General features: G+C 39.9%; 6 protein-coding genes, 1 long non-coding RNA gene and 2 pseudogenes across 22 annotated transcripts; 6 read left to right on the forward strand and 3 right to left on the reverse strand.

The window, feature by feature from the left end:
* Positions 1-81,695: 81,695 nt before the first annotated feature.
* On the reverse strand, positions 81,696-629,773 carry ELMO1 (engulfment and cell motility 1). Of its 5 annotated transcripts, XM_037837089.1 has the most exons (23): positions 629,437-629,748; positions 611,862-612,081; positions 535,326-535,476; positions 505,966-506,006; positions 504,887-504,959; positions 471,976-472,026; positions 465,068-465,237; positions 455,938-455,973; positions 444,818-444,917; positions 431,912-432,063; positions 429,561-429,639; positions 424,706-424,756; positions 421,807-421,929; positions 420,344-420,475; positions 363,184-363,288; positions 337,302-337,410; positions 256,570-256,706; positions 125,239-125,402; positions 117,700-117,812; positions 108,686-108,793; positions 101,351-101,433; positions 88,952-89,029; positions 81,696-83,089 (listed from the first exon to the last, which is right to left on the reverse strand). In XM_037837089.1, exons 3-23 carry the CDS (start codon positions 535,401-535,403, stop codon positions 82,889-82,891), a joined length of 2,184 nt encoding a protein of 727 aa, XP_037693017.1. In that variant the 5' UTR covers positions 535,404-535,476; positions 611,862-612,081; positions 629,437-629,748; the 3' UTR covers positions 81,696-82,888. The 5 variants fall into 5 exon arrangements, with proteins under 5 accessions (XP_037693017.1, XP_037693018.1, XP_037693016.1 ...); XM_037837090.1 differs by lacking the exon at positions 611,862-612,081 and having other exon boundaries at positions 629,632-629,773; XM_037837088.1 differs by lacking the exon at positions 611,862-612,081.
* Positions 629,774-783,855: 154,082 nt separating this feature from the next.
* On the forward strand, positions 783,856-804,804 carry LOC119535075. The gene is made up of 4 exons (XR_005217159.1): positions 783,856-783,918; positions 784,783-784,845; positions 786,535-786,686; positions 804,258-804,804. It is a non-coding gene; the product is annotated as an uncharacterized LOC119535075 (long non-coding RNA).
* Positions 804,805-833,974: 29,170 nt separating this feature from the next.
* On the forward strand, positions 833,975-835,200 carry LOC119535466 (annotated as a pseudogene).
* A 7,648-nt stretch (positions 835,201-842,848) lies between these two features.
* Positions 842,849-903,093, forward strand: LOC119534589 (probable G-protein coupled receptor 141). Of its 12 annotated transcripts, XM_037837099.1 has the most exons (10): positions 842,889-842,976; positions 846,813-846,899; positions 847,596-847,754; positions 849,124-849,260; positions 849,355-849,464; positions 865,846-866,063; positions 879,471-879,551; positions 882,293-882,342; positions 898,270-898,410; positions 901,859-903,093. In XM_037837099.1, exon 10 carries the CDS (start codon positions 901,873-901,875, stop codon positions 902,788-902,790), a length of 918 nt encoding a protein of 305 aa, XP_037693027.1. In that variant the 5' UTR covers positions 842,889-842,976; positions 846,813-846,899; positions 847,596-847,754; positions 849,124-849,260; positions 849,355-849,464; positions 865,846-866,063; positions 879,471-879,551; positions 882,293-882,342; positions 898,270-898,410; positions 901,859-901,872; the 3' UTR covers positions 902,791-903,093. The 12 variants fall into 12 exon arrangements, with proteins under 12 accessions (XP_037693023.1, XP_037693025.1, XP_037693027.1 ...); XM_037837094.1 differs by lacking the exon at positions 882,293-882,342; XM_037837095.1 differs by lacking the exons at positions 846,813-846,899; positions 882,293-882,342 and having other exon boundaries at positions 842,849-842,976.
* A 34,291-nt stretch (positions 903,094-937,384) lies between these two features.
* LOC119535111 (probable G-protein coupled receptor 141) lies at positions 937,385-940,747 on the forward strand. The gene is made up of 2 exons (XM_037837609.1): positions 937,385-937,629; positions 939,755-940,747. The coding sequence occupies exon 2, from the start codon at positions 939,792-939,794 to the stop codon at positions 940,677-940,679; it is 888 nt and encodes a 295-aa protein (XP_037693537.1). The 5' UTR covers positions 937,385-937,629; positions 939,755-939,791; the 3' UTR covers positions 940,680-940,747.
* Positions 940,748-985,507: 44,760 nt separating this feature from the next.
* NME8 (NME/NM23 family member 8) lies at positions 985,508-1,054,306 on the forward strand. The gene is made up of 17 exons (XM_037837554.1): positions 985,508-985,645; positions 986,399-986,435; positions 986,514-986,571; positions 986,766-986,872; positions 990,724-990,795; positions 995,374-995,490; positions 998,381-998,447; positions 999,336-999,409; positions 1,002,114-1,002,206; positions 1,003,317-1,003,504; positions 1,010,331-1,010,506; positions 1,033,716-1,033,860; positions 1,034,521-1,034,628; positions 1,037,033-1,037,184; positions 1,049,588-1,049,732; positions 1,051,542-1,051,780; positions 1,054,142-1,054,306. Exons 2-17 carry the CDS (start codon positions 986,403-986,405, stop codon positions 1,054,147-1,054,149), a joined length of 1,782 nt encoding a protein of 593 aa, XP_037693482.1. The 5' UTR covers positions 985,508-985,645; positions 986,399-986,402; the 3' UTR covers positions 1,054,150-1,054,306.
* Positions 1,054,307-1,065,392: 11,086 nt separating this feature from the next.
* Positions 1,065,393-1,075,127, reverse strand: SFRP4 (secreted frizzled related protein 4). The gene is made up of 6 exons (XM_037837555.1): positions 1,074,683-1,075,127; positions 1,073,328-1,073,408; positions 1,073,161-1,073,226; positions 1,070,288-1,070,486; positions 1,067,728-1,067,791; positions 1,065,393-1,065,718 (listed from the first exon to the last, which is right to left on the reverse strand). The coding sequence occupies exons 1-6, from the start codon at positions 1,075,125-1,075,127 to the stop codon at positions 1,065,533-1,065,535; spliced, it is 1,041 nt and encodes a 346-aa protein (XP_037693483.1). The 3' UTR covers positions 1,065,393-1,065,532.
* A 3,691-nt stretch (positions 1,075,128-1,078,818) lies between these two features.
* Positions 1,078,819-1,116,266, forward strand: EPDR1 (ependymin related 1). Its single transcript, XM_037837556.1, is given in 4 exon segments — positions 1,078,819-1,078,867; positions 1,078,870-1,079,449; positions 1,113,892-1,114,100; positions 1,114,629-1,116,266. Coding segments are annotated over 4 exon segments (1,035 nt in total). The 3' UTR covers positions 1,114,826-1,116,266.
* A 28,035-nt stretch (positions 1,116,267-1,144,301) lies between these two features.
* LOC119535467 lies at positions 1,144,302-1,145,986 on the reverse strand (annotated as a pseudogene).
* Between the last annotated feature and the right edge of the window lie 7,447 nt (positions 1,145,987-1,153,433).

A 1,153,433-nucleotide genomic window follows, 5' to 3' on the forward strand; every position in this document is an offset into this window, starting at 1 on the left:
TGTGAGGAGTGAAAAGAATATTTATAGAACTAGCTGGGGGAGAGATGGAGAGCAATCCTCTCTCCTCTTCTCTGCAGTAATATCAGTGAGGTGCAGGGAAGAAGAGTCATGGAGTAGGATGATCAGGCTTGAGTCTGATGGCACAAGCCATGGGGCTGGACAGTCATTACCTTCTGTCACTTCCTGGCAGCTCACTGTCATGTTGATCAGACAGAGGCATGGAGCTGATGCCCCAGGTATATAGAATGGACAGTTGCTTGTCTTATTCTTTGTCTTCATTTTCCCCAAGAGCTTCTTAGGCACCGGTGGGTGACTGGACACCCAAAAGGAGGCAGGATCCTGGTTTTCACGTGGCCACTATCAGGCATGTTACTAACCTAACTGTTCTCCCAGGCACAACTACCTTGGGATAATGAATTTTTCAGGCTCTTGCTGTGCTGTTTTATCTCCATTTTCAAAATGCACAAAGAAAGAGTCCAGAGCCTTCCAGGGAGATTGTGACATCCTTCCGGGAACATGATCCATGGCTGGTGTGAGGAGTATTAAAGGGTAAAGGAACCAGCCATCTGCATTAACTAAGTCTAGCCAAGGAAATTGTTCTCTGTCTGCCGGGATTGACAAATCGATTCATCTATTATGCTGTTCTCTGGGCTTCCTGAGAGCAAGTTCTCAGCTTTTCGGCACAAAACATTTCCCAGTATTGACCTCAAGTAATAGACATAATGTTATCAGTTATCATAAGAGAAAAAAGCCTTTCTCTAACATCGCTTCTCCACAGTAAATTGCTCTTATCTGTGCAGTTTAAAGGGAGAAACCTGCTTCTTTACTTTAAGCATCCTTCATTCGGGGATGCTGTTCCTGTCATTCCTGGCAGGCTACGCAAGTGCACCACTAAAGGACTCTAGTTAACACCACCATCTCCTTTCCAAACGCCTTTTTCCTCTCCCTGCACTCCCTTCGAGGATGTCTGTGTTACTTCTTCTTAGCCTCCACCCCTGCCCTCTTCAAGTCACCACCAAAACCTCCCAGAGCCACGACTGATGATCCATGCTACCGTGGGCAGGGCCAGCTACATAAGGTGTGGGACCCAGTGCAAAATGTAAAGATGGGGCCTCTTGTTTAAAATGCAGGAGAAAAGTGCCATTTTTAAAAGCACTAAAATAGAAAACTTTTCCCTATCCTCCATGGTCTCTCTCTTGCCTTGTCTTGATGATTTTTTTCTTGTTTGCCATGTAATGTTATTTTAAGTAAAGAAAAATTTAAAATGTTACATATTAGCATGAATTTTACCATTCACCTTTATATTGTGTAATGCCAGATTTGAAGGCAAGTGTGAGAGCTTTCAGCTCATATGTGGAATCACCAAAATTGCACAACTCATATTTCATAGCTCATAAGTGCAAATAAATTTCATACTTGCCAGAACAATGGAAATCCTGCACACACATGCACACGCAACCCTCAACTGTTTTTATTTCACTTCTTTATACTCACATATTCTATCTGCTCTGCCTTCCACTTACTGACAGGAAGGACCAAAAGGAAAAAGAACTATGGGGCACCGTATCTTTTCCTTTCCTTCTATGTCATCATTTGCAGTATGTGGTTGGCTACTATAGGGAAGTAACAAGGGTAAGAAAGGATATGATGGGATTCCTTGGTCACTTGTGTTTCTTAGAATGCCATTGTCTTCCTTCTCTGTTTCTGGTTGAAACGGAAATCCTGGCATCTTGGAGCTGACAGCCTCTATTTCCCAATCCCCTCTTCTATCATAGACACAGCATTCTTACATCATATTTGTGTTGAATCTTACTGAGCTCCATGCATCCACCAGAATTCTGTGCTCCTGGGGCAGCACAAACTTGTCATGCAAATAGAGCAGCAAGGAAAGGCAGACATGCATGGTACATGCTTCTCCTTGGCTCATGTGCATGCTCCATTGTCCCATCACTTACAAAGCACAAGTTCAAAGATAAAATTATTGAGAATTTCAAGATGGCAAGAGCAGAACATCAAACCAAGCATGGAGCCTTTCTGAGTTTGACTGTCTGACTGCACTGGTCACTCGCCCACAAAGCCATCTCTGATCATGGGGTAGACCCAGACAGAAATAAGCCAAATCTGACAGCAAGACCTGATTTTTCTTACCAGATTTTGACAACAGGAGTCGGGTAGAGTACAGGTAACTAAATGTTACATTGCTTGGGTATGCATTTTTTTAAATGCAATTTTATTGAGATATATTCACATACCAGATAATCATCTAATGTATACAACCAATGATTCATGGTATCATCATATATAGTTGCGCATTCATCACCAGAATCAATTTTTGAACATTTTCATTACTCCAAAAAAAAAAAAAATTATTAGAATAAAAATAAAAATAAAGAACACCCTAAACATCCCATACCTCTTATCCCCCCTATTATTTATTTATTTTTTGTCTTTTTTTTCTTACTCATCTGTTCATACATTGGATAAAGGGTGCCAGTCACAAGATTTTCACAATTACACATTCATACCTTAAGACCTATATAATAATGCAATCATCTTCAAGAATCAAGGCTACTGGATTGCAGTTCAACAGCTTCAGGTATTTCCTTCCGGTTATTCCAGTACACTAAAAACTACAATGGGATACCTATATAATGCAAAAGAATAACCTCCAAAATGATCTTTCAACTCTATTTGAAATCTCTCAGCCACTGAAACTCTATTTTGTTTCATTTTTCTTCCTCTTTTGGTCCAAGAAGACTTTCTCAATCCCACTATGCCAGGGCCAGGCTCATCCCCAAGGGTCATTTCCCACTTTGCCAGGGAGACTTACACTCCTGGGAGTCATGTCCCACTTTGTGGGGAGGACAGTGAATTTACCTGCAGAGTTGACTTAGAGAAAGAGGCCACATCTGAGCAACAAAAGAGGTTCTCTGGGGGTAACTCTTAGGCACAACTGTAAGTAGGCTTAGCTTCTCCTTTGCAGGAATATGTTTCATAAGGGCAAGCCCCAAGATCGAGGCCTTGGCCTATTAAATTGCTGGTCTACAATGCTTGCAAGAATACCAGGACTTCCCCAAGTGGGAAAGTTTAATATTTCCACATTTTCCCCCAGTCTCTCAAGAGGGCTTTGCAAATACTTTTTTTATTCTCTGCCCAAATTACTCTGGGATGAATCGGGGAATCACAATAACCTATACAAACCAACAAGATCTCCTGGGTGTGCATTTTTAAACTCAGGGTCCTGCAGAGATAATAAAATATGGAGGGTGAAAATCATACACAGTTATCATACCATTAACTTACATGCCATTACATACAACACTCCCTAAAGACCATCAATGGGGTTCTGGTATTAATTTCACCAGAGAACTAGTTAAAGGCCTTAGTCTGGTATTAGCAGGAGAACAGCCTGTTCTGTGATAGATTTTATTTTGCCATTCTTATTCCACAGCAATCTTTCATGCAATGTCCATATGGGACTTTTTTTTTTTTAATTACTTTATTTATCAAGTAAAAAACATTTCCAAACAAAATATAGCAAAGCAATAGGAAAAACAAATATCCTGAAATAATTTCATTCCTTCCAATATACTCCTATCATACAAAAAGAAAATTAATGAAAGAATTATACCTGAGCATTCCCATGTCATTAAGATCACCCTCAATATCTTATTAGATTACTGTTCTAATATGGGACTTTATTCTCACTGTCTGCCTATACATTTGTGCAATGGCCGTGTTTACGTTGTCTTGTTAGTCCAGAGAGTGAATATCTTTTCTGTTTTTTTCAGCTAACAAAACAAAACATTTTTGTGGTTTTTAAAAAATAAAACAATACAGAAAGGTTTGGAGAAGTAATTAGAAGTTCCTATCCAATAATTCCCAAGGGTGACCACTGTCAACATTTTTGTAAGGTCCTTCCTGCCATTTTTCTATTCACATTTGCGTGAGCCCCCACGTACATGGGACAAACCCACCACACACACATATTTTTTTGTTTGTTTGTTCTTTTTTTTTTTTCTTTCCATAATGGTAGCATTCTCCACGTACTTTTAGCAGTTTTTGTTTCATTTCAATATTCTGGCCATTGTTCCTCATAGATTAAGATCTCCCTGCTAAGGCACAGTATTCCAAGGCATGCCTGTCTTACTGTTTATTCATCTAATTATGTTGATAGGTGTGGTGGGTTGAAGCTGTGTGCACCCCAGAAAACCATGTTCTTAAACTTAACCCATTCCTGTGGGTGAGAACCCATTGTAAGTAGGACCTTTGATGAGGCTACTTCAATTAAGGTGTGGCCCACCTCAATCAGGATGGGTCTTAATCCCATTACTAGAGTCCTTTAAAAGCAAATTGAAATTCAGACAGAAAGAAAAAAGAGCCACAGAATAAGCAGCAGAAACTGAACATCAACAGAACCCACAAGAGAATGGGGAGACAAGGACAGACCACCATGTGCCCTGCCATGTGACAAACAAAGGACCAAGGTCTCCAGCAACCAGCCCCAGAACACCACAGTCTTGGGGAGAAAGCATCACCTTGATTTGGACATTTTTCAGCCTCAAAACCACAAGCTAATAAATTCCCATTGTTTAACCTGACCCATTCCATGGCATTTGCTTTGAGCAGCCTAGAAAACTAAACAATAGGTATTTAGGTTGTTTCTGTTTTTACATCCACAGAGCTAAATAAGTGCGTTTCATGAATATCAAAGGAGAAGTTTCTTGTCTCAACTTAGAGGGACCACGGTGCCCAAATTACCCTCATTGGTCACCATGTCACCTGATGGCAAACACCAAGGTCACCTGCCACGCACACACATGGTGCCCCTCCCCTGACCTTGACCTGCTCCAGCACCTTCTCCAGCACAGCCCCCTGCACCAGACTCCAATCTCGTCCACTCCCTCCAGTCTCTTTACCTCTCGTCCATCCTGCAGACAGAGGAATCCTTCTAGAAATAGTTAATCTTGTCTCGCCCCTACTTAAAAATCATTTTTATAAGTAAAATCTGGAAGAGCCATGCTCGGAAGCTTCTGATGGATTCTCATGCCACTGTCTTTCTTTCCACAGTGTCTTTCGGAGTGAGCCCAGTCCATTTCCTATCTGTCACTGCACCGCTGAGGCAAGCAGGATTGCTTTTTGCCTTCATGACTTAGGTTTAGCTTACCAGAGAGCCAAGTTCAGCTCATTATGCTTCCTTCCTCCAGGCCTTGGTTGCATCACTCGAAACACCGTCTCTGTGAGCTAATATTGATTTGAATGGGAACATAAAATGGAATTAATTCTCAGACCGAACTGAGATTCTTTGGGGGAAATATTTTCCTTTTTAGGCCACCTGAGAATCATGTGGAACACACTGTTGACACCAGAAACGACTCTCATTAATTTAAGTAAAAGAGAACAAAAGAAAGAACATAAAGGCAGGAGGCCTGGTAGCTCAATGAATATAGAAAAATGCTGACCCATCGGATATTGGAAAGGGTGGGAGCAGAGCAGCTCCTGAAGGTCTAGTTGGAGGAGCTCAAGGATGGTTAATCTGGGGCAGCGTCACTGAAACGTTTCTACTTGACCAGCCCTCCCTCTGCATCTAAAATTCCCCAAAGATAGAGAGAATTTGTCTAGCTGGGGTTGCAGTTGGGGGCTGTGGGCTTGGCTTTGGGGGTTAGTGGTACATGCTGATTTTGTCATTTCATGAGTAATGGGAGATGTTTTCTTCCCCCAAGGTAAAATGTGATGTTGTCCGCAAATGAAGGGGATTGAGCTGCCAGGCAGGCAAGAGTGGAAGGTGCCTTTTGTCTGTTCCTTGAGATTCTCATGATATACACAAAGGAACTTGCCCCACCCATGTTATTACCCACCCCCTTTCCAGCTCCCTACTGTTGTGATTTTGTTATTTTAATGATAGGAATGTATCAGGGTTGGGGGAGGAGATTTAGATCTCTAACCGATTGAAGATTTTTCCCATTTATGTTCTGATCCATTAATCCCCTCCACTGCGGCAATACTAAGAGCTGAGAAAAGAGTGAGGAATTACAGAGCAAAGCAGGGAATGAAGGGAAGCTTGGGGGGTGGCTCCAGAACAATTTAACTGGTCTGTGTGCACGCCATCTAATTTCTCCTTAGTGTGTGCCATTTCTAGAGCATGTTGTAGACTGATAGACTGCAAAGAGACTACACTTTGGGATCAGATAAACCCAAGCTCAAATGCTTGTTCTGCTGCACAGAGCAACCAGTTGGCTGATCTTAGACCAGGAACTCTTCCTTTTTTGACTGAGTATCTTCATCTGTAAACTAGGGATCATGAAACCCTGGCAAAGGACTAGTTGGAGCATTGGTGAAATAGTGGTTTCAAAGCATATGGTTTTAGCTCAGTTACTAATAGATATTATTGTTACATCATAAATAAATCTAAGTATTTATTTGGATCAATAGAACATGTAACATTCTATTAAGTCTGCATTTCTGTTCTCTTTCCTCCTGAACATTCAGCCAAGCCCTCTCCCCATGCCGAGATTTCTAGGAACCTGTTCTTTAGTTTCTGTCTTGTCATAGTTCTGTTTGGCGCACTCATCCTCTTGCTCCAGCATCCTAAAAGTGTCACTGTCTTCTTCCCAAATGTCACTTGGTTCTAATTCAGGGGTTGTAATTTGTTATCCGCAAGAAGGATTTACAAAAAATTAAAACACCCAGATGGGTTTTCAAAATGTGTCGCAGACCACGGCAGATGAGCCCTGTTGATTTTTGGTTGCTAGAAATGAGTCTCCCTCCAAGTGCCCCCAATTATCTTGGAGAGTTTCTGGGCTCTTGCTTCTATGCTGGCTTCTGCCTGGCCCTGCCACCATGCCACTTCTGCTGTTGCTGACTCCTTGGGCACTGCTACCTTATGCCACTCACCTCAGCTGCTACACCCTCTCTCCTCTCCAGGGTTCCATGTGTCCCCAGGCATGACACAGACCATTTCCCTCAGCCAACTCAAATTGGGCCGTTGCTCTTTCCCACACTTTTCCTAAGTGATCAGAGTTATTGAATGGGATAACATAGAGAATAATTCATAATCATTGTTTAGTTCCAGCCCTGCCAGGAGATACTTACCAAGAGAGAACCTTGCCTAAAATCCTGCTTGGTACTGGTGTCCAGGGAATGGTATATCCCCTAGCACTGAGAACGTCCTGGTGCCAAAACCGAGTTTGTCTCCACCCCAGGCTAAGGCTTGCCCTTGGTCTTTACTTTCTATCCCAGGGTGAAGGATGGTGGGAACACCCATTCCCTTGTGGGAAAATACCACCCCCATGATGGGTGGAAATCCAGCTTCGTAAGGCAATTTCAAAATAGTCAAATATTGCTATATTTCCCACTGTGTTTTTCGGTTTTGCCTAAGGTTATATTGTTACAAAGAATTAAACTAAATGTCCTGAAATATATGAACAGTTCCAGACTATGCAAAGCAAGTAGGGAAAATTCCCTTCTATTTATAGCATTTGTTCTGTTTATTGATCATTGAGCTACTAAGCTATTACTCTTTTTATTCAACATTTGTCTATAGATAATCTTGGGACCGTTTCCAGCATTTGGTTGGTATTTCCCTCAGATAATCCTCAGCTGTCTACATAGATTAAATAACAAATTGATACTCTTCTGAGCTTGATTAGAAACAAAAGGAGGTCTTCACTAGCTCTTTCATTTTCTGATATAAATTCTCTCCTGCTATCTTGCTCCCCCCTCCCTCTTTCTGTACCTCTGCTTTTATTCAACTTCCCTCTTTAAGACATGTCAAGTATTAGCAGTTCATCACTAATATATCAGCTCTTAGGTTTGCATTGTTCTCTGTCTCTCTGTTTCCCCTTCTCCACAATTCATTTTTTTCCTTCATCAACAAATATTTATTGAATGAGGCACTGTTCTAGGTAATTTGGAGGCATCAGGGAGAAAAACAGATGAAGATGTAAGATGCCTTCTTAGGAGGTCTTACTTTCTATGAGTGGGGGGGGGCACCATAATCATCATAAATTGGTAAATTACTCATGGTAGAAGATGACGAGTGCCATGGGAAAAGAAAAAGTAGAGCCGGGTAAAGAGGATGGGGCATGCCAGGGCCTGGGGACATGCTGATATATTAGGGTACTCAGGGTGGGCCTTGAAGAGGAGTGTACTGAACCATCAGACCCACTCTCCACCCTTCCCCTGGCTTTGTGCCCTGGGGAACAACCTCTGTGAGCTGCACCAATGGGCACTCTTGGTCTCTGGCATCCTGTTGGGTTGGGCCAATGTGAGATGCCAGCAGGACATCGGAAGACATTAGTACATTGAAGCCTGGGTATTAAGGCTCCTTCTTTAACAGGCCACAGGTTGGCAGTGGCTGCACTTCTTACTGAAGGTCACAGCTCTGTTGAATGACCTCTCCCCATAGCTAGCATTACAGCTACAGCTATAAGCTACAACTCTGTCTACCCTTGGGTTCCTCTTTATTTTTGCTAACCCCATGAAGCTTCACTGTCCCTTATTGATACCCCTTAATTCTACTCATATCTTTGTGAAATGTTCCTTCATTACACTCTCCAATTACCCCACTGGAATGTACCATCCGTTTCTTGCTGGAACCTTGACTTGCATAGTAATTAGTACCCGGAGGAGTGGCCGCAGGAAAAAAGCCCCTCAAAATGAGATTCTGTGATTAGGTTGCCCATATTTGAGGAGGGCATGGATAACTTCCTTTCTGCGGTGTGGGGAAAGTGTTGTAAGAACCAATATACTTATTAACTGGCAGAATAATCACATGAGTTCCCGGCCCTGTGCAATGTGGATTATATCAATATGAACAGCCAAGTGGAAGCCCCAAAACAATAAACTCAAAGCAATATGGCATCCCTGGAGGAAATGCAAAGATTAATGCCACCATCAGAGGCTTCTGAGATGCCAGGGTGATTAGTCCTCTCACATCTCCATTTCATAGCTGTCTGGCAGGTGCAAAAGCCAGATGGGTCTTGGAGAATAATTGCGGATTGTACCAGACTTAATCAGGTCGTTTACAGCAATCACAGCTGTGGTTTTGTATATGGTTTCCTGACTGGAGCAAATTAATAACCCCTCCTGGCTCCTGGTTTTCAACTATTGACTTTGCAAAGGCTCTCAACAGCAGGTTGGAGGGGGCTGTCAGTCATCCTCTTGCCTTGCCCACAGTGGTGCTTGTTCAGTGAGCCCATGTATAGTGACCAGAGAGGAAAAGATGGAGGCTTCACATGGGCTTCTCAAACCCAAGGCTGATGTGGCAAGAGCCACTACTGACTGCCCAGTCTTCCAAAAACAGAGACCAACTTTGAGTTCCTAATAAAGTGCCATTCCATGGAGGAGCAGGCAGTGATTCAACCTCACAGGAATAGATACATACTGCAGAGACACATTTGCCTTCCTTTCTCAGAATTCTTCTACTATCATTACCATTTGTGAACTTACAGAAGACCTTATCCATTGACATGGTATCCCAAAACAATATTGCATCTATGTAAGGAACTTATTTGGTCATGAAGAAGGTGTGGCAATGGGCTCTTGCCTTTGACATTCACTACTGTCCCCATTGCCCAGAAGCAAATGGCTTGATAGATCATTGGAATGGTCTGATGAATGCAATTCCTTAAAGTGTGGGCCTTGTTCTGGTTTGCTAATGCTGCCAGAATGCAAAACACCAGAGATGGATTGGCTTTTATAAAAGGGGGTTTATTTGGTTACACAGTTGCAGTCATAAGGCCATAAAGTGTCCAAAGTGACACATCAGCAATTGGGTGCCTTCACTGGAGGATGGCCAATGGTGTCCAGAAGACCTCTGTTAGCTGGGAAGGCAGGTGGCTGGCATCTGCTCCAAAGTTCTGGGTTAAAATGGCTTTCTCCCAGGATGTTCCTCTCTAGGCTGCAGTTCCTCAAAAATGTCACTCTCAGTTGCTGTTGGGGTGCTTGTCCTCTCTTAGCTTCTCCAGAGCAAGAGTCTGCTTTCAACAACCATCTTCAAACTGTCTCTCATCTGCTTCTGTGCATGTCTATTCTCTTAACTTCTGTGCATTCTTCAAAGTGTCCCTCTTAGCTGTAGCAAGCTCACTCCTTCTGTCTGAGCTTATATAGTGCTCCCGGAAACTCATCAAGGTCCATGCTGAATGGGCGGGGCCACATCTCCATGGATATTATCCAGTCAAAGTCATCACCCACAGTTGAGTGGGTCACATTTCATGGAAACAACCTAATCTAAATGTTCCAACTTAATCCCCACTAATATGTCTGCCCCACAAGATTGCATCAAAGAATATGGCTTTTTCTGGGGGACATAATACATTCAAACTGGCACAGGCCTTAATACAGAAGCTAATATGTGGTACCATTTTCCCTGTAACCAGAATGCATGAGTCTAGAGACCAAAGGGAATGAGAATGGCTGTAGTAATGTTGGCTTTTATCACCACAATCTCAAACTCTGTGCCTTATGAAGGAATGTTCTACCAGGAAGCAAAGCTATAGTTCAATTAAATTTGAAGCTGAGACTATTCCCAGGCCATTTTTGGTCTCCACTTGCCACTGAACTAACAGGGAAGGAGTGGGTTGTCACTGTACTGGCTGGGGAAATTGATACAGTGAGCCTATCAAGCCAACTTCTGAAGATGATGGAGTAAGTTCACAACCAACTGAAATAAATGTTTAAACAATCAGAAGCCACCAATATATCACAAAAAGAGTTGGTTAAATGTAAGTATACCACAAAGGACTTCTTCTTTGGAGAAACAGAGGATAAAAATCCCAAGAGTTAGTAGTTAATTACTCTTTTCCTTCTCTTCCAAGGGATGTGTCTGCCAAGATGTTCTCCCATTCTGGCAATGTTCCTTTGAAAGTTGCAAATTTTCCATGGCCATCTCTGTAATTTGCTCTGCACATTCTAGATAATCTTTATTCATAGCCACATCAGAGTTTGCTAATTGGCCCATAAACCAAACACCATGCCAGAAACATAGAGGCTTTAGCCAACACTAAAACATTTGTCAAAAACTCTTGTTTGAGGAAGAAGGAAAATTTTCCCCATTGGCAGCAATTTTTACTGCTCTCTATAGTACGTTTTAAACACTATGATTCAGAGATAACACTGTACTGACTTGACATCAGTGAAAATTATCACCAAATCCCTTGGCCTGTCGGGTATTTGTCTGCAGACATGCTGTGATTGAAGTTCAATAGCGTCAAGGTCGTGGGGTCAGGAGTGGTGAAGCAGAATCTGTGAGAAACCAGCAGGGTCTGGTAACTGGGTTGTTGTCCATCACTGGAGGCAGACAGCCTGGCAAGGGAAAGATCTAGTCACCCTTCATCTGAGGCATCCAGGAAATCTGCAAAGCTGCATTAGGAATCAAGAACAAAGGAAATCTGTGATTTGAGTAGCTAGAAGGAGCCTGTGGCTATAGTGGTTTCAGTAGTTGCCTGAGGGCTACTGTCAATTTTAAGCTACATCTACCTGCTCAGCCCTGCCATGCTTGGCCAGATCCTATGACTTTAAATGGGCCTTGCTGATTATGCCTTCACTGTTCACACCTTCTGACAAAAGCAATGTTGCCAGTTGGTGGGAGCTTGGGTTAGGTATGTAAATCTTAACTCTGGCATCTACTAGCTGTGTAACCCAAGGTCATTTCTATAATCTTTCCCAAATTCTCAGTTTTCTCTCAAGAAAAATGGGAGTCTAATACCTACTTGACAAGGTTGTTATGAGGATAAAATAAGAACATGTTTGTAAAGTAGCTTCAGTAGCACCTAGTGCATGACTAGGCTTGCTAAATGGCACAGGTGGTGGTGGTGATGATGATAATGATTGATGAAGGCAGTTTCTCCAGTTCAGAGGACAGACGATTCAAACAGCCTTGGGATTGGCCTCCTTTTGTTGTCTTTCTTTAAAAAACTTTTTCGTTTTGAAATGCTTTCAAGCTTACAGGACAGTTACAAAAATAATACAAACCCAATACAGAGAACTCCAACCTACCCCTATCACCCCAGATGCCCAACCCACTAATTTTAACATTTTACCACATTTGCCAAGTCATTTTATCTATCTATCCGTCAATCTATCAATCCATCTAACTACCTATCCATATATGTTTGTCTATTTATTGATCTGTTTTCTGAACACTTGAGTGGAGGTTGTATACATCATGCACCTTGAACACTTAATACTACAATATACATTTCCTAAGAATTTATGCAACCAACTGAAGTATAGTTATTAAGTTTAAGAAATTTAACAGTATATATTTCAATTTTTTCATAAGTCTCCAAAATGTCCTTTTCCCTCCAATCTTAGATTCTGTCCAGGAACATGTATTACATTTAATTGTTTCTGTCTCTTTAGTTGCTCGTTCATTTTTTTAAATTATAGGACTATATATACAACATAAACTTTCCAATATCAACAACTCCCAACATCCCGTTCAGTGGGATTACTCGTATTTACATTTACACCTTCCTTTACTAAATATTTCCCATCACCCCAAACAGAAATCCTCCACCCATATGCAATAACTTCCCATTACCCCTGCCACTTCCCCACCCCTGGCAACCTGTACTCTAATTTCTGACTTTATGAGATTGACATTCTTTAATGTTTTCTTTGTTGTTACTATGGGGCTTTCATTTAACATCCTAACTTTCTAACGACCTTGTTTGCTTAGATATCAAATAACTTCAATGGTATACACAAACTATGTTCCCATACTCCTCTCCCCACCACCACAACTTTATGTAGTTCTTGTCACAAATACATGTTTATACATTATGAGTCCAAAATCACTGATTTTTCATTATATTTTATGTACTTGTTTTTTTTTAAGTTAAATTCAGTTTTATTGAAATATATTTACATATCATACAGTCATCCATGGTATACAATCAACTGTTCACAGTACCATCATATAGTTGTGCATTCATCACCACAATCTATTTCTGAACATTTTCCTTACATAGAAAGAATCAGAATAAGAATAAAAAATAAAACTAAAAAAGAATACCCAAATCATCCACCCCATCCCACTCTATTTTTCTTTTAGTTTTTGTCCCCATTTTTCTACTCATCCATCCATACACTAGATAAAGGGAGTGTGATCCACAAAGTTTTCACAATCATACTGTCACCCCTTGTAATCTACATTGTTATACAGTTGTCTACAGGAGTCCAGACTACTGGGTTGGAGTCTGATAGTTTCAGATATTTACTTCTAACTATTCCAATACATTAAAACCTAAAGCAGGTTATCTGTATAGCACGTAAGAATGTCCACCAGAGTGACCTCTCAACTCCATTTGAAATCTCTCGGCCACTGAAGTTTTATTTCGTTTTATTTTATTTTTTTTTTTAATCATCATTTTATTGAGATATATTCACATACCACGCAGTCATACAAAACAAATCGTACTTTCGATTGTTTACAGTACCATTACATAGTTGTACATTCATCACCTAAATCAATCCCTGACACCTTCATTAGCACACACACAAAAATAACAAGAATAATAATTAGAGTGAAAAAGAGCAATTGAAGTAAAAAAGAACACTGGGTACCTTTGTCTGTTTGTTTCCTTCCCCCACTTTTCTACACATCTATCCATAAACTAGACAAAGTGGAGTTTGGTCCTTATGGCTCTCCCAATCCCATTGTCACTCCTCATAAGCTACATTTTTATACAACTGTCTTCGAGATTCATGGGTTCTGGGTTGTAGTTTGATAGTTTCAGGTATCCACCACCAGCTACCCCAATTCTTTAGAACCTAAAAAGGGTTGTCTAAAGTGTGCGTAAGAGTGCCCACCAGAGTGATCTCTCGGCTCGTTTTGGAATCTCTCTGCCACTGAAGCTTATTTCATTTCCTTTCACATCCCCCTTTTGGTCAAGAAGATGTTCTCCGTCCCACGATGCCGGGTCTACATTCCTCCCCGGGAGTCATATTCCACGTTGCCAGGGAGATTCACTCCCCTGGGTGTCTGATCCCACGTAGGGGGGAGGGCAGTGATTTCACCTTTCAAGTTGGCTTAGCCAGAGAGAGAGGGCCACATCTGAGCAACAAAGAGGCATTCAGGAGGAGACTCTTAGGCACAAATATAGGGAGGCCTAGCCTCTCCTTTGCAGCAACCGTCTTCCCAAGGGTAAAACTTATGGTAGAGGGCTCAACCCATCAAACCACCAGTCCCCTATGTCTGTGGTCATGTTAGCAACCATGGAGGTGGGGTAGGCGAATACCCCTGCATTCTCCACAGGCTCCTCAAGGGGGCACTACATCTTTTTTTTTTTCCTTGTTTTTCTTTTTTTTTTTTAACTTTCCCTTTTTTTTTAAATCAACTGTATGAAAAAAAAAAGTTAAAAAGAAAACAAACATACAATAAAAGAACATTTCAAAGAGACCATATCGAGGGGGTAAGAAAAAGACAACTAACCTAAGATAACTGCTTAACTTCCAACATGTTCCTACTTTACCCCAAGAAAGTTACATAATATAGCAACATTTCTGTGAACTTGTTCCTACTATATCCATCAGAAATTAACAGACCATAGTCATTTCTGGGCATCCCCAGAACATTAAATAGCTTATCTGTTCTTCTTGGATTATTGTTCCCCCTTCCTTAATTGCTCTCTACTGCTAGTTCCCCTACATTCTACATTATAAACCATTTGTTTTACATTTTTCAAAGTTCACATTAGTGGTAGCATATAATATTTCTCTTTTTGTGCCTGGCTTATTTCGCTCAGCATTATGTCTTCAAGGTTCATCCATGTTGTCATATGTTTCACGAGATCGTTCCTTCTTACTGCCGCGTAGTATTCCATCGTGTGTATATACCACATTTTATTTATCCACTCATCTGTTGAAGGACATTTGGGTTGTTTCCATCTCTTGGCAATTGTGAATAATGCTGCTATGAACATTGGCGTGCAGATATCTGTTCGTGTCACTGCTTTCCGATCTTCCGGGTATATACCGAGAAGTGCAATCGCTGGATAGAATGGTAGCTCTATATCTAGTTTTCTAAGGAACTGCCAGACTGACTTCCAGAGTGGCTGAACCATTATACAGTCCCACCAACAATGAATAAGAGTTCCAATTTCTCCACATCCCCTCCAGCATTTGTAGTTTCCTGTTTGTTTAATGGCAGCCATTCTAACCGGTGTTAGATGGTATCTCATTGTGGTCTTAATTTGCATCTCTCTAATAGCTAGTGAAGCTGAACATTTTTTCATGTGTTTCTTGGCCATTTGTATTTCCTCTTCAGAGAACTGTCTTTTCATATCCTTTGCCCATTTTATAATTGGGCTGTCTGTACTATTGTCATTGAGTTGAAGGATTTCTTTGTATATGCAAGATATCAGTCTTTTGTCAGATACATGGTTTCCAAAAATTTTTTCCCATTGAGTTGGCTGCCTCTTTACCTTTTTGAGAAATTCCTTTGAGGTGCAGAAACTTCTAAGCTTGAGGAGTTCCCATTTATCTATTTTCTCTTTTGTTGCTTGTGCTTTGGGTGTAAAGTCTAGGAAGTGGCCGCCTAATACAAGGTCTTGAAGATGTTTTCCTACATTATCTTCTAGGAGTTTTATGGTACTTTCTTTTATATTGAGATCTTTGGTCCATTTTGAGTTAATTTTTGTGTAGGGGGTGAGGTAGGGGTCCTCTTTCATTCTTTGGATATGGATATCCAACTCTCCCAGCCCCATTTGTTGAAAAGACCATTATGGCTCAGTTCAGTGACTTTGGGGGCCTTATCAAAGATCAGTCGGCCATAGATCTGAGGGTCTATCTCTGAATTCTCAATTCGATTCCATTGATCTATATGTCTATCTTTGTGCCAGTACCATGCTGTTTTGGCAACTGTGGCTTTATAATAAGCTTCAAAGTCAGGGAGTGTAAGTCCTCCCACTTCGTTTTTCTTTTTTAGAGTGTCTTTAGCAATTCGAGGCATCTTCCCTTTCCAAATAAATTTGATAACTAGCTTTTCCAAGTCTGCAAAGTAGGTTGTTGGAATTTTGATTGGGATTGCATTGAATCTGTAGATGAGTTTGGGTAGAATTGACATCTTAATGACATTTAGCCTTCCTATCCATGAACATGGAATATTTTTCCATCTTTTAAGGTCCCTTCAATTTCTTTTAGTAGAGTTATGTAGTTTTCTTTGTATAGGTCTTTGACATCTTTGGTTAAGTTTATTCCTAGGTACTTGATTTTTTTAGTTGCTATTGAAAATGGTATCTTTTTCTTGAGTGTCTCTTCAGTTTGTTCATTTCTAGCATATAGAAACATTACTGACTTATGTGCATTAATCTTGTATCCCGCTACTTTGCTAAATTTGTTTATTAGCTCTAGTAGGTGTATCGTTGATTTCTCAGGGTTTTCTAGATATAAGATCATATCATCTGCAAACAATGACAGTTTTACTTCTTCTTTCCAATTTGGATGCCTTTTATTTCTTTGTCTTGCCAGATTGCCCTGGCTAGCACTTCCAGCACAATGTTGAATAACAGTGGTGACAGCGGGCATCCTTGTCTTGTTCCTGATCTTAGAGGGAAGGCTTTCAGTCTCTCACCATTGAGTACTATGCTGGCTGTGGGTTTTTCATATATGCTCTTTATCATGTTGAGGAAGTTTCCTTCAATTCCTACCTTTTGAAGTGTTTTTATCAAAAAGGGATGTTGGATTTTGTCAAATGCTTTTTCAGCATCTATTGAGATGATCAATTGATTTTTCCCTTTTGACTTGTTAATGTGTTGTAATACATTGATTGTTTTTCTGATGTTGAACCATCCTTGCATGCCTGGAATGAACCCCACTTGGTCATGGTGTATGATTTTTTTAATGTGTCTTTGGATTCGATTTGCAAGTATTTTGTTGAGGATTTTTGCATCTATATTCATTAGGGAGATTGGCCGGTAGTTTTCCTTTTTTGTAGCATCTTTGCCTGATTTTGGTATTAGATTGATGTTAGCTTCATAAAATGAGTTAGGTAGTGTTCCATTTTTTTCAATGTTTTGAAAGAGTTTGAGTAAGATTGGTGTCAGTTCTTTCTGGAAAGTTTGGTAGAATTCCCCTGTGAAGCCATCTGGCCCTGGGCATTTATTTGTGGGAAGATTTTTGATGACTGATTGGATCTCTTTGCTTGTGATGGGTTGGTTGAGGTCTTCTATTTCTTCTCTGGTCAGTCTAGGTTGTTCATATGTTTCCAGGAAATTGTCCATTTCTTCTACATTATCCAGTTTGTTGCCATACAGTTGTTCATAATATCCTCTTATAATTTTTTTAATTTCTTCAGGATCTGCAGTTATGTCACCTTTTTCATTCATTATTTTGTGTATATGGGTCTTCTCTCTTTTTGATTTTGTCAGTCTAGCTAGGGGCTTGTCAATCTTGTTGATCTTCTCAAAGAACCAACTTTTGGTGATATTTATCCTCTCTATTGTTTTTTTGTTCTCTGTGTCATTTATTTCTGCTTTAATCCTTGTTATTTCTTTTCTTGTACTTGGTTTAGGATTGGTTTGCTGTTCATTTTCTAGCTTCTTCAGTTGATCCATTAGTTCTTTGATTTTGGCTCTTTCTTCCTTTTTAATATATGCGTTTAGTGCTATAAATTTCCCCTTAGCACTGCTTTTGCTGCATCCCATAGGTTTTGGTATGTTGTGTTCTCATTTTCATTCGTCTCTATATATTTAGCAATTTCTCTTGCTATTTCTTCTTTAACCCACTGATTGTTTAGGAGTGTGTTGTTTAACCTCCAGGTATTTGTGAATTTTCTAAGTCTCTGATGGTTATTGACTTCTAATTGTATTCCATTGTGGTCAGAGAATGTGCTTTGAATAATTTCAATCTTTTTAAATTTATTGAGGCTTGTTTTATGTCCCAGCATATGATCTATTCTGGATAAAGTTCCGTGAGCACTAGAAAAGTATGTGTATCCTGGTGATTTGGGATGTAATGTCCTGTATATGTCTGTTAAATCTAATTCATTTATCAGATTGTTTAGGTTTTCAATTTCCTTATTGGTCTTCTGTCTGGTTGATCTATCTATAGGAGAGAGTGATGTGTTGAAGTCTCCCACAATTATTGTGGAAACATCAATTGCTTCCTTTAGTTTTGCCAGTGTTTCTCTCATGTATTTTGTGGCACCTTGATTGGGTGCATAGACATTTACGATTGTTATTTCTTCTTGCTGAATTGCCCCTTTTATTAGTATGTAGTGGCCTTCTTTGTCTCTCAAAACATCCCTGCATTTGAAGTCTATTTTATCTGAGATTAATATTGCTACACCTGCTTTCTTTTGGCTGTAGCTTGCATGAAATAGTTTTTTCCATCCTTTCACTTTCAGTTTCTTTGTGTCCCTGTGTCTAAGATGAGTCTCTTGTATGCAACATATTGATGGTTCATTTTTTTTGATCCATTCTGCGAATCTATATCTTTTAATTGGGGAGTTTAATCCATTTACATTCAACGTTAAAACCGTGAAGGCATTTCTTGAATCAGCCATCTTATCCTTTGGTTTATGTTTGCCATATTTTTCCCTCTCTCTATTAATATCCTTTATTGTACCCATACCGAATCTCTTTAGTACTGAACCTTTCTCCAAGTCACTCTGTCCTGTCTTTGTTTCTCTGTCTGTAGGGCTCCCTTTAGTATCTCCAGTAGGGCAGGTCTCTTGTTAGCAAATTCTCTCAGCATTTGTTTGTCTGTGAAAAATTTAAGCTCTCCCTCAAATTTGAAGGAGAGCTTTGCTGGATAAAGTATTCTTGGCTGGAAATTTTTCTCACTCAGAATTTTAAATGTATCGTGCCACTGCCTTCTTGCCTCCATGGTGGCTGCTGAGTAGTCACTTCTTGTCTTATGCTGTTTCCTTTGTATGTGGTGAATTGCTTTTCTCTTGCTGCTTTCAGAACTTGCTCCTTCTCTTCTGTGTTTGACAGTGTGATCAGTATATGTCTCGGAGTGGGTTTATTTGGATTTATTCTATTTGGAGTTCGCTGAGCATTTATGATTTGTGTATTTATGTTGTTTTGAAGATTTGGGAATTTTTCCCCAACAATTTCTTTGAATACTCTTCCTAGACCTTTACCCTTTTCTTCCCCTTTTGGGACACCAATGAGTCTTATATTTGGACGTTTCATATTATCTATCATATCCCTGAGGTCCATTTCGATTTTTTCAATTTTTTTCCCCATTCTTTCTTTTATGCTTTCATTTTCCATTCTGTCATCTTCCAGGTGACTGATTCGTTGTTCAACTTCCTCTAGTCTTGTACTATGAGTGTCCAGAATCTTTTTAATTTGGTCAACAGTTTCTTTAATTTCCATAAGATCATCCATTTTTTTGTTTAGTCTTGCAATGTCTTCTTTATGGTCTTCTAGAGTCTTCTTGATTTCCTTCATATCCCGTACTATGGTCTCATTGTTCATCTTTAGTTCTTTGAGTAGCTGCTCTAGGTGCTGTGTCTCTTCTGGTCTTTTGATTTGGGTGCTTGGGCTTGGGTTATCCATATCGTCTGGTTTTTTCATATGCTTTATAATTTTCTGTTGTTTTTGGCCTCGTGGCATTTGCTGAACTTGATAGGGTTCTTTTAGGGTTTGTAGACCTATTGAAGTCCTTATCTCTAATTTATCAGATCTACAGCTTCGTGGAGTACACTTTCTCTAACTAACCAGCAGGTGGCGTCCACGAACCACCTGTTCTCCACAAGCCAGTTCTCCCCTGTTTAGCCTTTTTGGTGAGTGGGGGAGTGAGTCTTGTGGGGCCCAATTGGTGTACCAAGCTTGCGTGTGTAGTTGGTGTTGCCTGCCCTGTATGTGGGGCGTGTTTCTGGGCAGTCGGGGAGAGGGGGTGGCCCTAACAATCAAATCTCCCTGATGATCCTAGAGTTTTAAAGCTGCTGCAATAGTCTAATCCTTCAGTTCAGTCCTGCCACAGTTTGTCTCTGCCACTGACCCACAAGTCTTTGGTATTGGCGTATGGCTCCTGAGACTTGCAAGTGGGCCTCTCTTCCAGGCTGTGCACCCCAGGTCCTCTGTTGAGGGATGACTGTGCTATGTCACAGGTGAGTGCCGTCCCCCCAGGGCAGTTCTGGGCTGCTGGGCTGTGTAGGGAGGCTCCCAGTCTGCTCAAATGATGGCTGAATGGGGCTTTGTTAATTCACACTGCTCCACCTTCCCAGCTCTGGGACAATCAGCTGAGGTTGCAGGGAAGGCTAATGTCCACGCCCAGTTTTGTGGTGTGTGCCTGTTATTTGAAGCACTTCCGTCACACTGGGTTGTCTGGGGCAGCTCTGGGCTATGGGGCTGGCGATGGGCAGGAGTGTTTCCTGTCCACCAGGATGGTGGCTGTGAGCGGGCACCCCCCTTTTCTTGGGAAGTTGTGGTGTTTAGTGAATTTTCTCAGCCACTGGATTATTGCCTTTTGTCTCAGAGCTCTCTTAGTTCTGCTCTTGACTTGACGTGCCCAAATTGCAATTCTTTGAAGCTTTCTGTATTGGGCTTCTTAGAGTAATTGTTTTAGAAAAGGAAAAAAGGATTAAAAAAAAAAAAAGGGCCCTCCTCAGAGATCTAATGGGTTATTGAAATGCTAATAGACAAAGCAACCAGGGCTATTAAGGAAAGGTCCACAGGGCAGAGAGATCAGCTTTTCTTCGGGATTTGCATATGCGCCTCAAGGCCTGAGCTCCGCCCTTCCCCTTTCTGTGTTCACCAGAACTCCAAAAATCCTCTGCTTTTATTTTGGAGTTTTTCGTGTTATTTTTTTTTTTCTATGCCTGTCTCTTCTCTGCTGGGCTGGCAGCTCTCAGATTCTCTGGTGTCTGGTCTCAGTCTATCTATGGTTGGAGTCTGGATCAGTAGAATGAGTTTCCGAGAAGGGCTACCACTGCAGTTCTCCCTTCTCCTTCCCGGAGCTGGCAGCCCCTCCTCCCATGGGACTGAGCCTGGCAGGGAGGGGCGCGGGTCCCCTGGCCGCAAAAACTTACAGATTTCGCTGATCTCAGCAGTTCGACATTTTCATGAGTGTTGTATGAAGTATGCCCAAAGACAGATTGCTCTGTGGTGTCCAGTCCACGCAGTTCCTGGCTTTTACCTACTTTCCTGGAGGAGTAACTAAAACTTACAGCTCACCAGTCTGCCATCTTGCCCCGCCTCTCGTTTTATTTTGCATGCCCCTTTTGGTCAAGAAGATATTTTCAATCCCACGATGCCAGGTCCAGATTCATCGCCAGGAGTCATATCCTGCATTGCCAAGGGAGATTTACACCTCTGGGAGTCAGGTCCCACGTAAAGGGGAGGGCAGAGAGTTCAACTGCCGAGTTGGATTAGCTAGACAGAGAGAGGCCACATCTCAGCAACAAAAAGGTACTCTAGGGGAGACTGTTAGGCACAAATATAAGTAGGCTTAGCCTCTCCTTTGCAGTAATGAGCTTCATAAGGGCAAGCCCCAAGATAGAGGGCTCGGCATACTATCCCATCAGTCCTCAATATTTGTGAGAACATTAGCAACAACCCAGGTGGGGAAGTCCAACATTTCTGCATCTTCCCTCAGGTCCTCAGGGAGGCCCTGCATATATATTTCTATTCTCAGCCCAAATTACTTTGAGATGTATCACTGTTTCACACTAACCTGTACAAACCTACCACATTTCACTTCCTGTTCAAAGTTCCATGTAATTAAGGTGTTTGAATAAACTGACTGTACAAGTTAAATTATTTAGTGAAATACAGAAAATATAGAAACACAGATCTTGCACCAAATGAACATCTCTTCCCTTGGTCTCACGTGGAAGTTGAGACCAAGATTATCTGCAATTATATGCAAGTTTAGCCTCTTCTTTGCAGTAACGAGCTTCATAAGGGCAAGTCCCATGATAGAGGGCTCAGCACATCAAATCTCCAGTCCTAATGTTTGTGAGAACATCAGCATCAGTCCAGGTGAGGAACTCCAACACTTCCACACTTCCCCCAGATCCTCGGGGGGGCCCTGTAAATATATTCTTATTCTCTGCCCAAATTACTTTGGGATGTGTCACTATTTCACTCTAACCTATACTAACCTACCATATCTCACTTCCTATTCAAAGATCCATGTAATTGTGGTGTTTGAACAAACCGATTGTAGAATTATACTGTTTAGAAAATACAGATCCTGCTTACATACTTGTTTTTAAATCCTGTAGGAAATGAGTGGAGTTATGAACCAAAAATACTATAGTACTGGCTTTTAAATTTACCCTTGTCATAACCCTTACTAAAAATCCTTATTTCTTCATGTGGCTTCAATCTATTGTCTAATGTCCTTTCCTTTCAACCTGCAGAATTCTCTTTAGCATCTCCTGTAGGGCCAGTATACTGGTGACAAACTCTCTTGGCTTTCATTTCTCATTGAATGTCTTACTGCCTCCCTCATTTTTAAAAACACTTTTACCAGGTATAGAATTCTTGGTTCGCAAAATTTTACTTTCATCCCTTTAAATATGTCATCCCCCAGACATCTTGCCACTATGGTTTCTGATGAGAAATTGGCACTTCTTCTTATTGAGGTTCACTCATATGTGACATGTTGCTTCTCTCTTGTGGCGTTCAGAATTCTCTCTTTATCTTTGGAATTCAACAGTTTAATTATAAATATGTTGCTGTATGGGTCTATTTGGGTTTATCTTGTTTGGGTTCATTGAGCATTTTATGTATATATTCATGTCTTTCTTTAAATTGGGGAAGTTTTAAGCCATTCTTTATTTGAATACTCTCTCTGCTCCTTTCTCTCTTTCTTCTCCTTCCAGGACTCCCACAACATGTATATTGGTACACGTGGTGGTGTCCCACAGGTTCCTCAGTCTTTGTACACTTTTCTTCATTCTTTCTTCTTTCTGCTCCTCAGAAAGACAGATTTCAGTTGTCCTATCTTCAGGTTCACTGATTCTTTTTTCTGCCAGCTCCAATATTCTATTTAATCCCTCCAAGGAACCCCTTTATGTTACCTTGGTCCTCAGGTTGGTTCCTTTTCACAATTTCCATTTCTCTATTGATATTCTCTTTGTGTTTATCTATCATTCCTATTTTCTTTAGTTTCTTGTCCATGCTTTCCTTTAGGACTTTTTTTTTTTTTTTTTTTTTTGCCTTTGTCTGGTATGTCTGAGGTTGGGTCCTTGTCATTGATGGTTTTGACTGCTTTAATCTTCTCTTTTGCCTGAGCCATATTTCCTGTTTGTTTGTAAGTTTTATAATCTTTTGTTGAAACCTGTTAAAATATTTTGATATTTTAACATGTTATCACTGGAATTTAGGCTCTGAGGTGTTTATTCCTTAAGCTTCTATCCAGCTAGTGTTATGACAGGGCTTTCCTTGAATGCCAGGAGCTAACAAAAATAAAAAGAAGGAAAGAAAGAAAACACCCATCCCAGTCGTTACAGATTGATCTATGCAAGCGCTCTCCTTCAGAGCGTATCCATACACACAGCCCTAATGTGTAGGGCTGCCCTGATCCTTTCTGTGCATGTTTCTTGTCTTGGGCATGCACAAGTGGCCCTAGGAGTTTCCACATTTACATGTTTCTGAATGTCCCGTCTTCCTTAGGAAACAGTTTCCTCATGGACTCAGGCACTGCACCGTATGCCCTACATCTAGCAATCCTTTGCCCAGGCAGCCACTTGACTGCTTTCCTGCAGTGTTCTGTAGGAGTGCTCTGTCAGCTGCTTTCTGCACACAGAGCAATTTCTGGGACGGCGAGTTCCTCAGGCTAACACCAGACAGATTGGGTCAGACATACTTGCTTCCAATATGTGCATAAGTGTTACTTTGTTCTCTCCAGAACCAGGACCAAGGATTCACCCTGGGAGCACAGGTTGGCTCTGTGCTGAGCTGGTGAGAGGTGAGGAAAGGGCACCATGAGAACCTACCACATTTAAGTAGCTTTTTTCTTGATTTGGCACTCACCTTGTTACTTCAGTCTTTAACTGTTTTCTGGAACTTTGTGAAAGATGTTTCTGCCAGTTCTTGCTGGTTGTACAAAGCTTCTCTGGGAAGATGGAGCTGGGATTGGTCTCCTTTTGATGAATCTTTCAAAAAGTTACAAGAGCTACTAATAGAGCTAAATTAAGAGATTCTAAGTTGGTCAAAATGTGAGGTCTATGTTGATTCATTGGCCTTGAGTGTAATCAAGGCTCTGAGGACTAAAGAACACTTGTATAAGAGGAGAAAAAGATAGAATACAGGGCAAGGATATTCTTAGGGAAATGAGTAAGTTAGAGGACTAGAACAGAAAGGAACCACAAAATGAGAGAGACACTAGGAAGAGAGCCCAAGAGGTATTTTCAATGCCAAGGAAGAAGTGATTTAAAGAGAGATGGTTACTAGAGGAGTCATGCAAAATGAAGTCTGAGAAATTCATTGGATTTGGAAGGAGGAAGGTCTCAGACTCTTCAAATGAGTAGTTTTCAAGAATTGGCAGGCCGTATCAGTCAGGGTTCAATCAGAGGAAAAAATGACCCAATAGGATATCTATGTATAACTTATAAGTGTGAATTGTAAATATTAATATTAATATAGCAATTTATCTTACTATGTATTAAGAGGTTTAATACAAGGAATTGGTATACACAGTTACGGGCTAGCTAAGCAGTTCTGAGTTCTGTAGGACAGATAGGCAGTATGGGAAGGTCAGGAAAGGCTTCAATCCCATGGGCAGGAGCTGAATTTTCTTGTCCTCAGACAGGCAATCAGGAAAGAAGATCCAAGGGAAAAGGAGAGCAGTTGCTGTATAGAGTTCAGGTAGGGTCTAAGCCCTCTTTCAAAGTGCTTCCAACTAATTAGGTCAGGCCCACCTAGGATTACCTCCCTTTTGATTGACTTACGGCAAACTGATTGGGGACTTACACCTGCAAAATCCCTTCACAGCAGTACCTAGGTTAGTGTTTGACTGAATCACTTGGAGACAGTGGTGACGTGTTTCACAAGAGAACATCCATTGTAGCCTGCCCTAACTGGAAACAAACAAGAAAGGGAATTCTGGGGTCTGTAGTTCAGCCTAGCCAAGTTGACAAATCACACAGCTTTCACACGGGCCGAATGGTGGGGCATGAAGATACTGCCTCTGAGAACTTTGGGAATAAAGGGAGAGATGTCTGCAGTTAGAAAAATAGTCATGTAGAAGAAATCTGTGCAAGGGGTAATTCCAAAGGAAAGTAAAAGAATGAAATTGTGGGAGGAGAGGATAAGTAGGCTGTGAGACCAAAATGTTGCCAAGAGAACTCAGTGCTGGGACAGGCAATCTGTCACTTTATTTATTTATTTATTTATTTGCTGGGTATGCCCAATATCCAAGACCTCGACCACTCTTTACAAGGGCCATTTCTCAGAGTTGTGTTTTCAGTAGGCAATCTTGAAGAGATCTCTTAAAAGAGTAGATTTGCTTCCACTTGCTATAAAAGTGGTTACTCCCCCAAATTCAGTATTCCTCTCCTAACAGTACAACCCATTACAAGGCAAGCACCCATGAGGGGTGCTCTATGTCGCTCCCATGGGACTTGGCACAGGAAAGCAACAAAAACCAACATGAACCTCTGGCTGCTGCTTTTGGCATGAGTAATGAAGTCCTTTATCTCTGACCCAAGAATCTCATTTCTTCTGTCAGCATCCATCAAATAGAAGCAGGACAGTTTATTAGCTTATTTGTAGGGTAAAGCCTAGACCCTTCACAATTCTTGACACTCAGGTGAGGAGAAACAAATTTATAGTAACAATTGAAAGCAAAAGACTTTAAATTTTGCAGAAAGTCACCTTTTAAAAATTTAAATAAAGTCTAAAATAGCCTTATTTAAAGAATTGATTGACTGATTCTTACACTCAGGAAAGAAAACTAAACATGTCCTCATCTAAGACCTAAACTCTGTTTCAAGTTTACTAACTGGGCAGTGGGGTAATCTGGTGATATAGCTGTTGAATTGTAAAACCTGGGCTTGAATGGAAGCTCTGAGCCTTTGTTTCTCAAATATGAACTGGGACAGGAATACCTGACTGTTGCAGTGTTGCTTCAAGGATAAAGTGAGATAGTGTGTGTGACACCCCGGGCCTGAGATACAGCACAACACTCACAAATGTTGGTTCTCCTATCCTCTCTCTCTCTCCCCATGCCTACCTTATACACAGCCTCAGAATTGTTTTCTAGCTTTTGCATATGTTTTGCATATAATTGTACTCAAACCAGTGACATTCAGTAGTAAATCTGCCCTTTTAATACTTTATAGAATGTCGCACCATTAATTGATTTCCATATTCCTCTCTCTCGAGTTCAGCTATCTTTCCATCTCCAGTCCGTGCTTGAAGGCATGATCTTTTCAAATGTGCTGTCTTCTGTGTAATAAGTGTCATTTGCATGTACTTAGCATTTTACCAAGAGCTCTCACATTTCTTATCTCAGGTGAGCCTCCCCACAACACTCCACATTGTGTATGGCAGGTGACATCATAGTCCTCTACTCTGCAAACCATTAAAGTGACATGTTAAGAGTGTCCCCCGAGGTCACCATTTGGTATATAGCAGAGCTGGGACATAAATGAGTTCGGATTCCAAGCCTCATTTTCTTCCCATTCTGCCTTATTGCCTACTATATCCACTCCTTTCTTCCTGTCCTGTTTTCCTCCACCTCAGGGCTTAACAGAATTTTTCCAGTGACCCTGTATATAAGCCAGGGCTCTTTTAATTTCAAATGACAGAAATCCCACTCAAAAAAGATTTTTTGACTCAGGTACAGAGAAGGATGAGGGGGTAAGTGGTGTCAGGCACAGCTGGGTCTGAGGGCGCAGTGATATCGTTAGGGTTTTTCCTTCTTTCCATTTCTCAGCTCTGCATCGGTCTGGTTTCTGGCCTAACCCACTGTTCTAGTTTGCTAATGCTGCTGGAATGCAACATACCAGAGATGGACTGGATTTTATAAAAGGGGGTTAATTTGGTTACACAGTTACAGTCTTAAGGCTATAAAGTGTCCATCAACAAAGGGTACCTTCGCTGGAGAAAGGCCATTGGCATTTGGAAAACCTCTATTAGCTGGGAAGGCATGTGGCTGGCATCTCCCAGGTTGCGTTGCAAAATGGTGTTCTCCAAAAGGTCCGCGTCAGCTTCCAACAGCCATTTTCAAAATGTCTGTCTCAGCTCCAGCTAGCTATATAAGGCTCTAATAAACCAATCAAGGCCACACCTCCATGGAAATACTGAACCAATAGGTTCCAGCCTAATCCACACTAATATGTCTGCCCCCACTAGAATGCATTAAAGAATATGGATTCTTCTGGGGGACCTAATATATACAAACTGGCACATCCACTTCCTGCATATATGTTTCCTTTTTGTGGTAGCAAGTATGGAGGACAATGGCTCCTGCAGACAATGCCAGAGCTTGCACTGCAAAAGGAAGAGAGGAAGTCATGCTCTTCATCTCTCTGTATGAAATTAGCTCCATTTTGATCGTGTGCCCACTCATGGGACGAATCACTGTGGACAGGGAGATGGGGCATTGGGTTTTGCCACATCAGCGTCACGCATCTATTCCTCAACTGAAAGGTGGGATTCTGTATCTGGCAGCTCACCAGGATCACCTAATTAGAACAGAAAACAGTTGGAGAAAGGGGACTTCCAACAGCAAAAACAAACCAAACTAAACCAAAACCAAAACCCAAAACTCACAGATGTCAACCAAGCCTTGCTCTCTGGATTGTCATAGGCGACTTGAATTTCAATATTATAAAAGCAATATGTATTTTTCCTGAATTTTCATGAGCTTTTATTCTTTGCAGTGAAGATTATTTCCTAAATTTCATGTAACTTAATTTAATACATGTGAAAGCTTTTTAGTCAAATAAATTAGAACTCAGGAGAAAAGGTGTTTGTTAGACTACACATCTTGATTTGGACTCCAAAAATGTGGTGGTGTAAGTACGGAGAGCAGAGTCCCAGGCAGGTGGGGCATCTGTCGTCCCTCCCCCATGGGGCCCCATTTCTTGGTGGGGAAGCCAACCTGCTTGAGAACTCATTAAATGCATATTTAATGATGGGACATTTATGCAATGCCAAGGAAACTTCGAAGTGACTAAATTTAAAATAGATCTTAATCCCTAAAGCAAGAGAGAAAGAATAGAGAGAAATGAGATACATTCTGTGAGTTAAGAAGACACATTATAAAGAGCTAAAACCAAATATGCCTGCAGGCTTCCTAAGTAGACTTTTATTATAGTTCTTTCTATTGCTTTTTCTTTGTCTCATCCCTTCTCTCCACCCAGATGTACTTGGCAAATGTGTACTAAGTGAAGAGTCAGGCAAATCAGTGAACTGTAGTAGCAATGATCATGCTAATGGTGATATTTAACAAGCTATATGACTATATTATAATCTATATTACTGTAGTATACTATGTGCCAAGCAATTTGCTAAGCTCTTTAATATATAAAACCTAATATAATCCTCATAATCACAGAATGAGTATCATCATTATTTTGACAGGAGACTGAAGTTTAGCAAGATTAAATATCTTGTCCAAGTTCATTGAGTTGATAATACTAGTATTCGTTTTCTCTATCTGCTGTAACAAATTACCAGAAATTTATGGCTTAAAACAACACAAATTTATTATCTTACAGCTTTGGAAGTCAGAAGTCTGGAAAGGGTCTCACTGGGCTAAAATCAAGATGTTGGCGGGGTTGCTTACCCTTCTGGAGGCTCTGGGGGAGAATCTATTGTCTTGCATTTTCTGGCTTCCAGAAGCCGTTTGCATTCCTTGGCTCATGGCATCTTCCTCCATCTTCAAAGACAGCAATGTCAGGCCAAGTCCCTGTGCTGCCACCTCTCTGCTTCTCCCTCTTCTGCCTCCTTCTTCCGTTTATAAGAAACTCTGCAATTACTTTAAGCCCCCTAAAATAATCCAGGACAAGTTCCCTATTTTAAGGTCATTTGATTAGCGACTTTGGTTCCATCTGCACCGTTAATTTCCCTTGCCATTTAACGTAACATATTCACGGGTTCTGGGGATTAGGACATGGACAACTTTGAAGGGGCCCTTATTTTGCTGACCACAATACTATCCTGGTTGCCCTACTCCTAACTCTTCTAGTTTCTCCCTTGCTTTTGATCCTTGGGCTTGGCATTTGAATTTCTAGCTCCAGCTTAATCCCTCAGCATTCTCTATAGATGCTGGTTATAATCTCAGCCTCTGGCTATTTAGGTCCCTGGTACTTCAGTTATGATGACTCAATCCAAGACACATGTATACATATTCATAGATACATGCAAACTTCTTCTAGGGAAGCTTGGAACATCATTTGCATCTTGGACTCTTCACTTAGCACACATTTGATAAGCCCCAACTATATGCCAGAGGTGAAAGGTAGACTCCACCATCATAATGCTCTCAGTCAGAGGGAAGATGCACAGGTGAGCCAGTGATCACAAGATCTTATGATAATGTGTGCAGGATGCTGCTGGGATAGAGAGGAGTGAGTGGGGATGAGCATGCTGGAGAAGGATTCAAATGGGAGCTGACACCTGACTGGGGTCTTAAGGCATGCATAGGAGTTTTTCAGGTACACAAAAAAAGGGGACCGACTATAGACATAGAGGACAGTAAGTGCATCAGTGTGGAGGGGTAAGACCATGTGCAGCATTTGAAGATGCAACTTTCTGGTATGGATGGGACACAGGATCCAATTGGAAAGAGGAGAAGGCAGGTTTTCTGGTTGGGTGAAGGCTAAGGTAGAGCAATAAAGAGATCCCTAAATGCAGTGACCTAAATAAGATAGGGTTTTATTTCTCTCTCACACAGCTCAACTGTCTGGCTGATGTACATGAGGTAGGGGAACTTTGCTGAGTGAGGACCTCTGGGAGCCAGCTTGTGCCTCTGCCTTTGCACAGTTGAGGATGTATCATGGCCATGCCTGTGTTCTAGTTTGACAGAGGAGAAAAGTGAAGAAGTTCAGGGCAAGCAATATCCTTTTAAGGAAGTGTGCCAGTTTGGATGTATTATGTTCCCAAAATGCCATGTTCTTTAATGAAATCTTGTGGGGGCAGACGTATTTATTTTTGATTAGGTTGGAATCTTTGGATTTGGTTGTTTCCATGGAGGTGTGGCCCTGCCCATTCATCATGGGTCTTGATTAGTTTACCAGAGTCCAATAAAAGCTCAAACAGAAGGAGCTCAGTGCTGCTGCAGCCAAGAAAGACATTTTGGAGACAGCCATTGAAAGCAGACTTTTGCTGACACTTTGCTCTGGAGAAGTTGAGAGAGGACAAAACACGCCAAAAGCAACATTTTGAAGAATGCACAGAAGCTGAGAGAGGAGCTGAAACACAACCTGGAATCAGCAGACGCCATTGGCCTTCCTTTGATGACGGTATACTCGTGTTGATCTCTTAATTTGTACATTTTCATGGCCATCAGACTGTAAATTCGTAACCGAATAAATTATAAAAGCCAATCCATTTCTGATATTTTGCATAACGGCTGCATTAGCAAACTTTAAGACACAGATGTCATCACATGGCCACAACTAATCTTATGGGAAATATAGTGGTTAGCTGGACAGCTGCTGAGAATCATGAGATTGGATATGGGGGGAGGGTCACCAAACACTCTGGCACAGCAATAGAGGAAGGCAAGGCTAGATTAGGGGGGCACTGGAGGCCATGTGACAGCATTTAAACTTTGTCCTGAAAGCAATGAGATGTCATTAAGGGGTGACAGATTTAATTTCCAAAATTCAAACTCTGATATAAGCAAGGACAATAGACTGGAGGAAGGCAAGACTAAGAACAAGGGGACAGCTAAAATGCTTTTCACAGTAATCTAGGGAGAAATAATAGGAAATGGAAAGGAGTAAATGGCATTGAGAGCTATTTGGAAAATCAACAGGGCTTGGTGATTGTCTTTCCTGTAGGGATTGGGGTAGAGAGGAGTTAAGGATGATTCTAAAATTTCTGTTGAGAAAAAGAGCAGATGGAGGATCACTCACCAGGATAGCTAATATAAGTCTTGCCTTAGTGATGAGGCATTTAGATTTACTCTTTGGGGCTCAAGAGAATGGTCTCCGCTGAGGGAACAGATATGACTATGCCCAATATGTGAGCGGTAATTGAAACCATGAGAGCGAGATTTCTCAAGGAGAGAGGATCAAGCAAGCAAAGGCCCAGAGACAGAAATTTGTGGAACAGAAACGTTCAAGGAAGCAACACAGACGAAAAGTGTTCCTTGAAGAAAACTGAGAGTGTACTTCAAGAGAAACAGGAGGAAAACCAGGAGACAGCAGTTTGTTGAAGCAGACATAGGAAAGAGTTTTAAAAATGAGGATGTTCTAAATTGTCAAATACTGCAGAGAAGTCAAGTCAAAGAAGGACTGGAATCCATTCATTGGGTTTGGCAATTAGGAGGTCATTGGTGACTTGGTGAGAGGAATTTCCGTGAAGTGTTAAGGTAGAACCAGACTATAAGTGAGTTGAGGATAAGAAAGAGGTTGGAAATTAGAGGTAAGGAATACAGACAATTGTTTTGGTTTGCTGAAGCTGATGAAAAGCAATGTACCAGAAATGAGTTGGCTTTTAAAATGGGGATTTATTAACTTACAAGTTTCCAGTTCTTAGGCCGTGAAAATGTCCAAATCAAAGCATGAACAGGACAATACTGGACTCTGAAGATAGGCTGCCGGCATCCTCAGCTCCTTTGTCACATGGGAAGGCACATGGCGTTTCATTGCTTCTTCTAGCTTCTGGCTTCAGTGACTTTCTCTCTGAGCTTCTGCATGTTTCTCTCTTTTAGTTCTGTCTCTCTTAGCTTTTCTGGTTTTTCTCTCTCAGCTCCTCTGTTTTTTTTCTGTCAACTTCCCTGGGGGTTTTTTTCTGTGTCTTCTCTCTGTCTTTTATCCTCTTATAAAGCACTTCAATAAGAGGATTAAGACCCACCTGGGGCACACCTCAACTGAAATAACCTAATCAAAAGTCCCACCTGCAATAGATCTACTCTCACAGGGAGGGATTAGCTTTAAGATCATGATCTTTTCTGGGGTACATACAGCTTCAAACCATCACAATAATTATCCAAATGTTTGCCTCTAAGTGGAAGAAGACATATAGAGTGGTAGCTCTATTTTTTAACATGTGGGAGAGGCTGAAGAGGGAAGGATTAAAGGTAAATGAAAGAAAGAAAATAATTAATGGAGAAACATGTTTAGAAGGAGGAGCGAATGGAATCCAGAGCCCAAAGGAGGAAATCAATTTCGTGAAAGAAGACAGACTCAGAGCTGTACAATGGAGTGCTTCTCCCTTCAGTTGAGTCTGAGGGAAAACACCAGAGAGTAGATCAAATGTCAGCTTAAAGGAGGAAGATAGTAAACCAAAGGCAGAGATGCCCATTGGCCATTTAAAGGTTTACTCTTGGTTTGGAAAGCCAGGACTATATGCAGGCTATAAATCAGACCCTGAATAGTTAGGCAGTCTTCTGGGATTAGTGGAAGGAAAGATTACAATATCATTTCAGCTAAGTATTAATGGTAAGATGTAATTAATTCACTGCACAACTAGAATGATCTTAGCAGTAAAAACAATGCATTGGGATGATGTCGATTTGTGTCCCTCCATTTCTCTTTTCTTTCCCCCAAGTGTTTCCCCTTGCAGTGGATTCTGTCCTAAATCATCTTAATGATGTGTCCTCTCTTACTCGGGTTTTTCCTCCACCTGTGGCATCCTAATCTGCTTTTCTAGCTCCCTGAGTTCCACTTTGTTGTCCATAGTATTTCCCTCAAGATCTTTGGGCATCTACATCCTAATTTTGTTTTAGTATCTTCACTATATCGTTTGCATTACATCAGTAGTCTGTTAGTTTCAGACTTTGCCTAATGGTATCAAGTTGATTAATATATAATTTTGAAAATGTAAATATGCATACTTGCAACTAAGTGCATCAGAGTTGAAAGAACAAAGAAGCAGTTCATGTTTGGCTAAAGGCTGCAAAACCACACAGTATAACAAGCACTGAGTTTATAAAGATGAATTAGACGTGTTTCCTGCATGCCCAAACAATGCATGTGAATTTCCCAGTACAATACTTGGGTTATCACAGTTACTCAGACACTGATTTTCTTTCTTCCTTCACTCCCTTACCGAAGTCACTATCAAGTGAGTGAGGCAGGAATAATTAAATGCTTAAAAAAGGAGAAGGGAACTTTAGAAATAGGAAACCTCATACACAAAGGAATAGACTCATGAAAAAGCATATAGCATACAAGGAAGGATGAGTAGAAACAAGTTCACATTGTAATATTCCTCAGGATCTTATTAAGAAACACAATTAAATTAAATTTTGGTAACTCACTTTTATTGAAATTGTTTTGTCTTGAGAGACCACCGAATAAGGATCTAGGCTGACAAATTTCACAGCAGAGATCTACATTTTTTTTTTTTCTGCCAGATATACTCTGGATTTCATTCTGCAATATTCTTTCTTGGTTGGTAGCATTTGGAGAGCATGGTCTGGCCTAGGACACCAGGGTTCCAACCTTGGCCCTATTACCAGCTAACCTTGTGACCCCAGTGAAGTTACCAAACCTCTCTGTTCCCCAGTTTCCTCATTCTCATAGAGTTGTTAAGATTAAATAATATAATGATGTGAAGTCCTGTGGCACTTAGTAAGTGCTCAATAGATAGAAGTTGTTGTTACTATTATGATTATTGAATTCCTTTCTAGAATCTGCTTGTGACGTGTAATTAAAACAGTGGAGAGCAGTAATAGGGGTTTCATTTAAATGCTGGGATTTTTCTCTTTCTTTTGCCATCAGGTTTCCCCCTAGCATTATTGGTGTATAATTTACACACAATAAAATCTCCCTATTTTTACTGGACAGTTTAATGAGTTTTAGCAATTGTAGGTGGCTAGGTAACCATCTTCACAATCAAGATATAGACCATTTTAATCACCTTAAAAAAGCTCCCTCATGTCTCTTTGCAGCTGATCCCTTCCTCCAGTCCCAGCTTCAGGTTACCACTCATCCGCTTTCTGATACTATAGTTTTATATTTTGCAGAATTTCACATAAATGGGATCATAGTGCGTGTAGTCTTTAGAGTTCAACATGTTTCATTTCACATAATGCTTTGAGATTTATCCATGATGTTGTGGATATCAACATTCAGTTCCATTTTATTTCTGTGTAGTATTCCATAGGAAGGGTAAAGCACCCTTTATCCATTTACCAATTGATGGACATTTGGGTCATTTCTGGTTTTCGGTTCTTAGGAATAACACTAAAAGGGCATTAGTGTTCGATTGTGGACATATGCTTTTATATTTAGGAGTGGACTCACTGGGTCATTATGGGGGGGGGGGTGTAAATTTAACTTTATAGGACACTGCCGTCCTGTCTTCCAAAGTGGCTGTACTACTGCGTCTTCCCACCAGCAATATATGAGAGTTCTGGTTGCGCCACAGTGTTGTTAAAACTTGGAATTGTCAGTCTCCTTTAATTTTAGTCAATCTGGTGGGTGTGTTGTGGCTTTTATTCACATTTCCCTAATGATTAATGATGCTGAGCATCTTTTCTTGTGGATTTCAGCCATTTGTATATCTTCTTTCATGAAGTGTCTCATTTAAAGTATTTTTTCCATCCTTTTTTAATGGGTAGTTTATCTTATTACTGAATTGCAAGAGGTGTTTTGTTTTGTTTTGTTCTATTTTAAGATATATAGTCTGGATTCGGGCCCTTTGTCAAATATATGTTTTGTAAATATTTTCTCCCAGTCTGTGGCTTCTCTTTTAATTTTCTTAACTGTGTCCTTCAAATGCCAAAGTTTTAAATTTTGATGGTCATTTTTATTGAGTTTTAAATGGATCATGCTTTTTGCGTCCGGTGTAAGAAACCTTTGTCAAACTCAACATCACAAGGATTTTCTCCTAAATTTTCCTATGGAAGTTCTACAGTTTTAGTGATTACATTTTGGTCTTTTATCCTTCTCCAGTTAATTTGAGTGTATGGTGTGAAGTAATGGTCAAGACTAAAGTTTGTTTTTATTTTCTGTACAGCTATCATCGCCAATATTATCCCACTGAGTCTATTTAAGATTGAAAGAAGCATTTTTTCTGGATACCACAGAAAATCCCACAGGGAAGTGAGGAAACACGGGGGCTCACCTCAGCAGTTGCTCACCTCAGGAAGAATTAGGACTCCCTGCAGGACCCTGGAGGAGCTCCACCAGCTTCCTGGCAAACTGCTGCCACTGTTTGCTCCTCTCTCTACCTTTATTGCTGCTTCCATTTACTTTTCTACAGTTGTCTCTACCTCATGGGATCTGCAATTGCATAGCTTCTACTCACTGCCCTCTCTCTGGATGTCCTGCCTTCCTTCACTCATTTATTCCACAAATAAAAGAAATACTGCCACTAGTAATAGGGACCACTTGTATAGCACCTACCATGTTCTCAGTGCTTGGCATAAGTTAATTCATTTACTTTATGGAGTGCCTCCTACATCCCAGACCTGTGCATTTGGGTGTGAGTCTGTGAGGTCAGGGGCCTGGCATTGGCACTTAGTACTTTAATCTCAGTACCTAACACAGTGTTGGGGATATAGAAGGTGCACAATAAAAATATACTTTTGAAATTTATGAGCCTTTGGAAACTCCCACAAGAAAAGTCCTAATTAATTTGATATTCACTCAGGCAAAAGACAGCAGCCTTGCCTGCCTGTGTTTTCACTCAAGCCACTCTGTGAGACTTGGGCCTGCTAAAGATGGTGCCTTTGCCCTGGGGGCAGGTCTCTGACTCACAAACTGTCATCAGGTGAGTGGGGATAAATAGGACACAAAGAAATTAGTTCTATTTAAAATTTCTTAGGAAAGCGCTGTGAAGACGGCAGGAGCTATGCAGCAGAGACACCTGCTGTATGCATGCATGCCCTTCAGACACATTTATAGAATGCATTTTACCTGTCTTAGAAGGTCATTTATATAGAGAATATGTGTGGATATATGAAAGAGGTATAGAAAAGCATGCACATCTTCTTTCATTTTGCTCTTCTGTGTTCATTAGGAAAAAGAAATACTGAATAAAATCTTAACTAATTATCCAAGGTCACCTGGTAGATTTTGCAGTATGTGGGGAGAGGATTCCTGATACAGGGGATAGACCAGCTTCCAACAGTGGCACTGGGTTGGATATATGGGTCCACTCTCTTTAAATATAAGCAGAATCTGTGATCATTGCTTTTTTCTGTGATCACAGTCATACCCAGAGGTAAAGAGGGAAGACTTTTCACTTAAAAAAAAAAAAAAAACACAAAACCAAGTAGTGAAAAATAACCCTGATATTGAAATAGCAATGAAGTATAAGGATAGCTTTTGCAGCATTGTCTAAAGAGGGAAAGCTTGAAAAGAATCTCAATTTCCAACCATGGGGATTTAGGTAAAGAAATAATGGCAAATTCATTCAATAGAATATTCTTCTGCTCTAAAAATGATGCTATGGCTTAGGAATAATATCTTGGAAAGATATTAAAACATATTGTCAAGTGAAAACAGTAAGTTACAAAACATGTACATTTGATTGGATTTTGTCAGCAAATATCCACCTATCATCTATTCACCTAGTTAGTCATCAATCATCATCAATCATCCATCTATTGAACGATATACACCTCACTGCTAAACCTGGTTATTTCAGGATGGAAAGATTAGAGGCCATTTTATGTTTCATTTTCCTTTGGTTATCTTTAGTTCTAAGGTATTTTTCTATATGGAATATTTAGTACTTTTATAACAAGAAAAACTTTATATGTATTGAACTGAAAGAGAGCGAGCAAGTGCCAGCACGCAAGAGAGAACTTAATTGAGAAAGCGGGAGAGAAAAGCGCGTTAATTCAGGGTTGGTGCCGGGGTGGGGGTCGGGGGGAAGCGTGTCTCTGGGATGCCACCAATCTGAGCACTATGCTGACCCTGGTTTTCAACCTCCTAAATGAAGTAATTCAAGCCCTTTTTCCTGATTGATGACTAGTCCTTTGATTATGAATCCATATGACTCAGTCCTCTCACCTAGGACCTACTCACACTTTTGCCCCAGCCCTATTTGGACCCTGATATTGAAATAGCAATAAAGTATAAGGATATCCTTTGCAGCACCTCACCTCCAAAAACCAGGTAGTTATACTATAAAACAATTTTTGCCCTAAGTGAGAAGTTGGGCCATCAATGATGGACTAGACTGCCTCGATCAATTTTATGATTGATTTCAACCGTTTTGCCATATATATACATAGATACATATAGCAAACTTCCAGTGTATGATGGAAGTACAAGCTAATTGTCAGTTGTCATTTATTAATGTTTTTTCCCTGGCATCTAGACCGATTTTCTCAATTACATTACCTGCCTCTAGCTTCTGGCATATAGTATATAAATATGAATGCATATACACACACACACACACACACACACACATATGTATATAATATATATGCCTGTAAATATACTTCTATAAATATATTTATAGAAATATGAGTGTAGATTTTTCTATATTATAACTTAAAACTAATTATTATTCAATAACTGAGATTTTATTATTTGGGGAAATAATTTTTATATTTATAGCTTTATTCCTTACTGTTCCAATACATTCAAAATTACTTTAAAGCTGGTTTTCTAAATCTTTTCATTTATTCACCTATTTTGTTTATTCACTGCATCAGTCAAGATCTTGGTGAAAAACAAAACTTAACTCTTCAGGTTGAACTGAAGTGCTTAATGAAGGGATGATGTAGTGCAAGCTGGGCAGGGTTGAAGGAATCAACAAGAAAGTGGAGACATCCAGGAAGCAGCAACTTGGGAAGCTGTTTCCAGCCCTGGACGTAAAGGGTCAATAGGAGGAAATATGTTCCTGGAGGCCAGTGAGCGCTGGCACTGTGGAGAAGGGTCGCCTGGGGGCACTGTAGTTGTGGAGGTCATAGCCATGCCAGAAGCAAAATGCAGAAGGAGGGAGGGAGGGAGTGGGAAGGGGCTCCCAATGTGGCTTCGCCACTCAGTCTCCCATCGCCTGTAGCAATTAGAAGCCATCCAGCGAGAGAGCCATGGCCTTGCTGACCATAGTGGTTAGGACGGAGAAGGGATGGGGAAGGCAGAAATGAGAATGATCAGTGTTTTCGCTCAACGAATATTCTTTAAATGATTGCTATGTTCCAGATGCTGGACTAAGGGTTCTTGACTCGCTAAGCTTTGTTTGGGGTTTGTAAGTGGATCTGTTGCACATAGCCCCAGAAGCAATCTTTTTTTCTCTTGAATATTATTTCTGTTTACGGCGTCTCAAAAGGGATAGCTCTGTGTGGAATTGACTCGCAGTGACATTCACTACCTTTTGCTTTTGTGCATAATGACACGTTGTGACAAGGAACAAGTATAGAATAGGCAGGACTTCTTATAATTAAGCCTAGGGGTGCAAAACACAGATCATTTTTGGAATTTTACATAAGGGAGTTTTCTAGGCTCTTTGTTGGCATTAGAAAAAAAGTACAAATAAGGACACAAAACATAGGAGACAGGAGGCAGAAACAAAAAGTAAATAACTTAATGAGCTTGTCAAAGGGAAATTCACAAATTGTGCTTCCTGGAGACTTCATGAAAAAGGAGAAGGCAATCAGGTGGGGAGTTCATATTATTTCCTGGCACGTGTTGAATGGAGAAAGGCAAAGGATTATCAAAGAAAAAGCATTCTGATAAAAATTCTAAAGCAGAAATCACAGTTCATGCTTCTTAATTTGGTGCTTCGTAATCCAGTCTGGAGTGTTGAATGAGCTTATATTTCTCTATTCTACCATCTGGCAACTTTGGGGAACATTCCGTGTTTCGTAAGCCTACCCCATACCCTCCTTTCATAGAGGCAAAGCTGAAGAATTTGGAATAGTACAGTGTATCTTATATTGCACAATAGATTAGTACAATATACTACTTTATATGAGCTGATATTTTTAAATGAATATATAAAGCTTGGGAATTAGAATATCTGCTTTCTATCCAGGCTCTGCTACTGGGCAAACTTTGGATGAGTCATTCAATTTCTCGGGGCCTCCATTTCCTCATCTGTAAAATGGGGTTAAAGGGAAGGGATCAATTGGAATACAAAGGGTTAACCTGAGCTTTGGGACATCATTACTTGCATGAAATTTTATAGAAAATTGTATCTCTATGTGTCTGTGTGTTCATGTCAATGAGAGATCAGTAAGTTTCACCAGATTGTCCAAGAGCTTTGTGGCCGTTAAAAAAATTATATAAATCTAAATTGAAACCTATTAAAAAATTTACACTCAAAAATGTAACAATCCCATTAAAATCCTCTTTTGGTTTAGATAGTAATTGTAGAGCTGCTGTTCTTTTCTTGAGCTTCAATCGGTAGTGGTTTTGCCAATTCTAGGTTTAAGCTTCCACTCTCTTCCCGGTTTTAACAATCTATAAAACAACTAAAGTTGAATCTTAACAAGGGGATAAGTCATCAAATATATTAGAAGCATTCCAACTTAAGAGGTCATTTTTATGATGTGAATAAATACTCCTTGTATTACCTGTTTTTAAATATCAGCTTTAATATTTGGTTTCTTACAGCATACAAGGAACTATAGCTTGAAGTATTTGATAGAATTGCAGACTAGAAGATCTTGTAGCAGTTCTATGCAAAAGAACTTTCTGAGTTGATGGAAATGTTCTATGAATCTGTGCTATCTAATGCAGTAACCACTGGCTACAGGTGGCTGTTGAACCCTAGAAATGGGGCTAGTGAGCCTGAAGAACTGAATTTTTATTTAATTTTGATTAATTTAAATTTAAACAGGTACATGTAGCAAGTGACTACCATATCAGACAACACAGCCTTAGGGAATGTCCCTTATAACCTATGCTAAGAGCAAGAAGGCTCATAACAGGGTTTCTTAACAGCAACACTCTGGACATTTAGAACCAGATAGTTCTGGGTGGGAGGTGGGGAGCAGGGGAGCTGTCCTGTGCATTGTAGGGTCTTTAGCAGCATCTCTGACCTCCACCCTCTAGATGCCCTCAGTAATAACACCGTTGCCCCCAGTTGTGACAATGGAGGGCGGAATTACCCCTGGTTGACAAGAATCACTGCTCTCAAGTGAGATCCCATTGAGCTTTTCCTTGAGAACATCCAGCGACCAGGCACCTCATGAGACAGCCCAATTCTGTGCTGGATTCTTGAAATTATTAGTTATTAATAATTATATTATTACTTACTAAATTATATACTATAATTATAATATTACATTATTCCATATATATGGAAAAAATATGTATATATGGAATAACCTAATAACTTCTCACTAGTCTTTGTAGTTGTTGGCAACTCCAATAGACTGTGTTGCTGAGGAAGGTGGAAATGAATGAGCTAGTTGAAATGTGCAAATATTAACACAAAGTAGGAAACACAGTGGTTAAGAGGGTGAGTTCTAGAATTAGAGAGCCTGGGTTCAAATTCTGGCTTTGTCACTAACAAGCTGTGGGATCATTTGCAAGTTACTTCAGTTCTCAATTTCTCAGTTTCCCCATTTGTAAAATAGGAATGGTAACAGGAACTACCTCATATAGGATCAAATAAAATAAAGCCTGTAAAATGCTTGGTTATTTTTATTAGCAACCAGAACAATAACATCCTACTTTCTTGTGGCCCTAGTAGTTGTTAAATATTATATCACATGTGTTCCTTCCAATGATTTTGTAAATATTATTAATCCCATTTGGTAAATGAAAAATGTTGCCGCTCATGTAGTTTAAGTCAAGTGCCCAAGGGTTGGCTTGATGAGCCACGAGGCAAATCCCGTTTGCCCAGCTCCCACTTTACAGTTCTTTTGGTTGTACAAATTGGTCTTTGCCTGATATCTTGATCTTGGCGTTCTATGTCTACAGGGCTTCCATCAGTGTGTTCCAAGTTCGAAGAGCTTGGGGTAGTAACCAGCCACTTATGCAACTGTTGGAAAAGCCGAGGCTGAATAGCTCAGAGAAGCCACCAGCCAAGATCTCGCCTCGAAGCACTAAAGGAGCAGCTTCTCAGGAGCTGGCCAGGGTTGCTAGGATGCTCCCTCCTGCTCACGCGTCTACATGCTACCATGTCTGCTTCTCTTCTGCCTGCCAGATTGCACGTGATCTCACGCACGTGTCTCCCACTGGTGCTCTGGCAACTCGCGGGGAATGGCGTTCTGGGAAAGTGTACCTTTCCTGTTTGCTTCTATGATGCAGAGGAGATTTACACAGGGGGTGTTTGTCATGCCTAGTCCACAACCGAAAACCCAGCACACATCCCAAGGGATGCGAGCAGTCGCCAGCAGGGTGATAGGTGGGAAGGTCCCGGGTCCAAAGTCTCCCTTCAGTGCCTGTGGTTATCAGTGTGCAAATCATTTGGGCAAGGCACTTCACCCTTCAGGCTCCTAGCCAGACAGCCTCACAAAATATCCTAAATAAAATAACGCATGCTAAATGATTCTCACAGTGTCTAGAATACAGTGGATCCTCAGTTACAGTGGTGACTGCAAATCCCAGCAATAAACAGACAAGCGTATTCTGAGGGCTGTTTGCCCCCAGTGCTCTTAAGTATTTAAATACGATCTTTGGGCAGGGATCACTGGTTGCCCCCAATACCCACTCTTCCCTTCTTCCCTAGTGATAGGGACCTGTGACTGCCTGGATGGAGACTGCATTGCCAAGCCTCCTTTGAAGCCAGATACAGCCGCATGACTAAGGTCTCACGTGTGGCGGTGGGGGAGGAGATGCATGCAACTTCCAGGTCTCATCTTTCAGGAGACACAGATCTAGCTCTCCCCTTCGCTCTGCCTTCTTTCTGCTGGCTGGGATGTGTGCATGGTGGTGGGAGTTAGGGCAGCACTTTTGCACAAGGAACTGGCAGCTTGTATTTCAGGCAACACAGCAACCAACCACAAGCAATTGGGCTCCTCGACCCTCTGGGACTGTCAAGTCAGATGGGGACAACTTGGCCTCAGACTATTAGGTACACGAGACAGAAACCTTGGTTGGTGTAGCCGCTGAGGTCTCTTTGCTAAGCAGCTTGTCCTGTATTCTAAGTATATACCACTGGATTCAGAAACTCCTATGTCACTCCTCAATTCTGATATTAAAGCAGCTTTCGGCGAGGGTGGGAAAGCTCACTCGAGACAGATTTCAAGCAGAATGTCCATTATCTCGCCTTGCCAGCTAATTTTATTTTTGAAAGATAGAGCCTGAAAATGGTGGGTGAGCAAATGAAGGGTAAAAGTAGGGAGGGCATCGCGTCAGGCACCGACTCTGAAGGGGCTCGGCTCACCTGCGGCAGAAACGAGTGGCAAGCAGCCAGCTGTGTGGCCCCAGATGACAGGAGGAGTGATAAGAAATGCTTTAAACGCGGAAGCCAGTGACATTTCTTGGCTTTCATGAATACTGCTAGTACTAAAAACAAACAAACCTGATGGGCAGAGCAATGCTTCCCTCAGCTGATGCCTGCTCCATCGCTTGTTTAGCAGAGCAGCGTCGGCTTCTACCAATAATCATAATTTAAAGATTTTAAGTGATAAAAGCATCACACTGAGATATCTGCCTGCCTCTGCTGCAGAACTGGCTTTCCAGACACGAAGAACTGGAAGGTACCTCCACAGTCTTCGGGTCTCTGCTTGCTCATTTACGGTGGCATTTACAGCGCCGTTATCTTGTGGGTTGTATAGATGTCCTTTCTCTAGACTGTTAGCCCTCTATGAATTATTTGCCTTTGCACCTTCTGCTCCAGAATGATCAATAAATATTTAAATGAATGAGTCTAGTTCAACGTCTTCACTTTCCAATGCCTTGTTCAAAGTCAAAATTAATTAATAGTAGGAAAAAAATCTCAGGTTGCTTTTTTTTTTTTTTTTTTTAAAGCAGTGAATTTTACTTTTCCCAGTGCCTGCATGGCTAAGACAGACCTCTTGTTAGGACTCGGGTAACCCAGAACCTTGAAACATTTACACAGAAGCTCACACAACCACATGCACACACAAACACACAAAAATACACATTCAAAAATGCAAACACACACATGTACTTGGATACACATGAATACACAAGCACACAAGCAAACACAAAATGCCCCTAAACACATGAGCTCACATGTAACATGCACAGATTCACACAGACATGTGCAAACATCTGATGGGGTGGGTTTGTATGAAATTCTACCTCAGTTTAGGATGCTACTATGTGTCCCTTATTTAGAAAGCCTTATAGGAAATCCCGACTCCAGCTTTCTTACTGCTCGTACCCTGTAACCCTACCTCATTACACTCCCACCAATGTCTACTGAATTCATCTCAGACATGTCTTGGATATGCCTTTTGCTCTCCTTTCCCATGGCCATGGGCCATTCTTAGTCCTTTACCATCTCTCTCCTGGACACTATCAGTCCTTTCCACCTCAACCCCTCCCTGCCAATGAATTTATCTCCTGAGAAGCTACCAGAATGAGTCATCCAATAAGTGAGTTTGAGCATGGTTCTTCCTCCTTCAAAAGTTATGCGGGCATTCCATTTTCTGCACAATAAACCCAAACACCTTGGAATGGTCCCCAAGGCCTTTCATTGTCAGTTTCTAGCTTTCTGCTTCATTCTGCCGATCTGGTCTCTCCAAAGCTATTTATTTTTCCTGCAAACACCCAGCCACTTCTATAGCTCAGCCTTTCTCACTTCATTCTCTATGCATAAAGCATCCTTCACCTCCTCCTCTGCCTTGCACATTCATTATCCTGCAAATCTTCTTCATATGTCCTCTCTGACTCTATCCCACACTCCCTTCCACTCTTGTAGAATTAGTCACTCCCTCCTCTGTTCTCACACAGCATTTTGCACATACTTCTTTCTCATTTACCGCTATAGTTATTTACTAACTAGTGTCTTTCCCCCACAAGCTTGTGAGCCTTTCTGAGATAGGGGTTACATCTTACTCATATATGAGCCACAAGTTTCTGGGATAGTGCCTGCCACAAATGAGGGTTTTAGAAGATGATGTTTCTTAGTGGAATTTTACTGGGTGGCAGTGTGCGTTAGGGTAAATGGCAGAGTCATTGAAATCCAAGGCTGAGATTTCAATCCAGCAAATTCTGTTTATTTGCTCTGTGACTTGTGGCAATTTATGCAATAGCTCTGTGATAAAAGGAATGAGGACCCTCCCAAGATGTCCATATCCTAATCCTTGGAATCTGTGAATATGTTACATTAAATGGCAAAAGGAAATTAAGGTCACAGGTGGAATTAAGGGTGCTAATCAGCTGACCTTAAAACAGAGAGATTGCCCCAGATTATCCAGATGAGTCCAAAGCAATCACAAGGATCCTTAAAAGGGGAAGATCAAAGCAAAAGGGGAGGTCAGAGTGAGGCATTGTGAGAAGGACTCGTCCCATCACTGCTGGCTTTGAAGATGGAATGGGGCCATGAGGCAAGGAACGTGGGCAGCATCTAGAAAACTGGAACAGGCAAGGAAACAGGTTTTCCCCTAGAGCCTCCAGAAAGAACACAGCTCCACCAGCACCTTCATTTTAACCCAGTGAGACCTATTTTGGACTTCTTACCTCCAAAACTGTAAGAATAAATTTGCTTCATTTTAAGCCACTAAGTTTGAGGTAATTTGTTACAGCAGCAATAGAAAACTAATACAATATGTGAACCTGTCCCCTGCCTGGAAAATGATGACAATAATGGTTCCAGTTACCCGGGGTGGTGTTGAGAACCAAGTGAGCTGATGCTGAAATGCGTTGGTGCGGCGCTTCGCACAGGGTGGATGCTGAATACGGCCCGTAGTCAGGGCAATAGCTGTAGGTGTAGTAACAATCACGTGACCAGATATTGTTGCCATTGAAGGCAGGCAGAAGGGGTCTGATGGGACTTCAAAGGGATGCCCAGGGAGAAGCAATGAGTGGGCAATGGGTGCCAGGGAGTGTGAGAATGAGATTAAGTTTAGCTTTCACACAGGACAGGTGTGCCTGGCAGGGTGGGGCAGTTAAGGAATTGGTAGAAGCTTAAAAAGACAAACTGTAATTCACAGTCAGTCCCCCTGCTTATCCGCCCACTGTCTACTATCCTTGCAGGGTGGAGCCTCGGAATAGAGGTTCTCAAAATAGCCTCATAACTTGTAACCAAACTAGCCCAAACTGGCTCTAAAGAGGCCTGGGCATACCCATTATAGTCAGGGGTGGAGATTTGTTCCAACATTCCTAATGTTGCAAATTTGCCTGCGAAACGTATTTCAAATGTTTCCAATTTGGGCGGGCTGCATGTTTCAAATTTGCGCGGGCTAGTTAGGCTTGTCGAATAGAATGTACTCTCTGAAGTATCCAGCCAATGGAGAAACAGGGGAGGGACTTGCGGTTAGGTTTAGGGAATAAATACTGCTGAATCTATTGTTCTGTGTGCCAATCCCCACATTTTGGTTGGGCCTGTTCTTGCAAGATCGTGAATAAATTCTTTTCTTCTCCACAATTGGGTGAGCGTTTATTCCTTTTTAGGAATAGTGCCTGTTTCTCACAGGAGGGCATGAAGGGTGTTATTGAGGAAGGGGATTCAGAAAGAGGAGGGGCACATCAACAATGAAGACCTCCACCTCTGCCACGGAGAAGCTGTGCTTGCTCAGCGGGGTGGAGAGGGCTGGTCCCACCCCCGGCATCGCATTTAAAACTTGCTAGCTAATCCTGCGCTATTTCAGGATGTTGGTCAGGAAAGCGACCAGGGACAGAGTTGGAATAGGTCTGTTTTCTGAGAGTCTTGATCTCTAGGCCCTTTTCCTTCTGGGCTGGATATTTCCTAAGAGATCCTCTTAGAAGCCTAGCTTTACGGGCACAGTTCAGGCCTTTAGCTAAGAGAAAACTGGCACTGGGGGTGGGAAAATCTGGGTTACAGACCAGGCTGTGCTCCGGACTGGCTGAATGTGGACAAAGCAACTGGTGGGACTATATCAGTAGTTTTCCATCTCTGTTCCCCAGGGGGCACCTCGAGGAGCTAAGCAGGTGTGTTGGGAGAGCTCTGGGGGGCCCGGACTGATGGAATCCTCTGGCTCCTACTCTCAACTTCCATCCCAGCAGCCCCACTTTTGCCTTTTGTATAGATCGGAATTCCACGTAGGCTTTTGTTAGGTGGAGGAGCGCTGATAAATAAGCTTGAAAACCAGAAACAAAGTATTATCTTTGGCCTAAAGTTCACTAACACTTGGCCCAAACACAGTGTGAGCATCAGTTACAGATGAGAAGGGTCAACGGACTCGCCTGAGTGTCTGATTAACCCTCCCTGGTGCCTTATGGAGCCGAAGGGCTGTGGTCAGGGACAATGAGCCGGTGTAGACCACCTCTGCACGTGAGTGACAGTGGCCAAGGCCAGTTCCCCACTTCCCCTTCCACTTGGGAGTGTTGGCAGGTAATCAGGGCCAAGCTTCCCACAGCCCAGCAGCTCTGGGCCTGGGTCCTGCCCTGGGGCACTCCTCCACGGAGAAAGTGAGACCCGCAGCACTCGTTCTCAGTCCTGGTGACACATTAGAAGCACCTGGAGAGTTTTTGTTTTGTTTTATTCTGTTTTGTTTTTTAAATTCAGTTTTATTGAGATATATTCACATACCATACAGTCATCCATGGTGTACAATCACCTGTCCACAGTACCATCATACAGTTGTGCATTCATCACCCCAATCTAGTTTTGAACATTTTCCTTACACCAGAAAGAATAAAAATAAAAATAAAAAAATAAAAGTAAAAAAGAACACCCAAATCATCCCTCTTCTCACCCTATTTTTCATTTAGTTTTTATCCCCATTTTTCTACTCAACCATCCACACACTGGATAAAGGGAGTGTGATCCACAAGGTTTTCAAAATCACACTGTCATCCCATGTAAGCTACATAGCTATACAATTGTTGCAGTTTGATAGTTTCAGGTATTTACTTCTAGCAATTCCAAGACACTGAAACCTAAAAAGGGATATCTATGTAGTGCATAAGAATGCCCACCAGAGTGACCTCTCAACTCCATTTGAAATCTCTTAGCCACTGTTTCATTTCTCTTCTCCCTTTTGGTCAAGAAGGCTTTCTCAATCCTCCGATGCCAGATCCAGATTCATCCCCAGGAGTCATATCCTGCGTTGCCGGCCCCTGGGAGTCAGGTCCCACATAGGGAGTGGGGAGAAAAGAGTTGTCACTTTTATTAACACAGGAGCTCTGTTAACCACCCTTAACCAAATTGGTCAAAGCTCCTTGTCCCCTCTGTAAAATGAATCACTGCATCCAGACTGTTCACCACCAGTACTTGACTCTCTAGTGGGCTCAGTTCCCTCTCTCCACAGCCGAGTGGTGATCTGAAACACATTTATGCCAGGTGTCAATGTTATTGTAACTGTAAAATCTATTTAAATATTTTATAAACCAATGAAATATGACTTGGGAAGAAAAAGTTGAATGTTTTTGAAAGTCTTCATTAAAAAAAATGCTTACAAAACTGCTATTGAATTAGGTGTGGAAGAGACAACTATCAAAGCCTAGAAAAGGATTGTAAAACATTAGGATATTTTTATTGTTATAAAATACATGCAACATAAAATTTATCATATGAATTACATTCAAAATCTTGTGCAAACCATCACAACTGTCTATTTTCAAGCTTTTTCATCACCCAAAACAGAAACTCAGAACGAACTAAGCATTCACACCCAATTCCCACGCCCCCAAGCCCTTGGTAACTTCTAATTTGCTTTCTGCCTCTATGAATTTACCTATATCAGTGAAGTCATACAGTATTTGTCCTTTTGGGTCTGGCTTCTTTCATTTAGCATAATGTTTGCACGGTTTATGCATATATCAGAACCTCATTCCTTTTCTTGGCTAAATAGGATTCCATTGTATGTATATATCACATTTTTTTATCCATTCATTTGTTGATGCACAGTTGAGTTGCTTCAACTTTTTGGCTATGTGAGTAATGCTGCTATGACCATTCAGATACAAGTCCCTGTTTTGTCTCTGTTTCCAATTCTTTGGGGTATATTCCTAAGAGTGGAATTGCTGGGTTATACGGTAATTCTATGCTTTACTGTTTGAAGAACTGCCAAACTGTTTTCCACAGTGACTGCACATTTTACATTCCTACTAACAAAATTTGAGGGATCCAATTTCTCCACATCCTCACCAATACCTGTTATTTTCCATTATTTAATTTTGTTTTCGTTACAGACATCCTCATAGGTGTGAGGTGATGTCTCATTGTGGTTTTGATCTACATTTCCCTAGTAACTCAATGAAGGTTGAGCTTCTTTTCAGGTGCTTATTGTTCATTTGTATATCTCCTTTGGAGTAATGTCTACTCAAGTCCTTTGCCCATTTTTTATTGGGTTCTTTCCTTTTTGTTGTTGGGCTGTCGGAGTTCTTTGTATATTCTGGGTATTAAACCCTTATCAGATATATGATTTCCAAATATTTTCTCCTATTCTGTTGCTTTCTTGATAGTGTCCTTTGCACAAAAGTTTTTAATTTTAATAATTTTATCTATTTCTTCTTTGTTGCCTATGCTTTTTGTGGCATATTTAAGAAACAATTGCAAAATAAAGGTTGTAAAGATTTGCCCTTTTATTTTCTTTGAAGAGTTCAATGGTTTTAGCTCTAATTCAGATCTTTGATCCATTTTGAGTTAAGTTTTGAATATGATATAAGGTGTCTAACTTCATTCTTTTGTATGTGGATATTTAGTTATCCCAGCACCATTTAATGAGACTATTTTTTTCCCCAAGATGGTATTGGTACCCTTGCCAGAAATCAATTGATGAAAGATGACGTCATCATATAATGAGAGGAAGAGATCCAAGCCAAGGAACCATAGGATTGCAGCAGCCAGCCCCAAAACACTACCCAGTCTAGGGAGCAAGGCTTAGCTTCACTTCACTTCTATCTTGAAAACTCACTTTGAATGTGTTGACCATCTTCCTTCTGGCCTTTACTGTTTCTGATGAGAAACTGGCTGCTAAACTTGTTGAGGTTTCCTTGTTCATGGTTATAAAAATAACACCATTGAGATTCCTTGACCGAGATGGTGGTTTAAGACACAACAGGGTGCCACTCCCCCACAGAAGCTTTGAACAACTAGCAAAAACTGACAGAGCCACCTTCCTCAAAACTCCAGAAAAATAGTTAAAGGGTTGCTGTCACTGGGCAAGTACCAAATCAAGAAAATGCAGCTGCTGTGCAAAACTGTTTGGCAGTTCCTCAGAAAGTCAAATATAAAATGACCCTGTGACCCAGAAACCCCTCTTTTAGATACATGCCCAAAAGAATTGAAAGCAAGGACTCAAACAGATATTTGTACACTGAGGTTCACAGCAGCATTATTCACAATTACCAAAAGATGGAGGCAACCCAAGTGTCTATCAACAGATGAATGGATAAACAAAGAATGCATTCATAGATACAATGCAATATTATTCAACAATATAAAGTAATGGAGTTCTGGTAAATGTTGGGTGAAATAAGCCAGACACAAAAGGACAAATTATGTATAATATAATTTACATGAAATAATTAGAATAAGCAAGTTTATAGTCAAACTAGAACACAGGTTGCCAGGGGTCAGGATTGGGGTAGGAAATGAGGAATTAATACTTAATTGATGCAAGGTTTCTGCTTAGATTGATGGAAAAGTTTTGGTAATGGATGGTGGTGATGGTAGCACAACATTGTGAATGTAATTAACACCACTGAATTATATATTAAAATGTGGTTAAAAGGGGGAAATTTTAGGTTTTAAATATGTTACTAGAATAAAATTTTTAAAACCATAGGAATGTACAACATAGTTATCCCTAATGTAAACGGTGGAGTATAGTTAATAGTAGAACTATAAAATACTGTTTCAATTGTAACAATGATACCACACTAATGCAAAGTGTCAATACCAGGGAAAATTGTATGTGAGGGGGTAAAGGGGGTTTTGTATTTTATGCATGATTTTCCTATAAACCTACAACTTCTCTAAACATAAAAATTTAAAATAAGATAAAAAAAAAACAATGACAAAAAATCAATTGGTTGTAGAAGTGAGCATTTATTTCTAAATCACTATGCTTTTGTTTTTATATTACTTCTCAAGGGTTTTTGAGTCCTCATTCCACTTTAAAGAATTTGAAACCACCAATCACAGATAATGTATTATGGGAGTGGTTTATGCGAGAAAGATGTAGCAGCACTCCAATCAGCAACCCCACTCAATGAAAAGGCTCTGCAACCAGATTGGGGAAGAACTATATATTCATATTTTAAATTTATATAAAATATGTGTTAAGTTTGATGATTCCTGGCTTTAGTTGATTACTTTAGTTAACCGGTTCTGATTGTGTCAGGGAAGTTTCTGCTGGACATTAACAGGTCCCTTCATTTTGTTAACTCTTTATTTTTACTTTCTTATGGTTGTTTTTTTTTTTAATTTTTGAAGATGCTGGAGTTGCATGCTTAGTGTAGTGGACATCTCTTGTCTATTCTGCTCAGTGTCCTTTTCTCCAAGAAATTGTTCTTTCCTCCACCCACTATTATTCTAGTGGGCACCAATAATGGGAACCTGCCCCACCTCGAATGGGTGACATAACCTGGCCCACTGAGACATTCTCTCCTGGGGAGTTGAATCTGAAGTGTAGACATTCACGGGAGGATGACAGGTGCAACTGAATCACCCTAATTTCAGCATATTGAGGAAAAGGGCAATGAATTCCTGATGCTAAGTTCCAACTTCCCTTTCTTCCTTTTATTCTGTAACTTACTCCAGTGGAAAATTTGGAATCTTCCAATAGACCATGGAGAGGGATACTTTGAATCAATTCTAGGATCAAATTTTTAGTTTTTTTTTGCAATGAAAGAGACTTAACAGAAACAATTAATTTATTTAAAATTTTTCTTCTTTAATAATAAAAGCAATAAATGCTATGAATTTCCCAAGTGCAGTTTTCATGAGAATGTGGTGTCATTATCATTACTAATTTTCTAAGTTTCTTGTGATTGCACTTTTGCTTTATTCTTTGATCCCAGAGTTACTTAGGAGAAATTGTTTCCCAAACTCAAAAGGTTGAGTTTGAATTTTTCTGTTTATTCTTTTGCTAAAATTTTCTCATTCTATCACAAGCACCCAGCATATTGCTTGGTGAACGACAAGTGCTCATTAAATATTGAATGAATGAATGAATCAGAGACTGTGGCCTGTAGAATTTCTACTCTTCAATTTATTGGTGTATTTTTAGCCCATTTTTATGAAAGTTTGTAAGTGTCTCAGCAAGAATTTAAAAGAATGCATTTTTTTGGTAGGGTAAACAGCTTATGTTTATTTAAACAACTTATGTGTATGTTTCAGAGTCTGAGTCATTATATATTTTTTCTATTTGAGCTCCCAGTTTATAAGAAAGTCATTTAAATTCTTCCATCATGTTTTCAACCTTCCCAAAAGTAAAGATGATTACTTTCTCTAGTTTAGACTTTTCCTCTAGTCTTTTAAAAGCATCGAGGTGGAAGTCAGATATCAAAAGACAGAGCCCAATCAAAGGAAGACAAGGGTAGGCAACATTCAGATATCACCCAAATTGCTTTCATCCCTCTGCTAAGGAGGAAAAATCTCTCTTTTTCTTCTAATTCCATGCAGTCCTCACTGCCAGGTTAGTCCAGCTCCCTTAAATGAAGAATGGACACAAGGAGTTACGTGTGCTGGGCTCTGCCAGGTGGCTAGTTTAAAAGGGGGGTGGTGTTAGAGCCCCTTTAATTATTTCTCCTGGGATGGAGTTAGAACACCTAAGCATAACATCGTATCACAAGGTTATTAGATTTGAAATGCTAAGGAACCAACTTTGTTTGTTTTTCTTTTTGTCTAACAGAAATGTTAAACAACAAGCAAGCATCATTTCCAGACAGGGAGATGCTCAGTGGAGTTTTGCAACCATGACATGGTGACTCTGGGAGGAAATACAGAGCTTGGAAAAGCTGCTAGTTTATTAGTTCCATTTGTTTTCAGAGAGAAGGATGTTTTTCCACATGGCAATACGAAAAAGTCCCCAGCCCATAAAAAAGATTTTCCAGGGATATTTCTACAGCATACATAATTGGCTTTTTCCCCCTATATGACATGTAAAGGTGTTGCCTGTTATATTGCTATTGCAAATTGTACTTTTATCCATTAAATAAGCCTCCTTGTTTTTAATACTTTCACCTTTGATTCTACATTGTCAGATAATGTTACTACTACCACCTTTTCTGAGTGTCTGTATTCACTTGTTATATCTCTGCCCCCTCCCCCATTTCATGTTTAAAAAGTCCTTTTTATATACTCTGAGGACCTTTGTTTTATAATAAGAGAACTTACCCAATTTATATCTATTGTTTGACCTCATTCCTATCATCTCTAGCAATTTGTTTTTTCTCTTTCTGTAGGAATTTATGCTTTTTTACTCTTATTTGTTTGCTCTACTTTGTTTTCTTAAGTAGCCTTGTCAGAATGAAATGTCTTTCTTTTATCAGTTGCCCTGTTTCTAATTTATGAATATCAGTGTCCACCTACATTATTCCTTTAATTGGGTCAATCTTGGTAAATGCATAGGTAATGTATTTTTATTCATCTTTCTTTTTCTTTTTGAAATGTTTTTGATATAGCTTTGACCGTACCTCATAAAAATTTGAGATGCTTTCTAAATTATCCTTAATTGCAGTTTTCATTTCTTCTTTAATTCTGGTGTTATTTTTTTTTTAAGTTTCCAAGTAAAATTTTAAACAACCAGTTGTCATTGATTTGCAGTTTTATTGAATTGTGGTAAAAGATCTGACTAGTATAATGGCTGTTTTGGAATTTACATAGATTAACATCGTAGGATATTAATTTTTGTAAATATACTGTGGATAGTTGCAAGGAATGTGAATTCACTGTAGATAGGTTGGTAGGTAGATAGATTATAGATAGTTAGATGCGTAGATAGATGCATAGATGGATAGGATTTATCTTTAGTTCAACTTTATCTGATATTTTTATTGCCATCCCCACATTCTTTTTTGTTTCCTTCTGCCCAATATATCTTCGTCCTTCTCCCTGTTTTAAACCTTTCACCACCACTTAATTTTAGTTGGGTCTCTGGTAAACCACATTTAGTAAATTCACATTTAGTTGAATTTTTTATTTGACCAAATTTGAAAGTTTTTGTTTTTACTATGGCTATTTAATACCTTCATATTTATTTTGATAACTAATTTCTCTCTTCCTGATTTTGTCATCTTATTTTGTGTCTTAATAAAATTTCCCTCATCTTTCACTTTTATTTTCCTACCTTTTATTAAATCGGCCAAGTTTTCCTAATTTTTCTCTATTTCTTTAGAAATTAAAAATTTGTAATATTGTCCTAATGACAACTTTTACACTAAAACATTGGCAAGGATAATATAATATTTCTTGAAAATCTCCATAAACTATGGGAAAATTAGCACACTTAGGCTTTCTCCTACCTTCTTCCCTTCCTGCCCAACATCTCCCCTTGGGTTTTGTCAAAATACACTGGACTTTCCACATTAATAATAATGTTCTTTTTAAATGATATACATTAGTATTAAAGAATTATTCCTGACATTTGCATTGTTTCATCCCAAGCTAATATCTTAAATCAAAATATTGCCTTATTGTTTAATTTCATATCAAACCTCTGGATTTATGTTCTTGGCTTGAAGCATTTGCCCAAGTTATGTTTATTATGGAAAAGCATGCAGATGCTATGTTTTTTAGTCTTCGCATGTATGAGACTATAATCTGATCTTTTGCACATATCAAATATCATTTTATTGGGTACAAAGCCCTTAGGCCTTGATATTGCCCCCTCAGATGCTTTGGTTAATCTCTGTTTACTTTCGGTATTTTTTAAGAGGTTTGGTGCCAATGGAACTGTTTTTATATCTGGAAGACAACCTGCTTATAATCTCTGATGCATGTAAAATGTTTCTTCTTGTCTTTTGAATTTAAAAATTCTACCACACAGATATGCATTTCTTTTTCGTTATTTCACCTGGTGTTTGGAGACCCTTTTGCTCTGAAAATTTCAGTCTTTTTTTCAAACCAAGAAAATTTTCTTCTATTATTTGTTTAATTATGAGTTTTTTCCTGTTGCTCTGTCCCAGTTCTGGAATTTCTCTTTCATATGAAATGCACACACATATAATCCTCTGGGTCTATTTTTCATCTCTTTAATATTTCTGCTCATTGTACCCTTTCTTTAGAATTTTGCCTAAATTCTGGGAGAATATCATAATCTATTCTTATGATTTCACAAGTGTCTGCCATGTCCAATCTGTTCAATATTGCTACCACTGCCCATTTTTAAAAAGAACAAACTATAGACTTACTTTTTTAATAATACAAATAACAGATTAATCCCATCTTATTGATAGAAATGGAAACAGTTCAAATAAAGTGAAAACTGCCTTCAACATCTCCCTAACTCACTTCCCTTCCCGAAGATCTAAGGTTATATATATCTGTCCATGCCTTTTTATACCCATATACATGTACATAGAGAAATTAATGCTTTTGAATTTTCCACTGTTTACATGGAAACTTTCTATTTATACTGTTTTGCAATTTTCTTTTTTCACTCAACAGTAGGGAGTGGAGGTCCTTCCACGCTGGCTTGGGTCGGGTTTCCTGGGAAACAGAAACTGAGATGGAGATTTGTATGTAGGAGGCTTATTGGCTCTTAAGAATAATACCTGTGGGGGAGCAAAGGGCGCAGGGTTGATTAGAGGGAGTTAAACTGCAATGCAGACCCTACAAAGGCCTCAACCACTAGACTTGTCCAAATCGAGGCAACAGGGCCTTTGTCTCCACATGGACCATAAACTGGAAGCGAATTGCCCCTGAAGAGGAGCCGTGACCTTGGGAAGGCAGCTCCCCTTGGCCAAGGGTAATTTCTGGGGAGGGATACAGCTCTGAGACCCCATGGGCGGCTGGGGAAGTAGTTCCTGGGTCCTGAAGCGGGGGGCGTCTAGATGGGCAAACCCCTTGCCTTGTCTTTTTGTTTTCTGCCAGTCAGTTGTCATAAAATGTCCTGCATTCAGGATTTGCTTTCTTGTGGTGTCAGTTAACTTGTCCATCTTATCCCCCATGCCCACACCCACATTCTCTGTAGGTGGTTAGCTTTAAAGGTTTGATAAGATGCTACGTCACCTTTTTTGGCAAGAATCCATCAGAGGCAGGGCTGTGTGCATCCCAGTGCATCACGGAAGACCACACTCAATGTCTGGACAAAGAGCTCTTAGCGATCTAAGGTGATCAGTGGGTTCACCATCAGCCTGAGCAATCCCTTGAAAGTTCCTATCAACCTTTCCTCTAATGGTCTCATCTGTGTGATGATCATTTTCCAAATCAGCCCATGCATTTAAAAATACACTAGCCAAGTTTTTCACGTTCAAGTCATATTTTCTCTCATCATCTTGATCCCTTTTCAAAGGTACAATGTTCTCTCAAATCCTAAGATGCTTAAAACATATTTTTCAAAGATTTTATTTGTTTGTGGCTGTTGATAGTCTTTTCTGCAGGGAGATATTTTCCTTTCCTTGAACCACTAGAACTTGTCCATATCTGATGATTTTCTTTGTTTGCTTATCTTTAGAGAAGTCTCCTTTTCTCCAGTATGGGTAGTTGTGGTGATTGTGGTAAGACAAAAGAGACTGGCATTCCAGAGGTGGTGGATGGGAGGTGGGGGAACTGCACGCCCTGTACTTCAAAATGCTGTTTGCAGCTGGAGATTTGAGCTTGTTGTGCACCCCAGGATGGCTCTGGCTTCCAGCTCCTTTCTGCAGAGATTATGGGTCTGGTGGGCTCCGGATTTGTTACCTTCCAGACTCTTTCCTATCTTTGTCATGGATACTCGGGAAGGAAGGGAGGTAAATACATGTTCTCCCATAGTCCTTGTCAAGTCTAACATTTCAAACAGGAAAACATTATTCATACAAATGCAACTGCATTTGTGAGCCATAACTATTGCTTTCAGGCCATATAGTATTCCAGTTTGAGTATGTGTAAAAACCTCCAGTGTACAATAAGTTTCCTTGCTAATGTGGCTGCTTAAGACTTTCTTTTAAAATATTTGCTTATTCTTTTTTTTTCTTTTTTCCATTTGTGGGCTTCCCTAGGCCGTTCTCACAACTTTTTGTCTCCTTTATAGCAGTGAACTTGTTCTGTACAATAGAGGTGTACATTATCCCCTTTGTGCATTTTTACTCCCCACTGAACTCCAAAATCCTCAAATGTTCTCACTTTTTTTTCCTTTTCAAAAAACGTGGATTACCTGAAGCAAGAAGTGTCACCTCTCTGTTGACTTTCCCTCATCTTCCCCCTATTGCCTCTGAACAGGCTTTTTTCTATGGCGATTTGCATTGCCTATCTCCAACTACTCCTACTTTGGGTTCTGATTTCATCTAGATGAATGACAAAAACTGTCAATAAGAATAACAAATCCATATTGATGTTTCTATATTTTGAAAACCATTCATAAAAAGAAAATGCAGATTTCACCAAGTGAAGTAAGTTTCCTAATTCACCTCCATCTGTCACTGTGCCAGGGGCTGGGAATTACTTTACTTCGGGTCTTGCTTTCCCTGGGATTAACCCAGCACCCATTTCCTTTCAAACCGGGGACATCTTTACCTCTTCAGAAAGTCCCACAGTAATATTACTGCATGACATAAATACAGTTGGTGGCTGCACGAATCAGGGAATCATGTGACCTACCAGCTTTGTTCCCATACAAAGGCCAGGACTGCAAAAACCCATATGAAGTAGACGTCTCCAGGGAAATCTATTTTGAAAATCATCATGGAAAGCTAGCATGAGAAATGGAAATAACATGGATTTTGGAGTCAAACGTCTTCCTCAAATATTCTAGCCTTGCTGATACCCAGGCCACTCATCTATATAGTGGGAATAACAATATTATCCAGGATGGGTAAGAGAAGAGCCTCAACTAAATATTCACTGCAATCCCGACCCAACAGTTATTTTTAAACTTTTTCATACACAGATAATTTGTTGGAACCACTTTTCTACCTCCCACTGTGAAACCAACAACTATCTTTTTGAGCACTTACTTGGTATCAGGTTCTGTTTTAACAACTTTGCCTGCATTTTTTTTTTTTTTTTTTTTTTTAAATCATCATTTTATTGAGATATATTCACATACCACGCAGTCATACAAAACAAATTGTACTTTCGATTGTTTACAGTACCATTACATAGTTGTACATTCATCACCTAAATCAATCCCTGACACCTTCATTAGCACACACACAAAAATAACAAGAATAATAATTAGAGTGAAAAAGAGCAATTGAAGTAAAAAAGAACACTGGGTACCTTTGTCTGTCTGTTTCCCTCCCCTACTTTTCTACACATCCATCCATAAACTAGACAAAGTGGTGTTTGGTCCTTATGGCTTTCCCAATCCCATTGTCACCCCTCATAAGCTACATTTTTATACAACTGTCTTCGAGATTCATGGGTTCTGGGTTGTAGTTTGATAGTTTCAGGTATCCACCACCAGCTACCCCAATTCTTTAGAACCTAAAAAGGGTTGTCTAAAGTGTGCATAAGAGTGCCCACCAGAGTGACCTCTTGGCTCCTTTGCCTGCATTTTAATGCATTGACCCTAACACTCCTATGAGTTTGTGACTATTATTATCCCTATAGAAATAAGTGAAGACCACCCAATTAAGAACGAACAGAGGCTATTTATTCAGGGCTTGCTATAGCAAGGGACTTGGCTGCAATATCTTGTGTTTGGTAAAAACTCAGGCAGGGAAGTGGGGAAGCTTCATAAAGGGAAGGCTTTGTGCATGCTCTGATTGGGATTTGTTGGCCTGGGAAACAGGAGGCCGGCCAACTAGAAGTGCAGTGTTGTGATGGTTAATTTCTCGGTTCTGGTGTCCAGTTGTTTGGTCAAGCAAGCACTGGCCTGATTGTTACTGTGAGGGTATTTCATAGATGGAAATCATTAGTCGGTTGATTGAGTGAATGACTTATTACATCTACAATCAACAACGGAGATTGCCTTTAGCAATGTGGGAAGTTTCATCCAATTTGTTGGAGGCCTTAAAATGAAAACTGAGGATTTTAGCAGTTATAAAGGAGAATTTCTGCCTTTCCCTCAGCCAAGCCAGCTTTTCCTGGGGGAATTAATCTTTCCTTCTTTGGAGTTTCCAACTTGTTGCCTGCCTTATGGAATTCTAATTTGCCAATCCTTACAATTGCACAAGCCAGTTCCTATAATAAATTTCTAAATATTTATCTGTATATGCATATCCTGTCAGTTCTGTTTCTCTGGAGAACTGACTAGTACAGGTGTCTTATGTAATTTGTTTAGGGAGCATTTGGGTTTTCTCTTTTTGGTCTTGAGTTGGAAGCAGGGGCAAAAAACGGGGGCTGGAAGTTGTTGGTCAACTCCAGACCATTCCTGTCTGGTTGCTACAGAGGTCTTATTGTGGCTTCCTGGGCCATGGCTGGTGTGGGTCAGAGTTCTATTGTTATGTACGGTCTGGCCATTGTCTGTTTGTATATTTAGCCTCGCATCCGTATTTTGCAGCTGAGGAAACTGAAGCACAGAGAGGTTAAGTGCATTATAGCCAGAAGGGGCAGAGTTGGGATTTGGAGCCAAATCACTCTGCTGTACCACAAGTCTACCTCTCAGCTCCTGCCCTTGCCATTTGTGTGACCCAGAGCAAGCTACAAGATAATTAGGAAAAACAAAACAAAACAAAATAAAACAAAAAGCCAACTTCCTCCCAGAGTTTTCATGAGAAGTAAATGAGATCAGAGTTGTAAAGTGCCTGGCATGTAATTAATGGTCTGAATGTGTGATCTTACTTTTGAGACAATGAGAATGCACTTTGTAAATATAGGTTGGTTTTACATTCCCAAATATTTGCTTGTTTATTTTTGACAAGGAGACTGGGGGAGTTTATTTGAAATGTATTTCAGGCAGCTTTTCTCTGAAAAGAGTGTGCAGTTCTGGCTGTACACGCTCCCTACTAATTTTTAATAAAATGTCTAAAAACTTACCCATTTCTTCAAACCCTTTTCATTGAATCTGTCACAGTTTGAAGCCAGTTCTGGTATTCTCCTTACTCTGGCAACCCCCACAGTGGCATCTGCTTTCTATTTGCAAAACCAAACCCACAGACTCTGAACCGGTGTGATTAATTAGAAATTCCCAAAGCAGACTGCACATCTCCTCTCTTCTTCCCCAAACACAACAGTGACTCTTTTTTTTTATCCTTGGAATAACCAGTTCATGTTCCACAAATGAAACCTTTTAGCGGTCACAGTTGGCTTGTTTCAGGCCCACTCAGAGATGATATTTGCTTAACCATGTTCCTGGTTTACTGGAAGGGCTGCCTGAGCTTCTGCAGGGAATGAATGGCCCAAACCAAACTTCTAAGATCCAGTCAAGTGGGACAGATGAAATGCGGGTAGCTTGGATATTCACAAGGAACTTGTGTTGAGCTCAGAGAGACTGAGTATGTGGGGGAATAAAAATATAGGTTGGAGGAAGCCTTGCAACTTACTTAGAGCAGAGGCCTATTGCTGGTTCACTGTATAACATGGCTACAGTGTTTTTTGGGGGGTTGATGAAAACCTTCTGGAATTAGATCATGGTAATGGTTGCACAACATTATGAAAATACTGAAAACCACTGAATTGTGCACTTTAAAAGGGCTAAAATGGTGAATTTTATGTTCTATGAATTTTATCTCAAAAAAGAGAGAGTAGAAAATGACGGTGAAAAACAAGAAAACAGAAGACATGAGATCCAGGAACTGAATTGGCTTTTATAAAGGGGATTTATTAGGTTACAAATTTATCATTTTTACCATTCTAAGGCCATAAAAGTGTCCTAACTAAGGGATCAATAAGAGGTTACCTTCACTCAAGAAAAGCTGACAGAACACCTCTGTCAGCTGGGAAGGCACATGGCTGGTGTCTGCTGGTCCTTCGCTCCTGGGTTCTGGTTCCAAAATGGCTTTCTCCAAAATGTCTCTGGGCTTCTCTCTCTTAACTTCTTCAGCTCCTGTGCATCTGAGCATCTGGGGGTCCTCTCTTAGCTTCCTTCTCCAGGGCAAACTCTGGGTTTCATCTCTTAGCTTAGCATCTCCAAACATCTTTCTGTCTGCATCTCCAAGCATTTGGGTCTGTGTCGGCTCTTAGCTTCTCCTGGTGGCAAACTCTGTATTACATATCTTAGCTTCTCTCCAAAATGTCTCTCTCAGCTGCTCTGAGCTCCTCTCCATGAGCTCTCTTATTGCACTCTAGTGAACTGATCACTGGATGGATGGTGTCACACCTCCAAAGAAACAACCTAATCAAACATCCCACTCTAATCAAAGGCTAATAAGTCCCCTCCCACAAGATTGCATTAAACAACATAGCTTTTGTGGGGGATGTAATCGATTCAAACCAGCACAGAGGGCTAGAGAAACACCGTGCAGACTGTGCCTAGAGGTGGAGAGCAACCAGCTCTGAGGCTCCGAGACAACGTCTGTGAAATGATGGTGCTGAAGGTATTTCTGATGTGTTTGAAAGTACTGAGAGGAGATTTAGAGAACTGGAGAAAGCCTGAGCAAATACAAACAAAACTAAGTAAATTTAAAAATAGGGTAGTTATTAATTTATGTAAAACAAACAATTGTGTGTATTCTCTGTGGTTCAACTGAGAATAGTGTTTATAGAGTTGTAATGTCAACGTTAAATATTGAATTAACCAAATTGTGGATGTAAGTATAACTGAAGTTTGAGGGGAGGAGAAATGTAGTGCGTGTGTGAGTGTGTGTGTGTGCATGAGAGAGAGAGGGAGATAGGGAAGGAGGAAAGGAGGAAAGGAGAGAAAGAAAGATAAAATGGTGGGAGGAAGAGTAAATACAGAGCTAAATCCTTACCTTCCACAGTGGGAAGTTGTTTTATGCTGCCTAATACTGAAAAATCAGGAAGTAGCTCTAAAAGCATGTTACTTAACAATATGCAGGAAAACCATTTAAAAAAATGGTTGCTTCCAGTCTCTTCTCCAAGTTGGTTGATACTAAGTTAGAAATGCATGAGCAGTGTTACTCAGATCCCTGTTCCTAGGGGGATGTTTAATGGGGGCCTCTTAGAGATATGAACTTGACATTTTGGGTGGGGAACAGAGGGTGGCCTTATTTGGTTTTAGTAATAATCCTGGTGGAACTATGAGACTCGATAAACAATATGCATGTATAACTTTAATAAAAGTAAAAACCAAATTACAAATATTATGGCCTTTGGACCTGGCAAAGATCAATGACAGTATCTTCCTTTTCTCTAGTGATTTACGGTTTTATATGGACTCCAAGACTGATCAAGGGAGACAAATTCTTTCTGCATATAGTCATGCAAGTATACTGTGTGTGCATTCACATGTGTGTGTGTTTGTGGCCTTGGTAAGATGTGCTTGGTCACTTACAGTGTTTTGAAAAGAAGGGAGAAACATCCATACATATTAATGTAGACAGGCTTATAAGCAGCAAGAAAGTAAATCATGTGATGTTTATAAAGGAAAATAAGGACCAACCTAAAATAATAGACTTCATTAAAGGAACCATAAGCAGACATTGAGTTTTTAAAAATCTAACTAAACAGTTCTTTTTTAGAATGTACATGCATTGCCTAGAGGAAATAATTGACAATATGGAAATGACTGTGTTTGAGGTTTCTTTTGGCTTTGCATTCATTTCCTATAAATAGGGAAATCTGATCATTATCATTGTTAAAAACAATCTATTATTCATTACAAAATTTATAAACACAATTAACAACAAGCTTTTCTGGAACAAGTCAATAAAAGACGTGCGGAAGGAGGTAAATATTTAAATGCCATCTGATATTTTTAAAAAGAAAATTCGTATTTGAAATGCATAAATTTGGTTAATTAAAAATTAACATCTGTCTTATAAAGATTTCTGTGGTAGCGTACTGTTGGAGATTGTTGTATTCTCCGAGAAACAAGCTTTGTCAAGACGAATTTCTGGAGGGGAAAGTAGCAACCCGATTTTAGCTCCAGAATCTCGAATCTCAATATTTTCTAAGAAATAGCCAGTCCTAGGACCCCTGATCCTGATCCCCAAGGGGGCTTTAGCTGAGACTGCATGGAAAGGACCGTCTAATGAAGATAATCTGAACCCACCCCACTGATGAAAACCACATATGGCTGACACACTGCTGGATGACAAACCACAAAAAAATTGATAATGAACTCTGATATTGTATATAGAGGATATTGCAACCATTCTTAGACCTGGCCCCACTATTGTGTATCACATGTTGCTCTTGACCCATAAAGGGAGCAACCAGTTGTGCTCCCTTGTTCTCAAACTTTATGAAGAAGTCTTAGTATTTGGTTGTGTTTGCTACAAATACTGTTTTTACATTCTGAATCTTTATCAGCTGACTTCTAGGATGGGCACTGCATGCCCCGATGCCCTTGGCTGTGGCAGTGAGATTCTGTGATTCTCTGTTGTGCTGTTACAACCGGAGCTCGCTGCACTGATGATTGTGTGCTCAGCGTACTGTAGCAAGTTGAAGGGTGTTTTAAATTCCTTTTGGAAGGAAAACCACTTCTTGTTTGGAGTTTGTTGTACACCAAGATGCCTCCTAGGCAGCCCCATTGACCATCCCCCAGGAGCTGTGGTCAGGGCGATGCTGTTCAATCATTCCAAACTTGGTATCCTCCAACTTTCAAAGGAGGCTGCACGAGGTAGTTTAACCTGTTATCTCTTCCTTTTTCCAAGCTGGACTACACTAATAAAAGCCGCATACCAAACAGACGAATGCCTAACGGCAGCAGTTGGCAACTTCTCCATGCTGACATGCTCAGGGATGCATCTGTATTTGTCCTGTTCTTCTTTTCCCCCCTCTTTTCATAACAAAGCCTCTTTTACAGTTGAAGAACTATCCTATAATAGTTGCAGAGAGGGGTCCAGGTCCCTCATTCCCTATACCCATTGAGAAAGAAAAACATGTGCAACCCAGATTCATCATTAAATTTAGCGGAAATTAATTTGGAGAAAGAATTTGTTTGGCATTATGCAACGTGATACAGTGTCAGATCCAATCAGCACTGTTGACTTGCTACAAATACCGTGGCCATCGGGGTGAGCTGGAGAAGGCATTATGACCCTTGGACAGAAGCTGGCCTGTGTGCAATCCTTCTATTTCATGTGACAGTGCAATGCCATTGACAATCTGGCTAATTTCTCTTTCTTACCCCCAAGACTCCCCACAGTATAAATTATAATCATGCTCAAAGTGTCACCAGATTGGTAATTGAGAGAACATTTGGCATCTTTGAGAAGAGATCAGATGGGAAGATAAATCTATCAGAACATTGTTCAACTGCCCCTTCCTGGAAAGTTCTATACTCCTTCCTGGACAGGTTACAACTGACTTGAAGTGTGGTTTATATTTAGATGAAAATACAGAGATTAATGAGTCAAAACTAATTCCTTTCATAAATAAGGATGACATACCCTTGGGAAACGAATTAAAGGTACAACAAGGAACAACAGTTGAGCAGCAAACCTGGATCTTTCTTTAGAGAAAGGCTAACAGAGAGAAGCATGCAGGTCTTTGCTAAGTATCAGAAGAGTGCATGCTATGATTTGCTCCTTTGTTCTTATTTCTGTTCAGAACATTTCTTATTTGTTGCGTATCTCTCCTGATTGGAACATGTTGGAGATACATTCACCATTTAGTATGAAGCTGTGTAAGTAATAAACACAATTACAATGACCTTGGGATAGATAAAGATTTCTTAAACAGGATACAAAAAAGTATTAATCATAAAGGAAAAACATTGATAAACTGGACTACATTAAAATTAAACACTTCTGTTCATTCAAATACCCCATTAAAAGAGTGAAAAGGCAAGCCACACTGTGCAAGAAGATATTTTAAACACCTATATTCAATGAAAGATTCAATTTAAAAATATGAAGAATTCCTACAAATTAATTTTAAAAAGGGCAGACAATCCAGTAGAAATATGGAGGACAGCACTGGACAGGCATTAAAAAGAGCACTTCCAAATGGCCAAAATCTATATGAAAATGTATAAAACTTCATTAGTCACTAGGGAAATAATTTAAAACTAAAATACGATACCAGTATTTACTCTCCAGAATGGCTAAAATGAAAAAGACAAATAATACCCTGCATTGGCAAGGATATGAAAAATCATAATGCTCATACACTCCTGATGACAGTGCAGCTTGGTATAATCATTTTGGAAAACTGTTCTGTGGCATCTTTTAAAACTGCACATAGGCCCTGTGAGCTAGCAATTCCACACTTAGGTATATAGTCAATAGAAATATGTATGTATATTCTGCAAGAGACATGGATAAGTACATTGTGATATATGTTCACAAAATGGAAAACCATCCAGCACTGAAAAAGAATCAGCTGCAGTTTTATGCATCAACATGGATGAATCTCATAAATATGAAGTTGAGTGAAAGCAAATAGACACAAAAGATTATACACTGTGTGACTTCATTTGTATAAATTTCAAAACATGCAAAGCTAATCTTCAGAATTAGAAGTCAGAATAGTGGTGAGACTTTGAGGGTAGACAGTGACTGGAGGAGGAAACTTCTGGGATTTTGGTAAGGTTCTGTTTCTTGATCTGGTTGCTCACTTGGTGAGATTTCATAAAAATATACAATTATAATTTTCATAATTTTCTGGATGTATTCCATATAAAATGTTTAATATTAAAATAAAAAGCTTAAAAGCTTTACATTAACCACCCCCCCCACAGATGAATGTACATACAAAATGTGGTATAACCATACAATGGAATGATATTTGGCCATGACTAGGAATGAAGTTCTGATATGTGCTAAAACATGGATGAACTAGGTGGAAGAAACCAGTTGGCAAAGACCACATGTTGTATGATTCCATTTATATGAAATGTCCAGAGTAGGCAAATCCATAGAGACAGAAAGTTGATTAGTGGTTGACAGGAGCTGGAAGGAGGGGAAACAGAGTGACTGCTATGGGCTATGAGGTTTCTTTTTGGAGTGATGAAAAGGTTCTGAAATTAGATCAAGATGATGGTTATACAGCTCAGAATATACTAAAAACTACTGAATTTTACAGTTTAAAAGGATGCATTTTATGATATATGACATATCTCAATTTGAAAAAACAAAACCCCCACAATGTTAGTATATTGTATGCATGGGCCTGCATTTCTATAACTATCAAGAAAATAAATAAAATAAAATTTTGAGGTCTCTGAGAAAACAAAAGCAAAAAGAAGTAAGTATGGATTCTTTAGTTTATTCATCAGCTGACACAGCTTACCTGGACCATCTGAACTATGGATTCCATGTTGGTTTGTCTACTCTGGGTCAAGAATCCTCAACTTTTTTTTAAAATAGAGAATAGCATTGATAATGAAAACTTTGTGACCCACTAGTGAGCAAATGGTTTTAACTATTTCAAACCAAATCAGTGGGATGGGGGGAGTAAAGTTTTATCTACATCAAGGAACATTAAGACCCTGCTGTTTCTAACGATTTATCCTTCATGTACCCATAAACACATGTCTTTCACAGAACATTTGTCTGTAATAGGCCATCTAGAAGGGAAAGTAGATCACTAGTCTAATGAATGGACGTGAATCAAGGTACTTAAAGTTCTTTATACTCTTTGAACTAATAATGCTACTTCTATGACTCTACCCTGAAGACATACTTAGAGACATTTACCCAGATTTAATGTAAAAGGGTTTTCGCTGCAGGGTCATCACAGTGAAACAAAATAATAAGGGGAGAACAGAGAGGGCTGGCGGCAGGGTTTCCAGCACACACGCATGGTTCTGGACAGAGTCTCAGGGAGTCAATCTTCCCCTCACCCTATCTCTTCCCCAGTCTTCTCACCCTGACTCCCACTCCACATGATATGTGGGACGTATAAAGTCAAGCTAGATATGCCCAAGACACTAATCCAGTGGTTCACCAAGACCAAGACTGGGATTGCTGTTTTCTCTGTCTCCTCTGTTTTATTCTCTGTATACCTTCTTTCTATATTTATTCCAATTGCTCCGGGCATGACCCTGGCTAAAATCCCTGGACAGAACACTGATCAGCTTTTGGCCTTGACCAATTCAAATCAGCTGGGAGTAAGGGTTGGATCTGGAAAACGTCTCTAGAAGTGGCATTGGGCTGTGCAAATAAATGTTTAGAAATAGGACAATGAAAGTAGTTGGGGTGTTAAAACAAGGACATCCTCGTTCACTCGCATCAGTGAATTCTCTACCAAAATGTTTGATCTCTGTCTTGTAAACATGCATGGAAGCTAAGGGAGAGGAATGGAAAGGGAGAAAAACTGGGCCAGCTTACCTGTCCTTGATTACCTTCCAATTCTTTGAAGAGGAACATGGCAGGGGCAGAACAGGTGAATTTCCTTTAGTGGTACTCCATGGAATTCTAACTTCTGTCTTAATGTAGCAGGAGACGGTGTCAGTACTGAGAGGCTGTCTTGTAACTTGGTCTACTTTCTATCTTAAACTCAAAAAAAATGATTCAGATAATAGAGGAAAACATCCAAAGGGGTTACATAATATCATTTTAGAAATCATTTGGTTAAAAGTACAATAAAACAATTGTACTCAGACTTCAGGGTAGATGATGACTGGAAAGCATGTTTAAAAGGCAAGGTGTTAATAATAGGGGTATATGGGAACTCGGTATTTTCTGCATGATTTTCCTGTAAACCTACAACTTCTCTAATAAAAAAAAAGATTATATTAAAAATGCAGATGGGGTCCAGGGATGCAAGTTTTCAACAAATAACCAGGATTACTTTGATGCAGATGGTCTGCAGACCAGTCTCCAAAACAGCTCCCAATAAACACAGTCTCCTGGTATTCGTGCCCTGTGATATTGAATAGGTCTGAATTTTGTAACCAATAAAATATTGCAGACATGTCGAAGTGTGACTTCCATGGCTAGGTCCTAAAAATCACTGTAGCTTTTGCCTGGCATGCTTTTGGAGCACTGCTATAAGCCACGTTGATCCCATTAGTCACCCTTTACAAACAGTTACATATTTTGCGTCATGTCTTCTAAGCAACAGGTGATGTTAAGTGACAAGTTAATGTCCAACATTATCAACATAATTTATTTCAATTCCAAAAGTTTACAGTACTAAATGTTAACACATAAGAAGGGGTCTTTTCTGCTTTTAATTACTAGTATGATGGTCATCTGGCTAATGTTAGTATAGTTCTCCTCATAACCCCCAAAAGATTTTATTTTAAAGCCAACTAAGGTGCCAAGATCATCTACATATATAATTTGCTTGTATTTGTGTCCTTTGTTTTAGAATACATTTCTAAAAATCTATATGGAAAAATATAGGGGAAGGAGGGATAGAGCTAGAAGGAAAAAGATGTCTAATCTTTATTTGGGGAGTGGAGTCAGGGAATTGTTTCCAGAACATGTATCCAAAGCCCAGTTCATTGTATTACATGAAGAACAACAACAAAACGGTGGGAGAAATAAACAACTTAAAGTTAGGAATAAATTTTTTTAAATTAAAAGTAGAAAAACTAATAAAAAAATGATTGGGAGACATAGATTAAAAATTTAAGGGCAAATATTTTGAAAACTTAAAAGAATAGAATGATTTCAAACATGAATTAGCAGAAGGATAAAAGTAAGAATAACACAAGTAAAAATTCAAATGGATGGAAATAGAGGTTTAGAAATAAAAAATTAAGGAATCCAAAATAAAACCCAAACCTCAAAAGCAAACAACAAAGATGAAAAACAAATCCACAATTATAAAATGTAAACAACTAAATGGTAGAATGCCAAGAATGAAAACAAGGAAAAAAATAAAAAAAGGAAGCTCTGGCTCTAAATCCCAGAAGTTAAAGTTTCAATAAGAGAACACTTAAATAAGAGTAGACACTTTGGAAGGAGAAAGCACAATTATCGCAAGGAATACAAATCAGAAGGATAAAGTGCACTAAAACGGAAGAAAAAGGTATTTTAAAGTTGAGATATTAAAAACAGTCAATTTCTGTTTGTGGAGGCTGCATCCTCTTCCAGGCGTCAGGCCTTCAGGGAGAGAACTAAAGTCTTCAGACCTGAGCCAGGGACATCAAAGCTGCAGCCTGGCAGCTCTTCCGGAATTTGAAGGCCAAGTCCCCTTTGACTAAATTGACCACACCAATTTTTGTTTGGACTGCAAACAAAAATGCAAAGAAGAAACCACTAGCCTCCTTCCTGTCCTTCCCTTTCCTCCAGCACCAATAATCTTATTTTAAGACCCTGACTTGACATTTCCCTTTAGGTCACCTTCCAATGAGAAGAAATCTGAGTAGACAACTGTATTAGTTAGGGTTCTCTAGGCAAACAGAACCAACAAGAGATATCTGTAAATATAAGATTTTATAAAAGTGTCTCACGCAACTATGGAGATGCATGAGTCCAAATTCCATAGGGCAGGCAGCGAACTGGCAACTCCGATGAATGTGTTTGATGAACTCCTTAGGAGGTGCTGACTAGCAGAAGAAGAAGTGAAGGTCCTCTCTCTTTCTCCCATAAAAGTCTTCAATTGATTGGATTAAATCCAGCTGATTGAATTTTCTCCTTGTGGAAGACACGCCCTTCATTGATATAATCAGTCACAGGAGCAGTCAATTGACTGATGATTTAATAAACCAGCTTTCTGGTTTATCAACCAGTCACAAATGTCCTTGCAGTAATGGTTAGGCCAGTGCTTGCTTGACCGGACACCTGGACACCATCACCTGGCCGAGTTGACACATGAACCTGACCATCACAACGATGGACGGGGATCAGGCATCTGTGCAGGTGATTAGGGAGCATGAGAGGGCAGGGAGGGGCATGGCCAGGAGATCTCCTTTCCTCTCATTCCCTATTTGCTGGAATGCCCCCTGGGTACTCAAACTCCCCATAACCCAAATCAAACCAGCCTTCTTCCCCCAGATCTGTTCCTTCGGCCCCATCCTGTGTTCATTCTGCTTTTAAATGTCTTCATCATCTACCTAACTTATCAAGCAAGCAACCCCAGTGTCACTGCGGACTGCCCCCTCCAGGCGCACCCACATCCAATCAGCCACCAGGTATTGGCCCTTCTATCTCCAAAATGTGTCCTCCCTCTCTGTCCCCTCTGCGCCTTTCAAGCCCACACTATTAGAGAGAGGAGTCTGCAGAGACAAGCAAGAGCCTGAACAGGAAGGGCTTTCCATTCCTTGTTATGGAGTCAGGAATTTATAATGAAGACAATGCTTATAGAGGGATGTTCTATGTCAAGGGCTGAGCTGAGAATATTGAGAGGCAGAGAAAGGATGGTTCGTGTTGGCCGAGGGAGATGTGCAGATTCCAGAATTAACCCCATAGCACTGGGGTTAAGTAGCTGAGGTGGACTGGGCAGCTTCTTTACGGGTCAAAAAGGGCCTGGAGAGACTGTCTGCACAGTTCCCATCTTTCCAACATATGTTTTATTCAAAGAAAGAACAGAAGAGCTGAGAGACGGTGGAAGGCTCTTTGGGGCCACGCAGATTTTTCATAATCTGTGTCAATCCCTCTCCTCCTTGATCCATTCCCAGTGGGGCAGAGGCAGCACGGGGCACATATCCCGGCTATTCTCACAGGAGGATCCAAGTCAAGGAACTGGCAGGACCCAGCCTGAGAGCCTTTTCTCTCACTAATCTGATGTGACACGCAATCTTCTGTTGCTATCTGATTCAGACCGTCTCTTTAGACACCGTGGCATTTCCGGGCTCCGCAGAGAAGTGCAGGGGCTTTACCTCACGTGAAGACATGTTGAGCTTAACACACTGTGAATGGACAGGGTCTCGAGGAGTGGGCTCAGGGATCAGGAGAGGAAGATGCAGCCGCAGAGACTTTTTGCAGCAAATTACTCTGACACAGACACCCCTAGGAACACCACCGCTGCTGGTTTGAAAAGCCGCTTCAAGTGGATGTCGTGCTGATGGTAATAAGATTTAAAATTAGCCTTAACATGCCTTCATCAAAGGAGGCTTAATTGCTGGGCCCAATCGGGACACAAAATGCTCCAGTGACAATTTTGATGACAATGTGTTTCTAAACAATCTGGAGGCTTTCGAAGTGGGTAAAATCTTCTTTGTGGAATCTCTCTGCTTTGATGTCTCTAAAGCCTGACCTCATCCAAGCTCATCTCCTTGTGCTCCAGTTTTTCTGATTTAGAATTTATAAATTTAGAATTTATAAGATTTCCTTGCTCCAGGGTTTAGGAACTATTATTTTTCTGGTTGGCTCCACATTTGTGGGGGAAGGAGCTCTGCTCTTTACCTGCTGGGTGATCTTGGGCAGGTTACTTACCCTCTCTGAGCCTTAATTTTCTCACCTGAAAGGTTTTTGAGAGGATTAAAATACATGAGATATGTGATTTCCATTTTCTTTCCCTTCCCAAATCCGGATATAGGTGCTCCCAGGTCCTAATGTTTCCAGCGACTTTGCTGCTGAAATTGTTTGTGATTTGCAAATAGGATCATTTTGCTTTATGTCGACAGAAAGAGAACAGGTCCCTGTCTCCATCTCCTGCTCCTTGTCTCTAGTTCAGTGGTTTTGACAGGGGCAATTTTGCCTCCCAGGGAACATTTGGCAAATGTCTGGAGACATTTTGGTTGTCAAAACTGGGCAGAGAGGTGCTATCAGTATCTCATGGGCAGAGGTCAGGGATGCTGCTAAATATCCTATAACGCACAGGACAGCCTCCCAAAACAAAGAATTATCCGGCCTCAAATGTCATTAGTACTGAGGTTGAGAGACCTGACCCTTGAGTATTAAATATATTATCATCCATGAGTTCCTTGAAGGTAAAGACTGTGCTTACACTTCTTCCTTTCTTTTAAGGAAGGTTTTATAGAGGGTTGGGGGAAAATACTCAAATGTGATTGTAGTGAGCTCAAATTGCTGAGCGTGTGAGGAAAAGATCTAAACAGACTGACTTGACCCGTATTTCTTTCCTCTGTGCTCTTCAAACTGGGCTCTGTTAACAGTTCTCTGCCATCCTGCATCATCTCACTTCCTTTTGTCTTGAAATACCTCCTTGAACTTTTTCCCATTTGATTTATGGGATTTATAATTTTGGTGTCTTTCTCATCTATTAATATGAGACCTTGAGAAAGAGTCTCATAGATGTAAACGATATCTTGGTAAAGAGTCTCACAGATGTAAAAGATGTAAAAGTCCTGCCAGGGGACTTTTCCAGAGGCCTTGGGGAGTGGCCACATGACACAAGACGCCAAGGGCCTAAAAAGATAAATAAGGTCACTGGATGAGACCCCCCAGGAAACCCATCTAACCTAGGGCAAAGTCTTATGAAGGCTCATTCTCCCAGCCTCGAATCATTATTGGGATGAGTTGTTGATATAAATATACATGTAAATATGTACAGCATACCTTAAAAATATATAATATATATGGAGAAATGACTGGAAGGGAAATACATCAAAATATTGACAATAGTTATCTTCTTCATTAGAGGGCATTGTTTTCTTGTGTAAATGCTTTTGAATTTTCTAAACTTTCTGAGTATTTTATAGATTGAAAAACAATAAACATTACTTGAAAATGAAATTAAGGAGCCATTTTCAACATCTGCCTGAACCTTATAAACGGAGGATTGCTCCCCTTCTGTAAATCGCAACTGAGATGTTGGAAAGCTGCTGCTAGGAGATAAATTGCTCTTCCACCTCCCCAGCTGAGAATGATGTCTCGCTAACAGCTGCTTTGATAATGACTTTATTTGGTGATGGATGAGTTCTTGGTTGCTTTACAGAAGCTGAAGTGACTTGGGCAAATGAAATTGCGTGTACGACTGTTCATTTCTCTTCCCTCCACTCACAGTAGGTGTGGGAAATGGAGGGCCCCAAGAAGGTGCAGGAGGAAGGATGTGAGAGGCTCCTTTTCAGTGGGGCTGTGTCAGCCTTGGGCCCTTTTCTTGGAGAGCAGCATCTTAGCTGGCAAACCTACCAACACAGCGATTCAGACACACAGCAGGCTCAGCGGGAGGCCGGAGGCCCCGCCCCCACCCCTGCCTCTTACTCTCTTCTCTGCTTTGCATGGTGTGGTGAAAGCATTCTTTTGTAATTGTAAAAAGGAACGATGCAAAATCCAGTCTTGAGAAGGAATAGTCTCGCTTCTCAAAGAGCCATTAGTCTGAAGCAGGAGAAATGCTGGGAAGCTGTTAATAGAAAGAATGTTCGATGCTCCTTGTCACAAGGAAGTAAACTGATGACACCTGCTAAAAGAGCGAGTGAAGAGCTCTCTTTTTTATTTGCCCTTGCCTGGAGCACCTCCTCGTAACGTCTGGGCATATGTTTTGAAAGCCAGTCTTCTCAAAGAGCTACCCGGTAGCTTTCCAGGACCACAATTATCTGGACCCAAATGATCCCAAAGAAAATGGGAGGAATGTAAAGAAGTTAACTAAGGGTAAATAGTAAAAAAAGAAATGGGCCCTAAAGACAAGAGCTGGTTGAGCCCAGAATGAATCATGGCTGGTGGAGGATATTGAAAACAGCGAGGCAGTTCTCTTACACTTCATGGCCAGGCTGAGACATGACAGATCCCTGGGAAAAGTAAGGAAGAACTGACCAAGCTGGAGAGAGTTGCTCAGATATGAGGTTGAGTAGGCAAGACATGTTGCTGAGGGACAATGATACGGGTTCAGGACTCCACGCAGGCTGGGATACAGGGCACAGCTCTCAGAGCTTACAGAGAAGGCCAACGTTCCAGAGAGGAGGGATTCCACTAACAAAACCGGGTGGCTTGCTTCTCCCCAACCCAAGAGAGAAATGTGAAATTCCAAACACTGAATAAAACAACAACAACAATATCATAAGTATCAGAGGAGGAATGTCTACCACAAATGGTCCTTTTGAGTCAGTAGAGCCCCTGGAGTCAGAAAAAGCCTGACTCAACCCCTGATTCAACCATTTCCTTACAGTGTGACCTTGGGGAGTGACCTAAATTTGTCTCATCTGTGAAATGGGTAGGAATACCCACCTCTTGGGGGTTTTCTGAGAGTTAACTGATAAAATGCACAGAAAGCGTCTAGCACAATACCTGGCACAAAGTGATCAGTAGCTATTGGTATAAGCTGCGGCCAGAACCATACAGACACCACATGCCTAGTGACCAACAAAGCAAGTTACAGAGACATCACCATCATTCCTGGTGACACAGCCTTGCTCTCATCCTTCGATGGTTCTGCCTGATTCCTGTGTGTCTTCACTTTCAGCTCCAAACCTGCTAGGCAGGCTTGATCCCTGATCCTGGTTTTCCAGGTAAAATCCAGGGACTGGCCCACTTGTTCAACATCCAGCACTACCCTACAGGAGGGTTAGCAGGGAGGTTTGGATAGGGAAGATGCAGCCAAATAGCAATTCATGAGGAATAAAAGATGTGACGGTTTTAATTAAGCATAAGATCCATTTGGTCATCAGCGTGCTTGGGGGGAGGGGCCAAGAATGACCTGATGCTCAAGCTCAAAGGGACCTCAAAGCAGACGTGTGTTTCATTTTTCATCAGAAAGGTCTAGCTATGCTTGCTATAGTGAGCATTTATTGAGACTTTACTATGTGCTAGACCCTGTCCTATGAAACGTATAAGCATGATCTACTATAATCCTTTTAATAGTTGTTTGGAAAGGATTTAAAGGAAAGAGAGGCTCATAACTTACCTGAAGTCCCACAGCCGGCAAGCAAACACTGGAGCTTGAAATTGACACAGGTCTCCAAAGCCTCTATTTGTAAACAACTGTGCAACCATAACATTGCCCAAAAGTTAGTTTTTCCTTCAACAATCAGCAATTCTCAATGTCTGAAACAGTGAATAAAGGTCATTCAGGTCATTAATTTACTGAGCTTGGATTTGAAAAGTCCAAATAAGTTTTCTTCTTTCAAGGGTGAGGCATGCTTGTTACAACTCTCGGAAACACAGACTAGCAATAAATAAGCAAGATAATGATAATCAATTTCCAGAAGTTCATCCAAGCAGAGAAAGCTAGGGGTATATTCTTCTAAATCCCTTTCTTTGCATATATAATATATTCATATACATTTACAAATAATACACTTTTCATAACCTAATTTTCAGTTAATATCTAATTAACAACTTTCCTTTTAATGAAATGCTTCACATAATCTTTAATACCAGCCATAGTATGGTATAAAATCCATAATTTATTTAACTCTGAAGTTTAAAAATTGTATTTTTAAACACTGGAATCCTTTTTTTAAACAAAATCATGCACAGGAACTTAGCATGTAAAATAAATATAACAAATCCACCTAACTCTGTTCAATGAGTAGTACAGTAAGATCAAATTAGAGTCTGTCACACTCTTAAAACTTTGGACACATATTGCCAAATTTTTCCCAGGAAGATTGTGAGGGTTTGTCTCATCAGTCTTTTACTACAACTAAATTAAAAAAAAAAACTTAGACAAAATTGTATCTTCAGATATTAATGAGTTTTTAAAATTATTTGTGATCTTGAATATTTTTCTTTGTTTATCAGATTTTCATAATCCTTTGGGGATTTACCAACTCCTATCTTTAATCCACATTTCCTTGGGGGAATTAATATTTTCTTTTTTATTTTTAAGGCCATTTACATATTAAGATAAAAAGCCTTTTGTCACATAACCATTTGTCAATTCAATGTATTAAATGTTTCTTATTTATTATGCATTTCTTCAGGGTTTTGTGATGGTGAATATGTTTTCATTACTCAACTGGTGATTTATGTTTATATTTTGCTAATTGCCTGTTAGTTTCCTTTTCACACTTTTCTATCAAAGCATCATTCTTTTGTTATTAAATTGATTTAATTTTATTATATTTTTTTCCTTCTATTGAGATGGAAGTTGCATATTTTGCTTCTAGTATTTTCAAATTATTCTCAAGTTTTTGACATGTAGAGTTGATTTAAAGTCTAAAGGTTATCAATATTTCTAACCTTCTGAAAAATAGGTTAATTTACATTATACCTTTCCATTTTACAATATTCTTGTTCTGTATTTTAATTGCATTTTTTTAATACATCTTAGGTTATTATTGTTTTTCACACAGCCATCTCTTCCTCAGATTTGCACACAAAATCATCCATTTTTTCTCACTTTTCTTTTCCATATAAAATCTCTTCAATTGAGGTTCATTTTCCTTCTTCCTGAAGTGTATTCTTTGGTAGTTCTTTTAGAGATGGTCTGTGAGTGACAAATTCCCTCAAACCTTGTTGGAAAATGTTTTTATTTTTTCACTCTTGAGTGAGAGTTTAACTGGCAATAAAATTCTGGTTTATAATTATTTTATATCACGCTATGAAAACATTATCCTATTATCTTCCGACTTTCATTCCAGAGCTTCTCAACGGCTGCAGTGCACACTGGTGTGCCATGGATGGGTCACTGGTGTGTGGTGTTATCAATCCCCTGTTATCAGGGTGTCAGTGCAGGCAGGGTGTGAAGTGGTATCTTGTGGTTTTGATTTGCCTTTCCCTGATGATCAATGACGTTGAGCATCTTTTTATGTACTTATTGGCCATTTGCACATCTTCTTTAGAAAAAGTCTATATAAATCTTTGCTCCTATTTTAATTGGGTTATTTGTTTTTTTTGTTCTTGAGTTGTAGCAGCTCTTTATATATTGTGGATATGAAACCCTTCTCAGATATCATGTTTGCGATGATTTTTCCCCATTTTGTAGGTTGTCTTTTCATTTTATTAAGAGTGTCCTCCGATACACAATTTCTTTTGTTGCTTGTGCTTTTGGTATCATATTTAAGAAATCACTACCAAACTCAAGGTTATGAAGGTTTCCCCTTATGTTTTCTCCTGGGAGTTTTATGGTTTTAGCCCTTACATTTAGGTCCTTGACCCATTTATAATTAATTTCTGTATATGGTATGAGGTAGGGGTCTAACTTCATTTTTTTTTTCTTTTGGGATGTGGATATACAGTTTTTCCAACACCATTTGTTGAGGATACTGTTCTTTCCCCAATTAATGTACATGGTACCTTTGTCAAAAATCAGTTGGCCACAGTCTTATGTCTCTTTTTCTATTTATATTTTAGCTTTGAAAATGCATCCTTTGTCTTTTAGTTTTCTGTCTCTTACAATATTGATCAGGCATCCCATATGGAATTTCTTATGGACTCATAATTTGCTCCTAATAATTTGCGCTGGGAACACAATTGGCTTCCTTTTAACTTCCTGATCAACTGATTGATATACCCAAAGTGAACCAACATTGAGACACTTTTAGCCTAGTTTCCCTGTCTGTTGTCTCATTCTTCTCTAACTAGTCTTTTACTCTGCTGCCAGTGTGAAAGTGAAAACGTGAACTTAAAATGCAAATCTGGTCATGCCATTCACGCAAGTCAAGTGGGCTCCCAGTCGTATAAAAAATGCACTTTTAGCTTCTTGACATGTTGATTGAGGTTCTTCATCCTCTTTCCCAAGTTCATTTCTACTGTTCTCTCTCCCACACACCTGTTTCCTCTTTCTAATGCCTTATGCCATTATATCTTCCTGAAATGACTTTTATCAATTCACTTATCAATTATTTATGGAGTCCAGGTAAGTGCTTGGTACCTGGCTAAATTGTGGCATTAGAATGGTGAAAACAATGGACACAACTTCTCCTTTCATGGAACTCAGAGCTAATGAGGAAGACAGTGAAATAGTTAGGCAATTACATTGCAGGGTGTTAGGGGTTGAATTGTGTTCATGTCCTAACTCCAGGTCCTATGAATGTGGCCTTATTTGAAAAGAGAGTTTTTGAAGATGGTGTTAGTTAAGGTGAGGCCAAACTGGATTAGGGTGGGCCCTAATCCATTATGCCTCATGTCCTTTTAAGAAAAGGAAAGAAGATGCAGAGAGCAGAGGGGATTGCTCCATGTGATGACTGCGGCAGAGAATGCCAAGGATTGCCAGCAAGCCACCACCAGAAGCCAGGGGAGAGGAAGTATGGCCCTGCTGCCATCTTGATTTCAGACGTCTAGCCTCCTAAACTGTGAGACAATAGATTTATGTTGTTTTAAGCAACCAGTTTGTGGTACTTGGTTATGGAAGCCCTAGCAAACTAAGACACAGGGTACATAGAGGCAGGTATGGGAGCACAGAGGAGTTTGACCCAGGGAATGCTTTCAAGAGGAAGTGATAACCAAACTGAGACCCAAAGGACGAGTCAGGATTGAGCCTGGCAAAAATGCACCAGAGGCTTTCTTCTTGTCACCTGATGGATTGTTGCTCATCCTTCCAACTGTCTCTCGGGCCTCCATTCCCCCAGGTGGGAGGCAGTTGCCCTTACCCTGTGCACTGTCTCAGTATTTCATAATTGCAGTCCTTTTATGCATGTATTGCACTGATTGGTTTCTGTTTCCATTCTAGACTGTGAGCACCTTGAGGGCAGAGTCCATGCCTTTATTTGTATACAAATACAAATACTGTGCCTGGTGCATAGTGAGTGCCCATAACAGTTCACTTGAATCCCTTCTGTTGCGCTCCGGCCCCTCTTCTGTGCTCTTCACCAAGCACCAATTCTAGCCCTGGCCCCATTCCAAGCCTTTCTTAACCTCCTTCGCCCATCAGGCCTTCCTTGGTTGTTCTACTCTCACTCTCCTCTTCTGATTCTTCTCTCACTTTGTCCCTAAACTCATTGCAGGTTTCACATGGACCCCTCTCTGGTTCCTGTTTTGCTTTTGTCCCTCAAGGGGCTGCAGGGGCAACACCCTTCATTCTGCAAAATAGACTGAAGCAATAGCACCTGTTAAGAGGCTTCTGCTGAAGGAGACGTGTACTTTTCCTAGCATGCCATCACCAAAATTTGGTGTCTGGGGAAAGAAGTTTTCTTATGTGGGAACATAATATATCCCATTTTGTTTCCTTTTTTTACATTGGCTTCCAGGAAGCCCAGATTTAGATTTAATGTTGAAATGTAGCAACTATCTTATATTACATTTCTGGTAGAATTATCTTTTCTTCACCTGGATTCTGATTATGTTTCTGAATAAAAACAAAAAAACTTAGTTGGAAATTGTTTATTTTACATATATGTTCACTGTCAGAATATAATTATGTTAAAAGGAAAATTTAAAGTATCATAAATAAATGTTTTTCCCGGAATTTACTTTTATTTGTGGTTTTATTGCAAGTTACCTCAAATCTTTATTTCAATAATTAAGATATGTTAAGATTCTTATTTTCCCTTTCTTCCTCTCCCTTTCTTATTTTTCTCCATTTTGTTTTTCTTTTTCCAAAACAGGCTGAACTGTTTAGTAAGCCATGCTAAAGTCCATTCACTCAGAAGTCTGTGGTTTACAAAGGAAAGGAGGGGACCAGAAGGGGAGGGAAAGGAAATGGAGAGGAACGGAAGGAAGGGGGTTACTTACCAAGCACTGACAGTTTCAGCAACCTCATTTACAATCTTCTCAAGTAAAATGATTTCTACTTTCTAAAACAGGCAAGAGGGTCAGAGTAGTTAAATGACTTGCCCAAGATCTTATTTCTTCAATTGGAGAAATCCAGTAAACACATACTGTCTCATTATCTCAACTCATCATCATTTTCTAAAATCTCCTGTTCCTCCTCTCTTCCCAATTTTAGATAAGACTGTTATCTGCTTACTCATCCATTCCAGAAGCTTAAGAGTCATCCCAACATTCTTCTCCTTCCCTCTCACCCAAACCTAATTAGTTCACTGCTTCCAGCAGTGCCTGTTTAATAGCTTTACCCTCCTCCCCATTCCTATTGCTGTTTCCAAAGTCTGGGCTCACCTGGCTCTTGTCAGAGTATTTCACTGTCTCCTTGCTAATATTTCTGCTTCAATTTCTCCCACCCCAATCTTTCCCCTCCATGGTTGTTTTGCCTTTGTGAGATTTCTGAATGGCAAATCCGACCCATCACTCCTCTCAAGTAAAAATCCTTTGCCATTTATATCAGGATTTGTGCCTCATTTCTTCAGTAGTATCATGTACCATTAATTCCCCATATGTGCCCTATATACAAGCCATACTGAATTACCTGCAGACTCTTGCATAGGCACACGTTTTCATGTTTCCATGCCTGTTAGTACTGTTTGCTCTACCCAGAATGATTACCTCTTGCATTACGAACTCCTCTTTCAAGACCTAGCTCAAGTTTCTGCCCCTCTATTGTCTTCCCTTCCCCTATCTTCTAAATTATTGATCACAATCTCCTTTTCTACTACTCTACCTTATATAAACTTATATGCACCATTTACCAGACTGTGTTGCAACTATTTGGTTTTATATTTGACTAAATTACTTGACTGTATTTTCTCTGAGTACAAGGATTTTTTCTGTCTCCTCTGTTTTATTCTCTATATCCCTTCTTTATTTATTTATTCCAATTGCTCTGGGCCTAACCTTCGCTAAAATCCCTGGACAGAACACTGATCAGCTTTTGGCCTTGACCAATTCAAATCAGCTGGGGGGAGGGGCTGCATCTGGAAAACATCTCTAGAAGTGGCATTGGGCTGTGCAAATAAATGTTCGGAAATAGGACAATGAAAGTAGTTGGGATGTTAAAACAAGGACATCCTCGTTCACTCACATCAGCGAATTCTCTACCAAAATGTTTGATCTCTGTCCTATAAACATGAATGGAAGCTAAGGGAGAGGATTTTTTCTTGTTCTTTTTGCATTCCTAGTGATTAGCTCTAAGTATTTAAAAAATCATTGAGTGATTTTTTTATTTCCTTAATGTTAAAGGTTTAGGGTAATTATAAAATAGTTCCATAACAAAACAAAATGGACGAAAGGGATTACATCATTGGGTTTACCAGCTGAGCCTGCTCAGTTCTTTATAGGAGCAGGTATGTAGGAAATGCTCTAGTTGCTAACTAACTGGAAGATGGGTTAGAATGGTCTTGCAAATAGATTCTAGAAACAGTTCAATCTTGTACTTTGTTTGCAATTACCTTTAGGATTCCCTATCCTTAAAAGCAGTCACTGGGATTTTGAGAGGGCCACTAAATTACCCTTCCCCTTATGGTTTGTAAATAGGAATCAGATAGGAATTAAAATAGCAACAGATGTGAATAAAATCATCAGCTTTGTTTCAGATAAACCTGGATTGGAGAATGCAGCTTAGATTTAATAGTAAAGTCAGGCTTCCTGCTTAAACTCTCTCTTGTATTTGGCTGATGTGCCCAGGCTTAGAAAATTGTGGGCAACAAGAAGTGGTAAACTCACCGCAGGGACAAACAGCCTTGGGCAGCCTAGGGAGAGAAAATGAGGAAGCCAGATCTGGGCAGTGGCCCTTCACCATATTGCCACAGAATGAAGGAATATAGAACCATGAAGTCAGACTCTCAGAATCTCACCAGAGGGAGGAGGGTCTAGTGAGAGGTAGGAGAGAATAACCCTTAAGCACCCTGAAAGGGTTAAACTTCCTATTTAATGGACCAAAGCAGGAGGGCCTGAAGAAAGAGAGGATGGTTTTTCCCAGCAAGGTTTTTTTTTTGTTTTTTTTTTTTTTTTTTTTTAACAGTGCAGATCAACCTCTTACACACAGAGTCCTGAGACCTCAGAAATCTTGGACCAGGGATTTCCCCTTTTCATGTTCAGGAGTCTGTAACCCCTAAGTAAAAAATGGTATGATTTTATTTGCTTTCCTTTACTTAACATTTATTACTTCATGATGATGATGGATAGATCAATAAATGCTCCTGACACTAATGGCATATGTGTTAATATCATCAAAGCTTACTGATAAAGGCACCTTCAACTTGACATCTCCGTGTGAGTGCTCAAATGGGAGGAATAAGCACCTGTGAGTTACAGTGGCTTATAAAGAACATTTCCCCTTCAATTTAGAAAAGGTGCTGGACCATGTCATTTCAACCCAGGTAAATCTGTAATTACACATCTTGATGAGAGTCAAGATCAGTGACCTGAATGCATCTAAAGCTTATGCTGTGAGTCCAGAGGGGTTTGTGCCACCCCATGCCTAATTCTGCAGTTTTGGACCTTTCTCACACCCCTTCAAGCCATTGGAGTTGATGATCCAGATGATGCCTCCATTGGAACTAACCTAAAAAAAGATGCTTTGCTGGGCTGTGACCTGTATTTTGTTAATCCACAGTTAGATTTATTTAGTTCAGGCTTAATTTATTTCAGGTCTCTGGGTTTGCATTCTTTTTCACTGCTAAGTGTGCTCCCCAAAGTCATAATGTGTTTTAATTTGATGTGTTTGGTAAATTATATAACGGCAAGAAAGAAAAGAATTAAAGAAAAAGTCATGATAAGGAGGCACTGGTGTAAAATGAATAGATTATATTTTTACATAGTGGATCTAATTTTCTGGATGAGTTGAGATAGTCTTCCTGGAAGGAACATTGTTTACTGATTCTCAGGGCAGACAGTGACCTAGCAATGGCCAAGTGCCTCTGAGGCCAGCGCTTCTCAAACTTAAATGTGCACACGAGTCACCTGATTCTGAGATGGGCCTAAGATTCTGCATTTCTAACAAGAGGCAAGGACCCAAGTGACCAAATCAAAACACTGGCTCCCCAGCTCATCACAATTAATTTTATTCCACAGCATGTTTAAGGGAATGTTATTCTAGGGAAGATGTTTGGGATTAAAATAATTAAAAAAAAACTGCAAAGTATGCACATTTATGTATCTCTTCTTTTCATTAAATATATATCTGTTTGGCAAAAAAAAGTTAGACTCTTTTGTACAAAAACAAAGCAAAAAAAAAAAAAAACCAAAACAAAACTAACACAAAACCCCGAACGCTTGCAAATCGGTAACACTTGTGGTAATTGCAAGGATGTAAACTTGGGTGTCTGGCAGCTCTTCTACCCTGTGGGACCTGTGCTGTAACAGGACCCCAAGGAGCAAGCAACACCCAACCCTTGGACATCAACAGCCTGTCCTGGAGGCATCATTTAGGTTTAGTATATTAGAGATGGAGCATGACTACTGATTTCACCATTTGTGCTTTCAGCTAAGGGACGGGAGGGAAGGAAAAGGAGGCAGGTCTGGGCCTGAGGCAGGGAGAGGAAGCCCAAGACTAGCTAGCGAGGAGGCAAGGCCGGCCACGGTCATGGTGTAGACGTCAGTGAGCATGGAGCCTGCGGACTGTGTGTCTGGGGGGCTGATGCTGGTGAGGACTACGATGAGGTGACTGCCATTCTTGGGACAAAGGAGGCACAGGGCAAAGGTGAGGAGGGAGAAGGGAGGAGGGAGGGGATTAGAAAGCCGATCTCAATTCAAATGGAATTGGTTGTGTGGACTGACACTGGAGGGAAGGGGAAGGAGGAGGTGGTGTTTGGTCTTCTCATCAGGTGGCCAGGCCATTTCATCTGGAGACAGACCCTGGAGCACTCCTCGGTGTCTGGCGGGCAAGCTGTGGGGCAGTCTGGTGCTGCTGGCTTTCAACCTCCAGAAGAGAGGACATCCCTGCTAGGGTTTAGCAGGGAAGGGCCCTTTGGTGGTGGATTTTGCTCTTTTCTCGCAAGTGCACTGCAGCAATGAGAAGTGACCTAAAGCAATGGAGTCTAGAAACAAGTATCAGTGGGGTGAGCAAGGCGCCAGGGAGGGGCAGAAAAATGCCGAGGCTAGAGGTGAGGCCAGAGAAAGTGTGGACCCACAGCTTCCCTTTACCAAGAGGATTCCAAGGCATAAGAGTACGTTCATTCTTCTCTCCTGGGTGAGCTAGATGTTCCAGTTTGGGAAGGGGTGCTTCTGGGCCCAGCCACTTCAGTTACAGTCATAGACGAAGTCATAGTTGCTGGGCTCCTTGGGGATTGGGGGAGGCGCATCGGGGATCTGAATGTTTTCCAGGTCCAGGAGACGGAGCTTGATTTCCATGCTGAGCAGGGTGTCTAAGTCATTTCGTGTCAGTTCACTCATCATGTCTTTCCCCAGCAGCGCATTCAGCCCATCTGTCCAGATGCAGTACTGTGGGAAAAGATATGACGATGCTAATTACAACGACAATGACAATTACAGCAAAAATAGCTAATACTGCATGCTCATCGTGTGCTAGGCTCTGTGCAAAGTGCTTTGCATACATTGTCATTTCCTAGTCACGATAACTCTATAAAGTTGACACTTTGGTTATCACCTCTGCTTTACAGATGAGAGAACGAAGGCACAGAGAAGTTAAGTAACTTGGTAGTAAGTGGCCTGGATGGAATTTAAACCCAGGCTACCTGACTCCTGTGCCTCAGCTCTTCTGTGCAGTAGGGGGCTTTGAGTTCTCCATGATTGTGCTAACATAATTTATAAGGTTCTTCTGGACACTTAGCCCCTGGATATATCTCTAACATCTCACCATTGAGTCTATGATTTGAATGTATTGGTGGGATATATCTCAACACTCCTGACTCAATTTCATGTCATGCTTGTTTCTTTCCTGACTACATTCTGGTCTAGTAGCTAATCTCTGCTTGTCCTATCTGATTCCTAGCATGCAAGAAGACAGCCCAGTTGCATCCTGAAGCCAATGGTAGCTCAGCCTTTGCAATTCTCAGGAAAAGAGACTGGGGAATAGGCTTTTGCTGCCCAATATCTGACAGCCGAAATGACTAAAATTATTGGGTAATCTTCACGGGAGGTGGTTGGCTGCCTGTCTGGGGACTTCTTCGGCCTGGGTTGCCAGTTCCCAGGGTTTCTCTGTTTCAGGTCTCTGGAGTCTGGGCCCTGATGGTATCACCTCTTTTGGAAAGTACTCAACACAGAGTTTGACTCTTCTTCTCTCATAAACCTAATCACAACCTTTGCCTCTCCAGTGGACTAAGAAGTCCTTGAAGGTAGGGACTGTGCCGTGTTTATCTGAAGCCCTGTCTGACTTGTCAGCTTCCCTCTCAGACACCCATGTACTGCCCTGACCTGGTAACAGAGCATGGTACCTGGTGAAAGAGCTACCCCAGGAAACTACCTGCAACTGGATGTTGTGCTCACCCTGTTAGGATGTCGCTTATCCTATAAAGGACCTCTAGGATATCAACTGCGCTGTTCTTCGTGTCTGACTGGTCTTCCTTCTGGTATGAGTTTTAGATTTCCTCCATCTACCACCTCCATCAGGTCAGATTACAATTCTAGACCCTACTTAGCCTGTCTTTTGCACTGTGGTTACCTGGACTGTGCTCCAGAATATGGAGATGTCAATACAAAAATGCTAAGAGATTGGAAGCACTATATAAATCTTAAGTCATAGCAATGTGATGGAAATCTACCCTCATGCACGTTGGTGACACTGCTTTTCAAGTTGAGGAGATGCAAAACAGGTAGTATTATGAGATCCATGTCTTGGTCATATAGCACTGCACAGCAGGGCTTGGGTTCTACCCAGGCTGTGTGATCTCAGCTGAACTGTTTAACCCATTTGTGTTAACCTATCTGGATTATCTGTGTTTAACCTGACTAAATTATGTACCCCAATTTAGACATGTTCTTAATCTTAATCTGTAATCCATGGGTGTGAAACCATTATAAATAGGATCTTTTGAAGATGTTGTTTTTGGTTAAGGTGTGGCTGAACCGAATGAGATTAGGCCTTCATCTGGATTACCGGAGGCCTTTATAAGCAACAGAAATTCAGACATAGTCAGAGAAAGCCACAGGGAGGAGCTAGAAGTTGGAAATCAGCAGGAACCCAGGAGAGAAAGGAGAGGACCAGCCACAGGGGCCATCCAGAAGAGAAAGGAGAGGACATTGCTATGTGACAGAAAAGCCAAGCAACCCCAGTACCAGAATGCTACCAACCCTGGGAGGAAGCAAACCTTCTAGCCTCTGAAATCATGGGACAGTAAATTCCCATTGTATGGTATTTGTCATAGCAGCCTGGCAGACTAAGACACCCTCTCATCATCTGTTTAGTGTTAAAGGAATTCAGAAGTATTAGTGTCCTCTGGAATATCTTAGCCAAACTCTGAACACATCTAAACATCCACTTCCTCATAAATAACCTTAATGAAAATAGATACTTGGTCCTACCTTGGGGATTCCAGTCTTATAGATCTTGGGTCAGAAAACGTCATTTAAAAAACTTCCTAGATAATTCTAATGCACATCATGGTATGGGAACCACAGAACTCTTTCAGTTCTGACAGTGTTTCACTGTAAATCCCTAAACGTTGGGAATACTGTTCTTTGACACAGCCCTTCTAGCCTTGGTTGAGCTTCCTACTACAGATTAATTTAACAAACAAGAATATTTTCATGGTGCTTTTCTTTTGAGAAGCAGCAGGTATTTTATAAGACGCACATCAACCAATAAACAAAACCCTGGAGTACTGAACTGGAATCGGAGGATCAGTCTAAACTCATGTTGTGTTTTATCTTTTTAAAAAAAACAACTCCTAGCTCTGCCCACAAAATGACCTGAATGTAATGAACAATCAAGTCATAATAAGCACACTTAGGACCCCAGATTATGGTCACTAAATACCATTTCTTACAGTAATCAAGGTTCCACAGAGAAAAGGTGGGAAATAGGTAAAATGCACTTGAAACGGCCTGTTATACCAGAAGATGAGAAAGCTACCAAAGATGCTGTGGTCAGGTCAACAGGAAAGGGTTCCTTCCCTCTTGTAGCAGAGAGGAAAATTTGGACACTAATAGTGATAGTTTCTGCAACAGATTAAAACACAAATGTGTTGCAATTCATGACTTCAAAGTGATGACTCAACCCACCCCACCTTTCCAATCTTCATGGTCTCCTTTGGGAGATTATTACTTTGAAAATTGGTAAAGGGAATCAAGGGTTTATCTTGCCTTGATAAGATCACTTTATATATGATGTAACTTTCAAGTAACCAAATGGTTGATGAGGCAAGATTCTCTTCATGGAAGCACCCCTCTAATAAATGAAGAAGGAATGAAAGAATTAGGACATCACCATTTTGCCACCTCTAATAAATGGAAGGATCTAGACAGTAATTATTAATGGCTGCTAACACCCCCCAAAGAGAGACAACCAGACACTATGGATGTACATAACACCACTGCTGCTAAAAAATTGAATCTGTATCTGATCAAGCTTCTGAGTACCAATTTATAGAAAATATAGGGGACAAAGGAATAAGGTATGGTGGACAGAATAATGCAACTGCCTCTTCCCCCACTTAGATGTCTAAATCTTCTCAGGAAACTGTGACTGTGTTAGGTTACATGACAAAGGAGAATTAAAGTGGCAGATCAAATTAAGGTTGTTAATCAATTGGTGTTAACATAGGGAGATTACCCTGGATTATCAGGGTGGGTCCAAAGTGATCACAAGGGTTCTTAAAAGTGGAAGAGGGAGGTAGAAAAGGAGTCAGTGTCAGAGAAGTGAGAGGCAGAGGAGATGTGAATACATATGAGGAGGCTGGAGTGATGCTGTGTGAGAAGGACTCCGCTGGCTTTGAAGACAGAAGAGGCTATGAGTGAAGGAATCAGGACAGCCTCTAGAAGCCCGTAAAGACAAAGAAATGTATTTTCTCCTAGAGCCTCCAGAAGGGAATGCAGGCTTGCAGGTACCTTGATTTCAGCCCAGTGAGACCCAAGTCAGACTTGTAATCTCCAAGACTGTAAGATAATATATTTGTATTGATTTAAGCCACTAAATCTGTGGTAATTCCTTACAGCAGCATCAGTAAACTAATACTCAGATTTGTGATCAGCAAAATCCAGACTATGGGCACTGCTACAAGACAAATAACCTGGTTTCTGCAATAAATAAATTACATGGAATGGCAGTGCTTGGGTGTGCCTGTAAGATAGCAAGAGGAAAAAAGAGGAACCTATAAATTAAAAGAAATTTAAGAAACCTATGAACTAATTGCAACACATGGATCTTATTTGGATTCTGACTTGAACAACAACAACAAAAAAATAGAAAAATAAAAAGGAAAAAAACACAAAAACAAGTGGGACAACTGGAGAAATTTGAAAACTGACTGCCTATGGTGATATTAAAACATTATTAATATTTTAGGTGTGATAATGGATTTGTAGTTATATTTCAAAGTAGAATCTTTATTATTTAGAGATGCATACAGGAATATTCTCAGGTAAAATGGATGATATCCAGGAGTTGCCACAGAATAACTGATGGTAGTGGCTGGATATGTGGGGAAGAGTAAGTGGGGTACAAATGAGACAAGATGGGCCTTGAGTTGATCATGGGTGAAGCTGGGCTGTCGGGATGCTGAGATTCAGCTCCTGCTCCATTTCTTCCTGGCTACACATGGAAAGAATTCCTGGAGAGGGACTGCCAGGGTTTAAATCCCAGCTCTAGCACTTAATAGTTGTATGATCTTGGGCAAGTTCTTAACCTGTCTGTATCTCATTTCCCTCGTTTATAAAATGGGGATAATGCTTGTTTCCCTTCGGGTTATATACAGATTAAGTGAGGTGATGTCCAAAAGGCATTTAATGGTGCCTGGCACAGAGGAAGCCAGGTTCGTTTTAATAATTATTATTATCCAGACTATTGTTGAAGTCTTCAGTTTTGGGAGGCCTCTCCTTCCTCCTCTGACAAATGATGCTATCTGTGATGGAGCCTTCTATTTTATGGCATGATTATGAAAACAAAATGATATGAAAATGGGCTAAAGAAATTAAATGTTCATAAGTATAAGGCATTTTTCTCCTCACTATAAAAGCAGTGTCAGATATGAATAAAAATTTGGCAAAGCATTTATCCTTTTCTAGAACTAATGTACACCAAAGGGGAAGCAGTCTTGCATAGATTTAAATAACATCCACTATTCCACTATTTTAGATAGTTTTCCATACAGCTCTATAGGACTTGAATATGGTGGCCTATGTACAACCACAATTTTATTTAAAAACAGAAACTGTAGGAGACAGTATCTATTTTCAGAAAGATGAAGACCAAGTCTTATTCCTTCTGCAAACTAAATGTCAAGTAACACAGAATTATATTTAAGCACCATTCTAAATGCAGGATTTGTGTTTAATCTCTCCTCTCCCTTTGGGAAGTACACTTTTATTCAAAAACTTCAAACCAGTGAAAACCAGACACTGAATAACTTCTAAATGAGGTGAATCTCCTAGGGGAAATGGTGAACAAAAGTCAAATTTTATCAAAATGCCCCATTATTTTCTAACAGCAGTTTATGCAACCACATACAAAACAAAAATCTGAATGGTATCATCTAAAAATACAACTTCCAAGCATAATGTTGGGTTCTAGTTTACAGGAGAAAAAGTTAAATCAACCATAACTGCTACTTTCTCTTACAAACGCATTTTCCTCGATTTTATGCTAAACATTTTAAATTTAGCTGACAGTGTGCTTCAAGAAGGAGAAACAAATTATACATATAACAAGATGTCAAAAAGGAATAAAAGCATCTCAAAAATAAAGTCCCAACAGCAGAGACAGCCCTGAACCTCTTAAAATAGCTTAAAGAAATTTGGGAGAAAACCGACTTCATCAGATGTTTTAAAGAAGAAACCAAAAACTAAATATTCAACAAAAGCCATAGTTTAACTGGTATCACATCTTCCTCAGGATTAGCAATGACGCCTTAGCTGAGTTTGAGGGATTTGTATAGCACTCCAGCCTGTCCCTCAACTTGCCTTTTTTCTTCACCATGAATATAAGTCAAGCTCATAAGAAACTGACCTGTTATAACTGGTAGTTTTTCAAGAAGTTTCTACTCTATTCCAAGTCAATAAAATGCACCTTTGCTCACGATTTTGAGCTTTTTTGAAAAATGAATTTTGTTTCCAATACTTTCCCTTCTGCTTGTTTTTCTAGAGAAACTGTAACATTCTTTCATAAATTAGCTGCACCAAGACCTTTACCTCATGTTTGTCAGGGGCAATGAAGTTCAGTTGGCAGTTTGAGTCATACAGGATCGAGAAAGCAAGTTCAAGCACCTCCTACAAGAGATGAGAGAAAACATCATCTTTAAGGAATATTGGCACATTCATTTTGCTGTTACAAAAGGCTGGAGATGAAACGTGGAGCAGGAACTACAGCATGTCCAGACACGAAGAGCTGTAACGAGGCTGATCAGAGGAAGAACAACAGTTCTCAAGGTCCCCATGATTCCTTCCCTCCACTTGGGGAAGGACTGCTGCCTGACCTGCCTCATTTAGTTCTCACGACAGCCCATCATGTGGCAAGTATCATCATTCCCCTATTAAGGGGAGGGTCTGCGAGGGGTTAGATGCGTTGTCCAAGGCCACACAGCTCCAAAGCCATGCTACTCTCTGCTCTTCAGCATTTATCTTTTGGGGAAAACATGCAAAGTAAACTCCCTCCCAATTAGTAGCATGAACGGCCTCACTATCTTTGATCAACACACAATAGAGAGACGTCCCCAGATGTTTGAATTTCTAAATATGAAAGCCGAATAGAAAGTAATGAAGCCTCTGAGTGAACCTACTAGGTCATATGCTTGTCTTTGATCTTTGAACTACTATAGAGCAAAGGCTACAGAGAACCTACAGTATATCCTACAGAGGCTGTAGCATGGACTTGAGTGTCAGAACACCTGGGTTCATTTACTGGTAAGTGTCTATTGAATGCAGACTAGGGGCCAAACCCAAACACTAAATGACATCTCTAAAATGTATGTTAAAAAGCACTTCTCCAGTTGTATGCTCCCACCCCCTACTCCCACCCCCCACCAAAAGATATGTCAATCCTAACCCCTGGTATTTGAATTGAATTGAGAATTGAATAGAATTGAATTGAGTGGCCTTGCCACAAGCCACTCAAAAGAATTGAATAGGATTGAGTTGAATAGAATTGAGTGGTGTAGCCACTAGCCAAAGAATGCCTTGGGCCACCAGAAGCTCAAAGAGGCAAAGAAGGATTCTTCCTTAGAAACTTCAGAGAGAGCATGGCCCCGTTGACACCTTGATTTTGGAATTCTGGCCTCTAGAACTGTGAGACAATAAATTTCTGTTGTTTTAAGCCCCCCAGTTTGTGGTGCTTTGGTACAGCAGTCCTAGGAAACAAAGATAAACCTGCTATACCTGGGCACACTGATTATTCTCCTGGCCTGAGCAGTTAGCAGAGAACAACCTTTGGGAGACGCAAGTCATTAGGACATCTCAACACCCTAATGGATCCCAACCAGGAGGGCAAGGGCCCAGTGCTCTGCACTGTCATAACATACATGTCCTAGCCTAGCTTCTCTGTACCTTTATTAGGGACCCCTGATGACAGCCCTTCTCTTCCTGCTGTGATCTGGAAACTGTACAGCTCTGTAACTGCCCATGAACTTTCTTTGTTAGGAGGCAGTTCTCTCCACATCTTTCTCTTCTTTAATACGTGTCAAAGGATTTGGCTTTGGCCAACTTCTCCCAGCAAGAATTTCCCAGAAGGATGGAAGGCACAAAAGAGGAGATAAATGCCTCCAGATTTCCAAATTTCAGATGGGTTACAAGAATTCTTCCAAGGTGAACCCCGAAGGCCCAGCATTAGCTGGATGCCTCTCTTGACACAGTCAACCATCAAGCTATTTCTGGCTTTCATGGGGTTTGTGACTGGCTTGCACCCAGCTGTCCCCTCATTAAAAGGGAGCAACTCTTATTCTGAGCCTAGATCTACCAGTATCTCACACTCCTACGGCCTCCTCACCCTGCCAGAAATAGAAACAAGCGAAGGCAAGAGTGCTGAGTCACAGAATGGGAGCTCTCCGGCAAAAATACCTCTCTCATTATTTTTCACTCTTTTTCTTGTTGGGTCTTCATTCAGGCATTGCCCAGGGAAGACAAATGATGTCAAAGAGGGATCTCAAATAAACAAACAAAAACAACTTTTCCATTAAGTTTGGCATCTGTTTCCATAACCATCTCTCTTGGGTCTTTTAATTGAGAATTATAATTGGTATCATCCTTTTATAAAATCAGTAAGGCAATACATAGCAAGAACCAAGGATCCCACTCCTAGGGGTTATTCCTAAAATAATCCAAAATTATTATCTGTAAGAACATAATATGAGAATATACTAAATATCCTCCCTCATTTGGGTAAACCATTACAGAAATCACAAATTAGCAACCCAGAGAAATATATTCAGCCAGTCATTCAGTATGATAATTATGCAGATATGATCTTAAGTGAAAAAAGCTAGAGAGAAAAACACTATGTACATACTGATCACCATTATGAATGATCCCCACATGTGCACAGAGATGGGAAGTGAAAATAATTATGTTAAAGTGCTGGGATAATGGGTGGTTATTTTTTTCTTTCCAAAAACTTTTTTCAATAAAATGCTCATAAAAATTCATAAATTTTTTTTTCCGATCTGGAGCGTTGATACAACTGATGATTTCTTTACCTGTCTTGGTATCATTCATTAGGATGAAGGATACTCTCTGAGCTCACACTTGGGAGATTGCCTTGGAAGGTGGCGAGTGAAGGGAGAGGACTGGCTTCTCTTCCAAATAACCAATCTGCATGCTGTAGCGCACTGGGTGACCTCAGGAGGCACGTAGGGAAGGCGAAATTCATTAAGGACTTTCCAGGCTGACGCCCAATGACGACTGCTGCTGTGCTTAAGGAAGTCACACGGCTAATTATCCCCTTGCTAAGGACAGCCGGTGTGATGACCACGAGAGCCAGATACATCCCCCTGGCTCGGTGCTGACGTCACTGGAGACCTGTGTGTCATCGTGGTTACCAGCGTGAGTTTCTCTTCTGGAAGGGCAGGAGAGGAAAGGAAGAAAAAGGAGGGGGTAGGCAAACTTCTGGCTTTGTCCTTTTATGGCATTTATCACTCAACACTTGAATGATCAGAGCTGTCACATCCTAGATTCCTAATAAACACAGGCAGGAAATGGGAAATTCGGGAGAATGTCAATTCCATTTTAATTTCACCCAAGTTGGCTGGAAGGGGGGTGGGAGGAATTAATTCTCTGAACTGCATGCCTGTGTTAAAAGGTGCTATCACTTATAATGGGCTTTCTTGATGTCTCCGGCTTGCTGTGTTGGAGTCATCTGTGAAGGTCAGCCCTTTAGCACTTCAGGCAGGGAGGCTGCAGAGCTGGGAGAGAGAGCACCTCCTGGGCTAACACCTCAGAAGCTGCCACCTGTCCACACTGTCCATGAAGGAGAGAGGTGCCCAGCAGGGGAGGAGTGAGCGGTCATGGATCTGGGGCAAAGTCCTCCTCAGGGGCTTCTTGTCATTGACCACAACACTCACTTAAGATGTCTAATGCTCTCGGGCTTTTCTACTCACTACCGAAGGTCTTCTATTCCCTTTGAGTTTAATTCCATGAAAAGCTGTGTCCAGGAGCAGCTTGTCTCTCTCCTCTGTTCCACTGACTCACATGCAGCACCTTGCGGGCCTTTCATGCAGAGGAAGACCCGAGATGGGTTGAGTTTTGGGGAGCGAAGAGACAGGGAGAGCTGCAAATCCCTCAGTATCCTCGGGTCTCTGGCTCTGTTATGGGTTGAGTTGTGCCCCCTAAAAAGGCATGTTCAAGTCCTAACTCCTGGTTCCACGAAGGTGACCTTATTTGGAAATAAGACCTCTACTGAAGATGCGATTAGTTAAGATGAGGCCAAACTGGATTAATGCAATATAACCGGGGCCTTCATAAGAAGAGGGAAATTTGGACAGACAGATGGGGGAGAACACCATGTGATGATGCAGCAGAGATTGAGGGCTTATGGCTATAAGCCAAAGAATGCCAAGGATTGCTGGCAAACCACCACAAGCCAGGGAGAGGCAATGAAGGATTCCTTCCCCAACAGGTTTCAGATGGAGAATGGCCCAAGTGACACCTTGGTTTTCGACTTCAGGCTCCAGAACTGATAGACAGTACATTTCTGTTGTCTTAAGCCATCCAGGTGTGGTATTTTGCTATGGCAGCCCCAGAAAACTAGGACAGACCCCACATTCAACTCTCTGGCCCTGGGACCAGTGATAAGGAGGTCAAGGGGAGCTCAGAGAAATTCTGGGCTTGAATGTCACTCTATTTGGGGACTAACATCTTCCATGGGTCAACTGACGGACTAAATACAAAAAGAGAGTTCTACACTCCATATTTTTAGGATGCAGTGTTGGCTGCCATTCCTTATATTGTTTTGATGTAACTTGTCTCATTTGGGTGTTCTGCCTGCAATTCACTTCAACTATGTTGGCTCCTCACCATCTATCCAGGTCATCTTGAGGGCAAACCATGTTGATTAGAGATACAGGATCACATTCCGTGTGTGAGTGGGTGCTAAATGTGGCCATATTGATAGTAGAAATCATAGCTTTAGCAGATTCCCACTCATCTATATACCCATGAATTTCAATTTCAATTTTTAGAAGACATAAATGATTTACTCTTATAATATATAATAATTGAGGATATTACCTTCCTCATGTAGCAATAACTTGCAGGCCCCAACCTATCCTAGCAGCATTATTGCCAGTGGTTTTCCACCCCATTTTCTTCTCTCCATCCCCACCAATCCTATACTCTTCATTCAATGTTTCCCAATCACTGGAATTCAGTGGGCACTGGAATTCAATGCCCAATCGAACATGCTCTTTCATATGGTGAAAGGCACCTGCCTTTTCACATACTGTTCCTTCCACTAAGAATGTCCTCCTCCTGCTTCTCCACCTGGTCAATTGTTTTCAAGAGCCAGGTCAGCCTCCACTTCCCCCATGTGCCCTTCTCAACTCTCCTAGACAAAACCCCTTCTCCACTTCCTTCCTCTGTGTTTAAATTTACTGGGGCATAGATGACATTGAATTCCAATTGCTTGTTTATGCATAAGTCTTCCCTACTGGACAGGGCTAGGTTGTATTTATCTTTGGATTCCCAGCACCTGGCTCAGGCCTGGCAAAAGGAAGTTGATCCATACATTTATGGAATGAATGAATGATTAATGAAGTAAATATGAAAAAAGGGCTTTTTGGTTAAGGCTAGGGTTTTCAAGCTGATGTTAGAACATCAGCTTCTATTATAATTTGATTCTTATTTAAGTTCAAGAACCACACTGGAAAAATAAAGGCTGGATTCTGGCACATGGTAAGATAGAAACTTCTCTTATGCCCAAATACTCCTTTCTGAATCTGTGGGATCTGCACAGACATTTCCTCTTGTGATTACATGTTGGCTGTTTAAGTATAAGCTCCAAATTCTGTGGAATAATCAAGAACGCCCACTTTAGAAAACACGGCAACAATCAACTTTACTTTATAAATTACAGAGCTTGAATTTAGGATCCTTAATTGTTCAAAATCAAATTCTTCCAATTGTATTTCCATCCACCCTTGACAGTGCTTTCTTTTCAAGTCCTGGTCAGAAATTCTCTTATCTCTCTGTTGCACCAACTTGTTGAACACATCAGATTCTTGGCTCCAGGAAGACAGGGCCATGTCTTCCCTGTTCACCATTTTATGCCCAGAGCTCATCATAGCTCAGGTGCTTCAATGCTGACTGGTGATTGACTATGCACAAATGTCCCTGCAGCAGACACTTCAAAGGAGAGAATCAGCTCCTTTCCTCTTTCCATTCCCAGGACCTTGGACAGTACCCGGCACATTCCCCAGGCGTTGAACAAATAAGAGAACTATCAGTTGATGTTTTACGGTTTTTATTTGGACACTTTGTCAATAAGATTCTAATATTTTTCTATAAACAACATGTCTCCTTTATGGGTATCTCAGGGTGCTTTGCTCACCCGTTAAGGTCCCAGAACTAAGGGTTCTGTTGCAGAAAATGTCAGATGCTGCTCCACTGCTGGAAAAAAAAATACCCGAAGAGCCAGCAACATGCCTTGGTTGCTGCCTGTCTGCTGTGACCCAAAGACCTCCTGTGGACACATTTCATCAGTTCTCTTTGACCTTTTAAGCTGCAGGTCTCCCCTTTCCTACCCAGAAGTCCTTCTCCAAGTTAGGAAGAAATAGGCTTCAGGAATACTGGAAGTGAGGGGAAGGTTGAAGAGGTAAATTTTTAGAACTGTGGCTGTCTGCCTTTCAATGTTTCTGCCTTTTAATGTTTGTCTTGATGAGCCAAGTGTGTGAACTTTCATATACTTTTCATGGATAAGAAAATGAAAGAGCCAGGAAGACAGGCTGAGATACAGCTCTCTCAGCCCTCAAGGCAGATTAGAATCCTGTTTACAGCAGTGTGCCAGCCCTTCTCTCTCTCTCTCTGTCTCTATCTCTGTCTATCTCTATTTTATCTGTATCTCTATTTAATCCATCCATCCATCCATCCATCCATCCTCCATCCATCCATCCATCCAATTTCCTATGAATGAGATGACAATTAAAATAGGTTGAGAAATATCAGTCTACTTTGTTTTGTTAGCCTATTTTAAGAAGAAAGTAGTCTGACATAGGCAGGTCAAATTCACCCACAGAGATCACACTTCCCATTGAGGTCATGGGCTCTACACCTGTTTTGATATTGGTAATGTGTGCCTTCCTCTTTTTTGTTCTTGGTTAGTCTGGTTAGAAGTGTGTTGATTTTATGATCTTTTCAAAGAACCAGCTTTGGTTTTCTCTATTGTTTTCTTATTTTGAATTTCATTGACTTCTATTCTAATTTTTATTATCTTTTCTTCTGCTTACTTTAGTCTTAAATTGCTTTTCTTTCTCTAATTTCCTAAGGGGGAACCTTAAGCTACTGAGTTTAGATCTTTCTTCTTTTCTAATATATGTAGTCAATGCTATAAATTTCCTTCTAAGCACTGCTTTCACTGCATCCCACACGTTTTGATAAGGATACGTTGTATTTTCATTTTCATTTAGTCCAAAATATTCTGTAATTTCTCTTGACATTTCTTTTTTGAACCATGAATTATTTAGAAGGGTGTTGTTTAATTTACAAGTATTTTAGGATTTTCCAGCTATCTTTTTGTTGATTTTGCATTTAATTCCATGTGGTTTAAGAAAATAATTTGTATGAGTGCTATTCTTATGAATTTGTTAAGCTATGTTTAATGGCCCAGAATGTGGCCTTTCTTGGTGAATGTTCCATATGAGCTTGAAAAGAATGTGTACTCTGTTGTTCTTGGATAGATCATTCTATAAATGGCAATTAGACCCAGTTGATTGATGGTCCTGTTCAGGTCATCAATATCCTTACTGATTTTCTGCCTGCTTGATCTATTGATCACTGACACAGGGCTGTTGAAGTCTCCAATATAATAATGGGTTTGTCTATTTCTCCTTTCAGTTCTATCAGTTTCTGCCTCATGTATTCTTATGCTCTCTTGTTAGGTGCATACACATTTACACTGTTATATCTTCTTGGAGAATTGATCCCTTTATCATGATAATTTTCTTTGTTCTGAAGTCTGATTTGTCTGAAATTAACATGCTACTCCAGCTTTCTTTTGGTTATTGTTAACATGGTATGTCTTACTCTATCCTTTTACTTTTAACCTATCTGAGTCTTTATATATTTAAAGTGTGGGTTTTTTTGTAGACAACATATATTTGGGATATCTGGGTCTTGTTTTTCACCCACTCTGACAATCTCTGTCTTTTAATTGGTGTATTTAGACCATTCACATTTAAAGTATTAATGATATAGTTGGATTAATGTCTGCATGTTTGTAACTCTCTTTTTGTTTCACTTGTCTTTGGTTTTTCCCTTTTTCTCCTTTCTTCTGTTTTACTTGAGCATTATTATGTGTGCCAGTTTGAATGTAGTATGTCCCCAAAATGCCATTATCTTTGATGCAATCTTTTGTGGGCAGACATATTAGTGTTGATTAGACTGTAATTCTTTGAAGGTTTCCATGGAGATGCGACCCACCCAATTGTAGGTGATAATTCTGATTAGATAATTTCCATGGAGGTATGGCCCTGCCCATTCAGCATGGGCCTTGATTAGTTTACTAGAGCACTATCTAAGCTCAGACAGAAGGAGCAAGCTTGCTACAGCCAAGAGGGACACTTTGAAGAATGCACAGGAGCTGAGAGAGGAGCTTCGGCTTACAGAGACTTTTTGGCGATGGCCTTTGAAAGCAGACTTTTGCTCTAGAGAAGCTGCAGACTAGAGAGGAACGTCCTGGGAGAAAGCCATTTTGAAACCAGAACTCCGGAACAGATGCCAGCCATGTGTCTTCCCAGCTAACAGAGGTTTTCTGGATGCCATTGGCCATCCTCCAGTGAAGGTACCCAATTGTTGGTGTGTTACCTTGGACACCTTATGGCCTTAAGACTGTAACTTCATAACCAAATAAACCCCCTACATAAAAGCCGATCCATTTCTGGTGGATGGCAGCATTAGCAAACTGGAACATTATGATTCCATTTTATCTCCTCTTTTAATATAAAAATTATATACTTCTTTAAAATTTTTTAGCGGTTGCCCTAGAATTTACAATGTACTTTTTTAACTAGCATAAGCCCACCTTCAAACAATACTATACCATCTCACCTGTAGTGTAGGTACCTTATGACAGGATATCTCAATTCCTACCTCCTGTCCCTTGCAACTTGACTGTCATTCATTTCAATTATCCATATGTTGTAATTACCACATACACTGGATGTAAAGTACTATTACTTTAAACAAGCAGTTGTCTCTTAAATTAACTAGGAATAAAAATTAATCTTACTTTCATTTATTCTTTCTCTGATGCTCTTCCTTTATGTAAATATGAGTTTATGACCTATATAATTTTCCTTCTACCTGAAGAATTGCTTTTTAACATTTCTTACGAGCAAGTCTGCTGGCAATGAATTTCCTCAGTTTTTGTCTGAGAAACTCTTTATTTCTCCTAAACTTCTGAAGGATAATTTTGCTGGATAAGGAATTCCAGATAAAGGTTTTTTTTCCCCCTTTTAACACTTTAAATAGCTCACTTCAGTCTTTCATTCCTTGCATGGTCTGTGGAAAGTCCAATGTAATTCTTTTTCTTGTTCCTCTCTAAGTAAGGTGTCTTTTTTTTTGCATCTGTCATCTCTGGTTGCCTTTGGTTTTCAGCAGTTTGAATGTGATATATCTGGGTGTAGCTATTTTTTTTTCTTGTATTTACCCTATTTGGTGTTTTCTAAGTTTCCTGGATCTGTAGTTTGGTGATCGTCATTAAGTTTGGAAAGTTATCAGCCATTGTTACTTCAATAGTTCTTTTGCTTCATTCTCTTTCTTCTCCTCTGGTGTTCCATTTATGGGTATGTTACACCTTTAGCAATTGTCTCACTGCTCTTGGAAATTATTTTCTGTTTGTTCTTTTTTCCCTTTCCATTCTTTTCCCCTATTTTTCATTTCAGTCTATATGTCTTTGCTTTTCAGTCTATAGTCTATATATCTTTTGATATACCTTCAAGTTCACTGATCCTTTCCTTGACCATGTCAAGTCTACTGATGAGCTTATCAAAAGCATTCTTCATTTCTGTTAGTGTGATTTTGTTATCTAGTATCTCCTTCTTTTCTTAGGTTTTCCATCTCTCTGCTCACATTACCTATCTGTCCCTGCATGTTACCTCTTTTTCCATTAGTGCCTTAACATGTTAATCATAGTTATTTTAAATCCCTTGTCTGAGAATCCTAACATCTGTGTTATATCTGAGTCTGGTTCTGATGATTGCTTTGTTTCTTCAGACTGTTTTTTTCTTGCCTCTTTGGCATGCCTTGTAATTTTTTGTGAAAGCTGGATATAGTATGCCGGATAATAGAAATTGAAGTAAATAGGCCTTTAGTGTGAGGATTTATGTTCCTCTGCTAAGAGTTGAGTTATATTTAATGCTGGGTGTAGCTATGGGTTCCAGAGGTTTCCAATTCCTGTACTGAGCTTGTTTTTATCTCCTCTCTTGATTTTCAGCTTTCCTAAGTCTGCTTCCTCAAAGGGAGTCTGTGTCTTACACCTCTTTCAATTGTAACCAGCTGTTACTATACTCAGTCTTGTTGGTACAGTGGTAAGGTATGGGTGAAGGATAGTGTCATTCAGTATTCCAATTGAATATCAGTCTTTTAGTGGGTCTGTGTCTTCATACTGTGACCTTCACAAATGTTGTTCAGTGATATAGTACCCTTTCCTCCCACCTTCTCCTCCTTCCCTTGGCCGTAAAGTTCTCAATATTTCCTTGATGTCTTGACCTCTGTTGAGTAAATTTTTCCTCCACTAGGTGATGCAAGAAGGCTAGAGGGGGCTGGAGTGGAGGAATCCCTTTCCCCAGTTCAAATAAAGTCTGGAGGACAGGACTTTGTTATGAGGAATGCTCTGGGGTATTTCACAATTACTCTCCCACCCCCACACAACCAGAGCTATGAAGAGATCTGATCTTCACCTTAAGAACCTGGTGCATTTTCTTGAGGTAAAGCCCATGCAAGTGTGGGGGCCCTCATAAGACTGTGGCCCCCAGAAATTTCTTACTGTCACTCTAGTCCTCACTCAGCCTCCATCAGTTCACCAAAATTACCATACAAGTGTTCCTAACAGTTTTCAGATCCAGGTAAGCAGATATTAGCTGGGACTTTCTTGAACCTGAGTCTCCAGATTTCATGATGGTGGTTTGCCCTGTAACCTTCGTTCACTGAAGGGTCTAAGAGAAGTTGTTGATTTTCAATTTGTCCAGCTTTTTCCTGTTATGAAGATAGCAGTGATGACTTACAAGCTTTTTATATGTTGGAGATGAAATTGGAAGCCTCCTCTGTATTAATTTTACATCATTTCCTTGGTCCCTAGTCAGAGGGCTAGAGTCCCTGGGAGGCTTCTGCACTACCAGTTACCCTCTTCCTGGCTGTCTCTGGGTTACAGACTCCTATTGCTGTGGATTTCCCGACACTGCTTCCTGCTAAGCTCCAACTGCATAACCGCGGGGACCTCAGCTGGAGATGAGCAGAGCCAGTGCTCCTGGCTCTGGATTGTGTAGGGAACACCTGATATGTGGAGCATATGGTAATCCTGCTGGTGTTGAAGGCAGCCAGCCCATAGGAGGCAAATTGTGTGGGCTGGGAGAATTGCTACAGCTAAGGATGCTCCTCAGGAATCTGCTGAGCTGTAGAATCCCTGTCTCTCCACATCATGGAGAAGGGCAAAACTGACAGACCCACAAGTGCTGTGAAACAGATGACACACAGGCCTTGGCCTCTTGGGCAAGCCTTTACAGAATTATGTTGTCAGTTAAGTGCAATATATGATAGGTGCTGTGATGGGCTTAAAAAATAAGGAATTCATATGGATTGAGGTGAATTATGTAACTTAAGAAGCAAAGATCTGCTATCATCCTTGCCCCCATCTCCTGAACAGTACTTCCACAGTGTTTCTGTTTTTCCTTAATAGGAAAGGGCCATCCTACAATGACCTGGTTTCCCCTTTGTCTTAGATTTAGTCTTAGAACTTTTACTCTCATTGATCAGTGGGACATGTAAAATGTTTATGCTCCTGTTAGATCCTGACGCTGGAGAACAAGGAAGTGACCTATTGATCTGTGTGATATTTTGGTGCTGAGATGTCTGGAGCATCCAGACCAACCGGGATACGTTTGCCCATGGATGGGCATTAGGTGTTACAAGACACCAAGAGGTATAAACAAAGGATTGGCTCCCTGACGGTTCCTCCAAGGGCAAGTATGTCCAAATTGGGGGGCAAAGATCATTCTTCCATCTCTTCAGGCAAGAGGGAACACGGGCTGATATGGTGATGACCAGTAGGCTAACCAGGAGGGTATGGCAAAAAATATTGCAATGTGAAGTGCGCTTAAGCAGTATTACACCTTTGAGGGAAATTTCCTCCTTTGAGCAGGGTTCAAGATAGTTTATGGTCTGCTTAACATGATGCTGAAGGTTATCAGGCCCTTAAAGTTTTCTAAGATTCTTTGAACCAGCTGGTCTCTGCCTTTCCCAGGCTTCACTGAGACCCTACGGAGGCTACTAAGATGGTGATAAAAGCAGGAGAAAATGAAAGAGATTGGGACGGGAGGTGGGGGAAGGGAGAATATGAACATAAATCAGAGGTTGGGTGAGGCAGGGAGAATGGATGGGGAGGAGTAGAGAAGGCTAGAGAGAAGACTGGATGACAATAGCGAGGGCAATTTCTAGAGTTGGAAGAGAAAGAATGGAAGAGAGGTGGGCATTAGAAAAGTGATCTGTGGGAGAAAGAATAAGACTAAGAGATATAAAAGGAATCAGGAAACAGAGAAAAGGAGAGCTGAGTAAGAGACGTGTGACTGCGTGCACACACACACACACACCCAATACGCACTGCTGGCTGGCTCCACCAAAGTCCCCGACTGCATTGTGCAGACAGAGCTCTTTGAAGTAATATGAAAATCATACCTTGTTTTGTTTAAGGGCACCTTTCTCTTTCATATGAGGGCAGTCCTTTCCCGTCACCACAGCTTTGATATCTGCCACTGGCACTGTAATTCATAAAAGAAAATGAAAGTAACTAAACCATGTGAAAGCTTAGATGTCAATAAAGAAGCAGAACTAAGCAGTGACTCTGCTACCACAATTGCCATTCCCAGAAACCGCTATGAAAAAAGAAAAGCGGTGAAAAGAGGAGAAGGTAAGCAGCATCTTGGGACGAGAATCTGGTTAAAAGCATTGCCAGGGAGGGAGAAAATCTGCATTGATAGGTGAGTTTGGTTCAGTAAAACAATAAGAAAAAAAAAAACAACTAAAAAAATGAAATAGAAATAGAAATAGTGTTAAATGGAAATAGAAGCAGCAGTAGTAATAAAAGTGATAGCGATAGTGGGATGAGCCGCTGTTATGGAAGGCTTCTGCTGCCAGGAGCAATGCCAAGTGCTTTGCATATTTATTGGTGTCTTTTGCCACCGTATCTAAATCCACTTGGTTTCTGAGTTTTGGATAACAAGGGAAAGCAGTCCTATCTCAAAAAATGTATCCGAATCTAAATAGTTCCTGAGTTTTCATTCTCCAAAGTCGCACTGTTTTCCATCTCATTTAATTCTCACGACAGTTCTGTGAGGCAGGTTTTGTTATCCCTATTTTACAGACAAGAAACTGAACTCAATTAAATAAAGGGAATGTTCTCTTCTGATGGGGAAATGGTAGCTGGTATCCATCTAGGAGATTCTGGAAATAACATACTTAGAAAAAATGATGTTATCTCATGTCTTACTCAGTACTTGGAGGATGATAAGGGAAAAAGTAGAAAGGTTTGTGAATTCAAACTTTCTTGTTAAGATTATCTGAGAAAGAAGGCAGTAGGTTGGTTTGAAACTTTAATAAAGCAATGCAAAATCTCCCTGTTTCACTCCAATCCCCAATCCTTTAGCCCAAAAGGAACTGTGATTCCAGGGACCCAAGCAACTGAACCAAAGGTAGGGATTTAGGATCAGTGGGAACTTCAAGTAATCAATTCCTTAGATTCCCTTAATGACAAAGATGAGAGATTTCACAAGTATAAGTTCACTTTTATTACATAATTGGGTTGTGGGGGGTAATTTTAGATGAAGATAAAATTATAGAATATATAAAATACCAGAGCAATACAACAGGAATGCCCCTTAAAAGCTAACATTTTCCGAGTACCTTAAAATGATTAAGAACTTTGTCTAAACCTGTAGTCACTCTTAGAGCTCTCCCTAAGGCTGCAGAAGGGGCTGGTGGTGGCTGTGATGAATGATTTCAAGGGATCTCTGCAGGCTCCCCTGCCACCTATACCCCCAACCCCAACTGCTCTCCATCTTGCAGACCCTGATTGTAAAATCCCTTTGGTAGACGTTGCTTGTGCTCAGTAATATCTGGTTTTCTCTCCTTCCAGGCACACGGAAGACCATAATTCCCAGAAACCTCTGCAGTTAGGTGGGGTCATGTGATCAGTTCTGGCCAATGAAATATGAGAGGAAGTAGCATGTCTCTTTTTAAGGCCAAGGTAGTGAAAACCGCATGTCCTCTTGCTACTCTCTTCCTCTGCTCCAGGAACTGAAGTGGTTGCATATTCCAGATGACAAACTATGGGATGACAAAGTAGCCACTGGCCTGCGTCCCTGAGTGACTGTGTGGAGCAGCTCCCTGCCAACCCATGTGAGCTACGTAACGTGAGTGCGAAACTTTCGTTGTGCTAAGCCACTGAGATTTTTGAGGTTGTTTGTTCCTGCAGCACAGTGTAGCTTATCCTGTACCTGCATCTTCCTGCATGTGGCCCCTGTGATTCCTGAACTTACCTTTGACCCTGGACACTGACTTCAGCTCTCCTCAAATCCATTTTGACAATCAATTGGTCCTGTTCCCCTCCAGTGGTCAATCTAGTTGCCTAATCACCACGCTGGGTGGGGATGGGGGGATGTTTTGATGCTATGAGAAGTTGGTTTACTTTTCATTGGAAAATCTACCATTGATGTGACTTTGTGATATCATTTACATAACAATTTATAAAAACATTATCAAGCTTCAAATGGTGTTTGAGACACAATTGCATTGTAGAGAGTCTTTTGTTCTAAAATATATAACATAACATGTCCGATGAACTAGAAAGAGTGTCTACAATCCATAAAAAAACACTATATAGAATGAGATGAGAGTAATACATAAGGCTGTCATGGGGGCAGACTTTGGAATCTCTAATTGGAAGGCTTCAGGGGGAGGAAAGACACTTTTCCACTGGGCTTTGTGGCAGCACATATTTTATGTGTTTTATATGCACTGTCCCCTGTCAAGGAGACAAGCTGCTATATCACTCACAGCATTACAGCTAAAAAGAAAACACAAAATACTAAAAATACGGTGTGGCTTTTAAAGGTTGTTCTTTGCGTACTTTGTCTTAAGAGATTAGGCACTGGCAGGGTTGAAATGCTGTCCTCTCTATTCAAACGAGTAGAATCAGAAGGTAAGACTCATGCCTTTTGAATCTAAGGAGACAGCAGGGGTCGGGTGAGGGGGCTGGGGAGATGGGGACTGGGGATGGGGTAGGGAAGGGGAGCTCTTGATGACTTCAAAGTCAGGCTGCCGTTTAGATTAGACCCTTCTGTGTGGAACATGATAAAGAACTGGGTGAAGGAAGGTCACAGGTGAAGGAAACACCTCTCCCCACCCCAATTCAGATGCACAGCTTCATTTCTTTCAAGGCTCTTTTTCCATCTGAACTGAATTGACACTCTCTAATTCAATACTCCTATTTTATAGATGGGGAGACTGAGGCCTAAAGAGAGGAAATAAATTATGCAACATCACACGGCTAGTGAGGGACAGAGCTGGGGATCCTCTTTCTTCCACTCCATGCTCCTTGCTGGGCCATGGCTTCTCCCTATGTTTAGAAGCTGCCAATACCCCAAATCACACTGAGCTCAGCCCCAACTGTGGGTATCACTTCACTCATGTTCAGGCACATCTGGTTGCTAACATCAGAGAAAGGGACTTCAGTTGCAAATTAAAAGAAAAATGCTGTTGAAAAAGTACATGGTGCCACTGTGATGAAAAGAGCTTCAGCTTTCATCACTGGCAGCCAAGTCAAGACAGAAACCAGTCCCAGGAAGGAGTTAGTAAGCCGGGAGCACTTGCCGTGTGCACAAATACTGGAAGCTTCTGTGTGTGGAGATTCTGAGGAGGGAAAGGCTGATCCCAATACAGTCCAGGGAAGGATCTGGCCTCTCTACCTTGGCAGGGCAGCCAAGCAGTTCGCAGTGATGGAGAGGCCTGTGCCCGGGATCAGAGAGCCTGGGTTTGAATTTGAGAGCCACCTGGGGGCTGTACTACTTTGGGCTTAATGTCCCTGAGCCTCAGGCTTCCTCTCTGCCGGGTAGAACTATGGTATCATCTATCTCCTAGAGTTGTTGGGAGAATTAGCTCCTCATGCTGGAGCTACATTCACTGTTGGCTTTTAATCTAGGCTGTACAGAGTAAAGGGTGAAAATCTGGGCCACAGAGCCAGCTGGTTGCATTCAGATCTTTGCTCTACTGCTTACCCACCATGCAACCTTGAGCAAGTTACTTAATCATTCTGTACCTCAGTTTCCTTATCTGTAAAGTAGGGACATAAATATCCCTCTCTTCAGATCGTTGCAAGGAGAACTGATGTCAAGCTCTTCGTGCAGTGCCTGGCATTTGTATGCCCTAAATGCTAACTGTTAGTAGGAGTTAATTCTCTCTGGAGATTGAGGGACCTGAATTATTCACTGTGCTTCAATTACCCAAATCACCCACTTTGCCTCACTGTGTTAGCTTGCTCCCTTCGTTTATAGGAACAGGCTTAATCTCCTTATGTGAAGGGATGAGGCTGTGCTTCTCTTCCCCAGTCCCTTTGATGTGGGAGTGAGACGCGCTGGCCTAGATTCTTTCAAAGGGAGGCCCTGATGGGCCTGGAGCAGGGCTGGAAAGCCATGGAGTCCAGCATTTATGGGGGTGGTGACCGGCTGTAAAAACTCTGGTGGGAAGGATGTGGGTGGGATGGGATGGAAGGATTATGTGGATTTTCAAGGACCATATTTCCTGGCAAATGAAAGGAATATGAGAAGAGAGATTTCCTACACATTTAGGGAAGAAGACAGCTTAAGGAGAGACCCTCAATTTTCACTGGCACTAGAGAATTCAATTACACTATTTGAGTCATCAACATCTCAATATTCAGCACAGATTAACTCAAGGGGCAGAAGACAACTTCCCCCTTGGTCTCAAGAGAGGGCAATCATATACGGTGTGGGCAATGGCACGTAACGTTAATTAAACATATGTTGCATTTTTCTAGTGGAATGAGGTTTCTGACTTTACGGGCTCTAAAAGGGTGGCTATTTTGCTCCAAGCAGAATGTAGAATTGGAATTAAATGCAAACCAAGTAACAGGCATGAAATTGGCAAACTTAGTTCCCTAGGCTGGAGTCTTCCATCTCAGGCACATGATAGCTTTACTTTACTTTGTTGCATAAATACACAGCCCCTGAGTGGCATGCATGATACAATCTCACCAACACACTCACACACATGTATACCACCCCCCACCTTCACCCCCACATGCACATGCCTACACTCTCACCCGCACAAGTATGCATTCTTGATTTATTTTGCAATGGATAAACTTAATGGGGTAATTCTTTGGAGCTCTGCAATGTCACTTGGAAGGCTAAAGAAGAAAGGGGCACATTGGAGTCTGGGAGGCACTGGCAGGAGGGACTATATAGCCCTTTCCCAGAATCATCATCACTCTGTGGCCACTTCCAAATGCCATGTAGAGATCTGCAGCTCTGATCTTGCTCTTTTCCTGCAACCACTCTGGCAAACCAGCTCTGCCCTCTGGATTCCCTGGCACCAGATTCCTGGATCCTAACCAGCCATTTTTACCCCTGGGGTCTTGGAGTGAAGGCCTTAGTAGGGTTGGGGACATCAGCTCGTGGGAGGGTCTAGGCAATGCCATGACATAAGGCTCTTGCACCTTTTCTGGTAACAGGGCCATCGGCTTCCTAAGCCACATGACCAGCTAAAATGGGAGCGCTGCGTACAAACTGTGGCAAACCTCCCAATCAAGTGCCAAGCTTTGAGCTGAGAACTGATTCCATCCCTATAGAGGTGGGAACAAATAATAGCCCCAAGGAATGGGAGAGCAGATTTACTGGGCCACATGGGGAAGCAATGAATCAAGGTGTTCTTTTTGTCCAGACTACTTTCCCTATCTCTGGACCAGTTTCAGAATGGGGCTGTGGGGCTTCCTACACAGTTGTTTGTACTAACCAACGATAATCTCACACTTTTCATTTTCCCATAGTACAACAGTGATTCTAAATCATTCACCTATGGGCTGGTCCTGGTTCCTAAGGGACTTTTCATCAGTAAATTGCAAATGGAAGGAAATGAGGATACTGGTATGTTTTCCAGTAAGCTAATTTAATTCAGCAGAAGGGACCATCCATTACTCCAAGATTAGGTCCTTCTTACCTTGTTCATGATCAAGGGACCTTTCTTTTATGAAACAACTGTGATAGTAAATTTTCATTAGATTTCATGTTTTGATATCCTCATTTGCCAAAGTTAAAGTTGGCAACCTTCTATCAGTTCACTTAATTTATTTTTTATCTTTTTTATTTTTTACTTCTGGAATATACTCTTTTCTCCAGCTTAAAAATGGGGCAACCTGGTCTTTGTAGTGTCATTTCATTCAGAAAACATTCTCATCTTCTTCCATAGAACTGCCACATTGGGGAATCACTATGAGGGGTACAGGGCAATACCTAGCATAGCAGGTTTTCAAGCCTGCATCAAAATCCCCTGGAGGGTCCATTAAAACACAGATGGATGGGTCTCCACCCCAGAGTTTCTGGGGTGGGACTTGAGAATTTGCTTTTTAAATACAGTTCTAGGTGATGCTGTTGTTGATTGTTTGGGGACTGTACTTTGAGAACCACTGGCTCTAAATGTTGGGATTTGGAAGCCTTTCTGAGATCTGAAGGGAGGGGTCCTCGTCCTCAGGCAAAAGCCTGGAACTGCCCACCCCGCTTGCTGGGCTCTCTCCCAGGTCCTCCGCCACTGTGAATTTCAGATTTCTTTTTCCCTCATTACAGTCCCAACAATGTGAGCTGGGGAGGCAGTTCTATGGAAGAAGATGAGAATGTTTTCTGAATGAAATGACACTACAAAGACCAGGTTGCCCCATTTTTAAGATGGAGAAAAGAGTATATTCCAGGCTACCTGCCTGTATGTCAGCATGGAGACTGAATGTGCCAGGAAGTTTCCCACTTGAGGGGCTTATTTTTGCCTACAATGGCTCTGAGCTGTAAGAAGCCGTCCAGATTTGACTCTGATGGGCCTGGGGTGACAGGATAAAAAGTGCTAAGACTTCAGGGTAGGGATCTTGTCTAGGACATGCTTACCTAACTCACTGCAGGGTCAATGTGACTTTTAACAGTTATTTTAAAGTGTTCTGATTTGTTTTCTCACTTTTTGATTTCTTTACCCGGGATGTCCTCTGAGGCTATGTTCACTTCATCTCTTCCCAATTAATTCATCCCCTTGCATATTTTAATGTCTCCATAATCCTTTGTTTAATTTGTACCTTAAACACTGTCAACAAACCTGGCACCTGGCTTGGTGTTGGGCTAAAAAAGTCCAGAACATTATTGGCTCCTCAAAAACAGACATGTTAGACAACACATGGAAAAGACAAATAAATACAAATAATATGCACTTCACATAATATTTAGCAAATGAGAAGGTGAAATTGATGATAAACTTTCAAATTATCTGAGTTGCTTCGTTGAAGTAAGTTAGCTGTATTTGGATCTGCCATTAGCTCTGTGTTGTAATTATGTGGTACCCTAAGCTATAATGAGTAAATGTGGTAGGAATCAAACATGCAATTCGTATGAAATTATTTTGGATCATCAGAAAGAAGACAACTGATAGACTCAAATTTCTATCCTTTTGCTTATTGAAAGCATCAGGGTAAGTAATGCCAAAAGGGGACATTTGAACTCCAAGTGCACATCTTTCAGGAAAGATTCTGTGAACATTGTGTATACACATTCCCCTGTTCAGGCCTAAACTCCAAATCCACCAAGATCTTGTGCTTGATGAGAATCCTCAGGCCAAGGCTTAACGCAACAAGATGAGCCATGTCTAAAGGTTTATTTGAGTTGATATTTTTCTGCATGATATTTTGTGGCCAAAAAACAATCACCCACCCCAAACCCAGGCCTCCCCTTTAGGACAGCCACTTACGTTTGTCCTGCAAGGAATCATGGGGCACTTCTCCCTGAGGGCTTTCTTCCAAGTCTCCATAATGTAGGACCTTGTGATTGGGTGAAAGTCGACAATACCAGAACTTGTCTGAGGGGAAAAAACAAACCAAATGCAAGCTTACAAGGTGAATGATTCTGGTTTCCAAAAATATCAACATCCTTATTTCTTATTACCCTTGCCTGGAGGATTAAGCCATTCATTCACTTTTAGGTCTGCTGGAAAGAATGAATTCTGATGCCATGGGCAGTAAGTTCCCCTATGATTTTGGTATTTTGTTAGCACCTGCCTTCCTTGGTATAAATTTGGTCTTTATGATAAAACTATTGGGAAAGTTATTAAATCCTTCAAGCTCAATGGCAATAGGTTTTCAGAGATGACGGTTTCCAGAGGTATTTTGACATTATCTATAATCACTATGGGATATTCCTTATGCATATAGGCCTGATGAAAAGGGGGAAATGTAGAAAGACCAGCTTTCTTGGAACTTTTCTGTTTCCACTTTCCTCTCTGAGATTTTAAGATTGTTGTAATGGTTGTGGGCAAGGCCATATCTCAGCCACCTTGACAAACCAAAACCCCATCTCTGAAGCAAATACACACAAGTCAATCAATGGACGAACTGTTTGGGTGCTGATGGCACTAGCAGGGGGCAGAATTCCGTAGGACATGATGCAAATAATTCAGGGATTTATCCACAGAATGAGGATATTCACCATCAATAACCTCTCTAATTCCTAGACTTTAGTTCTCTGAATAGGCATGATCAAGGTCTTATAAATAACTCCCCCAATTTTACCTTCTTGCTACCTCCCCCTACCCTGGTGAAACAAAATATTATGAACAAGCCTGTGATGTACGGAGAGGGAGGCAAAGACCACATTTTATAAATAAGGAACTTGAATGGTGACAGCAATCTTTGTGTAACTCTCAAAGCTCAGCTTACATGCTGCCTCCTCCAGGAAGCCCTTCTTGATTACTGTAACTGGAGGGATTCTCCCCAAATTCTGAGCTGCTCCAGCATGTTTGAACCACTCACATATTTTGGCCTGGGATAACTGGTGTCCACACAGTAACCACTGTAGTATTCCCCAATGCCTGCCACAGAACCTAGCTGAGCAACCTGCTCTGGTGACTTACAGTGATGACTCCAGGATAGTCATCAGTCCTGACATGGAGGAAAGCGGGGGCTCTCTGATGCTTCGTAATTGCACTGTCCCAGTCCCTTGGCACAGTGCCTGGCACACAGAAATTGCACAGTTGTGCTGGCTAAAGAGGGACTTGATCAAAATACCTTAGGCACAAAACACCTAGGACACATTAGGTATATTATCTGCAGGCCCCTTTGTACTGCCATGCACACTGTGGCTTTGGTCCAGTCACTTCATGATTACACTGAAAAACACAAATGGTTCAGAAACCACTCTGACTCAAAAGCTCTCCATAACATTTGAAAGAAAAGTGTTTTTTTTTCCCCTATCTACAACTGCTTTTACGGCAAAACCATGTTTAGCAACGATTCTTAGAATAGACAATTTTTTTTTTAATGAAAATAAAAGCCACACAATGAACAAACGTCCCAGCTTGATCTACATAAGGAGAGTGCCTCTGTGATTTCCATCTTCCTTGTCTAGAAATAGGGTTTGGGAATTCCCAACATGCACCTTTAAAATGTAGGCAATTCATATGTTTAAAAGAATCTGAACTCTGGTGGAAAAGTTTGAGAGAAAATAAAGTTATTTTTTGATGGTTAGGAAAACATCTGGAATTGCTACATTTTCCAAAGTATGTTGTACGTACACCAAACACAGGTCGATTTTTCTGGGAGAGTACTTCGAAGGTAGGGAACACAAATATTGCCTGAGAATTTCACAGCCATTTTAATTAGGCAAATGTGGAAGTATCCATTTTCCATGAGGAGAGCATGTCTCGGAATTTGACTTGTAATTGGCCATAACTGGTTCTAAAGGAGGAGGCTGCTATGGTGATGAGCGTCGACGGTGCTTCTAATGAAGCCTCTGTGTGCCCAATGTGGCAAGTTGTGGCGGCTCCAACTCCCCCAAACGACCCCTTGTCTCGTCTATACAGCCTGAGATGACCACAAAGGCAGCTGGTGAAATTTACTAAAAAGCTGTCCTTCCCCTGTTACCTTTGAGGCAGGATTTTTGGCTCTGAGAGCAACTGAAGGGTGACAGAAAGCCAGGAAGGGTGTCCATGAAATGTGATGCTGGGAAACTCAGGTCTTATTTGGAGAAAGGTCTTAGACTGAACTTTATAGGAATCCCTCATTTCTCAAGTTGGGATAAGCCCCACGGGTTAGCAGCGGTACTTGAAGCCAAAAGGTCATTATGGTGTAAAGAAAAATTACACTCAATACTTGGAGGGGCAGGCATTAAGAAACTTAATAGTAAATAGTTTAATCCAAACATTTATTATGGAGTAAAATGCACAATTTAGACTCATTGGTAAAGTAAAACCTCAAAGACATTTTGTGGCTCATACTTGCTGCATAAATTAAGTTTATTCATTCAGTGAGTATTAGTGGAGTGGATGTGACAAAAACATCATTAAAATGAAAGGCAGGCGTAAGAATCAAATCCAAGAAGTTCAAGAAAAATGAGTTTGCTCAGTTCTTAATGGCAACTGAGAGAAAGATGGCGAAAACATTTGTTTCCAGATCAAGGGGTTGGGGAAGTGGGCAGGAACAATTCAGCAACTGTGGCAACACTATGGGGAAAATGGGAAGGTGGAAGGTCTCTTGTGTAACATATTCTCACATCATAAACTACTGGAGAACAGTGGCTATTTATCAGGGGTCCACGAGGCAAAATAGCTACCTTCTTTGCAAGGCTATAGTCAACGTTTGTATAAAAGAAACACAGAAGGCCACATGGGACTCTGTCATAAAAATATTTGCTGTATCACTGACAGAATTCCCTCCTGCTGGAAGCTTAATTTCCCTTGGCTTTTACAAAACCACCTTCCCCTGATTTTCCTGCTACCTCTGGCTAATTCTTCTTTTATCCCATATGAGGTTCTCTTTCTCTGTCCATCACTAAAATGGTAGAGAACAAAAAAGGTAAATGCATCACTGATGTAAGTGATGTGGACAACTCCTCCCCATCAAATAGGAAGTCTTGGATGGATGACAAAAGGCTTGAGAAGGTTGCCTTGGCCTATTATCAAATGGGTGGATGCTCGGCTATCTTCCTTAGCTTTGGGAAGGCTTAGAGGCAATGATAACGTGCAGATTTCTGTCTTCAAAGTAGAGCTGCAATAAAAGTGAGCAGTGCCGCAAGCTACAGCCAGCACAGCCCATCCAGCATGTTGGGAGAGACAGTTTCAGAATCAGGCACCAGCAGCTGGATTTCCAGTTTTCTTTTCATGGTAAGAAAAATGTGTAGTTTGCTTTCAAAACCCAGCAGGGAGTCACTAGCTCCTCAATCCCTCTGGGCAATGAATAAGTGAACTGTGTCACTAGAAGCAATTAGCAGGAAGCACTGGGAACATTATCAAAGATTGTTTACTAGCCTTTAAAGACAAAATGGAGTTAAGGTGGAGGGCTTCTGGTTGTGTATGGAGGAGAGTCCATTAATGCCATCTCTTCACCCCCATACTCAGAAACTCAAAATACGGAGACAAATTTGTGCTTCACTTCCCTTTCTTTCTTTGTGTGTGTGTGCATGTGTGCACATGTGTTCATGTGTGCGTGTGCAGAGGATCAGAGGGTAAAGCTGGTTCCAAAGCTCACAAGCCTAGCAAGGTCTCCAGGGCTGATGAAAGCTAACCCTACTGTCACACAGCTAATAACCACTGACAACTATAGTTCTTGCTGTGCTGTCCAATTTATGCTGGATGGAGTGATGAAAACATTCTATACCTGCATTATTCAATACTAAGGAAACATTTCTGGGGGGCTGGGGGCCGGAATGGGGGGGGGTCCCAGCACTCAAGGGATTCACTCCAAGCCACCCTCTGATTGACTCCATTCAGGCTCAACACTGTACCTGGACCTCTTGAAAATCAGCAGACCCCGGGAAGAAGCACAGGCGGGGGGCTGGATTTGGGGTAGGGGGGTTCCTCTCTTCCACCTGGCTTCATGATCAGGAAATACATTTTTAATTTAATTTTAATTAATCTATAGAGCCACAGGTGGCTAGTGGCTCCTATGCTAGACAGTGCAGCCTAGAGCCTTTTGTCATCGTGGAGGCTGAAGGCAGGTTCCCCAGTCTTTAGGGAAGTCGGCAAGCTGAACGATGGCCACCACTGGTGAGCGTGAAATGCTGGTCAGTTAAGGGAGGCACAGGACACAGCAAAAACTGAGTCCTGATCAACTCTGGCATAGCCTCAGGGGGGCAGCCGTATCTTGGATGCAAAGTCCACAGTGGGCAGCTGGTGCTGAAGCAGAAGACCCTGAGATTTCTGTGTTTGGGAGGTTGTACGGTGTTTCCTAAGGTACTTCCTTAGGACACTTCCACTATGATTTCGTATTTTTCCCAAGTCGACCTAAAATGTGCGGTCTTCAGCGTGTTCAGGAGAAGGTCTGCATCCTGTTTCAGGTTGATACTTGCCAACTTACGAAACATGAGGGACCCCAGCAATGTTTCTAAAGGGAAATATCTTCCAGGTGATAAGACCCAAGATTTCTCTGTTGACCCAAGAAAGGGAAACTATAACCACAGATACAGATGAAGGTCATTCTGCCTTTCGACTCTTCTTCATTTTACTGGATGTTCTTCAAAATGAGAGAAGCATGGTTTGATTCAGAATTCTGCTTCCCTGGAGACTGCTTCCCAGAAGATGCCTCCAGAGGCAAACACTGTTTAAAGAGGATTTGGCTTAACCGCAGGCTTTGGCAGCTGACATAGCTGGGTTACAGACTCGGGCCTGTCATTTATCAGCTGTGGGGCTTTGGACAAATTATAAAACTTTAGGGATCCTTGTTCTTCATTATTCAGTAATGGTAATGATTATATGAATAAAACATGTGTAAAGGATTCATCAAGCACCTTTCACAGAGCTGGCTCTCAATAAAATTATTTCCTTCCATTCTTCCAATCAGTGGTAGCACCTCTTGTCCACACGACTGCTCTCTCCACCTTCTGGGGGCAATGATTACATTATTTTGAAAATAAACTGGCTGCTCTTCATTTGAAAATGTTTATTTATTTATTTATACCTGTTTCTTTGTAAACATTAGTTATTATTAGGTTTAATGAAACATTAAGACAGTCTCAATGAAGAATAGAGGAAGAAACAAACTGTTCCCCAAAAGGGTTTATCTGGTCCTTGTGCCTGAATCTCCCATTTGGCTCGGGGGTTTTCTGAGCCAAAAGAGAAATGTAAAGTACGTAGTCTTTGTTGGCAGAAATGCGGAAACATGCAGATCCTCAGCGAAGACAAGGTCTGCCAAGCATTGAATTCCAAAAGGAATTTGTCACGTTAGGGCTTAGAGAAGGGATGATGGTCATGGAACGGATAATGCCCTCAACAAGGAGAAAGTTCCACGCTAGCCTTTCTTGGAATGACTCTCCACTTTTAGCCCTGGGCTTCTGTCAAGGCAATTCAATGCAAGTGACTCTGAGAGATGCTCATCTCTGAAATATGAGAAAACCAGCAGGGAGCCCCTGAGCCTGCAGGTCCTCACAGTGAGCTCAACAACAGAAAACTTCTGGGATTTCATTTTAACTCTCTCCAGCCGAGTCGCAAGGAACAAGGAAGCAAGGCGAGTTCAATGGTGAGGGATTCTGCAAGTAGAACCATAGACCCCGTGAAGGGGGCAGAATGCAATGAAGCAAGTCTGTAGCATCCAAAGCCACTCTACTTCCTGCATCTAAAAATCTATGTTCTGAGGAACCACAAGCTAAAATTAATTATTATTAATGAATGTTTGATAATATGCCATTACTGGCCTAAGGGACATGCATGTATAATTCTATTTAATCTTTATAACTATGTGATGTAGGAACTAACATCACCCTCATTTTATAAATGAGGAAATAGAAACACAGAGATATTGGGTAGGTTGCCTGAGGCTACCCAGCTAGGGAATGGGGAGGAAGGGATCTGAACCCAGCTTGGTGAGTCTTACATGATTTACCGCTTCCCACTTCTAATGTGATCCAATTCCCAGAAGCCCAGGTTTGTAAATGCCTGCATCAGACTATCTAAGTAGCACAGTTGCAAATGAGACAGGTAGAATGAGGAGGCAAGTATCAACTTGGGGGCTTCTAGTCAGACGGTGCAGAAATGGACTCATTTGCCCCTCCACTTTCTACTTCTCTGGGACTGGCAGCTCCTTCGTGTCTCCCCCATAAAATTAATTACTTAAAGCCACACATCCATGTCCTACTGATTGACAAGCTTAAGGGGGGTGTGTATTGGCTCCCGGGTGGGGCACACCTGCTCCTGGCCTGTGATAGCACACGGCAGGCATCTGTCTGTTCCTGACTAGGATCGCAGGTAGAACTGCACCTTTCTCGAAGGGACTCAAAATGATTTATGTCACATTCTCATTAATCCGTGTAAGTCTAAATGAAATGTTTTTGATGGGGTGATAGGAAACTAATTTCAGCACAGTCTGTTTTGAATTCCTATTTTTAAGTACAGAGAGCCAGTCACCAGATTTAAAAATCCATTTACCAAACACCAAAAAGCCTTCCTTTCTGCACTCAGAAGGATGATTTTACATTAAACACAGATGGTCATGCTCCCGAGGGAGCTGAGCTAATACATTTATCATCTAGAAGCTAATATTTTTTTGTTCATTAGGTAATTCATTTTTAGAAAATTGGAAAGATTTATAGACAAGGACTAACACTTCTTTAATAAACAACTGAAATTATTACTTCTAGAAACAGCAATATTCTAGTAGAACCTTCCATGTTAACCTAACAAAGGTTAGTCTCCCAGTGAAATAAACTAGAAAGTTATATTTAGTTCTCTGAATTAAGCTCTGAAGGACTAATTGGACATCAATAGTGGCATTTGGTTGGTAGGTGACTTATTTGTCCACAACACCTTCTCCAACACTTTGGCCCTTTCCCAAAATGTCAAGTAAATACAAATATCTAAAGTCACCTTTATGGGGCAATATATCTTGAATATTTATTTTTCCACTGGTTCTGAAGAGATCGGGGCATACATTTGACTCTTTGGCTAAATGAGCAGAAATCATACAGATCATCTAAATCCCATTTTACAGATGGGAATCTGTGGCCTAGAGAAGTCAGATGTCCTGCCTAAAGATACCCAGTTGATCGATTATAGACTTGAGAAGCCCAGAGCTAACTCTACTGGTTACTAGCTCACTGCTTTTTTTCCTAGACTCTCTTTGGGAATAATAATAGCTATCTTTTGCTGTTGCTTTCTCTGAGCTGCATTCATGATTGCTTTTATTCCTCACAATAACCATAGGCCCCAGCATTATTACCCCCATTTCACATGGGGAAGCTGCCCAAAGTCTCACAGGTAGACGGACAGAGGCGGGATTCTACCCACATCATCTCACACCTGCATCACATCCTCACCGATGTGCCACACCGTCTTCTTGGAACACCATTCAGCCTGACAACGATGCCAAGTTCAAGGAATGCAGTGAAAAAGGAGGGGCCAACTCATCCTTCAATAACTGAACAGGAGGGATGAGTTACCTTTCCCACTGCTCTTCCCAGTGTGAGCCTTTCTCAGCCCAGCTGCCCTTTATTATTCCGCCACTGTTCTCTCCGGGGGCCCAGCTGGAAGCTCACTGTCATGGCTGCGTAGCCCTGGAATAACCCGTGTTTTCATTCATTGAGGAATGTCTGCATTTGGATGTCCCTCAACACAATTTTTAAGGGCTATATTTCAAATGCTTGGAATTTACTGAATATTCTACACAGTTAAATAAATGACCAGTGGGACAGGCTAGGCACAAACGTTGAATGTTTGTCATTAATGATGGGCTCTATGTCTGAGCCGAGTATCCATCATGTTTTGGAAATATCTAGCAAGGTTTCTCGTGAGTCATACAGATATTTGTTCTTAGTACAGCTGCTAATGCTATACTTACTACTACTTTTGTTATTAATTCCTAGCCCTTCCCCAATCTCTTCTGTCTCCACACCTTTATTTTTCAAGATTTTTTGGGGGAAGGGGGTTGTTTCTAGGACAGTATGATATGGGTACTTTGGCTTTGCAATCAGCAGCATGTCAAGAGGGCAAGAAAATAATCAAGGAGCTTTACTTTCCCAGTTAAGAAACAGCTGGAAATGCTTCCCACCTGTTGGAACTGGTCTAACAGCACCATTTTGATGTAACATTTTGGGGTCAGGATTTTCTAGGGCCAATTTAGAAATATGTCCTCGAAGATTATAAAAACAGCTTCTACCTCATCTTCGTTTATTGGATCTTGCCTTAAATAGAATAATTCTGAGAATCAGTGAGGGTGAGTTGAGATGAAGGATCATTTGTGCTGAAAGTCCCAAGATCAAATCCAACGAATGCCAGCTCATCTGGTATCACAGTGAGTTACTAAAAGTAAGGGCCATAGAGCTGCTTGGGTGTGAATCCTTGCACCTCTGTGACCTTGGGCAAGTTACTGTTCCTCCCAGTGCTTCAGTTTCCTCATTTATAATCTGGGGATAATCACAGTACTTACTTTATAGGTTATTATGAGGGTGAAATCCTTAACATCAGTACAATATTGAGAGAAGAGCCTGGAGAGATGGTAAGCTCCCAGTTCATGTCAGCTATTGTGGACACCACCAACCACCACTAGCAGTCTCAGTGCACTGAATAGTGAAGAATGGCTCTTTGGTTCTATGGGACTTTTGATAATTCTGGACTTGGATTCTCTTTGGGTATACATGTGGAATCCAGAACTTACCTGGATTCTTATTCCTGGTCCAAGAACCTTGCTGTGTGGCCACCCTTAGACCAACACCCACACCCTCTTGGTGCTCCATGGACAAGCCACTGCTCACCCTGCCACTGTTGGGAGTGTCTCTATATCATACCTTGTCTCCGCCGGCTGTTGAGTTTCCTAAAGCAGGTCCCTTCCACAAGGCGGTTCAGACGCTGTTGTTTGATCAGCTCTACGATTTCTGGCTGAATCTTCTCCTTTAGTTCCCTGTTAAAGGATAAACACATATTCCACTGCATGCCTTGAGAAACAGTGTTTGGTTGGACAAGCTCACGGGCAGAAAGGACAGGGAAGAGAGAGCTGAATCTTTTCATGAACATCTCAGTACCTTCCAAATCAGTGCTTTAGAGAACCATTAATTAGGTGTCATCAGTCAGGGTTATATGTTATGATAACAGTATAGATTCTCTGACATTTACAGAACATCCACAAAAGCACCAGCCCTTTCAGCAATGTCTTTCCAGACCAAAGATCCTGAGAGATTTCTTCTCTTCTTTTACAAAGTCACTGTCATAAATGATCTATGCAAAAATTCATTCAACTCTGCCAGGTCAGTAAATCCCTAATCACATTTTCTCTCCCAGATATTGCTTCTCTGCAATGAGTCAACTCCTAGGCTACGCTTGTGGTCTGAACAAACAGGAATGTTGGGCAGGAATGCAATGACTGGTCCAGGGCAAACACTGCATTTTGGGCAACCCTTAGGACCATATTTTGCTTTCGAGTCCATCACTCACAAATGGGACAACAACACTGTCCCAGATTCTAGCTCATAGAGATTGGGAAAATGATGGGATAAATTGAAGAATATCTGTATCTCACTTCAGGCTAATATGATGTAATTTAGTTTCAAATGTACTATGCTGCAAAGATACCATAATAGACTGCAATGGTTTTCAAAGTTTTGGTTTTTAGAGTAGAGATTTTTATAATATGAAATTTTACGTAGCCCTCTAGGGCTTGAATCCGGTAAAGCTGAGTTGTTCTAGTTGCAGCTGGACAGGGAGACCCAGAGCACGGCCCTCAAAGCAGGGTAGAAAGTGTTGCCCAAAACAGAAACCCAGAAGTCAGAAGGCTAGAGTTTCAGTCTAGGCAAGTAAGTACCATCTCACATAACTCATCTAAGTCTCAGTTTCCCCATCTATAAAATGGGGATAAGAACCTTTCCTGAGCAACTGCTGCAACTCCCAAGGAGACGTGTGAGCAGAAGTGCTCTGTAAGCACTGGGCAGGAATTCTTGGAATGACTGAACTTCCTTTGATAATATTCTCTCCTTTCTCCAGGCTCAACACTCCATATGTCAAATTACGCTGAAGTCAAGGCTCACATATTTGTCAGCCTCAGGATCTGCAGGCAGCCTGCTCTCACCGTGTTCCATTCTCAGGTGGGGAAAGCACTAGCAGCTGCTGTGATACCTGGGGAACAGGTATTTATCTCATCATTTCCGTCTTACAGATGGGGAAACACCTCACAGAGTTTAAGTGCAGAGCAGAAGTACAGACTAGGGTGTCCCTTGTGCAAGCTGCTTCCATTCACATCAAAAAAAAAAAAAAAATAGGACAAAAAAAGTTAAACAAAAGGATCTGGCCATCTAACAGTGTATTCTAGTATTCCATTAATGCATTACTTAGACTTGAATGGCCTAGAACCTCCTGTCATTTGATGCTGTTCCAGTTGAACATTTTATAAAGCATAATATGGAAATTTGGTCATAACGCAACTTGGTACATTTGGAGAGCCTTTTCTGTACAGGTCTCACAGAGTTTCACCTCAGGCTTTCAGATCACTAAAACTGTTTATCATCAGCATTCAGCTTTTATAAAACGGACTCAGTGGATTAAAGCTTTGATGAACCCTGCTCTGGAGAAGAAGGAGGGAATTGTCCATGAATCACACATGAGGAGGAGAGCGACAGACAGCACCTGAGGATGGAGAAATCACAGGAGAAAGGGTTTTGGAATTTCCTCAATTCTTTGATTATTGATGTCTCTTTTCTAAAATGAATTTTTATTTATAAACACTCTTAAAGCCACCAAGCAAATGAATTCTCTTTAATAATAGCTTTGCTAAGCTGGGGTTGAGTTAGTAAAATGGAGAGTAAGAGATATACAGAAGGACCAAAAAGGAGGAAACAATTTAAAGTTCTTCTGAGTAATTTTAATTGATGCTTTATGACTCTTTAGCATAAGTCTGGGTGTGCGTGGCCACGACCCATTCCATTACGGAACTGTCTTCAGGGGACAGACTATTGGAGTAAGTGACTCTGCTGCAGCAAGAGCTCCCCTTTTTTCTTTTAAACCCCAAAGGATTCTAGAAAAGGAATGGATAATGAAGGATATGGGACAGCTTTTCCTTTCTCTTTCCCTATGAATGGACTCAGTGGCTATAAAATTCACCCATATTACGAAAACATGAGTAATCCCTGCATTACTGTTTCTGTGGGCGAGATTTGACCTCTGGGGCAATCCATGTAATAACAACATGGACTTTAATTGGACTTTGAAATTCTCAGTTTGGGGTCAGTGAAGCCAAGGTCATGGGTTCACAGGCTTTGCTTTTACAAATATTCCTCTAATTTTATCTAGAAGGCTTGTAAATAAATAAAAATGAAGGGGATGAAAGGAGGGAGGATAAAAGAACATATGAAGGGCAATTCAAAATCTAGCACTATTTCCGGAAAACAATTCGAAGTCCGGGTCGCTGCTATAGACAGAAGACAGACAGCACCACTAGACTGATGTGTTTCCTTCCCTGACCTGGGGCTGCCTTACTGTGCTACCATTTGGTGTCCATCTTGAATGGTGTGCAGGGGGTGGGGTGGGGCAAACTTTTTCTGCAAAGGGTCAGATAGTAAATATTTTAGGCTTTGTGGGCCATACAGTGCCTGTCGCAACTACTTAACTCTGCCGTTGTTGTGTGAAAGTAACCATAGACATATGTAAAAAATGAGTGTGGCTGTGTTCCAATAGAATTTTATTTACAAAAACAGGCGGCTGGCTGGATTTGGTCTGTGAGCCATAGTTTGCCGACCCCTAATCTGGAACAGCTCACTGGAAACTTTGGGCTGACTGACACTGTCATTTTGATGGAAACTGATCTGTTTCTGTCTCAATGCTGGAGTGTCTCAGGGCTCAGTTCTTGGTCCTCTTTGATTCTTTATCATACAGACACATGGCTCTGAATATCAACTCTATGCTGACAACTCCCAAATTTCTACGTGCAGTCTAGACCCCTCTGGTGAACTCCAGACTCATTTGCCTTCTACACACCTCCACTTGGATGTCTCATAGACACCTCAAACTTGCCACGTCCAAAGCTGGACTCCTGCTCCCCTTGTCCACACAGCTCCACTCACAGTATTCCCCATCCCAACCCCATCCTTTAGTTCTGGAAAAAATCCTTGAGCTCACTCTTGACTCCTCTCTCTTATACTCAGCATCTAATCGAGCAGGAAATACCACTGCCGTGTATCATAAAACTATACCTTATCTAGATTAGAGAATCTAATGACTTCTCCTTACCTTTTGCCTGGATTATTGAACTAGCCTCCTAACCGACCTCCCTATTTCCAGCCTTGCTTCCTTAGAGTCTATTCCCAATACAGCAGCCAGAGGGATCATTTAAAAACCTAAGTCAGACCATGTCACTCTCTGCTCAAACCCATCCAGAGGGCCTATTATGGCCAATAAGGCCCCATGTAATCAGGGCCCTGCAACTTTCTGGCCTTACCCCTATGGCTCTCCACCTCACCTATTCCATTCCAGGCACACTGGCCTCCTTGCTAGTCATACAATGATAGTGAATGCTATCAGCACATTGTTCAGACCTCAGGGCCTCTAAATTTCTTCTCCCAAATGCCTACATGGCCTGCTCTCTGGAGCCCTCACATATGAGCTCTGTGCTCATATGTCACCACTGTAATTTGAGAGATCTCTTCTAATCTCTATTTAAAAGTGCAAACTCTCCATTTCCCTTATCCTGTTTAATGTTTTCATTGCATGCATTCCCTTTTAGCATGCTATGTAATCAACATATTTACCATGTTTACTTTCTGTGTCTCCCCACTAGAATATAATCACCCCAAGGGCAAGGATTGTGTCTGCTTTCTTCATCGTAAAATCGCCAAACTATAGCAAAGTGCCTGGCATGGTGCAGACCCTGGATAAATATTTGTCAAGTGTTCTGAAGATTGAAAATTATCTAAATGACCAGACTGTCCTTCTGGCTTTGGTTACAAGAAAGCTCTGAGCTAAGCTTGCAGCCCATCTTTAGTGAGGCTGCTGATGTCAGGGTAGGTATCATAGGCTTAAATCTCGCTCTAAGCAGCTAATAATAAGAGTGAGCCTTTCTTTGAGTAGATATTATGGGCCGGGCATGCACTATATACTTTTTATGCTCTAATTTGCTGAATCCTTATAACAACCCAATGGGGTGGACATTTTTAACCTCTTCACTTTTTAGAGATGAATTCTGGAAAAATTCCTCAACCTGATCATCTCACTCATGAATTAAAGTTTGGTTAAGTAAATTGCCTTACTCTGAACCCATTCTGTTGGCTCCCAGAGCTCAGGTTTTATACATTTTATTATTTTGCTTCACTAGTATTTATTCTTGCACCTTCCTTCACCCCTCATCAAGACAGCGTTAACTGACCTAATTTTGAAATATTCAAGCTTTATATATCCATTTACTTGGATAATTGTGTGGCTGGACTTATCTTCCCTGTTAAGTCACGCTAAGTAGAAAATAACAAATATCCCCCTCTGAAATAATTAATCAAGAGCTAAGAAACAAAACAGAGTTTCTTCCACCTGCTGAATGTACATTTTCCTCCCCAAATAATATTTGTTCACTCCGAGCTGACATCGTCCTTCTCAGGAAGCAAAAGGGTTTTAGAAAAATGATGTGTGTGCCTTGAGCTGTCTGCTGCTGAGTGGGGTCTGCTACCCTGCTGTGTGCAGAATGCAGAGATTCCAGGCAAGGTGGGGGGAGTTTCGTGGGGGTGCTGAGGGGCAGGAGAGATGGCCCATAGCCAACTGGGCACCTCACTAGTGGTGAGCCCCAGCCAAGTCGCTTGTTCTTGTCTGCAAAATGACAGCTTAAATCGGATGACCTTAAAGTTTCTTTTTAGCTGTAACATTCTAACATCTTAACTCCAAACCTGAGTTAGTGGCATCCCCCAAGTGCTCTTGGGAAAACATGCACTTCCTCTATCAAGCAGTCTGTGGTTAGTCTCTGCATCCCAACCCCTGCAGCTTTTAAAGCCTGGAACAGAAGAGACCCATTGTTTCTGGTTTATAACTGTCCCTAGCATCTAGGGATTTAAGAGTTGCTCAATCCATGTTACATGAATGCATGAATGAGTGAATTAATGAACTAACACAAACATACATGGTGTATCCCTTAATCTTTTCTTTGATTTGTCCCAGGAGCAATTTTGGCAGCATTTAGGCTCCCATCTGACCCCATAATGAGATCCTATCTAACAGATCATTCTAATAGGAAAAGAGGAGACAAAACGCATCACTGGAAAAGCTCAAGGCTGGCTCACGCCTGCCTCTTTCAAAGGGTGGGATGCTCATCAGACAGGTCCAGGACCTCTCCCTTTCACTGCTGTAGCCTCTGACAACTCTGTGACTTTACCGCAATCATATCAAGAACTCCACTGGGGCCAGGGTGCTTTTAAGTCCATGGCTGAGTGATGATGCAAAAGCTCTCATACTGGAGATTTCCTCTATGTTTATACTGCTTCTCCTTACATAACTGTACAGAGTATAGCTTCTTTTGGTAAAGGGAAATGAAACTTGAGACTGTCAACCATGCAGAACTTTGGGAAGTAAAGTTATAAAGCCAAAGCAGGAGCAAAATGTCCACACTTGACAAGCGGTTAATGTTCTTTCTTGGGACAGAGTCATGCTCAAACATTAATTTAGAATCACTTGGCCTTCAATGAAGTGGTTCCACAAATCTCCTTTTAGGTCTTAAGAATTGTTGCAAAAGCATAACAAAGTCTCCCTGTGTTTCTACATCTGCCAAAAACAGATGCTATGAAATCTAACATTTCACTAACTTGGGCCCTGGGATGAGGTGAGGCACCTCTGTCCCTCCTTGCAGGTGAGAAACTGCACCTCCAGGGAGCCCAGTCATGTATCCAGTGTGCTTTCTGCTCGGTATTTCTGGCTATTGCCTTCTTCTGGCTGAGGACCAATGCAAAATCCCAGCAGTGCCTTTCATAAGAGTTGGCTGGTGCTAGTGCAGTTACAACTTAGGTTTCACAATGATGTAAGCCAAAAACACTTAGGAAGCATTTTCTCTCCCCTGCTGACTAACTTCATCCTGACTAAAGTCTGCAGTCTCTAATGATGCTTTTTAAGATTTAAAAACAAACACACAGTAGATGTTATATCCTGGCTATTGTCTTTTCAGACTTGTGCATGTTTTAACCTCTTCCTGGGCCTGAGCATAGCAAAGGAGTTCTGTTGGGGTGGGATCGGTGGACTCAAGTTCAAGTCTCAGCTCCTCCACTTGCTAGCAAGTTCCTTCAACTCTCTAGATTCTATCCTCATCTTTAAAGGGATGTGAGGAAATGAAATACCATGAGGGGTTGAGGACTTTGCAAACTGCCAAATATTAAAAATGTCAAATATATGAGAGTGAGAAATAGAGAAATGGGCAGGAAAAGAAAGAACCAGAAGCAGAAACAGAGTCAGAGAGAGAGAGGCTTATGATGGGCTCCAGAGTCACACCTATGTTTTAAGTTTGCTTCATATAAATGCTCAATCTTCTGGGGGCAGAATGAGAACAGGGTCAAAATCTTGTACCTATCCCATCCCTATCTCCTCCCCTATAAAATACAAGGGTAACGAAACAGATCTAGCTTTTAGGAAAAAGACCTGGGGAGAGGAACGGGCCAATTGTAAGAGAAGACGGAAAAAATAAAACAAGTCCTCGTGATGGAGGTTCAGAACATTTTAAAGATGGAGATACCTGACATTACGCAACTGTGACAAGTGGCATTTGATGCAAAGTCCTATAAAAAGGAACTGCTGTCTCCCTACTGTAGATCTACTAAATGTTTATAGTCTCATGGGTGATATAAGATCCTTTGATGCCAACCAGAGCCAACTGGGCAGGGAGAAGGCTGCCCTCTCTCTTTTTCTCCAGTTCTCCTCCCTTCCTCCCACTCATTCCCATTCATGGTCCTTATTACAGTGAATCTTCATAGTGCTTTCATCATCAGTAGACCTCATTCTGGCTGGGTCAGAGCATCTGGCCACTCAAAGAACATCCACATAGAAAATAGTTTCACAGGCAAAATAAATTGTCCCAAGCATTGGAAAAGCTGCAATATTTTCTAGCTTCACATCTCTGGGAAATGGGCAGTAACTGGGCCACTTCCTGGTTTAGATGAACTCTGTCAGCACCTGTGCCTACCTCCCACTTAGCCTTGACCCCACTCCTGCTTGGCATCCACAAGTTGCTGCTGAGGCTTCATTAACTGAATTTAGATCTTTTGGAATGTTTTTTGTTGGCCTTCCCTAAAGAGTTTACAATCCAGCCCAGCTGTGTGACAGGTTTTCATTAGAAATGGTAGTCAGAGCCTCTGAGAAGACGGAGGACAGGGGTAACTTACAGAATCGGGCGAGACTGGAAATCTTCCTGGTTCATCCTCTCAGACTGGCGGATTTTCAGGATCTCGGTGTAGCTCAGGTTCTGCAGTTTGCTCTTGAACTGGTCCAGGGAACTAGGCTTGGTTGTAAGTGCTCTCATAACCTGCTCCTTCACCACCTGCATTACCTGTAGATGAAAGGAAGACCATAATTTTCCTGGGGGCTGATCTTTCCCATTCAGAAAACTCTTCCAGAGTTCATGGTTCTCTGCATCCCTAATCCCAATCCCCTATGCAGACACTCTGAGGCCAAACTCTGCACACACTTTTACAAAGAGTAAATTCCCATCACACCTTCTTTCCATTTTCTCTTGCACCACTGGAACAACAAGGAAGGAAATGGGTGGGGGGAGGAAAGCTTGGGGTGGGAGGAGTGTTCCATTTGCTGGATGTATTTTGTGACTGCTGCTAAAGCAACACTGTAAATAATGCAACTCAAGTGTCAGAAATGAAAGAAGGCCAAGTGATAGCTAGAAACCCACATACTAATTATTTTTTTTCCAGGAGAAAATCACTGAGACACAATTAACTGTGGAAGCTCGGTTGGCACCAGTTCAAAGGAATGTGAACGGATACCTACGCACAACCCTCCCAGGTTGTTTTCCCCATGTAGTTCGGCCCTGAGTGTTCGTACAAATTATGCACTTAGAAATGTTTATGTGGTATTGCCTTTTAGAGTGAGGCATTAAAAAAAGACGTTTATTAAATTAGAACAGACATATCCCATTGGGAGCCCCAAGAAAAAAGAAAAATATGGTAATTTGCTGCCACAGTACAAGTCTAGAGAAGAAGACAATTAACCATTGCCTCCACTAATGTGGCTTCATCTTTCTCAGAATATATAAAGCAAGAAACAGCCAGGAAACAAGCAGATGCATCCAAGGGACTCAAGGTAATCTTGCTGTTGCTTTTCTCAATCTCTGTTAGAGATGAGAACAACAATTGTTACCATTTATAAGGTGCCTTCACTGTGCCAGATACTATGGCAGGTGCTTAAATATGTTCTTTTCTCTGTATCTACTCAAATCTATGAAGTAGATATTACCATCATCACTACTCAGGTTTCAAAACATTAAATAACTGGTTCAAAATCATCCAACAGGTTGGCAGGTGGCTAAGTTGGGATTTGAACCCAGGATGTTAAACACTCTGCAATGCTACCACCCATGCCACCATTCTCGGTGTCTCCGGTAACCTAAAAACAGAACGAAACTACATACGCATCTCCGCTATATGCTAGATTTTGTGGCAGGCACTTTGCTATTAATCAACTCATTTAATCTTTCCTCCAGTACAGTAGAGTAGGTGTTATGACCACTATTTTAAAGATCAGGAAACTGAGATTGAGAAAGGATTAATGGCTTTCCCAGGTCACACATATCTAGGTGAATTTGACGATGCCACATTGTCCAGTGTGGTGGATACAGCATAGACTTGATGTGGAACAGTCCTGGGTACCTCTTACCCTTTATTACTATGAATGTGATTCTAGTATACTACTTATACTCGGCTTCTATTCAGTTGTCCATTCACTAACTCACACATAGTAAGTACTCAATAATCTCTCACCATCTAGTTCCACCAAGATACCATTTTCATGACATGTCATTTTCATAGTGGTAACAATTTTATAGCATGGAGAAGATCATAGCAAACCAGGACTTCCAAAGCTGCCTGACTGCCAGAAAATGGCAAAATCTCATGGCTGGAGTAAATATCAGTGAGTCCAAATGTCCTCTGAGCACTTGACATCTCCTTGTACTTGCTGAGCTCTGTTCAGTGGTGGTGCAGATTGCAACAAACCCCGCTCACGTTTCTTTCTCCTAGTATAGGTCTGTCCTCCCAACTGTCCTACCCATATCAGGTCCCACCCAATGATCTTCAGAGATCTAGAGGACACTGGGAAGCTGAAGAAGGAAGTGAATACTCCTTGCCAGTAAAACTGAACTGGCTTTTAGAAAAACCTGAGTGGGGCCATCAGGCCTCAAGGGAACCCATCGGTCCATGAACCCCCAACTCAGGATGCCAGGCACCCTCACTCTGTAGTCACTGGCAAACCATCCCTTGCAGTGCACCATAGTCTGCATCATCGGTGTCCACAGGGATCCCACATCAACCACGTCTTCCTTTAACCAACAGAAAACAGATGATCTGAGGGTAAGATGAGCCCCAGTTGACTGGAAGAAAAAGAAATCTATCTAGCTTCAACAGCTATCAACCCTTGTTTTTCCTTATATGCGTCCAACTTTTAGGAATCCAAGTCCACAGTAAGAATACCTTCTACTAAGTAACACATTTGCATTTTTACAGGGAATTCCTCGGAGGCAGTAGCTAATCAAGTGCACGCACACACAAACACACACACACACACAAAGTATAAAATAAACAAAAACCCAAGGCTAAAAGGAATCTTAAGAAGCTTCAGAAGAAAACGTGGGGGCAGACAGACCTATTCCACTCACACATAGATTTGCTTTATCTAACAGTAGGCACCACTGTTCTCAGAGGACCTGCCCATCACACCTGCCCTGAGAAGAAGTGGTTGCTTGGTATAGCAGTTGTGTAAAGGGAATAAAGGCAGATGGCCTTGGGACCTTGGTCTCATGGGAGAGCCCAAGGCTTGGCTGCTCCCTGTGGTCTAACTCATCCACTCGTTATTAGCTTACCGTAAGTCAGACTGTATTGATGGAATCTACTAACAAATATTTGCTAGTCACAGGGAATTCAAAGATGAGTAAGATATGGTCCTTCCCTTCTGTGAACTGATGGTATAAAAAGAAAGATAGACATGGGCAATGATCTTTATAACAGAAGTGTGGAAATGATGGAGAAGACAGACTGATGGATTTTGTTGGCCGATGGGAAGGCGTTTCAGAGAAGAAGACAATTCATATGGGTTTTGAAGAAAGAACAGGTTTTCACTGGTGTGGGAAGAGATGAATAACCTGGACACCATCACACATTAGTGCCTTTAAACCTGGGCTTCATCTGAATTGGTACCAGTTACGTAAGCATCTTTTCATGCTCCTAGCAAAATGGCATAAAGGAAAATTTCCAGTTGACCTTCTGTTTTTACTCAGGCAAATGGCTAAATTTGGGATGCTTGACAAATTTTGAAAATTGTGACCATCTTCTATCATGCATTATAAATGGTTCAATTTGGTCGAGGCTGAACTATAATGTTTGCTGTTTCATGTGAAAGGCACCGCAGAAACTGCTTTTTTCCCCATTTAGAGAGATCAGATTTGAACCAAGGAGATAATTACTGTCTCCCATGACTATTTGACCTTCTGGTGGGAGGTGGGACATGGGAGAAAGACAAAGATGCAGTGGTTAGAATACTAGATATGCAAGGAACAATTTTTAAATAGAATCAGATTAAAGCTTTGAGAGTTTTGGTGATATAGCCACTCCCTTTATTTTATAGATGAAGAAATAGAAGCTCAGGTGATTTCCCCCTGTGGGGCTACCACAGAGATGACAATCAGCAAACCACATCTTCCTAAACACAATGAATTGTCTAAGAGGTGGGCATGTGATCCAAACTGACCAACCCAGCATCCTTCCCCCAGACTTTGCACTTGAAGATGGAGCTGAAGCATGTTCTTTTTCCCTCAAATTGAGACGTATAAGTCTGTGACCTTTAATATAAGTGTAAGATAATGAGAACAATGCCAATGGAATCAGATAGAAGATAGAAATGTGAGAGAAAGTGTTGGTAAGGTGTAAAACTCTCCTCAACCATAAAGTCAACTCAACCATTACATTTAGTGGTTTGGTTATGCAAATCTTTTTTCTCCTTAAGGTGGCTTGAATGGAGTTCTTATCACTTGCAACCAAAGAGTCCTAGTAAATAAATACACTATAGTTTAAGAGGAGTACCAGCTGTGGGGCTGAGTTTTCCTGGGTGGGAGGAGAAGGAGAGGGAAGCTGGATAGAAAGACCAAAGTGACTTCTTTAAGAGATTACTTTTAAAAAAAAATCACCTTCACTTATATGCTCGTAGTTCCTTTGCATGGGAATAGCAATAATCCCTTATGAGTGTGGGAAGCTCTCCAAGTCCTACTACCTCATGCTTAAAATCCACTGTTAGAGCCTCATTCTTTTAGCTTAAGACTTGGATCCCCATTAGATGCAAGAATCTGTAAGTGGAACAATTCTTTAAATTCCCAATGATCACTTATACTTCAGTTTAAAGAATATATAGAGTCTTTCCTAAGAGCAGACTGCTAGGGAGAAGAGAGACAGATCATGAGCCCCTCCCTTTCCTCCAGTCCCTGGAGAAGGGGTGCAAGCAGTGGGTATAAAGCATAGAAGAAAAGCTGGTGGAGCAAAACACTGGCTTTGCGTACTTCACTTCACAATTCTGCTCGATACTGGCTCCGAAGTTCTGTGGTCTCTTTTCTTTTGTAGCTGTGTGCCAAGGAAATAACCCCCAGGAAATACGTCATTGATTTTTTTAGGAAGACAAACCAGTATATAAATCAAATATTCCTCTGTGCCTTTATAAAGTGGCCTCTACAAGGGTTACAATTAATGACTTTAAGTTTCAGCTAATGCTCCATGTGTGCAATTTAAATCAAGACAAACACAACCACCATCCTTAATTCTGTCCTTCTTGGCAAAGATCAGAAGACCTTTTGCCATTTGTTTGAAAAACCCACAGACGTGTTACAGAGACATCAGCAAATCGATGGAGTTATAACTTCTTAGTTACAGAATGTGCTTTGCTACAGACATCAAAGAAATCATGTTCTTAGAATCTGCATTCACTGTTGGTATTGATCAATTATTCAAGCGATGTCTGAAATGATGTGTTTTGGGAGTCCTCCCAAGTGCATCCTTCTCTGTGATAATGCCATGGTTTACAAACGAAATGGGAGCCATAGGTCTTGCCCCCACAAGATTCTTGTATTTCAACTGGACATAAACTTTTGGCTCCTTGGAAGACTGGGGTTAAAATTGTTACATGTTGATGATCCCTGCACGGAGTTAAGCAAGCTGTAAATCATTGTTGCTAAATTTAAATGTGCTCCTGTGTTTTATTCGAAGATCCACTGTTTCTCCTATTCTGTTCACTTCTCTGATTCTGGCTTTACACCACAATCTTTTATCCACCATCATTCATTCACTCCATTCAACAAATATTTACCAACCACTTACTTAGTACAAGGCACTGTGAAACATTCCACACACTGTGCTAAATGGGCTCATGATCTAAGAAAGTGCATGAGACACCTACGTAGGGGCCTCACCCAAGGTAGGAAGTAATAGCATTGTGGAGCCAGGGACAAGGCATTCATTCCAAAATATTTACTGAGCCCCTCTCAAGTGTTGGCAGCACCAGGAGGGCTTGGGGAGAGTCCAGAAGTGGGCCTGATGAAGCGTGGGGAGGGGGTCATTCTTGGTGGAGGAAACAATGTGAGCAAAGGCTCAGAAGGAGGATAGCACAGCCCTGGGTGGGGACGGGTATATCATGGCCTTGTTTAGTTGGAGAAACAAGGTAGGACGGGGAGGTTGTGGTTGAAAGGCAGGTTGGGGCCAGATGGCCGGCACCTTAGATGGTTAAGAATTTGGGATTTTTTTTCTTTCTGAAACTATTGAGAAGCCACCAGAGGCTTTTGGGGTGTGCGATGGAAATCAGTGTTATGGAGTCCACTGGGACACTATGAAGGAGTTATTATTTCTGCTCCGGTTGGAGTCAGGTGGGGACATCAGGGAAATCTGCATGGTTGAGGCAAAATGTGTGCTGGGACTTGAAGGAGGAACGGGAGTCCTCTGGCAAGGGGGATTCCTGGCAGAGGGATAAATAACAGCAAAGCAGGGGAGGTAGATCATGCATGCCTCAGGCATTTAGGAAAGCTTCTGGGATCTACGTTAGTAGCTCTCACTGGATGCATGAGTATTGGCTGCAGTGTGATTTCTCACCCTATAGCAACTGACACACCCAACTTTGAATCCAGGCTGTCCATTTCCTAGATCCGTGACCTCTCTTCAGGATATCTGACCTCTCTGAGATGGACTTTCATCCTCTGTAAGCTGGAAGTCCTAAGCCTTTATAATGTATCAGGCTGTTGTAAGTGGATAACACCCTTTATGGTACATGGTGGATACTTAAAAAATGTGAGTTCTCCTTCCTGAGCATTACTTTTCTCTTTGTAAAATGGAAATAATAACACTGAATTCACTGAGTTGTTGTGAAAATTTAACAAGGCATTACATGCAAAGTACCTGATATACTGACTGGAACACAGCTGCACTTAGCAAATGTGGATTCCCCTTCCCTCCCAGAAGGGAATTACTTGTGTTAGAGGTTTCTCCTTAAAAATATCCTTGATGGGTTATTGCAGACCACATCTGCATCTCCAGCTTGTTAGAAATGCAAACTCTTGGGGTCCCATCCCAGACCTACTGAATCAGAAATTCAGGCAGTCCCATTTTAACAGCCTTCCAGGTCTTTCTGAGGCACACTCAATTTGAGAACCACTGTTCTCAGCAACATGCAGCACCCTTTCTACAAGGCAGTGAAGGTAGTTATATGTGTATCTTTCTCCCTGGCTAGATTGTAAGCCCCTGGAGGACAGGGACTGTTTCTGATTTGTCTTATGGCCCATCGAGCTTGATGCAATATCTTCCACCCTGTAAGAATGACAGATACGTTCAACACCAAAGATTCGCAGGCTCTCATCTTTCCTCTGTAGAATTTAACAACAGCAAATAAGTCCTCAACAGAATTAACAGACTGCTGATATGGTTTCAAAGTGTACATTTACATAGTGTAAAGCCTTATGTATGTGGTTTTGAGATGGTGTCTTAAGGTTCTAGAGGCCTCTCCTGGCTTCCTTCCAAGGCTACAGGTGAGCAGAGGGCTCAGGAGAAGCTCAATAGCATACACTACAGGACACTGCCACTAAACATGGTCAGTACTCACAAAAAGGTACAATTTACCCCCGATTGGTGGTGCTTCCTTAAACTGATTTATTCTCATATTGAAGAGAAAGGGTTGTCTCAAGGAGGACAGATGCCAACACAGTCTACCTTAAAAATGACACCTGTGGGAGAGTTCTCAATCCTTGGCCTCAGCATGGGACCATTTTTCTTCCCAGGAATATTGCTTCCACAAAACAAAATGAACAAAGATTCACTGTGACCAAAAAACTGGAGGGATTCTGCTCCGGAAAGGGGTCTCGGGTAGGGAAGAGCCAAAAGGCTCATAAGTGGGTAGGATAAGTTCCCAGGGGCCTGAGATCACTTTGGGAGGGGCTGCACCCCAAGTTTAGAATGTGGAGAGAGTGGGATAAAAATCAGTGACTTATGTGGCAGGGATAATTATTGACCCAGAGGCAAGCCCCAGAATTTTTTCCCCCAAAAGTCTTTAAAATCAGGCTAGCTTCTGAAAACTCAAGATTCTTTCACTTTGTAATTTTGCCAGAGTTGGGGAGTGGACTCCATAGGCCAGTCTGTCCAAATGGGGGTTTGTGCTGAGAGGAGCCAAGAGTACGAAGAAAGAAAATAAAGGTGTTCCCTGGGCTCAAGGAACAGAATTTGTTTTCTGTACTTATTTTGGGGACAGCGTGGAATAGATCAGGGTCAACAAACTTCTGTTAAGGACCAGATAGTAAATATTTTCATCTTTGCAGGCCCTGTGGTCACTGCTGCATCTACTCAATCCTGCCGTGGCAGTGCCAAAGCAGCCATAGGGTACACATAAACGAATGGGCATGGCTGTGTTCCAATAAAACTTTATTTACAAAAACCAAGTGGTGGGCCGGATTTGGCCTGTGGGCTTAGTTTGCCAACCCCTGTCAGAGAGGGAAAACACCTGGCGCCTTCAGAGTTAGGCAGCCCTCATTTCCAAGTCCAGCTCCAGCACGCAGTAGCTTCCCTGAACTTCAGTTCCTTTATTGATAAAATGGCAGTAATAATCTTTAGCCAGGATAAGAACATGCAGAGTGTTTGGCCCACTACACTGAACCCATCATTACAATGTTTTCTCTGAACCACAGTTATAAAGACATCCCAAAAGAAAAAAAAATCTTCCTTGAAGCCTGCAAACAACCTGCACAAACCTCACATGTTGCCTTTGGGTGTTTATGGCATGTGCAGGTCAATTCAAGATTATATTTAGGTCACACTGAATAAAAGTGATTCTGACAGATTAAAAAGAATTGTGTTTTTTGTTTTTTTTTTAAAGCAGTATTCCACACTCTTGCTCCAAACGGTTTCAGAGGCTTTGGGAGATACTTTGGTCTGTCCTTGATCCCTTCTGCCGTGCTTCCTGCTGTGGTTTCACCAGTGGAAGCCCCTGGTGAGGTGCCCAGCCCTCCCATGGCCCAGTGGGGTCAGGATTAATGTAAATGAGAGAAAATTTTCTGAAATCACAGCAGGCCAGAAAAACCAGTGTGCAAGCTTTGGCATCTCTTGATTTCATTATGCATTCTAAATTGTACAAGACGTATTTGAAACATTTTGTTCATTAATAAGTACAAAAAAGCTCCTCTGCATTTCACAAAGGACATGGTCTAACATGGCATCAAGTAATAACGAGAATCAGCAAGTCACTTAACTTCTCCCAGTCTCTTTCTTCAGTGTGTTTCTAACTTCCCTCTCAGCTCTAAGCTCCTCTGGGCATCTTTCTGAAGTGGTGGTGATGACCTAATTCAGAACCAAAGCCAGGGCCATACTTGATATTGACAATGAAGTCACTGTAACTATTTCTCTTGGGAGATGGCATTTCAGAACCCAACACATGCTAGGCTTGCTGTACGTCGCATCCAAAGCTAAGATGTTTACCCATGAGCTCAAAGAACAGTTCACTGTACACTGAAATTTTCTATTGATTTCACTCCTCCCAAGTTAGATTTCTGGAATGCAAACTGATGACAACCGAAGACCTTTTCTCTAGGAGCTGTACTATATCTGTACTGTTGGCCACAATGCAACTCTGAGGGTGTTTTCAGTGGATGTTGGAAAATAATAGAACCACTGGGGTACCTGTGTGTTCATAAAAGTCAGGAATTTTGCTCTGGTGGTTGCAGTTTCGAGAAGTGATCCCATGTCGCCTCGACCTTTTGAATCTCCATTCCTTTTGTCCCTTCATGTCAGTCTCACTGTCTCTCCTGCCCCATCACCTTGCCTGGTTTCCCCAACAGCCTTCTGACTCTGATTCTGTCCCTGCATCCCTCTTTTCCACAGCTGGTTTATTTCCAAAATGCAAACCTGATCACATCTTTCACCTGCCTCAAACCTACCATGGCTCAGCCCTGCCTTAGGAAGGAAGACCTGCTTGTCTAAAGAGATGCACATGGGTCCTCGCCATTGGCTTCCACCCCCACTCTAGAACATACCTTCTTTCTTGTTCTTTCCTTATATCCCACCCCTCACATTTATCTAATCTAGCTACACTGAGGTTCTTTCAGGGCCTTGAACTTCACTCCTCTGCCTTCATTTGTGCCCTTCCCTCCATCCAGAGCCCTCTTCCTCCTGACACCTGTTGCTAATACCTGCTCCTTCTTCAAGTCTAGGCTTAAAAGCTACCACCTCTGGGAAGCCTTCCCTGGCCTGCCTTCCTTCCCCCAGAGTCTGGTTTAGTGCCCCCTTTTCTCCTCCATTGCCTCTGGCCACACCATCAAGTGACGAACTGTGTCCTGCTTGTTCACTATTTATGTCCAGAGCCTGCACAGTCCAATCATGTTGGACTTCTTGAGAAACTATTTAATTTGTGACTGGCTAACTCACTGAATAATTAAAAGAAAGGAACTGCTTGTAAAATCAGTAGTTCTCAACTGTTACTGAACAACAAAATTTAAAACGTACCTTTGCCTGGGCCTCACCCCTAGAGATACTGATTCATTTGGTCTGGGATGGGTTCTGGGCACTGGTTCATTTGGTCTGGGATGGGTTCTGGGCACTGGCCATGTTTTATAAAGCTCCGCAGGGGATGCTAATGTGCAGCTGAGGTTGAGGACCCCTGGTGTGATTGACAAGGCCTAGATAAGGTGGTCGGGACAGAAGCTACAATTCCAGGGGAAGGAGAGGAGGGACCTGCACCCCCCCCCCCCAAACTACCCAATTCAACTCACAGATGCCCCCTGGGGGAACTGAATCTTTAACCCATTACAGTCCGCACGTCCACTAAGGCTTGGTCTGCAGATAGTAGCTATGCTGGGGATAGGATTAGTGAGTTCACGGGGGACAGTCTTGGAGGTTGTCTGATTTCCATCAGGAGGGGACCGTACTGCTCTGAGCATGCTCCGCTGGGTCCCTCAGACACCAACGCCCACTTGCCCACTTTCCCTTGGCGGCCTCTCACTGAGGCAGCCACAGCCGCCTGCCGTGCTGGGGGGTCCCAGCTTCACCTGGATCAGGCATGGCTTCGGGATTGGCTTTGGCGAGGGCAGCTGACATCTTCCAAAACAGCCCGCGATTCCTTGGGTGCCCATCAAGGCCAGTGTTCCCAGGCAGTTCCGTGGGCAGGGAAGCAGCCTGTGTGCCAACCCAGAGCAGGCAAGCCTGGCAGCGCAGCATCCAGGTCGGGGCTGGGGAACCCCAGGGAGGGCTATGATGAGAGAGGGTATGAAAGGTGACTTTTCAGACTTACCCTGAGAACAAAACAGATGGCACTGAAGCAGTTGGAAAGGGAACCAGCTGCTCAGCACTGCCATTCCCTCGCTAGAGAACTTTCTCTCGTTTTTAGCTGCTAATGAAATAGGAATCCAAAGGCAGCAGGGAGCGAAGCTCAGAAACCTTCAGTCAGCCTGAGAGTCATAATCCAAACTGCGACCTTAGAGGGCTTCAGTGAGAGCCCCCAAAATAACTCATCGTACAGTGCCTGCCCTCAGAGTTCGGTGCAGGTGCTCACTGGGTGATTTCCTGTGTCAAAGACTTAGACCCACAGCCTGAACCCACAGCCCTGCTCCTCATGAGAAGACATTTTAATTTTAGGTGTAAGCCATCTTTAGAGCCAGGAAAAAATAAAGCTTTCAACCACCAATTCATCTTTAAAATCAATTAGTGCTGGGTTTGTTCAAGAACAACAGATCTGGACGAAACACCTTTCTCGCTTTCTTTGGCATCTGCAGGAAGCCAATTCAAAAGAGGAGACAGAAAAGGTGAGGTTTGGGATCACTGCTTTCTCTTTGCAGCCTGCCCTCAAGGGGAGAGAGATCAAAGAGCAAACAGCTGTGGGACAAATCTTCCTTTCCCTATTAAAACAGGGAGCCAAATTAATAAGGCAATCAGGCTGAATTTGTTGGTTAGCTAATTGAAGGCTCTGGTTGGACTAGAGGAAGCTATTTTTGCCAGTGTCTGACGGAGCCTGCCACAGGCAAAGCCAAGTCGATCCGAATCATATTAGTGGGTGGCATTTAATCCACGGCTTTGAATAAACAACATGTCTAGCAAGTCAGTCAAAACATGTGACCGGGTGTAGCCAAGAGGCGGAAGCAAAGGGGGCTGGTTTCCTTGCAAGGAAACTTTGAAATTTTTTTTTCTCCAATGAAACGGTTACAAAGTTTTAAAAATTAAGCTACTGTTGGTTTTTTGATGCCATTCACCAAACTTAGCCATACTTTGCCAAGCATGGGACTGAAACAAAGTCTTTTGCAAACATTCTTGAAGTTATGAAGAATGACCCAATGTCAGAAGGTGGGTCTCAGTTGTCTGCCAGACTTGTATAGCTACCAGGGGGCTAAGCTCGTGCAGATGTGGCTGCCTGATGGAGGAGACTGACTTTCCTGGGAACCCCCCAACAGCAGAGGAGGAATTTCAAAGAAGAAACTGAGCCTTAAAGGATTTTTCTTGAAGTTACACAATTATGATGCCAAAATATAAGGTGCTAAGAACAATGAAACCTGTTGTCTTTGTTGATGGATAAATGGCATCCACAAATATCCCTTTAAATGTTATGGGGTGTCTCCCAACAAATCTGAGATCTACTCACTGTCCTTTCTTTGCTCAGTCACTGGCAAAGTGTGAAAAAGGAACCTACGATAACTGTCTGCTCACATGCTGCTCAACCCTTGTATGCCTCAACCTCTTCAAATGGTGACATTTTACTAAGATATTTATCTCTGTTCCAGCATCCAATACCAGTTCCACAGATATTTGTGGAGTGAATGAATGAATGAGCTAAAAGAAAGATGGAGTGAGGGATATCAGTAAGCCTGAATAAATCAGCCTCAAACCACTCAAAAATTAGTCACTACTTATAAATAAATAAACTGTCTACTGATCTCACATCAAGGGTAAAATCTGAAGCCCTGCACGTTTGGATCTTATGCCATGTTTTGCATAAGCTGTTAAATGGTGAGAAATGAAACGGGACAATCTGCCCCTCTGGAAAGGAGATCTAATAAACTTTTAGACAGATTACTCAGGCCAGACTGTAAGAAAAACGGGGTGCAAAAAGCCAGGTCCAGCTCCCATGCCAGCTGTCATCAGTTAAGTCTGTCGAACTCAGAGAAGTCTGAATTACTGCTTCAGCACAGCACTGTGGAAGGAGAGTGCAACCAGATGGGAACGACTGATGGAGGCTCCTCAGCAGATTGACCTGGCAGGGGAGAAGGCCTCTGAAGTTTGACTTAAAATTAAGCAGAACCTACTGAGCTAAACTCTGTGTTATATACAGGAAAGGAATGTTCCTGCCTTCTTTCTCCAAATACTTTCACCTTTTTAGTACTCAACAGACTAACGGCATGGTATTTTAAGTGTACCATTCCTTGTTGAGGAATTTTAAACATGATGGTATGCATTTTAATTTCTAAATATATTTAGCTGAATCAGTAACAGAATATCTTAAGAGTAAGTATATTTTGCTTTACTAAATATTATTTAATATGTTGTTTTAGAAGCTTTAGAAGTATATGCATTCCTGTATTCACTCAGTTATGAAGCAGCTCATCTGTTCTAGTCATTGGGTTGGGTACTGACAAAACAAGAAAGAAAAGACCCAAGATCCCCCACGCACCAAACTCAGACAGTAGGGGGTGGGAGGTGTGTAAACAAATCGTAACAGTGGAATTCAGTAAGTACTTTTATGGGTACAGGCTCTCAGTATAATTTGGAGAGCAGGGAAAACAAAGTGACTACTGAGTACACCACTTTTTTTGTGTATATAAATTTATATATAGATAAGTAATATATAAATATATAAATGTATTTCTATTCTTACCCCATTGTTTCAACAATTGCACTTCTCATAGTGTATTAAAATTATTAATTCACTCCTCATCTCCCCAGTAGAAACCTGGGCCTTCTGAAGGTAGAGACTATGCCTCATTTGTCATTTTAACACTAATGGATTTTAAAAGCCATCATACCTGGAGAATTTCGCTTTTAGTCCAGTAAACCGAAGGTCAACTACATTGTATTTCTAAAGCTACATGTTTTATAGAAATGATTTCTGGCGAGCTTCTGTGAAGGCCGAGGACACATCCCTGTGATAGTTTTAAGCAGAGGGAGAGGGTTTATAACGGCAGCAATGATAGATTAACTCTGGTTAACACACTGCTATACCAATGTCCTGCTGTATTTCTCCAGGATGGCTGTAAATTGGGACACCTCATAAATCCCCAGCCTTTTTCTTTTTCATGGCTGGTTATTGCAGTGTCCCAGGGCAGAAGCATTTCCCAACGTAAAGTAATTGTAAGTCATTTATTATCCTTAAAGGGGAGCTTGTCAACCACCACATCCACAGAGCCCAGACAATTAAAATAACCCAGAATGCCCTGATTCTGCAAAATCCTGAGAGTTACTTGGTGGTTTAGAACCAATGAGCCCAAGGAAGGTCTGAAATTGTTCTCCACTCAATACTTCTTCCTTTCTGCTCATTTGGATGAAGCCAGCTGTTCCAACGGCTTTCCAATTCAGTGTGCAGGCAACTGTTAAAGATCAGTGTGGCTTTAGTGAACAGTAGTAGGAGAAAACAAGCATTGGAGTCAGACAGAACTAGGTGTGACTCTTGGCTCGCCTATTATTCATGTGTCCTTGGGCACATTTCTGAGCTTCTCTAGGCCTCAGATTTCCCATCTCTAAACTGGAGATTACAGTGTAGACCTTGCAGTATGGTGTAAGGATTAAAAGAAATAATGTTTGCAAAACAACTTTCTGAGTGCCGGACAGACATGATGGCTAGTTTATCATAATTCACTTAGCGAGAGGTATGTATGCACTTCAACCTGGTTGAGATCAAACTGTGGTCACCCTTACTGGCCAAGACTCTGACCTGTATCTTGCAGGAAGGGGTTGAATATCCAAGATCTCTGAGCAGAAGAATTAAGTGAAAAAGTCAAAGATGAATAAAAAGCCAGGGTAACTGGCAACTATAATGCATCTTTCTTCTGGCATTGCTTCTATGAGGCCAACATTTCCCTTACACCAAAGCCCCATAAAGATACTATAAAAAAAGAAAATTTCAGACCCAAATCCCTTAAGAATATAGAAGCAAAGGTTCCTCCAAATACTAGCAAACCAAATCCAACAGCACATTAAAATAATTATACTCCCTGCTCTAGTGGGATTTATCTCAGGTATGCAAGGGTGGTAATGTAAGAAAATAAATAAATGTAATATACCACATAAATAGAATAAAGGAAAAAAAGGGACATGGCCACTCAATTGATGAAGAAAAAGCATTTGACAAAAACAGCACAAACAGCACCCGTTCCTGATAAAAACACTCAGAAAACCAGGAATAGAATGAAACATCCTTAACAGAATAAAAAGCATACAGGAAAAACCCACAGCTAATATATTAAATGGCAAGAGACTGACATCATCTTCTTAAGATCATGAACAAGACAGAATGCCCACTGTCATCACTGCTATTCAACATTGTACTGGAAGTTCTAGCCAGAGTAATTAGGCAAGAAAAAGAAATAAAAAGCATTTAAATTGGGAAGGAAGAAGTAAAACTTGCCCAATTTGCAGATGATATGACCTTATATAGAGAAAATCCTGAAAAATCCAAAACAAAGCCGTCAGAGCTAATAAACCAATTCAGCAAAATGGCAGGATATAAGACCAACATGCAAAAATCAGTAATGTTTCTATTCAGTATTAATGAACAATTTGAAGGTGAAATCAAGAAAATATTCCATTTACAATAGCAAGTAAAGAAATTAAATATTTAGGAATAAATTTAACCAAAGATATAAAGGACCTAAACATGAAAACTACAAAAGATTGCCAAAAAGAAATCAATGGTGAATTAAATAAATGGAAGGACATTCCATGTTCCTGGATTGGAAGACAAAATATTGTCAAGATATCAATTGTATCCAAATAATTTACAGATATAATGCAATCCCAATCAAAATTCCAATAGCGTTCTTTGCAGAAATGGAAAAGCCAAGCAACAAATTTATATTGAAGGGCAAGGGGTCCCAAACAGCCAAATCCGTCTTGAAAAAGAAGAAAGAATTTGGAGGATTTCACACTTCTCAATTTTAAAACTGACTACAAAGCTACAGTAATCAAAATGGCATGGCACTGGCACAAGGATAGACATATACACAAATAGAATAAAATTGAGACTTCAGAAACAAACCTTCATATCTATTGCTGTGCTGTTTTGAATCTATTACGTACCCCAGAAAATCCATGTTCTTTTAGTCTAGTCTTGTGGGGACAGACCTCTTGTTGGTGGAACCTTTTGATTAGATTGTTTCCCTGGAGATGTGACCCTACCCATTCAAGGTGGGTCTTAATCATCTTTATTGGCATCCTCCATGAGAGGATAAAAGGCAGAAACATTTTGAAGAGAGCTCAGAGATGCTTAGACAGAAACGTCCCAGGAGGAACAGCAGAGAAGCTGAGAGAAACATTTGGAAAGAAGCTAAGATATGTAATCCCAAGTTTGCCCCCAGGAGAAGCTAAGAGAGAAGTAAGCCAGAAGCTCAGAGTCATTTTGGAGAAAACCACTGAAACCAGAAACTAAATCTGGGAGAGAAGGACCAGCAGACATCACTGTGTGACTTCCCATGTAACAGAGGAACTCCAGATGCCATCAGCCTTTCCTCAGAGGGTGTCTACCTCTTGATGCCTTAATTTAGACATTTTTCTGGCCTTAAAATTGTAAATTTGCAACCTAATAAATCTTCATTGAAAAAGCCAATCTATTTCTGGTATATTGCATTTTGGCAGCTTTAGCAAACCAGAAAAGACCCCAGAAAAACAGGTTCTTAAATCTAATCCATTTCTGTGGATAGAAACCCATTGTAAGAAGGATGTTTTCATGAGTTTACTTCAGTTAAGGTGCACGTGGCCCAGCCAAATCAAGATGGATCCATTATAAACGGAATGGATTCAGACATGAAAGAAAGCCACAGGAGGCTAAGAAGCTGAAACCAGAAGGGAAGGGAGAGGCCTGGAGATACCACCATGTGCCTTGCCACATGACAAGCTAAGGACCCCAAGATCACCAGCAGCTAGTCCTAGAATGCTAGTCTTCAGAGAGAAAACATCACCTTGACGACACTTTGATTTGAACTTTCTTTTAGCCTCAAAACTGTTAGCTAATAAATTCCCATGGTTTAAGTTGACCCATTTCATGGTATTTGCTTGAGCCATCTAGGAAACTAAAACAATGTCCAGTTGATTTCTGACAAGAGTGCCAAGTTCTCTCAATGGGTAAAGAATAATCTCTTTGACAAATAGTCCTGGGAAAAAAGAATGAAGGTAACCATAGGCAAAAGAATGAAGGTATACCCCTACCTCATACCATATACAAAAATAAACACAGAATAGATCAAAGACCTAAATAGAAGAACCCAAACTATAAAACTCCTAGAAGAAAACATAGGGAAATATCTTTATTAATTTGTGTTAGGCTTTAGTTTCTTAGACTTTACACCAAAAGCAAGAAAAACAAAAGGAAAAACAGGTAAATGGGACTTCATCAAAATTTAAAAAATTTCTGTACATCAAAGGACTCATAATGAAAATAAAAAGACAATGTACAGAGTGGGAGAAAATATCTGGAAACCACATATCCAGTGTGGGTTTAATATCCAGAATATATTAGAAAATCCTGCAACTCAACAACAAAAAACAAACAACCCAATTAAAAAATGGGCAAAAGACTTGAATTGACGTTTCTCCAAAGAAAACATGCAAATGGCCAATAGGCACATGAAAAGATGCTCAATATCATTAGCCATTAGGGAAACATAAATCAAAACCACAATGAGATTCCATTTCATACCCATGACAATGGCTACTATCAAAAATGGAAAATAAGCATTGAGAGAGGGTATGGAGAAATAGGAACACTTGTTCATTGTTTTGGGGAATGTAAAGTGGTGCAGCTACTGTGGAAAACTGTTTGGCAGTTCCTTTGAAAGCTAACTATATGATTCCCATATTACCTGTCAATCCCACCTCTAGGTATATACCCAAAATAATGGAAAGCAGGGACTTGAATAGATATTTAACACCATGTTCATAGGGGCATTATTCACAATTGCCAAAAAATGGAAGCAACTCAAGTGTCCACCAACAGAGGAATGGATAAACAAAATGTAGTATATACATACAAGTGGAATATTAATCAGACATAAAGAAGAATGTAGTTCTGATATGTGACAATATGGATGAACCTTGAAGACATCATGTTGAGTGAAATAAGCCAGATAGAAAAGGGAAAATATTGTATGATCTCAGTGAGAAGAAATAATTAGAAGAAGCAATCATAGAGTCAGAAACTGGAATACAGGTTACCAGGCACCAAGATGGGAATAGGGAATGGGGGAGTTAATGCTTAAGTGGTACAGTTTCCCTTTGGGGTGATGGAAAAGTTTTGATAATGATTATAGCTCAACACTGCAAATGTAATCAATAGCATAGCATTATATATTTGAACATGGTTAAAATGGGAAATTTTAAGTTGCATCTATGTTACTAGAAGAAAAAAACTGAAATAACCATAGGACTGTACAACACAAACCATGAACCCTAATATAAGCTAAGAACTATAGTTAATAGTATAATTATAATAATAGTGTTTTATCAGTTGTATCAAAGCTACCATATTAACGCAAGGTGTTAATAGGGAAAAGTGTGTGTGTGAGTGGGGTATATAGGAACTCTGCATTATCTGCATTATTTTTCTGTAAACCTACAACTTCTCTAATAAAAAAAAGCAACACAGTGCAACAGGTGAATGAAATGAAAAGGAAAAATAAGAGATGGGAAATACGTCATACAAAATAGATATTATGCAAAGGCTATGTTAAAATTTTTTTCAGCGTAAAATTCATCTGGTAAAGAAAAAGTAAGATTGTAAATGCATGCTCTTTTGTCCTAACTTCCAAAGGAACATCTCAAGATATTTTACTAATACAAGTGTATTTTGTTTCCAGGAGTGACTGGAGAGCAGGTGGGCTCCATAACCAAGTTTATAAATGGTGAGAATGAAAGCACGAAGAAATGATGCAATTGTATAAATAGATCAGTAACATGCGTTAGATGGATCTCAAGGTGTCTACCAAGACCAAAGCATCCTCTACTGGTAGATGTGTCCCTTCCATAGTTAGGATATTCAAAAGTCATACCAGCATTTCTAAATGACTTGCCTTTCTAAGAGCTCACCTTCTGCACTCCAATCAGCCAACTTTCAGCTATTTGTCTTTGGCTAACTGGGTTTCTAAGGTGGCTTTGCAAACTGCTTGCTCCCTGCACCTCATTTATCAATGCCAAAATAAACAGGCTCTAGGCCCAGCTGAGAATACAGTGGCTTGGCTCATCACCTCAACACCTAATGAACCAACATGAGTGATGACTGTTGGGTAAATAGCATGCAGAGAATGCGAGTCAGCTAAATGAGTGTTGCTTTAGACTTTACACCTTGGAAGGCTGTATGACAAATACTGATATCCAAATTGTTTCAGACGTAGTAATTTTCCAATGTGGTGAAGACTGTTGGCATTTATTTAAAGTGTTAAATTGTGAGATGGATGATATTTGGGTCATTTAAGGAGTATATCCAGCAACTTCTGTGATAGTGAATAGGGGTATCAGAGCTGTAATGATCTCCATCCAGAAAAGGAAACCATAGGGAGGGTTTGTCAGCAGCTTTGTTGAAAAGGACATGAGAGGCTCTGAATTACAAGACAAGGTGCCTGCCATGTCCATGTCTTAGGAATCTCTCACGCTTTAGGAAAAAAACATGGCATGCCCACAGAAAATCATTCTGTAAAGGAAGCATATTTAATTATCTCTTACACTAAATGCTACCAGGGATTGGGTAGATCATAGAAGAAAGGTAGCAGAGAGTACCTGGGATCCATCCAAAGGGGTTAAGTTTTGAAATTATCAGACTAATCATATTAGAATTGCTAAGAGACAACCTCTTAGGATGTTCCAGGGTTTATACTGGCCTATAATGGGCAGGGAAAAGAGATAAATGATATTGAGAGAAAACTGGAACACCAGGTAGCAAGTAAATGGGTCACATTCTTTTTCACTCTTTTCTTTGGATATATTTCCTAAGGCATTTTAGCAACATAGAGGAGAAATAGTACGGGCTTTAGAAACAAGGAAATCCTGGACAAGTGAGCCTTACTTTCTTCCTCTGTATAATGCGGGTAATACCTACCTCAAAGCATAATTGGGAGTATTAAACGAGATAATGTAAATGAAAGTACCTAAAACAATCCCTGGCAGTGGTCGGTGCTCAAAAAACATTAGCAGCCCCTTAATGTTGCATCACATTTATGATATGGATCACCTTCACCTTCCATTATAGCTTATTTTGTGTATCTTTGTTAAAATGTGCAAGTTTCTCCAAGTCCAGATTTGTCTGAGGACCGCTCTGTCTCCGCAGCACTTAGCACACTGCTCAGGACGAGTGCAACACATGCTCAATGACGGACGACTCAGCCCATCCGGCAAGGGACTGCACCACCTGCACAATGTGACATCCTGGCACTGCACTGTGTGTAATTTATAAATGCACATTTGCTTTATTCATTAGACTGGTTTTCTCAAGGGAGACCTAGTACATGGCAAGTACTCAACAAATATTAAATGAAGAATACTTTAATAAACTTTTTTATCTCTTTGAGGGTCTCTGTTGATCTGAAGGACAATGTATTGTGTCAGAGGAGAGGAATGTGAACCACAACATTAGGAGGGTGAACCAAACATATGAAAAAGTTGAATTCAGGGACACTTGTACAGAACTTGTGGAAAGAAGTCAAAATAAGGAAGTAAAAAGTGCAGAATGTTTACATTCTTGTGGTAACAAAAGCGAGTTAAGCACACAGAGAAGAGTTCGAGCAACTTGAATGGGGTACAGTGGAGAATGAGGTGTGGTTTCTTGTAATTGCTCTTGCAATGGGATCCCTTACCTTCTGGGTAAGGACAAGAAAGACCACACACAAGCCAGTATCTGGTAACAGAGTCTGAAGGCTCAGGGGAAAGTCTAGGAGGATGTTTGTGGCAAAGAATGAGGTCATGAGGAAAAGATTTTGAGTGATGTGTAGAAGAGTTAAAATGAGCCTGTATGTTACACTTTCTGGGGACTGCAATTGTTTATTGGTCTCCTATTGATTTGTGTTGAAAAATAAATCACATGGTTGCAACTAGACTCCTCCAATCACAAAGTAGTACAGGATCCTCAGCAGTCTCTTAACATATGACTGTCCATCAAGATAGGTGTTTGGAGTTTTAAAATTCTGTGCCCCTTTTTAAAATCCATGTCCCATTCAAAGCAAGCATTATTGACTCGGAAGTCTTTGAACTACCTGAAATTGTGTGTCATGTTTTGTGAACATGGGATGTGTGTTTTTCCACCCCCAGGGAATCTGTTGCTTTCATCAGATTCTCAACATTGGTCATGACAAAGACCCTAAGAAGCACTGATTTAAAGGGCTAGCATGAGAAAAAGAACGATGCAAACTAGAGCAGGGCCAGTATTTCTAGTGTTTCTTTCTAGAAGTGCCCCATAAACACCTCTCACTCAAAAAAAACTGAACTTCACCTCCCCTTAAAGCTGCCCTTCCTAGAACACTCACTATGTGGCTTAATGGGATTATTCGGACCCAAAAGAAAAATGACGTTTTCTTTCTCTTTCTCACCCTCCACTTCTAATCAAGTTGTGTGCATTCCACATTCTAAGTATTTCTCAGCTTTACTCTTTCCTTTCCACCCCTAATTCCTCTGCCTTAAACTGAGCTAATCATCCCTTACCCTAAATTACTTCAATAGTGTCCTAGCTATCTTGCTACTTCTGGTCTCAACCCTCCCAGCCTTTCCCCACAGAGGGAACAGAGAGCCCAGCTCCACACAATTCTAACCCCGTTCCTTGTTGAAAACTCTCTCCTAGATCCAGCTGCTCAACTGCAGGAAGGACAAACTGTAATATGGCAAAAGATTTCTTGCGTCACTGAGCCCCTGCCTGTATCTTCTCGTCTCTGTGCCTGCCATTTTTCTCAGGTCCGATGCTACCTTCTAGAACAATCGGCTACAGGTAATTTCCTCCATTCTCTTGTTTTATAGTGCTGATACCTCTTCCTGAAATGCACTTTCTTTACCAAACTAACTGCTGCTCCTCTTGGCACCACAGCCCTGATATCACTGTATTAAAAGGTTTACTTTAAGTGAACATCTCTCCCAGAGTATTGTTAGATTCTTCAGGCTAAGATACTTCCTATTAATTGCATTTATTCCCAGTACCCGGAATGTTGCCTGGCCTATCAGGAATTTGTGGAGCACTCTTTTTTTTCTGGTTGGGAGATTCTGAAAGCATCATTGAACAGGCACTGAGCTGCCCAAGTCAAGGACTGCAAGGAATGGCTTGGATTAAGGGATGGCTGAAGCTGGCCAACAGTAGCTAACTGCAGGAAGCTGTCTTGAAAGGAAAGAGTGGCAAGAAAAACAGTTCACAAATAAAGGCCCTGACTCTTCAAGTGCAGTATACAAAACCTGGCTTAATTCCAAGACTCCTGCACCACTGACATGCCAGTGGAATGAAAATTTTTCTTACGGATTAGCTCCACAAAGTACAGCATTATTTCTTTGTCAACAGAGCATGTTAGTGGCAAAAAAAAAAAAAAAAAAAAAAAAAGCTAACTACTTGAATGTGCTAGATCTAAGTGATTCTGCTAAATCTTCATGCACACATTTGTTATTCAAAACCAAGGCTCTATCATAACATTTAAGGCTTTTGGCAAAGGGTTTTGTCTATGTGAAAAAAGGTAACGTACCCCATAGAGTAACTGAGGTAAAATCAGCTAATGCATTTGAAAGCACTTCATAAACTGCAAAGTGCTCTACAAATGTACATTTTTCCCCTCCATTGTCTTAGACTGATCAGAAGGATTTGAGTTGACTTATAATTGGTGTGAATTGCAAGATTCCATAAGTTCAGGCTGTGAAACGCACGCAGCTTTCATTTAACAAAGCACAGCTTCTTAAACAATTGATTATAGTGATAAAAGGGTAAATGTAAATATACCTATTTTTAGTAATTGTTCTAGCTTGCTCAGCACACTAGTCATAATACATGCATATCTGAAATTAAAATATTCAACAGGATCATTCATTAGGTTTATTCCTTTGTTTAAAAAATAGAAGGGAGTCTAGTTGGAAGAGTGAAAGCAGAAGGAAGAAGGAACAGAGCAGAAGCAGCCAAAGCTGACGTAACATTCAGTTCCCATTTGAGTCCCAGAGATGCATACACAATGAGGAGAGAAGAGCCTTTCCATCCTGTAAACCTCTTCAGCTTGATGCTTGGGTAGAATTCATGAATGAGGAGAGAAAGCCAAGTAGAAGCAAGAACTTAGAGAGCCAGAAAGCAGGGTTGCTGTCTTCCAATACCATCTGAGGAAAATCCAAAAATAGCATGGGTTTCTGTTGGCAACAGAGGGTATCAAAGCAAGAAAGATGCCAATGGCTGAGTCATGGCAAGTGACCTCATCAATAAGTAGGTTGAACTCAGCTATAAATGACACACAATGCGACTCAATTCAAAAGCAGGAGGTAAAGACTAGAGGGGGAAGGGAAAAGAACCGAAGCATCAGCATGATACCCAACATGAAAAAGAACTACTTACAAAAACTTCCTTCTAAAAATAATAACTGCTTAAATGAAGCTCTGGGAGGATAATTTTTAAATGGTGCAATGCTTATGTGGGGGCATGTGGATGTGGTGGCAAATGCATTGGTTTTTGGAGCTGGAGAGCTCTGAGATCTGAGCTAAGCTTTTCTACTGAAACTTTAGAAGGTACAATGTCCTCACCTTTAAAACGGATACAATAATCCCTCCCTCCCAATGTGGGTGTAGGGTTTAAATGAAATGAGGCACCTCGTATAGTGAGGAGACCATAACAGTTGTTCAATAAATGTGAGAATTCTCTCCTCCCTTCCCCCAACAGACAAGAGGCTTTGCTTAGGCAATTCTTTTGATTTCTCCTCTAATTATTTCAAATCATAACATCTTTGCATGAGCAGGGAGATTAGAGATCATGTAGTTCAGCCTTCTATCCAAGCCGGCAATAATCTCTGGTACACTTCTGGCAGTTGTTAGCTTTCCTGCTAAAACAGGTTCTGTGATACAGAGCTCTAATTGTGAGAAAATTTTACTGCAGCTGTTAAAATATGCCTACCTTACAAGGTTTTATAAACTCAAATAATGTAAAAGTGTTTCTCAAAATGTAAGGCACTATATAAATGTAACATAAGCAGAGAGATTAAAATATATCAGTTTATATTAAGTAGTCTAGTTCTGTAAAGCAGCGCTTCCTAGGCCTTTTTTTTTTTTTTTCCTAAAGCAGTGGAATCCCTTTCCAAATAGATCTGACATGTTACCCAATATATAAAACAAATACAGGCAGTGCTGGTCTGGTTTAAATTGGAGAAGGGTGATGTGCTCAGCCTCTCTAGTTTCTCAACTTCAGCCTCTCTAGTTTCTCAGCTTCTTCCCTGCACTTTTCTTATAGTGCCTATAAGACCCCTAAGCTGTATCCTAGGCTCTTTAGAAAAACACAGCTTGAAAGCCACTCCTCTAAGGAGAGATAGAACTCTGATATCAGCCTCCTACTCTCCGAGGATAAGGCAGAAAAATCACGGAGACAGTGAGCAAGTACTAATTTACAGTGTGTGTTTTTTTTTTTTTTTTTGAGCAAGATGGTTCAATTCGAGCACAAAGACCCTTTAGTTTAATGAATGGTCAAAGTTGTAATTTTACCAGCCTGGTTGTAGTGTAATCTGAGACACTTAGCAAGATTTTTTTTGCGGGGGCAGAAAAGAAAATTCAGTGAGTGGGGATATGCTCTAAAATATGACTGATAGAAAAGCTGTAGATTACAATTTTGGAGAGATTGTACTCAGAGAACATTTTTAGTGAAAATAATGCTTGATTACTTTAAGAAATTATTGCTGAATACCACAGATTTAATTTATGAAATCTACCTATTAATTTCTAATCCTGCCGCTGTTGTTGGGCAATAATACTGGAATCTTATTTCCCTATCCGTAAAAACAGGAACCATAATCCTTATTTTGGGTGGGACATTATTCCATTAAAAAGACCCTAAAATCACTGACCATATGATGAAAAATTGTTGAACTCACCCACATTAAAGAGCCAGGATATTTTTCTAAGAAAAACAAAATAACTGATGAGTTATCAGACAAATTACAAACCTGGAATTAATTTTCCCAGCATCGAAAACTGACAAGGGATTAATACCGAGAAGAAAAAAAAGAAATGGAAAAATGGACAAAGGACATGCAAAGGCAATTCACAGAAAGCAAAGTCCAAATGTGTAAAAAGCATGTAAAATGATGCTCAAACTCCCTAGTAATCCAAGGTATGGAAATTAAAGCAACAGCAAAATGCCACTCTCAGTCATAAGAATGACTGAAATTCAACAGGTGGGTCATACCAAAAGGTTGATGGGGTTGTGGGGATATGAGAACTCTCATGCACTGTTTCCATTCAGGAAAGCAATCTGAAATTAAATATTCCTATATCATATGACCCCAGGATCCAACTCCTGGGCACACATCCCAGAAATAATTCTCAAATACATCTCCAAGCATCACAAACGAGGACATTAGTTGCAGAACGTTTGTGGCAGTGGAGAGCTGGAGGATACATGGGTATCTTATCAACCAGGAAAGCTAAAAGTAAAACGTAGCGAATGCAGGCAATGGAATACTATGCAAATTCGGAAGTACATAAAGCAATGAGGGTAGGTCTGAAAGCATATATTTGAGTGAAAAAATAAGAAACATTCTTACTTTTATAGTATATTTTTACTTTAGAGATTTATCATTTATGTAAATAAAAACATACATACACAAATTAATAATATATACTTTATAAAGAGACGCATATTTAGGTTGTTATCTATGGGAGGTAAGGAATGGGTGTGGGGATCAGGGGTAAAGAGGAGTAATAATGAAATAAGGAGATGGCTTGGCATGGAGTTATAATCATAATAAGCTATGATCTGCGGAATGGGCGAAACTAAACTCTATAACTAAGGGATGATTAATTCTTAAGATATTTTTGAGGTGCTGTGATGTCAAAATGGGACCTATAAGCCAAATTTCCAGGCAATACCGGAGGTGCTCAGCACCTGTTCATTTGCCACATGACTCTCAGTAAATGTAAAAGGGGCAGAGTTTTCCTCCTTCCATTGTTTCTCTAATATTTTATAGATAAGAATAATGTGGGTCTCATGAAAATGAGGTACTAGGTGAAACACTCAAACATGGGTAAAGGTAAGTGGCTCTCAACCTGGCTGCACATCAGATTCACCCAAGAGGATGGCAAAAAATTACAGATAACCAGGCTCCATACTCCCAAGCCCCATGGCAAAGTGGACCATCATCTCTAGGGGTGAAAGGCAATAGGGAGCTGGGCCAGGGTCCTCAGGGCAGAATCGAGAAGAAGCACTGGCACTGTGCCAGAAGGTCCATCCACCACCCTCACAGCCTCTTATGACCTTTGGATCAGGGCTTTTAAAAGCATCAAACAGCTTGGCTAAATAAAGCAGCTCTGACTTGCTCAGAAAGAAATACATTTCAAAAATATAATGACTAGAATATACAGTATGCTACTCCATCTGCTCTTCCAAAATACTGAGTTTTAACAAATAATGTGTAGATAGGTCTATAATGGCTACCCCTCCCACAAAAGAAAGTAGACTTGCTTTAGGGGTAAGGAAAAATATTTTTTTCCTTTAGTTTTCCCTTAGTGAAAGAGCTAATCCATAAGAGCAAGCAAGCAAGCATGTCTTCATTCATGCATTCATTCAGTCTGATCCTGGGCTTAAATAAAGTGCTTTATTCTAAGGATGGCTTAGCTTGCTTACAGTAGCTTAGAGCCCATAACAAAAATAAGTTGTACAAACTCAGTGACTTTCCTACTCCCAGATGTAGATGTAAATGTAGACCTTGGATTAGATGATCTTGAGGGCAGAGAATGTAACTCTCTCTGTTGGATGTCAATACGTGCGCCATGGAATCCAGTATTTGGTTATACTGCCTAGAAAAATCATTCATTTCTATTATATTTGCCATAGCATTGAGCACCACATCAGTCTTTGCCTCTCTAGCACTGTTCTTGAGCCTTGAGTCTTCCTTGACAAATTCTGGAACCAATCTTTTTTGCTAGTGGATGAGACTTGGGCTTGCTCAACAGAAGCAATGCATGAAAAGAGGAAAAACGAGGGCTTTGGAGTCAGACAACCCTGTGTTTGAAACCTGGCTCTGTCACCTACTGGCTGAACCTTGCTCTCTTCATCTGCAAAGTGGGATAATCACATCAACCATGCTGGCTTATTGCGACAATCAGATAATGTACAGTGCCTAGAACAGAGTGGGCACAGAAAACATAGAAGGGTGCTGTTGCTGATACAAGTGTGTGGCTGCAAACCCTGATCTAATTCTCCCATGAGGAGCTCTAGCTCATCTCTCTATGCTCTGTCTATTATGGATGCTTGGCTCATCTACATGAGTGTTTGTAATCCAAAGCATTCATCAGAATGGGAGCTCTCTACAAGCCTCATTGCCAACTTGGCTGTGAGTGGAATTGCCTATCTCATCATTTCTAGCCCCTTCTCCCTGGAGATGTAGCCCCTGTCATCACCAAATTCCAGAAGATGCCTGCAATTAATGTCTTAAATTATGTGGACCATCTAGAACTACAGTGTGTCACTAATGGGAACACTCCACTGGGTGCCAAATGCCGCCACAACCTTTAGCCATCAACAGTGGTCTGCATCAGGGATGCTTTGGTTCTCCCTTTGGGCTTTCTAGACTGGACTTATGTCTAATAGCCTTCCCCTCCAGGGGACAGGAGTCTTCAGCCCAGTAGGCTGGCCTGCAAGGCCCAGCTCTTACCCCTTTCTACCTCAAATAATATACCCCCTTAGCCAAGCTACCTAAGGGCCAACATATAAGCTCTGGACCTACTCAAAAAATATTTGTTGAATAGGAGTCACTGAGTCCATGAAAATGGCTGAGTGAGTGAATGAAAGGAGTTGCTCCTCATTTCTGAATGAGATTTGGATGGATGGGAGGGTTGGACTGCTGCTCGGCAAGGCAACCATCACTTGGCGTTGCCTCTGGTTGGAGATGCTGACCTGATATAGCACTGAAGGATTTATGTTTTCCCATTCAGCTGATTTGTGGATATTAAAAACAAGTGCTACAATGTCCAAGACTATACAGTTCTTTAAAATTTAATCATAGCACGGTTCTCAGTTTTATATTCTAAAAATATAATAAAACTCTCACTCAATATATTAATTTACATATCTACATAATGAAATTCAAAATACAGAATATCAATAGCTCACTCTGGTTTTATGCATGAAAGCTTTTTTAAAAACCTGGCATAAAACATATCCATATGAAATCCCTCCAAAATGACAATTTAAGAATGGAATTTTCCATGCTGTTTTCTACTGCCAATTTAATTTTCTGCTGTTAAATTGACCACCTTGCTTCTCCCAAAACGTCATCTCATTTGAGAAGCCCTTTTTCACTCTATCATGAGCCACTCTATTATCTGTAGAACCAAAGTCTCTATGCTATTTAGAGATGAAGATGCTACTTCTATATAACGTGCGGTTCAGCTGAATGAGGGTGGACCTTAACTTGGTTTACTGGAGTCCTTAATAAGCATAAGAAATTTAGATACACAGAGAAGGCCTGGGGAGAAGCCAGAAGTCAGCAGGAACCCAGAAGAGAAAGGAGAGGACATTGCCATGTGACAGGAAAGCCAAGGAACCTTAAGATTTCCAACCAGCCAGAAAACTTCTGACCCCAGGAAGAAGCAAACCTTCTAGCCTCAGAAACCATGAGCCAGTAAATTCCTATTGTATAAACCAACTATTGTGTGATATTTGTCATAGCAGCCTGGCAGATTAAGACAATTCTCAATGAATCTATGACCTCTTTGACAGCTAAAAGAGGGCCTCTTTCTTATATCTGGCTCAAGTGTCAAGTATAATTATTGGTATTCCCACAGGCATTTAAGAATTGTTTAATGAATTCTCTAGAACCCCTTATTTTCTATACATAAATGTTTCCTAAATGTTCTTCAGTGGAGAAAGGGTTGGATGGATTCATTGCGAAGCCCCCACGATTATGGAAGTCATTTATCTTTTCAAGGTTGTTCCAAGAAAGTTTTCCGGGAAAGGATAATGTCTATTTCTGGGGCATTTGCTGGGCTTCAGGTGTGGGATGGTATCCTTGGGAATGTCAATCATGCCAAGGGATGACAGATTCTTCTGCACATGCCTAGTCAGCACTGCCTAGGTCACTTCCCTTTCTCATGGATATATTCCCAGTTACCTATCCCCACTTTGTCCAAATACCTGGAATGCAATGTATTTTTCTTTTCCAATTTTGGTGTTTCTGTTTCCTTATGGGAATGAGGCAAATTTCAGGCAAACAAAGTATTGTACCTATTTACAGTAAACCAGTTAAAAGCTCCAATAGCAATAAAACCAGTAACAGTAAAAAGGTGGTCAGGTATCCAGTTGTTCAGTTCAACCCAACCAACTTAACATAAATGAGACGAAGCATGTGTGGTGATGCCATTCTTGAAAGCAAACCTACAGATTCATTCTTTCAACCTCCAAACTCACAAAAGTTCATGAGCTTCTATTTATTCTTTTACTTTTTATCTTTTAAAATTTTACCATTTTCCCATTTAAAGTCAGATATCAAAGACTTTAAAAAAAAAAAAAACCCAAAACAACAGATAATTCAGTTTCTTTTATCAGCCTCCTCCACCAGGCACTTTAAGAGACATTTTATTTATTCCTGGCTTTTGGGAAATTTTCAGCCCACAGATTATTTGTCATTTTTCTCATTTGGGTCAATTTGTCATTATAATTAGTTTTATTCTTGGATTTGGGGATCTTTTCCCTCGGAAAGTTAAGAAACCTTTCCAGTCGTGACTTTCAGAGACGGGAAAGAGAAGGAAAACAAGTAAGATGAAAAAAAAAAATGAAACCCTCCATCTTCTAAATGAATTTGACTTAACAATTAACTTGCTGCCATCAGAAGGGTATCAAGGGGAAATGGTGGTCGAGTTCCAGGTAAAAGGAAGTGCTTCTGCTGTAGATGCTATTTGGCTGCCAGCATGAATCAAGGTCTGAAAATCTTCATTTCCTGTTCATCTTCCATGACAGCTTTTTAAAAATTGATGCATGTTAGCCTAAAGCCTCATTCAAATGACATATCTCCTATGCAGAGTGCCCAGAGCCTCTCATTGTACCTCACGACTTTTCCTAAAGGGAGTAGAAACAACCACGACTAAAAGAGGTGAGGAAGATGAATGACAGGAGACTGAGATCAAGAAGGCAACACCCACGGCACGCAGTGACTTCGCTTTCACAGCCCAGTCCCTCTTCTGTGCCCTCTGCCAGGACTTTCCTACAGCCTCCTCCTCCCTCTAATTCCCTGTCCATGACTCCAATACATGCCTGTATTGAGGGCATCTCAAACATCGGATGAGTTGGTTTATCTTCTCACTGAACTGTGAGCTCTTTGGTGGTGGAACTATCTTTTTTCTTTTTTATAGTCCTGAGATGCCAATTGATTAATTAATGAAAAGAAAGAGAGACTAGTCAAATTCATAGGACAAAACAAAACTTATAGAACCCATGAGTTCATTAACTAATGATGAACAAAATTTCTCCTGAAGTTGGACTCACATCTTGCAGGAATACCTTGTATGTCAATATTATGTCTTTATGTCTTTGGGTAAGAAAGTAAAGATAAACAGGAAATTCAATTGCACTTCAGGGAAAATAGTTCTAAGAATGCCATAATAATTGAAAAATATGCAAAGAGAGAAACCATGATAATATGCACAAGGTGGGTTGGCTCCGCAGCAGCAGAGAGCCTGGTATATAGCTTAGAATTGGCCAGGTCTTCCCCAGAAGAAGAGGTTGGGCGAGCACCTTGGAATTATCAAGGTATTTTTTGGAATTCAGAATGTCAGAGAATTGATTTTTTTGTCTTCTTAAAAATGGCAAATTTTAAATTAATTCATTCCTTAAATTCATTCAGCTGTATTTAAGGAATAACTATGTTGTACAAAGTATTGGAAAGTCAAAAAGAAATAAAAACGAATAATTCTAAAGAAAAATGATTTGGGATAATTTGGGTGTTCTTTTTACTTTTATTTTTTATTCTTATTCTTATTCTTTCTGGTGTAAGGAAAATGTTCAAAAATAGATTGGGATGATGAATGCACAACTCTATGAAGGTACTGTGAACAGTTGATTGTACACCATGGATGATAGTATGGTATGTGAATATATCTCAATAAAACTGAATTTAATTTAAAAAAATGAATAATTCAAATATATTGGAGAAAGCCTACAGTATACCATGCAGACAAGGCAGACTGGTAACATCAAAGAGCAGATGTCTGAGTTGGGCCAAGGATGATGGGTACGAATTTCCCAGGCAGAAGGGAAAAAGGGGGTGGAGATTCTAGGAAAGGTGTGAAATGGCGTGGCATGTTTGGGAACCAGAAAATAGTTCTGTATTTCTGGAACACAGATACTGAGGAAACCTGGTGAGGAGGGCAGATCGTAGGAGCCTTACGTGCCAGGCCGAGGAGCTGCAGGTTTAGTGGTAGGTTTAGGAACCTGCAGGAACCACGAAAGGGCTAGAAAGAAGGATTAGTGACATGGTCATGGAAGTTGTGTTTTAGAACAATCACTTTTTTAAATACTACTTGTTCCAGTCAGACTCCACTTCCACATTTAAAATTTAAATTTTAAGTTAAACATTTAGAGCTCAGACTGCTGTCCAGAGGCCCTGGCCTGGACTTCATCGTTTAGCGCGCCTTCCCTTGGAGAAACACGTCCCTGCCTTCTTTGGGAGTATGCTGGGTCCTGGGGTCAAGAGCTTGCAAGTCCTTTGACTGGAGTCTGTGCCCACTCAGTATTCATCACCACCACTTTAAATTATATGTAAGCCCTTTGTAATAAGGGTCCACCCACTGACAAAGCATGTCTTCCCGCTCTCTTCATTCTGTGGCTCCAAATATTGAAGAGGTGGTAAAAGAAAATGAATGCTGTACCAAAAATACAACAAAAAACAGAAGCATAGAGACCCCAGGACTCATATGTTCTTTTGGTGATGCACTAAAAAACACACAAAAACAAAGACAAATGGACACACTGAGTAGAAACATGTTCTCCTGTGGAAACAGCACATTTGGCAAACTTTTACTTAAAGAAAAAAATGCATTTGGTAAATCTAATGCCAACGTTTCACAACAAGAACAGAGCCTGCTACACACACTGTATGTTGTGGGGGTAGGACAAGCACGGAATGCCTTTCATCTGACGGAGGACTTCAGAGAGCTGTGTGGGAACAGCTCATGGGTGTGGGGGTGGCACTGGACAACTGGAGTAAAAGGTCCCAGGGAAGACCAGTGGTCTGAGGGAAGAGCCAACTGAAGAAAAACTGAGTGCAAGGACTGTAGGAAATGCTGCCTCATCTGCCTTCGCTTTGCATTCTGTTGAGGAAGGAAAGTCCATGACTCAATGGTTAGTTTAGCGGTTCTCACCCCAGGGTGATTTTTCGTCATTCTAATCAGAGGTGGGGGTGCTACTGACATCTAGTGAGCAGAGGCCAAGGATGCTGCTAAACATCTCACAGGGCCCAGGGCAGCCTCCCACAACAAAGAATTATCCCGCCCAAATGGCAGGCGAGCCGAGGCGGAGAAACCCTTAACACCTTAGAGAATTTGCCTCGGCCCAGACTTGTCTGCACTATTCTGCTTTCCCTGACTGCACTTGAAGATAACTGCCAGTAGATTAAAGAAAAACACAACACTGTAATGTCTAAAAATAAAACCATTTTGATACTTCAAGGAACAAACAGCACGACTGTTATTTCGTGACTCTCTGAGTGGTGGAACATTTTCAAAGTCTGGGCATAGCAGCCCTGCAGTCTTTGCGTAGCTCTCAGCCCCTCGGACCTCCACTGTGGTGTGCCTCGGCCTGGCCTCTCTGGGCTAAGCTACAGCAGCAAAAGATACGGCCTTCGTTTCTGGAAGGATGCTATTCCCAGCACAACATGGCCAGAAACTTCCAAGGGCCTGAGTGCATCCTGCCCCCTCCAACGATCCCTGGCATTTGGTCCATATGTTGCACCCCACGCAGATCCCCCCTGTTCAATTTTCCTGGACCCCAAATCAGGGCCCGAAAGCCCTGAAAGTGTTCACTTCTTTTCTTTTCACTTTGCCCCAACCCCTCCAACTCTGATTGCAAAGATAGCCCAGGAAATGGATTTTTGAAGGAGCAATTTTTTATAAAGGCAAAAGGTCTGAGGGCCATTAAGAAACCAGAGCCCAGCCCAGCTATTACCTCAGACAAATCACCTCCTCATAATTTTCTTCCAACAAATGTCTGTGAAGGCTGCCAGGCTGCAGCAGAAATTTATTTAATGATAGTCTCTGGAAATTAAACACTCTGAGCAATGGTGATGGATGCATCTCCCCTGCAGCCCTACCCCCCATGTCCTCTTTTTCAACCACAGGCCCAGCAGCTCCTGAAGGACAGAATACAGATGAAGGCCCCGGGGCCAGAGAAATCAATCTTGATTTTACATGTGCTCTGTTCCTTCCCATTTCCCTCTAAGTCTCCTTCATCTTCATTCTTCCATCCTGGAACCCAGTGAGGCACATCTTGGCTACAAACGCGGGGTAATATTTTTACCTTCCTGCCCTCTCCTTCCTGAACGTGTTGCACAAGGAAGATCCCAGCTGCCCAAGGCAAGGAGGGGGAGGGAGGCAAGAACTTCCAGACGGAATCCCCTTCTCACCTGACTCTGCTCTGTAACTCTCAGCACAGTTCCCTGTTGTTGTCAGGACCCCTGTGGACTTGTGGGGGGTAGGGCTGGGAAACGACCATGTCCCGCCCCTTGTTTACAGATGAGGAACAGGCTGGAGCCCTGGAGTGACTCACTCAAGGCCACACATTTAGTGAGTGGCTGGGTTAGGCTCATGACACTGCTCTCACTGGACTCCCATCTCTCTGAAGAGTGTGACTACGAATTTCTAAACCCAGGCAAGCAATTTTTCTTTCTTCTTATGTGGGGTACGGTTAGGGTTAGTGAGTTCTTTTGCATGGGCCCCCAGGGTCCTACAGTGGGGTGGGGGGATTACCCACCCAAGCTAAGGTTGGAGTCTCGGGTCTTTGCCATTTTCAGCTTTGGGCATCCTCAGAATCCTGTAGAACTTGTACCTCACATGGTGGTTTAGCCAGGGGAAGGAGGAAGAAGGGGATGGATGGTAAGGAAACCCAATTCCTCAGTGCCTCAGGCTTGCACTAATGGAGGTTGTGTTCGCCTCTGCTATCGATACACACAAGGAGGTGCACACAGGGACAGTGTGAGCTGACACTGGGGTGTCTCTTCCACACACTAGAGGCCTATCTGTCAGTTCCTAAACTATTATGTTCAAATTCCTATTTGTACTATAATGAAAAAAAAAAAAAGAATTGTAAAGAAAAAAAAAGGTGAACTCGAATGTAAACAGCAGGCTGAAGTTAATACCATAATTGTAATAAAATTGTTTCATGAATTGTATCAAAAGTAACACACTAATGCAAACCGTTAATAATAGGGGAAAACCATATTGTGAGAGGGGAGTATATAGGGACTCTGTACTTTCTAAATGATTTTTTTTTTGGTAAACCTACTACTGCTGTAATAAAAAACAAAAACAAAACCACCACAGGAAAAAAAAATTATTGTTTGAATGAAACCTATGTTCATGAGCGTCCTTTGTTCCCCACCATAAGCGGGGAGGTGATAGGCTTCTCTGGTTGAAGTAGCAGAGTTGAAAGCTTATAGGGTACAAGGGAACCCAGAATTGAGAACTCCCTAGTGTAGGATAACATCCAAAAATGTGTTTTGTTTCTTTTGTAAAATATATCCCCTTCCTCCCGCCCCTTAGTCATTTACCATAACTCTAGGAATCAGATTTGAAGGTACTAGTTCACACTAGGGTATGAACGATTGATAGTGGTCCAAGGACTATCAGCATTCTTAAACAAATTGATTACTTCCAAAGTCATTTCAATTACTGTAACAGGCTCACAGGGAGAGATTTTGGGGTTTAAACTGCAGAAAATAGGTGGCTGTTTTCTCAACCATTCTGGGAAGCCAGACTTGCATTCAATCTTATTAACTCACGCCAGTCAGTCTTTGATTATTCAGAAACCCAAACTGCATCTCTCTGTGCTTTACCATGTTCCTTGGGTGTTGGCAAATCTCTGAAAATCTCAAAAGCTAAATTCAGGAAGAGATGATTGAAAAGTTCCATTTTTTTTTTTTTTTTTTTTTGTTACTTGTTAACCAAGATAAGCTCCTTTGATTCAAGGGAGGATTTAGGATTAACTCCAGGGTTCACAAATGCATTTTTCCACTGCCCCAGAAAATGGTAAGCTGGCTGTCTCTCACCACCTGTACTTCTATCCAAGAACAGGCTTCTTTTAAGACATTCTGAGGCTCCTGCTCCTCCTTTCCTTCAGACTCAACAGGGCTTTGACAGCAATTCTTACCCTTTCCCATCCAATCAATAGTACTTGAACTCATTTGGTGTAGTCAGTCAAAAAGAACCATTTGTAAATCAGGTGTGCAGACGGCAATTAAAGCAGCCTCAGTGACACACAAACCGCATTCTATATTCAAAACGTCGAGTCTCTGATAAGGAGAGTATATTATGTCATCGTTTTTTACCCCCTTCCAGGAAGCACTGATGAGAAAAGCAGCAGGGGCAGCGACACCCTGCAACAAAAAGATACTGTCGGCATCTATTTCAGGTCCTGCTCAGTTCCTACTGCCTAGTTAACAAAACCACCTCCAAAGGGTAGGTCAGGCAGTTTCCACTCCCATTCCCTGTCCAAACTCTAAAGGGCAACACTGGTTCTATCCAAAGAGGCCCTAGGGAATCAAACAACTCATGCCAAGGAGCGGGGGGCTATTCTGTGCTAGATTCAGCGTGGGAGATAGGTTTTCCGAATGGTGAGGGGGCAGCAAAGTGTGATGCCTATAGTGGTGCATACATGCCTGTGTGCATGTACGGTGTGGACAACGGACCACAAACAGCAGTGACCGAGATGGTGGCAGCCCGGCTGTGCAGGCCGTAACACCATCGCATATGGAATGTTCTCTGTGGTCTGCCCCTGAGCTAAGTGAGGGATCTGCCCTGACAGTGGAGATGCTGTTATCTCCACATGATGAAGACAGCGTGGCTGGGAGAAGTTAAGAGTTTTACTCAAGGTCACAGGGCTAGTAAGTAGCAGACCAAACCCAGGATGCACAAGACACCAAAGCATCCACACTCTTTACTCCTGTCCCAAAACTTAGCTCAGTCCAGGCAGCTGCAGACTGGGATGTGGAATCTGCCCAGCTCCCTTCCAGATTTTCCGAGGCTGGTCAGACCACCAGAGTACTGCACTGACTCTTCACCCACACGGACGAAAGAGTAGGTGCTGCCATTTCCTCGTAATTCCATAGGTTCACTCCCCCCCCCCTCCCCCCCCAAATCTAAGAGTTTTTTGTTGGAACACATCTTAAGGAAATAGAGAGAAAATGTCTCATTCTCCACTGGAATTAAAACTCTCATATAACTATCTCTTAATGGGCAAATATACCATGATCTTCAGCATCACCCCTCAAAACTTCATTAAGCACCCTTGATGGTTCTCTAGCCCTGTGCTCAGTGTGGTCCAGCTCCAGATGGCACGTTTCTGGCAGAGTCACTTAGTTTTTGTAGCCACAACTCAAATTTTAATTTCCAACCACACTGATGATGTACAGGCTATAAATTCTGGCTAAAGTATGAATGAAGAAATGTTTGCCACACTTATGATGAGGCCAAGGAGCTTGAATACCAGGCCCAAAGCACCAGGGCCACAACTTCCCACTCAACAAGGGCCTGCCCAAATGACAAGCCAAATCCTGGGGAGGACAAAAACTCTCCATCCTCCAATCTCAGCCTCCAAAATAGCTGGCACTGCCATGCTGCACAATCTTTCTGGGACTGATGATCCAACTGGAGCTTCTTGCTCAAACTTTCTTTCCTCCTGCCACCCAACGGGTCATCCATAACTCTGCTGATTTGATTCTCACCATCAAGCAAAATCAAATCAAATTGGGACACCTGGCTTTCTTCTTTTGCCTCGGATGATGGCGAATCCACCACAGTGGACCTGGGTGTTGGCTTTGATCCTTCCTTTCCTGGTTGCCAGTATTTCACACCACCCACTTTGTCAAGTCCCCCATGTGAGTGGTGCCCTATTTTCCATCAGGTAGTTTCTCCCTCTGTGTGAAACACCTTCTCCCAGTTATCCTCATGGTTTGGTCCCTCGGCTCTTTGAGAAACCCACTCAAATGTTCTTTACTCAGAGAGGAATTCCCTAGCCACCTCTCTACCTGATTCCCTGCTTCATCTTTCTTCCTATCACTTACCACCATCCAACATGCGATTCACGTCTCATTTCTTTATTTACTGTGTGTCCACCCCACTGGGAGGTAACACCATGAAGGCAGGAATGCTACAGTCTTCCAAACCCTAGAACAGTGCTTGGCATAGATGAGGCTCCAGTCAATACTTAACTGAATGAATAAACAATGGTTCAATCAATTGATGCATTTAAAAGATGGTGTACCCCTTTTTAACATGAACAACTTAGAGTGGTCACTACCTAGACATCCCTGGAGATCAGGAAAGTGATCAAACTAGACGAAGGGGTAGCAACAGATGAGAAGGAATTTACCAAGGATTATGAATACTGAATCTTTATATAATTTTCTTTTTTTTAGTTCCTGGGGTATTAGAATAGCTAGAAGGAAAGAATTGAAATGGTGGAACTGTAACCCATAGCATCCTTTGAAATTTGTTCTTTAGCTACTTGTTAAACTGTAATTTGAAAGCTATCACCTTTTTGTATATGTTATATCTCACAATAAGGAAATAACAAAAACTCTGGTACTATAAATCATAACAACTTTGGAAATTTCCAATATAATAACTTATTAAAGCATACTTTGAAAGCTATTACCTTTTTTGTATGTATGTGTGCTGGTTTGGATATATTATGTCCTCCAAAACGCCATTATCTTTGATGCAGTCTTGTGTGGGCAGGAAATGTATTGGTGTTGATTGGGTTGGAGATTTTTGATTGGATGTTTCTGTGGAGATGTGATCACTCAACTGTGGACGAGATCTTTCATTGGATAATTTCCATGGAGGTGTGGCCCTGCCCATTCAGCATGGGCCTTGATGAGTTTACTGGGGCACTATATAAGCTCAGACAGAAGGAGCAAGCTTGCTACAGCCAAGAGGGACACTTTGAAGAATGCACAGGAGCTGAGAGAGGAACTGCAGTTTATAGAGACATTTTGCAGATGGCCGTTGAAAGCAGACTTTTGCTCTGGAGAAGCTACGAGAGGACAAATGCCCCAAGAGCAACTGAGAGTGACATTTTTGAGGAATTGCAGCCTAGAGAGGAACGTCCTTGGATAAAGCTGTTTTGAAACCAGAACTCTGGAGCAGACGCCAGCCACGTGCCTTCCCAGCTAACAGAGGTTTTCCGGACACCATTGGCCATCCTCCAGTGAAGGTACCCGATTGTTGATGTGTTACCTTGGACACTTTATGGCTTAAGATTGTAACTTTGTAACCAAATAAACCCCCTTTATAAAAGTCAATCCATTTCTGGTATTTTGCAATCCAGTGAAGCATTAGCAAATTAGAACAATATATTTCACAATAAGGAAACAACTGAAACTGTGGGACTGTAACCTATAATATTCTTTGGAACTTGTTCTCTAACTACTTGTTAAATTTCATTTGGGAAGTTATCATGTCTATGTATATATGTTATATGCTACAATAAAAGAATAATTAAAAAAAAAGAAGGTGTATCTTAAAGTCATTGTGATGGAACAGTGAGAAAGTAGCTGGCAAGGTGTACTGAAATATTAAATATTAGGGTCTGTGAAGGCCACAGCCATTGTCCTGGCTTTCAAATGCACTTGAAAACACCACTCCTGAGTGAGTCCCCTGGATGTGGGCCAGAGCTTGTCTGGTCAATGAGTTACTCCTAAAGTGGCAACAAGGAGGTTCATCAGCCCGGCACACCCCTTTGGGAGCGATTGAGAAAATGAATAGTCTGCTACTCCATGAGATCTAAGTGGCCTAATGAAATAATGCATCCCCACAAGGGCCTCAATTATGCTTGGGGATTATGTTGCTCATTAGGTAGAACCCCTGCTAGGAGGAGAACTGGTCCACCAAAGCACAGAGAGGTGGGAAACATATCCAGTCACTGAGCAGTCACAGATTCTTACTTATAATTTCAACTCAACTGCTTACCCTGCTGCTTGATTCCTCAGCCACCAGGGGACTCACTCAGGAGTGGCGTTTTCAAGTGCATTTGAAAGCCAGGACAATGGCTGTGGCCTTCACAGGCCCTAATATTTAATATTTCAGTACACCTTGCCAGCTACTTTCTTACTGTTCCATCACAATGACTCTAAGATACACCATCTGGCGAGGGAAGGGCTGCATCTCCTGGGTGTGCCTAGAAATTCTAAGGAGGCTCTTTTGGACCCAAGGAAGTTAATGTTAATAATATCAACAGCAGGCCAATGTTAAGAAATTCAAAAGCTATACTTTGTTTCCAAATTACAGATTCAGTGAATTTTATTCCATAGGCATAAACTGTAATATTTGAGAATGTGTCTTTTTAGAATGAAAAGAGTTGAAAGCCTATCTCTGTGCAAGTCCCCCAAGTTAAAGCTAAAATTCTCTAACTTTTGAAGGTTCACTTCTCTTATGCTGTCATTAAAATTACTTATGCCTTTAATTTGCAGAGTTGCATTTAGTGGGAAGCCTTTCAAGCCGCACGCTGTGCTCTTATTCTCAATTCTGTGCTCTGGGGCATTGCTCCCCACCAGAGTAGCCATAAGTGAAAAACCCCCTAAGATAGGGTAAAATAATCTTCCAAAGAGCATGCTCAGGTACATCACTTTTTAATGATGTGTTTTTAGAAACACCTCGCTGAGTTTTTAAATACACTTGACTCTGCTTTCCTTCCTCAACGAGGAAGTCCATCATTCCCCATGTTATATTTGCAATTTCAGCTGTTTTCCAATCAGGCAAGCCCCCCAAAACAGATCAGAGCATGTTCTCCACGGTAGAAAAAGCATGTTTCCTTGCCTTCTGCACAATGTGGGCATGCTAAAAAATTCAATGGCTTCTTCAAACAGACTCATGTGTGAGGGAAGACTATGGGCACCTTTAGTCTCTTTCTACCTCCACCTCCATCATAGTATTAGTAATTGAAAGGAGTCAGAATGGAACTGAGTTTCTGGCTTTCCTATTGCATTTGATCCATTAGATTCCATTTGGCAGTTGAGGCATTCAGCCTTCAATGACTCAGACTTGAATAAGATGGACACTTTGGCCACTATAATGCTACTGAGCACCATCCTAGCATGGAAAAGATGGATGTAAATTAGGAAAGAAAAGTGCTTCCTTTAGAATATTTTAGGCAGCTTTTTGGGATTCATCCCAGAAGGCCAATGCCTTAGGACAAGTACTAGCTGCTTGAACTGTTATGGGGGTTACTGGAGAACAGGTCTGTCGTGAAGAACTCGTGGCCTTAAATAAAACTCATTTCTCTTCTCAAGGCCTCAGTTTCACAATCTCCCAAATCACAACATTATTATAGACTGTAGAATTCTTGTAGGGATAAATTACAAACATGGAAAACACCCAACAGAATAGGTCCTTAATACGTGTCACCTGAACACAACATCTTTGGCTGTGTAACCTTGGTCACACAGTTTCTTTCATGAAGAGGAAGATGGTGTTACTTATATCACAGAGATCTTTTATGGTCATCTGTATGTATCAAACATTGAGAAAATTTTATGTGCTAGGGACTTACGAGTACATGTGTCTCTTTAAGGGTGTTGTGCTGGTTTGAATGAATTATGTCCCCCAGAAAAGGCCATAATCTTTGATGTAACTTGTGTGGGCAGACATATCAGTGTTGATTAGATTGTAATTTGAGTGTTCCATGGAGATGTGACCCACCCAACTGTAGGTGATAACTTTGATGAGATAATTTCCATGGAGGTGTGGCCCCGCCCATTCAGCATGGATCTTGATTACTGGAGCACTATATAAGATCAGACAGAAGGAGCAAGCCTACTACAGCCAAGAGGGACACTATGAAGAAAGCACAGGAGCTGCAGATAAGAGACAGTTTGAAAACAGCCGTTGAAAGCAGATTCTTGCTCCGGAGAAGCTGAGAGAGGACAAATATCCCAAGTGCAACTAAGAGTGGCATTTTTGAGGAACTGCAGCCTAGAGAGGAACGTCCTTGGAGAAAGCCATTTTGAAACCAGAACTTGGAGCAGACACTGGCCACGTGCCTTCCCAGCTAACAGAGGTTTTCCGGATGCCATCAGCCATCCTCCAGTGAAGGCAGCCGATTGTTGATGCCTTACCTTGGACATTTTGTGGCCTTGGGACTGTGATTGTGTAACCAAATAAACTCCCTTTTATAAAAGCCAATCCATCTCTGGTGTTTTACATTCTGGCAGCATTAGCAAACTAGAACAGGTGTGTATGGGAATCAGAAAGTAGAAGTATTGTTTCAGATAACCAGATACTATATACATAAGAATTTGCTTGGGCCCATGTGTTGAGATGTAACATGACCTCTCTTTACAGGGTTCCCCCTCATTCATTCATTCATAAAGCATCTGTTGTGGGCTTGCTATGAGGCAGCCAAAGAACTACTAAACACAGTTTAATAAGACCTGGCTCCTGTTTGCACACCAGAGAGGGTTCCCACACAATACTTGGCCCATTTAACCTCCATAATCATGATAAGTATTAGTTACCTTCTTTTCCTCCCTCAAGGAACACCCTGATAATTGGGAGACAGAAATGACAATCAATGCAAGGACTAGCTGATAAGTGTTTCATGGATGGAAAAAAACATGTGTGTTAGTTTTGAGGGTGTCTATCTATTTCCAATTGATAAAACTTGAAATACACAGATAAAAATATTGAAAGTCTTTGTAATTTAGAAAAGGGTTGAGTGTAACTTGTTCTTGGCTTGAGGTGGAGGGGAGCAGGTGGAGAATAGTAAGTGAAACAAAGCTGGATGGTTCTAAGGGGTATATGTTTCTGTTCACTGCAGAAAGAGAAGCTGTCTCTCTCCAGTGGGGATAGAGACCCAGGGCCAACCCAAGAGCTGATTTCATTCTTCCTTCTGTGTCTCTAACATTCAATAGTCTCTGGGATGTTTCTAAGATGGGAGGACCTCATGATTCTTTAGCCTGCCAAGTCAGACACCAATAGCCTTTTGTGTACTCTGTTCACTGCTGAGTGCCCAGCACCAAGTTTGGTGCTGGGTATAGAAAGGGCTCAGTAAATGTTTATGGACACTATAGATGAGTGGGAAATGTCTGTACCCCACTCTGTGGGAGCCTCTGGTTGGAGGCAGTCGTTGGAGAAGAGCCTGCCCAAGAATGGTGCTCAAGCCAGGGCTGAGGGGCTTCAATTGGATTGTCCTTGAAAAAACAGAGGATCCATTTCTTCCCTGCTTCTAGAAACTCAGAGAGGTTGAGACTGACAGTGGGATACCAAGGCCCCTACTTCCAAGCAGCTTGGAGCATTTGGGGCTAGAAAATACTGTTTATGCCTCTCCCCCTTATTTGAGAAGACACTCTGACTCTAGGCTGCAGGCTCAGAATGACTGTATTCCAGGCTTATTTAGATATGACTATTCATAATGCCACAAACCTACAGCTAAAAGTTCCCAGGATCATAGAGCAACTATGGCACTTTCAAGAACACTTACCCATTTGGTCTAAGGCACTCCACACAGGAAAAGACCAGGTCATTTCCTAAGGTAGAGATCTGGGAGGGCTCTAGGTCTGAGCTCTTCTCTTGGACCTTGGGGATGGCAAGGTGAATCATAGCTCCTGTCAAACCTCCAAGGTGAGAAATGAGCTGTGCAATCACAATTGTAATAGAAGCAGTGATGCAAGTTTGTCTATTCACACACATTTTAAAAGCTCTGTGGGAAATACTCTCTTAGCTCGGGGTGTGCTGGAGCGAGTGGCATGACAAGATCTTGACAAATACAAGCCCTTGGTTGGGAGGAGAGCAACCCAGGGCCATGCGAATAAAATGAAAGCAAGTATCTTGTGCTTGCAGGGGGCTCCATCTCTGTGGGAAGAAAGCCATTCAATAGGACTCTTCAAGACATGTAAAAAACGGGAGGGTTTGGTGCCTCCAAGTGCTGGGCAGAGAGGGCAGGAGCTGGAGAGGAGAAGACAAGCCCAGGTGAGAGTCCCAGACAGATGGCAGTGGCCTTGTGGTTTCAGGTCTGTGGTTTAATGCACTGTGTTCAAAAGAAGTACAGCGATGCTGAAGAGATGGTGCAGGGCTCCCCACTAGAGCCAAGAAGCAGGACATCAAGCTCCCCACTCCCATATGAATGAGAAAACTCTGCTTTTATCTATATTGCTTACTGCGTTTCCTTGAAGTCTTTCTTCCTAAAGAAAGACTTTGACTGGAAAGATTTGAAATCTGTGGGGCTAGGTTCTTCTGGAAAGATCCCAGTGGCTTTGAGTGGCTACAGGAGTTAGAGCCCACCAGGAATTGATGCCAAGTGGTTGGCTTGAGAGCAAGGTTCTCAGTTCTGGAGAAAATTTGGAGCACCAGACAGGGTACGTTCTTATAGAGATTGGGCCAACATGATAAGGGCAGGAAGGTGGAGGACTGAGGACAACACAGATGAAATCCACATTTTTGGCATCCCCCAAACGAGGCTTATTGTCTGCAAATTTAATTCAGACCATCCCCCAACTAAGACAGTGGGACAAAGGCTGCTGAAGTACTTTCCCAATTGGGTCAGGAATGAGAATGGTCAGAGTACCTCTAGGAAAAGGAGATGAGGGCTGACAACATCTGTATTTGCTTTAGAAACTCTGCTGGGAGGGAAGGGCAAGGGCTTAAGAGCATCTACACTAAGCACGTGCAGGGAGAGTGGCAAACTCTGAAACCAAACCTGATGGGAGGCTCTTCCAAGGGAAACTGGAATCTTCAGGCATGGAGAGAAAAGGCTAAGAGCTATTTACTTATGGGCATTATAAAAATTAGTAATATTGAGATTGTTTCTGCTCTGGATGCCAAGTAATTGAAACGGAAATTAAAACGTGTTTTTGATGATTAGAATATGAAAAAAGAAACAATTAGCATGAAGGTTAGTAAAAGGCAAAACAATTTTTCTCCTTGACAAAATGTCAGATGTTCACAAGAGGAAATGTCCTTGAAAACCTTTTGGAGTTGGCACTCACCTCTGGTAGCACTAGATAAAGCTTCTAATGGCCAAGGGCCAGAGAAATTCTATAAAAAAGTAGTAGTTCAACCAAAGTTAGAGACAAAGACCAAGCCTGTCCCCAAGGGCTGCACATGAGGAAACTTGTTCCTTATTTCTCGTCATTTGAGTGAGATGCCAGGGAGCATGAGAGTTTAAGTTCCTCCACCTCAGAGATGTCCTGTTACTGGCCAACAAGAATTACTAACACCACGGTCTTCACCAATGCAAAATTTTCCTGAAACGTTATTTGGGTATTACTCCATCTTCTATAAGAAAGTAACCAACTGGGTTAAATGCAAAGTGTTGGGTGTGTGAATAGCTCTCTTATTTTGTTGATGTTCTCACTCTAAACTCAGCCTACCTGCTACCTTGGATCAAAGTGCATTAAAGTACAAAAGGGAAGCTAACAATTCCATGGTTTTATGGAGCCTGTCAATTCCAGTGGGAAAGCCTCCCAGCAGGGACACTCCCATAATTTTCTCTCAATAGTCCATGATACCTCAACAGCATTTTTCACTCAAAGAGGCACATCACACTACGAGGCTCCTGTAGCCATTATTAGAAGATATGCAGCCAAAGGTTTGAAGACCAATTTCCTAAGGAGCTGAGACTAGTTAACTACTCCAAAAAAAGCCTAGGAGATGGTTAGAGGAGAATTGGTGATGGCAAGCGACATAAGATAAAGCCAAAGACATTTGGCCTTCAATGTTAAACCGACTTATTAGCTGTGTGATTTTGGAAAATGATTAACTTCCCTAAATATTAGTTATTTCAGTGAACATGCTATGGTGGACATTGTTGGCTGCTGATCTAACAATTGCCTCCTTCTCCTTTCTAAGGGAACCCTAAATTTATTCAGGTATCCATCCATCTTCTGGTAGTCATGAGCCTGATGGTTGCTGAACCCATCCTTTTTCACTGGCAGTATTTGGTTTAGAAATGGGTGTATGCCTAAATTTAAGCCAAGGACACATGAGGAGGGTTGGCTGCTTGCTTCCATCAACGTTCTTGCTCCTTCAGGGCCCATGTCCTCGAGTGACCCCTGTCCCTTTCTTGGTACACTGCAATGTGCAAATGTTGGGTCCAGCACTGTTGCAGCCCCCTCACTGGGAGGAGACCAGGGAACTCATGGAGAAATGGAGCTGCTTTCTGGATTCAGCCAGTCCTGAAGCCTGCATTATTTCTAGCTTCTAGATAAATGAACCAATATATTTCTTTCCTGTTAAGACAAGTAAATTTGGGTTTTCTATTACTTACAAATGAAAGAATAAAAAGTGATAGACCTATTTATTAGTATTTGGGGGAGGATACATTTTTTAAAAAGAAAGAATGTCCTATGCTTAGCACAAGACTAAGTATAGAACAAACACTCAAAATATCATAGTTCCTTTTGCTGTAGCTTCCTTCCAGGCCAATGGCCTCAATCCAATTAGGTGGTTCTCTCAGGGGCTCTTTTTCCATTTTATTCAAGCACAGGATCACCACTGGCATTATAAATGGGAGACTTTGTTTTATCCATTGGCAGTTGCTGAGGATGGAGGGTGCTCGGGGAATTGAAAACAACAAGATTTTAAAAATTCTTAGCATTTATTCAGAAACAATCACTTAGTAGAAAGAAATGAAATGGAAAGCCAGATTTTTAAATCACTGTTTGTTTTTATTATTTAGTACTGTTATCACATGTCCTTCATCTATGGTAGTTTACGCCAGGTTGCCAAAGGACTAAAATTTCCTCTCTAAAATCACCCCAATGTCCCTTATTAAAAGATAAGAACTTTCCCTGCTTAGTTAAAAAAAGACATTAAAATGCAGATGTCATATATAAAAGCAGATAAAAGTGGAAATCCTATAGTTGAAGGAGCCGGGGAGATTCAGACCTACTGCCAATCTCTTTAGTGACTCCTGGCACTTCCCGTGGAACCCCTAGGGTTCCACAGCATTCAGCCTGAGAAACAGTGTCCTGGAAGATGCAATTAACAGGTGCGTTCAAGAGTGCAGTAGGAGGTCTCTTAACTGACAGCCCCATAACTTGAAAGGTTAAGAAACGTTCTCCATTCTTCCTGTACTGACACCCAAGCTAATGCCTCAAGCTGACAATCCAATGTCTAGCTTCCACCGTTTCTGCACCCTAATTTCTTCCACACTGCTTCCACCTTTGAGTTGTGAGATTTAGGAGTTTCTGTTTCCAAACCTGTTTTTGCCAGTTATATATGTATTGTAATTATGTAATTTGGTTGCATATTATGCAAACTGATGAAATGTGAGTATGAAAATAAAGCTCTAAGCTGAATGCTTTTAAAGACTGGGTAAAAGCAAGTTGTGCAAACAAAACCAAATCTCCTGGCAAACCTTGTATGGGTATATCGGCTGTAAAAGTCTGTACTTAGATTGCTTCCCAAGTGTCTTTAAGATCTTATTCTACTTTAAGGAAATAGAAACTGGAAATCATAGATGATAATAGATAAAACTCAATCCACAAACCTAAGAAAATATTTTGGTCCTATATTAAAAAAAAAACTGGTGAATGAATATGCATTTATGTTTTAAGTTAAAATAGTTAAGGTATGTATATATCAAGTTATGAATAACCATTTTCATAGACTTTTAAATTAATTTATCAGCTGTCAGGTCCATCTGTATGTGGTAAGAGGACTTTTTGTGTAGTTGCTTCTTTTCCCATGCTGTGTTCTTGGATGGGCAAATGCTATTTTTCTACCTCAGTTGTCATTGATGGCCACTAGAATGTAAACCACATGAGGAAGGCAGTGTTTGTCTGTTTCGTTCACTGACAGTCATTTTGAAATATTTTAGTGATGCAAAACATCATAGTCATTGCTAATTTAAATAAAATGAATATGTGTTTACCTGCATAATTTTTTAAGGCTATTAAAAAATAGAAAATGATCCATAGATCATCTTGTGGATCTTATTATGTATTTAGATACATCTCTGAAAGGACTTTGCTGATTTCCTGAATCCAGAGAAAGGAATATTTTACCTAATGACTTAGCGACACACCTGCCTGGTCACATCCTATCAAAGACAGAGGTCTGAAACCATCCCTGAGACCTAACCCAGTCAGGCCGAGGGTCTGCCGACACTCAGAAAGGTTCTGTCTGCAAGACATTCATGGTTTACCTTCTGCAAGTAAAACTACAATCCAACTCCACTTTCTGTTTGACTCTCTTCACTTTCCAAGAACTGCAATTTCTGAATATTCTCAGAGGTGACGTGATGAATAAGGCATGGGAGCAGCTCTGGACCGTCCAGAATGCATACAAGGGCCCCCATGCCATTCAGATCACAGATAAACCCTTTCCCTGGGCAGGAGTACCCAGTCTTGGAAAGTCAGATAGAGAAGGAGCGAGCAAGGTGGGCTGCAGCTCACGCCTCTGCTTTTTGCTGCGGAGACCGGGAGCCAGAGGGACCAACTGGCTGGCCCATGGCCCCTGAGAAGTGCCATTTGACTCAAAATGAGAACTCACATCTCCTGTTTCATGCATCTTGCCATGCTGTGTGTCTCTAGCAAAAGCAAACCAGGAAGACTCAAAACAAGTGTGAGTGAGTTCACAGTGTTGTCCCCTCCCCTTACATGTGATGCGTGCCCAGTAAATAGTGGTTGGATTTCCTGGCTCCACAGGTGGCAACAGGACGAATTTCCAGTGTGGAAATCATTAAGACTTTGTAAACGAGAAGAAGATGGAGTGGCATATGTTGCTGGCATCCTCTGAACCCCCATTAACAGCTGGGCAAGTGGGGAGCAAACACACAACCATCTCCCAGTTCTGAGGCTGTTCTCCCTGGAGGGACTTTGTAAATGAGAATCCTGCCTAAATTCACAATTAACCCAAGCCTAATGAGGACTAACAGTCACAGCAAGACAAATCTGGTGAAAGTCACCTCAGAAAGAATAGGCCAAGGAGAGCCTTCCAGGCTCAAACTGTATGAGAAAAAGCAACTGGCTACGGGCCTACAAGTTTTTCTCTTCTGGAGGTGACTGCCTCTTCAGTGGGCCTTAGAGAAGAGTGTACCCCTAGAAGGGTACTGTTTAGTGAGCTGGAGCACAGGCTTGGGGGAAAGACAGCCAGAGTTTGGAATTCTAGTTCCAACACTGGGCAAGTTACTTATAACATCTCAAAGCCTCAGATTCTTATTTGTAAATGGAGGAGGGGGAAGTATTTATCTCAGGGTTTTGCTGAGAATATTAAATAAAATAATGAATGCAAAGTGCCTACCACATAGTAGATGCTCAATAAATATGAGTTTATAATAACAACATGAATAAATAAATAATCTTAGGGAAATATGAGAAACTCTCTCTCCAAGACAACAACTCAAGTGTCTTGCACATGCAAGCTCTCTGCTAGGCATTGTGGGGGTCTAAGAAGCACTCCACAAAAGAGGGTCCTTCATCAGCAGTGGAGATAAGCTATGTACACAATTAGCCCTGTATGAGGTGGAAAATTATAAAAGCACAAGATAGGTACAGATAAAGTGTGATAGGGGTTGGAAGAAAGAAAAGACACTCCCAGCCGGGGCATCTGGAGCAGCTTCATGAGGGAGGTGGTATTGGCCTTTGCCCATGTGTTTTATGAAATATCCTTAACTGGTGAAAAATCAATTCCAAGTCAGTTTCCAATTATACAGCACATTCTTGGGTAACTTCCCTTACTTCTTATCCATATTGGTTCTAGAGAAAATAAATTGATTTCTTTTACATCATCTAAACATGAACATGTAGGAAAAAAGCCTACTGCTCCAATCACCTGCATTAATTATATAGTATATTCAGAAACCCTTTATTTGTGCTTTATATAGTATCTGGTATTTGGCATTTTCTATGACAGGATGTCTTTCTATTAGGCAGAAGGTCGGGATCTGAGGGCAGTCACTTTAGAATTCCTGAGAGCAGCATTTCTCAGAGCATGCTCTGGATTGTATTAGTTCCATGAGATGCTTGATGGGGTAGCGGGGAGAGGAGAAGTGGGAGAAGGAAAGGATTCCATGACGGAAAGTTTGGTGAAACTCCATTTACCTGGAGGCTCACTATGCACATTAAATAAATTCTATTCATCTGATTAAACCTAGGACATCACAAACATATTCGATCATACAAGACCTTACAGCCCTTAGCGTAACACCTATTAGCTTTCTGGTTCCCCTTAGAAATTGTTGCCTGAGTGATTGGCCTGGCATTGTCAAAAGGGTCGCTGGAACAGACCGCCAAACCTAAACCCCTTTAGGCAATGCGGAAACCTAGGAAAGAAGGTCTATGACTTCCAGACTTGTGACAACCTGAGCACATGATCAGAGCACACACTTCCAAAGGATTTAACTAATTTTGTCCATTCAGGAGATACTACATACACTCTACAAAGCACCCTCACATGTTATCTCACATCAATCCTGGGAGGTGGGCCTTATTCCTCTCCTTTTCACAGATGGGAAAACTGAAGCTCAGAGAAGTGAACCAACTGGCCTAAGATTACACCCCTGAGTTGTGGCAGGGCTTAAATTCTGTGTCTTAAGCCTTCCTGGCCACTCAACCTCTGTTTTCCTGGATTTACAACAGTGCTAGGAGCCTAGCAACACCTTAATCTAGTTAGTGTTGGGTGATTCCAGCGAGCAAGAGTTTTGGATGTAGAGGTAAATATTAATCAGTAATTTCCATAAAAACCAGTGGAGCTTACGGTCATCATCTCATCAATAGATACACAGGTATAGATTTTTTTTAAGGTTCAACGGTCCAAAGGGCTCCCTGTTAGGCTGGGTCCCACATCTCCACACCCTGGTTCACAGCCTGGTGGACAATGATCAAAGGGTAGAGATCACAAGTCCCACCTCACTAAGCAGCCCCCTTCCTCCTGCCACATCTAGAAAAACCTCTCCTCTTCTAGAAGGAAGTGCAGCTGTCTGTCACTTCTAAGGCCCTTCAGCTAGATCTCAAAGAAACAAAATGATTTTACTGGAGCATCAGTCAACAGCTCTCAAAATAGAAACATGAAATAATTACAAGTGACAACCCTCCAATTGTGCTTAGGCTCTAAAGCAGCGTTTTCTTTGTCTCAGGAGACAGGTGGGTGCCATCACACTCCGAGGAAGCTTGTGACACGGGAGATTTCAGGAGGGAGATGAAGGGGACATTTTCTTTGATGTAGACCCTGGGTTGTCCTGTTACATGAAACAATGGATTTACACCATGAGGAGCAAATCTGGATAAATGGAATATACCCTCTGCAGACGACTGCCTTCATTCAAAAGGAAGTGCTTTACTTTAATGGTGGGTTAGTTGTGTTTTAGCTTGATGGAATTATAGTATGAGCTCATACTTGGCAGTGCATGAACACTAGGAAATTTTGTAAGCTCTGTGAAAAAAAACACATATGATGAACTACCTTCCTGAGAAAAGAAATGCAGAGCACAGGAAGGCCAAGACTTGTTATTACAGTAACTGATAAGATGCTCCCAGGAAGGAGTAGAAAAGATGTCTGAGCAATCAGAAGGAAAAAAGGCAGCCTCATATTACAGCCTGCTACTAAGAGCTTCTGGAGTTCTCTTACAGGGAAAAATTGTCATGAGCAGCCACCTTCAGGTTATGGGGCGGTGGGCAGGTGTGGGGACAGTGCTCGGTGACACAGACGGCAGGTACCTGAGGAACCTGGATCCCAATCTTAGATGTACTCCCTACAGGTGATGTCCCCTTATTCTCTTCAAGACTCAGTTTCTTCATCTGTTCCAAGGGGGACACCACTGACTATCTGGAGTAGTCAGAAGAGGATTCACATACAAAGGAGAACGAAACAAATTTCCTAAAGTCACTTGGTCGTGCACAGTCATGACCACTTCTTTACTTTGGGTGTGGACTCAAGGATTCTCAACAGCATTTTTTGTTTACTTTTTTTTTTTAATAATTATTTCCAAGTTACGTAGGTGTTTGTAGAAAGTCAGTGTTCCCTTCCCACATTCTTGGTTCAGCTCTGCCCCAGCTAGAGTACTAACAGGTCCCAACACAAGGCTAATCATTGTCCCTTGTAATACGCTCTTCCTATCACTATTCTGGAGTTTCGTTTGAGAACAGATCTTTGTTCAATTATTCAGGTCATCAAATTTAACTCATTGAAACTGCCAATTTCATTGGAGTTTTGGAAGGGCAGGTACTGTTCTGTTCCTGTATCTGTCCCTGGAACCTGGCAAAGGAGCCAGTAGACAACAGCAAACTAAGAAAGTCTGAATGAATGAATGAATGGAGTATTTATCTAAAGTCTCAAATAACTGAAGTGTATTATATGCCTCCAAATATTTCAATTACTCTTATTCAATAAACATGTATATTGCTTTCTTTTTTCAGAATGCTTTGCACTTGTTTTTTCCCCAATAAAAGAATATGCTTTCATGATCACAAAAAAAGACACAAAACCTTAACTCCAACTCTGCACAACAACACTCACCCTTTTCTCTCCTGGGGCCTCAAGTGCTTCCTCCCTGGCTCTGTGTGGAAGCGGGCATGAGGTTCCCTCTTGGTGAGGCAACGTGTACTAGACAAGAGCTGCGCGATCTTTTCAGAAAATGAGCCGTCAAAATGACAGCAAGGTACCCGGTTTCCCAATTAACAAAATGATCAAGAAACTATTCAGAAAAGCATGGGGAGAACGTGAGAGTGAGATAGGGAGGACAAAAGTGCCCAAGGCAGTGGCTCCCTGTCCAGTACCACCCACTACTGCCATAAACACTTAGGGAGCACTTACACACGGTAGTCTGCAGAGCTTTGCACATATTAATGATTTCTTCCTCACAGTAACCTGGTATGCAGAGGTACCCTTCTTATCTCCACTTAAAAATGAGGAAACTTAGGCACAGCAAGGTTTAGTAATTCGTGAAAGATCACTCAGCTAGTAAATGCAGGAGCAGAGATACGAATCTGGACAACACGGCACCAGAGTTCCTGCTTTTCACAGCAACATAATACTGCCTCTTGGAGATGACAGGCCTGAGAGTTAGATTATTACTATCTATATTTTAAAAATGGAGAAACTGAGACTCAAAGATACTCAGTAACTTGACCGAGGTCCAACAGCTCACCTGGAGGAGTGCACGGTCCAACATGAAGTCTTTTTATGCTTTTTGAAGCCCACACTCTTTTTACTAAACCAAGGGGCTTCCCTGTATAATATTTTCTATCCTTCCTGTATGTCTAATGGAAGATGATTCATTATTTTTGATGTTTGACATCTTTCTTGGCTATGCTATTGAATATCAAGCTGTAATTTTACCTTCGAAGAATTTCTCTGTCTCCTGCCCCCCCATATGGAAATTGGATTCTCTGATAAACAGTGCTTGTTGACTCAACTCTACAAATATTAATCTACTTCCTGCTGTGTGCCAGGCACTATATAAAGTGCCTGGGAACACCATACACTGGATGTAGGTCTGCCCGTGAAGCATTCACTGCCCTTATTGCAGACATAGGCCCTTATATATGCAAGGCTTGGGAGGAAAAGCCCAGAGCTCTAACGCACCAGTATTTCTTCTGAACGTGGAATTATAACTGCAAGAGATTACCCCACCCGAAAAGCAAAGAAGGCTGTGGCAAAGGTGATTAATTGCCTTGGAGCAGGAATAAAGGGTCTGGAATACACTCTGTGATCACAGAGCTCAAGGAAATGTACGTGCTATACTTTACAATGATTGCTGACTCCTGTCAGCTTCATTCTACTCTCTTAAATAAGGCTAAAGGAAAAAGCAGACACTCTGCTTTGGATGTAACACTATTATGACTTCATTTTTCACATGCTATTTCTTCCTGCAGTTCTCCACATTTTTTCCCTCCTAATTTGCTATTATGAGTTGTCTAATTGCACAATGTCTATTATTATCATATGATTTCTCAAAGTCTTTGTAAAAGGAGTTGGAGAATAAATAATAAATTTCGATTACTATCGCTATCTTAGGCACTTTCTAGAATCCTTTGGCTCACCTTATATGACTTACACCTCCTCTCCTTCCGAAAGGGTTTGAAGGGGCTTACAATAAAATGCACCAATTAATGATACCACAGAAATAAACAGAAGTGGAAAATAACCATGAAGAAGGGAGGTATGGACATACCCTGAGAGACCCAGCCATAATAATGGGACTTTTAGTCTAGCACTAAGCTTTCTAGGCATCCCTCGAATGATCATTTAGAACTCCATCACTTCAATCAGCTTTATTCCATTTAGGGGCTTTCATGAAAAATAAGAAGGGAAGGCTCTATAATTTTCCAACAGTGGCTCACCACATTTCCTTTGAATCCCTGGATGGAGTGATAAGGCCGCTGGGCAAACGTTCCCAGCGAGCTGACATTGCTGCTGTGAACAGTCCCACCCCACACATATTCCTTTCAACATCAGTGCCCACAGCGTGCCTGAGTACAAAGCTCCATGTTCTGGCCCAGAGTCCCTGAAAGCAATATTTTTAGCAACATGACCACGTGGTTCATAGTCCAAAGTGCCTGTCTCCCTTCACCTGATTTTTCTTTTCACCAGGATCAACTTAAAAGGGGCCAACAACCCTCTCTCTCTAGCTTAGGCACCTTGGCAGGTGATCTCACTGCCCTCCCCCCCTATGTGGGACCTGACTCCCATGGGTGTAAATCTCCCTGGCAACGCAGGATGTGACTCCCGGGGATGAATCTGGAACTGGCATTGTGGGATTGAGAATATCTTCTTGACCAAAAGGGGATGCAAAATGAGACAAAATACTTTCAATGGCTGAGAGATTTCAAATGAATTTGAGAGGTCACTCTGGTGGACATTCTTACGCACTATATAGATATCCCTTTTTAGGTTTTAATGTATTGGAATAGCTAGTAGTAAATACTGGAAACTATCAAACTCCAACCCAGTAGCTTTGACTCTTGAAGACGACTGTATAACAATGTAGCTTACATGGTGTGACTGTGATTGTGAAAACCTTGTGGCTCACACTCCCTCTGTCCAGTGTATGGATGGAGGAGTAGAAAAACGGGGACAAAAATGAAAAGATAAATAGGGTGGGATGGGGGAATGATTTGGAGGTTCTATTTTACTTTTATTTCTTATTCTTACTCTGATTCTTTCTGGTGTAAGGAAAATGTTCAAAAATAGATTGGGGTGATGAATGCACAACTATAAGATGCTACTGTGAACAGTTGATTGTACACCATGGAAGATTAAATGGTATGTGAAAATATTTCAATAATACTGAATTTAATTAAAAAAAAAAAAGACAGGGGCCTGAATCTCTCAGGATCCAATAATTTGCTGTGATTTCCTTTTTCACTGTAAATAAATAATCATTTTCTTACCTAAAAAAAATTAATAAAGGGGGCCAACAAATCCCCATGTCAGACAAACTCCACTCCAACTATAAAACCTGAATAACAGGCAGTTTTAAGAAACCTCTTTGGAATCCTGGGCTGATTACTGACATGAATGATCTCCACCTGTCCCTGCCAAAGGAGGGGGGACATGACCCCCAGTCTGCCAGCACAGCAGAGGCGGCTGGAGCTCGGAACGAGAGCCCCAAAGCTGACAGCTGTGCTTTTTTGCACCAAGCACCCTGGGAAAATCAACGCTTGGGCAGCCCTGCTGCCATCTGTGGAGTTTCTACAGCAGACAGGTTATTTATAGAAACTTATTTGCGAAAAGCCAATATTTACCTGCCGGGGCTGTCAGAATTTACAATTCATCGGTGCTATTAGCCTGCTGTTTCCCTGTCAATAATGGAAATTTCTGTCACCAGGAAGGGAGGCTGGGGGTAGCTCTGAGGATTACATTCTCCTCCTCCCAGTGGATAGGAGAATGGCTGGTATTAACAGTTACAGGGAAAGTGCATCTGTCATCCGAGTGGCCACTGGACTCTCCTGCAATGCTGTGAAGATAAAGTGTTGTCAGGCTGAAAAACTGGAATACTCCCAGTTGCTTCTTTGTGGTTGTAGCTCCAAAATCACCTGTGGTAGCCTGAAGTTGTATGTATCCCAGAAAAGGTCATGTTCTCTTAATCCATTCCTGTGGGTGTAGACCTATTGTGCGTGAGACCTTTAGATTAGGTTCTTTCAATTGAGATGTGACCCACCTAATTCAAAGTGGGCCTTAATCCTCTTACTGGAGTCCTTTATATGAGGGTAATACACATACAGAAGCTAACACATGAAATTAAGAGAAGTTTATAGAAAAATTCCCAGAGAAGTTTAGAGAAAAAGCCAGACAGAGAAGCCAGAAGCTGAAGCAACTAGAGAGACGTCACCTTGTGCCTTGCTATCTGACAGAAGAGTCCAGGCTTGCTGGTAACGGGGTTTCACAGAAGGTATTGTCCTCTAGTTGCCTTAATTGGAACATTCTCATGGTCTTAGAAATGTAAATTTGTAAGCTAATAAATCCTCATTGGTAAAAGCCAGTCCATTTCTGGCAAATTGCATTTCCTCAGCTTTAGCAAACCAAAACATCACTCCTGGCTAAAACTGGAATGCCACTTTCTGCTACAACCTGTGTGTGTGTCTGCATGTATGTTACTCCCTGCCTTCTAAAGGAAGACTGATATATATAATGAGAATGGGGTAGGGGGTGGGGGGTGATTCTCCATGAAAACACACATCTTCCTTCTGAAGTCATCAGGGCCCTTCATTTTTCACTGAAAGCAGCCATCTCTTCTACCTCGCTGGTTATTCTCTTCAGTGTCTTTTGGGAGTTCATTGTCTTCTGCATGTCTCCTCAATGCAGATGCACAGCACCTGGCCCTCTTCATCTTCTCACTCTACAACTACTTCCCGGGTGATCTCATTTATTCAAATGACTCACAATTTTATTTAATGCTTATGACTCCAACTTTGGATCTCCAGCCCATCTCACTCACTTTTGCTCTCCAGAGTCTCTAGCTTTGCACAAGACATTATCTCCATTTGGATGTACCCAAGGCTCTTCACACATCCAGTTCATACACTGAACTCATTCTTTCTCCACCCCTCCTTCAAATGCTGGTCTGCTCTTACTCCTATATTCTTTATCTCAGTTGGAAGTACCAAAATCCACCAAAAATCATCCTCCATTTCTCATTCTCCAGCTCTCTCTTAATTATATCCAGCATGTCATCCAAACTTGTTGATTCTATATCCTAAATATCTAATGACCCTATTTTTGACAACTACCTTGATTCAGGCCCTTATCATCTCCTGCTTAGATCACGCAACAGCCTCCTAAAAACTGCTCTCTTCTCCAGTAATCTCAGTCTTTCCAATCCAAAGGGCCCTCTTTATAAAGCATGAATCTGATTAGGTCTTTCTTTGGCCTTCAATAACCTTGGGACAAAGCTGAAACTCCATAGCAGTTTATACAAGGCCTTCCCTGGGCTGATCCGGCTCACATCTGAAGCCGTGTTTCCTGCTTTTTGCCCTACTCACACTCTGGCCGGTGACCTGGAAGCTTCCTCCTCTCCTCTGGCCTCCACATGGCGGGCTACTCCCTCTGCCTGGTCCCCCTCCCAACCGACTCTTCTCCTGGCCAACTCTCTGTCCCCCTCTGGATATAGCCAAGATATATAAATTAAATAAGAAGGCAAAATTTACAATGGTAGTGGCTTAATGACAGAATATGAGCAAACACTTGTCCATAATAAATGCAGTCAAGTAGGCACGTTGTATTGACTTATTATCCCCAACTTCTATGACAGTTCCTGGCATACAGTAGATGCTTGATAAATGCTGTTTGAATATTTAAGTGGTGAAGAGCATAACTAGAATCAACAGGATCTTGATTTTATACGAAATTCTTACCTTAGAGCAGTTTATAAGCACTTTAGAGGACAAACACTACTTTGACCTCCAATTTGTTTGGTGAGATAGACATAGGGGGATTTGCTTCCTTGTACTGATGGAGAAGGTGAAGATTACTAAGGTGACATGCAGGACTCGAGTTCACATAATTGACTGTAGAAAAAGCCAGTCTAGAACCCAGGCCTCCCTTAAGCTAAGCTCTGGGGCAAGAAGAGTTAGCATTTGGTTAGCATGTCAGCCACGTACTAGGAATTTTACATACATTATCACTTTATCCTTACAAAGGCTCTAAACGAAATAAATAATTTTATTTCCCTTTAATAGATGAGGAAACCAAGGTTCAGAAAATTAAACTGATTGTATAAATTCCCACAGCTATTATCCCTCCTAATGACAATAACATCCTCCTTACCAAGACATACTCCACCACACACTGAGCACTATGGGCCAAGAGTTGTTTGAACCATTTTACATACATTACTTCATTTACTCCTCAACATAACCCTATGATTATTTCCTTCCTATAAATGAGGAAACTGAGACTAAGACTTACTTGCCCATTATCACAGAGACGGTGTAGGAGCTGGGACTTGCACCAGTTCTCACTGTTCCTAAATCCATGATCTTAACCACCAAGATGCAAATTAACATCTTTAGGTCTTCAAACATGTTTCCAACAAGCTTTAGAGCCCCTAGGACATGTTCCCTAAAGAGGGCACTGCTCATTCATTCCTCAAAATTCCCATAATGCTTTGTTTACCCTATTATAAAAGCATTTACATTAATCTACCTTGTATGATGGCGGACTCCACCACTGGACTCTAAACTTGATGAGACTCAGGCGAGAGCTAGAATTACAGGTGGAATTTCACTCTGAATTTCTTTGACATCTCATTCCTCTGATGACAAACTAGCTAACGAGTGCCCTTTCCCCACATGGATGCCCCTACCCACTTCTGGTGGCAGGCATCAGACCATGCTTTCTCAGTCGGTTCACCTCACTTGTTCTGGCCCCAGGCTTCTTAACCTCAGCACTGTTGACATTTTGGGCCAGATAATTCTTTCTTGTAAGGGGGCTGTCCTGTGCACTACAGGATGTTTAGCAGCATCCCTGGCCTCTATTCACTAGATGCCAGTAGTACTCCCCTCTTCCCGTGCCTGAGTGGTGACAATGAAAACTGGACATTGCCAAATGTCCCCTGGGGGCAAATTCCTTCCCCACCTGGTCCCATTTGAGATCCCCCGGCTTAGTCTCATGCCAGTCCAAGAGACAATGTAAACACCTTTCCAAAGCAAATACCCAAACCTCAGGGTTAAGCTGGCTCTGCTGGATCAACCTCTCAGATTCAGGCTATGGCTCTTTGGGTCAGAGTTTCCAAGCTCTCTGTTTTCCCCATACTACCTTACGTCTCTGGTTTTCAGGGTTTAAATCTAGGAGATTCATACACTGGTGGATCCCACTCAGACACTAAACAAGGGACAAAGTACTATGCAAGGTATAACACCAATAAGGTGCCCTGGACAATTAGAGGTGATTGCGTTCTGACTCATTACTCACAGGTGTGAGATATGGAGGTGACATGTCCTACAGTCTTGTGAGCAAGACTCAGGAATTGAGCGCCCACAAGCATCTGTTTATATAACCAGCTCACTTTCTCTGCAGAAGATGCAGAGAGTTTAAAATTCTGCTTTCCTTCCTAGTCCCTCTTAGAGTTCACTCTTCACAGTGGGTGACTGGACAAAGGGCCGCTCACCACTGAGCCACAGCTTTCTCCAATTTCCTCATTTGTTCCTGGCCACTCCTATCTTCTGCTTCCGCCTTTTGGTCCAATCCCCACTGGATTCTAGGACTGTCCGTGCTTCGTGGCTCCTGGCAATAATTTTTCTCCCTTCTTTCTACTCCTTTTCTCTTTCCTAAGGTGTGGATAAAAAGTATGCTCCTCAAAGCAAGGCTGGGAATGGACTCAACCCTTTTCTATCAGGGATGCTGCTCTACATGGGTACATATAGTCATTTAGGTAGTCCACAAACAAGATATGGTGTCCAGGGATATGGGGTTGGGGATCAGTCCAACGGTTCCCCTCTCAGGGGTCTGGGTTGAATACGAAGCATGAATCAAAGCTGAGAATGGGCTCCACACAGCTGTTTAGGGTGGGGATTCCTGCCCAAACAAGTTAGGGGGCTCTGAGTTAAAGGCCAAGGGGGCATGTCCATACCATCCCTGTTCTAGAGAGCATATGGCACCTCCATCCTATCCTCCCAGTTACTCAAGCCACACTGCCAGTCATGATTCTCCTTCTCCCTCCCCATCCACTACCCATATTCCATCCATCAACTGGTTTTTGAGAGCACCTTTCTGAAATTCTCTTGGAATTACTTTCTTGCCCCTATCTACAGTGGTATCACCTGGGTCCAGGCCACCATCAGCTATTCCACTCCAATCAATTCCGGACTTAACAACCAGATAATGTGAAAAAGTAACTCATGTAAATTGCTTACAATGCTTCAGAAGTTTCCCACTTCAATTAGACTAACCACCAAGTCCCTGACCCTGGTCAACAAGAGCCTGCATAATCTAACCTCTGCCCACATCACCAACATCTGCTGTAACTCTCCCCTCATCACTTTGCTCTAGCCAAAGTGGTCTTGATCTCAATTCCTTGAACAAGCCAAATTCTTTCCTGTCTTTGCTGTCCTGTGTCCCTCTGCCTGGAATGTACATCCCTATACACTTCACATGGCTACCTCCTTCCAATTTTGTTGTCACAGCCTAACTTAGTGGCTCTTAAACTTTAGCCTGCATCAGAATCACCTGGAAGGCTTGTCAGACACAGACTTTTCAGCCCAATCCCAGAGTCTCTGATACAGTGAATCTGGGGCAGGGTCTGAGAATTTTCATTTCAAACATGTTTCCAAGTGATGCTGATGGTGTTGGTTCAGGGACCACACTTTGGAACCACTGACTTTCATGCTATTTCTTCAAAGGAGCCTTCCCTGACCTCACTATTCAAAATAAGGTCCACTCACCCCCAAATAGATTTTGTCTGTACCTGCTCTGTGCTTACTTCAGAGAACTTCTTACAACTTGGGAATCATTTTGCCTTGTTTACTATTGTTTTGTTTTGCTTTTGAGTGCCTCCTCTACCAGAATGTAAACTCCATGAGGGAAGGCAGGGCCATGTTGGTTTTGCTTAGGTTATGTCCTCAGCGACCGGTGCAGGATCTGGCACATAGTAGGTGCTCAATAAATATTTGTTGACAGCGTAAGTAAATGAAGGGGGCATTGGAGATTGAACCATGTCCCCCACAAAAGGCATATTCAGGTCCAAACCCCTGGTCCTGGGGGTGTGAACCCATCTGTAAACAGGACCCGTGAAGATGTTATCAGTTAAGGTCACCCAAACTGAATGAGGATGGCCTTAATCCAATATGGCTGAAGTCCTTATAAGCAAAAGAGACTGGACACAGAAAGATAAGTCATGGGGAGCAGCCAGAAGCTGGAAGTCAATGGTACCCAAAAATGAAAGGAGAAGACGCCACCATGTGCATCGCCAGTGACAGAAAAGCTAAGGATTGCTGGCAGCCAGTCCCAGAATGTCACAGTCTTGTAGAGAAAGTGTTGCCTTGCTGATGCCTCGATTTTGGACTTCCCCTAGCTTAAAAATCATGAACCAATAAATTCTCATTGTTTAAGACAACCCATTGCATGATATTTGTTTTAGGAGCCGGGAAACTAAAACAGGGGGCTTAAAGGCCAGAACAAGAGATGCTAAATTCAAATACTGCTAGGGAAGCCTGGAAGTGGATGAGAGAAGCAGCTACTTAGGAACCTGGGAGGAGGGTCTGGGCATCACCAGGATGCCCCAGGGTGGGGCCCGGTGACTGGTGAATAGGTGTGCCACACTGTCTTAAAGATACTAGATGGATGCTAGCTCCCTCTCAGGCTGAGGCCATTCTCTCTGCCTAGGGGCTGCCATTTGGCTCAGTGTAGAACACACATCCTGAGAAGAAGCTCCCAGGGGATCCAAGTGCGTTTGAAAGGATATCAGTCAATGAGGCCATGGAGGCCATCGGAGGCTCCTTAATGAAATGTTCTGCTTGGTAACCTCTTAGTGATCTCTCCCTGTACCTGGGGGGCTAAACACAGCACCTGACCACGGGAGGTGAGAGAGGGATAGATGGAGCCAGTGGTTGAAGTGACGTGGCATTTTAATAAATGCCACGGAGAGCAAGGAGGGTGGGGGACAGATGCAGTGAGAGATGACATTAATAAATCTTATCCAGCTGTGAGGATTTATGTAATTAATGCCCAGTGCAGAGAAACTGTTTGATTAATAAGACAGCACCTCCATATCTCCACTCTGACCTTCCAAGGCTCCCAAATAAAAGGGCTCTTATAAAGGGGCCAGGACATTTTCAAGAAAAGTTCAAAGTAAAAGAAACCGGTCTATGAAAATGAATGGGGCAAGATGGCAGACTGGTGAGCTGTATGTTTTAGTTACTCCTCCAGGAAAGTAGGTAAAAAGCCAGGAACTGCGTGGACTGGACACCACAGAGCAATCTGTCTTTGGGCATACTTCATACAACACTCATGAAAACGTGGAACTGCTGAGATCAGCGAAATCTGTAAGTTTTTGCGGCCAGGGGACCCGCGCCCCTCCCTGCCAGGCTCAGTCCCGGGGGAGGAGGGGCTGTCAGCTCCAGGAAGGAGAAGGGAGAATTGCAGTGGCTGCTCTCATCGGAAACTCATTCTACTGATTCAAACTCCAACCATAGATAGACTGAGGCCAGACACCAGAGACTCTGAGAGCAGCCAGCCCAGCAGAGAGGAGACGGGCATAGAAGGAAAACAACACGAGAAGCTCCAAAGTAAAAGCAGAGGATTTTTGGAGTTCTGGTGAACACAGAAAGGGGAAGGGCGGAGATCAGGCCTTGAGGCGCATATGCAAATCCCGAAGCAAGGCTGATCTCTCTGCCCAGGGCACCTTTCCTTAATGGCCCTGGTTGCTTTGTCTATTAGCATTTCAATAACCCATTAGATCTCTGAGGAGGGCCGTTTGTTTTTTTTTTTTTTTTTTTTTTTTTTTTAAATCCTTTTTGCTTTTTCTAAAACAACTACTCTAAGAAGCTCAATACAGAAAGCTTCAAAGAATTGAAATTTGGGCACGTCAAGTCAAGAGCAGAACTAAGAGAGCTCTGAGACAAAAGGCAATAATCCAGTGGCTGAGAAAATTCACTAAACAACACAACTTCCCAAGAAAAGGGGGGTGTCCGCTCACAGCCACCATCCTGGTGGACAGGAAACACTCCTGCCCATCGCCAGCCCCATAGCCCAGAGCTGCCCCAGACAACCCAGTGTGACGGAAGTGCTTCAAATAACAGGCACACACCACAAAACTGGGCGTGGACATTAGCCTTCCCTGCAACCTCAGCTGAATGTCCCAGAGCTGGGAAGGGGGAGCAGTGTGAATTAACAGAGCCCCATTCAGCCATCATTTGAGCAGACTGGGAGCCTCCCAACACAGCCCAGCAGCCCAGAACTGCCCTGGGGGGACGGCACTCACCTGTGACATAGCACAGTCATCCCTCAACAGAGGACCCGGGGTGCACAGCCTGGAAGAGGGGCCCACTTGCAAGTCTCAGGAGCCATACGCCAATACCAAAGACTTGTGGGTCAGTGGCAGAGACAAACTGTGGCAGGACTGAACTGAAGGATTAGACTATTGCAGTAGCTTTAAAACTCTAGGATCATCAGGGAGATTTGATTGTTAGGGCCACCCCCCCTCCCCGACTGCCCAGAAACACGCCCCACATACAGGGCAGGCAACACCAACTACACACGCAAGCTTGGGACACCAATTGGGCCCCACAAGACTCACTCCCCCACTCACCAAAAAGGCTAAGCAGGGGAGATCTGGCTTGTGGAGAACAGGTGGCTCGTGGACGCCACCTGCTGGTTAGTTAGAGAAAGTGTACTCCACGAAGCTGTAGATCTGATAAATTAGAGATAAGGACTTCAACTGGTCTACAAACCCTAAAAGAACCCTATCAAGGACAGCAAATGCCATGAGGCCAAAAACAACAGAAAATTATAAAGCATATGAAAAAACCAGACGATATGGATAACCCAAGCCCAAGCACCCAAATCAAAAGACCAGAAGAGACACACCTAGAGCAGCTACTCAAAGAACTAAAGATGAACAATGAGACCCTAGTACGGGATATGAAGGAAATCAAGAAGACCCTAGAAGAGCATAAAGAAGACATTGCAAGACTAAATAAAAAAATGGATGATCTTATGGAAATTAAAGAAACTGTTGACCAAATTAAAAAGATTCTGGACACTCATAGTACAAGACTAGAGGAAGTTGAACAACGAATCAGTGACCTGGAAGATGACAGAATGGAAAATGAAAGCATAAAAGAAAGAATGGGGAAAAAAATTGAAAAACTCGAAATGGACCTCAGGGATATGATAGATAATATGAAACGTCCGAATATAAGACTCATTGGTGTCCCAGAAGGGGAAGAAAAGGGTAAAGGTCTAGGAAGAGTATTCAAAGAAATTGTTGGGGAAAACTTCCCAAATCTTCTAAACAACATAAATACACAAATCATAAATGCTCAGCGAACTCCAAATAGAATAAATCCAAAAAAACCCACTCCGAGACATATACTGATCACACTGTCAAACATAGAAGAGAAGGAGCAAGTTCTGAAAGCAGCAAGAGAAAAGCAATTCACCACATACAAAGGAAACAGCATAAGACTAAGTAGTGACTACTCAGCAGCCACCATGGAGGCGAGAAGGCAATGGCACGATATATTTAAAATTCTGAGAGAGAGGAATTTCCAGCCAAGAATACTTTATCCAGCAAAGCTCTCCTTCAAATTTGAGGGAGAGCTTAAATTTTTCACAGACAAAGAAATGCTGAGAGAATTTGCTAACAAGAGACCTGCCCTACTGGAGATACTAAAGGGAGCCCTACAGACAGAGAAACAAAGACAGGACAGAGAGACTTGGAGAAAGGTTCAGTACTAAAGAGATTCGGTATGGGTACAATAAAGGATATTAATAGAGAGAGGGAAAAATATGGCAAACATAATCCAAAGGATAAGATGGCCGATTCAAGAAATGCCTTCACGGTTTTAACGTTGAATGTAAATGGATTAAACTCCCCAATTAAAAGATATAGATTCACAGAATGGATCAAAAAAAATGAACCATCAATATGTTGCATACAAGAGACTCATCTTAGACACAGGGACACAAAGAAACTGAAAGTGAAAGGATGGAAAAAACTATTTCATGCAAGCTACAGCCAAAAGAAAGCAGGTGTAGCAATATTAATCTCAGATAAAATAGACTTCAAATGCAGGGATGTTTTGAGAGACAAAGAAGGCCACTACATACTAATAAAAGGGGCAATTCAGCAAGAAGAAATAACAATCGTAAATGTCTATGCACCCAATCAAGGTGCCACAAAATACATGAGAGAAACATTGGCAAAACTAAAGGAAGCAATTGATGTTTCCACAATAATTGTGGGAGACTTCAACACATCACTCTCTCCTATAGATAGATCAACCAGACAGAAGACCAATAAGGAAATTGAAAACCTAAACAATCTGATAAATGAATTAGATTTAACAGACATCTACAGGACATTACATCCCAAATCACCAGGATACACATACTTTTCTAGTGCTCACGGAACTTTCTCCAGAATAGATCATATGCTGGGACATAAAACAAGCCTCAATAAATTTAAAAAGATTGAAATCATTCAAAGCACATTCTCTGACCACAATGGAATACAATTAGAAGTCAATAACCATCAGAGACTTAGAAAATTCACAAATACCTGGAGGTTAAACAACACACTCCTAAACAATCAGTGGGTTAAAGAAGAAATAGCAAGAGAAATTGCTAAATATATAGAGACGAATGAAAATGAGAACACAACATACCAAAACCTATGGGATGCAGCAAAAGCAGTGCTAAGGGGGAAATTTATAGCACTAAACGCATATATTAAAAAGGAAGAAAGAGCCAAAATCAAAGAACTAATGGATCAACTGAAGAAGCTAGAAAATGAACAGCAAACCAATCCTAAACCAAGTAGAAGAAAAGAAATAACAAGGATTAAAGCAGAAATAAATGACATAGAGAACAAAAAAACAATAGAAAGGATAAATATCACCAAAAGTTGGTTCTTTGAGAAGATCAACAAGATTGACAAGCCCCTAGCTAGACTGACAAAATCAAAAAGAGAGAAGACCCATATAAACAAAATAATGAATGAAAAAGGTGACATAACTGCAGATCCTGAAGAAATTAAAAAAATTATAAGAGGATATTATGAACAACTGTATGGCAACAAACTGGATAATGTAGAAGAAATGGACAATTTCCTGGAAACATATGAATAACCTAGACTGACCAGAGAAGAAATAGAAGACCTCAACCAACCCATCACAAGCAAAGAGATCCAATCAGTCATCAAAAATCTTCCCACAAATAAATGCCCAGGGCCAGATGGCTTCACAGGGGAATTCTACCAAACTTTCCAGAAAGAACTGACACCAATCTTACTCAAACTCTTTCAAAACATTGAAAAAAATGGAACACTACCTAACTCATTTTATGAAGCTAACATCAATCTAATCCCAAAACCAGGCAAAGATGCTACAAAAAAGGAAAACTACCGGCCAATCTCCCTAATGAATATAGATGCAAAAATCCTCAACAAAATACTTGCAAATCGAATCCAAAGACACATTAAAAAAATCATACACCATGACCAAGTGGGGTTCATTCCAGGCATGCAAGGATGGTTCAACATCAGAAAAACAATCAATGTATTACAACACATTAAAAACTCGAAAGGGAAAAATCAATTGATCATCTCAATAGATGCTGAAAAAGCATTTGACAAAATCCAACATCCCTTTTTGATAAAAACACTTCAAAAGGTAGGAATTGAAGGAAACTTCCTCAACATGATAAAGAGCATATATGAAAAACCCACAGCCAGCATAGTACTCAATGGTGAGAGACTGAAAGCCTTCCCTCTAAGATCAGGAACAAGACAAGGATGCCCGCTGTCACCACTGTTATTCAACATTGTGCTGGAAGTGCTAGCCAGGGCAATCCGGCAAGACAAAGAAATAAAAGGCATCCAAATTGGAAAAGAAGAAGTAAAACTGTCATTGTTTGCAGATGATATGATCTTATATCTAGAAAACCCTGAGAAATCAACGATACACCTACTAGAGCTAATAAACAAATTTAGCAAAGTAGCGGGATACAAGATTAATGCACATAAGTCAGTAATGTTTCTATATGCTAGAAATGAACAAACTGAAGAGACACTCAAGAAAAAGATACCATTTTCAATAGCAACTAAAAAAATCAAGTACCTAGGAATCAACTTAACCAAAGATGTAAAAGACCTATACAAAGAAAACTACATAACTCTACTAAAAGAAATAGAAGGGGACCTTAAAAGATGGAAAAATATTCCATGTTCATGGATAGGAAGGCTAAATGTCATTAAGATGTCAATTCTACCCAAACTCATCTACAGATTCAATGCAATCCCAATCAAAATTCCAACAACCTACTTTGCAGACTTGGAAAAGCTAGTTATCAAATTTATTTGGAAAGGGAAGATGCCTCGAATTGCTAAAGACACTCTAAAAAAGAAAAACGAAGTGGGAGGACTTACACTCCCTGACTTTGAAGCTTATTATAAAGCCACAGTTGCCAAGACAGCATGGTACTGGCACAAAGATAGACATATAGATCAATGGAATCGAATTGAGAATTCAGAGATAGACCCTCAGATCTATGGCCGACTGATCTTTGATAAGGCCCCCAAAGTCACCGAACTGAGCCATAATGGTCTTTTCAACAAATGGGGCTGGGAGAGTTGGATATCCATATCCAAAAGAATGAAAGAGGACCCCTACCTCACCCCCTACACAAAAATTAACTCAAAATGGACCAAAGATCTCAATATAAAAGAAAGTACCATAAAACTCCTAGAAGATAATGTAGGAAAACATCTTCAAGACCTTGTATTAGGAGGCCACTTCCTAGACTTTACACCCAAAGCACAAGCAACAAAAGAGAAAATAGATAAATGGGAACTCCTCAAGCTTAGAAGTTTCTGCACCTCAAAGGAATTTCTCAAAAAGGTAAAGAGGCAGCCAACTCAATGGGAAAAAATTTTTGGAAACCATGTATCTGACAAAAGACTGATATCTTGCATATACAAAGAAATCCTACAACTCAATGACAATAGTACAGACAGCCCAATTATAAAATGGGCAAAAGATATGAAAAGACAGTTCTCTGAAGAGGAAATACAAATGACCAAGAAACACATGAAAAAATGTTCAGCTTCACTAGCTATTAGAGAGATGCAAATTAAGACCACAATGAGATACCATCTAACACCGGTTAGAATGGCTGCCATTAAACAAACAGGAAACTACAAATGCTGGAGGGGATGTGGAGAAATTGGAACTCTTATTCATTGTTGGTGGGACTGTATAATGGTTTCAGCCACTCTGGAAGTCAGTCTGGCAGTTCCTTAGAAAACTAGATATAGAGCTACCATTCGATCCAGCGATTGCACTCCTCGGTATATACCCGGAAGATCGGAAAGCAGTGACACGAACAGATATCTGCACGCCCATGTTCATAGCAGCATTATTCACAATTGCCAAGAGATGGAAACAACCCAAATGTCCTTCAACAGATGAGTGGATAAATAAAATGTGGTATATACACACGATGGAATACTACGCGGCAGTAAGAAGGAACGATCTGGTGAAACATATGACAACATGGATGAACCTTGAAGACATAATGCTGAGCGAAATAAGCCAGGCACAAAAAGAGAAATATTATATGCTACCACTAATGTGAACTTTGAAAAATGTAAAACAAATGGTTTATAATGTAGAATGTAGGGGAACTAGCAGTAGAGAGCAATTAAGGAAGGGGGAACAATAATCCAGGAAGAACAGATAAGCTATTTAACGTTCTGGGGATGCCCAGAAATGACTATGGTCTGTTAATTTCTGATGGCTGTAGTAGGAACAAGTTCACTGAAATGTTGCTATATTATGTAACTTTCTTGGGGTAAAGTAGGAACATGTTGGAAGTTAAGCAGTTATCTTAGGTTAGTTGTCTTTTTCTTACTCCCTTGCTATGGTCTCTTTGAAATGCTCTTTTATTGTATGTTTGTTTTCTTTTTAACTTTTTTTTTCATACAGGTGATTTGAAAAAAGAAGGGAAAGTTAAAAAAAAAAAAAAAAAAAAAAAAAAAAGAAAAAAGACAAACAAGGGAAAAAAAAAAAAAAAAAAAAGATGTAGTGCCCCCTTGAGGAGCCTGTGGAGAATGCAGGGGTATTCGCCTACCCCACCTCCATGGTTGCTAACATGACCACAGACATAGGGGACTGGTGGTTTGATGGGTTGAGCCCTCTACCATAAGTTTTACCCTTGGGAAGACGGTTGCTGCAAAGGAGAGGCTAGGCCTCCCTGTATTTGTGCCTAAGAGTCTCCTCCTGAATGCCTCTTTGTTGCTCAGATGTGGCCCTCTCTCTCTGGCTAAGCCAACTTGAAAGGTGAAATCACTGCCCTCCCCCCTACGTGGGATCAGACACCCAGGGAAGTGAATCTCCCTGGCAACGTGGAATATGACTCCCAGGGAGGAATGTAGACCTGGCACCGTGGGACGGAGAACATCTTCTTGACCAAAAGGGGGATGTGAAAGGAAATGAAATAAGCTTCAGTGGCAGAGAGATTCCAAAACGAGCCGAGAGGTCACTCTGGTGGGCACTCTTATGCACACTTTAGACAACCCTTTTTAGGTTCTAAAGAATTGGGGTAGCTGGTGGTGGATACCTGAAACTATCAAACTACAACCCAGAACCCATGAATCTCGAAGACAGTTGTATAAAAATGTAGCTTATGAGGGGTGACAATGGGATTGGGAAAGCCATAAGGACCAAACACCACTTTGTCTAGTTTATGGATGGATGTGTAGAAAAGTAGGGGAAGGAAACAAACAGACAAAGGTACCCAGTGTTCTTTTTTACTTCAATTGCTCTTTTTCACTCTAATTATTATTCTTGTTATTTTTGTGTGTGTGCTAATGAAGGTGTCAGGGATTGATTTAGGTGATGAATGTACAACTATGTAATGGTACTGTAAACAATCGAAAGTACAATTTGTTTTGTATGACTGCGTGGTATGTGAATATATCTCAATAAAATGATGATTAAAAAAAAAAAAAAAAAGAAACAAGTTTAGTCTTATCAACACAAAAAGAAATGTAGAATAAAAATTTTCTCTCTTGGAAAAAAAAAAAAAAAAAAAAAAAAAAAAAAAAAAAAAAAGAAAATGAATGGAGGGAAACTGGGGGTTGTAATGGTGCTTAAAAAAAGAAAAAAAGAAGAAGAAAAAAGCCCAATACTTTCTTTTCCATCACAGAGAGTCAACGGGAGACGTCTATTTACTAAGAGATATTCTACTGGTGTGTGCTCTTGGGGGATAAAGATCGCTTTGTTATCCCCAAAGCATTTATTAGGGAACCCAGAGAAGTGATAAGAATCTAACAACATTTCAATATGAAGGAAAAAACTGCTCTCTCAACATAAAGATGGACAGCACACAAAAGCTCCAAATTAGCCATGTACTATTTTTAAGTCTGCAGCTAAAGTCCAAAAGCCCTGATTATTACAGACTGTTAGACGTGTTTTTTTATGATAACAATATGTTAAATTTAATGTAATTTAATTAGAAATAACAGAGGAGCAAAATTTTAAAAATGAACTCTGATCTTACCATCCACTGAAGACCACTGTCAAAATTTTGGGACATATCTTTTCAGAAAACTTTCTTAGCATGGTTTTAGCATATTGTATACACTGTTTTATGTAACTCTTTTATGTAACAACCTAAATACTTTTATTTCCATATTGATAACTAGGCTTATACATCATCATTTTTAAGGGTCATATAGTTTTCAATTTATTTAATTACTCCCCTATTGTTAAGCATGTAAGTTATTTCCCATTTTAGCTTTTATAATATGGACCCATTGAGGGTCTGGCACAAAGCTTAAGAAGTACATATTTTGAATGTTGCTGAATAAATAACCAGATTGCACTCTTTCCTGCTCTGGTACAGTGTATGGGGTGTGTGTGTGTGTGTCTGTGTGTGTTTGTGCTTTGGTCATTTCACTGAGAATTTTGGAGGTAGGGGAATTAAATGTTTGAACTCAAAATTATCACCTTTACTCAGAAACTAATAGATTTTTTTAAAAAGGAAGCATGTATTCCATTTTTTTGAAATTTTTAAAATTTTATTATCTATTTTTTATTTACACATATCCCACACCCACCAAACGTACACCAATAGACTTTTAATAAAAGTCGAAATGCTTTTTGTTGCTCTTAACTCCATTCCTAGGCCAGTTTTCTGAAGACACGGCTATGGTTTAGCAAAGTACACACACACACACACACACACACACACACACACACACACACACACACACGACCCTGGGAGGAAGAGCTCACCATAGTCTGAATAGAGGACCCCAAGCAGCAGGCTCACCCAGGGCATCAAGCACCATTTCTGATCCAGCTTCACGGTGGTGCTGTGAGGTAGGGATGTTATCCTCAATTATAATGGAGGGAGAAGCTAGGAAAGGTAGGGACTTGTGGATGGTCGCAGAGCCATGAAATACAGAATCAGGGTTTAGGCTAAACACTTGGAGAACCTTCCACTGCATCAGGGATGCCCCTTGAAGCAGTCATGGGTGAGGCAGGGGAAGGAGGAGACTGCCAAATGGAGGGTCAATGTGATGGAAGGAGCAGCGGGGAGCCTGAGGGCCTGAGAAGAGGTTCAACAACAAGCACAGTAGTTGGTTCTTTGATCCTCCACCCCAAATACAACCACAGGACATCAAAAGGGCAAGCCCCCTCTTTATTTAGTGCAAGGTCATGAGGCAAACCTCAACTGCGGTTTTTGCAGGCTCTCAGAGAACCCTCAGAAGGTCAACAAGGGGCATCTGAGCTCTCTCTCAGAAGGTAAGAATCTAAGGTCTTATTAATAAGTCTGTGTGGGGGCGGGGGGTGGAGTACTTTCTGGCCTGGATTTTACCATATGCGTTATTTTTTAAGATGTTTTGGGTTGGTTTCTTTAAAAATGGTCTCCTTGGATCAACTTCTTCACAATCACATGAAATGTCTGTTAAAAATGCAGACCCCGAAACCCTATCACAGTCTCACCAAATTACAAGTTCTGGAGGTGGTTTTCAAGATTTGAGATTTTAGCAGGTGTACCAGCTGAGAAATATTTCTGGACCCCAAAGACTGAGAACCATTCTTTAAGTTTGCCCCAAGACCCATGACCTTGGGGGTTGTAACAAAGCAAAACCAACAAAGTTCAATGAGAAATTAGAATGAAAGCTTTCTCTTATTTGTATAGTGCTTGAAGGCACATAAGGGGGATTGTAGCCCATCGTGTGTGTTATCTCGCAGGCCTCAGAACAACTCACCACACACACACACAGACACACACACACAGACACACACACGGGAAGGAATGAGGCTCCAGGAGATCATTTCACTTTAGTCCCAGGTCACATCGCTTCTAACAGGTCACACTAGGAAGCTAACCCTCTTCTTGACTCAGATGCTCTGATTCTTTTTCTATACCATCTTCTTTCTCTTAATTCTCTCCACCTGACCATATCCCCTGATGAAGCATTCCACTTTCAGGAACAAATTAAAAAATGCAGGTACTTAGAAAAGCAACATAATAAGCAGGTGTAAAGCCTTCATTTAAGAAAACATCCACCAGTTGAATTATGTAGACTCACCACAGGAAAATGGTTCAATTCCATTTTATTTTGGTACAAGAATCCAATTTCTGAATGTCTCTGAGTATATGTTGCAAATAAAAACTGGTGATCTCCATGACATCTTAGAAACACACCTACATATTTTTATTCTTCCTAAATCTGTCAAAAGTAGGATGACTTGAAATCATGCTGGGCTGAATTTAAATTGGGGCCTTTTACAGGTAAGGATCCAGCTCATCACAGGACTTCTTTCTGCCCCTTGCTGCCTCCTCAAGGTCCCAAGGCTACCTTTTTCACATCTCTTCCCTTGGCTCAGGTGCTTTGTCTCCACTTTGAATTCTCTCTTCCACCCTGTTTCTATCCAAAATGTGTGGTCAATTCGTAATCATCTCTCAAACTCCAGTTCCAACATCTTCTGTTCTTGGTAGGTTCCCAGCTCCCTTGCACTCATCTCCAGCCTTTCCCCTTTCCTCCTCCAAGAAGACAAACTGTTTCCAATGCTCTATTAAAGCTCCAATGCCAACTCATCAGGGCCACTGGTTTACAGGTCTACCTCCCCTGTTGGGCTATTCAGAGCTTGAGACAGATCCCTTTCTCACTGTTAAATCTCTATCTCTTAGCCCAGTGTCTAATGCATAATAGGTGCCTGATTCCAATTTATTTATCTCAATATCTGTTCCCTCTCTAAAATCATTCACTTGTCTAAGGTGTTCTTAAGACCATAAACATTTTTATCCGGGAACTGGCCAGAACAAAATCTATAACTCTCTTGAAACTCTGACTTTGCTTTCTCTTTTTTAAAAGAAAATAGTTAAGTCAGACACTTCCAAAACAAGGCCTTGCTCCCTTCTATCCAAGAAGTAATTTTAGACACAAATGCCATCTGATCAATTGATGCGTTACGCCTTTGTAAAGGACAATTCTGAAATTGGCTAGAGCGCATATGGAAAAAATTTTATTTTATTTTATTTTAAGACAATTTTATTTTAAGGCTCAAAAATGTACTGAGGCATACAGAAACACCAATTAGATCAAGCGAGGCCATCTTGTGACAGCCTATAGTGTCAAAGCTTTTAGCAAGTTGTTGGAAAGACTATCATCAAAAATCTGTTTTTTCCTATACAAAAATGATGAACTGGGAAATTTTTCAATGATGACTTTGAAATGGGAAAAAGCAAGAAACCCAAACTTATAATAGGTAAATAATGAGTGGTCTATGGGTTTGATTATAGTGTGGGAAAAAAGTGGCAGGAAATCGTTAGCTGAAGCAAGTATCCATTGCCCTCACACATAAATGAACTCATGGTCTGAGTTTCTGGAGTCCAAAATGTTTAGTGGCAAGAAAAGAAAAATATAATTTCTACCAACTGTGATCTGCCAAAGAGAGAGCCAAAGCTACTTAAGTGCTGTCAGCCTTATTTTTGTGGCAAGGATGGCACCAGCCCTTTTCTAATGTAAATTTGAAGTGTCCTCCAAGAAAACAGCATTTGTTGAAGTGTTCAATCAATCTAGTAATTCTGAAATACATTTGGGCAAAGAATCCAATCACTGGATGATGCTTTTCCAATTTAGAGAAGGTAATGGATGGTAGAAGGAGTACACATCCTGGAAACCTTGAGGTTGCCCTTGACAGGACTGAGGCGAAACCCACAGAGCTGGGCAGCCCCCTCCAGACCACCTGTCCCTGGGCTCCATGGATTCTCATAGTGCCGTGGGCTCCCGGTGCAATTTACACTCTTCTTCCTCCCATCCTTTCCACCTTATCACAAGAGCTGGCAGAGACCAGTCTCAAGAAGAGCTACATTGAGTGCTGAGTATGCCACTCTCTCCAAAAGCCTGTAAGAATCAACACCTCCATGCTTCTCATTCCCGCATACCTCAGTCATGAGCTGAAGCCCAAGACTCTAGCTCATCTCCCATCCCCTGGATTCTCATAGCTCTAGATGCCCACAAGCTCTGTGTACTCCCCAATCTGATTTAAGCTCTTGTCTGTCCCCATCTCCGAACCTTTCCAGGGTGTCCTCTAGAACTCAGGGACTGTCATTACTAAATTCTTCTGTATCTTCTCCAAGCATTTGCTTCTCTTTCTTGCCCTGATGGAAACCAGGCTGACTCCTAGGATCAATGGTAATTCTTTTTCCTCCCCACCTGGTACCATTCTCTTGAAGGTGGGCTAAGTGCCCTTCTTGTCCCTCCCTTACAATGTCCAGCCCACTGTCCTCTCCACTCCCTACCATCCAGCCCCCACCCCCTCCTCAGCTCCTTTGAGGTGCCTGCCATGAGGCTATACAGCCTACCACCCTTCCTTATGTTATTTATTCTCCTCCTGGTGATGTCCACTCTTCATGGAACATTTTCATACCTTTCTTTCTCTTTGCCACCATTCTGTTGTCACTCTTAGTAATTTTAATATCCTCATACACAATACATCCAACATTTAGCCTCTCAGTTCTGTGACTGCCTCAATCCAATAGTCCTGTCTTTTACACCTCCCTAAGTCACTCATGCCATGATCATATCCTAATCCTCATCACTGCCAATATAGAACCATCTCCAAAGTCTCAGGTTTACCACCAGCATTTCATGTTTTTCCAATATACTCTTTCTGGTATCCTTATTCCAATAATCCTTTGATCCCACTGTGGCCTTTGACAATACTGCCTTTTCACTGTCCATCAACCCCTGAAGAGCTTCAGTTTCCTTTTTACCTAGGTTACATTTCATTATAATTACTCCCTTGCATTTATTCTCGCATCTCCAGCACCTATGCCCTCCATCATATTTGCCTAGCAAAACACTAACCTTAGTTAAAGTCTATTTTCTGACTCCGTTGAGATTGCAACTGAACATCTGAGCATGGCTTGAGAAAAGCATGTAAGGGTGCTGTCTGGTCTCATGTTAAATTTATGATTTCCGTTGTTGTTTGGCAGTTCCTTTGTATTTCCCTAGCAGATTCCCTCTGTAGATGACTATGTCACAGCTTCTCCTCTATGCTCATGCTTCCAGTGTCCCTTCCCTCCTCCTCATTATTCAGCAGATAATTCTTCTCATTTTACTAAGAAACTAAAACCAATTACAAGAGAACTTTAATCAGGCAGTGAATTAGAGCCAAAACTGCTCTAATCATGGGCACCAATGACCTCCCTAAGGCCAAATCTGATAGACAATTTACAATCTTCATCTTATAAGAGCATGTGAAACAGGTGATTACTGTTTCTTCCTCAAGAATCTTTCTTCTTGGCATTTACAATACTATACTTTTCATTGCTGTTTGTGTTCTTCTACCTCCCAGCATCTCCTTCACAGTATCCTTTGCTGGATTCTTCTCATCTTTCTGACCCATAAATGATGGAACGACCTAGGTTTTGTTCTTGGATCCCTTCTCTATCTTCACTTCACTCTCTCGGTGACCTGACCTAGTACCACCTATATGTAGACAACTCCCAAATGGTATCTCCAATCCCAACCTCTTCCTTGGACCTCAGATGTTCTTTCCACATCTGTACTTAGTTGTCTATCAGGCATCTCTCATCCAAGTCCAAACTCAATTCTTTCTTCTACTCCCTTTACCTAAATCTGTTCCTCCCTCAGTGTCCCTCATCTCTGTAAATGCTGCCTTCAAAACCTGAAGTCATCCTTCACTCCACTCATTCTCTCTACCACCCCACATTTAATCTATTATATCCTGTCAGCTTTACCTATCATGCAAATTCAGAATTTGACCACTCCTTACTATTTCCAACTTTCCACCTTAGTCTAAGCCACCATCACCCGATGCCTGATCTGCAGCAATGCCTTCTACAACTCTCTCATCCTTTAAAAACATGCTCCTGCATTCAAAATCCACCAACGGTCCCTGTCTTGCTCGAAATAAAAGCCCAAGTCCTCATCATGGCCCACAAGTCCTGTAAGATCTGGCCCCTGGCTAGCTCTCTGAGCAGTCCCCTGTCACTGTCCCCCTTGTTCACTGCCCTTCACTGCCTTGCTGGTTTGAACACCAAACTTGCTCCCACCTCAAGGCTTTTGAGCTTGCCCTTCCTTCTTCCGGAAATGCTCTTCCTTCATAGATTGATAGCTCTCTTCATAGCTCAAGTGTAACCTCCTCAGAGAAACCATCATGAGCATTTTAACTAAAAAAAGCAGCCTCTACCTTTCTGTAGCCCCGTAAAGTAATTTACTTCAATTTTTTTCTATGATGTTACTTGCTGGCATAACATTACCTACCGATCTATGTGTATACAGAATTAACTGTACGAGAAATTTTAAGAAATGACCATTCAACAAACTGAAAATGATATCTTACGAAGGCAGTTTTGAGATTTAGCCAACTAGAAAATATGTTGCTGAAGATAAGTGCTACCTCAAAGTATGCTCACAGATTAGTGCTGGCCCATGGATTCTTTAAGTGTAAAATTAGATAAAGAGCTTGCATCAGAATGCTAATCAACATACTGCTTCCTTCATTGAGAAAGTCTTTACTCTGAAAAAGACATGATCTAAACAGTGTGCTTAGTGACAATTGATTTACATGCTCGTGCCAGCTCCTTATCTTATTGCAGACCAGTTACAAAGGGTTTACTGACCAGTATTCTGAGAAACACTGATTCTTATCTTCTAAGCCTCCTATTTCCCTAGTTCCTTCCCTGGGTTTTTAAAACTATTTTTTTTAAATCTCTCAACATACTTGGAGACAAATAGATGTGCTAAAGATGTGCTTTCCTGATCCCATCACACACATATACGTATGATGTGCACCTTAATGAAAAGTTTGGAATGTATGCATGAGTGATGTGCATCAAGGGTGATAAGAGAAGACAGACATAAAGAAGACAAGATAGATTTTCTATTGAGAATCACATGGCAAAAAACCATCATGCTGCAATGTACATGACATAATAATTTGACAAATCAGGTGGACTGGGAAAAAACAAAAGTGTTCTCTACTCTTATAAGCATCCTTAAGATCACAGATCAACTTTCTCCCTCTCATTATGTCTCCCCAGAGGGATGTGCTCTACAAAATCTTCATCTGTTGACACACATGGCATTTACCCTCTCCCTACAGAGGATACAATGCACACAAAACAGGCAGAAATTCTGCCTTCAAGGAAATTATATTCTAGTGGAGGAAACAAAGAAAAACAACCAGAATTGTTTTAAAATCTCAACTCTGTATCTTTGGGAGTGATATCAGTGACCACACTGGGTGTTCAGATTACATGGCATGAAAACAGGGTGGGTAAGCCCAGCAAACTACTTCAGGATTAATGAGAGATGAGATAAAATAAAACGCTTACTGCAGCATCCTCTTCAGAAACACAAACGTTCTTTTTTACTTAAAAAGTTTACCATTACTCCCAAGCAAACATACAACTGCTCAAAATTCATTTTTTTAATTATAAATACCTTTTCCTCCAAGAAATACAAAGACTTGAATGGCTTTTAAGTAGTTTCCTAAAGAAGCTAAAATTTAAATGTCTTAATTTTAAAAATGTTAAATAGAATTCTTTAATGAGATTTTAACAAGATACTCTCTTTGCCCTTCTGTCCCCAAAGAACACCACCTGTTCCTCTGACCTTTGACACAGGCAGGTAGCATTTGGACAAGCCAGTCACTAATTTAAACTATCTGCTTTGCATTAGCTGAAAGAAAAAAACTCTAGACTCGACAGGAAAATCTTTCAAACTTCAAAAACTGTGTCACTTAATTAAATTAGGCTTCCTAAATAGAATTGATCTTCTAATCCATACTTGTAAATATGCTGCTGCTGCTCTAGGGCAAAATGCTTTTTGAAATTCTTCCTGAAATAACCAGATTGTGCTGAACAATTTTTAAGCCGTGGCTGAGGTCCATTTCCAGCTGTCGCTGCCCTCCTGCTTTAAAGTGGGTTCCAAGGAGTCCCCCCCGGGCTTCCTAAGCGGCCACCTCGGGGCTGGTGAGGGCCCAGGCTGCTTGCACTGGAATCACTGGTTTTTAAAATGCAGATTTTCAGGTCTCAACCCTGGTGACATGATCCAGAAACCACCCTGGAGGCCAAACTGAGGAGTATGGATTTTATCCAGAAAACCCTGTAGAGCCACTGAAAATTTTGAAGCAGAAGCATTGCATCATCAGAATTATTGAAATGAAGTGTGGAAGGATGATCAGAGGGGAAGTCAAACCCAAGAAGAGGAGAGCATTTGGGAAATTCTGTAGGGATTCCAAGTCGGAGGGAGGGAAGCATAAAGATTTGGGATAATGTTTTAGGAGGCAGAACTTAGAGAACTTGGTGACTAATTGGATGTGATAGGTGCTGAGTAAACATAAATAGTCGGAGCTGAAAATGCCTTCTATGCTTTGGCTTGGGTTACTGAATTTAAGGGAATAAATGGGGGTGGAAGAGGGAAGAAAGGAAAACCAGATGAGAAACAACTCCATAAACTTATTATGTGCTTAGAGGTTTCCCCTTCTTCTAGAAAAAGGATAGCTGAGCAGTGTCTGCAGTCAAGACAATGAGAGTTCTCAAATAAAAGTTTTCGGGAATGGTCTGACTCGGTAAGAAACAGGATAGAAACCCCAATTCATTATTCTCTCTGCTCCTACAAACCTATTTTTAGAAAACTAGGAAAGTGAGAAAAGATGTATTTTAAAGGACGTTCATCCAGCATTGTTTGTAATAGTGAGAAATTGGGAACAAACTATGTGTCAACTCAAGAAGATTCATTAAACACATTGTGGGCACATTTATACACTGGAATGCTATGTTACATTTAATAATGAAATCAATGAACTACATGTTTTGATGTAAAAAGAGGTGAGAAAAGATCACAGAACAGTTTAGATGGTGTGGTACCACACACACACAGACACAGAAAAACATCTGAGGACATATAGACCAAAATGTTAACAGTGTTTTCCTTTGTGTGGATGGACTATAGACATTTTTCTTTGCTAATGCCTACACTTTCTAATCCCCACCCATAAACTTGGATTAGATCTATATAAGACATATATTTTTTAATTGGAAGAAAAAAAAACAAACTACCATCAAAGCTTTCATAACAAAATCTGTTTGTCACTTTACACATCTGGTGTCCAAAGCACCTATGTCTCTGATTTGCACTGCAGGAGACTTGCAGCCCAGGCTGCTGCTCCAGAGTCAACTCTGAACTGAGTAAGGGACAGTTCCTATGTCTGAGAGAAGTGACAGAGGAAGAGGGTCTAAGGGGCCCCTCTGCACGTCTGCTGAGTACTACGTGTTAAGTTCTCACATGATGCTGGATTGTGGGAAAGTTGTAATCTGACTGATTACCTTAACTCTTTCCCTTCACCCTAAAATGCAAACTAAAATGCTCCTAAAGTCACACCTTAATGCTACATCTGTGATTGACAGAAAGTTCTACGAAGACCCTTCCTAGATACTCTGAGCACTAATCTTATATTTGTATCTTCTGCCTTGTGTTACAGCTATTTTTGTATGTTTGCTATATACCCTATTAAACTGCAGGCTCCTAGAAGAAAGAATTTATGTCCAATTGAGGTTTGCATTCCTTAGAGTGGCAAAAGTTTGCATATATTAGGTATTCAATACTCAGGAGGAGAATTATTGATGTTCCTTGTATAAGGCCCAATGGAATATGTTCTATTTAGAATTTAGTACTAAAGTTTCTTCCTTTAAGAACTGATATCCTTTATAATTAATTGGATTATAAAATCCATCATTTTTCTTTTTTTTCTCTCCAGCTCTAAGGAAACACATTTTCAATTTTCAATCCCTTTAGCACACCCCACAGTTTTTAAATATATTTACTTCATTCTCCCTCTACATGGTCATGAGCTCTGAATGGACCAATTAATAAGCACCACAGATGTGTTATTAGATGGAACAAAAATGCAAAGATCTTAATCATAAGTAGTTTACTAATAAGTAATTAAGGCAAGATTTAAAACAAAATTTTCAAAAATGAGAAATACAGAATTTCCGATGCTTGGTCACCTGGCTTGCCTATTCCTGCCCTCTTTGCCAGCCACGAGCCCCAGCACATTCTCATCCCAGCTGGGCCCCAGCCACCGGCCCATGGGATGTGCCTCAAACACACCTCCTCAGGGCTTTCAGGAGCTTTCTTGGCCCGAAACACTCTTTCCCAAGCTCTTGGTGTGGCCACTTTTCTCAGCATTCAGCTTTCCTAGAGACATCTTACCAAAACATTAGCTAGAGACCCTATGTGGTGGCCTGGCCACCTCTGATTTCTTTATGGCTCCAGCCACTCCTGTACTCATGCATTGCTTGGTGCCTGGCTGCCTCCCTCTCGGGCTCCTGGAGAACCGGCGCCTTGTCTGTCTTATTCACTGATGTATCCCAGTGCCTAGAAGAGGGCCTGACCCAGTATAGACATTGAATAAATATTTGTTCCATCAAAGAAGGAATGAATAATGAAAGGCATCCCTCTCCCCCCAATCCCCCCCCACCCCCTTGGGTTGTAAAAAAGAAATGTTCTCTCCCCAGAAGACTGACTGTTTTTCAAACTCTTTCTGGAGCTGTCAGAGGTGGCTGCTTAGGGCAGAAGATGGGGTAGCACTGGGAAAAAAAGCTCCTTGGGGAATCTCCAAGATGTCCAACCTTGTTCCCACGAGAAAGTTCCACTTTCATGTGCTTTACATGTAGGGTTCTACTCTGTTTAAAATAAGGGTTCTGCAGCTGAAATACAACATAAAAAACAATGATCAACATAAATGATATGCCCACAAAAGAATCCTTTCTCTAGTTAGCACTGGAAAAGGAAACAAGTTTCTATTAAAAAAAAAAAAAAAAACTAATCCCAATCACTACATGTTGCAGTGCAAAGATGACAGTGAAAGAAGGTTCAGTCGCAACTGAAGCCCACTGAAGCCATCATTCCCTCTGCCTTACACAGCAGATCATTAACATTTCTCGGAAGCAGCACATTTGCCTGTCTGATAAACCATAACTGGAACCAGGCATATCTACCCACATGAGGATACTGGGCTAATAAACACATACTGCTGGATAGAATGCTTATATTTTGGTGACTTAATCCCCCCCCCCATACAGAATGCCTTCAAAGCAAACCTCTGAAGGGAAAAATGAATCCTCTTCATTTATTTTTAAACTCTGCCAAATCATCTCAGGCAGGCAAGAGAAAGGAATAGAGGAAAGTGCTCAGTGTAATAGAGCCATATTTTTCTGCAGCTCCCTCATTAATTTTCAGGACCTCTGACTGCCTTCCTTTCAGAAAGCAACTCCATTCAAATCTTACATTATCTTGCCTCTTTTCAGCCCTTCATTATTGCAGAAGTCATGCTTCGGTGGCATTCTGCCAACATGAGTCTTAATGTCACTTTTATGTGCCCTAACTGCATACCTTGGAAACCATTTGTAAAATGTGAATCAGAGCTGAATCTATGGGTCAGCTTGAAGGTTATTTATATTTGGAATCATTTGCATAGCACTGAATATTAGGACCACAGGTTTTAAAGCGAGGCCCCAGAAAACTCAATCCATACATACTGTTCCCCAGTTAATGCTGTTTCATATGATAAGGACACTCCTATCCAGGGCGGAAGCAGCAATGAAAACTACTGGTCTGTGGTTCCACAACAAGAGGGCTCTTTCCTCTCTCAATCAGTAATGCAGACAAATCTGTTCCCGACAACTTTACATGTAAATGACAAAATGATACATTATTTGGGTAATTTTTGATATTAATATGAAGTCTCCTCTCCCATGCATATTTGATTAATATCGAGTACCATCAACAAATCGAATTAATGTGTCATTTGACAGTCCAGAGGAAGCGGCAAAAAGAGTACAGAAGAAATAATGAAAGAAACTTTTACCATGAAACAAATTACTCTACAAAAGGGACCAGAATAGAATGGGGGCCAGTTTTATTTGTGACCCATTAACCATCCGGAAAACAAGAGAAGCAGCATGTTGATGAGATCAGCAGGCTGTTCCAAATGGAGTGGCTGTCTGGGAACTCTAGAGAGAAAATCTAAGGTATGGAGGATGTTAAGAAATATGAATGCAGAATAATAAAGCAACATTGCCCAAGTATAACTCGCTTGTTTGTAATTCATATTCCCATATATGGATAGGTAGGTAGCATTAGGAATAAAAGTAGCAGCTAGAGTTCTCACAGGTTTTCACTGCAGGAAATTAACACAAACACCTCTGGTCTTAGTTCTTCTTGTGAATTAATATTGAGTTTGTTTACAAGAGTTTCCTTCTTTTTCACATTGCTTCTCTTTTTCTAAAACATACAGGGATGTATAACCTAGGCCAGTAGATCTCAGAATTGTATGTTTTAATCATTGGAGCTGCTTGCTATAAAAGAATTTGTATTTCTTGGCCACACTCCCGAGGAAGAGACCAGCGGCATGTGTTATTAATGAGTGCCCCACTTAGCCTGGCATCAGTTTAGTCAAGGCTTTGGGGATAGGTCATTAGGAGATCTGTGAATTCGCCACTAGGGGGAGTGTTGGCCAAACTTCGTGCTTCTGGCGAAGGGTGGATGCTGATCGCTTCCAGAAGCTTAGACTCAGGAGAGGAGGGAGAGGAAAGAAGTCATTGTCCCTGAGTGGGGAATTCCAAAAGGTGTTATTGGTAGGGATTCAGGTATCTGGCAATGGAGAATGGACTTCTTAGGGATTAATGACAACAAACAAACAAAAAGCCAAAAAAAAAAAAACCCAACAAATAAGTAAATGGGGACACCAAAGACTCAGGTTTTGGAAAGGGAAAGTGTCCTGGCTAATATCCGCCCACTCCACCTCTCACCTACCCCTCTTTCAAAGAAATGGAAAGTATTTGAACCACCCAGTGAAAGTTGGGATTTTGTGGCATCCTCAGTATTGATATATTACATATGCTTTTGAATATGGTTTTCCTGTTAAATATTGTTCTATTCTTTTCATGTTAAAATTTCGCCTTTTATTTTAGTGATTTTATTGTCTAATTATAAAAAGATTACAACCTATTTGAAGAATATTTGGAAGACACCCAAAAAATACAAAGAAGATAAAAATCACTTGTTATTCCTACACTCAAACAACATTGTGGTGTCATCTTTCAGAATTATTTCAAAGTTTATAATTATAGATTTTTTCATAGATTAAATCATTCTACCTGTGTTAGAAACATTAATATCATCAGCACTCTCCCACAACATTAGACTTCCTAAACTCCATAACCCTCAAATACTAAATAGTATCTTCCTCATTTCTGATTTCCTTATGTTAGACTGCTTGATTTGGAATAACAGGATCAAAGGTCATAGATATTTAATATTCTTGATATATATTACCATTTTTTAAGAAGAGTGTTAATGTAAACCTCAATAAGCAAAGTATGAGAAATTGCTTTATTAGTGATTTATATAGTTTCATTCAAAATTTATTCACATGAAGCCTGCGTTTATTTTCTTTGTGCATGCACAAGTGTCTGTTTATGTATTGACAGAGCTTTATCAAGCATATTGGTAAAATGCCTTCAATCATATTCATTAATAATGAATCACCTCTATGCCTGTTTTCATATCATTATAATTTGATTAATTTGTGTTTTCTCTGTATTTTATTTGATAAATGTGTCAATGGTTTATCTGCATCGGTTTATTTACTAGATGTAGTTTTTGGATGTATTATTTATTCTATTATTTCTTTATTTTCTAGTTTATTGTTTTTTCATTAATCTTTCTTTTTGCAATCTTTAAGTTCCTTTGTTATTTTCTAAAGAGTTAAATCCCTGTTCCATTTATTTTCATTCTTTCTATAAAAATAATGATTTAAAAGAATGATTTTTGGGCTATAAATATACCATTTGAAGACAGCTTTGGCTGTGTCCGACAAGTTTGGGACACATGTTTTCATTGTCATCATTTTCTAAATAGCCTCAAATAGTAGTCTGATTTCCTTTTTGATTCAATAATTCTTTAGAATCCTGTTAGTTTTCAGGATTTAGTGAGGTTATTTTGGCAACGTAAGTGATACTTTTTTTATCTTGCACAAATAGTTGAAAAGAAGGCATACCAGTTCATTACATACCTATTAGTCAACACTTATTAATCATATTATTAATAAAGTACTCTATGTATTTGTTTTAAACATAATACAGTAATAATGCAATGATGTTTCATTATTGATGTGTTTTTGTCCATTTTTGCATTTTTAGCTTTTTCTTTATATTTTGATTATATTGATATGCTCTGCATAGAGATTCATGATTACTCTATTTTTATTATGGTTTGAACTTTTTAAGTCATAAAATGACTCTCTTTGCCCCATTTAAAGTTTTTTTTTGGCTCAATTTCTTCCTTGATGTACATATTGCCATTTCTATTTTATTTCCTTTTCTTTTCTTGTAGACTTTTTAAAAAAATAATTTATTTTTGCTTGTTTTGTGAGTACTCTGTGATTGCATATTATTTTTCAAGCCCATCTAAGAGCTTTACCTTTTCACAGGAAGTTTAACTCAGTATTATGGCCACAATGGGTAGTCCTTTTCCCCCTTTATCTCTTTTCTAATTCTATGCTTTCAGTGGTTGTTCTTGGTAGAGTGTGTTTGTTCTTTTTTATTATCATTAATTTTATCTACACACATTCCATATCCACCAAACATATACACCCCTTTCTCCCTACCCCTTCTCCCAGCAACCCTTAATCTACCTTCTGTCTATGGATTTGCTATATAAGTGACATCTATGATATTTGTCCTTACATGTCTTGCTTATTTTATCATGTGCTCTGTTTAAACACACTTGCATAAGCCACTTGTAATTCTGGTTTAGAACGTTTGGGGTGATATTGAGTCTGGGTCTCTTGATTTTTAAAACACTCAACAAGACTTACAATGTGCAACAAAGGATGAGGATCACTGCTTTAAATATTTCCAAAACAAACTCTAAGTTATATTTCTTTAACAATTAAAGTCAAGAGTAAAAATGTTCTCTTTGAGACCTCCTTTATTCGCTTTCCTGTCACTGATACTGTAAGGGGTTTTGTTTTTATTAATGCTTTTTCAAGATGAATACTTTTAAAGAATTCACTTTGATGATTAAATCAACATTATTACAAAAGTCAATGCAGAGTGGTAGTAAAAATATGTACAGAAGAATATCATATTAAAAATAAAACGTCCTCTTCTGGATTCCCTGTCTCATCTGCTAGCATTACTCACTCTTGACATCAGGGGTCGTATACCATACATCATCCTACAATCTTCTTTGTTCAATGACAAATATTTCTTGGCCATCTTTCCATGTCAAATACATATAAATGTACTTCACTTTGAATAATAAATTGACATTATCATAATTTACTTAGCCAGTTGCCACCAGATAGCAGATATGGTGACCTGATTTGGGTGGGAAGTGCAGTGCTAGCCAACGTGGAAATTTTTCCAAAGGTGTTACCTAAAGAACAGAGGCCTAGCCTGTATTCTCCTCGAGGGCTTACTAATCTGTTTTTAATAGCTAATATTTATTTAACGGAATAATATTTACAATATTCTGTTTTTAACTACCTTGTAAGCTTGTCACTGTTTTCTAAGATCCCTGAGAGCAAAAGCTGGACGTCTCCTCTTTGGATTCCTCTCATTTACTAGTAAGTGTCACTTGATAAACACTTTGTTGAATCAATGCATATCAATGACGAGGCAAAAAGACCACACTTCTACTACTCTTCTGACACAATTGCTAAATAGACATTTTCCTGTTTTCTGTTTTCCTGAACACAAGAACAAAGGCAAACAAAACATCGAGCTATTCAAGTACGTGGTTAAAGAAATGTCAGAGCTAGTCCCTCGATCTGGAATTACTCTTCCAGAACTCTGCCCGTGGGAGCAGAAGCAGCAGCTGCCACTCAGAAGGCTGTGGATGCCCAGAGTAAGGCTGCCCGTGTGAGGAGACCCCCAGGATGAGGCCACCTGGCCATCCCTGCCCCCTTCTGCCCAGTGGAGCTGGATGCCAGGACGAGGTCACCATTCCTTCCAGCTGTCACTGCCTGGAGAGGCATTTTCAACTTGAAAGGAGCTTGAAAAGGTGCACGGAGAGGTCTTCTCCGGCAAAGAATGAAAGACCTAAAAATACTGTTTTACCAGATGCTGTCTAAGAGGATATGATAATTATCTAGGAGCACTTAACAGGCCTTAGCACAAAGGTGAGGCACAAACTGTTGAAGGTGCTTTCTGGAAGTGTGAGAAAGTCTTGGCAGGTAGTGGTAATTAAATTAAATTGAGAAAAATTACATTTCAGCTGGGGATCTAGGGAAAACTCCCTTCCAGAGAGGTCTTTTAAACAAGCCAGAAGAATCCCAAGGGATACGCTTAAGTTGTTTAGAGTCGAACTGGGCCAGTTATTTGAGATTCCAGTGGTTCAGAAAAGCAATATTACCAAGAGATCCAAGCCGGCCATTATTTACCCACCGAATTCACTCTTTGAAATGTGTTTGATCAGCTGTGCCTGGCCCTTTGTGACTAGTTGTATTTGTCCAAAGGCTAATTAGCTCGAAGGGTAAAAAGATCAATGAGTTAATCCATAATCTTGAGTGACTGAGGTAATCGAACTGCCAACTGGTGCCAGAGCAGGTCTTTTTTTCCTTTTTTTTTAAGGATTAATAAGGCATGCTAGCTGTTCTTAAATATTAACTTTTCCAAGAACAAGACGGAGTAAAACATGAGAAAAGACAATAAGAGTTTTCTTTTAAAGCCCCCTTCAAACATCTATATGGTAATTTCACAAATAAAACTTCTAGAATTCCAGAGTAGACTGCAGGGGTGTAGTTGCTGGGTGATTCCTGGGTCTGGGGTGGTTTTAGGCAGAGGGTGCTCTTTATGGTTCTCCCTCAAAATGGCCTGATGGACCATACCAGGCAGTGATTTTTTTTTTTTAATTAGCTATAATAAATGTAAAAATCACTGAGCTTTGGAAAGTCCACTAACAGAACCTATATTTTTGAGTGCTTTTAGATTACACCAGGTCAACGCAGCTGGAGCAGGGGACAGGCTCTTGGCAGTTGCCAGTTCAACCTAATAAACCCCAACCTTCCGCCTCCCAGGAAGGCTCTGCTGTTATTGTCTTTTCCCCCTAGTTGGCTGAGAGACCAGTCAAAGTAGGGAGCCCTGAAGAATTTTTCTAACGGTATGACTGAGCCCACACACTGACCATGTCCTCTTAGGGTCCCAAGTTCGCATCAGCTACCCCTTCCTTCTCTGAGAACAGCCCGAGTGAGGTATTCTCAAGGTACCTGACTTGCTCCAGAAGCAACAGGCTCCCTGCCTAACATTAGGATGGTTTGGAACTTTGTAAAACCACATCTGTGATCCTGTCTTCTATGGCAGGGGTCTTCTGACTTCCTATTTTTTCTTTTTTTTAAATCCATGTAGTCCCTCATACATTTTAAGCTGACAGTTGAAATTTTTCATCAAAGTTGAAATAGTTGCGAAATGTATAGTTTTCCACGTATTATAATATGGACATTAAATAAAGCTATTATTTACTTCTTTTAAATGTATCCTTGGAGGTACATACGATCATGATGTGATACTCCAAGTTACTCATTTAAAAATAAATGAATGATCTCTTATATAGCTGGAAATTACACAGTATCATTCTTCTTTTGAATGGGGTTGGCAAACTTATCAGGCAAAAGGCCAAATCTTAAGTATTTTAGGCTTTGCAGGCCATGGAGTTGCTGTTACAACCACTCAACTCTGCTGTTGTAGCACCAAAATAGCCATTGAAAATTGTAACAAATGGGCATGGGTGTGTTTCAATAAAATTTTACTGACAAGAACAAGCAGTGGGCTGGATTTTACTCATGGGCCATTGTTTGCCAAGAACTCAAATTTCCATTCTACTTCCCATTTTTCCTATTCTACTCATACAGAATTGTATTGTAATAGACTTGTGCTTGTGAGTCAACTATTATCCTGTCATCCTTCTCTGAAACAAAAACATATATATACTAAAATCTAATTTAAAAAAACATTTCCTGTGAACAGAAGGCTCTAAATATTAAAACGTTTCTTCTAGATTGTGTTTCACTTTACAATTCTTAGTAGCATAATTGTTAAACTGATTAAAACATAACTATATTACAAATTTTGAAAATATTTAACACACAGAATTATTAAACACGAGAAAATTTCACTGAGACTGCATTTCTAAACGGGATGGAAACCCATTTGTGGCTCCTTGATTAAAGGATTTATCATCTGGACCTTTGGCTGTCAGTGAAGGTTTTTGCACTTGGGGGCAGTGGACCATACTAAGATTTGACAGAAGTGAGAAGAAGTCTTTCTTTTGTCAAGAGGGAAAAGGGTGGTGAGGAAAGGGGAGGTGGGAAAACCACAGGCACCTTCTCAAGCGGATCAATTTGAGTGGATATGTGGAAACTGAGCACCTGAAAATGGACTGCCTTGAAACTAACCATGCCTTCAGGGGAATGAACACCCTGGGGTGAAGCTTACTTTTCTAGAATGTCAGCTGTAAGTCAACATACAGGTGGTGAAGCTGAAATGCAAGCACTAGGCTTGAGTACAGAGAACTTGGGCCCTGGAATCAGACAGACCTGGATGTGAATTTCAGTTCTGTCACTCACCAATCGGCTAATAAGCTAACTCTCTCTGTCTCTGCTTCCTGATCTGTAAATATGAAGTGCCTGGCACACAGAGGGCACCATTCCTATAGCCACCAGTTAAGGGTTTCTGTAACTGACACTGCTTCCATCCTGAAGCAAGGGCAAATGATACCAGGGACAGGAGAGAGACAGATGGGAACCCACAGTTGGTGTGATTAATGTATAGTTCCCTACTGGGCTCATATTTTGGGCTAGGAGATCATTTTTTTTTTTTTTTCAATCAACTGTCATTTATTTGTACCTTTAGGAATACCTCTCCCAGGTTCCATGTAACTGCAACAGGGCTAGATTATCCTAGTTGCAAAGTCATTCTCCCTTGACAATTCTCACAATTTAGAAAACTTTGATAAAGCAGAATCATTTGTTTCACACAGATTTCATCTTACAGATTGCTTTGCAAAACCAGGATCATACCCAGCTCTTGAGTTTGCTTTTAGGGTTCAGTTTTTTCTTAGGTGTTCCATTTTCAACTCTGTGTTAGTGAAACCAAGTAAAGAAGTGGGCTGAGGGGAAGGAATACAGAAGACAAGGGCAGTCATTGGCTAACTTCTCACTAATTACTTGAAAACAACTCTTATGACAGCCCAGTTTTGGAAAGTGGATATTTCTTCTTTGTGTGAAGGGGTATGCAAATGAATTCATTGGTGAAGGCATGAATGAATTAGTGAATATATAAACATGTGTGGTGAGTTGGATGTTTTCCTTTCCACTGCGTCCATATTCTGGGAAATTCCAACTTTGAGGTTAACGATTGCCTGAGAAATAAATCAGTCTTCATACAGGTTAATCCACAGACGTTCATAACTTGTACTCCCAGGGTCTAGAATGGTACCAGATATACGCTAGACATTCAGTAAATATTGGTGTTGAATAAAAAAGAGAGCCAAGGGAAAGTGAACTTTGTCATTAACTGTGGCATATTAGCAACTTAATTAACTTCCCTGAGCCTCACAATCTTCCCCTCTAATACCTGGTGTGGCTAGCTCAGAGTTGGCAAGCATCTGACCTGCATGCTGCTCCTCTACGCTCCCTGCCAGTAGCCCACCGAGCTCAGATGGAAAGCCCCAGGCAGCCACAACCAAAGGATCTTAGTTGTCATGAGATTGAATCTCTTTGACACCCCAAGACTTAGGTTTCTTGAAGATCTAGACTGCTATGGATGGGTTCATTGTAAATGGAAAGCCAGGAATAACAAAGGAATAAGTTACCCTGTTTTAGTCTCCTTCCTTGGCTGCTCAAGCAAATACCGTGCAATGGTTTGGCTTAAACAATAGGAATTTATTTGCTGATGGTTGTTAGGCTAACAGAAAGTTCAAATCAAGCCATCATCAAAGTGATGCTTTCTTCCCAAAGACTGTGGCGTTCTGGCGTTGGCTGCTGGTGATCCTTGGTCCTTAGCTTGTCACAAGGCAAGGCACATGGTGGTGTCTTCTGGTCTCTCCCTTCTCTTCCGGGTTCTGCTGATGTTCAGTTTCTGGCTGCTCCCTTTGTGGCTTTCTCTCTCCCTCTGTCTGAATTTCAATTTGCTTTTAAAGGACTCCAATAATAGGATTAAGATCCATCCTGATTGAGGTGGGTCACACCTTAACTGAAGTAAATCTCATCGAAAGGTCCTACTTACAATGTGTTTATGCCCACAGGAATGGGGTAAGTTGAAGAACATGTTTTTCTGGGGTACACATAGCTCCAAACCACCATACACCCCTTCTCCTCTCGACAGTATTCATGATTCAGGGATCTGATGTTTATGGTGGGGGAAGAGAGCTACTGAGAAGCAGTTGGGTGCCTATATCTAGAAGAGCCAAAAATTTACACATTTTTCAAAGCTGACACTATTCCTTCAAGAAGAAGAGAGACAAAGTTGGAGTCGGATGGCTAAGGTTCAGCTATCCAGAAAGATTCATGGGCCATCTGCAGAGACCACTAATTTCTTAACTTACCAATGTAAAAGTCACCAATTATTTATGGCAGGTCACAGCCTTCCCAAAAGCTGCAAAGCATCTGCCTAGAAGTACAATACATTTGATCTTGACTGGCTTCCAAAATCAAGAAGTACACATCATAGTCCTGGAGAGTCTGGGACTCTGGCACCGGAAAAGTGTTTCCAATTATTCCTCCTCAATAAACAAGGGTGTGCTATTAGGGGATATTTAGATTTGACGTCATAATAGTAATGCCTTATGAAAGGTTCAATCTACAAAGCACTTGGGATATATTAATTCAGTTGATCTTTGAACATTTCTATGAGTCAGGCTGAGCGGATATTATCTACGTTTTATCCATGAGAAAAAAATAGTGACGCTAGAGAGGTAATGTGGAGAGACCTGCATCTCACTTGGAAGCTGAGCTGGGACTCAACTTCAGGCTGTGGGCTCTGCTTGCAATACTCCTTTCTCTTTCGTGGGGCTTCAGCACTGGGAGAGCCATGTGGTTTCTGAGGACTTAGGAGAGGGATCCGGGAAGGGTTCTAGTGCGCCTTGGCCTGGCGCTCTGATGGCCAGTCCAGTTAGAGAACCTTCCATAGCAAAAGAGCTGAACAAGACATTCTACAAGATATGAAAAATGAATGGCTTCTCACTCCTAGGTATAAACCCAAGAGAATTGAAAACAGGGACTCAAACAGATATTTGTACACCAGTGTTCATAACAGTGTTATTCACAATAGCCAAAAGGTGGAAGCAACCCAAGGGCCCATCATAGGTGAATAAACAAAACGTGGTATATCCATACAATGGAATACTGTTCCGCCATACAATGGAATACTGTTCCGCCATAAAAAAGGAATGGCGTGCTGATGCATGCAACAACATGGACGAACCTAGAAAGCATTATGCTAAGTGAAAGAAGCCAGTGGAATCACTGCACGATTCTACTTACATGCACTTGTATGAATGATCAAGAATAACAAATTCATAGAGACAGACAGTAGGTCAGAGGTTACCAGGGGCCGGGAAGAAGGGATTGGGTTATTACTTAACAGGTACAGAGTTTCTATTTGGGGTGGTGAAAAAGTTTTGGTATGGATGGTGGTGATGGCAGCACAGCATTGTAAATGTAATTTACATCACTGAATTGTGCACTTAAAATTGTTAAAATGGCAATTTTTATGTTAACATATAAGTTACTACAATATATATTTTTTATCATTCTACCCCAGGATAATACTACTTTCCCCTTGCATAGCACATTACAGTTTACCACACACTTACACTCACATCATTTATTTCATTTTCATTCTTCAACAGCCCTGCGAGGAATGTATTTTTACTTCCACTTTTACAGATGAGGAAACTAAGGTTTGCAGAGGCTAAGTGGTCCATCACTCATTTTTCTGGAAAATTTAGAGAGAACGGAGGATTCTACAAAGTGGTTCTGCAGAGACATTTAAGCCTGGCTCATAGAATCTAGACTGGGGCTTTTTGCACCTTGAACCCTACCACTCTCTAAAGCTGGAAGGGTGTGGCCCTGCTACCACGATCGTGGACATTAGGAAAGAGTGTTAATGAATTGTACCAACATACTCCCAAAATCTGAGGTTCATATTGAATCTTCAACATTAAGTAGTCTAGAGCAAGGTGGCAGAATCAGTGTTGGTGGCTTTCAAACCAGTTACTGCTTTGATAACACTCTTGTTATACAATAAAGCTGAAATGCAGACTTCATGGTGTTGTGGCCGTTAGACCACCAAGAGTGGGCTCCAGCTTGCCTGTTGGGACTTGGGACCTGGCTGGCCTTGGCTAGAGATGATTTACCCCAAGGGCCCTGACTTTGGCTGCCAGTAGGAAGGCCTGGGTTCCAACAGCTGATGGGTGCTTCTTTCCAGCAAGGCAAATGGATGTTAGAACCACCCCAGATGCTATCTTAAATGTTCAGCTGTAAGCATTCCAAGAGAGTTGGAATGAAACTTTATTTCATTATGCTTCCAGGTCTGGGAATGATGCCAGAGAACTGCTCTCCTTGACAGGTTTCTTGTCACTTAGCTCAAAGGAAAAGAAAAGTGAGCTCCCGAAGTGCCAGGCTGCAGGCCTCCTTGTTGGATTTCAACACTTCTGTGGAACAGCTGAGCAAGAAGATCAGCAGAGAACTGTCACTCCCTTATCACTAGAACCCTGCAAAACTGACTGGTAAGTCCCTGTATGTTTCTTTACAAAGTCTGACACAAGGTACAGAGCTGAGAAAAGGACATAGGAGAGAGATAAGAAATCAGTTTCAGCCATAAACCAATTCTGATGGCTTGGTAGTGGCTAACAGTGCTATGTTAAGAAGGATTCTGAGGCTTTACATGGGTATAGTGGGAAATATTGTTTTGATCACAGAACATGGGCCCTAGATGGTAGATTGCTAGAAGGCTTGAAGTGTATATGGCCTAGGAAATCCTCAAGTACAAACACCTCTTGAACCATGTGGAGATGCTGAGGGGCACCAAGGTTATATAACTTGCAAAATTTAGTTGCTAAACTAGAGACAAACATCCAAGGTCTTAATTTCTAGATTACTTCTTTGGCATCCATACAAATACTTTTCTTGTGCAGGATTTAGAACTTCACAGGTTGCTTGAAATAAGATAGCAAATTAGAGGACTTCAGAATTCTGTGATAATTCAAAGATATGTATTACAATGATATTTCACTTCTCTAAGGCACAGCTATTTCAAGGTATCTTTACACCAATTGGAATCTCAAACCACTTCTTTCCATTCGTGAATGAGAACATCAGTCCTTGGCATGGCCAAATATCAGATATGCAAAGAAAGTCATCTTGTTCTTAAGTTCAACCCCTGCATATGGTTTAATCTACTTGGTCTGTTAGTACTGCATCAATGAAGAAGGGTAAGTCATGCTATGAAAAGAAAGAAGTTGCAAAGAATCTACATAATTTAATCTAACAAGCAGTTGTTGAGTGCTTATGTGTATAAGGCATTCTCCTTGGGAATTCTGTCCAACATGCAGGAAATGGGAATGGTTGGACCCAAAGACATCCCTGTCATTAGAGATGCTATTCAACTATTAGATGCTTGTGCATGGAATTTTTAAAAATTCTCCATCCTTTGTGGAATTTCTAGAAGAACTCTTTGTTAAAGGAAGGTTTAAGGAGACAAAGCTAAGAGTGAGCTTTCTCCTTCTACTTGCCACTTGGGGAGGGGATAAATAGGAAAATATCCGATGTAGAAGGTAAGGATTTTTTGGTTTGTTTTTTGATGTTATTCCTTTCTTCTTTTATTTTTTATTAGAGAATTTGTAGGTTTACAGAAGGATCATGCAGAAAATACAGAATTCCCATACACCAGCCCCTATTTTTAACATTTTGCATTAGTGTGGTTGAAGATAAGGATTTTAAGACCAAATTAATTGAAAGAACTACTCAGTCGATGTTTTCCACATTGCACAGAATTGTATAAGATCACGGTGATTAAATCATTCATTAGCCTTAATTTATAGGTGTTTTCATAAAGAATTTTCTCTTTGCAGCAGAGTTAGCTTCTTCAACTACAATTTCCTTAACTTATGATGAAAATTAAGCCTGTGTTCCCTGAACATCTGAGAAGTGAGGGAGGTGGTCCCATTACACAGTGAGTGACAGGGCCAAAATATTTGGGGACTGAAAAGTGCCACAGATGGAGGAGGGGTGCCTTCCTGCAGGAAATGGCACACCTTGTAATTCCCCCAGGAAAACAGGGTAGTGAAGAACCTGAGAGTTACCTATGCATTGAGTTTGCTCTGAGTGACAGGTAATGGCAAAGTTTGGAAAAGACTAATGTTCTTTTTCTCCATTTGCTACAAGGCTGAGTCCTCCAGGTATGTCACAGAGGTAAAAGAGATAAAGCTCTCAGGGCACGAGGGATGTAGCTGGGGAGTAACGGCATCTGTGTTAGTCAAGTTCTTTGGGCCCCTAGTGCTGCGAGGTCCACGAATGGCCTCTAACCACACATGGCTATCGAACCCCTGTAACAAGTGACCTGTGTGATTTTGCAATTGAATTTTAAATTTTATTAATTTAAATTTAAAAACAGATGCTCAATTCAGCTATTGGAAAACTTTTAAGTACACCTGGAAGAGTTTGGGTATGGAATCTACTTTTTCAACTGTAGATTTTTATGAACTCTAGATACAGATTTTCTATGAAATTTTAGCATTCAAATTGAGATGGGCTGGTAAGTGTGAAATACACATCAGATTTCAAAGACTTAACATGAAAAACAGAATGTAAAGTATCTCAATTTCATAATGTGAAAACAATAAGAACTTGCCATTTCTTGCTGGGTAAACATGGACAAGTTCCTTAAATATTTTGGCAACTTGATTTCCTCATTTATAAAACACAGTACTTAATACTTTTATATATGTTACATAGCATACATTTCATATATTTTATATTATATACTATATATACACTGTAATATGCCAAATTACACATATGGCATATATATTTAAATATACTATAATATATATTATACCATAATATTGTATAAAAATAGTCCTTGTATCGTTATTATGAGAATTAAATGAGTTATTACATATACATAAAAGTGTATGAGTAGTGCTTGGCATGTAATAAATGCTCAAGAAATATTAACTTATTTTGTGATTGATTTTTTTTTCCATCTCCTGGGAGAATGTAGGAATTTTATCACTCAAACTCAATTTATCATTCAAATATTTAATTTCAGTGATTGGGATTCAACATGCTTATGTTCCATTGGACCTATATCCCTGCAACTCTGATATGAACTTGAACATGGAAGGGAATTAATTTTACTTTATCTTTACATTTATCTTTCAACTAGGCTCTGCCTCCTACAAATGCCAGGAGGAGGCAGTGGGGAAGAGGCTTCTCTTTCAGGAATGAACAGAACATTAATTAATCAAGGGCACAATTAATTCGGAGATCTGAAACGGCACTTTCATTTCAATTCTCATAACTCTAGTTTCAACAATCCTCCAAGCTCAGGAGTGAGAAAATCACCATGTTTTTTAGAATCATTTCCAAGATTTCTTCTTTTGAGCCTGAAGTGGGAATGCCCAGGACCTCAGGAATAGGGCAAGCATTGAAGCCATTTGAATAAAGGAGCAGATGATGGACTTCAGGCATAATAAATGCTCGGCTATTCCTCTAGGACAGGGAGCCTCCTTTGCCCTGCAATGATTTGTCATCAAAGTGTTATGTGGTTATGCATAAATGTATTTTCTTGGAGGCGAGGGGGAGGCTCTTTCAAATTCTTAAAGAGCACCATGATCCAAAAATAGGTTAAGAATGACTGTTTTAGATTTTTAAAAATATATTTTAACTGCTTCCATAAAAGGCTGGTTTCTTAGCTCATTCTTGCCAACAGGTGCCAGCACTTCACTCATGTAAACTGACACCAGTGGGGGAGAGAAAGGACCAAGAGAGGATGAAGGGTGGTTCTACTGGGATGACTATCACTTAGTGCACATCTACTAGACACTAGACTGCCTCTAAATTGTGGAGGCCTCCAGGAGCAAGAGGCAGCAGCGAGATGGAACGTGCACACATGTGCCTCCGATCAGGGAACGCCTCAATATATCAGACCATCCTGCACCGCTTGAGATCAGAGGCCAGCCAACCTCTCTAGAAAGACCTTCAGCTAAGGAACAGGTCACTGACCTGGTCTAACAATCAGATTTTCCTCATGCACTGTAACCTAGGCTGTGAAAACTCTGTCCTACTGCAGCACCAGCTCACTTCTTCTGTGGACACAGAATACGGTCTCTCTTGAGAGACAGTCGTCCTGGGGAGTCTTCTACTGGTGAACCCTTCCTAGCTCTTTTGTTGCATCACAGATGCCATTTAGGCCACAACAAATTCTATTCTAGGGCCTTATGAAGACCCCCAACACTCTTCTCTGTCAAAAGAACATTTCCTTTATAAGCGCAAGCCCTAGATGTCTTCTGTAAGACTATTACAAGTGCATTTTTTTCATGAACCAGATGATAATACTTTTTTTTCTCTTTTCCTCTCACTTATTTGAACCCAAGTGGATGGTAAAATAGAAGACACCGAGTCTGCTTATCTCTGTTCCCTGCACAGAATATTGGAAATCACATTTTTTAAAAGCAACATCAAAATAAACAGAGATTCTGGAGAGAGGCTCTTAGCAGAGATGGAAGCCACAAGTTCAGCTCCCACTCTTGATGCCCAAGCTGAAGGCAATACCCTCCTCTCCACGTAAGGACAGGCTGTAACTCTTCTGGAATCCTACACTGTGCTTGGGGTCTGTCTTGCCACATATATTTTTAAGTTGTGGCTAGAAGGGTGCTCAAAAGCAGAGTTTCCCCTTCTCTGTGGTGCCCCTCCATTGCCGGCTTACAGCACTGCCGTCTTATTCTTCCTGATTCTGCCCGATGAAATTGAAAATTTCATCATCAGTGTCAGCAAATTAAACCACAGGGAGCAGAGTAATAGCTCAGAACATCCTTTCCTTGGCAAAGAGCCAATTCTTAAATATAACTTTGTAAACCCTCTCATGTTTTCAGAGACTCAAAAGGATGCCAGAGTCATTTCCTGGCATGGTTTTGACTGCTAAAATCTTTCTGACTGCACTTTAACTCTTCTTTGCAATTAATTCAAAACAGAAGAACATATTTCAATTTGGAGACTGGTTTCATAAAGAAGGAAGGGACACAACCTAGCTCAGATGCACATTTCCCAAGCAGAGAGCAGCAGCGCATGGTAAAGAGATGCTTCTTTCCATGGCTGGGGGTCTGAAGAAGTGTTTGACAGACCATTGTAATAAATTTCTCTCTTCACAATGCAAATACTAGCTCACGGCTCCAAGTCTGCACCTTTCTCTCCCTTCCCAGCAATGCAGAGGGTTGACTCTTGTTAATTTGGTTTTAAAAGCACCTTCTTTTGAAACAGAGCCACATCCAGGGAGATAAAGCAAAACCCCACTCCTCACACTAATCTAGACAAACCAATATTCCAGTATAATAGACAACTATAAATCCAATCATGGCCAAGCCATGCACTCAGCCTTTGAATACAGCCTCCCACACCCACGAGAACCCTGGAATGCACGCTCATGTGCCCGTTCCAATTCATAGTTTTCTCGGCAGACAATAGGACAAAGCTACATTTTAGCTCGGGCTGCTAATACTGGCAGACAGATGTGTAAGACTGAGGTTTACTCACCAAGCTCTTGTAAGTCCATCTTTCCCAACTACAGCTGCTGCTCCTAAGCTGCTGCCTCCACAAAAGGACTTAGCGTTGTCCCCCAGAAGAACAATGTGCTGTAATACCAGTCGATTCCTGAGAAAGCTTGTTCATGAAAAAGGTTTCCAGTTGAGCCATGTGAACAGAGACCCGCCGCACACCTTTGAATGGTATACGCTTCCAGCCCAGGAGAATAAGCATGTAGCTTTGCTTATGTTTATGGAGCCAGAGCCCAGGGGTGCTCCGATTGGCAGGAATAGGGGAAAGCACAGCCAATCAAAGGAAGCCTCCATTCCAGGGAAACTCCTGCTCATTTATTTAGCATCTTCAGAGATCACCAGCTTTTCTAGGAAGAGCTTTTCTCTTTTTGTATCACAAGGGAAAAATATCTTCATTTATAATGTCCTATGTCCTTTCACCACGTATAGCTCCCTCCTTGGCACTCCTCAATACCCCCATATTTTCCTATTAAGAACTTAAAAAAAAAAAAAAAGGCAGGAGAAAAAGAAAACCGGGGATGGGCTGGAGATAGTTCATATGCATTAGCCTCCACCTTGTTGGGAGAAAGGAGGAGAGAGCGCCTGGGCTCAATAATTACTGATTCTGTTGCCATGGAAACAGACTGGCTGCAGCGAGTTGGATTCGTGTAGAACATCTGCTGCCAGAACCATAATCAACTGCAATCTCATCTCTTCCCCTCTCCTTACTTTTATTTGATCGTGAGTTTGTTTTCGCCCTCCTTCTCTTCACATGCAGTGTTTTGTCCAGAAATGTCATGGAACTGCCTCACTTTTCACACACAGCACAGGCACGCCAGGGATGCTCGCAGATGCAGAAATGCATGCCTGCCAGAGTGTATCCCAGCAGGACTGGCACGGGCAGGACCGATACTCTAATTCCTCCTCGCGATGTAAACAAACACAAACAGCCCCTCCCGCGCCTGCACCTGCGGTACAATCTACCATACCTTTTAACCTAAAGAATTAGAAGGGTGTCTTTGAAAATATTTGTTGTCTAACAGCCTTGAAGGCACCCCCCCCCCCAAAAAAAAAAGTTTGCAGCGGCATTGCTCAGAGAACATTGAGGTGGTCCCAAGCAAACATTTAGAATGAAGCGATTAAACCAGGAGACTTGGGGAAGACTTTACAAACATAAGATCTTTAGACATGGCTCCTTCCCTGCATTAGCACCTCAGCAAGGCACCCCGAGCACAGTGGAATCTCCCTGGATTTCCTCATCCGATTTTCATTCTCTCCTAATCCTCCTCCTGTTTGCCTGACCAGATGTAATGCCTGTCCTGGATGTGCTGCCATCTTCCTCCTTACCAGCAGGGGCCGCCACTGAGCAATGAATGGCTTTATGGGCTAGGCAGGCGCTGGATTGGGTGGGCAAGGGAGGGGAGCTGGGAGCGTTGCGGTAATCTCCCACGTGGGTATGGGGAAGTCCTCAATTCTACAGAGAGCAACTGAAAATGATGTGTCAAAGAAGAATATAATTTTCGCTTAAGTTAGAGAGAAAGGAATAATTCTCCACCCCATCATCATCAGTCTTCGCATCATCACAACCTCAAGGGGAAGCTTCTCTTTCCTAAAGGTCCCTGCAAGCCTGGTACCCTCAGCCCACTGACAACACAGACCAGGCTCTGCAGGGGGCTGAGCCTGCCCTTTGCACGTCTCTGGCTCTTGAAACCAAGGTGAAGTATCCAATTACCACACACCTACTCTCTCCAATAAGCAACAGTGACCCTGGACACCCCTTATTCCTGAATGACTCAGTCCATATCTCATTTCCATCCATCTCCAAATGCTCAGCTCCGGGGCATTGTGGTTTGATGTTGGATTTACTCTTTGAGGAATTTGAAACCTGGCTTCCTATTTTGTCTCTTTGTGTCACTGGGACCTTGGGAGGGGCTTCTCACCCAAGTTCTGCCTCCCAGGCACTCAACCTGCTTATTTTCCTGAGCTCTGTGGAGATCACCTTCACCCTCCAGGGACATGGATATTTCACCTTTTCTCTACCACCTTTCTGGAACAACTCCTCTAACTTCTCCTGCCTGTTGTCCTCTGCCATAGGGACGCCTACTCTTTGCCCTCTCATCCCCTTGAGGCTGTTCAAAGCGCCTCACTGTATTATGTAAGAATATGTCATCACAACCAGGACGTCCATCAACCATAATTTAACAATTTATTCAACAAATATTTAATGAGCATCTATATACTACACACTGCACTGTTGATAAAACAAACTAACATGGTTTCTGCTTTACAGTAGATAGACTGTTGTAGGGGAAGCAAAAACTAGTAAAGTATAACTGTGATAAGAGGTTTGAAGGAGCAGCACATGGTTCTGTGAGCACAAAGACAGAGAGACTTGAATCAGCAAGGTCAGGAAAAGTTCTTGGAGGAAGTGATATTTGAACCAAGATACAACAGAATAGTAACAGTTAATGAAGAAAGGTGAGGGTTAGAGTGTTCCAGACATGAGGAATAGCACGTGCAAAGGCCTGAGCTAGCATGGAGCATGGCATCCTTTAAAACTTGTAAGAAGCCAAATGTGGCTTGATTCCAATTAGAGCAACTGGAGATCTAGTGTGCGGTGAGCTTGGAGACACACAGAGGCCAAACCAGCAGGATCATAAAGACCATGTTAAAGATTTTGTTGTTTATCCCACGAGCAATGGCATTCCATTGAAGTATTCTATTAAATGATTCCCATCTCCCGGCACACCAACATAACTCAATATTAACTCAGTATATTGATCTCAACTAGATAATAACAAGATGACAATCTGATTGAGACAGCCTATACCAGGGTATCCATAACTGGTTGGACTGATCTAGCTAGCATTTACTGAGCATTTAATATAATCCATGTACTGTTCTAATCACTTCATCTGGATTAACCAATTTAATCTTCACCATAAACCTATAAAGTAGGTATTATTATTATTATTATCATCCCTATTGGACAGATAAGGAGACTGAGGCAAAAGGAGGTTAAGGAACTTGACCAAGGTTATAAAGATAGTAAGTGGCAGAGCTGGGATCTGAACCAGGTGTTTCTAGCTCCCGTTTCTCTAAGTGTGACCCATTCACTTGTATTAGGAATCATTTGGAGTTCTCATTAAAATGCAGATTCCTGGGGCCCTACCACATCCCTCCTAACTCGGAATCTCGGAGGTGGCATCTAAGAACATATTTCCAAGTGCTCCAGGGGATTCTTAAACACACTGAAGTATGAGAATCGCTGCAAAGAGGTGTTTACATAAAGGAAGAAATGACTGTGTAATAACCCTAAATTAATCTTTAACATATAAAATGGAAAAGGGCATAGCTTTGAGAATGGAGGGTGTCACTACTCCAGACTATCACAAAGGACACCTCTACACCACAACAAACTCGCCTTCCTTTGAAGGACCGTGAACCCCCATTGTATGATGTGACCCACAGTCTAAGCTGACGGTGGGTGTAGAGCTTGGTGTGGGGCTCAGCAGCTACCCTAGTGAGCAGATTTATGAAGAAAGAACACGGATGTCTGTAGAGACCAAATTCACTGGGCAGTTCAAGATGTCATCAGACCTGCCAGCAGTTCACGTATTGCCACGGACACTGTGTGAATTGTCCTCAGATTTTTTCATCAGGTTAATTGTTTCCTAGAAAATTCGTTTTTAAGCAAAATTGCAAAGTAGAAAGAGAATACCTTTTTAGCCTTCAGTCTGATACATGCCCACCCCCACCCCACCCTCTTCTCTTGCCTATTGAAAAGCCAACAAGCAAACTCGGGCTCACCTAGCTAACCATGGTTTTCATTCTGAGAAATAAGCAGCTCCATCTACATTTCCAGAAGAGTCAGTTCACGCAGAGCCTCTGAATAAACCTCCAGACAATTTTTCTATGGAATTCTGTCTAGGAGGTATCGTTACTAAGATCGAAGACTATTTAGCGCTATTAGCTCTATTTAGCTAATTTGGCCATCATTATTGACTATTTCACCCTGTTTGGACTGTACTGATGAAAAGAGTACACTCAGGCTTACAGAACCTCCAAAATATATAAATAAATAAGGAAACCTAGCTTCTTTCAGCTTGTTATTTGAACTACTGCCTGTCACACTCCCAGGAATTAGTACAAAGCTGCTTTGCATACATCTAATGGACTTGTACTCCAGAGGCTCCAAATGTATTTTATGTAGCGTATCATCAAGCTTCTGAACACATTCAGATTTATTTATTACCTACACATAGAAGAAGGGATTCATAGCAGTAAATTTCTGGAAAATTCAGGTTACAAAATTATACTTGGGCATCTGAATAAAAATCAGAAGAAACCTCTCTTCTCATTTCATCCCCACACTGCCGCCTGTGTCCTCTGCTTTGCTTCAGTCTGCTCTGCTGGTACCATTTATTCTGCATTTTCTTGGGGCACAGTCAATCTAATGAAATTTTATTCTTTTCCATAAACACGGTTTATTACAGGTATTATTCCTAAATCTGATGTACTTCATGTACTTTTCAAATATTTTAAAAATAAATTAACAAATCCAAAAAGAATTCTGGTTATATGTCATGTATTTTTGGATCAGAAAATGGAGTGATGGTTGTAGAATAATTGCTAGACTAGCTATCCAAATTTTTTTAATCCTCCTTAGTTTTAACTGAAATGAGCATCATTTATATTAAGCACTTACAAGGGGGCTGGGGGATTCCATTTACTGGGGTATAGAAAGGTGGCATTAAGAGCCAATGAACAGCAATCTGTGTATCCATTTCAACAAGGCATGTATGTCCACTGAGAATGAATGTGATGGTAATGATTCCTTGAGATCATAGCTACACTGCTCCCCAATTTTGTTTGTTTGGTTCATTCTTACGTGTGAGGCCATTAGAGTCAAGTTGAGTTTTCAAGGAAATTCTGAGCGAGTAGCGTGTGTGCTGCAGCAGGTTCACCTCCAACTACAGCTTAGTCCTCTTAAGGCACCCTCCCCTCACTCCCACACGCTGACCTCACCCCCACCCCTGTCTCACAGAACAGCTCCAGGACAGACCAGACCAGGCCATGTCTCCTGATATGGGTTGAACTGTCTTTCCCAAAAGAGACATGTTGAAATCCTAATCTCCACTACCTTAGCATGTGACCTGATTTGGAAATAGTCATTACTGATGGAATTAGGCAAGTTAAAATGAGGTCACAATGGAGTAGGGTGGGAATCCAACATAACTGGTGTCCTTACAAGGAGTGGAGAGGAGACAGAGAGAGAAATGACCATGAGATGACTGAGGCAGAGATTGAGTTATGACACAAGCCAAGGAATGCCAAGGATTGCAGCCATTGCCAGAAGGCAAGAGAGAGGCATAGCACATTTCTTCCCTGTAGACTACAGAGGGAACATGGCCCTTCTAATGCCTTGATTTCAGACTTATAGCCTCCAGAACTGTAAGACAATAAATTTCTATTTTAAGCCATCCAGCGTGTGGTACGTTGTTTGAGAGCCCTCAGACGCTATGCCATCTCTCAAGGCTGTGAGGTCAGAAGGTGGGGCTCACCTCAAATTGGTCAGAGGTATAAAGCTAAGTTGAAATGCTTTATTTCATTTGAGATAGATTGATTTCTCTTAAAGAGATATTTCTCTAGTCATTTGGGCTGCCCAGGATATAGTTATCTCTCTGATGTTTTCACATGGTGCATTTAAGAAAAAATTATCTTGGTAAAACCATAACATAAAATTTTCATTTTAACCATTTTTAAGTGTACAATTCAGTAGCAGTAACTACATTCACAATGTTGCACAACCATCAGAATCAGACACGGTACATTTTAAAACCTGACCAAACTCAATATCTCAAAGAAACATTGCTAGGATAACTTTTATATTTCCTTGGCCCCCACAAGGGAAGATAACCACAATAATATTCCATAGAAAACCCTCCATACACAGACAACTGCTTCTCCTTTCCCCACCATTATTGTGAGATGCTCCTAAATTGAAGGTATAAAATCTGATATTCGGTCATTTATCATTAGGTCCCAGGATGCAGAGCTCTACATACACACCCTCACCGTCTGTGGACGATAAAGCAATGATGGCAGTAAAGGCACACGCAGGGCCTACAGTGTGCCAGACACCCTGGGACAGAGATACCACAAGAGCTCCCATTTTCCAAATGGAGAAACGAAGGCCCAAGGCACTTAAGTGATTTGCCTGTGGTCAATATCTAGTAAATGAAGGAATCAGGATTCAAACTCAGGACTCCGTGGAGCATTATAATCAGTGCACCACACCCTCCTCAGAGCGCTCAGCAGAGAATGGGCTACAGCAGGCGGGAGTTGCTCTGACAGCATCCTAATGCTGAGTTATGGAATACAAGCAGGAACACAAGGAAGTTTATTCCCCTGAATTTGCTAGTTTTGTTTTCCCCATAAAAATGCCTAAAAATACACAAAACCTCAAACATTGATCAAACCAGATCAACAAAATGACAAACTGTCTATAAACTGATTTCTGAACCACAAGTTTTTGTCCTCCTTCCTCCAGAACACCAACCTCTGACCCATGACTGGCATTCACAGTGTTGGAGGGTCAAGGTCTGGAAGTCTATGGGAGTGATGGACTTGACCAAGTGGAATGCACCCACCTGAGAAGAACACAGAGCCTGGGAGCAAGGGCCAATATGATGTATCTCTTATGACTCTGAGTCCCTTCAAAGGGAGTGATGGTGAAGTTCTGAAAGCTTATCATCTTTCCAGCTTAGATTTGCCAAATATATCACGGAAATGCATTCCAGAATCGCAGGCTGATGAAAAACCATGCCAAATTGAAAATGAAAATGCCAAAATTTTCAGCTTAGCCTTGCCAAGTGTGTCCACTGGCAACATGGTGGCAAAATGCAGCTGGGCCAGTGGTAGGATATCCTTTAGAAGGAACTAAATGAGAAACAGCTTCTTCACTATCAGAAAAAGGGAAGCTTCTGGACCATCATCACATCTTTCTTGGTTTACAGATCTAATGAATGATGAAACGTCTCTCAATTCTGAAACACATCAAATTCACATGTAGATAATTCTACCTTTGGAGGAAAAAAAAATAGTTTCTGATATTCTCAATCAGAGGACCAATTTCAGAGCCATTTGGGAGGTTAAATCTGTGGCTCACCATGTTTTATAAATACACCATGTTGGATGCATTTATGTTCTCTGCTCTTTCTGCTTGCAGTCACAGATTCACAGTACTTTGACAGATCATTCTGGTCTCCTGGAACAACAGGAGTTACACAGTGACAGAACAGAGTAAGCCAGGGACAAGGGGAAGAGTGTGTGTGGTGAGTCTTCTGAGCAAGAGGGAAACCAAGAAGATCAATGAAGACGAGTAAGTCTAGTTTTCCAATGTAAGCAGGAAAAAAAGGAAGATGCTAGAGATTTAGGCAGTCAGTTCCAGAGACGTCATGCATTAGTCAAAACCTGAGCTTAGGCAAGGACTGGCACAAAGGAAGCAAATTATTAGTAACCGATGCCTGAACATCTGGGCAGCAAGAATCAGAATCTGGACAAATGGATAGCTAACTATGTGTATTTGTACAGCCAGACTGGTATCTCTACGAAATCAAGGGCTTTGTGAGCAAAGGCTTTGTGTTACCCTTGTAGAGTGTGGGCAGTTCTGAGTCCACATTCTGAGGCTAGTTCCTGGGGGAGAAACATCCATCTCAGAGCCTTTATACATGATGTTCCTTCTGTAGGGCAAACATCCCCGATAGTTACATGGCTCATCCCACACTTCAGTTAAAGCTTGCTCAACAGAGGACTACTCTGACAGCCCTTTCTGAAATAACAGCCCTGTTGTTCTCTATTCCCTTAAGTTTTCTATCACTTGCAACTATCTGACATTATAATCTCACTCCCTCCCTCTCTCTCTCTCTCTCTCTCTCTCTCTCTCTCTCTCTCTTACACGTACGCACACACACAAATCTATCCTCCACAATTGCAAGAATTTTGTTTCGTTCACTGTTGTATCCCCAATGACCAGAACAATGCCTAGAACACAGCTGTTCTCAACAGATAGTTGCTGAAAGACTGAATTGATGATTCTCTAGATCAGTATCTTCAAAGGATATTCTGTATGTTAGAGGGTAGAGGGTGAGGAACCAAGAAGGCAGAACTCTGGGCTTCCACCAGAGCAAGTTCAGCTTTATATGTTGCACTTATTAATACAGACATAGAAGGTTTTATTTAAACATATGGCTTTGTGGTATTGAGGAGAAAAAACACTACTCAAGTTCAAACCTTCATTTTACAAATGAGGAAATAGAACTCAAGAGATGACAACAACATCAGGGCTGAAAGCCAGAGCAAGTGATCCCTGCCCATTCTCAATTCCACTGTGACCTACTGTCTCTGAAATGAGATCCACCCTTGTAGCAACCTTTTATGTTCCTAATATCACATGCTATTGAACAATCTGGATGTAAATGAGAATGTTCTGAGATGTGGAAGGGAGTTTGGGGGGCTTGGAAGGGAGTCCGAGGTTTGCACAGGGCCATACATGGAAACACAAGGTGAGAGCATCCACGGGGTCAGGGAACCACCTTATGGAATTTTAGGGTGAGTCCTATTTAAACCCAGGTGTTTTTACTTTGCCCTGTGGGTAAAGAAGTTGGCTTTATCAGACTCCAGTCAGGTAACAACTGTATGCCCACAGTATCAATGAAGGTCAACAAAAACCCATTACCTTTTTTGGAAAACCAACTCATTGTGTCCCTACTCATGGCAAATCAGCATTGCAGTCCCAAGGACAGGCTCATTGTTCTTAAACCCAGTCCTTCAATATCAGCAGCTTGAAAGCCTGATAACTTCAAGTTATTTTCTGCTATATGTTCAACTAAAAGTGCTTTGACAATTTCCAGGTAAGATGGTGGAGTAGGGAGTTTCAAGACTCAGTTTGCCCTCCAGGGAAGCTGGTAAACAGCCAAAAACTGCCTGAAACAACTATTTGCGGGCTCTGGAGACCAGAAGAACAGTACACCATTCAGGGAAGAGTGGAAGGAAGGGACTGATGACCTGCGGTGAAGAGCTGTGAGTACACTTCTCCACGCTGAGGAGGCTGGTGCCTATCCTCCACTCTTGTGGCAGGCTGCCTTGGGATCCAGTCCCTGACTGGAAATAAAAGTCCTCTTCCCCCAAAACGGGATGGGGGGGAGTGACAGGGGGACATGGCTGAGCACTGATCGTGGCTTTTGATTAGCAAATTTGAAATGCCGGGTCCTGGCTATGAGGGCAGCCACAGTTTCAATCAGCCCAGGACAAAAAGCAGCCAGCGGCCTCTGTTTCAACCCTGCCCTCAAAAGGGGTGGAATTGGGAGTAATTTGGAGACACAGTGCCTTCTTGTGGCTGTAGGGAACAGTTTGCTAAAGGGTGGTTCTTCCCCAAGAAAAGGGAGGGTGCATGGCCCAGCATTGTTCATGGCTTTTGATTAGCGAATTCAGATCACTGGGTCCCAGCTCTGAGCTACAGTTTCTAATCACCCGGACAAAAGTGGCTGGCACTGTTTCAATTCCATCCCTGACAGGGGCAGAGGCGGTTGATACCTAAAGTCACCACCTTAGGACTGTGGGAACAGTTGACTGAAGAGTGCCATCTGCTGGGCAGGCCAGGAGACCACAGATTTGGAGAGCCGTCAAGAAGAAGTTTGGTGTCCTTCTGGATCTCCTTCCCAGGGCACTTTGGAACAGATCTACACCCCCTTTGAGGGTCTCTGGCCCTGTTTTGAATAGCAAATACTGACTTGAGAAAGTCTTTTCTGGGGTGACCCACCTCCAAATCACTGCCTTCCAGGCAAAAGCAGCTAGAGACAATGAAAGAATTGTTAACAAAACTATAGAAGCAAATTAAAAACAAATAAAATAGATCAACATTCCTGGAGAAGGAACAAGGGGAAGGAAGTTTTCTCTTGGGGGTGAAACAATTGCACAACTAGTGCAAACTCAAAAACTGCACTGTATATCCAGAGCAAGAATGAGATGCATAACAGCCAAAAAAAACCTGATCATTCGAACATGAGATATTTTAAAGGCTATAATAAGTTGAACCAAGTGTCAAAGAAGTGCCTTATCACAAAGACAATCAATAAGAAAACCCTAGGCAAGAGAAAGAAAGAACCTCCAGAATAAACTCATCAAGATAATCAGATGCCTATACATCAGCAAAAAAAAAAAAAACACACAAAAAACAAAAAAAACAAAAATTATAAGCCTTACTAAGAAACAGGAAGATATGGTCCAGTCACAAGAATAAATTAAAACTTCACAGGAGTCACTGAATTTGGAACAATTAATTGAAGATGTTAAAAAAAATCCCCTAAATCAATTCAAGGACATGAAGGAAAATATGGCTAAAGAGATAAAGAAGACACTGTGTGAGCCCAAAGAAGAATTTGAAAAGATAAAAAGAAACATAACAGAAATAATGGGAATGAAAGACACAATAGAAGATATTAAAAATACATTAGAAGCATACAACTGCAGATTTGAACAGGCAGAAGAAAACAATCAGTGAGCTAGAAGACAGGACAGTTGAAATCTTACAGGCAGAAGGTCAGATAGAGAAAAGAATGGGAAAATTGAGCAGGGCCTCAGGGATTTGAATGACAGCATGAAGTGCACAAAAATATGCATCATGGATGTCCCAGAAGGAGAAGAGAGGGAAAAGAGGTAGAAAGAATATCAGAGGAAATAATGGCTGAAAATTTCCCAATGTTTACGAAATGTATAAATATACATGTTCAAGAAGCACAACATATTCCAAGCAGAATAAATCCTATAGGCCTACTCAGAGACACATACCGATCAGAATGTCAAATGCCAAAGATAAGGAGAGAATCCTGAAAGCAGCAAGAGAAAAGCAATTTGTCACATACAAAGCAAACACAATAAGGCTAGGCACCAATTTCTTATTTTCCATGGAGGCAAAAAGGGAGTGGTATGACAGTTAAGATATGGAAAGAGAAAAACTGCCAGCAAAAAAAATTCTTTATCAGGCAAAACTGTCCTTCAAAAATGAGGGTGAGTTTGTAATATTCACAGGTAAACAAAAACTAAGAGAGATCGTCAACAAGAGACTTGCCCTACAAGAAATACTAAAGGGACTTCTGGAGGCTGAAATGAAAAGACAGGAGAGAAAGGTTTGGAGGAGAAGGTAGAAAGATTTTCAGTAAGGGTAACTAAAAGGGTAAAAAGAGAAACAAAAATAAGATATGACATATAAAAACCTAAGGATAAAATGATTGAAGTAAGTATTCTGTATACAGTAATATCATTGTGTGTTAATGGATTAAACTCCATTAACGATCAAAAGCACAGACTGGTTGAATGGATTAAAAAAAATATAATTCATCTATATGCTCACTACAAGAAACTGACTTTAGATCCGAGGACACAAATAGGTTGCAAGTGAAAGGTTGGAAAAAGATATTCCACACAAACAGTAGCCAGAAAAGAGTGGGCATAGCTATACTAATATTGGACAAAATAGACTTTAAATGCAAAACTGTTACAATCAACAAAGAAAGACACTATATATTAATAAAAGGGGAATCCATAAAAAAGACATAACAATCATAAATATCTATGCACCTAACCAGGGTACTCCAAAATGTATGAGGCAAACACTGGCAAAACTGAAGGAAGAAACGTCCTGACCATAATCATTGTAGATTTCCCATCACTCTCATCAGTAGCTAGAAAATATAGACAGAGGATCAGTAAAGAAACAGAAAACATGAATAATTTGATAAATGAACTAGACTTAATAGACATATACAGAACATTGTACCCCAAAACAGAAGGATATAAATACTTCTCAAGTGCTCAGGGATCATTTTCCAGGATAGAACACATGTAGGGTCACAAAACAAGCCTCAATAAATTTAAAAAGATAGGAATGATGCAAGGCACTCTCTCTGATCCTAATGGAATGAAGATGGAAAGCCAAGAAATTCACAATTACATGGAGGTTAAACAACACACTCTTAAACAATTGGTGGGTCAAAGAAGAAATTGCAAGAGAAATTAGTAAATATCTGGAGATGAAGAATGAAAATGACAACACAACAAATCAAAACTTATGGGATCCAGTGAAGGCAGTACTGAGTGGGAAATTTATAACCCTAAATACCTACATTAAAAAAAAGAAGAAAGAGCTAAAATCAAAGACCTAACCACATACCTGCAGGAACTAGAAAAAGAACAGTAAACTAATCCCAAAGCAAGCAGAAGGAAATAAATAATAAAAAATTAGAGCAGGAATAAATGAAATTGAGAATGAAAAATCAATAGAGAATCAACAAAACCAAAAGTTGGTTCTTTGATAAGATCAAAAAATCAACAAACTCTTAGCTAGACTGACTAAGAATAAAAGAGAGAAGATGCAAATAAATAAAATCAGAAATGAAAAGGGGGACATTACTACAGACTCCACAAAAATAAAAAGGAACATAAGAGGATACCATGAAAACTGTATGCCAAAACATTAGACAACTTTGATGAAATGGGCAAATTCCTAGAAATACACAAACAATGCACACTGACTTTAGAAGAAATAAAAGACCTCAACAGGCCAATTAAAAGTAAAGAGATTGACTCAGTCACCAAAAACTTCCCAACAAAGGAAAGCCCAGGGCCACATGGCTTCACAGGTGAATTCTACCAATCATTCCAAGAAGAATTACTACCAATCCTGCTCAAACTCTCCCAAAAAATTGAAGAGGAGGGGACACTACCTAACTTATTTTATGATGCAAACATCACCATAATACCAAAGTCGTTAAAGATACTACAAGTAAAGAAAGTTACAGACCAACTTCTCTTATGAATACAGATGCCAAAATACTTGCAAATCAAATTCAACAGCACATTAAAAGAATTATAAACCATAATCAAGTGGGTTTTATCCCAGGTATGCAATGATGGTTCAACACAAGAAAATCAATTATAATAATACAGCACATGAACAAATCGAAGGGGAAAAACCACAATCATCTTAATTGATGCAGAAAAGGCATTTAACAAAATCCAGCATCCTTTCTTGATAAAAACACTTCAAAAGATAGGAACAGAAGGAAGCTTCCTCAACATGATAAAGAGCATATATGAAAAACCTGCAGCTAACATTGCTCAATGGTGGAAGACTGAAAACTTTTCCTCGAACATTGGGAACAAGACACTGTCACCACTATAATTCAATATTGTGCTAGAAGTTCTAGCTAGGCTAGAAAAAGATATAATAGGCATCTAAATTGGAAAGGAAGAAGTAAAACTTTCACTATTTGCAAATGACATGATCCTACATATAGAAAGTCCTGAAAAATCCACACAACAGTCTCTTCAACAAATGGTAGGGGGAATACTGGATATCCATATCCAAAAGAATGAAAGAGGACCCCTACGTCACACCCTATACAAAAATTAACTGAATAGGGATCAAAGACCTAAACACGAGCTAGGATCATAAAACTTCTAGAAGATAACGTAGGGAAGCATCTTCAAGACTTTGTGTTAGGCAATGGTTTCTTAGACTTTATACCCAAAGCACAAGCAATAAAAGAAAAAATAATAAATGGGACCTCCTCAAAATAAAAAAAACTGCTTCAAAGGGCAGCCTATTCAATGGGAGAAAATATTTGGAAACCACATAAGGGTTTAATACCTAGTATATATGAAGAAATCCTACAACTCAACAACAAAAAGACAAACAGCCCAGTTAAAAAAAATGGGCAAAATATTTGAATAGAGATTTTTCTAAAGAGGAAATACAAAAGGCTAAAAAGCACATGAAAAGATGCCCAATATTACTAGCTATTAGGGAAATGCAAATCAAAACCACAATGAGATATCTTTTTACACCTTCTAGAATAGCACTATTGAAAAAACAGAAAATTATAAGAGTTGGAGAGGATGTGGAAAAATAGGAGCCTCATTCACTGTGGGTGGGAATGTAAAATGGTGCAGCTGGTGTGGAAGATAGTTTGGAGGTTCCTCAGGAAGCTAAGGATAGAACTGCCACATGAACTGCCAATCCTGCTACTAGGTATATACCCAGAAGAACTGAAAGCAGGGACGTGAACACGTTTTCACACCGATGTTCATAGTGACATTATTCACAGTTGCCAAAAGATGGAAGCAATGCAAGTGTCCATCAACCAATGGATAAACAAAATGTGGTATATACATATTATGGAATATTATTCAACAGTAAGGATTGAAGTCCTGATGCATGCGACAGGATGGATGAACTTGGAGGACACTATGTTGAGTGAAATAAGCCAGACACAAAAAGACAAATGTTGTATAATCTCACTAATATGATGTAATTATAATAAGCAAACTCATAGATTAAAAATCTAGAATATAGGTTACCAGGAGATAGAATGAGGGTAGAGAATGGGGATCTGATGCTTAATTTGTGCAGAATTTTTAATTAATTGAATGTAAACGTGTGGAGATGCATAGAGGTGATGGTAGTACATTATTCTGAGTGTAATTAACAGTGCTGAATTGTGTGTGTGATTGTGGTTGAAAGGGGAAGTTTACGTTGTATATGTCACCAGAAGGAAAGCGAGAGGATAAAAAACATGGAATTGTAGAACACAGCAAACCTTGATGTGGATGATGACTGGGGTTAGTACAAATATAAGAATGTTCTTTCATGAACTAGAACAAATGTACATCACTATTACAGGGTGTTAACAATAGAGTGGTATAAGAGAAAACATACAAAATGCAAACTATGGACTTTAGTTAACAGTAATATTTTAATATTCTTTCATCGGTTGTATAAAAGGTACCACCCCAGTGTAAAGTGTTATTAACAAGGGGACAAAAGGGGGTATGGGGTTTTGTTTTTGGAGTAATGAAAATGTTCTAAAATTGACTGTGGTGATGAATACACAACTCTGTGAATATACTCCAAGGTATGGATTGTACACGCTGAATGGATTGTATAGTGTGTGAATATATCTCAATAAAACTGCTTTTAAAAAAAGGGAGCTTTGAAATATGAACCATGACCCCTGGGCAAATGATACTCCCACTTTTCACAAAGAAAGAGCTCTGCAACCTAATTTGGGCCAAAATTAAATTTAGGCAAAAATATAATTTTATTTTATTGCTCAGTACTTGCCTGCATCTTTCAGCTAGTAATTGCAGGAGTTAATTTGACAAGATGAATAAAAATTGCCCCCAAGAGGCAATAACCAACCAATTTGCAAGTAAAAATGAACCCCACCCCCCATAGGTCATCCCAAGGCAAATATGAAACGTGGGATCTAAAATGCATTGCCTACAATTCTCTCAACATAGACAAGCATGAGAATCGTGAAGCAAATACTTCAAATAATCACATATGTTCAGCAACGAATAAGTGGTTCTTGCTTATATATTTTTGGAGTCTACTAGATGTTAGTCATCTCAGCTGTTCTGCATATACACTGAAAAATCTATTTCACCAGATAAAGTCCAGTTTAGAAGAAGGGATTGGTCTCCCTTTATTCCACTAATATTCAGGGGTTGCTATATTGTGCTTTCACATATCACCTCACGTTTCTTTCAAGTCCTTGGAACCCATGAATACAGGCTTAGTAACTTGAAAGTAAGCTCTGTTGATTCCATTTTATCTTCACGTATTTCATTATATTTCATGTCTTTTCCCAGCAGTTTCTGCTCTGCTTGAGAACAGAGTATCTGTGTTCTTCTACGTCTGGTGCGCATCTATCTATACGTGAAAACTCTCCATGTTAGAGACCCTCCTCTGTGGAATGACTTCCATATAATGCCTTTACTTTTGCTACTGCATACATCATACTGTTCCATAATTAGCTCTTCCCAGAGCTATCCTCAGTATTGTGAACCCATTAGGGCCAGATTTATCAACACAATGCCAGGGATACCACCTCTAGATGTCTCTGACATTATAGCCAAGAGTACAAAATCTTATTGTAAACCTTTACGTTAAGAGAAGTCAGAAAGCTTTCCGAGTACTTCTCCAACATTCTACCCAACTATCATGGACAAGTTATGAGGAGGCTATCTCTGTAAACATCTCAAGTGATTCATTCCTCCTCCCACCCTATGCTCCCTGGCCTTTGAGGGAAGACGGTGTGCTGGAAAATGCTCCAGAAACCTCCTCCTCCTCCAGAAACCCATATTATAAGTAGTCCAGGTGCTGGGCCCAGCTCCATCCACAGTCTGGCTCATTGTTTTCAAAGATGTCACATCTGCCCAGAACTCACTTCCAGTTAATGAGTCTTCCTCGAATCAAACCTCAGAGGGCTTTGACCTTAGTCCCAATCACCCACAGGCTAAAGATGCTGGGCATTGGTGGAGCTAGCGCAGCTGGCTGAAACCTACATTTTATTGCAAGGAAGAATCAACAAACAGCCCGAATGTATTATAACGTGGGGTGATCGGGATCAAGGAATTCCCTCTGGACCAGCACCACTGATCAGACCACACCTGGAGCGTGGTGTCAGTTCTGTACCCCCATGTTTAATGACTGTAAGAGGATACATGTTCAGTGCAGAAAATATGGACCATTAAAAACAATTTAAAACATCGTAATCATACTATGCGGATGAAACCATTGTTAAAATCATTCAAACCTTCTTAGTTTGTATTTTCAATTAGTTAAGAGATAATTTTGCATCCTGGCTCTCCCTATGCTTGACATACTATAAAGTGTTTTCATGTATTTAAATACTATTCAAAAAAATCATCTGGAATGATCGAAAAATACTCAAACCTATAAATGTCACCATAAATCAATTTATCACATTCATATTGCTGAACAGTTGGGTTCTTTTCTTTTTTTTTTTTTTTTTTTTTGCTGTTATAAATAACAATGAAATGAACATCTCTATTCATCCTATTCTTTTTTCCCCTGAATACAGAGGTCTCAGTGTCTATGATTCTAGATAGCTGCATGGTATTGCATGGCTTTACAAATGGGGTAATCAACTATTGGGGAATTTCCCAACAAGAGTTTTATGCCAAAAGAGTTCTTAAAATTCTACTAAAATGTCAAGATTTCTGCTAGCAGAGAGGTACAAAGCAGCCTATTAGTGTCACCACAGGCACCAGTTCTTCCTTTCCTTTTTGTAGAAGGAGCTATGGACCTTTTACCCCTTAGAAACAGGGGAGGGGAGGGGAGGTAATCAACTTCCCAGCTCAGCCACAGACTGGCTTCGGGTGCAAATGTATTTGCAAGTGGACGTGCTGCCACCACCCCTGGAAAATTCAATTTGCTTTTGTCATCCAGTAGATACCACCTAAACAAAAGCTAAAGGCCTTAAGCAGAAAGAGTAGTCCTTTTCCTTTTCTCCTAGAAATACCTGCAATTTTTTTTTCTGGTATTAAAATAAATTGCCACTGTGAAGAATTACTCCTCTTTCTGTCATGTATTAGCCTCAGAAGGCCCTTCCCTTGTGGACACAATTTATTTTATGGGTTTCAAAGTTTGTTCTAGAATGTGCTTTTTTCTTTGAGAACATCACCAGCTTAGTAAGAAAATTATCAGCTACTTTTTTTTCTCCCTATCAATGGTTGGGTAAAAATTCAATTCAGGTAACACTTGCTGTGAGCTGGGGTTAAAAGCTGGGGTGAATGAGGATTAGCCCAGTGCCCAGGAGTGGAGACTAGGAGAGGGAGTAGATGATCTCAGACCCTGTTTGCAACGAGTGCTTCCAGGCTTCTGCAGCATTGCCTGAAGGCAACTATGAGGGACTGGTATGGTCAGGGTCCTGCTTATTGCAAAGGAAACTGGAAAAAAGAAGTTTCAAACTCAATGTATGACTGAGTGTATTACATGCTACAAGAAAGGCACAAAGAAAGTTTACTTCAGAGGAAGCAATTAATTCTGCTTCCATGGAAGGGCTCCTGGAAGGGCTCAAGCAGGGCCCATGGGCTGGGTCCTTTGAAAGACAGGCAGAATTTCAACAGAAAGGGTGAAGGGTCCTCCCTGCTGAGGGAACAGAGACAAGGACAGAGACTTGGAAGAGCATGACGACCATGGCATGCTCAGGGCGGGACCAATATAGCCAATTATTAATTAGTAGGGGGTAAGCTGAAGGTGTAATAGTTAAAATCGGAAAAGTGGCTTGGGACGGAGTGTGGAGTTTTGTTCTGCTGCAAGGAGAGCCAAAGGTCTCTGAGTAGGAATGTGTTATGAGAAGATCTGTGTTCTAGAGAGACATTTCTGGCAGCTAGGGGAAATAGGAAACGAGGGCAGGCCAAGCCCAGATTCAGAGAGCCCAGTTAGAGGGAGATTACTTAGCACAAGAGACGATGAGAGCAGGAAGCAGGGCATTGTGGAAGGCAGAAGAGTCCTCAGAGAGGGTGGGTCGGTAGGATTTGGGGACCCATTAGGGAGGAGAGGTGAGGAAGCTGGGGTCACAACAAGATTCCAAGTCTCGGAAACAGGGTGGGTTATAACACCACTCCTAGAGTTAGAGAGCACAGCAGCCAGGGTGGGGAGCCATGTACATAACAAATGCAGTTCCGGGCATACTGAGTTGGAGGTGTCTGCGGACCGACCATGAGGATGTGGTTTGGGAGTGCAGGAGATGGCGTGGGGTGGCATCTGTCTGCAACAGGTGATGTCTGAAGATGTGAGACTGTGTGTTTGGGGAGGGTGAGGTAGAGGGAGAGAAAAAAAAAGAAAAGGGCTTTGGGGACAGCCTATGCTTAAGGGGTCAGCGAGAGGTGGCAGTACCGGGATCTGGGAAGCAGATGGGGATGCGAGGCAGAGTTTCAAGGCGGGGAACAGAAGGAGCACTGGGGAGAGGCCTTCAGACTTGACAATCAGGAGGTTACTGTGGACCTAAATAAAGCAATTTCAGTAGGTGGACGTGGGTGAGCATCAGACCACAGCGAGTGGAGGAGGTGGGGAAGTGGAGATGGCATTCTCTCCTGGAAAATTTGGCAGTGCAGGGAAGGACAGAGATTGGATAATAACTTGAAAGATGAACAGGGATGCAAAAATATTTTTTTAAGGAGAGAAGAGATTGTGGTATATTTTTAGGCTGAAAAGAAGAGATTGAGGGGAAAGAGGGAGAATGCAAATAAGCATGAAGGTGTTAGGGATAAAAGATTCATTTTTATAAATTTTTAAATGTCTATCTTCTTCATCAGCACAGAGATTCATAACAATGTGATTTCTTTCCAGTCTTAAATTAGAACAACTCAACAACTCCTTTCCAACCCCACTTGCCTCTTGGAAATCATGTCTTTTGCGGCTAAAGAGGTTTTCAAGTAATCAAAAAACATATAATTGCATTTTAGAGTCATATTTCTCCTCAGCTTAGTTATATTTTTAGTAACCCGTTTTCTGATTAAAAAAGTGTATTGCTAGAAGTGGAACTCTGCCAGTGATAATTATTTAATTTTTTTCCTTAATGTATATAGATGTAAATAGCTATAAATAGCACATCATGTACATGTCTCGTGTGTGTATGTGTGCATGTGTGTGTGAGAGAGTGTACGTGTGGGTATGAATGTATTTCCAAAGCTACAGTAAGACTGTTTGAAGGAGAGAGTGGCCAACAGGGTCAAGTGTTGGAGAGAAAACAAATAGGACATGGATTTTAAAATGCCCATCAGAGATCATTCTTGATTTTGTCAGAACTAGCGGCTTTTGTGGCTAAGAAGGTTTTCAAGTATTAACCATAAATATTAGTGCTTTTTAGAGTCATGTTTCTCTTCTTTTGCTTAGTTATATTTTGGTGTAACAGATAATAAGTGAATGGGAAGTGAGATGAGGTGGTAAATAGAGGCAACTGTTTCAAGAAACCTGGCTTGGGAGGATATGGGGTTGAGAAAGAGTTGTTTACTTGTTCTTTAAAATGTGAGCGATTTGAGTCTGTTTCTTTGCTGGGGAGAAGGTGTCACCGAGAAGAAGAGATTGATGCTATAAAGCCAGAAAGGATAACTGAAAGGACTGAGTATCAGGACAGGTGGAAGGGATGGAATCCAAAGCACAGAACGAGGAAGCTGCTTTAGACACCAAGAGGGCACAGCTTTCACCTGGGAAGGAGGGTGGGGAGAGCAGATGGGAAAGTGCTAGAGTCGTACAGTGACGGAGGCAGAGAGGAGGGGAGCCCGCGTCTCCCTACGCCTCATCTGGAGCAGTGTCTAATGCTTCCTGTCGCTTTCCTCACCACTACTAATAACCAGCCCGTATGCTGTGATTATTCTGTGCCAGGCACAGACTAACCACTTTGCATATACTAGGTTGGACCATACACAATTTCTAATTTTGCAATTCAAAAACGGTTGCCTATTGACCATTTCATATGGTCCAGCCTAATATTGGCCCCTTTACCTTCCACAACAACTATATTAAGATCCATATGTCACAGATGAAGAAATTGAGGCACAGGGGAGTGTAATTAACCTGCCCAAGATCACCCAGCAAGGAAATGATGGATCCAGGGTTTGAACCCCACTCCTTGGGTCCAGAGTCAATGTTCTTACTATTGTATTTTATTGTGACTTGCTGACTTCGAATGATGGCAGGACAATGGTATGTGAAAAAGAAATAGTTGCTGTGAATAACAATCAAATTGACTGCATCAGAAATCAGCAGTAAATGTTTTTAGATAACTACATCAGATTTCACAGAATGCATAATTTTGAAGTCAAACATTTGAAATTGCTGTCTTTGTGGGTCAAAAACAAGTATCAGCAATTTCACATGATTCCTTCTAATACTGTCTTCATGAAATTCATAACTACCCTCCTGATTCCTCCACCATGGAAGGGTGGGGTAGGGGGGTAAAAGACTGAGGCTTCATTTGTGACAGCTTCATATGACCACTGTTTGCCAAATCTGTCTTAAAGTATATGATAATGTGAACATTTATACAAACTACTGGTACCCCACATTCAAAAAATATTGCTGTCTTTTACTCACGGTCTTAATTAACTTGGCACACACCAAGCTAATTCTCATCAATCTGGAAAAATTTTAAAAGAACTGTATATTCCAGACTGACCAGTGTCTGCTTAGCCAAGGACAAAGCTTGGGGGCAAACATCCAGGCTTGCCTGGTGCCCTGACCACAATAAAAACAAACCAAGCAGCTTTTTCTAGCACACTTTAGGGCAACAGCACCTCCAGATATACTCTTTATCACAATGAACTCTGTTAAATAGAACCAGCATCTCCTGGGCATGGTTCCTACCCTTTTCTATTTCTCCTTTAAGAACATGTAGCGGCCAAGAAGCTTTCGGACCGAACTCCATGCTTTGTGATTCACGAAATGGAAATCTGGCATTATATACCAGTGACATTTACTTCTGTGGCAGCTCAAGCGGCAAAAAGCCATATGCCACACACCTCAGCTCCAGCCAAGCCAAGCAAACAGATATGTGAAAGGGAAATAAGAAATCAGGACCAGAAGAGTTCTACGGAGGTGACTGCCTCCAGCATTTAAAACAAGCCATCACTGTAGCAAAAACCAAGTCTTTCTACTCTTAAGATACTTTGGGGGAACGCAATTTTTTCTAATTTGAGAGAACTTTGGGAACGAAAGGTAAAATACAAGAACTTAATGGTGTGTTCACGTTTGCCATTGAATAAGCCTACCAGTCAGGCACAAGTTTCTTAAATGTGCGTCCGTAAGTACCAGTCACCTAAATAGGATGGATGGCTGGAAGCCACATTTGTCTCCTGCATTGGAAGGTCTCTTGGCAGTCATCCCATGAAAGGATATGAGTGGCTATTGACATTATTTTCCCCAATGGCCTGGAAACAAGATTAGATGGGAAATGTAGCACTCCCCAACTGTCCAGGTAGGTGGATTACGCAGGCCTTATAGTGATATATTAAACAAGTGAAGGTGAAAAAGTAAAAATGAAACAGAAGGGTATTTTTTAATTAGAGGCTCCCTGGAAAAGAGAAATTCAATCCTGCAATTATTCAATGTCTTTGAGCCTTTCCACTCACCTTATGTGAAGCTACAGATGTGGGAAAACAATTACTACTGCCACTTTATTAAGAAAATAATGACAAAATCATTTTATAACTCTCTCAAAGTGTTGATATCGAGGAGAGAACTTATAAATGTTTCTCAATAAGGCCTACCTATTGGCATTTTGGGCAAGAAAATTCTTTATTCTGTCCCCCACACTGCAGAACACTTAGGATCTCTGGCCCCCCGGGAACTGAAGAAGAGTGACCACCCCCTATCAAAATGGTGTAAATTAATTACCCTTATTGGACAGGTAGACCAATACCTGTCATTTTAAATGAGTGAATTAAAAATTTCTGGCAATTCACTGATTCAGCAGTCAATCAAAAGTAATTGAGCAGATACTACTTCAAAAAGCATCTGGATATTAAGAAATGAAAGCTATGGTTCTTGCTTCCAGTGATATATTGACTTCATTTAGAAAGACAGATTTGGAGGTAAACTACTCCACAAATGGAGGATATTTGCCAAATGAAATTGTGAATCCCATGCTGCGGGGGCAGAGGCACAGGAACAATTCATTCTCACTGAAAGGGAGATGGTAACTATTTCACTGAAGTGACACTTGTGCAAAATCTTAAAGGATAAGTAGAATTTCAACAAGCAGAAGGTGGGAGACATTCCTGGCAGAGGGAATGGGCGTGAGCAAAAGCCTGAGATAGGAAAGTATTGTGGCACATACAAGGAGTGGTGGGTAGTTCAGGATGCATAAAGCCTACAGCAGGTACAGAGTGAAGATATTGGGACAAAGCAGGGAAAGTCCCTTAGGCTAATTAAAGAGAAATCTGAATTCCATGCTAAGGTGATGAAACTTTATTAGGCAGGCAATGGACAGCCACAGAAGGCTTAAGAACAAGAACTATACGGTGAGATCTATGTTGAAGGAGATGTGGGAAGTGGGAAGGTTTTAAATCGGGTAGATAAATTACTGCAACAGTTGGTGCAACAGCTATCAACAGACTAATGCTGTGTAACAAACTAGCCCGACAATTAAGAAGTTATTCTCATATTCCCAGGTCTGTAGGTGAGTTGAGATGCTCTGTTTCAACCTATTATTCTATTATTATGTGGGCTGACTGAGGCAGCTCTGCTCTTTGTGTTGCACTCGGGACCTGTACTAAAAGGGCAGTGGCTACCCAGTGATTACTTGCCATAATGACAGCAGATGTGCAAGAGCCCAACTCAACCACATAAGCAATAGTTGAGCTTCTGCTCACATCACATCCAATACACTTCACCCACCATGAGGCCACAGCAAGGATGTGGGTATTACTACTACTGCTAAAGGTTGGTGAAGAACTGGGACCAGATTTTGTGTGAGAGAAGATGAAGAACTGAACTAAGGTGATGATGAGAAAGCAAAGGACATGGTAGTGATTGAAAAGACAGGACTTTGGCCACTAATTGGTTTTCACAAGAGGGATGTGTTCTTAAGCTTCAAAACAGAAACTCACTTGCCGTGTAGGCAAGAACCTTCCTATTTTGATCACCTCTGTATTCCCAGTGCCTAGAACAGGGCCCCCCATATTGTAGAGACAGAATAAATATCTGTTGAAAGAATGGACAGGATTTAAAAGAGGTGACTGGTTGGACAGTGACACTCTTAAGATGTGGAACACAGGCAGAAAACTGGGCTGGCCACCTCAAAGAGCCAGTATTGATGAGGCTGTGTTGGGTCTATGATGGAATGAGGCAGTAACACTGAGGGTCTTCTAAAACCCGGCCACTGAGCTATAGATGAAGAAAATAAAAAGGGAGGGTCTGCTCTGAAGAAGTTGACCACTAAGTGGACAATTGCAGGTCTCTGGCATACTTCTAGGGCATGGGTGTTCACAAGGGACAGAGCCAGGGAAGCACAGAAGGGGCACCCAAGTGAGTTGTTGCCAAAGTGATAGCTGCAGGCTTGAGAAGTTTCCTAAGGGGGGTGTTGGCCTGGTTGCAAATGATATTTAAGATGACAGACTGCCTGAATGCCTTCCTCCTGCGGTGTTCCACTGAGGAACTATTATTTTTAATTTTACCAAAACTGCATGGAAAAATATGTACAAACAGCAAAAGAAGGGGGAGAGGCAGAAGAGAGAGAAGAAGAAACTAGCAATTTTGAATTCTCATCTCTCATTTTCAATTTTTAATGTAAATTTTTATCTCTAAAACAATTGCCACAAAAGAAGCAGGAGAAACCATGGTCAAATCTAGCCTTACGTTGGTACCCCCTTCTTGCCTCTCAGCCTACATCCCTTCTTCTGACAGGTCTCACCCAGCAGCTTAGGTCTATTAGGTGGTGACTGAGCGAGACAGACCAATATCTGGTGTTGAAACAGAGAGTTTAGTGTCTGTTTGATAAATTTGATAAAATGCATGTGGATAATCTTGACCCATTGTTGCTCAGAAATAAAAGCACAGTTTTAAAAAATCTGAACAGTCATATACCAAGTAAATTACCAGTTGAAATATGCAACTGAATATATATTTTAACCCCTGACCTCCTAGATCTGGTATTTTTGCAGAGGATTCTTGGGAATCACACTTGGGATCTGTTACTTTCTCTCTGCTAATGGCTTCTGATCCTACCCTCTCACTCTAATACCTTATCTCATCTTATCTAGGGCCCCTCTTTGCCCTCCATCCTCCAACCCACCCCTACACCTGGCACCCCCAGGAGGCGAATGGGAACACCTAAATGACAGCACCCATGTGCCCCTCTGTTCCACATTGGAAGATGCATCCCTTTCTAGAAGTGTGTTCTCAGCCTCCTATTTGACATAATTTACCTTGCCGTAAGAGCATGAAAATGTTCTTTTAAATATAAGAGGACTTGTATTTCATGAGAGATCCCCACCTAATGGTACCCTTCTTGGCTGTCCAACTCTGATTCTCTCTGCCCTTTAATTTAAAATGTCTAAATCTCATTAAGCCTTACTTAAAATGAAGGTAATTCCCTTTTAATTGGACGTACACTAATAAAATGGTTTCTGCGCCATGATGAAATCCCTCACGTAATCCACAATGGAATATACAATTCAGGTCATAGGAACCAGTTAACAACTCATACAGATCCCCCAAAGCGTAGTTAATAAAACGGAAAGAAGTTTCAGAAGTTACTGCATAGAGTTATGTGGAGCAATTAACTTACAGAGTCACCACTACTCTGTAGCTCAGGGACGGTCTGAAATTGAATCACGGGACCGACATATCTCACAGCTGTCTGGTGGAACATATCAATTCTTTTCTTCTCATAATTGGCAAGTCTCAATTTAGCATATGTCACACATGCAAAGAAAGATGCACTGGCTCCAGAAAACTTCAGAAATGAGAACACTATGCCTGACCTTGAACACAGAGGACCCCCCAGATGTCTATTTACTATTGTCAGATTTATTCAAAATTATTCCTGAGAATCCCTCATGGTAAATAAAATTTTTATAAATACTCCTGGTACAGAGAATGTTCAGAAAGCAAAGCATATTGGATTTTTTAGTCAACTAAATGTTAATTTTTAAGCAGTTAACCTTTAAACAAACTTTAAACAGTTTAACCAGTTCTTATGGAAATTTCCTAAACAAGGTCAATCAGTTGCAATTCTTTCTCGATGATACAGGATCCTCATATGGTAGGCTCTGCATTATGATGGCAGGTGCTTGCTCCAGGCCAGCACCGAGCCAAGGCAGTTTCTATGGTTGACACCGTGCAGAGTTCAGTCATCCTAGCGGCGGGTCCTTTTCCTATCATCTCACAGAGGAGGAATCTGTGCACGGCTGAATTGCTTGCACAAGGTCACCTAGCTGGGGGTTGAGGGGTGGGGATCTGGGCTGTTTAATCACCTTTCTGTGCCTCTGGAGATTCCCTCCAGACCCCTGCCTCACCTGCAGTGCATGGTGGGTGGGTGGGAAGGAGTGTCCACTGCCTTCGGGAACCCTTCCTACAGCTTCCTCTCACTTAGGAACTTGTCCCCACCGTGGTCAAAACCCCCTTCTGCAACCAAATTAAAGTTCAATGGATCCTTGCGCAGAAGTGCGAGAAACCTGGATTTATAGATATTTGAACAACTGTCTTGGGAAATCAAAGCAGCTCAATTATACTGCGCAACCAAGTGCAAATTGCTGCCAATTTAGGTTCTGTCTGTTGAGATTAGCACCTCACATTTGTATAGGGCAATTTACAAAGCAAACCTTTGAGAGCCTGAGCCTCGTAGTGACTCTGGGAAATTCTACTATTTTTATTATCATGGCTACTTCCAGTTTACAGATGAGACTGGACTTGGGGCAGAGGTTGAAGGACAAGTTCAAGATTACATTGTTGACAGCTGGGGCTGCACCAGACTCTTGCTGGCTGTCAGCCTTGATTCCTTCTTCCGTGCTACGCATTCTTAAGGGAAATTGGGGAGATGGGGGTGGATATTGGGTCTTGGGGACAAAAAAAAATCTTACTATTTTATGTGTAAAGCACAGATATGCATACATTACACTAACAGATACACAGCATATCTGTGATATTAAAATTTCAAGGGGAGGGTGATTGGGGGAAATAAAAATAGGAAGGTTCCCTATGGGGGTTATAATGAAAAAGAGGTCAAGAAATACTGTTCTTTACCAGGTCCTCCCTGCCTTGGCCAGGCACATGTGACATGTAATTAATACTTTTCTTTCCCCAAAATATACATGCTGGGGTCTATTTAAAAACAAGTGCCCTTTTGCAAAAGTAAGTGTGCAAAGCCGTTCTATTTCTCAGTCTTTTTATGGTCTCCAGATAGCATAATTGATACTGACAAGGAAGGACCACAGGAGACTTTGACTTCTGTCAAACAGAAAGTGTCAAATTCCATGAAAAAGAGTAACACTATCTTAAATGAAGAGCTGCAAAGCAATAATTTAAACACACACACACTAAACCATTTACTACCTATCCAATGGGAAACATCAGTGGAAAAAACAGATCTATTCATATAATGCATTTGCTTCTAGAGGAGGTTCAGTTCGCCACATGCCAAACCTAAAGACTTTTGTGAAGCCTGAGACGCCTTTTGAATAAATACTTATTAACGGCCCAGACAGCTGAAAAATGGATAACCCCGTTGTACGACATTAGGGTCCTTTAAAAGACGTCTCCTCTGCTTAAATATTCACGTTTTGATTAAAACGTACACCTCCTTTATTAGCCACACCAGGCTCAGTTCAGATCAATCACAGCAGCCCGAGATAGAATTCAAATGAAGATAAACAAGGCCGAGTCCTCCCAGGCTTCCCCTGGGCTCCGTGCACAAAGCTTCCTTTCACAACTTGCTCCGAGATATTTTACAGTCACCTGCCTCATGCAGATGAGGAGATTCATGTTTATTCATGGTGAGGGTTACAGACCACCTTTCATTCCCGAGGCCAGCTCCACGAACCAGCAGAGACAGCGTGCCGCCTGCACCGCTCAAGCTGAGCTGACCCAGCGAGGGGGCTCCTGAATATATAATTGCCCCCTGAAAAGGATGCACAGAAAGTCAGTAAGCTGGGAGCAGGGTGAGGAGAGAACGTGTTTCACTTTTTTATTTGTGTGTTTGCAGCCTGGAAGCTTTCGAACCACCCCTTTTCTGTGCCATCCCATAATAATCCATTAAATGTGACTAGCTGGTGGTTATTTTCTGTGGGTGATCTTCTGGGGTGGTGCTTCTCAGAATGTTTCTTTATGCCCTGCCCTCTAGGTCTTCCCAATTGAGACTTTTCTTTCCATTGTGAATGAGGCTCACAGCCTAGCGGGGGCAGCTGCAGCATAGTTGAAAGGGCCTGGGTTCTCCCCGTGCACAGCCGCTGCTATTTTAAGGGCTGGTTCCTGTGATTCCAACACCTCTCATGTGTGCTTTCCTTATTAAGCTGCTGGGGAGAGTTTTAAATTAGTATTTTTACTCAAAGGTGACTCTATTTTTCAACTCATGAGTTTCTTCCATATTGGTGATTTGAAAATGTGGCAATCAATTTGATCTTGGTTTTTAATGCCGATTCTGATAGCGTCTAAGGTAACACTATTGCTATAGATCTGTATTTTTACTACTGTATACTGACAAGGGCTTAGTGGTCACCGCAGATGTATGGGCAAATAGGTATAGCTCACTTGTTGGGGAGGCCTTTATTCTCGCCAGCTGTTAAGTACATGAGACTTGTGGGGCCTGCTGGTTTTTAGTCACATGGAAAAGTAAGGTACTTAATCACCTTGTTCAGAGCGATACTGCCGACATCCACAAAAATTTCAGGTTAGAGCCTATTTCTGCCAAAGTTAAATGGGTTATTAATTCAGTTCAGGACTTAATTTGGGGTTTATAGACAGCTTCACTTTTCTCTTTTAACACAATGGCCAAAAAATTTCTTTTGAAAGAAGCAATTTATTCTTTTTCATAGGCAGGATTTATCTTATTAAATACAAAGGCAAGAAACAAAACACCCCGCTTTACAACTGCATACCACATTTTACTTCCTAAAGCAGTTTTACATTTATTACTTCAACTTAATATCACACCCCCATAGGAGAGCATGATGGGATTCTGATATTCTTGGTATTTGGGTTTTTTTGTTGTTTTTGTTTGTTTGTTTTGAATTTTTAGGCAGGGAGCTCGTGAGTGGCAAAACCAGGATTAGAGCCAGGGCCACTTGACTTACAGACGAGTGGATGTACTACTCCATCAATACATGCAATTCATACTAGGTGGTGGTATTGGTTATGTCTGCCAACTAATGGTCACAGTTCACCTTTAGTGATCAACTCTACCTTTACGAAAATATTCACTGACAGCTTTTGCAGTATATTGGAATTACCTGGGGAGCTTTATAAAACACCAATCCTGGCTCCCGCCCCAAAAGATTCTGCTTTGATTGATCTGTGGTGCAACTGGGCACTGGGAGAGCAGGGTTTCCAAACCTGCCCAAGTGATCCTAATATGCAGCCAGGTGAAAAGCAGTGCTACACACAGACAGACATTTTGATTTGCATCTTTTGTAAGAATTTTTAAAAGTGGAACAGTCAGCCATGCAAGCTTTAAAATGAGATCCCCATACCTAAAATATCCAATCACTTGCATCCTCTTTCCTATCCTGCTCAAAAATGAAGGCTTCAAAGAAATGATTATGGGCCCACTTGCGTGCCGAGGTATCCAGCTGCCATTTAGCTATTCTATAATGCCGATGAAAATGAATAATGCATGCTCTAATATATTGGTAATAAAAGGCAAAAACATAGAATACAAACTCAATGGCCTGAATCAATGGATTATTCTGCTGAGATTGCTATATTGAGAAACTGAAAGAAGGTACTTTTCAGAGCATAAATATTTTAATCACTCACTAATTCTACTTCTTTTATATAAATAAAAAGAAAACATTCCATCTGCTGCTTTTTTAAGTCTGGAGGAGCAGGAAGACAGCTGCTTTTCCTAATACTTGAAGCAGTGGCATTAACTACTGAGAGCTAGAAATCTACAAACTGGGGTCCCTAAGCCAGACAGATTGTAGAAGCCATTCTTGCCTCTGCTGGAATCTAGTTTACTTTGTTGGACAAATCAAAATTTCAAATTGAGAGAAACACTGCTTCTCCAATGATAAGGCAACCAAGGCAGGGGGCTGAGCTCTTCTTACAGACCCTGGGTCTCAGGGTTCACAATTAAACCCTTCTTTTCTGCTTCCATTTAGGTGAGAGCTTGAGATGGTATCCAAGAAAGTTCAGGCAGTATGTTCAGAAGAAATTCTTTCTTGTGTTGGGCTCTTTTAAGATATTTCTGAATTCAAGTTTGGACAATATTAGAGAACAAGAAAAACATGAAATCTACCAGTAACTCCAAACTCGCATTTGTTCCTAAATCCAATCTCTTCAGCTACCAAGTGAATAACAAGAAGAAAAGCAGACTGATTTAAATTTCAGCTCTTCTGTCTTCTCTGGTTTATCATCAGGAAAGCAGAGCAGTGGCTAAAGGGCAGGCAGCAGGAAAACATCAAACAGAGTAATCTTTAAATTGAACTAGTGGGCCCTTCTCTGTTACAGACTGTTAGGCGGAACAGGGGAAAAATAAAGGGACATAATTACATCTGTACTCAAGTAACCACCAACACAACACTGTAAAGTGCTATTATGTCCACCAGCAAAAAGCAAAAACAAAAGAAGCTAATCTTTCCATGCTTCATTATATTTTAAATGACGAATCAAATACACATTGTGATAGGCAGCGTAATGGTCCCCCAATGATGCCCATTTCCTAATCCCCAGAACCCCCAAATATGTTACCTTACCTGGCAAAGAGGAATTTAAGTTGTATTAAGGAATTAAGGAATTAATCAAATGAAATTAAACTAGGGCAATTATCCTGCATTATCCAGGTAGGCCCAGTGTACATACAACAAGCCTTCAAATTGGAAGACTGAGGCAGAAGAGGAGACCGGAGTGATGAGATGTGATCTGAGAAGAACTGGGCCTGCAGGTGCTGGTTTTGAAGATGGAAGAAAAAGAAAAAGAGCCAAAGAATGCAGGTGGCCTCTAGAAGCTGGAAAAGGCAAGGAAACGCATTCTCCCCTGCAATCTCCAGAAAGGAACACAGTCCTGCTGACACGTTGATTGTAGCCTAGTGAGACCCATTTTGGACTTCTGAATTACAGAACTGTGCGATGATAAACTTGTATTATCTAGGCTGCTAAGTTTGTGGCAATTTGTTATAGCAGCAATAAAAAAACTAATACCAACACATGATTTTATACATACATATATATATGTGTGTGCTGGTTTGGATGTATTATGTCCCCCAAAACTCTATGTTCTTTGATGCAATCTTGGTGGGCAGATGTATTAGTGTTGATTAAGTTGGAACCTTTGGATTAGGTTGTTTCCATGGAGATATGACCCACCCAACTGTAGGTGATAACTCGGATTACATAATTTCCATGGAGGTGTGCCCCACCCACCCCCCTATTCAGCATGGGCCTTGATTAGTTTACTAGAGCCCTATATAAGAGCTTAGACAGAAGGAGCTTGGAGAAGCTGTAGGTCGGAGACATTTTGAAGATGGCCATTGAAAGCTGAAATTTTGGAGAATGCCATTTTGAAACGCAACCTGGGAGCCAACAGATGCCAGCCTCGTGCTTTCTGACCTAACAGAGGCTTTCTGGATGCCAATGGCTTTTCTCCAGTGACGGCACCCTACTGTTGATGCCTTACTTTGGACACTTTATCACCTTCAGACTGTAACTTTGTAACCAACTAAATCCCCTTTATAAAGCCAATCCATTTCTGGTATTTTGCAAAATGGCAGCATTAGCAAACCAGAACTATGTATGTATGTGTGTGTGTGTGCTTGTGTGTGTGTGTGTGTGTGTGTGTGTGTATACATAATGACTTTCTAGTTACAAAAATAAGGTATGCATATTACCAAAGAAAGCAAACAGAGAAAAAATATTTAATGCAGAAAATTAAAGTTCCTTATCATTCCCATCCTCCACCCCCCTCTGATATCCAATCCACTCTTGCCAATGGGTATCTGCGCTCGGGGTGGAACTCTCCACTGCTCAGGCCTCCAGCTGCCTGCCCACAGCCATAGACCACTGTCACTACTAAGCAGCACCCACATGACCCCAGGTTTTAGTTTATGATCTGTAGATAATGCAGAAATTGGATACTGGTGTCACAGAAAGAAAGCATACCTGAAAGCTGGCTCTTAGATCTTGCTAAAGAGAGTTTTGTAGACATGTATGTTAATGATAACAAAAAGTTTCAGAATGATCCTTTGTGGGGCTTACTGTCACCTGGCAGCACGTACCTTTGGGCAGGCAGAAAATCATCACTACCAACCTGAGCACACTGCCAAGATGAACCACAGGAACCGGGCCGACAGCCATGCCCACCTCCTGCAGCCTGTTGCCTGAGGCTTCCTTTGCTAACAATGCACTCTCGGGATTTAACTGCAGTGAACTGTAACTTCTATAGGATTTGAGTATTTGAGGGCTCATCCCCTTGAACCAGTCCCCTGCAGGACTTAGGGAATATTCTTCCATGCACCGTACCTGTGCATATGTCAACAGCACTAATAGTTGCATTATTATTATTTACAAGCATGCAGATTTCCCTAATTCAGGAGAGGCAGGCTGAATGAAAGCCTCTCAGAAAGTAGATGGACACCTGATGCCAGAACACATGGCCCAGTGGGGTCTCCTTCTCCTAAAAGAATAGGTGTCCCGAGTATAGCAGAGCCGAAGCCAATGGCTTTTATGCTGCAGGCCATGAAGAGCTGAATCCATCCAGGGGCAAAATACTTATAGCCATCTCATAGATTCTTGATTTAATTCTCCTCCTTTTGGCTTCCTCATCACATGGGCCTCCCTGCTCCTTCCTCCCTCTCTCCCAGAGATGACTTGTCCCTGACATGCAAAGTATCTCATAATCAAGTGACATAGACTTAGGAGGCTGCAGTTATAATCACAAGGATTATACCACCCGGTGATCAATGGGCTGCTTTCCTCTACTTCTGTTCTTGAATCCCATTGCTCCTCAGGCACCACTGCTTGGGCACTGGCAGCTCTAGATTGTAGCTTCAAGATAGGTTCTCTTTGTGGAGGACATTTGTGGGAGCCTATTTCAATGAATTAAATCGACGACCCAAGATGTAAAGTCAAGATCATCAGCATGACTGCGATGGAGCGGCGTCCGGCTGCTATCACTGCAGTCAGACCATTATGGAGACAGTCGGATAACAACCTGACTGAGGCTTGGGGAGGAGCAACATTGCCCTTTCTTAGTTTTCTTTCTTTTCAACCAGTACCGGCTTCAGACACTACAAACCAGAACAGCATGGAAAAGAAGGCTGGGACGTAAATTCCGAGAAAAGGTGACAGGGAGGCAAAGACCAACAAGAACATTAAAGAACTCAGATGTTGTGTTAGGTACCAGGCACCAACCCGTGATGTCCCCGCAGGATGACTGTGAGGCAGACTCTGGGACCCGACACTGTCATCTGCTGAGGTGAGAGTTTAGAAACAGTTACATCCCTCAGCACCAGGTGGTAGGTGTGGATGATGGGGCTGGCCATACACAGAGCCATATTGTAGCAGAAAATTACAGGCAGTAAAGACTGAAATACAGCAGTCCCAATCAGCAATTATTACCAGCCACGCCATTACTGTTAACCAGGCCATGTCTTGTTATTACGATGAAGGTTTTGTATATCTCTAAAAAAGCATGCATGATGTTTCTTCTTGTTTTGAGTTGGTTAACACTCTTCCCTCCACCCATAGAAACATGAAATTCACACATAGAAACGTGAAATTCACACTCCGGTGAGAAATTACAATATAAAAACCAAAGGACACCTCAGTTTAACAAATCAAATGATTACCGTACGCCAAAAAATGCTATATATATACATAATTATTCAATTCCCTGAATGACCTCTTTCATTTTGATAAAAATTCCTTTCGACCCAGGCAAAAGACTATCTCAACACATCCAAAATCCACAAAGAAACAAACCGACCTAGATATAGCACTCTTCCTGATCTCAATCTCTCCTTGTCAGTCATCCAGACATGTGGAGGCAAGGCACATTTCCCAATATACCTTGCAATAATAACAAGGCCTCCCAAACTAATGCCAGTAAAAAAAAAAAGTTCATCCAGACAAGGTTCCCCTAGAAATGGTCTCTGCGGGTGGCTTGGGTTTGGTTAGTGCAAAGGAACAAAGCTGCTCCAGGCACGTCCCTCAAAAAAGAAGAGCATCATGGACACACAGCTTCATTTCTTTATACTTATGTCTGCCTTTCTCCATTCTCAAAACAACCAAAAGATCAGTCTGTCTCATTCTCCCACCTTGTCAACTAACCTCCCACACACAGCCCTCCCTGGATGACACGGGAAGCCCTTTCCTGTCCCTCAGATCTTCCTTACCTTGTTGAAGTCTTCAGAAGTTGCCCTCATTTCCTTCCAGGTCTTGTTCAGGAGCTGGATACAGATGCAGAAAAACTCCTCAAAGGATCTGTCGTGGGTGAAGAACATCGGGTGGAAGTCGTTGCAGGTCTCACTAGCTGGAGGGAAGAGAAGGGAAGTAAAGGAGGATGTTTCTAAAACAATGAAGTGAGAGGACACAGCCAAATGGAGGGCCCCAAAGAGAGCCAATGGGAGGCATCTTTGCTTTCAGTGACAGTGGAGAAAAGGCATTTTGAAAAAAACAGCCAAAGGATAGCCTCCACACAACTTAAGATCAGATGGTCACACCTACTGTTAGGCACATATTTCAACTAAAGGATGTCAGCTCCTAACCCAGCCCAAGATGTGACCCTTACCTCATTGTTCCACGATCCCTGGTGTTGAACACTAGCCCTGCATCTGACTTCTTGACTTTTTAGAGACTATGCCCTCTTAGGCATAGCTCCATCACCCTGAATTTCCCCATTCTTAACCAAATAACTGGCAGAAGATGGACTTTCCTAAATATACAATTAATTGCCAGAGTCTTCTTGACCATTTCTCCAGGGGGTTCTCCCCCCTCTTGTGGCAGTGGTCAGGGGACACCTGAAATCATTAACCATGTGATGCGTTTAACCCTTTGTTCTACATTCCCAGGCACGGTTGGCTGGAGGTCAAAGCAACCAAATGGCTTTGAAGGCCACGACTCATCCCATCCTGGACAAAACCACAAAGTCAGTCAAGGCTGCCTTTGAGCCTCCCCATCCCAGAGCTTCCTTGGGTCAGATCCTGTGCTCGGAACTCGAGGTGTGGCGCCTCTCTCCTCCTTCCAAGACCGGCACCCCAACCCTTCCAGTATTCCCAGCTCTCTGTCAAGCTTACATTTGAATAGTCATTTTACAGACATTATACCTCACTGATCTTTACAATGACTCTGGAAGGGACCCAGAGCTGTCTTATGGGTGAGGACACAGTGGAGCCCAAGGAACCAGGTTTTGTGATTCCCCAAAGCCAGAGCTCTGAGGTTTTTAAAACAAATAATAAGCTGCTACATGCAGCAGAAGTATTTCTATTTTAATTGGAAATTCTTTAAAGACCAGTTAGTCTTCAAGCCCAGAATGGGGGAATTTCAGGATAGAATGAAGGTAAAGGATGGGAGGGAGGTTTATAGTAGAGGCCTCTGTATGTGGGGAGAGCCGGGTGCCTGGCCTGTGGATTCTACATAAAGAAAATCCTCTGATGCAGCCCCACAGCAAGGCGAACTCTGATCAAACCCAAGGGGAACAGGCCACAAGACTGGGCATGACACAAATACTATGCTGACCTCTTCTATCTTCAACCTTTATGAGTACAGTGAATTCCAGACCTGGAATAATTTAAAACAACAACAAAGTGGTGCATGTTTATATAGCTCACCCCTTCTGATGGGTGCAACCCAATCAGAAGATATGTGAATGTTGTTTTCTTCCAGACAATGCAAGGGCCTGGGCTAGCAGCAACGCACAGTCATGTGGAAAGGGTGCAGGACCAGAAAGCAGAAGTTTTGGGTTCAAGTCCAGTCAGACCAATTATGAGCAAGATACTTCACCTTTCTGAGCCCCAACTTTCATAATAAAAAAGAGTAACAGAATCTTCTCGGCCTTCTCCAGAGGCTGAGAGGGTCAGGTGACATGATTGACAGGGAGGTGCTTTGGAAGGTTAAAACTGACACAAATACGAACAGAGGTGGTGGTGGTGATAAGGAATGTTGAACCAGCTTACCCTTTCCAGGAACATGGGCTGTTCTTTCATTTTCCCTCAATCCCTACTCAGTCCTGGTCACATTTCAGAAATTAGGGCAAGAGCTTATAAGCCACCCCAACTCCCAGTGTGTGTTTCTGGAAGAAAGATGACAAATCTGAAGTTCTGACCTGAGACACCAAGCTATTTAAGGAACTTGGAGCATAAACACAGGTGGGTTGTGCTGTTTGCTGCCCTGGGCGATGAGCTGTCAGCTGCACTTTCATAAGCACTGAAGCCAGTGGAATTTACACATCTACAGAAGCACCTTCAAACACCGTTGCCATCTAAGAACTCGTTATTAATCACATTATCACAGTATCTTTTTCTGGCCTAGTGTGATTATATGTGTACTTTATGCCCTAGTTAAAGCCTTGATGGGCCTACTGGAGCTGAGATAGCCAAACAAAACTGAGACCCTCCAGGTCGGCTCTTGCTTGGCTGGAGAGGGAGGGAAGCAAGTGCAATCATAACGGGTGGTATTTATTAGATGCATATTGAGTACACAGTGGTCCACAGGCCTTATCCTCATATTTTGGCTCTTCTCATTTTATATATGATGAAGGTGAAACATGGAGAAACTACACCTTCCACCACAAACTTAAGTGGCTCCAAATGACCATTTGAAACCCACAGTTCAGTTGATCCAGCAAGCAAGTGTCCTACCTTAGTTGACATCAAGAACTTGGGCCATTTCCTTGTGGCTGCTGCTCTGACAATTAATTTCTCCACCCACCCTCCTATATCTCATGCATCCCTCCTTCAACACAAACCATGGTGGTGACCTCCAGGCCAATGGAGTCCACAGAAGTGTCCAGGAAGTACCTGGCGACTGGACCTGGCCATGCGGCAGCAGGGCCAAATCTGGCACCACCACAGCTTCCAGCAACGGGCCAGGCACTGACAGGGGACTCCATCGACATTTTGTTACTTATTTCAACAAGCACACGGGGTGTGTTATTAATTTCTTTCTTTTTTTAAGATAAGAAATGGGAGATTTACAAAGGTTGGGGACTTGCCCTAGGACCCCTGGCTAATAAGTGGTGGAGCTGGGATTCAATCATAGGTTGGCTTGGCTCCAAAGCCCACTGTTTCCCTATGATACTCTATTTCCTTGTCTTATTTTCCAATTACCCCTGAATCCCTCATGCCCCCTCCCCCATCCCAATATACATACAAACCTGAAGTAACTGCTTTTCCACCCATCAGAGATATTTATGAAGGAAAATCCTACAAGTGGCATAATCTTAACTATTAATACTTAAGGTATATTTGGAGCTCCTCTGCTTCTCTTACTACTTGTGGTTCAGGTGGAGTTATACTCAAGTCAACAGGGTTATACCACTCTTCCGAATTGTATTCAGATTCTTTCTGGGTCTGGGAAAAGCTGCACTCTTGACTCAACTCTTCTGGGTCCCCAAGAAACAGTTCCACCAGGGTCCTAGCTTCTACCAAACCTACACTTTCATCTTCTCAAGACAGTCTCTGTGACACATCAAGTTCCTCCAAGTAGTCAGTCATTGTGTAGGAATCACAGTGGGTGATTATATTTGATCTATTTTAAAAAAACCCACAAGTTGAGTTCCATGTTAAGAGAACCTCACTTTTGTTCACGGCAATAATGTGCCACTAAAAACTCTACTTTCTAATCTCCCTTGCAACTAAAAGTGGTCATTTGGCCTAATACCAACCAAGGTACATAAGCAGAAATTGCTGGAGAGTTTCCAGAAAAGGCCTTTAACAGGGGGTGGACTTGGTGAGATTGCCCCTTTTGCTTCTTGCCTTCACCCTTCAATTTCTTCATATTTGTAACACCAGAGTGATGGCCAGAGCACTGGCAGCTATTTTGTCAGCATAAAAATGAGGGCTACACCCTAAAGATGGTAGAGTAGACAGGCAGAAGGAGCCTACATTCCTGATGACACTGTAGAACCACCACACCAACCCCGAACTGTGTACCTATGAACTTCTCTGTACATGCTTTGTTTAACTCACTGTTGTCAGGTTTTCTACTACTCTTAGCCAAATGCAATTATGATTGCTATGCAAACTTAAATACACAGAGCTACACCAGCATTAGCATTAGATAATACATGCTCAAGGTTACAAAAGGTGATAGAACAAGTGAGAATGAGGACACAGGACAGCATAATGCCTATAATTACACTGATCTGCATCAAATATCTAACGCTCCCTAGCATGCCATGTAATGTTGGACAATTAAATTCCCTGAACCTGTTTCCTTATCTGAAAAATACAACTACATAAGGTTTATATGCATTGAATTAGACTGTATGTGAAGTGTGTGGTAAGATGCCTATCATATAGTACAGACTTAGTAAACGGTAGTTATTTTTACCATTATCATAATTAGTAGTTATTTTAACCATCATTGTCAGTACAAATAAGCTTCTTAAAGATGTCACAATTCTACCAGATGAGGAAAGAAGGAGGAATCAGATGAGTGGCCTCTGAGGTCCTATAGCTAACCCATCTCTCTTGTTGGTTAAGTCAAAGACCTATGGAAGTATTCAGAGCCCAAAGCTGAAATTTTACATGCTAACGGCACATGCACCCATTATTGGCAATGGCAAATAGACACTGCCTCCAGCAAAACCAGCATCCAACTCTTTCCACTGCACTGTTATGAAAATAATGTAAATTTTAGAATCAGATGAGCCTTGATCCAAGTTCTCACTAGCTTTGTGATGTTGAGCATCTCTCTCCCTTGGCTCCCTCATCGGCAAGAAGGAAACACTACGAGTTAGTTGCAATGAAGTAAAGTGCCTGACAGAGGCTGGCCCATAATACAGAGAACATCCGTTTAAATTCCCATCATCTCCTTCAAACCTAAAAACAATAACTGACTCTCATAGGCCTTTTGAAGCTGGTGGTGAAACAATTCTTGCTAATGGGCCATTAAAAAAATACTAGAAACAAGGAGACAGTCAACTGGGTTGAGGCCTGCCGCCTGAATTAATGCGTTAGCCTGCAGGCACTCCCCATTTCAACCAGGGAGCAGAAAAGGGAACGTGGTGGAGAGTGGAAGAACAGGAGTCACAAAGCAAGGATAATGGAGAAAGTACTCAATTTTCCCTGTTTTTGGTGTTTTGAATCCACAGGCCTAACTGACTAAAAAAAAAAAACAAACAAAAAAAAACTGTCAAGATAGGCGCTACTCATGATAAGACCACGTTAGCGTCATGACACATTCACTGCAGGAGTGATCTCCAAGATGGACTAACAGTCATGTCTGTGTTCTGTAGTTGCAAGTGGCCAGCATTGGGAAAAACTTCCTTAGAGATATCATGGCGAAGAGAGGTGATGAGCGGAGCTATAATATAAAAATTCTAATCACCAGCATTTGCTGAAAACCATGTGCTGGGCCCTTTTCTAAGAGTTTTCCCTGTTTAACTCTCCTAATCCTCAATAACAATGAAGGTACTATTATATCCCCATTTTACAGATGAGTAAACAGAGGAATAGTGAAGTTAAGCAACTTGGAGTGGAAGGTCCAGGAATCAATCCCAGCATTCGGTCACCAGAATCAGTGTCTTCAGTCACCATGTGAAGGGAATGTCTTTCCTGTCATCCTAAACTTCTTTAAAAGACTTGTCCTTTTACATTGGGGAATGGGCGAAGAGCAAATCAAGAACAACTTGGTCTTCAACATGTTATGCAAGAGACAAGGAAAAGGCTTTTCATGTACTGTGGGATTTATCTCTCCTTGTTTGAAGGATGTTCCTGTGTTAGAGGCAAGGATAAAATACAAAGTATCAATGCGTTATTCCCCTAAAACTTTCAAAATGAAGATATTCAGGATTGAGGATTATCAAGTAGCAAGGACCCATCAGATTATCTGATGATTTTATCCCTTCTTATTTTGTAGATAAGAGTAGCAAGACAGACATAATGGCTCAGCCCAAGACACATGGGGGCAGGGACACTGAAGTCAGACTGCCTGGGTTCAAATCCTGGCCCTGTCACTTACTGGCTGCGTGCCCTGAGGCAAGTCATTGCACCTGTCCATGCCTCAGTTTTCTCATCTGTAAAGTGGGGGCAACAATAGTACAAACTTCACCTGGTTGCTGTGAGGGCGAATAGAACAGTGACTGGAACAGCGTGAGGATAATGCAAGGATGAGCCAACATGCATCAAGCAGATCATGCCCCAGGCCAGCTCACTCATTAGCATGGGCTTCCATTGGCTTGCAGGCATGGCTGAGGTCCTGAGAATGCAGTCCTTCATTCAGAGTTTAAGCAAACAAACAAAAACAGCAAGGACAAGGTTCATCATTGCGTTTTTAAGGAAAACAAAGAGACTAATTGAGAAAAAAGTATTGAATTAGCAGGCAGTGATTTTATAAATGAAATTTAGAAAAAAACTTTCAGTGAGATAAAAATAGGGAGACTTTTTTTAAACACAATTGTTTTTAAGCCCACTATTTTTAACACAATGAGATTCTGCTGTATAAAAAGGAATCAGATAAATTGTCTCTTAAATCTGGAATATTAAGATATTTTCAGGGCTTAGGGTACAAAAATTATATCAATTTGCTGAGAGCTAACTTATTTATAAACAGGCTGGCTTTGAAAGCAACTATAACCTACAGACATATGTGTTAAAAATAAAAATAAGAATGCTCTACACTTAGGTAGCACTTTGTTTTTCAAAGCAGTTTTATTTCAGTTTTGTAGTGGATAATGTGAGGGGAGGGAGGAATTATTATGAGTCTTGGAGAGCAAGGACTGTAGCAGCAGTGGAGTGAACAGGCAATGAAAAAGGGGTCTGGGGAACTGGGTTCCAGCACTGGCCCCGTAGCCTTAGAAAGGACATCTCAGCCCTTTGGGCTCCAGTCTTCTTACCTGCAATTTCTTATCTATAAATGATTTCGAAAGTTCTTGCCAAGTCTAAAATTTTAAGGCTTTGGATTCACACACACACACACACACACACACACACACACACACACACACAGACACAGACACCAGATAATATATCCTTAACACGCTCTTTGTCTCCCAGTAATTACAGAATTTGGAGACCATGCCTGCAATGAACTTTAGTTGTAAACTAACATTTCCTTTATTGATGGTTACACATTTCATGTAGGGGGTTAAGGCATCAAAGTGCCATTTGATAGACAGTAGTATTTACTCTTTTCTTCCATAAGAAAATTGTTAGTTGTTTCACATCCTTTCAACCTATTACTACCATCTAATGCAGGCCATTACATAAGAAAATTACCTGACTAAAGCGAGAATGACAAGATGACACAGGAAAATGTACATAATTTTGGCTCTTTCTTGGGAATTTTCCAGAACATAAATTTTGAGATGCTGAGAAGTTTGTTCCAGGCTTTCTATAAACCTGGTGATGCTAAGAGAAATTCTGAACCCATTTGCAAATGACTACATGAACACAGATTTGTGAGGCACTGGACAAATTCTGAATATTTAATTTCACCAGCAACGGACTATGGGAATGGCGCACTCTGAAAGGGAGGTAAGCTCTGGCCTAACAAAAAGGGCATTTTGCCTTAAAATTAGGAATTACAGGAAAAAAGGGGGAAAATCATTTAAACACAAAATCATTTATTACATGAAAACTTATCCAGAGCAGTTCTAAATCTTACTAATTACCCCAGCATGGAAACTCAAATTAGAGTTATTTATGGTTCAATGGGGTCAGTTTAGATAATATAGTCATGAACTCTCAGACACAATGTGTACTTACACCTCTGCAGAAAATCTTTCCCTTGTGACCTTTGAGTTTTCTATTTTTAGATCTGGTATTCTTTAACAGTTTGATTTGGGAGGGTGGTACTGTGTGGGAAGATGCTAAAAGTTCAGAACCTATTGTAGGTGGGATAGGTGAAAAGAGAGCGAGGGCACAGAATTTCAAGCCCCCCCCCACCCCTCTGCCAATTTTATATATATACATAAATGTATGTACATACATTCAACATATATAAATGTATATATCATCTAATATAGAAGCTACCACCCCTGCTATTTTAGGACAGGGGATCAGAGGCTTTGAACCTTCTCAGCTCTTCCCAGCTCCCGAAGTCTTGTTTAACAGAACTCTGCATATTCTTTTTTATCCTTTATGATGCCTAAAAATAGTATGGAATCTACACAGTAGCTAATCCGATGTTTCATTGTTCACCTTCCTTATGGACCTTTTTAAAAGACATGGAGAGAGAGAGAGAAAAAAAAAAACCAACTAGCATTAGGGCTGAAAGTCACACTTATAGCACCAAAAGCCAGCCAATTCAGCGAGAAGGATCTGAGGCCACATCCCAGGCAAGCAGTGTGTGTTCATAAAAGAGCAGACGTTCAGCAAGCAGTCAGGCTGGCTCGGGTGCAAATCTTGACGTTGCTTTTTAATAGCAATGTGACCTTGCCTGACTTACAATTCCTCTGGATCCCATTTCATCATCATCATTAAAGAAGGAAATTAAAAAAGAAGACAATCTCATCAGGATGCTGTTAGGATTAAATGTAAAGCAATTAATATATTAACTGAGCTAAAATATGCACTCAATAAATGTCCGTTATCAGTTTTAACAGCAAAATGATTATTGCACTTAGCGAAAATGATGTTTGTGAGAACAAAATAAAAACGCATGTGAAGTGCTTAAGCTGCAGACAGCCAATAAATGGCAGCATTTATTAAGAATACTGGGTACTCATTAAACACAGTAAATTTCATAACAGAGGAGCCTTGTCAATTTCACCTTTATATTCCACTGGAATTTGGATGAGTGAGAACTTCTACTTAAAGGTAGTGATTCAATTTCGGGAGTGTATATCCTTTATTTTCCAATTCCCTCAAGAATGATAACAATGATTTAAAAATAGGAATATGTTTGTATCCTCCCTAGCAACCAAAAAAGGGAATCTCCACACTTCAGAATTTCTATATGACGCAGGCAAGACTACATCATTGTCTTGTAGATCATAGTCTTCTACATCACAGTTTTGTATCTCAGCTCCACTGTGAGATAAAAGGGATGAGTTCCCAGCAGACCCCCACTTATATCACCAAAGACAGACCCAAGAGCTGGAGGGAAACGCAACCCTGGTTCAGCTGGCAAGAGGGCAAATTGTGCATATTGCTGAAAAGTGAACCAAATAGCAGATTCTGCACCATCTGGGAATCCTGCAGCAGTCTCCCCTCCAGTACATAGAACAAAAGGACACCAAGGCTGGATGGAAAAGAAAAGAGACTTGGAAGGAAAAAAAAAAACAAAAAACAGATAACAGTATATAAAAATAAAAGGAATTCCAGAGGGCAAACATAATGTCGACAAAGAAGTGACAACCTTGGAAATAAAATAAGAAAACTTCTCCAAGCACAACTAGTAATTGAATCTTGAGAGCCAAACAAATCACAGAGTATCAGGCAAAATAATTTATACTACACAGAGAATAAAATATTTTCCAGAGCCATTGGAAAATCTGTTCATATAATAGGTCAAAGAGGTCAGAAGGCAATTTCAACAAATTAAAAAAACCAGACATTATACATGCCTCTTTATTTGGCCATAAAGTAATGGACCTGGTAATTTCTAATCATTCTTAAAATATAAAAAGCCAACCTTGTAAAATTTTTAAAAATATACTTCTAAGTAAGTTTTCTTTCAGAACGCTATAAGAACTACAAAATGCAAATGCATTAACAAATAGCAACTCATGAAAATTACTGGATGGGGCAAATGCTTTATTCAGAGGAAAATGGGCATCATACTTTTATTAGAGAAAAGAAAGAAAAATCATTGAACTAGCAGCAGAGAGGTTAGAGAACAAAAAATTAAGATAGCAGCAAAAAAAATGGATTAAATGACAAAGTAGTAAGATATTCAAAATATTTCGTATGTACTAAGTATTGAAGATACCTTGATAACATTTTATTTTATGTGGAGTTTTTGAAAATAAAGATGAAGTCGACAATAAAGATAAAGTGGACAAACTGTCTGGGAAAACACAAAATCTTCCCATGAGAAAGAATACTGAACAGATCAATAACCAGGAATACATAAAGATCTCTCAAAACTCAGTAAGGAAACAAAACTCAATAAGAAAACAAAAAACCCAATAAAAATGGGCAAAAGAGCTGAATAGACACTTAACCAAAAAAGATACATAGATGGCAAGTAAGCACCTGAAAAGACGCTTAACATAATCAGGCATTAGGAAAATGCAAATTAAACCCACAATGAACTAACACTACACACATATTAGAATGGCTAAAGTTTTAAACACCAACAATATAAAATATTCGCTAAGACAGAGAGCCACTGGTCCATTCATATGTTAAGCACATTTGTTCCTTTAAGAAGATTCCTGAACCAAGGAGCAGCAGGTACCAGTATCTTAGATGGACATAAACGAGCAGATATAGCAGTCCCTGAGGGTCCTGCTCAAAGTGTGATAAGCCAAAAAAAAAATAATAATAATAATAATAATAATAATAATAAGTGACAATGTTGACCCTACTTGCAAACTCAAAATTCGCCCATTAATAGCAAGTAAGCCGAATGACTTTTGCCAAAGAGTCTTTCTTGAATTTCTGTGTAGATGTCCTCCAGAGTTCTCTGGAGCCACCCAGTAAAGGAAAAGCTAGTCCTGTGTTCAACACAGTGGGGAAATGCCTCCTGGAATCCAGAAGTTCCCCTTTGCTTTTTCCTTCCTACCATTTTTTTCTAGCCTTACAAATTTAACGTGAGTTGAATGACAAGATAAGTTGCATCAATTTGTACCGTAATTAGTACGTTTGATTAATCAGGCTTCTGCTAAAAAGTAGTGTCACTTTCATCTGGAGGGAATGTTGGGGATTTTTGCTACACTAGTACAGAGAGGCTTAAAAGGATTTGGAGATATAAAAGAAAGTAAATTGAGAAAATGTGAGGGATTATCAGCTGCAACTCAGTATATGACAGTTGCATCACCCAAGGACTCTCTCTGTTCTAGGATCTCCAAATACATTTTATGCATCAGTCCTGGAAGATCCAGAGTACACAGGAATTTTTTATCACTGAAAGCCACGGAAAGTGTTTAAAAATTAATTTTATTTACAAACACTCCTTACCTACCAAACATAAATGATATAAAAGTGATACAGTATGTTATTAATAGTGCTGCCTGAGGTTCCAAATTGACTAACTTGTTAGAGGACATTAGGAACAGCTTTCCAAAGGAGAATGCATTGTAGTTAAATTTTACAGGGAATTTCTGCTTCTGGACATGATATATCAAAACTTGTAGAATGCAGTTAAAGCAGTAGAGGGGAATTTCCAACTTTAAAATTCTTATAAAAATGCACATGCAAAAGAAGAAAGGCTGGAAATCAATTCCCTAATTATTCATCTCGAATAAGGAAGAAAAAGACAAGCAAATTAAATCTACCAAATGGAAGGAAAAAAGGAACAGAACTTAAAGAAATTTGAAAACAAACATATAACAGAGGCAATTAACAGAGCTAAAAGTTCTTTGAAAAGACCAATAAAATTGACAATTAGGCAAGACAGATAAAGAAAAAAGGGAAAAGATGCTAATTACCAAGAGCAGAAATAAAACCCAAAATATCACTTCAAGTTCTACAAATGTTAAAAGAGAGAGAGAGAAAAAAAACACAATAAGATATCACTACAATGTATCAGAATATCAAAAATAAAAAGTAGTTCCAATACCAAATACAGGCAAGGATGGGGAGAAAGCAGATACATTGCAGGTGTGAATATAAAATAGTTGTCACTCTGGAAAATAATTTGGCAGTTCCTTATAAAACGAAACATGCACTTGCCATATAATCCAGCAATTGCACTCTTGGGCATTTATCCAAAAGAACAGAAACCAACCTGCATACAAATGTTCACAGCTGCTTTATTCATAATAGCCCTGTGGTAGTTAGGAGCTGTGATGTACCCCAGAAAAGGCCATGTTCTTTTAATCCATTCTTGCAGGTGCAGACCTATTGTGGGTGGGACCTTTTAGTTAGGTTGTTTCAACTGAGATGTGGCCTACCCAATTCAAGATGGGATTTAATACTTCACTGGAGTCCTTTGTGAAAGGATAAAAGGTAGAGACATTTGCAGAGAGCTCAGAGAGAGAGAAATGCCCCAGAGATACTAAGAGAGATCCCATAGATGCCCAGAGAGAAAGCCACTGGAATCAGAAGTTGAAAGCAAGGAAACCTAGGAGCGAAGGACCAGCAGACACTGGTCATGTGCCTTGCTCACTGACATAGGAACCCTGCAAGGCAGCAGCGTTTCTTCAGAGAAGGTATCCTCTTATTGATGCCATAATCTGGACATTTTCACGGCCTTAGAATTATAATTTGTAATTTAATAAATCCCCGTTGTTAAAAGCCAGCCCATTTCTGGTATATTCCATTCCGGCAGCTTTAGCAAACAGAAACAAGCCCCAAACTCAAAACATCCCAATTCTCTTTCAATGGATGAATAGTTTACATGGCTTATGATGAAATTCCAGTAAATTAAGATTTCTGAGAAGATCCAAAGGAGCTGAGCTAAGTGACTCCTGGGAGTTTGGCTGCAATTGAAAAATGGTCTTACTCAGTATTTGTAGTTTTCCTTTGTCCACTGGATAAAACAATGAAGATGTGCAGGAAAAAGGAACCTGGGTCCCTAACACTTCATCTATTGGAAAAATAATCATTTCTGGATCCATTTGCATATCTAAGAAAAGGCTCTTTATTGAATTAAACAGAAAAAAATACGATGAGCAGGAGAAGAATGAATTCTTTGGAAAGAAAAGAGCAAGCCTGTGGTGTTAGCAATGCAAAACTGAATGCAAAACACATTTATCTTGCTAAATATATTTTAGCTGCCTTTTGAGGGTAGTGTTGCTGGAGCCCAGGGAAGGGTACAGTGGAAGATTAGGATAGAGGAAACTTCTAGTTACATGGTTAATAGTCTAAGGCCGGGCAAATGAGATTATATTCAAAAAGAGGTTTCTGCATGCCCTTGTTAAAACTTTCTTTATGAGAAAAAATTATTCTGAGAAGTGGTACATTAAGAGACTGTCACACCGCAAATTTAGCATGGATATAAATAATTGCCTGTCCAACCATGTGAGATGGGCACTGGAGGGTTATGTTGGGATACAGACAGATTAAGAGCAACTGAGATGGGTCTCACTGAAGACCCAGCAAGCACTATGTGCTCATGCAGAGCTGTCAAGCAGCCACAGATTACAGTGTCCCCTCTAAGTAAAAGACACCTTGAACTGGGGCTTGGAGCATTAGCCAGGTCTATGGAGCTGGCAAAAATGGGCCAAAAATAACTCATCCTGAACTGGATTAATGTAAAAGAGGTAAGAAGAAATGACAAGCCAAGGCTTGCTCATTCATATTCTTGTCTTCAATTCTCAGTAAATGACTCCCCTTAAAAACTCAGTGATGACCTATCACCCTTAGGACAAAACACAAACGCTTTAGCAAGTCATTCAGCACTTCTCAACCTGATTCTACTACATCTAACTTTTCTCTACACTGTGACTGAACCCTAAATTCTATAATTGCTACCTCTTTATCAAACAAACCACACAGGATTGTATGTCCACATGGTTAGCTCTTGATTTCCCCTCTGCATGGAGCCTGTTGAGTCATCTTCCAAAGCCCAAAGCCATCACTAAAGTCTTGTGTAACTTCTTCCCTTGACCTTCTCCAATTTTCCCACTGTTGAAATTCATTTCCTTTCCTGGTCATAAGCCTAGGGAAGGCAGGGTTCCTGGTATAGTCATTTCTGCCTTCCTTATGGTTGTCCTATTGCCAGCCCTCCATAGTTCCATGCCTGCACCCCCTCCCTTGGCTTCTTTCCTCTTCATGCCTCCAGCTACATGCTTTCCTTCTAGGTAGTTTTTTTTTTTTTTTTTAATTATGCTTCACTGAACATACTGCTTAGAGAACATACACAACATGGTGCTCCTGCAGTGTCCACTTTGGAAGGCTTTGTGCATATTTTATCCACTGCCTTAAAAGAGTTTACCCTTCAAAATGGCCCCGTACAGTCCTCTTTCTCCCCTTTCTGAAATAGGAGTGTAGGTGTTCTCTTAAAAGAGAACAATGAAGAGCATTAGAAAGGAAGTGAATTTATTATGTACAACAGAAATGAAAAACAAATTTGATTATGTTCCTAAAATGCAGATATGACACTGTCCTTTGTAGATCACCTGCCAGCACTCTGTCCATGGCAAGAGGATTCCCTTTCCCATCCATCCCGCTATCCCTCATTTATCAAGCTCTTGCTCTGGCAGGAGCAACAGGCTTCATGGGGAATAGAGCAGAGAACAAGATAGAGTTGCTTCTTGCCAAGAGCTTTTACTCTAGTGGAAAAGACAGAGAAGTAGATGATCAAATGCTAGGCTGTGTAGGAAGAGCTATGCATGGGGTGCTAAAGAAGCATGTGGGATTTTGGAACTTCTGTTCCAAAGTTGAGTTCTTAGAAACAAGAGGAATGAGCCAAGTGTGGAGGGCAGACTCTAAGATGGCCCCATCATCCCCACCTCCTGGTATTCAAACCCTTGTGTGAGCCCCTCCCTATGAGTATGGGCATGACCTGTGCTCGCTTCTAACCAACAGAAGATGGCAGAGGTGATGGGATGTCACTTCTGTGAGTAGGTTACATAAGTTAGTGACTTGCCCCTTGCTAGCAGAACCTCCCTCTTGCCGACTTTGATGGAGTAAACTTCCCTATGGAGGGGCCTGCATGGCAAGGAACTGAGATAACCTCAGGCCAACAGTCAGCAAGGAACTGAATCCTGCTAACAACCACATGAGCCTGGAAGCAGACCCTTCCCCTTTTAAGTCTTCAGATGAAAATGCCAGTCCTGGATGATACCTTGACTGCAGTCCGTGAGAGACCATGAAGTAGAGGACCCAGAAAACCCATGTCCAGATTCCTGATATACAGAAACTGTGTGATAAGAAATGCATGTTTTTCTAAGCCCCTGGTTATGGTAATTTGTCGAGTAGCAATAGATAGCCAATATACCAGGTGGAGGGCAGTGGAAAGATGGAGGTTGAAAAGTGGAATTAAAGCAAGAGAAGGAGCTTATTAGAAGGCCTCAAAGAGTTTAAGAACATGAACCAAGGATTTAGGGAATAAAAAAGGCAAATCATGCTGGGATAAAAAGCAGAGCATTGTAGGCATTTTATGAGAAATCAGATAACAGACAAGACTAAAGAGGCAAACAAGAACAGAATTATAAACAACGGAACTTTATGCTAAAGGCAAAGAATAACCATTGATGAGAGCACAGCAAGGGAATGATATCAAACCTGAATTTTTAGGAAAAGGAATCTGGGTGTAATAAGGACAGTGGACTGGAAGGAGAAATGGAGTGAGCTCAGAGCTGAGGGAGCCTAGAAGGCTGTTTGGGATACCCGAGAGGAGATGACAGGATCCTGAATAAACCAGCAAGAATAGAAAGCAGGGACTGGCTTCCAGTGACAAGTGACAGGCCTTGGTGAACTACTGGATGACAAATGGAGAAGAGAAATGAGGAAACAAAACAAAGACAGTGAGGAAAGTCAGAAGTTTCTAGTTTGGGATTCTATTGCTAAAATACATCTCCAACTCTACTGTGCTTATTCTAGATTAGACCACAATCTCCTTTGGCCCAGATCCCTGCAACAAATCGCCTTTTACCTGATTTCCCACTAATGCTTCTTTGCCCTCTAAGCCATTGTTCTAGTTTGCTAATGCTGCAGAATGCAAAACACCAGAGATGGACTGGCTTTTATAAAAAGGGGGTTTATTTGGCTACACAGTTACAGTCTTAAGGCCATAAAGTGTCCAAGGTAACACATCAGTAATCGGGTACCTTCACTGGAGGATGGCCAATGGCGTCCGGAAAACCTCTGTTAGCTGGGAAGGCACGTGGCTGGTGTCTGCTCCAGAGTTCTGGTTTCAAAATGGCTTTCTCCCAGGACAGTCCTCTCTAGCAAGCTTGCTCCTCTTCAAAACGTCACTCACAGCTGCACTGAGTTGCCTTTGCCCAACAGCTCATTTATATGGTTCCACTAATCAAGGCCCACCCTAAATGGGTGAGGCCACACCTCCATGGAAATTATCTCATCAGAGTTAACACCTACAGTTGGGTGGGTCACAGCTCCAATGAGACACTCAGAGAAATCTAATCAAAACTGATAACGTCTGCCCACACAAGATTAAATCAAAGATAATGGCATTTGGGGGACATAATACATTCAAACTGGCACAGCCATCCCTGACATAGAATGCAGGGTACTCTTTTGCTAAAACAAACCAGATCACATCACTCCCCTGGTTAAAAATTTTCTTTGGCTGCCCACGCCCTTGGAATAGACTCCAAGCATCCTAACAAGGTCGCAAGGCCGTGCATGACTTGGGCCTTGCCTACCCCTCTACTCTCATTTTGGGTCCTGTTCTGTGTCTGTCACAATGAACATATGGCCTCAAGAATTGCATAATGGTATTCTTGGTTCGTTAACCCTGGGTGATGGAATTAAGGCAGATAACGGGCTATTATGAAAATAATCCACTGATAATCTTGCTTTTATCACCTTCGATTTCTATCAGTAAACCAAAAAGAGGTAAGTCCCTAATATGTGTATCTATCTACAGTTCAGTTCAGCCCCCTTAAAGGATGGAGCATGACAAGGACCACATGGGCAGGTTTGAAAAGAAGCCCATTTCCCCCAAAGCAAACCCTCAAGCATCCTGATAATAATTTAGGAAAAGGTCAAGTTTTACACAGTCACTTGATGGAGAGTTATCAAAAAAAAAAAGGAGAACGAAGGGTAAGACACTAAATATTAGTCCAGTAACAGCTGGCTGGAAAGCTTAAATTATCATCTGAATAAGCCCTTGGGGAATCTGCTTCAGCAAATTACAAGTGGCACTCCTTCCTCAGGCAGGTTACTTATTTAGAATATTGCGATGACCATGTACCAAGAACTGATCAAAGCTCTTTACAAATATTAACTCAGTTAATCTTCATATCAACCCCATGAGGCAGGTACAGATGAGCGAACCAAGGCCCATAGAAGTGAAGCAGCTTTTGCAGGCTCACAGAGCTAAGTAAGGGTAGGCAGAGCCAGGGTTTAAAATCAGTTTGGGTCATGCATCTCTGCTCTTAACTAACCTGTTATTCTGCTGCTCATCAGAGAGGGGCTTCCTTCCATGGAAGATTTTTAAAGCAGAAAGTTAATGCTTTCTACAATTTTTTTTCTGTGATTTGAAAATTCACATTTAATTGAGCTTCTTTCTTCTCTGACCCACTATTCTAACGAAGCTTTGATCTTCCCAATTGAGGTAAGTTGTGGATACAAATTTTTACAGTTGGTAAAATAGCATTGCACTTTCCAGTTTATCTACACCCCACATGTACTACCATAGAAATGTTAACTTTTTAAATGCCTGGGTAAAAAAAGATCGACAATTCATAGTCTCTTAATTTCTGGGAACTTCTAGTTGTTCACTGGCTTAATAGATCCTTATCTTAATAAAGAAATCTTTAATGCAAGCTTAAGATCCTCAAAATTAAGAAAAGCAAACTAATCAGATGAATTTATTTTTTGTCAATTACATAGTGCTTACTGTATACCATCCACTGTCAGTGATTTACAATTATTAAATCATTTAATTCTCATATGAACCTCATGAGACAGGTTCTATTCTTATGCTATTTCACAAGCAAGGAAAGGGAGGCACAGAGAGGCTAAGTGACTTCCCCATGGTCACACAGCCAGAGAGCAGGAGGCAAGGAGCTTGCAGAGTCTGCTGTTAATCAAACACATAGGTAACTAGTGTTACCCCTCTTGCCACAGCCACTATAGAGTAGGAGACCACAGTTTGGCCAGAGTTCACATATTAAAGCTGCTGGGCATCTTTAATCCTGATCGATTGTTTCCATATCTATGTCTGCCCCAAGTGTCTCAGGTTTTAGAATCTCAAATCAACAAACAGCCAATTTTTTTCAGTCCCTTTCATTTAAAACAATTCTGAATTCTTTTTTTAAAAAAAGATTACATAAGGAACTGGATCTCTTTATCTCACAGAACCAAGCTCAAAAAATAGGTTTGAGTGTTTTGGTCATCCCCTCAAAATAAATTTGAGGAGAATGTGGCATATTCACTAGAGTCTGCTCCCAGCATGCAGCACGTTGTCAAGCGTGCATAGCTATCCTGTAAGTGAACCTCGTTTTGCAGTTGATAGAAATTATTTGTATTGTAAAAAAAGCAAATAGGTTTAAACTTTGGCTATTGCTTTAATGAGACTGTTTTTTCATCTTACACAACACGGTAGGCTAATTGGTGCGCAATGGACAAAACACTGGTTCCTTGTTCCTGGGCCATTAGGACTGACGTGTGAATAGATTCTGCCTTAGAAATGTGTGTTTGTGAAGAACCCAGAGTCTTAAATGATGAGTAAAGTTTTTTTTTTACCCTTAATTATCTCCTAAGTTGTTCTTACTGAATGTTTGCAACGTTTTTTTTTCCTTTGGTCTTGCTGACTTCTAGTGATAATTAACCCCTGAAGTCTCTATAAGATCCCTGTAAGAATTTTTGGGTGGTTGTTACCTAATCGCAGAACTTGCCTCCAGATGAATCTGCCCTAAGTCAAATTTCGCAAGGATTACTTAGTCTGCCGGCTTATTGGCTGTTATGCATCTCTTTTCCTTTTTAAACCTTCACCAAGAAGAGGTCATTTTAGATAAGAATCCATCTCAACGTCCACCTTAATAAAAATTTTGACTAAGAATGAGATTAAAAATAAGATGCTTTTAACCTCAGGAGGAAGATGCTGATGAAAATTCTCAAATCTTCCTTCCATATGAAATAAAAGTTAATTGTCTTAGACAATTCTTTCCCATTCCTTGCAGACAGTTTTGCCTTTTTCCTTCCCTTCCCTTCTCTTTTCGTTCAATTTTGTTTTCAATATTTTGAAATTGTTTTCTCCCTCTCCCCTGAAAAGTGCATTCGGGAAGCTGCGTTTTTAACAATTTCCCAATTCTCTAAACGACAGAGAATAATTGTTTTATTACTACCATTCTTTTACATATATAAATGACCCAGGGCATTGTAAATATTCATTGGAAGGCACCATAAGATACCCAATACTATGCCATGTTTCCTGGTGAGAAAGGCATAATATCTAGGAATTCCTTATGAATCCTTCAAAATTATTTGACATTCATTAAGACCTCAGGGGAAAAAAAAATGACAACAGCCCACTGATGCTTGAGAAGAGATACATGGATAACTTTTTCTCTTCCTGATCTCACCAATCTTCCTTATTCTCCTTCATAGACTCTTCATAATTTCTTACTTACTTACTTTTTTTTAACTTGCCCAAAGTTCTGGTTCTCACCCTGCTTTTCTCTCACTCCTAACTCTTGCCCCAGAAGAATACCTCTGGTCCTGCAGCTTCAATGACTGTGCTCACAGCTGGCAAAGCTCTATTTTGAGCCTGGATCTTTCCCCTGAGCCTCAGACAGCCAAATCTTTCCTGGGCATGTCCACCTGGGTGCCCCATAGTCACCCCCAACTCAGAATGGCCAACACTAAACTCCTTATCTCTGTGGAATGTGGTTCCCCATTCCACTCTCTCCTTTGCTCAATCAGCCTTGACTCCTCCCTCAGTAACGCTAATACTTGAATACATCAACTCCTTTCCTTTCCCACTGCCATTGGCCTTGGTTCAGGTGCTCACCATGACTCTCCCAGATTGTGAAATAAGGCTCCAAAAGGTCTCCCAGCCTCACAAGGGATCCATTTTCCTCACAGCTCTCATCATGACCTAACTATAACCATATTTCTCCTCTGCTTAAAATCCTTCAGAAAGTTCCCATAGCCTTACAGATGAAGTCCAAACTCCTTAATATTATTTCAAAACGTGGACCCTGTTTGACCTTGAATGAGTCAGTTTTGTGGTCAGTTTTTGAAGAAGAAAGTTCTAGAATGCATTTGCCAGGGGTAGAGGGAAGAAAACAATTCAAAATATCGACAACAAAATCAAATGGCCAAAAATGAATTAATCTGTGAGCCTTCTAAAGGTTAACATATGTTTTCCCTCTGCCTTCAGTGCCCTTCGTCATCTCACTGCACTTCCTCAGTGGTAACCCCACAGGGCCTTCAAGATCCCAGGTGGTTGCTACCACCTGTAAGGAACCCTTTTGCCCCATGACCTCTAGGCTGACCACTCTGGGTCCCCAGCCAACTCTGGGCCAATTTTCCAATTCTCCGTCTTCATCTGTGTCTCTCTAGAGGAACTCTGAGACCACTGAGGCCTCGGACTATGCTGTCCCTGTTTTGTATGCTCAGTCCTTAACACCAAGCCTTCTGAACAGTGGTCCTCATCCAGTGGGGCGGTTGAAACTTCTTCCTCTCATTACATTGACATATTGCACCTAAACAGTATATTCTTGCCAGTGCCAGTTAATCCCTGAATACCCTTCCCCAATGGGAAAACAAAACACGGCCACAGGAGAGGGCTCCGTGGAGACCACACCCACACATTTTAATGCCTGGGCTAAAATAAGCATGTAAGTGTGTAGGACTCATCATCATCCTGCACCAGGAAATGCGCCCTCCCCTATTTAAAAATATATTTGTTTGGCTGGATTCAGGCTGCTCCTCATTCCAGGCCTGCGTGAGTCCCTGGAGAAGCATCCTATTAGAGGGCACCCCACGGGTGGCTTCCTTTGTATGTTCATGATGACTCAGGGGGTGTGACTCACTCTCATGACAGAAAGAACTAGCTCTCCCTTCCTTTTCATCACCAATGTTTTGCAGGCTTTATTGGCACCTTTTAGAAACATCTGAGGGAGCAAAGGAGAGGAAAACGCAGGGGGCAGCTTGAGAACGGACATGACTTATTTTTAACGAGCAATTCTCTTTACTTAAAGTGCTTTTCATCAGAGCAGCACAGATCCTTTGGAGGCCTGATGTAGAAAATGCTCGTGATACCACTGCTCTGCCCTGTCAATCATTGGGAAATAAGGAAGTCTTGAAGAAGATAAGGACCCTGCTCAATGTCCCTCTGCAGGCTTGACACTTAAGGCTGGTCTCTCAGAGCTGCTGTTGATAGAATGTCTGCTTGATTGACCTTTTCAGTCATGGTGGTGGATTGACTCATGTATCCCTGTTTAGACAGGTTCTTTGTCTTGGTCCATATTCTGATGAGTGTGGACCTGTTGTAAGTAAGATCTCTTCAAGACGCTACTTCAGTTAAGATATGGCCCACCTGAATCAGGTTGGGCTTTAATTCAGATTACCGGAGTCCTTTATAAGCAGAGTGAAAGTCAGACAGAAAAAAAGCCACTGAGAGCAGCCAGAAACTGGAAGTCAACAAACTCCAGAACCCTGGAGAGGTCGCCATGTGCATTCTCATGTGACAGAAAAGGCAAGGACCAAGGATCGCCAGCAGCCAGCCCCAGAGCGCTACAGTCTTTGGGAAGAAAGTATTGCCTTGTGGATGCCTGGATTTTGGACTTCTCTTAGCCTCAAAACTGTAAGCCAAAAAATTCCCATTGTTTAAACCAACCCATTTGTTCTAGCAACTGGGAAATTAAAACAGTTATCATACCCACAGGCTTGGCCAAGGAGAGATACTCCCAGCACCCTAGGAGGTCAATGGTGGACATGAAGCAAAGTGAGAGACAAACCATCACAATCTTCCATATGCCATGCAAGGCAGGTGTGACTTCCCAATGGAAGGAATTTTTAGGCTCCATGATAGTTATAAACAATAAAGGTTAATTCCTTTTTTTCCACCCCAGGAAACAATTATTGAGCACTTACTATATGCACGACATCATGGGAGGTGCCAGAGGGGTGAAGCTGTACCGAAGAGTAACAATGTAAAGTAGAACAAGGTACATATCACCACAGAAGACAGATAATGGGTTATGAAAGGCCAGGGGAAAGGTAGATTTATTTTCTTAGAAGAATTGGCATTTGAATTGGACCTAAAAGGATGGGAAGGATCTAATTCATTGTTCTGAATGTGTTTCTCTTTCAGAATGATTTCCCAGTCAGGCTCATTTCAAATTCCATTTCTATTCAGGCTCCAAATTCCATAATCAATGTCTCCGGGAAGCTAGCTGAATACACGCATAGGAGATACTTCCGTGCACGATTTCATCAGGAATGGGTTTATGATGGCCAACAAAGGAGGCAGAACAGAGATTTGCTAACTCCAGATTGCTCCAATTTCCAGGGGATCCTTGTGCAGTGAGTTCTGCCTCCAGTTTAATAAAAGGTGGATAAAAATACTTGCCACCCACTTACCTCAGAGGCATATTGCAGGGATGGATAATGTTCAGAGTACTTTGAAAATTTAGGAGAAAATACTCCATGAAAACAAAGCTTTGTTATCATGAAGGGTGGGTGAAAATGAAGCAAAAGTAATGTTTAGAACATTTGTTTAGAGGGGAAAACACCAAACAGATACTGAATTGTAGCTTTCAAGAGAGTAGGCATTCCATTTTCAGGGCCCTGGATGTCCCTTTTCAGGAGGTAGGAAGATAACAGTGCAGGGTATATTGAATATGTGATTAAATAAGGCAAATGGCGCGTCTTTGACCACCAGGATTGTTTGACACAAATGCAAAATATAGGAATGGAATTTCAAGGGAGTTTGTCCCATGATCACTGTGGTATCAGGGGCATGGATATCAGAGCTCAAGATAACTGGAGTTGATTTTTAAACAGTGGAGAAGAGCCACATGGGGGACAGTAAGATGAAGACTGTTCAATGCCCAAGCTATTAAAGAGGAAAGGGTGAGAAGCCAAGAGTCTTCAGTGGCCCAGAATAAAAACAATAGAAGATAAAGGAAATGTGTGAACAGTTAGTGAGTAACTCTTTGAATTGTGTTTGGAATGAGAGACAGAACACTGGGTAGAGGAAAGAAATTAGACTGTTAGGTGGCTTAAGTTTTAGTCTCTTCTCTGGTACCCAATAGCTGAATGTTTTGAAGGTGAATTACTTAATTTCTTGCAACCTCAAACAGTTGAGAGAATCAAAGGAGAAAATGTATAAAAAGTACTCTTAAAGATGTCTGGTATCATCTAGATGTCAGGGATTGTCATAATTGACTTAATCCCAGGGGAATGAAGGAAAATTAGTAGAAAGTCCACAAAGGATAGCAATGCACTTTGGTTGCAGAATTTTCTCTTCTTCATAAAGTAGCTGCAAGATCCTGGGGTTGGAAGAAAGCCGGGAGAAAGGATCTAACAACCAAACAGTGATTTAACCAGGGCTTGGAGCCCATGTATTCTGGTTTGCTAATGCTACTGTTATGCAAAATACCAGAAATGGATTGGCTTTTATAAAGGGGGTTTATTATGTTACAAATTTACAGTTCTGTGACCATAAAAGTGTCGAAACTAAGGCATCAACAAGAGGATACCTTCACTGAAGAAAGGCCGATGGTGTCCGGAGCACCTCTGTCAGCTGGGAAGGCACATGGCTGGTGTCTCCTGATCCTGGATTGTGTTTCAGTTCCTCTCTCAGCTCCTGTGTCTGCTGATCCCAGGTTGTGTTTCAGTTCCTCTCTCAGCTCCTGTGTCTGCTGATCCCAGGTTGTGTTTCAGCTCCTCTCTCAGCTCCTGTGGGTCCTTAGCTTATCATCTCCAAATGTCCTTCTATCTGAGACTCCAAGCATCTCTGAGCATCTCTGTCAGCTCCCAGGCATCTCTCCAAAAGGCTCTCTCAGCTGCTCTGAGCTCCTTCAATCTGTGAGCTCTTCTAGGACTCCAGTGATTTAATTAAGACCCATCCTGAATGGGCAGGGTCCACATCTCCATGGAAATAATGTAATCAAAGTCTCGCACATGGTTAATTGAGTCCCATCTCCACGGAAACACTCAAGCGAAGATTAAAGTCTGCTCTCACAAGATTGTATTCAAGAACATGGCTTTTGGAGGCCATAATATATCCAAACTGGCACACTACGTTAGGGAAATATTGCAAAACAAGTGTTTCATCAACCAAACATGGATGAGAAGACAAAAGAGATGCAGATCACTTTGAGAACCTGAGTTTGCAGAAATAACAGGAGAATAAAATGGCCAACATAGATGTGAAGTCAGGCAGAGGAAAAACACTGGAAAAATGCAGAGGAGAATGGACTCAACCAAGTAAGGCTGGAGGTGCCAGTGAGAAATACCAATGGGGTTATTATGGAAGAAAAGGTATATGTCTAATAAAATAACAAAGTGAGTGCTTGAAAGCTAATTGGTGGAATTTTCTGCATCCACTAGTGAAATTCATAGCCAAAGAAGAAGAATAAAGGACAGAACAGAACAGAACAGAACATTCCCTTTTTTTTTAATAAAAAGAAAGAAAATCTGTGATGAAGAAGTTTTAAACTTTCTCAAGGGAATATGTTTGATGTCAATAGCTCCTGTGCATATGTGGGAGAGACACGCATGTTTTTCTGTTATTTTCAAAACACTTTAAAGCTTTTGTTTACTCCAGGTTTACATTTATGTTTGCACTGGCTTCCCCAATTCAGCCAAAACACTCATCAGCCATTCTTTGATTGGGTTCTAGCCAATTCTGTCTACTAACCCTGTGGCACAGGAACCTGTAAAACAAATGAGCTGCTACCTGGGAAGGCACTGCCATTTCCTATTATGAGACATCAGCAAACAGTGCCAGGAACCAGGCCATCAGAACCAGGGCCGAATGGACACAGGCTTGCCTTGCCTCCCTTGGTCAGAGACATGGGGACAGACACAAGTGAGGCAAACTCAATTCTCCAGCAAATTCAGACAGCACAGAAGAGATGGAGGGACTAATGCGAAGTGAGCTGGGGAATAAATAATCTGAAACAACCTATAATACCCTTCACCAGCCTGGCTCCCTCACCCACCCAGAACATAAGTCCTGGCAATCAGCAGAAGCCAAAGTGGGCTGTTTCCTAAGTATATGAAACTAGACAAATGACAATGGGTCATTGGGAACAGCATTCTAGATCTATATCTATATGTATTTATATGTTTCTCTTTGCTTTCGCTTCTTCCTCCCTCCTTTCTCCTTCCTGTTCCCCTCTTCTGCCTCTTCCTCCTCCTTCTCTTCTCTCTCTCCCTCTCCCTCTCTCCTCCTCTTCATTCCTGCTATGTTTTGAGTTTCTCCCGGAGTATTTGTCATATAGAAGATGTTAATTCTTACTAACATGACATGAGACATTTTCCAACAGGGCTTTTTGTTTGGGTGTTTCAAGGTATCCTCTTGTTTTGTGTGAGTTAATGGTACTGAGATGCATTCACACATATACATCAACCTGTGCCTTCAGGATATGGTTAATCTGGGCATTTGATACCCCTAAGAATAATATTAAATAAAAGAATGGTGAGAAATATGGAAAAGTCATCCCAATAAAGACCAACTTCTTTCATTCAACAGAGACTGCCTAAGGATGGCAGTCGAGGGTACAATGACAAATGTTTCCAGAGCTCACGAGCCAGATTTTACCCAGACATGATGTGTGAGAGAACCACCTGCTCTGCTCTGCTCATCTTCCCCCATATCTCTCCAAAATATCATCCTGAGCAATTAAACTATCCTCCATGGCCCTGCATTTTTTTCAACCCAGGGAACCGAGCACAGACTGTCTCCTTGGAAGCCGAACATAAGAACATTGGGCGAGAAGCCCCTTGGCACCAACTGCCGTGGCACCTCCAGCTTTAGGGATATCCCGTGCTTCCTTCACGCATCACTTCCAGCATCTCCCTTGCTCAAGATGATCTTCACTTTTCTGGCTCCAACCTCATGGTGCACAATCAGTGCTCAGCCCCAGCTGCCTCCTGCCCTGGATTCTTGAGGTCATTGACCTGCCTGGGAGGTCATGTCCCCTGGAGCTCCACTTGGTTCCCAAGTCCCCCAGGAACTATTTCTCTTCTTTCAGCAGAAGCCTGGTGGGAACAATGAAGTAAGTATGTGCTTATGACCCAAAGGATGCTCATGGTATTTGGGGATGAACTTTCTGGTTTCCCTTATTTCTTACTATGAGATTTGATGCCTTTTCCTGAATAGTCCAAGGATTATCTACACTTAGATTCTTAGCAGCACTGGCTGGAAATTTAAAAAGTATGGCAAGCCTCTTCATTGCTTAGAGATTTTACCTCTAATATCACTTTTCCAAACTTCTTTTTCTTTAATGGATGAGAAAATGCTCTGTGTGAGGCTTAGTAGAAGTCACTTCCACTATAATTAAATGGTTTAGTCTGCAAGGGCACAGCATGTGTACACACATGCTCACAAAATGGGTGGCCCTTTACATCTTATATTTCTCAAGGTGGAAGACATACAAATCATGACATGCCATGGTCCTAGATAAAATGCGCTGATGTTTTTTCTATAACAGGAGCCACATTTCCTTCATCCTCCTAGAAGCCTCCATGGCATGCTGGCTTTAGTTCACGGCAAAGAGGTGCCACAATTACAGTTTCTACTCTAGGCGGCAGTAAACTTGCAGTGAACTCTTTTCTGCATCCAGCTAGCTTGGGTGGGTGAGGCACTTAGTAAATGGTGTCTTGGTCCCTTCCCCATAAAACTGGGGAAAAAATTGTATCATTCTAGCTTTGAGTAATACTGCCCTAGCTTTGAGGGAAACCAAAACACTGTGAGAGCAGTTTTGACTTTCAAAGTTAAAAAAGTAGCATCAGGAACAAACACTGCATGAGCACAAAGCATCACTCAACATCATCATTAAGGAAATACAAAAGCAGAAACATCCTAACAGTTATTGCACATTCTCTTTACAGGAAAGCTCCTCCTTTCTAGCTTTATTCCAGTTGACTCTGATTCAACCTGTACCTAATTCTTCTTCTCGACTACTGACAATCAGTACTTAGAAGCCACATAGTTTATTTGAATAAATGAACTTTGTGCTTTTACTTGTTTCCTGACATGTATTTATCTCCTCTCTAAATATGATCAACATAATGTTGACTGGAGATAAAATACAGACTCCAATCTAGAATAGTTAGGAAGCGCAAAGACAAAATTTTCATTTTACTTGGAAAAGATGTCAGATTACAGTGTTGTCCAATAGAACTGGCTGTGATATTGGGCCTGTTCTGTATTATAAATATGACTTTAGGGCATTTGAAATATGGCTAGTGTGACTAAGGAACTGAATTTCAAAATTTTATTTTTACTTAAATTTAAATAGCCACACATGGCTCATGGCTAATATATTAGACAGCACAATCATAGAAAGACAGACATTCAGCTTAGATACCTACTACTGGACAAAACCACTCCCAAAGCCCAAAACTAAAGCCAAACAGAAACAATTTGGTATCATCTTCCTCCTCATTACCACCTTTTGTTCAGCACAAAATGGGCAGTGACGCTGCAGAAATGGGTCTTGCATAGCAGGTCTTCCTAAGACCTGTAAAGGATTTTTGTATCATATCATTCGATCACACCATGGACCGAAACAGAAATAAAGACAGCAAGCACGTCAGCCCAAGATCACTTGGGTCTTATTAATATGTGACTGTCATGACATGCAGCTCTCTAAGACTTGCAAATCCCTACTACACCCCATCCCTGTTGCCCAAGATGTGACTCCGTATACAGTCATTCCTAGAACAAAAAAGTCATTCACCAAGGGGAAGTAGTGCATGCTTGTCACACCACATAACCACCTGCGAGCAAATTTCTCCACTAGTGAGAGACGAATAGGACATTGTAGAGCCCGAAGCATCAGCTGAACACATGTGGGTATAAGAAACAGATGCTGTGGCTCTCTCATTCTTGTATCATTAGGGTTATGTATCTCTAAAAACTACTTGGGATTAGGAAGGGGGGGAAATCATAGCAGAGAGTAGAATATAAAATAGGTGATGTCCACATTCCATAGAAGGAAGGAAATAAGGATAAACACTCAGATTACACTGTTGCACTGATTGGCTGTCCCTATAATGTCCTTAGGGGAAAAGAATGATACAAAGATTAATGTTCCTATTTGTCATTTTATAGCCATAAGGCTGAACAGCATGAAGGATGTGTTCATTGTGGGCAGACGATGAGACCCTGAAATCAACAAGGTATATTCTAACAGGAAGGTCTCTGATACGGTGCTGATCTACTGTGGGCTCTGAGCTAGGACGGGAATAGTCGTCTGTATGTTCTTACAGGAAGGCAGAGGGGAAGGTTCCTATTTCAGGGCTAGAGAAGACACACACATTTATAAGCTTTGTCTTTTTTGGTGATATTTTTTTTTTTTAACTCAATTTCTCCCAGAAATTTTCAGCCAGAGAAGGGTGGGGTGACACTGTGTGAAAAGCACTACCAAAGAGACAAAAAGGACAAGCTTTTGACATGTTTAAAATGGATGCAGGTAACGAAAATGAAATCCCAACCCCTGAAATACGGACCAAAAAAAGGAAAGTAAAAAATGTGCATCAAGCCAAGCACAGTGGCAGCCCCGCAGACCCGAACAAACGAGTGAATGCAGCCAAGCCCCATGTTACAACTGGACTGTCTTCCACTCATTTACACCAAAGTGGTCATAGGTTTTCCTGATTTCATTTTCTATCCTGATGTAGCACTTGTAGTTAACTACACTTTTGAAAATAAAGATGCATGACTGATGTTTCACAAGATATGTAATTGTTCTCATGCATTCCTGACGGCTCTATTTTGTTCAAGAGACTTACCCATTCACTGGGGCTTATGGTTTCATATTTCACCTTAGGTTTCATGTAAAGATATATTCAGACCCACTTCGTTTTTAAACATCTTGTTTGTTTTTATGCAGTATTAGAGTAATTACTCAAATATTTCCATATCAGCCCTGATTCTTACTGCTTGGTGCTTATTTCTCTTAGTCACAGTCTGATTTCTTTCTTTCCTGAGTTCATCTGCTGGAGTTGTCAGCCCAGAACAGAGCTATGTGGTCAGCAAGCTGGTGATATCACAGTGGGGGTTTATGTCTTTGGGACGTGTAAGCTGTAATTCCAGGTATTGATTGGAGATATATATGTGAAAAAGATGAAGTTTAAATGCAGAGAGGTCAGTGGAAATCTACTGGAAGAGATACCAAGTGCAGTCTCCAAATCTGAGACATCGGGCCCAGTCTTTGCCCCATGCTTCATACCCAGCCCACCGGCAAGCCCAGAGGAGCTTCTCTGAGAACCTGTCTCTTAAGAGTCTACCTGAATAGGTCCACTCTTCTCCATCCCCAGCAAGACCAGGCTTGATGCAGCCACCGTCATTTCAACCGCCCTCCATCACTAACCTCACCAGCCTCTTAACTAGTTTTCCTGATTCCACCTTTGTCCCAGACCACCTTCTACAATCCATTCTCTCCACATCAGGCAAAGCGACATTTTGAAATAACTTAGAAAATGTTACTTTCCAGCTTCAAGCCACACGCCTATCACACTTAACAATGAAATCTACCTAGATTTTGTCCTGTAAGTCCTAGAAGATCTGACCCCTGCCCATCTCCTCATCTCCATCGTTCTCCCCTTGCCCACTACATCCAGGCCCACTGCCCTTCTTTCTGTCCTAACACACACGAATCTCATTGGCAGCTTTAAAGCCTTTGCACTGGCTCTTGCCTGGGCCTGGAATATTCCTGAACTCCACAGGCTGCTTTCCTCGAGACTTCAGGTCTCAGCTTAAGTGTGACCTCTTCAGAGAGACCCTCCTGGATGACTAACTCTAACACATCCACACACTGTCTATCACTCTGATTCAATTCTATGAACAGCATTTTATATGATATTTTCTCCTTTATATATGTTTTCATTTGTTCATGGTCTATCTCCACCCAATAGACGGAAAGCCCCATAGGAGTGGGGACACTGTGTGTTTATTTCACTGCTGTGCCCACGGTGTTGAGAAGAGTGCCAACTTCTGGAAAGGGCTGAGTCTATAAACCCAGTGACCCCACACTGCCCACCACAGCAGACACCACAAGGCATCTCCTGGGCAATCCTCAGATCCTTCCCACTCACTCCATTGCCTTTCTCGCTTCAAACCACTGCTGAAATGAAGAAGCAACAACAGCAAACAGGAAACAACCAACCAAAGGCCCTGCCTTCTTCTCTCAGCTGATATCCATAAAGGGAGCACAAGTATGAGACTAACTGATCACTTCCCTGCAATGTATTAATAGAACACAGCAGCTTTCTTTCCCCTGCGTCCTGGCATTTTATAAAAGGCTGCCTAGGTAGCTATACTCACCACGGTTCTCAACTCTGGCTGCATATTAGAACCACCTACCTATTAAAAATATCCATGCCACAGAAAACAGAGCAGTGCTTGCTTGCGCCAGGGGGAGGGGCTGGCTGCAAAGGGAGCAAATGGAGTCTTCAGGGGTGATGGAAATGCTCTATATCTTGATTGTGGGGTGGTGGTTACCTGACTGTGCATGTCAAAGCTCATACAACTGTACATGTACAACGGCAAATTCTACTGCATGCAAATGATATCTCACTAACCTGACTACAAAAAAATACTGATGTCTGGGACTGCCCCAGGTGAATGAGGGGAGCCAGAACTTAGATATGACTTAAAAGTTCCCCAGTGATCCTATCAGGATTGAGACAAAGTGTGAGTCTAGAATGCGGGGCCCTAGGGCAATCACTTAAAGGTGGAGGAGACCAGCAAGAAGGAACCAGGCTTAAGGCCAGCTTCTCTGCCAGCTCCAGATAGAGAATTCAGGGGTCCTCGCTTTTCAGGTTTGTGACACACCTTCCTGTCTCTTCAATACAACAATGCTGTCTCCATTACCCAAAGAGTGGCTGATAAAAATGAGAAGTCTTTTCTATGCATTACACAGACTCCAGGTGAGGAGCGGGGGAAATATGGGATGTGCATTTACAAGGAAAAAGTTCCACAACTCACTCATTGTTTAAACAAAGAATTACAGTAAGCAGGTGTTACAATCATTATGGTTTTGTCCCCCCCCCCAATAGGCTATCTTTGGGCCAAGGTGCAAATATTCAGTGAGGCACAGATTGGGAAGAACTCTGGTCCCAGAGACCTCAGTACCTACATCTAACCTCTCTGAGGGTTAAGTGTCCCCAGCAAGGACAGAGTGACTGCCTGCCCTCCTTCTCAGGTCACTGGGAAGGCTCACCACAGCCAACCTACCTGACAGTGAGCTGCAAACTGTACCCCATAAAACAGCGAACATGAACTGCACATACAATGCTAAGCACTTCACATGTGTTACTTATATTAACCATCATGACACTAGGAGGTGCACAATATTATTATCTTCAGTTAAAAATGAGGAAGCTGTGGCTTTCTAATCATCTCCACCTTACAAAATCCAGTAGGACACAGAAGTCCTCATTTTACTCAGCCCATCAGTTGGGTTGGGTGTGGTGGTCACTCTGTTCACCCTGCAGGCAGGACATCATTTCCTCTTGGTTCTCCTCCCACTCTATCCACTCCCTGCTTCACTGGTTGCTCCTCATAGTCTTGGACTCTAAATCTGGAGCTTAGCTTTTGTACCTCTTCGCTTCTCCACCTGTACTCACTTCCTACGTTCTGACATCTCATCCAGTCCTGTGGCTCATCTGAGTCCGCTCTCTGCAGCCAGCTGTGTCTTTTCAAATACCTACCCACCATCTCCATTCAAAGTGTCACAGGCATCTCAACTAAACATCCAAACCTGAATTCTTCATTTCCATCCTCAAACCTTCCCCTCCCCTAGGCTTCCCTACATTAGTAAATGGCCCCAAACCTTAAAACATCTTTACCTTCTCTTTCTCTCAAATCCCACATCCAATCCATCAGCAAATTCTGCTGGCTTTACCTTGAAAATATATTCAGAATCGGATCCCTGGTCTCCACCTCCACTGCTACCCCCTGGTCCAAGCTACATCATCTTATATGGCCTCCTATCTGTTCATCCTTCTCCCAACTGTGCCCACCCCACAGTTCTCTCTGCAAAGAATCCAGAATGATCCTCTTATGATCTAAGTTAAGATTTTGTCACTGCCCTTCACAAATGCCCCAGCTTCACTCAGGGTAAAATCCAAACTCCTTATCTTGGCTTCTCCTAAGTCTCTAATCCCATCAGCTACAGCCCTTGGAGCCCCTAGTCACAGCAGTCTCTTGGCTCTTCCTCCAGCTTGCCATTAAGGTGGTTCCTGGCTCAGGGTCTTGGATTCTACCGTTTCCCAGAGAAATGCACTGCTCACTCCCCAGATATCATCCTATCTCAAAGGCCTCCTCTGGCCACCCAGGCAGTCAAATATGCACCTCACCCTTTGCTGATTTTTCTTAACTTGTATTGCCACATGATATTATGCATTTTCACAAATAGAGAATACACTGGAGAGCAGAATACATGCTATGCTCCATGAGAATGGGCCTTTGTCTCTTCTACCCATTTTGTAACCATTAGCATCTAAATGGGCTGCACTTAGGTGCTCTGTGAATATTTGTTGGGTGAATGGATGAGGCACCCAGTGGTTACATATTCTGCACTAGGTCACACAGCTGACACTAGAGCCTGTGGCCTCACACCCTAGGCTCTACTGCCCTTCAGGTGGATTAGCAAGCAGTAATTATTTGAGTTGTTTGAATATACATCTTTTAAAAAGATGATTTCATAGTTATCTGCATACCTGTCTCCAGGTTCTAAGCTTTCCTTGAGATAAGCAGAGCCTAAATTTAGACACTGATCTTTACTAGCTACATCCTTGAACACTTATACAGGATTACCATTATCATATAATAACCATTTTAATACTCTTATCCACACTATATTCTGGGTCCTTCAACTCTGAAATTTATCCTAGAATTTCAAGTAAAACTCAGCAGTTTATGGTATGGACTTATTCTGGAAAGCTGAGGCTTCAAAATATTCTATGGTACCAAAATGGTTAGAAACGTGTGCAAAAATAAAACCACAAGAATGGAATTAGAGAAATAAGAGTAATATGCATGGATATGGTAACACTGCGGCATTCAATGTACTGTTCTGGGTGACTTTTCAAATTTCCATATTAGGTTTTGCCTATGTTTTGCTTAAAATGACCAGACAGCTGAGCTCTGGGATGGAGGTACTGTTATTCTCCCAGTGTGAGGTTATAAATGCTATTAGCATTATCAATAGAGACTCTTACAAAGAGTAACTTTTAACACAGAGATATGCATAAAGAGACACACGCCACGTCTAGGCCTGAACCATGATGCATCAGGAGTATAAATCAACATATAGCATGATTAAGCATCACTCAGTTCTTCATAGAATCTAGATTTTATCAAACAATCAAAGATGATGGCATTAAAGGATAAAGGTTGAAACTGATTGTGTTTTAAAACTTCAACTTTCATATGAGACCAAGGGAATAGATATCTATTTGGTACAGGATCTAAATTTTCTAAACGGTACAACTCTACAGTCGATTTGTTCAAACACCACAATTGCATGGAACTTTGAATAGGAAGTGGGATACAGTAGGTTAGTATAGGCTGGAGTGAAATAGTGACACATTCTAGAGTAATTTGGGCAGATAATAAAAAATACATTTACAGCCTCCCCCTCCCCAGCCCCGAGGATCTGGGGGAAGGTGCGGATGTGTTGGACATCCTCACCTGGACTGGTGTTGATGTCACAAACATTGGGACTGGCGGTTTGATGTGCTGAGCCCTCGAGCATGGGACTTGCCCTTATGAAGCTCATTACCACAAAGGAGAGTCTAAAGTTGTATATAATGGTGCCTGAGAGTCTCCCCCTGAGTACCTCTTTGTTGCTCAGATGTGGCCCTCTCTCTCTCTAACTGAGCCATCTCGACAGGTGAACTCGCTGCCCTCCCCCCTACGTGGGACCCGACCCCCAGGGGTGTAAATCTCCCTGGCAACGCAGAGTATGACTCCCGGGGATGAATGTGGACCCGGCATCGTGGGACTGAGAGTATCTTCTTGACCAAAAGGGGGATGCAAAATGAGACGAAATAGTTTCAGTGGCTGAGAGATTCCAAATGGAGTCAAGAGGTCACTCTGGTGGACATTCTTATGCACTATATAGATAACACCTCTTAGGCTTTAATGTATTGGAATAGCTAGAAGTAAATACCTGAAACTACGAAACTCCAACCCAGCAGTCTGGACTCCTGAAGACAATTATATAATAGTGTAGATTACAAGGGGTGACAGTGTGATTGTGAAGACCTTGTGAATCACACCCCCTTTATCTAGTGTATGGATGAGTGGAGGAATGGGGATAAAAACTAAAGGACAAACGGGGCGGGATGGGGGGATGATTTGGGTGTTCTTTTTTCGCTTTTATTTTTTATTCTTGTTCTGGTTCTTTCTGATGTAAGGAAAATGTTCAGAGATAGATTGTGGTGATGAACGCATAACTATGTTATCATACTGTGGACAGTGGATTGTATATCATGGATGATTGTATGGTGTGTGAATGTATTTCAATAAAACTGAATTTAATAAAAAAAAAAAGATGATGGCATTAAAATTTAGTGTTCAGGGGTGGGAGTTTATAGCTAAGCTAGGAGAGAGGGCTAGAATGAGCCATGTGGCAATGATTAGAGTTGGAGACATCATTATGAATTCATGTTTAGCTTAATAATAAATACAGATTATTACATACAGAAATATCTATAGTTATGTATACATAAGTAGGTTAGTATACACACATGTACTCCCTGGCTCTGTCAGCTGAGAGGGCTTAGAAGCAATGGCACCTCACTGCAATGAGCACAGCTTATGCCCATATCTTGGTTTCTAACACCATTTTCCAACAAAAGAAACCAGGGCTCCTTGGAGAAATGACCAATTCTAAGGCTGGGCAGGAAGTATACAGATGAACCTGGAGCATTTTGTAGTGCTAGACAGAAAGGAATTATTAAAAAAGCAAAACAACAACAACAAATTATCAATGATTGAAATACGTTAAAGGGACACAGGAGCAAACTGAAAAAGTGTCCCATGGTGAAAATGAGCAATTTAAGCAATAAAATAGAGTAGCATTGGATTATAACCAAAGTTTACAATAAGTATCCGTGAGTCCATGCTGATACAAATAAATGATTGAATAAATAAGCAAATAGAGAAAAAGAGACAAGTCTCATGCAGAAAAATTCTACATCATTTATGTAAATTTTCTGCCCTTAAGGAGGTGGAGCACAAATCTCCCCTCCTTAAGTATGGGCTGTGCATAGTGACTTCCTTCCAAATGGTAAAGTATGCAAAGGGGAGAGAGAATAACTTATACAGTGGAGAAACCTGACACACAACAACTACCTCATCCAGATGATCAAAGTCAACAGTGGTAAGTCATGTTGACAGCAGATAGCCATGATACGCTGTGATGAGAATGGCACTTTACCTCTGTGCTCTTCCTCCCAGAAACCTGTTACCCCAGTCTAATCATGAGAAAAACATCAAACAAATCCCAGTGGAGGGATAGCCCACAAAATCCCTGACCAGTACACTCCTCAAAACCGTGCAGTTCATTTTCATCATGAACAAAGTGAGTCTGAGAAACTGTAACAGCCAAGAGGAGCCTAAGAAGACATGATGACTAAATGTACTATAGAGTCCTGGATGAGATTCTGGGGCAGGAAAAGGACATCAGGTAAAAAGCTAAGAAAAAAGGAATAAAGTATTGACTTTAGTTAATAATTATGGATCCGTATTGGTTCTATAATTGTAACAAATGTACCACACTAATATTAGATTTTAGTAGGGGAGATTGGCTACAGAGTATATGGGAACATGCTGTGCTATCTTTGCAATTTTTTCTGTAAATCTAAAATGATTCTAAAAATAAGGTTTATTAAAAAAATTTTAGTGGTACAAGAAGCTAAGGATTTGCATTGTCTACCTGCTGCCCCAAACTTAGGACATAAGTCTAGTTCAATATAAATACATCTTTCTTTTGACAAAACAGCCCACATTTTTTTCACAAATCGTATCTCAAAAGCTTTTTAAAAAAAGCTTTTTTTTCCCTCACTGCTTTTGCTCAGTAGTGACTTCCCTTTCTTTATCCTATTTTAAATTTTAAAAATACCACTTATTTGAACTTGGGAGGGAGGAAGAGTTATTTATTTATATATGCAAGCCATGCCTCATTCCACAAAGCAATTAAGATAAAAGGAAAATAGTTAAAATAAAATCTTCCTTATCCTAGATTCCCTAAAATAGTCTAGGTTTATGAAATAGTTTCTAACTTATTATAAAAAGCATCTTTTTGTTCAGTACTTCGGAATGAACAGAGCATTTCCCCATATATTATCACACATTATCTTGATGAAAACTACTGTGAGGTTTAGAATGATCCCCATTTATAGATAAGGCAGCAGTGGCTTTAAGAGACAAAATGAACCCTGCAAATTCTCCAGGAAGTCTGTGGCCTTGCCACCACAGTGCTAGTCCCCACACGCACGGCTCTCACAGAGCGCAGCCTTGAGTTAATTAAACCTACAAAAGGATCTTGTCAAATCCTAAACCAATCCTAAATTTATAACCACGCATCCACCTCTACCTACACACACAGCTTCCAGGCTTCCTGAATATAAATAAGCTGAGAGCCAGGTGATCATTTGCTGTTGCCTAAAATATGTATTTTGCTTGTCTCCCTTTAAAATTTTAGAGAATATATATAACTGTCCAGCAATTATGCACGATCCCCACAGACTAATCCAGGGCCAGCCTTCTGTAGAAACTGTTTTCTATATGTATAAATTAATATTTGCTAGAAGTCAGAATCCTCTCACATGACTCTGCCAGACACAACACACATTCTCTGTAAGTATTTTTCCCACAAGGAATCCCAAGATATTAGCACTTTCTAAAGTGAGAGAAAGTGGAGGGGCCCTCTGCTCAGTGACGTGCTTGTTGGGAAATGATGGTGTGTGAGCATCCCTCCCATACGATCCCTCTGGGTTTCGGGCCAGACGAGGAAAGGAAGGTTCCAGTGTGATTGTTCTCACTACAGCAGGATTTGAGGTTTTATGTTTTGTATTATATAATCATCAATGAATCAAATGGGGGAACACGAATGACAAAAACAAAACAAAAGAATCAAGATATGAAGCAAACCAAAGTACAAGGCTAATGCCTACAGTTAACCCCATCAATCTGAAACTCGGGGAGGGATCAAGGGGAAGGAAACATTAAGTACAGCTGAGTCATAATTTGCAGTAGTTCTGTTCTATAAAGTCTCCATGAACCCTGAATTAAAGAATACTGAACCATTGCCCCTAAGGGAAATAGAAGGTTAGGTTCCTAGGAGCCTCTGGTCACAATATTTTTGTTAACTGATCAATCTATGACCTTGTTTTATGTGTGTTTCTGTTTAAAGACACCTTGTTTAATATACACTGTTGACTTACTAACATTGAGAGAAATTCATCACTCACTTTATTCTTAGAAAATAAACAAACAAAAATAAATAAAATAAAAGTACACATATTTGGAAGTTGTCAGGAACAGACGTATTTTGAGCACTCATTCAAAGTCACCATATGATCATCAGAGTGATCCCTACAACAGCCTGGTAATGTTGTCAATGTGCCTTCCCATGCATTAGCTCACTCTGTAATCATGGAGCCACAGTCTTCTGTAAGATTTATAAAAAACAGAGCCTAAACGGTAAGCTTTTGGGTAAAGGTCAGTTGATCCTAAATAACTTGCATTCACTTAAAGGGCTGGGATTGCATTTCAGGATGTGGGCAGCTCTCTCTCTTTCAGAGACAGTGAAAATGGGATGGGAATGGCTATTCTCAAAGAGCCTAATGAATGGGATGTGGTCGGACAGACCCTTTGGGAAAGAAAGAACCTGCTAGCTATTCTTCTTTTTAGCCCTTTAATTTTTTGTAAGTTTGCACAATTTGCTATGATTGAATTTCTCTTATTAGCTTGTTTCTCTGTCCTCCATCTGAATGTCATTTTATAAAATAGGGACCACCATGTTTGTCTTGTTAACATATTAATGCTAAGCACCTACTATATCTATGCCAAGCACCTTGGACACAGAAGGCACTACATACATAGTTACTGAATAACCTGGATAAATAAACGGTGGGGTGGTGAATGGGCATGCTTTCTACTCTCAAGCTCGGCCTGTGTCCTTCTGGGACTCTTGGGCAGAGGGCGCCTTGTTCTGCTCTGTGCTAAGGACTTTCCTCTAACTGCAGCTCCCCCTCCGCCAGCCCACCAGAGAGGATGAGCATCTCCTACCATCCAAAGACCATTCTTTTGCAGAAAGGATTCTGCTGGGGCCCTTCTGTACCAATACAGGCAGTATTTCACACCTTCCTCATCCACGCAATTCAACTTTCCCACTCCAAAGGAAACCAGGAACATATATTAAAAATGCAGAACTGCCCTGCTTTCCTTGAAGAGTTTACAAATTTAATCTGATTTCCAACAATATCTTCGCATAACTAACGTTGCTGAATTTTGTCTCTAGATCAGTCAGAGAAACAGTGAAGAAAGAATGAAAGGCATATTAAAGGAACACAGTAAAATCAAGTGTTTTCTTTAATATAAGTTGGGGGGAGGAAATATATCCTGACATGGGGTGGTCAAATTTTCCCTCACCAGGGCTTCATCTGGGCTCTGAACTTTCTTACTACTACTTTCTGCTCCCACCATCTGTGCCAACCCTTCCCCATTATTGAGAGTTTTCTCAAAGTTAAGCATTCTGGAAGGTGTTTTACATGTATTATGCCACTTACTCTTACAACAACCTTATCTGGATGTGTTCCCATCTCCATTTCAGACTGGAGGACGCTGGAGAGGTATTAGGTAGTTTGCCCAGGGCAACCCAATTATTAACTTCAGAGCAAGGTTGACCCAAACCCAAGTATTGTTTTCAGTCCATGTGCAGTGGAGAATGCCACTTTTTCCTCCTTTTAAAAAAATTAGATTTTCTTTAGAGAGATAACTTCCATACCATAAATCCGCACACTTAAGTGTGCAATTCAATGGTTTTTAGTGTATTTACCGAGTTATGCAAACATCACCATTTAATCTTAGAACATTTCATCACCACAAAAGCAATTCTTACATCCATTAGCAGCCACTCCTCCTTCACTTTTTGTTTTTAAATCTTATTTCCCCAACTTCCATCACTCTAGCCATTAGAAAGTTTTTTTTATTGTCTTTAATACATTTTAAATTTAGAATTACACCAATCAGTTTACACTTGCCTTTCCAAGTGTGGTATTCTCTTGGGAGAATGCCTTATTCCTTTCTATAAGATAACTTGATAGACCAAGAGCTTAGGCCAACAGCCTCATCTGTCACATCCAATCAAGGAATCCAATGAAAGCCACCTTCTGAAGGTTTCCCTCAGGAGAAGATGAATCCATCACAGATTTGGGTAATACGGAGTCTTAAGACTTTCAGGGGCAAATGATATCCTAAGTGTTTAAGAGTCGTCACACTCACTGGCAGAAATAAAAATGTAATTCCCAGTTCTCTTTTTCAGTAGTTCTTTATGTAGCCTTGAAAGAGAAGGTGGAAAAGGAGCCAACAGTTACTGTGTCTGTACTGTAGCCCAAGTACATTACAGCAACTCTATGATTCCTGTTTGATAGAAGAAGTCAAAATCACAGGCTGACTAACTTGAAATGTTTTCATCATGGCCTCATCTGTGTTTTGGTGGAAGAAAGTCAAACATTTGTTGCTGATTTTTAGTTTTCTCCAGCTGCAGAACTACTGGTCACAGAGATGATTCAACCACAGAAGACAGCACATATGAAGGGCTTAGTTTACTCTGTGGAATTCAGGGAAGATGCCCGGCCTTAAATGTGAAATTTCCCATGGGAATACTTTCTTTGACAAGTTTATCTTCCTTCCTCCTTTGGCTAATATATAGTGTTGGTCTGAGCTCTCATGAAACAAAGAATGTGATTATGGTTTTCTTTCAGAGTGGATATAAGTAGCACCAAAACTTTTGGAAGAACTTCAATGCTAAAGAAAGGGAAGATAATGAGAAATAAACCTTTTCTACTTGAGCACACTTGCTTGCGATCTGATAATAAGAGCTTTCAAATGGACACTAGGACACCTTAGCTCTGGGAAACATTTTTCTCAAGAAAGAAAAAGCTTTCAAAGAGAATTAGTCAATAAATAGGCTACTTCTTTACTGACTCATCCCAATTTGGATAATTTTTCTAAGACTAATAGATCTGACCTTGAATTTGACCAGATGTTAAAAGACTGGTTGAAATTATGAAAGGGTATAAATTATTTCACTCTCAAAGTTCCTTCTATAAAATATTATTCATTTGGATGAATTCCAAGGATGAAGGCATCACTTTTTTTATATTTCCTGAATACTTGTTTTTTATTGTTTTTTTATTTTAAAGTGTTTTTTTTCTGTTTCTATCAAATTCACATGTATAATGAAAAATATGTACTAAATGCATAATTGTTCTCTAAATTATTACTAGTGACTACTTTGAATGAATCCTTTCCTCAAGGAATTTTACCTTTAAAATCTGGCTATAAAATTTATGAACCTTAAATGGTTTGTCATCCATGCAGGTTTTTATATATGTTAATTATAATTAAATACCAGAGTTTCTCAGACCTTTCCATCCATGGTGCTTCATGATATTATTTTCTTTCAGAAGCTCTTTTTCCTCTTATTAATTCTGAGGCCTCTGAGATCCTCTCATTTGAGCTCAATCCCAGTGACAATGCTCAAATCATCAGTCAATTTTTCTATGACTGTTGACACTCCATAGTAGAACAGATATATCCTTCCCTGCTAGTCCAGGGACTAGGATCTGCAGAATATCATCTGTAGCATATCACTGCCCACTCTGCACAGCCCAAGTTTATCAAATCTCTGCTTCTGATGTCAAGACTTCTGTCAGTGGGTACTTCTAGTTGGTATGTGGTGCCCTTTACTTGATATTTTCCCATTGCATGCAAAGCCATGGTTAGTTTTGAGAAATTGATATCTCCAACCAACAAGAGCTATGCTTTGTATATAGGAGATAAATCAGAAGAGGAAAGAATAAAATTCCAATTTTTATGTCTGGTCTATCAATGGTCTCATAAAACCCTTAAAACCATCTTCCTCTCCCAAAAAACCCACCTTACCCAATATTTGTTTCATGTCTAAGTCTACTGAGAATCAATGAATATACATCTGAGATGGCTTTAAAAGTGATTAGAAATGTAATTGTTTTATATGTCCAGATAGATCTATGAATGTGTTAATTCACCTACTTTAGCTCCTCATCTGAATCAGGACTCTCTTCCATAACTCATCTTTCTTGAGAGACAAGAGGGAACACTGGGGGTCAAGGCAGGCTGGTACCAGTTGCATTTAAACAAAGACAGGCAGAATCAAAGGAATGTTTGATGTAAGGATGTGATCTATATGGTCTGGCATCATAATATAGAGGCAGATCAGTAAATGAGAAGTGCAATCTGAATTGCTGCAGAGCACAGAGGGGGAAAAGCAAACCTTAGCCTGGGACAAAGCCCGAGAGACTTTGCCCTAATTCAGCACCACGGAGAGCACCAAGCACAGCCAGTATTTGCCCTAGGCTCCCCCAAACCACGGCTATCCAGTCTCCTTCATAAAGAATGCCTGGCAGTAGCATCTGTGGGTTTGTGCAATGCTTGATGTCTTGAGTGTAGGTGTGGCTGAGAGTATGAGAGTGTTAGGCTGACAGATCCAGCTCTCTGTTTTTCTATCCTGGGTCCTTGAAGGCACTATTGTCAGAATATTTTTCTAAGAATCCATATTTTCAGACACAAGAGAGAACTCTTTTTGTTGTTGTTGTTGTTGTTTACGTTGATTAATTTTTTTAAGGTAGTGCATGCACATGATGGAAAGTCAAAAGATGGAAAGGCAACTCTAGCCTGGTCTTGGAAATATCCATGAAAGATTGTCATGTAATTTTGGTCTGAAAAGGAATGGTGCCTCACAACTATGCAGGACACTTTCATATATATATGTCTATATATTTTAATAACTGTTGTCTGATTTCCTAAAACATCCATACCTGCTGCTTTTACTTTACCCTCTAGAGTGATGTACAGTCAGTGAAATATCTTTCCTCTTGACCATCCTTGAAATACTTGAAGGAAGGTAATGTGTCTTTTCTTAACCATCTTTACTCAAGGCTAATCATACGTCATTTCTTCTGCCATTGTTTAAAGATATCATGGCCGCCTTCTGTGTGAGTTCTTATTTGCCAAAGACCTTCTAAATTATGTTTCCCAGAATGACTCACAATATTTCAGGCATGGTTTGAGTCAGGTACATTTATCATGGGACTATTAACTCCCTCCTTGGATCCAGAAATTATATTTCTGTGAGTACAGTCTGAGATTGCACTGGTTTTACTAAACAACCATTTACATCAGGTTTAGATTGATGGTGTAGTCAACTCAAATACTCAGGTCCTTTATCTAGAGTTACTGGGCAAGATCTCATTGTTTTTAACTTCTGCAACTGATTCTTTAAACCTACATGCAGAATTTTATAAAGTTAAATTTAATCTTGATTTTTGTCCTATAGAACATTTAAAATCTTTAATTGTGAAGTACTTCTCTTGGTTTGGGGGTATTTTGAATCTCCTGAGTAGAGTTTGTATACCTTTATTCAGATTATGGATTCAAATCCTGTAAAAGATACAGATAAGGACAGACTCATGCTCCCTCCAAGGAAATGATTTTAAAAAATTCTCAAAATGTGCTTTTGCACAAGAACCTAGATATATTATATTTAGGGTACCTCTCTAATTTATTGTGCTAATACTTATGACAGAAAAGGAAGTGATATTTTGGAAGAAATTTAATTTAGTGAACTCAAAGTGGGTGCTAGGGCTTTTTACTTTGTCCTGTAAACACCAAAAGTTATTACTTTGTCAATAATCCTTTTAAAAATTTTTTCAGAGATATTTTTCAGAATGTACCTTTAAAGATTTGTGAAAATAATAACATTCACTCTTCAGTATCTGCATACACTGATTAGTGGCCTATCATGAAAATGCACCAGAGACTGCCCCTATTTTCAAGGATCTGGGGAGAGTGGGGGATTGGCTATAGGCATAAGCACAGCACTGCAAGGAGGAAAGGGATATGTGCTAGAGCAAGGTCACATGTAAAGTTACAAGGGGAAACTATGCATTGGGTAAAATGTGGTGATACTTGATTAAATTCTTCAAGGAACTCTTATGAGATAATTTGAAACGAAACAACATTTTAGCACTTTGTATAATCCCAGTTCAAGGTAAAGTTATGAATTTGTGTTTATTCAGTTCATGTTCAATGTACCTGGGAATCTGTATAATATGTGTGTATATATATATATATATATATATATATATATATATATATATACACACACACACATATATATAATATTATATTATATTTTAAAAGCTATATAGGATTTTATCCAAGCCCTTGCAAATAGCATGCATGTTTACAGTAATTGTGAGAGAGGCAATGCTAGGTAGCTATCTTCAATTTCTGGCACCTATTCTGTCTTCACTGAAAACCTGCTGAAAAAATTCCAACTTCCATTGGCTGTAAATATGAAACAGACAAGCTTCTTTGATTCAAACACCCTTCCAACCATTCATGAACATATTAGCATATGTATTGCACTTCTTGTCCTAGAGGTAACGCTACAGCTTACAAACAATAGAGCTGAGCACATTCCATCACCCGGGGAACAGATTTCTAAGGGGCTTATCATTTAGGTTCCCCATGATACCCACGTCTCCCCGTCAGCCATGTCAAAAACCAGTTGTGACTCATCCCACAATACAAATACTGAACATTAAAATGAACACGAGAAACTGGCTCCTGTGATCAGTGCATGTATACACAAAGAAAATAAACAGAAACAAAGAGCTGAAACATCTATAGAAAAAACAAACAAACAACAACAACAAAAAACTTGCCCAAACTAGAAGCAACAAAGTGTACTATGAAGAACACAGGTTTAAAGATTTGGGAGAACTCCATCTCTACTACTTATTAGCTGTGTGAATTTGGGTAAGCTGAGTGAGCACCCTCTCTGAACCTCAGTTTCTTCGTCTCTTTGGCAACTGATACCATCAGGAGCCAAACAAAGACTAGTAGGTCCATAATTATGCAGATTTAAGAATTTCAGGTGTGAGTGTAAATCTGCTTAAGCAGTTAAGATGCCTATGACCCAAAGCCCTGCACACTTACTGCCCAGATATTCTCTCAAGGACCAACAAGACATGGTCACTAACTATCCATTTGTGGGATCTGCCTCAATTAGAGCTTATGAGCAGGTATTTAATACGGTGTGTCATTAGCTCCAGCCATCCAGCAGGTGGTATGGCTCATTGATTCTGGCTCCTGTGATTTTGGGGGTGAGAAGCTGTCAGGAGGATCCACATGCTCAGCACATCTGAATTAAGTCTTGTCAGTAATAGGTCCTGGTGTGCTCACAACTGCACATGGTGTCCCACTCTAGGGGGCATCATTATCATTGTAGTCAATGTAAACAGCCCATTCCAGAGTTAGGCAGTGCCCAGACATTCACAGTGGGTTTCCAAAATCTTTCTAAGGGGGCAGTCCTGCTCATAGCCTAGGCTGAATGGACAGCTCTAGATTTTCATGTTACATTCCATGTAACCCATATAGCCCATGGCAGTAACATTTAGCATTGCTCTAATCTTAATTAGGATTCAATTAATCAAAAAAATATTTAGTAAGTATTGGTGCTTGCAGAGCAAAGAAAGAAATGTAAAGCATCATCCTACCTAGAAATAATTTACAATAGCCCTCTCTCCTTTGATAAATTTTCAGGAAGATTTTATTTTTAGTAAATTTTGTTGACTAGTTCTCACACACTGAGAGAAAGGTAATTTATAAACACAAGCTACTTTTATTGACTATAGATCCCTAACCAGTTCTTTGAAAGGTCAGTGTACCCAAGAGGAAAGAAATGCAGTGATTAAAAAGCAACAATAGTTGCAGTTTCTTCTAGGTGACTTTCTTGACAGGGATACCAGGTGGGTTCAGCTTTTCATGCATCACTTCATATAAGATAAATAATTCTGGGAGCATCAACCTTCAGAATTCCTACAACCCCCTCCCACCCCCACACCAACCAAGCAGATCCCCTATGGAACAAGCTTAAACAGATCTATACTCCATTAAAATGTAATGTCTGTGCCTGTCCGAAAAATGAAACCAGGAATTCCTTACCACAAGCTCGGTCTATTTAATCTTGCAATTTTTTAAAAGGAAAGGGATGATGTGGAAAAGGAGAGAAGCATGGCCTGCCCATGTTCGTTCCAAGCAAGCAGATTTGACTGTCCCAGCCTCACCACAGGTTACAGCACCAACGGAGGGACCCCTTCGGACACTTAGAGGAAAGGTGTCCTGGAACTAGCAGAAGGAATCGCCCCCCATCAAAACAGGTGATTCTGTCTTCATGTGGATGTGTATATATGGTTGTGGCAAGGGAGGAGGAGAAACACAATGAGGCACTTAGAGCAAGAACTGAGTTCATTAAGACAGTGAAGCTCAGGGGAGAGCATGGGGGCTTGGGAGTCAGTGTCACACACACATGCACACACACAAACACATTCAATGAGCCTATCTCTCTGTCGATTAGGGAGAACAAGCCTCTTCACCTTTCTGAGTTTCAGGTAAAAAGCTGAGATGGAGGGGAGTGGGTGCCGGCAATTCACCTAGCTTACTGATCTCTGTTTTTGGCCTTTTCAGACCAGAAAGTATTTTCTTTTAAATTGGGGAATTGACATAATACTACCAACTTTGTAATGTGTCAGATGAAAGCATTTTGAAAATCCTCTTAACGTTACCACCAGCACTTAATAAAAGGCAAGGCATATTTAAACCTAAGGAGGGTGGCAGGAGGTAGTTACAGAAAATGTTTGTTCCTCAGTCCCATGAAAGAAAAGATGGATGGCAGCTTCACACTGACACATGAACATGCACAAACAATTACAGGTTATATTATGTCCCTGGCTGCACAGGCCAGCAGGGTCCTCAGTCCAGAGTCCCTTGGATTCCTTTAGCTTTAAGATCCTTTGTCATGCTGACTTGCTTTGGTTCTGTGAGGCTGTTTGCATATAAATGCTAAGTTCTCCTATCTGGGATATATCACTCAAGTCAAAGAAACAGAGGTGCAAACTTTAGAATAGCTCCCACTGGCTCATCACATTTTCATTGTTTATATACAAACATTGTATATATACATTGTTTATATACAAACATTTCATTGTTTATATACAAATTCATTTAAAAATCTGAGAGGTGAGGAGCCATATGCCAGCTGCTTTCTATTTCTACCCTCGAAGGCACTCCCATGCCGTCCCTTTGCTATCCTGCCACCACTGGAGGCTCCTTCATCCCAGCAGAGCATGGATGAAAGCAAAAAAAAGAGCTCCCACCCCCCGCCCCCACAAGCTTTCCTCATTTTGACTGAAGGAACTGATGCAGAATGACATTGTGCATGCAACAAGGGCAAAGAAACAACTTCTGAAGGGTCAGTGAAGGGTTAACTCCTTCAGTCAGAGTGTGAGGGGACTTCTCCTCCAGGTCACCTCAATGTAGGACCTTCTGGGGCTGTAGCCTTGGGGTGTTGAGTATGGTCTGAGGACACCTCTGGAAAACCATCAAAAAGCCTGCATTCACCTGGGGCAGTATCCCTCATCTAGGGCTACTTGGTTTAAGAATTACTCAAAGATTGTGAAATAGTTGGGAAGTCTAGAGTTGGGGGTTCGATTCCACCCATACTCAAAGAAAGATTTTTTTCAGAGATTTCTGGAACCTATGGTGGGGATCTCCAAGTAAGGACAAATGGTGCCTGTGGGGAGGGCTCTGTGCCCCTTGGGCATGTCACCATCCGTGAGGCATTTACTAGCCATGATTTCCCACCAGAGCTTCTCCCCATTGTCAAAGTCTCAGATGAGTGCCTGAAGCTGGAATCTTTTGTGGCTACTTAGATGCTCAATGAACCACCCCGAAACAGCTCCTTTACCTTCTCTCCATTTCATTCTCCATTTTGATGGATTTCCTTAGTGAACCCAGGGCTGGCTAATTCAGATCTGCCCAGGATCCGAATTATATCTGTGGGGGGCTTTCCAGACAGATGCTGTAACCCAACAAGTCCCGATCTCTGTCACAAGTGGTAGATTAAAATTATTTCAACACAGAAGCACAAATTAGCTCTTTGCATATGGAGCACCATAAAAATCAGAAACCTTATCCTTGTTGAAAACTAATATTATGTGTGTCAAACTTTAGTAAATAGCAGCAGAAAATATTTTATGGCCTACTCATTAGCTATTATATTTTCCTCTTTTGTCGTATGACAGAAGCCACTTCTGTGTGTTCACTACTTTTCATTACTAACTGCCATCAATAGCATCTCCAAAATTGACACACTATTATGTTAATCATTGGGAATTATTTCTAACTGGCAAGGAGATTAATCCTTGAACTCCCACTTAAGGAAATGCAGCTTTGAAGTCATGTGAAGGAGGCCCTAGGCAGCACAGTTTAATTCTTCTAGGCAGGTTTCTTTTTTTATTATTGTCCTTTTCCTCTCTCGAGTCTTCCCACATGAGACCCCATGGGACCTGAGCAATAACTGCAACAACGGCTTTCATTTTCTCATCTGTTCCCGATGGCTTCAAATTACCAATCTGAGCTGCAGACGGAGGAAAGGCAAATGAATGGTGAATAAATGACTTGCCCAAGGGAAGGTACAGACCCACACATCCTGCCACCTGTTGACATTTTAGTTTTGACAATAATTGCTTTTAGATGCTTCTGTGATATCATCACAGGATGGGGCTGGAAGCAAGGATAGATACTTTCAAGGAAAGACATGTGTTGAGCACCTCCTATGGATTAGTTCCTCTTTTAAAGGCTTTCATATCTACCATCTCTTAACCTTCACAACAGTCCTGTGAGATAAGCATCACTACCCGCCTTTAAATTTTGATGAAGCCAGCAAGAGGCAAAGTGGGGATTGAACCATCTAATTCTAAATTCTGATGCTGTGAAAGCAACAGAATTGTCTTAGAATGAAGCATAGCTCCTTTTCCTTTGGTTTTAAATGGGCTGACAAAATTCTAGGACACAGAACCAAAATGTAAAATAAACTTCAGATGACAATTCTTTTGAGTTTTCTGCCTATTAATATTAGATCACTGGCTTTACTTATTTATTTTATTTTATTAACAGTATAACTAAGCTGAGCAACTAAAATTTGTCAAAAATTTGTGCCAAAGTTCCAAAGTCATCTGACTCTGGCCCAATTCAGTTGGGAAGGAGGGAAGCATGACTCAGACATAGAAGGATTTTGACCACACGGCCTGCTCAGGTGCAAAGATTCAGATTTCCAAGCACACATCTCAATGACTCCTTTAGTCAATGATTGCCTTTGACTTCCCAAATTTGACCAGTGTTTATATTTTGTTTTTGAAAAGGGGATGCGTGCCATAATAATAGGTTTGTTTTAGCATAAACTGTTTCACCTGCAGTTTTCATTCACTAGCAGAACAGAATATTCAGAGGAACCAGAGAGTTAGAGTTATGGTATTGGGAGTCATGTTATATGGAAATCAAGTAGGATGGAAAAGGGAGTATTTTTGAAAGGCATAAGGGATTAGAAAGGAACAACTTAAATGGTGGTAGAAACTGGTTGGCCTGGGTTCTGGTTTGCTAATGCTGCCATTATGCAAAATATCGGAAATGGATTGGCTTTTATAAAGGGATTTATGCTAGAAATCTACAGTCCTAAGGCCACAAAAGTGTCTAAACTAAGGCATCAACAAGACGATACTTTCATTGAAGAATGGCTGATGGCATTCGGAACACCTCTGTTAGCTGGGAAGGCACGTGCCTGGCATCTGTTGATTCTTTGCTCCTGGGTTCTGGTTTCAAAATGGCTTTCTCCAAAATGTCTCTGGGCTTGTCTCTCTTAGCTTAGCATCTCCTGTACATCTAAGCATCTGGGTTCGTCTCTTAGCTTCTCTAAAGCAAACTCTGATCTAGCATCTCCAAATGTCTCCAAGCATCTCTCAGCATCTCTGTCTGCTCCCAAGTGTCTGGGGCATTTTTTTTCCTTTCTGCTCTCTGTATGAGCTCTCTTTAAAGGACTCCAGTGATCTAATTAAGACCCACCCTAAATGGGTGGGGTCCACACCATGGAAATATCTACAGTTGGGTGAGTCCTATCTCCATGGAAACAACCTAATCAAAAGATGAATGTCTGCCCTCACAAGACTGCATTAAAGAACATGGCTTTGGGGATACATAACATATCCAAACCAGCACAGCCTGTCATCTGCTGTTAAATACCAGGACATAACTGCAGAGAGGTGGCATCCATTCAAAGCACTGGATAGCGCCAAAATATGGATCTCCTTTACAGAAAGGGCATGTTCTAAAGAGAAACTTAATTTCTTTCCCAGTACAGGAATACTAAAAAATGGCAGAAGAAAATGACTAGAGTTGCCCAGAATTCAGTTCCATGGTGGTAGCACTTTTTAACCTAATAGAAAAGGATCACACATCCTTCCTTCCACCCTTCTTTCCTTCCACAATGCTTTCTTGGCCACAGAATATAGAATAAACACTGAGTGAGACTCATGGAGAACAGAGTGATAAATCAGACACTGGTCTTCAAGGAGAGCACGTGAAGATGGTCAATAAATGAACGAGGTCAGTTAGCACTGGGGTTAAGGAATAAACACCAAGCAGTGCCAAAGAGTATGAAATAAGAGGTCAAAATACATTTGTATCACACAACCATTAAGAAGAATGATGCCTTCAGTAGCCGGGCACTGACATGGAATGAACCTAAAAGATGCTGGTTAACTTTCAAGCACTGGGATAGGAAAGGGGTATTTGGTGAGAATGTACTGTCTGATGTATCTCACAACAAGCATGGACTATTCAGACATTTTTTTTTTAAAAGGAGAAAAAGAAACAGAGCACGTGAGATTAAGTCTACATCTTTTGAAAGACCTAATATACTCATGGGATTTTGTGACTCAGACTTTTCAATTCAGTCTCACTCTAAGCAGTTTCCACATTTTAATATTTTTCAATCAGGATTTTATTTTTTAATCCCGAATATTCTGTGACTAATTTCATCCCAAGGGTGCTTAATCTAACAAAATGAAGAGTCACACTGAAAGGAAACTGGTGACACTGGAGGGGAATAAACCCTGGCTGGTGTATATTTCATTCTACGGGGAATGTTCAGCATTCAATCGGCAGCTTCCTCGATGACACAGCAGCATCCTGTAATTACCCCTGAAGGCCATCTGATTTGAAAATAGATTCACCACCATGGGTAATTTACATAATGTTGTACAATTATCCATTAATATGCAAATGTTAGGCTAAAGATTATATGGCCTAGAAATGCAATGCAAGTACTTTTCTGGCAAGCCTATTCTATGTGCATATTGATATCTAACCCAAAGGCCTTTCAGTTTTAGAAAGAAATGACTCATGGTGATTGAGATGAAATGTGAATGAGCCCCAAATTATAAACTTAATGGCAAGTACAGTAAACATTATTCAATTTGGGGCACTAAGCTAGGCACCTGCAGTATGGGGATGAACAACATTTTTCTCTCTTCCTGCGAGGACCTCCATGAGAGTGCCCTGCCAAAACTAGCACCAAAGGTGGGAAGTAATGTTTAGACACAAGCACCCTCTGGACCTGCAATTACCCACTCACCAGGTGAGTATCACAATGCACTAATTGGATAAGTCTGTCTGTGAAATTAAATCCTCCTTCTCTTTTTCCCAACAATAGTCCTTCTAAAAAGGAAAAAAATAAAAGGAAGGAAAGTGGGAAAGAGAAGAAATACCTGTGTCATGGTAATATCACTGTTGATATGTTAATGTACAAAAGCCAGGAAATTAGTTACCATTCCCATAGCAACTGCAACTTGCCTCCTGGACTTGGTGAATTAAGTTATGAAAATTAATCCCACTTAGAGCAGAAGGAAACACTGCCCCTAAGCAAGGGAGATCATAGTTAGATTGAGCTTTGCATTAACTGAGTAGCAAACTCTCCTCAACACAAAGTCCAGGGGGACACAACACTTGTAGGAGCAAGTCACTACAGACTATTTTTTAAGAAGAGAAATGTTGTCTTTGGCACCAACTGACCAGGTGATGGTCCAGTGAGTGAAAGCCCAGGAATTCCAGAAGGATCAAAGAGAGAATAAACAGACATTTTTTCCCTTCATCCCAAGGCATAAGACGCACTTTTAATTCACCCGGTAAAAAAAATGAGGCACGATAAATACAGTGCAACTTACCATTACCCATGATTGGGAATTTTCTTCAAGAGGTTTCATTGGAAGCCCAAGAGGGAAAGGGGGCAGGGATCTGATACTTGCATGATGGTCAAAGTTTCAAGTCTTATGTGATTGTCATTCAAACTGATGATATTCACATCTGGATGAGTCTGATTGAATTACCTGAGGAGGCCTGCAGCTTTTGTTTTAAATCAATAAGCAGCTTTTGGTGAATAACTAAAACTTGACTACCATTAACCCAATTAGGGTTTCTTTATTATGCCATCACTCATTTTCAGATTCAGAAAGGAATCTAAATCTTTAAAAGAGATACTGATAAAAGATACTAAACTCAGCACTAAAACAAAATGTTAAAAAATTATATAAGCCGTGCATATGCCTTCCCTCTCTAATGAATGCAACAAACTTACAAGTCTGGTACAGTAACTTAACAGCAAATGTTGTCTGCTAATATCAGTCAAATCCAAAGGTCATTCATAAAAAGATGTTAAATGACACATTATTTAATAACAAACATTCCAGAACCAGGATCAGAGTCTTTCTCTCCACCACCCTGGACTACTTTTAGGTCCATATGTATGACCCTTGAGCTCATTTCAAGTTCCCCTGCTCCTCTTCCACCCCAGATATCCCTTCCCACAGTCACACCCTGGAAATCAGAATAGCAAGAAAATGCAGAATCACCAGAATCAATAATGCCAACACTTAAGTTTCCAAAGACAACACTGCATCCTGTCTCCTTAACTAGTTCAAGTATTCCTACTGCAGTAGCTCTTCAACCTAGTCAAAACCTTACATCCAATCAGCCCCCTCCACAATCTATTGTTACAATCATGCCTCTTTTCCCCAAATTCCCTGAATTCCTTTGTTCTTCTGATCTTCAACCCCATCCCTCCCCTGCCCTAAGGCTAACCATGGAGGAACCAGCTGATTTCTCTGGTCCTCAACAGAAGCAGATGAAGTATTGGAAGGAATAGGACCTCCCAGAATGATCTCACTACACATTCGTGGTCAAAACCATCAACGGAGCCCTCCGCACTGCCTGGGTATCTTCTCATGTTTTCCTCTAGTCAGTCTGCCCTTCCACCCTCCACAGCAGTTATTCCACACATTCCTAGTTTCCTTAAGTGCCTCCTTCACTCTGTGTGGGTGTTGCTGCATTCTTCATACAGAAAACAAAAGCCACGAGCAGGAACCTGTGTCAGTGACCGGCCCTGCAATCTACAGGGATGCAGTGCAGAGCACAGGGGCCAGGAAGGAGGGTTTGAGCATCAGATCATTGTCTCAAATCCTGACTCCATGGTTTAATAGCTATTGGGCCTTGGGTAAACTACTTCACCTGTCTGTGCTTTGAAACTCTTACCTGTGAAGAGATAACAATGACGCCTGCTCAGCGTTGTGAGTGTTATAGGAGATAAAACAGGTAAAGTGCAGAGAACAGTGTCTGGCACACAAAAGACACTTGGTCATGTCACCTTTAGTCTTGGTTTCTCCTCTCCCATCCTCTTCTCCTTGCAACTTTTTGAAGTGGAGGCTGTACCTTTCCTCCTTTTAAAAGCCAGTCTTCCTCAGACCCCATCTCCTTCCCCATCCTCAGAGACCAGGCTCCATCAGCATCTCCTCTTTCCCCTCTTTTCTGAGTCTCTCCTGTCTCTGCTGGAAGTTGTTTACCTGCATTCAGTGGTGTGCCATTAATGCTTAACAACCAGCTCTTGGTGATGATGCCAGAGGGCTGTGTCTGTTGGTTTCCGTGGTGCAAATACTCCCTGTATGACCCATTTTAAGCTGCCAACTGGCTACTGGCTACCAAACCTTCTTCAAAATTTAACAATTAGCTTTAGCACATCATTGATACATGCTGTACTCCCTCTCATTCTTAAATGAACAAAAGAACCAAAACAACAACAAAAAGAAAAGAGCAAAACAAAACACCTGCCAGGACCCCAGTTTCCTTGCCCCATCCCCCCACCAAGCTTCCACTCTCTCTCTTCACAACCCCTCTTGTCGGCGCCCTGGAAGGAGCCATCTCTCCACCCATGGTGAGCTAATTCTGAGTCTCTCACCCACTCCTCACGCATTCTGCTCCAGCTTCCAGCCTTCCATCTCTGCCTTCCATGGACATCGCTCTTGCTAAGGTTTCCAAAGTCCTCAAGGGCACATTTCGGACCTCTGCTAGCCTGGCTGTTAGCAGCGTTCCCAGGGCATTTGCGGGCTTTCGGTTCTGCCCTTTCTCCTCCAGCCACTCCATGGCCACTGAAACCACCTCCTCCTCCTTCCCCTTCTTCCCCTACTCCAATCCCCGCCTCCTCCCTCAAACGGTGTCCACATTTCTGCATCCTGGGTTCCCAATCTTCCCATTCCAATTTCTCTGGAGACAGTCTTAACCTATCCCATGGCTTCAACACCAACTTATGTGACAAGGACTCCCAACTTATTTCCTATAGCATATAGCTTTCCTCTGTGTTCTCAGATCAGAATACATATCTATTTTGAAAGTGAACACATTCCTATCCTAGGAGACAGGATGAGCAAAACAAGCATAGGAAAATCTCCTGCCTTGAATATCCATAACATTCAGTCTGTTTGGGAAGAGACAACCTGAAAAGGCAGGCTGCCATGCAAGCCAGGAAGAAAGAGTTGGTGCTAAACCTGAGCAAAAGCTCTCGGGAGAAGGCAGAGCTTCTGCCAGGTCTGGGAGGTCCAGTCTTGTTCATGCAAACGTTAATGACTGCATGCAGGGCCCACATCATCTGAATCTAGCATTTAGCAATTTGAGGGCAATGCCACAAACTAGGCCAATTGGAATCTCCCTTGACACCAAGCGCATCTCCAGGAGCAAACGCAAGGTCTTCTGGGTGCCGGGTCCCAGGCTGCAGCAGCTGGGGTAGTACCCAGCACCCAGCACTGATGCCCAAGCCTTCTAGGGTCATTCTCTGAAAAGACATGTGGCTTTGGGTCATCGGCCCTTGGTGCCTCCCAGAGATACTGATACTGAGAAAACTGCTCCCAACCAGTCACGTCAATTTTAGGGAAGAGCAAAATTTATTTTAAAAAATACAGGAACTGGAGGGCAATGTGATTTGCCTTTTACTTGGAGATCCTACATGCACTACCCAGTTAGGGAAAAGTAGTAGATTATAATAACCTGCAAGAAGACTTGTGGCTGATTGGCTACAGATGCCAATAAAAAGGAATAAATTTTCTCTCTGGACAATTTTTAAGGGCAGAAACAATTTTGCACAGGCTGCATTTATGAGACAAACTTTGTCAGAATGTTAAAAGGATCCTATAAAAATCAGCACCTGGGGTATTCTATAGAGACTCATCTATTCATTTTCAGATAAAATTCTTAAATTCACGATACCACTGATTAATGATGGTGGCAGGCAGCCCAAACATTCATCTATAGATATGAGGCTTTAGAATTAAATATTTGGATCATATATGGTACTCAGGTGCCTCATGAATGGAAAACAAAGTTAAAAATCAACATGGCAAAGAACACTTGGTTAACACATATGTACTGAGCTACTACTAGTGAGAAGGTGTGCTGGAGGCTGAAGGTAAGTGATGAGCAAGATGTCTAGACACATACGCATAGAAGTGCAAAGTGCATTAATGCCTATTGGGGTGATACTTATTTTCTTTTATATACTTCATTTTCTATTGTGAATAGGTATTGTTTTCACTATCAAGGGTAAAAAAAAAACCAGAAAGTCTTGTTTAAAGAAAAATAGTCAAAAGAGAATTTCAGAAATGGCTTCAATCTGTTAAAATATTAAAACATTTTTGCTTCTTTCTCTCTAAACTATCTTTATCAACTTTAGAGTCAAAAAATTAACAAACCAGAAATAGGAACTGTTAGAACAGCTTAAAAACCCTTATTAAAACAAAACAAAAAACCCAACAAACAAAAAAAAGGAAGACATTTCCTCTGTTATTAACACTGTGAAGGTTGAGTGTCCTAGAAATGATGGTTACTTGGCTGACAAATATGATCTTGAACATTCTCTGTGGACTGGATTCATTCACATATCTTAGAAGGCTGAGTTTGAAACATGGATTCTAGGCAGGTTATTCTCACTCATAAACAGGAGTCCTAACCTCTGCCTCATGTTATAAGAGTCCCAAATTCAGTATTACAGACGTGCCCAGAACATTTGCATTTGAACCTCAGAAGCAAAATACTGGGCTAAGAGAATGGAGAAGACCAACAGGCCACAGTTTTCCGTGGCCCATGTGCACTGCTCTGGAGCAGAACTGAGTATGGGGCATCTATTCCACTTTGTCATAAATGAAAGTTCATCTCTTCCCCAGGCATGCTTGGAATTAAGGGTGTGGCCAATGTAAGATGGGCTGTGGCATTATGCAGTTCCCTGATGTCTCAGTGAAATGCTGTCCTGTTCCCTCCCTCTCAGGGAAAGTATGTTAGCAGTAAGATGTTAAAGAAACATTCTTGAACGTGCTCTAGGAAAATCATTCACAAGCTCTGGTATTTGACCTATTATTAGTTACAGATTATTTGTGACAATTCCACAGCTGATAGCCTATGTATGTGCCACTCATTGCCAACATTAATTCCCCAGACGCTCCCATGCTTTCTTCCTACTGCAGCTGCCAGTATAACTAGGAGGCCCGCTCCATTCAGGTGGGCAAATTTCCACAGTTATCTGAGTAAAACATAAGCAAGAAAATCAATCTCACAAAAGAACAAAACAGTTAAAATAGAGGTAACTCAAAAAGCAACACAATATTTCAAACTTACAGGAGTGATGGAGTAGGACACTATTTTTGGTATATTTCCTAATGTAATGACACTAAGGAGCATTCAGGCTGGTTTACAGAATGGTGGATGGTGGCACTTACTAAAGAATGGATATATTGAGGGGTTCCTAGAGAAATCCCCTTCAGGAGGTCTGGGCCCCTCAAGCAAATCTTACTTAGTAATGATTTCGCTCCTTGGGTTATCAAACTGTCTCCCAAATTATTTGAAGTTTGGAGATATTAAATATAAAGGCAGCTGATGCAAATTAACTATAAAATAGCAATTTGCACTTAGGTAACAATTCTACATGTAAAATATCAGAGTATGAGAGTGCTAATGATCTCATTTTAAAATGATCAATGGATTACTTGTCCCCAAATACCTGATCTCTCCAGATAGGAGTTGGGACTGTACCCTAACAGTCCCATAAATGCCCCTGTCTCCGCAGCAGCCAGAGACAACAGGACACCTCATCCATATCTCTACTGTCACAGCTACTGGTTCCTTGTTATAGGAACAACCCAGAGTTGTGAGATTCTGTTACCCTTAACTCTTCTCTTTGGCCAAGGGATCCCTCCCCACTCCCCACTCCCTACTGGGTTTAGCTAGGGGAGACAGGAAAGCATACAAAAGCTTCTTTACCCATATCCAACATATCTGCTCTCTGTGGAAAGACTAGCTAACACAGAGGGAAAAGAACCTGTTTCCAGATCCAAATAACTGGAATCAAAAAGTTAATTGTCGATCGGACCTATATAGTAAAATCAACTATCACCCCATCAATTCCCACCTCTCCAACTATGAGATATCATTAAACTCCAGAACCAAAGGAACCCAAAGCAGAAAAGTTCTAGGAGCTGCAAGCATGAAATAAAGAATTTTCTTGGAATAGAAATCCCCCAATTATGCATAAGTGCAGCAAAGAAAAGTGAACTGCTAATAGGGGCTCGATTTTCTATTGCTTCACATATCACATTTCCTAAAATTTTAAATTATTTCATAACAAGCATTTTTAGTTCAATCTCTGAGAATTTTTTTCAAATGAACCCATCTCCAATTTTATACTAAAAGTTAATGAGAAAGTGGGTCTCAGATTTATTAACCAACTTTGCTGGACTGTTCCTACTCTGTTAAAAATTGTGACTTGGAAGAATTATGAAATTTAATTGTGGGTTATATTCCATTTTGCAGCATTTCATCAGCACAGGTTGAATTTTTTCTTTTGTAAAATTAGTCTCATTTCATCCTTTGTAACTTTGAGAATATGAGTTGAGTGCTCATTCTGCACATCTATATCTAAATTCTAGATTGGCTTTTAAATGTGAATTTTATCAATTGTCAGAAGCAACTCTACATGGGATGGTGAGATGGGGAAAAATAAAATTATATTCAGATGAAAATTAAGCTGGCTCCTATCTGGCTAAAATTCAAGCTTAAAATAAATACTATTTCTTTTCTTCCCTTCATTCAATTATACATGGGCACTATTCCTCTAGGGGGCGAGGGGATAGCAACTGAGGTAAAAAAGAGGAGACCACATCCTTTTAAATACTCATTACTTTGTCTTCCCAGCAACATTTTACTGCAGAAGAAGGCATGCTGCTTAAATCCCTTCATTCTGCAGCATCTGATGAACCCATTTAAAGAGGATATGGCAGTCTGAGAAATATTAATATGAAAGTGCAATCTTCTTTAATTCTTTTTCAGCTGTAGGAGAAGGCTAAGACCTAAAAACGTACTTATTTATCCACTCTGTCCATTCACTAAGGAACCACACCCCCTCCTTGACTTCTATGGAAATCTACAACCGCTGTGTGGGCAAGTTTGAGCATACATGTGTGTGCATATGTGACGTTCCAAACATGTGTTTAACGTATCAATTGTGGGTAAATTAGAAATAATGATTAGCAAATGAGATGGGCTTGCCCTCATGCAGTTATTGATGATCCCTTATTTTCTTGAGCAAGTATTTTTCATTTGGTTCCGGCCTTTACTGACTTCCAGCCAGGGATGACGTGATGAATTTCAGCATGGTGGCCATCCCCTTTGCTCTGTCATCAGGGAAGGGGCCCTGGCCCACCCTGTGGAACTACTGTACCTGGACTAAACAAACTGGGATAATCTAGTTGAAAGGAACACTTAAATTCTGCTTTTTCTACTATGACATTCTTTTACATAAGGTTCACTAGTGGGGCACACTCTCATCGAGGAATAGTTGTGTAATCCTAAAAGCTGACTAGATAAGATTACTGGAGGCTTATGGCAATCAGCTTATGTTTAGCTTCACCACTTTTCCCTCATGGTCTTCTGCTGCCTGAGAACTACTGGCCAGGAGTGGCAAAGCAAACTGCCAAGAAGAGATGTTTTGGGGAAATGGAAGTAGTCAATATCTATACAGATAAAGTCTATATCTTTGGGGAGATGGTGGTTAACAGACTGTATACCTTTATATAAACTAAAAAACGGTCACCTGAAATTGTAAATTTTACTGTATTAAATTATACCACAATGAATCTCAAAAACATTATATCGAATAAAAGGTGGCATACTGTGTGATTTCATTTATATGTGCTGAAGGTAGAAGAGAATGACTCACTCATAATCCCCTACCACCTACACACATTACAACCCTCACCCTCCTCACCCTACCCCCAATCTCAGGAAAAAAAAAAAAATTTCTATATTTCCCAAAGCTGGCCTCATGCTACCAACAAGGGAATTCCTAGCAAGGGATTCCGCTCTGCATTTCAGAGTCTTGAGTAGGATTATTATTCAAGAACAAAATCAATTTTGGATGAGTTGTTCTAAATCTCCTAAAGAGAACTCCAGAGAAACCTCTATGATAGCATATATTCAGTTTACAAAAAAAAAAAAGAAAAAGAAAAAGAAAAAAAAGTTATTAAGTCCCCAAATTTAGAAAATTCAGCAACATCAAATTTGGTAACATCTTTTATTTGGCATAATCAAAAAGAAAACCTCATTCTACCATATCTTCTCTACTAATATTAGTCAAAAAGACCTTCAGTCTCCTCAACAGACTAAATGAAACAAGATTCCCTACAGGTATGCCAAGCTTTGTTTGCATTCACAGTTCAAGCATTAAGTTAGACATTACTCTGGAATATAATCCAGCCATTAAAAATAATGAGTTGTGTAATATCACACACACACACACACACATATCATATCTAGGAAGATGTAATGAAAAACATCTAGGAAAACCCAGCAAACAAGGTTACTGCTAGGGCTGAGATTAGAAAAGAAACAAGGTGAAGATAGGAAAGAGCCTTCTCCTTTTCCTTAAAATTTCCACATAATTCGAAGTGCTTTATAAAAAGTATTCTTTTAATAAAATTATTAAATAAAATATTTAAAAATATTAAATATCTCAGATCTTTAAAAATTAAATACCACCCAAACAACCACACAGGTTATGGGCAGCTCAATAAAGGGAAGTGTTCTCCAAGTGGTTGAAATGCCTAAAGAAGGTCACCTCTAAAATTAGGGCTTGGGCCTCCACAGCCTAATTTGCCATTACCCCTGAATGCAAATCTGTGTGTGTGGGTGGGTGCGTGCGTGCATGTGTGTGTGTGTGTGTGTGTATATATATTCTATTTTCTTATTTTTAGAGCAGTCTGAAATATCTAAAACCACCATCCCCAATATGTTCCAAGCTAGAATAGACTCATACTGCTACTATTTTAAAGAATCTACTTTCCTGGTCCCCTATACCTATTTATCACCTGATAAGCAAAAAAAGCCAGGGAGTGAGGAAAGGTCATAGGTTTCACTTATTTAAAAAATATAAGGCATGTGTAATTCTTGTGGGATTAAAATGGAGCCAACCATTTTGATATGCAAAATATAAAAGGCCAATACAAATGGCAAAAATGTTTACCATTATACCAATATTCAAAGCCTAATTATTCACAATAGTCAAAAGGTGCAAGCAACCCAAGCATCCATCAAGGGAAGAACAGAAAAACAAAATGTGGTATATACATACAATGGAGTACTGTTCAGGACTATGAATCTTGAACACATCATGTTATGTGAAAGAGGTGAGACACAGGAGGACAAATACAGTATGACCTCACTGATATGAAGTAACTAAAACAAGCAAAAAGTTTTGGTATAGGATGGAGGTAATGATAGCACGTATTGTGAATGTAATTGATATTACTGAATTGTACACATATAAGTGGTTGAAATGGGGAACTGTGTGTTGTATTTATAATACCAGAATAATTTTTTTAAAGTTTTAATATTTCTAGTAAGACAGCCAAAAATTAGATAACATTTTGCACTTTCAGGTTTTCAAAGAGGTTTCTTAGTTTTGCTTTGTTGTTTTTTGACTACTTAATGTGGTGAAACAGATACTCTCTTATATATGTGAGGTGAACATAAAAATTGAAATAACCTTTCCAGAGGGTACTTTGGCAGTACGTATCCATTAATTTAAACATGTCCAGGCCCAATGACTAGTAACTACACTTACAGGAATTCATCCTAAGTGGAGGAAACAAATGAATGCAAAATTTATCTTCAAGGATAATCATCCCAGAAGTGTTTATAAAAGTAGTAAAAATTTGGAAACAACTTCAATGTACAAAAATAGACATCTGTTACATAAATCATCATATAGTTATATAACGGAATGCTCTCTGGTCATTAAAGAGTATATCCTTGTAGAATATTTTAAGATGTTATTGACATGTGAATTTTGAGGGGAGGCAAAAAAAAGGATTCTGAGCTGTGGAGGCAGTATGATCCCACAGTTTTTACACATGCAAGTATATGCAAACATATGTATATAGGCAGAAAATATGAGGGTAAAAATATAGACGTAGTAGAGGCTAGAAGGAAAAACACCACTATGTCAGTAACAGTTATCTCAGGGTGGCAGACAGTGATTGGCTTTTAATTTTCTTCTTTAAATACTGTTCCCATTTTCTAAAATTTCTAAGTGTTCAACAATGAACATGCACTTAGTTTTCTAAATTTTATTTTTAACGTATTAATTTTATAATCTAAAAATATATTTCAATATGTATGTTATATGGTGCCTGTGCTGGTTTCCTGAGTGTGTGTGTGTGTGTGTGTGTGCGTGTGTGCGCGCGCGCTTTGGTAGACGGTGGCAGAGAAAATCAAGGGCAATTATTAAATAATACCAAACTTCTCCAAAACGTATAATGTAATAAAATAAATTTGGAAATAAAATACATGCTATAAGATATCACTTGTCTAAACGTGGAAAACATCAAAGAATTACTGTGGGAAAATAACCTTATTACTCTTTATTAATTTCATTTCTATAGAAGTCCTCTTTGCAGAAGAGCTTAAAATGATATATGGAGATTTTGTTATATATCTCCAAATAGTTTTATTCTTATGGCTATTGGCTCATAACAGGAAACACAAACAAAAAACTGATGTTAGAATCTAGGTTAAGAAGGAGCATGAAGAAAATTTCAGAATTCACTTTTAGACTACTTTTACCATAACAGTAAAGTTCCAGGCCCTAGAAAAAGGTCTGGGGCATAGTAGATGCTCAATAAATGTGTGTCTAATAATTTTATAAGTTAGGTTCTTGGGAGGGAGAGACAATGATGACAAAAATTACGTCTTCTTTGTCATCACATCTGAGCATTATGGTGGGTATTCAACAGAAGTGCAATGAATGAAAATTAGTCCAGAGGTGTCCGCAAAGGTTTCGTGGAGTGGGGGGCAATAATCTGCAGAAGCTGGACCCAAACATTAGAACAAAAGCAGGAGAGAAAATGCCAAGAAGCAAAGGCACAAACCAGATAGTTGGACTTGTTTCAGGAGCTGCAAGTGGGCTATCTCTACACAAGGTGTGAGTTGGTTTTGGTAGTTAGCTTAGTTTTATTGTATTGTGTGTGTGTGTGTGTGTGTGTGTGTGTGTGTGTGTTTGAGATGTTATTACAAAATAAGGTCAGAAAAGCAGACAGAGGCCAGATTATGGAGACTTTAACGACCTGAAGCAAGAGGGGAGTTTCCACAGATCTCTGCCTGAGTGGGAGTGAATGAATATTCTATGATTTTCTCATTAGTTGGAACCTCCAAATTGCTTTCTTATGGTCCACTTATTCCCATTCCCAATCCCTAGATTGTGTGTGAAGGGAGCTCAGAAGGAAAGAAGGTCGTTTATCATTTAACTACATTTCTGCTAGTTTTAGATACAGGGCTTTTACATTAATGGTGGCTGACAGCTCTTCATTTAGCTATATTTTAAACAGAACATTCTCTTTCAAATAAAACGCTAGTGACATGCTGAAATAAATCAGACATTCAAAAGTTGTTTTAAGGGTCAAGCTTCAGGAACGTGACTCCAAGGTCCTATTGGGCAGCTAACAAAGGACTGGCACCATCCTTTTCTTTAAAGACATGTCTTATAGCTCCCTCTTATGTACACATATGAAACGTCACAGATACAGTTCTCATTTTCTAATATACAGAAGCCCATCCAAGAGAAACAAGCCTGGGAGTTCAGGGCTATCACTAAGAGCCAGAAGCATGACGATGGAGAAGGTAAGAGCAGGAGAAGTTAGTCACACAGGAGATGTCAGTGGGTACAGACATCCTCGCTTGCATCACTGCAAGGCAGACAACTCATCCTTTACGATAAACCCTGACAGGAAATAACACATTTGAATCCAAAAAATGGTAATGCATAACCAGTGTGAAAACAAAACTCTATTGAGTAAGTATCTTCAAGGTGAATTGCCTTATGAACTTTTACAACTGCAACCCATAGTAAGAAATACATTTGGAATTGAACTCAGTACACATGAAGAATGTAAAATCGACATAAAACTTAATAAAACATTTGCCTTAGCTACTTGTGACGCACTCAAACATTTATTTTATTCTACTTTTAAAAACACTATTCAGAAATTCACTGAAGTGATTTCATTACCCCCCTGATGAGTCACTATTTGCAATTACTTCAAGAGAGTAATCCATTTGACTGCCTCCTTACCAGCTTACTTTTTTCCTTATTTCTTGAGATAAAATGCCTATAACCACATTTCATGAGCCATTTAAAATTAGAAATCAAATGAATCGAGGTCACAACTCAAGAGGAATATTCAAAAACAGCAGAAATTAAGGTATTATCTTAACATTGTTGCCTATGATTCTGACTTTTCCTTAGGCCAGGAGCAGCAAAAAAACTTGGGTTCCACTCTCACATAAAGAGAATAAAGATCATGAATCTATTGGTGAGAATCTAGCGGTATGAGGACTCACCTTCTGGTCTCTGATCTCCATTGTGTGCCAGTGACACCTGTGGGCCTGGGGCTACCCCACCAGCCAACAGACCTGCTCACAGCAGGACACAAGGCAAGCCCTCGGCCAGCCAGATTCCCAATGCTGCTACATCAAGATGAGAGTGATAAACAATATCTGCCGAGGACTTACTGTGTGTCAGATACAGGGCTAAGACCCATCCCATTGCCTTCCGTCATCCCACAAGACATTCCTTGTCCTGACTGGGAGTTCAATATGGCCAGCTCAATATGGTAACCACTAGCTGCCCTCAGTGCAGCTTCTCCCAGCTTCTTATTCATGCTGGATTGATAGACAACCTTATGCCAGAATTCTGATGGAACTGATGCTAATTATGAAACAGATGGAGCTGGATGGAGAAAACTTGCAAAGACAAGTATATCTGTAACTTCAATATGGTGTAAGATATGCCTCAATAGGGTGAGTAGAGGGATCAATGGAAGCTGGAGGAAGGATATCCTAGGATGTGTGGAGGCCAGTATGCACGAGAGCCCAGGGTAAAGAGAGAGCACGTTATATTGGGATTTCTGGAGGGTGGAGATGGTGAAAAGAAGTTTGGACCTTGTCCTGAGAGGACTCAGAAGCCAAGAAGTATTAAACAGATCTGATCTTTGTTTTTAAAAAGACCAGGGATTAGACGGATTAGCTATGTGGACCATAAGGTGGTGATCTGAATTAGGGTACAGTGGTGGAGAAAATGCAAGGAAATCAAGAGACATAAGAAATATTTAGGTGCTGCAGTTGACAGGACATGGCTGTTGTCGGGCTGTGGATGTGAGGCTGTGACAAAAGGTGACATCAGTTTCAAAGGGCAGATAATTGGGTGAAGGGTGATGCCAGGGATCAGGGAGTAGCAGCAAGTTTGGGAGGGAAACTGGTGAGTTGCCTTCTGGTTTCTTTTACCTTTTCTATAAAGAAGGAGCCAGGTCTTCTGTTAGAGGCCACTGCTAGGGAGCAAATGGGGTGGGATGTACGAGAAAAGAAGAATGCATCTCTACTCTTTGAGGATAAAGGCAGAGAAATATTTTTTAGGGGCCATGAATACATATAAATATCCTTTGATGCTTTTCTCTTTTATTTTTTGTTTTCTAAGTAATACCTCTTCATTATAGAAAATATTAAAAGTATAAATACGCAAAAGCAGGGCCGACTTACCCATGAAGCAAAGTAGGCACGGTGCCAAGGGCTCACAAAAAGATTTTAATTTCTTTTAAAATTGGAAGGAAAAAAATGGATATATAATTAATATATAACAATGAATCCAGCCTGGATTATATTCATCTTTATACCAGTAGGGTTGTAAAATAAAAATTTTAATATTGTTTTATGGAGGAAGGGGCCTGCAAAGGCAAAAGTGGGGTCTACGAAAATCAAAATGTGGTCCTGGCACAGAAGAATATATCTTGCATCCATATCTGTAAGCCTTAATCATATCTATAATTACCTAGCTACCCAGTATCAAACTTAATCTCTCTCTATATATTTATCTGAAGTCCCACCATCTCAATTAGATTTCTTACCCCATGTCCAATTTCTTGACAGTTCAAAAGCCTCTGTGTTAAACCTTAAATCTAAATTCACATGGACTGCTCAGCAGAGCTCAAATGTTTCAGCCTTTCTAAAGAGAAATTTGCCAAAGGAATAAAAACTTTCAAATTTGAGAACATTTGACACAAAACGTCTACTTCTAAGAATTAATTCTCAGGAGATAATTAGATGGGATTCCGAGGAAGTTCCTCACAGTGCTATTTCTAGCCCTAAAAATGGAAACATCCTAAATATCCAAAAATTAGTCTGGTCAAATTAATTATAGCAGAACCACACAATGAAATACTAAGCAGCCATTAAATAATGATGTCTTTATATTGCTGTGGAAAGACAGTCACAATATGTTAAATGTAAAGAATGGAATATAAAATTGTATCGCTTAATCCAATTTTAATACAATGAAGTGTAGAAAGATACATACCAATCTATTTTGATGATGATAACGGACAATTGTTTATCCATTTATTATTCATCCATTTTATTGTTTTAAAATTTTCTCTACAATGAGCATATATTACTTTGGGATTTAAAAGGAAAACACTGCAAGCACGTACGTTTAATCAAGGATCTATCAGAAGACAGTTAGCTAAGAAAAGTTGTGTACAAAGATGTAGCCACAGACATATATCTTTCTCCTTCATCATTGATTTTTTCCCTCTCTACTGAATCATTTCCATCAGTGTATAAACAGGCTATAATGTCTCCCACCATTAAAAAGTTCTCTCTTGACTGGAACTTCCTGTCCAGTTCCCACATTTCTTTTCTGTTCCTCTGCATAGCAGAACCCTTGTATAGAGTTGACTATACCAGTGTGCCTCAAACTAGCTTGTTTTTAATTTCTAATCTGTTTCATTATAGACAGGACCAGCTTGTTTTTAATTTCTAATCTGTTTCATTATAGACAGACACTCTTGTAACATAAAATAAAAATTAATTACTAGAAAAATGATTATGTGCTTGCCTACATGGCAATGTCACACTGCTACTGAAGTTTCTAAAAGTTTACTCTGTACTATCCCCTTGCAGACCAGTAACAAAGAGTTCCTGGACAGGAAGCAGTCCACAAAGCAAACAGAAGTAGTGCTCATCTATATTTGCTGTCCCAGTGCCTATCCCTTTGCTCTAGCTTGCTCTTAAACCAGCCCATCAGGCCTTCTTCCCCACCACCCCACTGAAACCACTCCAATTCAGGTCACCCCAAATCCTTATGTACCTTGACAATTTGCAGCATTTGATACAGGTGAATCTCCTTCACCTTGGAGTGAAGCTTCTCTTTCTGCCTCCATCATGCTTGGCTCAAAACCTTTCCTAGTTCTTCCTCTTTCCTCCAAGCCCTAAATTTAGGGATGCTTCAGGGCTCAATCCTGCACTCTTCATTGAGAGCATCGTCTCATAGCTTTAAATATCATCTACATGCTGGTGATGCCCAAAGTTACATCTCCATCCTGGAACCATCCCCTGAACTCCAGACTCATATCCAACTAGGAAATCAACATCTCCATTTGGATGTCCCAAAGGCACCTCAAACTTAACATGAATGAAACAGAGCTGCTGATCTTCCATGCCCCTCCATCAGTCTCAATGACAACTCCATGATTCTAGTTGTCTATCCTTGACTCCTCTTTTCCACATGCAATCTATCGGGAAAATAATATTGGCCGTGCCTTTAAAATATATCCAGAATCCAACTACCTTTCAATATATCCAGACAAACATCCTGGTTCAGAATACTGTTATCTCTCAACATACTTATTTAGAAGCCTTCTGTCAAATCCCAACAGAACAGCCAAATAATTCTTTTAAATTATAAGTCACATAATATCACATGTCTGCTCCAACCTTTTAATGGCTTCTCATCTCACTCAGAGTAAAAGCCAAAGTTGTTACAATGGCCTACAAGGTCCTGTAGCATCTGCCCCTGCTCTTTTGCTGCTTGACCTCACCTCCTGTCCCATCCCCACCCCACTCCCGAGGTCCTGCAGAATCTGTCCTTGCCCCCTTAGCTGCTTGATCTCTTTTCCTGCTGCCCACTCCCTGCCCTCTACCCTTCTCTCAGCTCCAGCCACAGTGGCCTCTTTACTCTTCCTTTCTCATGTCGGACTCTCTTGCCGCAGGGCCTTTACCCTGCTGTTCCTTCTTTCTGGAAAACTCTCATCTAGATACTACCTTAGTCCAGTCCCTCACTTCATTCATGTCATTGTTCAATGTCACCTTCCTTCCCAGTTTGATTTCCATTCCATTCCATTTCTCCCCATCTGACCTACTTCTTTACTTGTTTATTGTGTTTTCCTCCAACTTAAATGTAAGCTCCTTAAGGACAGGGATGGTGTCTTTTATTTCCCTGCCACAGTGCCAGTGCTAAAATGCTAAGGGTATTTACTGAGTGAATGTTCCTCCTGGTGCCAACTAGAAAAACAAAAATTTGTAAACAAAGTAAACATCTGTCAGAAGAAGACCTACACTTTCATTAAGTGGAATACTATTTAGACTCATGAAAAAACGGAATGCTATTTGTCTTCTACAAGCTTGAATAAGCTGTAAATGAATTCATTTACTGAAAGGAAAGTGGTTTATAACATATTAAGTGCAAAGACTCAGGTTATAAAATAACATGCATGACATTAGCTCATTTTTGTAATAAAACTGAATAGAAAATGTTGTTGAAGTATATGCATTAAGGTATAAACTACATTAAGTGGCAAACTACTAATCTAAAAAAAAAAATCAAAACAATAAACCCTGTGAGGTCATAAATTTGAGTCTCCTCTGTTGACTTTAACAGATACAGAAAAGCAGCCAGACTAGTTTTGATCTGGGCAGGTCAGGATGGGGAAAATCATATCTTCAGTAGGATTCTCCTGGACTCTAGGAAAAAGCAATTCCTCAAATTGAACAGACATTAAAAGCCGAGGAACCCATGGGAGATGTGTTTCTTGGGGTGGGGAATGAGTATGACTTGCAGAAATTTTAAGGAATCATTTGGATTTAGGCTTATTTCTTCAACTCTCAGGTTTATTTAAACACTCCTGTCTCCAAGTAAAGATGGACCAGCCAGCTGCCTCAGCTCCCAGCCGCATGCTGCCATCACGGAGACACAAGACGCACAGACCCACCCAGAGGAGATGTGGAGGTGAGAAAAGACAGGTAGTGAAATCAGCGAGGCAGGGAACAGTGAAGTGAGAGGAATATTTTTTGCCACTGTCTGTTCTGGCAAAATTAAGGCTTAATTCCTCTCAAAGGATTCTCTCCTGGCAATAAAAGCTGATATTTCAAAGGAGGAAAAATCTCAGAGTGGGAAAAACACATTCAACTCAATTATATGTTCAAATGGTGAGGGGAGTGATGTCTGCGAGGGAGGAAAACAATCCTTCAGGTCCAGGTTGGGAGATTGCCTCGTAATGAGGTCTTTGGGGCATTTGTGTAATTACCTTGCACAGAGCCCAATAACCAATCTGGGTTATATAGCTGTTCTTAATCAAGAACAGATTATGGCAAAGCTCTTGTATAACTAATTTGCTGGTTAGAGTAACCAAATTGGTTATATAAAAATGACTCCACTTAACATAGTAGTGTTGGATTGGTGGCGACCTGGGTAATTGCAGTATTTTACACCAGGGGACACTGATGACCACACGGGAGTAGGGGCTTGTCTAAGGCTGGCTGGTAGTAGAGCCAGAGCCAGAATCCAGATCTTCCAATGCCCACGCCGGAGCTCACCACCCCACAAAGATACCAGTTTAAAATCATGATCCAAATTACCATGGTGGGACGGGTGGGGTGGGGTGGGGTGGGATGGAGCGCAGAGTTTGGGAAGAGATTCCCAAACTTGGAAGGGGTCAGCTGGGCTGTCTATGAATCAACTTGAGAGTTTATATAAACATACTGATTTTGGGATTCCATTGCAGGGATTTATATTTCATAAATACATCCCCAAGTGAATCTGATTCATAGCATCAGCACAATCACTGGTCTAGGTTATACGGTTAGAATACCAAAGAACCAGCAGATTTCTATTTTAAAAAGCAAAATGCAAGTCATTCTCCTTACTCATTCTATGCAAAAAAACAACATGGAAATATGCAATTATAAAGCTCAAAATAGCTCCTTCAGGGGACCAAAAAAAAAGAAAGAAAGAAAAAAGATTCACATGTCTAAAGATGCTTAGGCCACAGCTGCAACCTGTCCTTGTGGCCAAACCCTGGGAAAGCCAAATTTAGGGGAAGACATGTTGTGTCGATTGTTTGCTGGGATCCACGACCGGGCAGGCTTCTCCAGGAGGCACACAGCCAGCTGGCACTGCCTGGAGGGAGCTGCATTTGCTAGCCTGACTTCCTAGCTGGCAGCAGCCACCCCAGAGGAGTGGGATGGGTGCATTTGCTGGGGAAGGAGGAATCTTTTGAGAACCACTGCAGACTGGCCTCTCTGAGTCCTTACTGGAGGCCTGCCCAGACCAGGGCCCTGGCTCTGTGCTAGTCAAACATCTAGCCCTTTCCCGGTAGTGAGAGTGTGGGTAGGAAAGAAAACACAAGCCACAGAGAGCTCTCAGGAGGCAGTTGGGGATATAATAAATTAGGAAGTCACACGGCTGTGTGTTCTGAAACACAAGATTGAAAATAGATAATTTTTTTCCTCTTTGGGGAACATACTGCAGTGTTGATATTTTCTAATGCAAATTTGGACGCAGCGGGCCTTCTCAACCAAATTACCCTGAGGAGGAAGGGGAGGGGAGCTCTTTAACATAAATCATTCTCACTTACTTTAGAAGTAAAAAGGATGCTGTTGACAGGTTTGAGGGTAAAACACAAAGTTCATAAAAATTCAGTGATGCCTGAAGAATATTTTTGGAATTGAACCTGAAGCAAATAGTCATGCAACAAATATTTATTAAATGCAGACTGTATAAAGCAGAATAGTATGGAAGATAAATTCACTATGGGTCTAGTCCTCAAGGAGCTTACACTCTGTAAGGAGGACAGGAGAGTGAAAGAAAAAGAAAGCCATGGTTGATAGGATTGCACAATAGTTAAGTGCAAACAACACAATATTATCCCATAGCAGTTACCAGCATCCAGTGCTTGTGTGACTTTGGGTTCCTTAGCCTTTCCAGGAGTCTCCAATTCTCCATTTATTAGTGGAGATGTTGTAAGTGTGAACTAAGATAATGTGTGCAACCTGTTGGCCTCGGAGAATTGCCAGCTACATAGAAAGCAACTAATAAAGGACAGTAGTCATATTATTTTTTCACCAATTCTTTCCTCTCTTCAAATCAGCAAGTGGTTTCTGATTAAAGCACCAGTGCTCAGGGCTGGGAGACCTGACTGGCATCCACTTCCTAATCTACTCCAGTAACCAGGTTGGCTTTTAGTGTATATCCAAAGGCCCCAGGTTAAAGATGAGAAGTAAAATGCATCTCAGAGCTTTCTGTTGTCTCCACTGCTCCCCCAGACACTGGGGTCTCTGAGGAGGAGCTGTGGCAAGAAGCCACAGTATTTCTGGGAAGTGGGTGAAAGACTTTAGCTGTAGGCACACTTCCCACTTCTTTTTCATTTGTTTGTTATACACACATAACTATAGGTTTGTACTTCAGTGCCATTCAGTGCACGCTAGCATCCTGATTTCTATTGTTTTAATTCCTTTCCTTTAGTGATCTTATGTCATTTTATAATCTATTTGAATCTTCAAGAACTCTGCTTATATTTTCCTTCCAATTTCACGCCACCCTTCCATAGTGATATTCTACCTTGACAACTTAATAGGACTTTTTAGCTTATTGCCTGGTGCACTGGAACCCTTCAACAAAGACAGCTAATTGTTGTTACCACTCTGGAAAACATTAGCTTGTGAGTCCAAGACCCACATTTAGAAGAGATTGGCATCTCCAAGATTAAGGGAATGTTGGGGTTTGAATCATGTTCCCCACAAGATATATTCAGCTCCCCACGCCTGATCCTATGGGTGTGAACCATTTGTAAACAGGACTTTTGAAGATGTTATTAGTTAAGGTGTGCCCAAGCTGAACGAGGATGGATCTTAACCAAAATGGCTGAAGTCCTTAGATGCAAAGGAAATTAGACACGGAAACAGGAGCCTTGGTAGCAGCCAGAAGCTGGAAGTCAACGGAACCAGAAAAGAAAGGAAAAGAACCACCATGTGTATTGCCATGTGACAGAAAAGCCAATGAACCCCAAAGATTGCTGGCCAGAAGATCCCTACCTCAGGAGGAAGCAAGCCTCTAGCCTCTGAAACCATGAACCAATAAATTCCCATTGTTAAGCCAACCCATTGCATGGTATTTAGGAAACTAAAAAGGAAAGAAGGTGGTTGTCTTTTTGTAAAATAGAAAGGAGGTTTCTACATTTCACATTTTTAGAGTGAGACCAGTAACCATAATTCTAGGTTAATTTACAGATGAAGAATGAACACCCATGCCTACTTGGTTGACTAGGACCACGTTACATCTTCTATGTTTTTCTCTTTCATTAATGATGCTTCTCTTTATATAAGGAGCTATGTGTCCTGAAATCCATAGTTCCTCATGTAAGTAATCACTGGGTTTTAGGGAAACCACACTCACCTTCCAGAGAGGAAGGTGGGGTAAGTTTCATCCAAGGAAGGGCCCAGTGAACAACATGCTACCCTGATTTGGGGAGAAATCAGTGAGTAGTGAACCTCTTTTAGACCTCCACCAGCACGCAGAGATTGTGAGCCCAGCTTCAGACACTGCTTCCCCAGTGCTGACCAGATTACCAGTACTTTCCCCCACAGTACTACTGGGGGAACTCCCTGCCAGGCAGGTCTCCCAGCACCTTTTGCTGATATAAAATATTTTATATCAGAGTTGAAGCAGATATAAAATATTTATTTACTTACTTACTTATTTATAGTTTTTATTCAAATTATATTTAAAAAATAATTTACTTTCTCTGGCCATAAAAGCTAACATATGTTTCATATTTTCATAACAATACGTGTATGTGTGTGTGGAGACAGAGAGAGAATAATGAAGCAATTATGGCAAAATGTTAACAACAGATGAACCTGGGCAAAGATATATATGAGTTCTTTGGACATTCTTGCAAAATAAAAGACAGATTTTAAAAAAAAAAAAGTATGTTCATTTACATTTTTTTTCCTTGGTCTTCTTCATCAATTCTTCTTTTCAGCGTCTCAACTCTTTATTCTTCCAAATTAACTCTGGAATCATTCTGTGAAGTTTCCACCCCAAATCCCACTGGTACTTCTGGATGAGATATGAGCCTGTGCACTGATTTGGATTAATTTACATCTTGTTTTAATGTGATTGCTTTTCAACTAAGAAAAAAAAGCAAAGCATTCACTTATTTATTCATTTGAAACTTCTATTGTATATTTCATTAAAGTCTTACAGTTTTCTTCATGTACGAATAAGATGTTTCCTGTTAGAACTATTCTGAAGCAGTTTACATTTTTGTTGCCATTGCTAATGAAATCCCATTTTTTGTTTTTAATTAAGTAATTACTGCTGACATATAGAAAACCTACTGATTTTTGTTGATCAGGTATCTAGCTATTCTCCTAAATTACATCAATTTTAATGGTTTTTCATTTGCTTGCTTCTTTGGAGATATCCAGATAAATAGTCATATTGGCTTCAATTTAAAATATGTTGTTTCTGTTCATGAACTGTACCTCCATTTGTCTGTGTCTTGCAATTTTAGCATCGTATTTTAGTTCTAGGTTTTAGAAGGAAAGCTGCTTGGGTGTCACCATTTTAAGTATGACGCTGGCTTATTTCACAGTCGCTTTTTTAAAAAAAAATCATACTAAGAATGTGTACTATTGCACAGTCTTTCACAAATGGTATTAAAAGTCATCAAGTGCCATTCTAGCATCAACTGAAATTAGCATTTGGGTTTTCCCATTGAGCATAATTGTGTGAGATGGCACACTGATGGGTTTTCTATTGTTGACCTCCTCTTGCTTCCCTGGGACAAATGAACCTTTGAGCCAAATTCAGTGTCCTCCAATAGGAAATACAACAATTTTTACAATATGCATTGAGCATACATTCATAGTCCATTTTTTTCATTTTACTTTTTTTTGTTGTCCTTGTTTTGGGGGAATGGACAAGGAATTAAAGAAAAGAGAATAATTTTTAATAAGTAGAAAGTTTAAAAAAAGAGGCACAGATAAAGTGCTACAGGAGTTCAGAGGAGGGTATGATGTCCTAAAACAGCAGGGTCAGGGGAACAGCCTCCCAAACCTGACATTTGAGGTGAAACCTGAAGGAAAAGAATTTCTTTAAGACAGAAAGAGAAGGCAATGGGAGTGTGTCTCTGTAAACGTCTCTCTCTGTCTTCATTAGAAGGGTGGGTAAATCCATCAGACCCACCTCTCAATCTACAACCGATTTTACAGATGGGGACTAAGGAGAAACGTGGCTAACCATCTTGGCAAAAGCCCTTACTTCAGCCATGCCTATTGCCCAGGGCTTCTGACTCCAAATCTAAGAATTTTACATGATGTCCTGCTGTCTTGTGATAATAATATTATAAAAACTGCTGTCAATTTTATAATTATTCTAAACAACCATCCCCAAATGACTTTTATATACTCTATTCAATGACAATTGTAAGTTTGGTCAAAAGTGAACTTAACTTTCTAAAGCCAGGCTCAGGCCTTGAACATTTATTTTTTTATTTTTCTTTTACACTGAAGGTGGAAGTGGCATATGAAAGTAGAAGTAGAATATGAAAATGCAGGTCATCGCCAAGATCTGAGAGTCATCAGCTTTCCAGTGGGCCTGGGTACAGTTTGTATTAAGGAGGAAAAAGGTCCAGAAGAGATTAATGGTTAAAAGCTGATTTTCTTAGCTTTCTTTAGCCAGAATGTTCTAAGAATGAAAGTGATGGATGGTCCTCTTCAATGTCTGAAAACACCAACGTCCCTGAGTTAAGTGTCTATTTTAATTGCTGCTGCACTGCAAGAGTCCTTTAGAGTGTGCATCTGTGTTATTTTTACTTGCTAAATCAGAAGTGTCTGGGTGATGAATTATACAAGGTACTCTGCTCAGCACCACTGTTGTATTATAATAAATATTGCCACTAAAAAACAAAGGAAAGAAATGGTGAACATTTTTATAGTGTGTGCAGGTTTCTTTCTGTTTTTTAAAAAAAACAGAGAAATAGTTTTTACATTTTAACCTAATTATACATGGTCAAACAGGTGAAGATGGCAAAATTGTTCCAGGGAAATACGAAGGTTTCAATCACAGATGTATGTGCATTCTGCCCTTCAATATACACCTGAGAATAACCCACACAAGAAAGCATAATTGAAGAAGTGAAATATCCATTTTGCTAAGAGGAAAGTAAGGTGGTGGAGCCCTGACATCTTAGTGTTGAAAAAAGAAATACATTATAATCTAACTTCAATGTCCATTTTTCTGCAACCTTTGATATTGTTACATTAGGGAAAAAACAAAAACAAAAAAAAACTAGTGCATTTCCCCAATTCCCAATACAGACAAAATGACAGAGTGCTGTGATCTAACTTCAGTTTGGTATAGTTTTCTGTATCAGAAAGGAAAATGCAGAAAAGACTTTTAAAAGTAAAGGGATGGAATTAAGGGCTTCAACTAACTATTTTTCAACTAACTATTTTTCACATCTTAACAGAACCCTAATTTTCTTCGAACTACCCACCATTCTATAGTCATATACTTCATGGGAGGTTGGCCCCACCTCAGCCCAGGGACATGTAATGGTTTGTCTAACGTCTGGATAGGCTTGTCAATATGATTTGAGTACAGGCACATACCGCAATGCTAGCCAACGAGACATGAGGAAAAGTTTGCTGAAAGGCTTTTGGAATCCTTTCCACATAACTAAAAGAGATCCCCCCCCCACCCCGGAAGAAATGGTCTCTTTGTTCCTGGACTGTGGGATAATAGCAGCCATTGTACTACCAGTCTGAAGACAAATTTGATACACCAAGGACAACAGGAGAGAAAGAAGAAAGAGCCTGAGTCCTTGATATCATCATCAAACAGGCGGGTTAACCAATCATAGGAACAACTAGATTCTGGATCTTTGACATTCAATAAATGTCCTCCTTGAATATGCTATTTTGAGTTGGGATTTTTATTATTTGCAGCTGAAAGCATCCAAAATGAAATGCTGCCAGGGCTAGGGGAATGTTAGTTTGCCTTCCCAAGTCCTGGCCTTGTACATAATCATGTTCACAAGTTCTTATCACTTCCGGAAAACATAATTCAATTCTAGAATTTTATGCCCATGACTGGAACATTTCTAATTGTTATTTAAAATCCTTCTGTTGGTTTCTGCTTCCTGTAAGGTAAATCCCGGACTCCTCTGCATGGCCAATATTTATCATTGGATCCATTCATCCTCTGCCGGCATCGCCTCCATTTGCTTGCTCTCTCAAACCCTATGCTTTTAGCCACATAAAACTAGAATTCCCAGATCTTCATGCTTTTTCATCTGTAGCTCCCACTGCCTGGAATTTTCCACAACCTCCCCCACACCAGCCCCCTCCATGGTTATTCCTCTCCTCATCTTTGTAATTCCGCACATTCAAGTATCTCATCTTCTCGGTCACACCTCCCCAGACTCCCCCTTCATCAGCCCTGCCCAGCTCCTCCTGAACAGAAAGAACCAACCATTACCTCCAAGTGCTGTTCATATGACTTCAATGTAATGTTACAAATGGCAAGATGCTTTATAAATCATTTCTTTATGTGAAGAACTCTCCATCTCCTGCTTGAGGATGGAAGATGTGTTTTAACTCTGTTTCCTCAGTTATTAGCACAGATCCTGACACATAAAGAAGGAACCCTAGAGTTACTGAATGACTGAATGAAAAGACAGAAAAATAAATATTCTAGCTCTATCTGATACTATACTATAACTGGGTAAGGTGCTACATACTCAAAAGATAAGTAACTAACCTAGTTGGACCAGGAGTCAAGTTCTCCTTGCATTCCTCAACAATTTAGTATTTGCTTTGGACATCAGTACTATAATAACAAAAACTACAGCTATTATTTTCTTTCTTTTGTAAAGGTGCTCCCACTACATGGCACTTCCACCCCCCACACGAATGTACCTCTTTTTTGAAGACTTGCTCTTTCCTGTCCCTCAATCTTGTTCTTTTAGCTGGAGATGCCAATCATACAACATAGCCTATAGGGATATGTGACTAAAGCCAGGTCCATATGCATTCTTCCTTGGAATTTTTAACATTGAAAGGAAGGTAAAACAATACCTTGCTCTCAAGAGAACCTCATGGAGAAAGCAGGATCAAAAGAATAATTTTAGTCAACATGTAGAAATTAGAAAAAACAAGAACTGTTTCAAGTCCTTTCCAGCTGTCACTTAAGTGAGTGCAGCAGAGATTATCTTTATTTTATAGAGAAGGAACCAGAAGCTCAGAATAGGGAAGAAACATGCCAAAGGCAGCCAATTAGTAGCTGAGCTATAATTCAAAGCTGAGTCATTCAGAAGCCAGAACCCAGCCATTTCACTTCCCTACCTCTTTCTACACTGTCTTTCTACAGTTAGGCATCCCAAACACCAGTCTGAGTTCAGGGACCCTGGGCCATAAGCAGTAAGTTCAAGTCTGTCTTTCATTCATAAACATGGATGGTATTGATTTTGATTAACTCCTGGCAGTGTCATAGCCTTCAACTAAATAGCCATGATAAAGTGCTCTGGGAATACAAATAGACATTATTTTAGACCATACTATTAGAGATAACATTTGTCTCCTGCAACATCAATTATTGGGAAGCAGAAAAATAATGCTGTTTCAAAAGAAAAAGCAACCCAAAAAACTGTGCATAAATATTTAGTATTGGTAATTTAATTAAACATTAACATGCTTCCTTTAGACACCAAAACATAGTTGGTGTTTCGGAAGTTGGTTTCCTCAAGAAGCCTTAAGTTAAAATCAAAAGATAAATCATTTCTGGAAAATAGAATCTTTCCATTTTTGCATATATCCCCTTTTTCAACTACTGATACTGTTAATTGGTTATTTCTTTGGTCTTAGCACCACTTTAGAGAACTAAAGTGACCATGGTTTCCTAGGTTAATTATAAACACAAATCTGAGAAGTGCTCAGAATCATGAACTTCAGTAATGGAGAAAAGCAGACACCTACAACCCAAAGGAAGATGGATTTGTGTGTGAAACTAATTTTCTTCAGAATAAAACAGATATCTCCTTCAACATAAGGGTGCGTTCAGATTTGTTTTTCATATTAGTAACTTATTTAATATTGCAATATGCAACAGGCAATCCATTAAAAAGCAATTTTCCTCTTACCACAGGGTGTTTTATCATCTGATGTCTAGCATTCAATCACAATGTAGCAGCCCTTTAATATTTTATAAGCAGAAAACAACTCATTTGGGCATGTAGACTTCAGAGACATGAAAATCTTTTGTGAACAATGCAAAATGCCCAGAAAGGCCTTTGTGGATGATGGTGAGCAATAGTTAAAATTTTAAACTTAAAACTACCAAGGCACTGGAAAAACTATGCTTTAGAACAGACAGAAGGCACATTTTAAAAAATATAACAACCAGGAAAACAAGGCCCCATTATCAAACTCAACTTGTTTTTGCACTGGCTGACGTGGAAGATCCTGGGGGCAGGGGCATGTCTGGTTCATCATTGGATCTACCCTGTCCATCAGAAACCCTGGCACATACTGAGTACTCAGGAGACTTTCACTCAACAAATGAATAAATGCATTCATCATCTTAGATGTAGGGAAATGGCATTGTCAGGCCTCAGTTGTCTGAGCCCAGCCCAGCTGCAGAGACAGGACTTGACCAGTTGCTGAGCCAGTATGGCAGATATTACGAGCCTTCTGTCCACCAGCAGGTGGAATCTGGAACAGTCTGCAACCCAAGGATAGCATCTGGGGTACTCCCAGGAAGCCCCAAGGTATTTGCCTTCATCCCTACACTGTGATCTCAGTTCATAAAATGGGGTTCTGTCCCAGGTCCTGGCTTGACTATGAGTTCCTCAAAAGGCCAGAAGGGCTGCTTTATAACAGCCAGAAGCCTGGCCCACCTTTGACTGACATCATGATGACTGACCACTCAGAGCTTGCCCCCTCCATTCCTCTCCACCCAACAGACGTGGCCCTGTTGACACTAAGGCCAGCTCAAGTCAGACCCCAGCCTACCCTGCTTACACACCCTGGAAGTTGTCCTTCTGGACCCTCTCTGGAGGCCAACTTTTCCACCAAGTTAGTCCCCTTGGGTTGAATCTTATCTGTTCCCAGGGGTCTTCTCTCACCCCTAATGCTACATTTTCAACTACTGAGGTCACCTGAGATGAAGCCAAAATGAACACAGCTACAGAAATCATCACTCAAAATACTATCCACCCATCTATTTCTAGATATTCTACTTTGGAAAAAATGGGGGATGTAAGAGCACAGTAAAGTTTCCGAGTCATTTACCTGAGGACATAAAGGTCATGTTTTAGTTTTCCAGGGCTGCTGTGACAAACATTCACTGGATGGCTTAAGACAACAGAAATTTATTGTCTCACAATTCTGGCATCCAGAAGTCCAAAATCGAATTGTCGGCAGGGCTATGTTCCCTCTGAAGTCTGGAGGGTTCTCGCAGCAGCTTGCCAGCATTCTTTAACATCATTTGGCTCATGACTTAACTCAATCTCTGCCTCCATCACATGGCTGTCTTCTTTCTCTCTGTCTGTGTCCAAATATCCTCCCCTTATAAAGACACTTGTCATATTGGATTAGGGCCCACGCCAATCTGGTTTGGATTCAACTAAGAACATCTCCAAAGATTCTGTTTCCATATAGGATCACTTCACATGATCAGAGATTAGGACTTGAACCTAACTTTTAATCCATAATAGGTTGTAGGTGGCAGAGACAGAACCTAGCTCTCTTATTCCCTTACTCCTTTTCTCCTATGCCATATCACTGCTATGTGTTAACTTTTAGCAGCACAGACATAAGGAGAAGAACTGAGAGCCAGGTGTGGTGGTTTAAGTTGTATATAACCTGGAAAACATGTTCTTTAATCTATTCCTGTGGTTGTAAACCTGTTGTAAGTAGAATCTTCTGATGAGACTACTTCAGTTAAGGTGTGACCCACCTCAATCAGGATGGGTCTTAATCCTATTACTGGAGTCCTTTAAAAACCAAAGAATTCAGACATGAGAGAGAGAAAGCCACAGACAGAGTAGCCAGAAGCTAAACATCGGTGAAACCCAGAGATGCTGCCAGGCGCACTGCCATGTGACAGAGGAGCCAAGGATCACCGGCAACCTGCTCCAGAATGCCACAGAGGAGGTGTTGCCTTGATATGGACATTTCTCTGGCCTCAAAAACATGAACAAATAAATTCCCATTGTTTAAGCCGAACCATTTCATGGTATTTGCTTGAGCAGCCTAGGCAACAAAAATACTGGGCGTAGTGTGTCATTGCATAAACGAGTACACCTTCTGCTGCCCTCAAGATGAGGCCCATAGCCAAAGGGAGCTGTCGGAGGAGATGAAAACGGAGGTAGCAAGGAAAGGCAATGCAGGGCAAGAACTCAGACACAAGAAATACCAAGAAATACATGAAATGACTATTCTCTAGTTTCTCCAACTCTGAGACAGTCCTGCAATGCTTCTCAGCAAGTGGTTTTCTGCAATTTCCCCCCATAAATTGAGATAAGCAAGAAGTAGTCATGGTTATCTGACTGAGGAATTCAGTAGGATCTGTTGGCTTCAGGACTTTCACCCTTAAGCTACACAAACAGTAAGCAATAAGGCAGTCAGAAATCTCACCTGTCAGGCTAATGAGGGGGCAGGAAGGAGAACTCACATCTAAATCCAAGTTAAACTGAAATCTTAAAGTTTAGTAATCACTAAACCAGCGTCAAATGATGCAGAAATCTCTCAGATTAGACAACTATTGTTCTAGTATAAAAATGCCCTAATTTAGGCTCCCATCCCCACTGCAAGATGAAAAGGTCTGCTGTGCTTGGTCAACAGACTAAAATTCTTTCATTTTTTCCTTTCTAAGTTCAACATTTTCTAGTTTGTCTCAATAGCACCTGCGGTCACTTTTACGCTGTAAATAAAACATAACCCTCTTTCCAATTTAATCACAGAATTCCTTCCCATTAATCATTTCAGACCATTATTTGAAGCTCTCAAACAGGTGACTGAATATTTATGCTTTCACAATAAAACCAAGGACCCCAATATTTTTCTGGTACAAGCAGTCTTCTCTAGTGCTCATGTTATTAAGCCTATAAGGGAAGATTTACATGTGTTCCTATTCTATAGATATTGGAGAAAGTGGAAGTTGGCAGGCTCCACATTGACTTGATATTGGAGTCTGGATAAATCAGATTTATTTTAGCAGGTTAAAGCCAAATTATGCAAATGAGGAAAAGGCAAGAAGATCATCTTTCCCTTCTTTTTCTGGGTGTCCTCTCCTAAATTCTGCAATACAACTAAGGAAAAGAGAAATACACATATTGCTGAAGTCATTTTTCATCATCAGCTACCCATTTTCTTTAATAATTCTTTCTTAGAGTTAGGATTCCAAACAACTAAAACAGTGGGAACAAAAGCATTCTGTTAAGGTTATTCAATTTTTTTTTTTAATAGAAAAAATTTGTTCTGAAAGGAAGGAAGATGATCTACTGGAAGATTATAAACTGGAATTTTAAAAAAGAAATCCCTAAACAGGATATTAAAATGCAAGCCTGTTTTAATATACATTCATTTTCATAATATTTAAATTTCAGCTACAATACCTTCTAATTTTTCCATTGCCATAGATTTTAATAATGCTTACTCCCACAGCAGTCATGCAGAAATGCATGCACTGGAAACCCGAGCCAAGGAGTGTTCAAACCACTGTGATGGCTACGCGATGCTGGCAGCACCTTGGGGATTCTTTGTGTAGGTCGAGGCACAACCTTGGAAGTTGGATCTCTGGGGAAGCAAGTGTACTTACGCAGCTCGCCCACTTTCAAGATCTCGCACAGCATCTTGGTCAGCTCTATACTGCTGCGGCCAAAAGGACATTCGTGCTTGTCTTCTCGGCTACTGTTCTCAAGCACAATCTGCAGTGGGAAAGGGAACAGGTCAGAAAGGGAATTCAGTTGGCTGAAAATGTCAAGAATGTTGGCTCCACTGTAATAGAGAAATCTACTCCAGATCCCCACACTTAGGCTCTTGGGACGAGGAAAAAAAAAACTGTACTAAAAGTACATGGAACCCTAAAATCCGCATGTTTTCTAAATCTCCAACAACCCTTTTTAACCCTGTAAGAAACTATTTTGCTTGTGTGTTTCCATTTTCAGAGAGATACCTATGGAATGTTTTTTAAAACTGTTCGATAAAGATTTCTCACTTAAATGACAAGACTGTCTTGCACAGCCATCTTCCCTCTTTTGGGAGTAACATCTCTTTTCTGTGCTCCTGCTCCTGCATTTCCCCCATACGTTTCCCTGTTCTTACAAAATCTCGCCCCTGCTGTTGGCTGATTGGCTCACACCAGAGAAGCACATGATAAGCACTGGACCAATCAGAGTCCTTCCCTGAGACGGATCATACCCAGGGGGAAAACCAGCCCAGCTACACTGATGGTACCTGTGGGCTGTGCGTTCAGGAACTGCTTGGACATTGGGCTGCAAAAAAAAAAAAAAAAAAAAAAAAAAAAAAATGGAGCCAACATGAAAAGGAAACCAGAGAATAGAGACAGTGAAAGCCCTGCGAGCATTGGAGTCACTGTTTCCACTAGTTCCTGAAGCACACTTAACTTCTTTGTCCTGCAGCTTAGTCGTTCAGGGATTTCTTTGGAAATCCTTCTGTCTAATAAATGCCCCTCTGTCCCCAAGCTGGTCTGAGATGTTCCTATCACCTACAACTAAGGGAGCTATATTCTACACAAAAGCAAAACCTATTTTAAAGTTACTCAGATTCAAATTCATTTGTCAACAATGGGAAGCCTTGTATCTGAGGAGGCTGCTTGTCTTATACAGGAAGCAGTCTATCCATCTCAGAAGCTGTTTCTGACTTATCCAGTCAGCAGTGTCCATCTCCTCCTCAATAACCCAGAGCACTGTGAATATGTGTCTCCCAACAGCATCTACAACAATGCTGTGCAGTGACTTATTGTTCTGTTTTCCTCCTAGACTATGAATTCCGCAGGGTCAGGGACTGTGTTTTATTCACATAATCAGCAATATTAATTGGGCACCAATTATGTATCAGGAAGAAAGTGAGGCCCTGGTGGTCCAGTGGAGGACAAGACAGACAGGGAACCTGACCTCATGGAGCCTTGCTTCTAATAAAGGGAGACGGACAAAAACATAAGAGATGGTCACAGTTTATGACAAGTGCTGTGAAAAAAAAATTGATTTGCTGAATGATAAAGAATAAGAGGGAGAGCCCGGGGGGCATGGGGCAGTTGAGATAATTCTGTGATCAAGCAAGGTTTTTAGAGAATTGAGAGTTAAAGGATGAGAAAAGGTGTGCCACGACAAGGTCTGGGGTGAAAGGATATTACAGGGAAAGAGACCAAGGGCAGAGCCCCTGAGGAGGGTGAGTTTGGGGGCAGCTGCTGGTCTACAATGTGGCAGGACCTGGTGGTGTGCAGGGCAGCAGCTGGGGTTCCAGGAGCCTGAGGGGGGGACAGACCTGGGCAGAGGGAGCCAGAGGTGGGAGCCTCTGGCCTGAAGGGAGCCAGAGTGCTGTGGATGGATGCCTTTCCAAGACCCTGAGAGGCTAACCAGGAGGGTGAAGCAGGCGAAGGACATGACCAGATTAGTTCTGAAAAGATCTCTGGGCCCAGAGACTGGTTAGTAAGGGGTACGAGAGAAAATGCAGAGAGAATCCAGCTAGGAAGCTTGCATAGCTTTCCTGGGAGAGATGAAGGTAGCTCTGGCTGGGGCCCTATACAGGGAGCTCTTAGCACCTGGTAAGTGCTTTAAAAAGGCAACATAGAGAAGCAGGCAAGGAATGAAGAGGGCAAGGAGCAGAAGACTTTCAGGAAAGAGAGATAAAGGGGAGGCAACCTGGAAGCAGAGAAGAAGAAAGAAGGAGGGAAATATAAAAGGGAATAAGGAAAAAATAACAAATTTTAAAAATTAATTAATTAATTAATTAATTAATGAGACAGGGTTCAAACAGTGAAGTCATGTAAGGGCAGCTCAAATAGAGCAAGATGTTAAAAACTGAAGGAACAGGATTTTAATAAAAACGTGTTCCTACTATTTTCTGCACAAACACCATAGCAATAACACACACACACCTTAGTATATGTAACCATACTGTCTCAAAAGCAGATCAGATATTTCCATACGGAGATGTTCCCTCCAGCATTACCTATTACCTCGCTATAATCAGAACATAAATAGTTTGCATAGTCAATCTCTTCCTCCATTTGATGGAATCACAGGCACTTTTCACATCTTTCATCCTTATCACTTTATCTTCCTCATGATCATCCAAGAAACCCATGAGTCCTCCATCCCCTTTTATAGGACTTTTCAACCGTTTGTGACATATATGCACATAAATAATTATGCGCTGAACATCATGATGTCCTTGAGATATTCAACAAAAATTCTTCCTTATGATCTCTGGGTTGGTTGTTTTCTTCTCTGAGAAAGCTGAACATATAAACTCCTAAGAAACGTCTTCCCCTGCCAGGAAGGCCAAGGCCATTGCTGGGAGAACTTGAAAGGCCCAATCCCTTCTCCTGGTCGCTTCTCGACAATCTGCCTGAACAAGAAGAGTCTCATTAGACTCAAGGAACAAATCCCCCTCTTCCTTTCAAGGGAACCCATTCTGGTTCTAACAGGGACTAGATAGAAAACCAGGAGAGGTGAACAACTAAAGTCCCATCAATCAGTGCACCTTTATTTCTCTTTTAACAATTATGTATCTGAGAAAGCTGTATCAGAGAATAAATCTGAATTTCCTGACGGTGAGAAAAGGAATGGAAAAAACATAGCAAGAAAAAGACAGAACTTAAAGACAAGATAGGAGATAGGTAGTTTTCAGCCAGCCCCCAGCTCCCAGGGAGCACATCTCCTTGCATTTCACATTAACATTTCATTAACATTTCATGAGCGCATCAATATTTAATGATGATGTGATCTGCATACACTGTAGGTAGAATTACTGCAGCCAACAAATGTTCTGGAAACATTTCCAAGGCACAGTTTATTAGCAGGCACTAAATTAAATAGTAATTTAAGTAATCAATATGTAAATAAACTTGCAGAAGCCTTTCAATTTATTATTTAATGCACCATCCATCTTATCCTATTTACCTACATATAGAAAAATAAAACCTCCTTCTTGATGGATTTCTTTCATCAAAGCAGACATCAATGTTTAAAGTTACTTATATAAGTTTTAAGATCAACATTCCTATAGAAATATTTTAGAAAAGACCATGGATATGAATGTCATTAATCAGATGTTACTACAGTGAGAGATAATTGTTTAAATGGACAAGAGCTTTTTTTAAAAAAATTAATAAACTGATAGATCTATGTGCATCTTCAATGTCCTGGTATTGACGATATCCATCTGAGACATTTTGAAAAGCTCCATTTGGAAATAATTTAGTCATATTTTTCTTATTCATTCCCTCCTTACCCTTCACAGTGTAACAGCAAACATACCGGAAGAAACACCAAAATGGATGGGCTACGAAAACCTGCTATTATCACTCATCTTAGAGTATGTTATACACCAAAAGAAGTCGTAACTGTCTGCATGTTTTATTAAATAAAAACAATGTACATTTGTACAATATTAAGTATAAAACACTTTAAAAATACTTTACAGTTTACAAATATATTACATATGCTCTATCACCTCATCCCCAACAAGTCCATAAGGTTGAAGAGGTGACTATTATTATTTTTAGAATACTGGAACAATAGGCAGCAGTAATTTGCTTAGGTCAATACAACTAGCATATATCAATTATTGAATATTGAATTAGGAATTCAATTTTTAAGGTCTTCAATTCCTAAATCTCTTCATAGTTTACAAATTCCCTTCCTACACATATTGTCATGTAAGTCAACAGATTTCATCTAATGAGGCTGAATTTTATCCATTTCCTTGACCTCACTGAAGTGAGTCTCTCAAATCTGGCCCCTCTTAGACAGTGGTATAAGATTCTCTCTCATCTCATTTACCTCCTGAAGGTCATTATGGATTCCTCAAGGTGAGTGACCAGAGCTGCTGAAGTATCCCACAGGTTTTATCTCCTGTGCTTATTCTAGCTCTTCTCCCCCCGTGCAGATCAGGAACACATTTGGCTTGGGTACGATCAATGAGCCCTGAGTACAAAGCCACTCACCTAAGTCCTGCCCCTTCTCTGACTCTCAGGACCATCCCTGCCCTCTTAGGCTCATGGTTGTCCTTGGACACCTTGACACCTGCCTCCACTTTCAGCGGAAGCCCTCCCCACCTGGTACACGTCCAGTCCATTCTGCATCCCCCGGAGCCCAGCCCCGGGTCACAGCTTGAGGCTTCTCCCATCACCTCTCATCTGTGAAAGCTTCTTTTTCACTCTGAACCTTTGTCATGTTGCTCGGCTCTAACCTAGGGTCAGATGAGGCATACCGATCTCACAGGCCACTGAGGAAAATCCCGGGTTCTCTCCAAACAGAAGAGATTGGCTGTTTCCGCCTCAATTCTGACACAAAGCTGTTGTGGGAAGCATTGATAATGTAGATGCCAACCAAAGCTGCCAGTAACTAGAATAAGCTTTCACAAGTTATTCCTCTCTTTGGGAGATGGAGAGAAGGTTTATAAAACCCACTTCAGAGGACCATTGTACACATTAAGTCACATAGCTAAGACAGAGTGCCTAAAAGAGACTCCACAAGGCCAGTGTATATTATCTCTATATTTCCTCCCCCTCTCCCTACTCCTGTGTGGCCTTTAGGCAACATTTCAAGCAACACTTTTATCAGTGGCTAAACCAAAATCATACTGGCAGTGAGACTGGTTCTCCGATGGCAAGTGAAAGGATGCCAGAGGCCTGCCCATTGACTCAACATGAGAGGCACATAGATAAAATGGTGCTGTCACCTCGTCACACCAGAAAGGCAAGAGAGGAAGTCCCAGGGGCCGTATTCAAGAGGGCTCTTTTCCAAGAGTATAAAATTGTGCAAGCCTAAGAATGAGCAAGGACCTGAAGAACATCACTTCATGGCAAATAAAGTCCCCAGACAGTTCTGGCCACCAGAAGACCCCTGTCCTCCGAGCACTTGTGGCCCTCCCAAACCCTGCAAAATCTATCTCCTGGCCCTTTGAAAGGAAATGCCCATCCACTCCTATGTTAAACCGGCAAATAAACAAACAAAGAACCTCATTAGTATCACTGAGGCCTCCCATTCCCCAACACAGGGGTAGTTTCACATCCGGAACAGAACATGGGGCACCCAGAATGAAGCCCCTGCCCTTGACATCACCAAGGTCAGGCTTCTTCCAAGTTCAAAAAGTAAACCCAATTTTCTTTCCTTTCAAAGAGACTTGGGAGCCACAAACGAGTCATTTCTCCTATGCTCACCCCTGGTGCCAGTGATATTGACTGGTCCCAAGAAAGCCAGAGAAAAACATTGGTGGGAACCCTGAGCTGCCCCAGGGGGCTACATAAGGGGTTAAATGTGATCACAAATTCTGGGCAAGTTCATAAAATTAAACAAACATGTCAAAGCCCTACTATGATAATTTTAAATGGACAGAGAAAGAAGAAAGTTAAAATTATAGCAAGTATGCCAAGTAGGAATTAAAAAACAACAAATCAGAATCACAGGGAGTTTGCAATGGAAGGTTGCCAGTCCACCTGATCCAACTCCCCCATTTTACATTATGGGAAGCTAGGCCTCAAAGCAAATAAACCCAAAGGAGAATAGCTTTAAAAAAGCAGGCAAGAGGGCAGAGAAAGAGAAACAGCAGCTTACATTTATCGGATGTGTTTATTTTCCAGGCCCCCTTACAGGTGCTTTGTACTGGTCTGTCTCATTCAATGCCCAAGTATGAAAACACAGGACAGAAGTATACCACGATCCCACTTTACAGGTGGGGAAACTGAGGCCAAGAAATGTTGTGCAATTTGCCCAAGGCTGCATGGTGCAGAAATAAACCCAGCACTGGTTCTTAGGTAGCTCAACCCCAAACTACACACTCTTACCTACTACATTATATCAATTCCTTTAGAAAAAGGAGAAGGTGAGAGAGTAATAAATCTTTGATGGGGAAAGGCTGTGAATGGTAACAGATGAGTGGATAACACTCTTCTTGACTCTACTTCTAACAGGTCTGGTGACATTCTGCTCATTCCCCAACCACAGTTTTTCCTCCTGTAAAAACGGAGGCAGGAACACCTATCTACAAAGGGATGTAAAGATTAAATGGGAAAAATGGAGGTAAAGATATTCTTAGTGTGGGAAACGCTGTAAACACTATGATGGAGATGACTAATGCTACTAATGCTGTAATGATCACATGAGCTCTTGTGCTAGGGTGTGCTTTTCTGAAATATTCTTATAGCTACAGGGCAAGGCTGTTGAAAACAAAACAAAACAAAACAAAAAAACAACAGAAAACAAAACACAATTGCTGTAGAGATTATTAATCTTGTTCTTTGGCCAAGTAATGACTCAGGTAGAATAAATATTATTTCTGACTTAGACGGTTTTCCTGAGGTTTTTTTTAGCATCTCCTTGAACGGTGGTTCTTCCAACTTCAGTGTACATGAGAATCACTTGGAGGGTTTATAAATAGAGATTGCTGGGCTGCTACCCCAGAGTGTGATTCAGTAGGTTTGGGGTAGAACCCAAGAAAAAAAAAGCAAGTAAACCAAACCCTAAGATCTTCTGAGTCAATTGGGGTATCAAAGGAGGGAATGTTAGAGACGGAAAACACACTGTTAAAAAACAGAATAAAAGCACCACACGCTCACCTTCCCTGATCATACCTGGCCACTTAGAAAGCTCCATGGTATGTCCAGAGTTATAGAAGCAGCCCTTAAGGGTATTTGGACAGGGCGAAGGAGTCCAAGCCAAGGTGCTGAGATGGGTTTTCAGCAACCTGGAAGCTTCCAAGCAAAGCATGTGAGCCTAACAGATCGCCAGGGAAAAGAAAATCCAGAGCAGAGTATGCAAAAGCTTAAAGAGCTGTTTCAAAGGGCAAAAGAACAACGCATCACAGGAAAAAGAGAAAAAGAGTGCAGAAGGGGTCAGATGGGTGAAAAAACAAAGGCGAAAAGGCACACAGGGAGTCAATATAAATAACAATCTTGACAAGTGAAAGGAATGGTGTAAAACCCAACTAATGAGGTAAAATTTTTCCAGAATAAAATTAGGCAATTGCACATACAGAGGCATAATAAAGGCCATAAATATAAAATGGCAAGGAATTGACTGGGTAATGGTGTAGTAATTAAAGCCTGGAGGTTCATAATAGACCTCGAATTGAACATTAATCAACCAAAAAGAAACACTCCCTGCACTTTGATACAGTGCAACAAAAGCAGGATCTGTGAAGCACATGTTAGCAAGCACATTCACAGGGCTCTGTTGAAAAGCCTTCCCTCTGGGTATGAGGTCGCTGTGCGGGTAACACACACACACACACACACACACACACACACACACACACACACACAGAGGGAAGGATTGAGCAGCAGCAGTTCATGTGCTAGCGGGCCCAGGGTGGTGGGCACCACTACAGGTCTGGCAACATCTTTCTTGAAAGCAGTGGCTCTCAAACTTGAGCCTGCATTAGAATTCCCTGGAGGACTTGTTAAAACACGCATCGCATTGCATCGCTGCTTCCCCCAACCCCCCGAGTTATGATTAAGTTGTTATCAGGTGGGCCCAATAATTTACATTTCTAGCAAGTTACGGGGTAATGAAAATGCTTCTAGTTCAGGGAGCACACTTTTGAGAACCACTGATTTAAAGTTATGCTACTGGTATACCCCCCATTTCCACTGTTAGTAAACCACCTGTTTTTAAAGACAGGCAAAGTGATAGAGTAGGTGGAAAAAGAAATAAATCTGGTTGTTCTGGGTTTGTTTTATCTGTGACTAACAAAGAATATTAGCAATAAGAGTTAAAGTCTATTGACTGATGACCATGCTCAAACTCTCAAGTGCTTAACTCAGTTCTCATGAGCCATCAAAGGAGGACTACATTATATAGAAGAGGAAATCAAGCCTTGGAAGAGCTTACATACCTTGGCTACTGTCTAGCAGATAAATGTGATGAATCCAGTCATTCAGAATCCACCCACAGACAAGGCTCAAATTTTCTGTTTCCCAGCCTGGGCTTAGGATTGGGACACTCTCAGTGTTGGGTCAGAAATGGCTCGGGATGGCTCAGGATGACAGTTCTAAGGACCTCAAGGACAGCCTGTGAGGGGAGTAAAGGGTAAAGGCCTTCCAAAGAAAGCCCTGTGGCACCCACTCATGGAGAAACCCTTCTCCACTGCATACTGTTTAAATGCAAATCTCATAAGTTTCCTGGCATTTGATTTTGAAAGCTTCTATTTTTTTAGGATTTAACAGATATTTACTCTCCCACTCCTTTTCAGACTTTATTCACAGATAACCCGGAGCTCTTGTTAAAATGCAGATTCTGATTCAGCAGGGATGGGGTTGGGTCGGAGGTCCTGAATTTCCATCAAGAGCCCAAGTGATGCTGATACTCCATATCCAAGAACAATGCTTTGAAGAGTAAGGTACCACCCTTCCCTAAGTCTACCATCTGAATTTTAGCCCCAACCCACATATCCCTTTAATGTATCATTGTTCATTCATTCAACAAATATCTCTCAAACACTTATTATTGTTAAGCAATGTGCTAGATGCTAAGAACACACATATGAACAAAATACCATTTTAGGGCTTAGAATTTATTTGGAAGACACAGGATGGAATTTGTAGGGTGGAGAGATTTTCACTGGATACATACCTCTTTTATGTACTTCTATATGATTAGAATTTCTTTACAAGGAAGCCTTATTTTTAAAATAAGAAAAAAACAACTAAAATAAGAAAAAAAAGCACACCATACAAAGAAAATGCAGTAATAAAGGTGTTTGAGATGCAAAGGGCAGACAGAGAAAGAGTCATCAAGAGGGTGAGCCTTGAGTTCAGTCTGGACGGAAAAGAAATTGATTCCAGACCCTCGGCTGAGGCATCTTTTTAACGTTCCAAACCAGAAGTGAACTATGGAATGTAATAAAGATTAATTACAACCGGGAAAAGGATGCTGAATGAAGGCAGAGAAGCCCCATTGCATCTTGGGCAATCTCAGCAATAAATCACAAGATCATAGGGCAGAATTTTGACTCATTCAGTATCACATTACTGAATACAAATGCCTTTCGTCTCCTTCACAGGAATGCCAAGACACCAAGATGTTTGGCTCCGTCTGACAGTCACTGTTGGATGAAAAAGTAGGCTTGGCATTTCTCAAGCCTGATTTCTTAGTGAGAAATTGTCACTACTGTCTCACCAGTTATTGCTGTCTTAGAGCTACGTTACTCTCCACAGAGAGTGTCTGAAATATATTTGGATATAACTCACTTTACTAAACAAACACATTCCAGGACAGCGAGCGGTAAAATGGATTCCTATAAGTCGGATCACACCTTTTCTTGCTTAGCTCATAGATTTATAAATTCACTCTGGTTTGCGAGAATGGATTGTAGGAGACAGAAAAAATGAGAAGAGAGAGAAATTTTTCATCGTCCACATCTGAACAAGCAATAAATCAGCTGTTTAGAGGTATTTTTCGAATACACATACTAAATTAGCTACAGTGGGAAATCATTTATTGAAACCTTATTAAGAAATTAGGCGATGGGTTGTTTTACTTGAAGTTAAAGGAGGTGAAAGGGAAATCTGTCCTCTATTAAGTCTAGTTCATTAAATGGAATTCATCTCATTATTACTTTTTCAGTGTAAGAATCCCAAATTTTGGCAACTTCTGCTAAAGGAGAGATCTCTCCTCAGACTGGTTCTCCCATAGGGGATGTGGTTTCCTCAGATAGAAATTTCTTCCCGGACTCCTTCCCCCACACTCTCCCCACATTCATGTACCCTCCTCCACCCCCACGTGAACTTTTCTTTCCCTTCAGACCCAATCCAAGTGTCTGTATTTTTCTGCCCCAATTGTGGTGAAGCCCCCAGCTTTATGCCTTACTCACCTATCACTGTCTCACTCAGTAGTTAGTTCCTAAACAAATGAATGGGACGTCCCAGAAACACCACCTCTGGCCTCTGGCTGGGCTGGCAGTGCCCATGAAGGTTTTAATTAGCATCTCTGTCCTTCGTGAGGAATACCAACTTGCCTTGTTTTAGCACCAAAATTTCCATAATTCATTATTTCTATAAATTCACAATCATCTTAAGTAATATATTTCACCTGCAGCTTTTATGAGAAACAATGGCTTATGTGATGCTTCCAGCAACCTTAGTCTCACTATCAGGAGGGGTTCAGGACCCAGAAGTTACTCAGTAGTCTGGGCACATATCCACACAGCATCCAGGCTGCGGAGGGAAACTCCCATAGGAACTATCTGCATCCACTGCACGTGCCTGGAGTGCCCCCAGGGAAGCTGCGGCCACACTGGAGGCCCAACATACAAGCAAATTCTCACTGGGCCAAAGCCCACATTTCAAAAGCTTGTTTAGGGAAACTGCACACTTACCTTCTTTGTGCATTTTGAAAATAAACATTTACAGAGCATTGGAATGTGTGAGAAATGTCCTAAGTTGTATGTTTATGGAAAACACTTGGCAAGTATTTGCTATAAATGCTTCCTGTAAATGCTGTGAGTGAGAACCAGCAGGGAAAATGTATGAGATGAGAGGGAGCCAACTTTGACTGCCAACTTTGCCCCTCATGTCGGCGCCACTCCTCAGCCCCTGGTGACCCATAAACGAGATGCTGGTAATCCATGGTGGGGTGGGGTGTGGGGTGGGGTGTGCTGTCAGAAAAGGGGCCTTCCCTGCTTGGCATCCCATGTTGGAGTACTGAAATAGAGCCCACTCCTGTTTCCTAGGTGACAATTCCCCGACAGGGTTTCCTGCCCCCTTGGCGGTTGGCAGTTCTCATTCCAAGTCCCCTGTTTTGGCCATTAACACTCACCTGCTCTCCTTGGCCTGTCCCTGGCTTGTGTCTCAGTTAACTCAACGGTGCTCTCAGGTGGAAAGTGAAAAATGGGCAACAAGAGACTCAAAAGTGCTCCTTCGGCAATGAGCACCACATTAGAGCAAGAGTAAGGAGGACATTTACTTACTCTATAACTTGAAAAGATCTCTGAAGATATGGATGGAAAGGGGGACAGCGTGTTCCAGGCTAAAGCAATGAATGGTGGTGTTTTTCCCAGGAAGTAACCTTGACCTTTGGAATGAACCATATGATATACGCCTGGGTACCACAGAGCGGCTGGCTCCTCTTGGGTCCCAATCAGCCTACACATTAAATATAAACAGCACAAGTGCTTAAATATTAGGGAGATCAATGATCTTACTGTCTACCAAAAAGACTTTACTTTTTCCTTCTTTAAGAATAAAAGCAGTCACAAATCCCAGTGTGCCTAAGGCTGCCCAGGTGAGGTACCGGCCCACCTGCCCAGGTGAGGTGCCTGGCTGTGTTTGCATGGGTGCCTGGGAGCTATGTCCTATCACTCACATCCTCGACTCCAGGGCCACCACCCTGGTGTCTGCACATTACCCAAGTCTAATGATCCACATCCTCACACAAATAATTTAATCCTTTTATAAAAACTTATTTCCTTAAGGTGCATGTCTAGAAATGGAAATAGGTGAAAAGATCTCAGCATTTTTGCCACTTGAAATGTGCTGTTAAACCATGATCTAAGAAGCTGGTCTCATTTCATACCCCCCAAATTGATGTGGGAAGAGTCCCCTTTAAGACCATTTCACTGGCCCATCTGGGCCTAAGATGAAAAAGGAAAATAGATGAACCCTTGGCCTTCTCCTCAATGGGGAAAGGAAGTGGCCAATGGGGCACTGACCCTCTCGATTAACCCCAAGGCGGAAGGCTTCTCCCAGACCATGAACCACCTGCAGCTGCTTCCCAACCCTCCAGGGCCTCAGGATTCCCTGGCCTGGAGTCAGGCACATGCTTCCATGGCTGGTGGGGAGGCGACGATGGGGGTTGAACTGTAGGCTCCATGGGGAAGAATCCCTAAGTCGAGTGCCTATTGATGGGTTCACAGAAGCTGGCCAGGTACTTTGCTTCTGCCTCCCACTACCACCATACTCCTCTACAAACAGGGGCCCCTCTTCCTGCCCAGAATTGCCTTGCATTGATTCTTCAGCCCTTCCCATGGCAGGTTCCTGGAACTCTTGGGCCAGCTCTGTGTCCTTTCCAGGCTCCTACTAGACAGTCCATCAGCCAACTCCATCACTCATTGGCACTCTGCACTGGCTACACTACTCACCCATCAGGTTAACACCATGTATTCTACATATCTCATACTGCTAGAAGAGCGGATGAGATAATGCATGAGAAAGTAGAAGCACTGAGAGAGGTCAAATAAGTGGTGAGTGTGCTGGAGCAGACTCAACAGTCAATCATTTACCTTTTGGAAATGTTGCAAGCCATAAACCATCGATAGCTTGAAATCAGCCATGGTGGGAGTACTTACACCACAGAAATTGGCAAACAATATGCACTACAAATCAGAATTTGTTTTTCTTTTGAGCTCATTCATTAGCACATCAATGAATTAAGGGTAAAATATTAAAAAGTCAACACTCAGAACTGCCTGAGTCCAATTACAAGTTTGCATTCAGTATGTATTGTAACAATGGACATGTGCTTTAACCTCTCTGAGCCTCAGTGTTCTTATCTGGAAAATGGACACCATTATAGTGTCTCCCTACAGAGTTGTGAGTATTCAATGAGACAATATATGTAAGGTGTTAAGAATAGTGCCTGGCACACTAATTACTCAACACATTTTAGCTTTTCCTTACCATACACAAAGTGAAGCCCCAAGTTCCCAGCTGTCAGTAGAACTGACCCCTCTGCCCAAATAACTAACTAAACTTTGCTCTTTCTAGTCACTTGCTCATATAGAATCCATGTCTGCCCAGGTAGCATACACATATCCTCATGGCTTTAAAACTGAGAATTTACATGAGGTTAACACCATGCAGCTCAGCAGTCAACACACTGTGACCATTTCAGTAGCTCCACCAGCAACTTGACAGGTAGATTCCTTTTGAGGTCAGCTTCAGTTCTGATTCTCTGAGGCATATCATTGATAGTCATAAAGGACTTCAGAGGGGAAAAGAGGAGAAGCTACACTGGTCAGGGATTCAACATAGCAATTCCTTCATCATTCATTTAATGACTAATTTAAATGGCCCAGTGTTAGAGAGTGAGGACACAGGGCCAAATGGACATGGTCCCTGCCAAAATTCATGTTTGAGAGAGAACGATCAAATAATCAGACATATGATCTTATAATTCCAACTGACTAAGTGCTATGAAGGCAGTAACAGGAAAACAAAGCCAATAAAGGAGGCGCCTGACCTACCGTGAGGCCCTGTAGGATGAATGGGAGTCAAGTGGGCCAGGGGGGAGATGAGGAGAAAGGAGGGGTTGGTTGGGTCAGAGGGAACAGCATGTGCAAAGGCCCTGTGGTGCAGGAACAGCACCTTTTGAGAACTGAAAGGTCAGCCAGCCTTGCTTCCCTGATCTTCATAATCACAAGTTTGTAGACAGGAATCTGTGATGTATAGCAGGGTCTCAGATTCTAAAAGCCTGCAGGTATCAGGACCCCTGCTAAAGAACAGCATTCGATAAACCAGCCAGAGGGAATTTAGTTGTTAAGGTTATTTTATCTGTTACTAGAATTCTTTCCATTGCTTTACGAAGTACAAGAAAAATAGTATCTATTACTTATGACTTACACTAAATTTTGGAATCTTGGGTTTTGCCAATGCAGAGGAAAAGTTGATAAAAATGAAGGTCAAAATAAAAATAAAATTACCTGACAATGTCAAACTCTGCTGCTTACACCAGGTGTATTGCACAGTTCCTGAGAGGGAAGCTATTTTTACTGAATACAATGGGACATTTGGGAACATTACCACCTACATTTTATTATACCAACACAAAATGCCTTCTGATTTGGCAGGCAGGTTGTTTAAATACTGGCTGGGCTATGGTCACTTGAATACTTTTTTTTTGTTTTTAAGTCAGCAGTGATTCACTGAAGCATCAGCATATCTGGGGCAAGGCCATTTTAGGGCATACCAATATATCTGCCAATTTGGTTTCCATTCCAGGATGGACCCAGGCCAGATGGACTGATTAAGCCGGGTAGGTTACAGCCTGTTCCAGATGGACACCTATTTCCCCAGCTCGACTGGCAATCCAGTCAGAAGACAGATCACTAGAACTTTCTTGCAACTCACTAGATTCACGCAGTCAGTTAACAAATATGTACTGAGTATTGTGCCCACCACTCCTGTGGGCACTTGGATACAACAGCGACACAACAGACAGTCCCTGCCTCTCATGGAGCTTACACTCTAGTGCAGGGAACCAGGAAATAAACTGAAAAGTGAATATAGCATGTGAAAAAAAGCATGAATACTTCCATATATATTTCCTAAGAACAAGGATGTTCATTTATGCACAAGTATAGTTATCAGCTTCAAGAAATTTAGCATTGATATAAAGCATACAGTCTATGTTCCAATTTTTAAATTTGCCCCATTCATGTCCTTTTGGACATTTTCTCCCCCATTAATAGATCCCAGTCAGGATCATATATGGCATTTAATAGCCATTATCTGTATGCTACTATTTTTAAATGTTTAGAAAACAGACATATAGAAAGATAAGAGAGAGAGCGCAAGCCAACTCGGCAGGTGAACTCACTGCCCTCCCCACTAAGTGGGACCTGACTCCCAGGGGTGTAAATCTCCCTGGCAACACAGGATATGCTCCTGGGGATGAATCTGGACCTGGCATTGTGGGATTGGGAATATCTTCTTGACCAAAAGGGGGACGTGAAATGAAACAAAATAAAGTTTCAGTGACTGAGAGATTCCGAATGGAGTCGAGAGGTCACTCTGGTGGACATTCTTACGCACTATACAGACAACCCTTTTTGGGTTTAATGCATTGGAATAGCTAGAAGTAAACACCTGAAACTATCAAACTGCAACCCAGTAGCCTTGACTCTTGAAGACGATTGTCTAACAATGTAGTTTACAAAGGGTGACAGTGTGATTGTGAAAACCTTGTGGATTGCACTCCCTTTATCCAGTGTATGGATGGATGAGTAGATAAATGGGGACAAAAACTAAATGAAAAATAGGGTGGGATGGGGGGGGATGATTTGGGTGTTTCTTTTTACTTTTATTTTTCATTCTTTTTTTTACTTTTTCTGGTACAAGGAAAATTTTCAAAAAATAGATTGGGGTGATGAATGCACAACTATAAGAACTGTGAACAGTTGATTGTGCACCATGGATGACTATATGATATGTGAATATATCTCAATAAAACTGAATTTAAAAAAAGAGAGAGTGTGCGTGGTTGTGAGAGAGAGGGAGAGAATAAAACGATAGGGCAAATGTGGGAAAATGTTGAAGTCGGTGGATCTGGGTATGTGGATGGGGGTTATTTTGGAGTTCTCTGTACGGGTTTTGTATTATTTTTGCAACTATCCTTTAAGTTTGAAATTATTTCAAAATAAAAAGTGAAAAGAAAAATAGCATTAGGTTTGAAGAAAAACAAAAGAGGTAAGGTGGACAAGGAGCAAGAAAGAAAATTGCTATTTTATATTTATTTGGTGTTGAGGAATGCCTGCTCAGATGGGGATATGTGAGCCTACAGGAAGTGAGGGATCACACCACGTGGCCAACTGGGGAAAGGGATCCAGGGGGAGGAAGCAGCAAGAGAAACATCCGAGGCTGGACTGCAGCTGGTATGATCAAAAATCAACAGGGCAGTCTCTGTGGCTGGAGTGAAGGAGGGCTGGAGGAGAAGGAGGTGATGGTACAGGCAGGCTACTGCAGAGCTCTGTGGGCCACAGAACGACCTCTGGATTCCACTCTCCGTAAGATAGGGAACCACTGCAGAGCAGAGGAGGGGCAGGATCTGACCACATTTTAGAAGGATCACTCTGGTTTCCTGACATTCTGGCTGCTTCAGTGTTGAGAACAGGCAAGGGGAGCAAGGGTATAAGTGCTAAGGAAGCAGGAGGCTATCCCAATACTACAAGAGAGAGACGTTGATGGACTGGATAACCAAAACGGTGGGTAGACAGGGGGAAAGGCTGGGAATATATCTGGAAGACAGACTCAACAGGATTTGCTGATGGAGGTTTGCTGGTGGTAGACTGAGTCCTAACACGATGAACAGGAATACACTGAGCAGAGCTTGTCAGAGTCACTGGGAGGGAGTATCCAGGCAACCCAAATTCAGGGCTGTGACACTTTTAAACAGCAAAGCTCTGAGTAGGTTAAGCCAAGCTTAACCCCTGTGGCAGGTGGATCCTTTCCTAGAATATTTGTGGCAAAATAACAATTGAGTAGAGGAATTTTAAGCTATGGTACAAAACTGCCAGGCACTTTGTAGTTCCGATATTATTTTTATTTATTTATTTTCTCACTAAAAAGCCAAGGAGGCCTTTAACACCTTTCAACTTTATAGCCACACAGAGAGAGGGAATTCCCAGAAACCATTTCCTCTCAAAGGATCAAGCAGAAGTGATCCTAGAACTCCTGCACTGTGATGCGGTATAGCAATTGGGCAGAAAGGAGAAGCAATGGCCTGACCTCAGCCCAGCAGCTACTGAGCTCTGCCCAGCCAAGGCAAGAAATGTATAAAGGGGGATGCTCAATTGAAGTAGGTGACACTCTGAGTGCAGCCTGCCTCCTTTCTCTGGGACCCACAAGTCAGTCCTGTGTTGGGGACCAGGTGTGTTGGTCTAGCACCTAAGACAATGGTGAATGTGGGCCAACTACCTTCTTGGGGCACCTGGAGGCAAAACTCACCCCCCAGCAGACAGCGGCCACCCAGCACACTCCTTCCCCTTATGCTCTGAGCATGTTTACATGCACTGGAGACTGTCTGTCTTTTTATGCATGTTTTATGACACCCAGCTTACCCCCACTGCTGTATCTGTTCCGGGTAGGAAGGGAGTGGAGTCTCTTGCCTATAGCGCACAAAAGGGGGAGCATGTAGACCAAATCCCTGCAGCAGCCAGTGGATTGAGACCCCCTGGCCATGGGGGACTGATGCCCACCATGGAAGCTGACCTTGCTCTCTTCTCTATGTGAGTAAGCATTGTTCCACCCAGTGCCCGTGTGAGCATGTTTTTGTTGGTGACCCCAATACCTGCAAACAATGAAGTGAGTTCAGACCCTAGGACTGCTGTTCAGGTGTCAGGCCTTGCTATGCTCTTTGCTACCCTCCATGCAGGGAGATGTCTCCGGGGAGGTGGTAACAGGTGTCTCTCTCTCTGACCTACAGTTTGGGACAGCGTGCAAGGTGCTGAGTGAGCAATTACAGCAGAAAGGAAGAGAGCTTGTCATGGAACAGGGACTTATTAAATATTTATTGAATAAATATTGATCTTATTTATTCAAGAAGTATTTATTTAACCAATATATTGAGACAAAGCAATGGACAACACAGACTGCTTTTAGAGAACTAGGACTAAGAAAGAATAGAAAGATTCTAACTGGATCTCAGACAGAGATGGCATGTCATTTAGTGTTGGCCAAGGGCTTTGCTGGCACCCCAGTGAGGGTGTCATCAACATGCCCCACAGAGAGGGACCGTCATTCTCAAACTTCCAATTCACTGGCATAAGTTTACAATGCATTCACTGCACAGAGTTCATTATATAGCTTGGTTTCATGTTTTCCCAACCAGTCCATCACTACTTTGAAATACCACTATGGTTTAAAGTAAAAAAGGAAGAGGAAAGAAGGGAGGGAGGGAAAAAGAAAGAAAAAATGGAGGTACTTCTTATATAGGTAAGATAAAAGTCTGAACCTAATACTTAGCTTGGGCTAGTATCAAGATAGAATGGAATAGTTGACTATCAATCAGGTTTTAGAGCTGTTTTGGATTTCGGATACTGCATCCAGTACCAAAAGTACACGGTGGGTTGAATGTGGAGAGCAGAAGGAAGCACACACTGCTCCATCCCCTAGTGCATTAATTTATGTCTAACCTCCCATACCCTCTCTCGGATAATGGGTCTTGGAGATCACGCCCATGCTTAACAATGATCTCATCCAGCAGCTTGAAGCATTCCATTCAAATCCTTGGCTTTGGAAGTCAGAAATTCTGCCTTCTAGCCCAATTAGTAAATCTAATCACACATATTTACATTCTCAAGTGGTCCTAATTGTTTGGCAGTAACAGCTTGGTTATTCACGATCAATGAAATTGATGCCACTATTTTTAAAACATGAAAAACTGTACATAAAAACAAGTCTCCAAGCTGTGGACCTTGGTCAAAGAAAGAATAAAAAGAAAAGTGATGAATAAAGGGTTTCAATGAATTATTGGGCAAAGAATCATTTTTAAAGTCCCAGAAAGGCTGTGCCTTGGGGTCCTTGTTATTTTAAGTTGAACTCGGGCTCCAGATCACCTAGAAGGAAAATGTCACTCAAGTAAAAATGTTCCTTTACGTGAAACTGTGTGTTTAACTGGCAACATATAATTTCATTTAAAAAAATTAGGAGCAATTGCTGCTGAAGCTGTTTCGGGGACAAGGGGAGGGGAGGATCTTTCAGCACTACAGGAACAAAAAAAAAAAAAAAAAAAATGATGTGCCACCAAGCTTTATTCCAATCATTTGCTCCGTAGTTAAGTTTAATTACACATTATACACTGTCCTGTAATTATGTCGCTTGGGAAACTGCCAATTTCCTCCTTGAAATGTTAAAAGTTCTTTAATTTATTTTAAAGACTCAGCATCTCCTCCATCAGCACCCCACCTATTGCATAAGGGGTATTTGAAGCCTGTACCCTTTAAACGCATGCTGAGTGGACAGCGAGGGGTTGATTGCATGGGCTGACCCATACTGCAGAGAGCTGACTGTGTTGGGAGCCCCAGGGCACTGGTCCAGTCTATTTTTTACTTTTATTAGAGAAGTTGTAGGTTTACAGAAAAATAATGCAGAAAATACAGAGCTCCCATATACCACCCTATTTTAGCACCTTGCATTAATGTGGTACATTTGTTACACCAGGTGAAAGAGCATCTTTATAATTGTATTGTTAACTGTAGTCCATGGTTTACAACAGGGTTCACTGCTTGTGTTGCACAGTCCTATGTTCTGTTTTTTATTTTTTTTATTTTTATTCTAGTAACATATATACAACCTAAAATTTTCCGTCTATTTTTAATAAGCTCTGATAACCTTTCTTTCCTTTCAAATCCATAAGAGGAGAAATTGAGAAACATGCCCTTCCCTTTCCCTCTTTCCCCCATTCCTTTGTCTAGTCCCTTTCCCCCAGTCCTAAGAGACCAAAATCCAAGTTCCTCATTCTCAGCAAGCGAATACACACCCCACACAAGATGAGGCACTAGCCCTCCGGAAGTTTACAATCAGAGGCGAAAGACAACGAACCCTGAGCAAATAACTATGAAGCTCCCAGAAGACTGTGCATTAATGAAATATCAATTCATGGGCTGGAAAAAAGAAAAGCAAATAAACTTGTGTGGGCCCCTACTATGTGTTGGCAATGCACTCAGAATTTTCCATATGTCACTGCAGACCATCACTGTCAGTCACCACTAACTCAAGTACCTTCAAGTACAGAGCAGGTAACTAGAATGAGTGAAGCCGCCAGACTAATTACTAAGGAGTGGTGGGGCTTGTGGCTTCTCAGAGAGTGAGGGCATGCTCTGCCAGAAGCAGTCCAAATTCTCTTTCTTTTAAAAGTACTGTGCCAGTTAAACAAAACATATCTGGAAGACTCATTTGAACAGTGGCTGCAATCTCTATAAGAAGCTAGAAACCCTCGAAAGGCACAGAATATGGGCACTGGAAACAGTCTACATGGACTTACATTGAGCTCTGGTGCTTACTTAGCTGTGTGTCCTTGGGCAAGTCACCTAGCCTCTCTGTGTCTAGGTTTCCTCATCTGCGAAATGGAGACAATAACAGTGCTTATCTTATAGACATGTTGTGAAAACTTAATGGTTAGCATAGTTCTTATCTCATAGCAAGCTCCAAATAAGGGTCTGCTATTATAATTAGGTTCAAGTCCTCCGACACAGGAGACAGAAACTGAAAAGAGCCTGACACAGCCCCTGTGTGTCCTTGCTTCTTTCTCCCAGGGCATTTCTCTTCAAGTGTCTGGGAGTCCTCTCTTAGCTTCTCTGGGGCAAACTCTTGGCTTCATCTCTTATTTTAGCATCTCCAAACGTCCTTCTGTTCACATCTCCAAGCATCTCTGTTGGATCTCGAGCTGTCTTACATACTCCAGTGAACTAATCAAGACCCACCCTGAATGGGTGGGGCCACACCTCCATGGAAATAATAATTTAATCAAAAGGTCCTCGCCCACAGTTGGGTGAGTCACATTTCCATGGAAACAATCAAAAGTTTACATCCTAATCAACAGACTAATCAGTCTGCTCTCACAAGACTGCGTTACAGAATATGGCTTTTCTGAGGGACATAATATGTCCAAACCGGCACAGTCATGCCCCAAAATCCAGAAGGAAAAAAGCAATCTTATCAACCCCTCTCACTACACCCCCCAAAGAAACTACTCTCTTCACTTGCTTGCTTTTCTCTTTTTCTTGCATTTAAGAAATAGACCCTGCCTGGTATTATTCTCCACCATGTGGATCATGCAGGGCACTGGCTCGGCACACAGTATGTGCCTGATGATATTTCCTGAATGAATCAGAGAATGAATGATCGTGAACGTTGAAAGAGCATTTTCTTCCTTTAGTTAGATGCTGTTCAGCATCTACGAGGATAGGCTATTTTCATTTTCTGTATTTCTAATCAACATTTTTTTCTCTAAAAAGGTGCAAGTAATAATGGAAACACCTCATTTTGTATGCATGGTTTTTATTTTTGCAAATAAAATAGCTTATCTGATTTCTTTAGGGTCTGAGATTAATTCACAGTACACTTCTGTCTGGCTGTAATAAGAAGAGGGGGGCAGATGACTGACAAGTAGGTTCCACATGCCCCCTTCCCTCCCTCTGCAGATTTCTGAAATACTTCTGAGGATCACTTCTCACATCACCAGTTTTGAAACTAAAGACCACAGCCTTGTAGTGTGATACCTTCACCAGGCTCATTCATTCCTTCAAATGGCATTATTTTAGTATCAATCAAATACTGGTAACATGGTAATATATAGAAAAGAGACAACCTTGGTATTCAGAGGATTTATAACCTAATAAAGATAATGGGATATTGCAAATAAAATTGAATAATAAAATGGGGAGGGCAGGTATAGTCTCTCTCACTTTTAGGGAAAGCTTGCTGACATAAATTCTAGGAATCTTTCTAGACTTAGGAAGCATCTTACTGAAGACAGACACTCGTTCAAGGGTTCTCTGGACTTCTCATGCCCTCACGTCCTTCTTTCTTTGACCCTGTCTCCTTTCCCTCCACGTCAAGAAGGACAGCACTGGTCTGTCCATCCCACTCCAAGCCCAGAGACAGGAGGCTGCAGAACTGGAAAGTGCCTAAGATTTGGAGTTCAAAGTCCTGAGTTCAAATTCCAGTTTTCTCACTCCTGGCTGTTTGACCCAGTGGAACTTTCTGCACCTAAGTCCCAGTTCCTACAGCTATAAAGTGGTGATAACACCAATGCCATAAGGTTTTCCTGAAGACTGAGCTAATCTAGGCAGTCTGTCTTACACAGTGCCTAACCCACACTAGGTATTTATTTTCTCTGATCAAATAGGAGGAAGCTGAAGACAACTATGAAGAATTAATGCATCCTGAAACCGCCCCTCTTTCATTATAGCATTTTTCTTAAGATTCTTTAGTTTTTTTTTTTTTTTTTTTTTTAATCTCCCATTTCCAACTCAGATCTGACCTCATGTATTAGGGAAACCTTTAGTTTTTAGGGGTATTACTTCCTACCTGCGGCTGAATCTTGGCTCTCATGATCACCAGCACAGCTCTTGTACCAAATGAAAACCAAGTCATTTGGGTTTCTCAGTAGCTCCCACTGAATAATTAAAAGCACTGAGAGTTTATGATCTAAGTACAAAGGTCTTATTTCTAATGGAGTCGTTGAGCCTCTTTCTTCCAAGGCAATGAGAACTGCCATTCCAGGGAGGAAAAAGAAAAAAAAAGCAAAACAAACACTAAGCATGCTCACACTGAGCTCTGTACTATTATCCTGTCTCTGAAATGATGACAGCAGGATGGTAGGAATGAGCCAAGCAACTGCCCTGCACCTATCTCCTCCTAGAGAACCTGTCCTGCTCCCGAGCTGGGGAGAATTTGGGGATAGAGCGTCTCCAGAAAAAGTAAAAGCAATTATGCCCAGAGTAAATAAGGCTTAGATGCTGGAAATCAGATTTTACTACATGCACAGTGGGATGCTCAAATTTGCAATTCTCCTCATGCTCTGTGCCCATCCAAGTGTGGGGTAACTCAATTACATCCACTGCTTTCATTAGTACTCAGTTTAAAAAGTTCATTCAAATATTATATGAGAAACCAGGCCGCTCATCAATAAATTTGTGTTGTAAAAATATACCTTTATAACTGTTAAAGGAAAGAAAAAAGGCCATGGTTCTCAGATGATAAAAAAAGAATTGCTCACTAGCAAGAGGCCATCTGAATAAAAACAAAAGAACTGTTTATTCATTTCATTAACAAGAGCTTATTAATATCCACTATGTGCCAGTTATTGCACCAGGGGTTAGGAAGAGAAATGAACCTTGGTGCTTGCTCACAAGGAGTTCACAACCAGTGAGGGGAGACAGCCATAGAACGTTACAGAAATTAGATGATAAATGTGTACAGGTTGTGAAGGGGTCCAGGGAGTTGCCCAGGTAGGAGGCGGGGAAGTCTTCAGAGAGAATATGACCTTTCTCATGAGTGGAGTTCAGACCAGGGAAGGTACGAGAAGGGCATTCAAGCAAAAGGAACAGCGTGAGCTGAGACCCAGCAGTGGGGAGGTGCCGGGCTGGTTGGGGTCTGCCATGGTTTGGATGGATGGAGGCAACGGTGGCAATGGGCAGGATGGAGAAGGGAGAAAGGGAGATGGGTAAATCGAGAGAGAAAGCTATAGAGGTGGGCTGGTAGGCCTGGAGTGGTCCCTGAAGCCTTCTGAACTATACTTTATTTCATAAAGCTCATCCTAGCATTTGGCGTAAGGGTAGGTTCTAAAGGACCAGATTCTAGCAGAGAGACCATTAAGATAAAATTTCAACAATCCAGTTAAACAGATTGGAGGGGATCCATATGAGGAATTTTAAGGAGGTAGACTATAGAGAACTTGATGTCTACATGGGATTGAGCTCTGCTGACCCACCTGGGTGGATGTCTCTAGATGGTGACCCCATTGCAGATTTTTACTTCGTAGTCCATTAACGACCCTGCCATCCACCCAACCGTTCGAGTCAGAAATCTCCCACTTTCTCAGAGAGAGTCCACTTTATTTTAGCTCTCAAATAACTCTCGAATCAAACTGTTTCTCTCCATAGCCCTGCCACTACTCTACTGCGTCTACCATCCTTTCTCTTGTATTTTTGCCTCTCATCTGGATTCCTCACATCAGTTTCCTTGCTTGGGAGTGATCTTTCTAAAATTAACTCTCATCATCTTTGCTTAAAATACTACAGGAGTTCTTCACTGCCTTTAGGATACAATCCAGACAGACACCTGAATATGGTTAACAGGTCCCTAATGAATTGGCTCCCATCTGTCCGTCGGGTCGTGATCATTATTTTGCCATGTTTTAGACATACTAGACTATTTTTGGTTCCCTGATCAAAGCACACACCTTTGGGCCTTTCCTACTTGGTGTGCTCTCCCCCTGTCCTTCTCCTTCCCTTCCTCCCCTGGCTAACTTCCACTATCCAGCAGGTCTTAGTCTAGATGCACTTCCTCCAGGAAGCTGTCAGCAGCCAAGCACGCATCTGTGTTGGTGACTTTCCCCTTCCCCAATCTAAATACATTCCAAGTGACTTGGAAAGTGTCTGCATATTTGTCTCTTCACCCCCTTTCCTCCTTTTCATCTCTAGAGGGTGAACTCCTTGATTCCAGGACCCATGACCAACTTCCTTCTTGTGGAACCCCCATCACCTGGCTCCGTGTGGGGCACTTGAGAGGTACTCAGCAAACATGTGCTGACTGAGTGAGACCAGAAAAGGTCCACAGAGCCCTGGAGCTCATCTGTGTCTGACGGACAGGCAGGGGAAGAGAACCGCGCCCATCACCACCCCCACCCCCCAGGGACTGACAGTAACTGTCAAGGAGGAAAAAACCAAGACAGGCAGTGCTGGCTTCAGGGCAAGAAGGAAGAACTGGTAAATGGCACTGTCTAGTGTCAACAGGAGGTCAAATGAGATGAAGGATGGGGAGAGTTCTCTGGATTTGGCAGGAGAGCAGCTTCTGGGAAATGATGGGCTGGAAGCACTGGTGCTGGAGGTTGAAAGCGAGTGGCAGATGGGTTGGAACACAAGCAAGAAAAATACGGAAAAATATGGCTACGACATGGTTGAAGGAGCATGACAGCTGTGGGCGGAGAGGTGGTTTGCCAGGGGCTCAGAGGAAACATGTATGTGTGTGTTGCAATTCCTTTTAAAAATCTCAACAAAAAATCTGCCTGGCAAAGAAAGTGAATAGTGAGGCTATATTCAGGTACAGAATAAGCATTTACCGGGTGACAGATAAAAACAGAAAATGAACAACTGCATTCAGATAGGAGACTAATCTAGTCAAAAAAGCACACAAATTTTATCAAAATGTGAATTTACAAAAAAAAATTTTTATGTTTCAGAAGAGACCATTCAGCTCACTATCAGAGGTTCATTGGCTGCCTGGGATCATATCACCCTGTCTTCAGTAGACAGGTATTTTCATAGTCACCTCAAAGGTTCCTAGCAGAAAGCTCCAGAATTTACATATTACCCACTAACCCCATCTATTCTTGCAAATAGCTTTAGCTTTCCATCCAATAGTTAATTCCCCAAAGTCACATGGGATGCAGAAAACATCAGGAAAGGGATGCTTTTGAAGAAATAATAATGACATCTGAATTATGGGACTGTTTAACCAATAAAGAAAAGTACATGTAGACAAAGGGCTACACTCTTCTTTTAAGCCCCTATCAGGTATAAAGTTCTGTCAGGTTGCCATGGTATTAATTTCACTTATAGCATTTAGAGAACTCATTGAGATAAATGGGCTTAAAACATTAAATTTCTTTTCATGAGACACATGTTTCTTAGGCAATTAACAATACATTCAGCATCAATAAGCTCTAATCTTAGAAACACTCATCCACAAATGTTAATCATTTAGTGCTACATTCAGTTTCTCCTTGGCTTCTACTTTCTACGCTGAATGCTCCAAGGTTTATAACACAGTGTCTCAAAAATATTAATTTACTTACTATGAGAGCAGATTGCATTCCTAGAAAATATACCATGCAATAAATATTCACACATATAAGCCAAGTCAAACTTTTATGGAAAAACAATTTTCATACGGAAGACCACGTTTCTGCCCAAGGACCTGATCCCAAATCTTTCACATCAATCAACCCTTCATGTAATCAGATCACAAACACAGTACTCAACTCATGATATCTGAAAGGGGCTCCTGTGCTTACCCGGATGTACGCATCCTGATGGTGCTTAGCGAAGTACAGCATGTTGTCCAGGGCTAACATTCCAGGAGGAGTCTGTGTGAAGTCCATTGCTGGGTTGACATGATTCTGTGGTTAAAACAAAAGGTTCGAAAAGGTTCATTCTTCAGCAGATTTCACCAGTCACCAGGGGGCTGGTTTTCCTCCCCAAGGCGGAAGTACCACAAAGTGAGCTCCAAATCATCAGATAAGGATGACATGGGTTCAGCAAAACCAGCTTTTATACCTGGGATTAGAAAACTCTGTTGGAGATTAAAAAATAAATAGAATTATTTGTAGACATGTGACACTGTGGGAAAAAGAAAATGACATAAAAAATTATTTCTGGGGGCTGTGCTGAAGTGGAACCAATAGCATTTGGGGAGAAAGACCTGGGATGAAACCACCTCTGCCATTTAACTTATAGGTTGAAGAAGCCATTTACCTTAACTTTCTCACCTCATTGCGAGGGTTAAATAGGTCACCTATCAACAGGCTTTATGAACTGTCACGGGTTCCACAGTTGGCAGGCCTCTCCAGCACAGATAGGAGATAAAATTCAGATGTCCGCAGGGTCCTGACAGTGGCCTGCTAAGGTCACCACACAGAGCCAGGAAACTCAAGCCGACAGGGAGCATGGGCAGGTCTGACTAGATTCTCCAACCTGCCCGAGACCACTCAGTAAATACCACTGTCTCTTGAAGCTGAGATGCAAATAGCTCTCCACCTTTATCACTGAAAAGCACTGAGAGCCATCCTGAAACTTCAGATCTTAATTGTGAATGAGTTATGTGAAGGCATGTATTTTTTTTTTTCATGTTAACGAGATGAAAAGAAATGTAAAATAGATGTAAAAAAAAAGAGAAAAAGATGTAAATGAAAACTGCTTTTACCTCTTGATCAAGATAATTTGCAGGAAACTAAGTATTTTTGTTTAATAATCATCTAGAATCTCTGTTTTTACAGGGAAATTTTCTTTAACTGCAGTTCTTTCTGATTCAAGTACAAGAAGTTCTTGTTTACATGTTAACATTCAAACGACCTACACTTTCCTGCATTATTCAAGAACCCATCTAAACTCTCTTTCCCATGGTGATTGGAAATTTCATCTACTGGCTAATAAACAATATCTAAAATAATGGGAAAGCAGTGTGGCCTGCTTCTCTCAGTTCTGTTTCAGGAGCACCCCTGTCTATCTCTATAGAGCAGGTTAATCTGTGCAGTGATTTGACTATTTTATTTTAGCATATTATCCTGACTCATTTACTAAAATGTTGGAAAGTTTGAAAAATATTGAAGTACTACTATTAATGATGAGAAACACAGGTCTCATAAAATAAATACAATCATAACAAAAATGAAAATCATTTGGCATGTTAAATGCAGTGCTTAACCTTAATCTGATGTTCACTGGAGTAGGAGGATCAGACTTGTGTTCAATAATTAGTTGGGGGAAAAGAATAAATCATAATGCTGGAAATAAATTTTCAGAGATTTAGTCTAAAAAGTAACTTGTAATTTAAGATTTCATAATGCTTTTAGTTCTTTAGAAATGGATAATGGAACTTCCCCATTACACTTAAGTTTATTATTTTGACTTTGACACATCAGATTTTCATAAACACAAGTAATATGAAAACAGTTAATATTCACCGAGTATTCTGGGGGTGCTTGCACTATTTTGCGATTAACAGGTATTAACCATCCAAGTATCACAGCACCCCTGTGTAGCAGTCACTGTTCTTATTCCCATTTTACTGATGAGGAAGCTGCAGCTGAGACATGTTAAGAAGATTGCTGAGTGTTGGGACAACTGGAAATCAACACTCAAGGGAATGAAGTTGGACTCCTCCCTCATGCCACATGCAAAACTAAACTGGACCAAAGACCCAAATTTAAGAGCTACAATCATAAAACTCTTAAAAGAAATCATAAGGAGAAATATTCATTATCTTGGCTTCGACAGCAAAAGCACAAGCAACAAATTTAAAAACAGATAAACTGGATTTCACCCAAGTATAAAACTTTGTGCATGTCCTTTTGTGCATCAAAGGACATTATCAAGAAAGTAAGTAGACAACCTACAGAATGGGAGAAAACATTTGCAAATTATTTATCTGTTAAGGGTATAGTATCCAGCATATCTATAAAATGCCTACAACTCAACAACCAAAAGACAACTCAATTTAAAATCGGCAAAAGACCAGAATGGACAGTTCTCCAAGGAAGATATACAAATGGCCAATAAGCATTTGAAAAGATGCTCAACATCATTAGTCATCAGGAAAATGCAAATCAAAACCACAGTGAAATACTTCAAATCCACTAGAATGACTATTATTAAAAGAAGAAAATAACAAGTGTTGGTGAGGTTTCGAGGAATTGAAAACCATTCTACACTGCTGGTGGGAATGAAAGATGTTGCAGCTGTATGGAAAGCAGTTTGGTGGTTCCTCAAAAAGTAAAATGTAGAATTACCAAAAGAACTAGCAATTCTACTTCTAGACATGTACCAAAACAGAATCAAAAACAGGTATTTAAACAAGACCTTGTGCATGAATATTCGTTCATGGCAGCACTATTCACAGTAGCCAAAAGATGGAAACAGTCCAAGTGTCCATCATCAACTGATGCATGGATAAACAAAACATAGTAAGGCATACAATGGAATATTATTCAGCTATAGAAAGGAATGAAGTACTGCAGATCCTACAATGTGGCTGAACCTTGGAAACAATATGTTAAGTAAAAGAAACCAGGCACAAAAGGTCACACATAGTATGATTTCATTTATATGAAATACCCAGAATAGGTAAATTCTTAAAGACAGAAAGCTAGAGATGGCAGGAAGCGAAGAAATGGGGAGTGGCTGCTAATGGGTATGGGGTTTTCTTTGGGGGTGATGAAGGTATTTCGGAAGTAGATAGAGGTGATGGCTGCATAACATTGTGAATGTACTAAATACCACTGAATTATACATTTTAACAGAGTAAATTTTATGTTATGTGAATTTTACCTCAATTTAAACATTAAAAATGAATTAAAAATAAAATTAAAAAAGAAGCTTGCCCAGTGCCTCACAACTTAGATCAGGGAACTTCTTGCTTGTATATACGTCTCAAGCTTGAAACCAGAACATGTTTTTAGTCCTACTTTTGCCATTACCCCCATCTCATAAGTCAAATACATTTATTTTGGTACTATTAGCATTTTGACTTTAAATAGCTTGAGAAAAGTTTATTCAAGAAAAATGCAGCCTAATCAACATTCGTAGCTATGCAGCATGGATCAGCCAACAAAGGAGGGTGTGCCAAGGGCAAAAGAGAAAAACATGACATTTATCTCAGACCTATTTCTAGGGTTGGTCTATGAGTCTATTCCAAAAATAAACATACAAAAAGGAAATCAGATGGAAAAAAAAAAATAGTTTCTCTGAATCTGTTCCAACGACTCCCCAGAGCGAACTATAGTGAAGTTAATCAGAAAGAAGGTCCCTGCAGCTCTCCCGTGGTCAGTCTTGTTTGAATTGCTCTCCCAGAATTTCCTAGAAGCATCATCCTTCTACCCATTAGGCCCCTTCTCAGGCACACACTGGGTGCATCAGATAGGGAACTGCTATTTTCAAAAGATCCTTGCAGTTAAGAAATAGCATAATTTATTTGTAGGGACCTTTTAAAGCACCATACAGCTAATTAGCAAATAGTCCCTGAGCTTTTATTTAACAATAAAATAATGACTACTATGTGCCAGGCATTGTGCAAAAACACATCACATATGAAAACTGTTAATTCTCCTAAAAACCTCATGAGGTAGGTACATTACTGTATAACTCTCCTTTGACAGAGAGGGAGACTGAGGCACCGAGAGACTGGTCACTTGCCCAAAGTTTCAGAGTGAGGATGCGGTAAAGGCAGGATTCAAACCCAGAGCACATGGTTTTAACCACGATTTTATCATGTTGATCAACCTGACATTGCTGGGGATTTCACAAAGATGTACAAAGCAAGTCCTCAGTTTTTGAGGTTCTCCTCAGTCAACATTATTCCCTCAGGCAGAGTGGGGTTGTGATCCATCCTTTCTAATAAAAGCTAAAATTTCTTTACCCCTCCCAGACATGATAATAGGCAAAAATCTCTCTCATGTTCAATAAACCATGCCCACTAATTGTCTCCGACAATTAGGCTCTTCCTAAACAAAAGCCAATTAGAAAATTGCCTTTGATTTTCAATGACTTCACCTAAATTGTGAAGCATCACAGCATTCTAGATGGAAATAAATATTTTGTAGTTGTGGGTGATCAATGCTCTTAAGTTGTTTTTCTTTTTTCCTCTTAGAGTCCAGCTATCATTTTCCCAGCCTTTCTCCCTGAAATGATTTCTTTTTCTACGTTGGTTTTAATAACCAGTGAAATACTTTTCAGCCACAGATGCTGATAATGGGAAAAAGTATAAGAACTAAATACTCAAAGACTGTAAAATTTTCTCCACCATGCCAAAAAAAACACTTTGAGAACCCCACAAGGCCAACAGCCCTCCCCCCTTCTTTCTTATTTATGACATGCTCTGGATAAGGATTTATTTTATTTTCTTGTTTTGTATTATTTTTTTCCACCTGTCTTGAAATGGAAGAGGCAAGAGCTTTGATAAATGGCTTGAGATTCCGCTCGTTTACTGCCAAAGCCTGTGTACCCTCTGTGCATCCTTCTGAAATGCCATTGTTAGTTCCTGTAGAAATGTTGCTCAGTGAATCAAATCAGACAGCTCTCAGCCCATTGAAAGAGAGAGGGGCAGCTTCCCTTTTCAAAGCACCAGCGTTTCTCACTTTGGGAAACTGATGATGCCCTAAGTCATTCCATTGCCCAACGTCGACTCAAATCTAGCTTGGGTATGTTAGTTCCTGGGGACATCAGTTTCTCTCTCTGTATCCACATGCCAGTTTTGAGTTGAATTATTTCAATTGCACAGCCAACGGAAGGTTATAAGCTCTAAGAGAGAAGCTCTTTATACCTGTTCTGGGTATATTAAGGTGATTTGAGTGCTGGCGTGGACCTTAAACATAATCCAGGCTTGTTCCCTTAATTTATATATAAGATAACTGAGCCCTGGGTGGAGGGCAGTGGTGCTCAAAACTGCACATGCATTGGAATCATCTGGAGGTTTATTAAATCACCAACTGCCAGGCCCATGCATGTCATAGAATCAGCATCTCTAACAAGTCTCCCAGTAATGCAGATGCTGCTGGTTGGGGACCACACTTTGAGAACCACTGATAGATGGAATGGCTCATCTCAAATAAGGCAGCTAATATCAGAATAAGATGCAGAATCTGTATCCACCCATTCCCACACGCCCACACAGCTTCTACTGCACAAAGCTTCGAAACCACTGGTTCCAAGATACAAACAACATTTTAAATAATACTTGCTGTTTATCTGCTTTGGGCTTAAGCATCCCATCGATAAAACAGACTCCTTTGTTCAGAAGAAGGAATTATAACTTAGAAGCCTCTCACTTCTCCTCCTATTGCTCACATTTCTGACTAAAATAATATTTATTAGCACCTCCACAGGGAAGGCAGGGAGCTCTAATCAGTCAATATTTTCTACTCTTAAACCTTCCTGGATTGAGGAAGCAGTTGCCGACACTAGCCTGAATGATTTTTAAATGATCTGTGTTTTTCAATTACTAATGCCATGCTAGTCCTTCATTAGCGTGGATAATAAAGAGATGATTACAATAATACCTGCCAGATGGCAGACCGTGGGGAAAGCCTTTGAGGGTTTAGGAGTTAATATTTGTGCTCTATGAGTGCTTACATTTGCTGAACAAATACAGCATTAAAAGCAACCTTTAAAACAAATCACATCGAGTAAATACTCATTTAGTCTGCAATACCCTGTTCAAGGATATTTCTCGATGCTGATGGTTTAAAATCATGTTCTTCCCAGGGAGAAGGGGTTTGATGATGACTAGAGAGCTCTGTCAAACTACACATGCCTCCTACCCCTCCCTGCCTCATCCAGGAGAAATGAGTGCGTGGAGTTTCCACAAGCTCCAAGAGCAATGCTTCTCAATCTTGGATGCACCTTAGAATACCCTGGGGAGCTTTGAAAAATCCTCATGTCCAGGTTAAACCCCAAGTCAAGTAAATGAGAGACTCTGTCTAGTTGGGAACCAAGCATCCTGATTTTTAAAGCTCTCCATGTGATTCCAATGTGCAGCCAAGGTTGAGAACCACTTTTCTAAATCAGTGGTTCTCAGACTTGAACATGCATCCGAATCCTTTGGAGGCCTGTTAAAACACAGATTGCTGGGTCCCATCCCCAGAGTTTCTAATTCTGCAGATTTAAGGTGGGTCCCAAGAATTTACATTCATATAAGTTCTCAGGTGATGCTAATGGTCCCTGGACCAGACTCTGTGTCGTAGTTTGCCAGGCCAGCTAGAACAAGGTACCACAAACTGGAAGGCTTAAAACAACAGAAGTTTACCACCTCAGTTCCAGAGGCAAAAAGTCTGAAATCTTTACAGGAGAATCCTTCCTTGCCTCTTCCTTACCTCTGGTGGTTTGTAGGCAAAACTGGGGCTTCAATCTCTGCTTCAGCCATCACATGACCTTATCCCGTGTCCTGCTCCCGTTCTTAGAAGGACATTAGTCATTTTGGATTAAGGGCCTTCCCTACTCCAGTGTGACCTCATTTTAACACGCAAATTCCAGATGTAAAGACCCTATTTACAAATAAAGTCATCATATTCTGAGAAACTGGGGGTTAGGACTTCAGCACATTTTTGCAGGGGACATAATTCAATCCATAACACTTTGAGAACTACTGCTCTAAAGCAACAGTAACTGAAACCAAGAGTATGTTAGGGACCTATACCTACCAGCTGATAGAGCTGGAACCCTTTATTTCCCATACTGGGTGTTTGGTTAGGCAATGACTTTTATTTCAATTGAATATGAGAGCCTTAGGCAGGACATGAAGTCTTGGAGTTGGCATAGGCTCACCACTCTACTGTCTCACTCCTGGCTGCTTCATTCATTCATATAAAGTGGTCCTTGAAAGCACCTGTTCTAGTTTGCTAATGCTGCCTGGATGCAAAACACCAGAAATGGATCGGCTTTTATAAAGGGGGTTTATTTGGTTACAAAGCTTCAGTCTTAAGGCCATAAAGTGCCCAAGGTAAGTCATCAACAATTGGGTACCTTCACTGGAGGATGGCCAATGGTATCTGGAAAACCTCTGTTAGCTGGGAAGACACATGGCTGGCATCTGCTCCAAAGTTCTGGCTTCAAAATGGCTTTCTCCAAGGATGTTCCTTTCTAGGCTGCAGTTCCTCAAAAATGTCACTATTAGTTGCTCTTGGGGTGTTTGTCCTCCCTCAGCTTCTCCAGAGCACAAGTCTGCTTTCAATGGTTGTCTTCAAACTGTCTCTCATCTGCAGTTCCTCTCTCAGCTTCTGTGTATTCTTCAAAGTGTCCCTCTTGGCTGCAACAAGCTTGCTCCTTCTGTCTGAGCTTATATAGTGTTACAGTAAACTAATCAAGGCCCATGCTGAATGGGTGGGACCACACCTCCATGGAAATTATCCAGTAAAAGATCTCACCCACAGTTGAGTGGTCACATCTCCATGGAAATATCCAATCAGAAGTCTCTATCCCAGTCAACACCAATATGTTTCCTGCCCACACAAGACTGCATCAAAGATAATGGCATTTTGGGGAACATAATGCATTCAAACTGGCACAACACCCAACATTGTGATCCCCAATATAGATCAGTGTCTCAAGAGGGAATTCCTAGCAGTGGCCTCTGGCCTTAGTCCCTCTTTGTTAAATCATAATCAATAGTCTGGATAACGACAGATAAGACATTCTGTCAAATCTGACCTAAGACCGAGAGAGAAGGTAAATCCATAGAGGAGCAGAGAAAGAACTGTGGCCAGGTATTGGGTACTGGGGTGCAACATGCCAGGCACTCCAAATGCATGCATTGAGTCCTCCCAACTACCCAATGAGGTGAGTATTATTAAGATGGGAAAAGTTATTCTCTCACCTTACAAAGGTCAGAGAACTTGTGACTTCTGCAAAATCACAGCTAGTAATGTGGCAGAGCTGCCACTCAGTTCTCAATTCTGTAGGTTTTTTTTTTTCCTATTTAGGTTCAAAAGGTCTTGGAGAATAGGAGAATGGGCCTCATTAGCAAGAAGGAATTTAATGGAGAAAAGTAGAGTCCTATTAAAAAGATATAAAAATTCAAGCACAAATCTACAGAATAAGGGAAATCTGGCTTCCAAATAATTCATGAGAGCACAGCTCCTCATCATTAAAATTTGATCCATTTAGATAAAGGACAAAGGATCTGCATGAAAGGAACATTCAGGAAGACACTTAGGGTTCAGGCCAATAGATTGTAAACCGTTTCACCTCCACTCTTTACCTCCCTTGACGGCACATTTTCTTCTCTTAGCCTGGCCTCTTCCAACTCCTCTGCTAGTCCCCTAATTCTATTCACCCACCTCCTACCTCCTGCCTTTAATACTAGCTCTGATTTTTTTTGGCTTAACAATTCCACAACTATTCTTTTGCATAATGCCTCTGGTTCAGTTTAGGTCTGGGACCATCTCCAACTACACACTGTCACTAAAGGGAACTTTCTCTTTAGGGCTGTTCTGCAACCTAGGAGAGTTCATGACTGTTCATAGTAATAAAAAAGAGTTAGAGTCAACATTATGTCCAATATGAGTCCATTTCATGTGGCACCCAGAAAGCTCTGACATATTGGGTTTCATCAACAGGAGTACGATAAACAGAATAGAGGAGGTTGTACTGGAAGGGGCCCTAGTCAGGCTACATCCAGACACAGCACACAGTTCTGGAGGCCACACTCAAGAACAACCTTGACACCCAGGAAATCATGCACAAAGGATGGCCAGGAAGCAGAAATGCCAGAACAGAAAGCCATGTCAGAAAAGTTGGAAGACAAATGCAAGTATTTAGTTCAGGGAAAAACCTGCGTGTGGTGTGGTGGTGGAGATGGGATGGGTCATGGGGATAACCTCTGCTGTCTTCAAGCAGCTGAAGGAGTTTTAATATTATCCTGTGCAGCTTCTGAAAACAGGATTAGCAGAGAAGTTCCTGTCCTTAGAAATACTGAACCAAGGCTGGATGCACATCTCTCAGGTACACTGTAGACATGACTAAAGGAGAGAAGATTGGAGCAAATGATGGCTAGATGCCTTTCACTTCCTGGCACATTCTTTCAACAGATATTGTTGAATGTTTGTTAACGTGCAAAGCACTGTGGGAGACAAAAATGATAAATTACATCTGATGTTGAATTTAAAACAAAAATAGTATCCACCTTCTGGAAGCTTCTATTTCAGAAGTAAGTTAATAGAAGTCTGAACAATGCCTCTTTGAAGAACACAGACACACTCATAAATAACCTCACATGTGCACACAATGGAAGAATCCACATCAAACATTCCAGACTGAAGCACTTCTTCCTTAGTTAAAAAATAATGTGCTTTTAAAAATTACTCTCAAAAAGTCAGAAAAGGCCATCCACTGCTGGGCATACAACTCACGAAAATCTGGGTTGACTCTCATTTCATTATCTTGAAAGCGCAGGGTTGAGACTCAATGAATAAAAGGTTAAACTCGAACATGGCTTATTGGGTATGTTAATTCAACAGTCAATATAAAGAGTTACCCTAAAAACTCAATTAAAAATGCCTTGGGAATAAGTTCCTTTAAAATGAAGCTGGTTATGGTTACAAAAAAGCTTTATGAATAATGAACTAGGGCTGTCAAGGTTTATAAAGATATCTGCAATGTTTCTACTAAGCTGAGCACACACAGGATTCTGAACAATACAAGCATCATGGTTCACACAAGCAACATCTTATTCTTTCTTCCCTTAATTTTTGTACCTCTCCTTGAGAAATTCTTTTTGCTCATGCCCCTTGTTCTCTTTAAAACAGAACATGAACTAGGATCAGTCATGTCCAGGAGTTTTCTCGACTGCCTTTTCCACCCAGGCCCCAGAAAGAGCGCAAGTTTAAGGACCAGCAAAGGATAAGGGGTTGTGTTACCATCACTATGGGGCAGGCCTGGCTAATCAATCACGAAACTGGGTCCCTCTGAGCCCAGCAGGGGCAATCTCAGGTGAGGGACCAGCAAGGCGAGAGAAAGAGGTGAAAGCTCTTTGCTACAGTGGAGCTAGGAGCTGCCCAAGCTGCAGTTGCTAAGCTGGGCTCTCAGGATGCAGATGCATACGTGCTGCACGCCCTGCTTCCTCCAGAACCCAGCACCAACCGGCCCTCACATAGGGCTGCAGCACAGTTGGATATTCCAAAATATAGGGGAAAAGAGCTTTCCATGCAAAGATGTTCTTCAGGGCTTTATTTACCACAGCATAACAGCTTAGAGGTTGATGACAGTGATAGCAACAGCTCTAATCGTGGTAGTAGCAGCTAACACTTACGTAGCGTTTCTTGGGTGCCACGAACTGTTCTAAGCTGGGGGTTAGCAAACTACAGCCTCACTGGGCAAATCTGGCCCACTGCCTGTATTTATATGACTTGCAAGCTAAAAGTGATTTTAATAGTTCAAAGAAAATCAAAAGAAGAAAAATAATTCATGAAGTGAAAAATATACAAAATTCAAATTTCAATGGCCATAAATAAAGTTTTATTTGAACACAGCCACACGCATCACTTTGCTTACTGTCTGTGATTGCTTTGCGTTCAACAGCAGAGTTGAGAAGCTGTGACGGAGACCATACAGCCAGCTAAAATCTTACTGCCTTTGCCAAGCCCTGTTTTAAGCATTTTCCATACAGACATGTATTTAGTTCTCATAACATTATTCATTGAAAAGAAAATCAGCCCTTCCTTAGTCAATTAAAAATATTACTTTAGTAAAAATACTAACAAAGAACTCCTTAATATTTTACTCCCTGCACAATACCAAGACTCCTTTTTAGATGTTCAATGCTTTATTCCCCTGGATAAATATGATTGAATACATCTCGAATGTTTAACAGGGCAAACACTGTACCCTTCAAATGTTATGTTGAAAAGCATGTTATCAGGAGTCACTGTGGCTAGTGACCACAAGGTGCACCTACCCCAGCTAGCTGAGGGCCACTCAGTTTCCCACCTCAGTGTCTGGGGCCCTCTCTCCCCTGCTGCCTGAAGGCAAACCCCAGAGGGGACCCTTTGACACATTCAGATATAAAAGATTGCCTGTAATTTGATGCTTTAGGGATCTGGGTTGTGGCTGGTAAGTATTCTCCTCCTTCTTTTCTTCAGTGCAGCTCTTATAAACGGCAAAGTCTGGCTTTTACATTTGGAGACTGGTTTTCCATGACAGAATAAACACAATTCTTATCCTTCTTTTAAACTTGAAGAAACTGAGGCAGACAGAGTTAAGTATCTTATCACATTCACACAACCAATAAGTAGGGATTGGAACCTAGTAGCAGAGAGTCCATATGCTTTACTACATTAAAAGGGAAATTGGTTAAAATGGAAAATCTACTTGATAGGATACTATGCAGACTTTAAAACTTATGTTCATAGAGTACTAAGTGAGAAGGAGAGGGATATAACATGCATGTTAATTGTATTTTGTATACAGTATAAATACAGTAGACTATATTCTTCATCTATGTGTATTTTTTACAGGGTATTCTCTAGATATTCTGATTACATAAAGTATTCATGTATTATCAATATCAAGACATAGACTTATCACACTTAGGTATCTTTTTAAAAACACATCATTAAACTGGAAGGAAATTTTCCAAAATACTAAAAGCAAATATTTGTGGGGATGAGAAGGTGGACATTTTTTTTCTACCTGTCTATATTTTTCTAAGTTTCTCTAATGAAGATGCATGGATTTTTACTTATCTTTGAACAGGGGTCTGCCCACCATTCTCTAACAAGGAAATAGACTAAGCTTGCAGGAGAACAGGAGAAAGAGTTTGGATTCCTCTCCTGGAGCTCACTCAGGTCCTTGCTGAAGCCCATCCTATACGTGCACGCCCAGCTATGTCTCTCTGTTCCAGAAGCCCTCTCAGCAGATCTCTACCTGCTCAAGTGTGACCGCTGCAGGCAGAGCAGACGTCCCAGATCCTGGGGTTTTTCAGACCATGTGGGGTGAGAAGGATCCATTCAGATGGCAGAGGCCAAGAAGAGGACCTGTCTGGTCCAAATCCCCCAAATCTGGGGCAATCTCAGGTCCTGAGGCCTTTTGGGTTTGGGCAGACCCAGGGTGTTTTTTCAACACCACCCTCCCCCGCCCCGCCAGGGTACAAACCCCTGGGCTTTAAAGCACCCCCAACCTTTTATCCTGATAATTTAAGTAATTACCTCCAGGAGGCTGACAGTTCACACTATACTTCACAGTCTGTCAGGCGATGGTGTGATCATAGCTTCAGGTAAGCAAGTCACCTCACCACCAACAGGACAATCCTGAGCCAACCCCAGGGTGACTGCCCGTAAAAGTCAGGCAAAAGTCAGGCACTTGGACAATACGATCTTGATGGGACTGTTCAGCTCCAAAGTCCACTCACCTGTCAATATTCAAGATTCAACAACCATATTGGATTGAACCATTGAAACTGCCAAAATCTGACCAGTTTCACATTGTTCAGTCTAACAGCAGTTGAGCTAAATAGATTCAGTCACTCCCTATAATTGCAAAAGTTCCTGAAACAAGATAGCCTTCTAGAGAAGCAATGAAAGCAATTCCAGGGAGAATCAGCTGGCGCTAAGGATAAAATGGCCAAAGGGATCACCATAGTTTTGGTTTGAAAATTAATATTGAAATTAACATTCTTAATTAACATTTTAAAATGCATCTAGTGATACCCTCCCTGCTCCCCACCTGGCCCCCAACCCCATAAAAACAGCAAATACTGAAGAAGAATTATCCACTGTCTTGCAGGATCTTGTGAAGATCAGCATAAATGCAGGCAACCTCTGCTTTGTTTTTGTCTGGCCCATACAGATCTGTCCATCTGCAGACAGAGTGACTGCACATTTCTCAGCCCTACGAACAAAGAGCTATTTGAGACCATTACCAACCAAAGAAGCAATAAACCTTGGACGAGAACAAGAATCAGTGTTAGGTGAATAGCATGGAAATGCCAAGTTGTCCCTAACCTTAGAAAATAGATTAAACTGAATAAAAAACTTTCGTTTTTAAAAAATACAAACCCTTGGCCACCCCCATGAACCATACGTGTGCTAAGAAATTTGTCCTGAAGGCCCTCCACGCAGAGGCGGACTGTGATGGTGATGTGATTGGGCCCAGCCACGGAGAGTCTAGTGTGGCCCCAAGCTATCAAGCAAACTACACCTGAATCCTTGTGGAAGGGGTGGGCTTCCTCCCGGAGCCTGTGGTAGAGTCATGCAAGTTCTCACAGCTCATGAACGCTAACAATGATCCCGACTTATTAAGGGGCGAACTTCGTGTGAACCTGAGATACAGGCAAAAGAGCCTCATGTGAGAAGAACTGGGTGAGATGAACAGGCTCTTTTATAAAGCATTTCTTTTTCTGATGTTTGTGAATCTTAACAGTAATAGCCACTTATTCCTAAGTATAGTAGGAAGTGACACAATGTCCCTGATCCCATTTTTGTACACCAATGACCAAAATACATGTATATTACCTACATTTGTATATAGATGTGTGTGTGTGCATGTGTAGATGTGTGTGCTTGTGTATGCCCATGTTTGTGCTTATACAATAGTAAGAACACACCCCAGGTAGTTAACACAGGTTACTGGAAAGAACACGGGGTGTAAAGAAGAGGGGACGCTTCATCTGATGGGGTGAGAGAGGGAGGAATATGTTAAAAGAAAATGAAGAAGAAAGAGAATGATGGAATTTGTGATGTGAGCTTTCACGTAAATATATTACAGTGATCAAATCTCAATCTATTTACAGGAGAGCATGTTCATGATGAATTGAGAAGTACAAAAGCAACTTCTTGTGTAATATATATAAAATGGTTGTATTTGGGTAAAACCACGGTGAAAAAAACAACGGTTCTGTAAGTATCCATCTGAGTTCTATGTGCCAGCACGAACACGAACGTGGAAGGATCCACCAGGCTGGTCAGAAGGTGAGAACAGGGCTGTAGCCAGCAGGGAAACTGGAGCTAACCTCTTAAAGTCTAACATATTCTCTGGTCACTAGTTTACTAACCTCAACCTCTTGTAACTTGATTAATTATAGCTCAGAGAAAAATAACTTTAAAAACACATCTAGGGCTTTAAACTGATAATGTTACTATAAAATATATTTCTAAAGAAAATTTCACTGAAAAGTGCCACAAAAGTTTTTTTGTTTTTTTTTTAAGTATAACAACCTGAAGGGAAGGTTATAGACTGGCTTCCCGATAGGAGAAAGGAGGGAGAGAAAGGGGAGGAGGCTGACATCCCCTGCATCTGTAAAGTCCTATCTCCTTAATAATCACCCCTCCCCAAATACAGATGTTTGAAGAAAATACAGACAAATGTTACTATCTCTTAAATCTGAATGGTAGATACATGAATGTCTTTTATATTCTGTACTTTTTTCTAAGTTTGAAATACTTCCTAATTAGAATTTTAATTGAAAATGGCTACATTTTATGAATTAAAAGCATAATTATGCTTGTATCTGACCAGAGTGAACTCAAATCGATTTAATAACTTCAGGACTTTGCATCTTAAATGTTATGAATAACACAGTGTAAGATCAAAGGTAGTTGTTGCCAAGAATACAAATGGACACCTACACTTGATACTACTTTCATGCTGATTATCTTTTCCCTCGGCTGTGTGCTGGTGTTATAAAGGAGAAGTGAAATATGTTTTCAACGACGAACGAGGTAGCAAAATATTAAAGAGGACCTCGAAGATCAGTTTTCATATTATATTACTTGAAATTCAGTCAACGCCTCGGTTTCTCTTAGATAAGGAATATTAATAGGAACATTTCAATCCTCCACAAATGAAACTTTCTTGAACAGACTCTGTGCATTTACAGGCAGTGTTGTAAAACCATTCTGAACATATTTACATAAAATCCTTCCTCATCTACAGAAGCACATTCTTTCCTCTCCCAGCCACCATTTTCTGGTCAAGGATGTGTTTTTTCCCTTTGGCACCCTGAGGTGAGAGACCTTTTGCTTCTCACACTGTCAGAACGCCCCTGGGGCAGGATGCTCACAAAGTGCCCGGGCTTCATCTGCAAAGCTGGTCCATGCCGCACCTCCCTCCAAGGGACCAATCAAGCAGCAAGTCAGAGGAAGCCCAGAAGGGACCACCCTCAGGAGTTACAGGTGCCCGAGAGAAGGCCTCACCTGAGTCGTGCACCCACCACGTTCCTGTAGTCTCTCCAGAGACTCTACTTCACCCGGAACAGCGGGGCTCATCTCAGAGGGCGAGAAAAGCACTTAGGAGGCAACACGCTGTACTCATGAGCTGTGCAGATTTAGGAGAGAGACCAACTGTGGCTCCAAGGCAATCTCCAAATATTAGCTGATTCTTGGAAAAAAGTGATTTCGCCTCCCTCAACCCGCTTCTTCATTCGTAACACTGAATAGGTGGTACCTTTTCACTGGCCTGCGGTGACGATTAAATGAGGTGATGTATGAAAAGGACTTTGAATAAATCCTAGCACCAGTTAAGTCCCCGGATAAACAGTAGCTGTTAGTTATTAACATCAACGTCTTCGGTCCTTATTCTAGGCCTGGATCCCCTCAGGTTATCAAATGGTCTAAAGTTATTAGACCTCAGATGTCATTAATTTGAAGTTTGGCTTTCTCACTGGCCCCATAGTTCTAATTCCCTAAACCACTTGTAGACCACCCTTATTCCTGCATCTCACACACACTGCACTGAGGGGACCTCGTTCCTGACACTGGAACCTTGTCTCCATCCCCGGGGTTCTGCCAACAGAATCAGACAGCAACTAATTAAACGATCAAAAGTCTACCAAGGTTCTGGGGGATATTCTGGCTTTTCCATCCCCTTGCATTCAAGCACTGAAAATTTTCACTCTCCAACCCAGGTGGTAACTTGTTCTATTTATAAGGATTTCTGGCAAAGAAGATTCAATAGCATTTCTCATTTTTCACTCATTTTTTACATTTAGCAACATTATACCTGACTTCCAGGTGCCAGACTACATACATTAATGTAGTGCTGTACCCTTGACTTTCCTGTCAATTCAAAATTAGTGACCCTAAACCACTAGAAATATGAAATACTTTAATTACTACCTTAGACTCATGGCTGGGTACAACAGGTAAGATGATCAATGCACCAGCAATGTTCAATCAAATACACAGGAAATTTCTCTTCACTGATTTGTGTATTTCACTAATTGTTATTTACCATAGAGCCTTCCATTAAGGCACCTCAAGGTCCTGAAGTAATCGAATACATATTTATCTCAGTTAAAAATGATGTCATCTTCCCCACCAAGTAAGGAAACATTTGTGAATGGATACGTTTGTAGACAGAAGAAGGGGAGGCGGGGCACGGATAAAATGGGATTCAAGAGGAAGCGGGATAGAGAAAGAATAAGTGGGACTGGAGGATAATCTGAACTAAGTAAGTTTAATATATGACATACCCAGTCCTTTCCTTACGAGGTTATTCTAAAGACCCAGACGTGTTTCTAGAGCCTCTAAAAACTGAGGAGCCACCTCAGATTCACTGAAGGGCAAGGGCAGTAATTCTGTAGAACACACATGATTGACAGCTTCAAAAACCCCACTTCTGGTGCTAAAGGGGCCCACACAAACACCTGCCTGGTGGGGTATCCTCCCACCCCAAGGGGGTTCTTCTGAAATGAGTCTCACAATTTTGTACACAAGCCCAGCTCTGGGTCCTGAAGATCTGTCTTCCACCCAAGAAGAATCATTTGTTCATCGAAGTCATCATATGAAGTCTAACTTATGCATAATGACAGCAATCTACTTCTGAATCTAGTAAAGGTGCACTATCATGCTTTCAGGTCACTATGATATGACCAAGCACACTCGGCAATTCACTTACATATATATATGTGTGTGTACACATATATATACACACACACACATAGGACTTGTAGAACTCCATTTCACTGGAGATGTTTAAGTCTTGACAAAGTAAAACTTTCAAAAAGTTTAAAACATGACTCATAAAAATATAAACACATGCCAAAGAGCTATTCAACTCAATAATGAAGGAATGAGCAGAGTTGTAAATCTAGTTCAAAGAACATGTGGGAGAGGAGGTATTTACAGTATTTGGAAAAAAATAATGTGTGTACAAGATTGCTAGGTTAGATATAAAACTGGTTAATGTCCTAAGGAGCATTACATATGTAGGTTAGCTTTTCTCCTGGAGAGCCCTACCATCTAGCTTCCCAGTGTCTGGACTCTTATTAACAGCAAAGTCAAATGAGGGTATGTTCTCCCAGAGAATGAAATAATCCTTGGTCAGGGTTACAACAAAATGCTCCATATGACATTGAAGAGACATACTGCCCAACCTTGGCCTTATTTCCAAGTTTTAAACAATTTTTCTTAACAATGAGGAAGAAACAGCTACAACTTGAGCCAAGTTGGACTGCAAATATAGATATTTTTGTGTTGCTTTCTCCTTTTTCAGTTAGATCATCCTTAAATCAGATTTCTGGATTTCTTATAGTAAAACAAATAGTTGACTCATTAATTTTTTTTAAATTGCCACTTAAATATGCAAACTGAGTCACTTCAGATTTTCTGAAAAAGAAATTTGTTGTCAAATTTGTGACCATGTTAAGGAAGTAGAGGTTCACACTTAAGAATTGAAGCCATTTCAAAATTTCAAAGCTCAGTGCATTTGACTTCCACGTAATGAGCACCAGCAAAGTTCACAAGTTAGAGAGAATTCTCGTTGGAATAATTCTAGAAATTCCAGAAATTCTATTTTAAGTTAACAAGACTCATAGGATTATTGTTACCATATTTCATTGATTCTTAGCTGCACATTTTCTTTATTATTTTAACAGTTCTGAATTTGGGGAGCATTTTACAATCAATGGCATCTTCCAATTACTGTCAGCCAGTTATAAAATAATTTTCACTGCCTGGACATGTGTGATATCAAAACTGTCAACACTACTAAGTGAAATAAGCCAGACCCAGAAGGACAAATATTGTATTATTCCTTTTATATTAAATATCTAGAATAGGCTTATTCATAGAGACAGAAAATAGATTACAGCAGGTGCTTGGGGGAAAGGGAAACAGGCAGTTACTGCTTAATGGGTGCAGAGTTTCTGCTTTGGGTGATGAAAAAAAGTCTTGGATGGTAGTGAGAGATGCCCGACACTGAGAATACAATTAATGCCATTGAATTTATGCACTTAAAACTGGTAAAAATGGGAAATTTTATGTTACTTTTGTGCATGTTACACAATAATTTTTTTAATGCTGGCATCAAATTTACAGAATGGATATGGAATAAAAACCCTAGGACAATCCTGGAGCATCTTTTAACCCACAAGCACCAAATGGTGGTGGGGAGAGGGAAGCAGCATTGGTAAATCAAGAGCTGTTCAGCTATATTCCCTAACCAGCAGAAGTTAAAAGTAAGGCACCAAAGATTTTTAATTCCTTTTTTGGGAGATTATTTCTAAACTGTATCACTGATGTTCTTAATGACACAGAGGGCAAATTGCTTGGAAAAATACAGACACTGATGAGTTGAGTTGAAAGTGATTCAGATGAGCTGGACCCCACTAGATAGAAATATCAGGCGTGCCTTACCTAATTTATTTCACCGATATGTTCTTTTCATGTGTGTGCAGTGTGAAATGACAAACATCTATGTATCATCTAACAGACCTTTTTTTGACCAGTATAGAATTTTAAAAATACCTAAGTAATAGGAAATATTGGGTCACAGTTTAATCAGCAAGATTTTTCTTTGTTAGGCTTACATAAAATGTGGGCTACCAACTGATGGCATCTTAAAGACAATGAAATCCGGGCATACAAACGTGGACAGAGCAGTAAGGAGGTATACGAGACTTCTAGGTAAATGTATGGCAATCTCTTAGTTTATTATTATAACCAGGTCTTCCTTTTTTCTTCCAATACATTTTTAGATGTACAGAAACCAACAAAGCCTATCTGGCCAAAATAGCTACTTACACCCCATCAGTTCCTAAGCACAATCAGATCAAAACCAATGGTTAAAATGAAATAAGCCAAACACAAAAAGGACAAACATTATGTGATCTCACTGATAGGAAATCACTAGAATAGGCAAATTCATAGGGTCAGTAACTAAAATACAGGTTACCAGGGCTGTGATGGGGGTAGGGAATAGGGCATTAATGTTTAATGATGGAAATGTTTTGGTAATAGATGTGGTGATGGTAGCACAACATTGTGGATGTAATTAACAGCACTGAATTGTACATTTGAATGTGGTTAAAAGGGCAAAGTTTAGGTTGTATATATATATGTTACTGCAATAAAAATTTAAAAATCAAACAAACATAGGTCTGTACAACACAAACAGTGAATTCTAATGTAAACCATGGACTCTAGTTAATAGTACATTTATGATAATATTCTTTCGTCAATTGTAACAAATGTACCACACCAATGCAAGTGTTAATAATAGGAGGGTATATGGGAACTTTGTGTTTCCTGCATGACTTTTCTGTAAACCTACTACTACTCGGAAGGAAGGAAGGGAGGAAGAGAAAGAAATTAATTGGTACCAGTATCGACCTCTGGGAAGGGAAAAGAAAAGGTGAATGAAAGGGCTGGGAGGAACACTTCCCTGTATGCCTTTTGTACCTTCTGAATTTTATACTATCATCTGTTCAACATATAAGTAAAGACAAATATTTTAAAAATCAAACTTTGGAAAAAGATGTATTTTCACTGGTTATAAGATACAAACTGTTGGAAAATGATAGAAGCCAGGGGTTAAAGAGCCTCCAGTAGCCATCCCATAAGAAAATTCTCAAAGACAAGGCAAGTTTCTAGGACTTAGAGAGAGTACAATATCTAGAGGAAAAGAAAACTCCCTGTGCGGAGTTTTAATTTTAGATCGCTTCTCCTTCTCTTGTCAACTTCCTTTCTGTTCCTCCTCTCCTTTCAAATTCAACCCTCAGAAAGTCTGTAAAGAGGTTGAGGGTGGAGAGAGAACATCTGTACTTTCATTCAAAAAAAAAAAAAGTCATCTAATACTGAAGTTCTCTTCTGAGCCACTTAATATATTTCAGAAAGGAGATTCACTCTCAATATCTAGGAAATGTTCTCTGAATATTTCATTTAACACAAGAACAGCTAAGTGAGACATTTCAATGTATCCCTCATGTCAGTTCCTCTCTGCACCCTTAACCAAACATTGCAATACCCAAACCAGCTTATAATATTATGCTTCCTCTCCTTCTAGACTTCATCAGTTAAATGTAGAAAAGGTAAGAGTCTGTGTGATACTTCTGGAAACTGAGGCGCTAATCCTCTATCAGGACGTTAGAGTCTACAGCAAATGGTCAAAGGACTTATCCTTGGGCACACCACGGACAAAACCAGAAACAGAACTAAGGTCAAGGCCTCCTAAACGACTCAATCACCACTCAGTTAGTGCATTCACATGCTATACTAGAAGGAAAACTGCCATTGTAGTTACAATGCTGGAACTAAATAAATAGATTCTATGGATGCAAATAACTCATTATTATCATAAATGTACTACCACAAGCTTAATATAGAAAACAGAGGTTTCCATTGGCAATTTTCATTGAATCCAAATTTCCCACCAGTGGTGAAGGGCCCTTACTCATCTCAGCTAGCTCCCAGCAGGCTGGATTTTCTACTTTACAAAGAGTAGAGGGCAGCAGGAAACAGATCCTGAAACAATGGGAAAATGGAGTTGAAACAGAAGCGCAACAGCCTTCTGTTGCAGTAAACAGCTTTCACAAGACTTGGCTTTCCTCTCCAACGAAATGTGAAATAGCATTTCCTGTTATCTTAATTTAATCTGCCTAATAAAATGTCTCAAAGCATTACATGATCTGTAACTTTACAGAATTTAAGGCAAACTCATTTAACTCTTTGAAATTTAGATACACTCTTTGAAATTAGACTTAGTGACTATAATACTCCCACCCCACCTCCAATTCTAAGACCTGGCTGTATGGGCACGTGGGCTGCAGCCCCCCACTTCTTGTACATGGCCCATCACTTGTGAGCCCTGTGTCACCATCTGAAGTTGCAAGAGAAAGGATCACTGAGGAAATTCGGGTCAACTGACAATGGTCCCAATAAGGGAAGGAACTCATGATTTGCCTTCGATCTGTTATTTCAAATCTTCCTTTGATTACAGGAGGCACTAGTTACTAGGGAATTCATTTCGAGTAGTGATGCTAAATTGCAAAAGCTCCAATAGCTCATAGTCCACGCTGATAATGTTGAGTGAACAGTTAAGTAATGAATCCCAAGGGGGTTCTGGATAGCCCAGATTTCCCACCCTAACCACCCCGATCTCCTCCATCTTCATGGTGGCATCTTTCCTCAGAGCGACTCTACGCATAAACCCAAAGTAAAATCCTTCTTTCATCTCAGCCTGCTGAGCTTGAAATTTAGAGGCAAAAGAGGAATGTTTTGCTTGTAAAGGCCTCTTCCATTGGGCTCCTCTTACAACCATCACCCCAAAGCAAAAGCATGCTCCAGATGGGTGTGTTCTGCTGGTCTTCACAAGGTTGAAAAAGACAACCACAAGTGCCCCTACCCCCCAGCAATTCCCGTAATTTCTAATTGACTACATGGCCGTATCCGCTCATCTTCCAGTTACACTAAAGTGATTCTGTTTTGTGTTCTAGATTTAATTCTGAATAATACATCAGTGATCATTGGAAAATTGCTTACCCTTAGCCCTGCTTTCCTCTGCTGCCCTGAAGCTGTCTAAACCACCTCAATAAATGTCTTAATTTATAAATGGAACCTTTATTGGGGTTTCAAACTTCTGCCTTGTACCTTATTCTATCCCAAATTATTCTATGCATCTCAAGCAACTGAGATTGATCCATCTGTGCTTTTTTTTCCTTCTGTGAATGTGCCTGGCAGTCAACTCATTTTTCTGTTAGTCAACATACAGCACAAAACCATGAAAAGGAAAAATTCACCGTGCCACTCTTCAAGGGAAGTAAATTGTATGAACTCTGTATGAATCTCTGTTCAAGGCATGTGGGGTTTGGGGAAATCTATTTAGAAGTCTAGTTTGATCACCAAAATCTGAGCCCCAGAAGCTTTAGCTGGGAAATAAATTAAAGGGTTTTATGATCATTTCTAAACAGCTAACACAGACGTTGTACCTAAAGAGAAAAGGGTCATTTTGCCCCTGGGCTCCTGGACACGCCAGCCTGTAGCTTCAGAACTCATCAGCCATCTGTACTCAGCAGCTGTCTGGGGGATGCATGTCATAATCCAGCTTCAGGCAATTGAGCTTAAATGTCGCTCCTGGCTAGACGTACGGGCACACCCCACACCCGCTAGCTACCTGGGGTGGGACGAACTGCAGGCACCAGGACGTGACAGTGCTCAGTGAACTGCACTCACTTTATGATCTGCGGCCGGCATACTGTTAATTACATGTCAAGGAGAGGTCAAGATCAGGCTCAAATGGAATTCAACTGTCCCACAAAATAAAGTCCAACAGCGACATTTCAGCCTTCACCCTTAAATCACAGCCTAAGATCTAGTTCCTGCAACCTCTCTTTTATCAATAAATCACAAATGCAGTCCCTGAGTCCTGTGGGTTTTCTTACCACACTCCAAATTTAGAACCTATTTTCCCAAAGGACAAGGGGAGGGATTAAAAGTGGCAGAAGCCAACGGGGAAGAGGGTGTCTACAGATGAAGTGGGGCCAGGGGGAGGGGAGAAAAGTAATGTAGAAAAAAAGAGAAGGAATGAAGGGGAAAAAAGAATTGAAAGAAAGGAGAAGAAAACAGCATTTGTAAACACCAGAAAAAAGACAAAGGTAGATTGGGAAAAAAAAAAAAAAGGAAAAAAGAACAAAAGAAAGACGTAGTGAAAGCACAACAAAGGTGAGATGGGCTTTGGATATAAAGTTTGTATCAATTCCAAATGCTGAATATGGGCTTCAGAGCAAGATGTCACCTACTGTCATCATCTCACACAATACAAATTAGTCACTAACCACTGCTCTTTAAATTTGCTCAGCAAATTTTCAAAGAATGCGCTTGGAATGGGGTAACCATGGTAACTCATCACACACAGCCTCACTAGGCTATTGAGCAAATCTCCCACTAAGGATAACTGAAATCAAACAATATTTGAGATGGAAATGTCCCACCCTGGAGTCACACCGAGGATCAGCTTCAAACACTTCTTTATCCCTGCAGGGCCACTTTGCCTTCACCCTTTCCCATGCACAACTCAAAGCGCAATGAATAGCCCATGACGATATTAGAAGGGACAGTGCCTCGATCCCCTATGCTAAAGAATGCAGCCACTTTATTTGCAAGTTAGACTGTAATACAAGAAAACAATTTTAGACAGGAGCAAGAGATTCAGGTTAGAAATAAAAGAAAAACTTTCAAATGATGCTTGGAATGATGTAAAAGATAGCAGGGCAGATTTCTGAAATATTCTTTGGGTATTGTTAATAATATATTGTTATTTACTAGAAATAATTTCAGTATAGAGTACAGGGGACTAGACAAATAAATTTCAAAATGGCCTTTTACAACCCAACAATTTGACAAGCTTGCCAAAGACTTACTGATTGCTATGCTTTCACTGTCATTTCCCAAAAGAACTTCCTCAGAACACCTACAATAATTTCATATAAGAAGCCTGCTTCCACAATAGGCCTCTTTTATCATCAACTCATCCCAGGGCCTTGACAAAGCACCTTCTTATAAGTAACACTGCATTGAAAATAAACACAAAAGGAAAAACAACATACAGCCTAAGAACCAGGACAATCTTCAAACACTTTGATTACCACGCTATCCCAAAGAAATAATTCCAAAGGAAAGAGCAAGCTGTAAGAACAAAGATGCACAATAGAATACTTGTTTATAAACAGCAAAATGCAAAAACCTTCAGTGTTCCACAATTACAAATATGAAAATATATGACAACATATAATTCAATGAAATAAACAGCCACTAAGATGATCATAATGAACAATATGAAACAGTGCTTGTGACATAAGGCTTCAAGTCAAATGTAGAATAATCTCTACTTTAGTATTATCATTATGTAAACATTAGTATTATGGTAAAAAAAAAAAAAAACTAGAAAGAAGTAGCAAAAGAAAAATGGCTGATCCATTGTAACGGGAACATAGAGCAGATTTTTTTTTTATTTCCTTATTACTCTTATGCTGGTGTTTGTGCAATAAACAAAAATTGGAAGAAAACTTAAAAAAAGGAAAAGTGAAAAAAGTTCACAGCTTTAAGAAGAGTATACAACTATGTCAGATAATACTAACATAGACCAATACTGGGTGTACAGCTCAATGTGAAAGCACTGAGATGGTAAGGCAATTAAAAATGTTAAGGAAGAAGTGTAAATGTATATTCCAATGAGGAAAGAGACCTACATAGAAACGGACATTGCTTGTTAAAAAGTAGGTAAATTAGTGGAGGAAAAGTTCTCAATGGAATTGAAATTAAGAGTATCAAGGCATTAGAAAAGACTTCTTTTCAATTAGAAATCCCCAATAATCAGCATGTTCTAGCAGAAGATTGTGGATGAGACAAATCTGAGCTTTCTTTTCTCTGCCCTGTTGGAAAACCCACAAATACGTAGCTTATGAAAGTTCATGACACTCAACTTTGTGGCAATAGCTGCGATACATTCACATATCAAGCAAGAAATATTAGCAGCTAAAAACCTCATATGCACAAGAATGTGCAGAGAAGTGGCATGGGAATAATGCATGTTTCAATAGTTCTCACACTCCAAAGCTAATTAAATTTATTTCCTTTTTTTTTTTTTTCTAATTGGAAGCCTAAATAATTAGTGATATTCAAGTTACAACACAATAGTTTAGAATGCGACTGGGAGCCATAATTAGAATTAAATCTTAGGAAATAAACAAAGGTGACCTTCCTTCTAAAGATTAGCTTTGTAAAACTACTTAAGTATTTGTTTTCCTTTGTTTCATGCTTTATTTCATTTCTCCATTCTATATTCAAGGGGACCATGTTTCTACAAAGTTTTCTAGGTGTGCTATAATTTGAGAAAGCTAGAGGGTGGGAGTTCAGCTTACTGAGTGGTCATGGATTGACTGTGGTGTCATAGAATGATTATAGTATCTGGATGACTCAGGCTCCTTCCTCTTTTTGATTCCCTGTTTAATGCTCATTATGTACTAGACATAGCATACTACACACACACACACACTTTAGAAAGTTCATGAATGAAGGGAAATGAGACAAAATCCACCTCCATGTTACTCCTTGTACTGAGAGGGAGGTTTCTATATTGATTAAAATTAGTTTTCTGAAATAGCCACAGATTCTTTGAACCACACAAATCCCCCTCTCTAAAACTCAAGGGAGTCATTGCTTAGCCTCAGTGGGGATTTAGGTGCTGGGAAACTGACTCAATCACTCCCTTTTCTCTTGAATTATTTGATCCAATGTATAAGTTGCAGATGACTAAAGTAACCCTAAAGGAAATTTCATGGTTTGGCATGTTTCTCCAAGAATCTCTAGGCATTTTACAAAGTGGTACTATCCAAGTTTTTCAGGTAGAATTGAAAAGTTGAAAGTATTTGAGAAAAAGGAAGAAATATTCTGATTTGATATTCTTCCATGAAGATCTCTATGGTATAGAGAAAAGTTAAGGGAGGTCTGAAGACTTTGCTTGAAAAGCCAAGTAATGAATCCAAAATATTCTACTTTTAAAAATATTGTTATCACCATAAAGAGGTATTTAAAATTGCAAAACAGAGGAAGAAAATTAGAAAATTTTAAGTCAACAGAGACATTATGTACTCCCTGATGTGAGTCCATGAATAAAGTACTTCACCTTTATGATATTCTTCCCCTAAAACTATGACCTGAGCCTAATCATGAGAAAACGTCAGATGAACACAAACTGAGGAACATTCTACAAAGTACCTACCCAGAACTTGTTAAAAAGTCTCAAGGTCATTAAAATTAAATAAAGACTGAAAAACTGTCATGGATTAGAGGCAACTAAGGAGCACAACAACAAAGTCCCATGTGGAATCCTGGAAAAGGAAAAGGACATCAATGGAAAAACTGGTGAAATCCCAACAAAAAATTCTGTAGTTTTGTTAATAACAGCACAGCAATATTTAATTCTTAGTTTTGATAAATATAAAATTAAGTAAGATGTTAACATTAGCAGAAACTGGGTAAAGCATATATGGTAATTCTTTGTACTATCTCTGTGACACTTCCGTAAATCTAAAATCATTTCAAAACAAAAAGTTGAAAAGCTAAAGGTAACAGAGAAATGTCTCTTAGTGGGAATAGACTGGGGAGAGGAATTTGTCCATATGGCTTAAAAATAATCTAAGCGAAACCGCATATTTTTTTTTATTTCAACTTAAAAACAAAACAAAAACAAAAACACTTTTAGGAAAAGTTGAGCTATCAAATACATCAGGATAGGGAATGGAGAAGAAAGGATTTGGATAAAGGAGGAGAAAAAGAGTTGAAAAGGCAGAATCATTTCCCTGAGTCTGCTCCTAATATTAGCTGTAAATAATAATAAAATAGTCCTAAGAAATTAGCCATATATCAACACTGATATATTGACATCGTCAATTTGCCTTTTATTCTCAAGGTAATAACACATTTTTCCTTGGTACAGGGAAATTACATTACAGAGGAAATGAAATGATCCATCCTCCCTGGGAAAGGGTGCAGGAGCCCAGGCAGGCAGCCTCAGGGGTTCTGAACCACAGTGGAAGACTGACCTAAGTATCTCAACAATTTACATCTCAAATTGTCACTTTCTCATCCAACAACTGACAAGCGTATGAACATCAGTAAATTCCATTTGGCTCCACAATATCCAAGAACAATGATTTTAACACAGAGCGCTGCACAGCATGATTTTCACTCACTGACATCACGTCGTGGGACCATAAACCTTCCATTAGACGATTCCTGAATCCAAAGTAGTAGCTGCAGATTTTCAGTGATCCCAGGAAAACTAAACCTAGTATTAGTATATCCCACAGGGTTAGGGCATGTTTACAATGTAAAGCTTAAAAAATGCCATCTTTTCACAATTGATGATTTTTGAAGGGTAGCATGAGAAACATTGTTCATATATCTAGCATTTAGAAATCAGGAATCATTTTTCCACAGGAGAAAGAAAGATATAAAATACAATGATAATTTGTATCTAATCATGAAAACCATCAGCCAAACTCAAATTGAGACAATGTACCTAACAACTGGTTCATACTCTTCAAAAATGTCAAGGTCAAATAACACAAAGAAAGGCAGAAGCTGGAGTTTAAAGGACAACAAAGTGGATGGCAATGCAATGTGTGTTGGATACAGGGCTTGAGGGAAAAAAGCTGTAAAGGGCAATTGAAAAAATTTGAATAAGTATGTAGATTAAATAATAGATTGCATCCAAGTTAAATTTTCAAATTTTTATATTGTATGCTTGTAAGAGAATGCCCGTATTAGGAAATAAATGCATACTAAAGTATTTACTGGTACAAAGACACAGTGTTTCCAACATGCTCTCAAAGGGTTCAGGAAAAATGAGAGAGAGAGAGAGAGAGAGAGAGAATCAGCACAAGTTAATGCAAATGAGACAAACCATAAACAGTGAAACTGGCTGAAGGATATGCGGGAGTTCCTTTTACTAGTCTTGTAACTTGTCCCTAAATTTAAAATTATATAAAAATAAAAAAGTTCAAAAATATAATGAGAATCCTAGCAGAGGCTCCTGGATCCATAATTCCCCAGGCCACAGTGGCTCAAACTCAAAATTGGAACAAGCAGGCAGACTTAGACTGTTGGATGGTGAACTATGGACACGGCTCTGCCTTAACAAGGGTCCACTCCTCGCCCTAAGAACACGCCCGGGAGGAACCCTGAGAATGAGGACCCCCACCTTCACCCCTTCCAGGTGGTGCACCCCTGAGGCTACTGGTCCTAGAAGCACAAGTTTTACCACTTTTCTGGCTTACTCCTGATTAACTCTTTGTGTTGTAAGTAATCTGGCTCTACCTGAGTAGCCCCAGGACACCCAGATTATGTCATATTTTAATCTTGCATCAGCCAGAGTTTTGGAGAAAAAGACAAATCTAGTTATGGAAACAAGAGGTCAATTTATACAAAACTGAATTAGAAGGAATATAAAAAGACTGTTATACCCAGGGCATAACACCAAAATCCACACATTCAAATGTATTCAATAAACATTTGTTGAATGAAAGAAAGAAGAAATATATTATAATCTTCAAGTCACAGATGAGAAAATGATGCTCAGAGAGGTTAAATAGTTTGCCTAAAGTCACACAGCCAATAAGTGCCCAGTTAGGGGTTTAAACACAGATCTGCTCACTTGAGAACCTGTTCTTTAATAGTGGGTCTTCAGGAAAATGTTATCTCATGGACGATGGCCCCCAATTACTGCAATGTTTCTTTAAGAAAATAAGGTTTAATTTGTGGTTTAGAAAAACACTGAGCACTAAAGCCCTGACTAGAGGAATGGGTACTCTCAATAGAGGAAAGAACTCTAAACACATGCACCAAATGTTTCAAATGAGTAGACCAACATGTAAGGCAAATTTCCTCCTGCCCATCCCCTCCTCCCCCCCAAAAAAAGCATTAAAAATTCCTTGCATTCACTCTGCCCAAATTAATACTGGATTGTTAGGCTCGGTAGATAAAAGGTCAAAAGTTAAGGGATTTGGGGTGAACTTCAATGACAGCATCACCACTCATTATGATCAAGAACAAAACTATTATGCGATGACACTTCCCCCTGGTGGCGACATGGGGCAATCAGATCAACCCAGGAAAGAAGCGAGTTTCACACCCTCTTGGCAGTTTTGTAAAGTTGGTAAATGCATCGTATACACTGGTGTGCTTTATACACTGGCAAATACGGCAAATGTTCCAAGCGATCATTATAACAATCCCGTATCTATTCACTTGCATTCTGAGGTGCTCCTGAAAGTGAGAGAGAAAAGGGGAAGCCTAGCAGCAATCAGGCCAGAAGGAGGCAGTAAATATAAATGACAATTGCCACACATGTTCATAGTAGGGAAAGGTTGAAAATTGCTACACAGGAAGGTAAACAGACCACTCTCACTCTACAACCAGTTTTTCATTTGCATTCTTTAGTTTTCATAACCTTTTTATTTCAGAGAGATGTAGCATGGTTTAGTGGAAAGAAGGAAAAACCGCAGCAACTTGGGGGTGAGAGTTGGGCAGGTTATTTAATTTCAAAGTATTTTCAGATATAAAATAAGGGGCAAACCATCTATTTCACAAACCAGCTGCAAAGATTAAATGAGGAAAGCATGTCAAACACCCAGAAAAGGACCTCGGATATGATAATATGTATACCAAAAAAAAAAAAAAAAATTAGCTCCTCTTGTCCCCAAAGGCTGGTGAGCTGTAATAAAGGCTCATACCTCTGCTACTCTTACTTTTTCTTTCTTCTAATCCCTAACATATGGAAGTCAGGTTTAAAATGCAATGTCCAAGATGCTTGTGGTAAAAGTGACCTGTGTGTAGGAAAACTATTACGGAATAGTTTTAAAGGGAGACATTTTAGGGAATGGACACCACTAAAACTTCCCAGAAGGACTAAGGAATTGAAGCCACCAAAGAAGAAGAAAATAAAACACGGAAGTGGGGGAGGAGGAGAAGGAGCAGGTCAATTTATAGTGGTCAGTACTTTCCTACTGGCAGTGACTAAATATGTTACACAAAAATAAAACCTGATTAGAAAGAAAAATGGTAAACATTCTGCCAGTGTACTCAGTAAATAATCTTGTTTTAAAAATATGCAATTTCTTGTAAATCACCCTGAAAGCATTTGTAAGAAAGACATGACTCTTACGAGAAAAAGGCAGGAGGGTAACAAGAGGGATTGAGGGAAACCAAAGCTTTATTTATTTACACAGATCACATTCATTGGACTACTATTAAGAAAAGAGATAAGAAAGACCTAGAACTTGACCTCCAATTATTCACACCGCAGCAGAGAGATGAGTCAGGAGATGAATTGGAATTTGCTCTAGTAAAGAGTAACAGTAGAGATCAAGAGACATCCCCCAATTCTCTCCACTTTCTCACTTTATTCCTTATATTCCAGAACTTAATTTTTTCTTCCTCATGGATAAAGAGAAAAAAGTTTAAAAGATGAAAAGATGAATGAAATTGCCCCATCTGCATGTATTCAATTAGCAAAAGTGTAATAAATAAGGGCAAAATATACTTAACATGATGTATAACATTAGCTTACATTTACAGAATATTTACTATGTATCGGGAATTTCATAAATGGCATTTTCAGTTCTAGAACTTTGGTTCTAGAACATTTCTTTCTTATTGTTTCTATTTCTATATTAAATCTTACATCTATTTCTCTATTAAATCTTCTTAAATCTTTGCAGCCTCTGCTAGGATTTTCATTCATTGAAAACCTTTTTGCTTTTTGCTCCCCTCCATTTGAGGAGCATTATCATAGTCATTTAATGCTCCTTTAGAGTTATTTAATATTCCTTATCTGCTAGTTTTGACATCTGCTTCATCTTGGAATTGGATTTGATTGCTTTTCTATTGCCTTAATTCTTCATATATCAAGGAATTTTGGTTATATCCCAAACATTGTGAACGGTAAGTTCCAGAGAGTCAGGATTCTGTTCTTTTTCTTCAAAAAGTGTTGATTCCTTTGTTTTAGCAGATAATTTTTTGGGCTATGATTGAACTGCAAACTCTTTCTTGAGTTGTAGGTCTAGTCTCAATTCAGACTTTTTGTCCATAGCTGAGTTGCTTTGAGCCAGTTCCACGCATGCATGGTTCAGAGGTCAAAGACGTGGATAGACAATTTGGGGACACACTTCTTGTGTCCCTAGGCACCCGTGGTGCAATTCAGACACCTGTCTATATGGGTCCCTATGAATTGCTCTGCACAGTCAAGGCAAAAAAATAAAATAAAATATAGCCTGGGAAATCATCCTTATAGGATAAAAATATGGTGAACCAAGGCTAAAAACATCAGCATGGACTTATTCTGAATCAAATTTAATTCTCTAAAGGCTTTGGTACCAGGCGTGCTTCTTGAGAAACAGAGTCTTAAAAATGGGTTTTTGCAATTGGTTTTCTTCTCTGATTAAATTCAAAGGCATTAATGACTCTATTTCCAGTAATCAAGATGGCATTGACAGTCCATGGCATGAGCTGGCAATAGAGTTACACAAAATGTCACCATTTGATTCTGCTAATCACACACTTATATGAGGTAGGGACCTGGGTGAAAGTGTTTTTGACATCTTAACAGAGTTTTGTGGAGTTAAAAGGTTTAATGATGTTGGCTGGTAGTTCCTAGATATGCTGGATACAGTTACAAAAGAAAGGGGTGAGCTGAAGGCTTCAAATTTGCAACTTAAGCACTGTATGAAAGATGTATAAGTTTCTATGCATGCCCTGAAAGAAAATCTTATTTCCTGTAGCTGCAGATTTGAAATCTCTGAAAACCAGACCCAGAGTTTCCTTGTGCAAGTAGCAGATTTACAACACAAACTAAATTCTCAATTTTGCATATAATCTGCTGTTAAAGGTACTGATTGGAAAGGAATGGGATCCTGGAAATTGGGATGAGGACATATGAGTTGCTAATGATGGCAGTGGGGACAACCCTAGATTCTGCTGAGCCTTTAGTAGATAAACCCGCAATGATTTGCCCTGAGGAAACATCGCCCCACCTCCAGCCTGCCCTGAGGAAACAGCCACCCAATCTCTAGCCTACCCTAAGGAGACAGCTACCTGACCTCCAGTCTGCCCTGAGGAGTCTGCCATCCAACCTCCACCTGAAGAGGTGCCTGCTAAACCCGTAACCACCTCCCTTAAGGAAACAGCCTTCACTCCTCTGCCTGTAGAGATTAATCCAGTTTCACCAGATGAAACTGCAATTGAATGCTCTGAGGCAACTGGCTTGAAAAACACTTCTAATTCTTTTCATGACCCACCTCCACTACCCTTCTTTTTTTCCAGACCTATAACTAAAGTCCCAACAGGCCCCGAAGGGTGAGGTACAAAGTGTGACCCACGAGGAAGTACGTTACACTCCAAAGAACTACATGAGTTTTCCAATTTATATAGACAGAAATCAGGGGAATATGTGTGGAAATGGATATTAAGGGTGAGGAACAACGACAGAAGGAATATAAAGTTGGATCAGGCTGAATTTATTGATATAGGCCCACTAAGCAAAGATTCCAGATTTGGTGTTGTAGCTCCAGGGGCTAGAAAGGGCATTGTTCTAGTTTGCTAATGCTGCTGGAATACAAAACACCAGAAATGGACTGGCTTTTATAAAAGGGGGCTTATTTGGTTACATAGTTACCGTCTTAAGGCCAGAAAGTGTCCAACGTAAGGCATCAACAATGGGTACCGTCACTGGAGGATGGCCAATGGCGTCCGGAAAACCTCTGTTAGCTGGGAAGGCACGTGGCTGGCGTCTGCTCCAAAGTTCTGGTTTCAAAATGGCTTTCTCCCAGGACATTCCTCTCTAGGCTTCAGCTCCTCAAAAATGTCACTCTTAATTGCTCTTGGGGCATTTGTCCTCTCTTAGCTTCTCCAGAGCAAAAGTCTGCTTTCAAAGGCTGTCTCCAAATGTCTCTGTAAGTTGAAGCTCCTCTCTCAGTTCTAGTGCGTTCTTCAAAGTGTCCCTCTTGGTTGTAGCAAGCTCACTTCTTCTGTCTGAGCTTATATAGTGCACCAGTAATTTAATTCAGACCCACTCTGAATGGGTGGGGCAACACCTCCGTGGAAATTAATCCAGCCAAAGGTCTTGTCCATAGTCGATGAGTCACATCTCCATGGAAACACAAAAAGGATTCCAAAATCTAATCAACACTAATATGTCTGCCCACACAAGATTACATCAAAGATAATGACATTTTGGGGGACATAATATCAAACTGGCACAGGCATTAACAGTTTGTTTGGGTGGTTGGCTGAAACGTGGATCTAAAGGTGGGTGACATTACCGGAGATTGAAATGCCAGAACTGCCCTGGTAAAATGTAGAGGAAGGAATTCAAAGGCTTAGAGAGATTGGAATGTTAGAGTGACTTTATCATGGAAGAGTTGCTCACACACCCCATGCCTGGTACCAAAGCTGTGTTAGTCAGGGTTCTCTAGGGAAAACAGAGCAACAGGAGATATCTGTAAATATGAGATTTTATAAAAGTGTCTCATACAACTGTGGGGATGCACAAGTCCAAATTCCGTAGGGAAGGCTGATGAAGGTTTTCGATGAATTCCCCAGAGAACCTGGCTGGCTGAAGTAAAGATTAAAATTCTCTCTTCTGACTGCTGAAGTCATCACTTCTCCTTTTAATGTCCATCATTGTGGAAGACACTCCCCTTAGTTTATTGTAGATATAATCAGCTATAGATGCAATCAACTTACTGACGATTTAAGTCCACAAAATGTTCTCACAGTAGCAGTTAGGCCAGTGCTTGCCTGACTAGACAACTGGGCACCATCACCTGGCCAAGTTGACACATGAACCTAACCATCACAGCAATCAAACTACACCTTATGCTAAATTTGTGGTTAATTTTCCTTTTTAACACAGCAGCAGTCTACCAAAGTTTTAAAATGAAAAGTACCATTTGCATATATTCTAAGAGAGTACCATGGAATTTGGCATTGGACCAAGTATATTTACTAGGGAGGTCTAACTAATATTTATTTAGATGAGAATTTAATATTACTTATTCTTTCCATTTATTACTTGTTAAAACAAAACTGTTTTTGAATGATCCCAAAGTAAATGAATGCTCTTGAATAAATAATAGGTATTGATGTGATATACAAGCTGCAGACAAAGGTCGACTTGTCCACAGGGAGTTGTGGGCACACCAGTCATTTATTCTGCACGTACAGTCTCTTGTTGGAGGAACAGTACTGAGTGTGACCAGAAGGATTACGTAACCCTGGGCACACCTGATTGGGCCAAAGTGGTCATGTGGCTCACGCCGGATGAGAGTTTCCATTTTGAAGTACATTTCTTAGAGACCATCAGTCATCACTGGTTGCAGGATTTGGTACATTACGTGAAGCCAAAGATGAGGCAGTCATTTTATGCCATGTTCATGCTGAAAGAAAGAGAAGAATCTGCAGGAAGGAAGAGTGAAGCAGATGTGCCGAGATGCAAAGCTGCTACTTACACAGTTGGAGGAAGAGGGAGAGACAAGGTGCCCTGGGGCCTGACTGATGGTTTCCGGTCCAGCCTTCATGAGGCCCAGCTGTTCCTCTGCCTCTGGATTTCACTAGGTTCTCCTGCATCCCTTCAGGATTAGTCCTTTTGCTTACCAGCTTAAGGGGGTTTATGAGTTTTTTGTTCGGTTTGATTTGGTTTTTAATTTACTAATCCTTGGTTAAGTAAACTCATGCAGGTGGTTCAAGTTTCAACACTAAATGACAGATGGAAAAAAAAAAACCTCAACGCTGAGGGCTCATGAAGGCTTCCTCACATCAAACCACTCGGGCCAAGAGAGCAGGCCCACCACGTGTGGGGAAAGGGTGAACCTGTGCTTGGAGAGAGCTGGCCTTCCACTCTGTGGTTCCACTCTGTGCTGCCACCCCAGTGTTCTCAGAGGTTGGTACCTATTCCCCAGGGATTGTGGACACTGGCTGCCATCTCAGTTTTCTCAGAGGGTGGAGCCTTAACCCCTGTGTTTGGGGAAAGCATGGCTGCTGCACAAGCATTTGGAAGGATTGGGGCCACCACTCCATCAGGCCCAGAGAACAACACATTGTTCCACAGATGACTCTCAGACCTTGAAATCTAATGGAGTATGCCCTGCAGGGTTTGTGAATTGTTTGGGACCCATGACTCCTGTTTTCCTTCCAACTGGAATGGAAGGGTTTATTCTATGCCTGTCCCTCCTTTGTACACTGGAAGCAGATAACTTGTTCTCCGAGTTTTGCAGGTCAGCAGATGGAGGGGAATTGTGCTCCAAGACAGACCACACCTACAACTGATTTTGATGAGACTCTGTACTTAGCATTGTATCTGCATGACTTAAGGCTTAGGAGATATTGTGATGGAATGAATGTATTTTGTATGTGGAAAGAACATGTCTCATTGGGGTCCAGAGGGTGGGGTGTGGTTGACTGATGCTGTATGTACCCTGAAAAAACATGTCCTTAAATTCAATCCATTCCTGTGGATGTAAACACATTATAAGCAGGACCCTTTGATAGGGCTACTTCAGTTAACGTGTGACCCACTGCAATCAGAATGGGTATTAATCCTCTTACTGGAGTCCCTTGTAAGAGAATGAAATTCAGGCCAAGAGAGAGAAAGCCACAGAAGCAAGAAGCTGAAAGCAACAAAACCCAGAAGGGAAGGGAGAGACCAACACACTCTGCCATGTGCCTTGTCATGTGGCATCTGCCAAGGATTGCCAGCAGTCAGTCTTTGGGAAGAAAGTATAGGCTTGATGACGCCTTGATTTGGACATTTTTCTGGTCTCAAACTGTAAGCTAATACACTCCCACTATTTAAGCCAATCCATTTCATGGTATCTGCTTTCAGCAGCCTAGGAAACTAAAATACTATTCCTCAATGATGCTGATAATTTTTTATGGTACAAATGAATGCTTATTCCATTATCCATTTGGGAGTTCATTAAAAATTAAAGAATTAACAACAGAAAATCCACAACCATATGGATCACTGGTGAATTCTAGCAAACATTTAAAGAAGAATTAATATCAATCAGTCATTCACAAACCCTTCCAAAAGTCAGAAAAGGAAGGGAAAATTTTCCAACTCATTTTTATAAGGCCAAAATTACCCTGATACCCAAACCAGACAGATATCACAAGAAAACCACAGAACAATAGCTCTTATGAATATAGATACAAAATCCTCAACAGAATATTAGCAAATCAAACTCAGCAAAATATAAAATGGATTTTCCACAATGACCAAGAGGGATTTATCCCAGGGCTGCAATCATTGTAATATAACACATCAATAAAATACAGCACAGAACCACATGATCATCTCGATAGATGTAGAAAAGGTATTTGTTAAAATCCAGCACCATTTCATGATGAAAACAGTCAACAAACTTGGAATAGAAGGGAACTTCCTAAACCGGTAAAGGGCATATACAAAAACCCACAGCAAATAACATAATTGATGGTAAAAGACTGAATGCTTTCCCTTTAAGATTAGGGTCAAGACAGGGATGCCTGGTCTAATTACTTCTATTTAACAATGTAATGGAGGTCCTAAACAGGATAATTAAATGAAATAAAAGTCATCTAAATTGGAAAGGAAGAAATAAAACTATCTATTTGCAGAAGACATGATCTTGTATATATAAAATGCTAATGAATCCCCTAAAATACTACTAGAACTAATAAACAAGTTTGGTAATACTTCAGGATACAAGATTTGTATACAAAAATCAACTGTATATCTATATAATAGCAAAGCACTAACCAAAAATGAACTTAAGAAAACAATTCCATTTATAATAGTATCCAAAAATATTACATACTTATTGGTAAATTTGACAAAAGAAGTGAAAAATTTATACTCCAAAAACTACAAAATAACGTTGGAAGAAATTTAAAAAGAACTAAGTACCGGCAATCCCACTTCTCGGTATATACCCAGAAGGTTTGAAAGCAGTGACATGAACAGACATTTGTACACCGATGCTCATAGCAGCATTGTTTACAATCGCCAAGAGATGGAAACAACCCAAGTGTCCTTCAACAGACGAGTGGCTAAACAAAATGTGGTGGATAAAAAAAATGTGGTATATACATACGATGGACTACTAAGCAGCAGTAAGAAGCAACAAGGTCTTGAAACATATGCAACATGGATGAACCCTGAAGATACAATTCTGAGTGAAATAACTCAGACACAAACGGAGAGATACTATATGACACCACTTCTACAAACTCTCTGAACAACGTAAAATCAATGTCTTATAATGTAGAATATTGGGAACCTAGTGATAGACAGTAGCTAGAGAGGGGGAATCATGGTCTAATACGTTCAGATATGTTAATGATGGTGAATTCAAAGGTGTGGTAAGGGATAGGGGTGACAATTGTTTGTTAAAGGGATATTAAGTATCAAAGCTGATTTAAAGGGGACTAGGAATGAAAGGGGTTGTTTAAAGGCATGCTACCCACAGATCAGCACCACAGACAGAGACAGGTGCTTGCATGATATACTTCCAAGGTTTGACACTGGCACAGAGACTTGACAACAGAAGGGTACATGGGAAAAATCTACACATTGCGTACTAAGGACTATAATTAATAGGAATACCATACTCTATAAAAGTTTCACCCACTAAGTTTATTCATCAGAAACTTAAATCCTTCAGAGTGCCCCTATGTCAGCTAAGTCCCAAAACCCAGAGGCAACAGCCTCTTCAAGAACATCAACTAGATATGTCCCCTTTGCTCACAAAGTTGACACCGCTTTTCAATAGGAACAGGTTAGGGTGGTCACTGCCTAGACATCCCTGAAGATCAGGAAAGTGATTAAACTAGAGGAAGGGGTAGCAACAGACAAGATGGAATTTAACAAAGGATTATGAACACTGAATCTTTATATAATTTTCTTTTCCTTAGTTGTTAGGTTATTAGAATAATTAGAAGGAAAAAACTGAAATGGTGGAACTGTAACCCATGGCAGCCCTTGAAATTTGTTATATAGTTACTCGTTAAATTGTAATTTGAAAGCTATACCTTTTTGCATTTATGTTAGATTCCACCATAAGGAAATGACTGAAACTATGGTGCTATAACTCATAATAACTTCAGAAATTTCCTATATATCTACTAGTTAAATCATACTTTGACAGATATTACCTTTTTCTATATATATTATATATCATAATAAGGAAATAACTGAAACTGTGGAATTGTAACCTATAATATTCTTTGAAATTTGCTCTCCAACTACTTGTTAAATTGCACACGGAAAGTTATCAATTTTATGTATATATGTTATATTCTACAATTAAAAATATGATTTAAAAAATACCTAAATAAATGGAATGACATCCTATGAAAATGTATCAGAAACTTAATATTGTTAAGATAGCGATACTCCCCAAACTGATCTGCAGATTCAATGCAATCCCTATCAGAATCCCAGGTGACTTCTCCATAGAAATTAACAAGCTGATTCTAAAATCCATATGGAATTGCAAGGAACCCAGAATAGCCAGACAATCTTGAAAAAGAAAAACAAAGTTATAGGACCCACATGTCACAATTTCAAAACATACTACAAAGCTAAAGTAACCAGGACATAAGGACAGACATATAGACTAATGGAACAGATTTGAGAGTCAAGAAATAAACCCTCACATTTATGTTAAATTGATTTCCAAGAAGGGTGCTAAGGCATTTCAATCGGGAAGGAATAGTCTTTATAACAAATATTTCTCTTACAACTGGATAGCCACATGTAAAAGAATGAAATTGGATCCCTACCTCACACCCTTTACAAAAAATAAATCAAAATAGAGCAAAGACCTAAATGTAAGGATTAAAACTATAGAACTCTTGGAGGGAAATACAGGTGTACATCTTCATGACCTTGCATTAGGTAATGGATTCTTAGTTATGACACCAAAAGCCCAAGAAACAAAAGAAAAAATAGATAAACTGGACATCATCAAAATTAGCAAATTTTTTTTTTTTTTACTTCAAAGGACACTATCAAGAAAGTGAAAAAACAGCCTACAGAATGGGAGAAAAAATGTTGCTAAGGGACGTGTATCTAAAATATATAAAGAATTACTACAACTCAATAATTTAAAAAGACAACCCAATAAAAAATGGGCAAAGGATCTGAATAAATGGTTCTCCAAAGAAGATATTCAAATTACTAATAAATACAGAAAAAGATGCTTAACATCAGTAGCTTCCAGGAAAATTTGAATCAAAACCACACTGAGATGCCACTTCACACCCACTAGGATGGCTATCATCAAAAAGACAGACATTAATTGTCAGCAAGTATGTGGAGAAATTGAAACCTTTATACACTACTCTGCAGCCACTCTGGAAAATTCTGGCAGGGATGATCTAGCAATTCTACTCATGGATAGAAGCCCAAGGGAAATGAAAACATATCGTCATCCAAAAACTTCTATATGAATATTCTTAACATTATTCATAATAGCCAAAAGTGGAAATAATCCAAATGCCTATTAACTGATGAACGGATAAATAAAATGTAGTATATCCATATGACAGAGCATTGTTTGGCAATAAAATGAAATGAAATGCCAACACATGCTACAATATGGATAAATCTTGAAAATATTGTGCTAAGTGAAAGACATCAGACACAAAGAACCATGTATTGTATGATTCCATTTATATATAAGGCTCATCTGATCCCTAACATTTCATTTATATTAAATGTTCTCAATAGACAAGTCCATAGAAACAAGCAAATTAGCGGCTGCCCAGGACTGAGTGGGAGGGTGGTGGAGGGGGGTGGGAGAGACTGTGGGGTGACATCTAAGGGATGTGGAGTTTCTTTATGGAATAATGAAAATATTCTAAAATTAACTGAGGTGATGGTTGCACAACTCTGTAAATATACTAAAAATATTGAACTGTGCACTTTAAATGGGTGTTATGTGAACTATATCTCAACAAAAAAATTAAAGAACTTTCATTTTTGCAAACTTGATAATATTGATGAAATAAAAGTGCCCAAATCACACCATTGTCCTAATAACATATGTGTTTAGTACACTGTATTCAGTAATTTCACTTACTATAAATATTATTATAATCACTATTCTTATATTGGTCACGGACTCAAAAGAAATTCTGGAGGTTTAAAAAATTGTCAGTGTAGGTAAACCATGTTACTCTAAAATACGAGGTTTTCAGTGCAGTGAAACAGGATACTTTGACTATTTCAATTAAAAGAGAGAATACTTTGGCTAATTTTTCTGCAGAACAGGAACTATTAAGCACTTGAACTCACAGTATGTGGAGAGCATATTAAGAAAGCATACATCCATTCCTCAAGGGAACTCCCCAAATATTAAGTTGCTGGAAGTTTCTATCTGTCCTAGTTTTCCTAATCTTCTGTGACAAATATCACATAATAGTTGGCTTAAATAACGGGAATTTATGAGCTCATGGTTTTGAGGTTAGAAGAAATCCAAAACTGAAGCAACAGCAAGGCGATGTTTTCTTCCCAAAGTCTGTAACATTCTGAGGCTGGCTGCCGGTGGTCCTTGGGGTTCCCCAGCTTGGATCTCTGTCTCCTGTCATCACATGGTAATGTCCTTTCCTTTCTTTTCTGGGTTCCTGCTGACTTTTGGCTTTCTCCCCATGATTTTCTCTATATCTGAATTTCTTCTTCTTATAAAGGATTTGGTAATCCAGTTTAAGACCCAATCTCATACAGTTGGGCCATACTTTAACTAAAATAGCATCCTCAACAGGTCCTCTTTACAGTGGATTCATACTCACAGGAACAGGGATTAAGAATAAGAATATGCCTAAATTGGGGTACACAGCTCAGTCTACCACGTTATCTGAGCCAAAAGCGAGGATCTGAGTGACTCAGGTTAGTTAAGGTCAAATGGACTTGCTCAGTCGAATTGTTTCTATTGCTTGGGACAAGTTCAATTCACAGAATTTTGAAATAATAAAGTCATCAAAATATTGTTTCCAATGCAACAATTGTAGCCGTCATTTGCAGGGTGCTTCAGAAATTATAAACTATGTGGACATACACTACCTCATTTGATCTCTAATAATCTTGTAAGAGAGGGGAGTAGAAAATCACCATCATCTCTTAGCAAATAAATTAGCTGAGTCTGAAAACTTAAGGAATTTGACTAAAGCCATTGAGGAAGTGCTAGACACACTAGTTCCCTGAGCCTATGATTCCATGCCTTGACAGGATGTTTTCCCAGAGGGTGAGAACTAGATTACTAGATTAGGGCACTATCCTTAGTTAAATGAGTTTCTACCTCATAATCATTCATATAAATCGGCAAAAATGCCTAACATATACATGGGCCTCTTGATAGGAAGACAGGTTCACAGATCAGGGCAGGAAAATTTTCAAAAATGAATAAATAAGAGCAAGAGAAGACTCTTTGACTCAAGAGTCCACAACCTCTCCTAAGAAAATAATCATAACTGTGGACAAATAGCTACATGCAATATATATTCATTGAATCATTTCCTTAAATATACAAAAAAATATACAGGAAATAAATAATGGTTCAACCACTGGATGAAATGCTACCCAGCCATTGCACATGATGTTGATCAAAGTTTACTGATGACATAGGAAAATGCTTATGGCTCAATGTTAGGCACAAAAATCATGAAAGGAAATCAACCATAGAGTTCAGTATCAACAATGTAAAGAACAGAGTTCACAGAAAACAAAACAGAGGAAACATGCTAAATGGTGGCAGTGTTTGCCTCTGGAAGGTGTGATTATGGGACTTTCACTGTAATTTCTTGTGTGTTTGTTTTGCTTTTTCATAATTTCCCATACTCCCCAAAGTTTCCACAATGGGCATTACTACAATGATTAGGGAAAAAAAAATTGTTAAAAAGTGGAAAGAAAAAGTTAATGATGTAAAAGGTTAAAAAAAAAAAAATCAAACAAAACACAACATTGTAGGTGCTGGTGCAGATCTGGAGATGGAACCTGAAAGGGGGATTTGAAGAATTCAGCCTTTCAATTACCCATCCAGTAGGACTGCCCCGCTTTGTACAACATGCTGAGGATCTCATGAGTGCTTTGCCACTGTCTTCTTGGTTTCTCCAGGAGGAAGGTAAAGCATGCAGGTGAAAAGTAAGGCTCGGGAGGCTAAACGAGCTGAAAGCCCCCTGGGTCAGCCAGAGGGTTACAGTGCACAACCCACAAACCGATGGTTATCCAACCAAGGCCCCTTGCCTCTCTGGGCTTGCGCCAGGGCAAACTTTTTGCTGAAATCTCTTTTAGGATGGAGTGAGTTTTTCTGACATGTGAATAGAATGAAAACACAAACCTGTTACATAAGGAGCAGTGTGTGTGGGGGGGAGGACAGAGCCGCCTACACTCGCCGGTTCAGGGCTGTTCTCTGCAGGCTCCAAGGGCCGTCAGAGAATGAGGAAGAGCCTCGGGTCACTGCTCAGGATGGCTGCCTGGAGGCCCAGGCTGCTCAGAGGGGTGGCCCTGCTTTGCAAGCAGCAGCCTCATGCAGTATAGTCATATCCAGCACTGAGAAGGATGCAGTACTATAAATACAGTGCTGAGTCACAGGGAAACACTAAAAATAGGATGACGAGAATGGCTTTTTATAGCCAGAGTATCAATTTTGTTTCCTAGCGCTTACAAACAATTCACAGTCCCTGTGTACCATCATTTTCTCTCCTGCTGAGAGATGGGCACAAGCATGTACACACATGAACATGCATAAACATATACATCCATCTATTGCACACACTCTGCTCAGAAGAACCCGTCTGGCCTATTCAGCATCGTTCTATAGCAGTTCTATAACTGCTGCGAGGAGTCCTATAGTGTTCCCATGTGTGCACAGAAGAGAAGTCTGAAAGGATATACATCGAAACGTCAATATTTATCTTTATTGGAGGTGGTGGATTTATAAGTAATTTTATTCTTTTTCCTTATTGGCACTTTTTATTTTTCCTAATGAAAATATATGACCTCTATAATAAGAAAAAAGGTATACAATTTATTTTAAGAGAAAACTGCTTAGCAATTCAGAAATCCCTCAGTTTTTTGGTTGATTCACAGTAGATGGCCACTAGGATTTGGCCCCTGCCTCATCTACTCTCCTGATTCTATTTTCTCAAAGATCGCCAAAGTTCTTCCTTCTTTGCTCTTCCTCAACTCTTGAGTTCTTTCCTTAGTCTTCATCTTCTTGTTCCTTCCTGCTATGCCAACTTTGCCTTGTTTTTGTTATAATATTCTCCTTGTTCACCTAATTCCCTTTCCATTTTCTTCACTGGGTTTTTTTTTTTTTTCTCCTACTATTACCTGAAAGCAGGTGTTTTCCAATCTCCACTGCAGGTGACTTCTACCTCCCTTTCTTTGTACACCCTCTCAGCTTTAGAAAACAACTCACCCAAAGTAGCCTCATCAACTCACCCTTCTGTGTCAATAACATCACATTGGTAGCGATCTCACAGAAGGCTCTCTTAAGCCCTGTCCTGAGTTGGAAGTGCTCTAACATAAGGGCTCGAAGTGTGCAGGGGTCCCCGGTCTCCCATATATTGAACGTGAGCCCATATTGAATGCAGGCAATTCATTTATTTCCTATCAGTCACAGTTTTCCAGTTCCTTTTCTTTCAAATAGGACATCAAAAAACTTGCTAGGTTATTTTAAGTCTCAAGCAAATGTTATGTTAGTTATCACTTGTATTTCCAGTGGACTTCTGGAGATCTCCAACTGAAAGTCCCATCAGTAATTCAAACACCCTACATCCAAAAAGGAATTTATCATCTTCTACACAAAGCTGCGTTTTCTATATCCAGAAATGACAATGCTAGCTTCCTGGTCACTCAAACTCTCCAACACTTCCCATATCCAATAGGTTCCCAAAGCCAACTTCCACACCTCTTTCACATTGTTTTCTCCTTTCTATTCCCAAAGTCACTATTTTGAGTTAGGGCCAAGATCACCTCCAGCCTCTTCCAACTTCTGTCACCTTCTTTTTACTACCACCGAAATGAAACACTCAGCTTAAACCACATAATTTCCTAATTTAAAAATGATCAAACATCACCCAAACACCCCTGGGCATGACCATCCATGATCTGGCCTCAAAGGGCCATTTCTCTCACATTCTCTGACTTTCACCTCTCTGCTCAGAACTCAGCTCTTCCTCCTACACAGCTCATTCCTTCCGTTCTCCTTGTCTCTTCTCCAATTCCTGTGTGTCCGGATGTTACCAAAGGCCCATCTCCAATGTCCCCTCCACTATAAAATTTCCTGGATTCCTCAAATGGAGATTCTCTTTATTTGTTTTTGGAATTTCAATGGCACTTTATTCTCCATTTGCATTTTTCTCAAAGTATATATCAACCTCTGTCTGACATTATATAGAAGCAGGAAGGTATGCTTTATAGGTATGAATCATTAATTGATCCATTCATTCAACATACATTTGACAGGCACTTAAAATATGCACATCAAATGCTAGGAATTGTCCTAGGTACCAGGGAAGCAATGGTAAGCAAAACAGACAAGGCCCCATCCCTCTGGGAGGTCATCAGTATAGTATGCAAGTAATAGCAATGTAGGGTGACATGTGCTCAACCAGGGGAAAGATTTGGAGCTGAGGGAGGTTCACTTCCTCTAATTCCTCTAGCCTAAGAAGCATGGTACAATGCATCCACCAGGAAGCATAAACTGAAATGAGAACTGTTGCTCAGAGTAGGAAAAGAGTTCAAGACGAGGGAGCAGCAGACAAGGAGATCCAGAGGGAAGGGAGTTCACAAAACACTAAGCTCCATGAAGGGCTTCACTTTTGCCAGATTCATCTTTGAGAGTAGAGATTTATTTGCATGCTGCTTTAATTACATTAAGTGCTCACAAATATTTGTTGCAAGAAAAAAGTGATCCATTTATTAGTCTCTGTTTTTATTCTAGAAATTGAAAAGGAAATAGGAAACAGTAGAGTATTGATTCTTTTGTCAGATTAAACTTCAACATGTCACTCCACTGCTTCATGATCCATGAATGTCAAGGTCTTCTACAGGTGATCCATGGGGATGCCATCGCTCAGTCATCCACTCAGACCAGACAGCTGAACTCCAGTGTCGCCCTCTTCCATGCCCAGGATAACTATTTTGGACGCTTGCCAGTGCTCCATCCTTTCAATGCACAGTAGTTGCATGATTTTGCAGCACTATACCAAATAAGGGAGAGGTAACCCTTCTCCAACAGCTTTCCTATCTGCAAGGCCTGCTGTGGGTCTTCTCCTAACAGACCTCCCTGTGGTGGCTCCCACCAGACCAGTAGCCAAACTGTCAGGACCTACCCTTCCCATTCGCCATTCCCCAGTGCTCCCAGGGGACAGGGAACGGCTGCAGTGGGGATGTGGGGAGAGTCCCTGCAGGGAGCTGAGAAGGAAAGGTTTTAGGATATGACATCTCAGGCAAACATTTAGAAGGACTGGGGAGTCAAGAGAACCAAAATCAAAATTCCTAACATGAACAATGGGAGGCAGACAATTTAGGCAAATTTCTAGATTTCCTGAAAGAGGGAAAATGGGCATTCAGGGCCCCAATCATCAAAACGCTTGCTTTAGTCTTTATTTTGGCTCTGGAGCAAGGTTCATGAAAGTGCAGTAAAGAGAAAGCAAAACTGTTTGGGAGAAAGGTTGCAAATTAGGAGGAGGTAGTGGGGAGGGGAAAAGAAAACGCAGCAACGAAATGAATGAAATTCAAATAAATGAAAAACACTGAGAGAACAGGCAGAGGTTAAACAAACAGACAATGGGAAACAAGGGCCTCCCTGTTTTACCTGCATTGAATCTACAGGGAATGAGACCTTCCATCTCGCAGCTTTATTTTTCCTTAAATAGCAGGACAGCCCAACCTGGAGGCCGAGATGGAGCTCTGCAGGCAAACAGAAATGATGCCAAACCCTGGTGTTGCTGCTTGCTGGCCCTGAGCATGTGGGGAAATTGTCTAGGATCCTGGAAAACTGGAAGCAGAAGCTGAGCTCTTCAGCTTTCCACTCCCAGACAAGGATGTGTGCCTTGATCAGGTTGGGATTAGTTTGAGAACCAGCAAAGTCAAAGGTCTATAGGGCTGCCTTAAAGAGGAGCAGGTGCAGGGCTGGAGTGGGGACTTCACAAATGGTCCCGTGAACAGGCTGAGTATGAGCAGGCACTGGTGTGGAAAGAATGCAATTATGTTCCCCATCTTGGCAGGTCTCTCTACGGGAGTGGAGAGAGTTCCGGGCATTGTACCTCTTCCTAGGAAGCCTTAGGAGGCCAGAAAAAAGAGTCATGTCAAGATACGCTATGTGAGTTCGCTTCCACTGCATTCTGCACCTCTGCACGTGTGTCCTTGTCCTGCCAAAACACAATAGCTCCTTGGGCAGATTTTTAACTGCTTGAAGCTGAGAAGGCTCACTTTTTAAATCTCTAAAAGAGGAACAATAGTACCTGTGCCTTGAGTCTTGTGGAAATGAGATGAGATCCTGCATGGGAACCATCTGACACGGGGTCGGGAAAGCACTCAAAATGTCACTGCCTCTACGGCCGCTGCAGCTGCTGCTGGCGCTGCTAGTGGGGCTGGCATAAAACCAATGGAAACTCCAAGGGAAACTGTATATCCTCAACATTCTAATTGGTTTGGTAATGTAAATATTTCAAGAGGAGGAGCAAGAATAATAAAACGACAAAGGATTAATAAAGATCCATTATCCTTTCAAGTAAGTTGTCCTGAGCACCTTCTCTGGAGTGGGCTTCACTTCTCATTTGAAAGTTTATAGTGTTTACAGGAGTTCACGGAGAAGATCTACTGCCCCCACTTCTTCCTTCTTCAGAAGCATGCCGAGATGCCTGCACTGGGGCAATTTTTATATAAGCAAGTTATTCTCAAATTGGTTCTCATCCCTTCCCATTGGAAAGGTTTTGACAGTCTTCCTACACATACAAAATGCCATCCACAGAATTAGAATCCCACGCCATTAAGCCGCCTCCTGGTATATAAATTACTTCCTCCCAGACATGAAACAGACATGTCCAGGTCTGGATGTCTGGCTCCCACCTCCTCTCCTGAGGTCACTCGGCACTGAATTCAGAGCACAGTGACAATGGTGAACACTTGGAAAAAGGAAAAGGAAAGAGTATATCAATCACACAATGTCTTGAGAAAAGGTGTAATAATAGAAGGCACTGTAACTTCACAGCCTGTCAAAAGCAGGGTGAACAAAGAGCAGGGTGTCTGTCTAATGGGTCTCTGACTGGACTGTTCCTTCACCCTCCTGCCTGCAACCCAGAACAGCTGGCACAGTTCTCAAGAGTGGCTTTCATGTCATCCTACCAAGGACAAAACCACTTGTCCAGGTAACTGCATCAAAGCATAACAGGAAGAGGTGCTGGATGTTTACAATAATCCATCACAGCTCCCAGAACCCCATAACTGCCCGTCCTAGTCTATACTCTGATCACACATCCTGGACCTAATGCAGTCCAGCCCAAGCCCAAGGAACTCTCAAAGGGTCATCGCTGATGAAGCATTCCAATTAAAACATGCTTCCTGCTGTGGACAGAAAACTTTGATTTATACTGTGGTTTTGAGCCTTCTCCCCATTTGAAAATCTCCACGAGAAAAGAGGCCTATGACAGATTAGACTCATAAGAACGTCACCAGCAGTATGCCTAAATGCTAGCTCCTGAGTAGCAAAAATTTAGAGAGAAAAAAAAAAATCACCTCTTCATTAAAGAGTCTCTCTGAGTGTGTAAAAGTCCTTCCTTGCTAAGTACTCTTTTGAAAATTCTCTGGAATGCACAGATGTTGGGACATATTACCCCACTGGATTTGCTCTGTTTTCAAAGCCACATATTTCTACTCTCTGACCCAAGTAGTTATGGACAAATAGGGCACTGTCCAAGCCATCCACGGTGGCAAAAGCAGACACCAGACTCATTTGGGTCCATTAGATCCAAATGGCAACAGCAATAGTTAGAATTTATTAAAATTTGCTCAATGCCAGGCTTGGTTCTAAGAACCATTAACTCACTAAACTCCAGAACAATCCTAGGTAGGAAGGATCACTATACCCATTTTACAAAAGAAGATACTGAAGCACAGCAAGGCTAGGTAACTTATCCAAGGTCACACAGCTAAGGAACATTGGAGACAGATGCAAAACCAGGCAGTCTGGCTCTGGAGGCTGTGCTCATCAACACTGTGCTATGACTTCTCAGAAAAAACAAACAGTTGCCCTGCTGATATGTCATCATGTCTCCCGCTGGGCAGCGCCTACCCTAGACACACTATGAACAGGGTCCCTTTGTGTTCTGGTCCTCATCCCCTGTGCCTTATCTTTGCGCCTTCTGGATTGTGGCCCTTTGCTCCAAAACCCTATTGTGCAAAGAAAGGATGCCAAGAAAGTGCGTCTGAAACACTAAGAGGTAAGTGACTGATATTGTTTGACTAAGGTGCCACAGCCATGCTTTACAGTGGACCAACTTCTTGGGTTTTAAGCTAAAAAAGGGCAGGAGGAAGTCTTTGGCTGCGATGTGCTGCTTCTAAAGCTGTTCAAATTACCCCCAGAAAAGAAGGCTAAGCGACCCTTTGTCCTGTCAAGCACATCCCAGCTCTCTCTGTCGTTTTAGTTTCTAATACACATACCTTTGTTAGGAGCGCCCCCTAGTGATCAGAAAACAGTCAACTCCTGCAGGAGAATCTGTTTCTACTCATCAATATCCCTCCTCGGGGGCAACCACCAATGGGAGAGATAAGTAGGAAAAGGAGTGGAAAACCAGGGAGAGGGAGAAGCCTGGTTCCTAGTCCAGCTTTCAATAACCATCCCTGAGAAACTTTTCCTAGAGTTAAATTTAATTACATGGAAAAAAACCATGAGAGAACAAAGTCAAGTATTGCTGCAATGATGACGAATCAGTTTTTAAAGATTTTCCTTTAAAATATTTCCTTTAAAATTTTAAAAACATTTTAAAAGTGTAATTATTCACGTGCCTCCCTACTCCCAGAGGAGTAAGGACTGATGTGCTTTTCGCCGTGTTCAGATAGCATCCACAGTAGGTCTGCGTTGGATCTTGGCAGGTTGGTCCTGAAATGCAATTTACTCCCCATCGCCCAGGATTCCTCGCTGCTCCCTCTTCCAGTTACGGTAGGAAGGAGGCTAATAACAAGAACATGTCACATATGTAAAGTCATCAATCAGATGGACATGGCAGCGACAAGACAGGCCCTGCTGCAGAGGACAGGCAGTGCCTGATGGGCAGCTCTTGGCCTCTGAGTGACAAACAGCACCTTCCAGGGCTGCCCCTGCAGGGCACACGACCCAGTTTAGACTGTCCTTCCTCAATCCAGTTTGATGGCAAAATAAAAGGAAGGAGACTAGGAACAGGGGCAGGGGAGGGAGAGCCAGGAGACGTGCACATATTCTAAGTGGAAGCAGGCCTCGGGTATCGATGGGAAGAGCCCAGCATGCAGCGGCCCTGTCCCAATGATCCGCTCTGCTCAGTATCTCAGGCACTTGGGTTCCACGAGAGATCTTTCCGAAGCTAATTTTCCTCATCTGCTGTGCAGCTACAACTTCAAAACAGCTATGGTTTCTATACTTAAAACCAAACGTGAAGACGGTGCATATTGTGTTCTGTATCATTTAGCCCCAAACATCCGAGAAAGATACTGCAGAACCAACCCTCCTGACATGTGAGAACAGGTTATTGGGGGACTTCTCTTCACCTGTAACAAACGAGTCATCTGAGAGGCATCACTCTCACCCACCAAGCAATAAAGTGAGGGGAAAAAAAAAAAAAACTGCCTAGAAGCTTTTGCATAGCTTCATAGACTGCCTGACTTTGACTTTTTCGCCTGTCAAAATCCCCTTGATATTTGTGGGAAGGAGGAAGGGAAAGGCAGAGACAAAAGAAAAAAGTACTCAAGAGACTCCAGTGTTCCCCACTATTAAAACAGAATTCTTTACGCCACTGCGTACCCGGCTGCAGAAGTAGCTGCTTCTCCAAAGTTCCCCAAACAGCTTTGTCTCACTTCCCAATGCGGCTGGTTCACCTTGACTCCAGTTATTACTTCCCTCCATGTTATTATTGCCACACATTTTAATTACGTATATTTTTAACCCCAGAATAAGGCATACCTCGGAGATATTGTGCGCTCTGTTGCAAACCACCGCCACAAAGCGAATATCTGAATAAAGCAAATCACATGAATTTTTTGGTTTCCCAGTGCATATAAAATTATGTTTATAATATCCTGTAGTCTATTAAGTATGAAAAAGCATTATATCTAAGAGAAACAATGTACACACCTTAATTAAAATGTGACACAGAGACACAAAGCGAGCACGTGCTGTTGGAAAAATGACACCAATAGACTTGCTAGCCACAGGGTTGCCACAAACCTTCAATTTGTAAAAAAAAAAAAAAAAAAAAAAGGCAGTATCTGTGAAGCTCAATAAAACAAGGTTTGCCTGTATGTTATTATTACTGTTTTTCAATCCATATTCATTTAGATTTACCATATATTTACTCTTCATAATGTATTCTTTCCATCATTTCCATGTTCACACAAAACATGGGTTATGGGCTTTTATGACCCATTGAAAAGACTTATGGCAGCATAAGGAAAAGACAAATGGGAATGAGAATCAGGAGATGTGGGTACTGCATAAAAGCTCATCTGACACAAATAGAGGGCAAATATTAACTTTCTCAAGACTTAATACAGGGTTGCTAGCGGGGCATCTGAGATTGCTCCTAGTTCCTGGAGGGTCCCGAATGAAGGCTTTGGACACCTCAAAGGAGACCCTGAGGCCCCATCTCTTGGTCTTTCCATCTTCAGACCCTCCAAGGCTGACAAACAGAGCAGTAGGGTAACTGGGACCTAAAGGCTGGTCGCCAGAATTCCCCGGGGCTCCCAGTGAGCCAACAGCTGGGCTTTGGCACCACCTGGTGGCTGTTTCTGCCCAGGCTTCCAGGATGACTGGACTGTCCCGGCTGGCTTAGCCCCGGCTGGAGGTGTCTGTGCCTGGAAATGATTAGGAAAGGGGCCTTACCATCTTATGATGGGAAAGGGGGGTCTGATCAAACTGGACCAGAGCACCATTTCAGGGAGGCAGAGAACGTCAAGTTCCAGTGCCCCTGAGGAATGGGCAACGGGCGGTACACAGAGTGATCTGCCGCGTGTTCACCCAGCTTGAACCAGGACGGTCTCAGCCACTGGTCCCTCCTCACCCACATGGCCCGAGGGGCGTCAGGAGCATGGGATGGCCGCGGTGGGGGGGTGGGACTGGCCAGGGCTTCCCCAAGGGGCACCCGGGCTCAGCTGGAGCCCAAGGTCCCTCCTGAATTCTACATCTAAAATATACAGAATTTCAGTAAATGAGGGTTTTAAGAAACATTTATTTTCCTTTTGCTTCTATAAGCTATTGTACATGGGTCAGGTCTGTAATTTATTTGAAAGAAAAGCCTGTAGTTAGGTCTACTGTCCCAATTATGAAACCATTCATATAGGGAAAAGTGATTCACTTTAAAAAATTCTGCTTTATCCTGTCATTTCCAGAGATGCCTTGCTGCAAAAAGGAGAATATACACCACAAAAATTCGGTAAGTCAAAATTTAGATTCTTTGTTCCCCACAAATGCCTTCTAGATTCTTACTAATGTTGTCTTCATACTCTGAGGGACTGAATCACATTCTCAGTGACACCGTCTTACGATCAAGTTCCACTGGGAAAGGGGTGGAAATGCAAGTCCACTGCAGACTGAGTTCTCCTTTACATAGAACTATTTCAGTGAAAATCTACCAGATTTCAGGGACGTGATGTTTAGGCATAGCCGCAAATTCAAAACAGTTTCTGGTTTTAAAATAAGTGAACCAAATTGCAGTAAGTCATAATACTCTCCACGTGAATTTTTACACTTTCCTGAGCAGTGCTGAATAATTTGCAGATATCTGTTAAGAGTGGGCTTTGTCTTCCCCACTTTATCATAGGGAGGACCTGTGGCTAGGAAGGGGCACGCAGCCTGGGACTCTCCTCTCCAAGGCTCACCTCTGCTTGAAAGCCCCCCACTGACTTCAAACTATATTCCAAATCCCTTGAAATTTTAAATTCTCTATAACTTGTCCTACATTCACAAAGTCAACTTGCCGTCTCTCTCCCCATGCAACATAAGCTTCAGCCAAATTCTCGGGCACACCTCGTGCCTTCGTCTTTAAACTCTGCACTAAGCATTTCCTCATTATCCTCTGGCCAACCTACTCTCACACTCCCCGTGAGTGTCTGTCACAGTGTCAGAGTGACATGTGTCATGTGTCATGTGTCATGTGACAATGTCAGCAGTCATCATTGCATCATACTACCAGCTTCTAAATGCATAGGCGGCTCCCTGTGTCTACTCATTTCATCACACAACACATCTACTGAGAGTGATAACTATTATGCCCATCTAAAGATAAGAAAATGGAGACAAGAAAATGTCCAGTTACTTGCCCCAGTCACGTAGCTTATAAACGGGAAAGTCAGGAATCAACCCTGACAGCCTGAATCTGGAGCCCAAGCTCCGAATCCCAGCAGCATTTGACTAGGAGCCTTCCTTTTGTGGTAGAGGGAGGGGGACAGAGATGAAGAAAGAGACATATGGACATGCAGGTCAGTTCATTTCCTGCCATATGTATTTCAGAAAAAAATAGATATATTAAAAGGACACTACAAACTGCGTATCTAATTATGTATAATTATACATGTGTAACCATGCATAGTCATCTTCTACACCCAAGAAGGTAGGGCGTCCTCTTAAAATCTGAACATGAATCTTAATTCTGAAAAAACATTTTTCCCATTACCCATTACCTTTTTTCAGCCTTCAAATCTTAGTGCTTTTAGTTTTCTTTCAGGACAATCTGAAAATGTTAAGGAAAATGTTTATCAAAACTTTTCATATTAAAGCACATTATATTGTTCAGAAGAGTTTCTTTTAAAAAAATTTATTTTGGCACCAGTTGACTAAAGGAAAAGGAAAAACAAAAAAGGAAAATGCCTTGTCCAATTTTAATATCTGCCTTGATTCAGGAAGGATCAGATAAATGAACCAGAGACATCTCCTTTTTAAATCCTTGTCCAATAGACTGGACAAAGAAAATAAAATTCACAAAGAAAGAAGCTATAAATCAGAGATCAGTGCAGAGACAAGGCATTCTGAAGGGGCTCTGGCTAGTAACACACTTCATAAAGAATGGAAATCATTTGCACAGTTTTGGGGTGTAGTTTGCATACAGGCATCTCCCCTATTTTCAAAATAAGATCATTCTAAAAGCAAGAATTTGCCTTTCTATCGTCTTGACAGATCCATCCACCCTTCCTTAGGAGTTCCAAGAATATTAACTATCATCTCAAACTATCCTGACCCCTCCTACCTCCAGCAGAACTACAAAGGAAGGCCCTTTTTGAAACTAGATCATCCTTAACTCAGAGATTTTAGACGATAAAGCAGCTTTGCTTTGAAATCAGGTGCTTTTCTGTGTTATGACCCCTCATACAAGCCATTTAACTACTTTCTATTGAGACTTTAGGATTACTTTAACAGAAAAATCTGCTCTGTTGCAATGCTGTGCTGAGAACAACTGAGGCCCATCTGCTTTCTCAAAGGTGTGGTGGTTTATTATTCTTTAACAAACTGTTCTACTTGTCTTTTGGAGCAACTGCCCCTTTTATTTGGGAAAACTTAAAAAGTTACCTCGGAGTTCTGTGACGTGTTCTCTCCAAAAAGGAAGGGAAGGAACTAGAAGGAAGCAACATTACATCCTCCCTTGCAGAACCTGTGCTGGTCCCTAAGATAGCATCTCACAAGGCCCTCATGACACCTTGAAATAGAAGTATAGCTGCCCGGTTCCATAGCTGAAGACACTGACACCCAAATGGGTGAAATAACTGGCTCACTGCCCCATGGCTGCAAGGAGGAAAGCTGAGATTGAAACGTAGGCTTGCTTAATTCCCACAACTTGTCATTTAACATCCCCTGGGCATGGAAGTGAAATGAGAAATAACAGTCTTCATCGCATAAACCGAACTTTTCTTCAACGAGATCCCAAAGATCATCCATACCTCAAACTGCCCCACGAAGTTCAGTAAGGGGTTAAGAATCAGGACTATTTCCCTTTTAGAAGCACAGAGAGAATTCTGCTTCAGGCCTGCTTACAGCATCTAGAGCTTTTGCAGCCAGACTCTTCTTAGCCTCTGCCAGCTTTCAGCATTTTTGCAAGATGATCTCTAGATGGGGCAATGAGCATGTGATTCAGTTGACTGAGGCTTGTCTATTTCTGGCTGGCTGGATAGCCAAAAGTGAAAGTATCTCCTTGTCAAAGTTGTTGGATCGTTTCCAGCATTTGACATCACTACTAAACAGCCTTCCCAATTTCTCAATTCTCTGATGCAAGAACGTGGCTTGGAAGAAGTTGCAGGGGAAGGACTAAAATTTTAAACTTAAAAAAGAACCATGGAAAAAATGAAGGAAACCAACACTCCCATTTGGTTATTCTCTGTTTGGGGATTTTGCTTTTTCTAAAATGACTTTTCAAGTCCACGGGGAGGTGAGCCAAAGGCCTTAAAGACACTTAACTTCCAGTTAAAAAATATATATACACCGTTCTTCATAATAAAATACTCATGAAGCAAAACACTCACAAGACTGAGATATAACTAATACCAATTGTGGAAGGAATTATCAGTAGTCTAACTCAGATGGAGATAGATTGAAAAAAATTACCCAGGCTTTGGCACATGGAATATCCTGCTGATTTCACACAAGAACAGAGCCTGAAATATAAAGAGAAGTGCTTCTTAGCTCCCTCTTCCCCATGATACGTACCCTTCCTAGAGACCCAGAGACTATAATAGAATGCCACTCTGAGTCCCACCGAGTGTTCATTTTCCTCTCTCCTCCATCCCTCACACAGCATGGCAGAAAGAAGAAATGACACCTGATGTTCTGGGATTTGACTGCCCCCACTGAAAACCGCTTCAATCTGGGGCAGAAACATATATATGCAAAGAATATATACATTTACTTGTAAAGACATGTAAAGAGACATGCACATATAAGGAACTCTAGTTCTGCATTTTCTAAATAGTTCAAAAGTGCCAGAAATCCAGGTAGTGACAGAGGGACGAAGATGAAATTTCAGGAACACAGGGGTCTTCTAGAACCAGGTTCTCGACCAGGACAGGGTCAGATTCAGTTGGAAGGTTTTTCAAAAGGCACATGCCTTGATGTCTTGGCTGGCATAGAGTGGGAGAGCCTGGGTGATCCTGCAAGCTTCCCAGGTAATTTGGATATGCCTTGCTCACCACACAAAAGTAAAATCTGGAAGGAACTATGGGTAAGGTAGAAAGTAGATTCCATCCATCCTCCCTAAAGCTATATCTGGTGAAGGGACTCTGTTGACACTCAACTAGGTGAGGACAGGGCGTGGCCAACCACGAGGGACCCCTCACCTCATCCATCAGTCACGAAACTTTTGCCAAAATATTTAAAAGGAGATTCAACCAAAAGGTAAGAATGGAATGTCAAAATCAAAAAAGGGATGTCATGGCATAAAAGTAATACATGTGTAAAACAAGTTGCAAAACTGAATACAAATGGGGTGGGATGGGGGGATGATTTGGGTGTTTTTTTTTCACTTTTATTTTTTATTCTTGTTCTGGTTCTTTCTGATGTAAGGAAAATGTTCAGAGACAGATTGTGGTGATGAACACATAACTATGTTATCATACTGTGGACAGTGGATTATATATCATGGATGATTGTATGGTGTGTGAATGTATTTCAATAAAACTGAATTTAATAAAAAAAAAGAAATTAACAAAAAAACAAAACAAAACAAAAAAACAACAACAACAAAAAAACTGAATACAGTGATCAACCATTATTCTTATTAAAAAAGACATTAAAACTAACATTATAAAAACAATAACTTACCAGATTGTTAGATATTTTTTAAGTGGTTAAAAAAAATGATTACTTGGATCCGCTGTTGGTCGAAGTAGTAATTAATCAATGTTTGTGTAAAGCAATTTGGCAATATCAAAAGCCTTAAAAATGCATACCGTAGAAATCAGAGTTTCATGAATTTGCCCTAGGTACGTGGTCATATATGTGTGTGAATTCTGGGCTGCAATAAAAAGGCTTGGTTAAATAAACTGCAGTACTTCCAAATAATGAAAAAACTCCTCTGAAATGAAAAACAATACATGCTTACTCATAGGGAAATATTTTCCAAAAAAATTCCCATGAAAGATAAGGTTCCCAAATAACACATAAAGCATGATATAATTTTTAGCAAAATATGTGTTAATACTAATATTAATATTTTTTCAAGAAAAGAATATTTGAAATTATAAACTAATGCCTGGTGAGTTTCTAATTACTGAAGCCAAAATTGCATTCATGCCAATTATCGTGCAGGTTAAAATGGAAATCCAATTTTACACCTGCAGAATTGAAGATTAGCCCAAGGCCACTCAAAAACGTGGTAGTGATAAAGGCAAGAAAAGAATGCAAGAAGAAACAAAAATGACAGATTATTTTTAGGGCAGTCCAGGTTCTGATTTGCAAACTGAACAAAAAAGCCAAACTAGGAGATGTCTTGTTAGTATTGCTAGCAAGACATAGGTTTTAGGAATATATGAAGTGCATATATCTCAAAGTGATCAAAATTCAGGTTTCTCAAACAGATTTTGATATAAAAATCAACATATGGAAGTGATCCAATCACTAACCCTATAAGATCCATCCCCACCATTGCCATCACACCTTCGATTCAAATAGAACCTTAAGCATCCTGTGAAGTAGATTTAAAGAATTCTAGATGCATTCTGGATTAACCGCCCTTGGTTACACTTAATCAGAACTGCATAAACAAACAGCATTAGTCACCCTTGTGCAAGTTATTCCATTTCACTGCAGCCAGAAGGGATTTTCATGTGATCCTGTGTAAACCAGCTAAACATCTGGAAAATGTGGAAACTATTCTGTGAGGTGCAAGAAGACCACACGCTCAGAGGAGACATCGGTTACGAGCCTGAGGTCAGGCCCGGGGATACTGGAAGGAGAGAGCTTCCTGGGGATGGCTCACTTACAATAAAGCCAAGTTTCTTATAATCCCGTGTGTACATGGACTTGCGCTTCTCCATGCTGCCGCTACTGTTATTAGGCTCCGACTCTGCATCAAAAGCAATTCTTCGAAGTTCAAATATGATGTCCCTCTGAGCCTGAAGCAGTTAGGAAACAAAACAAAAGGGAGGTCTGCTTTTACTGCATGACATTACATACACTCCCTCTTTTCCCCAGTCTAAATGAATCATTGCATTCAGGCAAACGAAAAACAGATAAAAGACAACCAGTGTTCTAAGTTAGCGCTCTGGACACTTCACCGCCTCCTGCCTCTCTCCCTGCTGATCAGCCCTGGATTCCTTCCACAATTAACCTCACAGCCAAGTCATTTGGAGTGCTAATTCCACTTGCCCCATGCAGTTCTAAATGAGAGCCACAAATAAGCTGGAAGGGGTAGGGTTGCAGAAGGCCAAGCTAGAGAATCTAGGAGAAATAACATGGGTTGGAAGCTAAGTGAGAGGTATATATATATATGTATATATATATATATAACCTATATTCAAGTAACAAAGGGATCCCTAGCTCCACTGAGAAGCAACTTCCCAAACACAAAGTGAGTAAAAAATAAGAGGAAGGGTTTTCCTTCAGGGCAGGTTGGTCCATGTTAAGTTGCACTGCTCTCCACACTGGAAGTAGCAAGATGGCAGAATCTCATCTCTGAGACAGCTACCCTTGGCTTTGCCAAAAATGAAGATGCACGTTTCACAGCCTCTCAAAGCCTCCCATGGTTCTTAACCTCATGGCCTCAGGCCATTCATGAAGTGCGTGGCAGTTACACATTTCACATGTGCAGTGCACATCTGCAATCGATCAAGCGCTCACGTGCCAATAATGAGTGCTTTCCTTGTGCCAAAGCTGCGGCGCTGTTTAAGTTGAAAATGTGCTACAGCAAGGCTCCCAGCTGTTTCCTTTCACTCTACTCTTACACAGTAAAGTTCCCCAAAAGCTGTGTGGCTGGAGGTATAACCCTCCACGCACAACAACCCAAATCCTAGCAGAGGACACCAGCAAATAGATGAGCAACACAACACTTAACCCAGAAATCAGGTTCACCTAGGACCCCATCCTTAGCACCGATCACCGGAGAATGGAAAGGACTTTCTCAGGCTATAGAATTACTACCACACAGACACACCAAGTGGCCCCAGATGTCTGGGAACTTGACCCAAAGCCTCTACCATTCAAGGTACCTGGGTCAAGGGCCAAAGTTGTGGCCGAGTGATGTCTTATCCAATAAAGGGAGAGCATGCATGTGTTTGGGGCCTAATGAAAGAATCAATTATTTTATTCTATAATCCTAGATTCACCTAAATTTTATATTCATGTCACCAAGTGCTGAGATGATAACAAAACAATATTATGAGTGGAACAGTCCTGGTTTCAGGACTCTCTCCCTCTAAGCTTTCACTGCCAACTCACGGGCACGCACCTGATCCTGGGGATCCATCTTGGTCATCATTCTGTCCTCCAGGAGGTTAAAGGTGAGCACTTGCAGTACATAGAGCTGGTGCGCCATTTCATTATTGATGGCCCGCTGAGCTCGGATGACATGCTGGGGAGACAAATGACATTGGAAAAAACAAACAGACAACTAAAGTTAACCTCCATCATCAAGCCAAGTAGAACTTCAGAAGTCTTCATGTGGAGGCACAGAAGATGTAGGTTGGGGGAACCACCCTTCAGGGGAAATGTGGGGGCACAGGTAACATAAGAGCTTCCCTTCACATTCCAGGGCCCAAGCAGGTTCCCAATCTATAAGACAGAAACCAGATAATGGAGCTCTACTGTGTGCAGGAGGCAGCAGACTAGGGGAAGGCACTGGAAAGGCACTGGTGATTGCAGCCATCTAAATTAAGATGTCTGGAATGAGAGGGTCTCGGGAAGAACCGTGGAGTTCTAGAATGGAAGCACTCCACACAGCTGTGGAAAAAATGGTGTGTTATATACCATAATCAATTTTGCCATCATCTTACCCTAGGACTGTCTCTGAAAAGGGATCCCACTTCTAAATGGGGAAAAGTCGCAGGAACAACACACAAAAGCCAAGTGTATATCAAATTTGCAGTTAATTCCAAATGGAAACAAGACAGGGCCACCGTCATTACAACGCAGTGAGCGGGTTCAGGTGTTAACGATTAAATGAAAAATAAAATGGCCCTTCCCCATAGAAACAGAACTGAAAAAAAAAGAATAAATATAAAAGGACTGTCAGGAAGACTGGATTCAGAACCTTTGCTCCCACCAGAGCTGGGATCGCTGCCACTAATTCACACCTGGGCCTAACATACATCCTCCTTGGCACAGAGCACAGTTGTGCCTAAATAACGTCAAACAACAAGGTCATGTGGTGAGACAGCAATTCAAACCAGTTATTTCGAATATTGCTGGGCCCAATAATGTCTTGCTGTCTGAAAGAACTTTGCTTTGGCCCTCCGTTGCTATATTCTTTCAAGTGCTTAAACTGGATTCTAAGTGACAGTTCAGTGAATGACGGAGCTGCCCATGATAGGTGTCTGTGCAGGCTTCAAGAAGGAAACAGGCTTACAGTCAGGACTGGAGGAAGGCCCCCTTAGGGTGCTGCCTGGGTGCCCCCCGACCCGGCACACACCTGGACTCCAAACCATTGCCGTGAGCACCTGGCTGCAATAGCTAACAGAAGGAAAGGTGGGGAGAAGAGGGGAGAGTAGACGAAGAGGATGGGGAGGGTAACATATTACAAAGTTGCTGAACCAACACAATGAGGTCTAGGGGGTGGTGCATGGGAAGCGAGGCTATGGGATGAGGTAGGAAAATCAAACTAGAACATTCTGTCCTTCAGTCATCAGAACAGGCTGTTAACCCATAGTCCATACTTAACATCCACAGTGTATGGCTATCTATTTAATTAGCAACCCCAAATATCCACACTCCAAGTTCCTGCCAAAGAGTACCAACCTTGAACTGCCAGGCAGCCAGTTCTCATTTTACAAAGTCCCAGTGACCTTTGAGACAGGATGCCTATCATCAATCCATGCACTGGTTTTTCTGGGCATCCTGATGCTGACTGCCATACCAAGTTAGTATCCAGAATAAGCTACGACCCTATTAATTCAGTATTTCTGACCCTTCATCTCTCCACTCTCCTCCCCTTACACAAATACCTTCACTGAACTACACTTTGACATTGTGGTTTCCACTGTTCTTTGAGAGCCGATATAAAGAATATCCATATTATGAATTATCCTGCATTTCCTACAAAACCATAACTGAACCTAGAATCTGTTAGGATGCTGTACCAAGACCCATTTCAGGTTCCAGTTCCAGGGGGTAAAGTTTGCCATCACTGAACTGGAGCACCTACTTTTACCAAACAAAAAATTACATGTTTCTCTTTATCCTTGACAATTGGGCAGCTTAAAATCAAACTTGATGACAAATTGTAGTCATTCTTATTGGTCTTGGGATCTACAATATTTATTTCCTTTGCCATCATAAGGTTTTTAATTTTTAATGGCCTCATTACATTGGAAAATTTGCAGTGTGTGTCTGTGTGCTTCATTGTAAGCTTGCCACATTCCTCTTTGGAATGAACATGAAGAAATTAATAATTTTTTTTTTTATTTTAAAGCAAGGGAATCAGTCATGCTTGCTTCTTTCAGCCCTTGGTTAAAAATCAAGTAGCAGAAAAGACCTTGGACATCTTGATTTATTTCTGAACATTCAAAAGTTAACACTAAGGGATTCTTCATTTAGGTTTAAGGTTATTTTTGCATTGCTATTCATAAATGGGTGCCACTTATGATTTTCCTTCCTTTCTCTTGCAAAAGGCCAAGGAAAATGATGGCCAAATTTTCAGTTTTATTAAGAGCCAATATAAAGACTGACCATATAATGCAAACACTCCCAGGACCTGCTATTTTTTCAGCTATTTTCCTCATACCGGTGAATTTTTTTTAAGTCATGGAGCACCTGATATCCTTAGATGAGCTTTAAATGCAAATGTTTTTAAACGTTTTTTTTTTTGCAAAGCTAAAACTATGGTGAGTATAATAAACCTGTCCCACTGAGAAAGATTTCCAACTTGTCCTGCCAGAAGGTGTTTCCCTTTACTTTTCCTCTAAAGCAGTTCCAGGGACTTCCGCCACTTACCAGATGAGGCAATTCCTCGTGGGAAAGCCTTATTTATCGCAATTCCAAAAGCACACTTTCTGCTCCTTTATGGTTCCTACTGCTTCACCACAGAAGCAAGTTACAGAACAAATCAAAAACTACAGTCAAAAGAAGGGATAAATAAATACCCCAGGCCATTCCTCTCCAACCCAAAACAGGCACAGCACATTGGTACTCACCGTTAAAATTATGGAGCGCAGTTGCTTCTGGGCCAATATATTCGCCATCTCCTATGGAAGAAAAACACCCACACACAGGCTGAGGTTAGAAAGATACATTTCAGCACAGCCAGCCATGACTTTATCCGGGGGTGTGCCTCTCATCTGTACGTGGGCAGTATTTCTTATGAAATAATGAACTCAAGCAGGGAGTAGTATTCTATTTATTTTTTTGAATGTTCCATTTAGATAACAAAGCCACATTCAAAAGCAAAGGAAGGAATTTGGGCATCTAAACTTCTTTGTTATTTATTTATATTCGTGAAGGAATTTCCTCCTTCCAAAAAAAGGTGAGTGCTGAATACAAAGCCAACACTCCAAATGAAAGCACTAGTTCTCCATCAGAAACGTATAGCAGCTTTTATTAGATGCTATAAGTGCAGAAAGCATTTATGAGGCAACATCTGCCTGCACCAAAGAGAACCCAGTATTAAAGAACCATCACTTTAAAGAGCTACATCATCCGGAAGCAATTTCATCTTAATCTATGGAGAACCAAAATGCTAGCAGTGCATGCCCCAGGATAGGAAAATAGGCTACGAAAGTGGATGAAGTGGGATTTTAGCAAAGGACAACGATATGGGCAGACAGCTAGGCTACAGAGCCCACACTCAGCATTATTAGGCCTCATTTCTGCAAGCTATGCTTTGTACTCTGGCCTGCCTGACTGGCACAGAGGATTTGGGGGGGGATTTTATCAAATGCAATGATCCGCAAACTTCCTTTCTAAGTATTGACAAATAGAGACCAAGGAAAATTCAACATTGAGCACAGTCTTGGTGAAAACATTCAAAAGTAAAAATACTGCTCATATTCAGGAATACATTTGAATTTTGTTGGTTTTTTTTTTTCTTTTTTTCTTTTTTGGCAGGGGGCCTTTTGGTAGTTACTAGCTACTCGTACTGAGCAGAGAAGAAACTAAGCTAAAATTAAGGAACTCAACTATGAGTTCTATTAAAGTTAAAATAAACTTGCAGAAAGCAAGGAGAACCAAAAACACCAGGGGAGGGACACATGGGAGGGACACACAAGCAGGGCTTGGCAGAAGAGGGGAGAGCAGGCAGTGGGGAGAATGGGCTGACTGGATGCTGACAAAGAAAACACAGTGGACTTACAGTCAGAGGACAATCAAGGATGTCCACATTGTTCTCTACATCAACCTAATGGCGTCATGGCCACCACAGAAAGGAAAGGCAAGCAGGAGAGAAGAGGGATGGAAATTCAGAGGAGCTCTATTAGAGGCTGACAGCTCTATTTTAATGCCCTTGCAGACCCACTCAGTTGAAGAGAAGAGTGCGTTCATACTGTAAGGTGGTTCAAAAAGGCCAGATGGCATTAAAGTCGAAATCCAATACGAGGTCTTCTTCCAAGCTCTTGAAAATAAGAAAGCAAGGGCAGTGACACATTCGACACAGATCAAATAGTGATCCAGAAGGAACTCGCCCTTCTTCTGCTTAGATCTTCCTGATCAAAATAGAAAGGTCCACTATTTTTTTTTTTTTTAACTCAACCAATGACAAAAAAAGGCTCCTAAGAATATGCAGTTCTTTTAATTTCTTTTCTTTTCTAAGATGAAGTTGCTACCCAATTGAAACAAACAAAAAAAAAAGAATTAAGAAAAGAAAGGGAAAAAATCCCTGTGCCTGTTTTTGCCTGTTGATTTATGAGATTTTAAAATAAGTTAGAAGGGGAGAAAATTATTTCTAACCTTTATCAGACTGACTGTAATTATTTTCTTACAATATTTATCTTCTTAATAAGACTGTGGGCACCTCAAAGACACAGAGAATGTGTTATTCACCTTTGTATTCCCAGCCCAGAGCACAATGTCTGACACAGAGCAGACAATAAGTGGTTGATAATGGAATGAATGAATATTTTATAACAGCCTCTTAAAGAACAAGAGCTTGATCAGAAAGAAAATAGGAGTCCACATTCACATCATGGAATTTTTTTTGTCCAAAATGAAGGAATTGTTTGAGTATCCACAGGGAATATTTATAACATTAAAATGATATAAAAGTATAAAAAGACATAAATATCAATATACATATAGATATACTGACTTGGAAAGATATCCACAAAATATTGTTTAGTCTAAAAAGCAGTTTGTAAAAAAGTATATATTATAGTATCCTCACATTTGGGGGAAAAAAATGACAAATGTAGGAGAGTATTTTCAGAGAACAAAGCGGGAAGTAGCAACATGAAAGACACTAATTAGTGAGTGACTGCCATGTTCTCTCTGGGAATGCAATTGTAGGAGTCTTTAAATAAAACTTCTTCCTTTCAAAGCTGCATTTTCTGATTTTTCTACTAAATCTTTTAACTAAAAAGTTGTTTGTGAAGAATGCTTATCAAAACCAACAAAACCATAAATATCTGTAGAGAAATTTGGGGGAAAAGGAAATTACACTCCAGCTCCTAGCACGCTGCCGGGCCCAAATTCTCTTGAATGCAAGAGAAAAAAAAAAAAAATTGCTGACTCTCCCTGCCAAGTGAAAAGAGCTGAATGGGATAGTAATTTCCTTCAGTAAAAGCAGAAATAAAGCATAGGTGTTTAAATTCATTCCAAATTCAATTTCTCTTTTGAAAAATGAAGAATTTTGAGAAATTTTTGAAAAATAAAGGAAACCCAGATAATGGAATTCTACAAGTGAGTTTGGCCCCAAAACAGAAAGAGAAAGTGACATAAATAAAAGCTTTTGACTGGAGTGAAATGTATCCAGTGCCCTAAAGTTTAAAAAAAAAACAACTAAGGCTTTAAATCCAATAAAATAAATTTTTAGATTACATTTTCATCTAATTGGAGTAAGAAAATGGGCTTGGTGTCTTTCAGGCTTCAGGGAGTCCTTTACTTGGCAAATAAAAAGAGTGCTGTGGGAGGAGCCTCCTTGTTTGGTGTTTAAAGGAAGAGTATGGATGAGGTCAGATTCTAGTTCTTTACTCCCTTTGAGTCTCAATTTCCTTATTTGTACAATGGAAAGAAAAAGGTCCCCTCCTGATATAAGAATTAAATGAAAATAAATGTAAAACCCAGAACACTGTGCTTGGCTGGTGTAAGGCAGACTCTCCATACGATCATCAGTGGCAGATGGGTAAATTTCCCTATTTCCCAAAAAAATTCAGAACTTCTAATTTTTCCAGAACATATGCACTAACAATGGCAATGTCAAATTTGGGCCAGCTAATGCTTCACTCTTCTAAAAGAGTCCAGACTAAAGTGCAAACTAGCAGCTGTTAATGTAACACACAGCAACCCAGGTGAGATCACCAATTAACTTAATCTTCTACTTTACAGGCCCCCATTCACCTTCAGAAAATAATATCACACACACTTTCCCTCATCATGAACTTGAAATCATTTTTAGGGCTTACTCTCTCAACTCACTGAAAATTAAAACATACACACATTTTCAAAACACTCATTTTGTCTTGAAAAACGACATTCTTTGGTTCATCTTAAATTCAGCACAATTTTAAAAGTCTAAGTTAATGGGCAAGTAACTACCTTCACAATTTTATTTCAAAGACTCAGTTAGCTATACACTTTGTAGATTTTCTGCCAGATTATATACACTCTTTCTTAAGCTGGATTTTTCTTTTAAATGGTAAAATGTTATTAAATGACTCTGTGGGTTTATTATCATTATTATAGCAATATATCAGCAAATTCAGTCATGTCAGTCTCATAATACATAATTAAAATATTTGATCACAGAATCCAAACCTAATGTGATACCGGTATTTCATTACATTTTCATTTTTATCAGTGTCCAGGAGTCAGTACAGATTGTCACCTGTCCCTTGAGGTCACCACTGTCCATGCCAGGTTTGCACATGTCCACAGTGAGAACAGACAGGACCTTTGTTGGTTAGGAGTTATCAAAGGGGCACCCACCCATGATCCTACCTAAAATCTTAAAGGCACCCTTATAAAAAATTACATACATACATACACACATAAGTACATAAATAAAACCAGCCTGGGTGAGACTCCAGGAGGACAGGCAACTCCTGGCTACAGCCAATGCCAAAGTGAACTCACAGGAAACCATAAGGTGACTCCACTTGTTGAGCAAATACAGCTCTTTCCCCACCCCCAGGAATGAGCTAATAATTTTAAATAATTCAAAAACCCTCACATTTAGTCACTGAGGTTTAAAATCCTTGGCAACAAAAAATAAAATAAACTTCTGGACAACATTCAGTGGCGCTCTCCAGAACACTTTCTGACGGTTGAATGAGTTCATATGTCCAACAAGTTTTAAATGAAGTGACCTGTGACCATGGTAACCCAGTTCATGTTATGCTGATGGGAAAACATGAATGAATTTGGGAGGTGTGAGTTCAATGCCAAGACCCTGTGAAATTCTACAACTTCTACAATGGTCTTACTCCTAGTTGAAGAAGAACCAAAAGACCTACTATTGAAGGGTATACAACGTTAGGTTTAATATATGTTTACAATGAATGGGCTCTCTCCTCTGACCACATCCACACAAGAACAGAAGAAATATCGTAAAGCAAAGAGCACCTCTGATACATGAACCGTTACCTCAACCAGGGGCAGCAATCTGCATGTTTTTCCTCCTGTTCTCTCACCTTTCCATTTCACACTGCCCTCGCCAAATCATACACCTCCTGGGTCTCAGTTTTCCTCACCAGGAAGATGTGGACAACATTGCCCTCCCCCAGACAAGATCCAGTAAAATGACAGAAAATCACAGGGGCTTCCAAATGGGCTTCCACAAAGCAGCAACACTTTCATCTTTGTATGTGCACAAAAAACCCAGACAAAAGAAATGCAACGTACCTGCCTCCTCTCATCAGGGGCCTTCAGGAAAAGTGCATTTATCACTGCAATGGTATACGTTTGGATTTCTTGATCGGTCCTGTAAGGACACAGAATAATACAGAAAGTCAGAAAGGGCTACCCGACTCAGACTCAAAATCATCACCACCCCTAAAAACAGGTGACAAAGAAGGGCAGGACCTAGAAAAATGTCATCAGCATGAGAATGTATTTCACCAGGCACGAGTTGACAAACACGATGTCTTATTAATGCTAGTTCAACAGTATATTGCTCACTGAGGGCATCCAGAAAGTACAGACAACCAGCTGAGTCGTCCCCCTTTTTCTTTTATTAGAATTAAGAATGTGAATTCGGGGGATGTACTAATTTACATATGTGTGTGTGTAATTTTCTGTCTGCTGCATAAAGTACATCAGAGAGTTGTCTTGGGTGTACCCACATTTCTGAGCTTATTATAAAGCGAATGGCTTTATCTCCATGGCAATGCTATTACATATTTAAAAAATCTATTTCCAAATAGAAAACATTTTTATAATAAGAGAAACAGGCATTTATATGTATAAGTTTACTCTGCACCAGAAAGAAACCAGAAATTCCAAATGAATTAAATGAACCTCATGAGCTAATTTTCACTGAGGCCATTACCCACAGTGTCTGTAACTTAAATTTTAAATTCTGGTCACCCTCCTGCCTCCACATGAAGGAAATGTCTCATGCACTTTAAGTAGTTATATTATGAACACAACAGTTACCATTTTCAGTATTTTGAGAACTACTGAATGTTCCCTCACACCCCCCAGCTTGCACCACCAACACAAATGGACCAGTCCTGTTTCCTCCTAGGAATGTCAAATTGTGCACTGGGAGACAAGTGGAGGAGCCGTTGGGAGCCAAGAAGTCACGTTAAGTGCCTACGTGCTGGAGAAAAGAAGTGTTCACAAGGCACAGCTACGGAGGGCACTCCTGGTTTCTACAGCATACCCAGTGTCATCCCAATAAGCTCCCTTTCCTATGCAAGCTAGCTCGTGATGTTTGTGGCCACCTGCAACCCAAAATGCTTTAATTCAATAACTGCATTGTACAATAGAGCCCTTCTTAGTTCAATATCTCAGAGGCAATCTCACTAGTTACCTAAGGGTGGAGAGAAGGGAAAAATCCCCAGAGACTGCAGGCTACTGGGGCAGTTATCTTATTCCACCTAATAGCTCAAGCCTGAAGGAAAAAAAAAATCCATATATTACATTATAAAATACAAAAGAAGGTCTCTGTAATCACCTTGAGCCTAGTTAAGAAAGAGTCCAGTGTTTAAAAATGCCTAATTGACCCATGTAAATATTCATTATATCAGAGAAAACACTGTCCTTACATGGTCAATAATCCTATTGAGAACTTAAGAGAATAAACTGTCCTATCATGTCTTTTTAAGAGTAAACACACCAATGCTTACCAACATTCATCAAAACTAAGAGTCTACTAAGGGCCAGGCATGGAGACAATAGTGCCAAGAAGAGACAGGGAACTCATCAAGTGGTGGGGACAAGGGAGAAGAAACTGCTATTTCAGGGTGATGGGGAGTGTGCCAGTTTGAATGTATTATGTCCCCCCAAACGCCATTATCTTTGATGTAATCTTGTGTGGGCAGACCTATTAGTGTTAATTAGATCATAATTCTTGGAGTGTTTCCATGGAGATGTGACCCACCCAACTGTGGGTGATGACTCTGATTGGATAATTTCCATGGAGGGGTTGGCCCGCCCATTGGGTGGGTCTGAATTAAATTACTGGAGCACTATATAAGATCAGACAGAAGGAGCAAGCTGCTACAGCCAAGAGGGACACTTGGAAGAAAGCACAGGAGCTGCACATGAGACAGTTTGAAGATGGCCGTTGAAAGCAGTCTCTTGCTCTGGAGAAGCTGAGAGAGGACAAATATCCCAAGTGCAACTAAGAGTGACATTTTTGAGGAACTACATCCTAGAGAAGAACATCCTGGGAGAAAGCCATTTTGAAACCAGAACTTTGGAGCAGATGCCAGCCATGTGCCTTCCCAGCTAACAGAGGTTTTCCGGACACCATTGGCCATCCTCCAGTGAAGGTACCCGATTACTGATGTGTTACCTAGGACACTTTATGGCCTTAAGACTGTAACTGTGTAACCAAATAAACCCCCTTTATAAAAGCCAATCCATTCCTGGTGTTTTGCCTTCTGGCATCATTAGCAAACTAGAACAGGGGGTTATATGCCATATCAAGATGCTTTCCTGCACATTTCATCAAACCTACACAAAATGTTTCCTGGGGCATATCGTGGCTGTGTCTCTCCCCGCTGGAGGTTAGTGTGCCCACTTACCCTTGAAGATGGGGGATTAGTTGGCCAATAGTGATCTCTTGAGCCACCTTCTGGTAGAGGTCATGGCTATTGAGCACCATCGACTCCAAAATGGCCAAGGACCGCTGCAGGATGGAGATGTCCATGGCTGATTTGTTCACAAAACTTGCTATCTGAAAATCCAAGCGAGACACAATTGACTGCTCGTGGTAAGCAGAGCAGAGACACAGGGAAGGTAGCAAAGAAAGTAAATAGGGAACCAGACACAGAGGATGAAAAGTCTCTGGAATCACAAAAATGGGCCAAAAACGGAGCCCACCATGACTGTTCCTGATCATTACAAAACACTATTTACACCTTAGTTCTATAACTCGATGACAAGCAACTAAAAAAATAGAGAGAGAGACACCCTCAAAGAATTATTCCTTCTGGTTTTCCAGGATTATTCTTCTGAGTTTCAGTTTTCAGGGGCAAATGATTTCAACACATGTATCGTAAGGGTTCCTGGGTTTCTTTGAGACAGTAATTTCAACATACACTAATAGCCATTCCATCTCCATTTATCCACACAATCAATGGCTTTTATGTTCTTATTATATTCCTTACACAAATCATACTTGTCAACACAATTCAACCAGCGACTTTTCAATCACTGGCTACTCTCCTTCTTATTCCTTAGCTAAAAACTTTTTCCCCCATTTTTCCAATTCCTCATGGTAAAATAAATTCTCATCTATCTCTCTCAAATTTAGCAAAGAGGAAAGCATTGAAATTTGCAGTGCTGAAAGTTAAAATAATAGTTTAAGCTCTAAAATAGATCCCCTAAAGAATTAATCACTAAGGCCCAAACATAATAGATCATAAAGTAAGAGGGAAGTTAAAAAAAAAAAAAGAAAGGCCAGAATACTGGATCACAGGAACTTGAACACATGGGTACCATAAAGCTTTTCTTTTAGGGGCCTCATTAAAAGTTATTACCATCTGTTGACAACACACACTAAAAGGCTGTTATTATATCAACATAATGGTTCCTTTTTTAAAAGCTAAATAATTTGGTTCCATCACAAATAGACACTTGCTCTTTTCCTCATTCCCTCTCCATTCATGATAATAAACCAAGTGCACCCATGGCAACTTCCAGTTACCATCCCAATTGCCTCTAGCCCAGTGACTCTCCGGTGGAAGTTGTGGTGGGGATGCAAATACAAATACCCCTCCCTGCTAACTCTGCTTGCCCTCAGGTATGCTGAGACCTCAAGTGATAGGAAAGAAATGAGCTGAAGAAGTAGAGTAACATTATGATTTTACCTTCCAAAAAGCTATTGTTTTACAACTACAGTGCGGTCGCGGTTACTGCTTCTAGGGGGAGGGGCGGCCGGTAGCTGAGCCCTCAGCTCTCGGGGCTGCTTAAAGGGTACCGGCGGCGGGGGCTCTTTCCCGGAGGCGAGGGCGAGGCGGAGGACTTGGCCGGGTCCTCGGCGGGAGGCGTGCAAGGTGAGGAGGGCGGCGATAAGGACAAGACACTCTTCATCCAGTAGGAGTATGCGCCAAAGAGATTTATTCAGGGGTGATTACAGGTTATATAGGCTGGTAAGAAGGGCAGGGCTGGAAAGGAGGTGAAGTAGCCTTAAATGGCAATATTGAAGGGAGAGGGGCTAGGATTGGTTCTGAGAGGACGCAGGAACCGTTGCAGCGGGGCGGGGGTTGTTCTGGCCACGGTGCATGCGCGCTGGCGGTGGCAGGAGTGGCCTTGGCACCAGGGAGTGAGTGGGTAAGATAAGGAAGTGGGGAAAGGGCAGTTGGGAGAAAGGCGGTTTCCTCCGGCAAGCCTCCCCTGCCAGTGGCATTTTGGGTGAGGAGAAGGGAGCTGCCTTGACCTCGCTCCCCAGGCTCGGGGGGGCTGCAGAGGGCACTAACGCCCGTACCTACTACCCTCCCCAGGGGGTGATATCAGGTCCCCTGGCCCAGGCCTGGTAAGCCGAGGTACAAGCTCAGTCACCCGCAATTCCCCTTTCTTTTCTAATTAGAGGAAGAGGCTTTACCGGAGAGGCCCGCTAAGGGTGAGGGAAGGGGGAGGTTAGGGAAAGGAAAAAGGGGTTGACGGTGGCTCAGCGAGGCTGGAGCTCAGTGTTGGTGTGGTGCCCGGGCGCTTGACAATGGCTTCGCTGCAGCGGGCTGGGCGAAGGTGAGGGGTTTAAAGTTCAGGGGTTTAGAGAAGCTGGAACTCGAGGCGAGAGCGATGTTCAGGTGATTGAGAAGGGCCTCGCGGTTGGCGAGTTGACCGGTGGCATTGAGGTCGTGGAGGGTTGGCTGTCATCTTGGAGTGGGGGGCGTCAGAGGTGGCGAGTCGCTGATACTGGATTTGCACGAACGAGGAAAAAATGGCATCCGTTTGTTTCTTTACAAGCTGGACAATTTTGCGGATGAGGCAGGGTCCTAAGATGAGAGCTAGAATAATTATTAATAAGGGACCAAGAAAAGGAAGGATGTATGGGAGAATGGGAGTGAAAAAACTGGACCAATAACTGGTGGCTTCACGATCTCTTTTACGCTTTTCTAGTCCCTCTCGGACTCTTTTCAGGCTGTCCTCGACGAGACCTGTGGAATTGGCATATACACAGCACTCTTCTTCTAGGGCGGCGCAGAGGCCTCCTTCTTTGAGGAGGAGAAGGTCAAGACCTCGGCGGTTTTGGAGCACTACCTCAGAGAGGGAATTGACAGAATTTTTTAGATGGTAAATAGCGTTTTGTAAGTGATGAATGTCTTCGTCAACAGCCGCCCGGAGGTGAGTTAGGGCGGAGCCTTGACTGGCTAGTGCAGCGATTCCGGTGCCAGTGCCGGCAAGACCTAGGAGGGAGGCAATTGTGAGGGCGGTGATGGGCTCTCGCTTTTGCAGAAGGGCAGGAGCTGCAGTTCTTTCCAGACGGAGGAAGAAGTCTTCTTCGCTGTGGTATAAGACCCTAGGGATAAGGACAATTAGGAGGCAAGTTTCTTTATATTCACTGATGATATTCGTGCTGAGACAAGGGGTAAGTCCTGTAGAGGAGCAGAGCCATTGGGAGGAGTTATGAGGAATGAGAAATTTTGCCGAGCTGCTGGGAGATGAGTAGCTGGCACAGGCAGTGAGGTCGGGAGAGTTACTGGAGCGAGGGCGGACGCACTTTCCCGTATAGGAGACTGAATGAAAGGTCAGGGGGACGGCAGAGGTATTCCAATTGCATTCCAAGGGGCTGTTTTCTGTGCTTTCTGAAAAGGAGAGGTTGGAGGCAACGGGCTCGTACAGTGAGGAAGAGGTGGAGAGGCAGAGCCAGCAGGATGAGGTAAAATTGGGGTTGGAGGAGTTTACTGAGGTAAAGGCGGCTTGGATGAGGCTGAGGAGGGGAGAGGAATAACGAGAAGGGGGTAGAGGAAACTGGGGTGGTGGGGTTGGCGATGCGTTGTTTGTAGCTGAGGTGCGGCTGGTTGGAGTTGAGGTGAGGCTGGAGAGCTGTGGAAAAAGGGGGTTAATGACTTTATTGGGACCAATGTTAAAGGGCTTTTTTATAACAGTATTTTTCTTTGGTTGGTTTAAAGCCTCCTTTCTTATTAGAATAAGTGATCCTCGGTCGGTTCCTTTCTCATAGATTCTGAAGCCCCAAGTTTGACCGAGTAACCAGGAGGGATTAGTGGGGAGCTGCACTGTAAGATTAAGATGTGTGCAGGATCCCTTACTTTCTTGGCCGAGCCAGTTAACAGTAGGGAGTTTGCACCCTGTAGGGGCCCACTTTAGGGTAAGGTAATGATTAGGAACTGGAGGCTTCCAATTAGTGGCTAATGTTTCACACCCCCAGTATGCACAGTAGTACTCGTTGGGGGAATTACAGCACGATTTTCCAGGATTTGAGGATGGGCACATGTAATATTGGGCCTGGGGATTACTTACCTTTCAAGCGCAGGTTTCTTCGACTCTGGAGACAAAGGTGGTGAAAGGTTTACTCGGCTCCTGGAAGAGCTTGGTGAATTTATTAGGCCGACAGGCAGAGCAGTTGGCAAATGCTCGTAAGGCGATTCCCCAAAGGATAGGCCAAAAGGTGGCAGGTGCATTAATATAAGCAGACGCATTTAGAAACGCTCCAGTGCCCATATAGGCTTCGGGGGGATGATAGACTCCAAGGGCTGCGTCTTGCTCACTTTGCTTAGCTGCTTCTGCCTGGAAGTGAGCATGCCAGTCAACAAACTGACCGGGGTTAAGAATGGAACGGGCAAGCGAGGCCCAGTCTTGGGGGATGCAATAGTCCATGGCGAGATCCTGCAGTATTTGGGAAGCGTATGGGCTACCTAACCCATCCCCTTTGACGGCCCTGCGAAGCTGCTTGATAGTATCTGAGTCAATGGGATACCAGTCATACGGTTTCTGTGGGGTGGGGGCAAGGTTAAGAGGAAAGCAGCGAAAAGCACGAGAGAAAGGAGGACGCGCTTGCAGAGAGCTTGGCGCGGGAGTGGGGGTAGGGGGAGCATTGCCCCAGGGGTTGCCTTGAGGTGTAGAAGGCAGCCAGGGGTTGTTAGTCGGCAGGGTGGAAGGAGCGGCGGCAGCTGCCGGTAGCGGCTCCGAGGGGGAGCTCGCCGAAGGGGGAGGCGGGAGTGGGAGGCCCCAAGCGTCGCAAGATGGCGGCGCAGTGGGCGTGGCTAAGACACAAGATGGTGGATCAGCCCCGCCCTGTGAAAGGGCGGGGTTCAAGGCATAAGATGACGGACTAGCTCCGCCCTGTGGAAGGGCGGGGTAAAGCGTATGCGGTTTCCGGCCCAGCTTAGGGCTGATGTCATCGCCGGAGCATTTCCTCCCCTCGATGGAAAAAGAAGGAGGAAGTTCGCCATCTTGGCGTGGCACAGTGTTATTTTGCTTTTTGGGAGTCACCTCGAGCGCGTTGTTAATCTGCTCGAGTAAGGACTCCGTGTCCGAGTCATGATTTGAATTAGTATCGCTATCTGAATCTGTTGGCTGGGTCGATAGGGCCTCCTTGGATTTAACGGGGCCTCGATCAGGGGGGAGGGAGCCCTGAAGGCAGGAGCGGATGGTTATCAAAGTGGGGAGCAAGCCGGGAGGGAAGCGCTTGCTCTCATGTTCCATGGCGTTGGTGACTCGATCAATAAGACGATCATAAGTAACAGGGTCCCAAAGATGGCAAGTGGTGAGCCATGGGTTAAAGGGCAGCAGGAGGTCCCAGTATACTTGCAGCTGCCGAACAGACACTTTGTAGCGATGAGTGTCTAGGAGACCCGCTAGAGCACGAACTTGAGGTGCCTGGCACGTAGACAGACGATTACCCATAGCTGAGGGGGGAGGAGGGGGGGTTGTTTACCGAGCAGAGAGAATGAGATAAACCGTGGCCGCAAGGCCGAAGGAGACGGCGAGAGCGGAAAGCAGTGCCCTTTGGCAACGGGAGTAGTCGGGGGGGGGGCGGTTGCAAAGAGGCACACGGCGCCAAATGAGGAAACAAAGATACAAAGAACCACAGCAAAGTAATGGAGGGGAAGAGGGAGAGCGTTAGGAGGAACGGGGGTCATAGAAGTGCGCATACAAAAGGACGAAGAGAGCGTGGGGGAAGGGAGGAGTTCCTACTGGATAAAGAGAGCGTGGGGGAAGGGAGGAGCGGCTTCGGAGCGGTGAACCTCCCACGGCTCCGGAAGCGGCGAAGGAGAGGCGGCCCTTACCTTGCAGGCGAGGAGACGGGAAGCTGGAGAGGCGTCCGGGCGAGCGGGCGACCTGCCGAACTGTTGTGTGGAGACACCTTCCTCACACGGGGCACCAGTTGCGGTCGCGGTTACTGCTTCTAGGGGGAGGGGCGGCCGGTAGCTGAGCCCTCAGCTCTCGGGGCTGCTTAAAGGGTACCGGCGGCGGGGGCTCTTTCCCGGAGGCGAGGGCGAGGCGGAGGACTTGGCCGGGTCCTCGGCGGGAGGCGTGCAAGGTGAGGAGGGCGGCGATAAGGACAAGACACTCTTCATCCAGTAGGAGTATGCGCCAAAGAGATTTATTCAGGGGTGATTACAGGTTATATAGGCTGGTAAGAAGGGCAGGGCTGGAAAGGAGGTGAAGTAGCCTTAAATGGCAATATTGAAGGGAGAGGGGCTAGGATTGGTTCTGAGAGGACGCAGGAACCGTTGCAGCGGGGCGGGGGTTGTTCTGGCCACGGTGCATGCGCGCTGGCGGTGGCAGGAGTGGCCTTGGCACCAGGGAGTGAGTGGGTAAGATAAGGAAGTGGGGAAAGGGCAGTTGGGAGAAAGGCGGTTTCCTCCGGCAAGCCTCCCCTGCCAGTGGCATTTTGGGTGAGGAGAAGGGAGCTGCCTTGACCTCGCTCCCCAGGCTCGGGGGGGCTGCAGAGGGCACTAACGCCCGTACCTACTACCCTCCCCAGGGGGTGATATCAGGTCCCCTGGCCCAGGCCTGGTAAGCCGAGGTACAAGCTCAGTCACCCGCACTACAGGAAAAGCATGAGAATTTTAAGATTCTCGAAAGACCGCTTTAGCTCCTTTCGCAGCTAATAAACTCCTCCAGTGTGTTTACTGTCCCTGCAGAGCTCTTGCCTCACTCACCGCAGCTTGCTCCACTCTCCCAAATCTACTACGCTAAGACCACCGATGAGCTTCTCTGACAAAAAGCCAGTTATCCTCACACCATGTTTATGGTTTAAAATTTTAAGTTATGCCTTTTAAAAATAGAAGATAAATTTCTTCATTTCCCCCTTCCCCTAAACATTTTTTGTTGTCTCAGCACAATTCTTGATGTGGATTAGGAAACTGAAGAATTCATGAGAAAGTTCATTGACAATACTTCTGATTTTCTGTCCATTAATTCCTTCCTCCTGCCAGGTTCCCCTTCTTGACACCATTTATTAAATTTGGATGTGCCTTAAGTCTTAAAACACCAAGTAGTCTCCTACCTGAGAGCCTATCGCTGACATTGTCAAACTCCCTCGGCCCCCAAGTCTGCATCCCTTTTTTTTCACTCATTTGATATTTACTCATTCATTCATTCATTCATTTGAGCAATACATAGCGACTGGGTGCCATACAGCAGGCTGTTGTCTTAGGATCTGGAAATACAAGGATGAGCTAACTTCAAACAGCTTATAGTCTAGCACAGAAAGATAGATGAAAAGGCAATTACTATGAAGTATATTAGGTGCTTATTTTTGGCATACAAAAGGACACCTCCCTGTGGATAAGACAACAAAGCCTAAAATTAAATGGATTGAAAATCAAACTCATTGTCTCCTTACTCTTCCCTGCCCAATGGGCACCCTTTTCCAAGAGGGATGTAATGATTAGTGATTCATATTCTCAGTTTCCTAGTTATTATCCTTGTGGACACATTTGAGGTGTCCCCTCTTAGTACATATTCGGTTACATATGGACACTTGCTCACTGATTCAGTTCATACCTAGGCTTATAAAACAGCATCTTCTTCAGTTTCTTCCTCTAAATTCAAGTTTCCCCTCTAATGGAAATTACCCTATAATTCCATATGATATCCTTTTGACATCTCCCTTCTCAAAAATTTCAATCACAATTCTCAATGCTTGTGATAGGAAGTGTACCTTCTTATAATGGATTTTAAATTTCTCTAGAAATTATTACCTCTCACCTGCCCCCAGTGGGCCTGCTCTATAATGGTAAAAGTTTGTGGTCTTTGCTTAATTCAGACACCTTTATATCCCATATCCATATTCTATTTCCACAGGCTATTATAACATGGTTTCTTTCCCACATAATGATTCTCTTACTTTCATCAAGTATTTCTTAAAACTCATCTCTTCTTATTAATTCACCTCTTCCATGGCATACAGAACCAGTGATTTTAGCAATCCTAAAGTGTGTTACGTATTGAGTGTTCTGTAATAACACACCTGGCTGAGTCCCTGCCTGGCGGAGAACTCACACTCACCTCATCAGAGTTCCAGCTACACTTTGGGAGTAGATACTAGTTGTTGATAAAGCAACTATTTTTCTTGCCTTTATCTGTCAGCGGTTTTAACCAGACATTTAAATGACCCAATATTTTTACTTAAGGAGTAATAATAACCAAGGTATCAGGCCTCATTTAAGCTAACTTAACAACTGTCTTTCTCAAAAAACACTAGAAACGGACTTCTTTTCAGCAGATGTACAAACTGTTATTCCCCATGTCCAGTTTGAAAACTATAGACTTAGTATTGCGATAGAAAGTTACAGATTATCTGGCTAAATTTTAATTTCCCTTTAGCCTTCAAAAGATTAACTGAGACTTCCTTTGCCTTTAAATTTCTCCCAAATCCACTACTGCAGTTTTGGCTGATCCAGGCAAGCCAGCCTAAGTCAATTGACAGTACAGATTTTTGAAAGTAGGGCTGTATCATAAGGAAAAGAGGAGGTAGAAATAATTGTGTATACCACCTCCACAATCTCCTCAGTCATTTAAAAATGTTATCTTAGAGAAAAGAGGGATGTTTGGGTGACCTTTAAGAAGCTAAGGGACATCACAATGGCTGAATCAATGGTACAAACTTTTAAAATCATATAAACTCTTCTAAGAATCACTTAGAATGAGATATTTAAATTCTTCTATATAATCTAAACTGAAAAGAACCATGGACAGCATGCAACTCCACTCCAGGATTTTAAACTATGTGAGTAGAAGCCCATAAATCTCTCAAGATTTTAAGAGGCAAAAATTACCCAGGTCTCTGAACTAAAACTGGCTTAGAACATGGCTTGGTGTTTGTCTACGGCCTGAAAACACTTGTAGAGTGAGCCAGGCCCTCCTGCAGAGATAATGTTTCAAGAGTGTTTGTATGTCATTTTCCTTCCAAGAGAAGGCACTGATGTTATACTTGGCTAGAGGAAAACCAGCTCATAACAGAAAGTTCTTTTTTATTTCCCTCTCTTTCTTCTCCATGTTTTCCTACCCTTTCCCTAAGAAGCCAAGTCTTTTGATAAACAACATTATATACTGGCATTGAAGGGTCCAAATTTCCGGGTATTTATGATAATGTTATTATTAGTTTTTCTAAAATTTGAAAACTAGCATCTAGATCCACACATAACAAAATAGATAAAGTAGCACAGAAGGAGATTGGGGCTGGCAGGGAAAAATATTTCTCCAAAGTGGTATGAATTTGGCATTAATAGGAAGCCAAGTCTAGACCACAGAAACAGGCATCTTTTGTGCACTTCCTAGTTGATTTTTGTTGAGATAAAGCTCCTTTTAAAGACAGTTGCCTGCATACAATTCCAGGGTTGTCAAAGTACTGAATTTGGTCCAGCTAATGAATAAAAAAAGTTAACCTTACAAAAAATATCAATGATCAAGTCATTTTTTGATGATCATTTTTCAAACTCATATAAGGGATTTCTAAGTAGCGAGGCAAAGCAGATATAATGACTGGGAATGAGGAAAGGGAACATATAAAATATACTGCCTTTTAAAGAATATTTAATTTTTTATTTAAACTGCCAAGACTGGTTGTCTTTGTTTCCTTATATTTAATACAATGTTTGTTTTAATTCCAGTAAATGAAAACCATCTCCTTAAGCAGCTAGAAAATTAAGTTACTGTCACTCTCTCTGATCATCTTTCACATCTTGTAAAGAAAGCAAGCTTTGTAATTTCTTTTCCACTCTTCTAGCTATAATTTTACTTGAAATATAATTAAATAAAGTGCCACTTATTCCTTTCCTTCTCTTACTCAGGTTCTACAGTTTTAAAAAAGGCTTCCAAAGCAAATTTCATTCATTCATTTGCAGAAATGCATCAAGGCCTGAGGATGAAATCATTAGGAAAGCGTGCTTCCACCCTCATAGGGCTCATAGTCTAGTGGGAGGGAACGTCAAAGGAACAAAAAAAAATTTACAGAAATGTGATCATTTCTGAACAGGGGCATCTACAAGATGCCTGGAGAACACAGAACAGTAGAAATCACTTAACTTGGCCAGTGAGGTCAAGGAGTGCTTCAAAGGGCAACGAGGCTCCTGTAAATATTCTTTCCACCACTTGAAAGCACAAGTGCATGGCCATGGGGGAAAGAGCCCTGAACCAAGTGGCTGATGATGCCCCCCCCCCACCCCCAGCACGCACTATGTCCTCCTTTCACCCCCTGGAGCTGCTGCACACTGGCCTCCTGCATAGCACTAAGCAGGCTATCTCTTCTGTTCTAGACAGGTCTGCTGTGGGATCAAAAGATATAATGTGGAGAAAAGTAAATATAACGTAAAAGAACGGACTTAGGGCGCTATATTGTTGCTTTTTTATGAAAAGAAAAGGTTTAATAACAGACAAGCAAGGCACGCTGGAAAGTAGGAAAGGTCTGCCATAAATTCAGAATTAAAATTTCTGTAAGTGTAAAAGAAAAAAACGCATAAAACCCAGATATCTTCAACATGGACCTGCCTTTCTAGAACATTCCTTAGAAAGACACAATACAGCAATTTGTCTTCTGCTCTCATAATCTACTGCTTCCATCTCCTACCACTGGCAGAGAAAGGTATTCCATAATGTGCCAGAATTGCCTCAGTTTTCTTGCTTACAATCATTTATTTCCTGTTAGCAATTCATACCTTGTACATGGTTTGTATATGGTGTGTACATGGTTCCCTTTAGTCTTCTCCTTTGGCTTTATGGATTTATGTAAAAAGAGGATTCAAAGGTGTGTCCAGAAGGCCCTGGGTTCCCATTCCACTCTGACCTTACCTAAATACACAACATTGAATGGGACATTTAAGCTGTGGGGCTTCCATCTCCCAACACCCTTGTTTACAGAGTAGGGGATCTCCTTAGGCCCTTCAGTTAAAAAAAAAAAAATCACATAGCAGTATCTCCCCTGAGATACTGATTAACTACAAAGGCAAAAGGAGTAAATTCAGAGTAGAGAAATCCAGCAAACTCCACATCAACCAAGAGATCAAGGTTAACATCACCAGTAATATGGCATATCAACATCACGTGCCCCTGACGTGAAGCACTGAGAAGGGCTGTGCAAAAGTTAACCTTACCCAAAGAAAGGTCTGGCCTTTGCCGTTGGCTCCTGGGAAACAATCTCTAAGCCCTTTGGAATGCCCTGCCTGAGAAGAGTATCCTTATTTCCTTGGAGCCTTGGGTCATGCCAGATAGTCTATGCTAGTATTTTTGGGTCACATGGTATCAGCTCAACCTCCAGAGTCTGGAGATTAAGGTCAGCCACAGGTGTGGCCCACCATGTCCATGTGGCCAAGTCTAAATAAAAACTGTGGACAACAAAGCTTGGGGGGACTTCCCTGGTTGGCAATACTCCATGCGTATTGTCACACATGGTTGTCGAGAGAAGAGAAGTTAACGCTGTCCACTACTCCACTGGGAGAGGACAACTGGAAGCTCCATGTATAGAACTCTACTAGGCTCTGTTTCATGTGCCTCTTCCTTTGGATGATTTTAATCTGTATCATTTCACTGTAACAAACCAAAACTGAGTATATAACAACTTTCAGTGAGTTCTGTGAGTCTGTCTATTAAAGTATCAAACCTGAGGGTGGTTTTGGGGACTTCTGAACTTTGCAGGGCATGTCACTTCTGCAGTATTGGTTAATGCATAACCTTAATTTAATCACAAGGAAATACAGACAAACCCAAATTGAAGGGTATTCTACAAAATAACTGGCCAGTATCTTCAAAAGTGACAAGGTCAGGAAAATCTGAGAAACTGTGACAGATTGGAGATGGCTAAGGAGACTGGACAACTAAATGCAATGCAGGACCCTGGATTGGATACTTAACCAAATAAAAATAGAAATTAGTAGAAAAACTGGTGAAATCAAATAAAGATAACAGTGTTGTACCAATGTTAATTTCTCAGCTTTGATAATTCAACTATCATTTTACAAAATGGTAACACTGGGGGATGCTGAACGATGGATATATGGGAATTCTCTATTATGTTTTGCAACTTTTCCTTAAAGCTACCATTATTTAAAAAAAAAAATGCTCAAAAACCTCATGTGGCTTATTGGATTTTGCTGTGATTTTCCTGCTTCCACACAGAATCACAGGAATTCTATATTTTAGATAACCCTTCCCAAGAAACGGTACTTAAAAATTTATGAATTCCACATACCCCATCATTCCTAACCTAACAGAGAGAAAAAGGCCAATACATTTATAAACCAAAACATGTGTAAAAAGAGAGAAAATAAGTTGAAAAACATAATAAACGGTAGTAATCCATCATTTCAATACTATGTGTAATACAGTCACAAGACCAGGGCTATTTATTTTTTGTGTCTGAAAAATGGAAACAGAATTGTGTGTTTACCGACTTCTCTTTATTGCAACTCAATTCTCTCCTCCTCTCCCCACACCAAGAACGGCTTTGCCCACCACTCCTTTATTAGTTTCCTTCCAAAAGAGCAGCTAATCCTACTGGTTGACACCCATATACTTATTGTGCCACGATTACAAGTAAGCAGGGTCACTCTGCGTTACTAGGCAGGGACCCAGGCACCCCTCCTTCTCTCACATTCCTACTCCAAATCCAGGCATGCAGGACATCAGTATACTTTGCTTCTTTCCCTTTCCCTGAAGAGCAGGTTAGGGGTGGAAGGTTCTGGAAGAAGAGCAGGAACTCTATGTAGGTCTCCAGACCAATCGAGTCCCGTGTAGGGAATCAGCAGAAGCTTGTTTGGTTACTCACAATGTGGCCATTTGAGTCACCTTTGACTATGGGTTTTCATGAGTTCCCTGAGGAGCCCTGTGGGGGCAAAATATGTCATTTTCCCACGGAATCTGAACACTCTGTTCCCCACATATGCAATACTATCAAAACCACACCCACCTTTTAACATAATGAACTAAAGGAAAGAATTAAAAAATATCGCAAAATCAGAGAAAAAAAGTCTATGGCAGAAGGAAGTAATTTAAGCCTGGGAAATCACAATCTGCAGTACCTTCTTAATGAACGCCACCGAAAATGTATCCCACGACACTATGCCATGATCCATCAATTCCACAAACGCTGTCAGGGTGAAGGACAGCATGTCTCCAAAGCTGGAAAACATGGAAGGCACAACAGTTAGGGGCCCAAAAGCTAGGAACAGGAAGGATACAAGTGTGAGAAAACTTTGGAACAACAAATTTAAGCAGAATTCAGAAAGGGTCCTGGGGCAGGGAGCTGGACCACAGACAACATCCTTGCAAACATCCATCAATGGGAAGAAGGCAGGACGGCATCACTGAGTGAGCCAGAGATTCAACGTAAGGCAACCTGGGTTCACATCAACTCTTTTGGGCAATTCACTTAAACTGTCTGAGCTGACAAATGGGGTTTAATATCTATCTAACCACAAGGCTCTTTGTAGAGCACTTAAAATGTGTAGCATAAAAGTACGAAAAGCTTTCCAGCAAATGAAAGTTAGAGCAACTAAGAGAGGGCAATGTACTTCTTTTATTATCCAAAGGTATCCAAGAAGGAAGACTGAAAATCATTTTATTAAGAGCATTAGCATTTTGGAAAGGATCCATGTGGTCTATATAGACCTTTGTCTGTAGACGCACACACACTCCACACAGATACAAATATAGAGATAAGGAAACATATTCATTACACTGGCCGGCATTGTTTCTCTAGCTAATTGGCTTTATGGAATATATATGGAAACAGTCCCTATTTGCTGACCATAGACTTGTTGAGATTCTGAAGGCTGCAGGGTAGGTCCAATGTGTGCTTTAGAAATCCAAATAGATCAGGGGAGGTCAAATAAAAGAACTCTCTTTCTGAAATAGTTCCACCCAGTGGAACAGACAATATCCTGAGTTCTAGTGCTCTCAGAACAACACTATAATACTTAATATCTCTAATAACAGAAACTCCCCTTTATAAGTATTAATAATATTATCGTAATAAATATTAACCTAAATCTCACAAGCTAAGTATACTGAATTTTGCCAATCAAGATTTCTGCTCCGTATGCAAAAAAACATTGATTTATATGCTCAATTTTTAAAAACTAATGTTGTTGAATAGGAAGTGAGATCTGATAAGTTTGACTAGGTTAGCATGAAATAGCGACACATCCCAAAGTAACTTGAGCAGAGAATAAAAATACATATGCAGGGTCCCCCTGAGGAGCTGGGGGAAAATGCAGAGGTGTCGGGCTTCCTCACCTGGATTGTTGCTGATGTTGTCACAAACACTGAGGACTGGTGGTTTGGTGTGCCAAACCCTCTATCTCAGGGCTTGCCCTTATGAAGCTTGTTACTGCCAAGGAGAGGCTTGACCTGCTTGTAACTGTGCCTAAGAGTCTCCCCGAGTAACTCTTGGTTGCTCAGATGTGGCCCTCTCTCTCTAGCTAAGCCAACTCAACAGATGAACTCACTGCACTCCCCCCTACATGGGACCTGACTCCCAGGGGTGTAAATCTCCCTGGCAACGCAAGATATGACTCTGGGGGATGAATCTGGATCCAGCAACGTGGGATTGAGAACATCTTCTTGACCAAAAGGGGGATGCAAAATGAAACGAAATAAAGTTTCACTCACTGTGAGATTTCAAATGGAATCGAGAAGTCACTCTGGTGGGCATTCTTACATACTATACAGATAACCCTTTTTAGGTTTTAATGTAATGGAATAGCTACAAGTAAATACCTGAAACTATCAAACTGCAACCCAGTAGCCTTGACTCTTGAAGACAATTGTATAGCCATGTAGCTTACAAGAGGTGACAGTGTGATTGTGAAAACCTTGTGGATCTCACTCCCTTTATCCAGTGTATGGATGGATGAGCAGAAAAATGGGGAGAAAACCTAAACGAAAAATAGGGTGGGATGTGGGGGATGATTTGGGTGTTCTTTTTTACTTCTATTTTTTTATTCTTATTTTTATTCTTTCTGGTATAAGGAAAATGTTCAAAAAAGAGACTGGGGTGATGAATGCACAACTATATGATGGTACTGTGAACAGTTGATTGTACACCATGGATGACTGAATAGTATGTGAATATATCTCAAAAAAACTGAATTTCAAATTAAAAAACAAAAAATCAATGCTGGCAGTTCAGATTTTTAATCAATAGGCTCACATATGCCAGGATTGCCACTGTACAACCAAAATCTCCTAGCATGTTTAGATTGAATCTTCCCATATCTTTTCAATTAAGAGAATAGAAAACAGGTTCTTTTAAAACAGCTTTGTGACTTCTCTTCTTCCTACAGTTATACTCAGCCCAGCCTCAGAAACGAGCTTTGGAATTCTGCATCACCTCACATCTTGAGATGCTGGAAGGAAGCCCATCCAGGGGAAGCACCTTTGAGGAAAGGTCAGTTATCTAATGCTGCCATTGTCAGAGGGGATGATATGCAATACTGGAAATAAGGTTAAGTGGGAGGGCTGCTGGCATCTGACAGCGAGGGACCCCTCCAGTTCTAACCAGGCAAGTTACTTAAGCACTGCATGCCTCAGTTTCCTCATTTACCAGAAATAGGGATGACAACGCTGATGATGGAGGTGGTAGTCCCTCACTCAGCGGGTTGCTGGGGAGTGAACCGCGCTAACCCGCCTGAAGTCCTCAAGAAGGTAAGTGGCATCCCACAAGCACCATGTGAGTGTTCGCCCTCATCATTAGGCAAAAATGAGGTTTTAAAAAGGGAAACTAAGCTCATGATTTGCAAATGCTTTTGCTTTTATTGTATCAAGGATTCTCTGCTCTTGAGCCAAAAAAAAAAAAAAGAAAAAAAAAATAGTAAGGAAAGCTAAACCCTTCAGCACCAGATAGAAAAACAGCCAGGGACTTATCAAGGCCATATATGGGCAACCCCAATCTTGCAGGTGCCCCCTAGGTGGCATCAGAGCATCAGACCTCGGAAAAACATTTCAAATCGGAAAATTCAAACTTATTCTAAGGTGAAAAAAAAATTAGTTAAAAAGACTGGCAAGAAAAATTCCAGAATGACTCTTTTCTACAGACAATGAGTCATGAGAAAATCAGAACACAGCAAAAGAAAACTGCCCCAGGCAAATAAGAGAGTCAGGTAATAAAAATAATTAGTAAGATTTATTAATTGACTAGCTGGGCATCAGTATTATGCTATTATAGAATAATGTATAATATTAGTAGCAAACATTATTAGCTCATTTTTGTTTCACTTAAAAAGAGGAAGAACAACGACTCATCTAATAACTAACCCAGTTGCGTTTTGCTTATACCTAGCGCGCTAAAAGGCCTCAAATGCTAAAAGGTGCACTACACACAACATTGGAGGACAGCGTCTATGGCTTCCATATAGTGCAAAAACCCATCTCAATGACATAACAGAACAAGCAATGAGAAGGCAGTTGCAAAGGAATATACACACTATTCAAATGCTTCTTTACCTTCCCTGTCGGCTGTTGGAGACTGAGAATGCAGATGGCATCAGTCTTCATTGGCTGCTCTAGAAGCAAAAGATAAATGATATCTATGCTCTCTAACTCTCGAATTACCTGAAGGCAAATTGACTCGGCCCTCTAGCTGTCTGCTCAATGGAATCATAACCTAAATGGCCTTCGTAGAATCTGGGAAAATGTCCCAGCACTACTATGTCTGCAGACTCCTCAGAGGGATTACAAGGACCAGGGAAAAAAGATGGAGGGAAAGAGAAAATATCATTCGGCTTCCAAATCTCTAAGCTGGACTGGGGTCAGGATTTCAATCTCCACGGTTGCTAAGGAGGTGGTGCACCATTTCTGAGGTTGCAGATAGAGCCTTCTGTGCTTTTCGATTATCCGTTGGTCTGAATGATTGATAAATGAGATGAAAGCTTCCATATATCACAGAACACAGAATTGTGTTCTTGGTTCATCTGATAATACACACACACAATTCCTGACAACTGGTTGCTGGGTGGAACAGTAGGTTTCCATGAGGGAGAGTTTTTTCAAAAACTCTTAACAAACCCTGACATCAGTGTTTATTTCCACTCCTAGAGGAGTGATTCTGTTTCCAAATAGGGAAGGCAGAAGGCAAGGTTCTATCTCTGAAATCAATGCTGGGTGCAGAGGATCGAGGCTAGAATTACAAATATAAAGCAACCACATGGCACATGCAGGAGCGTTTTTATTTGTTTGGTCTGTCTGTTTTTCATAAAGTGCTAAGCTAAAGACTACAGTACTGGCTGCCACAAATTAAGCAGACTGCACACTTTACATGCTCGTGGAGAGCCACTGTCAAAGCCAACATTCCATGTGTTCTGCAATGACTCAAATAAATGTGTCTCACCAACTCACTAGAGACCATCTTCCTTCTAACAAAATTCAGCCAATCCCAAAAGAAGCATTTACATTGATGATGCTAATTTTATAAAAGAATAGTGTTTCCGAACATTTTCTTGGGGAAATATTTATTGGCATGCCCAATACAGAGATGGAGGAAAGATGTAAATAAATGCCACTTTTAAAGCATTTGTATTGAATATATCCTTAATAATGAAAGTTAATGGATATAGTTTTGCCCTCCCTTTTGAGTTTTTCCATGTATTTTATATATATATAATTTATATGCACTGCAGTGTATGGATTTCTAAATCACTCGTTAGGCATTCCCCTTTAGCCTTCAGAATCATAGCATGACTTTTTGTCAACAAGCATTCTTTCAGCTCTTTTGTTGAAAACTCAAGCGGGGGTTAATTTCTGGACTCTATCTTCAGTTGCACTGATCTATTTGTCTATCCTCATACCAATACCATACTGTCTTTATAACCAACTTTACAGTAAGTATTTAAAAAACCAGTGAAACCTTCCAACTATGTTGTTTTTTTTCAGGGCTGTTTAGGCTACTCTAGTTGCTATGCACTTCATTTAAATTTCAGGATCAGCTTGTAATTTCTAAAAATCATACAAAAACTGGTTTGGTATTGCACTGAACCTATAGATTAACTTGGGGAGAAATGATAACATAACAATATTGAGTATTCTAACCAATAAAATGGTATATCTCTCCGATTATTTAGGTCTTCCTTAATTTTTCTCAACAATATATGATAATTTTCAGAGATCAGATATTGTACATCTCTTAAATTTATTCATAAGAATATTATGCTCTTTCGATACTTTGTAAATTGAAATTTAAGATTTCATTTTCCAACTTGCTTCTTGTATGTAAAAATACATTGATTTTTATAAATTGACAATGTATCCTGATATTTTCCTAAATTTGATTTTTAGATCCACCTGCTTCTTTGTAGATTCCTCAGGATTTTCTACAGAGACAGTCATGTCTTCTATGAACAGAGATGGCTTTATTTCTTTTCTGATCATTATGCCTTTGATTTCACTCTTGACTTACTGGAATGGCTAAGAACTCAGTACAATGTTGAACAGAAGTGGAGACAGAAAACATATTTGCCTTGTTCCCAATATTTAGGGAAAAATAATTCAGTCTTCTATCATTAAGTATAATAGGTTTATCACAAATGGCCTTTATCAGGTTGAGGAAGTTCCCTTCTATTACTAGGTTGCTGAAAAAAAAATTTATGAATGGATGCTAGATTTTATAAAATGCTTTTTCTGCCTTTATTAAGATTGGTCTGCCAGCTTTTCTTCTTTATTTGCCATATGCTGAATCACATGGATTTTTAAATGTTGAACCATTTCTGGGGCAAATCCTTGATGGTTACAGTGTATTATCCCTTTTTATAAATTGCTGGATACTATTTGTAAATACATTGTTGAAAATTTTCATGCCCTGTTCATTGGGACACTGGTCTCTAATTTTTACTTCTTTTATTGTCAGGTTTTGCTATCAGATATTCTCATAAAATAAGTTGGAAAGTGTTCCCTCCTTCTCTATTTTCTGAAAGCATCTGTGTGTTATTTGTTCTATAAATACACAATAGAATTCACCAGTGAAATAAATTTTCTTTGCATGAAAAATTTTTATAATGAAGTCAATTTCTTTAACAGATATGGGCTATATGGATTTTCTGTTTCATCCTGAGTCAGTTTTAACATATCCGTTTTTAGTCTGTGCCATGGATGCATGGAGTTAGGAAGGCAAGAGTTTTATTAGAGGGGAGAGAGGCAATGCCTGTGAAACATAAAGGGGGCAGAAAGCAGGATAAAGCAAGGAAAGCCTTCAGACTATGAGGCAAACCTGATGTCTGTGAAAGGAAAAGGGGAGAGGAAGCAAATGTAAATCTGACAAAGTCTCAGCCAACCCAGTGAGAAGCTCCAGAGCAAACACTGCACGATAGAGGAGTCCCCATTCAGGCCAAAATGGTCAGGCCTCAATAGCTCTGAAATACCTGACTGGGGCTGCCTTGGCTTGAAATCTGTCATGGATCCTAAAGGCATTGTAGCTGGAAGCTGGCAGCTAACGGCACTCGTCATGGCTGATTAGCAAGTTCTTTCTTGAATGGAGATCAAGGTGCAGTACATTTTCACAGCTAATACATTTGGTAAATTTTGTTTTTCAAGGCTTTCATAAATTTCATCTAGGGTGAATAAAACTGCTCACAACATTCCTTCCTGTTCCTTTTAATGTCAGTATAATCTGCAGTGATATCCCCACTTTTATTTCTGGTATCGATATTTGAGTCTATTTTCTTCTTTTTTACGTAACAAATATTTTCAAATAATTAATTTTGGCTTTAATTTTTTCTATGGTTTGTCTTTTCTATTTTATTGATTGCTATTCACTTCTTTCTACTTACTTAATTTGCATTTCTTTGTGTAGATGCTTAAGGTGGAAATTTAGATCACTGATTTTTGTTAATCGTTCTTCCTTTCTAATATAAGCATTTCAAGCTATAAATTTCCCTGTAAGCAATATTTTAGCTACATCCAAATTTTTGTCTTTTGTATTTTCACTATCATTAAGTTCAAAATGTTCTGTAATTTCAGTTGGGTTTATTCCTTGGTTCCTGGCTAATTTAGAAACACGGGGTTTTTGTTTGGTTTGGTTTTTTTGTTTTGTTTTGTTTTTTAATTTCTAAACACCTGGGGCTTTTCAGTCATTTTATTGATATTGATTTCCAATCGAATTTCCTGTGTTCAAAGAATATGATCTATATCATCATATGATCATTTGAAAATTCTTGAGATTTGTTATGTTCTATTGTGGTGAACATTACACATGCACTTGAAAACAACATGTATTCTGTGGTTGTTGGGTGGGATGCTTTATAAATGTCAATTAAGTCAAGATAATTGATAGTGTTGATCAGATCTTCTATATCCTTAATGATTCTTTGCCCAGTTTTTGTATCAGTTATGAGAAAGTGGTATTAAAAGCTCCAAATGTGTTTATGGATTTGTCTAGTTTTCCCTTTAGCTGGCAGTTTTTGCTTCACGTATTTTGAAGCCTTGTTTGGAGGTGCATACTCAGTCAACAATCTTAGGTCTTCCTGATGAGTTGATCATTTCTCATTATGAATTGTTCCTCTTTATCTCTAATAATAGCTTGTCCTGAAGTTTTATTTTGTCTGAAATTAATATGAGTATTTGCTTTATTAGTAGCAGTATTTGCATGTTATATGTGTTTCCATCTTTTTATTTTTAAACTAAATGTGCCTTTGTATTTAAAGTGGGTTTCCTGTAAAGAGCATATATTTGGGTCATGATTTTCAATTTGGTCTAGTGATCTTTTAATTGGAACGCTTAGTCCCTTTACATTTATTGTAATTATTGATATATTTAGATTTAAATCAACCACTTTGTTATTTGTTTTTTATTCGTCCCAACTCTGTTTTGTTCTCTGTTTACCTTTTCTAACCTTATTTTGGATTACTCAAATGTTTTTAGTAACCTACTTAAATTCCTCTGTTGGCTTTTTAAAATTTTTTAATTACAGAAGTTGTAGATTTACAGAAAAATCATGTAAAAAATAGTATTGCCATATCCCCCCACCACTAGCTTTTCAGTTATGCTTTTTTGCATTAACCTTTTAGTAGTGACTCTATGAACTGTAATATACTTCTTTTAACATATTACTGTTCTCTTGAAGGGAAGATTATAAAATAGGAGCCTTGCAAAAATATAGCTCCTTTTACATCCCCATCCTTTGTGTTCATATTGTCATATATAGCATATCTACATATATTAAAAATCCCATAATACAGTTATAATGTTAGCTTTATATAGTCATATGTCTTTTAAAGCAGTTAGAGAAGCTATAAAATAACTATATCTTATCTTCTATATTTACCAATACATTTACAATTTACACTGCTCTTCTTTCCTGATAGATTACAATTTCTATCTAGTGTCCCTTCAGTCTAAAGAATTTACTTCATATTTCTTGCAATGTATGTCTGCTGACAATTAACAGTCTTAGTTTTCTTTATCTAAAAGTATCTTTCCTTCAGCTTCATTTTCAAAGAAGAGCTTTGCTGAATATAGAATTCTGGGTTGATGTGTGTGTGTGTGTGTGTGTGTGTGTGTATGTGTGTGTGTGTGTGTGTGTGTGTGTTCCTCAGCACTTTTAAGATGTTTTCTACTAGCCTCCACTGTTTCAAATGAGAAGTCAGCTCTCATTTTTATTGTTGTTCCTCTGTACGTTTTAAGTTATTTTTCTCTGGCTGCCTTCAAGGCATTCAATTTATCTTCTGATTTCAGAAGTTTGATTATGATGTGTCAAGGCATGATTTTTTTTTAAATGTATCTTGCTTGTGTTTCACTGAGTTTCTTGGATCTCTAAGTTTATATTTTTCACCAAATTTGGGAACCTTCCTATAATTATTTCCTCAAATATTTTTTTGCTCTATTCTCTCTTTCCTCTCCTTCTGTGTCCCCAGTTACTGTACTTTAGACCACTTGTTATCACCTCATCGGCCAATTACTTGCTATTCATTTTTCTTCAAAATTTTTTCTTCAGATGGGATCATTTATATTGGTATATCTTTAATTTTACTATCTCTTCTACCATCTTCTACTCCATTCAGTGAACTTTTCATTTTATATATTGCATTTTTTAGTCTTATAATTTCCATTTGGTTGTTTTTTTTAGTTTCCATTTTTCTGCTGGGATTTCCCACTTGTGTGTTCACTATGTTGATATTTTTTTCTTTAGTCTTATAACATATTTATAAAAGCTGCTTACAGTCTTTATCTGCAATTAAGTTATTAAGACTGAAACTAGATTGAGGCTTTCTGCCATCTCGTGCTACCTGGATGATGGGGTGCGCTCATGCAAAAAGCAGCAAACACGCAAATTTCATCCAATGCCCATCTGGTCTTTCAAGGACTGCCTTCCCTCTATTTTCCGCCTGCTTTGGATCCCTACCCAGTGCCTTCAAATATTTGTTTTGGGGAGTTTCTGATTTTTTAAACTACTTTATCAAGATTTTATAATTGCTTCCTGTAGGAGACTTAGTCTGATCAGGATACTCTGATATTTGCAGAACCAGACCCTGATCATCGATTTTTGACTATGATTGATAAACGGAAATCATGGCCAGCAGTCAAACTGCCCAGCATCCCTTCATACAGAAAGAACAAAGATTTTGCATGCAAAGCAAATCGATAATTTTTAATAAATTATTTTGGATTCTGAGCCCCAAATTCCCACCCATTAGCAAGTTGTATAAGGTTGATGGAGAAAAAATAGGTTTGATTCCCAGTCCCACCATCTGATTTCAACTTCTGCATCAAGGACGTGATGTTAATTATATTAATCTTGCAGGGTGGATATAAGTGTGGATTAGAGATATTGAAAGTAAACTTTAAGACAGTGCCCAGAACAGATATTATTCTCATAAAATATGGCCTCTACTGTCATTAACAGTTTCTACTGCATTAAAAATACATATCAATAAATTCACGTCAGTGAGATCATTAAACAACTTCATAGAATCAGAAGTTAGAATACAAGTTACCAGGGGCAGGGATGGAATAGGGAATGGGCAGTTAATGCTTAAATTGTATAGAATTTCTATTTGAGGTGATGAAAGAGCTTTGGTAATGGATGGTCAAGACGGTAGCACAGCATTGTGAATGTAATTAACAGCATTGAATTATATATTTGAACAAAGTTAAAACAGGACATTTTAGGTTGCATATATGTTGCTAGAATAAAAATTTAAAAAAAAAATCATAGGACTGTACAACACAAACTGTGAACCCTAGTATAAATTATGGACTACAGTTAACAGTACACTTATAAGAGCATTCTGTCATCATTTGTAATGAATATAAATTAAGAAGCTTTACTCCAGAAACAAATTGCTTTCTACTTTATTAGAATTTAATAAACAGATGAGCTTTTGCAACTAATACTTTTTCTTGGTGTGAGGCGTAGGGAAAGAGGAAATGATTGCGACTAGTATTGTAATGCAGTACCCCACAGGTGATTAGGATTTTCTCTGAGGATCTGACAAGTAAGGTGCACATTTTCAGATGCTGTTCAGTCTTCCTTCTCAAACTAAAATCATCTGCTTAATAGCCTGGCACCTTAGGAATTTGTTCAGCCTACTGTAGAGAGTTGGTTAGAGCCTACAGACTTGTCCTGTGTAGTGGATAAGAAAGGCACTGAGGATGGAAAACTCTAAGAAGGAAGTTCTGAAATCTCCAGGCACAATTACCATGAGATTAATTCACTTAATAGATAGGTGGTTGAGCATTTTCTCAGACTCAAGTAAATACATTTCATTCCATACTTCAATCCTGAATTTTTTTTTTTTAATGCAGATCTCTCTCTTAATGAGCCATTCAAGAAAATCAAAGGCTTTTGACTTTGAACATCACATCAGTCACAAAAAAGAAAGTTTTTATTTAAAGTAATCCATAAAATTATGCCTAGCCTTACTCCAGAAGAAGACAGCAATTTTGATGTGATCATTTAAGTGGTTGCAAATATAAAATACCCTTTCAACCACAAAGCAATTAGAAAGGGAAAATACTTTTTTAAAAGAACCTGTTTTTAAGAACATCAAATAACAGAAAGCAACAATAAAAGGATTCACTTGCTCAAAATATCTAGATGTACAGTTATAGTACAGTTATACCTAAATATACAATTGGCCAGAGGACAGAGTTTAATTATACAGAGAAGAAAGCAGTGTTAAATTATCAATATCGATGGATCACATATTCTTACCAAGGCTTCATGATCTTCTGTAATTTCTGGTATCGTCTGCAAAATTTAAAAACAAGCACGTGAGGAACAAGTTTGAAAGCAATGATATTTACACAGAGAAAATTACCTGAAGGAAACATAGGATTAAACAGAGGACAAATTTAACTGCCAGGAAGTAAGAGAACTTTACCCATTTCAACGCATAATTCAGAGCAGTAAATTGGTGCTCTTTAATGATAAATAATCTAAAGACAAAGATTAACCCACTGTCACCAACCTATAGCATTTAGTTTTGAGTAAAGATAAAAGAACATTCCATTTGGATCAGAATGTGTATATGTTCAAAGGGGGGAATTCCTTTGAAATATTATAAAAATAGGTATAATTTCAATGAAAAAAAAAAAAAAAAAAGAGCCAAAAAGCACCAGAGCAGTTGTTCTTAAGTATATGTTCAACTATGAAGAAATACGTGATTATCTTTCTTTGGTAAAATGTCCACTAATTATATTTTCTCTTTTCCTCAAGTACACCCTTCTCTCTGGAGTGAATTCCTTCTCCTCCTTGTCCAACTGGTTAAGTCCAACTCAAAACTCCCTCATTCTCGGCTCCTCCAAGACGCCTCCTGACCTCTGGCTTCCTGTCCTCAACCAGTCTGAGGGTGGTCCCATGTCTGCACACCACAGGCCCTGTGGGCCATAGTCGCTATAGGACTGAGGGCATCCCATTGTCCTCCTGCTCGTTGAAGGCAGGGGCTTTCTGTATCGCGAGTCACTAGTGCAATGGCAGGCACGTACAAAGTAGATACTCAATAAATGGTTGAGGTATGAGTTCGCTCTTCAGAAGAAGTTTCACATTCTCAACCACAAAAACATAACCACTTATGAAACACAAATGACCACAGGAAGACCAGATCTAGTCCTTGGTAAAAGTAGGGGGCTAAAATGTATATTAAAAAGCTCTTCTTCTTCCCCTCGTCCTCCTTTACTTTCCCTTCTTAAAAAATATTTATTAGCTTCTTTTCTTCCTTCATCAAAAGCCATTGACTAGAGGAAAGAGGTAGGTGGCCTGAGGGAGGGGGCCTGAGCAGAGGTTGGGCCCACTAGCAAGAGCCAAACACTAATCTCCACTAAAGGGAATCAAGAATCCTTGAGAAAATGGCTCATGCTAGGGCTGGGACAAGCAACTAAAAAAGCCTGGGGCAATTTGTTGAGCCAGAAAGTAAGGAAATTCTCAAAGAATGATGGTAGACCTGTCAAAAGGACACAGAAGACAGCTTGAAGGAGGTCCCACTGGCCAATCCAGGACAAAGTGATGCATCAAAAGAAGTAATGATAGTGATAGATTATAACCCACAGAATAAAACAGGAACTTATGAGTCCACACTGCTGTCAAGAGTGGTGCGTTGGTGATAATAAACAACCAAATATCTGGGGAAAAATAAACAAGCCTGGTTTGCACCATTTACCAATTTCTACAGCGTAACCTTACAAATTATCAATTAATTACAAAGGAGGAAAAAAACTACAGTAGAGACACCTGAAAGGGCTATCTCAGTCAAGGAATCAAAGTCAACATCACCAGTTAGCCGACAAAGAGACATGCCACCAATAGGATGCCATGAAAAGAATACAGCCTCTGTGGTATTCCAGCCAAGGACATAACTTGCCCTCATCATGAGAAAACATTGGACAAGCCTATAGAAAAAATGTTTGTGCTTCAAGGGAAAATCAGTTAGTGTCTACAGCACACCCTTCTGGGTTATCAGATTCCCAGTTCACTGTCTTTGAACTATTTTACAACTCTTTGTAAATAACTGATAGGTATGCAAATTCTGTCCTGTCAGGTAGCAAATGAATTAACTTCCTCCCCATCTGTGGAGAAACCTATATTGTCTCCATTTGCACTTCACCTCAACATTCCTCTACCATATAAACTTGTGCTCATTTGATCTTCCTTTGAACCAGTAATAGCATCTGCCTAATTCCCTCATATCTTAGGAGAAAAATAAATTCTTTTATCACGTGTTCATTTTTATGTCTGCATGAGAGTCATGATTTTACCTTTTCCTGTAAAGTACCTTTTAACAAACCCAAATTGGAGGATATTCTACAAAATGGCTGACCTATATAGTCTTCAAAAATGTCAGTCATAAAAGACTAGGAACACTGAGGAATTGTTTCAGATTGAAGGAGACAGGCCAACTGGGTGCAAAGCTGTCTTGCATTAGATTGCTTTAAAGGATGCAGTTGGAACAACCAATGGAACTTGAATGGCGTCTAAAGTAGGAGTAAACAGGTGTTCTCACTTCTAGTCTTGCAACTTTCCTATAAGTTTGAAACGGGCTCAAAATAAAATACTTTGTGTGTGTGTGTGTGTGTGTGTGTGTGTGTGATATAAAGTAGTCAGTGCAAGGTTACAAAATAACTTTCTGGCTGGAGCCAGAAGGCCTTCAAGATTTTATAAGTGTTCCACCTCTCCTGGTAGTCTACGGCCTTGCTGAGATCTCCTTGTCCAGAGTGCAGTTAAGTTTGGAGCTGAGTCACAGGGCTTCTTATTTCTCTGTTTTAATATCCATGCTTTGGCTTCAGATTACTCATAAGCAGAAGAGGAAATTTTGTTGTGATATGTGTCCATTTTCCTAACAGGATTTTAAAAATCTCTCACGCGATACACCCATTTTTCAAAGAAACATGACCAGAAGAGAAAATCGTTCTTGAAAGATTTCTGTTTCAGAGTGGCCTCAGCCCATGGTATGGCATTCTTGTCCACAGAAGATAATCTTTTCTTTAAACAGGCTGTGTGGCCCCCTTCTCATTTCCATTACCAGTGGGACTGACAATGGTGAAGATACAAAGCAAACGGGAGCCAGGAAGGGGCAGATCCTGTTAAAGGAATTTTCTGCCACATAACCCCTTAGAAAGTGCCTGAGGTTTGGCCTCTTTGGTCTTTGTGATGCAAATTTCTGGCAGGGCCCCAGAAAGGCTGTTCAAGTTGGACTTCCCTAAGTTATGCAGAATGCACACTCTAGGAGAGCACACAAAAAGGGAGCTGGGAATACCAGGCAGCCTTCGCAGCTGGGGCAGACGCTGCAAAGGCCACACAGAGCAGCTTCTTTTTGGCTCAGGAGAGCTGCTCGCTCCTCCCTGTGGCCTGGAGGAGGCGATGTGTGTATGGGACACACACCACACACCAGGGAGCTGGACTTGGCTACTAGAAAGTGAGTGGGCTCATCACTTTGGCCTGGCCTGCTCTGGCCTCAGCTGCTTGGCCGACACCTTTCAGAACAGCTGGAGCTCATAAGGGACACCAAGTTCTCTGCAGCATTGGCATGAGTTAGAGCTCATCATCAGTGTCCTTGGAGGTTAACAAAATTACTTTCACCAAAAAAGAAATTCATCTTTTGCGTGAAGACAAAAATTCCAGAAAAGGTCACACATGGTCAAGAACTGTCATAACCATCTTTGTATTTTCCCCACATTTCCCCAGGTTCCTAAAGCAGTGTCAGCAATAGTTCACAGCACTCAAATATATACATTTGATAAGGGAATAATACCAACAAATCTATTCTCAAGCGTGGGTGCCAAGCAGTATCAAAACCAAGACATCTTTTGGGGGTACTTAATTCAAGTCACACCTCCATTATCACAACTCCTAATAAACTGTCACAGCTCCCATTTAGGTCCAGAGAAAATGATTTTAACAATAAAATTTTAAAGTGAAACTCTCCTTGAATTAATATAACAATAACAACAATTTTTATACACATACACATGTTCACACACATATATAGCCATATACAGATACATAGCATCAAATTTCCCCATTTGTATTTAATGTATGACTCAGAGTGGGGGGGGGTTACTAATAAATCTAAATAATTAATATTGTTTGCTTTTTAAGAATTAAATTAAGGGCTTTGCATATCTTTAAAATAGCTTTGGGATTCTTTTCACTGTTCCTACTACGTCTGAATTTTGGAGAAATGATCTCAACCAAGCAAATAAAACAACACCTGTGAATTCTGCAGATTAGTCAGAACTCTTCAAAACCTCACTGCTATTTTTCTTAGGAAAACTAGAAATCCGAAGGAACTATGAGCCCAATATTGAGCAGGGTATTGGGAAACAGACACACTCCAAAATCAACTGGGAGAATACAACTTGGGACATCTCTGCAGGCAACTGGGCTCTTCATATTTTAAAACAGCTTTCACACGTGGATACCGTCTGAATCAGAAATGTTATTCCAACAAAATAATGTAAAATAGTCACAAAGATTTTACCAAAAGAATAGCTCATTAAAGAAGGTTCAAAATGATGAAAAAAAACTTGAATATGTCAACATACAACAATAGGGGAACAGTTAAATATACTGTAGCACATCCTTTAAATTATTATATTGTATATCAAATGTGCCTCAACAAAACTGCAAAAATTAAAAAATATACAGGCAACAAAAATAATATTTAATGACAAGGAAATATAGTTCAGGATAAAAGGAAGATTTTAAAACCATGAATGTTAATCTAATATTCTACTTTTGTAAAGCCCAGGCACGTGTATCTAAAAGGACACACATCAAGATACTAAAAATGGTTTTCTTTGAAAGGGGAGATTATAAATGATTTTTATTTCCTTCTGCTTATTTATGTATTCTTTTTTAAACAATAAATATGATTTTTTTCATAAAGGAAAGAAAGCTTATTTTTAAAAAACTGTCTGACTTCTTTGAACTTTTTCCACTCTTGACTGCCTTGCCCAGGGTGGTACTAACAGCTTACTCAGAGTCTAGCAGTGTGATTTTCCTGTCATACTGCCCAGTGGGAAGGAAACTCTAAGTATTCTGCCCTTTCATTCTTGGAAATGCTCCCCCAGTTCTGCTCTGAGCTATGACTGATTGTTTAACTAAGGTGGGAAGCAAGACAAATTGCACAACTGTCTGTGTGCAGAAAAGTATAGGCAAAAGACAAGGTGCTTTAATCAAAACCCAAAGAGCTATATTATTTAGCACGTTGCATTTAGAGCTGGAGGTACAATTTTTCCCTTTCAAATAAACTAAAATATATCATTGCTGAGAAATATTTTAATACCCTTTATTTCATTTAGTTTTCTGGGAGCAATATGCATTCCTTAATATGCTTTACCTGACCCAATTTCCTTGCTCAAGTTCGGACAATATGTTTCCTCACAACCTAATTTGCTTCCACACCTATGTTTCAAGCAGAAATCAGGAATGGAATTTCAAATTCCACAAGAACAGAAAATTAAATTCAGATTTTAAACCGTGTCCTTTGCCAAAACGATGCTTCTCCATTGCTCCTTTGTTGCTCATTTGTTCCCGTGGCCCCTCCTTGCACCAACCGGAGAGAGAGCTCAAAAAGCTCAGCATTGGGTATGGCAAAAAGGCAAGTAAACCTTGAATCTCATTATAACTAAACGTAAAGAGAAAAATTCCAGCTATGTTTCTTCAGGGTTTCCTAAAAATTTCCGCAGGTCCTGTTTAGGAAAGCCTCTGCTTTCCTCAGCTGGAAGCTCGCCCAGGAACCAGGACTAAATACCTTCCAAATTGCAGGATCTATTTGATTTGTGTGGTTTCTATTCCAAAGGTTTCCTGTTCATTAATTAAAATCTTGCTATACGTGTAATCAAGAAGTCAGATTTTTGTATAAGAAAATGTCCTTCCCTTTTCTTTTTGATTTGCACAAGAAATCTGAAAAACAGGTGTGGATCAAATTGGTAATATCTGATGAGTCATAGGATGTGCCAGTTTGAATGTATTGTGTCCCCCAAATGACATTATCTTTGTGGTCTTGTGTGGGGCAGACGTTTTTGGTGCTGGTTGGATTTGCTTGGAATGTGCCCCACCCAGCTGTGGGAGATGACTCTGATGAGATGTTCCCATGGAGGTGTGGCCCCGCCCATTCAGGGTGGGCCCTGATCAGTGGAGCGATATGAATGAGCTGACTCAAAGAGAGGAAAAGAGAGTGCAGCTGGGAGTGATGTTTTGAAGAGGAGCAAGCTTGCTAGAGAGGAACGTCCTGGGAGAAAGCCGTTTTGAGGCCGGAGCTTTGGAGCAGATGCCAGCTGCCTTCCTAGCTAACAGAGGTTTTCCGGAGGCCATTGGCCATCCTCCGGTGAGGGTACCCGATTGCTGATGTGTTACCTTGGACGCTTTGTGGCCTTAAGACTGTAACTGTGTAGCAGAATAAACCCCCGTTTTATAAAAGCCTATCCATCTCTGGTGTTTTGCATTCTGCAGCATTAGCAAACTAAGACATAGGACAAGTCAAAAGACCCACCAGAAGGAAGGCAGGATGCCGTGTAACCCGTTACTCCTCCTTCCAGCTCCAAAGGGAGACTGACTTCAAACACACACAAAACAGGGAAGGGGACACCAAAGGTGATCCAGAGAGATGGGAAAGTGTAAGAGACAAATGCAAAACACAACTCATCCAAATACTGCTCTTGGGTTCTGATTACCTGCCTAAAACCTGCCTGTATGAAACTGAAATTGGGCTGCCTTACTGTTCATAAATAGTCAAAATGATCATGGTACTTTAAAAAAAAAAAAAAAAGGCAATCAGTTGCTTTGGTTTACATAAAGTACATTCAGTATTGAATTTTTTCACATTTGTGTATGTGCAACATGGAGATATAATTCAGACACGCTATCCCCAATCCTAAATCTGAGGGAAGGTGGTTCTTTTCCACTCCAGCTGATGCACTTGAGATGAGTTACAGAGTGAGGTAACAGCACTAATGAATGGAAAAAAGAAAACAGAATGTTGACAAGCAAATATGTAATGCCAGTTGTTTATTTTATTTTTTTCTTTTCAAGTAAAAGTGTTAGTATCCCTTTGGTGGGAAACTGAAAAACAAAAGCTTCTAGCATGGATTTTTACCCATTATCTAAAAACTTAACTGCTAACCCCTGCAGGCACTGGAGCTTTGCCACAGCCCTAAAACCAACGCCCTCAGGACATGGATGCTTGATTTGGTTGAAGTATTTACACAAGTTTATGCTGAATATTCAAGAGCGCAAACCCCTGGGCATCTGTAGCAGAACCACCAAATCCTAACAGATTGTATTACAGCTGGCTCCAATGCATGGCCCTTGGCATATGGATGGCCAGAACTTACATAAATCAATAAAATTTGTAAGATTTTTACATTCTTATTTTGCATGTTAGTAAACGTCACAGGGAGAAACCAGGGCTCACTGTCCCCCGAGAAGCAGTGAGTGCATGTACCATGGTTCTACCCTGTTTACAATTACATGAAGAAATCCTCTGTTGCTGACTAAGGTATTTATACCCACAACTCATACTCTTCCACTGTTCAACAGAAAACAGGAACAAGAAGAGGCATTACCCTTTTCCATACTACATGTCAGCCTGGGGCTTTTGTCAAAGACAGAACCCTCTTTTATCCAATTCTTTGTATCCCCTAAACTTAACCTTATTCAACTTCCTCTAAGCTTCCTCCAGCCTTTTCAAACCCCTTCTCCAATTTATAGTGATCACTTTGAACTCTGATAAGCCCCAGGGTTTGAGTTTCCTAGTCCCACTCTTAACTGATAGACCCCTAAAACTTCATGAGCAGAGTTTGGTCATTATTTTAAAAAAATAATAAATGATACCTCTCAATAACTGACCCTTTCCAGGTCACCCACAAGCCTGCTTGCCAGTCCTCTTGGTTTTGATTTATTTTTCTACTCAGTCCTAAGATGGTCCCCAATTGTCTATGAGATATGATCCCGTAAGTCCAAACTTCACGGAACATTCACTTTTGACAAATATTCCTGCTACTGTAAAACATCCTCTCTTTGAATGAGAAAAAAAGAATGTTTAATAAGTGCCAAGTGTGGAGGCTAAATAATGTCACGTGTAGGAGGAGGTAGGAAGGAAGGAAGGAAAGGAGGGAGGGAGGAGGGAGGGGGCTGAGATGGTCTCCAGCACACAGTCATCAGTTCATTCTTTGTATTACTAGGTACTGAAGAGAGATTTAAATGGCCCTGGTTTAAACCCCAACTCTCAATGATAGTCACTCTTTTCTAATAAATATGTCTCCCAATTTTTAGGATTATTGATTGAAATATTAATATTTAACTAACCGATTCAATGATTTTATGCTACTAATTTACACATTTTGCTAGACTTTGCTAATAGCACCTGACCATATCTAAATGGTAGTTTCATGTTAACCCAACCCTGGCACCTAGTAGTCAAGGGGGTTATCTCTCCATATACTTAAGAGCTAGACCCCCCTGGCTCCTTACATGCCGTTAAGTACCAAAGCCTTCACTGAGACAGTGAGCTGTCAACCAGAAATGCCCATGCCCTCCTCACTCATGATGAACTCTAACTCCTCCTTCAAAGCCCAGTTCACATGTCACTGCCTCTGTGAAGCTCTCTAAGATTTCATTTGTCCATCTTCTAGATATTTAGATCCCAGGGGGATTGTACAACAATTTAATTCTCCCTATTTAATAGTCTCCATAAATTTTTGGAAGAAAGTCTAGCATTTTCTTTCCCTTTTTTTAAAACACCTTTTTGAAGCATAATTAACCTAACATCTGTTTTAATTTGCCAGCCTCCCACATTTTTGCACACAGTAGGTGCTCAATAAATATTTTGGTCTTTAATTTAATGTAATTGAAGTTATGTATTTAATCATCAAATTGTTATTTAAAAAAATACTTCAGGAAGGATATTTTTGACTGGGTTTAATATTTTGAGACAGGTTAGGTATTTTTTTTTTTTTTTTTTAAGTGAAATCAGGAAAGGGAAAATTTTCTTGGGAACAGGCAAGGGAAAAGAGGGATTTGCTATATTTTATAGAATTACAATTTAAGTGTTGGAAAGGTCCTTAGAGATAATGACCTAATTTTGTTTCCTCATAAATCTGAAATTTTAGGTATTTTATGGATTTCTACTTTGTTTCATAACGGCTGATATTACGGTGGGAGTTGTAGAGTTATTTTAATTACAAACCCACCATCCAGATACTATTTTAAAAGCCATTTTCTTTCCTGACCCTAGCCAAGTTTCAGATCTTTTAAACTAGAAATTACAAGTATGAGGAATGTAACCAATACTCAAAATGCTAGAAAGAATAGGATAGATTTGCAAGTCTGGATAAAAGGTACTTACTCTGTGCCGCTTTCAACCATCTGGGTGAGGAGAGAGATGCCGTCTAGATTTATAAACTCCTGGGCAAATGTGACGTCCCGGGAGAGGCTGGCCAGGTCTTTCAGGGCCTCCAGTTTGGAGTCCATACTCGAAGACTGGATTTTTTCATGGAGATGCTTGGCATTTTGAGCCTTACCAGGGACAAAAGCAAAGAGAAGGGTGTTCACAAATGAAAGCACAAAGGACAAAAACATGAATGTTTCATTGAGAAACTAAGAAATAAGGGCCAAGATGCAAGACTATAGGAATACTATCCAGTGTGCACGTCAATGGTGGGTTACCCACACTCTGACTTCACCTTCATTGCAACATCCGTTAATTTCATAGGATGAATCAGTTGCATTCCATTGATAGGGCCATGGTACTATTTCAAGGAAGGCAAGACCAAGGTCAAATGAAGAGTAAAGCCCCAGAAACTCAACAGTGTGTGGCAAAGAGGAGGTAGCAATGGGGAGAATGTGAATGTTTACTTTTAAAGTGGAATTACTATCTAGATGCCATGAAAACCTATTTGCTTAGTTAAGCAATTATTCAAATTTATACAGCATGCTCACCCATTCAGTCAATACTCTGAGTAATAACTGCCTACATGTAATGTGTGAAAGCTTCACTAGACACCCAAAGAAACTTTCTGTGTTACTGAGTATCTTCTAGCATTACACAACGATGCTTGTAAAATTCAAATTTCTATAAGATGCATTGGCTACTGGGTGTATATCAAACCAGATAATTGGGAAACCACTTTAACAGCTACGCCTTGAGTTAGGTTCTCCTTTTTAAGGCATTTGCACTTGGCTTCTACGTGCAGGACAGAGAGGAATGGAAATATATTGCAGGAGCTGAACTTCTGGATAACAATTTGTAATCTATATGTCTCACTCACCCAGTAAAAGTTTTCATCTCCACCTTTCAGTTGAGACAGGAAGCAAAAAAAAATGAAATATTAAATTTTTCTGCCTGTGTTTCTGCTTAATGGAAAAACTATCAGAACATCTGTTGTAGTTATTATTTAACTCAATATGCAATGGTTGAAGCACTCTGCTTTCTTCCTATTCTTGTTTTCAGTTGCTTTTTCTTATATTTCTCATATATTTCTCATCTATTTTGGAGGAAGGGTAAGATGCGGCATTTTGATTTCAATAGTTAGGTATCTCACCAAAACAGAAACTAAGGAATTGCATGGGTGATTAAGCCTATTGGAGGAGCGCAATCTGAACTAGAACAGGGTTAAGATTACAGAGTGGAGCCAGGGAATCACACAGGTAACCCAGCCAGAGTTCCCTCCCTCCCTTCCTCCCCCCCTCCCCCTTCTCCGTCCTACTGAAGCAGCCCAGAGGAGAGAATGGTGCATTGACAGGGTATTGGATACAATCTTCAGGGACCAGGGCAAGGATGAAACCCAGGCCCCCATTGTTTGGTCACTGATTTCCTGGAGTCTCCCATTTAATTAAAACCCAAACAGGCACTTTGTATCAGAAATTAGGAAAGAGAAAGGAAGAGAACAAGGAAGAAGGAGAAGAACTAGAACCCACCCCCAACTCCGACTTGTTCATTGATTCCCATGTATCTGACTAATCACTCAAACATGAAATGTCCGTGTTTAAAAAAGGCACGTGGAGAGCTGAGTGATAATCTTTTAAAATTGTTCAAAAACATACTACTCTCCAAAATCGTCAAACGGATATGCAACAGTACATAATATTTAACCCAAGTCAATCACTCTGAAAAACTTGAGAACACATTTTTCTCCAAGTAGGAAGTTTGAATTTACCATATTATGATAATAATGAGTAGTCAAAAATAATTCCATGGTCATTATTAATGCTAATTAACAATGTTTGGTGATGTTCATACTAGTAATAAAAACAGCTAACAGTTGCCTAGCACCATTCTAAATACCTTCAGGAAGTAATTCATTTAATCTTCACATTAGTCCTATCAGGTAGGTACTGAAACCACCTTCCACTGAAGTGACCTCTCCCGTACTGGTTTGAAAAATTTTCATTTCTTTTGTTTGAGCTCCCACCCCCTCATGTTTATTCAGAAGAAACTTCCTTCACTGCCAGAAAAGTTACTGCTTCCTTTCCCTTTGCAGCACCTGCTAAGGCCAGTTCTAGCCAGTTCAAGCCACTGGAGCATGAGCAGTGTACCGATTTGTATATATTATGTCCCCCAAAAAACCATGTTCTTTGATGCAATCTTGTGGGGGCAGATGTATTAGTGTTGATTAGGTTGGAACCTTTGGATTAGGCTGTTTCCATGGAGATGTGCCCCACCCAACTGTAGGTGATAACTCTGATTAGATAATTTCCATGGAGGCGTGGCCCCACCCATTCAGTGTGGGCCTTGATTAGTTTACTAGAGCCTTATATAAGAGCTCAGACAGAAGGAGCTTGCTGCTGCAACTTAGAGAGACATTTTGAAGATGTTCATTGAAAGCAGAGTTTTGCTGATGCTTTGGAGGTACTAGCCCAGAGTCTGCCCCAAGATGCTGACACAGAGACATTTTGGAGAACACCATTTTGAAACACAACCTGGGAACAAGCAGACACCAGCCACATGACTTCCCAGCTAACAGAGGCTTTCTGGATGCCAATGGTCTTTCTCCAGTGAAGGTACTCTATTCTTGATGCCTTACCTTGGACACTTTATGGCCTTAAGACTGTAACTGTGTAGCCAAATAAACCCCCTTTATAAAAGCCAATCCATTTCTGATTTTGCATTCTGGCAGCATTAGCAAACTGGAACAAGCAGTCAGGAGAAGCCCTGACCTAAAGTCACCTTTGCCTAATTATAATAGTAAAAATCACTCCCACTGATCATGCTAAGCTGCCATTTTTGAACATGCAATGCATGAAGTAGCATGATTTGGAACTGAGCATGACCCACTTTAGCCTACCCCCTTACCCATGTCAACTAACTCCATCCTTAGCCACTCCCTTAAGCCTGCCTTCCCCAGAGAGTATAAAATCCCAGCTCCCATTTGCTCAGGGAGACTCATCTGAGGCTTGTCTCTGGTCTCCTTGCTGGTTGACTACACAATAAATCCTCTCTCCTTTTGAAATCCTGGTGTGTCAGCATGGAGTTCTGAGCACACTGGGCAAATGAGCCCATTTGGGTGGCAACAGTATCTTTATCATCTTCATTTTTTACAAAGGAAACAGAAGTGTAGAGAAGTTAAGTAACATGCACCAGGTGACAAACTTGAGAGTGCTGGAGCTGACATCCAACCTGGGAAGTTGGAACCTAGAGAACTTGTGCTAAAGCAGTGCATCTCAAATATATGTCTGCATCAGAATTACCTAGACTTCATAAACCACAGGTCCTTGGCTCCCACCCACAGAGATTCCCACAGGCCAGGGATGGAGCCCTGAAATTGTATGTTTAGCCAGCTCCCAGGTGCTGCTGATGCTGTTGGTCCAGAATCTCAGGCTGAGAACCACTGCTCTAAGACGCTAAAGATATGGCATCTCCCAAGGGTGATGGAATGAACAGCCCAACTCCACCCAGCAAGGCTGGCTCTGATTCTCTGTCTTCCAATTACTGTCTCGTCTTCTCCAGCTATGGCCTAGTGAGCCCTTTGCCTCACTAATTATACCAAAAGTCAAAGCTTCTTTCCCTTGTACACTTTTTCAGGAGGAACCTTTCTAAGAAAATAAAGAAAATGAATGCCAATAATTGTGAAAACTAGGTATATGGGAGTTATTATACCATTTTTTTCTACTTTTGTATGTGCTTAAAATTTTACCTAATTAAAAGTTTAAAAATATATAAATGAATTATATATATATATACATATTTTAAAGTGAAGAGAGAGAAGAGACACTTGAAAAGAAGAGACACTTGAAAAGGACAAATGTCCCAAGGAGAGAAGTCATGCTGAAACCCAAGACTGTGAGTGGGATGCTGCTATGGAAACTAAAATCATTTTATGGAGACCATCTCATATTAGCATATCAAAGCATCAGCCTGGAGTCACAGGCAAGCGTTCCTTCCAAGAGCAGTGATAAAGGTTCCTCCAAACTGTGCCAAGCTGCACCATTCAAAGATGCTGCCATGGGCTGAAAAGTTCCTGTGGCATCATCATCCACTTTTCTCCTGCATCCCATCCAGCGCCTGAAAATGACGTGTCCTCTTCTCATGTTGCTGTTCTTATCATTCAGGGCAAACCTTACTCCTTACCCTTGGTGCTATCCTCTAAGGACTCAACCCCTCAAAAAAGGTGGAGTTCCCATGATGTTTGCTTCTGAGTAAATTTTACTATTTCTGTCAAGCAGACTACTGTGACAAGCAGGTGGGAGATGGTGAAATGCTCATGGAACTAAGAGTGAGACCCAGGGGCTACTTCCAGCTCTGTGACTATTAAGTTCTGTGGCCTTGACACACTTCACTTAGCCCCTGTTGGTCTTGAAACCTGCCACTTACCAACCCCTTTTTCCACTGAAATAGCCCCTCCTCTACTGGTTTGAAAAAGTTTACATTTGTTTTGTTTGAGCTCCCACCTCCTCATGTTTATTCAGAAGCAGCTTGCTTCGCTGCAAGAAAAATTACTGTTTCCCTTTGCAGCACCTGCTAAGGAGAGCTCTGACCAGTTTGAGCCATTAAACATGCCAAGCCTCCATTTTAAGACCAAGCTTGATTTGCAACCAAGCATGCTCTGCTAAACCCCACCCCTTAGCCTGCCTTCTCCAAATGGATTCACCCACATCATCTCACCCCACCCTCAGCTACTCCCTTTAACCCACCTTCCCCAGACAGTATAAAACCCCAGACTCCATGTTGTTTGGGAAGACTGATCCAAGGCTTTTCTTCTGGTCTCCTTGCTGGTGGACTAGGCAATAAACCCTTTCTCGTCTCTAAATCCTGGTGACTCGGAATTGGCTTCTGTGTGCATCGGGCAGATGAGCCCACTTGGGCAGCAGTCTCCTTTTCCTCCTCGATACCCAAGGAGCTGTGAGCAGAGCACACATAAGGTTCCTTCCAAATCCCAGAGTCACAAGGTGCTTCTCAGATCAGCAGGAACCCGCACAGCACAGAGGCTAGCCAGAAATAAGTGCCCCGTGGGTGTCAGGCTCTGGTGCAACCTCCATCAAAATATCATGCGCAATGGGTGGGACATTTTTCATGCAATCTTTTCTCAGTTGGAACAGGTAGAGATATATAAACTTTCTACCTTTTCTAGTATCTAAATCATGTGGCTATAAAACTTTTACTATAAAAATAATGTAGCATTAAAACTTTTATTATTAAAGTTTTAGGTTTCTTCAAACAAAACTTACTTTTTTAGAAGTCAGTTATTGCAAGAGATAACATATAATTTTACTTGGTCTATATTCAGACAAATCTTTACAGTTCTGTTTCTGTGCCATGCCCCTTCATCAATAAAGACAGAATCCTCACTCACTGATTCAGCAAGTACTTTGGAAAGCTTACTCAGAACAAATAAAATAAAATAGAGAACTAACCCCTTTCCTTGACTGAGAGAAAGCCTAGATAAAAGGGCTGAGCGTTTCCAATTAGAAGATGAAATTAAAGACAAGGTGTGCTCTTTTCACCCAGCAAGCAACTGAGTAATTTTAGCAGGATAAATAGGAACTACAAGAACTAAATGAAACAATGGTCTCTAAAGGTCAAATTAACATCAATTCATGCTGACTAAAGTAAGACCAATGCTAAGTCAGACAAAAATATCTCAGCTCATCATGTAGTCACTGAAAAACAAGGATAAAATATATTTTCCAACAAGTGGAAAAGAAGGCATCAGAAGGCAGTTCAGCTAACTACAATAATGCAATCTATTGAGCTCATCACTGTGTTTAGGTTCAAGATGTTATTACGGAACATGTTTAGGAGTTTTTAAGCCTCTCTAATGTAATTTTCAACAAGAAGAATTTGTGGTAGTTACAGTACCCACAATTTAATTTTAGCCAGATGCTTTTCCCAATGTTTCATTTATTTTTAGCCAACCACATGGCTTCAGTGAAAACTGAAAATGATAGTTAGACACAGTTTTCATCACATATGCAGCGTGAAAATAGTAACACTTGGTATATTTTGTGCAGATTATTTTTTAGGAAAGTATTAAAGTGCTTTAGTGCATAGTTTAAATATGCTAACGTTACTACCCACAATATCTACAAGCATGTCACAAGGCTGGAGATAAGCAACACAGGCAGCTACAGGGGTCTAAATATACTGTAGCATCTTGTTTAGCTACCTTTATTTAAATGACTAGAAAGTGTTTTATCTAGAATCTGCTGTTTCTGAAACAGTATAAGTGGTAAACATTTCTTAAATTGCATTTTTATGAATTGGCATAATAACTGACCAAAGCTAGAAAATGTCCTCTCTCCCTCTCTCTGTCTCTCTCTCTCTTTCTTTCTCTCTCTCTCTCTCTCTCTCTCTCTCTCACACACACACACACACACACACACACACACACACACATTGACACAGTCTCTGACTTTATAAGGAAGTGATATGCTTTCTTTGGTTTTCTTTGCTTTGTTGTCTGAATTGATTTGGATGGCATTAGGTGAATGTGTGAGCAAATGGGTAAAGCCAAAACCAGTATAGCTGCGTTATCCCATCTCTAACGTAAGAATTGTTTGAAATGATGAACAAAGTCTAATCTTATAGGTTTCACAATCAATTTATCTGCTTTTACCATGGAAACAAGTCTTCCTTTCCTGTAATCGGAAACACAAGGAGGGGCATTCTTGCTAATCCACAATCTGCATGCAAGGATATTCCAGAGACCTTTTATTTTCCCCCAAAGTCACCCTCAAAAATTAATATCCCATAATCAAATACAGTAGAACTGGAGGGCAAAGAGTTTGTTAGAGAACTATAAACCAACACCAACTTACTGGAGATGTGGTTAATCGAAGGATAGTGCCATTTTTTATTTCATTGCGATTCTGGAAAAGAAAAAAACAAGCCTTTGTAAGTCAACAAGTAGAAAGTTAGTGAAGAAGAGAACAATGGAAACTATAATCTAGGAGAGACTCTTTATAATGAGCATTCTTATTATTCAGTTTATTCTCACTTGAGTAGTTTTCAATTATTTGTATAAGGAATTTTAAACTGGGTCCCAGATGAGGTGACTTTATATCAAGTCACAGACAACATTCAGCACAGAGGAAATGAAGATTAACTCAAAGACTAGGCATGTGAGCCCAAGAATAACAAAGAAAAATCATTTTTAAAGGTTGTTAAGGGCATATGGCCCAGCAATTCCACTCCTGCATATATACCCAAAAGAATTGTCAACAGGTGTTCAAACAAAAACTCATAGCAGCACTATTCGTAATAGCCAAAAAGTGGAAAGAACCCAAATGTTCATCAACTGATGAATGGATAAATAAAATATGGCAGATCCATATTATTCAGCCATAAAAGGGAATGAAGTCCTGATACATGCAGCAACATGGACGAAACTTGAAAACATTATGCCAAGTGAAAGGAACCTGACATAAAGGCCACAGACTGTATAATTCCATTTATATGAAATGTCCAGAATAGGCAAATCCATAAGACAGGGAGTAGACCAACAATTTCCAGGGGGTTTCTTTTAGGGATAATGAAAATGTTCTAAAGTTGATTGTAGTGATGGTTGCACAACTCTGTAAACAGACACTGAATTGAACACTTTGATAGGATGAATTTTATAGTATGTGAATTATATCTCAATATAGCCATTTTTTTTAAAAGATTGTTAAGGCATTTGGTTTCTTAGCATGAATAAGCAGATCTCCTATCCATGTGACTCCATTTGGCAAGTCTATTTGAGGTGACTGTCACTGGAGGAAGAATTTCACTGGCAGTTTTATTTTCTGCCACCAGAGAATGCACTGGGCTCAGCTTCTGAGAGTCACCATGGCATCACCCCCGCACACACCTGGAAGCACTAACGCCAGGAGGCTAAAAAACATGTCTTGAAGATCCTCTTCTGCATCACTTAAGACAAGAGACAAGCCACAAGCTTTAATTCACTCAGGATACAAGTATAACAAGGTAATGGGAAAATTTCTCAGGATGAGATGCCAAAGATACAACGAATGCTTGCTCCCGGGGCCAATTCCAATTACATACTGGAAAACTAATTGTGTAAAAGAACTTACCTGAAAAGGGCCCATGCTCCCTTCCCGCAGAAAACCAAATCTGAATGTGCTGGTTTGAATGTATTATGCCCACCAAAACACCATTATCTTTGATGCAATCTTGTGTGGGCAGACATATTAGTGTTGATTAGATTGTAATTCTTTAATTGAGTGTTTCCAAGGAGATGCGACCCACCCAACTGTGGGTGATAACTCTAATTAGATAATTTCCATGGAGGGGTGGCCCACCCATTCAGCACAGAAACTTGATTAGTTTACTAGCGCCCTATATAAGCTCAGACAGAAGGACCGAGCTTGCTGCAGCCAAGAGCGACACTTTGAAGAACACACACTTTAAAGAACGCACAGGAGCTGAGAGAGGAGCTGCATTTTACAGAGACATTTTGGAGACAGCCTTTGAAAGGAGTCTTTTGCTCCTGAGAAGCTAAGAGAGGACAAAACACTCACTCCAAGAGCAACGCTTTGGAGAATGCCATTTTGAAATGCAACCTGGGAGCAAGCAGACACCAGCCATGTGCCTTTCCAGCTAACAGGTTTTCTGGATGCCAATGTCCTTTCTCCAGTGAAGGTACTCTATTGTTGATGCCTTACCTTGGACACTTTATGGACTTAAGACTGTAACTTTGTAACCAAATAAACCCCCTTTATAAAAGCCAGTCCAACTCTGGTATTTTGCAAAAGCGCAGCATTAGCAAACTGGAACACTGAACATTTTACAGAGTGCAGGCAGACCTGAAAGCCTCCCTGGGAGGCCAAAGCATTTCCAAACCAACCAAGAGCACCCCCAGAGCATGGGCCACTTGTTGAGAGAGAGAGCTCCTCATTACTGGAAGTGAGCAAGTTAGGGCTGGATAGCCACTCAGCAGACAGGTTCAGAAATGAGACGGCAAAATGAATTTACACCATCTAAAACATCTCTGTTCAACTTCATTTCTATGAGATGCTATGACTGTATAAAAACTGAGGAGGAAGATAGCAAAGAGAAATTACAGAGGCCTAAGGAAACTGAGGACATAGCACATCACTTCCCTAACCAGGTCCTAAACAAATTGAGAAAAAAAATGGATTTAGAAGATGGAGAACCAAACTACCCATTTTATGAGTGATTATGGAGAACAAGGCTCAGTGTGAGAACCAGAGGACATGTTAACTGAACCTGCAGACAGGGGAGACCTACCCAGATTAAGACCTGAGGCAGGTTCCTTCCCAAGAGGCAAAAGAGGCCCAGTCTACTTTTCCCAAATTTTCTAATCAAGTAGGCAAGGAGACCCTGGGAATACCAAGAGGCCAGGAGGGTTTAGAGATAATTTCTCCTCATGGAAATCCAGTGTTGGCATGAGGCATTCCTAAAAATAGTAATATACTAACATTTCTTGAAAGGCTTTGGACTAAGTCTTTTGTGATATTTTTAATGCTTGTTGAACCATCATAATAACTCTATGCCTATTTTAAAGCTAAGAAACTAAAGTCACTGAGAGGAGAAATTATTTGCCCAGTTTCATGGGGGATGGAAAGAGGAGACAGGAACCCAAGCAATCTGACACCAGAGGCCGGAAAAGGTGAGATGGTCCAGGTCCCACATTTCTCCTTAGAGGGACTAGCTCATCACTTGGTCAACAAACACAAGAGCAAAGGAGTAAAAGTGGTGTTTAAAAGGTTCTGCAGATCCCTAGGGGTTCCACAGTGATGCCCAGGTATGACTGGGATGAAATTAGCAGTTGGCCTCCACGCCCCCACGCTGGCTCCTGCAGTGCACGTGTACCATGAAGGAGACGTGGGTACAGGGGAAGAGTACACGTGGCCAGGCAGTAGGAGGAGGGAGGAAAGAGGGTGTTCATCAAAGGCCTTGAGTGGATGTAACATTCAAGAAGGCCCTCTCAGCCCAAGAAGGATTTCCCAGGAGACAGGAGGAAGCAACACATCTCAAAGCTCTGAGGATAAAAGTACATGACATCCTCATGGAAAAGTTCCGTGAGGTCAGTTAGAACCTAGAAGGCACAAAGAATGGGAAGAAGGACACTGGAAAAGCAGACTGACCTTTAGCCATTTAAAAAGAGGGAGGGACAGGAGTACATGGGGTGAGACTGCGGCTCTGAGTTGGCTGTTAGTAAATGTGTTCTCTCTGGAGCAGCCAGTTTGACAATATGGCAGCCATACCTGTAATTAATGCCTCCGCTTCAAACATAATGAGAATCACTAGGCTCGTGCTTTGGGAACAAGAGTCCTGTGGCCTGCTTCATTAGAAAGGAGTCAAGAAAGGAGGGTTGAGAACAGAAACCATCTACACCGCCCCGTCCCCCAGCTTGGATTTGCATTAGCATGACTTTGTTCTTTCCCTTTGTCTTCATTAGAATGACTTTAACCTTCCAAGAGTCCCCTGCAAAGCCAAATGGTTTGATTGCTCATGACAGGAACTTCCTTAAAGACCCAGCAACTGTTTAATGGAGAACATTTCAGTTTTCACCCTGAGATTCTTTGAATTCCTCCTGGATATTCTCTGCCATTTCCACAGTCCTGGACTATTGTATTGTTACCCATACACACTTTGAAAGATCCACCTTCAATCAAACTTCCAATTCTCAGTAAATTCCATCCTTACCTTCTGTGATGGTCTTCTTCATGTGTCAACCTGGCTAGGCTACACCCCCCAGTTACTCAATCAAACACTACTGCAGGGTTGCTGAGAATGTATCTTATTAGATAGGATTCAAGTCCATGCCAGATAATCTGGATGGGCCTGATTCAATCAGTTTAAGGGCCTTAAAAGCAGAGCTGAAACATCCTTGAAGAGCAAAAACTTTCACCTGTGGACAGCAGTTTTAGCCTGTGTCCCTGAGTTTTCAGTCTGCCCTTCCTGTAGGCCTGCCCTACGCAGATTTCAAATTTAAGTAGTCAACCTTATAATCTCGTAAACCAATTCCTTGCAATAAAAATCTTAATATACATTCCCTACTGGTTCTGATTCTCTGGTTGAAGCCTGACTAGTCCACCTTGTTCCCTCCCTGACACTGCCAAAGCTGTGAGAGCTGGTGTTTCTCCACTACCCCAGGAAGCAATAAACTTGGCTTTGTCTTGACAACAAGTTGGGGAGCTCGCTTTGGACAGGGCCAATCCAGGCAGGATTCATCTGAGGCAGGCTCACCTTCCCCAAGCTGGTCAGTGAACACCACTGAATGACATAGAAACATGTGTCAGGCAGGAAAGAAAATACAGGTGAAAGCCCCTCCCCAAATGGGGAGGTTGTTCTTCAAAGAGGAAGAACTCACGTTGCCAAGAAACTGTGACACGCGTCTCTCTGGGAACCCAGTCTTTACTTCTCCATTTATTATAGGATCTTCAGACCACTTGTTTCAGGACCTCCATGAGTACATATTAAAACACAGATTTCTAGGGCTCCACTCCCTGGTCACCGGATCCAGAGTCTGAGATGCTGCATTTTCACTACGATCCCAAGTAATGCTGATGCACAATCAAGTTTGGGAACCATTGCCGTCTAATTCCTAAGACCAGCCAACACATTTGGAGTAAGAAGCCTGAATTTCAAGGTATTAAGACTAATATATTCTGAGTCTAAGGCAAACAAGATTCATGCCAGCCCCTGAAAATGAAGAGGAGAAAAGAAGCAGAAAGAATATTTCTGCAGAGAAATATCCCAAGAGCACACAATGTACAAGAAGAATGACAAGTGGCCCAGTGAAAGCCAGCTAAAGCCCCACAGTCATATTTACTCATACCACACAGTTCCAGACTGTACTAGCTGCCGACATTCACAGGCTTCTCGATAGGATGTCTTTGTGTTTCCTTACAGAACTAGCTCGTGGACTCAGACTCTGTGTGCACTGGATAATAAGATTCAGCAGGAAAAAAAATGTCACTGTTGTCCCATTTTTCTCCCTGATATTTGTTTTTCTCAATATGCCAACTTTCCACCTCACCAGACAAATGAAGAATTATTCCCTGGTCAAAAATCCAAATTCTCCTTCCCTTCCTGTTATTTCACAAGGACACCAGAAAGTCCAGGAGCACTACGGACCCCAGACATCCAGCCCCTAGAGGCAGGCCAGCTCCAGAGCCCGTCCCCCTGGCTGGGCCTCTCCTCTCCTCTCTCCATCTTTGTCCATCTGGGTCTCTCTCCAGATGTGTGGCCTTTACCTTAGAGGCACTATTAAAAAAATAATGTTATTATTCAGATCCATTATTCAGTCATCACAAAGGATGCTTTTGCATGTGGACCTGATCCTTTTTGTCCTTTGTGTGTCCATTTGCTTGATCTTCAAATACTCAAGCTGAATGAAATAACTGGGGGACAGTTTATGATATGCTGGTTGCTAGGTTACAGAGCAGTGTCTCAGGACTACAGATATGGCCTCAGAGGAGGTACATTAGAAGTACCCTAAAATAAAACCTGAACCCCGCATACCCCAGGCAAAAGCCAGGAACAAAAGGTGGAGAGGTTGGGGTGAGGGAGAAGGGTAAGGAAGAAAAGGTGCAAACTGTTCTAAATGTATATTTCCCATAATGACCACTCTGACTTTCCCCAGGGCTGCCTGCCATCAGGGATGATAGCCCCGCCCCCCTTCATGGCTTTAGCTTTTCATCTCCATACATTCATCGAAAGATTTGTAGTTTGACTTCTTTTCCACTCATGCCCCTAACTGGATTCTATTCCCATTTGTTGGTTGTTGTTTCTTTAATTTAATCATTTTAGTTTTCCCAGCATCCAGATATCTTCTACTCAACTCCCAACACAGAAAGAAGAAAGAACAAGGCAGGTATTAAAAGATATCTGGTACCACATTAAAAAAAAAAAAAAAAAAAAAAAAAAAGATAACTGGTAACTACCTATTTGTGGTCTGTAAACACAGAATATGAAGGTGGAAGGCCTGTTCCACCATGAAAGGCTTGCTCTCCTGCTATCTGTAATAAGATCTGGGTCAAAAGGAGCAGAGAGAAGGGGGGCAGACTCTCCCAGGAGCCCAGAGAGTCAAAAGGGATGTGGTGAGCCTGAGAAGAAGAGGGCAAGGAGGCTGTCTGTCCCCTCCACATTTTAATCCACTTACAGAAGACAGCGATAAAGAACAATATGCTTTTCTGGGTAAGACCATGCTTACTTTCAAGGAGCATTCACTACTAGATGTCCACTACTGCTAAGAAAGAGGCACCCTTTAAAAGAGACCGGGAAGTTGCTTGCTTCCGTAGCCAAATTCCACAAGGCAGGAGTAAGCCTGCACCCACCTGTCGCCTGCCATCCAGTCCCCAGGAACAAATGGTCAGGGTAGAAGCCAATCTATGTCCATGTCCCTCTAAATTTCCTGTGATAAGAATCTACCGACTCCAATTTAAGTTTTCCTAAGTAATGAAAGGTGATTATTCCGAGGTTGCATCTTGTACTCAGCCTTGAAGAAAGGGTAGGCGGTCCCCTTGGGCCAGAGTCTGAGAAAGACACTTCTAGCATTGCAGGCAGGGGGGCTGGGACCAACAGAGGCTTCATGTCAGCATTATGAGGGGTGAGGGCAAGTATTAATCAAATCTCTCTCACTATAGGGAGCTGTGCCAGGATAACCAGTAAGAGGGTGAGGCTGATGGACCCACAGTGGGATGGTGGTCAGGAAAGTACAGTGGAAAGGAAGGAAGGAAACCCCAGATCCAGCCCCAGCCAACTGACTTCCCAGGTGACCTTGGGCTGGTCAACTTGTGTTTCTTCAACAACAGAATGGAGGTAAGGGGCCCAGCTCTAAAGGCTAATTATTTTCTATTTTAGTCTCAACACAATAAACAGACTAAACAAAGAGGAAATATTTAAGGCTTTTGAAAGATTACTGCTATGATGAAGGGGATGTTTTAGGGAAACAAACCTGTCAGCAGCAGTGAATTAGCACGGGAAGAGCATGGAGTTAAGAAGATTAGGGCAAGGTGATGGAGGATTTCAGGAGCACACTATTGTCTCCCATCACTTCAGTACTTGGCACTTTGTAAGTCAGACTGCAAGTGCCAACCACGGAACTACTGGCTCTGAGCATCTCCCATCCTCAAAGATAACAATTCAATAGATGAAGCCGAGATCAGAAAAGCTAGTAAGTACAGGCATACCTCAGAGATACTGTGGGTTCAATTCCAGACCACCACAATAAAGCGAATATCACAGCAAAGCACGTCACACGAGTTTTTATTTCATTGTGCATATAAAAGAATTGTTTATGCTATACTGCAGTCTATTAAGTGTGTAACAGCATATCTTAAGAAAACAATGGACATATTGTAATTTTAAAAATACTTTATTGCTAAAAAATGCCAAGCATCATCTGAGCCTTCAGCAAGTCTTAATCTTTTTGCTGGTGGAGGGTCTTGCCTCGATGTTGATGGCTGCTGACTAATCAGAGTGGTGGGTGCTGAAGGTTGGGGTGGCTGTGGCAATTTCTTAAAATAAGACAACAATTAAATTTGTTGCATTGATTGACTGACTCTTGTTTTCAAGAAAGACTCTCCTGTAACTTATCGTGATGCTGGTTGATAGCATTTTACCCACAGTAGAACTTGTTTCAAAATTGGAATCAATCCTCTAAAAGCCTGTGCTGTTTTATCAGTTAAGTGTATGTAATATTCTAAATCCTCTGTTGTCATTTCAACAGCCTCCACAGCTTCTTCACCGGGAGTAGGTTCCATCTCAAGAAACCACTTTCTTTGTTCATCCGTAAGAAGCAACTTCTCATCCCTTAAAGTTTTATCGTGAAAATGTAGCCATCCAGTCACATCTTCAGGCTATTGCTATTTCCACCACATCTGCAGTTACTTCGTCCACTGAAGTCTCGAACCCCTCAATGTCATCCATGAGACGAGAGTTGGATCGACTTCTTCCAAACTCCTGTTTATGATGATATTTTCATCTCCTCCCAAGTTTCATGAATGTTCGTAATGGCTTCTATAATGCTGAATCATTTCCAGAAGGTTTTCAATTTACTTTGCCCAGATCCCTCAAAAGAATCACTCTCTATGGCAGCTACAGCCTTACGAAATGTAATTCTTAAATAATAAGCTTTGAAAATTGAAATGGCTCCTTGATCCATGGGCAGAATAGACATTGTGTCGACAGGCCTGAAAACAACATTCATCTCATTGTACATCTCTATCAGAGCTCTTGGGTGACCAGGCGCATTGTCAATGAGCAGTAATATTTTGAAAGGAGTCTTTTATTCTGAGCAGTGGGTCTCAACAGTGGGCTTAAAATATTCAGTAAACCATGTTGTAAACAGACGCACTATCATCCAGGCTTTGTTTTTCCATTTATAGAGCACAGGCAGAGTGGGTTCAGCAAAATTCTTAAGGGCCCTAAGATTTTCGGAATGGTAAATGAACATTGGCTTCAACTGAAAGTCACCAGCTACATTAGTCCTTGACAAGGGAGTCAGCCTGTCCTTTGAAGCTTTGAAGCCAGGCATGGACTTCTCTCCAGCTTTGAAAATACTAGATGGCATCTTCTTCCAATAGAAGACTGTTTCACCCACATTGAAAAATCTGTTGTTTCAGTGTAGCCACCTTCATCAAATATCTTAGCTAGGTTTTCTGGATAACTTGCTGCAGCTTCTACATCAGCACTTGCTGCTTCACTTCGTACTTTTATGTTAGGGACATGGCTTTTTTCCTTAAACCTCAAGAACCCATCTCTACTAGTTTTAAACTTTTCTTTTGCAGCATCCTTACCTCTCTCAGCCTTTAAAGAACTGAAGAGAGTTAGGGCTTTGCTCTGGATTAGGCTTTGGCTTAAGGGAATGTTGTAGCTAGTCTGATCTCCTATCCAGACTACTAGAACCTTCTCCATATCAGCAATAAAGCCGTTTCACTCACTTATTTGTGTATTCACTGTAGTAGCACTTTTAATTTCCTTCAAGAACTTTTCCTTTGCTTTCACAACTTGGTTAACTGATGCAAGAGGCCTAGCTTTTGGCCTAGATCAGTTTTGGACATGCAACTCTTCCTTTCACTTGAACAACTTCAAGGCCATTGTAGTGTTATTAATTGCCTAATTCAATATTGTTGTGTCTTAGCAAATAGGGAGGCCTGAGGGGAGGGATGGGGGTACAGCTGGTTGTTGGAGCAGTCGAAGACACTCAACATTGATTAAATTTGCCAAGTTATTTGTGCGTGATTCTTGGAGCCTCAAAACAATTACAATAGTTACATCAAAGATCACTGAAGATCACAGATCACCATAACGTATATAATCATAATGAAAAAGTTTGAAATATTGCAAGAATTACAAAAACCTGACACAGAGACACGAAGTGAGCACATGCTGTTAGAAAAATGGTGCCAATAGACTTGCTCAACTCAAGGTTGCCACAAACCTTCAATTTGTAAAAAATGCAATATCTGCAATGCACAATAAAGGAAAGTGCAATAAAGTGAGGTATGACTATAATAAGTTTTATGATAAAAGTGCATGCATTACTCTCATGCATACCTTGAAGGCAAGTAAATAGGGACCAATTTTTGGTCATTAAGTTTGTAATGCATAACAAAAGCCTTAACATTTCTCAAAATCAAATCCTATAAATTTATCCCTACAGAAATACCAAAGACACAGACAACATACAAAAGAAGATGTCCATTGCAGCATTATATATACCTGAGAATAAAGCTAAGAGCAAATCCAAATATTCCAGTTATTAAGTCATTGTCTCTCAACTTGAAATTCATCTTTCTTGGTCCTGCTTTGTGATCCTGGAGCAGGACCCCGCAAGCATTTCTCCTTTGCCAGGTAGAAAGATTAGACTTCACCAATAGAGGGCACTGTGGCAGAAAGGCACTTCCCTTCCTGATCCGCCATTAGCATTATTCAGTGTGGAAGCCATTACATCATACTCTCCCTAACAGATGCCTCTGCAAAGCAGTTCCACTTGCCCAAGCCTCAGGCCAAAGAGGCTGGACTCAGTTTCTTTACCACAGGCAGGCTGCATGTTCCTGGTGTAGCCATGCCTCTGTTGTAGAGTGTAGGGGTGGCACTGTCCTCTCCTGGTCTTTAGTTCCTAAATTGTCCACTCTTGCACAGACTAGAAGTTACAGCTATTTTTCTGCAACTGCTTCTTCTGGACCCACCAGAGTCCTTTTTACTCCTTCCCTCATTATGAACCAGCTCCTACTAGTTTCCCATTCTTTAAATCAGGTAACTAATAGAAGGTCTTTCCAAATGCCTCCTAATAGGAAGGAAAATGTCAATAAATTATGGTAAAACAGGCTAATGATACACCATATAGCCATTAGAGTGTTGCTATCAAGGAATATTTAATATATAATAATATGAAGACTTGTCACATTGCATTATGAAGTTTAACAAGTAGGTTGCAAAACATTATTGCCGTATGAGTCCAAATTTGTAAAATATAATGCTTGCGTATGCACTGAAAAGATACTGGTGCCCAAGTAGATAAGCATATCAATAATCCTCTTCACTTGCAACATGTAAAAGAAAGAAAGAAAACAGGAAAAATGCCTGATCTTGTGGGTATTTTCCCATCCCAGCTAATGAATGTTGTCTATGTTTCAAGGAGAGAAAGCAGCCTCCCTGGTTGGAGGGACCTATACAAGCTGAGGTGAACCACATCTAATGGACCTTCTCCTGCAGCCTTATTTTCTCATTTATTTAATATAGAGACCTGATGGTCAGCCTCTCCCACTGCCACCAGTTTCAACCCACCTCCCTATCAAATGACATGTGCCAATGTTTAAACCTGGGTTGCAATGGGCAATTTAAAGCCTGTGGTCTCAGAAAGCCACAAACTGCTACAGACAAGAACTGCACTTACAGGAAAGAAGCTTGTACTTGCAAAAAAATAAAAAGGTTTTTAAAAGGCCATTCCAGTGGCACTGACAATGACCACTGAGGCTCCTACTACAGCTAGGAAAACATTGACTCTTTGGCCTCTTCCAGGCAAAATCAATACATATGATGGCCTACAGAGAGGAAATGAGATATAAAGCTTTACAGCAGGAACGATACAGAGCCTGGGTGCTTGGCACAGCACCAGGTATGCAGCAGATGCTTAATAAATACAAGGTAAGTGGAGAAGTGCACGTGCCCATGTCTCTGGGCCTCCCTGCCCTCACTGTTCCGTGAGGATGGTAATACCTACACCACACAGGGTTGTTGATTAAATGAGACTTTGTTCACAAAGTCTCAGTTTAGCATATAACAACAACTTAATACATTATTCATAAAGAAGCAGCAGCTTCGGTACTGGATACCAAAAAGACACGTAAAATCTGCCAAAGAAGTGGGAGAAGAGAATCTCAGGCAAAGGAAATACAAGTCAGATGACTCTGTTCCCCTCCCTAAGACCCTACAGGCAGGGATTCTTTTTTTTTTTTTTTTTTTCCAACCTGGCCTTGGGGGCTTTGGCAGTCTGAGAAAGCCTAAAGATACCTTCTCTGAACAGTGCTTTTAAAAGCATAAAATAAAATACAAAAGTTTACAAAGAAACCAAACAGTTATCAACTAGTGCTTTTAATTATGCCATAGTAATATATATGCTGCTTAATTCATGCAGGTGACAGAAAACTTTTCCCAAAATGAGCCACATAGTAGATATTTCAGGCATCACAGGCCAAAAGATCTCCACTGCAACTGTAATACATAAATGAATGGGTGTGGCTGTGTCCTAATAAAGCTTGATTTACAAAAACAGGTGCCATCCTGGATTTGGCTTGTGGGCTGTAATTTGCCCACCCCTGTCTTAAATAACAAGAGATATTTTAAGTTCTGATAACTACCATAATTTCTAATTAGGTGTAACGCTCATAAATGATATTGTGAGACAGCTGTAATAACAGTAATGAATGGAAATATCGATGATTTCTACTGGTAACAAAAGCAAAGATTCTGTTTATACTGCTGTGTCTTGCTGCCCACATACATGACTGAAGTAATGAAAAAGTCTCATTTTCATAAATTGTAACTCTTCCTGTCCAATTTCCTGGACCCCAGGTTAAAACTTGCTGCTATGGATTTCCATTGTACTTACAAAAAATCTGAATTCCTGCTGTGGTTTAGAAGACTCAGACTGATGTGGCCCCAACCAACCAATACATGCATATCTTAAACCTCCTCCCACCTCCCAACTCCCCATGCTCTTCTCTTTTCGCTCACTAAACACACCAAGTTTTTTCATGCTTCAGGACTTTCGTGCTTGCTCTTCTTTTGTCCTTGCTGTTCTGACTCTTACTCATCCAAGTCTTGGCTCAAATCTCACCTCTTTAGAGAGACATTCCCAGATGCCTTACAGTAATCTTGGCCAAAACCCACAGAGGGACACACAGGCCTTGCAGATGCAGATTGTCCCAGAGCTGCACACAATGACATCAAGGCTCAGAGCCAGACATGAAATTGGGTGACCCACATCCTCATGGCAGAATTACTGCATTGGGGTGTATGTGTGTGTGCATGTGTGTGTGTGTGTGTAAAAGTCTGTTTATGGGCACCCACACGCTTGAGGTAAGAAAGGTCTTAAGCTCCCAATTCTAGAAACCACGCCCACCCCTGCCTGTATCCCTGTTTCATTTTTATCCGGTGATTTGCAAACTTGAACCAAGCCAAGCTGCATTTCTGGCCCATTCCTGAGCCTACGGAATTCTATGCCTGGTCTTAACACACTAAATTAAAATAGCAACATCCACCACATGCTGCCCCAGTAACTTTATCACGCATACCCTGTTTACTTCCTTCATAGCACTTACCACAATCTGAAAATAAATAACTTATTCATCTCTTAAAAATTTCCTGTTGGTCTCCCCACTCACAAGAATGCATGTCCAGGAAAAGTGGGAATCCTCGGGTTGTGTTCATCACTGTTGCACCAGTACCTAGAACAGTGTCTGCTAGGTGAAATGTGTTCAATAAATGCTTCTAAAGTGAATGGAATGGATATTTTAATCATAATACAGACTGGAGCACCAGTCAGAATATGTCTGTGAACTAAAGCTAAATGGTCACTCACGCCTTCAAAGACAGACACATAATCCCTTCCTTCCTCCCACATTGCAAACAAGTCTTAGGCCATCTTTCTTTTTCCTCCCTATTCTATAACCTTTGGTCAATCAATGGATGTTTATTTCATGCACATGTATTATTAAGCTTTTTTTTTTAGGTGAGAATTGAGATACATGGTCTCAGGGTATACCACCAACCCATGTATCCCCAATGAGTCTTGCATGGCAGTGAACCATATTCCACCACTACTGTCCTCCTAAAGCCACAGCACCAGGCAGCCCTAACACCTCAGCACAATTACAGACAGCCCCCGACATCTACAACTGCTGTGCTGTGAGGCCCACAAACAGCCCAAACCATCCCAAGAAATCCATCTGTTCCAGCCCTGAGAGGAAGGGCCCTGGTATGCAAGGAGGCGAGAGAGAGGCCCTGGAAAGCTGGGATCTGGGCTGAGGCCTGGGAGTGAAAGAACCCAATGGCATACATTAAAGAATGGGCTATAACTTGAATCTCACCAGAGGTTCCTTCCTTCTGTATATTTTTTTCCCCTCCTTGCACCAGGAGTGAAATCAGAGCCTAAATCAACTTTTCTGGAGGAGTTAATAGGAATGCTAGGTATAAGAGGAAGGAAGGGATTAAGTAGTCAAAACTTAAAAAGTAATAAAAACTCACACCTCTTTCTCTTTCACTGGAGTACCCATACTACACTCGGACGCTTGGGCCTTATCTCCAGCAGCAGCCTGTCCTGTGGGGGAAGCTAGCCCTACACATGCTGAGTATTAGTAAAATAATGAACAATAAAAAAAATCCCACTATTTCAATTAGAACAGGTCTTTCCTTAAGAGCTGATACAAAGATAATGGCTAGAAAAAAACATTCTTCTATAGAGTTACTCTCTGCCATAAATGTGTCTGTCTAGTCAGAAGAATTAACTAATTAGTACTCAGGGATCTCTACTTGGTGAATTACATGCCTTTTTCACATAAAGTCCCTATAATGAGATTTTTTTTTAACTAATAAAAAGATCTTGCTAAACAAGATGGCATGCCAAGAAACATTAACTGATTTAAAAGTAAAGGCTTTTAGCAAAAGGTGAAGAGTTAGACAAAACTGAGTTCAAGTCCAGGCTGCACAACTCACTAGTTATACAACTATAAACAAGTCACTTAATCTCTCTGACACTTAATTTTTAAAAATATATTTATTTTAAAAGGAGGAAATATGCTGAGAAATAACATCCTAGTTTTTGCAGAAATTAATTAATTTTAGAGTGCCTTGTACCCAGAGAACACTCAGTAAGTGGTGCATAAGAGCTATAAATAATGAAATGCTTACAAACAGGTATCATTTATGATGGATACAGAATTATGAGATGCCTAGGCATAGATTTTACTAAATGTATTTAAGGGAAAGGTTGCAAAGCTTTATTGAAGAACATTAAGGAACATTCCAGCAAATGGAAAGATATATTGTTTTCATGCATAGGATAGCCAATATGCTAAAGAAAGCAATTTTCCCCCCAAATTAGTCCATAAATTCAATTCAATTTAAATCAAAGTCCTAATGGAATTTGACAAGCTGATGCTACAATTCAGGTGGCAGAGTAAAATGCCTTGACTTGGCAGGGCAATTTTGATGATGAAGAAGAAGACAGTGATTCATTTTAGTAGATACCAAGTCTTGTTACTAAGTTGCAATGACCCAAACTGTATGGTAATGAACAAAGTAGTCACAGGGACCCCAACATTCATGAAAACTTGACGCCTGAGAGAGGTGACAATGCAAATCACGGAGGATGAAGGAGAGCAATGGATTGTTCAATAAATGGGGCTAGGACAATTGGCTGTATGCATCAAAAAGATAAAAGTAGATCCCTACCGATGATAACACATATATACACACACTTTCAAAACAGATGAATAACCTATATGAAAATCAAAACTTTCTAAACTTTGAAAGAAAACATGAGATAATATATTTTTAACATATGGATAGAAAAACAACTTCCAAACAAAATACAAAAAGCCCAAATGATAAAGGAAGAAAATGATAAACTGATCAATTAAAATGGTTTACCGACTTCTGTTTGATAATAGATACCATAAAAAAGTTAAAATGCAGCCATGGACTGGATGAAGATATGAAAAAATTCTTCGTGTCCACATCCTATAAATAACTCATAAATTAATGAGAATACCCCCTACGCACACACACTATTGAACAAAAGACTATAGAGTCAGTATGCAAAATAAAAACCTGAATAAACAATAAACAGGAAAATATGCTCAGCCTTAGCAACTAGAGAAATGTAAATTAAAGTTACATTCCATTACACCCCCATCCAAGCAGCTGACATTAACACCCTTACGACCTGAAGCACTGGTAAGGATGTGTGGAACAGGAACTCTCATACCTTGTAGGCGAGAGTATAAACTGATAGAATCACATTGGAAGGCAACTTGGCAATAACTCATAAAGTTGAAGATGGACATACCCTCCAGCCCAGCAGATTTCTACATTTTAATCCACTTTCAAACAGGCTCATGGGAAGACATGTACAGTGATATTCATTACAGTATTATTTGTGACTGTAAAATTGGGGAAACAGGTTAGTTTCTTGTCAGTAGGGAAAAGGATTGATCAACTATGTTTTATTCATGCCATGGAAAGTCATACATAATTCATCTCAAAAATATAACTCTAAGTGAAAAAATTAAATTTTGAAAGGATACATATAGTACGATACCAATAATTTAAATTTTAACATCTATTAACATCTAGATATTTGGGCATATGGGTATCAGTTATATTATTTTCTGTATTTTGTACTTTCCGTTATATTTGAAATAATGCATGATTAAAAATTTTAATTACTATTTAAATGAATTCTGCTTCAACAAAACAATATTACTACTGCAAAGCTTATCTGGCTGAATCAAAAGCAGCGATTGAATTTCTTGCCTCTATGCATTACTTTGTAATGAAAGAACAATTAAAGATAAACATATATTTAAAAACAATGTGCTGACTATAAATTAGCCTTGCACAATCCTGCTCTTCTTTTCTCTGCCAACAGTTACATTCTTAAAACAACCCAAATGCAGTCTTCTTAAAAAGTGCCTATTAGTCAAGCCAGTGGTTTTCAAATAATGGAACCCTTTTGTTCTAGAAAGGGAAACACACACACACACACACACACACACACACACACAGAAAACCTCACATTATGCCCCAGAACCTAAAATAGACAAAGAGGTATTATATTAATATGTTTTATGAGCTTAGGTTTGTAAAATGTGTATTTTATTAAGGTAATCAGCAAGAATAATGAGGCTTTTTACTAACATAAAAATTACTGAATTCTGGTATTATGGATAATCATTACAATAATATAACAAACTTCCACATTCAATCTGGTTTTGTGTTTTTTGTCTTGCTCAGTGTGGAGAATATCCAGATTCATTCCACACTCTATTAGGTTTCTATCACTACATTAAAAATTACCATAAATTTAGCAGCTGAAAACAACACAAATTTATTATCTCCCAGTTTCCATGGGTCAGGAGTCCAGCAAGTTTTGCTGGTCCTCTGGTCAGGATCTCAAAGGGCTGAAATTGGGTGCATCCTCCTTTAGAACTCAGAGTCCTTTTGCAAGTTCATTTAGATTGTTGCAAAATTCATGTCCTTGCAGTTGTATGATGGGATCCCCTTATCCCTGTTTTCCTGCCTGCTGTTGGCCAGGCACTGCTCTCAGCAACCAGAGGTAGCCCTCATGTCCTTGCCATGTGACCTTGTCCACAAGAAGGGAGTTTGCTCCTTCTTTGAGGCCACCAAGAGAGCATCTCTTTAATGATCCACTATGCCAGTCTGGATATATTATATCCTCCACAAAAGCCATGTTCTTTAAGGCAATCTTGTGTGGGCAGACGTGTTAGTGTTGATTAGACTGTAATTCTTTGTTGAGTGTTTCCATGGAGATGTGACCCTTCAACTGTGGGTGAGAACTCTGATTGAATTATTTCCATGGAGGTGTGGCCCTGCCCATTCAGGGTGGGCCTTGATTAGTTGACTGGACTACTTAAGAGAGTTCAAGAGCTGACACAGCTGCTGATGCTGACACTTAGAGATGCTTGGATACATTTGGAGATGCTAGCCCAGAGTTTGCTCCGGAGAAGCTAAGAGAGGAAGCCCAGGTGCTTAGATGCACAGGAGCTGAAAAAGCTAAGAGAGACAAGCCCAGAGACATTTTGGAGAAAGCCATTTTGAAACTAGAACCCAGGAGCAAAGGATCAGCAGATGCCAACCATGTGCCTTCCCAGCTAATGGGTTTTCTGGGCACCATCAACCTCTCTTCAGTGAAGGTATCCTCTTGTTGATGCCTTAGTTTGGAAACTTTTATGGCCCTAGGGCTGTAAATTTGTAACCAAATAAACCCCCTTTATAAAAGCCAATCATTTCTGGTATTTTGCGTAATGGCAGCATTAGCAAACCAGAACATTCACCTCCTTTTTAAAGGGCTCTATCTGATTAGGTCCAGCCTACCGAGGGTAAAACCTCCTTTGATTAACCCCAAAGTCAGCTGATTAGGTACCTTAATTGTATCTGCAAACTTCCTCTTGCCCTATAAAGTAATATAATCCCAGGAGTGATATCCCATCATAGCCACATGTCCCAGCTACGTTCAAGGGGAGGAGAGGGGGTGTTTATACAGGGTGTGGGCACAGGGGATGGGACTCTTGGGGGCTGTCTTAGGTTCCCAGCTACTAAAACGAATACCATAGGGTGGGTTAGCTTAAACTTTGGGAATTTATTGACTCCTGATTTGGGGGCTAGAAGTCCAAAATCCAAGCATCGGCAAGGTGCTGCTTTTTCCCTGAAGACTGTGGCGTTCCGGGGCTGGCTGCCTATGATTCTTGGGTCCTTGGCTTTTCCATCACATGGCAGTGCACACAGCAGCATCTTCTCCTTTCCTTTCTGGTTCCACTGACTTACAGATTCTGCTCCTCCAAGTAGCTTTCTCTGACTCTTATGAATTTCTTCTGCTTATAAAGGACTCCAGTAATCCGGATTAAGACCCACCCTGTTTCAGTTGGCTACACCGTAACTAAAATAATATCTCAAAAGGTCCTATTTACAATGAGTCCACACCCACAGGAATGGGTGAGGATTAAGAACCTGTTTATCTGGGGTTCAAAATTCAACCTACCACAAGGGCCATCTTGGAATTCTGCCAACCACAGACAAGTGCGTAGCTGTCAATGGTAAAGGTTTTAAGAGCTTGCTTTGAAATCTCAGGAGCTGTTCCAGAAGATTGGAAAAGGAGGAATAGGACTTTCTCTTGCAGGTGTGTTTAACTAGCATCTAATCTCAACCCTTGTTCTTAACAAGAAATATTGAAAGTCAGACAGAAAGCACTGAAAACTTGCAGAAACAATTCAAATTAGGTTTTCACCTGTTGTTGGACCATGTATTCATATGATAAAACGTGCTCCCAAGCCAGGAAGCCTGAGCTTCTCTGTCCCTGAGCCCAGCCTCACAGACACAACAGCAGTAAACTTGCTTGGATGATTTTCCTCCAGTGGGTGGATTCAGGCCTGATTTAAAATAAAAATAGTACAACCTTCCCAGACAATAGCACATTTATAAGGAGTGTAAATATATGCACAGGCCCAGGAGGAAATGAAATGCTTCATATTAACATCTGCTCAAGATCAACTTAACCTGGTAGATTCAGTTCATATGTTGTTTGCCGTCGTTGTATTACTATCTATTATTAGAGTTAATGTTGTTTCATTCATGTTCAAATAGTTGGAAATAATATTTTTAAAAGGCACTATAAATCAAATACTTCTGCAATTCCTGAACCACCTCTGAAAGCCACTGCAATGGAACTTTCTTCACAATAATACAAAAGACCTCAGTTCCAGTTTCAAATCTGATACTCGGAAGTGGTGTGGCCTAAAATCCCTAAACCCCCTCTAGGCCCTGAATATTCAATGAGACAACCTGTGGACATCTTGCACCCAAGATGTCCTCCATAAAGGCTGGCTGCATAAGCCTGGGTTACAGTGTGTCTTGAACTCATCGTTCAACTTCTTAAATATTTCGTAAGGAAATAGTTACACAGTAACACAGAGTTAGTTTAAAGAATGAACACTTTAGCATTATTTAAAGAAACAATGCTTTAAAACAGAGAGAGAAAGAAAAATAAAATTTTAAAATCCAAACAAAAAGAACTGATTAAAAAAATTGAGTGGCATTTCTTCAGCCATAAGAAAGGTAGACAAATAAGTGGTAAATAAGACTCACTGTGGGACAACTAGGCACCAAGGCCTTGCATAGAGTTTTGCTGGTGTTATTTCATTTCATCTTTACCACATAATGAAGTAGGCTAAGCATATTAACTAACCTGTTAAAACACCCTATACATTAACTTAAAGTGCAAGTTACGAAACAATATATATACTATGATCTCATTTGCAAAAAGAACTACATGTTCAGACTCAAATACATTTGAAGTGTATATATTAAGATGCCAGTGGTTTTCTATCAGTAGTGGGATTTTGAGTCAGGTGGGAAAATGCTCAGGGGTCTTCTTTTCCTCTCTGTCTCCAAGCGCATATTCTCTTTGTGTAAATTTTTTTTAAAGATAATTTGGATTTTATGTTTGCTTAGGAGCAGTGACTGTTGAAAAAAAGAACGTTTTCAGTAAGTTGCATTAAATTAGTAAAGCAGCACCTCATTATTTTGTTTATATCTAAAAATCTTTATCTAACTACAGTGCTTGCAAGCATAAAGTTACAAGAGAAGGTATCTGAGCTCAGAGGCAGAGAAAGAAAAGTAGATGGACAGAGATAAGGAAGAGGATTTTTTTTAAAAGACGGTTAGTAACCCAATTTATAGGTGATAGTAGGGCAATAGAGGGAGTGGTAGACAAATGAAGTCACAGAAAGAAGGAAAGAAAAAGGTCCAGAAGAGAAAGAAAATGTATGCGTTAGGGAGGCGAGAAAGTATGGGAAAGGAAAAGAAATGCATTTAAAACAAACTAATGGAAGAGGAAGCTATTTCATCCTCTTAATCTCTTAGTGAAATGGAGAGCCATGAAATAAGGTCACAATGAATCACTCTGTAAGTCTTTGTCTTTCTGCCGTTGTTGTAACCCAGGAGAATTGGATGCAGAATGTTCTTCACAGCCCAGGTGAACTTGCCCCATGCTACAACTAGGGACTTGAAAGAACAGCGTTAGCCCACCAGGTCATTTTCAGCTCTTTCTCTTCAGTCTTAGCAGCAAGTACAAGACTATCTTTGAAAAAGGAAGAGTAGTGATTGATTTACATGTGCAGTTGATGGCAACAAAGCACTCGCTTTTATGTTTTAACTTTAATCTTCAGACAGGGTAAAAGGAGGTGAACCAGTTTCCCCCAAAATTGTACTCAAAAGAAGAAGGCATGAATATCAAAGCACCAAATAAAGCCCCTTCTAAACTCCTGTGAATACTTTCTTGGTTTGCACCATTACGGTCCCTTCTCTCTGCTCTAATGAAAGAGAAGCAATTAATCGTTCTTCGCTGTGCTTTCTTGATTAGTGTGGGAATTTGTCAACTTGCAGCTCTACGTTTTAATAATACACACTTTCTTCTATTTATCTATCTGTTTTCTTCCTCTCAGCTTAAAAAGTTGATATCTAATAAAAGTAAAAGACTTTGGATAACTTCCAGAAGATAATAAACAACTTTCCCTGAAAGGGAAGGTGAAGCAATATGGGCGTGGTGGCTTAACAACAAGCCCCAACGTTCTCTGCCACTCCTTCCATGGAGAAGAGGGGTCAATGTCCCCTCGCCTTGAATCTGGGCAGGCTTGTCACTGCTTTTAGCAATAGAATATAGCAGAGGTGGACCTACATAAGCTCTAAGGCTGGGTCATAAAGAACCACGCGGCTTCTGCATGGTTCTCTTGAACACGTGCCCCCTGAAAGTGCTCTCTCAGGACCATCCTACTGAGCCACATGGAAAGGCCACATGGAGGCACTCCAGTTTACCACCCCAGCTGAGCCCAGCCTTTTTGTCTAGCCAGACAAATGCAAGATGAAGCTTCTAAATGACACCAGCCTCCAGCGATTTGAGTCTTCCCAGCGGAGGCCCAGACATGACCCAGCAGAAGCAAGCCATCCCTGCTTTGTCATTTCCAAATCCTTGACCCATACAATCAGTGAATATAATGAAATAGATGTTGTCTTATTACCAAGTTTGGGGTGGTGTGTTATGCTGCAATAGATAACTGGGACATTGGGGAACAGAAATAAATGAGCAGACAATAATTATTACTGTAACTTAACTCTGATCACAGTGCAAAGAGTAGGCAACCTAGTAACCCAGGTTCAGGGGGTTGTCACTGAGTGTCACTGACTGTCACATCCAGAAAACAATTGAAGGCACACTACCTTTCCTGGGTAGAGGCAAGCTGTCCTCCCTCTGCTCTCTCCCCAGCCTTTCTACCTAACTCTCTACCTTTCTTTTATTTCTCCTTTACCTTTTGGTCTTTTTTCCTTCTAACACCTTAAGACTGCCCTTGGGTCCCTGGCTTAATAGGATATTGGGTATGCATTCCTTCATTAAACAAATATTTATTGAGCATTGTGCTAGACCCTGGGATAACAAAGAGGAGAAAATCTGATTTGGTCTTTGATCTTACAGAGTGAAGAATATAATAAAATATTTTTCAAACTGTGGATCATAATCCATTAGTGGCCAAGAAATGAACCTGCTGGATCCTAGCAAACATAAAAAAATAAAACAAAACAAAAGACAATAGGCTAAAAAACAGCTACAACAACAGAAGCACCACAGGTATGAGGGTGAATATTGTTCCATGAAAATTTTATTTCAGCTCTACGTACAAACACACACACCATGTGCATACTATGGCTCCATCTTAAAAGTTTGAGAAACAAAGTTTAATAGCTATTCAGAAGTAAATCAAATTCCTGAAGTATAAAAATCTGAACAAGATTGGGCTTAGAAAACTTGCAATCAAGTTTTAGGCTTTGCAACACATTCTAAGGGTCCCAGAGCCAGTCTCAGAATTTATCATCTCCAGTGATAATGGGTGTTTGTTTTTAATTGATGCCAGTGTTAACTGAAAGGGTGTTGTGTTTTCAGTAAACAAATTCCTGTCTTCAGAGGGAACTCATGTGTGCCTCATTTTGTATCTGAGCACCACACAGTTAAATGTTTCAGAACTTGAGTCAGTCTATTCACTGGCTTAATAGCTGAACCAGAGAACATGGAATTATTATGACCCCTGGCATTTATCTTCGCCTGCAATTTGAGAAGCAGTCATATCTTACCAAACACAAGCTCTGGAGTCCAAGCAAAAAAGTTAGCTGCCTGTGTAATCATCTTGTTATAGCCCCTATCCAACAGTCAGTGGTAAACATTAAATAACATGCCATAAACCCACCAACAGCTGAGTAATTCTGGTGTCAGTCACTGCCCGACTCTTGTGCTCCCTCTCATTTATGTGACTCAAACTGGGACAGTCTTTTTTTCTTTTTCTTCCTCCTGAAATAAATATATACTCTTCCAAGTCCTCACCAGAGGAAAAATACCAAATGATTAAAAATGATAGCTCCCATCCCATTCCCAAACTCTAATTAGAAAATTCTAAACCAACCAAAAATATTTTTAGAGAAGACTTCAGAGGGTCTACTGCTAATTTAGTTTGAGTCACTAAGAGCAAAGGCACCACGATGGAAGGGGGGTGGCCTTGACAGAAAACACAAGGCTGGCCTCATCCCAACGCTGAGGCATGTGCGTGTGTCCAAGTGTGTGTTTTAGTTTTCACAAGGTGGGCATGACAGACTGAGAAAGGGCTGAAAGCCCAAGAGGCACACTTCTCATTCCATCGCGACCAGCATCAGAGGGCCCCGCAGCCCAGGCCTGCTGTGTGGATTTCATCCTGCCCTTAGCTTGGCACTGGCCTTTTGCCTTCAGCTACTGAACTGGGAAAAATCCAATATGTTCCTAAAGTAAACATTAATAATACTAATAGAGGGGAGAGGTGATGTCATCAACATGGTGATATGAACGCTACTGAAAACTCTTCTCCAGACATACGGCAAAAAAAAGGACAAGCCTGAATTGTTTGAAACTCTGGAAGAGGATATAGACTGGAAAAGGACCCTGCCAATGCCGAATTGAAGAAAGAGAAGAAATATCAGTCATCATTTTTTTTTCTTTTTTTCTCTTTTCTTTTATCTCTTCTTCCTCCTTCTTTGTGGAAGAAAGGAAATGTCCCCATATAGGTAGTGGTGGTGAATGCATAACTATGTGATTATACAGGGAACCACTGATTGTTTACTTAGGAGGGAATGTATGGTGTGTGAATAAAGCTAACTATAATGTGCAAACTCTGAGAATTGAGCTGAGAGCATAGGTAATCAGGGGAAGGCTTATGGTAAAGTTTCCTAGATTGTAAGCTCTTACAGCAGTTACATCTATTCCTGAGTTGTAATGGCTATTTCTAAATTATGAGATGCTGAGCTCTTTGCGTATAACCTGCTCAGTCCTTGAAACTTCAGGTGTCTGTGTGCACTTCAGACTCAGAGCCAGAGTCTGGCAGCTATGAATGTCAGCATTATCCCATACAGCAAATGTTAAAGAGTCTGAAAAAAGATCAGACTTCAATTAGAGATAAAAATGAAATGGACGTGATTAGGACTAAGATAAATCAGACAAAAGGATAAATGACAGTATCAACAGGGTTTTAAAACTTCAACGTGTGTGAAACCAAAGAAAGAGATGTTTATTAGGTGCAAAATCTATATTTCTTGGTAGCAGACTATATAATTTAACTTGTATGATCAGTTTGTTCAAACACCGTAATTACATGGAACTTTGAATAGGGAGTGAGATCTTGTTGGTTTGTATAGATTAGTGTGAAACCCCGATACATCCCAGAATAATTTGGGCAGAGAATAAAAATGTATTTGCAAAGCCCCCTTGAGGGATTGGGGGAAAATATGGAAATATCAAACTTCCCCACCTGGGGAATTATTGATATTCTCATAAGCATTGGGAACTACCAATTTAGAAGGACAAGACCTTGATCTTGGGGCTTGCCCTTATGAAGCTTGTTACTGCAAAGGAGAGGCTAAGTCTACTTATAATTGTGCATAAGAGTCACCCCCAGAACCTCTTTTGTTGTTCAGATGTGGCCTTTCTCTCTAAGCCAACTCTACAGGTAAACTCACTGCCCTCCCCCTTACGTGGGACATGACTCCCAGGGGTGTGAAATTCCCTGGCAATGTGGGACATGACTCTCGGGGATGAGCCTTGACCCAGCATCATGTGATTGAGAACATCTTCTTGACCAAAAGGGGGAAGAGAAATGAAACAAGATAAAGTTTCAGTGGCTGAGAGATTTCAAATGGAGTCAGGAAGACATTCTGGAGGTTATTCTTATGCATTATATAGATATCCCTTTTTAGATTTTAGTGTATTGGAATAGCTAGAAGGAATTACCTGAAACTGTTGTACTGCAACCCAGTAGCCTTGATTCTTGAAGAGGACTGTATAACTATGTAGCTTACACTGTGTGACCATGTGACTGTGAAAACCTTGTGGCTCACAGTCCCTTTATACAGTGTATGGACAGATGAGTAGAAAAATGGGAACAAAAAGTAAATGAACAATAGGGAAGGATGCGGGGGTGGGATGTTTTGAGTGTTCTTTTTGATTTTAATTTTTATTCTTATTTTTTGTGTGTGTGGTAATGAAAATGTTCAAAAATTGATTGTGGTGATGGATGCACAACTGTATAATGGTTCTGTGAACAACTGATTGTACACTGTGGATGACTGCATGGTTTGTGAATATATCTCAACAAAATTCAATTTTAAATAATAATAATAATCTTTTAGGTTACTGACTTGGAAAAAATTAAAATGTGGGGTCTGGAGGGTGACCATAAAACACTTCTGGTGCACATGCTGTCAGCACACACGAGATGACATATTTCCAAGCATTATCCTTTTCACCAAAATTCTTGCTCCATCCTCTGCTCTTAGTGGCTTGCTCTCACTGTATGTACCTAGAGTTCTGACTGCAAACAATTGTATTCATTGTGCATTGGTTATTGGAAAATGTGTTACCACAGAGGCGTGTGATCATCTTAAACCTTCTTTCCATCTAATGAAAAAAATGGATTGGGGAGGAAAGTGGAGGGAATATGAACAAGGTTTCTAAGTCATGCCACATGTTTTCCTTTATGGGAATTTTACAGTAGGTATTTAAGCCAAGAATTTTTTCTGCTCCTGTGTGACACTGCTCCCCACCAGCTGACTATCTGATATAAAGAGCTGAGGATGGGTGAGACACACAGACAGTAATGGATCCTGCTCCAGGGTGGAATAAAGTAAAACTCACTTTCTCAGAATTGAAGAATCACATAATTTGGGGTAAATTGCCTCTTACCCACGAACCCTTAGATTTTTGGAAGTTATCATTTGCTCCAAGAGAATTAAAATAACACTATTGAATTTGAAATTGTATTACTGTCTGATGACCTGCATAACTTATTTGTATATTAGAAGGTGCTAGAGGATCCTATTATTTCTTTCCCACCCTCCTCACTGTTGCTGTGCACTAGAGATAAAATCCTACAGCTGATCAAATTCTCATAATAGAAATAGGGCCTCTATTCCAAATGGAGAGTACTTAAATCCATGGGGCTGGGTTTAAATATAATTTTATGAAATCTCATGAATCTTTAAAAAAGTTTTGGTCAACATCCAGCATAGCATAGACATTATATATATATGTGTGCATGCATGTATTTATTTTGGAAAAGATCATTAGTCAGTTGTGGGGAACTGAAAGCCAAGTGAAACTTTTTAAAACTAATTTAGGACTCTAAGAGAAGCATTCCACAATTCCTCCATGGTAAAGAATCTGAATGTGTACGTGCATATCCTGGGGAATGAATTAACCCATCATACACAATTTATTAAGCAACTAATTGTACTTTCTACCTTCCAAAGGAAATTGCATCACATAAAAGCCACAAACCTGGAACACCCCCATATGAAGTTTATGGGGGACACCGCAGGGAGACAACAGAGGTGGAACACAGTTTTGGGTGTAAGGCACTTAGAATCCTGCTGCGGGAAAAAGACAAATCAACACAAATATTTAAACAACAGTTCGAGGCAACCATAAAGGGATGCAAGTCCAGATTAGCTAACACATGAACCTAAGAGACAATTATCTAAAGAGGCAATCACTCCTCCAGCAGCAGAGAGGAGGGATAGAGATTTAGAAAAGGGCTAAATTAAGAAACTCATCTCCAAAATGGGGTTAAGATTACTTTAGGCAAGTAGCCAAGGTTTCCTCCAGCTCAAACAATTTGGGATTGGTAGAGAGAGGAGGGAAAGCACTCTTCTTAAATGGCAGGTATTTTAATGACATGGCTTCCACTTCCTGAAGAAAGGAGGATGGTGTTTGATCTCCTGATCCCCAGGACCTAATCTAGTGCTTGAAACCTAACAGGAGGAGCCAAAGGAGGGTGGGCAGGACTGAATTCCAGGTTAGTGAAACTGCAGGAGGCAGGCAAGGCACCGTCTATTTGAAGGATATCTTGTAAAGCAGCTGACCTAGACTGGACGAGACACACCTTGACTGCCAGGTTAGGATGGAAGTCAGGCTTCATTCTCTCCCAGAAATGGTGGAAACCAATCAGAATGGTGCCTCCAACAAGGCAGCAAACAGAGGGCCCATGCCTACAAGCCAATAAGAATTCACAGTATGGTCTTTTATCAGATGCTGGAATAAGGGAGAAACTTCAGAGGCTGCTCATACTTCTAGTGAGCAGTATTCCTCCAAGTATGATACGAGGACCACCTGTACTTGATAAACATGCCAGTGTTGACATACAGAATCAGAATCTTCAGATTTGAGGCCACAATCTGTATTTAAGTCTGAAAACTGCTGCTTGGGAAGACTAGAAACAACACAGCTTTACTACTAAAAAACAAAGTCTTGCATGACTCTGTGAATATGCTAAAAACCATGTAATGGCACATTCTAAATGGGTGGATAGTATGGTATGTGAATTATATCTTAATAAAGATCTTACAATATAAAGCAAAGAATTTCATATATGTATTTTTTAATGTGCACAGAATCATCCAGCATCACACAAACAGGGTCAAATTATAAACCTAAGTGACTCAAAAATCATATTTGGGGTACTCTTTTTTTAAAGCATGACCTTTATCAATCAGTATTAATCTAGTCTATCACTGACTGAAAACTCTATGGGGACAAGGACTGCGTCTTAATTAACTTTCTTTCCCCGTGCACTCTGATGCCTCAATCCATAGGAAAGTATTACAGATATTTTTTATTTGTATTTTTTCATGAATATAAGTTAGAACATTTTTAGATTCTAAATTAGGACTGCCTGAATCCCAAATAAAGTATGTTCAAAAGACAAGTTAAAATTGAATATAAGTTAATCAGGTAACAAATATTAACATTTCACCAGGCCATGCAAATTGCCATATTTGACAAGAAGACATCACTTTGGAAATAAATAAAATGAGCAGTTTTATTCCACTGCAATATATCATTACTACTCTTAGCGAAGTTGTCAAGGAGTTTAACAGATAGTAAGCTTTTTCAGGGCAGACATTTAAAGAAGACTATTATCTAGCCCCGTTTTCTCTTTGGAATCAAAAGTGCTAGCCAACCTTTGTAATCAGACTGTATGTGTACTTTAAAACACCTCCCATTCTTTTCCTCCCCACAATTAATTGTTTTCTAATGGTTGCTACCACAGATTGACTATTCTTCCAATACAGTAAATTCAAACAAATCTCAGAGGAATCTTTAGTTCAATCATATGCGGTCAATTTCAGCTCAAAACTGTCTCAAGGCTTCCCAATGGTCTTAGGATCAAGTTCAAAATCCTTAACATGGGACCAATCTCCACTCTATTACGTCTCTGAGCCTCAGTTGTATGCTTTGCAAAATGGAGCATATCAGAGCTCATGGGGGTACTGTGAGGATTCAAATAAAATAAACTGACGATACGAAGCACTTAGCAGAGGGCCTGCTACAGAGCAAGTCTCCAACAAATGTTCAGGGCAGTTGTTATCACCCCCCAAAAGACCCCCCAGCTGGCCATTCAGGGTGCCTAAAACTTCCAAGAGGAGTTCTGTCTTGGAATGAGGACGTTTCCTATTTAGGCTCTCAAACTTCAGTCCAGACTGACTCTGCTCCAGGATGCTTTTGTCTCCCCTCTTCTCTTCTATAATTATGTGGTTGCTTCTTCTGCTTCCTCAAAATCTGTGCCCACTTCAATACTTTCTCCCCCACCAGACTGTGAGTTTCATGAAGGTAGGGAATGGAATGCATTCATCTCACTAAGCTCTTTGCAGAGCTCAGTGCTCAAAGCACTAGAGTTGAAATGAATTCAATACAACATTTGAGCCATCTCCTGACCTGGTATCTGCCTGGGGATTCTGGGAACCCAGCACACCTAGGAAGTGGGGATAGCCTCAAAAGGGGTGCCTCTCCAAAGACCCCACTTTCTTTCCAAAGGTTCCTGGAGGAACAAATACCTTTCTGCAATCATGATAAAACCTCCATTACCCACAAGCACACACCCCATGTCCAGTGCTTTCCGGCAAGGGGAGGGTTAAGGGCAACAGGGCAATTTTCCTGTTTGCCTAAAGAGAATGAAATTAGAGCAATAACACTACTTGAATAATTATGCAATCCATACCAAAGGCAAATAAAAATGCACTTTGTTACTCTCTAGTGAGTGGAAGGTCACCTGTTACAGCTTTCTCCAAGTTATCTTCTTAAGGAATAGGGAAGCCAGGGACGGAAGCTGTAAACCAGTACTCACATACTGTAGCTTCCTGTACTTATTTTCTACAGCAATTAACATCCAGTCAGTGATCCTGATCAAACAACATCATAAACAAATTGGGGCCATGGCAGTGGGTAAGGATTTCTCAAAAGTAGCATAGCAAAGCTTTGCAGTCAGACTCATCTGCACCCACGCCTTGGCTTGGTCACTTCTGATCTGTCTGACAAGTTGTTGCTTAATCTTTCTCAGCCTCGCTTTCCTCATCTGGAAATATCTGTGTCATTAGACTGTGATGAGGATAACAAACTAAAACGCTTAGTGTTTCTCTCTCTCTCTCTATCTATATATATACACGCATATATATACATAAAATCATTTTCAAAAAACAAATTCCATTGGAATACTTAAAGTAAAAAACACAATTCACTTTTCACTTTCATCCTTTCTTTTCTCTCTTTCTTTCTCTTTCTCCCTCCCTCCTTCTCCCCTTCCCTCTGATTTTCAGGATATCACCCAGAAACATGAAACATTCTGTGGCATAATTTGAACTTGAGAAAAGAAACTGAATCTTAACTTTCTCCACCCTCTCCCACCTCTGATACCAGAAAAAATGTTCGTTAATGGCTGGGTAAGCAAATGAAAAACTAGGTTTGGATAACCTGAGAAAAGTAAGGGGAGGTGCCTTCCCAAAGATCTTGGAAGAGAATGGCAAACATCCATCAGTCAAGGAAATCTGTTAGCTTGTTAGGCCAGGGCTAGAGAACTTTTTCTGCTTTGAAATTTATGAATGATTTTTATCTATGGCAGAGGGAGGGAGACTTTCGCACATCCAAGTGAAAACCAATAACTAAGAACATGCAGAAGTATCAAAAAAATCCATCACTGGTTACCATGGTAATGCAGATGTTATTTAACAACTCATTGGGCTGTAAGTAACCAAGATGATGTGAAATATGTTATTTCAAAAGTGGAAAAAGTGCTGGAGTCACAGGCTTTTATTTTTAGCAATACTTGCAAGGCACTAGATGGACCAAAGCAGCCGACTGAAGGCAGCCCCGGGTCTGAATCCTGGGGAACCGGATTCACAGCCCCCAGGCCCTGTGCTTTCTGAGCTCTGGTCACATGCGCAGCTGCGCCTAGTAACAGCCGCAGGGGGAAGAGCAAAGACATTTTATTTACAAACAGAGGGCTCTGATTGGGAAGATTAGTCTTCTCATTCCCTAAAGCTTTGATAAAAAATAATCTCCCCTACTGCCCATGAAAGAGGGAAAGGCCCGACAACACACAGTTCCTTTGATAGCCAACCTTAAAAATTTCCTCAGGCAAACCAAGATTTCCCAGAAAATGACTCATATCATGCCCAATAACATAATATTTTCCCCACTGTTCTGAGTAGTTTGAACTTTCTGAGTATGTATTAATTTTAATGAGGAAAAGAGCATAAATGTGTGTATACATACATACATATAAACGTGTGTGTGTATATATATGTATATGTATATATATACACACACAAACACACACACACATATATACATTAATTCCAGAAAACAGCCAGACACTTACACTCCTAAGTCAAACTTTGCACACAACTTCTGTGGACGATGTGGTGCCCTGAACATATTGCTTCAGCCTGCTTAGAAAACAGTCCCCAGGGTAGTGTTTCTCCGAGGGATCCCAGATGTCCCCAATCAGAAACTCCTTGAAAGTCTCTTTAAAATCCAGAATCTTAGGCCATATTCAATGACCAGACCTACTAAATCTGAATTTCTGGGGTTGGGATCTAAAAATCTACATTTCTAAAAAGGCTCTCCCTGTGCTGTTGTGTTCCCTGAGAACCTACCCTAAATAATCTCCAATAATCTGAGTTCTACAGACAATGATGACAGAGGACACAACAGCCACTGGGATATAAGAAAACCCAAACCCAGGCAACCAGGCTTACAAGGATTAATCAAAGCCATGGCTAATCATTCCTCAGAGGCTTTCAAACACTTTGATCATGACCAGGGTAAAAACAGTACAATATACAAATATTACACATGTGTATACATTAACCTAATATCTCACAAACAGCACAGGTAGTATGATCTGACATATTCTACTCTATTACATCCCATTTTTTAAATACTTTGCAACCAACTAAATGAATTTTTACCACCCACTAATGGATAATAACCGAGGTTTGAAAAACCCAGTAGCATTTCAATTGTCCTACAATTGAATCATGTAAAAAATAATATTTACACTTCTTCCACTATGCCCCAGAGAGCAGAAAACAGTCCAGTCTTTTCCAATAATATCACAAATGTTACAATGTTTCAATTACCTTTAAAAGGTGACCCAATTTGAAATGAGACAACCTTGAGTTTAAGGATATCAACAGTGATACATTTAAGATTTTACTTTTATCTTAATCAATAACTGCAAATTGCATAGATGCAATTATAAAGTAAATGAAAAACACTAAGAAAAGCAAATGAAAACAGACAGGAAACTAAGTCTTTGTAGAATGACTCTGTGGAGCAGACGAAATTAATAAACACAGCACATGCCCGGAAATCTAGTCCACTTGTAAACTCCAAGCTTTCTAGCAATCAAGGTGAAGAGGAAAACCTGATCAGTTATAAAATTCCCCAAGTCCTTCCAGGGGAAAAAACAAAGCTTTATTTCTGAGAAGCATTTCCAGGCCTCTGATTATCTTCCCTCTGGGCGGCTCGGAGTGCCCTCACCCGCACAGCAAATGAGTCACCAGTGGAAACAGGGCCCTTGTAACCGCCTCCACCCTCCACCACCACCGATTCACTGATCCATGGATAAACAAGGTCACTCTAGGGACTGTGGATTGGGACAAGGCCTGCAGGACACTGGAGCCTACGGTCACCAGACTCTGCCCTGTCCCAAGGCACGTTGGACTCAGGAGAACAGCACAGACTCCTATGCATTCCAGTGAGTTCTGGATAAAACTGAGCAGAATGCTAAGCCCTTCTAGAAGCGTCCACAAGACAAAGTCATAGATGCACAAAGAAGTGGACTTGCTTCATGATTCTATCGTTTACCAGCCATGAGACATTGGCCAAGCCATTTGACCTCTATGGTTCAGCTTCTTATCTGTTAACTGCTTATATTATATAATATTGCTTATACTGCAGGTGAGTTTAGAGGAAGAAATCAACAAACAGACGTAACGTGCCCAGCCCATTTCCTGGCATGCAGTAGTTGCTGAACAGATGTTAGCTTTCCCTTCCCATATCAGGGATCTTGTAGACATTAATGTTACTACTCCTACAACCACTGTAGTCTTCACAACTCCTTCCTCCAAGCCAACTAAAGACACTAAAAATCACCTAAGATGGAAAGCAGTATTCCCAAAGATCGGAGAACACTCTCAGTGTCTACAAGAACACTGAAAATGTTTCTTGTCATTATTTCAAGTACAAGAGGTTAGAGGTTGCTCTGGGTAAAAAAAAAAAAAAAAACCTGAGAAAGGAGAGCTAAGTTAAGTCATCAAAGTATCAAATGCTTTAACCAAACAATAAGAAAAGAGTTAATTAGTATATTCACTATTAGAAGGCAAATGCTGTTGCTAAAACAGGACCTGGAAACATACTTGGTCTTCACTCTTGAATGGTCTAAATATCACCTTGCTAATACTAATGTAACAGTTGTTTGCTTTGCAGACCTTATTTTCTTGGATGGTAGAGACCTAAAATTTAGACCACATGTCAGGTCCAGAATAGAGGAAACAGCAGTAATGGTTTACTGTCCTTAAATATATGTGTCCCAGATTAAGCTGGCTTACCTTTTCTGTGATATAGAAGTTTGAACTATCAGCATGCTGCAGTGCAAAATATTCATGGTTGGCAAGAGACCACCTTAAAAATACAAACATAAACTGATCAGAAAAATACAAGTGGTCATTTTCCTTTTCATATTTTTACAATGTTAGATGAATTGAACTCCCTTAGATCAAAATTGGGCCAGTCCCAACACATACCACGATGCATTTCCTCAAACAAAATGACAATGGCCCACTTTTGATTACTGTGGGACCAATCATTACATATATGATAATATATTACACATTCCAGGCCTTATTTCATGACTTTTGCTTATCATTAAGCACTTCATCTTCATGAGGGGCAAGGAAGAGATTAAAATAGAAATTGTTACTGTCTCCCCTATGGTGAAGGAGTAGAGCAGAGAAAAGAGAACAAAGGAGATTAATGCAATTCAAATTTTTGAAAATTGGCAAATTTCAACAGTCTCTGTTTTCTGCAATCCCCAATCAATATATTTGCTGCATATTGGAACACTCCAATTAAGTATACTAGGCCTTACATAAATCCGAGGTAACACTCTAATCACAACTCTGCTTTAAAAGTCAAAAAAGTTCATGAAGCTTCCAAATGTGTTTTTTTCTTGAGTTTGTAAAAGCAGCCAAAGCAAAGTAGGAAAGCCATGGGAGTGTGAAGTTCCACACAGCACCACAACCACCCTCTGTCTTCTCTTTTAAATTCCTTTACTTTCCATGGGGGGTCCTGAGTGGCCCCCTCAATTTATACAAGATGAAGTGCACATTTAACCTCAGGAGCCCTTGGACTGCTCCCTGCTGGGAAGATAATGGACCACAACTTTTCAAAATAAATAAAAAACCAACCTCCATGTGCACACAGCAGCTATTTTACACTGTCTGCTCGCTGAGGAACAACTATAAATGGTGGAAAAGGGTGGATAAATCTTATAAAGTAATTCTTGGTGACTTTGGACAGGTCAAGTAGTGACTTACAAATAACATTTTACTATTGCACAGGAAATATTTCATTTGCCTGTCAATTTGTGGCCAGTAGTGTCTTCAGATAAATGCTGAATGGCACTTACCCATCACAGACTTCCTTTATTATTGCAGACAGTGGTTTTTTCTGCAAAATAACAAAAAAAAGGGAAATACTTTCTGTTAGTTTCATGTCATTTATTTTAAAATTTAAAAAAAAAAAAAAGGAAGAGCAGCCTGATGAAAAGGTGTCTAAGCAGGGAAAATTTATAGTTTCTATCCTTATTTGCTATACATAAGTCTTTTATTTTTCTCAAGGTAATAACCACAAACCCATTACCACCAAATTTATTAATAATTTATTACCCTTGTGGTCCTTTTTATCCCATATATAGCATTACTAGTTGAACAAGATGTACGTAAATTGAACTTAGCAGCATTAAAATCAGGATGAAAATAAAGCCTAGCAATGTTAAATCAGAACCTGGATTCCTCAGTGGTAGGACAGTCATCGGGCAAGCAGGAGTTTAGTCACATACAAACAAGCTTGGCTTTGTGATGTTCTTTTATGAGAACGTGCAGCAAATGGAGAATGAGGCAATGCAAAACTGTTGCTACAAAGGGCACAGAATTCTCCCCCAACCATGGCCCCGGTAAATGCCAACCACGCAGCAGCTTGAGCTGGACACACTCCAGCAAAAGGACAGTGACACCAAATGCCTTGGTATCAACTGGAGGGCAGACAACAGCTGTGCTCCGCCAGCCCCGGAGAGAAGGAATGCTGCGAAGAGACAAACAAGTCCACCCAGAGATGTTAAAACTCTGTGCTTTGGATGCTAACAGCCTCTGGCTCCTGGAGTGAGGATTAGTGTTGTCAACCCAAAGAACAAGCCACAGGCAAAAAATGAATGGGAAGAGAGGAAGAAAAATCAAAGTACAGTGTTCCTGGGTTTGTAGACACAACCACGAAGGAGCCTATAAACCTGGTCTATCCCTATTGTTCTCAAGGGCATTGTAGTGTCAGGGAGATTCGGAATCAGGCAGACCAGGTTCAAATCTGGCTCTGTCAATTCATCTGCAGTGCGACCTACAGTTTCCTTAACTTGCCGAGTCTCAACTACTTTATCCGAAAAATGGGGATACGACCTACCCCCTCCTTTGGAGTGTTGTGAGAATTAAAGAATGTTAAATAAAATAAAATAAGGATGGATACGAAGGGCAAAAGACTCAAAAAGTGTTAGGGCCCCAGCTTCTTTATCCTCTCATGTCCAAAAGATCTCCATTTTCAATTAGCATCCTTGCCCTTGGAGACAATGCTGCCCGGTTGTAAATTCTGAACTCTGTTTGCACAGCCCTTTCTAAACCCCAGCTGAATCCCCAACTCAGTCCACTGTGTCCCTCGGAAGAGCTTCCTCCCACTGCAGCTCTAACCCCAACGGCTAAGCCCACCACCGTGTGTTCTTAAGCATGTCTGCCTACCACTGTAGACGCAGTCAAGGCTGGGGCGGGAAAGGCGGGTGTGGAATTGTGGAGGGATGCAAAGATGGTGCATATTCCTGACATCCTGAGTTGGTCTCCTTTAGAATAAGATTAGAAATGGCACTTGGGTTCTTCAGTGTGGTTACACGTTACACATGTCTGAAGCCTTGGCAAAAAACCACCCACTGTCATGACTCCCGTGGGTATAAATCTCCCTGGCAACATGGGACATGACTCCCAAGGATGAGCCTGGCCCTGGCATCATGGGATTGAGAAATCCTCCTTGTCCAAAAGAAGGAAGATAAATGAAACAAAAAGTTTCAGTGGCTAAGAGATTTCAAATTGAGTGGCAAGGTCATTCTGGAGGTTATTTTTATGTGTTATATAGATATTCCATTTTAGTTTCTAGTGTATTAGAATAGCTAGAAGGAAATACCTGAATTTGTTGAACTGTAATCCAGTAGCCTTGATTCTTGATGATGACTGTATAACTGTATAGTTCTGTCATGTGACTGTGTGATTGTGAAAACCTTGTGACTGACATTCCCTTTATCCAGTGTATGGGCAGATGAGTAATAAAATAAAGACTCTATCTATCTGTCTATATGGGGGGGAGGATGTGGGATGTTTTGGGTGTTTGTTTTCTTTTTTTCTTTTTTTTTGGAATAATGGAATGTTCTAAAATTGATTGTGGATGAATGCACACTTATGTGATGATACTGTGAGCCACTGATTGTATACTTTGGATGGATTATATTGTGTGTGAATATATCTCAATAAAACTGCATTAAAAAAGAAAAAAGAAACTGCTCACTGAAAATGGGTCTAGCTGTGAGAAGCAGAGCAAATCTGTTCGCACAACCAAATGACAAAGGAACTTTAGGAACAAAACTTTCCCCAGAAGATGAGGATTTTGCACTTAATAGCTTCCAGAGACTCTTCCAGGATATAGCATATAAGGAAGTCCTATCAGACAGTCTCCCAGCCCCTAATCTTGCTCCTGGCATGCACAAAACTGAAATATAAACAACAGGCCTGGGATTCAGTCTTACATTATCTCAAAACAGTAGATCAGACCAAGTAGCTGTTGCTAGTGAGGTAGGAAAAGGCATTTAAAGTAATTGCTCCCAGAATCAGACTGCTTAGCTGAGGTCTTTTAGAGCAATTGCTTGGATTTTAATTCAGGTCTAATTCACAGATGTGGAATAAAGTAAAAAAAAAAAGACAGAAGTTTATGATGTACTATTATATCTAGCATACTCAGAAGTTGGATATAGAGACAAAAGAGAAAAGATTGAAGACAAACTCTAAACCACAGAGGAAAAGGAATCATGGTTAACTGAACATCCATAATGCAGCCTAACCAATTCAAACAAATGTCATGAAAAGACAAGGCTGATCCCATGGCCCACTCCCTATATCTGTCCTCTCCATTGTTCTATCCATTCCAATAAAACATTAATCTCAACCACCCAAACGCTAATTCTAATCACCTTTTCACAGTTCTCGTCTTCCTTAATCCATCTGCTTTAGTTGACCTTATGGTCAAATATTTGATGCTTTTCCCTTTGTAACCCTCCCTTTCCAGAGCTTCTAGGATATACACAATTTGTCCTTTATTCTGCTGCACTTATAACCAATTCTTCAATAAAATCCAAGAAATCCTTCATAGCTCCTCTTTTACCTCCAGCTTCCTAACTCCAAATGTCTGGTCTTGTCTCTCTTGCTTTTACTTAATAGGTTAATTCCTTGTGGATGGCATTCATGTCATCTTTCATAAGTCTATAGCTCTGGTCCCAAATACGCTCTTGCAAGTCTCTGCAGATTGTTAGATACAGCATTTTAACTCTCAGTCTTCAAACATCTTAGTAAATGTGTCCAAACAAAAGCCACCTCCTTCATCACTCCCTAACCCTCAATCAGCCCTGTGCAGGTTTGGAAATAGTATGACCCTCATAAAAGCCATGTCTTAATCCAATCTTGTGGGATATTTGGACTAGGGTGTTTCCATGAAGATGTGACTCACCCAACTATAGATGAAACATTCTGATTAGATATTTCCATGGAGGTGTGGCCCTGCCCATTCAGGATAGGTCTTAATTAGATCATTGGAGTCCTTTAAGAGGAGCAGGAGCCAACAGGGATGTTTAGAGATGCTTGGAGATGTGGACAGAAGGACGCTTGGAGATGCTAAGCTAAGAGATGAAGTCCAGAGTTTGCCCCAGAGAATCTAAGAGAGGACCCCCAGATGCTTAGAGAGAAACATCCTGTGAGAGACAAGCAAGGATGCACAGGAACTGAGAGAGAGAAGCTAAGAGAGACAGAAACCCAGAGACATTTTGTAGAAAGCCATTTTGAAACCAGAACCTGGGAGCAAAGGACCAGCAGATGCCAGCTATATGCCTTCTCAGCTGACAGAGGTATTCTGGACGCCATCGGCTGTTCTTCAGGGAAGATATTCTCTTGTTGATACCTTAACTTGGGCACTTGCATGGCCTCAGAAATGAAAATTTGTAATCAAATAAACCCACTTAATGCAAGTCAATCCATCTCTGGTATTTTGCAAAAAGGCAGCTTTAGCAAACCGGAACAGATTTTGTTATCAAAGTAGTGGGGTGCTGCTGCTGAGTCTGCAAATACCAAACATGTTAGAACCGCATTTTAAATGGATAAGGGGAAGATTCTGGAAGACTTGTGAGGAGCTTGATAGAAAAGGCTTAGATTACTTTGAAGAGACTGTTAGTAGACATATGGACTCTAAAGATACTTCTGATGAGGCCTTAAAAGGAAATGATGAATGTGTCATTCCCAACTGGAAGAAGGGTGATCCTTGTTTTAAAGTGGCAGAGAATTTGGCAAAATTGAGCCCTAGTGTCAGAAGGAAGACAGAATTTAAAAGAGACAAGCTGGATACTTAGCTGAAGAGCTCCCCAAACTAAGTGTGGAAAATGCAGCCTGGCTTCTCCTTGCAGCTTACAGTAAAATGTGAGAGGAAAGAGATAAGCTGAACTCTCTGGTACAAAAAAACCTGAAGTTGATGGTCTGGAAAACTCTGGGTTCCTAGAAAGTCAAACTGAAACCCCAGAGGCTATAGCCCCACATGAGGATTTAATGAAACCTAGAACCAGCTAGCCATTTCAGTACAAGTCAGAACTGAAGATAGAGTTATTCAGAAAGGATGTGTGGAAAGTCCTATTATCTGACAGTTTTGACCCCTGTAAGCTGCATGCCAAGCCAACAAATTTTTTGACAGAACCATTGCCAGTTTGGACCGGAAGGGACAGAGAAGGGACAAATTGAGAGAAGGATGACTTCAAAGGCAGAACCAAGAAAGCCAAGGTCTGAAGCCAAGAAATCTTGGGCAAGGAGAGCAGAGCAACTCATGCATGTGGAAAGGTTGCGTTTGCCCTGGAGGCAGAGAGCAGGCCTTCTACCTCGATGCTCAGGAAGAGTGCTGCCAACTCCAGGCCTCAGGAAGGGTGGAGCACATTTCCCAGGACTTGGGGAGAGCCTGGCCACTACCCTACTTGTCAGAGAGGGGGAGCATTTGCCCTGGGTATGCAGAGTCCAGGAGACACCCTGATGCTTGAGGAGGGTGGGGCCGAGAAGAAGGTAGTCTCCCCAATGTGTGGATATGCTGGAGCACTCACCCCAGCGTTTGGAGAGAAAAAGGGCTGTCATGTAAGTCTCTGGAAAGGGTGGAACTGCCACTCTCTCAAGTCCCAAGGATAAAAAGTCATTCTATAAATGACTCTCAGATTTTGAAATCTAATGGAGTGTGCCTTGTGGGTTTTTGGAACTGTTTTGGTCCAGTGATGCCTGTTTTCCTTTCAATTTCTCCCTATGGCAATGGAAAAATTTATCCTATGACTGTCCCTCCTTTGCATTTTGGCAGCAGATAACTTTTTCTAAGTTTCACAGGTCCACAGCCAGAGGAGAACTTAGCTTTAGAACAGACTATGCCTGTAACTGATTTTGATAAAACTTGTACTTGTCTATTGTTACTGAAATGATTGAAGCTTTTATGATATTGTGATAGAATGAATGTATTTTTATAAGGAAAAACATGTCTTTTGGGGGTCCAGGAATGCACCAGTTTGGATATATTATGCCCCCAAAAAAGCTATGTTTTAATCCAATCTTGTGGGATATTTGGATTAGGTTGTTTCCATGGAGATGTGACTCACCCAACTATAAGTGAAACATTTTGATTACTTATTTCCATGAAGGTGTGGCCCTGCCCATTCAGAACAGCTCTTAATTAGATCATTGGAGTCCTTTAAGAGGAGCAGGAGCCAATAGGGATATTTAGAGATGCTTGGAGATGTGGACAGAAGAACGCTTGGAGATGCTAAGCTAAGAGACAAAACCCAGAGTTTTCCCAGAGAATGTAAGAGAGGATCCCGAGATACTGAGAGAGAAACTCCCTGGGAGAGACAAGCAAGGATGCACAGGAGCTGAGAGAGAGGAACTGAAACACAACCTGGGAGCAAAGGACAAGCAGACGTCAGCCATGTGCCTTCCCAGATGACAGAGGTGTTCTGGAAGCCATCGGCCGTTCTTCAGGGAAGGGATCCTCTTGTTGATGCCTTAATTTGGGCCTTAGGACTGTAAATTTGTACCAGAAGAAATCCCCTTTATAAAAACAAATCTGTTCCGGTTTGCTAATGCTGCCGTTATGCAAAATACCAGAAATGGGTTGGCTTTTATAAAGGGGATTTATTTGGTTACAAATTCAGTCTGAAAGCCATGAAAATGTCCAAATTAAGGCATCAACAAGAGTATACTTCACCCAAGGAAGGCCAATGGCATCTGGGAAACCTCTGTTAGCTGGGAAGGCACATGGCTGCTGTCTGCTGATCCCAGGCTGTGTTCCAGCTCCCGTGCATCCTTCAAAATGTTGCTCTTGGGGCGTCTGTCCTCTCTTAGCTTCTCTGGAGCAAGTGTCAGCAAAAGTCTGCTTTCAATGGCCATCTCCAAAATGTCCCTCTTGGCTGTAGCCTACGTCAGGGGTCCACAACTCCAAGCAAGTCTAAGCATCAGCGTAGCTTTCAAGGGCCATCTTCAAAATGTGTCTCTCAGCTGCAGCAAGTGTCTGGGCCTGTGTGGCTCTTTTTAAAGTATTCCAGTAACTAAGTCAAGACCCATGTTGAATGGGCAGGGCCACACCTCCATGGAAATAATCTAATCAAATGTATTACTCACAGTTGGGTGGGTCACATCTCTATGGAAACAATCTAATCCAAAGATTACAACCTAGTCAACACTAATACATGCACCCCCATAAGACTCCATCAAAGAACACGGTGTTTTGAGGGGACATAATACATCCAAACCGGCACACAATCCATTTCTGGTATATTGCATAACAGCAGCTTTAGCAAAACAAAACAGACCCCAGCAGCAGCAAGCCCCCTCCAAAGCCCACTCTCCCCACTCCCATTGTGTCACTGTGGCACCACTGCTGCTCAGGGGTCATCATAGCCTTTATTTCTTCACTCCACAAATCTAATTCGTTACCAAGTCACATACACCCTTTCTCTATTATGTCAACATCATTACTTCTCACCTCTTAACAACTCTTCGGAAGACAAACTGAAGATAAATATTTTATTTTAAATTGATAGGTAAGAGTTAAAATGACCTCCCATTCCATCTCCTGCCAGCCAATTAATCTTCCAGAGCACATCTCAGTCCATCAACCTTCAATCTGTTTCCCCAGCTCCAGCTCCCCCTACCCAAGTGCCAGCCCTTCATTAGCAACTCCTTGCCAGAAATTCTCAATCAAATGCTCCACTGGCATATCACATTCAAATTCCTCTCTTCCATTAGTTCCATCAGACCTGCCTACTTTGGTAGTCATTGCAGGCAAGTTTCTGGAAAACTCGTCTTTGCCTTCTCCTTCTTCTTAACCCTGTTCCATGACATTTTCAAGACACCAAGTTGTGTCATTACTTGCTCCACGAGTTCTCAGCACCCCAATCCCATTTCCCTGCATTGTCTCCTCCTCTCCAGCCTCTTTCTCCCCAATCCCCATCGTTGTCACACTATACTTAGAAAAAAACCTTCCATGCAAACTTTGTTCACATCTCATTTTTGCTTCAATATTCTCTAAAAATCCTCCGTGACCATTAAAGTGGAAATCCCTTAGCTTGTTCTCCAAGGGCTTCCATAATCTGGTCTCAAGCAATCAAACATTCTACTAATTCTATACATGTTTCCATGCTTCTGGATTAGTTGATGATTCACAAAAAAAAAAAAAAAAAAAAAAAAAAAAAAAAAAAATTTAAAAAATCCGTATCTATTCTTTTACTTATACCATTTACTCTGTTGAAATGTCCTTCTACCTTTTTTCTCTTCTAACACTGAACTCTTACCTGTCATTTAATATCCAGGTCAAAGCCACCTCCTCCAAGCAGAGATCTCTTATCTCCTCAGCTAGAAGTAATCCCTTAACACATTAAATCATTCCTAAATCCTTTGGCTCATCTTCTGGTTCCCCTGGAGAACAAGGGCATCTTAATTCATCTCTGTTATCTTCCCCAGCCCTCAGGTCTAGTTACCACAGTATATAGGTGCTAATAGAATTTAATAGAAGATAATAAATTTCTGTTGAATATAAAATCCACATATGTACTAGCTTTCTTTTAAAAAACAAAAACAAAGGCATAAATATAAAGCAAACTCCACTGAAGGGTCGCCTGGATTAATGGGCACGTTTCCCACTTTCTACCATGTGAACCACTGCTGGGCGGCTCAAAAGCAGCTGTCGGCAGAAAGCTGTTAGACAGATGAAAGCTGTCACTACTCCCTGCATGGAATCATTCTCGTAGGAGTTATGCCATTCATGGCTTGGAAGAGTATTGAGCAAGACAGCTGACGAAGAATATAATTCAACAGATGACAAAATAGATACTATTCCAATGATCGTTGCCATCAATAAGCAGAGATGCACAGGTGAGGGGTGGAGTTCTGATACACGGATAAGGCCCCAAGTAGAAAATCCTGGTCCACAATCACTGCTTTTCTCACTTCCTCTATGAGGCCCCATCAGTTTGTCGTGAGTTTGCCGCCTGCCCAGCAAATTACAAGCCAAATGTCCGTTCTGGCTATTCAGCCAACATTTGCCCAGAAGTTTACATAATATGTAGCTGTCTATCTGTCCGGTCCTCTCGGAGGACAGTTGACCTGGGCAGCATGTCAGGAGCTTTCTGCAGACCCCCTGAATCATTCACCTTCCATCCCACTGAGAGAAGAGGCCCAGGAGAAAAGAGAATTTGGTCTAGAGAGATGAAAACTGGTTCTTCTCTCTGTAACTACAAAAAAACCCTAAAGGAACTAAAAATAAATCTCTCTACTGAATTTGAATATATCTGGACTTAGAACATTGAGGCAAAATTATTTTAACTGCCTTAGTACTTTTTCTTAACTGATAAAAATCATAACTAAACTCCTTCTTAGACTCAGCAGCGGGTGAGATCTGAAGAGCAGGAATGTTTTTAGGGTTAACGTAGAGGGTTAGACAGTTATCAGATTTGTACATGAAGGGCACCAGGGATCACGTGCCACCAAAACACACTCTTTCCCTCCTTCACTTTAGCAGCAGGGAGATAATCAAGCAGCATATGGAAGCATTTCTTCACTTTATATTATTCTGGGAAATTTTCATTTTTGCAAGAACATTTTTGTTTGTCAAACAAAGTATGTATGCATTTCCATATGAATCTGATTGACAAAGTACCATGTGCCAACAGTTATATTCAAGGAGTAGCTTTCTCTCTCTTTTTAGGACTCATTCCTCCTTTTTTATCTCCTCTTCTCCATGAGTTCCTTTTTTTAAATTAGTCCTTAGGAAAACAGTAAGTCCAGAAAGCAAATTTCCCATACAAAACAATTTTTTACCTAATTTACACAAAATAAGCTAGATTCCTTAAAATGGCCACATTTTCTAGCAGTTCATTTTAAATCTGTATCTCTGGAAATCTCTCTTCTCTCTATATTCCTGCACATGGATGTTGGTCGTTTGCTTTTCTTTCTGTACTGTCTCTCCCTTGCCCTGAAGAAAGTCTGTCTAACAAATTCCTGATTTGAGGTCTCCCACCCTGCCCCCTCTTCTAAGGCTTGGTCCTGCATTTCCAATAACCCAGCATGCTGGTAAGTGGACACCAAGCTGCCCCTTCCAAGGTGCCACTTCATCTACCTCTTTGCTAAACAGGATCCTCCTTCCAGCCTTCCTTTTATCTCTTAAGAAAATCAGTACTCTCCACCCCGGGGCTCATGGTTCCTTTAAGATGAGAAAAGAACCCCCCAGGGAGTCCTGTTTATTTAAGAGGAGGTGGTGAGTCCTGCCTGCCTGAGGCACCATCCCAGGGGACGGCCCAGCTGTGACCTCTCATCAGTGATGCCCGCAGGCAGCCGGAGCTGCTCCACCACCTGCCCTGCCTGTCCGCAAGGCAACTGGCTTTGTGGCTTCACCAGCCTTAAGGTCCACCTCGGAGCTCTCCAGTCTGCTGCTGTCCCCATTCCTGCTTTGACATCAGCCAGTGGCTGCCAGCAGCATCCCCAGCCAGTGTGGCCACATTCCTGTTAGCACCTATGGATTCCCAGGCTGCTGTTCTCCACTCTGACATCTACTGCTCAGGCATATTCCTGCCCTTAACATGGGAATCACCCGGAAAAGAATGTCCAGCATCATCAAAAGTTCACTTCTTCAAAATGTTTTAAATGACATGGGAAAAAAAGGCTTATGAGATGATATTAAGTGATGAGACACCAGAAGAGCACTTAGAATGCTGAATTTTTATTATCTTCTTGCTCTTCTATATCTTCCCTCAACTATGAGCTCTTGAAGGAAATTAGAAAAAGACTTGCTGAGATGCAATCTTGACTTCTGCAGTCTCTGGCCTCGAAACTTTAGGCTTATTACTTTATCCTCTCAATGCTTCCTTTTTCACTTCTGTGAATAAGGATTACAAATAATATCTAGAAAATTAGACTTCATCAAAATTAAAAACATTTGTGCATCAAAGAACATTATCAAGAAAGTGAAAAGACAACCTATAGAATGGGGGAAATATTTGGGTATCAAATATCTGACAAAGGTTTAATATCCAGAATACATAAAGAACTCCTACAACTTAAAACAAAATGCCAAGCAACCCAATTTAAAAAATGGGCTAAGGACTTGAATGGACATTTCTCCAAGAAATTTCATGGCCAATAAGCATATGAAGAGATGTTCAACATCATCAGCCATTAGGGAAAAGCAAATCAAAAAAATCAGAATGAGATACTACTTCACACCCACTAGGATTGCTACTATTTTTTAAAATGGAAAATAGCAGGTGTTGGTAGGGATGTGCAAAAATAGGAACCCTCATGCATTATTGGTGGGAATAAAAACTGGTGCAGCCACTGTGGTTCTTCAAAGTGTAACGTATAGAACTACCATATGACCCAGCAATCCCACTTCCAGGTTTATAGCCGAAAGAACTGAAAGCAAAGACTTGAACACTAATTTGTACACTGTATTTGTACACTAATGTTCAGAGCACTAATGTTCACAACAGCCAAAAGGTGGAAGCTACCCAAAAGTCCATCAACACCTGAAGAGATAAACAAAATGTGGTATATACATACAATGAAATATTACTCTGCTGTAAAAAGGAACAGAGTTCTGATAGTTGCTGCAACATGGATGAACCTTGAAGATATATCATGTTGAGTGAAAAGGTAAGTCAGACACAAAAGGACAAATACTGTATGATTTCACTTATATCCAAATTCACAGAGTCAGAAAGTAGAGTTCAGGTCACCAGGGGCAGGTGCAGGTGGTGGGGTGAGGGGCAGTGAGGATAGGAAGCTTTTGCTTAATGGGTACAAATTTTCTGTTTGGTATGATGGAAATATTTTGGTAATGGATAAGATAGTGATGGTAGCACAACACTGAATCTAATTAATGCTACTGAATTGTATACTTGACAGTGGTTAAAATGGGAACTTTTATGTTGTAAATATGTTACCACAAAATATTTTTTTAAATTACCTAGCATATAGTACTTTCGTGATGATTGAGATAATGTATACAAAATCCTGGTACATAGTAAAGCATTGTATAAATGTTCCCTATTAATATGTTCTTTCAGTTCTTATATCCCCTGTTTGGACACCTCACAGGAACTTTAAAAATAAACCAATGAATGAATATCCAATTCCTCCTTCTTCCTTAAAGTGACGCCAACCCTCAAGCGCTGCACTTGGCATTCGCCTCATCCTGTTCTTTATTCTTCCATGTATTTTCATTTGTTTTGCCAACTAGATTATCCTTCCTCTGAAGGCAGAGGCTGTTTCTGAGACTTTCTGTCCCCGCCCAGGCGCCTGGCTGCTAGGCGTGAACAATGCTTGCAAAGAATGGCTATTGTTTCATTAAGAACACATCTTCTCTTTTCAGACTTTCAGCTTCTTTCCTTTGTTCCTCATCTCTTTCTTACTCTCCAAAGCAGGAGAGCGGCTAAAGATGGAAAACAGCAAGAGGAAGAGAGAGAAGCAATCCCGAGTCACCATGATGGTCCACCCTTCCACATAGACAGTTTTGCACCCCTTTCTTTAACTGCACAGCCATCTTCCACAAAGACTTAAAGATTTTGGTCTTGTCCTTATAAAAAGCCTTACTCCAACACTTTGAAAGTATCTGACAGATGCTTTATTCTGACACTTTGAAGCGGCACGGCACAGCACTTGGGATTTTACGTTGCTTTTATAGATGGAAATTCATTGAACTTATTCTGCACAGCAGTTATGAGTAATTTTGGCCCAGAAAGAAAAGAAACCCAGCTTCCAAATGTCAGAACACCACTGAGAAAGGATAAGCATGTTGACTACGACTCATACAACATAATTTGGAGAAACTTTAATGTACAATAACCCAGTTAGTTCCCAGAGGTGCCCCATGACGCTGGGTCAGTGACACCCCTCATTTCCATAAAAGCTCATGCTTTCTCCAAGGATCCCCATAACTACTCTCCATACTTTCATGCTACATATTTTATTATGGAGGAATCTAACGTGTTCCAAGAGGTGCATGGGCACACTCTGTTTTCCTAATAAAGGCATAAATAATCTGAAAGTTAATGATAAAAGTGCACTTTCCCGAACCCAGAGGAGGCAAATTTAGCTGGTTCTTGGAAGGCAAGTATTATGACAACACTTCCAATGTGAACCACTGATACAAGATTCCACCAATTGTCAGAAATGACAGAGGGATTCACAGCATCTCCAAAGTAGTAAAACCATGCAGAAATTGAAATTGGAAGATGACAAGCTAGGCCACCTTTTTACTGACAAATTATTTGTTTCAAAAATGGTTTACTACAAATGTCTTGTTTCAAGCTTCACAAAACTAATTAAATATTAGATTTCATCAAGGTAAAGGACAATCTTTTCGTTGTAAGGCTCACCGAACTATGTAGATGAGCAAAAAATGCATTAGTGGGTTAGAGACATGCAGATATTCCTTTCTCTTTTAGATATTGTAACCTACTTCTACCCAGTAAAAGCTGTATTTCCTTTCAAGTGGAAGGGAAACTGCAATTTTAGAAAATGACAAAAATATAGAGGTGAACAATGCAAAACCAAAGCACTGCTTATACCAATGATGATCTTTTTGATTCTCTTTGCTAGTCATTGACTATTTTAAAGTGTCCAAAATGTCAATGTTTTGGATGGAAGGAATAATCTCTTCCCTAAATTCCAATATTTTGGACAGCAGCAACAACCAATTTACTAACTCCTATATTGCTCTCAACCTTTCTCAAGGTTTCTACACCATTTATAAGCAAATGTTCTCTTTTATGTGGAAATGAATGACTCCCATTGTGAATTAATTCAGGTCTTTTGGTCTACCTTCGTTCACCCATGTGAAATAATCTACTTATTGGTGTCAAGTTCATATGTGAAAATTTAACTTTATTTATATGCACGGCTTAAAAATAAGTCAGAAAGGCTCAGTAGGATAAATAGAAATTACTTTGACTCTGATGGACAGGAAATTATCAGACCAGGTGAGTAGATATGTGAAAGCCAAAGTAAATGTCAAAGTAATGTTCCGGTCCAATTTAAATGTAGGGTTTTGAAGGTTAATCAGCCACAAAGAAACCAAGACTGGATGGAAAACAGTGGTCAAAAGAATACTGAAAGGAACTGGAGGCAAGGGGAGTATAAAGACATGAGCTCACGTTTTTAATTTAGTAATTTTTTTCTTTTTACTTCTTGTCTCTCTTCTCTGTCATTGGTTTATGTGTTTGTGAATGGATACACTAATGCCAATAAGTCTTTCTCTCTTGAGTAGTAATGGATGTGTTGAGACATCCGCTGGCAGATATTGGAGGGACTTGGGCTTCTGAGTCCACCAGTGACCTGGTGATGGTGGCAACTGATGCAAAACCATAGCCTTGAAGAACAACACAGGCTCTTCTGGATGTGCTTGCACTATGCAAATGAAACTCACAACCTCTACCTTCAACACATCATCAACCCGGACTTTTATCATCTTTCATCACTTGGCCAGTCATCTGATAATAACAATAACAGCCATAGGTATTATTTACTGAGTGCCTACCATCTATCCCCTATAAGATGATATCATGAAGCCTATTTTACAAATGAGTAAATTGTAGAAGAATCTTGAGATGTTAAATAACTTGCTGAAAACCTCACAGAGTATGTAGCAGAGTCAGCAGTCCACCTAGTATAATTTCAGACCCCTTGTTCTTTAGCTCCACCTCAAATTAACACAGTCCTGACCACCACGAACAACAAGCCCAAGTGCCCAATGCCGAAGGAAAGGTTCTGGAACTGTGGATACCTTGATTCCTGGCACCTAGTGAGTTCTTGATAAACGTTATTTAAAGTACAATGTGTTAGTAACACTATGAGAAGAATAGATGATCCTTCCTTATATATAATTCACATGGATTATGATGAAACCAACCCTATGTTGGTTTTGATACCAGCTCTCTGCTCCACCTCCCTTTTCACTTTTGATGCCCAAATCAACACCTCCAGCCCTGACTTTTCTATAGTTTCCTTCTTTCTCAGTCCATTTCAACTGGAATTTGTATCTTTCCATAACCTCAGACACAAATCTTACTCCAAAATGCTCTTTCTCAACTTCCATTTTTATTCAATTACTACTCCTCTGGTTTGCAGGAGAGAAACTTGCGATCAACATTAAGTCCTCCCTATCCTTCATATTGTAGTTTGTTCCTCAGTGCTGCCAATTCAATCTCAGAAGAGATTCTCTAAACCACCCTCTTTATTCTGCCTGTGGGTACAGAGAAGCAATTAAAAGCAAATGACAACTGGACTGCCTAAGGCATTTTTGGTTGAAGGTGCAGAAATGCAAAGGCTTGGCTAAATGGATGTTCACATTGCATATGGAGGAGTTGACAATGTCATGCGCATGAAAGAGAGAGAGAGAGACTGAAAAGGCAAGCCCCAGACAAAAAACACCTACAGCCCCAGAGACAAGTCTTGACCATGTGGACCCAACATTGGTTTTTGACATAATCAGGTGTGCATTTTTAAATAATAAAGCATTACACTGGAGTCTGAGAGACCAATTAGGTGGACCAACTGGCCACTGTATCAAAACCTAAAGGAAATCTGGAAGTAGGCCCACCAATATAATGATGCATGCCCTTTTTTCTAGTAATCTCTTATAAAGTTTTCATGAAGAATGTGAGCTCAACTAAATATCTCTCTACTGGTGTTTTCTACATTGGTAAATGGCCCTGTCATCTGCCTAGTTATTCATGTAAGAAATCTTGGAACCATCCTTGACACCCTGCTCTCCCTTATCACATATAACCAAACATCAATTTCCTGTTGATTTAACCTTCTCATATATCTTGAAGCCACTCACTTCTTGCCATGTCCCCGTCATCATTCTACAACACAGCGTGACTATATCTTGCCTGGGCTACTGCAAGAGCAGTAATATCAGTCCCTCGTATTCCATTTCTACCTCTTACAAAACAATTCTCAAATAACATTCAGAATGACCTTTTAAAAGCACAAGTCATATCATATCAGTCTCCTGCTTAGAAACCTTCCACTTCCCTTTTCTTGGACAGCACATTAAGTCCATGAGCCCCTCATGGCAGAGCCTCTACCAATCCAACCAGATGAATCCAGAGACCCTGTTCTTTCTCACTGCCAAATGTTAATTCAATTCCAGAGGCTGGGAATTGAAGATACCAGCCAGAATCTCTTCAAATATGCTTTTCTACCAGTCATCCCATTATCTATTAGTGGAGATTCCACTTAGACATAGGTTGGAACTTGTTAATATTTCCTTCTTAGAACAGTTCTTTTTTTTTTTTAAATATAGATTACATTTTTTATTACCAGATTTAACAAACATAAAATAAATTTCAACATTTATCCTCAAGACAAGCATAACATGCGGTAAAAGAAAATGATTATGAAAACTGTTGACTGAAGCGTTTATATAGGTATTTATGTAGAGAATCTGTATTACATTCATAACTTTGTGTGGGTCTACAATTGCATCTAAACATAAGTAAAATATCAGTTGCTGCTCTGAAACACTTTTAGAATTACACATTAAATGGCATCATGTGTATCATTCTTTAAATTTTTAATACAGTTTTATTGAGATATATTCACATACCCTAACAATCATCCACAGTGTACAATTATTCACAGTACCATCAAATAATTGTGCATTCATTGCCAGAATCAATTTTTGAACATTTTCCTTACTCCAAAAAAATAAAAATAGAAGTAAAAAAATAACATCTAAAACATTCCATCCTCCCCCATCCCACCCTATTTTTCATTTAGTTTTTGTCTCCATTTTTCTACTCATCTGTCCGTATGTTGGATAAAGAGAGTATGAGCCACAAGTTTTTCACAATCACACTGTCACACTATGTAAGCTACATAGTTATATAATTGTCTTCAAGAATCAAGACTACCAGGCTGTAGTTCGACAGTCTCAGGTATTTCCTTCTAGCTATTTCAATACACTAAAAAGTAAAAAGGGATATCTATACGGCATATAAGAATGCCCTCCAGAGTGACCTCTCGATTCCATCTGAAATCTCTCAGCCAGTGAAACTTTATTTTGTTTCATTTTGCTTCCCCCTTTTGGTCTGGAAGATTTTCTCAATCCCACAATGCCAGGTCCAGGCTTATCCCCAGGAGTCACATCCAACGTTGCCAGGGAGATTTATACCCCTGGGAGTCAGGTCCCATGTAGTGGGGAGGGCAGTGAGTTCACCTGCCACATGGGCTTAGAGAGAGAGAGAGGCCACATCTGAGCAACAAAGAGGTTCTCTGGGGGAGACTCTTATGCACAATTTTAAGTAGGGTTAGCCTCTCCTTTGCAGTAACAAGCTTCAAAAAGGCAAGCCTCAAAATTGAGGGCTCATCCTACTAAATTGTTAGCCCTCAGTGTTTGTCTCAGCACAATTCTTATTTGTATTTTTCATTCCTTTACCTTTTGGGCTGTGTTCTTATTTTCAACCTCTAATTTTCAACCTCTTATTTTCAACCTCTAATTTATCAGTTCTCTCTTTCGCCCCATCTACTCTAGAGTAGATATAAATTGAAAATTGTAAATAAAATAAAAAGTCTTATGTTTTATTTTTTTTTATGTTTCTGTTTCAGCATTTTATATGTTACTTACTGAATGCATATTTTTCATTTCCAAGCTTCCTAACTAGTCTTTTTCATCTACCTATTCTCAATTTATATCTACCTATTTTGTGTTCGTAATCGCCTTTTTGTGTGGGTATTATTCTCTCTTTTTTAAAGTTCTCCCTTTGAGGATATTAAGTTCTCTCTTGCTCTCTGCGTTTCTCCACACCAACCAGAGAGAATTAGGGCTACCCCACACAGTAGTAAAAGGAATCCAATGGGGACAAGTTTTATGATGTATCTGATTGGATAGAAAAGCTGAGTGCGGGAGAGGAGTATAGGAAAACACAGGATTTCAGCCTGAGTAGACTGTATCTATGTTCACACTGTTCACCAAGAAAATGAAAACATGAGGAGGAGTTTGGGATTGGGAGGAACAATCATAACTGTTTTGAATATGTCAAGTTTGAGGTGCAGGGGTCTCTCAACTGGTAAGGCAAATGGGCAGATGGATAGTCATATATATGGGTCAGAATTAAAAAAAGAAGTGACAGCCAGTCATTATGAGCATTATATGGTGATAAAGCTGAGAAATCCAAACTCGTCCCAGAATAATGATTCTTCTATAATCATTTTAAAAATGAATACAGCTCATCACAAAGGCATTCGTTTGACTTTTGACTCTGGATGGCTTTGAAGGAAGGATGTGAATAGGTCTTGAGAAAAGTCAATTCATAAAATGTAATAATATATTTAATCATATGGCAGGGCATGGAAGGGATGTTCTTTCCATCAGGGCCACTCCCTTGCTCTCAGAACTTTCTCATAACTATATTTAACTGGCTGGATCATTAGACAGAAAAAGTACAAACATCACCTATTTCCTTCACTCAGCTGGCATGTGTTGTGAGTTTGCCACGTGCCAGGCACTGTTCCAGGCACTGGGAACAGAGTGGTAACCACACCAGGCTTGGCCCACGCAGAACACGACCTGATTATTATGGTGTTCCAAAGTGGAGACATATAGGACATTACAGGCATAGCTAACAAAAGTCCTCATCTAGTCTGAGGAGTCAGAGAAGGTCTACTCTAAGGATCTTACTTTCATCTGGGATGGGAGAAATAGCAGGAGTTAGAAAGGCAAAGAAGTGAGGTGGGGGGAGGGGGCTTTCTAGTTAAAAGAGAATCACATTTATAAAGGCTTTGAGGTAGGAAGGAGTTTACATTAATGGGCAGTGAAGCTATTCTTATGATAGTGTAATAGGGGAATCATGACATTATGCATCTATCAAAACCCAAAGAACTTAGCACACAAAAAGTGAACTCTAATGTAAACTATGGACTTTGGTTACTAATAACGTCTCAATATTGGTTCATCGATTGCAACAAACGTACCACACTAACGTAAGATGTTAATGGGGAACTTTTTGCATGTGGGGGTGGTGGTGGTGGATGGTATATAGGGGAAAACTCTGTACCTACTGTGCCATTTTTCTGTAAACCTAAAACTGCTCTAAAAATAAAGCTTATCATTGAAAAATAGTGTTGCGTACGACGAGAATCCAGAGAGTAAGCTGGGGAAGTGGGGTCATGGGGAGGCCACAGTGGCTCTAAGCAAGGCTGGTGATATTGGCAAGGGCTGAGGATGGAGAGACCCTAGAAACCATGGCAAGGAAGTCTGGATGTTATTCTAAGTGCAATGGGGGAGCAAGTGAAGAACGCCAAGCTCCAGAGAAGGGATTGAAGGGCAAGTAAGAGCAGTGGCCCTGATGCTACTGAAGTCAACTACTGACAATAAGTAAGAGCAGAGGCTGTGAAGATGAAGAAAGGTGGACAGAATCAAGAACCACTTAGGAGGTAGACAGGATTTGCTATTTGAGGGGCTGTGGGAGATGTGGGTGGGCTGGGATATCAAGCATGATGATGACATCACTGACTGCAGTAGAAAGCCCTGGAGGACACGCTAATACCCGTAATGAAAATCTACCATAAGGAGGCTAGAAAAGCACATATTTTATTTCACTGAGGCTGCTCTCACTTCTTCAGAGTTCTGGGCACATGGCACAGGTCTACATACCCTAGAGATAAGGAACAAGCTGCCTTTATCTAGAACAAGCTGCCTTTTCCTGGGAACTTAGAGTCCTTCCTAATACTGAAGTCTATGTATTTATATACCCCTCTACAAATCACCAATGGAACTAATGGGAAAATGAAGCACAAAGTATGACAAGCACAAAAGGTTCTGGAAATGCATGATGTCTTAGTCATCAAATCTCAAGAAAACATAGTTGATGAAAGGCTCTGCCCTCAGTTGCCCAACCTGCCTTTAGCGACAGTGTCGAGTGTTGGAAAACGGAAGTAGAAAGGAAGACAGTGCCACCCCACCTACCTAGAAAGCTAACCAAAAACTGCAGTCCATTTTCAGAAGGAGAAGCAGGATGCTTGAGTTCAATCTTGCTCAATTAAGCTGAGCTCTCTGTTCAAGGGAAATATATGTTTGCTCTCTTTCTTTTCCAAAGCACGGCAAACACTAAAGAGTTTATGAGGTTATATAGACCCTATCATGTAAGGAGAGAGAGCTAAAACCAGAAAAGGAAGTACCCCAGTCATTTTATTTTAAAGGAAGTTTAAGAAATAGCTGTTACATTTCCAAATCCATTAGTTGCAAAAATCAGATGAGAGATGAATATTTCTTTACCTATATCACTTTACCTTATTATGACAGAACAAAAAGCAATAGTGCAATATCACACAGGCTTTCTCATACCTTTCTTCCTTAGAACAGAAGGAACCCTCGAAGGTACTATGTTTGTACTCTCTATAGATTAAGGAGAAGCAAAGAATTATCAGGACCATTTTGCTGATGGTGAAACGGAGGCACTGCCTTTAGGGACTGGCTGGAAGTTACTGCAAGAACTAGAGTTATCGCCAGCAGATAGTGTCAGAAACTTAGAGGGTCACTTAACTGGGTTTTCCAAATGTAGGTCCAAGAATCAGCATCACCAGGGGAGCCTGATAAGGACAGAAATCCCTAGCCCTTGAACCACCCCTATAAAATAATCCTTTCTGTATTTTCAGTATGTTACATGAATGATTTTGATGCAGAGCCAAGTTTGAGAGCCTCTGATCTAGGCTAATGGTCCTCAACAAGGCACAATTTTGCCCGTCCCCACCCCTTCCACCTGGGGAACATTTGGAAATGTCTGGAGACATTTTTGGTTTTCACAACTGGAGGGAGGGGGTGCTACTGGCTTCTGGAGGGTAGAGCCCAAGGATGCTACTAAACATTCTACAATGCACAGGACAGCCCCCCACAACCAGGAATTATCTGGCTCAATACGGTATAATGCCAAGGTCCAGAAACTCTGATCTAATCCAACCCCTCAGGAATGAACAGCCCAGGTAAATTACATGACTTCTACTTTATGACGTGCAAGATTAGAGTCCAGTTTTCCAGAAACAAAGTCCCATTTTCTTTATCCTATGTGATCTTAAAGACCAACCTGATTCAAAGCTCTTTTCTTGGAAGCTCACTGTCTTTCCAGTGTACCAGGCAGCCAATATTTAAATGTCTTAGGAATTATGGGTTTTCAGCCTAAAGAGCTGACTTTAAGGCATATCAGGGAAAGTTTATATTATTGGTTATAGTCTTGCCTAAAACACAAGACGCTCACTCTATTCTATGCACCAGATTGAAAAATCATAATTTGCTCCTAATGGTTACCATTATTGAGCCAAGTGCTGAGAGATTCATTCACGAAATCCCCACAACACTTGTGAGGAAGGTATGATCATTGTCAGCTCTTCTTTACAAAGCAGTAAACATCAAGTCACAGAACAGGTAAGTGGCAGAAACAGACATTGAATCCCTATGATTCTAACCCCAAAGTCCAGGCTCATAACCACCATTCTGAACTGAATCTCCAGGGGTCCAGCCCCAACCAAATGAGCCTTTCATGGCTCCATCCTGCTTCAGATGCTCCCTTTCTATAATAACTCAGATCACTCACCATCATTTCTCTATTTTCAAGGAAAGGCAAATAGTCTTTGTTTTGATAACACAATGTGTCCCTGGAAGCTACATAATTAGCAAAAGGATCAGGCAAGCCAGCAAGGGTGACTGTCTGCTCAAACCTGGTAGGTTTGGAACCATTGAGCAGGTCCATAAAAGACGGAGATTGTAAAACAGAACTACCCAACAGGAAGGCAGCGTGATTTAGGAGAAGCGGCCTGGGTTTTAGTGTCAAGCAGGGCTAGATTCAAATCAGTACCTTCCTAGCTGCACAACATTAGGCAAATTAGTGAACCTCTGAACAATTATGAAACAGGAATTCTAAAGCCTACTTTTCAAGGCTGTAATAAGGTAATGAAATATTACTTGATGCGCTCTTAACATACTGCCTGGCACACAGAATGTGCTGATTAGATGGCAGTTGCTGCAATGATTATTATTATTATTATTATTATTAATTATATACAGAATGAGCAAAACTTCAAGTGCCAAACACAAAATCCATGAATGTCCTTTAGGCAATTAATGTGCTTTGAAAAGGATTCATGTGAATCAAATTTCTGCACACTGAATTATATCCTAAATATACTACAGAAATATGATAGTTAAGGAAAAACTTCTGTGCATGCTTACCACATGCATCCGTGACTTTTTAAGGGAAATAAAAACCCCCAAAATACAGGACGGAGGGGTGCTATTAAAATATTTGTTTGGGGAATGGAGAATATCGAAGTTTTATTCTTATCTTCACTACTCAGAATTCAAATCTATAATAGACACACAGAAACAGAGGACAGTGTGATGGACCACTGGTTACAAATGTATGTAAAGCACACACTGACCACCAAGAGCTTATAATCTACTTCAAGAGATGGGGTGTATAAGGAAAAATATAAGTAACACTACCTGCAGAATGTATTAACTAAAAAATAAAAGCTACAGGCAAAGAAAATGGCATAAGAAATTAGTAAGGATGTGGAAACAACTGAATTATAACATGATCAAAAGGTTTGAGTACAAAGGAGACTCTCAGGAGTATTGTAGCAAAGGTCAGAATTTGGAGGAATGGAGGACTGGAGAGGAGGCAGGAAGAATTCGAGATGGTATACTGTTAGAAAGAAACAGCAAGAGATGAAAAAGCCTGCAGAGTAGAGGGGATATGCTTCTAAAGGAGCATATACTATAAAGCAAGTGGAAAGTTCATAATTGTATGGCTCATGCACAGATAACTTGGACCTTGGGTAACACAGTGGGAAATCATAGAAGGCTGAGAGTCAAGCTAAAGAATTCAACTCCAGAGTCTCAGGGTCACTGGAAACATTAAGAATCATCCATTGGTTTCCTAAGTTTTTAAATTGCTGTACACTTTCTTCAAACAAAATCTCTCCCAAAAGCATCAAAAAATGAAAACAGATCAACATAAAGCTGCTGTAGTAGGAACCTGGAAGCCCAGTGCATGCATTGCTCTTCCCTGGACCATTTAAGAAGCATCTGCAGAACTAACTTTGAACACCGTGAACTTCTTCTCATCACACTTTCTAGTCTGCATCTTCTGCACAACTGCCTCTCCAAGGGTTTGTCTGATGTACACTTGGAGAACTGACTGAGTTGCCCACCTGCCAAGGCAGCCATGCTAGCTTTTCTCGGGTAGAAGTGAGATCTGTCCCTTGCACAAAAAGGACTGAGCTGTTACACTCGGGGTAATTAGCAACACATCCAATGATCCCTCTGCTACAGGAAATAACTTCAAAAAGTTGATAAAACCTATCAGACCCCCTTGGTTGATGGTTTCAGCAATGAATTGTCCATAATCTCTAAGCAACTGAAGGTTTAAATGAGGGGATAATATATCCATCGAACAGAGAGATGGAACTGGTGGCATCAAGTGCGCCAGGCTGGCGATCAGAGCTGGTGTTAATCAGATAGAGATGCCACATGAGCCCACCAGGAAACATGGAATCTGAGGCAAAGAGTGTGGGTAGAGAACACACAGACCACAGGGCTAAGCATTTACAGATTTAGAAAGGAAGAGGAAGACACGGAATCATGAAGGAAACTTCCAAGTACTAATCAGAGCAGGAGGAATCTCAGTCAGTGAAGATGAACGAAGAGGGGAAAGAGTTCTGAGATAATAGAGCAGTTTTTGTCAAGTGGAACCAAAAGGGCGTGGAATGCCAACACAGAGCAAAGCATGCTTGGTTTAGCAAACAGGAAGTCACTGGAGTCACCAAGGAGGGCACTTCTAGAGAGAGCAAAGTTGCTATTCATTCAATAAGTAGGAAACTTTGGTTTGGCAGCAAATACTGACAACATTTAAATAAGCTTGGAAAGGAAAGACAGAAAATAAATTACATACCAGGAAAAGGGAATTACTAGGTCAACAGGAGGGCTTTCCACAATAGAAAGAGAAAAGCTTACTTACATTTGAAGGCAGAGAAAGAGAAAGGAACAAATGAAGAGGCTACTGATAGGATAGAGCCCGAGATAAGGTGGAAAGGATGGATTAAAAAACAGGTGGAATGGATGCTTGTACGGTATGTGAATATATTTCAATAAAACTGAATTTAAAAAAACCAAACAAGTGGAAAGAACCTTGAAGACATCATGTTGAGTGAAATAAGCCAGACACAGAAAGACAGATGTTGTTATGATTTCACTTATATGAGATAACTAGAATAAGCAAATTCATAGAGACAGAAAATAAACTACAGGTTATCAGGGGTCAGGGCAATATGGAGTCAATGGTTAACTGGTGCAGAGTTCCTTTTTTTGGGGTGACGGAAAAATTTTGGTAATGGATGGTGATGACGGTAGCAAAATATTGTGAATGTAATTAATGCCACCGAATTGTATGCTTGAAGGTGGTTAAAATGGGAAATGCTATGTTGTATATATGTTACTACGTTCAAAAAAAAGCAGAGAAAGTCAAGGAAAAAAAAAAAACAGGTGGAGCAGAAGAGACTGGAGATTGGAATAGGTTGAGATAGCCTTGGAAAGAAAGTGGGACCACCTCTTTTCTGCTGGACAGTGGAAAAGGAAGACAGGAAGGCAGCAAATAAAGGCATTGACAGGTCTGTGGAAGCTGCAAATACAAAAGCAGACAGATTATGAGGCATACAGAGGAGTGGTGGCTTTGTGGACTCTGTAGAAAGCAAGACCTAGGGTCGGGGGAGCGGAAGCAGGTCAGGGGCATGAGATCCTGGAGGTACAAAGAGTGTGTGCAGGGTGCAGAAGAGCTGCTCCCAGAAATGTTGATGATTTGCTAAGATATGGAAGAAAACATCATGGAGGAGTACTAAAGAGCCAGTGAATTTTCCATAGCATGAGTTTGCTACATGTCCAGTTAACATGTTGCTTTATTACCAGGTGATGCCTCCCACACTCACACTCTGATTCTGTCCCTTTCCTGACCATTTAAAGAGTTAGGCATAGGAAGAAGGAGAAAGGGGAGAAACTGTTAAAGATGGAAGGGCAGGTAAAAGAAAAACCAGAGTATCTAATTCTCTAATCTAAATGAAAACCCTGCTCAGAATCACTATAGCAATATTCGCTACCTTATTGAGTAATTACTCTGAGCCAAGCAATATGCTCTGTTCTTTTCACACATTTTCTTTAATCCTCAGGACAACCATACAGGGAGCAATTTATTATCCTGACTTAAGAGGCTAAATGGGCCTCTCACGGGAAGTTGGGGGGTGAGGGATGCAGAGTGCAGGGGGGAAGCTTTAGGATTCATATCCAAGTTTAAATGTCCCCCAGATATGTACTGCATCTATTATGCCACACTGCCTCGCAGCAAATGTCTTTTGTCAAAAGGTTCGCAGTTCTAGGCTCTTGCCTAAGAAATACATGGTGTGATGGTTAATTTTCACGTGTCAACTTGGCTGAGTTATGGTGTCCAGTTGCTTGATCAAGCAAGCGCCGGCCTGATTATTACTGTGACAGTACTTCATAGATGGATTTAAATCATTAGTCAGTTGATTGCATGTATGGGAATTCAACGTAACCTTCATTGGAGTTTCCAACCCAAGGCTTCTCCTGGGGAGTTCAATTTCACTTTCATCGAGTTTCCAACTTGCAGTATGCCCTATGGAATGTGGACTTACCTATCCCCGCAGTCTCTTAGAACACATGTATGTGTATACACACACACACACACACACACACACACACATATGTCCTGTCAGTTCAGTTTCTCTGGAGAAGCCTGACTAATACACACTGCTCACTAAATAGCAAGTTAACAAGAACAGTAGATGCCAGAGTCATTTAGCTTCATGTATACAGACAATCACCATCCTCAGCCTCAAGTGGCTCCCCGAGGTTGAAACTCAGTAACAGACAAATGACGGCTGGAGCAGAAGCCAGGAACTATCTAGCTGATAACTCTTCTGAGAGCTTCATATGATACAGCAAATTTCATTTATACAAAGCGCCAAGGGGCTTTTCCTGCTGAGTGGAAACAGAGAATTGTCTCCTCAAAATTTAGAAAGGAAACCAGACAAGGCCCACATGGGCAGGCATCTCCTTGAACACAGCGGGCACCGTCCAAGGATGGCTGAACAGAATGGAAGCCCAGATGATCGCACTCAGGAAGCCTCTTCCATGGGGCTATTGTATATTAACTCAGTACTGTTCACCGGGCAGTGGAGAAACAGAACCCAAAACAAAGGAATTCACAGTCTAATGAGTATTCTCTAAACTATAGGCTCCCCTGCAGTGCCTTCACCTGGTGCTGATTAAAATATAGATTAAGGGCCATGTCTCTGACCCACAGAATAAAAATCTGTGCATGGGAGTCTGGGAATGTGTGGTTTTCACAAGCTCCCTGGGTCTAAGTCAACAGACAAGGCAACACAATGTGATGAGTGGAAGGATTCTTGAGGTTCCTTGGAGATCCCTGAGCAGCAGCCAGGCTAACCCAACTTCTGAAAATCCTGTTCAGTGGGAGTTTAGCAATCCAGGTTAAAAAGATGCGCAATGGGAGACAGGCAGGCTAAGTGACACTCACTGAAGGTAGATGATTAGGAGAAAACCCAAGTCGTAATCATTGCTCAACACTTCATTGCTTAGTCAAATACATTTCCAATTCTCATGCCAACTTCTGACTAGATCAAGTAACACCGCCAAGCTACAACACTGCCACGAGTCTCATTCCAACTTCAGCAGCTTCAGAGCAATGAGAGCATGGATTTCCAATTCTCTGCCTAAGTCTCCGCATCAGGAGGCCTGCAATTCAGCCAAACGTTTAAAACTTCATATTTTGGAGTAGGAGAGGTCTGGATTTGTGTCCTGGTTCTACTACTGAGTAGTAAATCACTTGACTTCTCTGAACATTAATATGCTCTTCAGTAAAACTGAAATAATCACCCAATAATGGGACAAAGCCACATCGTGTGCCTCCTGATGTGATGCACCCAGAAGGACACGATATCATCTCTATGGTATCGCTGCCAAAAATGCAGAACCTGAATCTAATCACAGTAAACCTCAAACACAAACTGAAGAGCATTCCACAACATAGCTGTCTTATACTCTTCAAAAATGTCAATGTTACGAAAGCAACAAGGGATGGAAGAACGTACCAGATTAAAGAGAGTAAAGAGAAATGACAATGAATATTATGCATGATTAGACTGTGGGGAAAATAGCTTTGAAGGCCCATATTGGGACAACTGATGAAATTTGAATAATGATATAGACTTTGAGTTAGATGACAGTATTGAATCAATGTTAAATTTCTTGATTCTCATAACTGTACTGCAATTATGTAAGAGAATTATTTTGTTCTTAGGAAATACACACTGAGTATTTAGTATTAAAGGGGGATGAGGTCCCCAAGTCACGTTCATACAGTTCAGAAACACTATATTATAAAGAAAATGGAGAAAGCAAATAATAAAGCAAAGGAAGAAAAATATTAATAGTTAGTGAACCTGGATAAAAGGATTTCTTTGTACTATTCTTGCAATTTCTCTGGGCTTGACCTTATATGAAAATACAAAGTTACCCTTCAAAACCATCAAGGCCATGTAAAACAAGAAGCAACTGAGAAAGTGTCACAGATTGGAGGAGACTAAGAAAACTTGACAACTATATACAATGTGAGGTCCTGGACATTAATGGAAAACCTCTTGAAATCCAAATAAAGTTTGTAGCTTAGTTAGTTAGCAATAGTATTATTAATAGCATGCTAACTTCTTAGTTTTGACATGCGTACCATGGTTATGTTATGTTAACATTAGGGGAAACTGGGTGAAGAGTATATGGGAACTCCGTGTGCAGTTTTGCAGCTTTTCTATAGATCTAAAATTATTCCAAAATAAAAAGTTTATAAAGTTTAGCAGTTACTCAATAAGTCAAATATAAGAATCACCATATGACTCAGTAATTCCCCTACTAGGGTATATACCCCAAAACACTGAAAACAGGTTTTCAAACAAAAACTTGTACATGAATATTCTTAGCTGCTCTATTCACAGCAGTCAAAAGGTGGAAACAACCCAAATGTCCATCATCTAATCAATGGATAAACAAATTGTGGCACATCCATATAATGGAATATTCTGCAGCCATAAAGAGAAATGAAGTACTGACACATAGAACAGTATGGATAAAACTTGGAAACATTGTGCTAAGTGAAAGAAACCTGTCACAAAAGACCACAAATTGTATGACTCCGTTTGTATAAAATGTCTAGAATAAACAAATCTATAGAGACCGAAAGCAAACTAGTGGTTGCCAAGGGCTGAGGTAGCAGAGACTAGAAAATAACTGCCTATTGGGTACAGGGTTTCTCTTTGGGGTGATGCAAATGTTTTGGAACTAGACAGTGGTTCCTATGCTATAGGCTTTATGAGAACCACAGTATACATAAGGACTCAACCCTTATTTCCTTAAACCATCCAGGCACAGTGTGGAGCACGAGGCCAGCCCAGGGCTGCTGTGTGCCTGTGAGAGGCAAACACTGTCTTGTTGAAGCTGCTATTCTCTTAGGTTGTGGCCAAACCTAATCCTAACTACATTCAGTCTGCACTAAGTATGTCCAGGCATTTTTATTTTGGAGGTAAACTCAAATACTGTCCTCTCTCAAACAAAACATGAAAAAGGATAAGCAATTGTTTCCTGACTCAAATCTATAGAGAGCTACTGTGCATCTCTACTAGCGTGGGCTGCTTCTAGAATCACACAAAAATTACCTCAGATGCCACAGTTAAAATCACAATGATGCTCTGGGCTGGTGGCACCATTTGTGAAAACAGCCTTAAAAAGTTACCCCGTGTTACATTCAAGCTCAAGCACAACTAATTCTGATTTGACCTTTATAATTTATTTTAATGATTCCTTTGGATTCATACAATGTTGTATAACTCTTGGCAGTGATCTTCAACCAACTAATAAAACCTCACCAGGAAAAAAAATTAATCATGATCATAATACAGTATTTAGAATGTCAATGAGAAGTGACGCTACTATGGTACCTTAATTTTGAAAATGTAGAAAGCCATCTAAAATCTTATACTACAGGCTTTATGAGAACCATAGCGTGTATTAGGACTCAACCCTTATTTCCTTAAATCATTTGCACTAGAATGAATATAGTAAAATGAGGACAAAAATAACCTCCCTGTGATAACCTGTAATCAAATAGTCAACAAGAGTTGTATCATAAGACACTCAGAATCCAAGTTTACCTTTATAGGTAAAACCATTTAAAAAAATCTTTTGATGCATTTTTTCATTCAATAAATTTTTACTGAATATTTATTAATGCCAGACAATATGCTAGATATAGATACACAACGAATTTTACGCTAATAATAAAATCACATTTGGGTAGGATCCAAGGATCCCATCCATACTAATTTCATTATATAGCTATTAATGTTATAACAAAGTACCAATGCACTTGTCGGCCTGTGTGTAAAAAGACAGGGATAAAAGATTCTAAAATTAAGTGTTGTGTTGCCAATGTTAAAACGATTTGCACCTATGCATGAATCACTGAAAGCAGGTCTGCGACAGCCTCCATAGTGTCAACTGTCCACAGTTCAACCCACTTGTCCCTCCCGCCTCCTTCATAGCTTTGGAGACAAACCCTGTTTTGACACAATCCAGGGAGACACTGGAAGCGTATAAAAATCCCATCCATCCCCATGTATGTGGTCAAGAAATCACACTACACTGCAACTATTATTTCACAGATTTTTCAACACAGCCAGAGAGAGTAAGGGAAGAAAAAAGAGCTATCCAAGTTTACGAAAACTCCAGTCTGGAAAGGAAACAGAAAAAAATGCTACCAGTATCACTAACCTGATCAATTTCCATCAGTTTGGGGTAGGCACCCGGCCATTCTATGGCCACCTTGACGATGTCCGCGGGTGGAGGCATGGTAAACCCCAAGAATGTCCAAAGCCGGTGGAACTGGGTATCCTAAGGCGTGGACAAGCGCACGTGTGTATACCTAACGTGGAACGACAAAAAGAGAAAGAAAAGTCGGTCAGTGCAGATGCAGGACGAATTCTGCTTCATCACTTCCTGTTTTCACTAGTGGTTGAGGTTTGAAAAACGGCTCCCAGTCAGTGCCCTGGTGCTGAAGACATCAGGGCACCAAGTGCACAACCAACAGTCGTGCTCTTGAGTTACGAAGCAAGAGGAGGGAAGAGTGCCAAAGCCCTGGAATGAAAGCTGTGAGCAGACACCGCCCTAAGTCAGGACAGCTCGGGCAAGTCCTCGGGGGAAAGCTGTCCCTTACCACCAGGTTCTGCCCCAAATGGTCCCCCAAGTCTGAACGGGCCGGGTTTACTCTCCAAACCAAGGATGCATGTAAACCCCTTGTGCTCAACTGTCTCCGGAAGGACAGATTGCCCAGGAAGTCAGAGTCAGGAAGCAGTGTTTCTTTAAAGTGTTTTCTGTGTCACAAATAGATCTCTGCACTATAGCAACCAGGATATCATGAGGAAGAAGAAATGCCCCAGAAGCTCACAGACAGACACACACACTCCTTCCCCAAGGCCAGTTTACACAATGCACCTTCCAAGGGGAAAAAAATTTGCAGATGTGGATCGTAAGGCATTCAGAACAGACCTTGAATTCTCATTTCAATGCATATGTTGTTTACTCAAAAAATACTACTACTACTAATAATAAAGCTGATCCTCTACTGCCTCTCCCCAAACTAGCCCATTTTGTTTAGGATTAAATTTTTGAAAAACAACAAAGTTGATTTTGAAAGCAGTTTTAGGTTGCAGAAAAATTGCACAGAAAATACAGAGAGTTCCCGTATTTCCCCTCCACACGTACACAAACAGTTTCTCCTACTAACATCTTGCATTAATGTGCTACACTTGTTACAATTGGTGAACCAACACTGATACATTACTGGTAACTAAAATCCATAGTTTACATTAGGGTTCACCCTGTCTATAGGCTTATGGGTTTTGACAATTGAGAGAAGTCAAGTACCAAATATTATGGTATCACGCAGAGTAGTTCACTGCCCTAAAAATGCCCTTCGCTCCACCCCTTCCCCCACCCCCACCTCAACCCTGGCAACCACTGATCTTTTTACCCTCTCCATAGTTTTGCCTTTTCCACAGTGTCATAAAGTTGGAATCATACATACAGTATATATATCCAGCTTGGCTTCTTTCACTAAGCGATATGCATTCGAGATTCCTCCATGATTTTTCATGGCTTGACAGCTCACCTCTTTATATCATTGAATAACATTCCATTGTATGGATGCATCATAGTTTAGCCATTCACGCATGGAAAGGCATCTTGATTGTTTCTAATTTTTGGCAATAATGAATAAAGCTGCTATAAACATTCATGTGCAGGGTTTTGTGTGCATATAAGTTTTCAACTCTTTACACGCAACGTAACCAACAGACTGGATTTTTGCAAGGCTAGCAGGATGAAAAAATATATTTCAATATACTTTTAACTGATATTCCTCACATTACTCCTTACTACTGACATAAAGAGGTAAGTTACATGATCACATCTCTGTGAACTATGCTTTGCCATTTCTCTATTGGGTTCTCGGTCTTTTTAAAAAATTGATCTCTGTAGGAAAATTTAATCAAACACAGCCATTTAGTTCTTTATCCAATGCGTAGACCCTTTCAGCTGAGATCCCAGATCTCGGTGGCAGTTAGATATTAAAAAGACAATGGAGATAGCAAAGCCACACCACCACCAACAGAAGTGTGTGTGTGTGTGTGTGTGTGTATGTGTGTGTGTGTGTATACATCTGCAGCAGAACTGACAAGTAAAGGAAATGAACCAAAACAAAACTGCTGCTCCTTTGACCATGGATGATTATTAAGGAAGCCTGCTGTGTAGCTAATCAGTGCTAACCAGCAAGAGCAAATCCACAAAGCAGTGGTTTAGACACTCATACAACAAATATTTATTGAGCCCCCAGTCAGTGCCCCACCCTGTTCTTGGTGCTGGGGATACAGCAACGAATCTAGAAGCTAGACAGCAGTAAGGGCCATGAGGATAAGGAAAGCAGAGAAAGAGAATCTGAAGCGTGTGCACAGACATGTGTGGTAAGATCGGGGTGCAATTTTAACTAGGGAGATCAGGGAACGCTTCACTGAGGCCTTTGTAAACACTTGTGAGAGGTGAGGAAGGCAGCCACGTGGATGTCTGGAGACAGCCTTCCAGATCAAGGGGGCAGCAAGTGCCAAGGCCCTGAGGCAGGGGTGTGCCTGGTATGTTCTGGATCAGGAAAGGGGCTGAAGCTGTCAAGTCAAGAGAATCAGAGGATGAGTTCCAGAACTGCTGGGTCATGACTTGGTAAGTTCACCCACCCCCTTGCAAACCCCTACACACTCCTACTACACCTACTGGTTTGCGACTTCTAAAGAAGGAAGTTCACATGCCTGTGTACAAATTGGGAATTTTGGCAAACTCTATCAAAAGCCTTAAAAGTAATTCTACTTTGCTAGGACATTATCCTCAAGGAATAATTACTAACTCAACCAAACCATAATGGTGCCCATTGCTGTTTTGTTTATAATTCCCAGAAGTTGAAAACAATTAAATAGCCAACAATAAGGACTTGTTGAATAATTACGGTGTCTCACATGTGCAAATACAAGCAAACAATCTGCACTGGGGGCTTTTTTTATAAGTCTCCACACACTTTTTATTCACTTGAGGATTCTAAGAACAATGTACTGCATCAGGATCATAGCACATGAATTCAGGATCCAAATTCAATTATAAAATGAGAGTCAAGAAAACTGGTTTTAGTATGAAAACAGACTGTGTGACTGTCAGGAAACACTTGACTTCTTTATACTTAATCTCCCTGTTGGCTGAGTAAGTAGGTTCTCCTGCTTTGTACTTTTATTACAGAAATAATTTAAAAGTTAACAGGGAAACTTCTAAAGAGTTTACCTTTCAAATAGGGGAAGTAGCTCTTTCAGGGGAAAAAAAGTCTTCCCAAACTCTCTGAAAATGAGCTTCATTAGTTCTCCTGTCAGGGGCAATTACCACATCCATGCACACAAATCCTCCAAAAGGCCAAAAGTTACTTCCCACCCTGCAATCTTCACAAATAATTTGCCCTCCTTCAAAATGGGTGCAATTAGACCAACTAATCCCAGAAGGATGGGACTGGAGCTAATCTAAAATGAAATATATAGGAGCAGTTTATAAGCTCACAACTAGAAATCCTGGCATGACACGCATCTGCTTTAGCATTCACAGGTGTCCATAAACCCAGCTATGGAACCCAAAACAATGCAACAATTGGCATAAATCTACCAAACATCAACTAGATTCTGTGGCAATTCTATTGCTTGATATAAGCAAGTTCAAGACATCCAGAGTTGCAAATGTGGGGAAAGTGGAAGCACATAAGGCAGGTGCTCTTTGGATTTTGTTATGACAAGAACATTTTAAAAGAGCTGGCTTCCCAAAGTGTGGTTAACACTTTTTAAAGACCCAAACTTCAAAATTGCATATTTTGAAAAAAAAGGGCAAATAATATGCATACTATATACATATAGTATGAAAGAGAAATTCAGTAGCTCCCTCATAGCAAATGTGCTGACCTTTGATAGCACATAAAGTGGTTCAGGAATTCAGAAGAAGAAATTTGAAAATCTTCCGTTCAAGCAGGCAGGGAACGCTTCACGGAGAGGCTGAGATCTTGAGATTTTGTGAAATTAGTTATTTTCTCCTAGGGGCTTTTTCATCATTTCTGAGGCACATGAAAGAACACAATTATATTATATGTACACGATAATATACATATAATTTTTGCCATTTTAACCATTTTTGAAGTGTATAATTCAGTACAATTATGAAAGAACACATTTTAAACTTTGAAGACCTGGCCTGCACATAATATGTTCACTACATAAAGGGGAAGGACAAAGGAAACTACAAGGAGTCACGGTGTGTGCTCATTCCATGAAGAAACACCCCAGCATCCTGAGTTGCAAGTGTGTGGAAAGTGGAAGCACATAATGCAGGTGCTCTTTGGATTCTGTTATGACAAGAACATTTTAAAAGAGCTGGCTTCCCAAAGTGTGGTTAGCACTTTTTTAAAGATCCAAACTTCAAGCCACCCTGAAATTTCTTTTTTACAAACACATTAATACCTAAGCACGGCCCCAGCGAACCCACTATCTAACAGTAGGTAGATGGTAGCATCATAGCCTTCAATGAATCAACTTGCCTGTAATCGTTTTAAAAATTAAATATGTAAAGAGCAGGCATCCAATAAACAGGCTATTCATTTTCTTGAAAAGTTACCCTTGTCTTTGAAGTTTGGGGCCTGGAAGGTGACTAACTATTCAAAACGAAGAACACACAACCTTGGTGTCAAGAGAGTAGATTATAAAAATAAAAGTGCATTTTGAGCACCTTCCTCCTAATTCTACATAAAATAGTCTAGAGTTACACAGAGAGAGGCCATCTGTCCTCCCAGGAACCAAACACCAAGCTTGCTTTCTTCCCCTTTAACTGGTATTTATTTCTCAGAGAATGTTCAAAGAAAACCTGTTGAACAGGTGAGCATACAATAATGCAGCTCTCCCAGGAGTTTCCTGCAGAGAATAGGAGCAGCTCACAAGGCACTATTGTGAGAATAAAGAGGTTAGGGGGCTTCCCGTGGGGAGTTACATACCCAAGCCCAATTAGACCTCATCAGTTTTCCCCACATTAACAAACACTAAGGGACAGGAAGAGAAGAGAAACTCCCCAGGGCAAAGTGAGATGTACAATTTTAGAACAGATAACCCAGTCTGTGTTTTTAATCCGTAGAAGTCCACATTTCATCTACTTGAATTTGCATTTCCAGAAGGGAAGAGTTAGCCCTCCTTTCTGAAGAAATTCAGGGGAGGAAGGTTCTAGCTCAGGCTTTCGCACCCTCAGCACAATTGGCATGTAGAGACAGATTACTGGTTGTTGTGGGGTCTGATCTGTGTGTTTTAGGATATTTAGCAGCATCCCTAGGCTCTAACCACAAGATGCCAAGAGCCCCCCACCACCACCAAGTCTTGATAATCAAACATATCAACAGACATTGCCAATGTCCCCTGAAGGGCAAAATCATTCTGATTGTGATCTTATGAGCTCACAAGTCCTCTGGGTGGATTAATAATAACCATGGCAACCCAACCCTAAACTTGACACCAAGCAAATAAACGGTCTCATCCAGCTCTCCAAGAACTATCAACACAGAGGCCAATTCTTGGTCAAACATAACTGAAATACATCTTAAAATCTTTGGCCCGCAGTTTCCATCTCCCTGTATGCTTTGCTTCCTCCAGCAAAGCACTCAGGGCACTTGGCTCTCTTGTCATTGTCCCACTCCATACGGAGCTGGGGTGGGCATTAAATGCATGGCTGTTGAATGGACAAGTCCCCTCCCAGACCATCATGTTCCTCGAGCTGACAGCAGTAAAACCAACTCTAGTCTGCAGAATTACACAACTAAATACCTTTAATTGCCTAGTAAAGACAGGCTGTGTGGATTTGTGTAGACAGACTGGTATAATAATTTTCATGCAACTTAAAGTTTAAAAAATCACCAAGGAAGAAACCAAAGGGAAGTCTATGTATTGGACTCGACTTCCAACCATTATGCCTTTTAAGGTAACTATCAAATCCCTGGAGGTGACGGGGGAATGGGTGGGATAATTCTAAAATGTTCCTGCTTGCTGGATGGCTTTACTTTATTCCATTTCAAGAGTAAGATTCTATAATTTTAATATACATGTTAAATGACTTTTATAGCCAAGTGAATTAAATGAGATAGAAGGGTCACTTCTTACTTGGGAGTTAGTTTCTAAAAGTCGGCATGTAAATTACATGTGACTCCATAACCCTTGAGCAAGTTGAATTTTTTTTTTTTTTAATCATTCTGAATTATCTTTAGCTTTGGGACATGTTTCCAAGACAACAAAGAGAAACAGTTCTTGATTCCCATCTAGAAGTCTGCCTATCTGCATGCATTGCTTCTTACCTAAAGTCCTACCTGCCCGTGTGTCTGTTTGAATAATTACAGCTCACTTTGGTGTGGGCTTTTACAGATTTGTTACAACCCTACATGTTTTTCCTGACAGCTTCAGACAATTCCCAAATCCTGACCCATCTTTTTCTCTCTGAATTTCCCATAGAATTTTGGATTTTGGCCCCTGCAGTGGCTTGAAACTCCTTTATCTTATTTCTAGTCTTTGTTTTGCACAAGCAAACTACTGGGACAAAAAATATATATACCAAAAACAAAATCGAAATAATAGCAAGGCTATAAGGCTGCTCCTGTAAGAAGCTGTGTGATGGGAAAGCTAACACTCTACCTCTGGTGAACTGTGTCCCTACTGAGTTGCACTGAAAGAGCCTGACAGATGGACCAGGGAGGCCGAAAGGCAGATGGATGTGCGAAAAACACAGAACAGCTGGAGAAACGATTTGCTTCAACTCCTCTGCCCTTCCTTCCTCCCCATGAAAGCTGTCCTCTGCCCCACTGGCAGCCATTATCTACTGGGAATGGAGGATGATTTTATAATAATTATAAGGATGGGGGGAAAGAGACGCTATTCCCATAATTTAAGTGCTGAGTGACCCCTGCTAGAAAAAGAAGTCGGCATTTTCTGTTTGTTTTCTGGCGAGGTAGAAAGGGACAGGGCCTCTGGAAAGGGCAGTCCCCTGAAAACACACTTTCAGCCATTCTCTTGGTGCTGCTCAATCTTTCTTGGGCTCCATGAGTTTTCATTCTTGAGGACATTGCCTTGCATGGCTCACGGTACCTTAGGAAGGCCCTTTGAAAACAGCCTTGGATGACAAGTTTTGTTTTTCTCTTCTTTGTGCTGCATCCTTTTATTCCAAACAGACTGACAGCATCTCAGCGCCCTATGGTCTAGGTTCAAGAATACGGGAAGGGACAGAGGCTGTCCCCTCGACATTATTTGGGATGTTGTGATTATCCAGGCCTTGTTTCCTTTCCCAAGCACATGCCATGGAGGGACAGAAAGTCCTTGTCAGGAGTGACACAGATGAGCAATGACTGTCAGGGAAGAACACGGGGAAGGAGAAGTGGACCCATCCCGCCCCTCCAGAGGAGACGGTCAGGATGGAACAATACATGGTAGGGGCCATTTCAGATTCTCCATCTCTGCCAGCGACCTACGGCCCATTCTGTGGACCGCAGAGTGCTAAGGAGGAAGCTTTAAGGCTTCAGAAGTGGGGAACGCTGCACAAAAGCAAGCATTCAGAAGAACACAAGTGTGCAAGTTTGTATATGTTATGTCCCCCAGAAAAAGCCATTTTCTTTAATGCAATCTTGTGGGGGCAGACGTATTAGTGTTGATTAGGCTGGAACCTTTGGATTAAGGTTGTTTCCATGGAGATGTGACCTACCCAGCTGTAGGTGATAACTCTGATCAGATAATTTCCACAGAGGCATGGCTCCACCCATTCAGCATAAGCCTTGATTAGTTTACTGAAGTCTTATAAAAGCTCAGTCAGAAGGAGCTCAGCAGAGCAACTGAGAGTGACATTTTGAAAAGGAGCTGCAGCTAAGAGAGGACAAAATGTCCCAAGGGCAATATTTTGGAGAACGCCATTTTGAAACAATCTGGGAGCAAGCGGATGCCAGCCACGTGCCTTCCAAGCTAACAAAGGTTCCCCAGACGCCAATGGCCATCCTTGTCTGAAGGTACCCTATGGTAGATGTCTTACCTTGGACACTCTATGGCCTTAAGACTATAACTGTGTAACCAAGTAAACCCCCTTTATAAAAGCCAATCCATCTCTGGTAGTTTGCATCCCGGCAGCATTAGCAAACCAGATCAACAAGCAAAGAAAAGAACCATTCCATCTATGTATATGCTATTGACAAAAGTCACTTATGATAATCTTAGCAATAACTTGGCCCACTTACTTGCCAGGTGGTAAAATGTGCTGCTAGAGACTACTATCTTGCAATATGACGGAAACCTGCAAAGAAAAGGCTTTGCTTCCACAGTCTCGTGAATTGTCATCACGGAGGCTGTAGGACCGTTGCCAGAAGGGGACTGAGGGGCAGGAGCCGAGAGCAGGCCCTGATCTGGGCACTAGAAACACACCTCCTCACTCAATGTTTGCTCAGCTCTGAGTGACAATTATTACTATATGCAGAAAATGAAAGAAGATACTAAATACTAAATGCTCGTGAGTCTAAATAACTTTCCCCAAATACTTATACACTCTTGGGGGTGATAAAGGCCTTTCTAGATGATACCAAAGACAGAACCCATACGGAAAAGGCTGATGATTTGATACAAAGAAACCTAAAACACTTCTGCATTCCAAAAAGCACCACGAAAATTTAAAGACAAATACAAGTATCTGAGAAAATATTTGCAACAAACGTGACCCAATCTAGCAAAAATATCCTTAATAAAGATCTCATAAATTCACAGGGAAAAAAAGTATACATCCTCAAAGAAAAGAAAAAGGGCAAATGCTATATGCAAGCAATCCACAGAGGAGGAAATATACAATCAATCCTCAAAAAAGGTCAACTGTAATAATAAGAGAACTGCAAGATAAATCAGTAAAAACATACCATTTTGCCTATGGTCCTGGCAAGAAAGAATAATTGAGTGGTGAGAATGTAAGCAAAATAATACTCTCATATGTTGTTACTATCAAGAAAAAAAAAGTAAAAAGCAAAAGCTCTTCACCTAAATACAAAGTAGAAAATGCATTTATTTTTAGTCCATAAAATTTAGAGTAATAAATTGGGTCACTGGAATTTCTGTTCTGATACAACCATTAAGCAGAGTTTCTCAATACTATTGGCATTTTGAACTAGACACCCCTTTGTTGTGGGGGACCGTCCCAAGCACTGTAGGATGTTTGGCAACATCACTGGTCTTCACCCACCAGATGCTAGTAGCACCACCCCAAAATGTCTCCAGACTTTGCCTAACGTCCACTGGGGCACAAAATCACCCCCAGTTGCGAATCACAGCACTAGGGTGACTGATTCTAATCTCAATTTTAAAGGAACTCATTAAGTAGACCAATTTTGCAGAGCAGGCATATATAGCCATAAATATAAAACTTTAACTACAAAAGAAGTAAATGAGATAGCCAGACTGAGTTGAAGAAATACAAAATTGTTTTTAAGTTGCTAAAAACCAACAGGAAAAGGAAATCCACATAAAACATGAGCTACCTTATGCCACTTGAGGACAACTTTTACTACTTTTCATTCTAAAAATTTTCCTTCACGCACAGCTATCGTGAACAATATTTTCTCTGATTCTTGTCTGTCCAGCAAGCTTTCTGTCACTCTTGTTCACCTAGCAGGCCCTGTCCAGTGGCTACTATTGAAGGGTGGGCATGTGCCCAGCCCTGGCCAACGACAGTGGCCATCTCCCTGGCAACAGTGATTGGTCCAGGGGCACGCACGTCATCCAAGCAAATCAATTTCTGGGGATTGATCTTTGAGGGCTGGAAGGAAAGCTATCCCTCTGCCAGGGGTTGCTAAGCTGAAGCCAAGTTCCCTCCACCTGGGAAAGGGCTGTCAGCAATAGGAAAGAAAGAGGTGAACACCGAAAAAGCAAAGACTAGCAGGGCTGAGAACCAGAAAAAGAGAGCAGGAGTCAGAAAAATATTGTTTCCAGGTCCTGTTGCCTTTCCTTCAGTCCTCTGAGCTACCCTAGAAATATGAAACAACATGAACCTTGATATATGATCCAATAAATTCCCCTTTTATGCAAAGTGAGTTTGAGTTAAGTTTCTGTCACTTGTAATGGAACAGCTCCTAAACAATACGTCAACCTTACCATATCTGTTCAACACCTTGAGTATTTATCTTGTCATTCCCTTGAGACATGGCTGGCACACAAAGCACAAACGAAGTTACACAACCTAACCTTTCTGGTAAGCTGGAATGACTTTTTATTCCCTTGTTCTAGAGCTCATATACCTCCTGGTCCACATTTCTGATGCAACCCTCAGTGCCTTGGAGCTGCCTCTCCTCTCTAGGACTAATACCAGAAATCATGCATGGATTTCAGGAATTCTTCTTAGTTCAATACTTCCCACACCTTAGTTCTTTCAGATGTTAATAAATGCTATGTAAAAAAAAAAAAAAAAAAGTCAAATAGCTTGGAAAACACTGGAGGGAATTATAGCTAATAATAACTAAAATTATGTGTGGTAGTTTATGTGCTACTTGTTTCATAATAATCTTAGGACGTAGGTACCATTACTAGACCATTTTGCAGACAAAGCAACTGAGATTTAGACTTGCTCAAAGTCTCACATCCACATAGGAGTCCCAGCCTAAACTCAATCCACTGGCTGACTCAGCCCATTTTTTTAAAATTACCACGATACTTAAAAAAAAAAAAAAAAAAATCCCTTTACTGCAGGACTTCTCAGGGCCTTTAGCATACTATATGTACACTGGGGATCCACAATATTTCCCAAATGTATCTGTATAGAAAACTTTTTTTTTTCATGGCACATCTTATTGGGCCATGGCACATACTTTTAGGAAATGATGAGATGATTTGCCTCCTCAGTTTCTCAGGAAAAAAGAATTTCTGAATAGTCTTGGCCAGAATCATAGTGGAAAGTAGCAGAGAAAATTCTTTCCTTCAGTCCCACATTGAATTGTAATCAACCTGCATTAACGAAATTATTCCAGAAAAACAGCCCGAGACAAATTCTTTTGAGTAATTCCTTCCAATTCACACAGGGCAGTAAAATTTCAATTAACTGTAGCTTCTACTCTGCAACCCCTGAGACGGTGAATGGTAAAAGAAATAGAACACTTTTACTGGTGATAATTGAATCTGAACAGCTTACTCCCGACTTTAGAACTATAGATGATGACTCAGGACCTTATAGCACACAAACCTTTCCCAGCCTGGCTCCCGCTAACCTCCAAGCACCACTGCTGTCTCCTGTCCCACCAGCCACACCCGCAATAACCCTGCAGATCAGACACAGCAAACAGGTTTGCCCTTAAGATCGTCCATTTGCAGTGGCTACTGGTCACGTTGTTTAAGGAAAGCAACTTCCCAGGCTCAAGCTGGAATCAGCTATCCCCATGTGCTGTGATCTAGAGAGCAGAGTGACAGCACTCACGACAAATATCTGCCAACTCCTCCAAGGTCCATCAAAAGGCTTCGTCTTTTCCTGAACATGCCACATTCCCACACCTCCCACCTCCTGCCTTTATCATACTGTTCCCTCTGCCTCGAAGGTCCTTTCCTCTAATCTTGGGCCTGCTTCCAAAATTCCTACCTAGATTTCAAATGCCATCTTGTGGGGCAACTTCTCTGAGATTCCCCTGACCCTCCAGCCTCCCATGTTGGAAGTAACTGCCTGTCAGTCCTCCTTACGATGAATGACCTATTAGAGCACTTTCCCATATTTTAGCATATTAGTTTATATGGGTTCCCTGAGAGTAGGGATCTTATCTTATTCATCTCTGACCCTCTAGTCCTGACCTGACCGCATGGCAAACAGCAGCAGCTCAATAAATATTTTTCAGACAAGTGAATGAATGAATGAATGAATGAATCACTCTTTCCTTGAAAGCTGATTCTGGAATTTGGAAAAAAAAAATATGAAGGATTACTCAAGCCAATGACGCCTTTTTTAAAATCTAGAATTCCTTGCACAGAAAACCTTCAGGACCTTCTTCAAGCAGCAGCTACTATTTGCCCCATTGGACAGAAATAGAAACGGAGCTGTTCAGAGAGAAGAACAGAGTCTGTTCCAGATTCATGTTCCTCATGGAGAAATTCTGTCAAAAACAGGATGAGACCTAAGCGGCTGGCTCTCTTTCCTTCATTCAGAACTCTTGTACTTTGGGAATCCGCATGTCAACTGGAAAGTTCATTATTGTACAAACGTATGCACGTTCTGGTGTTTGGGATTTGCTTTTCAAGTTCCTTTTCCGCGGCTGTAATGCCAGTGACTGCTCACCTCCTCCCCATCTCCTCCCAGCTCTCTTCCTCTTGGGAAGCCCTGTCACTCAGTGCTGTGTGCTGACACTCCCAGGGGAGGAGGCAAAGCTTCGACCCAGTTCCCTATCTCAGAACCCAGACTGGAGGCCACAGGATATGTTGGAGCGTTTCCACCATCCTGGACTCCAAACGCAGGCCAAATACTCAAAGTTTCCAAACATGCTGATCAAAAAACAATATGGGAAACTTTTTTCTCCACCTCTTTCCAGCAGCAGCAGGACTCTAAGCGCCACTCTAGGAAATTTGATTGCATCAGGTTACCAGCTGGGGCCTTCTGCAGTGCTGTATTAAGTCTCTACCAGCTTCCACCTGACAGCTCACATGCACAGAATTAGTCGTTCCGAAAGGCAATGCATAATACAGTACATGCCACGCTGCACAGAATGGCATTAGCCTCTGCCATTTGCTCTCTTCTTCCGCCCTTTAGGTTTCATTCCCCAGATGTACAAGTTTGTGAGGAAGCTTGAGGACTTGGGATCAGATATCAGCCCTGTGACTTTGGACAAGTTACATAACAGATCTGACTCTCAAAGAACATCTGTAAAACTGGAGCAACAGCAGTTCCATTCTCATCGGACTGTTGGAAGATTAAATATATGTAAAGCAATTAGAACAGTGTCTGCTATTGGTATTGTTGCTATTATTGTTGTTTGCCAGGCACGGGGTACTTGGATGAGTAAAATTGGGGGAAAAGTCCATCATCTCATCTAGAGAAGCACACAGAGGTTCCACTGCAGGGAATTCTTCTTCCCTGGAGTATCCCAATAGAACTGGACAAACTATTAAGAAAACAGAGGAAATAACTTTGATGTGAGTCTAGAGAAGGTTTAGAGATTTGGATGCATTTTTTTCTAGAATGAGCAGAAGTTTCTAGATGAATGACTGGGTCGGGAGGAGCTGGGAGAGGAGGGTCAGAGGGACTTTCTCTACAAAGGTAGCCACTCACAGAAATTGCTTGAGCAGATACGGTGATGAAACAGAAAAGACCCATTTTCTCTCCTGACACAGACCTAGTTCCCCCAGGAACGTTCTCTGAGTACAGGGAAGTGTTTCAGATTTGGTTTCTTCTGGATTCTTTTCCCCAAAGAGAAGTGGATGTCATCTTGGGTTACGAAGCAGTTTAGAGTCCCTACAGAAGGATCAAAGGGGTGCTCTCTGCATGGCAGGGGACCTGCCCCAAATTCACAACTTCCCTAATTGCATGTCCTCCCACAGTGACATCCCCTCTGGCTCTCTTCCGTCTGAGGGATGGATCCATCAAACCATCCCACTCACTGACTTCTTGGTCTGATTTGCCTCAGAAGCTATGGCTTTCCTGGTACTAAGAGAGCGTGGCCAGTGATCACGCAGCTCTGCGCATGGGATATATGCCTCAGCATGGTTCCAAACATAAGAACCCTGAAATGTTTCTCAGCAAAAGACCCACTTAGAAAACACAAATCTCCCCATTGTCAGGGTTTTAAAAAAATCTCTCTGATGATTAGACACAGCCCCACACTAACCAGTAAAACAAAAACAAAAACCTGTAGACTTTTCCCTAAGATCTCTTTCACTCTAGTCAGTTCTGTCAAACCTCCCTGGATTTTGTGATAGAAATATCTTCAAGTTTTTATCTGAGTTCCCTCACAAGTTTGCTGTAATCTGTCTTCAGATAAAACACTGTTCAGGCACATGCTATCACCACGGACAAATGGCTGCACTTCCGAAAGAAGAGTGTTTCACACAAACAAGATGGCGGTGGATCCAGTGAGCAGGTGGGGGCTACTGATAAAGAAAAGGATTGCTTCCTGTGGGGTCACTCTTCCACAGATGTATGAATGCACCCAGGAATTCCTTACATGTTGATTTTTAAATAAATCCCAGAGATGCTAACTGGCAAGCCACGATACAAATGTAGGAAAAGGTAACCTGCAGCTCTATTCTGAAAGCCAGTATTATAGATTCCATCCTGTGGTTGCCTATCTACTTGCTATCATCCGAAGGACAACATTCTGGATGGATTTTCTTTAAATGCTCATTTTCCCCTTACTTTAGCCTGGGCAGAGCTTCTGGACAACCTGTCTGCACTCACTAAGAAGTGATGAGATTAGGAGCCTGATAAAAGGAAAGCAGATAGAGTCCCAATTCGGTGTTGGAGGACCTTTTGCAATTTTACTTTGGTATCTGCTCTTTCCTCAGTTAATAAGAGGCTGGTCATTTAAAATTCATTTTATCTGAGCTCAGTTCTTGCAAATGGGGGACTGAGCCTGCCAATATCTGCTTTGATAAGGACTCAATAGTGAAAAAAAAACATACAACCATACACAATAACAACAATAATTTTTTTTTAATCTGACTAAATTAGTAGGGGAAACTGTGATAAAAAAATTTTAAAAGGCCACCCTGCATTCTATCATTTTATTATTACTACATACTTTACATTGCCTAGAAATAAAGTCAAGTATTATGAATCTTTGTGGAATGCTTGAGTTCTGCTGACAGGTCTGGTAATGGGGGTGGATTATGGGGCGTAATTATCTGAGGCATGAATTTGATGAGTGAGGTCAAAGAAAACCAGATTCTACCTGGCATCCAAGGATCTTCTCTCGGTTTTTCAAATCAGTGTCAACTACTCCAGCATTATGGAGGCAAGATGGTATAAAACAGAGAACAGGCTTTAGAGTCAGACAGATTTGGATTTCAATGCAAAAGCAGTTGATGTTTTAAGCCAGGGCACAAATTTACCAGATTCACATTTTAATTCTGACTACAGGGAGAGCAGGCTAGAATGGAGCAAGGATGGGTATGTGCAGCTTGATGAGGAAATGGCTGGTGATCACGGCTTGGGCTGGGATGGTGGCACTGGAGATGGGGAAAGAGATGGATTTATGAGCTATTTAAAAAATAAAAATCAACAGGAATTGATGCTGGACTAGATAGAGGGGAAGAGGGAGGAGCTGGAGTCAAGGCTGGCCCAGGATTCTGGCTTACATAACCACATATGTAATCGGGATGGTGATGCCCTTTACTGAGGTAGGACGACTCCAAATAGAAGACTTCAGTCCCCGTCGATTTGGTGACCACTGTCAAATGAACAGGCATGTAGATTCACGTAGAGGAGCTAATGGAAAATTCCAATTCATTTGTTCAAGAGGCACCTGTCTTCTTCCTCTTTTCCTTGTAGGTCCATTTGCTTTACTGCAGGTTACATCTAAAATTCACGGCCATTCCTTTCTTGACAAATTGTAAGACAGACAGCAGATTAAAAGGGTTATAGCCGCAGACCGGATTCTGATCACATGTATTTTAATCCTAGTTTCACTACCTCCTAACCTTTTGACCTTGGGAAAACTGCGCTCCGTGCCTCAATTTACTCAACTGTAAAATGGGGAAAACAGCAGCACAGGTTTCTTACAATAAATAATAAGATAAATGATGAAAGCTAACACTTACATAATTTATGTTCCAGGCATCCTGTTGAACAGTTCACATATCTTGACTCAGTTAATCCTCACGACAGCCCTACGACATTTTAGAAGGTCATAAGCCCCATTCTAAAAAATGAGGAAATGGAGTCACCAAGCGGAAACTAGGCCCTAGACTTGGCTAGTTAGCATCTAGCCGGGCCCAGATGTTCTGTGTTCTGAACCATTACACTAACCTTCCTCTGACCTTAATACACACAAAGCACTTAGAATAGTGCCTGGCACACAGCAAGAGCTGGTGAACAACAGCTCCCACTAGTTAAATGGCTTCTCGGACCAGGAGGGCTCACAAGGAAGAGGAAGGCATTAAAGCGCTTCTCCGTGGCTGGTCACTGTCTCACCTTCCCACCAGCAGTTAAATAACACTGATCATGACTTGGTGAACTTGCTTCTGACTTGACTCTTAGGGAAGGAATCCGTTATGACCTGAGATTTTCAGGCTCAGCACAGACCTAATTCTTGATGCTGGGATGAAACCCGCAATTTGATATTACCTCTGAGAGCTCTGCAGGAAAAATACCCCAAGGCTAGGACTGTAATTTCCCGTGTGGTAAAACAGAGAGCTCTTCAGGACATCTATCTTTTTACCTCTTCACTTAATGAATGGATACACTTTTGTGTGAGCTGAATATATACTCTCCTACGCCCCTAGAGAAAGAACAGGGAGATTCGTTTATAAGCAAATAACATGATTTTATTTCCACTCTCAAGGAACAGACTTAATTGACATCCATCTCTGTCTGAATATAGCTTCAGAACAAGGACTCAAAACTGAGATAATCACTTTTCTGTAGTAGGCGCCTGGCAATTAAAGAGCTTATTATGGCAAAGAACCTAAATAGCAAATCATTTCACTCAGGTATAAGACAGTTCGTAGGGAAGACACACAGCTTAAAGTCAAAGTTTATGAAAGTTGACTGAGCTTTTTGAAAAACAGGCAGCTTTAAAAATTTCTCAGTCTAAAATTAATTTAGCTGGACACTAAAGTATAACGCTCTGAGGCCCCGACAGACACTATGCTACTTTTTTTGAGAAAAATCCAGGATTTGCCTGTGGGTGGTCCTTGAAATCCTCTCATGTGTTATGGGGGCCACCTATTCAAAAGCAGAATCAGATTAGAGTCCTCAAATTTCAAGAAGGTTTCAATGCAAAACCCAGCTCAATGTACTGGTAACATCTGTGTGGCTGCTAGTATCATATTGGATCACTGCCATCTACAAAAATGGTGATTGTGTTTTTTTTTATAATTTTATAATTTTTTATAATTGTACAAACATCTTTAAGGTTTAAGAATGGGAAATTGGTTTAATAACTTAAGGTAAAGCCTATAAGACAGAATAGGCAGTCATTAAAAAAATCACATTTTTAAAAAAATTAATGATACAAGATGATAGTCACAGCATATTTTCATCGATTCATTTATATTCATTAACATTTAAATATTAATAAATATTTATTCCACTACACCCTCACTGTAAAGAAGAGGAGGTAGAATGACTAGAATTCTCATATACTGCTAGTAAATAGGACTAAAGAACAGTTTAGCACTTTCTTATAAAATTAAATATACATTTGCCATATGAAAAAGCAATTCCATTCCTAGGTATTTACCTAAGAAAACTGAAAACATATGCCTACACAAAGATTTGCATGTGAATGATCATAGCAGCTTTATTCACAAGAGCCAAAAACTAGAAACAACTCAGATGTTCATCAAATGACAAATGGATGAACAAATTGTAGAATAACCTCCATATGACGGAATAGTACTCAACAATAATAATAATGAACTACCAATATACACACTAACAAAAATGAATCTCAAATGCATTATGTTAAGTCAGGGGTCAGTAAACTTCTATCTGCTGGCCAAATGCGGCCCTTTGTCTACTGTTTTGTAAATAAAGTTTTATTAGAACCCAGATATACCCAGTCAGTTATATTGTCTGTGACAGATTTCACACTACAGACAGCAGAGTTGAAGAGCTGTGACAAAGACCATATACTCCTCAAGAAAGAAAAAGGTTGCTCATCCCTATGCTAAACAAAAGAAGCCAGACACAAAAGTCCACATACTGTGTGATTCCACTTAAATGAAATTCCAGGAAAGGCAAAATTGCATTGATAGTAAGCATGTCAGTGGTTTTCAGTGACCAAGGGGTGGGGAGAGGGGCTTGACTCAAGAGGGTGACAAGGAAACATTCTGTGGTGATAGAAATGGTCTATATCTTGATTACGGTGGTGGTTACAAGACTGTATATATTTGACAAAACTCACTGAATAAAACTGATTAATCTTATTGTAGCTCATCAAGCTGACCAAAAGGGGAGAGGGATAAATAAATAAAATATATGTATATATAATTTATTTGTTTAGTTAGTTAGTTATCAATTATTACCTGCTGCCAAATATTTTTCTAGTTGCTGGGAATGCAACATTGAACAAAACAAAACAAAAAAATGCCAAGTTTCTACACTCATGAAGTTTACATTCAAGACGAGGTTACAAAGAATAAACCAGCAAGCCTTCAACAGGCACACTGAGTAGGTATAACGAATCTGTGCTTCAATATAAAGAGGAATGACAAATAGTACTTACCTCACAGAGTGGTTATGAGAATTATATAAATTATGTAAAGTTCTTGAAAATACGATTGGTACATAGAAACCTCTGAATAGCTACAGCAATTATGATCATTTTTATTTTGTAAAGTGACTGACAATTATAGACCACACACTCACTGGATGTCTGATTTAAGTTTCCTGTAGACAGTGCCTGAATCTTACAGATCTTTGTATATCCTACAAATCGGTGGCACTAAATAAACACACCTCTTGAAATTTTAATTAAGTCAGGACCACATTCAACCCACAACATTATTTTGCACCTTAGTATTTCCTCAAGAAAGTTAACTAAAAAACACATGGGAACATATTATAATGGAAAAGTACTTTGGTGGCAGTGAAACAGCCAGAGGCATGGTTGTTCCTCTGTTCTGTATCCGATTGGTGAATTTGGCATCAGCACAGTTGAACTTGCCTCCTATTTCATATGTAGTCTTCTCTTGGTCTCCTGAAACTACACTCCAAAAGTTTCCTTCCAGCCAAACCTCTCTATCTCTTCTCAGCTTCTTTGTCTACTCCTCTTCTCTCCAACCTCTACATGTGAAGGATTCCTCAGAGCAGTTGGCAGAGAGAACAGAGATTCCATTTTCCAGACACTTGCAGTTGGTCAGGACCATGTAACCAGCTCCAGTCAATAGAATGCGAGTTAAAATGACATCTAGTCACTTTCAGGCTGAGGCAGTGACAAGCCCACATGTGACTGTCCAGTCTCTCTTTTCACCTCCCTTGTCATGGCAACAAAGAAGGCCACACGTTCCAGATGTGCAGCTGTAAAACAGCAGGGCCTGGCACTAACCCACACTGGACATGCAGCCTAAGCAAGCCCAGATGAGCCACTAGGATCTTAAGCTCATCTGTGCCCTCGGCATAGCCTTGCCTAGCCTGACACAGGGCTCATTCCCAAGTCTGAATCTCTCTCTAGGCACTCTCTCTGGGTCATCTCATAAAAGCCCATAGATACACTTTAAATGTATATCCATTTCCTTCCTTCTGAAACAAAGACTCACAAATCCAACTGACTACTTGACATAGCTCCTTAGTCATCTCACAAGCATCTCAAACTTAGCATATTTGAAGCGAAACTTTTTGCTCCGGCATCTCTTCCTCCTTCAGGTTTCCCCATACTAATAAATGGATTTGTTGTAGACCTTCATGCCAGCATTTCCTATTCTTCTTCCGTGCACACTGGAGGATAGTACTTCTGGCATCCTTGAAGTGCACGGCCACAGCCATATATGCAACTTGCTGTGGCCAATCACATGTGTCACTGAGAGAAGCACTGAAGAGCCAGTGTGTGACTCCCATCTTCTCCGTTCTCTTGCCACAGCAAATTTGGTGGAGGCCTTGTGTTGAAATGTGGGCAGTCTGGATCACTGGGTGTGGAGGACAGCTGCCCCAGAGAGTCACCTGGACCTCAGCAGAATTTGCATGGCCGAGAACTTTGTTGTACTTCCTGAGAATTTGCATTTGTTGTCACCGCAGCATGACTTAACCTATCCTGACCAATATAAGGACCACAGGTGCTCATGTCACACCCCCGGGAGTCTTTCTGAACTCTCCTCCTCCCTTCCCTTCCACTTCCAATCCACCACCAACCCAACCCAACTCTCTTAAATCCATCCCATTTTCCCTGTCTTCACTGACTTTCCCTAGGCTAAACCACCATCTCTCATCTGGGCTCTTGCAACAGCTCTCCTGTTGCTACATCAGGTCCCTCCAATGCATTCAACACATGCCACCAAAGTGGACACCACAAAGATTTTCAAGTAGTTCCTCCTCTGCTTAAATCCTTTCAATGGCTCCCCATTGCACTCAGGCTTAAATCCAGAATCTTTAACACAGTCCACAGGGGCCTGCCTAATCTAACCAGTGCCCACCTGTCCAGACATATCTGCTCTCTTTTTCTGTCATGCATCGCATTTCATTCACACTGGACCTCTTTCAGCTGTTCAAACATACCAAGCCCTTAACATGGAACTTTGTCTCTTCTACTCTCCATTTTTCCTTTCTGCTCCAGCCACCTGGAGTTACCCTAAAACACTTCCTTCTACGTTCATTTCTCACCTTCCCAAGAGTTTTACTTTCTATTATTTCTTACTAAGAGAGGAAAAACAGCTATTGAAAAACCTCAATAGGGTCATGTGCTTGCTTTAGGGTCAGGAGACAAGAGGATAAGTCATGAGACTGAATTCCTAGAATTCATGATACCACAGGATCTAACCACCTGTAGAAGTAGAATGCAAAGGAAGATTCCTTCCATGTCTGGGAATCAGGGAAAGAAATGAAACAGAGTGACAAGAAAACCAAAGAAGCCAGGCAAGGTTTCCCTGGAAAATTATGTCCTAGGAGGGCTCTAACCCACCACCACCCCTCCCACCCCTGCCCCTGTTTTTGACTGATCCCAGAACCTTAAGAATTCCTCACTCAGTTCAGTTCTAACTAAGACCCTTGATATAAAGGAACCCCTTTCTACAGAAGACCAGAGAACACCCCCCACCCCTCCCCACACTCACCCCACTTCTTGGCCACTGTAGAGGTGAAGGCTGATATCCTCCCAGCACACTAACCCGGAACCCTCAATACACTCTCTCTTTAGAAGCAAATTCTCCAAGCATTTTTTTGTCTATGCCTTTGTTAATATAAACAAGACTTCAGGGATACTCAGGAGAGCCTCATACAGCTAAGTGTCTAAGAGTTATTCTGCCAAACACAATATAAAATCTATGAGCAAATGTGGTCGAAGTTTCAGACCAGTGAGAATCTTGAAACACACTTATTCTTAAATTAGGGATCAGCTGAAGAGATTTATTCACACTTGCTCGTTTTTGTTTTCACCTAAGTGCTAACCCAATCAGAGAAAGAGACTTCTTTTCATGTTTATTTATTTGTTTTTAAAACTTTTAGTGTGTCAAGAAAAATTATTCGAGGGCTTTACGAGGTAGCTTTAATGCTTTAATTCTGATCTGCTTCTGTATTTTTTTTCACAATTCTTACCTTTGTAATAAGGTACGAATCGAGTCAAATCAAATTTCTTCTCCCTTCCATTTCACCATATTAAAATTTGGCATGTTTTGCTTGAGAAAGAGAAGCAATCTAGAGTGATTTTGTGGAAACAGCCTATTTTTCAGATGCAAGATATCTCAGGATATTTCCTCCTCAATCGTTATTGATGGTCAAATAATTCAAAAGGGAATCCTATTAAAGATAGGTCAGAAGCACCTTCTTAGAAAAGCTCAGGATATTTTTATAAACTCTTACATGTCTGACACTTGGAAAATGTTGAAGATTATCTCTGGATGATGTCCAAAAATGTCTTTATATTTGACAGTTGCAAACTACTGTCATAACTTGAAAGGTGAGAAATGTGGGTACATTTTTCTAGTGTTGATCAAATAAAAAGCTATTAGCCCCCAAAGGTTTCCATCACAGCCTATATGGAACAGGAAAGCAAACAGAAGTTCTCCTGGTTGCTCCCATCAATTGGAAAACACACCCACCTTTACTGAAATAACTTCTATCAGCCCACCTTTGCACTTGGAGTTTTAAAATTCTAGGTCTTTCAAATTCTGTGATGTGGTCTAAATTCTTACAGTAATGAAAGGCTGTGAGACTTCACAGAGTGAAGAGTACCTGAAATGGTACCTGAAAATAAAAGTTGTCTTGGTGAACACTGATCCATTCCCAAGCTTACTGCAGGGGATTGTGCTGAAGTGTGGTGACATGAGAGAGCTTCAGAGCTCAACAGGGAAGACTCTGTCGCCGAGCTCCCTCTGGTTTCGTGTTGTGCCAACACCAGTGCAGCTGCAGAATAGAGAGGTCGGGGGGGGATCTGCTCAACACTGGCCCCTGGAGAAGTTCTTCTCATTAGAAAAAGCAGAAGAGAAGCTGTCTTCCACTGTGGAACCACCAAAGCACTGTCTGTGAAAGAGGAACTACTCGTCTCAGTTATTATTTCTTCTACCAAAACCTTGGTCTCAGTGATTATAAAAGTTCAAACCCAGCATGAAGACACAGGAAAAAATGTGGCTTCTGAGGTAAAGTGAAGGGCTAAAGCCCTAACCAGCAAATTAATCAATGCAGTCAATCTGAAAATTCTCTTGATTCCTCAACAGTAGTCTCTAGTTCTCTCAATTATTTAAATAATTATTTCAACTCACCCCTTGTCTTTTCCTAGGCAGATTTAGATGTAGCCAAGTATCACCATACACACTATTTTCCTTTTCTCTATTGTTCCAATTGTTTTAAACTTCACAAGTATAGAAATGCAAAACAGTTGATGTTCATTGTATCACCTACTACAGGTCACAGCTATAACACCAAGTCAGAAGAATGTATCTGGGGATGAATCACTGAACTAAGATTTCACTTCAGTCCATCACTTACGGGGACCTTCTCCACCAAGGAGGTTCCCAAGGTCATTAAAATGACCTAGAAGTTGTTTCCAAATTCCACGCAGGAAAAAACATAATAATCAAAGGGGCTAAAGAATGAGACGGAAAATTCAGAAAGAGTACCCTTACTTTTTCATAGCTATGCCATTCTTCTGTAACACCAAGGAAGAAACTATAGCTTTCAACGCAATGTCCAGTATATATTTTTTTCAAAGTTAAAGAATGTTACATGCAACAAAGATAAAAATGTTAATAACTATGTTACATCAGACTTTAGCATTAATTCTTTCTTACATATTGAAACAAAAAAAAACCATATTGCTTCATCCCTGTGAGGTGGGATGGGAAACACCCATCATATAAACTTATTTTACAAAGAGGGGACTGAGGCAGAGAAGGCAAGGCTCAGTTCAAACTCAGAGTCATCCAGTCTCCTTCCACCTAGTGCTTAGAGCAGCAGCATAAACAAGATAAAGTTATGGAATTATTTGTGTGAATCATTTACGCTTGGCTGACTTAGGCGTTTCTATTTAAAGAGAAGAAACTTGAGAATATCCAACCCTCGCCCTAATGAGCTTTGACAATGGAGGTGACTCAAGGCTAGGAAGACGTCTAGCTACACCTCCCTCTCTCATTACTCCTAGTTTCTGCCTAATAGCACCACTGCCCAACTTGGTACAAAGTACCAGCTCAGATTCAGTGACCGCGTTCTCCAAACTCCCCTAAGAGTAAAAGAGAGATTCTTCATTCGTTTAACAAATATGAACAAGGGCCTTCTCTCAGTCAGTCACTGGGCTTGGAGATTCTGAGACAAGAGTGAAATAAACACAGATTGCTACTCTCAAAGAGTTTGCCCTATTTTCATAAATCTTATGAGAAACAGAAGAATTCAAGAGAGCAAAAGAAGAACAAATACATACCAGATACTACCAAAACTCTTTAAACTTACACAGTTTCACCATGTCAAGAAGGATAGGTATGGTGAAGTCTATCTCTTCGGGAGTTCTTTCAAGTCCAACAGTTTCTGGTCCCCATCTACTACTCTCCTCCTTGTTCACTCTCTTCTGGCCACACCAATCTTCTGGAAGTTCCTCAGATACACCACCCTTTGCACCTGCTGCCCCAAGTCTTCCTAAGGCTGACTTGCTCACTGTATTCAGGAATCAGCTCAAATGTCATCTCCTTGGAAAAGCCTTTTCCATGTATCCTACTAAAACTGATATGCACACTCCAGCACATACACATTTTCACTCTCACACCTTCTTCCACTTGTCACTTATCACTTACCTTGCACCCCACGACACATGTAGTTATTTGTTTATTGTCTGCGATTGTGCTCTAGAGTGTCAACTTTATGAGGGAAGGGATGTTGCCTTATTTATCATTATAATTCCAGTCACACAGCATGCACTCAATAAAAATTTGGTGAATGAATAAGCGAATGTGTAAATACACTGATATTCTGGGGAAACCACTTATTTCTTAGACTCTTTACGGAAATTCCTCAGAGTATAATGAAAAGTCACAAGCTACAGATTGATTACTTAAGCATGATGCAAATTAAGTACTACCATGGTGTAGGAGGAAAAATTCGTGGGCATAAAACCTGGGCTTCAGTCATAGTTGTGGAATCAGAATGCTCCAAGCGCCTAACGTGCCCCCAGCCCCCCCAAAAAATAAACCACTTTAAATAACTGAAATGAGATAATCAGATATAAGTATGTAACAAGCATGTGCTACCTGCCCCCAGCACCCCTCTGCCAGCCTCTACTGCACATATCACAATCAATCAGAATTCCTTTCTGCCATGGCCAAACAGGACCTTAGAATCACCATGCAAAATTTAATCATACATGTTTTTTAAAACCTCTGAGCAAATTAGGCAAACTAGGAATAGACGGGAACTTCCTTAATTGGAAAAAAGGTTTCTACAAAAAGCCTCGAGTTCAATTGTGAATCATCACACTTTCTCTTTAAAATAAAAAGCAAGGCATTGATGTCAAATATCACCACGTCTGTTAAATATTGTACTGGAAGTCTCAGACTATGCAAAGAAAAGAAAAATAGAAAACATTATAAGGATTGCGGAAGAAAAGCATTATCTCATTATTCAGAAGGTTATCATTGTTTACTATTAATACTCGTAAGGTATTAATAAGACAGTTTATAAAGGTTTCTGAATTTAAGATCAATAGGTGCAAGTGATTTGTATTTCTTTATACCAGGAATAAAGCAGAAGAAAGAGAACTCCCTTTAATATATAATTTACAATAATAATAAAAATAAGGTACTTAGGAATAGATCAGTCAAAACTGTGCAAGATCTTTCTGTATAAAATAAAGTTTACTGAAAAATATTAAAGAACACCAAAAAAAAATGAAAAGACATACGAAGTTTACAGATGAGAGGACCCAATATTGTAAAGATGTCAACAAGGATATGGAGCAAATATAGAGACCAGAAAAGGACTCATATATATATATGGAAGCTTGATATATATTAATGCTGACACTACAGATCAGTGGGGGAAAATGAACTATTTAATAACCAGTATTGGGACAAAATGGAGAAAAAATGAAATTGAATCCCTACTTCATAATCTACATTAAATGAAGCAATTCCATAGATAAAGTATTCAAATTAATAAAGGCAAATCTTGGAAAAATAAAATATATACAAGAATATCTTTATTACCACAGGATAGGAAGGCTGTCTTAAGCAAGACAAAAATTGCCCAGAACATAAAGAAAGAGACTGATCATTTCATGTACAATAAAGAATTTTGACTCATCAAAAGGTACCTATGTAAGAAAAACTAGAACTATAAGAAAATATAAAAAACATAAGCCACATATTAAGAGATGATATTTGTAATACACATAATCAACAAAGGTTTGTTATATAGAATATATAAAGAACTCCAAAAGGCTTGCTCAGGTATTTCATGAAAAAGGAAACACAGAGGTCAATGAACCTGTGATAAAATGGTCACCCTCATTAGTAAATGCAAAGAAACTCCAATGCAACACCATTTCACACCAAAGAGATTAGAAAATTTGTAGAATCAGACAATTTCAAGTGTTGGCAAGCAAGTAGAGCAGCATTAACTTTCATGTGTTCCTGTTTGAGGATCTAAGTTGGCACAGCCACTTTGTAACAAATTGGCACTACCTTATAATGCACAGCCTAACACAGCATAGCATCTTCTCTCCTGGTTACAACTGGAGAAAGTTTTGGTCCTCTGCACTAGGAGATATGTACAAAAATATTCATAGCATCATTATAATAGCAAGAAACTAGAATCAACTCAACTGAATATCTATTGCCAGAAAAATATATTGTGGGATAGTCATACAATGGAATATACCACAAAGAGTTTATTTTCATGAACTATAGCTATACCCATCAACATGAGTGAACTCAGAAACATAATGTTAAGGTTAAGCAAGTCACAGATAATTCAGTTTTTATAAAGTTCCAAATTATATTGCTTACATGTATGTAAACATTAAAAAAAAAAAGTAATAATAAAATATTCAGGAAAATTACTGGGGTGAGGGATGGCCTGGGAGGGGACAGGGCCTCCAAGGTACTGGGAATATTCTCTCTCTTAATCTGGGTGGAGGATACATGGGTATTCATTCTATTATTCTTTGCTACAAAATACATATATGTTATATATCCTCATTTGCCTATACGGAACACTTTATAAAAAATACAAAATTTCATCTTAAATTATTAAAAATACAAATATTAAGTTTTGGCATTTATTCACCTAGAATATTCACTTATATAAAATACTAAATTCCAGCACAATAAGAAAAAGAATGAGAAGTTCCTATACTGGTAAATAATGGAAGTACATTTAAACCTTCCTGTATATATTTAAGCTAACTATGTCTTAGGGAACCTTCTGTGGTACAGAGGAATCTATGATCAGCTAATGAATGAATCTTTTCTTGAAGTAAAGCATACATTTTCTATTTATATAGCACTTAATAATCTCCAGATTTGAACAGCACAGATTTCTTGCAAAGTCTTCCTGGTTCTCCAAATCACCCGCATGTTTCTCGTTATTTGGCTGAAAACCCCTCCTCTCACTCACCCCTGCATTTAGTCATCACTTCCCTGATGAGCTACCTAGAGCTGAATTTTTTTGGCTTGTCACGTGACTGTTTAGCAGCTCCACTGGGACAATGGGGCTTTTCCTCAAGAGAGAAATGAAAAAGCAACTGAGATGTAGGCACAGTAATACCATCTTTCCGTGCCCCTGTTACTAAAGCTAATTAAAAAAAAAGAAAAAACTGCCAAAGACTAAGATCCTGAAATGACTTAAATTGCTGCAAAACTTTCTGGTAATTTGCATTTAGTCATTCTGTTGACCTTTTTCAGCGAGTACATGATGAACATTCGCTCTGTTCAATTTCAGTTAAAGAAAAAAAAAAGTTCCCAAACTGTCTGATTTATTACCAATCATCTAGTCCTGTCTCCACATTTTAAAAAGGGGGGAACAAACCAAAGAGGTTAAGTGATGAAGCTCCCAAGAGGCAACAAAGAAACACAAGCTCTGGGAGTCAGAGGACCCCGGTGGAACCCAGACTCTATCCCTAACTCGCTGGGTGACCCTGGGCAAATCTCTTCAGCTCCCCCACGCCTCAGTTTCCCCATCTGTAATAGGGGGTGATACTGGCTCCTCAATGAGTTATATGATGATTAAATGATATCAAGTGCTTAGCTGAGTCCCGGGCACATAAACATTTTCAATAAATGATTATTATTTTTATTTCCTAAGGTCCCGAAGCCAAGTAGGTCCAAATAGAATCTTCCATAGATTTCTCTTTTTATCCACCCCTAACCCACATATCTCATTTTTTAAGTTATAGCAATTTAATTAACACTTTTTATAACTTTGAATTCTAATAAACTCTACTTTCCTCGCTGGGGATAAGTGAAATATATGCAAATGTATCTCAAAGTAATAACGCAATAATTCAATAAACAACTATCACTGTTCTTTCTGCCAATTCCTTCAGTCTGGTTTACACATTTAATGGGTATTTTCAGCTGTGTTTCGAGATAAATCCCTCACTCATTAAGGGAGCTGGCAACTGAGGCTTCTCTTCAGCACTTTTTCATAATCATCTTTCTTTCCAACCTGGCACGGAGCAGAAGGGAGCCATGATCATGAGAGGACATCTCTTCCAGTCACACCAGCTCTTAATGATGGTAAACAAAGACAGAACCAACCCCATTCCTGAGGCTCCTGAAGGGAATAGCCTCCTGCTCTTCCCACTAAAGCCCCAGTGCCAGAGAAACCCAGGGCAGGTAGATGGCACTGCCTGAAATCCCACTACACCATCTGCTTTGCAAACCAGGACTTCACAGGGCAGCAGGAGACACAACCAGGTGTGATACTGAAGATGGCAGCTAGGGGAAGTCTGTTTTGGGAAAAGCACACTTATTTACCCAAAAGTCAAATAATTAAATTAGTTCAATATGCAAAAGTGGTTGTATAATAAACTTAGAGTTTTGCGGTTAAATACCTCTTGAATGTTTTGCTTTATTTTTCCATTAAAAGAAGTCCGAGACTAATTTGTTCATGGTACTATTTAGTTTAGCAGTGCTCTTCCTCTAGATGACTCAGCATGTTATAAACATTTAATGGCTGTGCAAACAATTTTTACACACTTTTAGACACCACAACTACCAATTCAAATTCAAACTCTAAATGGAATCCATCCATAATTCCCAGTTCTTTCCTTTCCCTGCTGTCTTGGGAAGCCCTCACTCTGAGCTCCACAAATGTTCAGGCTTAAAGCATCAGCAAAGCAGGAGCACCCAATCAATGAGAAAATAAAACATAATTTGCTATTTAATATTTCTAAAAACATAATGAAGCCATCATCATGGGAAAATGTGCACTCTGTTGGACTTCCTCACACTTACTTTATGATTGTTTCAAATTTTAATTATATATGGGATGTGGGCACCATGCATGAAATCCCCAAATTGCTCATCTGGCCCTGGCCCAAGAGCTCTAGTTTATTATGCACTGAGATTATATTTAAAATAATGAACACCAGTACAGGGTGGGCAATGACTGAGCAGAATGGAAAGTGGCTCTAAAGGGCCAGGATACCACTGGGTCCTGGTTGAACATCAGCTTCATGGATATCCAAGCAGCCCTAGGGAAGGACAGAGGTGGGGGAGGCTGAAGCTTCCCTATTGCTATGCAGCCATTTGGGTTTTCAGCTCTCATTTCTCCACTGTTCAGAATTCATTAATAATTTTTGGAAGTCCTTCTAATAACTTGATATACTATATCCAAAGCATCTCTACTAATAGCCAGTTAGAAAGGCCGTTAGTTAATTAGCAAAAATTACCTATAACTTCTACATAATAATTTTTTGGTCTTCATTCCCATCTCCCTGATTTCTCTAAAATTTTCTCTCTTTGGAAGCATGACAGTGGTCACAGGCAGACATAATCACTTTGTAACAGGGTAACACTCCTCTGGATAAAACTTGATAAATAAATATCAACAAAAGATAAAACTGGTAAATAAATATCAAAGATTTGCTAACCAAAAAGCATGATTCGTGCAGCTGAGAAGAAAGGACTGCGTCAACTCGACTTGACAAGGATGAGGAATGTACCTTTGGTCACAGATCTGCATGGTGCCCACCATTTTTTAATCATTTTCATGTAGCTAAGATCAAAAAGTTGCAAGAAATCTGTGAACCTGTGATTCATAGCATCCCTTAGTCATTCCTTAAAAATCTCTGTGTCCACCCAATGGGCAAGCTACCAGGGAAATGGAATCTACCAGGCCATGCATCTTTCTTGGATTGGACAAAGAAAGTCACTTGAAACAGATCTTCTGGGCTCAGGGATGACTCAACAGAGCGGCCTCACTTAGTTATGCAAATGAGGGGTGAACAAGTACCCTTGTGAGAAAGGCCACCCCTCGCAGTACCCCTTGGCAGGCAGAGCAGATCACTGGGGAGAAGGTGGATAAATCTGCATACGGATAGAAGGAGCTTCCAGAAAGAGAAGGGATCAAGAGCCTCTTCCTTTTGATATTCACCTTAATTAGACCCTCTGATGGACTGGGATTGGAAAGGAAACCAAGGGTCTCAGAGACAGTAGAAAAGTTCAGAAGCATAGCCCAAGCTCAAAGACAAGGTCTGGGGTTTCAACTGGACGGGTTAGTCAAGCTGTGGTTTGGCTGCAGCTGAAAGCTTCTGCAATCCCAGGCGTGGTGGCAGGGGAAGTACACATGCACAGCAGAAGCTGAGCTTAGGACTGGTACTGAAGAGATGCAATATAAAAGCCCAATTCTGGGGCTCTCAATGGTCTACACAAGGATCTGGACGATGCTAGGGTCGTAGCTCTCTCCTGAGGGCATCGGAAAGCAGGCTAGAATCCTCAGACTAAGCAAACTTCAAGTTTGCAGAAAGCAGCAAAATTGAGGAGATGCGGGTGTCAATGGAACTTCCGACTAATTTGTGCAAGTGAGTATTCAGAAAATGATATGAAAAAATGAAAGAACTGTGACCATATCCCCCACAAACACCCACAATCCAAAGAGAGAAAGACATTATTTTAAAAATTCCTATTAATATTTTTTCCTTTCTGAAATGGAACCTCTATTCAAGAATCTAGGAATCATTCCCAACAGCTTTTTTTCCTCAACCTGTACATTCACATTCATCATCCAGACTGACAGATTAAACCTCCTAAGTATCTCTTTTAAATCTCTCTTCCCCTTCTGCCACCAGTATTTCTGCTGGGACATCTGTGATGGCCCAATAACTGGCCCTCTGCAACCACATGACTCTCCTTCCACTCCCAATTCCAGACAATATAAAGAACTTTTAAAATATCATATCACTTTCCTCCTTGGAATCCCTCAATGGATTTCCATTGCTTCTAGTATCCTTATAGGGTCTTAACTTATCACTGTCTTCATTTTCACAACTTTACAGCCACCAAGATCTTCCTACCTTATTCTCCACCTGGAAATGTCTTCTCAAGGCAAACCCAAGTTCATCTTCTGATCTTCATTTTTCAGAGAAACTGTTCCTGCCTCACCTCTCTTTTCCTTCAAAGAACTTATCAAAATGTGTAACAATACATTTGTGTGCTTATTCAATTCTTATCCTTCTTTTCCAATAGACTGTAAACTCCTTGAAGGCAGAGGACATGTTGGTTTGTTTACCACTGGCACCCATTACCCAGTACCCTGCCCCACAGGAGATGGTCAATAAATATTTGTTGAATGTCCCTGAAAGCAGGTATTTTCCTCTCTATGTTACCTATGATAAGAGGACCATATGATGCAGTTTGCTTGGACAGTCCTTCTTTACACATAATGCCCTGGAGTAAATACTGATAATGTTTCAGTTTCACTCTCCTGGACCGTATACTAAGGAGTATAGTCTTCCTACTTAGAAGAAAGCTGAGATTCAGAGATTTTGTTAAAGATCCAAGGTCACACAGCTGCTGTTGAGTGAGGACAGATCCAGATAAGGTCCAACTTCACAGTCTACATCATTTTATTAGAACAGTGTTACCAAGAAAAGAACTGCCCTTTCTAAAACAGGGTACCATTACTCTAGTTAGGTTGGCCATGGTAATCAAAACCCCTGCATTACTAGTTTATCAAAGTTTCAGGAGAAAGTTCAAGAGGCAAAACTCTTCTTCATGGAGTGGACATAAGTCTGTATAGAAGTAGGCAGTAACCTATAATCCTGGATCTGAAAGAGTTAAGCGCAAGAAGTTGCTACTATCTCTTAAGTGTCTAATGGAAAACTCACAAGGTAGCCCCAAGGTACTTATAATAACTAATGGCTGATTTCACAATAGGATGTGTGTGCCTAAGATTAACAAATATGTTAACATAAGAGCGTATCAATGTTTTGGAGACAAAGCTTGAACCCTCCACAGACCAATATACAGGAAGATTTGCCTCTAAACCATGAGAAATCCAACATTTGCCCCTCTTTCAGTTTCACAGAAATGGAGACAATCTTTGACAAGTTTCCAGACCTTGATCATTCTTACCATTCAGGAAATGCTGTCTACTGTAAACTTCTCACTTCTCAGTAAATTTTTATTTCCTCTTATAAAAAATATTCAGTAATAAGGGTGGGGATCCCTCTGCAAGTTTAAGAACAGTATGAATAAACTATTTTAAATTACATATTAGTTTTCTCTATTTCAGAATTCAGTGATTTATGCTTTAAAAAAATACTTCCCACGGGCCCAATTTATTCTAACTGGCTCTTGGCATTTTTCTAAGGATAAAAGATAATGTGTGAAATATTTTTAACTAGTTGGTATAAAGTAAAGGCAGTCTCAAAAATACTTCCTTATGTTAAAAAAATAATAATAAAAAAGGTCTCCTTCCTATTTAGAACCACTAGGGTTCTGAAATTTTGAAGAAAATAAAATGCTCTCTTCTAAACTCAGTTTTAGAGTTCATACTTTGAAATAATTTCAGACTTACATAAACATTCCAAGACAAACATGAAACATGTTAGTCATCCAGATTTCCCAAATATTAACATTTTACCACATTTGCTTTATCTCTTTTTCTTGATTTTTTTTTCTGAACTGTATATAAGTTCTAGTAATGAGGTCCCTTTACCCATAAATATTTCAATGTGTGTTTCTTAAGAACAAGGGCATTACGTAACTATAGTACAATGATCAAAATCAGGAAACTAAAACTGATACAACAGTATTATTGAATCTACAGGGCTTAGTCAAATTTCATCAACTTGCCCAATGATGACCTTTATAGTAAAAGAGAAAAGAATTTGTTTCCCTGGTCCACCGATGCATTTGATTGTCGTGTCTCCTTAGTCTCCTTTAATCAGGGATCGCTCCCCAGCCTTTCTTTGTCTTTCATGACCCTGACATATCCGAAGAGTACAGGGAAATTATTTTGCAGAATATTCTTCCATTTGGGCTCATCTAACGTCTCCTCGCCATAAGATTCAGGTTATGCATTTAGGGCAGATATCACAGAAGTGAAGCTCTGCATCATATCAGGAGGCAAATGTCCCACTGATGGGCATGTTAACTTTGAACACTTGGTTAAGATGGTGGCTGCCTGGCAAGTTGATGAATTTTTACTTGTCATAACTCATTTCCGGTATAAGGTATTTGAGGTGAAAACTCCAAAATGCTTTACAAATGAGTCACTTATATAGTTTGTACTGTCTGCATTTTTTCATTACATTTTTAGAGATTTTATTTGGGGGAGGTCCAAATTTTATTTTTTTCTTAATTTAATTCTATTTAGTTCTTCCTTTTATCACTGTTATAATGTTTCTAGCATTTTTCCTTCTTATCTTACAACACTTGTTACAGGAAAAGTGCCTATGAGTAGATTATTTTAGGCAACATTTTAAATGTTGAAAGTTTTAAGTAAATTTTAAATTACATAGGTTTTTGATAGCTTCTTCTATGTTTTACTTGTGGTATTGAATATATTGCCTGGTTAGTCTATCAAACGCCTACACCTATTTTGGTAACAGACTGAAAACAAATGTGCATGATTGCCATACTAATGTTTGTGCTTAATTACTAGACTCAAACAAGATTAATGAAGTGATACAAATGCAAATAAAAAGTAAAGTCATTAGGAAAGACACAACATTTCTAAACAAGAGTGAGGGAAATAATTTGAGTGCAAAAAAAATTGGAAATTTTCTATTTGGCTATTTGTCAGGAAGACATTGAATTTTAAATCTAGTTGACAAGCTGCTTCTGAACTTTGTCCCCAACAAATTACTTCTTTCATTCTAATCTGTAATAAAACCAGCAAGAGTTGTGCAGAAAAAAAGCCATGAATAAAAAATTTTGCGAAATTCTGGCCACACCCAAATACCATTGTAAATATTGTATCTGAAAATATATAGAATTATTTGAAAATGTGCACAAAATCATACATTCCATACTTTGCTTTTAAATCCTAGGCATATTAAACACTGCTTAGGAATTATTTTAAATGTTTTGATTTAATATTCTACCTGCCGCATATGCATACACCTCTTGTAGTTGCTCCTTGGACGATAACTAAAAGACTTCAGCTTGTAGCTGGTCCCCTGCCTCTACTCTTACCCACCACAGTAGATTCTCCAGAGTGATCCATCATAACCACAAATCAGATCATGTCACTTGCCTGCCCAAAGCATCCCACCACACTTAGAAAAGCATTCAGAGTCCAACTCACGGCCCATAATCCCTTGTGGTCCAAACTCTGGCCCCTCTCTGCACCTCATTTCTAGTCTCTTCCTCCACTCCAGACAAAGCCTTGTCCCTTCCCAGCCTGCCAAGCACACATGGCTGCGCCACTGCCTGGAAGAGACTCTCATTTCCTCTGTAGCACACGCCCTCCTCTCCATGAAGTTCTGTTCACACATGGCCTCCCTGGGGAAGAATGCCCTGGCTCCCTAACAAAAATGGTGCCCTTCCCTCCCTCTACCCTGCTTTATTTCCTTGATGGTACTTCTCAAAATCTGATATCATCTCAGGCATTGGTTGACTTGTTTATTTCCTGGACCCCCAACCAGAAGAAAAGTTTCATGAGAGCATGAATATTTGGTTCACTGTTGCATTCCCAGTGTTTAGAAGAAGACCTGGCACATATTAATACTTAATGACCATTTATTCGATGAACAGAACAACTGAATGAGTGCTGAACTTTCCCCACAGCAAAACACATGCTCATCTGTGCATCCACAGAATTTGGAAGGGTGGCAACTCTATCCTTGCATCAAGAAGTGCTTGTGAGAGCTTTTTAAACTACAAATGCCAGGTCCGACCCCTGGAGACCTTACTTTAGCAGCCATTCCTAGTATGAAGGGCTCCACAGCTGATCTGGCTTCAGAATTCTGATTCTGAATCCTGAATCATGATTCAGAAACCAGGGGCAGGAGGCTGAGCTACCTATTAACTTAAGGTCTAGGACCCTCTTCAGTTTGAGGGCTCCTGGGTAGTATTTCCAATGCTAGTGGGTTTTTTGCTGTCTGCTCTTATGTGGGAATGACCTGACAAATGAAGGAAGTGCCTGCAGCCCACTGTCGTGCAAGCCAGTGACCTCATCCCTGGCCCTGAAAGCCCACTTCCTTAAGGAATAAGCACACGTTTTTAACCAATGTATTTTGCTTGTGAAGAAAGTGTGTGCAAACCAAGAATGCAGGTCTCCTTTGCTTTGGTATCTTCTTTGAAGGCTGCAATTGTTATGAGCTGGAGAGAGGAATAAGGAAAGAGGAATCAAGGGGCAGATTTGGAAAATGGGCATAAGGTAGCACAGGAGATCCTTCCTGCCTACGGAGACTCACTGAGAAAAGGAGGAGGGCACTGGAGAGGTGGGTTGCCTCATGGAAAAGGAACCATGGTGTCCCCTGATGCTCTTCAACGGCTCATCATCCTGACAGCTTACTGAGTGAGACCAGGCCCTACACGCAATGTCTTCATGCAGAGCAGCTCATTGCACCCTCTGAAAGCCTCGCTGGGCAGTCATTATTATCCCTAGCGTATAATTGTGGAAGCTGCAGTACACAGCAGCAAAACTACTTGCTCACAGTCACACCAAGTAAGTGGAAAGTCCAGGGTCAAGCCCAGCTCTGGAGCCTCCCAGGTTGAGTGTTCTTTGTCTTCAACAAGGTATCCGTCATCCCCTGCTGAATTCTGGCTGGTGATTCTCCTGCCCTCCACCACCTCTACACACACCACTTAGCCCCTGCTTCCTTCAGTGGTTCTCAACCCTGAATGCACACTAGAATAACCTAGAAAGTTTTTTATTAAAAAAAAAAAAATGAACTCCATTCCCAGAGATTCTAAATTAATTGGCCTGGGGTGAGACCCAGACCCGGGCACTGGTATTTTTGTAAGCTCCCTAGATGATTCCAGTGTGCAGCTAGAGTTGGAAATCACTGCTCCAGATCAATGGGAAAGAAAGTGAAGGTCCCAGGGGAAACATCACACACTGCATATATAACGAATGACTCCACAGCACAGAAAGGATCAGAGAAGAGCTTGGCTAAGAAGCTTCTGGAGTCAGGGACGTGGTCCTGGTCCATCCCTGAAGGAAGTCTGGGGAACTGAGATCAAGCCAAGGTAGAGCCAAACTTTGAGGCAGTGTTCCCCAAGGGGTGCCCTTTGGAACATACTCCTGTGGGAAACCAGAAACCTATTCCACTCGCGGTCCTGAAAATGTTCAATGCACATTTGTATATTAAAGGCTAGAAAAGTCCTTCAGTAATGCACTCTGCTTGGCTTTGTTTATCCCAATGTTTATCAGATTTATTTGACTCATGGTATCCTTTAAACATCACATCTATTACTAACTTGTGGAATACACTTTTCAAAAGTCTAGCTGTAAAATGAGCTATGATCAGGAGGACAGACGAATAAAGAAAGCCTAATATGAGGATGAAAGCGCCAGCAGAAGAGTGAGCAAACTGATGTGGGGGCTATGGGCAAAGACCCATAGAAACTAAATGCAAAAGATAAATCATCATGATGGAAAACTGCAATTTTTTACAATGTTATAATAAACAACCCTGACTTTGTTCTATGATTTATGTAGCTGATTTTCTGTAAATATTATCATTCACACACCACCACATTTTGAAGAATGACAACATTTCAGACCTCCGAGAAGTTGAGACTGGGGGAAAGGAATATTATAATTTGGGCAAGACATGTGGCTGGGGAGGCCAAATTTCACCACGCCTCCCCACCAATATCAGGCGATTGCTTAGAACTAAACAGAAATCAGAGAAAGCTATCTTGGCCCTTCTTCACCAGCTCATCCATCAGAAATGAATTCAGTGGATGACACAGTATGTTTTTTAAAGAAGAGAACAGGCAAAATACAGCTGCCACCCGTCAAACGCAAAATAAATTTTGAACTTCAAAAAAAAGTTTGGAAAATGATACTTTTTAGAAGCGCACCAAACAATCCAACACACCCAAAGTGCGGCTTCTAAAAATAAAACCGTGGAGTTTACATTGTTTTGAAGCCAGACTTCCTCAAACAGTTCCCTGAACACAAGTACTATTCCACACGCCATTTCAATACTGAAAGGTTTAGGTTTTCAGGTTTTCCTCTTTTGAACAAACTAGACTTTCTTTTTTAAACTTTAATTTATGGAAAGAAATTACAATGCAAAAGCAAAACACTACTTTCCACAGCAGCAAATTAGAGAGGGCTAATTTGTGGGTACGGCTGTGTCCTGTTATCTGTACCTTGTCACTTCAATTTGGCACAATCCAAACCCCACAATTCCTCTCGTTTTACTTCTCCACAATGCAGAATTTTAGCCTTCATGCTGTGTTTCAAAGAGTTCAAAATAAAACCAGTCCACATTAAGCAAGCTAGCCACACAAGACCTTTTCTTCATGTGTGGAAAAAATGACTTTCAAAGTTCAGAAGGAGGTTTGGAAAAAAAAAAAAAAGGCACTACCAGTCCTGGTAATGCTTTTAAAAGTCTCATTTTGAAATGTCGGGATCTTTCTTCCATTATGTTTGCATACATGTAGACAGACGTGTATTTCCTCTAACAGAAGCAATGAAATTACTTGACATCTATACACTTGAATCCATTGCAAAAACATCTCAAGGATTCAGGAGTATCTAAAGAGGTATAAATTGTTAATTTGGAATATACATCTGCCATCCTGCTACCCTCTGGAGCATTAAAAGGCAAGAGTGATAGTTCGGACTCATTCCATAGGGGATATGCTGCTCTTCAGATCCCCAAATCCTGAACTTACAAAAGTGAATCCAGACTTCCTTCAACCAAAGGAAACAGACTGTCAAGACTGTAATGAACCAAATACTTCTTCCTCCACCTATGAGTGTGCATAAAGCACAAAGCACAAGTTCCCAAGGCCTTTTATGAATACCGGTCCTGTGCAACCCTCATTAGAGAGCGGCTGTCTGAAACAAAGCCATTGTAAACAGAAATACCTGTTTCCCACTGCCTCGTGGATGTCACCCAACTTCTGAAATCTCAACACCTTCCCCATCCCACCTGCCTTTCTCACCTCTTGAAATTCAGAGCAGATTCTCCAGCACTTTCAGCGCCCAGGGAGCAAAGCCTTAAGTATGTACACATCACCTGTGCTTCCGTTCTGCAAATCATTTTGTTAGAAATATTACTAATAGGATGCTATATATATAGTCTATCACAGTGGCAAGTTGTAAAAATGCACTATAAACATGGAAATGTAGACCATTTTGAAACCCAAATGGTAATTGGAATTCAGAGCTAGCACCCCACCATAAATCTGTATTTTGCAGCTGTCACTGGAAGCAGAGTTGGCTTCCTGATGGGGGGGGGGGGACCCTGAAGCCCATAATGAAGAGGGTTTTCTTACGCAGCTGTCAGCCTCAAGCCATGTGCATGGAGAGTGATGAGGTTCCCCTCAAGCCCATGTCCCCACAGCAATGAGGATGCCTGACAGAGTCGCAGACAGCAGAACTCTTTCCATCACATAATAAATCTGACCAATGAAGACACAGCTGAGCAGGATACTTCAAGGAAGACACTTCTTGTTAAACCCCTCTTTTTTTTTTTTTTTCTTTTTTCTGACTCCCAGATGCAGGGAGCTCTGGTGGGGGCAGAAGGAAAGTGAAACTCACAGGTCCCTAAGCAGACAGCAGGCCCCACCTGCTTGGAGCAGCACGACGTTTCAGGTGATTCTATTTCTAATCCTTTTCACTTGTCCACAGTGAGTTGGTAACTCATCACAGCAAAAGCTAAATAGATGGCCAAGATGCTAGAGCTGGGATTCATATAGCAGTTTTGCCTTGCTTTGTTTTGTTTGTAAAAGAAAATCACATCTAGGTAAGATAAATAAAGAATTATCACATGACCCAGCCAATTCTACTCCTAGATATACACAAGAAAGAATTGAAAACAGGACTCAAACAGATACTTAAACAGTGATGTTCATAGTTGCATTACTCGCAATATCCAAAAGGTGGAAATCCCATGCGCTCCCCCAACAGATGAATGGTATATCCAAAATGTGACATATCCATACAATGGAATATTATTCAGCCATAAAAGGAATGATGTTCTTATATATGCTACAATAAGGATGAATCTTGGAAACATAAAGCCAAGTAAAACATGCCAGACACAAAAGGACAAACATTGTATGATATCATTTATATGAAAAATCCAGAAGAGGCAAATCTCTGGAGATAGAACACAGATTGGTGGTTGCCAGGAGCTGCGGGAAGGGGGAAATGGGGAGTGACTGCTAATAAGTACAGGGTTTCTTTTCGGGGTGATGAGATTGTTCTGGAACTAAATAGTGGTGATGTTTGCACAACACTGTGAATATGGTCAATGCCACTGAATCTTACACTTCAAAATGGCTTAAAAGGTGAATTTTATCTTTGGTGTTTTTGTCACTACATGCAAGCACACATCTGTTTTTTTGAGACTTGTGGGCACTCCCACCTCACTCTCCATGCTATTGCTCTATCCATCAAGTGCCAAGGGCCATAAGCTCTTCACGAGGTAGCAATTCTAGGTGGGAGGATAACATATGCCATGGAGCACGGATGGCCAGGCCAGGACTCAGCAGCTGACCTGGTGACCGTGTGGACACTGCATCTCCATCCCCAAATGGAACACATGGTGAAATGAGGTGGACGTCCCCTTAGACTCAGTGACAACAGTATGGAAACCAAAGGTCAGGGCATGTTCTCAGAAAGGAGTGGTTATCATGTATAAAGGGACAGCAAAGGATAGAACAAAATCTAAAATTTACACTAAATTGAGAACCGTTGGTTGCATTGGACCAGTGTGGGCCAGCCCATATATAAATTTCCTTTTCTAAATATCAAAGCAAGCATCTAACCTTCCTTTGAAGAAGAAAATAAAATAGGGTTTCTTATGTAAGATAGGACCCATTCCCCTTCCTCACCCAGGGAAAACCCAGGACCTCTTTGCTGTTCTTCAACTACCGGGCCACACAGCACCCTCAACTCTCAGCTGCAGGCACAGACTTTAGGTTTCAGCATCTGTTCACAGATAGGATCTGACACTCAAGAGCCTCAGTGTTAGGGCAAGCCCTCATGCAACACCCACTAGGGAACAAACACATGTTACATAAAGTATCATCCGGGACAAGGGTTCCAGGGCTTTGTACCCAGGGGCCCTAAAGGACCCCAGAGAAGAAATGGCCTTGTGTGCAAGAAATAACAAACTCTCCAGGGGTAGCAGTCTCGTACCTGAGAGCACTCAGGGTGTAGAAAGAGAATTAGCATCTCCACACACACCTACAGCAACCCTGCATGGACTCTGCACCAAGGAAATGAGTGCCTTTGGTTCAGAACAGGGAGGCACACTGTTCTCAAAAGAGAAAAACACCTATTTTAACAAAATCTTTAACAGGTAGTCTGCACCCTAAGAAGAGTTAAAGAACACTAGGGATAATCGAATATTCACTGACCAAGATGGCAAGTTGCCGGTCTAGAATGCAACCTCTGTCTAAACCAAGTTCCCACATGGCCAGTGGTGTCCGAGGTGGTACGAGGTGGGAGGGGCAACGAGGATCTCTGAGGAAGCAAACAAAATGGTATAAGCCTCCAATGACTTACATGATCAACCCGGAAAGAGTCAACACAGAATCAAAGACCTGCAAAGAATGTGCAAGGCTCTAATGTCTGCAGAACTTGATAATGACCTGACTGAGGCTATTATCGTATCTGAAGAAAGAACACATCAGTCACAAGCAGAGAGGTGCTCAATCATGAAAGCAAAGAAAAACCGGAGCCTGGGAGCCCACCCAAGCCCTGTCCAAAAGTGGGGAGCCTCCACATCCCACTGCCAAGTATAATCCCCACCCACCCACCCCTGTGGAGGACAGAGGAATCAGCTCCCCTAGCCAGATGCCTATGGATGACACCCTCAGCTGGGACTCCATGTTTACCAAGCACTTTCCTCATTACAAGTCCAATTCCCTGGCAGTTTGCCTACAGGGAGAAAATCTGCTAGTCAAAGAATGCCAGTGTCCTTGACTATATTTCTCACAGTAAATTATCAGACTGGCATCCCTGGAAGCTTGGCTAATTGCATCTGCCCCATGCAGATAGCAGCACTGCTCTCCTGGAGCTGGCAGTTCTGTCTTCTGAGCCTGTTTTCAGATCTGGACTGAAAGTGTTAATAAGGTCACCTGGTGAAGATGGCTGAAACAGGAGGCACCAGGTTTTTTTTTCCTTTGGCCACACCCTCAGCTTCACCAACCCTTCCTCACCACCACCCCCTTCCTGGGAAGGTCTACCGAGGGCCGACCCCTACATATTCCCATCAGCACATGATACAGAACAAGCACTGCATTTTGCCCTGTCAACTTGTCCATGGCAAAAAGTCCCAGCATATTTACTGACTTTTTTTCTTTTTTTAAAATATTTATTTTGACACAATCTCAAACTTAGAAAAAAATTGCAACTATAGTACAAAAAACCTTCTTTCTTCCTGAACCACTTTGGACGTAGCCTATCAACATGATGACCAACACCAGCTAATGTTTTGGTGTGTATTTCCTACAAACAGTGCCATTCTCAGTGACATGATCAAATGAACACTTGACACATACTACATTTGCCTCCCAGATGCCATTCACATTTCATCAAATGCCCCCAATGTACTTTATTACAAAGGGATCTAATTCAGAATCACACAATGTTTTTAGTTATGTCTCTTTAGTCTCCTTTATTCTAAAACATTTCCTCAGTCTTGTCTTGATTTTTCTGACCTTGACACTTTTGAAGATTACAGGCTAGCTATTTTGTATAATGTCCCTCAATTTGGGTTTGTCTGAAACTTCCTCTGATAAGATTCGGGCTATGTATCTTTGGCAGGAGTATCACTGAAAAGTGTGATTTTGTGTGCTTCTCCTGGGATCCTAGCAGCTGGGGCATAGTCTTGATCTGTCCTGTTACTGAGACTGTTCACCTTTGCACCAGCATGTTTCATATGCTCAGATTCCCACAAGTCCACAAAGACTGGCCTGCCTTCCTGGAGGACGGGCTGAGCTAAGGGAGGGCCTTGGGCTTATCCTGGTCTAGACCTTTTCTTCCTTCCATGCTGTGTGGTAGTTCCTTCTCCTTATAGGGAATTGGGGTCATAACCATGGAGGTTGATTTAGAGATGCCTTTATAGAGATGGGATAAAAATTAGGAAAGGAAAGAAGAGAAATTATGATGTTTCTGTGGACAGAAAGCAGAATATCTTATGTTCTCCTCACACAATTTTTCCAGAGCCAAACAGAGTTAAGTTGCATTAATTTCTTCATGAAGGAAGAGGGCTTCACACACATTTATGGGGAGCCTCACCATTAGGCACGAGTCCACCAACATATATTGGACACTGCCCTGCCCCAAAGAAGAGCACGCTCTTTTGCAGAAATGTCATAAACAGCCACAGTACAGTGTTGAGAAGGCAATGGTTGATCTGGTCTAGGTTGAAAGGGAAGTAGGCCAGCAGAAGGAATAAACTCAGGAGACTGAAAGCAGAGGTAAGATCCCAGGTTGGATTTGGAGCAGAGGTGAGCTACAGGAAAGGAGAGATTGCAGAACCAGGTGGCAGAGGCTGGATCAGAAAGGCCTTGGAAGCTAGACAGGAGTTTGCACCCTCTCCCTGAAGGTAAGGAGAAACACTGAAGGATCTGAAGCCCAGTGGGAAGATCCACCAGGCATTTCAACAACATTCTGAGGAAGCCTCCTACAGACAAGGAAGAGGGGACTAGAAAGAAGGCAACGTACATAAGGATATACAGCAGACAACTGCAGTTGTCCCCCAGAACAACCGTTGAAGAGGGCTTAAATCACTGTGGAACCAATAGAAACCAGATCCCATAGCAACCAAGGTGTAGTAGCCATAGGATTTTGTGGGAGCGTGAGTAGTAGAGGATAGAGTATCGGAAGGGCCCCGAGAGCTTCTGGGTTAATCAGGATCCAGCGTATGAAAAGAGTTGGGGTTGGTAATTTCCAGACAAAACAAAACAAAACCCAATTTCCCAACCTCTTATATTTAGGACCCTAGTTAATTTATACTCATCCAGGTTACCAGAGTGTTTCAGGGACAGAGTTTGCTATTATGGCTACCATGGCTTATTGTGTTTCATCCCTGGCACTTTAATTATATTTGAGTGCCCAGTGTTACCTACTGCGGGGATTACTGTGGGCATAGCTTAACATATTTGACAGCATTACAGAGTATGTGTTGGGCTTTTGTTTGTTTGTTTGTTTGTTTTTAAGACTTGCTCATACTTGCCTCACTGTCATCCACCAATTATGTTCTCCTAGTCATTTCCAGTAATTTTGGAGTGGGGCATCCCATTGTTGACTTCATTTCCTAGCACATCCCTCATATATTGATTTTTTAAGTAAAGTGAGTTATAACCATTTTTTGTTTCTTTTTTTTTTTGAGAACTTTTTGAAATCCTTGAGAAAAAAACAATATAGGGTGTTAAAAACCTTAATGTCCTAAGCTTAGGATGGTAGGTTTACATATTGAAAGATAAAAACTCAATGTTTGCCCAAGGTCCTGAAGCAATCCTTGCTTTCCTCCTCCTCCCCCAACTTTTTGTTGTGTTGTGTTGACATAAAGCAAACACCTCTGCTACTTCTTACTTTTAAACCACTTCTCTACAGACACCCAATAAACAAATTCATGTCTGAGGTAGGGGGACTGGGACTTTCCAAGGTAAATCATTTCAATGCTACAGTGTGTAAGAAACATTTGCATAGACACTTTCCAAGCTTTTTAAAAAATATATGGGGGAAACACAATCATATCATAGTTACATTATAGATAATTTTCAGCAGTTTTTAATTTCTTCATTTTAGTAATCTACATTCTCTAGTACACCTTAAATGAGTTAAATCTATGAAAATACTGAGTCACCCACAGCTGCACTTTGTCACTGCTTTTCTTGATGAGAATCGTGAGCATTTTCATGGTAACTTGGCTAAGTGTAATCACTAGTGGATCTCAATTCATATAAACCTGGACTCACTTTTTCCCTGTCCATTATTAGTTGTTGAGCCTGAATTAAGCCACTTAAATACCTTTGATCCTCAGTTTCTTCCTAAGTACAATGGAGAATATCACCTAAGAGGATTTACATAAAGATTAAATTGAATAATGTATGTGAAAGCTTCAAACAGGATGCCTTTCGTAATGCGATATTCAAAAAGTTAAGAGCATGACTTTCATACAAATATAAAATTAGCATAATAAAGATTTGTTTACTTTAATGAGGAAGCCAGCATGATGATAAAATTGTTTCAATGGATTACAGGAGAAAAGACACATTTACTGGCACTGAAAGAAAAATGCTGAAATACAATTATTAAAATAGATACAAAATTGGTTAATGTCCTACAGGACATTAAAACTGTAACTTTGGGGTTATCTTATCTAAGGGCAAGAGTTAAATGACTATTAAACAAGAATCATTTGCATCACTATCCATTTTCTATAGGTTTTCATCTACCTTTATAGAATTTTAAAATATCCTAATCAGCAGTAAATAGTAAATGAAAGGAAGACAGGTATTCTTAGATCATTCATGGGCAGGACAATGATCCAGTATGATTTGAAAGGACAGGCAGTCATCCTTTTGTGGGTTTCCAAGTTTGGGGCATATTTATTTTTCCCCTTTACACTTGAACATCACAGGTATTCAATGAACGTTAGCCAGAAAATAATGAGTTTGATAATGCTTTAGATGAAATTCTATAGGACTCAGGCAAAGAAGTAATTAGAGGAAAATAAATGACTGCATCATATGTTATGAAGGATTATTAGTCTAAATCTGATAGCTGAACCTGGAGAAGCATACAATAGTATAGAGACCAAATATAGGAATTTTCCTTAAGAAGAAACAAACTGCCTGGAAATATAGAACTAGCAAGAGCCTTAAACTCTGAATAGGATAGAATATCTGAAAAATATAAAGTGAACTGACTTCAGTTAATCTACCCATGTATTAAGACAAGAAACAACATAAAACAACCCCCCCCCAAAAAAAACTCAATACTTTCTCACTTTCTTAATTTCATTTGTCCTTTACCTTTCTATTCCTTTGAATAGCAATACCCAAATGCTCATGATCAAAATAGGAAGATTCAGTTATCAAAAGTTTGTTGGAACATAGAAGGTTTGGGCTTATCTTTGAATCAACTCAATCAGGATCTCCCAAAAGCACAAGTGGAGTGAAAGCCATGGTTATAAAGGCATTCCTAACACAGACCCATTTGGTGGCACATGAACACTAAGAGCCATGCGGATAGCACGTTTTTGAAGAACGAAATGGACTTGAGTCAGGCCAGTGGTTTCCCATCTCAGTTACCCTGACCAGTGGACTCCCTATGGGCAGCCACATAACCTCCCTGAACCTCAATTTTCTCATCAGCCAACAACACCCATGCCCTCAGGACTGCTGTGCGAATTAAATGAGCTTAACATTTGTACGATTTCTAGCACACTCTCTGACACATAATTAGACACCGACTAATTGTGTTCTACCCTTTTCTGACCCCGGGTTTGTTTTTTAGAAATCTGTAAATACATGAAAAAGCAATAAAGAGTTTCTGAACTACATTCTCTGACCTAGAAAGTAAGGAGGTGAATATTTTTTGTCTTTATTTTCCCCTCATAACCTTCAAGACTTTAAAGTTTCTTTAAATGAAAACCCAATCTATATATTTATATAAATGTAAACATTCAAATTAATCAAATTAATTCCACTTTCTTTCTTCTGAAGCTCCATTCACCATCTAATTAAAGAACCAGATTAAGAAAAATCAGATAGGAACCACATAGGGAATGACTTCCCCAACTTTGTTTATTTCTCTGCTTTGTTTGTCTTCATTTTTTATTTACCTCCTGAATCCTGGAAACTTAAACCAAAAGAAAATATTTCTATGCCAGGAAACCAAACGGCTAAAGTTTCCTTCCCTAGGGAAATGCCCAAGAGGGGCTAGGACCATAAGATGTCCCATGTTCTTGTGTGCTGGGGCCATTGTCACATCACGATTTTTTGGTTTCACCTTCACCCATAAATCTCTCTAGGAAAATGAAAAAATAAAAAATAAAAATAAAAAGGATGGCCTTAACTGGGGCACTTAGATTCTTCTTCATACTCGATCCCGACAGATCTGATAAACAAGTCTGCACCCCATGCGTCCCTCCCTCACTTCTGAGGGGTGCCCTATGTGTGAGTCCCATCCCAAGCAGCACCCTAAGTCTTCCTTCAAGGATCCCTGTTCCTGTTCTCTCTCTGGGAAACACCACCCTCAGCTTAAGGATTCGATTTTCCAAGAGGACCACCCCATCTTCTCAGCATCCTCCAACCCAGAACCAACTTTCCACTGTGAGATGTACTGACTTACTAGTGGAAGCCAGTTCAAGCCCAGCTTCATGAATACTTACTTAGCAAAACAAAAAGCAGCACCCCTATACTTATCCTCACCAACACAGCAAGGCAATTGCTTGCCCGATGACCTATCCCCGGCCCCCTCCAGTCAGGATCCCACACTGTGCCTTCTAGCTGGACAAAGACCCTCAGGCTCCAACTGGGTTATGCCAATGCATCCAGGGCCTGCCTCAATCCAAGAGGCACATATAGCTCAGGTTCTGGCCTCTCTTTGATCTTCTCTGCCTTGATGTCATTAGCCTACCCATGCTCTGCTAGGAAATGACAGTGTGTGTTGAGATTATATCTGTCTTAATTTCCAGGCCGCTGTGACAAACACCACAAAATGGGATGGCTTAAGCCACAGGAATTTATTGGCTCACGGTTTCAGAGGCTAGAAGCCTTGTTTTCTCCCTGGTCAGTAGCATTCTGGCTGGCTGGCCGGCAATCATTGGGTTCCTTGGGTTTTCCACTACATGATAATGTCCTCTGCTTTCTCTTTCGAGTCCCCTTGACTTCTGGGTTCCAGCTTCTCCCCATTCTCTCTTTAGAAGGCCTCCAGTAATAGGATTAAGACCCATGGTGATTCATCTGGCCACACCTTAGCTGAAAATCATTTCCTCAAAAGGTCCTGTTTACAATTCATGCATCCCCCAGGGATGGGATTTCGATTAAGAACATGTATCAATCTACCCCAATGTTCCTCATTCATTCAACTCACTCAACAGATGTTTGGGGGTGGGGGTTTCAAGGAGAGGGGAGGGGAGAAATTCTCTCCTGTGACTGGGGGAGGGAGGACAGGTCACTCTGTCCCTTATCAATCTAAATTTCATGTAAAGATTTTCAGCCAATGCAGTGAGTCCTTGCTGGAGCGACCATCAACTTCTCATTCCACCAGGGCCTGAACCCACTGCAGAAAGCCCTGTGAGCAGGTCCCAGAAAATGCTTCCATAACTGCTCCGGTGCTGACCCAATGCAGGTTGATAGGGGGAGCCAAGTATTTGCTAGGCCCTGTGAAAGTGTGTGGGAAAGGAATAAAGTCTGAACTTTTTATCTTTCTATCTTCAGGTAGACATACACTCACGACCCTGTTGGATAATGTGTGATATGGTGCCATCTGTAAGAGGAATAAACTGAGTGGCTCTGTTTGGCAGGGGTTGTAAGAGGGTTGATGGTGGTGGGATTTCACAAATCCACCAAGAAGCCAGAAGCCCTGTTATCTGGAATTACTTTTAGCACCATGACTCCAACATCTTTAGAAAATTTCCACATGTCCTTTCAAGAACCCATTTCCTCTGCCATCCTCAATCCTCGGTTTGCTGCAAAAAAAAAGTGTAAACTACACTCCAGGCATGGCATAAACTCCCAAAAATGATTTAAAATATGCAAATTATCAGGCACAAAAATGCATTCTCAAAATTGATTATTTTCTCTCCCCTGCATTTATGTAAGGAATGTCAATTAATTTCAGAGAGTCAAAGCAATTTGGTGGCAAATATATAAAGTTCTAGAGATACTTTAGCTCCAGCTCTGACACTTCTTAGCTATCTAATAAAGCACAAGTTCCAAACTTCACTGTCCTCCACTACAAAACAGGAAGGACACTTACTTTAGAGGGAGTTATGCATCATAAATGAGATTACACTGGCAAATAGAGAACATCAGATAGCATATGCTCACTTAGTACCTAGCTAGGCCTTTGTCTTGCACCTAGCAGGGTCTGTTTATTAAATACTTCACCAGAAAGACTGGAAAGGCAGCATACCTCCAAGGATCAAGCAGGTAGGAATTAGCAGCTGTCTATCTATCACAGTGTGCTATGTAAACTATGACGTTACTGGAGTTATTTTCAAAAAACATGTCAGCTGCATCCATCCTTAGGAGCACAGGTCCAGTTATGTTTTTTTGTTTGTTTGTTTTTTGTTTTAAACCTATTTTCTATTCTTAAAATTTCAGAAAGTCACATAGGGGCATAAAGTTCAATTACAAGCATTGTTTAAAAGCCTACAACATTTTCCAGCATACGTGAAACACGACATCAAATATAAAATGTCCACTTGAAAAGTTCACAAATTTCAGAGATATAGAAGGGTCATTAGAAAACAAACAAACAAACAAACAACAACTAGACAAGCACTTAGAGAAAACAAACACATTTGTAAATTCCATTTGAAATGACCAGGGAGGACCAAACCTTCCACTTTTAAGGAAAAACACTCAGGCTGCTGATGACCTTATCTTTTACCTCCAGGCCATCTCCTTGTCAAGAAAACACTAAGATTTAAACCACTTTAAAAAGGGCAAAGTCCTCCTTCTTTCGGACAGAGGACAAAACCAATTTTCTTCCAACCTGTGCATAACACAGGCATTTCATAAATTGTTCAGGGCAGAAACCCCAAGGGTTTTGCAAAGGACCTAGAAGAGGACTACTGACTTTGTCTCGCCCTAGACCAAAAGTTTGACTCTTAGAATTGGAAGAGACCTTCACCACCATCTAATCACACTTTGTCATAGCTGCAGAATTATTCTTCAAAGGAAACCTTAGAGGATCCCTAACCTGTAAGAAGGCTGCAAGTGAAGGTGTTCCTGTCAAGTAAGAAGTGACAGGCCACAATCCGGCTCATTCTATACCCATTCACTCTCATCTGAAGGGATGCCTAAGCTCATGTTCAGGAACCTGGGGCTCTATGAAATACAGTTTGAAATTGACTGGAACAGTCCAACCCTCATACCACAGATGAAATGACAACAATGAAGCGAAAGAAGCTACAAGTAGCTCCTGCAATATTCCACAGAATAAACAAGAGAGGCCCGGTTGTGGATGAGAATTCCCTATACAGGAAGGAGTCATTTCTGGGCCTCTATACAGCTAGAATCAATAGGCAACACATTTGGGGCCAATGAGATTTCAGAGGACTTCTAGGAGGGCTTTCACTTTTCTGATAAAAGGGACAGATATGAGAGAAGGGGTGCTGGACGTGATGTCCGGTGCTACCGCAGCCATCTTGAGGTTACGAAGTGCCAAGCAAAAGACAGAAAGCTAACATATTTAGGATTGGGGAGTAGAAGGAGAGAAAGATCTTGGGTTCTTGGTGACATTTTTCAGCTACTTAATGAATCTGAAACCATCTTCCTCCCAACTTCAGGTTAAATTAACAATAAATGCCCTTATGGTAAAAGGCATTGTTTTTAAGTTACCATATCCTACCCGATAGCAAATATTTTCCTAGATTATTTCAGAATCAGTGTGCTACCTTAACCAGCACCTGCATTTTTCCACAAATTATCTCTAATTGTGGAAACGTCTGTTCCTAAACTAACACTGTGGAAAATTTAAAAAGCAAGAGGGGTAAGGGGAAATAATCCTAAAATTATAGTAGCTTTCTTCTCAAATCCATAGAGAAACTAACCCAATTTAAGGTGAGCATGGGAAGATGTGGCCAGAACCTTCTAGCCTCACCCTTCCCTAAACCAGCTCTCCCCACCCATCAGTGTGCCATTATTTCAAATCATATTTGATGCTCTGTTTCCAGCATTGCCTTTTCCCCGCCACTCTCCTCAGCTTTCTAGTGCTATGGTCCCCATATTATTTTTACCTCTGGCAAAGAAAGTATCCTTCAGTCGCTTCTCTGCATTCATGGAAATAACAACCTAATAAATGATAAATTCACAGGCCCACCAGGTTGTTTTCTTAGGGGTTCCCTTAAATCCAGGACATTTTTAGACCACCACCCCCCATCCACAGGGTGCAACCGCAAACCAGTGTTGAGTTGTAACTTCTCTGTGGAAACTTAGTAAGGTTTGTGAAGTCAGAATGAAAAGAAGGAGGTACCTCACACCAGTCCCAAATGGTTCCTGAATCTTTTTTCCATAGTTTTCTTCAGGGTTTGGAAGGCTGGCTTAAAAATTTATTTCCAAATAGACTGAGGTTGTAGCTGGATAAATGTTACTTGATGAAAAAAACAAACTTCCTAATTAAAAAAAAAAAAATTCAGCTATTGCTTGGCTCAAATTTCTTGTCCTCTTTCTCCCCCCCTTCAAAAAAATTTTTTTTGAATAAAATGTAAAGGGCACATGTTTAGGAGTTCTCCTTCAAAGTGTGTACTCTGAAATTTGCTGGAAAAAAGGCATTTGCTGGGCAAACATTCCCTGGAGAGAAGCACCGAGGCCAGATCAGTGAAGCTTAGTCACGTGGGCCACCAGCTGGGGCAGTGAAATTAGGTACCAGAAATCTGAATAGGATTTTATATGAATGAATCATTCCCACAAGTAGGGTGTTTTAATACGTCCAGACGAACCAACAACAAAAATGAATGATTACAAACAATTCCTTCCAAAAGGTCAGACTTTTCCAGAACCCTCAGCCTTTGCACACACTGTTCCCTCTGCCTGGAATGCCCTCCCCTCCCAGCCCATCCCTAGATTCAGGACCCCACTCCCACACTATCTCTGTCCAACATGCTCACATGCATTATTCAGGATATGGAGGGAATGTTCCTCCTTTGGAAAGTATCCAAAATCCCCAAAGTGGTTATTCAATTCTTCCTCTCAGCATTTCTATCTCCTTCTACCTACCTCCTTCCATAGTGACTGTTTGCATATCTTTTCTCCACTAGGCAGTGAGCTCCCACAAACGGCCTCTTCCTTCTAATTCCAGCCACTGTGACCTTGGGCTGCCCACAGTAGGTCATCAATAGATGTCATGAATCACTTAAGAATACATGAATCACTTAAGAAATGCATGAATCACACAAGAATACATGAATCACTTAAGAAATGCAACACATGATTGAACTTCATAGCCATCCTACCTTGTGGTCACTTTTCTAGGCCTCTAAGTCTCTTTCTGCAAGAAATATTTTTCAGCTTGGCAAAATATTAACATACATTACGTGCACCATTTAGCACAAAAATAAGCTCACTAAATTTAACCCTGTGGAAAATTTGCTTATCTGCAGTTATTCTTCCAAAACACAGAGAAACACAAAAGAAAGATTATATTAGGTCTTTTAAGTAAAACAAATACATTTCCATGTGGTGAAATGAATTACACAGACCACTAATGCTATCGTTTAAGGCAATGTTTCCCACATTTCAAATCTCAGGCAACCACAAAGCAATGACACTTGCACTGTTTCCTGGGAACTGAAATCACGTTGGCATGCTTATTGGGACTCAGGGTGCCGGGCGCATTAAAGGGACGGTGGGAGTGGGAAGGTAGGCCTGTTAGCCGTCCTGGCAGTTAAAACACAGACCAGGGGAATCAGAGTCTGGCCAAGCCTCCAGAGAGCTTTACAGAGGAAACGATGTGCCCTGAATTTACTAGGCTTCATGGACAGTGACAGGCTGTCGCCAGAGAGGGTCAACTTCCCTGATCCCAACAGCTGGCCTCTGGGAGGTTGGCCCAAGAGGACTGACCTCCGGAGCATGGGTCCAAAATACACTGAGGAATCAGTCCCAATAAGGGGAATGTCAACATCCTTCTCTTAGCAGTAATTCTCAGGTCCACCGCAGGCTACAGGCAGGAGTCAGGAAACCAAGCTCAAGCTGCAGAGATGAGATACAACCTAGTGTTAGGGATATTTTCAAAAGAAAGATTGAAAGAGTCAGTCTTTCCCTTGTTACATCTTAGGATTCATTCCCTCATTCAGGCACACACCGAGTGCCTAACTTTTCTAGGACCTATGTCAAACATAATGGCTTTAGTAAAAAGCCCTCCTCTCAGAGAGGCTTGTGAAAGTGGTGCAAGGGTTTTTAGTTTCACGGCTGCTAAAGCAAATACCATTGTGAGTTGGCTTAAACAATGGGAATTTATTGGCTCATGGTTTTGAGGTTAGGAGAAGTCCAAAATCAAGGCCTCAGGAAGGCAGTTCTTTCTCCCCAAAGACTGTGGTGTTCCAGGGCTGGCTGTTGGAGATCTTTGGTCCTTGGCCTTAGTGTCACAAGGCAATGCACATGGTGGCATCTTCTTTCTCTCCCAGCTTCTGGCTGCTCCTATGGCTTCCTTTCTGTGTCCAATTTCCTTTACTTATAAGGACATCAGCCATATCTGATTAAGACCCACCCTCCTTCAGTTTGGACTTACCTTAATTAATAACATCTTCAAAGGTCCTATTCATAAATGGGTTCACACCCATAGGACCAGGTGTTGGGATCCAAACATGCCTTTTCCAACAGGGGGACATCTGGTTGTCAAAGCAGTATTACCAAAACCTTTGTTTTTTTTTTTTCCTGCTTCTACATTTCCCACCTTCATCGTAGATGTGAAACATTTCCATTTGATTTCATACTGAATTCAATACAATAAAGCAACGAGGGACACAAAACAATGAGATTAAGAAAATATTCTTAGTCTTGTTTTTGTTTGTTTTAATCTTTCAAGTGTTAAACGTTAACTAGAAGATCCCAAAGGTCCTATCAGGTTTAAAACTTGATGACTCACCAGTAATCAGGAAAATGTAAACTGAAATAACAATAAGAGACCACTTTCACCCTTTACATGGGCAGAGATTCATAAATTCTACAATAACCAGTGTCGGTAAGAATGTGGAGTAAATGGATCTGCAAAGACTGCTGAATGGTGTGTAAATTAATATATCTGTTTGGAGAGCACTTTAGTAATTTATATTAAAGTGGAATAAATTCTGAGGCTTTTATTCAATGTCCAGAATAATCACACTCATGCTCAGGGAGATAAAGGCAAAAATATTCACTGAAGAATTATTTTTTTATGGTGAAACTGCAAACAACTTAAATGGCCATCAATATGTAAATAAAATGTGATACAGCCTTGACCCAAAGAAAGGGATATACTATATTTATAAATACGGTTAAATCTCAAAAACATAATACAGAATGGACAAAGCAAGATAGAGAACAATATCTAAACATCACACTATTTTTATAAATTAGATAATAATACTATATACTTGTGCCGGTTTGAATGTATTATGCCCCCCCCCCCCCCCCAAATGCCATTATCTTTGATGTAATCTTGTGTGGGCAGACCTAGCAGTGTTAATTAGACTGTAATTCTTTAAGTGTTTCCATGGAATGTGCCCCACCCAACTGTGGGTGATGACTCTGATTGGATAATTTCCCTGGAGGTGTTGGCCCACCCATTCAGGGTGGGTCTGAATTAAATTACTGGAACACTATATAAGATCAGACAGAAGGAGCAAGCTGCTACAGCCAAGAGGGACACTTTGAAGAAAGCACAGGAGCTGCAGATAAGAGACAGTTTGAAGATGGCCATTGAAAGCAGGCTCTTGCTCTGGAGAAGCTAAGAGAGGACAAACAACCCAACAGCAACTAAGAGTGACATTTTTGAAGAACTGCAGCCTAGAGAGGAACGTCCTGGGAGAAAGCCATTTTGAAACCAGAACTTTGGAGCAGACGCCAGCCATGTGCCTTCCCAGCTAACAGAGGTTTTCCGGACACCATTGGCCATCCTCCAGTGCAGGTACCCGATTGTGGATGCGTTACCTTGGACACTTTATGGACTTAAGTCTGTAACTGTGTAACCAAATAAACCCCCTTTTATAAAAGCCAATCCATTTCTGGTGTTTTGCATTCTGGCAGCATCAGCAAACTAGAACAATATTGTTCAGGGATGTGTGTGTGTGTGTGTGTGTGTGTCTGTATAAATATGTATAAAATCAGTGGTCCTCAACTGGGGGTGATTTTGCTACCTAGGGAACATTTGGCAATGTCTGGAGACATTTTTGGTAGTCACAACTTGGGGTAGGTGTGTTTCCCTGACATCCAGGGGTAGAAACCAGCGATGCTGCTAAAAATTCCATAATGCACAGCACAGACCCCCACAACAAAGAATTATCTGTCCAAACTGTCAATAGCACTAAGGTTGAGAAACCCTGCTCTAGAACTGATATACAGTTGTTTTTACATTTACACTATTTAACAAAATAATCTGCCACTATCTTTCCTGGGATGCATGTAGCTCATAAGCAGCCACTGGCTGGAGTTTGGGTGCTGTTCTAGCTTGCTAATGCTGCAGAATGCAAAACACCAGAGATGGATTGGCTTTTGTAAAAAGGGGGTTTATTTGGCTACACAGTTACAGTCTTAAGGCCATAAAGTGTCCAAGGTAACACATCAGTAATCGGGTACCTTCACTGGAGGATGGCCAATGGTGTCCGGAAAACCTCTGTTAGCTGGGAAGGCACATGGCTGGCGTCTGCTCCAAAGTTCTGGTTTCAAAATGGCTTTCTCCCAGGATGTTCCTCTCTAGCAAGCTTGCTCCTCTTCAAAACATCACTCACAGCTGCACACCGTACAGTCTCTTTGAGTCAGCACATTTATATGGCTCCACTGATCAAGGCCCACCCTGAATGGGTGGGGCCATGCCTCCATGGAAATACCCCATCAGTTATCATCTACAGTTGGGGGGGGTGCATCTCCATGCAAACAACCTAATCCAACCCAATCCCCACTATTATGTCTGCCCCACAAGATTGCATCAAAGAATATGGCTTTTTCTGGGGGACATAATACATACAAACCGGCACAGGTGCTAAAGAAACAACATGTCATGCTTCCTTTTCCTTTAAAAAAAAAAAAAAAGTCCCCGGAGGCTTCTGACTTTTCTTCCCTTTGAAACCTGAGAGATATAAAATGTTTTCAACATCTTAAATACATGCCTTTTCTGTGCTACAGCGCTTTTGTCAAATACCCTTCACCCCACCTGTGACAGTCTCAAATTCACAGTAACTCTATGCCTGTTCCCACCTCATTTTGTCAATGTCCCTCATTTTTCTAGTTTCTAACTGTGGTATCATTTGCTGGTGAGTGAACACAATTTCATATTTCTTCTGAAAACTGGATTTTAAATGATGTTTTGGTAAATTAAACCACGTTCTAAATGAACTAAGTAGCGCATCACTTAAAAGAACTTGCTAATGAACCTTTTATAAAGTTCTTTATCTTCTAATAATCCCAGCCTAATTCACCTGCTGCATTAAGCACTAATGATGATATATCAGAATCTATAGCAAGGCACAGCCTACCCCAAGTTACTGAATTGTTTTCACTTTATCCAAGTTCCGTTACTTGCACCTTTTTGCATAATCCCTTTGAAACCTTGGAAGCATGTTCTATAGAATTTCCTTATAGCTAGCTTCTAAGAAGAAAAGGGTTGGGTTCCTATCCTAGAAGATGCATGTGCTTGTTCTGATTGACCTGAAACTAGATCCACAAAGGTCAGAGTCAAAGGAAGAACAATCAATAACCCCAAACTAGACTGATTCAGAGAGAAAACTGTATCAAAAATTCCAGATATATTTTTTAAAAATATGTGTCAAACCAATGGTTGCCAAGAATTAGTGTCATGGCAGGGGGCTGGGGGGATGGGACGAGGGGAGCATGAAACTACAAAGGGGTAGCACAGTAGCACGAGGGAGTTTCTTTGCGGTAATGGAACAGTTGTTATCTTGATGGTGGTTGTGGTTACATGGATCGATCTATACATGAGATAAGATTTCATAGAACTGTACATACACAAAAAGAGTGCAGTAAAAACTGGAGACACAATGGCTAAGTAACATACAATTAAAAGAAAAAAAAACTGGTGAAACCAGTTAGATCTATACTCTAGTTCACTGTATGTGACAATATGTCAATTTCCTGATGTCTAATGTACTAGTTATTGACTTGTTACCACTGGGGCAAACTGGTGAAGTGACCACGCTATAGTTTTTTTTTTTTTTTTTTTTTTTGGTACAACTTCTTGTGTCTACAATTGGTTCGAAATAAAAAGTTTAAAACACAAAAATTTTTAAAAATGTCAAGTTTATTCCTAAGTGAAGAACGCTTCGGTAGAGAATAGCAAACACCATATCAAATCACCACCAGGTCTATTAGAGTTTCCTTCAACCCCATGATAACTATATCTTCTGATTCTCCATATTAACAAAACAGCCATCAGGCAGCAAGGGTTAAATAAAATTATACTTATGAAACTGCTTTGAAAGCAATGAAGACGCCGATCAATACAGGTTTAATTCTATTACTCTCCAGGTTACACAACACATATTGAAGTTGAAATCCCCAGGAAGAATGGGGCTGCCTGACTAATTGATTGTGTTTAACTCTCTAAGATATGTTGAGAAAAAATGTCAATGAATATAGACACCCCCTCACCTCTCTGCAATGTATTTCAGTAACATTCTTGTATTGGCAGGAGGTGGAAAAAACATCAGCAGAGCACATGACTTTCACAGAATAATCTGGAGGTTTCAACATTGTTTACAAATCTGGTCAGGACACCAAAAGTCTAAGTGAAAACTCTGCTGCAACAATGAACACAGAGTTCAGCACAAACTCAGCATAATAAACCAATGAGAGAAGGCCTCAGGGAAGCTGACACACACAGGGCTTTCACAAATGAACAGAAGAGAACAACTCTACTTCCCTAAAACCCGCTGGATACCAAAAAGTTCACAGGCTGTGACCTCACTTTGAACCAATGTTGATTTCTAATAAATATCCTCTCTTAACAAGTAACAATCATGAAGATGACTGCCATTTATGAAGCACTATTTTTGCGCTGTTCTATATGCATCATTTCATTTAATCCTTTCTCTTAGCAACCTTAAATGGCAAGTGTCCTGGTTATCTATTGCTGTGTGTGACAAACCAGCCCCAATGGCTTCAAACAACAACAATCATTTATTTTGCTCATGAAACTACCATCTGGGCAGGGTTCTGCAGGCATGGTTTATCTGTGCACTTCCACCAGAGGAAGTCAGCCAAGGCAGCTCAACTGAGGCTTGCTAGAGGATTCACTTTCAACAAGGTTCACTCAGGTGGCTGGAAGTTTGGCACTATATGTCAACCGGGAGCTCAGCAGGGCCTGTGGGCCAGAGCTTCAGTTCTCCCACTAGGGCCTCTGCAGGGGCTGCCTGGGTTCCCTCGCAACATGGTGGCTGAGTTCCAAGAGCAAGCACCTTGAAGCAAGATGGAGGCACAGAACATGTCTACGCATAGCCTTGCAAGTCACAGAGTGTCACTTCTGCTATACTCTCATGATCGAGGCAGCCACAACATTCCACTCATGACCAAAGGACATAAAAGCCTATCACTAGATGGGAGGAGTAGCAACGTGACACTATAAGAAAAGGCTGTGTGATGAGACTCATGGGAATTGGCCATCTTTGGAGAATACAACCTGCCAGAGTAAGTACAATCGATATTCCCATTTTGTCAAAGGGGAAACCAAGTGTTAGAGAGGTAACTAACCGCCTCCAAAGGCAGATCACTATTAACTAACAGCCAGGATCCACATCCAGGTACATCAGAGCCCTTAACTACTACTGACTATTCTGCTTCCCACTTCCTCTACAATTCTCTTTGTAATTACTCCAACTACAAGGGTCTTTACCTTCTTTGCATAGGAAGGGTTTATTTCATGTAAACGACCTGAAAATAAACTTAAACTTCCCTGCAATATAGCTGTTCAGTGACTGACACATAAAAAGCTCTACTAAATTAGATAAGTGTTTTCTTTCCCCTACTAAACTATAAATTCCTTGAAAGGATCAAGTTTAGTAAAAGCTACTATCCACATCAAAATTGATTCAGTTCCTTGCACACAGCAGTTCAATAAATGCTTGTTTGAAATGTACCTATTTGTTTGCATGTCCATCTCTCCAACCTCCCACCAGGCTGTGAGCTCCTAAAAGGCAGGGGCAGGGGCCTGGGTAACCCAGAGCACAGCGAGCTGCTGGCCCACTGCCCAGCCAGCCCCCTCTCCCACCACACAAACCCTACACATTTTTTTTGAGCAAATGAATGAATGAATGAATGAATGAATGCTATATATGGATGAATATGGATTGAATGTGAATCCAGGTTTACACTCACTATCTTCATTCAAACAAGAGAAAAATAATGCAGTCAGGGAAATAGGATCCCATCACTGGGACTGCTGGCCCAGCCCTAAAGGAAGGAAATATGGGTTACATTTTGGTGGAGAAAGAAGAAACAGTGGGTGGCATAGAGGAAGAGGAACAGATAAAGATACAAGGGGAAGAAAACACATATAGCGTTTTCAGCTGAATGAAGGTTAGGAGGCAATGTAAAAGCCACTTAGTCCAAGACTTTTTGTCACCCTCCTGAGTGGTTCGTGGGGTCAGTGCCAAATGCCAAGGACAGGAGGAAGGAAATTCATGTATACCGGATGCCTACGCTGCACAAGGCACTCTGCAAAGTAACATTTTCACAATGAAACAGGGAACAGCTAAAAAGGGAAGTCACTTGGTATTTTACTAGCTGTCAGAAAACCATCTTAAGAAATAATTATGGAACTGTAGCAACTAATTCTACCTTACCAGTCTTCTACATGAGGAATCCCACAAGTACTAATATTGAATTAACAGATGAATCCAAAGAACAGTGTTCTGCTTCCACGTGCACATCTTTGTAAATAAAGTCCCCTTTCCTTCTTTTATCGCCCGAGCACGGGTTTCTTCTAAACTTCCTATACCTACTACAAGACTTCTTTATTTTAAAAAGGTATCACTGCAGGAAGTTATATGTGCTTTCCTTTCCAGGAACAAGTGAATACAGTGTATTGTAGCCGCAATGAAAAGTGGAAAGTAATAGCAGAGAAAAATTAATACCTTTGTGCCTCTAATCCTTCATATTCTTTAAATAAAATCTAATTTTCTTGGCTCTTGCCCTTTGAGTGTGCTAAATTAGAGAGAGGTAATTTTGAGTGTGCTAAATTAGAGAGAGGTAACGTACTCTGCTTTTCCACTTTAGTGAATTAAGGGGTCTCTTTTCATGCACACATTCTACAGAGATGGCATTTTTGTGGGAAAATATCTTAGAAGCATATTGTTATGTTGAGAAAACTAATACTCATATGAGTAATGAACCCATTTTCCTTATCTGGTTCATTAAAATTCCCTCCGTCCATTAAAATTCCCCCCATTACTTTTGGTAATTATCAAAGACATCATGCAAAAGCACACACAATCTCCATTTCTCAGAACTTTGCCTTCCACTCCAGAGTAGTATCATCGTGATGGTTTGAGGTTGCGTGATCATCCATGGCTTTAGTTTTGACACCACAGGGAGGGGCGGCTCACCTCTTTCACTATAACTGCCGCTGTAGGTTTCAGGCCCCAGTATGACTAACGTGTGCTGAATGAATGAGTCAGAAAGGGAAAAATTCTGTCCAAATTAAAGTCCCCTTTCCCTCAGTCTCAGCCAGCTCCCACCTCACCTCCAAAATAAACCTTCTGAAAGAAACAATACTAACCATCCTCACTGCTACAGCTCAACCATGTATTTAAAAGACGGAAAATAATTCTTATTATTAAGATACATTTTGCAGAGCACTTTGAAATCCTTGAGCAGGTAAAAGTTCTTCAAAAGAAAAAAACTGAATTCTTATGGAAAAATCCAGAAGGAACTGGATGGGTCCAAGGAGTGGCTTTCGTGGAGCCCCTGCTGGACAATGAAGGGAGCCTGCCCTCCACCTCCAACACAGCCTGAGCCATTCCTGATCTATTTGATGTAGTAGGCTTCTTCATAAGAAATCTTTTGAATATTGTCTTAGTTTGCCAGAGCTGCTATGATAAATACTACAAAATAGGCTGATTTAAGTAGGAATTTATTGGTTCAGGGTTTTGGAGGCTAGAAGTCCAACATATTGGCAGGGCTGGCTTTCTTCCAGAGTCTTCCAGAGTCTTCCAGATTGCGTTCCATGATCCTCCATCACACGGTGATCTCTCCCTGTGTCTGCTCTCCTGGTTTCTGCCAACTTCTGGCTTCTGCTTCCACCTCCATGTAATCTCCTTTGCGTACAGGACTTCAGCCTTATTGGAGTAAGGCCCTCCCTCATTCAGTTTGGGCACACCCTAACTAATAACATCTTCAAAGTTCCTATTTACAAATGGGTTCACACCCATAGGAACCCAAATTAAGACATCAGCATGTCTTCGTAGTGGATGTGATTCAATCAACCACAAATGCATTACTAATTTTTATTTTAAACAACTAGTTTAATAGACGAAGATACCTAAGACATTATTTCTATCATTGGCCACCAAAGAGCCTAGGCTAGCATGCCAATTAATATGAGTAAACACTGCTTAGAAACGACAACTCAAGGACAATCAATGCAATACGACTACTGTGTTTGCTCCTGTCATTTTCTTCAAGAACGGTGGTGGTTTTGATCTATGTGTACACATTCTTCGACACTCCTTCCTTCAAAAAGTGAATCCTAATTTCCCTCCCCTTGTAGGTGGACTGGCCTTATTGACTCTTTTCTAACCCACAGAGTGCGTGGGAAGGAATGCTATGCGATTTCCAAGGCAAGGTCATAAAAAGGAAACAGCTTCTGCCTGTCTGTATCTTGAGCCTTTTGCTCTAAGGGAAACCAGCCTCCACGTCTTTTTCCCTTTTGCTCTAAGGGAAACCAGCAAGCCAGGGAGAAGCCCACAGCCAGCACCAACTTGCCAGCCAAGCAAACGAGCCACCTTTGGGTGGAGCCTCCAGACCCAGTTACCTTCAGCTGCCTGCAGCCCCAGTCAACCTAATGATGGCAGCCTCAGAAGAGATCCTGAGCCAGACCTACCCAGCCAAGCTGCTCCTGGATCCCTGACTCATGGAAACTATGAGATAACAAATGCTTATTGCTGTTTTAAGCCACTAAGGATATTTTTTATTATTAATTTTTTTATTGTGGTAACATTTATAGCATAAAATTTACAATTTTAATTTTTAAGTGTAAAATTCAGTGGCATTAATTACATTTACAATGCTGTGCTTCCATCGCCACCATCCATTACCAAAATGTTTCATCACCCCCAAAACAGAAACTCTGCACCCATTAAAAGCAGTATCTACCCATTACTCCTGGCAACCCATAATCTCCTTTCTGTTTGAATTTTTTAAGCCACTAAATTTGGGGATAATTTGTTTCACAACAATAAATCACTAATACATGAAGTAACTAACTGATTTTCTTTCTTTTTTTAACTCCTTCACAAAATTTAGGCCCTTAGCCAAATTATATTATTTTTATCGCCTTCTTAACCCTTCTTCTGTTGAAATCCCCTTCCTTTTCCCTTCCCCTCCGACACATGACTTTCCTGCTCTCACCAGCAATCTTTCCCTCCTGTGAACCCCTGTAGCCCATTTTCTGAGGCTCCGTTTGCACTGGATCCTTTGTAGAGCGGTTATTTGTGTGCCTGTCTCATTTCCTGGTCAGACTGCAAGCACCAGGAAGGCTGTGTTTCTGAAGAAAGTCTCGGTCAACTTTGAATGCACACAAAACACCCTGCACACAGACGGCCTTCCGTCGATTAACTGGACAAAAGAAGGAAACACCAGTGGGTGAAGCTTGGCAAATAGGGTAACCACCAAAGGAACCAAGTCATCTGAAGACATTTCTCACTTCTCTGAAGAAATCTCTGGGGCCAAAGTTGAGTGTACATGGGACATGCAAACTACACCCCTTAGTTCTCTTTTTCTTGCTGTCTAAAGCCCCAGCCTGTCATTCAGTAAAACATCCATCAGCACTTTTCTGAGAAAAAGACAAGTAGAAATGTGAAAGTGTAAATGAAGAGAAGTCAATTTAAATGGACTGGGTTATTTTAATATCATAATAATATGTATAAATATGAATTATATAACAATGAATGGGTATAATGTCATTCTGGCATTCATTTTTTTAAGAAAATAAGGATTTCCTTGATGTGAACAGCCAATCCTAATATCTTTTAAGATTTATATGGGAAGATCTGCAGTATGTAGTTGGCACCTCTTAGTATCCTGCTGGAATATTTATCTATGTTTAGGAACTAGAAATATTCACCAAAAATATCTGAGAATAAAAAAAATCTATACCTTACATGTAGAATTATTAAAGCATACAAGATGAAGAAGAGAGGGGTCAGCATCATCACTAATCTAAGTCAGGGGTATTGGGTCACCAGCCACAGTGAAGGTTTGGTGAGTGCCTCTCCGGCATCCATGTTCCCAGTCACTCAGACTTTTGTTCCGTCATTCTCCGGTCACCACCCGCTCACATGCTGTAGGACTCTGCCCCATGCTTAGCAACCAAGTCCAGCCCTGTTTGGCACAGAGAAAGGACAAAAAGAAGCCAAACCCTAAATAATCTTGGGAGTGGCTAAATCAAACTAATTCTACAGCTCACCATGTTGCTAACCTTTTCAGTTATACAAGCCTTTATTTTTTAAGCCAGTGAAGTTGAGTTTTCTGTTGCTTATAATCAAAATCATCCTAACTGCTAAACCGGAAATATCTAAAATGACACATCCCTGGGTGTATTATTGTTAGCCTTACTTTGCCAGAATAAAACGGGAACAAATAAACAAGCAAACACAATGTCAGATACATTTCGAAAATGCTACTACTACATTTTTTTCTCCTCGTGGAAATGTGGAATGCATACAGCATGTATTAAAGACCTCGAAAAATCCCTGAAGTAAATAAACCTCCTTAACTTTTCAAACTATTATCTAACTTGATTTGACCTTGGGGTTATTTTATGACACAAAGCCAAGTAGTATGCTATATTCTGAAACATACTTTGGTTCATGAATTTCATTTTGTTAACAACTGAGTCAATTCTGAGTTATTTGCATATTTACCCTACGGATTTTTCACTTCCATGCTCATCTCTTGCAACCCAGAACACTTTGCTCAGGTTGACCAGAGCAAAACAGATTAAACAAAGGGAATCTGCTGCCCCAAAATGAATGCTACATGAAAATGCAGAGTTCTCTGAATCACTGAAAACTTCTGGATGATATATGCATTTCTCTCCTCAAATGCAAAGATTTGTCTGTATCTGCGATATCAACAGCATAGAGTTTAGGAGCATGGGTTCCAGAATCAGGATCCACCCTTTATAGATGTGTAACCTTGGCAAGTTCATTTCCCCAGGTTCCAGGTCCCTCATCATAAAATGTGAATTATAACAAACAGCATTTAATGCCTAGTATTAATGTGAAGGTTAAAGCATCATCATCACTCTAAAGCACTTAGAACAATGCCTGGCACATAGTGTGTGCAATAAATGTTCACTGCTGTGGTTATAATAATTACTACTGAAAATGAAAGCCCTCTTCCAAAAGATACGGCAGGGTTTCTAGGGAAAAGAACCATGTGAATTAAAGTAATAATAACTCTCAATATAAAGTAAATAGATCCAATTTAAAGTTAAACATTAATTCTTGATCATTTGCTTTGGGATGTGGAAAGAGAGGAATATACTAAAAATAAATAGCACCTCAACAACTCATAAACCAAATAGTTACAGCACATCTTCAACATTTCCTAGAACAAATTTCCCAGAGCATCAATAGACACACATACAAATTAAGTTAAAAATATATTCCAAAATGAAATCTATCACCCTTCTAATTCTCAACATTTCATATGATCAGCGGCACTAAATGAGCATGCAAATTCAAGGCTCTATTTTCAACTGGCTTGCAACAGAAATAAGCGAAACTTCTACAGATAATTCCTTTATTGAGCTTCAATCTAAGGTTAAGCTACATTTTGGCCTTCAGTGTGTAGCACCTATTTCCAAAGTCAGATATGATACTGACTATAAGACAGATGATACAAACTTCACAAAGGTGAAGCAGAGGGGAAAATAGCAGATTGGCATACAGTTAACTCTTAAGTTTTACACTGATGGATTAGATAATAAATGTAAATATTCTCCAAAGCTACAGAATAGGTTTAGCATCTTAGGAATCCCATGCCCATGGAATAATTAAGCCAGCAGAGTAGGGCTCAATTTCACATTGGGATGACTCTACTCCCCAACCTCACTGAACCCTGGAGTGGTCGTGGCCGCCTCACCTGAGCCCTGTAGAATCCCGGCTACAGCGCGTTCCCACAGACTGCAGTGGATTGTGCCTCTGGAGTCGGTCAGTTTGCAATCCACATATCTTACTGGATGGCCGTGCTCAGTCCTGTTTGAAGCCCATCTTCTTGGAAACTTCTTCAAGAGGGTTATTTTGCATTCACTTTAAAAGGAGATTTCAGTCAAGCAAATATTTGAGTAAAATTAATGCTGATACAACCTGGTAAGCAAAATTCATGTGCATATGAGGCCCCTGGGGCCCAGCGCCGGAAGAGTTAACCTTCTGCTCTACCACGGCAGTACTTTGTGTGTGTGTCCCAAAAGAATAATCCATGCCCCAGTCTCTTCCTCAATGTCTATCTGAGCTAGCTTGTGAAACCAAAGCACTAGAAGCGGCCTAAAAGTTAACGTTTAATGAGCACTTTCTAAGAGCCTGCTAAGATCGCAAGCATTATCCCACTGAATCCTCAGGGCAATCCTATGACATGGGTACTATTATTATCTCCACTCTACAGCCAAGGAAACTGAGATGCAAGCAGCTCTATCTTGCTCACAGCTGCATGGATAAAAAGCAGGTGCAGCCAGGACTTGATCAAAGGCATCCCAGGCTCTCACCTGCTACTCTTTTTCCAGCCTAGACTTTCCCCTTAACTGACCCTTCTGTTAGGGAGAAAGCAAAACTTCCATACCACATTTCTTTTCAGGACCTGTGATTGTTACAGGTAGAAAGTGCAACATATTTTGAACTGCTTTTAATCATTTTTTTTTTTTCTGTTGAGGTAAGAGAATTCTACCCCCAAGTACTTTCCAGGTCAGCACCAATCATTCCCTGCTCCCCAACTTCCGCCCCCTATGGCACCCTGCAGCATCCCCATCCTCCTCCATGCAATTAGTAACTTTAAAAACAGGTCCTTGTTTCAAAGAACAGTATCTGGTGACCTGGCCCAGTTCACTGCAATGAGGTAAGGTCCACTGGGAGATTCCAGAAGCTGGAATTGGATCTGCGGGGCCCCTGGGGTGCACAGGGCTTGAGGCAAGGAGAGCCACAAATTCTGTAGCTGGGAGTGAGAGGCACCACGTAGAACTTTTTATCTGGTGAATATCAACACCAGCAAAGAGTCACCTCAAGTAAACTGATCTGCATCTACAGGACTAAACTGGAGTGAAGATATCAGGCAAGGCCATGCGTGGAGATGGGGAAACCAGCAACACACAATATTCCCAGGTACAGGCAGGTAGTCAGAATCAGGGAAGTCTTCATGCAAGTAGTAAAAGGAGGTGCTGGTCACCAGGCCAGGGGCTATGGGCAAGACCTCAGCCTCTGCCGGAAAGAGCCAATAAGGCAGAGGAGGGGGACCAGCTCTCAGGGCATTATTCTGGCAAGAATTCTGGAACAAGACAGAAAAAGCCAGGTATGGAACATGAGTCTTCCTCCACCAGGATAGAGGAGTGTCCAGGGTGACAGGGATCTGTCAGGCCTCCATCCCCCAAATGCAGGAGACCCCAGCATGTGGTCTGCAGGGAGAAGTGCCAGGGTAGCTCAGGAAGGAGGCAGGCTCTGACCTTAAGTTCATTTCCAAATTCATAAGCTGAAATGTGGAAAGCATTTTCTCATAACACAATGCAGTGTCAAGCTGTACTCCAGAACGTCCATGAGAAAACAAGCCAAACTAACACTGTTAAAATACATGTCATTTAAAATCTCAATAGGAAACCAAACTAATTGAGATTAGAGGAGTATTTTTACCTTTGTCACAGTGCTTGGTGAAAAGCAGATTTAATTAGGGGAGCATGGGAAGAAGATAGAGAGTTCTGGGTCTATCCTATTGGAAAATTTTATTAAATCCAAAGTTTTTAGTAGTTGGATGGATTTTTGTTTGTTTGTTTTATCTATTTCCCATTTAAAATGTAAGTTTTTTTCTTTGTTGTCCTTTCAGGGTTATTGTGAAGATTAAATAGGATAATACACATAAACCATATCAGGAAAATATTAGGCAAAGCTAAGGCTACAAAATTTTTACTTACATGGGAGGATTGGTTACATTATTATTTAATCATTATTTAATAAATTGTATAGAATTACAAGATGCAAAATACTACAAAAATGATAAAAATTTGGTCATTTACCATCAAAGATGACCAATACTAACATGTTCATGTAATTTATTTCAGTGCTTTTTAATTTACTCATTATTTACATAATTCAGATAATACTATTTCATATCATGCTGTTTTCACTTTATTATACACGTTTTTCCTTGCATACAACATTTCATTGGTCATTTGTAATTGCTGGGTAATATTCCATTGTTTGGAGATATTAATTCAACCATTTACCTTGTCATTGGACTATGAGAATGATTTTAGCTTTCTGACTATGAATACTGCAGATTCAACATCTCCATACATATATCTTGGCAGAATGAATGATAATTAAAAAAAACAATCAATATTTATTAAGCTCTTACTAAGTATCAGGTACTTTGTAGAGGTACTCACAGGAACTTTACATGCATTATCCTAAATAACCTTGAAACCAACGCTATGGGGTGAGTGCCGTGTTTATGTCCATTTTATAAATGGAGTAAGTTTTAGATTTGGAGAGGCTATGGAACATGGAGTAAGTTGTGGCTTGATTCCTGTCACTTGGGGTCCACTCCCATGCTCTCAGCTTCCTCACATACACTCAGAGGCTGAGAGGCAGGCCACTGAGTCAAAGCAGGGACAAGCCACGGACTCTCAGAATGCAGAACCAATTGCTTCCCAGACAGGCTGGAGGAAGTTTTACCCTGAAGAGCTGTGAGAGGGCAGCTGACCCAGCACATCCTCTCCAATACTAAGTGCTCCGTGGGGTCACAAACCAAGGCTAGTTTTATTAGGTTGCAAGCAGGGGAAAAACACATTTTACATTCAGACATCCAGGGATGAGTATGCATTTACCTTGAAACTAAGGGACCTTAAGCTTCGGGACTTCTCACTTGATGGAGCCTTCCCATGCTCATTTCTAAATAAATATTGTCTTCTGTACCTAATTTAGCATTCTCAGGAGATTAAATTATGTACCCCCTCAAAAGACCTGTGCTTAACTGATTCCTCATTCCTGTGGGTGTGAACCTATTTGCAGATTTGGTCATTCATACTTCTAACCATCCAAAGATGGACATTTTGAAGATGTTATTTTTAGGAAAGGTGTGGCCCAAGTGAATCAGGCTGGGCATTAATCCATATTACTGGAAGCCTTTATAAGAAGAAGAAAGTAGGACACAGTCAGAGAAAGTCATAGGGAGGAAACTGAAGCCAAAAGTCAGAAAAAAACAGTGGATGTCAGTAGATGAGCAGACACAAGCAGAGAGAGAGAGCGAGAGATCACCATGTGACAGGAAGCAGAGATGCAAGCCAAGGAACCCCAAGGACGGTGACACACCAGAACCAGAACTCCAAGAATGCCAAGGACTCCTGGGAGAAAGTATAGCCTTGCCAGCACTTTGATTTTGGCCTTCTATCCCACGAAGCCATGAGACAATAAATGCTTGTTGTTTAAGCCAATCCACTGTGTGGTATTTGCCATAGCTGCATGGCAAACTAAGACAGAGGGATCCCAAATGTGTGTAAGCTTCAGGCCCCACAAAACCTGCCGCCACCCTTGTCTAGGAAGAACATTCAGGGCTGCAGCAGAGATGATGTTATACATCCAATAAATCCGCTGCATTTTCATAGGCACACCACTAACCCACGTCTCTCAGTCTCCCCTGCGTTGGCCGCACCTGTGGTTGAGTTCTGGCCAAGGAAAGACCAGCAGGAGATGGGCAGTCTAGATACTGATGCGTTGGTGACCCCTCTGAAGAGCACTGGACTTTGAAGCAATCAAAAACTAAATCTTATATTAAGTCACTGATATTTTGGGGTCCTTTGTAACAGAAGTTAGCATTAATTACCAGGACTGAAGCAAAGGCTTCAAAGAATTTGCCACATGTCCTGCCCAGTATGATGGCTCTCTTTGGATGCCTGTGTCACAATTGCCTTGCTAACTTGGCATCTTTCTTTCTCTTCCAACCAAACAAGCAAAGATGATTTGCACCAAGTACACACACTTGTGTCTGATGACCTTAAATACACAGAAACCCGCTTCTGTCACGTGGTGTTATGTAAAGCCCAGAAACATAAGCCATGTCTTCCTTTGAAGAGCACACTCTGAGCAGGAGAGGCTAAGTTCCTTAATGAGGAGACAGAAGGAGTGACAAAGTTACATAGTTTCCACCAAACACTTTAGATTCCCGAGTTTTCTGTAAAGGAGCACAGATGTTCCCATCTCTGACAACAGCCAGAAGCTTCTTGCCAACACATCAGAACATTTGAAGAGAAAAACAGATATAAATACCAAATATATGCCAAGTTCCCTCTCAAACAGCTTATTTTTTCTGACTTTATTTCATCCAAACTTGACTCTCTTTCTACCTTGCCCACTACATATTTTCTGATCTCCTGGTGCACACGCATTTCACAATTATTAGCCAGGGGGCCTCAAGTCAGAGTGCACGCTTCCGAAACCTATCCTAGTATACACCCAGTAACCCTCCTCAAGCATTGTATCAAAATATTACAGCAGGTTTGGACCATACTTATTGTTCCCACCCCAAAGGCCATAAATCTTTCTCTGTGAGCATGGGCCTCTAAGATTTCAAAGCTAAGCAGACTCAAGGCTTGAGATCCTTGAATATAATCTAAACTTCTAATCTCCAGGCTGTTTTGAAGCTATCACCTCAAATCAACCCTCGCTTCTTCAGGCTGCTGAAGCTGCAAGAGGAACGGGTGGAAAATTAAAGGCTTTATCAAACCTGGGAACTGCAATGGCTTTTTCTGAATACTCTTCAAACAGGCAGGGATGAAAATAGCCATGTCACAAAAACAGCAGCAGAAGAGGGCTGGCCAGGAGTTAACCACTTCCACTGGACAAACGTGGCCCTCTGTGCTAGGGTTTACACATGCAGTAGGACGTCCCCCCCTCCAAGGAGCTGAAACCAAAAGTGATGAGCAGTGGTGTTTTCTGACCTGAGTGGGACCAGAGAGCCAATCTATACTCCCAAACTGCAGACAAGGGACGCCTCTGTCCCCATACAAGCGATGACCTTTAAAGAATGCAGTTCATGCTCCAATCGCATTGTGCAACTCAGATATTTGTGGCCTAGTCTGGTTATTTCTAATGGTTAGAACATCTGGCTAATAAAATCAAAGCCAATCCCAGCATAAGAAAATAAGCTTTCCTCTATTTAAACACCATAGTCTCAACCTTAGTCCAGCTTGAAACTGTTTCACAAATCAAGCAAACAATATTTATTGATTACCAGTTGCATGCATAGCATAAAGAGAAATAAATTCAACAAGGAAATGAGTCTGCATCATTTATGAAAGTCATTTCCAGCCCAGAATAAGGCTAGTTCTGTCAATTTAGACAAAGAATTTATATCACACTAGGCAAGCATTTGGATGTTGCAGGCTTAATTCGTCAAATATTTTTCCCCCAAAATTGTTGCTTCGCTTTGGCCTGAGGGACCTGGTACAAGTCGACACATCAACAGCAGTAAAACAGAAGCTCACGCAGTTTTCCTGCATCTTTTAGAGGATTTGGCTGTTGGCAGGAATATAAAGCACATTTAGCGAATTTTGTTTAATCTTGAGGCAATTGGCTTTCGTGATTGTATATGCTTTGGTGGATTTTTTTTTCCTTTATTAGAGAAGTTGTGGGTTTACAGAACAATCATGCATAAAATAGAGGATTCCCGTAAACGACCTCACCGCCAACACCTTGCTTTGGTGTGGAACATTTGTTACAATCGATGATAGCACTTTTTTTATAACTGCACTGTTAATTAAAGTCCATGGTTTAACTTAGGGCTCACTGTTTGTGCAGGAAAGTTCCATGGATTTTTAAAAAAATTTTATTCTGTCACCATATAAAAAATCTAACATTTCCCCTTTTAATCATATTCAGATATATATATTTCAGTGCTGTTAACTGCATTCACAATGTTGTGCTACCATCACCACTATCCATTACCAAAACATTTCCATCATTCCAAATAGGAACCCTGTACATTTTAAGCCTTAACTTCCCATTTCCTATACCCACCCCATCCCCAAGTAACCTATATTCTAGGCTCTGACTCTATGAGTTTGATTATTCTAATTGTTTCAAATCAGTGAGATTATACAATATTTGTCCTTTTGTGGCTGGCTTATTTGATGCCTTCAAGGTTCATCCATGTTCATTCTGTTTTATAGCTAAATAATATTCCATTGTATGTTTCTACTACATTTTATTTTTCCATTCATCAGTTGATGGACACTTAAGTTGCTTCCATCTTTTGGCAATTGTGAATAAGGCTGCTATGAACATTGGGGTGCAAATATCCGTTTGAGCCCGTTTTCAATTCTTTGGGGTATATACCTAGTAGTGGAATTGCCAAGTTGTATGGTAGTTCTATACTTAACTCTGAGGAACCGCCAAACTTTCCCACAGCAGCTGGATCATTTTACATTCCTACCAGCAATGAGTGAATGTTCCTAGTTCTCCACATCTTCTCCAACACTTATTTTCATTTTTTTTAAATAGCATCCATCCTAATGGGTGTGAAATGTTATCTCATTGTAATTTTGATGTACATTTCCCTGTTGGCTAATGATGTTGTGTATCTTTTCATGTGCTTTCTGGCTATTTGTATATCTTCTTTGGAAAGATGGCTATTCAAGTGTTTTGCCCATTTTTTAATGGGGTTGTTTGTCTTTTTGTTGTTAAGATCAAGGATTTCTTTATAAATACTGATCATTAGTCCTTTATCAGATATGTGGTTTCCAAATATTTTTCCTCTAATTGTGTAAGGTGTGTTTTTACTTTCATGATACAGTTGTTTGAGAATCAAAAGTTTTTCATTTTGATGAGGTCCCATTTATCTATGTTTTCGTTTGGTGCTTGTACTTTCTGTGTAAAGTCTAAGAAACACTGCCTAACCCAAGGTCCTGCAGATGCCCCCCCTATGATTTCTTAAAGGAGTTTGATAGTTCTGGCTCTTATATTTAGGTCTTTATTCATTTTCAGCTGATTTTTGTGCATGGTGTGAGTCAGGATACTCCTTTTTTATGCAAACGGCCCACCACCATTTGTTGAGAGATTATTCTTTCCCAGTTAAGTGGCCTTTTCCACCTTGTCAAAAATCAGCTGCCATAAATGGAAAGGCTGATTTCTGACCTCTCAATTCTAGTCTATTAGTCTATATGTCTGACCTTGTGCCAGTACCATGCTGTTTTGATTACTGTGGCTTTTTAATAAGTTATAAGATTGGAAAGTGTGAGTCCTCCAACTCCATTCTTCTATTTCAAGATGACTGTAGCCATTTGGGGCCTCTTACCTTTGGTATAAATTTGATGATTGGCTTTTACATTTCTACAAAGAAGGTTGTTCGGATTCTGATTGGAATTGCATTGAATCTATAAATTGCTTTGGATAATACTGACATCCTAATGATATTTAGTATACCAATCCATGAACACTGAATATCCCTCCATTTATTTAGGTCTTTAATTTCTTTTAGCAATGTTTTGCAGTTTTCTTTGTACAAGTCCTTTACATCCTTGGTTAGATTTATTCTTAGACATTTGATTCTTTTAGTTGCTGTGGTAAATACAATTTTTTTTCCTTAATTTCTTGTTCTGATTTTCATTGCTTGTTTATAGAAACACTACTGATTTGGGGATGTTGATCTTGTACCCTACCACTTTGCTGAACTCATTTATCAGCTCTAGCAGCTTTGTTGTGGCTTTTTCAAGATTTTCTGTATATAGGATCATGTCATTTGCAAATAACAAAAGTTTTACTTCTTCCTTTCTAATTTGGATGCCTTTTATTTCTTTTTCTTGCCTAACTGCTTTGGCTAGAACTTCCAGTACAATGTTGAATAACAGTGGTGACAGGAGGCATCCTTGCCTTGTTCCTGTTCTTAGAGGGAAAACTTTCAGTCTTTCATCATTAACTAGGATGTTAGCCATGAGCTTTTCATATATGCGCTTTATCATCTTGAGGAAGATTCCTTCTATTCCTAGTATTTTAAGTGTTTTTATCAAGAAATGGTGCTGGATTTTGTCAAATACCTTTTCTGCATGGATTAAGATGCAGAATTCTAAGTGCCCTTTACCAGGTGCATTTTTAATATTAAAATGCTGCATTTTTAATATTAAAACATCCCTCTCTGAAATTGGTAATAACCTTCCCCTAAACAAAATGATCTGGTTCAAGGATGTATCACATGAGTGCTTCCCAAGGGCTATGCTGGTTGGTAACCTGTGGCTTCATGGGTGGAGAGCCTCTTAAAAGGAAGGCGTGCCCTGTGGAATGCAGAGCAAGGCCCCAGCCACAAGCATTCCGGGTCAGATCATCATTGCTTACATAGCAGAATGGTCTTCTTCCTCAGTCACAGATTCCTTAGGGAAGGAGACACACAAGTACAAAATCATTTGCTCTGTTGACCTTCTTTACCTTTCCTGTGAGTATCAACCATGTGGGCAGCTCAGAATCTCTAGTCCAGGGGACTCACTGACCCTTTGAACCATGCTGACACCAACCATATTTCTTATGCTTGAATCATATGATGCAAAGGAAACCACGCAACCCTCCCTTAGTCCTCTTCAATATTCTTTTGCAGAGATTTAGCATGTCACAGTGCGCTGTAATTCAGAAAACTGCCAGACAGATTGCCCGTGACCCATGGGCAGTTTCCCTTAATCCGAGTCATAAAGCACTGTCTAGTAAGATTCTGTGTCCCACCCCTGTAATACCAGAACAAACAAAATATTCCCTCAAGAAACTATCAATATTAGCAATTTGGATAGGGCCTCAGAAAATCTGGCCCTTCATCAACGTGGCCAAAAGCCTAGGAATCAAAAAACAGATGTGATCTGAAAATTCTAGCCGATGAAAACACTTAGCAATGCTGAGAAGCCTATGGAGATGATTATTTCATAAATAATCTCTCCCTGGATGAGTATGGCCAAGGTCAATGCTGTTCAGAACTGAGCTTCTAAGCCAGGGGGACCAATGAGATCTATTTCAATCTAGAAGCCTCCTGGAACATTTATCTTCCATTTCCCAAGGAATACTACACACTCAAAGCAATTACAATTATTATTATTATTTAAAAAGTGGACCCTTTTGAGACAGAAAGGGAAAGCCCCCAAATCATAAAAAACTCATTCATTTATATTGAGAGTATATGTCCCTGTCCCACACTAGAAGCTGAGAAAATAAAGATGAAAACATCAGGCCCTCTGTCTTGAGAAGATGCAGAAAAAGTGAGGATTTTTCATCTTCATAGATTTGTTGCTATCTAAAATCATTCATGTGTCTTATGTCTTTGTCCACATGTTCACAAGAACACCTGGCACAACAGAGGCACTCGATACATACGTCTGTTGAATGAATGCATGAGTGTATAATACAAGTTCTGCCAACAATTAGATAAGACTTTGGCCAAGTCATCACAAATCTCAGATTTCTCATGTGTAAAATGTGTTGAAAGGAGTAGGTCAGGTCCCAAATGTGTACTCCACAGAATATTGGTTCTGCAAAATATAATAGATGTTAGTGGGGGGAAAGGGAACCTGTGGTTAAATGAGTTTCAAAACTACGAATTGTACAGAAGAGGACAGATTCCTGACTACAGGCTTCTCAGTCTGTAACATGCTAATGCAGAGACAATCTCTCTGGGAAGTGGCACACAGGGTCCCCCACTCCTGGTAAGGCGACTAAACCCTTAATTCTCAAGCATCTCCAGAAAACAAGTGTGTGGGCCCTTAGTGCCTAGCCATTTAGTACACTTTTAAAGTTCTCAATTAATATTTGTTCCTAAGATCCTTCTAATCTCTTAACTACAGGATCCACTCTTCAAGGTCTTCTTTGATGTTAACTCTCATTGACCTAAGAACTCCAGATGTCTTGTCCATCTTTCCATTCAGTTCTGCCTCTGACCTTGGGAAAAGGACAAAGCCTCTCAGAATTCTTAATTTTCTCATCTATGAAATAAGAATAGTAGTTAATTCAAAGGACTGTAGTGAGAACTAAATGAGATGACATATATAAACTCTGCCTCATACTTAGTAAACACTCAATAAAGGTTAGCTGTCCTTGCTACTATTTACAAAAGTAACACAATTGTTTGGATACCAGTCTCAGCGTCACCATTAACCACACTTTGGCAAATCAGTCGCTGTCTAGCTCTCAGTACCTTTGCAAGCAAAACACAAGCTCTGGATTACAATAGTGTTTCCCAAACTCCACCATCTTCCAGCCCTACTAGTTACTTAATATTTTTCTTAAAAAAATTTCAACTTAGTCACATCCTAAGAAGAAAACTGTGAAAGCGTAAGTTTTTTTGTGCTTGTTGTACTTCTCCCAATAGCATTAAAGTGAATAAACAATTATTTAAGTATTTTTTCCAAAGCCAGTGTTAATACCTAACATCTTTAACACTATACTTGGGGAAACATTAACTGAGATTTTCAAGATCCTTCCACTTGGAAAGATTCTATATTTTCTCTCCTGAAAAATCACAAGCAGACCTTCGCAAACACTAATCTGACCCTCTGAAGGAGGTACTGTGATTCAGAATGTCCAGGTGGTTCTTTTAAGAAACAAGATTCAAGTCATTTAATAACTGGATATCAGAGATGACAAAGGACATAGAGCTGACTCTACGACTTCCCCAAGAAAGAATGGCATTTAGAATTTTCTCTCAATTTCAGATATTTTTCTCCATCAAGCATTAAAGGTATACTTATTTGGAACAAATGCTTTGCCCAAATGGACTGGGAGTCATGGATGACTTGTCTACATCAATTTACAGAAGAAAATGGCATCTCTATGACGCACTAGATTAGCCGAGAGGTGGGGAGGCATTTTTTTTTTTTAAGATATGGTTTGGGCTATGATTTTTTTTTTTCCAAATTCTAAAACAAAAACTCACAAAAAGCACCTAACAGAAATGACGGCACCCGGCCAAGAAGAAAGAGCACCTGTTATCCCCAGGGAGAGCACAAGCCGTTCAACTGTGGCACCTCCAGATGAAATAAGGCCCCAGTCACCCCACTCTGGGTTTGAAGCAGCCAATGTTGAAAATGTGTCATGGCTCAGAATGTGCTCTCCTTCATACAACAGAAAAACCAAAACCACTTCGAGGTGGCAAAAAAACAACAACAAAAATACTGCTTTAGACTAGACATAAATAAAATGACCTAGAATGCTACTTTGCAAACATTTTATGGACCCCAAATATCCAACCCTTTCATGAGTAAAAACGAGTATAAGTGAAAGTCTATAAAACAGTTATCCTTGCTTTTAACTGCAATTATTCTAAATCCCCTTTTTAAAGCTGTCACTCATTCATTTCCAGGCTGTAGTAAATTATAGGTAGAGGAGATGGGAGCTGACAGCTAATTTCTTATTGAACGGCAAGCTCTCCCCTCTCTGCTGTGCCCAAGGTCTCTCCTTGATGGCACATGGCACATTTCATGGGCACGAAATCCCTGCTAAAAGGAGCAATAAAGACAACAGTCCATGGTCTTGCAGTTTGGAGGCCTTGGTTACTCCAGCACTGTCCCCCAAGACTTCTTTCTCCTACTGAAAAGGGGGGAAAAAATAAGTTTCCCCCATAAATATTCTGAAGACGTTTTAATCAACAATAAAGTGTGTTTGGGGAGAGGTGTGTGTGTGTGTATGTTAGACAGAGAGAGAGTGTGTGTGTGTGTGTGAGTACTGGGGGAGTATAGGGGATGATGAATTCATTAGAAAAAAATTAATATTCCAAGTATTATGAATATTATTGTAAACCTCATCCTCTTAGGACACCGTCCCTGGGAAAAGAGAATCAGGTCAAAGGCCCAAAGCAGTCCATAAAAATGAAAATATTTTTGAAGCTAAGACAGTAGCTAATAAAAAATCTGAGTGATCATAGCTGGCACCTGGAAAGTGATGCAGCCTGTCCCCAAATATTAAAATTATATGAATACAAAAATAACTCTTAAGAGGAGTTTGCAGAATTCAGGCTAATGGATCTGGTTATGTTGCTCCTTTGCAGTCTTAACTAAATGGAACATTCGGCTGGAGACAGGGCTTGGGCCAAGCCGGATAACAGCAGTGTTCACACTTAGAGCTCTGCCACATCTGTGTCAGCCAAACGACCACCAGGAACCACAGGACGTTTATTTTTCTAACAAATGGTTGTTTTTCAAGTCAATACGTAGCTTCAAGATCAAAACAAACAAATGAAAAGCCATGTTAAAAAGACCCCTAGGAAATATTTTTCACTCTTTATATTTTCAAAAACTCAAAGACTCAACAGATGAAAGAGAAGCAGGAGAGATTAAGGGCTGCTCAGAAGATGAGCGTTTTACTCTTTAATTAACATTCTGTCCTTAATCCAAAAAGCAGAAGTAAAACATACGATGTACAGCACTGACGCATCTCTTATGGGGAAGTGTTACCTTTTTCCCTCAGGCTTTCTGTATCCTCAACAGAATGGGTTTAAATTTAAGATGCAGCCTGGCAGCGAGTGTAGGTAGGTCAGGGATGCAAATAGCGTGGACGGTGCAACCCGGAAGGCTCCCTGCAAGTGGGAGGACAGCCAGGGAGCCAACTTTCCTCTTCTCAGAGCTGCTCCATTCCGTCCAGAGGAGGACTGGGGCACACGTGGCTGGTTGTTTTCTTCAGTTGAGGAAAGGAGGAGGTAGAGAGAGAGGAATGCCAAATAACATGTTAGAGTTAAATGCTATTCAACTCTCCTGAGTTTAAACTGTAGGCATCTAAATTGTCCTCTTCCCCACTCACTTCTCTCGGTGATTTGCATATCCATTCTCAGTGATGGAATAAACGTACCTTTCTAACAGTCATGAATTTGGGAAAGGGGACAGCACAGATTAAGTAACTCAATGGGCAATTCCAAATACATTGAGTGATGTGTCTGAAATATCTCGTTTAGGATCTTTCTAGAAGTGCTAATAGGCAGTGGCAAGAGCTGCTCTTCAATTTCACTGCTCTCCCATCTTGTCATCTTCGATGATCACCTATTGGGCCTCTTCTATGTGCCAGGCAGTGGGCAGAGCACAGAGGATGCAAAGATGGATCTGGTAGCAATCATTACCTCTAGGTGCCTCCCAGGCAGGAGGAGAGATGGAAAAGTAGACAAGTACAAACTGATGAGATTTCTTTTGTTGTACAGAGGCATGAACTAATTCTGCATGGGGGACTAAAGGTTCAGAGTCAAGAAGGCTTCCTGAAGGAGATATTTAAAATGTCATTTGGTTTTAAAGAATGAGAGTGGGAGATACAAGGAGGAAAAGGAAACTAGAAGTTACCCAGGGATTCCCAAAAGAGGTTACGTGTGACAGTTACCTGGGAGTCTGTATAAATACAGATTCTAGGAACCCATCCCACATTCAGTTGAGGCCCCAGATTCTAATTTTTTTAAGTTGCTGAGATGATTCTGAAGCAGTTGACTGTACCATGGGTCTTTGCGGGGAACCACTGATCATGTCTAGCTCCCTCCCTTCCATACAACCCAGCTAAGAAAACTGAGGCCCTCAAGGAGAGTGCAGATTGCTGTCTGCCTCAGACCCGGGACTAAGACCCTGACCCTTTGATCTGCGATCCCAGGCCTTGCCCATTGACCTGACAGAGCTCAACCAGGTAACAGCATCTTCCAGAAGCATGCCTTTAACCAACGGTGCACAGGCCTCCTCTGCAACCACCCACCTCAGTCTGTGACTGAATGGGAGGACTTGCCACACTGCAATACAATTGTGTACACAACTGCCTCCTCCCTCGCTGCAGCTGGCAAAATCACTCCAAGGTATCAGTCTCTCCCTGACATAGAGAGTTTGAAGAATGCATTAATGCAAGACGTCCATAACATGCCTGCAAACAGCACTTCCACAGCACCTGGGGAGTACTAAAAAGGTCACCTGTCCCAGACAGCCCTTATTCTCTCAAACTGAGAAAAATAAGACTTAGGGATCAAACTCTGATTCTGGAAAATGCAGGGAACTTGAAATTTAGCTCTAATGGAAAGAATAGAAAATGTGAACATTTCTTGTAGACATAACCTATCCTAATCAAATGGCATTTTTTTCCCCTACAAAATGTGAAATCAAGGATGCGTTTCAGAGCCATCAGCAAACCTGAAGGATAAAGGAAACTAGTCAAGATCAGCGTGGATCTCTTTTGTGCAAGCTCATTTGTGACTCCTAATTCCATCCCACCCAGCCAACCGATGGCCTTGGCCATGCAATTGTAGACAGAAGACTCAAAACATATGCATCCTTTAACATCTATTGCACACCAGCCAAGGCCAAAGAATTCTGCTGTTCCTTGGCAACATTTTTTCCTTTTATCTTGACAACAGCACATGAGCATTATTTCCATTTATAGAAGAGGAACCGGAAGCTATTAGAGCTTAACAGCTTTGTCCCATGTCACACAGCAAACAGGTGGTGAATCATCTTAACCTGGATCCGTGCAGTCTGGGGACCCTGCCTCTGTCACTCCACCAAGACAGCTGAGAGGTGTCTTGGTCAAGGACCCTGATTCAGCCACTTTTTAGTGTTGGCAAAGCAAGGAGTCATTCACTTATCTTACTAAGGGAGAAAGGGGCTACGGGAAATCTGAAAATGTGATTCCAAAGGCCCAAATATGCTCCACTTCTAGAGAGAACTCAGAACACTATTACGCTGGGGGTTTACTGTGTGCATGTGTGCTGTTTGGCTTAAAAGAAAAGGGCTCGGCTCAGCACTTGAACATCAGGATAAATCATTCCAGCAGTAAAGAGCCAAGATACCTATCAAGTTTCAATTGCTAGCTGAAACCCCTGATAGCTGCTAGAGAAATAATGTGCAATTACAGCCTAGAAACATAAATTATCAAGGCCATGATGCGCTCAGAATGCAATAAATGAAATTTAATAAATGAAATGCGGGTAACCACATTCACAGTCAAGATCCCAGCCCCCAGCGCGTGTCATGAATGCCTGGTCACCCAACCTGAGGAGGAAGCGAGCAAGGAACAGACTCTCCAGATTCAGTGCTGGGCTCAACTGTGGATGAAAGGACAAAGCAGGAAGAAGCTTCAAGATTTAACCCAATAAGTGCTTCTTTTAATGCACCTTAGGTACCTCAGTGACTAGGAGAGAACTATAGGCAGACACATGAGTGATAGATACTTCTGCAGATAGCAATGATAATGGCCAACATGCTGGTTTCCTCCTCTGGAAACCTCCTTCCATCTAGGATAGATTTGGGCACAATGGAATGACAGTCAACAGTAACGGATGCCACCAGAGAATCAGGGCCTCGCAAAGCAAGTGGCCACTTGCGTACCCACATCTGCCATCTGGTCTGGCCCAAGCTCAGATGTTCCTTCAATCACTGTGACCCCAGGCAGGGCCAGTCTTCAGCAAAAGTGGGTACAATGAGAGTAACGCCCCAGGAACCCCCTGAACAGCCCTTACTCAAGGAAGAGGATGCATCTTCAAAGCTCTTCCAAAGGGGCTGTAAAATGGGCAACTTGCTTGCTAGTACTCCCCTCAATAAACATTTGTTGAGCACCTCTTATGGGCTCAGCACTGGAAATATCTGCCTTCACACCAAGGAAAAAGACATGAGTGTGACAAATGCCAGCACAGGGAAGCACTTACTGTGTCTGGGGAAAGCAAGGATTGATCCCCAAGGGGGAACAACTGAGCTGCATCATGTCAACCAGCGGAGAGGAGGGTACAGGCATTCCACCCCCACAGGAAGCCAAGTCCCTAACCTTCCAGCCCACAAATTGCCTGATGCCTTTCCTGTGACTTCTTTTCAGCTTTAAGCTTGCCCTTAATATTCATTTTAACCTGATTTCACGTGAGCAGGAATTCTGGGCTCTTGTGCTCACAAGGGAATAGCTGTGTGCCCCTCTCACAGTCTGAGTCCAAGCAAAATTTTAAGATGGGTGCCAGAAAAGGGGGAGCTAAAGGACATGCCCCCCAAACTAATTCTCCTGGTCTCCTGCATGTCTCTGAAAACCATCCCCGATTTTGGTAGTTAAGGACCAGGGCTCCCTTGTATAACGAACTCAGTCTTCTGCTCTGAGGGCAAAAGAGGTAAATCCAAGGAGAAGCCCAGGATCTCTCGTCCTCAAAAGGCCTGGCTTATCTGCCACCTTCCTCATAAACTCATCCAGGGCTTATATGAAAAAATCCTTATTAAACGGTGGCAAAATGAAAGATAAAACATCAGAGACATAGAGGGAGTGAGCTACAGATCTGAGGAAACAGCTGCATATGAAAAGATTAGGAATAAATTGGAAGTAGCTCACAGGATTTACAATCCATTTCAGAGGGCACTGCAAGAAATCCCTCCAGTATCGGGAGAACAAGTCCAAGTGAAACCCCAGGAAGGCAATAAAGAAGTTCCATCTCCTTCTGGTTGCTTGATAAGGTTTTACCTTGACATCTATCATTCTCTTTTCACTCCTTACCAGTTTTGAGGCCGATGTTTCTCAAAGTGGGTCCAGGACCACTTACCTCAGGATCACCTGAGGGACCAGTTAAGATACAGTTTCCTGGGTCCCTTGTGATTCTTATGCATCTTAAAGTCTGAGAACCACAGAACTAGGCACTTGATCATTCTTAAGTGGTCACAATATCCATGCTAAATCACTCCTTTAAATTCCCTTTAAAATTTCAGAGAGACACTAGTGGCTAAATTGCTTCTTTTAGAAATTGTCAGATTCTAAAAGTAGTAATAGTGCAGTCACGCCATGGTCAAATTTAAGTGATGTAAAATTTACACATTGAGCCAGGAGGAGGTTTTCAAAGCATAAATCTGACCATGTCTCTTCCTTGGGTAAAAACATCTCACTGACTTCCCATTGCTCTTCTGATGAAAGCCCAGATTCCTGGTCCAGCTCATTCCACTCCACCTCCCCACCCCCATGCCCCAAGCACTTCCCCATCCTCCTCCTCACTTCACAAGGCCTTCACATCTGCCAATCCTCCTCACTCTTTCCCAGTAAAATCCTTTGCCCTTTCCAGGCCTCCCTGACTACATCAGTTGCCCTCTTTTTTAGGCCCTCCTGCCATCAGTCTCTTAACCCCATTGCCCTTGGCACACTTTAAATCTTGTATTTATTTAGATGATCCTTTGATTAATGTATGTTCCCTCCACTAGTGAATAAGTAGGCCCAAGAAATCAGTAACAGGTCTATTTTCTTTTTCTAACAAGGGGGCTCATTATTGTCTATATATCACACATGGTACACAGCAGATGCTCAACAAACATTTGTTGAATGAATGAACAAATGAATTAAAGTGTATTTCAAAATCAAACCCCATAGGTCAATTTGCACCCCCAGTAGCATTCACGAATTTAAAATATACTCTGGTCTTCCCTAATGTAACAGCTCTAATGTGTGCCTGGCACCCCAAGAACTAAAGAACTCCAATATTTCCCCTCCCCTGCATACGATCCTAGATGCCATCTTTTGCATTTATCTTGTCAATTGGATGAGCCTAACTCTTCATTATACAATTTCTGGGTTTTGAAAGGAGAGTGAAATTCAACATTAAAACTGCCATTATGCCTTTTTCCTGGGCCTTGCACTGATCTGGTTGGGAAAAAATTACCTTAAAATCTATTCAATGTCTGAAAAATAAGTTTAAATAAAATGGGGGCCTGGGGATTTTCAGGATGACATCTGATATTTCCATACACCTTCTTACATCTTTCATTGTCAGGTCCAGGCACAAATTCCCAGACTGTCTTCATCAGACACTTTCAGATGGTAAAACTGTTCGTAGCATATTTGAAAAGATTCAAAATGGCCCTAAGCAATTTGGCAATAATTACAACACAATCTCTACTACTGTGGAACAATGCCTTACGGGGTACATAAAAGAACCCTCCATTACTGCACTCTTGCCACCTCTGTCCTTGCCAGCCATCCGCCATGGCTCAGGTAACAGTTTGCTGCCCTGACTGTGTTCTTTTACATGCTCCCGGGACAAAGTTCTTACAGCAAGTTGCTCCCCATCCTTCATCAAGTAGCACAACCCTCTCAACGCAACGTTCCAATATAGCGGATTCAACTGAGGCAAAATGAATTTGACAAATTGATGGAAACTTCGCAGCGGAAGAGTACAGCATGATGGCGTGCTGCCGTAAAGAGATTTTGAATCTATGTGACGCTGGGCAACCAGCCTCTCTGACAGCTACGTTTCACTATCTGTAAAATGGTGTGTTGGTTTGCCTCAGTGTTTATAACAAATACCATACAATGAATGGGATGGCTTAGGTATCAGGAATTTACTGGCTCACGGTTTCTTTTTTTTTTTTTTTCCTAATTTAATTTTATTGAGATATATTCACATATCATGCAGTCATACAAAGCATACATTCAATTGTTCACAGTACCATTATATAGTTGCGCATTCATCACCAAAATTAATTTTTGAACATTTTCATTACCACACACACAAAAATAATAATAAAAATTAAAGTGAAAAAGAACAATTAAAGTAAAAAAGAACACTGGGTGCCTTTTTGGTTTTTTTTGCCCCCATTTTTCTACTCATCCATCCAAACACTGGACAAAGGGTAGTGTGATCCACATGGCTTTCCCAATCACATTCTCACCCCTCATAAGCTACATTTTTATACAATCGTCTTCAAGATTCAAGGGTTCTGGTTTGTAGTTTGATAGTTTCAGGTATTTACTGCTAGCTCTTCCAATTCATTAGAACCTAAAAAGGGCTGTCTACATTGTACATACGAATGCCCATCAGAGTGACCTCTTGGCTCCTTCTGGAATCTCTCTGCCACTGAAGCTTATTTCATTTCCTTTCACATCCCCCTTTTGGTCAAGATGTTCTTCATCCCACGATGCCGGGTCCACATTCCTCCCCGGGAGTCATATTCCACATTGCCAGGGAGATTTACTCCCCTGGGTGTCAGATCCCATGTAGCAATGATTTCACCTGCCAAGTTGGCTTAGCTAGAGAGAGAGGGCCACATCTGAGCAACAAAGAGGCATTTGGGAGGAGACTCTTAGGCACAATTATAGGCAGGCTTAGCCTCTCCTTTGCAGCAACAGTCTTCCCAAGTGGCTCACGGTTTTCAGGCTAGAAGAAGTCCAACATCAAGATCTCGATCAGCAAGGCCTGCTTTCTCCTGGAGTCTGTAGTGTTCCAGAGCTAGCTGCTAGCAATCTTTGGGGTTTCTTGGCAGCTTGAAGCTTTGTCTCCTTCACAGGGAGACATCCTCTCCTTTTGTCTGCACTGTGACTTCTGGGTTCTCTTTATCATAGTCGGTTCACACCCACAGGGACACAGATTATGATTAAGAGCATTGTACATTGGGGCACATAATTCAATCTATCATAAATGAGTATTAGTTGGGTTAACATATTTGAAATCATTTTTTAAGTTGACATGTATTTGGTATGAACATAATTCTCCAGTGATTTATTGTAAACCTGTATTTCAGTACATAAATCTTTCATGGGTTTTTAAATGCATATTTGACATTGGATCCTATTTAAAGTTCCACATCAATCCTGATGTACAGGAAAGAGGTATCACTACAAAGTAGATGCTCTAGCAGATGAACAATCCATACTTATTGACCTAGCTGAGAGAAAAGAAAAGTGATTGGGAATTTTATTTTACACTGAAGATAATCTGTGATTTGTCAGGCACTAATCAAGGTTTGCATACGATGATTAGATAAGTGACTTTTCATGACTAGAGTAAGGGGGGCGGGGAAGTAAGTTTGGAGAAGTAGTTCCCATTTGGCATATTTCTCTCTCATACCCACACTTTTAGTGTCTAAAATGAGCTTTAATTTTTTTTTTCCAACTCACTCCTTAAAAGCCATCACTAAATGACTGTTTAATGGGTATAGGAGCTACAGCTTAATGAGCTGGCAAGACTGTGAGCTAGTTGTTTCCTTTCTGAAGGAGCATCAAGTAGAAAAGGCACCCAAACAAACTAGCGATAGCCAGAAAGGGAAGTAGAAATGGAAATAGGTGGCTTCTACCGTGGCCATAAAATAAAATGTCCAAACTGGGACAATTTTATAAGTGAAAGTTGGTACAATTAATGATGCTACATTAACAGAGCCACACTGGGTTTGCACACTCAGGGCGTCCAGGCATCCAGCTTTTATTCTTCGGTTTTTATCTCTGTTTTTTTATCTAAAGAGTAATTTCTAATCTGGTTGATAGTCCAAAGACTGGCTCAGGTTAAGGAAGAAAAATTAACACTTTACTACCACCCACCTGTCAATGAATAGCTCAGTAGGCTTCTACTTACAGGAAGGTTCCAAGTTATTCTAAAAGGTTTACAAAGTATCACTGGAACCACTGAGATTCCTTAACATGCTATATTAGCGTATGAAGCCCAGTTCAGCTGAATTAGATTTTGGCAAGATGCTCTTTTGGTAACTGGGGGTTTTCTTTCAGGGGTCCTATACTCACTGGACAAGTACAAACAGCCCCTGAAAGTTGGAGTCAAGAAAAGGGAAAGCGCCCCCAATCACTAACTTCCATTTTCTCTCCCCAAAGTAAAATAATAACAAAATGAAATAGTGAATCTTGGGTTAGTTCTAACTGAACAGGATATAGAGATGTATCAACAAAAGCTTTTATGAGAGAACCCAAAATTTCTACCACAGTACTGCATAAACTTCATTATGTCAGTTCTTTTAAAACACAATCCATTCTAATTCACCTTGAACTGTATTTCAGCAGTTGATTTCTTCAGCATCCTTGAAGAAAGTAGGTACAGAGCAAACTAACAGTCTAGCCAAGATTTAGGGAAAATTACCTAGGCCACTTAAAAGAAATGAAATCATAAATGCATGTCTTTAAATGATTTTAGCACACTATCTGAATACAAAACTGAATAGAAACTATTGAATTAGTAATAGCATTGATAGTAATAGTACATCCAACCCTAGGTTGATAGTGTACCATAGTTTATAATCATTATTACATTTAATCCTCTCAGCAACTCCAAGAGATAGCTATTTATATTTTCTCCATTTGGAAGACGTGAAAACTGAGACTGAGAAAAATTAACTTACCCCAAGTCACCCAACTGATGTAGTCAGAAAGAGACTTGAACCCTCAATCAACAAAGTCTGTGTTTATTTAGCTATAAACCTCAAAGACTCCTTCTTTTTTCTTATATCCCAAATCCAGTCAGACACCAAGATCTCTGATTCGTTTTCCATCACTGTCTGTACATGAACATCTCTTCAGTCCACAACCCTCCTCTTCTTTGCAGCGGCTCTGGCTCTCACTTGTATCCCAGCTGCAGGTCTCCAGAAGTCGTCTCCATAAAGAAAGTGGGTTGGCCCATTATTCAGACTGGAAAGTGGAAGCTGGGAGATCTGTCTTCTGGTTGCATTTACACAGCAAGCCCACTGCTTTACAAATTTATTCACTATACCAAGATTGTGTGTTTATTTGGGAAGGCCCACAATAGAGGAGCTTACAGCTCCCACCTTTCCTTGGCACCTCCCTCCTGCTGTAACCCCATCTACTCAAACCTCCATATTGCCTTGGGAGTTATATTTCTTCCAGAAATCAGATTGAGTCTTTCCTCGCTTAAAGTCCTTCTTTGGCTTTCCCTTCCACTATAGTCCAAATGCCCAGCTCCCAGCAGAGTTGCCACAAGGCCCCTCTCAGACTTTCCTCCCACCACCCTGATTGTCCTATTTCCTGAACACATCATGTTCTTCCTTTTAATACTCAGCTTTCCAGATCTTTCTCAAAAGTCACTGCATTTGTGCATTCCTTCCTCTGTGATCTGCAAATACAGAAACCCTACTTTTATCCTACTCTGTTATGACTATCTCTTAGTGGGTCTGTCTCTGACACCTTCCCCACCTCCAGGATTCTCATATGGAGTTGGTCTTGTTATGTCCACCCCGTTGCTTTGACAACAGGACATTAAATGCAATCAAAATGGGCTTCTGACTGACAGACTGACTGAATGAATGAAGCATTATGATGGGGTGTAAACCCAGGCAATATTTCAATTTGAAAATATTCATAGGCATTTTAACTGTAAGCTGCACATTTCTTTATAAAATATACTATAATTAATAAATAAACCTTTAGTGCCCTTCTCTCTTATAAATCCAAGCAAATGTTTCTCAAAAACACTCAATTGAAGAATGGGTAGTAATCGAGAAAATAGTTCTAATGAGTCAAATTCATTTCCTGGCAGTGGAGTAAGTCTAGAGATGATGGAAATATCCATTCCTTGATAAAAGTTTTGATTTAATGCGATTTGAACTGACTTTCCATAAAAGTGACAAGCACTAGGGAAAATAGGATTTAGCAGCTAATACAATAGTTTCTTTGCTTCTAAAAGACCTATCATTAGGAGGGCTGCATGAATGTATGTGTATGTGTGTGTGTGTGTGTCTCTCTCTCTCATACGCACACACACACTTATTATTAGTATATTAAAGAATCAGTCCCAGTCCCCAAAACCAAAATTCTTGAGTACTTGGTCACTTCCCACAGAATAGCCCACAGATAGAATAACTAGGGCACAGATTCATTCTAAAAATGCTATAAAAGTGGGAGGGGGGTGCACAGGCTGGGGGTTAGGAGTCAAGTAAAGTAGTCTTGACTTACTGAGTGTTATTGGAATTCACTCGTCATTCAGCCCAAAACATGCAATTCGACCCAAGCCCCTCCACTAACTCTACCTTCCAAGCCACATGCCTTCTGAGAGTCAAGGGGAAGCCAGTTGTGGCTATGGATTTGAATTAAAGAGCCCAAAAACAAGAAAAAAAATTATATTAAAAAGCATTATGCTTCAAAATTAAGGATAATTGCATGTAGCAGTCTGGAAAATATAGCTCATCCAGTACTGCTCATCCACCAGACCCCACAGTGCAAAACACCAGCACTCTAAATGCCATTTCAAACTTATAAAAAAAAAAAAAAAAAAAAAGGCACAAAGGGCGGAAGGAAGGGTGGAGGGTTGCTATGGTGCTATGGGGCTGGTAACTTTTAAGAAGGCTGCTGCCTTGGGGAGACATAGCTAGTACAACCTTGCAATATTTCTACATCACTTAAGCCACTAGATGCTGCTCTGTTCTGCTAAGCATAACAGAGAAGGTAAATAAAAGGTTGACAGCTAATTACATAAGAAAAGAAATGTGGTAAGATTAGGGCAGGAATCTAATGGACAACGTGTGAAAAGACTTTACATATAAGCAGGGCTTTTCAGGGCTTTTCGGCTTCTACCCTGACTTGCTGCTAGCACTGGTCACACTAATGGAATATCAATACCCAATACAACTAGCTGGGGTAGATTTTTAAAGCCAAAGGGGCATTCTACCCAGTTAACTCATTCCTCCACAGACATCTCCTTAATCTTGTGACACGAGCAGCTGAACGAGCCCAGCCCAGTTTTGTTACCCACCCTCCTCATTTCACTTATCTCATTCCTGTTATGTAAAGGCTACAATTAAAGCAGTAACCAGTGATCACAATGCAAAAACCCTGTTAGGAAACCAAGACATAAATGCACCAGGTAGCGTTTTCTCTTGTCATGGGGTAGCAGGAAGAAACATGTGAAATTCAAAGTTGAAACCGGACTGGGTTAGGAAGACAATGTCATATTATAGGAAGGGAAGAAACTAGAAAAGAAACTTGGAGAACAAAAGGAAATAAATGGACAGAAAGGGTGAGACCACCCATCTGTGAATTCCCCATCTTCTAAGCCTGAGCGTCTAAGGAATAAGTAAACAGACAACCAGGGCATTTCTAGAACACCTACATTGGCTGTGAAAAGTTTAGCCTGTCTGAGTGCACACAATTGTTCTTAACCTATTCAAGGAAATATAGCAGGGATTCTCAGCTGGGGAGGGGGGGGCTGGAGGATTTTGTCCCCAAGGGAACAACTGGCAATGTCTGGAAACATCTGTGGTTGTCACAACCGGGTGGTGCTACTGGCAACTAGTGGGTAGAGGCCAGGGACGATGGCAAACATCTTACAGTGCTGCTTCCACAACAAAGAATTAGCTGCCCCAAAATGTCAACAGTGCTGAGGTTGAGATTACCTAAAAGAGAGGGTCGACATAAAATGGACGATTGCTTGCAAGTAGAAAGATAATAGCATCAGAAGCCTCCAAATCACCCAGAGGAGAAACCATCCCAGTAAGAGAACTCCATCTGTGGTTCTCTTAGCTGGTGTTAATCTATGGGGCAGGAAAAGTACCAGAAGTGTGGCTGGCTGAAAAATACTTTGTGTTAAATGTATTTTGCTCCAGTTGGTTCCATGCTTTTGCTTTCCCCATGACTCATCCACAAGGAACAAAGTGTTGGCTAAAGAATATGTATCCATTCTCCTCGGCAAATATTCTCATTAATAATAAATTGCATTCTGATTTATGTCCTTCAGTATCACAGTTGAGCTTAGTTGATGGGCATGCTGTCCCTGGAAGCAGGATCCGCTGACTCTCAAGGCTAAGAAGGTTAACCTTGGAATGAGATATCCAAAAGGGGGCACTGACTCTGAAAAACTCTGCCTTAATGGTAGTGCACACATCCTTGGATGCTATGGTTCCTCAGTGCACATCTTCCTGAAACAAAGTCATCTCTAACACATACAAGAATAAGGAGGCTCCATGGACATTGCTTTAGCATCACTCTACGGGGGGTGGGGGATGGGGGTGGGCGTCCTGGGCCCCAGAGGCTGGCAAGTCCAGGAGAAGCAACAAGAGAAGGAATTAACTAAATTAGGCATCATGGTGCAGGGGAAAAAAGCAGCAGTGAACAAAGAGTCAGAAAATCCAAGTTTAAGGCTTGGATCTACGCTCCAGATACCCCTGCAGCATTTCATTCCTCTAAGCCACACCTGTAAAATGGGATAACAACCCTATGTTGACTAGTATGATGGTTCTCCATTATTTCCAAAACAGGCTTCAGGGAAGAAGGGTGTCTGCACATGGACAAAAGTACCGAATTGATCCTGTGGCTCCAAGCCCACTCAGGCAGTGCTTAATAAGGGCTGAAGTGATCAAGTTCCTTTAAACCACTGCTCCTTATCCAGCAAGTACAACCCACCTAACACACAGCAGCCCTGTATGTGTCAAGGAAGTAACACGTTTTCCAGTGTTTGCTACTGAGGGAAGTTTTGTTCCCTGAACTGTAAGAACTAAAATAGCCAAAACTGTAGCTTCAATTCCTAAAATTGTGGTTCCAATTATAATCGTGCTCGGATTCTGGAAATCAGTGATCGAAGGGGCCTGGAACATTGACTGAGGCTCATCATCTCCTTCTATTTATACATGTGACTAATTTCTCTACTCAGCACTATACCAGGTTGTTGCTGTGGTTAATTCTGTTTGATGAGCTAGCATTCTTTCTCCCACATATATTTCTATGAAATTTCACCCCACCTTAGGCCAGTGACAAGACTCTGCCCAAACTGCACCTCAATTATCTTGTGAAGGGTCAGAAAACATCCTGCTAAGCCACAGGCAGTTAATTTAATCATGGACCATGGTTGTGTTTTGCAGGGCTCAACTCAAGATTAGAAATAAATTCCATGTGTTAGGATTCAGACAACCTAAGTTATCCAGGGAACTGAAACATGCAACCAGTGTGGGCATGGTACATGCAGGGTTGTTTTGCTGGACCTGAACCCATCGTGCTAGGCCTACATGAAGGCTTTCACGGGCCACCAGCATTTCATGGGAGCCACACTCTGTCCTATGGTTGGCTGGCCTTCCTAAATCCTATTTTGTAGGCAGTGCTGAAGTTCTCAGCCTCTGTCTTTCCACTTTAGATATTCAGTCCCAAACCCAGGTCAGCTAAAACACTAATCTAATCACATATCCCAGCAGCCTTGCTGCTACCAGAAGGGATTACTACTGTCTTCGCAAAACTCTGAAAGTAATTAAAATCATGCATCCAGGGAATACTAAGCATAAGATAGGGAAGGAAAAGTTGGGCAGAGTAAATTTCCAAAAACCTCAAAACCTCTAAACGGGAACTTGGCAAGGAAAGTGTATATGCAGTGGATTTTATTCTAAGCAAGGTTAAAGAGTGAATGAAGTGAAAAACCTGCCACTGGGAATTTCACCTCTTCCAAGATGGCAGTATCAGGGCCTAGCACACCGTCAAGATCTATAAACAGCATGTTTAAAAGTTAAGTCAAAGGCTGACACGTTTACTGCATCTGATTCAACATTTGGAAAAGGCATCTCCTGCAGGGCTTTAAACCAAAGCATTTTATACAGGGGGGATGACTAAGTATTTCATAGACTATGATTGTATGAACCATTTTCATCAGAATCCCTGATGAGTTGGTTACAAATGTAGATTCCTGAGGGCCACAGAACCATTATTAAAATGAACATTTTTAAATTCATGACCCAAACTGAACAATACATTTTACATTAAGATTTGGCGTATGTTTTGTGAAATACTCTATTTTCCATTGTACTCTCTTCTATTTCATGTTTTAAACCACTGGTCTGGACCTACAAAATTGAAACCACGATCCACTCCTGGCTTGCAATCCTAAACTTGAAAAACACTAGTCTAGTTGATTAGAAGGAAGCAGAACTGGAGTTATGAAATTAGCAACAAACACTTCAGGCTTTGTGATGCACGTGGCATTTACTAATTCCCCACCCTTTCCATATTCAACAAAATGTCATATAAAACAAACTATCTACTTGGATGATTCCAGGTATTAAAAAGCAGTTTCAGGCTTCAGTTCTGAGCCTTTATGATTTCCACTGTCTTACATCTGAACAGGAAATGTTACCTCCATAGGAATGATCCCCTCCCCCCCAAACCTTCAGCATTACGCAAAATGATAAAGTAAGCAAAGCCTGTGCTCAGTAAAGTGCCTGGCCACGCCCCCAGCCACATCCTCTCAGCAAGGGCTTCAAAGCCCTCCCTTCCCCCTTCTCTCCTCACCCACTCACACCGAACACCCTAAGGGGGAAATTAGTTTTATCTTCAATTTTGTAATTTAATAAATCCATATGACTTAGTAGCATTTACAGAAGCCCCACATCTGTTTTTTCCCCTTCATTTTTCTTCTAGGCATTTCTCATCTCTCTTCTTCCCTGTCTCTGCTCTCTAGTTTCTCTCCTTCCCTTCCTTCCTTCCCTCCTCTTCTCAGCCTTCACTTCCATCTCCTGGAAGAGTGGGATATGACAATGGATGTCTGTACTCTGCTCACAGTAATGCCCTTCTTCCTAGGGGATTATTTCTTTGGCTAAAACAACACACACTTTGAAAAGACCTTCTCCGAGGAAAGTGATGAAACACCAGATCTGGTGGTTATGTGTTATTAATAAAGTGTGTTTGTTTTCAAACAAATTAAATCTCTGTCCATTTCCACAGTCTGAAACTCTAGGGTAAGAGTCTACTCAAGGCAGAAAAGAATCTGAAAGAAGAATGGCTGGGTAGGCAGTTAAGGACAGGGGATATAAAACTCTTGGCTTCCTACTTGCTACTGATGCTGGAATATTTTCCCGGTATATTTCCCTGGTGGGCCTCTCTACAACACAGGCATCTCTCATTGAGTCAGCCAACACATATTTACTGAGCACGTACTATGTGCTGGGGAACCACTCTAGGATTTGGAGATGTAAACAAGATAAGGCTTGTGCCCTCATGTGGTTTCCATTCTAATGGGGGAGATAGACAATAATCAAATAAACACATGAACATATAATTTCAGCGGGTAATAAATGCTAAGAGGAAAAATAAAGTAAGGGGACCAGCATGTACCTGTTTGCTACCTTATATGAAGTAGTTAAGGAAGGGACCCTGAAAAGCTGACATCTGGGCAGAAACCAGACAGAAGCAATGGAGTGAGGCAGCTGGACTTGTGGGGAAAGGCTCCTCAAGTACAAGCACTAGCATGTGCAAAGGCCTTGAGGCAAGAACTGGGTAGAGGAAGGTAAGGAGGTCAGAGTGGCTGCAGTTGACAAGGATGGAGAGATGAGATGGGAATGGTGGTAGGGGATGGGGGGGGGGAATATGGCTATCATCAGGACCACCCAATCCAGCAGCCTTATGACTGCTCCAGGTTCTGAGCTCCCCCAAACTCAGATCTGGGCCTGCCTCCCAGCCTGCCCCGCTCTTGAGTACTATCAAGCGTCTTGTTCTCCAGTTCCCTTCCCTCCTGACACAACCCTCATTGCAGGGTTCCAGCAACTCCAGGCCATTCCCTCACAATTTTACAAGGAGACAACCCATTCATCTGATAAAAAAAAAAAAAAAAATCTGAGTAATAAATGTAGCAGGAAAGAAGGTAACATGCACATTTAACTGCAACTTTGAAAAGACAGGAAATGTACCACGGTAAAGAGCAAAGGTTCAAAAGGTCTGCTATGGGAGAAAAACAAAGTCAGCTATGTGCCAGCAGGTTATCTGGACTCCTAACTTCTTTGGGCCTCAGTCCCCTCATTTGTAAACTGGGGGACAATTATCCTTGAAACAACCTTGGGAAACAGGCATGGAGGTGAGATAATATGAAAAACCATGACCCTAGGAGCACTGATGCCGGGCTTTGCAGGCTAAAAGTGAACAAGAGTGGGATCAGATCCTTCTAGTTTCTAAAGTCACACTCAAAGATCTGGTATATAAATACAGGTCATTAATTACCTCATTTTACAGAAGGTTAAAAAAGCAAAAATAAAACAAAACCTCAGAAATTCTTCCACAGCCCACTCACCCTACCCTCAAGTCACTGGTAGTGCCAAACTGGGAGCGTGGCACTACTCTCTCATGACACAACCCCCTGCCTTAGTTCTCTGAATCTTAACCATAACGAATTCGGTCCGCATCATTCATGGCTACGGTGCTGTGAGGCCCATGGTCCAGCGCGCGGGGCTTCCCAAAATATGCGCGGTGAGTTCAGGAGCTGTCCAGATCCCCCAGAGCCCGGTCACTACCCCGAGTTGCCAAGTCAGACCGCCAACAGCCCCTGCCCCGAGCTGCCAACTTCAAACGGCCCCCGGGAGGGAGAGGGTCATTTGGCCGGGAGTCCCTCGCTCCAGAAACCCCCGTGGCCACACACACACACACACACAATCTCGCCGCCCTGGCGCGCGCCCGCGGCACAGCACAGACTTCCCAACCACAAACACACGCGCGCACCCCCGGGCCGGCTGAGTTTTGTATTTCCTCTTCCTCAAAGCTGCTCGGGCAATCGTGGCCGCCCCTCTCCGCTCGGATCTCAGGGTCCCCAGCACTCCGCTGCCCTCCTCTCCGAAAGAGCGCCTGGTGCGTCCCCTCTCCATTGCTGGGATCTCCCATCGGAGCCCCCCGCCACCTTAACCGGTCTCAGCGGGGACCCCGGCGTGTCCCGGAGAGGCGGGTATTTACTAACAGTCACCCCAGGGCTCACAATTGCCCTAATCGGTACTTCTTTCTTCTCTGGCCCTCCATCCCCTCTAGCCCATCACCGCCCCCTCCCAGCAGCGCGATCGCTGGGGGATTCCCTCCCATCTGCGGGAGAAAACCTCGGAGTCCGAGCTGCCAGCGGTCTCCAGTGCAGCATCATAGCTTTCCGGGTCTCCCGCCCCAAGCCCCCAACCCCGCAATCCCCTGTTCCGAAACCCCCGCGCCAGCCGCACAGCCCTCCGGTGCCCCCCTCCAGCCGGCCCTCCCCGAAAGGTCTCGGCTGGCTCCCGGGCCCAGGGCCCTGCGCTCCACCCCTGGGGCACCCCACCTCCGGATTCCCCTCCATCCCCCCCCCTCCCCACTCCCACTCCAGCCTTCCCCTCTGCCCAGACTTCCTCAACTACCCTGCGCCCCAGCGCGTCCGCAGCTCTTACCCCAGCGGAGCGCGGCAACCACCCGCGCCGGAGCAGCGGCGCCCCCAGGGAGGAAACAAAAGTGTCACCGCGGCGCCTAGAGTCCCCCGGAGCAGGACACCTCCTCCCAGTCCCAGCCTTAACCCCCAGCCCCCTCCCCGGCCACGCTGAGGTCAGTGAGTGCGGGCGCGGCTTCAGCCCAGGAAACTTTACGAACCTGCCCAGGGTCGCAGGAGAGCGGCGGCGGTGGCGAGGGTTCACAGCGATTAGAGCACAGGAGACCCCCACCGAAGGGGGACTGGAGGCTCGGTCACCCAGCTCCGGACCGCGGTGGTATGGGTGGCTCTGCCTCTATCCCGTGCCCATCCTCGCCCTCTCTCGCTCGCTCGCTCGCTGGAGCACACGCACTTACACTCCGGGTCGGTCGGCTACTGCGCCGCCGGCTGCCGCTGCTCTCACTTCCTCTTCCTTCCTCCTGCTGGCCAGAGACACATTTTGCATCTGCAAGGCATCCCGAGATGTGCCGTGAACTCTCCTCCGGAGCGGACGCTGCGGAGTTGCCGCCGCCGCCGCCGCCGCCGCCGCCGCCGCCACCACCCGCACCTGCGCCCGGACGCACGTAGTTGGCGCGTCGCCTGCCGCCCGCGTCCTGATACCTGCCCACTGCACTTTTACTTAAGGAGGTGCCCACGACTTTTTGAAGTCCCCCTACTTAAAAAGAGGAAAATGTCAAAGACTGTGCACGCCTCAGATCTTCTATAAATAATATGCGTGTGGAGTATGACTTCTCCGATGAGCTCACACACTGCGTTTTTGCAGGCACTAATTAACTCCGTCATCCTCATAGCGCCACCTCCGGGAGGCCGAGAGCGCGTGGCATCTTTTTATATGTTTTCATTTTTGGTAACCGGCTCAGGATTTTGCGGGGAAACTTCGGTGAGCCCATTTAAAGCTACGTTAAAAGGGACTGCCGTGTGGGATTGGACGCTATGCCGCTACCCTTGGACAGCGTGGCAAAAATAACAGAATGATTTCCCCTCCACTCCCTAGTCATCCAGGCGTTTACCAACCCTGCAGTTGGAACCACAACGTATATTTCTAATCAATTAAGCCGTGATTCTCTAATTTGGAAAACTTTGCATAAAAGCGAGACATTCTACCCCTAATTTGATACTTAAAATAAATTATTTAATACATGCAACCTACTTGAGTCATGTTCAAAGCAAAAATCAAACAGGTTAACTCCCAGCATAGCTGGCAGGAGGGAAATGACAGTTGTTGGAAGGTGGCATGAGAAACACCTAACCTCTCAGAACTCAGAAATATCTACTTTTGGCTCCACGGGGAAAGGCAAAGGGAGTTGCTATACTTTCCTTTCTAACCGGCTGAGTAGACAAGCTGCAGGTGGGAAAGCATCAGAATCTAAGGTGGAGGGTAAAGCTGAAAGCTCCCCTTTAAGAATTAGCTCCCACCCCACACCCCCAGGAGAATTAAATTTTAACACTATACTGGCTGTCCTATAGCAGCCAAGAGCCCCCTGTGACTGCTTAGCACTTAAAATGTGACTAGTTCTGAAATGTTCAGACCTGGTATGAAAAACAAAATGTAAAATGCCTCATTAATTTTTATATTGGTTACATGCCTAAATAATATTTTAAATATACATATATATATATATATGTATTTACACACATATGTATGTCATATAAATTAAGTTCATTAGTTTTCTTTTTAAATTTTTTTAATGCAGCCACTGGGAAATTTAGAATTACACAAATGGCTCTCATTAGTACCTCACATTATATTTCTATTGAACAGTCCTGAAAAACCCCTTATTATATGCATAAATCCTGGGAGGCAGTGTTAGTAGCAAAAAATACCCGGGTATACATTGTTATAAGCCAATAACTGAAAGCAGGGTGATTCCAGGAAAGTAACTTCTCTATTTCCTCATCTGCCCAATGCAAATGATATAGTACTAACAGTCAACAAGGCAACTATTAAATGAAGTAATTGAATAAGCAGCCAGTAAACGGAGCCTTTATCAAGGATGCTATGGGACACTCGTAGTGATACATATGAATTTGATCCACGACTTTCAAGTTAAAGCATATAAAGGCTTTAACTTAGTGTGGGCATCTTGAGGGCTAAGTTAATGTTAGTTGTCATAATTGCTCCAAGAGTAGAGAGGGAATGCTTTTCCTGTTTGCAGAAAAATTGAACTGAAGTCTACCTCTCTGAAACCTTTGGTCCCAGTTCTGCCCTCTGGAGTCAATATGGAAATATGGAGTAAGTCCCATCCTTCCTCCAAGAGATAAAATTTCAGATCTTTGAAGGCAGCCCACTCATTCTACCTAAACATTCTTTTCTGAGGATTGCACATTCCCAGCTACTCCAACTCCCTTCATGAGATAGGGGTTCGAATCGCTCTCATATGCACCATCTTCCTCTTGAAGAAAGCTTGTCTCTGCCCTTTTTTAGAAAAATAAAATAAAATTAGCTGTCATGGAGATTAATTAGCTAAGTAACCACTAACAAGCACAATTAATACAGCCTTAGGTCCTGTCAGGTTTTTGAGTGTGTGTTTTTTTTTCTTCCAAATATCTCTCATTGTTGATCCAAGTGCAAGAGGAAGACTGGAAATTCCTTCTTGGATTTTACATTAGTCCATGTCTAGGCTTCTGGAGCTGGTCTTTCAGACCAAAGCCCAGCCTGGTGAGGGTTTTCTAAGTCTCTGGATTTCATTCAGGCATCTGCAGATTGAGTAAGAACACAAGGGTGGCAGAGGGCACCCAGGAGAGGGCTGTCTCCCCCCTGGTGGGGATCTACAGTTACTAATAGCCTCGTTAACTATGGCTGAACATCGTTTTTCCATTATATTCACACCTTAGAGGTATTGTCAAGGGGCTGGAGAAATCCACCTTCGCTCTGGGCTCGGCTGGCGAGTGACACAGGAGAGTGGGCAGTGTGGTGTTACCAGGAAAAGGCTCTATCTCGCGACCTGGTTGTCAGGTATAAATCCCAGCATTGCTGTTTATGAGATGGGTTATCCTATGCAACTTAAAGGCATACCTAGTTTTATTGCGCTTCACTTTATTATACTTTGCAGATATTGCATGTTTTGTTTGTTTGTTTGTTTAACAAACTGACGATCTGTGGCAACCCTGCATGAAAAAAAAGTCTGTTGGCACCATTTTTCCAACAGCATGTGCTCATTTAGATTCTCCATGTCACATTTTGGTAATTATTGCAATATTTCAAACTTTTTAATTAAAATCACATCTGTTATGGTGATCTGTGATCCTTAATGTTACTCTTGTAATTGTATGGGAGCACCATGTAAGACAGTGAGTGTAACTGATAAATGTTGTGTTTGTTCTGACTGCTCCATCAACAGGCCATTCCCCATTTCTCTCCCTCTCCTCTGGCATCCCTGGGACACCACAATATTTAAATTAGGCCAATTAATAACCCTACAATGGCCTCTAAATGCTGAAGTTAAAGGAAGAGTCACAAGACTCTCACTTTAAATCAAAAGCTAGAAATGATTAAGCTTAGTGAGGAAGGCTTGTCAAAAGCTGAGAGAGGCTGAAAGCTAGGCCTCCTACACCAAAGAGTTAGCCAAGTTATGAATGAAAAGGAAAAGTTCTTGAAGGAAGTTAAAAGTGCTACTGCAGTGAACAGATGAATGTTAAGAAAGCAAAACAGCCTTACTGCTGATATGGAGGAAGTTTTAGCAGTCTAGATAGACAAGCAAACCAGCCACAATATTCCCTTAAGCAAAAGCCTAATCCAATTGTTGACTAATTTTTTATAAGGACCCCAAATGCACTGCACTGGGACAAAACAGGCTCTTCAATAAATGGGGCTGAGAAAAGTGGATATCCATATCCAAAAGAATGAAAGAGAACCCCTACCTCACACCTATCTAAAAGTTAACTCAAAGTTGATCAAAGATCTCAATATAAGAGACAGCACAATAAAACTCTTAGAAGATAATATAGGGAAACATATTCAAGACTTAGTAGTAGGAGGTGGCTTCTTAGACCTTATACCCAAAGCACAAGCAACAAAAGAAAAAATAGATAAATGGGAACTCCTCAAAATCAAAAACTTCTGCATCTCAAAAAACTTTGTTAAAAAGGTAAAGAGGCAGCCAACTCAACAGGAGGAAATATTTGGAACTATATACCTGATAAGAGACTGATATCCTGCATAAATAAAGAAATCCTACAGATCAAAAACAATAGTGCAAAAGGCAGAATTATAAAATGGGCAAAAGATATGAAAAGGCATTTTCCAAAGAGGAAATACAAATGGCTACAAAACACATGAAAAATGTTCATCTTCACTAGCTATTAGGGAAATGCAGATCAAAACCACAATGAGATACTGCCTCACACAAATAAGAATGGCTCCCGTTAAAGAAACAGGAAACAACAAATGCTGGAGAAGATGTAGAGAAATTGGAACGCTAATTCATGGCTGGTGAGAATGTTTAATAGTACAGCCACTGTGGAAGACAGTTTGATAGCTTCTCAGAAAACTAGATATTGAGTTACCCTACAATCTGGGAATTCCACTTTTCGTTATATACCCAGAAGATCTGAAAGCAGTGACACGAACAGACATTTGTACACTGATGTTCATAGCAGCATTGTTAAAAATTGCCAAGAGATAGAAACAATCCAAGTGTCCTTTAACAGAATAGTGGATAAAAGAAAAAAATGTGGTGTGTACATATGATGGAATACTATGCAGCAAGAAGAAGGAACAAGGTCCTGAAACATGGCAACATGGATGAACCTTGAAGATATAATGCTGAGTGAAATAAGTCAGACACAAAAGGAGAGATATTGTATGTTACCACTACTATGAGCTCTCTGAACAATGTAAAATCAATGTCTTATAAAGTAGAATATGGGGACCTAGAGATAGAAGCTAGTAATGGGAGAATGATAACCTAATATGTTCAGTTATGTTAATGAGGGTGAATTTAAAGGTATGGGAATGGATAGGGGTGATGATTTTTTGTTAATGGGATTATAAGTATCAGAGCTGCATTGAAGGTGAACAGGATTGAAAGGGGTTATTTAAAGGCATGTATCCCACAGATCAGCACTACAAATATAGATAGGTGCTTGCATGATATACTTCTAAGGCATGACACTAGTACAGAGAGTTGACAACAGAGTAGTATATGGGAAAAATCTAAATATTACATACTAGGGACTATATAATTAACAGGAATACCTTACTAATACCACTCAAATACTAAGGACAAATAATTAAGGCCTGAAAAGAGCTATGGGGTGTTTTGGGTCATGAGAACTGTTTAAAATGGAGAGTGATGAGGATTGTACAACTAACTGATGATAATGTGAGATATTGATTGATTATCATGGGTAGAACATACGCTATGTGAAATTAGGAACCCCCTACTTTATAAGTCAAGCCGTTGATCCTGAGGCTTGCTCTTGTGAAACTTATGGTTGTAAAGAGGGGGCTAAGTCCACCTATAATTATGCCTAGAAGTCACCTCCAGAGAACTTCTTTTGTTGCTCAAATGTGGACTCTCTCTTTCTAAGCCAAACTCTGCAAATAAATTCATCACCCTCCCCCCAAAGTGGGACAAGACTCCCCAGGTGAGTCAGCCTCCCTGGTGATGTGGGACAGAGATTCTGGAAATGAGCCTGACCCTGGCATCGAGGAGTTGAGAATGCCTTTTTGACCACAAGGGGGAAAAGAAAGGCAACAAAATAAGGTTTCAGTGGCTAATAGATTTCAAATAGAGTCAACAGGCTGTCCTGAAGTTACTCCTATGCAAGCTTCAGCTAGATATCCCAAATGGCCACAGTACAATAAGCCCAAGTCAACAGTAGTTCCGAAAACCCTAAAGAATACCTGGGTCCCTATCTTAGACTCTATAAAAGTTTCACTCCCTAAGTTTGTTCTTTAGAAACTTAAATCCTCCAGAGAGCTCCTATGCCAGCTAAGTCCCCAAACCAAGAGGCAATAGCTTCTTCAAGAAAAACAACCAGTTGCATCCCTTTTTCCCATAATGTCAACACCCCTTTTCAACATGAACAAGTCAGAGTGGTCGCTGCCTAGATATCTCTGAAGATCAGGAAAGTGATTATATTAGAAGAAGCAACAGCAACAGACAAGTTAGAATTTAACAAAGGATTATGAATATTGAATCTCTATATAATTTTCTTTTCCATAGTTGCTAGGGTATTAGAATAGCTAGAAGGAAATAACTGAAATGGTGAAACTATAACCCATAACATTATTTGAAATGTGCTCTTTAAGCTACTTGTTAAATTGTAATTTGAAATTTATCACCTTTTTGTAAATATGTTATATTTCACAATAAGGAAATAACTGAATTATGGTACCGTAACTCATAACATTCTTGAAAATTTCCTATATAACTACTTGTTAAATCATACTTTGGAAGTTATCACCTCTTTGCATATATATTTCACAATAAGGAAATAACTGAAACTGTGGAACTGTAACCCATAACATTCTTTGAAATTTGCTAACTACTTGTTAAATTGCACTTCTATGTATATATATTATATTCCACAATTTTTAAAAAGCCTAATCCAGAGTAATGCTCTCTCTTCAATTCTGTGAAGGCTGATTGAGATAAGAAGGCTGCAGAAAAAAAGTCTGAAGCTTCCAGAGGTTGGTTCATGAGGTTTAAGGAAAGAAGCCAACTCCCTGACATAAAAGTGCCAGGTGAAGCAGCAAGTGCTGATGTAGAAGCAGCAGCAAGCTATCCAGACATCCTACCTAAGATAATTGACGAAGGTGGCTATACCAAACAACAGATTTTCAATGTAGATGAAACAGCCTTCTATTGGAAGAAGATGCCATCTAAGACTTTCATAGCTAGAGAGGAAAAGTCAATGCTTGGCTTCAAAGTTGATCTCTTGTTCAGGGCTATTGTAGCTGGTGGCTTTCAGTTGAAGCCAATGCTCATTTACCATTCTGAAAATCTTACAGCCCTTAACAGTCATGCTAAATCCACTGTGCCTGTGCTCCATAAATGGAATCACAAAGCCTAGATGACAGCACATCTGTTTACAACATGGTTTACTGAATATTTTAAGCCCACCATTGAGACCTACTGCTCAGAAAAAAAAAATCCTTTCAAAATATGACTGCTCATTGACAATGTGCCTGGTTACCCAAGAGCTCTGATGGAGCTGTACAACATGAATGTTGTTTTCAGGTCTGCTAACACAACATCCATTATGCGGCCCAGGGATCAAGGAGCAATTTTCAAGTCCTATTATTTAAGAAATACATTTTGTAAAGCTATAGCTGCCATAGATAGTGATTCCTCTGATGGATCTTGGCAGAGTAAATTGAAAACCTTCTCTTAAGGATTCACCATCCTGTAAGTCATTAAGAACATTCATGATCCATGGGAGGAGCTCAAAATATTAACATTAACAGGAATTTGGAAAACGTTGGATGACTTTGAGGGGTTCAAGACTTCAGTTGAGGAAGTCACTGCAGATGTGGTGGAAATAGCAAGAGAACCAGAATTAGAAATGGAGCCTGAAGATGTGACTGAATTCATGCAATCTCATGATAAAACTTTAATGGATGAGGAGTTGCTTCTTATGAGTGAGCAAAGAAAGTGGTTTCTTGCGATGGAATCTACTCCTGGTGAAGAAGCTGTGAATATTGTTGAAGTGACACCAAAGGATTTAGAGTGTTACTAAACTTCGTTGTTAACACTGTGGCAGGATTTGAGAAGATTGACTCCAATTTTGAAAGAAGTTCTGAGGATAAAATGCTATCAAACAGCATCGCATGCTACAGAGAAATCTTTCAAGAAAGGAAGAGTCAATTGATGTGGCAAACTTCATTGTTGTCTTACTTTAAGAAATTGCCACAGCTATCCCAACTTTCAGCATGCACCAGCCTGAGCAGTCAACAGCCATCAACATCAAGGCAAGAACTTCCACCATCAAAAAGATTATGACTTGCTGAAGGCTTGGAAGATGGTTAGCATTTTTTTTTAGCAATAAAGTATTTTTTAATTAAAGTATGTATATTTTTCAGACATTATGAATTGCACACTTAGACTATAGTATAGTATAAAGATAACTTTTATATGCACTGCAGTGGGATACCAAAAAATATTTGTGTGACTATCTTTATTGTCATATTCACTTCATTGTGGTGGTCAGGAACTGAAAACACAATATCTCCAAGGTACCTCTTTGAAAGGGTTGAGTGAGGATTAAATGTTACTGCATGTAAAATGCTTAGAACAGGGCCTAGCAAATAAAAATACTCAATATTTGTTAGCAATAGTTATTATCCACAACAGTTTTTTAATCCACAAGTCACATTAACCGGTTCCAAAACTATGGAAACATTTGCTCCCTCTATTCACGTATCAGTTGCCCTCTGCTATAGGGGAGAGAAAGAGCTATTACCACTATTTCTTTTATCTCCTGGCCAGAACCTGGGACATTCAATCATGAGGTCATGTTTTCATAGAGAGGAGGACCATTTGATGGTAAAGGTCAGAATCCAAGTGCTTTCTTTCACTTGTATTTCCAGTAAACTCACCTGGACAGGGCTTGGACTTTAGTGTGGATGGGACAGTCTCATCCATGTCTTGAGTGGCTGGGGAAGTAAATTCAGGATCACCTCTGCCAGCCCACCCATCTTAGTCTCAGGAGATTTAGGAGCAAAAGAGAATGGGGTTGGGATTGTTAGCTAAAGAATCAAAACTCACTTAAGACTCCCTCAAGTCTAAACTGCATTCCCCAACTGCACTTTTAAAAGAGAGCTTTGTGTTATTGATGGATGGAGAGATGTTTAAGGGAGTTGCCCAGATTTTAATACTTTGATACTGCATTTGTCATGTTTTTCTCCTGCTTTGTGTGTAGAGAACTCCAAGATAGGTGGGGTGGATGGTTAGGTTATCAAAATGTCACCGCGAACCCCCAAAATGCAAAATGGCCTGCTATATTTTTAATCAGGGATGACTCCTGTTGACCAATTCTTTCCTTTGTAAGTGCTCATAAATATTCATTTCTAATTCATTAAAAAAAACTTACTGGACTCCAGATGGACTCTGTGCATTTGATAATGCATTTAAAAATTTGCTTCAGGAATCTGCTGAAAATCATCATCAAGTTCCTTGCTTCTATAGCTTGAAGAATCTATTGTCGTCCCCTGACTTTGGATCAAGATTGTGTTGGCTTCCTTCCAGTCTTCAAACATCTCTGAAGGCAGCGAAAAGGGCCTCACACCAAGAAGAGAGAACGAGGTGCTGGCAGAAGGCAGACACTTGCAATTCAGAGCCACCCGAGTCATCCCAGGTATAAATAGTGAGGAGAAGGTCTGCTGAGCAAGGGCATTCATTCACTCAATCATTCATTCACTCAATGTGTGTTCATGGCCCATAGGTGAGCTATTGCTGGAGAAAAGGAGGCTACAGTGGTGGACAAGAGAGCTGTGGGTGCCTCCTCCTGGCACTTACATCCTAGTTAAGAAGATGGATTTCAAATAAATGTAATAACACTTGAGGAATGTTATATTAGCGAAGCACAGAAAGTTGCAGTACCATTTGGAGGCAGAGGATGCTAACATCTGTAAGTCGGGAGAAGCCTCCTAGGGAAGTTTTGCTTGAGTTAAGACCATAAGGGTGAGTGAGCAAGGGCAAAGTGGGGGGGAACAGGGTGGGTTGTGTAATGGAAAGGTTCCAGGGATAAAGAAATTCTGCAGAGATCATAGTGTAGGAGGAACTTTAAATGTCAAATTGTCTGAAGTATGAGGCTATCAAAAGTGAACTAGATCAGTGGGCAAAAACTAAAACGGAAGCCAAAACATGGAAGCCACCGAAAACTTTGATGCAGGAAATTTCCATAGTCAGCTTTGTGGTTTAAAGGTCATTCTGCTGAATAGAGACAGGATTGAAGGAAAACAAAAATGGATATGGGAAGACTGGATAGGGAGTTACTGCAGTAGTCAAGGCAAGAGATGACGGGAACCCTGAGTGACGCTATGAACTGAGGAGCCGGAGAGAACTGGAGAAATTGAAATGTTACATGGGAGGTAGATGGCGTGTGGAACAGGTTCATCCTACTTGGGGAGGCTTATAAACAGGCCATTTCCTTTTGTCTTGCTGCCTTGACCTACCCAAACACAGAATTTGGTTTGCTTGGCCTTCTTGTGGCCTAGTTAATTTTTTGCATGATACCACCCATAGGCCTTTCCCCAAGGCAAGGACAGGTTCAAGATATGACGGCGATGACTCCACTCTTGTGTGACTCCTGATCATCTCTGTGAAACTGTTATTCTGGGTCATCCTCAACATGCCCCATTTCATAGTCATAATGTGACTATTCAGTGGTGAAAGATATCTTTCCTTAGATGTAAACTTTATTCTCTGTACCAGACCTTCTCTGCTCCAGCCATACAACAAGTATCTCTATGGGCTGCCACGTCATCTGTTAATCAAACATATCTTCCTGTTTGAAATTTTTGGTCAGTAGGGCATTTTTCAAGGCTTTTCAGATCTATATCTACTATCTACCACTCATGGCCCAAAGGCCAACAGCCAAATAAATAGCATTGATTAGATAACTCAAGAAATCCCTCCAGTATTACAATAGATACTGACAAGAGGATCAACTCATCACTCTCATCATAGCAAAATTTTGTAGAGTATTTAAATGTTCAGTTTATTTGACATGTCCAGTTCTATTTGAAATTTACAGATATGGAAATCCTAGCTTTACTTCTTAGTAGTCTCATGACCTTAATAGTCACATGAAAATTATGATATTTTCCTCTGAGCCCATAAAGTGGGGATTATGGGGTGATGATACTCTCTCAAACAATGCCTAGCCCATAGTAAATACTCAATAAATGGAGCCAATAGTAATGCTAACTAGTCTGTTCAATTACAGTCAAGGTAGAGGGTCAATATTTTTATTTTATAAACTATATTCTTTAATTTTTATCATTAAAATAATAAAAAATATATTTCCATTGTAAAAAAAAGTATAAAATAATATTAAAATAAAAGTAAAACTCTTCCCACTCCCATTTCTAGTTCTAATCCCTACAGGTTCACACATATTCATTTCTGTTTTTAGTTTTCTTTGGTGATTAATGCCATGCAGTGGTTCTAATTTTTAAACCATTATTTCTTGGTTTAGCGACTTTCAGACAGCTCTATTAACTCCCTTCTAAGAAAGATCTTAAAAACTTTTGCTTTCTTACCCCCTCTTCCAATTCTTCTATTATTTCTTAGATTATATCATCTCATTTTATTTATGGATTTTCTACTACATGGACCTTCTGTTATTGTTCATGTCACTTAATTCTCTCATTCTTTCCATCTCTTTGAACCTTTGTCCTGTCTTCTGGGAGAATCCTCTTGCCCTTTTAGGCCTCTAATTCAGTCTTAGGTCTTTTCTGTTCTAAGCATGTATTTAGTGGTTTTTCTGTTTTCGTTTTTGGTTTGATGACCATAATTTAAATTTCTAAATTCTCTAATCAGCACTTTTCTGTAATCACCTGTAGTGGGTACTGTTCATATCCCCCAGATCTCCCCTACAGGATCAAGGTGCTCAGTCCCCATCCTTTCTCCCATCCCAACATATACCCCCACTGCTGCAAATGTTGGTGACTCATGTCTCAGTAACTTTCTCAGAATTGCCTTCTCTTGACCAAGGCAAGGCAACACTGCAGGGCCATCCCAGCTCCAGAGGTCCCCAGAGGCTCAGCTGAGGCCTTTGTCATGACTGTGTCATAGCTCTACTTCTCCCTCTGACAATCCTGCTTCCCTTACCCCCTCTCAGGTATGAATCCCAAGGGCACCCCCTGGCCAACCTCCTCCATGCAAACCTTAATCTCAGTCTGTTTCCTGGGCAACCTGACCTAAGACATCACCTGTTCTTATTTTATGGATATGACATCCTCTCTTATTGCTGTAAGGATATTAATAATAACTCTTTCAAATTCTTCCTATGCTTGTCCTGCTGACTCTATTTCCTTAGGGGATAGTCTACTCATTGTAAGCCTGATGACACCTTAGTTGTGCACTTCACTTTGCATCTGTGATTCTCTGTTCACCTATCAGTGCCATTTCTATTTTCTGTAGCTTACAGCTGATGATCCTGGGAAAGAGGGAGATGGGCTGCCAGGTGGAGGTGCTGGTAGTTTATATCCTGAGTGTGGTAGCTCCACTCCCTTCAGGAGATTAGAGGATACCTGGAGCCCTGCCTCTCCAGCCCCTGGGCTCACATACACCTCTCTATCTGGATGCAAACCTAAGGCTGTGAGTTGCTTAGTGCAAGGTGGAGGGAGGGTGGTAGTGAGAGCAACTCCACAATTAATCACCCTCCTGAGTGCCATTGGACACCCTCCTGACTTTATGTTTGTTTACACTGGACTCAGAGCTCCCTTGAACCAATTTGCTCCCACTTCTGTTGCAGTGGTTTTCTGTTTGCATTTTGGCCTGTGATTTCCTCCCATTTAAATTTTCTGTATATCTGATCCAGTCTGCTCTCTATCCATCCTGAACTCCATAAAACTTCTGATCACTGATGACACTTTCTTTCTATTTTTTTCTAGTGTGGCTACAGAGTCTTTTTTTTTTTAGGTATCTTTTCTTGCATTTCATAGAATTTGGGGCTGGAGGAGGGGTAGATGTGTATGTTTAAGACACTGTATTTTCCCAACTTAATATTATTTTTATATTTTCAATGCTTATTACATTTATACTCTTCTACCTTCTGTGCTGACACTATAATTAAAGTTTCTTTATATTTCATCTATATGCTGATTTTAAAAACTGAAAAACAAACAGGATTTACAATACTATAGTTATGTAATATTATTCACAGCAAGAGCCAAATAGTATAACTGAACCTCAAAAGAAGGTATATAATTCTTATGTTATTAAACCTGTCATCTTTGAAGAAGAAAACATTAAGAGTCAAGGTCAAATAGATCCTATTTTTTCTGACACTCTGTCAGTTGCCTCCAAATTTTGGTATATTTCAGTTTACTCCATAGAGGGACCATGACTTTGAGTTTTTCCCTCTTTGGCATTTTAAATTGCCAAAACATATGAAAGTCCTCCATGTTGTTAAAAATGGAATTCACTTTATTCTTAAGGACATCCTCCATGGAGTCTTCAGATCTTCTGTCCCAATTTGGCCTGCTCCCCACTGTCTTAGGATTTCTTTTTATTGCCTTCCAGTTATTTCCACTGTTTCTTGGACACCATGCTTTCTTTTTTCTAGGACCCTCTTTTTCCCTAAGGTACATAACCAAATAACTTTTTTTTTCCAGAAAATATAAATGGGAGATAAACTTTTCTGGGACACTGCATTGCATGTCTGAAAATATCTTTGTTTCACATGATAGTTTATCTTCTTATAAATATCAAAGTATTTTTCGTCAGTACTATAAAAGCATTGCTTTCTATAGGCAAGCTGATAAGAAGTCTGAGGCCAAAGTGATCTTGGTCTTTGGTGGGGTGGTCTGCTTTGTCTGTGTGTCTGTGTGTCTGTTTTCATTTCTAGGAGCATTTTGAATCTTTTCTTTATCCTTGCATTCTGAACTCTTTATCAGGATGGAAACGGGTGTGGATATTTTGTCATTGTTCCTGCTTGCCACAATGTAAGCCCTTTCATCCAGGGACTTGTCTCTCTTCTGCTTGGGGAAATCTTTTTCTACATTTTTAAATTTTCACCTCATTTTCTGTATTCTATCTTTTTGGAAGTTCTACTTAAATTGATGTTGGACCTTTTGCAAGAATCTCCATATTTCCTATAGTTCCTCTCATATTTCTTCTTTTGTTTCTTTTTGCTTCTGTGCTTTTCTAGAAAACGTCCTTGATTATATCCGCTGACCTTTGTATTCAATTCTTTTAATATCAGTCATTGTGTTTTTAGTATATCCAATTGTTCTTTTTTTCATAACAGCCCATTCCTCTTTTAAGAATGTAATATCTTCTTAAATATTTTCTGAAATTATAATTAAAGGATTTTTTAAAAAATAAAATTCTCTTCTATTTCCTGCATTATCTGTTAAATCTGGGTTCCATTTTTTTCTGTTTGTTAACCTTGGATCTTATGTCTTGTGGGGATGGTTTTCTTCTATAGTCTAGTGATCCTAGATTGCCAGGATATGATATTTATTGTGAACATAGATGGTGATGTGTGGGTGTTTTCAGCTCTCATGACATTCTATCTCCCCAGCAAACCTCTCCTCTGTGAGGACTTCCTGTGAGCCTATGTCTGTGGAGAGATGATGCAGGAAATTCTCTCTTTAAGGTGCCCACGTACAGGAACAACAGGCATATTCTTGTCCCCTCCCCTCACTGCCCCCGTCCTCTGGAGGCCCAAGCTTTTCTAGACAAACCTAATTTCTTTGCGTAGCTCCTCTCCAATTTTAACTAGGTAGTAAACAGCACTGCTCCTAGTTACCCTCTAAATGCAGATGGGATCCATTGGCCTCGCTGTTCTGTCCTCAGTCTTATAACTAAATTCTTTGATTATTGCTCCATGGTCCATTCTTGCTCCCACTGCCTGCAGGCTCTGACCTGGGAGCCAACATGACTCCTGCCTGGAAAACTTGCTCCCACACCTCAATAGCAGCCTTCTGCTTCTCTGCCAAGTAGAAGCAACCCTCCAGGCTGGTAAACCATCACTAAGACACCATTGGCTTTTGTGTACATAAATTCATCAAAGCTTTGGCCTGTGGGCCTCCCCTTCTGTTATCCTTGTAGTTTCCCCTTTCTTTTCTCTTTACTATTTCAATAGGATTTTTTGTGCAGAAACATGAGTGCTCAGACCACCATCTTCAACCAATCTTCCCTTAATTTTCTGAATCACTTCAATCTAATGCAGCACCCACTTGCTAAGTTGGATGGAGATCCAGCCTTAGTCTACATTATAAGCCCATCAACCCCTCGTGATCATACAAGTGAACTAGGAATGTTTACAGGCGACCCCAAAAGAAATTGCTTTGTCTGTGGCTTCTTGGTGATGAGGGCAGACAGCTCTGCTGGTGTCACCTGCTCCCTCTCAGCCACATTTGGCTATGGAAACCTTTCTTGCTGCTCTCACAACCCCTGGTGCTCAGGCATCCATGCAGCCAGGTCTCCCCCCTCCTCATGGGCAGGACAGCTTACCTAGATTCTGCAAAATGTCAATGTCATGAAGATTAAAAGAGAAAGAAAAAAAAAACAGTAAGACAAAATAAAGAGACCATTCTAGATTAAAAGAGATGAAAGGTATTAATAAGACATAAATAACACGATGAATAAACCTTGATTAGAACCTGATTCTGGTGGGAGGGGGTAGGTACAAGTATATTATTGGGGCAATTGGAGAAATTTAAACATTCTTTGGCTATTCAATGATATTAATGGAACCATTCTTATTTTCTTAGGTATACAAATGGCATTGGGCATATGGAGGAGAATGTCCTGATATAAATCCAACTGGGCAAAATGTTATCAAATCTTGAAACTAGGAAGAGGGTGCACAGGCATTCACTGAAATATTGCTTCAAATTTTCTGTATGTTTGAAATTTTTCAAAATAAAATGTTGGAATCAAAAATTGTGCTTGCTGGAGGGAGCAGTCCTAAGTTATTTTATCAAAAGCCAGCTAATACAGAATACAGGTTACACTGAATTAATATATTGAGGATGGAACATTTATCCCGTAAGATGTTCTCCCTGCACCTTAGAATGTTATCTACTGGCATGAGTTGGTATCTACCAAGTTCTTGTTGAAAGCTACAAGATTATCTGTAGACATTTTTTTACTTGGGACCTTATAAGGGCAACCAAAGGATGAGTTGAAAATGTCTGAACTCACATATTGAGTGAAAACTATACCCACAGAATCGTTTATTTAACTTCTGCTTAATTATATTCTACAAATGCTATATAATGAGGTTCCAGAATTAAACTCCTTTTTTTTTTTATTTCTGTCATTAAGCAATTGGTCTAAGGATCTGTCTAGATTTTCTTCTTTAGTCATCCAGGTTTTAACTTGTCAATGACTTTAACTATGTCCTACTGTTTTAGGTTAAATCCTCTATTCCTGCTATCTAGAACTGTGTTACTATTTACTATTTCTTATCATTTAAAGGGTCCAGTCATGTACTTTTGTAAAATGTCTTACCCTCTGGGGTTTGCCCAATTGTTTCCTCATGGTGTCATTTCACTCATTCCTCAATCCTTTGTATTTCCTGTAACCTGGGAGTTAAGTCTAGATTAAACACCTTTGGCAAGAACACTTCATGATTGATATGGGGAACTTCATGCTATACCACATCAGTATATATATTGTCAATCTGTCCCTTTACTGGTGATGCTAAATTTGAAGACTTGGTAAGGCTGTGACCACCAATTAGATCTCTCCAATGAAAGGTACATTTTTCCTTTACAATTCATCATAAATCTGTGGGATGATCTTAGCACTGTGCAAATATATTATTCCAGAACAATCTTTTACTCAGTGGCTTTGGCATCTTCTAATAAATCTCTCCATTTTCAATTTATTCCAGCTTCCTATTTATTTAAGTTTTCCTCTCACATTTTGAGGCTTAGTAAGCATATCTCACCTCACTCCCACTTCTTAGCACCTGGATTTGGTGTTTAGCCCTACTGACCTTGCTTTGGGTCTCTATTATTTTATCTCTTTCAAATTCTATTCACATCTCCTGTCCTATTGTCTTTGCTCCAGTTTCTCTCTCTACTGTCCCATCAGGGCTGGGGGGATTTGGGCATATAAATTTGGGATTTCATGCTTTCAAGGGCTTATTTCCACCAAGTCATACTATGTATTACATCAGAACTACATACTTTTGGGAGTTGTAAGGTGGGGAAAGGACTCCCAGCAGGCCCTCAGTGGAAAATGTTGTGCCAGTTTGAATGTATTATGTCCCCCTAAATGCCATTATCTTTGATGCAGTCTTGTGTGGGCAGACCTATTAGTGTTGACTAGATTGTAATTCTTTGATTGAGTGCTTCCATGGAGATGTGACCCACTCAACTGTAGGTGATAAAACTCTGATTAGATCATTTCCATGGAGGTGTGGCCCCGCCCATTCAGTGTGGGCCTTGATTAGTTCACTGGGGCTCTATAAAAGCTCAGAGAGAAGGAGAAAGCTTACTACAGTCAAGAGGGACACCTGGAAGAACACACAGGGGCTGAGGGAGTAGCTGCAGCTGAGAGGCACATTTCGAAGATGGCCGTTGGAAGCTGACACTGACGTTTTGGAGAATGCCATTTTGAAATGGCACCTGGGAGCAAGCAGACACCAGCCACGTGCCTTCCAAGCTAACAGTCGTTTTCTGGACACCAATGGCCATCCTTCAGTGAGGTACCTGATTGTTGATGTCTTACCTTGGACACTTTATGGCCTTAAGACTGTAACTTTGTAACCAAATAAAACCCCTTTATAAAAGCTGATCCATTTCTGGTGTTTCGCAAAAAGACAGCATTAGCAAACTGGAACAAATGTCAAACTGTATTTTGTCATGAGAAAGTCCCAAGACAAGACAGGAAAATGTCTAAAATGCTTTCTGCTTGTAGAGGTAACTTCATGTCTTACCAATTAGAGGAATCAGAGACTTAGCAAATGTCCCTGTTATAGACCACTCCTGCAATCTCAAGGCTCTCTCCCTCCCTCTGTTCCTGGACTTTGTTCTCCTGCAGGACCCAAAGAAGGACAGCATGCACAGCTGTTTAAAGATCACAAACTGAGTAAGAGGAATTTTCATTATTACAAATCTGACAGCAAATAGACCAGGCACAGCTCCCTGGCCTCACATTTCTCCACTTGGCTTCCTGCAGTCGGAGGCTTTGCTCAGTTTCTTCCAATTTTTCTCTGTTTTCACCTTTGGGATTAACTATCCTTCTATGCCTTTCTTCCTTGGGCCACAATTGGTCCCACTTTACTCTTTTTTTTCCTATTCTACAAAACGAAACCTATTTTCTCACTCGTTCCTTTTTTTTCTGTGAAAGTAAGGTCCTTCTATTCTGAGCACCACATTATCCCTAGGTTTGTGGTTAAAAATGTTCTCTTTAATCCTAAAATGTCCTCTCATTCTGTATTACAGTCAATTCCCTGCACACGCTTCACTCACCCAGCCCTTGGCAATCACTGATCTGCTTTCTGACAGTATATTAGCTTTGCCTTTTCTAGAAATCCATATAAATGCAATCATAAAGTATATACTCCTCTGTTTTATTTTTTATTTGTTCAGGGAAACAATTTTAAGATTCATCCATGTTGCTGCATATATCAATAGCTCATAATTTTTGCTGCTGAGTAGTATTACTTTGTATGGAGATATATATATTTGTGGTTGGACGTTTGGGTTGTTTCCAGCATGGGGCTATTATGAATAATACAATAAATGCTATAAACATTCATAAACATTCATGTACAATTCCATGCGTGAACATATATCTTCATTTTTCTTGGGTAAATGTCTTTTTCCTGAACTGTGGCCAAGATTACATAGTTGTATTCATTTGTCAAAACTCATCAAAAACATACACTTAAATGGGTATAATCTGTTCTTCCATGGATAATGGCTCAACAAACTGCCTACATCCATATCATGGAATACTACACAGCAATAAAAAGGAATGAACTATCAATACACAATAACAATATAGATGAATTTCCAAGTAATTAAACTGAGTTTAAAAAAAAAACAATCCTAAACGGTCACATGCTGCATTATTCCATTTATGTAATGTTCCTGAAAATGACAAAATCATAGAAAAGGCAAGCAGATTAGCAGTTGCCAGGAGTCTAAGAAGGGTCCTTGTCGTTTTGGTGATGGAATTGCCTCCATGTCTTGACTGCATCAATGTCAATATCCTGGTGTGATATTGGACCATCGTTTTGGCAATGTTACCATTAGAAGGAACTCGGTGAAAGATACAGGGGATCTCTGAATTTTTTTCTTACAACTGGGTGAATCTACAATGATTCCAAAAAAATTTTTAATTTAAAAAATGGGTGCATTTTATTGTATGTAAATTTTGCCTCATTTAAGTTGATTAAACAAACAAGTTCTCCTTTCAGTCTATAGAACTCTCACTCAGTTGCATCCTCCAGAGACCAACCACAGAAGTTCCTGAAACACTCTCCCCTGTTTTTTATCAGGCACATGGCACACTAATTAGATACTCTGAGCCACTTTTACTCTTCACCATTTCCTTACATCCTGGCTAAGAATCACAACCACATCTTCTGGCTTCCCCTCATAAGTCCCCACACACTTTTCAGGGGGGCAGCACGCCAGAGTTCATTTACTAGTTGTTTGGCTTTTCTGCAGTCTTGTATACCTCAGGAACTTTGCTTATCTATTAATTCTATATACATTGAATCTTGGGGGATCTAGGATCCACCTTAATGAAGGCTATTTTCAATTTTCTCAACAATCTCCATGACATAAATTTTATTCTAATATCAGTGTTAGGATTTTGCAATTCTTTGTCAACACCTATATTTTTGACCCCCCAACATGACCTTACCTCTTCTTTTCTTCCCAAAGAAAGAGAGAGGGAGAGAATTAAATATGGAAAATAATTAGAGACAGTGTAGTAATTTTACATAATTGCCAGTTTAAGGCTTTGGACTTGAAGTGACCTTTAAGTCTCAGAAAAAAAAAAAAGTTTGCTGAATACTTGGATAAAATTCTAAGGAACAACATTAGATGCCATGCTAATAGAAAGCATTTATGACCAAGTATAGTAGTTACTCACTAACAAACATGTGAATCCGTTCCTTAATGGGTCTAATATTTAGGGCATAAATGAGGAAGATAACAGGCAAATAGGATTCTCTATTTCTTTGCATGAAGACAAAAACCTTTTGCTTCGATGAGCAAACTTTTTAGATGAACTTAGAAGTGGTATAACTTCTGGAAAATACACTTTCATTTGAATATAAGATCGAGTTAGGCTACATGAATAACCCTAATTATGTTATCTTAAATACTCATAATTAAAGTGAGAGCCTCTTTAATTTACATATCACTTATGAAAATGGGAAAATCTTTGTTACATTGGCGATCAGGATTCCTTATGTATTTCCAAGAGACTAATTATAAAGGGAAAACATTTTAGCATTTTGGGCAGTGGATCATGGAATTCTTTTTGATTAAAATAAAAAATAATCTGCTCTAGACATACATATTTCTGTCTGATAGTCTAACTCTGGATAGGTAAAAAATCAGGTAAAGATTTAGATTTGTGTTCACTTCTTCAAAAATGGAAATAAAGTTATTTTATTATCCCCTTATGTAGTTGAAATGGAAAGTCAGAAAGGTCAAGTGACTTGCCAAATTCACACAGCTATGAATTGGCAGAGTAGGAATGAAAAGCAAATTTCTCAGTCCAGAGCTCGTGGTATTCTGTTACGGCTCAAGTCCCTGCCATGCTCCCTAAAGCAGTTCTCATGGGCACTATTGAGGACTTAAGTTTAAGGCTATCTGATAATTAATTGGATTTGGGGGAAAGTGTCTTGGCAGTCATAGACATGAAACAGAATTGTTAACATTACTGTATATCATAGACCTACAGAATGCCTAATCTGCACTAATTTAAAAATCAGGCACATATTTTTTCGAATGCTACTTGGTCCCAGTGACTGTGTTCTGGCCCCTGCCCTGGTCTACAACCTTCCTTATTAGAAGAAAGGGGAGGAAGTGGACCATTTTATATGGGGAAACTACTTACTTTAAAAAGAAGGTATTGCTTTAGGAACCACCACTTGTGGTGATGGCAGTGGTAGACACAAGTGCTATAGGGATGAGATGACAGATATGGATTGAAGTAAAGGTAGAAGGTACTCTAGATGTATATTGCTTGGTGACTTCTGCTTTCATTTCAATATATTATAAAACCATTTCATGGTTGATAACTACCAATCTACATCATTATACTTAACTCTAAAGTGTTCCATCTTATTAATTATCCTTACACATACATCTTTTAAGAAACTTTTCCTATGATTTCTTTAATAAATTCCTAGGAGGGGAATCATTAGTTCAAAGATAGACACATAATATATGTTGTTACATACATCAATTTGCCCTCCAGGAATGTGTATGAAAACAATAAATTCTCACCTGGTGTCTCTGCTTCTGTTTTCTCTCTCATTTGAATCCTCACTGCACATTCCCAGGCTAATGTTCCCAATAAGCTACTTTATTCATGTCTAAAACTTTAAAGGTTTCCCATTTTCTTACAAATAATTACAAACCCTGTCTAACATACAATGTCTCCCACTCTCAAGCCAGCCTAGCTTTACAGATTTCTCTTTCTCTATTCTATATGATTCCCAGGCTTTGGTCAAATATGCTCACCAACAGGCCTATTTTAAAAAGAAGGGCATGTACTCCCTTAACTTCGGCCCTACACATGCATTCTTTTATTGATTCTTCACTTATCTTTACCTATTTTATCTCTGTCTCTAAGAATGAAATGCCCCCTCTGCCCCATTACATATTTTAATTTAAATATTATTATTTAAACTTAAGTACAAAGAAATTTTAAGTCATATAAGTCAAAACCTAGGAGACCAAGCTGTAGATAAACTGAGGTTCACAGAGCTTAAGTATCTTGTTAAAAAAACAAAGAAAGAAAAGAAAGAAGAAACAAGTCTAGAAGCTATTGCTATAGCCATTTTCATAAATCCAGTAAATAAATGATGTGCTACTATTCTCTCATCCTGTATAGACTACTTTTACTCAGACACTTCCTTAATGAATGTCTTAGAGATATTGTCAGAGACCACTGAGTCAAATATTTCAGATTTAGTGGGAAATGGATGGCATTTCCTAAGTCCCTTTCCCATTTGCATTTTAAAAAATGATCATACTTAATCCTTCCACTCACTTATTCTCAGCTATCAGCAGCAGAATTATTTAAATTACTGCTGAAGATTATTCGACATAAACATTCATCGAGTTACCAAAATTATTGGACAATTGAGAAAGACCATTTTTCTTTAAACAGGGATGACTTAGAGTCCAGTTTATATCCTATGCTGATGATTTCATCTTTCTTGTTTCCAACTCTTGCTTTGCAAAGTTTGGGAATGTGATCTCTGAAGTCAGATACTTGTGTCTCCACCCTGCCTCCACCACTGCTAGCTCTGAGGTCTGGGGAAACTTGTAGCTCTCTAGGACTTGGATTCCTCGACTATAAAAATGGGATTGTTAGAGTACCTTCCTCAGAGGGTTGTTATGAGTATTGAATGCAAGATTATATTTTAATTGCTCACAAAATGCTGGCTATTATTAATTTAGCTATGTTTGTAGGATAGTGCAGAAAATAACAAAAAAAGGAGTGTAACACAAGGCTTCTCCCACATTACGATTTATTATACATATTGCTATTTGGTCAGTTGATTCTTCCTATATTTTGAGTGGACTGGAGAAAGAATTATTAAGCTTTGGACAAAAACTTAATGTCTCACAGGCAGAAAGTGATTTCTCTGTTCTCCGTCTCAGTAAAATTTCTCTCAAGGGTCAACTTCTCTCATCATCTCTCCTTCCTGCTTCCCACCCTCCTCTACAGTCCATTCCAATCAGGCTTCTATTCCCTCCATTTCACCAGAACTGTTTTACGGTGAGCAACAATTTCTGATTCACCAGACCAGAAGGACTCTCTCTGTCCTCGTTCACTCGCCCAGCAGCATTCCACAAGGGGACTGTTTGCTCTTTCTGAGAGACTCTCTGTTTGTTTTCCTCTAAGTCGCACCTACCCACCTTACTGGCCTCTCCTCTCTGGCTCTTGTGCTGGTTGTCCCTCCTCCGTTTGACCTCCAAATGTTCTGCTGCCTCAGAACTTCTCCCAGCTGTCAGTTCCTTCCGAAGTAAATCTCCTCCCCTCCTGTAGCCTTAAATACCATGTAGGTGAGGATAGCCCCAAATTAAATCTCTGAGCCAGACATTTCCCGTGAACTAACATATCCAACCACCCACTTGATTCTTCTGCTTTCAAAATCCCATCCTCCCCAAATCCTATTCCTTCATCTTCAGAGTAAATGTAACCACTACCACTCACAGTATGCCTCATACCAATCCACTTCCTGAGAGATCTTTTAGAAATATAAATGAGATTATGTCACTTCTCTACATGAAACGCTTGAGTGGGAACCCATTGCTAATGGAATTAAATGAAAATTCCTTGCTGACTGCAGGGCCCTGCATTATTCTGTCTCTCCTCTGACTTCTGCTTGTTGATGACTCTCGCCCACTGCTCCAGCCACATGGGCCCTTTTCTCCTCCTCCAACAGAGCCAGCTCCTTCCTTCCTCAGGGCCTCTGTGCACATTCTTCTGGATGCCTGGAAGCCCTTACCCGGCCCTCTGCACAGCTGGCTCCTTCTTGTCCTTTAGACCTTTGCCTTAAGGTCACCTCAAGGAGTTGGTGCCTTGACCACCTCTTGAAAGTAGGCCCTCCCTTACTCCAGGTACATTTTGGTGGATGGAATCATGACTCCCTCAAAGACATGTTCAAGTTCTGATCCCCAGTCTCAGGGTGTGAACTCATTTGTAAATGGGATCTTCGAAGATCCTGTCAAGATGAGGTCAAACTGAATCAGGGAGGATCTTAATCCGGTATGTCTGGAGTTCTTACAAGCAAAAGCGATTTGGACATGGGGATACAAGCCACAGGAAGAGACAGAAGGAGACATTGCCAGCAAACCACTGCAAGAAGGCTGCAGATGTCAGAGAAGGTATGGCCAGCCAATACCTTGACTTTGTACTACTAGATTCAGATTACTAGAAAAGTAATCTGAATCTCTTTAAACAACTATTTTCATATTTACTGAAATTACATAGAGGGTTCTTTTTTCTTTTAAATCTTAGCTCTGGGACTGGGTATGAAGGAGACAGACGTATGCCCTGTAAGCATTGTCATAATGATTGAACAATGTGCTGTGGAAACAAATAGGTGAAGGAAAAACCTCATTGAGGAGGTGACATTTGAATTCAGATGACTATAAATGGGCTGGGTGACAAGGTGGGGAAAGGCTTTTTGGGCCAAGTGAACAGCCTGATCAAAGGCCTGGAAGGATGAAAAAGCCTACCCTGTGCGTTAGGGTTCTCCAGAGAAACAGAGCTGACAGGACATTCATTCATTCATTCATTTATAAGAATTAGTTCACACCACAACAGGGGCTGCCAAGTTTGAATTCCATAGGCAGACCACAAGCTGTAAACTCCAATAAAGGGGATATTGAATTCTCCAGGAAAAGCTGGCCAGCTGAAGTTGAGGCAGAAATTCTCCTTTCTGACTTATGAAATCCTCATTTCTAGCTTTTCAGACCTCCAACTGATGGGATGAGGAGACTTCCCACATTGCTGAGGGCAAACACCTTTGTTGATAGTAGATGCAGTCAGCTGTAGATGTAAACAACTAATTGTAGATGCTAATCCATGTATGAAATATACTCACAGTAGCAATCAGGCCAGTGCTTTCCTGACCAAGCAACTGGACACCATAACCTAGCCACGTTGACACAAGAAACTGACCATTACATCATGTTTAAATTGTTAACTTCAAAAAAGTTTTCAGAAGAAAGTAAAATTAAGGCAGATCCATAGAATTAAAAAAAGTCAGGACATAAAATTAGATTATAGCAAAAAAGTTTTAAATTTAAACAGAAAATGCAATTTCACAACTATGGCTCATTTAAGGTACTGGTAATTAAAATTACATATAGTAACAAACACCACCTGGGTTTTGCAGGTGTGAATAAACTTAAAAAAAAAAAGTATGGAGGGAGGAATAGTTTGTAATGGCTCAAAGATTCAACTAAAGAAACCTGATGACAACAACTATCTGGCAGAGGAATCTCATTTTTATCAATTCATTTCACTTCAATATGACAAACACATATCCATACTCTGGGCTGGTAGACGTAACAGAAAAAGCAGAATCTCAGTTCTCAAAGATACCATAGTCTAATAAGAGACACAGATACATGAATAATTGCCTTTCTAGGATTTAAAAGAACCCTCTATGTAAGCTCAGTAAATGTGCAGATAGTTGTTTAAATAGATTCCGATTACTTTTCTTTTTTACAGCCAACTGAAAATTTGCACTAAGCCCATTTTTTCAAGGAGTGTTTAACTGAATCTGCACATAAGGAGGGCAATTCAGATGGTAAATTTCACAGAGCAAACAAATGTTGATTACTGGGAATTGGTGGAAAATGCCATTGCATTTATTTTCATTATATATGAGAGGTATCACTTTAAAAAAATGTTTATTTATAAGGAATATATGCTTATGTTAGAAAACACTGAAAATTATATAGAAAGTGGATAAATAAATCTTACCATTACATCCATATTTTTAATTGGCATTTTTAAAGCTAAAACTAGGATCATATCATAATATGTTTGCATTTATCTTCAGTAATTTGAAGATAATATTATGAATTTTATTCTATGATTGGTTGCCTTTAATTTTAAAATGCAATCATCTTATATCAAAATTAAGAAAGAAATGGAAACTTCTGGCCTCCCTTTATATAATGTGTGGAATTTAAGATAGACTTTTTCCCACCATAATTATCCCAATTCCTGGGTTTTGTAATATAATTTTAACTTTTTACTAAGATTTTGACAAATTATTCTTTTGTAGTAGGTAGGTTCTTTATCAAAAACTTTTTGAAATTTGGTTTTGGTTTTGTAACTAAATTTTTAACAGGTATTCACACTAAATGGTGTCAGTTGTTCTTAACTTTTTAAAAAGTAAAAAATCTATCTGTAAAATCTATACTCAAGTTCTTTATTTCAGTTGCTCATTGAGATGGAAAATGCCTTTCAAAATTGGGGTAAAAGGCTAAAATATTTTCAGAATCCTTGAAAATCTGAGAATATTTTTAGGTTGACTTCACTTTGCATGAAGACAGTCTTGCATGTGACAAAATTCTATGTTACAATTTTACCCCTTAAAGCTCTGCCAATATTTTGTCTTTATTATTTAGTGTCACAGAGCATAACCTGATCTTTATTGCTTTGCACTTAACCCTCTTTTCTGCTTATAGGCTTCCTTTTTTTTTTTTTTTTTTTTTTCTTTAGTTCTTATAAATTAACTATTTTAGCAGGACAGACTTAGTTTTTCTAGGAATGTTTTGAACTCTTTTGTGAATTCCCCAGTATTTTTGGTAAAGGAAAGTATTCTACATTTATGTTTGATCTTTGCTTCCCTTCGGTCATTCTGTTTTCTTCTTCATGCACACCAAGTAATTACTTGGTAGGCTCTCTATCCTCTGACCTAGACACTTATCTTCTTTCTTATCATTTTTCATTTCTTCATTCTCTTTCTTTATGTCCCTGAAGTGTTTCTTAATCTTGTCCTCCATATGACTGATTTGATTTTCTGATTGCTAATTTTTCTCTTTGTTGAGGATTGAATCATGCTCAGGTCCCAACCCTTGGACCCGTGTGTGTGAATCCATTTGTAATTAGGACTTTTGAAGATGTTATTAATTAAGCTGTGCCCAAACTGAATGAGGGTGGGGCTTAATCCAATAAGGATTAAGTCCTTATAAGCAAAGGAAACTGGACACAGCAAAAGAAGGCACGGAGAGCAGCCGGAAGGTGGAAGTCAACAAAGCCTAGAAGAGAAAGGATAAGACACCACCATATGTATTGCCATGTGATGGAAAACCCAAGGCACTCTGAAGATTGCCAGCCTGTCAGAAAATACTGACCCTAGGAGGACGCAAGTCTTCTAGCCTCTGAAATCATGAACCAATAAATTCCTGTTTCTAAGCCAACCTATTCGATGGTATTTGTTTTAGCAGCCAGGAAAGTAAAACACTGTTTTTTCCTGTAACTGCTGTGATTTTTGGTTTTGCTATTACATTTTTAGTTTTCCTGAATACCTTCCTTATCCAATCCATTTTCCCTTTTCATCTCAGATTCTTCTTTTTCTATTTTTCATGCTTCCTTTTCATGAAACATTGGTCTTCTTCCATCCTGTAGAGATTGACAGTTTTTTAAAAATTGTCTTTGGTTTCTGAAAGAAATCCATTTCAGAGGATTGTTTTTCCTCTGAAGTTTTCAAGACCATGTTTGACATTCTTTACCCTTGTTAATAGTTTTTTCCCTGGGCATATTTTGTTTTTGCTTTCATTTTTGTTTCCTGATCCATCCTAGGGAAGACAGATTATAGGTCCCAGATCTTGAGTTTCAGTAACCAGGGGATACACAATGCAAGAGGAAAGAAAGCTCTTTTCATCTTGTGGCATCCACTGGATGGATCGCTGATTGTGCTTTTTAATCCAATTCCATCAGCCATAGAGTTAGAGAAAAAAATTGTTCCAAACTCCAATAATTGCCTTCTAGAAAATCATAGTTTTTGATGTGTTTGAATGCTCCCCCTTTCACTCACATCTTCATCTGTATTATTTTTATTATTTATTTTGAGGGGTGGGGGGGGCCAAAATTCTGATGTCATTTTTTTTTTTCCTCCATGAAAAAGGTTTCCTGTGGATCGATTTCTCTTAGGCTTTGAACTTTTATTATGTGATAAGAGCTGCTTCTACTGACACAGGAGGTTGGATCTCCATGGTGTGATAGAGGGAAAATCTCCCTGCTCTCATTGGCAGTCCTAAGCTGTCCTTTTCCATCATGTTGGGACAAGTTAATGATCAAAAATAAAGTTTAATGCTTCCTTCTCCAGAAGTTACTTTTCTTAGTACTCAGAGAGGGCAAACCTCCAAGGTGAGGATGAGGAGGGCTCCCTGGTGGTAGAGCAATTTACTGACATTCACTTTGAGTTTTGAATTTAAGGGTAGCCTGACCTTCCAATAACTTGGGTACCACACTGTGATGGCAGTCAGCAGGTGAAATGTTTGCTTTATTAAATAATCTGATCTATGTAAGTGCATTTAATTGGGGGGGGGGATTAAAATTTAGTCTACTACTTCATGTTCATTTTTCAGAGCTGAGGAAGTAAAAACAGAAACCAATTTAGATGTAGAAACAATGGCGATGAGGGCACGGGAGAAAAGCTGAAAGACGAAGATGACACCAGAGCTATCCTTTCACGCCATTGCATTTAAGCCTCTAATCGGTATTTATGATTTTAATGCCCCTTCCTAAAACAAGTACTTCTAGAATCAATCCCAGGAGGGAGGTGAGCATTCTCAGCCCCGTCTGAGAGCTAGATGGAAACAGGTGGTTAGTTCAATGGCACACAGTGGACCCGCCCCATGCCCAGGTGCATTCTAACAACTCGTCCGTGTACAATTGGTTTCCCTAAGGATTTCCCTTCACTGTGTTTTCCACATTCATCTGTTCACCAAATTTCCAACTCTAAACCTTCTGTTCTGACTTTAAACATGGTATTCCTTTTGTTTCCCTTTTTTTCTTTATTTTTGTACAAACTGATTTTTCCCCAGTGCTTAAATTAATGCACAGCTTTAAAAAGTAATTATTTCTTCTCCCTTGTGGTGTCAGCTGGGCTGACAATGGACCCAGCTCTGCTCTGGCAAATGAGCCAGCTTGTTAGCACTGGCTTTCAGGTAGCAGGGAGAAGCCATGGTGCTCATTCTTTGAAGGTCACCAACTAACAAAGTCTTTTTTAGTTTCCTTGCTGTTAAATGGACAACTCCTTCTTCTGACAAGCCCCTGCCATTATTCCTTTAAACTCTTGGTGAGTCTCTTGATAAAATTTCTTTAGGAAATTATCTGTTTACTTACTAATACAGAACTCTATGTCAAAATTCCCTTTAAAAATTAAAGTGCAAATGTGATTAGAAGACAATTGAAATCATGTTGATTTTTTAACTAATTACATACAAACATTCAGACAATGACTGTTGAGTGCCCATTATGTACCAGATACTATTCCAGGCACTGAGCATACACCAGTGTACAAAACAGAATTTCATCCATCATAATTTAAATTTAAGATAAGTTTCACCATATAATTGGGCCAAAAGCTTATGGAAGCAATATTGCAAAATATATATATAAATATAGCTATAAAGTTCTCAACATCTGGTCTTTTCTTTGTAGGTCTGAACTGAAAGCCTGGTTTATTGTATCACTTTGGCCACCCAGGTGGGGTGAGGCAGAGGAACACCTGTCCAAATGATGGCTGGGAGTCAGGGTGGAAAGGTATGGGAAGGTATGTGGCTTTTTCAATCACAAAATGTCATGTTGGCTCCACCAAATCCCATTTCAGCTCTACAAATACTGAATTCCGCTAAAGAATTAGTGTAGTGGCTGTATGCATTCTGATGGGCTACCTGTCAGAGGGGTTCATTGTTCAAGTCCCACAGGCATTTTAGTGAGAAGCTGGGTGAGGCCAACTCAGGGACTCTTAGTTAGATGCCCTATCAATCCAGCAATGGCTCCTTTTGAGACATTTTCAAAAGCCCGTTTCTTCTGCAAACAGGTGAAATTCCATTAATCTTTGAAACCCCCTAATCTAATGCTACATGATGAAAAAAATCTAACTTTATCTCTGACCTAAGGCAGAATAGATTTTCTTTTTTTAAACAGCCAGAAAATCTTGTTGTTATGTGTTTGTGTTGGGAGGATTAGGGAGAAACATGTTTCCTCCAGCAGGGTGTCAAGGCAGTTTTTATCAGCAGCTGGTCGAAAGTGACTGTGCGTGGGAATATATGGGAACCCTTTATTTTCTGCATTATTTTTCTATAACGTACAATGGCTCTAAAAAAAAAAGAAAAACAAAAAACAAAAAAGTAAAAATAAATAAATACATAAAGCATTAAACCCTCATGGTTGGAGGTGGTGATCTTGTCTGACCAAAAGAGTGAGGTCAAGGGTGGGGGCTGGAGCAGGACCTGCTCACTGGAGGTTGGCAGATGTTTGTGTCCTGCCACGCACAGCTAATAGTTGTTGACTGAATAAATGGCCACTTGCTCTCGAGCGTATGCAAAATGTCCTCAGGGGACTCCCAAAAACATTTGGGGGTGAGGGGCCTCTAAAGGAGAAAGGTCTTCTGTAAGCTGATGAGGTTTCCTCTACGAGGGAAATTTGGCCCTTAATGTATCTTTTTACTGCTGGAAAAATTCAGGATGCTTCTGTGAATTAAAACGGTCTAGATCCATAGGTTTCAATACTTTGTTTTAGCCACAGAATCCTTTCTTTCAGCAAAAGTTCCGTGTTTAAAACATGTAGAAGTGGGGCTTCTCTGGTCCCAGCAGAGGTGGAGAGAGGGCCCAGAACCCCTCTTGTCAGTCTCCTTCTCTCCTCAGAACCTCCTTGGCAAGGTTCAAAGACAACTGGTCCAGACATCTAGTCTGGGCTAATTTTCTAGATACTGGGAAAAGGTTGAAATATCATCTCATCTCTGCCCTTACCATATCTAATCTCAGTTAAAACTTGGTCTTTTGATCTCATTCTCTCTGGAGTGATTCAGGGTCCACTGATCTAATCAAATTTCGGAAGATTACTCTTAACCCATGTTCGTGGCCTCATGTAGAAGACAGATTCTAACAAGTTTAAGCTTTAAAGAGATTGAACCCAGTGACAAATGCTATCTTATCTTAGTATGCCATTTGCCACCAATTTCACTTTGGGGCTCCCAATTTTCAAGCTAGAGGTGTAGAATATCAAATTTCTATCTGAGAAAAAAAATCTCACTTTCACTAGACCCCCTCATGAACATGTCACAATATGGTGCATTTAATAATGCATTTGATAATTTATTTCTTTTGATAATTTATTTTCATTTAATTTCATTGAGAGTTTCATTTGATAATTAGTTTGAGCTTCCTAACCAAGTCCAAAAATACTGGAAATTGCCCCTTCCATCCTCCCTCCCTCCCTCCCTTCTTTCCTTCCTTCCTTCCTTCCTTCCTCTCATTTTTTTTTTCTTTTACTGTGGAACAGCTTTATTGAGATACAATTCACAAATGATACAATTCACTCATTTTTGGTGTACAATTCGATGGTTTGCAATCTATTCAGAGCTGTGTAACCATCACTACAGTCAATTTTAGAACATTTTCATCACTTCAAAAAGAAAGTCCATGCTCTTTAGCTATCATCGTCCAATCCCTCATTCCCCAGCCCTAAGCAACCATCAGTCTCTTATGTGTCTCTATAGATTTGCCTATTCTGGACATTTCATGTAAGTGAAATCATAGTGTGTGTGGTCTTTTGTGACTGACTTTTTCATTTAGCATAATGCTTTCTAGGCTTGTCCATGTCATAAGATGTATCAGTACTTCATTTTTTAATGTCCAAATAACAGTCCATTGTATGGATATATCATATTTGTTTTTCCATTTATCTATCGATGGACATTTGGGTTATTTCCACCTTTTGGCTATTATGAAAAATGCTGCCATGAACATTCATATACAGGTTTTTGCGTGGACATACTTTTCATTTCTCTTGGTATATATTAAGGAGGGGGATTGATGGGTCACATGGTCACTCTATGTTTAATTTTTTTTGAGGAATTTCCAGGCTCTTATCCAAAGTGGCTACAATATTTTACATTCCCACCCAGCAGTGTATGTGGGTTCTGATTTCTCCACATCCTTGCCAATATTTGTTATTATCCACCTTTATGATGCTAGCCACCCTAGGGAGTATGAAGTGGTATCTCATTGTGGTTTTGATTTGCATTTCCCTGGTGGCTAATGATGTTGAGCATCTTTTCATGTGCTTATTAGCCATTTGTTTATCTGCTTTGGAGAAATGTCTATTCAATAATTTGATAAAAGTCCCTTATCAGATACATGATTTGCAAATACATTCTCCCATTCTGTGGGTTGTCTTTTCACTTTCTTGATAGTGTCCTTTGAAGCACAAATGTTTTTTAAATTTGATGAAGTCCAATTTATATATTTTTTTCCTTTTGTTGTTTGTGTTTATAGTGTCATAAAGTTTTACCCCTATATTTCCTTCTAAGAGTTTTGCAATATTAGCTCTTACATTTAGATCTTTGATTTTTTTTTTTGTACATGCTTCTTTTCATTATTTCTTTATTCTTTCATTTTTAGGTATTGAGAGCTGCAAGAATCAAATTTGTTTAAGACAGATTGGTTGAATACCATGTGAGAATATTAAGAAACTGGCTACTAGTGTGTTGAAGAGGGGGAACATTTAGACAATGGGGTTAGTTAATTGTGCGTTTGTAAGATATTATTACATAACCTACACATCTAAAGCCTCCTGGCTAAAACTGTGGCCAACCAATATTTAGAATTTCATCCCCACTTCCTCCTTGCAAATAAACACTTCTTCGGTTTGACTTATGAATATTCACACCTTGTTTCCATTCTTGCTATACAAGCCAGTTCAGTGTTGCTTATATAACTCAGCTTTGTTTCCCATTAAAAAAAATCTGCTTTCTCCACAGGCAGACAGTCACGCACACATACACACACACAGGGCTACCTCCTCCCAATATGCTGATGTGTTTGCTGGCACAGATGTCCCCGCAGTTCACCTCTTCTTGTCATTCACCTTCAAGTCATACACACATCCGAGGTTTCTCAGTTATTTTTACAGGGGCTTTTCATCATGGGGACAATCTGAGTGAGAAGAAAAAAATCACAATGGAAGAAAGGCAGGATAACATGCTAGAGTATTTAGTCATTCCTTTGTGTTTCAGTATAAAAATGTTAAGACTTAGCCACAGAGTAAGCATAATGCATAATTATCACATTGGGATGCTAAACACAGACACTGCACTCATTCTGTGCATACAGTGAGATCTGGTTCATGGAAAAATGCAGGTTTTGCATTTTTCTAACAAAATCAGTGAGTGTGGGTGGAAGGAGACTGGCATTCTGATGATTATTTCAGAATACTAATGCCTACCAGAGGCAGTGGCAGCTTGGCCAGTCTCCACTGCGTTATGCCCAAAGAAAAGTGAGGGCTTCCCCTCCCTCTTTAGATGTCTTTAGGGGCAGCAGATCAACAGGTACATTTAATTAACCAATAAGTAATTCTTGTGCACCTTTATGGGAGGAACCATTCTCCAAGTACTCCTGGAGAGCCCAGCAAGCCAGAAAAAGCAAAGCCACGCTCATGAAGTGTTGGAGGACTATTCGGTGTCCAATTACGTGGCCCTGAATATAAGAGCAGAAGGAGTACAGAGGAGGGAGGTCAATGAGCATCGGGGGTTGAGAAGCCTTCCTGGAATGTGGGTTGGGGCTGTTTTGTAGAGAATGAGAAAGACTTTTAGAAACCAAAGGGAAAAAAAGGAGGACATGCCCCATGGGAGGACGGGAGGACAGAAGCTAAGCCTCACAGAGCAGTTGTTTTGGACCAGACATTTGTCAGGGGCCTGGATAGACCTCATTTAGAGCATTTCACAATTCTGAAAGGTGGGTGCAATTGCCACTCCAGAGAGCTTAGTGATTTTTTCATGGTCACATGATTTCTAAGCAGGCACATAGTGTTTGGATCAATAGCTCCATCTTTTCCCCAGCAACACACCCTATCAATGCTATCCTACAGGCATAGAGACTGAGTTATTATCAATTTTCTATGCATAAGTTCTAATGCCACCCTATGGCTCCTTCTGATCTACCAGGCAACACAGAGGTTGGGAATCACTCCTTCAGATCAGTGATTCCCAAACTTGTTGATCATTAGAATCATCTAAAGAGTTAAAAAAAATTTACCTGTTTGTAGACCCCACTTGTTTTAGTTTCCTAGGCTGCTTGAACAAATACCAAGAAATGGGTTAGCTAAACAATGAAAATTTATTCACTCATGGTTTTGAGTCCAGGAAAATGTCCAAATCAAGGCGTCTTCAAGGTGATGCTTTCCCCAGAAGACTGTGGCATTCTGGGCTGACTGCTGTTAATTACTTGGTTCCTCTGTCACATGGAAAGGCACATGGTGGCATCTCCTGATCTCTTCCTTCTCTTCCGGGTTCTGTTTCAGTGTCTTGCTTCCTGTAGCTTTCTCTCTCTCATGTCTGAATTCCCTCTGCTTACAAAGGAGCTTACAAAGGACTCCAGGAATAGGATTGAGATCTGTCCTGTTTGGTCTGGGCCATACAACCTTACGTGAAGTAACCTCATCAAAAGGCCCTACTTATAATGGATTCGCACCCACAGGAGTGGGTTAAATTTAAGAACACATTTTTCTGGGGTATGTACAGCTTCAAACTATCACACCACTCCAGACATAATGAAACAGAATGTCCAGATATTATTATTTCTGATTGTCCAAATCAGTCAAGGTAGTAAGCACCTTGCTTACTACCTTGGATAAAGTAAGCATTAAAAAATAGCTGTCAGTCGAATGAAAAATTAATAAACTACCTATATTGCTTTTGTACCTACTGATTTGATGATTCTGAGCTCCTTGTTGCCTTGAATTATTTATTCTGTATTACAAAATGGCCATTCTTATGTGGAAATGTCTGCTTCTGAGTGAAGAAAATGAGGACTGATGTGCCTTTCCCAGCTAGCAATCCATGAGGAACCCAAAGAGCATTGAGCCCAGGGCTTGCAGAAGGGTAAATATATGTCTTCCGGTGCTCATGGAAGATGCACATGCCAACACTCCTTGCAATCCTGGCTCTCTTTGCATCTTAATCTAAACCACTGGGTTAAAACCAGTCTTGTGGTTTTTCTTTTCCCAGAGTTAACCATCAGCTTTTACCCTCTATACAACTGTTGCCCTATTGAACAGAAGGGTGATTGATAGGCCCTTGCTGATTTTCCTAAACTGATCCAAATCAACTTTGCTGAGTTGTGGAGTGGGTGGAAGATGGAGGTCTTTGTCTTTATTAATTCCATTTGTAATGTGATTTCATGTCAAGTTTTAGATGTGTTTTCAGTTGGACTGCATTAGAACAATTTAAACATTGCTTGATTTGGTTTCAGCTTGAAGAGCTTGATAAAGTGGTCCTGTGATTTTTCCATTACTTTCTTTCTGCACCCAGCCACTTTAGCATTCTACCAGGGTTTCCATGCTGCAGCCTCCCAATCTCATAAAGATAAGCAATTGAGGATACGTGACAACATGATTAGAAACAGTGGAGTTCCCCAAGTTTAAGGGTGCTTCAGTCATAGACATAATTATTAAAGTAATAAAAACAGGAAAAGTCTAGTTGAGATTCACCTCCTCTTAGTATCCAGGGGTTCTGAGGTGATATTTCAACCTTGGTTCATTTTCTTTTCTGCATTTATTATTCCATTATTATAAAATGTCACTTTGCCTATAAAATATTTTGCCTTGCTATCAAGTTTTATTTGGTTCAGCTTTTAAGTCAGGAGCAGTTGTGGCTGAACACGCCATTTTGTGCCAAAGGAATTTTCCAGGCTAGAGTGTTTCTTAGTTTCATAAATACATACACTGTTTTTAAGGTAGTTTGTGAACAAATGTTCATTAAAGAATACATGCTTATGCAAAGACACACAATTGCAATTTGACACCAGTATAACAGGAGCATCCTTTCTCATATAAACTGAACTCTAAAAATTGCTGCTAGAATTGATTCGGTTGGAAGAAAAAAGGCAAACAGTCTACGCCGTTCATGGGACAGTTAGTCAATGAGAAAATAGCAAACTGCTTGAAGTGAAAAGAAAAAAAATTCCTTAAAAGCTTTGACATGCATTATTCTGGTCTGCTCCACTTCCCTACCCACCACTTCAATTTCAATGACCTTTCCTGATCATCCATCTTTCAAAACTGTCATCCAAATTTCCAGCTGCTTCTCTAGCATATAAAACACCAGCCAGCCCAGTGGAAGCTCTAATTGTTGCCCTCTTTTCCTACGGCTTCTTCCTAAATAGAAACTCTTCATTAAATTAATTCTCTCCATACAGTTTCATGAGCAGCAGTCAGTTACCGGGAGTATGTCTTTTCCCTTCATCTTTAAAAGCGGAACAAATAAAAATACTGACTTTATTAGTATGAGAACTAGTTTTTGCAGGGAAAACAAACAAACAAACAATAGGAGGCCTGGTTAATTGATGTATTCAGTATATGTCTCAGTTCATGCTTTCAACAAAATTTATATAACCAGACAATTTTAGTGTTTTTTCTACAATCTACTGGATTGCTTTTATCATAAAACAAGTCCTCTTTATTGCTGATGTTTGCAGGGCATCCCTCAGATGCATAAAAATAGGCATGAATTATTTTTGAAGAAAGCCAACAATACTCATATAAATCCAGTTTTCAAGTGCTTTGTCAATAGAGAAGATAGCTTCCTATTGCCTCCAAGGACATAAGCACGTTTCTGAAAGAACTGTAACTAGTTAATGGATTTTACTTACTTTCAAGGAAAGAGGCTTTACTTTGATGAGGTAAATCCATCGGGGGTGGAATTCCTACAATCTTCACAGCTCTTGAATATGCTGCTTTGACTACCCTTCAGAATATCTCACAATGACCACTGTCAATGTTCAGTAAAGACAACAGATGAGAACCCGTGATTTATGGCGAGTGCTATGCTGATCTGTAGTTAATGGACTGTCTCCATTTCAGGCTTCCTGGTTGTCAACCAACATGCATCATGTGGCATCAGAGATTGGTCATCATGTTTGAATAACTGTACTTTAAGAAGCGATATTACTGTATGTACAAAGGCTAATGCAAAGGAAAGAACCAATGGGGAAAGAGAAAGCCCTATTAGGTCTATTAATGGATTCTGCATTTTTGGTTAATTTACAATAAAATGTAAGGGTTTTTGATGCAGCGTCAGTCAACTTCTCACTTGAAAAGTACTAAGATGTGAGGATTTGGACTTAGAAATCATTTCACTTGGTCATTACCAATACCCAGAACCTAACTTGGTCTTAGAGAGTAAGGACTGATAGATATTAGAAGGAGTGAGGAAATGCAGCATCAGCTGAAGGAAGAAAGAGAAGCTGAAAAGACTTTAATGTCATGAAAAATGCCATGTGCAAAATAATGGGCTCATGGAGATTGCGCAGTGAGCCTGATCCGTATTTACATCATTCCCTAAAATGTTAGACCTTTGGGGAAACAAGAGAAGGCAAGGAAAGTAGAAGACAATGTTTCCCAGTTATCTCAGCCAGGAGAAAATATGGAAACTTTACACTTGAGTTCAAATGCCAAGAGGCATCAGACCTCCCTAATTTATTCACAGACTTTAGGGGAAGTCCCCACTCCCTTGTTTTATGGCCATTTTCAAAGGTGAGTTTTATATTAGGTCCAATTGTCTTGATAAATGTGGAGCTGATGAAAACCTGGTAATTGAATAGATCCCCAGGCTGGTTGCCATCCCCTGAATACAGTCCCAGAGGTCCAAGGGCTTTGGGGCCACTCACTGCTCACCCCATCAGGAAGGACCTCCCTGCTTTCAGAACTTAATTCTGAGCTCTCACTTTAAGGGAGCCTCATTTCCCCTATTTTACAAGAACAATTTCATTCTACCTTCAGTGTGCCTAGGAATCCACTGAGCCTTCCTCACTCCAATTCTCCCTTCAATAGAAGAGACTGTGATTTAACATGGATTTTCATTTCCGCCTCAACAGAACGGTTTCCTGCATGAATCACCTTTATTGTGATTTTTATCCTGGGCCACTTAGCCATGTAATAAATGATCTTTAGAGGCATGAGATAAATCTTCTGCCCCTTTGATTCACCAGCTCCATGCACCATTAAAGTGTCGGCTTATTTAGCAATCTATTTCCAGGGACACTACCATGGCTTTTTGTAGGCCGACGGCAGAAGACGAATGGGCGACTTTGGGGCAGTCTGTGAAATGGCTCATGCGAGAGTTCCTTGTGTTTCCTGCTCCGTCGTCTTTCTTCACAAATTCTGTTAGCAAATGTTCTTCTATTTCCCAATGCATGCCTCATGCATGGCTCAACCTTTCTCCTAATACCGCTTGTACAGGTTTCTCCGAATACTGACTAGGGGACAGATGTCCTTTATTTGGCACAGCATTTCTGATCAGTACAGACCAAAGTGGGTTTTAGGAACTTCCAGGATCAGCTATCTTAACGAAGCTATCCTATTGAGCACTTCGAGTTTTCCACTCCTTTCCCCTGGCCCCTTCCCCTTCCCGAAGAAAGCAAAGATTGCATTTCAGGCAGGTTCCTTCAGAACAAAGCTTTAAGAATGTTTCTTTTGCCTCCATCGGTCTTTCAAGTTGGTGTCTTATTGCAGAAACTGTTCCTAGTTCTTCAAATGGTTTGCATAGAGTAGTTTTTTTGGACGGCCGTGTGAGTATTCCATCCGATGAGGAGGCATCTGACTCTCTGGCGGGCTCGGCTCTGGACGGGCCCTGCTCATCAGAACAGAATGCTTTGCTTGTCCCCCCATTACTCTTCCCTTCCCGGAACCCAGCATTCCTGCGATCTGGCCCTGTCAGTATTTGGCACTGATATGTATCAATAAATTTCCAGAGGCAGCAGCCTGAGGAGCAGGACAGCTAATTCCTTCCTGCCTGCTGAAGTCTCAGGGTCATCCTATCCATCACCTGGTGAGTTTGTCTTGTGCAGGGGGAGTAGTGCTACCAGAGGCAGTTTGAATTCTTCCTCAACAGGTTGGCTTTTGTTTCTGATGAGGCTTTTTGGAGAGAGTCTGACTCTCAGGTAGATGTGGTTGACACCCCAAAGCAGGATTATGGACAAGTTCCATTCCTTGTATGGTAACAAATGCTGCCTGTCTCACGCCTCAGTGCTTCTTCAAATTGATGCTGAATCTCCCTAGAGGAAACTTGATAGGATGTAAGTTATTAAATGCAAAAATCTGAAGTTCATTTCCCTGGTAAGATGAAATTTTGGAAATTAATAAAAAAAAACTTTTATTTTTTCTTTTTGAAATAATTATAGACTCACAAGAAGTTGCAAAAATAGTACAGATGGGTCCTCTGTATCCATGATCCAACTTCCCTGGTAGGTAATACCTTATGTAACTATTGTACATTAACACAACCAGGAAATTGGCAACATTTTTTGTGGCAAGGGAAAATGGGCATCAAAAAGCTTTAGATATACTTAGAATATTTGGAGTTCTGGTCCACTATTTGCTGAAAGGCTGGTTATATATTGGGAACACATGGACACACTGGACTCTGAATGTATCATGAAAAAAAAAGATTCCTTTAAAAACCATTCCAGTCTCTTCCACATAGCAACAGGTTCTTTGCAGAAGATGGTGAGTTCAAGAAGAAGGGCTCTCAAAAATAAGGGACCTTCAAACAATCATATTTACCTAAAATAGGTGTTCTTGGCCAATAGGTTTATTCTTAGCATCTTTTTGTAGATTCTCATTCCCCAGATATTTTGAATATTATATTAGCTGAAGGAAGCTTGGGAAAATGAAAGAGCCAGCCACATTAATAGCCATAGATGTAGAGTGACTAGGTCAAAAATGTGCTGGACATTTATTTATCACATAGGCATTAAGAAATTGGTCCCTAACTCAGAGAGGCCTTGCCCCTTACAGGTAGGTTGATTTTGAGCAAGTTACTTGGTCCCTGTTAGGCTCAGTATTCTTATCCATAATAGCACCTGATGAGTAAATGTCAACTGATCAATAAATTTTAGCCATTGTTATTAATAATTACCTCTGATCAGGGTACACTGGGAAATAATTTCTATTTCAATCAGTTTCTCAGACTAATTTACAATGCTGGTCCAGTAATTTTTGAAATCTCTTCTAGCCTTGCAGTTTGAAAAGTGGGTTGAAGAGAAGGATAATTCATTAGAGTTAGAAAGTCATTTTGTTTTCTATTACAGTTATGTTTTGAAAAAGTAATTTCTCAACACCCCATAGTACATTATAAATCACTGTGTAACTGCCAGGTGATTAACTGTGATATTTGTTGGTAAGTTATTTGCATCGTAAACCTGTCTAAAATTGGATTAAAGAATAGTTGCAGAACGCTAGAGTCTAAAGTTAATATAACCTAGACCCATGTAAACTAGTCTAAAGTTAAAATATAATAAGACTCACAGTTACATGGACAATGATTTCTTCAAAAAACGTAACAGAAGTCACTGGAATTGCTTGTTAACAATTTGTCCAACAATTTGTCCATACATGTAAAGAAACATTGTTTTTAATTTTTTATTTGTTGTAAAAAGTGGATCTATCTGTTACCATGGTTGCCTGCATCTTGTTTATAATTGTAGGTTTTCTTTTCTTGGAAGTTAAAGACTATTTGGTAACCAATAGAAAATCATCCCTTTTCACCATCAGCCCTACATTAGTCGATATTTAATTAATAAATCACTGAAAATTGCATGTAGTTAATTTTAGAATTAGATTTTAGAATGGATTGGAAAAGCTTTGCATTGTCTCCTTAAAACATGTTTATGCTTCTTTTTTAACAGAATATTACACTCCAATTACGCTGGTGCAAATTAATGGAATAAAAAAGTAGTTTATCCCCAGCTTTTATGTGAAAAATTATTAGCAAATAGCATTGGCAAAATGAAAAGAGCCCTAATTGTGGCATCTGGGCAATTCTGTTGCCAGATACTATGAAGCTGTGCAAACAGACAGTGATGTGTTACAGTGATGTAGCACAGAAGACAGCTATCTCTGATTGAAAAGACTTCCTTTTAGAGTTTAAATTTCAAAGTAATGTCTCATGAGTAACTGCCTTTTGGCTTCTTAAACAGAGAACAAATTCTAGTGAATGACAGTGTCAGAAAGTGGGGACTTGTATTGGTGAAACCAGAGCAGAAAACCCAAGACCAAAAACCCAATCCTCAGTTTGAATTCCCATTAACAATGTGGATCTGTACTTTCTTCCCCTTTCTCCCTCACCTTTTTTGGGAGGGTGAGGGGAGACAAAGTTGCTGCCTTGAAATTTCTAGGAATTGTGCTTTCATAGTGCCAGAAATATTAGAAAATATTTGCTTCCTTTTTGACTGTAACAATAGAATCTCAGACAAATAGAAGAAATCCTTGGCTGTCAACAAGACTTTCTGGGTCAAGCAGATTGGTTGATCAATGGGGAAAGGAAATAGTTTTCAGAAGAACAAATCAGACGAAAATTTAATATTTAGCCAAACACTGGATATGGAACTACTTTCTAAGCATAAAATCAATGGAATCAAAGAAAAATATCAATATAGTTGACTGAATAAAAATGAAGAAACTTCATATGTCCAAAGCATCCTAAATACAATTAAATGCCAAGCAAGAACAATATTTAACCACTAATAGACACAAAGGATTAATATTTTTAATATACATGTTTAACTAAAAATGAATAGTCACTAAATGATGGAAGCAGAAAATTCACACAGAAAGAAATATAACTAATAACTGTATCAGCAATGCACATAAAGTTACTAGCACTGAAATAATGAAACTTTAAAACAATGAGATACCCTTTTACTCCTATCAAATTAGCAAAGAATTAAAATACTAGATATACAGTGTACCTCTTAAGGCTGACAAAAATTCATGCAGTATAGCTCTGTAGTTGGACCATCTGAGTCCAAAACCTGGTTGTGTGATTTTGGGAAAGCTACGTAATCTTTTTGTACCTCAGTTTCTCTTCTGTAAAATGGATATAAAATTATAATATTATGGATAGAATTAAATGAGATAACCACACATGAAGCCTGGCACATAAGATCTCAAAAAAAAAATGGTAGCTGATATTGGCTACTACAATCTCATACACTGGTGGGAGAAACTTAGTATTCTACAAACTGTAGTAAAACTGCATGGCAATATGGAAATACTTAGTCAAAAACTTTAAAAAATAGTCAAGTCTTTATTTTTAGGAAATTACTCCATGAAAGTAATCTGATGTGCACAAACATTCATGTATAGAATAAAGAGAGAATATTCTAAATGATCTAAATGTTCAAACCAGAAAACAAACTTAAATTGATTATGGGGCTTCTCTCTAAGGTGACACACAACCTGGTTATTAAAATTATTTTTTAAAGAAGTTTTAATGACATGGAATATGCATAATAAATAACATTTAATTTAAAAAGCAGAATATGAAATTACATGTACACCATCTCTAGTATGTAAACATAAATATAAATTAAAGACATAAATATAGAAAATTATGAAACAGATACACGAACTATTTAAATCTATTATATCTGGGCAGAAAAATTTGGGGCATTTTAAAACATATACCTTTCTGTGTTTATCTTTTTCTGTAGTGAATTTGGACTAACTCTTCCACAATTAAGATAAAATCTGAATTCAGAAAAGACAATTTGGGATGGTGTCTTAGTTTGCCAGGCTTCTATGACAAATACCACATGATAGTTTAGCCTAAACAATAAGAATTTATTTGCTCATGTTTATGAGGCCAGAATAAGTCCAAATTCAAGAGCTCAGTAACACTTGCTTTCTCCCAAAAACCTATAGTGCTCTGGTGCAAGGCATCTTGGGATGTCTTGGCTTGTTTCTTGGCTTTCTCCTCACGTCTGGTCTTCCGCTTTCCTACTGACTTCTGGTTCTCGCTCGTCCCTGTCGCTTTCTCTGACTCTAGCTTCTGGTTTCTTCTCTTTATAAGGCCTCCAGTAACATGGATTAAGACACACCCTGATTCAGTTGGCCACACTTTTAACTAAAAGTAACATCGTCAAAAAATCCTATTTACAATGAGTTCACGCAGACAGGGACGTGGTTTAAAATTAAGAACGTGTTTGTTTACCACAGATGGCATAGTGGAACATATAATTCTCTCCTCATAAACTTTAAAATATGTTTTCAAAGATACATGAGAGAAAACAAGAGCAAAGATATTTGTAAGAGACACAAACTAAAACACAGTTATATTTTGATCTCACTCTTCCTAAAACCTGGTAAACTTACTCTCCACTCACAAGTGCCTTTCTGCTTGTGATGCAGGTCAGTCAATCAATGATGTTTATTGTGGGCCTACTATGTGCCAGCCACTAGGTCAGGCTAGGAATACTGTATTGAACAAAGTAAACAGGGTATTTATTCTATGGAGCTCACAGTCGTATGAGTATTTAATAACTCAAGACAAAAGTCTCAACAAATGAGCTCAGGCCCTCATGTATTCAGAAATTTATAAATATACTGGAGTTCTTCTTCAATTAAAAAATATAAAATGCATGTTTTTCGTTTTTCATCCATTAGAAGGAATGCTTTTTTAATAACCAGAAATAGAAAGCAAGATTTTCCAAAGTGGCTGAGATGCTGCATTGTAGACGTTGGTAGAGGAAATATTTATCATTGGTCTCAGCGAGGGAGTGGATGTTTGAGAACCTTAGTGTTGCCGCAATACTCTAGGTTACAGAGAATTCCATTGTTTGTTCTTGGAAACTGTTGCTTTTGTTCCCCAAATCCCTATCCCTGCTTAAAACAGGAAAGACAAAAAGCTACAGTCCTTGTGTACTGTTCCTCTGTAAAGTACCATTATTCTTTCTTTTGTTAGCATTTCTACCATTTAATGTCCTTGATAAAGATAATTAAACAGTGAAAATAAGGCAAAGAAAACAGATTCATATGAGACCTTTACCCCAAATGGAAGACTGTGTCCCCTTCTCACTGTGCCCCACATTATACACACACACACACACACACTCACACATATATCTAGTGCACATATAATAATGCAGATATACTGTTTTATAATTGAAAACTCTAAAGTGCATTCAGACATTTTTGTTGAGAGCAAATAAAGGTAGTATGCTGTTAATACATGAAAAGTAAAATAATTAAGATTTATATAACTTGAGGGGCCCACAAAGCTTTTCGGTAAATGTTATGATTATCATTACAAGTAAAAACAGATAAGAAAGATTTGTTTGAAATAACAGTTTGACTACCCACGATTCAACCGCCTGCAGTCTCACCTTTTGGGAAAACCATTGAGAGCGTCAAAATAATTAAAATGTTTAGAATAGACTTCCCCAAATCCTGGCATGTGATAATGGAGTAGCCCCTTGCTCCACTGGCCCCACACAAAATGTGGCTGTCATCCTTTCAAGACTCCTGCAGAAAAGAAATACGAGAGGCCTTCCCTACTGCATTGGCATGCTGAAATAGCAATTGAAAGTGAGGGGAAAAATAAGAAAATCCTAAAAATGTAGACACAACAATGCCTGGGTTTGTGTACTGTAGGGGCAAAGAGTCCTTCAGCATCTCAGTAGGCCCTTGAAGACACCACTGCTTTCACACGCTGTAGGAGAAAAACCTTTTCACACTGATTGCTTTAAGTCTTATAGAAACAGTTAAATTTTATTCCATACACTCAGTTGAAGTTAGAGTGGTAGGAAACACATTTCAGACTATTGTATCATTTAAAAATATTTTAAGACAATTGAGTTTAAAGGAACAAGCTTTTGACTCAACAACAAATATATATATATATATATATATATGTGAATATATATATATATATGTGAATATATATACATATATATGAATATATATACTCATTCCAGCGGGTTTTAGAGAGCACACGTACATACACACATGTATGCATACACTTTTCTATATAATAATTAGCTGCATTTAACTTTGTGGTCCAAAAGAAGAAAACAAAAAACTAAAATGCTTTGCTTAAAAAGGACAAAAAAGGAGGTTTGAAAATATCCACAGGGAATAAGCAATACATTTCTTTAAATTCCAGAGATCAATGTAATTACTTTAAAAGCAAGACCAATGTGGTTCAGCTTTTGAATACCTAAATATAAATGCCATCCATTTATACCAGAGGAGATTCATTTTCATTATATTCCATAAAGTACAATTTTCCCATTCTGTAAAGTTCAAACTACTTTCCAAATATTCTATTATTTAAAGGGTTGACTCTGCCACTGAATGTTCTTGGAAAGATAGTGACGCAGCAAAATTCACCTGGAGAAGTTACAGTGAAACCTCTAACCCCTGACTCTCATATAAGCTACAGGAAGCTACAGAAATCTTTCTGAATATCAAGAACTTGTCAACCAATTGAGGTTTCTTACGAGAAGATTTCAAGCAATTCAAATCTAGTTCTCACATTTCGCATAAGAATCAACTTTAATATATGTTAGGAAACAAGATTCAGGGACCCCCACTCCATCCCCACTATTCTGACACAGTAAAGCTGGATGTGGCCTAGGAATCTGCATTTTAACTGAACTCCTGCTAGTCTGCAGCTAACCCTCTGAGAAGCCCCATTTAGAGATACCCCAGGGCTATTTGAACAGGCGTTTCTTTCTTTCTTTTGCTGTCTGTTTTCTTTATCCAACATATCAGAATTCTGATATGATAGTTCCCGCTTTTTAAGTTTAAAACGATCCTCTCCTTTTCCTCTGACCTTGCTAAATCGACTTTATTCATCCCTTCCACAGCTTTCTTGGCCTTGAGAACACCACCTAGAGTGAAGAGAAGTAATTGCAGGTTCTTTTGAAAATGCAAAATAATTTTGAACGTTTCTATAACTGTAGACATATTTGCCAGTCAGACTTTCTGTCCAACATTTGAAGAGATATGGTTCACTTAAAATTTCCCTAAGGCACCTTTAAATCCTAAGCATTTAGCAAAAATATATTTAATCGAATCCTTAAAACTATTTGTTTTGCTGGAACAAATATTTTGTTTAGGGTAAAATTTCTAAAATATTTAGATGGGCATTATTATTTTTATATGATGCATGGACATTTTACAATACATTGGACATTTTACAACACCCTTGAACAGTCAGTATGTCCAGCACAGCTGCTATTTTGTGTATAATAGAGTTATGCCTATTTTGTGGGACTTGGGGCAAAATGCTAAACTTCTGAATTATTACCAAACTTTTCAGTTGAATCTTTGCATTTGTTATGAGATGGTGGTCAGACAGACAATTTGTTCTGTGCTTTGTCAACATTATAACTCCCAGACTCACGTTGGTCCTTCTCCTTAGTGACATCTTCTTGCTGGGTGATGTGCCACATTGTGGTTTTAAAATCAGGCTGCCTTAATAAGGGACTCAGGGAAATTACTGCTTTGGAAGCCTACATGACAAGTAACACCAGGAACAAAGCTGAATTTTATGCTGACTGTGAAGCCACAACCAAATGGATGGTGTAGCATTTCCTTTGCTAAGATTTCATGAATAAGATAGGACAAGCCAAATTCAGTCCTGATTCTACACAGAAATGGAAATCAGGAGTGCATTTTGGTATACCTTCCCTAAACTATGCCTTAATTAAAAAAAAAAAAAAACTTAAATAGAATACACATAATAAATACATTATAAATAAACCCCATGAAATCTAGCAATGGAACCCACCCTTTCCTCCCTGTTATTCATGATGCATCATCATCTCTCAAGTTGTCTTAATTAACTGCTGCTTAGGCATGACTGTTGTCACAGATGAGTGCTATTCAAAACAGTTAGCAATCCATTTACCCATGCCCCAAAAGGAGAAAACATTATTCATTCAATTAGAAGAACTACGTGTGAAAGCAGAACAGAATTCTTATCAGTGGGAAAGGCTAACTGGATGTTCCCCCAGGGGGGTACCATTTGGAACGTGTCCACTGCTTCTGGTGGAGCAAGAGAGTGGCCCTCTCCAATAGGTATTGCCCTTCACCATCTGCCATCTTTGCAAAAGGACCCCATCTGGCAGGTGGTTTCCTAGTCCTGGCAAGAATACTTCACGTGATATTCTCAAAATGTGTATCCACAGAACTCTCCTTACTCCTGATGTTCATAGGTATACTTGAAAAAAAATGGTTTCATGGTCAAATAACTCATTACCATTGTGTTTAACAAAGTCAGCAACTTTTGTGGTGTCAGATATCCCAGACTACTTAACCTCCTTTATCCATGGAACACCCCCCCCCACCTTTTTTTCCCTCATTAATCTGCTCAGTTGGCTAGCGTTGCTAGGAACTTGCTTTGGGAAATGTTGGCTTCTTGGGTTATTTTAAATCAGAAGTACTTTAAGTGCATGCACACATGGGATGTGCATGCATATATCAAACATAAATCTGGAAAAATTGAACAAGTTTTCTGAGGGCTCTATAATTTACTACAAAGGTTACTGTTCATTTGAGAATTTTTTTCTATTTTTTAAAGGAGTTTTATCGAGATAAATTCACATACCATATAATCCATCTAAAGTATACAATCAAAGTCTAGTAAATCAATGCCTTCTATTTTTAACTATCCATTTATAAAACTGAAAAAAAAAAACATTTCATGGTGAAATCTCTAGTTAAGAATTGCTAGGGCAGTGCCTGGTCTATATCAGACCACCGTCTTAAATATTCTGCTTCTGTCTTCCTGGTATCTTACATCCCACAAGCATTAGCTGAGCTTGCTTTAAGGGATACACAGATACCTGCCACATGGTTTCTGCCCACAAGCCCTTAGTTGGATGGGAGTTGAAAGAAACATGCAAAGAGAGATTTTCAACATAGTACAAAGAAGTTTTTGAGCTACAACTACAGAATGCTCTGGGAGACCGCAAGAGTAGAAATTCAATTCATTTATGGGACAGAGTCAGTGGATCATAGAGGAGACCACGTGTGAGCTGAGTATTGAAAGATAAATAGGTGTTAGTAATTCAAAGAACATAGTTGGTGGGGCATATTCCAGGCAAAGGGACAGCAGAAGGTATGGAAGAGCATGTACCAGGGAGGATGTTTTGTTTTATTAGGAAAGAAAAGGGGAAGATGAAAAATGAACTGGTAAGGTAGGGAGGGGCCAGATCATAGTAGGAGTTTGGATACAGTGGCTCTCAAACATCAAGACATATCAGAATCAATCAGAAACTGTGATTCAGTAGGGTTTGGTTGGGCCTGGGGAATCTGTATTGCTGATAAGCCCTTCAAGTGATTTGATGTGGTGTGTCGGCATGAAGGCCTTTGGGAACCATAAAAACCACTGAAGTGTTTTAAATTATCTCTTAAAAAGAAAACCTCATTAGTTAAAAAATACTGTGAAAACTAACACATGCTCATTTCAGGAACAAAATATACAAACAAAGTAAGAGGAGAGCATGTCCCTTCTCATTTATCCCTCAAATCCATTTCCCAAGGGTAGCCAGTCTGTATAATATATACAGTATGTATATAGTATACACACACACACACACACACACACACACATCCACACATGTGCACGCATCCACCCACAAATAATAATAGGTAACATATCATGTGCCTAGCACTATTCTAATTATACTACATATATTAATTCACTTAATTTTCACAACAACCCAGTAAGGATTATTATTACTTCTAATTAATGGATGAGGAAATTGGAGCACAGAGAAGTTTGTTTCCCAAGTGACACAACTAGCAAATGGTGGATCCAGGATTTGAAGCCCCGTGGTCTGCTTTCACTACTCTCTACTTGGTTCTTTATCCCAATTCTGCAAAGGTTTATGGCAGAGCTCTTAAGCTCTAGTGGGCTTTCATTTAGGACTTTTCTGGGAGCTTGAGATTCTCTGATACTCTGAGCAAAGGGAGAAAATTAAAACCTACAACCCCTAGAACGTGCTGTTACAACACTGCTCTTTGGCCCTCATCTCTAGCCCTTCAGTGAATGATGCCTCCCAGAATGCAATGCACTCTAGTTGCTCTGGGTGTTGCAGTGTCTGACTAGATGGAGACAGGAGAGTTCCCTTGGAAGTGGCTAACAATATTCCGGTGTCTCAGAAAAGTAGAAACAAGCATTAGAAAAATGGCTGAGTGGAAAAGTGTCTGAATGAGGAGGTTGAATTTGAGGAAGAATGAAAGATATCTGCTCATATTTTAGAATGGAAGTCTCCATCATTTTCAGAGGCAAAGCACTGATTAGCCACCTGCTATATTTTCAGCTGGTTGACTTTGGAGTTAGAAGAAATTTCTCCCAGATTCTGGTAGTTCTAGTCATTATTATTATTATAATATTATTATTATTATATTATGGCCATCATTTTAAAAGTCTTTCTGTGTATTTTAATGAGAAACAAGAAATGGGCTGCTAGCCAGATGCGATTTTTAACCAATTCTTTGGAAAGTTTGAAACACATAATGAAAATTTGGTGCCATTTATCTCCTTAAAAATGAGCACAGTTAGTTATTTGACAATTTCCACATGAAAAGCATAATTTTAGAAGCTTATTACAAAAGAATCACTGAGCATAGAATACTTTATTCTGATGTTTATATATTCTCTTGGACCTTGTTGCAGCAATTTTGAAGTTAAGTATTAATAGCCACATTGATGGATTGCTTAAGTTTTGTTCCCAGGTGAGGCTGTAAGGTTAGGGAAAATCTTTTTATAAAAAGATAGTTTTTACTTGTGTATGTATGTGCGCACAGGGATGAGGAAGCTGTCTTACGAAATTTTAGTTAAATCAGCAGAAAAATTTCTTGTCCAATGAAAGGTTACCTGATCCCAAACAAACCGTCTCAGCCAATTTCCGGCCATAAACATACCAGAGACTCTAGAATAGAGGCAGAGGTTGACATTTCTGGTTTGAGCTATGAAAATAACAAGGCTCAAACTATTGAGCACTTGATGTTCTGGAAGAACAATCTCATTTTGCAAGGTCAACTTGCTCAAGGACATCCTTAAGTAGCTATTGTTTTAGGTCAGTAAGGTCTCTGGCTCTTACTTGACTCCAGTTTATAAAAACAGATTTTTTTTTTTTGGTAGAACTACAGCATTTCTGTAAGCCATTGCCACTAGTATGCCTAACAGGCATTGTCACTTTGGCATTCCCTATATATTTCTTAAGTCTCCATGTTTAATTATCGTTCCTTTTCTCTATTGTTAAATGAATAAAATGTCAGCTTATTAATAAAATCATACCATCTGAAAATGATTTAAACTAACTTAAGCGAGCCATTGTTTACCAATGATTTTTCATCCTACACAGATCTTATCCACTTTTTAAGAAAACTCCAAATTAGATATTATTATTACAATGCTCATTTTTGTTGTTGTTATCAGAATTAATCTTTTTTAATCATATTTTTAATTGTAGAATATAACATATATACCTAGAAGTGGTCTTTCCAAGTGAAATTTAACAAGTAGAGAACAAATTCCAAAAAATATTACAGGTTACAGTTCCATAGCTTCAGTTATTTCCTTATTGTGAAATATAACACATATACAAAAAAGGTATCTCTTTCAAAGTATGATTTAACAAGTAGTTATATAGGAAATTTCCAAAGTTGTTATGAGTTATAGTACCATAGTTTCAGTTATTTCCTTATTGTGAAATATAACATATAAATACAAAAGTGATAGCTTTGAAATTCCAATTTAACAAGTAGCTGTAGAACAATATCAAAGGACGCTATGTGTTACAGTTCTGCCATTTCAGTTCTTTCCTTCTAGCTGTTCTAATACCCCAGCAACTAAGAAAAAGAAAATTATATAAAGATTCAATATTTGTAATCCTTTGTTAAATTCCACCTTGTCTGTTGCTACACCTTCCTCTAGTTTAATCACTCCCCTGATCTTCAGGGATGTCTAGGCAGTGACCACCCTAACCTGTTCATGTTGAAAAGGGGTGTCAACTTTATGAGAAAAGAGGTGTGACACATCTTGTTGATGTTCTTGAAGAGGCTATTGCCTCTGGGCTTTGGGACTTAGCTGGCTTAGGAGTTCTCAGAAGAATTTAAGTTTCTGAAGAATAAGCTTAGTGAGTAAAACCTTTATAGAGTCTCAGATAGGGATCCGGGTATTCTTTAAGGTTTTGGGGGCTACTGTTGACTTGGGCTTATCATACTGTGGTCATTTGGCATATCTAGGTGAAGCTTGCAGAGGAGTAACCTCCAAGACAGCCTATTGACTCTTATTTGAATTCTCTTAGCCACTGAAACCTTATTTTGTTGCCTTTCTTTTCCCCCTTTTGGTAAAAAAGGCATTATCAATCCCTCCAGACAATGCTCATTTTGCAGGTGAGGAAACCAAGGACCAACATGTGCCAGTCCCTTGTGTGGTGAGACAGCAGGCGAGCAATGTTTCCATGACGTGACCAGAGGTCTTTAAGCTACTCTAGGGCTCTTTCTGCCGTTCCACCAGCTCCATATCTTTTGTCTAGACTGTGCTACAACATTTTTCTCCAGGATTGATAAAGGATTCTTTTGTCTCTGTTTACTCAGTAACAACATAGAAAACATCACTTTATTTTAAAGCATTGTAAATCTGCTTGACAATATTACAACTTTGTTTCATATGTGGGGTGGAGGGTGGGGGGTGCTTGGATGCCATTACCCAGAGCAGATTCTTATCACTTCTGTATATTCAAATCCAGTCTCTTCTATTGACATATTTCATAGTAATTTCTTTAAGTACATGCCTTTGTCATATATGATTATTAAATTAGCCACAATTTATTGAGCATGACCCAGTGCCAGTAACTAAGATGTTTATTTATATTTGATCCCATTAAATTTTCTCAATTCTTTAAGTTAGAAGGCAATACTTTGCATTTTGCAAATGAAAAACTTGAAATTTAAAATAGTTAACTAACTTGCCAAATTTAACAGCTAATTAGCAAATGAGGATGGGAGCCTGGCTTTTATCAAAATGACCAATTTAATGACAATATATGATTCAATATGAGGGGTTCTTCTATAGTACCCCCAATGCATTTGTTGGATCATTAGTTTGCTTCCAGGTTTTATGGCAAAAAAGAACAGAACCTGTTTCATGTAGTTTTTCCCACTATTTGGATTACTTTCTTTGGATAGATTCTCAGTATGTAGTTCTTAAAGTCAAATATTGTGGCTAATTTTATGGTTTGTGTGACATATTACCAAATTGCTTTGCAAAATTGTTTTTCAATTTGTGCTGCAGCCACTGTTGAATCCAAGTTATGCTTTCTTATATACCACCTTTCTCCTACAGCCCTTTTTGAACATTATGGCTATAAAACAAATTGGAGGTATCATTGGAAAGGTTTAAAGAAACACTTGGTAGATAGTTCCCTAATGGCACAGGACTAGAGAAATATGGCAGAAAGGTAAGCACACAGCAGCAATGTATTTAAAAACAAATAGGATGCCCAAATGTCTTTGATAAGATAGTATTATCCTCTCATTTTATCCTTCCTCAATCAGGTTCATATTTGGGCTTTACAGGCCAAAAGAGCAAAATTTTAAAAATGATTTGGAAGAGAGCTGCCCATGAGTCAAGATTCAAAGAGGTGAAATGATTCAGGGGAAGAATCCTTGTATCCTTTGGGTGATGAGAGAAAGGGGCCCAAGTCTTCTGAAAGGAGAAGGCAGTAGAAGAGAACAGGTTTTGAGTCGGACTGGCCTGGCTTTGAACCTCAACTCCTTCACCTATTTCCTATGTGATCTTGGACAAAAACTGAATACCCTTGGTCTCAGTTTCCTAATCTATAACATGGGAAGAATGTCCATTTCAAAGAGTTGTTGGAAGGATTTAATGAGACAATGTGGTCAATTATCCACAAGAGGATGATACTTGGCAAATTCAAGATGGTGGTTTCTCTGGAGGAGGGAGGAAGAAGAAGGGGAAATACAGGGTAGAAAGGGGAGCTACAACTTTAACTGGAATGTTTTGTGTCTTTTGTATATGACTTTTTATGTAAAGGTCTGAAGCAAGTATAACAAAATGTTGACATTTGTTAATTCCGGGGAGGGTGCTAGCTGTATTATTTTCTGTACCTCTGTGTATTTAATTTCATTTTAATTAAAAAAAAAAAAAAGAATGCCTGGCACATAGCCAATATTCAATACAGATTAAGATCCTTTCTCACACCCTTCATCAGAATCCGAAGAGCTTAGGGTCTATTATGATGCATTTAGGCAGGACTCAGGGAAACAAACCCCACCCACTGTCCTTAAACTCCGAGAAGCTGAGCATCTGTCTTCCCTAATGGAATTCAACACTGGACAAGTTCATTTTCTTCTGTGTGGACTGGGTAAACACATGTGTTCCTGCACTGTCTTCTTTAGCTTGACTCCTCCGAGAGAGGCCTGAGACAAGTTGATTTTCTGTGATCTAGATTCCATAACCCGCTCTGTCTTCTGCATGTTATTTTCTGTCATGGAAGACTGTTTACATTTTCATTTTCTGTAGCATGCAACTCCTGCCAATACATGTGTCGCCATGATTTCCATACAGAGGCCTCCTTTCCCCACGATGATGTTTATTTAGTCTATCCAGTTTGTTTAGATTTTCCTCATGGAAATTCTAGATTTGAGGTTACGAAAGTAACTCTGACAGAGCTCCTAAATATGTTGAATTCCACATGAAAGCTGACTTTTGTGAAGCTTATTATAAATGGAACACCACACACAGCAGGGCTACTGAGCTTAGAGATGATACTGGTATATCTTGATCTAGTGACAAATGTTCATGTAACCCATCACAAGTGGTTAATCAAATCAAAGAAGGTTTCCTGCCTGTTGTCTGGTTAGTTAGTTTTTGCATGTGTGTTTGTTTTTAATTTCCTTTCTTCCCATCTCCAATGCCTCCTTCTTTCTCCTCACCACGACTCTTAGTAAGTAAAAGAAGCATTTTGGAGATGGAAATTAATCAATTAAGCCTATCTTGGTAGGCATCCTTTCTATGGAAAAAGGCTCGTTCACACATGCTGGCTCAAATCACAGAAGGTTTTCTGCCTGTTGTTTGGTTATTTAGTTTTTGCATGTGTGTTTGTTTTTAATTTCCTTTCTTCCTATCTCCAATGTCTCCTTCTTTCTCCTCACCTTGACTCTTAGTAAGAAAAGGAAGCATTTTAGGGATGGAAATCAATGAATTCAGCCTATCTTGGGAGGCATCCTTTCTATAGAAAAAGGCTCACTGTTCACACATGCTGACTTTTGTCAGAGTAGTATCCTTCCACTGCCAGAGAAAAAGAAAAGCAGTTTTTTCCTTTCCTCTTTTTCTCTGTTTTCTTTTGGCAGAATTGATGTAAGGGGCTTGTGGCTATTACTCAGGAATATGCACAGAGGAATTTCAGAAAGTTTTAGATGTTATAAAATCACGAGTTAACAGCAGACAGAGGTATTTACAGAAATTAGTCTTTCATATCATTTACCAGAGAGCTTACCATTCCCATTGCAAAGCAGGTAAAATGATCATGGATATTTGGGACTTGAATCATTTTCAGTGCATGAAAAAGTTAAGGCTATCTGCATCCAAATTATTTGAATAAATGGAAGAACAGAATTGCCTGGGCAGATACTGCTGCCGTTGCCATTTTAACCTGATGCCCAGTGGCAGCCAAGGGAGAAGGCAGAGAGAGCTAATGTTCAAACAAAACCTTCCATGCACCCATGCGCCATTAGTGCAGCTTCTAGGCAACTGGGAACTAGAATTCAAAAAACAATCCCCCAACCTCAAGTAAGACAGCCAGAAGTTTGGCTTCCTTTAAGAGAGAAGAGAGAAAACCTTTATCATTAAAACACTGTTCTCTTGCTTGAATATTATTCCCTTTGGGGTTTTAAAAATAATAAAACTGTAATATCCTTTAAAGCCAAAAGGCAATCTCCTCAAAGTAATTATAGTACACCAATGATAACTTGAAAGCATCTTATAGGTAAACAGGGTAAGGAGAAAATCAAGGAAAGGAAACAATATTTCAAAGTTAAAGTTGATGCTAATGGCAAGACTTCTATAGACCTTAGTTATAGAAAGATGGCTCAATTGGGAGAAGGACAACTCCTGAAAAAAATGAATCCCATTTATTTTACAATAATATTTCAATAGGATTTCCCTTGGGACCTAGACAGGCTCTTAGTGTCCTTTTGTGGGAACACCAATAAAATTACTTGTAAAATGTATGAAATCACAATAAAACAAGACAAAAAAAATTAAGTCGGAACTCTGTTTCCACCAGAAAAACAAGCTCCATTGAGCATTTATTTTTATTTGATCACTTAAATTTTGTGATAATTTAACCAGCATACTAAGTCAGAGAGTCATTTATCCTCTGTCTTCTACTGTGGCTGACTTGCAAAGGCTTTCATTGTTTTTTTTAATTAAATTCAGTTTTATTGAAATATCTTCACATACCACACAATCATCCATGGTGTACAATCAGCTGTTCACAGTACCATCATATAGTCATGCATTCATCATCCCAATCTATTTCTGAACATTTTCTTTACATCAGAAAGAATTAGAATAAGAATAAAAAATAAAAGTAAAAAAGAACACCCAAATCATCACCCCCATCCACCCTATTTTTCATTCAGTTTTTGTCCTCATTTTTCTACTCATCCATCCATACACTAGATAAAGGGATTGCTATCCACAAGGTTTTCACAATCACACTGTTACCTCTTGTAAGCTACATTGCTATACAATTGTCTTCAAGAGTCAAGGCTACTGTAAACTATAAATTAGAGTTAGCTGCGATTATTATTGGTATTATCATCACCATTATTATTGAGTTCATCATCCTCTGGGCACTATATCTACTCATCCTACTCTTCATTTTCTCAACAATGTTATTTTTCTATATACTTGGAATGTTTTCTGAAATAATCATCTATATCCTGAGACTAGACTTTCAATGTGATTTTCTCTTTTCCTTTTGATATGTAGAGGTGTTCATTTGCTTATTTATTTCTTGACTCATACATCAAATCATTAATTCAACAATTATCTATTGAGTACCTATTACATACTAATCAGTCTTCCAAAAACCTTGCATACAGCATTAAACCATTAGGTCACATAAGTGTTATGAAGAAAAATAAAGCAGAAAAAGTCTGGAGAGTGACAGGTGACTTTAGTTTAAATAGAGAAATCAGGAAAGATACCTCTATCAAGAAACCAATCTTGACAGTAGAGAGGGACCCAGCCATGTACAAATCTGGAGGAAGATATTTCTAGGCAGAGGGATCAGCAAGTGCAAAGCAGAGGATATTTCATGTGTCCAAAGAATGGCATTCATTCAACAAAGATTTTTAAAGTACTTACTAATTAGTAAATATGTATTATATTCTGAAGATACAAAAATGCAGGTAAATGGAATTGAGAGGTCACTCTGATGGGCATTCTTATATGCTATATAGATAATACTTTCTAGGTTTTAACGCATTGGAATAGCTAGAAATAAATACCTGAAACTATCAAACTACAGTCCAGTAGCCTTGATTCTTGAAGACAATTGTATGGCAATGCAGCTTACAAGGGGTGACAGTGTGATTGTGAAAGTCTTGTGGATCACACTCCCTTTATCCAGTGTATGGATGCATGAGTAGAAAAATGGGGACAAAAACCTAAATGAAAAATAGGGTGGGTGGGAGGGGGGGTGATTTGGGTGTTCTTTTTTAATTTTATTTTTTATTCTTATTTTCACTTTTTCTGGTACAAGGAAAATGTTCAAAAAATAGATTGGGGTGATGAATGCACAACTATATGATGCTATTGTGAACAATTGATGTACACTTTGGATGATTGTATGGTATGTGAATATATCTCAATAAAATTGAATTTAAAAAAATACAGGGAGGGATACAGGCACCAGATGCACTTGGAGAGGTACTCAGGGCCACATAAGGAAGGCCTGATAAGGGCACGGAAGGGTTTTGGTCTTTGTTCTAGTAGCAATGGGAAACTATTGGAAGGGCTTCAGGCAGAGGATTAACATGAAAAGATTTTGATTTTTAACACACAATGGGGGAAGTGACAACATCATCAGGGCCATGTAAACAGCTACTGAAAACCTCTCCCCAGATAGTCAGTGGGAAAAAAAAGTTTTCACTTTTTTAGAACTCTGAAGGAATGTATAGACTGGAAAAGGATCCCACAAATGCTAAGTTAAAGAAAGAGAAAAATATCAGGTAGGAAACTTCCATCTTGGACCAACCGGTCCTGTACGCTCCCCCTCGCTCATTCCCACACACCTCCAGAAGTGCATAGAAGCAGCAGCTGGGATCCCTCCCACTTCCTACTGGGGACACAGACTATAACATCTCTCACAGAAGTGAGGTGGATCCCCACCAGTATCTAGAAACAGAGACCCAAGCCCACAGGGATCCATGGCAAGGCTTAAGCCATGGGGGAGGGTGGAAAACAAAAGGGCAGCAAGGAGGAATTTCCAAAATGGTGGAATAGGGAGTGTATCACAAAATCTTCTCTGAAAACAGCAAGAAGCTGGGTAGAAAATACTCAAATCAACTACTTGGGGACCTGGGGAACAGGGGAAGCAATTTCCAGGCCCAGATCAGTGAGGGATGAAGTCTGAGTAAACATTGACAGAGACTGTGTTTCCAACCCTGGGTCCTGATGCCCAACCTCCACCCTTGAGGAAAATAGCAGTGGGCAGACTGATCCTTGCTTGGGGACTGGCTACAGACTGGGGCACCTTGGGGAATACTCCACCACAAGTAAAGTGGGGGTGGGGAGCACAGCCCCACATTGAGGCAGGTTTTGGCTGGCGAAGTGAAAGCACAGGAACCCACAATTTCAGCCGCACCCAGTCAGATGCTACAAGGGCTCCAGGAGGTAAACAGCTTCTGAAGACTATTAAGTCACTTAACAGCGCCATCTACTAGGCAGGCCGGAAAGTGCAGGGGAACTGCAGGGCTCTTCAGAGTCTCTCCAGACTCTAACCTAGACCGATTGGAGCTGGTCTACACCCCCTGCATGGGAACCCGGCCCTATTTTGGCTGAGAAATACAGATGACCCAACCGTCAAAGCAGTGCCCTAAAACAAACCCTGGTTTTACTGGCCAGTGGAAAGCAGATCACTCCTGGGCTGGCTGCTGGCTCGGAAAGTTGAACCCTTCAGTCGCCCAGCCCAAGGTCTTTCCACATGGGAGCATGGGGAACTCCAGACATACTGTACCCACAGGTGGAGTCTCAGCCAAGTTTCACAGTGCCCACTCCCTTCCCCCAGAGTTGGTGGCTTCCAGTGCACATGGAGAACTGTGGCTTTGCCTGGATTGTTGCCTGTTTGGGTCCTGGACCAATGGGCTACTGCAGTCAAGGAGAGGCAGCGTTGTGGGGCAGAGGTGGCTCAAGAGTGCCATCTTATGGAAAAATAGGGAAAGTGCTCTCTGGAAAACTGCTTTCCTGCCCAGCCCCTTAAGGACTTCTGAAAAGGGCTGCACCACCTGTGTGAGGCCCTGGCCCTGGTTTGGTTGGGAATTTCCAACAAACCAAGTGCCAAAGAAGACATTCAGTGCAAACCCAAGCAACTACAAAATCTTAGACAAGCAAGGGAAATCAGCTTTCCAAATAATCTTAACAAGACTATCAAATGCCAAAAACCAGTAACAAAAAACCACAACAATATCAAGAAGAAAGAAGATATGACCAACCCAAATGATCTAAATAAAAAGCAGGAGGAGACACAGGATTTGGAACAACTAATCAAAGTTGTTCATACAAATCTACTAAATGACTTCAATGAGTTGGTAAAGAGAAAAAGGACATCAAGAAGACATTAGAAGAATATAAAGAAGAATTTCAAAGAATAAATAGAAAAATAGCAGATCAAATTAAAAATATGCTGGAGACACACAGTAGCAGATTTGAAGAGGCAGAAGAAAGAATAAACTATAGGACAGCAACTGAAGTTGAACAGACAAAAGAACAAATGCTGAAGAAGATGGAAAAATTTGAATTGGAGCTCAGAGAAATGATTGATGACACAAAGCATACAAATATAAGAATTATTGATGTCCCAGCAGGAGATGAGAAGACTAAAGGACTAGGAAGATCATTTGAGGAGATTATTAGGGAAAACTTCCCAACCCTTATAAAAGATAAATATACAAATCAAAGAAGCCCAATGAACTCCAAATAGAATAAATCCAAATAGACCCACTCCAAGACACATACTAATCAGACTGTCAAAAGCTGAATAAAAGGAGAGAGTCCTGAAAGCAGCAAGAGAAAAGCAAATCACCACATATAAGGGAAGTCACATAAGACTAAGGGCTAACTACTCATTGGGCATCATGGAGGTGAGAAGGCAGTGGTATGATAAATTTAAAATTCTGAAAAGCAAAAATTGCCTTTTATCCAGTAAAGCTGTCCTTCAGAAGTGAGGGAGAGTTTAAAATTTTCACAAAGAAATGCTGAGAGAACATGTTAACAAGAGACCTGCCCTATAAGAAATACTGAAGGGAGTTCTGTCAGCTGAAAAAAAGACAGAAAAGAGAGGTCTGGAGGAGGGCACAGAATTGAAGTATATTAGTAAGGGTAACTTAATGGATAAAAAGAGAGAGAAAAAAACAGACCTGACAAATGAAAATCTGAGGATAAGATGGCTGTATCAAGAACTGCCTTTACAGTAATAACTTTGAATGTCAATGGATGAAACTCCACAATTAAAAGACACAGATTGGCAGAATGGATTAAAAAATGTGAGCCATCTATGCTGTTTACAAGAAACTCATCTTACACCCAAAGATACAAATAGGTTGAAAGTTAAAGGATGGAAAAAGATATTTACACAAGTAGTAACCTAAGAAAGCTGGGGTAGCTATACTAATATCAGACAAAATAGACTTTAAATATAAAGATGCCATAAGAGACAAGGAAGGACGCTATATATTTAAAAAAGGAACAATTCCTCAAGAAGAAATAACAATCAAAAATGTGTATGCACCCAATCAAGGAGCTCCAAAGTACATGAGGCAAAACACTGGCAAAACTGAAGGGAGCTATAGATGTTTCCACGATAATAGTGACGATTCAACACACCATTCTCTTCTATAGATAGAGCAACCAGAAGAGAATCAATAAGGAAATAGAGAACCTAAACATACCATAAATAAATTAGATCTAACCGACACCTATAGATTGTTGCAGCCCGAAACACCAGGATATACATTCTTCTCAAATGCTCATGGAACATTCTCCAGGATAGATCATATGCTGTGGCATAAAACAAATCTTAAAAAATTTAAAAGGATTGGAATTGTTGAAAGCACTTTCTCTGATGATAACGGAATGAAGATGGAAATCAATAACCACTGAAGAACCAGAACTTTCACAAATATTGAAGGTTAAGCAACTCACTCTTAAACAATCAGTGTGTCAAAGTAGAAACTGCAAAAGAAATCAGTAAATATCTGGAGATGAATGAAAATGAGAATACAGTGTATCAAAACCTATGGGATGCAGTGAACATAGTACTGAGAAGGAAATTTATGGCTCTAAATGCCTACATTAAAAAGAAAGAAAGAGCTAACACCAAAGAGCTAACTGAACAACTGAAGAAACGAGAGAAAGAACATCAAACTAACCCTAAAGAAAGTTGAAGAAAAAGGAATAACAAAGATTAAAGTGGAAATAAATGATTTGGAGAACAACAACAACAAAAAACCACAATAGAGAGAATCAGTAAAACCGAAAGTTGGTTCTTTGAGAAGACCAACAGGATTAACAAGCCCTTAGCTGGGTTGACAAAGTCAAAAAGAGAGAGAAGATGAAAATAAATAAATCAGAAATGAAAGTGGGGGGGGGGGTCATTACCATGGAGCCTGTTCCAGTTTGCTAATGCTGCCATTATGCAAAACACCAGAAATAGATTGGCTTTTATAAGGGGATTTATTAGGCTACAAATTTACAGTTCTAAGGCCATAACAGTGTCCAAACTAAGGTGTCAACAAGAGGATACCCTTACTGAAGGACAGCCGATGACATCCAGAAAATCTGTCAGCTGGGAAAGCATGTGGCTGGCATCTGCTGGTCCTTTGCTCCTGGGTTGTATTTCAAATGGCTTTCTCCAAAATGTTTCTGTGCATCTGTCTTAGCTCCTCTCTCTCAGCTCCTGTTTGTCCTTTCTTTTTTCTCCCAGGGCATTTCTCTCTAAGCATCTGGGTGTCTTCTCTTAGCTTCTCCAGGGCAAACTCTGGACTTCATCTCTTAGCATCTCCAAATTTCCTTCTGTCTGCATCTCCAAGTATCTCTAAGCATCAGCACCTGTGTCAGCTCTTGAGGTCTCTTAGGTACTCCAGTGAACTAATCAAGACCCCACCCTGAATGGGCAGAGTCCACACCTTCATGGAAATAATGTAATCAAAAAGGTTCACCCAATAAGATTGGATTGAAGATTATGGCTCTCCTGGGGTCCATAACAGTTTGAAACCAAAGAAATTAAAAAAAAAAAAAAATCAAGGGGTACTATGAACATCTGTATGCCAGCAAAGTAGCCAATGTAGATAAAATGGACAATTTCCTAGAAACAAATGAACAACCTGTACTTATTTGAGAAGAAATAAAAGACCTCAACAAACCAATCACAAGTAAAGAGATTCAATGACTCATGAAAAAGCTCCCTACAAAGAAAAGCCCAGGACCAGATGGCTTCACTGGGGGATTTTACCAAACATTCCAAGAAGAGCCAACATCATTCCTGCTCAAATTCTTCCAAAAAATTGAAGAAAAGGGAACACTACCTAACTCATTCTATGAAGCAAGCGTCTCTAATACTTTAACCTGAAAAGGGATTACAAGGAGGGAAAACTACAGACCAATCTCTCTAATGAATGTAAATGCAAAAATTCGCAAAATACTTGCAAATCAAATCCAATGGCACATTAAGATAATTATACACCATGATCAAGTGGGGTTTATTCTAGGCATGCAAGGGTGGTTCAACACAAGAAAATCAATCAGTGTAATACAACACATTAACAAATTGAAAGAGAAAAATCACATGATCATCTCGATTGACATGGAAAAGGCATTCGACAAAATTCAGCATCCTTTCTTGATAAACAGTCTTCAAAAGGTAAGAATTGAAGGAAACTTCCTCAATATGATAAAGGGCATATATGAAAAACCCACAGCCAGAGTCGTACTCAATAATGAGAGACTGAAACCCTTTCCCCTAAGATCAGGAACAAAACAAGGATGCCCACTGTCATCACTGTTATTCAACATTGTGCTAGAAGTTCTAACGAGAGCAATTAGGAAAAAAAAAAAAAGAAATAAGTCATCTGAATTGGAAAGGAAGAAGTAAAACTCTCATTATTTGCAGATGACATGATTCTATATTCAGAAAATTCTGAGAAATCTACAACAGAGCTACTTGAGCTAATAAACAAATTCAGCAAAGTGGCGAGATACAAGATTAGCATGCAAAAATCAGTAGTATTTCTATAACTAGTAATGACCTAACTGAGGAGTCAGTTAAGAAAAAAAATTCCATTCACAATAGCAACTAAAAGAGTAAGTATCTCGGGATAAACTTAACCAAGGATGTAAAGGACCTGTACAAAGAAAACTAAATAATATTGCTAAAAGAAATCAAAGAAGACCTAATTAGGTGGGAAGACATTCCATGTTCATGGATGTCAATTCTACCAAAATTGATCTACAGATTCAATGCACTGCCAATCAGAATTCCAACAACATAATTACAGACTTGGAAAAGTAAGTTGTTAAATTTATTTCGAAGGGAATGGGGCGTTGAATAGCCAAAAGCATCCTAAAAAAGAAAAATGAAGTGGGAAGATTTACACGTCCTGACTTTAAAGCTTATTACAAAGCCACAGTGGTCAAAACAGCATGGTATTGGCACAAAGACAGACATATTGATCAATGGACTCATGTTGACGGTTCAGTAATAGACCCTCAAATCTATGGTCAATGGATTTTTTTTTTGCATCTTTTTTTAAAATTCAATTCAATTTTATTGAAATATATTCACATACCATACAATCATCCATGGTGTGCAATCAGCTGTTCACAGTACCATCATATAGTTATGCATTCACCACCACAATGTATTTCTGAACATTTTCCTTACATCAGAAAGAATCAGAATAAGAATAAAAAATGAAAGTAAAAGAGAACATCCAAATTATCCACCCAATCCCACCCTATTTTTCATTTAGTTTGTGTCCCCATTTGTCTACTCATCCATCCTGTTCTAGTTTGCTAATGCTGCCAGAATGCAAAACATCAGAGATGGATTGGCTTTTATAAAAGGGAGTTTGTTTGGTTACACAGTTACAGTCTTAAGTCCATAAAGCGTCCCAGGTAACACATGAGCAATTGGGTACCTTCACTGGAGGATGGCCAATGGTATTCGGAAAACCTCTGTTAGCTGGGAAGGCACATGGCTGGCATTTGCTCCAAAGTCCTGGTTTCAAAATGGCTTTCTCTCAGGACATTCCTCTCTAGGCTGCAGTTCCTCAAAAATGTCACTCTTAGTTGCCTTTGGGGTATTTGTCCTCTCTCATCTTCTCCAGAGCAAGGGTCTGCTTTCAACGGCTGTCTTCAAATTGCAGTTCTTCTCTCAGCTTCTGGCATTCTTCAGAGTGTCCCTCTTGGCTGTAGCAGCTTGCTCCTTCTGTCTGATCTTATATAGCGCTCCAGTAATTTAATTCAGACCCACCCTGAATGGGTGGGCCAACACCTCCATGGAAATTATCCAATCAGAGTCACCACCCACAGTTGGGTGGGGCACATCTCCATGGAAACACTCAAAGAATTGCAATCTAATTAACACTGATAGGTCTGCCCACACAAGATTACATCAAAGATAATGGCATTTGGGGGGACATAATACATTCAAACTGGCACACCTCCATACACTAGATAAAGGGAGTATGATCCACAAGGTTTTCACAATCACACTGTCACCCCTGGTAATCTACATTGTTATACAATCATCTTCAGAAGTCCAGAGTACTGGGTTGGAATTTGGTAGTTTCAGGTATTTACTTCTAGCTATTCCAATACATTAAAACCTAAGAGGTGTTGTCTATATAGTGCATAAGAATGTCCACCAGAGTGACCTCTCAACTCCATTTGAAATCTATCAGTCACTGAAACTTTTGTTTCATTTTGCATCCCCCTTTTGGAAAGACTTTCACTTTTAAGGACAATGACATTTAATTAGGACAGTGAATTAGAGAAGAAGAAAAGAGAATGATCACAAAACGAATATTCAGGGGAAGCATCACCTTGGCTCTCTTCTGCCCTCTGCCGGGTGTTGTGAATACCCTATGTGTACACACACACAGACACACACATGCAAAGTATTCTCCCCCATTTCAATTCTTCCTAGAGGACAATGTTTAGGTTGGTTTGGATTGTGACCAGTAGTTCTATTCTGATTATTCTTGCAGGTAAATATGGTAAGAGTGAGTCAGGTCCTTAACTTCAAAACTCTTGATGAAATATAAAAGAATATATAGGTGATAATGAGGAGAGATAAAACTTGAGGAGTATATCAGAGTGTTTAGACTAGAATATCGTCATGGCTTGGAGTTATGTACCCCAGAAAAAACACATTCTTAATTTTAACCCATTCCTGTGACTGTGAGCCCATTATAAATAGGACCTCTTTAAGATGATATTTTTAGTTAGGATATGGCCAACTGAATCACTTTGGGCTTTAATCCAGATAACTGGAGTCCTTTATAAGAAGAATGAGATGTCAGACATAGAGGGTGAAGCTAGAAGCCATGGAGAGCAGCCAGAAGCTGGAATTCAACAGGAGACACTGCCACCATGTACATTACCATGTGACAGAAAAGCCAAAGAACCCCAAAGATTGCCAGCCCCACAGAAGATACCTACCTGCATCGAGAGCAAGCCTCTGAAACTGTGAGCCAACAGTATCCTGTTGTTACGTCAACCTATCATGTGGTATTTATTTTAGCAGCCAGAAAGGTAAACTGAACATTAAAGAAGAGAAATGGAGTTAACATAAATGAAGTGGTAAAGTAGAAAGATGGGAAGTTTAGCAAATCTTAGCACTATTCTTCTCTGTTACTACTCTATGGTCCTCCTATCTTACCTCTGTTCCCACTGAATGATGATGATGATGAAGAAGAAGGAAAAGGCCTATCATCTTCTAGAACTCACTACATTTCAGGCTCTGTGTTAAGTGTTTTACCTGCCTTATCCCCATTTGGGGAATCCTCACACTCTATTATAATGGCGATTTTAAAGATGAAGAAACAAAAGCACAAAATAAGTAAATTATAAACAAGAACATATAGCTACTATGAGGCAGAGCTCAGTTCAAATCTTGGCCTTTCTGACTTCAAAGTTTCACTGCATCCTTACCTTTAGTTTATCAGTCAATTTCCATCTCTAGTATGGTTAGTCATCATTTTAAGAAATTCTCCCAGGGTAATGAACATACCCCTTGTTTATTGTTCCTCTCATTCACACAGTCGTCCCCTATCAATTAATTTTAGCATAGTTTTTCATTCTCAAGTACCTCCATTATCATCCTTTGTCTGAAACACTATCATTAATGAGTGGCTTGACAGAAACTGCCTCTTGATTCTACACTATTTAGGTATGATCCTCTAAAGGTGCCTAACAGCGTTTTTCACTGACAATTTGTAAAATCGGCAAACAGATTAGTTGAGACAAATTGAAACCACACTATGCTCCTTTTATTAAGCACTGATACAGCCAACAACCAACCAACAAAAATAAAACAAATTAATTGCAGGTGCTTCCAAAGTCAATAAAAACATGTCTTCAGCAGAGTATTGGAGCAGTGGGAAATGGATCCATGGATTGTGCTGCCGCCACCTCGTGCTGCTCTGAAATGCAACTCGCTCGGTGTACCATTCCCAACAGGGCCATTGGACCCTGGGTGTCTGGGTGGACATGCTTTGGTTTTCCTCCCTGCAAGGCTTTGAGTTCAGACTTCAAGTCATGGAGTATTATCTGCTGCATTTCCAACGCTCTAGCTGTTGATGTTCCTCTTTGCTCTTGGCAAGTCTGTGCAATTGCTGGAGAGGTGAAGTTCTTTTCATCCTAGCTGTTTAAAAACAAGCAAACAAAGAGTAACTTTCTCCTTGTTGGTGCTGGCCGTGTTGGGAGCAATTTTATAGCTCTATGAGACTTTGGTAGGAAGAGAAAAAGTTCTGATCTGGAAGACTCACCTCCTACACCTTGCTCCCTGGAAGGCCTTTGCTCTGTGCATGCTTCCCAGGGTAGACCGCTGACATCTCTGCTCCAGCATAGCAGCTGGGCTTAAAATTGTCCATTTGCTGCTTCTTGAGATTTTACCTTGGTGTTTGTTTGACAATTTTATGCCCACTGAATATTATGTTATCTGCTGACATTTATAGTTGAATTGCAATTGCTTAATAGATGCTTAGTGCTGAAGAAACCTTTAGAGGAAAGGACTTCAGTTAACACACTTAAGGCAACAATTCTTGGAACATGGGCGTCTTAGTTCCCTAGGGCTGCAGTAAAAAAGTACCACAAATTGGGTGGCTTTGAATAACAGAAATATATTGTCTCACTGCTCTGGAGGCTGGAAGTCCACAATCAGGAGCTGGCAGGACCGTGCTCCCTCTGAAACCTGCAGGAGAGAAGCCTTCCTTGCCCCCTCTAGCTTCTGACGGTTGCTGACAATCCTTGGCACTCTCTGTCTCAGTTGCCTCAAGGCGTTCTCCCCTCATCTGTTTGTGCCTCCTCACCCCTGCTTATAAAGATACCAGTCACATTGGATTAGGGGCCCATACTATTCAGGTATGAGAATATTTTAACTTAATTAATTCCATGTGAAATGACCCTATTTCCAAATAAGTCACATTCTAAGATATGGGGGTTAGGACCTCAAACATATCTTTTGGAGCAACATAGTTCAACCTGTAAAAATGGTCAGTTCTCATCCTTTTATGTGACAACAAACTGGCTCATAGGAATCAAAGACAAGACATAGAAGCCATTTTTTATTGAAAATTATATGTGTCATGTTCATAGTTCCATTCTTTTTTACTGAGACCAGATAATTTATTATAATTAATATATAATAAATGTACTCTTTATACAAGCCAAGAAGTATCTTTATTTGATCTCGGTAAGGTCTCTACCTCGAGTGGTCTCCCTGGGATGGGGATTGGTTTCTGTAGTTCCTTAGAGAGCCAGCTAAGAGAAAACCCCACCAACCTCTGCTCTGTTGGAGGAGCAGCCCACCACTGGACCGGAACCTGTATCCTTCTAGAACCCAACCTTAACTCCATTTGCACAACTCCTAACCTATTTCAACCAACTTCCTAACTCAATCTTCCGAAATGCAGAGCAAATGCTTCTGGCATCTCACAGAAAAGCCTACAGATCCCAACTCACACTCACTGGCTTCTGGAAAGCTTAAAACCTCTGGCCTTTAGTTTCCTTCCACGTGAAATGAAGACACCAAATATTATCTCTCAGGAAACACCCCTCTAAAGACGGTTCAGTTCACAGTACCGGCTGCTCATGCGGTAAGTAGTGGCTCTCCTTATGCTGTTAGAAGAGGCTGTGGAACTCCAGGTTGGTGCTCTGGCTTTGGGCTCCAAACCTCGTTCTTGTTTTTGTTTATATTTTCAAAAGTGCATGTCACTTGTTCTTTTCTAACCCAATTTGAGGCTGAATAATGGTTTGATTCTCTGGAGATGCTTTAGCTTATAACCACATTTTCAGTTATCATCTGGATGCTTCTGGCTTTCCAGAAAAAAACATGATCTTTAAAAACAGCTGAGATGGTGTCTAAAGCAGCAGCTTTTCACTGCTTGGGTTCCTACTCAGCTCTGCCTTTTAATGGCTGGGTGAGCTTAAAGAAGTCTCTCCTCTGTACTGCAGTTGTGTCATCTGTGAAAATGGGGATAATAACAGCACCTCCTAGGTACATGTGAGGATTTAACAACCAAATGCATGTAAATCACTTGGAACAGCACCTGGCTCAATAATTGAACACTATTATTACTGTTAATGCCCTTTCTTAATACAAAGTTCCAATATTGGACTGAGGTTGTGGTAAGAGATATGGGGGATGCAAAAGGGAGTGATGGGCAGAAAACATGGAGAGTAGAAACGCATTAGGTCCCAGTGAGGGACCGAGTAGACTCTGCCCCATCAGAGGTGATGTGTGCTGTTTTTGGCCTTGGTGGTCCCTCTCCTGGGCCTGATGCATTCAGAAATCACAGCCTGGTTCTCTATTCTCTCTAGTGTCTGCATTGGCTGTAGATGTCCCTTTCAGAACAACAGAGTGACTATCTGGGAACCTTCTTGACCTCAATAATAAAGGATTATTAGAGGGTCTCATGACTACTCTGTGATTCAAGGGTCTGTGAACCAAGTTAAGGGGCCCCTGTCAAACATGTGGCCTTCCAAACAGCACCCCCCACACAAACACACACATTTACTCTGATTCTTCTATCTCATTGAAGAATATTGTATAACCAAGAAAGAGTTTCTAGACACAGCATTCCAACTCCCTGAATCTAGAAAGCGGTGTACATGACTATGCCATTCCCTTTGTCTAGGGTGTCTTATTTAACAACAATAATTCCTAACATCCTCTTCTGTAAAATGGAGATAACAGTTACCCTGTGGGTTGCTTAAAAGATAAAATGCAATTAGATTTGAGAGTGTTTCGTACAGAGGTTGGCTCAACGTAAGAGTCCAATGTGCATTTGTTGCTGCAGAGGGTGAAGATGGTGAAGGCTGTAACTGAGGCTCACACCCAGTGCATGCCCTGAAGCCAGCACACAGACAACCTGATCTAGGGCTTAATACAACACTCGCCAAGGGCACTTTGGGGTGATTTGGAACCTACAGAGTAATTTCACAGACGTTATCTTATTGGTGCCTCAGGACAGCAAAATGAGGAAGACATGGGACAGAATAACATTCAGCCAGCCCTCAGGGTGAGCGCTATAAGACTGGGTAGGCGGGGGCTAAGGAGGCCAGGAGGGTGAGAATTCTACCGGCAGCTTAGTAACATAACCAAGAGTCATGTATAAAAGTTCCTTAGGTGCTAAGCTTTGGGAGGGCCAGGCCCATCTCTCATACCTTGAACACCCCACATTCTACCACCTTGACCCCTTGTTCACTCCACTGAGCTTCACATGGCTGACTCTCAGAACCTGTTGGAGATCTGAACTACCCTGGCTTTGCTAAAGACCAAGACCATTCAAGGGGCTGCCCAGGATTGTTCTTGCAAAAGCCATTCAGAGCAAAGAGAGATTGAATTCTCACTGTGAATCAAGAAAGGTGAAAGACATTCTCTTTGAGAAGGAGTGGAAAATCAACTCAGAAGAATCCAGGCACTTCCCTATTTTAGTTATGTGGCCTTGAGCAACCTCCTGAGCCTCAGTTTCCTCACCTGTAAGATGGAAATAGAATTATTAGAATGGCAGCTATAATTACAGCTGTGTCTCCAAGGACAGGTGGTAATGGGGGTGGAGAGGGAGAAAAAATAGATTTTTTTTTTGCAAAGATATCATAAGCTGGAGAATATTTACATTAATTAAGGACCTGTCTATTCTCTGAAAACCATCTCCTTCTACAATTAAATCTCGGTTATAAATGAAAATTAAAACAAAACAAAAATTAAAAAACCCACTAAACCCATACACTTTCCCCAGGCCCAGCATTCAAGTAATGTGTGCATCTATTGGTTAAAAGCAAACTGAACCCTCCTTGTTAAACTCCTGCCTCTGTGTTCCAAGGGCACCTCCACATCTCTGTAACGTGGCTCATTCCCTAGGAAACCCAGCAGAAACCTATGGGCTTCACATTGCTTGCATCCTCTCCATTTATAACCGACCTAATTTTATCTTCAGAATAAAGATGCACACACCCTGCAGACCTGTGGAGGCTGATCTCTGAGGTGCTCCTCCCGGCCTGAGGCCCAGCCTACCGGGAGCCAATGCTGACCACCCACACACCTGCCTGGGCAGGTGCAACCAGATGGGGGACATTTCATTCTCTTAGCAGTTGTTCTAGAATTCCTCTCAGGGAGAAGGAACTTTGATGAGAAAATATTTTTATGACTTCCACTTCCAGTAGAAACAGTTTCCAGAGTCAGAGGAAGGAGGGGCATGAAAATATTTAATGGAGGGAGAAGGATGGTCTTTGGGGGTGTAACTGAGAAATTAGGATTTAAGGGATGATTATGATTACTGAATCATTATATAGACATTCCTTTTTACTTTCTGGTATATTAGAAAAGACAGAGTGAAATACCTGAAATCTGAACTGTAATCCAGCTGCCTTGATCTCTGATAATGATTGTATAGTCTTTATCTTGTGCCCTGGTGACTGTAAAAACCTTGTGACTAACCTTCACTTGTACCCATTTATCCAGTTTTTCAACTTCAGAGTCTTGTGATCACTAAAGAACAGCCCCTAATGTTTATTAATGAAGGGTCTTAGGTCAATCCAGAACTAACCCCTCAAGTCCAAAGTTATCTTGATAATCGAAGCTGGATCTAGCCAAAATGGGCCTGTCTGACATGTGCATAGCCAAAATGGGCCTGTCTGACATGTGCAGTAGCTTAAAGTTTAACCTACCAGTGACCTATAACTAAATATCACATCCATCATCATCATATGAAGGCCACTATTTTTTTACATACGTTCTGTGACTAAGTATGTAGCCAAACTGTGCATGCTCGACAATTAGATCACTTCTAATTATGTAATCTGGAGCCATTGCACTTATTATCCTAAAACATGCCCATCTTTTGATGCTATAAAACTATCAGAATTACTGCAGTTCATGGAGACAGATTTTGGATGGATAGCCCATCTGTTCTCCTGCTTTGCACCTAGCAATAAAACTCTTTCTTTGAAACCCCCGTGTCTTGGGAATTGGTCATTTGAGTGCATCAGGCAAAAGAATCCACCGCCTTGGTCTGGTAACAGGGGCAAGGGGAGATGAGGAAAAGAGTTGAGGAGGGGGGAGGAAGGCAGCAGAGTGCAGTGGGCTGGACGATGTGACTCTTCCCTTGCATACCTCCATATCTTTAGTAAATTTAATAACTGCTTGCTGGGGTTAGTTTCTTGTGATCTGTTGATTCTTCGTTGTCACCAGGTAAAACCAAGACAGCAAAGGTGGGCAAAGGGGCTGGGAACAGTGAAACTGTTTTGTGTTCCTACAGTGAAACTGTAGGGAGTGTTAGGTGCACAGAAACTTGTAAAATTTGGGAGAGGGCTTTAAACTTTCCCACATTTGGATACTGCTGGGTTCAAGAAAACGTACTTATTTAAGGGGCAGGGACTGACGTCATGGTCTACCATTTTCCCTCTCACTTCCTTGCTGCTCCTCCGTATTGCACCAGGTCACTGCACTAGCTGTTCTCTCCCCTGCAGGACTTGGTCTCTCATTCATGCATCTCCTAGAATCTTTTCCCTGAGAAGTCATCTTCCACTGCCTAAGATAAATTGTACCCACCATGGCTATCTATCAACACACTCCCTTAAAATTTTTTCATAACTCTTATTTGTTATTGTACACTTTCTGGTATAACAGTGACTTTTTAAATATAATCTGAAAATTGTAAGCATTTGGAAATTGTAAAGTAGCCTTAAAATGTAACCTTCAAATCTGGAAGCAGGCTATAATAAGAACTCTCACAAAGGTGCAATATGTAAATGTAAATTCTGCAGCAGTATGTACATGTAAAATCTGCACCCATACCTGAATAAGCTTTAATCTACTGCTCCAAACCCCCCAGATTTGAATAAGCCTTTCGTCCATCTCCCTAGACTGGGAGGCACCTTTCCCAGGTGTCACAGGATGTAAATGTGACACAGCATATATCCTATCCTGAAGGTATGTGCTGGTCTGAATGTATTATGTCCCCCAAATGCCATTATCTTTGATGTAATCTTATGCGGGCAGACCTATCAGTGTTAATTAGATTGTAATTCTTTCAGTGTTTCCATGGAATGTGCCCCACCCACCCTTATTTAAGGGGCAGGGACTTAACTCTTATGAGATAATTTCCATGGAGGCATGGCCCCACCCATTCAGTGGAGCCATATAAATGGGCTGACAAACAGAAGGAACTCAGTGCAGCTGAGAGTGACATTTTGAAGAGGAGCTACAGCCAAGAGGGACACTTTGAAGAATGCACAGGAGCTGCAGATGAGAGACAGTATGAGGACAGCCGTTGAAAACAGACTCTTGCTTCAGAGAAGCTAAGAGAGGATAAACACCCCAAGTGCAACTAAGAGTGACATTTTTGAGGAGCTGAAACCTAGAGAGGAACGTCCTGGGAGAAAGTCATTTTGAAACCAGAACGTTGGAGCAGACACCAGCCACATGCCTTCCCAGATAACAGGTTTTCTGGACACCATTGGCCATCCTCCAGTGAAGGTACCCGATTGCTGATGTGTTACCTTGGACACTTAATGGCCTTAAGACTGTAACTGTGTAACCAAATAAACCCCCTTTTATAAAAGCCAATCCTTCTCTGGTGTTTGGCATTCCGGCAGCATTAGCAAACTAGAACAATGTAGTAGGATAAACTACTGAAATTCTCCAAGCCTCTGTTACCTGCTAACTAACATGATTATCTCTCTTTGTCTCTGATGGGTATAAAAGCCAACTGAAAAATCACTTCAGGGAGTCTGATTTGGGAAATCTTTCCCTGTTCTCCCACTGGCATAAATAAACCCTCTTTTCATCCTCAGCCTGGTTCTGTGTGACTTTTATCATGCAGATAAAAAGATTATCACACAGATTATTCACCAAGGGATGAACCTAGATATGGGAAGTGCCCCTTCCACACTGGGGCCAAGCACTTGCCTGTTGTGTTCACTTCCACATCTCCAGCTCCACGAATGTCACTGGCAGAGAGCAGGCACTCAACGAGGGCACCAGGGAGCATCTGGGTGGCACAGGATCAAAACTAGAGTCCCTCTTCTGGGCAGTTCAGATTCAGCCTACAAAGATTAGTGCCAAACTAATCTTCAGGGCTACTTGCAGACCTTAAAGATTTGGGGGTTATTTTATTGCTTCTCTCATTCTCTCCCCTCCCAACATACTTTCTACTGTTACGTTTTGGGGACTGTATTAGCCCTTTTCCTTCTATCCTCTCTCACACCTATCCCTACAATACGCAAAGAACATTTCATTTTTACTCTTCATGTCACAGACCCCAAACAGTTCCAGAATTTGCTCAGCTGGGTATGTACAGGTTTCAGGTGCCTCCTACCTCCTGGTGAGGAGTTTGGGATTTGGAAGTCCTGATTTCCTAGGTTGCCATAACAAATTATTACAACCTGGGTAGCTTAAAACAACAGAAATTTATTCTCTCACAGTTTTGGAGGCTAGACATCTGAAATCAGGTTGTCAGCAGGGTTGTGTTCTCTCTGAAGGCTCAAGGGGAGAATTCTTCCTTGCCTCTTCCAGCTTTTGGTGGCTCCCACAGTTCTTGGGGTTCCTTGGCTTGCGCCTCTGTCTTCACATGGCTTTCTTTCCTCTGAATCTGTCTCTCTCCAAATCTCCCTGTCCTTATAAGGATACAAAGAACTGGGTTTAGGGTCCACCCGAATCCAGTATGGCCTCATCTGATTTTATCTGCAAAGACCCTATTTCCAAATAAGGACCCACTCTGAGTTTCCAGGTTAACATGAATTTTGGGAGACACCATTCAAACCAATGCAGAAGTGAGCTGCTCTGGATTTTGAATCTGGCTCTTAAATGAGAACTTAGAAAGTTACTTATCATTCTGGGCCTCAATTTCCAAATCTGTGAACATGGGGGCAACATTACTGATGTGGAAGGATGAGTGAGATCCTGCTGGTGTCTGGTGCTGCATGTGGCACAGGTAAGTGCTCAGTGACTGGCACTGTTGTCAGGTAGCCCCCGAGGTGCCCACACTAGCAAGGGTGACATTTAATTCTATCTTCTCAATAAATTTCTTCATAAAACATTGACATTTGCTGGGCATCACTGGGGTTGCTCCAATTGTTCCTCACCACTTCTACATTGTCGCCTTTCTAGCGGGTTTTCACATCAGGATTCATGGTCACTTCTGCTAACTGCAGTCTTGGTTCTGCCCCATGAAGGTGAGTTTCAAGCACAGGTTAGAAGGAATAAGAGAAAGATGAACATCCTAGTTTGGGCAACATGCCTCAGAATTGTCCCACCCAATATAGGGGACATTTGTCCACCAACTCCATCCTCCCCTGCTTGTTAACTGCCCTGCACATCCAGGTTGTAAACCATGTGCAAGGGCATGTTCCTTTATTGCAGAGACAGTCTCAGGCTGAGAAGCAGAAAGAAGGGGGTGCTTGAGATGGGAAGCTGTCAGCATGCAGCAAAGTGTGTACCATGGTTGTCAGTGAACTTGGGTGGGCAAAGGGGCTATGGATTGGTGCCTTGTGAAAGGTTTGGTTCCCAGGAAGCAGATTCCAACACAGAAATTACTGTGCAGGAAGAAAGCAGGAAAGGGCAGAGGGAGAAGCTCATCAGCAATGCTGTCTCAGTGAAGATCTCAGCTGACCCCCAGGGAGCTTTGAATCAGGGGTGGCTCCTCAGAGTTGTCCTATTTTGGGGCAGAGAGGCTGGGTCTTTATATCCCCATATGGACCAGTAGGTTTGGGCTGCCTGGGCAAGGAGGATCCCTTCAGTCAAGGCAATTCTCCAAGAGGGCCGAGAGCTGAGGCTTTAAGCCAGTAGTACTACCACTGGCGGGGAATAGCTCCTCATTCCTGGAAGGAGATCTGGGCAGCACATCACTACTGTTGACTACAGACATCAACAGCATCTGCCTTACACAGTTCGGAAGCAAGCAGTGGAGGCAGAGAAAGCTATTAGGCCACTGCAGGAGCCCTAGGTCCAGGGCCTTCCCTAAGGGCCTTGAAGACTGTGCACACACCAGCTTGCATGACCCAGGTCAGTTAAGGTTTAATCTCTCCTCCTTATAAAAGTAGCCTCCTGCCTTAAATGTAACCTATAGCTTACCTCCTTCCTGAACTTCCCAAGCAATCCTTCCCTAAGTCACAAGAGCCCCATTCCCACACTTATGCTCTCATACCCATTGGAATGTCTTTTTCTCAAGCCCCTATAACTGGCTTGACCAGTCCCCCCAAAGCATGAAATATGTTTACACTGAGCTCTGAATCAGCTGCCATTCAGAACAGCTTCACCAACTTCCCGTTCTATTCTGTAAGTAGCCCCAGAATAAAAGCCCATGTCTCAAACTCTGCCTAGCGTTTTCTTTGGCCTCTCGGTTGCAAAAGACCCCCCTGGCCCCTGACAGCCCCAAAGCCAAAAACTCTGATTGTTCATCTGGGCTTGAGCACAGCAGTTGAGAGCTTGCACTTACTCAAGACAAGAAGATGATCAAAGCCCCATCCCCACCTCAACTCTAAAATATGACATACTCACCCTTCTAGGACTCTCAAAATTATTTAGCTCCACCATTTGGTGTTAGTAACAGCTCCAGCTTGTCCTAATCCATTGTCTGTAGTGGTGGTGGTGACCATGGCAAAAAAAAAAAAAAAAGAGTCTCTAAAGTGAGGGCAGCAATGGGCTGAACAAATCCATTATAAGATGCCTAGTTTGGGGCTGACCTCCAACAAACGTACTGCCTGTTGGCCACTGGGAGAGGAACTGGAGGTAAGATCAGGAGTAGATGTGTGAGTGCAAGGAGATGATTACTAGTTTCTCCTGATGAGACTGAAGACAACAGAGAAGATAGTACTTCATGGGCTTGTGGGGAACGTTGAAGAATCTCAAAGTGACTGATGTGTTTATCAGTTGCTTGGTGGTGATTAAAAACCCACACTCCCCTGGAATTCTTCCCTGGCTCCCCCAAAATCCATACTGGACTAATATAAGTTGGTGATAATCTTTGGGCATTTTTCTGTTGGCCGGTGAAAACCTTCTTTTGTCTATACAAATAGTTGCAGTGCTGGTAAAGGTATTTCTGGGTCCCAAGCATTGAGGAGCCCCATTGCTTATGAATCACTTTATTAGCATTACACATGTGCCTTCTCTTCTGTCTGCCCAGGGCTCATTTGCAGTTTTACATCACATTAATGGGTTTCCTGCCTATTTTTTTTGTGCACTCTGCTGCAAAGGTTGCCATGATTCCTGAGCCAGAAAAAGCAGTTGACAAATCGACTAAGGTAAGGTACCTCCCACGCTGAAAACTATTTGTGAAGTGGAAGCTCACTCTCACAGTTTGTGATTCATTCAATGATGCTGTGACCAAAATTCTGTGCCACAGGTCAGCAGAGGACATGCTGGGAAAAAATGGGAGAGAACTTGCTCTTTATAACATCATTTGCTTGGGGAGGTGGAAGTGGGGGTATCCCGGGGTGAGTATAACTTTGTGCTTGTCTCAGGAGCGCAGGGTGGACTTAATAAAATGATGAACTTTTTTCTTTTTAACTTTATTTGGAAATAAACTCAAACTTACAGGAACAGTTGCAAAAACAATACAGAGGCGGGGCAAGATGGCAGACTGGTGAGCTGTATGTTTTAGTTACTCCTCCAGGAAAGTAGGTAGAAATCCAGGAACTGCGTGGACTGGACACCACAGAGCAATCTGTCTTTCGGCATACTTCATACAACACTCATGAAAATGTCGAACTGCTGAGATCAGCGAAATCTGTAAGTTTTTGCGGCCAGGGGACCCGCGCCCCTCCCTGCCAGGCTCAGTCCCATGGGAGGAGGGGCTGTCAGCTCCGGGAAGGAGAAGGGAGAACTGCAGTGGCAGCCCTTATCGGAAACTCATTCTACTGATCCAAACTCCAACCATAGATAGACTGAGACCAGACGCCAGAGAATCTGAGAGCAGCCAGCCCAGCAGAGAGGAAACAGGCATAGAAAAAAAAAACAACAAGAAAAACTCCAAAATAAAAGCAGAGGATTTTTGGAGTTCTGGTGAACACAGAAAGGGGAAGGGCGGAGCTCAGGCCTTGAGGTGCATATGCACATCCCGAAGAAAAGCTGATCTCTCTGCCCTGTGGACCTTTCCTTAATGGCCCTGGTTGCTTTGTCTATTAGCATTTCAATAACCCATTAGATCTCTGAGGAGGACCTTTTTTTTTTTTTTTTTTTTTATTCTTTTTTCTTTTTCTAAAACAATTACTCTAAGAAGCCCAATACAGAAAGCTTCAAAGACTTTCAATTTGGGCACGTCAAGTCAAGAGCAGAACTAAGAGAGCTCTGAGACAAAAGGCAATTATGCAGTGGCTGAGAAAATTCACTAAAAACCACAACTTCCCAAGAAAAGGGGGGTGTCCGCTCACAGCCACCATCCTGGTGGACAGGACACACTCCTGCCCATCGCCAGCCCCATAGCCCAGAGCTGCCCTAGACAACCCAGTGTGACGGAAGTGCTTCAAATAACAGGCACACACCACAAAACTGGGCGTGGACATTAGCCTTCCCTGCAACCTCAGCTGATTGTCCCAGAGTTGGGAAGGTGGAGCAGTGTGAATTAACAAAGCCCCATAGAGCCATCATTTGAGCAGACTGGGAGCCTCCCTACACAGCCCAGCAGCCCACAACTGCCCTGGGGGGACGGCACTCACCTGTGACATAGCACAGTCATCCCTCAACAGAGGACCCGGGGTGCACAGCCTGGAAGAGGGGCCCACTTGAAGTCTCAGAAGCCATACGCCAATATCAAGGACTTGTGGGTCACTGGCAGAGACAAACTGTGGCAGGACTGAACTGAAGGATTAGACTATTGCAGCAGCTTTAAAACTCTAGGATCACCAGGGAGATTTGATTGTTAGAGCCACCCCCCCTCCCCGACTGCCCAGAAACACGCCCCACATACAGGGCAGGCAACACCAACTACACACGCAAGCTTGGTACATCAATTGGACCCCACAAGACTCACTCCCCCACTCACCAAAAAGGCTAAGCAGGGGAGAACTGGCTTGTGGAGAACAGGTGGCTCATGGACGCCACCTGCTGGTTAGTTAGAGAAAGTGTACTCCACAAAGCTGTAGATCTGATAAATTAGAGATAAGGACTTCAATTGGTCTACACATCCTAAAAGAATCCTATCAAGTTCAGCAAATGCCACGAGGCCAAAAACAACAGAAAATTATAAAGCATATGAAAAAACCAGACGATATGGATAACCCAAGCCCAAGCACCCAAATCAAAAAACCAGAAGAGACACAGCACCTAGAGCAGCTACTCAAAGAACTAAAGATGAACAATGAGACCATAGTATGGGATACAAAGGAAATCAAGAAGACTCTAGAAGAGCCTAAAGAAGACATTGCAAGACTAAATAAAAAAATGGATGATCTTATGGAAATTAAAGAAACTGTTGACCAAATTAAAAAGATTCTGGACACTCATAGTACAAGAATAGAGGAAGTTGAACAACGAATCAGTGACCTGGAAGATGACAGAATGGAAAATGAAAGCATAAAAGAAAGAATGGGGAAAAAAATTGAAAAAATCGAAATGGACCTCAGGGATATGATAGATAATATTAAACGACCAAATATAAGACTCATTGGTGTCCCAGAAGGGGAAGAAAAGGGTAAAGGTCTAGGAAGAGTATTCAAAGAAATTGTTGGGGAAAACTTCCCAAATCTTCTAAACAACATAAATACACAAATCATAAATGCTCAGCGAACTCCAAATAGAATAAATCCAAATAAACCCACTCCGAGACATATACTGATCACACTGTCAAACACAGAAGAGAAGGAGCAAGTTCTGAAAGCAGCAAGAGAAAAGCAATCCACCACATACAAAGGAAACAGCATAAGACTAAGTAGTGACTACTCAGCAGCCACCATGGAGGCAAGAAGGCAGTGGCACGATATATTTAAAATTCTGAGTGAGAAAAATTTCCAGCCAAGAATACTTTATCCAGCAAAGCTCTCCTTCAAATTTGAGGGAGAGCTTACATTTTTCACAGACAAACAAATGCTGAGAGAATTTGCTAACAAGAGACCTGCCCTACTGGAGGTACTAAAGGGAGCCCTACAGACAGAGAAACAAAGAAAGGACAGAGAGACTTGGAGAAAGGTTCAGTACTAAAGAGATTCGGTATGGGTACAATAAAGGATATTAATAGAGAGAGGGAAAAATATGACAAACATAAACCAAAGGATAAGATGGCCAATTCAAGAAATGCCTTCACGGTTATAACGTTGAATGTAAATGGATTAAACTCCCCAATTAAAAGATATAGATTCGCAGAATGGATCAAAAAAAATGAACCATCAATATGTTGCATACAAGAGACTCATCTTAGACACAGGGACACAAAGAAACTGAAAGTGAAAGGATGGAAAAAAATATTTCATGCAAGCTACAGCCAAAAGAAAGCAGGTGCAGCAATATTAATCTCAGATAAAATAGACTTTAAATGCAGGGATGTTTTGAGAGACAAAGAAGGCCACTACATACTAATAAAAGGGGCAATTCAGCAAGAAGAAATAACAATCGTAAATGTCTATGCACCCAATCAAGGTGCCACAAAATACATGAGAGAAACACTGGCAAAACTAAAGGAAGCAATTGATGTTTCCACAATAATTGTGGGAGACTTCAACACATCACTCTCTCCTATAGATAGATCAACCAGACAGAAGACCAATAAGGAAACTGAAAACCTAAACAATCTGATAAATGAATTAGATTTAACAGACATATACAGGACATTACATCCCAAATCACCAGGATACACATACTTTTCTAGTGCTCACGGAACTTTCTCCAGAATAGATCATATGCTGGGACATAAAACAAGCCTCAATAAATTTAAAAAGATTGAAATTATTCAAAGCACATTCTCTGACCACAATGGAATACAATTAGAAGTCAATAACCATCAGAGACTTAGAAAATTCACAAATACCTGGAGGTTAAACAACACACTCCTAAACAATCAGTGGGTTAAAGAAGAAATAGCAAGAGAAATTGCTAAATATATAGAGACGAATGAAAATGAGAACACAACATACCAAAACCTATGGGATGCAGCAAAAGCAGTGCTAAGGGGGAAATTTATAGCACTAAACGCATATATTAAAAAGGAAGAAAGACCCAAAATCAAAGAACTAATGGATCAACTGAAGAAGCTAGAAAATGAACAGCAAACCAATCCTAAACCAAGTACAAGAAAAGAAATAACAAGGATTAAAGCAGAAATAAATGACATAGAGAACAAAAAAACAATAGAGAGGATAAATATCACCAAAAGTTGGTTCTTTGAGAAGATCAACAAGATTGACAAGCCCCTAGCTAGACTGACAAAATCAAAAAGAGAGAAGACCCATATGAACAAAATAATGAATGAAAAAGGTGACATAACTGCAGATCCTGAAGAAATTAAAAAAATTATAAGAGGATATTATGAACAACTGTATGGCAACAAACTGGACAATGTAGAAGGAATGGACAATTTCCTGGAAACATATGAACAACCTAGACTGACCAGAGAAGAAATAGAAGACCTCAACCAACCCATCACAAGCAAAGAGATCCAATCGGTCATCAAAAATCTTCCCACAAATAAATGCCCAGGGCCAGATGGCTTCACAGGGGAATTCTACCAAACTTTCCAGAAAGAACTGACACCAATCTTACTCAAACTCTTTCAAAACATTGAAGAAAATGGAACACTACCTAACTCATTTTATGAAGCTAACATCAATCTAATACCAAAACCAGGCAAAGATGCTACAAAAAAGGAAAACTACCGGCTAATCTCCCTAATGAATATAGATGCAAAAATCCTCAACAAAATACTTGCAATTCGAATCCAAAGACACATTAAAAAAATCATACACCATGACCAAGTGGGGTTCATTCCAGGCATGCAAGGATGGTTCAACATAAGAAAAACAATCAATGTACTACAACACATTAAAAACGTGAAAGGGAAAAATCAATTGATCATCTCAATAGATGCTGAAAAAGCATTTGACAAAATCCAACATCCCTTTTTGATAAAAACACTTCAAAAGGTAGGAATTGAAGGAAACTTCCTCAACATGATAAAGAGCATATATGAAAAACCCACAGCCAGCATAGTACTCAATGGTGAGAGACTGAAAGCCTTCCCTCTAAGATCAGGAACAAGACAAGGATGCCCGCTGTCACCACTGTTATTCAACATTGTGCTGGAAGTGCTAGCCAGGGCAATCCGACAAGATAAAGAAATAAAAGGCATCCAAATTGGAAAAGAAGAAGTAAAACTGTCATTGTTTGCAGATGATATGATCTTATATCTAGAAAACCCTGAGAAATCGACGATACAACTACTAGACCTAATAAACAAATTTAGCAAAGTAGCGGGATACAAGATTAATGCACATAAGTCAGTAATGTTTCTATATGCTAGAAATGAACAAACTGAAGAGACACTCAAGAAAAAGATACCATTTTCAATAGCAACTAAAAAAATCAAGTACCTAGGAATAAACTTAACCAAAGATGTAAAAGACCTATACAAAGAAAACTACATAACTCTACTAAAAGAAATAGAAGGGGACCTTAAAAGATGGAAAAATATTCCATGTTCATGGATAGGAAGGCTAAATGTCATTAAGATGTCAATTCTACCCAAACTCATCTACAGATTCAATGCAATCCCAATCAAAATTCCAACAACCTACTTTGCAGACTTGGAAAAGCTAGTTACCAAATTTATTTGGAAAGGGAAGATGCCTCGAATTGCTAAAGACACTCTAAAAAAGAAAAACGAAGTGGGAGGACTTACACTCCCTGACCTTGAAGCTTATTATAAAGCCACAGTTGCCAAAACAGCATGGTACTGGCACAAAGATAGACATATAGATCAATGGAATCGAATTGAGAATTCAGAGATAGACCCTCAGATCTATGGCCGACTGATCTTTGATAAGGCCCCCAAAGTCACTGAACTGAGCCATAATGGTCTTTTCAACAAATGGGGCTGGGAGAGTTGGATATCCATATCCAAAAGAATGAAAGAGGACCCCTACCTCACCCCCTACACAAAAATTAACTCAAAATGGACCAAAGATCTCAATATAAAAGAAAGTACCATAAAACTCCTAGAAGATAATGTAGGAAAACATCTTCAAGACCTTGTATTAGGCGGCCACTTCCTAGACTTTACACCCAAAGCACAAGCAACAAAAGAGAAAATAGATAAATGGGAACTCCTCAAGCTTAGAAGTTTCTGCACCTCAAAGGAATTTCTCAAAAAGGTAAAGAGGCAGCCAACTCAATGGGAAAAAATTTTTGGAAACCATGTATCTGACAAAAGACTGATATCTTGCATATACAAAGAAATCCTACAACTCAATGACAATAGTACAGACACCCCAATTATAAAATGGGCAAAAGATATGAAAAGACAGTTCTCTGAAGAGGAAATACAAATGGCCAAGAAACACATGAAAAAATGTTCAGCTTCACTAGCTATTAGAGAGATGCAAATTAAAACCACAATGAGATACCATCTAACACCGGTTAGAATGGCTGCCATTAAACAAACAGGAAACTACAAATGCCGGAGGGGATGTGGAGAAATTGGAACTCTTATTCATTGTTGGTGGGACTGTATAATGGTTCAGCCACTCTGGAAGTCAGTCTGGCAGTTCGTTAGAAAACTAGATATAGAGCTACCATTCGATCCAGCGATTGCACTTCTCGGTATATACCCGGAAGATCGGAAAGCAGTGACACGAACAGATATCTGCACGCCAATGTTCACAGCAGCATTATTCACAATTGCCAAAAGATGGAAACAACCCAAATGTCCTTCAACAGATGAGTGGATAAATAAAATGTGGTATATACACACGATGGAATACTACACGGCAGTAAGAAGGAACGATCTTGTGAAACATATGACAACATGGATGAACCTTGAAGACATAATGCTGAGCGAAATAAGCCAGGCACAAAAAGAGAAATATTATATGCTACCACTAATGTGAACTTTGGAAAATGTAAAACAAATGGTTTATAATGTAGAATGTAGGGGAACTAGCAGTAGAGAGCAATTAAGGAAGGGGGAACAATAATCCAAGAAGAACAGATAAGCTATTTAACGTTCTGGGGATGCCCAGAAATGACTATGGTCTGTTAATTTCTGATGGATATAGTAGGAACAAGTTCACAGAAATGTTGCTATATTATGTAACTTTCTTGGGGTAAAGTAGGAACATGTTGGAAGTTAAGCAGTTATCTTAGGTTAGTTGCCTTTTTCTTACTCCCTTGTTATGGTCTCTTTGAAATGTTCTTTTATTGTATGTTTGTTTTCTTTTTAACTTTTTTTTTCATACAGTTGATTTAAAAAAGAAGGGAAAGTTAAAAAAAAAAAAAAAGAAAGAAAAACAAGGAAAAAAAAAAAAAAGATGTAGTGCCCCCTTGAGGAGCCTGTGGAGAATGCAGGGGTATTCGCCTACCCCACCTCCATGGTTGCTAACATGACCACAGACATAGGGGACTGGTGGTTTGATGGGTTGAGCCCTCTACCATAAGTTTTACCCTTGGGAAGATGGTTGCTGCAAAGGAGAGGCTAGGCCTCCCTATATTTGTGCCTAAGAGTCTCCTCCTGAATGCCTCTTTGTTGCTCAGATGTGGCCCTCTCTCTCTGGCTAAGCCAACTTGAAAGGTGAAATCACTGCCCTCCCTCCTACGTGGGATCAGACACCCAGGGGAGTGAATCTCCCTGGCAACGTAGAATATGACTCCCGGGGAGGAATGTAGACCCGGCATCGTGGGACGGAGAACATCTTCTTGACCAAAAGGGGGATGTGAAAGGAAATGAAATAAGCTTCAGTGGCAGAGAGATTCCAAAAGGAGTCGAGAGGTCACTCTGGTGGGCACTCTTACGCACACTTTAGACAACCCTTTTTAGGTTCTAAAGAATTGGGGTAGCTGGTGGTGGATACCTGAAACTATCAAACTACAACCCAGAACCCATGAATCTCGAAGACAGATGTATAAAAATGTAGCTTATGAGGGGTGACAATGGGATTGGGAAAGCCATAAGGACCACACTCCACTTTGTCTAGTTTATGGATGGATGAGTAGAAAAATAGGGGAAGGAAACAAACAGACAAAGGTACCCAGTGTTCTTTTTTTACTTCAATTGCTCTTTTTCACTCTAATTATTATTCTTGTTATTTTTGTGTGTGTGCTAATGAAGGTGTCAGTGATTGATTTAGGTGATGAATGTACAACTATGTAATGGTACTGTAAACAATCGAAAGTACGATTTGTTTTGTATGACTGCGTGGTATGTGAATATATCTCAATAAAATGATGATTAAAAAAAAAAAAACAATACAAACCGCATACACGGAACTCCAGCATACCCCAACGCCCCTCCCCCGATACCCCGAGCCACCAACTTTAATATCCTGTCACACCACCATTTCTTTCTTTCCCTCCCTCCCTATCTATCATCCATCATCTATTGCTCTGTCCTCTGAACATATGAGAGCAAGCTACACACATCCTTGAGCAAACAATATAATTCACATATACATTTCCCATGAACAAGAACATTCTTTTATGCAATCTCATTAAGCACAGCTAAGAAGTTCAAGAAATTCAACATTGATACAAAGCTTGCATTCTGTATTTCCTTTTTTTTTTCTTATGTCCCAACTGTGTCCCTTTGAGCCTCCTCTCCTCCATCCTCAGATCCCATCCAGGATCATCCTTGGCATTTAATTGTCATCTATTTAGACTGTCTTTTTTTCAATGTGGAAACATATATACAGCCTAAATCTTCCCATTCCAAGCCCTCCCTAACCTTCCATTAGTGAGATTAATCACATATAGAATGTTGCAATGCTATCACCTTCCCACCATCCACTACTAGAAATTTCCCTTCACCACAAACAGAAACCCTACACTCATTTCTTAACTCCCCATTGCCCCTTCCCCCACTTCTCATAACCCATACTCTACTTCTCATCTCTATGGTCATATTCTCTGATACTTTCTTTGTGTTTACCATGGGGCTTAAATTTAACATCTTAAATCTATAACAATCTTGTTTTTCTTTGATACCAACTTAACTTCAATAGGACACATAAACTATGTTCCTACACTCCTCCATTCCCACACCTTTATGTAGTTCTTGTCAAAAATTACATTTTACATTGAGTCCAAAACCACTGATTTATCGTTACAGTTTATGTATTTTAGATCCTGTAGGAAGTAAATAGTGGAGTTACAAATCAAAAATACAGTAGTATTGGTATTTATATTTACCATTTGATCTTTACTGGAAAACTTTATTTCTTCATATAGTTTCAGTCAATTGTTTAGTGTCCCTTCCTTTCAGCCTGCTCAACTCCCTTTAGCATTTCTTATAGGACTGCTCTACTGGTGATGAAGTCCCTCAGCATTTGATAATCTGGGAATGTTTCATTTCCCCCTCATTTTTACCCTCTAGGTGTTTGTGAATTCTCCAAGTCTCTGATAGTTATTGACTTCTATTTGCATTCCATTGTGGTCAGAGAATGTGCTTTGAACAAACTCAGTTTTTTTTTTTTTTTTTTTTTTTTTTTTTAATTTATTGAGGCTTGTTTTATGTCCCAGCATACAGTCCATTCTGGAGAAAGATCCGTGATCACTTGAGAAGAATGTGTGTCCCGGTGACCTGGGATGTAATGTTCTCTATATTTCTGTTAAATGTCTCTATATCTCTCTCTCCTTTCTTTTGTTTCTCTGCCAGTAGGGCTCCCTTTAGTATCTGAAGTAGCGCAGGTCTTTTGTTAGCAAAATGCCTCAGCATTTGTTTGTCTGTGAAAAATTTAAGCTCTCCCTCAAATTTGAAGGAGAGTTTTGCTGGATAAAGTATTCTTGGTTGGAAATTTTTCTCTCTCAGAATTTTAAATATGTCATGCCACTGCCTTCTCACCTCCATGGTGGCCGCTGAGCAGTCACTACTTAGTCTTATGCTGTTTCCTTGTATATGGTGAATTGCTTTTCTCTTACTGCTTTCAGAACTTGCTCCTTCTCTTCAGTATTTGATAGTCTGATCAGAATATGTCTTGGAGTGGGTTTATTTGGATTTATTCTATTTGGAGTTAGCTGGGCATTTATGCTTTGTGTATTTATATTGTGTAGAAGGTTTGGGAAGTTTTCTCCAACAATTTCTTTGAATACTCTTTCTAGACCTTTACTCTTCTCTTCCCCTTCTGGGACACCCATGAGTCTTAAATTTGGGCATTTTATTTTATCTTTCATATCCCTGAGATCCATTTCGATTTTTTTCCCCATTCTTTCTTTTGTTCTTTCATTTTCCATTCTGTGGTCCTCGAGGACACCGAGTCATTGTTCAACTTCCTCTAATCTTGTATTATGAGTATCCAGAGTCTTTTTAATTTGGTCAACAGTTTCTTTTATTTCCATAAGATCTTCTATTTTTTAATTTACTCTTGCAATTTCTTCTTTATGCTCTTCTAGGGTCTTCTTCATGTCCTTCTATCCTGTGCCATGCTCTTGTTGTATGTTTTTAGTTCTTTGATTAACTGCACCAAGTACTGTGTCTCCTCTGAGCTTTTGATTTGGGTGTTTGGGTTTGGGTTCTCCACATCATCTGGTTTTATCATATGCTTTAAGATTGTCTGTTGTTTTTGGCCTCTTGGCATTTGTTTTACTTGATAGGGTTCTTTCAGGTTATAAAAAATACCAATCTCTAATTTGTCAGATCTACAGCTTGGTGGCGTACACTTTCTCTAACTAACCAGCAGATGGCATCTGTGAGTCACCTATTCCCCTCAAGTCAGTTCTCCCCAACTTTGTCTTTGTGGTGTGTGGGGATCTGATTCTTGTGGGGTTCAGTTGGTGCACTAAGTTTGGGTGTGTTGTTGGTGCTGTCCGCCATGAATGTGGGGCATGTGTCTGGGTGGTTAGGGAGGCAGGGCAGCTTTAATAATCAAACCTCCCAGGTGTTTCCGGAGATTTAAGGATGTTGCAAGAGTCTAAGCCTTCATTTCAGTCTTGCTACAGATTGTCTCTGCCGCTGACCCAAAAGTCCTTGGTATTGGCTGTAGGGTCCCTGGGATTTCCAAGTGGGTCCCCCTTCTCAGCTGTGCTCTTCCAGGACCTTCGTTTCAGAATGCAGACTCCCGGTTTCACCAAATGCATGGTCCCTGTGGATTTAGCAGAGCTTGTCCAGCTGGTGCATCATTAGAACTGGTGTTCTGGGTCACTTTCTGGTTATTATCTAGTATTTTTCACAGAGGTGTTTTTTTGCCCTGTCTTACCTAGCTTCCATCTTAGGTTCCTCCGAAATGATGAACTTTTGGTAGCTTTGGGTATGGCCTTAGGGTTCCACGATTAAAATTCTTAGTCTTAGAGGAAGGGCCAAGGTCATTCCAACCCCTGAGAAGTGAGAAGGAGAGAGAGTGAATTTTGTTCTATAGGTGGTTTAACTTTATGGCCAAGCATAGAAAGTAACTAATCACAGGTTGGGTTTTTGCTATCAGGTACTCAGAGATATTAAAGTCATTTTCATAGTTCATTATTAATTTAGCAGATGATTGAGTCCATTCTGGATGTGTAGGTTTAGGGTAGACAAAGACAAAATGTTTGCAGTATAAAAAGGTGTATAAATGAGTGTTTATGCAAATGTCCCCTGGCTCATTCTTTAGAGACTTGCTCCATAGTCCCCAAGAGAGGGGCTTCAAGGGAACTAGAACACTGGAATCCTCATAAGCAGCTGCGTCTACTCCTATCAGAGTATTACAAGTAATTTTGGAAGTGTAGGGATAGGAACTGGAGATGGAAGCCACATGAAGCAAGTTCTCACAGTCTTTGTGATCTCATACAACTTTGTCTTCTCAAAGTGCAGTTCACCTACATTGAATTATTTCAATGCTACCAGGAGGGTGGGGGGTTCCCCACCAGAGACACAGAAACAGACACCTAGAATGTGAAAGTGGAGGCTCCTCTCCACCTTTTTTGAGCCTTCCTATTTTCCTGAGCTTGTAGTGTCTATGGCCTTAGGAATCCCCGCCCTCCTGGCCATTTATAGTAATCTGAATGTCACCTCTACTCCCTAAGAAATATAATTTGCTCCCTTCCCAGGTGCTCTATTGTAAGTCTCAAAGCTGGTGTTCCTTTGCCCCAGGCTGCTTTGACTTAATTGTTTCTTATACTGCTTTAGCTGTCTGCAAACTGCTCCTGCCTGCAGGGTAAGTGGAAAGATGAGCCAGAGACCAGTGTTCTGGTTCAGTCTTTCAGGCTGCCACCCGATAGACTGGCAGTGATATAAAGGCACACCTGTATGCATGTAGAGGTTACTCTGCTACTTCTGTCAGAGGGCCAGGGGCCAACAACTGGAGCACAGGCCAGCTCCACACTGAGCAGGGGGAGGGGGTAAGAGAGGGGCCAGCAGAGGCAACACAAGTTCCTCCCACTGTTTCTTTTTTTAAGTTGCATTTTCTTGATTCAGTACTTGTTTGGTTGCTGCAACCCTTTAACTGTTTTCCAGAATTTTGAAGAAGATGGTTCTGCCAGTTTTTGCTAGTTGCTCAAAGATTCTGTATGGGAACAGGACCATGGAGCATTTTATGCTGCCATCTTGGTCAATTTGAAATATATATGGATATTAAGCTCTTACTAGATATATATGATTTGCTACTATTTTCACTTTCTTGATAATGTCCTTTGGCACCCAAAAGTTTTTAATTTTGATAGTATAATTTATTGCTATGTTGCTTATGCTTTTGGTGTCATACATTAAAAATTTGTTGCCAAATTCAAGGTCATGAAGATTTTTCTCTATGTTTTCTTTTAAGAGTTTTATGATTTTAGCTCTAATATTTGGTTCCTGGTTTCCTTGAGTTAGTTTCTGTATATAGTGTGAGGGAAGTAATGACTTTTTGTTTCCTATTTCTTCCATTTTTATACATCCACATCTATCTACCTATTTATCTAACATCTCTCATCTCTCATCTTTCTATCTCTCATCTATCTATCACTCATCTGTCTATCATCTATACATTATCTATCAGTCATCAATGTATTTATGTATCTATATCTATCTGTCTATCTAGGAAATGACTCAGCATGCAAGTTCATCTTTTACACAAGGAACAAAGTTTACTGGACAATAGTAAAATAGCTATTGCTTGTGAAACATGTCTTTAATTTGAGCCACATAAAATCAGGATTGCTGATAATTCACCCAGAGCAGAATATGAGCTGACTGAGAAGATGAAAATAATTAGTGAGGTTTCAGTAATAAGCAATAGTTTTAACTTATTAAAGAAAAAACATAACTTGCTTTACATTAGACATAGATGCACTCATGCAGTTAACGTTTATTGCTGTTAACAAACAATTAATGTACAAAATACTCTGTCCATTAAGTTAGCTTAGCAAGATCTCAATTTGGAACACTTTGTTGATTATTTGTTTGAGTAACTCTATGTACTTGAGTAGAGTCCAATATTATTAAGTGAAAATGAACTAGAGAAGACAGGCTATTCTTAGAAATGAGAATTAAATCAGACTCTAGCCTTTGTTAACAGAAAGTGGAGAAAGATAGTCATAGGAAGCCAGGAAATCACACCATTTGGCCTCCAGGGGAGGCATAAGGCTCTTCTGTATCCCAACCCAGGGCAGAAGAATTCTAATGTGAATGGATTGAGGACAAGGATGTTTATTAAGTCAGAGCACTCCAGAGAATCTGGAGAAACAAGGAAAGAGGCTTTGATTCCCTATTGGAATAGGAAGTTTGCCTTTTTCCTCTTTGCAAATTCACCTTCCTCTTTCCTAGGACTAGTTCTGAAAAGGGGTGAGGGGCTACTTCTCCTTCCAAGCTGCCTTCTACTCCACTCCTGCTTCCAGAGCCTCTTGGCCTAGATTTCCCCTCTTTTCCCTCTCTTCCCTAAGTTCCCTTGGCATGTTTTTCCTTGGACTGGCCTTCCCTGGCCATTTGAATGGAAATAATTAGAGGGCCGGGATATGAGTCTGGGCCTAAAGGAAATGTATTGTGGAAGCATCTCTGCCAGCTTTGCCTCTAAGTCTCAGGGTTGCTGAGTTTTAGCAACAGAGTAATTGAGGCTACATTAAGAGTCCCACGTTGGGGCCTGGGTGCAAAGACCCAGTAACAAGGTGAGACTTTGCCGAGTTTTCTGCTGTGTTTGTTGGTCTATGCTGTATCAGTCATCTATTGCTGCATAACAGATTTCCCCCGAACTTAGTGGTTTAAAGCAATAATAAACATTTATTCTCTCACAAAGTTTCTGTATTGAAGATGTTGCTTCCAAGCTCCAAGCATCTCAAGCTGGAAGGCACCTTGGAGCAACGAGTAGTATCTCTCTGTTGACAGCAATGGTCTGTGACTTGAAAAAGCAATAAAGTTGTGCCCTTTTAGGATGAAGATTTCTAGGTTCATTTCTTGTAACAGCTGGATTTACTGACTATTATAGAATATCTTCTACACGGACTTAAGGGAAGAATGTAGGATATGTGTACATTAATTATGTAATTTTTTATATATTAGCATGGAAAACTTTTGGAAAAATATGGATTGCAATGTTAGTGACAAATTGGGGACACTTTTTTACTTCTTTTTAATATACAAAAATACAGAATTTATTAAACTTTTCACATTTAATAGAGCATGGTTTCAAACTGCATCTAAAGTGCTAACAAAGCTTCAGCAATCAAGAATGGCAGCCTGTTATTTTCTAAAAATCAAAACATGTCGCTTTTAAAGCTTGTTTTTTTGTAAGACATGTTGGGGGTGTTTTCCAAAATTTCTAATGTTTGTCATAAAATATAATTTTTATTATCTTCAAAAAGCAAAATACACATTTTTTAATAGAAAGGAATTCATACATCTGTTCTTATTTTTAACACAATTTTTAGGTTTTGTTTTGTTTTTTTAACTTTTTGTTATTTTCTCTCCCCTGAATGACTTATTTTCTTCAACTTTTTGACATCCAATGATAAAGATACAGCAGATTCCCTACCCAAAAAATGCTAAATTTCAAGCTCTTCTCTTTACCCATTAAATTGGCTTATATTCTTCCACACAGTAGGAATTGGAAATTGAAGTTGTCATAATAAAAGTGAATTAAAATTAAATCAGAAGGCTGCTGCAACAGGGACTTCTGCAGTATTGCTTGCACAGGAGGAAGGCAGAATTCCACAGGAAGGTAGGGAAAAGCAGCTCAGATATGAGAAATAGCTTTTTGTTCAGCCTTGGTTCTGCTCTTGCATTTTGTAATTCCTTTTGTTTTTCCTGGTTCCATATTTTCTTATTACATCTTTTCTTTCATCGCGACATCTTCTGTCCTTGTGATTCCTTTGACCTGTTGTCACTAGGTCATGCCCTCCATGTCTTTTTGAAGACACCAAGCCAATGTCTTCTAAAATTTTCCTTCTTTCCTTTTTCCTTCCACTCCTTCCACTTCCTTCCATCCTTCAAACTTTTTTCCTCCCTCCCTCCCCTTCTCTTCCTTCCTTCCTTCCTTCTTCCATCCCTCCATCCCTTCCTCCTTTTCTCCCCACACCTCTGTTTCTTTCTCTCTTGTTGAAAACCATTTTTAGATTTATGCTTTTCTGAATTTTCAAAAAACATCTCATGCTTTTAATTTGTTTGCTTGTCTGTTTCCTCATATTTGAATAGGAAAAGATCTTTCTAGGCTAACAGATGATATGTTTGGCCTAGAAAGTATAAAAAAGATTCAAAGAGAAATAAGAAAAGTTTCACTGTCCAAGCCAACTACCTCAACATGCATCAAGACATTCTAATCACAATAACAAATACTAAATTCACAGCAGAGGTCCACATAGAGTATTCTGGGGGTACAGGAAAGGATAGCTGAGAAAAGAAGGATAAATTTGATCTGAGTCGCAATTCACTGAGTAGAGTAGAAGAGAAAACAGTATGTGCAAAGCTGTGGCAATGAAGAAAGCCTGAGATTAGTGTGGACTAATGAGAGTGTAGGGTGATGCCCAAGGACAGGAGATGAAGACGGAGGGATTAGGCAGAGGGCCATCATGAAGAGATGCTTAGGCAGTGCTAATGATTGGAAGTTGTACTTTGAGGGCAAAAGAGGAACCACTGTGGCGTTCAAATAGGAGGAGGACATCAAGAGTTCTGCATTTTGAAAAGCTCATAGTGGTGCAGTGTGGAGAGACATATCAAAGAAGTTGGGACTGGATACTGGGTGATTTTATACAGTCTCTGGAGGATTCCTGAGGATTCATGTTCATGGGACAAGATGCTTTCAATTTCCAGAAATAGACCCAAACAAAGATAGTCAGCTGATCTTTGACAAAGTAGTAAAGGCAATTCAACAGAGGAAGGACAGCCTTTGCAAAAAAAAATGGTGATGGGAAAACTGGACATTCGCATGGCATAAAAAATGCACTTAAACACACACTTTACACCGTGCATGAAAATTAATTCAAACTGGATCATAAGTAACTGTAAATTGCAAAACTATAAAACTTCAAGAAGATAACATAGGAGAAAATTTAGATGGCTTGGGTTTGACAATGAATTTTTAGATACAACACCAAAAACATGATTCATGTAAATAAAAATTGATAAGTTGTTACTTCATTAAAATTAAGAACTTCTGCTCTGAAAAGATACTGTTAAAAGAATGAAAAGACAAGCCACAGACTGGGAGAAAATATTTGCAAAACATGTATCTGATAAAAGAATTGTATACAACATATACACAAAACACTAAAACTCAACAATAAGAAAGCAAAATAAACCAATTAAAAAGTGAGCAAAAAGTCTGAACAGAACCTCACCAAAGAAGATATACATATGGCAAATAAGCATATGAAAAAATATCCAACACAATATGTCATTAAGGAATTGCAAATAAAAGCAACAATGGGATACCGCTATACACATATTAGGATGGCTAAAATCCAAAACACTGACAGCACAAAATGCTGGTACTGACAACATGAAATCTGGTGAGTATGTGAAGTAACAAGAGCTCTAATTCATTGCTGCTGAGTATTTAAAATGATTCAGCCATTTGGAAGACAATTAGGCAGTTTCTTACAATGCTATATATAGACTTACTATATGATCCCATAATTGTGCTCTTAGGTGCTTATCCAAATGATTTGAAAACTAATGTCCACACAAAAGATTGCATTTGAATGTTTATAGTAGCTTTATTCATAATTGCCAAAAATCAGAAGCAACCGAGGATGTCCTTCAATAGGTGAATGGATACACAACGTGTGGTCCATTCATAAAATGGAGGATTATTCAGCAATAAAAAGAAATGAACTATCAAGCTGCAGAAAGCCATATAGGAAACTTAAAAAAATATATATGGTAAAGTGAAAGAAGCCACTCTAAAAAAGCTACATACTGTATGATTCTAACTATATGACATCTGGAAAAGGCAAAACTATAGAGACAGTAATAAGATCAGTGATTGTCAGGGATTTGGGGGTGGGGTAATGATGAACAGGTGAAGCACAGCTGATTTTTAGGGCACTGAAATTATTTTATATGATACTGCTACAGTAGATACATGACACTTTTAATTTGTCAAAACCCACAGAACTGTGCAGTACAGAGAGTGAACCCTAATATAACCTATGTACTTTAGATCCTAATACTGTATCAATATTAGTTCATCAATCATAACACATGTACAACACTAATGAAGATGTTGATAATAAGGGAAACTGTGAGTGGTAAATAGGGGTATATGGGAACTCTGTACTATTTGCTCATTTTTCTGTAAACCTAAAACTATTCTAAAAAATAAAGTCTGTTAATTAAAAAAATATATATATAGCAATGAAAAAAAAAATGCTACCAATTCCTGTGAAACAAGCTTCAATAGTCTTTCATTCCAAAGAATCTAGCCATTTTCCTGTCTTCTACTTAAAAATAAATAGTTCCATTATATAAAGCATTTTAAATATCTCTGGATTGCTCTCTGCAGTTAAAAACATGTTTAATGTGTTTGGCCTTGTTGATAACACATTTAAGAGAGCCTGCTTTTGCCTTTAAATAATCTGAAAATCTACTCAGCGGTTAAAGTGGTGAGAACTGTTTTGCTTTGATTTAAAACCCTTCCATACCAATTTCTCCTCCTGTGTCTCCCACATTCTGTTCTCTGCAGGCTGGAGGCATTAACATGCAGCTCAGTTTGTGTCTGTCACCTTCTCTATGCCTGTTGGGACTCGAGAAGGTTTGTGAGCTTGCCAGCCCCCCTTTCCAGAGCCCTGAATTCTCAGCCCTATCCATGGCATCTACCAGCCAGTTTGTCCCTTGGGTTTTTGGCAGCTCCTGTTACTTGTGAAAATAAGATGATTTGTGTTAAGACAAATGAGTCTGCCAAAATGTCCCCGTTTTTGCTGTCTAAGGTGATGGCAGGGGATCTGTGTTGATCTGTATCCATTGGGAAGTCATTAAGAATTATGTTTGGGCAACTTTTATAGGTGGACTAAGTCCTTTTTCCATCAAACCCTTTTCAGATATAAGCAGAGATGCCAAGAGAATGAAATTTTCTGCCTGCATTCCTTGGCCCCTGGGGGAGTCTTTCTGGGGCTGAAATTAGGTGAAGCCTCTTCTATTGATGATCCTTACTCTACAGAATGTTCTGCGGTAGCAGCAGAAAGGGAAGCTTCTCTTTGAAATACAGAAGCCAATGGGTGAAGAATACCCCATGAGACTAAAGCTGTCCTGGAAAAGTATGCTCTGTAGTAGTCTATGGGGAATTTTACTGCATTACAATGGTTCTTACTTGTCTAATGACCCTGTTTGGATCTCTGTGGTCTGACTAGGAAAATGAACACAGAGCCTGGAGGCCACAAAGTTTAGGGACTTAGAATCTGAGCTTGAACATCAGAACTAATTGGATCCCTGGGCATTCTGCTGAGCAAACCCAAGGGCAGAATCTCTACCACTTTTCCACAAAGACTTTGCCCAGGAAAGGATGCCCTCTTTCTCCTTGGTAGGAGCCAAAAGCAAGGAGTGCTTTGGATAGAAGTGTGCCTTGGAAGACCCAAGGTAAAAAGATCAAACTAAAAAAAAATTAGGGATTATGAAAATAGAGGGGGCCTTGGATAAAATACATCACTCTGATAGCTTCATGCAGGGGTGGCGGGATTTTACATTTTGTTATATAGTAAAATTTCCAAGGAAAATATTGAAATACCTCAAATACCTGATACTTTCCTTGTTCCAAGTGCTATTTTTAATTTTTTGGAAAACAAACACATTTTTAGAGAAATCCTCACACAATGGGTCAAGGTCAATTTTCTCCAAAGTGCATCTTGTGAAACTGGGCCTACAAAATGCTCTGAGAAAAAAGAACTTGTAGAAAAATCATTGAGGAAATAGAGAACATTGTTTCCTTTTCACAAAGATTAATCTTTCCCAAGAGCAAAAATTTGCGATATCTTGCAAACAAAACAAAACAAAAAGACAACAAACAAACCAACAAATAAACTTTAATTTTGCTCAACTCAGAATTTCCTAAATTTCTGTGACCAAGTCACCCACTCCTCTTTTTAAGAGCAGAACATCCTTTGGAAAAGAGTTGCTCCAGGTTCTTTCTGGTCCTCCTGGGAATTGTGGATGACACAAAGGAAGGAACCCAAACCACAAGATTCTGTGGGAGCACCATGGTCATAAAAGTTACTTGCCTCCAGGAGAACCCTTCAGTCATCCCAGAGAGATGAACAGCTATACTCACTTTAAACACTGTCCCAGTCTTCTCTTGGTAACCCCATTCCATTGTGTTTATCATAACCTTCTTCCACACACTGACTCTAAGTCCTCAGGAATACAGCATTTGAAAGCTTTTCTTTCTGCCCTCAAGCTACTGGGTTAAAAAACTTTTGTGAAAATCATGATTGAGCGGCAACTTAGGTTTCTTTACCTAAGCTAAACATGGCCAGATTCTGGCCTTTCTTTGGGAGTCTTTTTTTTTTTTTAAAGCAATTTTATTGAGATATATTCACACATCATATAATCCATCCAAAGTATATAATCAATGGCTCACAGTATCATCATATACTTGAGCATTCATCACCACAGTCAATTTTAGAACATCTTCATTACTCCAAAAAAAAAAATAAATAAATAAATAATAAATAAAAAATAAAAAAATAAAAAAAGAACTACCAAAATATCCCATACTCCTTATCCCCCCCCCCACTATTTATTTATTTATATATTTGTCTCTATTTTATTACTCATCTACCCATATACTTCATCCAGGGAGTGTCAGTCACAAGGTTTTCACAATCACACAATCACACAATAAAAGCTATATAGTTATACAATCATCATCAAGAATCAAGGCTCCTGCATTACAGTTCAACAGTTTCAGGTATTTCCTTCTAGCTATTCTAATACACCAGAAACTTAAAGGAATATCTATATAATGCATAAGAATAACCTCCAGAATGACCTCTTGACTCTATTTGAAATCTCTTAGCCACTGAAACTTTATTTTGTTTCATTTCTTAACCCCCTTTTGGTCAAGAAGCCTTTCTCAATCCCATGATGCCAGGGCCAGGCTCATCCCTGGGAGTCATACCCCACAAAGCCAGGGAGACTTACACCCCTGGGAGTCATGTCCCATGTAGGTAGTGAGTTAATTTGCAGAGTTGGCTTAGAGAGAGAGGCCACAAACAAAAGAGATTCTCTGGAGGTGATTCATAGGCATAGTTATAAGTAGGCTCAGCTTCATCAGTTTCATAAGGGCAAGCCTCTAGATCAAGGGGTTGGCTTATTAAATTGAGAGCCCCTATTGCTTAAGAGAATAGCAGGAAATTCCCAGCTGGGGAAGTTTAATTGTTTCACATTTTTCCCCAGTCCCTCAATGGGACTTTGCAAATATATATATTTTTTTATTTTCTGCTCAAAATATTCTGGGATGTATTGGGGTATTACATTAGTCTGTGCAGAATAACAAGATCTCATTTCATATCCTAGGTTCCATGTAATTACGTTGTTTAAATAAACTGACCACACAGGATAAATTAGATAGTGTGCTACAGAAAATAAAAATTCTGTACCAAATAAACCTCTCTTCCTTCAGTCTCACACAGAAGTTGGAGTTTTAAAATACAGCCATTATCATCCTTTACCCTGTATTCTAATTTACCTTAATCCTAACTAAGTTCGTTTCATTTACATCTCTAATTGTAGTCTGATCTCTTTTTCAGCTTCTTTAACAGTTGCTATATGGAATAATGCTGACTTTCAGAGTTGCAGAACTCTAATTCTTACACCATATTGATATTTATATAATTTATATATTGAATCATATATTCCACAAGGTAATAACTTAAATATCCTGAATAAAGAGATTGGTGACCGAAGCAACCTATATTGCGATTTGTGTCATTGATTGTTGTAATGGTTTGTGCCTGTCCTCCATATCGGCGCTATTCTTCAGAGTACTATTGACATATCTGCTAAAATTAGTTAACATCCACACTATTTTCATAGTGTTAAGCAGCATTTGCACTGGAGTCAGATGGTCCAAGTACAAATCCTGGCACTTCTACTTACTAGCTGTGTGAGCTCAGGTAAGTTACAGAATCTTTCTAATCCTCCGTTCCTTTATCAACAAAATGGAGAAATAATGGTGCAAACACAAGTGTTGTGAGGGTGTGCAGAGAGGGGGCAATTGACTGTGATGGGCATCTAGAAAATCTTCTTGGACCAGTCAGTTCTCAGGAGGTAGAGAAAGGATGGAGGAGAAGTGAGACTGGGTAAGGAGGTCAGCCTCAGATCAGAGAGGATTTAGGATGCCATCCTAGGGAGTTTGCCTAAACTTTGAACAACACTAATTTATACAAACTCTTCAGATATGGAGTTGAAGTTACTGAACCCTAAGAACCTGTTTCTATTTTCTGTTTGTAATGCTCCTGGGAGAAAAGAGTTCGTTATTCATAATGGAATAGAGTGATGCACCATTTACTCAGTAATGTGCAGCCCAAGTCATCCAACAAACTGTGAACCAATAGGAGTTTAAAAGGAAATAGCTGTCCCCAGGTCTCCACATCTTTCCACAATAAGAGGGCTATGGGGCTACCCTAGGCTTTCATCCATCCACCCATCTTCCTATCCACCCACCAACTCATCCACCCATCCATGCAACCAATAATTACTGTCCACTCTGTGTAAGGTCCTGCCTGGGGCATTGGGAGATGTCAATATGAACAACATATGATACCTGCTGCCAGGAAGTGCACGGCCTAGTTAGGAGATGCCTATACAAGGAGATGCACTACACCCCACTGGTCTAAATATTAGGAGAGGTAGGAATAGAGAGCTATGAGGCCCTGAGGAAGTAAGCGGAGGGTTTACTGAAAGGGGCATTTGAGCTGAGTCTGATGGATGAATAAAATTTTTATAGAAATGGCATCTTGAATGTGAATTGCTGGTACAGTAACACTTCTCATTTAATTGTATTGATTATTTGATTCTCTTCGCAAAGAAGAGAAAGTAACTAATATTTGATTTGTGCCCACAACATGCTAGATGGTCTGGTAGACGCTTTTATTAAAACCTTCTCATTTAACTCTCAACCCACTGTGAGGAAGTACTATTGTTACCATTTTTACTGATGAGGAAACTGAGGCTCAGGGACGGTAAATAAATTACTCAAGTTCTCACAGCTAAATAATAAATGGCTTAAGGAGGAAAAAAAGTAGCTTAAGGCTTTCTATCTGTGTTTATGGATTATAATAGTAATAAATAATATAATAAAGATGATTTATTGAGCACTTACTATGTATCAGCCATGGTTCTAAGCATTTTGTATGTATTAACTTATGTAATTCTTTTGTTCACCCTGATAGGTAGTGTCTTAGCTTGCCAGGCTGCCATCACAAATACCACACAATGGGTTGGCTTAAACAACAGGAATTTATTGGATCATGTTTTTGAGGCTACAAGTAGTCCAAAATCTAGGTGTCAGCCAGGTGATGCTTTCTCCCCAAAGTCTGTGCATTCTGATATTGGCTTCTGGTGAGTCTCGTTCCTTGGTTTCTCTCGGCCTCCAGTCACTTGGCGTGGTGATGTCTTCTCCTTTCTTGCTTCTTTGACTTCAGAGTCTCTTTATAAGTCCTCCAATAATCAGATTAAGACCCACCCTCATACAGGTGGGCCACATCTTAACTAAAAATGACATCCTCAAGAAATCCTTTTCATAATGGGTTCACATCCACAGGGATGCAAATTAAAATCAAGAACATGTATCTGTTGGGGTACATAATTCAACTTACCACAGTTGTGTATGATCATCATCTCTATATTACAAATAAGGAAACTGAGGCTCTGAGAGTTTAATTTGTGTAGTGTCATTCAGTTATACAGGAAGAGTCAAGATTTGAGCCCAGGCATTCTGGCTCCAGAACTCATGCTCCTGACTAAGGATCCTGACAGGGTTCAGCAGAGCTCAAAGCTGATCTCACCGTATCCACCACACTCCATTGTCATCCATTGTTCTAGCTCATCTTATACTATAGACCCAAATGCTGGTCCACAGATCAGCTAAATCAGAATCTGGGGAGAGCTTGGGACTTAGTCTAGAATGAATCAAAATCTCTCAGGAGTGGGGTCGAGGCTCAGTTTGTTCAAGAAGCACTGAATGTAGAGCAGCATTTCTCAAACTTTAATGTGTCCATAAATGACCTTGGGATCCTGATAAAACACAGACTCTGATTCCAAAGCTCTGGGGAGGCATCCAAAATACTGCATTTCAAAAAGCCCTTAAGTGTTGCTGATGCAAAGACTACACTTGGAGGAGCAAGACCAACATCAAAAAGTATACTGGGCACTAGTGCTTACCACCAAGCTAGCAGCCTGGAAAAAACTAATGGAAGGAAGGTGATGGAAGAAACAAAAGCATGTCAGCCAGGATGTAAAGTCAAGGAGTCCTGCCCACTGCCGTAACTCATGAGGGAGCTCAAGCTATTGAATAGCATGAGATAATAATTGATATTCTTGATAATACAACCTTCTTGAGAAAATAGGCTCATTATCTTCTGGATGGTACATTTAATAAGTTAAGAAGGTGTGTAAAAATATTTCCATCAAAAATTGTTAAATTAAAAACAAAAAGTGGGAGTTCCAGGTAGTGAACATCTGTTATAGAGAAAAAAATACTTTTGCAGATTTCCCAAAGGATTAGGTAAATAAAGCATTATCTAAACTTCCAAAGCCATTTCCTACACTCTTGTGGTGCCATGGGTTCTGCAGTAGTGAGATAACATTCCAAGAAAAACAGATGTTTCCCTTTTCTCCAGTTTGCTTTTTGCCCCCAGCCCTCCATCCATTGAGTCATTCATTGCTCTGGGAGATGGTGAATTCGGAATCCATCAAGTTTCTGAATAGAGTCAGCTTTTTGAAAACTTCTGGAAATAGAGCCAGAGCCAAGATTTTTGAGAGAAAAAGTTTGAGTTTTTAGAGAATGAGAAGAAATCAGAATGATGGAAGAGCTCATTTTCCAGCTAGTGGGATGCGATCAAGTTTAAGGAGGACATAGCCAAAGCTTAGACCCTGGAGGATCCCTGAGAAGGGAACAAGGACTCTTCACTCCTAGGCTGAAACCTGGGTTGGGGGAAGGGAAAGCCCAGATGGGCTTGGGGGTGCCCCAGAGCATCTCCCTTCTGGGTGAAGCCTGAGGAGGCAGAAGATCCATAGAGCAGCCTGGGAGACACACAGTGGAGATGAAATGGTGTGAGGGCATTATGGAGAGACACAATCTGCGCTTCTGCTCTCCTGGGTCTGTTGCAAATCTAGTGCAGTGACAGCAATTCAAAATGCCTCAGCCTCCAAAAGCGGCTCATGAGTGGCTGAGAGGAGGGGGGTGGATCTGCCTTACAGTAGGAACTAAAATAAACAGCACTGGTGAGCAGTGCACTTTGCCCTCTGGTGAGCAGAGGGCAAAGAGGAAATTCAAATATTCAGCAGTGCCTGCAGTGGAAACAGATGCCTGTGAACAAGGACCTGATGGGACAAGTAGCATAAATGTCAGCATATAATAGAGACACTGAGGAGGAGGAGATGAGGCTCCTTAGACCGCACTGTAAGTCCTCCACCTGTTCTTGTTTGCTTATGCTGTTGGAATGCAAAATACCAGAAATGGATTGGTTTTTATAAAGGGGGGTTATTTGGTTACACATTTACAGTCTGAAGGCCAAGAAAATGTCCAAATGAAGGCATCAACACAATCCCTTCCAGTGAAGGAAGGCCAATGGCATCCAGAAAACCTCTGTTAGCTGGGAAGGCACATGGCTGGCTCTGCTGACCCCAGGTTGTGTTCTAGCTCCACTCCCAGCTCCTGTGCATCCTTCAAAGTCTCTCTCTTGGCTACAGCACCTCTTTCTTTCTGTGAACACTTTCACAGGACTCCAATGATTCAATTAAGACCCACCCTGAATGGGTGGGGTAACCCTCCATGGAAATTATCCAGTTGAAGGTCTCGCCTACAGTTGATTGAGTCACATCTCCATGGAAACACTCAATCAAAGGATTCCAACCTAATCAACACTAACACGTCTGCCCCCACAAGACTGCATCAAAGAACATGGCATTTTGGGGGACATGACACATCCAAACTGGCATAAACCCCCAGGAAATGAAATCACCTCCAAAGAGAGGGGAAGAAACAAGGGTGATGTGGTGTATGTACCTGAAAACATTGACTACCCAAAGAAGAGCCTGAGGAAAAATCCAGGAGGAAAAGCTTACCTGGAATTGGAAAGTTTTGTTCAATCAGTTGAATGTAGGGTTTGATAACAAAACAGAATGCAGTTATAGCAAAATAGTTTCAACACCCAAGTTGGCGACTCTAAATTTTGCACCCACTGTCCTAGAATTCAGTAGACTGAGATAAAGTAAGGGCTAAATAAATGGCCATTTGGATTCAATACATTTTTATCCTTGTATGTATCAGCCACTGTTCTAGGTTTGGAGACTCAGCAGTGAACAAAACAAAGTCCTTGCCCTCATAGGGCTTACATTCTGGTGGGAGAGACAGATGATAAACAATTACACATCTCAGGTGTTAAATTCTATGAAGAAAAGTCAAATAAGGATAAGGAAGGGGGGTACAGACTGAGATATCATGTGTGTACGTGAGAATGTATGCCTGTGTGTGTGTGAGTATGTGTGCATGCTACATACTTTCTTGCACTATTTTTTATCAGGGGTCTGGGAAGTCCTCTCTGATAAGGCAGTGCCTGAACAGAGACCTAGTTGCAGTGAAGGAAAAGTCAAATCACTCTGTATGGAAAAGAGTGGTCCAGGCAGAAAAAACAGCAAGTGCAAAATTTCTGAGGCCATAGCGTGCTCAAATAAATGAATGGCTATATTTTTCCCCTAAAGATATCATTAATTTCCCCAGCCTGCTGAATTTATTCTTTGGTTCTATTTTTGAACTTCATATATTTCCTTCTGTAACTTGCTTTTTTTTCCTTGCTTAAAATGAAGTTTTTGAGATACATTCATGTTTCCGGAGTCTTTGAAGTTTACTGATTTTCACTGCTGCATTCTACTCCATTCTACTGTCAATGGATGTTTGGGTGGTTTTCAGCGGTATTTTTGTTGTTGTTATTATGGACAATGCTGGTATAAACATTTTTGCAAACGTTTCATGTAAAAGTTTCTCTTTAAGACCAGGTTTTCCAGTCTTTCTCACTTCATGGCACACAGAAAACAGTAGTATTTGTTCAGCATTCTGGGGTAAACTGGAGGGGATTTGGAGAAATCTCCATGGGACTTAGTTATGTTAAGAAGAATGAAACACAAAGCACTAGGGAAGGTATTAAATATTGAATTTGTATAAAAGTTACACATACAGTCTTTTCACATTGTTAAAAAGAGAAACTTGATCTTCATTCCTTGAACATGCCTTTTTTTTTAAAAAAAAAAAATCAGGTATTTTGGATAAAATGGCTACCTACAATTTCTGATCAAGATTTCAAATGATGATCTCTTTAAATTCTTGAAAGTTACCACTGAGGAAAAACCTTGTCTTCATAAGTAGGTAATGCAAATTTTAAAATAATGTAATAATTCAAAAATGATATTTAAAGAATCAAACAGGACTTCATTTTCTTTAATTGACAGATGAAATGCCTCTACTCATTACGTACCCTTTGGGCAGAGCTACCAACTTATGTATGGGGAAAGAAGTTATGGCCGTGCCGTTAGCCAAGGGACTACAGGAGAAGCTCCTTTTTCACGGGGCACCAGAGGTAGATGTTCAGGCAGAGAGGACTTCTTTCCTGCCAAATCGCTGTGTGAAGAAACATGGTGATGAGAATCCACATGCCAAGGCCAGGGGGCGCCACAGGCTGGGAAGCTTAGCTGCACATGGGCATCACCAGGGATGCTTTAAAAAATATGATGCCTGGGTCTCACCCTCCAGAGATTCTTAGGTGATTCTAATATGCAGCAAGCATTGAGATTCACTCTTCAGCATGGAATTTCTGGATTGTAGGGTTATGCATTTTCAACTTCACTTGGTAATGCCTATTTGTTTCACAAAGGTTGCATCTATATACCTCCTACTAATGATGCATCAAAGTCCCTGATCATTGTTTTCCATCCTCCTGCTATGCTTGGTATTTCATCAATTTGGTGGGAGTGGAATGGTATCTCATTGTGATTTTAATTTGCATTGCCTTGACTTCTAATGACATTGAGCACATTTTCATGTTTTCCACATATATTTATTGGCCTCCCCTGTCTCCTCTTCTGTGAAATGCCTGCTCATATCTTTTGCTCATTTTTATTGTTGGATAGTTTCCTTTTTTCTTAACAATTCCTAGGGATTCTTTTATTCTGGATATTACTCTTTTGCCAGTTAAATGTGCTGTAAATACCTTCTCTCATTTTGTGCTTATATTTTCAATTTTTATGGTATTTTGACAGTTTCATACTTTTAATGTGGCTTAATTTATTATTAACTTTCTTTATAGTTTTGCCTATTCGTGTCTATTTAAAGAAATTCTTTCCTATCCTAAGGTCATAATGATATTCTCTTATGATTTCTTCTAAAAGATTTAAAGTGTTGCCTTTCATATTTAAAACTTTAATTGATTTTCTGCATTATGAAGTAGGGAATGATTTTCATTTTTTTTTCCCATAGGGATAACCAGCTGTCCCAGCATCATTTATTAATTCACTCATCCTTCCCTCCCTGATTTTCAAAGGCCATCTCTCAAGTCAGTTGACAGGCTAGTGCACGTCAAAATTTGCAGCATGCATGGTTCGAATTTGTGCAGGTTCTACTGATTGATTAACTACATAGGAGTTTAAACAAACAGATCAGGAAACCCAAGCTAGTAAAATGATTCCTAAATGATGCCCTTTTAAAACTACTATGTTTTTAAGTATTAAAAAAAAAAAAAAATCAAGAAATCCACAAAAAGGCCTTCGATTCTCCTGATGACTGTAAACAGGTTGTCACTCAAGTCTGCAGGTCACAGCATCTGCAACTGTGCTTTCAGGCTGTCAAGTTCACCTTGAGGTTTAGCACTGCAGCTCTTGGTTATTTTTAAAACCAGGAGAAACAATTTAAAAGGAAAGCAACTTAGAAGAGACTTGGTTCTTTTATACCACTGATGGGGTCTGTGAGGTGGGACTGGGGTGAGACCCGATGACAGGGGGAGGGCAGCACTTTGGTTAGTAGGTGCCCATTTAGTTCAGATCAGGTCTCTGTTGCTGGAGGGGTGAGCAGGAGGCCTGTTAAAGTCAGAGCTTGAGAAACATCTGCTTCTTTTTGTTTCTGAAAGCAGACCGCTAAACTGATCAGAGACAAGAGGGTTTTGTTTGTGATAACTGGTTTCTCCTGCAAACAAGTTGGGCTGCAGCAACAGCTTTTGCAATTCTAATGACCTTTTGGTGTAATACGGTGGGGGAGGGTGGGGAGGGAGCAAATGGCTCTAAAATAATTGCTTCTTCTGACCTCCTCATCAAACCTCTTCTGAGTAATGTTTAGGGAGAAAAAGTGTGGAACGACACTCAGGACTGGGAATCTTTTTCATTTCTTCAGGAAGTTATTCACCCCCACTTGCAATGGCAAGCCCCTGTCTTCCTGACTTGTTCTTCAACTTTTGAGTCAGACTGAGAGAGTCCTGGTTCACAGATGTTGGAATCCAAACTTATTTTCCACTATCTTTTATTGACACCAGGCGTTGCCAGTGCTCTTAGGGTAGATGAGAGTTGAGCCTTTAATGTCTTTCTCTCTCCACTCCCACTCTCACAAGAAGAGAAGCAACATGAACAAACCCAGCCAGATGTCAAGCATGGAACTAGAAGGTAAACTTCCAAACCATTCTGGGATCACTTTTACTGAACATGGGGTGAAAACAACAAGCTTCTGCTCTACCTATAGAACACGTTTTACATTGACACTCCCAAAGACTGGGAAAAGATGTCTTCCTTTTGTTTACTTTCCCATGAGGTTGAAAATTTATTTCTTCCTTTATCTAGAGAGGAAAGGGTTTTGGAGAGAAGAAAGGGGGCTGGGCTGTGGAGTTAACAATAGAAAAGAGGGTACTTTTCCCTCACTTATAACCAGAGAGTGTGTGGCCATGTATTCCATTCTGGATTTTCTTAGATAGACAAATTGAATGTAATTTTTTTTTTTTTCCTTTTTGAGTGAAGGTAATAGTCAGAGGCTTAGCTTATTATGATTGTGTTCTCATATTTTTTCAGATTTTACTTTCAAAATTCACAGATCTCTTGTGAATCAAATCGCGTGTTTTGGTTCAGAAAATATGCACCCAGTATTTATCTAGGGCCATTCTATTCAGGAGCCCAAAGATGGGCTTGTCCAGGACCAGCTGGGCAGGCAAGGTCAGAGTTCGCACACCATTGCCAAGTTCACCTTTCCTTCCCCACGCGGGTAGGAGTAAGGGTGAAGGCTACAGTCATGGGAGACAGGAGAGCTGTGTGTGAAGCCCTTTATAATGAGACGGTTGGTAAGACTTGTAGGAGCAGCCCAAGGAACTCTACATTGCCTGCAGGACTCAGGGAACCCATGGATTTTGCAGAGAGGAGATGGGTGATTTGAGATCCTCTTCACATGACCCGAGCTTCTCTGTGTAAGAGTTTAGTTGTGCAACCCATGTGTTGCCTTTGGCATTCCATCATTTTAACAGAATGTATAAAGCCATTTATTATGAGGAAATGGAAAGCAAGCCAAGTTAAATAAATTGTTCCAGGTGGTATAATCTGTTGGTGGCAGAACCAAGACGAGAAGACAAGTCTTAGGACTCCCCATACATGGTCCTCCGTGGCACCACACTGCTGAGCACGTACACACTCATGTTGCCCTTAGGTCATTGTTGGAGATTGAAGTACGCCCCCACAAAAGGCATGTTCGGGTCCAACACCCTGGTCCAGTGGGTGTGAACCCATTTGTAAATAGGACCTTTGAAGATGTTATTAGTGAAGGTGTGCTCAAACTGAATGGGGGGACAAGAGGACTTAATCCAATAGGGCTGAAGTCCTTATATGCAAAGAAGGCCACAGAAAGAGCAAGAAGCTGGAAGTCAGTGGAACCCGGAAGAGAAAGGAGAAGACACTACCATGTACATTGCCCTGTGACAGAAAAGATGAAGATCAATGATCCCTCGCAGCCAGCCCTGAAATGTCAGTTTTAGGGGAGAAAGCATTGCCTGCTGATGCCTCAATTTTGGACTTCTAGCCTCAAAATCATGAGTCAATAAATTCCCGTTGTTCATGCGAACCCAATGCATGGTATTTGTTTAAGCAGCTGGGAAACTACCACAGTCATTTTGTTATACTTGCTTAACCTTCATACCAGAGGATGACAGGCTATTCTGATGTCAGAGAAAGACAAAAGAATAAAATAAAACACAATACAGGTCATATTTCTTTGGTTAATAGCTTTCAAAGCTAGGCAGAGAAGACCCGGGAATGGATATAAAGATTAGAGACCAAGAAACTTTGAAAATCATACATATATTTCCTAATCTACAGAGGGCTGGACTCTGTAACTACGCATTCTGGCTCCAATCTGCCTTATATGCTTTAGGTGGTTTTGCTGGATTCCTCCTACTGAAGGGAAATTGCTCATTACCCAGTATAGTGGCATTTAATGTGAATTTGAAATAGGGTGACCTCAAAATATTAATAAAGTCTCAAATGGTTCCTCAAATAGGATACAAAAAACATCAATCCTACAAGTTGAAAAAAATATCAAAAATCACATAACTTCAAAGCACAATCCTGTATAAATTGTATACCATGTTCACACTATGGCCAGATGATTGTGTCACTTTAATTGGTTAATGGAAATATCCTCCTTCTGTTGTCAGTGAGCTGTGGATGACCCTCTTGCTTATGTGCACTAGAATTTCTGTAAGTGATTTTAGTCATTTTGTGCTGTTATTTTAATATTCATCGCTACTTAAAAATTTAGAACTTTTTATATCACATAACAATAAAATCCAATATGTCATTAAGTTGCTTCCTCAGGCTAGTGCTGAAACCATGTCTGAAAATCAGTAACTTTGCAAAGGAAGCTACCTAAAATGCCATTACATAAGAAAAACATGCAGGGCAGGCAGGGCATGGAATGTATCAGACAATAGAAAGCATAAATATTAAAGGAAAAACATGCTACATCTTTGTGAATAAATACACTTTGAGATAATAGCCCCTTCACCCTACCATCAACTATTGTTCATCCTTGAGAAAATTTTGTTTTGTAATATTAAAGTTTTAAATTGTATCTTCAGGAACGCATCCTTGACATAAATAAGAATACTCTGTACCCAAGTGACTGATCTGAGTTGAAATACCTCATTCCTGAGGAGGGCACAAAGGTTGCTTTCCCAGTGTCTTAGCCAGCAAAGGACCACAGAGAATCCCTCTTGTGGGGATGGAATGCCCCCTTAGGCTACCACCCTCAGGTGGGAACCTTTGCTTTCCTAGTAGTCATTCACACCATAGTGTGAATTAGTTTAGCAGATGCATTTCTAGGAGAGTGGTTGGCTTTGGAACAGAGTGAGGATTTTAGATTGGGGTGCTGAGATCACTGGGATGGGAACTTGCATAACTGCCCAGATGACCAGACACATGTCTCAGGGTCTAGCACCTTCTTATGATAGAGTTGGGGTGAATTTGGTTGTAGTAAAGTTGTTGGGAGCTATCAGGAAGATTGAGAGTTTGTCTAAGGAGGTCAGAGGCACTTCTAATAGCCTGTACTTTTGTCAAGAGCCAGGTCTATCCAGGGCAGCACCCCCTTCACGGCCTCAGCTCTGCCCCCATGCATCTCAGCCTGACTCCACCCCTTGTTGGAAAGAACACTGTAATAAATGCTCACACAATTGTGGAAGAGAAAAGAATTTATTCATGAACTTGCAAGAGCAGGTGCACCACCAAAGAAATGTGGCATGCACATGGAACAATAGAAAAACTCCCGTTTCTCCATTGGCTGGGTATTCCAGAGGTTACAGCCTATCTGAGAGAACTAACTAGCCTGCACAAGTACCATTTCCTACATTCTGGTGACCCTGGCCCTCACCCACTTTTACCCATATAAGGAACTGGTACCAATCCTAGGCTTGCATCAGAGGCCCTTTCCTTCCCCTTTAACCTCAGAGCCCCTTTGAGCCAGTCTTGTTTAGTTTCCATTTTCCCTACTCCACACTGCCTTTACGTGAAAGCTAAACTTAACCCTTTCTTACACTCCTCAACCCCCTCAACCCATCCCACCTCTGCCCTTCCTGTTCTCCTTCCCTTTCCATTTAGCCATGATGTTCTGACCTGCTGAACTGACCCATTTAACAGTATATAGTGACCTTCTTTGCTCCTTGTTAACAGTTTTTGACTTAAAATCTGTTTTATTTGATATCAGTAGAGCTACTCCAGCTTTCTTTTGGTTACTATGTGCATGCACATTTTTTCCATCCTTTCACTTTCAATGTACTTGTGTCTTTGAATACAAGGTGTGTGTTCTGTAAACAGCATATGTTGAGTTATGCTTTTTTATCCACTCCGCCATTCTCTACCTTTTGACTGCAGAGTTGAATCCATTTACACTTAAGGTAACTGCTGACAAGACTTTCTTCTCCCCTTTTGTTATGTTAGTTAGTCTTTGTAAATCTGATACATTTTTTCTTCCTCAACTATTCCTTTAATGCCTAGTTTCTTTGTTATTTGATATGGTGTGGTATATAATTTTGAGTCCCTTTTTTTTCCTTCTGTATATATTTTTCAGATATTTTCTTTGTGGTTACCATGAAGCTAAAATTTAATCTCCTAAATCATAACAACTATGTTTGATTTGATAACAAATAAACTTCAGCGGCATATACAAACACTGTTCTGATAGCTCTCTGTCCCTCCACCTATTTGTTGTATTTGTTACAAATTTTATCTTTATGCATTGTGCTCCAGAACCATTGATTTATCACTACTTTTTATGTATTTGCATTTTACGACCTGTAGCAAATAAAAAATGGAGCTACATACCAAAAATATAATACAATAATACTGGCATTTATAATTATCCAACTGGCTTCCTTTACTAGAGATCTTTATTTCTTTATGCCACTTTGATCCTCTAGTGTCTTTTCCTTTCAGTCTGAAAATTCCCTTTATCCTTGCTGGTAGGGCAGGTCTAGTGGTGACGAACTCCCTCAGCATTTGTTTATCTGAAGATGCCTCAACCCCTCCTTCATTTTTGACGGTGTTACCATATATAAAATTCTTGGTTGGCAGTTATTGTTTTCAGCACTTTGAATATTGTGCCTCACTGCTTTCTTGTCTCCGTGTTTTCTTATGAGATATCAGCATTTACTCTTATTGGGGCTCCTTTGTACATAACATGCTGCTTTTCTCTGGCAGCTTTCGGGACTCTCTCCTTGCCACTGGCATGTGTTCGGCATGATTCTCTTCAAGTTAATCTGTTTGTGGTTTGTTGGGACTCTTCAGTGTGGATATTCAAGTCGTTTTTTTGTTTTGTTTTGTTTTTGCTAAATTTGGGAAGTTTTCTGCTATTATGTCTTTGAATATTCCTTTTATCCCTTTCTTTCTTCTCCTTCTGGGACTCCCATAATGTGTACATTGGTATAGTTAATGGTGTCCCATGGGTCTCTTAGGGTCTGTTTCCTTTTTTTACATTCTTTTTTGTCTCTACTTCTCAGCCTGATCCGTTTCAATGTTATTCACTTTGATTTCACTGATTCTCTCATCCACCAGCTCTAATCTGCTGTTGAAACCCTCTAGGGAATCTTTTATTTCAGTTATTGTGGTCTTCAACTCCAATATGTCTCTTTGGTTCTTTTAAAAATTTTCTGTCTCTTTATTGAGATTTTCATATTGTTCATACATTTTCCTGATATCTTTTAGTTCTTTCTCTGTTTTACTTTATCTACTTGGGTATACTGAAGATCACTTTTTTAAAGTTGTTTTCTGGCATGTCCAAAGACTGGTCTTCTATTGATGTTTTCTGAATTTGTATCATTTCTTTTATGGGCCATCATTTCTTGTTTCTATGTTTTGTAATCTTTGCTGCACCCTGTCCATTGTAATATTTTAAAGTTTTAACTGTGATTTAGTCCCTGAGCTGAGTCTTCTTTAAGTATGTATCCAGTTAGTGACAATACAGAGATTTCCTTTAACTCCAGGTACTATCAAAAAAAAACCAATGCAAAAACCACTTTTTACCACCTTTGCAAATTGGCTCACCTTGGCTGGTGCTCTCCTTCATAGTTTAGCCCTCCTGTCAAGAACATCAGCCCCAAAGTAAAAGTGAAGTACAGGTTCCTCTCCATTTCTCTGAGCCTGCATCTCGTCCCGGACTTGTGCTTGCTCATTGTTTTAGGAATTCCCCATGCTTACAGGAGTCCAAATGTCCCCTCTACTCCCTATGAAATAGACCCCACTCCCCAACTTTCCCCAGGTGCTTTGACCTAATTGTTCTTTACACTGCTTTAGTTGTCTGCATGGTGCTTCTGCCTGCAAGGCAAGTTCTGGGAGGGCAAACTAGAGATGAACTTTTGACTCAGTCTTTTAGGCTGCCACCCACACATTGGCACCAACATTCAGGCACCCCAGTGTGCACCTTCTCTATCATTTTTAAAGCTGTGTTTCTTTGATTTGGACTAGCCCATTTACTGCAATTCTTTAACTGTTTTCTGTAGTTTTGAGGAAGACGTCTTTGCCAGTTTTTGTTAGTTGTTAAAAGGCTCTGTTAGGAAACAGCACTGTGGAGCATTTACACCACCATCTTGGTGGACTAGAAGTCCAGGTAACATGCATTCTTCCACCTTTCTGCCCTCTCTGTTAGCAAGTATGTGAGCAAATATGGAGGCAAATGAAACGGTGGAGGGAGATGTAGGCAAACAAACCATTATGTGTCTTGGTGGAGAGTGGTAACAACAATCATGATAATAACAATGAGAATCACTGTATTTTGTAAGTTTCACTTTATAAGTGATAGAACCTGGACTAGGTGTGTTGGTTCTCATTATAAATCATGCAGAGAAGCTATTATTATTCCCTTCTTATAGATTAAAAACCTCTGCCTCACATATTTTAAGAAATTAGTGTGGAAACAAATGAAGAACACCCAAAAGAGAGCACACAAAGACTATTTATTCAGAGCTAATAAATCAAGCAAGAGAATCAGCCACATTCATTTGAATTTGGCAGAGACTCAAAAGCAGGCAGAGGAGGGTAAATGCTTTCTAGTGGAAAAAGAGAAGGCTCCAAATGTGCCCTGATTTGACATTATTGGCAGGAGAAAGATGGAGGTGGGCTAACTAGAAGTGGGGCATCCTGTGTGATTAGTAAGAGGAACATATTTGGCTTTCTCCAGTTGGTCCCACATTGGAAGTAGGGGTCAAAATTAGGGTAGCTGGCAGTAACTGACCAAGTCCTGGCTATTTTGGGTCAGATGTTTCAGAGATTATGGTTTGCCTTCCTGAACTGGTTGCTGCAGACTGTGGGTCAGAATTCTATTTTTAAATATGGTCTGGACATTGTCTATTTGTATATTCATCCCTCATTAGTCTTTATCAGATGGTTAATAGTAGATCTACAATAGAAAATCAGATATTCTGAATCCCTGGCATAGTTTTTCCTTGCCACAACTCTCATTGTAAAACAAAAGATGGGAGCCAGATGATGTCGGGGGATGGGACACCCTCACTGAGGCAGTGCTCTTAAAGTAGCTTGGTCTGGTTTTCCCTAGTGAGCCCCCAGTATAAGCAAGTAGCTGTGCAATGAAATTTGAAGTAGAGGTAGAGAGTGAAAGTTTCAGGGTAAGGGTCTGGTATATGGTGAAACTCAAATCTCCTCAGTATGTGCAAGAATACACACCATTAGAACAAAATAGGTAGAGCACTAACATCAAAAGAACTTGAGGGTTTGGGCCATTTGTACTTACTGTGAATTGCTGCTTCCACAGATTGCAATTCTGAGACCATAAATATGAAATTTGAGAAATGACCCCTTTGTCCATTATTAATTGCAAATTGGAAAGGAAAGATTCCTTATTAGACACTATTACAGGGAGTGAGGTTTACTTTGTGTACTACAGTGTTTCAGCAATATTTATATCTGTGGTAGTAAGTTTTGATTTAGGTTATAAATAGGAGGAAGTCTAGCTTGGAAGTATGTTCCTCTGCAACATATTTTGTTTTCTGTGCAAATAGCAATTAATGATTAGGCTGATGACTAAGTTGGCCTATAGAAGTTGGCTGAGGTCAGGTGGGCCTGAGGAGCAGTGTTCTGGTTTGCTAATGCTGCTGTTATGTAAAATACCAGAAATGGATTGGCTTTTGTAAAGGGAGTTTATTTGGTTACAAATTTACAGTCTGAAGGCGATGTAAATGTCCAAATTAAGGCATCAGCACAAGTATATCTTCACTGAAGGGAGGCCAATGGCATCTGGAAAACCTCTGTTAGCTGGGAAGGCACATGGCTGGTGTTTGCTGATCTCGGGTTGTGTTCCAGCTCCACTCTCAGCTCCTGTGCATTCTTCAAAATGTTGCTCTTGGGCATTTTGTCCTCTCTTAGCTTCTCTGGAGCACAGTGTCAGCAAAAGTCTGCTTTCAATGACCATTTCCAAAATGTCTCTCTAAGCTGCAGCTGCTCTGAGGTCCTTCTGTTTGTGAGCTTTTATAGGGCTCCAGTAAACTAATCAAGACACACACCGAATGGATGGGGCCACACCTCCATGGAAATAATCTAATCAAAGGTATTACCCACAGTTTGGGGGGCACATCTCCATGGAAACAACCTAATCTAAAGATTCCAACCTAATGAACACTAATATATCTGCCCCCACAAGATTGCATCAAAGAACATGGCATTTTGGGGGCATAATACATCAAACTGGCACAGGCAGCCTGGGTATGGCTGTCTGGGGGCTAATGTCAGATGAGTGGTGAGGCTTAAGGGAAACCTATCCAGGCAGGGCCCCTTGCTTTGGGGCTGCAGAAGTGATCCTGTTTAAAGGAAGGAGTTGGAAGGGCAGAGGAGATTGGAACAAATGGTGGGGATCTGGGCTTATGTCCTCTGCAAAAAGCACTTGCTCCTCCTCTGCCCCAGCCTGAACCATTTTATGGCCACTGTTTCCTCTGTAGGTCCTATGTTAGGTCCCTGTGTCTGCCATAACAAAATACCACACATTTGGTGGCTTAAAACCACAGAAATCTATTCTCTCACAGTTCTGGAGGCCAGAAGTTTGAAATCAAGGTGTCAGCAGGCCATGCTCCCTCCGAAGGCTCTAGGGGAGGATCCTTGCCCCTTCCTGGGTCTCGTGATTCCAAGCACTTGAACTGCATCACTCCAATCTCTGCCTCCATGGTCATGTCACCTCCTCCTTTTTGTGTGTCTATCTTCTGTCTCTTTTAAATTCACTAGAGCCCAACCAGGTAATTCAGGATGCTCTTATCTCAGTATCTTTAATAATTATATCTGCAACAACCTTTTTTTCTAAATGTCACATTCCCAGGTTCTGGGGATTAGAACATGAACATCTCTTTTTGAGGGTCACTCTCCAATCCATTACCTTTGTCATGAGAATCAGGGAATTATGAAGACCTGTATCATTCTAAAAAAAAAATCAATTAGATCATTTTTTTGGTCTCTGTGTCACACAATCTGAATTTGGGTATGGAATCTAGTGGCAGGGCAAGCCAACTTTCAGGCTGTCTATCAGCTGCAGCCACACTCCTGGGTAATCTTTAGGTGACTCTCTCCTCCCATTCCTGGCTTCCCAGTCTCATCCAGGTCCATGGGCTCTGTCTTCTACTGTTCCTCCTCTGCTGTGCCCTTCATTCTGGCTGAGTAGAGTGATATTAAGAATGCAGGCAACTCCAGAGACCATTTAACTCACATGGGTTCAAAGTGTTTGGCATGACCCTAAGGACTCTCTCTCTACCCTAGACTCATGCCAGGGGATCTCTTTGCTGTGACCTCAGTCTGGAAAGAGCCTCAGACTTCTCAGGCCAGTGCTCTTAGCAGCTACTGCCATGGATTAGTGTTAGCATATGGAATGAAATCTCTTTATTGTCTCTGATCCCCTCATTTTAGAGATGAGGAAACTGAGGCTCAGAGGGAATGAGAGACTTGAGAAAGGCCAAACTACCTCATTAGTGCTCTATCCAAGTGGTGCCTCAGTACTTCCTTTCCCATGTTAAAAAAAAAAAAGAAAAAACTCAGACCCTGAGCCCTTAGATTTCCAAATCACGATTTATTTTCCACCTTCAAAACACCTAGGCATAGACTGCATTTTCTTTTAATTTTTTTCACAGCTCCATTCCCTACACAGACACATGGGGCCTGTCTTCCTACCAACATGACTTATGGCATACTGTACAGCCATTCTGCTCTATGGCGTTCATGACCCATCTGCTAGACCACATAAAACAAAATTCATATTAAGTGGAATTTTGGAAGAAATCATCATGGCCTACACCGAATACCATTTGTCGGGAAAACAAGCATATGTTGGCAATTTAGCTCCTGATTCTTGGCTCGGGGCTATTTGAGTCCCACAGTGTAGGGGGTAGGGGAGGGCCCTGCTCCAGTGTCCTGTGCCCCTGCCAGAGTTCTGCCCCTGCCACCTCCATATCCCGAGAGCAATCCCTATCCTGAGGAAGAATGCCTTAGAAATTTTATTTTGGCCTGTTTGGACCTCTTCTTAGAAAAGAACAGCTCCAAGACATCACATTAAACTCAGTTTCTCCAACAATCATTCTTTGGGCTGCTATGATTTTGGGGAAAAGTTGGCAGCACCAGCCTGGGCAATAACTGAGAGAACAGGAGTGAACATTTCAACTTTGGTGAAAACATGAAGAAATAAGGCAATAATCCATCTTTAGCTTGAAATTTGCTCCCAATTTTTTTATTTGCTCCCAAGGGGCATGGCCATTTCATGCAAAGAGGTGAAGGGACACTGAAGGGGGGGTGGGGTTTGAGGCAGAAGGGGACATAACTTACAATTATTGAGGGTGCAGTGTGTGCCAAGAACCATATACAGTATTTCATTTATGTAATAGTTGTTATTGGTTCTGCTTTACAGAGCAGGAACCAAGGATGGGAAAGTTTATTTGCCCAAGGTCAGCCAGTAAATGGCAAATGAAAGTAAAGTTTCTCATCAGGGATCCCCTCTAACCAATGGTGTCCTTTTCTTCTTAAATATGAAATATCCCTATGGGAAATCGCTCCAAGTAAATTAGACAGGACTAAACATCAGAGAAAGGAGGGAGGAAGACTATCACTCAAGACAGAGCTGAGAAGGAGCACAAAATACAGGAGAACTAATAACAGAAGGGAAATAGGGGAATTGTGTGATAAACTCTTCTTCCCCATCCACCAAACTGGAGCTCATTTAATTGCTAAAAACCTGAGTCCTGCTGATCTGAAGTTTGCAAACTTTAGAGGCATTGTTAATTACATTTTGATTATAGTTTGAGTAACAATTAGAGTTACCATCCAGTATGCCTGGCACATCTTCTCACTGAATCCTCACAGCTCGGGGGTTAATATTGTCATCATCTCCAGCATGCAGGTTAAGAAATAGGTGCAGGAGGTTAAGTAATTTGCTCCCAATTCCAATGCAGTGGGGGAAATTAACTCCAACTTTGTAACTTTCTACAGTGTGCTGTTAACTGCTAGGTAGCATCCTTTGGTTTGTAACTCCTCAGTGGCAGGAAAGAACAGCTTCTTTTTTGTTTGTTTGTTTTGTTTTCATTGGGGGGCATTATGTCATCGATGGGCCTCTGTCTATGTGTTCTGCCTTCTCCGTTTTTTAGTATCTGCAAATCCTGACTCATTCCATTTTGGTTTGGATTTCAACTAATTGAAACCTAGTCCCTGATACTGTTAGCTGAGAGAGGGCATCAAATAATAATCCTCCAAGAAAAGTGATTTTTAAAGGAGACTCTGGAAGGGCAAAGGTCTCCCAAACTCAGATGATTTTATCTCTAGTAGTGGAAATTGAAGCAGGCTGGCAGAGGAAATGGTTTTGAGAGGAAGGATCTTTCTAGAATTTCTGGACAGGTAGAGAAGAAGTAAGGCCCATGGATTGGACCAGCAGTCTCAATATCACCTGGGAGCTTGTTAGAAATGTATAATCTGGGGCCTTACCAGGACCTATATATGGATTTGCATTTTAACAAGATCCCCAAGTGATGTGGAGGTACATCACAATTTGAGGAACACTGCTCTGGTCCACACTATAACTTTGTCTAAACTCAGTGAAAGGTCTGGGCTCTGAGCTGGAACTGAAGGATGAATTTGAACCTCCTTTTTTCAGGTAATCACGTGAAAGAGAGCTGTGCTGGTTTGGATGTAGTATGTCCCCCCAAATGCCATTATCTTTGATGCAATCTTGTGTGCGCAGGAAACGTATTGCTGTTGATTGGGTTGGAGGCTTTTGATTAGATGTTTCCGTGGAGATGTGATCACTCAAATGTGGGTCAGATCTTTCACTGGATAATTTCCATGGAAGTGTGGCCCTGACCATTCAGCATGGGCCTTGATGAGTTTATTGGAGCACTGTATAAGCGCAGACAGAAGGAGTGAGCTTGCTACAGCTAAGAGGGACACTTTGAAGAACGTATGGAAACTGAGATATTAGCTGCAGATGAGAGAAAGTTTGAAGACAGCCGTTGAAAGCAGACTCTTGCTCCGGAGAAGCTAAGAGAGGACAAATAGCCCAAGAGCAACCAAGAGTGACATTTTGAAGAGGAGCTGCAGCCAAGAGAGGAACGTCCTGGGAGAAAGCCATTTTGAAACCAGAACTTGGAGCAGATGCAAGGCACGTGCCTTCCCAGCTAACAGAGGTTTTCCGGACACTCTTGGCCATCCTTCCATCAGTGAAGATACTCCCTTACCTTGGACACTTTATGGCCTTAAGACTGTAACTTTGTAACCAAATAAACCCCCTTTATAAAAGCCAATCCATTTCTGGTGTTTTGTGTCTTGGCAGCATTAGACAAACTAGAACAGGAGCTTAAGGCAAGAGCAGCTGAAAAGCAGAGGTAGGCATACAGGAGGTGGCACTTTGTTGGGGAAAACAGTTGACTGATTCAAAAATTAAATGGGCTGACCTCAACGTGTGCTTGCTGAATTAGGAAAAATCAACCAGGTCAAATCAAATCCAAAGTGTTTTAGCTTTAGATAAACAATATCCAATTTCTACCCCATGAGGGCAAATATAAAATAGCCCAAATATTTTATTAGCAATGGGAGAGTTGGCCAGATCCCTTTTCCACTGGGACCCCGCGCAATCATTTCTCTCACAAGCTCAGTTCAGGAATTAACTATTTCCCTTGGAACTGAAATTGGAAGAGTTTCCCTGAGCAAAAAGCAATTTTGTTCCCCTCTGGTTTTTGTTTCTAAGTGCGTGTTAGCTTGAAGCTCAGCACTACCCTGTTCTGCAAAGATGCTGGTCCAAGCTGACCTGTACGTCTTAACAATGTCATCTTGTAGGTAAACCAGAGTCCAAGAATTGGGGGGAAAAAAGCAGCCCCAAAGCCTGGCGTTTTTCTCAGCTCATGGCACTGATGTTTTTGGCAAAACTTCCAAACTTTAAGTGTTTAAAATTATCCCTGATATATCTCCAGGATGCTTAGAGAAGGTTAATGAGAAGACAGAGCTAGCCAGGTACATATGAGATTTTTAAAAATGAATGATAAATCATGAATACCTTTACCAATCCACATTAGCCACACTGCTGCCTTGTGGTTTCATTTACAGGCATGGCCATGGGAGTTTTTCTGATGAGGAGGGCTTGAAGACGGAGGAGCACTGTCTACAATACATCTGATCCTTTCATTCTCTTGCTGCAGACCTTTTAATGCCTTCCCACTACCTTCAGAATTACATCTCAAAACTTCAGTTTCTGTGCTTTGATTTTTGCTTACCTCTCTAGCTCAATATTGAGCACTTCTTGTCTCTCTTTTGGTATGAGCCATTTTCTGTTCTCTAACATACCAGGCTCTCTTTCTTTTGGGGCATTCTCTTATGGCATTTATTTCCTGTTCTTTTGGCCTAGACCATTCTTCTCTCATCTCCCCAAGATCATCACTTGACTGGTCCTTGTGTCAGGTCTCAGCTGAGGTGTGTCTCTTCTAGGAAGCTGAAGACTCTCTTGGTCTCCTAAAACTGGGCACAGAGGCCCTCATGGGGTCTCACTGCATCATGGACTTAACCCCTTTCTGGTAGCTTCTTGTTTATTTATCTTTCTTTCCTACTAGACGAGTGGTTCTAAACCTCGGCTGCACCTTAGAATCATCTGGGGGAAATTTAAAATTACCCTATACCCAGATCACCCCACTGATAAATCATAATCTCCATGGGTGGGAGACAGGTATCAGTATTTTTTAGAGATTTCCAGATGTTTCAAGGGTACAAGCAAAGTTTGAGAACTACTGCATTAGCCCTCAAGGAAGGACAGTTCCCAAAATTACCATAATGCTTGGTACATAATATGCATGCTACAGACCTTAATAAATGAGTGAGTGAATGAGGAGTAGGGATCTCAGCTTTACAGATCCTAAACTTTGGTTTTCTGTTCTCCACTGGATGATCAGGCTCTTGGGAATCTAAGGCCCTGAGATTTCTCTTCAGTAAAAACCAATTGATTTTTGAAACACAACCAAGTTAACCAGACACTTCCTCCTCCCCACCTCCCTGTCATTAGCTCATTCTTTTCCTGGTATGGAAGCCCATTTAGAAACCCAAATTAAGATTAGATAAGCAAAGGAAAGGAAGCTGAAGTCCATACAGGATGTTTTTACTTGGCTGTGATGCTTGATAAACATCAACTTCCTACTATAAGGATCCCTTGGACTAGATATTCTTGACATTTGAGATAATATATCTGAAAGGGCTTTGGAAACCAAAAAGCAGTACTGTTGTTATTCTGGCATTTCACTTATTTCCAAAACAAATATTCCTAGAGCCTTTATGACTGCACTAGATGATAGGAATATAATGGGGGGCGGGGAGCACTGCCTATGAGGAACAGGGAGTGAAAGGGTATCCTGTGAACAAGTCACTGGCCTGCAGGATGGGGAATCCAGGATTTCAGAGAAGGGACTATTATCCACCCCTGGATTGTGAGTGCCTTAAAGGCTGGGGCAATCCTATTTATCTGCATTTTCTCAAGGCTTGGCACAATTCTTGGCACAGAGTAATTATATTAATTATCAATATAAATCAGTTAGGGATCATGTGTTAGGATTCTTCTAGTTCTAGGTAATATAAAATCAGCTTAAACTCATCAAACCCTAAAAAGATTTATTGGAATGCACAAAAAATCAAACCCAACATTAGAAAATAAAAACAAGCTAAAAGGCAGAGCCTTGGGAAGGCAGTACTGGGCTGTTCTAGGGACTCCTGACATGGGAAGCCAGGCCTTGCACACTATTGGTGCATACTCATTTCCCTCACCTCTGCTTCTCTTGTTTGTGTTGGGTTCATTCTGCCCTCCCAAGATGGGCTTTGGACAAGCAGTGGGGGCACAGGAGTAGCTGGTGGCTCTGGGGTTATGTTTTCCAAATCCTACATCCAGAGAGAAAAGACTGTATCTTGCTAGCAAGATTTATTCAACCCCAAGGGAAGAATTCTGACGGACCCAGGCTGAAGAGTTTGCCAACCCCAGGCCCCACGTGCATGTCTGCAGGCAGATGGTGGGTAGGAGGAAGAGCTCCTCAAAGAGGGGAGATATTCTTCTCAGAACAAGACCTTTTGCTGGAATGCAGTTGTCACAGATACTTCCTGACTCCAGCAGGTACTGCTTTTCTTATTTATGGGAAGCAGGCAGGATTAATAGACCGTGGCTATGATTTGCAGTTGTTAAGGAAGATACCATATGGTCTAAAGGCCCCTTTGCAGAGAGTCTAAATGACAACAGTGAGGGAGAATATGTAACTCTTGCAAATTCTGTGCTAAAGCCCATTTGTTTAGAAATCACTTAACTTGTTTTTATGATTCTACTGAAATAATGATGACATTTGGCCTAAATCTGATAAAACAAGACTATGACCTGAATGAAATCATAAGAGGGTGGAGAGAGCTCCTCTGCCCTGGAAAGTCACACAATGTTGTTACTCGCCGAGTCCTGGCTGTTGAGGGCATTTGCCCACTGTTTAGGGTCTCAGGCTGCACTGGGCTGGAGATGCTCTGCCAGTTGAAAAATCCCTTCCTGATCCAGGGCTGCATGTGTACATGCTATTTAAACATTACCAGGTACTTCATTAATAGGCTTTTGGGGAGCAAAAACCCCTTTACCAGTTTTTATTTCTTATTGTCGTGAAGTTTCCATTTCATTGCAACCAAAAGATTCTAAGAGTGGTCTGCCCAGAAAGAGGAAGACTTTGGCTAGTCTTAGACCATCCATGTTTAGGTGGTTCTGATGTAATCAAAGTTTCAGAAGCAGGGCAAAAAGTGTACTGGCTTCCCCAGGAGTGGAGAGCTGGAATTAGCTTCTCTGGCAAAAAAATAAATAAAATAAAATAAATAAATAAAAACAAAAAACAGATTGTGGGAGTTGAATGACAGTGACAGGATTCAGGATCCAATTCCTGGAGATTTTAATCTTGGCTGCAAAAGTTTGGGATGACAAAATGATAAGAGGTTCCACTTCTAGGTATATACCCCAAAGAATTGAAAGCAAGTACTCAAATACATGGGCATGCATGTTCACAGCAGAACAACTCTCAATAACCCCAAAACAGAAACAACCCAAATGTCCATCAGTGGGTAAATGGATAAACAAATGGTGATATATCCATAAAAGGAAATGAAGTTCCAATACATGCTACAACACGGATGAACCTAGAAAGCATTGTGCTAAATGAAAGAAGCTGGACACAAAAGATTATATATTGCATAACTCTATTTATAAGAAACACTGAGAATAGGTAAAGCCGTAGAGACAGAAAGCAGATTGGTGGTTGTCACGGACTGGGGTGGTAAGGAATGGGGAGTAACTGCTTAATGGGTATTGTGTTTCCTTTTGGGATGATGCAAAAGTTTTGGACTATGTAGTGGGCGTGGTTGCACAACAGTGTGAATATACTAAATGCCACTGAATTGTTCAATTTAAAATGGTTAAATTTTATGTCATTGAATTTCACTTCAATAAAAAAAATGGTATGAAGGACAGAGGTTATGGGTCCTGTTAATATGAGCCCAGGCTAGATGGTGTGGGTTGTCCCGTGGACAAAGCAAGGAAATCAGATCCAGAACATGGAGGTGCAGAACAGGTCTTGGGCCCTGGCAGAGGAAAAAGAACAAAGTAAGGCCCCAAAGGGGAGTAGAGATCCACAGGTCAGGAAATGGAATGAAGCTGTCAGCAGCAGGAACAAGTCAAGAATACAAACGATGGCTGGCAGATAAAGAGGTTGGGAAAATGGGGTGGGGGTAGACTTCTCCACATTTTCTTGATTATCCTCTCCCAGTCTAGTGACCCCGGAAAATATGGCGACAGTACCATTCTTATCACTCATTTTAAATAGAACTGCTTCCCTGCTGCAGACTTCACAGATAAAGTTCCCAGACAAATTGCTACAGAGTGTTCACCCCATTTTAAATAGGACTCTTACTGCAGTTAACTGCAGTTAACGGTAGCAAGATTTTTAAAAATTGCTATTTTAAAACAAACGTCCCATTGATGCTTCTGCCTTCTGGTGGCATTATTACTCTCGGAGGCAAATGAGTTTTCGCTTAACCAAATAAATTAATAGTTTTGTCTATAGGGTGTAGCTCCTTCTAACACACAAACACACATGATTTGGAAGCAGAGGGCAGGTTAGAAAGAGAACTGAATGGTCCTGCATATGAAATTGAATTAAATTCAGAGTTTGTGTGGATAGTGGGAGGGAGTGGGTGGAGGCAGACAAAGCATGGCTGAGCAGCTACAGGAGGCTGGACCTCCAGGTGGTGGCGCTGCTCCCAGGGGATGTCTCAAAACAGCAATGGCCAACCTTCAGCGTTCTTCCTTCACTTAAAAAAGAAAAAAAAAAAAAGTACTACAAGATATTAAAGGTTACTACTCATTTTAAAGCTGTAAAGACAAGTTGAATTTTTGTAAGTTTTCCTTTCAAAAAACTCAATTTTCATTTATGTTCTTTGAAACTCTGTAATATAAAACCCCCTCCTCATTGCCTCACAATCTTTAGTAAAAGCTATTCCACACATCTGCCTTCTGTGTGGAGTTTTGTGGAAATCAAGGAAGAAGGAGGAGCAGGAAATGAAAGCAAGCAAAGGTTGGAAGAATTATGGGGAGGGGCACTAGATTTCCCACAATGCCAGGGAAAGGGGCTTGGGTCACTCTTTCTTTTTTTAATGAAAAATTTAAATGTACTGAAATGTTGAAAGAATTGCACTCTGACTTCCCATATACCCACCACATCAATTCAAGTTTGTTTTGTTTTGTATTTTCCTATATTTAATTTACTCTTTACCTTCTCTATGATTTTAATTTTAATTACTTGGCTATTGTGGAACCATTTGAATACAAGTCACAGAACATCATGACACTTGAATACTAGAGATGTAAGCATGTATCTCCTATATGTGAGGATTTTTTTTTTCAGCCAGTATCATTTAAACATTAAATGGAAGGGCTGCCCCTAAAGGCTGGGAGACTGTGAGGTCACCGGGCATAAAGCATCTGAGTTGCAGAGGTGGGCAGGAAAGGGCCCCCATCCCACTTTCCAGGAAATCTGGACCCTGGTGCAAGCGAACCAACCTGGCACACCCCTCCTCACCCCCTCCCCACACCCATCTGATTTACTTTGTAATGGGAAAATGGATGGCTTCTAGGAGTTTGCCATCCTTATCCCAGCTTCACCCTGTCTTCTCTCTCTGTTTTCCTTTTCTTGTCTCCATGGTCCTTTTCCTGTGCTCTCTTTTCTTGTGTCTGTTTCTTACCCTGTTATTCTGTGAAGCATCTCCTTGCCACCACCATCCCAGGCTGGGTCCCACCTGAGTACATCTGAGTCATCAATGGCTGATGTGTTTTAGGGGAGGGAAGTGCAGGGGGTGTACCGGTTTGTATATATTATGTCTCCCAGAAAAAGCCATGTTCTTTGATGCAGTCTTGTGGGGGCAGACATATTAGTGGGGATTAAGTTGGAACGTTTGGATTAGGTTGTTTCCATGGAAATGCACCCCACCCAACCGTGGGTGATAACTCTGACTGGATAATTTCCATGGAGGTGTGGCCCTGTCCATTCAGCATGGGCCTTGACTAGCTTATTAAAGCACTATATAAGCTCAGACAGAAGGAGCGAGCTTGCTATAGCCAAGAGGGACACTGAAGAATGCTCAGGAGCTGAGAGAGGAGCTGCAGATGAGAGACAGTTTGAAGATGGCTGTTGAAAGCAGACTTTTGCTCCAGAGAAGCTAAGAGAGGAAAAACATTCCAAGAGCAATTGAGAGTGACATTTTGGAGAGAAGCTGAAGCCTAGAGAGGAACATCCTGGGAGAAAGCCATTTTGAAACCAGAACTCTGGAGCAGATGCCAGCCACGTGCCTTCCCACTAACAGAGGTTTTCTGGACACCACTGGCCATCCTCCAGTGAAGGTACCCAATTGTTGATGACTTACCTTGGACACTTTATGGCCTTAAGACTATCACTTCATAACCAAATAAACCCCTTTAATAAAAGCCTATCCATTTCTGGTGTTTTGCTTAACGGCAGCATTAGCAAACCGCAACAGTTACCAAGTGGTTACCAAGTGGTTATGTCTTTTTCCTTATTTGTTACTGCCAACATTATTGTTTAGAGCCACATACTGCCTTCTTTAAAAGGTCCCAGAGCAACTTCTTGGATGTTCTCTTGGACACAAACATCCTTAAGCATGTGGCGTCGGGAAAACCTCCGTTAGCTGGGAAGGCACGTGGCTGGCATCTGCTCTGGAGTTCTGGTTTCAAAATGGCTTTTTCCCACAACGTTCCTCTCCAGGATTCTGCTTGCTCCTGGATTGCATTCTCCAAAATGTCTCTGTAAGCTGCAGCTCCTCCAAAGTGTCACTCTCAGTTGCTCTGAATCTCTCTGTCTGTAAATTCCTTTAAAGAACTCCAGTGATCCAATTAACACCCAGCCTGAATGGGTGGGGTAACACCTCCATGAATATTATCCAATCAGTCATCACCCACAGTTGGGTGAGTCATATCTCCATGGAAACATCCAATGAAAAGGTCACACCTTAATCAAAAAGATTAACCAATCTGTCCCCACAAGATTGCATCAAAGATAATGGCGTTTTGGGGACCATAATACATCCAAACCGGCACAGTAACTTAAAGTGCTTATGAGTGTGCTTATGGCATAAACACGTGTCATTTCGGTTCTCAGGACACTTTATTGACATACACTGTTCTTGTCTCCCTGAGGCAAGCCCTCTCGGGAATTCGGAATCTGCCTGTAGGCAGGGAGGTATGAAGGATAGGTGGGCTCTGCATCTTTAGAGTCCTGTGAATTGGCTCTGCCACCTCAAATATGAGGGCCGTGCAAGGAGCCTGCAGGTGTCTGCTGGAGCTGAGGTTCTGGCCCTCCAAGGACCTTTGTCAGGAAATCGGAGACCCGGATGCTATCTCGGCAAGGACGTCTCCCACAGCAACCAGCAAGACCCTCACCCCCACCCCACCTCACCCCTGGAATGCATCCAGGCTCACCTCAAAAACTGGCACCTCTGGTTATTGTTGCAATGGATAGGGCTGGCACAGCTGATGAGTTGTGGTGCCTGAAACAAAACAACGGGCCTTTTTTCCCCGCCCAGTGTTCATTTCATTCTCCGAAGTGGGTCTAACAGAAACATGATCTCGCCGGGCAGGCAACTCTTAAGCAAACAGGCGCCAGGTCGAACAGGAGCCACGTCAAGGCAGCCTTACTGGGTTTTCTACATTTAATTCTGTATTAGGCCATTTAAAAGTGATTCCCCATCTTCCAGGAAAAACCTCTGGAGGGAACACTTTGTTAAGCCAAATTATTTGGGTTAGTTACAAATAATGTTACAGACCCATCATCTTTAATTCAATGCAATCAGTACTTACTGGGAATCAATTATGTGCTCAGCATTGTGCTAGGTCTTAGGGAGCTGCAGGGATGGATCAAAAGGACCTTAGACATAGAGGCAGGTGGTAAGGGAACAGAGTGAAGAGAGCTAGGAAAGGATTAGTTTCAGACTCAGGGAATTGGAAAGTAAGATTAAACAAATCGCCTGGGGCTGTTGGGTGGGAGGCCATGCAGCCTTCTGGGGAGTAGGGATGTTTTCACTGGGATGTAGGGAGCCATTAAAGGTTCTTCTGCTTTCTGAATTCCCCACAGACTGAGTATAGGACAGACTGACTTTTAGACATGGGGATTTTATTGTACACTTACACTTTAGTGGAAGATGCAGGGCTTTCAGGTCAGAGAGACCTGGGTTCAAACCAGCCCACTACACATCCAAAGAGAAATAAAACAACCTGTGAACTGGGCTTCTCATTTCTTCGCTCGGTCCCTTCCTCTCCTCTCCTCACTGTATAATTGGTAACAACCTAATGGTCTAGTTCTGGTGGCATCTGATTCCATTTCTTTCTGTAGCTCATTGTTCTGGTCCCTCACGCTATGGAGGAATAGCCTCTAATCGCCTCGGCATCCTTTTCACAGTCCTTAGCTATCGCTTGCCAGCCTAATGAGTGGCTTGTAATGCTGCAGGACAACCTGCCCCCCTTTCCTGGTGCTGGTGTTTGCCTGGCAGCTGCATCCTCCTTGCAGGATCATGGTTCTGCATCCTCTCATGAGGGGTATGGCAAGATTAACTCCAGACCCAAAATGGATCCCTCAATTGCATCATTTTGTAGCACTTCTAAGTAACATAAAACACCACCCTACCCACACTGTAGGAGATATAGGTATTAAAGTGCAATTACTTTGTGCCAAATGCTTCATGACTTACATGAAGTAGATACCTGATTTTGAATCTCTGTTTATCCACATACAAAATAGTGATAATCATGTAGACCTTATGGGGTTGTGGTGAGGATTAAATGCAAATTGCTTGGAAGCTAGTAAGTATTTACACATGATTCTTTCCTACTCCAATTCCCCCATCCACCACCACATACTAAGTTGATATCACAGTATTGATCACAGGATTTATCTAAGAAACAGAGAAATTAAAATAATAAACAAATAGTTTTTAAACATCTAGTTCAAGAGTTTTCAATCACATTATTTTAGGAGTAAGAATAAAAACTAGAAAATAGATAGGAGAGTGAAGGATCAGACCATAAGGCTATCTTTGAGGAAGTAAATGAAGTCAGCACCATCCTTCTGGATTCTAGATCAGACATAATGACCTGGAGAACTGGGTAAAAACAAATTTTTACTGAATAAAGTAAAACATTATTCAATTCTTGTTTTTTATCCTGGAAATAATTGGTTTTGAAGAAGGATGGCTCGTTCTGGTTCCTGTTATAATCAGACCTTTACCAGGACCTTTAATTATCTCCCCTGGATCCTCTTTGTGAGCCTTTCCTGCGATCACAGGATGGACTCGGTTTTTCATCATACTTTAGAAATTTTAACATTTTCTCTGAAAATAATGATGTGAAAGCTCTGCGTTTTTCAGAGCTTTTTGAATTTAAGATCTGCCACTCAGAAGCCAAGAGGCCTTGGCTTGTTTTCTGAGTTGCATTTTTCTGATATTCTGTGAGAAGATATTTACCCCACATGAGGTCACCAAGCACAGACTATGAATTCACTAAACCCTGAATCCAATCAGACATTCTCAAATATAATGTTTGCCTTGACCATGTCAGTTGGACAAAAAGCCAAATTTTCATTCTATTCATTCAGCCCCTTCCCAGGCTTTAAGTTTTCCTATATGGACTCAAGCACCTTGCTTTAGCTCTCTTTTCCTAACGCTTCTAATTAAGTATACCCATTTCTTATGAGTTTGTGTGTGTGTGTGCATGTATGTGTGTATGTATAGGGGTACGTGTGTGTGCAGCGGTGTTGTGGTAGTTATATCTGCCACAAAAGACATGGTCTTAACCTTAATCCACATTCCTATGGGTGTGAACCCATTTGTACAAAGGACTCTTTGAGGACATCTAGAGGATGTATTATCAGTTAAGGTGTGTATTCACTTGTGAATAGGATTTTCTAAGTTCCTGCTTAGGTGTGGACAACTGAATCAGGGTGGGCCTTAATCCGTATTACTCACAGCCTTATAAAGACAAGGCCATAGGAAGAAGCTGAAGTCAATGGAAACCAGAAGAGCAGACATGAGGAGAGAGAGATTGCCACGTGATGGGAAGCAGAGATGCAAACCAAGGAACTCCAAGATTGTGGCAAGCCAGCGCCAGAACACTGCAGAGGTCAGGGAGAAAGTGTGGCCTGCTGAGACCTTGATGCTGGACTTTTTTTTTTTTTTTTTAACAGTTTAATCACACACAATACAATCCATTATAAGTGTACAATCAATAGCTCTTGGTATAATCACATAATTATGCATTCACCACCATATGAGAACATTCTCATTCCTTTCCAAAAGAAAAAAATCCCACACCCCTTATATCCCTCTGTTACTGACATTTAGCTTTGGTATAGTACCTTTGTTACAGTTACTGAAAGAATATTACAATGTTACTGTAAACTATAGACCTTAGTTTGCATTAATTGTGTTTTTTCCCCACATACCACCTTATTATTAACACCTTGTAATAAGATAATAGAGACCTATTTTTGTTCTATTTTATGCAAGAACTTTCTTATATTTGTACAATTAACTACTGTCATCATCCTCTCTAGATTTTGCTAAGTTATACAGTTCCAGTTTTTATCCTCTAGCTTCCTCTGGTGACATACATGACCCTAGCCTATCTCTTTCAACTATACTCACATTCAGCTTTCTTAATTACACTCACAGTATTGTGCTATCACACAGTATTGTACTTTCCATTTCCAAACATTTATAATAAACCTTATTAAACATTCTGTACGACTCAAACATCAATTGCCCAATCTCTACTCTCTTTCTATTTCCTGGTAACCTATAATCTCGAATTTAACTTCCAGAGTTTGCTCATATTACTTAGCTCATATTAGGGACACCATAAAATATTTGTCCTTTTGTTTCTGGCTTATTTCACTCAACATAATTTCCTCAAGTTTCATCCACATTGTTGCATGCATCATGATTTCATTCTGTCTTACCTGCACATATTCCATCATATATATATATATATATATATATCCCACAGTTCGCCCTTCTACTCATCAGTCAAGGGACACTTGGACTGCCTCCATTCATTGACAATTGTGAATAATGCCACCACAAACATCGGTGTGCAAATGTCTATTTGTATCCCTGCTTTCAGTTCTTCCGAATATATACCTAGTAATGGGATTGCCGGATCATATGGCAATTTTATACTTAGCTTCATGAGGAACCACCAAACTACCTTCCAGAGCTACTGCACCATCCTACATTCCCACCATCAGTGAATAAGTGTACTTATTTCTCCACATACTCTCCAGCACTTGTAGTTTTCTGTTTTTTTTTTAATGGCCATTCTAGTAGGTGTGAAATGGTATCTCATTGTGGTTTTGACTTGCCTTTCTCTAACAGCTTGTGAAGATGAGCATCTTTTCATATGCTGTTAAGCCATTTGTATTTTCTGAAAAATGTCTGTCCATGTCTTTTGCCCATTTTTTTAAATTGGAGTGATGCTGGACTTTGAACCTTCAAAATCATGAAGCAATAAATGCTTGCTATTTAAGCTAACCCACTGTGTGGAATTTATCATAGCAGCTCTAGCACACTCAGTCAGGTACAATGAGAGAATTTATTTGTGAGCAATGAAGAAATGGGGTAGAGTTGTCCCGGGAACAATAGTGCATTGCTGCTGAAGCCTCTGTCCAATGCCAAATCACCAGGCATTGCCACAGGTCTGAGGATTTCACCCTAGTGCTGGTCTCTCCCCTCCCCTGGGGTATATATTGGAACCCCCATTGGGACTACTCACTCTAAATGAAGTGTCATTAGGTGGGCAGCCACTTACAAGATGAAACTTCTCATTTAAACTCTGAAAACAGAATGTGCTATGGTATCAACAATAGAAGCAGAAGACTTTCTAGCCTAACACAGCACTGAATTTTAAGATGCAGGCCTGATCAGGCCTAGTAAGGTTTTAGTCTTAAGCCTTTAATAGAGATATTAGGGTCACAGGCAGGTAGAAATATCACAGACTTGCTGGATACCAGGTTCAAAGGTCTAGAGAGTGTTTCTGATCGTTGGGAGTGAACCATGGGCTGGAGGTAAAGGAGGTCAGGGCCTGTTGACTCCATTTCATCCTTTAGGTCTCGGCTTGACTGTCCCGCCCCAGAGACTTCCTGATCCCATAGTCCAGAGCACACTCCTGGGACATTTATCAGGGAATAGTGCTCCTTTGCTTTAGAGCATGCATCTCAGTTTGTAATTACGTATTCATTCCTGCGATTTTGTCTGCCTTCCTTCCAGACCACATGCTCCATGAGAATAGGGGCTGTGTCTAGCACGGTGCCTGGCATAACAAGGCGTTCAGCTGCTAAGAATGAATTTATATGTTAGTGCCAAGCAAATGTTCAACAGACAACAAATAAATCATTATCAAATGTATCTGAGGAAGAACATTAACACTGTTTGTGTGATTTGGATTCATAAATTTTATACCAAACTCAAAATAACTTTTCTCCCCTAAATTAGCATTCTAAATGCAATGCCTTTATCTGGATTTTGATTTTGTTTTCCCCCGTACTCTAATAACCTTGAATGTAACTGGAAATTTGCATATACAAAAAGAGAAGTGGGCTGTGGATTTTAATCTTTTTCAGGACAGCAAATAAAAGATACCCCTTTGAAAAACAAAACAATTAATTATTTGTAAACCTATATCTATTTCCTCAACTGTAGTACAATTAAAGAATATTATTTTTTTAAAAGGGAATGAAATATGGAAGTAAGAATAAATTAACCAAGAATTGCTTGGAAATAAAATAAAAATACATCTAGGAGATAAAAGGTGTGATTGGGGAAAGAAAAATATCTTGAATCCATGCTGAACAAAAATTGAATAATAACATGAATAAAGCCTCATTGACAAAACATGTAAGCTACTGAAATAGATGAAAAAATCAGGGTATGAAATCAAGTACAATTCACTTGTGCTGAAAAACAACCTTTAGTGGCAATGTTTCATAGCTCAGTAAAAATAAAACAAGTTATTATTTGAAAAGAGAAAGAAAGCCGCCTTATTATATCCCATCATTAATGCATTTTTTAGAAGCTCAACATGGCTCCTTCTATAAAGGCCAACTAATACAGAGAAATCATCTTTTACTTTTGCTTCTGCCTTCCTAACTAGGAAGGTTCACTTCATTATTATTCTCTTTTGATTCAACCTATATAAATTCTCAAGCAGTTTCAATGCAGAACAAAAAGGGAAAAGTAAAATAAACACCCAGACACTATTTCCACTCCCAAGCTCATCCTCATAGAAAGGTGCTTTTTGTTTTAAGCTTTCAGACAATTAGCTCAGTTCTTCACTTAGTTTTGTCTTTGGAGAAATGACCATAGACTATCCTTGCTCTTTCAAGCTATAATTAATACTTATTATGTATTGGGGGTTGCTAGAGTGATCCAAATTCCTAAATTCTTTGGGCTTTGGTCTCCTTATCTAGAAAAGGGAGAATTTCTACCTTGGGAAGTCTTGGTTAGGATTCAGTGAGTTAAATAAGTGAAATGTGTAAGGCAATGTCTGGCACATGGGGGACTGGTGCCAATCATTCTCTTACTTGTTCATTATCAACTTTGAGAGCAATGGTTGCTGACCATTCAGTAGGTGCTGTTCTATAGGATCTCATAGTCCAGTGAGGGAGAAAGACAAGCAGACAGAAAAGAGAATAGCCTGTGATAAAGGTGACGATGTAGATTATATACAAGTCACTTGACCCACCAAGCTGCTAGTGAAGGGTGGGTGCGGGGGCAGTTTTTCTGAAGAAGGGATTGTGAGAAGTCAGGAAGGGGAGTGTGGGCAGGAGCAAATACCCAGAAGGGGGATTGAGCATGGCCGTTTCCAGGGAACTGGAAGTCCTTCAGTCCAGCCTGGAGCAAGTAGCAGCCTTGAGCAGGTGACAAGACAGCTAGATTGAGGTGAGCAAGGGCCAAATCCAGAAGGAAAGTTTTTTCTTTCTAAAAACCTCTGGACTCTAGCATGAGGGCAACTGAGTGTTGTTTAAAAAAAAAAAAATCACTTTTTTTTTCATGTTACAAAAGTTTTACCTGCTCATTAATGGGAAATACAGAAAAGTTTACAAATGAAATTAAAAGCTCCACAGTCTTTTCACACAGAGATAATCACTGTTAATATAATTGTTCATATAATTTTATGCATGATTGGAATCATATAGTTTATTACCAAAAATTTCATATTTGTGGCATAAAACTTAGAAAAATACAGATAATTAAGAACTCAAATGACAAAACTATCAAGAATCCTTTCACACAGCTGTAACTACATTTAATAGCTAAGTGATCTGTCTCTGTGTGTCTGTCTCACTTTGTAATGTTTTCTAAACTGTATGCTCCATTTAATACATCATAAGAGAATTTCTTTAACCACAAATTTTTATTCACAGCCTAATTAATAACAAAGTAAAGTTTCGTTGTATATCAAAATTTATTTAATTAATCCCCTATTGTGAACATTCAAATTTCCACTCTTTATTACAACATTATGATAAAATTTCATAGCTAAATCTTTCGTACATCTCTAAAACTTTCCTTAGACTAAAACACTAGCAGTGGCTTTTAAAGCATTTGTGCTGGTTTGGATCTGTTGTGTACCTCAGAAAAGACTATGTTCTTTTAATCCACTCTTGTGGGGGCAGACCTACTGTGGGTGGGACCTTGTGATTAGATTGTTTCCATGGAGATGTGACCCTGCCCATTTAAGGTGGGTCTTAATCCCTTTGCTGGATTGCTCTATGAGAGGGTAAAAGGCAGAGACATTTTGAAGACAGCTCAGAGAGGCTTAGAGAGAAAACACCCAGATATATTTGGAGACAGCCATTGAAACCAGAAGCCAGGTCAAGAAGGACCAGCAGACTCCAGCCACGCGTCTTCCCATGTGTTCCGATTTGCTAATGCTGCCATTATACAAAATACCAGAAATTAATTGGCTTTTATAAAAGGGTTTTTATTTGGTTACAAAGTTGTAGTCCAAAGGCCAATACAAGTGTCCAAACAAAGGTATCAAAAAGAGGGTACCTTCATTGAAAAACACCAATGGTGTCTGGAAAAACTCTGTCATCTGGGAAGGCATAGACACATGGCTGGCGTCTGCTCTGGTGTTCTGAGTTCAAAATGGCTTTCTCCCGGACATTTCTCTTTAGGCATCTGGGGGTGCTCTCTTATTTTCTTCCAGGTAAACTCTGGGCTAGCAAAAGTCTGCTTTAAACGACCGTCTCCAAAATGTCTCTCTTGGCTGTAGCAGCACTGGACTCCTTCTGTCTGAGCTTTTATAGGGCTTTGGTAAACTAATCAAGACCCACCTCCACCAATCAGGGCCACACCTCCATGGAAATAATCTAATCAAAGGTATTACCCACAATTGGGTGGGTCACATCTCCATGGAAACAACCTAATCCAAAAATTCCAACCTAACCAACACTAATACACCTGCCCCCACAAGACTGCATTAAAGAACATGGTTGGGGGACACAATACATCCAAACTGGCCCACCATGTGACAGAGGAACCCAAGACACCATCAGCCTTTCCTCAGAGAAGGTATCCACCTCTTGATGCCTTAATTTGGACATTTTCATGGCCATAGAATTGTAAATTTGTAACTAATAAATCCCCCAATGAAAAAGCCAATCCAGTTCTGGTATATTGCATTCTGGCAGCTTTAGCAAACTCAAACAGCATTTAATATGTTTCAGACAGTTTCATTTTTTCCTCCTAGTAGTCAAATATGTCTCCCTTATATCATCTCAAAAGACTATCATCAGAGGTTTGAATACTGACAGTTTTGTAGGAAAAACATGGACTCTTTGTGGTCAATTTGCTTTCCTCTGCTTAACAATGAAATTAAACATGTTTTCATGTATCATATGGTTAATTTTTTATTCTCTTGCAAATGGTATGTTGATGACCCTGTTATTTATTATAATTTTCTTAACACATCATACAGTAAAGGTATTTGCCCTTTGTCAGGTATAGAACATATTTTCATTGTTAGTTTGCCCTTGAATGGTGTTCACAGCATTTTGCTGCATAGAAGTTTTCAACATTTTAGCAACTGAATCCATCAATCTTCACAATTGTGGGTTCTGCTCATGGCATTGGGCTTAGAAAGGATCACCCATTACATGATTGTATGAATATTTGCCTATTTATCCTGATAATTTTTTGACATTTTTTATTTTAGTCATTACATTTTTATCCACATTTCAAATTTAAATTTGAAAAATGAAATCCTATAAATATTAGAAACAAACATGGGAGAATTCCTCTGTAGACTAGGGTGGGAAATATTTTCCTAATTATGACCAAAATCCAGAAGCAGTTTTTACACAGCAAAAGACACAATAAGGCCCTTCTGGTTGACCAAGAAAGCAAAATAAGATGCTCCAGGGTGCTCTTCATCAACAGAATCTTTGAAAAAACCAGCAAAAACTGTGGAGCCATCTTCCTCAGAACACTGGAAAATAGTTAAAGGGTTAAAATAACTGGGCGAGTTGCTGAACTAAGAAAACACAGATTTAAAAATGGTATGAGAAGCTCATGGTGCCCTTGACTTTCTCCCACCCCTTCCCCAGCACAGTGTGGAGCCAGCCTGCACTCCTACTGTGGGTCCCTGGCTCTTTATACAGTGTATAAAGGTAAAATTTCTAAAAGTAAACAGAAAAGTGGGGGATAAAGGGGTTTAAGAAGAATGTATGTGTATGTTATTGAAGTTAAGTTATATTCAAATCAAATACGGTAGCTATATATCATATAGGGTGTTAAATTTAAGCTCCATGGTAACATCAAATAAAATATCTTAAAAAATATACAGAAAGAAATGAGAAGGGACCAAAAATTGTACATTACAAAAAATCAAATAACCATGAAAGTGGTCATTAATTGAAGAATTGAGGGACAAAAAGGTATAAGACTTACAAAGACTAAACAGCTAAATGACAGAAGAAAGTATGGCATTCTCAGTAGTTACTTTAAATATAATGAGTTAAACTCCCTAGTCAAAAGAAAGAGATTGGAGGAAGGATAAAAAAGCACAACCCAACTATAAGCTGTTTACAAGAGACTCACCTTAAATTAAAAGATACACGTGAAAGAGTGGTAAAAATTATACCATCCAAACAGTAACCAAAAGAGAGCTGTGGTAGCTCTACTAATATCAGATAAAATAGACTTTAAATCAAAAACTGTTAAAAGGGACAAAGAAGGTCATTATATAATAACGAAGGGGTCAATTCCACAAAAAGGCATAGAAATTATAAACATATATGCACCTAATGGCATAACTTTAAAATATGAAGCAAATATTGAAAGATATGAAGGGAGAAACAGATGATTCTACATTTAATAGTAGGAGATTTCAAGACACCACTTTCAATAATGGATAGAACACTCAGTCAGAAAATCAATAAGGAAACAGAAGACTTGAATGATACTATACATCAACTAGACCTAACAGACACATTAATATATGACACTTCACTTAATAGAAGCAGAATATGCATTCTTCTGTAGTGCACATGGTTCATTCTCCAGGGTAGACTATTGTTTTAGTTTCCTAGCTGCAAAAACAAATACCATGTAGTTGGTTTGCTTAAAAAAAGGGAATTTACTGGCTCACAGTTTGAGGCTAGGAGAAGTTCAAGATGATACCATTTCCCAAAAGACTGTGACAGGAGGCGGGGCAAGATGGCAGAATGGTGAGCTGTATGTTTTAGTTACTCCTCCAGGAAAGTAGGTAGAAAGCCAGGAACTGCGTGGACTGGACACCACAGAGCAATCTGACTTTGGGCATACTTCATACAACACTCATGAAAATGTGGAACTGCTGAGATCAGCGAAATCTGTAAGTTTTTGCGGCCAGGGGACCCGCGCCCCTCCCTGCCAGGCTCAGTCCCGTGGGAGGAGGGGCTGTCAGCTCCGGGAAGGAGAAGGGAGAACTGTAGTGGCAGCCCTTATCGGAAGCTCATTCTACTGATCCAAACTCCAACCATAGACAGACTGAGACCAGACACCAGAGAATCTGAGACCAGCCAGCCCAGCAGAGAGGAGACAGACATAGAAAAAAACAGCACGAAAAACTCCAAAATAAAAGCGGAGGATTTTTGGAGTTCTGGTGAACATAGAAAGGGGAAGGGCAGAGCTCAGGCCCGAGCTCAGGCCCTGAGGCACATATGCAAATCCCAAAGAAAAGCTGATCTCTCTGCCCTGTGGACATTTCCTTAATGGCCCTAAATGCTTTGTCTCTTAGCATTTCAAAAACCCATTAGATCTGTGAGGAGGGCCTTTTTTTTTTTTTCCTTTTTTTTTTTCTTTTTTTTTTTTTTAATCCCTTTTTTCTTTTTCTAAAACAATTACTCTAAGAAGCCCAATACAGAAAACTTCAAAGACTTGCAATTTGGGCAGGTCAAGACAAGAGCAGAACTAAGAGAGCTCTGAGACAAAAGGCAATAATGCAGTGGCTGAGAAAATTCACTAAACACCACAACTTCCTAAGAAAAGGGAGGTGTCTGCTCACAGCCATCATCCTGGTGGACAGGAAACACTCCTGCCCATCGCCAGCCCCATAGCCCAGAGCTGCCCCAGACAACCCAGTGTGACGGAAGTGCTTCAAATAACAGGCACACTCCACAAAACTGGGCGTAGACATTAGCCTTCCCTGCAACCTCAGCTGATTGTCCCAGAGCTGGGAAGGTGGAGCAGTGTGAATTAACAAAGACCCATTCAGCCATCATTTGAGCAGACTGGGAGCCTCCCTACACAGCCCAGCAGTGCAGAACCACCCTGGGGGGACGGCACTCACCTGTGACATAGCACAGTCATCCCTCAACAGAGGACCAGGGGGTGCACGGCCTGGAAGAGGGACCCACTTGCAAGTCTCAGGAGCCATACGCCAATACCAAGGACTTGTGGGTCAGTGGCAGAGACAAACTGTGGTAGGACTGAACTGAAGGATTAGACTATTGCAGCAGCTTTAAAACTCCAGGATCACCAGGGAGATTTGATTGTTAGAGCCACCCCTCCCTCCCTGACTGCCCAGAAACATGCCCCATATACAGGGCGGGCAACACCAACTACACACGCAAGCTTGGTACACCAACTGGACCCCACAAGACTCACTCCCCCACTCACCACAAAGGCACAGCAGGGGAGAACTGGCTTGTGGAGAACAGGTGGCTCGTGGATGCCACCTGCTGGTTAGTTAGAGAAAGTGTACTCCATGAAGCTGTAGATCTGATAAATTAGAGATAAGGACTTCAATTGGTCTACACATCCTAAAAGAACCCTATCAAGTTCAGCAAATGCCAAGAGGCGAAAAACAACAGAAAATTATAAAGCATATGAAAAAACAAGACGATATGGATAACCCAAGCCCAAGCACCCAAATCAAAAGATCAGAAGAGACACAGCACCTAGAGCAGCTACTCAAAGAACTACGGATGAACAATGAGACCATAGTACAGAATACAAAGGATATCAAGAAGACCCTAGAAGAGCATAAAGAAGACATTGCAAGACTAAATAAAAAAATAGACAATCTTATGGAAATTAAAGAAACTGTTGACCAAATTAAAAAGATTCTGGACACTCATACTACAAGACTAGAGGAAGGTGAACAACGAATCAGTGACCTGGAAGATGACAGAATGGAAAATGAAAGCATAAAAGAAAGAATGGGGAAAAAAAATGAAAAAATCGAAATGGACCTCAGGGATATGATAGATAATATAAAACGTCTGAATATAAGATTCATTGGTGTTCCAGAAGGGGAAGAAAAGGGTAAAGGTCTAGGAAGAGTATTCAAAGAAATTGTTGGGGAAAACTTCCCAAATCTTCTAAACAACATAAATACACAAATCATAAATGCTCAGCGAACTCCAAATAGAATAAATCCAAATAAACCCTCTCCGAGACATATTCTGATCACACTGTCAAACACAGAAGAGAAGGAGCAAGTTCTGAAAGCATGAAGAGAAAAGCAATTCACCACATACAAAGGAAACAGCATAAGACTAAGTAGTGACTACTCAGCAGCCACCATGGAGGCGAGAAGGCAGTGGCACGATATATTTAAAATTCTGAGTGAGAAAAATTTCCAACCAAGAATACTTTATCCAGCAAAGCTCTCCTTGAAATCTGAGGGAGAGCTTAAATTTTTCACAGACAAACAAATGCTGAGAGAATTTGCTAACAAGAGACCTGCCCTACTGGAGATACTAAAGGGAGCCCTACAGACAGAGAAACAAAGAAAGGACAGACAGACTTGGAGAAAGGTTCAGTACTAAAGAGATTCGGTATGGGTACAATAAAGGATATTAATAGACAGAGGGGAAAAATACATATGACAAACACAAACCAAAGGATAAGATGGCTGATTCAAGAAATGCCTTCACGGTTATAACGTTGAATGTAAATGGATTAAACTCCCCAATTAAAAGATACAGATTCGCAGAATGGATCAAAAAAAATGAACCATCAATATGTTGCATACAAGAGACTCATCTTAGACACAGGGACACAAAGAAACTGAAAGTGAAAGGATGGAAAAAAATATTTCATGCAAGCTACAGCCAAAAGAAAGCAGGTGTAGCAATATTAATCTCAGATAAAATAGACTTTAAATGCAGGGATGTTTTGAGAGGCAAAGAAGGCCACTACATACTAGTAAAAGGGGCAATTCAAGAAGAAGAAATAACAATCATAAATGTCTATGCACCCAATCAAGGTGCCACAAAATACATGAGAGAAACACTGGCAAAACTAAAGGAAGCAATTGATGTTTCCACAATAATTGTGGGAGACTTCAACACATCACTCTCTCCTATAGATAGATCAACCAGACAGAGGACCAATAAGGAAATTGAAAACCTAAACAATCTGACAAATGAATTAGACTTAACAGACATATACAGAACATTACATCCCAAATCACCAGGATACACATACTTTTCTAGTGCTCACGGAACTTTCTCCAGAATAGATCATATGCTGGGACATAAAACAAGCCTTAATAAATTTAAAAGGATTGAAATTATTCAAAGCACATTCTCTGACCACAGTGGAATACAACTAGAAGTCAATAACCATCAGAGACATAGAAAATTCACAAATACCTGGAGGTTAAACAACACACTCCTAAACAATCAGTGGGTTAAAGAAGAAATAGCAAGAGAAATTGCTAAATATGTAGAGACAAATGAAAATGAGAACACAACATACCAAAACCTATGGGATGCAGCAAAAGCAGTGCTGAGGGGGAAATTTATAGCACTAAACGCATATATTAAAAAGGAAGAAAGAGCCAAAATCAAAGAACTAATGGATCAACTGAAGAAGCTAGAGAATGAACAGGAAAGCAATCCTAAACCAAGTAGAAGAAAAGAAATAACAAGGATTAAAGCAGAAATAAATGACATAGAGAACAAAAAAACAATAGAAAGGATAACTATCACCAAAAGTTGGTTCTTTGAGAAGATCAACAAGATTTACAAGCCCATAGCTAGACTGACAGAATCAAAAAGAGAGAAGACCCATATAAACAAAATAATGAATGAAAAAGGTGACATAACTGCAGATCCTGAAGAAATTAAAAAATTATAAGAGGATACTATGAACAACTGTATGGCAACAAACTGGATAATGTAGAGGAAATGGACAATTTCCTGGAAACATATGAACAACCTAGACTGACCAGAGAAGAAATAGAAAACCTCAATCAACCCATCACAAACAAAGAGATCCAATCGGTCATCAAAAATCTTCCCACAAATAAATGCCCAGGGCCAGATGGCTTCACAGGGGAATTCTACCAAACTTTCCAGAAAGAACTGACACCAATCTTACTCAAACTCTTTCAAAACATTGAAGAAAATGGAACACTACCTAACTCATTTTATGAAGCTAACATCAATCTAATACCAAAACCAGGCAAAGATGCTACAAAAAAGGAAAACTACCGGCCAATCTCCCTAATGAATATAGATGCAAAAATCCTCAACAAAATACTTGCAAATCGAATCCAAAGACACATTAAAAAAATCATACACCATGACCAAGTGGGGTTCATTCCAGGTATGCAAGGATGGTTCAACATAAGAAAATCAATCAATGTATTACAACACATTAAAAATTCGAAAGGGAAAAATCAAATGAGCATCTCAATAGATGCTGAAAAAGCATTTGACAAAATCCAACATCCATTTTTGATAAAAACACTTCAAAAGGTAGGAATTGAAGGAAACTTCCTCAATGTGATAAAGAGCATATATGAAAAACCCACAGCCAGCATAGTACTCAATGGTGAGAGACTGAAAGCCTTCCCTCTAAGATCAGGAACAAGACAAGGATGCCCGCTGTCACCACTGTTATTCAACATTGTGCAGGAAAAGCTAGCCAGGGCAATCCAGCAAGACAAAGAAATAAAAGGCATCCAAATTGGAAAAGAAGAAGTAAAACTGTAATTGTTTGCAGATGATATGATCTTATATCTGGAAAACCCTGAGAAATCGATGATACAGCTACTAGAGCTAATAAACAAATTTAGCAAAGTAGCAGGATACAAGATTAATGCACATAAGTCAGTAATGTTTCTATATGCTAGAAATGAACAAACTGAAGAGACACTCAAGAAAAAGATACCATTTTCAATAGCAACTAAAAAAATCAAGTACCTAGGAATAAACTTAACCAAAGATGTAAAAGACCTATACAAAGAAAACTACATAACTCTACTAAAAGAAATAGAAGGGGACCTTAAAAGATGGAAAAATATTCCATGTTCATGGATAGGAAGGCTAAATGTCATTAAGATGTCAATTCTACCCAAACTCATCTACAGATTCAATGCAATCCCAATCAAAATTCCAACAACCTACTTTGCAGACTTGGAAAAGCTAGTTATCAAATTTATTTGGAAAGGGAAGATGCCTTGAATTGCTAAAGACACTCTAAAAAAGAAAAACAAAGTGGGAGGACTTATACTCCCTGACTTTGAAGCTTATTATAAAGCCACAGTTGTCAAAACAGCATGGTACTGGCACAAAGATAGACATATAGATCAATGGAATCGAATTGAGAATTCAGAGATAGACCCTCAGATCTATGGCTGACTGATCTTTGATAAGGCCCCCAAAGTCACTGAACTGAGTCATAATGGTCTATTCAACAAATGGGGCTGGGAGAGTTGGATATCCATATCCAACAGAATGAAAGAGGACCCCTACCTCACACCCTACACAAAAATTAACTCAAAATGGACGAAAGATCTCAATATAAAAGAAAGTACCATAAAACTTCTAGAAGATAATGTAGGAAAACATCTTCAAGACCTTGTATTAGGCGGCCACTTCCTAGACTTTACACCCAAAGCACAAGCAACAAAAGAGAAAATAGATAAATGGGAAATCCTCAAGCTTAGAAGTTTCTTCACCTCAAAGGAATTTCTCAAAAAGGTAAAGAGGCAGCCAACTCAATGTGAAAAAATTTTCGGAAACCATGTATCTGACAAAAGACTGATATCTTGCATATATAAAGAAATCCTACAACTCAATGACAATAGTACAGACAGCCCAATTATAAAATGAGCAAAGGATATGAAAAGACAGTTCTCTGAAGAGGAAATGCAGATGGCCAAGAAACACATGGAAAAATGTTCAGCTTCACTAGCTATTAGAGAGATGCAAATTAAGACCACAATGAGATACCATCTAACAACTATTAGAGTGGCTGCCATTAAACCAACAGGAAACTGCAAATGCTGGAGGGGATGTGGAGAAATTGGAACTCTTATTCATTGTTGGTGGGACTGTATAATGGTTCAGCCACTCTGGAAGTCAGTCTGGCAGTTCCTTAGAAAACTAGAAATAGAGTTACCATTCGATCCAGTGATTGCACTTCTCGGTATATACCCGGAAGATCGGAAAGCAGTGACACGAACAGATATCTGCACGCCAATGTTCATAGCAGCATTATTCACAATTGCCAAGAGATGGAAACAACCCAAATGTCCTTCAACAGATGAGTGGATAAATAAAATGTGGTATATACACACGATGGAATACTACACGGCAGTAAGAAGGAACGACCTCGTGAAACATATGACAACATGGATGAACCTTGAAGACATAATGCTGAGTGAAATAAGCCAGGCACAGAAAGAGAAATATTATATGCTACCACTAATGTGAACTTTGAAAAATGTAAAACGAATGGTTTATAATGTCGAATGTAGGGAAACTAGCAATAGAGAGCTATTGAGGAAGGGGGAACAATAATCCAAGAAGAACAGATATGCTATTTAATGTTCTGGGGATGCCCAGGAATGACTATGGTCTGTTAATTTCTGATGGAGATAGTAGGAACAAGTTCACAGAAATGTTGCTATATTAGGTAACTTTCTTGGGGTAAAGTAGGAACAGGTTGGAAGTAAAGCAGTTATCTTAGGTTAGTTGTCTTTTTGTTACTCCCTTGTTACGGTCTCTTTGAAATGTTCTTTTATTGCATGTTTTTTTTTTTTAATTTTTTTTTCCATACAGTTGATTTATAAAGGAAAAAAAAGGTTAAAAAAAAAAAAGAAAAAACAAGGAAAAAAATATGTAGTGCTCCCTTGAGGAGCCTGTGCAGAATGCACGGGTATTGGCCTACCCCACCTCAATGGTTGCTAACATGACCACAGACATAAGGAACTGGTGGTTCGATGGGTTGAGCCCTCTACCGTAGGTTTTACCCTTGGGAAGATGGTTGCTGCAAAGGAGAGGCTAGGCCTCCCTATAATTGTGCCTAAGAGCCTCCTCCCGAATGCCTCTTTGTTGCTCAGATGTGGCCCTGTCTCTCTAGCTAAGCCAACTTGAAAGGTGAAATCACTGCCCTCCCCACTACGTGGGATCAGACACCCAGGGGAGTGAATCTCCCTGGCAACGTGGAATATGACTCCTGGGGAGGAATGTAGAGCTGGCATCGTGGGATGGAGAACATCTTCTTGACCAAAAGGGGGATGTGAAAGGAAATGAAATAAGCTTCAGCAGCAGAGAGATTCCAAAAGGAGCTGAGAGGTCACTCTGGTGGGCACTCTTACGCACAATTTAGACAACCCTCTTTAGCTTCTAAAGAATTGGGGTAGCTGGTGGATACTTGAAACTATCAAACTACAACCCAGAACCCATGAATCTCAAAGACAATTGTATAAAAATGTAGCTTATGAGGGGTGACAATGGGATCAGGAAAACCATAAGGACCACACTCTACTTTGTCTAGTTTATGGATGGATGAGTAGAAAAATAGGGGAAGGAAACAAACAAACAAACAGACAAAGGTACCGAGTGTTCTTTTTTACTTCAATTGCTCTTTTTCACTTTAATTATTATTCTTATTATTTTTGTGTGTGTGCTAATGAAGGTGTCAGGGATTGATTTAGGTGATGAATGTACAACTATGTAATGGTACTGTGAGCAATCAAATGTACGATTTGTTTTGTATGACTGCGTGGTATGTGAATATATCTCAATAAAATGAAGATAAAAAAAAAAAAAAGACTGTGACATTCTGGGGCTGGCTGCTGGTAATCCTTGGTCCTTGGCTTTTCTGTCACATGGTGTGCCACTGTGAGTCTATTGTGTCCCCCGAAACACCATTATCTTTGATGCAATCTTGTGTGGGCAGATGTTTTAGTGTTGATTAGGTTGTAATTCTTTGATTGTTTCCATGGAGATGTGACCCACCCAACTGTAGGTGATAACTCTGATTAAATAGTTTCCATGGAGGTTTGGCCCTGCCCATTCAGTGTGGGCCTTGATAAGTTTACTAGAGCACTATATAAGCTCAGACAGAAGGAGTGAGCTTGCTACACCCAAGAGGGACACTTTGAAGAAAGCACAGAAGATGAGAGAGCAGCTGCAGCTCACAGAGACATTTTGGAGATGGCCTTTGAAAGCAGTCTTTTGCTTCTGAGAAGCTAAGAGAGGACAAATGCCCCAAGAGCAACTGAGAGTGACATTCTGAAGAGGAGCTGCAGCCTAGAGAGGAACGTCCTTGGAGAAAGCCATTTTGAAACCAGAACTCTGGAGCAGACGCCAGCCCTATGCCTTCCCAGCTAACAGAGGTTTTCCAGATGCCATTAGCCATTCTCCAGTGAAGGTACCCAATTGTTAATGCATTACCTTGGACATTTTATGGCTTTAAGACTAACTGTGCAACCAAACAAACCCCCTTTATAAAAGCAAATCCGTTTCTGGTGCTTTGCATAACGGCAGCATTGGCAAACCAGAACACATGGCTATGCATATGGCAGCCTCTCCTGACTTCTCCTTTCTCTTCTGGGTTCCACTGACTTTCAGCTTCTGGCTGCACCCTCTGGCTTTCTCTCTGTGGCCTTTCCTATAAGGCCTTCCGTAATAAGATTAAGACCATTCCAGTTTCAGTTGGTCCATACCTCAACTGAAGTAACCTCATCAAAAGAAACGGATTAAGTTTAAGGACATGCTTTCCTGGGGTACTTAGCTTCAAACCTTCACAACCGTATACTAGGTCACAAAACAAGTCTCAATAAACTTAATATTGAAATCATGCAATGTATCTTCTCATACTACAATGGAAGATAGCTAAAAATCAGTAACAGAGGGAGAACTTGGAAATTCACAAATATAAGGCAATTAAACAAAGCACTCTTTAACACTCAATGAGTCAAAGAAAATCACAAGGGAAATTAGGAAATTCCTTGAGGGAAATGAAATTGAAAGCACAACAAACCAAAAGGTATGGGATGTGGCAAAAGCAGTGCTGAGAAGGAAACTGTTCCAGTTTACTAAAGCTGCTGGAAATGCAATATAGCAGAAATGGTCTGGCTTTTACAATGGGGGTTTATTAGTTCACAAATTTCCAGTTCTAAGGCCATAGAAGTGTGCAAATGAGGAAAAGGCTGATGGCATCCGGAACACCTCTGTCAGCTGGGAAGGCACATGGCTGGCTTCTGCTGGTCCTTTGTTTCCAGGTTGCTTCGCTTTTAGCTTCTGATTCCAGTGGCTTTCTCTTTAAGCGTCTGTGGGTTCTCAGCTTCTTTGGGGCACACTCTGGACTTTATCTCTTAGCTTAGCATCTCCAAACATCTGGGTCTGTATTTCCAAGCATCTCGGTCTGTGTCAGCCTCTGAGCTCTTTTAAGGACTCCAATAAACTAACCAAGACCACCTTGAATGGGTGGGGTCATACCTCCATGGAAATAATCTAATCAAAAAGTCTCATTCACAGGTGGGTGGGTCACATTTCCATGGAAACAACCTAATCAAAAGATCCCACCCATCATATGTATGCACCCACCAGACTGCATTAAAGAACACGGCTTTTTCTGGGGTACATAATAGATTCAAACAAGCACAGAAATGCATACCACTAAGTGCTTCCTTAAAAAAGAAGACCTCAAATCAGATACCTAAACTCACAATTGATGGATTTGAAAAAGAGCAAACTAAACCTAAAGTGAGAAGGAGAGAAATAACAAAGATTAGAGTAGAAATAAAAGGAATAGAGAACAAAAAAAGTGAATCAGCAAAACTAAAGATTGAAAAGGAAACTAAAGATCAATATACCTCATGATTATAGATGTATAATCCTCAGCAAATTACCAGAATTCAATACAGAACATTAAAAGAATTATTCAACATGATCAAGTAGGATTTATCTCAGGTATGCAAGTGTGGTTCAATATAAGAAAATCAATTAATGTGATACAACACATTAACAGAATGAAGGAAAAAATCATGGAGCATCTCAATTGATACCAGACAAGATATCTGACAAAATCCAACACTCCTGCTTAATAAAAACACTTATAATACTAGAATAGAAGGAAACTTTCTTAACACAATAAAAGGCTTACATGGGAAGCCCAAGCTAACATCATACTCAATGGTGAAAGACTGAAAGCTTTCCCTCTAAGAGCAGGAATTAGACATGGTTGCCACCACTGCTATTCATCACTGTAGAGAAGTTTTACACAGAGGAATTAAGCAAGAAATATAAATAAGAGTTATCCAAACTGAAAAGGAAAAACAAAACTTTTCCTATTTGCAGCTGACATGATCCTACGTATAGAAAATCCTGAGACACCTACAACAAAGTTACTAGAACAAATAAACAAATTTAGTAATGTGGCAGGAGACAAGATCAATATGCAAAAATCAGCAGTGTTTTTGTACACTAGTAATGAACAATCTGAAAAGGATATCAAGAAAAAATAATCCATTTGCAATAGCAACTAAAAAATAAAATATCTAGAAATAAATGTAAGCAAGGATATAAAGTTATTCAGAACACTACAAAGCATTGCTTAAAGAAATCAGAGAAGACCTAAATAAATGGAAGGATAGTCTGTATTCATGGATTGGAAGACTAAATATAGACAGGAATGCAATGCTACCCAAAGCAATTTACAAATTCCACACAATCACAGTCAAAATTCCAACAACATTTTTTGCAGAAATGGAAAAGCCAAACATCAAATTTGCATGGAAGTTAAGGTGCATTAACTTAACTTTAGACAAAACCATTCTGAAAAAGAAGAAAATAGTTGAAGGACTCACAGGCCCTGATTTTAAAACTTATCACTGTACAAATCTGTAATAATCAAAACAACATGGTACTGACACAAGGACAGACATATAGATCAATGGAATTAAATTGAGAATTCAGAAATAAACCCTCACATCCATGGCAAGTTGATTTTTGACAAGGGCTATGAGTCACCCATGATATTGAAGTTAGGAGTATACAGACTATGAAGACTTAAATTTTGACTTCTTTCCAGTCTACTCAATTGGAAAAGAACAGTTGCCTCAACAATAGTGCTGGGAAAACTGTGTATCATTTGCAAAAGTATGAAGATAGACTCATAGGACTCCTAATTCACTCTATATATCCTTATTAACTCAAAATGGATCAAAGATATAAATATGAGAATCAAAACTATAAAACTCCTAGAGAAAACACAGGAAAGCATCTTTAAGACCTTAAGAAGGAATTGGTTTATAGACTTTACACCAAAAGCAAGAGCAACAAAAGAAAAATAGATGAAGAAGACTTCATGAATATTTAAAACTTTTGTGCATTAACGGACCCCATCATGAAAGTCTAAGGACTACATATAGAATGGGAGAAAATATTTGGAAATCACATATCGGATAAAGGTTTAATATCCAGAACATAAAGAAATCCTACAACTCAACAACAAAAAGACAAACAATTTAAAAATGGGCAAAAGACTCGAATAGACATTTCTCCAAAGAAGATTCACAAATGGTCAAAAAAAAAAAAAAAGACAAGAAAGTGTGTTCAACCTAATTAGCCAATATGGGTATGCAGATGAAAACCATGAGATGCCAATTCACACCCCTAGAAGGGTTTTGATAGGAAAAAAAAAAAAGGAATAAAGCAAGAAGAGAAGAGGGTGAGAAGAAATAGGAACACTTGTTCATTGTATGAGGGAATGTAAAATGGTGCAGCCCCTGTGGAAGACATTTTGGTGGCTCCTCAGAAAGTCAAGTATAGAATTACCATAAGACCTGGCAATCCTTCTTCTAGGTATATACCTAAAAGAACAGAAAGCAGGGACTTGAAGTGATATTTGCATACCAATATTCATAGTATCATTATTAACAATTGGAAAAAAGATGGAAGAAACCCAAGTTTCCATTAATGGATGAATGGATAAACAAAATGTGGTATCATATACAATGAAATATTATTCAGCTGTAAAAAAAAGAATAGATACATGCGACAAATGGATGGACCCTGTTCAGTGGACCGTATGTTGCGTGAAATAAGCCAGACACAAACAAATACTGTATAATCTTAGTGATATGAAATAATTAGAATAAGGAAATTTATAGTCTGAAACTAGAATATAGGTTAGCAGGGGTCAGGGTGGGGGTAGTGAATGGGGAATATCATCAGTGATTTCAGAATTTCTGTTTGGGCAATGGAAAAGTATTGATAACAGTTGCTGGTGATGGCGCACAGCATTGTGAATGTAATTAACACCTCTGAATTATATATTTCAATGTTCTTAAAAGGGGAAATTTTTTGTAAATATGTTAATAGGATAAAAATAGAAAAAAAAAAACCCATAGGTCTTGTTCTGGGTTGCTAGTGCTGCCATTTTGCAAAACACCAGAAATGGATTGGCTTTTATAAGGGAGTTTATTTGGTTACACAGTTACAGTCTTAAGGCCTTAAAGTGTCCATCAACAATAGGGTAACTTCACTGGAGAAAGGCCATCGGCATCCAGAAAGCCTCTGTTAGCTGGGAAGGCACGTGGCTGGTGTCTGCTCCAGAGTTCTGGTCTCAAAATGGCATTCTCCAGAATGTCTCTGTGTCAGCTTCTCAGGGCAAACTCTGGGCTAGTACCTCCAAAGCATCAGCAAAACTCTGCTTTCAATGGCCATCTTCAAAATGTTTCTGTAAGTTGCAGCTCCTCTCTCAGATCCTGTGCGTTCTTCAAAGTGTCCCTCGTGGCTGTAGCAAGCTTGCTCCTTCTATCTGAGCTTATGTAGGGCTCTAGTAAACTAACCAATGCCTACGCTGAATGGGTGGGTCACATCTCCATGGAAACACTCAAAGAATTACAATCTAATGAACACTAATACGTCTGCCCACACAAGATTGCATCAAAGATAATGGCATTTTGGGGGACATAATACATCCAAACCAGCATAGTCTGTACAACACAGTGAACCCTAATGTATACTATGGACTACTAGTTAATAGCATAATTTTTATCCATTGTAATCAAAGTGCCACACTAATGCAAAGTGTTAATAGGGAAAACTGTGTATGTGAATGGGGATATATGGAAACTCTGTATTTTCTGCATGATTTTCCTGTAAACCTACAATTTCTCTAACAACAACAACAAAAAACCCTGTACCTTTCCCCTATTGAAAAGAACACCCAATAAAGTGAAAGAATTTTTAAAAAAACACAATAAGGAGAGTTAAAAGCTAAATAACCAGTGGTGAATATACTGAGACTTATATTAACCTCATGTAAAAAGAGCTGCTGTATCACCTCATGTATGAAGAGCTGCTAGAAAGAGAGAAGAAAATTTCAACAAACATTTAGAAAAATAAGGAAAAGCCCTTCAAAAGATGTTTACGGTTAAGAAAAGATCGTCTTCACTCATAGTAAGAAACATGAAAATTAAAATTTCACTGAGTTCCCATTTTTCTCCTCTCAGTTTGGCAAAAATCCAGAAGTTTGACAACATACATTTTTGGCAAGGCTGTGAGAAAGCAATAGCTCTTATTCATTATTGGTGGGAATGCAAAATGGCAGAAACCCAAATGGAGGGAAATTTGGCAATATTTAGAAAAATTACATATGCATTTACCCTTTTACCCTGCTTTTAAGTAATGTAGCCAAAAGATACACTTGCAAAAATGTGAAAAGACCTACGTACTAGGCTATTCATTGTAATAGTAAAAGAGTGGAAACAACCCATATGTCTAAAACTATGGGAAAAAATTCTGATAGATATGCAAAATAGAGGAGGATGCAGTGCAAAAATGGTTGTGAAAAATCTCCATATTGCCACTCTGACAGAATCTGTAGGATATTTTATTAAATGAAAAAAGCATACCTATGTACCTTCTGCCTAAGAAAAGGGACGATACAAATTAATATCTATTTTAGCTTATATTTAAAAACCAATGGAAGGATAAACCTAACACTAATATCAATTTTTACCTCTGGGGGAGGAAGAAATAGAGCCAAAGGAATAGAGAGGAAGCCAGATTTCTTTGCATGTACCTTATTTTGCAGATTTGACTTTGGCATTATGTTTATGTGTTCTATTATTATAAAAAATGAAATCTAAACAATAAAAAGCAAAATAATACAAATAACCCAAACTCTGTATTGAGTTGATGGTTTGCTCAATAGAGAAATATTTCAAGTGATTTTCAAACACAATATAATTTGACAGTTTGTCCCTTGTGGAATATATCCTAAGGGCAAAGAGAACAACAAAATTTTAAACTGTTTTTATAGATGTATGTATGTATGCATACATATAAGTATATATTAGGATATGGCAAATAATTCATTATGCTAAGTAATTTAATGTTAAGATTCAATATTTGCAGTATAAGAGGAAAGAGATAAACATAAAAATCAAAGAAATTGCATAAAACATTGTAGTCATAAATTTTAATTAGAAATATCAGTGTGAACTTTATGAACACACAATGCATTTTCTCTTAAAAAGTTACTTATTTTTTAAGTTTGTCCACTAAAAATGTCCAGAAAAAATTACCAGACCAGGGGAATAATCACCCTCAGCATCTACTGTACTCCCTAAACACCAATTCTCATTCCCAAAGGACCTGGGGCACATTCCAGTGTAGCACAGTAAATGTACAAAATAAGCCTTTCCTTGAAAGCAAGGAAGTCATTAAAAATCGCTGGGGTCATATCAAATGGACTCAAGAGTCAACTTGAATTAGCTCCCACATGTTGAAAATGAGATAATTGGAACATTAATAGGATAACTGTAATGAATTGAAACCTAAAACACACCCCAACAAATGTGAAAGAATGGAAATCATACAAAATATGCTCTCAGACACAAAGGAATTAAACTAGGAATCAATAACAGAAAGACAGCTGGAAAATATGAAAATATTTAGAGATTAAATGACACTTCTAAATATGACATGGGTCAAAGAATACACCTCTAGAGAAAGTGAAAACTATTTTGACCTAAATAAAAATGAAAATACAATTTATCAAAATTTTGTGAGATGCAGTGAAAGCAGTGCTTAGAGGGGAATTAATTGTTATGACATATATATCAGAAAAGAAAAAAAGGTATAAATCAATAATCTAAGCCCTTCCTTTGGAAAGTAGAGAAAGAAGAGCAATATAAACAAAAAACAAGCAGATGAAAAGAAATAATAAAAATTAGAGCAGAAATCAATAAAATTCAAAATTGGAAATCAATAGAGAAAATTAATGAAACCAAAAGCTGGTTCTTTGAAAAAAATCAATATAATTGATAAACCTCTATCTAGGCAAACAAGGAAAAAAAGAGAGAAGACACAAATTACTAATATCAGAAACAAAAGTGCATCCCTCACTACTGATCTCATGGACATTAAAAGGATAGTAAAGGAATATTATCAGCAATGCTATGCCCACAAATTTGACAACCTCAATGAAATGGACCAATACTTTGAAAGATACAATCTACCAAAACCCTTACAAGGAGAAAGAAATAATCTGAATAGTCCCATGTCTATTAAAGAAATTGAATCAATAATTCATAACCTTTCAAAACAGAAAGCATCTGGACCGGATGATTTCACTAATGAATTCTACCAAGCATATAAGAAATAATACCAATTCTCTGCAACCTCTTCCAGAATGTGCTCTTCCACATTCTATGTGGCCAGCATTACTCTAACATCAAAAACACCAAAGTAACACCATTACACTTTCAGTGTTCATGCTCCCAGGTGTGTACCCAAATGAGTTGAAAAGTTATCTCCAAGCTAAAAGCTGCACATGAATGTTTATAGCAATTATTCATAATTTCCCCAAGCTGGAAGAAACCAAGATGTCCTTCAATAGGTGACTGGATAAACAAATTGTAATACATCCATATTATTTAGTGATAAAAAGAAATGAGCTATCAAGACACAAAAGTACGTGGGGGAACCCTAAATGCATATTACTAAGTGAAAGAAGGCAGACTGAAAAAGTTAGTATATGATTCCAAGTATATAACTGCTTGCTAAAGTTCCAAAATTCAATCTACTAGAAATGGGTTAGCTTTTACAATGGGGATTTATTAATTTAAAAGCTTAAAGTCCTGAGGCTGTGAAAATGTCCAGATCAACAGGTGATGCTTTCTCCTGGAAGACCAGCTACTAGTAATCTGGGACTCCCCTGTCACATGGCAAGGCTGTAGATCCTTCTTTCCTGGGTTTGTTGCTTTCAGCTTCTGGCTGCTTCTCTCTCAGCTTCTCTGGCTTTTTTCTCTCAGCTTCTCTGTTTTCTATGTGTCCTCCTCACTCAGCTTCTCTGTCTTTTCTCTCTCAGCTTCTCTGTGTTTTTCTGAATTTCATCTCTAATATAGTACTCCAGAAAGAGGATTAAAACCCACCTGGGGCATGCCTCAGCTGAAATAACCTAATCAAAAGGTCCCACCCACAATAGGTCAACACCTACAGGAATGGATTAGCTTTAAGAACATGTTCTGGGATCTATAAAGCTTTCAAACCATCACACTCCACCCCCCCCCCGGACTCAAAAAAAGACATTTCTTTCCATATGCAAAATACATTCATTCCATCACAATATTGCAAAAACCTTCAAGTATTTCAGTAACAATATTAAGTACAAAGTCTTATCAAAATCAGTTACAGGTGTGGTGTGTCCTGGGGCACAATTCTCCTCTGGCTGTGGACCTGTGAAACTTAGAACTAAATTATCTGCTTCCAATATACAAAGGAGGGACAGTCACAGAGTAAATATTCCCATTGCCATAGGGAAAAATTGGAAACAAAATAGGGGTCACCAGTCCCAAACATTTGCAAAAACTTGCAGGGCAAACTCCATCACATTTCAAGGTCTGGAAGTCATCTATAGAATGATCCCTTGTCCTAAGGGCTTCATAGAGTGGCAGCCCTACCATTTCCAAGAGCTTGCCCAGTGGCCTGTTCTCTGCAAGCACTGGGGTGAGACTCCAACATCTCTAATCACTGGAGTGATGACCAGACTCTAGGCCCCACCCTCCTCAAGCATCAGTGTGGCAGCCATACTCTCTGCAATCTCTGGGGCACAGATTCAACCCCCTCAGAGCAGTCAGGTGGTGGCAAGACTCTCCCCAACCCCCAGGGAATGTGCTCCACCCTCTCTGAAGCCTGGGATGGCAGTACTCTTTCTGAACAACAGGGCAGCCAAGCTCTCAACAATCCCCCAGGCATCTGAGAGCCTTGGGGTGGTAACATTATTCCTGAACAATGGGGGGTGGAAGGCCCACCCTCTACAAGCTGGGACAAACTCACCCTTTCCACGTGCATGGGTGGGTCTGCTCTCCTGGCCATAGATGTCTTCACTCCAAACTTCAGCTTCCATGGTTCTGCTTCTGAAGTCATTTTTCCTTCAATCTGTCCCTTTTAGTCTGGTCTGGCAGTGGTTCCTTTCTCACAGTTCTCAAAAAAGCTTATCAGTTTTGCCTGTAGTTCACAGGGGTCCCAACCATCAGACAATAGGACTTTCCATAAGGCCTATCTGGATAGCTGCATTTCCAGTCCTGACTTGCACTGAAATGGCTGTCTGGTTCCATATTCAGTTAATCCTCACACAGGGCATTAGTCTCTGGGGATTCACCTCTGGAAACTCAGAATTTCCCAAATCATCAATTTCTGTTTTGTTTTGTACCCAAGAGTTCAGTTCTCAGCTTATCCCTTTCCTCTCATATTTTACTATAAGCTGCAAGGAGAAACCAGGCTGTATTTTCCACATTTAGTTTGGAAATCTCCTCAGCTAAATACCCAAACTTGTCACTTTGAAATTCTGCCTTCCATCCAATATCAGGACTCAATTTTGCCAAATTATCTGCCACTTTAAAACAAGGATCACCTCCCCTTCAGTTTGAAATGACACACCCATCATTTCGGTATAAGGTCTCACGGAAGTACCTTGGCATTCATATTTCTACCCAGAGTCTCTTCAAAGCAATCTAGGCCTTTTCTATCAAATACCTCACAATTCTTCCAGAATCTTCCCCTTATTCAGTTATAAAGCATTTTTGGTATTTGATAATCTCGGTACTCCACTCTCCTGGAACGAATATCTGTTTTGGTTTGCTAAAGTTGCCAAAATTCAATATACCAGAAAAGGGTTGGCTTTTACAAGGGGGACTTATTAACTTATAAGCTTACAATTCTGAGGCCATAAAAATGTCCAAATCAAAGCATCAATAGGTGATGCTTTCTCCCTGAAGACCAGCCATTGGTGATCCTTAAGGGATATGGCGATGTCTGCTAGTCTCTCCCTTCTCTCCCGGTTTTTGTTGCTTCCAGCTTCTGGGCTTCAGTGGCTTCCTCTCTGCTTCTGTGATTTCTCTCTGTTTTCTGTGGGTCCTTCTCTCTCAGCTTCTCTGGCTCTTCTCCCTTGGCTTCTCTGTATGCTTCTCTGAATTTCATCTCTTATATCGGACTCCAATAAGAGGATTAAGACCCACTTGTGGTATTTCCCAACTGAAATAACCTTATCAATAGCTCCCACCTGCAACAGGTCTACACTCACAAATATGGATTAAAGAACATGATCTTCTGGGGTCCATAAAGCCTTCAAATCATCACAATAACATTCTTGAAAAGGCAAAACTATAGAGATAATTGGAAGATCAGTGGTTGCCAGGGTTTTGGGGGGAGGTGGTTAGAGGTATGAATAGGTGAAGCACAGGGTTTTTTAGGGTAGTGAAATTATATTCTGCATGATACTGTAACGGTGGCTGCATGACATTATGTGTTTGTCAAAACCCACAGAACTGTACAACACAAAGAATGAACCTTAATGTATACTATGAACTTGAATAATATATTACTTGTTCATTAATTGTAAGAAATATATCATATTAATGGAGGATGTTAATAATGGGGTAAACTATGTGCAGGAGAGGGGGTAGATGGAGACTGTCTACAATATCTGCTGAATTTTTTTGTAAATATAAAACCATTCTAAAAAAAGCCTATTAATTATATATATAGGATTGACCATGATTTATCTGAATAGTGTTCTTGATCTTTCCTAAAACCCTGGCTATCCTACTCACTTGCAATAACTAGTCCTTCTATAGGGCTTATTCAGCATCATCGTGGGTGGAGATCAGACACAGAAATACTTATGGGAATGATTCTTTTTGAAGGGCATTACCAATATTGTATTTATTTAACAAATGAATATATGTTGATTGAGTGCCAGGTCCGGTACTCAGAGAACAGTGATACAATGGAGAAGAAAATAGAAGGAGATGTCACCATTCTGGTGCTCATGGTATTACAGAAAAATTAGATAACAATCAAATAACCACACACACAAGTATATGGTTGCACCCTACAATAAGAGCTTTGAGGAAAAAGTACAGGTGTTTTTTTGAGACTATATCAAAGGGGTCCCAATTTTCCTAGGCAGCCAGCCAAGATCTGGAGGCTGATCAGGAGTTAACTAAGAAGGTAGGACTGTTTGGTGGCTGGGGAGTGGCTGGCAGTGTTTGGGGAGGGTATTCAAAGTGATTAAAGCAAAGAGAAGAGTATGTGTGAAGATGCTGAAGCAGAGAACAAGAAGGGGATTTGCCTGGTGATGCCATTTCAGACATTCTAAGAGGTAAATTACAAACAAAACTCTAATCTTCTAGGGTACATAATCTGACCTTAATAGAAAAATAACCAACTCAGCTTAGTTATTAACATAACCACAGAATACAATTTACTCTCAAATGTTTAGAAACGAGATAAATAGATGGTTAGATAGATAGACAGAGAGACAGATAGAATGGTATGACAAATGTGAAAAAAGATACAAGTTGGTGGATATGGGTTTCTTAGTGGGGGTATGTTGGACTTCTATGTATTGGTTTTGTGTGTTTTTGCAACTGTCCTGTGTTTCAACACAGTTCAAAATAAAAAGGTAAAAAATTTATATTTATCTACAGAGACGATGGAATGTTGTGGCTGATGAGCAGATGCAGCTGCAGGAGAAAACAATCGAGCATTAAGAAAGCAGGACACATTTCAGGAGACTGCTTTTCACTCCCTCTTTTACTTTCCCTTTTATGTCTATGCCTTGCAAGGCGAGATAATCAGCTTCTGAAACCCTCCGATTTTACCTATTCACTGTCTTGGAAGGGATGTAGGTTGCCTGCAGTTGACAGAAATCTCTAAGTCATCATTCTTCTATTAGAAGAAAGGAGATGATGTTTTTTTAAGCCACCAAAATATGTTTAAAATCTGAATCAAAATTGAAAATAGGATTTTGGAGATAACCCAAACATTTGGACAAAAAAGCAGGTTGAGATAAAGGAGGGCAGGATGAAAAGAACCTAGGAAACCAGCATTTACTATGTACTAGAATGAATTAATGAATCAACAAATGAATACTGTACTAAGTGATATTTACATGAATATAATTGTATATATATTTATTGTTGTGTTATTTTGTTTTTTATATTTCTTTAAATCTTCACAACAGCCCTCTGGAGTCTTCATCGTTGATCATTTTTCTGACCAAGAAATTGAGTCTTCAAGTGTTTAGGTAACAAATTCAAGATTACCTGGTTAAGTGTGTTCTGTTTTTACTAAACTACACAGGAGCTAGGATTACCTAAATTTCCTTACCTGTCTTTGTCCTGCTTGCCCATTATGGCCAGGTAACTCAAAACAGGAGACTGGTGCCCTGTTTTGTCACTGGGAAACCCATATCATCCAGTAACAAGAATCAGTGTTCTCTGGCAAGACCAGCCGGGAGGCAGACCTTTGGGCTCTCACAGTACATACATGTGTTCAGAAGGAGGCTGAATTTTCTGTAGAACATGAAAGCAAAGTGTTTCAGTCTTAACCTTGGAGTCTCATGTATTTGTGCAAGGATATGCTCTGCTTTGGTTCCTTATCATGGATTTTTATCAGGTTTCTATATCTTTGGAGAATCATTTAAATTACAAGCTGAAAAACTGATATACTTGTTAAAACTGAAGCTAAGCCAGCATATTATATCAAAAAAGTGTCTTTTATTAAAAACAAAAACAAGTATACATAACAAACACATACACAATCCACACAAGAATAAAACCCACATTGCCTCCAGATCCATCATGGTCTTATCATACATTAGAAGAAAGAAACTTTTGCTACAAGGCAGCCTCTTCATCCTGGTCTCCTTGGAGACCATCACTGAAGGGCAAAGTATTTGTTAAAGTCACAGGAGCTTGATATTTGAGCAACAGAACAACAAAGTCCACTGTAGCCTCTTCAGGTAAGCAGCATTCTCAAGATAGAGCATGACTCAGATCCAGGAGCTATAATTTTGCATTATCACCGCATGGCTAAGGAGACCTTGCAAGACACTGAATTATTTGTGATTCAGCTGTCTCATCCATTTAAAAAAGGAATTGCTCCTTCCTTCCTATGCACTGATTATTAGCGAACTCAAGAGTAAAGATATTATTTTCTAAATGATTTAATTTGGCAGTTGTAAAAATATTTAATATTTGGCTTTTCTGAGATTCTTGTGTAAAATAATACCTGGCTCAAATGAGATCATGTATTTGAAATATTTAATATGTAATCAAAGAGTAAACACACTGGCACCCAGTAAATATTTCCTATATAATTGTTAATAGTGTGAGACAAAGCATGATGTAATGATTTTTAAAAACCATGTGATTTAAGAACACACAAGCCTGGGTTGGATTCCTAGTCTGCCCCCATTCAACCTTAGCACAATTGTAAACCTCTTGTTGGAACACTTGTAAAATGGAAAAAAATAGGTCTACTGTAAGGAGTAATTATGCAAAGCACCAGATACAATGTCTGATGCACAGGAAGTACACCAGAAATAGTGTCATATATCTTTCTAAATATCTATCCATCCATCCATCCATCCAGGATCTATATCTTACAATGCAGCTTATCAGGTTCGGCAACACCTGCTTCTCTGAGATCAAATCACATCAATCCACTGAATTCATAGAGCTGCAGCCCAAGTTTTGCCCATTTCCAAAGAGGAATATCAAGATGAAAACATGTGACAAAAATACCCCCTCCCTGCCATAACACTACCTGATTGGAAAATTAAAGGCTTTGTGCATAAATTGTGCTACTTGGGTCCTAGCAATTAGTATGATCTCTGGTGGTAATTACTAGCATTTTCATCTGTACTTCTTTGCCCTACCATCTCAGTTTTTTTGCTATAAATGTGGACATTTCTTTTTTTTTTTTTTTCCAGTAAGAAGTTGGCCCAGCATCTTTGGAGTTAACCATGTTACTACTACTATTACTGATACTATCACTGAGAAAAAATACTTTGGCCATTTTTGGTGTTCTAAATGTCTGAAATCAATTTATGAAGCTGGGACCAAGGCCTGGAATAAGCACGTGGTAACTGTTAATGTTCTCTTTACCCTCTAACGTAATTTGGTTGTCAAAGAAAGATGTGTAGCATGGGTTAAGCCAAAGTGTTATTATCCCAATAGGTAGAGTCTCACTTTGGCCAGTATAACGACCTGTCACAGTGCCTTGGCTATATTTGAAGTCTACTTAAGACGATATATATTGCTATAATGTATAATGTTCTTTGCTTTAAAAAAAAATCCACAGAGGTTTCCTGTAAGGACCTACTCTTTTCTTTCCTTAATTTGAGCAATCAAACCTTTCCCTGACTTTTACTTGCCTAGAATTTAATTAACCGTGCTATATTATACTTTTGTAAGCTACATTAAATTATTTTTGGAACATAAAACCTATCTATCCTGGAGATATCTGATCTTTAGATTCTGAAATTTCCATACACACTTAGCAGAGCTGATGACATTAAATACCTTTTGCATTCTAATAAGCTGCAGCATAAATGTTAAATATAAAAATACATTAGTTTTAATATTGGTATTAAATTCAGCACCCATTTAGCAGAACCATGTACAAAAGAAAACAGAACAGCACCTATGAATAACAAGATAACTAAAACAAGATTAAAAAAAACTTGGTATTTGACTTCAAACATACAAAATCAAGTGGTAACAATCATCAGCTATGAAATTAAAATTTTTAATAATCCATGTCAACTGCATCTGCTAGATTTTTTAAATAGTATTCTTTTTTTGGCTTGGCTCAGCAAAGCATTTTTTCTCTAGGCTATATAATTCTAAAAACAGGCACAAAATTAGATTTTTAAATGGTATTTGATAAAACAGGTTTCAAATTTGTTAATCCCAAAGGACAGAAATACAGTTAAGTACAATTTGCCAAGAAATCAATAATTAAAAGGAAAGTCATAAATTAAAAGGACAAACTTTGCTGATGGACCTAAAGCTAACACCTATAGTCTAAAATGTACGGCTAACAGTGAAATATAACATTACTTTGATTAAATGGACATCAATAAATTTAATCCTTTTGATTTAGCAACCTGAGAATGAGTGGGGAACTCATATCTACAAGTCATCCATGACTTACATTATTGATCTCTTTCTTTCTGTCTGTTGTAGTACCTTGAAGATGAGAGAGAGAAAAAAAATACTTAAAGAATGAGAACTCCATTTATTGAATGCTTTAAGTCAACAATGTAACAGACTTTAAATATCTGTTTTGAGATAAATTACTTTACTTTGGGAAAGGAGGTTTTGGAAGATATAGCAAGACTTACTGCCTCACAACAAAACAATTAAATGAGAATTTCTGAGAAGTTGCTAAAAGCAAAAAGGAGAGATGTAGTCAGTGGAGCCTCATCATTTATTTAGATTGACCTGGCAGTTATTCTCTGAAGAGCTCATTAGAGTGAATTATTTCAGTATCATATTCACTTACACACTCATGTTATTTAACTCCATGCTTATTTTCATATTTCTGCAGTACACTCTCTCTTGAATCTAGTCACATCTCTCACCTCCATCACAGCAAAACTAGTCTGAGCTATTACCCTCTTTCACTTAAAGTAGTGGAATTGCTTCTGAATTGGAGTCCCAATGTTCATTCTTTCCTCCTCCGTTTTCCACTACACAGTCCCCATGTTTTATTTTTTAGCAGATTTGTTAAGATATAATCCATATATCATATATTGACCCATTTAAGGAGTATAATTCAATGGCTTTTAGTATATTTACAGACTTGTGCAAACATTACCACAATCTAATTTTAGAACATCCTAATTTCCCCCAAAGAAATTATCATCCAATTTATTTTTTCTTTGTCTCTTGTGCTTTCGGAATTGTATCTAAGAAGGTTTTGCCTAACCCAAGTTGCTGAAGACTTAAGGAAAAATTCCAGTTCAGTGGTTTTTAGCATATTTATATTGTCAACCATCATCACTATCTAATTCCAGAACATTTCCATCACAGCACAAAGAAGCCAATACCCCCAAGATCCACACCCCTTTCCCTCACATCCCTGGCAACCACTAATCTACTTTCCATCTACGCGGTTTTGCTTATTCTGGACATTTTATGTCATTGGAATCATGTGGACTTTTATGTCTGACTACTTCACTTAACATAATGTTTTCAAAGTTTATCAATGTCATAGCATGTATCAATACTTCAGTCTTTTAATATACATTATATGTATATACCACATTTTGTGTTTGCATTCATCAGTTGACGGACATTTGGGTTGCCTTCACTGTTTGGTAATTATGAATAATGCTACTAAGAGCATACGTGTACAAGTTTTCATGTGAATGTATGTTTTCAATTTTCTTGGGTATATAGCTTAGTGTACAATTGCTTGTTGGTATCATAATTCTATGTTTAACTTTTTGAGGAACTGCCAAACTGTTTTCCATACCATTTTACATTCCCACCAGAAATGCCTGAGTTCCAAATTCTCCATAGCCTCTCCAACACTTATTTTTTCATTTAATCTAATATTATATTCAAGGTAATGGGTGTGAAATGGTATCTTGTTGAGATTTTGATTTGCATTTCCTTGATGAATAATAATGTTGAGCATATTTTCATGCTCTTATTAGCCATATGTGTATCATTTTGGGAGAAATGTCTATTCAAATTCTTTGCCCATTTTTAATTGGGTCGTTTTGTCTTTTTGTTGTTAAGTTGTTTATATATTCTGGATACTAGACTCTTAACAGATAAATGATTTAAATTTTTTGGTTGTCTTTTTACTTTCTTGATAGTGTCTTTGATGCATAAAATTTCCTCCTTTGGTGAAGTCCAATTTACCACTTTTTTCCTTTTGTTGCTTGTGCTTTTGGTGCCATATTTTAAAAACCACTGGTTAATCTAAGGTGTACCTATGTTTCCTTCTAGGAGTTTTATAATTTTAGCTCTTACATCTAGGTCTTTGACACAGTTTAAGTTCATTGATGTATATGATGTGAGGTAGTGGTCCAAATTCCTTCCTTTTCATATGGATATCCAGTTTTCCCAGCCCATTTGTTGAAAATATTATTCTTCCTCCATTGAATGATGTTGTCTATTTGTTTAGTGACATTCTGGAGTAGTTCAGTGAAGTCTATTTCCCAGGCAGTGTGCAGGCATTGACATGGCTCCTCAGAGGGTGCAGTCTTGGGCATGTGCAGAGTCTCCCCAACTTTCCTCTCTAGAAGACTATGGTTTTAGCAGGGCTGTCTTTGACTATCTCTTTCTGTTATATCCCTGTTAATCTTCAGGCTGCTATCACATCTAGTTAGCTTCTGCTAACTAACTGCTAGCTGCTTGCCCTATTTGTTTTTGACAATACCTTGAGTCATACAATTTGCCACTGTCTGATTCAATTAAAGTTGAACGCCTTTGCAAGAGTAGTTTTTGAGACCTGCTTCACCCCAGAACATCTCTCTTGGTTTTCTCCTTTATACTTCTAGCTTATCTACCTTTAAGATTGTTGCTCTCAAGGAGCTACAAGCCTTCCCTTGTTCCCCAGAAAGAGCTCTATTGCTTTTGACAGTATCTTCAGGCTTGAACTTCCCCACCCTCTGTTGCAAATAAAGTCAGTCCCCTTAGGGAGAGAGCTTCTTGAGCACTCTGTTTTTATCACATGCATCTCTCCAGTCCAGAACCATTGCTCAAGAGCTGGAGGTGGAGAGCAGCCTAGTCTACGGGAATGATGGCCCTGCAATGTGGTCAGAGATGGTAACTCCTAGTGTTCTTGGCTTGCCTCTTCTAGCAAGGAACCTCTGCCCTATGAGCAAGTTGGGGTGGGGGCAATTGGGGCTAGAATTTACACCCTGTCATTCTTTCCTGTAAGTAGAGGCTGGGTGGAGGAAAGGGGCCCCAAACCTCTTGGCTCTGCTTGCCAGGAATAGAATTTTTGCAACTTGGAGCTGGGGAGTGAAGGAAGGGATGAGAAATGTTGTTCTCCCCATCCTGGGGAGAAAATAACCCTATGATGGGAGCCAAGGTAAGATGGAGCCCCATCTTTTTGGCCACACTTAACCAAGTAGAGCTTCCATCACAATGAGCTGGGGTGTAGTTGAGGGGAGGGCAAGAGTTTGAGACACAGATTTTTGCTGTTCTTCTGAGATGTAGTAGATTTTCTTGAGTCCATTTGCTGTATGTCCTTAGCATATTTTCCAGAGAATTTAAATGATTGTTTAAAAAATAATTTTCACCAGTTATGGTTGTTTTGTTGGAGAGAGGGTCCGCAGAGCTCTTTATACCACTATTCTGGGAGTGCTTCCTCCCCATTGTGTTTTATTTTCAATTTTATTGAGATATGTTTATATACCACAAAAATCATCTGTATTAATTAGGGTTCTCTAGGGAAACAATCGACAAGAGATATCTATAAATATAAGATTTTATAAAAGTATCTCATGTGGGTATGCACAAGTCCAAATTCTGTAGGGCAGGCAGCAAACTGGCAACAAGAGATGTCTATTTGGTGTAGGATCTATATTTTCTGAACAGTATAACTCTACAGTCAGTTTGTTCAAACACCACAATTACATGGAACGTTGAATAGGAAGTGAGATAGGGTAGGTTAGTATAGATTAGAGTGAAATAGTGACACATTCCAAAGTAATTTGGGCAGAGAATAAAAATATATTTACAGGGTCCCCCTGAGGAGCTGGGGGAAAGTGTGAAAGTGTTGGACTTCCTCACCTGGACTGATGCGGTTGTTGTCACAAACATTAGGACTGGTGGTTTGATGTGCTGAGCCCTCTATCATGGGACTTGCCCTTATAAAGCTCATTACTGCAAAGGAGAGCATAAATTTGCATATAATTGTGCCTAAGAGTCTCCCCCTGAGTACCTCTTTGTTGCTCAGATGTGTCCCTCTCTCTAACTGAGCCAACTGGCAGGTGAACTCACTGCCCTCCCCCCTACGTGGTACCCAACTCCCAGGGGTGTAAATCTCCCTGGCAACGCAGGATATGACTCCAGGGGATGAATCTGGACCTAGTACCGTGGGATTGAGAATAACTTCTTGACCAAAAGGGGAATGCAAAATAAAACAAAATAAAGTTTCAGTGGCTGAGAGATTTCAAATGGAGTCAAGAGGTCACTCTTGTGGACATTCTTACGCACTATATAGATAACACCTCTTAGGTTTTAATGTATTGGAATAGCTAGAAGTAAATACCTGAAACTACCAAACTCCAACCCAGTACTCTGGACTTCTGAAGATGATTGTATAACAATGTAGATTACAAGGGGTGACAGTGTGATTGTGAAAACCTTGTGGATCATACTCCCTTTATCTAGTGTATGGAGGTGTGCCAGTTTGAATGTATTATGTCCCCCCAAATGCCATTATCTTTGATGTAATCTTGTGTGGGCAGACCTATCAGTGTTAATTAGATTGCAATTCTTTGAGTGTTTCCATGGAGATGTGCCCCACCCAACTGTGGGTGGTGACTCTGATTGGATAATTTCCATGGAGGTGTTTGCCCACCCATTCAGGGTGGGTCTGAATTAAATTACTGGAGCGCTATATAAGATCAGACAGAAGGAGCAAGCTGCTACAGCCAAGAGGGACACTCTGAAGAATGCCAGAAGCTGAGAGAGGAACTGCAATTTGAAGACAGCCGTTGAAAGCAGACCCTTGCTCTGGAGAAGATGAGAGAGGACAAATACCCCAAAGGCAACTAAGAGTGACATTTTTGAGGAACTGCAGCCTAGAGAGGAATGTCCTGAGAGAAAGCCATTTTGAAACCAGGACTTTGGAGCAAATGCCAGCCATGTGCCTTCCCAGCTAACAGAGGTTTTCCGAATACCATTGGCCATCCTCCAGTGAAGGTACCCAATTGCTCATGTGTTACCTGGGATGCTTTATGGACTTAAGACTGTAACTGTGTAACCAAACAAACTCCCTTTTATAAAAGCCAATCCATCTCTGATGTTTTGCATTCTGGCAGCATTAGCAAACTAGAACAGGATGGATGAGTAGACAAATGGGGACACAAACTAAATGAAAAATAGGGTGGGATGGGGTGGATAATTTGGATGTTCTCTTTTACTTTCATTTTTTATTCTTATTCTGATTCTTTCTGATGTAAGGAAAATGTTCAGAAATAGATTGTGGTGGTGAATGCATAACTATATGATGGTACTGTGAACAGCTGATTGCACACCATGGATGATTGTATGGTATGTGAATATATTTCAATAAAATTGAATTGAATTTTAAAAAAAGATACAAAAAAAAATCCACTGACCATAGATTTGAGGGTCTATTACTGAACCGTCAACATGAGTCCATTGATCAATATGTCTGTCTTTGTGCCAATACCATGCTGTTTTGACCACTGTGGCTTTATAATAAGCTTTAAAGTCAGGACGTGTAAATCTTCCCACTTCATTTTTCTTTTTTAGGATGCTTTTGGCTATTCAACACCCCATTCCCTTCGAAATAAATTTAATAACTAACTTTTCCAAGTCTGTAATTATGTTGTTGGAATTCTGATTGGCAGTGCATTGAATCTGTAGATCAATTTTGGTAGAATTGACATCCATGAACATGGAATGTCTTCCCACCTAATTAGGTCTTCTTTGATTTCTTTTAGCAATATTATTTAGTTTTCTTTGTACAGGTCCTTTACATCCTTGGTTAAGTTTATCCCGAGATACTTACTCTTTTAGTTGCTATTGTGAATGGAATTTTTTTTCTTAATTGACTCCTCAGTTAGGTCATTACTAGTTATAGAAATACTACTGATTTTTGCATGCTAATCTTGTATCTCGCCACTTTGCTGAATTTGTCTATTAGCTCAAGTTGTAGATTTCTCAGAATTTTCTGAATATAGAATCATGTCATCTGCAAATAATGAGAGTTTTACTTCTTCCTTTCCAATTCAGATGACTAATTTTTTTTTTCTCCTAATTGCTCTCGTTAGAACTTCTAGCACAATGTTGAATAACAGTGATGACAGTGGGCATCCTTGTTTTGTTCCTGATCTTAGGGGAAAGGGTTTCAGTCTCTCATTATTGAGTACGACTCTGGCTGTGGGTTTTTCATATATGCCCTTTATCATATTGAGGAAGTTTCCTTCAATTCTTACCTTTTGAAGACTGTTTATCAAGAAAGGATGCTGAATTTTGTTGAATGCCTTTTCCATGTCAATCGAGATGATCATGTGATTTTTCCCTTTCAATTTGTTAATGTGTTGTATTACACTGATTGATTTTCTTGTGTTGAACCACCCTTGCATGCCTAGAATAAACCCCACTTGATCATGGTGTATAATTATCTTAATGTGCCATTGGATTTGATTTGCAAGTATTTTGCGAATTTTTGCATTTACATTCATTAGAGAGATTGGTCTGTAGTTTTCCCTCCTTGTAATCCCTTTTCAGGTTAAAGTATTAGAGACGCTTGCTTCATAGAATGAGTTAGGTAGTGTTCCCTTTTCTTCAATTTTTTGGAAGAATTTGAGCAGGAATGATGTTGGCTCTTCTTGGAATGTTTGGTAAAATCCCCCAGTGAAGCCATCTGGTCCTGGGCTTTTCTTTGTAGGGAGCTTTTTCATGAGTCATTGAATCTCTTTACTTGTGATTGGTTTGTTGAGGTCTTTTATTTCTTCTCAAATAAGTACAGGTTGTTCATTTGTTTCTAGGAAATTGTCCATTTTATCTACATTGTCTAGTTTGCTGGCATACAGATGTTCATAGTACCCCCTTGATTTTTTTTTTAATTTCTTTGGTTTCAAACTGTTATGGACCCCAGAAGAGCCATAATCTTCAATCCAATCTTATTGGGTGAACCTTTTTGATTACATTATTTCCATGAAGGTGTGGGCTCTGCCCATTCAGGGTGGGGTCTTGATTAGTGTTTTAGTCTGCTAATGCTGCAGAATGCAAAACACCAGAGATGGATAGGCTTTTATAAAACGGGGGTTTATTTAGCTACACAGTTACAGTCTTAAGGCCACAAAGCGTCCAAGGTAACACCTCAGCAATCGGGTACCTTCACCGGAGGATGGCCAATGGCGTCCGGAAAACCTCTGCTAGCTAGGAAGGCAGCTGGCATCTGCTCCAAAGCTCCGGCCTCAAAACGGCTTTCTCCCAGGACGTTCCTCTCTAGCAAGCTTGCTTCTCTTCAAAACATCACTCCCAGCTGCACTCCGTTTTCTCCCCCCAGTCAGCTCATTTATATAGCTCCACCGATCAAGGCCCACCCCGAATGATCAAGGCCACGCCTCCATGGGAACATCTCATCAAAATTATCACCGACAGCTGGGTGGGGCACACTCTAAGCAAATCCAACCAGCACCAAAACTTCTGCCCCACACAAGACCACAAAGATAATGGCATTTGGGGGACACAATACACTCAAACCGGCACAATTAGTTCACTGGAGTACTTAAGAGACCTCAAGAGCTGACACAGATGCTGATGCTTAGAGATACTTGGAGATGCAGACAGAAGGAAATTTGGAGATGCTAAGAGATGAAGTCCAGAGTTTGCCCTGGAGAAGCTAAGAGAAGACACCCAGATGCTTAGAGAGAAATGCCCTGGGAGAAAAAAGAAAGGACAAACAGGAGCTGAGAGAGAGGAGCTAAGACAGATGCACAGAAACATTTTGGAGAAAGCCATTTGAAATACAACCCAGGAGCAAAGGACCAGCAGATGCCAGCCACATGCTTTCCCAGCTGACAGATTTTCTGGATGTCATCGGCTGTCCTTCAGTAAGGGTATCCTCTTGTTGACACCTTAGTTTGGACACTGTTATGGCCTTAGAACTGTAAATTTGTAGCCTAATAAATCCCCTTATAAAAGCCAATCCATTTCTGGTGTTTTACATAATGGCAGCGTTAGCAAACTGGAACAGGCTCCATGGTAATGACCCCCCCCTTTCATTTCTGATTTATTTATTTTCATCTTCTCTCTCTTTTTGACTTTGTCAACCCAGCTAAGTGTTTGTTAATCCTGTTGGTCTTCTCAAAGAACCAACTTTTGGTTTTACTGATTCTCTCTATTGTGGTTTTTTGTTGTTGTTGTTCTCCAAATCATTTATTTCCACTTTAATCTTTGTTATTCCTTTTTCTTCAACTTTCTTTACGGTTAGTTTGATGTTCTTTTTCTCGTTTCTTCTGTTGTTCAGTTAGCTCTTTGGTGTTAGCTCTTTCTTCCTTTTTAATGTAGGCATTTAGAGCCATAAATTTCCTTCTCAGTACTATGTTCACTGCATCCCATAGGTTTTGATACACTGTATTCTCATTTTCATTCGTCTCCAGATATTTACTGATTTCTTTTGCAGTTTCTACTTTGACACACTGATTGTTTAAGAGTGAGTTGCTTAACCTTCAATATTTGTGAAAGTTCTGGTTCTTCAGTGGTTATTGATTTCCATCTTCATTTCGTTATCATCAGAGAAAGTGCTTTCAACAATTCCAATCCTTTTAAATTTTTGAAGACTTGTTTTGTGCCACAGCATATGATCTATCCTGGAGAATGTTCCATGAGCATTTGAGAAGAATGTACATCCTGGTGTTTCGGGGTGCAACAATCTATAGGTGTCGGTTAGATCTAATTTATTTATGGTATGTTTAGGTTCTCTATTTCCTTATTGATTCTCTTCTGGTTGCTCTATCTATAGAAGAGAATGGTGTGTTGAATCGTCACTATTATCGTGGAAACATCTATTGCTCCCTTCAGTTTTGCCAGTGTTTTGCCTCATGTACTTTGGAGCTCCTTGATTGTGTGCATACACATTTTTGATTGTTATTTCTTCTTGAGGAATTGTTCCTTTTTTAAATATATAGTGTCCTTCCTTGTCTCTTATGGCATCTTTATATTTAAAGTCTATTTTGTCTGATATTAGTATAGCTACCCCAGCTTTCTTAGGTTACTACTTGTGTAAATATCTTTTTCCATCCTTTAACTTTCAACCTATTTGTATCTTTGGGTGTAAGATGAGTCTCTCGTAAACAGCATAGATGGCTCACATTTTTAAATCCATTCTGCCAATCTGTGTCTTTTAATTGTGGAGTTTAATCCATTGACATTCAAAGTTATTACTGTAAAGGCAGTTCTTGATACAGCCATCTTATCCTCAGATTTTCATTTGTCAGGTCTGTTTTTTTCTCTCTCTTTTTATCCATTAAGTTACCCTTACTAATATACTTCAATTCTGTGCCCTCCTCCACACCTCTCTTTTCTTTTTCTCAGCTGACAGAACTCCCTTCAGTATTTCTTATAGGGCAGGTCTCTTGTTAACATGTTCTCTCAGCATTTCTTTGTGAAAATTTTAAACTCTCCCTCAGTTCTGAAAGACAGCTTTACTGGATAAAAGGCAATTTTTGCCTTTCAGAATTTTAAATTTATCATACCAATGCCTTCTCACTTCCATGATGCCCAATGAGTAGTTAGCCCTTAGTCTTATGTGACTTCCCTTATATGTGGTGATTTGCTTTTCTCTTGCTGCTTTCAGGACTCTCCTTTTATTCAGCTTTTGACAGTCTGATTAGTATGTGTCTTGGAGTGGGTCTATTTGGATTTATTCTATTTGGAGTTCATTGGGCTTCTTTGATTTGTATATTTATCTTTTATAAGGGTTGGGAAGTTTTCCCTAATAATCTCCTCAAATGATCTTCCTAGTCCTTTAGTCTTCTCATCTCCTGCTGGGACATCAATAATTCTTATATTTGTATGCTTTGTGTCATCAATCATTTCTCTGAGCTCCAATTCAAATTTTTCCATCTTCTTCAGCATTTGTTCTTTTGTCTGTTCAACTTCAGTTGCTGTCCTATAGTTTATTTTCTTCTGCCTCTTCAAATCTGCTACTGTGTGTCTCCAGCATATTTTTAATTTGATCTGCTATTTTTCTATTTATTCTTTGAAATTCTTCTTTATATTCTTCTAATGCCTTCTTGATGTCCTTTTTCTCTTTAACCAACTCATTGAACTCATTTAGTAGATTTGTATGAACAACTTTGATTAGTTGTTCCAAATCCTGTGTCTCCTCCTGCTTTTTATTTAGATAATTTGGGTTGGTCATATCTTCTTTCTTCTTGATATTGTTGTGGTTTTTTGTTACTGGTTTTTGGCATTTGATAGTCTTGTTAAGATTATTTGGAAAGCTGATTTCCCTTGCTTGCCTAAGATTTTGTAGTTGCTTGGGTTTGCACTGAATGTCTTCTTTGGCACTTGGTTTGTCAGAAATTCCCAACCAAACCAGGGCCAGGGCCTCACACAGGTGGTGCAGCCCTTTTCAGAAGTCCTTAAGGGGCTGGGCAGGAAAGCAGTTTTCCAGAGAGCACTTTCCCTATTCTTCCATAAGATGGCACTCTTGAGCCACCTCTGCCCCACAACGCTGCCTCTCCTTGACTGCAGTAGCCCATTGGTCCAGGACCCAAACAGGCAACAATCCAGGCAAAGCCACAGTTCTCCATGTGCCCTGGAAGCCACCAACTCTGGGGGAAGGGAGCAGGCACTGTGAAACTTGGCTGAGACTCCACCTGTGGGTACAGTGTGTCTGGAGTTCCCCATGCTCCCATGTGGAAAGACGTTGGGCTGGGCGACTGAAGGGTTCAACTTTCCGAGCCAGCAGCCAGCCCAGGAGTGATCTGCTTTCCACTGGCCAGTAAAACCAGGGTTTGTTTCGGGCACTGCTTTGATGGTTGGGTCATCTGTATTTCTCAGCCAAAATAGGGCCAGGTTCCCATGCAGGGGGTGTAGACCAGCTCCAATGGGTCTAGGTTAGAGTCTGGAGAGACTCTGAAGAGCCCTGCAGTTCCTCTGCACTTTCTGGCCTGCCTAGTAGATGGCGCTGTTAAGTGACTTAATAGTCTTCAGAAGCTGTTTACCTCCTGGAGCCCTTGTAGCATCTGACTGGGTGCGGCTGAAATTGTGGGTTCCTGTGCTTTCACTTCGCCAGCCAAAACCTGGCTCAATGTGGGGCTGTGCTCCCCACCCCCACTTTACTTGTGGTGGAGTATTCCCCAAGGTGCCCTAGTCTGTAGCCAGTCCCCAAGCAAGGATCAGTCTGCCCACTGCTATTTTCCTCAAGGGTGGGGGTTGGGCATCAGGACCCAGGGTTGGAAACACAGTCTCTGTCAATGTTTACTCAGACTTCATCCCTCACTGACCTGGGCCTGGAAATTGCTTCCCCTGTTCCCCAGGTCCCCAAGCAGTTGATTTGGGTATTTTCTACCCAGCTTCTTGCTGTTTTCAGAGAAGATTTTGTGATACACTCCCTATTCCACCATTTTGGAAATTCCTCCTTGCTGCCCTTTTGTTTTCCACCCTCCCCCATGGCTTAAGCCTTGCCATGGATCCCTGTGGGCTTGGGTCTCTGTTTCTAGATACTGGTGGGGATCCACCTCACTTCTGTGAGAGATGTTATAGTCTGTGTCCCCAGTAGGAAGTGGGAGGGATCCCAGCTGCTGCTTCTATGCACTTCTGGAGGTGTGTGGGAATGAGCGAGAGGGAGCGTACAGGACCGGTTGGTCCAAGATGGAAGTTTCCTACCTGATATTTTTCTCTTTCTTTAACTTAGCATTTGTGGGATCCTTTTCCAATCTATACATTCCTTCATAGTTCTAAAAAAGTGAAAACTTTTTTTCCCACTGACTATCTGGGGAGAGGTTTTCAGTAGCTGTTTACATGGCCCTGATGATGTTGTCACTCTTCCCCCATTGTGTGTTAAAAATCAAAATCTTATCATGTTAATCCTCTGCCTGAAGCCCTTCCAATAGTTTCCCATTGCTACTAGAACAAAGACCAAAACCGTTCTGTGCCCTTATCAGGCCTTCCTTATGTGGCCCTGAGTACCTCTCCACGTGCATCTGGTGCCTGTATCCCTCCCTGTATTTTTTTAAATTCAACTTTATTGAGATATATTCACATACCATACAATCATCCAAAGTGTACATCAATTGTTCACAGTAGCATCACATAGTTGTGCATTCATCACCCCAATCTATTTTTTGAACATTTTCCTTGTACCAGAAAAAGTGAAAATAAGAATAAAAAATAAAATAAAAAAAGAACACCCAAATCACCCCCCCCCGCCCACCCTATTTTTCATTTAGGTTTTTGTCCCCATTTTCCTACTCATCCATCCATACACTGGATAAAGGGAGTGTGATCCACAAGACTTTCACAATCACACTGTCACCCCTTGTAAGCTGCATTGCCATACAATTGTCTTCAAGAGTCAAGGCTACTGGACTGTAGTTTGATAGTTTCAGGTATTTATTTCTAGCTATTCCAATGCGTTAAAACCTAGAAAGTATTATCTATATAGCATATAAGAATGCCCATCAGAGTGACCTCTCAATTCCATTTACCTGCATTTTTGTATCTTCAGAATATAATACATATTTACTAATTAGTAAGTACTTTAAAAATCTTTGTTGAATGAATGCCATTCTTTGGACACATGAAATATCCTCTGCTTTGCACTTGCTGATCCCTCTGCCTAGAAATATCTTCCTCCAGATTTGTACATGGCTGGGTCCCTCTCTACTGTCAAGATTGGTTTCTTGATAGAGGTATCTTTCCTGATTTCTCTATTTAAACTAAAGTCACCTGTCACTCTCCAGACTTTTTCTGCTTTATTTTTCTTCATAACACTTATGTGACCTAATGGTTTAATGCTGTATGCAAGGTTTTTGGAAGACTGATTAGTATGTAATAGGTACTCAATAGATAATTGTTGAATTAATGATTTGATGTATGAGTCAAGAAATAAATAAGCAAATGAACACCTCTACATATCAAAAGGAAAAGAGAAAATCACATTGAGAGTCTAGTCTCAGGATATAGATGATTATTTCAGAAAACATTCCAAGTATATAGAAAAATAACATTGTTGAGAAAATGAAGAGTAGGATGAGTAGATATAGTGCCCAAAGGATGATGAACTCAATAATAATGGTGATGATAATACCAATAATAATCGCAGCTAACTCTAATTTATTGTTTACAGTGGAACGAGCCTAGTTCTGTGTTTAGATTGAGAAAAGTGATAAAACTAACAGTGTTATTGGCTAAAAGATTTAAAATGCAGTTGGGAGACCATTCAGGAATTACTCTTACGCTTGTTTAGCCAGATATCACAAATTGCCAAGGTATGCAGAACCAAAAGCAACAATGTCTTCAAGGACATCTGGAGGCCATGAACCAACCATAAGATAAAGAAATCGGTAAACTGTCTAACTTCAAGGACATTTGGAATGCCCTAAATATCTACCAATTATAATTATTTACAAACAACTTATGTAATCATAGTTTTCTTTAAAAACCCTTGCTTTTAGAAGTCCCAAGACAGGGCTTCTAACTGCAATTCCGAGACCCCAGACAGACACTTTTGTTGCCTTGAAGCTCAGTCTGCAATTTCTCTGTTGAAAAGATCCATTATGTCATTTAATGCTCACAATGTTTTGAGGTAGATACTAGTTTCCAGATTAGTATAGTAAGCACAGAAAATGAAGTGACTAGACCCAGGGCAATAATAACTCACAATTGGCAAAACTGAGTGCCCAGACTGGGCAGTTAGACTTCAGAGTCTGTTCTATTAAGTAATTTATGGTACTATGCCTAAACAGACTTGATGCTAGCAACGACGGAAAAGGTTTAAAATAAAGGAAAGAAAATCAGAATTTCTTAGTCCCGCACAGCCTGCAGGTAAATGAGCTCACATTAACATCAATTCTTAAGTTATTTTGGTTTGTTGTTCCACCTTTTGGAACATGACCTGAGGTCCCTGAGAAGTCCACTTTCTGCAATGCCCACAAGAGTTCTGAGGGATGTCCATGAAGTGCTAACAATAATGACAAATGAGAGCCAGGTTCTGCTGCTTTTCTGCGCAAATATCCACTGGGTTCCCGTTGTCTCCTGCCTGGGCATCACGGTCCCCATGGGTGTCACTGATGACTGCTTGTGGCCCCGTCATCAATGCACTAATTCTCAGGGCTACAGCCTTGAAGGTTAGTGGGTTCTGAGCAGAAATGAGGGCCAAGATCATCCCACTAATGCAGTGTTACAAGTTACCATCCGGAAAGCCAAGTGGCACTGCACATGCCCAAGCATCAGAGTGTTCCTTACAAAAAGAGGTTTTTCTCCCTCTGCTTTCTACATCTCTATAGGGTTTGAAACTGGGTCCATGGAATCAGTCTTGGGAAATACTTGAAGCTACATTCCATCAGCCCATTTTAAGCCTTTATGTATACGTATAAACTTGCTTATACAACTTCTTTTCTTCTCTTAAACCAAAGCAAAAAGCCCTAGCACAAGTCAGTCTATGCATACTGATACCTTTAAAGCACTGTTTGGTGATTATGATCAGACTCTCTTGAATGCCAACATTGGATGCAGCCTCAGCTTAAGGCTATTGCCCCTGCTTGTCTCCAAGGCTGTTGCTCCTAACATTACATCATATTTTCACATCTAGTTAATATTTCCAACTTGCATATTATCTGAAGTTTGTGAAGCAATAGGGAGGCAATTAGAAACATCACTGAAACATGTTGCTGGTCATTTCTAGGCTTGTAGTCTGTACAATTCACCACTGGAAACTCCTATCCATAACAATTACTGAATATTGAAGATGAGAATGATCACTTGGAGTATGCCTCAGGCTAGAGGAAGGGGATTGCATAAAAATGCAGTTTCCTTACACTGCACTGGGAGCAAGTGGTGTCTTAATGCTAAGAACAGTCGATAGCTGTGACTGTGGAGTATGGTGGAAACGACTTAAGCTCTGAAGTAAGACACACTTGGTTTAGAATCCCAGTTCTTTGATTCAACCGAATTGAAATATGCATTGAGTGGCTACTGTAACTGTCAGGCACCACTAGGCACCAGTAACACAGATATGAGCAAACTACTATCCTGAATTATGCAGGTCAAAGTCTAGTTGGGGCAAGCCGCTTAAAAATAGATAAAAGGCTTATACTAGGTCAAGCATAATACAAAATTTCCTACACATTTTAAATTAGATTAAGTTAATTGGTAGTTCTTAAGCATCAAGTTAATTTCTTCATTTATCATATGATAATCATCATACTTTCAAAGAACATTTTGAGGTTTGCAGAAACTGTATAAATCTATATGTATATATAAATAAATAAATTATGTTTGTGTGTGTTGTATATATATGTATATAAAGAGAAAGAGAGCAAAGGATAAATCAAACAGGGTAAAATGTCAACAAAAGGCAAATATTGGTAAAGAGTAGACAGTTGTTCTTTGGACTATTTTTATTTTTCCACGTTTTTGTATTTGAAATTCCTTCTAAATAAAACAATCATTTTGAAGGTCAAATTACCTTCTGCTTTGAGTTGGAGAAAGCAGCACTGGCATCTATTGCCTCTTCTGTCCCAAACTTCATTGACAGATCTGAAAAATGTATTTTAAAAGAAATCAACCCTAACAATGATGGAAAATAAGGTACTCTATTAAAGGAGAAGGAATATTGAGGCATTGAAATGATGAAGGAATCAGAGCTGAAAAAATAAAACCCAAAACACAAGTTGGAGAATAGTTTCTCAGTACATAACCTTTCTTCCTTGAAGAGGGCTAGAGAATCTTTACGGTCAGAGTCAAACAACGCAAACAAGGAGATGGCTCCCCTGGCAGTCATCAGGGCGATTAATTAAAGGCCTGCATTCAAAACCGCTGGGCCAGAAGGGGTCCCTCTTCTTCCCCACTTAAGCGGCCTGCCAGGAGAGAGCTATGGGGAGATTGCTGGGCTGGACTGAAAGCAGGGCAGAGACTGAGATACGGCTGGACCTTTGACAGATGGGAATTAAAAACGGAAACAGAATAGTAGATGCCAGCCTTTGCCTCCAGGATAAAGCCAAAGTATGCGCTTCTGCAATGTTCTCATAGAGAGACTCCCAGAGAAGCAGCTGATTGACAGGAGGAATGGAGAACCCCATTTTAGTGGCCGAGCCTCCTGTATATTCGGCCCAGCCTCTTACACAGCCCCTCGTCACAACAAACACCACCGCTCCTAAACCAGGACTTACAGTCACAAGCAGGCAAATAAAAATTCTCCTTTGAATAGTGAACTTAGACCCTCAATTAAGAATAGGAACATAGCTCTAAATCTTCAAAAATTTAAATAAATAGCATAGAAGACAGGCCCCAATATCATGAAAACACCAGAAATAAAGCAAGGAAGCAGAGTTAATGGGGGGAAACAACAGAAAACATGAACAAAAGAAGATTCATAGCTACTTATGAGACAGAGTTCTTGGAAATTAAAAAGGAAACAACAGATTAATTAAATTGTGACGCTGATATGAGTAAAGAATCAACTAGGGACCTAAGAGATAGAAAGAAGAGTCTCCCGGAATTCCCTGCAGAAGAAAAAGTAGCCTGATGTGGTTTGCAGAGGCTGATTCCTAACCCTACGGAAAGAAAGTTATCTGGGGCACTGCTACTATTAGCAAAGTAGTGTGTGTCATGATTTGTGGAGCTATGGACTGAGGAGGGATTTGAAACTACAGCGGCGGGGGGGTAATGTATTAATAGGGTTGGTTTACGACTTAACGTTGCATTTCATAGGAATTCATTTTATTTTGTGTTATTTCCTTCTTTATGCTAGGATTTTACAACTGACCAAGAGAATGAGAGCATAGATGTGTCTGCCAGTGTGAATGAACCATCGGCCTCCTCCATCCACCATGTGCAAATTTTTTCCATTTCCTTTCAAGATCAGCTAGGCAATTTATGAGATGCTTGTGAAAGGCCTCCTGGGAATGGTTATTTCTGAATGTCATCTGATGACAGTTGTATTATCTCTATAATCTGGGACTCAAAAGAGCTCTCTTACTTGTCCCTGGCACCTCGTGAGGAGGAGAAGGCAAAATCAAAGTACCTGCTCTGTTGGGGGGCTGATAACCCAGGATGGATATAAAATGCAGATGTTGAATTTTATTAAGGAAACTTAATTTTATGATTGCAACTCTGGTCTGTTTATAGGATGAAAAATTCATACAGGAGTTGGCAACAATTTCACACCCTGGTTTGATGCCTTAGCAGATGTTATGGGAGGTTTCTGTAGATCATTAAAGTAGGGTTGGGTTGGAGTGAGCATCCGCAAAGAGCCACCTGCCCAAAGTAGCTGGCTTAGAAATTGGTCTGAACCTGTGCCCCCAAGGTGGATCTTATGTGAAAGAACTTTCTCTGATGTAATAAATCTGTTTTTCCTCTAAAATTTGCTTATATAAATAAATGTGATTTTTTCTTGTAATAGAGTTTTGTGAAATGTCCATGGTACAAACATGTTAAAAGAAGATTTGCTCTTTTGGGGACCTGCTGGAAGCCAAAATGGTGGTAACTCTTATTTGGGGGCATTTTGAGGAATGGTATGGGAAGCTAATCAGGGAAGAGGTTTCAAAATCTTTAAAAGTGTGAAAGTATTTTAAACGCCTATACATAATAAGTGCATTTTGTTTCCAATTATTCAGTTAAGGTAAGAATTACTGAATGGTTTAACATGATACTGGAATTTAAAATGGGAGATTTTATAGCTTAAAACACACTCAGAAAACAGGGTCTTTCAAGATTTCCCCCTCATCGCAGCTCCAAAGAGAACAATCAGCTAAGGCCTCTATGTACCAGTTGGACAGATGGAGGCCTCTAAGTTAAAAGAGAAATTTGAAAAGTGTTAGGAACAACATTCAAATGACATGTTTATTTGGTAAAAGTCTTAAACTAAGGGGCTCTGCCAAGTTTATATGCTCAAATATAGTTATGGTGCAGAATGCAGAGAATTTGTTTTTGTTTGTGTTTACCCAGATGAATTTCAAAAGATCAACAGTTACTCTGCCACAATTCTCCTGGACAAGAATTAAGAATAGCAGGATTTCAATGAATTGTCTGAGGTGGCTTAAAAAGTTTTAACAATTGAATCAAAATTTGAAACCTTTAGCAGTCTGGAGATGGATGAAACTGGATTTTATATTACACTACCAAGAAATATGTCAACCTAGTTAAGTAGTCATGAAAGAGACTGGATGATCCACAAAGCCTAAAATATTTACTGTCTGGCCATTTACAGAAAATATTTGCTGATCTCTGCCTAGAGCATCGCAGAACATGATGCATGCACCCTGAAGATGCTAGTTCAAACATGGACACAAGAATGGTAAATTACATTCTGGTAGAAAATAAAAATGAGTGCATCAGTGTGGATAAAACTGAACTAAACTCAAAGTCAACTAAACTTTCTTGGGATCCCACCCAGTGGAGAGTCTAAAGCCTGCTGGTGTTACTATCATGTATCCACCAGAAACACTCTGGCCCTGCTGTAGGGTAGACCTGCAGCTATACCAGTCCTTCTGCATCATAACTATAGAAATGTTTAATTCTCTGTATATGTACATGGTTACAATGCAGTGCCAATGTCAGCTGCTTCGAGACCACCAAATACCACTTCTGAGATTCGTCCTGGTCTGCAGTAGGAGGTATGACCTGGTAAGCCTCAGTTTTTACAAGTCTCACCATAGCTGAACCTACCATCTCATTAGCATCATCACCATTTCAATAAAGATTGATGAGGACCAAGAAATATCATTTAGATTTGCATTCTCAAAGCAGCAGAACATTTAACCAAAAGAAAAAAAAAGTGATTTTTAAGAGTAAGGTTCTGGGTTAACAGGTTTCCATGGAATCCTAGTTAGGTGTGGGGCTGGTATCAGAATCTTTTAGAGGTTTGTTTTTTTTTTTTTGTTTTTTTTTTTATCATTTTATTGAGATATATTCACATACCACGCAGTCATACAAAACAAATCATACTTTCAATTCTTTACAGTACCATTACATAGTTGTACATTCATCACCTAAATCAATCCCTGACACCTTCATTAGCACACACACAAAAATAACAAGAATAATAATTAGAATGAAAAAGAGCAATTGAAGTAAAAAAGAACACTAGGTACCTTTGTCTGTTTGTTTCCTTCCCCTATTTTTCTACTCATCCATCCATAAACTAGACAAAGTGGAGTGTAGTCCTTATGGCTTTCCCGATCCCATTGTCACCCCTCATAAGCTACATTTTTTTTTTTTTGTACTTTCGATTGTTTACAGTACCATTACATAGTTGTACATCCATCACCTAAATCAATCCCTGACACCTTCATTAGCACACACACAAAAATAACAAGAATAATAATTAGAGTGAAAAAGAGCAATTGAAGTAAAAAAGAACACTGGGTACCTTTGTCTGTTTGTTTCCTTCCCCTATTTTTCTACTCATCCATCCATAAACTAGACAAAGTGGAGTGTGGTCCTTATGGCTTTCCCAATCCCATTGTCACCCCTCATAAGCCACATTCCCATACAACTGTCTTCGAGATTCATGGGTTCTGGGTTGTAGCCTGACAGTTTCAGGTATCCACCACCAGCCACCCCAATTCTTTAGAACCTAAAAAGGGTTGTCTAAAGTGTGCGTAAGAGTGCCCACCAGAGTGACCTCTCGGCTCCTTTTGGAATCTCTCTGCCACTGAAGCTTATTTCATTTCCTTTCACATCCCCCTTTTGGTCAAGAAGATGTTCTCTGTCCCACGATGCCGGGTCTACATTCCTCCCCGGGAGTCATATTCCACGTTGCCAGGGAGATTCACTCCCCTGGGTGTCTGATCCCACGTAGGGGGGAGGGCAGTGATTTCACCTTTCAAGTTGGCTTAGCCAGAGAGAGAGGGCCACATCTGAGCAACAAAGAGGCATTCGGGAGGAGGCTCTTAGGCACAACCATAGGGAGGCCTAGCCTCTCCTTTGCAGCAACCGTCTTCCCAAGGGTAAAACTTATGGTAGAGGGCTCAACCCATCAAATCACCAGTCCCCTATGTCTGTGGTCATGTTAGCAACCATCGAGGTGGGGTAGGCCAATACCCCTGCATTCTCCACAGGCTCCTCAAGGGGGCACTACATCTTTTTTTTTTCCTTGTTTTTCTTTTTTTTTTTTTTAACTTTCCCTTCTTTTTTAAATCAACTGTATGAAAAAAAAGTTAAAAAGAAAATAAACATACAATAAAAGAACATTTCAAAGAGACCATAACAAGGGAGTAAGAAAAAGACAACTAACCTAAGATAACTGCTTAACTTCCAACATGTTCCTACTTTACCCCAAGAAAGTTACCTAATATAGCAACATTTCTGTGAACTTGCTCCTACTATATCCATCAGAAATTAACAGACCATAGTCATTCCTGGGCATCCCCAGAACGTTAAATAGCTTATCTGTTCTTCTTGGATTATTGTTCCCCCTTCCTTAATTGCTCTCTATTGCTAGTTCCCCTACATTTAGAGGTTTGTTTTGAAGGACCATGCAGGGTGACCAACTTTCGCTGCTTATGGGAATGAGGGGTCTCCTGGGATGTGCAACTTTCAGTGTTAAAACCAGGAACATTCTGGACAAACTATGATGAGTTGGTAATTATAGAGCCATAGCTCTTTAAAATTTTTTGTTGTTGTTGTAGGTTTATGAAAAATTCATGCAGAAAACTCAGAGTTCCCAAATACTACCCATGTCCCTGACACATACATAAAGTTTTACCCATTATTAACACTTTGCATTAGTGTGATATCTTTGTTACATTTAATGAAATAATATTATTATAATTGTACTATTAACTATAGTCAGTGGTTTACTTTATACTGTTCTACATACTTTTAAAAAAATTTATTCTAGTAACATATATATACAACCTAAAATTTCCCCTTTTAACCACATGCTAATATGTAATCCATCGGAGTTAATTATATTCACAATGTTGTGTTATCATTGCCATCATCCATTATCAAATCTTTTCCATCACCCCAAACAGAAGCTTTGTACCAATTAACATTAACTCCCTGTTCCCTGCCCCCACCCCAGCTCCTGGTAACCTGTATTCTAGTTTCTGACTATGCATTTTCTTATTAAAATTACTTCATATTAGTGAGATCATGCAATATTTGTCCTCTTGTCTGGCTTATTTCACTCAGCATGTTATCTTCAAGGTTCATCCATGTTGTCACATGTATCGGAACTTCTTTCCTTTCTGTGGCTGAATAATAGTACATTGTGTGTATATAACACATTTTATTTATCCATCTTTGATCAACACTTGGGTGGCTTCCATCTTTTGGCAACTGTGAATAATGACACTATGAACATCAGTGTGCAAATATCTGTTTGATTCCCTTCTTTCAAATCTTTTGGATATAAAGCTAGAAGTGAGATTGCCAGGTCATGTGGTAATTCATACCTAACTTTCTGAGGAATCATCAAACTGTCTTCCATAGCAGCTGCACCATTCTACATTCCCACCAACAATGAATGGGTGCTCCTATTTCTCCACATCCTCTTCAACACTTGTTACACTTGTTATTTTCCATTTTTGTTTTAAATAGTGGGTATGAGATGGTATCTCCTTGTGGTTTTGATTTGAACTTCCTTACTGGCTAATGATGTTGAGCATCCTTGCATGTGCTTATTAAGGTCATAGCTCTTTTGAGGAAAGACTTTGAGATCACTAAAAAGCTTAAAATAATCTTGGGGAGATGTGTTGATGCATATTTAAAAGGCCATATTCAGTAAATAAATAGAAAAGAAAGGAGTGGACTTCTCCCTATTACAAGATCCCTTATAAAACTCAGGTGTTTCTGCTCCAGAAGAGTAAAAATCCCAAAGTGAACACGTTAGCTCTTCCAGATGTCACAGGGGACAATGATAGAGGAAGAGAGGGTATCCCAAGAGGAACAAAGCATTCCTAGGCAGGCTCTGTTTTATTTCAATAGAGTACATTTTAAAACACAACAAAAATGGTACTTGTACACTGAAGTTCAAAAGACCTGAATTAAATTTGTGCCTATTAAAAACACAACTCACAGAGCCATGATTTCAAAAAAACTTGAATTTCATGTCTTCAGAAATGGTGATGATTATCTGGAACTAAAATTACTCTGCTTTTCCACTCCTTAGAAAATGCAAACAGTGATGGTGGAGACATGGGCGGGGAAGTTGTGGTGGTCTTACTCTATATTCATATAACCCCTGGCAATCAGGTCACGTGAATTAGTGAGGACTTCATTTACTAATTTAGTCTGTGCTTAACTATAGTGAATGTTCACTATCCACACAGTTTGCAGGGTAAGTTAAATGGTGGCATTAGCTAATGCCTCCCTGTGTCTTCACCTATATCCATTCTCATGTTGGCCATGGGACCTGTTTTGGCCAAAAGGACACTAGCAATGGAAATCAAGCAGAGCCTTGAAAAGTGCATGGAGCAGAGAGTTTGCCACCTCCTGCTACCAGGAACCCTTCTGCTGCCATGTGAATAAGCCCAGCATGCACTCTTAGAGGATGAGAGACCGCATGGAGAAAAATTCCAATCATCCCAACCATCCAAGTCACTCCAGTTGAGACACTCGGTACCAACCAGTATGCCAAACATCAGACATGTGAGTGAGATGACCCTAGCCCACCTAGTCCTAGCTGAGCTAGCAGCTGGCTGTAAAATGAGTCAAGCTAGCCCAAATCAGAACAACCACCAAGTGACCCACATAATCATGAGAAATAATAAATGTTTGCTGTTTTAAACCACTAAATTTTGGGGAGTTTTTGTTATGCAGCAAAGGCTAACTGATACACAGAAGACAGATTTTACAAAGACACAGCAAGTAAACATAAACAGCATATGAAGGAGGAAATGTGACCCCTAGTTGTAGAGGAAGGATATCATCAAAAGACTCCATGAACTACATATCCTTAACAGTATCTCTGTTAAGAGGCCTTCATGCTGCTAGGTGCTCACTGGGGACTTGCTGGAGTCCAGCACCCAGTCAATGTTAAGTACTTGATGGGCTGAGAGGATATGAAGGTGTTTAGTTCATCTGAGGGCAGCCAAGTATGTAAACAGGCAAATCTGATCATGAGGCAGTTGCTAATAGTAGTATTCATGTTGGGTTCTTTGGATGCCATTGATGGGAATTACTATAAAAATCATCAACATTAAATATTATTGTATTACCTTCAGGTCTCTGCATGTGGATAGGGCTCCTGGGCACTTAATCAGATGACTCCTGTGTAGCTGCAGAAACAAGTATTCTCTGTGAACCATGAAGATTAAAATCAAGGCTATACCTTTTTGCTTTTGACCTGTCTACTGAGCAACTCCTGCCTCCTGTCTCCAGACCACTGCTCTCTGCTTAAAATGGGCAACCCAAAAGCAGAGACCCAGTCTGTCAGACCTTCTATTGACAGTGTTAAAATGGTTGTGCATAATGTTCTGGACATTGTCTTAAATGTTGCCCAGGAATGAAATATGTTATTTCACTGTATGTGAACATGGAAAGCTACATTTCACTGTCATGTAATTTAAACACCACACACATGGAGCAACATCTTGAATGCTTTCCCCACTCACTTCCTACTAAAAGAACCCTCTACTCAGGAGACACATGCCCTGTCTGGAAACCCCTCATCATAAAGAAGATGGAACCAGTGAAGTGCTTTGTCATCTATGAATATTCACATCAAAAATTCATTATAATTTGTAATATAAAATCTGTTGTGTTTTTTTTTTTCTTTCCTACTCTGTGAATTATTTTATCATGGCTTCTCCCAAATGCTCTACTGCAAGGATTGGCAAATTACAGCCCTGTGGACTATGCACTGTTTTTGTAAATAAAGTTTTATTGGAACACAGCCACATCTATCATTTATATATGGTCTGTGGCTGCTGTTATGCTGCACCAGTAGAACTGAGTAGTTGCAACAAAGACTGGCCTGTAAATTCTGAAATATTTACTATACGTCTCTTTATAGAAAGGGTTTATTGAGCCCTACTCTATCCCCACCATGATCCCAACTCCATACCACTTGCCTTCACCAACCCACTATCACTCTCTCCATCTGCTCATGCTCTCATTCTTTCTCTTTCCATTCATTTCCCCCTTTAAGGAGGGCAAACAGTGTTTAAACAATTCTTTCACAAAACTCTTTTTTTTTTTTTTTTTTACCAAGAAAAGTCAGTGTTTTTTTCCTAAAAATTTTTAGCCCTGATATTTCTATATTAGAATAATTTTTCACTGGGCATTTGGTTAGGATAAATGTTTCCTGATGACCTGAATCTCATCTGCCCCATCTGCTTACATCTCTGAGTTTGCTTTCACAAGATACAAGATGGAATGCTTAGTTGTGATAAGACTTTAGTAAACAGCTCCCAATCATATACATGGTTTTTAGCTGCACCCAGGTGTCTGGTAAACACAGAGTCACCAATGTTAGGTTTAAGAACTTTGTGGCTCCTGTGCCCTAAAGGTCCCTGTTCTAACCACAGTAACCTCTATACTTGCTCCATCTTGTTCTGGAGCACTTCTGTGTATTTTTATATTGCTGATTCATGCTGGGTTAAGTAAATGTCAATTGCCTTCTCAGTAAAACGAAGTCTAAAAGTCTCTTTTTCTTGCTCACTCTGGTCCACAAGTACCCAGTTTTGTCGAAAGACAGACTCATAATCTGTTATCTCTCCAAGTGTTATTTTTACAACTCAGTGTATGTAATACTTCTTTCATGGGGGTATTGGTGGTGATCACATTTCCTTAGCAGATATGTTCTTCAGGTTTTCCATTAGCACAGTTTTTAAGGGGGCTCCGTCAGCACCCAAATCTGCAATCATTCCTGCCTTTCTTTTGCAACATGGACCCGTTGTGATGCCCTTTGCAATCTCAATGGTTGCAAAAAACTAAATCTTCAGACCCTCCTTACCACATGGTTTTTCTCTGTCTTGGGGATATTTGCAGAAGTGATTTCAAAAGGTTCAGACTTCTCATCACAGAGCAAGACACGGCTGTTGCCACATGGGTTCCGGAGGGGCTGGTGGCAGCTCCCTAAGGGAATGTAGTCGCTAAAGCTTTTCCCAAGAAAAGATGTTCCCCACCTGCCAGTGAAATGCAAAGAACTCTATTTGCAGCTGGTACACAACCAGTGTTCCTGGAGCTGTTTTTCCATCTATGAGCAGGCACCCCTGGAGGCTTTCCATCTATGAGCAGGCACCCCTGTGGCATCAGGCCAGACTTTCAGCCAGGAAAAGGTTTGGTCTGTGGAGCTCTCTCTCTCAAAAAAGAGCCATGATTTTTTCTTCTCTTTGATGGCACAGATGTCCCTGCCCTTAAAGAAGACATTTTAAACAAAGTAAAAGAGGTTGAGGTTCAGTGATGGCATACTTGGTGAGGTGTTTGTTTTTTAATTCATTGTTGTCACAGGCTCTGTTGTTTTGCTCATTCACAACCACTGTGTCACATGCACGCGGGAAGAGCTTAGTATTAAATGCTGCAAAAACTTCCAGAAATTGTATGTAGGGAACAGTGCTGCAGCTCACTTTAGTAGGTATAGAGCAGATAATTTTCCCTGAAACCTCCAATAATATATTATTTCTCTTTCTTCCCACAGATTCTTACAAAATAGCTTCCCCCTACCTCTCAAATTAGAGGGCCTGTCCAATCTTATGTAAAGGGCTGTTGTCAGGGACTATCAGAAACCTAGTAAGAGGAAATGTCGTAAAGCCACTGAGCCATGTTGATTGTAGACAACTCCCTGTGCTGTTTTTTTTTTTTTGTTTTGTTTTGTTTTGTTTTTTTCCATACTGTCAGAAACAATGGCCTGCTCTTTTTCAAGATGCTTTTAGGTTTACTGGCCTTCTGAGGCAGGTAGGCAAGCTTGAGATCCTTAAGGTGTCAGCACTGATTTGAATGCTTTCTATGTAAGGCTCCTGAGCTGGGGCAGAGAGCTATCCATGATATACTGGGGTACCCTCTGCAAAGGGCTCCTGGACCCTGATCTACTAGTCAGTTTGGTCCCAGTCCCTCTCCCTTGCTGCTAAAAATAATGGAATCTTTTACCACTGATAACTGATTAAGTGGATTAATTTAAGCATTTAGGTGGATTATAAACTTCCTTGGGGGTGAATGCAAAGTTAAAGCAAGCAATGTTGATTTTAGCATTGCCCTGTATTAGGTAGGTAATTTTAATCACACTCCCAACAAACCATAACAAGATAATCACCTATGAGTTGGCATCAGGGCATAGTGCAAGAAAGAGAAAACAGGAAGTGGTCAAGCTTCACAGACATCCTAATTAAAGCGGTGTTGGCAAGATTTAACTGTTGGGCCAATTTACACCACAGAAAACTGAAAAACAGCTTGACAGGACTGCTTCTTGGTGGAATTCTTATGCATCTGTTGGGGATTCAATACAAATCTCCCTTAGGGTGATAATCCTCTGGACATTTGTGCCTTTTGACTTGGAACCACACGCAGCTGGGGGAAGTGGAAACCACTTGTTTATGGCTTAGGCATAGTCACAAAGCTCACTAAAGAATTCAGTGGAAGTTTCTTTTAAGTGCCAAGCTTCATAAATCTTAGCACCGAGAGCTTTCCCAGCACATCTGTTCCACTCTGCACCAGGTTCCTGTTGAGCAATGTTTTTCATTCATGTGGCTACTTCTGGTGAGTAGGGGGGTATCAGCAGAGGTATTGCAAAGTTCCAAAAAGAGTGTTCCGCTACCTTGGAGTGCAGGCTGGAAAAAAGAATAGCTTGGGTACAATTTCACCTTCAAAAGCCCAAAATGGGATTTCAGAAGATTTTCAAAATTATCAGAATTTGTTTACTAGTGGACTCAGTCACAAAAAGATACAAATTTGTGAAGACACTGTAGTGTACCTTCTCCCCAGACTTTAAAACATGCTGTAGACAGATATTGTTTGACCCCTAAAAGACCCTGAAAGTTTTCTTTAAAAGCAAGCATGAGTCTTCCAGTTAGACTCAATCCTAAACTTGACGCTCTGAAAATAGCTTCTTTGAAGGCAATGGGGAAAACTTAAACTTGAAAAACAGCATAACCAACAATCCACCTGATTCACTGTTCCCCGCCCCAGCAAACATTGGCAGGTAGATATGCCACCATATTGCTTCAGACATACACTGCCTTAGTTTTCTAGGGCTGCCATAATAAAGTATGACAATCTGGGGGACTTAAAACAACATAAATTTATTGTCTCACAGTTTTGGAGGCTACATGTCCTAATCAAGGTGTCGGTAGGGTTGGTTCCTTCTTGGGGGCTTAGAGGGAACGTCTGTTCCGTGCCTCTCTCCCAGGTTCTGCTGGTCAATTCTGGGCATTCCTTGGCTTGTAGGAACATCACTCCAATCTCTGTCTCCATCTTTACTGGGTATTCTTCTCTCTATGTATCTGTCTCTGTGTCCAAATTTCCCTCTTCTTGTAAGTAACCACATTGTACAGGATTTAGGGCCCACCCTAATCCAGTATGACTCCATCTAAACTTGATTGCATCTACACAGACCCTATATTCAAATAAGTCCACATTCCCTGGGTCCAGGTGGATATGAATTTAGGGGGTCACTTTTCAACCTGGTGTATATATACATGACTAATACCACTTTTGGTGTTGATGGCAACCTTCAGCAGGTGAAAAAAAACAAGTGTCAATTTGTCTGCTGTTCACAGCTGTGCAGAGTAGATACCAGTGTCCAGTAGTAAAAGGTATTCACACGTGCTGTGGAAGAGGCAGAAATATCCTGACCTGTATATTTGAAACATTGTGTACAGAACACTGGAGTAATCGCTTTAGGGCTTTCTTACAAATCTAAATATCCAGTTCAGAGTAATGTCACAAGTCTTTCTGAAGATCAAGCACTGGTTCATTTTTTGCACCTCTTCACAAGCTCTTTCTCTCTTTCGTAGCATCATATGCTGAGAGTCATAATATTTTAGACTTTAGACATATTAACATAGGAATCGCATAATTTTGATTCTGAAACGTGTTTAAAATAGGGAAAGTGCCTTTAATTTCTGGAAACCATATGGATTATGAAAACTTACTCAGCTTTAAAGGTAGAACATATAAAGAGTTAATAAAAGCAATGGTTAATTTTTTACCTCTATGGACACAAATTTCCCATCTTGGTCATAAGACTGGGGAACACTTTCTCAAATAGTGATTGTCAAATTATGCAGTATCCTTCACTAAATAATGAGTGATAAATGTATACCCCAGAAAATCAACAGTCATATATGTTTTCTCCAAACTGCTAAGCATAACATATAACAGAAGATTTCTACTCTCACTTTCTCTTAAACAGATGTGCAGCATACATATAGTTTGTATATATAGCCAAAATCATAAACAGTGTACTTCTTGGGAGGATTATAGTTTTTGATTGGCCCCCCAAATAGGTGCTTATCAAATTTTTAAGCAGACTCTTTAGAGATGTCTAATAAAGGATTTGCTCTTATTTTTCTAGGGAGAAACATCCCAGAAGCACCCTCCAGACACTTATTCCTTCTTTATATCTCACTTCCCCACCATCAGCCTTCCCTTTTTGCCATATTAAGCAAGGTTTGAAGCAGTAGACAGCCCCACACTGGTGCAACTGGTTGTGGGTTCTGCATCCTTCTCCCACAGCATTGACTGGGCAAAATATTAGTGTGTATGTCCATGAGCAATGTGACACTTGTCACAGACATAACCATCGCCCAAAGGACCTTATATATGTAAGTGCAAAATCATCCTTGTACACCAGCACAAAAACAATTTATATTATTACAAGCTGGCATCCATGTAACAAAATACAAGTTAGGTAATTTGAAAATAGCAAAAGTCCAATATCCCTTAAATATAGATATCCCTTGGATTCCACTTTCCTGAATGGGAAAACCCAGGGCCTAATGAAGCATTTCTTTTGAGAAGTCAGCTTTGACTGAGTTCTATCTTTGTCTTAGAGAGAAAACAGCTGCAGTGAAACTATTAAATTACAGATAATTCCAATTTCCTAAATGGCATTGACTATACAGATCACTCGAATATAAAGTTAAGAGATTTAAACTTTCTGCCCCAAACTCATACTGCCTCCACTGTTAACATTAACAACTCAACACAAATAAACTCTATGTTATTCTGAACCACATTAGCAAAATGAGTTGGATATACTAAAGCATTTAGCTCACCAGCCCTTGGCCTCCATAAAAGGAGAGATGTTTAAACCTTCTTTAATTACATGGCTGTTCTAAATTTTCCAGATCCACTTCCCCATGAAACTTATTAATGAATCTTGGCAAGTTCTAGAAAATCACTTCTACGACTGGTATCCTGGAGAAGCTTATAAAGCAAAATGCAGTATTTCTTTAATAACATTCAAACTTTTGGAAATGTCTAATCTAACTTGTACTCTTCCAAGGCACAACTCCCTATTGTCATTTTAATCACCCTCTTTCTTCTCTCAGTGAATTCAGAACACCTTTCTCAGTTTTCTGAGGATCCTGAGGGCTGTTTGTTGGAAGTTTGGGGGAGTGGGGCCCTTTGGGGCACAAGCTGCTTGGTGGCTGTCCCAATGTTGTTCAGGGATGTCAAGGGTTGGAGCTAGTGACAGAGTAGCCAAAAGCTGTTCTGTTGCTGAATATCGGATATTGTAGGAGGCTGACAACATTCTGGGGGTCACTTGATATACCTCCCTCTGTATCTGTGGTAAAACCTCATCTTGAATATTGTCTGTTATGTCTTGAATAATATCCAATCCTCACTTCCAGTTCTGAGTCTGTAAGTCAGTAATTATTCCCTCTAGAGCCTAGACCAATCTGCAGTGTCATCGTACTGTATCTTTTTGGTTTTCTGCATTACACCATTTGGATTGCAATATAAAATTTTTAAAAAATGTAAACACCAATGTCACCCAGTTCCACAACATTAGCCCTTTTTCTTAACCTTCTTGGGGTGGTCAGTTCTGTTGCTGCATTTCCACTGCAGCTTTTCCCATATTCCCTTAACAGACAACCATGACCATGACATTGTACATGTGGCAAGTGAATGCAGAGGAACAATGTGCTGCTGTTGTTTTTGGCAACAAATCAAATCACAGAACACAAAAACCACATAGCCATTTCCCATCGAGTCCACACCCACCCTTGAAAGAGAACGTAATGATAATGAAAATAAAATAAAATAAATCTAAAACAACCATCACACTTACCTGGCTGTGTGTATTTACCCCCATACCTCTGGGATAATTTCATTATGGGCTTTTAGTAGGGCAAAAAGAACACTCAGAGGTTCTACTTTTTTAAAGCTGCTTGGTGGGTACAAGGACAGCATTTTATTTATTTATTCTACCTACATATTATATATATATTTATTTCATATTTGCTAATAAATTCCTAAAAAAAAATTTAGGCAAAAACAAACAAACAAAACCATGGAGAAAACCTGAAAAATCTCCTCCAGCTCCCAATATCATGGTCTCCATGAGAGTGACATCCAGACAATTTTAGGCAGATACAATAGAGAAATGTACATAAGCATACATTTTTTGGTTTTAACATTTGACCTAAATGGGATCCTACTATAAGTAGTGTTCTGTGGTATACTCTTTTCCCCCTAAATATTATATTTTGGGTATCTTTTCACATCAATATATCTTTTTAAAAATTTGGATGTTCCATAATTTATTTAACCCCTCTCCACTGATGGTCTTTACACTGTTTTGAATAGTAGTTAAGGATGCAGCCTGTATATCGGATGGGCATGAGTTTAAACCCAAGCTGTAAGCTTAAGAGAGCTTGGAACAAATCCTTTGCCTCTTTGTGTTTCAGTTTATTTAACTGTGAAATGGGGGATAAAAAGAGTGCCTAACTCAGTAAGTTTATGTTAGTGAAGTGTTTAGAACATTGCCTGGACACTGTCAGTAATTTCTTTTTGTATGTATGTCTTTGTGCACACTTGTAGAATAGACTCTTGGAATTGGAATTGCTGTTGCAAAGGGTATGCATATTCAGTTTTAATGAATATTGTCAAATTGCTCTTTTCAAATACTGTATCAATTATATGTGCACTGGCACTGTATGAATGGAATATACAGTGCTAATATTGGATATTATCAATTATTTAAAAGTTTTCCATTGCAGGGGACCAAGCTTGATATGTAAATTTGCATTTCCCTGATTAATAATGAGCTTGAGAAGCTTTGCATATTTGTCAGTCACTTCAATTTATTCTGTTAATTGCCTGTGAATATTCTTTGCTTACCTAGTTATTGGATGACAACTTTAAACATACTTGTACAATCTTTATTAATCTGTTAACTTATAAATCTGGCAGTCTTTAATTTCCCAGTCTTTAATTTGTCTTTAACCATGATTGTACTGTCTTTTTATCTTTTCAGAGACAGATTTTAATAATTTTGAGGCCAAATTTATCAGTCTTTTGAAAATGAATTCCAGACTCAGACTCTTCCTTAGGGAGGCTTTCTCTATCCCTAGATTATAAAAATATTTTCCTATATTTTCTTCTAAAACATTATTTCATCTGGAATTTATATTGAATGTAGTGTGAGTAGACTCCTATAAGAAGACTCCTATATTGCTTTCCTCACAGATACACAATTTTCTCAATACCATTTTCCCCACTGATTTGAAATAATTTTATTCACTTATTAAAAAAAAAATGCATTGAAAAACTGCTGTAAGTGAGGCCTTGTTCCTAGGTGCTGTGCGTGCAGAGATGAGCAAACCAGCCGTGGCCTTCACTATCATGGAACTTAACTTCTAGTGGGCAAAGGAAGAAAATTAACAAGGAAACATGTAAACAAGAAAACGTCAGATACCAGAAAGTGCTATAACAAAAACTGAGCAGGGTATGCAATAGAGGAAGACTGGGTGTTAGAATTAATTTAGATGATGTAGTCAGAGAAGTCTTCTCGGAGAAGGGAGCCACTGAGATGAAGGACATGAAAGAGCCAGTAAACTGAGATCTGCAGAAAGAACATTCTGTGCATAAGGACCAGGACGTGCAAATCTCTTAAGGCAGGACTGAACTCAGGTAAGGTCAGGAAGGAAATAGAAGGCAAAAGTGACTGGAGTTCAGTGATTCAGAAGGTAGGGTCAGAAAAGTAGACAAAGACCAGGCCAGGTTTGTTATTATTCTAAATTCAGCATGGCTCCTTGGAAGTGTTCGGGACTGGGGTGTGACACAATTGTCCACAAGCTGCCTCCATGACAATGACCCATTTGCCTGCATCTGAGCCCATACACTCTATTCCATCTACTTTCCTGCTGTTATAAACTGCCCCTGTTCCTATTTAAACCAATTCCTCCACTTGTTCCCCAGATCTCATTCCCTCATGACTACTAATGACATTGTTACAGCAATATTCCTTCTACTTTTCTGCATAAATTTCCCATCTCAATGGAATCATTACCACCAGCATACAAGCAAACTGTTATTCCAACCAGCTTAAACAAAAACAAAAACAAAAACAAAACTCCCACATCCTCTCCTTTTCCATTTTCATCTCCAGCTTCAACATTTTTCTCTTTCCTTTTATAGCCAAACTCCTAAAAAGAATTGTTTGTACTTTGCATCTTCAATTTTTCTCCTCCCTCCTTCCTTCGTGTCTTCTTTCTTTCCTTCCTTCCTTTAGTTTTTTAAAAACAGTTTCATTAAGGAATAATTGATACACAACAAAATGTACATATTTAAACTGTACAATTTGATAGCTTTGACATACATATGCACCCATGAAATAATCACTACAATCAAGATTATAAACATGCTTGTCACCTCCTAAAGTTTCTCGTGCCTCTTGGTAAACCTCCCTCAACTGCTTATCTACTTTCCGTAACTATAGTCCAGAATTTCATATAAATAGTACATACTCTTTTTGTCTTATTTCTTTCACTTAATGTAATTATTTCAAGATTAACTCATGTTGTTGTGTGCAATAATAGTTCATTATTTTCATTGCTAAGTTGTATTCCCATTGCACGAAAATATCACAATTTCTTTACCAATTCACCTGTTGATAGGCATCTGGGTGGTTTCCAGTTGTTGGCTATTATAAGTAAGACTGCTGTGAACCTTGGGTTTAAGTCTCTGTATGGACATATATGGTAGGTGTACATTTAACTTTTTAAAAAAAATATCACATTGTTTTCCAAAGTGGTTGTGCCACTTTACATTCCCACCAGCAGAAAGTGTGTGGGGATTCCAGTTGTTTCATATCCTTATCAACATTTGGTATGGTCAGTATTTAATTTCAGCCATCCTAACAGGTGTGAAGTAGCATCTAATTTTGATTTTATTTTGCTTTTCTCTAATGACTAATAATGTTGAGCATCTTTTCATGTGCTTATTTATCTACTGTAAATCTTACTTGCTGAAGTAGCTGTTCAATTTTTTTGCCTATTTTTATGTTATTTGTTTTCTTACTGGGCTTTAAGAATTCCTTATATATTCTGGAAACAAGTCACTTATCAGATGTATGCTTTGGAATTTTTTTTCTCCCACTTGGCTTGTGTTTTCATTCTTTCCTGAGTGCCTTTCAAAGATCAGAAGTATTTAATTTGATGAAGTTCACATATTGATTTATATAAGAAATCTTTGCCTAATCCAAGGTCACAAAGATTTTTTCTTATGTTTTCTTTTAGCAGTTTTGTATTTCTAGTTTTTCATTTAGGTTTATGATCTCTTTTGTGTTAATTTTTGTATATAGAGAGAAGTATCGGTCAAAGTTGATTTCTTTGCATGTGGATGTGCAATATTCCAGCAACATTCATTAAAAATACAATATTAGTTTTGCAACTTTGTTGAAATTAAGTAGTCTGTATGTGTGTGGATCTATTTCCATTCTGTTGCATTGCTCTATCTTTGTGCCAGTATCACACTCTCTTGATTACTACAGCTTTATAATAAGTCTTGACACAAGGTGGTTTTAGACTTACTTTTTTCTTCTTTTTCTCAGGTTGTTTTGGCTATTCCAAGTCCTTAGCATCTCCACATCAATTTTAGGATCAGTCTGCCAATTCCTACAAACATGCATGCAGAGATATTGATTGGGATTGCATTGAATCAAAAAAGTTAATGATAATTAATATCTTAACAATGTTTTATCTCCTGGCTTAAGAAGAAGATATTTCTCTTCATTTTTTCAGGTCTTTTTGAATTTTTTCAGCAATATTTTGTAGTTTTCAGTATGCAGGTCTTGCACATCTGCCACCATGACACTGATCCCTCTGCCTGCATCTGAGCCCATATACTCTACCTCCCTTCTCTAAATTTATCCCTTCTCTAAATAGCATTTTTTAATTTAAATTTCCTTTTGCTTATTGATAGTATGTAGAAATAAAATAAAGCTTATGTATTGACCTTGGATCCTGCATCTTTATTACACTCACCTAGTCTACTATCTTTTTTAGTAGTTTTTTCCAATCTGGATGGCATGTTATTTTTTACTTACTGACTGAACTGGTTAGAACATTTAGTATAATGTTAAATGTAAGTTGTGAGAACAGACATACTTTTCTTGTTCCTAATCTTAGGGGAAAGCATTCAGTTTTTCACTGTTAACGTATGGTAATTATAGGTGTGTGTGTGTTTTGTTTAATAAACAAAATAGAAGGAATTTTATTCTATTCTTAGTTGACTGAGAGTTTTTCATCAGAAATGGATATTGGATTTGAAATGCCTTTTCTGTGTATATTGAGATGATCATATGATTTTTCTTCTTATTTTTTTGATATGGTTAATGATTGGTTTGAATATTAAACTGATCTTACATTCCTGGGATAAGCCCCACTTGGTAATGATATATTATCTTTATTATATATTCTTGTATTACCAGATTTGATTTGCTGCATCTGTGGTCATGAGGGCCATTTATATGTTATTGTATGTTGGCAACAGGACCTTATGCAGATCTACAGTTCTCTGGTCTCCAGTACTCTGTTCCATGAACTTTAGCCACCCCTTTCTCACTGTACTCACATATTCATCTCCTCAACTCAAGGAATCTGCTGGACTCCTTCTGGCTCCCCCACCATCTGCTGAGACTTTCTTAAGGAAGAACTTCGGGCAATCAGTGCTCACCTTGTTTATTTCCCATCTGCCAGGAATCACTTCCCTTTACTGCGTGACGTCAAGTGTCTTGAATATCTTTGTTTCATCATTTTTTATATGATTTTGTTCTGGTTATTTCCAGTTGCAGGGAAAATCCAGTCCCTGTTTCTCTATTTTTGCCTCTATTTTTTCTTGAACCCACTCCAAGGAGGATTTTATCCCCATCACTCTACCCCAAACTGTTCTCATCAAGGTCAACAATGACATATCCAGGTTAAATTGAATGCTCAATTACTAATCCTCAATATACTACACCTATTATTAGCATGTGGCCTATTTGATCATATTCTCTTAAAACACACACTTCACTTGGATTTTAAGACACCCCACTTTGTTTGGTTTCCTTTTATGTTTACGGGTGCAATTTATCAACCTGTTTTCTGAATCCTCCTCATCTCTCCCTGACTTCTAAATGCTGTATTTCCTTAGAGCTCAGTCCTTGAATCTTTTCTTATTCCTTCCTTCATTAACTTCCTGTCACCCAGAGTCATGACATTGAAAAGCATCTTTGTACTAATGGCTCCCAAATTTATATATTTAGGTTGGGTAACTCTCCCCTGAACTCCAGATGTACATATCCATTTGTCCAATCAACATCTTCACTTGGATTTGGCATCTTATACTTATGACTTGAAAAAAATTCATGATACTCTTCCTCAACCCTGGTTCTCCTGCAGTCCTTCTCACCTCAGTTAATGGCAACTCCATCCTTTGGTTACTTAGGCCAAAAACCATGGCTCTGTCATTGTCTCCTCTCTTTTTCCACATTCTTCAGCTGATCTCATAGCCAATCCTTTAACACTACTTTTAAATATATATCCTGAATCTATCATTTACCATCTTCATTGTTACCACTCTGGGTTTAGCCATCATCACTTATTGCCTGGACTGTTTCAGTTATCTTCTTTCTAGTCTCACCTCTTGCTTACCTTGTCAATATGTCTTCTTAGCATGGCAAAAAGAGTGATCTTATCATCCAAGTCTCCGTAAGTCAGATTATGTCATTATTCTATTCAAAAGCTATCATGGCTTCCCATCTCACTCAAAGTAAGAGAAAAGTTCTTATTATGACCCATGATACCTTATATGATCTGCTCCTCTGCCTCCTCCCCTTTATCTCTCTGGCATCATCCCTTACCACATTCTCCCTCCCTTACTCTGTTTAAGCCTCTCTGATTTTCTCACAGTTTCTTGCACATAACAGTCATGGTCCTATCTCAGGGCCTTTCCATTTGTTTTTCCTTTGCTTGGAACAATCTCTTCCCTGTCCCCAAGAAATCCATGTGGCTCAATCTCTCACTTCTTTCAAGTATTTACTCAAATGCCATCTTTTCAGTAAGGCCCTCTCTGGTTACCTATTTATAAATTCATTCCTTCCAACCTCCAGCCAAGGATCCTGTCCCCTTTCCCTATTTTATTTATTTATTTTTTTTGCCATTTACCACTTTCTAACATATATATTTCACTTGTTGATTTCATTTTTGTCTGCATTAATCACTAGAATGTAACTCCTTGTGGGCCAGGGATTTTCTCTGTTTTGTTCTTTGTTGTATCCCTTCTGCCTAGAAAGAAAAATATCTGGTCCATAGTAGGAGTTCAATAGATAATTAAATCGATTGAGTGAATAATATTATTTATCTTTAAAAAGGATCACTTTGGTTGGGATGGGGAGAAACGACTGAAGAAGACAAAAGCAGAGGCAGGAGAACACTTAAGAAGCTCTTGCAATAGTCTAGGTAAGAGGTAATGGTGGCTTGGACTAGGACGGTGGCAATGAAGATGGGTGATTTCAGGGTTTATTTTGGAGGTAGAGCCAACCAGACTTGATTAAAGTTGAGAGAAAAGGCAGAATGAGGGATGACACTTAGCTGGGTAAATGGTATTGCTGTTTCTGAAGGGGAAGAATAGAGAGTCAGAACCAGATTTTCTGGGGATGGTAATCCAAAGTTCTATTTGGCTTTTTAACTTTGAGTTGCCTATTAGACACTAACTGAGACAACTGGATAAAATATGACTGAAGATATAAATATGGGAATCACTGGTGTCTAGATAGTATTTAAGGTGATGAGAATAGATGACAACTACTGAAGGAGGGATTGTAGGTAGAGAAGTAGAGAAGAGTAGAGGGCCTTTAGAATATACTAGATTACCATTTTACTTGGGTATTCTATTTGAGTCTCTATATGAACACGATGATTTATCTATTGGTTCATGAACCAATACCATAGTACAATGGTTGCTGTAACTCTATAGAATGCTCGACACCTGGTAGGACAAGCTCCTTTTGAGGGTTTAAAATCATGTTTCAACTATTTTTGCACTTTTCTTCCAGATGAAATTTCTAATATATTTGTCATGTTCCAAAAAAAAAAAAAATACTGTTACAGATTTAATTTGAATCACTTTGAATTTATAGAATTATTTGATAAGAACTGACACCTTCACAAAATTCAATCTTTTCATGAAGGAAGATGGTATGTCAGGTATTCTTTCATGCTCTTCAGTAACTTTGTACAGTTTTTTTCTAAGTCTTCACATTTCTGAGTATGTTTCTTTCTGGGTTTCTTAGGGGGCATTTTTAATTCCATGTTCTAATTTGGTTGTTACTTGTATATAAAGAAGCTATAATTTTGATAATCACCTTATTAGAACTATTGGTTCTAATGCTTTCCCATGCAATTTTCTTGAATTGTCTTGATAGACATCCATATCATGTGAAAATAACTTTTAAAATGTTCCTTTTCAATCTTTATACATATTATTTCTTTTTAAAAATCTATTTTCTTATTTAATTGTCTGTAATAACAATAGGTATCCTTGTATTTCCCCTGACTTTGATATGAATGCTTCCAATATATTATCATTGTAAATTTCTAATGGCAAATCCTTTTTAAATTGTCTGCTAAGCTGTTTAAATGCAATATACCAGAAATGGACTGGTTTTAACAGTGGGAATTTATTACTTTACAAGCATAGTTCTGAGGCCAGGCAAGTGTCCAAATCAAAGCACCATCAAGATGATGCCTTCTTACTGAAGACAGGCTGCTGGCAATCCTGGACTCCTCTGTCAGATGGCTAGGCACATTGCTTCCAGCTCCTGGATTCAGTGACTTTCTTTCTCAGCTTCTGTGTCTTTTTCTCTGTGTCTTTCTCTGAATTTTTTCCTCTCACAAAGGTCTCCAGTAAGAGGATTAAGACCCACCCTGAATGAGGTCACATCCTAACTTAAGTGAAGATACTACTCACCAAAAGATCCTACTTACAATAGGTCCACACCTACAGTAATGGATTAATTTCAAGAACATAGTTTTCTGAGGTCCATGAAGCCTCCATACCGTCACAGGAAGTTTCCTTTTATTCCTAATTTACTAAGAGTTTTGATCAGGTGCATACTGAATTTTTTTTTTCAGGATCTACCACGATGATCATGTTTTTCTTAATTCTGTAATTTATTAAGGTAGTGATCTACAGTATTAGGTTTCCAAGTATTGACCCATCATTATATTTTTTATATAAAACCTCACTGGTAATCATGTATTATCCTCTTAACAAACTATTGCATTCAATCTAAAAATATTTTTGTTAGGATTTTTACATCTATACTCATTAAATAGATTGGTCTATAGGTGTGAGGGGGTGGGGGGGCAGATAGTGGGGGTATAATAACTGTGTGCTTTCCTCCTCTGATTTTGGTATCAGAATTATGATGTTTTGCTAGCCTTCTATAATGAGATGTTAACTGTTTTTTCCCTCATAAGTCATAGGACCTATGTCTTCCTTGAAGTTTTAATAAAACATGCTCTAAACCTACCTTGACTTGTTGCCTTTTGGGGGGGTGTATTTTTGCCTACCTTTAACATTTATTCAGTGATTATTGGTCCATTCATGTTCTCTCCTTATTTTTGATCAATTTATTAAAAACATGCATCAATTTCAAATATATATATATTATTTTTCATTTTATTTTATCTGATGTTTTTACCATGCATTTTTCTGTATTGGTTGGATTTCATTATTCTGTATTTAAAAAGAAAAAGTTAAAAAGTTTTAGGTAAAATGGATTATCTGCAAATGCTCGGATAGTTACTAAATATGTTAGTTTATACAGTTGCTATTAAAATGACTTTGGACTAACTGAAGTCAAACAGATACACAAAACTCATGTATTTATTTGAAATGGTATATTCATATTATGCTGCAAATTCAGGAATCAATGTTAAATTTAGTACTTCATTTGGGAGAGGTCATGTCTCATTTGCCTTTGTAAACACAGCACCCAGACCAAGTAAAATGCTCTTAGGTAATGTAGCTTAATGGATGATCAAATGGAAAGTTCATTTTATGGTCATTTATAATCTATTTTTCTTTGAAAGAAAAAGATAAGGAAGGAAACACTTTTGCATTTATTGTAAAATTATAGGGATTAAGACTAATTATTTTCCTTGTATCAACCACAAAATATTTACATCATTAAAAAATTGACACTAATAAAAACTACTTTAGTGAAGTATAAATAACATAATAAATGCAGAAGCATAATAAATGCAGAAGCATTTTATTTGTGTACTTTTCAAGATGTAAGAGCAGCTAGAGCATTTGGGGAGAGTGATAATGAGATTCCAACTGAGAAAATAGCATTATTTTAATAGTTAGAAAAATCAAGAGAATCATGGTTTTTGACGATTTGACTTGGAAAATATTTGTCTGAAAAAATCTGAGAAGATACATCATTATTGTTAAATTTTCTCTGTTAAAATATATTTGGGATGACTTTATTGGTGGCAATTCTTTAGCAAGTCATTTTTTCAGTAATTAATCTTCCAAAGTAACAAGTAGATGGCATTGTATCACTATTCTTAAGGCAAAATAGAAAGGTTTTAGAAACAAACATTACCTAGAACTTTTTACCTTCAGTTAGCCAGATGAGTAATGGATTTTTTAATCAGAGTCTGAAATGGGATTCAAGGAGACAATATGACCTATGATTTCCTCAAAGTATTTATTGTGTCACAAAGTAATAACTAAAAATAAAATAAAAACCAAAAAAATAAAACCAATGTAAAAATAAAATATCCTGAATTGTTTTGCATTTAATAATATAGTAAAAATGTTGTCTATCCAAAAGTCTTAGAAAGAGATAACAGACAATCCATTATGATATATCTTCAATAATTACCATGCCATAATAGTGATGACAACACTGATAACCATAATAGCTCTTTAAATTTGTATGCCACTTCTAAAATTTTCAGCCGAGCAGCTCTGCATTATCTAATTTCAGAAGGGTACTTAATTGCATTACATGCATTGAAATCTTTAGAAAAATTATGTGAATCTGTGGGGCCTTGGAGAGAGAGGCCCTCAATCACTATGCAGTTCGTTTTCTTCAGTTCCCTTGTTCATAAGACCACTTAATCAGCTTAACAATCACATGTGCAGGCAGGATTGAGGCAGCCATGTGAAACACCTAGAAACACCAATGCTGCCACCTAGAAACACCTACTCCTTAACACTCGTGAACATTTGTGATGGCAGCACCTCTGCCACAGATGCCATGGAACTTTGATCTCCCCATGTCTAGCTGTCACCTCATACTGCTCAAGTCTGCCTCCCAAGTCTTTCCTGGATACTTCTGCTTGGTGGAAGGCTCCTCAGCTTGACCACTTCTGCAGTATAGGCAGGCATGTTGGAAGCGATGGGAATAGGTGCCAAACTGCAATAACTGCCACACCAAGAAATAAGCTTATGTATTTATTATAAACCTCTTTATGAAGAAAATGTTAAATGTGCTGTAATGACACAAAAGCAAATGTAAACAGAGCAAAGATACACTGTGTTATTATATAGGAACATGTAATATCAAGATGTAAATTCACTGTGATGGTTTGAAGCTGTATATACCCCAGAAGGGCATTTTCTTAAAGCTAATCCATTTCTGTGGGTGTAGACCTATTGTGGGTGGGACCTTCTGATTAGGTTATTTCAGTTGAGGCATGCCCCCAGGTGGGTCTTAATCCTCTTAATGGAGTCCTTTATAAGAGGATGAAAAACAGAGAGAAACAGAGAAGCCGTGAGATAAGGACATACACAGAAGCTCAGAAAGAAAGCCACAGACAGAGCAACCAGAAGCTGAAAGCAATGAATCGGGGCAAGAAGGACCAGCAGATGCTACCATGTGCCTTGCCATGTGACAGAGGATTCCAGGATCACTGGGATCACCTCTTGATGCCTTGATTTGGACATTTTCACAGCCTCAGAACTGTAAATCCCCAGTGTTAAAAGCCAGCTCATTTCTGGTATACAGCATTTCCGCAATTTTAGCAAATTAAAACATCTCCCTAAATTAATATATTCATTTCAGGTGAGCACAGTAAATATTAAACATGTTTTTTTAACTAGAGAAAATGATTCCCAGTTTCAAATAGAAAAAATAAGTAAAGAAGACTAGCCATAAAATTTATGGATTTAAAAATGAAGGGGAATTAGTCCCACTAAAACAAGTTAGGGTTATAATTAATTGCTTAATTAAAACAGTCTGACAATGCCAATACGTGAACAAAATGATAAATAAAGCAAGATGAAAGCCTAGAAATAGATGTGAGTATATGTGGAATATGAATATATGATAAAAGTAAGATAAATTAACAGGGAAAAGATAAATTGTTCATAAATAATGTGGAGACAAATGGATAGACTTCTGTAAAAAAATATCATTGGGTCAGTAGATTCATTTTGAACCAAAATAGAGAGGTATCAAATATTCAAAGTTAAAAAAACACAAATATACGTGTTAGAAGAATCTGTGTGAAGTAGAGATGGTCTTTTCAATTAGGGCATTAAAAACTCAGAATCCATAAAGGAAAAGATTGATAAATTTGAGTACCTAAAAATCAAATTTTCTCCATAGCAAAAACTATCATAAGCAAAGTCAAAAGTCGTACAACAAACTGGGAAAATTATTTGCAACTCATTTAGAAAACAAATGGCGAATTTCTCTAACATGTAAAAGATATTAATTATTAAGAAAAAGGCCAAAAATCCAGTACAAGGGAGGGGGAAGAATATAAACTGACAGTTTGCAGATAAGCACATGTGAATAGTGTTCATACACATTAAAGATGTTCATTATTCATGGTAACTAAATACAAATTAAAACCCCATTAACATAGTATTTTTTTTTTCATATCCTATTGGCAAAGTTAAAAAATGTGGTAGCACATGTTATGGACAAGGTTGTCTCATATATGGTTGAAAAGACATAAACAGGAATGAGATTATGGCAATATTTATCAAAATATAAATATTTATCAAAATAACTTGAGACACACACCCTCTCACTTCTAGGAATTTATTTCACAGATACACCCACTGTTAAAGATGGCCCCTGTGCACTGGCCCCTATATTGTCTACTCTTTCACAGCAGGCTAGGACCCTTAGCCCAAAGCATGCTGGTACCAAACTCCATTCTCACACATCCAGTTGCTCTAAATATAGCCCAAATAAGCACATTTTTAGCCATTTAGAGCCTGTCTGCTTTTCATACCTTGCAAAACTGCACCTGACATCTGCTAACCATAGACAAAACAAACTATATAGCTATAAAAGACTCCCAGTAGCTACTGCCTTTCATAGCTCTCTGACACAGAGAATCCTCAACTTGCTGCTTCATGACGTCACCTAGATACCTATGGCACCCCTCTGATTCCCCTTTCCCTGGGATGTCTCTTGCTCTACTCTCTTTCTGAATGTGGCCTCACACTGCTGTCTCTGAAAGCTCTCCTGTTGGGAGGGACTTCCCCTCTCATGCAACCTTGTCAAAGTGCTGACCAAATAAAGATTTTTGAGTGCTACTTTCATTTTGTGGCATCATCTTTTCCTTAATCAACCCTGAAATCCTTGAACTCACAGTACCCACCCACTCACAAAATGATAAAAGAACAATGTCATCTACTGAAGAATTTTAATCAGAATTTGCAAAAGTATAAAGTTGGAAACATAAACGTCCATTAATAGGACTCTATCTAAATTAGTGGTACATCTGTACAATGGAAAATCACGGACCTATAGGAAAAGATAACGGAACCTCTTGATGCCCTGATATTAAACAATTTCCAAATTAGATTATTAAGTGAAAGAATTAAGATACAGAACATTGTACATAGTATAACCTCATGAATGGAAAGAAAGGAAGAAGGACTGAAAGACAGAAAGGAAGGGAGGGAGGGCGGGAGGGATGAAGGAAAGAATGGAAGGAGGGAGGAACAGAAGGAAGGAGGGAAATTAAAAACAGGAAAAAATCTCTTGAATGAGAAATAAATAACTGATAACCCTGTTGGCCTCTGGAGAGGGAACAGTTTCGCTAGAAGAAAGGGTTAGGGAAGACAGTGTCACTCTACATCCTTTGTACGTTCCGAATTTTGAATTATATGACTGTATTATCAAAGAATTTTTAAAACTATAAATATATATTTATATATATTTGTGTGTGCTAAAAAAAGTGACAACTTGAAATTCAGAAGTAAAGGTTCATAAAACAAGGTAGTCATCTGATATTTTAACCTTTTAAAATGTCTTCTTTAAAACTGCAAAAAGGAAGTGTTAGATCTGTCAAAAATACAGAACTCTGCAAAATCAAAACAAAAGAATCTGTCTAAACAAGACAGTATTTTTCATGTCATTTTTAAGAATCATTTCAATTTGACAGGGTGATAATCCCACAGTAGGATGAACCAAGTTGCAAACCCTCAACTATACTAAGTATAGAATAGCAGTCCACTTCATTTCAAGGCACATCACCTCTGCACTTTTAAATGACTTCTCCTGATGTGCTTCCCTTTGTAGGACCTGAGTATCAAAACTTCTTGCTGAATTCTTTCATCTTTTACATTTTATTTCAAATGAATTCAATGTTTTCTCTCTCTTTCAATGTTAAGGAACTAATATACAGTTGGATATAGCTAAGGCTCATTCCTATTTCTGTAGTCTCGAAATAAAGTCTTTAAATAGTCAAGTAGAATCTGACCTACTTGTTAGGAATATGGAATTTGAATTTCTGTGACGAAATGTATATAAAATCATATATATTTATGAAACCATACAACCTTCAAGCAACAAAGACATATTTATCATTTCAGCTTCCCTAGTATCTGTACAACATAGAAACATTGTTCTGTGAATGCATTCATTCACTCACTCCTAAGATGGCTTTCTGCTAAGTTTGAAACAAGACAAGAGGTCCCTTCTCAGCACTCTTCTTTAAGATTATACTGTTAAGTCCTAGCTAATGCAATAAGACAAGAAAAGCAAATGAAAGGTATACAAATTGGGAAAGAAGACATAAAAGTGACTTTGTTCACAGATGATATATTGTTTATGTAGAAAGTCCCAATGAGTCAACAAAAAACTCATGGAACCAATTATAACTGATTATGGCAAGGCTGCAGAACACAAAGTTAATATACAAAATTCAATTGCTCTCCTATATACCAACATTGAACAATTGGAATTTGAAATTAAAAATACAACACCATTTAAATTAGCACCAAAAAATGAAATATTAGGTATAAATGTAACAAAATATATAAAAGAGCAACCTAAGAAAACTGAAAATCTCTGATGAAAGATATCAAAGAAGATCTAAGTAAATATATATTCCATGTTCATGGATAGGAAGATTTAACATTATTAAAATGTCAATTCTTCCCAACTTGATCCATAGATTCAGTTCAATCCCAATCAAAATACCAGCAACTTATTTTGTGGATACTGACAAGTTGATTCTAATGTTTACATGGAAAGGCAAAAGACTTAGAACAGCTGAAGCAATACTGAAAAAGAACAAAGCTGAAGGATTAACATTACTCAACTTCAAGATATACTATAAAGCAAGCTACAGTGTTCAAGACAGCGTGGTAAGGTGAAAAAATAGATAAACAGATCAATGAAACAGAATAGAGAGCTCAGAGTAGACCCACACAAATATCATCAACAGATCTTTGACAAGGGGGCAAAGGCAATTCAATGGAGAAAGAATAATCTTTTTAACAAATGGTGCTGGAGCAATTGGATAGCCAAAAGGAAAACAATTAATCTAGATATAGACATTTCATCTTTCACAAAAATTAACTCAAAATGGATCACAGACTTAAATGTAAAATGTAAAAAAAAAAAATACAACTTCTAGAAGATAACACAGAAGAAAATCTAGGTGACTGTGGTTTTGGTGAGGACTTTTTAGATACAGCACCAAATACACAATCCATGAAATAAAAAAAATAATTTGGGCTTCATTGTAATTAAAAACTCTGCTCTGCAAAAGACACTGTTGAAAGAATGAAAAGAGAAGCCACAAAATCAGAGAAAGTATTTGCAAAACACATATCTGGTAAAGAATGTGTATCCAAAACATACAAAGAACTCTTAAAAGTCAACAATAAGAAAATAAACAACCCATCTACAAAACGGACACAATTTCTGAACAGAAACCTCACCAAAGAAGATATACAGATGGCAAATAAGCATATAAAAACACGTTCAACATTAGATGTCATTAGAGAATTACAAACTAAAAACAACAATGAGATACACACCTGTTAGATTGGCTAAAATTCAAAACACTGACAACACCAAATGCTGATAAGGATGTAGATAAACAGGAACCTCTCATTCATTGCTGGTGGGAATGCAAAATATTACAACCAGTTTGGAAGACGGTCTAGCAATTCCTTACACAATAACTATAGGATCCATTAATCATGTTCATAAGTATTTACCCAAAATAGTTGAAAATTTATGCCCACACTAAAACCTGCACACTAAAATTGATAGCAGTTTTATTCACAATTGCCAAGAAATTGGAAGCAACCAAGGTGTCCTTCAATAGGTGAATGTATACACAAACTGTGATCTATCCATACAACGGAGCATTATTCATCTATACCAATAAATGAGCTGTCAAGCCACGAAAAGACACAGAGCAACCTTAAATGCAAATTGCCAAGTTAAAGAAGTCTATCTGAAAAAGCTACATGCTATGATTCCAACTATATGACATTCTTGAATAAGCAAGTCTATAGGAACAGTAAAAAGATCCCAAGAGTTCAGGGAAAAGGGAAGGATGAACAGGTGGAAAATAAAGCATGTTTTGGTTAGTGAAACTATTCTGCATGATACTGTAATGGTGGAAACGTGACATGAAAGAGCACGCCCCCCGCCCTTCCCCCTTACACCCCCGCAGAACCCACCACGCATACACGCCCCATGCACCCCCACACCTGCCCAATGCCCAGGCCCTATCTGTGGGAGGCAGGGTTGCGTGGATTGGGATAGCAGGTGGAACCCGGCCTGGGTTGCCCACCTCCACCACAATGGCCTCTGGGGTGGAAGTCCTACGCTTCCGCTACACTGCAGAACAGAAACCAGCTCTGCGCTGAGGAGCTGTTCTGCGAGCTACAGGTCTAGCTGATGCAAATCGTGCTGGATCTGCTCCTCTCCTGCTACACCCTGGAATTCGCCCTCAGGAATTCGCCCTCAGGAACATCCTCAACTATCTGACAGCTGTCTCCCACACTTGATGGTCTCCTACCTGCAGAAGGAGCAGGTGGTGGAAAAATGCCTGAACATCCTCAGCCAGTTCATCATCGAGCCCAAGATCGGCCTCTAAGAGGCTGGGGTCAGCGAGGCCAGCCTTGTGAGCAGTGTCACACAACTAAGTCCCTCCTCCCCCATGTTAGGACCCCAAAGCTGGCCCTCAAGCCTCTGTCCGACTCCTTCTGCCACCTCCGCTCCTGTGTCCGTGAAGCTGGAGTTCCTGCTGGATGAGGAGCTGGAGCTGAAGGACGAGAATGAGGACGTGCCTGATATCTGCATTGTCTAGGTGGAGTCCGCCCTGGAGTTTGCGCACCGGCTCAGAACCCGGAGGCCTGGGAGGGGGTCTGAGCATCGGGTGCTCCGTAGGCGGCCACAGCGGGGAGCTGGCCCAAAGCAGCCGGGGACCCATCGCAGGGTGTGGTGAAGGCCTGCTACAGCCTGTCCAGAAGGGGAGGGCCTGCTGTCGATCTCACAGAGCCGGACTAGCGCGGAGGCCACCTCGGACCTGGCAGAGGAGGCAGCAGTAGCCACAACTGCCTGGGGAACCAGAAGCAGCTGGGCGCCCCTGCATGGGGCTTTCTTGGGTGGGAAGCCCCTGAAGAACATCAAGAGCACCAGGCGCCCGGAAGTGTTCCGGGGCGTGCCCGGAAGTGTTCCGGGACATGGAGAAGCTGGTCTTCCAGATGTGGGCGGTACACTTCATTTTCATGTGCCGACGCTGCAGCAAGCAGTTCAATCACAGCGGCAACCTCAACTGTTACATAACGTGTACCGCAGCGTCAGGTTGCACTCATTCGGCATTTGCAGCAAGTGCTTCATGTAGAAATCCGTGCTGCACGACCACCTCAACCGGCATCAGGAGCTCCAGCTGCTCCTACTGCGAAGTGCGCTTCGCCCACAAGCCGGCCATCGAGCACACCTCGGGGAGCAGTACTGCAAGACCACTGCCAAGAACATGCTGAAGGCCAGTGGGGCTGAGATCAGCTTCCTCATAAGCTGGTGAGCGGCACGCAGGGCGGGAGCTCCAGGCCCCTAGGCTGGGTGGGAAGGAGCCTCTGATGTCCAGGAGCATAGGGGAGGGGTGAGGGTCTGGGGCAGGATGATAACAGTGGGGAACCTAGCAGACACACATCCTGAGGGAGGGGCCGAAGTTTCGGGGGAATACGGGTTTCCAGGGAAAGGTTTTCTTCTGCATGGATATGTGGAGGGGCGGGGAAGGGTCCTATAGGATAAGGAGAAAAAAGGCTACCCAGGAGGAGGTTATGACATTTCTTGAGGTAGGTATTGGGTGGGTGGGAATCGGGAGAAAATTTGGCAAGAGGCAGCCTACATGCTACTGTTTAGAATAGGTCTTTGGGAGAGGAAGTGGTAGGAGGAGATTATTGAATCCCAGAAAAGGAACGGGTAGAAGGCTCTCCAAAATTCTAGGGAGAACAAAGCAAGGAGCCAGATAACAGAATGTGGAGGTGAGCATCCTGGGTAGATATTAGGAAGTGGGGGTACAATGACAAGAACAATATGAATAGTGGTGGGGGTGAGGGAGGGCACTTAGAAGAATGGACACAGGGGTTTTTGTGGGGAGGGAGAGGAGTGGAGACTTATACAGTATTTTTTAAGAAAACAAAATGCAATTTTTAGGATTTTTTCTGGAGTTTGGGTTTTTTTTCCTGCGTTTATTCTACACATTTTTTTAAAACTGTTTTTTCTTTATACTCTGGAAAAAAAAAAACCCACAAAACCCATTGTACATAACTGTACAATGCAGACGTAATCTGTGGACTTCAGTTAATAATAACGTATTGTATTGGTAGAACAATTATAGCAAATGTACCACACTAGTGCAAGATGCTAAAAATAAGAGACTGTGTATGGGGGTGGGGGTGGGAGGTTGAGGGAGGAGTTATTTGGGGACTCTGTATTTTTGCAGTTTTCCCTGTAAACCTAAAACTACTGTAAAAAAATAAAGCTTTGTTACACTGGTAGACAGTGAGGGGAATATACTTTTAGGAAGTGGAGTAAGGTTACCAAGTTAAAAAAATTCATGATTCATTTGCAAGTAGGAAATAATTAGGTCTGGCTAGTAGCAAAGGTGTGATCAGAACTAGGGAGTAATGGGAGACAAATCAGGCAGATCTAGGAAGTACAAAGAACCAGGGTTTCTCAGATATCACGTGAGATACATTAGACTTTTTCCTGAACACGAGTAGAAGAAGGTATACAAAGTGGTATGGATAACAATCTTTATCAGATATTTACTTCGTGTGAGGGTAATCCTCCTTTGTAGCTAAATGCATTTGACTCTTCTGAATATACTTGTCTTGAAAGTATACTAAACCAATGACTGGAATTGGTAATCAGTAGGACTGAGAGAATAGTTTATTTGAATTGACAAAGTCTAAAGACGTTGACCAATATAATTTGTGCAAAGATATTAGGCCTGGTTCTGTCAAGGTGTATTTCCTGGCATCCTGAGTTCCCCAGAAATAAATGCTGAAGGAAAAGAAGATGAAAAACATGGAAATTCCATCAAGATACCTTACATGGCTGCTGATTTATTTTACAGATTTCCAGTAGAATTAGCCTGATGGGAATGCTCTGAAAGTTCTGTGTTTTTTGTATATAGGTGTTGGGACACTGCCCATGAATTATGCCCAATAAAAGCTGAAATAAGGAGTAACATCAATGAAGAAGACACAGTAGATGCGCATGAACAAAGCTTTCGGAGAAGCTCTTTGAAAAAGGAATGATGTGATTTTCCTAGAGATACACCTGCCTCTCCTAAAGCCTGTGACATAAAATGAAAATTCAGTTAAATCATCGTCATCATCAATGGGCAATAATTCTAAGAAAATTAAGGAAACTAGCATTTCTCTGTTACCTGAAACTAGTTATATATCAGGTATGTGTTATGTGCATTTCCTTTTCACAGTAATCTTGTGAGGTGAGTAGTATGTTTCTGCTTTATAGATGAAGAAATTGTGGCTCAGAGAAGTTAAGTAACTTGCCGCAGTGAACAGAGGCAGGCTGCATTCCCCAGTTCTGTTGGGAGCCCCATAAGGTCCCACAGCACCTGGAGTGTTTCCTTTAACTTAACCTGTCTCCCTAGGATCCAAACTCTGCTTTCTTATTTCCAGTTGCAATTAGAAACATATTTCATATTGATTAACTTAGGGCTTTTTTAATTTAAAGAAACAGAAAGCATAACTAAATGTAACTTAAATGATCCCAACATTTAATTACCTCACATTGGAAGACTTCTTGAGATAGACACTGTGGTGAAATAAGGGTTTTGCACTTGCTCAGCTGATGTTGTCAAAGACCCAGCTCTTTAATTATCTGATATACCAACCTCGGCATGTTGACAACTTAGTTTTAAACTTGTCCCTGTATGGCCATATCCATCATCCCAGGCAGCTCATCCTCACTAAACTAAGTCGGCAAGAAGAGACAGTTCTCTTTGATGTTTTTTTGTTTGTTTGTTTGTTTTTAACAGAGATGAAAGTCTTTCTCAGGAACATCCAGTGGCCACGCGAGGTGATATGACTGTCTTTAGACCAATCAGTTACTGGAAAAAGGGAAGGGTGTCACCAAGATTGGCTTAGACTAATCGTGACTCACCCGCCAGGGTTAGGCAGTTTGCCAACCAAATACAATTATATTTTGTTTAAAAGCAAAAAGTAGGGAAATGCCTGAGTAAGTAATTAGCAGTGTCTGCCATAAATATCAAAATACAGGAAATTTCATCCTTATGACAACTTTTGATTCATGGTGTTTGGTACATACTTTACTTTTTGCAAATGAATAAGGGGCAAGTAGAGACAAGGGGAGTTCAATAACTGAAAACAATTGATAAATATATTGATCTTGGTGGTACATTTAAGAGTACATATAAAATCAGGAATGATGAAAATTAGATGAGCCTGATTCACAGTTGGATTCTCCTATCATAAAAACAACTCCCATTTAACTAACTATTTAATCATCTGAGAAGACATGTAAAAGAAAACAACTTTTTGATACTAAAATAGCGTGTCAAAATTTTGTGGTTCTATCCTGTCCACTACAGATTCAAATTAATTTCGTGATGAGAGTTTGGTGATTTTGGTGCCTCTCTTTCTTTTAATGGGGAAGTAGAAGAGCAACTGTATATATTAAAGATTTTATTTGTTCTGGGTAATACTGTTTCCAGGAAAGCAGAAGCATGGGTTCTTTGTACACTCTACCCTCCTAGATTGGACATGAAGAGATGTGTATAAATAAAAAGATAGCATTTGATGTCTCTCATTTTAGACTGTCATTTCACATATAGGGTGACACTATTGAATACATAAAATGGGTATAATAATGGCACTGTCTTTCAGAGTTGCCCTCAGGACTAAATAAGAAAACATGAAGAACATACTTATTGAAGTCGTACATATTCAATAAATGCTAGTGAATAAGATTATATATATCACTAATGGAACTTTAGCTAATATAATACCAAGTAATTATAGTATTTTTTAACAATAGTCTTGGGCAAGTTACCATAATATTTCTAAGTTTTCTTCCCCATCAATAAAATGAGACTAATGAGTCCTACTTTATGAGATTGTTATGAGGGTTATATAAGAAAAAAAACAAAACTTGAAATCCTTGATATCTGCCTGGAACATTCCAACATCCATCCATTCATCCATCCTCTCACTCTTCAAGCAAACATTTATTAAATATACACAATGCATTTTGTGCTATTGTGTTAAATGTTGGTGAATCAGTCATAGATAAGTCAGTCCCTAATTTCAGGGACCTCCATATTATTTTAAACTGTCCACAAAATATGGATATTGACTCTAAACAAGTGAGTTTATTATGGTAGATAAATTAAGATTCTGGTGTGCAACTTGGGAATGACAGTAAAGAGATGGTGTGTGAGAGGGAAGTTCTGTGTACTAAAGTGGAGGAATTCAAAGACAGAGACACCATCTAACAGAGTGCTGGCCAGTGCGATGAGGACTTTCAGTGATATTGCACAAGCAGATGACAAGTTTCCCAGCAAAGGTGGAACCAAACTAACAGACAACTTCTGGAGCTATGCTGTTAAGAACAATGCCTGGTACAATAAACAATTGTTTAATGAAGTAATAAATTTATCCATGGAGAAGAAATGCACTCTGGCGATGCAGTGGCCAAAACAGAGGAAGGACACAAGGTGTTAAATAAATAGGAAGCCATGATATATATATTTTTTTAATGACATAGACACACTTTCAGGTGTAAACACCCTCCCAAAGATAAGTGTCTTATTTTTCTTTGACAAAAGTTGGCCATTCTTCGAGGAACTTTCTGAACCTCTTACTTGAGGTAGGAAAAGGGGGGTGACTAACCAAGGAAACCATCGCTGGTTATAAATTCCAAGCTAAGCTCCATCAGGTGGAGAGGCTACCTGGAAATGAGGTAGCCAAATCTACAAGCACAGGGCCACTGAAGGGAGACAAAGCCAAAAGCTGCGTGGATGTAGAAATGGGGGGTAAGGCAAGAAGTTAAGATTACAGTCATGAGAGAGGGACTAACACAATTTCTGTGAACAGGGTTGGCATGCCTGAAGCTTATTATAATTGAGTGCTGACCTGGAATAAACTTTCTTGTTTGGTGATCAAACAGTTACTAGATTTATTTGGTGTGTGTGAGTATGTGTGTTAGTGAAAGTGTATTTGAAATTTAGTGAAGAATAAACATACTAAAAATTGCAATTCTGCGTCCTTGTACTAAGACTTGCTGCCTAATTCAAAATACCGTTACAGTTCTTCTCTATAGGAGTTTCCCACAGTGCAGGAGCTGCTGCTGTGCTTCTGGAAAAACAGAGGTTCTGCTTTAAAAGTGGTACCATGAAACGGTATTTCCTGGGAATTACAGAGGCCTTGAATCTAATCCTTAGCTGAAAGGAAGTCAAGACTTGAGATGCATCACGTTACTCCATAAAATTCATTTGTCACCCTAGCAATCCCCCCAAATATCTTATGATAATATCTGGACATAACTATAAATAGAACATTTCAAACTGAGATGGCCAGGTGAGTGACACCAGTTGTTCCAACAACAGAAACATTCTGGGTATAGATTTTAGAATCAAAGCCTCAATTTGGATACCAGGGTATCTTCGTCATCATTGTCATTGTTATCAACATCTCACCATCATCACTCTCATCATCAGCATTATCATTATCAACCTTTATAATGGTATTTCTTTACAGTTGACAAAGGTTTTTATGACTAAATTTATTATGTTTTTAATTCTGGTAACATACATATAACATAAAATTTGCTATTTTAACCATTTTAAGTGTACAATTCAATGGCATTAATTACATTCTCAATGCTGTGCTAATATCACCACCATCCATTACCAAAACTTTTTCAATCACCCAAAATAGAAACTCTGCACCTTAAGCAATAACTACTCATTCCCTCTTCCCTAGCCTCTGGTAACCTCTAATCTACTTTTTGTCTCTGTGACTCTGCTTATTCTAGGTATTTCATATTAGTGGAATCATACATTATTTATCTTTTTGTGTCTAGCTTATTTCATTCTATGTAATGTTTGCAAGGCTCACCCATGTTGTCACATATATCAGAACTTCATTCTTTTTTATAGCTTAATGATATTCCATTGTATGGATATACCATAGTTTGTTTATCCATTAATCTGTTGATGGACACTTGGGTGGTTTCCCTCTTTGGTTATTGTGAATAATGCTGCAATGTACATCTGTTTGAATCTGTTCTTTTGTGTATCAATGTAGGAGGGGATTTGCCAGGTCATATGGTAATTCTCTGTTTAATTTTTGAAGAACTGCCAAACTGATTTTCACAGTGACTTCAAAATATTACATTTTCACCAGCCATGCATGAGGGTTCCAATTTTTCCATATCCTCACCATTACTTGTTATTTTCTGGGTGTTTTTTAATAATAGTCATCGTAGTGGGTGTGAAGTGATATCTCACTGTGGTTTTGATTTGCATTTCCCTAATGACCAATGATGTTGGGCATCTTTTCATGTGCTAATTGGATATTTGCATATTTTCTTTGGAGGAATACCTGTTCAAGTCCTTTGACTATTTTTGAATTTGGCTGCTTATCTTTGTGTTTTTCAGTTGTGTTAGGTCTTTATTCTTTATCAGATATATGATTTGCCTATTTTCTCCCACTTTGAAGGTTGTCTTTTCACTTTCTTGATAATGCCCCTTGATGAGTTTTAGTATGTTGAATCCACTTAATGGTAAAAACCCTGTGTCTTTGAACTAGTGAGGATGTTTGATGGCTTGTGTTCCAAATTACTCTATATGCAGGTTTTGAAATTCATGGAAAGTGCTGCTTAAGACAAAGATCACGCAAATGGTCAAACGAAGAAATTTAAAAACAATCTTCCTTCAGTAGTGACCTAGGCAATTACTCCTTAACTCTTAGTTAACAAAATGAGGCTTGGAGAGTCTATATGGCATTTCTAAGGCCATCCAGCTTACTAGATGTAGGCGTGGAACTTGAATTCAGAGGAACTTCCAAATCCTCTGTCCTTTTGTGAGTATAGAGTCCACATACTTATTAATAGGGCTGATAATTTAAGTCATGACATGGATATTTTGGACAGGTTACCAGAAAGAAGGTTAAGCATATTCATTAGACACAGGTTATGTGGCTTTCAGTCAGGCATTTGACAGGGTCACTGTTGGTCATATTGACCTGATGGAAGCCCAGGATGAATGACATCTGGAGGATAGTTCTAGCCAAAGGACACTCATTATTGGTCTGTTTCCAAACAAGAAGCCTTTGGGTTGCTAATGGAGAACTTGAACCTCAGTTCTTCTCTTTTGGGCAGTTTTTCACATCTTGAATGAAGGAGCAGAGGTCAGATTCCTGGAGCAAAATAAAGTTTAGTAAAGATCAATGCACAGGTCTTCTTTTGGGTCCCTGTGTTGGTTTGAATCTGTTATGTACCCCATAAAAAACCACTCTTATAGGGACAGACCTAATGTGGGTGGAATCTTTTGATTAGGGTGTTTCCATGGAGATGTGACCCTGCTCATTCAAGGTGGGTCATAGTTTACTAGAGTCCTTAAGAGAGCTCAGGGAGAGAGAGAGAGAGCTCAGGGCCGACACAGACCGAGACATTTGGAGATGCAGACAGAAAGACATTTGGAGATGCTAAGCTAATAGATGAAGCCCAGAGATTTCCCTGGAGAAGCTAAGTGAGAACCCACAGATGATTAAAGAGAAAGCCAGTGGAATCAGAAACTGAAAGCAATGCAGCCAGGAGCGAAGGACCAGTAAACACTAGCCACATGCCTTCCCAGCTGACAGAGGTGTTCCAGAAGCCATCAGCCTTTCCTCAGTGAGGGTATCCTCTTGTTGATGCCTTAGTTTGGACACTTTTATGGCCTTAGGACTGTAAATCTGTAATCTAATAAGTCCCCTTTGTAAAAGCCAATCCATTTCTGGTATATTGCATTCTGGCAGCTTTAGCAAACCAAAACAGTCCCCAAACACAAGATGGTGGAAGATGTGGCTTGTAGACATCACTTAAAGGAAGCACCACATAACAAGAGAGAGACGTCGTTTCATACTGAAAGCATTAGGCACAGTTCTGACTGTCACCCTTTAAGAAGGAGGAACTTAAAAGTGAAAGATACTGAAAGCAGAGTGACCAGGAGGATGAAGGAACTCGAAACCATGTCATGTTAATACTGTTTTAGAAGACCAAAGCTCCAGGAATGGAAAAGGGAAGATTCAAACTGGACAAGGTAAGTATTATCCAGTATTTGTAGAAGTCATGGAGAAAATTTGGGCCAAAGCTTTTTTTTTTTCTGTCGCTAATAATGGGGAATGGTGGTTTAGGAAGGGGGAGATGGTATAGGAAGACATGTAGCTTGTAAATAATGAATAACTTTAAATGTCAGAGTTCTCAGAAGATGAGCAAGTAGAGATTCAAGGCTTTTTTGGAAAAGTTTTTCCAGTATCAATGAGTGTTTTTAAACACTGAAATTCTGTGCTTCAGTGTTCCCTTTCCTGCTCTCTAAGTATTCAGCATGGAATCTTTACCAAGCTCATTCTTATGCGGGGCTCCAATATTGGAAATCATTCCTTTTAGGTGATTAAGATGATTTTTAATATCTTCAGGAGAGTTCAACCAGAATTTACTTTGCATATTGGATTTAATAGGTGAGAGCTGGAAGTTCACAAACACCATGTGAACAAATGTGTTCCAAATGAACTTTAAATATGGACATGAAGCTAATTGTTCTGGCATTTATTTCAGTGGGGATGAAACATTGACCAAACAAATTTCAAAGTGAGGAAGAGGATATTCTAGCATCATACGCAGGAAAATGAGCAGTAGCAAGCAACTAACTTGGAAAAGGAGGAAGTTCAATCTTTGAGGCCCCAAGGGAGAAAAGAGAATTTTTGACTCTCTCATAAGAAGAATGAAACATTATTTGAAAATAATGTAACTGTGGAAATAATTGGTGTTAAATCACTTTCAGCACTGAATTTCCAGTATGGCTCGCTTTTTAAAAATACAAACTTGTATTATTTAAGTATAAGGCATATACAGAGAAATGGACAAATTATAAGGATACAAGCAGATGAATTATCACAAAGTGAACAAGTTTGCATGACCACCACCCAGGTTAAGAGAGAGGAAAAAGCCTCCTTGTATCTCCTTCCAGTCACTCTACCCACTCATCCCACTTGTCCCCAGCAGTAACCATTAGCATGACTTATAAGTTTGGCCTTTATTTAAACTTTATATAAATGTAAATTCAATCACACAGTGAATAATTTTTTTCTGTGTCTGACTCATTTTGCTCAATACTATGTTTGTGAAGTCATCCTTTGTTTTTGTTTGAGGCATTACTTCACTCATTTTTATTGCTGCAGAACAATTCTATACATCTCACAAATTTTTTTGTTTTTTTTTTGTTTGTTTGTTTGTTTTTAACCATTCTATTGTAGATCAATATTTGGTCTCTTTCCAGTTTGGGACTATTATGCATACTACTATTATGGACATTCTTGTAACATTTTGGTGCAAGTAGACTGGATTTTCTGTCAGGTATATGTCTAGGAATGGAGCTTCTGGCTTATGGGATACATGCGTGTTCAGCTTTAGAAGTAAAGCTTTAGTTGTATCACTTGTCCACTCCCTCTAGAAGTATATAAAAATTCTATTTGCCCCACACCCTCCTCAACACTTGGCTTTGTGATTCTTGTTAATTTTGGCTATCTGGTATATATTAAGTGGTATTCCATTGCATTTCATTGCATCTTCATTTCCCAAATACCTATTAAGGTTGAGAAACTTTTCATATGTTTATTGGGAAACCTTTTGCAAATTGTCGAGTTGTGTATTTTGTATATATAATTATTATTGTATTACCTGTTTGTGCCTTATTAATATATATTTGATATGAGTCCTTTGTCAGTAATGTAAACTATCAGTACCACCTCCTACTCTGTAGTTTGCGTTTTTATTCTTCTGATGATTTCTTTTGAAGAGCATACAGTTTTATTTTAATGTAATTCAACTTACCAGTCTCTTATTTTATGGTTAGTGGTTTTGGTGTCCTTTAAAATAAATCCTTCTATACATCAAGGTGATGAAGATATTATTGTTTGTTTTCTTCTAGAAGCTTTGTTATCTTAACTTTCACATTTATGATAAGAATATCTCTGGAGCTGATTTTTAAGTCTGGTGTGAAAAAGGGAGACAAATTCTTTTTTTTTTTCCCCCTTTTCAGATGTTCAGTTGACCTGGCACCATTAATGAAAAAGACCACAATTTCCTACTCCTTTGTACTATCACTGTTGCTCTAATAGGTTAAGTGTTCATATATGCATGAATGAGTTCTGGATTCCATACTGTTCTATTAATCTGTTTGTCTATTATTGTGCCAATACCATACGGTCTTAAATATTGTACCTTTAAAATAAATCTTGATACCTGATAATTTAAATAATCAAATATATCCCTTTCTTTCATTGTCTTTGGCATTTTAGGCCCTTTACACTCATATAAATTGTAGAATCTACTTGTTAATTACCACAAAAACACTTGCTGGGATTTTTATTAGAAATGCATCATATACAGGCTGCTTGGGTAGAACTGACATATTCACAACAATGAATATTTTTATCTATAAATAAGCAATAGTACTCTATTCTTTGAGGTCTTCTTTAATTTCGCTCAATGATATTTTATATTATTCTACACAGAAGACTTGCTCATCTTCTGTTAGATTTATTCCCAGAAATTTAACGTTTTCTCTTTTGTGAAATGCTAATTTGAATGGTATTAATTTTTATTCGATAAGTTGTGTGTTTACAGAACAATCATGCATAAAATACAGGATTTCCCATATACCACCCTACTATTAATACCTTGCATTGATGTGCATTTGTTACAATTGATGAAAGCACATTTTTATAACTGTACTATTAACTATAGTCCATGGTTTAATTTAGGGTTCCTTGTTTATGTTCCATGGACTTTTTTTCAATTTTTATTCTGGTACCATGTATACAACCTCATAGTTCTCCTTTTAACCACGTTCAGATATGTATTTCAGTGCTGTTAATTATGTTTACAATGTTGTGCTACTATCACCACCATCCATTACCAAAACATTTCCATCATTAAAATAGAAACTGTATATTTATGTCTTAACTTCCTATTCCCTATACCTGCCCTGTCCCCTGGTAACCTGTTTTCTAGATTCTGATGCTACAATTTCACTTATTCTAATTATTTCATATCAATGAGATCATATAATATTTGTCCTTTTGTTTCTGGCTTATCTCATTCAACATGATGTCTTCAAAATTCACCCATGTTATTGCATGTATCAGAAATTCATTCCGTTTTACAAAAGAATAATATGTCATTGTTCGTACACACCACATTTTATTTATCCATTTATCGGTTAAGGGACATTTGGCTTATTTCCATCATTTGGCAACTTTGAATAATGATGCTACAAACATCGGTATGCAAATATCTGTTCAAGTCCCTGCTTTCAATTCTTTTAGATATATACCTACTATTACTGGGATTGCTGGGTCATATGGTAATTCTATACTTTGCTGTCTGACACAAACTGTCTTCCACGGCAGCTGCACTATTTTACATTCCCACCAGCAATGAACGATTGATATTATTTTAAAAATTTGTTTTCCTATTCATTTGTTGCAAGTTAATTTTTGCAAATTAACACATAATTAGTGACTTTGCTAAATTAGCATTTATTCTATTAGTGTGGAGTCTTTGGATCTTTTATGTATTAAATCATGCCATTTTCAAAAAAAGACTGCTTTGTTTCTTCTGTATGTGTATGAATATATAAATAGTTCATGTCTATATGTCAGAAAATGTTGTTATTCATGTATATATTTCACCAGATAAAGAATTCTAAGTTGGCAGTTATTTTCTTTCATCATTTTGAAGATGTTGTTCCATTTTCTTTGGTTACAATAGTTATTGTTAGAAAGTCTGCTGTTACTCTTTATTGTTACTTATTTAACGGTAAATTTCCCCATCCTAACTGATTTTAAGGTTTTATTTTTATTTCTTAATTTTCAGCAATTTTGTGTACCTGGGCATGGATTTTCTTTATATTTCCTATTTGGAGTTCAAAGTGCTTCATGAGTCATGGCTTCAAGTCTTTTTGTAATTATGGAAAATTTTCATTTATTATCCTTTTAAGCATAGTTTTCTGACCAATTCTTTCTGTCCTTTCTGGTGGATACCAGTTATAGTCATATTGACCTTTTCTCTGTATCCTATATGTCTTTTATATGATTTATGTGACTTCATCTTTTTGTCTTTGTGGTTCAATCTGATACTTTTTCAATGACCTATATTCCACTTCTATCATTTTTTTCAGCTGTGTCTAATATTCTATTAATTCCCCTCAACTGAGTATTTAATTTTAGTTAATTTACTTTTCAGTTCCAAAATTTCCTCTTTTCTATAAGTGGATTCCCATTCTAAAAGTCGCTTTACTGTCATATATTTTCTTGAAGCTAGTATATATTGTTATTTTGATATCCATGTCTGATAACAAATCTGTATCTTCTTGTGTATTTGTTTCTATTTTCTTTTTTATTCTCATAGTTTTGTTTTTTCAGTCATCTCTTGGCACACCTGTTAATATTTATTCAGTTTTGAACATTGGGTATAAAAATCTGGAAGTGAATTTGACCCTCTGGATAGCGTAATTGTCCTCTAGAGAGTATTTCCTTTTCATTGGGGTGGGAACTATTATGATGGTGGCAAATCCCCTAATTTTTTCAATGATTATCTAATTGCCTAACCCATTCTGTGATGGTTTATTTCTAATGCATGCCTTCTCTTAACATGTAGCACTCCAGCTGAAAGCTTGAGGGAATTACAAAGTTTCCATCTCCTTAGAGATCCCTGGACTCCAATTTTGTCCTCTATACCTGGCACTCTTCACTTATGAGCTTCTCAGTCACCTTTTCCTGCTCAATTTCTCTGACTCTCAGTTCCAGTTGCAAATCAGTAAGTAGTACCTTGAGGAAAAAGAATAATTAAAAATCAGGTTTACATTTTTGTACTTTCCTTCAAGTTTTCACTGCCTGAACAACCTTCTAAGGCCTTAAAACCAATGAATTTTGCACTCTGTCTAGTTTTTTCAGCTGTGCTCAGCAGGAGGGTTTGTCTACAACAATCTTCTCTTCATTGCTAAAATTTGAAATCCCTCTAGCATGAGTTATTTTGAATCATATAACTCTTTCACTCTTATAACAGAGAGAGTGCACAGCTTCAGAGATTGAAGACATTTCAGATGTAGAATCTTTCCCTTCAAAAAGAAGGAAAAAAAGAAAGAAAATCAGATGCATTTATGATATTATGTTTGGAATGAGAGATGTGTAAAAAAAAGAACTACAAAAATTTCACCTAAAATATTTGTGTTGGCAGCATTGTAAAAGAGACCAGAAATCAGTGGAAATTACCAAAATTATAATTCTAGTTAGGGTCTTTTAAAGGCTAGAGAATCCAAGACTAGTTCTAATTTGAAGCTCCCAATATTTTTTTTTATTCAGAAATGTCAAAATAGAGTAAAAAGTTGGAGAATATTTAAAATGTTAATGTTTAGCAAATTAACACTTTAAACACAAACTTACATACAACCTAATTATGTGACATACAAGGCAATCATAGCATTCATAAAATATTAATTTGTAGTGTCATATTGAAATTATATACAAGTTAGAGTAGGTTGAGGAGTTTACTTTTCTTTCAAATCTCTCATTGTATCTCTATGCCTGTGTATAACTACTTTTGGAGATAATATTAGTAGGTTAAAACAAGAGGCGATGGACAAATGCACTCCCTTCCCCACCATTCTAATAGACTCTGGCTCTAAATATTCTCTTAATTCTTATTAAATTAGCTGATTTGATAATTATTTAATTATAAACAGCATTGTGCCTTAGTCAATATTACCTTTCAATGGCAGAGCTAATTACCAAATTATATTATAGGAGCAGGAACCATAGACCCCAATGTGGTACTGAACAACTCTGTAAATTTTCTCCTTACTTAAAGGAAAAATTGTGTATATCATTTTGCCCTGAACTCAATGCACAGTTTATCTGCCCTTTCTGTTTTTAATAATATCACCCTATCTAGTTTTCCTATTCTCTACAAAATTCAGTTTCAATGAAATATTAGAAATATAAACTCTTTTAGTAGTCATACAACCTTTATAAATATTTCTTGTCAGTTGGTCTTCCTGTAACTTTGCAACTTGTACTTCTCTTCTTTAAGAGCTTAGTTTTCAATGCTGTTGTATTTGAAATGGTTTTTTGAGGTTTTGTGGTTGCTGTTGGCACTCTGAGGAAATTAAGCTTCCTTTTCCTTGCAGAGCCGTCCAGGGCCTTTTTGAATGCACACAGTCCACGTCAGTGTCATACCAGTCCTGCTGCCGGAAGAGGACCCCCTTTGGAAGTCAGACAAGTTGTCTATCTCTTCTCCTTCCCCTGAAAAATTTGGCTTCTCAAGGTATGTGCAAAAGGCTTGGGGGTGGAGTGGGCATATATATGAAAATTATACACAAAGAATGCATGCCAAACTTGTCATTACATTTCTAATACAGAATCTTCAGACAGCCTTATTATTAGAAAAACAGATTTATTCACTCTGACTACAACTTCATCTTTATACAGAGATTTCTTCTTCTCCTGTGAAGAACACAGTATTCTGAAGGTGAAACTCAGTTTTTATTGGTGGGTAGTATGGACAAAAATGGTTTCAGAATTTGTCAAAAAAGATACTCTGGCTAAAGCTATCATAAAGGTTCTGAGGTGATCTAGTATTGCATTTGTATATTGTTTAAATGCATTTAAATGAAGTTTTAATTTGTTTTCCATTATAAAAATCTTTAAAATCTATTACTGCTAATATTTTCATGTATAGTTTGAAACCTTCTGTTAGCCCTAATCAATAGAAGAAAAACTCAATAGCGATCAGGTACTATGAAATTTCTAAAAGAAATATATTCAAAATAACGAATGAAATAATGGTTATTATATTTCTTTACATTCTATTTTTAAAGCTCTATATGACAGATGCAATCTGAAGATAACTTTAAAAGTCACATAAGTAAAAGTTAAGGACAAAATCTGTTCAAATAATAACTTTAAGTGAAATTTCTTTCTAAACCATCATTTCCTATTTACAAGAAATTGTGTGTTTCCAATATGTGGAACCGAATGTAACCGCAATGTTTCAAAAACACAAGTCAGTAATCCAAAACCTCAGTTTGAGGTTTTGTGATCTTGGATGGGTCACAATTCTGTAGATTTCAATTTCCCACACAACTGCATTCTTATTTATCCAAATTATTTATTAAGTACTACAGATTTACAACCCCTTGTTTGTTTATTAAATTGGGTTTAAATCAATTAATCAATATTTTAATCAATCAATAGAAGTAATGGGAAGGCCAATGGTTTAGGAATCAGGTGGTACAAATTCTAGTCTTCTATCTTCTAATAATTGGCTGATATATTGGGGAAATATTATCCATCCATTCTAGGCCAGGGGTTGGCAAACTTTTTCTATAAAGAACCAGATGATAAATATTTTAGACTTTGCAAGCAAGAGACAAAATTGCAGATGAATATGTAGGGTTTTAAGTTACCATTTAAAATGTAACCATTTAAAAATATTAAGAACATTCTTTGATTTCAAACTGTATGAAATTACGAAATGAGCAAGATTTGGTCGCAAGTCATAGTTTGCCAACCCCACTTCAAGGGAATGATTTTCAGCAACTGTAAACTGGAAGTTGTAGACTAGATCAAAGAACTATAAGGAAAGTCCTGGGGGTCTTAAGGTGACCAAGCCCCTGATGTTATATACAAAATTTTCAATGTATGTCACTATATCCACAGATTTCAAGAGATTTTCAAAGGCGTTCAAAACTAGTTCAGGTCAAGAACCACTGGACTAGCTGATTTCTAAAAGTGGTTTCCAAATCTAAAATTCAATGCAACTATGAAATGTTTATTGGGGGCCAACTATGTGTAAGCCATTTTACTAACACTGTAAGAGACATGGCACATTATGACTAAAATAATGCATCAAAATATTTTTTTAAAAAACTTAAAAAGCCTATGTGAAAATCAATATCTCCTTCAAAGTAATAACCTTGAAAAAATTCCACCATTGGTTAAACCTTCCTGAGATGTTACTTTGGAAAGTATCTTCAATTCTAGTTTATGGGTTATATCAAATTATTTGCCAAATGTTCTTATTGTCCCACTTTGCTTTGGAATGGCAATGGTATTATTTGTGACAATTGTAACCAAACTGAATCTAAGCAGGTTTTGTCTCTCCATTAAAACTATTATTTCCTTAAGGGCAGGGAATATGCCTTTCTGCCTTTGCATTCTAGAACAATGTTTGGCACATAGTAAGTACTCAACATCTCTGGAATGGATATATGAATGAATGAATGAATGAATGAAAATATGAAGACACCATCATTGAGGTTATGTACCATAGATGCTGGTAGGCTTGAAACCCAAATGCTCTAAAAACAGTGATTGCTAAATTCAAAGATTGCTTCTCTTTTCAACTTGGATGCAACAGGGATTTCAAAATAGTTAGTCAACTAAAGATTGCAATTCCTGGGGACTAAGTCACTTTTTCAAAAGTAAGTACAGTTTGTTGAATTTAATTCACGTGGAGAGAGAAATATTTCTTTAAAAGTTGCCAGTAATCTACTTTCTGGCATGGGACAACTGAAGAGTGAAATTTTGTTAATGAATAGCCACACCCTCAGCATCTAAGCCCTTCCTATCCTGAGGCAGGATAGGATGTTGTTCTAGGTGGAACATTACAGAATGTGTAAATGGTAGTTTTTCTGGGGAATCCGAAAGTCAGATCTAATAGAATTTAGGATACCACTTTGCTCTCTAATAAAAAAGTTCGAGATTGAACTCCCTTGGCTACCCAGTTGATATGCAGAAATCCAAGCATTGTATGCTGGGATCCCCTCACAGCTACATGAGGTATGTATCTCCCTTTTTAACTCCTAATGATTCCACTTTTTCTAAAAAAATTCAGTCTATAATGTCTGGTTCATGGTTTCCAGGGCTTTTCCTCATTTACTTCTCAAGGAAAGTTTAAATTTTAATATTTAAAAATTTAAGAAATTTTAATGAAAGGTCAGCACATCTCTGTATATAGCTGTTGTTAGGTCAGAAATATCCTTTCTGAAAAGAGTTCACCTCACCTCTTTCCCTCTCCCACTCCTTCACCCTACAGTTATGGCATGAAATCAGCCATAGACAATACATAAACAAATGGGTGTGTCTGTATTCTGGTAAAATCTTTATTTATAAAAACAAGTGGCAGACCAGTAAGCCATCATTTGCTGACCACACCCCTTCTCCCCAACTACATTGAAGGCTTGAAGGCAACTTAAAAACAAAGTGTGGTAAAGGGAAACGTAGAGCTCAAAATTAGAGATTGCTCTGGAGGCATCAGTACTTCCGCTTTCTGGCGTTGCCCAACAGCCGTCTCTCCTTTTAGCCGTGGCCTGTGGCCATGCTGGTGGGACCCACCCCTCATGCCTGAACAGTTCTCTCTTCTCCCTGCCCCCTCTTCTCTGAGTTAATGTTCCTCCCTTTTGTATGTCAAGAACAAGTTCATATCATCATTATTTCTCACAATAGGGAGGCCCAGTTGAATAGAAATGTAGTCCATAGAGGTCTGAAGTGTATTCAAAACTAAGAGTGGGCACTTACCTTCCGTTTACACTACTAAAAAGTCTCACCAAAAATGTCCTTTCTTGACTAAAGGGAGAGTCTGCCCAAAAGACAAATTCTTGCTTCTATTCTTGGAGTCACATGAAAAAAAATAAACTACTCATCTATCCTGAGTTACAGGTACCTCTGATTTGGAAATACTGGGTTCTAGTCAGAGAACGTGCTGCTGTGTGCCTTCCCTGCATTCTCTCTCACTGTTCTCCAACTTGTTTTCCCTGCATCAGTTATTAAGGACAGGTTCCTTTCCCCTAACCACATGTCGACTGAGAAATTAAAGATTGAGCTGCAAGGGAACAAAATCATTTATTTGGGTTGTTAGGATTGCAATTCGGGGAGGAGAGATTCGGGTAGCAACCCAGACTGTGTCTCGTCTTGGGGCTTTCAAGCAAGGGTTTTTAAAGAAAAAGGTTACATACATTGTTTGTAAAGAATTATGATTGGAGGATGTTTGGGGCTTTCCAAATGTCCTTCAAGTTAGACAGTTTGCCAATTTATTTATCTTGTAGTTTGTTTCATGGTGTCCAGATATCCCCAGAAACATTGTTGCTTTTGGTTCTGTATACCTCGGTAGTTTGTGATATCTGGCTGAGACGTGCATGAGAGTAAATTTTTGAATGGCAGCCCAACTCCATTTTAATCTCTTAGCCATAATAAATCCGTTTTGTGTTACCTCTTTTCTCACACCCATTGCACATTCTCTTCTTTGAAATATTGTGATTTGTGACTAGAGCACCACTACCCAATGTTCCTCTGTGGGTTCCTACTCAGCAGACCCAGGAGAAAGACCCCTCCTTAGGGGCTTTCGGGGATATCTGCAGATGGAATCACTATCTCTTTATCTAACAGTACGATGGCATCACACCCTGCCCTGCACCTAAGATAACTTTATGGAGGTCTTATCTTTTTTAATAGGTTGTGATCTCCTTGCAGAACAGTAACGACATCTTATGCAGTCTTCATTCTATGCAAGGATGAGTTTAGAGACACCTTTCAGTTGAGATTCCAACACAAGATACAAGAATTGACACAACATAAACAGCAACAAATTTTCACCTTCATCTGATGCCTTCTTTCTCTCCATAATCTACCCTATAAAAGTATCTACCAAGAACAAAATTGTTGCATTGGCCTTCTCATGAAATAAATCTGACATAAACCTTTTTAGGTTCTCTTAATTAAGTTTTCAGAAGAAGAATGTAATTGTGAAATAGGGATTATTTCCCCTGCTTCACTGTTTATATTATTACAGATAGATAGACATAGCATCATATTCAAAGATGTTTATGGCCTCTGGTGCTCAGGAAACTAAACTTCAGTCAGAAAGACACAATTTATCCAGGTAAAAAAATGCAAACAACATGTATCATTATGAAAAATCTATATTTGTCAAATGCTTTATCATTTATAAAAAGGAGGTAGGTACCATAATTCCCATTTTACTATTATTTTTTCCCAGAAAATTTAATTAAGAAAATTTGAAAGTTTCGTGTGAAATTTGCTTCATGGGAAGAGATCTGAAACAGGTCATTTCAAAGACTTTGCTCTTGGCAGAGACATTTGTAGAAAAAAATGAGTGGTTAGATAACTTTTGTTAGATTGCATAAAAGGAAAAGGAGTGTCTAGTAAAGATCATTAGTCAAATGACTGGATGGGTAGCTTGTTTTCCAGAATAGGTATTAATGCCAATAAGATTTATTAAAAAAAAAGTTTAACGCATTTTATCAAGATTGTTAATTGCTTCCCAGTAGAATGGGATGAATTTCATTACGCCAAAATCTCTGTTCCTGGCTGGGTTTGAGACCCTTTTACCTTTTACATTCCAAAGGAAGAAATCAAGGTTCAAGGCCACCTGGCTAGTCTTGCAGCTCAGGAGAGTGAATGTGAATTCCAAGACCCCATTTCCCACCACAGCCTCCATGCTTCAGGTAGGCTTTGAGGGATAAAGACCGTGACAGCTGTGGTGGTTTTGGAAGGAGGGTGGTCAGTGAAGGTGGAGAGGTCAGAAGATTAAGACTCCTCACTGAGTCTTGATGTGTGGACGAAATTTGGATAAACAAGGAGGAGTCTGACATTGTTATATTAAAGCAGTGGTTCTCAAGGTGAGTCCCTATTAGAATTACCTGAACAAATTATGAACATCACCAGTTTTGAGGACCCCCTTGACTACACAAGTTGCAAGTCTGATATGCTGTCACCCTCTTCATCTGTGCTATTGGCACCACTGCAACACGTAACAAATTCCTGCCCGCCACTCTAAATCGATTGCCTTCAACTTTACTTACAATGGAAAGAAATCCTTTTTTGTAGAATCAGAGGTTGGCAAACTTGATTTTTGAAAATGTGTTTTTTAAATTGTGTCTGTAAAGTGCCAGATTTTGTGGGCAACACATCTCTGTCATGACTGCTCAACTGCCATTGTAGCAGAAATGCAGCCATAGATCATATGTAAGCAAATGGACGTGGCTGTGTCCCAGTAAAACTTTAATTAAAAAACAGGCAGCAGGCAGGATTTGGCCGTCAGGCTGTAGTTTGCAAATCCTAGATCTAGATGATAAACAGCCAGAAATCTCAGATCAACTTGGATTTTTAAAAAATGTATTTTACACTTTTGAAGATGCTTTGAATAATTAAATATGGTCTTTAAGATGCTGTGGTGTTTCATTTTTGCAGGGGTTTATTTATTTATTTTGAACAAACTGCTGATTTCCTAGCACAAAAAGAGAATAAGGATGGTGCGTCATACCATTTGATTCTCTGATCCTGTGGAGTGAGACCCGGAGCTTAAAGGGCAAAGGTTATATCTAGCAGTTATTCTGTGCTTCAGTTTGTCAGGCACTGTGGTTCCTTTGTTGTTACTTGAAGCATAACTCTTGTTAGCCAATTGCAAGCTCAGAGAAGTTGAATAATTTGTCCTTAGTCTTCCAGATATTGTGGTAGAGCTGCTGTTAAGAGCCACATTCTTTCCACCCACACTTTTCCTCAATTTAATAAATTATAGAATGATTATTTAGATCCATAGCCTTGGGACATAAGTAGATCCTGGGACTGGCTTCTGAATCATTACAGTAAGATTATGTGATGAGAATAACATTACTGCAGAGTGTATGTTGTCACAGTTCAAGTTTTTGTAAAATCAGGGTTAGGAAGCAAATGTGGAAACTGGAATTCAGTACCATAGCATTAGGGGGGCACTGCACATCCAACTTCAGCACCCAACTCCGTCCATCAGCAAGGCATAACATAATCTACCACCACCATTCCAGATTATTTTGTGACTCAACAGTGGAAAGATTAGGGGAAGCACATCCTGGGAGGAGACATCCTGCTCTGCCTCACTCCAACCATATGCTTGGCACTGTTCTCAGTTAAAAGGAACTCTTCAAATAACCAGAAACTTTCATTCTCCAAATATGCAGAACAAAGACAAGTTTGTGTGGATAACTGACATGTATGTTTGCATGATTTTATCTTTAAATAACACATTTATTATAATTTTTTCATGCAAGTTCATTAAAGCGGCTTCCAAGGTAGTTTACTTTATGCATTTTATGTGTATATCCAGCCCCCTGATATTTCTATGAGGATATCCCTTTAGGTGATATTCTCTCCTATAAAAGTCCAATGTATTTTCTTCCCTTCCTACAAAGCTTAGTTTATGCTCACCTGCTCCAAGAAATCTTTGATTAATCCCAGCCTAGATGCTTAATTCCTTCAGTCCAATCAGGATTTTTACCCACTAGTTTATACTGATGTGATGATACATGGTACTGTGCCATTGTAGTGGGACATTGTTATAATAAATATACATTTAAGAGTGCATTTTGTAAACTTAGGCACAGTAAGTCTCATGATTCACTTGTGATCTAGCAAGTAAAAAAAGTCTTCAAGTTCTCCAGATGGAATGTGGAAGTGGAAGCACTTTTCCCTGGGTCTTTTTCCTTTTCTCCCTTCTAACATTTTCTTGTATGTTATTTTGTGGCATAATAGTGATAATTAATATAAACAATAAGTAATAGGAAAACGGTAGTCTATATATTTCTTTTCCATACTTTTGTGTGGGTCACTGGGAGGGGAATGGAGGGGACACTAGCTTAATGACCTAAGGAGAGACCTTTGAGAGGCACTGATATATCTCAGCTCAACTCTGTCCCCTTTTATTTCACTCTCTACCTAGAGTTGTAACATTTAGAAAATAAAAATGTAGGACTCCCAGTTAAATTCGAATTTCAAAAAACAATATTTTTTTTTTAGTATAAGTATGTCCCATGTGACATCTGGCACCTACTTATACTAAGAAAATATTTATTATTTATCTGAATTTCAACTTTAACTGGTAGCTCTGTATTTTTTCTGGCAATCTTATCTCTGCTAGGTTTACAACATAGCTGTAGGATCTTTGTGTATTGAATATGATATAGACAGACGCCAAAAGAAAGAGGCATTGTTGGGTTTATTTGTTGCAAGAATTTATTGGAATCATGTTAATAGCATTGATTCTTCAATGTTGGGAAATGCCTCCTGGCAGGTATTAGAAATCCTGCCCTGGAATTCTGTGTATGTCACTCAGGAGTGGGCAAATGCCTTGTACTTGGGGATCTTCTTTTCCTTGATCAATAAACCAATGGTTAGGACTGTTAGAGCAGTTAATTTTTTTTCTCCTTGATTCCATTTTATCCATGATTCTATTAATATGTCTTAGCCACCCTAATTGAGACAACTTGGATTTCCCTAATACAACATTGCCTACCTTGAACAAGAAAAAAGAAGTTAGTTCAGAAGTGAATGAATTAACTCTGTGTAATGCTAAACTTTGCATTCACCCATAGCCACCTTCTGCCTGCCACCCCAACCTGGTAAATCCCACATGAATAGGTTTGCCAGATTTAGTAAATAAAAATACAGGTTGCCCAGTTAAATCAGAATTGCAGATAAAAAAATGAATCTTATTTAAGTGTAAGTATGTTCCGAATGTTGCACAGGTTACTTACACAAAAATAATCATTGACCCAATATTTCTCCCCCACTCCTTCCCTGACTTGGTGTGTGATTCTGTCTGAGCCTTTCTGTGACTGGAGCTCTGGAGAGTAGCCTCTCCAAGCGCTGATGACACCATTTCAGAGTCATCTCTCTCCTGCCACCCTCTGGTCACCTGTCAGTGAATCCCACTGTCCAGAGCCAGATGTAAACCAGGGCTAGGGACCCAGGGGATACAGCCCCAGGGAAGAGAGGGCAGTCAAATTAGAGCGCAGAGCAGGACCGAAAAAGGAAGAGAATAAATCTGGGTAGGCACTGGAGAATCATCAGCACATCCCATTTATCACAGTAACAAAAAATTGTAATACTGAGGAATCAAGTTAAGGTGACATACACAATTGCAATATGAAAAAAAATCATTTGTTGTTTATCTGAAATTTCAATTTAACTGGATGTCCTCTATTTTATCTGTCAACCCTACATAAAAATTCTTAAGACTCAGCATTTTCACATAGTGAATTTTCTAGTTTGATAGAACTGGATTCAATTTCCTGCTTACCACTTATGTGCCCTTGGCAACCCACTTAACTGGGGGATAATAATTCATATCACAGAAGGTTGTCATAGGAAATAAGAGAGAATGCAAATAAATACCTGAGGTTAGGGGTACGAATAAGCAACTGCTCAACAAATAGCAATCAAATGTTTACTTCCATTCTCCCTTCAAAATCTTTCTTTTCTTCCCTTAACTTCTCTGGGAAGAATAAGGGGTCACTACCTTTTCTCCCACAACAACCTGTACCTATTTCTAATACAGCATTTATTATCCATGGCTTAAGACCTGTTTTGTAATGATGGCAATATACACATATCTGTTCCTTTATTTTTTCTTTAGTGTTTTCCTGGTATAATTTTTTAATGTTTAATTTTAAAATAATTTCAAAATTACAGGATAGTTGCAAAAATAATACAAATCCCATAAAGAGAATTCTAATACCCCCAATCTCCCAGAGACCTAGGTCCACGAATTTTAACATTTTGCCACCTTTGCCATATCATTGTATCATTCACCTGTCTGTCTGTCTATCTATCTATCTATGATTCATTTTTTTGTGAACAATTAAGAGCAGATTGTACACATCATATTCCTTGAATATGTAATATTTTCATGTACATTTCCTACAAACAAGGATCTTTATAGGATATCTCTTTTGTAATCACCTTAAGTATAGTTAGCAAGTTAAAGAAAATTAGCATTGATATAAAGTTTACATTCTATATTCCAGTGTTTTCTTTTGTTCCAATGGTATCCCTTTAAGTGTTTCTCCTCCATTCTTAAACTCCATCCAGAATTATGTATGGCATTAATTCTCGCTATCTCTTCAGTTTATCTTTCTTGTTTTCTATTGTGGAAATATACGTAAAATGTACATTTTCTCATCTGAACCCCCTCCCAGGCATACCATTCATTGGGAAAATTTATTCTAGCGACATATATAACCTAAAATGTCCCTTTTTAACCACATTGAAATATATAATTTCATTGGTGTTAATTACATTCACAGTGTTTTACTGCCATCACTACCACCCATTACCAAAATTTTTCCATCATTCGAAACAGAAATTCTGTGCCAATTAAACATTCACTCACCATTCCCTACCGCCAGCCCAGCCCCTGGTAACCTGTATTATAGTTTCTGGCTCTATGAATTTGCTTATTCTTATTATTTCATCAGTGAGCACACAAAAATAAGTGCGGCTGGCTTATTCCACTCAATATGTCTTCAAGGTTCATCCATGTTGTCACATGTATCAAACTTAATTACCTTTTAAGGTTGAATAATATTCCATTGTATGTATATGCCACATTGTGTTTCTTCATTCATCTGTTGATTGGCACATGGATTGCTTCATCTTTGGGCAACTATGAATAATGTGAACATCAGTGTACAAGTATCTGTTCAAGCCCTTGTTTTCAATTGTTTTGGGTATATACCTACAAGGGAGATTGCCAGATCATGTGGTAATTCTATATTTAAAATTTGAAGAAGAGCCAAACTTTTCAACAGTGGCTGCACCATTTTACATTACCACCAACAATGAATAAGTGTTTCTATTTCTCCACATGCTCTCCAACACTTGTATTTTCCATTTTTTAAAATATAGCCATTCTAGTGGGTATGAAATGACATCTCATTGTAGTTTTGATTTTCATTTCTCTAATGGCTAAGGACTTTGAGCATATTTTCATGTGCTTATTGGCCATGTGTATGTCTTCTTTGGAGAAATGCTCATTTTTTAAAATTGTGTTGTTGGTCTTTTTGTTGTTGAGTTGTAGTATTTCTTTATATATTCCGGATATTAAAACCTTGTTGGGTATGTGGTTTCCAAATATTTTCACCCATTCTGTAGCTTGTCTTTTTACTTTTATGATGCAGTCCTGTGATCCACAAAAGCTTTTTACTTTGATGAAGTCCCCTTTACCAATCTTTTCTTTTGTTGCTTGTGCTTTTGCTGTATAGTCTGAGAAACTGTTGCCTAACACAAGGTCCTGAAGATGCTTCCCTATGGTTTTCTCAAGGAGTTTTATAGTTTGATATTCATATTTAGGTCTTTGATCAATTTTGAGTTAATTATTTTTATGTGCTGTGAGAGAGGGTTCCATTTTCTTTTTTTTTTTTGGCATGTGGATATACAGTTTTTCAAGTACCAATCGCTGAAAAGTCTGTTCTTTGTCCATTGAAAGGACGTGGCATCCTTGTCAAAACTCAATTTACTATACATACGAGGATTTATTTCTGAACCCTCCATCTCATCCATTTGTCTATATGCCCTGTGCTATAGTAAATGAAATTTTTCACTTGATATTCCATTCAGATTTTTCATTACTGCTAATTTTTACATGTTGATCATGTTCCCTGCCACTTGGCTGAATTTGTTTATTAGCTGAGGAAGCTCTGTTGTGGATTTTTCAAGATTTTCTATATATATGTAAGATCATGCCGTCTGCAATTAGGGAAAGTCTGACTTCTTCCTTTCTAGTTGAATGTCTTTTATTTATTTTATTTGCGTAGTTGCTCTGGCTAGAACTTCCAGTATAATGTTGAATAACAGTGGTGGCAGTGGACATCCTTGTCTTGCTCCTAATCTTAGAGGGAATGATTTCAGTCCCTCACCACCGAATATGATATTATGTGGATTTTTCCTAAATGCTGTTTATTGTGTTGAGGAAGTTTCCTTGTGTTCCTAGTTTTCTGTGTATTTTTTTTTAATCAGGAAGAGGTGCTGCTTTTTGTCAAATGCCTTGCTGCATCAAATGAAATGATTACTTTTTTCCTTTGTTTTATTAATGTAGTGTATTACATTTATTGATTTTTCTTATGCTATAACCTTGCATACCTGGGATAAATCCCACTTAACCATGGTGTGTACGGTTTGCTAGCATTTTCTGAGGATATACTGGTGTATCCTGGTAGCTCTATTCTATGTCTTAAATCCAGCAGTCCTTTGCCACAGGCTGCTTCAATTTATATGTTTCTTACTCTGCTTTAGTTGTTCACAAGTTGCTTCTGCTTGCAGGGCAAGTTCTGGGAGGGCAGACCGGATAGTTTGGCACTGCTACCCAGGCTCTCCAGTGTGCACGTAGGGCTTATTCTCTCCGGGGAATCACAGTGGGAGCACAGGTTGGCTCCACACTGAGCCGGGCAGAAGGTGGTGGCAAGGCCAGCCAGGGCAACACAGGCTTCTCCTAACCTTTTAAAGCTGCATTTTCTTTTTTCAACAATTGCTCAGTTACTGCAACCCTTTAACTGTTTTCTGGAGGTTTATACAAGATTGCTTTGCCAGTTTTTGGTAGTCATTCAAAGATTCTTTGGGGCCCCAGCAGCATGGAGCCTCTTACACTGCCTCTTGGTTGACATGTTCCTTCTTCTTTTTAAAAGACAGATTTTCTGGACATAGATTTCTTGCTTAGCAATTTATTGCTTTCAGCACTTTAAGTATATCTTGCCACTGTCTTCTTTTTTCCGATGAGAAATCGGCACTTAATCTTATTGAGGCTTCCTTATACGTAACATGTGTTTCTCTCTTTTTGCTTTTAGAATTCTCTATCCTTGGTATTTGACTGTTTGATTATAACATGGTATGGTGTAGGTTTATTTGGGTTTATCCTGTTTGGAGTTTTTTGAGCATCATGGATGTGTATATTCATGTCTTTCATTAAATTTGGGAAGATTTCAGTCACCTTTTTTTTTTTTTTTAATATTCTCTTTGCCCCTTTCTTTTTTCTCCTTCTGGGATTCCCACAACGTGTGTATTGATATGCTTGATGGTGTCCCACAGGTTCCTTAGACTCTGTTCACTTATCTTCTTTCTTTCCTCTTTCTGCTCCTTAACTGGATGATTTCAATTGTTGTATCTTCAGGTTCTCTGATTCTTTCTTCCGCCAGCTCCAATTTGCTGTTGAACTGTTCTAGGGAATTTTTAATATAGTTACTGTGGTCCACAGCTCTGTTTGTTTCTTTTTCTTAATTCCCATCTCTCTATTGACAGTCTCTTTGGGTTCATCTATTATTTTCCTGATTTCCTTTAGCTCTTTGTCCATATTTTCCTTTAGCTCTTTGGGCATATTCAGGACCATTTTTTAAAAGTCTTTATCTGGAATGGTTTAGGTCTTGTCCAACTCACTGAAGATTTCTAATGTTTTATTCTTCTTTGCTTGGGCCATGGATTCTTGTATATTGTTTCTTTGTATATTTTGTAATCTTTTGTTGAAACCCAGACATTTTGATATTTTAATGAGTTATCACTGGAATTTAGTTTCTGAGGTGTCTGTTCCTTAAGCTGGTATCCAGCAAGTGTTAAGACAGAGCTTTCCTTGATTTCCTGGAAAAAAAGAAGTTAGAAAGAAAACACCTTTCTCAGTCTCTGCAGATTGACCTGTGTGAGTACTGAGCTTATCCATAAAATAAGTTTAGAGAATAACTCCAGGCCAAAGCACAGAGGCTTCCCTGGTCCTTTCTATGCATGCATCTTGTCTTGAGCATTGGTGATTATCCTAGGAGTTCCCCCATTTACATAGACTCAGATTCAAATGTCCCCTCTTCCCTAGGATACAGTTTCCTCACAGTCCTGGGTTCTGCACTGTATGTCCTGCAGCCAACAATCCCTTACTCCAAGCAGCACAACTTGACTGCTGTCCCACAGCATTTAACAGGAGAGCTCTCTGAGCTGTCTTCTACACGCAGGGAAAGTTCTAGGACAGCAAGTCCCTCAGGCCACCACCAGGCAGATTGGGCCAGAAATACTTGCTTCCAGTATGTGCATGAGGGTTATTCTTCTGCCTCTGGAACCGGAACCATATCGGGAGCATGGGCTGGCTCTGCACCATGCCAGTGAAGGGTTGGGGAAGGGCCAACCAGCACAACATGATATCTAATTGCTTTTAAGTAGTCGTTTACTTGATTCAATGCTCACTTTGTTGAATTTCATGAAAAAGTGACTATAAAAGAAGAAAAACATATGTCTGATACCAAAGCTTATGTTCTTCATTCTTCACACCATTGCTTCTCTATGACCAGTGTGATTTCTATAGGCTTTTTTATTTTTTTTCATGTAAATTGTCGTGGCTGCCCATAAACCCTTGTGAAGAGTCTGGGCATGGATGAAGGAAAATAAAAGACACCTCCTTCTTATCTTGGTGGCTCTCCCCTTGCTTCCCTCCTTCTGAGAACTACCATCATCTGGGGTTCCTTACACCTCTTGCATTTCCAGTGCCTCTTACTCTTTCTCTTTCTTCCCAATGCTTCTCTAATCTTCTTCTCCACTTCCTCTTCCCTTTGTCTTCTTCCTGTTAAAATGCCCAGCTGGCATAGCTGGGGTCACACCTGTGTGGGATTGCTGAGCAGTAGTCACTTCAAGTGACTGTGCCCATGGAAAAGTAGCCCTGGAGGCAGACAGCTGGTCTCTGAATCTCCCAGACAGTCTCTTATCATGATAACATCGAACATTTGCTGCTTTCCAAGATGATTCTAAGTGCTTTTTAAATATAGTGCTTAGAACCATGATTGCACACATTTAGTACCACACTTTAGTACCATTACTGAAATTCTCCCAATTTCCTATGGTCTTACAGGATAGATACTCCTAATGTACCAGTTATATTGATGAGGAAACTTTGGGCTCTGAGAGATCAAATAATTGATCAATTTCAAATAGATAATATCTAGATCAAATGGTAAGCATTCCACTGTAATTTGAATTTTCCTGACTATGGAAGTGGCTGGATACTGAAGAAACATTCCTAAATTGAAATTGAATGTTGGAGTATATGACTTCTAAGATAATATATCACCTTTAAGTTGATTTGGATCTAGAAGTTAGCTCATTTAAACTATCACATCAGTCCAGCAGATTTAAAGATAATAATTTTATAGGTGGCCACATTGAAGCATGTGAGGAAAAATGGTTGAGCCCAGGTATGGAACTAATTTAGTCATTGAACTGAGCTCTGAATCTAATCTCTGATTCTGTCAGCATTTCTTTCAAACCGGCTCCTGACAAATTGCTTGGCCCAAAAGTTGGCCGACGGCAGTCTTTGTGCCAATTAAACAGGGCTGTTCTTCTTGATGTTATTTTTGTACTAAGACGATGCATTTCTTCATTCACATTTTAATAGGACTAACAAGATGGCAATAAAGAAATATTCCAACTCATAGTGCCATTTTTTAGGGAGTAATGAAAGCTAACTGCTGACCTTGTAAGACCTGGGAAAATGAACAATGATATCATGTCTGAAAGGAATGCAGTGAATTCAATAAAGCCATGTGTCCCTGCTGCGAAAAGGCAGGTTACTTCAGGAAATTGGTAACTTGCAGGGAAGTACTTCCAGGAAATGATCAGATATTGATAGGGTCCCTTACTTGCGTAACCAATGACTGCATTATGTAAGAGCCACCCCAAGGGTTATATCAGCACCAAGATGTGAAAGCCCAAATTCTTTGCTTAAAATGCCCATTCAAATAAGTAATAATGATGGCTGCCATTTTTGCAACACTTTATAAATTACAACGCACATTCACATATGGTATCTCGCCCAAGCCTTCTGAATATTTTACTTACAAAGGAAACTGTGAATGTAAAGGCTTATAAAGATTCCTTCATCTTTAGTGTTTCATCTATCTTACAAATGACTTTGAGATAGAGGTGTGATTAAGTTATACTTTCAACTGAGCAAAAAAAAAAAAAGAAAAACTATATATAAATGCACAAGCCATAGCATTTATTCTGTGTACCTAAGACCTTTGTTTTGTTTCTGTTATCAAAGTCATTATCTGCAGGTGATTCAGATAAATAGGGCAATTTTGTATGGTGGGAAATCGTAGAAGAAGAAATAGGTTAGAATATTTTTATGATTATGGAAATTGTATTCTTAGTATTGCATAAAATTTGGAAAACATTGAGAAAGAACAAAGAAAGAAATAAAAATCATCCATGATCCAATTGCCCAAAGCTATTTATCTTTAATAAATACACATATGCATATTATATAGTAGAGATCATAGTCATGGTACTTATACAGTGTTGTCTTCATTATTATAGGAATTTTCTATTTCATTTAACATTTCTTCATGAGCATAATTTTTATGTCATAAAGATATGCCATAATTATAGCATAATTTACTTAACCTATTGTTAACAATCGTCTTTCCATGTAATGCATACATATTTGTACATATTCCTAAAATGGTTTTCAGTAATGCCTAGAAGAAGAATTACTGCCTCAAAGAGCATGACTATTATTAGTGAACTTGCCACAGATTACCAAATTGTGGTACCAGTTTCCACTTTGAGCAGTGTCACTTCATCTTTGCCAGCATGGAAGAGTGTCACAATATTTTAATAACTAAAGATGAAAAATAGCTATTTTTATTTTCATTGATTTGAAAACCATTGATAGGAAGATCACTGTACCTTGCTAACACAAGGCATGGCTAAAAGAAGCACCTGCAAAGGGCAGTCCTGAACTCCTTGTTTCCATCCAAGGGTAAAGATCAATGAAGTAACTACCAGTGGGCTGTAGTAAATTCTTAAGTGTGAGGGAAATTTGGGCACTGATAACAAGAGCCGGGAACACAGCAGCAGGGACTACAATATGTGTGTTTGTCATCTTGCCTCTCTTTCTTGCATTTTGAGCATTTTTGTTGAGTGAACAGTCATGGAATGCCTGCTGTAGGCCCAGCATGCTTTGGCTAAGCATTCTCTGAACACTTGTTTCTCAGTGTGGATTCTCTGTTCATGCTGCTCCCTCTGTTTTATTCCCTTATTCTTTATTTCAGATTACTAATTAAAAATGTTATGATGGAAAATTTGAAACCTACAGCACAGTAGAGAGCAATGCATTCCTATGTACTCATCATCAGCTACAATGAGCTACATTTACCTGATTCAAGGCTGCTCTGATTTGACTTACTGCCCCTCCCCCTTCAATTGGATCATTTTGAAGAAAACTGCAGAAGGTCAAAGACATTCTTTTATTTTAGCCATAAATATTTTGGTATGTATCTCAAAAAGATAAAAAAAACTTTTTAAAAAGTAATTATACTTCTATTATCTTGCCTAAAATAATTATTTAATATTATCAAGTAGCCAGTTATGATTCAAATATTCCTTATTGCCTCGTTTTTGTTTTTTTTTTTTCAGTTGGTATTATCAGTCCAGGTTCTTCAGATAAACAGACCCAATGACAGAGACAGGGAGAGACAGAGAGAGAAGGAGAAAGGGATTGATTTAGTTTAAGGAATTGGCTCATGCAAATGTGGCACATGTTGGGGCTGGCAAGTTTGAAATTTGTAGGGCAGGCTGGGAGGCTGGAAACTCAGATAAGAGTTGATTTTACAGTCTTAAGGAAGGGTTTTTTTTGAGAAGCCTCAGTTTTTGCTCTTAAGGCCTTCAGTTGATTGCATAACACCTACCCACATTATGGAGGGCTGCTTCCTTTACATAAAGTCAACTGATTGAAGACATTAATCACATCTACAAAATTCCTTCACAGTGACATCTAGACTAGTGTTTGACCAAGCAACTGGACACCATAGGCTAGCCAAGTTGCCATATAAAATTAACCATCACAGGTTGATTGTTGGGTTGGGATCCAAACAAGGTCTGTACATTGGATTTGTTTACTTGTTTATTATATCTTTTGAAATCTATAATTCTCCCCTCCCTCCCAGCTTTATCCAGCAGGCATCTCTGGTTCCTTTTAGTGGTAAATGGTATTTAAAGCCCAGAATCTGGGTGATTGTGATGGTCATTATTTCTGCATAGTGCTAAGAAATGAGTAATAGGGTGGTATTTTTGCTCTGCCTATAAAATTTTAATTGCTATTTACTTATGTGTATAGCAGGATAACTTCTTTTTCTCCTGAACATCAGAATGCCAAACCTGCTTAATCAAGTACTCAGTGTGTTCACTGTTCCTAACAGTATTCTAGATTCTTTAGGGTGAGTGGGAGATGGCCCACCACATGATCTGGCATTCATGATCTTCCTTTATACTCTTCAACACCATGAATCAAAAAGAAAAATCAAAGCAGGGAAGAGACTTTTACTAGGAGTAAAATCACAGAATGACAGAGCTGCAAGGACTTACTGAGATTATCCAAATGGACATCTTTATTTTATAAACAGATGTGCCAAGGCCAGAGAGGTGACTTACTCAAGGTGACCTAAATCAGTGGCTCCCAAATATTAATATGGCCAAGAATCATCTGAGAACTTGTTAAAACACAGATTGCTGGAACTCACCATCAAAATTCTGATCCAGCAGACCTGAGGGAGATCTTGGTGAGCTGATGTTACTGACACACTGACCAACTTTTAGGGTTGTAGATCTAGAAGTTTCTAGTAAACAACCAAGGTGGGGGACCATCTTCTTGACTACAGCTATGTTGAAGTACAGGTGAACCTACTTTGACCTACCTGGGAGAAGATGCTTGAAAAATCAAATCATGGGGCCAGGACCAGATAAATTTGGGGTTGATGAGGTATTCACCTACCTGGTAAGATTTGTGGAAAGACATGACTGCCTCCCAAATCTACCTGGTATGTTGGTGTCTTCAATTTATCATTACGGATTTATTCTTCCTTTAAAAGAAGGTTAACTCCTCCTTTTAAAAAATCATGTCCTTTAAAAATTTTTCAACTCAAGACAAGAGTACACTGATTTGCTTGAATAGCAGCCTCCAGTCTTGATTAAAGTCAATAAGAAGTGGCAGAGCTGTAGAAAGCTTAGTCCTCTCTGATGGTAAAATAGATGACATATACCCAAAAATGCAGAATAGATACCTTCATTTAATAGGAATTTGGACTTTAAAGCTTCTGGAAGCTTTATCATTCTCTCTTGAGAACTATGTTCCTCATTTCTTGTCTGTTAATTTATTAGCAGTAAAATAAGAAAAAAATCTAGGTGCCAGGGAAACTGGATTTGCCCTAAAGAGAAGTACTGAGGAGAATAGTGGGTGGAGGATGTCACTGGGAGACTGAGACAATGACTGGCTTTTCGGATAGGGAAGAGAGTGATTTGGTTCCCACCTGGGGTCACCTTGATTGCAGTGACATCATCTCCCTGAACCCTGCCTACCTTGGACTCATCCTAATAGGTGGTATACAGCGTTGTAGGGGAGATGAGTCATAGGGTAATACTGGCAGTTAAGGGATTCATTATGTCTTTGTGTGTGGGGTAGGATGGGGACAGGTACTGAAGACCGTGAAAGAAGCAAAGAAAAGAAGAATAATACGGTGATCAATTTTGACTATTTAACTGTTTTGCTTTTGGGCTGTCCACGGATGCTAGACTTCCATTCATTCCTCACACCTGCCTCTGTCTCTCCAGATGATATCCCAGATCATGAATCAAAGGCCAATTTTTAACAGCATACCTGGTACCTGGAAAACTGTAAAGAGTGGTTGCCCTTCTGGTGGCAAGGCATGAGCAGATGGGGGCAGTAATTTAGAAAACAAGACTCTCTTTAAGAATACTGTATCTGGTTAGCTACTGCCAGAAAAATACCGTGAAACAAGTCATTCCCAGACTCAAGAGCATAAACCAGCAATCATTTATCCTCACAGACCTGCTTCTTGGCTGAGCTCAGCTGGGTGACTCTGCAGGTCTCAGCTAGGCTTGCTCTAATGTGTGGGATCTGCTCCCTGATGCTGGGCTTGACTGTGCCATGTGTCTCTTATTCCCCTTGAGATGTTCCTCTCACGATAATGGCATAGGCAGAGACGAATGTTTGGAAACTCCTAGGCTCTTAAGGCCTAAGCTCAAAAATGGCAAGTGGTGGCTTCCAGCTTAGTCTTTTAGCCAAGGAAAGTCACATGGCAAAACCCAAAGTAAAGGGTCAGAAAAACACATTTTGTTCCCACAGTGGAAGGAAATGCAGTCACATGTCAGAGGGTGTGTGTATTAATTAGGGATCTCTAGGGAAACAGAATCAGCAAGAGGTATCTAAATGTAAGATTTTAGTCTCATGCAACTGTGGGGATGCACTAGTCCAAACTCTGTAGGGCAGGCAACAAACTGGCAACTCCAACGAACATGTTCGATGAACTCCTCAGGAAATGAACTGGCAACTCCAATGAAGATGTTCAATGAACTCCTCAGGAAATGCTTCGCTGGCTAGCGGAAGAAGAAGTGAAGGTCCTCTATCTGTCTCACTTAAAAGTCTTCAATTGATTGGATTAAGTCCAGCTGATTGCATCCTCTCATTGTGAAAGATACACCCTTCATTGATGTCATCAGTCACAGCTGCAGCCAATTGACTAATGATTTAATAAACCATCCTTCTGGTTTATTAACCAGCCACAAATGTCCTTGCAGTAATGGTTAGGCCAGTGCTTGCTTGACCAGACACCTGGACACCAGCACCTGGCCAAGTTGACACATGAACCTAATGTTCACAGTGTGCATGCAGGGATAGGTGAACAATTGGGGAAGTAATGCCCTCTAACAAAAATATATGCAGTGTATAATCAATTACGTTAAACAATATTAAGTATAAGAAAATTCAAATGAAACACCACTGTATTCTGATGCTGATTTAAAATATGTTTTTATGGATAAAATGTTAAAAAAAAAAACTCAAGCCAGTGTGTCCAAGGAATATCTGTTTAGTCTTGTTCAGATTTTCCCCCCTCTTTTTCTGTCTAGAGTCTTCAAATTCTTTTTCTGTGTTCCACGTGTTTTAGTGCTACATTGATTTGCATTGAGACTTATTACCCAGTGGAAGTGCTCAGTCTTGGTATCTGTCGTTGCTTCATCACCTTAAATATACACTGTCTTCAGTGTTGTTGATAAGAGCCTCTGATTCACTCTGCAAAAGTGCCCACTATATGCTGATGTGACTGAAACCTTTTTTCTCTATTTGAACATGCTGTATAATTTCAGTTACCATTTATTAAGAACCCCCTATTTTGGGCCTCCATTTGTTGTATCATTTTACCATTACAACAATTCTGCAATATTAATAGTATAATCCCCATTACATAAATGAGGAAACTGAGTTCAGTGAAATTAAATTAATTGCTTAATGTAATGGCATCACTGCAAATACAGTTTTGTTTGGTTACAAAGCCAGTGGTTTTTGTATTATTTTCTGCATGTCTTCGTTTGTCATCCTTTTTTTCTTGGACCCTGATTCCTAGATTTTCTTCTGAGATATAGCAAAGGATGGGTTTTATGACAGGATTTCTGGGGCAAACTTTGGTGGTGTACCTTTTTACTATCTTGAGGACCTAAGGGTTTGGCTGGGTGTGTACTGTTATTATCCTCTATAAAGCTGACTGGCCTAATATGCTGAAGTGAAGAGATATACACAGCCAGTAAGTGACAGAGTTGGTACTCAGTTCTCAGGATTTTTTCCTCCTGTATCACTTTAATTGCTATACTTAATAATGGTAATTGAAGGAATAATAGTCTACAATGTTGCTAATGGAACGGCCAGTTACCTTGGAATCCAAAGGACTGTGTTTCCCATAAGGCTCTAGGAGAGTTTGAGAATAGTACCAGAGTGGGTGTTCTTCATATCGTAACATAAATAATAAATTGGTAGAGGACAGTTACTGTATCATATTACAATCATAAGGTTCTAGTGTGTTAAATTAGATTTATAATAGGATATTTTAGTAATCTGGAACTGTTAATAACTAGTTGCTAGTTACACAACTTCTTGGGCAATTGAAGTTAAAGAATAATCCAAAAAGAAGTTAAACTAACTTGAATTTATCTCAGTAACTTCTCAGAAAGCAAATTGGTGCTTCTCACCTTATATTCTCCTCATTTTCCAATAAGCACTTTTTTTAACATAAAGATAGGTCTAATTAATCAAACGTTTATTTTCCTATGTGTTTTGATATGCCATTTGTGAAGCAAGCACTGTTACACCATGGTTTGTAACTATGATGTGTAGAAACAGGATGTAAGCTATGTCCTTTGCAATGGTTTCCCATTATTTTGTATCTCAAGCCCTAAGAGTTTCAGAAACCCAAGAAGTCCTGATTTGGGTTAGTTTTATCCTTATGAAAGTTGGAAGATGAAGTTTATTTCCTAAGTATTATCTCTTTTTCCCAAAATTGTTCAAAACATGTTACTCTTTCCCCAAATTGTTCAAAACATGTTACTACAAGAATTATTGGTCACCGCTATATTTTAGTTTCTTTAAAGAAAAAGACCTCTAGATGGGGAGGAAAAGTAAGGGAAACTATTTTTATTTATGGAGTGACTACTCTATGTCCAGCCCCATGCTGGACCTTTACCTAATTTTCTCATTATTAGTTCCATGAAACAGATAAGGAAAAAATGGCATTTGGATTATTGCAAACCAAATTCAATGTAACTTAATTTTTAAAAATTTATCAGAATTAGATGGGTTGAAAATTGGTAGGGGATTTACCCTCCTGTTTTCTTCCGTATTAAAGCACCAGTACCTATACCAGATACTTAAACATCTATTGCCAAATGGTATTAGTTTCATGAGCTGAGTATTAGTTTATTAATTTGACTTCTCTTATGGCAGTAAAATGACTGCAGCATTTCTAGGCCTCAAATACACACACCCCATCACTCAAAACAGAATTGGCCTTTGTTCAGCTTTCCCAAAAAGAGTCCTGAAATTCATTCTGATTGGCCATCTTAGCTCATATATCCACTCTGAACCAATATTTGTGATTAGGGATGAGGGGAGTCGGGGTGGGGGGTGAAATGATCCACTCAGCATAGCTTAAGCTAAGAGTTTCATGCTTGGAGTTGAAACATGGAGTCAACTTTTTTAGAACAACATAGATCCTGAAATGCAAATTGCAGGCTTTGGAGAAGGCAGAAATGGAGTCTGGGGAGGCAGGCAAGCACATCTGTCCACAGTATTATCATTCTTTCAATGAAACATCTAAATAACAGTTAAGACTTGCTAAGAACTGTGGGGAGAACTGTGAAAGGAACTAGGCATAGTTTCTGCTCTGGGTGACTATATTTTATTAAGGGGAGTTTTCAATCAAAACTTGAAATGATGTGACACAAAAGTAGTGCAACTAACTATTAGGAAGGAAAAGATCATTTCTCTCTTTGAGCAGAATAATGGAAAATTCTTGAAGAAGGTGAAAGTTGACTTACAGCATGAAGGATTTGTTAGGGTTTGTTTTTTTTTTTTTTTTTCCTGGCCATCTGTGACATGTCACTGAGAGAAATTGGGACACAGGAAAAATGAATTTTGATAGGGCATAGGATGGGCAGAGAGATCGGAAGAATAAGTAATGAGTGGAAAATATAATCTCAAAGGACAGAAATTTTCCTGTTTCACTATTTTATTTGTGACCAGATTTTCCAATAAAAAAGGAAAAAAAAATTAGGAAATTGTGGACAAAAGTATCATTTCTTGTTGACTCAAAAGTGGTAACTTCTATATTCTTTGGTAAGGTAGTTCTGTTAGGTCGGGAAAACAGTGCACCACAAAGCTACCTTCTTTCATTTTATATGTGTCTCTCTTAAGAGTTTCTATTTCTGGATGAAGTTTGGATTATACTTATTTACTTATATCTCTTTTGTTCTAAAAGAGGCCATAAGATTGCTGAGTTTTCAGCTAAATATTCAACTCAAATGCTTTGCATCTACATATTAAGAGGGTGAAGGGTTCCTTCACAGACTAGAGATCTATAAAGTGCTATTGCTGACAGGGCGACGCAGGAATGAGACACGGACACAAAGCTAAGAGTTAAGGGAGCAGGGGGCCCACTCGCCTCTAGGGCGAATGGACGCCAATGCATTTTTGCTCCGGCTATTTATTAGAGCAGATCACATGCATATGCTAAAGATCCTCGGGCTCAGGAGAGCCCACCAGATACCTACGTTTACATCAGATGTAGTTACATCAGGTGTGTACATCTTGTTTACATCAGGAACGTCATAGTCACATATTACATCAGGTGTATATCGTTATCATAGTCACAAGGCTTACATCTTTACAGGGCGGGCCTGCATGGCATTCTATGCAGGCCTGCAGCTCAGCGTTCTAAGCCACCACCCTAGATATGCCTCAGGCAGCATGGAAGACTCAGTTTCCCACAAAGTGCCACCCATGAGGCCAAGGGTATGATAAGCATTTATGAGGCCCCAACTCTCTATTAGATGTCTAGAGGGCTATGTGGGATATTGTCCAGCCAACAAGCCTCAGTTTCCCACAATGGATATGATCAAAAGGGAATAAGGCCATGTCCAACCATGGATGCATCTGATTACAGATTCTGTGTGTCTATGGTTAAGATTTGTTTCAATTCTTAAACACATAATAACTATCAGTAGGGAATGTGTCCCAGAGAATGGGGATGAGGACTTGTGGGAAGAAGAATGAGAAGTTGCTTTCACATCTATGAACGGGAAAAGCTATGCTTCTCTTCTAGTCTGAAGCTTACAGTCTAAAACTGAGCACATAAAAGAGAGATACATATATGCCCCTTATTGTCTCCTGTCTCCCACCATTGGATTGGAGACAACTCTGAAAAATTAGAAATAGATCATCCGAGTTTACATGGAGGCTTCACATTTGCTGATTGACATGCTCATACCATAATGGAAAAGACAACGTTGTTCATTAACTAACCTTTCGATATTTGGTGTCTGTCCTTCGTGGCTCATGCTATCCCCCCACCCCCACCCCTGACATTTCTTTCTCCTCCTTCTTTCCCCCATCCCCTCTCACCAGCCAAATCCTTTCCATCCTTCAGTTCCAGTTCAAAAGCAGCCTCTCCATAAAGCCTTCCTGGATTCCTCCTTCCTCCAGCTTTGCTTGTTCTTCCACCACTGCCATGCTCTCACAACATCATCCTAGTCTACCATGATGCGTTTCTACCACATGCAGCTGTCTCTTTCCCTAGATTTCCAGCTGCTTGACTGTGCTACTTACAGGCTTTTAAGGGACTGCTTTTCCTTTTTCTTTGTGTCCCTCACTCATGTCTACACATCCCTTGGGCAAAACATATGCATCTTAAATTGAACAGAATTGTTGAAAGGTAACAAATATACCGGGAAAAAAGTCCCTTGGTCTCATAGTCTTGCAAAGTACCCCGTTCCTCCGGACTTAAATAAGTAAATTATCTTGAAATTTGCTATCAATAAGTTTCTAGCCAGTTAAGGAGATTAAAAGCCTTGAGTTCAACTAAATATGTATTTAGTATTTGCCATGTTTCTGGCATTATAACAGTGATGGACTCAGCAGTGATGACTCCTGCGCTCTGGAGGATTCTAGTCTCTTGAGGAAATCAGTCAATAAATATATAAACAAATACTTGTATGGTTAGGCCTTGTATTAAGACAGTGCTATGAAGGCAGTGAGTAGGGGATCGGTATAAAATAGAGGCTTCAGAGAAAAACATGGCTTTGAGAGTCATAGCTGTTGATGACCTTGATTCAAGACACAAGGAGTGACACCATCATGGAGCTTCATGAAAAAGCCACCAGTAGGCAAAAGGAGCTGACCATAATGTTTGCCCTGAGCTGCACGTGCAGGAATGGTGGATGAACTGGCACTAGGGCCCTGTCCACGTAAGTCTTGACTCTTCTGAGATCATACAGGTGATAGAGAAGATGAAGATCCCTCTGACTGAGATGCACACCAGCAGCATAGAATCTGAAGATGCAGTGTCTCAAGATTGGTTCAGATTTCTTTTCTTTCCAAAGTTCATATAGCCCAAATCTTTGCTTAGATCGTAAAACCATAATACACTCCTATTTTGGGCAGCCCTGATAAGTTCTGCATGTGAAGGTGGGGAACATTATACAGTCATGAAGAGTAGGCTTTGCTGTTTGCACATGGGGAGTTTCATTGGAGGATCTTAATGTCCTCCTGTAATCTGGAAATTCTCTGGTGTGGAGCGCAGCCAATTAGTGTTTGAAAATTTCCATGCAGATCTGATAGTTCTGGGTACTCTGGGTAGTTCAGAGCCAGAGGGCTCAATTAAGGCTTTGTCCTTCTGGTGGTAATTCAAATACCAAAATTATAACCACCCTATCTAGAAAATATGGGAAAGGCAAGGCATTTTTATTTCCACTGTACCCAGTGGTTATAGTTATAGATAAATGAATACAGAATATTAACAGTAATACTAGCTTGTCATCTAGAAAGACTTCATCTGGGGGAAAACTACTTAGACCAAATCAGTACCATGGGTTGGACACCTCTAGTGAATGCCTTTCTCCCTTGAGTTTGTCTTTGAGTTGTAAGGCCCAAGTCCCTTTCAAGTATTCTATTTTAAGGACCCTTCAACAAGAGAGCAGGGCTGAGGAAAATTCTGTGGCCAGATTCCAGAGAAGCTACTGGTATAGATGTTTGGTAGCTTTAAGATGCTGAAGGGTGAACACAGAGCGCAGAAAGAAATGCCTTTTGTTGCTTGGTAACCAGAAATATCACAAGATAATTCTGTTTGAGCTGAAGATGGAAATCTGGATGAGCTAAGAAATGCAGTAAGATAAACCTGTCAAATAGAATCTTAGAATTGGTCATCTTATCAGACCTTCTGAATCAGTGGTGAATTTTCTCTACAACAGCTTGCCAAGAAGTTTTCTGATCCACATTTATATATCTGCCGCCACTTCTCCCTTCCTACAGCATTAATGGTTAGCAGCTTTTCTTAAGGAGGTGGTATGATGGATCTCACTCTCTGTTTAATATTGGACAAACTAGTACTCACCCTCTCTTATAGAAGACCAAGATGCTCCTAGCAACTTAGCCTCTTTCCTCAAAAATATTGAAACTCGCTGTTATCCATACACATCTAAGAGGAACACTTGTAGGAAAGGACTAAATGTCTAGTCTTAGAGTCTACCTTGCCTGGGGTTAGAATGCACAGCTCATGGGTAGCTGGGCAGCAAGCCAAGAAAAGAAGGCTGAGAATAACATGGAAATTAATGGCTCCTTCCTCCACACACCTTGGGGATGTTTGCTGCGAATTACTTCAGTCTCTTGTGGGATGGGGCCAGGATAAGCTTTTGAAGAGAAGAGATGGGGGAATGAGAGAGTTAGTTAGGGCTTGGTTTTTCCCAGGGATTCCATTAGAAGTAAGGCAAGAATGAAGAGAAATAGGAGCAGTCCTTGGAAATAGTGGCCACCAGGAATAATGGAGGAAGGAGGCCCCTAGAGAACATCCTGGCTGGGCTGGAAGCAGTATCTGAGGGTTGGATGGGGCTTGGCAGCAGGGGCTTCTAGCAAGTGCGGGTTTTGGTCTTGGATTGCCAGGATCATCTATTGGGCATGGAGCTACATATAAACTAATGCACAGGCCATGAAGTGAAAGAAAGGAGTGTCATAGTGGAAGGGGGTCAGAAAGCTCTGGACCCAGAGGGAGCTGGGTGGAGAGCACCCAGAAGATGGCTGCACCCCAGATGTTCATCCAGGGTTCCCTGCCCAGGGGGCAGCAGGCACTTACAGATGCCAGTCGCTCGTTCCCTCTCTGGGCTGGGCCAGCCTGGCATGGAGCACTGGGAAGAACCCCCAGTAACAATCTTTTCAGTGTGATCGCCAGTCTCCAACTGGGGAAGTGAAGGACAGTGGGTCACAAAGTGTGAACGAATTAAGAAAAGGACTCGGGACCCTCTCTTCAGAACAAATCAAATTTTGGTAAATGTTTAATGCACTTTTGCTTTTTCTTACGTTGATACTTTATGAGCTGCTTTTCAAAATCTTTTTGGCTCTTGAGACTATTGAGTGGGCCTATTTTAATTATTTCTCCAAGTCTCCTGCTATTTATCTTTTATTCCACATTAATTGCCTTTAAAATATCTCAGTTACTGGTTGTAGAGATAAGAATAAGTGCAGTAGTGAAAAACCAACTGTCTAGGAGAATCCTCACCTCAGAAGGACAGACAAGGTGGAACAGGGAAGGAATGCCCATTTTCCCCATAGGAAGATGACTTTTGTGGCTGCAGCACTGTGATGTGGCACAGAATATTTGGGTCTCAGAGTCAAGCAGCTGAGATACTTGATGCTCTCATTAGTTAACTGAGTGAACCTGGGGAAATAGCTTAACTTCCCTACACCTCAATTACTTCACTGGACATTTGGAATAATAATACCCATGTCATGGAATCTTGGGAGGATTGTAAGTAATGTACATGAAATTTCCATCAGGGTACCAGTAATCGAGGGGGGTATCCAGAACCTGGTAGCTTCTGTTTTCCACAAATCCTGCTGGAATCAACTTACCTGTTGTTGATGAGTACATATAAACCCGGAGGTACCTGAAACTGAAGACCAAAGATAGGTGAGACTCGATAGATTTGCCTGGCTAATTTCTCAGTAGCTTGTACTTGAGCAAAGTCTTACTTCTTTGGGTGAACTTACATTACACAGTCACCTTGGAGACATGATGTTTTCCCACCAAAGATGCTGGTCAATTCTCCAAATAATATTCCACCTTTCCCTTAATAAAGAAAAGCAGCATTTCCAAAAATCATTTTCCATTCCAGGTTTCTGTGGCCATGGCATTTCAACTTGTTGGCAGATTATATTGGGCCCTGAGACCGAAGTCACTTATTTCTCCAGTTGGATATGAAGAGTAGGCATGATTTGAACAGGGGAATGGCTTTAGTTTTTCAGGGACAGTTTTCTTTGAAAGCATGGTATTTGTTTCAAGGGATGAGGAAAGTATTTACTTGCTCTTTTCAGAATTTTGCCTACAAGAACAGTGAGTAAAGGTTGCTGGCTGACTGACATCATCTGTATGAAATATTTTAGAACTACTTGATATGAATAGCCTAAATTGAAAAGCAGGAATATACTTTGACTTTAAATGAATATTTAGTATCTGTGAATATAAAGCCATTTGGCACTATGAGTCTATATCAACAAATATTTTCATGTCATATGACCCATTCTTTTCCTGGATATCATCTTCTGGAAATAAATCCAAACTGTGGAGAAAACTCGATTCACAAAAATGTTTATCATTGGGTTATTTATAACTACAGTAAGCCATTTCTCTATAATGTTGGAAACATTCACTTGATAGGATTTTATGCAATCATTTAAACTTGCAGAACCATCAAACCAAAGTACTTTGATATATCACCATGTGAAAAATATGGTCTGAAAATCAAAGTACAATGTGATTGTAACTCTCTAAAACATAGATGCAAAGAAAGGCACAGCAGAGAATACATTAAAATATTTAAAAGAGTAGAAAATTCTGTTCATCAAATTTTTCTTTTGTTCCTTTAATCTGATTGCCTTTTTGTAATAATAAAAAAGAAAAAAAAAACCTGAAACACAGAGAAAAAAAGAAGGAAGTAACAGCCCAGGAGTTATTATGAAGTAAAGAAGATAATGGAAAATAAGAATGAACGAGTGGATGGTTAAACATAAGAAATGATCAGGGTGCTAAAGAAGAAAAGATATTCCATCTATGAGATTCTCGATGAAACGCACTCAATGTGAATTGTGTGGAATGAAAATGTGCAAAGCAGCCTCCTTTAGCAATATCCTTTTCTTGCTTTCTTACATATTTGTGTTTCGCTGGACTATACGGAGGCTTGGAAGTGAGGAAGTTACTAGCTCTGCTAAATACAAAGGTTTGTCTGTCTGAAGCCCTCCTCCCTTAGCTACTATCTGACATGTTGCTTCTCTGCCTTTTGAAGTCAGGTGGATTAAATGGGCCAGATTATGTGGTGAGGGTGCAAGAAGGCCGTTGTGGCATAGGACACACACGAATTCCAGGAACACAATCCCTGGGCAACAGGATATTTCTGTGAAGCAAGATTCTCACTTAGGAGATGGTGGTCATACTTGAGGATCAGAATTCACTACTTATTTTGGTAGCTACAGACCTGCCTATCTGTGCAAATCTCCTTGAAATGGAAGAACTCACAGACTGCTCTTATTTGGGAGGAAGCAGGTAGTGAAATAGCATTCTTAGGTTCCTCATGGAGCAGCACCCTGGCTCTCTAAAAACACAGCAGCCGCTGAGTTTCAACTTCATGTATCTTGAACCTCAGCTTTCACTTCCTTAAACAGATGAGGTAAGCAGAAGTTGTATATCACCAAGTTATAAAGTCACGTGCAATTTTTAACTCCTCAAGTGGCTGGAGAAATAATAGCTCAAACTCAGAATGCTGCTGTTTGGTCGAAACTGATTTTTTTTTATTAGTGAGGCTGGCAGATATAATTTTCCTTGAAACTGCCTAAGCAAGCATTTTTTACAATGGTAGTTGAAGACCTAGGAGACTCCTTTCAAACTTCAGAAATAGGATGTGCAAAGAAGATGACTACGAGAGAGTACAAATTTGAAAAAAAGGAAACTTTTAAATATGCTACTTAGGCATTTAATTCTCTCAGATGGATTTCTTTAGAGTTGATATTTCTTTTTTATTGTTTTCCATAGTGCTTCTGATATTTTCAGATGGATTTTTTTTTTTTTTTTTTTAGCTACCCTGAGGTGGAGCTGTCATTCCAGAGTCTTTTCTCCATACATTTTGCATAAACGGCTTCTATTTGTTTCCAACAAAGGTAATGAAGTAAAATTTGTTCTCAGGATACCTGAAAGGCAGGGAAGCCACTTGTCCTCCAACAGCCTTCTCTGGCTAGATATCGGTCTTGGCTCTTAATTGGTATTCCAGAAGGAGGTTCCAAAGTGTGGGTTGAAAGCATTGCTCTGCCGTTTGGAAGCTCTCATTAAGCTCTCTGGGACTCTGGAGTCCTCCTGTGTTATTGCTGTGTCAGGGGAATAGCTCTGATGGAACACAGAGCCAGAGATTTAGCCCTGACTGTGACAGCTTAGGAAGGTCCCCTGTTGGGGCTGCAGTTTATTCATCAGTTAAATGGATGGATTTGACTCAGGGCCCTACAGCTTTCATTCAAAGGCTAAAACTTTGTGATTTTGCCTTCTGACTCCTTGTCCTTGGCATTTAGTGGTAACTCAGACAGCTCTTGTGGATCTTTCATTCTCGGGGACTTGGGCAGGTATGGAGGATGACAGAGAATGAGTGAAATGACAGGAATAAGTGCTATGAAGAAACTAGAACAGGCAGCTGTGATAAAGGGTGTCTGGGTTAGGGCTGGTTTTCTCAGGAAGTGGAATCCAATGGCGGGTCTGTTCAAGGTGCAGCAGGAGGAAGTGAATCCAGGGATGGAGTGGGGAGCAGAGGCAGGAGAAACAGAAGGTAGGAGGAAGGTAATAGTGAGCAGCCTTTCATGTGAGCGGGGTTGGTCACCTAGCACTCCCTGTTACTGACACTGTGTCCACAAAGTCATCCGACAAGGGAAACCTTGAGATGTCCTTCACTGCTCTGCTCTACCTTCCCGACAGCCACCTGGCCTCACTGATGCTCTGCTTGGTCTGACTTACCTGTCAGTCTTGTTTCTCCCAATCCTTTCTCATCAGTTCAGACACAATTTCTCTCTCTCCCCTTGTTTATTTCTTCATTTAAATAATAGCTTAATTGAGAAATAATTCACACATACTGTACACCCCTTTTTAGTGTACTAATCAGGTGGGGTTTGTATTTTTTTAGTATAGTCACAGAATTTTAGGCACAATTTTCCTTTTTTTGTATGTGGAAGAAGGAACAAAATATAAATTGTTTATAATGAGTATAATTTCAGATATGTCTGGACTTATTCTTGTGCTCTTTTTTAAATTTTTCTATTTACCATGTTTTCTTGTTTGTTTCCTGTTTTCTCTTTTCTCCCTGCCTCTGTTTGGATTGATTAGATTTACCATGCTCCAATTTTCTCTGTCAAAGTTGTAGGCAATACATCCTATTCTTATTCACCAAGTGATCACCTTAGACTTTCTTCAAGAGTTAAAACTTGTATTTTATTGTTTTTCTATGATTAAATAGAATCTTTGGCCACCTCCTCAAAACACAAAAGTCCTAGCCATAAAGCCCTCTCCCCATTCTTTTCCTCATTCCCATCATGTTGAAATTATTGGGTATTTTGATTGTGTGCAATTGTAAATTTTAGATTTAATTATGTTTCACTTATATTTTGGCTCACAATCATAGTTTTGTATTCCATCTATCCCCTTTTTAAATTCCTTTTTCATTTTTCTTGAATATACATTAGTAATTCAGGGAGGATATGAGCAATGTCAACTTTCTACGTATTCAAGGTATCAGAAAATGTCTTTTCTCTGCTCTCTCTCTCGGATGCTAGTTTGTTGAAAATGGAATTCTAAATAATTAAAAATCATTTTTCAAAACATTAAGATTGTTTTCCAGTATGCAATATGCTCAACAGACTGATGCCAATTTGTTTCTAATTATTTTATAAATTATCTGTGCTTGTCTCTCTGGAAACTTTTAGGATGTTTGGTTTCATTCATTCAACAATTATTTATTGAGAAGTTGCCAGCTGCAAAGCACTGTTCCAGGTGCAAGAGATAAAGCAGTGAGCAAAACAGAATTGTTTATCCTCAGGGTCCTTGAATTATAAAGGAAGGAGAAAGAAGACAAACAAACAAGTAAAAACATATGGTCTGTCATAAATGCTATGGAGAATAGTAGAGCAAAAAAAAAGGGGGGGGGGTGGTTATTATGCTGGGTAGGTGTTGAAATTTTAAATAGGAAGGTCAGGAAAGGCATCACTGAGGAGGTGACCTGTGCCCAGAGACCTGAAGTGGGTGAGGGAGCAAGCCACGCAGATATCTGGGAAGAGCATTCTTGAAGAGGGAATTTCATGTGCAAAGGCCCTGTAGCGGGAGGAAAAGCAAGGAGGCGACCTGTTAAGTTGGAATATGGATCAATGAGAGGGAGAGTTGTAGGAGATGAGATCAAAGAGACAGTGGGGAAAGGGCTCAAATCCCTCAGAGACCATTTTCCAAATTTTTGTTTTGACCCTGAGTAAGAAGAGAAGCCATTGGAGGGTTCTGAGAAGGGGAAAGACATGTTTTGACTCATATTTAGAAGGATCACTCTAGTTGCTGAGTTCAGAATAGACTATAGGGGAGACCAGAACAAAAGGACAGGAAATTATGAGTTTCAGACAGGAAATTATGAGTTTCTGACGGTGATCCTGGTGAGATAATATAGCTTGAATACACAGTTCTGGCAATGTAAGTGGCAAAGAATAGTCAGAACCTAGATTTATTTTACTTTTGTAATTTTTAGAAGTAATTATACACTTACATGAAACATTGTAAGAATGGTATAGAGAACTCCAATCTACTCTTCATCCAGATTTCCCAATTGTAAGTTTTATCAAATTTGTTTCACGTTTTCTATGCATAATTATTATAATTTTTTCAGATTCATTTGAAAAGTTGAAGACATGATGTCCGTTATCCTTAAGTACTTCAGTATGTATTCCCCAAGAATTCTCTTATATTGCTACATACAATCATCAAAATCAAGAAAATAACATTGATGCAATTCCATTACCATATCTACAGATTGTTAATATTTCACTAATTGTCCCAGAAATGTCCTTTATAGAAAAAATCTTGTCCAGGGTTGCTATTTTGATAATTATGAAGGAGAAGTGACAGGATTTGCTGATGGAGTGGAGATGAACTTTGAAAAAAAAGCGGGGGTGGGGATGCTAAGAATTTTAACTTAACTGGAAAATAAATTATCTATTATCTGAGATAGGGAGGACTTTGCAAGGAACAAGTTTATGTGTGTGTCTGGGAGTAGGGTGGGGAAAAGAGAAGGATTTCATCTTTGGATATACCAAGTTTGAGATGTTTTATAAACATCAGTGTGGATATGCAAGTATGTTCTTTGTGATTTGAAATTCCATCCAAATGTGTTTAAATGTTAGTCTTTTCTATTAATTCAGCTCAGCACTGGGTGGGACCTTTCAACATGAAGATGTGATCTGTTTTTTGTATAGGAAATGCTCTTCAGTTATTTCTCTGAATTTTCCACTCTTTCTTCTGTCTCCTTCTCTGATATTTACCAGCTGATGTTGGAACATCTAGATTTGCCCTAGGTGTTTTTGTGTGTGTGTGTGTTTTTTTTAAATCTTCCATCTCTTTGCCCATTTTAGTTCCATCTGGAAGAATGCTTGTGAACATTCTTACAAACTCACAAATTGTATTTTTCAGTACATTATTTTTAACTTCAATAAGAAATATAATAGATTATTTTTCACATCATCGTCTCTGTGAAGGCATTGATTACATTTTAAGTTTTTTTTTTCCTTTGCTTATTTTTTTAGTGAGCTAACTAATCTGTTAGTTCTTTTACCTAAGGAGTTTGGTGTCTCTCTTCAGTGACATTTATTTTCCAAAAATGTTGAGTGATTTCTCTTTGTCTTGTTAACATTGTATTTGGTATGAAGATATCATTTATACACTGATGGATGTATCTTAAGGATGGACCTACTGCTCCAACCGCAATTCTTCAATCTTTGTTTAGTTTGGGAGACAACTTTGCTGGGTGGTGCTAGCTTGCACTAACCCTTATAATATTTAAAGTTGACCAACATAACGTCCAATTTATGGTATTACTCTTTCTGTCTTCTCCTCCTCTAATCCACTCTCCATTCTGTTGCCTAAATAAGTTTTTGAAATTGAAATATTAAAATGCCACTTGATACACTAAAATTCCCTGCATCTCTCAGAATTTTCAGGATAAAATAGGAAATCCTCAGAGAAGCAACATACTGTATATTTAGCAAGCCTCATCTACTGACATGCATGTTGTGCTCATTTGTCCAATGTTCCAGGCACAGTACACCACTGGTAATTCCCTGAACATGTATCCATACCTTTGATCAGACTCTTGTCTTTACCTGAGTGTCCTACCTCCTCCTCTCTGTACCTGGAACTTCAGAGCCTCCCTCAAGATCCAATACTTTATATGGTGCCTCTTACACATCTGAAACCAAGTGTTCATTACTCCATTTTTATGCCTTCACTATCCACACTGTTAAATTACCTACTCCCTTTTGTGAATTCCTGTGACATTTTTTACATACCATACATGTTCCTGTAAAAAATTTATTTACCTCTTTCTTCCCTACCAGGCAGAAGGAAATTTAAATGCAGAGATGTGTTTTATTCATCTCAGAATCGCCACTACCTCCTACTCTATAGACACTTAAAAATGATGTGATTGTATAATAAATGACATGAGAAATCCCAAAGTTGATCATAGCTGCTCTTCTGTTAGAAAGAAGAGATCCTGGGGCTTGAGGTCAATACCCTCAAGAGGATGGGTGTTGTTTAGCATCATTTTGTAGGACTCTAAGGGCTGGGTTTTGACATTGACTCTGTGGAGGTTTCCTTATCAATCAGAGACATCACTGCATGTCTCACCTCTGACATCCGGGTAGTCCTCAGCTATGGGAAATAATCACCAATGCATGAGCAAGGTGATGAGCAAGGTGATGAGCAAGGCACAAGGAAATAGCCACCAACTATGCATCAGGCAAAGTTAGGGAGCTCACCTTGAAATTACAGCAGAACAGTGATCAAATCTTGTCTGCAGGATGGGGGAATCCTCGTGGTCCAGTGGGGATAGAAAAGGTCTGTATATGGAGCTGCTGGGTCTAGTACATCATGCAAAGGCATTTACAAGTTTCTTGTAGACAACAGGAGGCCAGGGAAAGTTGTTAAGAGGAGAAATGGAATCATTTATGATACAATTTGGACTTCAGTCTAGGTGCCTAGAACCGTACATCAGGAGTCTACAGAAAGAATAAAACAACCTGGAGCTATGAAAGTGGATGATCTAGGAATGGCAAGAATGTCTGTAGATCTGGGTCATGAGATAAGGATGAGGAAAGGCAGGAGATGAGCCTTGAAATATAAATTGGGACCAGATTGCAAAGGGCTTATATGAAATGGCAGGCATCTCAGTTTGCCAGGCTGCTATGACAAATACCACACAATGGGTTGACTTAAACTACAGGATTTATAGGCTCATGGTTTCAGAAGCAAGAAGTCCAAAAGCAAGGCTGTATTTCCCTCCAGCCCTCGAAGTCTATGGCTTTCTGATTCTGGCTTGCCCAATCCTTAGGGTTCCTTGGCTTGCATCTCTGCCTCCCACTACATGGTGAACTCTCTCTCCTGTGTCTGCTTTTCTGATTTCCAATGACTTCTGGCTCCTTGTTCCTCCCCATGGCTTTCTCTGACTCTTGGCTTCCTGTTTCTTCTCTTTATAAGGCTCGCAGCAATATGGATTAAAGCCACCTGGATCCAGTTGGCCACAGGTTAACTAAAAATAGTCAAAAGGTCCTATTTACAAATGGTTTCACACTCACAGGAATGGGATCAAGATTAAGATCATGTCTTCTGACATAATTCAATCTGCCACAGTAAGTGTTTGGACTTCCTTTTCTTCACAAAGGAGAACCAAAGAAGTGTTTTAAGTAGGGAATGAGAAAGGGCAGGAGGGAAATTTGAATATCAGGAATAGCTTCATGCTGGTGATCAGGGATCAGCCACAGATTAAGAAGAGAGCCCCTCTCAAGGAAAGGGGGTCCATAGAGAGCCAGAAAGGCAGCCATGCTTCTTGGGAGAGTTCTCTCTGAGCGTACAGTTTGTTTCTGGGTTCTTGACAGCTGTTATTGGACTAGATCACAATTGGGCCCTATCAAAGAAATGCTTAATAAAGCCAAGATATTTTTCACCATTATTTCATCTATTCAGTTAAGGACTAATGCCTACTATATTAAAAACAAAAACAAGAACAACAAACCACATTGTGCTAGTGCTGAAAGAAATTCAAAGTTAAAAAAAAGAATAAAATTTTTAAAAAGAGATACGAAGGAAAGAGAGGAAGGAATAATAGTCATTCATAGGTAAAGCATTTTGAGAGAGTAGATGAGAGTCTGTGGGGCTCAAGGAGGGGTCCTGAAGCCAATGGGATCTGAGGTTATTCCTCAAGGATGTACAAGAGAGTTTAAATGGAAGAGAAGACACAATGAGGATATCAGTGACATAGTTAAATAGCATCAGCAAATAAATATTGTTGATTTTTTAAAATTCCCTGGTTCTCTGCATTAGCAATGGATTGTTTCCATGGAAGCAGAAACTACATCCCTCACCTTCTTTCAGGTCTTACAGAGATCAGCAGTACTCTTTGGCAAACAGTTCATATTATATCAGACAATCCATTGGCTGAGAAGGCATTAAGGCATTGGCATCATTTCTAGGTGTAAAGAGCTTGAAGCCAAGAAGGATTACAATCAGCTCAAGGACTATGAGTGAGAAAATTACTGGCTGGGACCCTCCAATCCTCTCCTCTTTTCTTCTCTTTTCCTTCTCCTCCTCTTCCTTTTTGCTTGTTTCCTCTCCCCTTTCCTCTTTCTGTCCTCTTCCATCTCTCTCTTCCTCTCATCCATCTTCTTGATTTCTCTTTTTTTTCTTTCGTGAAATTCACCCAGTCATTACAGATATAACAATCACCTGTCCTATGCCAAATAATGGGCTAGTGCTCATGTTATTTTCTTCTACAAATAATTGGGTGTGATGTAGAGTCTTTAAAGAAAAATGTTAACTCACATCTCCCAAACATTCTACCCAAATAGGGAATCTTCCTGGTTTCAGATCTTTGACCTTTTCAAAGTGTCTGTGCCCCAAAGCTTTGAGCAAATTTAAAAAACTGAGCCTGAATATTGAGAAAGTCAAACTCATGTCATCTAAACTTGATATCCAGGGAAAGAAATAGCACCTCTGATCTACATTAAAGACTATATATTTTGTATCTGCAAGCATTTATTATATAACACACTTCACTATCATCAGCTGTGCTTGTCCTTGAACACTGTGACTACAGGTGCTGGCTCAAATGTTCCAGGTCCTGGTTGTGGTGTTTGTCTCTCAGACCAGTCTGTCAATAATCCTGCCAGCTCACTGCTTTCCATGCCTCTCAGACATTTTTCTGACTTTCCCACAGTCTCAGGGGCTGTTCTCATTAGCAAGCTATTATTCTGCAGTGAGGCATTGGGAGCCTTTCTGAACTCTCTTGGAAGGGTTTTCTTATTTTGTGTGTGTGCTCAAATTTTTTGCAATGACATTTCCTTCCAAGGTTTTTAAGCTTTGAACTTTCTGTTTTGTGTGAAAGCTTGATATTTCCTCCATTCTTTTTGACCCCTGACTCTAACATCCATATAAAATAATAGATAAGGAAATATCTAGCAGTCTGGGTTCAAATCAGTTAATTTATTTTGCTTAAATTCATGTTGCCACTAATTGCCATTGAAGTAAACCACTGTAAGAAGAAATTTTACCAAGAGAAATGTGACACTGATAAATTCAGAACTCAAATGAGAAATTGTAGAGTTTCAATGTTTCAATTTCAATTAGGGACACAATTCTCTCCTGTAATACTGACAAAATAATGTTATTGATCCCTCAAGTCCATCTTTCCTCATGAATCAGAGAACAGGCTGTTGTGAACATACAGAAATGCCCTGGCCCCTAAATAGGTGAAGTGAGGGTTCCTCCCTAATAGTATGGTGTTGGACCTGCTCAGTCAGGGGCTGCAAGTCACGTCCAAGGGCAAGAAAGAAGGAGAGGAGAGGTAAAAATTCCATAACAACAAATTAAAAATTTCTATCAATTTCTAGAGTCAAATTAATATTTAAGGGAGTGCATCCTGCATATCAACATCCTGTGTGCTCCCCCAACCCCGAGAATAAATTCCTATCATGCTTCCCTCACTACTATGAATCTCAAAAATGATTTGTGATTCATTGTCTTCTTCCTCTAGGTCCTTCTAGTACTTGCTTGGCTTTCAAAGGCTGGGAAGCCATCTTAACATGGGGAAATGACCCCAAGTCATCTTACCCCACCATTACATGAGATGGAGTAATCTGCAAGAAAACAATAAAAGAGCAATGCCATGTAGAGAGAGGCAAAAAGGAAGAGAAAGTAAAGGGCAGCATGGGGGGAGGGTGGTGAAAAACAAAGAAAGAGATAGAGAGAAACACACTCCAGGAAGAAAGAACTTTTTAACTTCTCCTCTTTTCTCATTGCATTTCCTTGGCCAGAGTCAGAGCCCTGCTCCTTGGATGTGATGTGAGGTGAGAAAATGCCCCCAGCAGGTGTGCTGAGAGAGCTCATGACCTATAAGGCAGGATTAGTTTCATTGTGATTGATGGGGCAGAGTGGAGGAGCTGTGATCTAGGGCAGACTATCTGGGAATCTTGCACAATATTGTCATAAACTTTGGATAGAGCACAGGGCCAGGACATCTAGAAACCGGCAATATGTGGGTCCAGGCAGGCACAGAAGGCAGCCCCTGGAAACCTACTGGGACCCAGGCACAGGGCAGGTGTTTGTAGGCTGGCAGGGTTGGAAGCTTGATCCTCCGGATGACAGTGCAGGGACAATGGATAGGTGATGGAGAGCATGAAGGCCTATGTATAGGCAAGCAGCACAACCAAGGGATCCCAGTAATAGAATTAGGACCAAGGAGCAGAGAAGAACTCATTGCAAAAATTGGGTGGGTCATCAGTACAGAGCTAGACCAGCAAATGGTCCATGCAGAATCCCCTGAGATTTCAATAAACCCTTCCTCATCAGGAGATGGGTGTTCAAAATCTGAGGTGAAGCTGCAGACACACAAAAAGGGTAGGAGGAAATGAGTGAGCAGAGAATTGGAGATGGCATTATCCAGAAGGAAAAATTGGGCTTCAAATCAGGCTGAGGGGATATATTGGCAGATGGGTTTGATGGGGCAACAGTCATGAGATCAGGAGAGCTGAGTCTAAGGCAGGGGATTGGTGGGGAGTACATCAAACTGGTGTCAGGTCTGGCAGAGAATCCAAACCAGATGTCAGGTGGCAAGTCCACAGCCAGTAACATGAAGTGGGTGGGGTGCACCTGGGCAGGGCTGGGCGGATGTGGGCTTGGCTCAGTGTGCCTGGCCAGCTGAATGATCTGCAACTGTGGCTATAGTTGCTTTTCTTGTCGTGCCATCTGGCAAAGGATGTCAGGTGCTAGTTTTGGGAACAGGAAGAAGCCCCAGTTTGGGGGAACAACTGTAAATGTCACCACAACACATGACCAGGGACACTGGTGCAGGAGGCTACAGAAAGATATTGGCATGATTAGCCTCCCTGGCTGTTACTGTTTCAACTATCAGTCATCAAACCCATTTTCTGTTACTCTCAGTAAAGCAGAAGCAAGTTGTGGGATTTTTGCAGCTAAGAGAGTATGGCTAGGAGATTCCTGGAAAATTTTTCTACCCCATACTTTGGGTTCATTCTTTATTTCATAGAGTAATCAACATTGATGATTAACTATTATTATTATCATGTTAGATAATGTTTTAATGTTTTAACACTTTGCATATATTAGCAAAATTAAGTTTCACAAAGGCTATGTGAGGTAAGAGGGATTATCCGTATTTTAGGTGAGGAAAGTAAGCCTCAGAGAGGTGAATTAAGTTGTCCAGGATAAAACTGTAAACAATGGAAGAAGCAAGAATTGAAGTAATATAATGTGCCTTAGTCACATTTATGGCCAGTTAGTTATTCCCATTAAATTTAGGGACCATCTTCTATGTGCAGGCCAGTGTTTATAGGCACAAGAATGGAATAAAATAAAAACATATGCAGTGCCTGTCCTTGTTGAGCTTATAATCTAGAGGGAGACACACCAAGCAGCCAGTTACCAAAGTAATTAATCACACTTGTAAGAATTCTGAAAGAGAATATGAGGCAGACCTGATCTAGACTAGAGGTCCAAGAAAGCTTCCCAGAAGAATGGATAATAGACCTGAGATCTGAAGGATGAGTACATGGCTAGATGATTGGTAGGGGAGAGAAGAGTTGGTAGTGCTAAGGCGAGAAGGAGCTTGGGGCATTGCAAGACCTGAAGGAAGGCTATTGTGACTGTGCCAGTTTGAACATTTTATGTCCCCTACAAAAAGTCATGTTCTTTAATGCAATCTTGTAGGGGCAGATGTATTAGTGTTGATTAGATTGGAATCCTTTGATTGAGTGTCTCCATGGAGATGTGACTCAATCAGCTGTGAGAGAAACCTTTGATTGGATAATTTCCATGGAGGTGTTACCCTGCCCATTCAGGGTGGGTGTTTATTGGATCACTGGAGTTGTTATAAAGGAATTCACAGACAGAAGGACCTCAGAGCAGCTGAGAGTGACATTTTGAAGAGGAGCTGCAGCTTACAGAGACATTTTGAAGATGGCTGTTGAAAGCTGACATTTTGGAGAAAGCCATTTTGAAACACAACCTGGGAGCAAAGGAGGAGGATGCCAGCCACATGCCTTCCCAGACAACAGAGGTGTTCCAGACACCATTGGCCATCCTTCAGTGAAGGTACTCTGTTGTCGATGCCTTAGCTTGGACACTTCTATGGCCTTAGGACTGTAACTTTGTAACCAAATAAACCCCTTTTATAAAAGCCAATCCATTTCTGGTATTTTGCAAAAGGGCAGCATTAGCAGACTGGAACAGTGACCAAAGCTCAGAGAATGAGGGTTTTATGGACTGTGGCTTTGTAATTTAGGGATTAGATAATGTACTTCAAGATTTACAAAGACCTTTACTGTAACTTACTCATTTGGTAATAGAAATTCTACAGAAGTTAGAAAACTGATCTTTGTACATAGCAGAGGGGAGGAGTTACCTTTGTCATTTTTTAGACATAATAAATTTCTGAACCATAAAATTTATTACACCACTAAAGCATTAAAAATTATATTAGCTTCTGTATCTTCATGGGACCGAATGACTATCAGCAAATCAGTGCTCCCACCAAGAGCACCTTAAACATCTAAATAAAATAAAAGTGTAGAAGTTATCTGTGTGAAGACTGGGAGTACAGCAGAGGCAATGAGTGAAAAGGCCAAGACTCTAGAGGAGAGAGAAGCTCAAATAGGTGAGCTGAATTGAGTAGGTGTTACCATAAGGGAATTTTCCAATTCAGGGCTGAGAACTCAGACTTTCCATGGGCTTGCAAGGATATTTTGCTGAATACTGGGGCTCTTTGGGTATAGGAGACTAAAAATCCTAAGCCAAAAAACCTCTTAAGAATATAGCAGAGGTTTCAACCGTTTTATAAACAAAGATTTGAGGTCATCCCAGATCCATCAGAAGAAAGGGTAATGAATCATACATTAGGCTCTTCTCGAAAATGCAGGGGGCTCTGGAGGAAAAGAACATGGTTTGCCAATGCTACTCTTTAAAAAAAAAAGCACCACAATATCTAGCACTTAATAACAAATTACCAGACATGGCTAAAGATAAGACCACATGACAGAAAACCAAGAGAAAAAGCAAATACCATAAATAGATCCACAAATGTTCCTGACACACTTAAAAAAAAACTATATTAAAATAGCTAAGCAATTAGAGAAGATGGGAAAAATGAAGTAGACGATAGGAACATTTCACAAGAAATAAATTAGAGAGATTTATGAAAAGAATCAAATAGCCATTCTAGAACTGAAATTCAATATCAGAAATTGAGAACTCATTAATTTGTTGAACCCGTAGATTAGACACAGCAAAAGACAGGAGTACTAAACTGGAATGATAGAAAATATTCAAATGGAAGCAGAGATAAAAACAGAAACAGGATAGAGGATTCAGACCAAAAAGTATTTATTAGAGACAAGTTGGAAGTAGTGAAAATGTCTATCATACCTGTAATTGAGGTCTGAGAGGAAAGAATAGAATGGGACAAAAAGCAATATTTCAGGGGTAGTACTGAGAATTCTCCTAAAACTGATTTTTAAAAAACTCCAAGCAAGATAAATGCAGACCATAAAATAAAATGAAATAACACCCAGGCACAAAACTACACATAAAAGCAAAGAAAATCTTAAAATAAAATTTTAAAAAAGCCAAAGGAGATAAGAAAGACATGCTACCTTCAAAGAAGCTATAGCATGACTAACAACTGAAATCTCAAATGAAGGAAGCCAGAACACAAGTGTAACAACATTTCTAAGTGTTGGAAGAAAATAACTGCCAGACTAGACTTCTGTGCTGTGCAACTATGTCCTCGAATATGCAGGTGTAATATAAACATTTTCAGATAAATAAAATCTGAGATAATTCATCCCTAACAAACTTGCTCTTAAAGAAATTTTATGTGAAGTTATTCAGCAAAAGCAAAATTATCCCTGATGAAAACACAGATTTGAAGGGAGGATAAAAAACTAAGCAGATAAAAATAAATAACTACTATTGAATATTGACTGTCCAAAGTAATAATAATACGTAGGGTTTAAAATGTGTAGGGTTTAAAAGGTGCATGTTATAATCTCTAGGTCTACCACACTAAAAAAAGTGTGGAAGAATTTGCACCTCCACTAAAAAAAGTGTGGAAGAATTCATAGCTAACAAATTAGTAAAGGAAAAAAATGAAACAATATAATTTATTTGAATATTCCAAAGGAAGACAAAAAAAGAGAAAAGGAATAAACAGATATTAAGATATAATTCACACAGATAAATCAGATATTATATGAAATGTAAATGGAGTAAACATATCAATTAAAAGAGTGGTTATTACAGTGAAATTTTTTTAAAAAGCAAGACCAAACTAAACGGTGTTTACAAAATACACATTTTAAATATAAAAACCAGAAAGTTTGCAAGTAAAAGGATGGAAAAATATAAAGTGACAAGATTAAACAAAAGAAAGCTAGGTTTTCTCAGGAAAAATAGACTTTAGGTAAGAATAAGCAGTAACTGTATAAAGAAGGCATTTTATAATGAATATATCACTATTCAAAATTTTGCGAATCTAAAAGCCTAGCTTCAAAGCATAAAATTCAAACCCCACAGAATGAAAAGGGATAATACACGAATCTACAGTAATAAGGGGAGACTTTAACATATAGCTCTCAATAGCTGCTAGATTAAGGAATGGAAAACCAGTGGTCATATAAAAGATTTGAATAATACAATTAAATTAAATTTCAATTAGATATATAGGAACCTGGAACTAATAATCACAATATGCACATTCTATTTAGGGATATGTGAAATATTTACCAATTTTGTCCTTATGCTAGGTCATGAAGCAAGTCTCAAAAAATTTCAAAGGATTGAATTCTTTCAGAGTATGTGTTTTTAACCACAGGAGAATTAATCTAGAAATAAGTAATTAAAATATAGCACAGTTATCAAGACTGTGTGGTATTGGTGAAAGAACAGGTAAATAGATGAATGAAACAGAGTAGAGAGCCAAGATGTTGACCCACACAAATATAATCAACTGATCTTTGACAAAGAAGCAAAGGCAATTAAATGGACAAAGGATAGGCTTTTCAACAAATGGTACTGGAACAACTGGATATCCATCATGCAAAAAATTAATCTTTGATCTTTCACCTTTCACAAAAATTAACTCAAAATGGATCATAGACATAAATGTAAAACTCAAAACTATAAAATTTCTAGAAGATAACATAGGAGAAAATCTAGGTGCCCTTTGGTTTGGTGGCAACTTTTTAGATATAACACCAAAAGCATGATTTATGAAAGAAAAAATAAATTGGGCTTCATTAAAAATAAAAATTCTGCTCTGCAAATAACCCTGTTCAGAGAATGGAAAGAAAAGTCACAGAGAAAATATTTACAAAACACGCGTCTGCTAAGGAATTTGTATCCAAAATACACAAAGAACTCTTAAAATTCAACAATAAGAAAACGAACAACCCAATTAAAAAAGGACGAAAGCTCTGAACAGACACCTCAACAAAGAAGATATTTCAATGAGAAATAAGCATATAAAATACAGTCAACATAATATCCCATTAGGCAATTGCAAATTAAAACTACAATGAGATTCCACCACATACATATTAGAATGGCTAAAATTCCAAAACTTAACAATATCAAATGCTGACAAGGATGTGGAGCAATCAGAACTTCATTAACTGCTGGTGAGAACGCAAAATGGTAAAGCCACTTCAGAAGACAGTTTGGCAGTTTCTTACAAAGTCAGCCATAGTCTTACATATGATCCAGCAATTATGTTCCTAGTTGAAAACTTATGTCCTCTCACAAACTTGCACAATAATGTTTATAGAGCTTTGTTCAAAATTGCCAAAAATTGAAGCAACAAGATGTCTGTCCCTCAATTGTTGAAGGGGTAAAAAAATACAATGAAATATTATTCAGAAATAAAAAGAAATAGGCCATCAAGCCAAGACCAGAGGAACCTTGGAATGCAAATTGTTAAGTGAAAGAAGTTAGTCAGTAAAAGTGATACACTGTATGGTTCCAACTATATGATATTCTGGAAAATGCAAAACTCTAGAGATAAAAAATCAGTGATTGCCTGAGGTTCAGGAGGAGGTGGGAAGGGATAATGGGTGAAACACAGGGGGTTTTAGGGCAGTGAAACTATTCTGTGTGATACTATAATGATGGATACATGACACACATTTATCAAAACATGTAGAACTGTACAGCAGAGTGAACCTTAATGTGAATTATGAACTTTTGTTAATAATGTATCAATATTAGTTCATCAGTTGTACCACACTAATTGTTAATGGTTAATTTTATATGTCGATTTGGCTAGGCTACGGTATCAAACTATTGGTCAAACACTGGCATAGATGTCGCTGGTGAAGATATTTTGTAGGTGTGATTAGCATCTATAATCAGGTTAATGTAGATAATGTGAGTGGGCTTCATCCAATCAGTTAAAGATCTTAGGAGCAAAGAATAGAAGTTTCCAGAGGAAGTAGAAATTCTGCCCCAAGACTGCAATATGAACTCCTCTCCGAGTTCCTAGTCTGCTGGCATCCCCTACAGACTTCAGACTTAAGGCTGCAATATCAACTTTACTGGAAATCCCAGCCTGCCAGCCAATCTTACAGACTTTGAACTTACCAGTCCCCACAATCACATGAGCCTATTCCTTAAAATAAAATACACGTATCTTGTTGGTTCTGTTTCTCTGGAGCACCCCGACTGATACACTAATGTTAGATGTTAGTAAGAGCAGAAAATGTGTTCAGGGGAGAGAGGATATATAGGAACTCTCTGTGCTATCTGCTCAATTTCTGTAAACCTAAAACTGTTCCAAAAAATCAAGTATATTAATTTTAAGAAGATAACTAGAAAACCTACATTTTGTGAAAATTAACCAATATTATTCAAAATAACCCATGAGTCAAAGAGGAAATCCAAATGTAAATTAGAAAATATTTTGAATTGAATGATGATGAATATATGACACATCAAAACTTGGGAAATCTGGCTAAAATAGTGGTTGGAGGAAAATATTTAGCCCTGTGTGTGAGTATATGTATATACCACCTCAAATTCAGTGATATGTTAAAAATAAATACATGGCACATCAAAATGGATTTTATTCCAGCCATGCAAGGGCAGTACATGTGATGATCTGTCATTGTAATTCACTTCATCAACAGAACAAAGGAAGAAAAATCATATAATTGTCTCAATCAATATAGAAAATGAATGTAGACCACCTGTATAAAGAAAACTACACAAATTAAAGAAGGATAGCGATAATTAAATAGAGGAATATATTATGTTCAGGATTAGGAGACTCCGTATTGAAAAGTGATAAATACTCCATAAATTGATCTATAAATTCAAGGCAAGTTTAAAAAACAGGAGTTTTTGTAAGCAGACTCTGAAGTTTGTATAGAAATGCAGAAGGCCAAGTATAGTCTAGGTAATCTTCACGAAAAGAATGCTGTAAGATTTACACTACTGGATATGAAAACTTATCATAAAGTATTAGTGATTTAGCTAGAGTGGCATTGCGTATGTATTGATCAGTAGGCCAGTGGAAAAGAATGGAGTCCACGATATGGACTTAAATGTAGTTACCTGATTTATGACAAAGCTGATTCTGCAATTCAGTAGGGGTAAGGGTGGTCTTTTCAATAAATGATTCTGGGTCAATTGGAGACTCGTTGCTAAATGTGAAAATTGAAAACAAACAAACAAAAAACAAGCAAGCAGAAGAAAACACAAGATACTATCTTACTATTTTTGCCTAGGCAAAAATTTCTTAAACAGAGCAACAAAGTGCCAACTATAAAGGAATTTGGGTCACATTGGGGTATATTAAAAATTAGAAGTTCTGTTTATCAAAAGAGACAATTAAGGAGTGAACAGGTAAGTTATAAAGTGGTAGAAGATATTTGCAATAAGGGTGTCCAACAAAGGAGTAATGTCTAGGCTACACAAAGAACTACTGCAAATCAATTAGAGAAAGGCAAACAACTAAATAGAAATATGCAAAAGACTTCAACAGGCACTTCACCAAACAGGATATCCAAGTGCCCAATAAACATGAGAAAGCACTCAACTTTATGATTCATCAGGGAATTGCAAATTAAAACTACAATATGATACTACCACACATCCACTACAACAGCGAAAATGAAAATAACAGAAAATGCCGAGTGTTTCTGAGATTGTGGAGCAATTAAAACATTCATCCACTGCTGGTGAGACCATATATTGGAAACTCTGCAATATTTACTAAAACTGAATATATGCATACCCTATGATCCACCAATTCCCTCTTATCTAAATACCCAATACAAACAAATACATATGTTTCCAGAAGATATGCGTAAGAATGTTCAGAGTGGCATTATTTGTAATAGCCCCAAACTGGAAATAATACAATGGTCCATTAACAATAGAATGGATAACTAAATTGTGCTATAGTCATACAATTGAATAATAAAACACAATAAGAATGAACAAACAACTAAACACATGAATGAATCTCAAAGCGTAATGTTGAGTGAAAGAAGCTGGACTCAAAAAAATATACATGCCTATGATTCAATTCAGTGAGATTCAAAGTAGAGACGGCTATTCTATTGATGTTGGCAGTCACGATGGTGATTACCTTCAGTGAGGGCAATACCACCTGAAAGGGGACACTACAAGATGTTCTGGTGTTATAGTAATAACTCTGTTTCTTTATCTGGGGTCTGGTTACAAAGGTACACTCACCTTGTTAATATTCATTGAATAGTATACTTACAGGTGTGCAACTCATGTATATGTATGCTATCTTTCATAAATATATTTACATTAAATTTAAAAAGCATTAAGTTCTGTGGATACAAAGATTGGTTAATTAAGATTCTACCCTGGATCACCCCTGGGATTCTACTCTGCTTACGGTCTTGTTTGGAAGGCAGAAGTATAAACTGATAATAAAGTTTCTGTGTGTTGAGTGACACAAAAGAGGCAAGCAGAGAATGTTCTGTGGGGCAAAAAAAGAAATGTCCCAGAGCCTGAAGCGAGAGTAGAGATCAGGGAAGACTTTCTGGGGGGGAGGAATGCCTTAGCTGACTCTTGAAGGAGAACCAGGAATTAACCAGGTGTATTAGAGTTATTAGTTGCAGGCAACAGAACCAATTTTAGCTAGTTTAAGCAAAATGTCTTTAAAAAAGGTAACAGCTTACAGAATTTCTGGGAATGTCCAAGAACTAGGCTTGAATGCTATATACGCATGACCCATGAATTTAGGAAAACTACCCATTAACACCATGAACCTAATTCCAGAAACATCATCAATCCTGACTCTTGCTTTCTGAAACCCATGATATATGGTTCTGGTGCCAGAATTTTGCCATAGGTGTCCCAGAAGAACCAGACATTTCCACTACTCTCTTGCAAAATGATCCAATCTCTCTGCACAGTGGCTCAGGTTTGCCTCAAAGGTTTGCAATAGTGCAACACACTAGTGCAAACTAAGTCACCTGCAAGCACTCCAGCTGTACAAATTCTGCATGGGAAGGCAGGCTGGAGCAGGTACGAATGGCTGTTGAATGAGCTAACCAATAGGATTTGCCAAACTAAATAAAAGGAACAGGAAAGTGAGAAATACAAAAAGAAGGAAGAACAGTTCTAAAGATATATTCGCAGACATGTGGATAGAAATTTCTTCGTGGACTCCCCTCCTTCTCATTTTAAGAGTTAGAAACTCGGACTTGGGGGACTCACAACATGCTACTCCATGATACACAATGAGGCGTTTGGTGTGTGTGTGTGTCTGAGTGTGTGTGTAACTTTGGAGACCTTGCTCAATTGATTTATCCCATCTTGGGCTCAGTTTCTGCATCTAAAATTCAGTACAGTACAGATACAACTCACAAGATTGTTGTGACAGTTAAATGAGACAATGGGCAGGCAAGCATTTAGCATAGTACTTGGCATATGGAAGATGTTTAATTTGTGTTTCTTGTATGTGAATGGCAGGGGTCATGGCAGTTTATAAGAAAAAAGAGACTCACAGCAAATGATTTGCCTATTATTTTTACTTTCTTCTTTCAGAAGGCCCTCGTACAAGGTCAATAGCCAAAGAAAGTGAGGAGCAGAACTTACAGTGGCACATTCGTCTTTGACTCAGATACCAATACGATGTAATTTCATGTCTACTTGATGGAACAACTTTTCTATGGCGAAAAATAAAAGGCAAGTACAGAGATTACACATTAAGTAAACAAGTCTTACATGGGACAACCTGTTGTGGAATGCCGTAGAAAATGCCCAGTTAATTAGCTCACAATTCTTTGAATTTGTATTCCACGCTCACAAAACCAGAGGGTCTCTGGGATCAGATTATTATTATTATTGATTTTTAAAATCAACTTTACTGAGATATATTTTACATACAGTTAAATTCAATTTTAAGTGTATAATTCAATGAATTTTAATAAATAAATATAGTTGTAATCAACTATAAAACATTTCCATCACTCCCAAATTCTTGCATGCTCCCTGTGAAATTATAAGACCACAAATACAGCATATATCTGCTTATGTACTCTTTGCATATCTGCTTTATGCATAAAAAGAGTAGAGATTTTTCACCCACCAAGAACAAAATCTTGCTCCTTTTGGGGACAATATCACCCCCATTGAAAATGCATGTTTTAGGATAATGCTTTGATGTGATTGTGTGAATGAGTAGTTGGTTCATTTTTATTTCTGGGTAACACTTGATAGTATGAATATCCATGATTTGGTTATCAATTCAAAAGTCAATGGATTTGGGGGTTGTTTCCTATTTTTTACTATTATGAGTAAAGCTGCTGTGGATATTCAAGATAAATTATTATGGGGAAAATGTTTTCATTTCCCTTAGATAAATACCTGAGAGTGGGACTTCTGGGTACAATGGCAAATGTACGTTTAACATTATAAGAAACTGCTTACCTCTTTTCCAAAGTGGTTATACTATTTTGCATTCTAACCAGGAATGTATGAAGGTTTCAATTGTTGGATTATTTTCCATTCACTCCATATTGTCAGTCTTCTGACTTCTGTCTAGTGGAAGTGTAATGGTGTCTTGTGGTTTTTCATATGCATTTCCTTAATGACCACTGACATGGAGCACATTTTCTTCTGCATATTTACGATTCATATATTTTGGTGAGATGTCTGTTCAAATCCTTTGCCCAGTTTAAAAAATTGGTCCCTTTGTCTTCTGTTATTGGACTGTAAAATTTCTTTTAATATTCTGTATAAAAATTTTTGGCCAGATGTATGTTTTGCAATTTGTTTTCTTGTAGTACAGGTTTTGATTTTTCATTTTCTTAAGAGTATCTTTTGTAAAACAGAAGCTTTGTAACCCAAAGTTACAAAGAGTTTTTCCTAGTTTCATCTAGAAGATTTATAATTTTAGTTCTTCCTATTAGATCTATGATCTGTTTTGCGTTAGCTTATATATATGGTGTGACGTAAAAATCAAAGATCATTTTTTGCACATGATTACCCAATTGTTCCAGCACCTTTCATCATTGAATTGCTTTGACATCTTCTTTGAAAATCAGTTGATGTGTGGGTCCATTTCTGGTCTCCTAAATCTGTCCTTTGTTCTGTATGTCTTGCCTGACACTAAAATCACATGGTTTTGATTACTAAAGCTTTACAGAAAATATTGAAAGCATGTAAATAAGTCCTTTATTTGTGTTCTTTTTCAAAATCATTTTGGCTCTTCTAAGACCTTTGTATGATCATATAAGGCTTAGAATAAGGTCTAAGAAAGAGGTCTGATAGGGTTTTTGTTCATGATTGCATTCAATCTGTAGCTCACTTTGGGGAGAATGACATTTTCTCAATATCGAGTCTTACTTTGCTGGGTACTGAATATTTTTGTATTCCTGTTAATATTCTTCTAGCTTATTATGGGACACTCTTAAAAATAGTATGAGGTTTTGCTTTTAAGTTATGTTACGTGGAACTAGGACAGTCACTGATCCAGAGTTAGTTATTTCCTTTTATTAAGACAAGAACTTTCTGTGTACTCTACACAATAGCCCAAAAATCTTGAGGTTTTCCACTCTGGTCAGAATAGATACTATTCCTGGCTCTTTATGAGCACCAGCTATTTTACTTCAAATCTTCGTGGGTGGCTCTTCACCCAGTCTCAGGTTAATTTCCTCAGATTCATGTGCTTATCAGTACTCAGCTGCATACTTAAATGGGACCCTCCGCAGAACTTCAAAGTTGTCTCTCTGTGCAGTGCTCTCCTCTCAGGTGCTCTGTTCTGAGAACACTAGCCACCATGTCTTCTGGGCCCACATCTTGCTGTCCCTCATTCGAGGAGGGTTTTTAAACTCATTCCCACTCCCTGCCACCATGGCCTGGAAACTCTCTCAAGACAATAAAGGCTGTCCTCATAGATTTTCCATCTTCATGGATCACTGTCCTTCGTTGCCTGATGTACCATTTCTTGCAAAGCATTGCTTTATATATTTTGTCTGGTTTTGGTTGTTTCGGGTGGGAGGTAAATCCTGTCCCTGCTACTTCATTTTGGCCAGAAGTCTATATTTGATTTTAAACACCTGTGGATCATCTCATTCTGTCTTTAAATTTCTTCCCAAAGAAATTAATGCTTGCTTTCCTGAATTTCCAGAATTGTTGAAATCCTATTTTTACATATATTTTACTATGAAATTCTATTTCTAAATAATTATATTTTTCCAAGCACCAAATTTCTCTTTTAATTCATCCATCAAGGTGTCATACTTTCAAAAGCCAAAGACGATCCCCCTTTCCACTGAATTCTAGTTGCCAGGGGGCTCCAGGCTCAGCTACATGTAGACACCTGGGGGGGGGGGTGTTTAGATTGGGAGAAGGCCAGCTCATCAGAGCATAGAATGGCGTTGGTGATAATTAATCTGGATGGAGGCACTGGCCACAGACTATCTGAGCAAATTCAGGAATTTCAGAAATCTCTGTACTGGGAAGTTCAAATATTCAGATAGGGCATGGGAGGGAGAAATTCTAAGTCAGGAATCATCATATATGTATGCAAGGACATTTCCAGAGCCAAAATGTAATAAGATTCATCTCTTAGAAGGAGAGTTGGAAGTTGCCAAATGGATGCTGGAGAATTTACTATTTATGAGGCCCTCTAGTCAGCCTGGAGAGACGGGATTAACAGAACAGATCCAATCTCTACCATCATTTCTGCCAAGTTCATTGGTATCCCGTATGAATTATGTATGGGTATTTTTGGGTCATTTGCTGATGAGCTAGAATTAGACAACGATAATCATACCTAATAGAAAAAAATTTGCATAATTAATGCATCCACTCATCTTTCCATCCATCCTACAAACTTTTTCAGTGGTTACTGCAGTACATGTATCCATGTATCAACTTCAGATGGTCTGCAGTCTTTCTGAAGTTTTATGCAAAATGTTTTGTCTATGTACATATATCTGCATGTCTCCAGGAGCATCTCAAAGAAGTCCTTAACCTATTAAAGATTAAGGATCACTGACTTACTGTGTTTTAGGTCCAAAGAATACAAACAAGCATATGATGTAGGTATCATTCTTAAGGCACAAAAAGTTTAAATTATGTGAACTGCTAAATGCAAAGCCACCTTGTCGGTGTCTGTCTCTTTCAGGTGGCTTCTGGAATATGGCCGACCACAACGTTTCCACGAATTCGTCATGCAGTCCTATACTGACCCCCTATTTAACCAGTCTCTATGGGATAGTGCTCATTGGAGGACTGGTGGGCGTCATCTCCATTTTGTTCCTGCTGGTGAAAATGAACACCCGCTCTGTGACCACCACTGCGGTCGTTAACCTGGTGGTGGTACATAGTGTCTTTCTCTTGACAGTACCTTTTCGATTGATCTACCTCATCAAAAAAACTTGGACCTTTGGGTTGCCCTTATGCAAAATTGTGAGTGCCATGTTGCACATCCACATGTACCTCACATTCCTCTTCTACGTGGTGATCCTGGTCAGCAGGTACCTCATCTTCTTCAAGCGCAAGAACAAAGTGGAATTTTACAGAAAATTGCATGCTGTGGCTGCAAGCACTGGCATGTGGTTGCTGGTGATTGTCATTATGGTGCCCCTGGTTGTTTCCCAGTATGGGTCTCATGAGACATACGATGACCAACATTGTTTCAAGTTCCACAAAGAACTAGCTCGTACGTATGCACAAATCATCAACTATTTCATAGTTGCTATCGTTATAGCCATCGCGCTGATTCTCTTGGTCTTCCAGGTCTTCATCATTGTGTCGATGGCGCGGAAGCTACACCACTCCTTGCTATCCCACCAGGAGTTCTGGGCTCAATTGAAAAACCTGTTTTTTATTGGAGTTATCCTTATTTGCTTCATTCCTTATCAGTTCTTCCGGATCTATTATTTGCAAGTTGTGGCACACTCACATCTCTGTAATGACAAAGTTGCATTTTATAATGAAATCTTCTTGAGTGTAACAGCGATTAGCTGCTTTGATTTACTGCTCTTTGTTCTTGGGGGGAGCCGCTGGTTTAAGCAGAAGACAATCGACCTATGGAATTGCCTTTTGTGCCGTTAGCCATAAACTACAATATTCATACTTACTTCCTTATTGGGAGTGAAGAATGGACATGGGGGGAGTTTCATGACTTGAAAACTATGCCTTTATGCAGCCAAACAGATGGCCATTAAAATGTCAAGAGCACTTTTTTGGTCCTTATTTGATCCTTATGGATCTCTGAATGACTCCTATACAAAGATCAGTGATGTTTGATACACCCAGAGTTGTAATACTGCATTATTTTTCAACACAAAATGTCTACTTGGCTCATCAAGACACCAGGGAACTAATGGTTTATAAAGTTTTGTTAAGTCCTTCTGGTTTTCTGATTTTGAACATGGTCTTTTTTTAGGCTTTTGGATGGTGCTCATCTATCTAGTTCTTTTACTCCACTTCATTTTGGGTAGCTTATCGTGGCCATGATCCAGCTCTTAAAATACAAACTCTACTTGGCTAAATGCATAAGATGGCCCAATCAACTCACAGTCCTGCCAAAACATAGGCAAAGTGATGTCATAAGAAACTGCTGGAACTTCAGTAGGAAGTCACTTATCTAGAAATCAAGAGAAACAAAACCTGCTGTCCTCTGCTATAACAAGATATTCTAGATTTGTGTCCTTTGAAAGGTCAAGTTTGAGGACGTGAGAATAAACTTCCTCTATATCACTGTTTTGGTTTGCTAAAGCTGCCACAGTGCAATATACCAGAAATGGGTTGGCTTTTACAATGGGGATTTATTAACTTAAAATTTACAGTTCTTAGGCCATGAAAATGTCCAAATTAAGGCATCAACAGGTGATACCTGGACTCTGAAGAAAGGCTACTGACAACTGGGACACCTCTGTCACATGGGAAGGTACATGGCTGGCATCTGCTGGTCCTCTGCTCCTGCATTTCATTGCCTTCAGCTCTGGTTCCAGTGGCTTCCTCTGTGGGTCCTTTCTTAGCTCCTCCGGGGCTTTTCTCACTGAGCTCTCTCCAAACTTCTCTGGGTGTTTCTCTCTAAACTCTCTCAGCTTTTTCTGTCTTTTATCCTCATAAAGGACTCCAGTAAAGGATTAAGACCCACTTTGAGTGGGTGGGTCACATCTCCATTGAAATAACCTAATCAAAGGTCCCACCCATAATAGATCTGCCTGAAAGAACATGGCCTTGGGGTACATGACAGCTTCAAACCAGCACAATAACCAGTTGCATTGTTCTTCCAAAAACTGTTTTAAAAGCTTACTGAACAATCTAAATAATGGTGAAAACGTAATTTAGGGACTATTCCTGACCCATGAGCTACTAGGCCTTAAAATGAGTTCCCAAGGAACATCCTGGGCCACAGTTAATTTATATTTTCTTTGGAGACAGAGAGTTATACTTAAATCTTTAGAATTCCCTTCCACACTTCAAATTATGTGTCTTTAAATAAAAACTAAAATTCTTTTAAAAATGAACTTTTAAGAAGTATACAGAGAAACCATTACGTTAGATTCTATTAGATTAGGTTATGTGAAGAAGATCCTCTGAGAATAACTGAGGAATGAATGAATAAATGTACTTGAAATTAATAAAATTTTAATACTAAAAAATATTAAATAATTTGGATTTTCTTTCCAATTTTGAGTAGCTTTTTCCAATTTTGTATCATAACTCATGACAATTGACACTTCAGTGATTTTCTTTTCAAGAAACTCTATTAATGGTGAGGTTGAATCCCGGCCTGTTATTTCTTGATCTTTGTGTTTTCTCTGTCCATACTTCTAATGTTGTCCTCAATGTTTCAAACAATTGAAAGTTTCCTAAGAACTGAGCCAAAATCATGTCAAATGTGCCAGAAAACTGAAGCAATTAATGGTGTGAATAGAAGTGAATGAATTAAGGGAAACTTTTTTTTCCACAGCAATGTAAACCTTTAGTAATTTGAAGTTTTTTGTTAATTTGTTATCATTTATGGGTTCACATTTTCATCATATGAATATGAAATACACATGTGAGTTCCTATGATCACTAAAATTACCGAGTCAGAGATTAATTTTGAGAAAGGAAAAGCAGCAGCATATTGCATATGCAACCTGTTCCCAATTTTTTTCCTGTTTCAAATTTTCTTTCTTTTTTTGAAGTTATACTTCTTTTATTTGTCATTTGTCTTCATTTCCAACTTAGTTTCTTAGTTTTCTTTTCCTTTCTCCTGCTGACCCTTAAAATTTGTGAGAACAAAATAAAAGAAATGTGGTAAAATATTTTTAAATTTTAAAAGTTATTTGTGAGAATCTAATCAAATCTTTTTCCTTATATGTCTATATCTTACTATCATAATGTCTTTTCACTTACAGACTGTATTATAATCTCTTCCTGATTTTGGATATGTCAAGGTCAGGCAATTATGCTTTTCTATATATTGTTATAAAGTTATAATACAGGGCCTATAAGGAATATTACCCAAAATACAGAAATTCAGTATTCCAAATTATTAATATCCTACTCATCTGTAGTTACAGAATGAACAAAAATATTTCAGTGTGCCTCTTCTTTATCTCTATGTTATAGAAATGACTCTCATGAGTAAGAGGGTGGGAGGTGGCACTGGCCCGTAGGACCATGTTTGAATGTCACAATTTTAAGAGCCCTACTGGCATTTGATGGCTGGGGCCAGAGACCAGACAACTTGTCTTTCATGCAACTGTCTGCACAATAAAGAATTATCAGGTCTTGTTCCATATCTGAATGTTCTGCCAGACATTCATGAAAGGTACAATCTACTCATAATAATCAGAGAAGTGAGTTAGGCCTTATTCAGTTTTCATAAACACATAGTATTTTCTTGGTATGGTTTTAATGTTCTGAATTTTCCAGAAATACAACTATCATGGATGTCGAGGAACGATTTTACTCTATCTTCCTCAGAACTTTACCAAGAGTTGTTCATTCTTTTGGAAAATCACGTCATCATTGGCAAAACAATTTATGGTATTAAAATACAACACCACATACCTATAAGCAGTATATGTAGCTTTTGCCTTCAGCTCAATATTGGATATAAGTGCCAACATCAGTCTGCCTCATTATGTCTCCTTGTGAGATAGTGCCTTTGGGGGGATTTTGGACAAGGTCCCTAGCTGTGACTGGGACCACCCCACATCATGTGAAAAATGAACCCCCTGAATTAAGAAGAGAAAGAGCCAAAGATGCCCCCTTGTGTTCTCAGGAGAGCATTATCTTAACTGTCCAGAGGCCACACTCACCAAACTCTAAATCTGCCTTCCTGGCAGCCCAACTTAAAGTCTCAACTTCCTTGTATTCTCAAGCCCAGGAGAATACAGAGAAACAGCTAGGCTAACTCTCTAGATGATGTTTAATTCTATAAACTACCACACTTTTTTTCACCAAGTCCAGTTGGTTATTTCATTCTCAGATTTCTCCTTTGCCTTTCAGAATTTCATTGCTTTAATAGTGTTTAATAGTGTTGTGCTTGACAGTGGGCACAAAGAAGAATTAGCAGAGGACAATACAGTGTATGTGTGTATGTGTGTGAAAGCTTTCCTATTAAAAGGATGCAGGGAAATAAATCACCAGACACATGAACTTGGTCAATAGGTCCAAGGAGGAAACCAGTGACCCCTTAGAGGTTACCTCAAGAACCTCAAGTACAAAAATTTAACTTTCCTAATTTGTATACTCAGGAAGATTTAATGAAATAGTGAACTTATGAAAAAGGAATAATCTAAGATTATAAAATATTGCTTTTAGAATTAAAAGGACAAAAAGTATATATAGAGAGGGAAATAGAAGATGTAAGTGGAGGCAGGTCTACCAGTTGAAAAGCTCCTAAAAAAATTCTCTTAGGATTCAGAGGAGGAACATAAAGCAATTAAACTGATGAACAAAAGGATAAAAAGACATTTACATCAAAATCAGGAGTTCAATATATCAATAAAAGGAACATTAACAGGTAAGAACTGAGCATATTGAGGGAGATAAAGTATTAAAAATAAAAATGCAACTGTGAGATATAGAAAGACTTCAAACTTTACATCACAGGGGCCACTGAGTACCAGGAAAAGCTAATGATAAAGACTTCACTGCTGGACATATCCTGGAGAATGTTTTGAATACTGTGAAAGCCAGGCAGGGGAAAAGTTTACCAATAAAAGAAAAAGAAGTAGGTGGGTATCAAGTTCTTCTTTCACAGCCTAAATGCCAGAGGACAGTGGGGCAATGCCTACTAGATTTTGATGGACAATATGATGACAAGGAACTCTGTAAACAAACAAAATACTGACACAGGGACTTCACGGGGAAACTCTTGCCAATCTCAGGGTTTGTCACCCCTGAGTCATTTCTTCTCAAGCTCCAGGGTCATCCCTGGGTTGGAGAGTGTCTTATTTATTTGTTGTGACAAAGTTTCACAAACCAGATGCCTTAAAACAACAGAACTTTATTTTCTCACAGTTCTGGAGGGGAGAAGTCTGAAACCAAAGTGTTGGAAGAGCCAGGCTCCCCACTGAAGTCTGTAGGGAAGACTCTGTCGACGTCTCTCTCCTGGCTTCTGGCGGTGGCTGACCAACGTCGATGTGCCTTGGCTTGTGGCTGCATAAATCTAATCTCTGCCTCTGCGGTCACATGCTGTCCTCTCCCCTTAACTGTCTGTGTCTCTTCTTCCCTTCTTATAAGGGCACCGGTCCTATCGAATGGAGGGCCCATCTACTGCAGTATAATCTTATTTTAACATAACCGATTACATCTGTAATGGCCCTATTTCCAAATAAGATCACATTCATGGGTACCAGGGGTTAGGATTTCAACATACCTTTTTTGGGGGGCTCAACTCAACCCGTAACAGAGAGCAACTCTTACTTACCTTGGGGCTGAATAACCTTCTCGGGAGGTAAGTCGCTGGCAGATCCTAAATTTCCTTTTAGAATATGATCCTTTAAGTTCTGAATCTAGCAAAAATTAAAAATAATTTCTTCGATGATTCTTTCAGCAGGATGGCAGCCTTCCCTAGCCTCTTGCCCTCATGTTCTATGTCCTTCTACTCCCATTTTAATATTTCCTTGGTATTTTCAGTTGGAATGGGAGACAGCAGATATCTGTCCTGAAAGAATTGTCTTTCATTCTCCTCCCAGTAACACTTCCAAATCCTTCCCTACATTTAAATTTTTACTGCAGGTTTATTTTCATAACATTATTTCCTAAAATGTCCCAAATAAAATTTCTGCCTCCCTCTCCATTTTTTTTATGATAATCTGTTGGCTTATTACCTTACATTTAAACTCTTGAGGCATAGAAAACACATATTTTGAATTTTATGGAAGGTTCAAAGTAGACCAGTACTGTTTAAATTTTCCTTTAGTCTCCTTCAGAAATTATTTTCAAATGTGCTATTTACCTGACATCTAAGGAGTTGAGGTTATTTGGTCTCACGTTATCTTTATTTTCTTCCTGTTCACATATCCCTCAATAAGAGATTGGCCAGATCTTGAATTTCCTTGTGAACTGTGTCAGTAGCTTCTCTCAGCAACTCTTTGTTATTGGATGTGGTTAGAAGCTGTCACTTAAATATCAAGATAGGAAAATTGATTACAGTTCCCAGGCCCAGCAATCTCAAGGCAGTAGAGAGAGTGTAAGGGTCATGGAAATCTCAACCAGACCTGCAGGTTCTTCCTCATGGTATAAATGCCATCGTGTAAAGTGGGCAGCCCTGTGTACCCAGAATGCCTTCAGGGTGAAGAAACTGCCTTGTTCTATGAACAAACCTTCTCCATCCAACCTCAATGAACCTATGAGTAACCTAGAGATCCACAAATTAGAGTCATTGGTCCCTAATAAAATCTTTACCTCTCCAGGGAAATGAGAAAAGTTTTAACAGTGCAGTAAGTTTTTCATAAAGCAAAATATATTCAATGTTACATTGTGAAATATATTTTACAGTTCACTTTATTTGTATTATATCATAATATAATAGAACTATAATCAGCACTAATTATAAGATATAATTTAGAGACCTACAAGATATGGTTGTGCTAAGAATCACACAGAGATAAATATTTTCTTGGCAATACTGGTAAGTTTCCAGTCTTTGGTCTTAGATGCCCTTTGGTCAATCTTCACATGTCCTGGAGGCCAAAAGAGCCCTTTATCTGCTGTTGTTACCAGTCAATGACACATTGACTCTTGAACACCTGACAAAGATTAAAAAGTAAATTTGTATTTGAGATTTAAGTTGTAGATTTTCAAGAAGTCAACACACACTGCATTGCTCTATAAATACTGACTTGTGATATATTTGATTTTGTATTAATTATTATATAGAGATATTAAAAGATTAAGAAAACCCCATTTTAATTATTATTTATAAATATTAACAGAATAAGAAAAACCCAATGTTTAACATATCAAAGTAAAATGTGTTTCAGTTGGTCTGTTTGAATGTTTTTAAAAAGACCTGACAGAGATAAAATGTGGTATGTTGTTTTGTGGGTAAGTTCACAGAAGGACATGACCAAGACAATATCTAGTCTGCCCAGGAAAGTCATACAGAATTACTAGAAAATATGAGTGTTCAAATATTCAATTCAGATTTATCAAACTAAATGAAAATGATCAGAGCAACTACAGTGCATAATATAAATGGATTTTCCCTACAGTGATGCACTGAATCCATAAATCCTTTTAGGACATTTAAAATATAAGACACTGACACAGACAATTTTTAATAACATTGCAGACAATTTTTAATAACAATTCTCCAAAATTATAAAAGCAACATTTTGCATGTTGGCATATAAATATCCACTTGTGTCAACCCCTCTATTTGCCCTCTGATCCCGTTCCTTCTTGTCTGCTCAAGGAGTTTACTCCTGCAGCTATGCCCTCCCTTCCCTGCAGTATTATCTTCTCTCTTTTCTTCTGAACCACCCACACCAGTGTAAAATGGATTATAGAAACAACAACAACACAACAACAACAAAAAATCCCCTACACTCCATATTTTCTGATAAATGCCACCTCATTGCTTTGCTTTCTTCTATAAGTTTTCTATAAGAAAACTCCATGAAAGAACTGTCCAAATTCTGTTTCCACTTCCTTATATCCCATTCTTTCCTTGGCTTGTTCCCATGGTTTATTGAGTTGCATGTTCTTTTCCAGGAACAAGTATTTCAAGGAACAAGCAACTAAGTAAGTTATTTTTGCTTCTTCTCAGCATTGACTAGTAAAGAAACAGAAAATATTTTGTCCCAGATGGTATTGTTTGCATGGGGCAGGGGTTTATTTCAGCCCCAGATCTCAAAGAAGATGATTACCCAACCAATATGGGCAATTCTGCAAAGCAGAGCAGATGCATATGAGAGTTGCCCTTCAATGAACAACAAAGCAGAGATTCAGATAAAAGTATCATATCTAGGCTTCTTTGGAAAGCTCTTCCCTTTAGTAAAATAGTTTTCCATCCCTTTTGGAGGGTTTAAAATTATTCTTTCAGAAATGATAAGTTAGTTTCTTGGAGAAATTCTATAAATTTGATGGGTTTGTAACTACTCTTTGACTTTATGAATTGGCCCAGTATTTAGTGAGGACTTAGAGTAAGCCTCAGTCCTTAATAGATTATGTTCTTGTTTTTAATAATTTTGAAAAAAAATTGTTTAAGACATTTTAATTGGACAGAAGCTCTCTCTCAGTGATTTCAATCATGCTTTAATATTTATAACATCTCCAGGCAAACAAAAGATAAATGCAAGTAAAGAGAGGAGAGAGATTATCCCTGATCAGTCTTCACATTAGAGGGGTTGATCATATGCTCAGGAGGTCCAAAAATTTTCACCTTGAGGGACAATTCCTTTTGAATGGCATTGTCTGCCCAGACCACTCTGTTGAGGAGGATTGTAAACTCTTTCCAAGATTGACTCAGAAAGAGAGAATGATATGGATATATCACACTGGTGCTGGCTTACACATGGTAAACATATAAGTCTTAAACTAAATTTTTCTCTTATTTTTTCTGGTTTTCAGAAAGAGGAATTTATATTATAGGAAAGTGAATTAAATTGAGAAAATGCAGTTCCATTTAAAATACTGATACATCCCCCACCATATTAGGTCATTAAGCCTTAAAGATTTAAGGGACTGGCTGTGCATTGTTGTGCATTGGAAAGAGTTTGACTAGGTGTCAAAAGACCTGGGGTTGACATATTAGTTACTTGTGTGACCTTGGTCAGACACTTTACATTTCTAGACTTAAGTTCCCTGTCTATCATGAAATGTTGCATATTGGGTGGGCTTGGCTACCATGGATACAGGCAGGTATAAAAATGGAGGATATGGGGACCAGGTAGAGGTTGTACCCCAACTCTGGGCTTCACCTGACTCCAAAGCAATAACATGATTTTCCATATTATCTCTCAAGGACCCTCCCTGTTGCACGAGCAACCCAGGAATCTCTAGCATTTTTTACGCACATCCTATGTGTCAATCAATGTACAAAGGAACTTATTTGATTTTTCCAAAGTGCTATGAATTAAGGGCTGATATTACTCCAATTTTTAAGGTATAGAAAGTAGGGCACATGTAGGTTAAGTAGCTTTCCCAAGGTCACCAGCTAGTAAACAGAAAAGCAGAGATTTGAAACCAAGAGATCTGTCTCCCGTGTCCATACTGTATCACTGTGATGTCCTGCCCCTCCATTTAGTGATGCCAGGGCATAGTAGATGAAGTACTTAGCAAAATCACACTTACTTTTACTTATCTCCATATTCTAACTTTTAGTAGTCAATTTAGTGTTAAACAGTCAAGGTTTATAGTATTTACATTTCACTTTGTGATCATACTGTTCCCTTATCCCTTTGCTAATACATGCAGCATTTATAACATACAAAGCCCTGCTCTAAGCACTTATTTATCTCATTTAATCTTTACAACTATCTTATCAGGTAGATACTATTGTTATCATCCCCATTTTACAAATGAGAAAACTCAGGCATAGAGAAGTTGAGGAACATGATGAAGGTTACTAGCTAATAAGTGGTGTAGCCAGGACTCAGGCAGTTCAGCTCCAGAAGCAATAGTCTTATTTACAAATAAGAGTCAACACTTATGAGTAGTCATTTGACCAAAGCTTCTTCCTTTACCATTTTGGTTAATGAAATTTTATCATCCAGTATTACTCCTTGAGTACTTACATATTTGAAGATGTTTGGGTTTGCGTTTAGAAGTGATGCCTCCAGACCTTTGTACCTGTGAGTTTGGAACTGACCTTCTGGGAGAAGGGATAAGTACTGTGTTTAACCATCAAGCCCACTCTTACTTGGAACCTGTGTTTGGATTGCTTGAGGGACATGATGACGGCTAAGTGCTAAAATGCCACGCTCACATGCCCTGTAGGCACAACCAGTTGGTTTTATTCCTGAAAGACAACATGAATGGTAGAAACTCTCCATTTACCCCTCAGAACTTGGAGGTAATCCACCACATTTTCCTGGAATTGAATATTGCTGTGGAGAAGAATTAGACCAATCTAAAGTTTCCCCCAAAATTCTATGTGACTTGAGTGTGAGTTGCACAAGAGAAGTTGTCCACTGAGACACCCATGATTTTTCCAAATTTTTTTTCAGTTTTTTAAAACACAGTTTTTTTTAGATATATTCACATACCATACAATCATCCATGTGTACAATCAACTGTTCACAGTACCATCATATAGTTGTGCATTCATCACTGCAATCTATTTTTGAACATTTTCCTTATACCAGAAAGAATAAAAATAAGAATAAAAAAATAAAAGTAAAACAAGGACACCCAAATCATCCCCTACATCCCACCCTATTTTTCATTTAGTTTTGTCCCCATTTTTCTACTCATCCATCCATATACTGGATGAAGGGAGTGCGATCCACAAGATTTTCACAATCACACTGTCACCCCTTGTAAGCTACATAGTTGTACAATCATCTTCAAGTGTCAAGGCTACTGGGTTGCAGTTTGATAGTTTCAGGTATCTACTTCTAGCTATTCCAATACACCAAAACCTAAAAAGGGATATCTGTATAGTGCATAAGAATGTCCAATGTCCACGAGAGTGACCTCTTGACTCCATTTGAAATCTCTCAGCCACCAAAATTTTACTTTATTTCATTTTGCTTCCCCCTTTTGGTCAAGAAGATACTCAATCCCGCGATGCCGGGTCCAGATTCATCCCCAGGAGTCATATCCTGTGTTGCCAGGGAGATTTACACCCCTGGGAGTCGGGTCCCACGTCGGGGGAAGGGCAGTGAGTTCACCCACCGACGTGGCTCAGTTAGAGAGAGAGAGAGAGAGAGGGCCACATCTGAGCAACAAAGAGGCACTCAGGGGGAGACTCTTAGGCACAGTTATAAGCAGGCTTAGTGTCTCCTTTGCAGCAATGAGCTTCACAAGGGCAAGCCCCAAGAGAGAGGGCTCGGCATACCAAGCTGTCAGTCCTCAATGTTTGTAAGAACATCAGCAATAACCCAGGTGTCCAACACTTCCACATTTTCCCCCAGCTCCTCGGTGGGGGGGGGGGGGGGGGGGCTGCATATATATTTTATTCTCTGCCCAAATTACTTTGGGAGACACTCACGATTTTTTAAACCTTCATTTCAATAGCTTTACCTGTATAAAGCTTAATATTTATTGTTCAGGCCTCTTCTTTTACCTTGAAGCTTATATGCTTCAATTTTCATATTCAAGCCTTACTTCAGAACTTTCCTTATTATATATTGCAATATGTTTTCTGTTCATTTTATTCTCCCCTTCGGGCACACTGATGATATGAATGTTGGATTTCCTTGTCCTTTCATATCTGTTATAGTCTCTTAATATTTTACCTTTATTCTTTTCCAATGCATTTGGTGTGATTTCCTTAAGACAGTTCATTCTTATACTTAATTGTATTTTCATTCATTTCATTCCTTTTTATTGATTCTAACATGGTCTTCAACTTCATAGTATTTAAATTTTTTGCCTTCCGTTTCTTTCCTAAGATCTGACAACTCTTTTTTTCTTCTTTCTACTTTATAACAGTATTTTACTGAAACATTGAATTTTCTTGGACTCCTTTTTAGAGAGTTTAAAATTCCTTTGGGACTCATGAAGAACTATTTATCTGAAATCTTCCTCTCTTTCTTTGGGGAATTCCCTCTTTGGAATTACGTTCTTCATTTGCATTTTGTTTAAATGCCTTTCCTCCTCTCTACCCACTTAGTGTTTATGCTAAAGCCTAATATTGCTTTCTTTCTGGTTATTATTTATCTTTGAACGAGGCCATCTATTTCTTAAAGAAAGATGTGGGACTGAGCTGGAACAGACGGCCATCTTAATTTTGATTCTTCACCTTGTAGATCAGATTCCTTATCAAGCAGTGTTCCTTGTCTCCTTGATTGCTCCAGAATATTGATTTGGAATTTTCCTTTTATGAAATATACTACTTTATATTCTGGGTGCATATGCCTCATCAGTTTTCAGGCTCTTAGCAAAGTTTCTGAAGTCATAATTTCTGTCTTGTGTTTTGATGATTACCAGTTCCAGACTCGCCACATCCCCCTGAATGGGGTAAAATTTAGGTTGTGCCAAGTAAATATGATGTGTCAGTTTAATTTCTCCTAAAGCTCCATCTTCCTTGCTATTCATCTGGCCAATTATTTTTTTTAAAAAAGTGTATATCAACGCCCATCAACTCTACCCACAAAGAACTCAGTCTCATGGCCATATCTAACTGCAAAGGAAACTGGAAAATATAGTCTAGTTGTTTGCCTAGGAGGAGTGTTTCATGGTTCTTAGATTATTGATCTTGTTATTTTGTTGCTTTGATGTTATTGTTGTTTCCTTGTTTCATTGATGGATGAGGAGTTGTCTTTTATAAATAGCTTCATGTACTGGTTTTACTCACATTCACAGGAAAATAAACCAGTATAGGCCTTGTTTTCCACTTACTTCAGGTGATGAAAGTGAGATTCAAGGTTAAATTACTAGCCTAAGGTCACAAAGCTAGAATACGAAAGAGGTGTGATTATATCCAGGTTTCAGTGGCTGAACACTTATGTCCTGTCCCTATGCCAGACAGGTGGAGAAAAATTTCTCATTACTAGAGGAAAAAAAAAAAAAAACACATAACAATCAGGCATAGGAAAGCAAAAACCACCTAGAAAATAAAGTCAAATCTCTCTCCCAATGAAAGCTGAAGTTTGCCAATGAATTGAGACAATTACCAGCTAGGATAAAGTGGTAGAGTTGGAGGAGTGTATTCTCTCCAAAGTTTTTTTTTTTTCCTTCCAAAAGCAAGAACCAATCCCTTTTCCCCTTTTGATGTTTCTCAGAGTGTTCTAGTAGGCAATCTATGAATATTCATAGAGGATAATGATCTCTAAAAGAAAAAGTTCTTGAATATACACAGAAGATGGAAAAAACAGGTTTAGACTTAGCATATCTGTTAAGTGTTTGGGAAAAAGATATTTCATAATATACATGAGTTTCTATTTTGTGAAATCATATCCTAAATGACAAATCACTATTATACAGAGTTATTAGTGGTTATATCCCATGATTGCTCTTCTCTTTTAGACAAAGTGGTTGGAATGGACAAAGGATATTTGTGGGACTGTGTGTAACCCAGCCAAGCATACACTTACCAGAAGCCGAACAGAAGCGAGTCTGACCTTTTCAGTCTCCTGCCTAAAATACCTTTCTGGCCTCAACTTCAGAGGCTTACAATTCTCCAGAATATGTTGACAAATATTTGCATTAACTTGCGCACATGAATTTTCGGGGTCTAGTGTCCATAGTCCTCACTATATTTTCAAAGTTGTCTGCAATCCGAAAGAAGTTTAGGAAGCATCGACATAATAATAGGATACATTTTACATCCTTATCATGGCCTGTGTAACTTACTGATCTGGCCCTTTACCTACATTTCTATCTTCATCTAAGTTTGTTTTACATTGATGAGCATTATGAATCTGCTTAGCCCTACCCACCCCAGCCACATCACATGTCACCCCTCAGTGTCCTTGTATACTGTCCTCTCTGACTGTAGTGCTCCTCTCCGTTGTTTGCCCAGCCAGTTGCTAGTTGCCCTCTAAAACCAGAACAGAATTCACTCCTACAAGAAGAGTTGATCATTCCTTTAACCTCTTCACGTTAGACTTAGGTGTTTTGTTTCATTATGCAGTCCTAAAACTGGTAATGTAGAATTACTAGGGAAAATGGTCATGACATATTATTGAAGAACATAAGCAGATGACAAATACAGTGTGTGTTTACCTTTGCATGTAAAGCCATCTGAAAGAATTTATATTGTGATGGTAACTGTTGTCATAGTTAACTCTGACTTTTTTTTTTTTTTTTTTTTTTTTTTTTGGTGGTTGTATTTATTTTTTTTGGAGTTTGAAATACTAAATTTGTATTACTTAGGTAATATTTTAAGGCTTAAGAAAGCAATTTGTTCAATCTTGGACAAGATGAATTTAATGGTGAAATGCCAGTTCTGGTGCACAGTTAAAAGCAGGGCAGAAACAATACACACCATGAGGTCATCTCTTCCTATTTACAAAAGGAGATTTTTGTGGTGAGGGCTGGGAGTTTAATGACAGTGAGCACTACACCGCAAATAAGTAAGGGGATGATTTTTCGGTTAGGAGGAGGTCTTGTGATGGCTTTCGTCTGCAGTGAGAACAGGGAACTAACTGAACCTCACCAGAAGGTTGGATTTTTAAGTGTAAGTATATGCAATACAGAGCCTTCATTTTGACATTCCTTCCTTAAATAAAATTTTCCCCAGGTGCTTAACTGAGCATTCTCAGAAAAAGGACAAATAACCAGGGTTCTTAAATTAGGGTGCTCAGATAGAGACAAGATAAGAGGATATTACTGGGGCTGCTGTAGGAATCACATCCTCTAGGGGAGTTTGCTGTGTAGCGGGGGGACACCCCTGGAGGAGTCTAGCAGTGGGGAGCCCTGTCTCCTTAGTCATGCACGGGGACAGTCTGGACCTGATTTTCAGTCGGTACTTCCAGAAGGGGCTGATGAGCTCCCACCCCAGGGATGTCATCACCTTTGTCAAAGCCAGTCAGCAGCTGGGTGGGACTGCAGGTCACCACAGGGGGTTCCCAGGCACAAGCCTGGCCACATCTTCTCCTTCTTTGGGGGTACTTGGTACGCTCGGCTGTTACATATTTGCTTACGTTTCCTTACCCTACTAGATCCTGAGCTCCTCAAAGGCAGGGACAGTTTCTGAACAATCCTTATACCATGAGCACTCAGCACAGGGCCTACCACATGGTTATTGCATTTAATTTAATTTAATTTAATTTAATTTAATTTAATTTAATGGATTCATAAGCTGGGCATCTACAATGTTTTAGAAGAAATACAATTTTCTTAACTTTCAAAAAGCCTTGATGATTTGCCCTTACTCCAAGATAATGGGGCTTTCATTGAGGGTTTGCAAGTATCACCTTGAGGGTGGGGATCCCCTCGGGTCTTCCTTTGTCCCCATTTGCATTCTGACTGTTTACTGGGAAAAACAGCACAGAGCCTGACAAGACTTTCAGTATGAAAAATACTCTTTCGGTATGAAAAGGCTAGTCTTCTCTAGAGGAAGTCTTTGAAGAGCAGTCAGTGCAAGAACTAGGAACACTGGTTCCAAGTAAAAGAGGAGGAAAAGTGTGTAAGAGTGGGAGGTTAGGAGGGCACAGTTTGAAATGGGCCTACTTTCAAAATTCAACTGTAGTCCCACTCTGCCGATGAGGATCTGGGAAACCTGTCAGACAGGAGCCCAATGAAGTCTTCTGAATTTGACTAGATTTGGGGATGCAACACGCTATTTGACAAATTACCTTGCCTTACTGTGCCTTAGATATAGTCACAGAGAACACATTCACATCACTGGTTGTTGGAGGTGGAAGGTACCTGTAATCTGGTAGAGTCATTCTCAAATATTTGTTCAATTGTTAATCACAGGGACAGATGGTGTTCATATAGTGGAAAGATCCCAGAGGCTGGAGGCTGGGGGTATTTCCTAGGGTGCAGCTGTAATTCTATACCTTCCTCCTCCGTTCACAAAAAAAGATTTCATGATAGTGTAACCTAAACAAATGCTGTAAACCTCAAATTTCTAAAGCAAGGTTCTCCCCAGGGCTTGGAAGAACTAGGTTATATATTTTTTATAAGATAGAGAACTGTGGTTTTCTTCACTTACAGATGTAAACCTTTTTGCTCTCAAATGATCGTTGAGTGGCCTCTCTTACTGATGTCCCTGTAGGTCGAGTTCTGAAAGGAGATGTTCTAAAAGAAGAATGTGTCAGAATTTTTTTGGCTTGTCAAGGGCATAGGACTCAGAAATCTTGTACAAAGTTAGGTGAAGTGAGTCCCTCATATATCAATTTGAATCTGGAAAAACTGTTTCAGGTGCCAAGGAGCTTTCTGGAAGGAAGGGAGATGGAACGCAAGTATCATCTTTTTGAGGTTTAAAGTCTTTGGATAAAACATCTCTGATGTATTGGAGAGGTCGTGAATGAAACTAGCTACCAAGAAAAGTGAATGGGGCCACTAAAAGGAAGCTCATTGTTCTGGTTTGCTAAAGCTGGTGAAATGCAATATACCAGAAATGGGTTGGCTTTTACAATGAGGATTTATTAGCCTACAAGTTTACAGTTCTGAGGCCATGAAAGATGTCCAAATGAAGTTATTAACAGGATGAAACCTTCTACAAGAAGACCAGCTACCAGTGATCCTCAGCTCCTCTGTCACATGGCCGGGCACATGGTCCTTCTCTCCCATGTATTGCTGCTTCCAGTTTCTGGAAGCTTCCGTGGCTTCCTCTCTTGGCTCTGTGGGTGTATCCTTGTCTCTCAGCTTCTCTGGGGCTTTTTCTGTTTAAATTTCTCTGGGTTTTCTGTGTGTCCTTTATCCTCCTACAAAGGACTCCAGTAAGAGGATTAAGACCGATCTTGAATGAGTGGGTCACAACACAATTGAAATAACCTAATCAAAAGGTCCCACCTACAACAGGTCTATACCCACAGGAAAGGATTCAAAAAACATGATCTTTTCTAGGGTATAGGACAGCTTCAAACCAACACACTCATCATCAGAAAGGGATCTCGAGATTGGTGATCTGGACAGAACACCAGAGCCAGATGTTCTTGAAGGGGGCCTGAATCAAGACACAATTTATGGGTGCATAATCCCTTCTGATGCAGATGTCAATAATCTTTCCTCCTATCTTCTAGTGGAAAGAGTCTGCATGTGTACGCAGTAAGAGAGCTGGTCTCTAAGAGCCTAAAGCAGTTGGATTTTCTTTACGGTTGTTGTTGCTGTGTGAAAGCCCTGACCAAGCATAATATTGCAGAGTGGAACATCCACATCTGTTTGCAGAGAAATATTGCAGCAGACAACACATTAAAAGGACTGCTGGAACCAAGGATGACTGGCCTTGGTTACCATGGTGATTCTTTGGGCAAGCAGAGCCTTGCCCTGGGACTGTGGGAACATAGTGGCTTAATGCACACTGAGCCTCAGCCAGCACCGCAGTCCCTGCAGGGCAGGGAGCCTTGAGCTCTGTGTACAGAAATCAGCAGTCATGATGGGGACTCAGCCGTGATGAGGACAGCTGGTTTCCGTGCTCTACGGACAGTGGGCAGCAGTAGGCAAGCTCCAGGGAGGACTAATTTAATACAGGAATAAAAGCTACTCCAGAGATTTTTAGATTCCTCCACCAGTGGAGGAATTTCAGAGTAAAATTTGACTTTCTGACAATGTGAGTGTGCCAGTCTGAAAATGTTATGTACCCCAGGGAAGATTATGTCTTTTAATGCAGTCTTGTGGGGGCAGACTTATTATGAATGGGATCTTTTGATTAGGTTGTTTACATGAAGATGTGACCCACCCAACTGTGGGTGAGAGCTTTTGATTAGATTATTTCCACAGAGGTGTAACCCTGCCCATTCACGGTGGATCTTGATTAGATTACGAGAGTTCTTAAGAGAGCACAGAGGCCGACACAAACTGAGATGCTTGGAGATGCAGACAAAGAGATGTTTGGAGATGATGAGCTAAGAGATAAAGCCCAGAGTTTGCCCCAGAAAATCTGAGAGGACCCCCAGATGCTTAGAGAGAAATGCCCTGGGAGAACAAGCACGGATGCACAGGAGCTGAGAGGGAGAAGCTAAGAGAGTCAGAAGCCCAGAGACATATTGGAGAAAGCCATTTTGAAATGCAACCCGGGAGCAAAGGACCAGCAGACACCAGCCACATACCTTCCCGCTGACAGAGGTGTTCCAGATGCCATCGACCTTCCTTTGGTGAAGGTATCCTCTTGTTGATGCCTTAGTTTGGATACCTTTATGGCCTTAGAACTGTAAATTTGTAACCTAAAAAATCCCCTTTATAAAAGCAATCCATTTCTGGTATTTTGCATAACAGCAACTTTAGCAAACCGCAACAGTGAGTATTTGGGTCTTTGTCTTCATAGGAGGAACATTAGAAGAAATATGACTGTGATTTTTAATCCGAGGTCGTGAAGTGGGACATTCTGCTTATAGAAAACAACAAAACAACAACAAAACCCCTTGCAAACAATGGTACTTTAACTGTTATTACTAACAATTTGATTTTTATACAGTTCAAAGTCTAACTCACCTGCAGTGGACTGCACAGCATGGATGCTAACCTGCTGCTCTAATCTGTTTTTCCCAAGTACTGGGGTAAAAAGTGTTATGGACTGAATCCCCTCCCCGACAAAGACGTTCAATCCTAACCCCAGTCCTGTGGCTGTGAACTCATCTGTAAATAGGCCCTCTGAAGATGTTCTTAGCTAAGGTGAGGCCAAACTGAATCCAGTAGGCCTTAAATCAGTCTGACTGGGGCCCTTATAAACAGAGGAAATTGGGATTCAGGGAAGAGGAGACAGCCAGGGAGACAGACGGCCACATGATGAAGGAAGAGATCGAGTTATACATGACCAATAAGCCACCGCCAGAATGCCGGCACTTTGATTTTGGACTTCCAGCCTCCCAAACTGTGAGCAACACTGTCTGTAGGAATGCTATGACTTCTGTTCTTATTTCACATCTTTAACTGGAAGTGATTTTTAAGTTCCCTTTTCTGCTTCTAATTATTCCTTGTGTTTCATTAGGTCAAGGATGACCAATTGTAGCAGAAAAACTTTTATTACCCAACTTTATGTTTCTGTGTGTGCATGTTAAGAAGGTTGAAGATGAAGATGGGAAAATTATATACTCTTTGGGAGCTAATGGAGTGCAAAAAGAAATGTGCAGATTTGGAGACCATGTGTCTTGTATATCTGGAAAGGGAGAAGGTGACAGACAACTAACAGAGAGCCTACCATGTTGGACACGTCGTGTTTTTTTCTTCAATCAGCTTAACTACCAAACCATTACCCTCCTTGAGGACAATGACCTTGTTTGTCTTGTTCATAACTTCTGTGCAGTTTGAGTTACATGGTAGGGGCTCAATAAATATTTGTTGAGTGTTTATTTAGGGATCTCAGGGTTGAGCCTTGAGAGATATGTATTGTTAATTGCATCTTATAGATGAGATAACTGATGCTCAGAGTAACGTGCCTGAGATCACACAACAAAAAAGAAACACAATGTAATTCTTTCTTCCTGATTGGTGCTTTTGAAACTTAGTACATTGCCTTGAGGCATGTCTAATTCAAATTGTCAGGGGATGCATTAAACGATGTGATATATATAGAATTGTGCATTACCTTCATGTGACAGTTTCTTTCAGTGAAAACAATCCAGTAAATAAAAGACTAAATGTGAATTATAAACCCATATAAGCATGCTCATATAAATAAGTTCTATGGTTCATAGAATAAATCTGTCAAACCATGCGTTTCTGTTTCGATTTAGAAAATAAGTTCATTGTAAAGGTAGATCCTGTTTTAACCAGAAAATTTCCCCCAAAAGGGAAAGTAGCAGTGGCATACTGATAAATGTTTTACAACTGGTTCCCTCCCTTCCACAGATTCCCCAAAATGTGTCTGAGTATATACTTTATTATATAACTTTATTATAAATTTTACTCATTTAATGGATGTGTAGCACCTAATTTACAAATAATAACAAAATATACAATTCACTATTGTAAGTTCCATATGGTCAATTGATTTTCACAGAATACTTCATTGATTTTTGCCAAACTCTTATATCCATCATCAACCTATGGTTGCAAGTGATGAATGAGGATAGTTTTGACATGACTGTTAGTTGATATGTTCATTTACATTGACAGGTAAGACAAAAGTGAACCAAATGAAGATGTGTGTCAGAATTTCACTCATTTGTCTGTGATGTGAGTAGATTCTTTGCTGAATTGGATTAATAAGGAAAAGCTATATTCTCAATTTTTGTGCGATTCACAATGTAAGGCTATAGACACAACATACTTGTAAGTTTAATCTGCCTTATTAACATTTTTTCTATCACTTTCATAAGTCTAGACAATCAACAAAACAATGAATTCAGCCCTGACCTATAGCATTTGCCAATTTCTGTGATGTAAAAACTTCCTCCAGATGAATTTCAAGTTATTAACATGATGCTACTGAACACAGAGTTGAGAACGGATGTGACAGAACTTCCAACATACAGCTGTAACAGACACAAGTGACTTCAAGAGCATAAATAATAGGATAGCAGAGTAAAATAATTAGTAATGATGAGTCTTAAGTGTTTATGACTTTTGTTAATATAATTTATTTAATTGTAAATTTATGTAATTTAATTTTTAATAATGGCTGGTTGGTAGGGAAAGTGGGATTAGTTTCTGCAGCAGGAATATCATATTCCAGCGAAGCAATCGAAAAGGAAGTGAAAAGGAGAAGGAAGGGAAAAGGCGAATGTCTTTGGGGCACATAATATAGGCTGGGTGGTTTCCTTCCTTCATTTCATTTAATCTATAAAGAAAGTGTTCTTTTTTCCCACTTAACAAATGAAGAAAATGAGCCACAGAGGGGTTAAGTGACTATTCCAAGGCCACCTGACAGTGAAGCTCATGCTTTTTCCACATTGTGCCGCCTTTGAAGGAGAAGCAACTAATTCCAGTCAATCGTGGTTACTTATCTTGGTGTCCCATGTGCTGGAGTTAATTGAAATTACTCTGGAGTAATCTACTTCTGTGTTGGTAATAGATCCATGAGAGAAATTTGGAAGGTAACTGGCCACTAAGGAAGATTGGCCAGCCTCGGTTCCTCCAGCTTTCCTGGCAGCAGGGTTAGTGCAGGAGACCCAGCCATGTCTGCTCAGACATCCATGCCCAGGACCAGGATGCAGAAGCCAGGGACTTGAAGAAGCAGGGATGGGGGAGAATTCATTCTGGGGAAGGGTGACTGTGCCAGTTTGAATGTATTATGTCCCCCAAACGCCATTATCTTTGATGTAATCTTGTGTGGGCAGACCTATCAGTGTTAATTAGATTGAAATTCTTTGAGTGTTTCCATGGAGATGCGCCCCACCCAACTGTGGGTGATGACTCTGGATAATTTCCATGGAGGTGTTGGCCCGCCCATTGGGTGGGTCTGAATTAAATTACTGGAGCACTATATAAGATCAGACAGAAGGAGCAAGCTGCTACAGCCAAGAAAGCACAGGAGCTGCAAATGAGAGACATTTTGAAGACTGCCATTGAAAGCAGACTCTTGCTCCAGAGAAGCTGAGAGAGAACAAATATTCCAAGTGCAACTAAGAGTGGCGTTTTTGAGGAACTGCAGCCTAGAGGGGAACGTCCTGGGAGAAAGTCATTCTGAAACCAGAACTTTGGAGCAGACGCCAGCCACGTGCCTTCCCAGCTAACAGAGGTTTTCCAGACACCATTGGCCATCCTCCAGTAAAGGGACCCGACTGCTGATGTGCTACGTTGGATACTCTATGGCTTTAAGACTGTAATAGTGTAACCAAATAAACCCCCTTTTATAAAAGCCAATCCATCTCTGATGTTTTGCATTCCAGCAGCATTTGCAAACTAGAACAGTGACCCACCATTCTGGTTTGCCTGAGACTGACAGGGTTCCCAGAATACGGGACTTTCTGTTTTAAAACTAGGACAGGCCCAGGCACACAGGGATGAGTTGGCCTCTGCTTCAGCCTTCAGGTTAGCAGTGGTTACAGGGCAGGCTGCACTATCTGATTGGTGTTCAACAGTAGTGGTATCTGCAACCTCAAGGTCAGGTTCTGCATCCTGACTTCAGTTGTGGTTCTGGTTATCCTGTGTTCATGTCTATTTTCAGAACCTAGTTCTGAAACTTCCATGCTATTCTATAAACAAACCAATAGACTTCCAATACTTCCTTTCCTGTTTAAAGTCATCCAGGGCTGATTTCTCTTGCTCACAGAGAATGACCCTGAATGGTCATACACCAGCAGTTCCATTTCCCAGCAAGAGCTGGCTTGGGAGTTCCATCTTCTCTCTGCTCTGCATGTATAAAAGACTCAAGGGAGTGGGGGCTTGAAATATCCAGAGGAGCTATTTGGAACAATGCGAAAGTTTTGGTAATGGATGGTGGTGAAAATAAAGAGACTCAAGAGAAAAGTGCTTCTTTCTAAGGTACTTTTGGATGTTGAGAAAAGATTGATTTAATATGAAAACTGAAACTGATGACTTCTAACCAGTTAAAACTGATTTCCCCCAGGTAAAACCAAAAACCTCTCCCAGTAATGTTAATTAGTCCCCCACGCTTAGGCATGAGGTGAAGGGTTTAAGCAGGACTAGAGAATGTTGCTTGTACCAAAACCATATAGGTGGTGGAACATTACAGCTAAAATTGTCTGACTTTTCATTGGTTCATGAGATCATCACATGAATAAATAATGAACAATGAATAAACAATGAATAAAAGCAATTTGGAAAGTAGCTCTACTGTACTCATCCAATAGGGTTAGTATTAAGGGACCAAACAACTGAGGGTCTATGCTAGCATAGTACAATAGGAATATAATTCAAGCCACATGTGCAAAGTTAATTTCTCTAGTAGCCATATTTAAAAATGGAAAATAAACAGGTAACATTAATATATTTAATTTAATCTAATACATCAAAAATAACTTCAACCTGTAATAAATATAAAATATTAATAATGTATTTTCAATTATTTTATCCATATTAAGTTTCCTATATCCCATGTGTATTTTATATTCCCAGCATGTCTCAATTAGAACTTACTACACTTCACTTGCTCAGCAGCCACTTGGGGGTCTTGGCTACCATATTGGACAGTGCAGATCCAAGCTATAAGCCTGAGGAAGTTGAGTTATCTCCACATACTAATTCAGCTGAGACTTTGGGCAAGTCTCCTTACCTTTCTGGCTCTGATTCCTGATTCCTCACAGTAAGATTAGGTGGTTACATTAGCTTATTATCAAGTTTATTTGAGCATTGATGGTTTTGTGATTCTTTAATTTTTTCTCAATGGTTAGTCTTCTGCAAAGTAAAAAAAAAATTCTAGCCATCAGGACTTCTATTTTTTACAAACTCTAGAAACAATGATTAATTGTTCTGCAATATTCTTTTTTTGTTTCTGCCCTCAAAAATGACCTGACTGTACTGTAATATTCAAGCTTAAAATTGTTTGATCCTAAGATCACATTTTAGTTTCCTTATTTTAATTTTGCCAAGGGAAAAGGAAAGAAGGAATAGAGCAGTAAATTAAGATATTCTTACTGCAGCTATCTATTCTATTGAAGTAGCTTTAAAAAGTATAAACTAAACAATAAAAATGAAACAGTGTTGGAATCTAGGAAGACATCCATATGTTTCTAAATTACATGATTTGCAGAAATCATTAGGCATATATGTTTTCATGGATTTGTAGAAAAACTTGACTTCATGTCACTTCAAAAACAGAACCCAGAGGAAAGGATCTAAGATAGCAGCATAGACAGGAGTGGAAGCTAAGTAGTCCCCCTGGAACAACTAAAAAAAACCAGAAACAACTAGTAAATAATCCGGAATAACTGCAGGGGGACAAATGTGACCGTCCACTCATCATACACCAACCTGAATTGGGAGGAATGTCCGAGATCACAGCATAAAATCTGTAAGTAAAAACTGCGGATCCAAACCGGGAGACCCCTCCCCTCGCAGTCTGAGCTACAAAGCCTCTTGGTGCCAGGGAGAAGCTCTCTCCCAGCAAGCGAATATAGCTCAGCTGAGCTCCAACTGGGGTTTTAATTAGCAAGTGCAAACTGCTCACTACGAGGTAAGAATCCCCAACAAGCAGGCAAAGGCTTTGGGTGACAACTGACCTTGGGAAGCTGGAGGGTCGCCTCGGACTAGCTCTGGAGGGGACTCTCTGTTCCTTTTTTGACTTGGTGGAGAGGGCCTCAGCCATTTTCAGTTCTCAGTTCTGTCACCCGGATAAGGGTATAGCACAGGCAGAGAGAGACCACTGAAATGCTAATAACCTCTGCGTAGGGGGTCCATCTTCTATAAGAGGAAAGGGGTGGGACCCAGCTCTACTACCTGCCTTTCATTCAGAACTTGGGGAAAAAGAGCCACACCTCCTTACACCAGTCAAGAATTATAGGCTAACAGGTGCCACCTACTGGGCAGAAAAGCACAGTGACCTGAGGCATCACAGGGTGTACCAATTTTCTAAGACACACCTTCAGGAAAACCGCATACTGAATATTTCTTCCTTCTGGGACCTTAGCCCATTCTGGTCTGGGGAGGCCTGATTGGGGTAACCAAGGAAACCATGCCTAGACAACAGAAAACTACAACCTACACCAAGAAAAATGAGGTTATGGCTCAGTCAGGGGAACAAACTTGCACTTCAACTGTGATGCAGGAATTGAAACAACTAATAATAACGAATTCAAAAAGTTTAGGGAAGATATGGCAAAAGAGATGAACTATATAATGAAAATACAGGATGTACATAAGGTAGAAATTGAAAGTTCAAAAACCAACTGGCAGAATCTATGGAAATGAAAGACACAACACACGAGATGAAAGACGCAATGGAAACATACAACAGCAGGTCTCAAGAGGCAGAAGAAAACACTCAGGAACTGGAGAACAAGGCACCTGAAAGCCTACACACAAAAGAACAGATAGAGAAAACAAGGGAAAAATACGAGCAACGTCTCCAGGAACTTAAAGACGAAAAGAAAAGCAAGAATTTACATGTCATTGGTGTCCCAGAAGGAGAAGAGAAGGGAAAAGGGCAGAACCAATAATAGAGGAAATGATCAATGAAAATTTCCCATCTCTTATGAAAGACATAAAATTACAGATCCAAGAAGCGCAGCGTACCCCAAACAGAATAGATCTGAATAGGCCTATGCCAAGACACTTAATAATCAGATTATCAAACATCAAAGATAAAGAGAGAATCCTGAAAGCAGCAAGAGAGAAGTGATCTATCACATACAAAGGAAGCTTGATAAGACTATGTGTGGATTTCTCAATAGAAACCACGGAGGCAAGAAGGAAGTGGGGTGATATATTTAAGATACTGAAAGAGAAAATCCACCAACAAAGAATCCTATATCTGGCAAAACTAACCATCAGATATGAGGGAAAGCTTAAAATATTCTCTGACAAACAGGCAATGACAGAGTTTGTGAACAAGATACTTGCTTTGCAGGAAACACTAAAGGAAGCACTGCAAACAGAAAGGAAACGACAGGAGTGAGAGGTTTGGGAGATAGTAGCACAGCAATGTAAGTACACTGAACAAAGATGACTGTGAATATGGTTGAAAGAGGAAGGTTGGGACCATGTGGGACACCAGAACAAAAGACGAAGGATAAAGACTGGGACTGTGTAACTCAGGGAAACCTAGGGTGCCCAATGATTGTAATAAAAGGTACAAATATGTTTTTACATGAGGTAGAACAAATGAATATCAACATTGCAGTGTTAAAAATACGGTGGGATTGGGACGAAAATACAATCAATGCAAACTAGAAGCTAGAATTAACAGAAACATTGTATTACGCTTCCTTTAATGTAACAAAGGCGATATACCAAAGCTAAATGCATATGGGGCAGTGGGAAATAGGGGAAGGGTCTGGACTCCTGGCATTGGTGATGTTGTCTGACTCTTTATTCTACTTTAAATTAATGCTATCTTTCCTTTTGTTATCTTCTAGCTATCACATTTTGTTTGTTTGTTTTTCTCTCTTTCTCTCGCCGTTTTCTTTTGCCTCTCTGCCTTCTTTGACCCTTCCTCCCTCTTTGTGGAAGAAATGTCCTTATATAGGGAGTGGCGATGGTGCTCAATACATAAATACGTGACTATATGGGGAACCAACGATTGTTTACTTAGGACAGACTATATAGTGTTTGAACAAAACCATCTTAAAAGAAATGGGTTGATGAAGAAACCTTGAGTGAAATAAGACACATAGAGGCAAATATTGCAGGGTCTCACTGATATGAACTAATTATAATATGTAAACTCATAGACATGTAATATAAGTTACCAGGATATAGAATGAGGCTAAAGAATGGGGAGCAGTTGCTTATTATGAGCAGAATGTTCAACTAGGGTGAACTTAAATATTTGGAAATGGACAGGGGTGATAATAGCATGTAATAAGAATAACTAACAGTGCTAAAAGGTGTGTGGAGATGGTGGAAAGGGTAAGCTCAGAGTCATGCATGTCACCAGAAGGAAAGTTGGAGGTTAAAAAATGGAAATGTATAAAACAGTGAATCTTGTGGTGGACAATGTCCGCGATTAACTATACAAATATTAGAAATCTCTTTCATGAACTAGAACAAATGTATGTTACTATAACTAGAGGTTAACAATAGAGAGGCTTATAGGGAAAAAATACATACCTATTGCAAACTGTATACTACAGTTAGTAGTATTTTAACATTCTTTCATCAACAGTAACAAATGTACTATACAAAAACTATGAATCAATAATGGAGGGGGTGTGTGGGTAGGGGTATGGGAGGATCTGAGTTTTCCTTTTTTTGTCTTTATTTCTTTTCTGGAGTAGTGAAAATGTTCTAAAAATTGAAAAAAAAATAATTGTCTTGATGGATGCACAGCTGTATGGTGGTTCCATGAGCAATTGATTGTACACTTTGGATCTTTGGATAGTTGTATGGTGTTCTAGTTTGCTAATGCAGAATGCAAAACACCAGAGATGGATTGGCTTTTATAAAGGGGGTTTATTTGGTGACACAGTTACAGTCTTAAGGCCATAAAGTGTCCAGGGTAACACATCAGCAATCGGGTACCTTCACTGGAGGATGGCCAGTGGTATCCGGAAAACCTCTGTTAGCTGGGAAGGCATGTGGCTGGCATCTGCTCCAAAGTTCTGGTTTCAAAATGGCTTTCTCCCAGAATGTTCCTCTCTAGGCTGCAGTTCCTCAAAAATGTCACTCTTAGTTGCAGTTGGGGTGTTTGTCTTCTCTTAGCTTCTCTGGAGCAAGAGTCTGCTTTCAATGGCTGTCTTCAAAATGTTTCTCATCTGCAGCTCCTGTGCCTTCTTCAAAGTATCCCTCTTGGCTGTAGTTCCTCTTCAAAACATCACTCACAGCTACACTGAGTTCCCGCTGTCCATCAGCTCATTTATATGGCTCCAGTGACTCAACTTAGACCCACCCTGAATGGGCGGACCAACATCTCCATGGAAATTATCCAATCAGAGTCATCACCCACAGCTGGATGGGGTGCATTCCAAAGAAACACTTAAAGAATTACAATCTAATCAACACTGATAATCTGCCCACACAAGATTACATCAAAGATAATGGCATTTGGGGGCCACAATGTATTCAAACTGGCACATATGGTATCTGAACAATCTCAGTAAAAAAAAAATATGTGGGAAAAGAAACAGAAAAACAGAACCCACAGTACATTCCTTTTACAGCATTTCCTGAGACCCTTTATTCCCTTGAAGAAGAAATTTGTTACAAGCAAAATTTCTGAGATGAGCCTTGATCAAAATGGAATGAAAAGGAGGTTGCAAGAAAGAATCTTTTGCTCAGAAAAAGGAAAGTGAGAAGACAGCACCCTTAAGAAATGTGGATAAGGTGTCTCAATCTAAGTGTTGAATTGACACAAAGAGATGGTCCATAAGGCCCTGCATGGAAGGGCATGTGCTGGAGATTTATCTGTGTCTCAAGGGAGGGCAGATCGAGGTAGGACTGGTTTATATTCAGGGCTTACTTACTTGACCATAACTTTACTGCCATCATTTGATAATGGTCAGACCGTCAAGAATTCATGCAGTAAATCCTGCATGGATCTGTCCTCGGCATTTGGAATCCCTTGATGGTGTTCCTGGGAGGACAGGTGAAAGCACTGTGGGCTCCTTCCTTGTTCACTGCCCCCACACTTTCTCTTCTGCACTGGGGGGCAGTAGGCTCAGGGACAGGACCCCTTCTCCAGACACAGGGTGTGAACCAGGCTGGTTCTAAGCTAGTCCTTGTCATCCTGTTCACCTTGCTAATGGGTTTAGGAGTCCTCACATGACCCACATGGCCAGAGGCCTTCAGAAAGTGTTTCCTCCCTGATAAAAAGAGGCATTAGGGGGCATGGTCACTTTTTCTATCTCTCAGTGAAGTTGGGTGAGGCCCTGAAAACTGAGGCAACAGCATCCTTCCTTAAGTCCGGAAAGGAAAGCCCAGAATCACAGGGAAACCAGCTTGGAATTCGGCCATTACTGACTGCTAAAGAATAACCTACTCTGGAGACTTCACCCTGGATATCATGTAACATGGGCTAAGAAATTTCTCATCTTCTTCAAGATACTTGCTTTGGCACTATGTTCCTTGCAGGCAAAATCCCTTGACTGCCAACACAGAGTGAGGCTAATGCAGGTGCTGTGTGTCCTCACACCCCACACATCTGTACGCCTGCACCGGCCTCGCAGCCCTGACTCTAGGACCAAAGCTCTTTCAGAGCAGCAAGCGTGATGGGACTTGTGGCCAATGTGTGTGTGTGTGTGGTGAGCACACCTGCCTGGCCCTGGAGTTGACATTTTCTGTTGCGGGGTCCTTAAGACAGTGACTCTGCTTCAGTTTCATCTCTGAACTTCAGCTTCCTTTCAAGGGCTATGGCCCTAGAGTGGAGTCCAGTTCATCTGTGTGCTTTCCTGACTCCTGGAAGGAAAAGGGCTGCTTCCATCCTTCCTTAGAATGGTCCTCAGGCCAGTTGCAACAGGATGAGCTGGTCAAGGTGTGGCCCCACCCGCAGACCACTGGGAAGGGCTGTTAATATGCTTGCAAGTGACTGTGATGTAGACTAAAGCTGCACACTCAACATAAACCTCTGACTACCCTCTCACCGCCCCTTACGGGAAAGAGCACAGTGCCAGGCTCACTGCCTCCATCTGCCTGAATTTGGGTTACACCCACCATATGGATTTCCTCTTGCCTTCTTCCCCTTCTCACCAGGTTGAGCCTGCCTGAGTCTGTCATTCCTTCTGAATATGACATTGGACTGTCCAGCTGTCCCTGGTTCAAGCCCCTTGGATGGAGTCCATTTCCTCAGTCCCTTCCTTCCTTGTTCAATCTTTTTCTCCTATGACCATAATTAATCCAGACTTAATTATGACACCCCCAAATCCCTATCGAGCCAACATCCTTATGTTTGAAACCCATTAATTAATCATAAGAAGCTCAGAGACTTTTTTAATTCCTTAAAAGGAAAAACCCTAGTTATAACATTCGTGAATGCTGGGAGCATGAGGTAGGGCCACACCGTACAACTATCATATGAAATCAGTATGCTTTTGATGTCTCTGTCAGTTTCGCATTTTGCCCCTCTGTCTTTTTTTTTTTAACTCTTTAGCCAGAGAAAAAAAATTATATGTTGCCTATTTTATTTTTATTAAAAATTTTATTTATCAAAAAATTGAAAAACAAAAAAATCAATCAAAACAAAACAAAGGAATAAGAAAAACAAATATCCTAAAATAACTACATCACCTATTTAAAAATACAGGGATTCAAAGATTCCGTGGCCTGCCAAAATCACAGATTTTGGGCTAATCTGAGCCCAACTCCAGTAATCCCACCAGTCCCAACAATCCAATTCAAGTATTGTCAGCTCGTTTCTGCAACCACATAATGCAGTGATGCAATGGTCTGTTAGCAATTTGGAAAAACCAAGAAGGCAATATTCTGAAAGTATCAGAGAGGCTACACTGCCCTGGGGAAATTAAGCCTTGTTGCCCTGGGGTTTGATGTGTGTCATTTTCCTTTGATGGGCTTTTCTGCAGCAGCAGGGGGAAAATGTAATCAGCTTTGCCTATCATCAAAGTTCTATTTTCTTTTGTATCTTTTTTTTCCCCTAATTTATTAATAATAGGACAATTCATATAATTTCAAGAATGTTATTTCCTTTAAAAGAAACCTGGTCTGTGCACTAATTAAATCTGCTTTTCACACCCTGAACAAGGTGTCAGGTTTCAGTTGGCAAAATCCTGTAGGGTTTCGCCTCTCCTTGAAAAGAAGGTTTATTTTGAAGGGTCTGGTGAGATTTTGAGTAAAAAGTGATTAGCGAAATTGCTCTTCATCCTAAAGAGAACTTGCAAAAGAGGGAATAGTTCTGTAATAAAAACAAAGTAATTATTTTCCTACTTAGCCAAAAGGAAATGTGAGTTTTCCTTGAAGGCAGAGAGCTGCTCCTTAGAATTGGAGCCTCCAAAATCGGTGATGGTTAATTAGAGTTTTTTGAACTGTCAAAGCACAGATGAGGTCACTACAGGGCCCAATTTGGCTTGAGAATTGAAAACCAATATATCCCAGTGGCCAGTCTCCTTTATGACCCAAGATACACATTTTCAAGTTTTATCATCTAAATAAGCAAAAATCTTCCACTTTAAATAAAAACCTTGGCTTTATCTTGTATTCCTCCAGCTACTGGTCTTTTACTCTCCCTACCCCTTCGTGGTCAATGAACAGTTTCAAACCTTGGCTTATTTGTCCTCCCAGCAACACTTGAATGGGTTAAATCCCTCTTGAACTCCCTTTATTTTGTGACTCCCATAACAATATTTCTTGCTGGTTCTCTTCAGCCCCCAGTTCCAAATATACCTTCTCATTGCACCAAGGTGTGCTGGTCTCCAAATAAAAGCTGTTAGTACTAGTTAATAAATTCTGCTTTCTTTCTCTTGCAAGATGATCTTCAGTGAGCAGTGTGTCCCATAGAACTTTCTGCAACTGAGCACTTGGAATGTGACTGATGGGACTGAGGAACTGAATTGTTAAACTTTATTTAATTTAAATTAATTAAAATAGCCACATGTGGCTAGTAGCAGCTACCCTATCCGACTATGCTAGTCTTGCTTCCCAAAGTGTGGTCCTTGGATGAGCACCTGGGGGCGCCTTAGGAATGCCGAATCTCAGGCTCCACCCCAGACCTGTCAATTCAGAACATGTGTTTCAAAGGTCTCTTAGTGATTCACATGCACAACAGTGTTTGAGAAGGGTTGCTCTAAAGGTTCAGTTTTAAAGCGTTACAGTGACAGACACCTGGTGTGTATCCTAGCACAGCTTCTGGGTATTATTTTACCCTTCAGAAGACTAGCTTTCTGTGAATTGTTACCAAGTGCTTGGCACATTAATCAGATTCATTGTTAATCACATCTTGGTTAAAGTCTCTCTGGATGTTAAAATACCAAGATAATTCTCATTTTGGAAAGCAGTTGAGTTTAATCTATTGATTTGAGTTACACATCAATCTTCAGTCTGTGAATCATTCATTAGTAAAAGCACCATTCCTTTCCTGTGCTCTGAGAATACAGGATCTGCTTTTCATAAAGGAGTAGAATAAAGATGAGAAAAAAAGTGTTAAACCACATTGTACAGTAACCTCCAAAGAGGTACCCTGCTTTATCTGTACTGAAATCAGACTGGCACTGATAGGCATAAAAGATGCATCACACACAGTGTTCAGAGATCTGAGGCTAAAAAGAGAATTATGAAAATAAAAGTCTCTGTTTAGTAAAATGTTTCCTCTTATTCTTGATGGAATGTATCCATGCTCTGGGATCCTTCCAAAGTATTAGAAAGAGATGCAGTCCCCTAAATAAAGGCAAGACCCATTGCAATAGTGGAAGCCTCCAGCTACAGCAGGCCCAGAGTGCGGGAAAGGAGCAGTGGGCTGGGAGGCTCAGAATAGGGCATCTGTGTGGCCTTGACTCCAGCTGCCTCCCTGCACCTCAGTTCCTTCTTCTGTAAGATGATGCACTTGGATTTGATAGAGACTCCTTAAGGTCACTTCCAGCTCTCACATTCAACCCTGGTCCCAGAAGACTTATAAGAATGAAATTTAAAAGGAGTAAATAAATTATCTCCAAAGAAAGGATTATTCCAGAAGCACTCTTAGAAAATGATGCATATTTACCCATCCATTCAACAAATATCAGCTGAGTACCTAGTTTGCACTAGGTGCTGTTCTGGGCATTCAGAAGCAAAAATAAACAATCCAGTCAGGATCCTGCGAAATATCCTTTGGAAAGTAGTAAATAAATCAGGAGTTGCTAATTCCCAAACCTGTTTTTACTCGCAAGTCACTAAGACTTTGAAATGCCAGATTTGGTGCCGTTTGATCTTGAAAAAAAAAAAAAAAAAAAAAAAAAAAATTCCAGAGGCTAAGCTGACTGCAATACTTCAGCAGGCAAGAAGGCAGATAATAAACCTATTACAAATACTGAAGCAATAAAAACAACTAGTGGTAAGTCATATGCAAAGAATTCAAACATGGCATTGTGATGGTGACTGGACAGTTGCTTTGCAAGGTGTAGTCCCAGAGGGCTTCCCTGAGGAGGTGGCATCAACACAGAGCACTGAATGACAAGAGGCAACCTGACATGTGGAAGTGAGAGAAGTCCTCCAGGCAGAGACCCATTGGTGCAAAGGACATGACATTCAAAGGCCTGGGGTGGGGGGAGGGATGGTTCAAGGAGCAAAAAGAAATCCCAGGGATGGAGCATGACATGGTATGAATCAAGCTTGAGCAGTCAGACAGGCCACAGATAACAGAGGGCTTTCTAGGCCAGTATAAATCTCTCTGCTTTCATCAGAGAGTTTTCCTTAATGTCGACTCTCAATCCCTCTTCCTCTATGTAAAATCAATTATCCTTTCAGCAAACATAGAGAGCACTCTATCAGGACATGATATATGTTTTTCATATCTGAAGACTAATATATTCATGACTCTCAACCATCCACAGCTTTTCTGTACCAAATTTGGTTTCATTTTCTGAGACAATATCTCTACTAGTTAATAAACGCCAGATAATATTTAATCTGATTTTTTAAAAACGTACAGGTGAAAATACTTGCGACATGCTTGTTTGATGCTCTGCAGATTGCTGAGCACCTGAAGAAGCTCTGTGTCATCTCCTTCCTGGGGAGGAGTGAGGGGAATGGCCTTCCCAGACCTCTTGTCTCCTCACCTGTAAAATGGAAGGAAGGAACAGTACAGGATCTCTGGATCCTTCCCAGTTCACATTTCATGTCTCTGTGAAAGAAAGTTATGTGGAGCCTGAGAGAGAGTGAGGCAGAGTGAGACACACACACATGCACACACATATACACATGCACACACACAAACACACACACAGAGGAACTGAACACATGAACCTAATGTAAGAAGAAGCCCAAATCCCCAGTTCTCCCTCCAGTACCTAGGTCAGCTTAGCCCCTGAACGTTTTTGGATCAAACGGGGCACTTCAAGCTCTTGGTTTATGCCCTATAGGTATTAAAGGGGTTCATGTTAACAGTTGCAGATTTTTTGACCATTTCCCTCAGGATATTTCACAGTCACAATTTAGCAACTCTAGAAAGACGAGATTCCCCCACCCCATTTTTTCAGGTGCAGAAGCTGTCAGCCAATGGGCAATCTGAAAAGTCCCAGGATGGGGCAGAAGCAAGAAAGATGGCAGCATCTCCAAGTCTCCGTCAACTTAGGCTAATCACCAATGTCAATGCCTTGCTTAGTCTAAAAAGAACTGTATTTAAAGAGGAATTTTAATTCTCTAGGGTTTAAAAATACACTTCTATTTAAAGATTAAGGCCAGTTCCCAAAATAAGATTACAGATATCACAGAGAAGAAGGTGAAAAAATTAAGCCATTGAGTGTTAATGTGTCTCACTCTGGCTATATCAAGTTCCTTGCAACATAAGCCTGATGGTGTAGTGGAAATGAAGGTTTGAAACAGGGACTATGGCTTTCATCCTTGTATGTTCCTACTTCACCCTAGGGCCTTGTGGTTATTTTCTAAACTCTCTAAATTTTGGTGGCTTCATCTGTATTGTATGAGGGCTTAACTCTTCTGGACTAGATGGTTTCTAAGCTCTCAGGTAGGCTTTGTTATTTTTCTTTAAAATCTTGGCACACCCCATGGAAAAAGAGCTGAATTCTGAATATAGTGGGAAAGTACAGAATATGTGCATTCTTCTAGCTGTGCTGTAAATATAATATACACGCATTTTAGTAGTTTGAAATCTTTATGCCATTTACGTGAACAATTAATTTGTGTGCTGGCCCTAGTTCTGAATTACGGTTGAGTTTTATTTTTACACTCCATTGTTGGTCACATCTAACTTATTTCCCACTTAGTCCTTCATCAGAGAAGCAGCCCTGCATATAGCATGGTTTCTATGGAAACATATTTTATCCTGCTGATTCCAGGAAAATATTTTATCTGCAAAATGAGGACTGTCAGATAATATGTCCAAACTCAGGCCTATAACCCAGATTTTGTATTTTTGAATTAAGTTGACTTCAGGAAGCATTTTTTTTAAAATTGGTGAATTATTTCCAGCTGAGGTGAGTTGGTAAGACTTTGCTTTTGATAATGAATTGAAATTTTATGTTTTATTGAGATCATTCTTGAAATAATTAAGCATATGGCTCTATTAAATTTAGATTCTGTTGTTTTCCAGCCCTGTGGCCACAAAAACTGTTTGATTATTGTGCAACAGATGGCACAGGTAGGGATGTTACTTACTTTTTTCCAAAGCAATGAGAACTTTAACAGGTGTTACCTAAATGGAAGCCATAATGAGCTTACACTACAGGTGATAGAGTTTTTGTCCTTTTGAATTCTTGTAGTTGAACAGCAATATCATTTGGGGAAGAGTACACCAGCAACTGTGAAATGTGAGTTCGTCTTTGGTATCTTTACATGTACTAAACCCAATACTTCCTTAAAATTATGCTTGGACGTCTTAGCACAGCTAAAGACGATTATGAAAGTAGGCCAGGAAGAGAGAAAGGTGATGTAAGACTTGAAAAAAATGAGTGCTCCGGTTGATGTTGCATCTCCAGAGGGTCAAGTTTCAAAAGGAATCACTTCTCCAAATGGCAGCTAATGAGGGAAGAGAGCTTTTGGAAATCGAAAGCCAGAGCTATAAATATTTTTCACATATTAAGAGAACATGAAAATCTCATAGAAAGTATTCCCTTGGGTCATTCTTACCAATGTGAAACACTTTGGGTGATACATAAAAGATTCATGAGAAACAGCACTGTAAAGAACTCCTTGAGTTTTTCTTTTTAATAGAAAAATTCCTGCAAAGAAGAAATTATAGTGAAAATGACAGGTTTTACCTCGGAATACTTTTGTGTCTGTTTAACCACTAGCTGTAGAGATAAACATCCGTTTGTGGCCTCCTCTGGGTGGTTTATCTGGGTCCTCCATCTTACTGTTTAACTTGGTGAATATTTGGTCTAAAACGGAGCTATTTCCCAGTTCATCATTCAATTCTTGTTTTCCCTTGAGTGATGTGGTAGCCAAGTCGCAGTTCTGGTGAAATACTCTTATCACCTCTCCTGAAGTAGACAATCAACAGATGACCACAGTGCCTCGAATTGCTACCAGAAGCAAATTATAAGGGGAAAAGAGCAAGTAAGTAGTTTGGGTAGCCTTTTGTTTCTAGGTGAAGTGAGGGTCTAGAAATTTCAGTACTTGGTCTTAATAAGCAAAAGGAAAAATACCTAGAAATTTCAGATGTTTGAGGGATAAATTTGGGGGTGAGGTCCTGAGGGAAAAGTGATCTTTTCCTCTAGAAACCAAAAAAAAAAAAAATAATAAAAATAAAAATAAAAAATAAGATCCTTAGTTGTGTTTATGAAATATCTTTGTGTACGTTAAAAGGGAGATATGGCATTAACACTGATGACTTATTATATGTCAGGGACTCTGTTAGATTCTTTATATATGCAATCCATCTTAATTCTTGCAAAAATCTTGCAAAGTAGAGATTATCATTCCCAGGTTTATGCTGAAGAGACAACCTCAGAGTTGATTAGCCAGTTAGAATATGGTTACCGGTTTCTATCACATTGCTTTATGAGATTTATTTAAATTGTGGGACTGAAAAATAATTTAGGTTTTTATTACTTTAAAATAATTACAAATAATTAAACTAATTACAAACTTAAATCTTGTCTGCTTAGACATGAGGATTGCCAAAATTTATAAGTTAAATCATCATCATATTTGTTGTTTATAAAGTGATATAAAACTCTTCCATATCATACAAAAAGGTTGTATTATATATTTTACATGTATTAGTTTATTAAAATGCATATTTAAGCACACAGAATTTAAATTGTTATACACATTGTAGTTATGTTTCGAAGTTACAATAAAATCTTATTTAAGGGTAGTAAATAAGACGGGTCCAAGATCATTTTTCAAAAACACAAAATTTATTTATTGTCTCTAAGAAGATGCTGTAGTAGCAGAAGAAAAACTCCAAGATATTTAGATTTCCACCATGGAATACCTTCTTGCCTACATACAAATGAACAAACCCTGCCTTTGGCCAGGTAGACAGGAGTTAAATGAGAAAAATGGGGATGGAAACTTCCAGAAAGGGAGGTCTGAACTGTTTGTTGGCCAGTCTTGTATTGGTGGAGCAAAGGTCCAAAAAGGATGTTTTAATTGTCATATATTTATTAAACACTTATCAATGCAACAATAATTTTATGTGACCTGACCACGTATTGGTCTCTATTTAGAGTAAGAAGGAAGAGATCAATAAAGTCTTTTTGTTGTTGCTGTTTTGACCCTAAGAATCGTAGTATTTACATGGCATTTTTTTCTCAGTTAAAAAGTGTCTTAAGTACATTAACTCATTTAATTTTTGAGTAACCCTTTAATACAGGCAGTAAGTACTACCTTCCTCATTTCACAGCCTAGGCTCCAGGAAGCCACGTGACTCACACCTGCTCCTCCAGTGATTGAATTGTAGAGGGGACCCTTACTCAGGCGGCAGGTTGTCAGTCTTTCTGTTCCACGCTCACTGCCACATAACCTCGCACACCTGAAAACCACAAAACCTAAACAGAAGTTACCTTCAAACTCTGACTTTCCCCCCAAATCCAAAATTCCAGTCCAGAAAAAAGACTCAGGGCTAACAAGCAGAGAACATGGTGCTCCCTGCCCCAGCGTGTTGTCTGATACATCCTCTTATAGTAACTATACTTGATGTATGTGGTTTTCTCTACAATATCCCAAATCGGATTGCCGGAAAATTGGAGGGGTGATATTTTTAGGTCTGCCATGAATGTGTACCAGGTGTATACCAATCCTGTCTTTATTGGAAATTTTGCCATTTTATTCATCATCAATTTTGGGCATTAATTTTGATTTTTGAAGTGTATTAAAATATTATTTATTTTTATGACAGTTTGGAACTTCCTTAAATTTTGCTGCGGTAGCTAACTTGTCTCCTGTCAGTCCCAGCCCTAGCACGTGTGCCTAAACATATCTGTTTATAGGATAGCTGGGTGCAGAGCTCGGAGTTTTATATTCAAACAAACTTGTTACTTTTGTTATTTTGTATCACTCACCTCTGTCTCTTCACTGTAGTTGGATAATTAAGTGGGGCCTCTGATAATACTTATTTCATTCAGTCTCAGGTTTGTAAACAACTTGACTGGGAGTGCAAAATTCAATACTATGTGTGCACAGTTGCTATATAGTTTCAATATATCCATCTTAATTTGTAAACTGTTTGATTTAGGATTCATGGTCTTCTAATAAGCTCTTTGTGGCAAATCATGGAGATGATCAATACAACCACCTCATCAAACACCTCAGACATGGACCTGGACCACTGTGATTCACGTTGTAGAATGATTTTGATCATACTCTACAGCCTGGTTTTGTTTGGAGGCACTGCTGGAATAATTTTGATGTCATGTATGATGTTCAAAAAGAATAGCCGATCAATTATTGCCACGATTGTCACCAACCTCATAGTGCTACACTCTATCCTCCTGGTCAGCCTTCCTTTCCGCCTCAGCTACTATGTCTTGGTCGTTTGGGAATTTGGCTCCTTTGCCTGCCGTGTGGTTAGCAGCCTCATATATGGTCATATGTACTTCTCCTTTGTTTTCTACGTGACCATTGTTGTACTCCGATTGCTCATCTATTTTAAAAAACTCCAAATGCAACAGTTGAAAAAGTACCACGTGACAGTTTTAAGCATTATTATCTGGCTGATGGGTGGCCTCATTTTTTTGCCAATTTTTTTTTTACAATATGGCATAAATCCAAGTCACTCAGAACAACAAAGATGCTTTGAGTTCTACAAAGACCTCAGGCGCCAGGAGCTCATTGTCATGAACTACTTTATGATTGCTGTTATGATAACAACTGTTCTGGTCCTCTTTCTGATACAGATGGCTGTTATCTTTCAACAGATCAAGGCTCTGTGGCCTGACATGTGGGCCCATCAAGAGTACAGAGCCCAGATCAAGAGCTGCTTCTTCCTCCTAATAATCGCTGTTTGTTTTATGCCCCACCATGCATTTAGGGTACACTTTATTCAAAATTATTCAGAGATAGAAAATTCCAAGTTAGTTCTTTATAACGAAATTTGTGTTGCTTTAACTACTGTCTGTTGCCTGGATATGCTGTGTTTCATAGGTGGAGTTATTCATTGAACATGCCTACCTCACTCGCTTTGTTATCCGTGTCCCCACCGTTGTGAATAAATGATTTCAATTGATAGGGTGAGATTTCAACTTTTTTTTTTTTTTTTCTAATTCTCTGCCCTTAATGGTCACCAAAATTATTTTTCCATGAAAAGTTAATGAGGATTGATTGTGTCCCTGGCCTCAGAGAACTGTTACCAGCTCACCATTGATCAAAGAATTTATTCAATCTCCTTAGCCCTACCCAACTTGGCCCCATCCAACCCTTCTAGACCAACTGCAACCACTTTCTTTCATGCAGGATTTCTCTGATTGACACAGCTATTTTGTAATCTTTAGGCTGTTCCTCTTTATGCATTTGCTTTCACTTAGCTCACATTCTAGAATGTTCTTTCCCTCGATCACTTCAAAGTCCAGAGAAATTAGAAGAAAGGACTAGATAAGCTGAACTCTAGTGAAGCATCAAACCATTCAACTTTTGCTCAACTTCAGATAGCTGCCTCTTGAAAACTACAAAACCAGCTGCTGGCTTTGACATTTGAAAGATGGCATTGGCTCAGATACAGTAGGCAACTGTGCCAGAGGAAACACTTCTGGGGAACTGATGTGGTTTCTTTCTGTTTGAGATATAGTAGGTACTTAGGAAGCTGAGGTAACTTCCTGGATCCATCCTCCCAGACATGCATCCATTAAGCAGGAAAAATAAAATCAGAGAAGGTAGAAAGCACCTGGACTTAAACTTAGTCTGAGCATGCCAGTACAATGCATTTGAACCCGAACTTTTGACACTGTTGGACTGTTCTTAAGTTTTTTCAAAGGACACCATATGACCAAGTAATGTTACTTCATTAAAATCAACACCAGAATTGACTAAACTAAATAAAAACAACCAAGACAGCCAACTTGGATTCTAATTATTTGACATAGAAATTACATGTTCTTAAACCTTGCTTATAATAATGCCACCTTTGAGACTTGATATTTAATGAGTCAAATAACCAAATAATGCCCCTGGTGGTTAAGAAAGCAGCATAGTTTATGCAAAAGAGTTTTGGAATCATCAGGACACCTGTATTCAAAACTGTGTTTTCTAACTATGGAATCTTGGATGAGATATTTATAATCTCTGAGCCCCAGCTTTCTGTGCTCAAGGGTTTTGGTGAGGGAAAAAAAAAGACAGCATGTGTTAAATGACTGGTGTCATGTCTGGAACTTGTTATTCAAAATAATATTAATTTTCTTTCCTAATTCAGTGATACCTTTTTGCAAGAAAATGTCAGTGCAGGCCCCAAAGCTCATAGTAGGCTTATCCATTTAGAAAATATATTTTAGAGGCTTGACTGTTATTGATCAGTGTTGATCTCATGCTTTATGTCATTATTAAATCCATTATTAAATCAGTAACTAAATGGATGCTTATTCCTATTTTTATCAATAAGAACTTGCCATTATTATTTTTACTATTATTATTAAGTTCGCTTTACAACACTACAGTAGAATCATTTGATAATCCTGCTGTCACAGAACAAGATAAATACCACTGTACTTAAATTATATTTAGTCAAGATTTAGGTTACTTGGTACATCTTAATTAATGGTCACCTCAAGATTGATGGTGATTAGCTATAGTCAGGACACAGTATTGAATGTACTGAGGCCTTAGGTTTCATGAGTCTGTTTTTACTATTATAGGCAGCCTCCAATGATTCTGCCTCCTAAAGGTCATGCCCTTGTGTAAATATCTCCTCTCATAATGAATAGAATAGTGTGGAGTGATGGGATGAGTGTGGCTTCCATCTTGGGCACTCTCTCTGTCTCTCTCTCCCTCTCTCTCTTGCACTGCTTCACCCTGGAGGAAGCCAGCTGTCATGTCTTGAGGCAGCCCCGTGGAGAACCGAGCCTGCAGAAAAACCACCCTGCCCAATCCTGCCTGAGTTCCTGATCCATACAATTATGATAGACAATACAATGGTTGTTTTAAGCCACTAAATTTTGGGGTAATTTGTTATGCAGCAATAGATAATTGGAACAACTGATGACTAGCTACGAATGAAACTCTAGCCCAGCACTGCCCAGTAGAAACATAAAGACAGTCACAAGTGTGAGTTAAAATGTGTGTTAAAAAATAAAAAGAAATAGGGACTGCTCAGCCTTACTAGCTATTAGGAAAATGTAAATCAAAACCACAATGAGATATCATCTCACACCTACTAGAATGACCGCTGTTAAACAAACAGGAAACTACAAGTGTTGGAGAGGATGTGGAGAAATAGGAACACTCATTTACTGCTGGTGGGAATGTAAAATGGTACAGCTGCTGTGGAGGATGGTTTGTCAGTTCCTCTGGAAGCAACTATAGAGTTGCCTTATGACCCGTCAATCTTGCAACTTGGGATAGACCTAGAAGATCTGAAAGCAGGGACCTGAAAAGACATTTGCACGCTGATGTTCATAGTAACATTATTCACGATTGCCAAAAGATGGAAGCAACCTGCATATCCATCAACAGATGAATGGATAAACAAAATGTGGTATATACATATGATGGAATATTATTCAGCAGTAGGAAGTAATGACGTCCTGTAGCACCCTACAACCTGGATGAACCTGGAGGACATTATGTTAAGTGCAATAAGCCAGAAACAAAAGGACAAATATTGTATGATCTTGCTGATATGAATTAATTATAAGACATAAGCTCATAGACCAAAATATAGAATATAAGTTACCAGGATATAGAATGAGACTAAAGAATGGGGAGTGGTTGCTTAATACGTGCAGAAAGTTTTAACTGGGTAGAACTTAAAGTTTTGGAAATGTATAGCAGTAACAGCAGCACATATTGTGAGAACAGTAATAGTCATGAATGGTGTGTAGATGTGGTGGAAAGGGGAAGTTTAGAGCCATGTATGTCACCAGAAGAAAATTTGGAGGTTACAATATGTAAATGTATAATCGTGAATCTTGTGGTGGGCAATGTCTGAGATTAACCATACACATATTTAAAAAACATTAAAAAGTTCTCTTATGAACTAGAACAAATGTACAACACTATTACAAGGAATTAATAATAGAGGGGTATATGGGAAAAATATACCTATTGCAAACTACAGACTAGAGTTAACAGTAATATTTTAATATTCTTTCATCAACAGTAACAAATGTACCACACCAATACTATGGGTCAACAATGGGAGCGGGTGAGTGGGTGGTAAGGAGTATAGAAGGATTTAGGTTTTACTTTTTCTTTTTATTTCTTTTCTGGAGTAAGAAAATGTTCTAAAATTAATCATGGGGATGTGTGCCCAGCTATGTAATGATACTGTGAGCCATTGATTGTATATTTTTGATGATTGGTATGGTATGTGAATATATATCAATAAAATTGCAAAACAAAGAAATAGTGAAATTAATTTTGATATATACTTTATTTAACCCATGCTACCCAAACTTTTATTATTTAAACATGCAATCAACATAAAAATTATTAATTAGATAGTTTACATTCTGTTCTTCACACTAAGTTCTTTGAAATCTAATGAATGTTCAATACTTGTAACACATCGTAACTCAGGGTAGCCACATTTCTGAAGCCCCACATGGCTTGTGGCTACTGTGTTGGATAGCGCAGGTCTAGGTAATCTGGAGATCATCTGGAGATGTGTGTTAGGGTCCTTCCCTTAAAGGCTAGAGGCTCCCCTTCTCTCTAACATTCCGTCTGTCTCTATATAGAATGGGAATAATAGAACCTACTGCAGAGAGTTGACATGAAAATTAAATGGAGTTACATAAGGAGCAAATAACAGCCCATAGAAAAGACTCAACAAATGGAATGTTGTTATTTGTTACTGTCATATATATTGGGAAAAGGAGGACAAATGACAGGCCCCTGCGTAGTCAGACCCTACAATGCTTCTGAGATGTTTTAGCTTGGACATCCCCATCAGCTACCTTTCTTCCCTCCTGCTGACACCTCCCAGTATCTCTCCATCCCACTGGCATCCCTGATCTCACTTTCCAGTGACCTCTGTTTTACAAAGTAAGAATTTGTCTTACTGTGTGGTCCCCGTAGGGAAAAAGGCTAAAATTGCGTCTCACTGGGGAATCCTCCCTTAATCTCCTTTGACTTCATCTATGTTATTTGTACTCCAGGTATTCTCTCACTCCCATGTGTGGATGGTTTCCAGGTATCAACAAACCCAGCTCACTTAAACTAAGAACAGGTATGTTAAACCTGTGTGACATAGGTCTCCTAGATATCACTAGCTTTTGATTATAGAAAAATGTCATACATGTTTTTATTGACCAACTTACAATTGCTCCAGGTGCTCAGACCTGAGGACTAAAGGGTCTCCTTCCTGTGAGTCCAGACTGGACTGGCAGCTACAGTTGCCTCATAGCCCAGATTCTTCTAGTTGTCTCGATCACCTCCTTATTCATATCTCAGCTTCTTTCTGTCTGACAAACAGGAATGCATTGGGCACATTTCTCTTTGCCAATATACAAAAATATGACATATATTCTGAGGACTGTTTAACCTTGTCTTCTCAAACTCCCAGATTCTCTGTTTTCAATGCCAACATTTCCACATATTTTAGTTTATATAGTTAGTGCCATTTTTCCTTGCCTACACTGTTTTTACAGAAAGACACATTAATTACCCACTTACCAAAAATCCTCCTAACTTATTCTGGATTTGGGAAGGCCTGAAAAAATTCACCAATAATTAAAGATGCATATATATCTTCAAACTGGTTTTCAAGTTCCCATTTTCACATGATTCTTCACTGGGCCTGTAAGGCAGAAATATCAAGGAATTGAAATAGAGAGAGAAAACAGCACTCCCTTAAGGATAAATGACCCAGGAGGAGCTAAAGTGTACCAGATCCCAAGGTAAATGTCATAAACCTATTGCACAGGGAAAAATCTTTATCCACTTACTATAGAGTAGTGGTCTTCAAGTGGGCTGTGTGCAAAATAATTCATTGGGATGCAAAATCAGTAGTAGTGGTGTGCCAGTTTGAGAATATTATGTCCCTCCAAAAGCCATCTTCTTTAAAGCAATCTTGTGAGGGCAGACAATAATTTTTTGATAGAGTGTTTCCATGGAGATGTGACTCAATCAACTGTGGGCAAACTGTTTGATTAAATTATTTCCATGGAGATATGGGCCCCATCCATTCAGGGTGGGTCTTAATTTAATCACTGGAGTCCTATAAAAGAGTTCACAGGCAGAAAAAGCTCAGAGCAGCTAAGAGAGACATTTTGGAGAAGGCCTTTGAAAGCTGATGCTTGGAGATGCAGACAGAGGGACTTTTGGAGATTCTAAGCAAAGACATGCTAGCCAAGAGTTTGCTCCAGCGAAACTGAGGGGACCCCCAGATGGTTAGATGTACAGGAGCTGAAGAGGCTAAGAGAGACAATCCCAGAGACATTTTGGAGAAAGCCATTTTGGAATACAACCTGGGAATAGCAAACACTAGCCACGTGTCTTCCCAGCTGACAGAGTTTTTCCACATGCCATTGGCCATTCTTCAGTGAAAGGGTCTTCTTGTTGATGCCTTAGCTTGGACACTTTTATGGCCTTACAACTGTAAATTTATAACCAAATAAACCCTCTTTATAAAGCCAATCCATTTCCTGTATTTTGCATAATGGCAGCATTAGCAAACCAGATCAAGTGGTCATTCTATTTATATTTATTTCATATAAAAATAATTACATTTTACTAATATTTGGTAAATGTATTATCAGTAGTGAGTGCATGGGTATAAACTATGAATAAATATATATTTAATGGAGGGGTATATACTAATATTTTTACCAAAAAAATGTACGATCAAAATAATCTGAAATCCGCTGTTCCAGAAGACTGTTAAAGCAATGACAACATTCTTTCTCTGAAAGATGAAACTGCTCTTTGTGTAGGGCAGTTTCTTGATGAAGCATTGTGATGGAGATAGCTGAGCAAACTCCTCCAACTAGTCCACATGGAGGAGAAGGAGGGAGCACCCCATGTGATCGGATATCCAGAATTAAGACATTGTTTCCTGGTGGTCTGAGGGGACCCAGGGACCCAGTGAAAAAAGAGCTGGAAAAGTGTGTTACCAGGGAGAGTGGGTGCCTGCTCCATTTTTAAAAGTAGACCTAGAGGAAATGATGAGCCTGAGACAAAGGATCAAGCACACCTTAAGATGTCAAATACTTAATTTGTTGTCATATATTTTACTTTGAGTTGTTTCTTGTTCTGTGCTGTGCTGCAATGCAAAAGCATTATATGCCCAACAGCCTTGGGTTATTGGTGCTTTGGGGGATAGATACAGATGGGACATCCTGAGCTAAGTGGATGGAAAGAGAACAGGTACCACTGGAAACAAAATGACAGTTCAGCTGACTCAGGAATCTAGGGCAAAAGCCAAGAAAATCTAAAAAATATATAAATGTGAGAGAATCTTTGGAAATACTTGTGAAGGCACTGAATGACCACAGGACAGAGTTAGAAAAGGGTCTGCATCAAATTCAAAGCTAAAATTCAGGGCAGGTACCACTCTAAGGACATCCTGGGGCAAATAGTTTGGGTCTACTCAGGACATGGTCTTTAGGATTCTCAAGTTCAAAGAATAGGTGTCACTCTATTTGAAGATAACATCATCAGGTTAAAAAGAATTACTTTAGGACCCCTAATATCCATTAATTGGTGGACCTTGGGCTGATGCAGAGACTTTCTTAGGTCCTTTAACCTTTTCCTTCCTTTCTGTCTGCATCCTCAGGGCAACCAATACCATGCCATATACTGTCTGTAAATCCATTTCTTATTTTCTCTGGCTGCTTTTAAGATATTTTCTCGTCCCTGCTTTTGAGTAATTTGATTATGATGTGTCTTGTTGTAGTTTTCTTCCTTTTTCTTGTCCTTGGGGCTCACTGAGATTCTTGGATCTGTGGGTTTGCAGTTTTCACCAAATTGGGAACAATTTTGGCCATTATTTCTTCCAATGTTTCTTCTGACTCCTCCTTGCCTCGTGTGGGAACATGTACTGATCCTGAGTCTGTGAACACTGGGCACAGGACCCACGAATCCTTCCCTGTTGTTCTTTCCCCAACCTCGGGTAGTTTCCCCGTGAGCACGGGCTGATCACACTCTGTTGAATACTCAAGAAGGCCCTTCTGCGAGTCTCTGGAATTATCTCACTGCACAGCTTTCTCCTATTTGTTACCTGGCCCTGCAAATTCCAGTTGCCTTGGTTTCCCTGGATTTGAGGAACCTTAACATCTTCAAGCCAGGGATTCTGCCTGGCTCATCCTGGGTTCCTCCTCTAGAAGTTTCCATGAGGCCGTAAGTAGGGCAGCTCTGAGGCTCATCTCATTCTGTTACCTATCCTTCATTGATCACTGTCCTTCTTTGTCTGATGCCCAATGTCTTGGAAACCATTGTTGAATGTATTTTGCCAGTTTTTTGTTGTTTCAGGTCCCTATTACTCTATCTTGGCCTGGACCATGGGAATTTAATACATATAACAACAAGCCATAGATATTCACAACCTTCTTTTTTACTCTGTGGACTAAGTGTTTGTTTCAGATAACATAATAATGTTAAGATATCCTCAATACAGATGCTGTAATCAAATTTTGTTTTTCTCATCTAACAGTTGATCACTAAATCATCACTATAAAAGGATATCAGCATCGATCATCTGAAAGCATTTCAGTCATGTACTTCTTCTCCCTTCCCATGACCACTCTTATCTCTCCCACAGTCTTTCTCCTCCATCTCCCAATCAATTCTTACTGAACAGTGATAGGATATTTTGTGAAAAGATCATTTTGCAAGTTTTGGATAGACTGGCATTTCACACAGGAATACTAATCAAACTATTTTAGAGTGAACATCTTTGCATGACAATAGGTAACATTTATTGAATGCTCACTATAAGCTAGAGACTGTTCTAAGCTTTTTCCATATTTTATTAAATCCTCAGAGAAGCCATTAAGTAGTTTCTATTATTATCTCCAGTAAAGACATTAAAGTTCAGGGAGGTTAGGAAACTTGCCCAAGGTCATCAAGTCCATGACAGAACGTGCAGGGGGTGGGGAGGTTGACTAGAGAAAGTTTCACCATAATAAAATTTATTTATTGACAAATTACTGATCACATACAGCAAGGCTGACCCTGAATATACTTTTATTCAAGCCTAGTGCTACTGTGAAAAATGACTTTTGCCCTGATTATTTGTTCCCTGGAGATTCCCCATATTTGTGTATCACAGTCATCCTGGTTTGGCCGTCAACAGTGGTGCTGAGTCCTCTCCTTCCATTTTGTCATCCCCAAATCCTTAACTCATGGTCTTCCCTCTAAATATGTTTTTCCTTTTACATTCCCCATTCTTGCAAAAGGTATCATTCATTCGCCGTTCTCATCCTCCATGTCCCATTGATACTAACCCCCAAATACCTCACAAGTCGGTCTCTTTTCTCCTTATTTCTGGGCTCTGCCTTAGCTTTGACCCTTAACCCAGCTCTCCTGGATGGCTGCAGTAGTCCAACTCATCTATTTCATTCTCCCGACCACTTTTACTTCAATTGCCACACTGATATCAGCATGGTTTTTCCAAAATTGAAACCTTTTCATATATCTGCTTCTTTTAGATCTTCCTGCTTTAAACCTTCAGAAGCTTCACACTGTTTCCACATAAAGCCCAAATTCATTAGCATGCTTGCAAGGACTTCTGTGGTCCTGCCCAGCTCGCCTCTCCAGACTCATCACATCTCCATGTGCATCATTCAGTCCAGGCAGAGCAGCCCATTCACAGCTCTCTTGCTGACAGGCTCTGTCATCCCTCTAGGACTTCTCACATACTGTTTCCTCTACCTTGAAGTCACTCTCCTCCTTGTCCTTCCCTTATCCCCAAATGCCTCACTCTATGCTCCATGCTTAGCTCTACCTTACCTTCTCTTAGTCTCACTTTCATTCCTTTATGGAGAGAGGAAGGGGGAAATTAATTATGCCTGTTATCTTCTGAAAAGGCTCAGGTGTCAGAGTTTCTTGATGCCCCAGTGTTATCTCCAGGCTGACTTGGGCACCTCCTCTTTAAGCATCTCCCCTGTGGCCCATGAGAACCCCTGCTCCGCTCATAGTGCCTTTCATTTGGTATGCTGTGACTCAGTAGCAAACAGTGAGATCATGGAAAGAAGAAACTTTAGGCTCTGGAATGAAACCTAGCTGTTCAATAAATGTTTGCCACTGAATAAAAGAATGAAATAATAAGTTGATCACTTTCCTAACATTTTCTCCTTCAGACAAAAGAAAAAGAGCAAGGGTCTGAAATATGACCTTAAGTTAGCCCAGTTGACCATTTTCTACTGGTGACACTTGTGTTTCCATACAATAGTACAAAAAAAAAAAAAAAAGAAAGAAAGAAAAGAAAAGTTAGTGAAGGCGTCTTTGATAAACTATTAATAGAGATATAACCTCATGGAATAAAACCTGGATTAAAAAGACAGGAACTTGAGAGGCCAAAGTACTAAACATGGCAGGAATGTGTAGATCTCTTTCTATTGAAGTCTGAAACCATTTGACTGAACAAGGACTATAAATGAGATGTGTAACTCTTATCTGGGATATTTACCTGAGCATCAACTGGATGTTTCATCTTTTAATTTTTTTCCCAGATTTTGTAGAAATTTTTAAATAGTTGGGCATACAGATTGGATAAAAACATAGCCTATGGAAATAAAATTTTTAAATGCTAACATCTTTGGATCCTAGGGATCCTCCAAAATACTTGTCATGAAGATGCCAGAAAAGTCATTGGAAAAGATAAGGCATTTAAATAAAATGGAGAAAAATGGGAAGCAGAAAGACATATTTTTCCCGTCATGCTGGTTGGAGGACTCTTCTCTCCTCCGAGGTTATTCCCGCTACTTGGGTCCTCCCAGCTCTTCAAAGACTACTCCTTTTCCTTCAATCTCTCCCTCTCCTGATTTTTTTGTTTTAAATTAGCATTTAATTACAGCATTGTCAAAGCTCTTCGACCGTATTAAAAAAGAAATAAAGACAAGCCCTCCACCAGCCCATGTTCTTTTGGCCACCGTCCCTGCTCTTCTGACCTTCTTTCATCCTTTGTCTCCACATCCTGACTTGACATTCTGTCCTCCAGTGACTTACCCAGACCACTCCACTGAAACACCCCCGTAGGGTCAACACTGGCCACATTGTGGTTCAGTCCAAAGGAGCAACATTTTATTGGGCCTTTCCTTGTTTTGCTTGAGCACACTTTAACATATGACAATATTGACTTTTGCTGCCTCAACCCTTGATTTCTCAGCTATCACCCCTCCTTGTTCTTCGTCTACCTTTTTGGCTATTTCTGCTCATTCTCCTTCATGAGATGTGAACTGCATCTACCTGTCCCTAGATGTTGATGTCCCAAGGGTACCCTCCTGGGCCTACACTTTTTCAAACTACACACTTTCCTTGAACATCTCCTTTACTTCTATGACCTTCATATGCTGACTATGATGTTTCTCCTGGATATCTCGATGTTATATCCACTAGTCTCCAACGTGTGTAAAATAACCCATAAGGTTACAGGAAGAAAAAAAGTTATGCATTTCTAATTCTGCTTATTTCTTTATCTGAAAATCTGAAAGATGTTATACTTTATTAATGTTTGTTATTTGCATCATCAGTGGTGTCCTCAGTGGATTCCTAGATGATCACACATGCCTGATATGGATAAAATGTATCCTAAGGAAAGAGCCGGAATTCTACAACTTGGCAGGCTCTTACTTGTTTCTTTGTTTTGAACATATGTTGCATTAATTACAAGTTAACTACTTTGTTCAATTGCTGAAAGGACTCACAGGACTCAAAACAGTTTACGTTCAGGGAACAGGCAAAGGATCTAGTACAGCAATTGTAGGAGAGGAGTATGCATGGCAAAGGGTCTCAGTGGCAGAGTTCTTTGTCCTCCCAGCCGGGTCATACAGGTCTTTGTCTCCAGGCCTGCAATCACCGCCAGCCTGTGCTGCAAAGGCACCAGGAAGCAAGGACATTGGGTGCCCTTTATTTGAGCAGGGCACACGTAGGCACATCCCAGCTTGGTGCGAGTTAACCATTGGACCTCCTCCCTTCCCTCACCTGAAGCAACAGCAAAACCAGGTAGAAATCCTAAGCCAACTATTATCATTAAAAATGCTGACAGACCTGTATGCCTGCTCTGTAACAACTCACTGGCCCAGGGTTACAGAACATCATTTATCTTCAGTTCAGGTGTCCGCAGTGTTGGCCAGTAGCCCCTGCAGTGACCCAGGCATGCAGTCAATCCACACCAGTGGAGATTAACCTGTATGATACACATGTCACATGATGTGACATAAGATGTCATCCAAGACTTAATGTCATATATAAAAAAAAAAGACCTTAATATAGCAGAATCTTTGCAATGCTTTGTATGGGATGGAGAGTAACTAGGAACATATTTTGTTCCATATAGAATTTCACCAGTTATCTCATGGGAAAGTTCACTTGTATTTTGCAAAAAGAAAGTGCTTCAAATCTGAGACACATGGTTGCCAGTGTTTTCATATCTAGCAGATATATTTGGAAAAAAAAAAAAAAAACCCAACTTGTCATTATCTCTCCTGTCAAGATTAAAGTGATGTTTTAAATCAATGTGAAAATTACTACTTTTTGAAACAACTCAGGGTAAGGAGAGAGACCTCTGTGAATATTGATAGTTTGAAAATTTTCCATAATTAATATATTTTGATGCTGAAAATGGGCGTCACCAACAAATCCTCCTAAACTTGCATTCTTAAAGAAAAACTAGATTTATAATTTTTTGTTCTGTTTAAAATTTTTACCAAAGAATTGTTAAAAATAATAAAGATGCAAAACCTCCTGAATAATTTGCCTGGAAAAAAAAATGGACATTTTCTACAATAATGAAAAATTACAGAGTAATTGTAGCAAAAGTGTTTGTGAATTTTCTGGATAATATTTAACTATGAGTATTACAATGGAGTAAGTATAGCCTTTTAAATGATTCATTCATGAGGAGGTATTTCTAGTATTGAAAGAAATTTAAAACATAGAACCAGAGATTTAAATCACTGTATCACAAAATATTAAACAGGGTTTTAAAAATAGTCATAGTCTATTCAATCACATTTCTCACTAAAAGTTAATATTAATATTTCAATGAGGCCATAGAGTTTTGAACTAGCAATTAATACATAAGATAAAACAATTATCTAAAAGAAAATGTTTATTTGATCAGGTCCTAGCCATTTAACATTTCTGTTTTTGTCTAAGCTTTATTAATGTAGAGAATTTATCAGTAATAGAAGTGCAAAATCTATAAATATATAAATATTCTTAATTGGGGGTGCAAGCTTAAATTATTTTACTGATGTAATTTATTGTCAAGCCCTTCCTAGGGATCTTTTAAATCCATTTATCTTTCTACTTAGATTGCCCTGGTGGCGTTCCCTGGCCTCTGTTCTCCCATCCTGGCCCCTTTCCTCCTACCCATTCTCCTCTCCAGCCAGAGTAGCCTTTCTAGAGTGCAAAAATAATTGGGTCTCTCCCCTCTGTAGAACCTTCCATTGTTTCCCTTGCCTCCAGGGCTCCTGCAGAAACTGCCCCTAGCTTGCCTACCCCACCACTTCTTGTACCCTGGTCCAGCAACGCAGATTCACTTGGGTTTTCTCAAGTGACAAGGTCCCTCTCCAGTCAACACTTTGACAAGCGTTCTCTGTGCAGGGGACATGACTCCAAAGCCTTCCTTCTCCCTCGGGAGTCATCTTAAACACTCTTTCCTCAGGAAGCCTTTTGTCACCCACAATTCCCCATTCCTTTGTTTTCCACATGTAGCCCAGCACTTACTGTGCTATATTTGATTCAGATTTTTCTGGATAATTACTCAAAGGTAAAGTCATTGGTAACAGGCAATCCCCAGGAGAAACCATCAATCAGCAGGAAGGACATATTTTGAATTCTAGTTGTCTACAACCTTGAACTGCCTCATTCACACATCTTTCAACCCTGAAAAAAATGAATACCTAAACTTTTAAATCATTGTTATTTAGGTTTCATGTACCATGCAGCTAAATGCAAATCTTGCAGATAAAATGTGACCTGATTTTCACATATGCATATATAGAAAATATGAGGCAGGATATACTGAGTAGCAAAATATTTTTTCCTTGTTCGAATTTGCTATGATGAACATGCATTTGTCTATATAAATGACTAACGGGTAGGATTGAACATGCTGAGGTAATAAGTGAAATGCCACATCTCAATGGTGTAGCCCAACAAAGGTTTATTTGTCCCTCACACAAAGACCAGTGCAGCTCAGCTAAGGCTCTCCTTTGGCTAAAGAACCAACAACACAGTTTCGCTTTGTCTTATACTTATTGTGGGATGGGAATAGAGCACGAGAAGGTGGTATACCACCATCCAAACACCCTTAGCACAGAAAGTAAATATGTAGTTTATATAATATAATATTATATCTTGTATAATATGTACTATATAAATATATATTATATTATATATAATATAATATTCATATTAATAAATCTATAATAATAATTTCCATATATTCCAAAGTACATCCTGGATTATTTTATTAATTCATACCTAGCAGGAGGTGTGAGTATTCAATCAATGACTCAATTTAAAGCAACACCTTCAAAATAAGCTAGTAATGCTTAATTCCTCAGGGATAATGAAGACATCAAAAAGGAATTCACAGAACTCAAGGAGCTGTTGAATTCTAGTCACCTTCAAACATATCTCAGTATAGGTCACTTTTGATTATTTTAATTGAATGAATGTGAATCTTTAGAGACCATGGGCAACAAAATGAATGCATGCTTAGAAATTCCTGCCTATGGGCGATTGCAACCTACTTATATGCACAGTTTAAATAGAGGGAAAAAATGCTAAATAGATGCAATATAATTAAGTGTTAAATTGTGCAACTTAATTTGAGAATAAAAAGAGAGAGGGCACAAAAAGATTATGCTGATATGAAAAGTCAGAAATAAAATAGAATCACTGTAATAATAAGGTTCCCTATTTCAAAGATGTGTGTGTGCCCAGGTGAAAGTATGCCTATTCGTAAAGCATAGGGACTGAAAGTAATTGGGGCCACGTTCATGGGCTTTGTCACTTTGTTTAACACCAGAGTTAAAACGTTTTTCTACTGAACAAAAATGAATGTTTGGGCTAAATTTTTTCATAGGAACTCAGTTGCAAAGGGGTCCAAAGATTAAGGGAATTTTGAAAACATGCTACAGGAAGTAAAAATTGCAACATATGATAACTTAAAAAAAAACAATTCAGTTAGATATCACATTAAAGTAAAGAAGAATTTAGAAATAATATCTGGGTATGGAGCACTGCCTGTTGGTTTTTATCATTTTCCCACTTTGGAGTTGTCAGCATTATTCATTGTGAGGAATAGTATCTTTCTTTATAATGACCATAGGTACATATAAACATGCTTCTTCTACCTAATATTAAAATCACAACAGTTGAAATCTTTCCTGGGACACAATGGGAACAAAACTGATGGGATTTTATTGAGCCTCTGCCAGCCAAATCCTATCACAGGTCCAGCTCTTTGAAAGACCAGTGTATTAGTTAGGGTTCTCTAGGGAAACAGAACCAACAAGAGATAACTGTAAATATGACATTTTATAAAAGTGTCTCACGCAACTTTGGGGATGCACGGGTCCAAATTCTGTGGGGCAGGCTGCAAACTGGCAAACTGGCAACTCCTGAGGAGTTCATTGAAACTCTTTGCTGGCTAGCCAAAGAAGAAGTGAAGGTCCTCTCTCTTCTCCCTTAAAAGCCTCCAACTGATTGGATTAAATCCAGCTGATTGAATTCTCTCCTTGTGGAAGACACACCCTTCATTGATGTAATCAGTCACAGCTGCAGCCAATTGACTGCTGTTTAAAAAAACCATACTTCTGGTTTATTACCAAGCCACAAATGTCCTTGAAGTAATGGTTAGGCCAGTGCTTGCTTGACCAGACACCTGGACAACATCATCTGGCCAAGTTGACACAGGAACCTACCATCACACCCAGCTACTTCCTACACAGGGGCCTCATGTTCTTGGCAGAGTACCTGAGGGGCTCTGTGTCAGTTTGAATGTATTATGTCCCCCAGAAAAAAACCACATTCTTTGATGCAATCTTGTGGGGCAGACGTTTTAGTGCTGATTAGATTGGAATCCTTTGAGTGTTTCCATGGAGATGTGACCCACCCAACTGTAGGTGACAACTCTGATTGGATAATTTCCATGGAGGTGTTACCCCACCCATTCTGGGTGGGTTTAAATTAAATCACTGGAGCCATATAAATGAGCTGACAAACAGAGGGAACTCAGTGCAACTGAGAGTGACATTTTGAAGAGGAGTTACAGCCAAGAGGGACACTTTGAAGAATGCACAGAAGAGAGAGTAGCTGCAGATGAAATACAGTTTGAAAACGGCCACTGAAAGCAGATTTTTGCTCCAGAGAAGCTAAGAGAGGACAAACAGCCCAAGAGCAATCAAGAGTGACATTCTGAAGAGGAGCTGCAGCCTAGAGAGGAACATCCTGGGAGGAAGCCATTTTGAAACCAGAACTTTGGAGCAGACGCCAGCCACGTGCCTTCCCAGCTAACAGAGGTTCTCTGGACACCATTGGCCATCCTCCAGTGAAGGTACCAGATTGCTGATGACTTACCTTGGACAATTTATGGGCTTAAGATGTAACTGTGTAACCAAATAAACCCTCTTTATAAAAGCCAATCCATTTCTGGTGTTTTGCATTCCAGCAGCATTAGCAAACTAGAACAAGCTCATTAGTCCTCTTTGCTGCAGCTGTGTCCCTGTTGGGACAACAATGACTCCTTTTCCTCTCACGGTAGGCTGGGCACCACTTCTCCTGATGGCTGTGGCTGCTGGCTCTGCAGTGATCCTGCCACCACCTCATCACTGGGTGTGTTTGTTGCCTCTGCCATCAGCATGCAACAGCCTGCACCTCTGCCCCAAGTCAGGGTTGCATCCGAGGTCAGGGCTGCTTTTGCCAGACCTAGATGCCATTCTCAACTCAGGAACATATTACCAAATTCTTTTCTTGGAAGAAAGCAAAATCGATCACCATGAACTGTCAAACTTTCTTTCTTCCTCTCTTCTCCCTACTTCTTTTACTACAGTGTGATGGGCCTCCTTTCCCACTCTGGATGGCAGATCTCACTCCTAGAAATATCTTCCAAACTGAAACTGTAATTTGCTTCTTTCAGGAGTTTCATTTCGGGATCCTTTCAAATCAAATCCTAAATTCACTTTGGAGGAATGTTAAAATTTTGACTATATAAGAGAAACTTTTTCGACCACTGAGTTTTCACAGATAGAAATGCTATGGGAAGGAATTCAAAGAGGCAGAAAAGTTGCTTACAGTATAACCAGATGATATAATGCCAAATTTGGCAGAAAACAAAATACAAGTCTGGGATACTTGTGGGTCACCAGAGAGGAAGCGGTGATATTAATGCTAGGGAAGAGAAGTCCCTGCTCTGTGCTCAGAAAATGGACACAGAGGGCCAGGATGAGCCTGGAGGGATTGTTTCTAGTTGACATGTGGCACCTACTTCCAGATTCATGTTGGAGTCCCAGGCGCATCTGGGGTTAGGCCTCCAGGTCTAACTCCATGGAAACTCCTATATAAAAGCCTTTGGAGGTTTGCTCAGAAAGTTTCTGAGACTGAGCAGGAAAAAATATTGTGATTGATCAGTAATGCCTGCTACAGAAGTGGGAGGTTGGGCACTGACTCAGGTGCAGTTTATCAGCCTTGCCCTAGCATGCTTTCTGGCTTGCTATAGGCTGCTTATTTGCTTGCCAGGCTGCTAGGAAGCCCTGCCCATCCCAGAGCAGAGTCTCTTTAAAACGGGGAAAGCCTGAACTGCAGGACCACTTGGGAAGCTGTGAGTCCCAGAACTTGATGGTACATCTTATAAACTGTGGTGTCACTTCAGAATTTGGGTGTAAGATGATGGGCAACAGGAAAAGCAATGTCAAGTCCTAGAATATGAGCCCAGAGCTCTTTATATCCTTCCTTCCCAGGCTAATATTAATCTACCAAATGATTATGAGCAGAAAGCTTTAGAGCCTTGGAAGTAGGATATGGTCAGAGAAGTTTGATTTCGTATGTGCCACTTCTCGATTGCCACCACAGTAGTGCATACTGCCCCCAAGTGGCCATCTGGAGAAGCTGCACCTAAACGTTGTTAATTACAAAATTCTAATAGAATAAACAATAAATAATATATGGGTTGTTTTTATTAAAATATAAAAATGGAAAATCCACATACGGGCTTCAGTGAGAGTATGTTAAAATTAGAAGGAGTCTTGATTTTGATTTCACTGAAATTAACTGTAGTGGGTGGGAATTCTGAAACTTCATAAGCATTTCAGCATTTTAGGAATTAGGGGTCTTTTTAAAAATAGGATAACATGAACTTCTGCCAAATTCTTCTTAGAAAATTCGTTTTCAGCTGTCATACTAGTCGGGACAACTGAGATCTCTTAAACTTCTATAATAGTCATCAGGTTCTGTCTCAAAGAAAGTCACCAAGGAAAATACAGCACTAGAGAACACGTGCTTTTCACATGCCATGCTCTCCATTAGGCACTCTTTATTTAGATTATTGATCTCACAATTATTCTACTATAATCCCCATTTTGAAGATGGGGAAATTAAGGTTTAAAGGTTATATAACTTGTTCTGAATCAGATGTAGGGTAAAAGCAAAGCCAGGGATTAAGCCAAAATTTTTAGACATCAAAGTCCATGTACTTTCACATCAAAGACTGAGGGGAAAGTTATCTTTGGAAGGACACTGAATTATCTAGCATAGATAAGGTAGGGCAGTGTCAGGATGTCTATGAAAAACAAACCTATTAGCTTAGAAAAAAGACAGTACTCAGAAAAATAAGTGAGACATGTTAAAGTTTATTAAGGAAAGGAAAGTAGTAAGGAAAACCAGATAAAATGAAAAGTGATCTTTATTTTTAAAGGTTTAACAGTTTTCAGAAAAGAACTCAAGGGCAGTCAAATAAAATCTGCTGTAAAAATAGTAAGGAAAACAGATTTAAAAATTATACTTAAAAAAAAAATTATACTTAATGCTCATTCTGATACTAAAACAATTGCATAAAATAGGGGAAATATAGAAAAGTATACAATAAAATAAAGATCGCAAGTAATTTGACTATCCAAGGACAGACACTTAAAATATCCTTTCAATGTGTACATCATATTCATTTCGTTTAATAATCCTTTAATATTAATATCGTTTAATTTAACCATCTCCTTTTTTGGGTGATTTATGTTGCTTTCAATTTTCATTCTAATAGATAATATTGCTCAGATATCAGTAATTATTTCTTTAGAATTAATACACTTTAATTATACAAGTAATACTTGACTCTTTTCAGTGTTAATGTCCAAATATTGCAGATAAACTAATGTCTCATTTGACTCATAACCCAATTCTTGTCACCACTTTGATAAAAACCACTGCTATCTGATATGTCTGAATTTGGGAACTTTAGATATGTTTAAATGCATACAACATTTAGATTTTATAATAATTACATTCATAAAAATGGTGAGTCATGGGAGACATTTAATAAACATTAAGTGAAAAAATGAATGAATACATGAATAAATAAATATAAATATTCCTAGAGAAATACTCAGGTGTTAGAGTATAGGGATTTCCTTGTTAATAAATGGTGTAATATGACCCATAACATTCTGCCATCTGCTTTTTCCATTAAAATTTACTTTGGCGGCATTTCAATGTTAGTACATATATCTATTATTCTGTAGTGTGTTAATAGTATATAACCATCTGTGTAATATTCTACAGTATAGGTAAACTAAATTTTATTTAACCTTTCCCCATTGTTGAATTAAGTGGTTTACATACCTTTGCTTTTACACACAAAGCTGGAAGAAACATCTTTATAAATGCCTCTTTGAGCTCACTGGTAAGTGTCACTTCAAGGTAGGAACCAATAAATGGAATTGCTGTATCAATCTACTTTCCTAAAAGAAGTATTTGAAAATACCCTCATCCACACTTGATGTTGCTGTTGCTCATTTCAGTTTATTCATGCTTATTCTTTCCATTATGTCTTTTCCCATACTTTGACTTTCAACTTGTCTGTATCTTTATATTAAAAAAGCGTATTTTTTATTCAGCTGCTGCATACCATGGGGTATTCAAATTTTGTACTCTGGGTCCAGGCAAGTAAGTGAATTGCCTACTAGAACAATTAAATAACAGTGTTCAAAATAAAACAACAGAATTCAGATTTGTTATAAGACTGAAATTATCTATAATGTCCAGTTTTTGACTAAAATTACTAGATATGCCAGCAGACTTGCAGGACAAGTAATGCTAGACAACATTGTTCAGGCTGAAAGAAGATTATATTGGGTGGCAACTCTGACACAGAGTAAGAAATGAAAAGGACAAAAATAATAAATATGTAGGCTAACGAATATAGGTATGTTTGCATATGACCACTAGCACCAAAGATGGGGAAGGAATAGACAGAAATACACCATAGCAAGCATCTTATTTTTTAACCTATATTATTTCAGTGTTAATTCTAGGTAGGTAGCAATAACTATAGATGCATAATTTAATTCCTAAATTAATCCGTGAAAATAATGTTTAAAAAGACAGGCAGAAAACCAATAGCAGAATTTAAATGGAACACTAAAAAGATGTGATTAAATAAAATTGGCATCCAAGGAACAGAAGACAAAAACCAGATCAGACAAATAGAAAAATGGCAAACCTAAATATAGCCATATCAATAATTACATTAAATGTAAATGGATCAAAAGCTCCAATAAAAAGGCAGAAGTTGAGATTTTCAAAATGTATATAAAATACAAGAACCAATTAATGCTGTCCACAAGAGATGTACCTTAAGTATAAAGAGACACATGGAAAGCTAAAAGGATGAAAATTGGTAAGCAAAATAAAGCTTGAGTGACTATATTAATGTAAGCCAAAATAGACTTCAAACTTCTTCAAGACCAGAAATACACTGTAGATAGAGGGACACTTTAAAATGACAAACATGTCAATTAAGCAGGTATATATAACAATTAGAAAGTATATATGCATAGTAGCAGAGCTTCAAAATATGTAAAGCAGAAAATGACTGAAAAAAAATCCACAGTCATATTTGGAAACACTATCATACCTCTCCAAGCAATTATTAGAACAACTAGACCAAAAAAGAATCACTAAATATTGAACAACAATATCAATCATCTTAACCTAAACAACATATATAGAACAATACATCCAACAACTATGTAATATACATTCCTCACATGCATGTAGACAAGTGTTAGTAGTTTTCAAAAGTTTGAAATTTTAACAGAATATGTTCTCTGACCACAACACAATTAAATTGGAAATCTGCAATGATAAAACACTTAGAAAAGCTTCAAATGTCTGGAATTAAACAGCTCATTTCTAAACAACCCATTAGAAAATAAATCTAATTGAAAGGCAATAAAAACACAATATATAAAAATATGTAGGATGCTATTAAAGCAGTGCTGAGGGAGAAGTTTACAGCTAAATTTTTTATGTTAGTAAAGAGGAAACCTTTGATTCATGAAGATAATATTCACAATTCTTATTGGTAATTTCCCCCAAATGCCTCATATTGGGTTTTGTTGTTGCTATTTTGTTAAATTTCTTCATTCATATGTGAAGGAAGATTTACCTAGAACTGTTAGTTGCCAAATGACAAGGTACTAAGTTTTCCTGGTTTTATTCACCTACACATGGTTGCTGATTGAAAGCACTTCAAAAACTATATCTGCAAGGCTAAATGGGAAAGGTCTGTACTTTCTGAACAATTTTTCTGTAGTAACTGATCTAAAAAATAAAAACTGATCTAAAAAATAAAGTCTATTTAAAAAAAAAAAAGAAATGGCAGTCATCCTGGTGCTGCCCACACAAAACACACATATGAATGCTTATAACAGCTTTATTCATAATTACCAAAGCCTGGAAGCAATGAATTGTTCAACTGGTGAATGGGTAAACAAATTGTGATACATATATACAATGGAATATTATTCAATGACTAAAAGAAATGAGCTATTAGACTGGGAACAAACACGGAAGAGCTTAAATGCATATTGCTAAAACTGAAAGAAGCCAATCTAAAAAGGCTACTACTGCCTGATTCCAACTATATGATGTTCTAGAAAAAGCAAAATTATAGAGACAGTAAAAAGGTCAGTGTTTGCCAGAGGTCTGGGGTGTGGGGGGCAGGGAAAGAAAAAGAGGAATGAATAGATGAAGCATAGGGGATTGTTATGGCAGTGAAACTATTCTGTATGATGCACTAATGGTAGATGTATGACATCATATATATGTCAAAATCCATAGAGTTATATTACACTAAGAGTGAACCCTGATGTAAATTATGGACTTTGATCAGTAATAATATATCAACATTGGTTCATCAATTGTACCAAATGTGCCACACTAAGGCAAGATGATAAAATTTGAATGGGAAGAAGGGAATAGAGGAAATTTCTGGTCATTTTTTCTGAAAACCTAAAGCTGCTCTAAGAAATCAAAGTCCATTAATTTATAAAGGCAAAAAATCAATTATATAACTTACAATTAAATTATTCATATTAAAAACAGAGGCAATAAATGCCCCAAACTCATCACTTCCTTATTTTATTGCATTTTATTATTTTCTGTAGTTTTAAGGTTATTTATGAATATTGTATCTATATAGTGGAAATATTCATCTAATGGTGTGAAAGTGATAGCAGAATAAGTAGGAAAAAATACTCAATATAATTCTTTAGCTGGAAAATGCTTATTATAGTCTTTAATAGACCAAAGAAAAAAAACTGCTTATTAAGATCACTTCACTCAAGCAGCCTTGAGTTATTCTAAGCATAAAAAGCCCCTATTAAAATAACCTGCTGTTGCTCTAATCTCAACAACAACAAAATCTTGCTCTCTGTTCTTGGGAACTGTCCATTTGCCTACAGGAGGATGCAAGGGATATCACCAGATGGTATGATAAACAGTGCTGCCTTCTCCTTGAAAAACAAGCTTGAATCAAGATAACATGAGATTCTCACCAAATAGCTTTTTCTCTTCTATTTTTTTTTCCCTTCTGCTTTCTTCTGAATCTTTGCTATTTCTTTGTCTGTCTGGGGTTATAAAAAAAAAAAGGGTTACAAAATCACTTTTCTCACTGAACTGGCCTTGGAATGTTTTTTCCTCCAGTTCCTTGTTGATGCGTCGTCAATAAACTCACCTTCTCACCAAAGCAAAGAGACTTGTTTTTCTGTTTGATGTGAGATCAGGCGGGCCTGACTATTTAAGGCCATGTTTTCTGAGGGTAACAATTTGGCGACTGCAGCAGGACCCCTGCTGCCTGTAGTGCAGCCCTGATCCGTGTCTCGTCAGCTGCGGGGCTCCCCTGGACCCCCCCTCCCCCCCGCTCTGTGCCTAGCAGCTGCCTGGGAATTTTTCCTGGAGGGCTGGGACTGGGGGTTCCAGGTGGAGGCACCTGCTGCAGACAGACACCAGGTGCTGCTGTGTGAAGGTACTTTTGCAATCGAGACTTTCCCTGTGCTGGGTAAGTGTGTGATCTTTTATTTGTTATACTCACTTTGCTTCCTTTAGTTTCAATTAGCCTATTGTGTGAAAAGGCTAATTGAGTTGATCCAGGGGTCGTGCATGCTGACTCAGTGGGTTTGAGCCCCACTATCCATGACCCTGGATTTGTGGTTCCCTTTTTGAATTTGTGCAGTTTGTGCAGTTTGCAGTTGTGGGGAACCGGTTGTATTTGAGGAACTCCTACTCCAATGCATTATCTTTGTGATTTCTGCTGATATTGCCCAGCCATGGGAAACTCTCAAAGTGTGCTGGCTACATCTTCCTTCGGAACTATTGTTAATAAATAATCTAAATTTAGAGAGTGCCATTTAAAAAAAATGTGTTAGTACATTATTGCAAATCTGTGTGTCCACAATATAAATTAATTAAAGGGAGGAGTGGCCAGAAGACGGGACTCCTGACCTTCAGGTAATTTTCCAATTAAAAATGTATTATAAGAACAAAGATTATGAAATTTAGTAAAGATAACAGATGTGCTGCAGCTGCAGTCAGCTGGCCAATATAAGTGGTACGGCTAGCTATAGCAGACTGTCTCAAGAAAGAGAAATCTGCAAGTTAAACGAAAACTTATGATTAGAAAAGATACACAAACTTCCACCTCTGCCTCAGTGGCAGGCTTTCCAGAGCAATTAAATAAGAAAAATAATTATATACAAGTGCTGGCCTGCCAGTTTTTAAAATTAGGAAATCAGAAAAGAAGGACCCAGCCAAAAGTTAAAGCTATCTTGGCTAAGAAGGATTGAGATCCAAAAATCTGAAATCCCTGGGAGGACATCAAGAAATAACTAATACAATTTAAAAATTAGCAAAAGTGCAAATTGTTAGACCAGTGCAAAGTCCCTTTAACAACCCCATTTGGCCAGTAAATAAAAGTATGTTTACTCTGCAGGGTAATTAATTAAATTGGAAAAAGTTCTCCTAGTAACCAAGAAGCAAATGCTTTAGCCATATCTTCCTAATATGTCCCATACCTGCTGAGGAGGCTGTCTTATAATATATAAAAATGGTGGGCATAGAGGAGCAGCTATGAGGTGGCAAATGGTAAAAATATTAGGTATCCTCCTCAAATACTCTGATTTAATAACTGTTATACAAAATTGTGAAGCTTATTCCAGGTTTCACCCTCATTCAGTACCCTACAGCAGTGGATATATACATAAAGCCAATATGCTTCTAAAGAATTTCACAAAACTGTAAAAACAAAATACTTTCATAAATTTCAAAATTCATGCAAAATTAAATCATTGTGGGTTTTTTTTGGGGGGGGGGAACAAAGTCATACCTATACATTCCATTAACCCTTATAAAAATTAAAAATTACTATTTAAAAATGCATTGACTAAAGTGTTTTAAATATTTAGCATTATTCTAACAAGTTTAATTTTAATGGTAATTGTATGTTGTAAGATGTTTGCTTGAAAAGAGTTTTCAGAATCATTTTGCTAACTTTTAATATAAAATATTTTTAAAATGTGTTTTTATTAAAAGGGAAAAAGAAAGTAATTTTGTCCAGGAAAGATTTGATGGGTCTATCTTAAAAAATGTTTTTAAGTCTTAATCAAACAAAAATTTAGTTCTCTCTCTTAAAAGTAACAGAATTTTCTTAAATTATTGATCTGTTTTTAATAAGAGGTTATAAAAATTTTGTTCTAAATAATCAGTGCAAAAGGCAAGAAATCTGTGTTTTATCAAAATAACTTCTTGTACTTTATGCTAACTTTATCATGTTCTTGGTTGTTTAAGAATATCAAATCTTCTCACTTTTAAAAAAGCTAAATCTTTTCCTTAACTTTAATTAAATAAAAAAACAAATATTGTTTCAAACCTAACAACTTCTAACATTTTGCTTTCTCAAGATCAAGCCCTAAAGAATCTTTTTATTTCCAACAGTTGCAAAGGATTTGTTCTTTCACCTTAAAAAAAGAAAAATGAAGTGCTAAAAATGGTTAAGTTCAGTTTCTGGGGGAGAATGCAGGGGTGTTGGGCTTCCCCATCTCGATTGTTGCTGATGTGCTCACAGACACCAGGGACTGGTGGTTTGATGGGCTGAGCCCTCAATCATGGGACTTGCCGTTGTGAAGACTATTACTGCAAAGGAGAGGCTAGGCCTGCTTATAATTGTGCCTAAGAGCCTCCTCCCGAATGCCTCTTTGTTGCTCAGATGTGGCCTCTCTCTCTAGCTAAGCCAACTTGGCAGATGAAATCACTGCCCTCCCCCCTACATGGGATCTGACACCCAGGGGTGTAAATACCCCTGGCAACATGGTCTATGACTCCTTGGACCTGGCATCGTGGGATGGAGAACATCTTCTTGACCAAAAGGGGAATGTGAAATGAAATGAAATAAGTTTCAGTGGCTGAGAGATTCTAAAAGGAGCCGAGAGGTCACTCTGGTGGGCACTCTTACATACAATACTGACAACCCTTTTTAGGTTCTAATGAATTGGAATAGCTAGCAGTAAATACCTGAAACTATCAAACTGCAACCCAGAACCCGTGAATCTTGAAGATTATTGTGTAAAATGTAGCTTATGAGGGCTGACAACGTGATTGGGAAAGCCACGTAGATCACATTCCCCTTTGTCCAGTATATGGATGGATGAGTAGAAAAACGGGGGGGAAAAAAAAAAAGCACCCAGTGATCTTTTTTCTTTAATTGTTCTTTTTCACTTTAATTATTATTCTTATTACTTTTGTGTGTGTGGTAATGAAAATGTTCAAAAATTAATTTTGGTGATGGATGCACAACTATATGGTGGTACTATGAACAATTGATTGTATGCTTTGTATGACTGTATGGTATGTGAATATATCTCAATAAAATTGAATTATTAATAAAAGAATAAAGCAATAGATGTTCAAAAAATGGTTAAGTTCATTTAATATAAGTTGCATAAGAAATGTTTAAACAATGTTATAAAACTTTAAAAAAATCTCTAAATTTCTGTTGGTTACTGATCTTTATAATATTAAACAACAATATAATGCTGTTAGTTATGGTTTTAATTATTTTAAAAATTTTATATGTCACAGAAACAGCAAAAATTCCTTGTTAGTTAGATTGTTTACTCTGATGCTTCTCTGAAAATGCTTGTAATCAACAAGTCACAGTTTCATCTTCAACAAAAAAGACTTCTAAAAAGAAGCAAAGCAAGTATGGAATTATACTCTACCCATTAACTAACATAACTCTAGTAAGAATGTAAAGAAAAAGAATTAGACCTCTGTTTTAATTACTATGCTTAAATGTTTAAACAAAGTTCCTAGAACTGTGCATGGTGTCTCCCCATCAGAGTTATTGGCTAGACCCGTTTCTGTGGTCCCTAAAACTGTAAAGATGTCAATCACATCACATGGACATACTCCAGAAGTAAACAGAAATATGCTGTTACTGAAAACACTTTTTACTACGAACACGTTTGGCTATGCTTGCCAGAAAAAACTGAGTCGCTTTAGCTCTTCAGTGAACACTGTCTCCAGACTGGCTGTATTGCACAGTGCCACAGGGTGCTATGAGATGGTCTGACGAAACCCTAAAGCCCACTGTCCTGTTTTCCACAGCTTGTTCTATTTTCTTTCCCCTTCTTCTTTCTTCTAAATCCTGTCCATTTCTTTGTCTGCTTAGGATTATAAAAACCCAAACCACTCTTCTCACTCTGAACTGGTCTTGGAAAGTTTTTTTTTTTTCCTCCAGTTTCTTTTTAATGCATCTTCAATAATCTCACTTTCTTACCAAAGCAAAAAGAATTGTTTCTCTGTTTGATGAGAGATAAGGTGGACCTGACTATTTAAGACTGTGTTTTCTAACAGTAACAGAAGTGCACAGTTTTTTGTTCAGTGCCATCCTGATAGTGAGTAACTTGAAATCAGCAATAATGGGAATGTTTATACCATGGAAATCTGTTAATGTTACAAACCAGGGCTTTTTTTTCTTTTTTTTTATTGTTTTGGTGATTGTTAATGCAGATTACAATTAAAAGTGGGTTATATCTGTAGCTGCTACATAGTAAATGGGATGACAAAATTGAGAAAATATTTTTCCAGTATTTGAAAACTATATTTGATGCAGCAAGAAGTCTTTCATCTCACTGATGAATGAGTCAAGTTCTGAAATACATCTTCATTGTTTCATTTTTGTTGAGCTGATTAACATAAACAAAAATATCAACCAACATTCCTGTTGGAATTGCACACATTCATCAATTACATGGGCAACTTCTTCGATGAATCAGTAAAAAGCAGTTATTCATATTTTGTATCTGTCAAATCACAGTTCTGTCCCATAAATTGGCTATGGGTACAGGAATTTCACAGAAATCAATGAAAGCATTCTATAAAATCAAATTATGGAATTTGCTATAAAGAGTTTTGCATATTTTATTTGTATCTGCTATACATCATTCAGAGCAATAAAATTTATATTAATTTATTATATAGATAAACATTTTTCCAAGCAAAAGGTCATTAAACATTTACCACCATACACTGATTACAACTTCCAGGATGTCATGAACTAGTTCTTCCATTGTCCCACATCTGCCTTTGTGTCTTGTTGCCTTATTTATTAAGAAGTGTAGTCTTCAATGAGTATAGCAAGAAATATAGTGGTGGATAGAAAATAATACTCAAATATCTTAAACTGTCTGCATCTTTGGGTCAGGAGGCAGATGGGGGATTAATTTCAGGCCAGCAAATTTGCTCTGATTCAGAGACTGCACAGGCATTCTTTCCCATTCCAAATCCATCCATCTTCTAGTTCCCAATAGATTGCAGTAATGATAGGTCCTTTCAGTCTAAGCTTTTAATATTATGAGTTTTCATTATTCTCAGAGCCTTAATTTTGTATTCAATGAGAAAAGAGAATGTCTGCTCTAGCATTATTATTCAGGTGACATTTAGAATTGGAATTCAGAATCTGGCATTTTCAATTTCAAGGAGGTAGAGGAAATTAACAACAAAATTGTATAAAGGTCTCCTAGATAAAAGACAAGTTTGCTTCTGTCTTTAGTAGAAATGATGAGCTTAAAGTAAATCCCTAAAAATTTCCCTACTGTCGACGTAATTACCTGGTCAACCCTAACCCTGATTGCTTGAATTTAAAAATAGGATTTTTCTTTTCATTATGCAGTTCATAATATGTCAAGAATATCTGCTGTTCCCAAATGCACTAATTTGCCAAAGTAATTTTTGAGTGTTTATGTACAAATGATGATGCTAGATATTAGAGGGAGATTCAAGAGGAAGAGAGTAAAGTAAAAATAATTCTGCAACCAGTTCTTCTTCTCTGGGTTCTCAGATATATTTAGAGATCCAGAGAATATACAAATTAAACAGGTGCTAAAAGACCTATGATCTATGAGGGAAGAACAGAGCACTATAGATAGCAGTGTGTGAGCACACAAAAAAGGCAGGTCAGTGTATGAAGGAGCACATCAACTGGATCTCTAAAGATGCTGTCAAATATATGCAAGGACAAAACAAACTACTGGATCCCTTCAGGGGTAACATCTCTCATAGGCTATAACTTATACTCTCCTATGTAAAAAAAAAAATATGTTTTCTTATAACCAACATTTTCAGTGTACCTTTGTTCTTGAAGTCAATTCTGGGAAGACCCACATCAAAAGCTCATCAGGTTTATGTTTCAAAGCTTTAGCAATCAAGTTTATTTTTTGCAATTAGAAGAAATGAGTTTAAAAATCTGTTTTCACCTTTTGCCTTGCATGTCTTTATAGATTAGTGTTTGTTCTCATTTCAGAATAGACCAACACCTTTTTTTTGTCCAACAATGTATTCCCTTAAACAACAAAACCATTATGGGAAGCATTTGCAAGGAATATATGCATAAAAATTGGTGGCACCTGCCAAACTCTTCCCATAGGTGCCTGCATAATAATATATTTTTGGGTTAACAAGAAAATTTTCATTTAAAAAAGTCTCCAGCTGCAGCACATTGGTTGGGATAAGGGAAGCAATCATAGGATAAAGGACACAATGAATCTTTGTAGAAAGATCTTCATCCCTGCAGTGGACCTAACAGATGAGCAGAATTACCTAGAGAATGATTTCTGAATAGGTCCTTATTCTATTCAGGCAGGTCATATATTATCCCTTTATTTCATCTGTTATTTTCAAAAGGAGTGTTTTGTTTCCTATACCTACCATTTCACCAGGGTCAGGTTGGCAGTGAATTGATTCTTGGTTATTCTTTGGTTCAACTGAACAGTTGCCATAGAGAAAGCGGTTCCTGAAGAGAAAAGTTAGCGGTATCTGTAATGTCAATATGAGCCCAGAGGAAAAGTTTGGCTCACCAGAGGATTACCAGATAGTTTTCTGTTGGACCCAATGAGCAAAACGGGATTATAAATGCTGAAGCTTGTAGAATAGGCTCTAGAAATTAGACAACTGACATTTAGCCTAATAACAAGAAACAACTATGCACATTGAAGGACAATCTGCTAGTGGTTCAGTGCTTTCTGGGAGGTATGTTCCCAGGCTACTCAGAATCAGGAAGAATGCAAGAGGGAATATTGGGAATTACAGCTATATTTTGTTTTTTTTTCCAGCAATCACGGAATAGAAGTTGTAAAAAAATATGCTATCTCAGTAGAATAGACTGACTCATATGAAGCTTGCTAAAAACATGGAATTGGACTAGAAGTTAGGCACATAACATGTTCTTCAGCTATAGATATTACTGGGAATCCCATCCCAGTAAATGTGGACACAAAATTCCAGGGCTGATTCAGCCACTCACCTTTTCTATCAAAATAAAACAGGTCTTACCCTGAGGAAAAGTGAAGAGGAAGAACAGCATTGTGTTGGCAATGTGAAAAAATAAGCTAGATCAGTGGAAAGATAGAGGCAAAGGAAGGCTCAGAAGAAAAGCATCATCCCTGAAAACCATCTATGGCAGGAAACTAAAGAAAACTCAATGGAAATTTAATTTTCAAGCAAAATTAAGAAGCATAGTCATAGGAGAGGCAAGGCTGAGACAAATAGCAGATTGACATCCAGCCAACATGATTGACTGAGCTAATATAGAAAAATGCCCAGTCTAGCACCAAACGTGGGGTAATACTGAATAAAATAACTCAAATATTTTTTATTTCAAAAATTTTTAAGTAAGCTCAAAACTAAGAGAAGAAAAGACCTAGGGAAGAGAAACAAAGCAGGAAATCAAAACCTGAGGGGTGAGCATGATGCAGAAATGACTCATTGGAATAAAAGAATGGAGAACACCCCTTCATAGTGGGGCCGGGATTCTGATTACTACACCCCATATACCCACATACTATCAGGTTAACAGTCCTGGAGTCAACCTCCACACTCACGGCTGGAACTAATTGTGTTCAGCTGGAAATAAAGATAGTTTGCCCCATTTCTAAAACAGGATGAGAGAGCAGGGGATGTAAGATGGTGGCATAGAGAGGAGTGGAAGCTAGTTAGTCCCCTTGGAACAACTAATAGACAACCAGGAACAACTAGTAAATAATCCTGAATAACTGCAGGGGGACAAAAGTGACCATCCACTCATCATATACCAACTTGAATTGGGAGAAATGCCCGAGATCGCAGCATAAAATCTGTAACTAAAAACTGTGGATCCAAGCTGGGAGCCCCCTCCCCACACAGCCCAAGCTGCAAAGCCTCATGGTGCTAGAGGGAAGCTCTCTCCCAGCAAGCAAATATAGTTCAGCTGAGCTCCAACTGGGGTTTTAATTAACAAACATGGACTGCTTGCTATGAGCTATGACTCCCCAAAAGCAGACAGAGGCTTTGAGTGACGACTGACCTTGGAGAGCTGGAGGGTCACTGCAGACTGGCCCTGAAGGGGGCTTTCTGTCTCTGTTTCAGCTCAGTGGAGAAAGCCTCAGCCATTTTCAATTCCCAGCTCTCTGACCCAAAGAAGGGTGGAGACAGCACAGGCAGAGTTTATTCAAATGCCAATGACCTCTCCCTAGGGGGTCTATCTTCCCTAAGAGGAAAGGGGTGGGGCCCAGCTCTGCTACCCACCTTCCATTCAGAACCAGACCCCAGAGCCTGGGGGAAAACAGCCACGGGCCACACCTCCTTATACCAGTCTGGAGTTATAGGCTGACAGGCACCACCTGCTGGGCAGAAAAGCACAGTGACCTGAGGCATCACAGGGTGTACCAGTCTTCTAAGACACACCCTCAAGGAAACCGGATACTGAATATTTCTTCCTTCTGAGGCCTGAACCTGTTCTAGTCTGGGAAAACCTGCTTGGGATAACCAAGGAAACCATGCCTCGACAACAGAAAACTACAACCTACACTGAGAAAAATGAAGTTATGGCCCAGTCAAAGGAACAAACTTACACTTCAACTGAGAAACAGGAATTGAAATAACTAATACTAAATCAATTCAAAAAGTTTAGGGAATATATGGCAAAAGAGATGAACCGTATAATGGAAACACTGGGCGTACATAAGGTAGAAACTGAAAGTTCAAAAAACCAACTGGCAGAATCTATGGAAATGAAACAACACAAGAGATGAAAGACACAATGGAAACACACAACAGCAGATCTCAAGAGGCAGAAGAAAACACTCAGGAACTGGAGAACAAGGCACCTGAAAGCCTACCCACAAGAACAGATACAGAAAACAATGGAAAAATACAAGCAACGTCTCTGGGAACTTAAGGACAAAATGAAAAACAAGAATGATGTGTCATTGGTGTCCCAGAAGGAGAAGAGAAGGGAAAAGGGGCAGAAGCAAATAATAGAGGAAATAATCAATGAAAATTTCCCATCTCTTATGAAAGACATAAAATTACAGATCCAAGAAGCGCAGCATACCCCAAACAGAATAGATCTGAATAGGCCTACGCCAAGACACTTAATAATCAGATTATCAAATGTCAAAGATAAAGAGAGCATCCTGAAAGCAGCAAGAGAAAAGTGATCCTTCACATACTAAGGAAGCTTGATAAGACTATGTGCGGATTTCTCAATAGAAACCATGGAGGCAAGAAGGAAGTGGGGTGATATATTTAAGATACTGAAGGAGAAAAACCACCAACCAAGCAAAACTATCCTTCAAATATGAGAGAGAGCTTAAAATATTCTCTGACAAAGAGACAATGACAGAGTTTGTGGACAAGATACCTGTTCTACAGGAAACACTAAAGGAAGCACTGCAGACAGAAAGAAAAAGACAGGAGTGAGAGATTTGGAACGTAATTTTGGGAGATAGTAGCACAGCAATGTAAGTACACTGAACAAAGATGACGGTGAGCATGGTTGAAAGAGGAAGGTTTGGAGTATGTGGGACACCAGAACAAAAGATGAAAGATAAAAACAGGGGGAGATGGGGCAAGATGGCGGACTGGTGAGCTGTATGTTTTAGTTACTCCTCCAGGAAAGTAGGTAGAAAGCCAGGAACTGCGTGGACTAGACACCACAGAGCAATCTGACTTTGGGCATACTTCATACAACACTCATGAAAATGTGGAACTGCTGAGATCAGTGAAATCTATAAGTTTTTGTGGCCAGGGGACCCGTACCCCTCCCTGCCAGGCTCAGTCCCGTGGGAGGAGGGGCTGTCAACTCTGGGAAGGAGAAGGGAGTACTGCAGTGGCAGCCCTTATCAGAAACTCATTCTACTGATCCAAACTCCAACCATAGATAGACTGAGACCAGACACCAGAGAATCTGAGAGCAGCCAGCCCAGCAGAGAGAAGACAGGCATAGAAAAAAACAACACGAAAAACTCCAAAATAAAAGCGGAGGATTTTTGGAGTTCTGGTGAACATAGAAAGCGGAAGGGCAGAGCTCAGGCCCTGAGGCTCATATGCAAATCCCGAAGAAAAGCTGATCTCTCTGCCCTGTGGACTTTTCCTTAATGGCCCTAAGTGCTTTGTCTCCTAGCATTTCAATAACCCATTAGATCTCTGAGGAGGGCCCTTTTTTTAATCCTTTTTTCTTTTTCTAAAACAATTACTCTAAGAAGCCCAATACAGAAAGCTTCAAAGACTTGCAATTTGGGCAGGTCAAGACAAGAGCAGAACTAAGAGAGCTCTGAGACAAAAGGCAATAATCCAGTGGCTGAGAAAATTCACTAAACACCACAACTTCCCAAGAAAAGGGGGGTGTCCGCTCACAGCCATCATCCTGGTGGACAGGAAACACTCCTGCCCATCGCCAGCCCCATAGCCCAGAGCTGCTCCAGACAACCAAGTGTGACGGAAGTGCTTCAAATAACAGGCACACCACAAAACTGGGCGTGGACATTAGCCTTCCCTGCAACCTCAGCTGATTGTCCCAGAGTTGGGAAGGTGGAGCAGTGTGAATTAACAAAGCCCCATTCAGCCATCATTTCAGCAGACTGGGAGCCTCCCTACACAGCCCAGCAGCCCAGAACTGCCCTGGGGGGACGGCACTCACCTGCGACATAGCACAGTCATCCCTCAACAGAGGACCCGGGGTGCACAGTCTGGAAGAGGGGCCCACTTGCAAGTCTCAGGAGCCATACGCCAATACCAAGGACTTGTGGGTCAGTGGCAGAGACAAACTGTGGCAGGACTGAACTGAAGGATTAGACTATTGCAGCAGCTTTAAAACTCTAGAATCACCAAGGAGATTTGATTGTTAGAGCCACCCCCCCTCCCTGACTGCCCAGAAACACGCCCCATATACAGGGCAGGCAACACCAACTACACACGCAAGCTTGGTACACCAATTGGACCCCACAAGACTCACTCCCCCACTCACCAAAAAGGCTAAGCAGGGGAGAACTGGCTTGTGGAGAACAGGTGGCTCGTGGACGCCACCTGCTGGTTAGTTAGAGAAAGTGTACTCCACGAAGCTATAGATCTGATAAATTAGAGATAAGGACTTCAATTGGTCTACAAATCCTAAAAGAACCCTATCAAGTTCAGCAAATGCCACGAGGCCAAAAACAACAGAAAATTATAAAGCATATGAAAAAACCAGACGATATGGATAACCCAAGCCCAAGCACTCAAATCAAAAGATCAGAAGAGACACAGCACCTAGAGCAGCTACTCAAAGAACTAAAGATGAACAATGAGACCATAGTATGGGATACAAAGGATATCAAGAAGACCCTAGAAGAGCATAAAGAAGACATTGCAAGACTAAATAAAAAAAATGGATGATCTTATGGAAATTAAAGAAACTGTTGACCAAATTAAAAAGATTCTGGACACTCATAGTACAAGACTAGAGGAAGTTGAACAACGAATCAGTGACCTGGAAGATGACAGAATGGAAAATGAAAGCATAAAAGAAAGAATGGGGAAAAAAATTGAAAAAATCGAAATGGACCTCAGGGATATGATAGATAATATGAAACGTCTAAATATAAGACTCATTAGTGTTTCAGAAGGGGAAGAAAAGGGTAAAGGTCTAGGAAGAGTATTCAAAGAAATTGTTGGGGAAAACTTCCCAAATCTTCTAAACAACATAAATACACAAATCATAAATGCTCAGCGAACTCCAAATAGAATAAATCCAAATAAACCCACTCCGAGACATATTCTGATCACACTGTCAAACACAGAAGAGAAGGAGCAAGTTCTGAAAGCAGCAAGAGAAAAGCAATTCACCACATACAAAGGAAACAGCATAAGACTAAGTAGTGACTACTCAGCAGCCACCATGGAGGCGAGAAGGCAGTGGCACGATATATTTAAAATTCTGAGTGAGAAAAATTTCCAACCAAGAATACTTTATCCAGCAAAGCTCTCCTTCAAATCTGAGGGAGAGCTTAAATTTTTCACAGACAAACAAATGCTGAGAGAATTTGCTAACAAGAGACCTGCCCTACTGGAGATACTAAAGGGAGCCCTACAGACAGAGAAACAAAGACAGGACAGAGAGACTTGGAGAAAGGTTCAGTACTAAAGAGATTCGGTATGGGTACAATAAAGGATATTAATAGAGAGAGGGGAAAAATATGACAAACATAAACCAAAGGATAAGATGGCTGATTCAAGAAATGCCTTCACGGTTATAACGTTGAATGTAAATGGATTAAACTCCCCAATTAAAAGATATAGATTCGCAGAATGGATCAAAAAAAATGAACCATCAATATGTTGCATACAAGAGACTCATCTTAGACACAGGGACACAAAGAAACTGAAAGTGAAAGGATGGAAAAAAATATTTCATGCAAGCTACAGCCAAAAGAAAGCAGGTGTAGCAATATTAATCTCAGATAAAATAGACTTTAAATGCAGCGATGTTTTGAGAGACAAAGAAGGCCACTACATACTAATAAAAGGGGCAATTCAACAAGAAGAAATAACAATCGTAAATGTCTATGCACCCAATCAAGGTGCCACAAAATACATGAGAGAAACACTGGCAAAACTAAAGGAAGCAATTGATGTTTCCACAATAATTGTGGGAGACTTCAACACATCACTCTCTCCTATAGATAGATCAACCAGACAGAAGACCAATAAGGAAATTGAAAACCTAAACAATCTGATAAATGAATTAGATTTAACAGACATATACAGGACATTACATCCCAAATCACCAGGATACACATACTTTTCTAGTGTTCACGGAACTTTCTCCGGAATAGATCATATGCTGGGACGTAAAACAAGCCTCAATAAATTTAAAAAGATTGTAATTATTCAAAGCACATTCTCTGACCACAATGGAATACAATTAGAAGTCAATAACCATCAGAGACTTAGAAAATTCACAAATACCTGGAGGTTACACAACACACTCCTAAACAATCAGTGGGTTAAAGGAGAAATAGCAAGAGAAATTGCTAAATATGTAGAGAAACATGAAAATGAGAACACAACATACCAAAACCTATGGGATGCAGCAAAAGCAGTGCTAAGGGGGAAATTTATAGCACTAAACGCATATATTAAAAAGGAAAAAAGAGCCAAAATCAAAGAACTAATGGATCAACTGCAGAAGCTAGAAAATGAACAGCAAACCAATCCTAAACCAAGTAGAAGAAAAGAAATAACAAGGATTAAAGCAGAAATAAATGACATAGAGAACAAAAAAACAATAGAGAGGATAACTATCACCAAAAGTTGGTTCTTTGAGAAGATCAACAAGATTGATAAGCCCCTAGCTAGACTGACAAAATCAAAAAGAGAGAAGACCCATATAAACAAAATAATGAATGAAAAAGTTGACATAACTGCAGATCCTGAAGAAATTAAAAAAATTGTAAGAGGATATTATGAACAACTGTATGGCAACAAACTGGATAATGTAGAAGAAATGGACAATTTCCTGGAAACATATGAACAACCTAGACTGACCAGAGAAGAAATAGAAGACCTCAACCAACCCATCACCAGCAAAGAGATCCAATCAGTCATCAAAAATCTTCCCACAAATAAATGCCCAGGGCCAGATAGCTTCACAGGGCAATTCTACCAAACTTTCCAGAAAGAACTGGCACCAATCTTACTCAAACTCTTTCAAAACATTGAAGAAAATGGAACATTACCTAACTCATTTTATGAAGCTAACATCAATCTAATACCAAAACCAGGCAAAGATGCTACAAAAAAGGAAAACTACTGGCCAATCTCCCTAATGAATATAGATGCAAAAATCTTCAACAAAATACTTGCAAATTGAATCCAAAGACACATTAAAAAAATCATAAACCATGACCAAGTGGGGTTCATTCCAGGCTTGCAAGGATGGTTCAACATAAGAAAATCAATCAATGTATTACAACACATTAACAAGTCAAAAGGGAAAAATCAATTGATCATCTCAATAGATGCTGAAAAAGCATTTGACAAAATCCAACATCCATTTTTGATAAAAACACTTCAAAAGGTAGGAATTGAAGGAACCTTCCTCAACATGATAAAGAGCATATATGAAAAACCCACAGCCAGCATAGTACTCAATGGTGAGAGACTAAAAGCCTTCCCTCTAAGATCAGGAACAAGACAAGGATGCCTGCTGTCACCACTGTTATTCAACATTGTGCTGGAAGTGCTAGCCAGGGCAATCCGGCAAGACAAAGAAATAAAAGGCATCCAAATTGGAAAAGAAGAAGTAAAACTGTCATTGTTTGCAGATGATATGATCTTATATCTAGAAAACCCTGAGAAATCAACAATACAGCTACTAGAGCTAATAAACAAATTTAGCAAAGTAGCGGGATACAAGATTAATGCACATAAGTCAGTAATGTTTCTATATGCTAGAAATGAACAAACTGAAGAGACACTCAAGAAAAAGATACCATTTTCAATAGCAACTAAAAAAATCAAGTACCTAGGAATAAACTTAACCAAAGATGTAAAAGACCTATACAAAGAAAACTACATAACTCTACTAAAAGAAATAGAAGGGGACCTTAAAAGATGGAAAAATATTCCATGTTCATGGATAGGAAAACTAAATGTCATGAAGATGTCAATTCTACCCAAACTCATCTACAGATTCAATGCAATCCCAATCAAAATTCCAACAACGTACTTTGCAGACTTGGAAAAGCTAGTTATCAAATTTATTTGGAAAGGGAAGATGCCTCGAATTGCTAAAGACACTCTAAAAAAGAAAAACGAAGTGGGAGGACTTACACTCCCTGACTTTGAAGCTTATTATAAAGCCACAGTTGCCAAAACAGCATGGTACTGGCACAAAGACAGACATATGGATCAATGGAATCGAATTGAGAATTCAGAGATAGACCCTCAGATCTATGGCCGACTGATCTTTGATAAGGCCCCCAAAGTCACTGAACTGAGTCATAATGGTCTATTCAACAAATGGGGCTGGGAGAGTTGGATATCCATATCCAAAAGAATGAAAGAGGACCCCTTCCTCACCCCCTATGCAAAAATTAACTCAAAATGGACGAAAGATCTCAATATAAAAGAAAGTACCATAAAACTCCTAGAAGATAATGTAGGAAAACATCTTCAAGACCTTGTATTAGGCGGCCACTTCCTAGACTTTACACCCAAAGCACAAGCAACAAAAGAAAAAATAGATAAATGGGAACTCCTCAAGCTTAGAAGTTTCTGCACCTCAAAGGAATTTCTCAAAAAGGTAAAGAGGCAGCCAACTCAATGGGAAAAAATTTTTGGAAACCATGTATCTGACAAAAGACTGATATCTTGCATATACAAAGAAATCCTACAACTCAATGACAATAGTACAGACAGCCCAATTATAAAATGGGCAAAAGATATGAAAAGACAGTTCTCTGAAGAGGAAATACAAATGGCCAAGAAACACATGAAAAAATGTTCAGCTTCACTAGCTATTAGAGAGATGCAAATTAAGACCACAATGAGATACCATCTAACACCGGTTAGAATGGCTGCCATTAAACAAACAGGAAACTACAAATGCTGGAGGGGATGTGGAGAAATTGGAACTCTTATTCACTGTTGGTGGGACTGTATAATGGTTCAGCCACTCTGGAAGTCAGTCTGGCAGTTCCTTAGAAAACTAGATATAGAGCTACCATTCGATCCAGCGATTGCACTTCTCGGTATATACCCGGAAGATCGGAAAGCAGTGACACGAACAGATATCTGCACGCCAATGTTCATAGCAGCATTATTCACAATTGCCAAGAGATGGAAACAACCCAAATGTCCTTCAACAGATGAGTGGATAAATAAAATGTGGTATATACACACGATGGAATACTACGCGGCAGTAAGAAGGAACGATCTGGTGAAACATTTGACAACATGGATGAACCTTGAAGACATAATGCTGAGCGAAATAAGCCAGGCACAAAAAGAGAAATATTATATGCTACCACTAATGTGAACTTTGAAAAATGTAAAACAAATGGTTTATAATGTAGAATGTAGGGGAACTAGCAGTAGAGAGCAATTAAGGAAGGGGGAACAATAATCCAAGAAGAACAGATAAGCTATTTAACGTTCTGGGGATGCCCAGAAATGACTATGGTCTGTTAATTTCTGATGGATGTAGTAGGAACAAGTTCACTGAAATGTTGCTATATTATGTAACTTTCTTGGGGTAAAGTAGGAACATGTTGGAAGTTAAGCAGTTATCTTAGGTTAGTTGTCTTTTTCTTACTCCCTTGCTATGGTCTCTTTGAAATGTTCTTTTATTGTATGTTTGTTTTCTTTTTAACTTTTTTTTTCATACAGTTGATTTGAAAAAAGAAGGGAAAGTTAAAAAAAAAAAAAAGAAAGAAAAAAGACAAACAAGGAAAAAAAAAAAAAAAGATGTAGTGCCCCCTTGAGGAGCCTGTGGAGAATGCAGGGGTATTCGCCTACCCCACCTCCATGGTTGCTAACATGACCACAGACATAGGGGACTGGTGGTTTGATGGGTTGAGTCCTCTACCATAAGTTTTACCCTTGGGAAGACGGTTGCTGCAAAGGAGAGGCTAGGCCTCCCTGTATTTGTGCCTAAGAGTCTCCTCCTGAATGCCTCTTTGTTGCTCAGATGTGGCCCTCTCTCTCTGGCTAAGCCAACTTGAAAGGTGAAATCACTGCCCTCCCCCCTACGTGGGATCAGACACCCAGGAAAGTGAATCTCCCTGGCAAGGTGGAATATGACTCCCGGGGAGGAATGTAGACCCGGCATCGTGGGATGGAGAACATCTTCTTGACCAAAAGGGGGATGTGAAAGGAAATGAAATAAGCTTCAGTGGCAGAGAGATTCCAAAACGAGCCGAGAGATCACTCTGGTGGGCACTCTTACGCACACCTTAGACAACCTTTTTTAGGTACTAAAGAATTGGGGTAGCTGGTGGTGGATACCTGAAACTATTAAACTACAACCCAGAACCCATGAATCTCGAAGACAGTTGTATAAAAATGTAGCTTATGAGGGGTGACAGTGGGATTGGGAATGCCATAAGGACCAAACTCCACTTTGTCTAGTTTATGGATGGATGTGTAGAAAAGTAGGGGAAGCAAACAAACAGACAAAGGTACCTAGTGTTCTTTTTTACTTCAATTGCTCTTTTTCACTCTAATTATTATTCTTGTTATTTTTGTGTGTGTGCTAATGAAGGTGTCAGGGATTGATTTAGGTGATGAATGTACAACTATGTAATGGTACTGTAAACAATCGAAAGTACAATTTGTTTTGTATGACTGCGTGGTATGTGAATATATCTCAATAAAATGATTATTAAAAAAAAAAAAAAAAAAAAAAAAGTATTTGTAAAAAGCACCAAAGAGGAGCTATTGACTGAAAAAAATTTAAAAAGAAATTTGAAAGTGAAATGTAAAACCAAGAGGAAAAGAACTTGAACATTAAAAAAGCAGAAAACAGAGAAAATGGATCGAGGAAGGTAAATACAAAATACGAAAGAGCAAAAAAAAAAAAAAAAAAAGGTGAAGAGGCAGCCAACTCAATGGGAAAAAAATTTTGGAAACCATGTATCTGACAAAAGACTGATATCTTGCATATATAAAGAAATCCTACAACTCAATGACAGTAGTACAGACAGCCCAATTATAAAATGGGCAAAAGATATGAAAAGACAGTTCTCTGAAGAGGAAATACAAATGGCCAAGAAACACATGAAAAAATGTTCAGCTTCACTAGCTATTAGAGATATGCAAATTAAGACCACAATGAGATACCATCTCACACCAATTAGAATGGCTGCCATTAAACAAACAGGAAACTACAAATGCTGGAGGGGATGTGGAGAAATTGGAACTCTTATTCATTGTTGGTGGGACTGTATAATGGTTCAGCCACTCTGGAAGTCAGTCTGGCAGTTCCTTAGAAAACTAGATGTAGAGTTACCATTCGATCCAGCGATTGCACTTCTCGGTATATACCCAGAAGATCGGAAAGCAGTGACACGAACAGATATCTGCACGCCAATGTTCATAGCAGCATTATTCACAATTGCCAAGAGATGGAAACAACCCAAATGTCCTTCAACAGATGAGTGGATAAATAAAATGTGGTATATACACACGATGGAATACTATGCGGCAGTAAGAAGGAACGACCTCGTGAAACATATGACAACATGGATGAACCTTGAAGACATAATGCTGAGCGAAATAAGCCAGGCACAAAAAGAGAAATATTATATGCTACCGCTAATGTGAACTTTGAAAAATGTAAAACAAATGGTTTATAATGTAGAATGTAGGGGAACTAGCAATAGAGAGTAATTAAGGAAGGGGGAACAATAATCCAAGAAGAACAGATAAGCTATTTAACGTTCTTGGGATGCCCAGGAATGAGTATGGTCTGTTAATTTCTGATGGATATAGTAGGAACAAGTTCACAGAAATGTTGCTATATTAGGTAACTTTCTTGGGGTAAAGTAGGAACATGTTGGAAGTTAAGCAGTTATCTTAGGTTAGTTGTCTTTTTCTTACTCCCTTGCTATGGTCTCTTTGAAATGTTCTTTTATTGTATGTTTGTTTTCTTTTTAACTTTTTTTTTCAAACAGTTGATTTAAAAAAGGGAAAGTTAAAAAAAAAAAAAAAGAAAAACAAGGAAAAAAAAAAAGATGTAGTGCCCCCTTGAGGAGCCTGTGGAGAATGCAGGGGTATTGGCCTACCCCACCTCGATGGTTGCTAACATGACCACAGACATAGGGGACTGGTGGTTTGATGTGTTGAGCCCACTACCACAGGTTTTACCCTTGGGAAGACGGTTGCTGCAAAGGAGAGGCTAGGCCTCCCTATGGTTGTGCCTAAGAGCCTCCTCCCAAATGCCTCTTTGTTGCTCAGAGGTGGCCCTCTCTCTCTGGCTAAGCCAACTTGAAAGGTGAAATCACTGCCCTCCCCACTACGTGGGATCAGACACCCAGAGGAGTGAATCTCCCTGGCAACGTGGAATACGACTCCCGGGGAGTAATGTAGACCTGGCATCGTGGGACGGAGAACATCTTCTTGACCAAAAGGGGGATGTGAAAGGAATTGAAATAAGCTTCAGTAGCAGAGAGATTCCAAAAGCAGCCGAGAGGTCACTCTGGTGGGCACTCTTATGCACACTTTAGACAACCCTTTTTAGGTTCTAAAGAATTGGGGTAGCTGGTGGTGGATACCTGAAACTATCAAACTACAACCCAGAACCCATGAATCTCGAAGACAGTTGTATAAAAATGTAGCTTATGAGGGGTGACAATGGGATTGGGAAAGCCATAAGGACCACACTCCACTTTGTCTAGTTTATGGATGGATGAGTAGAAAAATAGGGGAAGGAAACAAACAGACAAAGGTACCCAGTGTTCTTTTTTACTTCAATTGCTCTTTTTCACTCTAATTATTATTCTTGTTATTTTTGTGTGTGTGCTAATGAAGGTGTCAGGGATTGATTTAGGTGATGAATGTACAACTATGTAATGGTAATGTGAAGAATCGAAAGTACGATTTGTTTTGTATGACTGTGTGGTATGTGAATATATCTCAATAAAATGAAGATAAAAAAACGGGGACTGTATAACTCAGTGAAACATAGGGTGCTCAACAATTGTAATAAAAGGTACAAATATGTTTTTACATGAAGTAGAACAAATGAATGTCTACATTGCAAGATGTTAAAAATAGGGTGGAATTGGGGAGAAAATACAATCATGCAAACTAGAGACTATAATTAACAGAAACGTATTATGCTTCCTTTAATATAACAAAGGCAATATACCAAAGCTAAATGCATGGGGGGAGGGGAATAAGGAAAGGGTATGGGACTCCTGGCATTGGTGATGTTTTCTGACTCTTTATTCTACTTTAGGTTAATGCTGTCTTTCCTTTTGTTGCCTCTAGCTGTCAAGTTTTGTTTTGTTTTATTTTGTTTTCTCTCTCTCTCTTTTCTTTTTCTTTTGTCTCTCTGCCTTCTTTGACTTTTCCTCCTCCTTTGAGGAAGAAATGGAGATGTCCTTACACAGAGAGTGGCAATGGTGCTGAATACATAAATACATGACTCTACAGGGAACCAACGATTGTTTACTTAGGACAGAAAGTATGGTGTGTGAACAAAACCATCTTAAAAGAAATGGGTTGATGAAAGCTTGAGGGCACTATGTTGGGTGAAATGGGACAGACACATAAAGGCAAATATTGCAGGGTCTCACTGATATGAACTAGTTGTAATATGTAAACTCATAGACATGAAATATAAGTTACCAGTATATAGAATGAGGCTAAAGAATGGGGAGTGGTTGCTTAGTATGAGCAGAATGTTCAACTAAGGTGAACTTAAATGTTTGGAAATGGACAGGGGTGATGGTAGCATGTTGTGAGAACAACTAACAGTGCAGAAGGGTGTGTGAAAGTGGTGGAAAGGGTAAACTCAGAGTCACATATGTCACCAGAAGGAAAGTTGGAGGTTATAAGATGGGAATGTATAAAACAGTGACTCTTGCGGTGGACAATGCCCGTGATTAACTATAGAATATTAGAAATCTCTCTCATGAACTAGAACAAATGTATGACACTATAATTAGAAGTTAATAATAGAGAGGCATATAGGAAAAAAATATGTTCCTATTGCAAACTATATACTACAGTTAGTAGTATTTTAACATTCTTTAATCAATAGTAACAAATGTACTATACCAATAATGGAGGGGGGTGTGGTTAGGGGTATGGGAGGATTTGAGTTTCCTTTTTTTTGTCTTTATTTCTTTTCTGGAGTAATGAAAATGTTCTAAAAATTGAAAAAAAAAGTTGTGTTGATGGATGCACAGCTGTATAATGGTACCATGGGCAACTGATTGTGCCCTTTGGATCTTTGGATAATTGTATGGTATGTGAACAATCTCAATAAAATACACATATATATATAGGATGAGAAAACTTTCTTCTACTAGCTTAGGGGTTGGAGCAAGGAAGCTCTCCATCCCTACAGAACTCTACGAGGATAAAAAGTAACTGTGAGAAATTCAGTTCCCAGGATGGTGCCTTCCATGTATTTGGCTATGTATTTTCAACTGTTATGTGAAATAGAACACCTAAGCTGAGTAATTAAAATAAAACTGGCCTGGTATTCCGGATACCCAAGCGGCCAGGGAGAGTCACAGTACATCACCGTGCAGGTATGCTTACACAGTCCCGGTCATAGGGGCTCACAAGAAAAGCAATCCCTGCTAAAGATTAGCTCACAGCCAAAAGTTACAAATATCACAAGGAAAGGACTCACCACAAGGGAAAGTCTTCAGACCCAGTAAATGTGAGGACTTGTATACCAAAAATAAGGAAAGTAGAGCAAGCCAAAAAAGATATTAAATAAGTGTAAAGTATAGAATCCATATGGCAGAAATAGGACAATATGTTAAGAAAAAAGTTACTTTCAAGAAAGATTCTTGATATAAATTCTACTAATAACATAAACAATGAAATGAGATAAAAACTACATGTGGCAAGGTTATGAAAGACAGAGATAGATGGCCCAGAGGAGCTGTCACAGATGGGAGGAGACAAAGGAGACATGATAACTAAATGCAATGTGTAATCCTTGATTGGATATCAGACAGAAAAAGGACATTTCATAAAAAACAAACAAACAAAAAAACACCTGAAAAGATCTGTGTAAGACAAGCAGAGTGGTTAAGTACCATATCAATGTTAGTTTCCTGGTTTCCATAATTACATCAAGATTACAAAATACAGTAAACCTAAAGGAACCTGACAGAAGGGTGAAACTCTGTGTCCTATTTTGCATTTTTTTGTTAGACTCCATTTATTTCTAAACAGAAATTTTAGAAAAGAGAAAGAAACACAATGGCCCAGGCTGTCAAGTGGAAAGAGGCAGGAAATGAAGTGGGAAAGACAGCCGGGGGCCGGATTTCAGAGAGCCTTCCCCTCCAATTTGAGAACACCTTTTATCCTTTAATGTATGGTCAGCTGTAGGAGGCTTCAAAGCCAAGGAGCACATGATCAAATCCGCACTTTGGAAAGTGCACCCTGGGAGCTGAGCGGAGCTCCCCAGACAAGGTGAGTAGAGGAGGCAACCGAGGGAGGGGAGGGGCCTTCAGGAAGGAGGTAGAAACAGGACCTCAGCCTCTTTTTGGTGCACAGGGGGAACGGGTAGGCGATTTTCAGAGCCTGACGCTCTGTAACCGCCTCCTCCGTGTACCCTGGGGCTGGAGGCGGCGTCCTCGAGCCGCCACCCAGGGCAGGGGCGGGACCCGGCAGGAGACGTTGGCGCCCTTCCTGGGCATCCCTCTTCCTCTTCCTATAACTGGACCAACGTGGGAAGAGGCGCTGCGGGATTCCAGCCGCTGTATGAGCGTCCCAGGTACTGGGACTTCCCAGAGCTCACTGCCATAGCCGCCAGGCCTCAGCAAGAGGGTCGATTTAGATCCGGGGGCGTGTTCCTTCCTGTTCTTTAAACGGCCCCATCCAGCTTAGAGGAGGAGCTGTTTTGTGTTAGGCTTGTTGGAGAATCTGCTGCCCTTGGATGGGAAAGAGTCTTGTTTGTGGGCCTCCCTTTGTTTATAATAATATCTGTCATCCCACACCCAGACAGGCGCACATCCAAACCTTGTTTGAGAGTGGGGAATAGGGAGTTTGGGCTTCCGTAGATTTCGCACTATGGAAAAGTTTATGTTATCCTCCAGAGCACACTAGTGACTTTATTTTTAAAAATAAACATCTTTGAAGTGGGCAGATTTTATGAAGGACCTTAAGTGTTTTTTTAGACAAATAAAATGTATGCAAATTAAAATAGAACATTCCATAACACTTAAGGAAAACAAAACTATTTTCAAAAACCCAATAGCTCCTAACATTCCTAACTTTCTTCAGGATTATTGGGAGAATAAGATAGTACTGCAGCCATACCTTTATTTAACATAGAACCCAGCATGTAATAATCCTTCCTTATTAGCTACTTTATCTCCAGAGAAGGTAAGAGTCCACAATCCAGTGATTTTTGAAGGCAGCTGTCTACCATACATTAAGATGCTGTTTGAATACATGAAGAGAAGAATGTTATTTAAATTTCCTCTTAAATGTTTTCTGTTTTTCTTCCCTTTTTCATGTGATGTAGATAGATGGCAGGCAAAAAGCGGGAAATCCAGTTACAGGTGAGCATGAGGTATAAACGATTCTTTATTCGGTGCATTGGTCCTTGAAGACCACTGGCAGTGCCTTCCTTTTTGCAGACAGTCATCAACAGCCAGAGCCTGTGGGATGAGATGTTGCTGAACAAAGGCCTAACAGGTACTGGGGCTCCCAGCTGGTGGGACCATCCAAGGATAGGCCCAGGGCACCTCATCACATCCAGGGTGGAGTGCAGCTTCGTCCTTGAAGCTTGAAACTTCTACGTCTTTGCCTTTGCCCCTACCCTAGCATTGGGGTGGGCTGCTATTCTAGATTCTTTGACTCTGCTCTTTTATAAAATTATCATATTCTAGTGATTGATGTGTACCAAGCTTGGTGTGGACCTTGCAAAGCAATGCAAACTCTATTCAGAAAACTGAAAAATGAACTGAACGAAGATGAAATTCTACATTTTGTTGTCGTAAGGATTTCCTTTCCTTTAAACTCTTACTTTCTTGTTGCTTTGAGTGTTTCCTTTAAGTACCTTCTAATACTGTAAGTATTGTCTTAATTTAAGCAATCTGCTAATAGTTGAAACTAGACAATGTTTACTCAGCAGTTTTACTCTGTTATTTACTCCTACCTATCTGAGAACACACATGATTTTTATTCCTTTACTGTAATGTTGAGGTTCTTGACCATGATTGTGAATGTTAGAAAAATTTAAAGATGGACTTCTGGCTACTGCCCTGTTCCTTTTTACATGAGTACATGTTGAGAGTGTGTCTCTTGGAATAAGGGCTGCATTGCTGTTTCCTACATATCACTGGGTAGTGCTCTCAGCATTTATCCAGTTTCCAATTCCCAATGGCAGTGGTTCTCCCCTCACTGGGATGTTCCACCCAAACGTGAGAAGGGATTAAAATATTGCAGTTGAACTCATTTGACTTCATTGTATTGATTATTCAGTGTATCCACATCAAATTATCAACTGCTCATAGCTGTGTTGTCCAATACAGTAGCTACTAGACCCAATAGTTATTGAATGCTTGAGCTATGGCTAGTGCAACTGAGGAAGTGAATTTTTAATTTACCTAACTTTAAATTTAAAAACTGATATCCAAATTCGGTTACTGGAAAACTTTTAAAGTTGTTTGGGACAACTTGGGTATGTGGATCTACTTTTTAACTGCGAATTTTATGAAATCTCATTGAAGATCAAGTATTTCTGATTAAAACAGCAGACAAATTGAAATGTACTCTAACTGTAAAATACACTCTAGATTTCAAATACACTATGAAAAAAAGAATGTGAAATATCCCCCTAAAATTTTTTACATTGATTACATGTTGAAGTGATAATATTTTGGATATGTTGGATTAACTAGAATATATTACTTTATGTTCACTGTTTCTTTTTAGCCTTTAAATGTAGCTACTAGAGAATTTAAAAATATATATGTAGCTCACATTATATTTTTATTGGACAAAAACACATTCAAACCAGCTAGACCTAAGACGCAGAAGCATATATAGCTGATTGTGTATCTTTACTCCTTGTCCTTAAACATATAGTCCCTGATACAGACATGAAAGCTCAACCCACTGCACATCCTTCTATGTACAGGCCTTCCATGACCCCTCCCATCCCAGCCCTTGGGATTAGTTTGCTTACTGGCCTTACCTGTGTTCCTTGATCCATACCCTTCTGCAGATGCTTTCTTTATTGGGTTCCTTTTCCTTAGTTCAAGGTTACAAATAAACACTTTAACACCTAGAACTCACCTCATCATTTTTCTGTTATAGGTGGCTATGCATGGTAGTTAAAACTTTATGTCCTAAGCAAAGGAATTGAAGTTGTCTTCTGATAAAAGGGCCTTGTAGTTTTCAAGAAGGCAGGACTCCATAACAACCTACTTCACTCTGAAGAGTCAGAACTGCTGGAAAGGAGCTTGGATGTGCTTCTCAAATTGATCAGTGGAAGGAGGACAAACCAAATTCAGAGAGCAGAGAAGAGGGCCTGAAGGATATAGCCACATGCGATAGACAGTGGGTTGGTATAAGAAGTTAAAAGACAGTATCAGAAGGGTCTAATAGCTGGCAGATGGATCACAGGGAATACAGGATCAGAAAATTCTTGTGACTCCTGGCAGTCAGTGTTGGGGAATTTTGTTTGGAAGTGATAGAACCTTAAGTTCACAGACAAGCGTTCATGGAAAAACTCCAGTATCTAATAGAAAATTTGGGGGCAACGGGAGAGGCCAGTAATAATGTGGACCCTCCTGTTCACCTGTCTGCTTACCTGGAAGGGAACTTGGGGATAAGGAAGTAAGGTAAAAATCCCTAGATCAGCAGGTGGTGTAAGTTCCCTGGAGCCATTGCATCCCTCTTGTTGATCAGAGTCTGGGTGGGAGCAAAAGAATATGTGTGTGGGGTGGAAGTGGTGGAGGCTGAGGAGTAGGTGAGTAAGGAGAACTAGACTATGGAATCTGTTGGATTCTCATTTTGCCACAGCTCAGAGCAACTCCTAGAAGGGAGGGCCAGACATGGTCAAGATGCTTATGGAGGATACAGGTCAAATGGTGCTTTCTCCCTAACCCCAGAGACCTCAGGCCTGTGGAGGCCTGGGACAGAATTCCTCAACTTCTTCCACGAGGAGTCAGCTCTACTAATATATCTGCCCCACTGGGAAGTGCTGGTAAAGTCTTCCCAGTTATGTCCTGTTCAAACTTCTAGCATGTGTTGAATCTAATAGCAAGAAAACTTGTGTGGTGCCCCTGAATGGGTCCTCTTCTGCTCTGTTTGAGCTCATTCAACACTAGTGCCTTCAGTAGATTGGTGCTGTTTTATGATACCACTGGCCTGTAAAGGGTGAAAGAAAAGTCTCCAAACTTCCATGGTGAGCAAGAAAGGGGGAGCTCCATCTGCTGGACCTTTTGATTTCTGCAGTTAACCAGAGAAAGGAACCCTTTCTGCACTTGTAAATCTAAGGACAGAATTAAAACTTATGAAATTGATTATTTGCTAAAGTTACCCTCATCTGACTCATCACTATAAATTTTTTCTTTTTATGCACATTTTTAAAAGACTTGTACTAACATCGGGCATTATGTATAGAGAGAGAAGAGAGATATATATGATAGCATTGTGCTTATATAAAAATTCAAGGATATCATTTATTGTCATGATTAAATATTTTAATTTTGAAATACTTTATTGTAATGTAAACATTGTAGCAAAGATACCTAGAGAATTTTTAAATCTTTGACCCCTGTGCTTTAAGATGATGGATTAGTGCCTTGTAGCCCCTTTCATTTTTTTTTTTTAAAGAAGTAATACTTTTTTCTTGTGAAGATAAAATTAGAAAAAATTGCTGGAACCCAAGATGCTAATAAAAGATTACACTGCAGCTGCTCTTACAGAGCCTTGCTTGACTTCCCTATCACTGTCCTTGGCAGCTCTTGAGGCACCTCCAGAAATCCCAGTTTGAAAACTATGACCTTAGGGTACAAAAACTGGTTCTTTTGAAGACTCAACCAAGTCCTCTCATTCTGACTGCTGGATCACCTGATGCTATGTTACCATGGGGGAAGACGCCATTATTTAATAAATACTTTTATAATCCATTTAGGACAGCTTGAAATTTGTGAGACAATTTTAAGAAGATTACAAACATATAAAAATCAAAGACTTTAAAAAAATTTGACAACCAGTTAATTCAGGAAGCATTAGGAAGCACCTTTTTGTGGATGGTCCTGAGACTGGCACAGTTTGGAGGAGAGAGGTAAAAAGATGACTGTGAGCCATGCCCCATCTGGGCACATGGCTTTCCTTCTCATGAAGGAGATGAGCTGGGCCCCTGCAAAACTGAGCCACAGCACTAAAGGGGACGATCAGTCCCTGGGAGATGCAGGAACGGGCTCTGTGCAGGCAGGGATGATATGCAGCAGGAGGGAGCAAGGCAGGTTTCTTGGGGAAGACCACTTGAGCTGTGTTGGAAAAGGAAGGGCATTGCCCCAGGCTGAGAAGCTGTGGGTGCCCAGGCCTGGCAGGAGGAAAGCAGAGGTGGAGCACAGGGTCTGGAGCTGGTTGAGTTTGACTGGCAGTTGGGTTCCATAAAGGGGAACTGTAAGAGGAAAGGTTGGGGCCAAAAGCTGCAGGGTCCGAATTGTCAGGATAAGCACTTCGACGCTACAACCAACTATAACATATTCAGAAAATGTTGCGGAAAACGTAAAATAAAAGTTGTGTGTACCTTTTTGGTTCAAGTCCATCCAGTTACTTGGATGTCATTTCCTTTATTGTTATTAGAAATATTTACATTTATTTCAGGCAGAGGCTGACAACATTGTGTCTTTGCAGTCATTTAGAGATAAATGCGAACCTGTTTTTCTCTTCAGTCTTGTAAGTATCTTGTCTATTGTCTCAATTGTGTTATCAGATTCCAATTTACAGTATAAGGGCAAGTTGCATTGTAAAATTACCATGGAACTGTTTGCTGATGATAGCATCTGTATATTTTTGGCATTATCTTTTCTTGTCTGTTAATATACTTTATAACATCACCTCCAGGAGCTCATAAGAAATTGAGGAGGTTAGGCTACCACAAACTGAGTTGGCCAATGAAAAGAAAAATAAGATGGTATTTACCTTCCTAAGGAAATAATCAGAGATTTGTACGATAAGTTATTATTTACCAAGCAAAAAATTGGAAAGTTCTTAGTTACCCAGGAAAAGACAATTGGTTATAAATATCCCTGTATAATTATAGAAGGAAATATTCTGCTCCATTAAAAATCATGTCAGAGAAGACTATTTAAAGACACAGGTTAATGTCATGATGAAATATTTAGTGATAAGAGCAGGGAGCAAATAGTTATTTGTAGTATGTTGATACACACACACACACACACACACACACACACACACAAATGCATAGAAAGAGATAGGAAATGTATCTAAGTGTATCCACCAAAACGTTCATAGTACTTTTCAGTGGAAGGTGGAAGGCTGCTGTGTTAGCTTCCCAGGGCTGTTATAACAAAGTTCCACAAACTGGGTTGCTTAAAACAATGGAAACATTCTGTCAGTTCTGGAGGCCAGACGTCAGAAACCAAGGTGCCATCCTCCCTCCTAAGATTTCTAGGGAAGGCTGCTTCCCTGCCTCTTCCAGCCCCTGGTGGTCCAGGTGCCCTTGGCTTGTGGCAGCACAACTCCCATCTCTGCCTCCACCTTTGCTTGGCTGTCTTCTCCCTGCGTGTCTCCACCTTCACAAGGTGTTTTCCTCTCTGGCATGTGTCTGCCATCTGCATCTCTTCTCTTCTTACAAGGACACCAGTTATATTAGATTTGGTCCCACTCTAATTCAATTTGCCCTCATCTTAACTTGGTTACAGCTGCAAAGAGCCTATTTCCAAACAAGGTCACATTCACAGGTACTCAGGGTTAACTCTTCAACATATCTTTTTTTTGCATCATTTATATTTTATTCTTTATACTGTTATGTAATTTCTAAATATCCTGTGATAAACACGTAAGTTTAATAGTCAGAGAAAGGCAACAAATGATGTTTGTTAAAATGAGTCTATATAGTTATGTAATAAATTGTATGACCCAGACTCTAGTTGCTCCATGATTAGAGAATTAGATTAGGATAGCAAGGAAAGGCTTCACAGAGAAGATTGGACTTGAGTTCTGCCTCTACTTTTGGATATTTTGATTTGTCATTTTTGATACTAGGAATAATTATTTTAAAAACATTTATTTGATATCACTTCTTGCTTCTGCTAACCAGTAATCTTGCAATTATTTCAAAGAATTGAAGTTCTGACTCAATTGAGTAAAAAAAAATTGTGTTATAGACCTTACTTTAAATTAGAAGCTTAGATTTGATGATTTAGATCAGGGGTTAGCAAACAACCCTTTAAAAACATATAACTTGTTCTTAGCTCATGAGCTGTGCAAACAGGTCATGGGTCCAATTTGGCCCATAGGTCTTAATTTGCCAACCCCTGGCCTGGAGAGAACCAGAATGAGAACCTACCCAGAGGCAGAAATGAGCTTGGGGGGCTTGTGGAACTGTGAGGCATTAGCAGCAGATAGTAGTTAGGAGCATGGGAGTGAGGTAGAAAGACTGGGAAGGTAGATTAGCATGTAGTGTCTGGAGCTCTGGCAGCCATCACCCCACCAAATTAGTCAGATGTGACCAGGGCACTCATGCCCACCCTTCTTATCTGGACCATCTGGTCCAAGTACGCATATCTCTGCAGACAGTGCCCAAAGTATAAGCCCCAATCTTCCCCCCAGCCAGGTACCACCATTCTTCTGACGCTCAAATTTTTTTTTCCTTGCCCAGTTCTCCAGTTCTGCCCCATCTCCCAAACCCTTTCACTGTGTGACATCTGGAATTGATATAGGCCGTCAGCACGCTTCTCAAGATCTCCAACCATTCCCCTGACCTTTCTCTCCTTCTCCTTGGCTTACCTTAAATCTGATCCTTGCTGAGCGTGTTTTCTCAGCAGCCCAGAGGTGGTGACTATTTCTCCAACTATGTTTCTCAGGGCCAGGAGTGGAATTGGTATTCCCTTTACACCTTCTTACTCCTTCTCTTCCCTGCTTACTAGAGGTCCATCTATTTGATGAGACCTCTTTCTGCCCATCTCACTCCAGTCATTTACTGACCTTATAATCTCTTATCAATGACTGCAGACTTGGCACCTTGCTCAAAACCTTCCTCTCATACTCATCCCCTCACCTTGAGGACTTCAGTATCCACATGGGTGACCCATCCAATATCCTGACCTCCCAATTATTCATTTCCTTACTGGCAGTGAACTTTTTCTTCCAGTGCACTTCATCCAGTTACTCTTGCACAATCATTCCTCAGACTTTATTATCACATATTGCTCCATTTTCAAAATCACTAACTAAAGAATCTCAGTCTATGACCACAAAACTACCAGTCATAAAACCTATTGCTTGCTTATTCAAATAGTCCCACAATAGCCCTTTGTATTAGTCAACATTCTTAACTGACAGATTAATTCTAGCAAGTTCAAGCAGGAAAGGTTTTATCGAGGGACTTCAGAAAGCTCATGGAATTGTTGGAAGGTTCCTTTTATTAGGAAATGGTAATTAGAGTGTCAAGATTCATTTAAACCATTCTTTTTGATCCTTCTCATTGGCCTTTGTATATAATTAAATGTTCTCAATTAAAAGATAGTACTTATTTTTGACACCAGGCCCCCACCAGCCTAACACCCAGTTATTCTCCTTCATTTACAGCTAAATTTCCCAGAAAAGTTTTCATATTTATTTTTACTCCATTTCTTCCCCTCCCATTAACTTCTCAACACATTCAATCTAACTTCTGTTGATTATTCCACAAAATGGCTGTTGCTCAATATAATGAGCAACATTATATTTATTATATAGCCTGATGCTAAATATAATGGTCATTTTTAGGTCTTCATTATTCTGTACCTCTCAGATGTATTGAGTATAGTGACCATGCCCTCCTTTTTGAAACATTTGCTTCTGTTTACGTTTGAAACTTGGTTTTCCTTTTGCTTTTCTGGATGCGACTCCTCTCCATCTGCTTTGTGGGTTCACCACTCTATCCAACCATTAAATCTTGACCTTATTGTGCTATATACACTCCTTAGATAATTACTCCCACACACAGTTTCAGTTGTCACCACTTATATATGAATAACTTAAGGTTATATCTTCAACTAAATCCTATTCTTTGTGCACCAGAGTTTTTTATCCAACTGATGACTTGATATCTCCTCTCGGTTGTTTCACAGTCATCTCAAAATGAATTGGTCTGATACCAGACTTCCTGCATGAAATTTGGGCCTCCAGTGTCTCCTCATTTGGGGAATAACATCAAAATTCATCCTGTTTTGTAAGCCAGAAACAGAAGACACTTCCTAGTCATTTCTCTTTACATCACACCCAGTCTAAACCAACCCTTGAAGCTGTCAATCTCAAATCTTCTCACTCCCATCTATTTCTTTTCATTTTCATCTATACTACCACTGCCGTAGACTGACCCACCATTGTCTCTCATCCCCACCACAAAACTAGCTCCTAACTGAGTATAAACATTCTGTCTTCTGCCTCTAATCTGTTCGCTGCACTGTAGGGAAATTATCTTTATGAAAAATCACTCCTAATTGTGATTACTGCCTCCACTTAAACATTCAAAAGCCTTGCATCTGTATTTAGGATGATGACTGCATCCTTACTTGGCCCACAAGGCTTTGTAGGTTCTAGCTGATGGGCTGCCTCTTATACCAGGCTCCCCCTCACTTGCTCTTCCCTCCTCCTTTCTCCTAGTTATCTCTTGCTGATCCTTCATATTTTAATGCAAGAATCACTTCCTGGTATTTAGAAGTACCTTCTCTGACCTCTTTGACCAGGACATTTTCTTGTAGATGCTTCCAGCACTTTGTGCCTCTCTTGGTGGCTCCTGCTGAGGTTGCTATTTCACTTGTTTGTGTTGTTTGTAATTTGATTTGGTAAGGTACCACATCTGTCATTCCACATCATCATGCCTGGCGTGACACCCAGTAACCAGGTGCTCAAAACTTATGCGTTGAAAGGTAGATGAAAGAGACAAGTGTCAAAAAATATTAGGGGAGAATGTGAGAAGGCCTATTCAGAATTGTGCAAATTTAATCCAAGGATACTTCAGAAGAGATTCCATCCAAGTGCTCTTGTAGGGCGAGACTTGCTGCAAGGTGCCTGGGGTTGGTTGTAGGAGGCCAGATAAATTGGAGGTGAAACTCGAGGAACTGAGTTTACCAAATACAGACATACTTTCACGTCACTAATATCCTATTATAAAATGGCTAATTACAATAACTAAAAGATGATTAGGTTGGGGGTGCAGGGAGGGCAGCTTAGTCCATTAGTGTTACTTCTTCACTTATCCTGAAAATGAAAGTTTCCTTCGTGTATTCTTTTCCCTTATAGAATGGCAAAATTATTTCAAAGGTTACGGGTGCAAATGCACCACTTGTTAATAAAAAAGTTATTAACTTGATTGAAGAGGAGAAAAAAATTGCAGCAGGTGAAATGGTTCGTCCTCAGGTAATACACAGGATTAAGGATTATTTTAATCTAAAACTTGACTTACCTGTTTTTGTTTTCCTAAAGCATTTTTCCTAATTTTATAGCCATCTGGGTGTCCAAATGGTGCCACCTTTCTGGAAAGCTTTTGACAGTATGAATCAAAGGCCTTATAATATGCATAGATCCTTTTCAGCAATTTTACTCCAATAATTTGCTGTAAGATAATGAGAAAAATATAGAAAAAGTGTTATCTATATTATTTATGTATATCACATTATATGTATTATTGCAGTGCTATCTATATTATTAAATGTTTGAAATCAGCCTAAATGCCTAGCAACAGTGAGTCAATTTCATAACATGTATATGTAACTTATGACCTAAATTATGCAAATCCGTATAGTGGAATATTATGTAGTGTGTCCCAGCACTGCATTTATTGACATGGAAAGGGGAATAGATTGATTAATGAGAAAGAATTCTCTATAAAAGAATATATATGGTAAGATCCTGTATGTGTGTGTGACATGTAGTAACCATGTAATGTTAGAATTACCTTTATAGTAAGAAATAAAACATTTAAAAATTATGAAATGAACCATGCAGCATGTAGAAGCATGGCCATAGCAGCCTAAGAAAGAAGCAAGGTAAGAAAGTGACTAAAAATATAGGTAGAGAAACGAGAGATTTATGCTGTTTCTCTGTCACACACACACACACAAGCACACACATAGCAAGGGAATGTATGACTTCAAGACAGACAAAGTAGAGACTAGTAGACTAGTCAACAAATATTGCAAAATAAAAATAATAAGATATAGGCTCAAGCATATACAAGTATTTGCTCTAAGAAAAAGTGTCAGTTCATATCAGGAAGGGATAAAACATTCATTAAACAGGGTTAGGAATATTGGGTTAACTATTTAGAGTAAAAAGTTGTATCATTTCTTCATATCATAAACATAAATAAATTCCAGATGAATTGAAGAGCTGAATATAAAGAAACAAACCATAAAAATATTGGAAAGAATTATTGGCAAACGTATATTGTCATAGGTTGGGGAAGGCCTTCTAAGGATAATATAAAATAAAGGAATTAAAAAGGAAAAAAATTGACAGACTTGATTATTTAAAGCTTTCAAGTGCACCCTATAATTTAAAAAGAAAGCAATAAACTGGGAAACATTATGTCAATGTGCTAATATCCATAATCCATACAAAGCACTTTATGATCATTAAGAAAAAGAGGAATTTTCAATGGTAAAGTGGTAAATCACATGAATGGGAATTTTACATTTATAATATTGATTTTTCTCATCCACAAAATTTACTTCGTGATATTTTAGAGGATTTCAGGGAATCTTCTCACTCTTTCTCTCTATTCCCTTTTTTAAAAAAATTAAAACAATTAGCATTTATTGAGGGCTCACTATTTACTAAACTTCAAACAGATCTCCTCATTTAGTCCTCACAGCGATCATCTGAGGTACTAATAAATGAAAAAGACCAGGCTTAAAAATTTAAGTCATTTGTCCAGAAACAAGAAACCGGTAGGTGGTAAAAACAGAATTTGAAGCTACATAGGATAATTCCCAAGCATATTCTCCTAACTGCCATATTCTGTTGAGCTTTCCTTATGTGTATTCTGTTTGTGGTTTTATTGTTCTCACTGTTTTTGCAGAATAATATCCTGTTTTCATTAGTAACTGTGGGTATATAAGGAACTGATTATTATCTTTCTTTATATTATTCTATTTTGTTAGATACTCTTGTTACTTAGCTATCTTGTCTAATTGCATTGTCTAGAACATCCCTGTCCAATAGTAACATGATGCAAGCCAGAATGCTGTGATTAACATTTCCTAGTATTCATGTTAAAAACAGTAAGAAGAAACAATGAAATTAATTTTAAAAATATATTTGTCAGCATATTCAAAATATTTTATTTAAAGGTGTTCTCAATATAAAAATTATTAATAGGGCATTTTACATTCTTCTTTTTCATACTATGTCTTTGAAATTTGCTGTGTATTAACACTTCATAGCACATTTTAATTTGCACAGCCTCATTTCAAGTGCTCGATTAGCCTCGTGGTTAGTGGTTGCTTTAGTGGGCTACACATGTCTAGCAAACAGAAAGTCAGATCAATTTGAAGTTATAGCTAATAGTGTTCTCTTGTTCCTGATTATAAGAAAGATTTCTTTTTTTTTTTCCTTCTTTCTTCCTTTCTTTTTTTTTTTTTTTTTTTTTGCATCTTCATTCCATTGAGAATCTGAACTCATGCATTCTGTTGCAAAATGTATATATATATAGTTTTGTGACTGTATGAAACCTTTCAGGTAGTTCAGAGTCTTGGAAGTGCATTCAGGGCTTTCCTAGAAGCTAAGAATCTTTATCCTTCCCAGTGTTTTTTACATAACTGGGGTATTGGCTATTGGTTTGAGAAAACTGTTTTGTAAAGGTTGTAGAGGAATCCTTTTCCTAAGAGTTATGGTCAGGAAGGATCTTGAAACTTATCAGATGCCCTTTTGAACATTAACATGATAATCATGTGTTACTGCCTTCTTATTTGTTAATCTCTGCTTCTTTCTTATTTTCGCCCTCATACCCTTCTTAAGTTTTAAGGTTTGTTTCTGGTTCTTATTATCATTATGATTATTATTTACCATTTTCCATGTGGCACATATGCATTATTTCTGATAGTCTCCCCCACCACCAATTTAAAAAAATTCCTTGTTTTATTTCAGTGGAAAGCTGGGAAAAGTAGTGTTACATAAATGCAGGCACATTCCCACCTAACCTTCTGTTCCCTGGGTTATGTATATTTGCTAGAAACAAAATTTCTAAAAGCAGTTTCACCATCATATTAAAACATAACTATGTTTTACTTGCATTTCTCTTCCATAGTATCATGAAATCGTTTTTGTAGACTCAGATGCAGAAGATGCAGGGGAAGTACAAGATGAAAGTGCTGGTAAGTAAATATACTTTAAAATAATGACAAGGGTTTTCTGTACATGGGTGTTCATTTCAGCATTGTCTGTCATGCCAAGGAGCCGTTAACATTAGTGTTGATCAGTAGAGCACTGGTCAGATGAATTGTGGTGCACTCATGCGGTGAAAGCTCTCAGAAAGCATCCTCTTTTGTTCCCCCTGCCTTACCTTTGGACCGTCCTGAAGCTGCTCAGAAGTTACCCAGGAACAAGGGCCCTCAACTCCCGTGACTAATCTGCACAGCAGCACCTTCCAAAAACTTGTTAAAATAATTTCTCCCATGTGATGGGTCACACTTCAACCTGCCTTGCAGTTAACAATTGCATGCTTTTGCTGTAATTGTGTGTTGTAGGTGCATGAATGTAGTGTTTGTCTAGAAGAGGGAGCAGAGACGAATAGCCATGCTCAGTGGGCTATCGTGAACTAAAATCTCCTGATATGATTGTAAATAAATTCATAGATGACAATTCCATCTTACCTGTGAACTTATATGTAATGTTTGCTTGCATAATGGAGAATTGAAATGCCAGTCACCAGTGACATTGAGCTGGATAGATGAGTGTGATTCTTTGTGTATTTCTAATGAATGTGAATTGTGTTAAAATCCAAGTAATAACTCTCCAATGCCTACCTATTCATCTTTTTTGTTTGTTTGTTTAATCGACCCGTAAAAACTCCTGTGAAAATTTCCCCTCTATGCAAAAAAAAAGGAACTGTTTTGATTCTAAGTATAAAATCTTTGGTTGTTGAAATGCCATTGTAAGATACAAAGATATCAGTGGGCAAAAATTCTCAGGTTGTTAGAAACGTACATTTCTAATTGGTAGACTTGGTGCCAAGAAAATAAGATTCTTTTATTTTTTTCCAGAGGATTTATACAGTATTGCTATTATCAAACCAGATGCTGTGATTAGTAAAAAAGCTCTAGAAATTAAAGAAAACGTAAGTAATATTTTCCAACAGTAGTTTAAGTTAATTACAAAATAGCCTCTTAAATTTCACTTTGGAGATTAACTTATCACTTAGTGAAACAGAACATAATGAACTGCTGGTGATAATTACCTCTAAAAACTTTGAATGTTTTCTGTCTCTACAAAGCTTCCATCTACTCATGAATCCTTCTTTAAGTAATCCCGCTCTCACAACATCTGATATAAATTGTAAAAATTACGTTTCTCAGTCTCTGTGTTACAGGATTGGAGGGGGACCTCTTATGTTCAGAGTTATGAAATGCCATGGAAAGAAGCATAAATGATTAAATATTAAGCATAAATTATTTTGTTTATTTATTCATTAAACAGTTTTTTCACATGTCAAGAAATATGGTGCTTACATTAGATTGTAATAACTGATCTTCATGTTTAATTATTAGCAATTCAATCTTGTTATAAGCTTATATTAGCTTGATTTCCTGTATGCTGTCACAAATGAGTAGTACTTTTAGATACCTGATCAACTTAAGGAAACATTTAATGTTTTTGTCTTAAGGCCAAAATAATTTTTTAAAGAGAAAAATTACATTCTAAGCCAGAGTTTGCATTCACAGCAAACTTTTCCTGTAAAGGGCCAGGTAGTAACTATTTTTTGGCTTTCCAGGGCATACAGTAAGTCTTTATCACAACTACTCACCTCTGTGATGGTAGAAGGAAGCAGCTGTTGACAGTATATAAATGAAAGGGCATGTCTGTGTTTCAATAAAACTTTGTTTACAGAAACAGGTGGTGGGATGGATATGATCTGTGGTCTCTAGTTTGCTGACCCCTGAACAATGTTGTGTTGAAACAAGCAAATTATTCTGAAATTTGGAAGAATGTTGCATGTGCAATAGAAGAAGTCATATGGGGAGCTATATCAGCTGGGCTGGATACCTCTTGACGAACTTCACGTCATACATTCCTTCTTTAGCTGTAGCAGTATTAGCATTGCTCAAAGTACAGTTCATGGGACATATCCTGCCTCTTCCAAAAATATGTTGATTTATTAATATTTCTCTGAGACTGGCCCTTTTTTCCAGATGCTGGTATGTAAGTGTGCAGGGCATAGGTACCAAACTGCACCCACTTTCCCATGTTTTGTTTATACTTTATGAAGTATACCTTTATAAAGCATACCCCAGCGGTGCTGCAGGTTTGGTGCAGGTTTGGTTCCAGACAACTGCAATTAAGCGAATATCACAATAAAGCAAGTCACACAAATTTTTTGGTTTCCCAATGTGTTTGCTCTATACTATAGTCTGTTAAGTGTGTAATAGCATTGTCTAAGAAAACAGTGTACATAATGTAATTAAAATGTGAGACAGAGACACAAAGTAAGCATATGCTCTTGCAAAAATGGCACCCGTAGACTTGCTCAACGCAGGGTTGCTGCAAACCTTCAACTTGTAAAGAACACAGTATCTTCTAAGCATAATAAAGTGAAGTACAATAAAACTGGGTATGCTTGTAATATCATATAGCAAGGGTTCTTCCTTAGAGTATGTGTTACTAGCCACTTTGGTGAAGGTTTTCAAAATTGTATAGTTCTTTTAGTTGATGCAACCTTAATGTTTTTGTTTTGGAGTGATGCACAACATTTCAGAGATGGTATGAGTATCTACTAAGGACCTGACCTCGCTGAAAGACAGTAAAAGGCTACATAGCAGGACAAGAAAAAACGAGGGATGTTTTGAATAAAAAGAAAATGAACATGTATTTTTCAACTCTAGTAAAAAAGTTTAAATGTTACTTGAATTTTGTCTCTTGTTGTCAGGCAGTAAGTAATTAACAAAGACCTGATTTGGGTTTTCAGAAATGCTTCAAAATAGAATATCAGTTAGTTCACAAAGATATAACTAACAATATCAATTAGATTCATGAAGCTATAACTAACAATCTGCAATGTTAACAAAGCCAGTGGAAGCAGTGCAGTGCTTGTCTTCATAATAGAAGAATAACACAGCTGGGGCTGGGTACTCTCAAGTCAAATTGAGCCCACATTATTGGAATTGTTTGATGTAATTATTGAGTTGCTTTGAATCCAGTTTCCACTTAAGGTTAGTTTGTTCAGTACCTCATCTGGCTTGTCATATTTACCCATAAAACTTCTCTTGGTTGCGTTTCATTATACTTGAGTGCCATGCAAACTGAACTTTTTGGTTACATTAAATTTTCATTAAAATATGTAAGGCATGGTTAAATCTTAGATTTTATCATTCTTATTAATTGGGATATTTTTGTTGCTGTAGTATATGCTACATTAAGTGTTCTAGCCATAACAAATTAAAGCCTAAAAAATGTTTAACAATTCTGAAAATAGATAGTTACCATGGGCTTGTAAATTTATCCTTTACAAATGATTCAGAAAGCCTCATGTCTTTCCTTGGAATTCAGTTAGTTTCTTCACATTTTGAGGCAATTCATTTAAATAACAGATATTACTGAATCCTGGTAGAAGTCTTGGAAACTCTAATACCTAGGGGAGATAAAAAGGGCCTTCCTTGTTTATATACTTTTGAGCAGCATCGAACTGGATGGATCACACTGAGGTCTTTTCAGTGAAATACATTCCAGCCTGGTTAGTTAGTTAAGCCCAAGAAACAAACATCCTTGACTGCTTTTATATGTCATCCCATGATGCTTCTGGATCTGACCTTACTCTTTCTTTAAAGGTTACGAAGGCAGGATTTGTCATAGAAGCAGAGAAAAAGAAAGTGCTCACTGAAGAGCAAGTTAGGGACTTCTATAGTCAATTGGCAGACCAGGTAAGGAAGTTTAAAAAAGAAAAAAAAAAAGTGTGACCCAAATATGGTGGGTTCCTGGAGCTTTAGATTCTCAATATGGCAAAGAAAATCAGCCTCATGTGTCCCTGTAGGTGTCGATATCAGGGTGGTGCCAGTGACAGTGGCTATGGGGAAATCCCCATAGAAATAGCAGCAGCCAAGCAAAACTAGATGGTCTAATTCTTATCTGTTGTTCTGGTCTGTTGGAATGAAGACCTCTTTATGGCATGTCCTCCAAGACTCCCTGCATCACCACTCTGGAAGGGGATATCCAGTCCTTTCCTATAGATTTTTATCCTTAGTTGAAGGCTCCTTGTCATAATCTACACAGGAATGCTTTGCCCTTTCTGTACCTTTAGGCCTTTATCTCAAGTTATTTTTAACTCACCTTTACCTGGGAGAATATAATACAGACAGTGCTGTGCATTGGAAAGTGCATTGGCTTGGGGGTGAGGAGATGATGCTTCTAGAACTGCACTGACTAATACGATAGCCATTAGATGCAGGTGGCTATTTGAATTTAAATAAATTAAAATTAAATAAACTTTAAAAATTTAGTTTCTCAGACTAACCATGTGCTCAATATCTCCATGTGGCTACGTGTTGGACAGTGCAGAATATTTCTGTAGTCACATTTCTGCTGGGATACCACCTTCTGGAATTAGCTCACCATTCAAATAGTATCTCTTGGGCTCAGTTTCCACATATATAAAAGGCAAGTGTTGGACCAGCTGCATCAGCATCATCTGGGAATGTTTTTGAAAATCCAGTCCCTGGCTTCCAGCTGAAACCTACTGAATCAGAAACTCTGGTTGGCCTCCAGCAATCTGTGTTTTAATAAACTCTCCAGATGATTTAGATGCACACTAAAGTTAGAGCACCACTTTATTAGACCATCTTTAAGGCCAGTCCCTGCTAGCTGTGAAGTTCTACCTTCAGTGGTTTCTTTGCTGATGGGAGACTTATCAGGATAACATTCCCTTGTCCAGTGATCCTGAAGGGGAAGATTCCATTTGGCTTTAGTAATGGTCACCATTTAAATTCATGCATTTCAGGAGCACAGGACAAACAGTTTATAATTTTATTTCGTAGCCTGACTTTGAAGATTTTGTCTCTTTTATGACAAGTGGCCAAAGCTATATTCTAGTTGTCTCTCAAGGAAAAAAAGAGACTCCCAAAGAAGAACCTGAAACAGAGGCTGAACCTGATGAGCTGTCTGAGGACCAACCTGAGGTCAAAGTCAAGGCCACATCTGCAGGGATGAAGGAGAAGCGGAACAGGTAGCTCAAGACCAGAACATTTATCATTTACAATGTGTCATTAAATAATGAAGTGCATTGTTCAAATATCTCAAAATCTAAGGGCAAAGCATTTTTATGATGAACCCACAAGTATTTTTTCTAGTTGATTTAATAATATTGTATATTCAGCAAGATTGGGATTGCCATGAAAGTTACGTCAAGAGGATTAGAGAGGGAAGAATTTTCTCTGCTTGGCTTCTATAGCCTGGCACTCCACTCTGGCATGATGGCTTGGGGTTGAGGGGTAGATTGGGACCATTCATAATCTCCCTAACCTAGTTCACCTCTCAACCTCCATATCCCGCTTCCACCACTCTGATCCCCAAAGACAGCAAACTTAGTCTACTTTATTACTTAAGGCAGTTAGCAGTTCTAAGTCTCTGAGAACAAATGGCCGTGTATTTTTGTTAATGGGTTTTTAAAATTTATTATATTGGAAAATTAACATAATTAATTTGCAGAATGTCAGTTTTATGCATTGCCATTTGTACCTTTTATTTCTCTAAAGACTGAGAAAATTTTTAGTTTAACATAAGAGTTGTCAGAGCTATGCCTGAAAAGAATGTGGTTGACTAGGGGCATATATCGAGAAGCTGAGTCTTGAGGCTTCATGGTTTATGTCTGCTCCTGCTTGACAGCTCATCACTGCTGCATTATATGAGTGGAAATCTCCAAAATATTCCTCGTTTCCTTATTAGTGAATTGTAGTGGCTCTTCATGAGTAATTGCATCTGCTGGCTCCTAGAGATGGAATGCTTTTCTAGGTGGTGGGGAGACCCCTAATATATTGTTAGTTCCACATTTTAAACAGGATAGAGGGCTCTTAAGGGAAATGAGCAAACTGGAAAGGGCTTTGTAAACAGTAGTTACTTTCAGGGTTTTGAGGAAAAATGATAATGGGTTGGCAGGGGGAAGGTTTGGGTGGGGAGTGTTGGGCATTAAAACATACCATTTTCACACCATAATTGCTGAGCCATTTAAAAAACTGTGTTCTGTGAAATGTTCTTTAATACAGCTGGTAAAAGTCAGCATTCCATTGGTGCTATTGTTTAGGTAATAAATCTCCATTGCATCCAACTTTGAGAAGCTACTATCCCCAGTTGTTCAATAGCCACATAACAAAATCAGCAAGTTAGGCTTTTAATTGATATGGCGGTGGTCAGGTGAGATGTGTACATATTGCTTTGGCACAGTCTGCAGTATTTTCCTCCTAACCTTGGAGATCCCATTTGCCTTTGACCCTTGTTTATTCTGTGCAGTGACCACAAGCAGGCAGCATAGAATGGAATGGTGTAGCTGGTTTGTTACAGCTGTTGCTCTGGAGACAGGGCTTCACAGGTGCCTTGCACTTCCACCTGACATCTTTCAAGTAGATCCAGAACCTAAAGATTAAGGACAAAAACCCTCATGGTTAATTTACACATTTATTCACTTTGATTCTTTATTGCCACCCCCTCTCCTCTACCTCAATGTATCCTCCTTCTCTCTGAAGAGGGAGAGAGGTGGGTTGAGGCAGAAGAGAAGCTAAAAACAGAACACTTAGACTGGGAATGATAGGTGGCCCCTTCCAGGAACATGAGCCATGTCCAAAGCGGCATACAGGGCTTTGTCTGGTTGGTTATTCCTGCAGAGACAGTAGTTTGTGAACCCACATGGCATGGGGACACCGTTCTCCATGCCCACCAACAGCCACCTGTTCCAGTGATGGCCGGGAGGATGGAGATCCACAGATTGCCATTCAGCCAGAAAAACAGGACACGGCACTCACGTCTTTTATACAGATTCTCGATTCCTTCATGATGGTTTTATCATTTTAATTTATATTATCTGTTTGCACATCTTTCTCTTTAATCTGCCTATGTGTTAAAAAGTCAAAGGATAATGCCATTTGTCTTTGCTTTGCAGTCATTCTACAGATGAAGAAGTTGTAGTTCTATTAGGTACATTGTCCAGAGCACTACTAGTAGTTACTGGCAGAGTCTTCACTCAGTCATTCATTTCTTCTCTTATGCATTCATTCATTCATTCATTCATTTAATTTATTAAAGTCCTACTAGGTGCCAGGTCATGGAGATGAATTAGATGATCTCTGAGGTTCCTCTCAGCTTAAATCGTTGACTGAGTTAAGATGACAGTTCCTACTTACTATAATATATTGTATTCCTTTATCCAGAGCAAGTGTCTGTTCTATTCTTGGTAAACTCTCTGTTTGTTCCCATACATGTCACAGCTATAGAAAACTAGATTTTTTCTTTTATGAAATTCTCATTTAAATTAAAGATAATAGATACAGTTCTTAAAATTATCTTTAAGGATGTCTCTGGGATCAGGGCCATCAGAATTCTGCACCTTTATCCTTCACTCCTATCTCAGGGCTTTCTTGCCTCTCTGTAAACAAAGGGAGCATCATTTATAGCAGGGTCCTGGAGCTCTGCTAAAGTCCCCAATAAAAGAGAAGGCAAAGATGGTGTGGTGTTTTTTCCAGTGAGTGCTTGGCAAGTGCCTGAAGAACAGAATCTGGAGATGGACCACAGATCATGGGAAGAGCTAACACGGGCTTGTGGTTCTGCAGGGCAGGCATCATGTTGGATATTGCTGGGTCTTCCTGATTCCCGAAAGGGCAAGATGGAGCTGAGTGGAACTACCGGATCTCCTGCCTTTGAACCCCAGCACTCTGCAGGCTTTATTCCAGTTGTTCCTGCAGGTGAAGAACAGCCTGCTGCTGCTACAGCCCAGGCCTGCTGCCTAGAGACCACTTTACATTTCATCCACAGGATTTCCACCGTCTCCCACCTCAATAACTAGACCTAAGTCCAAATGAGCCAACAAAGAGAAGAGGAGAGAAATAATTACCCACCTGAGGAGCCCTAGCAGCCAGACAAAGGCACCTCTACACCAAAATCAAAACACAAGTCCAGTGAGATAGAACAAAAAAATCCCTAAATTAAAATAATAATAAAAATAGTAACAGTGCTTGAGATCCAAGTGAAACACACACATTTAAAAAAAGACTCTCTAATTTGAACTGTAAAAATCATAATTTGAACTATAAATTCAGTGGAGAATTAGAGGGTGTGACAGTCATTTGAGACTCAAATTAATGGTTTGCAAAACCAGATGTGAGAAACAGCACAAAGTACAGAACAAAAATGAGACAGAAAGCTTGAGAGCAGAAAGTAAGCAATCTGGAGACACCTAATGTCCTAAAGAGAGAAATTCTATTTGGAGAAAAAACATCAGATGAACAGCTTGCACTTCAACAAATAACAGAAAAAAACTCCCCTGAAATGGAGAAATGTGTGAGTCTGCAATTGAAAGGATTTACAGTGGCTCAGCCTGAACATATGGGAAAAAAACCCCCACAGATATGGGCATGTCCTCGGTGGAAAAAACCCCAACACACTAAGAATAAATATAAAATCTTGAAAGCCTGTAGGCAGAAAGAACAATAGTGGTATACTTATTATATCTGAAACCTAGAGAAGAAATTTTTTTGCACTCCCCTCCTCTATACAATAAAAGTTTATCGGTACTAATTATGAAATGAGCCAAAAATTATATTGGCCAGAAAAGAATCTTAGACTGTGAAAAATGTTCTTTTATGGAATTTTGTATATATAAACATGTAAAAAAATAAAATAAATGTTATAATGAAAAAAGGAAAAAAGCAATGGATCCACACTTCTTTTGAATTCCATTAATATGTTTTTTTTCCCTTTGGAAAACATAGCCTGTGTTTATACATATATCCACACACACACCACAGAACTGAAGTATGGTTTATGCTTTTGAGCCTTAACTTCTGAAAATGTCAATGATTTTCTCGAAATTGATCTTTTATGTGTATTCACCTTTAGTGGATAATTTTGCCAGATTTATCATTCTATCTTCTCTCATAGTTGATTGAAGGACACGTTTTAATTTTGAAAATTTTTGTTCACATAAAATAACAGTTTTACAAATACAGGAAAGCCTTAAGCATGAGGCTATCTTTGGCAGCAATGCATAAAATTCCCATTTTACAATAAATTCCAAAAATTGCAATCTGCCCACCAACAGCTTTATTACTTTGGGATCAAGTCTTCTATGTAGAGTACAATGCTTATTAAAGGATACAATAAAAATGTGCTAACTTGAAGCTTACCCACGTAGTATTAATTTATTATGAAAATTCGACACTAACCACAGGGATTGTTTAGAATGTAGGCCAATAGAAGATTTTTCGAGGAGAAACACTTTGTCATTAATATTGTTTAGTACTCCTGGCGCATGATGATGATGAAGAACAGCTTGACTTTAGTTGGGTTTATTACTGGTTTTAAATCCTCTACTCCCATAGCACCTGCACTTTCGGCAGCTCTCTTCCATCAACGCCACACTTGGCAACTGAGAAGTTACTTAAAAGGGAAAATCATGGGACTTGTCATCAGACTTCAGAGAGAAAAAGACTTCAACCCCAACATTCCTTACTCAGCCAAGATGCCATTTACTTGGCCAAGCAAAGGAAGATTTTCAAGGATGTGTTTAAGATTGTACCTCTTTTATGGAAAACATTTGAGGAAAGACTAAACCAAACACAAAATGAAAAGAGGCATCTCCATATGAGGAGAAAAGAGGAAAAGCAGTTGTGATCAGTGGACCTTAAGAATATAGGGATACCCACCCTCTCACCCACATACATATATGCACATACTCACAGATTATTATGCAATAAAATGACTAACAAAGGACTCTTGTAATATAATAAAATTTCGATAGGTTCTAAATTATCTTAAAAAAAACCTAAGAGTTGCTGGTTGAGTGTGGCAGAATGGTTCTAGAAAGTTTCAGAGAGGGAAGGGTAAAGATGAGATAAGGAGGGTAACTGAAAATATTTTAAGGCTATTATCTTATTCAAGTATAGAAAAAGGGAGAAATGTTAATGTTAGGAATGAATGTGCCAGAATGCAAGAAATATTTGGGATATATTTGATTATGAAAGCAAGTAAAAGAAGGTGAACATTAGTAGAGTGGAAGAGTATTCAACTTCCACATTAAAAAGAGGAATAGCATGAAATGAACAGCAACTTGATCAGACCAGCAAAATAAGGAAAAGAAAAAAAGGAAGAAACCACAAGGTAAAATCAATAGTATATGTGAAGTACAATGGAAGTAAAAAACTCAAGCATTTAGCTATTATATTAAATATGTAAAGATTAACTCTCCCATCAAATGTAGAAATTACCTGATTAAGTTTAAAAACTGATTTAAATTTAAACCATTATAGTAATAACTGATTCAGAAAGTCATTAATGGTAATAAAACAATTGTGTGAAAGATATTCAGACTGTTTCAAATAGTGTCCCAAAGGATTACTTATTCATTATAATGGGGATTGATAACTTTTCACTGGAGAAAACTGGGAAGTAGTACCTTAACTACATCAATATCACCAATAAAGGGAAAGACTTAAATTGTCCACCTCCTATTGTGATGTACCAAGAAGGACCCAGCATCACTTATATTGTCCTGCCCAAAATTTATAACCTGCATCTAATCTTGAAGAAATTGTTGTGCACATACAAAATGAGGACAGTTTCTCCCAAACAGTGGCCTGGACACTTCAAAAATATCAATATCATGAAAGACAAGTAAGGCCAAAGCACTTTTAGAGATTAAAGAAGACTGAGGAGAAAGGGCAACTAAATGCAATGTAAGATCCTGGAATAGAGAGAAACTACTAAACAAAGGACAGTATTGGAAAATTGGTGAAATTTGAATATGGATTGTTAATTAGGCAATACTTTATGTCAATGTAAAACTTCACCAATTTCACCAGTGCATTCATCTGTATTCTGATTCTGAGAAACACACAAAAGAAATAAAAATCAAAAGATGGAAAAAATAACCAGGGAAAATAAATATATTGGAATTGAACATTAAAGGTGCTAAATTTGATTTTTTTTTTCTTTTCTTTTTTTTTTTTTTTTTTTAAAGAAAGGACCCAATGTAAAAAGGTAGTGCTTATTGGGAAATTACAGAGTTACAGTAATCCAAAAAATTATTCTCCCAGTGTATCAACTAAAGACATAAAAGTTGAAAATGTTAAAAAATAAGAAGAACTGGATGAAAATACCATTGTTTTGAAAGAGCTCAGTACCCTTCTAGCAGACAAAATAAAGATAAAGAGAAATGGGCCATATATGTAATAAATGATCTATAATATATGATATAAAATAACTATATATTCAACCTTAAATCACATAAATAAAAACTTGACATTTTTATGTGTCCATTGATTAGCTACAAAAAATGATAGTTTTCCTTGTGAATAAAGAAAATCTTCATTTTTTTTAAAAAGTAAAATTTTTCCATGTATATTTTCTGATCATAACCTGATAAAATTGAAAGTAAATAATAAAAAGATGATCAAAAATGTCTGAACTATTTGAAAATACAAAATGTGCTCCTAAATAGCCCGTGGGTCAAAAACAAAATGAAAAGGAAAAATAGAAACTGGCTAGAAAGCTCCACAAAGAGAAGAGGTAAACTTTTAAAAACACTTTATCTTGGTCTTTGTTTGTCTTCTTAGTAAGTCAAGTATAATGATATCATATAACTGATGTTTTTAGAGTGGTTCAACAAAAAGTTGAATTAAATACCTCTTTCTTGGGTATGATAAGAGTGGTAGAACTTTTTCTTAAAATTCAATTTTTGTTTTACCAACCTCCAAGTTATTTGTGACTATATAGGAGTTTTAATTTGTTGGCATAGTTATTAAACTTGATCTTATAATAATTTTAAGTTCTATTTTGGATTTTGATAGTTTACAAGAATATCTGGAAAGACAACATATATCTCAATTTTGTGATGTTGAAGAGAATGCAACTAACGTTAATAAATTCATTGATGTCTTCTTCCCTGAGTTTAAAAAGATGAAAAGCATGAAATTACAAAAGACACTGGCATTAATTAGACCAGATCTCTGTAAAGGAAATAAAGGTAAGAAATGATGTACAAATCATTTAGTTATTTTTTAGATAGGTTTGAATTAACCCCACTATAAATACATTAAAAGACATTATTTTAAAATTTAAAATTGAGGAAAAGTTTCCTGAAATAAGAACTTAGTTACTGTTAATCTACTGATTTCTCAGTAATAATGAATGAAACATTTTTGTAGTTAAGGAGTTTACCAAGTATTTTCTAACGAGTAGATTTTAATGTAGGAGGAAGTATTACATAATAGTAAAGATCAGAAGTAAATAAGAGAGTAAATATGAACACATCCTTGCTTTATTCCTGGTCCTAAAGGGAAGTGAGCTAGTGTCTTACCATTAAATATGATGTTATCTGTATCTTTCTGTAGATGTTCATATTAAGTTGAGGGAAGTCCCCTCAACTTTTTATCATGAATGTGTTGCATTTTATTAAATGGTTTTTCTGCATGTATTGATATGGTTGTATGATTTTTTTCTTTTTTATCCTGTGAATCTAGTGGATTGTATTAATTGATTTTCAAATGTTGAACCAGCCCTACATACCTAAAATAAATCCCTCTTGGTCCTGGTGTATAATTCTTTTTCTTTGTTTTGGATTTTATTGGCTAATATTTTGTTGAATATGTTTGCATATATGTTCATGAGAGATATTGGTCTCTTATTTTTTCTTCTTGTAAGTCTTTTTTGATTGTGGTATTAGGGCAAGGCTGATGTCACAGAATGAATTAGGAAGTGTTTCCTCAGCATCTGTTTTCTGGAAGAGATTGTAGAGAATTGGTATCATTTTTCCCTTAAATGTTTGGTAGAATTCACTAGTGAAACCATTTGGGAGTGGTGCTTTATTTTTTTGAAAGTTGTTAATAATTGATTCAATTTTTTAGTAGATATAGACCTACTCAGATAACATATTTTTCCTTGTGTGTGTTTTGATAGTATCTTTCAAGGAATTTGTCCATTTCATCTAAGTTGTCAAAATTATAGAGTTCATAATATTCCTTTATTAATCTCCTAATTTTTAATTAAACTTTTAATAATCATTTATTTCTGATAGTAATAATGTACTCCTGATATTATTAATTTGTGTTCTATCTCTTTCTTTCTTTAAGTCTGGTTAGTGGTTTACCAGTTTTATTGATTTTTTTCAAAGAGCTAGTTTTGGTTTCATTGGTTTTCTCTACTGATTACCTGTTTTCAGTTTCATTGATTTATGCTATAATTTTATTATTTCTTTTCTTCTCCTGCTTTAGGTTTATATTGTTCTTCTCTCTCTTGTTTCCTAAAGTGGAAGCTTGGGTTATTCTTTTTAGATTATTATTCTTTTCTAATATGTGCATTCATTGCTATATTTCCCTCTAAGCACTACTTTCATTGCTCTCTACAAATGTTGGTAAGTTGTGTTTTCATTTCCATTTAGTTCAAAATATTTTTTAATTTCTCTTGAGACTTCTTCTTTGGCCTATGTGATATTTAGAAGCGAATTGTTTAATCTCCAAATATATTGGGATTTTCCAGCTGTATTTCTTTTGTTGATGTCTAGTTTAATTGCTTTTTGGTCTGAGAGCATACTTTGTATGATTTTTATTCTTTGAAATTTGTTGAGAGGAGTGTTTTGTGGTCAAGAATATTGTCTCTCTTGGTGAATGTTCCACGTGAGCTTTAGAAGTAAATGTATTTTGCTATTGTTGTATTAAGTATTCTATAATTGTCAATCTATCAAGTTGATTGATAGTAATCTTCAGTTTAACTGCACCCTTATTGAATTTCTGCCTACCAGATCTGTCAATTACTGATAGAGGGGTGTTAAGGTCTCCAACTGTAATAGTGGGTTTGTCTATTTCCCCTTGCAGTTCTATAAGTTTTTACCTTCTATATTTCTATATTTTTTTTTAGGTGATGCACATTAAAGATGTTATATCTTTTGGAGATTTGACTCCTTTATCTTCATGAAATGTCCCTATATAATGTCTCTCTTATCTCTTATAACTTTCTTTATTCTCACTTTTGCTTTATCTGAAATTAATATAGCTGCTCCAGCACTGATTAGTGTTATCCAATCAAAAGAAACTGTGACCATTTACTTTTAATTTATCTGTCTTTATATTTAAAGTGGGTTTCTTGTAGGCAACATATAGTTGGGTCTTATCTTTTTACCCACTCTGATAATCTTTGTATTCTAACTGGTATATTACAACTGTTTGCATTTAAAGTGATTATTGATTTGGTTGGATTAACATCTACCCTGTTTTTAACTGCTTTGTATTCATTGAGCTTTTTCTTTTTTCTCTATTAGGTCTTCCCCTCTTCCCCTCTTTTTATGCCTTCTCTGGTTTTAATTGAGCATTTTACATGATTCTATTTTCTTTTCTTTCTTAGCATATCAATTATACGTCATTAAAAAAAAAATTAGTGGCTGTCCTACACTTCGCAATATCCATTTACAACTAATTTAAATCCACTTTCAAACACCACCATACCACTTCATGGATATTGCAGGTACTCAAAACAGAGTATTAATGTATTCCTAATTCCTTCATCCCATCCCTTATAAAATTGTTGCCATTAATTTTACTTACCCATATGCTATAATCACCTAATACATTGTCACTATTATTACTTTGAGAAACAGTTATCTATTAGAGCAATTAAGAATAAGAAAATAAGATTTTATTTTATCTTCTCTGATACTCTTCCTTTCTTTAGATGTGTCTGAGTTTCTGATGTACATTATTTTTCTTCTCTCTGTAGAACTTCTTTTAAAATTTCTTTCAAGGGAGGTGTACTGGAGACAGATTCTCTCAGCTTTTGTTGGTCTAAGAAAGTCTATTTCTCATTCACTTTTTTTTTTTTTTTAATCATCATTTTATTGAGATATATTCACATACCACGCAGTCATACAAAACAAATTGTACTTTCGATTGTTTACAGTACCATTACATAGTTGTACATTCATCACCTAAATCAATCCCTGACACCTTCATTAGCACACACACAAAAATAACAAGAATAATAATTAGAGTGAAAAAGAGCAATTGAAGTAAAAAAGAACACTAGGTACCTTTGTCTGTTTGTTTGCTTCCCCTACTTTTCTACACATCGATCCATAAACTAGACAAAGTGGAGTTTGGTCCTTATGGCATTCCCAATCCCACTGTCACCCCTCATAAGCTACATTTTTATACAACTGTCTTCGAGATTCATGGGTTCTGGGTTGTAGTTTAATAGTTTCAGGTATCCACCACCAGCTACCCCAATTCTTTAGAACCTAAAAAAGGTTGTCTAAAGTGTGCGTAAGAGTGCCCACCAGAGTGATCTCTCGGCTCGTTTTGGAATCTCTCTGCCACTGAAGCTTATTTCATTTCCTTTCACATCCCCCTTTTGGTCAAGAAGATGTTCTCCATCCCACGATGCCGGGTCTACATTCCTCCCCGGGAGTCATATTCCACGTTGCCAGGGAGATTCACTTCCCTGGGTGTCTGATCCCACGTAGGGGGGAGGGCAGTGATTTCACCTTTCAAGTTGGCTTAGCCAGAGAGAGAGGGCCACATCTGAGCAACAAAGAGGCATTCAGGAGGAGACTCTTAGGCACAAATACAGGGAGGCCTAGCCTCTCCTTTGCAGCAACCGTCTTCCCAAGGGTGAAACTTATGGTAGAGGGCTCAACCCATCAAACCACCAGTCCCCTATGTCTGTGGTCATGTTAGCAACCATGGAGGTGGGGTAGGCGAATACCCCTGCATTCTCCACAGGCTCCTCAAGGGGGCACTACATCGTTTTTTTTTTTTTTTTTTCCTTGTTTGTCTTTTTTCTTTTTTTTTTTTTTTAACTTTCCCTTCTTTTTTCAAATCAACTGTATGAAAAAAAAAGTTAAAAAGAAAACAAAGATACAATAAAAGAACATTTCAAAGAGACCATAGCAAGGGAGTAAGAAAAAGACAACTAACCTAAGATAACTGCTTAACTTCCAACATGTTCCTACTTTACCCCAAGAAAGTTACATACTATAGCAATATTTCAGTGAACTTGTTCCTCCTACATCCATCAGAAATTAACAGACCATAGTCATTTCTGGGCATCCCCAGAACGTTAAATAGCTTATCTGTTCTTCTTGGATTATTGTTCCCCCTTCCTTAATTGCTCTCTACTGCTAGATCCCCTACATTCTACATTATAAACCATTTGTTTTACATTTTTCAAAGTTCACATTAGTGGTAGCATATAATATTTCTCTTTTTGTGCCTGGCTTATTTCGCTCAGCATTATGTCTTCAAGGTTCATCCATGTTGTCATATGTTTCACCAGATCGTTCCTTCTTACTGCCGCGTAGTATTCCATCGTGTGTATATACCACATTTTATTTATCCACTCATCTGTTGATGGACATTTGGGTTGTTTCCATCTCTTGGCAATTGTGAATAATGCTGCTATGAACATTGGCGTGCAGATATCTGTTCGTGTCACTGCTTTCCGATCTTCCGGGTATATCCCGAGAAGTGCAATCGCTGGATCGAATGGTAGCTCTATCTCTAGTTTTCTAAGGAACTGCCAGACTGACTTCCAGAGTGGCTGAACCATTATACAGTCCCACCAACAATGAATAAGAGTTCCAATTTCTCCACATCCCCTCCAGCATTTGTAGTTTCCTGTTTGTTTAATGGCAGCCATTCTAACTGGTGTTAGATGGTATCTCATTGTGGTCTTAATTTGCATCTCTCTAATAGCTAGTGAAGCTGAACATTTTTTCATGTGTTTCTTGGCCATTTGTATTTCCTCTTCAGAGAACTGTCTTTTCATATCTTTTGCCCATTTTATAATTGGGCTGTCTGTACTATTGTCATTGAGTTGTAGGATTTCTTTGTATATGCAAGATATCAGTCTTTTGTCAGATACATGGTTTCCAAAAATTTTTTCCCATTGAGTTGGCTGCCTCTTTACCTTTTTGAGAAATTCCTTTGAGGTGCAGAAACTTCTAAGCTTGAGGAGTTCCCATTTATCTATTTTCTCTTTTGTTGCTTGTGCTTTGGGTGTAAAGTCTAGGAAGTGGCCTCCTAATACAAGGTCTTGAAGATGTTTTCCTACATTATCTTCTAGGAGTTTAATGGTACTTTCTTTTATATTGAGATCTTTGGTCCATTTTGAGTTAATTTTTGTGTAGGGGGTGAGGTAGGGGTCCTCTTTCATTCTTTTGGATATGGATATCCAACTCTCCCAGCCCCATTTGTTGAAAAGACCATTATGGCTCAGTTCGGTGACTTTGGGGGCCTTATCAAAGATCAGTCGGCCATAGATCTGAGGGTCTATCTCTGAATTCTCAATTCGATTCCATTGATCTATATGTCTATCTTTGTGCCAGTACCATGCTGTTTTGGCAACTGTGGCTTTATAATAAGCTTCAAAGTCAGGGAGTGTAAGTCCTCCCACTTCGTTTTTCTTTTTTAAAGTGTCTTTAGCAATTCGAGGCATCTTCCCTTTCCAAATAAATTTGATAACTAGCTTTTCCAAGTCTGCAAAGTAGGTTGTTGGAATTTTGATTGGGATTGCATTGAATCTGTAGATGAGTTTGGGTAGAATTGACATCTTAATGACATTTAGCCTTCCTATCCATGAACATGGAATATTTTTCCATCTTTAAGGTCCCCTTCTATTTCTTTTAGTAGAGTTATGTAGTTTTCTTTGTATAGGTCTTTTACATCTTTGGTTAAGTTTATTCCTAGGTACTTGATTTTTTTAGTTGCTATTGAAAATGGTATCTTTTTCTTGAGTGTCTCTTCAGTTTGTTCATTTCTAGCATATAGAAACATTACTGACTTATGTGCATTAATCTTGTATCCCGCTACTTTGCTAAATTTGTTTATTAGCTCTAGTAGGTGTATCGTTGATTTCTCAGGGTTTTCTAGATATAAGATCATATCATCTGCAAACAATGACAGTTTTACTTCTTCTTTTCCAATTTGGATGCCTTTTATTTCTTTGTCTTGCCGGATTGCCCTGGCTAGCACTTCCAGCACAATGTTGAATAACAGTGGTGACAGTGGGCATCCTTGTCTTGTTCCTGATCTTAGAGGGAAGGCTTTCAGTCTCTCACCATTGAGTCCTATGCTGGCTGTGGGTTTTTCATATATGCTCTTTATCATGTTGAGGAAGTTTCCTTCAATTCCTACCTTTTGAAGTGTTTTTATCAAAAACGGATGTTGGATTTTGTCAAATGCTTTTTCAGCATCTATTGAGATGATCAATTGATTTTTCCCTTTCGAGTTTTTAATGTGTTGTAATACATTGATTGTTTTTCTTATGTTGAACCATCCTTGCATGCCTGGAATGAACCCCACTTGGTCATGGTGTATGATTTTTTTAATGTGTCTTTGGATTCGATTTGCAAGTATTTTGTTGAGGATTTTTGCATCTATATTCATTAGGGAGATTGGCCGGTAGTTTTCCTTTTTTGTAGCATCTTTGCCTGGTTTTGGTATTAGATTGATGTTAGCTTCATAAAATGAATTAGGTAGTGTTCCATTTTTTTCAATGTTTTGAAAGAGTTTGAGTAAGATTGGTGTCAGTTCTTTCTGGAAAGTTTGGTAGAATTCCCCTGTGAAGCCATCTGGCCCTGGGCATTTATTTGTGGGAAGATTTTTGATGACTGATTGGATCTCTTTGCTTGTGATGGGTTGGTTGAGGTCTTCTATTTCTTCTCTGGTCAGTCTAGGTTGTTCATATGTTTCCAGGAAATTGTCCATTTCTTCTACATTATCCAGTTTGTTGCCATACAGTTGTTCATAATATCCTCTTATAATTTTTTTAATTTCTTCAGGATCTGCAGTTATGTCACCTTTTTCATTCATTATTTTGTTTATATGGGTCTTCTCTCTTTTTGATTTTGTCAGTCTAGCTAGGGGCTTGTCAATCTTGTTGATCTTCTCAAAGAACCAACTTTTGGTGATATTTATCCTTTCTATTGTTTTTTTGTTCTCTATGTCATTTATTTCTGCTTTAATCCTTGTTATTTCTTTTCTTGTACTTGGTTTAGGATTGGTTTGCTGTTCATTTTCTAGCTTCTTCAGTTGATCCATTAGTTCTTTGATTTTGGCTCTTTCTTCCTTTTTAATATATGCGTTTAGTGCTATAAATTTCCCCCTTAGCACTGCTTTTGCTGCATCCCATAGGTTTTGGTATGTTGTGTTCTCATTTTCATTCGTCTCTATATATTTAGCAATTTCTCTTGCTATTTCTTCTTTAACCCACTGATTGTTTAGGAGTGTGTTGTTTAACCTCCAGGTATTTGTGAATTTTCTAAGTCTCTGATGGTTATTGACTTCTAATTGTATTCCATTGTGGTCAGAGAATGTGCTTTGAATAATTTCAATCTTTTTAAATTTATTGAGGCTTGTTTTATGTCCCAGCATATGATCTATTCTGGAGAAAGTTCCGTGAGCACTAGAAAAGTATGTGTATCCTGTTGATTTGGGATGTAATGTCCTGTAGATGTCTGTTAAATCTAATTCATTTATCAGATTGTTTAGGTTTTCAATTTCCTTATTGGTCTTCTGTCTGGTTGATCTATCTACAAGAGAGAGTGATGTGTTGAAGTCTCCCACAATTATTGTGGAAACATCAATTGCTTCCTTTAGTTTTGCCAAAGTTTCTCTCATGTATTTTGTGGCACCTTGATTGGGTGCATAGACATTTACGATTGTTATTTCTTCTTGCTGAATTGCCCCTTTTATTAGTATGTAGTGGCCTTCTTTGTCTCTCAAAACATCCCTGCATTTGAAGTCTATTTTATCTGAGATTAATATTGCTACACCTGCTTTCTTTTGGCTGTAGCTTGCATGAAATATTTTTTTCCATCCTTTCACTTTCAGTTTCTTTGTGTCCCTGTGTCTAAGATGAGTCTCTTGTATGCAACATATTGATGGTTCATTTTTTTTGATCCATTCTGCGAATCTATATCTTTTAATTGGGGAGTTTAATCCATTTACATTCAACGTTAAAACCGTGAAGGCATTTCTTGAATCGGCCATCTTATCCTTTGGATTATGTTTGCCATATTTTTCCCTCTCTCTATTAATATCCTTTATTGTACCCATACCGAATCTCTTTAGTACTGAACCTTTCTCCAAGTCTCTCTGTCCTGTCTTTGTTTGTCTGTCTGTAGGGCTCCCTTTAGTATCTCCAGTAGGGCAGGTCTCTTGTTAGCAAATTCTCTCAGCATTTCTTTGTCTGTGAAAAATTTAAGCTCTCCCTCAAATTTGAAGCAGAGCTTTGCTGGATAAAGTATTCTTGGCTGGAAATTTTTCTCACTCAGAATTTTAAATATATCGTGCCACTGCCTTCTCGCCTCCATGGTGGCTGCTGAGTAGTCACTACTTAGTCTTATGCTGTTTCCTTTGTATGTGGTGAATTGCTTTTCTCTTGCTGCTTTCAGAACTTGCTCCTTCTCTTCTATGTTTGACAGTGTGATCAGTATATGTCTCGGAGTGGGTTTTTTTGGATTTATTCTATTTGGAGTTCGCTGAGCATTTATGATTTGTGTATTTATGTTGTTTAGAAGATTTGGGAAGTTTTCCCCAACAATTTCTTTGAATACTCTTCCTAGACCTTTACCCTTTTCTTCCCCTTCTGGGACACCAATGAGTCTTATATTCGGACGTTTCATATTATCTATCATATCCCTGAGGTCCATTTCGAGTTTTTCAATTTTTTTCCCCATTCTTTCTTTTATGTTTTCATTTTCCATTCTGTCATCTTCCAGGTCACTGATTCGTTGTTCAACTTCCTCTAGTCTTGTACTATGAGTGTCCAGAATCTTTTAATTTGGTCAACAGTTTCTTTAATTTCCATAAGATCATCCATTTTTTTATTTAGTCTTGCAATGTCTTCTTTATGCTCTTCTAGGGTCTTCTTGATTTCCTTCATATCCCGTACTAGGGTCTCATTGTTCATCTTTAGTTCTTTGAGTAGCTGCTCTAGGTGTGTCTCTTCTGGTCTTTTGATTTGGGTGCTTGGGCTTGGGTTATCCATATCGTCTGGTTTTTTCATATGCTTTATAATTTTCTGTTGTTTTTGGCCTCGTGGCATTTGCTGACCTTGATAGGGTTCTTTTAGGGTTTGTAGACCAGTTGAAGTCCTTATCTCTAATTTATCAGATCTACAGCTTCGTGGAGTACACTTTCTCTAAGTAACCAGCAGGTGGCGTCCACGAGCCACCTGTTCTCCACAAGCCAGATCTCCCCTGCTTAGCCTTTTTGGTGAGTGGGGGAGTGAGTCTTGTGGGGCCCAATTGGTGTCCCAAGCTTGCGTGTGTAGTTGGTGTTGCCTGCCCTGTATGTGGGGCGTGTTTCTGGGCAGTCGGGTAGGGGGGGTGGCCCTAACAATCAAATCTCCCTGATGATCCTAGAGTTTTAAAGCTACTGCAATAGTCTAATCCTTCAGTTCAGTCCTGCCACAGTTTGTCTCTGCCACTGACCCACAAGTCTTTGGTATTGGCGTATGGCTCCTGAGACTTGCAAGTGGGCCCCTCTTCCAGGCTGTGCACCCCGGGTCCTCTGTTGAGGGATGACTGTGCTATGTCGCAGGTGAGTGCCGTCCCCCCAGGGCAGTTCTGGGCTGCTGGGCTGTGTTGGGAGGCTCCCAGTCTGCTCAAATGATGGCTGAATGGGGCTCTGTTAATTCACACTGCTTCCCCTTCCCAGCTCTGGGACATTCAGCTGAGGTTGCAGGGAAGGCTAATGTCCACGCCCAGTTTTGTGGTGTGTGCCTGTTATTTGAAGCACTTCCGTCACACTGGGTTGTCTGGGGCAGCTCTGGGCTATGGGGCTGGCGATGGGCAGGAGTGTTTCCTGTCCACCAGGATGGTGGCTGTGAGCGGACACCCCCCTTTTCTTGGGAAGTTGTGTTGTTTAGTGAATTTTCTCAGCCACTGGATTATTGCCTTTTGTCTCAGAGCTCTCTTAGTTCTGCTCTTGACTTGACGTGCCCAAATTTCAATTCTTTGAAGCTTTCTGTATTGAGCTTCTTAGAGTAATTGTTTTAGAAAAAGCAAAAAGGATTTAAAAAAAAAAAAAAAAAAAAAACGGCCCTCCTCAGAGATCTAATGGGTTATTGAAATGCTAATAGACAAAGCAACCAGGGCCATTAAGGAAAAGTGCCCAGGGCAGAGAGATCAGCCTTGCTTCGGGATTTGCATATGCGCCTCAAGGCCTGATCTCCGCCCTTCCCCTTTCTGTGTTCACCAGAACTCCAAAAATCCTCTGCTTTTATTTTGGAGTTTTTCGTGTTGTTTTTTTTCTATGCCTGTCTCCTCTCTGCTGGGCTGGCTGCTCTCAGAGTCTCTGGTGTCTGGCCTCAGTCTATCTATGGTTGGAGTTTGAATCTGTAGAATGAGTTTCCGGTAAGAGCAGCCACTGCAATTCTCCCTTCTCCTTCCTGGAGCTGACAGCCCCTCCTCCCCCGGGACTGAGCCTGGCAGGGAGGGGCGCGGGTCCCCTGGCCGCAAAAACTTACAGATTTCGCTGATCTCAGCAGTTCCACGTTTTCATGAGTGTTGTATGAAGTATGCCCAAAGACAGATTGCTCTGTGGTGTCCAGTCCACGCAGTTCCTGGCTTTTTACCTACTTTCCTGGAGGAGTAACTAAAACATACAGCTCACCAGTCTGCCATCTTGCCCCGCCTCTCTCATTCACTTTTGAAGGATAATTTCACTGGATACAGAATTCTAGGTTGGTGGTTTTTGGTTCAACACTTTAAATGTTTCACTCCACTATCTTCTTACTTACATGGTTTTTGATAAGTCTGATGTCATTTTTGTCTTGTCCCTATATATATGTAAGATACTACCTTTTTCTTGCCTCTTTCAATGTTTTCTCTTTGTCTCTGTTTTCTTGCAGTTTGAGTAAGCTATGCCTAGTTTTAGATATTTTGGTATTTATCCTTCTTGGTGTTCTCAGAGCTTTCTGGACCTCTGGTTTGGTGTCTTGTCATTAATTTTGGAAAATTTTCAGCCATTATACTTCAAATATTTCTTCTGCTTCATCTCTTCCTTCTTTTTTCTGTTATTTCCTTTATGTGTATGTCCACCTTTTGTAGTTGTCCCACAGTTCTTGGGTATTTTGCTCTGTTTCTTCATTATTTTTTTCTCTTTGCATATCAACTTGGGAAATTTCTATTGACATATCTGCGGGCTCACTGTTTCTTCTGCTGCCGTGTTCCAACCGCTGATGAACCCACTGAAGGAATTCTTCACCTTTGTAACAGTAGTTTGATTTATAGCATTTCCTTTTGATTCTTTCTTAGGGTTTCCGTCTCTCAACTTACATTACTTGTCTGTTCTTTCAAGTTGTCTACTTTTTTCATCAGAGCCATTGACATATTTATTAATCGGGGTTTTAAAAACTTCTGTGACCTGGTAATTCCAAATTCTGTGTCCCGTCAGAGTCTGGTTCTGATTCTTGCTTTGTCTCTTTAGACTGGGTGTTTTCTTACCTTTCAGCATGCCTTCTCAATTTTTGGTTGAAAGCCAGACATAATGTACTGGTTAATAGAATTGAGGCAATTAAGTTTTTATTGTGAGTTTCTATGTTAATCTGACTTGGGCTTGTAGTGTGTTAACTATTTGCTGTAGTTGCAGGTGCTCTCCTTGTATCTTTGGGTTTCTCTAAAAACTTCTCCCTAAGTTGAATTTATGTCTTGCAGTTCTCTATGTTGTTACTCAATGTTTTTATACTGGAGGCCTGCTATTGAGCTGGTAAGATGTTGGGGAAGAGAAGCCTTCTATAATCTTATGATTGAATTTCAGGAATTAGTGGGCCTGAGTCCCTGGGCTATGACTTTCAGAAGCGTGCATTAGCCTTTTTTTTCTCTCCGCAATATGTGTGACTTTAGGCTAAAAGGAACTGGAGTTTCCTAATTTCCCTTCCCCCAGGTCAGATAAGGGTCTGATGAGGTCGTTTACCATAAAGGGCAAGTTTTTGTTCTGTTGAATAGTCTGGGTGTGTTTCAGAATGGTTACTTTACCCTCCCCTTACTTGAAATACGAGGGGATTTTTCTTTGATCTTCACCATGAGAATCTGATGGGGCTCCTGGAGATGAAACCCAAATGAGTGTGGGCTCCCTAAGACTGGACCCTCAGGAGTTTCCGTCTCTCACGCTCAGCCACACACATGCTTCAGAAAGTCACCAATGCTACCGTTCCAGTGCTTCTCCCCAGGTACTGGTGCCAGTGGCTTCTGTTCTTGGTAGGCTGATCTTTGATGTGATTGTCTGCATTCACCTATCTCTCTAGATTTTGGATTGGCAGTATATCTTCTTACGTTGATTCTCTGATGGATCTAAGAAAAGCCATTGATATTCAGTTTGTTCAACTTTTTCCTTGTTGGAAGGATGGGAGAGTGACTTACGAGCATTTATGTTTGGAACTGAAACCGGAAGTCTGTTGGAAGGTTTTTCACGAGCAAATTGATTTCTTTAATACATAAAAGACAATTCAGTTATCTATTTCTTCTTGAGTGAGTTTCAGTCATTTGTGTTTTTCAAGGAATTAGACCATTTCAACTAAATTGTCAAATATGTGAGCACAGAGTTTTTTGTAGTATTCCCTTGTGGCCGTTTTAATACGTTTGGTCACTAGTTGGGTCAGGATGGGTAATTCATGTCATCTACCATTTTTTCTTGGTCAGTTTGAATAGAGATTTAGCAGTATTATTGATCTGTATTAATTCTTTTTAGAAATAATAAAGACTTGGATTTTTATTAATAAAGTAATATATTCTGCTTATGTAAATTTTGCATCCCCTACAGAGTGATAACTTAACTAAAAACTAATATTTTTTTGCCCATTTTCTAATTGGGTTGTTTGTCGTTTTGTTGTTGAGTTGTAAGATTTCTTTATATATTCTGGATATTAAACCCTTATTGGATATGTTGTTTCCAGATATTTTCTCCTATTAAGTAGTTTGTCTTTTCACTTTTATGATAAAGTTCTTTGATGCACAAAAGTTTTTAATTAAGTTGTAGTCTTAATTAATTGTGCATGAGTTTTTCATTACTTTGGCTGAGAAGTGACACACAATACTTCCTCTTACAGTTCATTGGCCAGAACTAATCACTAATCACATGGCACAATTTGAATGCAAAAGGCTAAAAAGATGCCTCCTGCACAAACTCAGTACCATGCTGTTTTGATTATTGTAACTTTGTAATAAGTTTTAATTCAGTAAGTGTGAGTCCTCTAACTTCATTCTTCTTTTTAAAGATGGTTTTGGCTATTTGGAGCCCCCTACCCTTCCATATAAATGCGATTGGCTTTTCCATTTCTGCAAAGATGGCTTCTGGAATTTTGATGGGCATTGTATTGAATCTGTATATTGTTTTGAGTAGAACTGACATCTTAACAATATTTACTCTTCCAATCATCTGTGAACATGGAGAGTCCTTCCATTTATCTAGGTTTTCTTTGATTTCTTTTCGGAAATGTTTTGTAGTTTTTTTGTTCATTAATAGTGTACAGAAACACAACTGATTTTTGAGTGTTGATCTTGTACCCTTTCCCTGTGCTGAATTCATTTATTAGCTCTAGGAGCTTTGTTGTAGAGTTTTCAAGATTTTCTATATATAGAATCATGTTATATGCAAATAGGGAAAATTTGACTTCATCCTTTCCATTTAGATGCCTTTTATTTCTCTTCTTTTTTTTTTCTCTTTCCTCCCCTCCCCTCCCCCTCCTTGTCCTTCTTCTCCTTCTCCTTCTTTGCCTGATTACTCCAGCTACAACTCATAGTGCAATTTTGAATAATAGTGGTGACACTGGATATCCTCATCTTGTTCCTGATCTTAGAATGAAAGTTTTCAGTCTTTTACCATTGAGTATGACATTAGCTGTGGATTTTTCATATGAGTCCTTCATCATTTTGAGTGTCTTCCTTGTTTTTTAAGTGTTTTTATCAAGAATGGGTGCTGGATTTTGTCAAATGTCTTTATAAATTGAGGTGATAATTTTTTTCTTTGTTCTATTAATGTGGTGAATTCCATTAATTATTTTCTTAAGTTGAACCACCCTTGCATACCTGGAATAAATCTCACTTGATCATGATGTATATTTCTTTTAATGTGCAGTGGGATTTGGTTTGCTGGTGTTTTGTTGAGGATTTTTGCATCTGTTTTCATAAGGGCTGTTGGTCTGTAATTTTCTTTTCTTATAGTGTCTTTATCTGGCTTTGCTGTTAGGGCCAGGGACTTGCAGTAGGAGTGCAGGCTAACTCTGCACCGCATTGGGGCACAGTGGGTAAGGAGCCACCAAATGTGCCATGAGTATCTCCTCCCATTTTTAAAGCTGTTTTCTTGATTTGGCACTCACCTAGTTACAGACACCCTTTAACCATTTTGAGGCAAATGACTCTGCCAGTTTTGCTAGTTTTTCAAAGATTCGGAAGGAGAACAGCCCCCTGACGTCTCTTATGCCACCATCTTTGTTGACTGGAAGGCAATTCTCTCATTTTTAATATGATTAGTACTTCACTCAGTGTTTCATTTGAATTTGAATTTTGTTTACTCAAATCCTTTATCTACATTTGAGACTTTTCTAATTCTTTTTAAAATGCTTTAAAATAACTTCTTTATTGAGATATCATTGCCATACCACACAATTCATGCATTCAGTTTTAATTCTTTAATGCTTAGAAAGTCTTTGCTCATTCAATTATTTATTCATTTATTTAAAAATATTTATGAGCACTTACCATTTGGTCAATAATACCATCCTAGCTATTTGGAAATATAATACTGAAAAAAATAAGAGTTACTACTGCACATAGTGAGACTAGCATTATAGTAGGCATTGCCAGTGTTCTGCGTTATTGGGTTTCTCCCCCTACTTCCCCCAACTGGGCAAATGGAAGATTGCACTTTTCAGTCACTTGTCATCCCTTTGCATTTGAATTGCACCATGTGGTTAGTTCTGGCTAATGAACCGTAAGAGGACATGTTGTGTGTCACTTCTGGGCCAAAGTAATGAAAAGCTCATGCACAGTTATTCCCATTTCTCTCCCCCTGCTGTGGTGACCAAGGAAAACTTGCATTCCAGCTGATGCAAATACAAATTGTTTAGCCTACTTAAACCTGATGAGTCGCAGTGACGGGCAGAGCTACCCCTATGGATTTATTATGGAAATATAACATAATAAATGTATCTGTTGCATTAAGCTACTAGGTTTGTAGGTTTAATTTGTATGCAGCATCTTCTAGTTTATCCTGAATAATGCAATAATCTGCTCCAAAATATAATTAAATAAACTGGCAATTAGAGTAGAGTGTGGAAAATGCTATGATGGGAGGTGGTCACGAAACTGGGTGAGCATTAGGTGACCAGAAGGATAAGTAGGGCTTAGCCATGCAAAGAGAAAGTTATGTAAAACTTCCTGGAAGAAGCATTGTTTATGCTGAGCCTGGAAGGCTAAGTTTGAGTTAGCCTAGTCTCACTATGTGCAGAAACTAGATGACAAACTGAGGTGAGAGATTATAGACAGTGAGAGTGATCCATAGTAGACGAGGTAAGTTTAGCAGATCATATTTTATATTATTTGAAGTTGGAAAAACCTGATCATGTGTAAATGCTGATGGGAAGGAAACAGTAGAATAGGGCCAGTTGAAGATGCCAGGAAGAGAGGGAAGATAAGGATAGGACAAGGTCTCTGAGAGGAGGGAAGAGATGATTTCTGTAGCAGAGGTGTAGCACTGGCCGTAGAGAGAAGACGAGAAGGAGGGCTGGGTAGATACAAATCCAGTTTATGGGTTTGGTGTCAGGAGGTTGAGGGAGCTTCTGTCAGGTGATAACTGGTTTCTCTAAAAGTAGGGCACAATGTCATCGGCTGGGAGAAGGGGCAGCAACCCTCTTGTGTATATGATTGATCAAAGGCCAGGCCTGCTTCTTGTTCCATGTATGATAGCTCTGCCCACTTCTCTTGCATGATCACTTTCTCTACTGCTACTGGTTTTTTTTCCTATTAATGCAGAAACATGTTCCAACATATTAACAAGCATTTTTAATGAAATAAAAACAAAACCAGAAAGTCTTCATTGAATCCTAACACACCCTCAGTTAATGTCCCATTTCTCTGATCCCCTGCAATGAAAAATTTGTCTTTTGAATTGACTTCTTAGCCCTTATCCTCTCCTAAACCTACTCCTACTGGGCATCTGCCAAAACTATTCTAGTCAAGATCTCCAGTGACCTCCAGATTGCCAAATCCAAGTTTCAAATGGCCAGCCCTTCGTTTTTTGCCCTCAGCAGTATTCAGCACAGTTTCTGCGTCTGTATTTCCAGTGGATCCTGGCTCCCATTTCTGGGAAACAAACACATTGTTTCCATTTTTCTCAGCAGAGCAAATCTACCCACAACCAAGTTCCAAAATCTTACCTTCTACCCTTAATAATTTGTTGAAATATTTTCCCCAAACAAATACCACTATTTTCCTTTGAAGAATTTTGGTAGTATAATAACATTTCTTATTATGATACACAAATCTTATTAATGGTTGAGGATTACATAAATATATTAATTAAAGAGGAAAAAGCAAAATTTAAAACTGATCATCAGGTACATACCACTCTTGCACTGATCCATTGCTTAACTCTAGCCTTACACATTATCATTTTAGTTTTACTTTTGTTTACCGTCTGATAGTAAGTGGTAAGTCATTTCTCTTCTCTTGCAATAACTTTTTGGCTATTTTTGATATTTTATTGTTCTGTGTTACTTTGTGAAATTCCAAAGTAAAGTCCATATGGATTAATTAATTTAGGAAAATTGACATCATTTCTCATTTGTATTCAAGAAATATGGTGTACCTTTATTCAGCTCATCAATTATGTCTTTTATTCATTTATAATACTTTTTAAATATAATTTTTATCTTATTTTTAATTAAACAAGCTAATATATTTAAAGTACTTTGCTCTGTGCCTGATATTGTATGCATGCAATACTTATAAGTTGTTCGCAGTTCTTGTTGCTGTTTTAATACACAGATATTTATTTTAAGAGTTATTGCTAGAATTTTGTTTTCCTGTGATGAATAACATCTTTTTCCCCTAATTTTATTTTCTCACGTAAGAAAGGTAGTGACTTCTTTATATTTTTTCTTACTGAACACCTTACTGAAGTATATCATTTCATTACAAATATTTTACCTTTTTAAAAATAGACTCTTGAATTTTCCAAACAGCTTATGTGCAAATGTAATTTTACCCATTTTGTTCAGTTTTCTTATCTTTATGAATTGTTTAGGACTTCCAGAAAAATGTTAAATAATTTATAGTAGTTATTGTAACAGCTTTCCTTTTTTTCCTCTTGACTGCTGTTAATAACTTTGGTGTTTTTAATTATGTTGGCTTTTGATTTTGATTAGGAAAATAGTTATTATTATCTTAAGGCAATATATTTCTGTTCCTAATTTGCTACAAAGCGATACAAAAAGATTTTGAATGCAGTCCAATGCTTTTTGGGGATATTTACCAAGATATTCATAAGCTATTATTTCTCCTCTTATCTAATGACCTATTGCTGTGACTGTACCAGATTTTCTAATGTTCAGTGTTCGTTGGGTCATGGGATACACCATGCTATTGGAGTTGTTTTGCTAATCTCTGTTTTAGTTCAAATAGTGTTCTTTAGTCTTTCCCAGATATTATTTTCGCATTATTCTAACTTTCCTTTATGATGAACACACTGGGAAAATTTTAAATGGAGGAGGAACTATACATAATCTTATAGATTTACTGATAAAGCTACTCACAGTGATACCCATTTGAGGGGATGGTTATTTACCTGCTCCAGCTTTTAAAACTTCTTTTTGGGTCAGTTTGACAGTTGGTGCTTCTCTTGAAATACTTCCAGTTCTTGGCTTTAAATGTACAAGCATAGGGTCCACATAGCATTCCACCAAAATTGTTTTAATAGTATGATTGGTTGTTAAACCCATTTCTCATTCATAATATCACATTCATAATGTGGTTTATTCTTGTGTTACCAATTTTTGCTTTATTAGATTTGCTGGAAGCGCACTTAACAAAAACAACAGTAGGATCTTTTTTAAAAAGCAGCTGAATTGTTTCTTTCATAATTACTTTTTGTTTTTATCTATAATAATTCATTTTCATTCATGTTGCTATCTTACATTTTAATTTTTATTCCTTTTATAACTTCTTGATTTGGATTTCCATCCATTTATTATAATTCTGTTGTTTAATAAGGAAAACATTCCTATAAGTACAACTTTAGGTTTGACTTATAATTTTTAGTATTCAGTGTTCTACCTGTACAATTTAGTTGGAAATTGTTTTAACTTAATCTGAGAATGTTATTGTATTAGTGGGGGATTTTAACTCATAAATTTTAATATTACAACTGTTTTTATTATTTCTTTTTTCTATGCTTCCTTAGTTTCTTTGGTTTCTGTATTTTGCTATAAAGACTAAGCATTTCTCACTCTGTCTTTCTAACATTTTGGAAGATGAATATCATGCTTTCAGATCTAATACAATTGCTTTTACTTTTTTAAAGTATGTTAAAACTTATATTTGATTATTTTTCAAAATCAAAAGTGAATCATTCATTTTTGAGTTTAGCATGCTTTTATTTCTATCCCCATTCTTAACCCCACCCCACTTCCAATTTCTTAGGCTCTTAGTTTTTGTTAATGTTGGTTGAGGTTTTAGGACACAGCTGGTGGTCCTAAAATGAACATTTTCAGTTCATTTCCTATGTTGAGATAATGTCGGGCAATTACTGTTTTGTTTGTAATCAGATTCACAACAGTTGTATTTAGAATTTTCTTTATATTAACTGTTCTTAGTGCTTCCCACATTTCTTAAAAGATCCGTTAATTTCTCACTTTTTGATCACATAATTTTTTAAAATTTTATTTTGAAATAAATTCAAAGTTATAGGAACAGTTGCAAAAACAATACAAACCCCATACACAGAACTCCAGCATACCCTGACCCCCCTCCCCCGATACCCCAATCCACCAACTTTAACATGCTGTCACACCGCTATTTCTTTCCCTCCCTCCCTATCTATCATCCATCATCTATTGGTCTGTCTTCTGAACATATGAGAGCTAGCTGCACGCATCCTTGAATAAACACTATAATTCACATATACAATTCCCATGAACAAGAACATTATTTTATGCAATCCCATTAAACACAGCTAAGAAGTACAAGAGATTCAACATTGATACAAAGCTTACATTCTATATTTCCTTTTTTTTTTTTTTCCCTTATGTCTCAACTGTGTCCCTTTGAGCCTCCTGTCCTCCATCCTCAGATCCCATCTAGGGTCATCCTTGGCATTCAATTGTCATCTATTTAGACTGTCTTTGTTTTTTTTTTTTAGTTAATTGTGGAAACATATATACAGCCTAAATCTTCCCATTCCACCCTCTCCCTAGCATTCCGTTAGTGGGATTAATCACATTTAGAATGTTGTAATGCTATCTCCTTCCCACCATCCATTACTAGAAATTTCCCTTCACCTCAAACAGCAACCCTACACTCATTTCTTAACTCCGCATTGCCCCTTCCCCCACTTCTTGTAACCCATATTCTACTTTTCATCTCTATGGTCATATTCTCTGATAATTTCTTTGTGTTTACTGTGGGGCTTAAAATTAGCCTCTTAAATCCATAACAATCTTGTTTTTCTTTGATACCAACTTAACTTCAATAGGACATATAAACTATGTTCCTATACTCCTCCATTCCCCCACCTTTGTATAGTTCTTGTCAAAAATTACGTATTTTACATTGAGTTCAAAACCACTGATTTGTCATTAGAGTTTGTGTATTTTATATCATGTAGGAAGTTAATAGTGGAGTTACAATTAAAAAATTATTGACTTCTATTTGTATTTCATTGTGGTCAGAAAATGTGCTTTGAATATATTCAATTTTTTTTTTTTAATTTATTGAGACTTGTCCCAGCATATGGTCCCAGCATATGGTCCCAGCATATGGTCCATTCTGGAGAAATATCTGTGATCACTAGAGGAAAATGAGTGTCCTGGTGATCTGGGATGTAAGGTTCTTTATATGTCTGTTAAAATTCTCTATATCTCTTTCTCCTTTCTTTATTTCTCTGTCAATATGGCTCCCTTTAGTATCTGAAGTAGGGCAGGTCTTTTATTGGCAAAGTCTCTCAGCATTTGTTTGTCTGTGAAAAACTTAAGCTCTCCCTCAAATTTGAAGGAGAGTTTTGCTGGATAAAGTATTCTTGGTTGGAAATTTTTCTCTCTCAGAATTTTAAATATGTCATGCCACTGCCTTCTTGCCTCCATGGTGGCCGCTGAGTAGTCACAACTTAGTCTTATGTTGTTTCCTTTGTATGTGGTGAATTGCTTTTCTCTTGCTGCTTTCAGAACTTGCTCCTTCTCTTCAGTATTTGACAGTCTGATCAGAATACGTCTCGGAGTGGGTTTGTTTGTATTTATTCTATTTGGAGTTCACTGGGCATTTATGCTTTGTGTATTTATGTTGTGTAGAAGGTTTGTGAAGTTTTCCCCAACAATTTCTTTGAATACTCTTTCTAGACCTTTACCCTTCTCTTCCCCTTCTGGGACTTAATCACATAATATTTTATCTCTCAGTTATTTGGAGAAAATATTTAAGCACATTTTCTTAAAAATATGCATCCAATTGTTGTTTCCTATGTTTTTTGTGTATCTGAGAATCTATTCCTATTGTTTTCATATATGAAATCTTGTGTGGTTGTACAATTTTTTTGTACAGTTCTCCATCTTCAATCCTATAGACTTTGGTCCACTAATTTTTGGCCTTTTTGTTGTAGAGGAAAAGTCCGCCATCTGCCTGGTTTTTGTTCCTTTGTAGATAACTCTCTTTTTTGTTGTTCTTTGGTTTCATTAATTTTCCATAGGTACTTTGGTTTCATTTATTTTCCACAGATACTTATAGAAAATTTTCCCCTTCTGTTTCTTCAAATTTTTTGCAAATCCATGTAGACACATATGAATAAACTGAGTTTTACATATTTATTTTATTACTAACCACCTTATTGAAATTTGTTTGCAATTGATGAGAGGTAAGATACCAAGGTGTTCAGGCTTTGAAGTATGATTTTTATAGACTAGGTTATTCCATGAAACTTCCTTATTTCTACCAGAGTTCTTTGTCTAGAACCAGCAATTCCTTCTATCTCCAGACCTGTCACTGAATATTTGTATCAGAGGGTATCACTGGAGTGCTTGAGATGGTGTTTGAAAATCCTCATGGGCACTGTGTGTCTTAGTTTGCTAGGGCTGCTGTAACAAGTAGTACCACAAACTGGGGTGGCTTGAAACCATAGACATTTATGATCTCACAGTTCTGGAGGCTAGAAGTCTGACATGAAAGTGTCAGCAGGACCAGGCTCCCTCTGAAACCTGTAGAGGAAAATCTTTCCTTGCCTCTTCCTAGCTCCTGGTGGTTTGCAGCATTCCTTGGCTTGCAGCTGTAGCACTTTAATTCCTGCCTCAGTCATGATATGGCTATCTTCTCCGTCTCTGTCTCTTTTCCCCTTCCCATAAGGACACCCATCATATTGGATTAGAGTCCCACCCTACTCCTGTGCGACCTTATCTTAATTTAACTAATTCCATCTGCAAGGATCCTATTTCTAAATAAGGTCACCTTCTGAAGTACTGGGGATGAGGCCTTTAGCTTATGTTTTGGAGGGGACACAAGTCACTCCATAACACTATGCAAATAAAATAAAATGCTTATTTTATCTATCACATAATTTGAAGTGAAAAAAACTTAATCCTCTAGTTGTGAGGTCAAGGACATTTAACTCCATCTTGTGAGTAGTAGTACTCCCAAAGGCCTGAAAATACTCCTGTATGCCTTGTATAGTTTATAATTTTTGTGATCATCTAATTGAGAAAGTGCAATGAGGAAAGACATTTTCAAGGGAAGTTAATCTACCCACTCCTCTGTTAAGTCTAGGTTCTAACACTCATTCAACGACACTACCCATTATTGGTTCACATTAGCTTAGCTTTATGCAGGCTTACCTTCCCTGAATATTTGTCCTCAGCTTTTATCATGATGCATTACAAGAAGCCATCATGTGCCAACTATTTGAGGATTAGTTGTCAATTTTAAACTGCTGTCACTGGGTATCCTCATATGAGAAATATTTTTTTTAAAATTCCATAATGCAAAAAGTTAAAAAAACATTTTAGAGTTCTATAAGAATTGATATGATTCCGCCTTTTTAATCAAGAACTATATATATATATAATTCTGTTTTTATTCTTTTTCTTGTCTATGAGGTACAGTTCTAAAGCAAAGTAATTATTGCTTAAACTATACTAACATGCACAAATACCTTGTTTGTTGTACTTTTTCCTTACAATGTTTGCTTTTTTCTGGTTTATTAACTTTGTTGCATGTCCAGCAGGGAAGAGGTGATATGTCCTTCAGGATGCACATTTGGCCTTGCTCAGGGGCTGAGTGATGCCAGGGCTCCGGGACAGCCTTTTTGCTGTTCTGTAACCCTTTTGTTACAAGATCCCTTCGCAGCCCCAGGGATCATACCACGCAAATGTTCAAAAGCAGGGAGCAGAAGGTGGTGCGGGGCAGAGAGGTTGCCTCCCTTAGAACCATCCCCAGCACATTTCCTTCATATCTCACGGACCCTTTGTGGGTCACATTGCCTTACTAACCAGGAAGGGTGGATAAGCGAGTAATGGTTTTTCTAGGCTTTGTAATGGGAAGCAGACAAGAGAGAAGGAGGTTGGGAAATACTGTTGGATATCCAGCTAACTCAAATCACCTGAATTCTGGTAAATGAAATAAAGGATATTAAATATAAAAGTTATTTAGAAATACTTGCATATTTGTGCTGATTAGTTATTTTGGTTACTGGCTATACACACATACATAGAGATATCTATTAGTATTTTCTTTGAGTGTATTTGTTTATGTATATCTGTATGAATTTTACATGTATTTATATATAATTCCTATATGATGCAAAATTAGAAATAGCATTATAATTTTATATATTAAGAGTATTTTCATCTTAAAACTTAATCTGATTATTTTTGCAAACTATCTCATTTAAAAAAAATACAGTATATAGTCTCATGATAATATATTATGCATTGTGCAATGTATCTGACAACCTGGCACTTTGGAACTTACTGTTACTCTTTTTATTTAGAGGATGTTTTAAAGGTTATTCAAGATGAAGGCTTTAAAATACTGATGCAACAACAAATAGTATTATCAGAAGAAGAAGCAAAAACGCTTTGCCAGGAATATGAAAAGGATGACTATTTTGAGCAAATTATACAGAACATGACCAGGTCTGCTTTATTTCTGAAATTTAAATCCTTTAAAATCCTTTAACCCTGCTTTCTGTTCAAGTCGCCAAACTTCTCAATTCTGTAAACATGTGCTGAGTCCTCTTCACATGATTCCCTTTCCTGATTTTCTGCTCAGCTGTGTGGCCTCTCCAATACTCCTGGAATGTTACTGGAGCAATGAGAAGGTTTAAGGTGAAGTTGCTGCCCAGATGAGCTGAATGCCAGAAATCCAGCGTGTGCATCATTATTAAGTCCAATCAGAGAACTTACTGACTCTCAAGGATTGTGATCATTCTAAAAATCAGTAGCACTAAGAGAGGAAAGAGTTGTTAGAAATCTGTCAAGTTTCTAGAAGAGTAAGTGAAATAGCAGCTGAGGTAGAACCCAGAAAGGGTATAGAAATTGGCAGGAACTTGGGAACAATCAAGAGTAAGAACCGCTCTATCAGAACTAAGGCCCTTCTCTCCCCTAACTTTCCTTGCTGTCAGCCTTTTATAAACATGCTCTTGAAAGTATACACTGGAAGTTAATTTCAGACCCCTGACAAAAGGATTGTTTTGACATGTTTTTAATCTACTTAACTTATAGTTGGGTTCCTTTTATATATATATAATTAGCTATTGAGTCATACTTTTTTAAACCTTTTTTCTTCTCTAACAGCAATCCATCGCTAGTTCTTGTTCTATTAGGAGACAATGGTGTGAGCCGCTGGAAACAATTACTGGGACCAAACTACGTTGAACATGCCAAAAAATATTTTCCAGAGAGGTAAGATTCCTGTAGTGGGTCATCGACGTTTTCCATGGGATACATTTTAATGTCCTTTAGATAATGGTGTGCTGGAAACCACAGCTCTAGTCCAAAAGAGCATCTCAGTAAAGCCAGTTCTCCTGGGGAAGTTATGACCTACCTATGATTGGAAGCCCAGTGCAGTGCCTGCCTGCAGATGCCCAAGGTTTTGCAGGAGAAGGTGGTGGCTTGCTTGTTTGGGGGCTGGGAAGTAAGGGGAGGGGATACCCAGCCCAAGGGCTATCTCTTGGGAGAAATATTGGCCACATCCGCTCTGGAGAAATTCCTTTGAGGAGTATAATGGCAGCTCCAGGTCCTTCAGTTAATCCTAAGAGTTTCAAAACAATGATGACTAACTGAACTTTTAGTCTACAGTTTGGTGGGAACATTTACTAAGGTAGTTTAACAATGAATCTTAGAAATTGGCTGAACTTTGAGCACAAATCAGCTCATCGCCCATTACCTGACACATAGGAGACACTAAGTATTTTCTGATCTAAACTGTTGGGCCTGGTATCATTCGAAGGATGAGAATAGTATCTCATGCATCTCTATACCTGGCAGCTGGCTAATGAAAAGCAAACTGAATTGAAATTCATTTAAATTCTTTGTGCCAATTTAGCCCTATTTGTTTGTCTTTGCTCCTCTGCTAGACGATTGTTGTGAAGAATAATATGGTTGAATTTCCTGCAAATGGTCTAAGCAGAGTGCCATAGAACTTCTTATTAAAAGGTAGCATAGAATGCAATGTAAGACAACAGAGAGTTGATTACTATCAACACAAGGCATCTGTAGCTGCAGGCATACTAGTCTAGAAGTTATGATTGTTGAGGCAGATGGCGTGGAGGTCGTGCATCCCTAAAGAGATCAGTATTTACTATGTGTGAAGTCACTTAGTGACTGCCCCTCCCCACCATTACAGTCAGTGTTCCCAACCAGACCACTAAGTTCACAAGTAATCCAATCATTTCTTCAGATTTGTCCTCCCTTCTCCAGTTTCCTTGGCTCCACCCAGCTCTTCCAGGCTGCTTTGGAAATAACCCTGATCAGCAGAGTTCTGCACCTTTCTTACACTTGCTATTGGTTTCTGCACTCTGCATTATTGTATCTCAAATCTAGTTATTTGCATAAAAGAGAAATCCCTCATTAGTTCCTGCCCCCTCACCACACACGCACTTTTTACAATGGTCATTTTATACAGCATAACAAAGGGGCTGGTTGTTGTGCCCCGCATTGACTAAGGCAATCTAAAGCTCCAAGGGTCTTGAGCTGGAAGTATCTCTAAAGTAGAGGTGTGAGAATAGTCAAGATTGAAGTGGGAAGGTCAAATTGGATAAGGCAAAAGAGAAATCTGAATGGATCACTGAAACCAGAGAGGCCAGATGCGGGTCTTGAAGATGAGGACACTGACAACCAAGAGTCCAGTGGTGTGAATCTGTTGAAAGGAAAGGACATTATTCACCACAGTCGGATTTTGTGACTTACCTGCTCAGTTCGTTTTTAATGAACGGGAAATGAAATGGGCAGTGAACATCTCCTCTACTGAATTATACATAGATAGATAGATATAAAGGACAACTGGAAAACAACAACAAAAATAACAAGCAACAACAATTGATTTAGGAGATATTTATTCATCTATACTAAAGGAAGCAGAACCAGAATAAACTCTCTAATCTGACATAGATTTTCCAAAACCATCAGCTCTACTCCTGCTTCTACACACAAAGCTGTTATGGATGTTACTCTTTTATTGCTACTCTTGCTCCCCTGAAGGGCTCCATTACAGTATCTCCTGGATTCAGAGTTTATAATTTGGAATGGTTGGTATATCAACAAATGCCATCTAGTACTTGAGAACATTTAATGGTGAGAGAGAAGGAAGGAATATTTATTGAGAGCTTAATATATGCCATATATTTCAAATACCTTACCTGATTGTGTTTTCAAATAACCTATGGATACAGGCTTTATTATTTGTATTTGAAACATCTAAGGCACAAGGAAGTTAAGTAGTTGCCCAATAACACATAGCAAGCAAGTAGCACAACCAGGATTTTGTAGTCCCAGCCTTTTCACTATACTGGGCCATTATTTCTTTTTTCATAGTTATCTGTCATATCCATTTCCATGATAATTTAAATATTCATGCCCTTTCCTCCTAATGACTATTAACATCTTGAAGGGAAGTAGCATGACCAAGCTACTCAGTAATTACTTCCTTTTGCACAAAGCCTAGATCAGGAATGAATTTCTGCCAGTTGGTAACTTTTGAACACTTTATATAAACAGTGTTTGTTGTTTTATTATGTTTTATGCTATGTAATGTTGTGTTTTATGTTATGTTCAACAACATTTTTTGAACTTGACTTCTTTTTCAAAGTTTATGTGCACGGTTTGCAATGGAAGAGTCACCTATCAATCAGTTGTATGGAAGTGATTCTCTGGAAACTGCCGAAAAGGAAATACAGTATTTCTTTCCTCCTCAAAACACTTTAGCAGTGATAAAGCCTCATGTTACTAATGAGTATAAAGGTAAATATTTAAAAATAAAAGCCAATGTTTATGTTTTTCTCCAAGTTTTTGTGAAAATATTTGAACTATAGAAAATTTGGAAAAATAATACAAGGAACACTTGTGTCCCTCCTTCTAGATTCAATATTGTTGAGTTTTGCCATATTTGCTTTCTCTCTCTCTTTCTCTCCCTCTCTCATTTTTCTTTCTGTCTCGCTCTTAATCAGAAATGTGTATTGTATTTTGTTTAAGTACTTTTTAGAGTTGATGGGTATAAAGATATATTTTTTCTCTGTAGATATATTAATATAGAAAAATGTATTAATGGCCTTTCTAATATTGAGTCCTCCTTCCAGTCCTGTATAAGTTCTACTAAGTTGTGATGTATTTTTTCTTTACAAACATTCTATAACCAATAAGCAAAAATTCCCCTTTCCCCCTGCCTCCATTCCCTGTTAAACTCTAATCTACTTGCTGTCTCTGCAAATTTGCTGTTTCTAGATATCTCATGTGATATCATACAATATTTGTTCTTATGCGCCTTGCTTTTTTTACCAAGCATGATACTTTCAAGGTTCATCCATGTTGGCGCTTGTCTCAGAACTTCATTCCTTCTTATGGCCGAATAATATTCAGTTGTGTCTGTATACCACGTTTTGTTTATCTGTTCATTTGCTGATGGACAGTTGGGTTGCTTCTACATTTGGCTATTGTGGGATAATAATGCTGCTATGAACATTCATGTATAAGTATTTGAGGCACTTTTTTCACTTTCTTTGGGTACATACCTGGGAGTGGAGTGGCTGGGTCATATGGTAATTCTCTATTTCACTTTTTGAGGAACTGACATACTGTTTCCACAGTGGCTGTACGATTTTACATTCCCACCAACAAAGCACTACAGTTCCAATTTCTCTGCATCCTCTCTAACACATATTATTTCCATTTTTAAAATAATAGCCATACTTGTGAGCATGAAGGGATATCCCCTTGTTGTTTTGACTTGCATTTCCCTAATGACTAATGATGTTGAGTATCTTTTCGTGTGTTTATTGTCCAATTGTATATACACTTTGGAAAAATGTCTGTTCAAAATCTGTACCCCCTTTTAAATTGGATTATTTATCTTTTTGTTGTTGTCTCATAAAAATTATTATATTCTGGATATTAAGCCCTTGTCAGAGATAACAGTTTGCAATGATTTTCTCCTGTACTGTAGGTTGGCTTTTTACTTTCTTGATAATGTCCATTGATGAACAGAAGTTTTTAATCTTGATGAAATTCAGTCTATCTGTTGTTTCTTTTGTTGCTCAAGCTTTTTTTTTTTTTAAATTAAATTTTATTGAGATATATTCACACACCACACAGTCATCCAAATTGCACAATCAACCATCCACAGCACCATCATACAGCTGTGCACCCATCACCCCAATCCATTTCTTGAACGTTTTCCTTGCACCAGAAAAAGTGAAAATAAGAATAAAAAATAAAAATAAAAAAAAAACCCACCCAATCACACACACACCCCTCCCATTCTTCATCTTGTTTTTTGTCTCCATTTTTCCACCTGTCCATCCATACCCTGGACAAAGGTAGTGTGATCCACAAGGCCTTCACAATCACACTGTCACCCTTTGGAAGCTACATTGCTATACAATTGTCTTCAACAGTCAGGGTTACTGGCTTTCAATTTGACAGCTTCAGGCATTTACCTCTAGCGATTCCAATCATTAAAACCTAAAAAGGGTTGTCTGTATAGTACATAACAGTGCCCACCAGAGTGAGCTCTCAAGTCCATTTGGAATCTCTCAACCATGGAAACTTTATTTAGCCTCATTTCACATCCCCCTTTTGGTCAAGAAGATGTTCTCAATCCTACAATGTCAGGTCCAGATTCATCCCTGGGAGTCATATCCTGCGTTGCCAGGGAGATTTACACCCCTGGGAGTCAGGTCTCACATAGAGGGGAGGGCAGTGAGTTCACCTGCCGAGTTGGCTTAGCTAGAGGGAAAGGCACATCTGAATTGCTCACGCTTTTGGTGTCATATGTAACAATCCATTGATGAAGACTTGCCCCTATGTTATAAGTTTTATGGTTTTGGCTCTTATATTTAGGTCCTTGATCCATTTTAAGTTAATTTTGTGTATAAGACTTGGGGTTCAGCTTCATTTTTTCTTTGCATGTAATATCCAGTTTTCTCAAAACTATTTGTTGAAGAGACTATTCTTTCCCCATTGAGTAGACTTGGCATCCATGTCAAAAAAATCAATTGACCAGAGATGTCAGAACTTTTTTTCTGAGTTCTCAATTCAATTCCATTGGTCTGTAAGTCTGTCCTTGTGCTAGTACCACACTGCTTTGATTACTGTGGCTTTGTAATGAATGTTAAAATCAGGAAGTGTGAGTCCTCCAGCTTCATTCTTCTTTTTCAAGATGGTTTTGGTTCTCTGGATCCCCTTATGCTTCCATATAAATTTGATGATGGGCTTTTCTATTTCTGCAAAGAAGGCTGTTGGAAATTTGATTCGGATTGCATTGAATCTGTATATTGCTTTGGGTAGGATAGATATCTTAACAATATTTAGTATTCCAATCCATGAGCACAGAATGTCCTTTTATTTATTTAGGTCTTTTTTTCATTCTTTCAGCAATGTTTTGTAGCTTTCAATGTATAAATCCTTTACATTCTTGGTTAAATTTATGCTTAAATATTTGATTCTTTAAGTTGATACTTTAAAAGGAATAGTTTTCTTGATTTCTTCTTCAGATTGTTCATTACTAAGATACAGAAACAACACTGACTTTTGCTTGTTGATCTTGTGCCCTACCACTTTAATAAATTTGTTTATTAGCTCTAGTAGCTCTGTTGTGGATTTTTTTTTGCATGTGATTTTCTATATATAGGATTATGTCGTCTGCAAATAGGAAAACTTTTACTTCCAATTTGGATGCCTTTTCTTTTCTTTTCTTGCTTAATTGCTCTGGCTAGAGCTTCCAGTATAATGCTGAATATCAGTGGTGAGAGTGGATATCCTTGTCTTGCTCCTGAAGTTGGGGGAAAAGCTTTCAGTATTTCACCATTGGGTTTAATTTTCACAGTTGAGTGTGTGTATGTGTATGTGTGTGTGTGTGTGTGTGTGTGCATATATATTTATATATCTCCTTTATCATGTTGAGCAATTTTCCATCTATTCCTAGTTTTCTCAGTGTTTTTATCTTTGATTCCCAGTAGATGCTGATGGTAGTCCTCAAAGACCTGCTGCCCAGTGGGCCAAAACTGAGGCTAGCATCCAAGCTTGTCTCTTAGGTTTACCCTAGACCTACCGGACCTCTGACCCCAACTTTTGGAGGACAAGGTTTCCTCTGCCCACCATGGCCCCCACTGGCCACTTCTTATATCCATGCTGTGTTTCTGCTGCTGCTGCCATTTCCACAGCTGCAGGGCAGAGGAATGCAGGCTGGCTGGTGGTTCAGGCTTGCATTCACTTACAAAAGCTAAACTCTCGGCGACATCCCCTCTTTTTGTCTGGCCCTCCTGTGGTTGTTCTAGATGTCCATTCGGGTTCCAGAGTTGTCATCTAATTAATTCCAATCTCTTTTTCCAGCTCATTCATTTTTCTGGTGGAGGAAGTGATCTGTAACACTTCCCATTCTGCCATTGTGCATCTCTGCCGATGATGCATTTTTAAAATGTGTTTGGATTCTATTTGCTTACACTTAATTTGAGATTTTTTTTTGTATAGAGGCTGTGCCAGTTTGGATGTATTATGTCCCCTCAAACGCTGTTATCTTTGATGCAGTCTTGTGTGGGCAGGAAACGTATTGGTGTTGATTGGGTTGGAGACTTTTGATTGGATGTTTCTGTGGAGATGTGATCACTCAACTGTGGGGAGATCTTTCTTTGGGTAATTTCCATGGAGGTGTGGCCCTGCCCATTCAGTGTGGGCCTTGATTAGTTTACTGGAGCACTATATAAGCTCCAACAGAAGAAGCGAACTTGCTATAGCCAAGAGGGACACTTTGAAGAATGCAGAGGAACTGAGAGATGAGCTTCAGCTTGCAGAGACATTTTGGAGATGGTCTTTGGAAGCAGACTTTTGCTTTGGAGAAGCAAAAAGAAGACAAATGCCCCAAGAGCAATTAAGAGTGAGATTTTTGAGGAGCTGAAGCCTAGGGAGGAACGTCCTGAGAGAAAGCCATTTTGAAACCAGAACTTGGAGCAGACTCCAGCCACATGCCTTCCCAGCTAACAGAGGTTTTCCGGACACCATTGGCCATCCTCCAGTGAAGGTACCCGATTGTTGATGTGTTACCTTGGACACTTTATGACCTTAAGACTGTAACTGTGTAACCAAATAAACCCCCTTTTATAAAAGCCAATCCATCCTGGTGTTTTGCATTCCAGCAGCATTAGCAAACTGGAAAAGAGACTTAAAAGTGATTTTGGTCTGTTCATGTTTTGTGCAATTTTTATCACATTTAGATATCAATGTAATACTTCAATAAACAAAAAACAAACGTTTTTTTTCAGTGCTCTAAAAGAGTTGAGGCAGAACTGGGATTGGTAGTTGAAGGTTTACTAGAATGGTGCTGTGAAAACATCTGGCCCTGTTGGTTTTTGTGTATGATACTTCTTTGACCACTTTCTCTGTTTCTTCTATAGAAATTGATCTAATGTAAACTTTCTATCTCCACTAGAGTTACTTTTATTAAGTTGTTTTTTTGTTGTTGTTGGTTTTCTTTTTGTTTTAGGAAATTATCCATTTCATCCATCTAGAGTTTGCAAGTAATCTCTTTTTTTTAATCATGTTTAATTTTCTGTTTCAGTGGTTGTTTCTACCTTCCTATTTCTTATTTTGTTGTCTTTCAAACAACCAAAATTTCATTTATTTATGTTTTTCTGGGGTTTTTGAATCATTACTTTCTGATTTTATCTTAATTATTTCCTTTCTTGTATTTTTTAGTAGTTTTGTTTCATGTTCTTCCTCTAGCTTTTTGAGTTGGAAATTTATTTCATGTATTTTGTTTCTTTCATTTTTATTGATATGCCTTTTTAAGGTTACACAATTTCCTCTTTTCACTGCTTTAATTGTATCCCACCAATTCTAATGCATAATGTTTTCATTATATCATGTTTTTAAAATTCTGCAGTTTTAAAGGAGAGGCTAGGCCTGCTTATAATTGTGCCTAAGTGTCTCCTCCTGAATGCCTCTTTGTTGCTCAGACGTGGCCCTTTCTCTCTAGCTAAGCCAACTTGGCAGGTGAAATCACTGCCTTCCCCGCTGCATGGGATCTGACACCCATGGGTGTGAATCTCCTCAGCAACGTGGAATATGACTCCTGGGAAGGAATCTAGACCTGGCATCATGGGATGGAGAACATCTTCTTGACCAAAGGGGGATGTGAAATGAAATGAAATAAGTTTCAGTGGCTGAGAGAATCCAAAAGAAGTCAAGAGGTCACTCTGGTGGGCACTCTTACACACAATATAGATAACCTTTTTTAGGTTCTAATGAATTGCAGTAGCTAGCAGTAGCTGAAACTATCAAACTACAACCCAGAACCCTTGAATCTTGAAGATGATTGTGTAACAATGTAGCTTTTGAGGGGGACAAAGTGATTGGGAAAGCCATGTGGCTCACACTACCCTTTGTCCAGTGTATGAATGGATGAGTAGAGAAACGGGGGCAAAAAAATAATTAATTAATTAAATTGAATTAAATTAAATTAAATTAAAAAAATTAAAAAAAAACTAAAGGAAGAATGGGGTACAATTTGGGTGTTCTGTTTTTACTCTTGTTTTTTTAATTCTTGCTTTCACTTTTTCTGGTACAAGGAAAATGTTAAAAAAAAATTGTTCAGGGTGATGAATGAACAACTATATGATGGTAATGTGATCAATGGATTATATACTTTGGATGATTGTATGGTATGTGAATGAATCTTAATAAAAACAATTCTGCAGTTTGATTTGTATTTCCCCTTGGCCTTAGAATTGTTTAATAAATAAATTTATTTTTAAAAATAGATCTTTTGAAAATAACCGAGTGAAAGAGCCTGATTTTGTTATGACTCTCTTATTTTAGGGCCTGATTATTATAGAATTTGTTTGCATTACTTTTTCTTTAATGAAATTACTATTGTTTTTTTTTAATCACTCTGTGCTAAATTTTTGTGATGGTTCTATGTGTAAGAAAAAGAAATATCTTTTATGAAGATAATATATGTATTTTATATGTATGAAGTTTCAATGTATATATTCAAAAGATCTGTCTTACTCTTTGTTTTGTTCAAGTGTTTTACGTCCTTATTTTGTTTTTTGCCAACTTGATTTATTTTAGACTGTCAGTAAGTGTTCCTCACTTATTCTTAATATGTCCTGTAGTTTCTGATTTATCAAGGTGGCATTCTGTGTTATTTGATAGTCATATTATAGCTAGTTATATTATGGTTATATATTATAATGTAGTCATATTCATAACTATAAATTAGTCATGGTGAATTTTTGGCTTTTAGCATTGTATAAGGTCGTCTATTTCTCCTTTAATACTTTGGGACCTGAACTTTATCTTGTCTGATAGCAAGACCAACCCACCCCTGCTTTCTTATTATATTCATTTGGTTGGTACTTTTTGCTTATTTAATTTTTTTAGCCTTTTGAATCACTTTGTTTTAGATATTTCTTCTGCACAGAATAAAATTGGGTTTTTATTTATGACTTTCTGAAAATATTTTTAATAGGCGAGACAAACTCATTTACAGTTATTGAAATGGCATGTTTGTCTCGACTCTGTCTTATCATTTTATGTTATATTTACTTTGTGGATTATTTTTCATTTATAGTTGTTTTTAAGTGGGTGGTCTTTTCTATTTCTTCTGTGTTTGAGAGTTTGTTTTTTCTAATAGTTGCTTTTATAGAAATAGCCAGCTCTTCTCTCCTTACTTGAGCTTCTATTTGTTCATTCTCCGTTAAATTACATCATTTGGCTCTCACCTTTTATTACCTTTGTAACAATTATTGAGCTTAATATACTTTCTCTTTTCTATGTTCTCCCAGTTTTTAAAGTTGTGTTAAATCTACTTTGTTAGAGCATATTTTGTTTATATATGTGGTAGATAGCAAACCCTTGCCTTACATTTTTTCCCTTGAGTTTCTTGACACCATAGCTCTATTCTTGTTTGTGAATTCTGCTGCTGAGAAGTCTGCTTCCATGCTGATCTTCTCTCCTTTGCAGATGACCTGGTGTTTTTGCCTGGAAGCACAGGATATTTTCTCTTTCTCTCTAAAGTCTGGTAGTTTTGCTAACATACATGTCACAGTTGAGCATTCCTGGTTTATTGTCCCTGTTCGTCCATTCCAATGCCAAGATTCATATCTTCTTTTATTTCGTGGAGGTTTTCTTGGATTAGAATTTTAAATGTTAGTTCTGTTCCATTGCTTTGCTTTTCTTCCCCAGATGCTTCACTGGCAATAACAGGGATTCTCTGAAGTTTATGATGGCTTGGATTAGTTTACTCATTTCTTAGTTCGTAATGTTCTCTTCTTTTGGTATGTGGAAGTCCAATTTCTGTAATATTATATATATATATGTATATGTGTATGTATATTTATATGTGTATGTGTATGTATGTGTGTGTGTACACACACACACACACAAACTTGTCTTTGCCTAGCTTATATCCATCACTTCCCCTATCACCAACTTGTTTTTATTTGGCTTTCCATCTCTTGACTATTTTTATTTCTATTCTCTATGTTCTTCACTGTATTTTAAATCATATCTATTTTCTTTTGGCATCTTGTAATTTAGTATTTATTATATGTGATAATTTTACCTTTTCCTTTAATTTTTTTTTCTTGAGTGCATTCAGCTCCTATTTCACATCTGGTTATTGCTTGACCATTTCTACCTTTGTGTTTGAAGTTCTGATTCAGGATGTTTTCTGTGTCCCACAGCTTGAGTAAAGATATTTAATTTGTATTGGAGTGTTGTGTTACAGTTTTCTTCAGCCTTGCCATTTCTTTTCTTTTCCTTCTTTCTCTCTCTCTCTCTCTCTCTTTTTTTTTTTTTTTTTTTTTGTGGGTGAACTAATTTTAGTTTTAATTTTTTGGTTTTTTCTTTTTATAATAATTTAGTATGGGTTTCAGATACCTTGCTATGTTTATTTTATTTTAAAATGTGTTGGATTTTCTTGCCCACATTACTTAACAGATGATTCAATGGAAGTGTAAGAGGTTTTGAACTGGCTTGATGAGTGTCTTAGTTCAGAATGTTCTCTTTGTTTTTTGTAACCAAGTACAATTTCTTTAATAAACAGGACCTTGGCAGTGGTGGTGATGGATCTATATCCTATTTCTGCAATGTTCTCTGCTTATCTAGAACATTAACCTCAGCTGATTGCATCCTTTCCGTTCATCCCAAGCACTCCAGGGTACTTCTGGTTTCCAAGCTGCTTCCTTTTCCTGGAGAGTAGTACCTTCCAAAGTCTGCCATTTCTGCTCCCACACACTTCCCAAGCCCACCCTCTTATTCCCCAGTACCTGTGCTCTGATCCATTGAATCCCAGACTTGTTCTCAATATTTTCCTACTCGGGGTGGGTCTCTCTTTATGGAGTTGTCCTCTATCTGATATTGTCTGTGCCACCATGGATGGGACCCTGTTCTACTCTCCTTCCTCTCACTTAATTCCTTTTTGATTCTCTGCTCTTGCATCGACCTGGAACTGTTCTCTACTGTTTTCAAATATGTATCTCCAAGCTCACATGTAAAGTAAAGTTTTTATTACTGTCTCTTACTTATGCTATAGGTGTGGATTATGGAGGTTTTATTTACTTTCCATATTGATAAGAATAGTAGTTGGAAGATATGAGGACACATTCACCTACCAACCCTTTTTCAAATGGGTGGAGTGAATTAAGCTTCTGCAATATGTAAATCCTTTATCATTTAAAATAATTTAATAATATTAGTGATCGTAACCGAATTTGTATGCTTGATGGTCATGGCAAAATATATTTTCCATTAAAAAGTAATGATGAACTGGGAATGGGTATGAATTAGGCTTTATTTGTTCAATATTAAGTTTTATCTATCCAACTTTGTAAAATCTCTGAGTCCATCACAAAAAGGGCCCTCCCCATTGGTATATGAGAAACTGACAAGATTTTTTTGAGATCTATATGAATGGGAACCACTGCCAGCCCGGACTAAAAGGGACAGAAGATAGACATATTGAAGGAAAAGTGACTTTAAAGGAAGAACCATGGAAACTGAGGTCTGGGGCTGAGGCATCACTTGGGCCTTGAGAGCAAGTCCACCCATGTGTGTAGAAAGGTTGAATTTGCCCCAGCACTTGAAATGGACAGGCCTTCCATCCAGTTGCTCAGAAAGAATGTTACCACCCCAGTGTTATCAGATGCCTGGGGGATTGCAGAGAATTTGGCTGCCACTCCAGTGTTTGATGAGGGTGGATCCTAGAGTCTGGCTGTCACCCTGATGCTTGAAGATATTGGAGCCTCTACCCCAGAGTTTGGGGAGAGCATGGCCACTGCACAAACACTTGCAAAGGGTGGGGCTGCTGCTCCATCAGGCCTGGAGGAGAAGTTGTAGTTCCACAGATGACTCTCAGACCTTGAAACCTATGGAGAATGCCCTGCAGGGTTTCGTAACTGTTTGAGACCTGTGACCCCTCTTTTCCTTCCAGTTTCTCCCTGTGAGGATGGGAATATTCCTCCTATGACAGTCCCTCCATTGTGTATTGGAAGCAGTTAACTTGTTCTCTAGGTTTCACAGGTCCACAGCCAGAGGGGAATTGTGCCCCGGGACAGACCACACCCTTACCTGATTTTGATGAGATTTTGTACTTAGCATTGTTACTGATATGATTTAAGGATTTTGAAATATTGTGATGGAATGAATGTATTTTGCATATGGAAAGAATAAACTTTTTGGCGGACCAGAAGTTGGAGTGTGGTGATTTGAAACTGTATGTGCCCCAGAAAATCATTTTCTTAAATCTAATCCAGTTCTGTGAGTTAAACCTCTTGTAAGTATGTTTTCATCAAGTTACTTCAGTTAAGGCCCAGAGTGGGTCTTAATCCTCAGGCTTTCTATGTTAGTCTTCAGATGGTCTCCTTGCCTCCAGTCTAACTGCAATGTCGCATCCACCCAACCCCATGGTAAAGTCCATATTTCTGTACAACAAGGTATAGCCCTCGTTTTAGTTTCCTCATTGTTAAAGAAAATGCCATGCAGTGGATTGGCCTAAGCAATGGGAATTTATTAGCTCATGGTTTTGAGGCTAAGAGAAATCTAAAATCAAGGCATCATCTAGGTGATGTTTTCTTCCTGAAGACTGGTGTTCTGAGGCTGGCTGCTGATGATCCTTGGTCCTGGACTCCTCTGTCCATGACATGCACGTGGTGCTGTCTTCTCCTGGCCTCTCCCTTCTCTTCCAGGTTCCACTGAATTTCAACTTCTTACAGATTTTTCTGCATCTGAATTTCATTCTGCTTATGAAATACTCCAGTAATAAGATTAAGACCCAGCCTGATTGCATTGGGCCACACCTTAACTGAAATAACTGCATCAAAAGGTCTTACAATGGGATCCCCCTGCCCCACAGGAGTGGATTACATTGAAGAACATGCTTTTCTGGGTTACGTAGCTCCAAACCACCACAGCCTTTTATAATCCTTCCTCTATTCCCTTCTCCAACTTCATCTCTAGTACGTTTCTACCCTTGTCATTTTCTTTCTCACCTCTGGACTTGGTGTATGTTGCTCATTCTGCTTGGAGTTCCTTTCCCTTCTTGTGTGCTTGGTTACCATCTTATTTTTCCGCACTTATCACAAAAGTAAGCTTCTTTGAAAACATTATCCCTGACCTCCCTAGAGAGGGTTCAGTTTCCTCTTCGAGTTTCTAGGAAATTTGTATATTACTCTTGTAATAGTGATCAAGGTTGGTTTGCTCACCAAACTGGAGGGTTTATGTTCTAATCTCCTTTGTTTCTCCAGTGCCTAGTTCTCCATCCATTGTTTAAGCATCTTCATGTTCTTTCTGGGCCTGGGGTGGGCATGATTGGATAAAGTGATAATCCCAAGTCATACAGGAAGTCACATCCAAATGGGAAGATAGAAAATTAAACAAATTATTACAATACAATAGTGCAAGTGTTAAAATGAACTCTGACATCCACAATATTAAAAATGTTTGGTAGAACTCTCGTCCCATTGTGGCCACCCATTTTCAGCATGGTTTCAGAACTCCTATGGCAAAGTGTCAATCAAGGCACCTTTTTACAGTTTATGAATGCCTTTCTCATTCCAGTATTTTATGCATGTGTCTGTGTGTGTGTGCACTTTCCTAATTTTTAAATTCCCATTTTATTTTTTCATATAACTTTTTGATCAATATGAAATTTATTTGGGCTTTATTATGAGGTTATATTACTCATTTTTCAATGAATTTAAAAATATTTCTAGCCATTGATTGAATAATTCACCCTTTCCATTGACTGATTAATTCATCCTTTCCCTATTGATCTGATATGCCTTCTACTCATACAATGAACAGGACTATATATCAAGGCCAGCTTCTGTGCTTTCTCTCCTAGTCAATATACCTAGATGTCTCATTGTATCAGTACCTTCCATTTTAAATGTAGTGTCATAGTACATTTTAATAACTGGCAATATTGTTTTGACTGTTCTGGACCACTTTTCATGGCCAGCTTTCTGTATTTTTTTTTGTACTGTATCCAGCCTTCATTCTAGATTCATATTGTACTTTGAGTGACCTTCTTTACAAAGATCTTGCACTATCCAGGCAAGGCCTGTCTCAGGGAAGTGATCTCTGACCACTTGCCTTCTAAGGAATCCACACTTCGGATTATGCCTGTAGCTCCCAGCCCAACCACTCGCAATTGCCTTTGATCTAGAGCACAGAAAGGGCTGTTTTACCAGAAAGCTCCCAGTCTCATATTTGTCTGCAGAAAGTGGCCCTCAAATTCAGGGCATCAGTGAGGTTCTGACAAGATTTCCTTTCTTTATTTCCCCAAAAGTGCCCTTCTTATCCAAGAAGAAGAGTTAATATTGGCTCTCTCCTTCATTCCATATCTAGCCTAAATTCCTTGCTCTGTACCATGGAGATTACAATATGCCTTCATTCCTAGCTTGGGAGCAGAGCTTGCCCCACTTTTATAGTCCACTAGATATTTCATGTGGTTTCTGGAGGGGTGGGTCTCAGAGAACATCGTCATTAGTTAGGTTTTTGAATGTTCAAGTGCTTTTTTACTCTTAATTTTGTTTTTAAATCACATTATGCAGGTAAAACTATTCCTTTCTTTAGTTATTCCAGTCGACTTGAATGTAGAACCGAAGTGGAGGTAATCTAGATGTGACAAATTATCTGTTTTCCCTAGAGAAGATCTTGAAGTGTATTGATGATGCTGGATTTCAAGTGACACAGATGAAGGAAATGATCCTAACTCAAGAAATGGCAGAAAGAATTTATAGAAATATAAAAGGAAAAGACTTTTATAATGATTTATTGGAAATGATATCTGAGTAAGTTTCTGATACATAGTTCTTTGCATTATAAAAGTAATAAATGTTCACTATAGAAACTGAAAAATGCATAAAATAATTAAAATTTTCCCTGATAATCTTAACCATGAAAAGACACACTGTAAAAGACACACTGTAAACATTTAGGGCATATAGAGTTCATTTCTTTTCTATCTCATTCCTCTGTGTGTGTGTGTGTGTGTGTGTGTGTGTGTGTGTGTGTATTTGTGTTTCTTTAGGTCTTCACATTACATTTGGAGGCTGTCTGGATTTAAATCTCTGCTTTACCAATGTACTTAATCTATGCCTCAGTTTTCTTATTTGTAAAATAGGGACAATTGTACTACCTACATCATAGGTTTGTTGTGATGGATAATTAATTGATACACTGAGTTCCTGGTATGTAATAAGCACTCAGTAAATGTTAGATATTATTATATACATCTTTTTTCCTCTAAAATGTGCAGACACCTTGCCAAACTCTTTATGTATACATAATATGTATTTATAGTTATGTGAACATTACTAAACATGCTTTTCTGGAAATTTCTTCTTCCACATTATGGATATGTGTTCTTGCTTCTTGTACCTTTACAACCACTGCTAGGAATTAAAGGCTAACATTTATTGAGTGCTTACGAATTCCAGGCTTCATGCTGGGCTCCATACACTTTATTTCATTTAACATTCACAACAGCTCCATGAACTAGTTTTTACTGTAATTCGCACTGTGGTTATGAGGGAACAGAGGCAAAGAGACTTAATTTGTGCATAGTCATAAAGCTGGTGTTTGGCTGGGCTCTATAGTGCAGGGAGTCTGTGATCTTAACTGCTGTTTCCCAGAACTCCCTTTGTATATAGCTCACAATTATTTAAGTACTCCTACCAATTTACTTTGAGTTTGCTTTTAATTTTATGCTATTTTATATATGTAGAAAGTAACCTCTTTATATGACATCTATAGGTCCCTTCTCAGTCCCTGACCATTTCTCAATGAGGCCAGGAAAGCAAAATTTATGGAGTTCAAACAAAAGATTGCATGGAACTGAGAAAGAAGTAATAATTCCTTAAACTCTTTGAATACAGTAGTAATTACATATAAATAATAAGCAGAAGCCAGGGACTTTCAGTAACTGCTCCATGACAGCTTAGAAAACTTACTTTCTTACCTGTTGCAAGTTGCATTCCCTGGAAACAGAATTTAGAGTGCAGGATCTTTATTAAGGATGCCTATCAAAGAAGCAAGATAGGAAGAGAGAGCAGTCAAGATGCGATTCAAGCCCAGCAGGTGTCTCTGCTGACCAGAGCTTGGTTGGCCCTTCAGAGTTGCCCTGTATTGGGCAGAGATGAACAGACCTCCATACCCTTGCACCGATCATTGGTCATAGGCTATCCTGGGAATGGGTGTGACCTTGAGCAAGGGCAGCTGTCTGCAACAGAGGTAATGCTGGGAGGGGCATATAGCTGGAGAGCAGATTGGGCAACAAGTCCTTCATTGAAGGAAGATCTAGCTGGTGCATCACATTGCCCATGACAATGTCTATATTTGTGGTCCCTCCAAATGAGCAGAAATATTAAGATTCCATTGGCTAACATTCCCTAGAATTAAACTATAGCACCCTTCTAGCACAACAATCTGCTAGAAAAGGGAGAAATGAAAAACAAAACAAAAAGCACAAAATTGCACAGACAAGAGCAAAGAATAAAGAGACTTCTTAGACAATGCCGTGGCATTCTATCTTTAGCCACATATGCAGTCTTTGCTGTTATAAATATCCCAAACCTTCTGAAAGAGCCCTTTTCTTGCAGGGGTCCATCTGTGGTCATGGTCCTGACCAAGTGGAATGCTGTTACAGAATGGAGGAGATTGATGGGCCCAACAGATCCAGAAGAAGCAAGACTACTGTCCCCAGACTCCCTCCGAGCCCGTTTTGGAACAAATATTTTGAACAATGCACTCCATGGAGCATCAAATCTCTATCAAGCAGAGGATACTATTGCAAAATTATTTGGAGAGCCTGATCCTGAGAATCCTGAGGAAAACTCATGTACGGTGCATTCTTAATTATTAGTTCTCTTTTCTTTTCCGTTCCAGTGAATGGCCCGAGGACAAAGCTGGTTTGGAAAGAGCCGCATTTTTCCTGTATTCCTTGATCAAACTTTATTTCCTGCCAGATACACTATGCTGTCCCATGGCAGCCTTGCAGCCTCAAAGCTGATCTTCTAGGGCCCAGGGACCTGGAGATTCTAGTGACATGTAGCCAGGCTGAGGCAGCTGCATCCAGGATCCAGGGATGGAGACAGAGAGGCAAGGAGGTACCCCTGGGTTTGCAAACCTTGGTCTCAAGCTATTTGTGTCATCTTCCATGTTAGAAATCATAGAGTAACAGATAATCATTGCTAGTCTTTGGCAAAGAGGTACTTATTGGATAGGAGTAGCAACTATCATGTACTTGATCTTTGAGTCTGTCAAGTTGCCCCAAACTTTTCTATCCTGGGCAGTGTGGGAGGTGGTGTAGATGTTGGTAACATTCCTTCTTTATTTTCCTTCTTTATTTTCATAACCAGAAATATAGAGAGCAGGCTCATAGTTGTCTACCCACATGGCTCTCCTTGCTGACTTGAATATGACTGTGCAGCCTCTTCATGCATGCAAGTTTGCCCCACCCCGCCCCCGGAGGAGCTCAGTTGAGAGTCAGTGACTGGACCATAACAAAGCAATGTGAAGCAGAGGGAACCCTCTGAATCCAACGAGATTCCTTAGGGGCAGAAGAGAGTACATTGTTACCATAGTCAGATAGGATATGATTTCTCCAGGTATAAGAACACTACATCAAAATATTTGATGTATTGAATAAGAATAATCTCTGGTATAGTATGGTTCATTCCAAAAATTTGACTCAATTGTAGACCAAGATGCGATGGCGCAATCCATGGGCATTCTTGTTGAGAAACTATTTATTGTATGTCTGTTAGAACTCTGGGTTCTTGTTTAATCCAAAAATGGTTGAAAAATGGTTATTACCTTCAGGGAGATGCAAATTTAATGGGGTGAAAAAACTCACAGACACAGGATGATTAGAAACCACCCTAAGAGGCTACACTCTTTAAGCATGTCGGTGATGAATGGCCGGGATGCCGGGGGGCCAGTGGGGCTTCTTCTTGGTTATAGCTTATGTTACCCATGTGGTGTGGAATCCTTTTCCTAATGCCTGGTGGAGGAAACATTATGATTGATAAACAGGACTTTGAATCTGTGAATAATTTGGTGCTGAATTGACAGGTTTATGTTTGAAGGGTAGTAGCTGGAGAAGGTTAGGAAAGAAGTGGGCCTTGAAAAAAATTGGTAAGGTTTTCAAAATCAGATGTAAGGAAGCTGGGAAGAGATTTTAGAGTTTGGACAATTTCTGAACAGTTTTACATATAACTCTTAATGTGCTATTAGCCCTTCTTTGAAACTCCAGAGTTACAAAGACATTTTGCTGACTGCTGTTTTACTTTGTCTACAATACTATGTCATATCATTCTGAAAGCTGGTATTGTGAGTATGTTCCAGATACTAAGAAGTATTTGATCAGCTCCTGCTATGTGCCGAACACTCTTCTGGGACTGGATGTGTACGTATCTGTCCTAAAGGAGCTGAAGGCTTTCTAAGAGCAGGAGATAGAAAATTAACATCTTAGAGGTTGTAGGGTGAGCACAGAGTGCTTTGGGCAGATGCATATAGGAATTGAGAAAGAGAAGCTAAAATGCTAACTATCCAGGTAGAAGCTGTTGCAATAATCAAAAGATGGAAACAGCCTGACCTGTTATAGAAACAGTGAGCTTAGTGATCAGTGGAATGACTGGAGAATTCTTAGAAGGCTGCATCCACAGAGCTTATTGAGGGAAGAGCTAAAGATGACTTCTAGCTTCATGGCTTGAGGAACTGAGAAAATGGCCAGACCATCCTCAAAGAGGAAACCCAGAGATGAGAATCAGATTAGAAGGAAATATCATGAGTTCTGTTTTGGTCATGTTACCTAGAGGACCATGTTACACTGAGTCAAGAACTATGTCTGGGTCAAGGAGGTTCCATCAGGAAAGCATAAAAAGTCCTTGGAACAGAGTTCTCCAAAGCCCCGCCCCAAATAACTCCTAAATAGTCCAGTCTTATGATACATACACTACCCAATTCTGACACCCAAAGCCTTAAATAAAAGCCAACCTTTAATAAATTTTCTTGAAGAGGTAGCAAAAACAGGAATTATTTATTTGAAGAGAAGGGACCATCTCCCAAGGTCTGTGATTATACCATATGTCAGGGTTTTTGTGTGCAAGATTCTAATATGAAGCTCAAAATTGCTTTAAAATTAGCCTGTAGCAGTGTAATTTATTTTATCAAGTGTATCCTTTTTTTTTTTTCTTAGACCTTTGAGAAGATAATGCATAAATTCACATCCACATGTAATTATGTGGCACAGCTTGCTGGGAGGAATGATGAAAGAGACATTCTTTGGAGGAAAACTCAATGGCACCTCAAGTTAAAAACTCACCTCAAGGTGAAAAACACATGATTATGCATAATAACAATAAAAATGGAACTCCCAAACAATTCCTATATATCTCTTTTTACCAAACCTTCCAGAAAGGATTTAAGATGCCTTATATAAATACACAAAACAAGATGCAATACAGTAAGGGGGGAGCAATGGGGAATATGGAGAAGGGAGTAGGATAGATCAAGTGAAACCACAAGTAGAGTTGCATACAAAAAACATGCTGAGGTGAACTCGCTGCCCTCCCCCCTACGTGGGACCTGACTCCCAGGGGTGTAAATCCCCCTGGCAACACAGAATATGACTCCCGGGGATAAATCTGGACCCAACGCCGTGGGGTTGAGAACATCTTGACCAAAAGGGGGATGTGAAATGAAATGAAATAAAGTTTCAGTGGCTGAGAGATTGCAAATGGGGTCGAGAGGTCACTCTGGTGGACATTCTTACGTACTATATAGATAACACTTTTTAGGTTTTTGTGTATTGGAATAGCTAGAAGTAAATACCTGAAACTATCAAACTGCAACCCAGTTGCCTTGACTCTTGAAGTCGATTGAATAACAATATAGCTTACAAGGGGTGACAGTGTGATTGTGTAAACCCTGTGGATCGCACTCCATTCATCCAGTGTACGGATGGATGAGTAGAAAAATGGGGACAAAAACTAAATGAAAAATAGGGTGGGAGGTATGATTTAGGTGTTCTTTTTTACTTTCATTTTTTATTCTTTTATTTTTTCTGGTATAAGGAAAATGTTCGAAAAGATAGATTGGGGTGATGAATGCACAACTATATGATGGTACTGTGAACAGTTGATTGTACACCACGAATGATTGTATGATATGTAAATATATCTCAATAAAACTGAATTTAAAAAACAACAACTGTGCTGCAAGGCCTGACGGTAGACTTAGAGGTTGGCCAAAAAATTTGACTCTGAGCCTTTCAGCAGAACACCTGCAGAGGCGGCATATCAGTTTACATATTTGTCATTTAACTACAGGACAGTGTGTGCCATGTAGCTCTCTGGTGGTAAGATAATGTGAATTTCTCCAGGGAACAGAGATGGTAAAAAGCCAGAGTCTTCATTGCTTTTTTTTAACTGCTGTCAGGATGTCATTTGAATCATGTTTACTGCAATGATAAATTCGTGTGCTTATAACCAGGGATAGATGCAATTCCAGCATGTTAGCTGTGATTCCTCTTTTCTTCCACTCAAGTGAACATACTGGAATGCAAGTGAGCTAGAATGATGCTGTCATATGGTTAACTTTCTTTTTTTATTCTTAAGAATGATTAATTTTAATTGCTCATTTTAAAACTCTAATATTAGTAAAATTAAGATACAAATTTGGATCTCACTTTAAAACTATTGTTTCACAACACGGTTTGGGAAACATGCCTATGGAGGAGCATCTGTGTTGTTGTACCAAATCCAGTTGGGTGTGAATTATCAGTAAGAATATTGCACAATTTTCTTCAGAATACATTTTAATAAAAAGATAATGTAAGTCAATTATTGGCTTTATTTGGATTGTACAGAGAAGTAAGTATAAAAATCTTCACCTACTTAACCCCTTTCCACCTCCCCATCTCCTTTAAATGAAAACTATTACCTGCTCCTTAACATGGTCTGATAGCATTTGGATATTACTAATACAATTGTTTTAAATGGCACACTATTATTGCCTCAAGAATTGCCCAGAACTCTTAAGAGCATTAAAAAACAAGAGAAAAAAACAAAACACAATTTCTAAAAGTTAACACTGCATTTCACCAGTAGATGGCAGACATCACTCAGTTTTGTGTGTGTGTGTGTGCATGTGTGTGTGAAATTTTATACATATATATTGAAAGGCCATTTCGTTAGCGTTGTAGGATTAGCTTTTAGGTAGATAGGTATAACCTAATAATCAATGTCCAACTATACATATTTGATTAAATAGTAATTTGTGTTGATGTTGTCTTGAGAAGATTGAATTAAATGAGTTGAAGGCAGCAGTAAGAAGTAGGCATGTGGGGGTCAGGGTATGGTTGGCAGTGCTGGGAAATACCTTCTAGCCCCTGTGGGGGAAAGGTTAGAAAAGGCTAGCAGGTTGTCAGGGCCCTAGCTAAGTGGGCCAAGCTTGAAATTTACCTGGGGTTTAGGCAGGAAACACATGCCATGGCCCACTGTGGCTGTGGCAGGTGAAGACTGCAAAGGCACTGGGCACAGCTCTGCTCTGGACTGAGAATTGTCAGTAAAATGAGATGCCACATATTGGTGGGGTTGAATCTGAATAAAGGGATTGGCTCAGAAAGTAGGCGAGAGTATGCCTGTGAGGGAGGTGCCTCTATCCCAACAGCGAACAGAGCTGGGGTGGGTTCTGCAGCTTCACAAAGCTCCCTGGGTAGAACAGACCCCATTCTTGGTACTAGTCAGCTCCCTTCCAAGCAGAGATCTGAGAATTCCTGGTTGGAGCCTAATGCTTTCCAGCATCCCTTCTTCCTGGATCCTGTTCCCTGTAAGCAGATCCATTGCAGAAAATTAACAGATGTCCTAAAATATGATAGACTCTATTTTGTGACCCTCTGCCTGGATTCTTTTGGTGCTCTTTCTGCTCACTGGAATGGTCCTCAGTACTGACAATTGCCTGAACTGTCTGAACTCGCTCATCCCTTGGACATTACTTTGGTTGACCTCCAAAGACTGTTTTTCAATGCTTTCAATAAAAAGAAACAGTTGACTCAGCAAATATCTGCATGATTTTCAACTGCTGAAATATTTCAGTGACATAATATATGAACATACTAAACTACAAATGTTAATGGATTTTCAAAATCATCAGATTTTTTCCATTTTTTATTGTGAACTTTAACATATATACATAACAGTGATCAATGTACAATTTCACAAGTAGAGAGAAAATCTCCAAGAATGTGATGGGTCACAGTTCCACAACTTCAGCCATTTCCGTTATTGTAAGATATAACATACATACAGAAATGTGTCATCTCTTGATGTACAGCTCAACAAACAGTTATATAGGTAATTTCAAAACTTGTTGTTACAGTTCCACAATTTCTATTCTTTCCTTATAATACAAGGTATATACAGAAAGGTGAAGACCTTCAAGGCACAATTCAGTGAGCATTGTTCTAGTTTGCTAATGCTACTGGAATGCAGAACAACAGAAATGGATTGGCTTTTATAAAAGGGGGTTTATTTGTTTACAAAGTTATAGTCTTAAGGCCATAAGGTGTCCAAGGTAAGGCATCAACAAAGGGTACCTTCACTGGAGGATGGCCAATGACGTCTGGAAAACCTCTGTTAGCTGGGAAGGCACGTGGCTGGCGTCTGCTCCAAAGTTCTGGTTTCAAAATGGCTTTCTCCCAGGACGTTCCTCTCTAGGCCGCAGCTCCTCTTCAAAATGTCACTCTCAGTTGCTCTTGGGGCGTTTGTCCTCCCTTAGCTTCTCTGGAGCAAAAGTCTGCTTTCAAAGGCCATCTCCAAAATGTCTCTGTAAGCTGCAGCTTCTCTCTCAGCTCCTGTGCGTTCTTCAAAGTGTCCTCTTGGTTGTAGCAAGCTCGCTCCTTCTGTCTGAGCTTATATAGTGCTCTAGTAAACTAATCAAGGCCCATGCTGAATGGGCGGGGCCACACCTCCATGGAAATTATCCAATTAATCATCACCCACAGTTGGGTGGGTCTCATCTCCACGGAAGCACTCAAAGAATTACAATCTAATCAACACTGATATGTCTGCCCACAGAAGTCTGCATCAAAGAATAAGGCATTTTGGGGGACATAATACATCCAGACCAGCACAAGCAGCTATAGAGCAAATCCCAAAGGATGCTATAGGCTACAGTTCCACTATGTCATTTACCTCCTTCCAGCCATTCCAACACCCCAGCATCCAAATATGTGTGTGTGTGTGTGTGTAAAGTTTCAGTATTCATAGATGTTTGTTCAATCTTATCTTGTTTGTTGCTACTCCTTCCTCTCACTTAATCTCTGTCTCCATCTTCAGGCAAAATCCATCAATTTTGATTAAAGAAAATGGTATCTTAGATTCCCCTCAATACCAGAATGGAATTTTATTCATGGTGCCATTACTTGTTGAACCTCAGTTCTTTGTACATCATTATAATACTCAGTTTCTTCTAATTTTGTGAGACTTGGGAACTGCCCTCCAGTTATGAATCATCTATGTTAGCTGAATTTAATTGCTACTACAGTATGCTCTTTTCCCTTTTGAAAGTATGTCACTAAAATGGTCCAAACCTGCCATTAAAAAGTGGTCCTTATCTAGATATTGCAGCTAAGTACTTTTAAAGTATCCAGTTATTAAGCTGTTAGCATGTATGTATCACACCTAAATATATTAGACATATGTTTGTGCTTTGTTACTGCCACTAGGCACCCCTTAAAAGGCTATTTCCTTGAACTTGCATCTACTAGTTAGAGATCTCCCTCACTGTAACATAAGCTGTTGTGATCAGCACATCCTCTCCTCACTAAATTCAAAATAGAACAAATTTTATAGACAGATACAAGTTTTTGGGGTTTCGAGATTCATAATGTATGACACCAATTGCAGAAAGTGACAGAGAAATTATGCAACTCGACACCACTGCATTTTAGATTCTATTGAAAATTATAGTGGTAAGTTTTGATATGTTAATATTGTTGTATTGTGATGCACATGAGAATAAATCTCAGACCTCCAATTGGCTAACGGCCCCAGCTGTTGTACTCTGATATCCTTTTTTTTTTTTTTAATTTAGTTTATGAGATATGTTCATACACTATACAGTCATCCACAGTGTACAATCAGTTGTTCACAGTACTATCACATAGATGTGCATTCATCACCACAATCAATTTTTGAATATTTCCATTACCACACACACACAAAAATAAGAATAAAAGTTAAAGTAAAAAAGAACACCCAAAACATTCCATACTCTCCATCTCTCCCTATTATTCATTTACTTTTTGTCCTCATTTTTCTATTAATCTGTCCATACATTGTATAAAGGGAGTGGGAGCCACAAAGTTTTCACAATCACATGGTCACACACTGTTATACAATCGTCTTCAAGAATCAAGGCTACTGGGTTGCAGTTCAACAGTTTCAGGTATTTCCTTCTAGCTATTCCAACACACTAAAAACTAAAAAGGGGTGTCTATTTAGCACATCAGAGTGCCCTCCAGAGTGACCTCTCAACTCCATTTGAAATCTCTCAGCAACTGAAACTTTATTTTGTTTCATTTCACTTCCCCTTTTTGGTCAAGAAGATTTTCTCAATCCCATGATGTTGGGTTCAGATTCATCCCCAGGAGTCATATCCCGTGTTGCCAGGAAGATTTACACCCCTGGGAGTCAGATCCCATGTAGGAGGGAGGGCAGTGAGTTTACCTGCTGAGTTGGCTTAGCTAGAGAGAGAGAGGGCCACGTCTGAGCAACAAAGAGGCACTCAAGGGGAGACTCTTAGGCACAGTTATAAGTAGGCTTAGCCTTTGCAGTAACAAGTTTCATAAGGACAAGCCCCAAGATTGAAGGCTCAGCCTTCTAAATTAGTAGTTCCCAACGTTTGCAAGAATATCAGGAATTCCCCAGTTGGGGAAGTTTAATATTACCACATTTTCCCCTAGTTCCCCAGGGAGGCCCTGCAAATATATTTTTATTCTCTGCCCAAATTACTTTGGGATGCCTTGGGATTTCACACTAACCTGTACAAACCTACCAGATCCCACTTCCTATTCAAAGTTCCATGTAATTACGGTGTTTGAATAAACTGATCGTATGAGTTAAATTATTTAGTGTGCTGCAGAAAATATAAATCCTGCACCAAATAAACATCTCTTCCCTTAGTCTCACACAGAAGTTCAAGTTTTAAAACACAGTCAATATCATTCTTTACCCTTTGGCCTGATTTGCCTTAGTCCTAACCAGATCCACTTCATTCATATCTCTAATTGAAGTCTGAACTCTTTTTGAGCCTTTTTAACAGTTGCTGTATGAGGTAATACTGACATTCATAGCTGCTGAGCTCTAGCTCTTGAGTTTCAGATGTCACACAGATACCCGAGATTACAGAGACTGACCAGGTTATACACAAAGAGCTCAGCAGCTCTGATGTCCTTTGCACTGAGACCCCACTTCCAGCTTCCCTGCTAGTGACTGAGCACTGCAGGATACTAAGGCAGACCTATTCCTTGGAGGTAAGGGTCTCTTTGGTGGCTGACATTTGCTTGAGGACTTGCCAAACCTTCCTTAGACGGTGCAGTCCACCAACCTTCCTTCCCTGTCTTCTTCACTCAAGGCAGACTCACCTAGCAGTCTGTGTCTGCCACCAATCCCAGCCTTTCCCAGCAGTCTCTCCACTTTCTCTCGAGGCATTTCCTTTCCTCTAATAGAATACTTACATATTTACTTCTGTTTTGGTGCTTGCTTCTCAGAGGACCCACGCTAATACAAATAAAATCAATGAAATAATTTCCACATTTACATGTCTATGTGGCTTAAAAACCATACTACAATTCATTCTCTCTCCCTCTCTCTTCCTCCCTCTCTCTCCCTCTCCCTTGCCCTGATGTTCCCCCACTCCCTTTTCGCCTTCTCTCTCTCATAATATTTTTGTAATATTTCCTGAAAAATTGTACAAAGTAAATACATGTTCATTATACAAAATGCAGAAAAGCATATATGTCTTACACTCTTTTGGGTCCAAATTTTTTTCTGGTCCTGAGAATTCAATAATAGTGGGGAGTTATACTTGTTTGCCACACTGGCATGCTTTGTGAACCCCATTTTGTCCATTCTCAAAAGTTATTAGGTGAAATAAACTCTGATGCATCTATGCTATGCTGCTGTGAGAGGTGAAAATGCAGGTATGTTGTTTTACGCAGAAAGATGTCCGTGCTGCATTATTAAATTCATATATGCACAGGGGAAGTCTGGAAGGACTTGCACCAAAATACTAATAGTAGTTATTCTGACATTGTCGGTGCTTTTCTTTTCAATTTTCATTTTGCCTATCTCTATTGTTTAAGTAATAAAAGTGGAGAGGCAGGCAGATATTTCATTGCCATCCTAGGGCCAAGCCTCTCCTTTGGTCTGTTGATAAGCTAGATACCCTGTACTCTGTCTGGAGACCATGGCATGGCTGCTTATTGATTAAATCACAAAGTTGACAGTTAACTAAAATTTTTGGTTGGCATGCTGTCACTTTTATAGACTGCATCACTCAGGATAAAATACTTTTAATACTTTTTTTAAAAAAACTATTTTCCCATTAGGAAATATGGTCAGATTGGCATGTATCAAACAATAAGCAGGAATTTGTTGTCTCATTTCTTTCTCTGGTCATGATTGAATATTTCCTCTCATAGCCCAGAATTGTATTTCAAAATAATGCACTTTGGCCTGATAAACTAAAATTCAGGAACTCTGGGGCATGATCTTTCTCTAACTACGTGGGAGACATCAGACAAGCCCCCATGGAGCCTCTCTCCAAAGTGATAAATTCCAATTTCTAAGTTCCCGTTCAACTTTGTCATTCCTTGATTCTAAATACCACTTTTGCTTTTTGAATTGGTGATAACAGCAGTTAGAGAATTGTGGTAAAATTTCGCCCCTCTCTTTTATGCTTTTACTCTGTTCTCCAAAACAGAAATGCCCTCAAACTAGCTGAAGTGAAGGGACTTTATTGTGAGAACAAAATAGACAATGTTAGAGGCATCTGAGGATGGAAAACAAAAGTGTGATCAGACTGCATTGGATGAGAACTGGAAAGTAAGAAACTAAGGCTATTTACTTCTTAAGATCTTATGTATCTTAAAAGGAGGCTGGGCAGAGAGGAAATCTGTTGGCCCTTCTGCTACACCTTAATTCTTTTGTTTTTCTAGCTGACTGGTTATATTATTAAATTTGATTCATTAAGATTGAGGGAGTTGCATAGGCATTTCCTAGCAGTCAAGAAATACTGCCCATCACCTCTATCTGTCATCTATCTATCTATCTATCTAATCTACCTATCTATCAATCATCTATTTATTATCTATCTAGTGACTACATCCCCAACCCAGGGCTAAACTGAACAACATATACTACAGTAGATGCCTTAATGACCACTTAAATCCCCCCTCAGAGGCTCTCAATCACACATTCTGAAGCTGGCGATGGAAATGTTGAGAATGTTGTCAGCTGATGGTTCACACATGAAGCAAGGAACTTTACATCCAGTCCAGGCTAAGATTTATTTAAAAAAGCCATGAGGCTGGGGCAAGAATCTTGATCAGGGGATGGAGAGTTGGTGTTTTCATGCTCCTTTGACCCAAGTACTCGGAGGAAGATTGACAAGCTGCTCAAGAACCTTCCTGGCCCTCTCTCTCTGGCTAAGCCAACTCGGCAGGTGAACTCACTGCCCTCCCTCCTACGTGGGATCTGACTCCCAGGGGTGTAAATCTCCCTGGCAACATGGAATATGACTCCCGGGGAGGAATGTAGACCCGGCATCGTGGGACGGAGAACATCTTCTTGACCAAAAGGGGGATGTGAAATGAAATGAAATAAGCTTCAGTGGCAGAGAGATTCCAAAAGGAGCCGAGAGGTCACTCTGGTGGGCACTCTTACGCACAATATAGACAACCCTTTTTAGGTTCTAATGACTTGGAATAGCTAGCAGTAAATAGCTGAAAGTGTCAAACTACAACCCAGAACCCTTGAATCTTGGGGATGATTGTATAAAAATGTAGCTTATGAGGGGTGACAATGTGATTGAGAAAGCCATGTGGATCACACTCCCCTTTATCCAGCATATGGATGGATGAGTAGAAAAACGGGGGGGGGGGGGAGGGCACCCAGTGTTCTTTTTTTTAACTTTAATTGTTCTTTTTCACTTTAATTTCTATTCTTAGTACTTTTGTGTGTGTGGCAATGAGAATGTTAAAAAAAAACAAAAACCTTCCTTTGTGGCCAAATGCTTTCTTGGTCCACTAATGCTACTTAAAGGAATTTATCTTAGGAAACTAATTAAGAAGGTGCACTAATATTTAGCTACCAAGATTTCTATTCAGAGTTCAGTTAGGATAACTGATAACATAAGGGCTTGTTGTGTAGTGCATACCATGGGATGCAATGAAGGCATCATAAGTGAAGTTGCATTAGCTTTGTCCACATGAGAAGTGATCCCAGTAAAGAACTGAGTGGAGAAAGAAGAGTGTACAACAGCCTCCTATTTTCATTTTTTCAGATCATTATAGAAATGTATAGAAAACACCTGAAAATTACATAGTAAAATACAGCAATTACCTCTATATGGTGGTAGGTGGAATTAGGTCGGATTTTAATTCCTTTCTTCTTGATTTCACACACTTATTGAATAATTTATAGAGAACATGTTTATTGTGTTACTAAAGGACCAAAAAAATTATTTTAAAAGAAGAAATGCCTCCAGTTGTCCTTCAATTATGAACTTAAGAAATTTATTGATAAAATATTGCAAAAAATTTATTTTTTCCAAAGTAACCCAAGTCTCAAACAATTCCAATTTCAGAGATAAACCTTCATAATATATTTATGTGAAGAAAATGTATTATGGAGATCCTCTCCACAATATATTTAAGTGAAGAAATATTAGTGAAATGAGAAAAAGAAATCTCATGGTGCTCTCACCGGAAGGCCATTTATTACATTCTCTCCATTTGGACTGATGTTCACTTTCAAATTTTCATCACAAACAACCAGAGGTCCTGGTTAATCTTTCCTCAGTTGTTCAAACTGATAAATGTGTATATTTTAGTGAAGATTTTGTGTAATAATCAGTGGCTTTTCTTAGGACTCCATAGTTTGAATACTGAGCTGAACACCTATCTGAACTTCCTGACGGGCGAAAGAGATTTGGCTTTTATAGAGCAGGAACAGATGCCGAATATTTTATCGTTGCACTTGCTGGGCCCCTTTAATTCTGCTGGCCCAGGTATCAATGCAGGTAAGGTGAAGCTTTCCGGAGGAGGTGAGGGCACAGAACAGTGTTCCGTTAGCCCTGTTTCTTCACTCTCCCCCAGCTTAACCACAAACCTCCCTCCCATTTCCCAAAGGTTAGAAGGATGAAATTAAATTATCTGTTTAATTATCTCGTGTAAATGCAATATGTAACCTACTCCCTGTCCTAGAAGATGGGGCCACGAATAAGGGCTGTGATAGATCTAAAGGAGAATTTACTCTTAAACTTTCCAATTGTTCCTCTACCTCCATGAATACTGGTGGGCACGTGAGCTGAGTCCCTTTCCCCAGGCTCAGGGCGGGTGTGTGGCAGCTGTGTGACAGCAGCCTGAGAACCCAGCCCTCGGACCCCAGCCTCCACCACAGTCCAGCCGCCGGCAGAGAGAAAATTCACTACGGCTCGACAGTGAAGATGCCTGGGCTATCCTGGGAAGTGAGATGAGCACAAAACCTCTTGTGGGTTTAAATATTTGAAGGTTGACTCATTGGTATCTAAATCATCATGGGAGAAACAAATTGACCATTTCTGGTAGTGCTTAAAGGGTATTGGTGAGAAGCACCCTTTTATATCAGAGCATCTCCACCAGGACATGGTAACCAGAATGCAAGAATCCAGATGCTTTCTGACTGCCTTTCCTTTTTATTTTCCATTACTTTACTTTTTAGCATTCCTAGCTAAAGGGCAGAAAGGCTTCTTTGTAAAAACCCTTTACAGTTTCCCACATCCTTCTTTCCTAGATTTTTCAAAGATCTTTCATGACAAGCACCTTTCTGTAGACTGTAAAAACATAAACATCTTTTAAACATTCATTCCTCTTGCTTTCTTATATTTTAAATCACATTTTTAAATATCATTAACATTTTAGCAACAGAAGTCAGCCTGAAATAAAAATATACTGTAAAAAAAATTTAGTGTTTTGTTTGAAATATGGTATTTATTTCACAATGCACATAATAGGTCAAACTGTAACAAAAAAGCATTTTTCCCGCAGACTGCGATCCCACAGAGTATGCACACAATGTGATATGCTTTGTCAACCGGCTTTAATACATCTCCCAAAGTGCAAACCTACCACTATGGTTTGTGGTGGCTACAAAAAAAAAAAAAAAAAAAGCATAACATTAAAGAAAAATGCTGCACGATGTGTCTACAAAGAGTACTGCAGTGAGTTTTTAAGGCAAGGGTGTGTGGCCTTCCTTACTCAGGCTGTCCCAGGCAATACCTGGCCTTATCCTTTAAGCAAGTCTCCTTTAGGGAAGCAGTCAGCTCACACTTTTTTCGGATTTGTTCTCTTTTGGGCGCTCCTAGCTTGGACGTTCTTCTTGGGGCTGGCTGTTTTGGGAGCAGGTGGCTTTCCCTTTGGTTTCGGTGGATTACTACGGCTGGCACGCTTCGCTGGAGGCTTCTTGTCCTGAACCGTTCTCTGCTGTTCCTGCAGCCTCTCCTCCCACTGCTGGGAGACAATTTGCAAACATGACTGTCAAATACATCTTACCCCTTTAATGCTGCTAAACTAATACCAGACTCAATGCGGTTATCTCACTGTAATATGTTAATCAAGACAACAGCAATAATAACAGCTATACTATATTGAGCAGTTATCGTGTGCCAGGCAATGTGGCAGGTGCTCAATACATGATGAACTCCTCATATGCAAATTCATTTCACTGAAACTCGCAACAGCCCTTCTGGGTAGGCCCTAGTGCCATGAGCAGGTAAAAAGCACAGGAAGGTTATTAGCAGAAGGTCACACAGCTGGTAAATGTCAGAGATGGAATTCATGTTTGCCCCATCTGATTTCCCAAGATCCTCACACACGCACTTTTGTCCATGGGTCCTATAATTCAATATACCTACATAGTAAAACCTTTTGAAATCTTTTAACCTTTTAAAATAAGGTTAAAGGCAGCTATTTATCCAGCCTCACTAGGAAATCAAGACTTCCTTACCACACTTACAGGCTCACCTAATTCTCCTACCTCCAAAGGAAGACCTATATATAATAATCCACTAAACTGTTACTACCCAGAACCATTGCCATATGAGTCATTCTGGATAAAGTTTCCTTTTAGTAAAGGATTTACTCCTTAAATAGCTGCATGTAAGAAAAAAAATTTGTTAGCCCACTTGAATAGATCCTTTTTTTTAAAATTGTAACATGCATGTCCTTGCTTTGTTAGAGCATATTTCATTCAGTAAAAAGTTTTGAGCACTATGAAAGGTCAGCCATTGTTCTAGACACTGAGAATATAATCAAATGAAAAATATCATTCCTGCTCTCATAGGGGTGCAATTCTAGTCTCTTCTACAATAATAAATCCATTATTGTTCATTGCTAGGATATGGTGATGCTTCACATTTGTACTGAAATATACTGTAATATTTGCTGCAAAGGGAATGGCTCAAATGGCTATGAATTTTTAAAGCTTCCTTTCCTCTCAGCAATCTCAGGTCTTTATGGGTGATTTGTCTTCTACAATGATACTTCTAATCTACTGTAATCTTGGAATCCAGATAACCAGTCTTGCTAGAATTTTCTGTTGAGGCAATGAGTTTTTAGCTCAGATTTAACACAGTAGGGTTCAGTTCTGTTATTCAGAAATGCACTGAGCAGAGGAGGCTGTTCTGAAACTACTCCTTCTCAGTTATTAATATACCTCTTTCCCCTGCCCAAGAATTTTTACTGATGCAAACTAAGCACAGGCAGTAGCAGTAAAATATAAATATATAACAGTATTTATATAAAGAATAAATAACACAAAAATATATACAGGTATAAAAAGTACCTTTAGTGAACTTGAAAATATAAATTCTCCAGAATATCTCTAAAAGTATTTTCTGAAGAGAATGTACTTAAAAAAAATTTAAACCCATGACCCCGTTCCTTAAATTCTGATATGATTTCACATCTCTGGGCAAAAATTAGTCAAATTATAATTCCCCTAATTGAATCACCAATACTTCTATGATGTTACCACTAGAACCATGGATTTGGCCACAAAAGGATTACTTTTTGCATACTATTTATTTTGACAAAAGTTTTAAAACTTATATACACAGGAAGATGTCTGTGATGGGAGGAGTTTTAGAAATGGATATTCACAGCTCTACAAATCCCAATGGGTAATAACTCTGCTCAAGTAAGTATCTGACTCTTTGACATAACAATGAAATGTTATATTTAATGAGACCCAAAAAATGAATTTAATCTGGAAATATACAGTAGATCACTACTGAAAACTCAATCAAGTCACATTTGAAATTGAATGATAAGAGGTTTGATAAAAATTCCAAGTGAGAAAAGCTATACCCTTTTGAACTACCCACTCAGAAGTCCAATACTGTTGGAATTGCTGGCTCCTCGGAGACCCTGGAGGTGGGGAATGTGAAGAATTCCCAAATTTATAGAATTTCTCTGCTTGCACCTAAATCCATATTCATAGTGCTGTCAATTATACTTACTACAGATCTTTTACTAAGTTGATCTCTCCATTTTTCAACTATGCAATTTTCAAGAAGCATCATCCTAAAAAGAAAAGTAATTAGTCTCAATAAGCAGCTTCTGCTTATAATATAAAAAAATTTAATAACATAGAAAATTATTTTCAAAATTTCTCCAGGAACTCTGAATTTCTCTGTCCAGATAACACCATCTATATTTTAAATTTTCTCTCATTCTTCTTTGTACCTATATATATTTTTATACCATACTATATATTTAGATTATACTGTACATTTGCTTTTATCATTACATTATATACAATTTTAGGTACAATTAAAACTATTCAAAAATATAAATTTAGTAGTCATATACTACTATTACCAGTGCCATATTCAATATTCTTGTATAGAAATTAGTGTGCACTGTATTATCATTTCCTTAGGACAGACTTCTAACAGCAGAATTCTTGGGTTCAAGAGTATGGGTTTTTGTTTGGTTTGGTTTTAGATTTTCAATGCCTAGTGCCAAATTCTTTGCAAAATGGTTGCACTTTCATCCAATGTGCTAACATTAAGAATTAGGTACAAATGAAATCTTCTTTTTACTTGAATTTATTAAGGAGTTAAAAATTTTGTAGTGTTTATTTACTATTTGTATTTCTTCTGGAATTTGTTCAGATTTATGTACACATCTTTGTATATTGTAGTCTTAATGTTTTAAACATTAATTTGTATGAATTCTTCATAGATTTGGATTATTATTCCTTTGTCATATCTGCCGCAAGTATTTTTTACAATTTTTATGTGCCTTTCCATTTTATTTGTGATCTCTATGTACATAATATTTTTAGGTCAAATATATGTATTCTTCTTTCTCTTGTAGTTTTTTACATTACTTTTATGTAATGTAATTTGCCACTCAGATAACATATGTATTCACCTAATTTTGTCCTCTTTGTTTTTTTTATATTTATCTCTTTAATCAATTGGAAATTTATTTTACAATGAAATGAAAAATGCACTATTTTTTCAAATAAAAACTTCCATCACTTATTATGTAATATTAATATATTATTAAATTGATAATAATATTAAATTAATATATTAAATCTTATTGATTTGCAGTATTTATAAAATATAGTAATATATTTTTATATGTGTTAGAATCTGTTTCAAAAAATTTTCCTGTTTTATCTATGTCTATTCTTGTACCACATGGTTTTAACAATTGTAGCTTTATACTGGTTTTGCATATCTCACAGGACAGATTTCTTTTCATCCCTCTTATTTTCAAAATTTCTTTTACAAGCCCTGCCAGTTTATTCTTCAAAGTGATCATTGGTTTGATCTGCGAAGATGTTACTCCCAGTCATCCAAAAAATTTTTACTGGGATTTTGATTAGAGTTACATTAAACCTACAAACTGACTTGGGAAGAACAGCATGAAAGCTGCTGTTTAATTTATTTATAATCCATTCATCTATCCAAATAGAATTTAATGACTAGCAGTCCAGTACATCTCCAGGACTGCATTTAGTACTACAGCAGATATAAACCCAATCCAGAGGCTGTGATACGTTCTTTAGAGAGACAGGAAATAAATAGAAGAATGCATCTGAAGCCGAGAGCACAAGGTGGTATACACAGTGTGAGAAGGACACCCCAATTTTGACAGAATAAGAGATTATCCTAGAGGAGTCAGTTTCAAAACACACTGTGTGTGTGTGTGTGCATGTGCGTGTGTATGTAGAGAATCTTGGGCCAATCCAGAAGAAACAGATGAATGTTAAAATTAACGGCAGAGAATCAATGGGGGGATTTGTTACATAAAATGAGTGATACTGCTGAAGTTTATTGCAGCAAGCAAATCAGACTCTGGAAACTGGGCTGAAGATTTTGACTTCTATCTTATAAGGAATGCACAGATGTATAAAAAGGTGCCAAGGAAACAGATGTGGAGAGATGTGTATGTGAGGGTGTGTACGTGTGCATAATGCGCTTATCAAACAAATATTGCAAACTATGTGTAGATAAGGAATGTGTGGAACTGTAGTCAAATGGCCATCTTTACTTGACATAAGTTATCAGAGTAAGGAGGCTTTTTAAAAATAAAAAGCAAAACGCAGTATTTGCCACACTAAGATTGATTTGAAAAGAATCGTTTTTACTTATTTACTCAACAAAATTTACCTGCCTGTAAGTTTAATTTATAATTTTATTAGAGAAGGTGTAGGTTTACAGAAAAATAATTCAGAAAATACAGAGTTCCCTTATACCCCCCTCCCACCCACCCCCACTTTTCTCTATTAACACTTTGCCTATAAGTTTTGAAATCACTTAATGAATTCTAAAATTGATTTTTGAAGTTTCCATTCAAATACTCATATTTCTATTTTTTCCTTGATTCTATGAGTAATTACTTGCTATTTGGGATATACAATATCCCATCAGAGGCATCTATTAACATAACTTTTTTTAAACCATTATTGGCATTTTATTATTATTTTTTTAAGCCACGAATGCTAAACGGATTCACGTTTTTGTAGGAAGTGTGCCGTTTCTTCTGCCCCTTCGTGCCTACCTGGAGCGCCACTCGTAACACATGATGAGAACATCTTGGTGGGGGAGAATGTTTGGACACTGGCAGGAGGAATTCGTAATGAGCGGTACTTGGGTTCGAGGGATGGGTGATGAGGACTTGAATATCTCTTTCACGTCCACCACCGTTGTTACTTCATTACAGCCGCTCCTCTGCACGGCTTTTATTTTGGCATGGATCACTACGATTTAAAAATCAAAAGATGAGGGACGGAGAACATCTTCTTGACCAAAAGGGGGATGTGAAAGGAAATGAAATAAATTTCAGGGCTGAGAGATTCCAAAAGGAGCTGAGAGGTCACTGTGGTGGGCACTCTTACACACAATATAGACAACCCTTTTAGGTTCTAATGACTTGGAATAGCTAGCAGTAAATACCTGAAACTATCAAACCACAACCCAGAACCCTTGAATCTTGAAGGCGATTATGTAAAAATGTAGCTTATGAGGGGTGACAATGTGACTGGGAAAGTCATGTGGATCACAGTCCCCTTTGTCCAGTGTATGGATGGATGAGTAGAAAAACGGGGGCAAAAAAAAAACAAAAACAAAAAACCACCCAGTGTTCTTTTTATACTTTAATTGTTCTTTTTCACTTTAATTTTTATTCTTATTACTTTTGTGTGTGTGGTAATGAAAATATTCAAAAATTAATTTTGGTGATGGATGCACAACTACATGGTAATACTGTGAAAAACTGATTGTATGCTTTGTGTGACTGCATGGTATGTGAATATATCTCAATAAAATTGAATTATTAAAAAAAAATCAATAGATGTGCTGTTGAAGCCTTTGGAGAAAAACTAGGGATGATGTATTTACATCAACTCCTGAGTCTCTCGGGAAGAATCACTCCTATCATTATGGTCATGTCCAAACAGCCCAACTGAAGGCAAAAAGCCCACACAATCATATGCTAAATGTAAGGCCAAAAGCCAACATTGTTTTAAAACTTCTGCATCATGCTGCAAGATGTCAAGGCAAATTGACAAACATGTTTTCATCTGGGCTCTGCCTCCGCCTGCAGATTGGATTTAAACAGAGGATCCCATAGAGCTTCTCAACCCTAAAATTCTATAGTTCCCAAATTAGCTTTTTTACCAAAAACCTATCAAGAAATTTAGTTCCATAGAATGCCATTTATTTGTTTATACTGTACCTTGTGACGATCTGAAAGGAGATACTTATTTTCAGTTTCAGACCCCCTGAATTTTATATGTTCCACTACCCATCTGATGCTTGAACTTCCTCTGTTTTACAGAGAAAGATACTAGAGTCATAACATTTTCGTACTGGAAGGAGTCTCTGGGAATTACTGTACTCAGTATTTTATTTTCACGAACCAGCCCGTGTTGAACAGAGGGGAGGCAGACTCGTATTACAAATGTTTGTTAATGTCACTATTTCAGATATTTTCTTTGTCCTCTTGCTATTACTCCTTCCCATGGAAGTGCAATCAATTTAGTTTGAGTCTGTCTTAAATTTCATCCTAGGAAAATGGTTCATGAAGGAAGTAAAGGCCTTGAAGAGAAAATGGTTTCATTATTAAAGAAGTTCCGAAGCAATGACGCCCCAGAAAATAGCACGACAGTGAAACTGTGATTAGTAACCTAGGCTGAATCTTGGCAGAAGATGGGCTAAGTTGATCAAAGACAATATCTACATGGAAAAGGTTTTTTGAAAACTTATTGGGAAAAAATAGTTATTTTTTATTTTGGTTGAATTATCCACATTAACTGTAAAGGATTCTCGAATCTGACAGTCCCAGTAAGAGGTTATTGTTTCAGATTTTTATATTGCAGTGATTGTTCTACTTTCACTTGTGATTTATAATCTGCAGTTTCACTTTGATGTTAACTTTCAATTTGAAATATGGAAAACTTAGCACATGAATTGAATATTTTTTTGTCCAAACAGTTTTCTGTTACATCAGCAGGAATAACTTAAGAAATGCAAAGAAATATAAAATAGCTCAAACATATTTTAAAAGAAGATATTTTTAATTAAACTTACTTTCAAATGGTGATAGTACAATTATATTTATTTAAAAAATTTAAAATATCATGAGTGACTTATTCTTTGAAGAAAATGCTGAATGTTTCCTTCAAATAAGAGAGAAGAGGGCATTTAAACTATGTCAGTATTGCAGCCAGAGGGTTCTATGATTAACACACTTCCCCACACTTTCTTTCAGAGGTTAAATATTCATAGCTGTTTGTAAGCAAAAAGATAAGTAGGCAGATTTTAATGCTCTGGGCCTCAGATAACCAAATCCATGCATCAGTCACCCAAACATCCCTCACCATCCTACCTGCAGCAAAGAAACCTAAAGAAGTGAGCATGTGGGATGCGCCATCCTGCCTGAGAAGTGCGTTTTCCCAAGACAAGAAGGGTCATGTCAAACTTTTAATATGATCTACATCATTCTTCTCATATAGGCAATTTACTTTATTTTTACTTGATTTATTCAGAATAAAGAGAAGTTTTTACACTTAGTGCCATGGTGCCATCCAGAACCCACACAATTAACTAGAAAAGTCCACCGACTCATGGCTAGCACCTGGCTCTAGCAGGGACAACCCTATTGCAATTCTAGCTTTTTTTTTTTTTTTAATAAAAAAAGCAAGGTTTATTTTGATGTAGGGAATAACTTTATAAGCTTTCAACAAAATATAAAATGGAGCCATTGTAAAATTACTGATATATAATTCTTTTTTATTGTTCTTTATTTAGCACCTATGTAGCAATTAAATTGCAAGGCCTGAAAGGTCTAAAACATCACTGTTGTCAACAATCTGTCCGGCCCAGCTTAATGAGTCCAGTCTCAAAAGTGAATGACTTCATCAAATGACTTACCGTAGCTGTAGTTTTTGCTCAGATACGTCGCCAGAGTTGGTTTCACTTTTTTACACTTGCACCGGTCTAAAGAAGACAAGAGAGGCAAAAAGTTGGGAAAAGGTGCAGAAATCACTTTTGGGGGAGGAAGGGTAGGGAGCTAAGAACCTGAGGAACTAAGAACTCACCAGGGCTTAGGCGTTTACAGTCAGCGTCCAGAGGCCTTTCCTGCACCATCATGTCTGGCGTGATGTCTATCCACTTAACGTCTGAAATACACACAGGGCCACACGGGCACATCAGTGATTTGGTCTGGACTAAGGAACCATCTGGAGACATAAACTAACACAGTATCACAAAGAACAATAACAAATAGCAAATATGTCATGTGATTGTCGACTACTTCTTTTATACCCTGCACCCCTGGGTTTAGAAAAGGAGACCTTTGGGTGGGACTCTGCCTCTCCAGTACAAATTGATGTGAATGAATGTCCTTTTATCCTGGCTGATATGACAGCCAAAGTGGATAATTCCAGCCCTCCTTCTCCAAGCTGACAGTTTTACACTAATCAAAATAACCAATATATTTCCAGATCCCACCTAATATTTTGCATTGAGAAACAGTCCACAGCTACATAACCAAAACCAAGCATAACCTTTTATCATCTATAGAATTTAAGTAATAAACACATATTTTTCTAAAACTGAATTAGAAGGGGAGTTTCAATTTTCCCCTTTCTTAACCGCCACTCTCCTTCATATTCTTGGCAGTGCTCTGAAGCGTAAACCGTGCTAAAGCAATACCATAATCTCTAAATGTGGGGTAACCTGGGTCAGGGAAAGCCTGGATAAAAGAAAGCAAAAATATTCTTAGGTTTCATTTCAAGAAATGGATTTAAATCTGCGCCTTCTTCCTAGAAAAGCCGCAAAATGGCCAAAGAGAGAAAAGATCAAGTTAATTATGTTGCCACAGACATCACCTCCAGTCAATGGCCATAAAATAGACATTACAATTTTCCAGGGCAACTAAATTTATGCATCCACTCTGGTGGGAAGTATGACTGCCACTGCTTTTTCAGAAAGAATTTTCAAGAAATAGCACTAAATGGAAAGAGTATTAGCACCTGCCTAGTGGGAGTGTTTAAAGAATTAAATGACTTAATTCCCGTAAAGTGCTTAACACTGACTCAGACAGTTTCCCGGCTGTTTCCTGCAGCCGCCGCTGTTATTTCTATTATTGTAGTAAATGAAAATATTTCTGTCTTCCTTTGTAAGTAAAACCTTTCTTTTGCTTTCTTTTTTCCTTTTCTTTTTATTCTTTATGGGACAAAATCTTTTTCCTCGGCTCCCGAAATTCCTTTGGGGAAACCAACACTTCCAGAAACAAAGTCTTCCCCCATCCCCTCCCACCTCCTCCAACCCTGGCAAGGGGATGGAGGGCTGATCACCCACTGGCAGCTATAGGTGTGGCCGCCCGGTTCTCATGTGGCTTCCACAGTCCCGGGTGCCTTCTCGGTCCCCTCCTGCCCTCCCTTGGCCTCACCTTCCGGGAGGTCAGTGACGATGGCCTCGGGCGAGATGCACACGCCGCGGTCGTAGACCGGCAGCTCGTCGCAGGCCAGGCTCTCGGGCCAGCTGTGGTTGTACATCTTCATGAGAGGCTCGCAGTCGTCGCGCGCGCGCTGGCACACCGACTTGCACGGCTTGATGGGGTCGTGCAGGAACTCCAGGGTGCAAATGGGCGCGTACATGGCGCAGAGGAAGAAGCGCAGCACGGCGCTGCAGTTCACGTCCACCAGTTCCTCGTACTGTTCAATGGCCAGGATAGCGTTCTCTTGCGTGCTGTGGTGCAGGTGGTTGGGCATCCGCGTGATGTTCCAGGGCATGTGCCGGCACATGGGAATGCGCACCGCCTCGCAGGGCGCGCCGCGCACGCCCAGCGCCAGGCGCAGCCACAGGCAAAACGCGGCCAGAATGGAGAGGAACATGGTACTCCCCTCCGCGCTGCGACTCCGGCAGGCAGAAAAGGCTCTTCTCCCGCTTCCCTACTCTTTGTCTCTCGCTTTTCAGAGAAGGAAGTCCTTTGGGACACAGGAGAGGTTCTCTTTCCAAACTTCTGTAGCCTGCAATGCAATGCCCCAGGGTCCGGCCGTGGATAGCCACCGTCCAGCGCACGGAGCAGGAGTAACGCCAACCTTTAGCCTCCGGAATCGAACCCCGGAGCTGGATGCGCAGCCAGCCACGGCCATTGCGAGACCCTATTTATCCCCTGACGTGGGCTCGGAACGCTCCCTTGGCAGCTGCAGGCGCGGCGCGGGCTCCCCCTCGGCTGCCCCACCCCCCAGCCCTCTTTGCAGAAGAGGTTACATCATCTCCTCCGGGCCGCAACCCAGGGCTGGAATTCTGCATTCCCCCAAAGTCCCTCCTTTTTAGTCTGGCCAGTCTTTTTTCTCCGGACCAAGAAAAAGAGCCCCTGGCAATCGTTTTGGACGCCAGATCCAAGAGGGCGCGAGAGAGGATTTCAAAGGAAAGAAAGACGTTCTTTGGGGTTAAAGTTGGACTTTCTGTCTTTTTGCCTTGTAGGTTCCCCAAGTGTGAAGTTGGAGGAAAATGGGAACTTCTGCTGCCCTTTAATGCTGATGTATATTTGCTTTCTCCAGCAGGGGGCATAAATAACACTGAGGAGTAAGAATATTCTGTGGAGCCCAGGGAAAGTGAAGTAAACTCGTGAATAAGATGCACACGTTATATAAACCACCCTTACCTCTGCCCCAAGTTGTGTGGAGTTTGTTTTTGTTGTTGTTGTAGCTAGTTTGTAGTTAGTTGTGGCTCAAGTTCCTCCAGAATAGTACTTGGTTTGTACCTGCTGTAGGAATTTAACAGAACTGTCTGATGTCACAATAGCATCTTCTAGTTTGAGAATATTTTCCATCTACTAGCATTTCCCTTTCTTCTAACTCCTGATTCCTTTCTCCAACATGAACAGAACCCGAGAAAAAAATTAAACAGCATAAACTGAGAGATTTTTTTCTCCATGTCAAGAAATCTGCAATCCAGCTGACTAAAATCTTGATTTTTGATGTGCTTGGGGACTGTTATTTGAATGAGTAAGAAGCTGTGTACCATAGAAAGCAAATATGTGTTTTTTGCTCTTTTATTTTTATTAGGAAGAGATAGTAAAACCAACAGCTGGCTCAATTATTCACAGAAAAGGGAGGCTTTAATGTTGCAAGTGTACGTCAATCTTCATGCAGTAAGATTTCAGATATATGATATTTTCCTAGGGCTTTAGCAATATGGAAGAATGTTCTTTTAAAATCATGATTTAATTGGAAATCTAACAGACAGATTTATCCCTTCAAAGCTTAGACCCACAGAAATTAGTTTAGTTTTGACCCTGACCAGGACTGAAGGTTGAAATAGCCCAGGGAAGAACAAAAACAATGGACTAGGCATGGTGATAAGCACTTGTAATTCACTGTCTTATTTTGGGGGGATAATGAGTTAAGTATGGTATAACTGTAAGTAAAGAGGAGAAATGAGACAAATACATTCCAGGATTTACTCATGGAGTCAGGTCCCATTTAAGAAAAGCCCAGTGCATCCAAATACAGCCAGCCCAACTGGAGAGAGATTCCAGTTTTCTATAGAACAGATCTCAAGCTCCAAAGATGCCAAAGCAGGCAAGAGAAGTATCAAGCAAGAGGATAGCCCAGATGACATCTCAAGCCATTTCAGGTGGTAAAATCCAATGTGTCTAAACCCTTAGCTTCATGAAGCAGATTTTCAGCCTGAGTTCCTACAAGAGGAGAAAATACTGTTTAGGGAAGGTGGAAACACCCACCTTTTTCCTATTAACTGGTGGAGGAGGGCAGTCTTGGAGAGTGCTGGAACTTCGGAATCTGTTTGGACCTGCTGCTTTAGTTTGTGCAAGTTCCAAGTTACATTTCATGTGCTTCCCTGATCTTCTCTGATTGTGTGTCTTTTAGGAAACAGTGGGGAGGAGGTAAGACTCCTTCTTCATGAAGCTGTTTTCTTACCCCATGAGGCCCACTGGTAGTCTGTCCCCAGTGTTCCCACAGTGAGGAGACCACCAGGGAGGAATTAATTAGGATTCAATCCATCACCTCATACCTTACATTTATTTCCCAAAGCTTGTGTAACTGAGGAAGTTCCCCAGGGGCAGTGGCTTCTCTCTGGCCCCTCTCTTTCAGTTTCCTCCAGTGCCTCCTTCTCTGCCCATCCTTTAAATGTCTGGAGTTCTCTAGGGCTCCATCCTCAGCCCTCTTTTCACTCACCACACTCCCCTCTACTTCAGGGATTTTCATCCTCAGCACTATTGATATTTGGGGCTAGATAATTCTTTGTTGTGGGGTGCCTTTCCTGTACATTGTAGGATATTTAGCAGCATCCCTGGCCTCTGCCACAGTCCCCCCCCCCCCAATGTCTAGATATTGCCAAAAGTCCCTTGGGGTACCTGGTGTGAAACCATTGCTCTACTCTGACAGTTTGGCTCCTATTACCACCCACAACTTCCAACCAGATCTGCAGCCTACATTTCTTTCCTGGTTTCTGGATGTATTTATCCAACTGTCCCCTAGGTATTTCCACCTGAATATCCCACAGTCCCGTCAAACCCAATCAATCCTAAATTGAATGTCTTCTTTCCTCATTCAGGACTGAACTCCCAGTGTCCCAAACCAGAAACCTCGCCCTCTCCGAGTCTAAATCCTTGTCAGTAGTTCTGAACTGTGCTCTACCATCTCCCTTCCCACTGGCACTGCCCTAGCTCAGTCAGAATCTCTTGTCTGGAATATAATAATAGCTTCCTACTTCATCTCCTTGCCTGCTGTCTTGCCCTACTGCTGTCTACACTGACCAGAGTGAGGTTCCTGAAGCATCTATCTGATGATGCCCTCCCTAGCTTTAAATTAACCAACAGCTCCCACTGTCCCCAGTATTAATAACAGAATCCTTAAAGTTGCTTCTAAGGCCCCAAATGATTGGCTCAGATTACTCTTCTGCCTCACACTTGAACCCCAACACTGCACCCCATTTTCTCTTGTCCCAGAGCATTTTGGAATGCTCTCTCTCCCTTTCACCTGGTTTACACCTCCTCATCCCTGAAATTCAGTTCAAATAAAAATACACTATAAACTTGGAAAGCAAGGATCATTTCTTAAAAAAAATGCATTATTTTTCTTTACTCAATATTGTAGATCCTAACATCACACATGCAGAAACCCAAGTAATTTTGTTCTTGAAGATGCCAGTACCACCCTCCCTCCCCCCACCCTGAAACCTGCAGGGGAGAAGAGCAGTCTTAACTGGAAGTGTGGGCCTACTGGCAGGTGTCTGAGCCCTAAACCCAAGGTCAAAGGCCAACTCCTGGTTCCTTAGACTCTATACTGGGAGTGGTGATTGGGAAGTGGCCATAATGAATAGGTGATATAATTTCTTTGGGAAGGGCCCCTGCTTCCCCCTTTAATCTGGAGGCAGAAGATGGCAATTTTAAGAAGTGGAAAGGTATGTGGGGTCACAGCAAGTGCAGCAGCATTGCTTTCCTGACCTTTGACCTTGAAATTGACCCCCAATGTGCGATGACCTCCTGAACACTGCAGTTCTTGGAGAACATTTTCCTTTCAGCACACCCTCCCCGCCTCCGCCTTTAAAATGCCTATGCCCTTCAGGATGCAAGTGGCACCACTGCCACTGCATTTCCTGTTGGCAGCAGAGAGCAAGTGAAAACAGCAGCTGCTGCAGGCAACGGCCAAGGCAGAAATAGCTTCTGCGCGATTCGCGGGAGGCTTCCCAGGCCCCTTATCCCAGCCTTCCTGTGCCCCGATCTCAGCTGCAAGAGGCCGCCGGGGGGACAGGAAGCAACTTTCACCAGACCACACTCCGGGGCGGCAGAGCTCCGCGCCGCCACCCACACCGGTCCAACCTGCGCCCGCGTGCCTGGGCGCCCCCTTGGGCTCGGACTGACTCCCGGGAGACCGCAGGGGCTGCAGACAGCGATGCCAGGACGAGCTTCCCTCCGCGGGGCCCGGGGGGCCCAGGCGGCCTGGCTGCTGGGCGGTCTCTGGATGTGGGCGCTGGGCGGACTCGGCGGCCAAGGGTTGGCGGCGCCGCGGGCCGGGGGCTCCCCCGGGGCTTCGCACCCGTGCCAGGCGCCGCAGCAGTGGGAGGGCCGCCAGGTTTTGTACCGAAAAAGCAGCGGCTTCAACAGCCGCGCCCTGCTCTCCTACGACGGGCTCAACCAGCGCGTGCGGGTGCTGGATGAGAGGAAGGCGCTCATCCCCTGCAAGAGGTACACTGGGGCGCGCGGTGGGCCGCCGGGGTGGGCAAGGCGAGGGCGCGAGAGCGCGGCGGCTGGCGCCGGGCTTTCAGTTCCAGCCCCTGCCCTCGTGGGCGTCAAGGTGCTTGACAGCTGCCGCCTTCTGCCAAAGAGGAGAATCTTAGCAAGGCGGGTCGCTAAGGGACAGCATAGTCGGGGGCTGGGGAGAAGCCTGGACCCACCGCGGGCGGCCTGCCGGCGGGCCTCCACAATTCCTAATGAGTCCATGGCTCGTAAAGAATGAATCGAGCTACTGTAGGGGAATCGCACTGCCAGGCGCCCCCATGCCCTGCTCCCATCTCCACAGGCTGCTGAGTCAGGGCCGCAGAGCTTGAGAGCCTCCTTCAGCCCAGGGCGTGTCTTCTGCACTATCTACTGCCTTCCAGGAGTCATCTGCAAAGGAGGTGCACAGGAGATATATATTTTTAAGAATTACTTTTTTTAAAAAAACCTTTTAAGAGAATTTGACAAACTACAAAAAGTACCATTACCTTGTTACAACTTTTAAAATTTCTGTCTACTGCCTTAAACTTTTTATAAGTTTTACATTTTTGTGCTCAAAAGGCAGGCATTACTTGTATCCTTTTTCACTTAATATGGTCTCACATATTTTTATTTTCCAATTTAGTAGTTGACCCCCTATCTATTTGTAACACTGTGGGAGGTGTGGGAGGGGAGAGGAGGGTGTCACAAATATCCCCAGAGAGTGGCTATGTAATTTTTAAACCGATGGTCTGATAATTCACCTTTCCACACCTGTGGTGGCAGAGGACACCCTCTTTCTGAGCCCTCATCTTGCATCTTGCCTCTTTAAGACCTGATTTCTATTCTGGGATCACCACTTGTCTTCTTTCCAGCACCTTCCTGCTGTGTTCCTCTCCTGGTCATGTGGACCTTTGTGTACAGCCTTTGCATCACTATGAGGTGAATATCTGGGGTGGGAGGATCCAGTGTGCAGTAAGACCTTTGGCAAAAGAACACACCACTCAAGTTTCTAGAACCAAAGAAATCTTGATAATACCATTGCATCTAAAAGCATTTGTTGGACTATTAGGCATCATAAAGAAAAGATAGAAGTAAGAGAACCATTCAAAGCAATTTATTCAAGAATGCAAGAGAATGCATTATGAGATGTAGTCACATGTACCCAGGAAGCAGAGTCCTCTTGCTGGACGGTGAATATCCATAAAGCCTTGCAAGAAGATGAATGATGTTGGTTGGGTCTTGGAGAAGAGAGTAGTAATAATAACTACCAATGTTCAAGCACTAGTACTAGGCATGGCGCTGAGGGCTTTACACATATTATAGGATTTAAACCTCACAACAACTTGACAGTGTAGGTTTTATGTATTTCTATTTTACAGACAATCTGAAGTTAGGGAGATTATTCAACTTTCTCAGGATCACACAACTGGGTATTAATGAAGCTGGATAGATTTTGACACCTGTGATGTACCAAGCTCACCTTCATTTTTCCATTCATTCATTTATTTATTCATTCATTCAGCAAGTATTTATTCAGGTTAGACATTGCCTATAAACAAAGTGGATCTGGGTTTTCAGGAAGGTCAAGGTCTAGGGGTGGAATCAGTTAAGTAAAAAATTCCCTTACAGTGAGATTAGGGATGAGCCGGGGTGTGATGAGAGCACTTCAAATGGGTTCCTAACCCAGGCATCAGGAGGACGTGAAACATGAGCAAGTCCGAAAGCACCTGTTCGAGCTGAGCAGGGAGGTGTAGAGAGAAGAGTGGTCCAGGAGGATGCGGCTATGTCCAGACTTGATATATGTGCCATCCTGAAGTGTACAGAGCTGAATATATTCTGAGAACTGCAGCCCAATCACTGACGGGTCTGAAGCAGAGTATCACCATCGGTTTAAAAATTACATAGCCAATCTCTGCGGATATTTGTGACACACCCCCTCCTCTCCCACACCTCCCACAGCATTACAAATAGATAGGGGGTCAACTATTAAATTGGAAAATCAAAATATGTGAGAAACCGTGTTAAGTGAAAAAGGATACAAGTAATGCCTGCCTTTTGAGCACAAAGATGTAAAACTTATAAAAAGTTTAAGGCAGGGAGTGGAAATCCACTGGAGGATTTTTAAACAATGGAACGCCATGATTAGATTATATAAAAATCACTGTATGCATCATGGAGAATGGAGGAAAGATTGGAAGCAAAAACATAGCTTAGGAGGCTGGGGTGGCAAGATGAGTAGTGGCAATGGGGATAATGAAAGGGGACATATAAGGGAACACTGAAGAAGTTTAATTGAAAGACATGTAAATGATTAGATGGCATGTGCCATGGGTGACTACGAAGGGGGAAGAGTCAGGGAGGAGACCCCCATTTTTGGCTCCATGCAGATGACATGGAGTGATGCTGCTCATTGAGATAGGCTAAGGCATTCTACACTTCCGTTTAAGGGTGGATGGCTATTATCATGTGCCGCTATGTGAAGGTCTGCATGGTAGTGGTGTAGTGATGAATAGTCTTGTTGAAGATGGACAAGAATGACCCAAAGCACACTGCTGAAGCAGGGGAGTATGGCCAGGAGAAAGTTAAGTGCTCATCCTCCCAAGGTAGTATTTTGTATATTGCAAGAGATTAAGCTTTAGAGTTAGACAAACCTAGGTCTGAATCCAGGTTCCTAATGTGGGTCTTTGGGTGAGTAGCTATAGCTTTCTGAACCTCAGTTTTCTCATCTACAAAATGGGAATACTAATAGTGCCTAATTCACCTGATTGTTGAAGGGATTAAATGAGTTCATGCATCTAAAGCACACAGTACAGTGTCTGGCACATAGAAGACACTCAGCACAAGGCAGTGGTTACCCCGTCATTACCCCCACCCCCATCATCATCATCTTAGCAAACTTACCATGGCCCAGAGACTTGCTGTCAGCACTGTGGGCTCAGAAACTTGATCCATCAGTACACACGAAGGACCTTCCCTTGGGAGCAGTTTGTAGTGAGCAAGCACAGATGCTAAACTTTGTATTTCACTTAGTTGTATAGCTGGCATGAGGACCAGAATTTTCAAATCCACAAGACTAGGTCATTCTCTCCCCATAGAGGAGCCTGATTATAATCAGGAGGTTATTGATTGAGCAAAGTCTGAGCAAGGGAAAATACACAGTTCTAATTCCTTGAACAAACTTCTAATGATCACCTGTTCTAGACTAAGCTAAAGCTCAATGAGCTTTCCACTATGAGCAAAACAGGTGAGCCCCAGATAATGTTTAATGGCAGTTAGGCTAAGGTAAAGTGTTGCTTTCATGCTTACAACAGGGATTTCTCTTAGATGGGTCTGTACTACCCCAAATCTACTGGGCAACTCTACTGTTACTCTAGTGGAGTAACAGCCAAATCTTGCTGACCTTGAAACTCTTTTGTCCCCTTATATTGATTTCTCATTTTGCTACCCTAATGGATTAAGTGTTGACTTCACAGTTTAACATTTTTTTAAAATTTTTACTGAGATTGTTCACATACCATACAATTATCCAAAGATTCAATGTACAATCAGTTGTCCCTGGTACCCTCATACAGCTCTGCATCCATCACCACACTTAATTTTTGTTCAATTTTTAGAACCTTTTCATTACTCCAGACAAGAAATAAAGCAAAAGACAAAAAAAAAAAAAAGAAAAAGAAAAGAAAAGAAAAGGAAACTCGAATCCTCCCATATCCCTAACCAACTCCCCTCAATTGTTGACTTGTAGTATTGGTATAGTACATTTGTCACTGTTTATGAAAGAACGTTGAAATCCTACTAACTGTAGTATATAGTTTGCAATAGGTATATATTTTTTCCCTATATGCTCCTCTATTATTAATTTCTAGTTGTATTGTCATACATTTGTTCTGGTTCATGGAAGAGTTTTCTAATATTTATACAGTTAATCATGGACATTGCCCACCATAGGATTCAGTTTTATACATTCCCATCTTTTGACCTCCAACTTTCCTTCTGGTGACATATATGACTCTAAGCTTCCTGTTTCCACCTCATTCACGCACCATTCAGCGCTGTTCATTATTCTCACATCTTGCTACCGACACCTCTGTTCGTTTCCAAACATTTAAGTTCATCCTAGTTGACATTGGTGGTGTTGTCTAACTCTTTACTCTACTTTGATTTAAGGTTATCTTTCCTTTTGCTGCTTCCTAGCTGTCATTTTTTTTTCCTCTTTCTTTTTTCTTTTTCTTTTGCCTCTCTACCTTCTTTGACTCTCCCTCCTGCCTTGTGGAAGAAATGTAGATGCCCTTATACAGATAGTGGTGAAGGTGGTGAACACATAAATATGTGACCGTACAGAGAACCATCGATTGCTTCCTTAGGATGGAACATATGACATGTGAACAAAACCATCTAACCACTCCCCATTCGGTAGCCTCATCCTATATCTTGGTACCTTATATTTCATGTCTATGAGTTTACATAACATAATTAGTTCCTGTCAGTGAGACCCTGCAGTATTTGTCCTTATGTGTCTGGCTTATTTCACTCAGTATATTGCCCTTGAGGTTTCTTCATCAACCCATTTTTTTTGTTTTTAGATGATTTTGTTCACATGTCATACGTTCCATCCTAAGGAAGCAATCGATGGTTCTCTGTATGGTCACATATTTATGTGTTCACCATCTTCACCACTATCTGTATAAGGGCATCTACATTTCTTCCACAAGGCAGGAGGGAGAGTCAAAGAAGGTAGAGAGGCAAAAGAAAAAGAAAAAAGAAAGAGGAAAAAAAAATGACAGCTAGGAAGCAGCAAAAGGAAAGATAACCTTAAATCAAAGTAGAGTAAAGAGTTAGACAACACCACCAATGTCAACTGTCTAACATGCCTTTCCTATCCTCCCCGCCATCTGCATTTACCTTGGTATATCACCTTTGTTACATTAAAGGAAGCATAATACAATGGTTCTGTTAGTTACAGTCTCTAGTTTACGTTGATTGCATCCCTCCCCCAATGCCTCCCCATTTTTAACACCTTGCAAGGTTGACATTTGCTTGTTCTCCCTCATAAAAGAACATATTTGTACATTTTATCACAATTGTTGAACACTCTAGGTTTCACCGAGTTACACAGTCCCAGTCTTTATCTTTCTTCCTTTCTTCTGGTGTCTCACATGCTCCTAATCTTCCTCTCTCAACCACATTCATAGTTATCTTTGTTCAGTGTACTTACATTGCTGTGCTACCATCTCTCAAAATTGTGTTCCAAACCACGCACTCCTGTCTTCTCCTATCACTCTGTAGTGCTCCCTTTATTATTTCCTGTAGGGCAGGGGTCTTGTTCACAAAGTCTCTCATTGTCTGTTTGTCGGAAAATATTTTGAGCTCTCCCTCATATTTGAAGGACAGCTTTGCTGGATATAGGATTCTTGGTTGGTGATTTCTCTCTTTCAATATCTTAAATATATCACACCACTTCTTTCTTGCCTCCATGGTTTCTGCTGAGAGATCCGCACATAGTCTTATTAAGCTTCCTTTGTATGTAATGGATTGCTCTTCTCTTGCTGCTTTCAGGATTCTCTCTTTGTCTTTGACGTTAGATAATCTGATTATTAAGTGTCTTGGTGTAGGCCTATTCAGATCTATTCTGTTTGGAGTACGCTGTACTTCTTGGATCTGTAATTTTATGTCTTTCATAAGAGATGGGAAATTTTCATTGATTATTTCCTCTATTAGTGCTTCTGCCCCTTTTCCCTTCTCTTCTCCTTCTGGGACACCAATGATACGTACATTCTTGAACTTTGTTTTGTCCTTAAGTTCCCGGAGACGTTGCTCACATTTTTTTCATTCTTTTCTCCATTTGCTCCATTGCGTGTAGGCTTTCAGGTATTTTGTTCTCCAGTTCTTGAGTGTTTTCTTCTGCCTCTTGAGATCTGCTGTTGTATGTTTCCATTGTGTCTTTCGTCTCTTATGTTGTGCCTTTCATTTACATAGATTCTGCTAGTTGTTTTTTTGAACTTTTGATTTCTGCCTTATGTATGCCCAGTGTTTCCTTTATAGCCTTTATCTCTTTTGTGAAATATTCTCTAAACTTTTTGAATTGATCTAGCATTAGTTTTTTAAATTCCTGTATCTCAGTTGAAGTGTACGTTTATTCCTTTAACTGGGCCATAACTTCGTTTTTCTTAGTGTAGGTTGTCGTTTTCTGTTGTCTAGGCATCTGACCTCCTAGGCCACCCCAATCAGGTTTTCCCAGATGAGAACAGGCTCAGGTCACAGAAGGAGGAAATATTCAGTATCTGGTTTCCCTGATGGTTTTTCTTAGAGGATTGACACACCATGTGCTTTTCTGCCTGGCAGTTGCACCTGTCAGCCTGTCACCAGCTGGTGTAAGGGGGTGTGGCCTGTGGCTCTCTTCCCCTAGGCTTTGGGGTCTGTTTCCGGTAAGGCAGGCAGTATAGCTGGGCCCCTCCCTTTCCTCTTGGGAAGCTATGCCCCCTCCAGAGATTTCATCTGCATATCAATAAGTTCTTTGCTTCTCTGACTCTGCTGGCCAAAGTGCTGCAATTTTAAAATGGATGAGGCTTTCTTTACTGCAAAGTGCTGTGGGATAAAAATGGCTGAGGCTTTCTCCACAGAGAGAAAGGGACAGAAAGCTCCCAGATTCACCCATCAGCCAGAGATAGCACCCGATCCTCTGGGCACCCTGCCCTGAGACAGATACGTCCCCTGACTCTCCCAAGTTCAGTTGTCACCAAAAGCCTCTGTCTGCTTGTTGGGGATTTGCTGTCTGTATTGAGCAGTTAACATTAAAACCCCAGTTGGAGCTGGGCTGAGGTACACTAGCTTGTTTGGAGAGGAGTGCTGCTCTCTAGCACCACGAGGCTTCTGAGAGGGAGGGGCTCTTGGCTCTCGGCTCTCGGTGCAGGTCTGCAGATTTTACTTACAGATTTTATGATGCAATCTCGGGCATTCCTCCGAATTCAGGTTGGTGGATGATGAGTGGACAGTCACGTTTGCCTCCCTGCAGTTATTCCAGGTTATTTACTAGTATTTTGGTCATTTATGAATTGTTCCAGGGGGGACTAACAGTCTTCCACTCCTCTCTATGCCGCCATCTTAGCTCCTCACAGTTTAACACTTTAAAGGCAATTTTTATTCCCCTTCTTTCCAATTTCCTGGCAAGGTTTGCCTTCCATCTCTGATCCTAAATTGAGCACATTTATGCATTTTTAAGCTTTTAACTGTAAGAGTTTGTTGGGAGAAACCCAAAACCTATTTCAGGTATTAGTAGTTTGGCCAAGAAAACAGATGTTATTTGAAGGAAATATGGATGAGTTGTCTCTTCATATTTGTTAGTAATTTGAGAAGTAAGTTTTAGAATTGGCTCAACTTCTTAAGATTTTTATTTTGCATCCAGATAGCAATGGAAAAATCCCACTGGTAGTTACTGTGGCATGACCAGGATTTTCCAGGCTCTCTTTTCCCTGAGATGATGGAAAAGATTAAATAATTTTACAAGCTTGAGATAAGATAAGCCTTCACAGAGAATGGGAAATCTCAGCAACTGATACTGTTTTGTTTTCTGGTTCCAATTGTCTTTTCTCACTTCTTGATTAGACTCATGAGTATTATGTTTGGAAGACTGAAGGAAAAGCAAGACGATTATTTTCATCTTTCAGTCAACATTAAAATTTTGAACTGTATGGAGGAAGCAGTGTAGACACTGAATGAGCCCAGTTAGGTCTTTGCTCCTGCTTACCAAATGGTGGTTTAGGTGTTGGAATTGATGAAGCTAAGAATGTAGAGTGAGCAGAGAGGTGTAAAGAGAATATATATCTGCAAGTTAGGGATAACAGCTTAGAAGACTATTCAGTTACCAATTCTAAATATTTGATTGGATTTTTAAAATTCGTAATGGAAGAAAGGTTGCAAATATTCCTTAAATGGAGTGGCAAGTGGATTCTCATTCAAGTTCTGATTAACTCCTGTCTTTCTCAGTTTTCCCAGGGCATTTCATAATTTGGAGAGCAGAATAGCATTTCTCTTCTCTATTTTTACAGGAAAAACAGCTTGTGTGGTGGAGAGAGCATGGACAGCCGTGTTAGAGAGTCATGGGTTGCAAACGTGGCTTCTAACCCTGGTTCCATTGCCACAAGGCCCTTAGCTTCTAGGAACTTCCTTTTTGTCATCTTCTGATTTAAGTTTAGTGAAACCTACAATGTTGATATTAGTAATTTTTAGGCCATCTTCCTTATAAACTAGGTGCAGATAGGATTAAATGATAATTTAATGGTTACACATGTGAGAGGGAGATGTTAATCCAATACCCCCATCACCCTCAAATACTTCACTGTGTATTTCTACAAACAAGGTCATTCTCCTGCATAAAAATCAGGAAACCAACATTGATTCACTTATTCACTTCTACAACCTGAGATTCAGAACCCATTCAAGTTTTACTGTTTGTTTTCTTTATGTTTTTATGTTCTTCATAATTCTTTAAATGGACCCAGTTTATACTCAAGCGTTGCATTTAGGCATCGTGTCTCCTTGGTTTCTTTCTGCCTGGAATGGTTTGTTTGATGTTTCCCCATGATTGGAGTGAAGTCATTCACCTTTGTCAGGAATCACAGAAGTGAAGCTCAGTTCTTCTGATTGCATCCTGAGGTCACTTGATCACTTGATTAACATGGTGTCTGCCAGGTTTCTTCTCTGTGAGGTTCACTTTTTCCCTTAGAAATTGGTAAGTATTTTGTAGGGAGATATTCTGAAACTATGTACATCTTCCACTCTTCATCAAGCTATTTGTGTATGTATGTATATATGTATGTATGTATCTGTATCAAAATGGACTCAAGGATTCTCATTTCATTCAAGGGATTATAATCCATTGCTCTCATTATTTATTTAAATGTTAAAATGTCCCAAATTTGGCCAGTGAGAGCCTCTTCAAGTTGGCTTCTATGTTCTTTTGACATGTTCCCATTAGTCCTTGAGCACGTCCTTGCTTCCTTGCTTTCCAGAACAACAGGATGTTGCAAGATCCTTACGCAGTCCTGGAATCTGCTGTTTGTCCATGGTGCTGGTTACTTTTACTGGAGAATAATATTTGGAAGCAGTGATCTGTGTTCTTGTGTGTTCATCGCTTTTGGGTGACCTTGCTCCCAGGGTCACTCAGTGGACAAAGCAAGGGGATATAAGTTTAAATGCATGCACACACACACACACACACACACATACACACACAGAGAGTTACATCTATGTTTATTTACATACCTCCAATTCAAATCCATTCCGGTATCTCTACTAATGCCTGCAATTCTAATCCAATATCACACGATTCATTCTAGTTTTCTCCCTTTTAATTTTGTATCCATTCTCAGACAGTGAGAAAACTGGCTCCCGTTATTCAGTTACAGTAGGGAATCAGTCTTTCTCTGATGTGATGCCCTTGGCTCTGCACCCTGTGTAGGATCCTGCGTTGCTTGGCTCCACCTGATCGTTTTAGTCTAAATTGTTTTCTGTTGGATGGCTCTGAGGCTGTAACATGCTAAAACTTTATTGTAAATCCTGTGTGTGTTTGTGTGTGTGTGTGTGTGTATGTGTTTCAAGGGGAGGGAGGTATAGTAGGAAGTTTTAAACAAATTTATTTGATCTTGAACCCTGTTTTGCCTGGATTACTCTTTCATTTTAGGAAATCATGCCTTCTGGAATTTCCAGAGAATGAATGCTCCTTTTACCTTTACTGCCTGCCCTTGATCTCTGATGACTGGAGCTTGCATTCTCTTTTATTAGCTTAGGACGTCTGCCTGATTGTGGCTTTTTGAGCCTTGAAGAATAAACCATGCTTATTTGTAATATTGAGTTTTTCTTCAAAAAAAATAGTTTAGAAACTCAGTAAAATCTGCTTTTAGAGTCTTAACTCAGTGGGTCTGGGGACCTGAATTTCTGGGGGGTGGTGTTGGGATGGGGAAGGAGAAGAGGACAGTGTGTAAAGGGCAGTGAGGAAAAAGAAGTGCTGTAGAAGATAATCCTCAGAGGAAGAAGGCTGGTGGGGCATAAGACTAACTTAAACTTAGAAACCAGAGGGCTCACCATGCTGCTCTGAAGACATCTTTACTTGTCTCCAACAACCTTGACAACATTTTTCTTCCTAATTCTTACCTTAAAGATGGTTAGAGGTGGTTGGAGAAAAGTGCCCAAAGATCTGAAAGTATTCCACCATTAGTGGCTTTTTTTCCTGGAATAAATGTGATAGCCTTATAATTCCCCAATTCTAGTAAAAATCTTCTGTTTTCCCATCCTTTGTAATTTATTTTATTTTACTCATCCTTAAAAAATAAAAAAAAAGTGGGAATTAACATAGTTTTAACCAACCAGTGGGTTAAGGAGGAAACCACAACAGAAATTAGGAAATAACTTGAGACAAATGAAAATTAAAATACAACGTATCAAAACTTAGGGAATGCAGCAGAGGAAGTGCTGAGAGAGAAATTCATAGCTCTAAATGATTACATTAAACAAGACAAAAGATTTCAAATCAGAGATCTAACCTCAAAACTGGAAGAACCAGAAAAAGAAGAGCAAATTAAATCCAAAGTGAACTGAAGGAAGGAAACAACAAAGATTAGAATGGAGATAAAATGAAATAGAGAATAAAAAACAATACAGAGAATCAACAAAACCAAAAGTTGTTTCTTTGAAACACTCAATAAAATTGACAAACCTTTGGCTAGACTGATGAGGAACAAAAGAGAAAGGCCACAAATGATTAAAACCAGAAATGAAGAGGGGGACATTACTACCGAGCCCACTGAAATAAAAAAGACTATAGGAGAATACCATAAATATCTGTACACCAACAAATTAGATAACATAGATGAAATGGACAAATTCTTAGAAATGTGAAGTACCTACTCTGACTCTAGAAGAAATAGAAGATCTCAACAAACCAGTAACTAGTAAAGAGAGTGAATCAGTAATCAAAACCTCCCAACAAAGAAAAGCCCAGGACCAGATGGCTCACAGGGGAATTTTGCCAAACATTCCAGGAGAAGTAACACCAGTCCTGCTCAAACTCTTCCAAAAAATTGAAGACGAGAGAACACTCCCTAATTCATTCTAAGAGGCTGTGATAGTTTGACGTTGTATGCATGCCAGAAATGGACATGTTCTTTTAATCCATTCCTGTGGGTGTAGACCTAATATGGTAGGACCTTTTGATTAGGTTATTTCAATTGAGATGTGACCATCCTCATTTGAGGCGGGGCTTAATCCTCTTACTGGAACCCTTTGTAAGAGGATAAAACACATAGGGATGAAATTCAGAAGAGCACACAGAGAAGCTGAGAGATGGAGCAACCAGAAGCTGAAAGCCATGAAACCTTGGAGAGAAAGACCTGCAGACACCATCATGTGCCTTCCCATGTGACAGAGGAGCCCAAACTCACTGTTAGCTGGCCTTCAGAGTCCAGGTGTTGTCCTGTTGATGCCTTGATTTGGACATTTTTCATGGCCTCAGAACTGGAAATTTGTAAGCTTATAAATCCCATTGTAAAAGCCAACCCATTTCTGGTATATTGTATTCTGGCAGCTTTAGCAAACCAAAACAGAGGCCAACATCACCCTCATACCAAAGCCAGTTAAAGATGGCACAAGAAAAGAAAATTATATACCAATACCTCTTATGAGTATGGATGTAAAATTTCTCAACAAAAATTCTGGCAAACCAGGTGAAGCAGCACATTAAAAACAAAATCATGATCAAGTGGGATTTCCCCCAGATATGCAAAGGTAGTTCAACATAAGAAAATCAATTAATATGAGATGCCACATTAACAGAATAAAGGGAAAAAAACATATGGTCATCTCGACTGATGGAGAAAAGACATTTGACAAAATGCAGCACAACTTCTTGATGAAAACATTTAGAAAACTAGGAATAGATGGAAACTTCCTCAACATGATAAAAGGCACATATGAAAAATACCCAGCTAACATCATACTTAATGGTTCAACACTGAAAGATTTCCCCACTAAGATAAGGAACAAGACAAGGATGCCCACTGCCTTCACTGTTATTCAAAATTGTAACGTGAGCAATTAGACAAGAAAAAGAAATAAAAGACATCCAAATTAGAAAATAAGGAGTGAAACTTTCCTTATTTGCAGATGATATGATTCTATATACATAAAAATTTGAAAAATCCACAATAAAGCTCCCAGATGAAAGTTAATAGATGAATTCAGCAAAATGGTGGGGTACAAGATCAACACCCCCAAATCAGTAGTGTTTCTATACACTAGCAATGAACAATTGGAAGAAGAATTCAAGAAAACAATTACATTTACAATAGCAACTAAATGATCAAATATCTAGGAATAAATCTAACCAAGGTTGTAAAAGATTTGTATACAGAAAACTATAAAACATTATTTAAAAAAATCAAAGAGGACCTAAATAAATGAAAGGTCATTCTGTGTTCATGGATTGGACTAAATATTGTTAAGATGTCAGTTTTACCCAAAGTGATTTATAGATTCAAAGCAATCCCAAAATTCCAAGAATCTTCTTTGCAGAAATGGAAAAACCAATAATCAAATTTATACAGAAGAGTAAGGGGCCCCAAGTAGCCAAAGCCATCTTGAAAAAGAAGAATAAATTTGGAGGGCTTACATTTCCTGATCTAAAAACTTATTACAAAGCCACAGTAATCAAAATGGCACAAGAACAGACATATAAACCAATAGAATTGAGTTGAAAGCTCAGAAATCAACCCTAACATTTATGGCCAACTGATTTTTGACAAGGAGGCAAATACCACTCAACTGGGAAAAAACAGTCTCTTCAACAAATAGTGTTGGGAAAAGTGGATCTCCATTTGCAAAAGAATGAATATGGACCCCTACTTCACACCATATACAAAAAATCAACTCTAAATGGATCAAAGACATAAATATAAGAGTCAGAACTATTAAACTCTTAAAAGAAAATATAGGGAAACATCTTCAGGACTTTGTATTAGGCAATGGTTTCTTAGATTTTACACCCAAAGCACAAGCAACAAAATAAAAAATAGATAAATGTGACCTCATCAAAATTAAAAGCTTTTGTGCCTCAAAGGACTTTATCATGAAATTAAAGTAACAACCTACACAATGGGAGAAAATATTTGGGAACTACATATTTGATGAGGATTTAACATCCAGAATATATAAAGAAATTCTTCAGTCAATAACCAAAAGACAATTTAAAAATGGGCAAAAAACTTGAATAGATGTTTTTCTAAAGAAAATATACAAATGGCCAAAACACAAATGAAAAGATGCTCAACATCATTTGCCTTTAGAAAAATGCAAATCAAAACCACGAGATGCATAACTATGTAGCTTACATGGTGTGACTATGTGATTATGAAAACCTTGTGACTCACACTCTCTTTATCCAGTGTAAGGATGGATGAGTAGAAAAATGGGGACAAAAAGTAAATGAAAAATGGGGTGGGATGGGGGGATGGAATGCTTTGGGGCTTTGGGTGTTCTTTTTAACTTTTTATTTTTTATTTTTATTTTTATTCTTTTTGGAGTAAGGAAAATGTTCAAAAGTTGATTGGGGTGATGAATGCACAACTATATGATGGTATTGTGAACCGTTGATTGCACACCGTGGATGATTGTATGGTATGTGATATATCTCAATAAAACTGAATTTAATAAAAAAAATATTGTCCAACATCACATCTGGGATATTGACATTGATAACATAGTACAGTCAAAGTACAGAACTTTTCCATCACCATGAGGATCCCTGACATTGCCCTTTTTTTTCCACACCAACTTCCTTCTGCCCACACCACCCCCATAATCCCTGGCAAATGCTAATCTGTTCCCTATTTCTATAATTTTGTCATTTCAAGAATATGATATAAATGGAATCATACAGATAAAAAACCACAATGAGATACTCTTGCATACCCACTAGAATGGCTACTATTAAAAAAATGGAAAAGTACCAGTTTTGGTGAAGTTGTGGAGAAATAGGAACACTCATTGATTGCTAGTGGGAATGTAAAATGGTACAGTCACTATGGAAGACATTTTGTCAGTTCCTCAGAATTTAAGTATAGAATTACCACATGACCTGGCAATCCCATTTCTAGGTATATATCCAAAAGAATTGAAAGCAGGGACTCAAACAGATATATGCACATTGATGTTTTTAGTGGCATTATTTCACAATTGCTAAAAGTTGGAAGCAACCCAAGTGTCCATCAACCTATAAGTGAGTAAACCAAATGTGCTGTATACACTCAATGGGATATTATTCAACTGTAAAAGGGAATGAAGTTCTGATACATGAGACAACATGGATGAACCTTGAAGACATCATGTTGAGTGAAATAAGCCAGACACAAAAGGACAAATATTGTATGATCTCACTGACATGAAATAATTAGAATAAGACAACTCATAGAGTTAGAATCTAGAATATAGGTTACCAGGGGACAGGGTGGGGTTAGGGAGTAGGGAGGTAAGGCTTAAAATGTACAGTTTCTATTTGGGATGATGGAAATGTTTTGTTAATGGGTGGTGGTGATGATAGCACAACACTGTAAATGTAATTATTAGCATTGAATTATAGATTTGAATGTGGTTAAAAGGGAAAATTTTAGGTTAAGTCACTACAACTAAAATTTTTAAAAACTCCATGGAACTGCACAACACAGTTAACTCTAAGTTAAACCATGGACTATAATTAACAATACAATTACAAAAATGTGCTTTCATCAATTTTAACAAATGCACCACACCAATGCATAGTGTTAATAATAGGGTGGTATATGGAAATCTTGTATTTTATGCATGATTGCTCTGTAAACCCACAGCTTCTCTAATAAAAAAGTCAGATGTGTCACCAAAAAAAAATAAATAAATAAAAGTAAAAACCAAAACAAACTTCCATTCTTATTAGCTATCACCTCATTCTCCCCTTCTATTTAAAGAAAATCTTGTGCCAATTAATTCCTGCCCTCCCATTGTCTATTGAACCCACACCAATCATTCTTTACCACCACAACTCTACTGAAGGTGCTCCAGTCAAAAGAAATAAGCGTCACGTTAGTAATCATATGATCTTTTATCAGTCCTCATTTTACTGTTAGTCATTTCTTCCATCTTGATACACTTCCTTCTCTTGGTTTTCAGAACACCACACTCTTCTGGCATCCCTCCCTCCTAGCTCATTAACCTCTTCTCAGTCTCTTTTGCTAATCCCTCCTCTTCTCTGGGACCAATCGTAGGGGAATGTCCCGTGTCTCAGGCTTTCCATCCCTTCACTTTTCTGTCTGTACTCACTGTGGTGGATTGAACTGTGTACCCCAGTTTGGATATTCTCTTGGTCTTGGTCCACATTCTGTTGGGTATAGTCCCATTGTAAATTAGGTCTTTTCAAGATGCTACCTCAGTTAAGGTATGGCCCAACTGAATTAGGTGAGGCTCTAATCTCGGTTACTGCAGTCCTTTATAAACAGACAGAGAGAGAGAGAGAGAGAGAGAGAGAGAGAGAGAGAGAGAGAGAGAGAGAGAGAGAGGAGCTCCAGGGAGTACCCAGGAGCTGGAAGTCAGTAGAACCCAGAAGGGAAAGGAGAAGATGCCGCCATGTGCATTCCCATGTGATAGAAAAGCCAAGGAACCCCAGCATTGCCTGCCAGCCAGAAGATACTGACCCAGGAGGAAGCAAGCCTTCTAGGTTCTGAAATCGTGAGTCAATAAATCCTGTTTTTAAGCCAAGCCATTGTATCTATTTGATTTAGCAACAGGAAACTAAAACAGTCACTCTTTGCAATCTCATCCAGGTCATGACTTTAAATACTGTATCTACACTGAGGACTCCCTAAGGTATCTTTAGTCCAGAGCTCACCCCTCAACTCTGGACTCATATATCCAACTGCCCACCTAACTTCTTCATTTGGGTGTTTCTCATCTCCAACTGCAATATCCACAAATAAGTGCTTGAATAGCATCCCCTGCAAATAAAAACAAACAAACACACAATCTTACTCCTCAAGTCCCGTTGCTCAGACCAAAATCCTTGGAGTCAGCCTTGATTTCTCTTTCTCTTACTTGACACGACTAATCCTTAAGCAAATCTAATTTCGATATATATCCAGAATCTGACCATGATTCTACCATCATTCTGGTCCAAACCTTCATCACTTGCCTCGATTTTTGCAGTAGCCTCCTAATGGGTCCCCTGCTCCTGCCCTTGCCCTCTACATGGCAGCCTGAGTGATTCTGTTGAAATTCGTCATGTCAGTCCTCTGCTCAACACCATCTGCAGTGTCTTTCCATCTCTGAGTAAATGACCTTCCAAGGGCCCCAATGACCCTAGGGGATCTGCCCCTCCCACCACCCCTTGCCTCTTTTACCTCCCTCCAACCCACAGCCTCCTTTCTGTTCCTCACAGACATTGGGCATGCTTACCCCTCTGGATTTTGCATTTGCTCAGTCTGGAAAGCCTTTCCCTCGGAAAACCGTGTGCCCCCACTCCACCCCAAATGTCACCTTCTCAAGTGTGAGGCCTTCCTTGACCACCCCATTTTAAACCATATCTCCCCTCAGCATTCCTATCCAACTCACCTCACTGCCTTTTATTTTCAAGGCACTTACCACTAACATACTATTTAAAGTGTCTCTTCTCATTCCCAGAACCTATCACCCAATGTAAAGTTCCAAAGGGACAAGGATTTTTGTCTCATTGCTGCTGTATCTCCATCACCTTCATAAAAGTTCTGACTAAAATTTTCGAATAAATGAATGAGGGAATGAGTAATAATGATAACATATATTCATTGTAGAAGAATATCCAAAATATAGACAAACAAAGAGAAAAAAAGTAAAAAAATTATCTCTAACTGCCCAACCAATATAGCTATATGAACATCTTCTGAATATCCTAGGAGAGTTTTAGATGCACAACAAACAGTCTCTAGTACATACTGTTTCATATTGTGTCCTTTTCACTTAATAATTTATTGTGCATGATTGTCCATTCAGATTGGACCTTCTCATTCAGGTCTCAGCTCATTGTCCCCTCAGAGTGGCCTTCTTTGATCATCCAAGGAGCTCTTCTTTCCTACAAGTCACTCTCCAACACATTTTGCTCCATTTTATTTTGGACACTATCATAATTTCACGTTGCCTTGTGAGTTAATTTGTCTGATGTTTGTAGTCTGTCTTTCTCCCCTGGAGTGAGAGGAGAACTTTATTGATATGATTGACCACTGGATCCCTTGCACCTAGAACAGTGCTTGGCACATTGTACATCTCATTAAATATGTATTGAATGAATAGTTGAATAAAAATAATTTTATGACTTTTGCATCACTGCCATTATACTTGTTCATGATGGAAAATCTAGATAACTCAAAAGAACAAAATAAAGAAAGTAAAGTTTGCTCATAATCATGCTATCCAAGAATAAGAACCCTGATACGTGTACTTCTGGATCTTTTTTTTCTTTTCCTGCATATTCACTTTTAAAATAAAAATGAAAACATGTTCTGCATTTGTTTTCATTAAAAAATATTTTGTATGTTTCTCATGCCACTAAGTCATCTTCAACAAAATCATTTTTTAAAGACTGTGTGGTATTCTAGCTAATGGTTTAGAACATGATTTATTTAGACAGTTCCTTATTAAGAGACAGTTATGTTTCTTCTCCCTCTATTTTTCACAAGTATAAACAAAAGTACAATGTACAGCCTTATATTTGGGTATGATTATACGTGTGTGACTTTTTAATTTATTTTGGATAAATTTCCTTCATAAGAATGTGATAAGAAAGGAATTTGCATATTGTTAAGTTTCTGACAACTACTAAATTTTTCTGCAGGGAGAATGTTCCTTTCCCCTGGGAGAATACAGGTGTCCATGTTTTCCCACACTCACACTTATAAGGACTATAATTATTTTTGGTGATTTCTAATATAAATAAGAAGTGGAAGGACAAAATGACATCTGCAATGATGTCACACTTACTTGTCTTGATTCTCACTGTAATGTGAATGATTGTAGTCTGTCTTTCTCCCCTGAGTGAGAGGAGAACTTTATTGATCTGATTGACCACTGGACCCCTTGCACCTAGAACAGTGCTTGGCACATAGTACATCTCATTTCACAGTTAGATCTCCAATGGGCTGTTGATTTAACAAAGACATTCTTTATCATATTCAGTAAATATTTTTTCTGATCCTATTTTATAAAGAATTTATTTTAATCAAGTTGGATATTAAACTTCACCAACTTAGTGATTTTTATTAACAGATTGCCTAAAATCAAACCATCTTTGCATTCCTGAAATAAATTCTAATTGGTCCTTATGCATTATTCGTTTAATAGTCTGCTAGGTTCAGTTTGCTAATATTTGATTTAAGATATTTTAAATCCATCACTATATGTTAGCTTGATCTGTAATTTTTATTTCTGTGCTTTTTTTTAGTGTCAGGTTTTTTGTAGCTTTATAAAAAGAATTGGCAAGCTTTCTATAGTTCTCTGTATAGTTTCTATAGTTCTACAACTTCGTAGCCTGGAAAAAACTAATCTGTGAAATCACTGGGTCCTAAATCCATTTAGAAGAGTAACTCTTTGAACTCTTTGTAAGATCAAAGATATAAAATTTCTTCAGGCCACAGTAAGGCCTTTAGTCTGGTTATTGGTCTATTTAACTTTCGGTTTCATTCAGAGTCAGTTTTGGTTATTTATATTTTCCTGGAAAATCTTCCAATTAATCAAGATTTTAATATTTATCATCATAAAGTTATACATGGTATTCTCATAACTTTTAAACAACACTACCTTATCTGTTTATTTTATTCTCGATATTCTATACTTGTATTTTCTAACCTTTTTTCTCATAACTGGATTCAATATTTTAGTTTTCGTAAATAGTAAGCTCATGGGTTTATGTAATGGTTTATGGTCTTTATTATTCATTTCTATTTTACGTCACATATTTCCCTTCATTAAGAATAAATTTTGACATCAAATTACACTGCTTAACCATATTTTAAGAAGGTTTTTAAGCAGGGTTGTATTGGAGCCCCCCTAGGAAGGTGTACCACAGACCTGCAGAGAATGGATTTCCCAGCCTTCTTTTGTCTGTGAGCCACTCCCCAGCTCTTCTCCCACCAAACACTCCTCAGTGTCTCTTGCTCCTCAATTTCAATTTTGGAGAATTTTCCCCATTACAAGGCATTGGAAGTTTTCACAAGCACCACTGTTTTCATTCAGAAGCTGTGCCACTTTGAACCAAGGGGCTTCTGAAGAAGCATGAGACCCCTATCCAGGTGCCTGGGTTGCATTCTGATCCTCCAAAGAAAGGAGAAATTCTTTGGACAGAAGGCCCAACAGAAGAAGACAGCTGCCCCTGGACATAAAGTCTATGGACTGTGGTGCCTTGGATGTCCCCAGTCCCTTCAGAGAAGGCTACTTCTGTTGTGACTAAAGTTACATTTATGAGTGCCATCAATCTGTTCCAGATGGGACACCCCTAATGTACCCCCCCAAGCTCACCTGGAGAATATTCTGCTCTGAAGTATTTCAGAAGTCACCAAGGAGGATATGGGAAGGCGAGAACATGACGGCACAGAGCTAAAGGGCACATTGTTTCCTTGTTTGGATGATGCATTGTCAGCTGCAAGTGAGATATCATATATAAGGAACACAGGCAACATCATGGACTACAAGACCAGGAGGCATGGCTTCCTAGCTTGAAAATTCAGAGAAAACTGTGATGAGCCAGGCCATCTGCATCAACCCCAGAGCTTCTAAAACATTTCCCCAAGTCCAGTATGGAGAAACTGCTTAGATTTTCCAGGATTGTAAGGCCCACTGGCTGGAGTATCTTACCAAGAAGCTGTGAACCTGGACATCCAGGTTGGGGAAAGCAGACATTCCTTGGAGGAAGATGCCCAGGCAACCGTAATGCCATAAGAGCTGGTTGAAGTCGAGCAGGAGCAGCACCTGCTTTGGAATGCCCAGGAACGTTCTTGGCAGGGTGACCCTTGCTGAAGTGGGGGAGGCAGAGGCAGCAAAGGTACGGAAGCCAAAGAACCAGTGGACAATTCTACCAGCCCATATCCTTGGGAGCAAGGGATGCTGGGGAGAGAATCTACCCCGGACTTATTATTCATTGAAATGTCATGTCAGGTGTTGGAGTGTTTCTGCTGGGTGTGGGAGTCCATCATCTCTGAAGCCGGTCTTCCACCTGTCCCCGTGGTCACACACCCTGTCCTTCTGGGTAGCTATTACCTGGCTTACCCTCCTGGCACCTGCAGGAGGCATCCTCGTGAGAGCTGTTTGAGGAGTCCAGAAAATGAAGCTTGGAAATCAACTGTTATGTGATGTTCAGAACACAGTGTCTTTGGTAATATGCAAATATTTGCTTAGGCCCCACTTAATATGTCAAAAAGAATTAAAATGCTTTGGTGGTTTGTAGTCTTTCCTTTTCTCTCCATTCTGAAGCAAACTTCTAAAAGGTCAACTTCTTCCTTTGTTTAAACAGAGGAATTTTTATAGTGTATGTTTGTAATAACTTCTAAATATTTTGTCCCAAGATCTTTTGTTAAATCTTTTATTTTGATTCATGTTTTCATCATCTAGAGAACTTATTCAAGTAATTGTCTTCAGAGAGGGTACTTGTACTTTCAGAGCTTTTGTATGCCTGAGAATATTGACTTACTTCCATTTTATAGAATGCTAGTTTTTTGGGGTGTCTACAGTTCATTGTATAATAATGGCTTTTAGCATAAACATTTTCACGGCATTTAGAGTTGTAGAAGAGATGTCTGGTACCAAACTTTTTGTCTGATTTGAATAATTTTTCTTCTGCCCAAGATTTGTAGGTTGTTTCTGATCCCTGAGCTTTAATAACATCTTTAGGCTATGTCTAGCTCTAGGGAAATTTCATCTACTGTCTGGAGGTTTGATATTCTGTCTTCTCTCTTTGCTCCTTGCAGAGACTCTCTCTACTTATACATTGGCCTTCTTACATCTGTCCTCCAAGCTTCTTATCTTTCCATTAACCTTTCTCCATTACTTTGTATGTTTTTTTTCCTGAGTTCTGGAATAATATTTTCTAATTCACTACTTCCATTTTTGTTGTTTTTTTTCCCACAGCCAGTCTGCCTTACACTGCCCCCACTGCATTTTTTTCTGATAATTATGTTTTTCACTAGCAAACTATCTTTCTGACCACATATTATTCCTTTTTCCCTATATGCAGTATCATCTCAAATCCAAGTGAAAGTGAAAAATAAAGTTTATGTTTTGAAGTCCCAGTAACTGCTTGCATGTGAGCTGGAAGGGTGTGTGTATTTATTTCAAAGTGGGTGGGAATTGATATGTTTCTATTGAAAAGCACAATGTTGACTGTATGAACCCACCTCTGTACCCTCTCCACTCTATGTATCCCTGTTACCTAGTTCTTGAAATCACAATGCATTGTGACAACATGGGTATCTCGGTGCTAATGAGGCCATTATTTAGTGGTGGTTAATAAAAAGAATCAGTTTGAATTGTTGTCTCATAAGAAGTTTACTGTTGGTGTTTTTTCCTCTTCTTTCATCAGAATTGAAAGAGTATCTGCCTACACATTGCTAATATTCATCCTGGTATATTTATGGAAAAAATTTTTTTCCTCAATTTCCTGACCCCTCTTTTCCTCTTTTGAACCAGAATCCAAATATTGGAGATGTATCGTCTTACAGCTGCTTAAATTGCTCACAGTGTTATTCTTTAATTTTGCTTTTCCTAGGGCTGCATTCTCAAGTAACATTATTTAAATTTTCCTTTTGTTTTTTTGTGATTGGCATCAGCCTACACAAGAGTTTGTGTCTAATGTGACAATTTTGAAATAATGTTTTTCTTTTTATGTCTCATTATACTTTAGGGTGTAACTCAGACTTTGCATCTGCCAGAATGGCAAGTGACCTCAGCTCACCACCTCCTCCAGGGAGTCAGAGAGTCAGCATGCATTACTAATCTATTCTATTGCATATTAAACAATTTTTTCCATAAAAGCTGAAGTCCTTTTGTAATCACAGTATGATATTTGTCTACTCCCTTTTCTGTAATTTAATATATCTTGGATGGCCAAACAGTTCTGTGGGTGGGGGAGAAACACTGGTGATCGAAAATTCCAGTGCATCTGATAGGAAATCAGATCTTGGGTCCTTTTCTGGACACCATTTACTATCAGTTATGTTCTGATCCTCGTAGCTCCTCAGCTGTTTTAAACAAAAAACAAGTCTGGTAATATGTCAGGCAGCTGGATTTGCCCATCTGTAACCTTTGTCTGAGACTTTTAGTTTTTCCCTGACTTTTCCAATTCAGGACAGAAATACAATTGCCCCTTGGCCATAAAGCCAGTTGCTAGCCAGACTTGCCTATGACCAGAGCCTGGCTTTGGTATTTTTGGCTCTAGGATTAGCCAAATCCTTGGGCTCTGCTCAATCAAGAAGGGTACATTCGATCCAGAGAAGATGGCGGCATAGAGAGGAGTGGAATACTTAGTCCCTCCTGGAACAATTCATAAATGACCAAAAAACCAGTAAATAAACTGGAATAACAGTGGGGAGACAAACATGACTGCCCACTCATCATCCACCAACCTGAATTGGGAGGAATGCCCGAGATCACAGCATAAAATCTGTAAGTAAAACTGCGGACCCGCACTGAGAGCCCGAGCCGAGAGCCGAGAGCCGAGAGCCCCTCCCTCACGGAAGCCGCGCGGTGCACTCTCTCAGTCCAGCTCCAAGTGCGGTTTTAATATTAACTGCTCAATATAGGCAGCGAATCCTCAACAAGCAGACAGAGGCTTTTGGTGACAACTGACCTTGGGAGAATCGGGGGACATTTCTGTCTCAGGACGGGGAGCCCAGAGGATGGGGTGCTATCTCTGGCTGACGGGTGAACCTGGGAGTTTTTATGCCTCTTTCTCTCTCTGTGGAGAAAACCTCAGCTGTTCTCAGCCTGCAACGCTTTGCAGTAAAGACAGCCTCAGACATTTTAAAACCAAAACACTTCGATCAGCAGAGTCACAGAAACAAATAACTTATTGATATGCAAATGACATCTCTGAAGGGGGCGTAGCTTCCCAAGAGGAAAGGGAGGGGCCCAGCTCTACTGTCTGTCTTTCAGTCTTTCTGGAACCAGACCCCAAAGCCTGGGGGAGGAGAGCCACAGGCCACACCCTCTTACACAGGCAGTGACAGGCTGACAGGTGCATCTGCTGGGCAGAAAAGTACAGGTGTCTCAATCCTCTAAGAAAAGCCATCAGGGAAACCAGATACTGAAATATTACCTCTTTCTGTGACCTGAGCCTGTTCTCATCTGGGAAAACCTGATTGGAGTGGCCTAGGAGGTCAGATGCCTAGACAACAGAAAACTACAGCCTACACTAAGAAAAACGAAGCTATGACCCAGTCAAAGGAACAAACGTACACTTCAACTGAGATACAGGAATTTAAACAACTAATGTTAAATCAATTCAAAGAGTTTAGAGAATATTTCGCAAAAGAGATAGAGGCTGTAAAGAAAACACTGGGCATATATAAGGCAGAATTGAAAGTTCAAAACAACAACCAGTAGAATCTATGGAAATGAAAGGCACAACACAAGAGATGAAGGACACAATGGAAACATACAACAGCAGATCTCAAGAGGCAGAAGAAAACACTCAAGAACTGGAGAACAAAACACCTGAAAGCCTACATGCAGAGGAGCAGATGGAGAAATGAATGAAAAAATATGAGCAACGTCTCCAGGAACTTAAAGATGAAACAAAGTACAAGAATCTATGTATCATTGGTGTCCCAGAAGGAGAAGAGAAGGGAAAAGGGGCAGAGGCAATAATAGAGGAAATAATCAATGAAAATTTTCCATCTCTTATGAAAGACATAAAATTACAAATCCAAGAAGCACAGTGTACTCCAAACAGAATAGATCTGAATAGGCCTACGCCAAGACACTTAATAATCAGATTATCAAATGTCAAAGACAAAGAGAGACTCCTGAAAGCAGCAAGAGAAAAGTGATCCATCACATACAAAGGAAGCTCAATAAGACTATGTGCGGATCTCTCAGCAGAAACCATGGAGGCAAGAAGGAAGTGGTGTGATATATTTAAGATACTGAAAGAGAAAAACTGCCAACCAAGAATCCTATATCCAGCAAAGCTGTCCTTCATTTATGAGGGAGAGCTCAAAATATTTTCTGACAAACAGACAATGAGAGACTTTGTGAACAAGACACCCGCCCTACAGGAAATACTAAAGGGAGCACTACGGAGTAATAGGAGAAGACAGGAGTGCATGGTTTGGAACACAATTTTGGGAGATGGTAGCACAGCAATGTAACTACACTGAACAAAGATAACTAAGAATACGGTTCAGAGAGGAAGGTTGGGAACATGTGAGACACCAGAAGAAAGGAGGAAAGATAAAGACTGGGACTGTGTAACTTGGTGAAACCTAGAGTGTTCAACAATTGTGATAAAATGTACAAATATGTTCTTTTACAAGGGAGAACAAGCAAATGTCAACCTTGCAAGGTGTTAAAAATGGGGAGGCATTGGGAGAGGGATGCAGTCAATGTAAACCAGAGACTGTAACTAACAGTATCATTGTATTATGCTACCCTTAATGTAACAAAGGCAGTATACCAAGATGAATGCAGATAGGAGGGGGGGATAGGGAAGGCGTGTTGGACACTCGACATTGGTGGTGTTGTCTGACTCTTTACCCTACTTTGATTTGTGGTTGCTTTTCCTTTTGCTGCTTCCTGGCTGTCATTTTTTTCCTCTTTCTTTTCCCTCTCTACCTTCTTTGATGCTCCCTCCTGCCTTGTGGAAGAAATGTAGATGCCCTTATATAGATAGTGGTGAACACATAAATATGTGACCATACAGAGAACCATCGATTGTTTACCTAGGATGGAATGTATAGGGTGTGAACAAAACCATCTTTAAAAAAAAAAAACGGGTTGATGTCAAAACCTCCAGGGCAATATACTAAGTGAAATAAGCCAGACACATAAGGACAAATATTGCAGGGTCTCACTGATAAGAACTAACTATAATATGTAAACTCATAGACATGAAATATAAGGTACCAAGATATAGGACGAGGCTTAAGAATGGGGAGTGGTTGCTTAGTATGAGCAGAATGTTCAACTAGGATGAACTTAAATGTTTGGAAATGAACAGAGGTGTCGGTAGCAAGATGTGAGAATAACTAACAGTGCTGAATGGTGCGTGAATGAGGTGGAAACAGGAAGCTCAGAGTCATATATGTCACCAGAAGGAAAGTTGGGGGTCAAAAGATGGGAATATATAAAACTGAATCCTATGGTAGGCAATGTCCATGATTAACTGTACAAATATTAGAAAACTCTTCCATGAACCAGAACAAATGTATGACAATACAATTAGAAGTTAATAGAGGAGCATATAGGGAAGAAATACATACCTATTGCAAACCATATACTACAGTTTGTAGTATTTCAACATTCTTTCATAAACAGTAACAAATGTACTATACCAACACTACGAGTCAACAATTGAGGGGAGTAGGTTAGGGATATAGGAGGATTTGCGTTTCCTTTTCTTTTTCTTTTTTTTTTTTTTTTTTTCCATCTTTCATGTTATTTCTTGTCTGGAGTAATGAAAAGGTTCTAAAAATTGAACAAAAATTAAGTGTGGTGATAGACGCACAGGTGTATGAGGGTACCAGGGGCAACTGATTGTACACTTTGGATCTTTGGATAATTGTATGGTATCTGAAAAATCCCAATTAAAAAAAAAAAAAAAAGAAGGGTACATTCTCAAAGAATTGTTGTGAGGAACCGAACAGAGAATATATGTAAAGCGATGGCTGTTACTTATTTCATTAAAGGTTCTTTTCAGCTGCAGGTTTCAGAAAGCCTGAATAACAGAGGCTTAAACTATAAGGATGATTGTTTTTTACTTCAGAAATCTTGTGATTCATATTCCTAGGTCTGTCACAATTTCATCAAGGGCCCAGGATTTTCTCCATCCTTCCTCTCTGCCATTCTTCGAATGTTGGTCCATAGTTGTAAGATGGCTTGCTAACTTGTTGCCTCATGGTTCCAAAAGGGCTGCCTCAGCTCCAAGCATTATGCCTTTACCCAACTCCATTCTAAGACAAGAAATGAGGGAGGTGAAATGAGATGAGGACTCACCTCTCATTTTTGAGAGAAGTCCCCAGAGGATGCTCTCTCTTCTGCAGACTTCCCATTAGTTCTCCTCGTCCAGAACCTATCACACCCCTAGCTACAAAAGATACTGTAAAAATGAGTATCCAATGTTTTCAGCTCCATATTAAAAGGCAGGAAAAGAGAAAAGGTGTAATACCTGTCAAGGCTTCTACAAAGGGATCCACCACAGCACTCCATGTTCATTCCCCCTTCATCTCTCCATCCAGCCTGGATGAATTAGTCCTTCTTTGTTACATAGTAGATCAAGACCTATGTTTACAAGTTAAGTGGCTAGTTGGCTTGCTAAATATTAACTGATGACAGTAAACGCAAATATTATCAGGCTGCATTATAATAGCTATAATTCTTTTTTGTTTGGATAACAATTTTATATCAATTTTCTGAAATCATCTTCTATCGATATTAATAATAATGCTGTGACCTTCAAAATTCTGGTCTCCATTTACATATGAAATATAAGAAAATTAAAATATATTAAAAGTTATGATCATTTAGCTCACAGTGGTAGACAGGGAACCTTGATTCCTTGACCTAAGCTTTTTAAAAATGCTTTTTACATTGGTCTGTAAACATTATTCTGAAGTAAGAAATCTATAAGGAAAGATTTTCTTCCTTTTCTTCATAGCAGGATAAACCTTTAATACCTTTCCTTATGCAAAGAAATAAAGGAGGTGTCACATCCATTTAAAACTTCCAGTGTTCCTTTCTGGGAAGCAGTTGGTAGTAGCTATCAAAATATAAAATGGGCATTTCCTTTAATTCAACAATCTCAGTCTATACATTTACCGTAAGGATATAAACACAAAAGGCAAAAGGGCTTGTCTTCAATTTATTTTCAACATTGTTAACAGTAACAAAATCATGGAAATAAATCCAGGTGATCATGAATAGGGGACTAGTGACATACCAGGAAATTATTATGTATCTGTTAAAATGACTATAAACCAATTTCACTTGAGAATGTCAATTAGAAATTCCAAAATAGCATATATTGAACCCAACAACATATTTAAAAAAAACTACATTATGACTAAATAAGGTTTATTCCAGGCATGCAAGGATGATTCCATTTTAGGAAACCATAAATGTCTAAGAAAATAATCATGTGATTATCTCCATGTTCTCCAGAAAGCCATTTGATCAAGTTTGACATACATTCTGGATAAAAGCATTCAATATGAATTGACAAATGCTTCCTTAACATGACAAAATCTTCATAGTTCTCAGTTTATTTATGTTGAATCCCTAGCCCCTTTCCCTCTATATTCAGGAAGGTGGTGAGGATGTCATTCTCTCCATTCTATTTAATTTTGTTTTGAACTTATTACCCATATTATTCATGAGTTTTTTTTTATTAAATTCAGTTTTATTGAAATACATTCACACACCATACAATCATCAATGGTATACAATCCACTGTCCACAGTACGATAACATAGTTACGCGTTCATCACCACAATCTATCTCTGAACATTTTCCTTACATCAGAAAGAACCAGAACAAGAATAAAAAATAAAAGTGAAAAAAGGACACCCAAATCATCCCCCCATCCCACCCCATTTGTCCTTTAGTTTTTATCCCCATTTTTCTACTCATCCATACACTAGATAAAGGGGGTGTGATCCACAAGGTCTTCACAATCACACTGTCACCCCTTATTCATGAGTTTTTAAAAATATATAGGAACCACTCTCCACTGAAAGTTTCCCCAAACAGTCGCATCTCGATGACAATGTGCATATCTAGTGTCCAGATCTTGATTTTCTAAATTCTGTTACCCCATTAATTATCACCAGTGTTCCCCAGAGGAATGATGATTTCAGATCCGAAGTGGGAAACTACAAGGTAAACCTGCAATATCTTATTGTCCCAGAAAGCCAGGAAGCTCTCAAAGACTAATGGGATCATGTCAAAAGTCACAGATAACAGCTACAAGGAGATCCTGCTGACCAAATTTGTGACAATTTGAACATCAAAAAGAATTATGGGTTTAACTGATTGCAACACAGTGAATAAACAAAAACCCATGATTTCACAGTGATATTCCAGAGAGAGAGAGAGAGGGTAGTCATTTGCCATATCACGGAAGGTGACCATTATACCAAATCCTTACTTTGAAAATCGATAAGGAGAAGGTATTAGGCATTTACCATGCTTTTTTATTAGGAACTGTAGTTCATCCCAGGTGAATGAAGAACAACTCTTCTTTACAGAAGAATGATGTGAAACAACATGAAAAATGAATAAGGAATAGCAACATGAAAATGCCCAATTTCTAACCCTCAGTGAAATATTGATTCAGGGAATGGTTTTGCCTAAAACCGTTAGGTGACATTTATTGGGGAACAGGAAATTCCCACTACCACATAGCATTACCCACAAATTACTTGCTAATTGCATAGGGACACACCTTTACTTTATAGCAAGACAACTTGAATCACCACATAACAGTGATCCAAGTTAGTAGTATTCATAAGGGGATGAGACTTTACCTGTGTCTCTGAGGTGATTGCAGCATGAAATACACAGCCTCCCCAGTTCCAAAAATCTTTAACCTGAATCTAATCATGCCTTTGGACCTCATGACCACTTTATAAGAATGATGAGGAGCTAGAGGAACAAATTAAATGACACCATGAAAAAACTGTCAAAGAAATCCAGAATGTAAATTATCTGCAAACCCAGACTCTTCAAAGTGTAATTGTCATGTTAAAAGTTTAAAAAGTAGTAGTACTGTTTTGAGTTTTTAAAAGAATAGAGACATAATAACCAATATACTGCTTGAACCTGGATTGGATTCTGATTTGAAAAATCAGCTATAAAATACATTTTATGGGTCAGTTGGATATGGACCAGATATTCAGTGGCATTAGGGAATTACTTTTAATTTTCTTAGGTGTGACAACGGTATCATGTTCATGCAGCAAAAGCTCCTTATTTTTATGGGCAAAGAACTTGAATAGTCATTTCTCCAAAGAAGGTATAAAAATGGCCAATTAGCACATGAAAAGATGCTCAACATCATTAGCCATTAGGGAAATGCTGATCGAAACCACAATGAGACACCATTTCACACCCACCAGGATGGCTATTATAAAAAATATGAGTGTTGATGGAGATGTGAAGAAATATGAACCTTCATGCATTGCTGATGGGAATGTAAATTGGTACAGCAACTGTGGAAAAGATTTGGCAGTTCCTCAAAAAGTTAAACATAGAATCACCATATGATCCGGAAATTACACTCCTAGGTGTATATGCTCAAAACAATTGAAAATAGGGACTCAGAAAATTGTACACCAGTGTTTATAGCAGCATTAGTCACAGTAGACAAGAGGTGGAAATAACCCAAGTGTCCATCAACAGATGAATGGATAAACGAAATGTGGCATATACATACAATGGAATATTATTTGGCTGCAAAAAGGAATGAAGTTCTGATACATGCTACAACATGGATGAACCCTGAAAACATTATGCTGAGTGAAATAAGCCAGACACAAACAGACATGTATTTTATGATTCCACTTATATGAAATATTTAGAATAAGAAAATTCATAAAGGCAAAAAAAAAAAAAAATAGATTAGAGGTTACCAGAGGCTGGGGGCAGGGGGAATGGGGAATTACTGCCTAAGAGATATAGAGCTTCTGTTTAGTTTGATGGCAAAGTTTTGGTAATGGACGGTGGTGATGGTGGCACATTGTGAAGGAAATTGGTTAGAATGGCAGATTTTATGTTAAATAAATGTTACCACAAAGCAATTTTTTAAAAAAGTAACCCAGCAAGCTTTTTAACTTGACAATAAATTGGCAATTTGAAATGAGAAAAAAATAGTCTTTGTTTTAGGAAATATTTAGAAAGCAGATAAAGCAAATGTGATAAAATGTAAACACTTGTTGAATCTATGTGGTAGGCACAAAGGTGATCATTGTACTACCTCTTCTCTTTTACATGTTTAAGATTTTTATAAAAAGTTAGGAAAGAATGACACACAGACCTGTATTTTTTTTTTTTAACTTAAAAGGATACTGAGGACAATTTTGATTAATTGAAATTCAATTTTAAATGCAGGTTAGAAAACAAATACATAATATTCACTCAGTAAAATGTGCATAGTACACGTATGTTAAAGTATTTATGTGCATAGAGAGATATCTAGAAGAATGCATGTTTAGAATGCTTAGACACTGTTTTAGTTTCCTTGGTTGCTCAAGCAAATACCATGCCTAAGGACGGCTTACACAGTGGATATGTAATGTCTCACAGTTTTGAGGTTAGGAAAAAAGTCTAAATGAAGGCGTCATCAAGGAGTTGCTTTCTTGCCAAAGACTGTGGTGTTCTGGGGCTTGGCTGCTAGCGATCCTTGGTCCTTGGCTTGCCGTATAGCAAGGCACATGGCAGCATGTCCACACTGTCCCTTCTCTGCTGGGTTCCACTGATGTTCAGCTTCTGGATGCTTCCTCTGTGGCTTTCTCCCTCATATCTGAATTTCATTCCACTTAAAGGGATTAACACCCATCCTGGTTGAGGTGGGCCACACCTTAACTGAAGCAACCTCATCCAAAGGTGCTACTTACCATGGGTTCACAGCCACAGGAATGGATTAGGTTTAAGAACATGTTTTTCTGGGGTGCACACAGCTTCAAACCACCACAGACACTCAGGCACACAGTTGTTATTTTTGGAAGTCAGAGTTTCTGGGTAGTTTTTACTACCTTTCCCATTTCCATATTGCTTGAATGTTTTCATTAAACGCGGATCATCTTTACAAAAACAATAAGCCTGTTTTCAAAAGCAATAAAATTTTTGTAGGTTTCCAATGTTTTGGAAAACTTAACGATGGTAGAGCTTAATTTTCAGGAAAATGGATTTTCAAGAAACAACGAGATTGCCAATGCAGCCTGTGAATTTTGCCGACAGCAACAAAAATCCTCTTTCCCACTTGGGGAGAGGCAAAAACGGACCCAGGGTACCCTCTGATTTGTACTTGCCTTGGAGAGCTTGGCCTTGGGACCCCTTGGCTGGGGGTGGGGCAGGGGAGTGCTGGGACGGGGGCTGGAGCCCGACCTGCTCACGGCTGTGGTGCAGCTGGGCACTAGGCCTTTGGGGAACTGTTGTCTGCCCCACCCTGGAAATCGCTTTGGTTGGCATGTGGCCAACCAGAAGGCCAGAATTTCCATGCTGTTGCTGTCCCAGGGTTGCCCTCCTCACCTGGCTTGACTGCACCCCCAGGTAGTGCTTTGTGATTCCAGTCCTCTTAACTATCTCCACTTCAGAGCCAGGCTTTGATCCTTTCTCCTGGGATCCAGTTTCTGTGTAAGTCCTGCAGGCCTTTGGGTCCACAGGTTATTACCTGCACAGCATCCCAGGGCTGATTACTCATTTCAACCTTGGCTCATCTCTGCCTTTTGACCTTCTAGCCCCATCAGGCTCCAGGTCCAGGATCCTATTTGTGCTGGAGAAACTTAAATCTTAGCAATTAATATGTTCATATAAATCATACCAGCCACAACAACATCATTAAAATCTTCCTTGCCAAAATTCCTCATGGGGCAGTACTAGCATTTATATCCACATGGGATTTTGAAAAAAAAAAAAAAGATTTATTCTGTTCTATTTTGTTTTCCATTAAATTATTATTTTAGTTTTATGTAAGGCACAGTCAACATAACCTCAATATCAGATTATGCATTCTTCTTCCAAAATTATTTCGAAAACTGAAAAGTACAGAGAATACCATCACAAACACCTGCATTCAGACCACCCAGATTTAACAAATGTTAACATTTCATCATGATTGTTTCAAGTCTAGCAGTCTCATTTTCAAATTAAATTCTATTTCTGTATATGGGCAGAGCTGGCCTCCAGAAAACAGTGAATTGGCAGAATTCATTTCCTGCTGTTCTCCTTCCCTTCCCCGGAGGGTAACTGAGCAGGCACCTCTTTGACCCTTCGTTCCACAAAATGCCATGTCTCCCCCAAGATAACTGTGTTAGCAGCCATCACCCAGGGTTCTAGATGGATCAGGAGTATCCTAACTATACTAAAAACCATTCTCTGGTCACAAGTAGCACAAAAAGTCATAAGCAAAAAAGGAAGAAGATAGGGAATCTGCAATCATCAGGCCATCTTTATTTACTTATGAAAAATGGATCCAGGAAGTGAATGCTTTTGGAATCTCAGCTTCTTATTTCTTGTCTCTGCTTCTCTCTGCTTCATTGTTTTCTCTTGCTCAGTTCACGTACTGGAAAATAGCCACCAAGGCTACTGAGTTTACCTATGACATGCCCAGTCACGTGAAGACGTATTAGTCGATGTTGAGTTGTAATCATACATTTTCAGGGGAGAAAATCTGATTGTCCAGCTTAGGGGCAGATGTTCACCTCTGGTCCAGTAAGCTCCAGTGAGAGTGGGAAGGCAGGTCTTAGAAACATGGCAGCCATGTCCTACGTCTGTGACCTTGTGGATTTTGGACAGAGGTGGCTATTGTCAGATGTGGACCCCTTCATCCTTTCCCTCCCCAACCCCCACACATGGCTGCATGTTCTCCAGGACACAATTGTTGCAGAACTAGAATATCAGCAAAAGCTAGAGATGACTATCTAGGCTAGAGACCTACAACTTGGGAAAACACCATATGGTGGTGGTGATGATGATGATGATGATGGTGGTGGTAGTGAGGAGGAGAGCTATGAAGATAGCTTTCCCTGGGGATATACAGTGTAAGTGTATCGTGCATGGCTCACTGTCTGAAAATATCACAGATCAGGATTTGTGTCTAGACAAAGATTCCCATTTTTGAAATAGAGTATGTTTAGACTGATGTGTCAGGGATTTAACTGAGAAAACAGTGACCATCCAACCCCAAAGGGCTTACACTTTTACATGAAGACTGCATGTATATTACAAGAGGTTAACTTCAGTTTTTGAACAGCATTTCATAAAATGCACACTTTTCTTTCTCCCACTTATAAAGATAGGTGCTTGGTTTTATCCATATAAGCTATTTCAAATCTTTTCTAGAATAAGTAGGATATATCTAAATATATAAAATGAGGTCATGTTTATTTTATCTTCCCATACTTGCTTGTGGAAACCCAAAACATGATACTAACCACGGTACTATTTTCCCCATATAGACAGTACCATTTATAGCATCTTTTTCTGAAGATAATAATGTTGAAGCTCAGACGAGGTATGGCAGGAAATCTCTCCTTCATCCAGGCTCCAGCAGAGGGAGGGAGTCCCACATACCCATCTTCACTTATGAAGAGCCACCTCTCCAGGCTCTTCTGCAATCAGGTGTTATGAATTTCACTTTTTGAGGTTAAGGCTGCAATCCCCACTCCACTGGACCAGCAGCAGTGGCTGAGTTTTGAAGTAACAATCGAACCTGGAAAAACCCAATGAACTTTCCTCAGCACCAAGACTGTTTACCTTTAAGAACGATACAGGACTAGCAACAACGCAGCCTACCTGGCCATGGGAGAGAGAAGCTCCACTTGCAGACTTCTGGACACAGCCTGTGAGCATGTCATCCTCACTCCAGGTGTAGGGCAGGCGCGTGGCAAGGGGGCTGTGGGTGTGTACACAGATGCAATGTGGGGAAGCCAGGAGCTCTGGGGTCCTTTCAGCCTCTACCCTGCCTGTCATACCTCCTCAGCATGTGTGAGGTGTGCCCATCCTGCAAAACCTTTACTCGTGAGTGTAGTCAGGACAGGGAGCCATAGCCCTCAGTGGAGCTCCAGTTTGCCCTGGACTCAGTGTACCCCATGCATTCCCTGACTTAGTGCTATAAGGAGAATGCAGCCAAAGATCAGCTCCTCCGGTGTCCCTGAGGCTAAATGAAAATCACAAACCAACCAGCTCTTCACCCAGGGCCTTATCTTCTTCCCCATTTTTGTATCCTAAGCACAGATCTGTCATAATAAGTACTTAAATATTTGTTCAGTGCATATTAGATTTTGACCTCTGAAGTTTGGTTATTTCATATGCATAATCTTCATATGTCTCATGTTTATGAATAAATAAAGGATTACCTAATGATCAAAAATTTTTTTCTACTTTAAAATTTATTTATATCAAAGGCCTTTGGCCTTTCGAACAGCCTCAAGTCATAAGCTATTTTCATTCCATTTGTCTTCCAGATTATTTGAATATATTTTCCTCTATAAGGAAGGAGTGATATTTCAGATTGAACAAGCCACCAAGGAGTGCTCAAAGATCACCCTGACAGAGCCCTGGGATCCGCTTGACATTCCTCAGAACTCCACTTTTGAAGATCAGTACTCTATAGGGGGGCCCCAGGAGGAGATTACCGTTCAGGAGTGGTCCGACCGAAAATCAGCAAGATCCTGTAAGGATATGTCTTTTGGGATTAAAAAAAAATATTCAAGCTTTGTATCTCAGGAATCACAGTGGGAAAAATGGTAGTTGTTAGGGAAATTTATCAGCTTAATTAAATTATTTAAACCCACATTTAGCCCCTCTGTGTCCTTTGCTGGTTGCCTGTCACTAGGATCGAAGCTTCCTATTTGAAACACCTCAGCTTTCCCATGTCATCTGTACCTTTCTACCTCTTTGGCTTTTATGGACTCAGCCTTGGTTTTTACTTTGCACAATGATTCCCAAGATCTGTGACATGGGAGGCATTTTTCTATGGCACAATTTTGAATCGGTGCCTCCTTCTCTTCCCCCACATCACTACTTAAAGTCACGATGACCAGATCAACACCCATTGTTCCCAGGGTCAGCCCAGCCTGCTTTATACATAGAGATGAAGATATTCTCTGCCCTACTGCAAATAGGCTAGCCCAAGATTGTAAAAATGCAGGCATTTTGCCTGTCTTCTGTATTAAACAGTCAACTTTTCTTCCTGTTACAGATGAAACCTGGATTGGCATTTATACCGTCAAGGATTGTTATCCTGTCCAGGAAACCTTTACCAAAAATTACAGTGTGATATTGTCCACCCGGTTTTTCGACATACAGCTGGGCATCAAGGACCCGTCGGTGTTTACTCCCCCGAGCACTTGCCAGACGGCCCGGCCAGAGAAGATGAGCGAGGACTGTGTCCTGTAAACCTGGAACCCAGAAGTGACCACACTGGCCTGCAGTGCCAGTGAGCCCAGCTGGATCCCGACTGAGATTTGAGGAGCTGAGGATCTTCATTGAAAATAAATATAATTTTAGGAAGATAAACATGGATGTGTGCTTTGTTTTGTTTTGTTTTATATTTTGACTACTCAAGCTATGTTTACAAAATGAATGTCAAATAGATGGCTAATATGGATATTTTAGACATTTCTGAAGCCTCGTTGGGTACTGATTCTTATGCATGTGCAAGCTGATACTAAATGAAGTGGCGAACAAGGGGTAAGGGGTCCATAGGAGCAGTTTGCACTGGCAGGGAGGGGTGTTTTACTACTGACATTGTGGAAAATTGCTGGGACGTGGTGATAATTAAAGCAGATTGATTTGGGTCAGTTTTATTATTAATTTTTAAGTTCTTTACAGAAAATGAGCCCTTTATTGTCTGCACCAGAGTGGTGGACTGCTCCCACTGACCTCCACCTCTGCAATTAACTAGCCACTAACAAAATGATCCCTTACAATCCCTTCCAGACTCAAGAGCTTTATGGCATGCCTCAGTGGACATAAAGATTTTAGGAGGAAATTAAAGGCTAAATTAAGAAGTAATTATCCCTCTCCAGAAACATTTTAATCAAGAGGGTTTGGAAATCTTGTCTACAAGATTGTCTACAAAATGCCTACCCCTGGGTATGCATGAGCCATGTCTGCTTTCCTTTTTTTCTATGCAAAAGTACTAATATATGTGCTGAATCACCAAATACATGTCAACAGACCTAGAAAGGCAGGTGGTATTTTAAAAATAGCCCTGAACTGGAAGTCAGGAGACTATTGTCTCCTAAATCCAGACTTGGAATTCCCTCGTACTCTCATGCCTTTGGTCAACTAAATGCACTTCATTTTCCTCACTTAGCCTTCATGGGTGGTCCTGTGTTCTGGAGACACTGTTCCAGGACCTCTGTATCTGACCTCTGCTCCTCCTTCCCTGCTAGTTTACATGTGACCTTCCCTGACAATCGCCCCCAAGCCTGAAAAGCCTTGCACCTTGAGCATGCTCTTCTCACCATACTGAGCTCCTGAACACTGTCATCCGCTGTCCTGGCTATGAGCTCCTCAACTACGGGCACCACATTCTGATTACCTTTATATTCCCAGCACCAAGCAAGTGCCTGGCACGTGGGCAGTGCCCTACACATTTGCAGAGTGACAAAAGCTAGTTTCTCTGGTCTTTAAATGGTATGGCAGGGTTTCCTGGCCTCCAGGGAAACTTTCAGTAATAAAATGTGTTATTCTATCTCCTTCTCCTATAGCATTTTGTCTGGCTACCTATCTTCTTTATTTACCAGGAGAAATGTGTGGCACCTATGTTATGCTGAAAACAATTGTATTACTCACAGTTTATCTATATTATTTCAATAAAAATGTTACTGCATTTCAAAGTGTTCTTTGATTTATTTGCTTTTGAAATGAATATGGATTGTCTTGGTTGTAAGGAAGTAAAAACTCATCTGATGAAAATATAAAGTGATTCACGTACTCAAAACCAAATTCATTGTCTTCTCTCAAAAGCCTGATGTCCCTCTCACCTTCCCTAAAGTCCAGTTACCTTTGTTGGAAGCCTCAGAGTCACTCTTGACCTTTTAATCTGCTTCAATTCCTGTAGGCAATCAGTATCCTGAGCCCCTTCGAAATAAGCTGCTACCCCATCTCCATTTGCTCAGCCCACACCAACATCCAGCCTCTTAACATCTCTGGCCTTTGCAAGATCTTTATAACCTGTGTCCTCACCTTGTTCTTTCCTTCTAGAATCTGTCCACTCATTCAGCCACTCAGTCATACACCAGTTTCAAAGCACCTGTCGTCTCCAGTGCCCGTGCAGGTGGCTGAGGTCACAGAGCAGGTGTGAAGCTTGGCCAGGTGGACATTTGGAAGGCACAGCCTAGGAAGAATTTCACAGTTGTGTCCCAGGTGTTCCAGTCTGATGAGGCATTTGTGACAGTGTTTGCCTCTCCTCCCACCAAAGGCCCCATTCCTCACCAAACTAAGAATCTCACCTTTGCCCCATTAAACTTTATCTCTGCCCACCCTGATCCACATTCCTACTTTCTTTCAAAGACAGGAACTCTTTTTATTTTGTTCTGGGACATATAAAGTGGTGACCTTTAGTTTGTTAGTTGAGGTCTGTTTTTATGAGTTGAATTGAATCCTCCCAAAATATATGTTGAAGGCCTGATCGCCAGAACCTCAGAATGCGACCTTACTTGGAAACAGGGTGATCGGAGATGTAGTTAGTTAGTTGAGATGAGGTCATATTGGAGTAGGGTGAGCCATTAATCCAACACAACTGTCTTTATCAGAAGTGGAGGAGAAACACAGACACACAGAGGAGCCCTTGTGAAGACAGAGGCAGAGACTGGGTGATGCAGCTAGCAGCCATGGAAGGCTAAGGATTGCTGGCTGCCACCAGCAGCAAGAGGGAGGCAAGGAAGGGTTCTTCCCTAGAGCCATGGGGGGGAGCATGGCTTTGCCAACAGCTTGACTTCAGACTTCCAGCCTCCAGAACTAGAAGTTTCTGTCGATTTAAGCCACCAAGCGTATGGTAATTTGTTATAGCAGCCATAGGACACTAATATACCCATTTTGGTAGTTAACCCACTTCCCAGAAATGAATATAGTCTCCCTTCCAGAAGGATTTTACACCTGGCAGAGACCCCAACACACATCTGATGGTGCCATGGCCTGTGGTTCTCCATGGCCTAAAAGTAGGGACAGGCTCCTGAGCATGATGTACAGTGCCTTTTATAATCAGGCCTGACTCTTTCTCCATCTTCACCACTTGGCATTTCCCTCTCTTTTCCCAGCTGCCACCAGAGCCTAGGAAGTGAGGTATGGCTTATCTCTGGGTAGCAGGCAGTTTTCCTTAGTCACCAGTCCTGTGTAAAAAAAAGCCTGGTAGTCATCATTGTCAAAATGAAGAGGATTATTAAGGAGGGAAGCAGTTTGTATCTATTAATGAAGAGGTGCAGTCCAGTGTCTCATGTGTCTGCAGACATGGCATTGCCAATCATGGCCATGGCCTAGGGCTGGGTACCATTATGTGGATCCCCTGCCTCTGCTGTCTCTGACCCTTCGTGCTACACTGGAGCTACTTACTTTCACCTCTTCCAAGGCAGCATTTCCACTTCCAATTTGCTGGAACCTGTGCATGTGCTGGGGTGTGCTCCTACCCTCTGCCTTCAACTGGCCAGGGTGGAGAAGCCTCCTCCCTGTGATACAGCCATCAACCCCTTTTCCTGTCTGCCCACGTGCAGTCAAGGGGATCTGGCCCTCCTGCCCACAATTGCTCTATCATCAGGGTGACTTTCCTACAAGAAGCTTTGCTGAATGAGATAATATTGGACTTCCTCAAATCAGAACTCATTAAAAAGAAATCTTTAAATATTTAAAGCAGGCCAAAAAGGTTAGGTCTCCGAGGAAATTTTCCATGACATTTTCCATTACGTTTCCAAAAAATGTTCTCAATTTTCTGCCAAGACCAATCCAACCCTACTTTAAAATTCCATTTAATACTCACCTCTTGCTGGATCTCCTTTACTCTCACCTCTCAAAGTTCTCTCTGTTATTTTAAATCACTTACCCTGAGTATTCTGTCTGTACCACACTAGAGTGGGTTTTTTTTCACTTTTTCCCTGTGTGTTTATCTTGTTTTCCTCCATCTACTAAAAACACCTCAGATGCAGTGATGGCATCCTTGTCTTTCCCGTTGAATCAAAATAACTTCAATTAAACTGGATGAGAGACAGCCCTCCCAGCCAAGGACTTGGGGAAAATGTATAAGAGATTCAAATGCCTTGGAGGTAAACACCTCTTTAAAAGCCAATCTTAACTTTATTTATGGACATTCTACCATCATAACCTTTTTAATGAATTCTATGAAAATAACAGATAAATTATATTTTTATTTGTCTTAAAGCAGAATTATTAGTTCAGCTATATTAGTAGAAAAAGGTTTTGTTCCTATAATTTGTTGTGTTTTTATTTAGGAAGAGTGATATTTACTTTTATCTTATCCCAAGCATTAAAGTCATATTTTCATTAGAGGAAAAATTAACATCATCTCAATATATATTTCATAGTTAAAGTTGGAAAATGTTAACATAGCCCTATCAATCAAGGAGTGGGCTATAATTATCCTATAGTTAGGAATAAGTTGCAGTGAATACAACATTTGCAGTATTTAAGTAATCCGAGTGTGTGTGTGTGTGTGTGTGTATGTATGTGCACGAGTGCATATGCACTAGGCTTTGGTTACAGTTATTTGATTCAGAATGGCATATTTATTTTAACCTTCATTTGCTCAAATCACATAGCTAAGCATTCTTTTTCTCCATCGGTAATTTTTGATGGCTAAATGTGTATTTTTCTTATTAAAACATGACTACTATCATTGCAATTTTTACTTGAGTTCTATAGTTTTGATAGAGAAAATTATCAAAAAACACAATAAATCAAGGGGTTTTCTGTTATTGTCTGGAATGGTTTTTCAGCCCTAAAGTGCCCTAGTTAATTAGTTTTCTCTGTCAGCCTAGAGGAAGGCAGAGATTAGGAGAACATTGACATTAACTTTCCAACCAGGAGACACCAACCTAAACTATCACAAAATTCCTGTTATCTAATTACACAAACCTGTTTGGTTACCAGTATAACTCCGGGCTAGACTTGTGGGTAATTATACACATATCATAGAAATTTAGGGTCTCTTGGTTTTGTTTCACTTCCAGTGGCAGAAATGGGGCCCTTCTTATGGCCTCATGATGCATCTGTCCTCTACTATGCAACACATACTTTTCAGCAAAATCTAGTTTCCCACTAAACTCCATCATAAGGTAAGCAATTCTCTTCCAGGAATATAAAAACTAAACTGGAAACTTCTGAAGAGGAAAAAAAAAACTAAGATAAACAGTATTTCTGAAACATTCTGCAATCACATTAGTGGATGGGCAGGGATGCTCACAATTGGAATTTAGTTTCTTTCTAGTGGGGCTCTTTGCTTTTGCAGCGCTCTCTGACTTTGTGGTGTTAACTGACCCTTCCGCAGTAGCCCTGACTTCCTTAGGGCTCAGGAATAATAGAGAGAAGCCACAGAATACTCTGTTTGATGCAATCTTAGGAAATTTAATCAACTTATCATGCAAATGAGCATAATGGAAGTAAAAAAAGTGATATCCTGGCCCAGCAAAGTTGTATGCCTTTATGATGTGCCTTCTAGGTCACTTCACTTATCAACCCCTGTCATCATCTCCTCCCAGTTACTTTCCTATAACCATAACTGATACCACATAAAAAGCAACCAATAGCGCTGCAAATGTTTCCAGGTAGATCCCTATATTCCTGATAGCACAGCACTAAGGATGTTGCTTAGATTCTACCTAATATCAACAAATATCATAATACCCTAAGAATTCTAGCCAAACTGCCTAACTATACCCCAAATAGCAAAGGAGAATATTTTAAAAGAAAGAGAAAGAGGAAAAGAAGGCACCACTGCAAGATTTATCACCATAAGTTCTCAGCCAAAAGAGTGGATGCATATTGGTGAAATAAACTTGAGAAAATGCAAGCCACACCAGAGCAGCACATTAAAGATTTTCATGCAGTGATCTCCCTTTTAAGTTACCATAACATACAGATTTCCAAGTTGAATGTTCTTTCCTAAACCACTGACCATTGGCCTGTTCCACCATTGAGAATTGTTCCCAGGGCTGTGGATCTATGAACATCATATTGCATGCTGCCATTTAATAAGGAAGGAAAATAGCCTTAAAAGAGAAAGCCTTTTGGTTTTGGGAATAGCATCCTTGTTTTTTCAGCTATACAAATTTAAAGTGCTTTTTATTTTAAAATAACAACAAAAGTTCAGTAGTCTAGTGATTCAAGTGTGTATAAATTGAACTTTTTAGAACAACTTTCAGTTTAACTTTTATGAAAATTATATTATTACATAATAATCCTCAGATAATAACAGGTTACCATGTGATTTACTTTTCCTAAACCTCTCAGCTTTCTAGTTCAGTCCTCCTAGCACTGTATTTCCTAGATCAAGAGTTAGGAAGACAGGTAATGAGTTCAGAGTTTCTGTTTAAGGTGATGAAAAGTTGGAGGAATGGATGTTGGTCTTGGTAGCACAATGCTTTGAATACAATTAATACCACTAAATTGTACACTTAAACATGGTTAAAGTGGGAAATTCTGGGTTGTTTATATGTTACTGCAATAAAAAGTTAAACAAAAAAAGAGGAAGACAGAGCAGCAATTTCATTTGTATAATTCAGATAGTTCAAATCATACAAGAATGATAAAGTCTATTATGGTACTTGCTGTGGATGCTTCTGGAATGGAGATGAGGAAAAATTTCCCAGATTTTTGCCTTATATAATCATTCAGTACTACCAGTTCTTTTCAGAAAGAAGTTTGCTAATAATTTTCCACTTAAGATTAATCCATATGTCTCTAGAAGAGGGATCATCAACAAATTTTCTTAATGAAATCAGTTAGATATTCCTAAACTTGGAAATAAGGTTAAGTTCTGTGATTGAAGGAACAGGGCCAATACACAAGGGATAAATGAACTATTTAGAGAATTAAGCCCCAAGAAAAGAAGTCATGCAAGTTCAGGCTAAAAAGCTGGAGAAATTATGATGTCCAATTAAAGCAAGACTGCCACTGGAAGGGAGTCTCAGCTAGGTACTACAGGAATGGAATTGAAGTTAAAAGAAAAACCAGAATGCTATCATTTTGTTTGAGGACAAAGTGTTTTAGCAGGAGGTTGTTTTCATGGAGTTTATTAGGGAATGTAAGATTAAGGAATAGGCAGTGTTTATCTAACCATGTCCATGAGGGGAAAATATAGAATCTTGCAGACATATAGAGAATGTTGGGGACAATTATGAGATTAGTCACGTGTTGTTACTTTGTGGAAAAGATCCAGGAATGTCCAGATTTTACTTTGCTCTTCCTGTCAAAGATCCATAGAGAAACAAGCTCAGAAGACAGAGCCAAGCAAATCATCGTTGTTATTTAGCTGGGGCTTTCACCCCGAATACTTTAGAATGCAAGTGAACCAGGCTAGACCAAGTGGAGGAAGTAGAGGCCAAAGGAGTCATTGTATACATTGGATACACAGTGTCCATTGTATGGCAAGTCTGAATCTGAGGAGAGTGCACCACTCCCAGTTCAGCAAACAGGCACAGAGAAGATTCATTGGCACCACAGGAAGGAGCAAGGGACACTGGAAGAAAGCATTTGTCCCGATGCCTAACACTGCCTTCCCCAGACCTTGGCTGGGCAAGGCAATAGTCAACTTGCACGACAAAAAACATCCAAAAGAGAAAGAAAGATTTGGCCTGGTCTATGGGTCAATGAGAATTCAATAGACACTATGGCCTGGAAGAATTACCCCTCAAGACTAGCCCAAATCCTTAATGATAAGAAATCTCACTTCTCAAGTAATTTCTTATTAAGGGTAAGTGCTCTAAATGGCAGATAAAATATTCAACTCACTGGAAAGGTTACAAACACCATTGCAAAATGATGCTTTGTCATTCTGGCATACGTCTCTTAACTAATTTGCTCCATATCTATCAGTCTCTGAGGGAGATGTGTAGCGTAACAGAAAGGACAAGGGTTTGAAATCATACATACCTGGGTTCAAATGTCGATTCAGTTGCTTATTGCTACTGTGTGACCTTTGACCAGCTATTTAAATTCTCTATGAGCCTATGTTTCTTACACTCCCTCCTTAAAAGGGTTCTTGTTAGGATTAAATTCAATAGTGTTTATAAAATGTGTAGCACCTGGCTTTGCAAGGATTAGGCACTCTAAAATGTTAGAAACCTTCTACCTTTGGTTTCTTTCCCATGAGAGTCTGACAAATCCTGTGTGGACCAACACAATCAAACCATTATGACTGTAACCTGCTAAAGATTAGACTAGGGTCTAATTAGACATATTAGCTGTTCCAAATGATCAGGAATCCATTCACTCATGAAGCACTACTGAGAGTCTTCTTTATGTAAGGCACTGGAGATTCAGTGGAGGACAAGACAGACAAGGTCCTGCCCTCAGGGAGCTTCCAATCTGTTGAGGGAAGAGGCAGACAACAAACAGACAATTTAAAAAGCCAGAAGGTGGCAAGAACTCCACAGAGAATGAAAAGAGAGGGACGAAGCAGAGTGAATAAATAGCTACTTTAGATGGGGATGGTCAGAGATGGCCTCTCTGAAGAGGTGCCCCTACATCCTTTAACTGGAGATGTCAATGACAAAAAGAATCTAGTCTTGAGATGATCCAATGAGTAGCATTCCACCAGAGGGAACAATTAAAATAAAAGCCTGGGACTGCAATGAGTTCATCCTTTTTGAGGAAATGTAAAAGGTCCATGAGGCTGGAGCTTTGTGGCCAAGTGTTTCTGAGAGAGTGGTCCTAAATGAGGCTAAAGAGACAGGGAAGGGCCAGATCCCACAGAGGGATATGCCAGAGCAAGGGATCTGGATTTTATTCTCAGGACAGTGGGAAGTTGTTCGTGGTGATTTGAAGCTGTGTGTACCCAAGAAAAACATATTTTTAGGTCTAATCCCCCCCATGTGTGTGGACCCATTGTAAGTAGGACCTTACAATGGTGGGACTTTCAGCTAAGGTGTGGCCCAGCCCAATAAGGATGGGTTTTAATCCTATTACTGGAGTCCTTTAAAAGAGGAATGAAATTCAGAAAGAGAAACCCACAGGAAGCAAGAAGCTGAACATCAAGGGAACATGGAAGAGAAGGGAGAGACCAGGAGATGCCACCATGTACATTGCCATGTGACAAGCTGAGGCCCAAGAATCATTGGCAGCCAGCCCTAGAACACCACAGACTTTGGGAAGAAAGGACCGCCTGATGATGCCTTGATTTGGACTTTTTCCCAGCCTCACACTATGAGCAAATAAATTCCCATTGTTTAACCTGACTCATCCCATGGTATTTGCTTGAGAAGCCTAGGAAACTAAAACACTATTGAAGGATTTTTACCAGAGGAATCACAAAATATGATTGATATTTTTTAAAGTACCCACTGTCTGCTGTGTGGAAATATGGAAGAAGGAGAGTGAGAAGAAAAGCAAGAATAACTGTGAGGGGGCTACTGCAGTAGTCCAGGTGTGGGATAACGGTGGCTTGGCCGAGGTTGGCAATAATGGAGGCAGGGAGAAGAATACAGAGTCAGGATATGCTTGGAAGTAGAACCAGTGGGAAACGTGGAAGGCAAGGGAGGAGAAAGAGGAATCAAAGAAATCCCAGTTAAATGTTAGTCATGATTAAAATTACCACATATTCAGGTAACTAGATAATAGTAGCTGGAGAAAACCTTGCCTTAGTCTAGTAGCTAGTCCTGTGTGTGTATGTGTGTGTATATGTTTGTATGTGCAAACTATTAGAAATATGGAGGAAGTTCATTATTTATGGAAAATGGTCTATATTCATGTCTGTGTCTGCCTGAGATGCTGTGTAATAGGACATTAGATGAAATTGTGCTAAGGACCAAAGTGCAGGATAACTTTTAGACAGCCACCAGTAGAGCCAGTACCTGGTGCCAAACACTTCCTTCTTTTACTGAGAGGCATTAACGGAAAAATAACTCCACCATTAACCCCTGCAGGTCCCCTGCCTCATATAAGAAGAGGACTGGTAAGGAGGAAGAGCCATTGGAAATGTCAAGCTACCAAACAGAGGTTGTTCCCAACCCTTGCCCACACTGGTCCTGAAGTTGAACATGTCCACATATTGGGGGACTGGCATTTTGTGACTCAGTTGAATTCCCATTTAGACAGAAGGATTTTTGAAGGTGATTTAAAAAAAAAAAAAAACAGTTTCTAAGTACCAGAAATAATCAGAAATTAAATGCAAGCAAATATGTTCATAATAATAGCAGGAAAACATAAGCACCAAACAAAACCCTCACAAGAAAGTTGTGGAATCAATATTTAAAAAAATACATAAACTTCATGAATTTTACAGCAGTATATAATGAAATGTAGTCAGTGTCTGAATTTAACTACTATCATATATAAATTCAATTTTTCCAATTTAATTTAGTGGCTAAAAATACCTAAAACTAATCCCAAAGAGATTTCCTTTGCAATCTGACAAAATAATTATAAAGTTTATCTGGAAAAATAAACAACCGAGACTATAAAATAAAAATAAATTCATTAGGGACCATCCACATCAGATGTTAGGTATATAATGAAGTGACAAAAGTTTGGACAGACCCTAGAATTCAAGATAAATCATGGGTGCTATAGCGTTTTGTAGAAACTGACCCACAGATTTAATGTTTCATAAAGAAGTATATAAGCCTATGTAAGAGATGGGTTTACTTATCAAAAAGTATTGGGAAAATCATCCAAATCTTATAGAAACAAAATCTATTTGTAGTCTTACTCCTACCATACACTGAAATAAATTGTAATGCATAAAAAATATGTATGTAAAAACCACTCCAGGATTTTTGTAATGGTACTAAAATAAACAGTAAACATTTCCTGGTGTTGGCTTGAAAATGTTAAAGAAAAAAAAAAAAAAGAAAAAGAAAAAAGAATCAGAAGAAACCACATAGGAAAAAACAACAATATATAGAGCTATCTAGATATATTAAAAACACATAAAATATATCATAAAGGAGATTAAAATAAAACTGAAAACCCGAGGAAGCCATTTAATAATATACTTCCTACATAAAGTGACATTTTACTAATTCATTAAAAATATTTTAGCTCATTTGAAAAATGGGTAAAAGATACAAGTAGAAATTCACAAAAGAAGACAGATCAATGGCTAATGAACAATTTTAAACATCCAATATCAGTAGTAATCAAAGAAATGCAGGTTAAACAGCAATCAAATACCATTTTCACTCTGAAATTTGTAAATAAAACAAAATTTATAATTCCTCATGATGCTAAAGGGTTTATAATGAGCTAAGTACTCTCAGACCAGCTGCTGGGCTGTACTTTGGCACATTTCTGGGGAGCATTTTAGTGACATGAAATTGAAATCCTTATAAAATATCTTATGCAATCAAGCCTCCACCTCTACCTCCAAATTACTGAGGTGGGCATTTAGCATCACCAACTTTAAACATAATTTCAACTAACTTCTTGCAATCAGAATGAATGCTGTAGAAGAACTTCAAGTTTTGAAGAATCATTTGACCATTTCTTGGAGTAAGCTCCACATTACCTTTTACAGAAAACATCAGCATTCCCTAGACTCACCTTTCAAGAATTGAGGCATTCCATCATTTGTTTGTCTTTTATAAAAGAACGTTTATTCTTTCTGAGAGACCATTAAAACCTAGGGTCTTCCCTTTCCTGGCTATGGAATCTTTGGGTCCTCCTTTCTTCAGAGAAGACACCTTGTGTCGCCCATAAGGCTTTAACCCAATTTGGGGCAGCAATTAGAAGAAAACTCGTAAGCGATGGACCTCACACGGTAGCCCGCTCCATCAGAATCACCGGAAGCACTGGCTTGCTGGCCCCGCCCCCAGAGTTTCAGACGGACTAGATCCGGGGTATGGCCAGAGAACTTGCATTTCTAACAACCTCCCAGGTGATGCTGATGCTGTTGGAAAAATATTTGCCTAGAGGAAGTAATTTCCAAGGTGAGCAGGACAAGTAGGCATTTGATGTTTTCGTGGGGGCTAACAGCTCGAGTTAAAGTAATGAAACTGTAAAGGAACGATTTCAAGCCCATTTCAGCCAGTGTGTGAGAGGTATTTTGTGCCATCCTAATACCTAGTCCAGACTCTTAACTACTTTTTAATGTAAGACCTGTTCTTTGTTTCCAGCTAGACTTTATTTTCCTCAAGGGCAAGTCCCCTGTCTTAGACTTGTCTTGAGTTTACCATAGTTATTTGCACAAAAGTGTTCAGTATAGATTTGCTGATTGAACTGAATTACAAAGACAAACATCTAAGAAGAAAGAACCTATAGAAAATTCTGGGCACATGATCGCAGCTACAGCCTAGGATTTTGTGCTTAGCCCAATGAAAGAATGTTACTAAATCTCAGTTTACATGATCTCAGTTGCAGTTGAGGATAAGCTGAATAAACTTTGAGGTTGAAGGTTTTAATGACCGTAAATCTCCTCTAAAAGCCTCTGGATGGGCTCTACTTGGGGATGCCAATAATAATCGTAGATAATCATGGGACAGAGATGGTATTATTCATTTCATCCAGGTCCTTAATGAAGTTGAGGGGAAATGATAGGGGCTGTGAGGGACTCAAATAGAGGAATTAGCTCTTACTGGAAAACTATTTTTAAAAACCAACAGTTCTCATGTATCTGCCTCGAAAGGTTCTTTTTCTAAGGGAAGGTTTCTTGGAATGAGCTGTTGAGGTTGGGTATTGAGTATTTTGTCTTGTTCTTTTTTGTGTATTCATTTGGTTTTATATGTATTTACCTTTACCCTATAGACCTCAAGCAATATCCTATTGATGAGGTTGAGACTTTTCTACCCTATCCAGACATTATAATGATAATAATGGCTAACTTGTAGGTAGAGCTTCATAATCATCAGGTACTGTCATAGTTCTTTGCAAGTATTAATTCATTTAATTCTTATAGAAGCAATATTAGGCAGATACTTTTATTATCCATTTTGTAATTCGGGAATCTGAAGCACAGCAAGATGAAGTAACTTGTCCAAGGTACACAGAGCCAGGAAGTGATAAAGCTGGAATTCACCCACAGGCAGTCTTGTCTCCCAAGGCATGCTCCAACTACTAGGCTGAGCTGCAGGCACAAAGCATGGCGCTGACAGGCAGTGGGGCTGGGGAACCTCAGCCTTCAAGTCAAGCTGACCCAAGTGAAGTTCTGGTCCTACGGACAGGTTCCTCTGGGCTGCATTTTCCATATGTGTGGAACTGAGAATCATCATAATTACATCACAGGCTTAATAGAGTAAAAGTGATCATGAACCACGAGCAAACAACTAGAATGGCTCCTTGAGCACGGGTACTCAGCCAGCACGCGCATCCATCATTCATGGGAAGAAATCCTCAGGACAGAGTCTGCCTTCCGTGGTGTGCCCATACACCTGAGTGTCCCCATCCTCAGGGACCCAGGAGCTGGAGATGGGAACAGTGCAAATGGGATACTGACTCTCACGTCCCAGGGTACTGCAGGTTCAGAAGAGATGACACACATATTTCGACCCCAGTCTCTAAAATTCCACCTGAAAAAGACAAGAGAGAACGGCGGGCCAGGCAGGTTGATATCCTGCAGTACTTCTCATGTGTTGCTCCCTCTTCTCTCCCCGACAACTGCTGTGTTCTCTTGCTGGTGCCAGGAGGCCTGTTGGTCCATCCCCCAAGTCTCACCGAATCAAAATAAAATACTTAAAGAAGCCATGCAACAAAGATGTGTGTGGCATAAAATTTCAGATGTGTGCTTCCAGGGCAGGTCTGCCCCACCCTGTGGCAACCCCCAAATGAGATAAGCCTGGTGAGCTCCAGGCTGAGATGAGCACGGGAGTCCAGAGGCCACTGGCCAGCCACTCAGCCATCGAATGCCCCTGCCTGACATTGCCTGTAGGCAGCCTGAGTTCCCACACTCCTGGAGACTTGCATCTCTGTCTGAAAATGGTGGAACGGACAGCTTCACTCCCTTTCCAAGCAGGGGTAGGATAAACCCCTAGAAAACTTCTCTGTGATCCAGGGAGGCTGTGGACACGGCACCCACTGCTGTAACTGCCACCTGGGAGGAATTATAAGGGCTGTGGAAATGAAAGGAATAACTTCCAGAATACCATGTCTGATTACAGCAAGTCTCCCTACCTTACTGTTATAATACAGAAGTTGATGTTTCCTGGGGCACTGGTCGAAGAGTGTTACATGTCATTACTCACTTATTCCTCACAACAGCCTTTATTCCTTACGATGAGGCATCTGAGACTCAGAGAGGTTAACTTGCTTGATTCCGCCAGCCAGCCATAAGTTCCTCATCACAACTCACTCTTTTGCAAATCTTTATAGACTTGCCACTGCTCTCAGAAGAAAATCCTAGCTCCATCACACAACTGACAAGGCTCTTCATGATCTAGCTCCTGCTTACTTCGTCAGTGTCATTACTCTTTTGCCACTTCCCATTCCACACCCAGATGGTGATGAATTGCTTTCAAGTCTTCAAGTGTATTATGTTCTCTGTTGCCTCAGGACTTTGCACATGTTCTCTCTGCCCAGAACCTCCTACCTCCCACCTGTGCCACCACCCCCACTTTCTTCCTGATTATAAGTGGGTGGTTCTTCCTATTATTTGCTTTGTGTTACACTGTTCCTTGCTTATCATACAACATTTTATTAGACTGGTTTATGTAAGTGTCCGTTTGCCCCTCCAGACTTGATGTTTTACGTGGCCAGTCTTTGTCTGCCTCTTTCACAACTGAGTTCTCAGCACAGAGCTTGGAGCCTGCAGCCAAGAGGGTGACCAATAAATATTTTTTTGTTGAATGAGACATTGAATTTCCTTTGCTTTGCTATCTCATCCATACTACTGTGCCACCCCTAAAAATCCTACTTTAAAGTTCCCATTGCTAATTATCCTCAGTTTGACTTAACTGATCTTCTGTAGTCTCAATCCTTACCCAGCAAGAGCAAAAAATCCTTCTATGTAAAAATTCTTACAATGTTCAAAAGAAGCTATAATAATGCCAAACAATAAAAAGAGAACAGTCAAAAGAGATGGTCACTTTTTTTTTTCCTCTTTAACTTTATTTCTTTTTTTATTTAGCTAATCTCCTGTTTCCTTGAAGCCACTGACACACACATGACCCTGGTCTCTCTGTAACCTCGCAGCCCAGGAAGCCACATGTCATGTGCTTTGGATCTCACATATCGCTCCTGCTCCCAGGCAGGGAAAGAATGGAAAAAGCATTGGTTTCAGGGTAAAACAAACTCAGGCCCTATTCCCAGCACAACCACTGTCTAGTTGTGTGAATTTGTGCAGGATACTAAATCTCTATTTCCTGCTCTTTGAAATAGGGATGATAATATTTACTTAATAGAGTGGTTATAAGGGTTCAATGAAGTAATAAATGTCAGGTGCTAGCCTCATGCCAAACATGTAGTAAACAGTCACAGATGACAATTTTCTTCTGCTTTCTTTTGCCTAATCCCAGCATCTGTGTAGGAATTATCACTCTGGGCTTCAGTGGACCTGTGAACCCTGTGAATTATGTGCAGAATTAGTATGCCCATAAGAGCTTTTATTTCTAGAGAGAATATCCATAACTACATTGGATTCTTAAAGGAGTCTGTGGCCCTTCCAATGACTGAGAAGCAGTGACTATAAAATGTACTTTATGGCTTATCCTGTATCAATTTAACTAGTGAGTGTGTAGGCGTGAGATGTGCCAGGGTATTTCTTGAATGCAGAATCATGGAGCAATACCAAGCTGAATTTGATGGGGTTGTTTAGGCATGTACTAACCAGTACAGTATACAGAAAGTGTCTTTCTACACCAGTCTGGATTCTGGCTGGCAACCATTGCTGTTTGGCTAAAATCCTGATGACTGTGCCAAGAATTTCTCGAGTCCTACTTTAATAAAGTTCACAGTCTGGGGTTGGGGGTGGCGCTTCATCAAATAGTAACACAAATGATTGTGTAATTATAAATTGATAGAAAGAAACATAGTTCTATAAAAACTTGTAATGAAGAAATTTGACTTGGCCTTTGGAGTTTAGGGAAGGCTTCCCCGAGGAAATGGCGCTTTTTTTCTGAGGTTGGAGAGATGAATTTAAGTGCATTTAAGGGGGAAAAAAGCATTCCAGAAAGAGCATATAAATGCCTTGGGATAAGAAGAACGAGATACATTCGAGTAACCAAAAGAACAGCCAGTGAGGCTGGAGCAAAAAGTAGGAGGAGGTAGAGGAGTGAGATGAGGCTGAAGGGCATTTGGGTATTGCAAAGAATTTGGGAACTTATTCTAGGTGACATGGAAAACCACTGAAAAGCTTCTCCATCTTACTTGACCAGTTCATCAATCCATACACTTGACCCCCTACCCCTCTGACTTCTTGAAGGTCTTAACCTTGATTCTCTAGACAATAGTTTATTTTGATGCATTCCTGTCACTCAGGCTACACTTTCTCAATGTATTTTTCTGTGTCTGCTCCTTAAATGCTGCTTTCCACTCTCGCCCTGAATGAGCTCATCCTGTTGCATGATTTCAGCCATCACTCTTCTGCAGATGCCTCCAAAATCTTTTCTAGGCTGCAGTCACTTTTCCTCATCTGCTTGCAAAATAAATGCTGCATGATTTTGGTAACATGTATTTCTATATGATCTGCATGAAGTTTGTTTTGTAACTCTATGGGCACATCTTTTTAGAGACTATTACTCCCAAATCCCTATCATTTTGGCTATTAGCATGGATTTGCCAGAGGCTGAGGGGAATGAGTCAGCTCTGGGGAGCCATGAACAGGGATTGGCGGGGCGCTCCCAGCAAGGCCGCCTGAGGCAGCAGTGGAAACAGCTGACAGTTTGCCTTGTGATCTGCCCTGATATATATAACATATGCTTTGCGTTTGCTGAGGTTTCTGTTCATCTTCCCTGAGGGACCCTGACTCAGGGTTACACTCGCCCTCTGCTGACGTCCATGTGGGCACAGAGCATCAGCCTGGCAGAGACGAGGTGGGAGGAGCAGGCATTCAAAGGTCACTGCCACAAGGGGCTATGTGAGCACTGAAAAATCAGGATTAATTGGAAGGCTTGGTGGGTCTGAGTCCCAGGGAATGATGCTTTTATGGTATCTGCTGTGCAAGAAAAAGAGGAAGGAGAGAGAGTGCATGGAAGAGGGAGGGAAGAAAGAAGGAAGGGGAAAAAAAGGACCAAACTAGTATCTATTGAGCACTGCAATAGCTACTTTCACAGAGGTACTTTATTTGATTTTCACAAACAGCCTAGCAACATAGGCATTTTTATTTATAACTTTTAGAGAAGGAAACAGAGGCTCAGAACCATGAATAGGGTCTCCTAAAAAACAAACAAACAAAAACTAGTAATTTGCCAGACGACTTGGGAATCAATCATTGCATATTTATTTATTTACTTATTTATTTGTAATTGATGTTCTTTGAACTATGCTACAAAACCTTGGTCATGGATTTGGTGAATTAACCAGAACTGTTGAGTAATACTAAATTCTGTCACTGTTATGGAGACTTAGCATTGAGTTGTTGGGTTCTTTTCTTGAGATACCTCATTCTGAACCTGTACATTTAAGTCAAACCAACTCCGCCAGAAACCCCAAACCACATAGCTGACAGCAAATACAGACAAGCCAGGGGCCTGTCAGTTCAACTGAGACAATAACTCCTGTTGTATCCCCTAAATGTCTCCCATTTTATTACAGTTCTTCCTGACTTCTGGTCCTAGGTTTTTCTTTCTGATTTGGCTCAATTTATTCTCTTTGACATTTGAACATATTTTTTTACTGGATTTAACCCAGTACTAATTAAGGATTTTCCTTGAGGGCCACGCTTTGGTAATACTAGACTTATGTCAAGTTCATGAATGCATCATTCTCTTATGTGAAAGCAAAATTCTAATATTTGCCTAACTGGATGCTCCAACACTGAACCCCTCTGGGACAGGTGAGAGTCAGAGAGCACTATGTACAGGAGAATCTAATTATAAAAAGGGCCGTTGGACACTTCCAGCAACAGGTTGTACCTGTTCCTACAACAGGAAATGTTACATTGGGAATTTTAAGGAAAGTCTGTCGAGCAAGAACTATCTGTTCTCAACAGCACTAATGGAAACTATTGGGCAAGTGCTCATTCAATTAAATCCAAGGACATAGGAAGTCCTTACTGTCATTCCATCCTTTGAGATAGAATCAAATTATCAGTTATCAAATGGCAGCTCTCTTTTTACCCCTTTTTTTAAAGAGGTATATTCCATTTGGGGAATTAACTCTTTCCTTAACAGAAGCATACTTATGTTGCTATACCAACTCTGGCTTTTGATCAGTGAATCTGGAGTGCAAGATTCCGGCCCCAAGAGGAAAAAAAAAAAAAAAAAATATATATATATATATATATATATATATATATAGTGAGAGAGAGAGAGAGAGAGAGAGAGAGAGATTGTTCACATACCATACAACTATCCAAAGATCCAAAGGGCACAATCAAATGCCCATGGTACCATCATACAGATGTGCATCCATCAACACAATTAATTTTTTTTCAATTTTTAGAACATTTTCATTACTCCTGAAAAGAAATAAAGACAAAAAAAGGAAACTCAAATCCTTCCATACCCCTAACCACCACCCCCTACATTATTGATTCATAGTTTTGGTATAGCACATTTGTTACTGTTGATGAAAGAATGTTAAAACACTATTAACTGTAGTATATAGTTTGCAATAGGTATATATATATATATATATATATATATTTTTTTTTTTTTTTTTTTTTGCTATGTGCCCCTGTATTATTAACTTCTAGCTATTATGTCATACATTTGTTCTAGTTCATGAGAGATATTTCTAATATTTGTGTAGTTAATCATGGACACTGTCCACCACAAGATTCACTGTTTTATACATTCCCGTCTTTTAACCTCCAACTTTCCTTCTGGTGACATATGTGACTCTGAGCTTACCCTTTCCACCAACTTCACACACCTTTCAGCACTGTTAGTTATTCTCAGAACATGCTACCATCACCTCTGTCCATTTCTAAACATTTAGGTTCACCCTACTTGAACATTCTGCTCATAATAAGCAACCGCTCCCCATTCTTTAGCCTCATTCTATATCCTGGTAATTTATATTTCATGTCTATGAGTTTACATATTATAATTAGTTCATATCAGTGAGACCCAGCATATTTTCCTTTATGTGTCTGTCTTATTTCCCTCAATATAGTGCCCTCAAAGTTTCTTCATCAAACCCATTTCTTTTAAGATGTTTTTTTTCACACACCATACATTCAGTCCTACGTAAACAATCATTGGTTCCCTGTATAGTCATGTATTTATGTTTTCAGCACCATCGCCTCTATCTATATAAGGACATCTCCATTTCTTCCACAAAGAAGGAGGAAGGGTCAAAGAAGGCAGAGAGACAAAAGAAAAAGAAAAGAGAGAGAGAGAAAAAACAAAACAAAACAAAACTTGACAGCTAGAAGGCAACAAAAGGAAAGACAGCATTAACCTAAGGTAGAATAAAGAGTCAGACGACATCACCAATGCCAGGAGCCCCACACCCTATTCCCCACCACCCCATGTGCATTTAGCTTTGGTATATTGCCTCTGTTATATTAAAGGAAGCATAATACAATGTTTCTGATAATTATAGTCTCTAGTTTGCATTAATTGTATTTCCTCCCAATCCTACCATATTTTTAACACCTTGCAGTGTTGACATTCATTTGTTCTACCTCATGTAAAAACATATTTATACCTTTTATTACAATCGTTGAGCACCCTAGGTTTCCCTGAGTTACACAGTCCCAATCTTTATCCTTAGTCTTTTGTTCTGGTGTCCCACATGGTCCCAACCTTCCTCTTTCAACCATACTCACAGTCATCTTTGTTCAGTGTACTTACATTGCTGTGCTACTATCTCCCAAAATTGTGTTCCAAACCTCTCATTCCTGTCTTTTCCTTTCTGTCTGCAGTGCACCTTTAGTGTTTCCTCTAGAACAGGTATCTTGTTCACAAACTCTGTCATTGTCCATTTGTCAGAGAATATTTTAAGCTCTCCCTCATATTTGAAGGATAGTTTTTCTGGATGTGGGATTCTTGGGTTAGTGGTTTTTCTCTTTCAGTATCTTAAATGTATCGCCCCACTTCCTTCTTGCCTCCATGGCTTCTATTGAGAAATCCGCACTCTTATCAAGCTTCCTTTGTATGTCATGGATTGCTTTTTTCTTGCTGCTTTCAGGATTCTCTCTTTACCTTTGACATTTAATAATCTGATTATTAAGTGTCTTGGCATAGGCCTATTCAGATCTATTCTGTTTGGGGTATGCTGTGCTTCTTGGATCCATAATTTTATGTCTTTCATAAGAGATGGGAAATTTTCATTGATGATTTCCTCTATGATTGCTTCTGCCCCTTTTTCCTTCTCTTCTTCTTCTGGGAAACAATGACACACAAATTCTTGATTTTCATTTTGTCCTTAAGTTCCAAGAGATGTTGCTCATATTTTTCCATTCTTTTCTCCATCTGTTCTTTGGTATGTAGGCTTTCAGATGCCTTGTTCTCCAGTTCCTGAGTGTTTTCTTCTGCCTCTTGAGATCTGCTGTTGTATGTTTCCATTGTGTCTTTCATTTCTTGTGTTGTGCCTTTAATATCCATAGATTCTGCCAGGTGGTTTTTCGAACTTTCAATTTCTACCTTATGTGCGTCCAGTGTTTTCCTTATACAGTTCATCTCTTTTGCCATATCTTCCCTAAACTTTTTGAATTGACTTATTATTAGTTATTTCAATTCCTGTATCTCAGTTGAAGTGTAAGTTTGTTCCTTTGTCTGGGCCATACTTCATTTTTCTTAGTGTAGGTTGTAGTTTTCTGTTGTTGAGGCATGGTTTCCTTGGTTACCCCAAGCAGGTTTTCCCAGACCAGAATGGTCTCAGGTCCCAGAAAGAAGAAATATTCAGTATCCGGTTTCCCTGAGGGTGTGTTTTAGAAAATTGGCACACCCTGTGATGCCTCAGGTCACTGTGCTTTTCTGCCCATCAGGTGGTGCCTGTCAGCCTGTAACTCCAGACTGGTATAAGGAGATGTGGCCTGTGGCTGTTTTCCCCCAGGCCCTGGGGTCTGGTTCTGAATGGAAGGTGGGTAGCAGAGCTGGGCCCCACCCCTTTCCTCTTAGGGAAGATAACTCCCCTAGGGAGAGGTCATTAGCATTTGAATAGACTCTGCCTGTGCTATCTCCACCCTTATCTGGGTCAGAGTGCTGGGAACTGAAAATGGCTGAGGCTTTCTCCACTGAGCTGAAACGGAGACAGAAAGCCCCCTTCAGGGCCAGTCTGCGGCCACCCTCCTGCTCTCCAAGGTCAGTCATCACCCAAGCCTCTATCTGCTTGTTGGGGATTCATAGCTCATAGCGAGCAGTCCATGTTTGTTAATTAAAACCCCAGTTGGAGTTCAGCTGAGCTATAGTCACTTACTGGGAGAGAGCTTCTCTCTAGCACCATGAGGCTTTGCAGCTCGGGCTATGGTGGGAGGGGTCTCCTGGCTTGGATCCACAGTTTTTACTTACAGATTTTGTACTGCGATCTTGGGCATTCCTCCCAATTCAGGTTGGTGTCTGATGAGTGGACGGTCACATTTTTCTCCCTGCAGTTATTCCAGATAATTTACTAGTTGTTCCTGGTTGTTTATTAGTTGTTCCAGGGGACGTAACTAGCTTCCACTCCTCTCTATGCCACCATCTTAGATCCTCCACAGCTACAGTTTTGACCAGCCTAGAGCAGAAAGTAGCTGGTAGCTCAGTTTTGATCCTGCCCCTGGCAGGGGTGGAAGTGGGGCTGATTGAGACACTGTAACTTCTTGGAGTAGCAGGGAACAGGGTACTGAAGGGCAGCTCATCCCCAAGAAAAAGGGGAAGGGCAAGGCCCAGGGCAGTTTGTGGCTGCTGATTAAAGAATTCAGATTCCAAGGTCAGGGATGTGAGTAACAGTTTCAACTAACCCTGGCCAAACAAAGAAAATTAAAGCAGCTGGCAACTTCTGTCTCAACCATGCACCTTGTAGGGGCAGAGTCAGCTGAGAATTAAAGGCACAGGTCCCCCTTAGGACTATGGGGAACAGCTGGCTGAAGAGTGCTGGCTACTGGGCAGGACAGAAAAGCACAGAATCAGGAAGACATCAAAGAGAAGACTAGTGTCATTCCAGGTCTCCTCCCCAGGGCACTTTAGAAGTGATCTGTGACCTCTTCGTGGGTCCTGAGCCTGTTCTGATTGGGAAAACTGATTTGGGTAGGTCCTCTCTGGGGGGATCCTCCTCCCAGACTTAGCCTTTCAGGTAAAAGCAGCTAGAGATAATGAAAGGAGTGTTAAAACATATAGAGGCAAATAAAAAACAAACTGAACAGATAAACATTCCTAGAGAAGGAAGAGGAAAAAGGAAGCTTTTCCATGGGGATGAAAAAAATTGTACAAATAGTGCAGTCTCAAAAATTGTACCATATATTCAAGGCAAGAGTCAGCTGAATAAGAACTGAAAAAAATCTCATTGATTAAATACAAGTTATTCTAAAGGTCTAGAAAGAGTTGACAAAAGTGTCAAAGAAGAGCTATATCAACAAGAACTAATCAATAAGAAAACCCTAGACACGAAAGAGAAACTGACCTCTAGAATAAACTCATCAAGAAAATCATATGCCTAGACACCAGCAAAAAATCACAAGCAACACAAAGGAACAGGAAGATATGTCCCAGTCATAGAAACAAACAAGAGTTGAAACAACTAATTAATGATGTTTAAACAAACTCCTAAATCAATTCAAGGAGATGAACAAAAGTGTAGCAAAAGTAATAAAGGATATTAAGAAGACTCTGGGTGAGCATAAAGAATAATTTGAAAGCATGCAAAAAATACATAACAGAACTTATGGGAATGAAAGACAACAGAAAAGATAAAATATACAATGGAGAAATACAATAGTAGATTTGAAGAGGCAGGAAAAAAGATAAGTGAACTAGAACAGGTAGGGAAAAGAATGGAAGAATTTGAGCAGGGTCTCAGAGAATTGAATGACATCATGCAGCACACAAATATACATGTTAAGGGTATCCCTGAAGAATAAGAGAGGGGAGAGGGGGCAGAAAGAATACTTGAGGAAATAATGGTCGAAAATTTCACAACTCTTATGAAAGGCATCAATATACAGGTCAAAGAAGTACAACACATTCCAAATAGAATAAATCTGAATAGACCTACTCCAAGACACTTACTAATCAGACTGTCAAAAGCCAAAGACAAAGAAAGAATTCTGAAAGCAACAAGAGAAAAGCAGTTCATCACATATAAGGAAAGCTCGATAAGACTAACTCCCAATTTCTCATCAGAAACTACAGTGGTGAGAAGGCAGTGGTATGATATATTTAACACACTGAAAGAGAAAAACTGTCAGCCAATAATTCTTTATTCAGCAAAACAATCATTCAATAATAAGACAGAGTTTAAAATACTCACAAACAGAAACTAAGAGAGTTCTTTAACAAGAGACCTGTCCTACAAGAAATACTAAAGGGAGTGCTACAGGCTGATAGGAAAAAACAGGAGAGAAAGGTTTGGAGGAGAATGTAGATGAAGAATATCAGTAAGGGCAACCAAATGGGCAAAAAGAGAGATGAAAATAAGATATGACATATAAAGCCAAAGGTTAAAATTGTTGAAGAAAGTATTACCTTTACAGCAATAACATTGAATATTAATGGATTCAATTCCCTAATCAAAAGACCTACACTGGCAGAATGGATATAAAAATATAACCCATCTGTTCCAGTTTGCTAATGCTGCCAGAATGCAAAACACCAGAAATGGATTGGCTTTTATAAAGGGGGTTTATTTGGTTACAAAGTTACAGTCTTGAGGCCATGAAGTGTCCAAGGCAACAGGGTACCTTCATTGGAGGATGATCGAAGGCATCCATAAACCTCTGTTAGCTGGGAAGGCACGTGACTGGCATCTGCTGGCTCCCAGGTTGCATTGCAAAATGGCGTTCTCCAAAATGTCAGTGTCAGCTTCCAACGGCCATCTTCAAAATGTGTCTCTCAGCTGCAGCTACTCTTTCAGCGCCTGTGTGTTCTTCAAAGTGTCCCTCTTGGCTGTAGCAAGCTTGTTCCTTCTGTCTGAGCTTATATAGTGCTCTAATAAACTAATCAAGGCCTGTGCTGAATGGGCGGGGCCACACCTCCACGGAAATTATCCAATCAGTTATCACCCACAGTTGGGGGGTTGCATCTCCATGGAAACACTCAAAGAATTACAATCTAATCAACACTAATATGTCTGCTCACACAAGATTACATCAAAGATAATGGCATTTTGGGGGACACAGTACATTCAAACTGGCACACCATCTATATGGTATCTACAAGACTCACTTTAGACCCAAGGACACAAATGGGTTGAAAGTGAAAAGTTGGAAAAAGACATTCCATGCAAACAGTAACTAGAAAAAGCTGGGGTGGCTATACTAATATTGGACAAAATAGACTTTAAATTCAAAACTGTTAAAAGAGACAAAGAAGGACACTATATATTAATAAAAGGGGCAATCCACCAAGAAGAAATAACAATGTTAAATATTTATGCAGCTAACCAGAGTACCCCAAAATATATGAGGCAAACACTGGCAATGCTGAAGGGAGAAATAGACGGCTCTTCAATAATAGTTGGAGACTTCATTTCACTACTGTCATCAACAGATAGAACATCTAGACAGATGATCAACACAGAAAGAGAGAACTTGAACAATGTGATAAATGACCTAGACCTAACAGACATCTACAGAACATTGTGCCCCACAACAGAAGGATATGCATTCTTCTAAAGTGTTTATGGATCATTCTCCAGGATAGTCCACATAGTTGGGTCACAAAAAGGGCTCAATAAATTTTAAAAGATTGAAATTATACAATTATCCTTTTATCATAATGGAATGAAGCTGGAAATCAACAACAAGTGGAAGACTAGAAAATTCACAAATTTATGGAGGTTAAACAACATACTCTCAAACAATCAATGGGTCAAAGAAGAAATTACAAGAAAAATCAGTAAATATCTCAAGACAAATGAAAATGAGATCTCAACATATCAAAACTTATGGGGTGCAGCAAAGGCAGTGCTGAGAGGAAATTTATTGCCCTAAACACCTAAATTAAAAAGAAAGAGCTAAAATCGAAGACCTAACTTCACACCTGGAAGAATTAGAAAAAACCCCCAGCAAACTAACAAACAGAAGGAAAGAAATAACATAGATTAGAGCAGAAATCAATGAAATTAAAAATAAAAAAAACAATAGAGGGAATCATGAAACCAGAATTTGGTTCTTTGATAAAATCAACAAAACTGATAAAGTCTTAGCTACACTGACAATAAGAGAGAAAAGATACAAATAAAATACAAATACAAATAAAATTGCTACTGATTCCACAGAAATAAAAATGATCATATGAGGATACTATGAGCAAACTCTATGCTGGCAAACTAGACAACTTAGCTGAAATGTACAACTTCCTGAACACACATGAATAACCTACACTGACTCTAGAAGAAATAGAAGAACAAACCAATCACAAGTAAAGAGATTTAAATAGCCATTAAAAACCTCCCAATAAATAAAAGCCCAGGACCAGATAGCTTCACCTGTGAATTCTACAAATCATTGTAAGAAGAATTTATACCAATCCTGCTCAAACTCTTCCAAAAATTTGAAGATGAGGGAACACTAGCTAACTCATTCGTGAAGCCATCATTACCCTAATACCAAAGCCAGACAAAGAAATTTCAAGAAAAGAAAATTACATACCAATCTCTCTAATGAATATAAAAGCCAAAATCCTCAACAAAAGCATTGCAAATTGACTTCAACAGCATATTAAAAGAATTATACACCATGTTCAAGTGGGTTTTATGCCAGCTTTGTAAGGGTGGTTTAACACAAGAAATTCAATTAATGTAATACACCACATTAACAATTTGAAGGGGGAAACCACATGATTGACACAGAAAAACATTTAACAAAATCCAGTATCCTTTCTTGATAAAAACACTTTGAAAGGTAGGAATCGAAGGAAACTTCCTCAACATGATAAAGGAAATATATGAAAAACCCACATCTAACATCATATTCAATGGTGAAACACTGAAAGCTTTCCTTCTATGATCTGAAACAAAACAGGGACACCCTCTGTCACCATTGCTATTTAACATTGTGTGGAAGTTCTTGCTAGAGCAATTAGGCAAGAAAAAGAAATAAAAGGCATCCAAATTGGAAAGGAAGAAGTAACACTGTCACTATTTGCAGACAGTATGATCCTATATTTTGAAAGTCCCCCAAAAATCTAAAACAAAGCTGTTATAGTTAATAAAGGAGTTCAGCAAAGTATCAGTGGGATAGAAAATCAATGAGCAAAAATCAGTAGTGTTTCTATGCACTAGTAAGGAGGAATCTGAGGAAGAAATCAAGAAAAAAATTCCATTTACTACAACAACTAAAAAATCCAAATATCTAGGAATAAATTTAACCAAGGATGTAAAGGCTCTATACACAGAAAACCACAAAACATTGCCAAAAGAAATCAAGGAAGATCTAAAGAAATGGAAGGACATTCCATGTTCATGGGCCGGAAGACTAAATATAGTTACGATGTGAATTCTACCCAAATTGATTTACAGATTGAACACAGTAGCAATCAAAATTCCAACAGCTCACTTTGCAGAAATGGAAAAATGAATCATCAAATTTATTTGGAAGGGTAGGGAGCCCCAAATTGCCTAAAACATCTTGAGAAAGAAAAATGAAGTGGGAGGATTCACACTTTCTGACTTTAAAGCATATTACAAATCTACAGGGTTCAAAACAGCATGATACTGGCATAAGGATATATATATATATATATATATTGACCACTGGGATCAAACTGCGAGTTCAGAAATAGAGCTTAACATCCATACTCAATTGATTTTTGACAAAGCAGCCAAGTCCACTCAACTGGGACACATCAGTCTCTTCTACAAATGGTGCTGGGAGAACTGGATATCCATATCAAAAAGAATGAAAGAGGACCCACATCTCACACCTTCTACAAAAATTAACTCAAAATGGATCAAAGACTTAAACATTAGAACTAAGGCCATAAAACTCCTAGAAAAAATGTAGGGAAGAAGCATCTTCAAGATCTTGTGTTAGGAGGTGGTTTCTTAGACCCAAAGCAAAAGCAATGAAAGAAGATAATAGATAAATGAGAGCTTCTCAAAATGGAAAACTTTTGCTCTTCAAAGGAGTTTGACAAGAAAGTAAAAAGGCAGCCTACTTAATGGGAGAAAATATTTGGAAACTACATATCCAATAAGGGTTTAATAAATCCAGAATATATAAAGAAATCTTAACATCAACAATACAATGACAAACAACCCAATTAAAAAATGGGCAAAAGACTTGACTAGGCACTTTTCCAAAGAGGAAATACAAAGGACAGGAAAAGATGTTCAATAATACTAGCTATAAGGGATATGCAAATCAAAGCCACAATGAGATATATCATTTCACTCCTACCAGAATGACCATTATCAAAAAAACAGAAAACTATAAGTGCTGGAGAGGATGTGGAGAAATAGGAACATTTATTCACTGCTGGTGGGAATGCAGAACGGTGCAGCTGCTTTGGAAGGCAGTTTGGTGGTTCTTCCAGAAGCTTAGTATAGAACTGCCATATGATTCAGCAATCCCATTACCAGATGTATACTCAGAAGAACTGAAAGCAGAAATGTGAACAGACATTTGCACACTGATATTCATAGCGGCATTATTCACAACTGCCAAAAAATGGAAACAGCCCATATGTCCATCAACTGATGAGCAGATAAACAAACTCTGGTATATAGATATGATAGATTATTATGTGGTTGTAAGAAGGAATGAAATCATGGTGCATGCAACAACATAGATGAACCTTGAGGATGTAATGTTGAGCGAAATAAGCCAGATACAAAAGGAGAAATATATGGTCTCACTAAAATGAACTAATTATAATGAGCAAATTCTGAGAGTTAAAATCTAGATTATAGGTTACTAGGAGACAGAAAGAGGGTTGAGAATGAGCAGATGAAGCTTGAGGTGTACAGAATTTTTAATAAACTTGATTGTAAATGTTTGGAAAGGCATAGCAGTGATGGTAGCACAAAACTGTAAGCGTAATTAACGGTGCTGAGTTTGAGTATGGTTGAAAGGGGAAGTCTAGGTTTGTGTATGTCACTAGAAGAAAAGCTAGAGGATAAAACTTTGTACTATAGAACATAGTGACTCCTGTTGTGGATGATGATGGAGATTAACTATAAGAGGAAAAATGATTCTGGATCACACTATTTCCCATTTCTATTTGAATTCTCCCTCAAAATTCTCACAGTACAGTACTATAGTCTAAATATTTACTGATTAAATATTGTTATATTTGATACTAACTAGAAACTATTTGAGAAAAAAAAAGCCAACTGGTAGTTTATCCTCATTTTTCTCTCTTCCCTTTATCTCTCTCATTTCTTCAAAAGTCTACCAATAAGTATAAGCACAAAAGAACCACCACCTAACCACAGGGTCTAATTCATGGAAGATGGAAATTTCAGCTCTGAACTCCACAACAGTGAAACCAGTGATTCACTAAAGGAAAATAAAATAACATTCTCAGGGGAAAAATTTACCTTGTAATGCAGAATCACGGTTTCTCAATTTAAAGTGGACTGAAGCCTTGATAGGGACCCGGAAGGGCTGAGTTCCCAGGTAGCTTCCAGAAGAGTAGCTGTATTTCACATGGTCACAACAGAAAGTCAAGCCTATGGATGGTCTTGAACTATTTGACCCTAGCCTTTTTGAGTTGAGACACAGCTCTGAGCCTCTCCTCTTGGTCCTCTTTGGCCACTGAATTATCATGTGTGGTGCTCTCTTCTTGGCTCTGTCTTGGGCACATTTTAGGACAGATAAAAAGCAATACTTAAAATGTCAGAAGACAGTAAGGCATGTAGGAAGTCGAATCTTATAGGGACATCTTTCTAGGCCTTCCTTTTCAACAGCAGGGATAGCAACAATTTCAACAGCGGTACCATTTCTGGAGCTTTTACATTTTCTCAGGTACGGTGTTAAAAGTTTTATATGCACCATTTCATGTGGACTTCACTGTTTAAGGAAAAGACTGTTACTATTGCTATTATACAGAGGGAAGACCTGATGTTTACACGGGTTGGTCAACGTCCCCAAGTCAGTAAGTAGGACATATCATGACAGAGTTGTATGTAGTATGGAGCCAGCCTGTTTGCTTAAAAAGCCTGAGTTCTTAACTGCTGCACAATATTATGCATTTATTCAAGAGAATATTTTTTTTCTGAAATCATGTATGAACGTACATAAAGCCCTCTAAAATTTAAAGCCCCCACCCCCCATGTTGTTGTTCTGCTGTCGCTGTTTTGAGGCTAACAAAACTTTAAGACCTCTTCGGCCCCGCCCAGGCGGGGATCATCCCGCTCTGCTGCCGCCCTCCTGGTGGTCGTGGGCCGCCGTGTCCAGGCCCCGATGCTGCGGAGCCCGCGCTGCAGCGCGCTGCAGAAGAAGCACACGGTCTTCTCCCCTAGCCCGGCTGCGGCTGCGCGGTCTCGGGGCCGGCTCCTGGGATCCCTGGGATCCCTAGGATCCCTAGGATCCCGCGGGCGCCCCCGCCGCGGGCTCTTCCCCGGTGCCGCCCTCGGCCGCTCCTGCTCCCTCTCCTCCTTGGGGCCGTCGGTGAAGGGGTTCTCGCCCTTCACGGAGCGCTCCAGCGTTTTGCTGATGAGCTCCTTGTTGAGGATGCTGCGGGCCACCATGAGGGAAGACTTCTTGGATTGCTCCGTCAGGAGCCTGCTGTTACTGTTGTGATCCAGGGTCGTGAGGTATTTCTGGATGATCCCGAACTGCTTGGGAATGAAGAGGTCACAAGCTGCGCAGTGAGCCGCCTCCACCTTCTACACAGAATGCTCCGTGGCGATCTCTTAGGTCAGGTCCTGGTGTCTGTAGATCTGCTGGATCAGACGGTCAGTGTCTTCCACAGTATTGCAGAGCACTTCTGGGTTCTAGGTCTTGTTGGTGACGTACTCCTGCAGGAAGTCTGCTGTCTGCTTGAGGAGCTTGGTGCCCACCTGCTTGAAGTGCTCCTTGGGGGACCTGCTGTCCAGGCCGGCCACCTTGTCCTTGTAGAAGGTCCGGTGTTTGCAGAGGAGCGCAGAAACTGGATCCCTTCCACCAGGTGGGTCTCGCTGCCGCCTCTTCTGCTTGTTCTGGCTCTTCCTGCTCTGGCCACTCTCTTCCTGGACGGTCACGCCCTCCTTCTCTGCAGCTTTTCTGCCTTCTTCCTACCCATCCTCTTTGCCCATCTCGTCTTCTCCTACTTTGGAGCTTTTCTCCACAGCCTCGGAGCCCTCGGCGTCCCCCCCCCCTCCGCCATGTCTTCATATTTGTCTGAGTCACTGTTGTCGGAGCAGAGCAGTCAGTCCTGGTCTCTTTGCTGTCGAGCTCGCCCGGGCTGCCGGATTCCCTTCTCTTCCTCTTGGTCCGGCAGTCGGCGCTGGTTCAGGTCTTCCAAGTGCTCCTCACCTGCTTCACGCCTTTGCCAAACCCGAAGCCCAAGCGGGAGCCTCCCAGGAAGGAGCCCCCGCCGCGCATGCCCTAGAGCACGCTGTACTCGGGGATGATGTTCTGGGAGAAGAGGGAGGGCAGCCGGGAGGTACCAGGCAGGCCCTGGCTGCGGGCCCCCATGGGGTTTTCCCACACGCGTCCATAGCTCTAGGCCATCGGCCGGCCACTCCCGGTGGCCTGGGCCCAGCGCTATCATGGGCCTAAGGTGTGGCTGCCGCGCGTGCGGAACTGGTCGCGGTAGCCGTCGGACTGGCCCTCGGAGGCCACTCTCATCTTGGGGTCAAGCTCCCCGTAGTCGTAGCCCGACCCACACAGGGTGCACCCGCCCAGGACGGCCCTCCAGTCACAGGCCTCGGAGGAGTTGTACCTTTCTCCACCTGAGCCGTGCATTCCTCCTTGCATCATGGCTGTTTCCAAGTGTGACACCGTATCTAAGTGTTGGTTAATTTTTGATGAAACGGAATCCCCTTGGCACTAGGGTTTGCATTTGTTTTAGAGCTAGGCCTTTCTTAACAGTGTGAAGTGGCCATACCGTACCCATAGTTGCTGGTATTATTGTGACCACAGCCATAGCCATAGCTCTCAGAGCCTCTGTTTGCTCCACAGCTCCAAGTTCAATACTCATAGTCACAGGTGGGCTGAGTGTCGGTGTCTGAGTACGTCGACTGCAGAGGGGTTTCGGATCCCTGGACAAAGCCTGTGTAGCTCATGGCGACCGCCAACCTGGTGCCCGGGAGCCTGGGCAGCTGCTCCGCGCTCCCAAAGTCGCGATGCCCTTGATTTTTTTTTTCAGTTGTGCTTATTATCATGAACACTGCCTGCTACGGATGGTCCCCAGTTACATTTTCAGTCCTATTTCTAGCTACACCCCCTACCCTTTGCTATAAACCACCCAGGACTTTTCATATTCCCAGAACACACATTCTGTTTCTGTTAGAACTGTGCCATCTGCCTTAAACGTCCTTCTTCTCCCTTTTCCACTGCTCACTCTTGAGAGTCTAGTTCAATAGTTACCTTCACTCAGTAACTGGGAATTAGCAGGAAGTTGAAGTAAGGGAGGGGAATTGAATTCTGAGCCTAGAATGTGTTTTGGTGTAATTGATACTGGTTTGAGTAAAATTATGCTGACTTAGGAAGTCCTAGTATTTTCCAAGCTGTAGTTTTTGACACACACTGCAATTCAGTAAGATAGAATAGGATTTCTTTCTAAAATAGGGAGAGACAAGGCTGCAGAGCTGTCATGGTGCAATTCCTTTATATTCAAGAGAAAATTGAACCATAAGAGAAGCTGGTGAGTTCTTACACATAAATGGGAAAAGTAGTCAAAATGCCCAAGAGAACTTTGATTCCTCAGGAAATTGTTTATACTCTGCCCCTCTTTTTGCTGTTGAGGTTTATTAGAATCACCTCATTGATGGCATATTGCATTTCTTTGTCTTTTGCAAGGAAAGATAATAAGCATATTTATTTTTTGTCATTGTAATTGGTTTTCATATTAAATAGCTTTGGTGCAATAATAAACAATCCCCCAAATTTCTGTGGCTTAAACCAAAAACCTTTACTCCTCATGTACATATATATACATTAGCAGTTGTGCATCATCTATGCATTCTGCTCCATTATCTTACTCATTCAGGGCCCTAGACTGACAGAACAGTCCTTATTTGGGACACTTGGTTCTTGCTGCTGAAAACAAGCAATGGCTCTTGAAGTTTCTGCTTGGGAGTGGGGAATATCACGTGCTCACATATGGGTCAAGTCAATTCACGTGGCCCAGCCCGAGGTCAGTGTGACAAGGATGTTTATTCCTTCCATTGGAAGCACTGTAAGTCAACTTGCAGAGGGGGTACATTATCCTCTTACAAGAAGGGTGAGTGAGTAGTTGTTGATTAAGCAATCTCCCATAACTATTTAGATATTACTTATAATGTGTGTTATGTCTGTTGTTGGTGAACAGATTAGCATATTTGATGATACTGATTTTTCCACTTTTATTTTAGGGATGCATTTGTTCAACTCACACCTGCAATAATAATAATCTGTAGCAAATATTAAGCATTTATGATGTGTTAAGTACAGCATTTAGCACCTTACATATATTATCTGTTTTATTCTCTCAAAATAATTGCTTGTTGTAGGAAGTGCTACTATTATCCGTATTTTGTATTTGAGAAAACATTATATGTGCAGCTTGGAGGGTTTGAGAAACTTGCCCAGGTTTACCCGATAGGTAACTTGGGGAGCCAGGATCTGAAACTGGGCTGTTTGGTTATTAGAACCATTCATCTCACAGCTTCTTGCCATGACCATCAAGGATGTTAGCATATTTCATAGTGTTGATTGAACACCAGAAAGTTAAGTGAATATAAAAATGAGTGAGCCATGATGCCTGTCATGAGAAGCTCACAATCCAGTTGACAAAACAAGACATAAAATAACTATAATCCAAGGGAGGATCAGATAGAAGTCATGGAAAGGGCCCTGTCCAGAAATGTTGTTTATAACTTGGATGAGGAACTTAGTGGCGTGATAATAAATGTTGCTGATGATGAGGCTGGAAAGGACAACCTATTCCTTAGGTATCAGACCCAAAATAAAAAAATAAAAAAAAAAAAGAAAGAGAAGAGAAAATAAAACCATCTTTTCAGGCAGGAATGATTGATGAGATCTAAAGGAATGATGTACAATGAATAAATAAAATGAACTTCTCTCGAGTCCAAAAAATGGTTGGATCAGAACAAAACAAGGAGCATGGCCTGTGATGTGAACAAAGGGCATTTTAGTTTTATTAGTCGGCTGGGTCACTCCATGTGGTCTAAGTCATTCAGCAAACAATTATGGAGACCCTCCTGTGCTTCAGGCACTGCTCAGAGCCAGAGATAGTAAGTCAAATCCAAGTGACCCCACTCAAGGTGATCTTGTTACAGAAGGAAGTCAAAGTCATAAACCAATCATTATAAAACAATCTGATAAATGCTTTTATAGGCACCAGAATGAAGCACTTTCCGTACACAGAAGAGAGTACATGTAACTTTTCATAGGGTCATGAGGAGGAGAGTGGGGGTGACATTTGGGTTGTGAAGGGAAAAAGGAGCTTTCTAGGCAGAGAAGGCACATCATGGAAATCTAGGAGCAAAGACCAGCATGTGAAAATCCAACAGTAGAGAAAAGGCCTAATGCACTGGGAAAGGCTGGCATAAAAGTTCATGCAAGTGGAGAGGCATACGATGAGGCCGAAAACCTGGCCTGGGGCTGGGTTTTGAAAGACATTGTAACAATTCTACAAAGTTTGGCCTTTGTTTTATATGTTACAGTAATAGGTAATGGAAATTTCTAAGCAAAGTAGCAACATGATAGCATTTGATTTTTTGAAAGATAATTGTGACACTGAAGAATAAAGACTGGAGGGTGGAGAGAGTGGTTTCAGGGAGAACAATTAAATGGTTGTTATAATTTTCCAAGTAAGAAAAGATGAAGCCTGACCTATAAGTATGTTCTATTAATATTCATATTAATGTAACAAAAGTAGGTCTCTTGTCGTGGCTCAGAGTGAAGATATGAGCTGTTTTGAGTATTTTTTTCCAATCCCACCCAAATTCAGGTGCTGGGGTATTTTTCTTCCATGGCACGACTATGCCTTCATATGTCCAGGGCTCCAGCCTCTCTCTTAGGCACCTTAAAAAGTTCTGGGCTACTAAACAGAAATGTAGCAGAATTAAGAACCTAAGCAAAATACTAGGATATATGGGGGGTGACACTTGTGCTGGGTGATCAGCGGGTGAGTTGCAAGCAGCCATCAGTGGAAGACCTTGGCTGGATGATGACAAAGAAAGATGCTAACAATACTCCTTGGCAGAAAGACATGCAGCATGGCTTGGCTCCCATGCCTCCCTGGATGGGCCATGATATTCTTTATTCAGTCAGTGACTGGGTTCTTTTTCAATAGGATCTCTGCTCTTGCCTGTGTTTTCTCTCCTGGTCATCCAGAAGGTCAACCTGACCTGTATCCTTGTCAGGTTCTCCATCTTCCTATGAACTCCCTGGAACACTGAAGTGTTCGTTTATTATTTATAGTATAATTTTATATCTTTATCCTGCAACTTTATGCTTTTTGATATTCAGAATTCATTTATTCTCTCAAAAAGCTTGGTTCTTATAAATCGAGAGCTTTCAAAATTATCATCATTTATGTGGACTTCAAAGAAATTAACTGTTTTTCTTTGGTTTCCAACTAAATAAATCTCAACCCCTCCTCTTTAAATGGAAGGATATCTTTAACAGTCTGCATCCCTATATAGAGAAATGCACTAATAGGCAATTGTGGAAAAGAAAAATACGTTAAGCATTTTTTTTCAAATATAATTTTATTACAATAGTTGTTTTAAATCTTGCTGAAATATATAATGTCCTAGGAAAATAAAGATTAGTAAAATTGCCTCAAGAAGGGACAGAAATAGAATAGGCTAATAACCATAGAAAAAACTGCCAAAGATGTCAAAGTATTAAATTATCTCCCAATAAAGATGCCTAGTTTTATGTGTGATGTCTTCAAGGGTCATATGTAATTCTTACGATTTAAAAAAAAAACATTGCTCTGAAGCACTGGTTCTCAAAATACCTAGGAATGAGAATCACGGGGCATTTGTAAATGTATAGACACCTGCCTCCCCTTCCCTATCTTCTCTTGGAGACTTTGATCTAGTAATTATGGAATGGGAACCGGGAATCTGAGGTTTTAAAGCAACTTGAAGAACTACACTGTCCTTTGAGAAACATTTTCTAAAGCCATGTAAAGTTTGCTTGAAAAATCCCATAAGGTGAGGGGAAAAAAATAGAACTTTTATTTATGTTTTTTTCTTAAAAAATGAATTAAAATGTATAGAGTTTCTATTTGGGACTATGGAAACATTTTGATAGTGGATGATGGTGATGGTATCATATCATTGTAAATGTAACAGCACTGCTTTATATATTGGAATGTGGTTGCAAGGGGAAGCATTTGGATGTATATATGCTACTAGAATAAAAATTAAAAGAAAAAAAGAAAATCTGTGCAACTGCACAACCCAAACAGTGAACCTTCAGTTAAACCATGAAAAATAAAAGAGAGAAAGAAATTGCACTTTAATGATATTTGTGAAGCTGATTGCTCTGGGCCCTTGGCTGAGTCTGTGTGTCACAGGGCCAAGCCACACACACAGTCCAGCAGGCATCCTTGAAGCAGAGTGGTGGAGCCACCTTGTCCCCTGGCTGGTGTGTTTGCCCTTATATACTGCATTGCAGTTTCCCTAGGGTACAGCATATAGTTGCCACTAAATGAATCCTCACATAATAGACAATTAGCATGAATATATTCCTGAACAGAAGTCACAGATGGAAGAGAGCGCTACTGATAAGGCAGTCCCATGGAAGCAATGGGGACCAGGCAGCACTGATCTTTTCCTACTCTTGTTTAGTCTTCATCAGTCACATTATGAGACAAAAACAAGGATGATCTCTCAGCCCAAACAATTTAAAATTATCAAAAATATTATTGGAAAATATTGACCGGCACACTGTACTAGTAAACAATAAGTAAACCTTATCCTAAATGTATGTTGTGCCTTGTGTATTAACTAATAAAAAAATGAGATAATTAGGATGTAGGACATTTAAAATCTAAGAATTCAGACTATTATAATAATTTTAGTTACATATATAATTACATATATAGTTGATAAACGAAAATACAAATATTGTGGTTATATACTAAAGCATATTTTTGCTGATAGGTGTGCATCAGCAGAAATATCTGGAGGCCACTCCTTTGGAGCAGGGATATTCAAAGTGTGATCCATGGATTGACACTGGCCCATGAACTATTTGTTACAGGTCCACAATAAGTACAGCAATTGAAAGTCAGCACTTAAAAACTTTTACAGCAATCTGACAGAGTAATTTCATGTCTTTTGGAACTAATGATATGGAAATTGAATTTTAATTTTTATTGGTTTTGGTTTTCTTATTTTCTAGTAACTCCCTTTTATTGTGTTCTAACAAAAATATCATTGCATAATGATTGGAAATTTTTTTCGTAAGTGGTCTTTCTCCACAGGTAATTTGGAAAATACTGTTCTAGATCATAGAAAACATATGAACTGTTGTAATTTACTCTTTAAAGCTAACATAATCCTAAAACCAAAACATGACAAAAAATCTACAAGCTAATCCCAATTATGATGTAAGTACCACATTATCAAATCAGTCCAGCCTTGAATGAAAATACTCATGCCATGACAAAGTAGAATTTTGCTTTTGTTTTTTCTTTAACTTTAGAACTTTAAGGATGGTTCAGTGTTAGAAAATCCATTACTGTATAAGTTATCATGCTAATAGTTTAAAAGAGACCTTGGTAGATAGTCATGAAAAATTATTTCATCAACAAAGCAGTTTGTTGAACAGTAACGAGTACAAGTTTTCATAATTATATATTTAAATATATTAATGTATTTATATGAATGAGTAGAAAAACATCTGGAGTAATATACCAACATGTTTACAGTGGTTGTTTTTGTTTGAATTCACATTTTCTTTTTTTGTTTATAGCCATTTTCTAAACTATCTATACTTCATATATTTTCGTGTAGTAAGTAAAAACAGTTATAAATATTAAACTTTGCATGTAAATGGAGTTTAAATTCCTGTAAATATGTAAAGAATTAATTTTACACAGGCTTCTTTTGGAAGATATTTACTCAGTGGCTTTAATTTCATCTTCAGGAATAAGCCAATTGTATTTGACAAAGAAAAGAAATAGAAATCACTGTTAGTGCCTCTCAAACTACTGTTTTAAATGCATTCACATAACAAGTCTCAAACTACTGTTTTAAATGCATTCACATAACAAGGACTACCTTTTGTTCTCTCTAAAATCTCTTTTGCCTAGTTTGGGGCTCCTACAAAATCCAGCTCCTTCCCTTTGTAACCGTATCTGTTTTTCTCAGGCCATTTGGCCCATCTTTGAACTTTCCCTTCACCTAATGGGAGCCAGCTCATTTCTGCCTTGAATCTTTGCTAATGTAATTTCTCTGAATTTTCTGACCCTTTTTTGTTGCCTACCAGCCAATGTCCTGGCCAAATGCCATTTCTAATAACTCTAGTCATCACTAATCAAATTTATCTTTTTTGTTGTCCAATTAAACCACATGATAACAATATTTATCATAAAATCACTAATATTCTCTGTCTTGATTAAATAATTTGTCACAGTGGAACCTTTACTTTCATGTATATTTATATTAGAGTCCACAAAAAAACTATTTCCTTTAGAATAATATTTGTCACATAAAAACAGTAAAACCTATTGTGTGGAATGAAAAGAATCGTGACTATATCAATGAGTCACTCCTTTCAGTAAGAAAATATTTGCTGAATGCCCATTATGTGCCAGCCATTACTCTAAGAACTGGTGATATAACAATAAACATAAAGATGGGGTCTTTGCCATCAAGGAGAATACATATATACATACATACAAACATATGTCCACGTAATAAAAGATGTTTGCAATAAAAAGGAAAAGTGGAGTAAAAACATAGGGTTTTCTGGTTATTCTCCATGTGTCCCTATAGATCCACTCCTGCCCTTTTCTGTCCTGCTCTGCACCCTGAGAGGCTGCCTGCTAGACTTTCTGCTGGGTTCAGCCAATGGGAGGCACCAGTGGGAATTTGAAGCACAGGAGGAAAAGGAGGTTAGGTAATTGATTTACTTCTCTAAATCCTCCCCCCCCTCCCCCCACTACATGTCTCTACCAATGGCTATCTTAACTCTTGTCAGTCCTTATTCTACTGCTGTAGCTCTTGCCAGGTTCTGGTGCTGCCACCATCTCAGCTTGCCTTTTCAGCCATTGCTAGTCTCTGAGTCTTCACCATGTCTTGTTGCTGCACCTCACACTGTCCTCATATGTGTATATGGTCCCTTCATTAAACTCACTTCAGTGAAACCCCATGTGTATGCCATCTGTTGGGTACATTAGCTCTGCATATAGGGCTCCTCTGGCAAGGCAGCAAGAAGGCACTGGACTTTAGGATACTTTGGTATCATCCATACAATGAGAAAGGAGGAGATGTGTCTGCATGGCTCCCTCATTCTCTTGTTTTCCATGGTCACAAGGAACTA

The sequence above is a fragment of the Choloepus didactylus genome, chromosome 5 (genome assembly GCF_015220235.1).
Source record: "Choloepus didactylus isolate mChoDid1 chromosome 5, mChoDid1.pri, whole genome shotgun sequence".
Lineage (NCBI taxonomy): Eukaryota > Metazoa > Chordata > Mammalia > Pilosa > Megalonychidae > Choloepus > Choloepus didactylus.

What these genes read in the sequence shown, in the direction of transcription:
- ELMO1 (XM_037837090.1), bottom strand. Translation starts at nt 535,403, where the DNA reads ATGCCTCCACCCGCGGACATCGTCAAGGTGGCCATAGAATGGCCGGGT. An exon ending in AGATGGATCCCCAGGATCAG is followed by an intron (nt 420,476 to 421,806) that starts GTGCGTGCCCGT and finishes TAACTGCTTCAG; the next exon opens with GCTCAGAGGGACATCATATT. An exon ending in ATAAGAAACTTGGCTTTATT is followed by an intron (nt 363,289 to 420,343) that starts GTAAGTGAGCCA and finishes TTTTAACCACAG; the next exon opens with AATCATGTCAACCCAGCAAT.
- LOC119534589 (XM_037837095.1), top strand. Translation starts at nt 901,873, where the DNA reads ATGGCCGACCACAACGTTTCCACGAATTCGTCATGCAGTCCTATACTG.
- LOC119535111 (XM_037837609.1), top strand. Translation starts at nt 939,792, where the DNA reads ATGGAGATGATCAATACAACCACCTCATCAAACACCTCAGACATGGAC.
- NME8 (XM_037837554.1), top strand. Translation starts at nt 986,403, where the DNA reads ATGGCAGGCAAAAAGCGGGAAATCCAGTTACAG. An exon ending in GTGAAATGGTTCGTCCTCAG is followed by an intron (nt 995,491 to 998,380) that starts GTAATACACAGG and finishes TCTCTTCCATAG; the next exon opens with TATCATGAAATCGTTTTTGT. An exon ending in ATAGTCAATTGGCAGACCAG is followed by an intron (nt 1,002,207 to 1,003,316) that starts GTAAGGAAGTTT and finishes TTTATTTCGTAG; the next exon opens with CCTGACTTTGAAGATTTTGT.
- SFRP4 (XM_037837555.1), bottom strand. Translation starts at nt 1,075,127, where the DNA reads ATGTTCCTCTCCATTCTGGCCGCGTTTTGCCTGTGGCTGCGCCTGGCG. An exon ending in CGTCACTGACCTCCCGGAAG is followed by an intron (nt 1,073,409 to 1,074,682) that starts GTGAGGCCAAGG and finishes TGTGTATTTCAG; the next exon opens with ACGTTAAGTGGATAGACATC. An exon ending in CTGTAAACGCCTAAGCCCTG is followed by an intron (nt 1,073,227 to 1,073,327) that starts GTGAGTTCTTAG and finishes TGTCTTCTTTAG; the next exon opens with ACCGGTGCAAGTGTAAAAAA.